Below are 1,153,433 nucleotides of genomic sequence, written 5' to 3'. Positions count from 1 at the left end.
TTGCCTTTCTTTGGGATTGGAATGAAAACTGACCATTAGTGGAATGTTAAGAACCTTGATTCCTCTGCTTAAAAACTCTCTGAATGTGCCCCACTGACAATTTTAATACACTATTACCTATTTTTTTTAAACAAAACACCTTTTTTTTTTTTAGTCTTCAGAAAACAAACTATTCTCCTTTTTTCCATATAATCATGATTAATTTATAAAAACAGGCATTTACATCTTCCAAGCATTTCCTTTTAATGGGAAACTTAGTTTCCAGAATACAAGCACTAAAAGGTTAAAAAATTCTATTTTGCTGTCATTATAAGACAAAAGAGAATCTAGGAAATCCTTTCACACTTCAGGCCCTTCTCTAGGAACTGGCATTGTTGTTTCCATTTAGCAAAATTTGATCTAATTTAGTAATTCTTCTTCCCTCTGGTGTGACTTCAAATTCAGTGACATCTTCCAGAACCACAGTGTCAAAGCCATCAAATCCCTGAAGTTTTCCAACAATCTCCTTATCACTCTTCATCATAATGTGAATTCTTGATGCTATACACTTGTCTACAAGCTCTTGAGGAGCAGCTGATATGGGTTAGTGGTTGAGTTAGCTGCCATGGCTATACTGGAAGTCGCCTGTTATTTTTTTATACACCTTCATGTGTTTGTCAGAGAAATTCTGGAAATGTAGATGGACACAGGGAAGAAAATGAAGGTCGCTATAGTTAGGAGGGAAATTCTTGCTTTTAATCTAGGACAAGACACCAACTCTTTGTGAAAATTTCTTCCTTTCTTTTACCTTCAACCCCATCTGTAGCTTTCAACTCCCTTTTGGTGCTCCCCTAGGTGCCTCTTGGAGGACGGTAATATTATGGGAGACTGAGTATTAATAATATGGTGGTAAGAAAAATAGGCTTTCAAATCAGAAAGGTCTGGGTGCTGCTTAATTTCATCATGGCCTAGTTGACCGTTGGGGCTTCCCTGGTGGCTCAGTGGTAAAGAATCTGCCTGTCAATGCAGGAGATGCAGGTTTGATCCCTGGGTTGGGAAGATCCCCTGGAGGAGGACATGGCAACCCACTCTAGTATTCTTGCCTAGAGAATTCCATGGACAGAGGAGCCTGGCGGGCTACTGTCCATGGTGTCACAAAGAGTTGGATACTACTGAAGCGACTGAGCACAAGTTGACCCTTGGTGACAATGTTTCTAAGTGTCATTTACTCAGTTGCATAATGGAGATAATAGCAGTACCCTTCTCAAAGCCTGGTGAGGAATTTACCTGGCACATGGTAATAACTAAATAAGCGTTAGCTCTGAGTAAGGTCCTGCTGAAGTCTCCCCTCTCTCTCTTTTTAAATTATTTGTTTGTTTTGGCTGTGCTGGGTCCTATAGGAGTGGGTTGCACATGGGGCTTTCTCTAGTTGCCGTGAATGGGAGCATCTCTCTAGTTGTTTGGCATGGGCTTCTCATTGCAGTGGCTTCTCTTGTTTCAGAGCATGGACTTTAGGGCTCGAGGGCTCAGTAGTTGTGGCACACGGGCTTAGCTGCTCTGTAGCATGTGGAAGCCTCCTAGACCAGGGATCGAACCCTTGTCCCCTGCACTGGCATGCAGATTCTTAACCACTGGACTACCAGAGAAGTCCAAGCCTTCTCTTTATACATTTTTTTTCCCCCGTCTGGTTCACTGACTTCCCAATGATCTTGCAGGGATTACTACGTGGTTTGACATTTGGTTTTTACCTAACCCTGGGTCCTTTTCCCTGGCCATCCAGATACAAACTCATTCAGCAGTGAACCTGGCTTCTATTTCTTTTGTCTTCTTAAGGAAACCAGACAAAATTCCACGGGGCCACAAAGAGTCGGACACGACTGAGCGAATTTCCCTTTAATTATTTGTTTGTTTTGGCTGTGCTGGGTCCTACTGGAGTGGGTTGCACACGGGGCTTTCTCTAGTTGCTGTGAGCGGGAGCTTCTCTCTAGTTGCTTTGCCCAGTAATAGTTTTGGAGCAAAGGATGTTAGCACCACTTAGACGATGCCATGGTATGTCTCCTAGTCGTCACCGAAATCATGGTGGGAGGCCTTCCCTGGTCCAGTGGTTAAGACTTCACTTCCAATGCAGGGAGTGTGGGTGGGTTTGATCCCTGCTCTGGGAGCTGAGATTGCACATGCCTCCAGGCCAGAAAAACCAAGACATAAAACAGAAGCAATATTCAACAAAGACTTTAAAAATGGTCCACATCAAAAAAATCTTTAAAGAAAGTCATGGTGAAATTGTTCTTCCCGGGTCATCATTCTGTGCCTGCTTCTATGCAGATACTTAATCCTGATGGACACTTTATCTGATACCCGAGGATCACTGAGCTTCAGGATTTTGTGACTCCTGAATCGGTTGCCTGCAAGGTCAGAGTCCCCCACAGGCTCTCTCCCTTGGGGACAGGAATTGCCCACATTCTTCCAATTCATGGTGAGTTTGCAATGGCTGTCCAGAGGCTCCCTGGAGGAGGAAATGGCAAGCCACTCCAGTGTTCTTGCCTGGGAAATCCCGTGGACAGAGGAGCCTGGCGGGCTACAGTCCATGGGCCGCGAGGGTCGGACATAACTGAGTGACTGAGCACACGCAGAGGCTCAGGAATGCAGAGGCTGCCCTCAGAGAAGCTGGTGGGGGGGGGGGAATGAAAGTGAAAGGGAAATTCGCTCAGTCGTGTCTGACTCTTTGCGGCCCCACGGAATTCTCCAGGTGGGCGGGAGGGGTTGACTTTCCAGTGCTGTCTGAGTTGATTGGCGTCCATTGTCCACCATGGCCACGTGAGGGGATGATCATACACACTCTCACTGCCCTCAGCACACTGTGGGGAGACCCATCCCCATGGGCTTCAACTTTGGAGCAAAATCTCAACAGTACATGTAAAGTCGAAAAGTTTTACTTATCATGATGGTGTTTAGTCGCTAAGTCGTGTCTGACTGTGTGAGCCCATGGACTGTAGCTCACCAGGTCCCTCTCTCCATGGGATTTCTCAGGCAAGAATACTGGAGTGGGTTGCCATTTCCTTCTCCAAGAGGATCTTCCCCACCCGGGGATGGAACCCGGTTCTCCTGCATTACAGGCATATTCTTTACTGACCGAGTCACCGGGGAAGCCCTAACCAATATTTGTATGCTGTGTGTGCTGAGCTAAGTCGCTTCAGTCGTGTCTGACTCTGTGAGACCCCATGGACTGTAGCCCACCAGGGTCCTCTGTTCATGGGATTCTCCAGGCAAAAATACTGGACTGGGTTGCTGTGCCCTCCTCCAGCGGATCTTTCTGACACAGGGATTGAACCCGTGTTTCTTACATCTCCTGTATTGGCAGGTGGGTTCTTTACCACTAGAGCGACTGTACAGAGAGTATCTATTTGGGGACTAATATTGGAAGAAAGCATCCTCTACCCAACTCCTGGTGTGTAAAATGTACTGGAAAGAGGCCACAGCAGGAGCAGCTTGGTCTGTAACCTACCAGTTCTCATCCTAAAGGCAGGCGGTAAGCAAGGTGAGGGCTCATGTATCTGTAATGCGAGGGCAGACTCTGGACCTGCATTTTGCAGCAGTGACCTATGCTCCACATTTTCTTTGCATGGATAGTACTTCTTTTTGGCTTTCTGCCTTAGGATAACCCCAAGGGTCTCTTCCATATGTCCTGATTTTGGGTGTCTGGGCAGAAGTTGACCCCAGGCTGATCGAAGCAGGAGGCTGCCTGTAACTCTGATCTATTTCTCTGACTGCACAGTTCTGCTCCACCTGGCAGGTTGGAGTGTGTCATGCATTTCATTCCAGCTCATCAGATGGGCTCTATTTTCAGGGCCCGTCCATCACCCCGGCTTGCCGTGTGAACCTAGCGTTCTCCACATCCCAGATCGCAACTGTCATGGTGTATTTTTGACGCTGCTCTGTGTGTACCCAAAACACAGGGAGGGAGGCGACACAGAAACCTTTGGAGAGCAGCCAGAATGCGTGGGGAATTAGTCACATCAGAGATGGGGGTGGTGAGACTTTGCTCGGGGACTGAGAAGAATAGAACCAAGGGAGCTGAGGGATTTGGTCTCTTTGAGACCCCCCTCCAGCTTTGTGATGTTCTCAATCTAATTCAGAATGAGATTGAGAAGGGTCAGACTGAGTGAGTGGAGATTTGCTCCTGTTTGTTAGAAAGAACAGAAATTCAACATTGTGTATATGGTAAGCCTGTTCTCAGATGATAGTGGCCTGACCTAATCAGGCAGGGACTGGGGAATGGAGGAACGGGGAGGCTGTGAAAGGCCTGGGGGTGCTGGGACAGTGGAGTGGCCTGAGGGTGGGTAAGCCAGAGCTGACTCAACACTGATGTTACTGCCAGATGTGGGCTCTGAGACACTGACACTCATTCTGGATGCATCTGCTGGAAGGTCTGAGGCCACCTGCCTACCCATGTCCTATTAGGGCTCAGCTCAGGATGCTGCGTTTCTGGGGAAGTTAGCAGAGGTGGCTCTTGTCCGCTGGATTAACTCACCTCTGGGTGGACAGCCACCATCCATTGTATACAGTGTTCCAATCATCTTGAGCACCCCTCCAGTTCTCCTTGGTGCCATTTTCAAGGTTTTAATAATCCTGGTAGATAAGACAGTCATCCCCCCACCATCCCATCTTGTTTGGATCACTGGATTTCCTTGTCCATGGAGGGTGGTCGTGCGAAGGAATGCTTGCATCTGTTGCTTGAATGTATTGGATTGGCCAAAAAGCGCATTTGCATTTTCCCTGTAAGATAGGGAAAACTCGAATGAACTTTTTGGACAACCCAATACTATTGTCATATAAAAAAAATCCACCTGTTAATGCAGGAGACTTGTGTTTGATCCCTAGTCAGGAAGATGCCCTGGAGAAGGAAATGGCAAGTCCCTCCAGTATTCTTGCCTGGGAAATTCCATGGACAGAGGAGCCTGGCGGGCTGTAGTCCATGGCGGGGGGGCAAAAGAGCCAGACACAGCTTAGCGACTAAACCACAACACAGGAATGCTTGGTGTGGGAATGTGAGGTGTAAAGTTATTTCCGTTGGTATTTTGCAGCAGTGGTATGAGCATGACACAGTAAGGGAAGTCTTAGAGAAGGGAGAGCTTATATTAGACACCCCCAGATTCTGATAGGTCCTCACTGAGTTGCAGTGAGTCACTATCACTGGTAGTCGAAGTGAAGAACATGGTGGGGGATATTGCTTAACCACCCCTGGGGTGAACCAGGTGTAAGCCCAGCCATGCATCACCTCAGATGCCCCTAGGACATCCTGCCACTATATCCATCCCTCACTTAGAGGCCCAAGAATGAATAGACTCCAGCATCCAAATGAGCAGGAAGACGGCCTGGGACATCTTTTTGCTACAAGAGTAGGAAGGCTTGAACTGAGGTCTCAGGTGTCTTGATGTGTCAGTTCTTTTATTTTTTCTTTTTTAAATTAATTTATTTATTATCATTGGAGGCTAGTTACTTTACAATATTGTAGTGGTTTTTGCCATACATTGACATAAATCAGCCGCGGGTGTGAGGTGTCAGTTCTTGCCTCTCAAGTGATTAAACATTATTGATAACTCTTGGGTATTTTTGCACAATTCTAATAATATGGAGGCTGGTATAATTTTCTGTAATCCTTATAAATGTGTGGCAGGTCCAGTTAGCCTTGACTTCTTACATTTTGAGACTGAGACTCAGAGCAGAGAACTGACTTTCTCAAGTCACACGTTTCACACTGGAGAGTCTGGGGCATATCTATTTCCTGATTCTCAGGTACATGCTATTTTTTTTTTTTTTTTAGACTCCAGGTATTAAAGAACTGAGACTCTTTATTCGGGACTAATGAGGAATTCCAAAAACAGCCTTAGTGGTGCTTAACAAATTGGAACGACCAGAGGAAGTGAGGCCAAAGGAGATTGAGATAGGTGAGCTGTTTCCTTGTATAACTTTTCATTAACTTGATTAAGAGTAGTTGATGCTGCCTTTATATGTGTCTATGTATTAATTAAAAATACTTAGGATTTGATATAAGGTCAAAAATGACACATTGCATTTTCTCTCAAACCTTGTTAACTGCAAATAAGAATCTCACGGTGACCATGATTTTGCCAAATTGATTGGATGAAAAGAAATGTCTCCAAGTGTCAAAGGCTACATTAGGAATGGTTACTAATAAGCTTGACTGCTCAGAGCTGCCTGGCTGGGGGCACAGTAGGTGCTAAATGAGTGATGATGGATGGCTGGATTGATCAAGTTCTCAGTTGTCCTTCCCTCCCAGGGAGCTGTGGTGCTTTAATGTGTGAGCTAAGATGACATTCTAAAAATGTATCAGCCCATATATTTAAAGATTCATTTGGAAATATTTCAAACTTACAAAAGGGAAGACATGAAAATTAATGTTTAATCACTTGAGAGGCAGGAACTGACATCTCAAGACACCTGAGGCCTCAGTTCAAGCCTTCCTTCTCTTGCAGCAAAATGATCTTCCTGTTCATTTGAATGCTGCAGTCTATTCATTCTTGGGCCTCTAACAACACAGTGAGGGGTGGATATAGTGGCAGGGTGTCCTAGAGGCATCTGGGGTGATGTATGGGTATCCTCACACCTGGTTAACCCTAGAGGTGGTTAAACAATAGTCCCCCATCATGTAAGATTTCAAACTTACAAAAGGTAAACAGAAGAGTATAATAACCCCTGAGGTGTTCTTCCCCAGCTTCAGGATGTATCAATATCGTGTTATTTTCATTTTTCTATCACTTTAATGCACACATACATTCTTTTTTGGATGGTGTGCTATATAGGAAGTTCCAAACATTATAACAGTCACCTGTGATATCTGTGTGTATCTTCAATAGGCAAAGATTTAAAACATATATATATAACCACTATATCATCATCACAATACAAATGACAATTACATCATTCATCTTGAATATATATATCTTCACTAGATAGAGACTGAATATACGTATCCATGTATACTCATATATATAGCGGCCTCTCTGGTGGTCTAGCAGGTAAGAATCGGCCTGCCAGTGCAGGTCATGGGTGTAATCCCTGGTTCAGGAGGATCCCACGTGCTGTGGGGAAACTAGACCTGTGCACCACAACTGCTGAAGCCTGTGTGCTCTAGAGCCCTTGCTCTGCAACAAGAGGACCCACCACGATGAGAAGCCTGAATCCCACAACCTGAGAGAGAGTAGCCCCCCCGGCCATAACTAGAGAAAGCCCACTTGCAGCAATGAAGACCCAGCACAATCAAAAACAAATAAATTAACAAATATAGAACCACAATATCATCATAGAATAACAATCCTCATATCACTCACTTGTGAATATGTATGTATCGTCAATAGATAAAGATTAAAAAATATATATTACCACAATATCATCATCACAACAAAAATACAATCATTTCTTAGTATTAGAGACTACCTCTGTTGTATTTAATGTTCCATGATTGTCTCAAAATGCTCCGATTCTTTTGGATTGATTATTCATATCAGATTTCAAACAATGTCTTCACACGGCATTTGGTTGTTAGCCAGCTCTTATATCTCCTTCAATCTATAATAGTTTATCCTCTATTCTTAAAAAAAAAATAGGATTAGGTCTAGAGGCTTGACTAGATTCAGGTACTTTAAAAAAATACTGCATAGATTAAAAATCTGCACTTTCTTTAACCTACAACATTTTGAAAAAAAATCATACTGTTGCATTTATGATAAATTTTCATTATGATAAAATTTTCATAGTATTGCATAATGTTTCATAAATATGCATTTATTCCCAGGTCCTCATTCTTGGACAAAACTGATAATGTGAAGAATGTTTTGGGAAGACGCCTTGGTCCTTTATCACGCCAAATGAGTCAGGCTTCAGGAAGTCCCAACACAGCTTCTGGAAAAGGGAAGTCAGCTACTGGGGACCAGATGTAACTGTCACAAAGTCTCTCAGGAAGGATTTTAAGGCTGAGAGGAGGTCCCAGTTCAGGGCCTATTTTCTCTTGCTTTACACACAGTTCTAAGAAACTTCATTTTATTTTGGCAACCCACAGTAAGTATGAAATGGAAGATTACAAGGAGCAGATGATCAGGAGACATGAAAAGGTTGATGACAGCTACACAACTGAGGGGAAAACAGAAGATAAATGAGAAACAAAAACCGGGGACTTCCCTGGTGGTCCAGTGGTTAAGACTCCGTGTGTCCAATGCGAGAGGCACAGGTTCAGTCCCTGGTCACAGAACTAAGATTCCCCACGCTGTGAGCTATGGCCAAGAAGACACAACAAACAAAAAACCCCAAACTGACAAAAACTGGAGAATCCAGGAAAAACTGAAACAGAGGCCAAGGAGGTTCATCTTCCTTTCCGTGGGTACATCATCAGTTCAGTTCAGTCGCTCAGTCGTGTCTGACTCTTTGCGATCCCACGGACTGCAGCACGCCAGGCTTTCCTGTTCATCACCAATCATACTTGTCTGTTGATTTGCGTTGTCTGTTTTAATTGTCACAGCAGCCTTCTGAGGTAGGTGCTATTATGTTCTGTATTTCACAGATTAAAAAAAAATTAAGAAATATTCCTAAAGTCCCCCAGCTGGGAGGGAAATCCCAAGGAACACTGTGTCATTGCTCTGTGATCAAGCGTAGGATATGCATAGACAAACTGATGACGTTGGCAGAAGAAAAACAAAGGTCCTACGTCTCTTGGTGAAGCAGGCAAGAAGTCACATGATGTGTTTTAAAAGGTACTGACTTCCCCACAAAATGGGAAAAGCTAGAAGTCTATAGTCATTTTAAACAGCTTCAGGTTTCTAGAAAATTTATATACATTGAAGTACAAGTGCAAATGTTTAGAACAAAGTATTCTGAAAATTTTTACAAACCAGAAACACAGAGATGGTACAGCAGTAGTTAAATTCAAGGATTGGTTTATCTTGAAGTATTACCTGGTAACTTTTCAGTGATATTGAGATCGTCCATTTCTCCATCAGCATAGACTTTTCCTGTGGTTTACTAGAATTTTCAGTGAGACATTTGATTGCCAGGCTTCCCAGGTGGCTAAGACTCCACCTGCCAATGCAGGAGCCTCAGGAGACATGGGTTCGATTCTTGGGTCAAGAAGGTCCCCTGGAGCAGGAAATGGCAAATCATCCCAGTATTCTTGCCAGGATAATCCCATGGACAGGGGAGCCTGGAGGGCTACAGTCCAAGGCGTTGGAAAGAGTCGAACTCGACTGAACTACTGAGCACACACACACTGGTAAGCTCTAGTTGAGAATCTGATTTTATCTTTTCTCTTCTGTATAACTCAAGATTGGATTAGTTAGGAATGGGTTTCCCCATCACACCCTATAAACGGTGGAGACTATTAAATGATCACTGCATTAGTCTCTTCTTGCAAAAAAAGTCCATGATTGGAGCCTTTAGTTTGGATACATTCTACATGACCCACATCTTAACCAATTCTTACTGAAGGTCAGGAATTTGGGAAAGGTAAATGCTTCATCATCAGAAATGACTCCTTAGAAATCACCTCAGCAGCATGTCAACTGTCTGAGACTCAGTCTTCTAGAGCCCACCTGAGAGGCAGGAAACAGAGAACTCAGTTTGAGGTCACCGTCAGGCCAAATCCACAGGCTTCCCTGGTGGCTCAGCTGAGAAAGAATCTGCCCGCAGTGAGGGAGACCTGGGTTCGATCCCAGGATTGAGAAGATCCCCTGGAGAAGGGAAAGGCTACGCACTCCAATATTCTGGCCTGGAGAATTCCATGGACTGTATAGTCCATGGGGTTGCAAAGAGTCGGATACGACTGAGCCACTTTCATTTTCACTTTCGTTCATCAGACATATCCAGCACCATTTGGAGCAACTTAATGAAGGGACAAATAATCCCCTGCTGCAACAAGTTCCTAGACCTTCAGTAAATAATTTGTAGTGTTTATAGTGATGATTCTGAATCAGCAAGCCATATTAATAGGGAAATAGTTAAGATAAAAAATTCTGGTTTTTTAAAGAACTTCCTTCAGGGACTTCCCTGGTGGTCTGAGTGGTTAAGATTTCGCACTTTCAATGCAGGGGAGTGGCAAAAAACCAAAAACAAATGCTTCCCTTCAGCTCTCTGGAAAACTTAGTAATAAAGCAAAAATTCATTTCCTGATCATCCCAGCTAACCAAACATTTATGCTATGGTGCTTTAAAAAATAAAGAAGCTTCTTTTGTTTTACCGGCAGAGAAATTCTGAACTAATCTCATCTGACATGACATTTTTCTGTGACATCTTCTGTGCCTTTGACAATTTTCACAGCATATGGATTCATCATTTCATTGTCAGACACATCAGTTAATTAGCTAATTTGGGTTTTGATTCACATGTATTGAACACCACCTTTCTCTGAGTACATAGAAACCCCTTTATGTGAAATAAGTGGCATTATGTCCAAAAGAATGGTGTTAGATTATCTTTTGCTTTGGAGGAAAAGGAGGTAATTAGTTTGATATATATTTTTTCATTTGCCGACTTTAATGTCACTTTCACCACGGAAGGAACGGTGAATGGCTGTGACCAGTCATGGCTCCTGGTTTTTGTGGCATTGACATTATATAAAAGGAGCATGGGGAAATGAAATAAAAGAGCCTCAGTTGAATCTGTAGATAAGTAGTGTTCTTAATACTTCAACAAAATCTAAAAGAGTTTGCAATTCATATGGCTTTCTGAAAGGCTGCCAAGAGGGATATTTTCAATAGATTGGTGAAATGAGGAATTAAATGCAGATTTTTCTGGAAAAGATTGGAATTTAATATAACACTGGAACAGGTTAAATTCTCAGCAAAAAAAAAATGCCGGGCAGAGACTGAGACTGTTTAATGTCCAGCACACAGCAGACACATGACGTTGCTAGGAATGATGAATGCAGCGTAGGCTGCATTCAAGCTCCTGTGTTCATTTTCAAAACAGCCTGGGAAATTTCTGCCATCCTTTGGAATTCAAGGCAGTGGCAAAGCCATCCGATGTGATGGATTACATGGCCAATCTGCTTGAAGTTTGTGGTTCATTAATCCAGCTCTTTGAATTTCAAATAACTGAGGTGATGTCATTTGGAATGTACATCACAGAGCATTAATGGGATTCCTCGGTCAGAAGGGAGAGCTGAGACAATGTGATGGGGAAGAGGGGGATTGAAGTTACTAATAACTGAGGAGTGGGAGAGTCTGCCTAGCCATGCAGGGCCCTCCTTGCCCCCAGCCCCCTTGTAAGCTCTGAGGGAGCCCTCTTTGTGGGTCAGCCTTGCCAAGAACAGACGGAACACAAAGCTTTGCTTGTTCAAGTGGTTCCCAAGAATTCAGCAGCATCAGAAGCGGTTAAAAGTTTCAGTCTATCTAATTCTATGCAGCAGAACTGACTGGTTCCTCGTCTCCAGTTCCACAGCCCACCGCCCTGTCTGGTGGGAGCCCTGCCCATCACAGTGCTGTGCTGACAATTGGATGCTTCTCATGATGGGCTGGGCTTCATCCGTGTGAAGGGAGATTGAATCACTGCCAAAGGGGCAGGCTGGGAACCCGGGCCAGGGGTGGGTCCCAGGAAAGATCCAGTGGGATAAGTGAGTGGGAGGGGAAGGGACATTTAAGGAGCCTGCACGCGGTCAAGCTGGTTGCTCGGAACTATCACAGTTCATAAAATCATTACAGCAACTGTCTAGGATAGCAATAGGAATACAGCACCTGGTGCGGTGGTTAAGAATCCGCCTGCCAATGGAGGGGAAATGGGTTTGATCCCTGGTCCGGGAAGATTCCACGGACTACAGGACAGCTAAGGCCATGCGCCACAGCTACTGAGCCCAAGCTCTGGGGCCTGAGAGGTACGGATTACTGAAGCCCGCCTGCCTAGAGCCTGTGCTCCACAGCAAGAGAAGCCACCATGGGGACAAGCCCACGCACTGTAACTGGAGAGTAGCCCACTTGCAGCAACGAGAGAATGCCTGTTCAGCAATGGAGTCACAGTGCAGCTAAAAAAAAGTCCTTATCAAGAAACATGCCCCCTGGTACAAAGTGGTTTCTCAAAACTTTGAAAATAAAAGCAAAAAGCAAATGAACAAGGACCCTAAGAACTACCCAAACCTCAAAACTGTTCACCTGGGTGATGATATTGTCCTTTCTTTTCAAATGAAATTGCAGTTCAGAGACTTGCTCAGATAGTAAGAGAACTTTATTCTTTGTAAGCCACAAAAACGCACTTCAAATGTTAGCTTTCATTACTGAATCACTATTGCTGTTCAGTTGCTAGGTCATGCCTGACTCTGTGACCCCATGGACTGTAGAACACCAGGCTTTCCCTGTCCTTCACCATCTCCCTGAGTTTGCTCGAACTCATGTTCATTGAGTCGGTGATGCCATCCAACCATCTCATCTTCTGTCATCCCCTTTTCCTCCTGACTTCAATCTTTCCCAGCATCAGGGTCTTTTCCAATGACTCGGCTCTTCACATCAGGTGGCCAAAGTATTGGAGCTTCAGCTTTAGCATCAGTGCTTCCAATGAATATTCAGGGTTGATTTCCTTTATGATCAACTGCTTTGATCTCTTTGCTGTCCGAGGGATTCTCAAGAGTCTTCTCCAGCACCACAATTCAAAAGCATCAATTCTTTGGCGCGCAACCTTCTCCAACTTTCACATCCATACATGACTACCGAAAAAAGCATACCTTTGATTGTATCACTGAGCAAGCCCATTTCCTTAAAGTCTGCCTGTGGAAGTGCCTGAAACATTATTGTGATTCAATTCCTATTTGCCAATTGAAAGACTCCTTGACCACTGGGTAAGATGGGCTGATGGTATCAGAATAGAACTATCATCTCCCAGAAAGAAAAATGAGGATTTCTATACGTATGTACCATCCGCTGTGTGGAGTGTCCAACACTGTGTAAGAAAATTGAAACTAGTCATCTATTTAAAAAGATGAAGTGAAATTTCTCAGGATAATTTTGGAAACCTTAACTCTGCCTTAGAACCCCTGAAAACTCCATTAGGATCAAAATGTAGGAGTATTTTTATTGGGTGACAATATAATCTGAAAGAGTGAAAAGTTTTCTGTTTGAGGGTGCAGATGGGGTTTCTATTTCATATTAATGGTCAAATCTAATCATGTGGATAGTAGTTTTCGTTGCCTATATGTTTAGTAACATTTGAGGGCAATTTGAACTTGATAGCATATTTTATTGCTTTCTCAAACAGTAGCAACTCTTTCATTTTAAATATATTTATGGTATTACACATATATTTCAAGACATAATCAAAGTAAATTTGTAAAATAGATATAAAAATCTTTATACATTCTTATTTCTAGGCTTTACTTTCTCGTAGAGTCTGATTGACTTGATGTATATGTGCTCAGTCACTCAGTGGTGTCTAACTTTTTGCATTCCCATGGGCTGTATGTAGTCCACCAGGCTCCTCTGTCCATGGGATTCTCCAGGCAAGAACACTGGAGTGGGTTGCCATTTCCTTCTCCAATGTGTGAAAGTGAAAAGTGAAAGTGAAGTCGCTCAGTCGTGTCCGACCCCCAGTGACCCCATGGACTGCAGCCCACCAGGCTCCTCCATCCATGGGAGTTTGCAGGCAAGAGTACTGGAGTGGCTTGCCATTGCCTTCTCCGATGGTTCCCTTAGCACCATCTAATACACTGCCCATATTAACATTTCCCTGATTGTTTTAAAGATGTCCTCTGTGGTTGGTTGGTTTGAATTGGGATCCAATTACTGAATGCTTTTTCTGAAGCATAGCTGCCTCCCTCCGGCTGCCTCAACTGCCTTCATAGACTGGGAGATCAGAGCTAAGGTAACTAAGGTAAACGTGGGCTCTAAGTCGGATGGCGCCATCTGCTAGTTAGGGCTGAGTGCAAGTAGAGCTAACTACGGAGAATTAACCTGGCTTCTTGGGCTCAGTTGGAAGAGGGCCCCTGATTGACTGGCCGCAATCCTCAAGGGGGAGAGTGGTCTCATTCCAAATTCTAGAAGTGGACTGTGCCGGGTCAGTCCATCCTGTGGCTTACAACACAGCAGTGGAATCCTCTAGAAGCTGGTGGGAATAGCAGTCATTCCAGGAGAGTCACCATAAGAAGACAGAAAAATGTCAGCTCTTGTGGGGTGGGGAATATGGCCTCAGGTCCCCAGCTCAATTAGGAGTATTTGTAGGAAGTAGAAGAGAAGGAAGAGAATGAAACAGCAGGGACTGAGTTGGAGACGGTGTGGTCAATCTACGTTGGAGGGAAGAAAGTGTGTATCTGGCTTCATAGCTCTCCTAGGATACTAATTATCACATATGCTCAGAAACAAGACTATTTGGTTCATCGGGTAGCAGCCCAACAGTGGCATCTGGCCATTGGATCCCAGTTCTAGAAACATGACTTCACCGCAAGTCCCACGGGGTGTAGGTGGGGGAAGCAGGCAATCCATGCATACCCTGACCGTTCTGAGATTGCCTGGGAACATGTGTAAGCCTGACACGTAAGCAGAAGAGGGCATGCAGGCAGAGTTGACATAAGGTGGTATCTGGTACAGAGATATACATTACCAGTTACCAGAAAAGACATGTTACCAGTCTGAAAGAATTAGAACTGTCTCCTCAGATACAGTGATAGTCTTTGTCCATGCGTGCATGCATGCAAAGTCACTTCCGTCACGTCCAACTCTTCGCAACCCTGTGAACTGGAGCCCATCAAGCTCCTCTGTCCATGGGGTTCTCCAGGCATGAATACTGGAGTGAGCTGCCGTGCCCTCCCCTAGGGGATCTTCCTGACCCACAGATCGAACACACATCTCTTAAGTCTCCTGCATTGGCAGGCTAGTGCCACCTGGGAAGCCCAATCTTTATCTATATTACTGATAATATAAGGAACATCCCTAAGTGTAGAAATAATGAAACCTGACATCTGAATAGTATTTCATAGTTCTCAAAACATTTTCATCAGCATTGCTCCTTTCATCTTCACAAAACCCCCGTCCACTTAAAACTGATATTGATATTTAGTGAGCTTTGACTATGTATCATAATCTGTGCTGGGGGCTTTTATATCTTTTGCCATCACTTCCACCTATCTCTTTTTAAAAGATGGGGATTTTTGTCTCTGAAATCCCTTACTTGTTTTATTGGAAAGGGTTCATGTCAAGTATCAGGAAAAATATATAATTCATGTTCTACAGGGACTTGGCTTCTGCAATTAAAGGACACTGGACAAGCTGTCTCTGCAAGGCTGTCTCAGTCCAGGGAGGCACCAGTCAGGTAGTCAAGAAGGGAAGATCACAAGCAGGTTGGAACCCCATGTGTACAAGTTGAAATCCCATAAAGATGAACTGAACTCTACGTCTGTTGTTACATTTGACCTTGGAAATGAAGATAACCTGCAGAAGCCAGAGCACACATATGGAGCTGAACACACACATCCAGGAGGCAGAGACAGGGAAGGAATATTTAAAAGGAGAAGAGAACGATGACAAGACTAGCTGCCGCTTCACCTCAGAGGTGAATCTGCTGATTAGCAACAACCTTTGTGCTACAAAATAGCTGCTTCCTCCCTTCCATCTTCCAACTCTCCTGAGAAACTTTCTCTTGGAGCCCATGCTAAGAGGAAACACCGAAAGAAAGGGCATTGTGGGAAATGTAGTTCAGCCTAACAGCTGGCACAGAGCTGCCATTCCTGTTCTAAGATGTGCACAAGGTGTGGTGGTCCAGTGTGGGAGGCAGGAGGTAGGGCATTTTTTGGCAGCCCTCAGTAGGAAGTTAAGGTAAATTAGACCTTAGTGAACACGTTAAGTTTTCTACTACTGCAGAGGTGCTTCATGTTGTAGGATCTGCTTTCCTGATGTTTTCTACTAAATTTTTTGTGAAATGGGGCAGCGTGTCCTACACTTGAATGAAAGGGAAAGTGTCAGTCCCTCAGTCCTACTCTTTGTGACCCCCTTGGACTTTAGCCTGCTAGGCTTCTCTGTCCATGGGGATTCTCCAGGCAAGAGTACTGAAGTGGGTTGCCATTTCCTACTCCAGGAGATCTTCCCTACCAAGGGATCGAACCCAGGTCACCTGCATTGCCAGCAAATTCCTTACCATCTGAACCATAGTTAGCAGAAAAGCATGGCGTGCTGGACTACTTAAGGTAAAGGGTCTTTCATTCAGCAACTAATTGTTGGCTCTGGTGGTATTGCTCTGCTCATTCTGCTTCTCAGGGGACCATCCAGCGTGCCATGGAGGGACAGTTTAATCCTTTGGTGTCCCAGCTGGTAGCAGCTAATTGTCACTGACCCCAGCAGGCCTGTGCCTGGCAGACTGTTCACTTCAACTGAAAGGGCACCTGGCCTGTCACAGCATCTTCCGTCAGCCAAGCGGACACTTGGCTGTGGGAAGAGCCTTCCTGAGCAAATGTGGGCTCAGGTAAAGGATATACAAGGGCCCATTCAGCTCTCATTCAGCTTGGCACTCGGGCAATGTACTTTTCGGGAATCTGTCACTATGTACCCTGCAGGGCAAGAGGAAGGAACTCTGTCTTGGCTGGTGTGAAGGTGTGTGGGGTGGGGAGTTGCTAACATTCCCTTGTCTGTCTTTACTGGATAGGCGATTTGGAGCCTTTTTTTTTTTTTTTTGAGTTTCATATGTTCCATATACATTAAAAAAATATTTATTTATTAATGGCTATGCTGGGTCTGATCTTGGGTGACCTTGGCCTGCAGTGGGCTTGGACTGGGGCCCTGGTTCTCAACCAGAGATTGAGGCCAGGTCACAGTGGTGAAAGCACCAGATCCTATCTACTGGACCAGTGGTCAGTGAACAGGGCCCTGGCCCTTCAGCTTTGCAGAAAAGAATTTCCACAGATAGAAAGTGGTGAAGCAAGTCAAGTATTTATCAGGAGGAAAAATAATTACAGTACGTGTGGTTAGACACATGGGCAGACTCAAAGGGAGAGACCCTGAGTTGCTGAGTAGCACCCTTGTGGCAGTTTGAATTACCTCTATGGGGCATTTCTTCTGGGCTTCCTCTGGCCAGTCATTCTGATTTGCCTGGTTCACAGTCCATATCTGGTGCATCTCAGGATCCTCCCATGTGTGTGAATGCATCTCTTAGTCAAGATGGATCCTACCGCAAAGGCCTATGGGTAGAACATCCCTTGACATGACTCCCCTTTGGCTTCCAAGGAGCCTTTTCTGTGCCATGTGTGGTTGGGGAGGTCTCTTGACTTTGGGATTGAGAAATATGTGGTCTGTCCAGCCTCCTCCCTTAATTGCTCTGCTATTCTTGTCTTGGAGTTTCGGTCAATGGACAATGAATCTCCAATTGCTTTTCCCTAGGGGGCGGGTAGGCATCTGCCTCCTGCCTCAGGTTTTCATCTCGGTGCATGGGCTTCTCATTGTGGTGGCTTCTTTGGTGGCAGAGCAGCAGCCCTGGGATGCTCAGACTTCGGTAGTTTTAGCGCGTGGGCTCCAGAGCTTGGTTTTAGTAGTTGTGAGGCATGGGCTTAGATGCCCGAGGCATTGGGATCCTCCCAGACCAGGGATCAAACGCATGTCCCTTGCATTGACAGGCAGACTTTTAACCACTGGACCATCAGTGAAGCCCTGGAGCTGCCTCTGAAATCAAGAACAGAACTAAATGGCCTGGTGGGTGTTCAGACGGTCCCTGAGGATGTGCACAGGGACGTTTGTATCCCAGAGCCTATTACACAGCACAGGAAGCAGATCTGATGAGCTGGGCCTTGGGGCAGCGCATCTCTGAGCACCTGGAACAGGACTGCAGGTCCTGCTTATGTGCCTGGTGCGCAGAGTGCTGACATCGGGGTGCTCCCTGGTTGCTTCTTGCCATTAGTAATCTTTGTTGTTTGATCTTTGCTTAATGGAAAAGAAAGCTTTGCATGCTCACTGGAGGCTTTGTTGTCCCAGGTTGGGAAGTGGAGCTCAGGCAGGCAAATCTGAAAGGCAGCGCTGATCCGGTCAGGGGCTGCAAATTAGTGTATTCTATTAATACTTTGCAGGCTGGTTTTATTCATTGGTCTTTGGTGGGTGATGATTTTCTACGCTTTTTGTATTAAGTCTCGGTAATGGTATCTAATGTCTTAACTCTCTCTCCTTGTCACAGAGGAAGGTACGGAGGACTCTCAGAAGTTCAGATGTGTTTTTCATGCTTAGTTGCTCAGCCGTGTCCAACTCTTTGTGATCCCATGGGCTGTAATCCACCAGGCTCCTCTGGCCATGGGATTCTCCAGGCAAGAATACTGGAGTGGGTTGCCATTTCCTCCTCCACACCTGTGCTTCAGGCACTGACAAATAGGCTGAATTTTGATGTCCAGGAAGAGGGAGCTTCAGACACAGATGGGGCTCTTGGGAGACAAAGGCATCATCTGGGACCTATTGGGAGGCCAGGCTCCTCTGTCCACGGGTTGCCATGCCCTCCTCCAGGGGAACATTCCTGACCCAGGGATCGACCCTGCGTCTCTTGTGTTTCTAGCACTGGCAGGCAGGTTCTTTACCACTAGCGCCAGGTGCTTATGCAAAGTTGAGTTCTCATGGAGAATTCTGAAATTTGCTTCCTGTCAATATCAGGCTCAACCTGAGGCTGTATTTGCTGAAATGATCATATTTGCTTCATATGGCACACATCATCAGCACGGGAACAACAGTAATGGTGGACAGTCGAAAAGGGAGACCTTACTTTGACACAGAATGTATTCCTTTGTTGGGGCGGCCACCATGGATGGGGTGGGTTAAACAGTAGATAATTTACTAGTGACAAGTTAGTCCAAACTAAGGTGTCATCAGGATTGGCTCCTTTGGAAGCTGAGAGGAAAGGATCTCTTCCAGGCCTCTGTCCTTGGCCTGTGGGTGGTGGGGCCTCCACATGTCTCTCTGTGTATGTCTTTGTGTCCAATGTCCCTCGTGTTATAAGGATATCAGTCATATTAGGTTTATTTCTACCATCATGAACTCATTTTTAACATGATGGCCTCCATAAAAATCTTATGTCCAAACAGGGTCATATTCTGAGATAATGAATATCAACATAATGAATTTTTTGGGGGGGAGAGGACACAATTCAACCTATAACAGACCACAATTAGCTATTCTCCCCCATTTTTTAGAGACGAGGAATGGGGGCCCAGAGAGCTTTGGGGTAGCCTGGTTTATCAGTGGGGACCTGGGAATGGATCCCAGCTTCCTCCTACCCTTGCAGGTATGGGCTCCTTCAGAATCCCGGTGTGTGAAGGGGCGAGTGTGCCCCAAACGGGCACGGAGTTGGTGTCATTATGTAGGTGGTGAGCTTGCTCTCAGGTAATGTTTCAAGAGGACCTGTTGCTCAGCTTGAAATGAGGCCTCTCCCATCTTTTTTTAAAAAATTAATTAGCTTATTTTTGGCTGTGCTGGGTCTTTGTTGCTGTGTGTGTGCTTTCCTCTAGTTGCAGCGAGTAGGGGCTACTCTCTAGTTTCGGTGCGCAGGCTTCTCGTTGCAGTGGCTTCTTTTGTTGTGGAGCACGGGCTCTGGGGCAAACGGGCTTCAGTAGTTGTGGCACACGGATTTAGTTGTCCGGAGGCATATGGGATCTTCCTGGACCAGGGATCAAACCCATGTCCCCTGCATTGGCAGGTGGATTCTTATCCACTGGACCACCAGGGAAGTCCAGCTTCCCTCTTACTTCTCTTCCCTCTTCTTACTTCTCTGCTTTTAGGGCTATGAATGGTGCTGACATCTGGCAGATGCTATATACTTCTCTAAGCCGGTTCATATGCTTTACAATTTTGCATCCTTACCACCACCCAGTGAGTTAGGCTCAGGTTTTTAACCCCTTATCCAAGCCCCTGGGGCTAGATATATTTCAGAATTCAGAGCCGTGCAGACTTGCAAAAAGCTACTGCCATGCATGACCTCTGTATAACACAGCAGCCCCTGTGGGGTCTAGGGCAGCCTTTGAAATCAAACAGCAAGATAGGTACATATTCACACAAAACTGGGTCAGCTCAGGGAACTCAAACCAGGGCTCTGTGACAGCCTAGAAGGGTGGTATGGGGTGGGAGGTGGGAGGGAGGTTCATGAGGGAGGGGACATATATATATCTATGGCTGATTCATGTTGTTGTATGGCAGAAAGCAACACGATATTGTAAAGCAATTATTCTTCAATTAAAAATAAATAAAATTTTAAAACTAAAATGAGTGGGGGAAAGAAAAAAAACTGGGTCAGTGAGGATAAACCGTAAGCTCCGATCCATTTGGGTCAGATTCTGCTGCTGTTCAGTTCAGTTCGGTTATTCAGTCATGTCTGACTTTTTGCAACTCCAAGGCCTGCAGCACACCAGGCTTCCCTGTCCTTCACCAACTCCCGGAGCTTACACAAACTCATGTCCATTGAGTCAGTGATGCCATCCAACTGTTAGGGGAAGCACACTGACTGAAACCACCCACCCTGGCCAGGCCCTTTAGTAACCATTCGCATGAGTTGTTTTATGACAGGAGATCCTGGTTAGGAATAGGGAACTAATAAGCCACCACCAACCGGAAGAGTTCGGGAAAGGTCAAAAGGAGACACTGCGTGTCCGTCCACTTCCCAGAATCCCTCTCGCCAGCATCCATCTTGGCTGAGCAATGCGTGCGTGTCTCCTCGGACAATTCTTTTCCGAGTGTTAGACAAGAGCCCAGTTTCGGGCCCTGGAAGGAGTCCCCCTTCCTGCAACACAACCATCTCATCCTTTGTCGTCCTCTTCTCCTCCCGCCTTCAATCTTTCCCAGCATCAGGGTCTTTTCCAATGAGTCAGCCCTTCACATCAGGTGGCCAAAGTACTGGAGCTTCAGCTTCAGCATCAGTCCTTCCAATGAATATTGAGGACTGATCTCCTTTAGGATGGACTGGTTGGATCTCTTTGCTATCCAAGGGACTCTCAAGAGTCTTCTCCAACACCACAGTTCAAAAGCATCAATTCTTTGGTCCTCAGTTTTCTTTATGGTCCAACTCTCACATCTATAGTTGACTATTAGAAAAACCATAGCTTTGACTAGATGGACCTTGGTTGGCATAGTAATGTCTTTGCTTTTTAATATGCTGTCTAGATTGGTCATAGCTTTTCTTCCAAGGAACAAGCATCTTTTCATTTCGTGGCTGCGGTCACCATCTGCAGTGATTTTGGAGCTCAAAAAATAAAGTCTGTCACTGTTTCCATTGTTTCCCCGTCTATTTGTCATGGAGTGATGGGACCAGATGCCATGATCTTAGCTTTTTGAATGTTGAGTTTTAAGCTCTGCTGCTGCTGATTCTGGAAAAGTGGCTAAGTGACCACCAGCCTGTTGTTGTTGCTGTGGTCCCTGTTCCCAGATGAGAAGGTGAAGTCAAATACCTGCCTGCAGAGGTGACTGCATCCGGGCACCCCGCGGGAGGGGCCCGCCTAGAAGGCTCCATGTGCTGGTTCTTGGCTTCAGTGTTTCCTCCTGTGTCTCCAGGCACGTCTTTCACCCTCCCCCTGGCTCAGTTCCCAGTCTGGCTCTGACGTGCCTACCTTGTGGTACTGCAGTGATAATGAAACAGACTAAAGAGGGGCCAGGAAGGGGCCTGGGTTTTGTGGGACTTGAAGCTGGTGAGATTTGGCAGGCGCTCTTAAAGAAAAAGCACACAAGGTGATAGACACAAAATTAGACACAAAGATTTTTCGTTAGGATGAGAAAGCACATCAGATTACAAATTTTAAAAAGCTGCCAGATAAACTGGAGGTGGGAGAGTGTGTGAGGGGGAACTCTTTGTACTTTCTGTTCAATTTTTCTGTGTATCTAAAACAAACAAACAAAAAGTCTATTAATTAAAAAAACAAAAGCTGCCAAATAGCTCAGACATCACACAATCTAGAAAGGGAACATGATCCATGTTTTTAAATTAATTACCTGCCCACTCTCTATAACACTTTTTTTTCCCTCCAAGTTTTTGCTGTTTTCCTTTTCACTTAATGATTTTGTAATATTTTTATAGGAAGCCTTTAAAAGTCTAACGTAAAGATGATATAGTTGTCTTTCTACTATGGTTGATCAGGCTGATTTTTCATTATTTTTAAAACTTTATTATTGGAGTATAATTGTTTTGGGCTTCCCAGGTGGCTCAGTGTTAAAGATTTCGCTTGCCAGTGCAGGAGACACAGGTTTGATCCCTGGGTCAGGAAGATCCCGTGGAGAAGGAAATAGCAACTTTCAGTATTCTTGCCTGGGAAATCCAAAGCAAGCAACCAGAACAGCATCTGTCATGGAACTGGTACTTGGGGAATTTAAGGAGATGAATGAAGGGATGAGACACGAAGGCCAGGCCGGATTTATCGTCAAAGGGCATCTGGGGGCTCTCCGAGCGATAGGCATAGATGCTCCGAGCTTGACAGGGGAGGAGCTGAGGGCTAAGTATGGTATGTGGGTATCCATGTATTTCACTCGGGTTGTTGTAACAAAGTGCCACAAACTACGTAACTTATAGAAGAGAAATTGATGGTTTCACAGTTCTGGAGGCTAGGGGTCTGACATCAAGTTGTCTCAGGGTTATGGTGCTTCTGAATCCTTTCTTGCCTCTTCCTAATTTCGGGTGATCTTCGGCATTCCGTCGATCTTCGGCATTCCCTGGCTTGTTAACGCACCACTTCAGTCCTGCATATTCCTCGGAGATTCATCTTGCATCTCTTTATCTCGTCTTCCCTCTGTATGTATCTATGGCCAAATTTCCCCCTTTAAAATTTTTTTATTAAAAAATATTTTTTTACTGACATATCATTGATTTACAATATTGTGTTAATTTCTGCTGTACAGCAATGTGATTCATTTACATATATATATATATGTATGTATATATACATACACATACATGATCCTGATTTGATCCCTGAGTCGGGAAGATCCCCCGGAGAAAGGAATGGCAACCCACTCCAGTATTCTTGCCTGGAGAATCCCATGGACAGAGGAGCCTGGCGGGCTATAGACCATGGGACTGCAAAGAATCAGACACGACTGAATGACTAACACTTTCACACTTTCAAAGAACCATACAATCTCTGGCCTGCCAAGCTCCTCTGCATGAGAAAACAGGCTTTGAAGAGGATAATGAACTTGGCCTCAAAGGGAAGTGAGCAGACAGCTGGTGGAAAGCATTCCTGTGCAGATTCAGCCTTAGTTCAATGCCGGTGCAGCCTGAGGAAATGGCTTCACGCAAAAGAAGAAATACCCCGTTTCCTTCAACCCTGAACCCTGGGAGTAATCCTGGACATCCAGCGAGGTTCCCAGGACATTTTCCTTTCAGTATTTATATGAAGCCTTTTGCTCATGAACACCCTTGCTCTCTAAAGGATCTTAAAATGGGACTCAACTCATTTTCAGCTAGAGTTAAGCCAATAAAAGCCAAGTATTCTCATATTGCAAAGGAAGGTGGTAGCAGACTGACAAAGGAGATGCTTGGAAACTGGTATTGGAACTTGAAACCCTTACTCACGGGAGGGTATGAAAAGGGACATAAAGACAAGATATGCGAAGTTAGAAAGGTAGGGGGGAGAGATTGGAAATTGAAGCATTACATTTGGGAAGTGCTGTCTGGTGATTCTTTTTTTTAAAAATATGTATTTTATTCTTATTTGGCTGTGCCAGGTCTTAGTTGTGGCATGTGGGATCTAGTTCCCTAATCAGGGATCGCACCTGGACCTCCTGCCTGGGGAGCATAGAGTCTTAGCCATGGACCACCAGGGAAGTCCCCTGTGCAGTGACTTTTACCCTTGATGGCACAGGAGCAGGGGATACTGTCTTTCTGATCCCACATCTTTTGAGAAGGATGCTAGTGGAAATTCTCTAAGATCTTGACACATATTCCCTGGTTCTTGAAAGTCACAGTGGCCTGTCATCTGTCCCAAATTGGGGAATCTACAGAGCAAAAGGCTGCAGATCAGGGAGGGAGAAAAAAAACAACAACCTGATAAGGGGCTGTCACCCAGAGGAGTGACCTCAGAAGGAAAAGGCCAAAGATATACCATGGGATGCCCAGGAGTCAAGGGAGAAATTGTAAATGATCGGCCACAAGAGATGCATTTGCCTACAGCAAGAGCACTGTAGCAACTTGAAACAGGATCCTTATAATAACAATAATTCATACGTGTATAGAGGTTACTAAGGGCCAAGTGTTCTAAGCACTGGCTTAATCTTCAGTAACTCTCTGAAGTAGATGCTCTTTGCATCTCTACTCTACAAATGAAGAAGATGAGGCACAGAGAGGTCACGTGACTTGCCTGAGGTCACGCAGGTAAAAGCGGCAGAGCCAGGATTCAGATGCAGGCAGTCTGGCTCGAGTTCACACTTAAAAAAATTAATGAACTAATCAATCAATTTCTGGCTGTGCTGGCTCTTCGTTGCTGCACGGGCTCTCCTCCAGTCGAGGCCAGCACGAGCTACTCTCTAGCTGTGGTGCCGAGCTTCTCGTTGTGGTGGCTTCTCTTGTTGGGAAGCACGGTCTCCAGGGTTCGTGAGCTCAGCAGTTGCGGCTCCCAGGCTCTGGAGCACAGGCTTCCCTAGCTGTGGCACGTGGGGCTTAGCTGCTCCGCAGCACGTGGGATCTTCCTGGACCAGGGATCACACCTGTGCCTCCTGCATTGACAGGTGGATTCTTTATCCATGAGCCACCAGGGAAGCCCAAGAATTCTCTCTCTTAATACACGGATGCTGAATCTTCTAGTAGCAACGAAGCCGTTACACAGTTCTGCTGGAGGAAAGGGTTCTGTTTCTTGACCAGAACGCCAGGAAGCTGAGCTTATCCTGGTTGCCCTCTGCTCCCAGAGTCCCTGACTCGTCCTTCACTCGGCAACACCCCCGTCCCCCACCTTCTCTCAGAACGTTTCCCTGAGGGGCAGTCCCAAGGATGCTGTTATTATCCCTCGTCCTGGTCCCTGGCCAGCTCTAACCTAAGGTGTGTGTGGAACTCAGCACACGCCCCAGACCTTCCTCTGAGTCCCTCCACCTACTCAAGTCCAGTCTCACAAAAAGCCCCTGGGAATTCTAGCTTCCTAACACAGAAGCTACAGGATCAAGTGTAACTCTTTTTGGTGCTTAAGTCAGGGCAAACTCTTAGCATCTTTCTACAAACACTTTTTCTTTCTCCTCCACCGGCTCTGAGCCCTCAGGAGCATGAGGCAAGAGACAGCTCTGCTTGGAGGGAAGATGCTGTCCCTGGAGAGGATGATCTGAGCTCTGTACCTGGTACTCAGGTGCAGGCAGCTGTATCTCCCAGAACCACTGGCCCCATGCAATGTGATGCCTGCTGGAGGCCCTTGGACAAGAGAAGTCCTCAATGAAAGTGTTTTTGAGAAGACAGAAATCTTAAAAAAAAAAAGCATATATGTATGTAATATATAATATATATACAAAAATGTGCATTTATGTACAGATTTGTATTCATTTATATATATGCCTATGAGTACATATATGTCTATATGTGTATATACATTCATATAACTGTCTTTAAATCTTCTTTCTGTCCCCCTCCACCACTCCTCAGACTTTGCAAGATGAAACAGAAAATTTAAAGTTACAAGTGTTCCTTCCTAGAGGGTGTCAGACAACAAGTGAAGTAATTTAGACAGAGAAGGAAACATGTCTTCTGACATCCCTTATATGTGGAATCTAGAAAGAGATGATACAAATGAACTTACTTACAAAATAGAGACTCACTGACTTAGGGAAGGAATTTACCATTGCTGGGGGAAGGATGGGGGAAAGGATAGTTAGGGAGTTTGGGATGGGCATGCACACCGCTATGTTTAAAATGGATAACCATTAAGGACCTGTTGTCTAGTACAGGGAACTCTGCTCAATGTTATGTGGCAGCCTGGATGGGAGGGGAGTTTGGGGGAGAGTGGATACATGTCCGTGTATGACTGAGCCCCTTCGCTGTCCACCCGAAACTCTCACAACATTGTGTGTTAATCAGCTATACCCCTACAAAATAAAAAGCTAAAAAAAATAAAAGTTACAAGTGTTCCTTGCAGTTGTAATCCAACCTCTTGATGAATGAGTAAGAAGACTGAGACCCAGAGACGCCAAGTTATTCGGCGGGCGCTATCAGGGCTCGAACTTGTCTAGGTGTCCTGTCTGTTCCCAATACATGGCTCTTCCCCCCTCACCAGCTGCTTCTGTTTCCCAAGCTCTCAGTATGTGCTAGAGATACTAGACACTTCTCCAGTGCTGCCTCAGCCAGCCTCTGTTTTTTTTTTTTTTAATTATTCCTCTGTTTAATTTTTTAAATATTTTAAATTTTATATTGGAGTATAGTTGATTAACAATGTTGTGTTAGTTTCAGGTGTATAGCAAAGAGATCCAGTTATACATATATATGTATCTCTTCTTTTCCAAATTCTTTGCTTGTTTAGGTTAATAGAGAATGCTGAGCAGAGTTCCTTGTGCTGTACAGTAGGTCCTTGTTGGTTACCTATTTTGAAAAAAGCAGCAGTGTGTCCATGTCCATCCCAAACTCGCAGTCTACCCCTTCCCCGTGTTAATCATACATTCATTTTCTAAGTCTGTCTGTTGCTGTTTTGTAAATAAGTTCATTAAGATTCCATACATAAGGAATATCATGTGATATGTGTCTTTCTCTATCTGATTTACTTCCCTTAGTATGATAACTTCCAGGTCCATCATGTTGCTATAAATGGCATGATTTCATTTTTTTTAATGAGTCAGCCTCTGTGTAAAGGGAAGGATACTGAGGGGCAGAATGGTTGAGGGACCTAGTCATACAATGGTCCACGATAGAGCTTCCAGGTCTTTCTAATTCCTAAGTCTGAGTGCTTCACAGGACACACGAGCCTCTATCTTGCATGCCAGTTCCAGCTGACTGATGGTGGCTGCATGGAGTGCTCGGGGGTTGGGCTGATTCAAAGGTGGCCTTCAGTCTCCAGGGCCCTCATCTGTATCCTGTTCGCCCCACTCCTAGTGGGGAGCCCTTTGGAATTCTCAACCAAAAGGCTGCTTTCCCCAGACCTTGCTGCTCGTTGGGCCCTAGACTCCAACTTTACTCCTTTGAAGCCATTCACATTGGATGCCTACACATTGTCCAGTCTTTCAGGCTCCAGTCACTGCACTGGACCTGGCAAAGGCTGCAAGGGTCTCAAGTGCTTCACCCTGAACTTCTCTTAACTCTCGGTTCTTGGGCCCTCAAGTCCCTGCTTCTTTGGAAGCTCGCTGATGTCTTCAAACAGGTGTTTTAAATATCTTCTATTCCTCCAGTTGTTTTAGCAGGAAAGTCAGTCGGCTACATGCTAATCCACCTTTACCAGAGCTTTCCTAGTTTAGGATGGAGAGAAACCAAAACTGGAATTAATCAGTTTGGCCCTGTCAGGTCTGAGTTCCTGCACATGGGATCCTATGTTGCAGTGTTCAGGCTTTTCTCTAGTTGTGGCCCTCGGGTTCAGTAGTTGGAGCGAGTAGGCTTAGTTGTCCCCGGCATGAAGGATCTTAGTTCCCTGACTAGGGGTTGAACTCAGGTCCCCTGCATTGGAAAGCAGATTCTAAACCACTGGACCACCAGGGAAGCCCCCCAGATCTGGAATTTTGATGCTGAGTCATTTGGGAAATTGGCCTCCTCCCAGCGACCCTTCCCTGAATGCACTGTAACTCTGAAAGCTCTCTACATTTCAGCTAGGATACCAGGGCAGTTCAGTGATGGAGCCTGGGACAGACAGCATTCTCTCTACAAGAAGGACAAGGGGCACAGTTTCTCTGGTACTGGGGCCTCTAGCCAGTAATGCTGGGTGCGTTATACAAGGCAGACTCCAGGCAGAGGTGGCTATCTAAGAGAGTAATCGCGTCCCGTTCTATCATGTCCACTGTGTTCTCTTGACAAAACTCTGTTAGCCTTTGCCCTGCTTCATTTTGTACCCCAAGGCCAAACTTGCCTGTTACTCCAGGTATCTCTTGACTTTCTACTTTTATGTTCCAGTCCCCTATGATGAAAAGGACACCTTTTTTTGGTGTTAGTTCTAGAATGTCTGATAGGTCTTCATAGAACCGATTGACTTCAGATTCTTCAGCATCAGTGGTTGGGACATAGACTTGGATTACTGGGATGTTGAATGGTTTGTCTTGGAAATGAACTGAGATCATGCTGTCATTTTTGAGACTACAGACCCAAGTACTGCATTTTGGACTCTTTTGTTGACTATGGGGGCTGCTCCATTTCTTCTAAGGGATTCTTGCCTACAGCAGTAGCTGTAATGGTCACCTGAATTAAATTCCCATCCATTTTAGTTCACTGATTCCTAAAATGTTGATATTCACTCTTGCCATCTCCAGCTTGACCACATCCAATTTACTTTGATTCACAGACCTAACATTCCAGGTTCCTATGCAATATTGTGTTTTTTTTAAAATTTTTATTGGAGGCTAATTATTTTACAATATTATATTGGTTGGTTTTGCCATACATTGACATGAATCTTTCATGACCAGATACATCCACAGTTGAGTGCCATTTCCACTTTGGCTCAGCCTCTTCATTCTTTCTGGAGCTATTAGTAATTGCCCTCCACTCTTCCCTAGTAGCATATTGGACACCTTCTGACCTGGGGGGCTCATCTTCTGGTGTCATATCTTTTTGCCTTTTTATCCTGTTCATGGGGTTCTCTTGGCTAGAATACTGGAGTGGTTTGCCATTCCCTCCTTCAATGGAGCACTTTTTGTCAGAACTCCCCACTATGACCCATCTGTCTTGGGTGACTCTGCACAGCATGGTTCATAGCTTCATTGAGTTACATAAGCCCCTTCGCCACGACAAGGCTGTGATCTGAAGCGCTACATCCTTGGTTCACAGGCAGGTACCCAGTGGCCGCAGCAAGGCTCAGATGAAGCCCATTAAGTCCACTTGGGTACAAGTTGGCCAGGCAGGAGTGTGAGCAGATCTGTAGATGATAAATATCATTCCACAGTCACCTGTGAAATCTTCCGAGAAACAGACGGGGCAAGGGAGCCTGCTGCTAGCTGTGAGCTGTGCTTCTATTTTTCAAACAGTTTGCTCTAAAATGGTCAGAATAGGTAATGATGTACAAAAGGAATGAAATGGTGACAAAAACAGACCCATTTGCAAAGTGCTTGTGCAGCATTTATGGCCCAGATACGCCATTGAGTGCTGTATTTGGAGAGCGATGGATGGCCTAGCAACACATGGTCTAACACCCAGGACTTTGCTTTGTAGGAGTCAGTGACATGTAGAAAGGGCACATCCTTTGCCTTTGGGAGGGGCCAGGATAGCTCTCCTCTCTGGGTGGCCAAGGGCAAAGTCTCCTGGGCTGTGTCCCTCACTCGTTTTCCTTGTGCTTTGGCATCTTTGTAATTTCATAGCGCCCCCTCCTCTCCTTCCAGCCCACGAGGCATCCTTAGCACAACCACAGCAGCAGAAAACCAGAGGAGAGCAAGATGAGATCTGGGCAGGCAAGGCTTGATCACAGCTGTGTCAGTGGGCAGCAGGCAGACGGGAGGAAGTCCAGGGGCACTGTGACGTCAGACCTCTCTGGGTCGAAGCCCACTTTTGTGACTTTCCTGTCCTTGGCCTGTCACTTAGCCTCTGAGTCTCTCCTTCATCGTCTGTTAAAGGAGGCCGATCGTGCTGACGCAGAGGCTTTGCTTCGTGGTAGAAATAAGACACTGTCCATGGAGGGTAACATGTCCTCAACCTGGCTTCTCAATTTCTCCACCTTCCAACCACCACCGGCCTTTTATCACATGACATCTTAGCCACCCCTGCTGTACTCATGCCCTGCATCTTGTCACCACCAGAAAAAGCAGCACATCAGAATCTCAGTTCTGAACGTCCCAGGCTCCATTGCTTCCACTCGCTCATGGTCCTCACTGCCGTGGTTCCTCTACTGAATCTAGACCTCCCATCCGCATGGTCTTTGCCCTGGAAGATGGCAACAAAGTGGACTTCCTGCTCCCATGCCTGTTCCCTACCCTCTTCTCTCCAAAGCAGATAGAGTGATGGCCTCAAATTTTAATTCTTCCTCTGTTTAAAGCCTTTCAGTGATTTCCCTAAATGGTAACCAACCAACCAAACAGTTCAGTTCAGTTCAGTTCAGTTCAGTCGCTCAGTCGTGTCCGACTCTCCGCAACCCCAAGAACTGCAGCACGCCAGGCCTCTCTGTCCATCACCAACTCCCGGAGTTCACCCAAACTCATGTCCACAGGGTTGGTGATGCCATCCAGCCATCTCATTCTCCGTCGTCCCCTTCTCCTCCCGCCCCCAACCTTTCCTAGCATCAGAGTCTTTTCCAGTGAGTCAACTCGTCGCATGAGGTGGCCAAAGTATTGCAGTTTCAGCTTTAGCATCAGTCCTTCCAATGAACACCCAGGATTGATCTCCTTTAGAATGGACTGGTTGGATCTCCTTGCAGTCCAAGGGACTCTCAAGAGTCTTCTCCAACACCACAGTTCAAAAGCATCAATGCTTCGGCGATCAGCTTTCTTCACAGTCCAACTCTCACATCCATACATGACCACGGGAAAAACCATAGCCTTGACTAGACGGACCTTGGTTGGCAAAGTAATGTCTCTGCTTTTTAATATACTATCTAGGTTGGTCATAACTTTCCTTCCAAGGAGTAAGTGTCTTTTAATTTCATGGCTGCAGTCAGCATCCACAGTGGTTTTGGAGCCCAAAAAAATAAAGTCTGACACTGTTTCCACTGTTTTTCCATCTATTTCCCATGAAGTGATGGGACCAGATGCCATGATCTTTGTTTTCTGAATGTTGAGCTTCAAGCCAACCTTTTCACTCTCCTCTTTCACTTTCATCAAGAGGCTTTTGAGTTCCTCTTCACTTTCTGCCATAAGGGTAGTGTCATCTGCATATCTGAGGTTATTGATATTTCTCCCAGCAATCTTGATTCCAGCTTGTGCTTCTTCCAGCCCAGCGTTCCTCATGATGTACTCTGCATATAAGTTAAATAAGCAAGGTAACAATATACAGCCTTGACGTACTCCTTTTCCTATTTGGAACCAATCTGTTGTTCCATGTACAGTTCTGACTGTTGCTTCCTGACCTGCATACAGGTTTCTCAAGAGGCAGGTCAGGTGGTCTGGGATTCCCATCTCTTTCAGAATGTTCCACAGTTTATTGTGATCCACACAGTCAAAGGCTTTGGCATAGTCAATGAAGCAGAAATAGATGTTTTTCTGGAACTCTCTTGCTTTCTCCATGATCCAGCTGCTGCTGCTACTGCTAAGTCACTTCAGTCGTGTCCGACTCTGTGTGACCCCATAGACGGCAGCCCATCAGGCTCTCCCGTCCCTGGGATTCTCCAGGCAAGAACACTGGAGTGGGTTGCCATTTCCTTCTCCATGATCCAGCGGATGTTGGCAATTTGATCTCTGGTGCCTCTGCCTTTTCTAAAACCTGCTTGAACATCTGGGAGTTCACGGTTCACACATTGCTGAAGCCTGGCTTGGAGAATTTTGAGCATGACTTTACTAGCATGTGAGATGAGTGCAATTGTGCGGTAGTTTGAGCATTCTTTGGCATTGCCTTTCTTTGGGATTGGAATGAAGACTGACCTTTTCCAGTCCTGTGGCCACTGCTGAGTTTTCCAAATTTGCTGGCATATTGAGTGCAGCACTTTCACAGCATCATCTTTCAAGATTTGAAATAGCTCAACTGGAATTCCATCACCTCCACTAGCTTTGTTCGTAGTGATGCTTTCTAAGGCCCACTTGACTTCACATTCCAAGATGTCTGGCTCTAGGTCAGTGATCACATTATCGTGATTATCTTGGTCGTGAAGATCTTTTTTGTACAGTTCTTCTGTGTATTCCTGCCACCTCTTCTTAATATCTTCTCACTGTCACTCATCAGTAATTCTGCATCTTACAGTTCTGTGACATAGATAAGATCTTATCATCATCACCATTTTGGATGAAGAATACAATCAGGTTCAGAGAGTTTTGTTTACTTTCTGGTTCCCAGTTAGTGATAAGTAGAACAAAGCTTCGGAGAAGGCAATGGCAAGCCACTCCAGTACTGTTGCCTAGAAAATCCCATGGATGGAGGAGCCTGGTAGGCTGCAGTCCATGGGGTTGCTATGGGTCGGACACGACTGAACGACTTCACTTTCACTTTTCACTTTCACACATTGGAGAAGGAAATGGCAACCCACTCCAGTGTTCTTGCCTGGAGAATCCCAGGGACGGGGAGCCTGGTGGGCTTCCGTCTATGGGGTCACACAGAGTCGGACACGACTGAAGTGACTTAGCAGCAGCAGAAGAACAGAGCTTTGGTCCCAGAACTTCTGCTCAAAAAAATTCCATCCCATTATTCCTCGTGGGTCATGTCACTGTTTTTTCTGCCTGTGGAATTCTTCAGCAGGAGGGGCCAATAGTGTGTGCTTAATGCTGGCCGATTTCAGCAGTTTCTTGCAGCTCTGTGTTGGGAAGGTCTCTGTGGTTGCATTTAGACTTACCTGTAATGAGCATCCTGATTAGTTAAGAGTTGTCTGCTAAGTGTGGGGCCGTGTATTGGTTGTTCTGGAATTTTTTTTAACTTGATTTTTAAAAGATTTTTTTTTTCTGATGTAGACCAATTTAAAAAGTCTTCATTGAATTTTTGTTACAATAATGCTTCTGTGTTTTATTTATTTTTTTGGTTCTTTGGCCTCAAGGCATGTGGGATCTTATCTCCCTGACTATGGATTGAACTGGCTCTCCCTACATTGGAAGGTAAAGTCTTCACTGGGCCACCAGAGAAGTTCCCCTTGAACATCTATATCATCTCTTAGGTAACATAATGTGGCAGCATCTAGCAGTGTCAGGGATGAAGTTGAAGCTCAGAAAATATGAAATTTAGTTGATAGAGTTGTTTCTTTGGAGAAGAGTAGCAAAGAATATGAATTCTTTTAAAATAGCCTGCCTCTGCTTTTGCATTAGATGGGGTTCAGAAGACAGAAACTCTGGACCAAGGGGTCAAGGTGGTGTAGGTGGTGGTGCAGGTGAGGTGATGTAATAGAAAGAATTGGGACTTTGGGGCTGGCATTCCTGGGTTTGAAATTCCTCTCTCTTGTGGTAGATAGGTGACCTTCAGCAAGTCGCTCCAATGTCACAAACTTCATTTCTGGAGGTGGTAATGGTACTGATCAAATAGGGTTTTTGAGTGGATTAAATGAGATGATGTATATAAATGTGACACAGAGAAAGTGTTCCATAGACAAAGGGATACATAGAAAGTGCTGACATACAGGAATTGTTCCATAGATGTAAACTATTAATAGTATGGTGCATGAAGTCACACTACGGTCCCAGACAAACAAAAGGCACTCAATGTTTTCCTTTCCTTCTGCTGCAAGAAACCGGGCAGAATGTTCTCTTCCTTCTGCCCCAGATCCTCCGGCTGCAAAGCGACATCTGCTAGCCTCATGTTCTTCTCCGGGAGCCATGGAGATGACTGTAAAGTTTGCAGTTGCCCAGAAGACAAAGGCAAAGAAAAGATCTGGTCTGCTCTCAAATTAGGACCTACTTCTTCCAGGGGAAAGGTACGTACAGATGGCCTCGTTGGGAGGGGCTGTGAGAGGCTGCAGCCTGTCCCCTGAGGTTATTTGCAACAGTTGCAGAAGGACTACCAGCATGCACTGTCAGGGTACTCTGCTTATGCTAAGCATCTCTTGGTCCAGCGCTCCATTCTAACCTTCTACCGATCACCCAGCAGGCAGTTAACTCAGGAATGTGCTTTGGGCAGAAGAGGAAGTCTAGGCAAAGTGGATGGGCATTAATAAAGGTGGTTAGGACATCCCTGGTGGTCCAATGGTTAAGACTCTGCACTCCCAATGCAAGCAGTTCAATCCCCAGGTCGGGGAACTAAGATCCTACATGCCACAGGGAGTGGCAAAAAATAAAAAAAATAAAGGCAAGGGGGGTTAATTTCCTGGATGCAGAGTCTTTCAGGAAGTGTCTGGAGAGTTTGAAAAATGCTAGATCGATGGACTGAAAAAGATACCTGAAAGACTGCTTAGCGCTGTCTTGCTAGCCTTCCCCATTTGAGGGTGATCATAATTATTTCCCTGTGCTTGTTCCAGACTTTTGTTTTTGGGAGTTCTTATTTGAAACTAAATTTGTTTTGAGAATTGTGGGGCTTACTGTTGAGAAGCACAGGTTTATCTACCCCTTCAGATGTGGTCCAGATCCTGACGCTATGACTCTCTTGCCTCAGAGGACTTAGTTTACCCTTCTCTCTTCTAATTTGTAAAGTGGGATCATGACACTTTCCTTAGAGCTTGTTTGTGAGAAGAAAATGAAAGAATGAACAGAAAGCACGCATCACGGAGCACAGCCCAGAGCGGGTGATGGGGCTCGTCATTGGCATCACATGGAAAGCACGCATCACGGAGCACAGCCCAGAGTGGGTGATGGGGCTCGTCATTGGCATCACCGACTGATCAGATTTTCGGGGCAGAGAGGGAAGTGTTCTTGTTTAGGACTCAGAACATTCAGTTTTCCTGCATGTTGACTGTGCGGAGACGTCTCCAGCTCCCCCAGGCCCTGAGGAGATAATGTCACTTTGCCTCCGTTACCAAGTTGCTGTGAACTACAACAAAGTAGTGGATGAGAAAGGCCTGGTTAACTGTGAAGTATTATGCAAATGGGAGGTGACTGTGGGGGGATCAGGTTTATCAAGGGGTAATTCGCATGCAGTAAAATCCACCCCTTTCACGCTGTCCAGTTAGATAAGTTTTGATAAATGTCTTCTGTGGTGTAGCCATGACCACGGTCAAGACATGGAACCATTCCATTGCTCCAAAACAAACAAACAAACTCTCTCTTGGCAGTAAATCCCCTTCTCCAATACCAGCCCCTCAGCAGTTACTGAGCCGATTTCTGTCCCTGTAGTTTTGCCTTTTGTAGCTGAATGTTAAGTAAGTGGGATCAGCTGGAGTGTGCGGTCTTCTGTCTGGCTTCTTTCATTTGGAACGGTGATTTTAAGATTCCCCCGCATGGATGTGTGTATCACTAGTACACTCTTTTTATTCAGTTCAGTTCAGTCACTCAGTCGTGCCCAACTCTGTGACCCCATGGACTGCAGCACGCCAGGCCTCCCTGTCCATCACCAACTCCTGGAGCTTGCTCAAACTCGTGTTCATTGAGTCGGTGATGCCATTCAACCATCTCATCCTCTGTCGTCCCCTTCTCCTCCTGCCTTCAATCCTTCCCAGCATCAGGGTCTTTTCCAATGAGTCAGTTATTTACATCAGGTGGCCAAAGTATTGGAGCTTCGGCTTTAGCATCAGTCCTTCCAATGAATGTTATTATTATTAAATAATTTAAAATTATTATTAATATTTTTATTGGGGTATAGTTGCTTTATAATGTTGTGTTAGTTTCTGCTGTACAATGAAGTTAATCAGCTCTATATTTACATATATCCTCTCTCTCTTGGATCTTTTTGTTTTTGAGTGGTATGTCATTGCATGGGCTTCCCTGGTGGCTCAAATGGTAAAAACTTTGCCTGCAATGCAGGAGACCTGGGTTCAGTCCATGGACTGGGAGGATCTCCTGGAGAAGGGATTGGCTACCCACTCCAGTATTCATGCCTAGGAAATCCCATGGACAGAGGAGCCTGGCAGGCTACAGTCCATGAGGTCGCAAAACAGTCAGGAAGTACTGAGCAACTGAGCATGCATGGCTGTATGCCAGGCAGTAAGCAAGCTCTCACCAGGACCCAGTTATGCTGACACCCTGATCTCAGACTCCTTGCCTCCAGAACTGTGAGAAAATAAATTTCTGTCTTTTAAGCCACCCAATGTATGAATTCTGTTATGGCAACTCGAGCTGATGAAGCCATGTGGATAGAATTTCTTTAAAAAAGCAATTATGGAATACTTCAAATATTTACGTTTCTCATATTAATTCCTTTGACATACACCAAAACATTTGATTATAAACATGCTGTAGAAAGATCAGTACAACATTAAAAAATATGAATGCACAGTTCTGTATCTTAAGATGTAACATTTCAAATGCTGCCACTGTAGTGACATCTTTGAGCCTCACAGGGCCCCAAATACCTCACCGGATGTGCCCCTAACAGCAGGGAAGTGTTCCCACCCAGTTAGTTCCCCTACCAGCTGATCAACTGTGCCTTATAGGGTCCTTGAAAGTTGGTGAGTCATGTCTGATTCTGCGACACCATGGACTGTAACCCATCAGGCTCCTCTGTCCATGGGATTCTCCAGGTAACAATACTGGATTTGGTTGCCATTCCCTCCTCCAGGGGATCTTCAAACCCAGGGATTGGACCCAGGTCTCCTGCATTGCAGGTGGGTTCTTTGCCATCTGAGCCCCCAGGGAAGCCAAATCCTAATCTGTCTCTTCCTGTTATCCGTGCCACTGCTCCTAATGCTCTGGCCGCATTAGCTGCATTTCCATCTTGGGACTGCAATATTTGAATCCTTTCCCAGCTCAGATTTTCTCATGCTCTCCCTCTTCTGGAAGGCTGCTGCTGCTGCTGCTAAGTCACTTCAGTCGTGTCCAACTCTGTGTGACCCCATAGACGGAAGCCCACCAGGCTCCCCCATCCCTGGGATTCTCCAGGCAAGAACACTGGAGTGGGTTGCCATTTCCTTCTCCAATGTGTGAAAGTGAAAAGTGAAAGTGAAGTTGCTCAGTCATGTCTGACCCATAGCGACCCCATGGACTGCAGCCTACCAGGCTCCTCCATCCATGGGATTTTCTAGGCAAGAGTACTGGAGTGGCTTGCCATTGCCTTCTCCATCTGGAAGGCTACTTCATCAATTTTTTCAAATAAGGTTGTTTCTCAAAGTGCAAGTCTCATAACTTTCACCTCTATGCCTCTCTTTCCAAAAAAGACCCTACCCTTTATGGTCCTCCTTCTAACCACCTAGATTATTTCCATCACAACACTGTGCCTTGTAGTGCTTTAAACACTGTGGGGGGCCCAAATCTTCCATTACAGTGTCGTCTCCCTGAGAGCAGGGCTGTGTCTGTGGTAACCCTTCTCGTGTTCCTGGAATCCTGAGTGTCTGGCCCAGAGCAGGTGCTCACACATCCTTTAGGAGTTTGCAATTAGGGGCAGTGATGGGGAGGCAGCAGAGGATTTGGCCGGAGGTGTCCCTTCCTCCAGGCTCTGTGCTGGAGGGCTGTGTGACCTTGGGCAAAGTACTTCCTTTTTCTGGACTTTTTACACATCTAAGTGTACGAACTGAAGTGTTAGTCTCTCAGCCGTGTCTGACTCTTTGCAGTCTCATGGACTGCAACCCTCCAGGCTTGTCTGTCCTAGGAATTCTCCAGGCAAGAATATTGGAGGTTGCCAGTCCCTTCTCCAGGGAGTTTTCCCAAGTGAGGGATCGAACCCGGGTCTCCCGCATTGCAGGCAGATTCTTTTCCACTGAACCACCAGGGAAGCCCTCTAAGTGTATGGCAGGGACATAACAACATATATTCTACAGAATTAAGCAAATCCCAAGGAAGGAATGAGCCACTCAAGTAAAGAAGGATCTTTACTTTTTAATCTCCTCGACTCCCGTGGGATAATAGCATCTGAGAAGTTGAAACATTTACTGCACTGATGCTACAGATATTCTCAGATACCATATGGAAGAGATCTGTGAAGCCCTGTAATACAGTCATCTGTTCTCCCATTGTGTATACTGGGGGATCTCCCTCTCCTATCATTGTAGTGGATTACTAAGAGGATATTTGTCATCTTTGGGGACTGGCAGAAATCACGAATATTTGTGCTTGTCTACATGATCCCTGGTGGTAATCAGCAGAAAACCCTTTGCAGGACTCAAGGCCTCAAGTCCAAATGCACCAGTCTCTTCATGTTGATTAAACTCGCCTCTTTAATCATCACTAATCACAAGGCACATAAAACTGATGGAAAGTTTCAGGGACAAGAGATCAGAAAAGCCAGAAGGCCACCAAATAATACCGTTGCTTAGAGAAAAGGAAGGATAATGTTCAGAAGTCTCTGAGAGAGAGAATTAGGAATTGGAGAGAAAAAGACTTCGAGTGTTACAGCAAACGATTTTAATTGAACCCGTGACTCCAGATATTCTTATTTCTGCTGGAGCTTATCAAGCTAAAGCAAGATGTTAAGCACATTCTTTAAAATTTATATAAGAGCTAAGCTTCCTTTTCGATTTTTTGGGGGGTGTTGTTCAGGATGAATGGGGTCAGGAGAGGAGGGGTTTGGTTAAAAAGATGGGAGAGAGAGGTGTGCTTGCTGAAAAAAAATGGGATTAAATATCAGCCCAGGTTTTTTTCTATCAATCCAACAAAGATTTTCCCAGAGAACCTCAGTCTAGAGTTAAAAACGGGGTCACAATTTCATTATCAGACAGTATTTCCCTGGATCTGCCTTCTGCTGCTAGATAGCACATCCAGCCCCTCTTGGGTTTTTTTCCAAGTGGTCACATGGGTACCTGAGGTGTTCACATGTGCCCTGGGGAGTTGTTTGCTTGATTCCATGGCGGGGCATCTAGCATTTTCCTCCTCTTCTGCTGAGGTTATGCTTATGGTTGCTACATGTAAAGAAGGCTGAGACCCCAAAGTGATCCATCCAGGGGAAGCCATTAGCTTTCTCAAGTCTTTCTAAGCATTCAGGGTGGTTGGGCTTCCTCGGTGGCTCAGCGGTAAAGAATCTGCCTGCCAATGCAGATGATGCAAGAGACTCACGGGTTTGATCCTTGGTTGGGAAGATCCCCTGGAGATAGGCATGGCAACCCATTCCAGTTTTCTTCCTTGGAGAATCCCGTGGACAGAGGAACATGGTGGGCTACAGTCCTTGGGGTCACAAAGAGTCAGACAAGATCGAAGCAACTGAGAATGCGTGTGGCTAAGACATGATGCTGTAGGAAGAACAGTTTTTCAAGTAGATAGACCTGAGTTCAGTCTTGAATCTGCCACCAACTAGTCGTTTAAGGACCTGGAGCAAGTGACTCAGCCTTTCTGAGACTCCATCAAACCTCAAAGGGTCTTGTCACCTCTCCCCACCAACGAGGCTTCTCTGTTGCTGATTCTCATGGAGATGGAAAGGAACCCCCTCTCCCTGCCTTCCACACACTTTTATGGCGGCCTTTGTGTTCTAGGACTCACGCCCCCATAAGGGGGCTGGGTGATTGTACCTTCCGGTGACCAAGTTCAAGATGTATTTCAAATCATTTCCCTTGCTTTGCCTCTTTCAAGCCTGTGTTCATGCTCACTCTCTTCTCTGAGTATGACATCATCGTAGGAGGTCCCCCAGCTCCTTACAAACCCTTAATGCTTCCTCCATGATTCTTCAGAACTCTTGAGTTCATTTGAGACCCAAGTAAACACCGCTTCAGTTCAGGTTCAGGGCCCCCTTGCGGTAACACTTGTTTTTCCATTTCATTCTTTCTAAGTGTCCTCAAAAGCTTTACTGAGCAAAGAGGCATAATGCAGGGATTGAATGGGCAGCGAGCAGCTGTGGTCACCTGAACTGGAGCTTATGTGCTCATGGGCCGACTTTGGAGCTGATGTGAAGGGCAAACGAGGTTAGGACCCAACAGAGCGCTTCCTCTTCAATGATGCTTGAGTGCCGGGTTGGAAAGACCCCAAGGAGCAAGGAGGAAAGTGGAGAAAGGAAAAAAGGTTTTACATAAAATTTAAAAGGCTTTCAGGCACCTCAAGGTCACTCTGCGTGCTCACTGCTGAGTAGCACGGAGTCTTGAATTCCGTCGGCCCTCTAGGCCAGGCACCCAGGAACCCAGGGAAGTGACAAGAAAACCTTGCTTATCTCAGGGGTGTCATGAGCTCGGTGACTCACAGCAGGAAAAAGGTAAGATACTTCCCTCCTTTGTTGGCTTTCCTGGTGGCTCAGTGGTAAAGAATCTGCCTGCCAGTCTGGGAGATGTGGGTTCCATCCCTGGGTCAGGAAGATCCCCTGGAGAAGGGAATGGCAGCCCATTCCAGTATTCTTGTCTGGAGAATTCCACGGACAGAGGAACCTGGCAGGCTACGGTCCATGGGGTCGTAAGGAGTCAGACATGACTGAGCGACTTCACTTTCACTTTTTGTCCAAGCCATCCTATAAGCTCTGCACACATTGTGTGTCTTTCCGCTGCCTGTGTGTTATTGCCTCCACTCTCCAGCCCGGCCTCTGGTTCTGCAATGTTTGGCTCCCCTGCCCTCTGCACACTCTCTTACCACACACACAGTATCTGGAAACGAGTCCCGCGCCCCCACTGCTGTTCCCTTTATCATTACCCTGTTGTTCTTCTCTCATGGAATGAACGCCTGCCTCCCACTCTGTCTGTCAAAGTCCTACTCATTCAGCAGGTGGCCCAGTGGAAGAGCTTCTGTCGCCAAAGTGTGTCTGTGTCCCGGAGTCGTCTGTCATGCTTCTCTGTCCTCCACATAACACTCTGTCCTCCTGCCAGAGAGCCTGTTTTCATATGTCAGAGTTATTAGTTACATGTCTTGTGTTATCCTCTAGTTGTAAAGTCCTTGAAAGGTGCTTTTGATCTTATTCATTTCTTCAAGTTGAAGTTTACTTAATTTACAACGTAGGGTGAGTTTCAGGTGTACAGCAAAGTGATTCAGTTCTTCCTTTCATCTGTCTGTCTACCATCTATTTATCTGTTTCATATTCTTTTCCATTTAGGTTATTACAAGATATTAAATATAGTTTCCTAAAAAAAAAAAAAAAAAAAAAAAAAAAAAAATAAATATAGTTTCCTGTGCTATACAGTGGGTTGTTGTTTATTGTATATATAGTAGCGTGTATCTGTTATCCCAAACTCCCAATCCCTCCCTCCCTCTCCTTGATCCCTCTGGTAACTTTAGGTTTTGTTTTCCATGTTTGTGAGTCTATTTATGTTTTGTAAATAAGTTCATTTGAACGATGTTTTTTTAAAGATTCCACATATAAGTGAAGTTCATTTGAACAATTCTTTTTTGATTCCACAGATAAGTGATATCATGATATTTGTCTTTCTCTGTCTGACTTACTTCCTGTGCTATACAGTGGGTTGTTGTTTATTGTATATATAGTAGCGTGTATCTGTTATCCCAAACTCCCAATCCCTCCCTCCCTCTCCTTGATCCCTCTGGTAACTTTAGGTTTTGTTTTCCATGTTTGTGAGTCTATTTATGTTTTGTAAATAAGTTCATTTGAACGATGTTTTTTTAAAGATTCCACATATAAGTGAAGTTCATTTGAACAATTCTTTTTTGATTCCACAGATAAGTGATATCATGATATTTGTCTTTCTCTGTCTGACTTACTTCACTTGGTATTGTCATCTCCAGGTCCATCCATGTTGCTGCAAATGGCATGATTTCATTCTCTTTTGTGGCCAAAGTATTCCACTGGATATATGTAACACATCTCCTTTATCCATTCCTCTGTCGATGGACATTTGGGTTGTTACCATGTCTTGTCTCTTGTAAATAGTGCTGCTGTGAACATTGCCACCTGGGAAGCCAAGCTAAATATTTGAAATGGGTACAGAGGTAACTATTCAACCAGCACCAGAAAAAAATGTGGTCTTGTCTCACATTGATGAACTCCGCGTGCAAGTTATTCATTTTAAGATTTTTTTTGATATGGACCTTTTTAAAGTCTTTATTGAATTTGTTACAAAGCTGCTTCTGTTTAATGTTTTGGTTCTTTGGCCAAGAGGTGTGTGGGATCTTAGTTTCCCCACCAGGGATCGAGCCTACACCCTCTGTACTGGAAGACGATAACCACTGGGGCACCAGGGACGTTCCCAAGCCATTCATTTTAAAAGGGTCAATCTTGGTACTAAGAAAGCTCAGGGAAAGTTTGGCCTTCTCATGCTTTTATCTGTAAGGGCTGAGGCTGGGAATGAGGATTGAGAAGTCCAGTCCTAGGACGAGAGGCGGGTGGCCAGAACCTAGGCTGAGGAAGGGACCAGGCTGATTAACTGTCCTGGTTTATCTGGGACTGATGGGGTTCTCAGTAGGCAGGACTTTATGGGTTACACCAGGGGAGTCCCAGGCCAACTGATACAAGTTGTCACCCTCAGGGACTCACAGAGCCTAGCCAACTCTAGGGTGGTAGGACATGACCCTTAGCCAAACTGGGAGACCTTCCTTTGTGGATGTGGGAATTGGTTGGCTGCAGAGCACGGTGGACTCAGACCCATTTTCCAGAGAAAGTTGTTTATGTCTCATCCTTGAAATAGTTCTTATTGGCTTATGAAATGCGTTGGTTTTGGATTTCTTCCTCTGGTAGGATGGGTTCAGCTGATGAGGTGCCTGGTGGGCATCCCTAAACAAGAATCCCTATCAGCTCTCCCTATCTGGACGGACTGTTGCTCCTCATGGCATTGCTTTCTGTCAGGCAGAATATTTCTGACTTTATATCCCCTTACCTCCAGGCCTTTACTGAGAAGAACATCTATTTAAGCCTTGCTGTGCTGTGCTAAGTTGCTTCAGTTGTGTTCAACTCTTTGTGACCCCATGGACCGTAGCCCGCCAGGCTTCTCTGTCCATGGGATTCTCCAGCCAAGAACACTGGAGTGGGTTGCCACTTCCTCCTCTAGGAGATATTCCCGACTCAGGGAAGGAACCCACACCTCTTATGTCTCCTGCATTGACAGGTGGGTTCTTTACCACTGGCGTCACCTGGGAAGCCCTGCAGATGAAAGAATGTCCTTAATTTATTTTCCTTGCCTTCCAGATGAAAAGGGGGTATTGAGAGAAAAACAGTTGGGGGAAGGGAGGGAAGAGAGAAAAGCGAGGTCAAGTTCTTCTGATGAGAGATGAGCATGCGTAGGGAGCCTGGCGGGCAAATCCACATGGAAGGAGATGTCGGAAGGCTGTTCAGGCATCATTTTTTTGCCTAAAAATTTCTTTTCTTTTTTCTTTAAGAGCCTTTAACTTCCTCTCCTTTCTTTTTCCCTTCATTTGTCAGCTGTGAGTATTTTGGTTTGACTCAAGAGAAACAGACAGCTGGTAGAGCCCTCATTGCTTCAATAACACCAGGCTGTTTATGTTCACACTTTCCCTCCGGCGAGGGGAGTTGGTGTTTAGGAAAGCAGCTTCATGTTCTCAGTCTTTGTGCTTTGGGGGCTGGGCCATGGTGGAAATGAACTCCAAGTTCAAGGTCAAATTGGTGAGCCCTGCGTGCCAGTGGTGAAAAGAGTGTGTTGTAGATAAATTTATTTATGTTGCTAATGGGGAATCCAATATTATGAATATATATTAAAAAAGGGAGCATTGAAAACGGTATGTAAAAGAAGTATGAAGAAAAGGTATATAAAAATGTGCCCTTATACACAGAACTTCCCTGGAGGCTCAGTGGTAAAGAATCTGCCTGCCAATGTAGGAGACACAGGAGACTTGGATTCAGTCCCTGGATCCGGAAGATCCCCTGGAGAAAGAAATGGCAACCCATTCCAGTATTCTTGCCTGGAAAATCCCAGAAGGGCCAGGTGGGCTACATTCTATGGGGTGCAAAAGAGTCGGATACGACGTAGTCGGCAACTAAACACCACCAGACCTCTGAGTGCCAAGCACAGAATGCCAGTAAATAAGATCTTTGCTGTTGTTCTCTGTGTGTTCGTTCATATAGTAAAAGCAAGGAGTAGCTGATGGCTTTGCATTGAATTATGCTTTGCAAAGAGCACAGCGCTCTCATCTGAAAAGAAAAAATTGGGAGAAGGACATGGGGGTGGCAAAGGAGTGAAATAACTTGATACCTGACACCATGCCAGTTGGCTGCCTTCAAAGGAGGCCAGGCCACCGTGATTCTGTAGGCAGGAATAGGTGATGAGGGAGGGTAATGATTTGGGGGAAACCTGCAACAAGGATAACGCTGTTATGAAACTCACCCATCTCAGCAGCAAATGGAAACCCGGTTTTCTCCTCCTCCCTGTTCTCAGGGCCTCTCCTGACCCTCAGAGCACTGTTCTCAGCCTTGGCTGCACGCTTGGAATCACCTGGGAGCTTAAATAACTACTGATGTCTGGGGTCCGTCCCTGAAGGTTCTGATTTATTTGGTGTGGGGTGAGGGCAGAGCATCAGGATTCTTAAAAGCTCCCCAGGTGACTGTAAAGTACAGCAGAATTTGAGAACGATTGTCTTAGAGTCTCAAAGTGTGGCTCCTCAGGCAGGATCCAGCATCACCTGGGAACTAGTTAGAAATGGAAGATACCAGGTCCCACCCCAGACTGAATTAAAATCTGCATTTTAATATGATCCCCAGGTGATACTTGTCCACAGTAAAGATGGGGGAATGTGTGGGATTCTGTGTCTCTAGGCAGGCGGGACTGGGCCAGTAGGTTTGCTGAGATGTTATTTACAAGCTACAGAATGGTTAAAAGCAAGGTTTTTGAGGTCAGCTATACCAGGCTTCCTACCCACTCCAGTGTTCTTGCCTGGAGAATCCCAGGGACGGGGGAGCCTGGTGGGCTTCCGTCTATGGGGTCGCACAGAGTTGGACACGACTGAAGCGACTTAGCAGCAGCAGCAGCAGCAGCAGCATACCAGGCTTCATAGTTTCTCAGTGGTAAAGAATCCGTCTGCTGATGCAAAAGAGGCACGTTCAGTCCCTGGATTGGGAAGATCCCCTGGAGTAGGAAATGAAAATGCACTCCAGTATTCTTGCCTGGAAAATTCCATGGATAGAGGAGCCTGGAGGGTTAAAGTCCATGGGGTCACAATAAGTCAGACACAACTAAGCAACTGAGCACACACATACTTGGATTCTTCTGTTTAGTAGCTGTGAGCTATTGGGCAAGTCAGTGACCACTTGGTACCTCAGTTTCCTCACCTGTAAAATGGGGACAACTTCTACACCCATCACCTGGGATGGCTGTGACGAGAAGCTACCCATAAGGTGCTTTCCACACTGCCTGGCACAGAGCAAGGGCTGTGTCTTTATTAGCTGTCATTGTTACTACGAAGATGTGCTGATTGGTTAGAACTGAGGATTTTTTTTTTTTAATCAAACTTAAGTTTCTTGGGGAATTATACAGTGAGTGGATGGGAGAGAGGGTCCACTTTAGTTAAGCTATAGCAATATTTTGTTTTGATTTTATGATCATTTCTGAATTTCCAGCAAGCATTATCCAAGACTGGCAGTGAATAAGATGTAACCTTTTTTTATTTTTCCTTGCTAGTTTCAGAGATGTTCTGGGAACTGGGTGTTAGGACATCAGAGACAAATCACTTCCTGTGGGCTCTTCAGGTTATAGCCCTCTGGTGAACCCATTTCCCCATGCCCAGGGCCAGCCAGCTTCTGGGAAGCTGCAGACTTGCTTCTACTATATGGGAGCAGGCCAGGAGCCAGCCTTGAGGTTCTTGGCCCAATAAAAAGAACTCAATCCTCAGCAGAGGCTGGCCTCAATGACTCACTGCTCTAAAGAATATAACTCATATATCTAGATGAGAGGCTCGTATATTTGCTGGACACTGTTGCAATGAGTGGAGTGTTACTGAAAGCCAATCAGGATCATTAGTCAAAAGTATGACCTCAATTCCAGCCAATCAGGCTGCTCCCAAGAGACCTGGACCTTCCACAGGTTTCCTGTTATTTGTAACTCACTCAGAGGACATGCTTCAGGGACACAGGTAGAACCACCTGCTGGGGACTCCAGTTTCTTTTGTATTGTAAATCCAGGGCCATAACTGTTTGGAAAAAGGCTCACAAAGTAGAGCCAGGGAATACTACTTGGACAGAGTGTTTTGTGGTTGCAGAAGTTGAGGACTGTCACCTATTACATCCTTTTCATGGAGACCAAGCAAGCAACTAGCGTATTACAGACTGGCAGTGGTCATGGTATAAAGAAAACTCTGCAGCTTTGTTTTACTCAAATCTTTATAAGGATGTGTACAATGGATTCATATTTTAAAATAATGTCTATTGAACATCTGGCTAAACCAGTGTTTTATGGAACAAATTTTGGAAGCTGCTTAGAGAATCCTAAAACAAGCAATGCTTGGAACTTATATTGTGTTCAGTCAATCAACCATCAATCGCTTAAGTTAACTCTGGGTTCTGGGGCTACTTTAGAGGTCATCATTAAGGGAAGTGATTTCATTTTCTGAGAAGGTTGCACTTAAGCTGAACCTTGAAGAATGAAAACAGCCTGATGAAGAGCTGTGGAGGGGCCCTGCAGCTGGAGGAATGGAGTGAGCAGGAGAATGGCAGATATGCAGACAGAAACTAGAATATGCAGGGCCTTCTGGGCTCTACTCAAATGTTTGAATTCCCTCTCCACTCCTGCTTGTGTGATGAGAAACCATTGAAGGATTTCCAGCAAGAATCTGACATGGCTTGGTTTGTTTTAGAAATACAATTTTGTCTACTCCACTGAAGATGGTTTATAGAGAAACAAAACTGAAAGGGAGCAGAACAGATTGTTTTTCAAACCTGGCTGCAAACAGTAACTTCAGTCTTACATACTCTCCTAGAATCTTCACAAGTTCCATCAGGAGATGAAGTCTAACTGTCTCCTCCCAAGAACTCATGAGTCTGTACACAGAGAGTGTTAGTTTGTCTCTAAGATCAGTATCTGGTCTTGGAACATATGGATGTGAATGGACTGGTGTTAGAAGGGTTTGTGGTTTACACAGTCTGGGATGTACATCGTGGCTTGGTCTAGCACAGATTCTCTGTAAGTCAGGGTACATTTGGCAAGTTGTGATTTCTGTTTCAGTTCCAAATTCTCCTCAACAGCTTCGTGGCCAGCTGTTCATTTTCAGAGTGAAATTGTGATTATGTTTTAAAAAAGAGACTCCTGATCTTTAAGAGAACTACAAAGGGAAATATTGACAGTGAAAATTAGCAGTTCTCAAATGTTTTGGTCTCAGAATATCTATCTACTTAAAAGTTGTTGAAGAGGACTTCCCTGGTGGTCCAGTGGCTCAGACTTTGTGCTCCCAACACAGGGGGCTCGGATTTGATCCATTGTCAGGAAACATGATCCTGCATGCCTCAATTAAGACCCAGCACAGAAATAAATAAATATATTTTTAAAAAAGCTAATGAAGAACCCAAAGAGCATTTTAAAGATGTGGGTTATGGCTATTGACATTCACTATATTGAAAATTAAAACCTAAAAAATTCAGTATTTAATTAATATTGGCAGCAGATAATAATTTTTTCCAAAATTCTAATCTTCATTTTAAGGTTTGAATTCTACTTTGGCAACAAATTCTGTCAGTTATTTTGCCTTGAAAAGACAGGCTCATTTTAATTTTTAGAGAATGTGTATCAAATACCTGAATCTGAATAACCAGAGTTTGTCTGTTAGTCAAACTTTCAAGTAAAAATGGTGTTCCTTGAAAACATGGCTAGTTTAGCTACCCACTTGAATATTTGCCAACGTGCTTTTTCTGAGGCCACTATTATACTCTAGTGTTCTGCATAAGCAGTTGGTGGATGCTTCCATTTTGCTGCATGCAGTATTAAAAAGATGTGAACTCAAAAGCTGAGGCTTAATAAAAGTAATAATGATTACTATTTCATTGAGGACATCTTAAGTGCCACTGGTGTTTGTCTTAATGCAGGTGAATACAGTAAAGAATATAATATTGTCATACTGACTTGATTCCTGCTAAGGCACCAGCCCATTGCTTTTGTACCATTAACCTGAGTGTCAGTACAGTAGAAATGCTAAATAATGTTTCAGTATTATAATACAAATAGGTTTGTATCCTTATATTTCCTGAAAGGGTCTTAAGGATCCCCAAGAGTCCGTAGAACACACTTTGAGGTCTGGTCCATGCTTCAAAATAATACAGGAGGAAGAAAAAGGATGATGAAATAAGAGTGCCCTTGAGGTGATCAGTGTGAAAGCTGGGTCATGGGTATACAAAGGTTCATTATGCCAATGTCTGCTTTTGTATGCATGTGAACTTTTCCATAATGAGAAGCTGAGATGAAAATGATTGAATCCTAGGACTCTACTTTTATCATCTGAGTGGACAGTAAGGCTATTTATTAATGAGGAAGACTCGGGGAACAAGGACAAGTTTGGATGGGGTAATTTAAGAGTTCTGTTTAGGACATATAACATTTGAGATGTCAGTGAAGTATCCACTTTAGGTTTGTGGATCTGAAGCATGAAATTGCCAGCATATAGTTTATATTTTAAGGCAGGGCACTGGCCTAAAGGGCAAGAGTGTGGGGAGAGGGGAAAACCCAGTTGAACAGCCTCCTTCAATGCACTGATTGGGGTAAATTTGGCACTGAATGGCTCAGTTCAGTTCAGTCGCTCAATTGTGTCCGACTCTTTGTGACCCAATGAATCACAGCACGCCAGGCCTCCCTTTCCATCACCAACTCCCGGAGTTCACTCAGACTCATGTCCATCGAGTCGGTGATGCCATCCAGCCATCTCATTCTCTGTCGTCCCCTTCTCCTCCTGCCCCCAATCCCTCCCAGCATCAGAGTCTTTTCCAGTGAGTCAACTCTTTGCATCAGGTGGCCAAAGTATTGGAGTTTCAGCTTCAGCATCAGTCCTTCCGATGAACACCCAGGACTGATCTCCTTTAGGATGGACTGGTTGGATCTCCTTGCAGTCCAAGGGACTCACAAGAGTCTTCTCCAACACCACAGTTCAAAAGCATCAATTCTTCAGCGCTTAGCTTTCTTCACAGTCCAACTCTTGCATCCATACCTGACCACTGGAAAAACCATAGCCTTTACTAGACGGACCTTGGTTGGCAAAGTAATGTCTCTGCTTTTGAATATGATATCTAGGTTGGTCATAACTTTCCTTCCAAGGAGTAAGCGTCTTTTAATTTCATGGCTGCAATCAGCATCCGCAGTGATTTTGTAGCCCAAAATAATAAAGTCTGACACTGTTTCCACTGTTTCTCCATCTGAAAGGCTAAATCCTGTTAACTCAAAGCCTGCCTAGGGCTTCCTCTGCTCTGGACACTTGTCACTGCCTTCTTGCAATTCATCCTTATCCTCTGGTGCTGTGATTATCTCCTGGGATTAGGGGGCATTAGGAAGGCAGAAGAGAAGAAGACAGCTTCTGGATTTCCTTGAAAAGCTCTAGGATGACCTTACCCTCTCTCCGTCTGTGATGCTGGGAGTTATTAGGAGGGGCAGGGATCACAAGAAAGTGTAAATTCACAAAGATTCTTTAAGCATAATTTTTAAAAAGGGTTTAGTTATTTATTTAATGCTGTGCTGGGTCTTCATTGCTCTGCCCAGGCTTTCTCTAGCTGTGGTGAGTGGGGGCTACTCTTTGTTGCAGTGTGGGCTTCTCATTGCAGTGGCTTCTCTTGTTGCAGAGCACGGGCTCTGCAGCATGTGGACTCAGAAGTTGGGGTGCGAGGGCTTAGTTGCCCCTTGACCTGTGGGATCTTAGTTCCCAGACCAGGGTTTGAACTCATGTCCCCTGCACTGGCAGGAGAGGAGGATTCTTAACCACTGGAGCACTGGGGAAGTCCCTAAGGCTAATTATGATGAATGTTTGTAAACTCCACCCACCAAAATATTTGCTGGGCTGTCCAGAGTTTAGAAGTTGTCATGTGTGAGGCTACTCTGGTGGTCAAGAAGTTGATTCCACCAACCTGGATTTAAACCCCTGCTTCTTCCTCTTCCTGGTTGTGTGCGCTGGAACATATTGTTAACATCTTCCAAGTTCTAATTTCTTCAAATCTAAAATGGAGAGTAATAATTAAAAGAATGAATAACAAAACCAGTCCAGGCTCGACGCATGACACAGGATGCTCGGGGCTGGTGCACTGGGATGAACCAGAGGGATGGGATGGGGAGGGAGGTGGGAGGGGGGTTCAAGATGGGGAACACATGTACACCCGGGGCAGATTCATGTCAATGTATGGCAAAACCAACCAATATAATATTGTAAAGTAATTAGCCTCCAATTAAAAAAAAAATGGAGAGTTAAAAATAAAGCACATTCTTCATTGGTTTGGATGGGGGACTATCCAGGCAACACATTCAAAGGATTTAGCACACAGCAGATAGGTGACTAACATCGGTTTGTTTCCCCCCTTGACGCTGTCCTTACCCCTCTCTGTGGTGGGCTTGATGTCAAGCATCAAGATGGACTGAAGAGAGGAAGCAGTAACTCATGCAGGTGATCAGATGTCTTTATTAGTGGCTGTTTTTATTGGTATTGAATCTTCCTCTCATTCCTTCAGCCAAGAGTTCCCAGACTCACCTCTAAATGACTTACTGAAGAAGAAAATCAGATCTATCTGGAGCCAGATGAGGTTCTTCTGTCTAGAACATCTGGGAGCCCCTAGTGTCCTGAAGGGCTTCCCTGTGGCTCAGACCATAAAAAAATCTGTGTGCAATGCAGGACACCTGGGTTCGACCCTTGAGTTGAGAAGATCCCTTGGAGAAGGGAATGACAACCCTCTCCAATAGTCTTGCCTGGAGAATTCCATGACAGAGGAGTCTCATGGGGTCACAAAGAGTCAGACACAACTGAGCGACTCACACACACACACACACACACACACACACACACACACACACACACACTATCCTGAAGAACTGCTTGCTTTCCAGGGACACAACAGGTAAGGTGAGACAGCCGCTGCTGCTCCCCACCTTGCTCAGTTTTGCAGAGTTGGCAGGCTGATGCAGACCCTTTAAGTCCTGGCTCCTGCCCGTCATTAGAACTGCGCTACTGAGGCCGGCCTCATACTCAGCATGTAGCCCTCTGCTCTGAGTCATTATCTTGGGGTCATTACCACTAAAACTTTGCCACAGAGGGTAACTAGACTTCTGTTCAGCAGGGGTTGGAGAGACCGGTACCAGTTAAACTCTTGTTGCCACAAGTGGTCTTTTGTGCTGGCATCTTGGGATCACCAGGTGTGCATTTTGAGGTGTGTCTGATTCAAAGTCTTTTACTCTGCATTTCCTGCTGGTCATTGTTCCGCAACAGGTATGTTCTTGTACTCTATTTCCGAGACCTAAGTCCTGTGGTCGCCCCAATCCTGGCTGGCATATGAAGGAGTGGACTGATCATTGAGTAAACATCAAGGAAGACACTGGCTGAGTAGCTATGTTTGGTCAGACAGTGGAGGGTGTGAAGGTAACTGAAATTCAAGTTCACCTGGGATCATATTCCCCACAGTTGAACCATGATCCCCTATATCGTCTCCAAGTTATCCTTTTAATTTTTGATTGTACCAACTCCTAGTGTATATCTTTCTATATCTCTATTTCTCCTTGCTAAGAATATACCTTATAGGGAATTCCCTGGTGGTCTTAAGGTTAAGAATATGCCTTCCAGTGCAGGGGACTTGGGTTTGATCCTTGGTCTGGGAAGATTACAGATGCCATGGAACAACTGATCTGCAACTCCTCAGCCCATGAGCTGCAACTAACCTCTGCATGTCCTGGAACCAACGCTCGGCAACAAGAGAAGCCGCTGCAATGAGAAGCCCGCACACTGCAGCCTGAGAGTAGCCCCTGCCCGCCACAGCTAGAGAGAGCCCGGGGACAGCAAAGCACAGCGAGGAAGACCTAGCACAGCCCCCGATAAATAAATACACGAAACTTGACAGATGTCAATGCAGTCACTGAAGATACAAAAATGGATGTCACATTCCTGCTCTTCCAGTGTTCTTACTCTAGTGGGATGAGCAGATGAAGGAAGTTTGGAGTAGGTGTTCCTATTCCAATATCTACGTGCGTGCTGCTAAGTCACTTCAGTTGTGTCCAACTCTTTTCGATCCCATGGACCATAGCCTGCCAGGCTCTCCTCTGTCCATGGAATTCTCCAGGCAAGAATACTGGAGAGGGCAGCCATTCCCTTCTCCAGGGGATCTTCTCCACCCAGGAATCAAACCTGGGTCTCCTGAATTGCAGGTAGATTCTTTTTTTTTAATTTATTTTTTATTGAAGGATAATTGATTTACAGAATTTTGCTGTTTTGGGGGACACATGTACATCCATGGCTGATTCATGTCAATGTATGGCAAAAACCACTACAATATTGTAAAGTAATTAGCCTCCAACTAAAATGAATAAATTAAAAAAAAAAAAACAATTCAACATGAATCAGCCATAGGTAGGAGAGCAGAGGAGAGGGTGAGATGTATGGAAAGAGTAACGTGGAAACTTACTTTACCATATGTAATATAGATAGCCAATGGGGATTTGCTGTATAGCTCAGGAAACTCAAAAAGGGGCTCTGTATCAACCTAGAGGGGTGGGGTGGGGAGGGAGATGGGAGCGAGGTTCAAAAGGGAGCAGGCAGATTCTTTACCATCGGAGTCATCAGTTGTTGTTTGGTCGCCAGTTGTGTCCCACTCCTTGTGACCCCACGGACTGCAGCACAACAGGGAAGCCCTTCAATGTCTACAGGGGCCTATTAATAACAGGAGAGTGAGCTGGGGCCAGTGTTAGCAATACTGTTCTCTTAACTGAGAAGGAAAACAACAGTATGAGTATGGTGATGAATGCCAACTGCCTGCCCTACTCTGTGTTAGGAGACAATGAGGGTGCTGACACGCAGCTTCTGAAAAGCCAGGAATTCACTTCTTCACTCTATCAGCAGGACCCAGGGCAGGCTAGCTTATCGGAGGCACTCAATAACTTTGATTGATAAATGACCAAGTGTTGGATAGTGGTGAACTGCAGAGCAAGTGCCCCGTTTAAAGGGATCAACTGCAACTCAGCTCCAGTCCATTTTGTAAGGTAGGAATATGGGCCCAGTGTTAGCAGATTTTCTGATTTTTTTTCCTCCAAGAAAAGCCAGAGATCTTGATTTTTCTTTCTTAGGTGAAATTTCCAGGTTAAAAAACATTGACAAAATTAAAATATGCAAGCCATCCAGAGGGGATGGGACAAATAAATTTACCTGGAGGCCAAATGTAGCTTGCAGACTATTCCCAGGCTCTGCAGAGATACCTCTGCAACTAAAGCACCAGCAAGAGAGGTGAGAATAGGAGTCCCCACCCCAGGTTGGGGTGGGGAGCCTTGATCAGGTTTGAGAGAAGCCAAGGTCATATCTGGGTCAGAAACCACCCACAAGAAAAATGGATCTTTTTGTATTCTTTTTTCTACTTTAAGCCCCATTTTTTCATGGCAAAAGACACCAAAGAAGCATTCAAAAAATGCATTTTCTTATGATTTCAGCTGCAGGCTTATGTGTCTCCAGCCTGAGCAGGCGCTGCCAGGTTCAGGTCACGTCCAGATGTGTTCCTATTGTTGTTCAGTTGCTAAGTTGTGTCTGACTCTTTGTGACCCCATGGACTATAGCAAACCAGAATTCACTGTCCTTCACTATTTCCCAGAGCTTGCTCAGACTCATGTCCACTGAGTTGGTGAGGTCATCCAACCATCTCATCCTCTGTTGTCCCCTTCTCCTCCTGCCTTCATTCTTCCCCAGCATCAGGGTCTTTTCCAGTAAGCTGGCTCTTTGCATCAAGTGGCTTAAGTGTTGGAGTTTCAGCTTTAGCACCGGTTCTTCCAATGAATATTCAGGGTTGAGTTCCTTTAAGATTTACTGGTTTGATCTTCTTGCTGTCGAAGGGGCTCACGTTTCTGTAGAATTTTGTAACACTCTTCACAAAGGAGGAGATGCTTAGAGGTGGTGCCCACAGTGCCAAGGCAGCAGGAAGAAAACCATAAAAATGCAAGCTGGCCCTGCTTCCAGAGCCCTGAAGTACTGAGCCCAGAGTGCAGATCAGCTCCAAGTGGTGAAACCAAGTGGCGTGTGAAGAGCAGGCTGGTAACGGGATGCTGGCTGGCCAGGCTCTGGCTGGCTGCCCCGAGGGAACTATATTTACACCAGCCCCCATCAGGCAAGCTCTGCAGTGCCACGGGACAAGCTGTGGGGGGTGTCTGAGGTCGCTGGTCCTTAGCTGGGTTCACAGGAAGGAGCGTTTGTGCCTTCTGCTTAGCATCAACCATCTGCAGGAAAGAGGGAAACAGAGCCTGTGCTCAGTCTGAAGGTTCAAGAATGGAAATCAATGCAGTGCCAATATTCTGGGTTTAAGAAAGCTGATGATGCTGTTGGGATCTTCCTGAACGCGATGCTATGTTAATTTCAGACCACGTGTGACTTAGAACGGCATAGCCCAGGGATGATGGAGGTGTTCAAATTTGTCTCCTCTTACTGCCTAGGAAAAGGGCAACAAAGAAGGGGCAGAAGCGCTCTGTGTTCTCACTCTGCAAGTGCTGCAGAGATATCTTCATCTGGGGAGGGGGGCAGTGGAATAAGGGCCCCCAGGGATGGCTCCTCTGACTGGGTTTGGTGAGGATGACAAGTTTTCAGCTGAAGTGTTGGTCCGACACCATTAGGGAGGGAAGACCCTGACACTGATTCCCTTCTTGATGACAACTTCTTGGGAGCTAATCTTAGATGCTCAATGACTTCCAGCCTTTTCTGCCTCAGTGCCTCAGAATCTGACAGTTTTCATTACTAAGGTGCTGAGCACAGGATCACCCAGTGATTCTGCAATGTTAGAGAAAAAAGGACAATATTTAGTGCTCACCACACAGCAGGACTTGTGGTTGCCATGGCATATGGCATCACTTGTCTCTAATCTGCCCAGTGGTCTTTGGAAGTAATTGTTATTAATCCCATTTTACAGAAGAGGAAACTGAGGCTCACAGAGCTTAGACATGTTTTCATTGTAGTGACAATATTGAATTTTACCAATCCCAGAAAATAGCAGATTCAAGAAAGTCTCTTGAAAGCCCTGCCTTGTCTCTGATTTACTGTCTGATCAGGACACCTCCCCCCAAGTCAGATGGTGCTGCAGTAAAAGAGTCCACTTGCCTTATTCTGGGAATATTAATAAAAACTATAATTATTTGAAAAAATAATTTGTGTCTCCTGACCACTAAATGCAGTGGGAGATTCTGAGCTGGATGGTTTTACTTAAAAGGATATTATTGGGATAACTGATAAAACTTGAATTTGGTCTGAAGATCAAGTAATGGTAATGATCAATCTTAACTTCCTGATTTTGAGGATTCTATTATGGCTATGTGGGAGAGTGTACTTTTATCTAGGAAACTCAACACGAAAGAATTTGGAGAGGATGGGGCTTTTGATCAGCAACTTATCTTTGAATGATTTAGGAAAAAACTGTACTTGCAACTTTTCTGTAAGTCTGTGATTGTTTCCAGATAAAACATTATTTTAAAAATTTACAAAAAAATTACAAAGAGGAAAGCATGAGGCCCTATATATAGGATGTCTGACACTGAGTTGGGACTGCAGACACACAGTCACCAGTTTCATCTGTCTGTACTTTGGGGCTTCCCAGTTGGTGCTAGTGTTAAGGAACTTGCCTGCCAATGCAGGTTAGATAGCAGAGATGCGGGTTGGAAAGATCCCCTGGAGGAGGCCACGAGAACCCACTCCAGTATTCTTGCCTGGAGAATCCCATGGACAGAGGAGCCTGGCAGGCTGCAGTCCATGGGGTTGCACAGAGTTGGATAGGACTGAAGCGACTTGGCACGTCCTCATGCCCAACTTTCTCATTTCTTCCTTATTTACACTCTCAACCCAGCAAACAAAGCCCACATTCCCTAGTGTGACTTTGACAGGTCTGCATCATCACTCCTCCATCTGGTTTTCCAGTCTTTTCTCCCCCATGTATCTTGGACATCCTTGCTCATCTCCATCTTGCTACTTTTTTTTTTTGGCCACATGTGGGGTCTTAGTTCCCCAACCAGGGATTGAACCCACGCCTCCTGCATTGGAAGCACAGAATCTTAGCCACTGGACCACCACCTCTCTATTTTTGCTCCTAACCCTGCCCTCCTGGGAAGCCCTCACCACTCTTTCTCATTGGTCAAAAGCTTCTATCCTCTAAGGCTGTGTTCCAGGGTCATCTCCTCAGGGATGACTTTCAGATCTGGATAATCACACCCCGGAAGTGAAAGTTTCTCAGTCATGTCTGATTCTTTGTGGCCCCATGGCCTATACCGTCCATGGAATTCTCTAGGCCAGAATACTGGAGTGGGTAGCCTTTCCCTTCTCCAGGGGACCTTCCCAACCCAGGGATCAAACCCAAGTCTCTCTCCTGCATTGCATGTAGATTCTTTACCAGCTGAGCCACCAGGAAAGCCCAAGAATACTAGAATGGGTAGCCTATCTGTTCTCTAGTGGATCTTTCCAACCTAGGAATCGAACCAGAGTCTCCTGCATTGTAGGAGGATTCTTTACCAACTGAGCTATCAGGGAAGCCCCAATCACACCCTGGGTGGGTTCTAATACTCTGACTACTTGAACCTTTTGACAGACATTTAATTATTTGCGTTGGTCTTTGAAGATTTTGGGCTTCCCTGATGGCTCATATGGTAAAGAATCCACTGCAATGCGAGAGACCTGAGTTTGATCCCTGGGTCAGAAAGATTCCCTGGAGAAGGGAATGGCAACCCACTCCAGTATTCTTTACTGGAGAATCCCATGAACAGAGGATCCTGGCAGGCTACAGTTCATGGGGTCACAAGGAATCAGACATGACTAACTGATTGAGCACAGCTCAGCACATGGGGATTTAATTATTTACATTAGTTGTTATCCTTTCCCAAACTGTTTTATAAGATGGCTGAGTCCAGGGCCCAGAGCTATTACAATATATAAGTTCTATTAAGGGTGGAATTATTCATCTTTTTCACTGCTGAACCTCAGAACCCAAGAACACCGGCACATAGTCGATATTCAATAAATATTTGTTTATGAGTTTTGCATAAATGTCGCAAGTTCATTGCATGTCTCACAGCAAGAAGCATAATGCTCGGCAGGTGGGTGCTTAGAACATGTGTGTCTAACAAAGTGTGGATAGATGGGTAGATGGATGGATGGATGGATGAGCTGGTCAGTATGAACATCACCAGTTACCATGGGTAGACTAGTGTCTCTGCTGCAGGAAGATAAGGTGGATCAGTAACCACACTTCTTTGGTAGTGCTAGGATATTAACTATCAGGTTCCTGCAGAAGGGTTGGTAGAATTTGTGGCTGAGATGACAGCCCTCATTGCAGTATTTATGGGCCTCTCACATACCCTCCCTGGGTTTCCTTAGAAGTCATTTCTGCATGATTAATTTCCTCTCCTTGAATAAGGCATCATCTGGCCTTAGCGCTGGCCTACCTGAAGAGACATCCATCCAACAGGACCATGGAAGGTGGAAGGATGAGCAGGCAAGCTTAATGGGTCTATCAGTTTCCCCCAGGGCCAAGGTCAAGACAGAAGACTTTTAATATTAGAATCTGACACGGGGCCCTGATGTGGTTGTCAGAAAGTCATCTCTGTGGAAAATGGCAAACTGATTAAATGTAGGTGAATTAAAGGGACAAGAATTTGGATTTCTGAGCACCCGTCATATTGAGTGCTGTGACAGACTCTTCACATACATTCTCACAGAAACGTTATAAACCAGCAATAAGCTCTGAGCCGTGTGACCAGCTCCTAACCTCAGGCATTTTGTCCTTACTGTCCCCACTTTCTCATCCCCTAGTATTTCCTTTGCTCCTTCTAATCAGGTTTTGCCCTCCCTGGCTTTCCTATACAGTTACCAAGCTAATACCCCTGCTTTATGTAACTCCATTTCTCAGCTGCATTGGACCCAGGCAACAAGTTCCTTTTTGAAATCCCTTCTTGCTATGCTTCTCACTATCTCACTGGATGTTCCTTCTCAGCCTTTGCTGTCTCCTCCCTTTGTCCCTAAATTCTAAATGTTGGAAACACCCTCTCCAGTATCATTCTTTCCCCAAGGGATCTTATCCAGCCCCCTCTGTTCATTGATGGCTCCCAAGTTTATTTCTTCTACCCAGGCATCTCCCTTGAGCTACAGACTTACACATTCAATTGCTACTTGACATTTCTGCCTGGACGTTGAATTGAAGTCTAAAACTCAACGTGGCCAGAACAGAGGTACTGGTTTCCATATTGTTTCTGATACCCCTCCAACAGGGAGTAAGGAAAATGTTTGATCAGCTTTCACCACTTCTCTCCTGCTTATCTTCTTCCCTGCTGCTCATACTTTTTTTTTGGCCACACTGTGTGCAGTATGCGTAACTTCCCTAACCAGGGATTGAACTTGTGCCCCTGTGTTGGAAGCACAGAGCCCCAACCACTGGACCTCCAGGGAAGACCCCCTTCTGCTCACTCAGTCCAGGGCCGTGCACGCTAAACTTCAGAATCCTGGAAGTGGTGTGGAGATTTACTTAAATGCCTTTGTTTTACAAATGAGAAAACTGAGACCCAGAGAGGGTCATTGATGGGGTCAACATCCTGCAGTTAATTTAAGAGCGGAGGCTGGAAACAAGGTTTTCTGGCTTGTTTTATGACTTAGCAACTAAGCAACAACAACAGCAAGTTTTCATTTTACTGATATTATAATTTTGGCTTTCTCTTTCGAGCACCTGCAGTGATGGAAAATACGATCTTGGACTGCTTACTTGTTTAGGTGTCTCTTGTCTTCACTCAGTTTTCTCCCCAGCCCGCCAATTTCCACACTTGACCTTACTGTGTAGAATCCCACAGTCTAGAGCAGAGATGATAACCATCATGTGCAGTCATTTCCTCAGCAGGGTCCAAAGCAGACATCACTAATCAATCATGATACTTTATCCCATTGAGCCCTGATACAGCCTCAGAAGCTTTTGCGATATGTTGCTCCAGTCGGCTGCTATCAACTGATTGCAGCTGACTTTGAAGATGAGACCTACTTGTTATTCATCACTTGAATCTTATCCTTTCTTCAATTTCAAACACAATCCATTAGTGTCTGGTCTTGTGTTTCACCCTGGATTTGTCTTTGGATGCTAGGTAATTTAACGTGTTAGAAAGTTCTAGTGAGATGTTACATTTTAGCAGCAATATTTGGAAACATTGCTGACCCAAAGATATAGCATTTTGATGGTAGAAGTGTGAAGGCCTGAGACAGCTGTATTTCTCTCCAGTTACATCAGGCAGACGTATGGCCTCTGAGTCCAAGTTCAATGCAACTCACCAGCAGTGTGACTTTGGATGAGTCACTCCATCTCTCTGAGCTCCACTTTCTTCATTTACTAAACATGACTAAAAGTCTCTGTGTTGTGAGTGCTACGTCACTTTAGTTATATCCAACTCTTTGTGACTCTATGGACTGTAGCCCAACAGGCTCCTCTGTCCGTGGGATTCTCCAGGCATGAATACTGGAGGGGTTGCCATGTCCTCCTCCAGGGGATCTTCCCCCCTCAAGGATCAAACCTGCATCTCCTGCATTGCAGGCGCATTCTTTACAGCTGAGCCACCAGGGAAGCCCGAATAACAGTTTATAGAAACTGTGATGGCTGGTGTAGAAGGCTTAGATTCAAAAGTGATCCATCCCAGGAAGTCGTGAGCTTTTCCAAGTCTTTCAAGCCACCTGGATGCTGGCCAAGACATGGTGCTATAGCAAGAACACAGCTTTTTGAGCCTCAGATAGGCCTGAGTTCAGTCTTGCATCTGCCAGCAAATAGTTGTATAATGACTTTGGGCAAGTGACTCAGCCCGAGATGTCATTGAACCTCACGGTGTCCATAAAAAGTTTCAGTGTATAGTGGCTGGCAAGTAGTAGATCCATAACCAATAAATGAATAATAATGATTGGATGAATAAATACAATCCAAATAATATTTACTGAGCATCTACAACAGGCCTGGAATGGTGTTGGTGATAAGGCAATAAGGCAGATAGAAGAAGATTCTGTCCTCATGGAACTTATGAGGCTTATCTTGATGATTTGGGGATGGTCTCTCCCAGGCTGAAACTGAACTCATGCCTACTTAGGGCTTCAAACTCTGCCAGCATGCTCTGCCCCGGGGTAGGTACCACATCCAGGAGAGAAAAAGCCTGATGTCTACTTTTGCTCTGAAGTACACTATCACAGAAGGGTGGAGGAATTCACCCTGATTCCCTAGTGCTGGACTGAAGCTGGGCTGCCGAGGTACCAGCCCAGTCTGGCTAGAAGCCCAGGCCCAGGAGGCCATGTTACATCCGTGCACAACTTTGGCTGTTTCTTGGCTTACTTGGAAGCACATGGTGCCGGGAGTTTCTGCCAATTCATAATCCATCGAAGCAAAGGGCAGAACTTTCCAGGAATTACTGTAATTTCTTGGTGGGTAGTTGAATTGTATGGTGACAGAGCAAGGTTCTGCGGAACGAATATCATGTCAATGCTATTTAATAACATGGTAACCACTGACCATTTAATTACATGGTAATTGTCACTTAGTGGCTGGGTAATTGCATGGTAAGTACCATCTAATTTCAGGGTAAAGGGTAAATACATGATTATTTCAGGCTCCTTAGGCACAGTATAGGTCACTCAGGAATTAGGTTTGGATTGACTAAGTATAAATTACCTAGAAATCTGTTCTTGGGTGATTACTCCTGTCATCCTTGCTGACAAAGCTCTTAATGGTTACCATACAATTAAACAGAGATTCTGGGGTCTCAGGAACTTAAAGAGACACTGACTCATTTAAAATCAATCATTGTCTGCTGTACAAGAGGTGTTGCTTGATTAGAGAGGAGATGGAGGGAAGGGTGCTTAAAATTCTACCGGTTTCTAATTGGCAGCAGAATTTTCTTCAGTGGCAGCAGAATTTTCTTCATTTGAGGTGGGCGATTTGACACTTGGTGCTGAAACTTGGGACAAATGAGATCAGAAGATATAAATCCAATGTGCACCTCCATGGCCCCTGTGTTGGTCATAGCTGGTCGTGCCGCACAGTGGGGAGAATGAAAGTACAAGCTTTGGGGTCAGTCCGTGGTTTAAATTCTGTTGGTACCACTCATTCAATGGGCAGGTGACGAAAGCTTTCTAAGTCTCACTTTCCCTGTCTTTGAGGTTGCGACAATGAAACTTACACTGTAGGGTATTGGTTTGCTGAGATGATATATATATAAAATAAGGAGTCGGAGTTTGTGCTCAGTGAAGTGTAGCTCTTATTTCTATAGGGAATATGCAGGGCAATGTGGGATAAGCAATTACGGTGTTACTGTGAACACTCCATAGACGTTTGGAAATGACTGCGTCATAGACCATCAAATAGATGTGGCGGAAACAAAACTGATATTGGCAGCTGCATTGCCTGCGTAGGGTCTCTTAATGAGCTTGTTGATAATTGCACTGTTCTTTGTCTCTGCTACCTTCACTCCCTACCCCGTGCCATGAACCTACAATTTTGGAAGGCATAGCAATCAGCGACCCTACCTCCACACTTTGGGTACCTCGGGCTCTCAAGTGCAGACAAACAAGTGCTTGGAGGCAGAGAATCAGGCCTCCAAACAGCTCATCTGAGATTGCCTCTAGATTTATGATCCTGCAAGACAGAACTATCCAGCCAATAAGAGGATTAACCAATAAAGGATTTAAGAAACCCTCCCTAAGTTAAAATAATACAAATCATTCTCCAGGAGACCCCCTGAGTCCTTGTTGCATTTAAGTGCTGCAAGTGAGGTCAGGTTTATTTTCATAGGTTTTGAGTCATTTGTTCCCATAACCCTTTTCATTCTTATAATAATGCTGTGTGCTTGGACACCTGTGGTGTTCTGCATACTTGCCCTTCTATCTCCCAACTGGACTATGTGGAAGATGCCATTACTAAGGGTTAGTGGTCCCCAGGAACTGACTGTCCGTGGCACCTTGGTGGACAATTCTGATGTGAGGTGTAGCATCTCAATGGTTTATCTTGCTATCAGGGATGGCAATGCTCTGGGGTTAAGTCACAGAAAAAGAATATTTCCTAAGATAAAAATAAGCAATGGAAAGCTTCCTTTATTGTTTTTTTTTTCTACCACAGAGGCATTTGCTAAGACTTTCAACAAACTTTCTTGTTTAATCATCACAGTGCATTTATGAGGCTGGCCTTGTCATCTCCATTTCTCTAGGCCACCTGAAACCTGGAGAGGTCCCCTGACTCAATTAGGAGCCTCATGGCTAAGAAAGGGAGGATAGGGATGCAGACCAAACCCTGTGGTTGTTGTTCAGTTGCTAAGTTGTATCCAAGTCTTTGTGACCCCATGGACTGTAGCACACCAGGCTCTTCTGCCCTCCACTATCACCTGGAGTTTCCTCAAATTAATGTCCATTGAGTCGGTGATGATATCTAACCATCTCATCCTCTGCTACCCTCTTCTTTTGCTTTCAATCTTCCCCAGCATCAGGGGCTTTTCCAATGAGTCTACTCTTTGAATCCGGTCGCCAAAGCATTGGAGTTTCCGCTTCAGCAACAGTCCTTTGATGAATATTCAGGGTTTATTTCCTTTAGGATTGACTGGTTTGATCCCCTTGCGGTTCAAACCCTGAGTCCCATGCTATTCCAGTCCACTGGGCACATATGGAGGGGTGGGTTATGAGTCACTTTAGCTCCGGAGCACCATCTTTTTGGGGTGATGGGTTAAGTGGTCCCCTATATTTGCACTCTGAAGGAGCCCATAAAAAGCTGTGAGTTTCACCTTGGTTACTCTTCCATCCAAGAGTTATCAAAATCTGTATTAAGGAAAATGTGTCAGGAGGCTTGCCTAAGGATATGCCTGTTATCATCCTCTAGATGAAAGTGGTTTTTAAACTTGGCTCAACACCAGAAATGTCCAGTGAATCAGATTCCCAGGGGTGGGGTTCAGTCATTTGTCTTTTTTTTTTTTTTTGCCGCACTGCACACATATTGGATCTTAGTTCCTCCACCAGGGATAGAATCTGTGTCCCCTGCTGTGGAAGCATGGAGTTCTAACCACTGGATCACCAGGGAAGTCCCCCAGGTGGATCTTTTTGAAGGTGATCCCCAAGTGATTCTGATGTATCTAATCTGTGGTTTAGCACTGTAGATTTAATAAATCTACAAGAGATAAAAGATTGCAGATTTTATCTCTGGATTACGTTTCATCATTGGAAGCTGTAAACCAATTGACATCCATTTAGCTTTGAAAATCACAGCTTTTACCATGCTACATAGTCACTGGTTAAAAATCAAAGACGTTGTAAACTACAGCCCTATATAATTTAGAACTAGACAGTCTGTTTATGGGATGAAGGATCTTGCTAAGGACATAAATTCAGTAATCAGACAAGTTTCTTAATTAACTTTCTCTTAGGCTTTAGTATCAGAAATAGCATTGCTTTTCCTGATAAATATTCTTCCTTCTGTGCCTGTGGAAATTGTGCTGCGTAACTGATAGAGCTTCTTTAAATTGGTCACTAGGAATCCCAAAACAAAATTTACATCCTGTTAGCAAACCATAAAAATTTTATATGTTTTATTTCTAACTTTACTTTTGGACTCCCGTTTTTCCCCTGTGTTTTTCTTTCTTTCTTAAAATCCCCATGTTACCTCACTATATATATATATATATGTATGTAATCTGTAGCCTGCGTTTGTTCATTCATTAAATGGAGCTTCCTTTTGTACTTTTGTTTTTCAGAAATTAGGGTAGGCCCTACAGTTAATGCACATATTTGATATGATAGTGTATTCATTTCCTAGGGCTGCCATTAGAAAGTTTCCAAAACTAGGTGACTTAAAAAGACAGAAATTGAGACTTCTCTCTTGTGGTCTAGAAGTTATGAATCCACCTGCCAGTGCAGGGGACATGGGTTCCATCCTCGGTCCTGGAACTAAGATTCCACATGCTGTGGGGCAGCTTTGCTGCAACTACTGAAGCCCTTGAGCTCTAGAGCCCGTGCTCCGCAACAAAAGAAGTCACTGCAATGAGAAGCTCGCGTGCCACGACTAGAGAGTAGCCCCGACACACCGCGGCTAGAGAAAGCTCTTGCACAGCAGCAAACACTCAGCCAGCTATAAATAAACAATTTTTTTAAATGACAGAAATTTATTGTCTCACAGTTCCGGAGGTTAGAAGTCTAAAATCAAGGTGCTGGCAGGGCCATTCTCTCTGATGGCTCTGGAAGAAGAATCCTTCCTGGGTGCTTCTGGCATTTCCTGGAAATCCTTGGCAGTTTTTGGCTGATAGATGTATCACTCCAGTCATATGGCTGTTCTGCCTGTGTCTTCACATTATCTCCCCCATATGAGTCCATTTTCCCCTTTTTATAAGCACACCAGTCATTTTGTATTACAAAGATCTATTGCCATGATCTCATTTTGACTACTGCTGTAAAGACCCAGTTTCCAAATAAGGTCACGTTCTGAGGTGCTGAGGATTAGAACTTCTACATATCTTTTTTTGAGTGGGCACAACTGGAGTGGGTAGCCATTTCCTTCTCCAGGGGATCTGCTCAACCCGGGGATAAAACCTGGGTCTCCTACATTGCAGGCAGGTTCTTTACCGCCTGAGATACCAGGGAAGCCCTAGCATTTAGCCATTTAACTCATAGCATACTGTTCCATTTCCCTTTCATGTTTTCTTGCTCTTATCTTGACCATTTTCCTAGTGGTCACATGGTAGGAAGAGACTGTTGAGTGTCAATATCATTTTAAAATTAAATTTAATCACCCTGACTTTTCCTGCTCTCCAATGGCCTGAATAATTAACAATTAACAGTACACATATCAGAGCCATATTAGAGACTGGGAAGAAATTGAGTGGGTCAAGTACGTACAGATCATCCAGAAAGGAAGATGAGACAAAAATCACCAATTATTCTTGAGGTTCTTCTAGTGTTTAATCTGTCTTCAACAGCTTGGGATGATATAGCAAAGTACTGTGGATTGGATGGCTTAAATAAAAGATATTTTCTGACAGTCATGGAGGCAGGGAAGCCCAAGACCAAGGTGCTGCCAGGTTCATTCCTTGGTGAGGACTCTCTTCCTGTCGTGAAGACAGCTGCCTTCTTGTACTGTGTTCCTTTGTGTGAATGTGGAGAGATCGCTCTTTCTTCCTTGTTTTACATGAACACTAAGCCCATCATGAGGGGCCCGTTCTCATGACCTCATCTGTTCTTGATTACCTCCCGAAGGTGTCACCTCCAAATACTCCAAAGTGTTAGGTCTTCACCATGTGAGTTTGGGGGGAGGGCACAAACATTCATCCCCTGACATTATCCTTTCAATGTTGCGTGCTCAGTGATGTCTGAAGATTATCCTTGTAACACAATAGTTCTCACATGTACCATTTTTACAATAAATGGGTAAGTAGCTTGATTTTTTTTTTTTTTAACTAGGCTGAAGGAGTACGTCAAGGTTGTATATTGTCACTCTGCTTATTTAACTTATATGTAGAGTACATCATGAGGAACACTGGGCTGGAAGAAGCACAAGCTGGAATCAAGATTGCTGGGAGAAATATCAATAACCTCAGATATGTAGATGACACCACCCTTATGGCAGAGAGTGAAGAGGAACTAAAAAGCTTCTTGATGAAAGTGAAAGAGGAGAGTGAAAAAGTTGGCTTAAAACTCAACATTCAGAAAACAAAGATCATGGCATCTGGTCCCTCCCATCACTTCATGGGAAATAGATGGGGAAACAGTGTCAGACTTTATTTTTTGGGCTCCAAAATCACGCTTACTTCTTGGAAGGAAAGCTATGACCAACCGAGATAGCATATTAAAAAGCAGAGACATTACTTTGCCAAACAAGGTCCGTCTAGTCAAGGCTATGGTTTTTCCAGTGGTCATGTATGGATGTGAGAGTTGGACTTTGAAGAAAGCTGATGGCCGAAGAATTGATGCTTTTGAACTGTGGTGCTGGAGAAGACTCTTGAGAGTCCCTTGGACTGCAAGGAGATCCAACCAGTCCATCCTAAAGGAGATCAATCCTGGGTGTTCATTGGTAGGACTGATGCTGAAGCTGAAACTGCAATACTTTGGCCACCTCATGCGAAGAGCTGACTCACTGGAAAAGACCCTGATGCTGGGAGGGATTGGGGGCAGTAGGAGAAGGGGACGACAGAGAATGAGATGGCTGGATGGCATCAATGACTCGGTATACATGAGTTTGAGTGAACTCCGGGAGTTGGTGATGGACAGGGAGGCCTGGCGTGCTGTGATTCATGGGGTCACAGAGAGTCCGACAGGACTGAGTGACTGAACTGAACTGTACTGAAGAGCCAGGCAAGAAATGGAGTTGCTTAAAAATTTCAAGCTCCTCCACCCTGTGTGCTTTCTGATGCTATATAAAACTTACCTTCACTGCTCGCAGCAGCATATGAACAAGTGTCAACCATCTTAGCAAAGAGGCATCATTTTAATTGCAAATTTAAAAACATACACCAGTTTCAATGTGGAACTAATGTTGCATCAAATCAATACAATAATTGCACCAGGGCAATTGAGAGGCATGCAGAGTTTCTGTACCTTGAATACTAAAAGAAGCCAGTCACTAGGAGGGTTGGTTAGCTCTACTGAATGGCGGGTGATCATGGAAAATTACACTAGACTGGCTGAGATCTTCGCTGTCTGGGGCAACACAGAGGAATATTCTTTGTCCTTGAAAAGCGGCTAATAGTTCTGTTTGTGTCTTGGGTTGGAGAAGTTCTTACAATTTCATATTCAAGGGAAAAAAGGAAATGCTCCTGGGTCCTTGCAATGTCATGTTTTAAATGTTGATTCTCTCAGGACCCAGCAACTATTTCTTTACAGACCTGACATGTGACAGCTGGTGAATGATGCCAGTGGAATATGTCTGATGGACAGATCCCAAGTCAATGGTGCTCTGTTGAGCCTTTCAGGTGACACTGGCATTTTGTTTAACCCTAGTGTGGCTCAGTGGTAAAGAATCTGCCTGCCAATGCAGGAGACATGAGTTCGATCTCTGGGTCTGGAAGATCCCCTGGAGTAGAAAATGTCAACCCACTCCAGTATTCTTGCCAGGATAATCCAATGTCCAGAGGAACCTGGAGGGCTATAGTCCATGGGGTTGTGAAGGGCTGGACAAGACTGAAGAGACTGAGCTTGAGCAGGCAGAGAGCAGACACTGGCAGATTCCATTCCAAGTTGCTTTTATTTCCTTGAAATGGCCCTCAGTCTTATTCTGGGGACAACATGGGATGAAAGATGGGTAAAATGCATAATCCCTTTTGTCAAGGGATTTGAAGGGCGTGGAGAAGGTCTTCTGTCCCAAATAGCTCCCTTCTCATCCTGTCACAGTCCTGAAATAACTTCCCATAGACACGCATTCGTTTGAGTGTCTGAAGTGCCGGTTAACAGGCAGTCACCCCTGGGAAGGATGAATAAATTAAACAATTAAGAGCTATTAATACTGCAATGTCAAGTTGATTCAAGAGGAAACCTTCTATGTGTCCCCATGAGGTGTTCATGAAATAATGCCCAATTGTGCGTCTCAATTAGTTTATCAAATTAGCCAGTCACCAGAAAAGAGCCCCAGGGAATGGGACATTCCATGTGCAGGGGCTGGAGGGTGTTTTAGTTGTCACCTCCTTGGCTTTCTTTTCTTCCCGGCCTTTTGGGGGAATACACTCTCTCTATAACCTTGCCCTCTCCAGTAGGCACTAAGGTGTATGCGCTTGTGGAGGCTGACGGTGCCACCGTGCCCCGGAGCCTCAGCTGTTTCCCCCGCGTCTGCCCTCTGTGCCCTGGGTGTGAGCCGGGTCTGTGGTCTCTTCTCTCACCTGTCCCCCATCCCTCCTTCTGCTCTCGTCTCATGTGGCTGCACCAACTACCTAAGTATTGGGTTGGCCAAAAATTTCATTCAGGTTTTTCCGTAAGATCTTACAACACAGCAGTGGGTTTGGACAAATATATAATGACATGTATCCATCATTATAGTATCATGGAAAGTATTTCAGTGCCTTAAATACCCTCTGTGTTCTGTTTATTCATTCCTCTTTCCTCAAACCATGCTTTTTCACTTAAAATTTTATCTTGGGGGTCATTCCATATGAGCATACAGAGAGCCACCTCATTTGTTTTTAATGACTACATAGTATTTTATGGCATGGAAGGACCATAAAATATAGGCTGTTTTCAGTCTATTGCTTTGATAAATGATGCTGTCATGGATACCCTTTCACATAGACCAGCTGTTTAGGGTGAATATCAAGAAATAGAGTGACTGTCCAAAGAGCATAGGCATTTTAACTTTTAATTAAAATGTTGCCAAATTGTCCTCTGAACCTTACGATTTTTTGATGCTTAGCACACCAAGCCCGCCTATTTCCAGACTGGAGTGACATGCAAGTCATTTCATTGCGTCTTTTCCTTTTAAATACTTATTTATTTATTTGGTTACATCAGATCTCGGTTGCAGCGTGCAGGCTTCTCTCTAGTTGGGTGCGCAGGCTCAGTAGTGGCTGTTCATGGGCTTAGTTGCCCCGTGCCACATGGGGCACTGATTAGTTCCCCAATCAGGGATTGAACCCATGTTCCCTGCGCTGGCAGGAAGACTCTTAACCACTGGACCACCAGGGAAATCCCCTGCCTCTTTTCTTTCTTGGCTGTGATTACATTATGCCTATGGCTGAATCCATGGCTCAGCAGGCAGACAGGTATCTTAATAGAGGACAAACATTATGGGGAAGAGCTGTGTCAAGAGGGGGAGGTTGCAAGGCATGAAGGAAGAGGAGAGAGGAACTCGGCTCACTGAGCATCCACCAGAAGCTTCCCCATGAATCCTATCAGAGCATTACAGCAGCTGTGGGAAGTGGACCACGGCACTGTTTCCTTAAGCTAAGAAAACTGAGGCTCAGAGAGGTTAATCAAGTTAATTGAAGTCACTCCTCATTGTGGGTTGAATTTCACCCCCTCAAAAACATGCTGAAGCTGTAGGTCTGCTCCCCCACCACACCCAGTACCTCAGAGTGTTACTCTGTTTGGAAATAGGCTCATGAAGATATAATTAGTTAAGACAGGGTCCCCTGAAGTAGAAGGGTGAGGAGTGCATGCTCAGTTGTGTTCATCTCCCTTGCAACCCCATGGACTGTAGCCCATCAGGCTCTTCTGTCCATGGGATTCTCTAGGCAAGAATACTGGAGTGGGTTGCTATTTCTTCCTCCAGGAGATCTTCCCAACTCAGGGATCGAACACACATCTTCTGCATCTCCTGCATTGCAGGCAGATTCTTTACCACTTGGGCCATTGGGGAAGTCCTAAAGTAGAGTGGGCTCTAAATTCAAGGTCACAGTTGTCCTAGGGAGATTTGGACACAGACACAGAGGGAAGACATTTGTGTGCAGATGGAGACAGTTTGGACTTTTGCCTCCCTGGGCCAAAGGCCTCCTGAGCTACCAGGAACTTGAAGAGGGATAGAAGGAGTCCACCCTGCCCCAGAGTTTTGAAGGGGGCATTGTCCACCAACACCTTCATATCAGACCTCCAGTCTCCAGCACTGTGAGAGAATCCATTTCTGTTGTTTCTGGGACTTTGTCGTGACTGCCCTAGAAAACTAGTAGAACTATCATAGTAAATAGTCATGTATGGATATGAGAGTTGGACCATAAAGAAGACTGAGCACCAAAGAATTGATGTTTTTGAACTGTGGTGCTGGAGAAGACTCTTGAGAGTCCCTTGGATAGCAAGGAGATCAAGCCAGTCAATCCTAAAGGGAATCGACCCTGACTATTCATAGGAAGGACTGATGCTGAAGCAGAAGCTCACCTTTGGCCACCTGATACAAAAAGCCGACTCACTGGAAAAGACCCTGATGCTGGGAAAGATTGAGGGCAGGAGGAGAAGTGGGCAACAGAGAATGAGATGTTTGGATGGCATTACCAACTCAGTGGACATGAGTTTGAGTAAACTCTGGGAGATAACGAAGGACAGGGAAGCCTGGCGTGCTGCAGTCCACAGGGTCACAAAGAGTCAGACATGACTTAGTGACTGAACAACAATAACAATTACAGTAAGTGGCCAAGCCAGGAATCCAACCTAAGCCAGTCTGTATTCAAACCACAAGCTCACTCAAGCCTGTCACTCGGTGATTCCTGCTCATGAAACGTCAGTGGACTTGGAGGTCAATACCTTCCTCCCAGTTGTGCCCTTCGGAACTCCATGACTCAGAAGTGGGTGAAGTGACTGGAAACCAGGGTCCTATTCTGGCCATTTGGTGGCTCCTCAGTTCATGGCAGGCATATTTTGTGCAGGCTCCAGGACAGTGGGAAGCTACTCTGTTTCAAATTTCTTCTTGGGCAGGACAGGACTCTCAATAAACAAATCCTCCTGCTATGTGACGACATCAGGGTTTTCAGACCTAATCCAGGCTTTGCTAACATGATATGAGAGCGACGAATGGGTCGCTGATTCCCACTGCCAGCCTATCAAAGGGAATCTGTGCCCTTCACCAATGAGCTTCAGGACTGACAAGGCTGTTCTATTACTCTTTACAGGGTTGTCAGTTTTCGCATTTCTTTGGCAACGGGAGGATGGAGTCTGATTTCAGAGGAAGTTGTTGCCTGCAGGCATCCCCCCAGGACTGCAGAAAGAGTGAGGGGCCCTAACGTGTGCTGCTTGTTGAGAGGCGGAACTCAGTCCAGGAGGGGTCCTCGGAAGAGGGAAGGACAGGACCAGACAGAAAAAGCAAAAGAAACCAACTTCTGAAATCCTGGTACCTGATTTCAGCTGGCATGGAGATTATTGGCATGTCAGAGATCACCCCAGCTTTTAAAGGGAGAGAAAATGGAATCTTGGAGGATAGCATCTGATTTGGATGCATCTAGAGCCATGTTTGCAAAACAAGTCTTTAGAGGGAAAGAAGGAAATCATAGAACTTTTAATTAGATCTCTGTCCCATTTCATACTTTAACATTTTTACTTTTTGTATGTGCTTTATAAAATTTGTAATGTATCAATAAACTCAGACATGCAAAAACTAAACCAGAGGTATATTGGCTAGCATACTCAGCTACTCTATAAATCAGTACTGAATTGGACCTCAGAGACAGACCTTTGGGTGAAGTAGAAGAGGATAGCTTTATTGCTTTGCCAGGAAAAGGGAGCCACGGTGGGCTAATACCCTCAAAACTGTGACGATAATGAGAAGTTTTATAGCAATTGTCCAAAGAGGATGTGATCAGCTCATGGATATTCTTCTGATGAATTGGTGGTGAGGAGTCATCATCATCAACCTTCATATCCAATTGGTCTGAGGTCTACAAGCTGGTGGGCAGCCTACCATCGTTAATCATTAACTTCTCCCACCTGGAGGGGGTTTCAGTATCTGAAGAATGACTCAAAGATATTGTTATGTGTATCCATTGATGAGGAGCCAGGACCGTGCCCCAAGGCTCCTCTTGACGGTTGTTTCTCCCTGGTCTCGCATCCCCTCCTTTCCTCCATTAACAACTGCTTGAATCTGCCTATTGGAACCCAGGGAAGGTCATGGAGCCTGAATGAAGGTTGTTTCCTGTAATCAAAGTGATGGGGGACTCAGAAAGCCTTTGTGCCTGGGAGCCCCACAGGGTCCTGCTTGGTATCATAAGTTTTATTTTGCTCCCTCAGATCCCCAAAGGTGATTACATCCTGAGAGGCCAGAGGCACAGTTTTTGGAGATGCTGCAGATGGAGATAAAGGTCGGGTTTATTTCTATGAGGGACAAGCCCACGACCAACCAGTCAGCCCGAGAGCAGCCCACACACGAGGACCATTTTCATTATTATCTTGAGTCCTTCATAATACTTATAGGGTCCCATCTTAGAAATTAGTGACCAAAGTAATTATAATATTAGAAAAAGCAATGGGCTTTTTAAAATTATTATTATTAAATTTTGGCCATTCTGTGAGGGATCTTAGTTCCCTAACCAGGGATTGAACCCCTTCCCCCTGCACTGGAAGCATGGAGTCTAAACCACTGGACCACCAGGGAGTCCAGCAATGGGGTTTTTTTATCTTATCAATCAGACGAAACATTAACAGATAGGATTTTGCTAGCAGAACATGATATCTTGGCTCAGGCCAGTGGTCCTTTTGGAACCTGTTTAAATTAGGCTAGAATCCAACTTTGCAGCCCATCCTCTGATGAGCACAGTTTTCACAGCTCCTTGCCATGGAACCTTCAAGTCTCGATGGCACAGTGTAATTTGTGGGAGAAGTCGTGGTTTTTGGCATCACATTACAGCTGCAAGGTCTTTTGCTTAAATCCTCGGGAATGGGACATTCATTTCCCTGAAATGCCTAAGGGAAGGCTTTTTCTGCCCTGCTTCTGTGTCTCTGAGCACGTCCTTCGCGCACCATCTACAATTCCCTCCATTCTGCACCAGGCTGACTCCTGTTTGTCCTTCCACACTCAGCCCAGGCGCCTCTGCTCTGTGAAGCTTCTTGCCCCTCCAGTGTTCCCCTCTTACTACCCCTGTGTCCCTCTAGACGGCTTCCCTGGTGGCTCAGAGGTAAAGAATCCATCTGCCAATGCAGGAGACAAGTGTTCGATCCCTGGGTTGGGAAGATCCCCTGGAGGAGGGCATGGCTACCCACTCCAGTATTCCTGCCTGGAAAATCCCATGGACAGAGGAGCCTGGTGGGCTACAGTCCATGGGGTTGCAAAATAATCAGGCAGCTCTCTATTTTAGCATTTGTTAATCTCTGTCTCGGAGAAGGCAATGTCAAGCCACTCCAGTACTCTTGCCTAGAAAATCCCATGGATGGAGCAGCCTGGTGGGCTGCAGTCCATGGGGTTGCTAAGGGTCGGACACGACTGAGCCACTTCACTTTCACTTTTCACTTTCACACATTGGAGAAGGAAATGGCAACCCACTCCAGTGTTCTTGCTTGGAGACTCCCAGGGACGGGGGAGCCTGGTGGGCTTCCATCTATGGGGTCACACAGAGACGGACACGACTGAAGTGACTTAGCAGTAGCAGTAGCAATCTCTGTCTGAGCATCTCCCCACCCTACTTGTTAGTCCCTGAGGGCTGGGCTGGGTCTTGTTCTTTCAAGAAGGGTTTTCCAGATCAGACCCTTCTCTTCCGCACTCACTCTTTGCTGGGCCAGATGCCTGTTCTATGGGTTTTCTCTCAACTCTGCTGACCCTGGATCGGAATCATCTGTTCAGGTGTCTCCTTCCAGACTGCACTTCCTTGTTTCTCTTTGTATCTGAAAGCAAAAATGTTAGTCGCACATTCATGTCCGACTCCTTGTGACCCCATATAGCCTGCCAGGCTCCTTTGTCCATGGGGATTCTCCAGGCAAGAATACTGGAGTGGGTTGCCATTCCCTCCTCCAGGAGATCTTCCCAACTCAGGGATTGAATCTGGGTCTCCTGAATTACAGGCAGATCCTTTACCATCTGAGCTACCAGAGAAGCGCCTTTGTATCTGAACACCTAGTATTCCAATGCCCAACACTGAAGGTGACTGGCTCATCCTGGTTTGCCTGAAACTTTCCTGGTTTTATTTATTTAAATCTTAAAAAAAATTATTTGTCATTGCTGGGTCTTAGTTCTAGCATGGGACTTCCCTGGTGGCTCAGACAGTAAAGAATCTGCTTGCAATGTGGCTGTGGGATCTCGTTCCCTGACCAGGGGTTGAACCCAGGCATTCTGCATTGGAGGGCTTCCCTGGTAGCTCAGTTGGTAAAGAATCCACCTGTGATGCAGGAGACTGGGATTCGAACCCTGGGTCTGGAAGATTCCCTGGAGAAGGAAAGGGCTACCCACTCCAGTATTTTTGCCTGGAGAATCCCATGGACAGAGGAGTGTGGCAGGGTGCAGCCCATAGGGTCTCAAGAGACGGACAGGACTTAGTGACTAAACCACCACTACCTCTGCATTGGGAGCTTAGAGTCTTGACCATGGAACCACCAGGGAAGTCCCACAGTTTTAAAATGGAAAGTCCCACAGTTCCACTCCTGGGTCTACACCTGAAAACATGGAATGCGCGCTCAGCCACTCAGTTGTGTTCAGGCTCCTCTGTCCATGGGATTCTCCAGGCAAGAATAATCGAGTGGGTTGCCATTTCCTTCTCCACAGGACCTTCCCAACTCAGATGGGGCTCCTGCACTGGCAAGTGGGTTCTTTACAACTAGTGCCACCTGGGAAAACAAGGAAACTGGAACTCAAACACATACATGTACACCCAGGTTCGTAGCAACACTACTCAGAAGAGTCAAAAGGCAGAAGCAGCCCAAATGCCTATCAGTGGATGAGTGGCTAAACATGTAGTCTCTCTATGCCATGGAATATTACACAGCCATAAAAAGGAACAAAATACTAATACGTGATACAGTCTGGATGAACCTCAAACATATCATGCTAAGTCAAAGCAGCCAGATACAAAAGATCACATTCTATGATTCCATTTCTATGACGTGTCCAAAATAGGCAGGTCCACAGAGAGAGAACGCAGTCTGGTGATAACTTGGGGCTGGGAGAAGCAAAGAGAATGGGAAGGGTTGCTTACCGAGGAAGAATTTCCTTTGCGGGTGGTGAAAATATTCTGGAACTAGGTGGAGGTACTGGTGGCACAATGTGAATATACTGGAGGTCACTGAGTTTTTCACTTGAAAATGGTGAATTTTATGTTATGTGAATGTCATCGCAGAAAATAAAAGCCAACCAAGCAATCAACCAACCAACTTTCGGAACCTTAGTTGTAGGGGTTCTTGTCTCTTAGCAAAGAGATAAGAAGGAAGGGACTGCTGTTTCCTCAGTGAAGTCACACTCAAGACGTTTCAAAGTTTTTCAAGTAGCATCTGCTAGCGGGGGAGGAAGATCATGGTACTCTGACCCTCTCCATTGGGCATCCTCCTGACGGGTGCTGTGGCCTCCATCCTGGGTCCCCAGGGGCATCAAGCCTCCCTTCACACTCAGGCCCACAGCCCAGCCAAGCAGCTTGGGTCTTTAGAGATGAACAAAAGGGAATAAACACCAGGAGTACAAGAGGGATTGGTATAGCACAGGCTCCTGCTCTTGTAGTTACCTTCCTGGGGCTGGGATGCAGGCTTATGTCTGCCCCATGTTATCCCAGGAAAAGAGGTCATGTCCCGGAAGTTTCCAACACTGAATCCTTTAAGATTAGACCAAGCAAATTAGAGAAAAACAAATATCACATATCAACGCATACATGCAGAATCGAGAAAAATGGTACAATGGACGTATTTGCAAAACAGAAATAGAGACATGGATGTAGAGAACAAATGAATAGACACTAATGGGGGAGTGTGGGTGGAAGGAATTGGGAAATGGGGACTGACATATATACACTACCGCTTATAAAATAGACAGCTAATGAGAACCTGCTGTACAGCACAGGGAACTCTGCTCAGTGCTCTGTGGAGACCTAAAGGGGAAGGAAGTCCAAAAAAGGAGGGATATATGTATGCATGTAACTGATTCACTTTGCTGTACAGTAGAAACAAGCACAACATTTTAAAGCAGCTATGTGAAAGTGAAAGTTGCTCAGTCGTGTCTGACTCTGCGACCCCAAGGACTATACAGTCCATGGAATTCTCCAGGCCAGAATGCTGGGATGGGTAGCCTTTCCCTTCTCCAGGGGATCTTCCCAACCCAGGGATTGAACCCAGGTCTCCTGTATTGCTGGTGGATTCTTTACCAACTGAGCTATGAGGGAGCAACTGTACTCTAGTAATAATTAATAAAAAGAAATTAGAAAAATAAATTGAGCAATAAAGATGTTAAATATGAAACATTGAAAAAAAAAAACAATAAACAAATTAGAAAAGCTTCCCTTTTCTGGCTGGATTTCCCCCATCTTCAGGAAGCAAGACCCTGAGGAGGAAGACCTCCAAGGCCATTGGTGTGTGTATATGGGGTGGGTAGAACCCAGAGTGGTGGTGAGTGAGGGCACTGATAGCTCTTTGGACATCTTTGAGACCCCCAGGGAGTTCTGGGGAAGGAGCCTCAGGCTCTCCTGAAAGCCATTTTACTTTACAAAATCTTACTTTCCAGGTGGTTGGATTGTCTGGGATTAAGCAATGAGAACCCTGGAGTGAGGACCAACGTGAGCCTGGTGGGTTTAGAAGGAACCCAGTCTGAGAAGAACTGGGACCTTCAGGTTGGGGTGGTTCCGGCCTGATGGAAGACTTTCTTAATTTAAAATAAAATTTTGGCTGCACTGGGTCTTCGTTGCAGCCCTCTACATTGAGGTTCATGGGTTCTAGAGCTCAGGGTCTCCGTAGTTACAGTGTGTGGGCTTAGTTGCAGCCTGTGGGATCTTACTTCCCTGACTAGGGATAGAACCTGGGCCTACTGCACTGGGAGTGAAGAGTCTTATCCACTGGGCCACCAGGGAAGTCCTCTGATATTTCTGTTCCTGGTAAGGTCATGGGCACGGCGTTCCCTCTGACCTTTATGTTGAACAAGTGCCAAACTGGCCGGCCTTGTCAGACACTGGCCGACATGTGCACCCATCTCTCAGGGCTGCCTCCGTTCAGGGCTCTGCCGCAGTTCTGACTTAGACTCCATGAGCAGAAGAGGGAAATAAAAGCATAGGCAAAGGAACCCAGGAGCTGGGAGGAAGGGCTCTGCAAGACAAACAGCAGAGGTGTTTCAAACAGAAGAGATTGGGAAAGACAATTTCAGCAAAAATGATGACCAAATGTAGTAGTTTGTGATGACTGAACGAAGAAATGAACATAAATATGGTGGCTTTAAATAATAGAAATTTGTTCTCAGCGTTCTGGAAGTCAGAAGTTTAAAATCAAGGTGTAGAGGTAAAGAATCTACCTGACATTGCAGGAGATTAAGACATGCAGTTTCGATCGCTGTGTGGGAACGATTCTCTGGAGAAGGGCATGGCTCCAGTATTATTGCCTGGGAAATCCCATGGACAGAGAAGCCTGGTGGGCGACAGTCCATGTGGTTGCAAAGGATTGGACATGACTGAAGTGACTTAGCACTCACATGCTCACGTGCACGTCAACTACTGGGCATACACCCAGAGAAAACCATAATTCAAAAAGACACAGGCACCCCAATGTTCATTGCAGCACTATTTACAATAGCCAGGACACGGAGGCAACCTAAGTGTCCATCAGCAAGAAATGGATAAAGATGTACTACATATATACAATAGAATATTACTCTGTCATAATAAGGAGTGAAACTGGGTCATCTGTAGAGATGTGGATGGACCTAGAGACTGTCATACATAGTAACGTAAATTCAGTTCAGTCGCTCAGTTGTGCCCAACTCTCTGTGACCCCATGAACCGCAGCACGCCAGGCCTCCCTGTCCATCACCAACTCCTGGAGTTCACCCAAACCCATGTCCATTGAGTCGGTGATGCCATCCAGCCACCTCATCCTCTGTCATCCCCTTCTCCTCCTGCCCTCAATCTTTCCCAACATCAGGGTCTTTTCAAATGAGTCAGCTCTTTGCATCAGGTAACCAAAGTATTGGAGTTTCAACTTCAACGTCAGTCCTACCAATGAACACCCAGGACTGATCTCCTTTAGGATGGACTGGTTGGATCTCCTTGCTGTTCAAGGGACTCTCAAGAGTCTTCTCCAACACTACGGTTCAAAAGCATCAATTCTTCGGCCATCAGCTTTCTTTATAGTTCAACTCTCACATCCATACATGACCACTGGAAAAACCATAGCCATGACTAGATGGACCTTTGTTGACAAAGTAATGTCTCTGCTTTTGAATATGCTATCTAGGCTGGTCGTAACTTTCCTTCCAAGGAGTAAGCATCTTTTAATTTTATGGCTGCAATCACCATCTGCAGTGATTTTGGAACCCAGAAAAATAAACTCATTCACTGTTTCCACTGTTTCCCCATCTATCTGCCATGAAGTTAAAAAGTTGGCTTAAAGCTCAACATTCAGAAAACTAAGATCATGACATCTGGTCCCATCATTTCATGGCAAAAAGTAAATTAGAAAGAGAAAAACAAATGCTGTATGTTAATGCATATATGCAGAATATAGAAAAATGGTATGCATCCATGTTAAGTCTCTTCAGTCATGTCAGACTCTCTGCCCTATGGACTATAGCCCACTGGGCTCCTCTGTCCATGGGATTCTCCAGGCAAGAATACTGGAGTGGGTTGCCATGCCCTCCTCCAGGGGATCTTCCCAACCCAGGGATCGAACCCGTGTCTCTTGTCTCCCGCATTGGCAGGAGAGTTTTTTACCTCTAGCACCACCTGAGAAGCCCAGAAAAATGGTATAAGTGATATTTGCAAAACAGAAGTAGAGACAACAACGCAGAGAATAAAATGTGTGGATACCAAGGGGAAAGGAGGGGTGGGCTGAATTGGAAGATTGAGATGGACATATATTCACTATTGATACCAAGTATAAAACAGATAATTAATGAGAATATGCTGTCTGTATAGTACAGGAAACTGTACTCGGTGCTCTGTGGTGACCTAAATGGGAAGGCAATCAAAAAAGGAGGGGATGTATGTGTACGTATAACTGATTCACTTTGCTGTACAGCAGAAAGTAGCACAACACTGTAAAGCAACTATACTCCACTGAAAAGTAATTTAAAAAATAAAATCAAGGTGTCAGCAGTGCTGTGTTCTCTTTGAAGGACCATATAGGAGGATTCATCTTTGCCCCTTCAGCTTCTGGTGGCTGCGGGCAATACCTGGGGCTTTGGGGGTTTGGGATGTATAATTCTGATCTCTCCCTTCACTGTCACGTGGCTTTCTGTTCTGTGCCCTCTCTCACTCTTTTTTAATGAGGACACTATTTGTTGGAGTAGGGCCCATCCTAATCCAGCATGACTCATTCAAACTAATTATATCTGCAAAGACCGTATTTCCCAATCAGGTCACATTCCGAGGTTCTGGGAGGGCATAAATTTGGGGGAAACTATTGAACCCACTAAGGGAGATTTAGGTATAGTAGGAAAAGACTTCTTGGCACTAAAAAAAGTAGAGTTTGCCAATGAAGAAATTGAAAAGATAAACTGAATGGGAAGATTAGTGGCCTGGGAGACAGAGAGGAAGAAATACCTTGAACAGAGTGAAAATGCAAAGAGAAGGCATTCTCACGGGACAAGATATAAGCCTTGGAGAATGGACTCAGGACGATATTAGTTCCACAATGTGAAAGAATAACAGAAGGAGGATTTAGCGTAGTCAGTGAAGCAGAAGTGAGTGTTTTTCTGGAATTCCCTTGCTTTTTTTTTGATCCAGTGGATGTTGGCAATTTGATCTCTGGTTCCTCTGCCTTTTCTAAATCCAGCTTGAACATTTGGAAGTTCTTGGTTCATGTACTGTTGAAGCCTGGCTTGAAGGATTTTGAGCATTACCTTGCTAGCATGTGAAATGAGTGCTAATTTATGGTAGCTTGAACATTCTTTGGCATTGGCTTCTTTTGGGATTGGGATGAAAACTGACCTTTTCCAGTCCTGTGGCCACTGCTGAGTTTTCCAAATTGATGCTTTTGAACTGTGGTGTTGGAGAAAACTCTTGAGAGTCCCTTGGACTGCAAGGAGATCCAACCAGTCCATTCTAAAGGAGATCAATCCTGGGTGTTCATTGGAAGGACTGATGCTAAAGCTGAAACTGCAATACTTTGGCCACCTTATGCGACGAGTTGACTCACTGGAAAAGACTGATGCTAGGAAAGGTTGGGGGTGGGAGGAGAAGGGGATGACCGAGAATGAGATGGCTGGATGGCATCACCGACTCTGTGGACATGAGTTTGAGTGAACTCTGGAAGTTGGTGATGGACAGGGAGGCCTGGCGTGCTGTGATTCATGGGGTCACAGAGAGTCGGACACGACTGAGCGACTGAACTGAACTGAACTGAACTGAGTGTAGCACTTCAACAGCATCATCTTTTAGGATTTTGCATAATAACAAACTGTGGAAAATTCTTAAAGAGATGAGAATATCAGACTACCTTACCTGCCTCCTGAGAAACCTGTATGCAAGTCAAGAAGCAGCAATTAGAACTGGACATGGAACAACAGACTAGTTCAAAATTGGGAAAGAAGTACATCAAGGCTGTGTATTGTCACCCTGCTTATTTAGCTCTATATGCAGAGAACATCACGCGAAATGCTGGACTGGGTGAAGCACAACCTGGGATCAAGTTTTCTGGGAGAAATATCAACAGCCCCAGATATGCAGATAATACTGCTTTAATGGCAAAAAGCAAAGAGGAATTAAAGAGCCTCTTGATGAAGGTGAAAGAGGAGAGTGAAAAAGCTGGCTTAGAACTCAACATTCAAAAAACTAAGATCATGGCATCCAGTCCCATCACTTCAAGGCAAATAGATGGGGCAAAAGTGGAAACAGTGACAGGTTTTATTTTCCTGGGCTCCAAAATCACTGTGGATGGTGGCTGCAGCCACAAAGAAAAGCTATGATAAGCCTAGACAGTGTATTACAAAGCAGAGACGTCATTTTACAAACAAAGGTGTGTACAGTCAAAGCTATGGTTTTTCCAGTTGTCATGTTTGGATGTGAGAGTTGGACCACAAAGAAGACTGAGTGCTGAAGAATTGATGCTGTTGGACTGTGGTGCTGGAGAAGACTCTTGAGAGTTTCTTGGATTGCAAGGAGATCCAACCAGTCAATCCTAAAGGAAATCAACCCTTAATATTCATAGGAAGGACTGATGCTGAAGCCGAAGCTCCAGTACTTTGGTCACCTGATGCAAAAAGCCGACTCATTGGAAAAGACTCTGATGCTGGGAAAGATTGGGGGCAGGAGAAGTGGAGCAGCAGAGGATGAGATGGTTGGATTGCAAAACTGACTCAGTGGACGTGAATTTGAGCAAACTCTGGGAGACAGTGGAGGACAGAGGAGCCTGGTGTGCTGCGGTCAGACACGACTTAGCAACTCAACAACAACAGCAGGAGGAGGAGAATGTGAAAGAGAAGAAATAGTACAAAAACAAACTACTACTTCCATGGATGGACCTAGAGACTCTCTTACTGAGTTAAGGAAGTCAGACAGAGGAGAAATGTCATATGATATCTTTATGTTGGAATCTAGCAGGAAATGATATAAAGGAACTTATTTACAATACGGAAGCAGGCTCACAGACTTAGAGAACGAACTTACGCTTACCAGGAGGGAAGGGCGAGGGGAAGGATAGTTAGGAAATTTGGGATGGACATGTACACACTGCTATATTTAAAATGGATAACCAACAGGACCTACTGTATAACACATGGAACTCTGGTGGCAGCCTGGATGGGAGGGGAGTTTTGGGGAAAATTGATACATGTATATGTATGGCTGAGTCCCTTTGCTGTCCACCTGAAATGATCACAACATTTTTAATTGGTAACACTCCAATATAAGATAAAAAGTTAGAAAGAGAATAAATAATACCAAAAAAAGCACTGCTTACATGGATGGAAGAAAAAGAGATGAAAAAATGAAAAGAAAAACAAGCATGGGCAGCTTGTCAGACTGAAAAGAAACGAAAACAGATACAAAAACACGTCTTAAGTGAAAGCAAATTCTTTGACTCTTCAAATCGAGAGGTTTCACTGAACTCCAAACAAGACTGTGGAACTAAAACAGACTTATGCATAATCTAGGGAATTTTCTGGTAAACTTCAAGGTTAAAGAAAAATTCCACAAGCTAATGGATCCAGGCATTCAGCCCAAAGACCATTTCTCAGATATTTTCTATTCCTCTACTGATTATTTTAAGCCATTGGTTGTTAACTTTCCATGTTTCCTTGACAAGCTTGCAAGTTCTCAATGGTAAAGATGGTGTTTTATTCATATTTCTATTTGTCTTAACACCTGGCCATCCTAGAAAATTGATGCTCAAGAAAGGAGAACTAGAATATCCTAAAATTCTACTGACAATAGTCTATGAGGTCCATAGGCAACATTCAGAGCCACAGATGTGGCTAGTGGCCTTGTGCTTTTGTAGTGGCCCAAAGCGGGTCTCGGGGTTTCCCTGGAGGTTCAGTGCTAAAGAATCTGCCTGCCAATGCAGGAGACACAGGTTCAATCCCTTTGTTGGGAGGATCCCCTGGAGGAGGGCATGGCAACCTACTCCAGTATTTTTGCCTGGGAAATCCCATGGACAGAGGAGCCTGGCGGGCTACAGTCCATGGGGTCACAAAGAGTCAGACAGGACTAAAGCAACTTAGCACACACATAAATAAATCAAAATAGTGGTGCAGTTACAGATACACAGCAAGGACTCAACAAATGGTATCGGTTTATTAAGAGTATTTTTTTCTTCTCTTCCTCTTCTTCCTCTCCCCACCCCCGCAACTTCTTAGTGACAAAGCTGTTTCTATAGCTCATCCTGTGGGCTATGATGCCTCCTTATCCTTCATTCAGATTGGGCCTGACTCAGGACTGCATTTGAGGTTTCGGTCACACAGGAAGGATTTGGGGGAGGGTCAGCAGGGTCTCACAATGGCCCATTCCTCCGAAAGCACCCTCATTGAGCCTCACCACAGAGCAGAGAGGAGTTGGAATTGACTCTTCATTTTTGGCTCTTCATTTTGAAATCATGACACTGATCATCATCTTCTCCAAAGTTTTTATCCCCTGAAGATCCTGGCAAACAATTTTCTCATCATCTCTCTCTTTTAAGAATATAAACTTCACAAGAGACATGTGAAATCGCATGTTTTTTTTTTTCCCCATGCAGAATGTTAAAGATCTTAGGTACCAATTTTAGTTTCTTTCTTTTTTTAAAAATCCATGTGTTTATTTAAAGTGCTCAGTCACTCAGTAGTGTCCGACTCTTTGTGATCCAATAGGAGCCTGCCAGGCTCCTCTGCACATGGAATTTTTCAGGAAAGAACACTGGAGTGGGGTGCCATTTCCTACTCCAAAGGGGATCTTTCTGACCTAGGCATCAAACTGGCATCTTTTGCATCTCCTTCGCTGGCAGGTGGCTTCTTTACCACTAGCACCACCTGGGAAGCCCAATTCATTTAACAAATGATGATTTTTTTGCCCTGTGAAATACGCTGAAGTTAGTTTTGTGAAGACCCCAAAATAAGTAAGGCATGATCTTGACTCTCAAGGTATTCACTGACTAATGGGGGGAGATAAGAAATACGCAGAAAGAAAGTGATGATAGACCAATTGATGGATGATAGATAGGAGGCTTTGACATATACAAATGTGTTGCTAAGGGATGCATGAGGCAAAAGCCATCCCCTGCAGCTAAAGATAATCAGGTTGCTGTGTCTGATATTAATACCTGCCACAGGCTTGTTGGGCTAGAGGTTGGGCAATTGTGGTTGCATTTATTATCCCTTTGTTTACCATAGTAGCCCAAGGAGGTAGGTCCTAAAACTAAGGCTTAGTGAGCTTAAGAACTTGCCCCAAGGACATATCACTTGTATGGTACTGATGGATTCATGCCCAGGGTCATGTTCCTTCTTTTCCAAAAATCCTCCAGCTGTGTCCCTACACACTCAAAATAGAATTGAAATGCCCCCCCCCACCCCCTGTCTGCAAGGTCCTATGTGGCCAGGCCCCTCTCAAGCCTCACTGCCCTATCTCTGGCATGATATGCCCCAGGCACCCTCACTTCCTTCCAGCTTCTCAGACTCTCTAGACTCATCTATTTCCTAAGCCTTTGTTGCTTGTCTTTCCCTGAAATGTTTTTTCTTCTGAAGAGCAGGGGCTTGCCTCCCAGTAGGTCTCAGATGAAAGCCCCCTCTCGGAGGGGACTGACAGGGCCACCTGAGCTTCCCAGCCATGCTCTGGTGTCTGGATTGTGTTTTGTTTTCTTCCTAGCACCTAGCGTCTGTGGACATCTTCTCCCACTGTCTCCTGCTGGGAATCACTGCCCCGTGAGGGCAGTGCATGGTCTGTCTCGCACATCATACTCAGGACAGTCCCAGCTCATGGTCAGCTCTCAATAAATAGCTGCCTGTCGAGTGGAAAAATAGTATCAAGTCCGACAGTTGGATGTGGAGGGCATTTAAGAGCAGAAAGAAGGGGTCAGGGGGATGGTAAGTAGGGACAGACACAGAATTTACAGGGAGGATCAAATCTGCTGGAATTTCAAGCAGAGCTTGGAAAGTACCTTTGAAACAGGGGGTCATCTCTATTGCTCTCTAAGCCTCAGCTTCTAATGTCAAGTTCAAGAGTTTGAACCTGATTCACTAAAGAGCCACTTGGGCAAGGAAATTAAACCTGTAAGAATAGGTTGACAGCATTTAGGCATGGGGATAACTGCTACCAGTGTTTAAGAAATATGTTACGAAGGGATTCCTTAGTTGTCTAGTGGCTAGGACTCTGTGCTCCCAACACAGCGGTCACAGGTTCGATCCCTGGTCGGGGAACTAGCACCCACATGCCACAACTAAGAGTTTGCCTGCCTTAGCTAAAGAGCCCATGTGCCGCAATTAAGACCTGGCACAGCCAAATAAATAAATATTCAAAAATGTGGCACAAATCTTGATTGGAAGGACAGTCTTGCCTTTTTAAAAAGACATTTTCATGGATCCTGCACAATGGCCTTCTCTTGTTGGAAAAAGCAGGGCAGAGAGGAGGCCAGACCTTGTCTGGTTCCCACGAGACAGGCTACGTGTGATGGAATGTTATGCTGCTTATGGTGCCCAGGCCAAAACCCAAGCACTGAAAGCCACACTCCAGGGAGGGCACCCAAGTTTGTCCTGGTCCTCCAAGCCAGGGAGAGGGCATCTAGAGTTTAGTTAATAGGAGCTAAAGTCAAGATCTGCTGTGAAGAGGAGACCAGGTTATTCCCGGGGGCCATGGGACAAATGGGAAACTTTACTGACTTTGGAACACGTGCTGGTTATGCAAAAGAAAGGCCCACAATTCCCTGGGAGGGGAGCAGGCGTTCTTTCTTTTTTTAAATTTATTATTATTAATTTTTTTTTTAGCCACACTGCGCGGCATGGAGAATCTTAGTTCCCTGGCCAGGGATCAAACCTGAATGCCATTCATTAGAAGCACAGAGTCTTAATCACTGGACTCCCACAGCAGTTCCTCTTTCTTTCTTTTTTTTTTTAATTGCAATATGATTGGCTTATAATATGAGTTGGTTTCAGGTATACAGAATAGTGATTCAGTATTTCTGCAGGTTATACTCCATTGTAGGTTATTATAAGGTAATGGGTATAATTTCTCATGCTATACAGTAAATCTTGTTGCTTATCTATTTCATATATAGTAGTTTGTATCTGTTAATCCCATACCCCTAATTTGTCCCTCCCCACCTTCCTTTCCTCTTTGGTAACCCAAGTCTGTATTCTATACTTGTGGGTTTGTTGAATTAAGAAGATGTGGCATATGCAGACAATGGAGTATTAGTCATAAAAAAGAATGAAATACTGCCATTTGCAGCAACATGGATAAACCTCAAAATGACTTGCTTATAACTGCTGTGGGCATTTCCTCCAGAAAGAGTCTATCCTCCTGCCTTGATTTGTAAACAATTCTTCTGGACTGTGCCAGAAAGATGGCAGCCCTGGCCTTGAAATTATTTCCCCTAAATCAGCATTTCTCAGACATTTCCATCAAAAGGACCATCCATCTACTGGTAAGAACACCATGCAGTTTGCCCTAAGCACAGAATTTCTTAGAATGCTTTTGTTTTACTTGAATTTTGCATTTTATAGTCATGTCTTTTTTGATATTAAATAATGCTTTAAGTTATCATCAGGTAAGGTACATAACCGGAGAAGGAAATGGCACCCAACTCTAGAAAATCCCATGGATGGAGGAGCCTTGTAGGCTGCAGTCCATGGGGTTGCTAAGAGTCTGGACAACTGAGCGACTTCACTTTCACTTTTCACTCTCATGAATTGGAGAAGGAAATGGCAACCCACTCCAGTGTTCTTGCCTGGAGAATCCCAGGGACGGGGGAGCCTGGTGGGCTGCCGTCTATGGGGTCGCACAGAGTCGGACACGACTGAAGCGACTTAGCAGCAGCAAGGTACATAACTAGGGCTTCCCAGGTGGCTCAGTGAGTAAAGAATTCTCCTGCAGTGCAGGGACCCAGGTGACGTGGGTTTGATCCCTGGGTCAGGAAGATCCCCTGGAGGAGGACATGGTAGCCCACTCCAGTATTCTTGGCTGGAGAATCCCATGAACTGGGAGGGCTACAGTCCACAAAGTCACAGAGAGCTGGACATGGCTGACTGAAGCAACTGAGCACACATGGGCACACAAGGTATATAACTAGCTGGTTTTTGTTTTTTTTCTTCACAAATCATTGAATAAATATGCTCTGCATGCACAGAAGGTTTGTGACTCTATATTTCACGGGAAGAATTGGGGTGGGGGAGCCAGAAGAATGACTCCTAGCAGCTGTTGGCTCCGGAGGTCCACAGAGCTGGGGGATTTAGGTTGCTAGGACTTGTCCATTGTGTCAGTGAACAGACCGGAACCCTTCCCAGATGGAGAGGGCTCGTTTCCTGGGAGCTGAGGGCCGTGAACTGGCAATGGGAGAAACGCTGGACTAAGTTGACTCTCATCAGTATCTTTGTTTATGAGTCTAGATGGGGCTGGCAGATGCCTCGCATTAGCATTATTTAGACATTAAGAGATTCTAATTGGAGACTCACATGTGTCCTCATCACGGTTGACCTTATTTATGGAGTGGCTGACATCTGAATGTCAAATTTGCATCCGTGAATTCTCTCCTCTAATAACCACTTTAATATGTAAATAAACTGATTTGCAGCAGGGAAAAATATACGTGATATTCTGATGATTGCTCAGAATATGTGGCTTCCTTCCAAACACGGAGGCTGAAGGGTCAGTAGGTTCCTCCCTTTAATTATGAGACATTGGTGGAAAGATTGAGCCAGAAGGAAAGATACACTTTACCTTAAGTCAGCAATACATAAAGAATTCCTACTTGGTTGACCTCCTTGGCTAAGTGCTGAGGGAGGCCAAGGTGAGGGAGAGAGATCTGTCCCCAGAAAACTTGAAGTTGTTAGAAGGTGGAATAAGAAAGGTGCACAAGTTAGTACATTTCATATGATAAGGTCATAAGGGAGAAGCATAAGTAATACTACTCTGCTGTTCTCTCATTTGCAAAGGGCTGGCAGACGGACCTGGAAAGTTGTTTTTAACAGGGATTATTAGCTCCAAAATCCAGCAAGCCCCATGATGGTGACTTAAGTGAATAGGCTGGAGTTATCTCAAGCCAAGAGAGGTCTTGGGTAGGCAGTCCAAGCAGGCATCGGCTTTTTCTACCTTTTCCACTTCACCACCCTTTGTGTGAAAAATCACAAAATGGCTGCTGTGTCTCCAGACCTCAAGTCCACATTCTAACCAATAAGACGGAAATGGGAGGGGCAAAGAGGAGAAAAAGGCCTTTCCTTCTAATTTTTTTTTTTTTAAATTTTGGAAGAGAAGCCCTTCTCTGCAGACTTGTGACTGTGTCTAACAGACCAGCCTTTTGAAGGCACAGACAAGGTGGACCTGTCATCGACCACCCTCAGTTGGAAGGCACTCAAGGAGGAGAGGACTCTGGATGATGACTGGGATGAACAGAGGTGTCTGTCCAGGTACCTCAGAGGAAACGATGGTACAGGTAAAGATTCTGACAGGTGTGTGTGTGTGTGTGTGGTGAGGTGGATGAGCAGAAGAGAAGATAGAAAAAATGTGATGAATAGTTTAAAAAGAAATCGGTGGAGTTAGGGATGGCAGAGCAGGAGCTAGCTGACTTTGTAGTGCTCTTTAGGGTAGAAAAGGAAATAGGACTGCGCTCTGCTGTATTCTCAGTGCCAGGAGAGGATATGTGGGCAGATGGGCCATGGAGCTGGGTCAGAGGGTGCTGGCATGGTCTGACTTTACTTGATTACAGGCAGTGGTCTAGAATCTGTCTGGAGAGATTGATTGAGATTGCCTAGCCTGTGTGCATGGTAGCTGGGTTTCCACACAATCATCACACCTTGTAGAGAGAGAAAGTTCCCACCAATCTGCATCTTAAATGTCATTAATACCTGAGAAATGGGGCAGAACAAAACGAACAGGATCAAGAGAATAACTCACACAGCCATAAAAAGGAAAGAAATTGGGTCATCTGCAGACACGTGGATGGACTTAGAGTCTGTCATACAGAGTGAAGTAAGTCAGAAAGACAAAAACAAATATCATACATTGACCCATATATGTGGAAACTAGAAAAATGGTACAGATGATCTTATTTGCAAAGCAAAACTAGAGACACAGACGTAGAGAACAAACACATGGACACCAGGGGGGTGAGGCAGGGGCGAGATGAGTTTGGAGCTTGGGACTGACAGATACACACTACTATGTATAAAACAGATAACTAACGAGAACCTACCATACAGCACAGAGACCTCCACTCGGTGCTCTCTGAAAGTCGCTCAGTCGTCTCCAGCTCTGCAACCTCATGGACTATACACAGTCCATGGAATTCTCCAGGCCAGAATACTGGAGTGGGTAGCCTTTCCCTTCTCCAGGGGATGTTCCCAACCCAGGCACTGAACCCAGGTCTCCCACATTGCAGGCAGATTCTTTACCAGCTGAGCCACAAGGGAAGCCCAGCTTGGTGCTCTGTGGGGACCTGAATGGGAAGGAAATCCAAAAGAGAGGATATATGTACATGTGTGGCTGATTGATTTTGCTCTACAATAGAAATTAACACAGCATTGTAAAGCAACTATACTCCAATAAAAATTAATTTTAAAAGAAAAGAGAAAAACACTGATCTGGGTGAGTTGAACTGCCAACATACTCAGTTGTTTAGCAATATTTCTGTGCCTACTGTATGCACAGCACTGGGCTTGGTGCTAAATAAGTGGCTCTGTTTGCCAAGGGCTGTCATTTCTGATAGGGAAGACGACAGAATGAGGAGCATACGGGGCAGTGTGGGATAACTTCCTCCAATGGGTGAGTCACACAGAATGCGCGCACATGGGAGTTTAGGAAATTGGATCACCATGTCATTTGGCACAGTGAGAAAGCCCTCGGGGAGGAGAAGGTGACATTTCATTTGTGGATCTTGGAAAGGTAGTAGAATTTGGACGAAAAGTGGGCAGGAGGGGAGCATTCCGGGACAGGGAAGAAGCTTAAGAAGGAGGTGATGGAGGCCCAGGCCATCAGTCACATTGGGGAGCATGAGTTCTGGGGAGGGATGGGATAGAAAGAATACGGGTGTCAAGCTCTAAGTCAGGTCTTGAAGGAAAAAGGAATGGGTTGAAAGGGTGGCCCTGGGATTGAATACTGTCTCCATGAGCCACCCACCACTTGTGTACCTCTGACAGTATGACTGATTGATCTTCTTAGAAGCTTGGAAGTATCTGTAAATAGAAGGGATACTATTGACAGAGAGGGTGCCTGTGTGCGTGCTGAGTTGATTCAGTCATGTCTGACTCGTTGTGACCCTATAGACTGTAGCCTTTCAGGCTCCTCTGTCCATGGGATTTCCCAGGCAAGAATACTGGAGTGGGTTGCCATGCCCTGCTCCAGAGGATCTTCCCAATCCAGGGATTGAACCCAGGTCTCCTGCAGTGAAGGCAGATTCTTACTGTTAAAAGTGTGTTAAAAGAGGTTCTGTAGCACCTGGCTTTCCCAGAAGGGCTAAAGAGTCATGTTTGGGAGGCAGAAAGAACACTGAAATAAACAGAGATGAAAGGAGGGGGAAAAAAAAAAAACAAGAAAAAGAGGTCAATAAAGTCAACCACAACTTAAAATTTTAATTTTTTCATTTATGGTATTTTTTTCTCCTTTGACTTCTGTCATGTGAAATTGATGACATTCGACTGCTCTGACCTGTAAAAAAGGAAATCTTATATATGATTCAGCATAATACATTACACATTGTATATAAAATTTTATGGTCTGTTCTGCAAATACTGTTATATCATAAACATTTCCCCATGTTATTACATTTTCTTTGAAGGCATAGTTTTTAATGGCTGTCTTCTAGTAAATTGGATGTGTGGCCATAATTTCTTTAGCCATTTATTTCATTGTAGGATATTTGAATTTTTCTCTTCCCTTCCTCCCTCCTTTCCTTCCCTTCCTTTTCTCTTTCCCACCTTCTTCTCTCTCTTTTTGTTGCTATTATAAATAATACTGATATAACATTCTTTTAACCATATTCATTGGTGATGGACAGGGAGGCCTGGCATGCTGTGATTCATGGGGTCGCGAAGAGTCGAACACGACTGAGCGACTGAACTGACTGACTGACTGACTGACTGACTGATTATTTCCTTAGGATACAAACTTAGAAGAGGAATTATTTAGGAGAGGGTTTGAGCAATTAAAAAAAATCTCAATACCTTAATGCCAAAAGGCTTTACCCAAACTGTGCTAATTTATCCTCTAAGACTCTCGAGAGTCCCTTGGACTGGAAGGAGATCAAACCAGTCAATCCTAAGGGAAATCAGCACTGAATATTCATTGGAAGGACTGATGCTAAAGCTGAAGTTCCAATACTTTGGTCACCTGATGTGAAGAGCTGACTCATTGGAAAAGACCTGATGCTGGGAAAGATTGAGGGCAGGAGGAGAAGAAGGCGACAGAGGATGAGATGGTTAGATAGCATGACTGACTCAATGGACATGAGTTTGAGCAAACTCTTGGGATATAATAAAGGACAGAGGAGCCTGGTATACTGCAGTTCATGGGGTCACAGAGTCTGACATGACTTAGCAAATGCACAACAACAAAGCCTCTAATAAGCAATATACAAAAGTGGAGGTTCCACTGCAAAATTGTCACCAATGCATATCGCCTTTTATCTTATTTTTATTTTCTCCAGGTGCAGTGGAGGAAAATGGTAGCATTAGAATAAGTTTGTTTCACAATGTAAAGATTCGCAACAATGCATAGAAAGAAAAGGGGCTTCCCTAGTGGCTCAGTGGTAACGAATCCGCCTGCAATGCAGGAACCACAGGAGACATGGGTTCAATCCCAGGGTCAGGAAGATCACCTGGAGGAGGGCATAGCAACCCACTCCAGTATTCTTGCCTGGAGAATCCCATGGACAGAGGAGCCTGATGGGCTCGCAGTCTGACACGACTGAAGCAACTTAGCACTCATGCACATAGAAAAAAATGAAGACAGGTTCCTGTCTGAACCTCTATCTGGCCATCTGCGTTTGACTTCCATGCTCATCTCAAAAAGATGGGACCGAGCCCAAGTCACAGACACACAATCTAAAGCCCCATGACCCACCCACCTTCCATAACCTTTCTGCCAACAGTATATCAATGGGTGGCTCTAATAAGTGAGTAAGCCTGTGCCCAGGTGGCTGCTTACTTTTTTTTTTGCCATGATTGAGCTGAATTACTATCATTTGGTGTAGGTGGCTCAGCCATGTGATCATAGCACATTGTCAGGAGCAGAGAGAACGGGTGTGGGCGTCTTGTAGGCCTTGGGCACAGGGCCCTGTCCTGGTGCAGCAGCCTGCTGGTTTCTGTTTATTTCCAGCTTTAATCTATGACTTCCAGCATTGCCTAAACTGACTTTTTGTTTCCACCTGTGCCTTGGGGGTGGATGGGGAGAGGTGGGAGGAAAGGCGGGCAGAACAGGAGGACTGGGACAGCAGTGTCATTCTAGCTGGCAGGACAGAGTGGGAATATGGTTGGTGGCGGAGGGAGGAAGGAGCCATGAGATGACAATTCCTCCCCTCAGTTCTGATCGTCGAAGCTGAGAACTCAAACTAAACACGTGGGAGCCTGGCATTGCGTTGGTCCTGCCACCAGGGATGCATAGCAGCAGCTGATGGTGCATTTAAGCCAAAAAAGGGTAGGACTGTGAGCTTTTAGTGAAGAAAGGGGTCATCCAAACCAGACTTCCCATCCCCTGATGGCCCAGGGATTCACAAAAGGAATTTCTTTTTTTTTTGGCAATGGCTACTTGGAACTTCCCTGATGGCCTAGTGGTTAAGAATCAGCCTTCCAATATAGGGGACGTAGATTCAATCCCTGGTCAGGGAAGTAAGATTCCACATGCTGTGGGGCAGCCAAGACCACACGCCTTAACAAAGACCTGATGCAACCAAAAATAAATGGCTAAAAATTAGGGCTTCCCAGATGGCTCAGCAGTAAAGAATCCACCTGCCAATGCATTAGACTTAGGAGATGAGAGGTCGATCCCTGGGTTGAAAATATCCCCTGGAGGAGGAAATGGCAACCCACTCCAGTATTCTTTCCTGAAAAATTCCAAGGACAGAGGAGCCTGGCGGGTTATAGTCCATGGGGTCACAAAGAGTCGGACACAACTAAGCAGTGAACCCCACACTTAGCTGGGGTCCTCTGTTCTCTGATCTCTGGTTGAGAGTGGCGATTGCTTGCTGTTCTATGTCATAATCTGGGTGGGGATAGTCTGGCTAGACTTGCTTCGGTGATGTGAGCCTCAGCTACAGAGTTGGTCACACTGGGTGATGCTAGAGGCACTAGCTGGGTAGGGAGCTAATGTCTCCTTGAGCTGAGTGTGGTGGTCATGTTACATGGCCTCTGTGAGGTTAAGATACCATGCTTCTTTAAAACCTTTTGGAAATAAGGTCTAAATACATTATATTTTTTATGTTTTTTTTTTGTTGTGGTAAAATATACATTATGTAAGATTTACCACCTTAATAATTTCTAAGTGTACAGTGCAGTGGCGGTCAGTACATTCACATTGTTGTACGACCATTACCACCATCCATCGCCAGGACTTTTTTGTATCATCCGAAACTGAAACTCTGCACCCATTAAACACTAATTCCCTCTCTATTCCCCATTCCCTCCCACTTACCACACTGCCCAGCTCCTGGTAAAATTCTTTTTATTTTATATTCTATGTATTCGATTACTTGATGTACTTCACATAAATGAAATCACATAAGCTTTGTCCTTTTGTGCGACTCCTTTCATTTAGTTTGGTGTTTTCAAGATTTGTCCATTTTGTAGTGTGTATCAGAATTGCTTTCTTTTTGAAAGGCTGAACAATATTCTACTGTATGTATATATACCCATTCTGTTCTCCATTTATACATCAATACACACACCTTTCAGCTACTGTGAACATGGGTGTACAAATCTCTATTTTGAGTTCCTATTCTCAATTCTTTGGGGTATATACCAAGAAGTGGACTGGTTCAACCATATGGTAATTACATGTTTATAAATACATATGTTTATAAAATGAGATGTTAGGACAGTGTGTTGTTCGGGCTGCTATAACAAAAATAGCATAGGCTGGGTGGCTTATAAACAGAAGTTTATTTTTCAAGGTTCTGGAGGCTAGAAAGTTCAAGGTCAAGATGGCACCAGGTTCGGTGTCTGATGAGAGCTTGCTTCCTGTTCCATAGATGGCTTCTTTGTGCTGTGTCCTCATATGGTAGAAAGGGCAAGAGGCCTTTCTGGGGTCTCTTTTATAAGGGCACTAATCCCATTTATGAGGATGCCCCACTCATGACCTAATCACTTCTCAGAGGCTTCATCTCCAAGTAGGGGGACACGCACAGTCTATTGCAGGCAGTGAAATTATTCTGTATGATACCATAATGGTGGATATATGATTTTATACTTTGGTTCAAACCCAGAGAACTGTATAACACAAGGGTTGTGAGGCGTGAACCCTCATGCAAACTGTGTGCGTGTGTGCTCAGTTGCTCAGTCCTCCCTGATTCCTTGTGACCCCATGGACTGTAGCTCACCAGGCTCTTCTGTCCACGGGATTTCCCAGGGAAGAATATGGGAGTGGGTTGCAGTTTCCCACCCAGGGTTTCTTCTTGACCCAGGGATCAAACCCTTGTCTCTTGCACTGGCAGGTGGATTCTTTACCACTGAGCCACCTGGGAAGCCCCATGGACTTTAGTTAATACTGATGTCTCAATATTGGCTCATTAACGGTGCAAATGTAGCGCATCAAAGCAAGATATTAATAAAGGAGGAAATTGTTGAGGGGGTGGGTGAGAGATGGGGTATGGGGGAAGTCTCTGTGCTTTGGGGTCAACTTTTCTGTAAACTTAAAACTGCTCTAAAAATAAAGTCCATCACTTCGTGGAGTAGTTCCCATGTAAAGGAGTAGTTCTCCTTTTTTTTTCTCACTCTTTCTTTTTTTTGCATTCGCGCTGCTTTGTCTGGCTGTTAAATGTCCTGGGCATGGCCTTCTTCTGAGAGCCTGTGACAGGACAGTTCCACTGCTCACGCCCTCATTCTGTTGGGGTCCACTCTCTGGCACCCTGTGTCCAGCCCCTGTGCATAACTCTTCGTGTTGGACCTCTCCTCTTATTTCTAGAGACTTCTCTCAGATTCCTTCCTGTTGTTCATGTCTTGGAGGGGAGGAGCTTTACTCACTAGGGAGGAGGACACAGTTCTCCAGAGAATTCTCGTTAGCGCCTCAGGGTCTCAAAGTGGGTCTGGAACAGACCCTGGACTGTCCTCAGGGCTCCAGATGCTGGTTTCAAAGCAGACACTTTCCACTGAGCATCATTCTGAGTGAAGACAGGCCCCACGGAAACTCCCAGGCTCCCTGTTTTCCTTTTGAGAAAAATCCAAAATGACCTGTGATGGTTTCTAAGTCTCTGTTTGGAGTTTCCAGCAATATGGTGCCAGTTTGCTCTAAGACAGATATTCTGCACAAAATAAAACAATAAAAAGTGACTGTGCTTGAAAGAAAAGAAAGGGCGCCTCCAGGTGCCATAACACAAAATGTGAGAGTGAAAGTGTCATCACTCAGTCGTGTCCAGCTCTTTGTGACCCAGTGGACTGTAACCCGCCAGGTGCCTCTGTCCATGGAATTTCCCAGGCAAGAGTACTGGAGTGGGTTGCCATTTCCTCCTCCAGGGAATTTTCCTGACCTAGCGATCAAACCTGGGTCTCCTGCAATGCAGGCGGCTTCTTTACCGTCTGAGCCACCAGGGAAGCCCAGTTTGTTTGCTATTAAGACACAGATATTCTGCACAAAATAAAACATAAAAAGTGACTGAGCCCTTCATAAATCCCAGAGCCTCAAAGAGCCCCTTAGGAAAGGTAAAGGTTACTGAAAGAAAATTAAAACTTCAGATTTGCATCCAAACTGGGTGTGGAGTCCAAATTTGCTGAAAGTCAAGAGATTACTCTCAAAGTGGTCCAGGGACTTCCCTGGTGGTTCAGGGGCTAAGACTCCACTCTCCCAAATGCAGGGGGCCCAGGTTCGATTCCTGGTCAGGGAACTAGATCCCACATGCTGCAAGTAAGACCCAGTGCAGCCAAATAAAAATAAATAAACAAAATACTTTAAAAAATAGTTCAGACCGCTTCCCTGGTGGTCCAATGGCTCAGACTTCACCCTCCCAGTGCAGAGGGCCCAGGTTCAATCCCTGGTCAGGAAACTGGATCCCACATGCCGTAACTGTGAGCTCGCATGGCAGAACTGAAGATCCCACATGTTGCAGCGAAGATCAAAGATCCTGCATACTGGTCCTAAGACTTGATGCAGACAGATAAATCAATAAACAAAAATGAATATTAAGAAAAAGTGGTCCAGACCATTGATGCTCCTGTAGCCTAAAAAAACAAACCCAGAGCTACCTTGTAACAATGTTTTATGACCCAGAGTACACTGAAATCCCAGATGGTATAGAGTGCTTGTTGAAAATAAGCTAACAATAATAATAATAATAAAAAGACAAGCCACACAAGGAAACTAACCAAGGGGAAGAATGCTAAAACAGCATACAAAAATTAGTACCCTAAGAGATGAAAATGATAGAATAAGATGAAAAAAAGAAGCCCAACCTTGTAAAATAAATTTTAAGTAATAAGCAAGGAAAAAATAAGGAGTAACAGGAAAAAAGAGAATCATAATATAGGAACACAACCTTCTATTTTTTTCCCACTAGGTTTGAGCACTTTGAGACAAGGTCTCACCTTATTTCATTCTCTCTATGCTCCCAGAACCCAGGACCCAGTAAGACTTGGTGGACATCTGCTGAATGAACAGATGTCTCCTCATCACTGCCTTTGGAGGAGGCTGGCTGAGCATACCTTTTATGTATCTAGATCCTGCCCCTTTCTATTCTGTGTGAGTCAAGGTAGGCCTGGTAAGAGGTCTGCAGGAAACAATTCTAGGATCTCCTGTCTGCAGAACTTTGTCTTTCTCTGCCTTCAATGGTATAAGGCAGAAGAATCCAGCACTTGCACATTTTGTAAGCTGGCACAAGTGTGAAAGAAAGAGAGTAACTTTTCTATCCAGAATGACCTTTGGTACAGGAAGCCCAATTTTCTTCTCAAAAGACAGAGAACCTCGCAGAATTCCATGCCCATGGGCACACAAAGCTCCCAGCAGTCTATATTCCCTCCAGCTCATCCTATGGGCAGCCTGTTGGTGGAAGGCTTTGGACTTGTACCAAGTAACTTGGGTTAGAGTTATGCCCCCAGGCATCATTAACCTGGTCTTTGTGTGAATCTCTCAACTTCTCTTGAGCTTCCATTTACGTCATTTGTTGAATGCGGTGGATGAGACCTGACTCACTGATCTCTCAGGGCTGCTGGGAAGCTGAGACAACTGAGTGAAGACACTTTAAAGCTCAAAGGCTTTGCTGGTAGCTCCATGGTAAAGAATCTGCCTGCCAATGCAGGGGACCTGGGTTCGATCCCTGGTCTGGGATGACCTAGAGCCCAGGTGCCCTTGAGTCCAGGAGCTGCAACTACTGAAGCCCATGTGCCTTGGAGCCCGTGCGCCACAAGAGAAGCCAGCACATGAGAAGCTCACACACTGCAACTAGAGAGTAGCTCCTGCTCAGCACAACTAGAGGAAAGCCTGCACAGCAGCGAAGACCTAGCACAGCCAAAAATAAATAAATAAATAATTTGGGGAAAAAAAAGCTCAATATACTCCTAAGGAAGCTGATCCCTGACACAGAGTAAATGCTTCACTCTTTGGCATCTAGGATGTGAAGGTATAAGATTGCAGCCAGGGGGCGCTGTGATGTGTAGGAAAGGCTCCCAGAAAGAGGTCACATATCAGGCAAGATGAAAAGGAAGAAAACGGGGGAAGTGGGGAGAAAACCATTATTGGCAGAGAGGAGAGCAGGCACAAAGGTCTAGAGGAGAAAATAAATGGCATTCTGGAAAGAAGACCAGTGTGGCTGGATCAGGTTTTGCTCTTCTTGGGTGCCTCCCTGAAGTCTGTGCACGGACCTTTCTAGATCCTGCCCATGTACACTGTTGATCAATGAGCGCTCCCCGCAAGCCCACAGCCTCATTATCTGCTCCAGGTATCCTGCACCCCTTCCTCCCCACTCAGCCGTTCTGGTACTGACTTCTCTTTAACTTCACTTCAGTCCTTTGTCACCTCCATTCATTAAATCCAGATGCACCCAGATCTATGTCTCTGCCCTTCTAATACTTCTCCCTCTCTCCCAGATGCCCCCAAAGTTTCCATTCCTGGCTCTCTTCATGATCCTATTCCCCATTCAATGATCTACTTCCCAGCTGGCATTTTATTTTAAATGACTGATGAGGTGGTATCAACCAAGGTTAATTTCACAGCCAATCAGCACAACACACGTGGCAAACGTCTGTGAAAAAAGGCTTAGAAAAGGACCTCCTAACATCCGACTTGGACGCGTTGGATCTAGAAGGAAACAGAGACAATGAATCAAAGCAGGACGAGAAAAAGGTCCTGAATGGGCCAGTTGACATGTTCTCTTACGCATCAGGCACAGAACTGGAGGTTGAACGAGACACTAAAATGCCTCAGATACGGTCCTTGCCAGAAGGATGTTATAATTTATTTTGGAGAGATAAGAGGAAATTAGAAAGGAAATGGAAAGAGCAAACTGACAACCTTTTAGACAGTTTATTAAGGTCCCTTTCATGCACTTGACTTCAAGCTAAAGAGATTATTTTTCCTCAACCCTGCTGCTCAGGTTTGTTCAGGAAAGAGTTGACTAGTATGTCATGGGCTGTGTTGACAGTGTAGATTCACAGATGCCATCGTGTAGTGTCAACTTAAAACATGCACGATGTGAATACACAATGCAAGTTAAGTTTTATTTGGGGGCAAAATGAGGACTATAAGCCCAGGAGACAGCATCTCAGATAACTCTAAGAAACCGCTTCAAAGAGGCAGAGGGGGAGGTCAGTATATATGTGATTTTGGTGAAGGGAGTACATGCAATCAAGCATATATACATACATACATACATATATATATATATTGCAGAAGGTTTCTTCTAGTACCGGGGAGCAGTCATCACCCTGAAGGATTTTGAGCGCTTTTCTAGATATGGGGAGATACAGGAATTGGGTTCATAAAGTCAGCTCCTGAAAATATCTAACTCTCTGAAGACCTGTCCTGCCAGTCCTTCCTGAGCACAGAGTGCCTCATTTCTGCTCTCCGCCATGAATGTCTTTTAGTGGGTGTTGAAAATCAACAGCTGCAGCAACACATGATTTAATCCTTGTAGAGGTAGATGGCAAGTACCAATACAGAGTTAACAGCGTGGTGCTCAGAATGCCAGGGCAGGAGGGGTCTGGGTCTGCGGTGACTGGATGATCCAGCTTCTTTGGAGTTTGGTGGGTAGGCTTCCCTACGATCATCTGCAGGAAGATATTTAGCGAGAGAAACTTGGAGCTTTAAGAGGCATGTGGTGTAGCCGCCCATCTAAGGATGAAATCCTTTCCGTGGTGACAACCCTCTCAGGAAAACTTTGGGTTTCCAGAGAAAAATCTTCAGGTTTTAGAGTTACATGGATCTGGCCCAAGTCCCAGTTCTATCTCTCATGAACTGTATGACCATGAGTGAGTTCCTAAAATTTCCTACATCTGGAACTCTTGAATAATCAGGATTCTTGGTTGCAAGTGACAGAAAATCCCACTGGAAGGGTTTTGCATGGTGTTTTCTTCTACAATCAAACATGAGACTGTTTTCTGAGCCAACAACCAATTCTCCAATTCTATGACAGCAATTGAATGTTCAGGATAATTTGTTAGAACGAATCACAGAACTCAGGTGATCACTTTGCTTACGGTTACTGGTTCAATAGACAGTGAAAGTGAAAATGTCACTTGATCAGTTGTGTCCAGCTCTTTGCAGCCCCATGAAGTGTAGCCCACCAGGTTCCTCTTCCCATGGAAATTTCCAGGCAAGAATACTGGAGTGAGTTGCCATTTCCTGCTCCAAGCCATCTTCCAGATCCGGGGATTGAGCCCAAGTCTCTTATGTTGCCTAAATTGGCAGGAGATTCTTTACCACTGGTGCCACCTGGGAAGCCCCTGGTTTAAAAGAAAGGGGTACAATTCAGGAAGTCGTATATGGATGTGAGAGTTGGACCATAAAGAAGACTGAGCACTGAAGAATTGATGCTTTTGAACTGTGGTTTTAGAGAAACTCTTGAGTACTTTGAACAGCAAGGAGATCAAACCAATCAATCCTAAAGGAACCCTGAATATTCATTGGAAGGTCTGATGCTGAAGCTGAAGCTAAAACACTGGCCACCTGATACAAAAAGCTGACTCATTAGAAAAGACCCTGATGCTGGGAAAGATTGTAGGCAGGAGGAGAAGAGGACGACAGAGGACAGAGGATGACAGAGATGGTTGGATGGTATCACTGACTCGATGGACATGAGTTTGAGCAAGCTCCAGGCAATGGTGAAGGACGGGAAGCCTGGCATGCTGCAGTCCATGGGGGTCTCATAGAGTCAGGACGGAGCAATTGAACAACAGTGATTCAGGAACAGCTAAATGGAACAGGTGCAGTGTGTGTGTGTGTGTGTGTAGATTCCATGTCCTCTCCAGGTGTGTCACCCTCTAGCACCCTGATGTGTTCACTAACCCAGCAGCTCCCCCAAGTTGTGTGGTTAAAATCTTTTCTTTCTTTAAAGAGTACAATCTCCAGCCATTCCTCTCGCTCTGAAGGTCAGTGGTGGGGGCTGAACTTTCCAACCCTCTAATCTCTTGGTCTTTCTGGTGCCCAGTCCTATCCAGGGCCCATTTAGATGTCCTATTCCACATCATCCCATGAGTAGAAACTCAGGTGTGACCAAAAGGGAGCCAGTACAACAAAAATCACTCTTTCTTAAGAAATTTCAAGGACTTTAGGAGCTGTCTGAAGGAATCAGGGACAAAGACTAAATGTATATTTTTATTATTTGTTGTTTAGTCACTAAGTCATGTCTGACTCTGTAGGACCCCCATGGACTGTAGCCCACCAGGCTCCTCTGCTTATGGAGTTTCCCAGGCAAGAATACTGGAATGGATTGCCATTTCCTCCTCCAAGGAAACTTCCTGACCCAGGGATCAAACCCGTGTCTCCCGCATTGCAGGCAGATTCTTTACCACTGGGCCACCTGGGAGGCCCATATCTTTATTATACCACAGGATTTAATTATGACAAGGAGTTTCAGGAAGTTGGGGCTTATGTAATTGAACTATCCATTGCTTGTGCTCCCTAGGGACTCATCTACTTTTGGAGTTCACGTCCTCCATTTCTCAGCTTCAGCTCACCCCTGCATGGGCTACATTCTTAGGCAGACTCTCTACTGCTGCTGCCAAGTCGCTTCAGTCGTGTCCAACTCTGTGCGACCCCATAGACGGCAGCCCACTAGGCTCCTCCGTCCCTGGGATTCTCCAGGCAAGAACACTGGAGTGGGTTGCCATTTCCTTCTCCAATGCATGAAAGTGAAAAGTGAAAGTGAAGTCGCTCAGTCGTGTCCGACCCTTAGCGACCCCACGGACTGCAGCCTACCAGACTCCTCCGTCCATGGGATTTTCCAGGCAAGAGTACTGGAGTGGGTTGCCATTGCTTCCCCCGAGACTCTCTACAAGAGAAAGCGAATGGATTGCTGATAGCCTGAGACGTGTCTTCTTAGAGCTTAGTAACTTCTCCAGGCAGACACCTTTTGTTTCAGAAAAAAAAAATCTCAGAATTTCTCTCTTTGATCTGATGTGGGTTAATCACATAGCCAGGGAATAATCACTTTGATTCAAGCATGCATCCCTGGAATTAGACTTGGGCTTCATCTAAATTACAAGAACCAAGAATGGGGAGTGAGTGGTTTCTCGAGGGAAAGAGAAGTTTCTCTCACCAGTGGGAAGGCAGGAATGTGGTGGTTGGGCAGGAATAGCCACTCAGTCTCTTCTTGTCTGTAAAGTGTTGTGGTGTATGCACGGGTTGGAAAAGAGTTTCCAGACATGAGGCAGAATGAGAGGAGAATAGAGTTTATTAGAGCGGGAAACATTGTTAGAACAGCCGGCTGGCTCAAGGAAGAGTCTGTGCCTTTCATGGGCTAGTAGCCGATGTTTATAGCAGCAGGACAAAGAAAATTCTTGCTGGAAGGGTAGCATTAGGTGATTGGTTAGGATGCTGCAGGGTGGATATTTTACCTAATATGGAGTCAGGGAATGGCCAGTTTTGAGTACCCGGTTGGGGGGAGGAATTGCGGGGGGCTCAGGGCAACAGCTGTTATGGGGTTCAGTCAGTTCTGGAGACGTTTGTCCTGTCACCTTGGTACAAGGATCCACACCTGTGAGCTTGGTGTAGGGCTCCACATAAAGGAAGGATACTCATCTCTTCCTTCGGCTCTATGCTGCTGCTGCTGCTGCTAAGTCGCTTCAGCTCTATAGTCTTCTCCAATTCTTCTTCTACAATAATTTACATCCTTAGACTCTGCAACATGCATGGGTTGTGTTCTTTGAGTCTTTGTCCAGCTATATGAAGGGCTTCTCACATGGCTTAGTGGTAAAGACTCCGCCTGCCCTGTGGGAGACTCAGGTTCAAATCCCTTGGTCAGGAAGATCCCCTGGAGGAGGAAATGGTAACCCGCTCCAGGACTCTTGCCTGGGAAATCCCATGGATAGAAGAACCTGGTGGCCTACAGACAATGGGGTCTCAAAGAGTCGGACACAACTGAGCAATTCCTCCAGGGAGATGAAACCAGCGTTTCATAATGTTTCTCACTGGATAAAATTTGTCCATATTTTTCTAGAGTTACATGTATCCCTTTCCCCTCCTGGTTATACCCTGAGAATTCACAGAGTACAATATTCTTCCCTGGCCCAGATCATCTCACTCCTTGATGTGTTTTTCATTTGAGCCCATATTTCATTTGAAAATGTCAAAATACTGCCCACACATGGCCAGAACCCAGCTGAGAGGAGAGAGTCACTTTATAAAACCTGCCAAATGGGGTTTGGTGCTTGTCTGATCATGAATCATGAATGCTTTTAGGACAGATGGTGTAATCATATCCAAGAAGAATGCCCTTTCGAGGGGGATGCTGATCGGATCATGTGACATAAGAGCTTCACATCTGTCAGGTGAGCAACCACACATGGCAGACAGGGAGCTTTCTTAACCTTCGGCTTGTTTCTATTCTGGAAGTGGTTAGAGTTTACTTAGTGTGTTCAGGAAACCCTTGCAGGGGGCTAACTACATTGACTGATTGACCCCTCTAGTACATGTACTCTCAGTTCCTTCTGTATGCCAGACATTGTTATACGTGTTTTCATTCTATGAAGCTTTCCTTCTAGTTGGGTGGTTGGTTAAGTTACTAAGTCGTGTCCAACTCTTGCGACCCCATGGTCTGTAGGCTGCTAGGCTCCTCTGTCCATGGGATTCTCAAGGTAAGAATACTGGAGTGGGTTGCTATTTCCTTCTCCAGGGGATCTTCCTGACCCAGGAATTTAACCCAGATCTGCTGCATTGTAGGCAGATTCTTTACCAACTGGGCTACAAGGGAAGCCACTCTAGTTGGGAAAGGTGAGTAATTAATAAGTGTATGAGTGTTTGCTAAGTCGATTCCAGTCGTGTCCGACTCTCTGTGGCCCCATGGGCTGTAGCCCACCAGCCTCCTCCGTCCATGGGATTCTCCAGGCAAGAACACTGGAGTGGGGTGCCGTTTCCTTCTCCAATGCATGAAAGGGAAAAGTGAAAGTGAAGTCGCTCAGTCGTGTCTAACTCTTAGCGACCCCATGGACCGCAGCCTACCAGGCCCCTCCATCCATGGGATTTCCCAGGCTAGAACACTGGAGTGGGGTGCCATTTCCTTTTCCACGGGATCTTCCGTCCCAGGGATTGAACCCACTCTCCTGCATTAGCAGGCAGAGTCTTCACCACTAAGCCACCTTAAGGAGGCCGTATTTCCTCTTCCTCCAGCCCCAGTGGCCCAGAGATCATATCTGGGGCTGCATCAGAGTCTTCAGCCATGGCCCAGGTTGACAGAAGCCGGGTGGCTTTATTCCCTGAGAGTCCTGGACGCACCAGTCTTCCGAACATGCCAGGCTCCTGGCCCCTCCAGCCCCCCTCTTACCTGTGCTCTCCGCTCTGTCAAAGAACTCTCTAATCTGTTTCTGCCCCCTCCTCACCCTCGAGGTCTCATCTCAGCACCTGACTCTTCTGGGGAGCCCTCCTGACCATCCCCAGCGAAGGAGCCCACAGCCCTGCTCCTTTCCTGGGTTCCCACTTTATTCTGGAGATAATTCCAGGTTAGCAATTATTTTGAATTGTAACAGTCCTTTTAGACTGCAGACTTCTCAAGAGTTGGACGTGTGTGTGTGTATTTATGTATGCACACATGCCCATGCGTACACCCATATTTGTTTGTGATTGTGTGGTTGTATTTTTCTGTGGGTGTTTGTGTGCACTGTTAGAACACCTGTCATATATGAGCCAGGACTCCAAAGGAGCTTTTAGCTTTCGAACAAAGAAGTCCAGGGAGATCAGTAAAGGAAAACAGGAGAGCCATCAAGATAAAAGTTATACTTCAGCATCCATAAGAGGAGATAAGGTGGCTTCACTGTGCCCGTGGTTACCCAAGGAGGTAGATATGTGAAAAAGCAGAGGAAAGACATTGACCCTGATGAATCTGGCTCTTTCTCCGGGGAAATCCTTGCACACTGGCAGCTCAGGTCTTCGCTTGCATAACAGCTCACTGTGAACAGGCTTTTACAGTTGAAATAGTCATTCATTTTGTCTCTATTATTTTCCTTTCCCGGGGCAAATTTGCCTTCCCACAATAATTACCTTTATTCAGATTCTTCCAAAATGTCATTGGGTTTGATAGCTGCTGAGCTTGAATTTGAACTTCCTCGTGTCAGCGCCACTGAGTTCCTTCACCTGGGCAGACAGCAGGACGTGCCATATTTGCTTTCCATCATTCACAATGGGCAGCTCAAAGAAGGATGTGGAGAAAGCAAGCAGGCTTGGGGAAAACGACGGGTACTTGGAAAACATATGAAATGCATGCATGTGTGCTAAGTCACTTCAATCCCATCTGACTCTTTGGAACCGCATGGCCCGTAGCCTGCCAGGCTCTATTATCCGTGGGATTTCCCAGGCAAGAGTTCTGGAGTGGGTTGCTATTTTCCTTCTCCAGAGGATCTTCCCAACCCAAGGATCAAACTCCTCTGTCTCTAATGTCTCCTTCATTGACAGGTGAGTTTTTTTTTTTTTTTTTACCACTAGCGCCACCTGGGAAGCCTGCATATAACATAGTCTTGTAAATAGGACTACACAATTTATTATTATTATTATTTATTTGGCTGCATTGGATCTTAATTGTGGCACACAGTATCTTCACTGTTTGTTGTGGCATTCTCTCTCTTAGTTCTAGTTCTTTGACCAGGGCTTGAACCTGGGGCCCCTGAGCTGGGAGAGTGGAGTCTCAGCCACTGGACCACCAGGGAAATCCCAAAGGTGAAAAAAAGAAAAAAAAAAATTGAAGGAAGGAAGGAAGACATAGAAAGGCCAACCAGTGGACTGGGAACCTGCTCTGTTTTCAGAATTGGGCAGTGACTTTGGGCGCCTTGTTTCCCATTCTTGATCTCTAGTGAATTCAGAGTATTATGAGTGTGTTTTAAAGATCTCTTCTGATTTAAACATCCTTTGAAACAATGTGATTGTTCAATGTTTATGTATTTACTTTTTTGCCATCAGATGAGTAGAATAAAATAAGATTTAGTTGGAACCATAGTTACTGATTTAGATCAATCTAATAAAAAAACCAAATGCTTTCTTCTTGCTCCAGGAAGCTGGCAGCAGTAGGCTCCTGCAGAGCTGGGGCCCAGGGGAGCAGACCAGGAGCTGCCGGAGGCTGCATCCGTTGCCCAAGCTCCCCACACCTGGGGGAAGGCCTCTCCTTGGTGGGCAAGTTTTGCACCATGAAGCAGCACATTCCTGATTCTCACTGTGTGATGTGAAAGTCTATGAAATGAAAATATAAAGGAGCCATTTATCAAAATCCTCAGAGTGTTTAGACCAGTGAGCTGTGCATCAGTTCATTTGTACTTATTAAGTATTGAAATGACAGCAACCAGTGATTGTCACTGTATCAGCCCAGCCCCATTAAAGTGGAAAAACAACAAAATTTCCTTAAAGAAGACTGCATGGGCTGGTCCGCTGGGTCGTGCAGGGTATATATCAAGATTTTGAGCCATTGGTTTAATATCTTTTGCTCTGGATTAAGGCATTGTCTCCCAGGCCACAAATTCAGCATCCTTGTTTGGGAGAGAGGTAGTCAGAGGAGCTGGCAGCCTTGATGGTTGGGAGAAACTTTTCCTCCTGTCCATATCCTTCCCCCAGCTAGGAAGGAAAGCAGAGGTGGGCTAGAGCTGGGAGTCCAGTTGTGATGGTTTATTTATTTATTTGCAATTAAAAAAAATTTACCTTTTGTCTGTGCTGCACGGCTTATGGGATCTTAGTTCCCTGACACACGCCCCACCCCCCCCACATTGGCACCCAGAGTCTTCACTGCTGGACCACAAGAGAAGTCCCTGTGATGGTTGATTTTATGTGTTGACTTATGGTTCCCAGTTGTCTGGTGAAACACTAGTCTAGATTTTGCTGTGAGGGTCCTTTAAAAATGTGATTGACATTTACATCAGTAGACTTTGAGTAAAGCAGATTACCCTCTGTGGATGGGCCTGATTCAATCCCTTGAAGGCCTTAAAAGTAAAGACTGAAGTTTCCTAAAAAGGAAAGAATGCTCAAAACTGTAATATAGAAACCTGTCCAAAGTTCCCAGCCTGCTTCAACATCAACTCTTAATTGAATCTGTAGTCTGTTCTAGAGATTTCAGACTTGCCATCCCCACAGTCTCATAATTCAATTCCTAACATTTTCTTTTTCTCTTCATAGATCTAATCTATATCTCTGTGATTCCCACTGGCTCTGTTTCTCTGAAGAATACTTCTGACTAATATACCAGCCCTGTTTCCACACTGCCTCCGCCACCACTGAGATAGTTTTCTCACCACTGTACTGTCAGTTTCCTCACCTGTGAAATGGGTATAAAGTAACATCCCTATTAAGTCCACTAAGAGTTTTAAAAATATATTCCATTATCTCCTGTGTTAGAACCTCTTCCCAGGCTGCGCTTCAGAATTAGCTTTGTATTCTCTCAATAGTTGAGATTCTGGGTCAGCAGAAAATTCACAGTCTTTAAAATGTGTCCCAGGTCAGTCTGTTGTACCTGAAGTTGAGCACCACTAGCTTGGTGATAACACTTAACCTCCTTAGCATTCAAACACTGTCACAATCTGATAACTTTCACCATTTCATACCCCAGTCTGGGCAAAAGGACCCTTCACATCTTCTTCTCCTGGTATTATTTTTAAAAAGATTTTTTTAATGTGGAGCATTTCTAAAGTCTTTATTGAATTTGTTACAATATCACTTCTGTTTTACGTTTTGGTTTTTTGGCCCTGAGATTAGGGATGGAATCTGCCCTACATGCTTTGGAAGATGAACTGTTAACCACTGGACCCCCAGGGACGACCCTCTCTTGGTATTTTTGTACACACTCTTTCATCTGCCTGAAATCTACCCTGCCGTAAATGCAACCTCAATTAAGGCTTAAATCCTTAACTTAGGGCTTCCAGGTGGCGCTAGTGGTAAAGAACTCGCCCGCCAGTGAAGGTAGATGTAAGAGATGTGGGTTTGATCTCTGGGTCAGGAAGATCCCCTAGAGGAGGGCATGGCAACCCATTCCAGTATTCTTCTCTGGAGAATCCCATGGACAGAGGAGCCTGGCGGGCTATGGTCCATAGGGTTGCACAGAGTCGGACACAACTGAAGTGACTTATTACGCACGCATACCTTAACTTATCTCCTGTTAAGGAGACACTTTTCCAGGCTTCCAGAGCCCCTGCCCATATGTGTAACATCTCTGTTGTGATGCTGATCACATTAAATGACTATCCAACCACCCTTCTCTATTTGACTGCAAACTTCAAAGCTGGGCCTCACATCTTTGGGTCCTCATTACCTAGCACGATCCTGACTTATAAAGCACAATAAATGTTTGCTTAATTTAAAATCACAAACCTAGCTCCTCTTGTATGGATTCCGCACTCACCAAGCGACCTTTTGCTAATCTGACTTCCCTGGTAGCTGCCGCTGATGGAGGAAATGCATGTTCCATCAGATGGATGTGAGTGTCTGGGCCACATGACAGTGCATTCGTTTCTAGCAGTAAATTAATAAATTGGAGTCCTGGTTTACACGTACAAAGTTTGTGGAATAAATGGCTTGCTTATGGTCATAACTCAATTATCTAAATACAGATGATCCTCCTAGCCTATTATCTGCAGACTGGTTTTTATTTATTGTCTTGAATTTGCTCTTTTTCTGGCCCTAAGCAGGCCCCTTTCCCTCCCTTGTGTGGATAATTGAAAGCTGGCACTGAATGTGACCCCCATCAGAGAGACAGTTTTATAAAGCATTGGTGTGCTGTCATTATTAATGTCCCTGATGGTTTGGATTATGCAGCTAGGATGGAATTTACCAGATGTTGGCATTCCTGATCTACTGAGGCTGCTGAAGCAAAATCTCGCTTCACACAGCAGCTGTGTGAGCCTGTCAAGAAGGCAGGGGTCCTCACTTCTCAGCTGGAAGTGGGGTGATGGGGAGTGAGTCAGGCTGACTTGTAAGTAGACACTGATCTCTGTTACATTTAGGTTAGACAGATAGATGGGCCATTGGATGCTGTACATCCCGACACCACACACTCTAAATAACTACCTGGGTCTTTTTTTTCACTCTCCCCTGGGCCAGAGGAGCATGCTTCATCCTGTATTCACTTTTGATAGCTTCCAGTACTTGCTTTCGGGCTTCCCTGGTGGCTCCGATGGTAAAGAATCTGCCTTCAATGCAGGAGTTGTAAGGGATTGAGACATGGGTTCGATCCTTGGGTTGGGAAGATCCCCTGGAGAAGAGAATGGCAGCCTGCTCCAGTATTCTTGCCTGGGAAATCTCATGGACATAGGAGCCAGGTGGGGCTACAGTCCGTAGGATCACAGAGTTAGACAGGACTGAGTGGCTAACATACACATACACGTACACTTGCTTTCACACACAGTGTTGGGGAAAGCCCAAGAACTCTGTAAATACTTAATAACTGGTGCAAGGCCAGGGGATTAAAGGCCACAGTAAATACACACCCAGATGCACAGATGCTCACACGTTCTTTGTTACACAAGAGAGAAGTGTACATTGCAGGGAAATGAGAAAGTGCCAAGAAGAGGAAAAAGAAAACGAAGAGCACTTATATTCACTCCTTACCATCAGAAACTGTCAGTTCCAGCTGTGTGTACATTATGTGTATACTGTGTGTGTGTATTGTGTGTGTGTATGTGTATTGTGTGTGTGTGTGTATTGTATGTGTGTGCATGTATGTCCATCAACAGATGAATGGATGGAGATGTGGTACATAGAGACAATGGAATACTACTCAGCCATTAAAAGGAATGAAATTGGGTCATTTGCAGTGATGTGCATGGACCTAGACTATCATACAGAATGAAGTCCGTCAGAAAGAGAAAAGCAGACACTGTATATTAATGCCTTTATGTGCAATCTAGAAAAATGGTACAAATGAACCTATTTGCAGGGCAGGAATACAAGTGCTGATGTAGAGAACGGATGTGTGGACACAGGGAGGAAACAGGATGAATTGGGAGATTGAGACTGATGTGTGTGCGCTGTCATGCGTGAAACAGACAGCTAGTGGGGAACCTGCTGCTTAGCACAGGGAACTCAGGCTGGTGCTCTGTGGTCACCCAGATGGGTGGGAGGGACAGCCACGAGGGAAGGGGTTTGGTATGTATATAGCTAATTCACAACATTGCAAAGCAACTATGTGTGCATGCGTGCTTGACTGCTCAGTCATGTCCAGCTCTTTGTGACTGCATGGACAGTAGCCAACCAGGCTCCTCTGTCCATAGGATTTTCCAGGCAAGAATACTGGAACTCGTTCCCATTTCCTCCTCCAGGGGATCTTCCCAGCCCAGGGATCGAACCCAAGTCTCTTGAGTCTCCTGTGATGGCAGGCAGATTCTTTACCACTGTGCAACCTGGGAAGCCTGTAAAGCAAATATACCCAATTTAAAAAAAGAAAGCAAAAAAAAAAAAAAAAAGCAGAATCGTCAACTGTGTTTTGAAATATAACTGGATGTCATCAGCGAATTTTATTCTTTTAAAAATATTAATATAGCATTATGTCCTAAGCAACGATTTCAGTAGGAAATCATTATCAAAAGTATCTCAAAGATGAGCTCTTGGAATCCAAACTGAGAAATTTGTGCTTTTCCCCTCCGAATATATATTTGACATTTATGTACATTGGTACACATCCTCAAGACACATCATTAAAAATTAAAAATTTAATTTGAACACAGAGATCTTATGTACTTTACATGTAGACATATGTATATATACATACAGACATGTACTTTGCATCATTTCTCTGCTTAGAGTGAAGTCTTTCTTTTCTTTATGCCCCACTTCTCTGCCTGCATGACTACCCCCTAATCCTACAGTAACATATTCCATGCCAATAAATAGGAGAGTGTTTTTGCTATATGTCACTGAGCAACAAACCTCTGCAAAACTTGGTAGCTTAAAATAACCATTTATCATTTCTCATGGTTCTTTAGATCAGCAATTCAGGCTGGGTCCTTCTGCTAAGCACCTGTAGGGTTGTCAGATTTTGCAAATAAAAACACAGGACACCAAGTTAAATTTGAATTTCAGATACACAAATAATAATTTTGTAGTATAAACACATCCATGAGATATTTTAGACACAATTATGTGAAAACATTACTCTTTATCTGGAAATAATATTTTAACAGGGTGTTCTGTGTTTTAGTTTTTAACCTTACTCCCCTGGGGTCACTTGTTTGGCAGTAAAAAGAGCATTGATTATCCTCCATGAGACTCTTGTGCCCCAGTAAGCTGGATGTGACTTCTTCACATGGTGGGCACAGAACAGCATCTCAAAAGGGCAAAGGTGGAAGCTACAAGGCTTTTGGGAACCTGGTGTTGGGCACCTTATGACATCACTTCCTCTTCATTCTATTGGTCAAGCAAGTCACAGGGCCAGCTCACATTCAACAGCCAGGAAACAGGCTCTGATTTTTGATGGAAGGACCAGCAACGTGGCATAGCAAAGGGGCATGCATCCAGGGAGGAGAGGAATTGCTGCAGCCTTTTTGGCAACCAGAGAGTCAACATTCCTCTATGTCCATTGGAAACACTGCCTTCTACTCTGTTGTACAATAATTTTTACCCATGGTCCATACTCGATATTTAGATGATTTCTTTTTATGCTGTCATGAAGTTTGTTGCAAAAAACAGAGTTTTGTGCAATTTGTCCAATTTTGCATACCTTTTTCATTTAAGAGTTAGAAATAACTGCTTTACCACTTACCAGCTCTGTGTCCAGGGGAAAATCACATAGCATCTTTGTCACTCGTTTTCCTTATCTGCAAAATGGAGACAAAAATATGACTCATCTTACCTCTTACTGGGGGCTTCCCAGGTGTTGTTGTGGTAAAGAATCTGCCTTCTATGGAGGAGATGCAGGAGACACAGGTTTGATCCCTGGCTTGGGAAGATTCCCTGGAAAAAGAAATGGCAACACACTCTAGTATTCTTGTCTGGAGAATCCCATGGACAGAAGAGCCTGGTGGGCTACAGTCCATGGGGTCCCAAAGACTCAGACATGACTGAGCAATTGAACACGTATGTACATGCATCTCTTACTGGGAAGTTAAGTAGATTCTGAATGAAAAATCATCCAGAACTGTTGGTCAGTCTTAGTCAGAGAAATTCCTACGAGTGAAATTATTCGGTCAAGAGGTGTAGAGATTTACTATATGCTAATAAATTAAACAAACTGTGTTTTGAATTAAGAAAAACAAGTTCTACAGCCTAGTGATTTAGACCTAAGACTATAGGATGCAGAAATAATGCTTCTGTAAGTAAGATTTTACTGGAATACAACTATGCCCTTTTGTTTATATAACATCTATCACTGCTTTTGAACTAGATTTGAGGAGTGCGGCAGAAATTAACTGGCCCGTAGCACAATGGAGATTCACTATTTGACTCTTTATAGAAAGTTTTCCAACCTGTGACTTGGAGTAAGAGAGGTCTGGGCAGGAATCCGCCCTCTTCCCTGTACCCTCTGTGTTGGCGGCATTGTGCTTAGTGAAGGATAACACTTTAATTTTGATCTTCTACAACCTTAGTGGTCTCTGGGCAAGGAGGCAATTGACACCATTTTATCTATATCCAATGAAAGGGCTCCATAGAGTTGCAGCTACTTAAATACAACACTTTATGTGTGCACGTGTGTATATGTAGAGTATGTGACTGCCTCTGTGTGGATGTCTGTCTGTATATATGTGTATTCATGTGTCTGTGTATGTATGTAAATGTATACATGTACATGTGCGTGTGTATATACGTGTTTAGCCAGGGAACCAAGGGAGTGGTCATTCTTCATGAGCAGTTTAACATTGTTTATTTATTTGGCTGCGTTGAGCCTTAGCTGTGGCGTGCAGGATCTTTTGTTGCAGAGCACGGGCTCAGTAGTTACAGCACCCAGGCTTAGCTGTCCCACGCCATGTGGGATCTTAGTTCCCAGACCAGAAATCAAACCTGTGTCCCCTACATTGGAAGGTGGATTCTTATCCACTAGACTACCAGGGAAGCCCTGCTGCTGCTGCTGCTGCTAAGTCACTTCAGTCGTGTCCGACTCTGTGTGACCCCATAGACGGAAGCCCACCAGGCTCCCCCGTCCCTGGGATTCTCCAGGCAAGAACACTGGAGTGGGTTGCCATTTCCTTCTCCAATGTGTGAAAGTGAAGTCGCTCAGTCGTGTCCGGCCCTTAGCGACCCCATGGACTACAGCCTACCAGGCTCCTCCATCCATGGGATTTTCTAGGCAATAGTTTTCTGCATTTTTAATACAGTAAGTCCCCTATTTACTATATGAACGAGTTCCATTCCAAGATTGAATTCAAGTCCAATTTGTTTCTGTGTCCAATGAAGGTAGGCTAGGTACCCAACTCATACATTGGTCTATATACTGCAGCTTTTAATCTGGCTTCCAAACATCCTGGACTTGAAATAAAGATGTTGTACTACTCTACTGAACTGTACAATAAAGTACACAAAAGCACAACCTCTTGTACAGGATAAACACACATGACAATGTATGCCAGACACATGAACCAACTGACGTGATTGGATCTTTGAAAGGTTGCAACTTGAAGGTTTGTGTGTAGGGGATTTGCTGTACTGCTGTTGACAGGACTGTTGCTGAGCGTTGTTGAAAACTGCCAGGAGAAGTGGTATGAAACCTGACATGGGAAAGATATGAAGAAGGTTATCATCGGCAGGAGTCTTCCAACGTGCCTGCAGCCAGCAGTGCTGGTCCTGTTGGTCCAGGTCCCTCGCAGCAGACAGCTCCAATGCATTCTCCCCACTCCTGATGCTGGAACGTATCCTTCTGCACTCATCACTGTCTGAGGGGAATCTCCTGACTGCGGACCATAGCAGGGATAGTTGGTAGGTTCTTAGCACTACATTCTAAGCTGAGCATGGCTAAACTTAGAGATTCAAGGTGTGATAGCTCCTTTCATCCCTACATCAACACTGTCTAGTCGGTCTTATTATCTTCTCTTTATAGGTTCAGACTCAGAGGCTCAGAAAGTTCAAACAGTTTTCATAAAGCCACACAACCATGTAAGGACAGGAGCTGGGACTTGACCAATGTGACTCCAGAAGCTTGTTCTTTCTATGGCACTAGGGAGTCAATAGTCTAGCAGAAAAGATGTAACGGTACAAATATTATAATAAAGTCAGGATGAGATATGTTCCATATAGTGCTAGTAGTGCTAACTACTTTCACTCATGTCTGGCTCTTTGTGATCCTACTGACCATAGCCCACCAGGCTCCTCTGTCCATGGGATTCTCCAGGCAAGAATACTGGAGTGGGTTGCCATTTTTTTCTCCAGGGGGTCTTCCCAATCCAGGGATTGAACCTGAGTCTCCTACACATCCTACATTGGCAGGCGGGTTCTTCATCCCTAGTGCCACCTGGGAAACCCATATTCCATATAGGCATTGATCTACCTATTTATATTCCATGTAAAAGGCAGATCAATGCTAGAAGGGTTCAGAAGGAAAAAGGGAAATATTCTATAGAAGGAAGCCTATAGAATTATAATCTATATAATTATAATAGATAATATAGATAATCTATATTATATAGATTATAATTTCATATGACTACAGAGAAGGCAATGGCACCCCACTCCAGTACTCTTGCCTGGAAAATCCCATGGATGGAGAAGCCTGGTAGGCTGTAGTCCATGGGGTCGCTAAGAGTCGGACACGACTGAGTGACTTCACTTTCACTTTTCACTTTCATACATTGGAGCAGGAAATGGCAACTTACTCCAGTGTTCTTGCCTGGAGAATCCCAGGGACAGGGGAGCCTGGTGGTCTTCCGTCTATGGGGTCGCACAGGGTCGGACATGACTGAAGCGCCTTAGCAACAGCAGCAGCATATGACAAAAAAAAAAAATATTTTTTCCCTTCAAATCCCAGGTCTCAGATAGAATTAGGGGAAAAAAGAATTTATACTGGGTCAAAATTTGGGAGATAATTGACAGTCTTTACTTACTTACAGAAAAGAAATTGATTTTTGAGGTAAGTAAGTGGTTGTCCACGGAGAAGGCAATGGCAAGCCACTCCAGTACTCTTGCCTAGAAAATCCCATGGATGGAGGAGCCTGGTAGGCTGCAGTCCGTGGGGTCGCTAAGGGTCGGACACGACTGAGCGACTTCACTTTCACTTTTCACTTTCCACTTTCACACATTGGAGAAGGAAATGGCAACCCACTCCAGTGTTCTTGCCTGGAGAATCCCAGGGACGGGGGAGCCTGGTGGGCTTCCGTCTATGGGGTCACACAGAGTCGGACACGACTGAAGTGACTTAGCAGCAGCAGCAAGTGGTTGTCTAAGTACGGTCTTTGCTGCAGGACTCCTCTGTGGAGGGGCCCACATGTCTTAGGAGGTCACCTTTAGAACAGGTCCATCCTGGGCCTAAGAAAATGTTTCAGGCAGATCCAGCATCACTTTAATCGGGTTCTTTTCCTTGGTTCCTTATACCTGGTCTCTGTTGCATTTGCTCACGATGGAACCAGTCGAAGTAGCATGGTTGGGTGTTGGGTTCCCCTCTGCAGAGACATTACTTTGCCAGCCAAAGTCTATCTAGTCAAGGCTATGGTTTTTCCAGTGGTCATGTATGGATGTGAGAGTTGGACTATAAAGAAAGCTGATAGCCAAAGAATTGATTCTTTTGAATGTGGTGTTGGAGAAGACTCTTGAGAGTCCCTTGGACTGCAAGGAGATCCAACCAGTCCATTCTAAAGGAGATCAGTCCTGGGTGTTCATTGGAAGGACTGATGTAAAGCTGAAACTGCAATACTTTGGCCACCTCATGCATCGAGTTGACTCACTGGAAAAGACTCTGATTCTGGGAGGGATTGGGGGCAGGAGGAGAAGGGGACGACAGAGAATGAGATGGCTGAATGGCATCACCGACTCAATGGACATGGGTTTGAGTGAACTCTGGGTGTTGGTGATGGACAGGGAGGCCTGGCGTGCTGTGATTCATGGGGTCGCAAAGAGTCAGACACGACTGAGTGACTGAACTGAACTGAACTGCCCTGATTAGTCTTATGATGGAAGAACTGTTACTCTACACCACTCTTCCAAGAGGGTTTTGGAACCAGGGTCAACAGTACTGACAGATGTTAATAAATTGTAGACAGCAGTTCCTGACCTCCACACCTGTTTTTTTTTTTTTTTTTTTAACTTTTTATTTTGTATTGGAGTATAGCCAATGAACAATGTTGTGACAATTTCAGGTGGACAGTGAAGGGACTCAGCCATACATATACATGTATCCATTCTCCCCCAGACTCTCCTCCCATCCAGGCTGCCACATAACGCTGAGTAGAGATCCCTGTGCTAGACAGTAGGTCCTTGTTGGTTATCTACTTCAAGTAGAGCAGTGTTTGTTAACCCAAGCCTCCTGAACCCACTCCTGTGGTCTGACTGAGATGTGATGGGATGTTTCCCCCTGAGCATCATGACAGATGCTGAGAGGCAGGTCAAGGGCCCAGCCCAGGAGGTAGTGTACAGGAGTTGAGGAAGGATCTGTCCAAGGAAGCAAAGAGTGAATTCGTGAACACAGCTGAGCGTCTCTGTCCTTAATGGATGAACTCACTCCTGTGCAGGTTTGAAGCATGGATTTCCCAGGTGGTTCAGTGGTAAAGAATCCGCCTGTGGGAGACACAGGAGACTCCAGTTTGATCCCTCGGTCAGGAAGATCCCCTGGAAAAGGAAATGGAAACCCACGCCAGTCTTCTTGCCTGGGAAATCTCATGGACAGAGGAGCCTGGTGGGCTTCAGTTCCATGGGGTCTCAAAGAGTCGTACATGATTGAGCAGGCATGCATTTTCAAGTTAAGATTCTCTGCTTGGGTGTTCCAACTGGAACTAGATGATTGAACACCCTTCAGCTCAGCCTCAGAGAGCCTGATTTTATTGGTCTGGGAAGGAGCCTGGCAATGGTGTTTTTTGAGTTTCTTTAAAATAAAGATTTTTTGATGCCGACCATTTAAAAAGTCTTTATTGAACATTGCCTCTGCTTTATGTTCTGGGTTTTTGTCTGGGAGTCACGTAGAAGCTTAGTTCCCTGACCAGTGATGGAAGCTGCACTCCCTGCATTGGAGGGTGAAATCTTAATCACTAGACTGCCAGAGAAGTCCTGGCAATAGTGTTTTTAAAATGCTCCTGAAGTGATTTTGAAACGCTGTCAGTAGTGAGAATCACTGGATTGTAATCCAGTCTGAATTCTCCCAATGTGCATATGAGGAAACTGAGGCCCAGAGACAGGCTGGCTATAGAAAGCCTTCTGCCAAGAGAGGAATTGCAGAAAATCTGCTCGGTTAACTACACACTTCTTTCATTTTGCGATTTTCATCTTCCTCCCTCTGAATATATGAGAACGAATGGGCATCTGCCATCAGGGCTAGATACCTGACCCCAACCGACCCCTTCCTTCCCTGGCTCCTCTGAGACCCTGCGGCTACTTCCTGTCCACTCTCTGTTTCCTAAGTGACTTGGGTTCCCTTTTGTTTTATTTGATACAAAGTCCCTCTTGGAATGTCATGTCTGTTTCTTCTGCTCTTCCTCCAGGAAGCAAATGGTAAAGATTTATGGCTCCTAGTAAAACCCCAGCCTTGTTTAGAAATTGCTTGTGATTGATTAAGTAATAAAAATGCTTTTAAGACAGGGCGGTAAATCTCCCTGCTAATTGCTCTGTGCTTTACATTGGAACCTTGTTACACTGCCTCCCAGCTCTCCAGGTCTGGACCACTTGGTCATTTCCATCAACCAGAAAAGTCACATTGGCATTGCTGTGTGCAGCTTTTTTCCCCAGGACTGATACTGTTAAAAGACATAGATAATGAATGGGTCAGTGATTTCCAGAATTTTCTGAACTATTCTAGGAAATTATCAAACCTAGAAAAGGTTTTTTTTTTTTAAAGAAACCCCTGACTTTGTAGCCATAGAAACGTGGGTCACCTGGGGACCTGAGACTTATTACTGGTAGCTGAAGTGAGGGCTGTCTTGGGGGGTGGAGCTCCTAAATCTCTGGTTGTTGTTCTTTACTTGTTAAGTTGTGTCTGACTTCTTTGCAACCCCCTGGACTATAGCCTGTCAGGCTCCTCTGTCTGTGGGATTTCCCAGGCAAGAATACTGGAATGGGTTGCCATTCCCTTCTCCAGGGGATCTTCCCGACCCAGGGATTGAACCTGAGACTTCTGCATTGCCAGGCGGATTCTCCACCACTGAGCCTGCAGGGAAGCCATATGCTCTTCTAGTGGCCCAGATTTAAAATGACAAGACACGGAAACATAGTTGAAGAACTTCTAACCGTAAATAACGGTGAACTCAGGACATCGGCGATTTAATATGAGGAGGTTGTATATGCCTTGTTGTTTAGTCTTTCAGTCGTGTCCTACTCTTTTGCAACACCATGGACTGTAGGCTGTCAGCCTCCTCTGTTCATGGGATGTTTTTCAGGCAAGGACACTGGAGTTGGTTGCTGTAGGGTAAGGGAGTTACAGAAGGCGAGGTTCAGAAAAAGAAGGAGACCAACACTACAGGAACAGATCACCGTTAATGAGGTGGGAAGGGGCAGCAGTCAGATTAGCGAGCTGCTGCACTAACCTAAGAAATGAGTAAGTATATATAGGCATGTATGTGGAAAGTTACTGTCTTAGGGGGCCTGTTCTTCTCCAAGGTTGTTCGGAGTAATCATCTCTTAAATGGCTGGGGCAAGGAATTTTGGAGATCAGCCAGAGGGGCTGGACTGGCTGGGAGCTGGGCGTAATCAACCTTAATGTTCTTTGTTTTGCATAGAATGGTGGGGAGGACCCGGAGGGGAGTTTTAACTTAAGGCTTTTTTGAGCCATTTAATTAAAAAGCAGAGACATTATTTTGCCAACAAATGTCCATCTAGTCAAGGCTATGGTTTTTCCAGTGGTCATGTATGGATATGAGAGTTGGACTGTGAAGAAAGCTGATTGCCGAAGAATTGATGCTTTTGAACTGTGGTGCTGGAGAAGACTCTTGAGAGTCCCTTGGACTGCAAGGAGATCCAGCCAGTCCATTCTAAAGGAGATCAATCCTGGGTGTTCATTGGAAGGACTGATGCTAAAGCTGAAACTCCAATACTTTGGCCACCTCATGCATCGAGTTGACTCACTGGAAAAGACTCTGATGCTGGGAAGGATTGGGGATGGGAGGAGACGGGGACGACAGAGAATGAGATGGCTGGATGGCATCACTAACTCGATGGACGTGAGTTTGGGTGAACTCCGGGAGATGGTGATGGACAGGGAGGCCTGGCATGCTGTGATTCATGGGGTGGCAAAGAGTCAGACATGACTGAGCGACTGAACTGAACTGAACTGAACTTCCCTTCAGTTGCCATTTCCTTCTCCAGTGGATATTCCTGACCCAGGGGGCACACCTGCATCTCCTGCATTGGCAGGCAGATTCTTTTTGCCCCGAGTCAACTGGAAAGCCTCTGGCATGCTAAGTTGAAGCCTCTGGGGTCTCCATCAACTCTGAGTCATTAGTGTCAGAAATGAAATGAGTTGTAGGACACTGAGTCAGTGTCCAGACTGCTGAAGGACTTGTTGGTGTGAGACGAAAATGCCACAAGTTTGGCATCAGAAATGTTATGAGTTAAAAAGGGCTCAGAAGGGTTTCTGAGTGTGAGGGAGGAACTGTCCAAGGGGCATGTGGTCCAGGAGACACTTCTTCTCTCACCTGGAGCCAGAGTGGGCTCTGCTCACTGTCCCCCAACCCCTGCTTCTGTAGCGACCCCATTATCAAAGCAGATTGAAGGGGAGAGCCCATCACACAACATATTCTGCCTGACATAGATGTTACTGATTGCAAGTGATTGAGAGAAACAAGAGGAGGACTTCATAGAGGTCCACAGATGAACTCAGGAGGTCCCTGGGAGCTTGAAAACTTGGAAAATTTATGTGCAACCACTGCTGACTTTATTTTTTGGGGCTCCAAAATCACTGAAGATGGTGATTACAGCCATGAAATTAAAAGACTCTTACTCCTTGGAAGGAAATTTATGACCCACCTAGATAGCATGTTTAAAAACAGAGACATTATTTTACCGACAAAGTCCGTCTAAATCAAGGCTATGGTTTTTCCAGTAGTCATGTATGGATGTGAGAGTTGGACTATACAGAAAGCTGACTGCTGAAGAATTGATGCTTTTGAACTGTGGTGCTGGAGAAGTCTCTTGAGAGTCCCTTGGACTGCAAGGAGATCCAACCAGTCCATCCTAAAGGAGATCAGTGCTGAGTGTTCCTTGGAAGAATTGATGTTGAAGCTGAAACTCCAATACTTTGGCCACCTGATGTGAAGAACTGACTCATTTGAAAAGACCCTGATGCTGGGAAGATTGAAGGCGAGAGGAGAAGGGGATGACAGAGGATGAGATGGTTGGATGGCATCACCGACTCAATGGACATGAGTTTGGGTGGACTCCGGGAGTTGGTGATGGACAGGGAAACCTGGCGTACTGCAGTCCATGGGGTCGCAAAGAATCAGACATGACTGAGTGACTGAACTGAACTGAACTGTGAGTACTTGTTTGGGGAGTGCATCCGCTCTTTCATCAGAGTTTTAAGGATTCACCATCCGAAGATGATTAGAAAAAAGAAAAAAAAACAAAACCCTAAGTTGCGTTAAAACTATTAGAAAGGCGGTAGGACGGTTTATTCTGACTCAGAGGGTCCCCGGTTTTTCTGAAGCAGCTTCCACGGAAAGTCATTCTGTTCTAACAAGTTACTGAGGAGTGACTGACCTCCCAGGGAAAATTTTCAGGTTTTGACTGTCACCCACTGGAAAATTTTACCTGTCTTAAGGGCTGTGTGTGTGTGTTTAGCCATTCAGCTGTGTCACACTCTTTGCGACACCATGGACTATAGGCTGCCAGGCTCCTCTGTCCATAGGATTTTCCAGGCAAGAATAATGGAGTGGGTTGCCATTTCCTTCTCCATCAAGCTTAAGACATAATTGTAAATAGACAGGGAGCACCCTACCACCTATGTATACTCCCTTCTGATTCTCCTGAGGTCATAGGGGGCTTTGAGTTCTTTCTGGCTGTGGGCAAAGCTGTCATCACCATGTCCTGCCATGGAAGGCAGAAATTGAGGAGAGTTGGCTTCCCTGGTGGCTCAGATGGTAAAGAACATGTCTGCAATGCAGGAGACAGGTTTGATCCCTGGATTGGGAAGATCCCCTGGAGAAGGGAATGAGAACCCACTCCAGTATTCTTGCCTGGAGAATGCCCATGGACAGAGGAGCCTGGCGGGCTAGAGTCGGACACAACTGAGTAACTGACACACACCAAGAAACAGAAGGGCTTTGCCTTCCAGGTTCCAACTATCAATATTTCCAGGTCCAACAGAGTGAAGAATTCTAGTCTAATAAAATAAGTAGTTAAGAGTTACTGTGTACGTACGAGGGGTCACTGAGCTAAGCGTCCAGTTGTCAGCTGGCTTATCTCATTGAATCCTCTCTGCCACCTTGGGGATGAGGTACTAGAACTGTCCTCACCTTAGTGATGAGAGAATTGAAGGTTGGTGAGGAGGAGGATTACCTTGCCCAAGGTTCTACAGTCAGTGCCCGAGTAGCGGACCCAAGCCCCCTGCCGTCACTGGGCCCGCTCAGCCACTGTGCCGTTTACTGCTTCCATGGCCCATTGCTGGCTGGCTTCAGGCTCCTGTGCAGAGGGCAGCATGGAGGGTAAAGGCTTCTAGGTGGCTGTTAAGTTAGATAAAAAGTGGCTATTAGAATAGGTACATCTGAGAGGTCTGACTTGATGCAAGGGAAAGCAGAAACATCACAACCCATGGAGAGATGGTCTGGGCAGCAACCAGTGAGGTGCAGGTCCTGCTCAGGTGTCTTACATCCACGCCCTGCTGTAGCCAGTGAAGTTAGTCCCACGAGCCCTGGGTTTCTCAGTGGATGTGCTAAAGCATAATAACGTTCCATAGCTCAAGGCCACAGCTCTTCCTGCAGTTGCCTTACTACTTCTTAAGAAATAATTGTAGATGGAAATCAGTTGTTGTGTTTGGCCGAAGAGTAAATACATTTTTAGATTCTGACAGCTAAAAAACAAACTAAAACCCCCCAAAACCTTGGCCAGGGCCCGACTTTTTGCCAGCTTGTTCGGCTTGCACTCTGCAAGTTATTTCCAGATCTGGCTCCCTGGTAAAGAGGAAGCATCCAGTTGGAGATCCAGGTCCTGTGGGCTGGGAAAGACAGGAAGTGGTTGACCACTTGGGGTGGACAATACTGTAGACTGCTGAGTGGGGCTGGAGCTGACAGAACCTGTCTTTGATGAGGTCATCTTCCTCTGGAGGGCAGCTACTTCCTCTCTTTGCCCATCTTTCTTAAATGTCAGCTAGAGGCCAGAACCTGCATAGACACAGAGCTATAGCAACGACCACCACCATATCAAGGAACAGGGGAAGTTTCCTTTGTTGGCCTGAATAGAGTCAGGCGAACTTCCCCCTTTCTCTGTCCAGATGTGGCCTGGGACAGAGTTGTGGCACTGGGTAAATGGGCCCAATGCGGTGCAAATGAACAGCAGAGCCTTCAAGCCCAACACCCCATGGGGCTACCATGGGAGAGGCCCAATCATTGGCCTTTCCTTGCATCCCTGAGATCTTGCTGGGAAGAATTTCATGCCTCTTCCTTCCAAGTTCTGTCTGTGGGCATCCCGTTGTGTATCAGAGAGTCAACATATCTGTCAAAAGTGTCAACTTAGAAGAGTGTAAAAGAAATAATATTGCCCCCAATGGAAAGGGGAATATGGTAGAAATATTTTTCTACTCCTTATATGTGATGTGTGCAAAAGTTTAGTCCCTGAAAGTGTGTACACGGATTGAGTCATTTACAGCAAATATTTGCAGCGTTTCCTATCTGTGGTGATCTATTGAAGATGTGTAAACAGGAAAATGATATGACTTGATTTGTGAATTCTTTGTTCAACAGCTGAGGGTTATAATGAGTGCTTTCTGTTTGATTGCGATGCCCTTGAGGATGAGAAATGAAGCCTTCTTTGCTTTTGCATCCTGAGCATCAAACAAGTGCCACATACTTCCTTGCTACTCAATAAATCTTGAATGAACGAATGAATGTGAAGGAAAGTGTTTCCAAGTGTAGGCAGCGGTAAGGTTGGAATTAGAGGTTGTGATTTAGAAGCTGGAAGGAGCTAGAGTCAAGGGGAGAGGCCAGATGATCTCAGACACAAGGTTGGGAACATGTGTTATAGAAAGGGGCTATGGGAAGGGAGCGAAATGGGTGGATACAGGATGTATTGTGCAAGCAAAATGGGCACTGATTTCTATGGTCTTAAGGGACCTATGATGCAGTGCACTGCTGTGCAATAGAACTGTCTTTTAAAAAAAATTTATTTGATTGAAGTACAGTTGATTTACAAGGTTGTGTTAATATCTGCTGTATAGCAAAGTGATTCAGTTGTATATTCTTTTAAAAAATTTTAAAGCCATTTAGTTTTTGCAATGATTTTTCATATACATACATATATTTGCAAATACATATTTATCTTTTAAAAAATTGAGGTATAGTTGATTTACAATGCTTTGTTAGTTTCAGATGTACAGCAAAGTGATTCAGTTATATGTAAACATATAGCTGTTTTTTCAGACTCTTCTCCCTTATAGGCTATTACACAAAGACTAGAGTTCTTTGTGCTATACAGAAGGTCCTTGTTTGTTATCTGTTTTATGTATAGCAGTGAATTGATGTTAATCCCAAAATAAGGATGGAAGTGTCCCATATTTACATTGTCTAATATGATAGCCATTAGCCATACATGGCTACTGGGCACTTGAAATGTGTCTAAAGTGACTGAGGAACTGAATTTTTAGTTAAAAAAATGATGATTACATTTAAATAGCCACATGTGGCCAGTGGGCTTCCCAGATGGCTTGGTGGTAAAGAATTCCATCTGCTTATGCAAAGGAAGAGGGTTCAATCCCTGGGTCGGGAAGATTCCCTAGTGAAGAAAATGGCAATCCACTCCAGTATTCTTGCCTGGGAAATCCCACAGACAGAGGAGCCTGGCAGTCTACAGTCCATGGGGTTGCAAAGAATCAGACACGACTTAGTGACTAAACAACAGCAGCAATGTGGCCAGCAGCTGTCATGCCAGGCAATGCACTCTCTTATCTCCAAATCACAAGGAAAGGTTTTATGGGTCCAGGAAAATAATGGGGGAGAAATTGGAAGGAAGAATCTTTGCTTTGCCAAGTGGCAGTTTTGAAGACAGCTGTAATAGCAGAAACTTCTACTGTGAAATCCCAGGTTTGGACTGTTCATTGTAGGTGCAAAATTGATGGACAAGAAATAAAATTAGAATATCCCAAAGACGGTCTCTCACATCCTCGGCATACTAACTGACCCACAGCTGGAGTGAGCGTCATGCGTGTGTGCACGCTTAGTTGCTCAGTCGTGTCGAACTCCTCATGGCACCAGGGACTGTAGACCTCCAGGCTCCTCTGTCCAGGGGATTATCCAGGCAGGAATACTGGAGTGGGTTGCCGTGCCCTCCTTCAGGGGATCTTCCTGACCCAGGGATCGAACCTGGATCTCCTGTGTCTCCTGCACTGGTAGGTGACCAGTAGCTTTAGGGTCAGTACCAGTATAAGGAACCACAAGTGCTCTCTGTTTCTTTGGCATCCGTCCTGGGTCAGGTGAGGATACTGTCCGTTTCCCCTCCCTATCGTTCATGCAGAGGCTTGTGGATGAGCGATCCCAGGGGAGGAATGGTCCAAACAAGCCAAATTTAGCTGGGCTTTTCACAAGCACTTACAGCAGTTTGACCCGAAGTTGCTTTGGCAGGGGGAGGGTTTTATTTTGCTGGCATCATGTAGTTGTAATAAAAATGCCCTTTTGAATAAAAATCAATGACAACTCTAAATACACAAGTAAATGCTGTAACATTAATAAACCATCAGTTCAGTTCAGTTCAGTCGCTCAGTCGTGTCCGACTCTCCGCGACCCCATGAATCACAGCACGCCAGGCCTCCCTGTCCATCACCAACTCCCGGAGTACACTCAAACTCATGTCCACAGAGTCGGTGATGCCATCCAGCCATCTCATTCTCCGTCGTCCCCTTCTCCTCCCGCCCCCAACCTTTCCCAGCATCAGAGTCTTTTCCAGTGAGTCAACTCGTCTCATGAGGTGGCCAAAGTATTGGAGTTTCAGCTTTAGCATCAGTCCCTCCAATGAACATCCAGGATTGATCTCCTTTAGAATGGACTGGTTGGATCTCCTTGCAGTATAAGGGACTCTCAAGAGTCTTCTCCAACACCACAGTTCAAAAGCATCGATTCTTCGGTGATCAGCTTTCTTCACAGTCCAACTCTCACATCCATACATGACCACGGGAAAAACCATTGCCTTGACTAGACGGACCTTGGTCGGCAAAGTAATGTCTCTGCTTTTTAATATACTATCAAGGTTGGTCATAACTTTCCTTCCAAGGAGCAAGCGTCTTTTAATTTCATGGCTGCAATCAGCATCTGCAGTGATTTTGGAGCCCAAAAAAACAAAGTCTGACACTGTTTCCACTGTTTTTCCATCTATTTCCCATGAAGTGATGGGACCAGATGCCATGATCTTTGTTTTCTGAATGTTGAGCTTCAAGCCAACCTTTTCACTCTCCTCTTTCACTTTCATCAAGAGGCTTTTGAGTTCCTCTTCACTTTCTGCCATAAGGGTAGTGTCATCTGCATATCTGAGGTTATTGATATTTCTCCCAGCAATCTTGATTCCAGCTTGTGCTTCTTCCAGCCCAGCGTTCCTCATGATGTACTCTGCATATAAGTTAAATAAGCAAGGTGACAATATACAACCTTGACGCACTCCTTTTCCTATTTGGAACCAGTCTGTTGTTCCATGACCGGTCTAACTGTTGCTTCCTGACCTGCATACAGGTTTCTCAAGAGGCAGGTCAGGTGGTCTGGGATTCCCATCTCTTTCAGAATGTTCCACAGTTTATTGTGATCCACACAGTCAAAGGCTTTGGCATAGTCAATGAAGCAGAAATAGATGTTTTTCTGAAACTCTCTTGCTTTCTCCATGATCCAGCGGATGTTGGCAATTTGATCTCTGGTGCCTCTGCCTTTTCTAAAACCTGCTTGAACATCTGGGAGTTCACGGTTTACATACTGCTGAAGCCTGGCTTGGAGAATTTTGAGCATGACTTTACTAGCGTGTGAGATGAGTGCAATTGTGCGGTAGTTTGAGCATTCTTTGGCATTGCCTTTCTTTGGGATTGGAATGAAGACTGACCTCTTCCAGTCCTGTGGCCACTGCTGAGTTTTCCAAATCTGCTGGCATAATAAACCATACTATGCATTAAATCCAGCTTTACTATGCAACGTGCACTATTTACAACTTGCATTTCAGGCCCGATCATGCTTCCAACGGAGAATGAAATGGCCTAAAACAGCTGCCAGATGGTGTGAAATGAACATGGATATAGGGTAAATGAAACTCAAATGAACCCTGAATGTTTTTTCTCATCAGTCACCAACCCTGGGTAACTAAGCTTGAGTGGGTGTCATTCACACTTCTTCCCTCTGTCTTTCTTGCCCTCCTTTACTCCTTCCCTCTCTCTCTCTTCTTTGTTCTTTGCATACGTGTAGAACTTGAGGAATATAAAAGAAATTATAGGCATCCTTTGCTTTCTAGGGTTCAACGTATCATTAGGAAATTAATTATTGATATATATATATATATATATATATATATATATATAAAATACAATTTTTCACTGGCTCCCTGATTTTTAAAGGATATGAATTTCTAATTCATTCTATGTGCTATTTCCTTAACCAGAATTTCCTCCCTTTCTTTCTTCGCAAAGAAAACTCCTACTCATCCTTCAAGACCCAAACCACATGGACCCTCCTCTATGAGATTTCCTTGAGCCCCCAGGCAGAGTCCATGACTGTACATTCTGTGCTCCCACACTGCTTTTCCACTTCCCAGTCACAGTGATGGTCACACACACTTGTCAGTGAAAGTCCCCGTCTTTATTTCTGTGAGTCCCCTGTGAGGACTTTAAGGGCAGGGACTTTGGGTCTGAAGGTTTTTGCGACTTCAGTGTCTCCCATTGCCTTGCATGCGGAAAGTGTAAATAGAAAGTGTAAACATCTCTTTCATATGAATTTGGTAACAAATATAAGGCACTGTCAATGTAACTGAACTAGCTATGGGAGACTTTAGAAGAAATGTATTGGGTATTCTGTCTGAAGTACTGTTCAGCTAAAAATCTCAAAATAACCTTATTATTCAGAGTGGTGGACCTCGGTCAGCCAAGCTCCTTCTGTCTTGGTGGTTCCATAATTTTTAACACCTAGCTTCCAATGTCATCTGACTTGACATTACCTATCTGATGGGAAAGACCCCGGAGGATTGCTAGGTGATGCTGGGGGGGGGGGCAGAGTTGGGGGATGGTGGAAGGGAGGGCCAAGTCCATATCACTTTGGTTTGCATTCTCAGTCATCTGGCCAGACATGACTGCAAGAGAGGCTGGGAGCCACAGTTTAGTCGTGCACCCAGAGGAAATGAAGTTTGGTGCCCACACAGCCAGTTTCAAGAGACACAAAGACCTCCAGTTCATGTCCAGACACTCTCCACCTATCCATCACACCCAGACACACTGGCTTTCTGGATTTTCTTTTGCCATGTGAATTTCCTCTTGCTGTTTCCTCTGGGTGGAATCTTTCCCTTTGATGTCTTTGCGACACAGTATTCACTGTAGTTATATTGTCATTTACCTCCTATAGGTTGTTTGTTCCAGGAGGGTACTCCCCTTCTTGCAAGAGACCAGTGGCTGCTCTGGGTGCCTCTTGAAGTCCAACCCTTGGAATCAGCAACTGTTTCCTCTGGTGGGCAACCTGACAATCCACTCTCCTTCACATGGATGAATCTCAAAGAAGGGTCTTCCATCTTCTACTGGGTGTAAAGAACAATTAACATGGGGTGGGGATGAGGCGGTGGAGATATCAAAGGATCAGCTCCATCCTGGATGCAAACTAAATACACTGCCTGCTCTGTAAAAATGACCTGTAATGAACTCTGTCCTGAGTGGTCAAAAGGAAAATGGAGGAGATTTTGGAGTTTAGCTACTTCTTAGCTCATGTGACCTCAGGAAATTACTTTCTTGGTTGCAGTTTTTTGGAGACGGAAATGGCAACCCACTCCAGTACTCTTGCCTGGAAAAGTCCATGGATGGAGGAGCCTGGTGGGCTACAGTCCACGGGGTCGCAAAGAGTCGGACACGACTGAGCGACTTTACTTCTTGCTGTTTTCGGTACAATGGGCTTAAAGATGCCGATGCGATCACCTTCAGGAAGCAGTGGGGCAACACCTGACCTGCACTAGGAGCTCAGTATGTTCTCCTCTTCCGCATCCCCTTCCTCTTCCTTTTTCCTTCTGCTTTATCTGTTTCTTCTTCCTCCATATCGGTTTCACGTCGAGGGACTTGCATGAATGTCTAGTTGCTTTCATTTGCTTCTCTCCACGGATCAAAGCCCACAGATCCCTCCCCACTCCCAGGACTCTTGCATAGCCTTGCTGGGCTGCACTTCCAGTACAGACCAACCTTCCAACACACGGAATTAATAGTTTTCAAGGGACCCCAATTTGGCCCATATTTAGAATGAAATAATGTCTTGTGCTTTCATTAGTTTTCCCTCTTCTGGGGGCTGTGGGAACATGAAAAGTGAAACAGTTGCTCAGTTGTGTCCCACTCTTTTTGACCCCGTGAACTGTAGCACGCCAGGCTCCTCTGTCCATGGGATTCTCCAGGCAAGAATACTGGAGTGGGTAGACCTTCCCTTCTCCAGGGAATCTTCCCTTCTCCAGGGGATCTTCCCGACCCAGGGATTGAACCAGGTCTCCTGTGTCTCCTGCATTGCAGGAGGATTCTTTACCATCTGAGCCACCAAGGAACATGATTTCCTTTAATTCTCAGTAGGACCTATGATTAGAGTAACCGTTGAATTCTGCTTCAGCTAGACTGAATGTGAAATGTCTTTCTAGGACAAAACACAGACCTCTCTGTTCTTGCCCACAAGCGGGATCACAGAATTCTCCACGTGCCTGCTGAACATCGAATCTGATCTTGAGACAGACTCAGTTGAGCCACTGATAATTATTAGTTAGGTGTCCATGACAGAGTGGCTCTTTGGAAAATGTAAATACTATATGGATAGGATTAAAAAAATTAATTTGATTACTGTAGCTTGATTTCAGTGAGTAGTAAAAAGATGATCATATACAACAATTTGGAGTGACTTAGAGGCCTTCCTGCTTCTTGAATGTCTAAAGGGACACAAACAGGAGTACTGATTCTCATGTAAGCATCTTTAAAACAGTCTTTTTTTTTTTTGGCTGTGCCTGATCTTAGCTGTGGCATGCATCTTTTAGTTGTGATGTGCAAGATATTTTGGTTGGATTTGTTTTGTTTGTTTTTTAGTTGTGGCATGCTAGATCTTTAGTTACAGCACGTGGGATCTAGTTCCCTGATCAGGAACCGAACCTGGTCCCCCTGAATTGGGAGCTCAGGGTTTCAGCCACTGTCCTTTTTTACCTCCACCTTACAGAGCTGCCTATCATGTTTTGGGTGAACCAGAAACTTTGTTCAGGTTTTGTTCATAACATCATCTGGAAAAACCCGAAGGAAACTTTGAGTCAACTCAATAATAGATGCCCAAAAGGTATTTGTTGAAATTCAATGAAAAAATTCTCAGGGCATTATTTAAGATGAGAAAAGGCTGCTTGATGTCAACAATACAGCTTGGTTAATGTTGTTCAGTTACCCAGTCGTGCCTGACTCTGCGACCCCATGGACTGCAGCACGCCAGGCTTCCCTGTCCTTTACTGTCGCCCAGAATTTGCTCAGACTCATGTCCATCGAGTCGGTGATGCCATCCAACCATCTCATCCTCTGTCCTTCTCCTCCTGCCTTCAGTCTTTCCCAACATCAGGGTCTTTTCCAATGAGTCTGCTTTTCGCATCAGGTGGCCAAAGTATTGGAGCTTCAACTTCAGCACCAGCCCTTCCGGTGAATATTCAGGGTTGATTTCCTTTAGGATGGACTGGTTTGATCTCCTTGCTGTCCAAGGGACTCTCAAAAGTCTTATCCAGCACCACAGTTCGAAAGCATCAATTCTTCGGTGCTCAGCCTTTTTTATGGTCCAGCTCTTACATCCATACAGGACTACGGGAAAAACCACTGGATTACATATTACATATATTTTCTTTATGTCTTGGTTTGTGTCCACACCTCTCCTCTCCTTTTCTGTGCTGAGTGTACCTAGATTGTATTATTGAGAGAGATGGAGAAGAGGGAAGAAGACTCATGCTTTCTTTTCTTTTTTGTTTTGAGATTTTTTGGAGTGCCTGCTGGAAGCCAGTCCACTTTGCCAGACACTTTCACAAATGTTGCTCTGATTATTCTCATGTATAGATGTGAAAAACGAGGCCCAGAGAGGTTAAGAAATACGTCAAGTTCACACATCTGAGCCAATATTGAACCTATGGTTACCTCCTTCAAAAGCTCATGCTGTCTTCACTAAATCCAGAAAGACTGAGGTGGGGATGGCAGGAAGTGCTGGTAACTGGGGTACCAACTGCTCAGATCCTGCATGCCACGTGGCTCGAGGAGTTTGGAAATCTTTCAGGTTGTCTTTAATGGACGCTTCTCTCTCTCCTCCTTGCCTTCTTCCAGCAGCCTCCGGGATTCACATTCCAGGTGATGTCATGGAAGGTGCTGGGAGAGTTTAGCTTTTTAATTCCCCAAGAGAGCTGCCTTAGCCTAGAAAATGGATGGACCTAGTGACTGCTCCCCTCACACTTAGAGACCCAGGTCTTAGGAGGTTGGGGTAATTTTATTAGGATGAAGGAGGCAAGAGGTTTAGATTCCGCTCCCCCTTAGTTGCTTCGAGACCACAAGTGGTGGTGCCGATCCATAGGAGACCCATTCTCTTTGTCTTGTTATTTTTATTTTTAAATTGGAGGATAATTGCCCTATGATTATTGTTGGTTTCTGCTGTACAACAGTGTGGATCAGCTCTGTGTATATACATCCCCTCCCTATAGAGCCTCCCTCCCGCCTTCCCCATCCCACTCCCCTAGGTCAGCACAGAGAACCCAGCTGAGCCCCCTGTGTTAAACAGCAGCTTCCCACGAGGTATCTACTTTACACACGGTCGTGAATATTTGTCAGTGCAGCTCCCTCAGTTCTTCCCACCCTCTCCTTCCTCCTCTGTGTCCACAAGCCTCTTCTTTAAGTCGGTGTCTCTATTCCTGTCCTGCAAATAGGTTCGTCAGTACCATTTTTATAGAGTCCATATATAATATATGCACTAATATATAGTATTTGATTTTCTCTTTCTGACCTACTTCACTCTGTACTGACAGACTCTAGCTTCATCTCCATCACTACAAATGACCCAATACAGCATCTGACTTAAACTCCCCAAGCAACTTGAGAATAGAGCACCCATTTCTGTTCTCGTGAGTTCCTCCAATCCTCTTCACCAGAGGTTCTGACAATCCTTTCACAAGAACTTATGTAACCTGCAGTGGCCTTTCTTGCTATTCCATCAGCCTTCTCTGGGTCATTAAGGTAACATCAGACCTGGACCATCTGTAGCTTTCTGGGTCTGAAATTTGGTCCCACGAGAGCGATCACTGTCTTTTAGAAGAGACAGTGTGGTTCATGGGGAAGTGCATGGACTTTGGGGGTCAGACAAACCTGGATTTGAATCTAACCTAGATCACGTTTTACAGTGACATGACGTGTCTGTGTCAGCTTTCTCATCTAGGAAGCAGGGAGCTTGAGTCCTACTCACCAGAGTAGGGATGTTGTGTGTATAAAACTTGTAGTACCATGGAAGGCCCTTGGTCAATATGATAATTTCTGAAAGACTAAAAGCCCAGGCTCTGAGGTCAGATGGACCTTCCAATTCTGAATCTGTTACTCACCAGCTGTGCAACCTTGCGTAAGTGTCTTAACCTCTCTGACTCTCAGATTTCTTACCCGTAATATAGTTAATAACTACTCATCTATCTATAATATCTATCTTCTAGGGTCTATGTGAAGGTTAAATGAAATGACCTATGAGAGGGGTTAGTGCAGAACTTGGATACAGTAAGACTCCTACATAGGAACCTTTAAGTTGCAAACTTACAAAGATGTGAACATGAGTTCCATCAATGTCAGGTTTGAGTGACATTGATGTCAGGCTTGAATGACAGGGCAGAGGCTTGCCCTCTGTCTCCTGTTGCTGACGCCCCTTCAGCTTTACCAGCCCCCACCTCCTCTCCCTCCTCCATCAGTAACTCTTGCCTGTTCACTCGATGCCAGCCCCTATATGCCAGCTGTTGTACTGTACTCCTGTACCTTTCGAGGTATAGTTCTGTAAGATTAAAAACGTTTCCTTTAATAGTTTGTGTTTTTAATGTATTATTTGTGTGAAAAGTATTATAAACCTGTCACAGTATAATACTCTATGGCCGATTGTGTTAGTTGGGTACCTAAGCTAACTTTGTTGGACTTAGAACAAGTTGGACTTACAAGTGCTCTCTCGAAATGGAACTCGTTCGTATGTTGGGGACTTAATACAAGTGGAAGGAAGTCAATAATTGTTCATTTATTAGATTATTAAATATTATACTATTGCAAGTATTGCTAAGGTCTTGTAAGTGTTATTATTATTTTTTTTGTAGTTTAAATATTTGCCTGTAGTTTACTTAGGTTTTCCTAAATATACAACCACATCTGTAAACAGATGTGGTTTTTGTTTTGATTTTTGTTTTAGCCCCAACCCTCAATTCCTAACAACTTTTTGCTCTACTGTATTGGCTAGGGCTGTCATCACTGTTGTTCCATCACTAAGCCATGTCCGGCCTTTTGCGACTGCATGGATCATAGCCTGCCAGGTTCCCTGTCCATGGGATTCTGCAGGCAAGAATACTGGAGTGGGTTGCCATTTCCTTCTGCAACCAGTAGCTTTCATAATGATGCCATGCTGCCCACTCCTCATTTAGGAACGAGGGTCTCCGCCTTCAGCTGCCAAGACTCTGGGCTACAGAGAGCTCACAGCGGCTCCTGCTGGTCTCAGAAGGGAGCTGAGTCACCCAAGGTGACGCCTCCTCCCTGAAGCAGCTTGCCATCAGTCGATCCACGCAGATACGAAACTCAGCCACCTTATCTCAGTCTGAGTCAACTCTGTGGGGCCCCCAGAGCTCCGTAGCCCCTGTGGCTGGGACCTCGGCTGTGACTGCAGCCTAACTTCCCTCCTCGCTCTGCCCAGTCCTGCTTACCTCACTCTTGATAAGCACTGACAAAAATTCTTTCCTTGACTAACCTCCGGTCAGGCTCTTCCGAATCCTCTCGCCAAGTAGACCTGGACTTCTGGACTTCTGTGTTCATCTCTGCTTTTGTTCAACTTGGGCAAGAGTCCTGCTACATCAGTTTAGTCAGAATCCCCGCATCCCTCATAGCCGATCACCTTTGATATTTGATCAGGTCCCTCAGACTGTACCATCCCTCCAAGTGACATCTGAAAATCCTGGCCTGCCTTCAGAAGCCTTCCTTACCCCCCAGGTTTCCCCTGAATGATTTTCCACCCATCCTCCATTCTACTCCTCGACAGTTCCCACTTTTCCTGCTCGAATTAGGAGTTGAGCCTCATCTCTCATCTTCTGCAAAACCCCATTGTATTGTAATAGCCCCCCTTACATCAAATTTTAGTGTTCTTTTTTTTCCTTTAGGATTTTTTTTTTTTTTTCATGTGGACTGTTATTTAAAGTCTTCATTGAAATTGTTACACTATTGCTTCTGGTTTTTTATGGTTTTTTTTTGGCTGCAAGGTATGTGAGATCTTAACTCCCTGACCAGAGATCCAACCTGCACCCCTTCTCCTGCCACCCCACTTTGGAAGATGAACTATTAACCACTGGACCACCAGGGAAGTCCCTATCTTACTGTTTTTAGGTTGTCCGTGATAGCTCAACTGGAAAAGAATTCGTCTGAAATGCGAGAGACCTGGGTTCAATCCCTGGATTGGGAAGATCCCCTAGAGAAGGAAATGGCAACCCACTCCAGTAATCTTGCCTGGAGAATCCCATGGACTGAGGAGCCTGGCCGGCTACAGTCCACAGGGTCGCAAGAGTCAGACACAACTTAGCAACTAAACCACCAGCAAATGTCATGAATTATTTTTTCCTTAATAGTGCCATTCTCTAGCATACCTCCAGTAAGGCTTTTGAATGAAAATGTCAGAATCTCAGAATCTTTTTCCCCCTTCAAGACTTCTTCCATTCATATGTGAATCTTCTTTTCAACAGAACAAACCGATTCCCAAGCCCTCATGAGACAAGGAACTCTGTCTACCTTCTATAAGATCCAAATGTCTTTGCAGACAGTTCTAACAAAAAGCTTTAAAAAAATAATATCCAACATTTATGTAGCTCTTTATTCTTTACAGAGTATATCTATGGATCTTATTTCTCCTGAGCCCAGCAAAATCTTGCTAAGGCAAATCTTGTTAATATCTCCCTTTTACGGAAGAACAACTCCAGGAAAATCAAAGGAATTAAGCAACTTGCCCAAGGTTACTTAAGAGACTGAAATTAGAGATATATATCACTGAATCGGCCCAGTGATAATATATATATATATTGGGGCTAATGCGTGCTTAAGAAAACTGAGTTTGGATAACTTTTGTCTTCTTCATCATGCCACTGCATCCTTTTATTTTCAATGGATCACTTCACACATTTCAGTCACTTTTCTGGCCCCAGGAGACAATTTGAACTCAGGACAACTCATGATTGGTAGAAACATGCTGACTCTGGAGCCCTTGGGTGTTCTGGTATACCATGCGTCGACCTAAAACTATCCACAACCTAAAAGTCGAGAGTTACGTTGTATTCTGCGGGAAGTTTTAAGACTGGAAGTCTGGGAGACAGCATCTCAAACAACCCCGAGAGAAATGCCCAGAGGAGGTGAGGAGATGAAGGGAGGAGCCAGGTTACTTAGAGGTTTTGTAACAAGGGGGAGGCAGTCTGAACATCAACAGATCATTGTGAACGAAGGAAAACCAGATGTCCCAAGTGAAGGGATTTAGTGCTTTTCTACACATGATAAGATACAAGAGTCTGGACTCACTGAATCCATTCCTTTCGTATACACCTCACCTATCGGGGCCAGTTTCCTGTGTTTTTCATATCCTGAGTGCCCTTGGGCTCACTGTACAGAGCAGCTGCAGTTGACGGCTGCTACATGGCAAGTGTTCTTTCCTTCCCGAGTTCCCTCAGGCTCAACAGCTGATGTTGGAGCGGGGACAATCTCTTATGACTGTGGCATCTCTTGTTTACTGATATGGAAGGAAATATTCCATTTCTCACATGCCGTTTGTTTTTTAATTCTTACCTCTGTCCTATATCTAGGTCACACCATGAGTCAAAATATCCACCTTACGTGATAACCTGTTATTTATTCCAGAACACCTGTCCCTTGCAACTTCTTTCCCCAGGTTACACTTTCCAATCCTTCTATCATTCTTTCCGGCTGTGTGTAATGCTGTGATTTATAATAAGCAATATGTATTTGGTCTTTGTTTCCTTTCTGGCACAGTTCACTTCAGTTCAGTTCAGTCGCTCAGTCGTGTCCGTCTTTGCGACCCCATGAATCACAGCATGCCAGGCCTCCCTGTCTATCACCACCTCCTGCAGTTCACTTAAACTCATGTCCATCGAGTCGGTGATGCCATCCAGCCATCTCATTCTCTGTCGTCCCCTTCTCCTCCCGCCCCCAATCCTTCCCAGCATCAGAGTCTTTTCCAGTGAGTCAACTCTTCGCATCAGGTGGCCAAAGTATTGGAGCTTCAGCTTTAGCATCAGTCCTTCCAATGAACACCTAGGATTGATCTCCTTTAGAATGGACTGGTTGGATCTCCTTGCAGTCCAAGGGACTCTCAAGAGTCTTCTCCAGCACCACAGTTCAAAAGCATCAATTCTTCGGTGATCAGCCTTCTTCACAGTATAACTCTCATATCCATACATGACCATGGGAAAAACCATAGCCTTGACTAGATGGACCTTTGCTGGCAAAGTAATGTCTCTGCTTTTTAATATGCCATCTAGGTTGGTCATAACTTTCCTTCCAAGGAGTAAGCATCTTTTAATTTCATGGCTGCAATCAGCATCTGCAGTGATTTTGGAGCCCCCCAAAATAAAGTCTGACACTGTCTCCACTGTTTCCCCATCTATTTCCCATGAAGTGATGGGACCAGATGCCATGATCTTTGTTTTCTGAATGTTGAGCTTCAAGCCAACCTTTTCACTCTCTTCTTTCACGTTCATCAAGAGGCTTTTGAGTTCCTCTTCACTTTCTGCCATAAGGGTGGTGTCATCTGCATATCTGAGGTTATTGATATTTCTCCCAGCAATCTTGATTCCAGCTTGTGCTTCATCCAGCCCAGCGTTCCTCATGATGTACTCTGCATATAAGTTAAATAAGCAGGGTGACAATATACAACCTTGACATACTCCTTTTCCTATTTGGAACCAGTCTGTTGTTCCATGTCCAGTTCTAACTGTTGCTTCCTGACCTGCATACAGGTTTCTCAAGAGGCAGGTCAGGTGGTCTGGTATTCCCATCTCTTTCAGAATTTTCCACAGTTTATTGTGATCCACACAGTCAAAGGCTTTGGCATAGTCAATGAAGCAGAAATAGATGTTTTTCTGGAACTCTCTTGCTTTCTCCATGATCCAGCGGATGTTGGCAATTTGATCTCTGGTGCCTCTGCCTTTTCTAAAACCTGCTTGAACATCTGGGAGTTCACAGTTCACATATTGCTGAAGCCTGGCCTGGAGAATTTTGAGCATGACTTCTCTAGCGTGTGAGATGAGTGCAATTGTGCAGTAGTTTGAGCATTCTTTGGCATTGCCTTTCTTTGGGATTGGAATGAAGACTGACCTTTTCCAGTCCTGTGGCCTGCTGAGTTTTCCAAATTTGCTGGCATAGAGTTCCTCAAACCTTTGCAATTTCCCATCTCATGCGATGAGTTGACTCACTGCAAAAGACTCTGATGCTGGGAAGGATTGGGGGCGGGAGGAGAAGAGGACAGCAGAGAATGAGATGGCTGGATGGCATCACCGACTCGATGGACATGAGTTTGAGTGAACTCCGGAAGTTGGTGATGGACAGGGAGGCCTGGCGTGCTGTGATTCATGGGGTCTCAAAGTGTTGGACACGACTGAGGGACTGAACTGAACTGAACTGAAGTGATGAGAAAAATAAAGGTGTCTTTTGTTATGTTAATGAGGTGACTTTTGGACCACACTTAAGGTGAGGAGCTGGTTGCCAGGAGGTCAAACCCTGTGATTAGAGGATTGGAATTTCCCTGAGGGGGAGGAATGGTGGGATGGAGGTTAAGTCAACTGCCAATGGCCAGTGATATAATCAATCATGTCTATGTAATAAGGCCTCCAAGAAAACCTGAAAGACAGGATTCAGAGAGCTTCTTGCTTGACAGACACAAGGAGATCGTTGAATAGGGGAACCCGTAGAGAGCATGCAAGATCTCTACTTCCCCCCTCACCCTACCTCCCCCCTGCAGATACCCTCTGCATCCCTCTCACTTGTCTGTTTCTGGGTTACATTTTTCTTATAACAAACCACTAATCTAGTGAGCACAGTAAAATGTTTCTCTTAATTCCGTGAACTGCTGTTGTTGTTCAGTCGCTCAGTCATGTCCAACTCTTTGCGACCCCATGGACTACAGCACACCAGGCTTCCAGGTCCTCCACTATCTCCTGGAGTTTGCTCAAACTCTTGTCCATTGAGTCGGTGATGCCATCCAACCATCTCATCCTATGCCTCCCCCTTCTCCTCCTGCCCTCAATCTTTCCCAGCATCAGGGTCGTTTCCAATGAGTCAGCCCTTCACATCAGGTGGTTAAAGTATTGGAGCTTCAGCTTTGGCATCAGTCCTTCCAATGAATATTCAGGGTTGATTTCCTTTAGGATTGACTGGTTTGATCTTGCAAACAAATTAAACCCAAGGTGGGGGGGAGTGGTGTTGGAAACTCTGTCTTTTAGCCAGTTAGTCAGAAGCACAGATAAAATACTGCACTTGGGATTGGCATCTGGACTGGGGATGAGTTGGGACAGACTTGTGGGACAGAGCCCTGTGGGATCTGATACTATCTCCAAGATAGTGTCAGGATTGAGCTGAATTGTCAGACGTCCAGCTGGTGTTGGAGAAGTGTGTGGTGGTGTGGGAAGAATCCCCTCAAGTTAGAATAAAGTCAGCATCATACTGTGGTTACGTGTTTGCTTATTACGTTGGGTCCACTGACCTGGATGGACTCCATGCATGTGTGCTGAGTCACTTCAGTTCCATGGGATTCTCCAGGCAAGAATACTGGAGTGGGTTGCCATGCCCTCCTCCAGGGGAATCTTCCCGACAGAGATTGAACCAGCAGCTCTTAAGTCTTCTGAATTGGCAGGAGGGTTCTTTACCACTAGTGGCAGCTGAAAATAAACTCCAGTTTGGTAATAATGCTCTTAAAGATGATTCTAGACTCAACCCTAAAAGGGAACAAAATTGTGTCATTCGTAGAGACATGGATGGACCTAGAGACTGTTATACAGAGTGAAGTAAGTCAGAAAGAGAAAAGCAAATATCATATATTATTAATATATATAATCTGTGGAATCCAGAAAAATAGTATGGATGATCTTATTTGCAAAGCAGAAATAGAGACATAGACATGGAGGACAAACATATGCCTCTCAAGGGAGGAAGAGGTGGGGTGGAATAGATTGATGGGGAGATTGCGATTGATGTATATACACTATTGATACTATGCATAAAATAGATAACTAATGAAAACAAATTGTACGGCACAGGGAACTCTACTCAACGCTCTATGGTGACCTAAATTGGAAGGAACTCCAAAAAAGGTGTGTATACATATAGCAGAATCACTTTGCTGTACAGCAGAAACTAACACAGCAATGTAAAGCAACTGTACTCTAGTATCAATTAATTAAAAAATAAAGTCTGTTGTTGGAACCCACAAACAAACAAACAAAATGTTCCAGAATTTAAGATAGTCTGGATGTGATCTGATGAGAGCAGAGTAGTTTAACTAAAGCCCACTGAATTCCAAATCCCCACAATTCAGGTTTTATGTTTGGACACATAACTTCACAGATCTTTTAAGTGTTTAAGAATTCTACTCAACCAGGATAAAAGAGGCTCATGAGAGAGTGTGCTTCTACTTTATTATCTCTCTTAAAGTTTATGTCTTCAAATATGGTCTGGTTACGAGTTAACAATACAAGAACAATGAGTACCAGACTCTGAAAAGGAGAGCTCACAACATGTCTATAAAATGAAATTAGCATCATAAAACCATTATGGATTCCGTTTTATTTATTTATTTTGCCTTGGCAAAGGGTGTGGTTATCTTTGTGCACCTAAATTAAAATTGCAGTGTTTTCGGAGTCTGAGTGACTTTTTGGAGCGGGCTGTGCAGAATCCTAGCATTATTTGGGACCAGCTGCACTGCCTCTGTTTGCAGGAAGATCATAATGAGAGCTAACGAGTGTCTGGGACTTCCTGTGTGGCAGTAACTGTGCAAAACCTGATACAGATATTTTCTCATTTCATCCTCAGGACAGCCCAGAGGAGGGAGATTCAGTGACTGAGTCGCTTGCCCAAGGTCACACATCTCTTAGGGGGCATGGCCAGCAAGTGAGCCCTGGCAGTGAGCTTTCTCAATAATAAGGTGACTCTTTGCTCTTCCCTCTGTCTGCTATCTGAGCTTATCACCCAGTTGGTTCTGAACTTGAGCAGAGAACAAAGAGAACCTTTTTTGACGTGGACCATTTTTAAAGTCTTTGTTGAATTTGCTACAATATTGCTTCTGTTTTATATTCTGGTATTTTGACCAGGAGGCATATGTGATCTTAGCTCCCTGACCAGGGATCGAACCTGCACCCTCTACATTGGAAGGTAAAGTCTTAACAGTTAGACTGGTCAGGGAAGCCCCAAGAGAAACTCTACTTCTGCAAAAATTACACTCTCAGCAAAAGAGCCTGGAGAGGAGCACAGGTTAGGGATTTATTTCTGTTCCCTGCACCCCCATACCTTTCTGTTTCCTGTCTGAGATCCATTCTAAACTCCAGACCATTATGAATACCACCGCCCCCCACCCCGCCTCCCAACTAAAGTCCAGGAATAAACATTATTGTTGTTGTTTAGTTACTCAGTCATGTCCAACTCTTTGCAACCCCATGGACTATAGCCCCCAGGCTCCTCTGTCCATGGGATTTCCCAGACAGGAATACCGGAGTGGGTAGCCATTTTCTTCTCCAGGGGATCTTCCCCACCCAGGGACGGAACCCAGGTCTCTTGCATTGGCAGGCGGATTCTTTACTGCTGAGTCACCAGGGAGAAACATTATTAGCTGTTTTAAAAATTATAGGGAATGAAGAGGAAGAGGGGCGCCGACTAAGGAAAATGTTAGCAATCTAATTTTATAAGACTTATTTTGTCACCTCATTAAAAATTTTTCTTTTGAGGCACAAGTTCAGGAAATCTAGGCAGAGTCTCAATCTTATAAAGGAACATGGAAGGGCCATTGATTTTTTTAAATATCCCATATATTTCTTAAATAAGGTAGTGACCAATTTTGTCAACTGCCTTAGAGGATGTGGCCAGGCAGACTGTTAGTGAAACGTGAAGTGATTCTTTCAGAAGTACGTTTTCAAACACCTTACATAAATATCTGCTGAGGCTTCAGTGGGCTCGTCAGTTGTAAATGCTTCCAGTGACTTTCCTGTGGGAGACGCCTTTTTTACTGCCTTGTGGCCCTAATGGAGAACCATTTGGAAGGATTCTTTCCCACACATTGACAACTTGGCTCAAGGAGGAAGGGCCAGAAACCATTGAAAGCTGTTGACGTAGCTTTTTTTTTATGAAACTAAGAATACTTGCTCTTGAAATGTCATTGCATATAGTTTCCTATGCAGTAGTCTCCGATAGACAGTAATTACACATCTAGTGTGTGTGCCGGAGAAGGCAATGGCAAGCCACTCCAGTACTGTTGCCTAGAAAATCCCATGGATGGAGGAGCCTGGTAGGCTGCAGTCCGTGGGGTCGCTAAGGGTCGGACATGACTGAGCGACTTCACTTTCACTTTCCATTTTCACACATTGGAGAAGGAAATGGCAACCCACTCCAGTGTTCTTGCCTGGAGAATCCAGGGACGGGGGAGCCTGGTGGGCTTCCGTCTATGGGGTCACACAGAGTCGGACACGACTGAAGTGACTAGCAGCAGCAGCAGCAGTGTGTGTGCAGGTGATGTGATCTGGGGTGAGTCTCCATGGCGCCTCCTTCTCTTGGCCATTGTGATTTTCCAGTTATGTTTCCAGAACTTCCTGTTAACCGTTTTCCGCCTCCTTGTCCACTCTTCCTGCCAAGTGTGAGTGGGCGGGTGAGCACCGTCTTTTATGGACCAGTAAAGCATGGTAGAGAATCCGGTTCTGGCGCAACCTACCACACACAGAAGCGCGGCCTAGAGGAGCTACCCCACGTCCAATAGGCGGAGGCTACGCAGGCGCAGGAGGGCCGAGAGGAGTTACTCCACGTTCAAGGTCGGGAGGGGCGCCCCTGAGGAGATATCCCTCGTCCAAGGTAAGGTGCAGTGGCTGCGCTTTGCTGGAGCAGCTGTGAAGAGATATCCCACGCGAAAGGAAAGAGAAACCCAAATAAGACAGTAGGTATTGCGAGGGGGCATCAGAGGGCAGACACACTGAAATCATAATCACAGGAAACTAGTCGATCTGATCACGGGGACCACAGCCGAATGTGGTCCACTGGAGAAGGGAATGGCAAACCACTTCAGTATACTTGCCTTGAGAACCCCATGAACAGTATCAAAGGGCAAAATGATAGGATACTGAATGAGGAATTCCCCAGGTCAGTAGGTGCCCAGTATGCTACTGGTGATCAGTGGAGAAATAACTCCAGAAAGAATGAAGGGATGGAGCCAAAGCAAAACCAATACACAGTTGTGGATGTGACTGGTGATAGAAGCAAGGTCCAGTGCTGTAAAGAGCAATATTGCATAGGAACCTGGAATGTTAGGTCCATGAATCAAGGCAAATTGGAAGTGGTCAAACAGGAGATGACAAGAGTAAACGTAGACATTCTAGGAATCAGTGAATTAAAATTAAAATGGACTGGAATGGGTGAATTTAACTCAGATGACCATGATATCTACTACTGTGGGCAGGAATCCCTTAGAAGAAATGGAGTAGCCATCACAGTCAACAAAAGAGTCCGAAATGCAGTACTTGGATGCAATCTTAAAAATGACAGGATGATTTCTGTTCGTTTCCAAGGCAAACCATTCAATATTACAGTAATCCAGGCCTATGCCCCAACCAGTAAAGCTGAAGAAGCCGAAATTGAATGGTTCTATGAAGACCTACAAGACTTTTTAGAACTAACACCCAAAAAAGATGTCCTTTACATTACAGGGGACTGGGATGCAAAAGTAGGAAGTCAAGAAACACCTGGAGTAACAGGCAAATTTGGCCTTGGAGCACGGAATGAAGCAGGGCAAAGGAGTTTTGCCAAGAGAATGCAATGGTCATAGCAAACACCCTCTTCCAACAACACAAGAGAAGACTCTACACATGGACATCACCAGATGGTCAACACCGAAATCAGATTGATTATATTCTTTGCAGCCAAAGATGGAGACGCTCTATACAGTTAGCAAAAACAAGACCAGGAGCTGACTGTGGCTCAGATCATGAACTCCTTATTGCCAAATTCAGACTTAAATTGAAGAAAGTAGGGAAAACCACTAGATCATTCAGATATGACCTAAATCAAATCCCTTATGATTATACAGTGGAAGTGAGAAATAGATTTAAGGGACTAGATCTGATAGATAGAGTGCCTGAAGAACTCTGGACGGAGGTTCGTAACATTGTACAGGAGACAGGCACCAAGATCATCCCCACGGAAAAGAAATGAAAAAAAGCAAAATAGCTGTCTGAGGAGGCCTTACAAATAACTGTGAAAAGAAGAGAAGCGACAAGCAAAGGAGAAAAGGAAAGATATAAGCATCTGAATGCAGAGTTCCAAAGAATAGCAAAGAGAGATAAGAAAGCCTTCCTCAGTGATCAATGCAAAGAAATAGAGGAAAACAACAGAATAGGAAAAACAAGAGATCTCTTCAAGAAGATTAGAGATTCCAAGGGAGCTTTTCATGCAAAGACAGGCTCGATAAAGGACAGAAATGGTATGGACCTAACAGAAGCAGAAGATATTAAGAAGAGGTGGCAAGAATACACAGAAGAACTGAACAAAAAAGATCTTCACGACCAAGATAATCACGATAACGTGATCACTGACCTAGAGCCAGACATCTTGGAATGTGAAGTCAAGTGGGCCTTAGAAAGCATCACTACCATCAAAACTAGTGGAGGTGATAGAATTCCAATTGAGCTATTTCAAATCTTGAAAGATGATGCTGTGAAAGTGCTGCACTCAATATGCCAGCAAATTTGGAAAACTCAGCAGTGGCCACAGGACTGGAAAAGGTCAGTCTTCATTCCAATCCCAAAGAAAGGCAATGCCAAAGAATGCTCAAACTACCACACAATTGCACTCATCTCACATGCTAGTAAAGTCATGCTCAAAATTCTCCAAGCCAGGCTTCAGCAATATGTGAACTGTGAACTCCCGATGTTCAAGCAGTTTTTAGAAAAGGCAGAGGCACCAGAGATCAAATTGCCAACATCCGCTGGATCATGGAGAAAGCAAGAGAGTTCCAGAAAAACATCTATTTCTGCTTCATTGACTATGCCAAAGCCTTTGACTGTGTGGATCACAATAAACTGTGGAAAATTCTGAAAGAAATGGGAATACCAGACCACCTGACCTGCCTCTTGAGAAACCTGTATGCAGGTCAAGAAGCAACAGTTAGAACTGGACATGGAACAACAGACTGGTTCCAAATAGGAAAAGGAGTATGTCAAGGCTGTATATTGTCACCCTGCTTATTTAACTTCTATGCAGAGTACATCGTGAGGAAAGCTGGGCTGGAAGAAGCACGAGCTGGAATCAAGATTGCCGGGAGAAATATCAATAATCTCAGATATGCAGATGACACCACCCTTATGGCAGAAAGTGAAGAAGAACTCAAAAGCCTCTTGATGAACGTGAAAGAGGAGAGTGAAAAGGTTGGCTTGAAGCTCAACATTCAGAAAACAAAGATCATGGCATCTGGTCCCATCACTTCATTGGAAATAGATAGGGAAATAGTGGAAACAGTGTCAGACTTTATTTTTTTGGGCTCCAAAATCACTGCAGATGCTGATTGCAGCCATGAAATTAAAAGATGCTTACTCCTTGGAAGGAAAGTTATGACCAACCTAGATAGCATATTAAAAAGCAGAGACATTACTTTGCCAACAAAGGTCCATCTAGTCAAGGCTATGGTTTTTCCAGTGGTTATGTATGGATGTGAGAGTTGGACTGTGAAGAAAGCTGAGCGCCGAAGAATTGATGCTTTTGAACTGTGGTGCTGGAGAAGACTCTTGAGAGTCCCTTGGACTGCAAGGAGATCCAACCAGTCCATTCTAAAGGAGATCAATTTTGGGTGTTCATTGGAAGGACTGATGCTAAAGCTGAAACTCCAAAACTTTGGCCACCTCATGCGACAAGCTGACTCACTGGGAGTCTGATACTGGGAAGGATTGGGGCCAGGAGGAGAAGGGGACGACAGAGAATGAGATGGCTGGATGGCATCACCGACTTAATGGACATGAGTTTGAGTTAACTCGGAGTTGGTGATGGACAGGGAGGCCTGGCGTGCTGTGATTCATGCGGTCGCAAAGAGTCGGACACGACTGAGCGACTGAACTGAACTGAAAGCATGGTATTCCTTTGAGTGCTTGTGTCTTGTTCCCTGTGATCTCTGGTGACTCCTTGTCAAAAAGCAGAGTTTGTCTTTGTTTCCCTTGGAGATCTGGGATGAAGGCAGAGGGCCCAGAATAAAGTTCAGGTGCTGGAGAGAAGTGGAATCTGATTGGGTCTCACTGTGACTCGGCAGATAAAACAGGACAGAGTTGCTTTAGGGAGTACCCTAATTCTCCTGCTCCATCCACTCTTTTTAAAAAATTAATTAATTAATCAATTCTTGGTTGGGCTGGATCTTCATTGCTATGCACTGGCTTTCCCTAGTTGCCAGGAGTGGGGCAAGCTCTGGTTGCGGTATATTGGCTTCTTGTTGTGGTGGCCTCTCCTGTTGCGGAGTATGGGCCATGTGGTGTTTTGGCTTCAGTAGCTGTGGCTCTCGAGCTTAGTTGCTCTTCTGCATGGGGGATCTTCCTGGACCAGGGATTGAACCTGTGTCCCCTGCATTGGCGGGCAGCTTCTTAATCACTGGGCCACCAGGGAATTCTCAAATGGAAATTTCATTTAATGATCAATATAATTGTTGTTATATTTATTTATTTAATCTAAGAGCATGGTGGCGGTGGTTTAGTCACTAAGGCTTGTCTGACTCTTGGGATCCCATGGACTGTAGCCCACCAGGCTCCTTTGTCCATGGAATTTTCCAGGCAAGAATACTGGAGTGGGTCGTCATTTCTTTCTCCAGGGTATCTTCTGGACTCGGGGATTGAACCCAAGTCTCCGGCATTGCAGGCAGATTCTTTACAGTCTGAGCCACCAGGGAAGCCCCACTTGGATGGTGGTGGCATCCAATTTGACACCAGAGAGCTTAGTGGAGGAAGTACCACTTGCTTCAGTCAAATAGAGGGGCTGCTGCCCTTTGGGGAAAACAGGGGGAGGGGACGCAGGGAGAAGAAAGGGAGTGGCAGCGATCACCGAGCTGAGCAGATTCTGGGGAAGCTGCCGCCAGAATGTCTGCAAACAGGCGCCCTGTGTGCGCCACCTCTAGCCCTGGGACGTCTTAAAACCGCAGCTAATCATCGACCTCCACTGCATGGATCCAGGTTGAAACGTGAACCCCGTAGGTGCCAAGGTCATGTTCACAAGCCCCACCGGCCCTCGGGCTTGAGGCCAGAGCCTGCACAGACTGTGAGAGCAGCTCGCAGGCTGTAACAGGGGCGGCCTTAACTCCCATCCCAGGGCGGAGTGGGAGTGTGTGCGCGCACTGGGATACACACCGGCCGGCTCACGCTTATAATGTGCCACCGTCTTCTGTCTTTCCAGGAGGAATGGATTAATAATTTACGTAAGGCATTTAATTAAAAATATGTCATCACCTCATTAATGTCTTCTCCGAGGATGCATCATTATTCTCTTTCGCTAATACAAGTGCTGAGCCCGCCCGCCCGCGCAGCCACACGCTCGCCTGCGGCTGCAGGTGTGAAAGGAGGGGGCGGCCTGAGATCGGGGAGGGGCTGCTGTCATCTGGCCCCGGTAGGTTCTACTCCAGTGTGCCAGTGAGGACCACCTTCCCTTCCACTCTCCCTGTTCGACTTCTTTTCCGAGCTCAGCCCTCTCAGGGTCCCGTTGCCTCTGACGCCCTGGGTCCTTCCGAACAGCAGCGTCTCTCCACTAGCTCTAGAGAGGGTGTGGAAGTCCCCCAGCGGGGCAGTCCCCAGCCCCACGTTTCCTTTCAAATGTCAGTACAAGGAAGCAGAAAGGAGCACAGAGGGGCCCCAGAAGAAGGGCCATGAATTATGCATCTCTCAGTCTGGGCTCACAGCGCCTCCACTTTTCTATCCTGAAAGGCAGCCAATGGGAAAGGCACCTTATTCACTGGTTGAATTACTGCATATGAATGGCTAGGGGATCCATTTCAAAGCCGCTGCTTAGAATGTGCCTATTAAAAAAAAAAAAGCAGTCCAATTTATTTCAGAAGCTCCGCTAGAAATGAATGAGGGCTCTTGCCTCTCTGCTGGCTATTAAAAAAGCTTCACTTCTCACAGAGCAACTGTTTTAATTAAATCAATAATTATGTTTTATTGAATTCAGTGCTCTTCCACAAAAAAAATCAGCACAGAGCCTCTCGCTTTTTGAAAACTTAATTTAGGCCAGTAGTGGGTTGCTGGAGGGAGGGTGACTAGGGAGGGAGGGGTTGGGGGAGAGAATAGGAGCAGAAAGGGGCTATTTCCTTTACCTGTTACAATGTACCCTTCCACTTCCCCTGTCCCCCTCTCTTCCCCCTCCGATTTACTCAGCCAGCAGTTGAGAAAGGCAGCCATGGGAGTCCCCTTTTGGTTCATCCAAGAAGGAGGTAGATTTCATGGCCTTGAGACAACTAGCAGAAGTGTTCTGGTCTTCGCTCTTGCAGGCTGCTTCTAGCTGAAGGCTGCCTTTAGCTTATTTCTCCACATTTAATAATGGGTAGAGCTTTTGGTGCATTTTTTTTTTTTTAACTATATATTTAGGCTAGGTTCAGTTCAGTTCAGTTCAGTCACTCAGTCGTGTCTGACTCTTTGCGACCCCATGAATCACAGCACACCAGGCCTCCCTGTCCATCACCAACTCCCAGAGTTCACTCAAACTCATGTCCATCGAGTTGGTGATGCCATCCAGCCATCTCATTCTCTGTCGTCCCCTTCTCCTCCTGCCCCTAATCCCTCCCAGCATCAGAGTCTTTTCCAGTGAGTCAACTCTTCGCATGAGGTGGCCAAAGTTTTGGAGTTTCAGCTTTAGCATCAGCCCTTCCAATGAACACCCAGGATTGATCTCCTTTAGAATGGACTGGTTGGATCTCCTTGCAGTCCAAGGGACTCTCAAGAGTCTTCTCCAACACCACAGTTCAAAAGTATCAATTCTTCTGCGCTCAGCTTTCTTCACAGTCCAACTCTCACATCCATACATGACCACGGGAAAAACCATAGCCTTGACTAGACAGACCTTGGTTGGCAAAGTAATGTCTCTGCTTTTTAATATGCTATCTAGGTTGGTCATAACTTTCCTTCCAAGGAGTAAGCGTCTTTTAATTTCATGGCTGCAATCAGCATCCGCAGTGATTTTGGAGCCCCCCAAAATAAAGTCTGACACTGTTTCCACTGTTTCTCCATCTATTTCCCATGAAGTGATGGGACCAGATGCCATGATCTCAGCTAGTAACGCTGAAGAAGCCGAAGTTGAACGGTTCTATGAAGACCTACAAGACCTTTTAGAACTAACACCCAGGGGACTGGAATGCAAAAGCAGGAAATCAAGAAACACCTGGAGTAACAGGCATATTTGGCCTTGGAGCACGGAATGAAGCAGGGCAAAGGCTAATAGAGTTTTGCCAAGAGAACACAATGGTCGTAGCAAACACCGTCTTTCAACAACATAAGAGAAGACTCTACACATAGACATCACCAGATGGTCAACACCGAAATCAAGATTGATTATATTCTTTGCAGCAAAAGATGGAGAAGCTGTATACAGTTAGCCAAAACAAGACCAGGAGCTGACTGTGGCTCAGATCATGAACTCCTTATTGCCAAATTCAGACTTAAATTGAAGAAAGTAGGGAAAACCACCAGACCATTCAGATATGACCTAATCAAATCCCTTATGAGATTAAACAGTGGAAGTGAGAAATAGGCTAGGTTAGGGTGGCAGTAGTGGTAAAGAACCCTCCTGCCAGTGCAGCAGGTTTAAGAGACTTAGGTTCCATCCCTGAGTTGGGAAGATCCCCTGAAGGAGGGCATGGCAACTCACTCCAGTATTCTTGCCTGGAGAATTCCATGGACAGAGAGGAGCCTGGTGGGCTACAGTCCATAGGGTCGGAGCGAGACAGACACGACTGAAGTGACTTTGCACAGGGATTATTGCAGTAGCCTCCTAACTGGAGGTTCCTCCCTGTGTTCTGTGGTCTCCCTTAACTTCAGACTCTCAAGTTAAGCTGTCTGAAAAGTAGATCTGATCCCAACACCTTTCTACTTGTCGACTGCAACCCCCCCGCCAAAAAAAAAAAAACCATGCACAATGTAAAATTAAGAGTTAATGTCTTATTTGATGGACATTCTGAGGACTTCAAACTTGGGAAGACTAGACTCTCAGATCACTCTAAGGGATTGCTCCAAAGAGGCAAGCGGGGAGCCAGGATATATAGAAGATTTTGCAACAAAGACCAGGTAGTTGGGAACATCAAAAGATTACTGACAAAGAAAACTAGACATCTCAAGTTAATGAATTTAGTGCTTTTCTATAGGAAGGTGGAGGGGCTTCCCTGGTAGCTCAGTGGTAAAGAATCTGCCTGCAGTGCAGGAGATGCAGGAGACTTGGGTTTGATCCCTGGGGTTTGATCCCGGGGTTGGAAAGATCCCTTGGAGAAGGAAGTGGCAAGCCATTCCACGGACAGAGGACCCTACAGTCAATGAAGTTGCAAAGAGCTGGAAATGACTGTGTGATTGAGCACATAAAAACATAGAAGAGTCTGGGCTCATTGAAATCATTCCTTTGATATGCATCTCAGCTCTCTGGGCCAGTGTCCAGTGTTTTCTCATTCTGAGTTTCGTCAGTGTGGGCTGTTGTGGGGGTGACTGCAGCTGACTGACTGCTAGATGGGGAGGGGGAGAGGCATCCTGCCTATTGATTCCATCAGGGCTTACTATCAGGGTGGCTGTAACATGATGGCTTGATGGCTGCAAATCCTTTGGTTACTGAGTGGCAGGCAACATTTTTCATTCGCATCCGTCATCTCTTCCGTGACTGCCTGATCTGGCTTACAAACTCATTTGCTTAATCCAGGCTGGGCAGGTAACATAAATGAGTGAGCAGGCAGCGTAGGGTGTGTAACAAACTGGAGAGAAGCATTCCTTGGTCTAAAAGGTGTGGCTGGAGGTCAGACAGTTCGTCGTTCAGTCATGCCCAACTCTTTGCAACCCCATGGACTTCAGTACACCAGGTTTCTCTGTCCATCACCAGCTCCTGGAGCTTGCTTAAACTCATGTCCATTGAGTCAGTGATGCCATCCAACCATCTCATCCTCTGTCATCCCCTTCTCCTCCTGCCTTCAATATTTCCCAGCATCAGGGTCTTTTCCAATGAATCAGCTCTTTGCATCAGGTGGCCAATGTATTGTAGCTTCAGCATCAGCATCAGTCCTTTAGGATTGACTGGCTTGATCTCCTTGCAGTCGAAGGGACTCTCAAGAGTCGTCTCCAACACCACAGTTCAAAAGCATCAATTCTTCGTCGCTCAGCTTTCTTTATGGTCCAACTCTCACATCCATACATGACTACTGGAAAAGCCATAGCTTTGACTAGATGGACTTTTGCTGGTAATGTCTCTTCTTTTTAATATGCTAAGTTTGTCATAGCTTTTCTTTCAAGGAGCAACCGTCTTTTAATTTCATGGCTGCAGTCACCATCTGCAGTGATACTGGACCCCAGGAAAATAAAGTCTGTCACTGTTTCCATTGTTTCCCCATCTATTTGCCATGAAGCAATGGGACTGGATGTCATGATCTTCGTTTTTTTAATGTTGAGTTTTAAGCCAGCTTTTTCACTCTCCTCTTTCATCTTCATCAAGAGACTCTTTAGTTCCTCTTCACTTTCTGCCATAAGGGTGGTGTCATCTGCATATCTGAGGTTATTGATATTTCTCCAAGCAATCTTGATTCCAGCTTGTGCTTTATCAAGTCTGGTTTTCACATGATGTACTCTGCATATAAATTAAATAAGCAGGGTGACAATATACAGCCCTGACTGTACTCCTTTCCCAATTTGGAACCACTCAGTTGTTCTATGTCCAGTTCTAACTGTTGCTACTTGACCTGCATATAGCTTTCTCAGGAGGCAGGTAAGATGATCTGGTATTCCCATCTCTTCAAGAATTTCCCACAATTTGTTGTGATCCACACAGTCAAAGGCCTTGGCATAGTCAATGAAGGAGAAGTAGATGTTTTTCTGGAACTCTCTTGCTTTTCCTATGATCCAACGGGTGTTGGCAATTTGATCTCTGGTTCCTCTGCCTTTTCTAAATCCAGCTTGAACATCTGGAGGTTCTCGGTTCATGTACTGTTGAAGCCTAGCTTGGAGAATTTTGAGCATTACTTTGCTAGAGTGTGAGCATTACTTTGCTAGTTAAGCTCCCACTAGGCAGCTAAGCTGTCCTGTGGAAACACCCCGATGTTGCCAGCTATTTATTTTTTTCCCCAACAAAGTCTGGAAATCTTGACTTTTCTGTGAAATCTGTCAAGTTAGATAGCATATTAAAAAGCAGAGACATTACTTTGCCAACCAAGGTCTGTCTAGTCAAGGCTATGGTTTTTCCCGTGGTCATGTATGGATGTGAGAGTTGGACTGTGAAGAAAGCTGATCGCCGAAGAATTGATGCTTTTGAACTGTGGTGCTGGAGAAGACTCTTGAGAGTCCCTTGGACTGCAAGGATATCCAACCAGTCCATTCTAAAGGAGATCAGTCCTGGGTGTTCATTGGAAGGGCTGATGCTAAAGCTGAAGCTCCAATACTTTGGCCACCTCATGCAATGAGTTGACTCACTGGAAAAGAGTCTGATGCTAGGAGGGATTGGGGGTGGGAGGAGACGGGGACGACAGAGAATGAGATGTCTAGATGGCATCACCGACTTGATGGACATGAGTTTGAGTGAACTCCGGGAGTTGGTGATGGACAGGGAGGCCTGGTGTGCTGTGATTCATGGGGTCTCAAAGAGTCGGACATGACTGAGCATATGAACTGAACTGAACTGAACTATGGTAAATAAAATAATTTGTTCAAAATATTCACTATCCCTTCTTACCAGGAAGAGCTATATTAACAAACCCATTGACATGGGACTTTGTTACATGTCATGGCTGCCCAGTGAAATGAGGGTGAACTTGACATCTGTCATTGTTGGCCAATGAAATGAGAGTGAAACTGATGTGTGTGGCTGAGCAGCAGCTTTAAGAACCATTGTCGGGGTTGTTCCATCATTCTTTGTCCTGTGCCTCAAGAATGCACACCCCACCCAGACAGGCCTCTGCTCCGTCAGCCTCTGTGTCAGAATAACAGTTTGTGGAGTTAAGCCAGGGTCAACTTTCAACAGACATGGTTGTGAGCTAGAAAAAAAAGTGCAATGTTGTTGAAAGCCACTGAGATTCTGGGTTCTTTGTTACTGTACGCACACTAAGTGATGCCTCAACTAATTGAAAAACTATTTTGAAAGCCTGGTGAAAACTGCAACTATAAATCTATGTCTTCTATTTTCAACCTGTGCTCTGTTGGACAAAGTTTACTTTCTGATCATGACATGTGGAGCCCTTTCCTAGCTAGGCAGGCTCAACTGCCTTGACCTTGGCCCTGCACTAGCTGTTTCAGCCTTCCTTACAGGTCATTTTGCACCATGGGTGTTTTGCATATGGGTGCAAATGCTGTAGTCTTTGTCCCAATTATCCTCCTTATTCTCTTGGGCTAAATCCTCACCTTTAAGATGCAGCTCAATTTGTACCCTCTTTGAATCCACTGTCTTGCTCTTACTTACCCTGTTCTTTGGTAGAATTATTCCCCTTGCACTTGATTTCAGAACACAGTTTTCATATTTCATATCTCTTATGACTCATGATTGTAATTATAGTTTTTTCCCCCCTTTTTTTGATCTATCTTTCCCCACTAGAACTGTGAGCTCCTTGATGGCAGGATCTGTGCTGGTCTTATTTACTGCTGACTGCCAACAATGTTAAGTGAGTGAATGAAAGTTTCCCAAGAAGCAGAGAATGGACCAGTGTGTCTATCAGTGTTCTCACCATAACTGCATATATTCCTGAATATAATAGGTCATACCAAGTCCTCAAAAGAAGTCTGAGCTGTTCTTAGGCTTTGCAGTAATAAAACTTTAGGTCAAACCAGCCACATGTTAGGAGAGTGGTTAGAATTTTAATTCAAATGGGGTGCAGAAGTATTATAAGAGTTTGAAGTACACAGCCCAATATTACCTCCCTTGGCCTGCAGCAACTTGAAGCAGGGTTTCAGTTCCCAGCCAGAGGTCGCGTTGAGAGAGCTGAATCTGAGCCACTAGACCAGTGGTCAGTGACAGGGCCCTGGCCCTTTGGCTCTGCAGAAAAGATTTCCCACAAAAATGGAAAGTGGTGAAAGAAGTGAAGTGTGCCGGAGGAGAAGGGTACGGTATGTGCGGACAGACACGTGGGCAGACTGAGGCAGAGTCGTGTCCTCATGGTAACTTACATCACTTACAAGGGGTGTTTCTTCAGGGTTTCCTTTGGCCAGTCATCTTGCTTCGCCTGTTCTGAGTCCATATTTGGTTTACCTCAAAATTCTCCTGTGTGTGTGCACGCATCTCTCAGCCCAGAGGGATTCCAGTGAAGAGGCTTGTGTGTAAACTTGACATCACTCCCTTTTTGACTTCCAAGGAGCTTTCTACTCAGGAAGATCTCCTTAACCTCAAAAATGAGAAATACGTGGTCTCTCCTCTCTTATCGGAGCAGGGCCCAGTCTCCTCTCTTGATTGTCCTGCTAGTGATATTTGGGAGTTTCTGTCCACAGGGAATGAACTCCAGATGCTTTCCTTGGGTGGGGGGCCCATCTATTTCCTGCCTCAAAGATAACATGGCTTTTAGGCTCCTTCAGAAATTCACACAAAGGATCATAATGCATAGACCTCATAAGTGGGAGAAATATCATAGGTTCATAAAAAGTCTTACTTTTCAGGACAGGAATAAGGGTAGCCAGTGACTTGTGAGGCAAAGTGAAAAATAATTTACATATAAGAAGCAGATACCCCAAAAGAATGGTTTAAGACACTTCTCAAACTAGGTGACTCTCCTGGCTTCCTTTGGAATAAGAAATGGCAACCCACTCCATTATTCTTGCCTGGAAAATTCCAGGGACAGAGAAACCTGCAGGCTACAGTCCATGGGGTTGCAAAGAGTCAGACATGACTGAGTGACTGAGCATGCACACACACACTTGGCTTCTATCCTGAACTCTTCATGTCTGTGTTAGGCAGGCAGGTGGGATCTTTCTTGGTCTGATGAAAGCTGTCCCTTCCGGTACCTTCAGTAAGCAGAGCTGGTCCTGGAGAGGGATGGACAGATATATGTAGGAACCACTGTAGGAACCCTGTAGGAACCAGGGGTCTTCTAGGGACAAAAGGGAACAAGATATATGACTCTTCTCCTGGGAGGTTCTGCAATCTTAGAATCTCTCTTTTAAAAATTATTATTATTATTATTTTAATTTTGGCTACACCGTTAGGCATGTGGCATTTTAGTTTGCAGACCAGGGAGTGTATCCAGGCCCCCAGCAGTAGAATCGTAAAGTCCTACCCATGGACTTCCAGGGAATTCCCTAACACATGTCTCTTGACTTGAGAAAGTTTCTACAGAGACTATTGGAAGGAAAACACTTAGGGACCTCATAGTATAGCTTATCATGAGGGCCAAGGCCAATAACCAGGGTCTAGATGTTTATTCCAGAAGGGTGGGTCTCCGAAGCCTGAAGTTCTTCTAGGCTTAGATACCTGATGAAGTGATATTATTTTGAGCTCCATGGCTGAGGGTGTTCTTAAAAAAGTTGTAATCTTGGATATACGAATCTGGGACCATTGCAGAGTCCCTGGATTGACCTGAGGACATGATTGAAGCATGAATAAGAACACATTTTCCTGGAGAGAACCAGTTTTCACTAGTGACACTGTTCAGAAACTGTAGAAAAAATGACCACCCCTTATTAACACCTACTAGCCCACTCTTGCCTGGAGAATCCCAGGGACGGGGGAGCCTGGTGGGCTTCCGTCTATGGGGTCACACAGAGTCGGACACGACTGAAGTGACTTAGCAGCAGCAGCAGCAGCAGCCCCACTCCAGTCCTCTTGCCTGGAAAATCCCATGGACGAGGAGCCTAGTGGGCTGCAGTCCATGGGGTCGCTAAGAGTCGGACATGACTGAGCGACTTCACTCTCACTTTTCTCTTTCATGCATTGGAGAAGGAAATGGCAACCCACTCCAGTGTTCTTGCCTGGAAAATCCCAGGGACGGGGGAGCCTGGTGGGCTGCCGTCTATGGGGTCGCAGAGAGTCGGTCACGACTGAAGCGACTTAGCAGCAGCAGCAGCAGAGAATTGACCACTGATTATCTACTTCCTCCACCTGGCATTTGGAACAAGGGTTGATTGAACTTTCTTGACTGAATACACTCCTAGTTTCTCAGCTATTTCATGGGAAGTGATGTGGGTGTGTGATAAGACACTGATTTTCTTGTTAATATTTGCCGGACATGATTCCAGACACTTTTCATGTACCTCTTGGACTTCCCAGGTGGTTTAGTGGTAAAGAATCTGCCTGTGACACAGGAGATGCAACACAGGAGATGTGGGTTTGATCCCTGGGTGGGGAAGATCCCCTGGAGAAGGGCATGGCAATCCACTCCACTATTCTTGCCTGGGAAATCCCAAGGACAGAGGAGCCTGGGGGCTACAGTCCCTGGGGTTGCAAAGAGACGGACATGACTTCCTGTCTCAACAGTAACAACAACATGTAATTCTTATCACAGTTCTCTAAGGGCGGTAGTGTCATAATTCTTATTTAACAGACGAGGAACTGGAGGTACAGAGAGGTTAAATAACTTGACCAAAGTCACACAGCTGGTAAGTTATTTTTGCACAAGCCTTCAAATCTGGGCATTACCTGGGAAAATAAAAGTAGCTGTGTCTGTCCCTGAAACTGATGAAAAGGGTCATGTGGATTACATTAAATGTGAAATGCAATTCAATGATTCATCTCAATCCAGTTCAATGAACAAATTAATACTGAGCAGCAACTCTTTTTCTATTATTACAATGACTAAGGGATTCAAAGAACAAACTACACCCTTTTGTTTTTGACCAAAAGCAGTTTTAGGCTTTGTTTAGACAGCAATCTGAAACTGGTGGGAAAAGTTCACTTGTTTAAGGAAATACTGTATCCTGTGTGTTCAGTTGTGTCCGACTCTTTGTGACCCCATGGATTATAGTCCACCAGGCTTCTCAGTCCATAAGATTTTCCAGGCAAGAATACTGGAGTAGGTTGCTATGCCCTCCAGGGGATTTTCCTGATTCAGGGATCCAACCTGAGTCTCTTGTGTCTCCTGCATTGGCAGGCGGATTCTTTACTACTGAGCCACCTGGGAAGCCCCTTATTTAAGAAAAATTGCGTTGGAAATTATGATGCCTCCCACCTAAGAAAACAAGTAACAACCTTACTGCTGACAGGCACCTGCATCAAAGGTAGCATATTACAGGGTAGGGCCAGGCACCCCTGCAAGGAAGCACTCTACAGACGCATGTTTAAAAGCTCCTCTCATTAAGGTGTTTTCAAACTGTGACCACTGCTGAGAGCTCTCCTGCAGCTCAGAATCCTTCCCTTGATGCTAAGTGGGTGCTCAGGAAAATCAGGCTGATTTGCTGTATTTATAGTGTATGTGTGTCTTTAATCTGCTTGGTGTCCTCTGACAGAATATCAGAGACTGGGTGGCTAATAAACAACGGAATTTGTTCATTTCCTTCTCTGTAACTGGGGAGGCTGGTAAGCTCAAGATCAAGCTGTGAGTAGATTTGGTGTCTGGCGAGGACCCACTCCCTGGTGAGCAGACAGCTGTCTTTTCACTTTGCCCTCACATGGCTGAAGGGGCGAGGGATCTCTTTGGAGTCTCTTTTACAAGGGCACTAATCCCATTCACGAGAGCTCCAACCTCGTGGCCTCATTGGCTTCCAAAGACCCCATCTCCCAAAACCATCACCTTGGGGTTAGGTTTCACCATATGAATTTTGGTGAGGGGGTGAAAGCTTTGGTGTCACTTCGGTGGGCTCTGAAGAGCTCCAGTACCCCAGTGATAGCACAGAAAGAATTCAGTGAGAGGCAAAGTGATAGAAGATGTGATGTATTAGAATAGGATGCTCGTAAGGCTTATAAGCAGGTGGGCGAGAGGATGCTGTGCCCCTAGAACTTACTGGCTTACAGTTTTATAATCAAAAAGTGGGGAGGGGGAGAAGACCTTCTTTGTCTTTCTTGAGTGAATGTCATGCTTCCATCATCAACTCCACCTCCAGACTGAGCAGGGAGTTTTCTTGTCCCCACGTGGTTAAGTTAGGGCCACAGATGATTGTTTCTTATGTGTGCAGAGAGCATGTCCTAACTTACTGAGCTCACTGGGAAGGAGGTGGGTCTCATGTCCCCATCATTCTATTGTTTTGGGGCATGTCTCATGCTTCTGTTGCATGGTTTTGTTGCTAAACCAGCCTGCTGGGTTTTGAGGTTAAGCAAACCTGGTCTTTTGGGTAATCACTAACTTACAGGTGTCTCCCATATTTTTTCTACCTGTAATGCGCTAATGGGATTAACTGTTTAATCGTCTACTGTCCCTTTACTCTGTCCCTATCAGGGAGACACAAACATCCAGTCCATAGCAATGTGTGTGTGTATGAACCAGAGTGAGAGACAGAGAGAGTCATCTTCCTAGGGCGGCACTCTCTCACGTGCAGCCGGTGGAAACGATGTAGCTTAGGTTCCTAAAGTACTGCCTGGTTGCAGGGTGAAGATCCAGCTTATTAGGGCCGAGGTTCACAAATTATGTTTTTTAAAAGCCAGACGCTAAATATGTTAGGCTTTGCAGCTCTTACAGTCTCTGTTGCAACTACTCAACTCTACCATTGTACCGTAAAAGCAGCCATAGACAATATGTCAATGAATGAGCATGACTGTATTCCAATAAAACTTTATTTATAAACACAAACAGTGGGCCAGATTTGCCCATAGGCCCTCTCTGCTGATCCCTACTTTAGATCCTTCAGCTCTAGGCCTGTCAGGAGTAGGGGAAGAGGAAGAAGGATCCAGAGCTTCATGCAGTGGTAACTCAAGAAGAGTGACAGTGGGGAGATGAATGTGATATAGAGGGTTAAGTTTTATTTCTTGAGTACCTGGAATTAGCCACACAGAGGAAAGTGAGGGTATCATTTGCTTTTATACATGGGTTTTGGACAGAGTTAGAGAAGATATGGGTATATAAACAATTTTTTATTTTGGAATAATTTTAGATTTACCGAAACATTACAAAGATGGTGCAGAGAGTTCCCTTATACCTGTACCCACTTTCCTTGGATACATTTGATTTAAGCATTTTATTTTTATTTTCAATTATTGCTTGATAAATGTGACATATCACAATTTAAGGTATACAACATGGTACTTTGATATATTTATATGTTGTGTAATAATATGATTGCCATTGAAGCAGTATTTGTCCCACTACACCATTATAGTACAATGTTATTGTTCAGTTGCCCAGTTGTGTCCGACTCTTTGCAACCCCATGGACTTCAGCACACCAGGCTTTCCTGTCCTTCACTATCTCCCAGAGTTTGCTCAAACTCATGTCTGTTGAGTCAGTGAGCCATCCAACCATCTCATCCTCTGTCATCCCCTTCTCCTCCTACCCTCAATATTTCCCAGCAGCAGGTTCTTTTCCAGTGAGTTGGCTCTTCATATCGGGTGGCCAAACTATTGGAGCTTCAGCATCAGTCCTTCCAATGAATATTCAGGACTGATTTCCTTTAGGATTGACTGGTTTGATCTCCTTGCAGTCCAAAGGACTCTCCATAGTCTTCTCTAGCACCAGAGTTCAGAAGCATCAATTATTCAGTGCTCAGCCTTCTTTATGGTGGAACTCTCACATCTGTACACGACTACTGGAAAAACCATAGCTTTGATTATGTGGACCGTTGTCAGCAAAGTGATGTCTCTGTTTTATAATATGCTGTCTAGGTTTGTCACAGCCTTTCTTTCAAGGAGCAAGCATCTTTTAATTTCATGGCTGTAGTCAATGTCTGCAGTGATTTTGGAGCCCAAGAAAATAAAATCTGACACAGTTCCCATTGTTTCCCCATATATTTGCCATGAAATGGTGGGATCTGATGCCATAAACTTAGTTTTGTGAATGCTGAGTTTTAAGACAGATTTTTCACTCTCCTCTTTCACCTTTATTAAGAGGCTCTTTAGTTCCTCCTCTTTGTTTTCTGCCATTAGGGTGGTGTCATCTGCATATCTGAAGTTACTGATATTCTCCTGGCAATCTTGATTCCAGCTTATGCTTCATCCAACCTGGTATTTTGCATGATGTACTCTGCATAGAAGTTAAATCAGCAGGGTGACAATACACAGCCTTGACATACTGCTTTCCCAATTTTGAACCAGTCTGTTGTTCCATGTCTGGTTCTAACTGTTGGTTCTTGAACTGCATACAGGTTTCTCAGGAGGCATGTTAGATGATCTGGTATTCCCATCTCTTGAAGAATTTTCCACAGTTTGTTGTGATCCACACAATCAAAGGCTTTAGCATAGTCAATGAAGCAGATGTTTTTCCAGAATTCTCTTGCTTTTCCTATGATCCAACGGATGTTGGCAATGTGATCTCTGGTTCCTCTGCCTTTTCTAAATCCAGCTTGTACATCTGGAATTTCTCTGTTCATGTACTGTTGAAGCTGGCTTGAAGGATTTTAAGCATTACCTTGCTGCTGCTGCTGCTAAGTCGCTTCAGTTGTGTCCGACTCTGTGCGACCCCATAGATGGCAGCCCACCATGCTCCTCTGTCCCTGGGATTCTCCAGGCAAGAATACTGGAGTGGGTTGCCATTTTCTTCTCCAAAGCATGAAAGTGAAAAGTGAAAGTGAAGTTTCTTAGCTGTGTCTGACTCTTAGTGACCCCATGGATTGCAGCCTACCAGGCTCCTCTGTCCATAGGATTTTCCAGGCAAGAGTACTGGAGTGGTTTGCCATTGCCTTCTCTGATTTACCTTGCTAGCAGGTGAAATGAGTGCAATTGTGTGGTAGTTTGAACATTTTTTGGCATTGCCAAAAATGTTTGGAAATGGAATGAAAACATCTTTTCCAATCCTGTAGCCACTGCCGAGTTTTTCAAATTTACTGGCATATTGGGTGCAGTATTGTCCATATTTATTAAAGTGTGTATGATCTCTATATTCATTAAAGTGTGTATGATCTCTATGACTTATTTACTGCTCCCTGCAAGTCTGTACCCTTAAACACCATCAATCTTATACCCCACCACGCTCCCCTGGTAACCACCATTTTTTTTTAATAGGTTGGACTTTTTTTAGATTCTGCATTTAAGTAATAATAAACAATATTCGTCCTTCTCTGGTTCATCTCACTTAGCCTAATATGCTTAAGGTCCATCCATGTTACTGCAGGTGGCAAGATATCCTTTTTTGTGATGGCCAAGTAATATCCTGTTGTGTATACATGCTACATCCTTTTTAGCCATACATCTGTTGATGGGCATTTGGGTGGTTTCCATATCTTGGCTATTGTGAATAATGCTGCTATAAACATGGTTGTGCTATAAACATGAGTCCTTTTTTCATTTCCTTTGGGTATATACCGAGAAGTGGAATTACTGGAGAGCATGGTAGTCCTATTTTGGATTTTTGAGGAGCCTCCACGTTGTTTTCCATAGTGGTTGTACCGGTCTGCAGTCCCACTGTGGATGAAAGTTCCTTCTCATTGCATTCTTGCCAGCATCTGTTATCTCCCATCTTCACGATAGCCGTTCTTATTGGAGTAAGGAGATATCTTGCTGTGATAGTGGTGTTGAGCATCTTTTCATGTGTCTGTTGGAAATTTTGATGTCTTCTTTGGATAAAGGTCTATTTAGTTCTGTCCAGTTTTAAAGCAGGATTGTTTGTGTCTTTTTTTCCTTGTCATTAGGTTGTGTTAATTCTTTATGCATTTTGGACTTTAACCCCTTATCTGACATATGATTTACAAAAAGGTGCTCTCCTTATTTAGGCTGTCACTTTATCTTGTTAATTTTTTCTTTTGCTGTGCAAAACTTTCTTTTGAGTTTGATATCATACCGTTTGCTGATTTTTGCTTTGTGGTTTTGGTGTCACATCCAGAAAATCACTGCCGAGACCAATATCCATGAGCGTCTTCCCTATGTCTTCCTCTAGGCATTTGCTGATGTCAGGTCTTATGTTAAAATGGTTATCCATTTTGAGTTGGTTTCTGTGCAGGGTCTGAGATAGCAGTCCAGTTGCATTGTTTTGCATGTGTTTCTCTAGTTTTCCCATAATGTTAATATGTTACATTTCCATGGCTTTTTTTTCAAATCTAAGAAAATTAAATTGGTACATTTTAAAAAATAATTTTTTATTATTTATTTATTTAGAGTGTGCTGGGTCTTCCTTGCTGCTCAGGCTTTTCTTTAGTTTTGGCGAGCAGGGGCTTCTCTAGTTTCGGTGCTCGGGCTTCTCACTGCAGTGGCTTCTCTTGTTGGGGAGCTCGGGCTCTAGGGCACACAGGCTTCGGTAGTTCCGGCTCCCGGGCTCTAGAGCACAGGCTCAGCAGTTGTGGGGCACAGGCTTAGTTGCTCTGTGGCATGTGTGGTCTTCCGGGATCAGGGTTTGAACCCGAGTCTCCTGCATTCGCAAGGTGGATTCTTTACCACTGAGCCACCAGGGAAGCCCATTGGTACATTTTTTTGTGATGTTAAAAAGTGTATGGTTCTTTGTCTTTAAGTTTCTGGCAAAGGTTTTAGTTCTAAAACTTTCAGTACTTCTTGAGTGAAAGGACTGTCATTTGTAATTCAGGGTCCCTTTATGAGCTGTACCAAGGTTTATGCTGATAAGGTAGCTAATCGGTGGTTGGTGACTGGGAATTGGTAGTTCAAGATGGAACCTGGTTGCCAGAAGAACTAAGCACATGATTAAAGGGCTGGAACTTTCCATCTCTCCCATCCCCCACTCCCCCACCTCTCCGCTGAGAGAAGGAGCTAGAGTTTGAATTCAATCACCAATGACCAGTGATTTAATCATTCATGCTTACATTATAAAACTTAGATTAAAAACTCTTTTAAAAATTTCTCATTCTGGCATTAGATACACTTTCATAATACTGATGCTAAAGCTGAAACTCCAATACTTTGGCCACCTCATGTGAAGAGTTGACTCACTGGAAAAGACTCTGATGCTGGGAGGGATGAGGGGCAGGAGGAGAAGGGGACGACAGAGAATGAGATGGCTGGATAGCATCACCGACTCGATGGACATGAGTTTGAGTGAACTCTGGGGGTTGGTGATGGACAGGGAGGCCTGGCATGCTGTGATTCATGGGGTCGCAAAGAGTCGGACACGACTGAGCGACTGAACTGAACTGAATACTTTTTTAAAAACACTTTTCATTTCATAGCTGATTAACAATGTTGTAATAGTTTTAGGTAGACAACAAAGTGATTCAGCCGTACATATACATGATCCATTCTCCCCCAAACTCCCCTCCCATCCAGGCTCACATAACATTGAGCAGAGTTCCCTGTGCTGTACAGTAGGACCTTGTTGGTTATCCATGTTAAATATAGCCTTGTGTATACGTCAATCCGAAACTCTCTGACCATCCCTTCCCACTTCCCTTCCCCGCTGGCAACCATAAGTTCATTCTCTAAGTCTGTGAGTCTGTTTCAGAAATAAATTCATTTGTATCATTTCTTTTTAGATTACCCATGTAAGGGATATTGTATGATATTTCTCTTTTTCTGTCTTATTCACTCAGTATGACAGCCTCTAAGTCCATCCTATGTGTGTGTATGTGTGTCCAGTCGTGTCCAACTCTTTTCAATCCCATGGACTGAAGCCCACAAGGCTCCTCTGTCTGTGGAATTTTCCAGGCAAGAATACTGGAGTGGGTTGCCATTTCCTCCTCCAGAGGATCTTCCCGACCCAGAGAACGAACCCAAGTCTGTTGTTCCTGCACTGGCAGGCAGATTGTTTACCACTGTTGCCACCTGGGAAGCCCTCTGGCTTCCATATAGTTTTGCCATCTCATTGTGAGGTCTTCATGCTCATAGTGGCAGGGGGCAGGGAATTGCACAGAGAATTTTCATTGCCCTAGCCTGGAGGATTACATGTCACTTCTACACACATCCCCTGGTCTGCAATTAGTCATAGGGCCTCACCTAAGGTGCGGTGAAGTGTCATTTCCTACATGTGCATTAAGGAGAACAGATGTCGATGATTTCTTTCCATCTTGAACCCCCCTCCCACCTCCCTCCCCATCTCATCCCTCTGGATCATCCCAGTTCACCAGCCCCAAGCATCCTGTATCATTGAACCTGGACTGGCGATTCGTTTCACATATGATAATATACATGTTTCAATGCCATTCTCCCAAATCATCCCACCCTCGCCCTCTCCCACAGAGTCCTAAAGACTGTTCTATACATCTGTGTCTCTTTTGCTGTCTCACATACAGGGTTATCGTTACCATCTTTCTAAATTCCATATATATGCGTTAGTATGCTGTATTGGTGTTTTTCTTTCTGGCTTACTTCACTCTGTATAATAGGCTCCAGTTTCATCTACGTCATTAGAACTGATTCAAATGTATTGTTTTTAATTGCTGAGTAATACTCCGTTGTGTATATGTACCACAGCTTTCTTATCTATTTGTCTGCAGATAGACATCTAGGTTGCTTCCATGTCCTGGCTATTATAAACAGTGCTGCGATGAACATTGGAGTACATGTGTCTCTTTCAATTCTGGTTTCCTCGGTGTGTATGCCCAGCAGTGGGATTGCTGGGTCATATGGCAGTTCTATTTCCAGTTTTTTAAGGAATCTTCACACTGTTTTCCATAGTGGCTGTACTAGTTTGCATTCCCACCAACAGTGTAAGAGGGTTCCCTTTTCTCCACACCCTCTCCAGCATTTATTGCTTGTAGACTTTTGGATAGCAGCCATTCTGACTGGCATGAAATGGTACTTCATTGTGGTTTTGATTTGCATTTCTCTGATAATGAGTGATGTTGAGCATCTTTTCATGTGTTTGTTAGCTATCTGTATGTCTTCTTTGGAGAAATGTCTGTTTAGTTCTTTGGCCCATTTTTTGAGTGGGTCGTTTATTTTTCTGGAATTGAGCTGCAGGAGTTGTGCTGCTTCTAAAAGACTCAGAACAGCCCTGGGTATGGAGAAATGTTAAGAAGTATGACGTATTAGGTTTTAGAGAGGGAATTTTAATTAAGATCAAGACATTCTCTCTCTTGGTCTTACCCTGAGACCTCAAGTGTTTGTGGGGGACCATGGTGTGGCAGAAACCTTTCAATTCCAGATCCAATTTCAGGACACCCAAGGGCCCTCTCCTGTTCCTTTACCAGCCTTTACCCTTCTTAGTAGGCAAGTTAATCAGCAGAAGCGTTCACCTTGACTTATTAACTTTAATGTTCACAAAGGAGGAATCCAAGTGTCTTGGGGCTTAAGTCATTTTGCATTCAAAGCACAGAGCTAAAGAGTGATTCTCATCTTCACTTGTGCCCTGTAGGCATGAAAGGCATCTGAGTACATAATCCACAGCAACTCATCTTGCAGTATTCCAAGCAGTCCTCTTCCTGGGATGCTCGAGGTCCCAGGAGCCTCTGCAGCATTCTCTATGTTTGAGTTCTTGAAAGCTCTCCTCTCCTCTCTGAACCTCACTACACATGACACAGCCCCTTGTCACATTCTCCCACCATGTCTAGCCCTGGGGAGTTCTGATGCCTTTACTTTTGAGAATTTGTCCAAAAGCTTTGATATATTTTCCTCTTTAGTGGAAGGGAAGGAAGCTAAGCAGGGAATGCCACATTCTCTTTGGCTACCAGGATCCATGGGATGTTGTGTGGAAGGATTAAGTAACTGGCCCAAGATAACACGGTTGGCAAGAGGTGGGGCTGGGGTTAAAGGTTAAATCTATTTGACTCCAGAGCACAGTCCCTAACCAGCATGCAATGGCATGTCACTGGTCACAGAGCTTCAGTTCTCACTCCAACAAGTTTTTTCTTTTCTTAATTTTTTTTTACTTTATAATATTGTATTGGTTTTGTCACAACTGGGGGTCCTAGTAGAGTCACCTCTTCATGACAGAGCCCCATGTCTTTGTGATTTATCAACTCCTTGAAACTTTCATCCAGTTCTGTCCTGTCCTTCCCAGGAAGTCTGGAAGCTTCGACCCACAGATTCCACGACTGTCCCAGAGTCTCATCAGGACCCGGTGGGGGCCGGCGCTCCCTGACAGTCACCATGTTTCCTTATTAGTAAATGAAGAGCTTACTCATTCCTTTTGGAGTTGCATAGGATTCCTTGGTATGAATTTGATCCTCACCAGAAGCCCATAAGGAATCCAACCTAATCACCCCCACGTTAAACTAGATAATCAGAGACACACAGGTTAAGTCATTTCTCCAAGCTAGTAAGTAGAAGAAAGAATCGGCCCTTCGGTCTGTCCAACTCTAAGTTTTACATTGTCTGGAAAGTTAAGTCTTACCCTTCTCTAGGGAGGTTGATAGCTATGTCACAATTTGTCCTCAACATTTTTTTTAGCCAATTCTGCCTTCTGCCAGCCTCTCCAGAACAAATCCTCTGCTCCAGTCACGTGGCTTCACTTTATATCTCTAATGGGAATGGCTCATTTGGAAACTTCTCATATGGATTTCCATACCTTGCAAATCTTGCTGCCCTGAGGCTTTCCGTTTTGGAAGCAACAAGTTTTGGTGCCTTAGAGAGGACAGATAACCTGTGGAGTAGTGAAGCCTTTGCTCAACGTCACCTGTCATATTAGATTTCTGTTTTAATTAGAATCAAGGAAATAAGCTCCATCCTGCTGTCACAATGCTGTCAGTTTTAGCAAGCATGAGCCAGTCCTGGTTGCAGTGAGTTATATGTAAGAAGGCTCTTCATGAGGTGAGGGAACAAGGGAGATGCATCTTTCTAGTCTAAGGGATTATGGAAATAGAGATACAGGGAAAGCAGGGGTTGTAACCTTGGGTTTGGATTGCCTTGGTGGGCATGAGTTCAGATTGGAAGGGGAGCTCTGAGGGTAGGTTTGCTGCACTTTACCTTTGGGAGTCTGAAAGGACTTTGCCTCCCAGGTTGCCCTGCCAGACTCTGTAAAGGAAACTTGCTAGTCCAGTGTGCTAGAGTTTTCTTTTTTTATAAATTAAAAATATATATTTATTTCTTTATTTGGTGCACCTTAATTGCGGCACGTGGGATCTTTAGTTGTGGCATGCAAACTCTTAGTTGTAGCATGTCAGATCTAGTTCCCTGACCAGGGATCGAACCCAGGCCCCCTGCACTGGGAGCATGGAGTCTTAGCCACTGGACCACCAGGCAAGTTTCCTACCTAGAGTTTTCTTGAGCTGTCCCACATATCATTGGTGGATCCCTGAGTTGGCATATGTGCTGTGGAGTGCGGGGGCTGGAGAAAGTAATTGTGTTGGCTGCAGTTTGGCCTCCATCCCCTCTGGTGAGGAGTGAGCAGAGGCACGTGGACAGAGAAGGCTGGCATGGCGGATGTGGCAGAGACTCAGAGAGATGGAGGGAGGCATCACGAACTGAGGAGAGGCTGAGAGGGGCAGGGAGCCCTGTGCACGCTAGTATGGTAAGTTCCTTACATATGAACCTTCAAGTTGTGAATTTTCAAAGATGCCACCGTGCATTCGCGTGTCCAGTCAGGTAAGTTAGTTCACGTGTCTGGCATACATTGTCACGTGTTTGCATCCTCTTTAAGTGGCTGTGTTTTTGTCTAATTTACTGTACAGTACTGTGTAGAGTTGGAGAAGGCAATGGCAAGCCACTCCAGTACTGTTGCCTAGAAAATCCCATGGAAGGAGAAGCCTGGTAGACTGCAGTCCATGGGGTCGCTGAGGGTCGGACTTTACTTTCACTTTTCACTTTCACACATTGGAGAAGGAAATGGCAACCCACTCCAGTGTTCTTGCCTGGAGAATCCCAGGGACGGGAGAGCCTGGTGGGCTTCCGTCTGTGGGGTCACACAGAGTCGGACACGACTGAGGTGACTTAGCAGCAGCAGCAGCAGCAACTGTGTAGAGTACATTAATGCATGCTCAGTCTTGTCAGACTCTTTGAGACCCTGTGGACTGTAACCCGCCAGGCTCCTTTGTCCATGGGATTTCCCAGGCAAAAATACTGGAGTAGGTTGACATTTCCTCCTCCAGGGGATCTTTCTGACCCAGGGATTGCACCCACATCCAGTACAGTAGTAATCCAGTATCTTTATTTCAAGCTCAGGATGTCTGGAAACAAGTGTAAAAGCAGTGGTGTGTAGCTGCTTGTGTTAGTTAGGTACCTAGGCTAAATGTGTTGGACTTAGGAATAAATTGGACTTATGAAGCACTCTTGAAATGGAACTCATTTGTATGTAGGGGACTTATTATATATAGTTCATGCCCAGTGCAGGGGGCTGATGAGAATAAGTCAGATCAATTGTGTGTGAAATAAACTGACTTCCTTTGCTCATCTGGGTTTTGTGTGTACCATGCTAACATGTAGAAGCAGAGTCCATGCATGCAAAACTATTTGTCACCTTTCAAGGGAACAATGCCTCCTGCCTGTGTTGGGGAGCCAGTGCTTTTGGCTGATGGAGGAAATGGTTTTTCCTTTAACATCAACCTACACATTCTTCAAGGGTTGTCCCATGGAACACCAGTCTGTGTGTTGAAATTTTGCCACGTCCCATTTGGACTGCCCCGAGGGGGACGCTCCCCACTTTTAATGGTCAAACATTCTTGAAAGAAGCCCTCTGAAGCTGAGATAGCTTAGTAAGAGTTGCTGATCGGCAGGAATGCAGCTTGAGACTACATTTCCCAGAACTGCTTGCATCCAGGTCTAGCCACATCAGAACCAATGGTGAGGGGCTGGCATGATATGTTTGGAAGCTCTCCGCTCTCTTTTTTCACCCGAAGACTGGCAGCAGAGGACTCTGACGCCTTACTGGTTGGTAGAACTTGTGTTTCTGAAGTGCCCATCAAGGCATGGGTACATCAGGGATTATTGCCCAGGTGGCTCAGTGGTAAGGAATCCACCTGTCAATGCAGGAGACTTGAGTTCAGTCTCTGGTCCAGGAAGATCCCCTGGAGAAGGAAATGGCAGCCTACTCTAGTATTCTTGCCTTTGAAATCCCATGGACAGAGGAGCCTGGCGGGCTACTGTCCATAGGGTTGCAAAAAAATCAGACACAACTAAGCAACTGAGCAGAAATAATTTAAGGTAAATGACTCAGTGAGTTTGAGGATAACTATGAACCCTTGAAAGCACTGCCATGTCAAACCTATAAACATATCCATCACCTCCCAAAGATTTCTCTCACACCTATTAACAGTTTTTTGGTATGTGTGGTAAGAACACTTAAAATAAGATCTACCTTGTTAGCAAATTTTGAGTATACAACACAGTATTGTCAGCTCCAGGTACTATGCTATATAGTAGATCTGCAGAACTGAATTATCTTGTATTACTGACATTTTGTACCCTTTAACCATCATCTCCCCATTTCCCCCTCTCCCTAGTCCCTGGAAACCACCATCCCACTCTCTGCTTCTATGAATTTGACTATTTTAGATTCCACATATTCTGTGTGAGATTATACAGTAACTTTCTCTGTCTGGTCACTTAGCATAATATCCTTCAGTTTCATCCATGTTGTTGCAAATGGTAGGATTTCCTTCTTTTTAAAGACTGAATAATGTTCTACTATGTATTCATCTGTCTGTTTATCCCTCCATCCTATCTGTCCATCCATTCATCTATCTTACCTATTTGTCTGTCTATCCATCCATCCTGTCTATCTACCCTATTTACCCATCCATTCATCTATCTTATATATCTTTATACCTATCTATCAGTCCTGTCTCTCTATCTATCCATTCATCTATCTGTCTAAGGATCTGCCTCACATTTCTTTGTTTATCTGTGGATGGACACTTGGGTTGCTTCCTTGTTTTGGCTGTTGTAAACAGTGCCACTGTGAACATAGGAGTTAGGAGTACAGGTATCTCTTTGAGATCCTGATTTTTAATTCTTTTGGATCAGTACCCAAAGGAGGATTTCTGGATTATATGCTATTTCTACTTTTAATTTTTCTAGAAACCTCCATATTGTTTTCTATAATGATTATACCAATTCACATTCTGGACAAAATTTTTAAGATTATTACTTTTGTTATAATTTTCTGAGGCATTCAACTTAGTTTCCATAGAAATAAAACCTTTTTGCACTCATATTTCATTAGTTTAGATCCTAGTTAATAAAATGACACAGTTGCACTCACTGGCAAACCAGTCTTGTGAACAAATGTGCCTGACATTTGGTGACCACAGCAGTGGGTAGGCATGCCATCTGCGTGATTCAGTGGGACTGTGGGCTTAGGATGGGCATTTAGCAGAGGAAACGGAGAACATCACTTAATCCAAAAAATGATTTTAAGACCTTCCACCCTCTGTGGTGGCTAGCCCATAGACACCTGTTTCTGTACAGTGAAGTATCCTGCCATGTGCAAGGCATGATGAATGGATCTCAGGCAGAATTTCAGCCCCTGCTCCTTCCCTCAGTCAAAAATCTTTATGTAGGATACAACCTGAACACCCTTATGTGATGGCTCAGTTTATTTTATCTGTAAAATTTAGATATGGCACCGAGATGCAGATAAGTTTCTGAATATCTGAAATTACCAAGAGGGGAAACTGGGACTTCTACCTAAGCCACCAAAACCTAATCCAGCGTAGACTGAATCACCTGTCCAGGTGTTTGGACAGGACACCACGTCTTGCCTTGGTTGTAAGATAAGAGCTTCTTCAATCTTGTCCCAGCATGTAATATACATGGTCAAGTTTACTTTTCCTGCACATGAGGGCTTCCTAATTTCTACTGTTGTGTGGTTTTTAATTGGATTTGTGGAGAATACCTGTTTCCCGTAGGAGCTCCATTGTATACTTTCAATGGATAGAAGTGTTGGTGCAGGCAAGAGATGGCACAGGTGAATCAGGGAAGGGAAGCAAAGCTCTCTGTCACCAAAGTATATGAATGTGCAGTTTTGTAATACGGTGGTAGAAGTCTGTGAATAGACAGCTCATTTAGAGATGAACGATAAGACATTTTGCATCATTCCTGGTGGCTCAGCGGGGAAAGGACCTGCCTGCCAATGCAGGAGATGCAAGAGACACCATTGATCCCTGGATTGGGAAGATACCCTGAAGAAGGAAATGGCACCCACTCCAGTATTCTTGCTTGGGAAATCCCATGGACAGAGGAGCCTGGAGGGCTACAGTCTGTGGAGTAGCAAAGAATCGGATACTATTGAGTGGGCATGAACACACACACATTTTTTAGCACAATGACAACTTGAGGTCTACAGAGTAAGGTTCAGATTTCTTAATCTGGTCATTGTGATCTGACTCCAACCTACCTACTGTTCCAGCCTTCCTTCTCCAAAGTATTACCCTACACCTTGTGCTGTGCTTAGTTGCTCAGTCATGTCCAGCTCTTTGCGACCCCGTGGACTGTAGCCCGCCAGGCTCCTCTGTCCATGGGATTCTCCAGGAAAGAATACTGGAGTGGGTTGCCATGCTCTCCTCCAGGGGACCTTCCCAACCCAGGGATCGAACCCAGGTCTCCCACACTACAGGCAGATTCTTTACCATCTGAGGCACCAGGGAGGTTCTTGTTATAATTACATGGTGCTTCTCTTTCTGCAAATCTTTCCCTCTGCTCTTTCTTGAACTCCCTCATATATTTCAGGATTCTCTGTTAATCTCTTCTGCTGGATTCTTTGCCAAGCTTTTTATGCCTTGGTCCTATGCTAGGCAGTCTTCCCATTTCCTCCCTGCCCACTCTCTACCCAAAGATTTGGCATGAGTATGAGTTGTTCCCATCACTGGACTGCGAGACCTTCTCTTGGGAGGATCATGGGGGAGAGAGAGAGAGCTTGAGAGGCCCTTGTAGTTAGAAGGAGCTCCATAAGTGAGGAGACGTTTGTAGACGTGCACACAGTAACGGAGAGAGTACAAGTCCCCCACACACGCATCTTCAAGTCGCAAACCTTCAGAGATGTGAACGTGTGTTTGCCTGTCCAATCACGTACATTAGTTCATGTGTCTAGCGTACACTGTCATGCGCGTGCATCCTCTACAAGTGTTTGTGCTTTTGTGTACCTTACAATACTGTGTAGAGTACAGTAGTACAGCAGCTCTATTTCAAGCCCAGGATGTCCGGAAGCAAAGCATAAAAGCAGCAGTGACATAGCTGGTGCTGCTAAGAAGCATCAAGTGATAATGGTGGAAACAAAAGGAAAATAATTGAGAGAGTGGAGCAAGATGAAAAGATGGTAGAGGTCGCTCATTCTTATCACGTGAATCATTCAACCATTGGAACAAAAGAACAGGGACAAGATCATGGGACATGTGAAGTCCATTGTACCAGTGATGTTGACAATAATATCAAAGAAGCGTGGACAGATGATGGAGGAGATGGAGAAATTCTCAGTGTGTGGATGCAGCATCAGCATCAGGGTCAACTCCCTTTCAGCTTAATTGTGATGCAAGAGAAAGTTAAAAGCCTTTACAAAGACTTGAAGAAGAAACATGGTAAAGAATCAGAGGGTGCATCTCTTAATGCCAGCCATTTGGTCTTCCCTGGTGGCTCAGATGGTAAAGAATCTGCGTGCAATGCAGGAGACCTGGGTTCAGTCCCTGGATTGGGAAGATCCCCTGGAGAAGGGATAGGGTACCCACTCCAGTATTCTGACCTGGAGAATTTCATGGACAGAGGAGCCTGGTGGGCTACAGTCCATGGGGTTGCAAAGAGTCAGACATGATGGAGCAGCTTTTACCTTCACTTATGGCTGGTTTCATTGGTTCAAGGCTAAAGCCAACATGCACAACATAAAAGTAAGTGGCTCGACTATGGGTGCAGATATGGTAACTGCCTGGGAGTTTCCTGAAATGCTTCCAGAAATTATTGATGAAGGCATGTATTTAGCCAAGCAGGTTTTTAATGTGAATGAGACAGGACTATACTAAAAGTGGATGCCAAACCAAAGTTCCATCGGTAAGGAGGAAAAGTTGATGCTAGGCTATAAAGCTGACTCTGTTGTTTGATGGCAATGATTCTGATGAGAGGAAGCTGAAACTTCTCTTAGTTTATCATTCACAGAACCCAAGACCCCTTAAAAACATAGCCAAGAGCTCTCTTCCTGTTGTATGGAACGGTAACCCCAAGCCTGGGTTACATGGCTGATCTTCTAGGACTGGTTTTTCCACCACTTTATCCTGGAGGTAGAGAAATATTGCTTGGAGAAGGATGTCCCATTCAACAGTCTTCCGCTGCTCGATAATGCTCCGGGCCAATGCTCCGGGCCACCCCCATTCATGGATGACTTTCACCTCAACATCAAAGTACTACCACAGCTAGAGTCTAGCCCCTGCTCTCCACAACTAGAGGAAACCCCTAACAGCAACGAAGACCCAGCACAGCCAAAAATAAATACATAAATAAATAAAGTACTGGCTCTGCCACCGAATACTACATCATTCATCCAGGCTATGGACTAGGGAGTTAGATCAGCTTTCAAGAAGTGTTGATGTCACACTTTTTGTCAGGCAGTAAAGGTGCCTGTACAAATCAGAAAATCAGGAACAACCTTGTGACAATTTTGGAAGGACTATAACATCTTCAAGCCCATCAAAAGCTTTGACTTTGCTTGGCATGATACTGGGCTTCCCTGGTGGCTCAGAGGTTAAAGCATCTGCCTCCAATGCGGAAGACCTGGGTTTGATCCCTGGGTTGGGAAGATCCCCTGGAGAAGGAAACGGTAACCCACTCCAGTATTCTTGCCTGGAGAATCCCATGGACGGAGAAGCCTGGTAGGCTACAGTCCACGGGGTCTCAAAGAGTCGGACACGACTGAGCGACGGAACGGAACGGAATGGCATGATATTACCACCATCCCCATGAAAGGGGTTTGGAAGAAACTTTGCTGGTGATTTGAAAAGGTGGATGAGTCCAAAGAGGTCTTTAGCAACTTAGTGACCCTCCTTGAGAAGCTGGAGTTAGATCTGCAAGAGGACGGCTTCATTGAACCCGTTGCTGTGCAACGTGGAAGAGCTGACTAATGAAAACCTGATGGGATTGGAGGCCCAGAGAAAGGATGAAGAGATGAGAGGAAGAAGTAACAGAAGGACAGAAGAGATTCACAATGCAGGAAATAGCAATGGGATTTTCTGTACCTGAATGTTGAATGCTACATGAAGATTGTAGCAGCCATTCAGAATACAATCCAATTGTGCTACGTCATCTGTGACGAGAAAGAGAGAGCTACTGCCCAGACATCTCCGGATCGTTTTCTTCAAGAGGGTAGACAGAACTAAATCCAGCAAGGAACCGGAACCTGTGCCATTAGCATCAGACATGAGTGACATTGCAGCCTGCCCTCCGTCTCCTGTTGCTGGTGACCCTTCGTCTCTACCCTCTCCCGCCTCCCCTCCCTCCTCCATCGGGAGCTCTTCTGGCCTGTTCACTCGATGCCAGCCCCTGTATGCCAGCTGTTGTACTATACTTCTGTACTTTTCAAGGTACCGAACTGTAAGATTACAAAGTTTTCTTAATTTTTTGTGTTTGTTTTGTATGTGTTATTTGTGTGATAAGTATCACAAACCTACTACAGTACAGTACTGTGTAGCTGATTGTGTTAGTTGGGTTCCTAGGCTAACTCTGTTGGACTTATGAACACACTCTTGGACCAGAACTCATTCGTATGTAAGAGACTTGCTATAACCAGGACAAAGATGAAGAGGAGAAAAAGGCAAATCCATTCAGGAGAAGGACATGAGCCAGGCAACCCACTCTCGGTCAGGCCCAGGGGCTCGGAGGCTGGGGTGGCGAACCCTGTCCGGCTGTTAAAGTACTGTTGTTAACTGAGCAGGTATCTTACCTTCTCAGAGTGTCCATTTTCCTATCCTGAAGATGCTGACAGCCAAATAGCCCACTTCATGGGATGATGGAGAGATGCTTATGGCAATAAAGCTGCTGGGGTGTGGAAACATCACTTCAGAGTCAGCGGATGGGTAATTTCACAGGGAAGACAGTGAAAGTCCTGTAACTGGCACCCTTTAATCCTCCCATCTGGAGGGCAAGTTTTGATGGGTTTCCTAGACTCCCTCCCAAGTGTTCCTGCTCCTCTCAAAATGGGCTTTCTCTGAGGGATGTCATGAGCAGCTGGGAGTACATGGAGTTGGCTGCCTCCTTTGTGTGGTTTCAGAGTATATATATATATATATATATTTAATGTTCTAATGATTGTCTATTTATTGCCATCCTTTTTTAAAAAAATTATTTATTTTTAAATTGAAGGATAATTGCTTTACAGAATTTTGTTAGTTTCTGTCAAACCTCCGCATGAATCAGCCATAGGTATACATATACCCCCTCCCTTTGGAACCTCCCGTCTCCCTCCCTATCCCACCCCTCTAGGTTGGTACAGAGCCCCTGTTTGAGTTTCCAGGGCCATACAGCAAATTCCCGTTGGCTATCTATTTTATATATGGTAATATAAGTTTCCATGTTACTCTTTCCATACATCTTACCCTCTCCTCCCCTCTCCCCGTGTCCATAAGTCTATTCTCTATGTCTACTTTTCCATTCAGTTCAGTTGCTCAGTCGTGTCTGACTCTTTGTGACCCCATGAATCACAACACGCCAGGCCTCCCTGTCCATCATCAACTTCCGGAGTTCACTCAAACTCATGTCCATTGAGTCGGTGATGCCATCCAGCCATCTCATTCTCTGTCGTCCCCTTCTCCTCCTGCCCCCAATCCCTCCCAGCATCAGAGTCTTTTCCAATGGGTCAACTCTGCACAAGGTGGCCAAAGTATTGGAATTTCAGCTTTAGCATCAGTCCTTCCAATGAGGACTGATCTCCTTTAGGATGGACTGGTTGGATCTCCTTGCAGTCCAAGGGACTCTCAAGAGTCCTCTCCAACACCACATGTCAAAAGCATCAATTCTTCGGTGCTCAGCTTTTCTTCACAATCCAACTCTCACATCCATACATGACCACTGGAAAAACCATAGCCTTGACTAGACGGACCTTTGTTGGCAAAGTTATGTCTCTGCTTTTTAATATGCTGTCTAGGTTGGTCATAACTTTCCTCCCAAGGCTTAAGCGTCTTTTAATTTCATGGCTGCAATCAGCATCCGCAGTGATTTTGGAGCCCAAAAAATTAAAGTCTGACACTGTTTCCACTGTTTCCTCATTTCCCATGAAGTGATGGGACCAGATGCCATGATCCTAGTTTTGTGAATGTTGAGCTTTAAACCAACTTTTTCACTCTCCTCTTTCACTTTCATCAAGAGGCTCTTTAGTTCCTCTTCACTTTCTGCCATAAGGGTGGTGTCATCTGCATATCTGAGGTTATTGATATTTCTCCCGGCAATCTTGATTCCAGCTTGTGCTTCTTCCAGCCCAGCATTCCTCATGATGTACTCTGCACCAGTCTGCCCTGTAAATAAATGCTTCAGTACCATTTTTCTGTATTCCATATATTATGCATTAGAATACAATATTTATCTTTCCCTTTCTGACTTACTTCACTCTGTATTATAGGCTCTAGGTTCATCCACCTCATTAGAACTGACTCAAATGCATTCCTTTTTATGGCTGAGTAATATTGCATTGCATATATGTACCACAACTTCTTGGCTTCCCAGGTGGTGCTAGTGGTAAAGAACCTGCCTGCCAATGCAGAAGACATAAGAGACACTGGTTTGATGGACTGGGAGATCCCTTGGAGGAGGGTATGGCAACCCACTCCAGTATTCTTGTTTGGAGGATCCCATGGACAGAGGAGTCTGTCGGCTATAGTCCATGGGGTCGCAAAGAGTCAGACATCACTGAAGTGACTTAGCACACACACATGCATGCAACCTCAGCTGTCCTGGGAAGACAAAGTGTGCTACCCTTTTTTGCCAAATATTTTATTCTGATTTTTTTTTTCCCCCCACTGGTTGTCAAATGATCCTTTATTTTTCTTTTTCCTTTGTAGTTCTTAACTAGCTGGGCACTCCACTGCACCACTGTTGATATCATCTATGATGTCATGAGGGTGGCGGCCATCAACATTGCAGCCCACAGACTGGGTGGTCCCCGGGATCTCTTTAATAGTTCCAGAAAGTTCTCTAGCTAGAGACCTATGCTGCACCTGCCGGGGAGTGTTGACGGTCTCATCAAAAGTGATGTTTCCACTGTGCTTAATGTTTTTCTGCTTCTTTCCGTCCCTTGGTGGTTCCTAAGGGCTTTGATGATCAGGGCAGAAGCAGAAGGTAACACCTCAATCTGAGCTTGTCTGTTCTGAATGGTCAGTTTCACTGTAACCCTCAGACCCTTCCAATCACCAGTTGCCTTGGCTATGTCATCACCGACCTTTTTTGGAGACAGACCCAGAGGGCCGATCTTGAGTGCCAGGGCAGACGTGGCACCGACTTCCCCACCAGTGCACCTCAGGTACATGACTTTGATCTCGTTGGGGTCGAACTTAGGTGGCATGGTGGAGGCAGCTGGTGTCGGATGAACCCGGATTCGGATGACCGAAGAAAGTTGCACCTTTGCCTCCTCTGAGCCGAAAGCCGAGAGAAAGCTATTCTGATTCTTAATGAGTTGATTTGATAAGGTAATATTACACATAGTTATGGCTCTTCCAGATGCAAAAAGCGCTGCAATGGGAGTTAGAAGAGACGGGTTCTTAGTCTACAGTGGACCAGCTGTGGCAAATGACTTTCCCTTTTTGGGCCTCAGACAGTTCTGACTAAATTATCTCTAAGGTCCATTTTGATCCTAATATTTTATGAATCTAAGAAGACAATATTGTTAAGAGAAAAAGCGTTCACATTTCACAGTCAGATGGGCTGGATACAGAGTTACGGCTTGAGCTTTATCAGCTGTGTGCCCTTTGGAAAGTTATTTAACCATTCTGAGCCTCAGTGTTTTCATATATAAAATATGAAATACAAGAAAGTGCTTAGAATAATGCTGTTTTTTTTTTTGTTGTTGTTGGTCTTGTTTAGTCTCTAAGTCATGTCCAACTCTTGTGACCCCATCCCACCAGGCTCTTCTGTCCATGGGATTTCCCAGGCAAGAACATTGGAGTGGGTTGCCATTTCCTTCTCCAGGGGGTCTTCCCAAACCAGGGATCAAACCCGGGTCTCTTGCTTGGCAGGCGGATTCTTTACCACTGAGCCACCTGGGAAGCCCAATGCCAGGTAGATATGTGTATTTAATAAATGTTGGTTCCTTTCTTTCCTTTCTTCTTTATCTCTTGCAACCTAAGGAAGCCAGTGCATCTTCAGGTAAGTCTCCCTGTCTCTCTTCCCGCTTCCGTCTTTCCTCCTTTTCTTCTGCATCCACTTCGGGAGCATCTCTGTTGTTCCAGGTCCTGAGTAAAGCACTGGAGATAGACGGATGGGTGTGATCTGGTCTGGGATGCTAGGCGTGGTCCGCAGCCGTGTGGGAGATGGTGATAGATTGCACAGTGCAGAGAAGGCACACTTCTGAAGCTGCAGAGGGGAAGCAGAGATCTCTTTCGCCTCTGGGAATGCTTTGCATAGGAGTTGACTCTTTGGCTGCCTTTTGATGGAACTTTGTGAAGGCAGAAGAGACAGAGTGTACGTGCCTGGACATGTGTACATGTGCAAGCGGAAGTGGGGGCTTTTGTCTTTTATTTATTTTGTTATTTATTGGCTGTGTGCACATTCTTCTCTGTGTCATGAAGGATCATTCAGTTGCAGCATGTGGGATCTAGTTCCCAGACCAGGGATTGAACCCAGGCCCCCTGCATTGGGAGCTCAGAGTCTTAGCCACTGGACCACTGGGGGAAGTCTTGGAGATGGGGGGCATTTGTGATGGGGCTTTGGGCACGGGATTAGAGGAATGAGAACAGGCAGGTCTGTTCTGCCAAAGGCTTTGCAGAAAGAGTTGGTAAGACCAGGCTGAGGTTAAGACATTACCTCCTCTTTTTTATTTTTTAAAATTGTCTTTATTATAAGGAAAATACACAGTAAAATGGGCTTCCTAGGTGGTGCTAGTGGTAAAGAACCCACGTTAAGAACCTGACTGCTGATGCCCGAGATAGTTAAGAGACATGGGTTTGGTCCCTGGATTGGGAAACTACCCTGGAGAAGGAAATGGCTACCCACTCCAGTATTCTTGCCTGAAGAAGAGGAGCCTGGCCAGCTACAGTCCATAGGGTCACAAAGAGTCAGACAGAACTGAAGCAATTTAGCAAGCACTCATGCAGTCCATGGGGTCTCGAAGAGTCAGACACGACTGAGCGACTTCACTTTCACTTTTCACTTTCATGCATTGGAGAAGGAAATGCCAACCCACTCCAGTGTTCTTGCCTGGAGAATCCCAGGGATGGGAGAGCCTGGTGGGCTTCCGTCTATGGGATTGCACAGAGTCGGACACGACTGAAACGACTTAGCAGCAGCAGCAGCATGCAGTAAAACAGGGCCGGAAGGTGGTGGGAGTGAATGATAAGGAAAAACTTAATCAACCAAAAAAGCTGCCCAAATGTGACTTCTTTCTGTGGAGGAGAGTGACTTGTCCCTTACCTCACCTGTCTTTCCTGATTCAAAGAAACCTGTTCCTAACAGGGCTGGGCCCAGGGAACTCCATTTTCCAATAAAAATGTGGGAAAGTTTGGGTTTCCCGTGGGAATTTGGAAAAGGCTGTATAGTTCTCAGGCTTTTAAGATATGGAAGTATAGAGAAAGGAGGGATCTTACAGCCTTTTATTCCAACGTCCCGGCCCTGTCCCTCAGTGTTTGTTGATGCCAAAGAGATGAATGAACCCCATGGAAGCTGGGTAGCAGTACGCTAAGCAGTGAGGCTGTGCTGATGAGGAAGTGAGCAGCATCATAACTTTTTGGAGAAGCTGACCAGGAGGTATAGTACAATGGGAGAGATGCTGAGGAATTTTTGGGAAGAGGTAAATTGGAGCCCGTCGTCCATCTCTTCCCCATAGCTGAGCCTTTCTTTGGCCAGGGGTCTCTTTCACTGTATGCAGGAAGACATACATAGCCTGCCAGCTTCTGAAGCATGTCCAGCTTGGGGCGTGTCGCTTGCTTGCTCTTGAGGCTCAGTTTATGTTTATGTTCACGTTTCCCAGGGAGGGCAATGGGGCTGCACGCTTATAGATTAATGTCTCAGCATAGCTGGTCATAATACTATAAAACAAGGCACAATATCTAATCTATATATAATACATAATACTAGACAGTGTATCAAAAAGCAGAGATGTCACTTTGTCAACACGGGTGAAAGCTGTGGTTTTTCCAGTGGTCATGTACAGATGTGAGAGCTGGATCATAAGGAAGTCTAAACTCTGAAGAATTGATGCTTTTGAACTGTGGAGTTGGAGAAGACTCTTGAGAGTCCCTTGGACGGCAGGGAGATAAAACCAGTCCATCCTAAAGGAAATCAACCCTGAATATTCATTGAAAGAAGTGATGCTGAAGTTGAAGCTTCAATACTTTGGTTACCTGATGCGAAGAGCTGACTCATTGGAAAAGACCCTGATGCTGGGAAAGATTGAAGGCAAAAGGAGAAGAGGGTGACAGTGGATGAGATGGTTGGATGGCATCACTGACTCAATGGACATGAGTTTGAGCAGACTCTGGGAGACAGCAAAGGACAGGGAAGCCTGGCATGCTGCAGTCCATGGGGGTTAGACACGACTTAGCAACTGAACAATAACAACAATAGCTAGTCCAGGTGGGGCTATGTGGGACCCCGGGAATCCCAAATCAGACCATGTTGTCAGTAGCAGCATATCTGGATTGGAAAATGCTGGTCATTCCTAGCAGGGTAATTTAGGGGAATCTATTGTCTTGGCATCTCAACTTTGCCTCTGCCTGGCCCTGGCCACCCTGCCTGGCCTCAAGCACTTGGAGAGGTGAACTGATGGTGTGTGTCCCCAGTGGAGGTCAAGAGGCATCGCAACAGACTTGTAACTCTACCCAGGCTGGGGTGACAGAACCTGAGCCCCCAGCTGAGCCAGCCCTTTCCCTTTTGTGTGACATCCGAGCCCCCTGGCTTGCTGCTAAATAGTAGTAACCTAAGGACCTGGGAGGATGCACCTGGTCCAAGTGTTTACTTTCTTCTGCTGACAATCTCCCCTGTTTTGGGGCTGGGTGCTGGGAGCTATTCTTTTCCCCTGATTAATTTTTTCCTCAATGATTTACACTGGGGCAGTCCCTGCTTTTGGGGGTGGGTGGGATGTAGCATTAAGTGGGAGGGTTAATGGATTTTGGTTTTTGTTGCTAGGAATATGCTTTGTTATCTACTTGCATATCAGAGTTGATGAAAGCAAGCAAGAATCATTGCCTTGAAGCAAACCCCCATTCCGCTCATCTAAGTGTTTGTCATTTTAAACCTGGACAGTAGTTTTACCTCATATGTAGGAAACATTTCTCCTCTTCCTCCTCTTTCTTCTTTATGATGAGAGGAGATTTTCCTCCAGGATGGAAAATATTTGCTTCATCTGCACTTAGAGGTCGTGGCTTTTATGTTCCCAAGCAGAAGGTCCCTGGGAGGGGTAGGGAGGGGAGGGCAAGACCCAGGAACCCATCGCCTGGAGCTGGAAGCCACACAGACTCAAAGGTCTCCATCTCTCAGTGGGGATTTACACTCTGAAAGGGACAGCCCATCTCTCCGAGGGCGGCAGTTCTTATTTTCCTTTGAAAACTCAAGCTGCAGAAATTGATAGTTTCTCACAGCCTTCCTGACAGGTACAATTGTCGCCAGAAACAGAATAAAGAGACAATGCAAAATAGCTCCTCTAAGCTGCATTTAATTGGCTCTTACAGTCATTTCCCTGAGATGGATTAATCACACCAAGACACCACGTACTTGCGCAACTCATAAACCCTGTTTTTCTCGATCGTTTTCCAGGGTGAGGAGGTGTTCTGTGCCACCCTTGGTCCTTATGTCAAGACCTGTTTTAGATTTTATAGGGGCCAGTTGATGGAAACGCCCATTCAGGTTCTGGCACTCCAAGTCCAGGGGACAGGTGTGGCCTAATCCCAGAGGAGGCTTTCTTGCCATCTTGAAGATCACATCAGATTCCTTCTGCTCGTGGGAAATGACAGACTCCAAAGCCACCATTCTGCCAGTCCTGGCAGGGGGTTATGGGTCTTATGCAACCTCTAGCCCTGGGATCTGCAGAGCTTACCATTAAAATGCACTCTTACCCTTTTTTTAAAAAAAAATATTTTATTTATTTTTGGCTGTGTTGAGTCTTTGTTGCTGTGGGGGCTTTTCTCTAGTTGCGGTGCATAGGATTCTCACAGCGGTGGCTTCTCTTGCTGCAGAGCACAGGCTCTAGGCACCTGGGTTCAGTAGTTGCAGCTTCCAGACTCCTGAGTACAGGCTCAGTAGTTGTGGCACAGGGGCTTAATTGCTCCATGATATGTGGGATCTTCTTGGACCAGGGATCGAATCCATGTCTCCTGCGTTGGCAGGCGGATTCTTTAACATTGTGCCACCAGGGAAACCCGTGATTTCTTATTCATCTGGTCATCTATGTGTATTCATATAGGCATCTGTGAGTATCGATGCTGCCATTTTTGTGTCCAGAGAGCATCCTAAGTGTCACTGGGCAGTCCCCTTCCCCCGAGTTAGTGAACGTAGTGAAATACACTGGACGAGGCAGGTCTTTGCAGTTTTGTTTTAAAGCTCTGTTGCTTGGGGGAGAAAACAGTGGAGGCTTAGCTTAAATCTGTGAAGAATTTAAGGCTGAAATCGAATAAAAACTTGCACAAGTTAATCTCAAACACTTAATGGTATGTAAATTTGAGCTCCTATTCATGTAAATCACTGGTAATGAGAATTGGTTTCAAGCAGCCAGATCAATTTTTCTCTTCTTGCTTCCTTGCGTGTCTCAGTGTGAGTGATGTGCAGGCATGCGATTTCCCTGGGATTCCTGTGTGGAGGGAGAAGACTGCTGGAGGGGCGGGGCTGAAGGACAGATGGGAGACCAGCTGGGCTGGAGGGTCTGTTCATGACCGTGGCTTCCTCTCCGAGGCTTCAGTTTAATCCTCAGGCTGCCAGCATAATGGTGAAGAGTGCGGGGGCTACAGTCAGGCTTGTGGCCGCGTGTCAGAGCTTTGGCTTCTTGCTGGCGTCTGCTGGAGACCACCCACGGTTCCTTGTCATACAGGCTTCTCCAGCTTGGCCATTTATGTCATCAAAGCCAGCAAGGAGAGACTCTACAGCTAGTCTGCCAGCAAGGTGAAGTCATACAATGTAACATGATTGTGAGAGCACCCTCTTACCACCTTTGTCATGTTCAGGGTCCCTCCCACACTCAAGGGAAGGGGATTTGTTACACAGAGGTGTGACCTTCAGGAGGTGGGGGTCGTGCAGTGGGATGTGGCACCCACCCTAGAGTTTATCCATTCATTTCCTTATGCATTCTGCTTCAAATATCCTAAAACGGTGTTGCTCAGTCACTAAGTCATGTCTGACTCTTTGCGACCCCATGGACTACAGTACACCAGGCTTCCCTGTCCATCACCAACTCTTGGAGCTTGCTCAAACTCATGTCCATCGAGTTGGTGATTCCATCCAAACATCTCATCCTCTGTTATCCCCTTCACCTCCTGCCTTCAATCTTTCCCAGCATCAGGGTCTTTTCCAATGAGTCACTCTTCACATCAGATGGCCAAAGTATTGGAGCTTCAGCTTCAGCATCAGTCCTTTCAATGAATATTCAGAACTGATTTCCTTTAGGATTGACTGGTTGGTTCTCCCTGCAGTCTAAGGGACTCTCAAGAGTCTTCTCCAACACCATAGTTCAAAAGCATCAGTTCAGACTCTATGGGAGAGGGTGAGGGTGGGATGATTTGGGAGAATGGCATTGAAACACGTATGTTGTCATATGTGAAACGAATCACTAGTTCAGGGTCAATGCATGTTATAGGATGCTCGGGGCTGGCATGCGGGGATGACCCAGAGGGAGGATAAAGGGAGGAGGGAGGTGGGAGGGGGGTTCAGGAGGGGGAACTTATGTAAACCTGGGGCAAATTCATATCAATGTATGGCAAAACCAACCAATATAATATTGTAAAATAATTTGCCTCCAATAAAAAATAAATTAATTAACTAAAAAAAAAAAACAAAAAAAAAACAAAAGCATCAGTTCTTCAGTGCTTAGCTTTCTTTATGATCCCAACTTTGACATCCATACATGACTACTGGAAAAACCATAGCTTTGACTACACAGACTTTGTTGGCAAAGCAATGTCTTTGCTTTTTAATACACTGTCTAGGTTTTAGATGTTTAATAATTTTCTAAAATGAACTTGAAACAGAAAGGAAGGGCACAACCTTTAAAAGAATGACACAGCCATAGGACATGATGAAAACTGGTTAGAACCAATTAGGTCCAAGATGGCAGAAGATTTGACTTCTAGTAGATCTTGAGCCTCATAATATGCTTATTTTAATACATTAGTGTAAGCTAAATGTCACAACCACCAGCGTCATGGCAGTTCCGAGGTCAGTCATAAAAGGGTAAGAAATGGGTGGTGGCCCAGTTTCTGGAAATCTTCACTCTTTCCTCCAAATAATTGGAATAATATTTCCACTTATTAGCCTATGAAATTACCCAGTCCATAAAAGCTAACTATGCCATATTTTGAAACACTTTGCTCTTTCCTGGCTGACATTATGTCTGGAGTATGTTTCTCTCTAAATAAATCTACCTCTTACATATCACTTTTTCTCCAAATTCTTTTGTGATGAAGCAAGAACTTGAAATTCACTGGCAGGAAGCCGATGTCTTCTGTGGCTATAAGCTGATAGAAAATAGAAGATTTAATTTCAGATGCTCCTCTGGTGTTACTCATGACTGGTCACCATGGTCATTATGGCTAACATCAGATCATTACTTATTAGTATGAGAAAGGAAATATAGTCAAGAAAAGTTTCTGCTGAAAGAGGGATGGGATAAAAAATAATAAGGGGGATAAAGGACTTTGTCATTTCCATGGCTTTTACTCCCTTCTTACAGACAGTCAGGCTGTGATAATGGTATTTCAGCTCTGAACTTCTGCAAGTACAGATGGCTCAGTGAAAGCCTTGGATAATGACTCAAAAGGAAAATCTAGAATCTCTGCTATGTTCACAAGGTGATGGGTATCCCAAGATAATTCTATCAGAAGTTGTAAATCAATTGTTAACTGATAAAAGAGAGCCTTTCATTGTAATGAGCTTCAGTTCAGTTCAGTTGCTCAGTCGTGTCTGACTGTTTGTGACCCCATGGACTGCAGCACGCCAGGCCTCCCTGTCCATCACCAACTCTCAGAATTTACTCAAACTCATGTCCATTGAGTCAGTGATGCCATACAACTATCGCATCCTCTGTTGTTCCCTTCTCCCCCCTTCAATCTTTTCCAGCATTAGGGTCTTTTCAAATGAGTCAGCTCTTCGCATCAGGTGGCCAAAGTATTGGAGTTTGAGCTTCTGCATCAGTCCTTCCAATGAACACCCAGGACTGATCTCCTTTAGGACGGACTGGTTGGATCTCCTTGCAGTCCAAGGGACTCTTAAGAGTCTTCTTCAACACTACATGTCAAAAGCATCAATTCTTCGGTGCTCAGCTTTCTTTATAGTCCAACTCTCACATCGTACATGACCACTGGAAAAACCATAGCCTTGACTAGACGGGCCTTTGTTGGCAAAGTAATGTCTCTGCTTTTTAATATACTGTGTAGGTTGGTCATAACTTTCCTTCCAAGGAGTAAGCATCTTTTAATTTCATGAGCTTATAGGATACTATTCTGTAAAGATGAGGGAGGGGATTTTGGAAGGTCTCCTGCATCACAAAAGACTTATTTCATCTTCCAGTTAGTGATCTGGCTTATAATTGTCCCTTAGTAAACTGTAAGTACTCGTGATGAAGCATTGCATCATGCCTTATCAGTCATTCACAGTCTAATGTGAATGAGGAAAAAGAAAAATGAATTTGCCATATCCTTCACTTCACATGGAGCAGGAGAAAGCTCACATTTCCATGGAAGGAGAAGAAATGTAAACATGAAAATGAACTTCACTCATATCTTGCTAACACATTTTCACTGGATCCCACCCCACACTATGGAAAGCAAAGCTAACTTATCTGGTCTGAGTTACCTCCATAGATTCACTGTGAGGGCTCTATCAGTTTTATAACTCTCTTACACAGGTATTCCTTTCACATGCTCTTCTACCTAGAATTCCCCTTTCCTTTATTCCACCTGGAAGCCCTCAGAGGTCCAGTGCTAGGGCTATATTCCTTGGGAAATTTTCCCAGCTTCTTCAAGCAGGAGACTTGGAGCTTCCATTAAGCAGTTGCTTTGTCAAATCACACTGGAAAAGGTTATATGAAGGTTAATCTCTCCCACTACCCAAAGAGCTCTTTGAAGGCAGGAATTGAAACATCTTTAAGATACGTTTTCACCTTAATCTCTTTGATGCTCTCCCAGGACCTGATGATAACAATTAATAGCTATCAAGCTTTATTATATGTCAGACGCTGACCAGCAAATTTTAAATGCATTACTCATTTATAGCTCACAACCCTTTGTGTTACTATCACTGTTTTAATGGTGGGAAACTGAAGGAGAGACAGGGTATATAACCATTAAAAGTCACGTAACTAGATTTGGCAGGACCTACTGCAGATGCTGATTGCAGCCATGAAATTAAAAGACGCTTACTCCTTGGAAGGAAAGTTATGACCAACCTAGACAGCATATTAAAAAGCAGAGACATTCCTTTGCCAACAAAGGTCCGTCTAGTCAAGGCTATGGTTTTTCCAGTAGTCATGTATGGATGTGAGAGTTGGACTGTGAAGAAAGCTGATTGCCGAAGAATTGATGCTTTTGAACTGTGGTGCTGGAGAAGACTCTTGAGAGTCCCTTGTACTGCAAGGATATCCAACCAGTCCATTCTAAAGGAGATCAATCCTGGGTGCTCATTGGAAAGACTGATGCTAAAACTGAAACTGCAATACTTTGGCCACCTCATGCGACGAGTTGACTCACTGGAAAAGACTCTGATGCTAGGAAAGGTTGGGGGCAGGAGGAGAAGGGGACGACGGAGAATGAGATGGCTGGATGGCATCACCGACTCTGTGGACATGAGTTTGAGTGAACTCCGGGAGTTGGTGATGGACAGGGAGGCCTGGCGTGCTGTGATTCATGGGGTCGCGGAGAGTTGGACACGACTGAGCGACTGAACTGAACTGAACTGAACTGAACTTGTAAATCAAAATTGATTCCAGAGATTTTGCTTTTAGCTATTATGTGATAGTATACTTCTCACTGTAGAAATCCGATGAAGACATGTTTGTGGAGCAAATGACTGAATGAATGTGTCACAAGCTGGAATGTGGCCTCCTCCACAAGGCCACTCCCAGCAAAGCCACGCCCCTCCCCAGTTTGGCATTTGATTCCTCTAGTCCTGGCTTGCGGTCTCTCTAGCCTTCACTGAAGCAGAAGGAAGCATCTTGACTGGTGGCATTGATGGCTGATATCTCTATTTCTCCCCCACCCCACTCTAGGCAGCCTGACCTTAGGAGCCCTTGGTTCCAGCTTGCTTATGACCTGATACTTCAGCCTGGGACCCAGAGGCCATGAGCCTCTGGACTGGCCCCGATGCAAGAGCCTGATGAACATCCCACACCTGTCAGCACTCCAGGTCTGGCCACTGATGGGACTAGATTGGGCACAAGGTTAGAGATTATCTTGGCCCTCCCTGAAGAACTTTGTCAGACGTACATGGTAAAAACACCTCAGGTGGATGCTGAGCAGAGCTGGACCTCAGCTTCATAGAACCAAGGATACAGTGTCCTTTGTGCTGCCACTTACTGACGGGGCTGGAATACTGGCATGTAGCTAGTCCAAAGGTGGACTCTGTTCTTCACTGGAGGCCACTGGAACCCAACAGTTTCTTGCCAGCCACTATGTGCTTGGCATTGTGTTGGGTGTTATGAACATAGAAAGCTTCCTTGGCCACTGAAAGACTACAAGCCTAACAGCACAGCTGTCCATAGAAACTAATTACTGTAACATATCTGCCTGCAATGCGGGAGACCTGAGTTTGATCCCTGGCTTGGGAAGATTCCCTGGAGAAGGGAAAGGCTACCCACTCCAGTATTCTGGCCTGGAGAATTCCATTGACTGTATAGTCCATGGGGTTGCAAAGAGTTGGACACGACTGAGCGACTTTTACTTTCATTATCATCAATGCTATGTTATGTATGCATGTACTTTGGAGCTACAGAAACTGGAGCATTTAATTTAACAGGAAGAGTGGTATTAGGGTAAGCTGCCAAAGGAAGGGATAGCATAGGGTGAAATTAAGTAAAACTCTTGCACAGTAGCTAGTATGCAGGAATGTAAGCACAGTACTTGACAAATCTATCCTTGAGATGCTCAAGAATATCAAATATCATTCTCAGCAGCAATAGCAGTAGCATCCTAAGATCTAGAAAATAGGTGAGTGATCTTTAGGCACAGAAATCAAGAAAGGGAGAGCAAAACTTTAAGAGGAGAAAATGTTATTCCCAAGGATAAATTTTTAAAACATATTGAAAAGGCAGCATATTCAGGTTGAAAACTGGGAAGACCCCGAGTCTCAGCTTAGGTGATGTAGTTTCAATTGGTCATGACTATCTGTGTGCATTGGGCAAATCATTTTCCCCGTGGGTTCCTTTTTATAATTTGTAAGTGCATAAAAATGGATTATGTTACCCAAGAGTCCTAATAGCACAGTCTACAATCTCCACAATATCTCAAGGACAATGTCTTGCAATCAATAAAATACTACTAGACACTTACAGAAACTGAAAGATGTATTCCATAGCCAGGAGAAAGAACAGTTAATAGAAAGTAACTCTGAGATATTGGAATGAGTGGGCTAGGACTTTAGAGCATCTTTTTTAAACATATTCAAGAAATTAAAGAAAAACATGGTCATAATGAACAGACAGATGGGTAATAACAGGGAAATGAAAAGTGTAAAAAAGAACTTGATGAATCCTTTACAGTGTAAAACTAAACTACTTGAAATTTTAAAATAATGACAAGTAAGTGAACTTGGAAAATTAATAGAAACCATTTAATCCAAAGGGCAGAGGCTTGACAACATGAAAAGAGCCCCAGGAACCAGTTGTACCAAGTCAGGTTACCTAACATATATTTTACTGGAGTTGAAGAAGGAGAATAGAAAGGAGAAGGAAACAATATTTTTTTAAAAAGAATGCTTAAAAGTGTCCAAGTTTGGTAGAAAGCAAAAACTACAAATTCAAGGAACTCAAAGAAATCAAGCAGAATATGTATAAAAGAAGCCACATTAAGGTATTACATATTAAATCTGCCAAAAGTCAAAGAGAAAGAATTGTTGAAAACAGACAAATATGACACAACACATACTGGGAACATTGATATACATAGGATGACTAACTTCTTTCAAAAAAGTGAAGACAAGAAGATAACCGAATGATGTCGTTAAGGTGCTGAAAAGAAAAAGTCAGTCCAGTATCGCAGAATTCTATATTCTTTAAACATGAGAGCAAATAAATGCATTTTCTAAAAAATAAAAATGGAGAGTATTTGTTGCCAGTAGATTATAACTTCAGAAATGTTGAAGAAAAATTGCCAAGCTGAAGGAAAATGATTCCTAAAGAAAATCATATCTACAAGAAGGAATAACAAGCACAGGGAATAAATAGTAAGTCTGTGAATAAATAAAAGACTGTATTTTTTCTTTTCATAATTTCTTTAATAGGCATATGACTATCTTAAGCAAAAGAAATATTGTGTAGGGTTTATAACAAATATAAAGTTACTACTTACAACAACAATATCTAAAGGACAGGAAGTAAAGGCAAGTGGAGATATTCTGTTACATAGTTATCATATATTACACGAAGAGGTACTATACAAACTCCAGCCAAACTGTGGGCAATGGTTAAGGATGCAGAAAGTAGTCCTTTGAACAAGCTCTAAAATACAATGCATAGAGGCAGAGCTGAAAAGTCAATCATAGAATTAAATGAAATACTAAAAAATATTTGATTAACCCAAAAGAAGGCAAAAAGGAGAGGTGGATGAAACTAAAAGAGATGGCAAAGAGAAAAACAATGGCATTATGATAAAACCGACTATATAAAAATTATACTGAATGTAAATAAATGGAACACTCCAGTTAAAAGGCAGGGATTGTCAGAATAAATAAAAAAGTCAAGACCCCACTACAAATATTTTTGTACAAGAAATGATGTTGTGTGTAGAATGCAGATGTGCTGTGCTCAGTCGCTTCAGTCGTGTCTGACTCTTTGCGACCTGTGGACTGTAGCCCGCCAGGTTCCGCTGTCCATGGGATTCTCCAGGCAAGAACACTGGAGTCGGTTGTCATGCCCTCCTCCAGGGGATCTTCCCAACCCAGAGATCAAACCCATATCTAGGGCATGCTCCTGCGTTGCAGGCAGGATCTTTATGCACTGAGCCACCTAGGAAGCCCTCTCTTATTCCTCAGTTCAGTTCAGTCGCTCAGTCGTGTCCGACTCTACGCGACCCCATGAATCACAGCACGCCAGGCCTCCCTGTCCATCACCAACTCCCGGAGTTCACTCAAACTCATGTCCACAGAGTCGGTGATGCCATCCAGCCATCTCATTCTCGGTCGTCCCCTTCTCCTCCCGCCCCCAACCTTTCCTAGCATCAGAGTCTTTTCCAGTGAGTCAACTCGTCGCATGAGGTGGCCAAAGTATTGCAGTTTCAGTTTTAGCATCAGTCTTTCCAATGAGCACCCAGGATTGATCTCCTTTAGAATGGACTGGTTGGATATCCTTGCAGTACAAGGGACTCTCAACAATCTTCTCCAGCACCACAGTTCAAAAGCATCAATTCTTCCGCGCTCAGCTTTCTTCACAGTCCAACTCTCACATCCATACATGACTACTGGAAAAACCATAGCCTTGACTAGACGGACCTTTGTTAGCAAAGTAATGTCTCTGCTTTTTAATATACTATCAAGGTTGGTCATAACTTTCCTTCCAAGGAGTAAGCGTCTTTTAATTTCATGGCTGCAATCAGCATCTGCAGTGATTTTGAAGCCCCCCAAAATAAAGTCTGACACTGTTTCCACTGTTTTTCCGTCTATTTCCCATGAAGTGATGGGACCAGATGCCATGATCTTTGTTTTCTGAATGTTGAGCTCAAGCCAACCTTTTCACTGTCCTCTTTCACTTTCATCATGAGGCCTTTGAGTTCCTCTTCACTTTCTGCCATAAGGGTAGTGTCATCTGCATATCTGAGGTTATTGATATTTCTCCAGGCAATCTTGATTCCAGCTTGTGCTTCTTCCAGCCCAGCGTTCCTCATGATGTACTCTGCATATAAGTTAAATAAGCAAGGTGACAATATACAGCCTTGATGTACTCCTTTTTCTATTTGGAACCAGTCAGTTGTTCCATGTACAGTTCTGACTGTTGCTTCCTGACCTGCATACAGGTTTCTCAAGAGGCAGGTCGGGTGGTCTGGTATTCCCATCTCTTTCAGAATGTTCCACAGTTTATTGTGATCCACACAGTCAAAGGCTTTGGCATAGTCAATGAAGCAGAAATAGATGTTTTTCTGGAACTCTCTTGCTTTCTCCATGATTCAGCAGATGTTGGCAATTTGATCTCTGGTGCCTCTGCCTTTTCTAAAACCTGCTTGAACATCTGGGAGTTCACGGTTCACATATTGCTGAAGCCTGGCTTGGAGAATTTTGAGTGTGCTCTTATTCCTACTGAACCTTTATTATTTAAGGATGATAATACATTGCAATAAATTCTCACTAGTAATATGCTAAGTAGTAGTGGGATGAGCCAATAGAGAGAGATTGAAAATAAAGGATGAAAAAAGCTATATCAAGTAAACTATAGCATAAAAAAGCTGGAGCAATTTTATTAGTATCAGACAAAATATACTTTAAGACAAAGAGTATTTTCAAAGACAGAGACATTTCATTTATCCGAAGGACATAGCAATTTAAATGTGTAGTTGCCTACTGCTGCTGCTGCTGCTGCTGCTAAGTCGCTTCAGTTATGTCTGACTCTGTGTGACCCCATGGATTGTAGCCCACCAGCCTCCTCCGTCCATGAGATTTTCCAGGCAAGAGTACTGGAGTGGGGTGCTATTGCCTTCTCCAGAACATAAAAATCCATGAAGCCAAAATTTACAGAACTAAACACAGGGCAGAACTTCATTGGACAGAAATATGGATGTCAAGTCACTTCCTCTACCTGCTGCTGCTGCTAAGTCACTTCAGTCGTGTCCGACTCTGTGTGACCCCACAGATGGAAGCCCACCAGGCTCCCCCGTCCCTGGGATTCTCCAGGCAAGAACACTGAAGTGGGTTGCCATTTCCTGAAGTCCAGGGCATCAGTACTTAATAATTTCCACCATTCATCACCTTACATTAGTCACTTACGCATATTTTTGCTCATTTAATCCTCCCACCAATTACTTGAGATAGGAATTCTTGAATCTTCAACAAAGGCATTGATAATAGTATCAGCTGACTCACTGGAAAAGACTCTGATGCTGGGAGGGATTGGGGGCGGGAGGAGACGGGGACGACAGAGAATGAGATGGCTGGATGGCATCACCAACTCGATGGACATGAATTTGAGTGAACTCCGGGAGTTGGTGATGGACAGGGAGGCCTGGCGTGCTGTGATTCATGGGGTCGCGGAGAGTCGGACACGACTGAGCGACTGAACTGAACTGAACTGACTGAACATCTGCATGTGCAGAGGGCTTACTCGATGACAAACACTGTACTAAGAACATTGTGCTATTCCAATGAATCCTCCCAGCAACTGGTGAGTTGGGCATTATCATCGCCCCATTTAACAGATGAGAAAACTGAGGTACAGTGAGTTTAGGTCTCTTCCCTACAGTCACATAACTAATAGGCAAGGGAGCAAAAGTTTGATATCCAGGGGTTCCATGTTTAAATTGGAGAGAGGCTTTTCAGAGGGTTGGTCCCAGGCTGAGTGATGGAGGAAGTCTGTTTTCACACCTACTCTTCTACTGGAGGTACATGCCTTTGTGTGCATCTAAGTCACTGTGTCTTTCTAGACTCCTGCAGGTGGCACTCACACCCTCATTGCAGGGTATGCCCTCCTATTCCCTTCACTTGCCTCTATCTTCAGGAAAGAATCCACATTTGTCATTTATGAATGTATTGGGTTGGCTGAAAGCTTCTTGAGAATTTCCCTTCCCGGGCCTTCTGCACTTGCAGCCTCTCTTCTCACTGGAGGGCAGGACCACGAGGGCTGACAAATCCAGGATTAAATCCCTGCGCAACACCCTAATGTAGTTTAACCTTAATTTTCTCAACTGGAAGTGGGAATAATGTCTGACTCAGAGGGCTAGGACAAGGGTTCCATTAAGTCAGGTACACACAACACCAGCTCTTGGACCCAGATTTCTTTTCCTCTACTCCTCTGCTCCCACCCACCCCTCTCAGGAATTTCATGCTTCAGGAGAAGGTGGGGGAAATCTTCTGAGAAGCAGTAGGGACAGCCAGTCAACTATGATGTATTGTTAAGGCAGACTTGTTTTTCTTTCTGTGGTTGTTATATTTTATTTTCCAAGTAACACTGATTAAAAATATTTATACACCAACTTTTTTTTTTTTTAGGTAATTATTTTTTATTGGAGGCAAATTATTTTACAATATTATATTGGTTGGTTTTGCCATACATTGATATGAATTTGCCCCGGGTTTACATAAGTTCCCCCTCCTGAACCCCCCTCCCACCACCCTCCTCCCTTTATCCTCCCTCTGGGTCATCCCCGCATGCCAGCCCCGAGCATCCTATAACATGCATTGACCCTGAACTAGTGATTCGTTTCACATATGACAACATACGTGTTTCAATGCCATTCTCCCAAATCATCCCACCCTCACCCTCTCCCACAGAGTCCCAAAGACTGTTCTATACATCTGTGTCTCTTTTGCTGTCTCGTATACAGGGTTATCATTTGCATCTTTCTAAATTCCATATATATGTGTTAGTATACTGTATTGGTATACACCAACTTTTAAGTCCACAGTTTAGTAATGTTATTTGTATGGCTTTAAAAGAAGGCAGCCTTGTTCTGATTGGCAGAAGGTTGCGGACAATGTGTGTCTGTGTGTGCAGGCACTGGTGTGTATGCACAAGTGTGTTCTGGAAATGGGGCAGGAAAGTAAAAATGAAGAAAACCAGAGCATGAAATGAAAAGTTTTAAGATAGTAACATTATATGCAAATCATGATAGACAGACTGGTCACGTGTGTGGGCTTGGGTAAATCTTTTTATTAATCAGCTTATTATGTGTCTGAGGAAGGAGGGTGTTAGCTAGTATTTTAGAGAGATTTGGTCCCACTATAAGATGAGAGAAAAGATAATCTGAGCTGAGTATTAGACAGGAAGCATGGAGCAGTGTAATCCTTCCATAATTTTAGCTATTAACCTCCCTCTAGATTTTTGCTGTGTCTGAGAGTCACATGTACTATTATTCCCTTAATGTTTTTCTTAACATTGACTCACTTTTTAAAGAACTTTATTTTATTGATGAGGTTGATTTACAATGTTGTGTTAATTTCTTCTGTACAGCAGTGACTCAGTTGTTACACACACACACATACACACACACACATATTCTTTTTCATATTCTTTTCCATTGTGGTTTATCCTAGGATATTGAATATAACTTCTGTTCTATACAGTAGAACCTTATTGTTTATTGATTCCATATATACTAGTTTGCATCTGCTAATCCCAAACTCCCAGTCCCTTCCTTGCCTAGCTCCCTTCTCCTTGGCAAACACAAGTCTCTTCTCTATGACTGTGAGTCTGTTTCTGTCTCATAGATAAGTTAATTTGTGCCATATTTTAGATTCTGCATGTAAGTAATATCATATGGTATTTGTCTTACTTCAGACTTACTCTGTCTGGCTTACTTCACTTAGTATGATAATCTCTAAGCCCATCCATGTTGCTGCACATGGCTTTATTTTGTTCTTTTCTAATGACTGAGTAGTATTCCATTGTATATATGCACCACATCTTCTTTATCTATTCATCTGTTGATGGACATTTAGGTTATTTCCATACCTGCCTATTGTAAATAGCGCTGCTATGAACATCAGGTGCGTATAACTTTTTAAATTAATGGTTTGCCCAGGAGTGGGATCGCTGGGTCATACAATAGTTCTGGGGCTTTCCTGGTGGCTCAGTTGGTATAGGATCTGCCTGCAATGTGGGAGACCCCGGATGGTAGTTCTATTTTTCATTTTTTGAGGAACCTCCATATTGTTCTTCTTTTGAAGAAGGAATGAATGAATACCCAAGAAAACGGTTTTATTGTGCTAATTAGGTATTTTTTTCTCATACAGGCTGAGATACATCCTATCCATCAAAACATAAACTGTTTATCTGAGTTCCACCCAGATCGTCACATGGCCACCTGGGAGAGTGGGCCACATTCTAAAGGGAAGATTCAAAGGGGGAATTTGTTCCAGCTTTGACATCTCCAGGCTGTGTGACTTGGGGCCAGGGAGTACCTCTCTTTCTCCCTACCCCATCAAGTCACTGAACATAAAGCCTGTTAAGGTCACGCAGTCCTGGAATTTCCTCTGGAACCTTCTGACCAAATGCTTTTTCAGTCCTTGCTGGGCAGGGAAATAACCCTGTGTGGTGGTCTGAACCCTCTCAGGACAGTTCTGCACCTGTCCTACATGGGGCTCCCGGGAGCTCCACCCTTTACTTCTGTTTCTTGCCTTCTTCTTCACAACCTTTCCAGCCTGGGTGGCAGTTGTCATGCATCTAGAGGCCAAGTAATGTTGAGCAGGACCAGGGTCTCCTCTGTTGTGGTTAGGAGTCATCCGTTGGTGATGTCCATAACAGCAATACCCAGGTCTCACTGATGGGCACGTCCTCTGTGCCAGGCGCCTTGCGGAGCTCCTGCACAGGTGGGACCTCAGTGTAGCCTCACTGCCATCCTGGTTACAGGGACAACTTTCATGCCCCCCAAAGATGCTGCATTCAACTGAAAAGACACTTTGGGAATCTGGGGCCAGGCTGACACTTATGTGGTTCTCCCCTCTGGCTAGCCTCCCAAACCTTTCCATGGTCAAGCCTGTTTTGCCATGTCTCTTACCTTACTCTTGCAGAGTTGGTGTGGAGGATCCAGGGGCAGGAGTGTCCATCTGGCTCTGTTATATTTCATCCTGTGGGATCCAGTCCACCACTCAAGGCTGCTGAAATCTTTTTGGATCCCAACTATGTCAGCTGACATAGTTCTGTCTTTCTCAATCGGGTGTCATCAGAAAATTTGGTAAGCTTGTAGTCTTTATTTTCATCCCAAGTCATTGATAAAAATGTTGAATAGGAAGAGCCAGGGGAATTCTCAGAATGCTGTTAGGAAATTCCCTCTGAATCAGCAATTTATTACTTTATCACTCTTTGAATACTGGCAGTATACTAGCTATTGGATCCTCCTATTTATACAGACCTGTGCTTATTTCTCCGGCTTATTCACAAGCTATCATGAGATTCTTGGGGCTGAGATTATGGGATAAGAGGGAAGGTGTGCAGTAAAGGGTTAACCTTGTCCAAATAAAGTTCTGACTCTTGCTCGGCTCCAGAGAGGTGATTTCTAAGTCCTTTGAATATGTTATCTAAGAGTGTCTGTTTATCTGGGGACCTTGGGCCATGCTAGATGTGTGTGCTTAGTTGCTCAGTTGTGTCTGACTCTTTGCGACCCCATGGACTGTAGCCAGCCATGCTCCTCTGTCCATGGGGATTCTCCAGACAAGAATATTGGAGTGGGTTGCCATGCCCTCCTCCAGAACTATGCAAACAATATCATTTAGGTGAGGACCTTGGATCATGGTGTGAGCTTGACCTCTGGAGGGGCTGGAGACTAAAGTCAGTTGTGTCTACATGAGCAAACCCCGGTGAAAACCCTGGACAACCAGCCTCAGGTGGGCTTCCCTGGTTGGCAACACTCTGCGCAGGTTGTAACCCACTGTTGCTGGGAGAAGTAAGCATTGTCCACACTGTGGCCCGAATGGGCATGCCTGGCATCTCTGGGACCCTGCTCTGTGTGCCTCTTCCTTTCGCTGATTTTGATCTGTAGCCTTCTGCTGTAATAAATCATAACTGTAGCAGGGCTTTCCAGGTGGCACTAGTGGTAAAGAATCCCCCTGCCAGTGCAGGAGACGCAAGAGGCTTGGGTTTGCTCCCTGGGTCAGGAAGATCCCCTGGAGTAGGAAATGGTAACCCCTTCCGGTATTCTTGCCTGGGAAATCCCATGCACAGAGGAGCCTGGTGGATTCCAGTCCATGAGTTGCAAAGAGTGGGACACGACTGAGCACATGAGCATAACAACGTTGCTGAGTTCTGTGAATCCTTCTTGTGAATTACGGGACCAGGATGTGGGGTTTGACACCTCTTGAAACTACAACAGAAATCTCTGGATCACATTAATTGTATCTGTCTTTGAAGCCAGTGGACTGAGTTCTATCCAGGTTTCTCTAAATGCCTTCTTCAAGAAGTACAAAGTAGTGAAGGAAGGTCTTTCTCTTCTGTGCAAAGTAGCATCCTCCCTAACCTTCCCCTGGGTCTGACTGCCCTGTGTGGGTAACGAGCACTCATTTCAGTCTTCTCTGGATGCTGTTTTGCCTGGGAGGACTTCAAGCTTGGGTATCTCTTCTTGCCTTTTAGGAAAGTCTCTGCTGAAACTCAAATACTAATGGGGGCGTGCACACTAAGCTACTGTTAACCATTTATACTGCAGCTGAAATTAATCAGCGCACTCATGGAACTAGAGTTTCATTTGGGCAGAATCCAGGAGAGGGATTCAAATGGGGTCAATTTCATGTCAGTGCTAACATAGGGCCCACGAGTACAAGAATACCTTTAGTTCAGGTCCTCAGAGTTGTTAGTGTGAATTCTCAGTACAAGGTGGCTTTTTCTCTTTTATTTAAAAATTTTTTATTGGAGTCTAGTTGATTTACAATGTTGTGTCAGTTTCATGTGGACAGCAAAATGAATCATGCAGTCCATGGGATTGCAGAGTTGGATACAACTGAGTGTCTGAACAGCAACAAGAGTGGAAGTTTCTGGAAGGCAGAAATCACATGAATTTCATCTTTGAGTCTGAGGGTGTGGCCTGGCCTAGCATGGAGAGGGAGTAACTGACGTGTTGTCTGTCTCCTGACTTGGGAACGTTTCAGCCAAGTAGGATCAGGAAATGCAGAGTCCCTTTCCTCGGTCACCACAACGGGCTTGGGCAGCAGCCAGCTGGCTGCTCCGATGCTCATGAGAGCTCCCCGAGCTCTACATGGGGCTGTTGGCTGCAAGCCCAGGCCCTCCTGCCTAGCTGGGCTCTTGGTCGGTCATGAAGTTCAGTGAGCTCACGCTCCAATTTCACATGTGCAAGTTGTGCTTGGGAGCTTGCTGGAGATTGGAGACAAAAGCTGTCAGGCATCAAACCCATGGGCTCTCTGTTGTCAATGGGGTCAGCAATGGGGCTTCCTGAACTTTTTCTCCTCCCGTACTGTTGTCAATCAGCTGTGGATCCCCTGGGGATCTTGTGAAAATGCAGCTTCTGATTCAGGAGCTCTGGGGTGGGGTCTAACAAGCCACCGAGTGATGACCTGACCACACTCTGAGAAGCCAATATATAAAGGACTATAAGACACATGGGTGTTGACATGGTGGGGCAGAGTTTAGGTGGCCAACTAGCCACTAAATCTCTTGTGACACATTCTGAGCAGAAGACATAGAAAGGAGTGATCGATCCTGCGTTGGTCTGGAGGAAACCAGCCACCATGGCATCTACTTTCCCTGAGGCAGGGGACAGGGCTTCCAGCCCACATCGTATGACTGTGATCAATGCATTTGCAGCAGCAAGAGGCAGGATGGTGCAATGGCTCCTGCTCGTGGTTTGGTGCCAGTTCACCTATGACAGGCTGGGCGCACACGCCTAAGCTCTGTTCCTGTGGCCCAGAATCTCTGTGCCTGAGTTTTCTCATTTGTAAAAGGGAGATGCAATCATAGTATCTCCTGGTGCTAGCGCTAAAAAATCTGCCTGCCAGTGCAGGAGACACGGTTTTGATCCTTGGGTTGGGAAGATCCCCTGGAGTAGGAAATGGCAACCTGCTCAAGTATGCTTGCCTGGAAACTTCCATGGACAGAGGAGCCTGGAGGGCTACAGTCCACGGGGTTGCAAAGAGTCGGACACGATTGAGCATGCACTGTCACTGTCTGTAGGGTCACTGTGAAAGTTGCAGATTATATAAAGGGCTCAGTTGATAAAAAACGACCCGGAGTAGTTCTTTTCCTTCTCAGCCAGAGCTCCAGTCCCTCAGCCTGGGACCTCAGGGGGCCCTGGGCTTCTGTGCCCTGCAAGGCCACGGTTGTGCAAGCGCTCTCGGGTCTCTTGTTACCCAGGAGCCGGCAACAGACCAAAATAAAGTTGGGGGGGGGACCGGCGGGGAGGGCCGAGCGAGCCTCTGTAGGGAGTCTGACCAGGTCAGCTGGGAATGCCTGTCAGCCGTCCAGGGTGGCTCCTGCGTGGGCCTGGAGGTGGGTGAGTGACTCACGCTGGGGGCCCTCTCTATGCCCGTGCCCAAGTGCTCCTCCCTTCCAAGGCTGGGGCTCACCTAATCCCCACAGTGGGTGTCGGGGGGCTCCCGCACCTGGGCCGAGGGCTAGGGTTGCAGCGCGCTCACTTCACACTCGGCGGCGTGCAGCTGAGGCCCTCTCCCCGGGCAGCGAGGTCAGCTTGGCAGGCATTGCCTCTCCAGCTCTGATCTGGATCTGGCCGCAGGCAGCCGATTCCCCCGGACCCGACAAGGTGATGGCCGAACAAGAAGCCAGTGGGCTGCAGGTCCTCCTGCACACGCTCCAGGTAGGCAAGAGGCCGAGGGCCGCCCAAGCTGGGCAGCCGGATCTTTGCCGCGCCGGGCCTGCCTGGGAGCCTGGGCTCTCCCTGCAGTCCGCTCTGGCCCCAGTGGCCTGGTTTGCTAACCAGCAGTAACACCCGAGTCAGCAGCAGCTCTCACCTTGAGGCTGACCTAAATGATGCTCTGGTGTTTAAATATTAAACCTGACTGTGTTGATGAGTGTGCTGTTTAAATTATTGAACCTGGTGGGATTAGAGACTTGGGCTAAAAGATCCAGGTTCGCTCGAGATGAGAAAGATGGAAGAAAAGGCTGTTCGGCAAATGCACGCCTGTTTAACTTCTCCCTGAGCAGGACAGGAGACCCGGGGCGGGGGGGCAGGTGTATAGAAGTAAGAGGAGGGGGCATCAGGGAAGACCACTCCTCTGGGCTTCTGCTGAATGGCTATTACCAGGTTCCCAGAGAGTGGTCCTCATCAGAATCACCTAGGATGTCTGCTCACAGTGCATCTTCTCAGTGGGATCTGCCGGAAGGAATCACTGTCGCCAGGGGCGGGGGCCTGGGAATCTGCCTTGCCTTCTACGTGATTCTATTCACTCCTGATTTTGAGATTTCTTGTCCCAGGGAATGGGTTTGCTAACTTGTCTGAAGACTGGAAACTCCCAGAGGGTGTTAAAAAAATATGTGGATACCCACCCACCCAAATTCAGATTTAATTGATCTGGGTAGTAAACTGAGCATCGGATCTTTGAAACCCTCCCCTCCCAGGTGGTCTCAAAGTGCAAATAAAGTCAGTGAATCACTGCTCTGTAGACTTGGGTAGATGCTTGCATTGAACTGGATGCAGGGAACGGCAGACCTCAAAGGGGCCCAAGAGATCTTCTATTCCAGGAATTTAAACCTGAAGTTCATGGACAGGAGGCACAAGAGAATGGGCTTCAGGGACTCCATGACCGCCCCCCCCCCCCGCCACGGATTTAGAATGTAAATGTTTTGCACTTACATTCATTCTTCCCAGCTGTGAAAAGTTTTGTTTTCCTTGGATTCTTGAGAAAAGCTATATTCCTAAATATAGATTTAGAGTTTGAGCAAACTCTGGAAGATAGTGAAGGACAGGGAAGCCTGGTGTGCTGCAGTTCTTGGGACTCTCAAAGAGTCAGACATGACTTAGCGACTGAAAAAAATATCCCTAGAAATTTGAAGAACTGGGAAATCCCACCTTCCAGTGCACAGTTAAGGCAACTGAGTTTCAGAAGTGAAATAGCTTCCCAAGGTCATGTAACCACTTAATAGGGGCAATGGCAACCCACTCCAGTGTTCTTGCCTGGAGAATCCTAGGGATGGGACCCTGGTGGGCTGCCGTCTATGGGGTCACACAGAGTCAGACACGACTGACGTGACTTAGCAGTAGCAGCAGAGACTAGCACCAAAGGACCTCAGCATCCCGTGGACCAAGTGTCTTTGACTCATTCTATCCGGTGTAACAAAGGCAAGAATGCATCTGGGTTAGGAGTGTTGGCGGTGGGAGTGGGCCTGAAAATAAATTTGCAGTTGGCCTGAAGTCACTGCAGGATAAACTCAATTTCCTGTCTTTGTACTGTGGGGATTTCTGATTGATATTGAGAATGATTGTTCCGGATTCTCAATCATCAAAGAAAGACTGAATTAAATTCATTATACCCTACGTGTGCTAAGTCACTTTATTCGTGTCCAATGCTTCATGACCCTATGGACTATAGCCCGCCAGGCTCCTCTGTCCATGGGATTTCTCCAGGCAAGCATACCGGAGTGGGTTGCTATGCTCTCCTCCAGGGGTTCTTCCCTATCCAGGGATCCAACCTGCGTCCCTTGCATTGCAGGTGGATTCTTTACCAGTGAGCCACTGGGGAAGCCCTCACTATGCACTGCGGCTGATGCTTGCTGCTAAGTTGCTTTAGTCGTGTCCGACTCTGTGCGACCCCATAGATGGCAGCCCACCAGGCTCCCCCATCCCTGGGATTCTCCAGGCAAGAACACTGGGTGGGTTGCCATGTCCTTCTCCAATGCATGAAAGTGAAAAGGGAAAGTGAAGTCGCTCAGTCGTGTCCGACTCTTAGCGACCCCATGGACTGCAGCCCACCAGGCTCCTCTGTCCATGGGATTTTCCAGGCAAGAGTACTGGAGTTCTACTTATTCCCAGTTAACCAAAACACTAAAATAACTGGGACGCATTTGCCCTGTGCACTCTAGTTGATCTCAGAATCCGGTGGTAGAATTGACTTGGGCTCCTGGCCGAGCCCCGAGTCAGCCCTCTCCCCAGGCGTCTGCCAGAGTCTGGTTTCAGTCTTGAGGGTAGAAGTTAGAACTCTGGCATATTAGAAAACAAGGAGAGCGAGAACCCAGAACAGATATTCCACGGAATAATGTTTCCTGATGAGTTTCCTGACCCTCCTCGTTCCCCCATGGCCTAGACCCTGAACGGTTTCTCAAAAGGGCTTAGCTGATGTGTTTTTGATGGAGGGTCTCAGAGGTCTTAGGGATTCAAGCCGGTCCTCCTTGTGCACAAAGGTGAGAGACCGAAGGGTTTGCACCACTTCTCAAACCTCTGCAGAAAACAGTGGTTATGTCTGAGTAAATGTGAGATCAGAATGTGAGTTCTCCATGTCTTTCAGAAGCACCCAGAACATTGCCAAGGGAAGGAGAAAGAGAGACCAGATGACCAGAAAGACCAAGCACACGGGTGACCGTGTCCGCATGACACGATGGAGACTTCTGCCTCCTCAGGCGACTATGACAAAATCAACTAGATCATTAAGAAATATTGGTTTTCCAGGGACTGCCCTGGTGGTTCAGTGGCTAAGACTCCATGCTCCCAATGCAGGGGACCCAGGTTTGATCCCTAGTTAGGGAACTAGATCCTGCATGTTGCAATGAAGACCTAGCACAGCTAAATAAATACATAAAAAAGAAATACCAGTGTTCTACCAATTACCTTTCCCGTAATTCATGGAGTCGCAAAGAGTCGGACACAACTGAGCGACTGAACTGAACTGAACTACAATTGTAAAAGGGCTAAGTGCTTTTCTTCCTTTCCCAGTTTCAACGCAGATTTATCTCTGCCCTGAAAGGATGAGAGTCAGATTTCTACCCAGACATTTTCCAAGTCTCTGACTTTTACCGTATGAGTTGAGACAGAAAATCACGAGATTGACTCACGAGGGCCTGGGTGAAGGGGAGGCGGCACAGAACACAGGTGTGAGAGATAGGAAGAACTGGCTTCTGCCCCGTTTCTGGCACTCACCAACTGTATACCCTCAGGCAAGCCCCTCAGCCTCTCTGAGCCTTCATTTCTAGATCTGTAAAAGCGTGGGGGGCGGCAATAAAAATACTTTCCTCGGCCCTTTGTGCCAGGATTAAGAGAACTGATTTGAAAAGTGCTTATAAACTATAATCGGCAGTTCAAGAGACTCTGGTTTTTATGATTTCCCCAGCTGAGGATGCAGGGGAGAGGCTGGGAACATTTGCCTAGCCTTTTCATCATCCCGCCCTGCTTGTTTCCTGGATGGGCTCCAGTACCCTTGGAAAAAAAGAAAGGTGTCTTGTCCATCCTGCTCTCGTTTCTCCGTGTGGTTTGAGCTAATGGGGACGATGGGGAGCTGCCAGGGTAACAGGATGTGGGCGGCAGGCCAGCCCTGAAGCCGGGAGTCCTCACCCGGCGATGTTCCACAGGATGCCAACTCTGACACGCTTTGAGCTGTGATATGGGCACATTTTTGCTATTTGCGTTTGCACTTTATTATTTGATGTTATAGTTCCTCAGACCGAATCCCAGGTCTGCATCTTGGCCAAAATGTGCATAGTGAAGCTCCTTTGCTCGACTTGGGCTCTGGAACTTTTTATCTGTTATGGATTGCAAATGAGGTTGCTGCATGTGCGGTTTCTTGTCTTGAGTGAGCATCAGGCTCAGATAATAGAAAGCCTGGAGGAGGTGACAACTGCGCTTTTCCCTTGGACTTCTTCCTTCAAGGATTATTTCTGAGACAACAGGTGATTTCAGCCTCTGGGCTGCAAAGAGGGGATGGGTGGAAAAATGATGACTGATATGTTTCACTCATAGCACTTGGGGGTTTTGTTTCCAAAACATATGTTTAAAAATTTCTAGAATTCTCCACAGAGGATATAGAAATATCCATCTATTGTACATCCATAGGACAAGGTATGGCGGAAACTGAGCTTTCCCCTTGGACATTAACAGAAGGGTTTGGAAAAATCATGAGGCGAAGTTTCCTTTTAGATAGTAAGCATCGTGTCTTCCCTGAATATCCAGTCAGTAGGAGTCTCTTCTCCCAAATTCCTTACCATGACATTCATTACATACAAACTTGCTCTATAAGTACTTTTATCTTCCCATTGTTCCTCTAGAACATTGTATTTTCATTGAAAAATGGGTCAATTTTCAGCAGAAGAAATTGGTGCAGTTAAGAGGGTAATGAGGGTCCCCAGGGATCTTTCTCATGGCAGCAAAATGTGGAGAGTATTCAGTATTTGCTATGACACTGAATTTGATTAAAACAGAAAATCTGAGAAGGGGAAGAGAGGAGATTGACATAGGAGTTTGCTCAAATGCTTGAGAGTCTTGAGTGGCAAGCTTCAGCTCTAATCATGCCCTTGGCAATGGCTGCTTATCCATAAAGGTAGGTGATGGGGACTCCAGGAATTCAGCCAAGGTGACAGTGGTACAGCTCTTTGGATGGGGACATTAGCCATGACTGTATCTCTGCTTTTTACTGCCAAGTAATAGGATGTGTGGGCTTCCCTGGTGTCTCAACAGGTAAAGAGCCTGCCTGCCAATAGGAGATGCAAGAGACTCAGGTTTGATCTCTGGGTCTGGAAGATCTCCTGGAGGAGGGCATGGCAGCCCACTCCAGTATTCTTGCTGGGAGAATCCCATGGACATAAGAGTCTGGCAGGCTACAGATCATAAAGAGTGGGATGCGACTAGGTGTGCAAGCACGGATACATGCATGCCCTGTGATGTGTTCTGCACAACCTCCCCATCGCTGACCTGACTTTTATCCTGGTCCTCTTATCCATCCCCTCCCTTTAGCCCTTTCTTGTCACTTAACTCAAACTTGCATCTCACCCCATCCTGAGCCACTGTACATCTCTAATCCCCCTCCAGGGGGAAGGTCAGAGATGGATTATGGCTCAGGGAATGGTGAAGCTGCACGGTTTAAACTTTTTTTTTTTAAATTTGAAAGGAACAAAAATTATTTTAGAGGCAGCATTCAATGTCCTTGTGTCAAAACAGTTCTGATAACACGGCATTAAAAGAACCAGTGCATGCTAAGTCACTCAGTCATGTCCAACTCTTTGCATCCCATGGACTGTAGCCCACCAGGCTCCTCTGTCCATGGGATTCTCCAGGCAAGAACACTGGAGTGGGTTGCCACAACCCAGGGATCAAATGTGCATCTCTTACATCTCCTTCATTGGCAGACGGGTTTGTTACCACTAGCGAGTTGAGTCCAAAAGTCCCATCCTCACTTTTGGTAATTGAGAGCTCCCCCCTGCACTCCCACTGAACCCAGACTCTGGATCCAACTTCCTTCCTCAGGATCTACCTCCCCAAAGCAGCAGGTGAGGGACAGAAGGCCTACATGGCTTTGAGGTGTAATTGAAAATTTGCCCTTGTGGGTGACATGTTGAAGCTAATGGCCAACAGAGAGACCCACATTTACTCCACAACTGGCAACTTTTACTGGCAACATCACTCCACAATTTACTCAGTTACAAAAATTGGAACCCCTCTTATGAAAGTCAAACACAGTCTGGGTTTGAGCTCTGGGAGCTTGGAAAGCATGCAACCAGGGAAGAGAAGTTGGTCTGGGTGACCGATCACTGTACCATACCTGTAAGCGTGGGGGAAGGCAGCTATGAATCAAACAGACAAGGTTCTTCTTCATATTTCAGAAATAGGCACTTGGAAATGCATCCTCTTGGGTGTGAGCTCCATATCCTTTTGCCAGACCTGAAATGAAGGAAGTTGAAGGTTTGTGGGATCTGTGCTTTTTCACCAAGAGAATACTGCATGGTTCCTTCAAAGCAAGGGTTCTGCAAATCAGATTCTTGAGAGAGAAAAGGATGTGTATGTAGGGTGAAGGAGAATTGATAGCAGAGATGCCGGGAATACAACAACGAGGAGAACAAAGGGTGTGAAAGAAGACAGCATTCTGGGTCCTCTCCACCTTGCCCCAACTTGCTTCATTCATATTTGTTAGTTGAAAATGGCTTGAGATGCTTTGCATTAGTTGTTGTTCAGTTGCTATATTGTGTCGAACTCTTTGCGACCCCATGGACTATAGCACACCAGGCTTCCCTGTCCTTCACTATCTCCCAGAGTTTGCTCAAACTCATGTTAAGTCAGTGATGCCATCCAGCCATCTCATCCTCTCTCGTCCCCTTCTCCTCCCACCTTCAATCTTTCCCAGCATCGGGGTCTTTTGAAATGAGTCGGTCCTTCGCATCAGGTGACAAAGTATTGGAGCTTCAGCATCAGTCCTTTCAATGAACATCCATGGTTGATTTCATTTAGGATTGATGGGTTTGATCTCCTGGCTGTCTCGTGTTTTTGAATTGTGGTGCTGGAGAAGACTCTTGCATGGAGAGACTTTGTCAAATTCACGTTTTTATGTGTCGAATTTCCTCTAGTTGGTCCCTTGAATTATAATAGTTAAAATAATAATGAACATTTATTAAACAGTTTCTACATGTAAGAAACTGTGCAAAGTCCTTCACAGGCACCATCTCATTTAATCCTTACAACAACCCTGTGAGTTGGGTGGTATTAGTGTCTGCATTGTAAAGCTCTCAAAGGGAAGGTTGGAGATGTTAATGCATTTCTCATAGTCACACAGTGAATGAGTGGCAGAGCTGGAATTTGAGCAGAGGGAATCTGACACGAGTGGATGTGCTCTTGCCAGGTGCATTAGCTCTCTGAGGAGAAACAGGGCCGTTGAGAAGATTCAGAACAGATTTTCCCAGGTGGTAGGTGTCTGCGGAGGAGAAAGGAGACCTCCCCCCCTTCCCTTTTGCACATCAGTCAAAGACAGCAACTGTGCCCACAGCCCTGGCAGGACTGGCCAAGAGGGCAGAGAACAGGTGCCTAGAGTGGGTGTCTGCAAACTTTGAAGGATCTAATAGCAAAGTTTTTAGGCTTTTCAGGCCACACGATCTTTGTCACAATTGTTCAGCCCTGCCACTGTAGTTGTAGACAACATGGACAAGAATGGGCTCTCTTGCAGTAAGATTTATGTACAAAAAACAGGGGCTGGTCTGGTCTTGGCTGTTGTGACAGATGGTGGGCCCCTGGCTGGAGGTCCTCTGGGCCCAAGCAGGGTGTAGGTCAGGGTGGGAGAGGGCACAGAAAGCGAGAGTTAGAGCATTAGGGCCCTGTTGGACTGTCTGCTGCCAAGTGGGAACTTCCTTTATGTGCGTGGACGTCCTCCTCAACTTCCAGGCCACCCTCCTTGCAAAGACAGCACAGAAAATGATGCTCTGAGGTCCTCTGGGGGCAAGTCTTACAGAACCTGAAATGCACACTTCAGAATGTCATTTCCTGCTGCTCCTGCCTGCAGTTTTCTAAGTACCAGTGGAGACCGTCATTGTGTCTGTTAATCCTCCAAGGAGGGCTTTCAGGCCATTTTAGCAGCACTTAACATAAATGCCGCTGGTTTGATCCCTGGGTCAGGAACATCCCTTGGAGGAGGTCATGGCAGCCCACTCCAGTATTCTTGCCTGGAGAATCCCTTGGACAGAAGAGCCTGGCGAGCTGCAGTCCATGGAGTCACACGGAGTTGGACATGACTGGAGCTGACTTAGCACACTGCACTAGTGTAATAGGTGATTGTCTTGCAGATATTGTTTGCATTCAACAGCACTTCCAGCACAAGACATGTTCAGTTAAGCACTTCTTAGACTGGTTTCTACAGAACACCAGTGTTCCCTGGGATGCCAATGAGTGTTCCACTCACAAAAGTTCTTGTTGACAGATGGATTGGAAATGTCGGGGTAAATAAACTTATTAGAATTGCTTACTGAAAGATAATCAATCTTTTGAAAACTTTTCAAACATTTATGTCCTACAGCTCTCAGCTTAAATGCCTTTTAGTTGGAGAGGAATACTCTGACACCCCAATGTTCCTGCAGCCCAGTGAACTGGGCTCTGAGTCCCATCTTCCTAGTCTGACTTTGCATCGAACTTCCACTTCCTGATGCTTGTCTGGGACTTCTCTCCCTTCTGCCATCAGGGCGGAGATGTCATCTGTCTTGTTCACCTTTATCTATACTACCTAAAGCACTCTCTAGGACATAGTAGGCGCTCAATAAATATTTATTAATTAATAAGATGAATGTGTGTGGTAAATTATCAAGTTGGGGATATACTATATAGCATTTCTAAATCATCCTCAGTTCAGTTCAGTTGCTTAGTCATGTCCAACTCTTTGTGACCTCATGAACCGTAGCACGCAACCCCTGGAGACCATCCAAACCCATGTCCATCAAGTTGGTGATGCCATCCAACCATCTCATCCTCTGTTGTCCCCTTCTCCTCCTGCCCTCAATCTTTCCCAGCATCAGGGTCTTTTCAAATGAGTCAGCTCTTCGCATGAGGTGGCCAAAGTATTAGAGTTCCAGCTTCAACATCAGTCCTTCCAATGAACACCCAGGACTGACCTCCTTTAGGATGGACTGGTTGGATCTCCTTGCAGTCCAAGGGACTCTCAAGAGTCTTCTCCAACACCACAGTTCAAAATTCATCTTAGAGATGGGATTTTTTTTTAAACTTTTATTTTGTATTGGAGTATAGCCAATTAACAGTATTGTGATAGTTTCAGGTGGACAGCAAAGGGACTCAACTGTATACATACATGTATCCATTCTCCCCCAAACTCCCCTGCCATTTTCAGGCCGCCACATAACATTGAGCAGAGTTCCATGTGCTATACAATAGGTCCTTGCCGGTTGTCCATCTGCAGATGAAGGGATAAGAAAACTTTGGTACATATACACAATGGAGTATTTTTCAGCCATCAAAAAGAATGCATTTGAGTCAGTTCTAATGAGGTGGATGAAATTGGAGCCTATTATACAGAGTGAAGTCAGCCTGAAAGAAAAACATCAATACAGTATACTAACCCATATATATGGAATTTAGAAAGATGGTAACCTTAACCCTGTATACAAGACAGCAAAAGAGACATAGGTGTATAGAACAGTCTTTGGGACTCTGTGGGAGAGGGTGAGGGTGGGATGATTTGGGAGAATGGCATTGAAGCATGTATATTATCATATGTGAAATGAATCACCAGTCCAGGTTCGACGCATGATGCAGGATGCTTGGGGCTGGTGCACGGGGATGACCTGGAGGGAGGATATGGGGAAGAGGGAGGTGGGAGGGGGGTTCAAGAGGGGGAACACATGTACACCCGGGGTGGATTCGTGTCAATGTATGGCAAAACCAACCAATATATTCATGTAAAGTAATTTGCCTCCAATTAAATAAAAAACATAGCAATGTGTACATATTGACCCCAAACTCCCTAATTTTCCCTTCCCCCGGAGATGCAATAATTTTTTATAACAAATGCCCACTAGTATTCCATCCCACAGAATATTAGGTGTTTCTTTCTTTCTTTCTTTTTCTGCCTGAACAACCTGGCATGTGGAATCTTAGTTCCTTGACCACGGGTCAAACCTGAATCTGCCTGCAATGCGGAAGACCCAGGTTTGATCCCTGGGTCGGGAAGATCCCCTGGAGAAGGGAATGGCAACCCACTCCAATATTCTCACCTGGAGAATTCCATGGACAGAGGAGCCATGAAGTCTCACAGAGTCAGGCATGACTGAACAACTAACATTTTCACTTTTCTTTCACTTTCCCTGCGGTGAAAGCCCAGTCTTAACCACTGGGCCACCAGGGAAGTCCCTCACAAGACATTAAGAATCCACAAAACATATTTGTTAAACAATGGCTGTACAGCCAGGCCATGTTATATCACTGCTTTGAGGTCCTTGAGGGTTGAATTTCTCCAAATCTGGAAACTAACTTCTGGCATGTTGAAACATTTCTAATCCAAGTTGATACGAGGTTAGTTCTGTTGGAAACCTAGGGTCATTCCTCCACTTGGTGAATTCTACCAGCTGATGACTGTCCAACCTTTCTGTAGGCCTTGAGTGGACATGATTTCTAATCCTTACTTGATTAGGAAGGAGGATATAAGTGACAGATGTGGAGGTTTAGAAAAAAGGTTCTTCCTAGAGGCTCATGAGAGACATTGTGCTTCTGATCAGGAGGCCAAATGGCAATAAGTATGGCATTAGGTTTCAGATGAAAGGCAGGGTCAGATTTCAGAGTCAAGTAATCTGATGAAATTTTCCCTAGGGCACTTGGCAAGACAACAGCTTCTTCAATAAATGGTCAGTAATGAATTCTCCCTCTAACCTTAAAAAAACACAAACCCAATGTGTGTTAACATCTCTATCTTCGGATCCACCAATCAGTACAGCTCAATGTCTGGCCCATAAGCACCCTTATGCCACTCCTCTTAAAACTCAAATTAATCCCAAAACTGATGACAATGCAGATATTTTTTACATAACACAATAGATAAAGAAGAGGCTATAAGAAAATCCTGTTTTCTCCTTTACCTTCATTATTAAATCATAAAATATGTATTACATGTCGTAAAGGAAAAGAAATTCCCCAAATGATAGCTAAAATTTTAGACTAAGGAAGAGGCTAAAATGATATTTGAAAAGGTATTATTTGAAAATGGATATTAAACAAGGAGTGTGTCTGCCATGAGCTGCTCACACTTGTTGAACTCTTACTGTGTGCCAGTCTAAGCATTTGACACGTGTTTCTCCTATAGTCGTCACAGTGATCCTAGGTCTGACTGTTGTCTCCGGTTACAGATGAGGAACCCAAGGTGCTCAAGATCACACAGCCTTTAAGTAGCAGGGTCAGGATGTGAACGCAGGCACAGTCTGACTTTAGTTTGCGTACTGCTCATTGCTATTATGCATCAAGCTGCAGAGCTTCTTTTCCTCTTACCTGCCCTTTTCACCACTAAATGTTTTTTTTTCCTGATTAAAGAAAGTAACAAAAGCTCACGATTATAAAATTTTAATGAAAATACAGCTATAAATTTTAGGGAGTAAAAATCACCCCCTCAAATCCTGTTCTCTAAGACAACCACACAAGGGTCTGCTGTGTATTTTTTGTGTTTACATACATATAGCGATATGTGTATTTGTATAACTATGTCTATGTGTGTGGATCATTTTATCACACTATTATTCAATTTTCTTTTCCTACATATCAGTTTAACCATACATCTTTCAAGTCAGCATGTGCGACCCAACTCAATCTTTTGTAATAGTTGCATAGAACTTTAGTATATGGATGTACTATAGCTTAAATAGAAGTACATTTTCTTCTAGTGTTTCTCTTAAATTTGACTTGCTTTCTGTTTTGTTTTTATTTTTGATGTTGTGTTACATTTTAATTATCACCTTTACCAAAATTTTCAAACTTTTCTTTCATGAATTTTTTTGGCCATAAAACATTTTCCCCAGGATCTGTTATACTTAGTGATGTTTGAATTTAACGCCATACCATTCTCTTTCTTGTGGGTCTCGTTGCTTTCACATGGCTTCTCTGTCATACCACACTTCACTAGGACATGGCAACTGTAAACCAACTTATATCCTGAAAATTTCTTTTACTGGAAGATGCCAATTCTGTAACATCTGATAGAGCTCTGCTTGATAATATTTGAAAATTTTGCATTTGACATAAATGTTTATTTAAGATAAACATGTGTAGGTTCCTTGGCTGGGCTTCAGGTGGCCAGAGTTGATTTTGGACCCAACCACTGTCTTTCTGTTTGCCTAGAATCCCTGGGCCAGCATCCTCTGTTTTAAGACTTAAGTGCTAGGAGATGTGCCCAGAAAATATCATCTGTTTCCTTGGTATTTTATGACTCTCTTGTTAATGGTTCATTCATGTATTAAATGCTTCCCTTGTGCCAGAGGCTGTGCTAGGTAGTGGGTGGCAAGGTTCAAGAATCTTGTTAGTCAGACACTTTCCTGCTGAAATTCTTCCAAATGTTAATGACTGATGTCAGGAAGAAAGAGATCCGGAATACTGCAGTCACACCTGCCCTCCTTTCCTCCACGGACCATTTTATTCTGTGGTGACTGGCTGAGAACACAGTATTATCATTACTCCAAGTCCCTGGGGGAAGATCTGAAGGTTCAGCAGCTGTAACATGTTTAGCTACGCCTATGTACTAACGTTAATTCGTATACGGTCATTTTTTAAAAAACTGCAGGGTCATAATTCTAAACCTTTTCATTCCTTTTTTTTCTCTTCCAGGTAGGGTGTCACAGATGCCCCCTTTTATTCTGGCTAGTCCCCACAGGATCTAGGATCTTAGTTCCCTGGCCAGGGGTTGAACCCGTTCTTCTTGTAATGGAGTCTCAATCACTGGACTACCAGGGGAGTTCCACAGTTCCCTTTTTGGTGCCACTGAAAGCTAAAGGACACTTTCCCAAGCTAAATGCACACACAAATTTTTGTGAACAAGTTCAGTGTAATAAGCTACACCATAAGGTTTCACTGTCTCAGGGTATTTACTTGGGTTTTGTTTTGTTTTCTTTTGCATGGAATGGAGCTTTTTAAGGCTGGAATAGTAGAAGTCAGTTCTTGTCACGTAAAGCAAACCCCACTTATCTGTCCAGTTGTAACTTATCTTTTATGCCTCTAACCTGGGCACAATAAATTCTTTTTCTGTGAAGTAATAAATTACCGTACTTTGCAAGCCACATATTATATCTGTTTACTGTATGAAATAATGTGTGCCTTGATTTGGGGGCAGGGAAAAGACTCTAATGTGTGTTTTTTAGACTTTGAATGAGATTAAATTTTGCCTACCAAGTTTCTATAGAGAAGAGACGAATGTACTCTTTGTTTTCCCTCTTTGGACTTGACTGAATTTATTTTATTTTACTTATTTTTAATTGGAGGATAATTGCTTTGCAATGTTGTGTTAGCTTCTGCTGTACAGCAACATGAACCAGCTATAAGTGTACATATCTCCCCTTCCCTCTTGAATCTTTCTCCTCCCCCAGCCCCATCCCACCCCTCTAGGTTGTCACTGGGCACTGGGCTGGACTGAACTCCCTGTGTTATATGTCAGCTTACTACTAGATATCTGTTTTACATATGATAATGTATATGTTCAAAGCTACTCTCTCAGTTCATCCCACCCTCTCCTTCCCCTGCTGTGTTTACACGTCTCTATGTCTGTGTCTTTCTTTATTCCTGCCCTGCAAAAAGGTTCATCAGTACCATTTTCTAGAGTCCATATAGATGCGCTGATACACGATATTTGTGTTTATCTTTCTGACTTACTTCACTTTGTGTAACAGTCTCTAGGTTCACCCACCTCAGTTCAAACTGACTCAAATTCATTCCTTTTTGTGGCTGAGTAATAGTCCATTGTATATATGTACCATGACTTCTTTATCTTTTCATCTGTTGATGGCCGTCTGGGTTGCTTCCATGTTCTGGCTATTCTAAATAGCACTGCAATGAACATTGGGGTACATGTGCTTTTTGAATTTTGGTTTTCTCAGGTATATGGCCAGTAGTGGTATGTACAGTAAAGAATCAGGCGGTTAAGAATCTGCCTGCAATGCAGGAGACCTGAGTTCAATCCCTGGGTCAGGAAAATCCCCTGGAGAAGGAAATGGCTACCCACTCCAGTGTTCTTGCCTGGGGAATTCCATAAACAGAAGAGCCTGGTGGGCTACAGTCCATGGGGTCACAAAGGGTCAGACATGACTGAGTGACTAAAAACAGCAACAACAAAATGGGAGTTTTATTCCTAGTTTTTAAAGGAATCTCCACACTGTCCTCCATAGTGGCTGCATCAATTTAGATTCCCACCAACGGCACACATTTTCTCCACATCCTCTTCAGCATTTATTGCTTGTAGATTTTATGATGATTGGTGTGAAATGACACCTCATTGTAGTTTTGATTTGCATTTCTCTAATAATGAGTGATGCCGAGCATCTTCATGTGCTTACTGGCCATCTTTCTTCTTTGGAGAAATGTCTGTTTAGGTCTTCTGCCCATTTTTTGATTGGATTGTTTGTTTTTCTGACATTGAGCTGCATGAGATAATAAATTATTTTTATCTCCACATTCCAACTTTGTCTTGAATACCTTTCGTATCTGATCTATACTTGTGAAAATTATAAGTACTTTTGATGGATCAACTGTAGTGTTAATTTTCAAAGAAAGCCTCTTTCGATGAGTTGATACCTCTCTTTCTCTTCTGAGGTAGTATCTAAGAATTTGTAGCCCTCTCTTACATCATCCATGCTTTGCTTTGTCACAAGCTGTTCTTTATTTTTCAGTAGGCCTTTACTGGGTAGGGAGAATCCCAGAGTAAATATGACACGGTCCTTGTCCTCCCAGAACTCACTGTTTCGAGAGGAACTAGGCAGACATCTGAGAGTCTCCTGAAAATTACAGACCCTTTCTTTAGATAATCATATACATGCAATTTAACTAAGCATTTAAGTCTTAGCTTTGCCCACCGTTTGAATATGAATCTATGCCATGTGATTGCTCGGTTTGACATATCAGCAAATAATTACAAAGTACTATTATAAATGAAGATATAGCAACATGTCCAGGGAATTTCCTGGCAGTCCAGTTGTCAGGACTCTGCCCTCACTGCCAATGGCCTGGATTGAATACCAGGTCAGGGAACACAAACAGAACATTGCATCCAAAAAACAAACAAACAAAACCAAACCAAAAAGTCACAAACAAACAAAAACAACATGTGAAGTGTGTTATTCTTGGAAGAAAAGAAATTTCAAACAATCTCCAATCTTCTACGACCTTTTCTTCCTGAGTAATAGATTGATTAGATAATTCAGACCAACCCTTGAGTTGGAGAGAGTTAAAAAGACATATAAAATATAAATAATTTATTATAAAAAGCATCCATGTTCTAATGAAATAATGAACATTTAATGATCAGGAGTCAGAAGAGGTGGGAAATCCAGAGATGAGTGAAACTCTGGCACGTCTGCCTTCGAGGCATTTACTATTTTAAAGGCATGGCTTGAAAAATTAAGCTGTATGTTCTGTAGTCTTGCATGTCTAGGAGAACAGGCATTGGAATATAGGGCTTACCAAGAATAGGCATCCTGGTAAACTACTCTCTGTTTTTGGGCTGAGACCTGATGGGATGCTCACTAGAAATAAAGGTGAGTCATACATAAACTAACCTTCACATTGAGCCATTCCTCAACTCACCTGGGTGGTCCAGAAAATCCTAAGACTTGAACAGGCAGTCTCAGATTCCTGGAGCGTCCAGGTGCCTGGGAGTAGCAAATTAAAATCCCCATCAGTGGAAGAGAATATCGTACTGGGCTTTACATTAATTCTACAAATAGTTTGGAAACCAGGGACAAGGGAAGATAAATCAATGTGAGTAACCACCAGCAGAAACAGGGAATTGTATTCAATATCCTGTGATAGACCATAATGGAAAAAAAATTTAAAAAGAATGTTTATATGTGTATAACTGAGTCACTTTGCTGTAGAGCAGAGATTGGTACAGCATTGTAAATCAGCTGTACTTCAATAAAAAAAATAATAAAAAAAAAGGAATACGGGGTTTCTGCTGTACTCCAGAAACTAGAATTATCAGACACAGAATGTGAGAAAGCTTTGGTTATTATGTTCAAAGAGATTGAAGTCAAGTTTGAAAAATTTGGCCATGAACTATAATCTATATAATGTTATACAGCAGATTTAAAAAGGAACCAAATAGAAATTCTTGAACTGAAAAAATAAATAACCAAAACTAAGAACTTGATAGATTTAACTGTAGATTACACTTGGCTGAAGAAAGAATTGAAGACCAGGTCATAAGGAGCTATCTAGACTGAAGCATAAAAGCCAAAAAGATTAAATACGCTATGCCGAAGGGCAGGTAAGCGATAGAGAAGGATTAGCATGTATTAAAATTGGAGTTCTGGAAGGACAGAAGAGAATCAGACAGCAACAGTTTTTCAAGAAATAATGATAGTCCCCACTCTTTAATATACTGCTCATTCCTTGATAATAGGAGTATCTTTCTCAAGTCTATATTCCTGTAAGTACTTAGCACAACTTTATTAAATGTTTGTTGAGATTGTTAGGTGAGGAAATGTCCCTATTATTTTCTATTCCATTTTATATTTTTGAAATTATGTCAGAAGTTCTCTTAAAATAGTATACTCTTTAAAACAATTCTATAAAATTACTGTCTATTGTGGATATACATTCAAATTTTGAAATTCCTGTATTTGCAGTTGTCACTTTAAAATTTAGAACTAAATTTATGATTGACATGACAGTTGAAGACTAACCTCTCGTTTGCAAACTGATGATTCATTTTTGACCCCCCAAATCCTCTCAGACTCAGGTTGTGCTGTGCTTAGTCACCCAGTCATGTCTGACTCTTTGCGACCCCATGGACTGTAGCCCGCTAGGCTCCTTGGTCCATGGGGATATCCGTGCAAGAATACTGGATTGGGTTGCCATGCCTTCCTTCAGGGGATCTTCCCAACCCAGGGATTGAACCCAGGTCTGCCACGTTGGCCGCGTTTCAGGCAGATTCTTTACTGTCTGAGCTACCAGGGAAGCCTAAAACTCATATATGATGATCATACTAGGATTATACTCCTAGGATTATACTCCATTTCCCTTCTTGCTTTTTAAGTTCTACAGCAGTCTTTGGAAATGAGTTATAAAATTGTAATCTGGTCACACTAATTAGTATATTACATTCACTTGTTGTTCAGTAGCTAAATCATGTCTGATTATTTGCGACCCCATGGAGTACAGCACGCTGGGCTCCCTGCCCTTCACTATCTCCTGGAATTTGCTCAAACTCATGTTCACTGAGTCAGTGATGCCATCCAACCATCTCATCCTCTGTTGTCTCCTTCTCCTCTTGCCTTCAATCTTTTCCAGCATCAGGGTCTTTTCCAATGAGTCAGCCCTTGGCATCAGGTGGCCAAAGTATTGGAGCTTCAGCTTCAGCATTAGTCCTTCCAGTGAATATTCAGGGTTGACTTCCTTTAGGATTGGCTGGTTTGATCTCCTTGCAGTCCAAGGGACTCTCAAGAGTCTTCTCCAGCACCACAGTTGAAAAGCATTAATTTTTCGGCACTCAGTCTTCTTTATGGTCCAACTGTCACATCTGTACATGACCACTGGAAAAACCATAGTATTCTCTTTAATGATATGGTACTCTGGTAAGAAACTTCATTTATTCCCTTTAAAATAGAGAAGAAAGATGATGTTTCATAGGTTCTTTGGGAAACAGACTTTGATACACAAATTTGCATTCAGGAAGTGCACCAGGGAGTGCCTCAGCTCCAAACATTAAGGAAGGAAGGAAGGAAGCCTGGGCAGGGGGAGGGGATGAAAAGCAAGGTAGTCTCAACAAAGACTCAGGCTGATCCCAGCAGGGCTTCCAGAACTTGGATGGTCCTTTAGCAGTTGTCTCCTCCCGTGAGCAGGGGACTGGCCCTTTATACCTCCTGCCGCACACCACCGACCAGTCATTGGTAACAGGCTGCTTCTAAACAGGGGACACGACCTTAGCGAGCTCTTCACTTGACAGTATTCCCCAAAGCAGGACCCGGGTGAGAGCTGTCAGTCACTATTGTCATTATTTGTGACCTCCTTTGGGTGGGTGGGTGAGTGTCTCAGTGCTGAAGGGGAGACCCAAGAGGCATGCCTGTAGCATCCACTACAGGTGATAACTGATAACACTGGGTGTCAAAAAACTTAGGTTCAAATCCTGGCTTTGGAATTTGGAACTATGCAGTCTTGGGCAAGCCATATAATTAACCCTCTGGGTCACCGTTTCCTCATCTTTTCTTTTTAAAGGAGTAGGAATGAGATCATATTTTCCTCATAAAACAGTCGTTTGAATGCTACTTTCATGAGTTTTGTTTCATATTTTGAATCAACGATACTATTGTTTACTTGGAATGATTTATTCCAGCAAATTTATTCATTTAACTTAATGTTACTTAAGGTGACATTTTATATATGACCATAAATATAGCAGTAGTGAGGTGAACTGAAAGTCGCCTAGTCGTGTCCAACTCTTTGTGACCCCATGGACTATACAGTCCATGAAATTCTCCAGGCCAGAATACTGGAGTGTGTAGCCTTTCCCTTCTCCAGGGGATCTTCCCAACCCAGGAATCGAACCGGGGTCTCCTGCCTTGCAGGCAGGTTCTTTGCCAGATGAGCCACAAGAGAAGCCCAAGAATACTGGAGTGGGTAGCCTATCCCTTCTCCAGTGGATCTTCCTGACCCAGGAACTGAACTGGGGTCTCCAGTATTGCAGGAGGAGTCTTTCCCAACTGAGCTATCAGGGAAGCCCATACTCAGTAAAAATAGAAAGTCGACACAAAAATAAATATATTGAATTTTTTTCTTTAAAAATTTTTTTAAATGGAAGATAATTGCACTTTACAATTTTGGTTGGTTTCTTCCATACAACAGTGTGAATCAACTATAAGTACGTGTATTTTGCCTCTCTCCTGAGCCTCCCTCCCACTCCCCACCTCCATCCCACCCCTCTAGGTCATCACGGAACATCAGGCTGTGTATAGACTCCCTGTTATATAGCTCTTCCTACCGTATATTTTATACATGTAAGATGTGTAACTGCCATATGTAAAAATATATTTAATATAAACAATGCGGTGCTGTTAAAATCCAGCTAGACTCTTGCCTGTGGGGTCTCTGGGCTGAGGCCTTCTCTTTGCTTTCTAGCATGTAAATGTTAGTTGCTCAGTTGTGTCAGACTCTTTGTGACCCCATGGACTATAGCTGGCCAGGCTTCTCTGTCCATGGAATTCTTTAGGCAAGAATACTGAAGTGGGTCACCATTCACTTCTTCAGGGACCTTGTTGACCCAGGGATCAAACCTGGGTCTCTTGCATTGCAGGCAGATTCTTTATCAACTGAGATAACAGGGAAACCCCTGCTTTCTAAAAATATTAGCAACTATTGGAGAAGAACTGGAAATATACTAATAACTAAGGCTTTAACAGACATTTCTCCAAAGAAGAATCAGCATTTTGAAATAAACATTTTTCTCTGAGTGATTCAGTGAAATTCAATGCTCTGTCTCTTGTGATGCCTAAATCCAGGTCATATATTCGCAGCAGCAGATTTCTGACCTTCCAAGAAAATACTGAATTAGATAGCCTTTAGGGTGAAATTGTATTATTCTATGATTCTCTTCTTGTGGGAAAGGAATATTAAAAGAGAAGATATTTATGAGTTATACTTTTCTTAAGGTCATACATCTATTAGATTGAGTACCAACTAGAAGCTTGAGGAATTAAATTTATTGGCTAGGGTTCCTAAAATTATGAGCACACCGTATCTGAAATGTAGCCATGATGATCAGCAATCAGAATGCAATGCTTCAGCTCTCCTGATACCCCTGGAAGAAAGAGCCTCTTGTAGATGGTAGACACTCGTTTCTTGAGTAGCTTAGTGCAGCTCTGTGTGCTGCGTTGCTTCAGTCATGTCTGACTCTTTGCGATGCTATGGACCATAGCCCCTCAGGCTCCTCTGTCCATGGGGTTTCCCAGGCAAGAATACTGGAGTGGGTTGCCATGCCCTCCTCCAGGGGATCTTCCTGACCCAGGGATTGAACCTGTGTCTCCTGTGGCTCCTGCACTGCAGGCAGATTCTTTACCACCTGAGCCACCAGGGAGGGGGGAGCTACCACACACCTCTTCCCTCTCTTCAGGAGAGGCTGATCTGAAGTGTCACAGCACATGGTCCTTTCATCTGGAGATCACCATTTCCTTATTCAGGTGCTGTTTCCCTGCTGACGAGGCATTAGCCAGTTTATCCCCGGACGCTGACACATTAATAGGAGGGGCCTAGAAAATTCTACATGTGATATCTTCCAAAAAGACCCTATACTGGGTTGCCCAAACCTACTGGCCTGCTTTCAGGGTTCTGTCACCTCTGCACATGCTGATCACCATCAGGAGTAGAGATGGGAGCTTTCTCTGCATTTCAGCTGTATTCTAAGCTTACCTAGGGTTACTACTCATGATTCTTTATTCAGCTATGGTGATAGATAGTTCATCCTAATCTTGGGCATCCACTCACTCCCAGATGTCAGGATTTGGCATCTTATTGATTTCACCTTTTGCAAAGAGCCAACTCACTGGGAAAGACCCTGATGCTGGGAAAAATTGAAGGCAAAGGGAGAAGGGGGTGGCAGAGGATAAGATGGTTGGATGGCATCATCCACTCAATGGACATGATTTTGAGCAAACTCCAGGAGATAGTGAAGGACAGGGAAGCCTAGTGTGCTGCAGTCCATGGGGTCACAGAGTCAAATACGACTTAGCGATTGAACACAACACACTTTGAATTCAACTATACTGGCCAACAAGAGGATGGCTAGAATTCTATGTCTGCACCCATTTCCTCCATAAGCAAGTGAGGAAAATTCTCTGAAGGCATTCACCTTAGTGGGACCCCCTCCTTCACTCAATTAGTTCTACATTCTGAAAATATTCCCAAAGAATTGAGACTATCAGGCCTTTTTTGCTTGTATCATAAAACAAATGTATATTCATATATAAATAATGATGATGAAATTTATCATCTTAATATCAGAGGAGGAAGAAGACAAGTTGAAAGAGGAGGAAGGAAGCAGAGGGGAGAGACCCTATAGCTTTCTACAACCTTTCAGCTTTTGAATACAAATGCTTCCATGTGATGAATTTATCCCTTACGTTTTATAGCTCAAGTGCGATTGAACAAACTAGTACGTCTTATTCTCTTCTGGACCAACCCCATCTTTGTTCTTTTTATGGCTCTTTCTAACTCTTCTTGGTAGAGACTCAGTTCTCAGACCCCATTCAAAGAGGTCTGTTGAAGTGAATTAGTTGTATAGATACAGTTTTATTTGGTGTGACTATGAGTCACACGGAGTGTCTGAAGTTAACGCTAGTATTTACAGAGTGGCCTGCCAACTCAGCCCTCTGTCTCTTCAGTTCTCATCTGGGAATCCCTTTGTTCTTTGCTTCTAACTGTTTTGCTTCCCATGCTGTTATTTAATTCTGGAAATGGCACAGGAACCAAATTTAAATGATAATAATGTACAAATAAACATGTCTTTGACCCAATGTATGGATAACCTCCCTGGGACATTGTTGTGTTTGTCAATTGCTGGAATCTGCAGAGAGAATGGGATAGTTCACTCTGCGGTGAATTTGGTGCTTATGTTACGTGTACTTGGCCTTTGTGAGATTTCGTTCAGAGAGGTTTTTTCAGGAAAGCTAATTTCCCATTACTCAGGATAAAAATGTGCTTGGATGCATTCCAAGCCACCCATGGTTAGAGCAGTTTTCATGCATGGTATTTTAGGGGTGCGTGGAGATGAAATACTTACTGATTCAATGCAGATGACCTCTGGACCTGTCTTGAGCCCTGATCAGCACTAGGAAACCTCCATTTGATCTGGGATAATACCTATCTTTTTGGTTGACTCCAGTGATTGTCAACTAGGAATAATTTTGCTCCACAGGGGATGTTTGGCAATGTATGGAGACAACTTTGATTGTCACAATTGTGGAAGATTTTACTGTTTAAACATCCTATAATGCTTTGCATCCTAATGCTGTTAAATGTCCAACAACGCACAGGATCCAGCCCCCATCCAAAGAACTGCCCAGTCTAAAAATGTCAACCATGCCAAGATTATAGCCTTGCTCTATTCAATCAGCCCTTTATTCATTTTACTAATTGAGGCCGAAAGTGAAGATGGCACAATACCAGATAGCACGGTGTAATTTGGTCCAAATAATACTTTCTCTGAGAAGGGTAGTGATGTTGTCCTTGTTAATTCTTGGATTTGCTCATGGAAGAATCAGGCTAGTGAATCTCAGGACAGGCATTTTCTCTCCAGCCCACCTCCTCCTGATTCCCTCTGGCAGTGTGCTTCTGAGCCCTGAGAACCAACTGGCAGTGATCAGTGCAACTTGCTTTGATGTCTTCCTGAGGCTGGAGGAACTGTTGAACTCTGTGAGTGACACATGCCTGGAGGCAAAGTGTATTATAATTCACAAATGGGAGAAGGAGACCAATTAGAGTTGATTAAAAATAGAACACACTGTGGGAAACATTTGGGGTCCAAAATCATTCAGGAAGCAAAGGTATGCTCGCCAAGATCTAGCTGTACAAAAATGAAGATGGCCAGGCTGCCCTATGATTTATGTGTGTGCATGTTAAGTAACTTCATTCGTGTCCAACTCTTTGCGACCCTATGGACTGTAGTCCACCAGGCCCCTCTGTACATGGGATTCTCCAGGGAAGAATACTGGAGAGAGTTGCCATGCCTTCCTCCAGGGAATCTTCCCAACCCAGGGATCGAACTCGCGTCTTGTAGGTCTCCTGCATTGGCAAGCATTGGCTAGTGCCACCTGGGAAGCCCCCTATAGTTTACAGTTTATTGTAAAATAGGCTTTTGATGATTTCGTGCAACTATAGGCTAATATAAGTGTTCTGAGCTTGTTGAAGAGAGGCTAGGCTAAGCTATGATGTTTGGTAGGTTAGGTGTATTTAATGCATTTTGCACTTCTGATGTTTTCAACTTAGAATTCCAGGATGTAACCCCATTTAAGTTGAGAATGATCTGTAGATGTTTGATGAATATTCATCCATCTTCCCCCACTGCTTCCTGTGGATAGGAGCTCACAAGAGAAGATGAAATAGAAAGGTTTTACAAAGAACTGTGGTCCCCTGTGATTTTTATCCTGTTCTTACTGTTTCTGCATGATGGTTAGATTGTATCTGCCAGTGAGGCCAGATGTTGGTTTTAACTCCAGAGAGAGTTGAATTTCCATTCTAGTTCTACTACTCATAAGCTGTGTGCTCCTAGGCAAGTTATCTAGTTTCCTTAAACCTCGGTTCTCCCTTCAATGTGATGCAGAAAATGCTATCTATCTGCTATGAAAATGAAAGGCGATATCGTTTGTGAACCTGCTAGCACAATTTTGGCACACGTGACAAATGGTCCCTGACTTCCAGTGATTCAGTGTATGATTTTTCAATGCTATGATGGTGTGAAAGCAATATGCATTTAGTAGAAACCCCACTTTGAATCTGGATCTTTTCCTGCCCAGTGATGTGTGATATGATACTCTCTCTTGATGCTGGACAGCACCCATGAACCTCAGTCCTAGCCTCCTTGTCAGCCACACCATCATTGAGAAGGTAAACACCAGGTATCCTGACAACCCTTCTGAGCCCAGATAACCACGCTGTTTATACTTTCAATAAAATATTCAATAAATAGATGAGCTGTTAAACACTTTATTATAAAATAAGCTTTCTATGATTTTGCCCAAGGGTAGGCTAATGCAAGTGTTCTGAGCATGTTGAAGGGAGGTGAGGCTAAGCTATGGAGCGTGGCGCAAATTCCAGGAGATGGTGAAGGACAGAGAGCCTGGCGTGCTGCGGTCCATGGGGTCTCAAAGAGTCAGACATGACAGCTACTGAACAACAGCACCAAATATGATAATCAGCAGAGGACCCAGATTTTGTGGGGCTTGAAGCTTATATAACTTTGGGGTTCCTCATTGAAAAAAAGAGTTGTTGTTTATTGTTTTGTTGTGTCCGACTCCTTTGCAACCCAATGGGCTGTCCATGGGATTGCCCAGGCAAGAATACTGGAATGGGTTACCATTTCCTTCTCCAGGGGATCTTACAGACCTAGGAATTGAAGTTGTGTCTCCTGCCGTGTCTCCTGCATTGTGAGCAATTTTTTTTTTTTTTACCACTGAGCCACAAGGAAGAGTACAAAATTACAAATACAAAATTAAACATGAATGGGAATATTTATTTAGAATAAAAAATCTTTACAAAGTAATGACTTTTTAAAAAGCTGACAAATAATGCAGGCCTTACGAAATCAAGAAAAATAATTTCTAAATTGACTTCCTGGCATTTCTTTATAATCCTTTTTATCATAACTTTTTTGGGCTGACTGTTCTTTGCCATATTCACAGGACATTTTGCTATATCCTCTCCCATAGAGAATAAGGACAGTTCAACCGCTTCCTAGCATGGCTGATCAAAATTTATTTTTCACTGTTGATAATCAAAGAGAATTTTCTTTCAGTGTCCTGCCTTTGTTTTGGGGTCATGTCAGGTACATTTTTAGAATTATTGTCAAATTGGGGAACGCTTCCGTTGAGTTTGTTTTAACAGAGCTGTAAGTTTTGAAAGGACGTGTTCTAGACCAAATTCTGGCTTTGCCCACTCCGTGTCTTGTTTCCCCTCCATACCTGACATCCAGGGCTGGATGCTGTAGGCGACATCTCCATAATGATGAGGCCTTCATGTCATGATGGTGGGGAGTCTGCATATGTGGTAACATTTCTGGAAGCCCTTGTTGTGCCAAGATGACTAACAGCAACTTAAGTATGCGTGTGTGCGTGCCAAGTCGCTTCAGCCATGTCTGACTCTTTCTGACCCCATGGACTGCAGCCCACCAGGCTCCTCTGTCCATTGGATTCTCCAGGCAAGAATACTGGACTGGGTTGCCATTTCCTCCTCCAGGGGATCTTCCCGACTCAGGGATCGAACCCGCATCTCCTGCAGTTCCTGTATTGGAGGCGGACTCTTTACTACTGAGCCACCAGGGAAGCCCAACTTAAGTATACACAAGAGTTACTGTAAATCATAGGGATAAATCCAGCTAAACCCAGGTTACCTAGATTCTCAGCTCAATTCCAGTGTCACTCAATTTGCGGGCAAAGTACTCGTATTAATAGGAGGTTGAAGAAGAAATAAATAGGTGTCTTAATTGTAGTCACTATATCTTCCATCTGAAAATTATACAAAAACATATGACAATGGAAACATGTAGCTAAGACCCCTCCCAGGTCTTGAAAGAATTCCAAGGAAGTGAGGGACTCTGAAGCTTAAACTCCATGAGGTTCATGGTTAATCTACCGCTGATAATAATAAATAACTCCAAGAGGGGAATGAGTAGACTTGGGAACTATCTCTGCAAACTTAGGTAAAATCACTTCATTTTTTATGAAACTTTTTCTTCCATTTTTAAAGTGAATATGGTGATGTTGTAAGGTCTCAGATACCTATAGCAGTGGGCGACTCTGAGAACTGTTTTGGAGCAAGCCTAGAGGGGCCAGGGAGGATTGTGAAAGAGCAAGAAGAGTCACTACATTAAGACCGTCCCTTCCTCCCTCTCTCCTGCAGCAAAGGTTTGCTTAGCAAAGGAATCCTGAGTTTCCCCAGCACAGCAGAGCTATGAAAACTCTGTGCCACTGAGTATTGCTACAATTACTGGCTGTGACAGACCTATCTTTTATTTCCCTGGGAGTGAGATGTAAGGAATGAACTGAGCTGTCAGAATGACTTACCCAGACATACCTCCTTTGAAAGTCATCAGGGCAGAAGGAGAATTGTCTTGGAGGCAGCAGGGCTCAGGCCAGTTCCCTGGGTGGTCCTGAGAAATTCTGGTTTCTGACAGTGCCTAGGAGTCAGATCAGACTGTGAGCTTGGGAGGGTTCCAGTGCTTTCTTGCTTCACCTCTTGACTTTTAATCCCTCTCATTTGATGAATGGACTGGGAGTGAGAGAAAAGAGGGTGATGACTAGTCTTGCCTGGACAATATACACTTTGAATGTACTTTTGGTATTAAAACTCATTTTTTAAAAAAACTTAAATTCATTCTGATCTTAGCCAGATTGAACATAGATAAAATTCTTTTTCCAACATTCCTTTTCCACAAGCCTACAGCTTTCTGATATATGTTTAGTTTCTGTCCTGTATTTTTTTCTCATTCTGGAACAGCCAGTCACCTTACACTCTTTTGGTCCACACTTGTTTCTTTTCACCCTTACTTTCCTAAGTGGTTTTACTTATGTACATTGATGAAACTTCTTAACCCTTAGAATCCTTTATTCCTAGTGAAAACTAAGAAGTAAGCAATCACAGACTGTCTGTTACCTTAGCATTCTATGCACTGGCAAATGTATAAGCATGCTTCATGATTTCTGGAAGCATATTCTTCCTCAGAGTGAAATTTTCAATATGGCACAATATGTGTTCACTCAAAGACCCATGTTTGTTACTCTGCAAACGGAAGCCAGAATTGGATAAACCTATGGTCAATAATTAATGTTTCAGAATTTCAGCTTGTTTGGAAATGAATGAGAAATTCAATGAACATTTAATATTTAACTTATATCAATATAACTTTCAAGTTATTTTTAAGTAGCTGCTGCTGCTGCTGCTGCTAAGTCACTTCAGTCGTGTCCGACTCTGTGTGACCCCATAGACGGCAGCCAACCAGGCTCCCCCGTCCCTGGGATTCTCCAGGCAAGAACACTGGAGTGGGTTGCCATTCCCTTCTCCAATGTGTGAAAGTGAAAAGTGAAAGTGAAGTCGCTCAGTCGTGTCCGACTAGTAGCGACCCCATGGACTGCAGCCCACCAGGCTCCCCTGTCCATGCGATTTTCTAGGCAAGAGTACTGGAGTCGCTTGCCATTGCCTTCTCTGATTTTTAAGTAGACATACCATAAAACATAATTATTGTTGAAAAGTTAACTTATAAACTTTTATCTGTTGTCTACTTACTTGTTTTTAAAATTATATTTATATTATTATATAAAAATTCCATGAGACATGAAAGAACTAACCATCACCTTTTTTGCTGACAAAGTTATCTTTTTTGCTGACAAATTCTATAACACAAAATGTGAGCTTGTTTGATTTTAGTAAAGCTAGGTAGAATAAAACTTTTATATTTAGTGCTGATAATTCTACAGATATACCTGCTTTAATTAAACCGATCAGCTTAAACTAGCTTTTATTTACCAAAGGCTTCCCAGTGGCTCGGTGGTAAAGAATTCACCTGTCAATGCAGGAGCTGCAGGAGACGTGGGTTCAGTCCCTGGGTCAGGAAGATCCCCTGGAGGTGTAAATGGCAACCCACTCCAGTATTCTTGCCTGAAAAATTCCATGGACAGAGGAACCTGGAGGGCTTATGTCCTTGGGGTCGCAAAGAGTTGGGTACAACCGAGCAACTGAACAAACATGCACAATCCTAGACCAAGTGAACTTGAGAAACATTTGGGTTAGTTTCTGTGTTTCTGAGAATACACTTTTTAAATTTATAATGCTTGTTTGTCTTTGAAAGTGTGAAAGTGTTATTTGCTCAGTTGTGTCTGATTCTTTGTTTTTAAGCAAATTAAAACAAATTTTTAATTTGTTTATCTTTAAGCATATTAGAAAGAGCTCTTTACTAGTTAATTTTGGTGATATATTCTGGAGGTAGAAACAAAATAACACACCTGTGACATACATACTTGGACATCTGGACAGTTGCAAATGGAGATCTTACATCTTTCTTGAGACAGCTATGATAATGCAAAACTGACTGGTTTATAAAAGAACAGTTGGATCCAAACTATTTTTCTGGCAGATGGAATAAGTTAAGGTTACCTACTTGGATGACTAAAGCTTTTTCTAATATTTGTGAAAGAGACTTTTAAATTCTTCATAGGACTAATTTTCAAAATAGGCTTTCCTTTTTTCCCCTCCTTCTGATAAGAATTACCTTAGTTCCCAGAGAAGTCCAAGAAGATACTTGCATTTCAAAAGGCACAGAGAAAGAAGACAAGTTTTACCAAGAAGGATTTTTATTCCCTATATTCAGATTTTTCACAGTATATGCAAACCTTTTGAAAGAAATAGGGGGAGGTTTAGGGATTAGTAGAAGGATCGGTGGGCTTTCAATTTTTCTAAGGTCACATTTTTGTTTTTGTAAAAACTCCATCTGTAAGTTGTTTTGAATTCCTCAAAGAATTGAACTTCAATTCTTGAATAATATCAGAAGTTGATCCACCCATACAACTATATTTTCTTCTATTTGCATTTTAATATCAGGGAGAAGATCTTTGACTGAGATGAAATAAAAAATTTTTATGTTCTAGGTTTAGAATTGTGTATCTTTGTGTATCCTTCCACAAAGCCTGCAGAATACTTTTCTTTCCCTTTGGGTACAGTGTTTCATTTTGGCTTAGGGAAGGAAGCCTAAAGAAATATTCCTATTTGACTGAGTATCAGCTTTCAATCTGATAAACTCTTGTCCATAGAGCTACTTAAAACAGTTTCTTCCAGATATCTTATCAGATTTTGACCAGAACAGTGAGTATTTTTGTCAATATTGAGCAACACTGTGAATGCAAGAGACATCCCCAAAGAGGGCTCCAAGGATACTGTCATCCCAAGATCCAGTGCCATGCCCCAGTATAACCAAAAGAAAGAAAGACAACTCCCCTGAGAAATGACAACAGCTGATAGGGCCCCAGTTAGCTGCAAATGGGGTACAACCTACATTTCTGTTTGGCCATATTTTGGGGGATCCCAACCTGACAGTTTCCAAGTCAAGTTCTCAGGACACAAAATGAGACAAATGAGGGTGTTCAGTGGTTAAGAATCTGTTGTCCAGTGGTTAAGAATCTGCTTGCCAATGCAGCGTACATGGGTTCGATCCCTGGTCCAGGAACTAAGATCCCATACACTGCAGAGCAACTAAGTGTGTTTGCTGCAACTGCTAAGGCCATGCACCTAGAGCCTGTGCTCTGCAACAAGAGAAGCCACTTCAATGAGAAGCTTGTGCACCGCAATGAAGAGTGCCTCCACCCACTGCAACTAGAGAAAGGCCAGCACAGCAGCAAAGACACAAAAATACATAAATAAAGTGAGACAGACAAGAGAGCAATAAACTGTCCCCAGAAGAGAGAGAATCAACCATCCACGGATACCCGAAAGCAAATTCACAAGCCACAACTGAAAGACCTAATTCTTACCTGTGTCTTTTAGTCTGCCAATCTGAATTTGGAAAGGAAGAGACAATGCAAAATGTTACCTTCCTCTTTTGACCCGGTATCACAGATGGAGATCTGACTTTGTTAAGTATTCTTTCCCTCTGTTGGCTTCTGGTAGTTTTCCCAAGATGTCATCTATGGGTTTTGAAGCTAGCGGGTTGTCCCAGCAGGTCTTACCCTGGTCATCAGACACTATAGAGGAGGAGAAACCATTTCCCCTCTATACTTTATGGTGAGTGACTGCCTGAGAACACTTTTTCTCTAGCTATACCTCCTATGTGGATAAGCTTGTCTGAGTCACATTCTCCACTGTGGCCACTGTAACTCAAGATTATCTTTGGAAGGTTAAACTGCTTGCTTAGCCTCAAAACAAAATTTTATCTACTTGAGACCTCACACTCAGCCCAGCCCAGCTTAAGTCAAATCTGGCTCAACTCACACTCAGTCTGACCTGGTCCAGTTGGCTTTAAGGTCAGACCCAGCCCAACTCTGGCCAGTTTCTGAGTCAGTAAAAAGAAGTGCTCAGATAATGTCTGAAGACTTATAACAGAAAAGCTGTGGGGTTAGAATCCGAGGGGGGCTTACCCATCACTTCCAGAGGCAGAGAGAAATTAGTAGTCCTAAGAGGCTCAGCAGGTACTGACCCCTGCTTCTTTGTTGCTCTTGGAAGCTATTGGACATTGCCTTTGAGTCCCACTTCTGAAACCAAAACTGTCAAAAGATAAATTGAGGTGGGTTAAAAATGAGTTTATTTGAACAAAAATTGATTCCCATTGGTCAGTATCCAATCCAGCAGATAGAAAGGAGCGTCTGAGGAGCTGTATAAAATGAAAGATTTGTGTAGGCAGAAGGAAGCAGGAACAAGGAAGTCATTCTAGACAGAAAAGCTGGTTGGTTATTGAAAAGTTACTTTCCTTTAGGGGATGGCAGGGGTCTATCAGGCAGATGACCCCACTCATGCTGATCAGAGCGTTCCTGATTGACCAGCTTAAGACTCCATTTTTGCGAGAGCTATAACTATAATTAAATCTTGGTTTGGTGACATGAGGCTTAGCAAAAGCAACTCCATTTTGGTCCTGTTGTCTTGTTTCTAACAAGTTACATTTTGAAGACTCAGAGAAGTTTCCTAGGAGATCAAGACACTGTTGCAGGGCAGAAGGCATGCATTGAATTGTCATAAGCAAATAAACACTGTCCATGGATGAAAAGGTTGAAAACAATGTTTGGGTGTGCATATCTTTCCAGATTTTTTCTATGCATTTATCCACATATATATGTGTGTGTTTAAACAAAAACCAGACATGCTACAAAAGTATTTTGTGCATTTATTAATATAACATGAATATCTTTTTGCCTTAATACAAGTGTCCTACAACAACATCATTATCAATGATTGAATATTGTTCCATTGTATTATGGTAATTCATTTAATGCTAGACATTCAGAGTGCTTTTATTTTTTCACGATTAGCAACAGTGATGAAGTGGTGAAGATCCTTGCACATAGATGTTTGTCTCCATTCCTTAGAAATAATTGTAGTAGAATTGTTGGGTCAAAGGGTCTGTACATTTTAAAGGCTTTTGATTAAGTATTTCTAAATTGCCCATCCAGGAAGGTTGGAGCAATTTAAGTCTCTTCATTACTTTAGAAGAATGCCCATTTCCCTCTCACCCTCACTATGGCTAGATTTTTATCATACTTTTAAATCTTTGCCCATTTGAGAGGAGAAAGATGGTAATTTGTTTTAATTTGCATTTCTTTGATTACTAATGTGATTGAGAAGTTTTTTTTTAATAAGCTTATTAGCCATTTGCATTTCTGCTTTTGTAAATTGACAGTTTATTTCTTTCGGGCAAGAGAATCTTTTCCTTTAGGAAATTCTGCCTAAGATACTAGGATCAATTATATAAAAAAAATCATCTCTTGTTCTCACATTTCAAAAACATGCCTCCTGTTGGAAAAAGGAAGAGACAGTCTAAAGAAGAAAATGGTGTCCCTGTTAGCAAGTGATTAGTCCAGCCATGGGGGTCAGGGGCAGAATTTAGGCTTGAGAGTTACCTCTTCCGTTAGTTGAATTCTATTCATGGCTATATATTGCATCTTTTTAAGGGGGTAACCAAAGGCTTTCTGGTAGTCTAGATCAGTAGTCCCCAACCTTTTCAGCACCAGGGACCAGTTTGGAAGACAATTTTTTTCTGTGGACCAGCAGCAGGAGGATGGTTTCAGGATGATTCAAGCACATTACATTTATTGTGAACTTTATTTCCATTATTATTGCATAACCTCCACCTCACATCATCAGGCATTAAATGATAGAGGTTGGGTACTCCTGGTCTAGATATTTGAGTATCTATATCAAATAGATATATAATATGATGAAGTATATAGTATAGTTTATATTAGGTAGTTTATGTTATGGGGCTTCCCCCGTGGCTCAGCAGTAAAGAATCTGCCTGCAATGCAGGAGATGTGGGTTCAGTCCTAGAGTTGAGAAGATCCCCTAGAAGAAGGCAAGACAATCCATTCCAGTATTCTTGCCAGACAGAGGAGCCTGGCAGGCTACCGTCCATGGACTTGCAAAGAGTCAAGCACGACTGAAGTGACTGAATTTATATTATGTTGGTATGTTTTATTACTAAACTAATAATAGATGAGGGATTACCCTGCCCTATGCTAGGTTATAAGCTCCTAAAAGACAAGGGCAGTTTCTTCTTCATCTTTCTGACACAGTGGCTTGTCCATCAAAGCTGCTCTCTCTTGTGGGATGACTATGGATAACGCCAAATCCCAATAATACTATTTTAATTCTAGCAGATTTTGAGTTTTCTGGTCCTTTTGCAAACTTGGTATGTAGTCTTAGAAAAATAAACTGAGTTTATAGAACTTCTCATTCTCCATATCCCAAAGGAAGACTGGTAATTTTGTTTATAAGGTTCTCTGTGTTATATTGGTTCTTTGAAAATGCTGAGAATTATTAGAGTGGTAAAAAAACAATTAAGAGAATTCTACACATAAGTCATTAACTACACTTGAAATAAGATATGTGAGTTACCACTGACATTTCATGGACTATATTTGCTAATAACTGAGCCTTGACAAATTGAAATTATTTACAAACTTGGCTGAAATGGGAATCCAATACTGCTTCTAGTCTTGTTGAACAATCCAATTAAGGGACTCTATATAGAACATGTGTGCCATTTTTCCATTTGAAATGTTATGATGATGTTATATTTGAAGTCAGAAACTGGCTTTTGGACAGTGGTTTGGTCTCTTTGAACTTAAGCTTTGTGGGGTCAGGGGAGGTGAGGGGTGGGGAGTGGGGGGAGCAGGTCCACACTTAGTCTTGGCCATTTGCCTTTCTTCTGGTTCAGAAGAAAGAGCAAAGAGGCACCATTTTCAGTTGAACCTGAGGGGAGTGGCCCCGATCCTCGACAAGCCAATTGGCTTGTGTGTACTTGGTCTGCAGAAGATACTCCTTACAGATGATCCAGTGGGATTCCTGGAGCCCAGCTTTTGTGATAAGTGATAGGAACTTAGTTCCTTATGGATCAAATATTTTTTTAAAATTTAAGTCTAGTTGATTTACAGTGTTGTGTTAATTTCAAGTGTATGAGAAAATGATTCATTTATGCACACACATATATTATATACATATTTTGATTATTTTCCCTTATAGGTTATTATAAAATATTGAGTATAGTTCCTATATCATACAGTAGGTCCTTGCTGGCTACCTCTTTTATATATAGTATATCTGTTAATCCCAAGATCCTAATTTATCCACTGATATCCCCTTTGGTAACCATGTTTGTTTTCTATATCTGTCAATTTGTTTCTCTTTTGCATATAATTTCATTTGTATTACTTTTTTAGATTTCATAGCCCAAGTGTTGACCTCAGTGTGGCATCTTTCTTCCATGATGAGAGTTTCTTTATATGAGCTTGACCTTTGAAACAAAGAGAAGATTGGAAGGTTCCAGGAAGGGGCTGTTCTTTTCACTGATGCATCTGAATCTTATTGATTTTGCTGGTTTAGGGACTGCACATACTGAGATATGGCCAGTAAGATACTGTGTGCTAGTTGAGTTTGGTGCAAATGGCAGCTTGTGTCTAGCATGCCCACTTCAGGATGAGTTAAGTTTGCCAGTTTATTCTGTCAGCCATCCATACCAATGCTGAGATCCTTCAAGAAGTCCTTTCTCAGTGAATTCATGTGAAATATAGAAAGAGGGGTCAGAGCTTTCCATGAATTTGTCTTTCTTGCTGTTCAGTTCAGTTTAGTTCAGTTCAGTTGCTCAACTGTGTCCGACTCTGTGACCCCATGAACTGCAGCACGCCAGGCCTCCCTGTCCATCACTAACTCCCAGAGTCCACCCAAACCCATGTCCATTGTGTCGGTGATGCCAGCCAACCATCTCATCCTCTGTCGTCCCCTTCTCGTGCCCTCAATCTTTCCCAACATCAGGGTCTTTTCAAACGAGGCAGCTCTTTGCATCAGGTGGCCAAAGTATTGGAGTTTCAGCTTCAACATCAGTCCCTCCAATGAACACCCAGGACTGATCTCCTTTAGGATGGACTGGTTGTATCTCCTTGCAGTCCAAGGGACTCTCAAGAGTCTTCTCCAACACCACAGTTCAAAAGCATCAATTCTTCGGTGCTCAGCTTTCTTCACAGTCCAACTCTCACATCCATACATGACTACTGGAAAAACCATAGCCTTGACGAGATGGACCTTTGTTGACAAAGTAATGTCTCTGCTTTTTAATATGCTGTCTAGGTTGGTCATAACTTTCCTTCCAAGGAGTAAGCGTCTTTTAATTTCATGGCTGCAATCAGCATCTGCAGTGATTTTGGAGCCCCAAAAAATAAAGTCTGACACTGTTTCCACTGTTTCCCCATCTATTTCCCATGAAGTGATGGGACCAGATGCCATGATCCTAGTTTCTTGAATGTTGAGCTTTAAGCCAACTTTTTCACTCTTCTCTTTCACTTTCATCAAGAGGCTCTTTAGTTCTTTTTCACTTTCTGCCATGAGTGGTGTCATCTGCATATCTGAGGTTATTGATATTTCTCCCAGCAATCTTGATTCCAGCTTGTGCTTCATCCAGCTCAGCGTTCCTCATGATGTACTCTGCATGTAAGTTAAATAAGCAGGGTGACAATATACAGCCTTGACGTACTTCTTTTCCTATTTGGAACCAGTCTGTTGTTCCATGTCTAGTTCTAACTGTTGCTTCCTGACTTGCATATAGGTTTCTCAAGAGGCAGGTCAGGTGGTCTGGTATTCCCATCTCTTTCAGAATTTTCCACAGTTTATTGTGATCCACATAGTAAAAGGCTTTGGCATAGTCAATGAAGCAGAAATAGATGTTTTTCTGGAACTCTCTTGTTTTCTCAATGATCCAGCGATGTTGGCAATTTGATCTCTGGTTCCTCTGACTTTTCTAAAACGAGCTTGAACATCTGGAAGTTCACGGTTCACGTATTGCTGAAGCCTGGCTTGGAGAATTTTGAGCATTACTTTACTAGCATGTGAGGTGAGTGCAATTGTGTGGTAGTTTGAGCATTCTTTGGCATTGCCTTTCTTTGGGATTGGAATGAAAACTGACCTTTTCCAGTCCTATGGCCACTGGTGAATTTTCCAAATTTGCTGACATATTGAGTGCAGCACTTTCACAGCATCATCTTTTAGGATTTGAAATAGCTCAACTGGAATTCCATCACCTCCACTAGGTTTTTTGCTGAGCACCACGATAATCTCCAATGTTGTTACCAAGCTGAACTCACATCCCAACAGGCCAGTAAACTGGGAGATGAGTTGTTTGGGCAAGGACTTTAATTGGAAAGCTACAGACTGGGAAGTTTTTCAGATGAGTGTCTCAAAAAACCATCTTCCCAGGCATTTTTCCTGGTGGCGCAATGGTTAAGACTCCTGTGCTGCCCATGCAGGGGGCGTGGATTTGATACCTGGCTGGGGAGCCCATGTGCTGTGTGGTGTGGCAAAAAAAAAAAAAAAAACAAACCACCTTCCCTCAGTCTGAATTCAGGCTCCTTTTATGAAAAGGAACGGTGAGGGATCCACTGTAACCAATGGCTGAGTGGGACCCATACTGGTCACTCGCTAAGAGGCGTGCACTTGTCCCACCCCTATTACAATGTGAAACGGACAGGAAAAATTGCTGCCACTTTCCATTCACTGTTCACCACTGGGTGATGGGTAAACTCCTGGCTGGCTTGGGGAATGAGGAAGAACTGAGGTATTAGTCTTGACTTCTAAAATAGCTACTGCTCTCCCAAAAACACAGTGAGGCTACTTTTGCTTTCCTGAAAATGCCTTTCATGGAGGATGCTTAAGCCATTCTCTGAGTGGTTACTGCTAAATCTCGTGATCCAGGTGAGCCCTATGAGGTCACAGCAGGGGACAGGGACTATAAAGATGAACAGTGGCATCCACTCTGCCCTTGTCTAGACCTGCCTGTTAAACACACTACCACTAGGTTGTGCTAGAGTATAAACATAGCACTGACGTGCGTGTCTTGGAAAATCTTTTCTTCATTGGCTATGTCTTCCGTTAAAAAAAAAATTCCTTCTGTTCTTCATGGCTCAGGAAATATATCAGAAACATCATTGTGATCACTTTTGTTTGAAATTAAGGACCTTTGAGTGGCTCTACTGTGATTTTGTAAAAGCCTGAGGTAGTGAGATGCTCAGAATTACTTACTCTTAAGCCTAGATACCACTTGAATGAATGAATGAATATGTGCATGCTCAGTCATGTCCAACTCTTTGTGAACCTTTGGACTGTAGCCCGCCAGGCTCCTCTGTCCATAGGATTTTCCAGGCAAGAATGCTGGAGTGGGTTGCCATTTCCTTCTCCAGGGGATCTCAATGACCCAGGGATCGAACCCACATCTCCTGCAGCTCCTACATCGCAGGTGAATTCTTACCCTCTGAGCCACTGGGGGAAGCTAAGATACCACTTAGCCACTTCCCAGCATCTGGTGCTTCTAAGTTTCTTACCAACTGCTCATTTTCTACCTGACTTATCAGTGCTAGAAAGCTCAAGGCTCTAGTTATGCTTCTCTGTGTTGTTCTTTTCTCTGTATACTCACCTAGATTTTCTTCCTTAGTCATATACCAAAATTCTTTCTCTTTCATATAGGATGACCAAACAGTCCAGCTTTCTGGAATAGTACTGGTTTATACTTGTTTTCCTGTTATTAGGAATACCCCATCTCTCTCAAAAGCTACCATTTATGTCATCCTACACATGTCTCTGCCAATTTGACATCTTCACTTGAATATCTTATGGTGGTGGTGGTTTAGTCGCTAAGTTGTGTCTGACTCTTGCGACCCCATGGACTGTAACCCTCCAGGCTCTTCTGTCCATGGGATCTCCCGGGCAAGAATACTGGAGTGGGTTGCCATTTCCTTCTGCAAGGGACCTTCGTGATCCAGGGATCAAACCCAGGTCTCCTGCATTGTAGGCAGATTCTCTACTGCTGAGCCAGAATCTCTTATAGGCATCCCAATTACCATGTCTGAAACTAGGCTCTTAAATTTCTATCTAATTCCCATATATTTTCCCAGTTAATGGAATCAACATCTACCAGTTGTTTAGGCTTGTTATCTAGTACTTTTCATTGATTGTTTAATTTCTCTGATCCAATTAGTCAATAAATTCTGCAGGCTCTCCATTTAAAACACACTCCAGACCTACCCAATCCTATCCTCTCTACTTCAATTTGAGTCCATTCACAATCATCTCTTACTTGGATGGATCTTAAAATCCATTCTCCATATGGTAACCAGTCTGGCATTTAAGTAAGATCATGTTTTCTTGCCTAAAATCCTCTTGGAAGATGGGAAGTAACTAATTGGGAACAATAATAGAATTTATGATGCCACTAAAACAAGCAGGGAACCTAGATTTTATTTAGCATCATTGTGCTGGTTTATTTGCCTTTATTCTCTCATCTCATCTCTGTTTTGTTGGTATTATTCTAGTTTATTTCAGCCAAAACAAAGCAAAATAAAACAAGCAAACCAACGAGAAAGAAAAGTGAGGCTCAGAAAGACAAACATAACTTGCTTAACATCACACAACTGCTAAGTTAAAGCTGGATTTGAATCTTAGTTCTCTCCAGTGCTGAAGTCTAGGGATTATTGTTTGTTTTCTCCAGTCACTTTGTTGGCAACTAGTCATCTTTCTTCCTCTGGCCTCAAGAATTCTTTCTGAGAAGTTTTTCTATTACTTGGGCCATTTGCTTGATGATTTATCAACTGTCATCATTACAGTCTTATTGAAGATTATCCCTTGGTTACTGTATTGATTAAGATTAGGCTATGGATAATAAAAACTAAAAATCACTGTTTTATTCTATTTCACATTAAAGAAGTCTGAAAGTAAGCAACCCTGAACTGTTATGGGGTTCTCTTCTCATCATGGCCCTGACTTTTTTTTCCTGCCCTACTATTGCAAAGCATGATTACCTTCCTTAAGATCACCCTATGATCCAAAACTGTGGCTGGAAAAGTCCTACTAATATTTGCTCTGTTACTAAGGAGGAAGAGTAGAAGTCAGCCGTCTCTGCTGTGGTGACTGACTTTGCTTTCTTTTATTGTCAATATTTGGGAATTTGTCCAAATGTATAAAAAATGAAGTGTGGAATAAAGTTGATTTGGCATCAGATTCACCTGGCTGTAATTTTCAGCTTTCCCTGGGATTAACTTGGCTAATTGGGCAAGCTGTGCAACTTCTCTAAGTGAGACGCTTTACATAATTGTCTCCTTTAAGTCTTACTAAAGCCCCCACTATCTCTGTTTTACAGATGAGAACACCGAGACTCAGAATGTATTAGTGCACATCCAACAATGATCAATAGGCAATCATTAACACTTCGCTTGGCACACAAGGTATACAAAACACTTATTTACCTTGTTTTAACCCGAAGGTTTCCTCTTGACTATCAAATAGGACCCTTCATCTTTTTCAATTTATCAAGGTTTTCACAGAAAAAAAATAAAAAACCACCTCAAGTTTCATGTGATCAGAGACGAGAGGAGAATGTCACTGTTGTCGTTCAGTGGCTCAGTCGTGTCTGACTCCTTGCGACCCCATGGACTGCAGCATGCCAGGCTTCCCTGTCCTTCGCTATCTCCCAGAGTTTGCTCAGACGCACATCCATTGAGTCGATGATGCCATCCAACCATCCCATCCACTGTTGCCCCTTCTCCCCCTGCCCTCAGTCTTTCCCAGCATCAGGCCCTTTCACAGGGCTTTTAAAAAACATATTTGTTTATTTGACTGCCTTAGGTCTCAGCTGCAGCAGGCAGGATCTTTGGTTTCGTGCACAGACTCTCTTCTTGTGGCATATGGGTTCAGAAGATGCAGTGTGTGGATTTACTTGTGCCATGGAATATTGGATCTCAGTTCTCTGACTGGGGATCAGACCTGGGTTTCCTTCTTTGCAAGGATGATTTTTAACCTCTGAACCACAAGGGAAGTCCGTGTCATAGAGCTCTATAAAAATTTGTATGTCTGAAATCCAACTCTAGGGACTTCTGATTCAGTAGGTCTGGATGGGCTCGGGATGTCTGTTGTTTAAAAAGTTGATGTGTATCCATGGGTGAGCTTTCTGGAAATGTGCTGCTGGCCTTAATTTGGTATCTTTTTGGACGGAAAAGTCTTTGCCTGCTCCAGTGTTTGTGATGTCATATTAAGCTAAATTCCTTATCACATTAACATCGTTACCACCCTCCTAAGGAGTGTCAATGTAATCTTTCTTCTCATATTTACCCGCAGGAATTCTTTTAGAAGTGGGCTCTCACCTTGTTCTGGGTGGGCTCAGTTCTATATCTAGGGGTGCTGCTTAGGCTGTATAAGAGTTGCTCTTAATTGAGGTGTTGGGGACCCCCAGTTCATCTTGCCCCTCCCTCTTGGCTTCTTTATGGAGTGAAGGCTGGCAGGGGAGAATGAGAAGAAAGTCTAAACACTCCAAATTGGAAGGCTGGATTTCAAAGAACAAAAATAATATTCAAGGCCTCTCTCCCCTCTGTTTATGCTGACAAAGGCTGTCTTTGTAAGAACTCTGCGGCATCACGCGCACTGTTGGCCCTCTGCAAATCAGCACCAATGACAACATTATAATTACGTTTCAAAAACAAAGGCAGCAAGAAACTGCATTTTAAGTATCCTTTATTTGGTTGCTCTGGGGGTGTCTGTGTAAATTCAGTGCTGGAGAGCAGGTGCAGAGATTAAAAATACACTCAGGGGAATATCCTAGCGGTCTGCTATGGTTCAGACTCTGTGCTTCCAGTGCAGGGGACATGTGTTCAATCCCTGGCCTGGGAACTCGGATCCCACCTGCTGTGCAGCGCGGCCAAGAAGATATTTTAAAAAATGTGTTCGCTCAAAAACATCTAGAACCCAATGCCTTGCTTTCTGTCATATCCATCTTGAATATTAATGCTTTCCTGGAGGCCTAGACATTAAGGAGGGGTGAAGTAGGACATGAGAATTCCTCTTCTTTTGGGTTCTGTTCATAGCACAGTAAATCAAGGATGAGGAAGACTAAAGTTTTGGGGGGAGGGGTGGAGCTATAAAGCAAATTTGTACAAATAACTAATGACCAATTTCTCATGTACTCAGAGTGTTAAGCAGCTGTTTAGAAAGGGTCTCCTAGGGTAGGCATAATCATGTGTGTGTGTGCTTAGTTGCTCAGTTGTGTCCAACTCTTTGCAACCCCGTGGACTAGAGCCTGCCAGGGTCCTCTGTCCATGGAACGTCCCAGGCAGGAATACTGGAGTGGGTTGCCATTTCCTCCTCCAGGGGATCTTCCTGAAGGCATAATCATAGCAACCCCCATTTTAGCATCCACTGTTTGCAGGCAGGCTTCCTAGTAGTTTATTGCCATGGTTTCTCATTCCCAGAAGAAGATGCTGTGAGAATACCATATCATACTCTGGGAGTCTCTGAGAGGGCACACAGAGGGGAGGGGTGTACAGCCAGTAAGTGGCAGAACCAAGATCCAAACCTGTAGGCTCTGAAGTCTTCACTGGTTGCTTTAGGTGGCATCTCACCTCTGACTTGATGAGCGTTCATCTCTTAAAATTGGAGTACGATTGCTGTATAAAGAAGTGTTAGTTTCTGTTGTACAATGAAGTGAATCAGCCATGCGTGCATGCTAAGTCACTTCAGTCGTGTCCAACTCTGCGTCCCTGTGGGCCATAGTCCACCAGGTTGCTCTGTCCATGGGATTCTGGACAGGCAAGAATACTGGAGTGGGTTGCTGTGCCCTCCTCCAGGGGATCTTCCTGACCCAGGGATTGAACCCGCATCTCTTATGTCTCCTGTATTGGCAGGCAGGTTCTTTACTGCTAGTGCCAACTGGGAAGCCGGAAACAGCCATGTGCACACATACATCCTCTCCCTTCTGGACCTCCCTCCCACCCCAGGCTCCCATCTCACCCCACCCCCCACATGCCATCTCTCTAGGTCATCACAGAGCACTGAGCTGAGCTCCCTGTGCTATACAGCAGCTTTCCAGTAGCTATCTGTTTTACATCTGGCAGAATCCGCCTATCAATGCAGGAGATGTGGGTTCAATCCCTGGCTCAGGAAGATCCCCTGGAGAAGGAAATGGAAACCCATGCCAGTATTCTTGCCTGGAGAATCCCATGGACAGAGGAGCCTGGAGGGCTACAGTCCATGGGGTCACAAAAGAGTCAGACAGGACTTAGAGGCCACACAGCAACAACGACACTTCAGTTCACTCTTCCTTCCTGCGGTCAATGGGGGTCTCCTGGCTCTTTCTGCCGACTCTCCTCATATACTGCCAGCAGTTCTGGAGTTTAACATGACACAGTCATGACACGAGAGAGAGAGATACCAGCTTCAACAGCTGAGAAACACAGATTACTGGTCCAGCTGAGCCAGTGGGAAAGTCAAGTTGTATAAATATGGCTGAATGCACTGTGGCCAGTGGTTCGGAATCCCACAGAAAATTGGAATGGGGTAGAGGAGGTCTATGAGGACTGTGGTGTGTGTATGTATATATATTTGTGTGCACGGGGCATGGGTGTCTGTATGTAGAGACCGGGCAGACAAAAGATGAAGACAAAAGTGCATCTGGACAGATTGCAGGTGTCTTCTGGTTGTGCGGATCCTGGAAGGGGCATACGTTTGCCACATGACCACTTTTTTGGAAGGATTTTTTTTTGATGTGACCATTTTACAAGTCTTTATTGAATTAGTTACAATATTGCTTCTGTTTCACGTTTTGGTTTTTTAGCCATGAGGCATGTGGAATCTTAACCCATACCCCTGCATTGGAAGGCGAAGTCTTAACCATTGTGGGGGAAGCCCGCACAATACCACTTTTAATCCTGTCACCAAGGCTGGCTCCCCACAGGAGATAAGAGGGTAAGGGTTTCAGAGATGGTTGAAGGAAAGCCATGGAAGAGAAGAGTTTGTTCATAACCTGTTCTCAGCATCAATTCTAAACATCCGCTAGCTATTAAAAAGCCAAAGCCTACTTTTGCAGATCATCTTTTACCTTCCCTTGTGTATCGTTGGAACTCTAGTACGAGTTCCAATGTCCTTTTGCCCTTCATATGATAAATGAACATTCATATGATAAATGTCCATTCATATGATAAATGAACTCCATTTTGATCTCTGCGAGACAGCAGTGAGGGATGGTGTGAAGTGAGATCCTAATTCCCTGCCCAGGAATTGAACCTAGGTAGCCTGGATGAGAAGGCAATGGCAAGCCACTCCAGTACTATTGCCTAGAAAATCCCATGGATGGAGGAGCCTGGTAGGCTGCAGTCCGTGGGGTCGCTAAGGGTTGGACACGACTGAACAACTTCACTTTCACACATGGGAGAAGGAAATGGCAACCCACTCCAGTGTTCTTGCCTGGAGAATCCCAGGGACGGGGGAGCCTGGTGGAGTCCCACAGAGTCGGACACGACTGAAGTGACTTAGCAGCAGTAGCAGTAGCAGTAGCAGTAGCAGCCTGGATGAGAACCAGGAATCCTAGCCACCAGACCAGCAAGGGCTAGAGGCTAGAAGCTATTTTCCCCTGGATCATTGTCCCCAGTGAAAATGCATTTCTCACGGAGGCAGAAACTGTAAATGTAGGTACAAGGTTTATTATTAGGGGCAGAGCCCAACAGCAAGTGGGAGGGCACACAGAGAAATGGTTTCATTAGCTGAGATAGAAGCAAGGCAGAAATGCACACCCAGAGTAAAGACTGTGGGTGCCCCCCAGTGAGGAGGAGCGCAGTGAAGAGGTGGTTCAGCCATTTATATAGATCAGTACTTCTGTTTCGTTGCCTTCCTTCAGGCCGATTACCTGCTTTCTTTTTCCACACCTGACCTACCCCGGGACCCTCCCCTGGGTGTGCACACTCCCCTCAGCCAACATGGGTCTGGAAGTGAAGGCTTCTGGGAGGAGCAAGACTCATTATGGTCTGGTGTTATCCCTTGACTTTTGACACAGAAGGAGCCTTTCTGTGCCTGTGCAGTGTCTCCTTTGCCCCCAAAGAGGGGGGAACGGAGATTCCTTAATACTTTACTCAAACAGGGTTTTGCCCTACTTTGTCCCTGCCGTGACTATTGTCTTGACTACTGCCGTGACTATTACTGTAAGGTGTTCGCAAGAGACAAACACTGCTGTTTACCCTATTTGTGTTGTTACTTCCATTTCGGAGGGCAAACAGGAGGCTGATTGTAAATGTCTTAACTAGAGCCCACTTATCTCTTGTCTCAGAAAATGCTAGCATTTGTAAGTATCCAGCCCGAAACCCATTTCTTCGTGGCCCGTGAAGTACAAACAGGAGGCCAGCTGTAAATGTCTAACTTGGAGCCCATCTATCTTCTACATCAATTGGCTTCAAGGCAGAGTTCTATCATTATCTCCCTGAATTCTTCTCTGTAACAGCCTCTGTTACTCCTAAAGCTAAGCTAAGTGATGTTTCCATACTACTTAGTGGCCTAAGTATTATAGGCTTAAGTCTTCAGAAAGCAGCAGGAAGGAGCCAATTTTCACTCCAAGTTGAATCTGTTTCTTTGACTTTAACCTTTGCTTTCGGTTGTTCTTTGTTACTGTAGTCTATACAACAGAAAAAAAAAAAAAACTTGGTGTGGAATATTTTGAAAGCAAATTTAATCATTCCTTTTAAATAGAGATTAGGGAGACATATAAATTTGTCAGTCACGAAGAAATACCCCAGTCTAAGGATTTGTTGTTTTTCAGTCACTAATTTGTGTCTGACTCTTTGTGACCCCTTGGACTATATATAGCCTGTCAGGCTCCTCTGTCTGTGGGATTTCCCAGGGAAGAATACCAGGGTGGGTTGTCATTTCCTTCTCCAGGGGATCTTCCTGACTCAGGGATCAAACCTGTGTCTCCCTGCATTGACAGGTGGATTCTTTACCACTGAGTCACCAGGAAAGCCTGAGCCTAAGGATGACCTTTTTTATAATTAGTATTTCAGATAGTGGTGTAAGCTACTTTGGGAGATGCTGGATTCCTTATCTTTGGATGTATTAAAAAAAAAGATGAGGAAAGTTCTCATTTGTGTGTTGTAGGGGTTATTTCGGGCTTCCCACGTGATACTAGTGGTAAAGAGCCTGCCTGCCAATGCAGGAGACTTTAGAGATGCAGGTTTGATCCCTGGGTTGGGGAGATCCCCTGGAGAAGGGCATGGCAACCTACTCCAGTATTCTTACCAGGAGAATCCCCATGGACAGAGGAGCCTGGTGAGCTATTGTCCATAGGGTCGTGAAGAGTCAGACACGATTGAAGAGACTTAGTACAGCACAGGGCATGGGTTATTTCATACATTTGACAATAGTCAGATTAGAGAACTTCTAAAGTCTGAGATTCTAATCTGTTAGTAGAATTCTCATGGATTTCAAGGGGAACTCACATTTCTAAAAGCGTCTGCTATGTTGAGAGCCAGAATGCACTTTTCTGCAGCCCTGTTTCAGCCAGCCTAAACCTCAAAGGCAGCCTCTCAGAGGTCAATCTTTGAATACATTGTTAGCTTGCTTACACTTTTCAGGTTGACAGATGAGTTTTCGTTCCACAATGTATCCAGCGATGCCTAATGTAGTCACTGCACAATTAGCATTAAATTAGTTATAGGATGAAATGAAACAAATTTGGCTTTTTGAAAAGGGGGATTTTCCTACAAGGTCCAACTTGAGAGAAAGAAAGCCAGAGAACATTTCAACTCAAAAAGCAATTTACTTTGAAAAGGAAGTAGGGAAATTGCAGCCCATCATACCTAATTACTGCACACATTTGTGCTTGAATGCAAGCTGTCTCTCCAAGGAACAGTCTCCGAGTTTCTTACACTTCTCTCAGCATCCAGAATCCACTGCTGATGGCAAAACAGTCATTGGAGCAACACGATCTTGTCTATTTCCTGATACGGTCGAAGGAGGTGCTGACAGAGTGCTGTACAAAGTCTTGATCTAAGTGAAGTAATGGGCCCGCGATAATGAAAAATAGGATGGGACAGAAGGTAGACATTCCCATGAAAGCTGAATGCATTGAATGGAATTTCTCGCTCAAAGTCAAAGATTCAAAGAATTTTTGTAAATACTACCCCTTCCAGGAGATGGAGCTTAATTTCACCCTCTCAGCTTGTGTAGGTTAGACTTAGTGACTTGCTTTTCCAAAAGGTAGTTAGAAAGGGAACCATAGTGTATCCAAGTGTTGAATCATGTGGTTATCATACACCTCTGATACATGATGGGAAGGGCAGTTCCCCTCTGAAGACTCATAAACTTGGCTAATGAAGGGGAGAAAAATGGAACAAACCAAGCCTGGGGGCTGAAGAAGTTGTGGTTCTGAAGAAGATTCTTGAGAGTCTTTTGGACTGTTAAGGAGCTCAAATCAGTCAATCTTAAAGGAAATCAACACTGAACGTTTATTGGAAGGACTGATGCTGAAGTTGAAGCTCCAATACTTTGGCCACCTGTTGCAAAGAATGGACCCATTGGAGAAGACCCCAGTGCTGGGAAAGATTTGAAGGTGGGAGGAGAAGGAGGTGACAGAGGATGATCTAGTTGGATGGCATCACCGACTCAGTGGACATGAGTTTGAGCAAACTCCGGGAGACAGTGAAGGACAGAGGAGCCTGGTGTCCTGAGGTCCATGGAGTCCCAAAGAGTCAGACACAACTTAGTGACTGAAAAACAGCAAAAGATTGGGGACCATTCTAGAGGACACCCTTTCAGTACTTCTCAAAGCTGTCAAGGTCATGGGCAGAAAGGAAAGGCTGAGAAACCGTCACAGACCAGAAGAGACGGGAGAGACGACAGCTGAATGCAATGTGATAGCCTAGTTGGGGCCTTGGTACAGAATGAAGGCATTAGCATAAAAATTGGCCCAATCCAAGAAGATCTGGAGGCTCGTTAATAATGTACCAATGTCAGTGTCTTAGTTTTGACAAATGTGCCCCACTATTAGAAGATGTCAGCAATGGGGAAAGAAGGTGAAAGGTATCTCTACAACTTTTCTGCCAATCAAAATTATTCTAGGGGGACTTCCCTGGCAGTCCAATGGTTAAGACTATACTTCCAGTGTTAGGGGCGCAGGTTCAATCCCTGGTCAGGGAACTAGATCCTACATGTCCTGTGCTGCGGCCAAAACAGAAAAAGAAAAAACCCCAACCAAAAAAAAAAAAAAAACCTCAAAATTATTCTAAATTAAAAAGGCTTATGAAAAATTTTCAAGGATTTTATTCTCTGTGAAGATTTCGCTTCCATTGCATTAGTGGACTTTGTCCATGCCTTTGATACTGACTCACCAGATTGTTTTCAGGAAATCAATGTATTCCTCACAAAGGATGTCTGCATTTCTAATCCTATGGCTTAAACAAGAGACTTCTGAAATGAATTTCTTATGAGTAAAAGATTAGACTGATCAGTCAGCATCTAATGCTTGACAATTGACCATGGAAACTCTGAAAATCACGCAGAAGAAGGTCATTAATACTTAATCTAATAATTAAAACAGTCTGTAATGACAAGACACAGTTATAACTACCCTTGGTAAATGGGCATAAAACTGGTTGATGTTCAAATGATAGACTTTATTTTATAGAGAATAAAAGAGACTTTGGAACTAATTTGATCAAATATCCCTCCAAAGTGCAATGACCCCTTTGTATAAACTGATTGATTGAAGGCTCCTTGATTTTGCTTATCCAGTTAATTCATGTCTTCCTGATGGGAGAGAAAAAAAAAAACTTCGATTTTTAATCATGGCAAATCTGGTGCTTTATTTACACAATTGGATGACTTCCTTCAAGAAGATTAAAGCCAAAACTTGAGACAGAGTTAGAAATAATTCATAAGGTTTTAAGAAGAGATTTCCACCTTGAAATTGAGATAGTCATGGCTAACCAAAATAAATGTTGCTTCTATTTAGAAAGAGCTTCTTACCTCCTCATTGTACATCTCTATCATTTTCTTTTTTAGAAGATTTATTGATTTATTTGTATTTGGCTGTGCTGGGCCTTTGTTGCTGCATGCAGGCTTTCTCTAGTTGCAGAGAGTGGGGGCTACTCTCTGGTTGTGATGCCCGGGCTTCTCCTTGTGGTGGCTTCCCCTGTTGTGGGTCACGGGCTGTGGGGTGCATGGGCTTCCATAGTTGTGGTTTGTGGTCTCAGTAGCTGGAGCTCAAGGGCTCTAGAGCACAGGCTCAGTAGTTGCGGCACACGGGCTTAGTTACTCCAGGGCATGTGGGATATTCCCGGACCAGGGATCGAACTCATGTTCCTTACATTGGCAGGTGGATTCTTAACCACTGGACCTCCAGAGAAGCCCCCATTTTATTTTCATAATGAAGATTTTCACAATCACATTTTCTCCCCTTCTCACACACTTTTCCCTATTCACTTCAGTTCAGTTCAGTCGCTCAGTCGTGTCCGACTCTTTGTGACCCCATGAATCACAGCACACCAGGCCTCCCTGTCCATCACCAACTCCCGGAGTTCACTCAAACTCATGTCCATCAAGTCGGTGATGCCATCCAGCCATCTCATTCTCTGTAGTCCCCGTCTCCTCCCGCCCCCAATCCCTCGCAGCATCAGAGTCTTTTCCAGTGAGTCAACTCATCGCATGAGGTGGCCAAAATATTGGAGTTTCAGCTTTAGCATCAGTCCCTCCAATGAACATCCAGGATTGATCTCCCTTAGAATGGACTGGTTGGATCTCCTTGCAGTATAAGGGACTCTCAAGAGTCTTCTCCAACACCACAGTTCAAAAGCATCAATTCTTCGGCGATCAGCTTTCTTCACAGTCCAACTCTCATTCTCATATATCGAATTCAGTATGGACATGGATAAAATGTCAGTATTTTTGTGTCATTTTGGGCTTGTTTTGCAGTTGGGTTGAGAACTCCGTCACTGGTGGCATCCTTGAATCCTCCTCATCCATGGCTTAATGTGTTAATGTATACCCAATAAATTGAATAAACAATTGAATGGATGGATGGAAGGAAGGACAGATAAATGGAGATTTTGTCTAGTTACTGCTTATGTAGGAAGTCATGACTCTCTGCGACTGTACTTCTTGGTGACTTTCAAGCAGTAATTTTCCTTTCATTTCTCTTCAACCTACAGCTTCATTTAATAATGTGTTAAAGAGAAATTCCTACTGGTGGGAAATGAACCTTCTCTGGAAGGCAGGGAGAGGCCACTGCATCCCTGTGATACTGTGTACCAGCCACGTCTCTCAGATTCCTTGAAAGGATGCAGTCAAAAGTAGCTTCCATCATCATGATTGGTAATTCAACATAAAGCTGAGTTCCAGAAAGGCGAAATGAAACAAATGTGTCCTCCTTAAGAGGGAGCATTTAGCTAAGAGCTTGCTGAGCATCTCCTTAGTTCTTGGAATTCAGCCCTGGCAATTACGGGAGAGTTGCCTGATGACCTCTTCGTGGTTTACGTGATTCTACACAGCTGCAGACACTTTTCTGGACTATTAAAATTGTGACTTAACTGACTACTTGCCAAATATTCAGGGCCTGTTTGCTGAATCTTTTGATAGACCATTTTTCTCCCACTGGCCTTGTACAGTCTCTGACCCTTGAAGCCTTGAAGGTGGAACCATCACATCTACCCTTTGTAGCTCTTTTTTAAAAATTATCTTTCCCATTGATTTAACGTCTCAACTCTCATCAATTTTTATAACCCCGCCTGCTAACATTGTTTTTCCAGAATCTTCTGGTTTCTTGGCCATAAATGTGAAAAAAAAAATAAGATGTCAGTTTGTATCAACATTATCTTCGTCTCACCTTACATCTGGCCTGCTCCCTTGAAATGTAAGTGAGGTTCATGAAGTCTGAGTGCTTGAATCTCTTGTGAAATTATGAACAACTGAGAGGAATGGACTTCAAGTAGGCACCATGTCCCCGGTAGAGTTCTCGGGTGACGTCAGTGGATCTTAATAACTTCAGTGTGTGATTTCACATTTCCAAAGAGCCCGCCAAGATATTCCACAACTAGATGGGAGCGTCTGTGTGAATTTAATCATGTGTTAAACAGAAATTTCTATTGGTAGGGAATGAACCTTCTCTGGGAAAATGGTTTGCAACATACTCTCACCGATACGTGTTACCTAATGATTACATTTTGAACCTCTTAACTCACCAAAGAGATCAACAAGATCTGTGACAGAGATACAGATGAAAAATATACTATTAACTAAGTGATCTTTAAAGTGAAAGTGAAGGTCGCTTAGTTGTGTCCGACTCTTTGTGACCCCATGGACTGGAATTCTTCAGGCCAGAATGCTGGAGTGGGTAGCCTTCCCTTCTCCAGGGGATCTTCCCAACCCAGGGATCGAACCCAGGTCTCCCACATTGCAGGCAAATTCTTTATCAGGTGAGCCACAAAGGAAGCCCAAGAATACTGGTGTGGGTAGCCTATCCCTTCTCCAGCAGATCTTCCTGACCCAGGAATTGAACCAGAGTCTCCTGCATTGTAGGCAGATTCTTTACCAACTGAGCTATGAGGGAAGCCTAAGTAGTCTTTGGGTGTCCTGAAAATGAATCTATAGAATATTTGGAAAGATAAATAAAATTACTAATTTAATTCAAAACTGCTTTTTGTTGAGCAGTTGCATTGGGATGAAGGGGGTACTTCCCAGGTAGCATGGTAGTAGAGAATCCACCTGCCAATAGAGCAGACCCAGGTTTGACCCCTGGGTTGGGGAGATCACCTGGGGAAGGAAATGGCAACCCAGTCCAGTATTCTTGCCTGGAAAATTCCATGGACCAGGGAGCCTGGCAGGCTATAGTCCATGGAGTTCTGAGGAGTCAGACACTACTGAGCATGCACACATTTGTGGCTATAATTAATATAACAAATCTTGAAACAAACTCCATTGCAGCTGCCCACATAGCACTGAGATTCCTGGATATATTTGGTTGGAAGCATTTTGCTTTGAAGATGAGAATGACTAGGATGGAAACCACAGTTGAAGTTCCTCAGAGGTGTTTGGCCTGGGGCAGCTGGTCCAACAGGCTCATGAGGTGGCTTGAGATCCTTCTGAGAAGTGCCTCCTGTGATGAAGAGGGTATGCTATTTAGATAGGATGAGTAATCGCTTTTCATAGAAACTTAAAGCTGAGTATTGAGAGGCATTTTCTGAGGTGCTCACCAGCACTCTGGCCTCCAAATAAGGAAACAACTACTGGAATTCTATTTTTTTAAGAATATTTATTTGTTTACTTGGCTGCATTGAGTCTTAGTTGTGGCATGTGGGACATTCGCTATGTCATGCAGGATCTTTCCTTGCTACTCAGGGACTCTTTATTTATGATACATGGGTTTAGTTGCCCCTCGGCATGTGGGGTCTTAATTCACTGATCAGGGATCGAACCTAAGTTCCCTGCATTGCAGGGCGGACTTAATTAATTACTTAATTACTAGACCACCATTGAAATCCCTACTGGAATTCTTAATGTTCGGCCTTTGGTATTTTTGCTTTTAGCTGCTGATGACTATTTTCTATGATGTAACTCACCCAAAAGTGTAGGGACTTTGTGATTCCAACTTAGGTCATAGGTTGTATGATATCCTGACCCCTTCTTCTTGTTACTGTTTCTGTTTTGTTTTTTTTTTTTTATAAAATAATGTGCTTATCATTGAGTTTGAATTTTTGGTTCTTCGTGGAAGGTGTACTGGAAACCAGAGTAAACCTTTCATGAGTGGGGTGGGTCCTCACACAGGAAATAAGAATTGGAAATTTGCCTTTGATGCAGAATGGTATATCCAGTGTCTCCTGATCTTGCTCATTTTGGCCTGTAGTTAGCAAGCTTAGACAGAATGGAGGGAAAGATGGCGTCCACTAGCAGGAGGCCAGCCAGGGGCATGATGGGAGATTGTACCTGTTGGGAAACTGTAGAGGAAGATGAGGAGACTACACTGCATCAGAGCACAGCTGCTGCTGCTGCTGCTGCTAAGTCACTTCAGTCGTGTCCGACTCTGTGTGACCCCATAGATGGAAGCCCACCAGGCTCCCCCGTCCCTGGGATTCTCCAGGCAAGAACACTGGAGTGGGTTGCCATTTCCTTCTTTAATGTGTGAAAGTGAAAAGTGAAGTCGCTCAGTCGTGTCCGACCCCTAGCAACCCCACGGACTTCAGCCTACCAGGTTCCTCCATCCATGGGATTCTCCAGGGAAGAGTACTGGAGTGGCTTGCCATTGCCTTCTCCGCAGAGCACAGCTAGCCACCTACAAATCTACTTCCTCTTCCTTTAATACAACTGCTGGAGTTGTGTGCACAGTTTATGTCCTGATTCTGGAATGTGCTATCCTAGCAGCTTGGGAGGGAGGTGAATACCCATGAGCAGGAGAATTAATGTTAGAGGTGCAGTTGCCCCTTTTCACGTGATGGTCCCCAGCCCATCCTTACAAGCTGAACTTGCAGATTTGGGCCTTATTTTATTGGTGGAGGCAGGAAGTTCCTATATAGTATATGCTAACTCATCCATGTGCCTTTTTCTTATCCCTTTAAGCCAAAAGAGTTCATTTACTAGAGATGAGGAAGCAATTTATACTTACACAGCAGAATGAAAAGAGTTGAGGCATAGAACTATTATGTCTACTAATTTTACTCTTACCAAACTTTAGTTAAGCAAACTTTTCATAGACTGAGGGAGCTGTGAGAGCTGAGACCTTATTGGCTTGTTTACAACTGCCTCCCTGGCATGTTTACAACCCAATACATGTCTTCCGATTGTGTTAGTTTGCTGGTTTGAGCCAACCATGGGCAAATCAGGAAAAATATTGGAAATAAAACAAAGAAGAAATCTTACTCTTTATCTGCGAGAATGCACTGGGTGTTCTCTTTCAGTATAACAGGATCAACCATTTTACACAGAGGATAATTATTAATCATTAAAAAATAGATGTAATGTCCCATGCGAGACCAAAGCCATGCCTTTATTTTAATTCTTGGTTGATTGTCTTAATTTCCAGCAGGTGAGTAGCTGGGGGTATCCACTATAGAGTGAAATCTGCTAAATTCAACTAGTTTGCAATTTAACCAAGTGTGTGTACGTGTGTATGTATGAATCTGATTGATCTTACCTCTGATCCAGAACTCTAGTGCTGGCTGTGAATGCAAGAAGAAAGGGGACAGTTATCTGGGAGAAGTAATTTGTGGGGTGATCAAAAGGATCCAGGACCCTGTGTATCTCTGTGACTTGACTTTTCACTGATCCCTGAAACAAGAAAAGCTGTATTTCTTTGGTTTATGTTATTCTTGTTAGATATACTGGGAGGGATATTGTGTCACATAGAAATTAGTCACTAATTCTTTAGTAGAGTGGTTTGACCAGTGCCAGTTTTGAACTTGGCAGTGTTGTTCAGTTTTCACAACTGGGGGGAGGGAGAGTTGGGTGGGCTATGCATTGGCATCAATGGGTACAAACCAGGGATGCTGCTGAACATCTGATGATGCACTTTTAAGAAAGCTTACAATTTGACCCTGCACCATCCCACATCCACTGTTGCTCCTCTTGAACAACTTTTGTCCATAATTATTAAAGTATTACTATTTTTATTATTATTAAAATTGAACATTTAAAGTTTTAAATATTTTTTTCTCTTTTCAATTATTCAACTTTCAATTATTAAAGTTGAATAAGTAGCATCACCATTCCTTGCTGTGGCACAGGTTATAAACTTAAATGGAGTTTACCTGCACCACCGAATATTTCAACTTTAAAAAATAAAAGGAGAGTACAAGTGACTGTTTAGTTCTAAAAAATTTGTGCAACGTGTTCATAACAATGGCTGTGGTTGCCAGAAAGTGTGTCATTTATGCTTCTCTGGTTGCAGCGAGCAGGGGCTACTCGTCATTGCAGTGTGAGGGTTTCTCACTGTGGTGACTTCCCTTGTTGAGGGGCACGGGCTCTAGGGCACGTGGGCTCAGTAGTTGTGACACACGGGATTCGTGACCATGTGTTACAACGGGATTCGTGACCTCAGGAAGAGAGGATTTCCATCCGGGGTCAGAGACGAGGCTTGACTACTTGGAGCTTTTTGTGCACCTAAGTTTTATTAAGGTATAATAGAGCTAGGGAAAACTTTTGACATAGACATCAGAAGGGGACAGAAAGAGTCCCCCCTTGCTGCAATGAGTTTAACAGACAAATTTCTAATATATATACTCGAAATGAAGACAGATTGAACTTTTGATCTATTAGGGTAGAAGGCAACTCTGCCAACATGGCAGTTAAAGCCCCCCCTTTAGTGTACATTTCCACTGTTCCATTTGCATGCATGACACAGGTACAGTACCTAAAGGTAAATGAGAGATCTCTGGTGGCTGAGTGGTGAAGAGTCTGCCTGCCAGTGCAGGGGACACGGGTGCGATCCCTGGTCTGGGAAAATTCCGTGTGCTGAGAAGTGAGAGGGTAACAGGTAGGAAGGCCAGAGGTCCCCAAGTGGCAGGAGGAAATAAACTGCAATTGGCAGACTTTTTTTTTTTTTCCCTTCACTGTTGATGGAACCAGTTCTGCCAATGAACACCCAGGACTGATGTCCTTTAGAATGGACTGGTTGGATCTCCTTGCAGTCCAAGGAACTCTCAAAGTCTTCTCCAACACCACAGTTCAAAAGCATCATTTCTTCAGTGATCAGCCTTCTTCACAGTCCAACTCTCACATCCATACATGACCACTGGTAAAACCATAGACGTTTAGAGTATATATATTAAAAAATTGTCTGTTAAACAGCCTGACTCTGATTCAACCTCTTCAGACACTCTTGTGCTGTGCAGCAGTGGTTCTCTGCGTAAATGCTATGCACTGAGGATCCTCACAAAAATATGATGTGTACAGGATAATGTTTCCTACCAACCAGATGTCCACTTGTTACTGTGTTTGTTAAAAACCCTTTATCTCTTATTGTTATGAACCCCACTTAAAACTGAAATAAAAGAGGGTGGCTCAGTGTTAAAGAATCTACCTGCCAATGCAGGGGACATGGGTTTGATCCCTGGTCCAGGAAGATCCCACATGCCAAGAGATGGCTAAACCCAGGCACCACAGCTATTGAATCTGTGCGCCCTAGAGCCTGTGCTGTGCAGCAAGAGAAACCACCACATTAAGAAGCCCTCACACTGCAACTAGAGAGGAGTCCCCGCTTGCTGCAACTAGAGAACCATGTGCAGCAACAAAGACCCAGAGCAACCATGGATAAATAAATAAATCTCAAAAAAATCCTACAGTGCACAAGACAGCACTCCCACCCCACCTCAGCAAATAACTATCTGGCCCCAAGTATCAATAGTATCGAGTTTGAGAAACCTGAGCTTAGTGTAAGCTAATTCATTGGCAAATCCCTTTAGAGAAGATAGTTGGTAGAGTGGAAGGTTTTGAGAGAGAATGGGCTGGGTGGCCAGAAGGGCATTAAAAGAAAAGTGTGAAATTGGGAGATGAGTGTTGGGATTCATCATCACCCAGATGTCGGCATCTGTGAACTGAAAGGGAAAGAATCTCTCCCTGGGAAAAATGCCAAATGTAAAAGCTGTTTTTTTAAAAATGGCAGAGTGCTGTCTTAAGTTCACAAAGGTAAGGAGAGGTCGTGGGAGGGAGGGCACACGCAGGAGTGGCAAGAGCAGGGATCACGGACCTGAAGTTAGTACTGGCCTCTTTCTGGATTATTCTGAATCTTGAGGGATGTCTTTGAGAGAGCATCATGCACTGCTTGAGGTCTCCAAGGCCATATCTGTCCTCTGAGACCCTTGAGCATGTTTCCAGAAAATGAACAGATGCCATCTCTCACTCTCTCATCTCTGATTTTCAGTCTGATCTGCGTTTAAGCAGCCACTCTTGGCCCACAGCACCAAAACTAGAAAGTTAACCTGTTTGTTAGCTTGAAGATCTTCTCTTTGGCCCAGTCTGACATCGTTGAATGCCACAGGGTCATAATGTTGGGAGGGACCTGAGAAGTCATCTCTTCTTGTTCTCTTGGTTGAAGAACGAGGAAAGCAAGTAAAGGCCAGAGAAGGTAAACGATGTCTCCAAAGTCGTAAAGGAAGAGTTGGGTTAGAAGTGGGTCTAATGTCTCCGTGTCTGACGTTTTCTGTACTGTCACGTGGTCTCTCACAGAAACCAATGAAAGAAGCTCGTAAAATCTTTGTGATATTTCACAGTTTAAAAGGTCTAGGTCCTTCTCAGTTTCTTTTTACTGTCATGCATTCCAAATTCTGGTTTTTAGAAATCAAATTCTCAATGCATTTTTTAATTGATCTACTTTTGAGATGGGTTTATGTTTCAGTTACTATTGCTGCATAATGAATGATCCTAATATCAGTGGCTTAAAGTAAACATTTCATTTTTCTCACAGTTTCGAAAGGACTCGGCAGGGTAGTTCTTGCTTGGTGTCTGTTGTGTTGTATTGGAAGCCGTCTGGGGATGCAATTATCTGAAGGTTCAACTGATCTAGATAGCCAAGATTCCTTGCTGCTACAGGTCACAGCTGATGCCGAGTGATCCCTATGGAGCTGTTTAAATTGGGGCTGTCTATCACAGCTTCCCTGGTGGCTCAGTTGTAAAGAATCCATCTGCCAATTCAGGAGACACAGAGGTTTGATTCCTGGGTCAGGAAGATTCCCCTGGAGAAGAAAATGATAACTGACTTCTTTATTCTTGCCTGGGAAATCCTATGAACAGAGGGGCCTGATGGGCTACAGTCCATGGGATTGCAAAGGGTCAGACACAATTTGGTGACTAAATAACAACAGCAATGGGAGGTGGATCATTCCACATAGTGTGGGCTTCCTTACATCATGGCTGCTTTTGGGGATTAAGTACTTGCACATGGTGGGTCAGGGCTCCAGATGCAAAGATCCCAGTGACCTAAGTAGAATTTCATCATTTTTTCTGGCTTAGCCTTGGAAGTTAGGCAGTGTTACTTCTGCTACATCCACTTGGTAATAAGGGAGTCACTTGGCCAAGATTCAAGAATATGGGCCATAGATTCTACCCATTAGTCTTTCTCTCTCTTTAGTTGCTAAGTCTTGTATAACTCTTGTGACCCCATTGACTGTAGCCTGCCAGGCTCCTCTGTCTATGGGATTCTCCAGGCAAGAATACTGGAGTGGGTTGCCATTTCCTTTTCCAGGAGATCTTCCCAACCCAGGAACTGAACTTGGGTCTCCTGCATTGCAGGCAGATTCTTTACCAACTGAGCTATGAGGGAAGCCCACCTCTTGGTTGTAGGTATGATAAAGCATTTACTGGCATGTTTTAAAATTGTCAGTTTGTTCTCTAGAATCAGAGATTTTCCACTAAAGAAACATTAGTTACTTTGAAAGTGATTTTTTTTTTTCAAATTTAGTAGCTTTCAAAACTCAACTCAGAAAATAGGAAGAAAGGTTACTCTTGCTATCAAGGAAATTATTCAACTTCCTTTGGGCACAGTCTCCTTACTAGTACAGTAGGAATAAAAATATCAAAATTCCAAGATGATTTCAGGCAATTCCCTTGTGGTCCAGTGGTTAGGACTCAGAGGTAGCACTGCAGAACTGCAGGGGCCACGGGTTTGGTCCCTGGTCAGGGAACTAAGATCCTGCATGCAAGTTGCAAGATGGTTTTCAGGATTAAGGAGTAAGTGATATCCGAAGCAAAGTGGGCACTCAGTGGTGATCTTCATAGTATTGTGGGCTATGTACATGTTTGCTCAGTTGTGTCTGACTCTTTGCCACCCCATGGACTGTAATTGCCAGGCTCCTCTGTCCATGGAATTTTCCAGGCAAAAGTACTGGAGTGGGTTCCATATCCTACTCCAGGGGATCTTCCTGACCCAGGGGTCGAACCTGAGTCTTCTGCGTCTTCTGCACTGGCAGGTGGATTCTTTACCCCTGCACCACCTGGGAAGCCCCGTTATGGACTATGTGGGATGTCAGTTCACAACCTGATGCCTAGTTCTTAACCCTCAAACTTCAGAATACCTCTGAAAAGCAGCTTTTCAGAATGGGTTGGGGAAGGTTAGGTTACTCTCTACTAGGTTAGAGAGTAGCCAAATGGTGGAGCAAGACTACAAAATGATGGGTCCCTGAAATGGGAGACATGAGGACACCAGAGTCAAACTTTTGTTGCTTCATGACTGTGCTTTAGACCAGCTGGCTAAGAACTAGCTGGGTGGATGACTCAGAAAATGGTGTCTTCTTTGTGTTTTTGGAAACTGCTTGGTTCCGTGGCCTTGCAGTGGCAGAACGGAGCCTCCCTGTCCCAAAGCTTTTAATCTTCCCTGTGTGCTTAGGAGGTTGATGGATTCAGAGAGGATCAAGGGAGTGGGTGGCAGCTGCTGATTGAACAGGAAGGCAGAACTCGCTTCCTCCACTTTGGTACTGAACACTGGGTGACAGGCACCTGGACATGTTATTTACTAGCTCTGTTTAGAATCCATTCAGAAAAGCTGAAAACAGTTTGGCACTTCTTTTCAGCAATCCTTAATTCTAACTTGCAAGTTTTGTGCTCTTGTTTGTCAACTGTGCTCTGGAGCGACTTCACAGCCTTCCTAGAAATAGAGACAAGTCTGCTTTCCAGTGACTGTCATTTAAAAAAAATCAGAGAATATCTCAAGGATGTGATGCTGTTGATTGCTGTTGTAATGATTATGACTCAGAGTCTTTACTGTTTACCAAGCGACAACAAGTGTGCTGGACATAGACAAAGCATAGGATTATAAATTGTCTCTTTTCAGAGTACACAACCTCACCATTTTCACCTGATTTGGTTATTTTTCTCTCCTCCTTGAGAGTATCTTGCTAAATTGGAAACATCGTGATCTGGGTGTAAAATTGATCCAGGAAGATGCATTTCTAAAGATCTTCAGATCTGTTTTTAGACGGCTCACCTTTTGTTAGGCATGCTCATGGCAATATTTATTCCCCAACAGCCAATTGAACATCTATTGTGACTTAGGCAGAGAGCTAAGCGTTTTGCATCCATTATGGTGTTTCTAACCCAATTGTATCCTTGAGCTGGGTTCAGTGATTAGTCCAATAATGTAGGAAAGGAAATAAGTTGTACAAAGGTTTTTGTGACCAAGGTCTATTTGAATGAGAAGTATACTCTTCAAACGCCCCTGTCCCTTTCTCTACCCTAACTTCATTGGCCTTCTTTATATCCCTTATCTTTGCATGTTTATACCAGCTATATAACTGTACACTACTCTCATTTGCCTGGTTTCGTCCTGTGCATTCTGCCCTCCAAACTTCTCTTAGTTAATGTTAGCTTATTCTTTCAGCTTAAGTGCTACTTGTGTTTTTAAAAGGAAAAAGAAAGTTTTATTATTCCCCGCCTTTTTTTTATTGGAGCATAGTTGCTTTACAATGTTGTGCTGGTTTCTACTATACAGCAAAATGAGTCAGTTATGCCTATCCACACATTCCTTCTTTTTTGATTTCCTTCCCGTTTAGGTCACCACAGAGCAATGAGCAGGGTTCCTTGTTCTATACGGTGGGCTCTCATTGCATGTGCATGCTAAGTCCCTTCAGTTGTGTCCAACTTTTTGCAGCCCTGTGGACTACAGCCCGCCAAGCTCCTCTGTCCATGGGATTCTCCAGGCAAGAATACTGGAATGGGTTGCTGTGCCCTCCTCCAGGGGATCTTCCCGACATAGGGATTGAACCCACATCTCTTATGTCTACCTGCATTGGCAGGTAAAGTGGTTCTTTACCACTAGCACTGCCTGAGAAGCCTCCTTTAGTTATCTGTTTTATAGTGTATATATGTCAAAACCAATCTCCCAGTTCATCCCACCACCGTCTTTCCCCCTTAATATCCATACATCTGTGTTTCCATTTCCACTTTGCAAATAGGTGTGTTATTTCTTAAGGGAATCCTTTACTGATTCACATCAAATAATCTTATTTCATGGTCACATGACAAAATAAATTTGGGTACTTATCCCCAGTTGCAATTATACATTTCTTTGGGTGACTATTTAGCTATCTGCCTTTCTAACTGGCTTGAAAGTTTGATGAGGGCAGGGACTGTGTATATTTATGCTACCAATGTTATTCCTGGCACCTAACACAGTACCTGGTACAAAGTAAGTACCTGACAATATTTGCCAAATAAAAAGTAGACCATATTCTAACTTTACCCAAGGCTGAACCATGTATGCCCCTTTACTTAGAAGAGAGAGCACTGGTATTCTTTATTGTTGGTCAGTTGCTTAGTCATGTCCGACTCTTTGCGATCCCTTGGACTGCAGCACCCCAGACTTCCCTGTCTATCATTTCCTGGAGCTTGCTCAAACTTATGTCCATTGAGTTGGTGATCTCATCCAACCATCTCATCCTCTGTTGCCCCTTTCTCCTCCTGCCTTCAAGCTTTCCGAGCATCAGGGTCTTTCCTAATGAGTCAGCTCTTCCCATTAGGTGGCCAAAGTATTGGAGCTTCAGCTTCAGCATCAGTCGTTCCAATGAATATTCAGGACTGATTTCCTTTAGGATTGACTGGTTGGATCTCCTTGCAGTCCAAAAGACTCTCAAGAGTCTTCTCCAGCACTACTGTTCAAAAGCATCAGTTCTTTGGTGCTTAGCCTTCTTTAGGGTCCAACTCTCACATTCATACATGACTACTGGAAAAGCCATAGCTTTGTTGGGAAAGTAATGTCTCTTCTTTTTAATATGCTGTCTAGGGGTCATAGCTTTTCTTCCAAGGAGCAAGCATCTTTTAATTTCATGGCTGCAGTTACCATCTGCAATGATTTTGAAGCCTGAGAAAATTAAGTCTGTCACTGTTTCCATTGTTTCCCCTTCTGTTTGCCATGAGGTGATGGGACTAGATGCCATGATCTTCATTTTTTGGATGTTGAGTTTCAAACAAGCTTTTTCACTCTCCTCTTTCATTTTCATCAAGAGGCCCTTTAGTTCCTCTTCACTGTATTCTTAACAATTAATTATGTAAGACCCAATATATGACTAGGGCATTTGTCAAATTCTGGAGCCCAAGAATTATGAGGAAAGATCCTAGCGGGATTATTCATTCTTTTATTGGTAGTGAAGTATTTTTAAATTTTTTAAAAATTATTTTTTAATGGAGTATAGTTGCTTTACAGTGATGTGTTAGTTCCTACTGTAAGTATATATATATATACATATGTACATACTTACATGTACATAAGCCCCTCCCTTTTGGACTTCCTTCCCATTCAGGTCACCACAGTACATTAAACACAGTTTCGTGTGCTGCACAGTAGATTCCCATTAGTTATCTATGTTGTACATAGTGTCAATAGTGTATATGTGTCATCCCAATCTCCGGATTCTTTCCATCCCCTCCTTTCTCCCTTGGTATCCATACATTTGTTCTCTACACCTGTGTCTATGATTCTGCTTTGCAAATAAGATCGTATACACAGTTTTTCTAGATTCCACATATATGAATTTAATGTAGTATATTTGTTTTTCTCTTTTGGAATTACTGCACTCTGTATGGCTTGTTCATTCTAAAGATTCCACCTAAGACAGAAAACATTACATACCATTTCATTTTATTCTATTTTGTAATGATGTTTATTTTTTAATATTATAAAGCCACATCACCCAGCTTCTGTAATTATGGCAAGCTTCTTGTTTTTTCGCTATTTCCAGTCCAACATCCATTGTATTGAGAAAACTCTTATTTCTTTACCTCTGTGTCTCCTTTGTTGCACTGCATGTAGGATCATCGGTTCCATCTCTCTCGATTCCATGCATATGTGTTAGTATATGATATTTGTCTTTCTCTTTGTGATTTAATTCACTCAATATAATAGGTTCAAGGTTCATTCACCTCATTAGAACTAAGGAGAGGGTGAGATGATTTGAGAGAATAGCATTGAAGCTACATATATATATGTATATATGAAGCTACATATATACATTATTTTTTGTATAATAAATATCCTGTGGGAGTTTGATGTATGAAGCAGGGCACCCAAAGCCAGTGCTGTGTGATAGCCTGGAGGGACAGGGTGAGTAGGTGGGTGGGGGGCTCAGAATGGAGGGGATACATGTATGCCTATGGCTGATTCATGTTGATTTATGGCAAAACCATCACAATTTGTAATTATCTTCCAATTAAAATAAATAAATTAAAAAAACTGTTTCATCACCATCTGGTGGCTCAGATGGTAAAGAATCTACCTGAAATGCCAAAGACCTATGTTTGATCCCTGGGGCTGCAGTCCATGGGGTCACAAAGAGTTGGACATGGTTAAGCAACTAACACTTTCACACTTTCGTAGATATTTCAGTCCATACTCATTTAAAACAACTCTCCCTCTTTTGAACTCATCTCAGCTCTGACAGGAAGTTTTTCCTTCTGCCCCAAGTAAACTTCTAACTATGCAACTTCTTCCTGTTTCCTCTTGTGTAAAGACAGAGAGCTATTGGTCACCGTTTCTGGTATAATAACCATTTTCAGTCATTGAAGTTTGTGATCAGTACCCTCTTTCATCACTCATTACCAGCTCCAAATTTAATAATGTCTTTTCTTTAGCCAATGGACCATTTCTAGTGAGTGTTCAAACTGCATGACCAAAGAACAAATTTATTTTTGGCAATATGGTTTTCTTGGGCTATGAACTGTGTCCTGTGTTCTTGGCTCATGAATTTGGAAGAGGTCTGTCTTATTCTTTAGAGATTAAGAATTAAAATTTCATGGGCTTATTCTTTCTGTCTGTGGGAACAGAGTAGCAGAGTGTAAGCACTCCATTTCTGTGATATCAGGGGTGTTACAGAAAATGGGATTGATATGGCCTTTTCCCCCCTATTCAGTAAAGTTGGGTGTAGACTTGAGAACATTTCAGAGAGAGGTACAGGATGATACTTCTTTCCCCTCCGCATTGTTTGGGGTGATATTGATGTTCCCTATTCATTAACACAGGTCTTGGCCCATGATGCTACATCACATCAGTTGTGTCTGACTCTTTGTGATCCCGTGGACTGTAGCCTGCCAGGCTTCTCTATCCATGAGATTCTCCAGGCAAGAATACTAGAGTGGGTTGCCATGCCCTCCTCCAGGGGATCCGAGGGTGTGTGTGTGAATCCTGCATTGGCAGGTGGGTTCTTAACCACTAGTGCCATAATGCTGCTGCTGCTGCTGCTGCTGAGTCACTTCAGTCGTGTCATAATAGGCATCCTATAATTGTTTGTTCGGTTGCTGGAGTCATAGAAAAGTTGATCTGTATACCTTGTCATAAATTTGTGTGAGGATGTTCTCACTGGAATATTCTTTGAGGTAAAGCCTGTCATCAGAGAGAATAGGATAGCAAGGCTCTGGCAGATTTCATATTAAGTTTCCATTTCATTCCATTCCATTATATCCCATTCCATTCCATTTTATCCCATCCATCCCATCCCTTCCCAAGCCATTCCATCCTATTCTTTTCCATCCTATCTCATCCCATTTTATAACATTCGGATTGTTTACTGAATACCTACTTTGTGTAAGATGCCACACTAGAACCTTGGGACCCCAGTGGGGAGTGAGATAAAATACTTGTTTTAGAGGAGCTCAAAGTCTAAGGAGAGTGTGGGAGATTAAAAATTGCTGCAGTTTTTTTTTTTTTTTTCACTTCTCCAATTGAGAGGTAGAGATAAATTCCATCCACTCAAATCTGGGCTATCATCAGTAACCTGACTGACCAATAGGATGCAGCAGAGGTGAAGGCTAAGTCAAAAGAGGCCTTGCGACGTCTGCTCAGTTCTCTTGGGATGCTTGATCTGCCATGTAAGAAGTCCAAGTTCCTTAAGACTAACATGTTGGAAAGGCCACATGAAGGTATTCTGGTTCATAGTCCATGATGAGCCCAGTCCTTCAGACTGCCAAACAGAAACCGTCTGTGCCAAGGTATCAGACATACAAATGAAGCCACCATAGATCCTCCAGACCAACCATTTCATTTGCCAGCTGAATGCCACCCAGTGACCTTAGTTAACACTATGGGAAGTAGAGGACTCTCCCAGTTAAGCCCTGCCCAAATTCCCTGTCCACAAAACCAAGAGATAAAATAAAAAGGCTATTGCTTTAATCCAATAGGCATCAGGGTGGTTTGTTATCCCTGCAATAGACAACCAAAACAGAGAGGCAAGAAAATAACCAGGATTTAGTAAGAATTCTAATAAAAAGAGGGGCAAAGTGGATTGTGAGAAATCAAATATTTAGAGCAAATAATTCTGTTCTTGGACAGGCTGGGCCACTGCACCATCCCACTTTAGAGGGCATTGATTATGTGGTAGTCCTTGTGAATGGCATGCCTGGTAGTTGAACAGTGCCCAACGTAGGCAGACATGTGGCAGTTTTGGGTAATGAGTGCCAGGGAGGTAGGTAATGTGGAAAGGGAACTTGAGCTTGGAATTGAAGTACAAGTAGGTTTCATGGGCTAGATACAAGTAGGTTTCATGCTCTTCGCAAGGAGAAATAGTATTAGATCAGTAGAAACAATGTGAGTAAAACTTTGAAGGCAAAGGAGCCCATGATGGGCTTGGGGCACAGTGACTGGTCCTTTGTGGCCAATATACTTGGTACTGGGGTTGAGAGAGTGGATGGAGATGAACCCCTGAAGCTGAGTGATGTGAAGGGTCTTACATCTTCATGGAGAGTCAGGAGGAGGAAGGCAACAGGGAGACAAAGATTTCAAAGCAAGTGAGCAACAAATTCAAAACAGTATTTGATAGAATTGTAGTTCAAAACCCCACAGACTATGAAAGACACTGTTTATTCTTTCAGCTGCCTGCCTCTACTAGAAAGCTTGGCAAATCCATTTTTTTTTTAAATAGGAAAGTCTTAAACAACAGGGAATTACTCAATGATTCATTTAAAAGGATCATTAAAGGAAAATGGAGGCACGTCGCATCCTGCCTTCTTTAATTGCTCATTTATTATTACTGTGGGTGAGATAATGGTTTTGTGTTATTCTTCTAAATAGTGTAAAATATTTATTGGTAAATATAGCAGTGCATATATTAATGCCAGTGGAGATTTTGTGGAGTGTTTTTTCCCTCCACTGATAGCCATAATTTTTACTTAAAGAAAAACAATATTGTGCTGATTCATTCTAGCTCAGAGCTGAGCGAGAACATTATGAACTAAATATCTGTAGGCCAGCACTGTCTCTTAGTGCCGATGGAATGGCAGGATTCTCTGGGGCTGGCCGTAGTTTGTGAAATCAATTTCTTTCCTGTTTATTAACTCATGATTTGGAAGAGGACAAGCAGAGGTGTAAAAATTTTCTTTTCTCCCTCTTCATGACACACTACCTGATTGAAAATAGCTTTTATAAGTGAGGATACTTACCATTTCATGTACCTGAAAGTCTATGAAGGACAGGGAAACCTGGCATGCTGCAGTCCACGGGATCGCAGAGCTGGACACAGCTGAGCAACTGAGCAACAATGAAAGTCGGTGGTTTTATAGAGTTGGTTCTCCCATCTTAACAATGTCACCAGTGACCCAGGGTTGTGTCCTCAGACAACAGTGCCCCAAATAGGAAATAGAGTGTTTGTCTTTTTGCTTTGTTTTTGTTTTTCATGGTTTCTTTTTTTAAATCTTGGAGGAAAATCTTTTCTGGAATCTCTCAATCGACTTCTTTTTGTTTCCTTACCCAGATCTGGGCTTATGGTGGTGTGGTGGCTTAGTCCCTAAATCATGTCTGACTCTTTTTGACCCCGTGGACTGTAGCTCACGAGACTCTTCTGTCCAAGGGATTTCCCAGGCAAGAATACTGGAGTGGGTTGCTATTTCCTGCTCCGTGGGATCTTCCCCATCCAGGGATCGAACCCACGTCTCTTGTATTGCAGAAATTCTCATGTGTTTGCAGGCAGGTTCTTTGCCGCTGAGCCACCAGGGGAAGCCCCTATCTGGGATCATACTCACATCTCAACCATTCACAGGAAAAGGAGAAAGACAGAGGAGGTGAACTGCGGCCCATTCCCCAGGCAGGGGACAAGTGGAGTGTGTATCTTTCATCAGCAGGCTGCTGCCCCGGGCTTGAAACAAATGGGATTTTCTGGGAAGCAATTATAGAAGAACGACTGGAGTGTGTGCAGCCAACGGTGTTGGCCACAGGTCAAACCAATTTAGGGGCAGTGATTTAGTAGATTCTGTGTGCCCAGATCTATCTCCCTGCTGGAAAGTACAGCAGAAGCCTAGAAGAGAGTGCTTGTTCTCAGGGAGCATTAGTGGGCATTGAACTAAAAACGGGCAATCTCTTAGCTGGATAAATGGATCCAATAAAATATACCGATTATCTATTACACCTCAGGACATGGGAATGCAGAAATGAATAAGACCTAGTTCTTGTCCACAGACTTTCACAATTCCCTTCACCATCTGCTTCATCCTGGAAGCAGCTGCATCCCCCAAGGTTGCCACATTCTGTCATGCTTCCCTCTGAGTAAGTAGGGCTGTGACACAGCTGGAACACTTCCCTTGACACGGTGCAGGGCCCAGTGTGGCTCCCAGGCACAAGGCCTTACTGTGTCTCCCATTTCTTTGATTACAGGAAACAGCCTTCATTTATCCTCCATGACCTTTCCTGAGTTCCAAGGGACAGATTCAAGCAGTTGTTAATGAGGGAAGGGAGGGGATGCGAGACCAGGGAGAAACAAACAGTCAAGAGCCACCTTGGGGCAAGGCCCTGTTACCCCATCAAGGGATACACACAACAATATCTTTGAGCTGTTTGCAGATACTGAAGAGCTTCCCAAGTGGCACTCGTGGTAAAGAACCTGCCTGCCAATGCAAGAGATGTAAGAGACGTGGGTTCTATCCCTGAGTCAGCAAGATCCCCTGGAGGAGGCAATGGTAACCTACTCCAGTATTCTTGCCTGGAGAATCCTATGGACAGAGGAGCCTATGGATGGTGGGCTACAGTCCATAGGGTCACAGAGAGTCGAACATAACTGAGTGACTTAGCACACACGCAGATACTGCAGCCCCCTCCAGGTGGGAGAAGTTAGTGATTGGTAATGATAGATGGCCCACAAGCACGTAGACCCCAGACTGGTTGGACCCGAGGGCTGCTGATGCTGACTCCTGCTTACCTCACTGTCAGCCCATCAGAAGAATGCCCATCAGCTGATCACACCTTCTTTGAACAACTGTTATAAAGCTCCTCACTATCTTCCCCAAGTTGGGAACACACGGTTTTGAGGGCATTAGCTCACTGTGTCCCCCTTTGCCTGGCAAAACAGTAAATCAATCCTCTTCTACTTCATTCCAAACTTGTCTCTGAGATATGATTCAGCACCGGTGTGCAGAGAAGCTGAGCTTTCAGCATCACTCCTGCCCCACTTCTGTCCTGTTTCCCAGATGTCTCACTCATGGACCTGGCTGGGTTTACACACCCGTCCCTGAATTCTTCTAGCATCCGTGTCTTCCTCTGTCACAGTCCTTAACCATCCTGGGCCCTAACTGTCTGCCAGCTGTTTGTCTCAGCCAGGCCTGGAGCCCTGTGAAGGCCGAATGTGTTCCCATCCGTTTGTATCCCAGCCCAGTGACTGGAACATACATGATTTCCAGGGAGCATCTATGGGACGAATGCATGAATAATTGAATGAAAGGAAATTAAACATGGATCTTTGTATCCCTCTTCAATCAATTTCCACTTTATTAGTTTTCCTCTCTCCCTTTTCTCTTTGCTCCTTTCTCATCACCCTGTTTCCTCTCTTATTTTCCTTTATGCTCATTATTCACAGTTAACTGATGAACCCTGCGTTTATACCAAGTTCCACGATATTGCCCAGCCTTGCTTTTATGGCTTATCCCCCTCCCTCTTTTCAGAAAGAAGAGAAGTTTGGGGGTTCCTGCTGGTCAATCCAGACATATCACTGAGGAGAAGGGACTTTGTTTTTTTTCACCACGAGCCATCTTTGGGTCCATTTTCATTTCCTTCTCCAGGGGATCTTCCCGACCCAGGGATCGAACCCGGGTCTCCCGCATTGGGGCAGATGCTTTAACCTCTGAGCCACCAGGGAAGCCCTGGGTCCATTTTCAAAGGGCTGGACTCTTGCTGTGATATTTTGTGATTTATAGTAAGAAGTAGATATTTGGTCTTCTTCCTGGTTCTGGCACAGAGCTCCCCAAACCGTTGGAATATCCTCAGTGATGAGAGCAATAAAATTGTCTTTTGTTAAGTAATGGGCTGACTTTTTGGACCACACCTATGGATGGAAAGCTGATTGTCAGGAGAACAGACCATGTGGTTGGAGGGTTGGGACTTTCAGTTTGTCCTTCTGGCTCCCCAGCACACCCCAAGTCCCCTTTACCTCCAGGGAAGGTAGAAGAGCCAGAAGCTGAATCTATAGACTGTGTAAGGATACGGGAACTACCTTGGCAGTCCAGGGGTTAAGACTCTGCATTTCAAGGCAGGGGCCTGGGTTCAGAGAACTAAGACCCCACATACTGTGGGTGTGCTCCTCCCCCCAAAATTAAAAAAGAAAGAAAACGGGAAACCTGAGACGTGAAGTTTAGAGAGCTTCCAGGTTGGTGAACAGGTGGAGGAGCTGGGAGAGGGATGCTCCCGGAGAAGGCATGTGAGCTCTGTGCCAGTTCCCTGTACCTTGCCCTGGGCATCTCTTACATCTGGCTGTTCCTGAGTTATATTGTTTTACAATAAACTAGCAATCCAGAAAGTGAAATGTTTCTCTGAGTCCAGGGAGAGGATTTAACAAATTAATCACACCCAAGGAGGAGGTCGATTGTGGGAATCTTTAATTTATAGCCAGTGAACTGGAAGGACAGATTAACAACCTAGACTTCTGATTGACACCCTGAGGTAGAGGGGCTCACTGGAACCTCTGATTTATAACAAGTGTGTTGGCCAGAAGGAAGGGTCACAACCTGGACTTGCCACTGGAGTCTGAAGTGGGGGTGGGTGATCTTGTAGGACTGACCCCTCAACCTCTGGAATCTGATATTATCTCTGGGTAGATCGTGTCAGAATAGAGATGAACTGTAGGACAACCTGATGGTGTCCAGAGTATTGTTTGTGGATGTAGGGGAACCTCTCCTACAATGGAATTGGTACCAGAACCGAAGACTAGCAAATTCCCTGGGATGATATATCGGTGGCTTCCCTGATCCTTGGTTCTTGTTCCCAGAGTTTGGGAGACCGAAGGGTGGGAGGGGACAGGGAACACTGACATGGTGCACAGCTATGGATGACATTTGTTGGAGGGGTCTCAAAGAATGATGCCTTCTGTTAGCGTCCAGGGCAGCTGTGATGGGAAGCATCAGAAGAGTGATGCTGAGGCTGCCCCCATTAGGTTCAGCTCCCTGTACAGAAGCTCCCAGAGCAAATCCAAGTCTTTTCCTTGGTAAGTGTACAAACCTCAAATGCGTAGAGAACCCCAGGTGTCACACCTGGAAGATAAGTTAAAGTATTAAGTTTTGGTAATTTGTCCATAATGGATGTTTTTTTTTTTTTTTTGGCCTTGTTTGGTGTGAAAAACCATACCTTTACAATAGTATCTTATCAGTGCTCAGCAGTGACCTAAATGGGAAGAAAATCCAAAAAAGAGAGGATATGTGTATCCATATGGCTAATTCACTTTTCTATACAGTAGAAACTAACACAACATTGTAAAGCAACTATACTCCAATAAATTAAAAAAAAATATTAATTGTTGTTACTTAGTCAGTTAGTCATGTCTGACTCTTTACAACCCCATGGACTATAGCCCACCAGGCTTCTCTGTCCATGGGATTTCTCAGGCAAGAATACTGGAGTGGGTTGCTATGCCCTCCTCCAGGGGATCTTCCCAACCCAGGGATCGATCCAGCATCTCCTGCATTGGCAGGCGAATGTTTACCACTGAGCCACCAGGGAAGCCCATTGTGTGTGACTATTTCCTCCCATTCTGCTGACTTTTCAATTTGCTGATTGTTTCCCTGGTTGTGCAAAAGCTCTTCAGTTTACCGTAGTCTCACTTGTTTATTTTAATCTCATTGGTGTTTTACCAAAGAAAACATTGCCAACAGTAATGTCAGAGATTTTTTTTCCCCCTGTGATATCTTCGGTAGTTTCATGATTTCAAGTCCTAGATTTAAGTCTTTGATCTATTTTGAGTTAATTTTTGTGAGTGGCATAACATAAGACTCCTGGCTTTATATTCAAAAGATTTGAGAGCAGTATCTGGAAAAAACATCTGCACACCCATGTTCAATGTAGCATTTTTCATAACAGCCAAGATATGGAAGCAACCTAAGTGTCCCTCAACAGATGAATGGATAAAGAAGATGTATATACATACAGTGGAATATTATTCAGCCACGAGAAAAAGAATATCCTGCCATTTGCAGCAACAGAGATGGACCTTGAAGGCATTAGGTGCAGTGAGATAAGTCAGAGAAAGATGAGTACTGTGTGATGCCACTGATATATGGAGTCTAAAAAGCTGAACTTGCAGTAACAGAGAGTGTAAATAGAATGATGCTTACCAGGGGCTGGAGAGTGGGGGCTTTGGAGAGGCGCTATTTATTTGCAAACTTGCAACTTATAGGTAGAGAAGTTCTTGAGAGCTAGAAAATTAACGTATTACCATTCAATGACACTGGCCTGATTTTTGGGAGCCTGGCCTGGGCTGTACTTTGGATTTGGCTTTGGGTCACCTCAGAGGTCTTGAATACACCCTCCCTCCCTCTGAGTCTCAGTGTTCTCTCCTTGTAACAAAGGGGAGCGTGTCAAGGATTGCAACTATCCCGTAGAGCTATGTCATGAGATTTGATGTTACCCCAGGTATCTCTTATGAAAACAAAATTTCATCCTTGTGAGTCAGGGAAGCCTTTCCATCTGAACATGTTAGTGGATTTCTGTTTCTGCTCTCTGCCCTGGATTGAACAATAACCCAAGCCTCCTGAAATTAGCGGAGGCTTTGCTACCTTGGCCCACAAAGCCCCTTTTCATTTGCCTTTTCTGCCTAAACTGTCAATGTTTTCTTTTGCCCATTTTGCTGGTGTTGGTAGTTTCTGAAGGCTCCATATGGAGATAGAGCCCCTGAGATCCTTCACTCAGTGAGTCCTTTTCAGTTATTATTTAAGGAGCAACCATGCAACGATTTCTTTATTTAAAAATATTTATTTGTTTGGCTATGCGTCTTACTTATGGCAGGTAGTCCTCTCTCTAGTGTGCTGCATGGGCTTAGTTGCCCTGAGGGATGTGGGGTCTTAGTTCCCAGGAATCTTAGACCAGGAATCTAATTCAAGTCTCTGGCATTGGAAGGTGAATTCTTAACCACCAGACCACCAGGGGAGTCTCCCTTCAGCCATTCCTTATGTAGGAAGTCTTTCTCAGCAGAAGGAAACTGCCATTCCCATGCATACATACCCTTGACCTTGCCGTCTCCCTTCTTTTGCCTTCTTTCTTTTTACAATTTTTATTTTATATTAGAGTATAGTTGATTATGGGCTTCTCAGGTGGCGCCATTGATAAAGAACCCAACTGCCAATGTAGGAAATTTAAGGGATGCGGGTTTGATCCCTGGGTCGGGAAGATCCCCTAGAGGAGGGAATGGCAACCTACTCCAGTATTCTTGGCTGGAGGATCCCATGGACAGAGGAATACAGTGAGTTACAGTCCACGGAGTTGCATATAGTCAGACATGGCTCAAGCTATTTAGCATGTATAGTTGATTCATAATGTTGCGTTAGTTTCAGGTATACGGCAAAGTGATTCAGTTATACATACACACGCATCTATTCTTTTTCAAATTATTTTCCTATTTGGGTTATTAGAGAATAATGAGTAGAGTTCCCCATGCTATACAGTAGGTCCTTATAGTGGTATGTACTTGTCAATCCCAAACCCCCAATTTATCTCCCCCACCCACCTTTCCCCTTTGGTAACCATGAGTTTATCTTCTGTATCTGTGAGTCTGTTTCTGTTGTCAATAAGCTTATTTGTGTCATTTTTTAGGATTCTCCATGTAAGTGGTATCGTATGGCATTAGTCTTTCTCTGACATATTTCACTCGTATGACAATCTCGAGGTCCATCCATGTTGCTACAAATGCCATTATTTCTTTGTTTTTAGTGACTGAGTGATATTCCATTGTATATATGTATCACATCTTCTTTGGGCTTCCCCAGTGGCTGAGTGGTAAAGAATCTGCCTGCAATGCAGGCAACTCGGGAGTTGCAGGTTTGACCCCTGGGTCGGGAAAATCCCTTGGAGGAGGGCATAGCAACCCATTCCAGTAGTCTTGCCTGGAGAATCCCATGGACAGAGAAGCCTGGCAGACTAAAGTCCATAGGGTCGCCAAGAGCCAGGCATGACTGAAGCGGCTGAGCACGCAGGCATGCACCACATCTTTAGCGATTCATCTGTCAATGGACTTTAGGTTGCTTCTGTGTCTTGTCTTTTGTAAATAGTGCTGCAGTGAACATTGGGATGCATTTATCGTTTCAAATTATGGTCTTCATCTTTTCTGGATATACGCCAGGAGTGGGATTTCTGGGTTTTATGGTGGTTCTACTTTTAGTTTTTTAAGAAACCTCCATATTGTTCTCCATAGTTGGCTGTGCCCTCACCTGCCTTCTTAATGGTGGCTATCTGCTTTCATTGCAGAGCTCCTCAGACCGGGAGTCCATCCTGACCATCCTCCAGCTCCTCGGAGATCTGCTTTCGGTTGGTGAGTAGGTCATGACCTCACTCCTCCTGTGGTGGACGTGGGGGCGTGCAGATGCCATGTCTCCCAGGAAACTGTGCGGCCTGGGGGTTTGCTCCTAGTTTACTGTGACAGACAAAATCACCTTAAGATGGATGTACTTTGGGCTTTTCAATCATGTCACCCGCCCTACAGTGACCCAAATTTAGGAGGCATTTAGACTCTGGGTGGATATTCTGTGACATCATCTCTGGGGCCAAGGACCTCCAGCCCTCAGGGGTTTGACCTCTCGCCTCCCCCTCTTCCCTCATTGTGGCCCATTTAGAGAGCCAGGTGTCGGCAGCTCTCTTACGTGAGTCAAGTGGAGATAGGAAGACGAGGCAGGAGCCAGACTTAGCAGTGTCAGCAACCACATTTTGAGGGATACGTGGCAGAGGTCACTATGGTGGCATCAACTGAGTCAACTGGGTCCCACCTCTTTCAGCCCTTTTCCAGCTGAAGTTGTTGGAAAACACAGCTTCTTGAGCATTCCAGCATTCACTTGGCTTTCACTTCTATAAGCCAGCCACGTTGCATTAGAAAGACGCATTCATACCAAACAGAAATACCACAGCGAATGTCGCTCCAAAGCCCCAGACCCTCAGGTTACAGTTTCAGAAGGAAGGGTCCACTCATATCAAGGTTTACCCGCAGGCTGTGCTGCTCTCCAGTGGCGGGGTGACACCTCTTCTTCTGCATCAGGTACCCTCTGGGGATGAAGCCCATGAAACCACAGAGTTCTCCTTCTGAAATAGGTACTGATTATTGCCCCTTTAGTAGAGGATGAAAAATCAGAGAGTCTTCTTTGATTATAACCTCCCACCCTGTTGACCACCTTGGTTCAAGAGCGTAGAGAATCATGTGAGTCCCCTTCCAAGTTGAAACGTAACCACTGCCTTTGGGTTTATCCTGGGGTAAGATGGGGGAGGTCCCTGTTTAAAACTACTCTAAGGTAGAACGACCAACATATTTTACCTTAGCCCAGACCTTCTTCAAAACTGCCTAGGTGTTTGTTTCTCAAAGGATTACTCTGCTTGTTTCCTTATGTCCCTCACATCAGTTACTGAAGGGCAGCACAAAATAATCATTAATACCACTCATGAAATTATTCTAGATAAGCTATCAAACTAAACCTTCTTATATTAAGAGATGATTTAAATAATAGCTGAGGGATACTGATATTCTCACTTTAATCAAGTATATGATTATCAGTTCAGTTCAGTCACTCAGTTGTGTCCGACTTTGTGACCCCATGAACCGCAGCATGTCAGGCCTCCCTGTCCATCACCAACTCCGAGTCCACCCAAACCCATGTCCATTGTGTCACTGATGCCATCCAACCATCTCATCCTCTGTCGTCCCCTTCTCCTCCTGCCCTCAATCTTTCCCAGCATCAGGGTCTTTTCAAATGAGGCAGCTCTCCTCATCAGGTGGCCAAAGTATTAGAGTTTCAGCTTCAACATCAGTCCCTCCAGTGAACACCCAGGACTGATCTCCTTTAGGATGGACTGGTTGGATCTCCTTGCAGTCCAAGGGACTCTCAAGAGTCTTCTCCAACACCACAGTTCTGAAGCATCAATTCTTCGGTGCTCAGCTTTCTTTATAGTCCAACTCTCACATCCACACATGACCACTGGAAAAACCATAGCCTTGACTAGACGGACCTTTGTTGAGAAAGTAATGTCTCTGCTTTTTAATATGCTATCTAGGTTGGTCATAACTTTTATATAAGTCTATATGCATATTTCTTTACATGTGATACGGGGCTTCCCAGGTTGCTCAATGGTCAACAATCTGTCTGCCAATGCAAGAGACGCACGAGACGTGAGTTTGATTCCTGGGTCGGGAAGATGCTCTGGAGAAGGAAACGGCAACCCACTCCAGTATTCTTGCATGGAGAATCCCCACAGGCAGAGGAGCCTCGTGGGCTATAGTCCATGAGGTTGCAAAGAGTTGGACACAGCTTAGTGACTAAACAACATCAACAAATACATGCAACACAAGTACCCACATACACTGAGATGTCATAGAGTCTTAGGAAAGTAGGGTTTAGGCTCCATTTATTATACCTGCTGCAAGTGCTCAAATATTTCATTTTTTCTCCATTTCTCACCCCTCACCCCTACCCCTGGCCCCTTACCTAATAGCACAACTTTACACAAGATGCTTCATGAACTCCACACTTACTGTCTCTGAGATGAGATGAATCAATGCCTGTTCACTCTCTAGCTGTGAGATCTGCTTCCTGCTCTAAGGACAGGAGGGTAGTTATGTGAGACTCAGGGCCCCTCTGCTCGCCCCTTCAGGCACAGACCGGAGGATCCGCTACATGATCAGCAAGGGTGGGAGTGAAGCCCTTCTGCGGACCCTGGTGGACGCGGCCCGGACGGCTTCTCCGGACTATGTCATCCTCCTGCCGCTCTTCCGGCTGCTGGCCAAAGTTGGCCTCCGAGGTACACACGCCCCCAGACTCCAGGATGGCTGGAAGGGTATCTGGGGATGTTATCATGGGAATGATTTGGGAAGCTTTTATTGGAAAACAGAGAGGAAGCAGGTATAGACACCTCAGTGATGTTGGCAGGACCAGCCCCCCAGGCGAGCACATCCCAGGTACCTGGGGGCTTAGGACTGGACCCAGAGCAGGAGTGGACTACCTGGGGCATGAGACATATGGAGGACAGGGGGGGAGATATTCCAAGGAGGTTTTCAATCACTTTATTTTAAACTTTTTAAACTTTATTTTTGGCTGCACTGGGTCTTTGTGCTGTGCAGGTTTTTTTCTCTTGTTGCAGCAAGAGGGGGCTATTCTCCAGTTCCAGTGCATGGGCTTCTCATTGCGGTGGCTTTTCTTGTTGCAGAGCATGGGCTCTAGGTGCTCGGGCTCAGTAGTTGTGGTGCATGGGCTTAGTTGCTCCATGGTATGTGGAATCTTCCTAGAGCAGGGATCAAACCCATGTCTGTCACATTGGCAGGTAGATTCTTAACCACTGGACCACCAAGGAAGCCCTCCCTAAATCCTCATTGTGTTTAGGGCATACTCGAATATGTATGACCTTACCTAAGTAATTAAGTCTGCAGAGACTGTTTCCTAATAACGTAACATTCTGAGATTACAGGCAGCCATGCCTTTTGGGGAGCCAATTATCTTTTTTTTCAATATATATATATATTTTATCATTTGTTAAGTTTATTAAGGACTTCCCTGGTGCCTCAGACAGTAAAGAATCTGCCTGCAATCCAGGATTTTGGTGTTCAATCCCTGGGTTGAGAAGATCCCCTGAAAAAGGAAATGACAACCTGCTCCAGTATTCTTGCCTAGAGAATTCCATAGACAGAGGAGCCTGGTGGGCTACAGTCCATGGGGTGGCAAAGAGTTGGACACGACTAAGCCATTGCTTAAAACATTTTTTATTGGAATATAGTTGCTTTACAATGTTGTGTTAGTTTCTGCTCTGTAGCAAAGTGAATTAGCTATGAGAGTGAAAGAAAGTAAAGTCGCTCAGTCATGTCTGACTCTTTGCGACCCCATGGACTGTAGCCTACCAGGCTCCTCCATCTGTGGGATTATCCAGGCAAGAGTACTGGAGTGGGTTGCTGTTTCCTTCTCCAGGAGATCTTCCCAACCCAGGGATTGAACCCGTGTCTCCCGCATTGCAGGCCACACTCTTCTCCTGGGAATCTTTCTGATCCAGGGATTGAACCTGGATCTCCTGCATTTGAAGTGGATTCTTTACCATCTAAGCCACCAGGGAAGCTCATACATATACATATATCGCCCCTGTTTTGGGCTTTCTTCCCATTTAGGTCACCACAGAGCATTGAGTAGAGTTTCCTGTGCTGTACAGTAGGTTCTCATTAGTTATCTGTTTTATACATAGCATCAATAGCATATATACATTAATCCCAATCTCCCAATTAATCCCACTCTTCCTTTCCTGGAAGGACAGTTTTCAACTCACTAGTGATATAGTGTATAGTATTAGTTGCTCAGTCGTGCCCAACTCTTTGTGACCCTATGGACTGAAGCCCACCAGAGTCCTCTGTCCATGGGATTTTCCAGGCAAGGATACTGAAGTGGTTTTCCATTTTCTTCTCCAGGGGCTCTTCCCAACCCAGGGTTTGAACCCAGGTCTCCTGCACTGCAGGCAGATTCCTTACCAACTGAGCTACTAGAGAAACCCAAATAAGTCATGTAGAAGTGGTGCTTCCCTGGTTGAAGGGAAGATGGGTGCTTAGAATTCTTTCCACTTATGTTCCACACCCGTTTCTCTTTCCAAATGGAAGACCCTGAAACACCTCCTGAAAACCCTAGGACCTTTTGGAGCGCAGTTGAAAAAGCCTGGGCACCCAGGCTGCATGTAAATGTTACAAATTAGTCATAACAGTCAAGCTCTAATGTGTGCAGTCTTAGACCACAGGGCTTCCCTGGTGGCTCAGATGGTAAAGACTCTGCTTGCAATGCAGGAGACGGCTTCTATCTTTGGGTCGGGAAGATCCCCTGGAGAAGGGAATGGCTATCCACTCCAGTATCCTTGCCTAGAGAATTCCATGGATGGAGGAGCCTGGCGGGCTATAGTCTGTGGGGTCACAAAGAGCCAGACACGACTGAGCAACTAACACTTTATACAGACCACAATCAAGAAGCTCAGTTCCTCTGAATGTTGTGAAGGCAGCAGCTGCTGAGGGCACAGGGCTCTGGGGGTACTCTTTCCTTTCAACTCTGCTTTGAGTCCCTTCAACATTTCACAAACAATGACTGAGACCCAGGCATCAGCCAGCACCTGCAGGAGCATGTTCCAGACAAAACACATAGAATTCACCCACTGATCACTCAGCAGATATTTACTGCGTATCTCCCAGGGCTGTGCACTGTTCTAGGCACGGGGAATGCCACTATCATCAAGACAGATAAGGGGGTCTGCTCTTGTGGGAATTACATTCAAGTGGGGAAGGACAGAAAGTACACAATTAGCTCGATAATAGCAGACGAGGGTAATTAACTAGGTCGTAGCTGGAAGGAAAAGAAAGGGTGATGTTCTTCTAAGATGGTGTAGACAGAGAGAGGTGACATTTGAGCCTAATCTTGAAGGATGAGAAGAAGTCAATGAAACCACGAATGGGCTAAGTGAACTCCAGGAAAACAGAAGAAACATGATATACACCCTAAATGGCAGAGGCTGGGGACTCAGACTTGGGTTTTAGGCTTGAAAGTGAAAGTGTTAGTTGGGTCTGGCTCTTGTGATCCCATGGACTGTAGCCTGTCAGGTTCCTCTGTCCGTGGAATCCTCCTGGAAAGAATGCTGGAGTGAGTTGCCACACTCTTCTCCTGGGAATCTTTCCGATCCAGGGATTGAACCTGGATCTCCTGCATTTGAAGTGGATTCTTTACCAGCTAAGCCACCAGGGAAGCCCTGGCTTGACGCTTATTAGCAGTGTGACCTTGGGCAAGTTACCACTGGGCTCTCATCAACAAAATGGGTCTCAGTATAAAATTCTTGGGTCACTTGCTGTAAGGATTAAGCAAGGTTGTATGTCACCTGCTTAGCATGGAGAGTCAGAGGCTTGACAAATAAGAGTCATGTAGGTTTTATAGGAGAAAGAGATGAACCAGGGAAGTGATTTTCGAGTTATAGACCCCAATATTACCATTGCCATAATTACATCACCACACCTTCTGCCATCAAAGACTGTAATCCTCAATGTTAGCATTCAAGCTGTCAGGGGCTGAGCTGAACAGAACAGCAGTGAGATTGGCTGCTCATGAACGGAGTGGGACAGATATCTTTCTTTTCTGATAAAGGCAATGGGTCATATGAGTTCAGTCACAGTCTCTCTGCTGGTGTCCTTTGGTCCAGAGATAAATATTTGTAATTGAGGCTTAGGATGTTACCTGTTTTACTCATTTCTACCTGTGATGAATCTGATAGTGACTGTATTCTTGCTAACATAAACATGATTTGGGCATTGCACTTTGGAAAGGACAGAGATAAATGTGACAGGTGGCATATCATTTGTTATCCTGTGAAAACCAAGAGCATAGAATAAAAAGTACTTTCTATTTATTTCTTATGCTTATTCACTATTATTAAAATAATAATGACTCATCCACAAGCCTGAATATCAGGTTTATTTTGATCAATATTTTCAAAAAATCTGTGGAGTAAATTTTATTTTCTGAAATTATGTTTTCACCCTTTATTTTAAAGTCCTCTATCGTATAGAATGATGACCTCTTATATACCTAACACTTAGATCGAACCATTGTTAACGTTTTATCATATTTCCTTAGCCTATTTATTTTTGTTTGAAATATTCTAAGGAAAATTAGAGATAGCATTTTACTCCTAAACACTTTTGAGTGAATTTTTTGAAGAGAGACATTTTCTTATATAATCACAATACCATAATCACAAGTCTAGCAAATTAACAAGACATGCATATTTATATTCATTCCAGTTTCTCTCAAATGTTCCCAGCGTGCCTTTTACAGACATGCTCAGGGAAGTATCCAATCAAGGTCCATATACTACATTTGAATTTATGTAACTTGTTGTTTAGTTGCTAAGTTGTGCCCGACTCTTTGCAACCCTCTGGACTGTAGCCTGCCAGGCTCCTCTGTCCATGGGGTTTCTCCAGGCAAGAATACTGGAGTGGGTTGCCATTTCCTTCTGCAGGGGATCTTCCCAACCTGGGGCTCAAACCCACATCTCCTGCAATGCAGGCGGATTCTTCACCACTGAGCCACTAGGGAAGACCAAGTTATGTCACTTAAGTATCCTTGATTCTAAAACTGTCTTAGAGAAATAAATTTATACCCAACTAACATCTAGCTCATGTTTGAGAACAACCAGAAGCATTCTTATATACAGGGGATAAGAGTCATTCAACCCACAAGGCTGCATGGAAATAATACTTGAAGAATAATGGACCGTATGAGTACCCTTGATGGGCTCTTTTGAGCCATCTGGTTCTGATGGAGACATATTTATTAGCATTTTCTCCTAGATCTGAAGTCTCATTGCCATGACAATCCTCTTTCCTCCAGCATCGTTGCTGTCCTCTCCCCTCATAGTATTCAATTGTCAGAATTAATGTGCAACACAAGTAAGGTGGATTGATATGTGTTCACAGATAAAAAGTTTGGGCAGAAGGCACTGGAATTGGAAGCACTTGATGTGACATTGATTCTGGCCAGGAAAAACCTGTGCCACAGCCAGAACCTCCTCCACTGTCTCTGGGCTCTGCGTGTGTTCACCTCTAGCGGTAAGCAACTCAACTGTGGCTCTCTGGGGTGGCTTCCAGATCTGGGCTGGGGCACCTGGAAACCATTTGGGAGCATGGTTGGAAGGAGGGCTCGGGTGGAGGACAGATGTAATCCTGACAAGATAAACCATGAGGAGCCTCACATTCTAGAGGCTGTAGAGATGAGAAGTTATTCCTTTGTCTCCTCCTCAGCTGTGGATAACCCTTTTTTTTTCCTTTTATTTGCTTTTAATTGAAGGATAATTGCTTTACAGTATTGTGTTTGTTTCTGCCAAACATCAGCATGAATCAGCCATAGGTGTACATATGTCCCCTCCCTCCTGAACCCCCCTCCCATCCCAGCCCTCTAGGTTGTTTCAGAGCCTCGGTTTGAGCTCCCCGAGACTTACAGCAAATTCCCATTGGCTAGCTGTTTCACATATGGTGATGTGTGTTTCTGTGTTACTCTCTCCATACACGCCACCCTCTCCTCCCCCCCGGATCCTCCCACCCCGTGTCCATAAATCTGTTCTCTGTGTCACTGTCCATGGAGAACTCGTGAATCAGTTCCTGAAATGGGAGGTCCATAATGTTTCCCCGTGGGAGCTACTCATTTTAGCATTCGGCATCTCTCTGTCAGTACTACAAGGTGAAGAAGACCTATTCCAGGGGAAGGCAGACTTTATTGAGTCCTTATAGCCAAGGCACAGTGCAATGTGTTACAGCTGTCAAGAGCAGCCCTCACATCACAAATCTCTCCACTATGTCTCTGAAGCCACGCATGGATCATGACATCCTTTACCCACATTTATCTCCCATTGGGTCTTAACATGGTCCTTCAGGTAATTTGATATGTCATAGCAGAAGTGTTGATGTTATTTGCCATCTCCTAATTTGGATTATTTCTGAGTATCATTAACAATCCTGTATGTAGACGTAGCGTTTGATAGCTAAGAAGAAGAAAAGGAAGCTTTGGAGAGTGAAGAAATTGCTTGAGTTCATACAGGTAAGTCATGAGGGCTGAGTTTCTAACTGCAAAAGTCATGTTTATTCTACTCTCAACACAGAGACAGTTCTTATTAATAGATTAGATTCTGTGCCACCTATTTCAGTATAATGAACATAGACTTTTATTTCTCTTTTCTAAGCTCCTCTCCTGCAGAAAGAAAGTGGCGATTATTTAGATATAATACTCTCTAGAGGAAAGAACGTGAGCTTAGAGCCAAGAAGACCTGAGCTTGACTCTGATTTCATTTCTTAAGAGTCATAGGACATGGGCACTTAACTTGTTTAACCTTAGTTTCTTCCTTTGTAAAGTCAGAGTTGTAATAAGACCTCATAGACTTGGTGGATGGTAAGTAAGATCATGTTCGCGGGTAAGCTCATCAGATAACAGTTGCTAAGTAAATGTTTTGCTTCTCTGCTTTCCTCTTTCCCTCAGTCCTTTGAGATAATAGGAAGCACACCCATGCAGGGAATTAATAGGTGACCTTTGCTGTAACTATCCTCAGAACTACCAAAATAGTAGGGACATGTTTTAATGGTTAATTTCATGAATAAGCATGGTGTGTGTGTGTTCAGTCACTCAGTTATGTCCGATTCTTTGGACTGTGACTCACCAGGCTCCTCTGTCCATGGAATTCTCCAGGCAAGAATACCGGAGTGCATTGCTATTTCCTACTCCAGAAGATTTTCCCAACCGAGGGATTGAACCCTCATCTTACCACTGAACCACCTTAGAAGTGAGTAAGCATGGAGGACCCATCAAAAGACAATATTTCTAGGGAATAATGAGATAGATGCTTGACTCCATGTTCACAGACAGACTCTCCATTCACACTAATATATATTGACCAGATAATCAGACAATATTTCAGAGAAGCTAAAAGAATCTATCCAAATCAATTTCTAAAAAAAAGAAAATTCTAAGTGAGAGGCTGTGGCTTTGCATAAAGGACGATTCTTATTGATGAGTAGGCAGAAGGTATGTCATCCCCATTTGGAGCGTGCCAACAACATGAGATTTGAGATATTTTATTTTGGTTTTGTAGTAGAGGTTCCCAACCTCTGGGATCTAATGCCTGATGATCTGAGGTGGAGCTGATGTAATAATAATAGAAATAAAGTGCACAATAAATGTAATACATTTGCATCATCCCCAAACCACCCCCCACTCCAGTCTGTAGAAAAATTATCTTCCACAAAATTGGTACCTGGTGCTGAAAAGGTTGGGGACCCCTGTTGTAAAGAATATTTAAACTGAATAGCCTACTCTCATTATATACATTGATTATAGAGATCTTGAAGAATTCCTTCAGCAGGGAGCTCTGAAAAACGCTGAGATTTGCCTATGGATATGAAGAAGTGGCCATTTGCCTCCTATTCCAAGACAACATTTATTTTACAAACTATTTCATAAGATATTTTAAAAATATATGATCAGTCTCTACACATAAACTTTACTGATGAGAGGAAAGCAGAGTTCATGAAGCCCATGGGTTGCTGTCTCTTTGGTGAATTGTTAGCCACTATCGAATGTTCCAGCAAGTTTTCTAAACAGTTCCTATCTGCAAAAGAAGTTGGCTGGAACCAGAATGGCTGTGTGACAGCCAGCAAACCCTTCAGCAGCAGTTTATAGACCTGCCAGAGGTCTAACCTTGGGCAGTCATCCATCATAGAAGAACTTAGTGAGGATTTTTTATTGTTATTCTCTCTCAATTCCAAGTTGAAAGCCTTCCATGCTAGAATTCATACTCTTGAAACTATTTCCTCCCTAACTGTACTTGATACTAGAGTTTTGCTGAATTATTTGCCAGGAGTTTGCTCCATCATATTTCCCCAATTTAGAAGTAAAGACTGAGTAGCCATGGGAGGGGAAGATTGATGGACAGAACTCAGATGCCAAATTCTTGAATTTTGATCCAGGCAATGACCGCCTGTACTAGCCTCAGGAGGAATGGATGCATAGTGGATGTTCCAGGAATACACACTTCTCGTGGTAACTAAGACATCAGCCTCAGTCTCTCTCTGGTGGACTGTACTGGGATGAACTACATTAGAGACTCCAGTTTTCCATTTTTTCTTCTTTCCTGAGGCTTGGAGCAAGCCAGGATAAGCCTTGCTTGATTCTCTCTCTTTGCTTCTCCATGACCCCCTTGCTACCATTCATATTTCCTGGAACAAAGCTGGCCCAAAGCACAAGGCATTCCTAGGTCTCTGTTTTAGTATGTTATTGAAAATGGGGTCCAGCTGCTTGCCACTCAAAAGCCATTAAAGAGACCAGGTTGGCGGAAAGGAAAGTTTTCTTTATTTTGAATGCTGGCAACCAGGGTAGATGCCAGTCCAGCGATCGACTCTGTGCCCTCCTCCACACCTCCCACCCCAACAGTCAGGGGTCAAGAGCTTTTATAGGCTGAGGGAGGGGACTCCATGCAGGAACAGCACAGTCGGCTCTAACAGCCATCTTGAAACTGGTCACCAGTAGTCCCACCAGTGTCATCTTGATTGTTTTAAGTACAGTTAATTTTTAGTTCCAGGTTCAGTTTGTTTCTATTTCTTTGAGGCCAACTCTGGGAATTGTGGCAGCTTATGTCATGGCTACAGTCTGGTCATCACGTACTTAACTTCTTCTACCTGGTAGGAATTTCAGTATCTACAAGACAGCTTACAGGATATGGCTCAGTATATTATCATTAGCTCTTGAGAAGGAACGAAAAGTCCTTCACTTTGCTTATTGACTGAACTATTATTATTTAGTTTCCTTTGATAGTTTTACTTTGCTTCTGCATTTTCTCACTTTTATGACTAAATTTTTTCTTTGGTTAAAGTTTTCCCATAGACAGAAAGGAGGGAGGCAGCAAGGACCATAGGATCCTGCTCTGTTTCACTACACCAGTGCAGTAAAGGAAGGAAAAAAAAAAAAAAAAGAGTCACACTTTGGAAGATAATGTTCTTTCCTTCTCCTAACTGAACATTTTGCCCCCAGCCAAACTGATTCCATTTTGTATCCTATGGATTTCTCTTATTTTTTGATGTGACCAGAGCTCTTCCTAAAGTGAGCTGAGTGGAGTGGAATGCTGGGGATATTGTGGAGAGGCTGGAGCATCATTGGAGATGAGCGTGGCATCCAGAGGTTTTGTATCCAAAATGCTTACCTGAAGCTGCCAGTTTGACCAGATACCCCTTTGAGTCTCTTTCTGTCATTCAGATTTCTCACTATGTTTCTCTAACCATCCACTTGGACAAAAAGGCAAAGATTTCTGGTAATTACCTCTGAGCAGGACCAACTAATGGGTAGAAACATAGTCAAGCCATATCCTCAGTGTTGGGAGATCCGAATGCAAAAATAGGAGAACTTGGATTTGGCATGGTGCTATCTTTTTTAGTAAGTTGTTCCTTAGAGTTGTAAAGAAGTGAATCCAAGTTGTACTCACCCTTAACCGATTCACTTATGACTTTTCTTCATTGTAAATTCTCCAAACAGTAAAATGTATCCAAGAAAGTGTTTCTTAAGATGCCGGCTGTGTGTATGTGTGTGCGCGCGTGAGTGTGAATGTCATTTGGTCTGTGTGTATGCTTGTATGTATCATATGGGAAGTTGATAGTGGGTGAAACAGCTTGATCTGAAGTTGCCAGAAAGCCAAAGGTCTACTTAAAGAAAAATCTTCTGCTCAGCAATTATCTTGACTACTCTGATTAATAATACAATGGATTCCACGTATATGCATTAATACACAATATTTGTTTTTTCTCATTTTTACTTACTTCAGTCTGGATACCAAGGAGGCAGAGGGGGTGGGATGGATTGGGAGATTTGGATTGACATATATACACTACTATGTGTAAGACAGATAACTAATGAAAATTGACAGTATAGCACAGGGAACTCTACTCAATACTCTGTGGTAACCTAGATGGGAAGGAAACCCAAGGAAGAGGGGATACATGCACATGTGTTGCTGATTCACTTTGCTGTATGGTAGAAACCGACATAACATTGTAAAGTAACTACACTGCCCGCCCCCAAATACGATGGTGTAGGGCAGTGGGCCACCGGAAAATGAAAAACATAATTTCATGGCTTGGGCCCCCCTTGGAGAAAAAGATAGTATGGGAAGATAATGTGTGCTTTTCAGGTATCTTTAACTTCCAAGCCAGGGGTGAAAGACCATAGACTTTAAGCTGCCTTTGGCAGGAAAGATAATGGACCTCATCTTTCTTTTAGGCTCAATCTGTGATGCTGAAAATAATGCTTGGTTCAGATGGGTCAATAACTAGTGTGCTTTTGTTTTTCTCAGTCACCACAGCAGCCATGTTGGGAATTAATGGAGCGATGGAACTGCTTCTCAAGGTCATCACCCCTTACACCCAGAAGCACACCCGAGTAATCAGGTACTGAGCACTTTTTAGGACTTTTTCCCCCTTTGAGTAGATACAGAGGTGGGGATGGTCCCAAAGATATTCTAGTGGCGATTGGTTGGCATAGCTACGACGTCTGCCTTAGATAGTACAGTGACCTTATCCTGTGTCAACTCCCATCCCTCTCCACCCATGAACCACTTCCTCTGATTGTCACAACAAACCTGAATAGATATGATATAATGCGTGTAACACCATCCTCATTCTCAGACGAGGAAACTCAAATGTGGAGTCCCCAAAATCACCATGCCAGGAAAAGGCAGAGTTGGGATTTGAATTCAGCCTGATCTATCTGACTCAAAAGTCCTCTTTTTTTTTTTTTTTAACCTGAAGCCTTCAAGTATCTCTTTTAATCACAGCAACTCTACCATAATGAGTACAGCCTTTTAAAGGCAGTCCAGAAAGGACAGGGAAATGAGATGTTCTCAGGGTCTCTGAAGAGATGGCCAGTTAAATGTCAATATGAAATTCTGGTTGTGTGCTAGCTTTGAGATGTGATTTTATGATTGGAAAGTGAAACTGTGCCTGGTCCTGCCTGCTGGAGTGGAGGGAATCACAAACTTAAAAAAGGGGAGATGGTCAGACACGCCGGCTTTAGAGATACTCAGAACCATTAAGATCCATCATTTATGGGAGTGACTCAGCAAGGACCTTGAAAGAATATTAGAAAAAATTCAGCCAATTTCCAGGATATATGGGGTCGTTTGGCAAAGGAGCATTTCCATGCCCAGCCATGATATTTTCTGTGTCTGAGCATCAATCTTCGGCTCATCTTCCACCTGATTATTTTTCTCTTGAGTCACCAGACTAATGCCATTATCATCCATTCTCACCTGTACCTCTCTTCACTAGCAATTCCTAGAGTGAAAAGCATCATATCTCAGTCAAAAAAATTACTCATCAAATATATTGAGAAGTACTGGGTTAAACAAAGTTAGGTACATTTCCTTACTCTAAGACTTCTCAGAGCTTTTGTAAAGCCAACACATATTCAGAATATCCAAGATGGGTATGTAGTGTATTCATTGTTCTTTAGTTGCTCAGTCATGTCTGACTCTTTGCAACCCCATGGATTGCAGCCCACCAGGCTCCTCTGTCCATGGGATTCTCCAGGCAAGAATACTGGAGTGGGGTGCCATTTCCTTCTCCAGGGGATCTTCCCAACCCAGGAATCAAATCCGAGTCTCCTGTATTGGCAGGCAGATTCTTTACTACTGAGTCACCAGGGAAGCTTCCAGGTAGTTTATATCCTTTTCCAAAACTGATTTGGCTAGGGATCCATTTTTGTTTGGAGACCACCTCTTTTTTGGGAGTCTATGTTGCATGTACCTCATTTGAAAAATCTCTGAAGTGCAAATGTATTGCAAAATGAAATTCAACTAAATTCTATCAAAGGATCCTCATTTAGTTAAGTACAAAACTTCAGAGTCATAAGCTCAGTGACTGGAGAAGGAAATGGCAACCCACTCCAGTGTTCTTGCCTGGAGAATCCCAGGGACGGGGCAGCCTAGTGGGCTGCCGTCTATGGGGTCACACAGAGTCGGACATGACTGAAGTGACTTAGCAGCAGCAGTGTTTACTAAGACTCACTACTGAGACAGTTCCTTGTTACATGATACTGCTAAAAGATTTAATTAAGTTATTAAAAAGGACACTCTAGGTTAGTTTGTAAGGCTTATCTCAGTAACCAATCTTCAGATAAAGGTCGGATGCGATGAGTTGACTCACTGGAAAAGACTCTGATGCTGGGAAAGGTTGGGGGCGGGAGGAGAAGGGGATGACCGAGAATGAGATGGCTGGATGGCATCACTGACTCTGTGGACATGAGTTTGGGTGAACTCCGGGAGTTGGTGATGGACAGGGAGGCCTGGCATGCTGTGGTTCGTGGGGTCGCGGAGAGTCGGACACGACTCAGCGACTGAACTGAACTGATAATCAATTTAATGAATGAAGTCAGGTGACTTGGGGTATACCAGGCTTTATCTAATGAAAGTTCTTGACTTATAATTCTTATTTTACTAATAACTGCTAGCTATGGCTATATTATTTTCTATGTCACTTGTTTCACTGAGCCTGTGATATAATGCTGAACTGACAGTTCCATATGAGATCAGTAATTGTAATAATGTGACTCTGGGTATGGGCAAAAGCAACAAGAGGAAATATTTTCCTGGACCAGGAAGCTAGTAAGACAGTGGTTCAGAGACTTTTGCTACTTGCAAGGCCTGGTCCAATTTTAGCACACTGAGTGGCCCATCACTTCCCTAGACCTGGGAATGAGCCTTCCCAGCACCATGGGACACAATGGCCATGAAATGGTGTCACATGGTCAGATATGTGGCTATGAAGGGACCCTGCTGACTGGAAGTTGGTACTTGCCAGCTGCCTCTACAAAGATTACATCATGACCATTGCAAGCTGCTGACCTTCAATACCCCCTGAAAGAAGTTCAGGGTGAAAATTAGGAATGAGGCACTCTGTGCTCTGAAAAAAAAACAAACTGGCAGAACAGGCCTTCAGATAGTTAGATCTTTTCAGAAAAAGGTTTTATGAGTTCCAATTCTTGCATCTTCTCATACCTAGAAAAACACTGATGTCATTAATGGTGAAATCTGCTTTGGCTATTAAAAAAATTTTTTTTTTTTACAATTAAAAGTCAAAATAGAGTAGCTATGGTTCAGACATCCTGGGAAATGACTATTTCCCAGATATCCTGAAAAATGATATTATGGGTGTGATTTCAGATTAGACGCTGTGACCTAATGTAGAACTTAATGCTCCTGTAATGCATTTTTGCTTCTGTACTTTGCTTGCTGCTCGTAAAACCAGTTACTCCATTTTAAGATAAGGTTGTTTTTAAGTAAAGATTCCTAAAATTGTTTTTGAAAAAATAAAATAAATAAATAAAACTAAAAAAAAAATAAGCTCAGTGACAAAAAATTAACTTTCTTGATTTCTCTGTGATTATTGGATACATTTTATTTCCCTCTTAAACTTCACTATTCAATTTGAATATGTTTGATTTGGATATTTCGGTTTTTTTCATAGTTTGTAGGCCTTTGCTGCTGACATATGCAGTCTTAATGTGGCCTTTTGGTCAATAATCTATGAGCTGTATCTTTTTGCCGTATTCACCAGAACTTTTATTTCCCCCTTCCTTTTAAAACTTGCTTTATTTTTTTTTCTTTTGATGTGGACCATTTTTAAAGTCTTTATTGAAATTGTTGCGATATTGTTTCTGTTTTGTTTTGATTTCTTGCCTGCGTGACATGTGGGATCTTGGCTCCCTGACCAGGGATCGAACTTCCACCCCTGCACTTGGAGGTGGAGGTTTAACCACTGGACAACCAGGGAAGCCCCCTCCAGGACTCTTCTAAACTGCTGTTGCCTCCATGCATCTCTGACAGTTCAGGGATATTTGGTACTTATCCTATATCATGTGAAAATCTAGCAGCGTCTCCTGGGCCCACCCACATACCAGTATCCCTCAGTGCTAACTCGGGTACCATGTTGTTTAGAGAGCTTCTCTAGGTGAGTCCTCCCTGGCTTCCCTAGGCCCCTGGCCCCTTCTTTATGCAATCCTGATAGTTTTATATCAAACTGGGGGATGGGGAGTAAACAACAAAGCACCGAAGCCCCTTTCTCAGAGACTCATGCTAGTTGCCCTCTCTATTGCTCTTTTCCTCCTGCAAAGGGAATAGAATTCAAGCATAGATCCAATCATGCTGTATAGAAAAATGGGAAAGTAACCCCAGGGATTAACAGTAGTGGATGTTTCCAATGACACAGACTTTTAGGGGACCTTGGCATATTCCCACATTTCTGGCCTGTTCTGTAAAAGTTAGACAAAATGATTCCCCTTCTTGATCCAAACCCCAAATTAAAACCAAACTTCCATAGAGGAGAGGCTTTTCCACCAGCCATTTCAATAGAGCTGTCATTGCCATGGCGTTTATTATGTGCTCTGCCCGTGCTAAGCTCTTAGCATGCATTATCTCACTTGATCCTTTCCTCTTAGAGGCAGGTGCTATTACTGTCCCCAATTTTAACAGGGCGGGGGAGAAAAAAGGAAGCTGAAAGAAATTAAGTAGCATGCTGGGATTTAAGTAAAAGAGCTGGAATTTAAACCCTATCTGATACATGAGCCTTTGCTCTTAAACCACCATTGTCGTATCTTACACAGCCTGTTTCCAGCATTTGATTTCTAAAACCACCATAGGTAAGACGATCATAAGCATTTAAAGTTTGTTTAAATTTTAGTGACCCTCTAAACTCATGGACCAATTTGCTTAATGATAGGGGAGCCTTTCTCTTCCGCTGAGTGACTATTTCCTCTCAAAGGCTAAATAAAGGTCTGTTCCCTCTGCTTTGGAATTCTTTCTCAAGGCTGCCTCATTTGCTGCCTTAACTCCAGCCTCCAGCAGCACAATAAGAAGAAAAGTGCTAAAATCAGAAGACCTGCCTTATAGCCTTCCTTCTGGCTGATTCCTTAGCAAGTCTTTTATCCTTTCTTAACTCAACTCTCACATTTCTCAAAGTGTGAATATCAAGTCCTACCTCCTAGGTTTGTTGTGGGCATTAAGAAAGAAGGTGCCAAAAGTCTCAGAAGCTTTGCTGGGCTTTAATGTTGTTCCTCGTTAGTAATATAAATGCTCTTGGATACTTGTCTGCCTGCTTCAGATCAGTCAGCAAAGCTAGAGGCAAACGCGCCGATGGGAGGTTTCTGCCATCACTCACCTTCTCCCATGAACTCTGTGTCCCAAATAGTAACGAAGGCATACCCCAGTGGGCTCTGCTCTAGGCCACTGGGGTGCGAGAACCTGGGGCTTTGAAAGGGTCTGCCAGGGATGCAGTAACATGTCAGGGTGTCCGAATAGCTCTACTGAGGGTCATCTTGCAAGTGCTGGCAAGCTCCGGGAGAGTTATTCTCAGATGCCTCAGTGAGAACAGATGCTCAGCGTTGTTTCTGTGACTCCTCCCTGCCCTGGAGATTAAACCTGCCCTATTTCTCCAGCGCAAACCTAAAATTAGTTATGCAGCTGTCCTCCAATAAAACCCTGTCTCCAGACAGTACTCAGGGTGAGATTTACGACAGAGGCACAAACTGCACACCTTCCAGAGAGAAGGGGCATGCCGAGCAATGTCACTCACCCTCTGTGGCCTCATGCCAACCCTCACTCCCAGGGGAGGTGGCTGCTCCAGGCTTTCCTCACTTCCCTGGCAGTCTGAGGCTCATAGATTTGTGTCAGCTTGAACCTGTTTCCTCCTGACCATCGCTTTACTCTGAGCCATTTTTAATCAGACCTAGATGGCTCCTCTAGCCTTCCAGTTGGCCTTCCCTAACTTCAAAGCAATTAAGAATGTGTCCTGGGAGAATTCTCTGGTGGTCCAGTGGTTAAGACTGCATGCTTCCAATGCAGGGGGTGTGGCTTTGATCCTTGGTCAGGAAACTAAGATTGCACGTGCCATACATTGTAGCCAAAGTGTGTGTGTGTGTGTGTGTCTAGTTGCTAAATCATGCCTGACTCTTTGTGACCCCATGGACTATAGCCTACTGGACTCCTCTGTCCTTGGGATTCTCCAGGCAAGAATACTGCAGTGGGTTGCCATTTTCTTCTCCAGGGGATCTTCCTGACCCAGGGATTGAGCCTGCATCTCCTGCGTTGGACACAGATTCTTTATTGCTGAGCCACCTGAGAAGCCCATATATATATGTGCATGTGTGTTAAGAAATATATATATATATATATACACACATATATTAAAAAAGCCAATATGTCCTGATCTCCATCTCCTTCCTTACCTTTCAGTTCTCCTCTCATCTCTCTAGTCAGCTACCCCTGCACTTGGGATTCCCTGTCCTACTCCAGACCTTTTCCTCAGGGGCTTCCTTCCCTCTGGAAGGGCATCACTGTCTTATTGAATGGTAGAAACTTCCCCCACTTTTCAGGCACCTCACAGGAAGGAATTTTCCCTCCTCCAGCACTCTGTTCACATTTTCCTTTAACACATATCAGATTTGGCTCCCATGTTGGCTTTTCCAGTGGTTCAGTGGTAAAGAATCCACCTGCAGTGCAGGAGAGGCAGGAGAGGTGAGTTTGATCACTGGGTGGGGAGTTCCCCTGGAGAAGGAAATGGCAACCCATTCCAGTGTTCTTGCGTGGGAAATCCCAGGGACAGAGGAGCTTGGTGGGCTACAGTCCGTAGGGAAGCAAAGAGTTGGACACGACTGAAATGACTGAGCATGCACACACATGTTGGTTTGTGTGTCTTCCCGCTCCTCGAAATTCTCAACCTTCTGAAGGTAAAAGTCAAATTATATTTATTTTGCTGTTCTCCTTTGGCCCAATCCAAGTGCCCAGACTATGGCAGACTCTTAATTCAAAAGAACTTCATCAATTAAAAAAATATATATATATTTTTTGAATAACCTATCTGATGATTAATAAAAGCCAACATTTACTGAGTGGTGCTATTTCGTGTGTGTATTCAGTCGTGTCTGACTCTGTGACCCCCTGGACTGGATAGCCCACTAGGCTCTTCTTTCTGTGGAATTTTCCTGCAAGAATACTGGAGTGGGTTGCCATTTCCTCCTTCAGGGGATCTTCCTGACCCAGGGATCAAACCCACATCTCTTGCATTGGCAGGCAGATTCTTTATCACTGGGGCACCTGGGAAAGCCCAGGTACTATTGTAGGTACTTCCTATTTATTATCTTATTCCTTGATACCAAGAGCTTCACATGTGAAGTTCTATCATGTCTAAACATGTCTGGGGAAATGATGTGATAGAGCTCCCTAAAGTCTTTTGCATGAGAGACTGAGGTGCCTGGAGGGAGAGGAATCGTGCTAAGAGAATGAAAGGCAGCAACCGTCAGCTTGAGAGAGCACAGAGTCTCGCTGTGGGAAGGCGCACATGGCATCTCTTATCTCTTCCTTAGATTTGTCTAGAGGATTGCTGATGTTGGCAGAAGAGAAAAATCTGAGTGTGAGGGGACGTGACAGGCAGCATTCACATTCAGGCTTTGCTTCCTATTTGAGACAGAGCTAGGCTTCCAGTATTTGGTTTGATAATCCATTCAGCTGGAATTTATGGGGCTTTAGAATTTATGGGGGAGCTTTTTATAGAATGGGGGAGGGAATGACACAAGGCCCGGGTGAGCTTGCTCTCACTAGCTGGCTGTCCTGTGAACAAGTTTGTTTATCTGCACCAAAGCGCTCCTTGAGCTTTCCAAATTTGCTAAGTGGGAAAATTTATTGAGGCAAAGATGGACTGCTGGTCTGGCTCATCTTATGACCTTAGAAGAGCCTGTGTTTGTTCCATGTCTCAACTCCTCCTGTACCTTTGTGCCCTCATTTCCAGGGTGAGCCTATGGTTCTGTAAAAAAAAATGGCAATTTCTGCTGTTCAGTTCAGTTCAGTCGCTCAGTCGTGTCCGACTCTCTGCGACCCCATGAATCACAGCACGCCAGGCCTCCCTGTCCATCACCAACTCCCGGAGTTCACTCAAACTCATGTTCATTGAGTCGGTGATGCCATCCAGCCATCTCATCCTCTGCCGTCCCCTTCTTCTCCCACCCCCAATCCTTCCCAGCATCAGACTCTTTTCCAGTGAGTCAACTCGTCGCATGATGTGGCCAAAGTATTGGAGTTTCAGCTTTAGCATCAGTCCTTCCAATGAACACCCAGGATTGATCTCCTTTAGAATGTACTGGTTGGATCTCCTTGCAGTCAGCATCGGTTTATTTTTCAGGACTTTAAATTCTGTTGACCTCTCTTGCCTTAAAAACATCGTTGTATGGGACTTCCCTGTCAGTCCAGTGGTTGAGACTTTGCCTTGCCATGCAAGGATTTCAGGTTTGCTCCCTGGTCGAGGAATTAAGATCCCACATGCCTTGTGGCCAAAAAAAATTGACGAGGCCAAAATTCTTCACTTGAAATTTCTCTGGAGCTTTCCCAAGAAGTCAGGAGGTCCGGAAATGTGTTGATCAGGACCCTGCTGGTCTAACCCTCACCGAGGATATTTTCAATATTCCCATCCCATCCATGTCCTCTCAGGCTTTCAGCAGGGTTCTTATGCTATAACTGATGCTCTTCAGGCTCAGGAGTTCCTGGGGGCCTAGCATTCTGTGGGGCCACAGTGTTCAGAGGCCATGTGCTTCACCTGGGCGCCAACACTTTGACAAGAGGAGAAGATGAATGTGTTGGGTCTTTAGCAAGCCTCATAAGCAAATTCTTCAGCTTAGCCTCTTGTTGTCTGTGCTTAGAATAGTTTTAGGTGATCTTCTCCCTTCAAAGGCCTGATCTCACAGCATCTCTGGTATTTGAGCTTTGCCTGAGTGCAGGATTACTAGACATTGCTTCACGGGCAGTTCTTTACGATGATTTCATCTTCAGTTTACGAGCTCTAAAAAATGTCCCTCTTCTCCTTTCCCTCCTTGCAAAACTCCCTACATTTTTTTTTTTTTTGCAGACCCAGACCTTCTGGAATCTCTCCAAGTATCCTACCACTCCACATTTCAGAGTAGCTGACATATGAGTGGAGACTCAACCAAAGCTCATAGGTTCCCTGAGATCATGAGCGATTTGGTGACTCAGCTACTTTGTCACTGAGACAGAGAAACAAATTTTCCTGTTTTTCAAAATAGCTACTGAATTTGTTCCTGGGTGTTCTTTTCCCCCTTACTCTCCCATGAATGGCTTTGCAGCTTTTGTTGTCCTTGGTTTAATATAATTAAGATTCTGTAGTCTCCAGGGTTTGGGCTTACATGGCCGGTTTCAGAAGACATGTGCTTCAGATCACTTGGACTCAAATACCCTGGAACAGGAACAAAAAAATTCCACCCCAACCCTACAAGTGCTTCTATTGGTAATGGGCCACAGAGGCTCAACTTACTGACAGAGTGATTAGTGCCTTTGCCACCTGACTCCAAGCCTGTAGCTGATCATGGAATGAATAGTTTCCTACATGTATTAAAACCTTGGTGACTAGGTTTGTTGGTTGAAATCCCTCTCATCTTTTTGGGAAGCCAGTGATCTCTCTCTGATTAGGGCTAGTTGTAGACATTCAAGTCATAGGCTCTAAAGTTGGAAGTTCTTAAGGACCTGCTGGTCCAATTCCTTTGTTTTAAGATGAGGCGGTTAAAACCCAAAGAGGTCAAACTCAGCCTTCCATTCTGATGTCAAGACTCTGTTTGTTTGTCTTAGATTCTATACTGTGTAACACAAATCAAACCCGCCCTGTACTAGGACTTTTGATATTTATTTGAGAATATTGTAAGTGTCTATCTTGATTCTAGGCAAGAGGGCTTGAAAATAGCAGAAGGTGAACCCTGTCTTCAAATTACGGCAACCATAAAAGTACAGTGTGGAAGGAACTTCCTGACCCCAGTGCTGGGCTTGTGAAGTGGACAGATTTCTTATTTTGTGGAAATGTCCTCATCATGTCTTTATCCTTAGAGCTGAGTCAGAAAGCCCTTCTCTTGTGGACCTGGACCCTTAGGAGCCTCAGAACTTTGGAGAGCCTACCTAGAAATGTGTCAAGTCCTCCTCTGGGCCTGAGATGGGCTTGGGTTGGCTGTGCATCCACAGGGCTCCTAGTCTGTTTCTCCCTCCTAGACACCCTGATACTTGAGTGAGGTGAATTGGACACCTTGTGGAGGAGGAGCTCTAAATTACATGCATATGGAGACCACATGGGGTCCGGGGACCCCATGGCCAGTCCTTGATTCAAGGAGGATGATCTGGCAATCAGATCTCTCCTGTGTTGTGGTATTTTGTCCTCAGCATGACATGAGATGGTGCAGATGGAATATTGGTAACATGCTGATTTCGGGTGCGTTCAGCTATTTGTATAGACAGAGGCTCCAAAGCAAAACAGAATAAAACTTGCTGGGCCTGTGTACCTGGGACAGTCCTACATGCCCCCTTGGCTCTGTGAGGGTTCTCTGCAGACACTCCATTCCCATCTTTATGTGCTGAAACCTGTTCTACCCATACCTCTTCGTGGATTTGGGCTTCCCAGGTGGCACTGATGGTAAAGAACCCATTAGCCAATGCAGGAGACGTAAGAGACGTGGGTTCCATCCCTGAGAAGATCCCCTGGAGGAGGAAATGGCAACCCACCCCTGTCTGCTTGCCTGGATATCCCATAGAGCCTGGCGGGTTACCATCCACGGGGTCACAAAGAGTCAGGCAGGACTGAACGATGCAGCACTTGTGCTTCATGGATTTGCTGCCATTTCCCCTCTGGAGTTTGGAGGCAGGCTCTTAGGAATTTCCACTTTCCATAGATTATTAGTCTTCTAGCCCAGGCTGAATGAGCAAGAAACTTTTGCAAAGAAATTTGTTTCTTCTTGTAAATCATGCCTTCCTTGCAATACTATAACTGCTTTCAAATATGTGGGTGAGGGGTTTCGAAGAGCTGATGGGAGGTTCAGAAAGACCTGTATCAGGAGAGACTCTTCTGACCTCTGCCTTTTGCTTTGAGGGAAGAGTTACTTTTATTTTAAGTGTTCTTTATGACTTGGCCATGCCAGGGCTTAGTGGCAGCGTGTGAGGTCTTTAGTTGTGGCATGTGGGATCTAGCTCCCTGACAGGGGATCGAACCTGGGTCCCCTGCATTAGGAGCACGGAGTCTTAGCCACTGGACCACCAGGGAAGTCCTGAAGGAAGAGATGTAATAGGCCATTACCAAATTCTTCAGGGGTTGATTCCACACTCAGGTGAATTATGAAGCATATGGGTGAAGGGAGCACATTCTGCTTTCCCTATGGGGCTGTGAGTGGGTGCTGGGTCTGGGATATGTTTATTAAGCAGAGACAGGGCAACTCAATTAGCTGGAAAGTGAAGGCCAAAAGAAATCTATTAAGCAGATGTATAGCCTTCTATAGCTAGCTTCTTTAAAGAATTTACACAGAGATTGCAGGATGGGAACAGATTGGAAACTTTCTAAGTTCAGTTATAGTGCTATTTTAATATTAGATCACATGTGATCATTAATTATATTTAAAAATGCCAATGAGAAGAATGGCTAGAAAACAATTGTCTGCCATTTCAAAGAAGTTAATTATTAAAAAATTAGGTTTTGGGTCAATGCATGTTATAGGATGCTCGGGGCTGGCATGCGGGGATGACCCAGAGGGAGGATAAAGGGAGGAGGGAGGTGGGAGGGGGGTTCAGGAGGGGGAACTTATGTAAACCTGGGGCAAATTCATATCAATGTATGGCAAAACCAACCAATATAATATTGTAAAATAATTTGCCTCCAATAAAAAAATAAATTAATTACCTAAAATAAAAAAAAATTAGGTTTTAATTTCAAGTGGTAGATAGTAGGTATTCAATAAATATCATCTGAATAAATGAACACTGTTGTTTGCGATCCACTCTTTTAATCATTTATTCCTTCAATAAGTGTCTTTGACATTTATTATCTGTGGAGGTGTGTGGACTTTGAGATGAAAATATACAGCCCTTGTGCTTTAGGGAGCTTACAGATACATGCACAATATGATAATATAATGGCAGGATGTTCAAAGAAGGAGGATCTTAGTCTACCCAGGAGCTGTCAAGGAAGAATTCACTAAAAAAAGGCAGCTTTTGATTTGAAATAAGAAAGGATTTTCAAAGTCGTTAAGGTTATAAAAGAAGAACCCTCCAGGCAGAGGCAGAAGCAAGTGCAAAAACAACAACAACAAAAAAAGAAAAAACAAAGAAAGATGGTGGGTTCATATATGACTGGGGTATATTGCAAGAGAATAGGTCCAGGGAGCCTACCTCGGTTGTTCTGGAGCACTCCAATATCTTAATAGCAATAAAGAATGGAAATACATAATTCACGAAGAGGAAATAGAAAAGCCAATAATCCCATGAAGATATTCAACTTGCCAATAATCACGGACACACAATTTATATCAGGATACCAATTTCATAAATCAGAGTGGCAAATATTTAGAGAAGTAATATTGTTGGTGAAGACAATAACAGTAATATTGTTGGTTCCTGAAGACAATGGGATGATGTACATCAGGTTTTTTATTTTTTTGTCACGTTCCCATTCCTTAAACTAATTTTTTCACTTCTTGAAATTTGTCCAGAATATCATTGAGAAAGGTGAATGAATATTTGTGTGCAAAAATATCAATCATGATATTATTTATAATTGGAAATATTATAAACAAAAAATTTGATAACATGGGTGAAAGTTATATCGCTCAGTCATGTCCGACTCTTTGCCTGGGATGCATAGTAAAATGGATATATTTATGCATCATAATATCATGTAGCAACACTCAACAAATACATTAGGAATGCTGTTTGTCAGTAGTATGAGCTTAAGATAAAATATTGACCACAAAAAGTAACGTCAAAATTCAGAATGATCTCAACTATGTATAAGAACCTGCAGACAATTTCTGTTCCCGAGATGGAAGAAGTGGAATCAGATTAATCTTCCCATTTGAAAAAAACCACAGATAAAATATATTTTAAAATTATTTTAAGAGATTTAATTGACATCAGGCGACGAGTTGACTCACTGGAAAAGACTCTGATGCTGGGAAGGATTGGGGGCGGGAGGAGAAGGGGACGACAGAGAATGAGATGACTGGATGGCGTCACTGACTCGATGGACATGAGTTTGAGTGAACTCCGGGAGTTGATGATGGACAGGGAGGCCTGGCGTGCTGTGATTCATGGGGTCGTGGAGAGTTGGACACGACTGAGTGACTGAACTGAACTGAACTGAAGGTGGAATTTGGTATAGGTCTCTACTCAAATATTTCAGAGCAGGATCTTCAGAGTCAGATTAAAGAGAAAGAAAGGAGGGGAGAGAGGGAAGGAGGGAGAGAAGGGAAGAAAGAGAGAAAGAAATAGTTAATAGCTACTGTTTTGCCAGTTTAGAGATCTGGCAGCCTAAAGAAGGAATGCAGTGGGACAGAGCCACAGGTCTTGCTCTTTTCTTTCAGTGTCACCGAGATAATGCTGTGCACCACGGTTAACTCTCCAATGCATTTGATCAAAAGCGAACCTTGGCGGCTTCTCACGTGCAGGTGTTTAGGAGGAAGGCGACCACACCTTCCCAAAGATTCCCATGCTGCCATCACCGCAAGTTCTTACTTCTCTGGGGTGCGGTCTTTCTCTCAGGGTTTACCAGAGTCTCAGTCCATTTTCTTCTTTCACAATTATGAGAGTTTTTCTAAATATTATACTTTGGGAGCATCTCATTCCTGTTTCTCAGAACTGCTATGATTTTTGCAACCTAAAGATTTCTACAATAGTTTTTTAAAGGATGAAACAATTTTAGACTCTCTGACAGCAGTGCTTTTAATTTTCATAGACTCTTGAAATATTTTATGCAGAAGGGAAAATAGAGGGTACTCATTTCAGTACCCCCAGCTTGGTAAATAGAGACTGAGCTCAAAAATAGGTGATTTTCTTGTAGTTTACACAGGTCGTGGGTAGAAGTAAGGTAAGATCCCAGTTCTTTTGATAGGAATATCCAAGCATAGTTTTACCCTACCTTGCTGTAACACGATGACCTTCTCCTTCAATATATAAAAGTCATTAGAGTATTAAATGACTTGAAAAAATAAACACAGGTGGTGAACCCTTTGACTAGAGCCTGAGGACTCTAAAAAGGAAAGGGGGAACCTCACATCTCTGTTTCCTATGACTGAAATAATTTGTCTCTGAAAATGGCCCACACTAACTATAGTGATCATCATCCACACGATAAAATCCTGTGTTATATAGCATGTTTTGGCCCTTGTTATATAACACATTTGGGGTCAAATGAACCCCCCGCAAAATGCTTTTCAGATTTAGTGCCAAGGTCTGCCAATTATAGGATGCTCTCATGAAATTAAATAATGCACTAGCAGAGTTGTTTTTTAAATAATTATTTTTGGCTCTGCTGGGTCTTCATTGCTGGGCAGGCTTTTTCTCCAGCCGCTGCGAGCGGGGGCTCCTCTTTGTTGCGGTATGTGGGCTTCTATTGGGCTGGCTTCTCTCGTGGAGCCGGGGCTCTAGGGCGCTTGGGCTTCAGTAGTTGTGGCTCCCAGGCTCCAGAGCACAGGCTCAGTAATTGCAGCCCATTGGCTTAGTTGCTCTGTGGCATGTGGGATATTCCTGGATCAAGGATTGAACCCATGTCTCTTGCATTGGCAGGAGGAATTTTTTTTTTTTTTTTTTTTACCACTGAGCCACCAGGGAAGCCCGACACCCACAGAATTATGATTATAAGGGGTAAGAAGGAAAGTGGGAAATGATCAGGCCATAACAGTGGAAGGGAGGTTTTCTGAAACAATATCAAGAATCAGTGAGGCAGAGAGGGCCCCCCACCCCAACAGTGTTCACAGTAGCACTATTTACAATAGCCAGGACTTGGAAGCAGCCTAAATGTCCATCCACAGAGGGATGGATGAAGAAGATGTGGTACGTACATACAATGGACTATTACTCCGTCAAACAAAGGAATGAAACTGTGCCATTTGCAGAGACATAGGAGGCTCTAATATGGTTATACAGAATGAAGTGAGTCAGAAAGAGAAAAACAAGTATCATATATTAATGCATATATGTAGAATCTAGAAAATGGTACAGATGAACCTATTTGCAGAACAGAAATAGAGACACAGATGTAGAGAACAAATCTTTAGATACCAAAGAGGGGAAGGGGAGGTGGGATGAATTGGGAGATTGGGATTGACATATACATACTAGGGACAGAGGAGCCTAGTGGGCTGCCATCTATGGGGTCACACAGAGTCGGACACAACTGAAGTGACTTAGCAGCAGCAGCAGCAGTGTATGAAATAGATAACAATTTTTAAAAAAGTCATAAAGGCGGAGAAACAGGAAAGGCAGTTCCAGACGTCAGCAACCCACCAATCCTGAGCACGTATATAGACCACTGCCATCCCTTGGTAGTCATGGGTATTACATTTCCAAATTACCTCATGTACAAGCTGGCATATTAAGATGTTAACAGTATAAAGTGTTGCAATGAAATGACTTTATATTATAGATATGTTATTTCCAAGTCTCTCAAATAAAATAGTTTTTTGAGAAATTCAGTTTATTATTTTGTTTTTTGTGCTGTTTGGAAAACCCAAATATTGCCTTCCTGAATTTTGTTTGTGATGGCAATAAGTGTTCATCACAAGTTAGTTTTGTTTTTTCTGGTCAGAGTTGCCAGTGAAGGCTGAAATGAGTTCATCGAACAGTTAGTCACTGGATCAAAGAGACTGCGTTTTGAAGCAGAAGTATAAGAGCATATTTTGGAAGCCAACTGTTGAATGACTTTTGATTTTCGTGAAATTTCGTATATATTCTGTTTTTGTATTTTTTGTTTCATAAAGACAAGCAGCTTAAAAAGGAGTTATAAAGTAATTTTGGTGTCTTAGAAAAGAGTTTTGAAAATAACTATGTTTCCTCTTCATTCAGGGTCAGCTTCTGTATCTGCAAATTACCCTTTGAGGAGATCCCATAGGGTAGAATTTCATGGCTGGAACTGGTTTTTATGGCTCTTCATGGCGTGGACAACCCAATTGACTCATATCTTGGACAGTTTGTTTAGTGAGAGGATGGTGCATTTGACACATCTTAAGATGGGTCTGAAAGTATTTATTCCAACAAAAATATCAACTGCACATCATGACCACTAAAAGCAAAAAACAGAGAAATTACAGTGCAAAGATTACTCTTTTTGCTATGGGTGTTCCAAGGCCTTCCAATCCACCACTTCAAATGTAACGCTAAATGTGAAGGCAAATGGCTGTGCAGACTTGTCGAAATGTTTGCTGTGGAGTAGAATTTTAATCTCAAGAGCCAGTCTGATGTGGAGCCATGTGGCCTCCACAAAGTCCTCTGCAAAGTAAATGTCACAGAGTATATCATTCCTATAGGCTGTCAAGAATGTGAATCATTAGTGTTAATAAAAACGAAGCATTAATTGGGAACCTAATACATGTCAGATGTTTTCACAATATACAAAGTCACTGTGAAGTTGGCATTTTTGCCTCCATTTTACAAAGAAGCAAACAGTCTGAGAGATGTTTAGCAACATATCCAAGGTTATACCAGATTGAATATTCAGGTCAGAGTCAGATTTGATCTGATTTTAAATCCCAATCTGTTTTCATCATAGAATGTACGAAAGTGAAAGTCGCTCAGTGGTGTCTGACTCTTTGCTACCCCATGGACTATGCAGTCCATGGAATTCTCCAGGCCAGAATACTGGAGTGGGTATCCATTCCCTTCTCCAGGGGATCTTCCTTTGATCTCCAGGGGATCTTCCTTTGATCTCCAGGGGATCTTCTTTCAGTCTCCAGGGGATTGAACCCAGGTCTCGCTGTTTAAATTCTTTGAGCCCCGTGTGAATGCTAAGTTGCTCAGTTGTGTCTGACTCTTTATGACCCATGGACCATAGCCTGCCAGTCTCCTCTGTCCATGGAATTTTCCAGGCAAGAATACTGGAGTGGGTTGCCATCCTACTCCAAGGGGTCTTCCCAACTTAAGAATCAAACCTTCACCTCTTATGTCTCCTGCATTGGCAGGTGGGTTCTTTACCACTAGCGCCACCTGAGAAGTCCATAATCCTATGCTTATTTCTATCTATAATCTGAGGATCTCTCTGGGCTATCATTGATATTAATGCTATATTAATTAAAACTAAAGCATTTATGTCTGCATCTACCTTTTTGCTTCTCAACAAAAATATCTAAACTGTGCTGTGAACTCACACTTTCCTATGAAAACAAATACACACCCATATCTACAGATCAATTATCGTGGTCTTACAGAGGATCTGTTCTAAGACAGGATATGGGGAAAGGAAACAGACAAGAGGGTTTTACATTTTTAAAGTCTGATTTCTTACGAGATTTTTCCTTTTATAAGTGGAAGATTCCAGCCCCCTTTCCAAGTGGATGCTTATGTGGAACTTCAAAATACGATACAGATAATAGCTACCCTCTTCACAGTGGTTGAAAACCTCAAATTCTGCCTTCTCTTTGCACTTTCAACTTCTTTTCTTCATCATGCTCCTGGGATGCCAGGACTTGAAAGAACATATAGTATAAACTTGCCAAACTATAGAAATTAACAATATGTCAGCAGTCATGGATTAGGATTCAAGAGTTGACTTTCCTCTTTATAAGTGACTTTAAAGTCACTTAAACTTGCTTAAGCAAGTTTCTCAATTCAGTTGAGTCTCAATTTGCAGTCTTTAAGAATGGGTATCATAGGGCTTTGTCTCAGGAGGCTGTTGAGAGGTTTTTTAAAATTAGTTTTTATTGGAGTATGTTTGCTTTACAATGTTGTGTTAGTTCCTACTGTGCAGCAAAATGAATTCGCATATGCATGTTGAGAGATTTAAATGGGATGATATACAAAAGGGCCGGGAACAATGGCTACAGCATAGCTTCAATGAAGAGTCACTGCTCATTCCCAGTCCCTCAAAAGTCCCTCTTTGTAACTATCAAGATTATAAGCAGGGCACATGTGACTAAGATGTTCATGCTCAACAAATGCACTGCCTCAAAGTGTATCCAATCCTGTCTTTTGTTTGCAGTACAGCTCTCCATACTCTCATTAGGATTCACTGTCTTCTCTAAGCATTTACCCAAAGTGACTTCATTGTAGACTGCTACACCTCCCATGACTTCCAGCCTTCTTTAGTGAACAATTGTTAATGGTGTTGCACTTATTCATTACTAATCTACTTTCTATCTCTATGGATTTACCTATTCATGAGATTTCATATAAATGGTATCATAGAAGAAGTGACCTTTTGTGTCTGTTTTTTTAATTAGCATAATATTTTCAAGATTCAGCTGTGTTGTAGTATATATCAGTATTTCCTTTCTATGGCTGAGTCCATTGTATGGATATACTACTTTTGTGTATTTATTCATCACATGATGGACAGTTGGGTTGTTTTTGTCTTTTGGCTATTGTGAATAATGCTTCTATAAATGCATGTGTTTCTGTTTGAGTGACTGTCTTCCACTCTTTTGGATATATACCTAGGAGTGGAATCACTGGATTATAAGTAATTCCATGTTTAACTTTTTAAGGAACCATTAAATTCTTTTCTCTAGCAGCTGTACCTTTTTATACGCCCACCAGCCATGCATTAGGGTTCCAATAATTTCTATCTTTACCAACACATTATTTTTCACTTAAAAATTATTATTTTAGCCGTCTTAGTCTGGGTGAAGTGGTATGTGTTTGTGTTTTTGAGTTACATTTTTCTAATGGCTAATGATATCAAGCATCTTTTTAATGTGCTTATCAGCCATTTATATATCTTTTTTGGAGAAAGTTCTATTCAAGTTTTTTTAAAACCTATTCTGTAACTGAGTTGTCTTTTTGTTGTTGATCTTGCCAGACTTTTAAAGTGTGAACACAGTATTCAGTTATGGATTCCACCCCACCTTTATTCCAACGTAAAATTAGTACATTGTTACCATAAAAGGAAAAGTAGATACTGGGTAGAAAAAGCAACAAATTTCTGCCATATTAAGAAAAATACACAAGGCAATTTCTCTGAGGAACCCTAGAAGACTTCCCATAACCTTGCACAGTAATAACTCTGTAACCCAGACTCGTCAGTTTTACTTAATATTTTTCTTTTTCTGACTGTGAAGTCATTACATTGGCTGCTGGGGAGAAGTAGGTGAAGTGGGAGAAATGAAATCCTGGAGTTGATGATTTCTGTTGGGTTCCACCTTCTGTCAGGGATAATTGAAAGCCCAAATATTCTTTCCATGTGATTAATATATGCCCTTAGTCAAGTGAAATGAACTCTGTCACCAGATTTCATAAGAAAGGTGAACAATCATCCCAGTCTGTTTGTGACAGTCTCAAATTTTGCATGAAAAATCTAAAAATCTTGTGTCCTGGGAAACCCCTAAGTGAGATAGGAAAGGTCTTGATTTCTGGTGATGGGTATGGGAAGTTGAGGGAGAAGTACAAGATTCACATGGTAACCCCCAAATTAGGGCCTGATGGTAGTATTGTTTTCAACAACAGGTAGTTATGGCGTGGGCTTCCCAGGTGGCGTTAGTGGTAAAGAACCTTCCTGCCAATGCAGGAGGCATAAGAGACTTGGGTTGGATCCCTGGGTCGGGAAGATCCCCTGAAGGAGGGCAACCCACTCCGGTTTTATTGCCTGGGAAATCTCATGGATAGAGGAGCCTTGTGGGCTACAGTCCATAGATCACAAAGAGTCAGACACAACTGAAGTGACTTAGCATGCATGCACAGATACGGCACAGATGGATAAATGGATAAATGGGTGTCCTCTGTAGTCACCACTGTTTTCTCTGACCACTGATGTTGGCAGTCGTGAGTTGTGGGTCATAATAAAGGACTATTGGACTATTTTGGGTGATGAGACTCAAGTGTGAATATAAGGGCATTGTAATTGTGAACATTAACAGTCTGCGTTTAATTTTAAACACTGTGAATATTGTGACCAGATTTTCTGAGAGTTTGGATAACAAAATGAGAATGATCACAATACTGTACCAGCTTCAGCATGACCTAGATATCACTGAAGAAGAAAGTTAAATGACCCTGCAGTTTTCTGAAGTATAGTTGGTTTACAACATTGTGCCAATTTCTGCTGTACAGCAAGGTGATTCAGTTATACATATATATACATTCTTTTTAAGTATTCTTTTCCCTTATGGTTTATCATGGGATATTGAATATAGTTCCTTGTACTATACAGTAGAACCTTGTTGTTTATCTATTCTATATATAATAGTTTGTATCTGCTAACCCCAACTTCCTACTCCATCCCTCTTCCAACCTCCTCTCCCCCTTGACAGGCACAGGTTTTTTCTCTATGTCTGCGAGTCTGTTTCTGTTTCATAGACAGGTTCATTTGTGTCATATTTTAGATTCTGTATATAAGTAATAGCATATGGTATTTACTGTTCTCTTTCTGACTTCCTTCACTTAGTATGATAATCTCTAATTACATCCATGTTGTGCAAATGACATCATTTCATTCTATTTTATAGCTGAGTAATGCTCCATTGTGTGGGGTGTATATATATTTATACACCCCATCTTACTTATGTAGTCATCTGTCGATGGACAATTTAAGTTGTTTCCATATCTTGGCTATTGTGAATAGTGCTGCTATAAACACAAGAGTGCATATATCTCTCTTTGAATTATAGTTTTGAATGACCAGTATAATATTAATAACAGATGGAGGGGTACCTGTAACTGGATTAGGGAGACTGATAATCAAGCCAAACATACTGTACAGTATGCAGAAAAAAATTGGGATCCTGCATGTTGAAGAAGTGATGTGAAAGCACATATGGAGACTGAATCTCACAAATCTGTAATGAGACAGTCAGTCAAGTACTTCTAAGCCAATTTAAGTGCTTTGCTTCTATCAAAAGTCACTAGGTAGGGCTCAGTTGAAAATAGTGGCCTCTCGTTGATGTATGACACAGGCTACTACAACATTGTAAAACAATTATACTACAGTTTAAAAAAAAGTTAAGAAAATAGTGGTTTCTGAATTGGCTTCAACATACTGTATGAATGGAGACACATTATTGTTTTCTTGAGCATCTGTGAAACTATTACTTTTCTTGATTCAGATATTGCAATTAAAATGTTCTGTAGTTAAACAAAAGGGAAAATTTGATAGTTGACCTGTTGGCCTTTCCTACTGTAGAGGTGATTCTGTTACCGTTATTAATGATCAAGTTTTCTATAATATTGATTAAAAAGGGAAGTAATAGAAATTTAAAAAAAACCCAGTTCTCCTTAGGTTTTAGGTAATTTGTTTTGAGAAAATGAAGCATCAAACTATCTTCAGGATTTCTAAGAAGATTCTAATGAAATTGCAGACAATATAAAACAAAAGATTGTTGGTAATCTTGTTTAAATGCAAATTAGACAAATTATATTTTGCTGATCTGTCTGCTTATTTGGTCAGTTCAGTTCAGTATAGTTCAGTCGCTCAGTTGTGTCTGACTCTTTGCGACCCCATGAATCACAGCACGCCAGGCCTCCCTGTCCATCACCAACTCCCGGAGTTCACTCAAACTCATGTCCATCTAGTCAGTGATGCCATCCAGCCATCTCATTCTCTGTCGTCCCCTTCTCCTCCCGCCCCCAATCCTTCCCAGCATCAGAGTCTTTTCCAATGAGTCAGCTCGTTGCATGAGGTGGCCAATAGTGCTAATATAAATTTTGACAAATTCTATTTAATCTCTAAACTTTTTACCAAAGAGAAGGGTAAGATCTTACCTTTTACATGTTCTGCACATCTCATACACAACATTGCTAGAAAGGGATGTGATTTGCTTATTAGTGTTATTCACAATGAATTTTCTGTCACTTTCAAGTTCCTCAAAACATTCAGAAACAATTAATAAAATTTTGACTTTATAGACATGAAAGGAAACAGTGTCCTACTGAATGGTACATCCTGACACATTTTTCTTGGCCATTAAAAAAAAAGGTTTTAAAATGTTGTCCTGCTATAAAATATTTTCAAATGTGAGATAAGAAGAATCTCCTTCACTAATTTGGAAATACCTTGAGGATAAAAATGGGGAAAAGGATTACTTTAAAAGAGAGATTTATATAATGTTTCTTCAAAGCTTTTTGGTGATCTTTAAAGAGATATTAAGGAGTTCTAGAAAAGGATGAACTGACTGCACTTGAAATATTTTAGGTTGTGGAAAACACTTATATAGAAGAAAAAAGAAGCCTTATTTATTGAAAGAAATAAAACTGTTTCAGAATTCATAAAAATGCCAACAGAGAGGGCAGCCAAATTAAACAGGATTTTCTCAATTTATTTACTAAAACTGTAACATATTTGGAATGCAACTTCAATTCCACAAATTCAAAATACTTCTTGGCTTTAAAACCATTTTCTGTGAACGAGATTTAACTTTGGATTTTTTCAAGATTATGGACATTGTAGACACAGAAAACGTATTTGATAAATTTAGAGATGCAAAGGAACTGATGGACAGACCGACTGATCTATTGGAGAAGGAAATGGCAACCCACTCCAGTGTTCTTGCCTGGAGAATCCTAGGGATGGGGGAGTCTGGTGGGCTTCCGTCTATGGGGTCACACAGAGTCGGACACGACTGAAGTGACTCAGCAGCAGCAGCAGCAGCAGCAACAAACCAGTAGATACGATGTGGTTGAGCATTTGTAAAGAACTGGAAACTAATTCCTAGAAGTCTAAAAACCTGGTGTTGCTAGTAAATAAAGTTGTAAGTATTCTGTGTATGAATGCTTTGTGGAGAGGATGTTTAGCTTGACATCATCAAAACCAGAAATCAGTGTGATGTGGGCTTAATAAGGGCAGAGCTTGCAACACAAAATGAATTGTATATTTGACTGTTGTCAGAATCACTACTACATTAAAAGGATGTCCTAAAGGCTGCAGGAAATTCAGAGAAGTATTGTTGGAGAAGGATTTAGAAAGATTACATGTAGCTTACAGTGTCACGGGACCAAAAGAAACATGTTTTATTTTAAATTAAATATGGATAACTGCTTAATGAGTCCTATGTTCTCTTTTTTCACAAGGCATTATATTCAAGTATCTTAAGAATAGATATCAATATAGCATAATGTAACAGAGCATAGCTGGTATATTCAATACTTTTAAAAGACTTAAATAATTGCTGTATCAGAGGGCAGAAAGAAATATTATAAAAATATTAAATATTTCTCACACATATGGTTTGCTTAGATCTATTAGTAAATACTACTAAGTACTACCTTGTCTTATTTTTGTTTAAATATTAACATTTGTATAGAATACAGAATTATGATTTCAAATAAACATCTACTTTTCATATTTCATATTAATGATAAAGTGTTAGTCACTCAGTTGTGTCCGAGTCTTTGAAAGCCCATGGACTATAGCCCACGAGGCTCCTAGTCCATGGGACTCTCCAGGCAAGAATACTGGAGTGGGTTGCCTCCTCCAGGGGATCTTCCCCACTGAGAATTCAAACCCAGGTCTCCTATATTGCAGGCAGATTCTTTACTGTCTGAACCACCAGGGATGCCCAACAGATATATGAATAATTATTGTATTTTATTGTGATTTTTGTTTGTTTGTTTGAGATGGCCATGTCCTGGCTTGGCTTTCTAAACAGTTGTTAATTCTACCCAGATAAATGCAGTGCACTGACTCTAGTCCAACCGGGGCTCCCCCATCCTCTTCCTGTAGGATACACAAAAGCAGATGTAGCTTACTGAGGCTGTGCAAAAACATATCTAACTGACAACATTCAGACCTCCAAGTGAAACTCTGAAAGGAAGCTAATGAGGTACCAAATGGTGTGAGGGTGGACTAATGGATAATTCAACCTCATTTTTATAGAGCAAATAGAATGTATAATAAAGGACTGTCCTAGTTTATGGGCTTCCCTGATGGTTCAGCAGGCAAAGAATCAGCCTGCAGTTCAGGAGATGTGGGAGACACGGGTTTGGTCCTTGAGTCGGGGAGATTCCCTTGAGTAGGAAATGGTTACCCACTCCAGTATCTTGCTGGGAAAATCCCATGGACAGAGGAGACTGGTGGACTATGGTCCATGTGGTTGCAGAGAGTCAGACATGATGAAGCGACTGAGCACACACATACACTCTAGGTAATATGAAAAGTAACACTGTGGAGGGAGACCCATCTAAAAGATGCAAGGAAGCAGATATTAAAACAAATAAAAAAGAGAGAGTCTAAACTCAAGAAAGCATAACCCAAGAAACAAATAAAAATTTCCTGTAAGTGCTTTTCAGAGTAGAATTTAAAGTGAACAAGAATTCGGTGACTCAAGAACTCAAAGATAAATTGCTAAAACAACAGAGTGAGCTGAAAAGGAAGATTCCTGAAGGAGGAAAAAAATTTAAGGTACAAACTCTCTTTTAAGTGAAAGAAACTGAATAGGAATAGAAAAGACCTTGCAGAAAAGTGAATGCATGACGGAGCAAAGGCTTGTGATAATCACCCTGAATGCGGGGAAAAAATCAAAGGGATTAATGGAATTAAAATGACAGTGATAGATAAAAAGGTAAGAGATGATATTTTTAACTAAGAATAATTGGTCTTCTTGAAGTAGAAAGTGAAACAAATAGAATTGTTATGAATGAAAGAAAACCCTACCAGAGTGGTCTCAGAAAGCTTGGTAGAATGACAACCCATGTCTTCTGGAATCAGGCTCTTTCTTTCTGTTCCACCATCTTTGAGTGCATGCAGAGTCACTTCAGTCGTGTCCAACTCTTTGTGACACTATGGACTCTAGCCCACCAGGCTCCTCTGTCTATGGGATTCTCCAGGCAAGAATGCTGGAGTGGGTTGCCGTGTCCTCTTCCAGGAGATCTTTCCAACCTAGGGATCAAACCTGTGTCTTTTGCATCTACCTGCAGTGACAGGCAGTTTTTGTGTTTTTTTAACCACTAGAGCCATCTTGGAAGCCATCTTTAGTGTGTGGCTACTCTGCCTTCATGTACTGCTTCTGCACTCTGGGCAGGAACGTGGATGAAGGACACGGGGCCAGTTGTTTCTACTCGTGAGTGTTTGTGTCTTTTAGACAGAATAAGCTCTTCCAGGGGCATCTGACTGTATCTCATTGGTGAAACTGTGTCACATGACCACACCCCACTTCAAGGGCGTCTGGGAAGGTATTCTATATTCTTCCTCTATAGTGGAGGAAGGCAAGGGGTTAACTGTGGCGCCTGGGAACCCAAGCCAGAGCCATCTCCATTGGCATTGAACAAGTCCATTGGCGCTGTCTAATTTTGATAACTCAATAAGCAGCAATGTCAGTGTATGTTTTAGAAGCTTGGTGGTAAATACTAGAATAAATAGCAGAAATATTTGAAGAGTTTGCTTCAGGGAGCAAAATGTAAATATACAGAGAAGTGTGGTGCTGTATAGCTCTTTTCACATAAGCCCTTTAATTTTACCTGAATTATAACCATGTACTTGTATTTAAAAATGCAAGTATCTTTGCGGAAAATGTAGGGGATAAAGGAAAATAGAGAAAATCATTAGGTGACTTTCCTGTTCAATTCCCCGTTTCTTACCACCAGAAAATAAAAAGTACACATACAGAAAAATTAAAAAGAAAAAATGTTTTTGTAAGTAAAATTCTTACTAAATACATAGCCAATATATAATTATGTATATTTAAAGTTCAAGGAAACAACTAGGAAAGTAAGGGGGAGAAGACAAAATTTTAGTCCCTAGAGGGAAAAAAAGGAAGCAAAGAAATTGTAATCAATCAAATGAAAGGAAAAGGAAATGAAAAGGAAAGGAAATGAAAAGGAATCAAGGAGAAAGAATATAAGTAGGAAATACAAAATAAAACAGCAGAAGTCCATCTATATTACAAATCTGAATGAGCTCAACAAGGGCAACAGAGATTAAAATCCAGCTATGTGATATTCACAGGAGATATTCTGAATACATAATGATGTCTGTAACCTGAAAATAAACACACGAATACGGGTAGATCAGATCCTAATAATGATGACTATAGGCACAGTAGTAGCATCAACACCAACCACAAAAAACAAAATGATTTCCCTCCCCACCCCACCAAAAGTACCTGTCAGCCATTTGTAGGTTTTCTTTGATAAATGTCTATTCAAGTCCTTTGTCCACTTTTCAACCAGTTTTGTTAATTTTTTGTTGTTGTTGTTCTTGAGTTGTAGGAGTCCCTTGTATATTTTGGATATTAACCCCTTATCAGACAAATGGTTTGCAAATAATTTCTCCCATTCTGTAAATTGCCTCTTCACTCTGTTGATTGTTTCCTTTTCTGTCTAGAAGCCTTTTGGTTTGATGCACTCCTGTTTGTCTGTTTCTGGTTTTGTTGCTTGTGCTTTTGGTCTCATGACCAAAAAATCATGTCCAGGACCAATGTCAAGAAGTCATGCTGTTTGTTTTCTTTTAGTAGCCTAATAGTTTTAGGTCTTATATTTAAATCTTTAACCCACTGTGATTTGACTTTTTTCATTTCACTGGAGTTCAGAATGATGCAACACAGCCTCTGAACCACGTGTCCGCATCAGAAAGTGGCAAACCGTAGGTGTCACTCTGGCCTCTCCTGGCGTTTTCTGATCTCAACCCACAGCTCACTGGACGGGGGACCATCACTTGATTCTGAGCTGCTTTTGCTTTATGGCACAGTTGAGGTGCTCAAGGCCTGCATGCAAGCACAGAAAGGGGGCCTGGCTCTGTGGATCTCTCTGGGGGAAAAGCTTGACAACACAGAGGATTAGTAGTTAAGCATCAGAATAAACCATGGACTGTGTGTTTCAACACAGTGGGAAGACCAGTGTGTAAAGAATGGTGCCTGGGACTTCTCTGGCAGTCCAGTGCCAGAAGAAGACTTTGCCTCCTAGTGCACGGGGCTGTGGGTTCTATCGCTGGTTGGGAAGCTAAGGTCCCACATGCCAAAAAGCTAAAACAAACAAACAAAAAAACCAGAAACAATATTGTTACAGATTGAATAAAGACTTTAAAAATGGTCCATCTAAGAAAAAAGATTACAAAAACATTTTTTAAAAAATAGATGATGCTTGGCATACTCTTAATCCAGGCTTTTAGCTAGATTTTGAAGGTTGTTCAAGACCTGTTAATTTTGGAATATTTTCTCTGTTTATTCTAATCACAGTCCTATTGTAAACACGAAAGCTGTTTGCATTAAACACTTCCACGAATTGGCAATGACAGGGTCCTTCTGACAAGTCCATCGGGCCCAGGGAGCGACGTAGTAGAGAGGAGCTGACGTCTGCTTCCAAGTCTTCTATCTGGAGGTGAGACCTCTGGGCACAGGCAGAGATCTTGACAGAGTAACACATTCTCCCATGAAGGATTTTTGTCCTGATACTGGGTCTTGACTTCCCCATTTTAAAAATTTCTTCCTTTTACTCCTATGCACATCCTGTGAGAAAAATTCATTTGGTTCCTAACCTGCTCTGGGGTTGGCTTCTAAGTCCAAACCAGAAGTACATCTGTACTTTCTCAGCAAACTCATCGTTTGTCTGGGTCGCTTCATAATTAGATTTTTCAAAAGCCTCTCTCCTCATATATCAATGATTCCACTTCCTTAATCATCCTCCTCAGTTCTCCATGAGCCTACTCGTTTGTCAAACTGTCTGGGTCTACAGCGCTTCGCCATTTACAGAAAAAAGAAGGAGTGACACACGTGAACCGGGTGCGACGTCTACTTGGCTGTGGTCTTGGGATCTTTCTCCCACGCTTTCCCCCTCCTGCTCCCCATTCGCCCTGCCAGATGATAGCATTGTTTCCCGTATCCGAAAGAGAAGATCAGTCCATTTAATGGGCTTTTGGATTTCTGCAAAAATGCTTTTAGAAGCAGAGCACTCTGGAAATCGAGGCATCCTGTTTATGTCCCTTTGTGCTGGGAGATCTGACTTCCTAAAGCCCTAGCCAGTTTTACAGCTAATTAACCTCTGATAACCTTGGTGATAACCCAAGAGACAGGATGAATTATCGAATGAGCTTCTGATCTCATATTGGGTAGATAGTACGAAGGGAGTATGTGGCAATATGTGTGCAAAGAACAGGCAATCCTCAGTTTCATCAGGAGTACCACAGCTGGAAAATTCACTCTATGGCAATTTAATCCTGTCCGTCCAAATAGGCATGAAAGGAACAAGCTAGCAAGGTCTCAGGCAAGAGACATATTTCTATTATTTGTCACTGGGGTTTTTATGCAGAACCTGATATGGATATATTATCTTTGATGTGTTCTCTTCCACTAGGAGACACTGTTTTATGATGGGAATGAATATGTTTTTTATGAGAGTCACTAAGCATGAAATGTAGAAAGGATTCGCTTCTTCAGCTGATCAACGAAGGTCTTTAAGTATTTCATTCACTGATGGATTCATTCTTTCTTCACACAGTTATTGGGAGTTTATTATAGACTGAATACTGTGTAGGCACCTGGAATGGGATGGTGAGTCGGAATAGATAGGTCTCTGTCCTGATGGGTTTTATAATAGGGAAAGACAAATGTTAATCATTATAGCACAAAAATACTTGTAAAATCCCTGAAATGATAATTGGTCATTGGCGGGTACCTCAGTGAAAGGCATGTGGGGATAGGATGTTCTGGAGTTCTGATTGGTTGAATTTGCTTGTGGTTATCCTGGAACTAATGAGACACACATCTACAGACACACCCTTTCCTGTGAGTACTCTGAAGTTGAGGTCATGTTGCATTGTCTATTTTTTTTTTTCTAGAGGATTTGATAGTTTTTATTTGCACTTCATACCTAGTTAGTATCACTTAGTTCATCACTTCATCAGACAAAAAGTCTCCAAACATAATTCCATTACCAAAGGGATACCTAGAAAAAAATTTAAAATATTGAAGTACATAAGCAGCTTTCTTGACGACCTGAAAATCATTTGGCTTGCCGGGATCACATGTTCTTCAGATTAAAGTGAAATTCTGCTCCAAATCTGGTGGAATATCCAGTAGTTTTTTACTCCCAGCATTCACCTATAAATGCTCACCTGGCAAGATTTACTGGAGACTTGGGACATAAGGTGGTTGTGATGGTAATGAAACCACACAGCAGCACAACAGAAAAAAACCTGAATTTTGTATGTTCCAGATTTTAAAAGTCCCTCAAGTATTCCCTACCTTAGGGAATTTTTGCCCCTTTTTTTCTTGAGCTCAGCTCTGTCATTTTTTTCACATTTCTAAGTGTATCCTAGCAAAACTCTAGGGGTATCTTTCAACAGCTATCTTCTTTTGTTGAGGACAATAGGATTTACTGAAAAGAATATAAAAGGATCCCATTATCAAATAAATTTGGGGAGCTCCAGCTGAAATACAATAGGAGTTTTTTAACTCTGGGATTTCTCAGAGTCTTTAATTCACTAATATATGTTGTAAATTGCTAAGAGAGAGATTTTTGAAAGTCTTTCACAGGATATATTTTTATTATTTCTCAGAAGCTACATCATTTATGATGATTTAGGCTCCACATAGTACAAGATCTATGACTTATAATGATTTGGGCAACAAGAAATGTGATGTTTTCGTGTGGCTGGAAGTACAGATATTGGATGGTTGGTTCTGTGGGTCAGTGATGACACCAAGGGCTCAGGCTTTCTCCCTCTTGCCATCGTCAGAGTTGACTCTGTACTCAGACTAGCAGCAGAGCGGCTGCTGCAAGTGTGCTCAGTGTGCTTCGTCGTGTGCTCAGTTGTGTCTGACTCTTCGGGACCCCTTGGATTGTAGCCCATCAGGCTCCTCTGCCCATGGGAATTTTCAGGCAAGAATACTGGAGTGGGTTGCTATTTCCTTCTCCAGGCTGCAGCAGGTACAGGCTTTAAAAGGTGTAGGCTTTAAGTCTATAGTGGCAGTATCCTTAAGAAAAGGAGTGGCCATTTCTTCCTAGGGCTTTTTCTTCGAGAGAATCGACTTGCTTCAAAATCTGCCTATAGACCTTCTCCCACAGGTCTTTGGCTGGACTGGTTCTTAGCCTTATTCCTAAACTAATTCATAGCAAGGAGGATGGTTGAGCCTCCCTTAAGCACCTGGCTCCGCATGGGATAGGTAGATACCCATACACAATTGAGGTTCTTTTTGGAAGGTGTTAGGTGGGAATAAGTGCCAATCAGGCCACTAATAATGTCCATTAAGGAAACACACTGCTATGGACTGAATTTTGTCCCTCCTAACAGTCATAACTGAAGGCCCAACCCTCCCTTTGGCTGATTAGATTTGAGGATAAGGTCTTCATGAGTAATTAAGTTTAAATGAACATCGTGGACTCAATGGACATGAGTTTGACAGAGAAGCCTGTCTTGCTGCAAAGAGTCGGACATGACTTCATGACTGAACAACAACATCTGAGGTCATAAGGCTAGAGCTCTGATGTGGTAAGACTGGTGGCTTTATAAGAAAAGGGAGAGAGAGAGAAAGTACAAGCGCCAAGGAAAAGTCAGGTGAGGACATTGCAAGAAGGTGGCTGTCTGCAAGCCATGGGGCATGCTCTTACCAGAAACCAACACTGTCAGACCTGCATTTGGGACTCCCAGTCCCCATAACTGGAAGGAAATACATGTTTTGCTGTTAAGTCACTCAGTCTGTGGTGTTTTGTTCATGGCAGCCTGCATTGACCGATATACGCCTCAGTGTGATAAGAGCCTAAAATAGTACAGAAATTTCTAGAAAAATGATGAGATACTCCTCCTCTATGCCAACTCCATTCCTCCCTGGTGATTGCTGCTAAAAATGATCTGCAATATACTTTTCTAGTCTTTTAGAGGCTTACCAGTTGTACATATATGTTCATGGGCTATAAACATACATATCTTTGTACATGCATACATTTTTGTTGTTGATTTTATTTTCTAACATTGACAGTTCACTTACAGTTATGCAAGTTTATTTATTCATTTATTTTCATTCTGAACAAAATATGTAGCCCGACATCATTCCTCATGAGGGTTGCATAGATATTCTGTGCAGATGAATCATAATTTCTTCAAAGATTTCAGTATGGAAGGATGCCATATGAAGTGGGTCCCACATGTATCTGAACATGGAATATCTCCTGAGATTTGTGTTCAGCACATTTGTGGATCTGCTGCTCTAGAATTACAGGTTCTCTCTCTTTCTTGTCCTAAAAGAAGACAATGTCTTGAGGCTTTTATGATGTTTAACCGTGGAAGAATGTAATTGGCTGATGGTACTCAAAGGACTTGATGGCACAGGGCACTAATGAATGACTGCATGTTGGATAGTCCTCTTTTTTGGTCCCTGTGCTTCTAAAAATGCTAACTTCTCATTCTTTAGGGCATCAGACACTTTGTTCTCTCATGCATGACATTGTACTTAGAAATTGTGACATGACTCAACCACTGACTTATTCCATCTTGGATGAACTCTTCCTCAGGTTATGTAGCTCCGATAGAGTAAATATGACTAATAAATTTGCAGGCAGGATTTTGGCAACATATATAAGGTTCTGGCCTCCTTAGAAAAGTTTAAACAATTGGTCTAATGTTTATGAGGAAAATCATTTCTCGTTATGTAAGTTATTTGAATCTAATTTTAATGGTCAAAAGACACTCTATAAATATAGGAAACCCACCCTAGTAAAGTCATTTAGTCTTTAAGCCCATTTAACCCTACCAATGGGGTTGTTAAAATAAACATGGGTGATTCTAACATGCCTGGGAGTTTACACAACCGCCCTGTTTGCAAGAGCCAAGATATTATTGTGTTTATCATAGACAAAAGATGACCTTCACTTGGGGATTGGATTGAGTTCCAACAGAAAGCTTATTCTGTAAACCTAATCCCCAGATGAATGTGGGTAATTGTTAAACACATATCTCAGTTTGTTGACTCAGTTGTTGGAAGGTCTAGATGCAGTGTTTTGGAAGATTTGTCTAACAATATAATTTTTCATTTCTTCCTTTATAAAGGCTCATTTTGGCTTGGATTTATTTTAGGTGACAGCACATTTAAGTAGAGGAAAAGAGAAAGAACTAGAGTCATTAAATTGATGGATCAGAGACTTAAATTTTTTTTAATGAACTTTCTTTCTTGATTTCAAAGGAATTATAAGAAAAAATATCTTTCCCAAATCCACTTAGTCTTTAGTACCTCAGTTTTGTCATCTGTGATGTTTCTCTGGACAAGGGTGACTTACAGTTCACCCAGATTTCAGACTGTAGTGGCTAAGAGAGTTCCCATGTTTCATTATTTAAAGGTATTTATTTTACAGCACTTTTTTTGTTTCATTATATTATCTTTTTCGAGTAGTAGCCACTAATTTTTAACTTTAAAAGTGTTTTAAAATATTTTTTAAAAAATTGTTTATTTATTTACTTTTTGGTTCCTAGACAGGTACTTGAACCCTGGGCCCTCAGATGAAAAGTCTGATGCTCTACCAGCTGGTCTACCCGAGCAACCACCAGTTGGTTTCCATCACAATATTGCCTCCAAGAATATTGGATTCTTTAAATTAGGAAAAAAAAATCATATTCTTATTCAAAGTCCCATGCATATACTTTAAAAACATTTCTTAACTGGAAGATAATTGCTTTACAGTGTTATGTTGGTTTCTGTCATGCAACGATGCAAATCAGCCTTAACCGTACATATCCCCTCCTTCTTGAGCCTCCCTCCCACCACCACCCCATCCTACCCGTCTAGGTGGTCACAGAGAGCCAGTCTGGGCTCTTTGTGTTACACAGCAGCTTCCCACTAGCCATCTATTTTACACATGGTGGTGGATACACTTTCATATCTTTAAAGCATGTGACATCTCATGATGGTTTAAGAAGTATAATTACACTACTACAAATAATCAAAAGCATGTTAAAGTATATTTTCAACTATATAGCATATGAATACTTGTATATGATAATGTATTCATCCATCCATCCATCCATGCATCTATCCTAGCTGCAAAGACGTGTTCAGCATACGATAGATAGGAATGATTCAGTAATTCTAAAGGTAAAAAAAAAAAAAAAATGACCGTGCAAACAGAAGAACTTCTTCACCTCCCAACCTAAGCAAGCCATGAACCTCTTCATGGCACTTCTGGATGAAGATTGAAGGGAGAGTCATCGTACATGAGGGGTCTGGGAAGACAGCCAGTGTCTCTGTAAAGGAGATGGAAGAAGCAAGCAGACTCTGCTGTAGTTCGGGCAGCTCTGCTCCAGGCTTGCTGACCCTCCCAGAGGAACCCCTGTGCTGCCCACCACTCGTGTGAAGCGGAGCAGCGTGCCCTGTGCCACATTCCCTTATGCTGTCGTGCACTACTTGCCCCTGTGCCCTTCCTCCCACCATGGCAATTCACTCCTGGTGATCTTTTTTATTGTTTGTTTAATGAATTAGTTTATCTTTGACTGTGCTGGTCTTTGTCACTGGGCACTGGGCTAGTGGGCGCTACGCTAGTTGCAGTGTGTGGGCTTCATACTGCGATGGCTTTTCTTGTGGAGACGGGTGTACAGGCTTCATTAGCTGCAGTGCATGGGCTCAGTAGTGGTGGTGCATGGACTTTTAGTCGCCCCAACTAGCATGTGGGATCTTCTTGGACTGGGGATTGAACCCATGTCCCTTGCACTGGCATGTGGATTCTTAACCACTGGACCACCAGCAAAGTCCACTCCTGGTAATCTTTAAAAAAAAAAAAAGCCCCCTTTTTGGGTGACAGTTTCTTCGTGGTTTCTGGAGCTAATGTGAGGTTAGTTCAGTTCAGTTCAGTTGCTCAGTCATGTCTGACTCTTTGCGACCCCATGGACTGTAGCACTCCAGGCCTCCCTGTCCATCACCAACTCCCGGAGTTTACTCAAACTCATGTCCATTGAGTTAGTAAAGCCATCCAACCAGCTCATCCTCTGTCTTCCCCTTCTCCTCCTGCCTTCAATCTTTCCCAGCCTCAGGGTCTTTTCAAATGAGTCAGTTCTTTGCATCAGGTGGAGTTTCAGCTTCAGCATCAGTCTTTCCAATGAATATTCAGGACTGATTTCCTTTAGGATAGACTGGTTGGATCTCCTTGCAGTTCAAGGGACTCTTAACTGGATAACTGTACTCAAATCTTGTATTAACCTATAATGGAAAAGAATCTGAAAAGTTATATATATATATATATATATATATAAAACCGAATATCTATGTGTAACCAAATATGTATATATATAAAACCGAATCACTTTGCTGTACACCTAAAGCATTGTAAATCAGCTATATTTCAATTTTTAAAATTTACCATTTTAACTGTCCTTAAGTGTGCAATTCAGTGGTGTTAATTACATTTTCACTGTTAGGCAACAGTCACCACTATTTCATTATTTTAAGCAAAAGCTTTCATTTCTTTCAACATTTGAAAACTTTTAAACAAATAAAAACTCTTGTCATAAACTGACATTTTCATTACTTTAAGCAAAACTCTGTGACGATTAAGCAATAACTCCCCATTACCCTTCCCCTCAGCCCCTGGGACTTCTAATCTGCTTGTATTCCTGTGCATTTGCCTGTTCTAGGTATCTCGTAGCAGTGGGAAGAATCTTACCGTATTGGTCTTTTGTGAACGACAACCTTTGAAGTGCTGGCTGTGTTGGTTGAGTTAGTGATGGGGGCTTTAAGCCTTGGTACCAAGTGTGTCGCTCTGTTACATCTAAACAAATAGGTCAAGTGAGGATCAGGCCTGTCTTTTCTTTGCTCTTCAGCAAGAGTAAAGTCAGATACATTTCTGTTCATTCATCAGATCAGCAAATATCCGCCAGGTGCCTGTTCTGTGGTTTGCACAGCTTTTTTGTGCTTCCAGATATTCAAGATAGGATGGTCTCATACATGAATTTATCTTAGAAGAATTCAACTAAATACAGCAATTATTCTACTACAGTAATACAGAAAACATTCTGTAACACTTTATTTTGCATATATGCATAATTATATGCTGTTCTCATTATGTATTTATATATACGTACATATAAATTTATATGCATATGCACATATATTTATATGTATATTTTACATACACATGCATATTATACATTTATATACATATATATATATATGGTCACAGTCACTCATCCATATATATTATACTTTATGAATAATTTAAGGAAACTCAAACATTACTGTCACATTGAGTTCTAACTCAAGTCAAAGAGACTCCCCTGTTTGTGAGAGCTTATTAGAATCCACACTCTGCTCCCCTCTCCCCTGAGTTAACCTTTCCTATCCTGGTTGTGGGGATTCTCACAAATTTTTATCTGAATCCTAGGTCCTAAAGCCATTGCCCGTGGGTTTGGAAGTACTTCCAAGCTGGTTCCCCTTTGCAGAGTTGCTGCTTAGGACCAGCTGGGTAGGGTCCTCCCAGCCTGGACTGTGGTGCTGTGCTCCTGGTTCCCCAGTTCAGGCCATAGACCCTCTTTGGTCACATTCCCTCAGTTCAGTTCAGTTCAGTCGCTCAGTTGTGTCTGACTCTTTGCGACCCCATGAACCACAGCACACCAGGCCTCCCTGTCTATCACCAACTCCTGGAGTCCACCCAACCCATGTCCATTGGGTCGGTGATGCCATCCAACCATCTCATCCTCTGTCGTCCACTTTTCCTCCTGCCCTCAATCTTTCCCAGCATCAGGGTCTTTTCCAGTGAGTCAGTTCTTTGCATCAGGTGGCCAAAGTATTGGAGTTTCAGCTTCAACATTAGTCCTTCCAATGAACTCCCTGGACTGATCTCCTTTAGGATGGACTGGTTGGATCTCCTTGCTGTTCAAGGGACTCTCAAGAGTCTTCTCCAACACCACAGTTCAAAACCATCAATTCTTTGGCGCTCAGCTTTCTTTATAGTCCAACTCTCACATCCATACATGACCACATCCCCTGCTGATCTTCTAACAAACCTGTCTGAGATTAGGGTTTTGATTTCTCTTGTAAAAATTTCCCATGACAGATGATGGTTCCCACAAGGTGTCTTTGACAGCATCTGGATAGAGTTGGGGAGGTACTTTTTCTTTTTCTTTCTCCAGAATGAAATGGACAAGTTCCATGCTGGGCACAGGATCTGGTTAGACCTTTGCACTGTATGTCCATGGTTTTTCTTTTCTTTCACCGTGTAGGAGTTATCTTAGTTTCCATTTCTTTTTCCTTCTCTCTTTAGTGTGATGAAAAAGATTCATTTGTCATCTGTTTTCCTTGTTAACTGGCTGTGTGTGTGTGTGTGTGTGTGTATGTGTTTGTTTGTGAGCCGTGTGTGTGTGTACGTGTTTGTTTGTGAGCTTTTACCCATCGTGCTCTTCCTTCTCCAGCCAGGCAGGAGCCTGGGACGGTACCAGATGGTGTTCTGGACGTCTGTGTTCTGCAGGCCACGTGTTCTGTCTCTTGTAAAGGTCCTCCTGCTTTATCCACGTGTTATTTTAAATAATTCTTTTTTCCCACCACTTTCTGTTTCTGTTGCTACAACCCCGTGTCCCATGGCCAGCTCTTGAGAGAATCTAACATTTAAGTTCTAGGGCTGCCTGCTTTTTTCTCTCTGAAAACTATCTGATTTATAGATGGTTTGTTCTTGTATATAGAAAGTCATAATGAATCTATTAAAAAAATAAACTGTCAGAACAAATAAGCTTATTCTGCAATGTGGCCACAATAAAAGATCAGTATTCATAAATATTGATTAATATTCAAAAATATCATCCTCATTCACTGCTAGTTTACTGAAATACAGTATTTCTGACCGCAGGGCTGCCGGTGTTGTTAGGTGTCTGGGGTAAGTGCCAGATGTTGGGGTCAGACAGACTCGAGGCCAAGTTCCTGCTCTGGTGCTTTCTAATGTTACTTCAGGTGGGTTAATTTACTGTGACTAGTCCCTTCATCTGTAAAGTGGGAATTGTTATGAGATATACATCAGGCCCTCCCTGGTGGCTCAGTAGTAAAGAATCCGCCTGTGATACAGGAGCCACTGGAGACATAGGTTTGATCCCTGGGTCAGCAAGATCCCCTGGAGGAGGAAATGGCAACTCACTCCAGTACTCTTGCCTGGAGAATCCCATGGACAGACGAGCCTGGAGGGCTGCAGTCCATGGGGTCTCAAAGAGTAAGAAACAACTGAAGCGATTGAGGACACACCCATGCATGAGAAATAAGTTAATGTTACTTCTCATAGTCGTGGCCAAGAAATTCTGTTAGCTCAAAATTCAAAGCATATCCGTGTTCTTACTCAGAAGATCCCTCTAGCTCAGTGGTCCCCAGCATTTTTGGCACCAGGGACTGTTTTCATGGAAGATAGTTTTTCCATGGATCAGGGCAGGGATGATTTTGGGATGATTCAAGTGCATTCCATTTGTTGTGCACTTTATTTCTAATCTGATGCCACTGCTGATCTGATAGGAGGTACCAGTCTGTGGCCCACAGGTTGGGGACCACTGCCATAGTTGTACCCTGAATATTTTAAAGGGGACCTCCAGTGACCATGGATACATCAATTCTGGGGCTACAGCAGTAGTTAGGAGACAGCTGACATTTAGGTAATTTCTATTCATTTAATTTCAGTTCAGTCGCTCAGTCGTGTCTGACTCTTTGCAACCCCATGAATCACAGCACGCCAGGCCTCCCTGTCCATCACCAACTCCCGGAGTTTACTCAAACTCATGTCCATCGAGTTGATGATGCCATCCAGCCATCTCATTCTCTGTCGTGCCCGTCTCCTCCCGCCCCCAATCCCTCCCAGCATCAGAGTCTTTTCCAGTGAGTCAACTCATCGCATGAGGTGGCCAAAGTATTGGAGTTTCAGCTTTAGCATCAGTCCTTCCAATGAACACCCAGGATTGATCTCCTTTAGAATGGACTGGTTGGATCTCCTTGAAGTCCAAGGGACTCTCAAGAGTCTTCTCCAGCACCACAGTTCAAAAGCATCAATTCTTCGGCCTTCAGCCTTCTTCACAGTCCAACTCTCACATCCATACATGACCACGGGAAAAACCATAGCCTTGACTAGATGGACCTTTGTTGGCAAAGTAATGTCCCTGCTTTTTAATATGCTATCTAGGTTAGTCATAACTTTCCTTCCAAGGAGTAAGTGTCTTTTAATTTCATGGCTGCAGTCAGCATCTGCAGTGATTTTGGAGTCCCCCAAAATAAAGTCTGACACTGTTTCCACTGTTTCCCCATCTGTTTCCCATGAAGTGATGGGACCAGATGCCATGATCTTTGTTTTCTGAATGTTGAGCTTCAAGCCAACCTTTTCACTCTCCTCTTTCACTTTCATCAAGAGGCTTTTGAGTTCCTCTTCACTTTTTGCCATAAGGGTGATGTCATCTGCATATCTGAGGTTATTGATATTTCTCCAGGCAATCTTGATTCCAGCTTGTGCTTCTTCCAGCCCAGCGTTCCTCATGATGTACTCTGCATAGAAGTTAAATAAGCAGGGTGACAATATACAATCTTGACGCACTCCTTTTTCTATTTGGAACCAGTCTGTTGTTCCATGTCCAGTTCTAACTGTTGCTTCCTGACCTGCATACAGGTTTCTCAAGAGGCCAGTCAGGTGGTCTGGTATTCCCATCTCTTTCAGAATTTTCCACAGTTTATTGTGATCCACACAGTCAAAGGCTTTGGCATAGTCAATGAAGCAGAAATAGATGTTTTTCTGGAACTCTCTTGCTTTCTCCATGATCCAGCAGATGTTGGCAATTTGATCTCTGGTGCCTCTGCCTTTTCTAAAACAAGGAGATCCCTTTATCAGATATTAGTAAGTTATCTTCTGTTCCTAGTGTGTTGAGCATTTTTATCATGAAAGTGTATTGAATTTTATCAAATGGTCTCCCTGTGTCTATTAAAACAATAATATGATTTTTGTATTTTATTTTGTTATTATGATGGATTAATTGGTTGATTTTCAGAGGTTCAACCAACCCAGCATTCCTGCAAGTGGGTCAAGAGAAATCCCACTTGACCATTGTCTATAATCACTTTTAGTCATTGCTGTATTTGGTTTGCTCCATAAAGTTCTCTACTGGTTTCTACTCTGGTTGGTTTCTGGTTTCTACTCTGGCTTCCTTACAGTCCTTTTTTCTTTTGGAAAATAGAGCAGCCAGAGAAATCTTAAAATATGTTATGTCATTGCTCAAGATTCTCTAGTGAATTCCTCACTTGGAATGTAGGTGAAGCCTTTACAGTGCATACCAGGCCCTCTGTTACTCCTTACCCTAGCTCCTACTCTTCTTCCTCATATATTTTGGCTCCAGAAGCCCTGTCCAACTTTCTATTCCTTGAATAGATCAGACCTATCGTCATTATAGAGGGTCTGGGCATGCTTCCTTCTGATATGCATAGGACACCTTCCATCCCTCCTTTGTTCAGAGGTTGCCTTCTCCATGAAGCCTACATTAGCCAAACTTTAAAAATTTGCAAACTGGCCCTGTGCATCTGATCTCTTTACTCTATTTATAATTTTTCTCTTTTTTTTTCCCATGGCACTTATCACAATTGAGAATACTAATTTAATATATTCTTCAAAATAATTAATATCTATTAATTATTTCCTTAACCCTATCCCTTTGGAGTGCAAGAATCTTTGTTTTATCAGTTTATCTCAGTGCACAATAAGTGCTCAATATTTGTTGACTGAATGGACAATGTAAATAAAGCTCCTTGACCAGCACTTGATTTTTGGAAAAGGCTCACTGAATATTTGATGGTGTTCTGTAATCAAGTACTATTAAATTGTGGGGTAGAATATAGATCTAGTGGTAAAGAACCCATCTGCCAATGCAGGAGACATAAGAGATGTGGGTTCGATCCCTGGGTCAGGAAGATTCCTTGGAGGGCATGGCAACCCACTCCAGTATTCCCACCTGGAGAATCCCATGGACAGAGGAGCCTGGCAGTCTATAATCCATGAGGTCTCAATGAACCAGACAAGAGTGAATTGACTGAGCAATCAGGCACACACACAGAATAAGGCAAAACAAAATGTTTTCTGTTTTTTGGAGTTTGCAGACTGGAAGGGGAGACAGACATTAGTAAAATAACCATGAAATGAGTGAAATTTAAAAGGGGGGAGGGGTGAAGGATGAATATCCCAATAGAGGACCTGGACCTAGGTTAGGGGTCCTGAAAGTCTTTCCTGCAGGAATGACTCCTGAAATGGGATGTGAAGAAGGAGGGGAAGGCCAGGCATTTTAGGCTGTGTCATTGGCAAAGACGGAAGACAAGTACGGGACATGTCTCAAAGCTGGCAAAAGGTCAGAAGGGCAGAACTACAGACCATAAGAGGCTGGACTGGGGCTGGGCTGGAGCGGGTGGCAGCTCCCAGGCTTGGCGGGGTCTCCAGGAGCATGTTTCAGATTTGGGTGTTTATCCGAGAGTGAAAGTAGTTGTAGGAGTTGCGATCTGAGGGTTTTCTAATCAGATGACCTTGAGAAGATCATTTTAGTTGCAGCCTGAAGACCAGTTTGAAGGGGACCTGGAGTAGATATTTCCTGGGAAATTTTCTGGACAGAGAAGCTTGGTGGGCTACAGTTCCTGGGGTAGCAAACAGTTGGTCATGATTGAACACACACACGTTAGAGTTGATACGGTTAGATTCATTCTGGGATTATCACAGTAGTTAGGTGAGAGATATTTGGGTGATTTTAATTTCTTCCATTTGCTCATGTACAACTTTATTTTCTGATATATCTAACATGATTCTGCAGTTCATATACACTTATTATACAGAAAATAAAATGTAAATTTCAACCAAGGACTAATGACTCTAGACATTACATTTTTCCATGAAGTACCAGACCCCCAAGTGCTTGGACTAGGGTGGAAACAACAGAGGAAAGGGCAAATTAAGAGCACTCTAGAAGTTAAAATGGGGGAGTTTGAGTGCGTGGGGTGATCTGGATGATAAGGGCATATAGACAGAAGGATGGATGCTTAGTTTCTGAGATCACAGCAGTTCTATTCTGTGGGAAGGAGAAGACCAGGGAGGGTCATGTCTTGGCTAGGAGAATAGCAGGGTCCTAGTATCTAAATACCAAAGATTGCAAGAAGCTTTGGGTGGTGCGTAGACTCTAATGTAGCCCCCCACCCCCATCACCTCCGTTTGCTGGTGTTTATGCATTTGAGTAATCCCCTTGCGGGGCTTGCCTGGTGATGCTAGTGGTAAAGAATCTGCCTGCCAATGTAGGATGTGGGTTGGATCCCTGAATTGGGATGATCCCCTGGAGAAGGAAATGACAACCCACTCCGATGTTCTTGACTGGAAAATTCCATGGACAGAGGAGGCTGGCAAGCTACAGCCCATGGGATTGCAGAGACTCAGACAGGACTGAGTGACTGAGCACAGCTCCCCTTGAGAATGGGTAAGATTCAAGGCTTGCTTCTAGACAACAGAATATGGCCAGAGTGACAGTGTGTTAACCCCTGATTGCATTGTGTTCTAGAAGACTTTATCTTGTTTACATGCTGCCTATAAAAATTTCATGATTGAGGAAGTTAGTAGACAGGTTTGTTGGCATAGCATCTAGGAGCTGAGAATGGTCTTCAGCTGACTAATAGCAAAGACACCAGGGTCCTTACCCTCGCAAGGAAATGGATTCTGTCCATGATCTGTTGGAGCTAGGAAGCAGACCCTTCCGCAGCTGAGCTTTCAGATGATAAGGATGCATTTCTGACTGACGCCTTGGTTGCAGCCTTGAAAGACCATAAACAGAGGATCTAGTAAGCCATGAAGTTCCTGCCCCAGAAAAGCTGTGAGATAGAAAGTTGTTTTAAGCTGCTAAGTTTGTGGTAATGTTTCACATAGACATAGATAACTAATAGAGATCATGATCATTATATCTAGACCTTTGGAATTACAGAATATTTGACCTCCCTGAAATAGTTTGGCTATTTTATTTTTCTCTAAGAGGGAGAAACCCATTTTTCTCCAGGGGCCTCTCCTGACTAGCATGTGACAATCCTGCCAGCTCACCATCTGCAAACACACATACAGGGATGAATCCTCACTTCCTTGCCTGGTAGTGGTTCTATTAGAGATACATGCAAGTTCATGGTATGTTCCAGGGACTGTGGTAGATTTTAATTTAATTTTTCCTTGATCTCCTTCTTCACACCACTGTTATCAGTTCAGTTCAGTTGCTCAGTCGTGTCCGACTCTTTGCAACCCCATGAATCACAGCACGCCAGGCCTCCCTGTCCATCACCAACTCCCGGAGTTCACTCAAACTCATGTCCATAGAGTCAGTGATGCCATCCAGCCATTTCATTCTCTGTCGTCCCCTTCTCCTCCCGCCCCTAATCCCTCCCAGCATCAGAGTCTTTTCCAGTGAATCAACTCTTCGCATGAGGTGGCCAAAGTATTGGAGTTTCAGCTTTAGCATCAGTCCTTCCAATGAACACCCAGGATTGATCTCCTTTAGAATGGACTGGTTGGATCTCCTTGCAGTCCAAGGGACTCTCAAGAGTCTTCTCAAGCACCACAGTTCAAAGCATCAATTCTTCGGCGATCAGCTTTCTTCACAGTCCAACTCTCACATCCATACATGACCACTGGAAAAACCATAGCCTTGACTAGACAGATCTTTGTTGGCAAAGTAATGTCTCTGCTTTTTAATATACTATCTAGGTTGGTCATAACTTTCCTTCCAAGGAGTAAGCATCTTTTAATATCATTGCTGCAATCAGCATCCGCAGTGATTTTGGAGCCCCCAAAAATAAAGTCTGACACTGTTTCCACTGTTTCCCCATCTATTTGCCATGAAGTGATGGGACCAGATGCCATGATCTTTATTTCCTGAATGTTGAGCTTCAAGCCAAACTTTTCACTCTCCTCTTTCACTTTCATCAAGAAGCTCCTCAGTTCCTCTTCACTTTCTGCCATAAGGGTGGTGTCATCTACATATCTGAGGTTATCGATATTTCTCCTGTCAATCTTGATTCCAGCTTGTGCTTCTTCCAGCCCAGCTGTTATCAGTTAGACCCTATTAAATCTACTTCACTGGTGAGGCTGCTATGAGATTTGGAGTGATCCAGTAAACCCCAGAACACAAGACCACAAAACCAGCAGATCCAAGCTTCAAACTCCAGCCTTTTAATTCCTAATTCAATGACTTAGACCCAGCATTCAAAACCTCTGTGGGTTGGTACCAGATAACTTCTCTATTCTTGTCTCCATGACTACCTTTGAATATCTACATCCACTCAAGCTTCAGCTAAACTGGAAAATGTAGAACCTTGAATTAAGCCCTGGACTCAAGGCAAAGAAGCTGTATTGGCTCTGTGACAGATTAATCGTCTGACCTTGTGCCAGTCACCTACACTGAGAGATGTTTTCGATTTCTTCTAGCACTTTTCATTGCAGTGCCCGAGATTTGTTGCCCTGTGGCTTGTGAGATCTTAGTTCCCCAACTGGCGATTGAATCCCCACCTCCTGCATTGCGAGGTGGATTCTTAACCACTGGAACACCAGGGAAGACACTTCTAGCATTATTTTAAAAGTAGAAAGAGCTGTATGTGATTAGATCTAGAGAGATGTGGACTATTTCAATGCTGACTCTTACTAGCTGCTGGAACTTGGGCAGGTTATTTACTCTTTGTGAACCCCACTGCTGCATGTGTGCAATAGAACTAGTCATTTAACCCTCCAGTATTCCTGGGGAGATTACACATAATGGATGGAGGACACTTAGCATAGCACTTGACATTTATCGGGACTCCCCCAATTATGGTGGTAATTATTAAAGACTATTGTAAAAGTTCAAAATTTATTTCATTTTGAGGAAGTAAATTAAATTGTTGCAATTCTGTGACTTCTGCTAACTCTTGACAAGGGAATATATACATATTTTGCAAAGGTTTAAACTTAGCTTTTTCTGAGGAGGAGAACTGAAGTGACCTGTGACTTCGAGAGGGCTTCCAAGTGGCGCTAGTGGTAACGAACTGGCCTGCAAATTCAGGAGACATAAGAGATGTGAGTTAGATTCCTGGGTCAGGAAGGTCCCCTGGAGGAGGGGATGGCAGCCCTCTCCAGTATTATTGCCTGGAGAATCCCATGAACAGAGGAACTTGGTAGGCTGTGGTCCATAGGGTCGCAGAGTTGGACACGACTGAAGGGACAGCACACCCGCACAAACGTGGCCTCTAGAATCTTGACTGAGTTTTCCCCACATTGTGAAATGGATAGGGTGGAAGCCATCCCATTTCTCCTTTGCCTGTTGTAGTTCTCTGGGAGCAGGAAATTCTGCAAAAATTTATTAAATGACCCATTCAGTGATTACACTCAGGGAGAGTCGGCAGAGGAGGAAATTTTGGCATTTCTAGTTTTAATCCCATGAGGACTGAGCAGTTCAAACCACATGGGATGATGGTATAGGTTTAAACAGAATAGTGGCATCTCAAAAATATAGAACCAGTGAAACTTATCAGAACCATGGGTGCTGAATGTACATGTCCAGCAGGGGGCAGTCTAGAACACCAATTCATTCATTCAATGCTGTGGGCTTGATTTTTTTGGCGTGGAAGTAAGTCACTTTCACTCATCTTCTTACTTGTTTAAACTTTAGCTGCTTGCATTTTTGCTTTTTTGTTGGTTTAACCATTGGTTGGCGAAATAGTTGGTTTTACGTTCTTAGTGTTATGCCAGGGGGTCAGGAGAGAAGCCAAGCACAGAACTCAGACCTAGTGAACCAGTCTTCCAGACATTTAACCACCAGACAGAGCGAACATCCAGAGGCTTTCGGTGACACTCACATGAATGCCTGGATTTCCGCACGACGTGGGGGATCAAACACTTTCTGTTTGCTCATTAGTTCATTAGCTGATTCCAGTCGTTTGCTCTTGTTTAGATCTTATATGGATCCTATACCTTAACCTGCATCTTTACAAACTTAATTTTTTTTTTAGAGGAAATTACTTATATTATCTGCCCAGTAGGCACACGGTGTGTGTATGGGCCTTGAAATAAGGTTTCCTAGATCACTGCTAAGCTTTGCTGCATGAGATGTCTCTGATATATTTTATTCCAGTTCAATTTATTCATTTTCATTAAGGAAGCTAGTTAGGTAACTGCTGAACTGATTTTGCAGTTCCTATTGGGTCACAACCTACAGCTTCCCTGGTGGCTCAGATGGTAAAGAATCTGGGTTTCTGCCACATTGCAGGCTTCTCTGTCAATGGAATTCTTCAGGAAGATCCCTTGGAGAAAGTAATGGCTATAAACTCCAGTGTTCTTGCCTGGAGAATTCCATTGACAGAGAAGCCTGATGGGCCACAGTCCATGGCATGTCAAAGAGTCAGACATGATTGAGCGACTAACAACAACAAACAATTGGGTCACAACCTACAGTTTGAAAAACACTGTGCCTGGAAAATCTAGCGACTTACAGTTTTAAACTGAACCCCCTCTATTTCCTCCCCCTTGACTGTGCGTTTTCTGAGTTTCTTAGGGGTTTCATTCCCTCTAGTTCCGATGTTTCTCTGGACCAGTTCTCTATTCAGCTCTTGATTGAATTTCTTCAAAGATATCCCCTGTTTCTGTGGCTATAACTGGTGTTGCAACTGTAGTGATTCATAAATACACACCCCAACTCTGGATGTCATCCAGAATCCTCAATCTGCTTGCAGTAGCGTTTTGAATAGTTCTGTGTAGCATTGTCCCCATCATCTTGAGCTCAGCAAGTCCCAAATCAAACTCAACATCTTCTCTAAACACCTCAATTTCCCTCCTTCCTGGGTTAATTGTTCTCCCAGTTACCTTGGCTAAAAATTCCAGGCTGTCATTGACTCTTCCCTTTCCTTTGCCCTTTATCTCTGGCCTGTTTATCATCAAATCTTATTGATTCTGTTCCTGGTGAATTTGAGGTTCTTATTTTATAAGAAGTTTGGAGACAAAGTGATAGGTAAAAGTGGATTTATTTAGAGAGAAACATACTCTACAGATAGAGTGTGGAGTCTCACAGAAGGTGCACAAGAGAGGCCTTGAAATATGCTGTGGTTAGTTTTTATGAGCTGGGCAGTTTCATAGGCTGGGCTTCCCTGGGTTGAGAAGATCCTCTGGAGGAGGGCATGGCAACCCACCCCAGTATTCTTGCCTGGGAAATCCCATGGACAGAGGAGCCTGGCGGGCTACAGTTCAAGGGGTTGTATAAGTCAGACACGACTTAGTGACTTCACAACAACAGTAAATTTCACAAGGCAGGGAGGATTATTCTTATTTCATGGGAGGAGTGAGATTTCTAGAAACTGGACCACCGCCCACTTTTCGCCTTTTATGGTTGGCCTCAGAGCTGTCCTGGCTCTGGTGGGTGTGTCACTTAGCTTACACTGATATAGCACACTGAGCGCCTAAAGAGGCTCAAAGCCTATTGGAAATTGAATCCCCTGCCTCCTTGGATCTAGTTGGTTCTAGCCAGTCCTTGTCATGTCTTATGGCTATGCTCTACCCCCTTTCCTCCTGCTTCAATTCTTTGCTCAAATTCTTCCTCTCACTTTTCCATCCTTGACACGATACCCTCTTGATCGAAGAAATGGAATGGCTTCTTATTATCTATGAAATTGTATCTAAACTTGTACTGGATTTTGGTCTCAAACCTGATGTGCATCGTTGCTCTAAATGTGCCCTTTGGTGTATTACAGATTGATCCCTCAATTAGAAAGACAAAGTATTTGTAAAGAAAGAAATATTTTCTGGCTCCTCCGGAATCCGTCTCCCGTCTTTGACTAATGTGGCACTTACCGTGTGTTTTCTGCTGCATCCTGTTACTGTTTGGATCCCTGTTTATTTATTGTGTCATCACACTACTGGCTTCCTGCTGGCTCAGATGGTAAATAATCTGCCTGCAATGAAGGAGACCCAGGTTCAATCGCTGGATCAGGAAGATCCCCTGAAGAAGGAAATGGCAACCACTACAGTATTCTTGTCTGGAGAATCCCATGGACAGGGGAGCTTGGTGGGCTACAGCCTGTGGGGGTCACAAAGAGTTGGACATGACTGAGCAACTAACACTTTCACTTTTCCATGGAGCAATACCCGATAGTGAATCCCCCAAACAAACATGCCATGCAAATCAGAAATGCAGGGTTGCCCCGAGACCTGTCTGTGATCTAAGACTAGGCTAGATATCTTGCTTGGGATACCCCCATTCTTTCTTTTCCTGTTTCTACAGTTTCTTTCTTCTCTACTAACCCTCTTTGATGAACTCAATGTGGCTACTCTTCTTTTGAACCCAAATACTGATTTTCATTTTGTCTCAGCCCAAGCCAGGCCTTCTGTACTGTGGCTCATAGGGTTTCCACACTGACTTGGGATCTCAGCAATGCCTTCAAAGTGCCTCTTTTTAGAGTCACTAAGGTCAGGAACCCATTAGCTGAAACTGCCTGCCTTGGCCAGGCACTTGCATGAGTTATCTTGAAATAAGAGGTCCTGATAATGAACACAGTTCATTATGCCAAAAAAGTAACCAGGAGAATTTGGGAGGGGCTGGAAGGAGGGTGGAGATGCCAGTCCGTGTACCCTACCAACCTCCCAGAATCTTTCTCGATGGAATACATCTTGGCTGAGAGATGCATGCACTGCCAGGAAGGACCCTGAGTCAGAGGAGATATGAATCAAGTAAGATGATTGGCCAGAGACAAGCTCGGCACTAATCCCATTACCATAAAACCCGAGACGGCAAGCCACGTGGCGGAGCAGTTCCCTGGGTCCCCTGCTCTCCACCCAGGCGCCCCTTCCCAATAATGCCTTTTGTTTTGTCAGTACATGTGTCTCCTTGGACAATTCATTTCCAGATGTTAGACAAGAAGGTGTTCCCCTTCCTGCAACACCACTGTGCAGAGTTGAAAAGAGGGTGGCTGAGGAAGCTGAAAATTGATTCAAGGAAACTGTGGTTAGGAAGGAGAAATGACGTAGTCCATTGATGAAAACTAGCCTTGCTTTCTTTACAAGTGTCCTGAAGCTGGGTGGGTCTCACTGGGCTGGAGTCATCCCAAGCATGGATTTGGGCCTTTGAGCATCCGGCTACTGCTTTGCAGGATTCTTTCATAGGTTATGGGGAGCAATCATGTTTCAAGTGCCTAATTTCTATTTTAGTTTAGTTTACTTTTTTACATTTTATTTAGTTTTTATTTTATTTTGTTCATTCCTTTGTTACTATTATTTTTCACCATAGCTCTGTTACTCAATGTAAAAGTGTTAATTGCTCAGGCATATGTGACTCTTTGTGACCCCACAGCCTGTAGCTTCTGTCCATGAAATTCTCCGGGCAAGAATAATGAAGTGGGTAGCCATTCCCTTCTCCAGGAGATCTTCCTGACCCAGGGATTGAATCTGGGTCTCCTACATTGCAGGTAGATTCTTTACCATCTGAGCCACCAGGGAAATAGTACATAATATATTGCAAAGAGAATTGTTCCTTATCAACTGCGCAGAGACCAGGGCAAAGTAAGTGCCAGATAAGCTCTGAAGACCAATGGGTGTGTAAGAAGCAAAGAAGGGAACAGAGATTTCTGGGTCTGGGGCCTCAGTTCAGCTCCCATGTCTATGAAATCTTGGAATAGTGATATATTTTCTTTGGCCTGTTCCCCCAGTTCTCAGAAGGGTGCTGGGAACATATCACTGTTTTTTTTTTGTTGTTCAGTTGCTAAGTCACGTCTGACTCTTCATGACCCCATGGACTGTAACACCCTAGGCTTTCCTGTCTTTCACTGTCTCCTCGGGTTTGCTCAAACTCATGTCCACTGAGTTGGCGATGCCATCCAACCATCTCACCCTCTGTCCTGCCCTTCTCCTCCTGCCTTCAATCTTTCCCAGCATCAGGGTCTTTTTCAATGAGTTGGCTTTTTGCATCAGGTGGCCAAAGAATTAGAGCTTTAGCTTCAGCATCAGTCCTTCCAGTGGTTATTCAGGCTTAATATCCTTTAGGATTGACTAGTTTGATCTCCTTGCTGTCCATGGGACTCTCAAGTGTCTTTTCCAGCCTCACAATTTGAAAGCATTACTGTTGAATAGGCTTTAAGGATAAGTTAGTACGGCTGTACAGAACACTTCTTTTGTTTTTTAAAAAGCAAACCCACTCTCCCTCCCAGAATCACACCACAGAGTCCTCAGTGCCGTGAAGTTTCCCTCTGCCATATGAGTGGGTCATTGTGTGACCTTCCCAGGCACAGGGAGCAGACGGAAGTCACTAAGCCTTGGACCAAAGGCATTTTCATGCTCTGTGCCTCCTCTCGCTGTTGCAAAGGCTGTCAAATTCCTTTATGGAAGAAAACAATGAATTTGGAAGAAAAATGCAATATAGCCTTTTTCTGCCCTAAGGAATCAACTTCATTTTCCAATGTGTGAATGTTTTCGAGTGTGTTCCCTGGGCCCTGAGTGTTTCAAGAAGTCTGCAGTGAACTGCTGCACTCACCCAGCCTCCAAGGCTCACCCCCTCCCAACTTGTTCCACAGGGTCCCCAGGGTTTCCAGGTATAAATCAAGGGCCTGTGAGAGCTCTGGCTGGGAGGAGCGAGTGTGAGGAAGGTGGTGGGAGGTTAGGGAGAGACTCCCAGCGGCAGAAGGGACTCTTGAGACCCATTTGCAAGACAGACGCTTCACTCAGCACGATTTCTCCATTCCTGGCCCTTTAATGGCCAGCAGTAGAATCCAGGGAATGCCTGCTACCTGGTTACTAATGGGGCAGTTAGGTGGCAGCAATGAGCAGGCTGGCCGTGGATCCCTGGCCTGACAAAGACCTTGGAACACTGACTTGACCACTCTTCTTTCTCTTTCCCCAGGGCAGCCGCTGAAGTTCTGGCAGCACTGCTGAAATCCAGTAAGTGCCTCTTTTGGAACATGGTGCTTTCTTTCCCCTCTGAGTTCAGTGAAAGATGCTCTTCTGTCTCCATGGCTCATTTTCAACCTGGAAGGCAATTGAGCCACTCCTGGCTCTTTGGGGTGAGAGGGAGGGTACTGTGGCTGTTCCAAGCTCAGGGCTGCAAGGAGAGATGGATGTGGATGTGCCCGCACATAATACTGCCAACACAAGCCACTCTAACGGGAACACGGTGTCTACTGCAGACCTGAGGAACTCTCCAGCTCCTTCTGATGGGACCAGCAGCCCTTAAGAACTGTTGGAATAAACTGCAGTTTCCAGTCGGATTGTCCTACGTGTGAAAAGTTTATGAGAGCGAGTGGGAAGCCTGACTTTTCCCTTTGATTCAGGACTCAGCTTATGACTGTATTCTTAGGCAGATGGGGTGTTGTAATAGCTCGGCCAGTATAGATACTGATAACCAATTTGTATTAAAAAGTTGGCTCCTTTCTTGGTTACTTGAGTGATTGCAAAAGCATAGCTCTGGGGGTCTGAATAATTTGAGATTTTTCTTTCTTTTTTTTTGCCTCGTAGCCCTGGTCTAATTACATTGGGAGTCAGTTTCATGTGAGCAATATAGTAGAAGGCACCATGCACTTGGGAGGGAAGAAGTCTCAGCTTAATGTTTTTATTCTCCCCTCCCCCTTACCTCTTCATCTATTTTAATTTGTCACCTTGGAAACCAGCTGCTTCAATTGTGATAGTTGTTTCTCTGTAGGGAGCCCGAGGCCTGTGGGTAATAGGTGAGCTTTAATAAAACTTATAAATAAATAAATAAAAAAAAATCACCCCCCATCACCACACATCTGTCTCAGCTCCAAGTGCAGAGAGAGTCGTATCACATAATGCTTCCCTTTGTAGACTGAAAGACTAGCTGACTCTTGGATTCATTTGGTTTATTGGAACGTGATACAGTGTTCAGGTCTATCCACAGGTGCCTGACCTGAAGGGAGAGTGGAGGTGGTTTGATCAGGTGAGGGAGTGAAGAGTGAGCGGTTAGAAAGCCCTCCAGGCAGGAGGGGATGAGAAAGTGTTACCTGCAGGCTATGGGGATATTGCAGAGAAGAAGCCAATTCGATCTCCATATTGGAATATGCTTCTTTGACTTGCTTTTCATTGTTTTTGTTATTATGTTGTTGTTCATTCACTCAGTCGTGTCCAACTTTGTGACCCCAGGGACTGCAGCACGCCAGGCTCCTCTGTCCTTCACCATCTCCTGGAGTTTGCCCAACTCACGTCCACTGAGTCAGTGATGTCATCCAACCATCTCATCCTCTGTCGCCCCCTTCTCCTCCTGCCCTCAATCTCTCCCAGCATCAGGGTCTTTTCCAGTGAATCAGCTCTTCGCATCAGATGGCCAAAGTACTGCAACTTCAACTTCAGCAACAGTCCTTCCAATGAAATTCAGGACTGATTTCCTTGAGGATGGACTGGTTCAATCTTCTTACAATCCAAGGGTCTCTCAAGAGTCTTCTCCAGCACAATTTGAAAACCTCAGTTTTTCAGCACTCAGCCTTCTTTATGGTCCAGCTCTCTCACCTGTACATGAGTACTGGAAAAATCATAGCTTTGACTATACAGACCTTTGTCGGCAAAGTGATGTCTCTACTTTTTAATACGCTGTCTAGATTTGTCATAGGTTTTCTTCCAAGGAGCAAGTGTCTTTTGATTTCACGGCTGCAGTCACAGTCTGCAGTTGGTTTTGGAGCCCAAGAAAATAAAATCTGCCACCGTATCCAGTGCAAATACTGATTGATTCAGATTTGGAGATTAACTGGGCTTCAACACACTAGTCGAGCTTAGCAAATGGAGTGGGCTGTCCTAGGGGCTCAGTTTTAAGAGTTTCTAATGTCTACTCTCTCTCCAGAGCTCAGCTCAGCCATCATTCCCTCTGAAAACATTTCCCTAACTACCAAGACCAGGCTAGATAGATGCCCCCCCTTTACGCACACATAGGCTGTCTCAACTCGGCATTGATTGCACTGCATTGAATTTGCTATTTGCCCACCTCTACCAGCTGATTGCAAGCTCTTTATGGCAAGGGTCATCTTCGCTGAATGCTGTTTTACTTGCATCAGCACAATATAAAGGTTAAAATAAACATTTGTGTGTGTGTGTGTGTGTGTGTGCGCTCAGTTGCTCAGTCATGTTGGACTCTTTGTCACCTCATGGACTGTAGCCCCACCAGGATCCTCTGTCCATGGGATTCTCTAGGCAAGAATACTGGAGTGGGTTGCCATGCTCTTCTCCATGGAATCTTCCTGATCCATGGATCTTCACAATGCATGTCTCCTTCTTCTCCTCTATTGGCTGGTGAATTCTTTACCACTGAGCCACCTGGGAGGCCCCAAGTATTTGTGTACCAAATGTTGAAATGAATGAATGATTTCTGATATTTACATGTATGAAAACGGCAATACCATCCTCTACTACCCTATTCTACTGAATGCAATAGAACCAATGATCTTAGTTCTCATGTCTGTTTAACTATAAAGATAGACTGTCAGGGAAGTGATAACCTGCCATCTTCTGCATATAAAACAGGGTTTTTTTTTTCCCCGTTAGAAGGATGTATAGGGCTATTTGCTAATTCTTCTGAGCTGTCCACATACATTTTGTCTGAATCTTACCTCCATCCTATCACAGTTGGATGAGAACTTCTCTAAAGTTCTTTCTGCCATTAATCAATCTTACAGTTTACCAAGGTTTTTCAGCCTTGACACTCTTGGCATTTTGAATTGGATAATTCTGAGTTCTTGAGGCTTCTCCTGTGTATTTCAGAATGTTTAGCGGCATCCCTGGCCTCAACTCACCAGATGCCAGGTGCACTCCCAGTTGTAATGAACAAAACTGTCTTTACACAATGGTAATATCCCCTAGCATGTCAAAATTGCCTCCTTCTGAGAATCGCTGATGTATATATGACTATATAGGAGCTGGAGCTCATTCAGGATTTCAAATGATCTCTCCTAAATACCTTTATTGGTATTTTATAGAAGGGCTTGTTTTGTCTTGCATGGTTGTTTAGTTGCAACAGTCATGTCCAACTCTTTGTAGCCCACCAGGCTCCTCTGTCCATGGGATTTCCCAGGCAAGAATACTGGAGTGGGTTGCCATTCCCTTCTCCAGGGAATCCTTCTGACCCAGGAATCAAACTCTGCATTTTCTGCATTGGCAGGTAGATTCTTTACCATTGAGGCACCAGGGAAGCCCTTCCATTATTGATCTTAAATTCCCCAGCACTGGCTTCATTCCTGTGGATTCAAATGAGGTAGGAATACGAATGGCAGAAAGTCGTTATGAACATGCAGAAGTTACTTGGGAGGGAACACGTTCTAGAGCTTTAGAGAATCTTAGCACAAGGAGGGCAGAAAGTTCTACTACAAGTGCCAATTCCCATGTGTGGGTAGAAGGATTCTGAGATCATATTTGAGCTCAGCAGGAAAGAGGACTGTGTTTTTATCTTTTTTTTAAATTGAGGTATAGTTAGTGTACAATATTATACAGATCACAAGTGTACAAGTGACTCACAATTTTTAGAGGTTATATTCCATTTATAGTTATTATAAAATATTGGCTATATTCCCTGTGTTGTACAATATGTCCTTGTAGCTTATTTCATACCTAATAGTTTTCAGCTCTTAATCCTGTACCCTTACGTTGCGCCTATCCGCTTCCCTCTCCCCACTGTTAAGCACTAGTTTGTTCTGTCTGTAAATCTGCTTCTTTGTGTTATATTCACTGGTTTGTTGTATTTTTTGATTTCCCTGTAAGTGATAGCATATAGCATTTGTCTTTCTCTGACTTATTCACTTAGCACAACGCCCCCTAATTCTATAGATGATGTGGAAAACAGTAAAATGCCCTTCCCTTTTAATGGCCGCATAGTATTCCATCATGTCTGCATATACTACGCTCCTTTATCCATTTATCTGTTGTTAGAGACTTAGGTTTCTTCCATATCTTAGCAATCACTGGTAATGCTGCTCTGAATACTGGAATGGATGTATGTCTTGGAATTGGCTTTGGTTCTTTCAGACACACACCCAGGAGTTGAATTGGTAGGTCATATGGTAGCTCTAGTTTTTGTTTCTGAGAAGCCTCCATGCTTCTTTCCACTGTGGCTGCACCGTTCACATTCCCACCAACAACGTGGGAAGGCTCAAGAGGGCTGTGTTTCAACAGCAGGGTCTTCCATGGATTTGGGCAGGAGCAGTCGCCATCTTTGTTCTGCCAGCCTAAGCATTGTGGTGTGCCATGTGAGGTCTGAATGTGTGTGCTGCTGCTGCATTTAGGCTGGCTGGAATACTGCAGGGAAGACGGTTGTCATGGAATTCTGCAGTTGTCTTCAAATGCCTTCTTGCATAGTTAAGATTTGACATGGACTGTTAATTTGGGTCCCAGATGAGATTGTTTCCACTGAACCTAAATGCAGGAAGCTAATTTTTGTCTAAAATTCAAATCCTCACCATGTGACACTGTATCTGGAATATTTCCATGAACATTTATCTCTTGAAAGCACACTCTTTTTAGCTGGTGGTTATTCTGGCCTTCATACTTATACCTATCAGAATAAAAGCCATCCTTCTTAGTATATCTCTATAATTTCATCATGGGGCTTCCCTAGTGGCTCAGTGGTAAAGAATCCTCCTTTGAGACCGTGGGGGTTGCAAAGAGTCAGACAGGACTTAGTGACTGAACAGCAACAACAACATGATTGTGTCACAAAAGGAGAATATTTCCTAGTCAAAATAGAGCCCAAAGGACACATCTACTGCCTTGCGGATAGTAAACACGGGTGGACTTGGCAATCTGCAGTCACAAAGTCTTATCAGTAGTAAGTGACGCGAGGTAACCCCCACCAGTAACAGAGTAGGGCTGGGGGATCTGGGAGCCTGGAGCCCCCCACTGTAACAAAGAAAGCCAGAGAACACCAGTTTGCATTAGGACAGTTTTGTTATTTTGTTTCAGCTCTTTTTTTCCATCAAGTAGCTTCCGCATGGGAGAGGGCAGTGGCAGCGCACTCCAGTGCTCTTGCCTGGAAAATCCCTTGGATGGAGGAGCCTGGTGGGCTGCAGTCCATGGGGTCGCAAAGAGTCTGACACGACTGAGTGACTTCACTTTCACTTTTCACTTTCATGCGTTGGAGAAGGAAATGGTAACTCACTCTAGTGTTCCTGCCTGGAGAATCCCAGGGACGGGGGAGCCTGGTGGGCTGCCATCTATGGGGTTGCACAGAGTTGGACATGACTGAAGCGACTTAGCAGCAGCAGCAGCTTCTGCATGAGAAGCCAAAGAAGGGAAGGTCGCTGGTAGGCAGAGACGAACGAACCAAAAGACAGCTCTCGTCTCTTTCTCTCTCTAAGCAACAGCGGGCAAAATAAACGTGGAAGTTCTAGGCATTTTCCCCAATAACTTCTGAAATTTAGAATCCTAATAATTAAGGTCATTGCTCATCCAAGGGTCCCTTTTGTGTGTACATGGAATGCTCTAATCCAGAGCCCATGCCTTCATTCTATCAGCTCCCTCTTTCTACCCACACATGTGCAAACGCAAACTCTTCCTGTAGTGAAAGTTTTACCCTTTTATGCTTTATCCTACACAAAAACATTTAGCTTTTTATCCCCAAAACTTAATAAAGGTTTAGTTAAGAAATAAGGCTTCTATGGCAGGCAATTATTTTTCTCCAGTAAATCAAAACAATGCATGGTCCTTTGTCCTATCCCTTTTTAAATTTTTATTAATTTATTGAAGTATAGTTGGCTTAACAATGTTGTGTTACTTTCTGCTGTACGGCAAGGTGTCTCACTTATATATATTCTTTTTTATATTATTTTCCATTATGGTTTATCTCAGAATATTGAGTATTTTGTGCTAAACAGTAGGACCTTGTTTACCCAACATAGTTTGCGTCTCCTAACCCCAAACTCCCACTCCACGCCTCTCCCATTCTCCGTCGTCTTTGGCAACTGCTCTGTTCTCTGTGTCCATGTGTGTGTGTGTGTTTGCTCAGTCCTGTCTGATTCTTTTGTGACCCCATGGACAGTAGCCTGCCAAGCTCCTCTGTCCATGGGATTTCCCAGGCAGGAATACTGGAGTGGGCTGCTGTTTCCTTCTCCAGGGCATCTTCCCAACCCAGGGATCGAACCCCAGTCTCCTGGATTGGCAGGCAGATTCTTTACCACTGAGTTACCAGGGAATTTTCCAGGTAGTATGTACCCTGACATCCTTCCATGAGCATTAGTTATAAATGGAGTTCGGATAAGTGGAGGCCCTGGCAGGGATACTTGGCATGAGCGTGTGCTGTGGGATTCTTTCTGATCTGCACCGGCTCCAGTGGTGAGTCTTCACGTGATGCCTTGGCAGTCACCTTGCTGCCCAGCTTTAAAGGTCACATTCTCACAACAAGGAAATGCTTGAAGCACTTTTTGGTTCAGGCCCTACATCTTATTTATTTATTTTAAAATTCTTAATGGGTTGTGTAGCATGCAGGATCTTAGTTCCCCAACAAGGGATTGAACCCATGCCCTCTGCAGTGGAAGCATGGTGTTTTAACCACTGGACAGCCAGGGAGGTCCCAGGCCCTATGTCTTGATAAGAGGGTGATGGTTCTGCTTCAGACCACTCTCCAGCTTCAGAGTTTTCATTTAGAGGACTCTGGGCGTTTGCATAAGAGTTTGCAGCAGTTTGGGGCAATGGGGAGGGTGCTTGAAATGGGAAAGTGAGTTAGTGGAGGGATGGCGAATGCAGGGGAGTTGGGGCAAGCCGGGCAGGAAGAGGGGCTCTCTGTGATCTCCCTAGGGAAGCCTGTCCAGCGGGATCCAGGGGACAGTGCATCCTGTTGCTACGGGAAAGGGCCTTTCGGTGCCTCTCAGGCTCTCAGCGGTCCTCTCCCGTGGTCTGTCAATCAGCTGTGCAGGGACCGGAGGCCGTGATGGTCAGAGAGATGCTCTGTGGCAAAATGTCATGTACATGGCTAGCCATGTAAGGAATGCCCCGACTGAGGCTTTTGTGGGAATTCTAGGAGCTCTTAGTTCTCAGTGGGGCGTCAGTGTTTTAGGATGGTAGGCACGGTAGTTCCTTTGAACTTCTGACACACACCAGTAGCTGTGGGGCAGAATAGCCTTCTTGGGGTTCACATGTACAGTCTGGGTCACCACGGGGCCTGGAATCTGTCCTCCTGGCTTCCTGGGCTGTCTGGACAAGCTAGGTACCCCTGGGTTCTACCTAGGGAGTGTTTTCCCTCTAGTTTCCAGGTGAGGGCCATGGAGTCAGACCATTAGAGCCGGAAAAGACCTTCTGGGTTGCTTAGTGCAGTGGTGTTCAATCTTTTTTTTTTTTTTGAGTAGAGAGCTGAGAGCTCTCTCTGTCCATTTCCCAATGATTCTTGCCTTAAGGTGGCCTCTGAGACACATTCATGAAAATATAGGGCTCCCTGAAAACCTAGGATACTATTAATCTTTTCTAAAATTGAAATGTATTTGACACTTAACATTGCATACATGTAACACATGTTGATTTGCTGCCTCTGTATTATGGTGGCCTTTATAGCAATAATTTGCATGTCTGTCACATCACATAATTATCATTTATTTTTAGTGGAATAATTAAGCTCCAGTCTCTTCATGAATTGGGTGATTATAATACAATCCGTTGTCTAGACCCCCCCAAAACTATTGGTTTCATTCTTCCCCTCCCCGTTTTTGGGTTTCCCAGGTGGTGCCAGTGGTAAAGAACCCACCTGCCAATGCAGGAGACGCAGCAGTCGCGGGTTCCATCCCTGGGTCGCAAAGATCCCCTGGAGGAGGGCATGGCAGCCTACTCCAGTATTCTTGCCTGGACACTCCCATGGACAGTGGAGCCTGGTGGGCTGGAGTCCATGGGGTTGAAAAGAGTCGGCATGACTGAAGCCACACAGGCATGCATATTTCTAAGAACCAACTATCCTGCAATCAATGATTCCTGTATTTCTGCCTATGAGTATGTGTGTATGTATTTCTGTGTATGTATGCATGTGTTTTTCCTGCAGGGTATACCTCCATGGGGGCTGGGGTCCCTACTAGAGCCCCCACACCTCTCACTGAGCTGTGCCCAGAGAAACTCTAGCATAGGGGTCCCCAACCTCTGGGATCTGACGCTTGATGATCTGAGGTGGAGCTGACATAATAATACTAAAAGTAAGATTCACAATAAATGTAACGCACTTGAATCATCCGGAAACCATCCCTCCACCCCTGACATCAGTCCCTGATGCCAAAAAGGTTGGGGGCTGCTGCTGTACCACAGTGTTAACTGAGGAAGAATTCTTATTTCCTGACTTAAGCCTCATATACCTGCTTCCAATATGCCTTAATGAAGAGACCAGCCCAATTCCTGTCCCTGGAAAGAATCGCACTGTGGTGTGATTACAGACCGGATGTGCTTTCTGTCACCATAACTGCTGGAGAAGCGAGCCGTGTTATTTCTGTGATGATACAGAAATGGACCTCAGATAATATGGATCGATTTTTGCATTTGTCACACTGGGATGGATGGCTGTGATGGATTTTGTGTGAATCTGGACTAGCAAGCTACAGCCAGCACAGGGTGGGATGGACGTGACAACACAGATATCTACTGTCCATTGACCGGCTTGAGTGTCATCAACTATGTATATACATGTCGCCTAGCAAGGAGGTCTCCTCATACCCATTTCACAGGTATAGAAACTGAGGCCTGGAGAGCTTAACTAATGCACACAGCTTGTGGACTGCAGAGCTTATCTGCTCTAGACCCCTGAATCCTGAGCCCTGTGCATACCAAGGGTAGATACCAAAGAGGGTAGGTTTACTTAGCCCAAAGAAGATAAAATCAAAAGCTGAAAGGAATTTAAATGCTTTCTAAGTACTAGGATTTTTTCTTCGTTTTTTTTTTTTTTTTTTTGTGGTCGCATCTGGCATTTAGTTGAGAAAGTCCCTGGTCCATCCCATACAAGCATCCGAAGGGGACCCAGTGAGAGGTGCCCTACATATGCAGGTGCCTGCACTAGAGGCCAGAGTCTCTGCTGTGAGGCTGGTGAACGATGCAGTGAGAGAGAAGGGGACAAGACCGGGAGGGCTTCCAGACCTCTGTTATGTCATGTCGCACTCAACTTGCTAATTTTTCCCTGTTTGGTTCTCTTTTTCTTGAGTAATTTTTTCCCCCAGGGGAAAACTTTTCCCCCTAGTTGGGAGAGCTAGCTGATCGGCGCTGGCCACAAAAGGCAGCCTCCTGTAGTTCCTCTTCCTGCCATGTGGTGGTGCTGTTCTTTTAGTTATCTCGGTCGCGCTAGTCCAATATTTATTTTCAGTGAGTAATTTGTTTATCAGGAGGTTATTTTAATCTAATTTTGGCCATATTTGCTATTCCACACTATCTGTGCCTCCCAGCGTTAGCAGCTTGCATGTCTTGAAGGAAATTAGCTGAAGATGGTCTCGGAGGCATTTGCTCAGCCATCATTTAAGGGAGCTGGGAGAAAGAAGGCAGGGTGAGCAGAGCCTGGGTTTGGAAAAGCTGCGGGAATTTGTTGCTCTCGAGGTGAGGTCAGCGTGATTGAGAGAGACACTGCAGGCGGGGGCCTCTGGCATCTCGGGCAGCTCTTTTGAGGGGTGCCCCTGGTCAAGGGCAGCAAATTCTGCAAGTTACTTTCCCCATCTCCCTTGAACCCCCGTGATAACCTTATTTTCCTGTATGTTACTCACTTAAGGAAGATGTCCACCTGCCTTCCCACGGTTCACAGGCATCCCACATCCCATCTGATAATATGTTTCATGAGCTGTTCACTGCCAGCCTTCATGGAAGGGGGCAGGAAGGTGGGCAGTGGGAAGGGAATTATTGTTAAGAGCACCTTCAATGAATAATGATCATAACTATTAATTACAGAGCACTGGCCCTTGTTGGATATTTTATATTTCCAGTTTACATATGAGGAAGTTGTCCTTAGGAGAGGTTAATGATTTCCCCCAAGATCCCATAAGTAGTGAGTGGAGAACTAAGATTTGAACTCAGTTGTGCCTGCCTTCAAAGCAGAAAATCTTCCCGTTTCAAGGATGATTCCCGCCTTCCACATGGAGCCAAGGAAACCTGGACTTGGCTGATGGGCTACTGCTACTGGCTAGTCACTTCAGTTGTGTCCGACTCTGTGCGACCCCATAGACGGCAGCACCTTTAATCAGTTCTTTGTCATTGTATTTGACTCAGTTTCATTTTCCAGAAATGGGAGGGTTATACAGATTGAGTGGTTTGAGAGTACTTTAGTAGAAGAAACAATTTTTTTTTAAAGGAAGTCTTTTGAGGAGCGTGCCTGCTGTGTGCTCAGTTGCTCTGACTCCCTGTGACCCTGTGGACTTCAGCCCGCCAGGCTCCTCTGTCCGTGGGATGCTCTAGGCAAGAATACTGGAGTAGGTAGCCATGCCCTTCTCCAGGGGAACTTCCCGACCCAGGGATCAAACTCACGTCTCCTGCACCTCCTGCATTGGCAGATGGATTCTTCACCGTTGCACCACCTGGGAAGCCCTCTTCTGAGAAGACCCATCTAAAGCAGATGAAACAGGAGCAGAAGTGGGAGCACCCAGTGAGTCACAGCCTGACCTCGCCCTTGTCACTTCTCCTTTCCCTGGCCTGTGATTGACCCTGAGAAGCTTCCACGGATGTTCCTTAGGGTTTGAAGGAATGAAGCTTATGAACCTCCGAAGTAAATAGTCTCATGAGGCACTTTCAGAGCTCAGTAAATTGTCAGAGATTATGATTTAAAGTTGGACAGATGCATCCTTTAGGAGGGTTGGAAAACTACGCTCGTTTTACTGTGTGCTGGTCCTAAGGAAGAGCTCCTGCAGTTTGGCTGAGAGATGCAAAATTGTTATCTTCCTCCTTAGCCCTAGTCAAGTAACTTTTGAAGCTCTTGGGACTAAGAGGACTAATGAAGCAATTAAACTTAACCTAATTAAGTGAGGAGGGTCAGCTTTCATTGGAAATTAGAACGATGCTAGTATGGTGTGGGCTAAGTCGCTTCGGTCGTGTCCAACTATCGCGGCCCCCTGGGCTGTAGCCCGCCAGGCTCCTCTGTGCACTGGATTCTCCAGGCAGGAATTCCAGAGTGGTTTCCATGCCCTCTTCCGGGGGCTCTTCCTGACCTAGGGATTGAAGCCGCATCTCTTGCATCTCCTGCATTGTCAGGAGGGCTCTTCACCTCTAGCCTCACCTGGGAAGCCCTGTTAGTATGGGCAGGATGGTAAACCACCTTCCCGAGGTGGCCAGGGTGTTCCAGGCACTCACATAGGGTACAACAGAACTGTGGACTATGGTTGTATGTTTTCTCTGCTTGACATAAAACTGTTGTCTGCGGAATATATTGTTTTAATAAGACTGCAGCCATTCTGGTTCTCACACCCAAGAAGGAGACTGGCTGTGTTTTAACCAGATGATCCTCTTCTCCAGCATTAAAGACCTGGTTTTCTCTCTCGCGCTTTCCCTCTGGCCTGATTATCTGACTGTAAATTTGAGCCATGGTGTTGCTTTGACAACAGTGCAAATGTGTTCTGGGAGGCTCAGGGTCATGTGTGAAGGTAGCCTGTGTTTGCTGAAAGCTCAAACCTCTTACTCGCCAGAAGGATGAAACATGATGAAGAAGAGTTTGTGCGATGGTCTCAACGCTGGCTTTCAGCACACTGAACTCAAATCATGGCCACACTGGTGGGCTCCATCAAGATTCTGTGCCACAGTTTCCCCACTGCTAAAGCAGGGGAGATGATACCCTCCAAGGATAATTAGTAAGATTTAAACAAGGTGATGGGCTTCCCTGGTGGCTCAGTGGCAAAGAATCTGCCTGCAATGCAGGAAACCCTGGTTTAATCCCTGGATTGGGAAGCTACCCTGCAGGAGGGCATGGCAACCCACTCCAGTATTCTCGTCTAGAGCATCCCATGGACAGAGGAACCTGGTAGGCTCCAGCCCGCAGGGTTGCAGAGAGTCAAACACGACTTAGCAACTAAACAATAACAGCAGCAACAGCAAGCAAGTTGCTGTGCTCATCGTGGGAGCACAGTGCTAGATCTTAGTCCGTCTATAAAGATCAACTCTCATTTTATCATCAGTACCACTTGAGGAGTACTGAGTTTCAGAAACTGGTCATACATGTGCATAAATCCTGTTGCAATGTCATTCCATCTCCCAACATCTACCTGAGTGTTGAATGATACATAGTTCTTTTTAGTGTCCGTCTTCCTTCTGTAACCTTTTTTTTTTTCAATAAAAGAAGTAAGTAAATAGATAAACACAGAAGAACTGGCCTTCTGAATTGATCTGCATGCCCTTAAACATACTTTATTTTCATTCTGGGAAAGCAGGGGTTAACATCCAGGATTGCTGAGCTCTAAATATTCTGGATTTTAGAATTCATGTCACCCTGACATAATGAATGACTGTCTATGGATTGACAGAGATAAAGTATCACAAAGATTTAAAGAGATAGACAAAAAGATAAACATCTCAGGGCTCTGAATGTGCACAGTATCTTTCTCATCACATTCGGGATTGAGTGTACAATTATTTGCATTTGTCAGGTTGTAAGTCAGCTGCTTCCCACAGACGTCTAATAAGAGCAGTTTGCCAAGCACTTTTTCATATATTATCTCATTTAATGCTACCGTAGTCCTGCAAGACAGGTAAATATTTAAGTCTTCTAGAGCAGCAGCTCTCAATGTGAGTGATTTGTCCCAAGGGAACATTTATTAATAATAAGGTCTGGAGACATTTTTTGTTGTTACATCTGCAGGGAGTGGGGGTGTTCCTCACATCATGTGGGTAGAGATTGGGATGCTACTAAATATCCTGTAATGCATAGGGCAGCTCTCCCACACCCTACCCCAAGACATAATGTTGTTGTTCAGTTGCCAAGTCATGCCCAACTGTTTGGGACCCCATGGACTACAGCATGCCAGATCTCACTATCTCCCAGAGTTTGCCCAAGATCATGTCCATTGAATTGTTGATGCCATCCAATCATCTCATTCTCTGTCTCCCTCTTCTCCTTCTGCCTTCAATCTTTCCCAACATCACGGTCTTCTCTGGGCCCAAATATCAATAGTTGAGGCTGGAAAACTGTTCTATAGACAAAGCATTGAGGTTCAAAGAGGATTGCTAATTTGCCTAAGATTGTGAGATGTGCCCTTGGTACACTGGGACTGAAATCCATCCCTCTGTTTCACTCCCAGAAGAGTTCAAATCTTTTAAAGAAATGAAACTGTTTTAGGGACTTCCCTGGTGGTCCAATAGTTAAGACTTTGCCCTCCAGCGCAGGGGGTGTGGGTTTGATCCCTGGTCAGTGAGCTAAGATCCCACATGCGTTGGTGCCAAATAAAACGAAAACAAAAACATAAAGTAGAAGTAACATCATCACAAATTCAACAAAGACTTTAAAGATGGCCCACATCAAAAAACAAATCTTTAAAAAAATGAAATAAAACTGTTTTAAATACCTTGGCAGAACTATTGCATGTAAACAGCTGACAGCGGAGCTGCCCTGGTGGAAGTGGGGGTCAGAGGCCCCACTCAGCCTCTTTCTCAACCCCTCCCCTTAATTCTGGGGCTTCCCAGGTAGCTCAATCAGTAAAGAATCTGCCTGCAATGCAGGAGACATGGGTTTGATCCCTGGGTTGGGAAGATCCCCTGGAGAAGGGAATGGTAACCCACTCTGGTATTCTTGCCTGAAGAATCCCATGGACAGAGTATCCAGGTGGGCTCCAGTCCATGCAAAGAGTTGGGCACAACTGAGGGACTAACTCACACCCCTGAATTCCAGGGACACACAACCTGGCAACCTCTCCTATCCATTCAAGGAGACCCAGAGAACATCCGGACCCTGTTGGCATCCACAGACCTTCCGGATTTCCCTGAGCTGTTACTTTGTTCTGGCAGAGGATGAGAGCATCTGAGTATGCATTTTAGTAAGATGTGTTGAGCAGTGGCGGGGAGAAGGAAGCATGGGGGCCAAGGAGAAGGCTGCTGCTGGCACCTTCCAGGTGGTAGGAGAGGGTACTGGAAGGATCACAGGGGATAGTTGTTCAGTCGCTCAGTTGTGTTGGATTCTTTGCAACCCCAGGGATTGTAGCACGCCAGGCTCCTCTGTTCTTCACCATCTCCTGGAGTTTGCTCAAACTCATGTCCATTGAGTCGGTGATGCCATCCAACCATCTCATCCTCTGTAGTCCCCTTCTCCTCCTGCCTTCAACATTTCCCAGCATCAGAGTCTTTTCAAATGAGTCAGCTGTTTGCATCAGGTGGCCAGAGTACTACAGCTTCAACTTCAGCATCAGTCCTTCCAATGAACATTCAGGGTTGATTTCTTTTAGGATGGACTGATGTGAAACTGCAATACTTTGGCCACCTCATGCGACGAGTTGACTCACTGGAAAAGACTGTGATGCTGGGAAAGGTTGGGAGCGGGAGAAGAAGGGGACGACGGAGAATGAGATGGCTGGATGGCATCACCGACTCTGTGGACATGAGTTTGAGTGTACTCCGGGAGTTGGTGATGGACAGGGAGGCCTGGTGTGCTGTAATTCATGGGGTCGCGGAGAGTCGGACATGACTGAGCGACTGAACTGAACTGAACTGAACTGAACTGATGTGATCTGCTTGCAGTCCAAGGAACTCTCAAGAGTCTTCTCCAGCACCAGTTCAAAAGCATCACTTCTTCTGTGCTCAGCCTTCCTTATGGCCCAACTCTCACATCTGTAGTTTACAGGCGATAGGGAAGAGTTTAAACGAGGAAGCAGGAGGCTCGGGCATGCTGTGGGATTTAACAGCGCTGTGCCATTGGGTGTCATCAGGCCAAAGGGTGGCAGGCCAGGGGCAGGGAGACTCAGCTCTTAGCTATTGTCTTTTGCGCATGTTGGAGGCATGAACCAATTTGCATGTGACCTTTGCACCACCATGCAAATTTGTTTTCTTGCAATCCTCAGTGCTTGTTTTACTCTGGTTGGAAGCTGGCAAGGCCATGGTGGACAGGTGTCTCCTGCATCCATTGACAGAGAAAGGCGGGTGCTCTGTGTTTTTCATTCCAGGTATAAATCCTGGCTTTCTTCTTTAAGTGTCATCTTCTGATGAGCTGAACATGGAAATGGCAAAATGAAACTAGGAGGAAGGTTACTGACGATGACCCAGAAAAGATAGTGGTTTGTCTTAGGACTTAGCAGGTAATAAGAATCCAAATTCAGAAGAAAACTCTGGATGGATAGGAAAACTCCTGGGAAATTTTAGGTCTGGACAAAGATGTTCATTCCTAAGGGCTTTCTTGCAGAGATGTCAAAAACAAGTAACAAAAAGGAGAGTGAGAAAGTCTACCTGACATATCCGTCCCTCCCCTGACCTGCTCTTGCACAGCCCTCTATGAGGAATGTCAAAGTGGTGGGGATCCCGCCTTCTGACACCCACCCTTCTTTTCAGTCATCTCCTGCTGCCCTCCCCTCACTTCGTTCACCTGTCTTTAGCGTCTAGGTTTTTGTTATTTGCACTCACCAAATTTGGGCTTAGCCACTTGCTCTGATCTCAAGATTGCTAGAATTTTCTGTTCTTGGGTGTCTGTATCCTGATTCCTTCCTACATTCTGGTCTCAGTGCTAATGTCCCCCTCAAAGAGCTGCCCTGACCACGGATCTAAAATAGCTACCCTATCCAATTTCTCTAGAATCATTATTTTATTATTATTTTAAAATTTTTTTGACTATGCTGGGTCTTAGTTGCAGCATACAGGATCTTCAATATTCTTCGGGGCATGTGAACTTTTTTAAAAAATTTATTTATTTTAATTGTAGGCTAATTACTTTACATTATTGTATTGGTTTTGCCATACATTGATGTGAATCTGGCCCGGGTGTACTTGTGTTCCCCATCTTGAACCCCCCTCCCACCTCCCTCCCCATCCCATCCCTCTGGTTCATCCCAGTGCACCAGTCCCGAGCATCCTGTAACATGCATCGACCCTGAACTGGCGATTCGTTTCACATATGATAATATACATGATTCAATGCCATCCTCCCAAATCATCCCACCCTCACCCTCTCCCACAGAGTCCAAAAGACTGTTCTATACACCTGTGTCTCTTTTGCTGTCTCGTATACAGGGTGAAGTAAGCCAGAAAGAAAAACACCGATACAGTATATTAACACATATATATGGAATTTAGAAAGATGATAACGATAACCATGTGAACTCTTAATTGCAGCTTGTGGGATCTAGTTCGCTGACCAGGGACCAAACCCAGACCTCCTGCATTAGGAGTGGGGAATCTTACAACTGGACCATCCAGGGATTTCCTCAATATTTAATTTTCACTGTCATTATCTGAATTTACCTAATTTGTGTCTGTGTAAGCCTATTTGAGGGCTTCCCTGGTAACTCAGCTGGTAAAGAATCTGTATGCAATGCAGGAGACCCTGACTTGTTTCCTGGGTGAGGAAGGTCCCCTGGAGAAAGGACAGGCTTACCCACTCAGTATTCGTGGGCTTCCCTGGTGGCTCAGACAGTAAAGAATCCACCTGCAATGTGGGAGACCTGGGTTTAATCTCTGGGTCGGGAAGATCCCCTGGCAGAGGGCATGGCAACCCACTCCAGTATCCTTGCCTGGAGAACCCCATGGACAGAGGAGCCTGGCCGGCTGCAGTCCAGGGGGTCACAAAGAGTCGGACACGACTGAGGGACTAAGCACAGCACAGCTCTTGCCCATTTGAATCTCGGAGTCTCCCCCAAATCCCCCGTGGGAATAGAAACCCCTTAGAACACAGACTTGGTTCATCTCATTTCCTGCTGTAATATCACCAAGGCCTGCGGTGTCTGGCACATATTGGCACACAGTAGTTGTTAGCAGTGTTTGTTGAATGAATGAGTAGTGGTGTCTGGGGTTTAGGGGTAGGAGTATGGTTTTAGCTGATGATTTATTGCCTGCCTCGTCACAGCAAGGTCTGGCTTTTGGGACAAGTTGTCTCCACTTATTTGCATTTGCTGAGCAAAGCTCTCACATGATCACCACTTCCTGGGAACCAGCTCCTTTTAGAAAATTTTGAAACTAGATACTGAAGAATTAATCCTATTTCCTTGAATTGAAGATGTCGTTGACTATAAGAAGCAGCATTTGTACATGCCACTGAGAGAAAAAGAATGCTGCCAGTTGCCATTGAAATACCCTCATTGGTTAGAAGCACCTTAAATTTGGAACGACTTAAAAATGTGAAAAAAAATATATGCCTGAGAATTGATAAAGTGCAAGATGAGGTGGACTCATCGTGCAGAGTTCAGGGACGTGGCGGGCAGTTTAGGGCCTGGAGCGTGTCCTTATTAGCGGTCCCTTCCCCTGTGGCAGTGCGCTTGGACATGGCGCGCTTGATGGACCAGAGGAAGCACTGGGTGTGTGGAGGAGACGCAGATATAACTTCGGAGGCTTTCTCAAGAGTGGAGAAAGTTCTCCAGCTTGGGAATGTATCTACGGAAAGGCATTCGAAGGAGTCGGTGATAAAAACAAACAAAACAACCTAACCAACAATGAGTGAGCCTAGATTTAAAACAATACTGGGAAGGATGGTCTCCTACCCTTCTCAGCCACTCTTACTGAAGCTTAGGAAAAGCATCTTTAATTTTCAAAAGGCAGTCAATGGGAAAACAAGATTTGCTTCAAATCCAAATGTACTTTATAGCCAGATTTACTGAAATGTTTCTATTTTACAAAGATAAAAAGAAAATACCTACAAGCTAATTCAATATCATTATTCTTATTTGAGCTAAAGATAATGGAGTATAATTTCCATTACTGTTGGCATTAAGATTAGTTATGTTTCAATATGTATATCGCAGCTTCTCCTTTGTGGGGAGCATCTATGCAGCTGCCAGGGGAGGCTGAAAGCTGACCCCTCCTCTCCTCAGAAGCCCTACACTCACCTCCTAAGCCTGACGTAGGGGCTGGCCTCAGGGCATCACTGCTAGGTGTCAGGAGGGCTCTTGAACATCCCCTGCAGTGACCCCAAGAGCCATCAGCTGTTTATTTGGCTCCTTAAACCTTCTTGGGCTTCCCTGGTGGCTCACGTGGTACAGAATCTGCCTGCAATGCTGGAGACCCAGGTTCCATACCTTGGTCAGGAAGATCCCCTGGAGGAAGGCAATGACAACATGCTGCAGAACTCTTGCCTGGAGAATTCCAAGGACAGAGGAGCCTGGGGGGCTACAGTCCATAGGGTCACATAGAGATGGACACGACTGAAGCGACTTAGCACATTAAGTGCACAAACATTCTTGACTTTCCTATAAAGAATCAGCTCTCTGAAGTAGGTCAGAGAGTGAGAAACTAACATCATATACTAACATATACATACGGAATCTAGAAAAATGGTACTGATGAGCCTTTTTCCAGGGCAGGAATAAAGATGCAGACGTAGAGAATAGACATGTGGACACGGGGCACGGGTAGTGGGGGGAGAGAGTGGGATGAACTGAGAGAGTAGCGCTGACATCTATATATTCCCATGATTAAAACAGATGGCTAGTGGGAAGCTGCTTATAGCACAGGGAGCTCAGCTTGATGCTCCGTGATGACCGTAGAGGGTTGGGATGGAGGCGTAGGAGGGAGGTTCAAAAGGGAGGGACATATTACACCTGTAGCTGATTCACGTTGTTGTACAGCATAAATTAACACAACGTTGTAAGCAATTATGTGTGTGTGTGCTAAGTTGCTGCAGATGTGTCTGACTCTTTGTGACCCTATGAACTGTAGCCTGACAAGCTCCTCTGTCCATGGGATTCTCCAGGCAAGAATACTAAAGTGGGTTGCCATGCCCTCCTTCAGGGGATCTTCCCAACCCAGGGATGGAACCCTCATCTCTAATGTCTTCTGCATTGGCAGGCAGGTTCTTTACCACTTGCGCTGCCTGGGAAGCCCGAAGCAATTATACTCCAGTTTGGGGGGGAAAAAAATCAACTCTCATCACAATTTAGGGGCCTGGGAGGTAGCAGAGAAGATGCTGGAGGGTGATTGGGTGGAGGGGCTGAGCCAGGTTAGATTTGGAGGATAGCCACGCCCCTCAAGCACCTCAGGTGTTCTGCTGACTTTATCTCCTTTGGCCTTTCAGAAACCTTCTGCAGGAAGTTGCTTCTCCTGGTAACCATGAAGGGTCTTTATCTGAATGCAAAACAGTGTAATCTCTGCAAACCAGCATCAGAGCTTTGGGGATAACAATGTGGGTTGTCAGCTTTGGAGGCAGATGGGGGATTCCATTTGAATTCTCCATATGCCATTTACAAGCTCTCAGGACTTAAATAAGTTATTTAACTTCTCTCAGCCTCTGTGTCTTCATTTGTTAGAGGAGGCAAATAATGCTTATCTTCAAGCATTTCCATGAGACAGATGAGATGATCATGTGAGCTAATTGGCCCAATGCTGAGCACACAGGACACATTCAGTAAATAAATAGTAGTTTTAACTGGTGTTAAAGTGGCAAAGAGGCAGCTTTTGTTCATGTACAGGACTTAGAAGTCTTGGTAAAAGCCTGCTTTGTCCAGAAACCTCTTCTAAATTGACTCCATGAAAAGACTGCTAAAAGCATCTGTTGGCTGCAGTTAAGGTCACCATTATCTTGGGTTGTAGTAATATCTCGAATGGGGGAGATCTAGGGTGAGATATTACACAGTGTGAGTTCTGTGGCTCCAACTAGATCTTTCCAATTGGGGTCTTGATGAAGGTCAGGCAGTGTTTGTGATGTAATTGCTCAGGTCTGGGGGATCCAGGGACGAGAGGGTTTGGAAGCAAACCTTGGGGAGGAAGCTTTGTTTGATGAGCCCAGCGAGTGGTCTTCTCTTCTGAGAAGAGGCCCACTGTCCTGAAAAGGCCTAGCTGAACTGCCAATAGTTCATATGAATTAATTTTCATGAAAGTTCCTGAAACAAAAGGAAATCAGGCTGTTTAATAAAGCTATTTAGTCTTCCTGGGCAAGAATTTCTTGCAAGCGTGATGTCCTACTATGCTGTATGGTTGAAAATGATTTCTGTTCTCAAGAATGATGGGGGCCTGGAATCCTGGTATATATTCTTACTCATATATGTGCATATCAAAAGCAAGGATGAGTTATTAAACAATTAACCATTATCAATCAAGAAGATCTCACAGCACTAACCAGTCTTCTAAAAAAGGTTTAGAAGCTTTACCCAGCTGGGGTAAATTTTGCCAGAGAGGGAACTTTTTATAGTTCCTTAAGGTCTACGTTATGGACAGTGTCTGTAAGGGGTCCTGGGATAATGATCCTCAGCATATCTTTTGGGGGTGTCGAAGGCAGCTATGTAAAAGGGATGGCCATTTGGGGTGAGAAGTCAATTACATGACATGGGGCTTGAAGGACTCTGGCTATCAATTTTACTTCTTCTGAAACTTTTGCTTGGGCTATTCTCACTGGTGAAATGTATATGAAGTTTGAATGGAATCCATATGGGGAAAGGGTTTGTGTTTGAGCACATCCTCTTGAGCTTTTATTGAGCACACACTTGGATCCAGGGGCTGCTGTATGTATTCATTCTTTATAATGGACTTGTTAGGTTGCTGCTGTCATTGTTTCCTTTTTATCTTGCTTTAATATTTGCAGATAGTGGAAATGTAGTCCAGAGTGGCTTAGTAACTTACCCAAGGTCACACAGCTGGTACATGTTAAAGTCAAAATGCAGATCAGCAGCTATGTGACCTTGGTGCTCCTATTCTTGCATGAGTCTGTCCAAAGGAATGTGTTCAGGTCCTGAGCATTTGGCAGTTTGCTGTCTGAAATTACAGAGGGCCAGTTGAAATAGTAAATTGTTGTTGTAGTTCGGTTGCTCAGTCGTGTCCGACTCTTTGTGACCCCACGGACTGCAGCACACCAGGCTTCCCTGCCCTTCACCATCTCTCAGAGCTTGCTCAAACTTATGTCTTTTGAGTTTGTGATGCCATCCAACCATCTCATCCTCTATCGTCCCCTTCTCCTCCTGCCTTCACTCTTTCCCAGCATTGGGATCTTTTTCAATGAGTTGGCTCTTCACCTCAGGTGGAGCAAAGTATTGGACTTTTAAATAGATAATGCTTATCATGATTATGGGCTTCCCTGGTGGGCTCAGATGGTAAAGAACCCATCTGCAAAGCAGGAGACCTGGATCTTCCTGGGTCAGGAAGATCCCCTGGAGGAGGGCATGGCAACCCACTCCAGTATTCTTGCCTGGAGAATCCCATGGACAGAGGAGCCTGGCGGGCTAGAGTCCACAGGGTTGCAAAGAATCAGACATGACTGAAGCCATTTAGCACACTGAGTGCTTGTTACGTTCCAGGCATTGAGCTATCTACTTTATACATATGACCTCATTTAGTTTTCTCAGCAGTTCTCAAGGAAGAGATTGTTATTAGGTTTGTTTGTTTCTTTCTTTTTTTAAGTCTTAGTGATGAGAGCTGTCAAGTAACATGCTCAGGGTCCCAAAGTTAGAAAGCAGTGGAGGTCATGGCCTTGTGCATGGAATCCATAAAGAAAGCTGAAGGGTCTGCCCAGCAAGGCAGTGAGGAGTATTCAGTGATGATTAAGGTGAGTTTGGAGTTCTGTACTAATTCGTGTGTCTCGTTCCTAGAGCTGTGGCTGTGAAAGTGTGCAGCTCATTCCTCTACCGCAGGTTCCCACCTTGCCTCCACTTCGAATCATCACTTTTCCCTAAAGGGGTGATAAAATTCTCAGATATGGTGAACAAAGAGCATCCATGGAAATCTCCTTTGGTTTTGCCAAATAACAGTAGCAGAGCGCTGGGCTGCTTGCAGGTATAATAATCTGGCTCATCAGGCACTTACTTCTCTACCAGCCTGTCCTGGCACAGAAATTCCCCATGAGAAATCCAGGTTTTGAGTCTTAAAGGTTTCTGAGCTTTCTTGTTAAAAGACAAACATCTTTATAGAGATGATCATGATTTAAAATACCTTCAGCGGTAAGGTAGATCATTCACTCTTGAAACGGATGGGGTAAGACCAAAAAGGTGCATTGGTCGCTATGGCAACCCGGGGACTGCCTGTCCTGCCCACAAACATTTACGACATATGGACTTCCTGTCAAGGAGTAACCTATCTTTTTCCTCTTGGTAAGGTTCATTGTAGATGACGTGGAGAATAAATACTACAGAGAAGTGTAAATTGAGGCTAAAAAATCCACAACAAATTGAATCATCAGTATCTTCCTCCCTCATACTGTGGATATCTTGGCATATTCCCTTCCTTTTTTGTTTGTTTTTTTCCTGAGTATAAAAATCTGCTGCACTACTGGGGTCTGTACTAAAGAAAACATTTGAATGTCTGTGAAGAAATGAGGAGCAAAAATAAGATTGTGAGACATTTCAGACTGAGAATTAGCTACAATTAAGACTTCAGGAGGATAAAACCTGGAGAGGTAGGTAGAAATAGTAAAAATCTTAAGAGAGTTAACTGGAGGTGGGGACCAGGATGTGGGCTTGCACAGGAAAACTGGCCAGAGAAGACTGTCAGCAGGAGGCCACCAAGGAGTGGCTGATGGAGATGGGACGTAACACCTTTGGATGCAGTAGGAGTTGGGGTACTCTGTCTCTCAGCTCTGTCTGACTCTTTGTGATGCCATGGACTGTAGTCTGCCAGGCTCCTCGGTCTTGTCTGGGGATTCTCCAGGCAAGAATACTGGAGTGGGCTGCCATTCCCTCCTCCAGGGGATCTTCCTGACTCAGGGGGCTGAACCCACATCTCCTGTATTGGCAGGCAGATTCTTTACCTCTGAGCCCCGAGGGATGCCCTAGGAGTTGAGGATGAGCTGTTAAATTAAAGGTTCTCAGAATTCCTCTCTGCCCATTCCACCCCGCCCCATCCTCCAATTAGTTTAAGATAAACCAATCCATTTCAGAAATTTAAAAAAAAAAAATACAGAACAGGAACTTTCAAGAAAATCTTAGGAGGAAGCCATTTATATAAACACTCTAAAGTGTAACTTGTCAGTCTTAAAGGGGGTTGGGGGTCCTCACCTGCCCGCCCCCAAACCCTGAGCTCTCCCAAAACAGCATATGAAAGCCTTCATCTTCTCCTTGCTATCTGCCCTCCACAGGAGAAGCACTGTCGTCCCCCCAAACCTTCTGGAACTCCTGGAAACTGCTGATCCCAGCCACCCTCATTTCATTCTTTGGGTCCTCTCTGCATTGGTTCAGCTTGATGACTCTCCTCTTGTCGGGGTTTAGATGCATATTGACTTTTGCAAAGCTCCCGAGCCATCCCCAGAGAAAGACTGACTGATTTGGGGGTGGGGTGGGGAAGAGGTGTAGCTGTTTTTGATGTTAGTAAACATGACGGCTTGCTGAAGATTAGCAGGAAGCCATGAATAAAATCATCGGGATTTGATAAGGGATTTTTCTTGCCGACAATTAAAGATTTTTTCCCCCCACATCTCCCTGCCCCTCCCCACAAAACTGGAGATGAAGGTCACGAGGGTGACACATTGTTCGTCTCATACTTTTCAAATAGATGAAAGACAAAGATGCTTAACCGCCCACTGCCCGCGGGGCCTCTGTGCACTGATTTTTGCCATTCTGTCGTCTTTTTAGCAGGCGATACTTTCCTTTAATGCCTCCTACTTAATCCTCAATTTTCTTTTAAACATCAGATATTGGCTAGGCTGGAACCTCATTTAGGCAGCAAAGAACTCCAGTGCTCTGTGGCCATGACCAGCCGAGAAGAGAAATATTTTTGATACAAAAGAATAATTCATTAAAGGAGGTAATGAAGGTGATTTAAACCATCCACCACAAATATATCACAGAGTGAATAAAGCTCATTGCTCTCAGTTCAGGGTCATGGCTAAATGAAATGTTGTGAAAAGTGAAGAAAAAAGAAAGCAACTGCACAAATAGGTCAAAAAATCTCAGTGGGGCTCAGTCAAGCCTGACAGTTTAGAATTTGACAAACAAGCAGGATAAAAGGAGAATTCTATTACCATTATTAGAAAACCCTTTTGGAATAAAACACAATTTCCATGTCATTTTTTTTACTCATGGGCATTTACATGGTCTTAGGGAAAAATCTGACTCGGGACTGAAACTTTGCTTATCTAATTACAGCACAAGGGATCTCTCCCTCTCACACTCAGCCAAAAGCATAGATTGTCTATAAACCAGTGTGGACGGTATGGATCATGCAGAAATGTAGTGTGAAAGTGCAGAGCCGCACGATATGGGCCAGCTGCCTGAGAGTCAGCTGGTTTGAGTTCTACAGGGCACCTAGTTGACAAGGGCAGAGAGACCCACAGTCCAGAGAGGATCTACCCATCTACTAGGTAGGTCTGAACTAATCCACAAGTAGTTGGTTGTCTGCCAGCCCTGGAGGGTGAGGAGTTTAACATGAAAACTGGAGTATGTGTGCTGTTGAGAGAAGTATCCTAGACCTTTCTTCCCCCTGTGTTTCTTCAAAGAGAATTTTACCTGTATCTTGAGGAGACTTCCCTGGTGGTTCAGTGATTAAGAATCTGCCTTGCAATGCATGGGACATGGGTTCAGTCCCTGGTTGAGGAACTAAGATCCCACATGCTACAGGGCAACTAAGCCTCAACTACTGAGCCTTTCTGCTGCAACAATTGATCCGAAGTGCCACTACTAAGACCTTACTTCACCAAATAAATAAATAAATGCTAAGTCACGTGACATCACCAACTCGATGGACGTGAGTTTGAGTGAACTCCGGGAGTTGGTGATGGACAGGGAGGCCTGGCGTGCTGTGATTCATGGGGTCGCAAAGAGTCGGACACGACTGAGCGACTGAACTGAACTGGACTGAAGTCACTTCAGTTGTAGCTTACTCTTTGCTGCTGCTGCTGCTAAGTCGCTTCAGTTGTGTCCAACTCTTTGAGACCCCATGGACTGCAGCCTACCAGGCACCTCTGGAATTCTCCAGGCAAGAGAATTGGAGTGGGTTTCCATGCCCTTCTCCAGGGGATCTTCCCAATCCAGGGATCGAACCTGTGTCTCTTCCATCTCCTGTATTGGCAGGCAGGTTCTTTACCACTAGTGCCACCTGGGAAGCCAAATAAATAAATAATATACATATATAAAATAAAGACTGTATCTTGGGAAAATGAAGAAACCATAAGTCAACCAGAGGGGTCTTATGGGAGGTCTCAGACAGAGTCATTCAATTAACAACATGTACACACTTGCTATATATCTGTTTTAAATATAGCAAGTGTGAACTCTGAATAACTCCATTATTCAGCAATACTGTACAGCACAGGGAATTCTGCTCAATGTTGTGTGGCAGCCTGGATGGGCGGGGAGTTTGGGGGACAATGGATACATGTATATGTGAGGCTGAGTCCTTTGGCTATGTACCTAAAACTGTCACAACATTGGTAACATTGGTAATTTTCTAGACTCCAGTGTAAAAACTTAAACTGCAGTTGTGGTATGGAAGAGGGGAAAGGCACTATAAGATCTTACTATTCCAGCTCCCTGAGGATGTAAGGGCACCCTATCCTCACATCCCTGCTGGGGGCCTTCCAGCCTCTGTCTGGGTATTTTTGGTGCCAGGCTGCTCATCAACACATAGGAGTCCAGTCTCTTGTTGGCTGGCTTGACTCTAAGGAATTCCTTTCCCAGGTGGAGCCAGCCCCTTGATGATATATAAACTGGCTTCCAGTCTCTTTCGGGAAAACACACAACACATCTGTTGCACACGACAGCCTTCCCGACATTATGTCTCTCACTCAGAGTCCTTTCCTTTCCATTTGGATTGAGCCTTATCGTTTGCTCAAATGACCATATCCCAAATCCACTGAGATTGAAAAAGAATGGAAATCTGGTGAATCTCTCTGTCTCCTTTCTTCTCTCTCCTCCACACTCAAACATCCTTTTTCTGAGCTATTTGAGAATAAGTTATAGACATTCACAATTGTGGATTTCCTAAAAACAAGAATATGCACTCACCTAAGCATAGTTTATCAAAATCCAACAATATACATTTACATAATACTATGTGTGGGTACAGGCTCAGTCACTCAGTTGTGCTCCACTCTTTGCAATCCCATGGACTATAGCCAACCAACCTCCTCTGTCCATGGGATTTTCCCATCAAGAATATTGCTTTCTCCTTCCCCAGGGATCCTTCTCTAGGGGATCTTCCCGACCAGAGATCAAACTCAGGTCTCCTGCACTGCAGGTGAATTCATTACCACAGAACCACCTGGAAAGAAACAGTGTGTAAGCAAGGGTGCTAGTCACTCAGGCTTTGTGATCCCATGGACTCCCAACAGGCTTTTCTGTCCATGAGATTCTCCAGGGAGGAATACTGGAGTGGGTAGCCATTCCCTTCTCCAGGGGATCTTTCTGACCCAGAATCAAACCCAGGTCTCCTGCATTGCAGACAGATTCTTTACCATTGAGCCAGCAGGAAAGCAACACTATGGGTTCATCTAAACACCTTAAGATTTTATCAACTGCTTCATTAATGCCTTATGTAGGAAAAGAAAAAAAAATATTTTTGGTCCACGGCCTAAATTATAATTATATATTGAATCACATGCTATATCTTAAAAAAATACTGAAGTACAGTTGCTTTGCTATTTTGTTATATTGTGTGAGTTTCTGCTGTTCAGCAATGTGAATCTGCTATTGTCATTCAGTTGCTCAGTCCCATCCGACTCTGCGAACCCATGGACTGCAGCATGCCAGGCTTCCCTGTCCTTCACCATTTCCCGGAGCTTGCTCAAACTCATGTCCATTGAGTCCGTGATGCCATCCAACCATCTCATCCTCTGCCGTCCCCTTCTTCTTCTGCCTTCAGTCCTCCCCTAGCCTCAGGGTCTTTTCCAAAGAGTTGGCACTTCGCATCAGGTGGTGAAAGTATTGAAGCTTCAGCTTCAGCTTAAGTCCTTCCAATGAATATTCAGGGTTGATTTCCTTTAGGATTGACTGGTTTGATCTCCTTGCAGTCCAAGGGACTCTCAAGAGTTTTCTTCAACACCACAGTTCAAAAGCATCAATTCTTCAATATCAACCTTCTTTATGATCCAATTCTCACATCCATACATGAATACTGGAAAATCATAGCTTTGAGTAGATGGACCTTTGTTGGCAAAGTAATATCTCTGCTTTTAAATATGCTGTCTAGGTTGGTCATAGCTTTTCTTCCAAGGATCAAGCGTCTTTTAATTTTATGGCTGCAGTCACCATCTGCAGTGATTTTGGAGCCCAAGAAAATAAAGTCTCTCACTGTTTCCATTGTTTCCCCATCTATTTGCCACGAAGTAATGGGACCAGATGCCGTGATCTTAGTAGTTTTAATACTGAGTTTTATTCTGCTACATGTATACATGTATCCCTGTGTCGTGTCCTTTTGGTCTTTGTTAGCTGAATTCCTTGGTCTTTTTTTTTTTTTTTTGCCTTTTACTACTTTGACATTTCTGAAAAGTGTAGATCAGACATTTACAGCATATCCCTCATTTTGGGTTTGCTGATTTTCCTCGTGGTTATGTTCAGGTTATGCGCAAGTGATGTCTTTCTCAGGGCATCTTGTCTTATGTTGTTGACTCTGGTCACTTGATTAAGCTGATATCTGCCACTGGATATCATTTTCTCCATTGGAAAGTTAGTATCATTCCCTTTATGATTAATTAGTATCTTGTGAGAGGGGAAGATCCCTTAGAGGAGGATATGGCAACCCACTCCAGCATTGTTGCCTGTAGAATCCCATGGACAGAGGAGCCTGGTGGGCTTCATATAGTCCACAGGGTTGCAAAGAGTCTGACACGGCTAAGAGGATTTAGCACGCACGTGCACTGGGACATCCTCAGGGGGGTGTGGCCAGGAGAGCGTTTGATTGATGTTGCCTTTTCCCGTTGGTTTCAGAGTCTAACAGCCGCAGGGCAGTGAACAGAAGCTACGTCCCCATTTTGATCAGGCTGAATCAGGATTGGCACAGCCACGACACAGCCAATTCCTTCGTTCTGATCCGCCGGGCACTTCTGCTCTGCCTCAAGCATATTGCCAAGCTCCGGTCGGGCAGGGAGGCCTTCCTGGCAGCTCAGGGCATGGAGATCCTTTACAGCACCATACAGGTAATCTGCACAGGGACTGCCTCTGTAGTTGGATGGCATCTGAAGGAAGTCATTTAGGACTTACCCTCCACAGAGCTGGAAAATCTCAATACGTTTCTTGCTTCTTGCTCTGGGCAGATGTTCTGTACTCAAATCCTCATTCCTTCACTCACTCATGTATTGATTGACTCCCGTATTTAATACATATTAGCTGGTTGCACCTGGGTCGGGAAGATCCCCTGGAAGAGGGCCTGGCAACCCACTCCAGTATTCTTTCCTGGAGAATCCCATGGACAGAGGAGCCCGGCAGGCTACAGTCCATAGGATCACACAGAATTGGACACGACAGAAGTGACTGAGCATGCACTCACTGTGGGCACACACTGAGCGGCGCCAGGATCAAGAACGTTGCTGTTTTGTTACTGGGGTATAGTTGCTTTACAGTGTTAGTTTCTGCTGCATGACACAGTGCATCAGCCATATGTGTACATATGTCCCCTTCCTCCTGAGCCTCCCTCTCATCCCCACATTCCATCCATCTAGATATTTAGAGAGCACGGAGCCAAGCTCCCTGTGCTCTTCAGCAGGTTCCCTCTAGCAATCTAGAGGGCTTTTATACACATGGCCCAGCGCATACTTCAATCCCCATCTCCCGATTCATCCCCATCCCGTGTCTGCACGTCCATTCTCTACATCTGCATCTCTATTCCTGCCCTGCAGATAGGTTCATCCGTACCATTTTTCTAGATTCCACGTACATGCATTACTGCTGATTTTAAAGCTAGAGAACCTGGCTTCAGATCTCAGACCTCGCGCCTACTGCTGTGCAGTGACTCAAGGTCTCTGGGTTTCAACCTTCTTCCTATTGAAAAAAAAAAGATGAAAGTGATAAAATATAGGTTTTCTCCGTGGCCTGGGTGAGTTAACATAGACACATCTCGTTTAGCAGGGTACTTGCCATGACTTCACTGCTTTATGAGGGCGAGTGTTTATTGGAATAACGATTAGTTATTGGGACCTCATGGTGAATGTGACAGACAAGATCCCTGACCTTTAGGGGCAAATGTTCCAGCAGAGAGTCAGACACTAAGGAAGCAAATAATTCAGTCTGGAAGATAATTTCATATTGCTCTGTGGGATCAATAGAGGAAGGGCAGAGGTCCATAGTGACTCCTGCATGGGCAGAGAGAAGGTCTTCTCTTAGAGAGGTCAGGTCTTTGAGTGGGTGACACCTAAGCTGAGACTTGAATTATTGAGGGAGCCGGTCATGCCAAGTTTAAGAAGAAGAACATCCCAAGGAAAGGGAGTAACACCTACAAAAGCTGTCACTGATCTGTGCCCCAGTGGAATATGTGTCTAGGGTTTCCTGGATTTCAACCAAATAACACATTCCTTAATTTCACTTGATTAGGGCTAATGTAAGCACCATTGTGGGCTTCCCTGGTGACTCAGATGGTAAAGAACCTATCTGCCTGAAATGCAGGAGACCTGGGTTTGATCCTAGGTAGGGAAGAGCCCCTTGAGAAGGGACTGTCAGCCCACTCCAGTATTCTTGCCTGGAGAATCCCATGGGTTGCAAAGAGTCAGACTGGACTGAGTGACTAACACACACACGTAGGCACCATAGTGCAAGGCTGCCTATACGTTCTCCATGAATAATGTGAGTTTCTCCCAGGTACCGGTAATCTGTCACCCACCCCCTGTTGGGGCCAAAGCAGCCGTGTTTCACACACATTGTGTTCCTTTCTGTCTTCTTATTTGGACTTCCCTGGTGACTCAGTGGTAAAGAGTCTGCCTGCCAATGTGGGAGAAATGGGGTTCAATCCCTGTATCTGGACGATTCCCTGGAGTAGGAAAGGGCAACCTGCTCCAGTATTTTTGCCTGGGAAATTCTATGGGCATAGGAGTCTGGCAGGCCACAGTCCATGGTATCACAAAAGAGTCTGACATGACTTAGCGACTCAATGCTTGAAAAGTGAAAACGAAAGTGGTGTCAAACGCTTTGCAACCCCATGGACTATACAGTCCATGGAATTGCTCTAGGCCAGAATACTGGAGTGGGTAGCTGTTCCCTTCTCCAGGGGATCTTCCTAACCTAGGGATTCGAACCTGGGCCTCCTGCATTGCAGGCGGATTCTTTACCAGCTGAGCCACCAGGGAACCCCACAAATACTGCAGTGGGTAGCCTATCCCTTCTCCAGTGGATCTTCCCAACCCAGGGATCAAACCTGGGTTCTCCTGTGTTGCAGGTGGATTCTTTACCAGCTAAGCTACCAGGGAAGCCCAAACAATGCTTGATGTCTTCATGTTAGCCTCTGCGCTCCCTTCATTGGTCTCATTGCTTCTGTCTGCACACCTTCCAGTTTCTCTCCACCTGAGTACATCTGGGGTAATGAAGCAGTCATCCAGAGCACCGTTTTCCAACCATGGTATCTGTAGACTCTAACCATTTTTTAAAAGCTTTTTTCCCCTCTAAACAATAACACAATATTGTGCTGCAAGCCAATATCTAATTTTCTGTCTGCTATCACCTCTGGGTTTCTCTCCATCATTCCAGTTTTCAGAGCTTCTCGGTCATGAAATAACTACCTTTTCCATTCTGTCTCTCCGGATGAGGAAATGCTCGGAATTTTTCCAAGTTGCACCATACTTTGTAAGCTTGGGTTCCCCAAATCTCGAATTTCTCCCAGCCCTTGTGAAACTGCCCCCTGCTTTGCTGATCTCTCACAGCCCCCTACTCTGGCTGGTGTGCTTCAGCCAGCTCCTCTGCCCCTGCCTTCTGCACTTTTGACTGTTTCTCAGATCTTTGTTTTTTTTTTAAAGCAGAAGAGCAGAAAAGAGAGAGGATGTTGATTCCAGAGGTACAGGTCTTTGACACAGAGAGGGTGGAGAAGATGCGAAGTGAAGCCCATGCATAAAAGCGGCTGTGAGCCTAGGATCAGGCTTCTAGAAGCAGTTCCTCAGCAGGTCGATAAAGACCTCAACTGCTCAATTAAGCATATTTACAATGAGCTCCCAGCCTCCAATTACTGTTGGGACTGGAGGCAGGATGTGAGGGAGGCAGACTCTGCACTTGGTGGCCAGGTTTCTCTTGCCTGCAGAGCCTCCCAGCACCTGGGCTCTGGGCTCTGAGCACAGATGCTGTTGCAGCTGTGCTGGAGTTGGGGCTTCACATCTATCCTCTCCCCTCTCCTGCCAGAGAAGGCACAGGAGCTGCAGGATGGCCAACCTGGAAACCTTGGATCTGGGGATGTCATTCTGGCCACTACTGCATATTATGCTACTGCTGCTGCAGCTGATGGTAATAACACTGAAAATGCAGGAGAAGAAGGGGAAGAAGAATAAAATGAAGGGAGAGATGGAAGAGGCGTGGGCAGGGGGCACAGAGGAGATTTGTGTCGAATGCTTACTATAGCGCAAGACTGGCATAGCAGCTTATGCAGACTTTCTGATTTCAATATTTTTAAAGGATTGGTGGCTCAGATAGTAAAGAATCAGCCTACAATGCGGGAGACCCACGATCGATCCCTGGGTCGGGAAGATTCCCCGGATAAAGGAATGTTAACCCACTCCGGTATTCTTGCCTGCAGAATTCCATGGACAGAGGAGTCTGATGGGCTGTAGTCCATGGGATCGTAAAGACTCGGACATGACTGGGTGACTAACACTATCTACCTAAAGGATTTGAAACTGATGATTTTTTAAATTGGATTATAATTGCTGTACAATGTTGTGTTAGTTTCCCCTTCTCTCTTGAGCCTCCCTCCGACCCTTCCCATCCCACCCCTCTAGGTCATCGCAGAGTCTGAGATGAGCTCCCTGTGCCATACAGTAACTTCTCACTAGATATCTGTTTTGTGCATGTTAGTGTGTTTATGATGGTCTCACTCAAGAGTCCAAGCTTCTGTCCAGTGCACCAGAGGTTCTCCAAGTTGAGTGTGATCAAAGCTGCTACATGGCGGCAAGGTCCTTATCCTCAGAGTTTCTGATTCAGTAGGTCTGCGATGGAGCATAGAATTTGTGTTTTTAACAAGTTCCTAAGTGATGCTGCTGCTTCTGGACTGGGGATCACACTTGGAGAACCGCTGTCCCGTACCATTTTTATTGGAGTCTGTGGTGTCATTACAAGTCTACAAGGCGTGAAAGTGACTGAGGAAGAATTGTCTCTGAGTCCTTCCCACAGCTCCTGCCCATCATAGTGTTCTTCACTTTGCTGCTGAGGTCACTGCTTGCCATGTTTCTCTTTCAGTAACCCCACCTCTTTGTTTCTTGGGTCCTGCATCCTTGCACAGATTGTCTGAGCACCCTTTAAATGTTCAGAAGTTCACATTGTCCATAATGCAGTGAGGCTGTGTGTAACATACTGGGATCTTGCTGGAGCTTTGCATGAGGAAGGAGAAAGAATGCTAACAATTTGCATGTAAGGTTAAAAAAGAACCCCTGCTAGGATGCCCTGAAATAGTTTGAGATTGTTACCAATTTTGAGAAATGGGTAGTTGCAGATGGAATAAACTTGTATGAGATAATCAGATAAAGGGGCCACTCAGTCTCTGGAGCCAGAACAGCTTCTGAGACCTAAAACTTTGCTATGATTGGTTGTTTGGAAGCTTAATTATATGTCATAATCACCCAGAGCGCTCATTTATATGCAGATAACTGGACTCCACTCCCAGAGTTTCTCATCATTAGATCTGAGCTAAGGTACAAGATTCTGCATTTCTCATAAGTATTCAGGTGATATTAATATGCCAGCAAATTTGGAAAACTCAGCAGTGGCCACAGGACTGGCCACAGTTTTCATTCCAATCCCGAAGAAAGGCAATGCCAAAGAATGCTCAAAGTACCGCACAATTGCACTCATCTCACACGCTAGTAAAGTCATGCTCAAAATTCTCCAAGCCAGGCTTCAGCAATATGTGAACCATGAACTCCCAGATGTTCAAGCAGGTTTTAGAAAAGGCAGAGGCACCAGAGATCAAATTGCCAACATCCGCTGGATCATGGAGAAAGCAAGAGAGTTCCAGAAAAACATCTATTTCTGCTTCATTGACTATGCCAAAGCCTTTGACTGTGTCGATCACAATAAACTGTGGAACATTTTGAAAGATATGGGCATACCAGACCACCTGACCTGCCTCTTGAGAAACCTGTATGCAGGTCAGGAAGCAACAGTCAGAACTGTACATGGAACAACAGACTGGTTCCAAATAGGAAAAGGAGTATGTCAAGGCTGTATATTGTTACCTTGTTTATTTAACTTCTATGCAGAGTACATCATGAGGAACGCTGGGCTGAAAGAAACACAAGCTGGAATCAAGAATGCTGGGAGAAATATCAATAACCTCAGATATGCAGATGACACTACCCTTACGGCAGAAAGTGAAGAAGAACTCAAAAGCCTCTTGATGAAAGTGAAAGAGGAGAGTGAAAAGGTTGGCTTGAAGCTCAACATTCAGAAAACAAAGATCATGGCATCTGGTCCCATCACTTCATGGGAAATAGATGGGGAAACAGTGGAAACAGTGTCAGACTTTATTTTTTTGGGCTCCAAAATCACTGCAGATGCTGATTGCAGCCATGAAATTAAAAGACGCTTACTCCTTGGAAGGAAAGTTATGACCAACCTTGATAGTATATTAAAAAGCAGAGACATTACTTTGCCAACCAAGGTCCGTCTAGTCAAGGCTATGGTTATTCCCGTGGTCATGTATGGATGTGAGAGTTGGACTGTGAAGAAAGCTGATCGCCGAAGAATTGATGCTTTTGAACTGTGGTGTTGGAGAAGACTCTTGAGAGTCCCTTGGACTGCAAGGAGATTCAACCAGTCCATTCTAAAGGAGATCAATCCTGGGTGTTCATTGGAAGGACTGATGCTAAAGCTGAAACTGCAATACTTTGGCCACCTCATGTGACGAGTTGACTCACTGGAAAAGACTCTGATGCTGGGAAAGGTTAGGGGCGGGAGGAGAAGGGGAAGACGGAGAATGAGATGGCTGGATGGCATCACTGACTCTGTGGACATGGGTTTGAGTGAACTCCGGGAGTTGGTGATGGACAGGGAGGCCTGGCGTGCTGTGATTCATGGGGTCGCGGAGAGTCGGACACGACTGAGCAACTGAACTGAACTGAACTGAATGTTGCTGGTCTGGAACCCTCACTTTGAGAACCACAAGGGTAAGCCATGATAGCCTTTTTAAAAGTTGCTGCACTGTCTGCAATAGCCAGGCCATGGAAGCAACCTAAATGTCCATCAAGAGAGAAATGGATAAAGAATATGTGGAACATATTTACAATGGAATATTGTTGTTGTTGTTCAGTTGCCAAGTCAGGTCCAACTGTTTTTTACTCCCTGTACTGCAGCATGCCACACCTCACCTCCCTGTCCCTCACTATCTCCTGGAGATTTCCCAAGTTCATGTTCATTGCATGGGTGATGCCATTCAGCCATCTTGTCCTCTGAGCCTCTCTTCTCCTGCCCTCAATCTTTCACAGCATCAGGGACTTTTTCAATGAGTCGTCTGTTCGCATCTGACCTTAAGCTTCAGCATTAGTCCTTCCAGTATTGACTGGTTTGACCTCCTTGCTGTCCAAAGGACTTTCAGGAGTCTTCTCCAGCACCACAGTTCAAAGAAATCAGTTCTTTGATGTTCAGCCTTCTTTATGGTCCAGCTCTCGCAACTGTACATGACCACAGGGAAGACGGTCATCTTTACTGTATGGACCTTTGTTGACAGAGTAATGTCACTGCTTTACTAAGCCATGAAAAGGAATGAAATTGTTCATTTGCAGAGACATGGATGGACCTAGAAACTGTTATACAGAGTGAAGTAAGTCAGAAAGGGAAAAACAAATACCGTATAATAACACCTACATGTGGAATCTAGAAAAAATATTATGTGTGTGTCCTTAGTCGCTCACTCATGTCCAACTCTTTGTGACCACATGGAATGTTACTGCCAGTCTCCTCTGCCCATAGAATTTTGCAGGCAAGAATAATGGATCTAGTTGCCATTTCCTACTCCATGGCATCTTCCTGACCCAGGGATTGAACCCAGGTCTTCTCGTTGACAGATGGAATCTTTAACACTGCACCACCTGGGAAGCCAAAAAAATGTTATAGATTAACTTCTTTGCAAAGCAGAACTAGAGACACAGACACAGAGAACAAATATATGAATTTCAAGATGGGGAAGGGGGGTGGCTAGGATGAATTGGGAGACTGGGATTCACATATATACACTTCAGTTCAGTTCAGTCACTGAGTCGTGTCCGACTCTTTGTGACCCCATGAATCACAGCACGCCAGGCCTCTCTATCCATCACCAACTCCCAGAGTTCACTCAAACTCATGTCCACCAAGTCGGTGATGCCATCCAGCCATCTCATTCTCTGTCGTCCCCTTCTCCTCCCGCCCCCAATCCCTCCCAGCATCAGAGTCTTTTCCAGTAAGTCAACTCTTCACATGAGGTGGTCAAAGTATTGGAGTTTCAGCTTTAGCATCAGTCCTTCCAATGAACACCCAGGGCTGATCTCCTTTAGAATGGACTGGTTGGATCTCCTTGTAGTCCAAGGGACTCTCAAGAGTCTTCTCCAGCACCAGAGTTCAAAAGCATCAATTCTTCCATGATCAGCTTTCTTCACAGTCCAACTCTTACATCCATACATGACCAGTGGAAAAACCATAGCCTTGACTAGACGGATCTTTGTTGGCAAAGTAACGTCTCTGCTTTTTAATATACTATCTAGGTTAGTCATAACTTTCCTTCCAAGGAGTAAGTGTCTTTTAATTTCATGGCTGCAATCAGCATCCGCTACGGTGTTTAAAATAAATAACAACTGAGAACCTACTGTATAGCACAGGGAACTCTACTTAATGCTCTGTGATGACCAGAATGGGAAGGAAATCCAGAAAAAGAGAAGATATATGTACACATATAGCTGATTCACTTTTCTGCACAGCAGAAACTAGCACAACATTGTAAGGCAACTGAACCCCAATAAAAATTAATTACAAAAAATAAAAAGCTGCAGCCACGACATGTGCCCAAGAAGGGTGAGAGGCCAAGTCTTGATTCATCAGGGCCCTCTTTGTCCACAGGACTGATTACCCCCAGCACTGTGGATCTCCCAATGGAGTGTTAGCCACTTGGGATTGGGAACTTAATATCCTGGAGGTCAGGGTGGTCAGAGCTCATTTGCTCTTTGTTCAGTAAATGTTTCCTAAGCTCCTGGTTTGTGAAAGGCACTGGGGTTAGGTCACATGTTCAAGGAGGTGATTAGAGTTTCCGTCCTCCTCAGGAAACCTACTGTCTTACAGGGGAAATCAGGATCACTGTAATATAGACAGCAGGTACCGTAGAGAAGGGGCTTCCCAGGTGGCACTGGTGGTAAAGAACCTGCCTGCCAATGCAGGAGACGCAAGAGATGTGAATTTAATCCCTGGGCTGGGAAGATCCCCTAGAGGAGGCCATGGCAACCCACTCCAAGATTCTTGCCTTGAGAATCCCCATGGACAGAGGAGCCTGGTGGGTTACAGTCCATGAGATTGCAAAGAGTCAGACATGACTGAAGTGACTTAACACTCACACCCACATGGTAGAGATGATTGTTTGCAAAGTAGATTTCAACTTGTCAAGGATCATGCTGGCTGCCACTGGAGAGGAGTATCCCAGGGCATGAGAGGAGGAGGAGTTAGGAGGGCAAGGGGAGAAGTCAGACCATGAGAGTCGAGGCAGGAGATGCTGATGGCTTTGGCTGGTGAGAAGCAGTTGTTCAGTCACTCAGTCTGCTTGTGACCCCATGAACTATAGCCCACCAGGCTCCTCTGTCCGTGGGATTTCCAACAGACAAGAATACTGGAGGGGGTTGCCATCTCCTTCTCCAGGGGATCTCCCCAACCCAGGGACCGAACCTGCGTCTCCTGCCTTGCAGGCAGATTCCTTAGCACTGAGCCACCAGGGAAGCCCAGTGAGAAGCAGATCCGGAGCTTAAACCCAGGGCCGCCTCTTCCTTGAGCGCCTCTTCCACTAGAACATCTCATCTTGTTATTGAGGATTGTTTCCAGGACCCCGCCGTGAATTAGCAGTGGTCTCCTATGATCTTTTCAGATTCTTATGAGATTTTATGATCCTAATGATGCCTCCTGGCTTCCTCTTGGCTCACTTACCCAGTGTTTACTATTAGGCCCTCATCTTACATATAACTCGTTTAATTCAGACACAGTCTTTATGAGAAAGTTTCTGATAGCATCTCTTCTTTACAGATAAGGAAGTTGAAAAGAGAGGTATAGTAACTTAGAAGGGTTCCGAGTTGTACAGTTAGTCCTCGTCAGCCCAGGATTTTTTGTTTGTTTGTTTTTTGTTTCAACATTAAACTTTTTATTTTATGTTAGGGTGTATCCAGTTAACAATGTTGTGGTAGTTTTAGGTGAATAGCAAAGGGACTCAGCCATACATATACATGTATCCGTTCTCCCCCAAATTCCTGTTCCATCAGGGTTGTCACGTAACATTGAGCAGAGTTCTCTGTTCTCTGCAGTAGGTCATCCATTTTGAATACAGCAGTGTGAACATGGTCTTCCCAAACTCTCTAACTATCCTTTCCCCACACCGGCCACTGTAAGGTCATTCTTTAAGTCTGTGAGTCTCTTTCTGCTTGGTAAATAAGTTCATTTGCATCATTTCTTTTTAGATTCCACATTTAAGGGGTGTCATACCATATTTCTCCTTCTCTGTCTGGCTGACTTCACCCAGTATGACTCTCTAGGTCCCTCCAAGTGGCATTATTTCATTCGTTTTATGGCTGAGAAGTACTCCTTTGTGTACACGCACCACCTCTTCTTTATCCGTTCCTCTGTCGATGGGTAACCTCCGTGTCTTGGCTATTGTAAACAGTGCTGCAGTGAGCATCAGGGTGCAGTCAAGGATTTGAATTCAGGTGGCCTTGCTCTGATCTGAGCTGTCTGCTATACTCTGTTTCACTTACGTACTATGAAAGTAGGATATTTATTATCCCACAGCGGACTCAGTGATATCAAACGTGAGTTGAAAGTTTTAAGCAGTCTTGTATTTCATCATCTTTTTCAAGTAGCAGGTGGATGATTTGGAGTTATGGGAAGAGTGAGCCTATGGATGTCACCTTTGCCCCAATTCTGAGATATTTGTCCACAGAGATCCTGTATCCTGGAGTCTTATCATTTGATGATACACATCACAAGTGGCTACCCTGCATTTGCAGGAGCCAGAGGGTGCATGCCTGCTTAAATTTTGTGTCCTGAGCCCCTCCTTGCCCCATGATGCATTAAGACTAGGAAAATGTTGGTGAAAGATCTGGGCATTTCTGTTACAGTAACTTGGACTCAAGGATCATCTTTATTTTTTTAAATTAATTTTTATTGGAATATGGTTGCATTTGGAGTAGGAAATGGCAACCACTCCAGGGTTCTTGCCCGGAAAACACCGTGGATGGAGGAGCCTGGCTGGTTATAGTCCATGAGGTCGCAAAGAGTTGGACACGATTGAGCACGCATGCACATAGATCCTTTACAGTCTTGTGTTCCTTTCTGTTGTACAGCAAAGTGAGTCAGCCACACACACACACACACACACACACCCGTTCTTTTCTGGTTTCCTTCTCATTTAGGTCACCTGGAGCACTGAGTAGAGCTTCCTTAGCTTCACAGTAGGTTCTCATTAGTGGTCTCTCTTATACATAGTATCAGTCCAAGGATCATCTTCAAATTCATAAATGTTTTCTCCAGAGTAGAGCAGACACCCAATATAACATTATCCCTAAAGTCTAGGTTTCTGTAGACACCGTTACCCAAAGTCCGTTCATGGCATGGCCGAATCCAAGAGGACACTGGACTCGACTCCATCCCTTCACTTGCTTTTCACAGGCACCATCCCACAGCAAGGAAAACATTGTTTCCATCATCAGCAATAACACCAGTGACCGTCATAGACAGACCTGGCTTCCAGAGTACTGGCAGGTTTGACCAAGTTTCCTGGCCTGGACTTGGCTCCATATCTCCTGAGGTTGTAACTCAGAGCATTACCTCTGATCAGTCAGCCGCCTCACTCACCTCTCTTTATCGTCCACATTCAGCTCTCTCTTTTTCCAATCCTCATACTTTTCGCTAAGCGCTTGAAACTATTTGAGCAGTCCCAGTGATGAAGTGGGCTTCTTGGGTAACTCAGATGGTAAAGGATCCACTTGCAATGCAGGAGACCTGGCATCGATCCCTGGGTTGGGAAGATCCCCTGGAGAAGGAAAAGTACCCACTTCAGTATTCTGGCCTGGAGAATTCCACGGACAGAGGAGTCTGGTGGGCTGCAATCACAGAGTCACACATGACTGAGTGACTGAGTCTTACTTACTTACTTACTTTCATCTGAGGTGATGAAATAGCCTCAACTAACTTATTTTCCATGGAAAGTGTTTCCTGCTGTTGGTTCAGGTTACCTGATCGGTATTATTTGAGCACACTGAAGAGAGAGAGCATTGTTTTTTCTTTCTGATGTGGACCAATTTTAAAGTCTTTATTGAGTTTGTTACAATATTGATTTTGTTGCTTTTATGTTTTGGTTTTTTGATTGCAAGGCATGTGGGATCTTAGCTCTCTGACCAGGGACTGAACCCACTCCTTCTGCACTGGAAGGTGAAATCTTACCCACTGGACCACTAGGGAAGTCCCAGGCATTCTTGATTGTATTAAGAACTTTCTGTTTTGGATGTTGGCTTACTTTCATTTCACTCTGGAGTTGTTTGGGTAGCTTGAATTCATGGCTTAAAGTTTATTAACTTTTTTCCCTCCATGTTCTTTCCTGTGGGGCTGCCTGTAATGTGGGCCTGAAGGTACCATGCAGGGCGTCATTATAGACGCTCTGTGGCATATTCTAAAGTGTCCACCATATCTCCTGCTATGACTTATTAGCCTCAGAGCTTACTGGAAGCCCTTTAGGAATATCACACTGGAGGCTTTCATTAATCAACTCTCTGTACCAAATCAGGAGACAAAATGTTTACTAAGAGACTGAAGGAAACGGCCATGCTTTCGCCAAAGAGATCCTGACCACTCCCAACTCTCTCTCTCTCTCAGTTTAGTATACTTGTTCTTACATTTTTCACTGTGCCTGAAAACCAGGATCTTGTCATGTTCCATCAGTATCAAAATGTTACCCCTTGCAAACTCAATTTTTCTTTGCTTTGTCTTGCTACCAAGAGGGACTGACACTGTGGGCTTTGAAAAGAAGTATGCTATTTAATTTAGGTGCTTGGGATTCTCTTAATCTTTTTTCTGATTTCATATTTTACATTTTCCTTCATGTTTACCCCCTCAGATAATAGCTGAAAGAGAACAGTAAGACTTCTATCAGTTCAGCTGCTCATTTTCTAATTTAGGGGATAATTCACAGTGACACATGGATGGTTGAAGGAAGATGCCATTTCCTTTCCTTCCCTCAGCTCTTCTAGACAATGTCTTACCTTAGGTGCAGCCTCCCTTGAAAATCTTTCAGGTCTATTTTCAGACTTAATTCACTCCAATAATATATGAGCTGTAAAAGAGAAATAAAACTATAGATGATAGACTGGACCAAAGTAGATTCTACATTAGACAAAATGCTACATTAGAATGTTCAGATTAGATACCTTAAGGGTATTTAACTGTGCATTTAGGCTGTGTGCAGTTCATTACCTAAAACACCATTATAGCAAAGGGACTCTGCACAAGACGGTGGTGTCTGATAGGATATTCTCTTTGTTTAGAACTGCCTGGATGACCAAAGTCTGGAGCCTGTCATCTCCATTGCTCTTCAGATCCTGAGACAATGCTACCCTAAGAGTCCACTTCCCTTGGTCACAACCAGCAGTGCTTATTCTTTTCCAGTCCCTGGGATCGTCACCTCTGAAACTCCACGTGTTCTAACTGAAGGTAAATATGTGGATATACAGATGTTCCTGTGGCTCAGTGGTAAAAAGTCCACCTGCCAGTGCAGGAGACATGGGTTTGATCCCTGGGTTGGGAAGATCCCCTGAAGGAGGAAATGGCAACCCACTCCAGTATTCTTGCCTGGAGAATCCGATGGACAGAGAAGTCTGGCAGATTGCAGTCCATAGGGTCACAAAGAGTCAGACACAACTGAGGGACTGAGCACACACACAATGTTCCGGTGGTTATTCTGTACTCATCTTGCCAGCTATAAGCTTTATGATGGATTTTTGCATTTGGATAATATTTCAGAGGAATGTGGATGAAAGTAGAATCAGTTTTTTTTTTTTTTACAGATTAACCATGATTATCTAATAAGCTAATTAGAGAGATGAATGAAAAGGCAAAGTGTTCATAATACCAAGCTCATTAATTTGGTCCTTTATTATTAATTGTTGCCAGTTTGCATCTCTGACTTGATGGACATGAGTTTGAATAGGCTCCAGGAGTTGGTGATGAACAAGGAAGCCTGGCGTGCTACAGTCCATGGGGTAGCAAAGAGGCGGACACAACTGAGCGACTGAATTGAACTGCACTGATGGAATGACTGTATAGTCATCTCAGCTGATTAAAAACAAAATCTATTTCCAGCCCCATGATGGAATCCCTCCACTGAACCGACTGGTTCTGGAATTACTTTGCCCTAAGGATGGACTTGAAATCAAACTTTTGCTGTTTACCACCTTTTGCTGTTTACCACCCCCACAGTAGCCGTGTTAGAATACTTGACAGTGTGATTGTCCAGTGTCCGAGAAGATTTTGTTGTCAGAAGAGTCTAGTGGTTTTCAACTTTGTCCTTTTTTCAGGGAACAGATTTTCTATAGGCATCATCTTGTTGCAATGACACTGGATGCTTCCTTTGGACCTTTGTTTTAAATAAGTTCCTTCGCACTAAAATTAGGGAGTCAATCAAAGTGTTGTCCACATTACAGCAGCTTTGACATGTGTGTGATCACTAAACTCTGGCAATGTCAGTTGCATAACTACTTCCATATCGGGTGGAGGAAGCCAGAATGGTTCACGTGCCTGCTAAGTCACTGCTCAGTCGTGTCCAGATCTTTGTGACCCCATGAACTACAGCCTGCAAAGCTCCTTTTGCCATGGGATTCTCCAGGCAAGCATACTGGAGTGGATTCTCCAGGCAAGAATACTGGAGTGGGCTTCCGTTTCCTCCTCCAGGGGATCTTCCCAACTCAGGGACTGAACCTGCGTCTCCTGTGTTGCACGCATATACGTTACTGCTTGAGCCATCTGGGAAGCCATGTGTTGTTTTACTCTGCACTCATTTTGCATTCAGCGTGGGGCGGCACTTTAGACTTCATGAGACAGTACTGTTGTGTGCCTATATTTGCACAAGTTACGCATTCAATAATCGCTAGCCTGTGCTGAGGTCTTGTGCACGTAATAACAGCCTCCTGGTTGTAAGAAAAAGTACTGACCATTGTGTTCTAAGAATTCCAACCCACCTCTGTTTTTTTCCCCACCTAGAAGATTATGAAGATGATGGTGAGGAAGAAGAGGACAAAGATTCAGATTCTGAAGACGTGAAAGAGGAAGTAGGTACACTTGCCCTTGATTCAAGTGATCTCCACATTCACAGTTCTCAAAGGAAAATGCCCTTTTCTATGTTCAGGTGAACCCAGAGTAAATTTTAAGGACACACTTTTGTGCTTCCCTGGTAGCTCAGCTGATGAAGAATCCACCTGCAATGCAGGAGACCCCAGTTCGATTCCTGGGTTGGGAAGATCCCCTGGGAGAAGGGATAGGCTTCCCACTCCACTGTTCTTGGGCTTCCCTGGTGGCTCAGCTGGTGCAGAATCTATGTGCAATGTGGGAGACCTGAGTTCAGTCCCTGGGTTGGGAAGATCCCCTGGATAGGGAAACGGCTACCCACTCCGGTATTCTGGCCTGGAGGATCCCAAGGGTCGCAAAGAATCGACACGACTGAGTGACTTTCATTTTGTGCTTCCACTCCAGGGCCCCAAAAATACTGATGCTCAGTTAATGACTGCTACTGTTGTCCTTTTCATCTGGTAGGTCCTGCACAATCTTATTGTCACATCAGAGGCTACCCCGTATTAAGGCACTAGTATTCCATCAGGACGGAGAAGGCAATGGCAAGCCACTCCAGTACTCTTGCCTAGAAAATCCCATGGATGGAGGAGCCTGGTAGGCTGCAGTCCGTGGGGTCGCTAAGGGTCGGACACGACTGAGCGACTTCACTTTCACTTTTCACTTTCACACATTGGAGAAGGAAATGGCAACCCACTCCAGTGTTCTTGCTTGGAGAATCCCAGGGACGGGGGAGCCTGGTGGGCTTCCATCTATGGGGTCACACAGAGTCGGACACGACTGAAGTGACTTAGCAGCAGCAGCAGCAGCAGCATTCCATCAGGATGAGCCTCAGGTAGACACTCCTGGTTGCTGGAGAGGGTGTGGAGAAAAGGGAACCCTCTTACACTGTTGGTGGGAATGCAAACTAGTACAACCACTATGGAGAACAGTGTGGAGATTCCTTAAAAATCTGGAAATAGAACTGCCATATGACCCAGAAATCGCACTCCTGGGCATACACACCAAGGAAACCAGAATTGAAAGAGACACATGTACTCCAATGTTCATAGCAGCACTGTTTATAATAGCCAGGACATGGAAGCAACCTAGATGTCCATCTGCAGATGAATGGATAAGAAAGCTGTGGTACATATACACAATGGAGTATTACACAGCCATTAAAAAGAATACATTTGAATCAGTTCTAATGAGGTGGATGAAACTGGAGCCTATTATACAGAGTGAAGTAAGCCAGAAAGAAAAACACCAATACAGTATATTAACGCATATATATGGAATTTAGAAAGATGATAACGATAACCCTGTATATGAGACAGCAAAAGAGACACAGGTCTATAGAACAGTCTTTTGGACTCTGTGGGAGAGGACGAGGGTGGGATGATTTGGGAGAATGGCATTGAAACATGTATATTATCATATGTGAAACGAATCGCCAGTCCAGGTTCGATGCATGAGACAGGATGCTCGGGGCTGGTGCACTGGGATGACCCAGAGGGAAGGGATGGGGAGGGAAGGGATGGGGTTCAAGATGGGGAACACATATACACCCGGGGTAGATTCATGTCAATGTATGGCAAAACCAATACAATAATGTAAAGTAATTAGTCTCCAGATAAAATAAATAAATTTAAAAAAAAAGTGTGAATGGCATTCAGGCAGAGACCATGGAAAGATTTTCTAGGAAACTTTTTGTGGTAGATCTCCAGTATCTTTCTAAGTTAGCCTTTTCTACTCACTCTGTACACACAGGACCACTGTGTTGTGCAGCTCCATTTACCTTTGAGCCGATGTGAACTGTATTCCTTTGGGTTGTATTGTGAACATCCTAACCAGCAAGAACGTAGTGCCTTTTGGTCTCTATTACTGATGACCTGTGCTCCAGAGTGGAGGCCAGCGAGCTTTCTGTGAGAGGTCACATGATCGCTGCTCTAGGCTCGTGGGCCGTTCAGTCTCTGTCACAGTGACTCGACTTTGCTGCTGTAGCACAGGGGCAGCTGTGGGCAGACGTGGAGACAATAGGGGCGGTGGGGCACAGTTTACTGACTGCATTGCGGGGAGAGACTTTCTGGACGCTGGCACTATTGCATTTGGCCACATGATTCTTAGTTGCGGTGCTTGTCTTCTGCACTGTAGGATGTTTCATCGGATCCCTGACCTCAGCGCACAAGGTGCTGCTGACACCCACCACTTGGACCCCTCAGTCACGAGCAAAACTGTCTCTTGTTGTTGTTTAGTCACTAGGTCGTGTCCGACTCTTGGCGACCCCACGGACTGTGGCCCTCAGAGCTCTTCTGGGTTTCTCCAGGCAAGAACACGGGATGAGTTGCCATTTCCTTCTCCAGGGGATCTTCCTTCCTAGGGATCAAACCCGAGTCTCCTGTATTCTCGAGTCACCCGAGAAGCCCAAAACTGTCTCTAGGACTTGCCACATATCTCTGGGGGAGGGAAATCACCCTGTGGTTGAGAACTACTGCTCTAGAAAAACGATAATTCATCTGTGAGTTATAATTATGTCTCCATTTCTGTTAGTGGCCGTGAACAAGTTCCTTCAAGTTCTAGTGTCTTAATTTTGACACCGGGGAAATATCTGACGTTCCTGGAGATGAAGTCTGAGTTTGAAACTCTGTCTGTTTATCATCTGTCATCTACCCGTTTGTCATCTATGTGTCTATCACTCTCATCTATGTATCTGCCTACCTGTATATGTGTCATCTGTATTTGTTGATATGTCTATCGTCTCCCTACCTTTCTATCATGTATATGTCTCTTTACCTGTCTCACGTGTATCTATCGACCTCCCTCCCTACCTTTCATCTCTATCTGTAGTTCTATGTATTTCACCTTTATCTATCTGTGGATTTATCTGTCTACCTGTCTATCGTCAATTTCTCAATGTATATATCTCACATCTATCTACCTCCCTATCTGTATCTATCTAGCTCACCTGTATCTCTCTGTTCATCTATCTAGCCACCCATCATTCCATCCTCTTCTCTCCCTTCTCATCCACCTACATATCTACCTAGAGAGAAAGGGACTTTTTGCATTCTCTATCATAATAATCACCCACCTTGCTACTGGTAATACCAGACATGGAGGGTCTACCTCTTAGCGAGGTCTCTAGGTTAAGGCTGTTACTGATATTATGGTGTGCCCAGGGTTTTGCTGATAAACAGAATCATTTTTGAAGTCATCAGAAGCAAATTGGCTCTTTGCTGTGGCTTGCCGGTGCAGGCCTATGGAGAACTTGCTGAATTATTTGAATAATACTGTGCTGCTGCAGTCATTCATCAATGCCACTTTCCCTCCCCTCTTGCGGGCTCTTTGATAACTGAATGTTTGATGCGGAGCGTCAGTAATCTCTTGTATCTGATATGAAGGGACAAGTTGCAGGCTGGTGCCTGACTTCACACAGCACGGGGTTGTGGGTGGGGAGCTCTCAGACCATCTCCCTGCCCCCACCCCTGGCTCTGCAGATGATGGTGGGTTTGGATGGAATGGAATATAAACAAATAAATAAATCCAGCTGGGAAGGAAGCATAAGACAAATGAGTGAGGCCCTGGAAATAATTCATCAAAAGCTTTCAAGCCAAGGAGAAGGTGAGAAGTTAGTGTGTGAGCATGCATTGTAGAGAAACAGGAATAGTGGAGGGTAAGGGCTTGGTTCTGGGGGTGTTGCAAGAGTCAGGGAACTGGTGTCCCAGCAAACTTGTTTTCCCCAGGAGAAGCCAGCACCTTTTTCTCCTAGATATGTGGCCAAGCCTTCCCAGGTAATGCTAGTGGTAAAGAACCTGCCTGCCAATGCAGGAGACGTAAGAGATGCAAGTTTGATCCCTGGCTCAGGAAGATTTCCTGGAGGAGGAAATGGCAACCCACTCCAGTATTCTTGTCTCAAGAATCCCATGGACAGAAGAGCCTGGCGGGCTATGGTCCATAGGGTTGAAAAGAGTCGGACATGAGTGAAGTGATGCAGCCCCAGCAGCATACGGGCAGGAAACCAAGAGTATTTATTTCTGGTCAGAGAAGTGACCCAGGCCTTTAACTTATGACCTTTTCATTTGAAAAATCTTAGTTGCTAATTGGGAGAAATCTGTTAGAAAGAATTATTAAAAGGAACTTCTTATATCTGTAAAGGGTCTTGAGTGTGGATAGTCAGATGCTATTCTTTGATAGAAAAGTGTCATCATAAGGAAGGAGAAACTTACAATGAATATCAACTGGGAGTTGGCCATGATTTTTCCTTCATGAAAATAAACATTAGATTTAGATAGACCCTAGAGAAGAGGATGTACAGAGTGAATTCAAGCTCTTCCTTCCTTTTTTCCTCCTCTTAAACTTTTTATTTCTTTCAGGTATTTTCTTGGATATGATTCATGTGTGCAGCAGCATGCTAAGTTCTTAGGGATGATATTATGATACAAAAACAAATGAGACAGTTTTTATCTTCAAAGAAATCACTCTAGTCAACTTGGGGATTGTCTCTGCCAGAGTCAAATTAGTCCCTTCAAAAGGGTGCTGAACTCAAATCTAATGCTGGCCAAAGTCAGTATTGGAAAGGTCCAGTCTGAGGAGGAAGGACCTTGTCTGGGTTATATGGGTTCCAGAATCCCTAAATGATGACGCTTGTCTGGGTTGCTGTGGGTGCAGAGAAGTTGGTCGGCTGCTAAATAAATATAAATGGTATTTATAAAATATGGAAGGAGTTGACAATCTGCCTGAATGCCTGGAGATTCAGAGGCCAAGTTTCAATCCTTAAAGACCAGAAGTGATCTCTGGGGGAATTCCCTGGTGGTCCAGTAGCTAAGACTCCAACCAAGCTCCCAATGCAGCGGGCCGAGGTTTGATCCTTGGTTGATCTGGGAACTAGATCCCACATGCTGCAACTAAGAGCTGGTGCAGCCAAATAAATAAATATTTTTTTAAAAGTAATGGTCTCTTACAAGTACTCCACTTTACTACTACACTGAGAAAGGCATCATAGACAATATATAAATGAATGGGCATGGTTATGCTACGATAAAACTTTATTGACACAAGCAGTGGGTCATCAGTCGTGACCTATGTACATAGTTGTGATCAGTCGTGGTCATCAGTTGTGACCCTATGTACCATAGCCCGCCAGGCTCCTCTCTCCATGGGATTCTCCAGGCAAGAATGCTGGAGTTGGTTCTCATGCCCTCTTCCAGGGGATCTTCCTGTCTCAGGGAATTGATCCTACGTCTCTTATGTCTCCTGCATTGGCAGGTGGGTTCTTTAACACTAGCACCACCTGGGAAATCCACAGATTGCTAACTTCTGCTCTAATGCTAAGTAGATCACATAGTTAGGCTGAAACTCATGGGCTACTGAACACTCTTCACACCAAACATATTGGCCCTACTTGCTGGTGGGGAGATGCTTCTCAATGCTTGCCAGGTTGCATTTTTATTGGTGCCACCTCGGGGTGTGGCTGAGGCTGGAGCAGAGATGGTGGAAGCAAGGAGGATCTGACAGATGAAGCTGGAAAGGATAAGTGTTAGGGTTTCTAATACCAGGCTAAGGAATTCGGGTCTGAAAATATTATTATATCAAGCTCATGGGAATCTGTATTTCTTTTAATTTAAAGTTTGGAGAAAATTGCAGAAAATGGATGAAATGTTGCATTTTTATCCCCCAAATCAGAAATATAAACATTCATTTTCACAATTTATTTGATTTAGGGAAGAATAATCCAGACTCTCAGGACTCAGATTTTTACTTAACTAACAAAATAGACTCCTAAACTATAGGGTAGAATCTGCACACCCCCTCCCCCCCCACCTCATTTTATTAGGGAAACTTGATCTAGGAGAAGCACAGAGAGATGAAGAGATTAAACTCTTTGATTCTTGATGTCCTTTCTCCGTATGAATCTATAACCTTTGGAAAATAGAGAAGTGTTTGGAGGAGAGTCACCATCGCTATAAAACTATTATGAAATGATGATCTAGAAGAAGTAAAGGGTCTGGGATTATTCAGTCCAATGAAGAAAAGGCTGGTAGTGACTTGGTAAACTTTCAGATGTGCAAAGAGATAAATGTGTAGCCGGAGGTTACAACCTCCTCCTCAGAGCCTGGGGGTTCCGGCATCATCTTGACTCCTCCAGTCTTCCTCTTACAGTTTATGCTTCAACAACCTTCTTTCTATGTAAAAGTTTTTTAAAAAATATTTTACTGAAGTATAGTTGATTTATCAGGTGGTGTTAATTTCTTGTGTACAGCAAAGTGATTCAGTTATACATACATAAACATTCTTGTTCTGTATGTGAGTGTATATGTTCAGCCACCTTCTTTCTGTAAGCAAATTTAAGCTTTTTTTGTTGTTGTTAGTAATTCCTTTCCCCAAGTCTTTGCCTAGTTAGCCCTTATTATCATTTGCTGCTGCTGCTGCTAAGTCACTTCAGTCGTGTCCGACTCTGTGTGATCCCACAGACGGCAGCCCACCAGGCTCTCCCATCCCTGGGATTCTCCAGGCAAGAACACTGGAGTGAGTTGCCATTTCCTTCTCCAATGCATGAAAGGGAAACGTGAAAGTGAAGTTGCTCAGTCATGTCTGACTCTTAGCGACCCCATGGACTGCAGCCTACCAGACTCCTCCATCCGTGGGATTTTCCTGGCAAGAGTACTGGAGTGGGGTGCCATTGCCTTCTCCGTATTATCATTTAGGTCTAGTTAAAATGTGACTTCCTCAGCTTCTTGTACCCCAGGCTCACTCATAATCACTCTACCCCCTTTTCATTCTTCCCATGATATTTATCACTGTTCGAAGGCACCTTGTTCATGCATTTGCTTTCTTAATTCCTGTCTCCCTTCTCTCACTAGAAGGCAAGTTCTGTGGAATCATGGATCTTGGTCTGTTCCATTATCTCTGGGTCTCAGTACCTAGGCTAGTACCCTTTCATAGTTGGTTCTCATTAAATGTTCGTGAAAAGAATTATTTTAATTGGCAGATAGATGAATAAATACGACAATTACAATTATGTTGAAGAAAGTGGTGATGAAATAAAAGCAATTCTTTTTATTGTTTACCCAGTTCATCTCATTTTGCATGAATTATTTATTTGTGATGAATACTGATGAATACTGACATGAATGCTGAGTAAATTATCTTCTCTCTTTTTATTTAAGAAATACAATCTTACGTATTGAATTATCCTTGACTAGGCTAGCCCTGTAATTTGGAGGCAAGAGAACTGTGCCCATGATTCTGAAGAATCACATCTGTAGCTTGTCTCGATATTTCTCAGGATGGCATATGTTTTAAGTAAACATATGCCTGTTGGTAACATATGTTTTGAATATTCCATTGCAGGATGATGACTTGGAAACAGATGTGAACAAGCTGAGCTCCAAACCTGGTCTTGACCGACCTGAAGAAGAACTAGTGCAATACAAGGCAATGTGTCTTGAGCTCTCTTGCAGCTTTGAGGTATGATGTCAGCTGTGGTTCTGCTCCTTGGTGATGCCCATGGGTTCTTTGCAGGCGCTGGGAGGCCAGACAGGTTTCCACAAAAAAAGCATCACTCATCTTTAGCAATCTGCTTCTGGGGTCTTTCTGAAAGAGGAGCGTAAGTCTAAACAAAAATGTGAGAAGGTGGCAGAGCCACGGTGCATGAAGGGTTCTACAGCATAACACCGACGCCTAGGGAGGAAGTGGGATGAAGGCTCACGTTGCAGCCTGTAGTCTGGTGGGCAAGGTGCCTACCCCCACACACTGATAAGCAAGTGAAAATCTTGGTGATTTAATTGTCTCCTTGTCAAAATGGAAAGGTTGTACTCCTTGGCTTTCTGAAGGCGACTAGCCTGATTCTAGGGTTTCTTTGTTAGTGGATACAAATCAAGAACCTTATACCTAGTGATGTCAGTTCAGTGACTAGTTGCTGCTGCTACTGCTGCTCCCACCAAAATTTTAGACCTACTTTTGGACCTCCATTCTTTTCTTATGATTCTTAATAAAGCATGAATTTAGCCACTTCTAAGAGTATAAGCTAAGTCACTTATAGAAGAGAGTTAACATACTGTATTTTGCTCTAGAAAGCAGAAGGGGATCAGCGGGTAAAAGTTTCAAGGAAGGAAATTTTAATTAAATGTAAAAAAGAATATCTTAAAAATAATCAAAATCACCCACAAATGCAAAGAAGCACCTCGGGATGCAAGGAAGCTTCTGTAAGTGAGTTGTTTGCCTAGACTGTAAATGCTTGAGGTGTCGCAGGAGGCATTCATGTAGAACTGTATTAGACCCACTGAATGCCCCTTCCAAATGAGAGTTGCTAGGATTCTACCATTTCTTTGACTCTTGAAGCTTAGACTTTCGTTGACTGATATTGGAAAAAGCTTTCCAGTTGACAGGATTTATGCTTAGCTCTGTGCCCGGAGAGTAAGGACAGGGAACGGATTGCATTCTCTATTGGAAGGAAACAATGACATTCCTTTCCCCTTTTAACCTGAAGGAACTGGAGTCCAAGCCTGGAGATGATCTGAATTCTGATGAGACTGAGTATGCCAATCACCGTCACATTCCAACTGCTGCCTCCCCAAAGGGGCTTTGCTTGAATAAGGACCGAATCTCCGGGGGACAAGAAAAAGAAGTCCCGGTCCAAAACTCTCTTCTGAGCAGGGTGAAGATGGGAAGGTCCAGCATACATCTAACTTCCAAAAGAGGACCTGGGATGAATTCATACCGAAATGTACACCCTAATGGTCCTGGGATAGGTTCTTCTGGAAATGATGTCTCAGATATTCAGGCATCCTTCCGAGAGGATGCTTGGGACATGGATGTGATTTCCTGCCCAAGAATAAGTGCTTCCTTTTCCAATTCCACTAATAGAGAAACTGCCGAATTCATAGATCGGCTCCTGCAGACACATCTGAATCCTATGGTCTTCCACGACCCCTATCTTTATATGGCCAAAGCCAGGAGAACCAGATCTGTGGCTGACTTCACCAGGATGGCATTTCCTGATTTCTGGGGACATTGTCCACCTCTCTCTGCCCAGCCTATGTTGCAACGTAAATGTGGAGTCCAAAGGTGATGGTATTACTAACTTGGGAGCTGTGCGTTTTTTTTTTTTCCCTTCTTTAGTAAATATTTTTGCAGGTGGAATGGTTGGTGCAGATAGTTCTGTTTTCTTCAAGAAAGTGAACATTGGTCAGAAGCGTCTGAAAACCCTTAAGGACAAGCTTCCTTGATGGTCCAGTGGTTAGGACTTTACCTTCCAATGCAGGGGTGCTGATTCGATTCCTGGTCTGGGAGCTAAGCTCCTGCATGCCAAAACACTAAAGCATAAAAACAGAAGCAATATTGTAACAAATTCAATAAAGACTTTAAAAATGGTCCACATAAAAAAAAATTAAAAAAACCCCAAGACCCTTAAGAAAATTTTTGCCAAATATACAAGCTTGTCTCCCTGCTAGGACATTTCAGAACCAAGTATAGAGTGGTAGACCTTGAAGTGAAAACTGAAAGTGTTGGTTATTCAGTTGTGTCTCACTCTTTGTGACCCCATGGACTGTAATCCACCAGGCTCCTATCTCCACGGGGTCCTCCAGGCAATAATACTGGAGTTGGTTGCCATGCCCTCCTCCAGGTAGTAGACATGTGTCTGCAAAATGAGTTTCTTAGGTGATTCAAATGCAACTGCTTAGCTCCTGTCCCTTGCAAATCCTACAAAAGGAAAAGATTATCTAGTTCCACCAAACACTGGGATCATTCCTTAAGGGAAGTTTCTCAGGAAAACAAACAAACAAACAAACAAGTGTGGATCATTTGGGATCACTTTCCTCATTCACTGCAAATTGGAATCTGATCTCTTGAGGCAAGGAGGAAGTAGACCTCCATGCAACAGTCCTAACCTTACAGAACCTGACTTGGCTTGGGAAATAGTTTGGCTGCATCACTGAGGATTGTAAGGGAAAAATGCATCTTCCAAGGAAGAAACTTTGGGTGATGGATTATTCCCAGCATGCATGGATGGGAGCTTTGCCTTGGGAATGGCCTAGTGAGATTAAAAAGAAAATTACTAAATCCAAGGGGAAAAAAACCTATCTTTATGGGAAAAAATTGAGTATATATGCATTAAGTCTATTCTGTAAAGTGTGCATAGCAGTAAGTTTTATTAACTTATATTCAAGTTCATCAGCAAATTGAAGGTGGACCCCAAGAAAAAAGTGCTCCTACTTGGTCTTTTGGCTGACATCTCTGACTTCTGACATTTCTGACCTCATGTCTCTGACCTTATCTTTATGCTCTGTTTGCTGAGAGACCCACCGCAGGGGCTGGCTCACCTCCACACCCCCTAGATAGGGGGTGTGGAATTTTCCCCTGAATTCAAGCCTCATGTTGACCTATCCTTCCTCTTCTCCTACCCCTCCCTACCACAGAGACCTGGACTGAAAATTTAGGGAGGGAATCTGAAAGGTCCTCAGGTATCCTTCCTCTCTCGTACTTCAATCTCCCAATATTGCTGTTTCTTGGGCTTCTCAGGTGTCACAGAGGTAAAAATCCACCTGCCAATGCAGGAGACACAGGAGACGTGGGTTTGATCCCTGGGTCGGGAAGATCCCCTGGAGGAGGAAATGGAAACCTATTCCAGTATTTTTGTCTGGAGACTTCTGTGGACAGAGGAGCCTGGCGGGCTGCAGTCCATGGGGCTGCAAAGAGTCAGATTTGACTGAGCACATTTTGCTGTTTCTTACACAAAAGATGTTTCTTAGACATGATCTTTCGGAGCAAACATAACCGAGGAGTATAAATGACACAAAAGTTTAAGGTCTTACTGGCACCTCCCAGACCTTGAGGAGGGTAACAGTCAGCAACCCTGATGACTTCTGTATTAGTTCAAAGGACCCTCTTATTCCCACAGCCAGAAGCTCTCAGAGTCCTTCAGCCCGAATGCTCTTGACAAAACTTTCCTTCAAGTAGACAGTTCTCCTAAAACTACAATCTGGCATCACAGCTTCATACATTCCTGCTGCTCAGTGCAGTTTTATTGTTTGATAATGAAGAAAAGGAAGGAGGCATACTGCTTTTTGAACTCATTCAGCTCAGGGTTGGGATATTACTGCATTTTTCTTTCATAATTCATTGATGACTCCGAGAGTGCTTTCCGCATGACATAGGATGAATGGGGTAAGGAGTGAGGGCCAACCCTTACAATGTTTCCAATTTTCCTTTCCAGGATCAAGATACTTGAGGATGTCCGGAGACTCATCCAGCCAAATGATATTATAAATAAGGTTGTCTTCAGTTTAGATGAGCCTTGGTAGGTGGTCCTGAGCATCAGTGGAGTGAGGGTGAGGGATGGAGGGCATATTGAATAACCTTTTAATGGCATATGAATAAGAATATTTTAAGTTAGTAATGCATTCCTTCTCCTAAAAACAATACAGTGAAAATTTGTGTTAAAGATCTGTAAGATAAAGCTTATCTCTAAGAAATGTCAAACTGTGTCTAAGAATAGCAGTCACTCTTATAATAACAGGTTCTTTAATTCATTTCAGGCCTTTGCAAGATACTGCTTCTGACTGCTTGCAGTTCTTCTCTGCGTTTGAGTCAGGAAATCTTCGCAAAGCCATCCAAGTGCGTGAGTAAGTAAGGAAAGCTACAGGGGTAGGTCCTGGCAACTCAGGCCAGCATTTTGTGACTATCTGTCCCATCCTCTGTTTTCAGGGACCTCACATTGATAGTTTGAAATCTATTATGGTGGGAGCATTTGCAATATACAAACTGGCCAGTGTATGAAGGTTTTTTATTTTCCCAACAGTTGATAAATGTTTACCAGCACACCAGGGAACTTATTAGCTGATGTCAAGAAAGTGGAGACTTTGACTTCCTAGGTGGTCTGGTGGTTAAGAATCCGCCCGCCAATGCAGGGACTGTGTGTTTGATCCCTGGTCTGGGAAGATCCCACATACAACTCAAAGATCATGTAATGATAGTGTCTATACACAAATTTCCCCAAATGTCACAAATACCTTTATGGCTTTTTAATTTTTAATTCCAGAACTCTATCAAAGACCGCATACTTGGCACACACATTAATCTAGAACTATTCACTTCATCATCTTTTTATGGCCTTTCATGACATTGACACAGACGTTTTTAAAAATTCAGAGTGGGTTATTGTAGAACGGCCCACAACCAGAATTTGTTTCCTGCTTCATGATTAGATTCTAGAGAAGCATTTATTTTGGCAACAATTTTACATTGGCGATGATTTTACATTGCCTTTTGCTGATGTCATAAAATGGCAAGGATGCAATGTTATTTTGTTTTACTATTGGTGATACTGACTTTGATTACTTGCTTAACAAAACTGGGTGCTTGAAAGAAAAAAAAATCTGATTCAAGTCCTCCCCCTGCTTCAAACCGTATATTGACTTTATCTTAGAATAAAGCTCAATTTTATGACAAAGAGTGTGTCAAGGGACTGGGATAAGACTTTTTTGAAAACAAAGTATCCTGATGATAATATTAAGTCAAAATTGCAATGCCAATTTTGTTGCTAAAGCTCAAAAAATAATTTTTTGGAGACATAGTGACAGGGTGGAGACACATAAGGACTCTGGGGTGCAGGAACTGTTCTATATATTGATCCAGTGAACTGTCAGACAGGTGTGTCCAGATGAATTTGTTTAAACTCATTGAGTTATACATTTAAGGTTTGTATACCTTAGTGCATGTAAGCTAACTCAATTAAAAAGGGCGGTGGGGGGTGGGCGACAAACAGACAAATCCTTCATTGCTAGTCTAATTCATGTTTGTTGCCCTGATGGGGATTTACATATGCTATTCTACTTAATCTTTACAAACAGTACTGCAAGTTTAGACATTATTTGTAATTTTCATATAAGGAGACTGATGCTCAAAAGTCATGTCTAGCATCAGATAGTAATGGCACATCCAACCAGATGTGACCACATTTTTCTCTGGAATATAACACACTTATGTGTTTCGAGCTGGATAGCCACTTTATTGTTACTGTCGTCATTCAGCTGCTAAGTCATGTCTGGGTCTTTGTGACCCCATGGACTGCAGCACGCTAGGCTCCTCTGTCCTCCACTATCTCCCAGAGTTTGCTCAAATTCGTGTCTGTAGGGTTTGTTTGATCTCCTTGCAGTCCAAGGGACTCTCAAGAGTCTTCTCTATCACCACAATTCAAAAGCATCAATTCTTTGGCACTCAGCCTTCTTTATGGTCAAAGTGTGACATCCGTACATGACAACTTGAAGCTTTCTTACTGTTTAATAAAAAGATGTGCTCTAATTGGACTCTTTTAATACCAGGATACTGCTTCCCTCTCCTTAAATTTCTAGAGCCAGTGTCCAAAATTGCGAGACAAGGATGAAAACTAAAGCTTACCAGCCATCTGAGATCCTGGGTCTTAGATCTGTCATCCAGAACCTGAGACATGTGGACTTCTCATTGTTGGAAGGGCTCTTGAAGGCTTTTAACCCACCCGTTTTGCTTCTGCCTTTGCAGGTTTGAGTACGACTTACTGGTCAATGCTGATGTGAATAGCACGCAGCACCAGCAGTGGTTCTACTTCAAGGTGAGCGGTATGAAGGCTGCTGTCCCCTACCGCTTCAACATCATCAACTGTGAGAAGCCCAACAGCCAGTTCAACTATGGTATGTGCACTCAGGGAAGAGGGACTTTCTCAACAATGCCAAAAATGGTGTCACTTTTGAGTGTTGGACCAGGCTTGGACCAAGCTCTGCTTGGGTTGCATAGGGTTTGAAGTTGGGATGGTACCTTTTCGTTAACCTAAATGGCAAGAAAGCCTCCAACCTAGAGCAGATTTTTACTGTGGGAAAGTAATGGGAAACGCGCCTTCTCCCATGCAAAGTAGCTAAATGAAGTCCCCTGCATATGAGCCTTCACGTTGCAAACTTTCCAAGATGCAAACGTGCATTTGCACATCCAGTCACTGAAGTTGGTTCATGTGTGTGGTGTGCATTGTCACCCCCGTGCATGCCCTGTAAATAGTTGTTCTTTTGTGTACTGTCCATAATGTATAGAGTACAGTGGTACAGCATCTTTAGCTCAAACCCATGATGCATGGAAGCAAGCATAAAACAGTGGTGATGTAGCTGGTACATTACAATCCAGGAATCACTGGATCATTTTTTTTTAAGATAGTAGATAGAACTGAATCTAGCAAGGAATCAGAACCTATGCCATCAAGATCAGGCTTGAGTGACACTGTAGCTCGCCCTCTGTCTCCTGTTGCTGATGACCCCTCAGCTCTACCAGCTCCCACCCCCCTCCCTCCTCCATCAGTAACTCTTCTTGCCTGTTCACTCGATGCCAGCCCCTGAGTGCCAGCTGTTGTACGGTACTCCCGTACTTTTCCAGGTACTGTTCTATGAGATTAAAATCTAAAAAAATAGATTTGTGTTTGCTATCTGTAATTTCTGTGCAAAGTATCATAGACCTATTACAGTACCGTACTATACAACTGAGTATGGTATTTGGGTACCGAGGCTAACTTATTGGACTTATGAACAAATTGGACTTAGGAATGCTCTCTTGGAACAGAACTTGTTTGTATGTAGGGGACTTACTGTACCTCACGTAACTTTTCACAACTACCTGCCTCCCTGTCTCAGCCTAAACTTTTTGAAGTCAGTGAGCCCTCTCCCTTGTTCTTCTCTCCATCCCGTGAATCGCCCAGGAGCACACACATGGCTCTGTTTGTGACAGACAGGCAAACAGCCCAATTCAACGGGACAATGCAAACACTCTCAGAAAACAGTGGAGAACGTTTAAATTCTCCCCTAATACCTATGGCAGTTTTAGAGGAGACATTCAAGGGACAAAGAGTGATTAGGAGCCCATATTTATCTTGAATGTTTCTAGAAACTGGAAGTTCTGCCTGTTACTGTTGGCTCATATACTAATGTGCTAAGTGGCTTTAAGTAAAGAAAAAAATATTCCTACATCTCCAGGCTCGAGCATAGGACATTGTATCTGTTTTGCAGTAATGAAATAGACTTTTGCTGGTACAGAAAGAGAAAAGGGAATCCTTGACACTTGAATTCACTTGCTGTAGCTGTTGTAACAAATTGTCTGATATTTTGTGGTTTTAAAGAAGACAAATGTATTCTTTTACAGTTCTGAAGTCCACAAGTCCCAAATCAGTTTCCCTGGGCTTAAGTCAAGGCATTGGAAGGCTTCCTCTGGAAAGTCTAGCAGATTATTTATTTTTGTTTTCCAGCTTTTAGAGCTGTATTCCTTACATTCCTTGGCTCATGGCCTCTTCCTCCATCTTCACTGTCAGAGCATCTTCAAATCTCTCTGCTTCAATCACGTTGCTTCTCCTCTAAAATCAAACCTCGCCCAGCCTCTCTCTTGGAAAGACATGTGTGATTGAATTTAGGGACAAACAGGATCTCCTCCTCTAAAGATACTTAATTTAATCACATCCACAAAGTCTCTTTTGTCATAGAAGGTTAACACACAGGTCCCAAGGGTTAAGACCTGGGTATCTTTTTTATTTTTTGGATACTCCTAATGTTATTTTATTTATTTATTTATTTTTGGCCACACAGTGTGGCATGAGAGATCTTAGTTCCCGAAAGTGTTAGTCGCTCAGTCATGTCCGACTCTTTGCAAACCCGTGTGGTTAGCCTGTCAGGCTCCCCTGTCCATGGAATTCTCCAGGCAAGAAGCCTGCAGTAGGTTGCCATTCCCTTTTCCAGGGGATCTTTCTGACTCAGGGATAGAACCCTGGTCTCCTGCATTGCAAGCACATTCTTTATTGTCTGAGCCACCAGGGAAGCCCAGGATCAAGCTTGTACCCCCCTGCAATGGAAATTCAGAGTCTTAACTACTGGACTGCCAGGGAAGGTCCAAGATCTGGATATGTTCAAGGCTGTTATTCAGCCTACCACAACTCTCCTTTCCTTTTTACCCCCGTCATGGATTAATCCTGCCTTTATTTTGTGTAGGGATGCAGCTGACTCTGTATTCAGTGAAGGAGGCTCTTCTTGGCAGGCCCACCTGGGTACGGACGGGCTACGACATCTGTTATTACAAGTAAGTTAGACTGTTAGCTTCCCTTGCTCTTTTATTCTTTCTCAACTTCCTACTTCTCCATTTTAAAAAATGTCTTTAAAAAATATTTATTTACTGTTTGTTTATTTCTCTGTGACAGGTCTTAGTTGTGGCATACAGGCTCTAGTTCCCTGACCAGGGATTGAACCTGGGCTCCCTACATTGGGAGCATGGAGTCTAGCCACTGGACCACCAGGAAGTCCTTCCTGCTTCTCCATTTTAATCTTATAAACCTGATCAATCTGTGCTTTTCTGGTTTTCTCATCACCCTCTCAATGACAAATGCTGTGTCTTTCAGAAGCATAAGCACATTAAATGACACCCACAGCAGACCACAAGAATTATCTTTTGGTTTTGTGAAAAGTCATCTATTCTTATTCAAACACATCAAAACCTTTAGATTTTGTTGTTGGATACAGACTTATCCTATGACTAGTGCATCAGCCTTCAGTTTCCTTTCTATTTCCATTTGTCTCAGTGAACAAAAATGTCTCAGATATTCTGGCTTATTCTTATCCATCCTGCACTTCAGTTTTCCAAAGTAGGTAAGCATGAATATGTGACAAATACACTTAAGTAACTATTCCTCCACAGCAAGATAGCGTTTTGGAAAAAAGTAAAAGAGAAAAGTATTTTCAGAATTCATCTTCAACTCTTGATCAGTAGCCAGTTTCATCAATTTATCCTGTAAAGTTGTAATGAAATTTGAATTATCCATGTATTTTGATAAAACAAATGCATTCCAGGCCCATGAATTGCTTATTTGTGCAGTTTCCTTTGATAGAAAATAAAATAGAAATTTATAAGACCAGAAAAAAGAAAAAAACAAAACAGGAATTGTGGACAGGTAGAAGTGATGTAATTAATTATTAGCTCATTGCTAGTTTCTTGTAAAAATTGATAGGCTACTACCTATTTTCTGGGATAAAGTAAGTTGTATCTCTTTCTGAGATGACAAGGGGCCCTAGAGAATATTATCAGGCATTGGAGAGTTTAAGATTGCTACAAATATCAAAAAGAAAGAGAGTGAAAAATGCTTATGACTCTTGGTTTTTGAGACTGTGAGGGCAGGAGCATTGACAGAGAGGAAGGTCTAGAGCCTTATTGCTCTACCAGACATAAGGGCAAACATCACCACAAAGCAAGGACAGTCTATAAAGCACAAAGCTGGGCTAGCAGTTTATACTAATAATAAAAGAGTCGACAGCCTTCAGTCTTGCATGTATTAGAATATGGACCTGGGTAGGCTAGTATTTTCCTTATATTCTTCAGAACAGTAGCAAAATCATACACTTTTGTTTAATTTCCATAGCAGTTACTTTCTTGCCCACCTAGCTATAGACTCTTAGGATATTTTTATGGTCTACGGAGACTGAGAATAAAATCACCTTACAGTGATAGGTGCCATAGCTGCCATGGAAAATAATGAAAGATAAATTTGGATGTTGGTGTATCAAGAATAACTTTTAGGACTTCCCTGGTGGTCCAGTGGTTAACAGTCCACCTGCCAATGCAGGGAACATGGGTTCAGTCCCTTGTCCAAGAAGATCCCACGTGCCACGGTGCAGCTGAGACTGTGTGCCACAACTACCGAAGCCTGCGTGTCCTAGAGCCTGTACTCGCCATGGGAAAAGCCACCGCAATGAGAAGCCTGCACATCGCAACTAGAGAGTAGCCCTTGCTTGCTGCAACTAGAGAAAACCCAGGCAGCTATGAAGACCCAGCACAGGGATCTTAAAAATAAAAAGCCAATAGAGTACATAAATATATGAAAAGTTTTAGAAAGGATTAGCTTTTAAGTGGTGTCCTTAAGAAATAGTAATCCTAAATAAACATGAAAGGCCCAGCTTGCAGCAGTCTGGGGTCTGTAGCTTAGTAGGAGACTCATAGACGACAGCCCACCAGGCTCCACCGTCCCTGGGATTCTCCAGGCAAGAACACTGGAGTGGGTTGCCATTTCCTTCTCCAAGCTGCCAAAGACACCTGGCCGCCAGCTAGAAAGTGTATCTGGCCCCTTGCGGAAGGAGTTCTTGAGCCTGTAGTTTAGTGCATGAAATAATTCATGCTATGCACTGCTAGCATAAGGAAGGCCATCAAAAGAGAAGGATCTTCAACTTAAAAAGGCAATTTCAGAGATAAGATTATATTAGCGACTTAACAGCAGCAGCAGCAGACAAGCATGGGGGTGGAGAGGGAATAGGGGTGGAGAGGGAATAGCTCCCCCTAGAGGCTGCTTCCTTGGGCAGGAATATAAAGCATCACCTTAAGGGGACTAAGCATTTGCCCAGAAGAGAAAGAAGAAATCAGATATCCCAAAGCAGAGCCTTGGCCTAAAGAATGCCTGTGTTAATGTTAATAGCTTTTAGATTCATTAACAAGACAATTGTTATGTGATTAAAGAGCAACAGAGGGGTAACATGAAAACCATGCATGTGTAATGTAATTCATTTTTCATCTTCCAACCATGAATCCAAGCAGATGAATGGATAAGACTGCTACACTGTCACATAGCTTGTTTTACAATGATTGGCCACATTGTGTTAACATATTTCCAATAACGTGATCTAACAACAGGATAGATATGTGTATCTCTATTCAACCACAAATCAGAGTAATTTTCCCTACGGTAAAATGCCTTGGATTAGAAAATGTATTTGCTTCCCTCTTAAACTTATCACAATCTTTTAAAAAAATATATATGGTATTTTATTGCAATTAATTGCATCTTCTTTCTATTAGAGTGAATCATTGACTTTTAATTTTTTTTTACTGGAGTATAATTGCTTTTCAATGTTGTGTTGGTTTCTACTGTACAATGAAGTGAATCAGCTATACGTATATATATATATCTTCCCTATAGAGACTCCCACTCCCCTTCCACCCTCCCCATCGCACCCTTGTAGGTCATCACAGAGCACTGAGCTGAGCTCCCTGTGTTATACAGCAGCTTCCCACTAGCTGTCTATTTTACACATGGCAATGCACATATGTCAGACTTAATCCTGCTATTTGTCTCACCCTCCCCTTTCCCTCCTGTATCCCTAGGTCTGTTCTCCTGTCTGTTCTCTAATTCCTGCCCCACAAACAGGCTCATCTGTACTATCTTTCTACATTCCATGAAAAAGTGAAAGTGAAGTCACTTAGTTGTGTCTGACTCTTTGTGACCCCATGGACTGTAACCTATCAGGCTCCTCTGACCATGGGATATTCCAGGCAAGAATGCTGGAGTAGTTGCCATTTCCTTCTCCAGGGGATCTTCCTGACCCAGGGATCAAACCTGGGTCTCCTGCATTGCAGGCAGATACTTTACCATCTGAGGCACCATATGCATTAATATATAATGTTAATTTTTCACTCTGCTCTAGAAGATTATTTTTTTCTTCATCCCTGCTTTTATTCTGTCTGATATATTTATTTGGGAGAACTTTGCCTCCTTATTTCTTTGTCTCTGATCTGTCATCAGAAGCTCAGAAGTCCTTTGACTGTTTACATTTTTAGATTTAGTACCACGTTCTAAAGGATAGGCTGGGTGCTTATTGTGGAAAGAACCATGAGCCATGGTACCTGAGTATATCCATGGGAGGGTGAAAGGAAAAAAGAGAGCACTCAGGAAGAATGGGATATTCATTTCCCTTAAGAAGTGATAGCAATAATGATCGATTAAGAAAATGGGCTGACTGCTTTTTGGGTCTGAGCATTATGACTTAAAAAGTGATCTCCAAAGTATTTTGATAACATATATTGATCCATGGATTTTTTTTTAAAGATTGATTGATTTATCTCTGACTGTGCCGAGTCTTCGCTGCTGAGCATGGGCTTTCTTTACTTGAGGTGACCGGGGGCTACTCTCTAGTTTTGACATGCAGGCTTCTCATTGCAGCGGCTTCTCTTGTTGCAGAGCATGGGCCCTAGGCCTGCAGGCTCAGCAGCTGTGGCACACGGGGGCTTAGTTGCTCAATGGCATGTCGGATCCTCCCAGATTAGGGATTGAACCTGTGTCCCCTGTATTGGCAGGTGGATTCTTAACCACTGGACCAGCAGAGAAGCCCCAATCCATGGACTTTTATAATTTGTTCAAAATTTTAAAAATTCAATTATATAAGTCCTGCTGTACTAATATATTATGTACACTTAGAAAACATGCAAAAAGTTAAGAATTTTAAATCACGGGGAAAAGATGAGAAAAATAATTTAAAATTTAAATCTTTACATTTTAAATGTAAAATTATTCTATTTTTATACTATTGATAACTCAGGGCATCCTGTACCCTTAAAGTTGACCATGAAAAATATAGTTGCAAAGTGTCTGGTGGATAATTTTGAAAAATTGTGGTTAACTCCCCAGATCTAATTAGTGAATTTTTACGCAAATAAGAATTCTTTTTTTTTTTTCAAATAAGAATTCTTGAGAAAGAGCTAGCTTGAAGAGTAGGAGGTAGATCATGTCAGTTCTTCCATTCTCTTTGTCATTCATGCTTAAAATGTAATGTTATTATCAATCTCTGAATTCCAAGCCAAATTTAGAAAAAAAATGAATTGTCTGTATTGTAGGGTTTAATTTAGATAATATAATCTGTAAATCCATTTGAGAAGTCTTCTGCAAATTTAAATACCTTGCCAGAAGCTAGCATCAAAAGAAGGAGAGAGATGGTGAGCTATTCCTATCCCTCCCTCAGGAATCCTCCTGTGTAGCAATCCATACTTATCTGACATATGAAAACCATCGATATGCAATGTAATCAGTTCAGTTCAGTTTAGTCACTCAGTCGTGTCCGACTCTTTGCGACCCCATGAATCACAGCACGCCAGGCCTCCCTGTCCATCACCAACTCCCGGAGTTCACTCAAACTCATGTCCATTGAGTTGGTGATGCCATCCAGCAATCTCATTCTCTGTCGCCCCCGTCTCCTCCCACCCCCAATCCCTCCCAGCATCAGAGTCTTTTCCAGTGAGTCAACTCATCGCATGAGGTGGCCAAAGTATTGGAGTTTCAGTTTTAGCATCAGTCCTTCCAATGAATACCCAGGATTGATCTCCTTTAGAATGGACTGGTTGGATCTCCTTGCAGTCCAAGGGACTCTCAAGAGTCTTCTCCAGCACCACAGTTCAAAAGCATCAATTCTTCGGCGATCAGCTTTCTTCACAGTCCAACTCTCACATCCATACATGACCACGGGAAAAACCATAGCCTTGACTAGACGGACCTTTGTTGGCAAAGTAATGTCTCTGCTTTTTAACATGCTATCTAGGTTGGTCATAACTTTCCTTCCAAGGAGTAAGCGTCTTTTAATTTCATGGCTGCAATCAGCATCCACAGTGATTTTGGAGCCCAAAAAAATAAAGTCTGACACTGTTTCCACTGTTTCCCCATCTAAATATATTTTTCATATTCTAGCCCTGGAAAACAACAGAGAAGAATGGATAACACTGTTACACTTGTTGCAGGAAGGGGGACCCCTTCCAGGACCTGAGAGTGGGTCCTTATCTAACACTGGGAAGTGAATTGTCCAAGGAGACACTGACAAATCAGGAGTTTATTGTTAAGGTGGGGCCCAGGTGGAGGGCAGGGTAAGGGAACCCAGGAGGACTGCTCTGACACGTGGATCGCCATCTCGGGTTTTACGGTGATGGGATTAGTTTCTGGGTTGTCTCTGGCCAGTCGTTCTGACTTGGGTTCCTTCCTGGAGGTGTGTGCATTGCTCAACCAATATGGAGTCCAGCGAGAAGGATTCTGGGAGGTTGACTGGACATGCTTGTCTCCTTTTGACCTTTCCTGAATTCTTCTGGTTGATGATGGCTTGTTAGTCCCATTATTCCTTACCAGGACCTCCTGTTGTGAAATAACTCATGCAAGTGGTTGCTGTGGAGCCTCGTCAGGGTGGGCGGTTTCAGTCAGTGTTTTTCCTGACTCTGAAATCTAGCTTGTTTCACAATTGCTCATCACAGTAGGTTGATTTGCACAGAATACCGGAAGCAGTGTCAATCCTTATATTAAGCCCCAGGTAACTTTGTTTCTTTCTTCTAAGACCATGATGCATTTAAAGGGGAATTCTCAAATCTTCTCCCCGTGTTCAGTTGATTTGATCTTCTTGCCCCTTTTCTGGAGTACCTCCATCCCACCCCTGCGCCCACCCACCTTACAGACCACTAAGCCAGAAAACCAAATGGGATCCTCCAAGGGAAGAAAGAAATGGACAGGCTTGTTTTTCCATGCCTCTCATAAACGTAAGCCAGGGCAGTTTTAGTTTCTGCTTTATTTACTTCCCCGAGGCCTGCTTCTCCCTTGAACATACACAGCCACACACCTTTTTGAATTCTCTCTCAGATCTGGTCTAAAGTAATTTTTTTTTCTTTTTTTGCTGAAGGGCAGAGGGAGAGGAGCTGCCCACTCAGAGTGGCCATGTAATACACCACGACTGATCTCTTCTGACATTTATCTCTGCTTGTGAGAGGGGATGAAACAGCTCACTCATGAAGATGAATGTCATACAAGAGCTCTGCCGTTGCGCATCCTTGCCGGGGATCTCAGGAGAGAGATTTGGTGCTCTCCAGAATATTAGAAACGCCACAGACACAGGGCAGCCTGGTGACTTGGCAGCTCTGCCTTGTTAGATCCTGTAAAGTGAAACGATACACCCATGTTAAACATAGCCATCATCATTATGAGATTATCTAATTCCCTTTCTGTCTTGGCATTTACTGCTTTCATGCACACACACAGAAAAAAAAAGGCTCCCCAAAAATAAAATAAAAAATATGACTTCCCGGCCTGTTTTAAAGTACAAATGGAAATAGATGGAGTTCATAACTATGCATTTGTGTACTTTGCGCCTTGCTTCATTGAAGGCTTTGTGATTATAAAAGTGCAGATCCTTCCAAAGATAAATGGTTCAGGGAATGAAAAAGCAGAGGGGAGCCTTTTAACTGTGGAATGACTGATCTCTCCGTATTATCCTTGACCCAAGATGACATATCCAGGGGGCTTCCCAGATGATAGCTCAGTTGGTAAAGAAACCTCCTGCAATGCAGGAGACTCCAGTTTGATTCCTGCATCAGGAAGATCCACTGGAGAAGGGATAGGCTACCCACTTCATTATTCTTAGCCTTCCCTGGTGGCTTAGATGGTAAAGAATCTGCCTGCAATGCAGGAGACCTGGGTTCGATCCCTGGGCTGGAAGGATCCCCTGGAGAAGGGAAAGGGAACCCACTCCAGTATTCTGGCCTGGAGAATTCCATGGACTGGATAGTCCATGGAGTTGCAAACAGTCAGACATGATTGAGTGACTTTCACTTTCCCAGATGACACTAGTTGTAAAGAATTCGCCTGCCAGTGCAGGAGACCTAAGAGATGCAGGTTTGATCCCTGGGTCGGGACGATCCCCTAGAGGAGAGCAGGCATCTCACTCCAATAGTCTTGCCTGAAGAATCCCTTGGACAGAGGAGCCTGGCGGGCTACAGTCCATAGAGTCACACAGAGCTGGACATGACTGAAGCAACTTAGCATGCGTGCACAATGCATCTAAGGTCTAATCTGAGAGCACACTTGAGTTTCCCCAGGCTTCTTTTCCCACTAGAAGAACAGATCAAGTAGAGAAAGTTCTACCACTCATTAATGATGTGATCTTGGGGCAATTATTCCAACCTCTCTCAACTTCAGATTCCTCATCAGTAAAAGGGGATGTTAATGGTATCCACTTGATAAATCTGGGCTGAAGATGAAATGAAATAAGATAAAGTCCATGGGACTCTTAAAACAGTGTCTGGTGTGTACTAGATGTTCCGTAAATGTTAGCAATGATTAATAATTAATAGAAGCATCTTAGTGGCATCAAATACTGGTGACATAAAGAATGATAGTAAATAAATAACTTTCATTAGCTCTCCTCTGAATTATTTAGCATTCAATTATTTTAGACTTTGTTTATAGGTAGCCCTGATTTATGAAAACCTAAACTTCAAATTCTTGCTGTATTAAACCTAAAGACTACTTGTCTTTTTATCCATTCTTATGAGACAGACGATAGAATGAAAAAAGAAAAAAACAACCTTGGTTTTGGAGATAGCCCACAATCCCATTCAGTCCCATTTGGGGTTGAATCCTGTTTACTGTGCTTGTTGTATGCCTGAATGCATGCTTTGTCCCTTCAGTCGTGTTCAACTCTTTATGACCCTATGGACGGTGTAGCCCACCAGGCTCCTCTGTCCATGGGATTCTCCAGGCAAGGATACTGTAGTGGGTTGCCATGCCCTCCTCCAGGGCATCTTTTTGAACCAGGGATCGAACTTACATCTCCTGCATCAGCAGGCAGTTTCTTTGCCACTGAGCCACCTGGTTAGCCCTACTTACACAGTAGGAAACCTAAAAAGAAACAAGACTCATGAAAGATGAGACCACCCTCACTCACCCTGGGGGCATCTTATTAATCTTGAGTAAAGATGCAGGCTCTGGTTCTACTCCTTCTAGGTGAAAAACTTGGGGATTACAAGGCACTGGTTTGGTTTTAGTCGCTAAGACGTGTCTGACTCTTGCGACCCCAAAGGAGCCTGCCAGGCTCCTTTGTCCATGGGATTCTCCAGGCAAGAATACTGGAGTAACTTGCCATTTCCTTTTCCAGGGGATCTTCCTGATCCAGGAATTAAACCTGGGTCTCTTGCATTGCAGACAGATGATTTGCTGACTGAACTATGAGGGAAGCCCACCGCACTTGTTGTGTTTTTACCTGCCTTTGAAAGAGAGCAGGACACTATGGTCCTTGTACCCCGTGTTCTTAGCCTGCATTTTGTTTGTAGAAGATCTTTAGCCAAAGAACAAATTTAATTAGAGACGTGAGATCATGTCGAAACGAAGGAAAACAGACAAAGGAGAACAAATAATGATAAGGTAGTCCTTAAGCATAGTCAGTGACACTTAGTTCCTTCTCAAGGGCTGTAGATAATATTCTGAGCCATATCCTGTGACTTGTCTTATAGATACTGAAACTCCCACCAGGTGACATAAGTTAGCTACATGATGACCAGACTCTGGCCATGACATAAGCTGCCACAATTCCAAGAACTGGCCTCAAAGGCATGGAAACAAACTGATCCTGGAACTGAGGATTAGCTGTACCTAAAACAATCAAGATGATGCTGGTCAGGCCACTGATGACTGTCAGTTGTGTTGTGTGTGTGTTGTATCTGCATGAAGCCCCCTTCCTTTGTCTATAAAAGCCCTCGCCCCTGGATTGTCAGGAGTGAGGGGGCACTGGCCTTTGGACAGGAGTCCACCCTCCCCCCAGTTGTTGGCTTCTAAACATCTAAATAAAGCAAACTTTCCTTTCCACCACCTTGGCCTCTTTAGTGGCTTTTGAATGGCGAGTAGCTAGACCCCTCTTTTGGTAATGCCTTTACCTTCACGAGTATGTATGTGTAGTAGGTGTGTGCTTTCACACTCGTGCATAAAACTCTCTTCCACATTTTGATTAGTTGTCAAAATGTTGACCATTTGACCAAAATGATGACTGGCTCATTTCACTTCGAAGAGAGGTGTAATTGCTAGTGTAAACTGAATGAGTGTTTGTGGTAGAGCCTTTACGAGTGAAGTCAGAGAGAATAAAAGGTAGAGCATATGTGGTCTGCATGCTTTCTGAGTTACCATCTGCTTCTTTACATACTTGCTAATAATCAAAACCTTAGCTCTGGAGAAGCTATAGAACTTTAGGGAAATCTGGAGAGGGTAGACCCAATTAGGTATCAAGGACCAGAGAGCACCATGGATGAAGATGCCTTTTTGAAGTTTCTAATCCTGTAGTCACAAAGGCTGTGGCTCCTGTTAGTAGGAAGCTGAGAAGCTGGGCGGGATCATCATTTGACACCTACATCATTGGGAATTTCTTTCTTTCACTAGAATGATCAGGGACCCAGAGTGCCATGTTGGCAGAAGCTGAGGCAAGAGAAATGTAGGTCATAGTCCATGGAACCGTGAATTTCTCTTCCTCCCATTCTTAGTTTTATGAATCCAGTAAGTCTCCTATATATGAAACTTCAAGTTTTGAACTCTCAAGGATGTGAACGTGTATCACTGAATTGCTTTTTCAAAAGGGAGGTAGAATTGAATCCAGCCAGGAACCAGAACCTGTGCCATCTGTGTGAGTGATGGCACATCAGGTGTAAGTGAAATCGCAGCTTGCCCTCTGTCTCCTGTTGCTGATGACCCTTCAGCTCTACCATCTTCCACCTCCTCTCCCTCCTCCATCACTAACTCTTCTTGCCTATTCACTTGATCCTAGCCCCTGCATGCCAGCTGTTGTACTATACTACTGTACTGTACTTTTATAAGTCCTGTATTATAAGATGAAAAATGTTTTCTTAATTTTTTTGTGTTTTTTATGTATTATTTGTGTGAAAAGAATTATAGACCTTTTACAGTATAGTCCTATATAACTGATTGTGTTAGCTGGATACCTAGACCAGCTTTGTTGGAGTTAAGAACAAATTTGACTTACGAACACACTCTCAGAACAGAACTCGTCTGTATGTAGAGGACTTCTTGTGTTGAAAACCCACCAAACCACTAGAAACAAGAGAGTAGATTTTCTGTTTCTTCCTTTCTCGATGGCTTGATTGTTTTGGCTTTGTCGGGAGGTGTCATGAAAGTGGTAAAAAAGGCAGAAGAGAGTAGTCTGTATTTTTTATACTTGCAAGATCACACAGAATAATTACCTGCTATTTCTTCCCTCTCCCCACCCTTCCCCTCAGTGAAACCCCCAAACACAATGGACAAGAAAGCCAACGTTGTTAATGTTCAAAGGTGGAATTACATCTTTTTGTGTCTGGGTGTATTTTGCATTGTAATGCAGCCTTGTTGATAGCATTTCTCAGGAAAGCCTGCCAGACTGTCTCAGCATCAAGAGGCAAAAGGGGAGTGTAACTGGCAGTGTGTGGGGAAAATATTGCTGGGAATGTACTTCTGGGTGCAATTTACTTTGATACTGTTCTCTGAAGTATCAAAATTGGGTCTTCATCTTTGACAAAGGAAAGCATATATTCTCAGGCTGTAAGAAGCTGAACCATGCTGGGGGTAACAATGTATGCCTTTGGGAGAAAGTATTGTTGTGGAAAGAACAGAGGCTGTGCAGGCAGATCCGGGTCCAAGGCACTCACTAGCTTTTTGATCTTCGTTGTTGTTCAGTCACTAAGTCATGTCCGACTCTTTGCAAACCCATGAACAGCAGCACATCAGGCTTTCCTCTGTTTCACTATCTCCCTGAGTTTACTCAGACTCACGTCCATTGAGTCAGTGATGCTATCTAAACCATCTCATCCTCTTCCACCCCCTTCTTTTGCCTTCAATCTTTCCCACCATCAGAGTCTTTTCTAATGAGTTGGCTTTTTGCATCAGGTGGTCAAAGGATTGGAGCTTCAGCTTCAGCGTCAATCCTTCCAATGGATATTCAGGGTTGATTTCCTTTGGGAAATTGGGAATAGGATTGACTGGTTTGATCTCCTTGCTGTCCAAGGGACTCTCAAGAGTCTTCTCCAGCACCACAATTTGAAAGCATCATTTCTTCGGTGCTCAGCCTTCATTATGGTTCTACTCTCACATCTGTACATGACTACTGGAAAAACCATAGCTTTGGCTATATGGACCTTTATTGGCAAAGTTCAGTTCAGTCCAGTTCAGTCACTCAGTCATGTCCAACTCTTTGCGACCCCATGAATCACAGCATGCCAGGCCTCCCTGTCCATCACCAACTCCCAGAGTTCACTCAAACCCATGTCCATCGAGTTGGTGATGCCATCCAGCCATCTCATTCTCTGTTGTCCCCTTCTCCTCCTGCCCCCAATCCCTCCCAGCATCAGAGTCTTTTCCAGTGAGTCAAGGTCTCTGCTTTTTGATATACTGTCTAGGTTTGTCAAAGCTTTTTTTCCAAGAAGCAAGTGTCTTTTAATTTCATGGCTGCAGTGATTTTGGGTCTATGGTATCTAAATGACAATTCTTCCCACCTTTCACTCATTCTCCTCTCTCTCCCTTCTCTTCTAGAAATCATTATCGCCAGAGAACAGCCGTGATGGGGGCAGCTTCTGGGAAGTGCTGTTACACGCTTACTTTTGCCGTCACCTTCCCGCATGCCAAAGATGTCTGCTATCTGGCTTACCACTATCCCTACACCTACAGTGCCCTCCTGGTAAGTTCCTCTGTCAGCCCTACCCAGGTTGGACTGAAGGGGCCCTTTGAGGCTTTCCTGGAAGCCTTCAGGAAACCCTGACATCCTGCTAGGGAACTTCAGGTGTCCAAGGGAGCCAGGGTTTGTTGTTTCTGACTCGGGGGCTTTATATCTGTCCTGTTTCCTTTCTTGGACAGAGTGCAGGGCTGAGGTCATGACCAGCGACATTCTAATGGCCCCAGTGGCACACTGTGTTCTTCATCTGTAGGTTGAGTGTGGATGCGAGGGGCAGGGGGCTTTATCTTTAAAAAGTCCTCAGTATACATTGTTGCAGGAGGACAAATGGCTGAAGATTAAAATTCATATTTTACCAAGGCCAAATCCAAAGCAAAGAAAAGTTTGAAAAATTTCTCAGCTAAACAAATTTGATCATGGGTGTAGTATATCCTCCTGTGATTTTTTTCGATTTGTCATATTTTGAGGCAGCAAAAATGATATTCTACTTTTGTTTCATGCTTACAAGAAGTAAAAAGTTCATAAATAGAACTTTAAAAAGTACTCCCAGTCTAAATAAAATTAACTAAAATTTCATGGCAATTCTGAAAGGTTATTTCCTTTTATTTTAGAAATGCAAGTACACTAAATAAATATAGGAAGGTTGGAATCATGATTTAATAAATATCTAATAGTTTACCCTAAAATAAATAATAAAAAGCCCTCAAGTTAAGCAAGAAGAATGAGATTGGAGTGAGATTATTAAACTGAAATGGGGTAACACCATGCAGGTCAGCTGAGATGCCAGTTTAAAGAACATGGATGCATTGAGAGGAGTGAAGCAGAGATTGAGGGGGTGAAGCTTGGAAAAATGCCCTGAGGTCACCTTGCAGCCACTTTACCATTTCCAGTGGTTTCCTCGGCCATGGACTAGAAGGATCCAAGGTGGACAAAAAGGGTAGAAGAATAAAACGTTGAATCACTGCAAATAAGGGTCACGATCTTTTTATAGGAGTATAGTGTCAACCAGTCTAAACTTGAAGTCATCATTCAGATACCTTATCAGGCCTTGCATGGGGCTTGTTAGACCAATCTGTGCAAACAGCTTAAACCATGCAGTTTGTTGCCATTTGAAAAAGTTGGCAAACCATCCCTCTCCCCGAGCTATTTCATGGATATCCTGTGGATTCATGAACTAAAGTATCTAATAAAGTACTTCCATCCTCTGTGTTAATGCAAAATGTTATTAGCATATTTATAATAATATGTGTATATGCAAATATATATCACATAGCCTGAAGGATAAGCATTTTCATTGCAAGCCTGTGATAAGGATTTGGAAAAGATGATAACTGAGAACACCTTTTCCCTCTAAAGAAATATTCAAGTGTAAATGCAGTGTTTTTTTCTCCACTGAGAAGGCATACTTTAAACCACTCAGCTAACTGCTTCATAAAAGTACATCTACTCTTCTCTCCATATGCTGGCTTGCCTAAAGAGAGATTTTTTTTTATTGTTTCCCAGATTGTAAAAGATACACAACTAGTATTATTTGTGGATCACACTTAGAGATCTCAAGAACTTTAATCCAAGAAATGTGCATCACCAGCATTGCTGTAAAAAGGCATGTTTGTTTTCAAACATGCTTGTTGCCTCGAGGGCCTCAGAACAGGCAAGATTCATGATCTCCTTCAACAGCTGTTCTTACTATCTCATCTGTGAAACCCTGCATGTCGAAAAGTCTACTGGTGAAGTGGGTTCCTTTTTAAAGACAGGTTTGATTTTTCTGTCAGAGTAATGGTCCATGGGTCCAGGTCACTGTTCTTTTTTCTTTTCACTTGTTAGAATATCTTTGTCCTACAGACTTAGAGAATGGACTTGTGAACTCAGGGGAAAGGAGCGAGTCAAATGGTTTGAGAGAGTAGCGATGACATATATACACTACCATGTATAAAATAGGCAGCTAGCGAGAAGCTGCTGTATAGCACAGGGAGCTCGGCTTGGTGCTCTGTGATGACCTAGAGGGGCGGGATCAATTAGTGGGAGGGAGGCTCAAGAAGGAAGGGACATATGTGTATGTGTGTGTGTGTGTGTGTGTATATGTGTGTGTGTATGTGTGTGTTCAGTTCAGTCGCTCAGTCGTGTCCAGCTCTTTGTGACCCCATGGACTGCAGCACGCCAAGGCCTCCCTGTCCATCACCAACTCCCAGAGTTTACCCAAACTCATGTCCATTGAGTCAGTGATGCCATCCAACTGTCTCATCCTTTGTTGTCCCGTTCTCCTCCCACCTTCAATCTTGCCCAGCATCAGGCTCTTTTCAAATGAATCAGCTCTTCACATAAGGTGGCCAAAGTATTGGAGTTGCAGCTTCAACATCAGTCCTTCCAATGAATACTCAGGACTGATCTCCTTTAGGATGGATGGACTGGTTGGATCTCCTTGCAGTCCAAGGGACTCTCAAGAGTCTTCTCCAACACTGCAGTTCAAAAGCATCAATTCTTTGGTGCTCAGCTTTCTTCACAGTCCAACTCTCACATCCATACATGACCACTGGAAAAACCATAGCCTTTACTAGATGGACCTTTGTTGGCAAAGTAAGCGTCTTTTAATTTCATGGCTACAGTCACCATCTGCAGTGATTTTGGAGCCCCCCAAAATAATGTCAGCCACTGTTTCCACTGTTTCCCCATCTATTTGCCATGTAGTGATGGGACTGGATGCCATGATCTTAGTTTTCTGAATGTTGAGCTTTAAGCCAACTTTTCACTCTCCTCATATGTGTGTGTTGTGTGTGTGTATATATATATCTATATATAGAGAGAGATGATTGATTCACATTGTTGTACACAGAAAGTAACACAAAATAGTAAAGCAATTATAGTCCAATTAAGAAAAAAAGATTATCTTTGACTCTGTGGAGAAGCTCAATGGCAGCTAGTATAAAACTTTAGAATTCAAAAGGGTTTGGGAAATTGTGTAGCTCACATCTATCATTCATAAATGCAGAAACCAAAGCCTAGAAGTCCCACATTTAGCTAGTGGCCAGAGAACTAAGTATTGGCCTTTGAGGTCTATTCCTATCTGATGGAGACTCTGAGAGTCCTTCAACTGACCTTGGCTGCATCTGGCTTCTTAATTTGAATTTTAGATCTGAATCAGTTTGTATGCACTTAGCAAAGACTCATCAAAGCTTATTGGAATACAAATGGATCATGTTTGGGAAATAACACTGTTCTCAGCTGAACCACATCCATAGCACTCAGCATTACAGACAAAAATTGTGGGTCAATGACTTGAACTCAACCATCAGAGATTGCATAATCACACAACTTGATGACTGTGTGCACCTATAAAAGTGGGCTGCATTGTAGTAGCTGCTGTATGTCATAGCTTTTGTCTCTGGGAACACTTAATACTTTTGTCATACTGAAGCACAAAGTCTCAAGTTTACAGTCAACAATTATTAAGAGTTTAGGAGCCATTGAGGTCAAGTTGGGGATAATTTCATATTGATGGGGGACAAAAACTCAAGAAAGAAGATCTTGGAAGATGGTCTCATCTTCCATCAACTGATCTCTGTGAGAAGAGGAGAAAGGTCTTATTCATTGATGCTTATTGGCTTGTTACTTAGCCTATTGACTGGATCTCTTCCCATTAGGGAAGTTTGAGGAGAGTTAATGAGAAAAAGAGACAGAAAAAGGGATAGCTTTTCATTCCTTTTAAATGAGTAGAACAGAGTTAAAAAGACAGTTTGTTACTTGAAGTGAAAAACGTATATACTCGATTTTAGGTTTTACATTTCCAATGATGCATGGACTTTGTCCTCTTCAGGTTTAAGAGAGTAATTTACTCTGTGACTTCTTTTAAAAAGCTCTTTCTCCCATCATGGACAGAATGAGTTCATTCTGTAATGCTCACTAGTCATTTTTACTTCTGGACATGTCCTAAGGAGAAACAGTTTTCTTCCAACAGATTAGTGATAAATTAAATGTGGATGATACCCCAAGGGTGGAATTAGCTGTATTTTACTTGGGGGTTATGCTGATGGGTGAAAAATATATTTCTATGTGGACTTCACAATTGGTAAATCTCTTGTAATATGGATTGTGCTTAACAATTATAGACATTTTTAAAGCAGGGTACATGTATATTGAATGTTTTTCAACATGAACCTTAAAAATTTTACTATTCTCTTATAATGAGAGAATTAGTATTTATTGGGTTCTTTCAAACTGATGTCTTCCAGATGCTTGCCAGGAATTCTGTTGAATAATCATCCCAATTATAGTATTAAAATAATGCTAAAAGAAAGAAATACAATATTATTGCCATTATGAAACCAGCAAAAGACCTGTTTAATCATCCATCTCAAACTTTCTCAATAATTGCAATGATTGTTAATGTATTATTTGCAATACTTGTTAAAGTATTTGGTTCATGTTCTGGATTGCCCGTAGGTAGCCAGGAGTATTAGCATCCCAAGAGAGTTTCTGATGGACATTTTAGAGTAAGAAAGTGGAATCTCACTGAGAACGTGTAATGATATGAGTTGGCAAGAGAGGAAAAAAAAAAAGTGATCAGATATAGGATGGATGTGTTGGGAGAGCTTGTGGCTTTTAGAGAGTAGAGTAGGGTTGTTCACCAGACATATGTATTCCCTGTGCTACTAACCGTCAGCAGGGTAACCTGCTGAGGTCAAATGAAGTCTTTCATGGGAATTTTAAGGGAGTAGCTGATGAAGCTTAATTTTTAGAGGTAAAATGGAGGATAGTGTAGGAAATGAAGGGAAGGGACAGGGAGAGAGGAAGGGAGAAAGAAGGTGTTGAGAATTAGAATGCCATATTCACAACATCTAATAAAGAGCTCACATTTAAAATATGTCAAATGGGAAGCATTGACTTACATGAGGTAGATCAAAGATGCAGTGAACAAGTCATAAATCAGTGTTGTCATTTAATCAATCGACAGACACCTATCTTTGTTTGGGCCAAAAGAAAGGACAGGCATCAGTAAAGGGTCCTGATGTTGAGGAGTTGAACATGAAAGGCTGTTCTGAAGGAGCTCAGGTGTGCATGGGTGGTGAAGTCACTGACCACAGGGACCCCTGAATTCCAGGGTTTTGAGCACAATGGAGGAGCAAACTCTGGAGTCAGAGTGGCCTGGATTGGGGTCTAAGCTCTGTGTTTTCTTGCAGTGTAGTCATGGGCAAGATGTTTAGCTTTTCTCAGCCTCAGTTTTCTCACCTGTGAATTGGAACCATTGAAATGGTTCTTCTATGGGTTATCAAGATTACATGACTTGATACATGGCAAGTGTTAGCCAAGTGTCTACAACTAGTGAACAGTATTAGATAGTGACCTTAGAGCACTTATTCTCTTTTTTTTTTATGATGATGGGTGATCATTTTCTCTGCCTAACTGACTGAAAGATATCCATTCCGCAATATATAATAAAATTAAAATTATGTTGTAACAAAATCCCAGTAAAGGACCAAAAAGAAATAAATACAGAATCTACTGATAGTTTTCTTAGGGTCAGTCAGTCAGTTAGTTCAGTTGTTCAGTCATGTCTGACTCTCCGCAACCCCATGAATCACAGCACGCCAGGCCTCCCTGTCCAATTTTTTATTTACTCTCTTATCCAATCTGGAATAGGAAATGGCAACCCACTCCAGTATTCTTGCCTGGAAAATTCCATGGACAGAGGAGCCTAGTGGGCTAAGTCCATAGGGTTTCCAAAGAGCTGAACACAACTGAGCACAGCATAGCAGCAGCTCTTATCCAAATCATCAGCAATATAACTTTATCTATTTTTAACGGAAAAAGGATATTAAAATCACCTTTTCTTTATAATCAGCAAATCTGAGAATACACATCTAGAGACGAATCACTTCCATCAGTCTCAAAGTGAATCTGTTTCACTTAGGGAAAGTGGTATCGGCAGACTGGGGCAGTTTGAGAAAGCTCATTAGAACCGAGTTACAGCATGTTCTGTTGCTTTTTATCTAACTGAAAGGTGTCTTTTGTTCTTTTCTTGTGATGAGAAGGATTCGATTCTCTGATGAATGTATCTAAGTGACAACTGAGAGCTGGTCAGTACGCAAGTAAAATAGGCCATCTTTTTAGGGGTGAGCTTTATTCTGAATTAGGGGATGGGGGTACAGCTGTTTAGGGGCTAACAATGAGATATGAATGATTTCTGAGTGCATCGTTGTTCTTGCTTCACTAGTAGCCATCAGCAGGTTAGCCTGCTGAGGTTGAGTGAAGTCTTTTTTGGGAGTTTTAAGGGAGTAGCTGGTAAACCAAAGTGGGCAGAAGATGCCTGCTGAGAGGCAGCCATGAGGCTGCAGACTAAGTTATCAGCCTGATGTCTTTCCTGGGTAAGGAGGATTTTCTTTTAGGACGACAACCTCTCTGGAGGTTTCCATAATTGCCTTGAACTCCTTCCCACTTTCATGAAGAAGCCCACCCCTGTGGCTTCCATGGGGCTGCTATTACAGGTGTTTGTTGGCACATGCATTCAGAAGCCCTGCGTCTCTCATCAGAGATGCCAACAATAGTTAATTAAGCATGGCCTCACTGGACCTGAGATGGGAACATTTACCTTAGACTCATTTCCAGGAGAATGATACAAAGCCATTTTTTGAGAAAGGAAAACCAACAGCAGTTTATAATTGGTTTACTTCTGGAAGACTTCTGTGTGACTGGAGCTTGAATAATGCACTGAGCACAGAGGTGTTACATGTTCCATGGCAGGTGGAAGGATCAAAGGGACAGAGGGTTCACTGAGGGACACAGGGAGATGATTACATGAGCAATTACAGAAAATGGGCTTAAGCTAAAAAGTTGTTAGGCATTTGTTCAGTTGTAATATTAGTAATCATGAAAAATGTTACAGTGAAAAAATTATCAAAGAACTCATAGGAGAAGAAAACTTTTAAGCTTTGCTTCCTTCATTAAGGTGACAGTGTTTTAAAGGATAGTGTACATGAACACAAGATACTTTCTTTTTTTTTATCCTTTTTTCTCCTGTATCTAATTGTGTTTGATGACTTCTGTAGGCAAATCTGCTTCCAAACCTTCTTTCAGTATCTAATTTATAAAATCTAGATTTTATTTTGTTTCCCCAAGTTTGAGGGCAACAGAGGATGAGATGATTGGATGACATCATCGATTCAATGGACATGAGTTTGAGCAATATCCGGAAGATAGTGAAGGATGGGAAGCCTGGAGTGCTGCAGTCCATGGGTTCGCAAAGAGAAAGACATGACTGAGTGACTGAAAAACAACAACCCCAAGATTTGACAAGAAGAGCTATGGCCTATTTGTACTGAGTTGGCCAAAAGGTTCGTTCAGGTTCTGTAAGATCTTATGGAAAACCTGAAAGAAGTTTTTGGCCAGCCTAATAACTTTGTGATATCGCAGAAATGATAGCTAGTACTTGTTTGGAGAAGGGTCTCTATTTCTCCCCCATCACCCCCACATGTCAAGAATCCTTGTAGCCATAATAAATATGAAACAAATAGCTTTGATGGCAAGAAAAAGGCAACAGACAAAACAAAGCAAAAACCCTCATAGAAACAATTCAGCAGACAGTGTTTCCCAAAACGCATGCTACAACACTCCAGGGTCCCAAGATCTTTAGAGGAAAAGGGTTCAAGGGTCACATAAATTCTTGAAGCCCTATTGGCTAGTTTTTCTTCTAAAAGTTTGTAATGTGTATTTGCGTGTTAAAGAGTCTGAACAGTTCTGCAGTCATGAAAATGTTTTCATTTAGTTTAACTCACTGTGCCCAAAGATACTTTGGATCTTCCCCTCTCCACACCCCAGCGTTTAGTAACATCCTGCTGATTACATTTTGGAAAATGCTTCAGGAAAAGGTATAGATTTCCAAGTTTGGGGGCCTGGAATCTTGATGGTAGTTGTGAGGCAGAGTTCAACTCAGTTGAGATTTCAATAATAATACTGGGACAACTTTCACCCAGATATATTTGAAAGTGATTAAAATAATTTGTTTATGATCACAGACTATCACTAAATCCAGGGTGATGTTGACTCTTTAGTAAGGTGCTGAAATGTCCTTTTACCAGGGTGGCTGAGATGTGGCTGACGTTCTGATGGGTCATTTTTGTTCCTGTCTGTGGCTTTTCTCCTGGGATGGCAAATGGACCCTTCTTCGATCAGGGCTTTAATTACACTGATTTAATATTGACTTTCTTTTTAATATATGAATTTCTTCTTTAGGAGGATTTTTTTTATATTCCTGAAAGGGTTAGTTGCTCAGTTGTGTCTGACTCTTTGCAACCCTATGGACTGTAGCCCGCCAGGCTCCTCTGTCAAGAATACTGGAGTGGGTAGCTATTCCCTTCTCTGGGGGAGCTTCCCAACCCAAGGATAGAACCTGGGTCTCCTGCATTGCAGGCAGATTCTTTACTATCTGAACCATCAGGGAATTCCTTAATCATTTTATATTTGCTATTTTTAAAACGATTTTTACTTAAGTCTCATTTCATCTAATTGTTAGAAAATGTGGTTTGTATAATTTCTGCTTTTAAAAAAATTTAGTGAATTTTTTATAGTCTTGCATATGATTAATTTTATTACAGTTCCATGAACGTTTGAGAAAAAAGTAAAGGATGCTGTTTGTAAAGACAGTTTGACATATATCTATGAAAAACAATATTGTTCAAATACTCTATCATTTTTTTGCAATTGATATATTCAAGGCTGATGTATTGTTATAAAGTCTCCCACTCCTAGTACAGTATTTTTCCCTTCTGCCATTTTACCGTTGTACATTTCAGTTCTGCATTATTTGATTTTTGAGATTTATGAGTCTTATATGTTCCTTGTGAATCATGCCCTTTATCAAAATAAGATTTTAAAATCCCATTTAATGCACTTTTCTTGAATATGACTTTGTCATATATTACCGTTGCCAGGCCCACTTTAATTTATGTTTGCTTATCCATTTAGTTTCCATATTTCTCTTTTAAGATATTTTAGTTGAGTCAAATAGAATAAAAGATAATTTAGGAATGTTTATCATACACATCATGGGTCTTTTTTTCCCTTCTCTTTTAAAGTTCCTTTTGTATACAATAGGCAGTGGGATTTTGAAAAGCTAATCTGCAAGTTTCTGTCATTTAATAATGCTGTTTAGCCTATTTATACTTAAAACAATTTTTGGTGTTGGGTCTGTCATTTTGGTTTTGTACTTTCCATGCTTCATTTCTTTTCTTTCTTTCTCTCTCTCCGCCTTGGCCCCTGTCCATCCCTCCTCCCTCCCTCTTCCTTTCTTCTTTCCTTTTTTTCCTCCCCCCGCCCCTCCTTTCTTTTCCTCATTTCTTCCTTTCTCTCTGTTTTATGCAACATGAAGTGACCATATTTTCTTTGATTTTTTTTCCATTATAGTGTTCATAATTCTACTAGTGTTTTCCTTTCAGTTCTTAAAAAAATAAAAAATCCATGTATCCATGAATAATAACAGCTGAAATTGTTTCCTGTATGGCAGACACTTCTCACACACAGTAAATGACTAAATTATAGCAACCACTGAATGACATAGGTAATGCCACTTTATATACACTTTACAGAGAAAACTGAGTCACAAAGAGGTTAAGAATAGAATTTACACGGTTATTCTAGATCCACAACCAAATTTAGAACCCAGGCTGTTTGACTCAGAGCTTGCATGGTTAGTCATCTTGCTATATTGCCTTTCCATTTTTAAGAATTAAATAATAATACCATGTCCATGTAAGTTGAAAAGTGAACATTTTGTTTTACTTTATACTTCACTTACACATTTCTTTTTAATCTCATTTTAGAACCAGATGATGAGATTAACATTTGATGATATGTTTTCTCCCTAAAGAACTATTTTTTTATGTTTGCATTATGTAGTAACTGTGTTTTCCAGTAATCATCTAAACGAACCTGTTTAACTGGACTGTCCTTTTATATCATTCTTTAGTTTGAATTTAGGCAGCTGAAATTTGTCTTTAAGTTGTTTTAAGGATGAGGTGATATGTTTTCTGAGCTCTTGCATAGCTGAGCATACATGAGAAGAAATTTGTGAGTAAAAACTTGGCTGGTTATACGTTTGCTATGCATTGTACTTTCAAGCACTAAGCAGCCCTCCATTTCCTCTGACATTTAGCATGGCAGAAGGAATTGTGACCCAAGAATAACTTTTTGCATATATATATATGTATATATATATTTTTACATGAATAGGTTTATCTCTACACACACACACACACACACACACACGCACACTTACTTTTAAAAATAACTTTAATTGTATGATGAAACCCCCATTCTGCTCAACAAGGAGCAGTGATGTTGGGTTTAGATTGGTGATCGAACATATAAGTCTAGGCTTTACCTGGAACCAAATGAACGCATCCTTGAGAAAGGCAAGCAATAGCACATCATGTGTGGAAGGGCCTCTGTGAAAGTCTGGACTCTCAGGCACGGCTTTCTTGGCCTGAGTCAGTCTTTGCCAGGGAGGTGTGTGGTCATGAAAGATGAAGCTGAGCTCAGCTTAGAAGAGCCATCAGTTCTGGGTTTTCTTCGGCTTTCATCCTTAGCTATTTACATAGGGCCTTTGTAACTAGTGTGCACAGTGTGTGTGTGTTTTACACAATGAGCCAGCCTCCTTGTCTCCTCAGGGGTGTGAGACTACCTCCCAATCCCCACTGCAGCTGTTTCACAACGTCACCTGGCGTTCATCATCACTTGACAAACAATAGGGAGAATGAAGTACAAAGGTTTGGTCAGCTTATGGGCCTTAGGTGAATTCTCCTTTTGAACCTGAGGTAGCCACGGTCCTTATAATTCCTTTTCTTAGTGTTGTGTCAAATGCTGGCTCTCAGAAATACCACCTGTTTCTAAGACAGACCGAAGATATTGCTTACCTTGGTGTGGTAGACAGAATAATGCCCCCAGCCCAAGATGTTCATTTTCTAATCCCTGAAGCCTTTAAGGATGCTGCTTTATGTGATACAGAGGACTTTGTAGATGTGATTAAGTTAAACCTCTTGAGATGGGGAGATTATGTCAGACAATTAGATTGGGTCCAATGTAATCACAAGGGTCCTTGACCATGAACCGCTGAGACAGAAGAGTCTGAGTCCGAGGAGATTTGACCATGGAAACCAAGGTAGGAATGATGTGATTGCTCCCTTTGAATGTAAGAGGAGGACGCCATGGGAAAAAGAATGTAGCTGCCCTCCAGAAGCTAGAAAAGGCAAGGAAGTTAATTTCTAGAACTTCCACAAGGAGTGCAGTCCTGCCAACACCTTGATTTTTGCACAGTAAAACCCATTTTGGGCTTTTGACCTCCAGAACTGTAATACAATAAATTTGTGTTGTCTCCAACCAGTAATTTGTGGTAATTTGTTACAGAAGGAAACTAACATATTTGATAAAGGAGAATGTGACAAGAGTCTCGATAGTGTCTCAAAGGAGGAAGGGCAAACCTGAGGTATTTATTAAGATTTGAAAGTTTTGTTAAGTTCTGGTATTTTAATGTAGGGCTTGATTAACATTGGGTAAAGATCATGATAAAATGGTTTAAGACTGGTGGACACTGTAAGGCAACACTCTTGAGGAGAGGGGTTGTCAAGGCTTAGTTGCAGTATGCTGGATCTTCACCGTGTCACGCATCATCTTTTGTTGTAGCTCATGGATTCTCTAGTCATGGCCCACAGGCTTAGTTGCTCTGCAGCATGTAGGATCTTAGTTCCCAAACCAGGGAGAGGACCTGTGTCCCCTGCATTGCCAGGCAGATTCTTAACCACTGGACCACCAGGGAAGACCCCAGTTGATATTTTCTACTGAAGAGTTGTTGAGATGTTCCTGAAAAATTATCAATTTATGAAAAGTAAATTTATTTGTAATTTCTATTTTCCCAGGCAAGTATTTCCCAGGGCAGTAAACTTGTATTGATGCAGACAGAAAGTAATAAATTCATATTAATCCAGGCAGTTTTCTGAATGTTGAGCTTCAAGCCAACCTTTTCACTCTCCTCTTTCACTTTCATCAAGAGGCTTTTGAGTTCCTCTTCACTTTCTGCCATAAGGGTAGTGTCATCTGCATATCTGAGGTTATTGATATTTCTCCCAGCAATCTTGATTCCAGCCTGTGCTTCTTCCAGCCCAGCGTTCCTCATGATGTACTCTGCATATAAGTTAAATAAGCAAGGTGACAATATACAACCTTGACGTACACCTTTTCCTATTTGGAACCAGTCTGTTGTTCCATGTCCAGTTCTAACTGTTGCTTCCTGACCTGCATACAGGTTTCTCAAGAGGCGGATCAGGTGGTCTGGGATTCCCATCTCTTTCAGAATGTTCCACAGTTTATTGTGATCCACACAGTCAAAGGCTTTGGCATAGTCAATGAAGCAGAAATAGATGTTTTTCTGAAACTCTCTTGCTTTCTCCATGATCCAGCGGATGTTCATGGAAAATAGATGGAAAAACAGTGGAAACAGTATCAGACTTTATTTTTTTGGGCTCCAAAATCACTGCAGATGCTGATTGCAGCCATGAAATTAAAAGACGCTTGCTCCTTGGAAGGAAAGTTATGACCAACCTTGATAGTATATTAAAGAGCAGAGACATTACTTTGCCAACCAAGGTCCGTCTAGTCAAGGCAATGGTTTTTCCCGTGGTCATGTATGGATGTGAGAGTTGGACTGTGAAGAAAGCTGATCACCGAAGAATTGATGCTTTTGAACTGTGATGTTGGAGAAGACTCTTGAGAGTCCCTTAGACTGCAAGGAGATCCAACCAGTCCATTCTAAAGGAGATCAATCCTGGATGTTCATTGGAGGGACTGATGCTAAAGCTGAAACTGCAATACTTTGGCCACCTCATGCGACGAGTTGATTCACTGGAAAAGACTCTGATGCTGGGAAAAGTTGGGGGCGGAAGGAGAAGGGGATGACGGAGAATGAGATGGCTGGATGGCATCACCGACTCTGTGGACATGAGTTTGAGTGTACTCCGGGAGTTGGTGATGGACAGGGAGGCCTGGCGTGCTGTGATTCATGGGGTCGCGGAGAGTCGGACACGACTGAGCGACTGAACTGAACTGAATCCAGGCAGTAGGCTGTGTGGAGGCAGATGATTTGGGATTCCAGTTGCAAGGAGGATGCGACTCAGGGTCAAATTTTCAGGTATCCCTGAAGCTGTAGGAAAGGTTACAGAATCCCTGGTCATCTTTTCTTTCCTTGGGACTTTTTCTTTTTCCTTGTAAGTCTGACATTTATTCAATAGAGTACAAGTGGAATTTAGTCCATTCCCAGATGCTAGGATTTCTACTTTGTTTAGAAAATTCTTTATCTTACTGCCCAGTGTATTGGTTTTGTATTGCTACCATAACAAATTATCACAAATTTTGGAGCTTAAACAATTAAAAAAAGTCTTACATCTCTTATGGTGATAAGTTCAATATGGGTAAGAAAATCACTGGGCAAAAATCAACCTGAAAAGATATATGCATCCTGATGTTCATTGCAGCATTGTTTATAATAGCAAAGACATGGAAGCAATCTAAATGGCAATCAACAGAGGAACAGATAAAGAATATTTGATACATATATACAATGGAATATTACTCAGCCATTAAAAAGAATAAATAATGCCATTAGCAGCAACATGGATGGACCTAGAGACTGTTATACTGAGAGAAGTCAGAGAAGGACAAACATCATATGACATCACTTATATGTGGAATCTAAAAAGAAATGATACAAGTGAACTTAGAAAACAGAAACAAACTCATAGACTTAGAGAACGAACTTATGGTTGCCAGTGAGAAGGGATAATTAGGGTGTTTGGGATGGACACGTATACACTGCTGTATTTAAAATGGATAACCAACAAGGACCTACTGTCTGATCAGTGTTATGTGCCAACCTGGATGGGAGGGGAGTTTGGGGGAGAATGGATACATGTATGTGTATGGCTGAGTCTCTTTGCTGTTCAAGCCTTTGCTGAAACTATCACAACATTGTTAATTGGCTATACTCCAATGCAAAATAAAAAGCTTTTTTTTAAAAAAAACATTCAGTTCAGTTCAGTCACTCAGTCGTGTTCGACTCTTTGTGACCCCATGAACCGCAGCATGCCACGCCTCCCAGTCCATCACCAACTGCCGAAGTCTACCCAAACCCATATCCATTGAGTCGGTGATGCCATTCAACCATCTCATCCTCTGTCATCCCCTTCTTCTCCTGCCCCAAATCTTTCCTAGCATCAGGGCCTTTTCAAATGAGTCAGCTCTTCGCATCAGGTGGCCAAAATATTGGAGCTGCAGCTTCAACATCAGTCCTTCCAATGAACACCCAGGACTGATCTCCTTTAGAATGGACTGGTTGGATCTCCTTGCAGTCCAAGGGACTCTCAAGAGTCTTCTCCAACACCACAGTTCAAAAACATCAATTCTTCGGCACTCAACTTTCTTTATAGTCCAGGTCTCACATCCATACATGATTACTGGAAAAACCATAGCCTTAACTAGACAGAACTTTGTTGGCAAAGTAATGTCTCTGTTTTTTACTATGCTGTCTAGGTTGGTCATAACTTTCCTTCCAAGACACAAGCGTCTTTTAATTTCATGGCTGCAATCACCATCTGCAGTGATTTTGGAGCCCCCCAAAATAAAGTCAGCCACAGTTTCCCCATCTATTTGCCATGAAGTGATGGGACTAGATGCCATGATCTTAGTTTTCTGAATGTTGAGCTTCAAGCCAACTTTTTCACTCTCCTCTTTCACTTTCATCAAGAGGTTCTTTAGTTCTTCTTCACTTTCTGCCATAAAGGTGGTGTCATCAGCATATTTCTGCTGGCAATCTTGATTCTAGCTTGTGCTTCCTTCAGCCCAGCGTTTCTCATGATGTACTCTGCATATAATTTAAATAAGCAGGGTGACAATATACAGCCTTGATGTACTCCTTTTTCTATTTGGAACCAGTCTGTTGTTCCCTGTCTAGTTCTAACTGTTGTTTTCTGACATGCATACAGGTTTCTCAAGAGGCAGTTCAGGTGGTCTGGTATTCCCATCTTTCAGAATGTTCCACAGTTTATTGTGATCCACACAGTCAAAGGCTTTGGCGTAGTTGATAAAGCAGAAATAGATGATTTTCTGGAATTCTCTTGCTTTTTTGATGATCCAGTGAATTTCGATCAATTCACCTGGAATGGGTGAATTTAACTCAGATGACCATTATATCTACTACTATGGGCAGGAATCCCTTAGAAGAAATGGAGTAGCCATCATAGTCAACAAAAGAGTCCAAAATGCAGTACTTGGATGCAATCTCAAAAACGACAGAATGATCTCTATTTGTTTCCAAGGCAAACCATTCAATATCACAGTAATTCAAGCCTATGCCCCAACCAGTAATGCTGAAGAAGCTGAAGTTGAATGGTTCTATGAAGACCTACAAGACCTTCTAGAACTAACACCCCAAAAAGATGTCCTTTCATTATAGGGGACTGGAATGCAAAAGTAGGAAGTCAAGAAACACCTGGAGTAACAGGCAAATTTGGCCTTGGAGTATGGAATGAAGCATGGCAAAGGCTAATAGAGTTTTGCCAGGAGAACACACTGGTCATAGCAAACACCCTCTTCCAACAACACAAGGGAAAACTCTATATATGGTCATCACCAGATGATCAACACCAAAATCAGGTTGATTATATTCTTTTCATCCAAAGATGGAGAAGCTCTATACAGTCAGCAAAAACAAGACCACGAGCTGACTGTGGCTCAGATCATGAACTCATTATTGCCAAATTCAGACTTAAATTGAATAAAGTGGGGAAAACCACTAGACCATTCAGGTATGACCTAAATCAAATCCCTTATGATTATACGTGTAAGTGAGAAATAGATTTAAGGGACTAGACCTGATAGAGTGCCTGATGAACTATGAACGGAGGTTCGTGACATTGTACAGGAGACAGGGAGCAAGACTATTCCCATGGAAGAGAAATGCAAAAAAACAGCATGGCTGTCTGAGGAGGCCTTACAAATAGCTGTGAAAAGAAGAGAAGTGAAAGCAAAAGGAGAAAAGGAAAGATATACACATTTGAATGCAGAGTTCCAAAGAATAGCAAGGAGAGATAAGAAAGCCTTCCTCAGTGATCAATGCAAAGAAATAGAGGAAAACAACAGAATGGAAAAGACTAGAGATCTCTTCAAGAAAATTAGAGATACCAAGGGAACATTTCATGCAAAGATGGGCTCCATAAAGGACAGAAATGGTAGGAACCTAACAGAAGCAGAAGATATTCTGAAGAGGTGGCAAGAATACTCAGAAGAACTGTACAAAAAAGATCTTCATGACCCAGATAATCATGATGGTGTGATCACTCACCTAGAGCCAGACATCTTGGAATGTGAAGTCAAGTGGGCCTTAGGAAGCATCACTATGAACAAAGCTAGTGGAGGTGATGGAATTCCAGTTGAGCTATTTCAAATCCTAAAAGATGATGCTGTGAAAGTGCTGCACTCAATATGTCAACAAATTTGTAAAATTCAGCAGTGGCCACAGGACTGGAAAAGGTCAGTTTTCAGAATGCTTTAACTACCACACAATTGCACTCATCTCACACGCTAGTAAAGTCATGCTCAAATTCTCCAAGCCAGGCTTCAGCAATACGGGAACCATGAACTTCCAGATGTTCAAGCTGGATTTAGAAAAGCCAGAGGAACCAGAGATTAAAAAAAAAAAAAATCAATGTATTGGGTTTGTATTCCTTCTGGAGGATAGTGGAGGAGAATCCATTTCCTTCCTTTTGTTGGCTTTTAGAAAACACCATATTCCTCAGCTTTTGACCTCTTTCCTCCATCTTCAAAGCCAGCATGCAAGTCTGAATTCTTTGAATGTGTTTCTGGTCCTCTGTGGCTGGTGAAAGTTCTCTGCTTTTAAGTGTTTGTGATTTATACATTAATAGTTTGGCCCCAACTGGTTAATGCAGGATCATCTCCTCATCTCAAATAGACTAAATCTTAAATGGATCTGGAAAGTCCCTTTTGCCATGTAAGGTAGCACATTGTCAGGGTCTGACCTTTGGGGCATGGACATCCTTTGTTGTTTAGTCGCTAAGTTGTGTCTGACTCTTCATGACCCTATGGTCTATAGCCTGCCAGGCTCCTCTGTCCATGGGGTTTCCCAGGAAAGAATACTGGAGTGGGTTGCCATTTCTTTCTCTAGGGAATTTTCACAACCTAGAGATTGAACCCACATCTCCTGCATTGGCAGGTGGATTCTTTACCACTGAGACAGCAGGGAAGCCCAAAGGTAGGGAAAATCATTTGTTACCAATTAGTTTTCTTCACTTAACATTTTCCCTGGATTGGTTGCTTTCTATTTCCCTTCCATATGCTCCCAGCCCTCCTTGTATTGCTTAAATCGAGTCATGTGCACCACTGAAGCTCTGTCTCATGCTCCCAAGCGTCTTGCATGTACTCTGTCTCTGCGATAACAGCGTTCTTTGCATGTCAGTGTCATGGGGAGGGTACTGTATGCCCCTCTTTTGCTGTCAGTGCAGCTTGAAATCAGATACTCTATTGTGCAGACACAGGCAGGAATGATATGTCCTGTTCAGCCTCACTAAACTTCTTCCAGGGAGCAGGAACAGTCCTGCTTCTAAGTGACTTGATGTCCTGTGTCAGGCAGATCTGTTTGTTTTAGTTGCTAAGTCCTGTCCAACTTTTCTGTGACCCCATGGACCATAGCCTGCCAGGCTCCTCTGTCCATGGGATTTCCCAGCCTGGAATACTGAAGTGGGTTGCCATTGCCTTCTCCAAGGGATTTTCCCAACCCAGAGACTGAACCTACATCTCCTGCATTGGCAGGCAGATTCTTTACCACTGAGCCTGTTGGACAGATTAGGTTAACAAGAATACTTCTAAACTAACAGGAGTTAGAGGAATATAAGCATTGTTGCTGCTTTCATCTATTGTTATTATCAAAAATCTTAAAATACAGTTTTCTTTCATTTATGCCCCAGACTCACCTTGACATTCTGGAAAAAAGTGTGAACCGCAAGCAGGTCTACTTCCGACAGGAGGTTCTCTGCCAGACGCTAGGAGGGAATTCCTGTCCATTGGTGACTGTCACGGCCATGCCGGAGTCTAACAGTGCTGACCACCTGGAGCAGTTCCGTGAGTAAACACTTACCTTCTTTGAAGATTTGGTGGTGACGGCGGTCAGGGAGGTCCTCTTAGTCTTGGAAGCCCTCTGTCCCTTTGAGGTCAGAAATTCCACAAAGGGTTGGGTACTGGTCTTCCTTTGTAGAAATACACCCCAACTCTTCTTACTTTCTTTTGTTGGTCAGTTGCTGAGTCGTGTCCAGCTGTTTGTGACCCCTTGGACTGCAGCAGGCCAGGTTTCCCTGTCCTTCACTATCCGTCAGAGTTTGCTCAAACTCTTATCCACTGAATCTGAGACACCATCCAACCATCTCATCCTCTGTCATCCCCTTTCCTCCTGCCCTCAATCTTTCTCAGCATCAGGGTCTTTTCCAATGAGTCAGCTCTTCACATCAGGTGGCCAAAGTATTGAAGCTTAAATATCAGTGTTGCTCTGTTATCATGGGGAGAAAAAAATTAATTGCATATTGTCAGAGAGATGAAATGACTTGTTGAAATTGAGAGCAGTTTAAAAGTGACAGTCAGTTCTCCTAAAACAGAACTGGAACTGGAAAATGAATCAACATTTTCTGACCTCTAATCCAGGGACTTTTCTCACCATGATCATTGCTGTTATACTACCCTCATGGTCAGTCACAGTTTGGAAATAAACGAAGTTGAGTCTTGGAGAGCTGGCTGAATAAGTCCCTGAAGGACCTGGATACAGTTTGGATCTGAAGAACTAAAAGCGTGGAGGCGGCTCTAGCCAGGAGTTGTAAAACCAAAGCAAAACACACAGGCACACACAGAGATGCCCATGCACAGACACACAGCACCCATCTCATGTTAGAATCCTGAGCACGAATGCGATTTTCTTTGTAACCCAGCAGCTTTTAAAGTTGGCTCCTGGCATAGTTTTCAACCTCAGACAAAGGCAAGGAAAACCAGGCAGAATGAGGCATGCTTTGCAGGATGGAAAAGTTTGGGAATGAAGGAAAAGACTGGGGAAGAGAAGTCCAGCTAATTCATCCCCTAAAGAGGCAGCCTCACCTGAGGAAGTGCTACTGCATTCAGGTGAATCTTTGGTGGATAGGAAATGTAATTTCTTACACCCCATCAGCATCTGACAATGAATGCTTAACTGTCTGGCTAATCAACAACCCATTATCCCATCTGAATTAATAAGGCTATAACACGCTTTAATGAATAATAAGGGATTTTCCAAAAGTTCTCTGATGTGGTTCATGCATTTAAGAGCAGTTTCTCTAACAGTTACCACCTTCTTCCCCTGCAGATGAGCAGTTCATGGAAGTTAGAGACAGTAATCCTTTCAGGCAACCTTCAGAGAGCAATTATTTAGTTAAGAAAGTGGATCTATGTATGTCTGCACTTTGCAGGCCCAGTTTCTAAATAGGAGCTGAGCGGTACCTAATGTGTAATTATAACATAGAGTTGCCTCTGCTCTTGCATCTTTATTTACACTGACAATGGTACTTTCATTGATATTATAACCACAGAGATCATTCTCCCTTTAAGGAAAGGAATTGAAACACAGTGCTTGCTTGCTCAGTCGCTGCAATTATGTCCGACTCTTTGAGACCCTGTGGACTAGAGTCTATCAGGCTTTTCTGTCTATGGAATTCTCCAGGCAAGAATACTGGAGTGGGTTGCTGTTTCCTCCTCCAGGGGATCTTCCTGACCCAGGGATCAAACCTGTGTCTCTTATGTCTCCTGCACTGGCAGGCAGGTTCTTTACCACTTATGTCACTGACACACAGTAACAGCCCCAAAATAACTTGATACTTCCAAATAGTTCAGTTAAAAACAAAGAGAAAATATTTCTTATCACATGTTCGTATGAATCAATGGAGGCTCATTTCTGCTTGGGATCTCAGGTTGGTAATAATACATGTATACTGTTGTTGGGGGGTGGGGATGGCTGGAAGCAGGACCTTGGTCCTTGTCTTCTTTAAAGAAATAATTCAACAGAGAAAGATATTGTGTTTATTAAAATCAAAGTACACGTGGAGGAAATGACAACCCACTCCAGTATCTTTTTTTTTATAATTATTAAATTTTTTTTGGCTGCAAAGAATATAATCAATCTGATTTCGGTGTTGACCATCTGGTGATGTCCACGTGTAGAGTCTTATCTTGTGTTGTTGGAAGAGGGTGTTTGCTATGACCAGTGCGTTCTCTTGACAAAACTCTATTAGCCTTTGCCCTGCTTCATTCCGTGCTACAAGGCCAAATTTGCCTGTTGTTTTACAGAAGTTTGTTGTTTTCTGTCAAACCTCAATGTGAATCAGCCGTAGATGTACATATATTCCCCCTCCCTTTTGAAACTCCCTCCCATTTCCCTCCCTAGCCCACTCCTCTAGGTTGATACAGAGCCTCTAGGTTGATACAGGTTGTTTGAGTTTCCTGAGCCATACAGCAAATTCCCATTGGCTATCTATATTACATATGGTAATGTAAGTTTCCATGTTACTCTCTCCATACATCTCACCCTCTCCTCCCCTCTCCCCACGTCCATCAGTCTATTCTCTATGTCTCTATTCTCACAATTTCTCCATTGTGCCCTGTAAATAAACTCTTCAGTACCATTTTTCTAGATTCCATATATGTGTGTTAGAATATGATATTTATTTGTCTTTCTGACTCACTTCACTCTATGTAATAGGTTCTAGGTTCATCCGCCTCATCAGAACTGACTCAAATGCATTCCTTTTTATGGCTCAGTAATATTCCATTGTGTATATATGTACCACAACCTCTTTATCCATTCATCTGTCGATGGACATCTAGGTTGCCTCCATGTTCTAGTTTTTGTGAATAGTGCTGCAGTGAACAATGGGGTACATGTGTCTTTTTCAATTTTGGTTTCCTCAGGGTATATGCCTAGGAGTGGGATTGCTGGGTCATATGGTAGTTTTATTTCTAGTTTTTTTAAGGAATCTCCATACCATCTCCCATAGTAGCTATATCAATTTACATTCCCACCAACAGTGCAAGAGCGTTCCCTTTTCTCCATACCCTCTACAGCTTTTATTGTTTGCAGACTTTTTGATGATGGCCATTCTGACAGTGTGAGGTGATATCTCACTGTGGTTTTGATTTGCATTTCTCTAATAATGAGTGACGTTGAACATCTTTTCATGTGCTTTTGTACATCAAAACTATAAGCAAGGTGAAAAGACAACCTTCAGAATGGGAGAAAATAATAGCAAATGAAATAACTGACAAAGGATTAATTTCCAAAATATACAAGCACTCCAATATTCTTGCCTGGGAAGCCCCATGGACAGAAGAGCTTGGTGGGCTACAGTTCATGGGGTCACAAAGAGTTGGACACAGTTGAGTGATCAAGTACATAGCACGCTTGGAAGAGCACCTGGGTGAATTCACAGCATGAATTGCTCCCAATAAGAATGGTTTAGTTTGCTTATATGGGGGCAGTCTTCTGTGTTTGTCTCTAGCCAGTAATCTTGCTTGGGCCCATCTTTGGCCTGAATCAGGGTCCTTCCTGGTGGCACGCGCATCTCTCAACCAAGATGGATTCCAGTGTGAAGGTTTCTGGGGGGCTTGGCAGGACATATGAAAAAACTACGGTCACTTTGTCTTTCACCCAATCAGGGCCGATGCTCCTGTTGCTATTTTGTCTCAAAGTGTCCACAGGAGACTGGATGCAGCTGCTCAGCCTGGTGTCCAACTGTCTCCTACACCACTCTCATGTATCTTTATAGTTTTCTCTCTGAAACGTGTGCTAACGTGTCAGCTGTTGTTCATCTCGAGATGGGCAGGAGTTCAGAGGACCCAGAAATGAATGATGTTCATCTTCTTTTGGGCATCATTGACTTGGAAGTGACAATCACTGAGCTGAGTCCTAAGGAGCAAAGACCCATGGGGTCTGTCTTTACAGGTGTGTCAAGTGGGCATTTGCAAAGATCCCATGCTTAGAAGGGCCTCAGACTTTGTTTAATGCTCTTCAGTCACCAACTTGGAAATCCTAAGAAGAAAGTTCTGAAAGGCGCTTTGCCTTTTCTCTAAGTTTATTTGAATTTATTTATTTGGCCGTGTTGGGTCTTCGCTGCATTTTGTTGTGGAGCTTGTGCTCAGTGGTTGTGGCATGTGGGCTTAGTTGTCCCATGAGATGTGGGATTTCAGTTCCCTGACCAGGGACTGAACCCACGTCCCTGGCGTTGGAATGAAGATTCTTAATGACTGGACCAGCAGGGGAGTCCCTGTATTTTCATCATGCAATGGACCCTCATGTTGAGCAGCTGGTCCTGGGCCTAATCTAAGTTCATGTAGCTGAAAAATGAAAAGGCTAGTGCACAAATGGGGTAAGTGGGGCTCAGGGAAGTTAAATATCACAGTCAGTGGTGGTGCCTGATTTCCGATTTTCTTTTTCTGACTCCCGGGTGCATATGCACAATAAATGCGCTAACACGGTCTTCAGAACCGGTGTTCAACGTCACCGTTCAGGCTCCACTCTGATCCAGAACTTCCTCTTTCCCCTCTTCTCTGTCCTCACACTATTGGAAGCTAGTTTAGTTGTTAAAGCAACTCACACTACAATGACCGCAGGTAAATGCATTATCCTCTTCCTGCTCACAGTGAATGTTATTTTCCTCTCCTCACCCAATGTAAACATTGTCATGGCGGACGTTTCAGGCACTGTGGCAGGAAGGAAAGAAGGAAGGAAGATTCCGAACCTTCCAGACCCTTCAGATCCCAGCACAGAGCTGAGATTGCATGACCTGGGCCTCAGTGCTGGAAACATAGCCCCTGATGGGTTGCAGAAACAACAATTTGTTTAGCAGCTTTCAATGTATACATGAGCATAGGTCTTCACTGTAAAAGAGCAGAATATGAACATCACCTACCCTCCAAAACACAATACCATGCCTGTAAATCAGAAATAAAACAGTTTCCTTTGAACTGCAGTGTGTCCCACTGTTTTAGGACAAGAAAATAGCCAATGAGCCAGTACTCTAGACTCTTCCTGCCTCCAGGCTTCAATTGTCTTATCTACTTCCTCCCTCCCTGGCTCACCAGCTTCAGTCTGCAGTTGTATTTAAATGTGATGTGGCTGGTTTCAGATTCAGTGGCTGCCTCTCATCCCTCTTAAGGAGGTTTTGTGCACTAAAAGACTTTCTTTCCACTGAGCAGGATTATCACTTCAGTCTTATTTTAGAAGTTCAAGAAATGAGAGCATTGGGGCCCAGGGAGAAAGCACACCCTCACTGGAGACTGGTTCCCTGATAGTCTGACCTAAAGTCCTAGACCAGGGGCTTGTTGAGAACAATTTATTGGTTACTTTTAATTCTTTCTTGACTCTAGGCTCCAGAGAGTCTTTCCTGGAAGGATTCATTTGCTTTGATTTATTTTTCAAAAGCAGTTTTTTTAAAAAAGATATTTTTCTGGAAACATTTAGCCTTACTTTCCTGATAAATATAGTTTTGGTTCAGTAGTAGCCAGATTTAGGAGACATAAATTCAATCCTTGGGTCAAGAAGATCCCCTGGAGAAGGAAATGGCAACCCACTCCAATATTCTTGTCTGAGAAATCCTATGGACAGAGGAGCCTGGCGGGCTACAGTCCATGGGGTCACAGAGTCAGACACGGCTTAGTGACTGAACAACAAGTAGCCAAATTTGCCTGGTTTATGTTTTATCTCTCTCCTGAGAATTGAGGGTGAGTGACTTCTCACAATGGTCCCGAGGGAAGGCTCATTTTAAACCTGGAGATCTAAGCCTCAGAGCCAAAATGCTGGCAGATCCCCAAGAGCAGAGTCACTGTCCACCCTTTCAGTGGGATAGTGAACAGGGAAGTTCTCCGAGAAATTCTCGTTGAGGCCGTGTGGAAGAGACTGACTTGAAAAGAAATGGAGACTAAAAGGGAGCTGTTACAAAAAGGATAAAGGACTCATTCTAGCATCAGAGACTTTCAGTGGATAAGGCATAGAGGAATTAGGCAGTCTGGGCTCTTCTTAACTAGTAGGATTCCAGAGGTCAAAGGAACCCTGAATGTTTGGGATGTGTAGAGCAGAGAGCCAGTGAAGAGTGAACACAGTCTAAGAGGGTGGGATAAAGGCTCCGACAGGTTGAAATAGAAGGCATTGGATGAGCTGGTCTGGAGGTAGGTTGGTAGGCAAGATCTATCCCAGACATGGATTTGGGTGCTTTCTGAGACTACTCTCCATTGGTTAGTGATCTTCTGGCATAATTACATTTAGCCTAGTTAAATCCTTCCACACATTGTGTGTTAGCAGATATTCTAAGAGTTGAGAAGTCATATTTTCTTTAGTTTGTGTATGGTAAGTCCTCTACATATGAACGAGTTCCATTCTAAGAGTGTGTTCATAAGTCCAACAAAGTTAGCCTAGGTACCCAAGTAACACAGTCAGCTATATAGTACTGTGAAAGTGTTGGTCGCTCAGTTGCTCTTTGTGACCCCCATGGGCTATAGCCACCAGGCTCCTCTGTCCATGAGATTCCCCAGACAAGAATACTGGAGTGGGTTGCCATTTCCTACTTCAGGGGATCTTCCTGACCCAAGGATTGAATCCAGATCTCCTGCATCTCCTGCATTGGCAGGCAGATTCTTTACCATCTGAACCACCAGGAAAGTCCAAAAATACTGGAGTGAGTAGCCATTATCTTCTCCAGGGATCTTCTCAAACTCAGATCTCCTGCATTGCAGGCAGATTCTTTACAATCTGAGCCACCAGGGAAGCCCATATAATACTGTGCTATAGTACATTAAAAATACTGTACAAATAATACATAAGATACAAACATAAAAATTAACATTTTTCACCTTACAGTACAGAACCTTGAAAAGTACAGGAGTACCAGCTACATTAGCATTACTTTTTTGCTTCCAGACATCCTGGGCTTGAAATAAAGATACTCTACTACTGTCCTCTAGGAGCCTCCCAGGTGGCACTTGTGGTGAAGAACCTGCCTGCCAATGAGGAGACGTAAGAGACACGGGTTTGAGACTTGGGTTGCCAGATCCCCTGGAGGAGAGCATGACAACCCCCTCCAGTATTCCTGCCTGGAGAGTCGCATGGCAGAGGAGCCTGGCACGCGAAGGTCCACAGGGTCGCAAAGGGTCAGACGCGACTGAAGGGACTGGGGACAGCACTGCACTGCTGTTCTCCATACAGGACTGCAGAGTAAAGCACACAGAAACACAAGCGCTTGTAGAGGATGCACGCAGGTGACCACGCACGCCAGACACCTGGACTAACTTACATGACTGGACACGTGAGCCCACGTTCGCATCTTTCCAAAGTTTGCAACTTGAGTTCGTATGTAGCGGACTTGACTGTACTCTTCAGGAGCGGTGTGTGTTTGTGTGTACGCATATGTTGGCTTTTTGGATTGGAACTGAGAGAAGATATTGCATTTAAGAAAACTAGCTGAAGCTCCAATACTTTGGCCACCTCATGCAAAGAGTTGACTCACTCTGAAAGACTCTGATCCTGGAAGGGATTGGGGGCAGGAGGAGAAGGGGTCGACAGAGAATGAGATGGCTGGATGGCATCACCAACTCGATGGAGGTGGGTTTGAGTGAACTCCGGGAGTTGGTGATGGACAGGGAGGCCTGGCGTGCATGGGGGACCCCATGGCATTCATGGGATCGCAAAGAGTCGGACACGACTGAGCGACTGAACTGAACTGACTGAACTGAGAGAACAATTCAGAAGGTTAAAAAAAAACCTCGGGGGGAGGGGAGTATTGTTTCCTCAAACTCCTTTGAAAGTGGATGAAAAACCACGAAGCTCAGTTGATCTGCCTTTTTGAGGGCTCAGCCATTCCCCTGCCTGTGCGGGCTTCCTACTCTTGCAGAAGGGCTGCCATTACTCCCTTTTGCAGATGGCCTAAGGGTATACAACCAGACTGAAGCCCCATGTTAAGAGGTTTCTCAGAGAGGAGACCCCAGGTCTCTACCCCACAGTTCCACAATACCCCGCTCTTTAGGGTCTGCCGTCACTGAGAAATTTCCCAGAAATGCACACAATCCAAACACACTACTTGTTGAAGACCATCGTCATTCTCTTTTCTATTTTCTCCACATTTCCCCCACCCCCTCACATTTTTTTTTCTTTTTTAAAGATTTTTATGATGTGGACCATTTAAAAAAATCTTTACTGAATCTGTTACAACATTGCTTCTGATTTATGTTTTGCTTTTTTGGCTGTGAGGCGTGTGGGATCTTGGTTCTCTCATCAGGGACTGAAACTGTCCCCCTTCTGCAGTGGTAACTCAGAGTCTTAACCACTGGACCACCAGGGAAGTCCCTCATGTTTTCAATGGCCATTTCAGTCCAGGGAAAGTTGAGTTCCTTTTTAGTTTGGGGGTCACATCTCTGTGATGGAAGCTTCATGTTTTTCTCAGGAACTTTCTTGCTGATTCTTTTCCCCTTTGGACATCTCTCCATCCACGTCCCCAAGCTGTGTTGTCTTGACTATCCTCAAGAAGAACCTGAGAGGGAGAACAGGTCTGTGAGAATTTTCCAAGGGAGAATGACAATCTCTTGTTAGAAGCTGTCATTCTCCAAGCGAACAGTGACTGCCTGACTCACGGGCTGGTGAGAAGATGAGAAAAAACAGAGGTGAATGGAAGGGGGCAGATTTGCTATTTCTGCCCTTGGAGACACCTCTGCCTGGCATTTATTACAACCTGAAAGAGCAGAGTTTACCCTTCTATGTCTGGAGGTGAGGTAATCTCACAGGTCTGCCATAGCCTCTGATGGCTCACACACTTCTTTCCAGGGGGCCTGAGGTAGGGAACAAGAGGCTGTGTTTGCCTCTGTTAAAGAATACCTTTCTCTTGTTCTTTCTCTTAAAAATATTCGTACAAGAGCAATGTTCTATTCAGCCTGCCATTATGCTAAAAGCTTTTTCTTGGAAGACAATAGCTGTTCTCAGAAAAAAAAAAAGATTTACACGGGGTCCCCAGGGTGTAATGAGCTACCACACAGCACCTGCCTGGGTTGGGAGTTGTCACTTGTAAGTGGTTTTAAATTAGAACGGAGTGGAAAAATACACAGTTACAGAATTCCCCTTTTGGCTTCTTTGCAAATCATTTTCCATCCTCTCTGGCCTTTGTCTCTTCCTGAGACACCTGATCAGGTATGAAGAACAGAACTTTCCAATGAGGAGAGTGTGAAGTGACAGTAGCGGTCCAAGGAAAACAGAAATTTGAAGTGGAAACCTCTCCTTCTTGGAAATTTCTGTTTCGGTTTTGTCCCCCACCCCTCCTGGAGGCACGTGGGGCTGAGTATTGCTAAAGGATCACTGAATTTTAGAGCTTCAGCATCCGTAGACCGAGTCCAGATTCCTCCATTGCTAGTGAGGGATTGGAGGTCAGATGCACGAACTGACCTGTGTTGGTCTCCCAGCTGGTTGATGGCAGATGGAGTTTGAAACTTCAGACCTCTCGTCTCCTGATTAAATTAAGTGCTTTACTCTCTCCTTTTTATTTTTTTGGTAATGCATTTCTGTTGACAAATATTAGAACTAAAAAATGAACTACAAGAGCATGAAAAACTTCTCTGTATGGAAGTTTTTAATAAAAAAAGTTAGAAATACTGAATTGTAACCTTTTTTTGTCTTAAAGTTTCCATCTTTTCAGGCAAGCAGGGCTAGGAACCGTGGTAGATATTAAGAAGATAGAGATGAATAGGACATGATTCTAGTCTTTGAGACACTCTTGATGAGCATTGTGTTTGTGTGTATGTGTGTGAGTTATGTAAACAAGTCATTATGATACAGAAGTTATACAAGAACAAAGTTCAGTGGAAGTGCAGTAGGGAGAGCCTTTTTCCTCTTGGTGGAATCAAAGGGGGACTGGTACCCAGGAGGGACAGCTTTGTAAATCCCATGTGCGTGACAATCCTTTATTGACATACCTTTGCTTTTGAAGAAACCTCAGTGGACAACCCCAAAACTATTTAAAGAACTGTTTAAATCTTTCTTGAGAAGACATGAAAAGGGGAATATATAAAACGCATGGAAACCATCGTGAATTCATCTTTCTTCAGCTTTCTTACTGTTACCAATCTACACATACAAATAGAGGTTCACAATAACCCCACTGTTTTTCAGTGCAAACCTTTAAAACTATGACATTTAGATCAGCTAAGTATCTCCTTTCTACTTTCCATTTTGGCCCAGTCACTCTAAGAAAAGGAAGATGAAGAATTCTTTCTCCTTCCAAGGCTGGTTGGAGGCAGTGGGAAAAGCTACAAAATCTTACAGTTGAATAGTTTTGCTTATTATACCCAATCACATAGTTTACTCTTACAGAGTTTTTACATAATATATCATTTTGCCCTTATAGTTCTTTTGTTCTATAATGATAAAACTGAGGTTCAGTATCAATGCCATTGGATCTGTGTCCTGAACTCCGACTGTTGCATGCAGTGACATGGAGGTGTGTCTTCCCAAGCAGGAAAATAGCTTTTGTAGAGACATGGAGGTCTGGAAATAATCGCTGTGAACATCTCAGGGTACTAGAACTACAGGATGGTGGATTGAGTATAGGATCAGAAAATAAGGTGGGAAAGGTAAATTGGGCTGATTTTAAAAATATACCTTATTTTTCATGTTAGTTTCTCCTGAAGGCAGAGATGAACTAATAGGATGCTGTTAAAAGCAGAGAAATGGCAAGATCAGATTTGTTTTGGAGGAAGATCTTGTGGAAATAATATAGGGGATGGAGGAGGAAATGGTATCCTACTCCAGTATTCTTGTCTGGAAAATGCCATGGACAGAGGAGCCTGGAGGGTTACAGTCCCTGGGTCGCAAAGAGTCAGACCCAACTGAGCACACACGATGCAGGAGAAGTCTGGAGTGTGAGCATGGTGACATGACACCCAGCACAGAGAAGGTCATAAGCATTTAGACCCTAGATTCAGACTCACTGGGGTCCTAGTCTTGACTCTGTGATTTATTAGCTTCATGAGCTTGGAAAATATGTTTCAACACTTCATGCTGAGGTTTCTCCATTTATAAATTGCAGATGACAACAGTACCTTCTTCACGGGGCAATCTGAAGCTTGTAAAAGGACGTAGAGCCTGGTACACAGTATTCAAGAGAAAAATAACAACTGTTAGTCTTCTACCTGGTTGATGAGATTCCCAGGGAAGCTAAGTCTATGGAAATGGGAGGGGAGGGTCTGAATTTAGGAGATATGTCTAAGTTAGGACTGAGAGCTCTTGGTGATTAACAGAGAGTGAGAATAAAGAAGGAGTTGAACTATTTCCCCTTTGGGTGATGGGTGCACAGTTTAATACCAACAGAAGAATACTTGAGAGAGTAAGACTGTTGTGAATGGATATTGAGTTCAGTTTTGGAAATATTCCTTTCCAGAGGCTTGCAAATCATATAGCTCAGGTTAAACATGATTATAAAGCCAATATGCTATAAAATATAATCTATTTCAGAGGGAAATAAAACAAAGTTTGCATTACCTGAATAATTTTCTCAATTAGCAAGGATACTATAAGCTGACTCTATGTGGTTACTGAAGCAGAAGCAGGTAATGTATTTCATCAGAATCCATGCCCAAACTGTTCTATCCTGTAAATATGTTCATAGGATTTAACAGTTTATATCTTTTCAAGGTAATTAACTGCTTACACAATGTTTATATGTGATTAACTGTTCCTCACAATAGCTCTGTGAGGTAAAGAAAAAAAAAATTACATTTGTGGTTTCCATTTTTAGCTGATAAAATTGAGGCCCTAAAATGTCATGTGGTTAGTAAGAGCTGGAGCTCAAATTTATCCCCAAATGCTCTGATTCCTAAGCTCCATAACCCTAATTCCATATTCTATGACCTTTCAGCTCTTCAGTCATGAGAGAAAATCCTTTACCTTTGAGGTGCAATTCCCTGCATGTAAAAATACTTGTTTATACAGCAGGTTCATTCTAGGCTTCTCCAAAGTGCCTAGTACTTGTGTAGTCCCATTAACATTAATAACCCTTGTAATTTTTTTAAAAAAACCTGTACCACAAGTCCTTTAATTAATTCATTATTTATTTATTTTATCTTTTTCTGTAAACTTTTTTTAAAACTTATTTTTAATTGAAGGATCATTGCTTTACAATATTGTGTTGGCTTCTGCCATATGTCAGTAGGCATCAGCCATAGACATACCTGTGTCCCCTCCCTCCCATCTTCTACCCCATCTCAGCCCCCTGGGTTGTCCCAGAGACCAGGTTTGCCTTCCCTGAGTCATACAGCGAATCCCCACTGGCTGTCTGCTTGACATATGGTAGTGCATATGTTTCCACGCTACTCTCTCCTTTCAAAAACAAGGAACGCATCACAAATGTGTGTGTCATCCTTGCACAGGGGCCATGCTAATCTTCTCTGTACTGTTTCAATTTTAGTGTATGTGCTGCTGAAGGGAGCACAACAATTTATTTTTATTTTCTGCCATTGGTACCATGAAATTCCATGTTAGAATAGAATATCCCTTGTAATTTTAGTAAAATCTAAATCTTTCTGCCCTGCAAAACCCCTCTTCACCTGTATCTTACCCCTTTAAGCACGCCATACCCTTCAACCACACTCATCTTCTTTCTATTCCTCGAACACAGTGACTAAATTATCTACCCCAGGCCTCTGGATTTGCTCTTCCCTCTGAGTGGAAAACTTTACCTCTGTAGCTTGGCAAGATTGATTTCTTCTTGTCCCGTATTATCCTTGCTCAGGTTGAGGAAACCTTCCTGGGTCACCATATGTAATGTTCTCTCTCTCAGAACCTCATTATTACGTGACCCTGCTCTATCTTCCTCACAGCCCCTACGACTGAACTCCATACGGACACAGATTACATGCTGTATTTTTTCACTGTTATATCTCTGGGGTCTGACAGTTCATGCGGAAAGCTGGTGCACACTCAATATTTATTGAACAAATATATGAAATCTTTGCATCTATTTTTCCTTCCACTCACAATGCAGGGACACCTCTTGAAGAGTTCACTTTTTCCTTAGGTATTTCATGGGTTGCTCTCAGGTAGCCTCAACTGTACTCATAAAGTAGCCATTGGATATAGTCACCCTTAGGGGCCACTCCATTCTTCCCTGATGCTTGGGCTTGTTTTGTTAGTTGTCAGCTGTCCTCAAAGCTACTGAAACGATTCTTGGTACTGCCATTGCTGGGTTTTCAGAGAGTTGCTTAATTTCGTGTAAAGTTGGGGAGATTAGCACTCTCTATAACTCCCCAAAACAATGTTGCTTGGCACCAAAGCTCCTTAAGTTCCCTGTGAAAGAAGCTCCTTCTTCATATACTGGACAGGGACAAGCTGGCAACCCATGTCTCCGTTATTCAGATATTTTTCTTTCTCAGGGTCCCTCACCTAAGATTTGAAAATTCATACTCCTCGCTTGTCTTCCAGCCTCAAATCCTAAGGCCCCCCCTTCCTACCATGCTTTCAAGAGTGGGTCATGACCAACCTTCCAGTTCCCCAAATACTCAAACTCAGTTTACCAGGCTGCACTAACCAGACACTCTGATTCATATATTTCACGGACGTCTCACAACATGAGGCTTCCCAGGTAGTGCTAGTGGGTAAAGAATCCACTGCCAGTGCAGGAGGTGCAAGAAACCTGGGTTCGATCCCCAGGTCAGGAAGATCCTCTGCAGTAGGAAATGGCAACCCACTTCAGGATTCTTGCCTGGAAAACTCCAGGGACAGAAGAGCCTGATGGGTTACAGTTCATGGGGTTGCAAAGAGTTGGATGACTGAGTACACATGTACAACATGACCATGAGTTTGTTATTCAAATCCCTTATTTTAATATAAAAGGACAATGTAGCTTATTATTTATGGATATTTACATATATATAGAAAAAGTATAAAACCATGCTGAAAAAAGATAATACCAGATTCAAGATAGTGATTCCATCTGAAGATGGAGGAGCAGAAAGAGGAAAAAAATGAAGAATCTTTATTGAGGAATTTGAATTTCTTAAAGGAAAAGAATTTTAAGGAAAATATGACAGAAAGTGTGAGCTTTTAAATCTGGATGGGCCGGCACATGAGTGTCTGTCCTATTTTTTTTTGTATCTCCAACTATATTTGTATTTCATATTTAAAATTTAAAAATTAAATTAAAATTTAAAATGTCAACATATTATCCTTAATCAAAAATGGATAAACTAGTGTAAAATATGAAATTAACCACATATTTCTCATCTTATTATTCCCTAAGCAATCGCTTTTAACAGGTTCATGTTTTCCTTCAGTGCACACACGCGCGTGCATGCACACACACATATACACTCCACATAAACACATGAACTCATGCATACTGATTCCCGAAATTTAGACTTAATGAACTTAAATTAGCCTTCCTGACAATTCTGTCCTGTGAGAGTCTAAATCTCTTCCCCATGAATTCTAAGATTGACAACCTCACTAAATTCTGTATTACCAATTATACTCCCACAAAAATGTAGGAGATTATTTTCCTCCAGGGCCCAACCAACAATGGATTTACCAGTCTTCTACATTTTCCTGTTAGTTAAAAATTAACCCCCCTCTCTCAGAATACCATTTCATTGTTATTTCCATTTGAATCTCTTTGTGCATTACTCAAGTGATCCATATTTTTAAATGTTATTTATGTATCTTCTTTTTAAGTTACTCCATTTTAAGAGTCATTTGTCTATTATTTTATTAGATGCTTTGTCTCTTCCTAAGTGATGTAATAGGAGCTCTTTGTATATTAGAAATATTCTTCTTTGTTAAACATTGATTTATTTAACACATAGTTATTAAGTATTGATCATTGTTTTAAGATAGGGCATCAAGTGGTTGATGTATTCTCCTAGTCTGTCACTTCTTTTTAAATTTGTTAACATCTTTGCTTAGTTTTCATAGAGTCTAGTATATTAAGCTTTTCCTTTATACTTATGAAAGTAATGTATTAGGGAAAAAATACGATTTTTAAAGATGATGGAAGTAAGGCCCAGTGAGTTAAAAGCGACTTGTGCATGGTTGCATAGCTATTAAGTATGAAGCCAGAAATTGGAAATTGGGTCTTTTATAATAACAAAAATTGCTTTATTTTAAATGCAACACTTAGAATTCACGTAACGTAAAGGTCTAGGTTAAGAACAATAAAATGGACACTCAGGGATATACTACCCATTTTAAGAAATGGAGCATTACTCCATATTTTAACCCCTGTAATCCTTGTTACTATCTGTGTGCTCAGCATGTCTGACTCTTTGCGACCCATGGACTGTAGCCCACCAGGCTCCTCTGTCCATGTGATTTCCCAGGCCAGAAACACTGGAGTGAGGTGCCATTCCCTTCTCCAGGGGATCGTGTTGACCCAGGGATTGAATTTGTTCTCCTTCATTGGCAGGTGAATTCTTTACCACTGTGATACCAGGGAAGCCCCTTGTTCCTATGACCCCACAGTTTCTTCATTTGAGTAACTGTCATCCTGGATTTGTGTGTTAAAGGGTCTCTTGCTCTTCTTTATACATGAAAATCACATTTATATAACTCTAAACAACCTACTGTCAAGTTTGCTCTTTGGGGCTTTAGGTAAATGGAAACATACTGTGTATGTATATCTTGTGTTATAATGGGCTTATTTTGTTAATAACATTTGAGACTGAACCATATAACATGTTGGAGTAGCATCTGAGCCATTCATTTTCACTACTGTATAATACTCCCAGGTATCGATTTAGGTCTATTCATCCATTTTACTGTTGATGGCTAATTGAAATGTTTACAGTTTTGTTTTGTTTGCTATTACATACAGAATATGTATACAAATAAAGCGCCTCTTGATGAGGGTGAAAGAGGAGAGTGACAAATCTGGTTAAAACTCACTATTAAATAAACCAAGATCAAGGCATTCAATCTTATCTCTCCCTGGCAAATAGAAGGGGAAAAAGTGAAAGCAGTGACAGATTTCATTTTCTTGGGCCCCCAAATCACTGTGGATGGTGACAGCAACCATGAAATTAAAAGACGCTTGCTCCTTGGAAGGATAGCTATGACAAACCTAGTGCATGCCTGCTAAATTGCTTCAGTCCTGACCAACTCTTTGTGACCCTATGGATTGTAGCCACCAGGTTCCTCTCTCCGTGGGATTCTCCAGGCAAGAATACTGGAATAGGTTTCCATGCCCTCCTCCAGGGGATCTTCCTGACCCGGGGATCAAACCCATGTCTCCTGTGGCTCCTGCATTGCAGACAGATTTTTACTGCTGAGCCACTGGGAAACCCATGATAAATCTAGGCAGCATATGAAATTTAAAAAGCAGAGACATCACTTTGCTGACAAATGTCTGAATAGTCAAAGCTATGGTTTTTCCAGTAGTCACATACAAATGTGAGAGTTGGAAGGCTGAGAGCCAAAGAATTGATGTTTTCAAACTGTAGTGCTAGAGAAGACTCTTGAGATTCCCTTGGACAGCAATGAGATCAAACCAGTCAATCCTAAAGGAAGTCAACCCTGGATATTCACTGGAAGGACTGATGCTGAAGTTGAAGTTCCAATACTTTGGCCACCTGACGTGAAGAGCCAATTCATTGGAAAAGACCCTAATGCTGGGAAAGGCTGAGGGCAAGAGGAGAAGTGGGTGACAGAGAATGAGATGGTTGGATGGCATCACCAATTCAATGGATATGAATTTGAGCAAACTCTGGGAGATATTGAAGGACAAGGAAGCCTGGCATGCTGCAGTTCATGGGATTGCACAGAGTTGGACACAATTTAGTGACTGAACAATAGCAACAATTTAGTGTTTTGTTTCTGGTTGCCCTCAAGATTTTCTCACTAACTTTGGTTTTCAGCAGTTTGATTATCATCTATATAGGTGAGATATATGTAGATATGCTTGTGTCATTTATTCTGCTTAGAATTCTGTGAGCTACTTGCATTAAGGATTGATTCCTTAATTTCTCTTTCTAATTTTTCATTGTTAGTATATAGAAATACAAGTGATTCCTGTGTATTGATTTTGTATCCTGCAACTTTGCTAAATTCACTGATTAGCTCAGGTAATTTTCTGATATTATCTTTATGGTTTTCTATGTACAGTATCATGTCATCTGCAAACAGAGCTTTACTGCTTTTCCTATCTGGACTCCTTTTATTTCTTTTTGTTCTCTGATTGCTGTAGCTAGGACTTCCAGAACTATGTTGAATAATAGTGGCAAAAGTGGACACCCTTGTCTTGTTCCTGATCTTCGGGGAATCCTTTCAGTTTTTCACCATTGAGAATAATGTTTGCTGTAGGCTTATCATATATGGCCTTTACTATGTTGAGGTAGGTTCTTTCTATGTCCAGTTTTTAGAGTTTTAATCATAAATAGGTGCTGAATTTTGTCAAAGGCTTTTTCTGTATCTATTGAGATGATCATATGGTTTTTATCTTTCAATTTGTTAATATGGTGTATCACACTGATTTATTTGCATATATTGAAGAATCTTTGCATCCCTGGAATAAACCCAACTTGATCATAGTGTGTGAATTTTTGATGTGTTGCTGAGTTCTGTTTGCTAAAATTTTGTTGAGAATGTTTGCATCTGTGTTCATCAGTGACATTGGCCTGTAGTTTTCTGTGTTGTCTTTGTATGATTTTGGAATCAGGGTGATAGTGGCCTCATAGAATGAGTTTGGAAGTGCTCCTTCCTCTGAAATTTTTTGTAAAGAGTTTTAGAAGGATAGGCATTAGCTCTCTCTACATGCTTGTTAGAATTCTCCTGTGAAGCCATCTGGTCCTGGGCTTTTGATTTTTGGGAGATTTTTGATCACAGCTTCAATTTCAGTGCTTGTAATTGGGTTGTTCATAATTTCTGTTTCTTCCTAGTTCAGTCTAGAAGATTGAACTTTTCTAAGAATCTGTCCATTTCTTCCAGGTTATATATTTTATTGCCATATAATTGTTCATAATAGTCTCTTATAATCCTTTGTGTTTCTGCATTGTATGTTGTAACCTCTCCTTTTTCATTTCTAATTTTGTTGATTTGATTCTTCTCTCTTTTTTCCTTGATAAGTCTGGCTAAGGGTTTTTCAAGTTTGTTTATCTTCTCAAAGAACCAGTTTTTAGTTTTATTAATCTTTACTATTGTTTGTTTAATTTCTTTTCCATTTATTTCTGCTCAGATGTTTATGTTTTTTCCCTTCTACTAATTTTGGGGGTTTTTTGTTCTTCTTTTTCCAGTATCCCACTGCTTTAGGTGTAAAGTTAAGTTGTCTGTTTGATGTTTTTCTTGTTTCTTGAGGTAGGATTGTATTGCAATAATCTTCCCTCTTAGAACTGCTTCTGCTGCATCCCATAGGTTTTGAGTTGTTGTGTTCTAGAATTTTTTTGTTCTCATTTGTTTCTAGAATTTTTTGATTTCCCTTTTTATTTCTTCAGTAACCTGTTGGTTATTTAGAAACATGTTGTTTAATCTCCATGTGCTTGTGTTTCTTACAGCTTTTTTCTTCTAATTGGTATTTGGTCTCATAGGGTTATAGTTGGACAAGATGCTTGGTATGATTTCACTTTTCTTAAAATTATTGAGGTTTGATTTGAGACCCAAGATGTGGTCTATCCTGGAGAATGTTCCTTGTGCACTTGAGAAGAAGGTGCATTCTTCTGCATTTGGATGGAATGTCCTGAAGATATCAATGAGATCCATCTCATCTAATGTATCATTTAAGACTTGTGTTTCCTTATTAATTAACTGTTTTGATGATCTGTCCATTGGTGTGAGTGGGCTGTTAAAGTTTCCTACTATTATTGTGTTACTGTCAATTTCTCCTTTTATGTCCATTAGTGTTTGTCTTATGTATTGAGGTGCTTCTTTGTTGGGTGCATAGATATTTACAATTGTTATGTCTTCCTCTTGGATTAATCCCTTGATCATTAGGTAGTGTTCTTCCTTATCTCTTGTAATCTTCTTTATTTTAAGGTCAATTTTGTCTGATATGAGGATTGCTACTCCAGCTTTCTTTTGCTTCCTATCTGCATGGAATATATTTTTCCATTCTCTCACTTTCAGTCTATATGTATCTTCAGGTCTGAAGTGGGTTTCTTATAGTCAGCATATATATGGGTCTTGTTTTTGTATCCATTCAGCCAGTCTGTGTCTTTTGTTTGGAGCATTTAATCCATTTACATTTAAAGTAATTATTGATATATATGTTCCTATTGCCGTTTTCTAATTGTTTGGGGTTGATTTTGTAGATCTTTTTTCTTCTGTTGTATTTCTTGACTATAGAAGTCTGTTTAACATTTGTTGTAAAGCTGGTTTGGTGGCACTGAATTCTCTTAACTTTTGCTTTTCTGAAAAGTTTTTTAATTTCTCCATCGATTTTGAATGAGATGCTTGCTGGGTACAGTAATCTTGGTGGTAGATTTTTCCCTTTCAGTACTTTAAATATATCCTGCAATTCCCTTCTGGCCTGCAGAGTTTCTGCTGAAAGATCAGCTGTTAAGTGTGTGGGGTTTCCCTTGTATGTTACTTGTTGCTTTCCCTTGCTGCTTTTAATATTCTTTCTTTGTGTTTAGTTTTTGTTAGTTTGATTAGTATATGTGTTGGCATGTTTCTCCTTGGGTTTATCATGGGATTCTTTGTGCTTCTTGGACTTTATTGGCTATTTCCTTTTCCATGTTGGGGAAATTTTCAACTATAATCTCTTCAAAAATTTTCTTATACCTTTTCTTTATCTCTTCTTCTTCTGGGACCCCTATAATTCAAATGTTGGTATGTGATATAGTCCCAGAGGTCTCTGAGACTGTCTTCAGCTCTTTTAATTCTTTTTACTTTATTTTGCTCTTCAGAAGTTATTTCCACCATTTTATCTTCCGGCTCATTGATTCATTCTTCTGCTTCAGATATTCTGCTATTGATTCCTTCTAGAGTATTTTTAATTTCAGTAATTGTGTTGTTTGTCTCTGTATGCTTATTCTTTAATTCTTCTAGGTCTTTGTTAATTGATTCTTTCATTTTCTCCATTTTGTTTTCAAGGTTTTTGATGATATTTACTATCATTATTCTGAATTCTTTTTCAGGTAATTTTCCTATTTCCTCTTTATTTATTTGGACTTCTGTGTTTCTAGTTTGTTCCTTTGTTTGTGCAGTATTTCTCTGCCTTCTCATTTTTTAAAAAAAGTTATTGTGTTTGAAGTCTCTTTTTTCCCAGGCTTCAAGGAAAGTTGAATTCTTTCCTTGAAGAAGTTTGAATTCTTTCTTCCTTTTTGTTTCAGCCCTCCTAAGGTTGGTCCAGTGGTTTGTGTCAGCTTTGCATAGGGTGAGATTTGTGCTGTTTTTTTTTTTTTGTTTTGTTTGTTTGTTTCCTTTGTTTTTCCTTACTCAGCACAAGGCTAAGTGAGGTGGTAATCCTGTCTGCTGATGATTGGGTTTGTATTTTTGTTTTGTTTGTTGTTTAGGTAAGACGTCCTGCACAGAGTGCTACTGGTGGTTGGGTGATGCTGGATCTTGTATTCAAGTGGGTTCCTTTGTGTGAGTTCTCACTATTTTATACTCCTTAGGGTTGGTTCTCTGGTAATCTAGTGTCTTGGAGTCAGTGCTCCCACTCTAAAGGCTCAGGGTTTGATCTCTGTTCAGGAACGAATATTCCACAGGTGGTTTGTTATGGCATTAGGGGAGAGTAAAACAAATATCCAAAAATGAGAAATCAAAGATGAACCCCAGAAAATCAGACAAATAATAATTAAAATAATGGAATATACACATATACATATACACCCATGAGCAAAGTGTAAACAGTCCAACAAAAATAAAGTACAGTAGATTGACCTGGCTAACAAAGGAAATAAAAAAATATATTTACCAGTTAAGAACAAAACTAACTTAAGCACAAACTGGAAAACAAAACTAAAGGAAGATGTCAACTGGGGAATAAAGCAATGAAAACAACACTAACAAATACATAGAGAGGAAAGGAAAGAAAGAATAGATATGCAAAGTTAAATAGAGGTAGATGAAGAAGATTTATACACATTAAAGATTAACTGCAAGGGGAAAAGAACAGTAGGAAAGGCAAATGAAGGTATAAATGTAGAAAAAATATAATAGGTTTTAAAAATTAAAATTATAAAAAAAGGAAAGAGAAAAAAATGGAAGAAAGAAAAAAGGGGAAGAAAGGAAAACTCCACAGAAGTGCTAAAGCCCAATATAGAGGCAGAGGTTTATAGCAACAATAGAAAGTGTGACTGAATATATACATATACACTCATAAGCAAAATCAAAGCAATCCAACAAAATTTAAGTACAATAGTTTGACTGGCAAACAGAGGAAACAAAATTATATCTACCATAATAAAACTAATTAAAGCACAAACTGGAAAACAAAACTAAAGCAAGGTGCCAATTGGGGAATAAAGCAATGAAAATAAAACTAACAAATGTGTTGAGAGGAAAGGAGAGAAAGAAAAGAAATATAGATTGTAAAGTTAAATAGAGGTAGATAATGAAGATTTATATATATTTAAGATTAACTGCAAGGGGGAAAGAACAGTAGGAAAAGCAAACAAAGGAATAAGTGTAGAAAAAATAATAATAGGTTTAACAAATTAAAATTAAAAAAGATAAAAGGAGAAAAAGAGGAAAACTCCGAAGAACAGCAAAAGCCCAGCGTAGAGGCAGAGGCTTATGACAACAATAAAAAATGTGACTGAGGAAAAAGAAAAAAAAAAGTTCGAAAGCTTAATTGGATTTCTTAGTGTCAATAAAATCTACAAACAAAAAGAAAAAAGAATCCAAAGGAATCTACAGAACAAGTCAAAAAATAAAGAATAATATATGTTTTTCTTGAGTCACTGCTGTCAGAGTCCTTTCCCACACTGGGAGTCACAGTCCACCTCACCTCCCTAGGATGCTCTCCAACACTGTGCTGATCTCTGGACCTGCTGTGGGGGCAGCTCAGATTCTAATCTGGTCCTACTCCTGTGCGTTCTTGCCTCCAATGTCCACAGCTATCAGAGCTAGTGTGTTTTCTTTTGTGGGAGCTCTCAGTGACCTTTTATATATTCCATAGACACAGAATCTGCTTAGTTGATCATGTGGATTTAATTGGCAGCTGTACAGGTGGGAAGGGTTTGGGTCTTCTTCCTTAGCCACACTACCCCTGGGTTTCAACTGTGGTTTTATTACCATCTCTACATGTGGGTCATCCACTGGGGTTTGCTCCTAAAGCTGTCCTGGAGGACTTGGGTTTGCCCCTGTGAGGGCCAGGTGTGGAGGCGGTGCAGGTGCTTGGGTTGCAGGGATTCTGGCAGCACCAGGTACTCAGTGGGTTGGCGGCTAGGGCAGCAGGAAATATAGTGCATTAGAAGGGTATGGCAACCAGTATTGGCCAATACGCTCCAGTATTCTTGTCTGGAGAACCCCCTTCTCTGACAGAGAAGCCTGGCAGGCCACAGTCTACAGGGTCACAAAGAGTTGGACAGGACTGAAGCAACCCCGCGCGCATAAACACAAGACATTTTTTTTTGCCTGTGGCAGCTCTGCCCCAGTGAGAGTTAAGTGTGAAGGTGTCTCTCCTGCTTGGCTTGCAGGGACCCTGGCAGTGCCTCTGTAGCAGGAGTTATGGCCCTCTCAGAGTCTTTTTTTGAGCCTTTTGTAGCTGGCAATCAGAAGGCCTCTTTGGTGAGTCTTTCTCTGTAGCTCCACCCGTGCAGGCACTTAGAGGGACCCCTGGCTGGGGTCCTACTCTGTAGATCAGTGCTTCAGGCACTGAAAGGGGCACCCCGGGTGGGGTCCTACTCTGTAGTTCAGTGTGTCAGGCGCGTTTGATGGGCCAGCCTCTCTGTTGTTCAGCTGTCGATGCTGGCTTGTGGAGAGAGAAGCTATGGTGATGGTTCCACCCCCTTTGTGTGACTCAGCAGTATCACCTTGCTTCCATGGCTGCCTGGCTTTCCTCCACAGGCATTTCCCACCACAATCTCCTCCCTCCCATCCTTTTGATCCATCTCTCCACAGTCAACAGCAGCCCTCGTACTGAGATTGCTCCACAATCCCTAAACTCCAGCTTTGAGCCGCTGCATCTTCCAGGAGACCCGTGTTCCTGCCCAGTGTATGTATGGCTGCAGCAAGTACTGTCTGATTCTCATTCCATTTAGGATGCCACAGATCAGCTGTTTCACTCTCAGCCTTAAATGTTTCTCCTCTGACTTAGACAATTGCCCCGATGTGGGGATCCGACCCCTGCTTCAGTTCCCCCACCTGCCAAGGGCAGGTCCAGTCCTACAAACACTCCTGTTTTCCTCCCTAGTTCCTTGGTCCTACCGAGTTTTGCGTGGTTTTATATGTTCTTCAACACTGGTCAGGTCCTCCTGTCCGCTCTCAGCTGGTGTTCTGCATGCACTTCTGTGTCTGAAGGTGTATTCCTCATGTATCCATGGAGAGAGATGTGCTCCACGTCCACCTCCTCCGCTGCCATCTTGTTCTCCCGCCATCAGCTTTTAGTAGCATGTTTGCAATACAGAGAGCCTATGTCTCCATGCCCATTTCCTCCAGCCGGAGCACACAAGTTTTCATTTCCTTCTACCCACAAAACATGATATATTAGCCTGGGTCCTGAGGTTGAGAGAGTTTGGTTCTCCTCTCACAGCAGTTTAAGTTTTATTTTGTATGAGAGGCCTCAAAGAAGGAGGTGCTGTTTTTTGCCTGTTCATCAGCAGCTCGTGAGCATCTTGCTCATATCTCAAATTTCTCTTTCATTTCTTTAAACATAGTTTTTTATACTATATTGTTATTTTATATTGTTTTCGACAGATCTGCTGTCTCCTGGAGGCCTTAGTTCCTGCAGAAGAACTCAAAGATATTGTTATGTATATTCCTTGAGGAGGAACCTCAGTTCAGTTCAATTCAGTCACTCAGTCATGTCTGACTCTTTGCGATCCCGTGAACTGCAGCATGCCAGGCCTCCCTATCCATCACCAATTCCCAGAGTTTACTCAAACTTATTTCCATTGAGTTGGTGATGCCATCCAACCATCTCATCCTCTGTTGTCCCCTTCTCGTCTTGCCTTCAATCTTTTCCAGCATCAGGTTCTTTTCCTGCTTTAATTGATGCACTATAGTTTTCTGATTGTTCCTATTTGTTTCTGCTTTCCCTACTTCCCTGATTAGCAACTGTTTGAATCTGCTCTTTGGAACTCTAACAAGGTCTAGGAGGCTGAAGCCTTTATCCTGCAAATAGGAAACTTGAAAGGCTTTTGCGCCCAGGGCTTTCAGGAATTTCTTAAAATTTTACCTCTTCTACAGCAGCATTTCTTCCTCTCTTATATGCCACCAAATCAGAAAACTATGTTACTCCCTTATTGGGATATAGCACTCTTTGCACTCTTTGGAATTCAGAGCATTCAGCTGCTTTATGATATTAACCTCTGATAGATTCAAGGAAAGTTATGATGGATATGAAATCATGCAACTCAGATTGGGGCTTTAACCTATGATCTGTTCATTGAGAACAAACATCTGGTCTCAGGTCTTAATGAAGCTCAGGTTCTTGATGTCTTATCGCAGAAAGAATTTAATGAGAGACAAACTCTGGGAGTTGGTGATGGACAGGGAGGCCTGGCGTGCTGTGATTCATGGGTCGCAAAGAGTTGGACACGACTGAGCGACTGAACTGAACTGAAAGTCATAGGTGAAATGGATTTATTTAGAAAGAAATACACTCCACAGACAGAGTGTGGCCTATCTCAGAAGGTAAGAGAGGACCTTGAAATATGATATGCTGAGTTTTTATTGACTGGGTAATTTCATAGGCTAATAAGGCAGATGATTATTCCAACTATCTTGGGGCAGGCATAGAGATTTCTAGAAATTGGGCCACCCTCACTTTTTAATCTTTGGTGGTTGGCTTTGAAACTGTTATGGTACTTGTGGGTGTGTCATTTAGCATGGCTGGATGGCATCACCGATTCTGTGGACATGAGTTTGAGTGTACTCCGGGAGTTGGTGATGGACAGGAGGCCTGGCGTGCTGTGATTCATGGGGTCGCGCAGAGTCGGACACAACTGAGCGACTGAACTGAACTGAACTGAACTGAATGTATTACAAGCTCAATGAGGCTCAAAGAAGTCAGATCTGTTATCTTGAACCTAGTTAGTTCTAATAAGTTTTTCTTTTCTCCTGTGTCCATGGTCTCAGAGTCGGACATCAATGAGCAACTAACACAGCACAGCCACATGGCTATGCCATTCTTTTAAAGACTATGCCCTGTCTGCTTCCTGTCTTGGATAGATTATTATTCAGCTTTTTTTTTCCTCCATTAGGATGAGAGAAACATTGTCCAGTGGTTTTCTACATGTTTTCTTCAAGAAAGCTGTTAAAAGTACTTAGTCTATTATTCTTCTCTTAATGGGAATGCTCACCCCTTCAAATTCCATTAATATCCCTTTCTCTATTGACTTTCTAGTTTCAATGATTAGATTTTTCACTTCTAGAAATTTATTCCATCCTTATCCACATCAGCATTTTGCTTTTAGAGTCTGATTCCTTGTTCATATCTCAAATTTCTCTTTCACATCTTTCAACATTATGTTTTTTTTTATGTTGTTATTTTATATTGTTTCCCATAAATCTAGTATCTTGTGTCTCTGCAAGTCTGGTGCTTCTTCTCGTCTCTGCTGCCTCTCACTCATGCGGTCCTGTTTCCTGGTGTGTTTCATAATTACTGACACTAAATCACTCATTTTTCTTGGAATTTTACCTTCTGGAGATCTTTGAGGTCAGAACTGAGGCTGCTTTACTTAAGAAAGTATTTGTATTTCCTTTTGCTAGTTATCTGAGGATGCTAACAAATTGAGATAACTGTATTACCTTCCTTATATTTGGGGACCACAGATGGATCATGAATTCATATGAATGTGAAAATTTTCTTATAGTTATAGACTCCTAGGAAAATTTTGAAACAAGCTTTTCTTGCTCTGCCTTTTTGTGAATTAAGAGTGAAGACTTTTGGGGGGAGTGTCTCAGCTTTATGCAAGAATCTCTATGCGATGCCCCACTAAGGATAAGCCACATGCTTCACTTTCCTGCATCTCCTGCAGCTTTCAAAGCAAAAACTCGGGGTCTCCAAGGCTTGGTAGAAATCCTTGGGTGAAAAGTATGCTTTGATGCTTGCTTACCTTTCAAGACTTCTTTGGTCTCACTTTGTTTTTGGCACCTACAGATTTCTTTATTTCAGATCAGCTCAGCAATGCATTGAAAATAATTTTAGAAAAAAAGAGTTTATTTTAGTATGATGGTTGTTTCATTTGGGGGATTGTTCAGAATATTTAGTCTATTATTCTGTTGGAAATGGAGGTTTTCACTCCTTGATCTTTCCACTTTACATGCTGCTTCTTTCCATTAGAAGGAAAAAAATGAAACTATTTTTTGTTTGCTATAATGGATAATACAAATTTGAAAGTCTGTTTGTGAATCTGAAATAGTATATCTGCTCTTCTATATTTAGAATTGACATTAGTCCTGCTGAAAGAATATTCTTTCTTTTATGGTTCTTGAAATACTGTTTCTCTCTCTCCTAGCAGAAAGTAAGGCTTTTAATGAAGAAATAATTTGAAAATTTTAAATTAAGAATCCAACTAAGGAGCAGGTTTGCTCCAGTGCCTCTTGCTTATTTTCTTGGACATCATGAATATTAGCAGAAGAGTGACTTTTGTTTGGCTTTGTTCTTTGCCTTTAAGATGACTTGTTCACCTAGAGGTACCTCCTCTTTCTGATTTCAGTCACCCATACCAACACCATCATCAACACCAGAAACCTCCAAGAGACAAGTTATTTATTCCATCCCATCTGTCTGCTCTGTGAAACTAACTTGCGTTAATTGCTCAGTCATGTCTGACTCTTTGCGACCCCATGGACTGTAGCCCATCCTTCGAATTCTCCAGGCAAGAATACTGGAGTGTGTAGCCATTCCCTCCCACCCTAAAACAAAACATACACGGTCACACTGCAAGTCTGACTTACAAAACGCTGAGACTGTGTTGTAATGCTCTTTCTCTTTTCTTAAAAATAGGTATTGAATTTAATGGAATAACACTGATGTAAATGATATGACATTATCCAATTTGTTTGTGGTGGTTTCCTACTCCCATTCTGCAAACCAGGTTGGAGAGAAAAAAGTAGTTTGGTCACACAGGCTTTTGTAAACAAAGATCTCTCGAGGCCATAGCAGGGATATCACTACACTGATTCTAGTCGCAGGAGAAGATTCAGGAACACAGACTATGGCCTGAGTCACTGGGCATATTAACTGCCTGAAATGTGATCACTGAAATTTGTGTCCAAAGCCACCTTGATAATGATCTCCTGATGGAGTTCTGACCTTAAGCTGGTATGTGCGGTGCTGCCTTTCCGAAGCAACAGATGAATGCCGTAGGAGCTTCCGAACCACAATTCAGAAGCAATTGGTGATGCCCCAGTGTTCTCTGTACACCCTCCCTGTAGCTGATATTCTGTGGCTCATTGAATGTGGAGCCCAGGTGCAGCTGTGGGTTTTGACATCCCAGAATTTTATAGGGCAAGGGCATCCTCAACATGTACTGCTGCACATCCGGGTTGGAAGTGGCTATTCATGAAACTGACAGAGTAAAACCCTAATTAGAAAGACCCGCAGGCGCCCTGTACCCCGGGATGCTTTAACAGAGCTGTCACTGTCTCCCCTCAGGCAGGATCATCGGGCTAGAACACTGAGCAAAAAACATTTTGTTCAATGTTCACCATAAATAACTCCCATCATTAGCAACGTGACAAGTGAAAAGACGACCTGTATGTCAAGAGACAAAGGTTTTTGTATGGTGGTTGTAAGGGGTGATTCTGAAAACTTCTAGCTGCTGGGGAAGTAGATTTTACCTTCTGAGAGATGCTACTAGAAACTAGTGAAGTCAAATGGGTATGCCTCTCTGATCTTCAGCAGAATGAAGCTTAATTTGAGGTTTTGGAAACACTGTAGGCTGGGAAAGGGCTGCGGTGGAGGGACTTGATTTCGAATCCTGATTCATGTCAGTATTTTGTAGGACTTTTTCATTTCTTTGAAGCTCTATTTCTTGGTCTTTGCAATGGAGGGTTGTAAGCAACTCTTTGTTTAGGCTTAAAATGTAGCCTTGTTTATTAAGATTCTGAATTCTTTGGGGAAAAAAAAAGCAAGCCTATGTACCTTATTGCATTCTGAATATGCTTGTGCGAACAGCCTTTATTCATACAGTCGAAAGATACATTGCCAGATCATATGGTAGTTTCTCAAGCTGTTATGGAAAGCAAGAGTCCTTATCTTAATTTCTTCTCAGTCAATAACAATTCCTAATTCAGAAGGAAGAGGAGAAAAGTAGAAACGGTACTCCTTTGAAGGAAGCTGTGATGTAATGATTTGATGGGCAACTTACATAGTTTAATTAAGCACTCTGATTGAATCAATATGTATCCAACAGTTCAGCCTGGCAATCAGCTTAATCTCATTAAATGTTGTTCAGGCCCCAATAATTGATTAATAATACATTATCGTTTATGAATTATTGACTTCAAGTTATTATAATTGTGCCCACTTTGTTCACTGCACCTGCTGCCCACATGTTAATTATGAAATGCTCAAGCACTTTTCTTGGAATAACTTTAGAGATAAAGCTGATGAGGTTTTTAATGAAGTAAGATTATCTTTGGTTCAGAGCTGGCCTTTCTCAACCCTGTGTTGTTTAATAAAAGGGAGCAGACATTTGCCTTTTTAAAGCCAGTGCTCTAAGAATTAAAGACAGAGTTGGCAGACCCTATGCTCAAGTTGGACAGCGAGCCCTTCTGAATGAGGTAGGTGATGTCAGCCTCCTAAGCCAGTGGATTCTACTTACTGACAAAGAGCTTGCCTTAGTAGGGAGTGGATTTCATCCAGAAGAGATGGGTGCTTCCTTCTTCAGTGGTCTTGGAGGAAAATGGAATTGGCAATGTGAAGGATTATCCTTAGACTGTGGGAGAAGAACTCCTTGAGACTTCTAACATCAAGGAAACATATTACCTTGTCAATTACCAGTTGACATTGGGGGAAGCCTTCTGTTTCAACTGAGATCATACTGAAAAAGTTATTCCCCCGAAAGACATCTAGTACATGCCACTGAGTGAGAGAGACCCTGGATATGAAGACATCACTTCTGTTCTGGAGTTTACTGATTCTGTCTCTGAGGGTTGGATTTGCCTAAAGTTATTTGGGGATTCTAGAAGAAAGATTAGACCTTTTCTGGCTAGAGATAGGAAAGTGTTAGTTGCTCAGTCCTGTCCGACTCTTTGTGACTCCATGGGCTCTAGCCCACAGAACTCCTCTGTCTGTGGATTTCTCCAGGCAAGAATATTGAAGTGGGCTGCTATGCCCTTCTCCAAGAGATGGGAAGCATGGGAGCTGTTTGGGGAAATGCCCTTCAGAAGGACCTTAGGCTGAAGAAGAGGAGTGATCCCACTTAAACCAGGTTTAACCAGATTAGTCCTTTACATCCTCTTTCTCTCTACTTCTAGCTCCATTCTCTCTCTCTTTCTTTCTTTTTTTTGAGGGGAGCTGGTTAGCAAAACCCTGCTTCAGAGCCCCAGTCTGGCCTCAGCTATGCCAGAGGAATAGAGACAGGAGTTGAGAACGAACTCACACTTGAGGCCGAACGTAAAAGGAGAGGACAAGGCTAATCTGGTATGGCTGCAGAATGCATTTATGTTTGATGCTCAAGGGGAAAGTAAAATTTTGGGACTTGGGGAGTCCCAATTTTACAAAGTCGCATGGCCCTTCCTACACTGCGAGTCTCTTTCCATGACTTTCCTTGAAGGACCTGGGCTTGATTTTATTGACAACACCCTGAGAGGCATTACTGTTGCCCCCTCTGGTTCTTAGCTCTTAAGAAACCCTTCAAGGATGAGTGATTCTGGCTCTTCTAAGATGTTCCTTCTCCAGTGAGATCCCCCTTTAATCTCCAAAACCTTGCCCAGAAATCAGCACAGTAAGAAATAAGATCTCATTTTAAGGCTACATTTTTTTTTTTCTTTTTGTGAATGCCTTTAAGAGATTGCATATTTTCAAGTGAGAAAGAAGATGTATTTTTAATAATGTTATTTATTTATGGCTGTGCTAAGTCTTCATTGCTACAAGGGCTTTTTTCTAGTTGTGGTGTGCAGGCTTCTCATTGCAACAGCTTCTCTTGTTGCGGAGTACGGACTCTAGGGCGCATGAGATTCCATAGTTGTGGCTCCCGGGCTCTAGAACACAGACTCAGTAGTTATAATGAATGGGCTTAGATGCTCTGTGGCATGTGGGCTCTTCCTGGATCAATGATGCAACCCGTGTCTCCTGCACTGGCAGGCACATTCTTTACCACTGAGCCACCAGGGAAGCCCCAGGAAAGATTTTAGTAGAGTGGGAAAGCATAGGTTCATCATCAGGCCTGGGCTTGCATCCTGGGTTTTCTTTGTGAAGTTTGGAAAGTGGCTTAAAATCTCTGGGTTTCAGTTTCCTTATCTATAGAATGGGGATGATACTATTGCCCTCATAAAGGTGGTGAGGTTAATGCAGTAAGGTGTATTTTCCTAACATAACGTCTAAGAAAGTATATGCACGCTCAGTTATGACTGACTCTGCGACCGTATGGACTGTAGCCCACCAGGCTCCTCTGTCCATGGAATTTTCCAGGCAAGAATACTGGAGTGGGTTGCCATTTCCTCCTCCAGGGGATCTTCCCGACCCAGGGATAGAACCTGTGTCTCTGCGTCTCCTTCATCTCCTGTGTTGACAGACAAATTCTGTTACCACTGAGCCACCTGGGAAGCTCCAATGTCTAAAAGAAGGTGCTTGTGAAATTCTCATATGCATATTCTCTCTCTGCCATCCTTGACTATTGTAAGCTGATGCGTCACTCATCTTACTTGGTGCCATTTTAACCCTCAGGTTAACACACAGCCTTCTGAATTGAGGGGCGGGGGGTGAGACTAAGCAGAGAGGCAAGTTACCCAAATGTCATGTCAAGAGCACAGACCAAGCACAGCTGTTGGAACCCTTCTGGTCAGCATTCAACTTTGAGCTTTCCCTCACAGTAGCTCGGTAGACTAAACCACTGACCGTTGGGCAACCTCTGAAGTGAAACAGCCTCAGTTTCTTCATCTGTAAAATGACACCAGTAATATTTTTTCGTGTGACTGTGATAAAGTTGGAAAGCGTTAGTGTATAAAGCACAGTGCCAGGCATTAGGTAAGGGCTCAGGAGTGCGCCCTCCTCCTGTACTCATCTTGTATAGGCATTACGTAGCTAATGTTTACTTCAGAGAGGGCTTGCTCAAAGAGGAGAATATAAACTTTCGCATTTGTAATCTCCGATAATACCAGCAGGCAGGAAATCATCAGTATGGCAAAACATCCTGTCTCAAATAGCCTAAAGCTCCTGAGATGGGGGTGGGGGAAGCTTGTCTATTTTATTTATTTATTTACTTATTTATTTGGGTGCACAGGGTCTTAGTCATGGCATGTGGGATCCAGTTTCCCAACTGGGGATCAGACTCAGGCCCCCTGCTTTGGGAATGCAGAGTCTCAACCAGTGGACCTCCAGGGAAGTCCCAGATCTTGTCTGTTTTTGATACACCAATTTAAGGATTCCTTTTGGCAGAGACTGAAGCACTGTGTAACTCCTGTTTTCTGAGTGAACCCCCAAATGGCCAATTTTAACATAGCCAGAGCAGTCCTTCTACCTTGTACCCCTTTTCTTTACACTCGGCTTGGTTACTATGAGTAGACCCATGGAGAGTGCCCAAAGTAGCCCCATTGTGTTGGCATACAGGGGTTTAGACAAAATTGCAAAAGTGTTCCAAGAATACTGATTGTGTGGCAGCAATCTCTTACTAGACTCAGCTGTTCTTCCTGTGTTGAAATAAATCCCAGCTCACCTTGAAGTGAAGTGCTCCTTCAGATCCCAGATAATTCACTAGACATTTTTTTTTTTTGAGTCTTGCTTGACTTATTTTGATGAGATTCTCCATCTTTACATCTTAGCTTTTGTTGAATAACCACACCTCTGCATTCATTTGGGCTTCCCTGATAGACTGTCGCAGAAATCAGTACTCGAGAAACCAAGCACCACACTGGGAGATTTGGAGAACTCAGGTTTATTATGCCGGTGGGCCCAGAGGAGTTAACACTCTAAACTCTGAGTCCCAAACAAAGGGGTTACAGAGTTTTTATAGACAGATTGTAGTGGGCAACACTAGCTATTAATAGGCTGGTTTAAACTAAGGGGTTTCATGCATGTGGGAACAGTGGTCAAGACGGGGAGGGGGATGTCTGACCTGGATAAGAATAATTAAGTAGATTTGCAGGGGCTGAGTGATTGCAAAGAGCAGGACAGGGGTGAGTGAGATAAACTCCAGTTCCTAGTATTGCAAGTCCCCACTTTCTGAGACTACGTGACCTACGTGATCCAGACTTTGCAAGTGGCAAGGTGAGTTACTGAGGCAGAAGGAGGTAAAATTTTAACTTTTCCTCTTCATTACCCCCTCGTGATGCTGCTATCACTTCTATCACTTCGTCTCATGTTTTGGTAAGACATTCAGAGCTTCCCAGTGTTTAGGGGGCTATATTGAGTTATTACCATTTGTAACTTTATGGATTCAATCCAAGAGGTTATGAACTGGATAATTGCATTGAGAATACAAGGGCTAAACAAGAATGCTGCAAAGAGCATGAAAAGAGGACCTGTTAAAGGGAGAAGCCACGATGCCCAGCTCCAGATATTGTTCCAGTTACCCCAGGAATTTGCTAGTTCCTCTCTCCTTTTCATGATTCATTCCCTTAGCTGTTGGGCCATGTCCCTGACTATTCCTGATTGGTTTACATAAAAGCAGCATTCTTTGTTCAAGAAGAGGCAGAGTCCTCCCTTTTCAGCTGTCAGTAGGTCTAGCCCTCTTCTATTCTGTAAAACCACCTCAGCCAGGGAGTCTAGTTGGTCCTGTAAGGCCACTAAAGATTTGGCTGCTCTCTCAATGTCATCTGTGAAGCCTTTGGATAGTGTAAGGTAAAAGGTGGCTGATGAAGCAATTCCTCCTATTCCCATACCTACCCCAGCCATGATTCCTAGACCATCTAGTAGGGGTATAAACTGGATGGCTCTTTTTGACCATGTTTGTGCTGCCAGAAGTATGGTGAGTGTCTGGTTGTTAGGGAAGATATTCATCTGGGGAGTGAGGAAAACTAGGGTGCAGATACCCATCCAATTGACTGGTAGACACAAGTAAGCATCTGTCCCACAAACAAAGAAAAGGCCCTGATGGGGGCAGCACCGTATTGTGTTTGTGGGAGGATGAGTGGGCCACTCACCTTTTATAGTTTGTTTACAGTGGTCGCTGGCTAAATTGCCTACAGGTTCAGTTCCTCCATCATTTGTAAAGCTTTTGGAAGCCTTTTGAGTCTACTCAGTAGCCTTTAAGACTGGCCCTTGTAAGGGTGGATCTATAGGAGTTCCCATGGCTGTTGCATTATGTGATGGTACTGGTGTGGCTAAATACCGTGGAGCTCCTAAGGATGAGCAAAGCCAGCAATCCCTGGCCAGCTGGGATTGGTGTAGTTAAGAAGGCAATGAGTTGTGTTGAGAACCTGGTACAGACGGGAGTCTAAGGGGGAGTTAACTATGTAACCTGGGTCATACTGCCAACAGGCAGAGCCTGATCTTTTAGGGCAAAGTTGGTCCATGATTTTGTTGTCTGCATTATTGTCCCTGTCCAGTAGGTCTTTCCATTTATTTGACAGACAGACACCTGTTCTGGGCTGTAACAGCTGCATGGCATTTGGGGGTAGACAGAGGCACAGGGGCATGATGGCAATGCCATGGTGTCGGGATACCGCCGAGGGTTTAGATCTTCTGGTGGGGGAAAGGTAGCAGCAGCAGGGAGCATAACTAGAAAACATTTTTGGCACCCAGGCCCCTTGATATACATCACATGGTTATGAAGGCAGTAGGTAATCGGCCTATAGGATTGGCTATCTATACATTGTTCTAGCTGATGGTTGAGTAAGCAATTTTCCAAGGGTTGACTGTAACGTTGACAGGTGCTTGATGGATAAGGAATGGCACCATCTGTTACAGCAAGGGACAAAAGTCTGCGAAGCCTCCTACACATAACAGATAACTGAACACTAGCAAAAGGTTTTCTCCCCATCTTTGGGTTGTCACGGCTATAGCAGCTGAGCCTATTGTGAAAGGGGGTCAGCTATACTGTAGGGCAATTTAGTTAATAGGGGGAATTGATCAGAAGAGACATCTAATAAGACTGAAGCTTCCCACTACAGTGAGATAACAGACAGCTAACTGCAGCTTCTGACCCAAATCCCAGTTCTGGGGTATGACTGAAGCTAGTCCTATAACAAAGAGCACAGCAGTAATAGCCATCAGGGGTACAGTACAGGGTTGACAATGAAAATCCATTGATATTTTGATAGCTGGATTCTCAAGCTTCCACCATGTGTTGACCAGTCAGCTGCTGGAGTGTGGCTGGAGCAAGGCTGAAGAATCCTCAGGCTTCTGCGGTGCATTGACTAGTCAGCTCCCGGAGCGACTAGAGCAGGGCTCAGCATCCTTCACCAGTGAGGGCTATTATTTTTGGAACCAGACCTTGAGGGGGTTTTCAGGGTCCTGAACTGTTTTCCAGGTATCCTCATCACAGGAAGCTGCTGCCTTCTTGACTCTGGTGTGGTGGATCCAAGGGATGACGCCTGTAGCTTTAACAGCAGTAGGGGTTGCCAGGGCAACCGTGTGAGGGCCTGTCCAAACTGGCTCAGGTGGTTCCTTTTTCCAGCCCTTAACCCATACCTCATCTCCTGGCTGACAGGGATGAACCCAATTGCCCAAAGGAATGGGTGTCCTTTCTAAGCTTTCTTGGGTGATATGGTGGAAAACTTTCCCCAGGGCCTGGAGGTGTTGTGACATCTCCAGGTCAGCTATTGGTTGGGGCTTTCCCTTGAGCTTTCCTATCACTGGGGGTGTTCTCCCATCTAAGCTCTCAAAGGGAGAGTAGTCTGAGGACCTTGGGGTGCACTGGGCTCGGAGTAAGGCTAGGGGTAACATGTCGATCCAAGATAACTGGATCTCCCGACAGAGTTTAGCTAATGTAGTCTTGAGTGTCCGATTCATGTGTTCAACTTTCCCTGAGCTCTATGGTCTGTAAGCAGTGTAAAGCTTCCATTTGATGCCCAGCATCCTGGATAAAGTTTGGATTATCTCAGACACAAAAGCTGGCTCATTGTCAGACCCTATGGAGAGAGACAGCCCACATCTCGGGATTATGTCTCTTAGTAAGGCCTTGGCCACTTCTTGTGCCTGTTCAGTGCATGTAGGGTAGGCTTCAGCCCATCCTGAGTAGATGCAGACTACCACAAGTAAACACTTATAGCCCTTATAGGGCTTGACTTAAGTAAAGTCTACTTCTAGATCTTCAAAGGGCAGTGTCCAAACTGTCTGCACCCTTGGGTTGGGTCTTGGTTCTTGGCTGGCATTGTTTTATGCACAAGTCACACATCTAGCACTGATCTGGGCACACAGGGTTGGGAGTTTAGGAATATTGAAATAGCAGTGGCTCAATAAACTCTCCAGCACAGTTTTTCCTAAAAGAATTGTCTCATGATGTTGTTTTACTAGCTGGATTGCTATATTGCTGGGAACAAAGAGTCTTTGGCCTGGGAGCTTCCACCAGCCATCTTTTTCTTTTATGCCTTCCTCATTTAGAGCCCACTGATCTTCTTCCTTGGTGTATCTCGGGGATGGACACAATTCTGGTGCCAAGAGGACCTTAAAGATTGACTCAGGGCCCATTGTGTGACTCAGTTGGGTAGCCACCTCCTTGGTTGCCTGGTCAGCCAACACTTTTCCTTTGCTGACTGGATCAGTTCCTCGCTGATGGCCTTTACAATGGATGACTGCCACTTGGGAAGGCTTCCAGACTGTTTCTAACAGCTGAAGGATTTCTTTTTTGTTTTTAATCTCCTTTCCCCCCGCTGTCAATAATCTGCTTTCTTTATAAATGTCTCCATGTACATGCAGAGTAGCAAAGGCATACCTTGAACCAGTAGAGATGTTGACGCGTTTCCCTTCGGCGTGCCTTAGCGCCTGGTGAGTGCCCACAGTTTAGCCTGCAGTGCTGACCACCCTCGTGGCAAAGCCTCCGCCTTCACTATCTCCTCTGTTGTTATGGCAGAGCTTGCTTCAGCCTGCCTTTCTTGGATGAAACTGCTTCCATCAGTGAACAGTTCCTGTTCTGGGTTCCGGAGGGGAATGTCCGTCAGGTCCAACCTGTTTGAGTACATTTCATCTATGACATTTTTACAGTTATGATCAGGGGTTCCTGCTTCCATAGGTAAAAAGGTGGCGGGGTTCAGCGTCTGTACAGTCTTGAGTTGGACCCATGGTTTTTCGCAAAGCAGTTCTTGATGGTGAGTCATCCTGGAGCTGGTCAGCCACTTCTGCCCCTGGCTGTTCATCAGGGCAGTAACAGCATGGGGAACCTTTACATTTATATTTTGTCTCAGAGTAAGCTTATCTGCTTCTCTGACCAAAACCACAGTGGCAGCTAATGCCCTGAGGCATGGCGGCCATCCCGTGGCCACTGGATCCAGGCGTTCGGGCAAATATGTGACTGGGCACTGCCATGGCCCAATTGTTTGTGTGAGGATCCCCAGTGCCGTGTGATTTTTCTCATGTACAAAGAGGCTGAAGTCCTGCATCACATCTGGCAGACTTAATGCTGGAGCGCTGGTCACGAGTCTCTTTACCTCCTCGAAGGCCTTTTCCTGTTTAGGTCCACACTCTAGGGGTTCCTTTCCAGACCCTGATGTGGCTTTAAATAAAGGCTTGGCAATTTCAGAGAAGCCCTGTATCCACATCCGGCAGAATCCAGGAGACCTGAGGAACTCATGGACTTCTTTGTTGGTGTTCGGCCAAGGTATTGAATAGATGGCTTGCTTCCTCTATGTCCAAGAGCCCAATGACCTTTAGAGATGACAAACCCCAGGTACTTGACCTCCTGTCTGCAGATCTAAGCCTTTTTACAAGATACCTTTTACCCTGTGGTGGAGAATAGAGACAACAGGGCTTTGGTGCCTCTCCAGAAGTCCCCTTGGGTGGGACTGGTTAGCAACAGGTCCTCCACGTACTGGAGTAGAGTGCAGTTTAAAGGTTCCCTGGGAAAGGCAGCAAGATCCACAGCCAGGGCTTCACCAAACAGGACAGCTGAGTTTTTGAAGCCTTGTGGCAGTTGAGTCCAAGTCAGATGTGTCTTTCCCCCAGTGTGTGGGTCTTCCCATTCAACGGCAAACAAGGGCTGGCTTGTTGGTGACAGCCGGAGGCAGAAGAATGTGTCCTTGAGATCGAGGCAGGTGGACCAGCTTGCCTGAGCAGATAAGAGACTCAGGAGAGTGTAGGGATTTGGGACGACTGGATGGATGGTGATCACTGCACTGTTGATAGTGCAGAGGTCCTGGATGGGGCAGTAGTCGTTCCCTCCAGACTTTTTGACTGGCAAGAGCAGAATGTTCCAGGGAAACTGACGTTTAATTAGGATCTCGGCATCTTATAGGCACCGGATATGGTCCTGAATTCCTAGGCATGCCTCCCGTGGTACTGGATATTGTTTCTGTCTAACAGGAGTGGCTTCTGGCCTCAGGTCCACTACAGTGGGAGCATGGTTTTTGGCTAAACCTGGAGGACCCTCCTCTGCCCAGACATCAGGGAATTCTTTTAGCAGGCTGGGAGATTTATTTATTCTCTCCCTGACGAATGGAGATGCCATTCACCTTCCCTGGGCACAGTCACGACCATCATCAGAGCTGACTGGCTCCCTAATGTGAGGCTCACAGGCTTTCCGGGGGCAAAGGTGATTTGTGTCCCCCGTTTTGTCAGTAAATCTCTACCCAGCAGGGGAATGGGGCATTCTTGTAAGTACAGAAAATCATGAGTCACCAGATGGCCCTCTAGCTGACACGAACGGGCCTTGCAAAATGAGCGGGCTGCCGTGTCCTCTGTGGCTCCAACTATAGCTACTGTTCAGCTTGTGAGGAGAGCCACAGGTATGGTTACCACGGAGTGTTCAACTCCGGTATCCACCATAAAAGTCATTGATTGACCCCCTACTTTCATCGTGACCGTGGGCTCCTGGGGACCCAGGATCAGGGAGCCTGGTCTTCACTAGTCTGGTTCTGCTCCATCTAGACCAATAAGGTTTTGGACAGCTGGCTCAGGCTGGTCCTTTCTCTGTTGGGTTGACTGAACTTCTTTGACCCTTTAGATGTCCCTCTGCGTTGGGGGCACTCATTGCTCCAGGTCCGGTCTCTTTGCAATGGGCGCATTGGTCATAGCATCTTCTTAGTTTTCCCTTTCCACGCGGGAACGGTCTGTTTCACTGGATCTGAGCTCCTTAATGCTGCTGCTAGCAGGGCCGCTTTCTGTTTCATTTTTCTATCTGCTTCTCGTTGGGCTTCACGGTTTCGGTTCACAAAGACTTCATTTGCTACCTCCAGGAGCTGTGTGGCATTCATCCCAGTAAAGCCTTCCAGCTTTCGAAGCTTTCATTGGTTGTCTGCACAGGATTGAGCCACAAAGGCAGCGTTAATCATCCTTGGATTCTCGGCTGTCTCAAGGTCGAACGGGGTATCTGTCTGGAATGCTTCACACAGTCTCTCATAAAAATTGGTGGGGTTCTCACCCGCTTTTTGGATTATCGTTGTAATTTTAGACATATTGGTGAGCTTTTTGGCTCCCACTCGAAGTCCATGGAGAAGGGCATCATGGTATCAGCCCAGGGTTTCTTGTCCTTCTCTGGTTGAAGGACAAGAATTGAAATCCCAATTAGGTCTCGTCTCTGGCATTGCTTCTCGTGCCCATCCTTCCACATCTAAGACCTCTGCGAGGGCTTGTCCTCGGGGCCATTTTTGGGCTTCAGTCGAGATACATCATCTTTCCTCAGTGGTGAAGAGAGACATAAGGAGCTGGTGACAGTTCTCCCATGTTGTCTAATGGGTGTGGAAAATGGACTCTAGGAGGTCAATCATAGCCTGTAGTTTATCAGAGTATGCTGGGGTACGGTGTTTCCAGTTTAGGAGATCAGTAGTGCTAAAGGGCTGGTAATAGAGGATGGAGCAACCAGGCTGGACTGAGCCATCCTTGTTCACCTGTTGAAGACCTTGAGTTTCTCGCAGTGGCATCTGATGGGCTGCAGCCAGCTGGTTAGATTGTTTGGCTGAGCAGAGCCGCCGCCCTACTGGCTTGAGGCTGGAGTCTTGCTCATGAGGTGGTGGGGGACACGGAGGGAGCTGGACTGACAATGGGTCCAGCGCTGGCTGTGCCGGGGCTTGTGGTGTCAGGGGAACATATTGTGGGGGCAGTAGTGGGTCTTCCACTGGATCTCCCTGGAATATAGATTTTTAATTTTTCTTTCTTTTTTCCGAGTGGTTGGGCCACAAATACCCTACTCTGTCCCTGTCCATTTGTGCAAAATCTTGCCCATGGGGGCAGAGTCTGTGCCATTAGAAGCCAGGAGTCTATGTATGGAAACTGATCTGGATGTCCTGGAGCCCCAGTGACGACCTGGTGTACTGATTGGACAGTGGTCAGGTCGAGTGTGCCTTCTGGCGTCCATCCAATGTCCAACGATGGCGAATCGAGCTCGCACAAGTTATGAAGCTTCCTGGGGGGTCATCTTGACTCCATAATCTCCTATAAAGCTCTTCTTAAAGTTATTTATCATGCAGTCTAAAACTGTTGGCTTAGCGGAACTTCCCCCTGTGTTGACAAACATCATCTACCTGGCAGGGTATTGAGGAAAACCTAATCTCTTAGATGTTGGCTCAAGGAGTCAGTCGACAGAAGAATAACTGGTAACCACTAATTTCTTCCTCCCTGTGTATCCTGCCCTGAGTCAGTGGCACAAAGATAAACAAGGGTGGGGGCCCCCTCAAAAGAAGAGACCATTCAGATACCTGCTTGGCCCTGTCTCCAGGGGGAACTTAGGTGCCTCTGAGCATTGGCGGAGCAGTATAAACCCCCTACCCGGACCAGCCTCGCAGGGAGGAATCAAATCCTGCAGAGACTGGCACCGCCTTTCAGCCTTATGAGGTCGCCATGGAACTGCAGGTTTTAGACCCTCTCAAGCTCCTCATAGTTCGAGGACTGTGGAGCTCACTTTCACTTCAGTTAGCAATCATGCATACACAATCACTCAGAGGTTATTGCAATATCTCCCTTTTCCCGAGTCCCTAGGTCTCCCTATCTGATGCTCCCTTTCTGGGAGCCCGAGGAGGCGGTCAGTCTCTTCTTCTACCCTTTGGGGTAGGTTCCTGCCTGGGGACTGACCCTGGGACCTTACCTTATCCTGTGGCCATTCCTGGTAAGTTGGTATATCCCTCCAAAGAGTTTGGTCAGGGCTTGGCCGTCCAGAGGGTTGGGATGCCGGTCTGGTAAAGAACCCGGAAAACCATCAGGTGGCCCGCCTCCTTGTTCATCTCGGGGCTTCTCCTCTCTGACCCAGCCAAGCCACCAGTCTTGCAGCTCAAGGGGCTGGCATGGTTGGAATCTTGCTGAGGCCTCCAGAAATGTTGCAGAAACAAGTACTCGAGAAACCAAGCACCACACTGGGAGAGTTGGAGAACTCAGGTTTATTATGCCAGTGGGCCCAGAGGACTTAACATTTCAAGCTCTGAGCCTCAAACAAAGGGATTATAGAGTTTTTATAGACAGACTGTAGTGGGCAACACTAGCTGTTAATAGGCTGGTTTAAACTAAGGGGTTTCATGCATGTGGTTAAGACAGGGAGGGGGATGCCTGACCAGGACAGGCATGATTAAGCAGATTTGCAGGGGCTGGGTGATTGCAAAGAGCAGGACAAGGGTGAGTGAGATAAACTCCAGTTCCTAGTATCACAAGTCCCTGCTTTCTGAGACTACATGACCTACGTGATCCAGACTTTGAAAGGGGCAAGGTGAGTTACAGAGGCAGTAGGAGGTAAAATTTTAACTTTTCCTCTTCGAGCTCAGTTGGTGAAGAATCTGCCTGCAATGCAGGAGACCCTGGTTCGATTCCTGGGTCGGGGAGATCCGCTGGAGAAGGGATCAGGTACCCATTCCAGTATTTTTGGCCTTCCCTGGTGGCTAAGCTGGTAAAAAATCCATCTGCAATGTGGGAGACCTGGGTTTGATCCCTGGGTTGGGAAGATCCCCTGGAGAAGGGAACAGCTACCCACTCCAGTATTCTGGCCTGGAGAATTCCATGGACTGTATAGTCCATGAGTTCACAAAGAGACACAACTGAGCAACCTTCACTTTCACTTTCCATTCATTTGTCTCCACATGCAGACCCAAGGAGTAAAATGACTGCCCTCTTTCTCACACAGCTCTGAGACTTTGTAATTTGAGCATCTATCAGAGGTGAACCCGATTCGGAGGATTTGGGAATCAGTGGGTCTGTTACATTTTATTTTAAATATTTGTTTGTTTATTTGTGGCTGTGTTGGGTCTTTGTTCCTTCGTGGAGGCTTTCTCTTGTAGCGAGTGGGGTCACTCTTCGTTGTGGAGCACGGGCTTCTCGCTGCAGTGGCTTCTCTTGCTGCAGAGCACGGGTTCCAGACACATGGGCTTCCGTAGTTGTAGTACATGGGCTCTAGTTGTGGTGCAGGGGCTTTGTTGCTTCATCATATGTGGGATCTTCCTGGACCAGGGGTTGAACTTGTGTCCCTTGCATTGCAAAGCAGATTCTTTACCACTGGATAACCTGGAAGCTCAGAAGGTCCCTTACTTTATGCAGGGCAATATCCTCCTCCTGGCTGCCTAGGTAGAGATCTATCTGTGAAGTTGGGAGCTGGGTCCTGGAAAGCAGGTAGGAGATCAGAGGATGTAGAGAAGAGGACATCACGTTGTCCATCATGTCCCGATTCTCGTCTTTCTTTACTCTGCTGGTAGCGCAGCTCTATTTTATGAATCTCCATCTGGCCCAGTCACTGTGTCCGCTCTGATCTCAGGTGTGTACTAGGTCTTGATCTCTGGCTTTATATTCTTTCCTTGGAGGAATCAACTGATCCTTGCTGGGATGTTGTGGTCCTGAGAGAAGCAGCACTCTCCTGTAGGATGATGGCAGAAGCTTATACTGCGACCTGCAGGGCTATGAGCTATCCTGTGGACAGACAGAAAGTGTCAGCCTCCACACTTGCCAGTCTGGCATCCTTCACTGTTGCCGTGTTTGTTTACAACATCTATAAGCAGGCAATTGGGTCAAAACTATGGTTTTTCCAGTAGTCATGTATGAATGTGAGAGTTGGAATATAAAGAAAGCTGAGCGCCAAAGAATTGATGCTTTTGAACTGTGGTGTTGGAGAAGACTCTTGAGAGTCCCTTGGACCGCAAGGAGATCCAACCAGTCCATCCTAAAGAAGATCAGTCCTGAATATTCATTGGAAGGACTGATGCTGAAGCTGAAGCTCCAATACTTTGGCCACCTGATGCGAAGAACTGACTCATTTGAAAAGACCCTGATGCTGGGAAAGATTGAAGACGGGAGGAGAAGGGGACGAGAGAGGTTGAGATGGTTGGATGGCATCACTGACTCAATGGACATGAGTTTGAATAAACTCTGGGAGTTGGTGATGGACGGAGAGGCCTGGTGTGCTGCAGTCCCTGGGGTCGCAGAGTCGGACATGACTGAGCAACTGAACTGAACTGAACTGCCTCTGTTTCCTGTTTCTCCTTCCTCTCAGTTCTTTTTTTCCAAGGAGATAGGCATCAATTTAGGCTCTCAGTACTTAGAGAAGTGTGCCTATACCTTGTTAAACCAACTTAGTTTCTAGCTCATCAGTTCGCATGGTCGCTGATCATGATGTCACAAACAGTAGGGGATGGCCTGAGTGAGGAGTTAGGTGGTGAGACTGCAGATAGATTTTGGAAACAAAGAAAACAATATCCTCTTCACACAGAGTTCTCCTTGGGAATAAAGAACAGGGTGGAGATAAATCAAAAAGCAATGAGAGAGAAGAACCATTTCCAAACACTGTCAGAGAAATTGGGGGTGGACATTAGCAACACTCATGAACAGTGTTTCATTTCCTTTCAGGCACTATGAACGTTGAATCTGCACAGCTCTCATGGGATGATGAATTCCACACAAGACAGGGACATTAAAACTTTGAGAGGCGAAGGAATTTGCCAGAGACTGTGAAACACAGGGACAAGCTTTGAGAGGAGGGTTGAGTTGGTATTCAGAACGAGCTGGAGAGGAGATGGATAAATATTTTCTAATACAGGGTCAGACGGTACTTATTTCTTTGCGAGCCAGTGGTCTCTGTCTTAACTACTCTGATTTTGTGAAGCAAAAGTAGTTATAGCCAATACATAAACAAGAAAGTTGTGTTCCAATAAAACTTTATTTATAAAAATAGGACGTGGGCTGGATTTAGTCTGAGAATCTCTTTCAATAGAGGATTATAGAATTGAGTGCTGCATTTAAATGGAAAGGGCCTTGAAGGTATTACTGATACCGGACTTCCTCCTGAAATGTACTAGTTTATGCATTATGGTATCAAGAGTGGAAATGAAAGATCAGTACTGAATAGATTGATCCCAGTTCCTCTGTTTATTCCATAAACATTTGTTGTGGCTCCGCATCATGAAATATTCTGTGCTGGGCATTGGGAATACAGTTGTGCATGGATCTATGCCCTTGAAACATTTTATGTTCTAATTAGCTGTGCTAGCATGGGGAAATCATTGAAGCAACATCAGCACTGGTTTTCTCATTTAGAAATCTAATTTTTAAAAATCACGAGCGCTATTATATGTGCAATACAATCTATAATACATATATGTAGAGTATAAGAAATAAAGCAAACATATATTTTTGCACCACCCATGATAACCAAAAAAATAAGATGCTGTCAGTACCTAAGATTTTTGTGTCTTTCCCAAGACTCATTATGCTTCTCATTAACCCAAAATTTTGTGCTAGTTATTTCCTTGATTTTCTTTATGTTTTGCCACATATGTATGTTTCTTTTAATGTTTCATTTAAAATTATGTAGCTTAATTTTTTGCCTCTTTGCTTTTTAAAATTATTGGAACCATCCTGTTGTACCCTCCTGTGACTTGGGTTTTAAAATTAGGAATTTTTTTTTTTGAAGGGGGAATTTATCCACACAAATGTATTTAACAATTGATAAAACCTGGGACCCAAAGAGCAGTAGAGTTAGACCTGTAGTCAAACAAAGTTAGATTTATGAACATGCTATAACTAATAAAAATGGAGAATCACTAGGCATTTCAAAAAGGGATTTATAAGAGGCTATTTATAGATTTTGGCTAGTGTTGGTCATAGATTTTTTTGCTAGGGATTTCTCAGAATTTGTAAGCCATGTTGCTAGAATAGTCAGTGTTTGTATCTGTATAGTGTGAATTCATGTAGTGACTCTGTTAGATCAGTTTGTTTGTGGTTTTATCTTGTAATGTATGGATCTAGATAAATGGGTTTTAAAAGAGTTTTAGGTTATGTGAGTTGTGATGCATATCAGGACTCAGTTGGGCACAGTTTATCTGTCACTTGGGTCTGGGTGCATTCTGCCAGACACGGTTTTTGAATGATCAGTTTTCCCTGTACAATCTTGATGTCAGAAAAGGCATTAAAAAAACTTTATCACTGCAGTTTATTTTTATTGCAATGCAATAGTCCATTGTATGAGTATAGCCACATTTACTTATCAGTTCTATCTTGATATATTTGGATTGTTCCTGGGCATTTACTGGTACAAGCCATGCTGCTGTGAACATTCTTCTTTTAAATTTTTGAACTGTTTATTTTGTGTTGGGGTATAGTCAATTAACAAACAATGTTGTGATAGTTTCAGATGAACAGCGAAGGGACTCAGCCATACATACACATGTATCCATTCTCCTCTAAACTCCCCTCCCATCCAGGCTGCCACATAACTTTAAGCAGAGTTCCCTGTGCTAAACAGTAGATCCTTGGTTATCCATTTTAAATACAACAGTGTGTACATGTCCATCTGTAATAATCCCTTCTTCCCATCTGTCCCCCCGCCCCCCGCCCGGCAACCGTAAGTTCATTCCCTGAGTCTGCGAGTCTCTTTCTGCCTTGTAAGTAAGTTCATTTGTATCATCTGTCTACAAGGCAGGCCACATGATGTTTCTCCTTCTCTGTCTGACTTACTTTACTCAGTGTGACACTCTCTAGGTCCATCCTTGTTGCTGCACGTGGCGTTATTTCATTCTTTCAACAGCTGAGTAATATTCCTTTGTATATATGTACCCCATCTTCTTTATCCATTCATCTGTCAATGGACATTTAAGAGATTAGTCTCCAAAATTTACAGTTCACGATGCTTAACAGCATCAAAACAAACAACCCACTCAAAAAATGGGCAGAAGACCTAAATAGACATTTCTGCAAAGAAGACTACAGATGGAAAATAGGTACGTGAAAAGATGTTCAACATCGCTACCTATTATTAGAAAAGTACAAATCAAATCTACAATGAGATAGCACCTCACACCAGCCAGAACGGTTATCATCGTATATCCCACAAACAATAAGTACTGGAGAGGATGTGGAGAAAAGGGAGCCCTCTTACACTGTTGGTGGGAATGTAAATTGGCCCAGCCTCTACGGAGGACACTATGCTGCTGCTGCCTAGTTGCTAGTTCATGTCTGACTTTTTGCAACTGCATGGGCTGTAAACCTGCCAGGCTCCCCTGTCCATGGGATTTCCCAGGCAAGAATACTGGAGTGGGTTGCCATTTCCTTCCCAGGGTATCTTCCAGACCCAGGGATCAAAGTCACATCTCCAGCTTGGCAGGTGGATTCTTTGCCACCTGGGAAGCCCTATGGAGAGCAGTATGGAAGTTCCTTAAAAAATAAAAATAAAGTTACCACATGACCCTGCAATCCCACTCCTGGGCATATAGCTGGAGCAAAACATGATCCAAAAGGATACATGCACCCCAGTGTTCATTGCAGCACTGTTTACAATAGCCAAGGCACACAAGCAACCTAAATAGACATTCTTGATGTGTATACAAATTTCCTCAGGCTGGGTATGTACCCAGAAAGGAATCATTTGGTGCATCCCTACATAGATATTTAACTTTTGTAAGAAACAGAAACCTGGTTTCTGAAGTGGCTACACAGCCAGTTGTAGGTGAGAGTTACTCTAACTATATATACATCCTTGCTAATACTTGGAGTTGTTAAACTTTTCATTTTTTGCCAGTCTAATGAGTATGTGATGATACCTCATTGTACTGTTAATTGGTATTTCTTTGATTACAAACAAGGTGAATCATTTTTTCAAATGATCCTTAGGTCTTTTGGATTCCCTCAGTTGTGATGTGTATATTCATTTTTCTCTCCATTTTCCTATTGGTTTGTCTTTATCCCACTTCTGTATGAAATCCTGTTTTAAATATATCTTGGTATACAATAGGGAAGTCCTGTACTTTATTTTATTTCTTCAAGAGTATTTTTAACTCTTCTGAGCCTTTTTTGTGTCTAAATAAATTTTAGTGTGAAATTGTGTTAATTTCAAAAGAACAGTATAAAAGTACTTACTGGGGTTTTTATTGGAATTTTATAAAATTACTTATGTACCAGGGCTGTCTGAGGAGGCTTTACAAATAGCTGTAAAAAGAAGAGAATCAAAAAGCAAAGGAGAAAAGGAAAGATATACCCATTTGAATGCAGAGTTCCAAAGAATAGCAAGGAGAGATAAGAAAGCCTTCCTCGGTGATCAGTGCAAAGAAATAGAGGAAAACAATAGAATGGAAATGACTAGAGATCTCTTCAAGAAAATTAGAGATATCAAGGAAACATTTCATGTTAAGATGGACTCAATAAAGGACAGAAATGATATGGACCTGACAGAAGCAGAAGATATTAAGAAGAGGTGGCAAGAATACAACAGAAGAACTATATAAAAAAGATCTTCATGACCCAAATAATCACAATGGTGTGATCACTCACCTAGAGCCAGACTTCCTGGAATATGAAGTCAAGTGGCATTCGGAAGCATCACTATGAACAAAGCTAGTGCAGGTGATGGAATTCCAGTTGAGCTATTTAAAATCCTAAAAGATGATGCTGTGAAAGTGCTATACTCAACATGCCAGCAAATTTGGAAAACTCAGCAGTGGCCACAGGACTGGAAAAAGTCAGTCTTCATTCCAATCCCAAAGAAAGGCAATGCCAAAGAATGCTCAAACTACCACACAATTGCACTCATCTCACATTCTATTAAAGTAATGTTCAAAATTCTCCACGCGAGGCTTCAGCAATATGTGAACCATGAAATTCCAGATGTTCAAGCTGGTTTTAGAAAAGGCAGAGGGACTAGAGATCAAATTGTCATTATCTGCTGGATCATGGAAAAAGCAAGAGAGTTCCAGAAAAACATCTATTTCTGTGTTATTGACTGTGGCAAAGCCTTTGACTGTGTGGATCACAATAAACTGTGGGACATTCTGAAAGAGATGGGAATACCAGACCACCTGACCTGCCTCTTGAGAAACCTGTATGCAGGTCAGAAAGCAACAGTTAGAACTGGACATGGAACAACAGACTGGTTCCAAATAGGAAAGGAGTACATCAAGGCTGTATATTGTCACCCTGCTTATTTAACTTATATGCAGAGTACATCATGAGGAACGCTGGGCTGGATGAAGCACGAGCTGGAATTGCCGGGAGAAATATCAATAACCTCAGATATGCTGATGACACTACCTTTATGGCAGAAATTGAAGAGGAAGTAAACAGCCTCTTGATAAAAGTGAAAGGGGAGAGTGAAAAAGCTGGCTTAAAACTCAACATTCAGAAAACTAAGATCATGGCATCTGGTCCCATCACTTCATGGCAAATAGATGAGGAAACAGTGGAAACAGTGTCAGACTTTATTTTTCTGGGCTCCAAAATCACAGCAGATGGTGATTGCAGCCATGAAATTAAGAGACGCTTACTCCTTGGAAGGAAAGTTATGACCAACCTAGACAGCATATTGAAGAGCAGAGACATTACTTTGTCAACAAAGGTCCGTCTAGTCAAGGCTATGGTGTTTCCAGTAGTCATGTATGGATGTGAGAGTTGGACTATAAAGAAAGCTGAGCATGAAATAATTGATGTTTTTGAACTATGGTATTGGATAAGACTCTTGAGAGTCCTTTGGCCTGCAAAAAGATCTAACCAGTCCATTCTAAAGGAGATCAATCCTGGGTGTTCATTGGAAGGACTGATGTTGAAGCTGAAACTCCAATACTTTGGCCACCTGATGTGAAGACTGACTCATTGGAAAAGACCCCGATGCTGGGAAAGATTGAGGGCAGGAGGAGAAGGGGATGACAGAGGATGAGATGGTTGGATGGCATCACCGACTCAGTGGACATGAGTTTGGGTAGACTCTGGGAGTTAGTGATGGACAGGGAGGCCTGGCGTGCTGTGGTTCATGGGGTCGCAGAGAGTCAGACACGACTGAGTGACTTAACTGAACTGAACCAGGGAAAATGATATAAAAAAATGATAGCAAATGCTCCTATCCAAGATGGTTCCAAAAGCTTGTATATTTCTCCATTTACATAAGGTTCTTCAGTAATTTTCATAATTTTTTAAATTAAGAACTTGCTTCTATATCATAATTTTATTCTTGAATATTTTTTACTTTTGGGTTACTGTAAATGATATATTCTTTAAAAATTACTTTTCAAAATGATTGTTGCTGCTAAAGAAAGACGATTTTGACTTTTCTATACCATTTTTTATTTAGACAATGGAATTCTTTTAAAATTTTGATTTTTTTTGCACACTATTTAGGATTTTCTATATGTATAATCATATCATTTGTTAAAGAATTTTTTCCCTTCATTTCAAAGTGTTGTATCTTTAAAAATTTTCTCTTGTTTTTAACACGTTGGCTTGAACTTTAAGAACATTGTATAAATGGTGATAGTGAATATCTTTGTATTGTTCTCGATCTTAAAGAAATGCTTTCAACATTTCACCATTTAGTATGTTATTTAATGAAGGGTGTGTGTGTGTGTGTGCATGGTTATATTTATGTGCATTTCATTTATGAGGTTAAGGAAGTGTCTTTTTATTCCACATTTACTAAAATATATATATATTTAATTTTATTTATTTATTTTTTAAAAATTTTAATTGGAGGCTAATTACTTTACAATATTGTATTGGTTTCACCATACATTGACATGGATCCACCCAAGGTGTATATGTGTTTACAAATGGATGTTGAATTGTATTAGATGCTTCTTTCCACATTCATTATGATTATCAGATAATTTTTCCCTTTTAATCTGTTATTGAGTTAAATCACATTAATTAATTTTCTAATATTAAACTAAACTTGCAGTCCTGAGATAAACCCACTTGTCATAATATATTGCCTCTTTTATACATTGCTTATTTAAATTTGCTTTTCTGTAGTTAGGTAACAGTGAATAGCATTAGCAATTGATGTAAAACATGTAAACAGACATCATGCTTGGGAGAAAAATGAGATCAGTTCACTTCCTTGTAAGGTGGTTGTGTGAGCCTTGGTATTGCCTATTGGTTATGTTAAAGAGCCATATGTTAAAGCTCCACCCACTGTCAGGAAAGAGAACCATTTGATTGGCAGATGATGCGAAGGACAGTCTGACTAGAGGCAAGGTCATCAGAAGTTAAATAACTGTCAGTGTAAAATCCTGTTTGGATGTTTGTGCCAAATGTGTTTGGTCTCTTAATTTATTAGTGATACTCCTTATCAAGGTATAGAATTAATCTCTAAAAGGCTAATGCCTCTAACTCTGCCTTGCTTGGCGTCTCTATTTTCAGTTTTGTCATTGTGACTTCTGAAATTATTTCTTTTACTTGACTAGGTTCACGGACCATTGGTGCTCAGATTTGCACAGTAGTTTGAAAACTAATTGGACTTACTACTGACCTCTCTTCAGAGTGTTTCTCCTTTTTCTGCACAATCTGACAAGCCTTGATTTTTAGAAGGGTTGTAATTTCCTAGGTGTTGCACTGTTGTATATCTTAGTGCTCCAGCTTATGGATGGTAAAATGCACAGAGAAGATTTTCTGATAATTTCTATAGCGGGATGTTTCATGGGTTAAAAAGTAGAATCATAGCATGCCTCATTTTGTCATTATTTTCTAATTCAAGAATAATTTCAAGAGAGCTTGTTTTGTGTCAGACACTGGGCTAGGTATTGAGTATGCAAGGATGATTAAAGCATAGAACTATTCTTAAGAAATTAATGAGTTTTCCTAAGAGGACCTTGGGTTGGAAAGATCCCCTGAAGGATTCCCTGAAGGAAATGGAAACCCACTCTAGTATTCTTGCCTGGGAAATCCCATGGACAGAGGAGCCTGGCTGGCTATAGTCCACGGGGTTGCAAAGTGTCAGACATGACTGAGCACATATGCAACACAACAAGCAGAAACAAAAATAGAACAGCTAAGTGTTACAGGAACTATGCTAGACATTAATACAAGTTCAGGGTACGGTATAAAGGAGAAAGTTGAAAACTATAACTGGGAGGGAAGAGAAGTCAGAGAAAATTTGAAGGAGCTAACGATGCCGTAGTAAAGATATGGGTGCAGTGTGGGTGTTCGGCAGGATGTGGGAGGGGACAAAGGTCTCTCTAGGATGAGGGGTCATTGTCATAAAGGTCCACTGGCATGAGGCAGCCATGGGCATCTCATGGGCTGCATTCATTTATTAATTCATCTGTCATTCATTCAGCCAGTTTGTATTGGGCATCTGCCAGTTGCCAGGGACTGCACTGTGCTTAGTCAGTCAGTTGAGTCTGACTCTTTGTGACCCCATGGACTGTAGTCCGCCAGGCTCCTCTGTCCATGAGATTCTCCAGGCAAGAATACTGGAGTGGGTTGCCATGACCTCTTCCAAGGGATCTTCCTAACCCAGGGATTGGAACCAGGTCTCCCGCATTGTGGGTTAATTCTCTACCATATGAGCCACCAGGAAAGCCCAAGAATATTGGATTGGGTAACCAATCCCTTCTCCAGAGGATCTTCCTGACCCAGGAATTGAACCAGGGTCTCCTGCATTTCAGGTGGATTCTTTACCAGCTGAGCTACCAGGGAAGCCCATGCCAGAGACTGTATCAGATGTTAAACATATAAATGTGGTCTCTGACCTTTTGGGGCTTTCAGACTAAGGTGAGATAGTCAGTAAACCAAGAGCCAATAAGAGAATAGTCACACAATGTAGTAATAGCCATAAGGAAAATAAGTAGATTATAGTGATAAATAAAATAAGGTTGGAATATGGTTCAGTTCAGTTCAGTCACTCAGTCGTGTCCGACTCTTTGCGACTCCATGAATCACAGCACGCCAGGCCTCCCTGTCCATCACCAACTCCCGGAGTTCACTCAAACTCATGTCCATCGAGTCGGTGATGCCATCCAGCTATCTCATTCTGTCATCTCCTTCTCCTCCTGCCCCCAATCCTTCCCGGCATCAGAGTCTTTTCCAGTGAGTCAACTCGTCACATGAGGTGGCCAAAGTATTGCAATTTCAGCTTCAGCATCAGTCCTTCCAATGAACACCCAGGATTGATCTCCTCTAGAATGGACTGGTTGGATCTCCTTGTAGTCCAAGGGACTCTCAAGAGTCTTATCCAGCACCACAGTTCAAAAGCATCAATTCTTCAGCGATCAGCTTTCTTCACAGTCCAACTCTCACATCTATACATGGGACCATGGGAAAAACCATAGCCTTGACCAGACGGACCTTTGTTGGCAAAGTAATGTCTATGCTTTTTAATATACTATTTAGATTGGTCATAACTTTCCTTCCAAGGAGTAAGCGTCTTTTAATTTCATGGCTGCAATCAGCATCTGCAGTGGAATATGGTAGTGGTAAGTAATTTAGATAAGAATGGCCTCTTTGAAGAGACAGCATTTGTCAATGCCCTAATAACTTTGTACTTCACAACATGTGTTGAGGTGGGATGGGACCTGGGGAATGGTTTAGAAAGTTTTAGGAAGAGGGAACAGCCTGTGAAAAGCCAGGTAGCAGGAATGAGCTTAATGTGTTTCAGGAACGAAAAGGAAGCCAGGGTATAGAGGGGGAGGAAGGAGAAGAGATGCAGTAAATGACATTGGACAAGTAGGCGTGTGACAGATCTTGGAGGGCACAGTAAACCAGGCTAAGAAGTATTGGTGTAAGCAAATTCAATGTCCATCAGCAGAAGAATGGATAAAAAAGATGCAGTACATATATTAGAACAGAATATCACTCAACCATTAACAAGAATGAAATACTGCCATTTGCAGCACCCTGGATGGACCTAGATATTGTCATACTGAGTTAAGTAAGTCAGAGAAGGAGAAATACCATATGGCATTCCCTACATGTGGAATCTAAAAAGAAATGATACAAATGAGCTTATTTAACAAACAAAAATAAACTTACAGACTTAGAGAATGAATTTATGGTCGCTGGGGGGAAAGAAAGGGGAAGGGATAGTTAGGGAATTTGGGATGGACATGTATACACCGCAATATTTGAAATGGATAACCAACAAGGTCCCACTGTATAGCATGGGGAACTCTGCTCAATATTATGTGGAAGCCTGAATGGGAGGGGAGTTTGGGGGAGAATGGATATACGTGTATATATGGCTGAGTCCCTTAGCTGTTCACCTGAAACATAAAAAAAAGTTTTGAAAAAAAAGTTTTAATAGAGAGCCTTTGAAGTGTTTTAGATTAAAAAAGATATTGACATCTGGGATTTTAAAAATGCCACTGACACTAGTGGACAGGATGGTTGGAGGGCTAGTTCACCAGAGAGAGAAGAGGGAAGATCAATGATTTTCTTTGGAAAGTATGACCAGGAACTAATGACTACAAATGGGAACAGAGAGAAAGAAACTTGTAAGAGATGTTTGGGTAGGGGAAGAAGAGAGGTGACAAATGGCATTCATCAGTAGGCGGTGGTGTCAGTTGTTAAACCTCTAAATTCATCAAGAGTAACAAGTCTCTGAGGCAAGGCAAACGAGTTACTATAGATGGGTAACCTCTGAGGTCCTGAGAGTGTCCAGGAAGAGAATAGCACTTGGTGGACTTGCAGATCTGTTTGGAGCTTGTGACAGCAGCCAGGGCTTGTATGAGAGAAGGACACAGGTTTGGAAGGGCCCTCCTTTTCTGTAACTTGCGAGCCTACCCTGGTGGGGAAACAGGTTCCACACATGGTGAGTCAGTCCTTACCTCTGTGGCCAGCCTGGCCTTGCTTTGTTGATGAGTTGGCCAGCCCCACAGTCCAATCTCTGCTGAACAGCTGTCTCTTGATCTCTTAGCAAGATTAACACAGATCAGTTAACGTCCTTTTCGTTAGTACCTCCTTAGTAATTTCACCAGGCAAAACACTGGTTCATAGTGGAAATGTAGGGTGCTGTTTTTCTTGTGGATCATAAACATCTCACAGTTACAAGGTGTGTGTTGAGGGGAGGGAGGAGACATTACTGTTTCATTTGGTTTACCTGCATCTGGATGGGAAGTACCTGATATAGACTTATGTCTTTGAATGGATGGTGCCTCACAGGGATAACTTCTTTCTTCAACTATCCTTTCTTAATTTCTTCCATTTTTCTCCTGAATCTTTGACACTCAAGCCCACAGAGGCAGATTCCCACTTGCTCCTTGAGAAAATTTCAGGCCTTCCCAGCTGAGGATGGAGTTCTGCTCCTTGAACCTCTATAACTTCCAAACTTGATTACATACAGCTTCAGATAGATGGTAAAGAGCTCGTCTTAAATCCAAATGAGAAAAGTACAGTCTCACAGGTGAAAGCAAATAGATGCTCCAACTCTCATTCATCCTCTCCATCAGCAAGTGTTATAGTTAATTTCCTTACTATTGTCTAGAAAGCTAGCACACTTTGTCAAGGTAAGCATTTTTTCTTTCTTTCTATTTTTGGTCAAGGCAACACAGTTCAGTTTTATATGGACCATGGAAATCCCTACTATCAGATTTCCCAGGTGGCACTAGTGGTAAAGAATCCACCTGCCAATGCAGGAAACATGAGACGTGGGTTTGATCCCTGGGTTGGGACAATCTCCTGGAAAAGGACGTGGCAACCCACTCCAGTATTCTTACCTAGAGAATTCCTTGGACAGAGGAGCCTGGCAGGGCATAGTTATAGGGTCGCAAAGAATCAGACACAGTTGAAGCAACTTAGCACTAGCACTGAGAATGTAGTTTCCTACCTTCCTGTGAAGCAAGAAACAAAGAATTACAGTAAGTAATTACATACAAATGAGTTCCACTCTGAGAACACATTCGTCAAGTCCAAGTTGTTCTTAAGTCCAACAAAATTAGCCTAGGTACCCAACTAACACAATTGGCTATATAGTGCTGTACTGTAATATATTTAATCATACTTTACACACACAGAGTACGTAAAAACAGAGAATAAAGAAAACATTTTTAATCTTACAGCACAGTACTTTGAAAAGGACCATAGTACAGTACAACAGCTGGCACACAGGCGCTGGCATCCAGTGAACCGGCAAGAGGAGTTACTGAGTGGAGGAGGGAGAGGAGGTGGGAGGTGGAAAGCTGAAGGGCCGTCAGCAACAGGAGACGGGGGGAATGGAGTTCCACTCGTGCCTGATGGTGATGGAACTCATGTTCGCATCTTTGAAAGTTTGAGACTTGAAGGTTTGTATGTAGGGGATTCACTGGATTGCGCTACACCAGCCATGAATGTCTCCGTCCTAGACATTTAAAGCTAATGAAAAAAATACCATGAAATTGTATTTTATTTATGTATTTTCTTCCAAATAGAATGGAGAGCAGTATAGAGAATTTTTTTTTGTTTACTTTGCATATAAATAAATTCTTCAAATATTGCAGTGAAGTCAACATAAGTTGAAAATGCAAGAGAAGAAAAGATTCCTTTCCTTGGCTAGGGATATTTGGCTGGTAGGAGAGAAGAGAATGAAGGTAATCTTCATTTGAGAAATGTGACTGTTAAAGAAAAGAGACTATTAGGGCAATAATTAGAGAGGAGTGGTATATTTTGGCTTTTTGTTATTCGGTTTTTCTTTTTGCTTGTTTCATTTAAAGAAGAAACTTGAGAAACTTCCAAAAAAATCTTCTGGGTAGAGTAGAAGCCAGTTTTGAGATAAGATTTAAAGCACAGCCTAAATGGGGAATGCAGTGTTCTAGCAAAGTCAGAAGAGGTTTAGAATAGATCAATCATGATCAATGGGAAAGGAGCCTCTGCCTTTAGACTGAAATGAAGAAGGTGGCTTTTAGAAGATAAGTTTATGGATACAGGAAGCTGGAAATTGAAGGAGGTCACTCCCCTAGCCTTGACAGTTTGTGGGGAGTAATATGAAATCATCCACTGATGGGTAGGATGGGCGGATAATTTGAGGAGATTGGTCAAAGTAGAAACAGTCACTCAAGGGAATGGGAGGAAAAGCTGACCAATGACAGAGAGATGGGTGACAGAGTAGGACTTAAAGACAAGTGTTAAGGTAGATCATGGGTTTGTGGGTTTCTATCTATGTGGGTAGGTACTTTTCCCCGCAGTGCGCAGCAGGTCTCCAGGAACTGAGAAAGTCAGTGGATGGCCTAACACTGAGGGTGGTAGGACAAGGGAGTGGAAAGACTAGGGGATAAAAGGAGACTTAGGTCATAAACCCTTTGTTTTGTGGGGCTAGAACCAAGTTCTTATCTAATAAATTTATGATGTTCCAAACACTAGATTCTCTGGTGGCTCAGATGGTAAAGAAACCACCTGTAATGCAGGAGACCCAGGTTTGACCCCTGGGTTGGGAAGATCCCCTGGAGAAGGGAATGACAACCCAGTCTAGTATTCTTGCCTGGAGAATTCCATGGACAGAGGGACCTGGCAGCCTACAGCAGTCCATGGATCGCAAAGATTCAGACATGACTGAGTGACTAACACTTTCACTACTTTCACTTTAAACACTAGATTTGCCCTTAATATGTGCTAGCTAGACAAGATGTTTTCCTTTACTCAGAAAGCTGAAGTTTACAACACCTCTGACTCATTCTCTGATGATAAATTTTACTTTTTGGATGCCAAAATTCTGGTCTGAATACAAATGTCACCGGAAATTAGTTTCATTTTGCTTATTCTGAGAAGTGATAAAATCCATATAAGAGAAGATAAATCTTAGGCATATGCACCCAGCAGAAATGTTTGTATACTTAGTGTTTGCTTATGTTTTCCTAGAGGCATCAGCTGCTTTTTCTATACCAGTACCTTTATTGAACATATGGCATCTTGAGGTGAATCATAGAAAATTCAGCTGAGTCTCTTAATTGCTAAAAGAGACAGGTATAAATCCAGAAAGGAGCCAGAATGTATCTACGAATGAACTCCAAGCAGGTGCGACTTGTCTAATTACTTGCTGATGGAAAAAGCACTCCTATTCTAATTTATGTACCCTCTGGTCATATGATAGGAAAAGTCTTGGCAGCTGTCAGATAGGGTGTGTTTCAGACAGGGTGGGTTTCAAATGGAGTGTGTTGTGACCTGGCTCCCTGAGTATTCAGGTATTTTGTTTTAAAGGGTTTAAGTATCTGGTTAGAATCTTGGCTTCATAGTTATATGGACTTCATAGCTATGTCAACTTGAGTAAGTCTTTGCCTTTAAGCCTCCATTTTTCTTTCTTAAAAATGAAGCTCGGACTTCCCTGGTGGTAGAGTGGATAAGAATCTGCCTGCCAGTGCAGGAAGTATGGGTTCAAAGCCTGATTGGGGAAGATTCTACATGCCGCAGAGCAATTAAACCCCGGAACCGCAACTGCTGAAGGCCACATGCCTTGGAGCCCCTGTTCTGCCACTAGAGAAACCCATGCACCGCAATAAAGAGTAGCCCCCACTGGCTGCATCTAGAGAAAGCCTGTGCAATAATGAACAGCCAGTGGAAGCCCCCTCCAAAATAAATCATTTTAAAAATTAAGCTCGCGCATGCGTGCTAAGTCACTTCAGTCATGTCTGACTGTCTGCGACCCTATGGACTGTAGCCCACCAGGCTCCTCTGTCTATGGGGATTCTCCAGACAAGGATACTGGAGTGGGTTGCTGTGCCCTCCTCCAGGGGAATCTTCCTAGCCCAGGGATGGAACCCACGTCTTCTGCATCTCCGGCAATGCCGGCGGATTCTTTTATGGCTAAGTCACTGGGGAAGCCCAATGAAGTTTATAATACACAATGTTTTATTATTCTGTGGACCAAATATTAGAAGCTCTCAGCTGAGTTCCTGGCCTGTGGATATTTGCTCACCTCTGACCCCTGCTCTGTGGACATGAATTTGAGTGAACTCCGGGAGTTGGTGATGGACAGGGAGGCCTGGCGTGCTGTGATTCATGGGGTCGCGGAGAGTCGGACACGACTGAGCGACTGAACTGACTGACTGACTGACTGACCCCTGCTCATAGAATTTCTAGCCTTATGTATGGGAGATCAACTTGTGCTTATTGTGGTTCTTCTCCAGAACAAGAACTAAAACAGTGGAATCAAAGTGTCAGTATTTAATAATCATATATAGATAGAGAGTATTAAAATAAGTGTGGTAAAACATTAAAAATTAGGGGAATCTTGGTGACGAGTACACAAGAATCTTTTGTACTATTTCTGCAACTTTTCTATAAGTCTGATATTGTTTCAAAGTAAAACTAAAAAAGCAAAAACAAAACCCACACATATCCCAGAAATAAAGAAGAAATAGTTGGCCTGTTTGACTGTCTCAGAGATGGCTTGTAAGAGACATATGGATAAAAGAACAGAACTGGATTTACAAGTAGAGATGGACAATGCACGCTGTGTTTGGGTGCAGTAAGGACAAGAGTATGGGCTTCTCAGGTGGCACCAGTGGTAAAGAATCCCCTGCCAATGCAGGAGACACAAGAGACACAGGTTTGATCCCTGGGTCGAGATGATCACTTGGAGGAGGAAGTGGCCACTCACTCCAGTATTCTTGTCTGGGAAATTCCATAGACAGAGAAGCCCGTTGCTCTACAATCCATGGAGTTGCATAGTTGGACACTGTTGAAGCAAGTTAGCATGCACACAGACATTCCAGGTCTGTTGCAGTGAGAATTTAGCTAAGTTACCCAAATTCTCTGATGAAGAACCTGCATGGGGTATTTTCTGGTTTTGTTTTTTATAAGACTCAGCCAAATGAGCCATCAACTCATTTTGCCCAGTGATTGTTATTTTCCACCGCAGAGCCCAGTGTACTTGTGTTGTGAATGTGTTGACAGAGAGGTGGCCAAGTGTGAGGCCAGATTGCTACAATAAGGAGGAGAAAGGGTGGAAAAATACAGGAGCCAAGGAAGAGGTAAAAGCACATCATCCACCTGGTGCTCCTGAGCAGCCCAGATGTTCAGACCAACTGAGGCTTTGGAATCGGAGGAGTAGTTTGTGCAGAGTAGCAGTGCCCAGGGCATCTCTCACTCCTAAGACTTGTGTTCCATCTGCCCTGGGCTCTTCCCTCAGAGCTGCCTTTTGCCTTGTGGGTTTGGATTCTGTTTCTGGATGTTTCGAAAGAACATGCTTCTGTTTTTGAGTTGCTAATCATCACACTCTGTAACTTGCAAAGAGACCTCCCTGAGGTTTCGCCGACTCAAGTAGAACAGGGGATAAACTTATTATGGAGCCTAAAACACGAGAGAATCAAACTGAAACAAGTTCAGAAAATAAATTGAATTTAGAGCTAAATGAATAATCTCTCCCTCTTCTTGGACCGACTGGAGCAAAGTACCTGCTTGGAATAACAAGTCTTGCGTGTGAGCTGGCATTTGATTGTGCTTTTATTACCCAGTGGTCTGGCTTCAGCATGAAGAGAAGTGAGGAGTATTTACTTAGCACAGGGTTGCTGGATTGTTGCTGGATTGGCTGGACATGCTTTAGTTCTGATCCATGATGTATACCAAGATGGGAGCAGCAGGCAAGACCGTCGCTGTAGATGGCTGAAGGCCTATCCTTTATATTCCATGAGGCAGAAACTTAATGGGAACTTCTCGTATTCTGAAATCAAACATCAGATTGCCCTCTGCCTTTAGAGAGAGACAGGTGAAAGAGGGGCCCAAGAAAAGCTCCAATTTTGACCCATGATCTGCGCAAACCCATAACCTCAGTAAGAATTATCTTCCCACCCACCTGTCCTATATGAATAGTCCTTCTGGCACAGAGAAATTGTCTGCACTTGGGGCTTCCCAGGTGGCACACTGGTAAAGAATCCGCCTGCCAATGCAGGAGATGCAAGAGATGAGAGTTTGATTCCTGGGTTGGGAGGATCCCCTGGAGGAGGAGATGGCAACCTACTCCAGTATTTTTGGCCTGGAAAATCCCATGGATTAGAGGACCCTGGCGGGCTACAGTCCATGGCATCGCAAAGAGTCAGACGCGATTGAGCTGATGAGTATGGCTTGGCATGTGGAGCCACATACATGCTCTATTTCCAGGATGACAGGAGGCACTCCTGAGGACTCTGGCTGTCAAGAATTAGCATCACTCTCAAGAGTGCAGCATTAGGTGGATATGCAGAATCAGCTTTTGTGTTCCTGACAACTCTCTGTTTCTTTCTGCTGCTCGTTCCTACAGAAATTTGCACAGATTTACACTAGCGAATCTTTTGGAAACTGAGTTGTCATCTGTGTCTCATGTGAGATTTTGTTTACATGCCTGGATATTTGCAGAAAACAGGTAGACCTATTCACGCATAATTTGCATAAATCCAATCTGTTTTCTTGCACAGCCAGTAGACATTTGTTTAAGGAAGGAAAGAAAAAGTTCAGAAAAAGAGAAGGAAGGAAAGGATGGGGTAGAAAGACATAAATAGGGTATTGTTTTAGCTTGTTCATTTATTTAACAGATATTTACAAGCGTTTGGTGTGTGCCAGATGCATTTCTAGGTAGTGACCCCATAGTGACCTCTATGTGGCCCCATAGACGGCAGCCCACCAGGCTCCCCCGTCCCTGGGATTCTCCAGGCAAGAACACTGGAGTGGGTTGCCATTTCCTTCTCCAAGGTAGTAATTAGAAAGCAAAATAGGTAAGGTCCTGCTCTCTGAGAATTTACATTTTCTTGATTTGTCTTTTAAACTTTATTTTAAAGATATTTCTTAATGTAGACCATTTTTAAAGTCTTTATTGCATTTGTTACAATATTGCTTCTGCTTTATGCTTTGTTTCTTTTTGGCCTTGAGGAATGTAGGATCTTAACTCCCCAACTAGGGACTGAACCTGAACCCCCTGGATTTGAAGGTAAAGTCTTAACCACTGGACCCCCAGGGAAACCCCTGAGAGTTTACATTTTAAAGAGGGGACACAGATGATCAATATGTAGCCCGGGATAAATGATGTGTCAGTGGTTCTAAGGGATACGGAGGGAAGAAAAACACAGTGTGGGATGGGGATGCCAGGTGGAGGTGGCGCCTGTGTTGACAGGGGTGGTTAGAGAAGGCCCTTTGAGAAGGGGCCAGCTGCACTCTTGCAGACCCATTCCTGGCAGTCTGTACGCAGCTGCTTCAGTCATGTCCAACTCTTGGCGACTCTAGGGACTGTAACCTGCCAGGCCCTTCTGTCCGTGAGAAAACAGCAAATACAAAAGAGCCTCAGTGAAAGCATGTGTTAGGGGCTTCCCTGGTAGTTCAGTGGTTCAGAATCTACGTTGCAATGCAGGGTTCTTGGGTTCCATCCCTGATTGGATAACTAAAGTCCCGCATGCTGTGGAGCAACTAAGCCTGGGTGCTGCAACTAAGCCTGGGTGCTGCAACTAAGTCTGGGTGCTGCCCTCGTGCAACAGCTGGAGTCCGTGAATCACAAGTGAAGACCCGATGAAGCGACATAAATAAATATTTAAAAAGCAAAAATAAATTAGAGAGGTTTACATTTTTTTTTTTTAAAAAAAGCATGTTTTAAAGCCCCACAAGATTATGCTTGGTGGGTTCTAATAAGGATGAGTGAAGTGGACAAGGAGAGTCAGAAGTAAGGTCTAAGAAGTGACTGGGGCCAGTTCCTGCAGGTTCCTATAGTAGTCCTGAGAATTCTGGCTTTTCCACTTAGTGATGTGGTGCCACTGGAGAGCTGAACAATATGGTGTGATTTATACGTGGAAAGAATCACTTTGGCTTCTAAGGGATAAAGGTGAAGCAGTACCACCCTGGGTGATCCATTGCTTTGATCCAGCAAGAAATAGTAGTGACTTTGAACAGACAGGGGAGATGGTTGTGTTTTGAAGCCATTTTGAAGGCAGAGCAACAGATTTTGCTGCCAAATTGGATAAGGGATGTGCAAAAAAGAAATCATCAAGGATGGTCCTCCAGATAAACAGTGCGTGCAGGCTGCGAAGACTGGAGCCAACAAGAGCAGGATGGAGGCTGCTCTCAGTCATCGAGGTAAAGCTGGCATTCCAGCTCTGTGTTGAATGAGAGTCTGTAAGTGGATATCCTTACCTTGTTCCTAGTCTCAGGAAGAAAGCACTTGGCCTTTCACCATCATGGACAGTGTCAGCTGTGAGTTTTTTCGTAGATTATTGTCAAGTTGAGGCTGTGACCTGTTATTATTTTTCTGAGAGTTTTCTTTTTTATCATGGTTGGATGTTGAATTTCATCAAACCCTTTCTTCCACATTTCTGTATTTTTCTTCTTTATCCTATTAATAATACAATGAATTATGTCACTTAATAAGTCTTTTTGAAAGTTATCTTCACTACTTATAGGGTTCTATTTAACAGTAATTTCTTTTAGCACTTGAAAATAGTGCCCTACTTCCTTTTGGCCTCTGTGGTTTTTGTTTATTTGACTGCACTGGATTTTAGTTGCTGTACATGGGATCTTTGATCTTTTGTTTGAGGCATGTGGGATCTAGTTCCCTGACCAAGGATTGAACCTGGGCCCCCTACATTGGGAGTGCAGAGTCTTAGCCACTGGACTACCAGGGCATTCCCTGGCCGCTGTAGCTTTTAAATAGATCCACTGTCATTGAAAATGTTTTTCCCCTATAGGTAAGGTAAGGTAAGGTAAGATAAGGTGAGGTAAGGGGTTTCCTTCTCATGTTGCCAAGAGGTTTTTTTTTTTTTCCTTCAGTTTTCGAAGTTTGACTATGAAGTGTCTTGCTATGGGTTTCTTTAGTTTATCCTGTTTGACGTTTGCTCAGTTTCTTAAATCTGTAGGTTGCTGTGGATTGCCAAATTTAGGAACTTTTTAGCTATTATTTCTTCTAATATTTTTCCACCCCTGAATTCTTTCTTTTCTAGTTCTGGGATTTGTTAAATCTTATATTATTGTCTTATAGGTCTTTAAGGATATGTTCATTTTTTTAAGCCTGATTTCTCTCTATTGTTTAAATTGGGTAATTTCTATTGTTCTGCTATCAACTTCATTGATTCTTTCCCCATCTCCTCCATTCTGCTGTTTCACTCATCCAGTAATTATTTTTTTAATTTCATAAATTGTATTTTTCAGTTCTACAGTTTTTATTTTATATCTTGCTTGTTCAGGCTTTTAATTTTTCATTGTTTTGAGTATGTTCATAATTGCTTACTGAAGGAATTTTACGATGACGTCTTTAAAACTTTGTCATAAAATTCAAATACCTCTGTTTTCTTGTGTGTTATTATCTATTTTTTTAACTTGTTATTTTATATTGGAGTATAGCTGATTAAAAATGTTGTGATAATTTCAGGAGCATGGAAAGCAACCCAGCCATACATATACATGTATCCATTCTCCCTCCAAATTCCCCTTTCATTCTGGCTGCCACATAACATTGAGTGTAGTCCCCTGTACTATACAGTAGTCCTTGTTGTTTTATCCATTTTAAATACAGCAGTGTGTATATGTTGATCCTAAACTCCATAACTATCTCTTCCTCCACACTTCACCACTGGTAATAAACTTTTTTTCTGTGAGTCTCTTTTTTGTGGTAAATATGTTCATTTGTATTACTTCTTTTTAGATTTCACATGTAAGGGATATATCATATGATGTTTCTCTTTCTCTGTCTGACTTACTTCTCCCAGTATGATGGTCTCTAGGTTCATCCATGTTGCTGCAAATGGCATGATTTCATTGTTTTTAATGACTGAGTAATATTCCCTTATATACGTGTACTGCATCTTCTTTATCCATTACTGAAACCTGGACATGTTGATGAACATTTAGGTTGCTTCCATGTCTTGGCTACTGTAAATAGTGCTGCAATGAATATTGGGTTTTATGTATCCTTTCAAACCATGCTTTTCTTTGGATATATGCCCAGGAGTGGAATTGAAGGGTCATGTGGTAGCTCTTCTTAGTTTTTAAAGGAATCTCCATAGTACATTCCATAGTGGCTATACCAATTTACATTCCCTCCAATAGTGTAGTTCCCTCCTCTTCATTGGTGGTGTTATCTATTTGCTGCCCATTTTCAGGACAACCTCTCTGTCGTGTTGTTTTTTTTTTTTTTTATGATGGTTAGCTTTTGACTGAAACCTGGACATTTTGAGGTATCATGCTGTATGACTGTGGATCTTATTTAAATCTTATGTTTTAGCTGGTATAATGGGTGATTCATGGGGTCACAAAGAGTCAGACACGACTGAGCGACTGAACTGAACTGAACTGAATGGGTTGAATAGGGGGCCCCCCCAAGTTCATATCTATCTGGGACCTCAGAATGTGACCTTATTTGGAAATGATCTTTGCAGATATAATTAACTAATTAAGAATATTTATATTAAATCATCCTGGATTTAGGATGGGCCCTAAATCCAATGATGCTTTCCTTATCTATAGAGGAGAGGACACAAAGAGACACAAACAAAAAAACCATGTGGAGACAGAGCTAGAGATTGGGGTTATGTTGTCATAAGCGAAAGAATGGATTTCCCAGGTGCCTCAGTGGTAAAGAACCCACCTGCCAATACAGGACAAATGGGTCAATCCCTTGGTCGGGAAGATCTCCTGGAGAAGGAAATAGCAACCCACACCAGTATTCTTGCCTGGGAATTCCCATGGACAGAGGAGCCTGGTGGGCTACAGGCCATGGGGTTGCAAAGAGTCAGACACAACTTTAGCGACGGAACAACAGCAAGCCGAAAAACACTTGAAGCCACCAGAAGCTGGAAGATGTAAAGAAGGATGACCTTATAGAGCCATCATAGTGAATGTAGCACTGCTGGCCACTGGGTTTCAGATTTTTGGTTTCCAAAAGTGTAAGAGAATAAGTTCCTGTCATTTTAATCCATCAAATTTTCGATCATTTGTTATGGTCATCTTAGGAAATAAATGAAATGCTCTGGCAGGGAAAGGGGTGGGGGTACCACTTTGTTACTGCTACAGGACTGAAGTCCTAGATCCCCACCTGGCCTTTGTTTGGAGAAACCCTATGCATTCCTGCTGGTTATGGATAGGAGTTCTGATGGAATCAATTAAGCTTCCATTGATTCCAGCTTGGCTGGGAGGGGCCAGAGTGCTTCATTATTGCTCCTGACATGGCTTCTTCCAATACTGTGGGTGAAGGCATCCTTGTTACTCCTGGGAAGTGTTCAAAGTCCTGACTCCTGTTCGGTTCAGTTCAGTTGAGTCTCTCAGTCGTGTCTGACTCTTTGCAACCCCATGAATCACAGCACACCAGGCCTCCCTGTCCATCACCAACTCCTGGAGTTCACTCAAACCCACCTCCATCGAGTCGGTGATGCCATCCAGCCATCTCATTTTCTGTCATCCCCTTCTCCTCCTGCCCCCAATCCCTCCCACCATCAGAGTCTTTTAAAGTGAGTCAGCTCTTCGCATGAGGTGGCCCAAGTATTGGAATTTCAGCTTTAGTATCAGTCCTTCCAGTGAAACCCAGGACTGATCTCCTTTATAATGGACTGGTTGGATCTCCTTGCAGTACAAGGGACTCTCAAGAGTTTTCTCCAACACCACAGTTCAGTCCTCCCCTAATGCTACCCTGGTGGGGGCAGGAACACGACACCTCATTACTGCTAGGGTGGAGTAAAGTCCAGGCTCCCTAATGGCCCTCTCTGATACACCACTGTGGGGGTAAAGATTGGGGGTGGTGGTGGTTAGGGTGCCTCCATAACCTCTCCAAGGTGGAAACCTAGTGTCCCCACTGGGCATTTGCTGGTAGGGGTGGGACCTCAGTTTGTTTCTGTTGGCTGTAGGAGAGTATTATCTAAAAGTTTTCTGATTTGCTAAGCTCCCCTTTTTTCTGATCCTTTGACTAGACAAAGCAGTTTTTTGTTGGGCTTTTTTCATCTATGCCTGTTGGGTTTCTGAGTTCCTGACTTTTTTCATTCTAGAATTGGGACGCATGAGTCAAAAAGCCACACGAAAAAACTCGAAGTGACTCCTTTGTCACTCTTTGGGTTCTGGTGGTTCACTATCCTCTCGTCCTTTCTTAGAGACATCTTTTATTTGTTTTAAATATCATGATCAGATGGGAAGAATAAAGAAAGATATACCTACTGAATACTGTACTTCCAGAAGTAGAAATCCTTATTTGCCCATAAAGCTATTTTTTTTTTGGCCATGCCACATGGCATGTAAGATCTTAGTTCCCCGACCAGGGATTAAACCTGTGCCCCCTGCCTTGAAAGCAGGGAGTCCTAACCTCTGGACCACCAGGGAAGTCCCTAAATATTTTTCACATCTTTACTGTTGTCAGATTGTAGAATTTTCTTCGATGCTCTTTCTGGGTGAGTATAGTCCTCAGACCCTACAGAGATCTAGGGAACTCTGCTAGGTCATGTCTTTAATTATGAGCCCATAGACTGATCATGTCCTCCTCCTGGGAGGCCCATGAACCTTAATAGAATTTTGGTCAGAAATTTCCTTGGCCCCTTGCTTTTACTTGTGAGCTAGCCACTTGAGTCATTTGTTTAAGGAGGAAGGGAAATTGATTGTAACTCATTTCTTTCTAAGGAGAGTCTTCACTTGAGAATTTTCTTAACCATAGGATTTCTCAGAAGAGCTAGTCTTTCAAGGGTGAATTAAATAGTATTCAGCTAACATGAATGTTTTCATGAACACAAGTGTTCAAATCAGTGATTGGTTGAAATTCTGGCTTGTAAAAGGCAGTGGGCCAGCACCTTCCTCCTGTGTGCATTTCTCATAGTAATAAAGGCTGCCACCTTCAAATGGCCCTTTTCTCAATTTTATTCTCACCTTGTTATCTAATATCACATTATTGATCAGAGATGTATTAATTTGTCTTATTGACCATCAGTAGGATTTTGGAGGGCGATACAATTAACACTACCATGCAAAGTTGTTAGAGCTTAAAATTGATCAAGGGTTTATTACACAATTTGTGATTGTTGTTTTCTTCCACGTTCTTCTCCGTTAGGTTTTTGTTCCAACCTTGTGGTATTATAAACACAACCTTATTCATGTAAAATTGAAAAAAAGTGATGCATCATGACATTTTGCGTAAAGAAGAATTTTTCAGCATATTTTATGCAGGTGCTTTCTCTGATTATCCAAGCGACATATATACTACTGCTTCAGAAGATGATATTTCTTCAGAATATAGTTCTGCTTCAGACAGTGTATCAGGCCAACAAAAAGACAAAAAAACTTGTGATTGATCATCATACAGAAAGTGAAAATGAAACTCTCAGTGCTGGAGAGGCTTTACACATGTGTCAGGTGTGACTATTGAATGTAATAGCCCGCAAAGTGTTAGTGAAATAACAGAATTTGTTTTTGACTGGCCAAAATAAAAATCATGGCCACAGACATTAGCTTCTGCAAAAATCCCTTGGTCAATAGTGAGATATCCTTTCTCTACTGCCGGGTCTCTAACTGCCTAGCACTTACTATGTTCTTAAGCATTGCTTAAGTTTTTCTCAGCATAAGCATTTGGGAAATAGCTGAATTCAGTCATTCTTTATATGTTGTACACAGTTGTTTGATTATGAACTCAGTTATGTCTCTTGACTTGTATATGTTGCTTTTCTCAGATATACAGTGTGAGACTTAGGACTATGTTTCTTATTTCCTTTTTTACCTTTTGGGATGATTAAGAAAATGCAGGCTCAGTAACTGATTGTGAAATGAATTAATGAAGGAGATCAAGAGAATCTGGCTTAGGGGATAATGATGGAGACTCACAGCTATGTTTTTATTCTGTTAGACTATGTTCACTCATTCATCCAATAGACATATAGAGGCCTAATGTGTATGGGCGCCTTACTAAGGATTGTGGAAATTTCATAAAGTAAGAGGCAGAGTGACAAGGTAGCTAAGATCCTGAACGGTAGTGTCAGAAAGAACTGAGTTTAGTTCTCTGATGTTTCCCATGTTGGCTGCGTCACCTTGTGAAACTTAGTTCCTTTGAGCTTTATTCCCTCATCTCTGTGTTTATTATGATGATTAAATGAAACAGTAAATGCAGAGAATACTCACTGTAAGTAGGTACTCAATTTATGTTTTTATTAGGAAATCATGCCTGTCTCCCTTAAAGGAGTTTATATTATAATAGAGAAGGAAGGGCAGACTCAAAGAAATACGAACATTTTTAGAATTTGCACCAAGTGCAGCATATTGTGAATTCAAAGGAGAAAGCTTATTTTAAACTGGAAATGGGTGAAGAACTTACATTTAATTAATTCATATTTATTATTATTTTAATTTTTGGCGACACCATGCAGCATGTGGGCTCTTAGTTCCCTGACCAGGGATTGAACCCATGCTCCCTGCGGTGGAAGCATGGAGTCCTAACCACTGGACCACCAGGGAAGTCTCAGAGCTCAAATTTAGTGTACTCTATACACCATCCAGACTGGTATACCAGACATATAGTCTTCATTAAATTAGGGGGAGTCCTGGGGGATCAAGGATAAAAGTGTGTTTTCAGAATTTTCTTGGTGTGCCAAACATTTTCCAGTTATCCCCCCTAATACCCCATATCTACTCTCTAACTCTAGAGAGTGACTTTATGACTTGGGAGGGTGATCTTAATAGTCTCTACCAATGGTGGCGGGGGTGGGGGGGGTGTCCTTTGATGGAATGGCTTTGAATTGGATTGACCAGTAGGAGGCAGTATAAAAGATTGTAAAAGGGAGAAGAGTGAGATCTATTTATTCTCCCAGCTTCCTTCTTGATTGTGGGTTGGCTATATCTCTCTTCTGAAAGTCACCACTTCTTAGAGACACCTCTCTCCAAACCACTGCCCTTTCTGCATGTGTGTGCTCAGTCACTTCAGTCAAGTCTGACTCTGCAACCCGTTGGACTCTAGCCTGCCAGGCTCTTCTGTCACTGGAATTCTCCAGGAAAGAATACTGGAGTGTGTTGGCATGCCCTCCTGTAGGGGATTGTCCCTACCCAGGGATCAAACCTACATCTCCTACATTAGCAGGCAGGTTCTTTACCACTGAGTCACCTGGGAAACCCATTTCCCTTTCTAGGTACCAGCAATGGCTCCCTCTCCTTTTTGCCTTCAGGCCTACCAGTGGTCACAGCAAGCCTCAGGGTCCTGGATCAGGCCTGGCTAATTCCCCTGGATTCTTGTGCTGCTTTTGGCCGTGTCCCAATACCCCGGTCTTCTCAGAAATTATTCTTGCCTCTGCATCTCCTCACAGGATAGATGCCTCATGGAGCCTGAATCCAGATATCATCGAAGTCATATCTGAGATCAGAAAAGCATGGATTAAGGGCTTTCATAGATTTTGCAGGCTTCCAAGGTGGCTCGGTGGTAAAGAATCCACCTGCTAAGCAGGAGGTGCAGGAGATGCTGGTTCCATCTGTAGGCTGGGAAGATCCCCCAGAGTAGGAAATGGCAACCCATTCCAGTATTCTTTTCTAGAGAATACCATGGACAGAGGAGCCTGGTGGGCTACAGTCCATGGGTCACAAGAGTCAGACTTGACTGAGGGACTGAGCATGCATGCAATGGATTTCATGGAAGAATGAAAGATTAGAAAAAGAAGGAAAAGTTGGGGAACTTTTTTTTTTTTTCTCCAATACATTCACTGAAGAAATTTGTACCAACTTTTCCAGTGCCTGTGGGTTCTTAAGTTTTGCCCCTTTCAAAGAAATCCATCTCCTTTTCTAGAATGTGACCACCAGGCCCTGCAGTGGCTGCTGCTAGCAGGACCTTTAATCACCTGTGTGCACGTCTAATAAGACTGTGAAATATGGACCCTGAAGGCCTTCGCACTGCCTTTTCCCTTCCTCAAATGGTGAATAATCATTGAACCGCTCTACAGTTTCTGATATAAAGTTCAAATCAAGCCATGAAAAAACCCATATTTCACAAGGTAACATATTTTTGGTTCCTGGCAGTAAATTTCTCTCCCTCTCACCGTGCTGTGGGACATATTTGGAAAGGTCAGTTTGGCACTGTGTAAATTAACCAGAGAACCATTGCAGTTGAGTGAAATCTATTGTCAGTGTGTATTGATGGGCATAACATGGGCTGGGGGGCATGGCTCCAGTTCCAGAGTGATTCAGACCAAAAAGCAGAATTGTAACATGGGCCTTAAAATCACTGTTACTGTCACGCTGAGTAACCATTGAAATGGAGTGGTGACACAGGGCAGGATGACTCTTTCCACAGCTTGCTTAGGGAAGTGAGTGTTGAACTTAGCCGAGGGTTGAGATGATCGCTTGGTGTCCTGCGGTCCTCAGCAACTGGAACGTGAGCGAGCACTGCTGTTGTGTTGCACAAATCCAGTGGGCACGGGTCACATTGTGATCCATGTGAACAGAGCTTCCTGGTATTGTGCAGTGTGCAGCCTGTGTACCCAGGTGGGGCGAACCAGGGTTTATAACGTTCTAGGTCTAGAAGGAAGCAGCATAGTCCAGAGGCTAAGACTCTGAGATTCCATGGACTGTAGCCTACCAGGCTCCTCTGTCCGTGGTATTCTCTAGGCAAGAATGCTGGAGTGGGTAGCCATTCCCTTCTCCAGGGGATCTTCCCCACCCAGGGAATGAACCCAGGTCTCCTGCATTACCAGCAGATTCTTTAGCATCTGAGCCACCAGGGAGAGCCAAGACCTGGATAGAAGCACAGATCTTTTACTTGCTAGCTGTCTGGTCTGGAGCATATCTTTTACATTTTGTAAGCCTCAGGGTCTTGGCTTTAAATACAATGATAATAACAACACTTCCCTGTGTGGTTTTGATTATGGAATCAGATAATGTAAGTAAGGCACTTTGCTCAGCACGATAAGCAATTCTTAAATGCTAGCTATTACTGCTCTTATCATTTAATACGTAGGCCCTAAGTGGGAGGCCAGATCCCAATGTAGCAAGAAATGATGATTACTAGAAAGGCACAGAAGGGATTCTGATCTGTCGTGTTCAGAGTCCTCGGTTCCTACCTGACTCCTTTTCATCCCTCAGTCACATAACGTCATTGACGAGCAGAGAGGAGCATGACTTTTCCACAGTCAATTCATTATTTAATCAATCTAGTCATTCATTTATTCATGGTAAATTAGTCGAGTGCCTCCTCCTTCTTAGCACTGTCTTAGGCTCTGGGGAGCAGCAGTGAGCAGAGAAGACAATACATATGTCATGTCCAAAGTCCTTGACACAGCTTCTACTGGTCTGCCTAAGCAGCTTATTAACTGTCTCCCTTGGACGGCTCTGTTCTCATTTTTACCTGCGGGGAGACAGATGATTAGGAGAGAGAGTGAGGGAGAGGAAAAGAAGAAAAAGAATTCAAAGGAGTTGGGGAGTGACATTTAGAGAAGGCTTTCTGCGGATAGTAAAGCCAGACCTATTAGTCGAAGGCCTTGCCTGCTCCCTTTCTGCTGCTGACAGGCCATCCTGTAGTTGCCTCCTGCTCTTGGTGGCACCAGCAATCAGCCACAATTAATTACATACCTACTATGCACCAGGCACTGTGCTAGGCATTGGGCATACTGCAATGAACAGATCATAAATGTACAGTTTAGTAATGAATTTGCCACCTCATGCGACAAGTTGACTCACTGGAAAAGACTCTGATGCTGGGAAAGGTTGGGGGCGGGAGGAGAAGGGGACGACCGAGAATGAGATGGCTGGATGGCATCACCGACTCTGTGGACATGAGTTTGAGTGAACTCTGGGAGTTGGTGATGGACAGGGAGGCCTGGCATGCTGTGATTCATGGGGTCGTGGAGAGTCGGACACGACTGAGCGACTGAACTGAACTGAACTGAAGTAATGAATACAAATACACTAATAGTAAAGAACCCACCTCCCAGTGCAGGAGGCATAAGAGACACAGGTTTCCATCATGGGGTTGGGAAGATCCCCTGGAGTAGGAAAGGGCAACCCACTCCACTATTCTTGCCTTGAGAAACCCATGGACAGAGGAACCTGGTGGGCTACAAAAGTGCATGGGGTTGCAAAAGTTGGACATAACTTAGCGACTAAACAATAACAACAACAAGTTGATGAAGGATGTGATCTTGTTCTTTAAGATCTAGTGAATAGCAACATCGCTGACCTGACAATCTTTTGTTGAAAAGGAGGAAGCAGAAACTTCTGAAAAATGGACCTCTTTAAGTTAGTCGGGGCTCACTAGCCAACAAGATTCTTGTGTAAATGATACTGCTAGTAGAAGCTTTGAGAATCGATGCTAACAATGCGCTATACAGTGAGACTCTGCCTTTGGGTCTGAGTGCTTGCTGGTTTGGTCTGCACTATGGTAGGTCAAGTTAGAAAGTGATGAAAGATTACCCTGTTTGGTACCTTGTTCTCACAATATGGATCTTGGTGGAGCTTTGAGAACTTTATTAATAATAGCATCTGATGGTTTATTGGACATGTGGTGCCCAATTAAGGGATTTGACAGTACAGGGTATATATTAATGACTTATTAGGGTGGACTTGGCTGGGAATTGATCACTAATGAGGCTTACTTGCTTGCATCTGGGAAAAATAAGATTTTGAAACTGTTTTAGTAAACCCTGCTTGAATGCCTTAGGAGAAGCAATCTACTTATGGGTGATAAATATTTCATGGTGGACCTTTTATAGCACCCATTTTACTAAATTTTTTAAGGATAACTAGATGGTTACTGAAAAGCCCCCATTGGCAGCTGCCATTGGTGTGCAAAAATTCCTGATGTGCAGGACTGGCATAGAGTAACTGCAGTCATCATTGACTTTATCTCGCTCCCTGTGACGGCAGAGCGACGTCCAAGTGACTGAGTGTTTTGCTGGGATGAGTCAGTTCTCGGCAAGCTTTGTACTGGATTTGCAAAGACAAAGCATAGTTTATGCGTGTTTCTCAAATGTCAGAAGAAATGAACCATTGCAAGCTACAACTATGATTGCTCACTGATGTGGAAGTGAAATGTTTTCTTTCCTTTTAGACCCTGAATTAAATAAATACTTGCTTGCCTAAAGATGTTGCATGTATGTTTGCCATAAAAATGCTCTGGATCTGTTTTACAAATTTCCATTTTCCATATGACCCTTTTCCTCTTTATATTAATGAATTTCACCTAATTGAATCAGATGCCACAACTGACAAGCGCTCATTCTGAATTTCAGCTTCGTTTCCCCAAGCCGGCATTTTCTCAGTAACACTTAGCAAAATGATATCTATCAAATCACTGGTGCAGTTAGAATTTAATTTGCTCTATCAGCTTCCATTGTCATGCTACTTAACCTTAAAAAAAGTAATTTTCCTCAAGACTTCATAATTCCTTTTACATTTCTCCTTCTTCTCATTGAATGAATTTAATAAACTCATGAAAGAGAAAAGACTGGATAAGAGCCATTCTTCACAAGGTGACAGGGGATGTGAGCCTGTAGTGGCCGCTTTATTTCCAAGTCACCCCTAGTAGCTGGCACTGCCTAGTTTTAATGGCGTCTTTCCTCCCGATGCTAGCCTAAGCAGTGTCCCCTTAAGGAAGGGGAAAGAGAGGTACTGACAGGGAATGGGAGGAAGGAGGGGAAACGGAGAAAAGGAGAGGCAAGGGAGGTGAGAAAATAAAAGCAGGAAAGGAAGAGGAGGAAGGAAATAGCAATGATATTGGGAGACAAAGCAAGGAGAAACAGGGACTTCCCCGGTGGTCCAGTGACTAAGAGTCGGTCCTCCCAAAGCAGGGCGCCCAGGTTCAATCCCTGCTAAGGGAACTAGACCTCACATGCCACGACTGAGTTTGCATGCAACAATTAAAGACCCTGCAAGCTGCAATGAAGATTGAAATCCAGAGTGCCACAACTAAGACTCGGGACAGCTGAACCCATAAATAAATAATAATGCATTCAAAACAAGAGGGAGGGGGCAGCACTGCAAAGGCAGGGAAACGAGGTCCCCTTGACCCTTTCCTGTCCTGTTGAAACCTTTACTGAGTACTCAGCTCACATTCATTTTTCCATTTTCTTTTTTTTTTCTGCCGAGACAGATCTCTCATTTTATTTGAGGTTTATGGGCATGCACACATGCATGGGTGTCTGATGGTGCAACAGGACTTGAATTACAACTTTGGAATTCTTTGCTCTTATCTGTATGTTCCGTATCCCAGCCATCAAATCGGAGCTGAGATTCTTCATCACTTTTGCTATCCTCACAGACAATAGGGTTCCATAGAAGGAGCTAGCCTGAAATTTAATTCTAACCAGCAGCTCAGTCCTAAAATCTGGCTGGGGTGGAGTTGTAAGGTATTTTGACAATCCAGTTAGTGAAAGAAGCGCCCCCTAGGAAATCATAACAAAGAGTCTTAAGCAAGTCTGAAGAAGATTAGGCTAAAGTTGGAAAAAAGTCTCCAGGGAAGGTGGTTTCTTGAATAAAGTTGTCAACCAAAGGATTTGCATTTTCCCTTTTCTGATCTTGTGAAGCAGCGGTTCTCAACTCCAAGTGATCATTTTTCCCCACGAGGACATTTGGCAATGTCTGGAGAGAGTTTTAATTGCCGTGACTTGTGGAGGGGCAGGGCAGGGCAACATAGTGGGTATGGTGCAGGTGTGCTGGCTTGAATCCCATTCTTGAAAATTCATGTCCACCTGGAAAGTGTAAATGTGACCTTACGGGAAACAAGACCTTTGAGGATGTAATTGAGTTAGCAGGAGGTTACACTGGATTAGACTGGGCTCTGTTCCAATGATTGGTGTCTTAATAAGAAGAGGGAAATTGGACGTGGGGACACAGACACGGAGGAAAGACAGCCATGGGATGATGGAGGCAGAGACTGGAGTTACACTGCCACAAATCAAGCTAAGCCCAGGCTGCTGGCGACCACCAGAAGCAGGAAGAGGCAAGGAAGTATTCTTCTCTAGAAATTTTGGAGGGAGCATGGTCTGCCAACACCTTGGTTTCAGATGTCCACCTTCTAAAACTATGAGCTAATACATTTCTGTTGCTTTAATCCATCCAGTGTGCAGCACTTGGTGATAGAAGTTGTGTGGGGCTCGCCCTTAAAATGCCCTGCAACACACAGGGCAGCCCACTGCGAGAATGAATTGCATGGTCCCATTGTTGGTAGTGTCAAGATTGAGAAAATCTGCCAAAGAGTTTAGGTCTATAACTCTCATTGAACACTTTATTACATAAGCTTTGAGGCAGTTTCTGCGCTCTCAATTCAATTTTTTTTTTAACCTGATTTCTATATGTCATTTACCTTTTTGTGCCTTTGTTCTGGGAAAGGTTGGGGGTGGGAGGAGAAGGGGACCACAGAGAATGAGATGGCTGGATGGCATCACCGACTCTGTGGACATGAGTTTGAGTGTACTCCGGGAGTTGGTGATGGACAGGGAGGCCTGGCGTGCTGTGATTCATGGGGTCGCGGAGAGTCGGACACGACTGAGCGACTGAACTGAACTGAACTGATATCGGCACATCCACTAAGTAAATCTTGGATGACATGGGGTTTGTATTTGCTTCTTTGATTTCTTTCTTTGCTTAATTGACATGCATACTGTAGGAGTTCAATAAATGCTTCTTGAGTAAATGAACACAGGTTATCCATGCCTTGATCAAGCTCAGTGCCACCTGTGCCCAGTCATGTTAACTGAACATTTTCTGAGGTCTTGAGGCTGTGCTTTCCTAAGTTGTGACTAATGTTTCTTAAGTCTGAAGCCTCTGGGTAGAACCAGTCAACCCCATAAGGAAGGCCTGTGTGGATGAGGACGCCTGGTCTTTCACAAAGAGCTCCAGGATGAAAGTCAGGAGATGGGTTCAATTTCCAACCCTTTGGGCATCTCACGCTTCTTTCTAAACTTAAGTTTTGTCCACCTAAAAAATGAGACTAGCTACATCTGGTATATAGAAAATCAAGCAGGTAACAACATAAAGAGTCTGACAAAGGTGCTAAATAATTATTTTATCTTTTATCCATGTAAAAATTGGGACAAATGTTTTTCTTATTTCAGGAAAATGGCACGACCGGGAGATATAAATATTAATACATGCACGATGGGACTGTGAGTTGTGTCTCAGAAACAGAAAACAAGGAAGAGAATAATGCTTATGTTGTGTGAACATGCCTCCTGTGTGCCAGCATGTTCATGCTTTCTCATGACAGCTCTCTGAGGTAGCCATTGCTCTTCAAAGTCTGGAGAGAGGGAAATGAAACTCACAAAGAGCTGAGGCCAGTAGGGACTGACTCAGATTTGATCATAAAGTCCATGATGTTTCTACTGCACTTGCCCCTGCCAAGCTTACAGGAAAAGTCCTGAGCAGTTGTTCAGTAAATCAAAGGAAGGTGATGAACTCATGTAGCACTGGAACAGAAGAGATCTTGTAAATCCAGTAAGTCCCCTACATCCGACCCTTCAAGTCGTGGACTTTCAAAGACACGAACCTGTGTTCACGTGTCCATGCACGTAAGTTAGTTCACGTGTCTGGCGTACATTGTCATATGCATTTATCCTCTACAAGCAGTTTTGCTTTTTTGTACTTCGCTGTACAGTGCTGTGTAGAATACGGCAGTACAGTATCTTTATTTCAAGCCCAGGATGTCTGGAAGAGTGTCAAAGTAGCAGTTATGTAACTGGTACCTCCATGCTTTTCAAGGTACTCTATTGTAAGATTGAAAATGTTTTATTTTCTGTTTGTTTTCTATGTATTTGTGTAAAAAGTTTTATAAACCGATTAAAGTTCAGCTCTATAGCTGATTGTGTTAGTTGGGTAAGTAGGCTAACTTTTTGGACTTATGAACAAATTGGAACAGAAATCTCAGAACGGAACTCATTCGTATGTAGCGGACTTACTGTAACGTGAAGTGAACACACGTTTATAGGGTATTGTCTCTGTGTGGCCACTCTTGCCCAGTGGTGTATCTGGGCTGGTTTTCTGTACTTAGTGATGAGTACAGCTTGGTCTCCAGCATGTTCCCACAATATGTTCGGTGAAGGTTAATAGCATTGTCTATAACCATGGGATAAAGAGAAAATGATGAGTAATGGCCTCAGGAGCTCTACAAGGCACTCTGTTGAGTTGGTTGGTCTCAGAAATGTGGCCATCAGAGCTAGAACATGATTAGGGTTAAAGTCCTGGGAAGAAATACTGAGTAAGAAGTAGCAATCCATATAAGATTCTAAACCTTCAAGTTAGGTTCATATTAGGAATTTATACTTGGTAACTCCTCTGAGAAAATGTCTGTGTCCTAGTGGGCTATCTCCTGATAGAAAAACATGTAGATCAATTGGCAGGTTTTCAGTGGGACATTTGAAAGAAAAAAAAAACAAGTTTAACAAGTGCATTTAAGTGATATCTAAGTGAATAATTTTTGTGTATGAGACCAGAATCACAGCAAGAGAAAGCTATTCTTATCTTGGGTTGGCCATAAGGTTCAGTCGGTTTTTTTCATAACATCTTATGAACTTTTTTAATGAACCCAATGTTTTACTTATCTGTGTTAAGCATATTCTGCATAGTCGTGCCAGATCTGCTATTCAGGAAATTCATATTGAAATCCCATGTTGATGGAAAGCATGCTTTTCCTGTACCATTGATAGAATGGCAGTGGTACCAATGGTTGAAGGTCACTGTGGGCTCACATGATGCTGTAAATCTTGCCTTTGGAAGACCCAGCTTTCATCACTCAGCCCGTGATCAGTCAATCTGAATATGTGCAGATATTGAGATTGATACTAGCAAACTGACCAAGAATGGGCTTCTTCTGTGATGCTCATCACTGAGAGGTTTTAGTAGTATCTTCCTTTTGCCAAGATGCTGCAAGAGCAGATATTTGATCATGAGAGAAAAAAGTTAACTTCCTGCTGCTGCTGCTGCTAAGTCACTTCAGTGGTGTCCAACTCTGTGCGACCCCATAGATGGCAGCCCACCAGGCTCCCCCGTCCCTGGGATTCTCCAGGCAAGAACACTGGAGTGGGTTGCCATTTCCTTCTCCAATGCGTGAAAGTGAAGTCGCTCAGTTGTGTCCGACTCCTAGTGACCCCATGGACTGCAGCCTACCAGGCTCCTCCGTCCATGGGATTTTCCAGGCAAGAGTACTGGAGTGGGTTGCCATTTCCTTCTCCAAACTTCCTACTATCCTGTTAATCAAATGAACTTAGCCATTGATGCCTACTCTAACATTTTCACATTTCTCTGTTTTTAGATGTTTAGATCCAAAAGAGTCAAAAATGAAACATATTTCTAAATGTCCTTCCATTAGGGATGAGTGGCTTTTGGATTCTCTTCCGTTTCTCTTATATGTTCTGCCTTCTATCTAAACTGAGGCTATTGACTTCTATATGAATGGTGACATCAGAAATATTTTCATTCTCTCTCCTTTTGGGTCATCTTGTTCTGAGAAAGCACATACCAGAGGCATTCTTTAAGTCTTTTAACTCATATTAGAAGTAAATTCTTGCACTTCCCAGGTGGCTAAGTGGTAAAAAAAAAAATCTGCCTACAGTGCAGGAGACCTGGATTCCACCTCTGGGTTGGGAAGATCCCCTGGAGAAGGAAATTGAAACCTGCTCCTGTACCCTTGTCTGGAAAATTCCCTGGACAGAGGAGCCTAGCGGGCTACAGTCCATGGGGCTGCAGGGAGTCGGATGTGACTGAGCACACACACACACTGAAGTACATTCCACTATATTAGACACATGACTTTTCGATCTTCTCAGACATTCTTCTTTCTTCCTTGGGAGGAGCTGCCCACCTCCTGCACACCACTGCAGTCCCCAAGGGCTGACCAGTCACTTGCTCTGGGAAGGCCAAGGCCCCCTCTTACTGCTCCTGAGAAACTAGACAAGTAGCAAGCCTGCAGTTTCTAGTTCTTCCAGCAATTTCTGGACTTGGATGAAAACTCATAATGAAGATGTGTGTTGTGGCATTGTAAGTCATAAAAGTAACCAAGATGAGAAGGAAGTTTTAATACCTTGTGAAGTGAACTCTCACCAGCTGGAAACAGGAGACAGGAGGGATGTGGTCAAATTATCACCCGTTCTTCCCTTTCATTGACTACTTGGATGTAGAATTTCTCTTTATAGCTCATCTTTAGTTTACTCACATGATGAGTAACCCGGTCTGTCTCTTCATGGAAGGCTGTGAATCAACGTGGTGATTATGAACTAACTTCTGTTCTCCATCTACCACCACCGTAATTCATATGTTAAAACCCTAATATGTGACTGTATTTGAAAACAGATCTTTTCAGGAAGTGGTGGTGGTTAGTCGCTAAGTCATATCCAACTCTTGCGACCTCATGGACTGTAGCCCACCAGGCTCCTCTATTCATAGAATTTTCCAGCAAGAATACTGGAGTCGATTGCCATTCCCTTCTCCAGGGATCACACATAGGTCTCTTCCACTGCAGAAGATTCTTTCAGAAAGTAATTAAGATTAAATAAGATCCTGAGGGTAGGCTTCTATGCAGAATCTAAAAAGGAATGATACAAATGAAATTATTTACTAAACAGAAACAGACTCACAGACTTAGAGAAAGAACTTATGGTTGCTGGGGAGAAAGGTACAGTTAGGGAGCTTGGAAGGGACATGTACACACTGCTGTATTCGACATGGATAAGCAGGGGCTTACCTGGTGGTCCAGTAGTTAAGGCTGTGCTTCCACTGCAGGAGGCACAGGTTCCATTTCTGGTCAGGGAACTAAGATCCCACATGCTGTGCTGCTGCTGCTGCTGCTGCTGAGTCACTTCAGTCATGTCCGACTCTGTGTGACCCCATAGACGGAAGCCCACCAGGCTCCCCCGTCCCTGGGATTCTCCAGGCAAGAACACTGGAGTGGGTTGCCATTTCCTTCTCCCATGTGTGAAAGGGAAAAGTGAAAGTAAAGTCGCTCAGTCGTGTCCGACCCCTAGCAACCCCACGGACTGCAGCCTACCAGGCTCCTCCATCCATGGGATTTTCTAGGCAAGAGTACTGGAGTGGCTTGCCATTGCTGTGCAGTGAAGCCTAAATAAATGTTTTAAAATATTTTTTTAAAAAATAAATAAAATGGATAACCAACAAGGACTTACTGTATAGCAGATGGAACTCTGTTCAATGTTATATGCCGGCTTGGATGGGAGGGGAGTTTGGGGGAGAATGGATACATGTATATGTATGGCTGAGTCCCTTTGCTGTCTACCTGAAACTGCACAAAATTGTTAACTGGCTATATCTCAATATAAAATAAAAGGTTTACAAAAGTTTATTTTTTTTTTTAACAATGAGTATGAGATCTAAGCCTGTCCATCCAACATAAAAATCTTTAAATAAAATGTCCCCTATTCCCTCAAGAAAAAAGAAAGAAAAGAAAAGGTCATAGTGTGGGGTTCCAGTCCAGTAGAATTTATGTTGTAATAGGAAGAGAGACACCAGCTGGCTCTTTCTCTTTCTGTCTGCATGAGTGCAGAGGAAAGGCTGTGTGTGGACACAGTGAGAGGGTGACCATCTACAAGCAAGAAAGAGAGCTCTCATCAGAAAATGAATTTGTAAGTACATGATCAGGAACTTTTAGTCTGCAAAATAATAAGAAAACACACGTCTTGTTCAGTTCACCCAATCTTGGGTATTTTGTTATGGTAGCCCAAAGCAGGCTAATACAATGGTAATGCTGTTTTCTGATTGCTTTACACCAAGGTTCTGTTTTCTAGGCCCCAGGCTAAGACGAATGTCTTACCTTGGGGGAAAAGTGCCTTAATTAGAAGATGATGCATTGAACTCTGTTCTAGAAATATGTCAGACAAAAATGTAAAGTTTTAATTTTAATTATAAAAAGGAGATGCTAAAAATCTTCTCTTGGGGACTGTGTCATTCTTTTAATGCAGCATCTGTTGTAGTATACGTCAGTTGAAAGAAACTCTGGGAGACAGAGAGATGGTTGGCCGAAAAGGTTCAGATATGACTTTTCAGTTACTGCTCCTTGGTCCTGCAATATGATATCCACTGTGGCTTTTCTACTGCGAGTTGGGGAAATCAGTTGGCTTGGCAGGGGGCTGTTTGAAAATATTCAGGCTCTTGCCAGGAAAATAGTAAGACAGAGTTTCTTAGAACTCTATTTGTGAAATTAAATTGACCAGGATCAGGACAGTCCTACAACTTCAATCTGGTTGCATGCCTCTAAACAGAGACTGCAGATACAAAGCCATGTTCTTCCTTGTGAGGACATATCTAATGAGCTGCCACTGAGGTCAGCTCTGGGTCAAGCTTCATTTACTAATGAAAGAAAAAGTGAGCACTGTGGAGAACATTAATGAAACCTATGCTAGTTCTAAAGGAAGGCCCTGCCACGCCAGGAAAGGAAAGAAACGTCACTCTTATTTCTTCCCATTTAGCAAGCTTTGCCAATTACTGTGCAGTGTATGAGATTTTATGATAAAATAGTTTGAAGGATAAGTGAAATAATGGAAGTGGCAGAGACGTGCAGGTAGGAGAGAGGTTTATCTCGGAAATGACAAATCCTTTGGATGAAAGCCCTTGGAGTTTGATTTTGAGTGAGAGGGAGAAATATATAAATAGCCACAGAGGAAATATTTGGTAGAATATTCAACAACTGAGACCAGATTTTTTTTTTAGGGAAGTATGGAAGTCAAATTCGAAGTCAAAGACCAGATGTCCCATACGTGAAAGATGAGAGTCATGTGAGAGCCAGGCCGTGAAGTTGTATTGGCGAGGAGATACGACAGTCATGGTGGTGGTTGCACTTAACTTGACAAAACAGTTGCTTCTTTTTTTTTCTTTTATGCATGGCTCAAGACAGAGTGTGCTGATTATAGCACAGAATAATACTTGAATTCCAGAGAGTGTAGCTCTATGGAATCTGCCTCTAATGAAGCAGATGATCTACACTTAACTTCTCCATAGAAGCAGATGCTAAGGGGGGTGATTGTCACAACTTCCATATGCTTGAGTGAGGGGTATGCCCAGACCTGATCTATGGAACAACCAAGTCTGTCCCTTATTCTAGCACCTTGTCCTGGAGGGGCATTCAAGTAGACTGAGAGTTAAGATAAAATTATTCTAGGGTGGAGACTTCCCTGGTAGTCCAGTGGTTAAGAATCTGCCTTCAAGTGCACGAGACTTGGGTTCGATCCCTGGTCAGGGAACTAAGATTTCACATGCCTCAGGACAACTTAGCCTGACCACAAGTACCGAGCCCCCAAGCTCTAATATTAAAAACAAATATTCTGAGGTGCCCTCGGGGCTCAGACTGTAAAGAATCTGCCTGCAATGCAGGAGACCTGGGTTCAATCCCTGAGTTGGGAAGATTCCCCTGGAGAAGGGTGTGGCAACCCACTCCAGTATTCTTGCCTGTAGAATCCCATGGACAGAGGAGCCTGGTGGGCTACAGTCCATGGGGTCACAAGAGTCAGATACAACTGAGTGACTAACACTTCCTAGGAGCAGTTCAGGGAGGCCTAAGTAAGAAGGAGGATCATTTGGTGATTTGGAAAAATGTAGAGAGTGCCCATGGCAGGGCCAATATAGTTATTTGATTGTTAGTATAATGATTTTGAGGAATTGGACTATTCATGTTTGTATCCTTCATAGTTCATGAGGTACCAGGATATGTTTTCAACATCCTGGATGAGAGGTAGACCAATGGCCTGAGACCAGTCACATCGGTTAGATTGTGGCACAGGTCTGTGGTCTTTGCCATTGTCAGAAATGGTTTAGGAACTGGAGGGGAAGTCATCAGTAGGTGGGATGATCAGGATTAAGTGGATTTAGAAACGTGAAAGATGCCAACAGAGAAGAGACATGTTTAAGAGTATTGTATTGGGTTGGCCAAAAAATGCATTTCGGTCTCTCCATATGATGTTCCAAAAGATGAACTTTTCGGCCGACCCAATAAATATATAGTCCTGGACATCAGCTAGTATTCCTGAAATGTCAGTTGAAGTTTAGTATAAATAAGAATTTAGGTCATGGATTCACTGTGGTAGGTCACATAATGGATCCTCCAGATTGTCTTTGCCCCAATCTCTTGATTCTGTGAATAGGTTGCTATATATGGCAAAGGAACCCTGCAGAAGTAATTTAGATGATAGACCTTAAACTAGGGAAGATTATCTTGGAGTAGTGGAGTGAGCCCAATCTATTCTGTTCAACACTGAGAACTTTTAGCGGCTGAAGTTAGATGTGGTAGAAAAAGAGGCAGAGGAGATATGTCCGGTGGGAAAATCAGAAAGACAAAGCAGGGACAGAACCTGATGCACTGTTGCTGACTTTGAGGATGGAGGAAGGCAGTTGAGAGCAACTCCAAGGTAATAGACAGAGAGGAGATGGGGACCCTTGCCCTAAAGTAGCAACGAGCTGACTTCTGCTGCCACCCGAGTGACCCTGGGAGCGGGTTCTTCCCCCTAGCTTCCAAATAAGGGGCCTGAACAGGTGATACCTTGATTTTTACCTGCTGAGACTCTTTTTAAGATGCATTTTTATTGGCATATAGTTGCTTTACACTGCTATGTTAGTTTCTACTGTACAGCAAAGTGAATCAGCTGTAGGTACATATATATGTCCTCTTTTTTTGGATTTCCTTCTCATTTAGGTCAGTCTCCTACCTGGTGAGGTTTTGTTGAGTTTCTAACCTATGGAACTGTAAGAATAATTGGTTTTGCTTGAGACCTCTAAGTTTGTGGTAATTTGTTATGGTCACAAAAGAAAAGTAGTATATTATCATATCTATCGTTCTGTAGATATATGTATCATTATTTTAATGTGTGAACACACACATATCTGAGCAAAGGTGCCATATACTATACAGCATCCTGGAATGACTCAATTTCATGGGAATATGCAGCCTTATGGTCAATGCTTCTGGCACTGACCACTGAGGGCTGGTCTAAGACTGTGCTGCATGCAACTTTGTTTTTGGTTTTGTTTTTACTTAAATTTAAAAGAATTTTTTGTACAATGTTGTATTAGTTTCTGCCATGAAGAAAGAATGTTAGTCTCTCAGTTATATCCAACTCTTTGTGACACCATGGACTGTGGCCCACCAGGCTCCTTTGTCCGTGGAATTCTCCAGGCAAGAATACTGGAGTGGGTTGCCATACCCTTCTCCAAGACGTCTTCCTGACCTGCCAGGTTTCTGACAAACGACAGTGCAAATCAGTCACAATTATATGTGCATCTCCTCCCTCCCTCATTCTCCCCTCCCATCCCATCCATCTGAGTCATCCCAGTGCATCAGACTGGGCTCCCTGTGCTACAAGGCAACTTCTCACCAGTCATCCGTCCCACACCCGACCGTGTGTATATACTAATGCTGCTTTCTTCATTTGTCCCACACTCTCCTTCCCCCGCTGTGTCCGTAAGGCCATTCGCTATAGCTGAGTCTCCATTCCTTCCCTGCAAACAGGTTCAGCAATTCATTTTTCTAGATTCTGTATATAAGCATGCAACTATTTTTAACTTCTTCAGTGATTAAAGAGAGAGACTCCATGGGTGAGATTATTGTAGTCTCTGCTTTTAAGAGCTGCTGATTCACAAAGATTGTCAGAAATTCAAACTCAGCTCCAGGCTTCCCCAATACTTTTGCCAAATGTGATAACTTCTCCAGCCAGTATATATGTATGTGTGTGGCTTTGTGTGTCTAGGGTATGTGCCTACTCTACATACACAGATATAGAACTCTCATTTCCAAAACAGTTTTCTAATGTGTAAAGAATAGAACTGGACACCAGCCTTGCTGAAATACATAGGTCTTCACTTCCTGTGGACTGGGGCAGAGCTGGTGATGGACGATGGGGAAATTTGATTTTTGTCAACAGTGAATCTGCCCTTTTCTCAGACTGACATCTCTTGCAGGATCCCTTTAGTTGTGATTCCCTGTGTTTTGCAAACTCACTGATAAGTTTATGCAAAGAAAAACATCTTCTGTTTCTTTCTTCTCAAATACCCAGATCGTAAGAATTTAATGGAATGCTCCCCAGAGCAAGCACTCTGCTTGCCTGTCTCTCTTCAGCACCAGCCTGGATGGACAGCTTTCTCTGAGCGGTTTGTGTGCCCTTCTTACACAGTCAACAGAACTGTCCTCTGTGTTTTAAATCTAAATGTGGATACTGAAAAATGCTAATTTATGATAAGCAAGAGCTGGATTGACAGGAAGAACAATAGCACAGGGAGACGATGTTTGGTGAGACTGGGAAGGGAGAAAGGAAAGGGAGTGAAAAAATTACAGAGACTGATTGGGAATAAAACCAAAGAGGTTAAAGCAAAAATTTTTTAGAGTTAACCCAGAGAGGGGCTGCGATAGAAACATTTAGAAGAAACCATTTATGTATGGGGAAATAGACCAAGCATGTTTTTCTTAGTCAGACAATAGTGATAAAGAAAAAAATATGCCTCAGTTTAGGGAGTTACACGCCTTCCTGGAAGATCAATTAATTTCCAAGCCTTGGGTTTATGTCTTTAGAAATAGTAAAGTTAGCAGTTGAGTTTTTGAAGGTGATTGACAACAAAAGACCAAGTTGCTGGTTGTAGGCTGGAAGATAGGTGGAACTAAAAAGGTGAACCCAAGTTAGCTCATGCATGCTAAGTCGCTTCTGTCATGTCCAACTCTGTGTGACCCTATGAACTGTAGCCTGTCAAGCTCCTCTGTCCATGGGGTTCTCCAGGCAAAAATACTGGGATGGGTTGCCATTTCCTCCTCCAGGGGATCTTCCTGACCCAGGGATTGGATCCCCATTTCTTATGTCTCCTGCCTTGGCAGGCGGGTTCTTCATTGGCAGGCAGGTTCTTTACTCACAGGGTGAATTAGATGGACTCAGCAGAGGTGCTATACTGTGTCCCATGGTTTTGATGATCTGCAGAGACTTAAAAAAAGATTTATTTGTTTATTTTTGGCCGCATTGGGTCTTCCTTGCTGCTGAAGGGCTTTCTCCAGTTGCAGCAAGAGGCAGGTATTCTCAAATTGCGGTGTGCAGGCTTTTCATTGTGTGGTTTCTCAGTAGTTGCAGCTCGGGGTCTCTAGAGTGTTGGGTTGGTAGTTGGGATGCACGGGCTTAGTTCCCCTGTAGCATGTGAGATCTTCCCAGACCAGCGATCGAACCTGTGTCCCCTGCATTGGCAAGCAGATTCTTAACCACTAGACCACCAGGGAAGCCCCTGCAGAGACTTTTTCCTCTGGGAGTTTCACTGGCAGGATGTGAGTCAGGGCTACAATTCTGAGCAAGGTTTTAAGTTGGAGCAGGAGTTAGGGCTGACTTTACTCCAGGACACTTAAGGAGCTATTCTTTTTGTTGATATCTCTGGCATTTTGTTTTTCATCCTTTTTGTGGAGAATAATGGAGAGGTAAGGTGAAATAGATTCTCACTTTACATTTGATGCAGCTAAGTCACAGATGGGTACCATTTGCCCAGCATCACACACCAGCATCTGGGTTTCCCTGTGGCTCAGATGGTAAAGAATCTGCCTACAATGCAGGAAACCTAAGTTCAATCCCTGGGTCGAGAAGACCTCCCGGAGAAGGGAATAGCTACCCACTCCAGTATTCTTGCCTTGAGAATTCCATGGACGGAGGAGCCTGGTGAGCTATACAGTTCATGGGGTTGCAAAGAGTCAGACACAACCAAGGGACTAACGTTTTTACTTTTTTACACTTTTTCACACTACAGCATCCACACGAACTCATCCGAATAGTCTTAACTTTTCTTGATTACTAAAACCCTATTTCTACTCTGGCATTCCCTGAGGACAAACTTGTTTTTTGTTTCTCTGCAAACAAGAGACTATCCATGCAGAGCTTAAACACGGCTGAGAGAACATTTGAGAACTCAGGAATTAGTATAGCTAGAACTGAGTAACTCAGTTGGGGCATGTTTTTTATCTTCAGATATTTGTCAAGGAGTCATGTAAAAGAGGGGTGTATCTAAACTCCTACGGTCCCAGAGGGCAGATGCAGGAGTGTGGTGTAGTAGTTACAAGAAAACAGATTTCAGCCCATGAAAGGAAGAACTTCTTTCCAATTTGAACTGTTCAAAAACAGAATTAACTCATTTATGTGATAATGAGATCTCTGCCTCCTGAGGTAATTAAGTAAAGGCTTGATAGTTCAAATCTTGAACTTTAATGCTTCCATCAAAATTAAAACGACCCTACCTGAGCTTTTTACCTCCCTCTCTCTCTTTTCAAATTTACTTTTTTATTTTAATTTTTTAAAAGATTTTTTTGATGTGGCTCATTTTTTAAAGTCTCCACTGAATTTGTTGCTCTCTTGCTTCTGTTTTATGTTTTGGCCTCGAGACACGTGGGATCTTAGTTTCCCAACCAGGGATCAGATCTGTCCCTCATACATTGGAAGGTGAAATCTTCAACACTGGACCACCCAGGAAGTGCCATACTCTTTTATATATATTTTTAAATTGTTATTTTTATTTTCATTGAGGTAGAGTTGATGTACAGTATTATATGATTTCAGGCGTACAACACAGTGATTCACAATTTTTAAAGGTTTTATTCCACTTAAACTTGGTGTTGATTTCTGCTCTTCATCCAGACTTCTGTGGGCTGAGCAGAGACCGCCTCACCCTTCTGGGCTCAGTCTGCTTTTCTCCCATCCCCTTCTCAGTGTGCTTGTCAAAGCTTACCCCTCTCTCTATTTCAGTCATGTATCTTCGTCCCCAGTGGCACTTTCATTTTTACATACCGCATTCTTCTTTACCCTGAAACGCTGTTTCCTTTCCCTGCCCCTCACATTTCCATTCTGCAACTTCTCGTCGTTCTGAGTCATGCTCTGTCCATAGACTCTTGATATGCAACTCTTATCACTCTGCTTACTGATGGGCATGGACGTGTTTGTTCTAATATTCTTTTTTGACTCCTTGCTTTTTAAAAATTAACAAAATCATGGAAAGCTCTCTGCCATGGACCTCATAACTGCCAGATATGGAAGCATCTTCCCAATCTTTGTCCTTCAGATTTCTCCATGAGCCTGTGGCCCTAGATACAGTCCCTCACCTCCTGGAAGCCCTCTCTTCTCTTGACTTCTGAGGCAGGCTCACGCTAATTCCCTTTCTCCTATTGCTACCCTGTCCTGGGACTCCCCTGGGAGCAGTCTTCTCCCGTTTTTCCCCCTGTATTTTTCCCCTCAGCTGTATCATAGGCTCACTTAGGGTCAGCCATAGACCTGCATGCAAACGACCCTCAAATCCATTAACTCGAGCTCTGACTTTTCTTTCTAATGACTGACTTGGATTCCAAATGCCTTGCTGGAGAGCTCCCCCGGTTCTTCTCTGTGCCCAGAGGCAGCATGGTGAAAATCAGATTGGAAGCCTCCCCCACCCCGTTAGCCGCTCGCGCTCACTCCTTAACTGTGATCGCACCATTCCCCAAGCTGCTCAGGGCCGCAGTTTTGTCGTCAGAGTTGACTGCCCTTCCTCTTACTCCACAATCCGTGCCCAGGCTATGCACCCCACCCAAGGGTCTGTTCGGGTGAGCCTCCCCTTTCCTACTCCCACCGCCCCTACTTTCGTCCTTTTCATCTGAACCTTCAGAGCATCTTAACTCATCCCGCACCTGCAGTCTCTGTGGTCTCCAGTTAAAACCCACGTACGCAGAAATTATCTTTCTCTTCAAACCCCACCACTGGCTTTTTCTCAGTGACAGACTTCACAACAGGGTGAAATCTGAGTTTCTCCATGATGTTAGAGCCAACTCTGTGTGTCTTAGCCATTAAAATAGCTGATATGGATGAATGCTTACTCTGGGTTAGGCGCTGTGTTAAGTGACTTTAATAACCCTATGAAGTAGGTACTCACGATTTAAGTAATTTGCCCACGTTCACAGTTTGTAAGACTTTGAGTCTAGGAGCTCAAAGAAGCTCTGGAACCTTTAACCATTCTGAGGTCCTATTGGCTTGTCCTCTACATATACTGGGCTTCCCAGGTGGAATTTGTGATTTTAACAAAACCTGCCTGCAAATGCAGGAGATGTAAGAGAATAGGTTTTATCCCTGGGGTGAGAGGAGCCCCCAGAGTAGGGCATGGCAGCCCACTCCAGTATTCTTGCCTGGAGAATCCCATGGACAGTGGAGCCTGGTGGGCTACAGTCCACAGGGTCACAAAGAGTCGGGCACGACTGAAGCAACTTAGCAAGCTTGCTACGTATACCATATGCAACTTTAATCTGAGATCTTAATGCATCTTCCCTATCTCATTCTGATTGGAATGATTTTCTACATATTTTATTTTAGAAACTATCTATTCTCCTAAGGACTCTACTGATTCCTGCTCCCTACTTGAAATCACGCATTATTTATTTTGTACTTTTATGTATAACTTCTTTAAACTTTTTTTTTATAGCAATGCATATCCCTAGCTTCTTAGTTCTGATATTTACCATCTCCTTACAGACAGGGACCATTTGTCCACCACCTTTTTTTATCTTTAAGTTATATGACAGAGCACACCTTCTCTATAACATAGTATCACGCATGCATGCTCAGTCATATCGACACTTTGGGACCTCATGAACTGGAGCCGGTGGGGTTCCTGTATACATGGGATTTTCCAGGCATGAATACTAGAATGGGTTGCCATTTCCTACTCCAGGGGATCCTCCCAAACCAGGGATCAAGTCGGTGTCTCCTGCATTGGCAGGCAGATTCTTTACAACTGAGCCACCTGGGAAGGCCACAGTGTCTTTATTTAAATTGAATTGACTTGTAGCACATTAACTCGATGTAAGAGCTTGTCCTAATCCAGTACAGTGGCCCCTTTCATGCTTTTATGATTAGTACTCTTAGTTCCAGTGCGAGACAACCTGAAGTAGCCTCATTGATTTATATGTCACACATATATATGTATATAGAGCATTGATTTATTTACACTTCAAGAGCTGCCCTTCTAAGTGGAAGAAAGTAAAGTCTCATTTCTACAAGAGACAAGTGATAATACCTGAAACAAGGGCCATGTCACTGTCCAAATGGATGGAGAAAAATCATCAATTAGAATTAAGAGCCTGATTCTGATTTCTTAGAACAGATGGAAGAGATTCATCTAAGCTATTCTAGTTGACATATAATGGTCTGAACTTTTTGACAGAAGAGTTTATTTTGAGGAACCGATTTTGAGTTCCCTGAATTCTGATACCCTTGAGCAGGGAAAGCTGGGAAGGAGGATGTGATGAGGATATTGTACGTGTGGTAGATCTGCGTAATCTGGGATGGAAGGATGTGTTTGTCTCGGCCGCCGTCTGCAAGAGGCAATTGAAAGTGACTGTTGGGTAGGCCTGTTTCAGAGAGTGGGTGGTAGAATTTTTGCCCCTCACATGTGAAACTCACCTGTGCAGTTTCTCTCTACACCCATTTTTCTCTTTGCAGAACTCCCTGAGATTATTTCTAGTTTTTATTTTTTTTCCTTTATCCCTTTTCTCACTCAACCCTTTGATTTTCTCTCAGTCACACCTGTTATTTGTCAGTTCTGCTTTCCAAGAGCCTTTAAGTTTGTTTGGTGTGTGATGAATAAATTTTTTTTAATGTTTTGTGACAGAACATTTCTGGAGTGAAGGAGTGATAAATATCAAATCAAGTGGAGGCCAGAAATTTAATTTCCCCTATCAGGGCCAATCTGTGCTTCGTTTTATCCTGACAAAAACTGATATTTTATCCCTGTGATAATGGAAGACTCTGATTGTAGTGCCTTTTCATAATTTAGGAAAAAAACGTTTTTCTTCCCCTAGAGAAGCTTGAATCAAAGCTGAGCAGATTCCTTGCTCATTGTAAAGAAAGTCACCTTATATTCCTTCAGCCTTTTGTGTCCCCTAGCCTGGCAGCAATTATTTCTGTAAAGTTGCTCAAGTTCCTGATTTAATGTGTTGCTTTCAGGTTTTCTCTCTAGTTCTTCTCAAGAAATTTATCTCACCATGGCAGGGATATAGGCCTCCTCCACTTTCTTCATCCAGCCCCACTTCATAAATTTAGGAAGACCTGAGGATTCTGACATTATGTCTGAGAATTGTACTTTCCAGTTAATGCAATAGAAGTTGTTTAAGGCTGGAGTGAGACAGTTAAGTACTTATTTAACAAACACTCATATGTCTGGGTCAGACGACATTTCAAGGGATCTTTAAATATGCATACATTTAATGGTGGTAACCACCCTATGATGACCATCCAATTTTTATACCCATTTTACATATGGGGAAACTGAGGCACAGACAAGTGAGAACTAAAGTTACTGGCAAGCAGTGGAGCCAGGACTCAAGTGTGGCAGGCTGCCTGGATCCATGCTTTTAGTCACTTTACAGTGCTGACCCCACATTCGATTATTCAATTTGCTTTGTGTCTTTCCTAGCACCATCCTTCTCTCATGGACACCCTTCCAGTTCTTCTTAGGACTACTCTTTAGGATAATGTTGCAAACCATATTTCTTCACATTCTCCAAACTATGCCAGAAGCATTCATGAAGTGTCATTTCCCGAATCCTAGAATAACTTCTTCTGAGAGGGGCAGTGTCAGTTCTGTCAGAAACTAATTATATGGTCTCAAGGGGAAAATGTCTACGGTCTTATCCATCTGTAAAATAAGATGAGGCTGGGCTATTTGATTGTTTCTGTTCTAACAATGAAGTGTTACGATCCTAAAAGTGACTCATGTTCTTTGGGGACATCCAGGCTGTGTGGACTGTGCTTAGAAATCTATCTCAGATTCAGAATGTATCTTCCACGGGGCTAGAATCAGGTTCAAAACTTTGTCCCAAGGCTGTTCTATAGAATCTATTAGTATTAATACACTGACTGCTTTGATTTTGTGGCATATTAGACCATTCCTTATGCCCTTTTGACAGCCTCTGTTATGGTATAGGTATAAATGACAGCATATTCCGTGAGGACAAAGAGAGGAGTTATTGCAAGACTCAGAAGTCTTCTGGGGGAAGCAAATAAGTTGTTTCATTTCCTTCGTGTGTGCTTAGTTGCTCATTTTTGTCTAACTCTCTGTGACCCTGTGAACTCTAGCCAACCAATCTCCTCTGTCCATGGTATTCTCCTGGCAAGAATACTGTAGCAGGTTGCCATTTCCCTCTCCAGAGGATCTTCCCGACCCAAGGATTGAACCTGCAGCTCCTGCATTGGCAGGCAGATTCTTTACCACTGCACCACCTAGGAAGCCCCATTTTATTTCCTAAACTGGACAAAATACACGGTATGAAGCATGGTCCTGAAACAGAGCACCCTGAATGGGTACTCACCAAAGCATTTTTTTTTCCTTCTAAATTATTTATTTTAATTGGAGGCTAATTACTTTACAATATTGTAGTGGTTTTTGACATATTCATATGAATCAGCCATGGGTGTACATGTGTTACTCATCCTGAACCCCCCTCCGACCTCCCTTCCCATCCCATCCCTCAGGGGCATCCCGTGCACCAGCTCTGAGCACCCTGTCTCATGCATCGAATCTGGACTGGCGATCTGTTTCACATATGGTAATATACATGTTTCAATGCTATTCTCTCAAATCATCCTACCCTTGCCTTCTCCAACAGAGTCTAAAAGTCTGTTCTTTACATCTGTGTCTTTTTTGCTGTCTTGCATATAGGGTCATCATTACCGTCTTTCTAAATTCCATATTTATGCGTTAATATACTGTATTGGTGTTTTTCTTTCTGACTTACTTTACTGTGTATAATGGGCTCCAGTTTCATCCACCTCATTTGAACTGACTCACATGCATTCTTTTTAATGGCTGAGTAGGATTCCATTGTGTATATGTACCATGACTTTCTTATCTATTCATCTGCCGATGGACAAATAGGTTGCTCCCATGTCCTGGCTATTATAAACAGTGCTGTGATGAACATTGGGGTACATGTGTCTCTTTCAATTCTGGTTTCCTCGTGTGTATGCCCAGCAGTTGGATTTCTGGGTTGTATGGCAGTTCTATTTCCAGTTTTTAAAGAAATCTCCACACTGTTCTCCATAGTGGCTGTACTAGTTTGCATTCCCCCCAACAGTGTAAGAGGGTTCCTTTTTTCTCCGCACCCTCTCCAGCATTTATTGTTTGTAGACTTTTTGATAGAGTGAAGAGTTGACTTACTGGAAAAGACTCTGATGCTGGGAGGGATTGGGGGCAGGAGGAGAAGGGGACGACAGAGAATGAGGTGGCTGGATGGCATCACCGACTGGATGGACATGAGTTTGAGTGAACTCCAGGAGTTGGTGATGGACAGGGAGGCCTGGTGTGCTGTGATTCATGGGGTTGCAAAGAGTCGGAAACAACTGAGCAACTGAACTGAACTGATTCTGACTGGTGTGAGATGGTACCTTATTTGTGCATTTCTCTGATAATGAGTGGTGTTGAGCATCTTTCCATGTGTTTGTTAGCAATCTATATGTCTTCTTTGGAGAGATGTCTGTTTAGTTCTTTGGCCCATTTTTCGATTGGGTCATTTATTTTTCTGGAATTGAGCTGCATGAGCTGCTTGTATATTTTTGAGATTAATTCTAACAAAGCATTTTTTGTGTGAGAACCATGTTGGTTTAAGGCTCATAGCATACAACTGATGCTTACGCCCTCTGGTGGCATTTTCTGAAGCATCCCCACACTGATAACTTGGTTTTTATAGGCTTTATCATATGGAGAAGGAAACGGTAACCCACTCCAGTATTCTTGCCTGGAGAATCCCATGGACGGAGAAGCCTGGTAGGCTACAGTCCACGGGGTCGCATAGAGTCGGACACGACTGAGCAACGGAACGGAATGGATCATATGGAGGAGGATAAGGGGAAATATGTTCTTAAGTCTCATGACTCCTCATTTCTGATTCCTCTGTTACACTCTCATAGATCTAAAGGTCCTTATGCTAGAGATTTTAGATCAATGGGGCCCGTGGTTGGATTTCTTTCATCTGTAAAAGCCTAAAATTATGTACATAAAAAGTGTATATATATGTGTGACTGTGTGCCTTTTGTGCTGATGAATTGATGCTTTTGAATTGTAGTGCTGGAGAAGACTCTTGAGAGTCCCTTGGATCACAAGGAGATCAAACCAGTCAACCCTAAAGGAAATCAGTCCTGAATATTCATTGGAAAGACTGATAATGATGCTGAAGCTCCAATATTTTGGCCACTTGATGCAAAGAGATGACTCACTGGAAAAGACTCTGATGCTGGGAAAGATTGAAGGCAAAAGGAGAAGGGGGCGGCAGATAATGAGATGGCTAGATAGAATCAGTGACTCAATGGACACGAATCTGAGCAAACTCCAGGAGATACTGAAGGACAGGGGAGCTTGGCAGGCTACAGTCCATGGGGTCACGAAAGAGTCAAACATGACCTAGTGACTAAGCAACAACAACAGATTCAGTTAAATCATAGCAAATATATGAAAATATCTTATTGATTTTAAACTTACTATATTCAGCGTGCATAAAATGATAAATGAAGGAATAATCCCAGATGAGAACCAGAACAGATGAACCAAAAAGAGGCAGACATGAAACAAGCATAGGTAGGTATGAAAAATAACTAATTAGAAATCTTGTTCATAAAAGACATATAGTTCGTTCAAAAAAAGTGAATGGGACTAATTCAATCCTACAGACAGATGGAGACAGAATTAATGAGTTTGAAGAAATTCACTCAGTACAAAGTACTGAGAAAGAGATGAAATATCCCCATTAACGACTAGGTAGAGACACAGAGCACATGCTGAGGGATGCCAGCATTCATCTAAAGAACTTCAAGGAGAAAATGGAAAGAATGGTGGAGAAATATTATTGAAGAAATAATAGGTTAGAAGTCTGCAGAACAGGAGAAAGACTTGAATCTTTCAAAAACGCATTCTAAATGCTAAAAAAAGGAGAAACAAAAATAAATCAACACCTAGAAACACCATCTTCATACAGCAGAACGACAGGATAAAGAGAACTGTTTAAAAATAGCCAAAGAAAACAACAGATAGCTTTCAAAAAGAGAACCGTTAGACTGAAGGAAACTGATCAGCAACAAGACACAATGTTTGAAAAGAGGATGAACTCAATGCAGATTTTTAAATCATGAAAGATAAGGAGAATTTTCCAATAAGACCCTCAATAAGAGACCAATTAACAAGTCTACTACAGGAAGAGTGGTAAACAACAGACTGGAGGCATGGGGTGGGAGAAATGATGGTGATCATAGAAACTGATACATTTGATAAGAAAACTATGACAAGCATTGGTCACAAAATCAATTCATTGTTTCAGTTCAATTCAGTTCAGTCGCTCAGTAAACACTAGATAGCAATAACAAAAAGGAAGACAGCATTTGCTGCTGCTAAGTCACTTCAGTCGTGTCCGACTCTGTGTGACCCCATAGACGGCAGCCCACCAGGCTTCCCCGTCCCTGGGATTCTCCAGGCAAGAACACCGGAGTGGGTTGCCATTTCCTTCTCCAAGACAGCATTTAGTGGGTACTTAAAATATGTGAAATTTCCTTTCATGTTTGTAGGGGTGGGGATATATTGCGAGTAATTAAATTTTGTTTAGAAGATTTATAGTATAGAGATAACTAAAGCACAGACATAAAAATCTATAATTTTGAAATTGAGAAAGAAAAGAGCAGAGTATATTAAACTTCATCAGTTGAAGGAGAATCCAGAAATAGATGAAAAAAATCAGCGAAGCAAAAAAAAAAAGAGATGGACACAAAATAAGTTGGTTAAAGTGAGTGTATACATATATCAGTAATACCAATAAATGTAATTGGATTAAAGTTATATAGTTTTGACTGTAAGTATTAGATTGATAAAAGAGAAGTTGCTTTTTATCCTGTTAACAAGACACATACTTAAGGTGACCCTCAGAGAAAGTCTGAAAATATAAACCAAGAACAAGCTTGAGTTATAATATCAATATCAGATGAGAGAAAATTTAAATGAATTACTAATACGGATAAAGACGGCTACCTCTTTATATTTGGTACCTAAATATAACTATTATTTATTACCGTGTCTACCAACAGAGCAGAACTAGAAAGGATTATTAGGAGACATGAATCAATTTATACTGTGGATGATTTCAGCAAATATGTCTGATTGGTATATATAGAACTCCACCCCCAACAAATAGGTTTGCAAAATCTAACCATACTGTAGATCAGAAAAGAAAAATTCTCAGACAGTTTCATAGAATCAGTTACAAACAGGCCAGGTTTTATGAGTGGAGGGCAATTTAATTTCATATCAATCATAAAAATATTTAGAAACTTAATTCTTCATTAAGAAAATCACCCTGAAATTTCAAAATGTCTTGAAAGAAAGAGTAATGGAAATATAGCACATCAAAACACATGGGGCGTAGCTAATGTGTTAATTAGAATAATATTTTCTGCCCGTTAAGCTGGTATTGAACACCATGGGTGACTCTTCCCTGTGGCCTGGGCTGTAGATTCAACTGTAGACCTCCCTGGTAGGTAGGTCACATGGGATCAGTACATTCCTCCTCATCTACCTATCGCTTCTGTTTTTTAAGGCCAAGATAAGTGACAGCCGCCCAGAACACACACCCTGGGTTCCAACGCAAGCTGACTTACGCTCTGTGTCTCTGCTTCTCTGCTCCCAGGGCTTATCTCAGTTGGCCCTGCTGCTGCTGAGTCGCTTCAGTCGTGCCCGACTCTGTGCGACCCCATAGACGGCAGCCCACCAGGCTCCCCTGTCCCTGGGATTCTCCAGGCAAGAACACTGGAGCGGGTTGCCATTTCCTTCTCCAATGCATGAAAGTGAAAAGTGAAAGTGAAGTCACTCAGTCGTGTCCGACTCTTTGCGACCCCATGGACTGCAGCCCACCAGGCTCCTCCGTCCATGGGAGTTTCCGGGCAAGAGTACTGGAGTGGGCTGCCATTGCCTTTTCCATCAGTTGGCCTTAGTGCTGAGTAATCAGTGACTCTGCTTAACCTAACTCTCCTCTCTCTACCAAGTAGAAAGTCTTTAGGGGAAGAGATCTTTATAGCCCCACCATGCCCATATCGGGGACTTGCCTGTGGTGGTATGCATATAGTAGGGTAAAGGCTGAGTACCAAGTTGAGTGTGGAAGGCAATATACATTGTCTTCACTAGAGTGAAGGCGCTGGGATCTGTTGGTCTGGAGTTCAGAGAAGAGGTCAAGACTGAAGACATGATCTTGAGTGTCATCAGCATTCAGATGGTATTGAAAGCCTGGGGATGGGGTCAGATCATTGTGGTACTGACTCCTGTGGGCAGAGGAGAAAGCTGAGATGGCATGTGGTGCAGCGGGGATTTGTGGGGCTGAGAGGAGCAAAGGGAGAGGCAGGAAGAAAATGAGCCTGGCTGCAAGTCAGGAAGGAGCATGTTTTAAGGAGACGTGAATTGTGCTAGATGCTGCTGGCAGGTAGAGAACAATGAGGCCTTAAAGGATTCCAGTGGAGTAAAAGCAGTGAGTGTCACTGGGAACCTTAGCAAGGTCAGTTTTCACAGAGTGGTAAAAGGCAGGATGCTTGATTGGAGTGAGTTGTCTGCATGACTTCCGCCTGGGGTCCACTCAACGTGGAGTGTCTTTTCCCCTACTGTCAAGATCTGGCTCACAGTAGCCCATTCTCTGTATGGACTTCATATACTAAATATTTATATTATATATATGTATATGTGTGTGTGTGTGCAATCGTATGTATAATACAAAGCGACTGGGCATGCACGCATGTGTTGTTATTTAGTCGCTAAGTTATGTCTGACTCTTTGTGACTCTGTGGACTATAGCCCGCCAGGCTCCTCTGTCCATGGGATTTCCCAGGCAAGAATACTGGAGTGGGTTGCCATTTCCTTTCCCAGGGGATCTTCCCGACCCAGAGATCAAACTTGTGTCTCCTGCACTGGCAGGGGATTCTTTACCACTGAGCCACCAGGGAAGCCCAAAGGATTATTACCTTCATAAATAGGCCCTATCAACCCTTATCTAATAAATTCATTGTGCTTTAAATCCATACATCCTGAAAAGTTTGGTAATAATTCTGTTTAAAATTCTCTAGGCTGAATTTCCACGTGTAATTTGCTTTGGTTCTGTGTGTCTCTTATAACATGAAGACTTACTTTCCCCAGAGAGGCTGTGAGACCCTTCCACCACTTGGAAGCCCTGCTCCCATGGACAGAGAAAGTAGCCTTGATGAGCTGGGGCACGAGAAGTGATGGGGCAGAAATAGTCCAGGGTTGGAGTGGAGGTGGTAGTGGACTTGCCCTTGAAGGCCAAGACCCGTGGTTTGGCTTTATGAATGGTGGTGTCAGGAAGTCCTGTAAGTCAGAGAGGAAATATAAGACACTTAGCAGTGCTGAGAAGAAGGGAGTGAAGGCAGGCAGGTTGACAGTAACCCAAAGATTGCAGGAAGCAGAATGGGATTTTAGGCCAGAAGACCAGGCACAAAAATTCAAGACCTAGGTGGGGACTCTGAGCATCACAGGGTCAGGAGCCTTTGGTCAAGCATGTTAGTATCAGAGAAGAAGCCCTAGGTGAGACACAGCATGACATGGAAAGACCAGAGTCTGCTGGGTCTCACATTCAGGTCTGGCTTTAAGTGCCTTTTTTTAAACACTACTTTCTGTGTTTCTTTTTAGTTTTTGGCCATGCTGGGTCTCTGCTGCTGCACGTGGGCTTCCTCTGGTTGTGGTGTGTGGGCTTTTTGTTGTGGTGTCTCCTCTTGTTGTGGAGCACAAGCTGCAGGGTGCACGGGCTCCAGTAGTTGTGGCTCGTGGACTCAGTGGCTCCCAGTTCCAGAGCACTGGCTTAGTGGTCATGACACACGGGCTTTGCTGCTCCACAGAATGTGGGATCTTGCCACAGCAGGGATCAGACCCATCTCCCCTCCTTTTCAAGGCGGATTCTTAACCACTGGACTACTGGGGAAGCCCAGATGGAGGTTTTTGTTGTGCTATTTACGAGAAGTCTGTCCATGAGCATAATTAACATCTGTCAGCCATTTATTTTACTTAAAGTGGAGCCAATAAAACTCTTTTGCTTTGTTATGTTGAGAATTAAGTGAAATTATGTGCGCAAAGTGCTTGGTACAGGGCTTCTCCGAGCAGAGAAGCTCCGAATAACTGAACTGAACTGAACTTAACCTCCTTCCTACCTGAGGCAGGGCCCCCTGGCACAAGTCGTTAGGATGGAACTTGACTCCACTTCGGAGGTTTTCAAGGGAGTAGGAGAAGGGTCTCCTATTCAAGCTTGACTTGATTTCCAATTAGAACAGAGACTATGGTCCAGAATGGTTACTTGTCTTGGTGAAGATCCCAACAGTTGTTTGGAAGCAAAGCCAGAAATGTAACTCCAGCTCTTCTCAATTGTAACCCACAGGCATCTCCAATTAAGCATGTAAACATTTACTGATATCAATAGGAATTCAGGGTGAAGTAAGATTTGCATCTTGGCAAGGAAACTTTGTTGATTTATGACAAAGCTTCTGAAGATAAGTGTAATTTTGTGTTTCATGGATTCATTTTTATGAACACCCTAGAGGTCTGCATATTTAACTGTAATGCTTGCATTTATCGAAATATCCTAAAAGTGATAGCAAGAACATATGATGGAGACAGCGTGTGATCCAGGCAGCCCCTGCTTCAGGGCATGTGATGTGTCTTGTTTATACGCTGTCGGTGATGGATTGTCCTGATTTATCCACTTTTCCATCCTAGTCCCTCGGGCAATGCCGGGAATGATTGGAGTTACAGAGCAATCTGACTGTGGAACGCCGTGAGTCAGGCCCTGAACCTGTAAGCTGGGGTCACCACTCACCGTCAGTGGCCTCTCACGTCTGTCTTGTCCACAAACAGCCCCTCAGTTTCCTTGACTCCCTTTTTAATCTCTTTCTTGTTCCTTTGTCAGAGTGCCCTCAATCATGGGTATTCCTCTCACAAGACTTTCTTTGGAACTGACTGTCCTCTAACATGGGGTTGGCCAAAAAGTGCATCCAGGTTTTTCTGTAACATGTTATGGAAAAACTCAAATGCATTTTTTTGCCAACCCAATATGTGTGTCAGTGCCTCGGTTTTGTCCGATTCTTTGAGACTCCATGGACTGAAGCCCACCAGACTCTTCTGTCCCTGGAGTTTTCCAGGCAGGAATACTGGAGCACATTGCCATTTCCTCCTCCAGGGGATCTTCCTGACCCAAGGATTGAACCTGAATCTCTTGCGTCTCCTGCGTTGGCAGGTGGGTTCTTCACCCCTGAGCCATCTGGGAATCCAAACCCAATATGTTGCAGAGCTTAATTAAGAATGTGGACTCAGGATCCAGCATGCCTGAGTAAAAACCCAGCTTCTCTTACTCATTTTCTGAATGACCTTGGGCCAGTCACTGAACTATCATGATCTGTAGGATGGTGATTGCAATAGAGCCTTTATTCTGAGATGCTTTCTGAGGACAGTGTGTGTTAAAAGGAACAAAGTGTGCAGTCAATCACGGACACACATTAAATGCTTCTTGAAAGTGAAAGTGTTAGTTGCTCAGTCCTGTTTGACTCTTTTGTGACCGCATAGACTGCAGCCAACTAGGCTCGTTTGTCCATGTGATTCTCCAGGCTAGAATACCGGAGTGGGTTGCCCATCCCTCCTCCAGGGGATCTTCCCTACCCAGAGATTGGACCTAGATCTCCAGTATAGGCATCTGAGCCACTTGGGAAGCCCAAATGCTCCTTAATCTACTGTTATTTTCTGGTTCTGAAGCCACTTATTCTTCATTTCCCTTTGGGGAATCAGCCACATCCTCTCACTACTCAGACACTTGGGATGCAATGCTTGCCCTTGTCTTTGGCCAAATCTAAGGATGCCTGTCTGATTCCTGGTGAGACTGAAGTTGGGCAGCGGTTTGCATTGAAAGGTATGGAACTTTTGATGACGATTTATAGAATCATGTTCAGTTCCCTGAACCCTCATGTTCCTAGGCCATGTCAGCCTTTTCATTGGTCTGTCTGCAGAGCCCTGCAAGGTGCCTGATGCAGGGAATGTGGGTAGTGTGTGCTGACCACAGGAAGGGGTATGTATTTGTCAGTATTCAGTGAAGAAATACAGACACATGTGCAGCCCTAGGCTGGTCCTAGGACAGTATACTCATAATTCTGGCTTTTTCTCCGTGTTACCCGCCCCCACCCCCTATTTCATAGCTTGCTATGTGACAGAAAAGGGTATAAGACTTAAGTTTAGGGCTCATGGGTGAAGGGGAAATGGAAGAACACCAAAGTCAAGAAGGAAAGGTGCTTGTTTGAGCCCTGAGCAGTGGTAAGGTCAAGTACATGCTGGAAATAGAAGGGCAGAGTCTTCTCTATTGAGAGAAGGCTGGACACATTCTGAGTCTGATCACACCAGGTGGCCACACTGCCTGAGACAGGCTGGTGGGTCCTACATTGGGGTTGAATTTGAGCACGTTTTCATCTATGGTGACCAGTGGCTCCGTGAACAGACAGAGAATAGAATTTTGCTAGAGAGGTGCCATGGTTTTAGTTGAGGATATGGTGTGTGTTCAGTACTTGAATGCTGAGCTAGGAATTCGATGGGACAAAGGAAAAGAACGATGGAGATCAGAAACAGGGAGGGTGAGAAAGAAGCAGGATGGGAAGGGGGTCAGTGTTTGGTGAATGCCATCACTCAGAGTCAGTGCAACTTCCAAGCCTGGAGGAACAGTCCCCACCAAGCTGCTCTCCCTTCTGATTCCAACTGCAAGTTTGGGAGTGTCCCAAAGCCACCTCCACTTTGATAATTTATTGGAGGAATGAAAGAACTCACTGAAAGCTATTATGCTTACGGTGATAGTTTATTACAGGGAGAGGACCCAGGAGGGGACCATATGCAGAGACTTGGCTAGTCTTAGCCCCATGGAGTCATGGACAACAGTACATACTCCCTGCCAAGATGTATGACGATATACAGGAAGTACTGCACAGCTGGGAAGCCCACCCAAGACTTTGGTGTCCTGAGTTTTTACTGGGGTTTGATCACTTACTGTACATGCGGCTGACCCGGAATCTCAGATCCTCAGAAAGTCAGAAGTGATACTGTCTGGCCCAGAGCTTTTTCCCTGTCATAAATCTCATTGTTAGACTGTCCAAAGGGCAAAAATCCCCAGGCAAACAAAGTCATTTTTATTAGAAGTACATTTGCTTAGGGATGACCTTCATGTGGTCAAGGAGAAAGACTGGAGTCTCTTCATATACAGTTAATTTTTCATTTCATACTTATTAAGTCTTGAGTTGCCACCCTCCCTCTTTTTCTTCCTTTTTTTTTTTTTTTTTAATGCTGCACCACATAGTTTGGGGGATCTTAGTTCCCTGACCAGGAATCGAACTTGTGTACCTTGCACTGGAGGCATGGAGTCTTTACCACTGGACCAGGGAAGTCTCCTTGAGTTACCCTTTGATGAACTGATCCTGTGTATGTGAGTGTGTGTGTGTGTGTGTGTGCATGTGTGTGTGTGCCCACACGCTCAGTCATGTTTGACTTCTTGCAACCCCACAGACTAGCCCACCAGGCTCCTCTGTCCATGGCATTTCCCAAGCAAGAATACTGGAGTGGGTTGCCATTTCCTCCCCCAGGGGATCTTCTCAACCCAGGGATCAAACCTGCAACTCCTGTGTCTCCTGCATGGCAGGCAGATTCTTTACCCCTGAGCCACTGGGGAAGCCTGAACTCATCCTGTGGATGGTGACAGAAGGAGAGGTTACAGAGGATACAAGAACTAGACCATAGAATCTTGTAATCCTCTCAGTGTGGAAAGTCAGGCAGGGTGGGCCTAATACTTAGAGAAAGAATCGTAATTACCATGTTATGAGAATTGTGCTGGCTTGGCTTTACTGGTTGAGCCTAATGGGGCCAGACCTACCATGAGTTCAGCCCTAGCCTTTCTTTGCTTTCCAGTCTGGGAAACTTGACTCTATCCATTCTTCCAGGTGGATTGGATTATATGGACCAAAGTCCCAAGAAATGGATTTAAGAAATCAGTATTGAGTTTATTAATTTATAATTAAATACACACACACATGTATTTGTGCATACTTTTGCATAGAATGGGACGAGGTCACTCCCTCGAGGGGCTCCCAGAGCTGATAAGTTATCCACTCAGGACACCAAAATGTACCCAGGAAGGCGGCTTGGTCAGCACAGCGACTTGGAGCAAGGAGAGCTGGCTTTAACTATATGGGGGTTCTCACAGCCTGATAGACTGGCCTAAATAACTGTACCAGACTCCTAAAATGCGAGGGAAATTTCTCGTGGTCAGTGCTGACAAGTCCTGAATTTCCATGTCTCCATTTTCATTATTTCTTATCAGGTCCCAAAGGTTTCTCTCATTACATTATTTTATATTACAATTTACAAGCTCATTTTATACAAGTGACATTTCCGAGTAACTGGTTTCTGGCATGTTAATCTCACAGATGAGCCGGCTCTAAATCACCCTGTGCTGTGGGTTAGTACTGCCTCTCATCCACTGGGGAGGCTGCCATGCTTGCTATTTCCAAGGAGTTCTTCCCTCACTCCCCAAAGATTTCAGGACTTGGTGATTTGGGGTCCACCTCTGAGACCTCCATCCTCACCCTCCTTAGTTACCCTGTCAGATGAATGCTTTTTCTTTTTCTGCATTTTTAATGTGCAGTATCTTAAAATGAAAATAATTAAAAAGAAAAGGCAGACTGCCTCAATGGAAGAGGGCTTTTCAGGTAGCTCAACGGTAAAGAATCTGCCTTCCAGTGCAGGAGATGCAGGAGAGGTGAATTTGATCCCTGGGTCAGGAAGATCCCCTGGAGAAGGAAATGGCGGCCCACTCCAGTATTTTTGCCTGGAGAATTTTATGGACAGAGGACCCTGGTGGGCTATAGCGCGTGGGTCACAAAGAGTTGGACAAAACTTAGAGACGGAGCATGCATGCACACATCAATGGAAGGGGTGTTGTTCAGTGTTGTTATGACCAGGGAGGTGCTCAGTAGGAATCCTCCTTCAAGAAGGAACTTGTCACCCCACCAGGCTGTTGGTGGGTGCTTTGTAAAATTGCCTGGGAGAGAAACTCACACTCAAAACCCCTCTCTTCCTTTGTATGGTAGAAAAGAGACCATGAAAAAAATAGTAATCGTAGGAAAAAAAAAAGATGGTTATTTGTGGATAAGAATTTAAAGTTCTCATGTAATATCCAGACTTTGTATACCTAGGCTGATGCTTCACTTTGCCTATGGATAGACTTTGCATGAAAATGGGACTCACACCACAATGTGTACCTATGTATGGATAATATAAATACATAATGCTCTTCCTAATACAGCAAAGAAACAGTGGGGCAGATTTCGAGTTTAAAATACAGTATTGTCATATTTTTAGAGCTGGAGTCACCTTAATGTGCTGTCTGCCTCACTCAGGCAAACTTTAAAATAATATCATATTTCACAAAACCCTATTAAACTGTCACATAAATTCCCCTTATTTCCTTTTCCCGTCAGTGCTGATTACCATGGAAGATATTTCTGTGTCAGTGGAAATTCTCATCTTTTCCCTCAGCTTCCTCCTCTTGTTCTTTTGGGGGGCCGTCTCCAGGGTGTGGTCTCCTAGGGTCCCCCTTGCTTCTCCAGAACAGAGGGAAAGGCAACCTGGTGACCCAGTGCTGGGTTTCTCATTAGCTGTGAGCAGCTTTAACATCTTCTGGGCTGTGTTGAGAGACACCCTGATTTCACAGGGCCTTATAAAGAGTTATCATTTCTCAAGGACTTCCTAGGGGTCTGGATCACATTAAGCCATTCAAGTCACCTCCTCTCATTCTCACAAGAACATAATGAGATGGGATTATTATTATTCTCCCTATTTGGCCACTGACGAAATTGAGACTGGCTGTAAATAACTTACACAAGGTCAAGTTAGAGGTGAAACAGCAAGATTAAAATTTAGTGTGGCCAGTTGTCCTGGTTTGCCCAAGACTGAAGGATTCTGGGATTTTCAGTGCTGAAAAAAGGGGACCATCCTGGGCAAATTAGGATGGTTGGTCACCCTATCTCAGATCCCAGTCCATTTGACTAGCTGAAAACCCTTTGTTTTAACTATTATGGACAGTACCCCACCTGCATGGAGCAGAATAGAAAATAATAATATCACATGAATTAATACAAAACTCACTGTTCTCTATTCCTATGTTTTTATATTGTGTTTTAGAGAAAAGATTTTGAAGTCGAATCTGAATGGTTCTCATTCAAACTTGATGTAGCTTTTTCAATAATTAATTCATTTAATTTACTATAGCATGAATAATAATATGCGTGTGTGAATGCTACATCACTTCAGTAATGTCTGACTCTCTGTGACCCCGTGGACTGTTGCCCCTAGGCTCCTCTGTCCGTCCAGGGGATTCTCCAGGCAAGAATACTGGAGTGGGTTGCCATTCCTTCCTCTAGGTTATCTTCCCAACCCAGGGATGGAGCCCTCATCTCTTATATCTCCTGCATTGGCAGGCAGGTTCTTTACCACTAGCACCATCTGGGAAGTAATAATAATAATAATAATATATCCTCAATTAATAATTATGCAATTTAATTAGTTACATTTATTGAACAATTTAATGTGTGCTTTTTTCTTTGCAAACAGGCTTTACTTGTTTGTCCTCTTTAATTTGGACAACAATTTTATGAGATACTATTTTTTTCTGGCTTTCAGTTCAGTTCAGTTCAGTCGCTCTGAGCTATAATTGACATATAACATTGTGTGAGTTTAAGGTGTGCGATGTTATGCTTTGAACCATTTTGCAAAATGGTTACCACGGTGAGGTTAGTTAACACATCCATCACGCAGTACTATTTCCCCTCCCCCGCCCAGTTTTGCAAATAAGCTTCAGAGAACTGAAGTGATTGACCAGTGTCCTTGCAGGGCTGAGATGATAACCGAGGTCTGAGACCAGAGAGCTGGCTGACTCAGGACATATGGGAACACTGTTTATGTGCCCTACTTCTCATAGCCTCAAGGCTGTCTTCAAGTGCATTGCAGCAATCCAATCTTACCTGTGTAACCGTATCTCACTTCAAAAAGTAACTGCAGGAGTTCTAACTTTTCAGAAAGATTCATAGCAGGGGGCTTCAAAATTGAGAGCTCTCCAAGTAAATTTAAATGATGACTTGATTTTTAAAATATCCATTTACATGCAATCGGCAGGCCCACCTCTGACACAATTCCTTGACTTGGCCTAAGGGGTTGTTTGAAAGCAAAGCACTAGTGAGATGTCATTTGGCCTGTATTAAATGGCTTTCTGGGGAACTTTAAATCTATACACTGCTCAGGAATAACTGATGGCCAGAAATTCTCACATGATAGAATCTTGACATTATGAGCACAGAGTCACCTTCTTCCCTCCTATCCATTTGTCTAGGTCATTCTGTTTCTTTAGTATTCGTTGTTCTTTCTGTCTCTAAAGCCTGAAAGAAGAAAAGAAGTATTTCATTAACTTCCTCTTAATTTACAAGTTCATCCATGCACATGCATGGTTTAGAAATCTATTTATAAGCCCCAATTTTCTGTGCCCATTTAAGGCTACTCATCCTCATCTAATTCTACTTTAAAGCCATGTCTCAAAGGATGCCCCGTAGAACTTTACAAAGTCTTGCTATTAGTACTTATGTGATTTTCAGGTGACTCAGTGGTAAAGAATCCATCTGCCAATGCGGGAGACACAGGAGAGGAGACACAGATCTGATACCTGGGATGGGAAGATCCCCTGGAGCAGGAAATGGCTACCCACTCCAGTACTCTTGCCTGGAAAATTCCATGGACGGAGGAGCCTGGCAGGCTACTGTCCATGGGGTCACAAAGAGATGGACATGGCTGAGAATGCAAGTATGCACACATGTGATTTTCAGACAGAGTAATGTTCCTCTCACTAGGCTTTGTTCTTCTAACCCATATTTTTAAAAAACTTTTTATTTTGTATTGGCGTATAGCCGATCAACAATGTTGTGATAATTTCAGGTGGACAGCAAAGGGACTCAGCCATACATACATATGAATCCATGTCCCCCAAACTCCCCTCCTATCCAGGCTGCCATATAACATTGAGCAGAGGTCCCTCTGCTATACAGTAGGTCTTTGTTGGCTATCCATTTTAAATATAAAAATGTGTACATGTCCATCTCAAACTCCCTATCCCTTCCCTTCATCATTCTCGCTGGCATTATTTTTTAATGTGGGTTTGTGTGTGTGTTTATCTGTGTGTGTATGTGTTTGTGTGTGTATGTTTGCACATGCACGCCCAGTTATTATGCTGATTCCTAGTTTCTTTGGAAACAAAATTGAATGAAATAGATATCCTTAGGGCCATTTTGAGATCTTCTTAGGCTCAAAGCATTTTAAGAATCTGCGCCCCCATCATCATATATCATATTAAACATAATAAAATGCCCTAATATCCCACATTGCTCTTTTTAAACTGAATTTGAAATAATTTCATGTTTGTTTTGCAGCTATTGGGCTGTGGTTGATACTCAGTTTATGGTTGGCTGTGATTCCTTAGCCAACATTGTCTGCACTCAAGAATTTCTGTGAAGTGAGGAAATCTTACCTACTGCTGACTTTCAAAGATAATAAAGTTTTATTAGTACTAAATTCACCCATTAATGAAGTTGACATAATATTCTAATTTTGGGGCAATTAAACACCTATTGCCATCAAATAATGTTTCATATTTTAGGGCCAACATATACATTTCAGGTCTCAAATACTTTCCTGAGTTTTACCAAGCCCATTGGCTCCAGGTACTGTGGCTTGGGGCCTGAGGAGTGAAGGACTGTGGATGTCTTTCGTGCCTTGAAATGTGTTCCAGCTCAAGACAGGGAAGAAAAGCAAGACGTGTGAGGTGGGGTGGACTCAAAGTGCTGATGCCACAGTAGAATTGTGAGCCAGATGGCCAAGGAGCACAGGCTCTGGGGTATTTAATTCAAACTCAGAAGGAAGTAAACAGGGAGGTTACTCTGAAATGAGTGTAATTTGAGCTGAACTTGAAGTCCATTGGAGCCGGTCAAGCAGAGAGAGTGTGCCATCAGAAGAAGAGCCAATGTTGTGGAGCAGAACTGAGCCTGTTGAGTCATGGGGTTGCACACTGTGCTGTGTGGGTGCGTGGGGAGTGTCAGTGCAGGGGTGGCCTTCCCAAGAGAGGGGGTGGCCCATGATGGAGGGCCTGTGCCCCAGAAAGAAGCCTTAGATTTTTAGTTTGGCTGTTTATTATTTGTTTGTTTTTACTGAAGTATAATTGATTTACAATGTTGTGCTAATTTCAGGTATATAGCAAAGTGATTCGGCTGTATATATATATCTCCACATGTTGTCGTTCAGTCACTCAGTCGTGTCCAACTCTCTGTGATCCCATGGACTGCAGCACACAGGCTTCCCTGTCCATTACTATCTCCTAGAGTCTGTTCAAACTCATGTTCAACGAGTCGTGATGCCATCCAACCATCTCATCCTCTGCCACTCTCTTCTCTTTCTACCCTCAGTCTTTCCTAGCATCAGGGTCTTTTCTAATGAGTTGGCTTTTTGCATCTGGTGGCCAAAGTACTGGAGCTTCCGCTTCAGCATCAGTCCTTCCAATGAATATTCAGGGTTGATTTCCTTTAGGATTAGTTGGATCTCCTCTTCAGTCCAAGGGACTCTCAAGATATATATACATATATGTGTATATATACCTCCAGACCCAGGGATGGAACCTGTGTCTGTGTGTCTGGCATTGGCAGCAGGTTCTTTACCACTAGCACCCCCTGGGAAACCCCATATGTAGACATGTATACATATATGTGTGTGTGTGTGTGTGTGTCCATATTTGCTTTTTCTCTGATTATTTTCCATTACAGCTTATCACAAGCTAGTGAATGTCATTCTCTGTGCTGTACAGTAAATGCTTGTTTGGGTCACTTGTAGAGACATGATGGACCTAGAGACTGTCATACAGAGTGAAATAAGTAAGAAAGAGAAAAACAAATATTATATATTAATGCATATACATGGAACCTAGAAAAATGGTACAGAGGAACCTATTTGCAGGGCAGGAATAGAGACGCAGAAGTAGAGAATGAGTGTGTAGACACAGGGAGGGAACCGGAGGGTGGGACGAGTTGGGAGGTTAGGATATTGACACTCCCAGCTGTAAAATACACAGTGAGAGCCGGCTGTATAGCACGGGCTTCCCAGGTGGCGCTAGTGGTGAAGAACCCACCTGCCAACGCAGGAGACTTGAGATGCGGGTTGAGAAGATCCCCTGGAGAAGGGCGTGACAACCCACTCCAGTATTCTTGCCTGGAGAATCCCATGGGCAGAAGAGCCTGGTGGACTACCGTTCATGGGGTCGCAAAGAGTTGGACATGACCAAAGCGACTTATCACACAGCACGGTGGGAACCTGCTGTATAGCACAGGGAGCTCAGCTCTGTGCTGTGTGGTGACCGAGAGGTTTGGGATGAGGGGGTGGGAGGGAAGCTCAAGAGAAGCGTATGTATACCTATGGCTGATTCACTTTGTTATACAACAGAAAGGAATGCAGCATTCGAAAGCAATTATACTTCAATGAAAAGAGTTTTACCCTAAGGGCAGTGGGAAGGGGGAGGTGAATATTTTGTATGAACAAGGATGGGGGGATGTGAAATACTCAGAAAGGTATTTTGGAGAAATATCAGGACTCAGGAACTCTCCATGTGTGGGGTAGCTTTCTGCGGTGTGGGGTCTGGTGAGACCTCCCTGTTTCTGGTGAGTTCCGTGGAGGCACAATGATGCTCTATGCTTTCGCCAGCACAGGCCACGCCGGGCAGGGCGGGGCGGCTGAGCGTGAAGGCCCGAGGCTGTGAGGTTTGTCTCTGGACGGCTGTCTCAGTCAGCCCAGGCCTCAGAAACCAGCAGGAGGGTGTCAGGAAAGGCAGAAGAAAGCATCAGGAAGAGGGGCCAGAAAGAAGTCTTTGATCCTGATAGAAGCCCGGTTTGGGAGCGGTGGAAGATTTTATATGCTGATCTCAATTTAGGCCTAAATGTGTCACTGATACTCTCTGCAAGGCGCCCTGGTCAGACCCACTCCCCCACTCCTCCACACACACTCTGTTGATTCCACACGTCCTAGGAGCCCTTTGCCTGCCAGGAGCTCTTCCTTGTTGCCCAGTCACCTGTGAATATACCTAATTCAGAAGGTGAATACATTTAAATGGCTTAAACATGAAAGGCAGGTTGCCAAGCAACCGGGAAACCGAAATACCCTTGTCAGGTTATGTAAGTGAAGAACTAGCGGGTCACTGCTGTAGTGGTTTTTATTGGAACAGCATCAGTAATAATCCTCTTTCTCTTTCTTTTCTCTTGCATCTTCTCTCACTCCCTCCTTTCATCTCTTCCTGTAAAAGAGCAGCTCAGCCTTAATTTTAAAACATAATATCTCTATTTCAACCCGTGTGTGGCCGGAATAGCTCTGGATTCTGTTTGTGGAGTAACTAAGCAGCAAAGTTACTTTCCCTATTCGTGACTTCTCCCTGTTCCTTAAACACCTCCAGGTTCTTGAAACAACCTGTACCGTGCCAACCCTTGCAAGAGTAAAAAGGTTCACATCTCAAGGCAAGTAACTCAGCTACTGAAATTTCCTGGCACGATTTGAGTTTTAAAGCACTCTGCTCCAGTGTCAGGTGGTGACATATGTTTTGGGCTTAAGACTTAAATTTTCTCCTACCTTCTTGGTCCTTATGACTCAGGCCCATAATTTAGTCATCGTGTGGTTTTCACTTGGTGGATTTTCTGCCGTCTTCAATCGTGGAAACTAAAAGGCTTTGGCAAGGGGGAGGTTGAAGATTCCTGATGGACAACGCAGGGAAGAGAGCCGGCTTTCAGTTGGCAATTTATAATTTAAAAAGAGAGTCATCTGCGTTTCCCTGGTGGCTCAGTGGTAGAGAATCTGCCCGCCAATGCAGGAGATACTGGTTTGATCCCTGATCCAGGAAGTTCCCGTGTGTAGTGGAGTGACCAAGCCCGTGTGCCGCGTCTACAGAGCCTGTGCCCTGAAGCCCCCCAGTCTCACCTCCTGAGCCCGTGTGCTGCCACTGCTGAAACGTACTTGCAGTCAAGCCTGTGCTCTGCAGCAAGAGAAGCCACCACAATGAGAAGCCTGCGCACTGCAACTAGAGTGTAGCAACCACTCACCGTAACTAGAGAAAAAGCCTAGGCAGCAGTGAAGACCCAGCACAGCCAAAGACAAAGTATTTAAAAAGAGAATCATCCTATTTGCCTATTTAAAAATGTCCCTTGCACAGGAGATCGCATTTTCCCCCCTCCCTCTTATCACTTCTGTTGAATTAAAAATATAGCCACAACCCAAAAGTTGAGAGCTATGTTTTGTTCAGTGGAAATTTTTAGGACTTAAACCCAGGAGGTGATATCTCAAGTAATCCTGAGAAAACTGCTCTGAGGAGGCGAGCGGAGGGGCCAGGTTATACAGAAGTTTTACAAAAAAGGACAGGTAGCCTGAACATCAAGAGATTATTGTTTATGAAAAGAAACCAGATATCTCAAATTAAGGAATTTCTTTCCTGGTGACTCAGCAGTAAAGAATCTTCCTGCCAATGCAGGTGATGCAAGAGAAGGGAGTTCGATCCCTGGGTCAGGAAGATCCCATGGAGAAGGAAATGGCAAACTGCTCCAGTATTCTTGCCTGGAAAATTCTATGGACAGAGAAGCCTGGTGGGCTACAGTTCATGGGGTCACAAGAGTCGGATACCACTTAGGGAGTAAACAACAAAGCAACAAGCACTTTTCTATGTAAGGGAGAATGCGAGAGTCTGGGCTCATTGAAATCATTCCTTTCACATACATCTCCACTATCTTGGGCCAGTATCCTGTGTTTTCACATCCTGAGTTCCTCAGGGCTCACTGTAGGGAGCGGCTGAGGCCCTATGGCTGCTAGATCTTGCAGGTATTCTTCCTGAGCGCCCTGGAGGATTGGAATAGCTGATGACTGTGACATCCTTGTTTATTGAAATAGCAGGAAATACTCCTTTTTTCACTTCCCTTCCCCTCTTCACAGACGCCTAATAGTATCTTGCAATAAGATTTCCCAACAGTCCATGGTAACACAGGGGCAGACGCTTTGTGGAAAAAACTGTCTTCAGAACAGAGCACCTGCACCCTCCGGGACTTTGAATTCTTTTCTCTTTCAAATACGATCAGGCAAATAATATGGGTAAGAGCAAAGCGAGAGACCCATTGTATGTGATCTGGGAGCAGAATTATTCACTAGGATATTTCAATGTTTTCTGAGCAAAGCAATAGCTCTTTAATCTCTTTCTTCAAGATTTGTATCTGTATCTTTCAGCTTTATAATATGCCTCAACCTGATGAGATGTAATCTAGTGTAACAAGGTGAGCTGTGTTGGATGTATCTTTACTGAGCTGGAAAAGGTCTCCTTCCAACTCGGTTCGTTTATTTAGGCTTCTCGAGGTTATTACAATGCTCAGCTGTGTCACTGTTGTGCTTAGGCTGAGAGCTCTGGCTGAAGATTCCTGGAACTTCGGCTGTATCTTTAAAGACATCCTTTCAGAAACAGCTGGCAGTGATTTGACCTCACCATCAGTGTCTGTAGGTGACACAGCCCTCCTGGGACCTTGTGGTGCTTGAGGGAATTATAAAGCTTTCATCTGGACAGAATTTATTCTATTAGGGAGGCCAGGGGCAAAGGAGCCAGTGTCCCAGGGTACCAGTGAGCCAGTACATCCCAGGCAGAAATGTGAGCATCCCTATCTGAGATCAGCTGATGGGTTGGTGGGGGTTTGGAGATGCAGTAGCATCTGTCTGCAATTTTCCTGATGTGATTACTCACTTCTCCCAAGTGACTGCTGCTTCTGTGTGTAGTAAATTTCTTAAATCCAGTCTAAATGCTGTATTATGATACTGTATATATTATGTATCATTATAGCACAGATGTATTATTTTTATTTCTAGCATATTATAGTATAACAAAATCTCTAGAAAAAAATCTGTACAATTTGACACATATGAGGAAATGCGGGAATTTGCTCTTATTTATGCAGAGTCTAAAATTATCTCAGCCACCATTACACCTCCTCTTGGTTATCTAAAAATTGCCCAGGAATAGATTTCCTGATTTTCTTTTCATTTATACATTATCCAAACCCGCTTTCTTATAGTCTCCAATAGGCAAGACTAGATATAGTCAAATTAAGAAAGTGAGATTGCCCTTTGCAAAGAAATATGGGTTTGTAATAGTTCAAGATTGGATTTGTTTCATGAGAAAGAAGGCAATGAAACAATGTTTTGTGTGTGTGTTGGGGGGAGCTTATTCTTTTATTCATTTTATTAATGTCTCAACTATATTTCATTGGAATGTATTTACTTTTACCATTGAGTATGGTGAACAGTATCAGTTAAGAGACTTGAGAGAGGGTCCAGGGCTGTACTGTTCAAGGTAATACAATAAGCCCCCTACATATGAATGACCTCCACCTCTCCTCTGAATTCTCTGTTGCCTCTGTTTGCCTTAATTTTCTTCATATTACTTAGAGGATGTTACTGTTTGCCTTCCCTACTAGAAAGTAAGCTCCTGATGACTGAACTTTGACTCCTGCCTTGTTATAACTCCAATTTGTATTATAATGCCTGGTGCATCATAAAGGCTCAATAAATACTTGTTGAATGAATGGATTCTGCAAGAATTAGTGAAAAATGTTGTGAAACAACTGGGCATGGAGAGGTTAATTAGAGGTTAATTACAGTTAATTATGGGCTTCCCTGATGGCTCAGTGGTAAAGAGCCTGCCTCCCAATGCAGGGGACACAGGAAACACAGGTTTAATCCCTGGGTCGGGACAATCCCCTGGAGGAGATGACAATCCACTCTAGTTTCCTTGCCTGGGATATCCCATGGACAGAGGAACTTGGCAGACTACCATCCATGGGTTGCAAAGAGTCCGACCCAACTTAGCAACTAAACCACAATGGGGCTTCCCAGGTGGTGCTAGTGGTAAAGAACGTGCCTGCTAGCAGAAGAGGTAAGAGATATGGGTTTGATCCCTCAGTTGGGAAGATTCCCCTGGAGGAGGGCATGTCGACCCACTTCAGTATTCTTGGCTGGGGAATCCAATGGACAGGGGAGCCTGGTGGGCTACCGTCCATAGGGTCACAGAGTTGGACATGCCTGAAGTGACTGCTCACGTGTGCACATAGCAAACCTTTTCTGAGGTCAGCCTTTGCTCCACAGCTTCCTCCTGCTGCCCCTCCAGATCCTCAGTGAGGCGGTGGTGGTGGGAGCGTGAGCATCCTCTCTCTTCCTTCTGTCAGTACAGGAGCCCCTGTATTTCTGCCAAGAAATAAGAAATCTCTTTACAGAAAGAAGCCACAGTGTCTCAGGCTGTTTACCTTTCATTCTGTGGTCAGGAGATCATCTCTCAAGTTTTGAGAGGAAGGCAGAGTGCAGAGTTCTGCGAGGGTTAAGATCTGAGACTACTCCAGTATTCGGGCCTGGAGAATTCCATGGACTGTATAGTCCATGGGGTCACAAACAGTCAGACATGACTGAACGGCTTTCACTTTCACTTTCTTGCCCCTGGAGGAGGGTGGGGATGAAGATGATCGGTTGGGGGTGAACTGAAGTTTCTAACCTCACCATTTGGAGCAACCCCAAATGAGACTAGTTTGGAAACAGAAGTCTGGTTAGTTGCATGTTCTCATGGCATATGGGCCAGAAAACCAGTAGCTTACGAGTTGGTATGGACTTCCCTGGTGTTCAGTGATCAGGACTCTACTCTGTGCTTCCGGTGGAGGGAGCACGGCTTCAACCCTTGGTTACAAAACCAAGATCCTGCATGCCCCATGCCCGCCTCCCCAGCCCCACCCCCAAAAGTGTTTGTAAAAGAAGGCATGTGAAAAGTAGACCCTGCTCATCTGGGAAGGAGTTGTGCCCCAGTAATCAGGAGCAGCGAGGGAGATCCAGTTCACACTTGATTGTTCAGAAACTTATTATTAGCACTGATTACCTGCTCTCTATTTTTTCTGCCAATACCTGACATTTGACTTCTCTACTAATTAGCACTTGCATCTGAATATTCGAGAAAGAGAAAAAAGAAAGAGAGATGAAGTTCCATGTAATTTCACTTCTTGTTAGGCACTCTCTTAAAAGAATACAGGAGAATATAGTAGAATCAAAGGGGATTGAAACCACTGGCCAAAAAGTTTTATTTTTTTATCTACAGTATTTCACATTGCCATTGATAATCATTGAATTTAGTGTTGCAAAGACCTGAGAGAGCCTGATTTTATGGGTCAGGGACTTAGATTTTAAAATAATTCAATTTTTCCTAATGTATTCAGTTAGTAGGATGCAGAACAGGGCCTCAAACCCAGCTCATCTGACTCAAAATGGACATGGCACTTGTTTCCACTTCAATATATCATTGTGTTTTATCTCAAGAGGATTAATTTCAGCCTTCCTCTTAAGTATACAAACAGAATAATATATGGTCAAGTGAAAAGAACATTGGATTTTGTTTCAGAACACCTACATTTTCCTCCAATGATTTTTAATGATTTGGTTTTGCTATTGTATAATTTGAGTTGTTATTTAAATCTTCAGGGGGAAAAAAGATCTAGGCTCATAGGTTCACTGAGAAATTCTAAAATAAAATTAAGAAAGAAATACTTCTAAACTTCAAAAATCTTCCACAGACATGAAAAAGTGGTAATGGCTTCCAACTCATCATACATTGATCTCTAAGTCTGTAAAGGACATTATAAGAAAGAAAAATTATAGGCTCTCATGGGACATAGATGCACAGATCCTGAGGGAAAAAAAGAACAAATATAGAATTACAGAAATGACATATATTTTAATCAAACTGATTGGCTCTCAGGAGTGTAAAGTTGATACAACTTGAAAAAAAATCAGTCCGTTTAATATAAAGTGATGTCTTGTACAGTCTCTGAGTCATGTCTGACTCTTTGAAACCCCATGGACTGCAGTATGCCAGGCTTCCCTGTCCTTCATTATCTTGCAGAGTTTGCTCAAACTCATGTCCATCGACTCGGTGATGCCATCCAACCATCTCATCCTCTGTCGTCCCCTTCTCCTCCTGCCCTCAATCTTTCCCAGCATCAGGGTCTTTTCCAATGAGTCAGCTCTTCACATCAGGTGGCCAAAGTATTGGAGCTTCAGCTTTAGCATCAGTCCTTCCAATGAATATTCAGGGTTGATTTCTTTTAGGACTGGCTGGTTGGATCTCCTTGCAGTCCAAGGAACTCTCAAGAGTCTTCTCCAGCACTACAGTTCAAAAGCATCAATTCTTTGATGCTCAGCCTTCTGTATGGTCCAACTCTCACATCCATACATGAGTACTGGAAAAACCATAGCTTTGACTATATGGACCTTTTTTGACAAAGTGATGTCTCTGCTTTTTAATATGTTGTCAGATTTGTCATAGCTTTTATTTCAAGGAGCAAGCATCTTTTAATTTTGTGGCTGCAGTCACACTGTCTGTAGTGATTTAGGAGCTCAAGAATAGAAAATCTGTCAGTGTTTCCATTTTTCTCCCATCTATTTGCCATGAATTGATGGGACTGGATACCATGATCTTAGTTATTTTTAATGTTGAGTTTTAAGTCAGCTTTTCCATTCTCCTCTTTTACCCTTATCAAGAGGCTCTTTAGTCTTTGCTATCTGCCATTGGAGATATGAGGTTGTTGATTTCTCCTGGCAATCTTGATTCCAGCTGTGAGTCTTTCAGCCCAGCATCTCGCTACTCTGTATAAAAGTTAAACAAGCCTGTCCATGGACAAAGGGGAACCCGCAAGGAGAATGTAGGAGGTGCATAATCATGTTATAATCAAATCCCATACCCTCAGGGTGGGTGACCCACAGACTGAAGAATACCAAAGAAGTTATTGCACTACTGTGAAGGTTTTAGGCCCCGTGTCAGACTTCCTAACCTGGGGATCTGGCAAAGGGAATCCCCAGGGACTCTGACTTTGAATGACATTGGGATTTGATTATCGGACTTCCACAGGACTGGGAGAAACCAAGACTATTGGAAGGTATGAACAAAATCTTGTGTCTGCCAGAACCCAGGGGAAACCCCACAAAAGACTGAGCCAGACCTGCCTGTGAATATTTAAGTGTCTTTTACAGAGGTGTGAGTCAGAAGTGGCCTGCCGCAGGATCAGGGCCACTGGCACCAGCAGTCCTGGGAGGTGCATGTTGGCGTGTGCTTAGTCACTCGTGTCTGACTCTCTGTGGCCCCATGAACTGTAGCCCTCCAGGCTCCTCTGTCCTTGGGGCTCTCGAGGCAAGAATGCTGGAGTGGGTTTCCATGTCCTCCTCTAGGGCAGGCAGATCAGGGATCGAACGGAGGTCTCCCACATTGCAGGTGGATTCTTTACTGTCTGAGCCTCCAGGGAAGCCCAAGAATACTGGAATGGGTAGCCTATCCCATCTCCAGAGGATTTTCCCGACCCAGGTATTGAACTGGGGTCTTCTGCATTGCAGGTGAATTCTTTACCAGCTGAGCTACCAGGGAAGGGCATGTTGGCATAAGCCCTTTTTGAAGGTTGCCAATACTCCATGGAGCCTGTAACCTCCAGGACTGGTTCACTTCAGGCAAAAAAACTAACAGGGATGGAGCACAGCACCACCCATCAGCAGACAATTGGATTAAAGATTTTCTGAGCATTGCCCTGCCCACCAGAGAAAGACCCAGTTTTTCCCCAGAGCCAGTCTCCCCTGTCTGGAAGCTTTCACAAGCCTCTATCTCATCCATCAGAGGGCAGACATAAGAAGCAAGAACTATAATCCCATGGCTTCTTGAACAAAAGCTACAACCACAGAAAGCTAACCAAAATGATCACATGGATTTATAGCCTTGTGTAACTCAATGAAGGCATGAGTCATGCCGTGCAGGGCCACCTAAGATGATCTGCTCATGGTGGAGCGTTCTGACAAAATGTGGTCCACTGGAGAAGGAAATGGCAAATCGCTTCAGAATTCTTGCCTTGAGAATCCCACGAAGAGTATGAAAAGGCAAAAATACATGACATTGGACACCTACCCCAGGTTGGTAGGTGTCCAATATGCTACGGTACAATATGTCCAGTACGCTACTGAGAAAGAGTGGGAAAATAACTCTAGAAAGAATGAAGAGGCTGGACCAAAGTGAAAACCATGCTCATCTGTGGATGCATCTGGTTTTGAAAGTAAAGTTTGATGCTTTAAGAACAATACCCTACATGCAGCTAATTAAAAAAGAGATGTAGAAAAATCTTTATATATTGATCTAGAAAGATCTCCAATATATATTAGTGAAAAGCAAACAGCGCAGAAAATGTTCATAGCATGCTATCTTTGGTGGTAAACTTTAGTATCACGTATATTCTATATAGTATATAATTCTTTCCATCAAACTCTATTTCAAATTTTCTTTCTCAGAATCTTCTTTCATTGAGATTTTCTTTTTAAATTTTTATTTTATACTGAAGTATAGTTGATAACCTCAGATATGCAGATGACACCACCCTTATGGCAGAAAGTGAAGAAGAACTAAAGAGCCTCTTGACGAAAGTGAAAGAGGAGAGTGAAAAAGTTGGCTTAAAGCTCAACATTCAGAAAACTAAGATCATGGCATCCGGTCCCATCACTTCATGGCAAATAGATGAGGAAACGGTGGAAACAGTGGCTGACTTTATTTTTTTGGGCTCCAAAATCACTGCAGATGGTGATTACAGCCATGAAATTAAAAGATGCTTACTCCTTGGAAGGAAAGTTATGACCAACCTAGACAGCATATTAAAAAGCAGATATATTACTTTGTCAACAAAGGTCTGTCTAATCAGGCTGTGGTTTTTCCAGTAGTCATGTATGGATGTCAGAGTTGGACTATAAAGAAAACTGATCACCGAAGAATTGATGCTTTTGAATTGTGGTGTTGGAGAAGACTCTTGAGAGTCCTTTGGACTTCAAGGATGTCCAACCAGTACATCCTAAAGGAAATCAGTTCTGGGTGTTCATTGGAAGGACTGATGTTGAAGCTGGAACTCCAATATTTTGGCCACCTGGTGTGAAGAGCTGACTCATTTGAGAAGACCCTGATGTTGGGAAAGATTGAAGGCAGGAGGAGAAGGGGATGACAGAGGATGAGATTGTTAGATGGCATCACCGACTCAATGGACATGAGTTTGGGTGGACTCCAGGAGTTGGTGATAGACAGGGAGGCCTGGTGTGGTGTGGTTCATGGGGCTGCAAAGAATTGGACACGACTGAGTGACTGAATTGAACTGATAGTTGATTAACAATGCCATGTTGGTTTCAGGTGTACAGCAGTGTTTCAGATGTACATACACATGTATCTATTCTTTTTCAAATTCTTTTCCCATTTAGGTTATTATAGAATATTGAGCAGATTTCCCTGTGCTGTATAGTAGGTCCTTGTTGATTAACTATTTTAAATGTGTTGTGTACATGTCAATCCCATATTCCCATTTATCCCTCCCCTCTCCTACCTTTCCCCTTTGGAAACCATAAGTTTGTTTTCTAAGTCTGTGAGTCTGTCTCTTTTTTGTAAATACGTCCATTTATATCATTTTTTAAAAGATTATGCATATAAATGATATCATTTTCTTTTCCATTTGTTTCCTGATCTCTTTCTTCACCTCCTTGCCCTTCAGTCAGGCCATTTTTATCCACTCTCTTCCAGAGTTAAGGTCATGTTAGCTGACTTGACCTTAATATCACAATATGTGCTTTTTCGCTATTTCTCCTACCATCTTTAGCTCCAAGAAAAGTCCCCATCTAATCACACCATTGTAGAATGATTTTTCATGGTGCTTCCATAGCCTATAAAATTATTCCTTAGCCTGGCTGAAAGACCTATTTAAAAGAATCAGGTACAGATTTAGCTTATAGCATCACTCTTATCTTCTGTATAGCTATTGCTTCAGTCACATAAACGACATCGCTTTTCTTCAGACACTATGTGCTTTATGACATTGTTATTTTGCAAATATATCAACTTATCCATTTTCTATCATCTCCCACCTTTCTTTTCTTTTCAAAGTATTTTACTGATTTTTTTTTTGACCACACCATGCAGAGTGGGGAATCTTAGTTCCCTGCCTGCGTGTACGAGTGCTCAGTTGTTTCAGTCCTGTCTGACTCTTTGTGACCCCATGGACTGTAGCCTGCAAGGCTTCTCTGTCCATGGGAATTTCCAGGCAAGAATACTGGAGTGGATTGTCATGCCCTCCTCCAGGGGACCTACCCAACCAAGGGGTCAAACCAAGGTCTTCTGCACTGCAGGTTGTTTCTTTACCTACTGAGCCACCTGGGAAACCCCCTTGTGGTAGACGTATGGAGTCCCAGCCTCTGGATCACCAGGAAAGTCCCTCATCTCCCTCCTTTCTTTTCTTCATCTGGCAAAATCCAGTTAAAATGGGATGAACCAGATCAAACGTCACCTCTTCTGTGAAGATTTATTTATTTTTTAAAAATTTTTCTGTGTTTTACTATTGGAAAATATTTTAGAATGTATTGAAAATATGGAAATATTGACAAATATTTTGCCTCTATGAAAACTGACATATGATTGCTATTTTCTGGAGAGACAGACACATTAGGTCAGGATAAAGAGGACATAAGAATGACTCAGATGACCTCCACTCACAGATTTGTCTCTGTGTACAGATGCCTTTAAGTATCTAGCAATACAATTAAACACAGATAGGATCCATTACAATACAGGTATCTTACCTGTATTGCTTTCATTCATCATTATATGACAGGTACCCTCTAATATCAATAGAAAGAGATCTATGTGCCATTTTTAATGGCTACATAGTATTCTGTTTTATATATCATTTCCTTAACTAATTTCTTGTGCATGCACATTAAGTAACTTCCAGGTGCTCACATGACCATAAATAATGTCATAATGAGCATTCCACTGTGCTTTGGAAATGTTTTGACAGTTTCCCCTGATCACTTAAGATCATGATTATCTGTTTTCCTGTCTTTCTCACCAGACTATTATTAGTTCCCTGACGGCAAAAATCATTTCTTTTGAAATCTCAAGACACTTATAGAGTGCCAGTTCAGTTCAGTTCAGTCGCTCAGTCGTGTCCGACTCTTTGCGACCCCATGGATCACAGCACGCCAGGCCTCCCTGTCCATCACCAACTCCCAGAGTTCACTCAAACTCATGTCCATCGAGTCGGTGATGCCATCCAGCCATCTCATTCTCTGTTTTCCCCGTCTCCTCTCACCCCCAATCCCTCCTAGCATCAGAGTCTTTTCCAGTGAGTCAACTCTTCGCATGAGGTGGCCAAAGTATTTCAGTTTCAGCTTTAGCATCAGTCCTTCCAATGAACACCCAGGATTGATCTCCTTTAGAATGGACTGGTTGGATCTCATTGCAGTCCAAGGGACTCTCAACAGTCTTCTCCAGCACCACAGTTCAAAAACATCAGTACTTCGGCGATCAGCTTTCTTCACAGTCCAACTCTCACATTCATACATGACCACTGGAAAAACCATAGCTTTGACTAGACGGACCTTGGTTGGCAAAGTAATGTCTCTGTTTTTCAATATGCTGTCTCGATTGGTCATAACTTTCCTTCCAAGGAGTAAGTGTCTTTTAATTTCATGGCTGCAATCAGCATCCGCAGTGATTTTGGAGCCCAAAAAAATAAAGTCTGACACTGTTTCCCCTGTTTCCCCATCTATTTCCCATGAAGTGATGGGACCAGATGCCATGATCTTAGTTTTCTGAATGTTGAGCTTCAAGCCAGCCTTTTCACTCTCCTCTTTCACTTTCATCAAGAGGCCTTTGAGTTCCTCTTCACTTTCTGCCATAAGGGTGGTGTCATCTGCATATCTGAGGTTATTGATATTTCTCCCAGCAATCTTGATTCCAGCTTGTGCTTCTTCCAGCCCAGCATTCCTCATGATGTACTCTGCATATAAATTAAATAAGCAGGGTAACAATATATAGCCTTGACGTACTCCTTTTCCTATTTGGAACCAGTCTGTTGTTCCATGTCCAGTTCTAACTGTTGCTTCCTGACCTGCATACAGGTTTCTCAAGAGGCAGGTCAGGTGGTCTGGTATTCCCATGTCTTTCAGAATGTTCCACAGTTTATTGTGATCCACACAGTCAAAGGCTTTGGCATAGTCAATGAAGCAGAAATAGATGTTTTTCTGGAACTCTCTTGCTTTCTCCATGATCCAGCGGATGTTGGCAATTTGATCTCTGGTGCCTCTGCCTTTTCTAAAACCTGCTTGAACATCTGGAAGTTCACGGTTCACATATTGCTGAAGCCTGGCTTGGAGAACTTTGAGCATGACTGCCAGTAGGAGCTTAATAATAACACTAAAAGAAAGAAGGAATAAATGAATGATTATTTATATAGTTGGGTGCACATCACACATGTCTTTAGTTTTTTCTCCGTTTTTCATTGGCTGTGAGCCTGATATCTCTTAGGATTGTACAATTCTCTACTTGTTTCTAACAGATGTCATTGCCACTGACATAAATTTAATATGTGACTTTAAGAATTACAGTATGCCAAACCATGCCTCCGCCATAGATCTTCATGGACTCCAGAATAGATTTTATAAATTGCAGAGAAAAAATAAAAGATGTATACGCTACACTCTTTGCCCTCCCCTAAGCAGAGACGCAGAGAAGGCAATGGCAAGCCACTCCAGTACTCTTGCCTAGAAAATCCCATGGATGGAGGAGCCTGGTAGGCTGCAGTCCATGGGGTCGCTAAGGGTCGGACACGACTGAGCGACTTCACTTTCACTTTTCACTTTCACACATTGGAGAAGGAAATGGCAACCCACTCCAGTGTTCTTACCTGGAGAATCCCAGGGACGGGGGAGCCCGGTGGGCTTCCGTCTATGGGGTCACACAGAGTTGGACACGACTGAAGTGACTTAGCAGCAGCAGCAGCAGCAAGCAGAGACGAGTTATTAAATCTTAAATTTTCAATTACAAGAAAAAACACATAGTATGTGTGTTGCATGCTGTTTACAGCTATTGTCTATTATGGGTTCTCTGGAGCAGCATTTGCTGCTACAACTGAATGGTCCCATAGGTTGAACTCACCAGTATGACTGCAAAATTGCCTTAAATCACAGAAAGGAAGAGAGGAAAATCTACTAGAAATGGCTAAACTGCTGCTTATGCTAATGTCTTTGTAAGAACCCACAGTTTCCCTGTTTGCTTCTTTAGGACAGCCTCTTAGATTTTGTGGCATATGACAATCTAGTGAATTATAAACCTTTCCAAAGAAGAGAAACATCACTGATATTTCCTTGCAAGAGCTGCATTTGACTTATTGACTATAATGCACTAATTGCACTAGTTATCAGGCAATGGGACTCAACTGGCCCAGACAATGAGAGGATCCAATTGATGCTGAAAATTTATAAGAGCTTAAGCTTTTTTTTACTTCTTGATGGACTGGGGACACTTACTATTGTTTAATATACTGTAAATGAGCATAGTTCAAAAACCACAGAGAGTGATATGGAATTATAGAACTGAAAATAGGCCACAGATTGGGTACAGATTCATCAAGCCTCTTTATTTCTCAATAAGCTTTTTATTGGCATGTCAATACAGCTTGCTTTGGAAGGAGTGAAAAGTAATTGTGATCAAATGATATAGTGGGAAAGTTGACCTTCAACTAACTTCAACTGTGCTAACTAGCTGATTGTATGCCACCCCCCACACCCCATACACTTAGTAAGTTCCAGTTAGCAAATTGTTGGTCTAACATGCAGAACATCCAGTCCAAAACTCAGTTTCTTCAGAAACTTACATAATTCATCTCAGAGAGAACATGGCGGGGCTGGAATTTGAACTCTGGAAATACAGCTCTTGAAGCTGTTCTCTGAACTCATGGTTGCCAGCAGGGAAGGATGGGGGGAAGGGATAGTTATGGAGTTTGGGGTCGATATGTACATACGGCTCTGCATAAAATGGATAGCTAATAAGGAATCGCTGAGAACTCTGCTCAGTGTTATGTGGCAGCCTGGATGGGAGGGGAGTTTGGGATATATGTGTATATATATATATAGTTACATGTATATGTATGGCTGAGTCACTCTGCTGTGCGCCTGAAACTATCACAACCTTGTTAATCAGCTATCGTCCAATATAAAACAAAAAGTTAAAAAAATAAAAGTTGTGTTCTACTCTGGTAGGCTGTACTGTCTGTGACTAAACAAACGTACAGTCTATAGAAATGTCAGGATTTTTTGGAAGCATGGTCTTTGGTATGTCTTGCTCCTGTTGAAAAGTCATCATTTACTCTCTGTTTCTTAAAGTAGACGTTCTCAACTGTTTATTTCTGGGACACACCTAGCAAATATTCTCATTACAACTCTTTGTGTCTCTCTTTTCTCCCCAGTCCAGAAAGCACACTTAGATGCATGCTATTCAAGGTAACCATATTATAAAGATGATTTTAAATCTGTTCTTTTATTCATATAAATTGAACTAGAGTCTAATAAAATATAACACATACGTGATTACATTTGCCCAGTCAAATAGTGGTTTATTGGTCTCAAACATCTAGAAGCATTGAAGAAGCTATTGAAGGTGCAGGATAGCTGCTTAAGGGGTTTTTCAAGAACCCAGGCTCTTTCTACCTTTATGGTTACCATCTTCTCATGTGACTTGGATTCTCGAATTGGCTTCCTCACCTTAAAGTGTCAGATCTGTGTTCAAGGAAGGAAGAAGAGACAAATACGAGAGACAGAAATCTAAGAAGGCCTTTGCCAGGTGAAACTGTGCTCTCCAATCCTTTTTCCAGAAAGACTTACCCTCGGGCTGCTATTTACATCTCACTGGTCTCACTCCTGTCACATGGCCATTCCTGCCTCTAAGAGGATTCATGACTCTGAGCACTTTTTTAACCTCCCCCGAAATCAGGGGTCTGGTAGTAGGAAAGAAGGAGACTAAAGCTTATTGGACAAGTAACCAACATTTTGTGTGATATATATATTGTGAACATATGTATATATGTTTGTGTATGGAGAAGGAAATGGAAACCCACTCCAGTGTTCTTGCCTAGAGAATCCTGTGGACAGAGGAGCCTGGTGGGCTTCTGTCCATAGGGTCACCCAGAGTTGGACACGACTGAAGTGACTTAGCATGCATGCGTGCATTGGAGAAGGAAATGGCAACCCACTCCAGTGTTCTTGCCTGGAGAATCTCAGGGACAGAGGAGCCTGGTGGGCTGCCACCTATGGGGTCACACAGAGTCTGACATGACTGAAGCGCCTTAGCAGCAGCAGCAGCATGTATACATACAGGGCTTCCCAGATGGCACAGTGGTAAAGAATCTGCCTGCTAATGCAGGAAACTCAATAGATACAGTTTTGATTCTTGTGTTGGGAAGATTCCCTGAAGCAGGAAATGGCGACTTCCAGTATACTTGCCTGGAAAATGTCATGTACAGAGGAACAGGGTGGGCTATAGTCCATGGGGCTGCAAAGAGTCAGACACAACTGAGCACACATGTACACACACACACACATATACATATATAATGTGACCATATCTATATCTGTATCTATTTCTATATATTATCTATATCTATATATAAAACAAGCAAACATTTGCACTTTTATTAATAACCAGTGATTCTTCAATAGATCTCATCACAGATCATAGCATACCCGTGAGACACTGACTTCATGACTGAGAAGTTCTGATCAACAGTATAAACTCCAAACCCAAACCAAAATGTATGAGGTGGGATATTACTAGTGTGACACCAGCCTAATTTCTAAATTCACGAGCTACGGTTTCCAGTTCTTTGCTTCAGCCACTCATGCCTTTTCCTGATTCTTGAAAGCACCAGTTTATATAAACTGATTGTTTTCACAGACTGGTAAAAACAATAAGAACACAACAGGATACTGGTTGTGTTTGCTCTGTGTTCTTCGCGCGTGTCTTTTTCTTTGCTTAGGAGACCCTTCCTCACCCTCTGTTTTGGGTTGTGCTTGGTTGCTCAGTTGTGTCCGACTCTGTGCGACCCCATGGACTACTGAGCACCAGGCTCCTCGGCTCATGGGATTCTCCAGGCAAGAATACTGGAGTGGGTTGCTTTGCCATTTCTCTCAAGTTAGATGATAATTATTCTGCAGGACCCAGTCTAAATAAATAGCATCACATCTCTGGAAATGTCTTTCCCTCCCTCAGACAGATCTATTTTTGGTGCTTTATTTACACCTCCATTAGCTCGCTTGTCATTATTTGCTTGAATGTTTGTCACCACCGACAAGTGCTTTGGTCTTTTACAGAACAAGAACTATAATAGGTTCAGCTTTTTCTACCCAATGCCTCCTGCAGTTCCTGGAATATGTTCAAGATACCTGCTTAAATTAAAAAAAAAAAAAAAAAGCTGAATGTTATCCCCAAAATAGAAAGGATCTACAAAGAGAAGTAATGTTCTCTCACCATAGTCAATAAAAGTGCATGAATATATATGCCCCTTAAACCTGCATCTCGTTGGCTGTTGACAGAGGGGATTTTGTTTGTTTTAATAGATGATAATAGTAATATGATTGGGTAATTAATAGTTTATTTCTCTGTATCTTTTATTCCTTGTTATTTAGGGGTTCTTGAGGTTATTCAGTTTTGTCTTTCTTTGTATAGAATTAGAGACACAGTTTATACCTTCAAAAAGGCTACTTTTTAAGGAAAGAAAAGCCATAAACTCATAGTTAAATATTTAACTCATGATTTGAATAATCAGGAAGAAAATGACTTGTTTAACTTTTAGACTGTTTAGTGGCTAATGTATTTATACCTGGCAAAAATTTAGTTCTCATCTTTAGAATGAGTTTAGGAGCAATAAGGAATTGGGTGAGGATACAGAAGGAAGCGAGAGTCAAAAAACCCTCACAAAATCAAATAGGAGGTTAGAGCAGACATGGCGAATTGCTTGTCTGATACCACATGTTCCCCACCTCCCACTTCCTCAAGTATGTGAGGACAGACATCACTAATCAATCAAAGACTTTTTCCACCTGAGCCCAGACGTGGTCTGAGAATAGGTCTCAATGCTGTGTGCATCTTCTATCAACAAGGAAAGGAAGATAAGTCTATCTTTTCCCAATGCATTCTGCATAGAGGTCCATTGTATCAATACACTCCTTGTGATTGACAGAGTGTGTTCCTGATTTCTTTTGCAAAGTGAAGGAAGTATTGCAACTCCAAGACTGAACTTCTAGGCACTTCCTTCTTCTGTGAAATCTCTCCAGGATTGGCTCCAGTGTCATAAAGTCAGTCATTAAGTTTCCCAGTTCAGGTTTTGAACTTGACTCCTCTTACTGCTGGGGAGTGAGAGGGAACATCCTAACCACAGATTGTCTAATTGAGAAGGGAGAGAGCTAACAGGTACAAACCAAATGGCAAGTGATATGCCAAGTGCTTTATAATTACATCATTTAGTTTTTATAACAGCTACAGGAGGTCAATATCATTGTCCTCATTTTACACATGAGAAAGCAGCCTTGGAGAAATTAAGTCCTGCAGCTGGGATCTTACAACTGGTAAATGATGAAGATAAGAGTCAGTCTCAGATCTGGGACATACAGCATCACGCTACTGGATCCTGAAGGGAAAACTGTTTCTTTGGTGGTCTTCTAAAATCTGATTCTTGGCTTGTTTTGATGCCATGAAGTACTTACGGTTTGGATAACAGCCTTGAGCTTTAACTTTATATTCTCCTGAGTCTTACAGACTATAGAGGCAGATGGAAAATGGATAAATGCACATTAGGTGTGTATTAGAAACAATCAACCTATTTAAGGCTTTATGCCAGTCAGGTGTAAAACTGGCTTCCTGGAGATTGTCTTGATGGATATGGAAACTGTATTTAGGTTTAATTTTCTTGCATGTGTGTTTTGTTTTTCTACGCAGGGCAGCGCCCGTACCAAGTGATTACAGCTCGAGTTCACCCAGGAGAGAGCAATGCTAGCTGGGTGATGAAGGGGACCTTGGAGTTCCTGGTCAGCAGTGACCCTGTGGCTAGGCTCTTGAGGGAAAACTTCATTTTCAAGATAATCCCCATGCTCAACCCAGATGGTGTCATCAATGGCAAGTATGTCAGGCACCTGGCCTAACTTAGGCTGCATTTATGTTACCATGATAACGGATTGTTGTTTTGCTCAATGGGTTTGACTTGAGAGGTGTCGGTACTCTGGCAGGAATAACTTCTCTTGAGTTCTGTTACCTCGTATAAATATCAGGATATTCTCTATAAACATTGATATCAATCTCATTGTTTCTTTTAATAGAAAAGTATAGACTCATAGGCAATTAGAAGAATCCTTAGAAAGAATTGGATCTAACACTCTCCTTTTAAAAAGGAAGGAATTGATGTCTATGATAATCAGATGACTCCCCACCCCCATTCCCTCCTGCCACCTGGGCTGGGTTAATGACAAAGCTAGGCCTCAAACTGGGATTTGATGAAGTTAAGACTGGTGCTTTTATTTGCTTCCATTTACTGCAGATAAGTCTTTATTCTCAGTTGTGTTTTTACTGGATTCTGGATACAACTATAATAAGAGTGGCACTTTATTTAGATGGAATGGCTGAAACGGTTGAAGAATGGCCATGGAATGGTTAAAAGTGGAATGACTGGGAAATGGTTGGCCGAAAGAGAGAAGATTGGGATGGTGCTTTTCCTACATGCCTCTCAGAACGTATATTGGGAAAGATGAATTCCAGTGTTAGAAAGAGTCAGCATTTTCAGAGTTTGTGGGCTGAGACCCAGGAAGCAGAGCAGGTTCTCAATCAACATCACACAGCCAGTGGATGGGGGTGACAGGGTGAACATCCATACATACGTGCTTCAAGCTGTGCAAAAAAAACTTAACATTCCTTCCTTTGGTAATAAATGATTATTTGTACTATAGGATTAGACAGTGATATCCTATGTAAAAACCAGAATTCAAGATAAATAGAAATATTGAAAGGATACATAATTTCAAGAGCTAAAGATGCAAAAGAAGTTGCAATTTAAAATATCTGTATTAAGCAAATGCACACTTTTAGAAACTGAGAAAATAGAGCAATATTGAAAATGTGAAAACAGATAAAATGAGAATTATAAAAAATATGAAAAAGAAAAATTTCAGAGATAAAATGACTTAAAATAAATAGGAAAATGTTTTAAGAAATATAAAATAATTTCTTTCAGGAAAGAAATCCTAAATATTAATAAATGTTGAAATGCTGAGAATAGACTAGTTTCAAAGGATAAGCACAAAAAAAGAATATTGAAAAGTTAAAAAGGTTAAAGATATAGAGATGGTAAAATAGTAAAAGAGGATCAGGATAAATTCCAAATGATAAAATATGTTAAATTATGCCAAAATGCAAGCAAATGAAAGCTAAAGCCTATAAAAATATAATTAAAAAAAAACAAGAAAGTAGATAAGTAAAGAAAGTAGCCACTTAGCAAGTTTCCTAGTTTTGTAGCTCCCCAATTTTTTTTTTTTTGATGGAATTTTTTGGTGGGTCCTTGCTTTTTGTATATGGTGACTCGTTGGCACAGTCTGGCACTTTTTGCATACGGGGGCTGGTTGGCACATACGAGGCATGAGAGGACAAGTCCTTTAGCAGGTACCATCAATCAGACCTTTGGCAGCAATCAGGCTTCTTAGATCTCAAGCGGGACAAAGCACAGTGTCTATTCCTGGTCCAGCAGCACTCAGCTGGCTCCTACCACGTGTTCACTGAGCTCTAGGAATCAGCTCTTGAGTCTCATTAAATGACTCCTCCCTGCTCGAGGGGCTAAAGATTTTATTAGCATGCTTAACTGAGCCTAAATGGATGGAAAACAACTCTGCAAGCCATCTTGAGGGTCATGACCTTGTTTCAAACATTTTCTCATTCAAGTTGGCTCTTTTCTGAAGTTACATGTTCCCTTGAATTATCTAGAGTCTGGTTGAGAGGGAAAAGAGCACTGGGCTCAGAGTCATAATTCTACTTGGGAATTCTGGCTCTCCCCCGACCTACTTAGTTTTCTCTTCTGTTGATAGAGGAAACTCCCTGTTGACCCATCTGGGTAAAGGTCTTATAAGTCTAAGGTAATATTCAAGCTTTGGAACAAATACTATGGTTTCTTCTATTTCAGATGCTCACACCTCTGAATCAGACTTGATCCAGGTTTCAGTTTGAAAGGTTAATGTGGTCTCATCAGTGAATATCCTTCTGGTCTGGACAGGCTTTATTTCCAGCTGGTTGCTTTGGGTTCCCTAATGGCAGGCCAGCTTCTTCTTTATGACACCACCATTCATCATCATTACCATTATTTATTATGACTAACTTACCTTTTTTATTTATATAGCATCTTTCATCATGGAGCTCAAAGCATTTTGTAGGTTATTTTGGATCACTCAAAACCATTTTGGCTGAGAGGGATTTGGAAATCATACCCTTATTCTACTGAAAGGAAAATCCCCAGGTCATTAAACATCATTACCAAAAGACTTGAGGCTGCCATGGAATCATAACATCACATGATAAATAGGCTTAAAATCCTCAGCTCATGAACCCTTCTCAGAATATACCTAGTCGTGTCCAACTCTGCGACCCCATGGATTTAGCCTGCCAGGCTCCTCTGTCCATGGGATTTTCTGGGCAAGGTGGGTTGCCGTTTCCTTCTCCAAGAGATTTTCTTGACCCAGGGATTGAACCCATATCTCCTGTATTGGTAGGTGGATTCTTTACCACTGAGTCACCAGAGAAGCCCATGGTTTATCTAATATCCACTTAAATTTTTCAGTGACATTCTATTTAAGGACATATACATTCCATAGTATATAATTAGGTGGATTTGTTTTTCTTTGTTTTGATCTTATGAATTTTACACATTTTGCCTAAAATGTGTAAAAATAAGGATAAGATATTACCCTCATTTTACATGTCTTAACTTCCCCAGGTGAAACCCCCTCCATGTTTGATGCAGTTCACCTAAACATTCCTTATGTGATGTTGTTTCTGATGTTCTGACTTTCATTGGTTTTCTTGGGACACATTCCTATTCATAGGCTTCTTAACATTAACAAAACTTCCCTGTGTGTGGTCTGACCAGCAAAGAGGCAAGCTTTGCCTAAAGATTAAAAAGCCTGAACTTGAACTTGGCACTTAATCTACCACATGAAGCTTTTCTTTTACAAGAAATTATGGGCCCCTATGGAGTTTGCAAAACCGTGTAAAGGTGGAGTAGTTTCCTTGATGCTAATGGAGACTCTGAGGATGGCTGAGAGGTTTTAATAGCAGCGGTCAGGGAGACAAAGCCAGGATTTTCTAGCAGAAATAGAGAGGATCTTGCCAAGCCAAAGATATCTTAGCAACATATGTCTGTAACAGAAAAACAAATCACAAAGATGGTTTCCAAAAGAAACATCCTACCATCTTGTTGGCCTGGTCGTTTGTATTGAACTGAGTTCTAAGTAATCTGGGAGGCCTGATGCAGTGATCCCTAGATTCTTATAATTCTTTCCAACATGCAATAAAAGTAGGAGACCACCGGTTGGGTTAAAGCAGAGGTGATAATGGTGGCTTGATTAAAGCAGGAGGGGGGAGAAGACAGGTGATACTTTAAAAGGTCATCAGCACTGTTTATAATAGCCAGGACATGGAAGCAACCTAGATGTCCATCTGCAGATGAATGGATAAGAAAGCTTTGGTATATATACACAATGGAGTATTTTTCAGCCATCAAAAAGAATGCATTTGAATCAGTTTTAATGAGGTGGATGAAATTGGAGCCAATTATACAGAGTGAAGTAAGCCAGAAAGAAAAACATCAATACAGTATACTACTGCATATATATGGAATTTAGAAAGATGGTAACCTTAACCCTGTACACGAGATTGCGAAAGAGACATAGGTATATAGAACAGTCTTTGGGACTCTGTGGGAGAGGGTGAAGGTGGGATGATTGGGGAGAACGGCATTGTAGCATGTATATTATCATAAGTGACCAGTCCAGGTTCGACGCATGATACAGGATACTTGGGGCTGGTGCACGGGGGTGACCTGGAGGGAGGATATGGGGAAGAGGGAGGTGGGATGGGGGTTCAAGAAAGGGAACACATGTACATCCGGGGCGGATTCGTGTCAATGTATGGCAAAACCAACCAATATATTAATGTAAGGTAATTTGCCTCCAATAAAATAAATTAAAAAAAAAAGGTCATCATGGCAAGTAAGTGAAGGAGAGGAAGAGATCTAACGTGATTCCCAAGTTTTGGACTTTGGTTGCTGGGTGGATGGTAGTGACAAAGAATTTTTATAAAATCAACACACAGGCCAACATTTTGTTCCCAGTAGAATCAGAGTATATTTGTCCTTAGTATATACACAAGTCTGCTGCTGCTGCTAAGTCGCTTCAGTTGTGTCCGACTCTGTGCGACCCCATAGATGGTAGCCCACCAGGCTCCCCTGTCCCTGGGATTCTCCAGGCAAGAACACTGGACTCTACAAACGTGATTACCACTTCCAAGACCACAGTGGAAAAGAAGTAAACAACAGTAAAGAAAGCAGTAAAGATGGCGTTTTGCCATCTTGAATCCAGCAGAAACTAATATTATAAAGCCAACTCTACCCCAATATTAAAAAAAGAACAAAGGTCATTCCGTAAGGAATAGCTGACTGCTTTAGGACAAGGGTCCCCAATATCTGGATTCTAACGCCTGATGATCTTAGGTGGAGCTGATGTAATAATGATAGCAATAATGTGCACAATAAATGTATTGTCCTGAATCATCCCAAAACCATCCCTCCTGCCAGTTCATGGAAAAATTGTCTTCCATGAAACCAGTTCCTGCTGGCAAAAAGGTTGGGGCTTTCTGCTCTAGAGGACACGTATGAAGCTATAAAGATCAGATAAAAATTTTGATGATTTTCACTATCTAGGACCATTTAAACTTAGTATGGATAGCCTTTTATTTGTGAGTTGGGAAGGCTTTATTTTACTACATTAAAAGCCCTCACAGACTTTATCTAAGAAAATATTTAGCACCTTTTATAAGGCAAGAAAGAATCTTACTCTTTTACATGTATTTTTTAATCCAGTAGTAATTATGGTCCAACCGGAGTATCAATAGATCTTCTGTATAATTTTTAGGTATGAAAATAAATTTAAATACATATGTGGGGGTGAAGTCTTCAGAGCAGTTTATTTATTTTTTAATTGGAGTATAATTGCTTTACAATATTAGTTTCTGCTGTATGGCAAAGTGAATCAGCTGTAAGTATACATATCTCCCCTCCCTCTTGAGCCTCCCTCCCACGCCACCAGCCCAACCATCTAGGTCATCACAGAGCACTGAGCTGAGTTCCCTGTGCTGCACAGCAGCTTCCCATTAGCTGTCTATTCAGTTCAGTTTAAGTAGCTGATATTACAGAGGCAGGACTGTAACTATTGTCTATTCTGCATTCCTTTTCTATAGAGATTTAAAAGCATTAAAATAAAAGAAACTTAAAATGTTCCAGCTGGGCTGATTCTTGTATATTACTTAGTCTCTGTCCATTAAATGATAAGGTAATTGAGACTAGAGAGATTAAAATAAGTTATCACATAGCCTAGTTGAAAAATGGCACTAAAAATTGTCTAGATAATTAAAACGCTCAGGCAAACACACACACACACGCCCAGGTTGTATAGCTAGCTTGTGACAGGATTGGGGTTTGGACCCACTCTCCCTCCAGAGCCCATATTGATTTTAATCTATCAACTCTTCCCAGACTTAGATGGTATGCTTAGTCACTCAGTCATGTCCGACTGTTTGCGACCACTTGGACTGTAGCCTGCCAGGCTCCTCTCTCCATGCGGATTCTCCAAGCAAGAATACTGGCGTGGGTTGGCATTTTTGCTCCAGTGGAGCTTCCTGACCTTGGGATTGAACTGGAGTCTCCATCATTGCAGGCAGTTTCTTTACCATCTGAGCCACCAGGGAAGCCCAAGAATACTGGAGTGGGTAGCCTATCCCTTTTTCAGGGGATCTTCCTAACCCAGGAATTGAAATGGGGTCTCCTGCATTGCAGGCAGATTCTTTACCAGCTGAGGTACTAGATGGAGATGCAAGTAAAGCCTCAGCCCCATCAGCAGAAATGGTTTCTAAAGTTAGTCCTTTTTTTTTTTTTAGCTTTTTATTTTATACTGGAGTATAGCGATTAACAATGTTGTGATTGTTTCAAGTGGACAGCAAAGGGACTCAGCCATTCATATGCATGGAAATATTCTCCTCTCCGATCCAGGTTGCCACATAACACTGAGCAGAGTTCCCTGTGCTGGACCGTAGATCCTTGTTGGTTATCTATTTAAAATATAGCAGTGTGTACGTGTCAATCTCAAATTGTTGACCTTGATCTTGACATCCAATGTGACTTGGATGAAAGAAGGCATAGCCTTCCCAGCTTTCCACAGTATTGATCCATGATAAATGAATCGGTTTATCCTTGGTTTTCCTTCATGGAATTTGAATTCCCAGCTTGGCTTAAGCCCGGACACTCTGCCATATCCTGCCAGCTTTTGCATTGTAGAAGACATCCTTCCTGGTGCCACCAACTTTCCGGCTGTAAACAGCACTCGTCTGACTTTGAATAGTTTTGGTCACTGGGCTCCTCTTCCACTGCCCTCTCTAGTACATTTTCACTTAGGTGACTATTCAGGATCACAAAGTGATTATGGTGATCCCCTTTGGGCTCACTTCACCTTTGGGGTTGCCTAGGTCTCTTCCTTCCTTTTTTTGATATGTTACCAGCTTCCCTCTTACATGACCTCAATTCTTTGAATGTATTTCAAATCTCTTCAAGATAAAAACATGTAGCACTGATTCTCAGATTTTCAGATTTCACAGATCAGTTACATTTGAAAAAAAAGGACTGTAGTGAGTATATAATCTTTAAAAAATTTGCACAGGTAAAAATGGAAGATACTCTCTGAGCTGCTGACCAATAGACTCATGAGAAATTCAACATCAGGTGTTTCTTGGGCTGCCTCCTCACATACATAAAACCCTACAAGTAACTCAGAGGTTTGTGCTGCTGGATCTTTAGAACATGGAAGTGAGCATTCTTACTTTTCATGCCACGATACATTTACTACTGGCCATGAAGACCTCCTTGTGGGTAGAGAGCTGTGTAGTCATTGAATGAATTGGCTATTCCCAGTATCAATCTTCCCAGAAAGGAGTAAATCCTGGAACAGGAAAAGATGCCTGACAAATGGACCTTTTAGGGGGAAGAGATAATTCGTATGATCTTGAAACTGGAGAAACTCTGGTCCCCCTTACATCATCGAGGGTCATTTTAGAATGATGGCACCTAGGATGTCAAGGAGGTCTGAAGAAGTAATTGCTCAACTTGCTGCTTGAGAATAAGAACAGCTATCATCAATCCTCAGTTTTAAATTTGCTGTGAGCAGTTATCATCTGTTATATCCTTTATTCTTATTATTGTTACTGAGTCACTAAGTTGTATCCTACTCTTTGAGAACCCAGGAACCACAGCACGCCAGATTCACTGTCCTTCATTATCTCCATGAATTTGCTCAAACTCATGTCCATTGAGTCACTGATGACATCTGACCATCTCGTCCTCTGTCATCCCCTTCTCTTTCCCTCAATCTTTCCCAGCATCAGGGTCTTTTCCAAAGAGTCAGCTCTTCACATTTATTCTTCAGTTCAGTTCAGTTCAGTCGCTCAGTCCTGTCCGACTCTTTGCAACCCCATGAATCACAGCACGCCAGGCCTCCCTGTCCATCACCAACTCCCGGAGTTCACTCAAACCCACCTCCATTGAGTCGGTGATGCCATCCAGTCATCTCACTCTCTGTCATCCCCGTCTCCCACAATCCCTCCCAGCATCAAAGTCTTTTCCAGTGAGTCAGCTCGTCGCATGAGGTGGCCAAAGTATTGGAGCTTCAGCTTTAGCATCAGTCCTTCCAATGAACACCCAGGATTGATCTCCTCTAGAATGGACTGGTTGGATTTTAGTAAAATGCTAATAAGCCTTTCTGTCTTGTTTCAGCTGTGTTATTGAGATTGAAAGAAAGTATCTATGCCTCAGATTGGTGAAGAAGAGCAGTGGCAGTCATACTTAGAGAAACTCTTAAGGAGACAGTGGATAATAAGTACAATGGCTAACGTGTCTTAAAAATCATGCTCAGTATAACTGAGACATTTAAAAATAAAATAGCTTTATTGTTTTTTAATTATGAAAGGATACATGATACAATCAAGATAATAGGTGTTGAAGAAGATGGGATTTGATTCACACAGTGATAGAAATCTGAAAGTTCAAAAGGGGAATGCAGAAGAAACCAGATGATTAATATTTGCAGAGGCAGGCACTGCCTACAAGCCTGGGGAAGCAAAGGGAAGCTGTGGAGTTACTGGAACCCAGGGGCTGAAAGGCTCCAAAACACTGGTGTTTGGAACTCTGAGAAGGAAATGTGACTTGTCATGGGCTTCAGTATACCAAAGGTCACAGGTGAAAAGGTGAAAGAGTGTAATATCCAAATAGCAAGGGGACACATCCCACCTGCTGCTGGTACCCATGAGAGGATGCAGTGATGCTATTGGTATGCATCTTAAGAGGCAGGGGCTGAGCCAATCACCTGCTGCTGCTCTAGTCTCATTAACTGGAACTGGGAAACATAGAGGGTATCTTTTACTTCCTCCTCCTGCCTTCTTATCTCTCTTTAGTGCCTCTTGTTGCGGAACCTAGCAGAAAGTCAACTGGCAAGGTAGTCTGATCATTGCAGTCTGCAGAGTTTTAGCAACAGAGTGACAGAGAAGAAGACAGAATTGTGGGCTGAGAGCTCAGAGACAACTAGTGAAAAGCAAGCACAAAGCATCCATCTACAGAGTGCCCATTACGTGCTTGCATTGGGCTTATTACTGTTTATATGTGACTTCTTTGTTTTCAAAAAATAAAGTGGTTTTATTGTTTCTAGTGGGGGGAAAATGCAGCATCATTATTGTAGAAAGTCCCACTGTGGAGAAAAAGCTTAAAGAAGAAATTTAAAAAGCACCCAAATTTCAGGCTAACACATTGCATTACTCCAAGGGGCACTGTTCACATTATCATCTATGATAATTACATTGTGCCTGTGGAATTTTGTAACATGGAGTCCCTCCCTGAATCAGGCTGCCCAGAGAGAAACACTATTAGGAAGATGAAGAAGATACATTAGCGTTTGTTCATAAATCTACAGCTTCGGGTATATCAGTTATTTCTTTACATGTATTTCTATACCCAAACCCATTTTAACTTCTATAAGATAATGTGTTTTGTAGTAGAGTTAAAAACAAACAGCGTCTTCCTAATGGCAAAGAATACAGATGGTGTTATTAGTTTTTAAAACAGCGATCTTACTGTATTGTTGGGCCACAATTAACTCAAACAGTTCTCCTTATAAACTACAGGTGAAGAGTCTTGTCAGTCTCTTGACAAATTTCTGAGGTCGTTTTCTTAAGATAAATTCTTAAAAGTCATGTTTTTAGTCAAATGTTATGCATGTTTTATATTTAATGCATATTGTTGCCAGATTTCTCTCTATAGAAGATATGCAGATGTATATTCCTACCACTGATGAATGAAAGGGCCTAGTCTCCATCCCTTTTTAACACTGCACATTATCATTCTTTTTATTCTTTGTCAATCTGATAAGATGAAAATATGATTTTAAATGTAATTTTTTATATTTATGGAAAAGTAAATATCTTATCCCACTTTGCAGATGAAAAAAAAATCTGATGCAAAAAATCAGGTGACATGTGCAAGGTCAGCCACACGGTTTATGTTTCACAGTCAGGAATTAAACCCAGTTTTGTCAGGTAGCAAACCTCCTATTCTTTCCACTTGGCTCTGCAGTCCCACTATGTCAAAGCTTCAACACCATCATATGGTGACTCTTCCTTCGAATGCTGTCAGCATAGAACTTGGGAAGTGTAAGTGCCTAATACATATCTGTTAAGTCTAACTCAGGGTGCACCTGACCTTTCTAAAGTGTTTTAACATATGGCCCTCCAGATAGTTCCTCTTCAGACCAGAGTAAAGCTGGTGAGCTCTAAAGCAGTGATCCACAAGCTTTTTGACACAGGGACCCTTTTCATGAAACACAGTTTTCCCACAGACTGGATGAGGATGCTTTCAGGATGATTCAAGTGTATTGCATTTATTGTGCACTTTATTTCTGTTCTGATTACATCAGCTCCACCTCAGAGCATCAGGCATTAGGTTCTGGAGGTTGCGGACCCTTGCTTTAAAGAGCTATGAACCAGCTCTGTCAGAAATGAACTTTCTGACACATCTTCAGTTAAATATTAGTACGCAAGTATTGGTGTTCTACTCACAGTGTTTTACTACAGGTTGGCTATAGTTTTTCATTCAATCTTGTACAGATGTTAGAGTTAGGCCATAAAGAAGGCTGAGAACTGAAAAAGTTATGCTTTCTGAATTGTGGTGCTGGAGAAGACTCTCAAGAGTCCCTTGGACTGCAAGGATATCAAACCAGTCAGTCCTAAAGGGAATCAACCCTGATTATTCATGGGAAGGACGGATGCTGAAGCTGAAACTCCAATGCTTTCGCCACCTGATGTGAGAAGCAACTCATTGGAAAAGACCCTGATGCTGGGAAAGATTGAAGGCAAGAGAGTGGGGCGACAGAGGATGAGATGGTTAGGTGCCCTCATTGACTCAATGGACATGAGTTTGAGCAAACTCTGGGAGATAGTGAAGGAGAGGGAAGCCAGGCTTTCAGCAGTCCATAGGATCTTGAAAAGTTGGATGTGACTTAGTGACTGAACAACACCAAGAAAATTGGAAGATTAGATTTGTAACCTACCCATTTGAGGTATGATATTTGTTGAACCTGGGGGTATGATCCTTAACTGTCTCTATGCCCTTGTCATCCTTTTAGTCCCCATTCACTGTTTTGAAAGAATGATACATCAGGGAGCCTGGTTTTATGTCTGGACAGTCTCCAACAGGCTAAGGTTTAATCAGCATCTTCCAAGCTGGGCAGATTCATGCCCTTATGAGTTCTGCCCTATGCCCTGAAAAGCAAGGACAGCAGATGACACTCCTTTCTAGAGGGGAGAGGAGAAGCAGGGAAATACAGTGGGAACCAGTAAAGGCAGAGGGATACTGTCTGTAGATGGTCAGCCTCTACTTGCATCTCTCTCTCACACGGCAAGGCACTTTGTCCTCCTGTCCAAAGGCCAAAATGATCTCAAGCCAAAGAGCCTAAAAGAAGACAGTTCTACATTCTCTGTGGCCTTTGGGAACATGAGTGATTGAGTAAATGTCTGGAGAAATGGTGATGCTCGTTATATCATGCCATGCCGTGATATGACAGGAGAATGATACTCCACGTTGAACTCTCATTCCAAATTTTCAGCTCCAAGTTCTTTCAGTGAGGCCCAGAGGCTCAGGAAATCCAACACTCCTGCTGTGGAATCTCTCTGGGAAATATTTGCTGGCCAAAGGTCATATTTCTTAGTTAGAGCTTAGCCACGCCAGTCATCTTTCCTTCAACGTAGAATGCAATTGCTCTGCCTGGGAGCTGAAAAAGGAACTTGCAATCATGGACTTTGAAAATTCAGATTGTTTTGCTCTTTTGTAGTCTCTGGACCAGAGTCATCAGTGGATGGGTATTTGTTTTTAGGAAAATTTTAATTTCTTTGGACATGGAGGGAAGGTTGGTTCTTTGGATGGAAATAGCAGCCTGACTCTATTTCTGCTTTGTTTGCTGGTCTCAGTGTTAGGGGCTCTGAGAAGAGGTGGGCAGAAGGTATTTAACCTCTTTCTCTTTGCTTTACTTTCTTTATATAGATAATAGGGGGGGAATGTTATTTTGATCCAGAAGGGATTATTTGGATGGAGGAACTATAGTTTTCTCCATTTACCTGATACCCTCACTGGAAAAAAAAAAAAGGAACAATGGAAGTCTCAGTCCAGTTTGAATGCTGAGATGTTCTCCTAGGCACTGAAAAGGAACATTTACAGGAATATGTTAACCTCACAGACTCTTTTTTAAATTAAAAGGTAAAGTTTTAAAACATTTTTAAAAATTGGAGAATAGTTGCTCTACAATGTTGTGTTAATTTCTGTTGTATAATGAAGTCAGTCAACTATATGTATACATATATCCCCTCCCTCTGGGACCTCCCTCCCTGCTCCTGCATCTCACTCCTCTAGGTTATCACAGAGCATGGCACTGAACTCTCTGTGTTGTACAGCAGGTTCCCACCAGTTATCTGTTTTATACAGAGGAGGGTATACTTGTCAATTCCATTCTCCCAAATCATCTCAGTCCCTTCCCCCTCCAAGTTCACGTCCCTTTTCTGCGTCTGCATCAAATAACTACAAAATGGAAGACAAATATGCATTTGAGATTATTTTAAAGTTGCAAACATAACTGTTTTCTACCTTAAATACTTGCCTTGCAAATATCTGCCAATAAGTGTCAAATCATGGTCTACAGAGATTTTGCCGGACATCTGTGATGTTCCTTCTAAGAGACAGAAGGAGGTAAAGAGATCCCTGAGGAATGTGGCATTTGGTGGCACTGTCTGAACCTCTGTGCATACCTCTTAGGAAAAGTGTGAGTTAAGGGAACATTTGAGGGTTGTGGTTCTAGATGCTTTTGAACTGTGGTGTTGGAGAAGACTCTTGAGAGTCCCTTGGACAGCAATGGAATCAAACCAGTCAATCCTAAAGGAAATCATTCCTGACTATTCATTGGAAGTACTCATGTTGAAGCTGAAGTTCCAATACTTTGGCCTCCTGATGCGAAGAACTGACTCATTGGAAAAGACCCTGATGCTGGGAAAGATTGAAGGCAGGACAAGAAGGGGGTGACAGAGGATGAGATGGTTGGATGGCATCACTGACTCGATGAACATGAGCTTGAGCAAGCTCTGGGAGTTGGTGATGGACAGGGAAGCCTGGTATGGTGCAGTTCATGGGGTCGCAGAGTCTGATATGACTGAGTGACTGAACTGAATTGAACTACTTCTAGAGAGAGATCTGATACAGTCTTGTTGATGAACTTTTTCTTAGAGATCAAAATGAAAATTATTTGCTCTGGGAACTGTGAAAGTCCTGCTGCTAAGTCATTTGCATAGTGCTAAATGATGCATAGTGCTGGGTGGATAGTTCTGGGAGGGTGCTCCCAAGGGCTTCCTTGCTCCCACCCGTTCCTCCCACAGACTGCACACCGAGAGGGGGTCAGCAGTTTGACTATTCCATTTGCCTTCCTCAGATATTGCAGTGCCGAATAGATATTACTATTTATTATTGCTAAATTTAGGATTATTAATTATATCAGCATAAGCCTAATTTATGCCATCATAAACAGCGATAATAAATGCTGCCAAATGCTAATGCCCAGCTCTTGCCAACTGTGCCTGTGGTTGATGGGTTCCCCCCTCTCTTCCCAGAAGCATTAAATTAAAAATGATTCAATGCTGCAGAATCATTGATCACATTGGAGCTGAGGCTCTTGGGGAAATGGGCTTGTTTTGTTAAATGCTTTTCTCCCTCATTTGCTGGGCAACTTTTGTTATCTGTCTGCACTCCAGTTTTTCTCTGTTCCTCCCCCTGTTATAGGAGGAGCAGGGATGCAGGCAAGGAGGGAGGTGGTTGGTCATTTGTTCTTCTTTCTAGATTTCCCTTTAGACATCTCTCTTTATAGTATTCCCACTCTTAACACCTTCTTTCAGCATACTGAGAAGTCTTTATAAAGCAAACCCTTGAGTATAATTTGGATTGTTATTTCTCAATTCCCATCACGTCTACCATGTTTTTAATGGTGTATGTCATGTGGTTTCCTAAAATCCATCAGTTTCCATCACTGGAAAATAGGAAGCACAGCTCTGACAGCTCCGCCAATACCGAGGGTGTTATTTCTTTTGCCATTTACCCTCGGGGAGGCTCTGCTTTTATGAAGGAGGACGTAAGCCTGTGTCCCCTTGTTATGAGAACCCATTGCTTTCCTCAAAGGACACTATTTGAACTTTTCCTGCCTTCTTCCTGGATCGCTCTTTTTTCCCCATCTCGGATGACTGTGATGGAGCTGTAGTAAAGAGACTTTCCATCACGTGATCCAAAGACTGATTTAGGTCACAGTTGTATTCTTTCCATCGATGTGGCTTTGAACAAGTTACTTAAGCTGTCCATTCCTGTTTCTTCAGTGTATGAAGACACCTTCCCTAGGTACCATCATGGTCAAATACCACAGCACTTTGAAACTGTTAAGCACCGTATGGAATTATAATGGAACGATTCCTCGGATGGTGTTCCTTCTTTTTTAACTAGAGGAAGGAGTATGCTTTATATTTAAATTTTTATTGAGGTATAGTTGACATATGATACTACTGTGTCACACACGTAGTGATTTGACATTTATATACATTACTAATTTATCACCCTGATAGGTCTAGTGAGCATTTGTCAACATACAAAGCTATTGCGATGTTATTGACTTTATTCCCTAAGTTTTACATTCCCTAAGCTGTGACTTATTTTATAAAATAACTACAAGTTTGTACCTCTTAATCCCCTTTCCCTGTTTCGCCAAACCCCTCAGTCTCCTCTTTCTCTCCCTCTCTTTAGCTGTGATTTGTTCTTTCTTATACTTACAATTTCTTACTCTTTGCTGAAGTTCTTTTGAGTTCATCTACTATTCTCCCAAGTTTGTGAGCATCTTTCTGATTATTTCTTTAAACTCTCCACTTGGTAAATTGCTTTTCTCTTTTTCATTTAGTTCTTTTCCTGAGGTTTTGTCTTGTTCTTTCATTTGGAAGGTATTCCTTTGTCTCCTCACTTTCCCAACCTCCCTGTGTATGTTTCTACATGTTAGGTATGCCAGCTACGTCTCTGGGCCTTGAAAGAGTGACTTATATAGAAGTGATCACCACACAGGTGCTCCTCTGTGGGTGGCAAACGCCCTCTTATGGTTAGACTGTGAGCAAACTGGTGGGGCAGGTCCCTAGTCCAGCTGACTGTGAGGCCTGGCTGTGACTGTTGCAGGTGCCCTGCTGGGTAGGGCTGCTCCTTGGCAACACTGTTTCTAAGGCCCACCTGAGATTACTGCAAGTGTGCTGGTGGGCAGGTCTGGCCCCCCAGAGTGGGAGTCACTTTGGAGGGGCTGCTTGGGTGGGTGGATCAGGTGTGGAGGGTCCTCGGGGGAATGCTAGGGTGGGATGCATGGTGTTAACTAGTTTGATGGAGAGGGACAGAAGAAGTGCCCACTAGCGCTAGGCCAACTAGAAGCCAGGGAAAGGAGAGTAAAATAAATGGTGTCCACCAGCACTTGTTTCCCCAGAGAAATTCCCACTAGATCCTAGCCTGTTTAGTAAACACTGTAAAGTTATAAGCCAGATCTCCCTGGTGACTCCGTGGTAAAGAGTCTGCCTGCAATGCAGGAGACCCAGGTTCAATCCCTGGGTCAGGAAGATCCCCTGGGGAAGGGAATGACAGCCCACTCCGGTATTCTTGCCTGGAGAATCCCATGGACAGAGGAGCCTGGTGGGCTATAGTCGTGGGGTGGCAAAGAGTTGGACACGAGTGACTAAGCACAGCACATAGCACCAGAACTCTAGGGGCAGATTGATGAGGGCTCAACAGCCTTTCCACATCTCACTTGTGCTGTGATCTTGGGTTGGTTACTTAACTCCTTTGAGCATCAACTTCTTGCTTAACCTCTTTGAGCATAAAATTGTAAAATCTCCTTGTGTGATGCAAGTACTTTTCAAGCTGTGCCTCTGCACTGGAACTCAGTGGGTGCGTTTTTATAAGCTCTTCAAGAGTGGGTCTTGGTTAGTCACAACCCTCTGGCGCTCCTAAATGTAAGCCAATCTGGTTTTCAAAAGCAAATACCATGGGGACTCATAGTGTTTTCTTCCTGGTGCAGGTCCCACAGGCTGGAAAACAAAACACTGGGCTCAGACTGTTTGCTTCTCAGGGGCATCTCCATAGCTGCCCCCTCCCCCCGGCTGTCAGTTACCTCCTGGTGGGGTGAGCTCTGTGACTAGGCAGCATCTCTGCCACTCCTGCCTGTCTTGATGTGGTCTTTTCTTTATGCTGTTAGTTGTAGAAAATTCGTATGCCAGTCTTCAGGTCGTTCTCAGACACGATTGCTCATATGTAGTTGTAGTTAAGGTGTATCTGTGAGAGGATGCAAACTCAGGAGCTTCCTACTCTGCCATCTGCATCCTGATGGTTTCCAGTTCTTTTCTGTTGCCTGAATTATAATTATGGGACGTGCAAAATTCTTCTCAGTTACCAAACCAAGCAGGCTCTTTCCTGGTTCCATTTTCTAGTGTTTCAAAGATATCAGGATAAGGTTTGGCAAGAATAGATGAGACAGATATTCTTCAGAGGCTGGGATAAGGTCAAAGGTGAGAAAGTCTCCTTTAATATATATATTTGATAAATATGTGTATATACAAGGTGTGTGTGTATATGTATATATATAATTACATGTATATGTATACAATTTATCAATCTTACATGCACTCCATAATTTTAAAATAACAGTCACAAGGACAATGACCTCTTTCATATGAGCTTTGATTGAACTTGTGATTATGATTGAAAAATTATGGATTGGGTTGAGAACTGAATAAATTGTATAAAGTATACACCACTAGGGAGGATTAGAACTTGAAGAATTCAGCTGATGCCTTTTTTCTTTTCATGGTTACTTTTCAAATAAATATCAGTTGTTGTTGTTCAGTTGTTAAGTCATGTCTGACTCTTTTCAACCCCCTGGACGGCAGCACAGCAGGGTCTCCTGTCTTTCACTGTCTCCTGGAGTTTGCTCAAATTCATGTCCACTGAGTCGGTGATGCTATCTCACCGTCTCCCCTTCTGCCTCCTGCTTCTCCTTTTGCCCTCAGTTTTTCCCAGCATCCATGTCTTTCCCAGTGAGTCAGCTGTTCACATCAGGTGGCCAAAGTATTGGAGCTTCAGCTTCAGTCTTTCCAATGAATATTCAGGGTTGATTTCCTTTAGGATTGACTGGGTGATTGTGGAGCCCAAGGGGAAAAAATTCTGTCACTGCTTCCATTTTAAATAAATTTAGTTGTTCCATTTGAACAGATGAAAATCTGGCCTCTTGTGTTTTAGAACACAGCCTTTTCAGCCTCAGCCTCCATCAGGGCATCTCCAAGAGTGTTTCAGGGTATCTGTAATGAGCAGTGTCTATGGTGGAATCTGTCTCCCCTAGCCTCGGGACAGCCTCCTTGGTGTATTCAGTCTTAGCATCTCAGCCAGCCTCATTGCCCAGCACCCACAGAACTCTGGATTCCTGTGAAAGTGCACCCCATGAGGAACCAGAAGGAAATGTACCTCTAAGCCTGGCATTGGGCAATTGCTGGGAGCCTTATTCTTTAAAATTCTGGGTCCTGCTGCATGGCTGGCCATAACAGGAAAGTCAAAGACAGCACATAAACCTTGGTAATATGGCTCCACCCTCCCTACCCTGGCTTCCAGGTTGACTTTTTCTTGGAAAAGCTTATTTATCTCTCTGGACCACCAAGCCCTTTTGAATTATTAGTCTTATTCCTTTATTGCCCTGCTTCCTTCTTGCAAATATGTTCCTATACATCTTCACTGCGTAGGAAACTCTTTTCTATTTACAGCTTCTCTCTGCTCCTCACCCCTCCCCCTGGCCCAATAACAGCCAAGGAGATAAATAAGAAACATAACTCTTTTTGGCTATTATTTTTTTTTCTTACCCTGCACAGTAATATATATAATAACAAGAAAACAAATCTTATTACTAAGGTAATTACAATAAATAAAAAATAACAGAGTGTGGAGCTTAAGGAAGGGGGCATGTCAGGGGAGTGATTGCAACAGGATTTTAAAAATCTAATTTACTAGCACCAGTCTCACTGTTCTGTGGATGCCTCGTTTAGGAGATTGTGTCTAATTAGGGAGTGTTGTTATCACTCATTGAATACACCCGCCTCTAGCTGACTTGTAACTTGGGTCTTTGAAAGGAAAATTTGGCTCAAGGAATCCCTGGAGAAATTTCCTTGTCAGCAGCCCTGTGTTGATAACAGCTACATTTTGCATGCTAAGTTGTATAATCATCAAAACGTGGGAACTGCAAAGAATTGCATGGCATCCTTCCCTCTGATTGTAGATAATCTCCTCCTTCATCATCTAAATAGTTGGGTATTTATCCTGTCATTTGTGAATTTCTAAGTAGAGGTCACAGAGCATCCCTTAGTAAAACATGATGGTGCTGACCAATTCTTAGAGTTACAGTGTTTTTCCTTGAAGCCAATCTAATTTTATCTGAAAGCAATTTATGTCTCTTTGTTCTTGTGTGGTCCAGAGTGGAAATACAGAATAGTTATTTTTCTTCATTATTTATGGTTATTATCTCATTTATGATAGCCATTTTTCCAAGTCCTTTTAGTATTTGAATCATTTCTTTTCTTTAAACTATGTCCTTGTATGGTCTGCATTTAGTATTTTTTAACTACAATGTAATTGTCCCTGTTTGGTTTCTTTAGCCTTCTTCAAGTTACTCTGGGTATGGAAGGCATTTTAGGCGTGACATAATAGTTTTATCATGCCTTTGAGCATCATTCTTCAACATCAGCATCACGGAAACACAATCACATTTGTTAATCCATTGTGTGCTCATGTGATCTAACTTACTCTGGCCAATTGGACTTAGTCATCTAGCACATTTGAAATCCAGGAAAAATGCACAGTTTAAACACATAATATACCACCTCGTTTCTCAACCATCATTCCTGCAACCATCTCTGAAAAACACAGCCAACATCATTGATAAAGTGGCAAATATTAATTGAGCATTTAACAATTGTTTGACAACGCTAAACATTGTACATGCATTATCTATTTTCATCTTCATAACAACCCTCTGTGATAAGTCCCTGCTGCTGCTGCTGCTAAGTCACTTCAGTCGTGTCCGACTCTGTAATATGACTTAATCATGAGGACATGAATTTGAGCAAACTGCAGAAGATAATGGAGGACAGAGGAGCCTGACATGCTGCAGTTTTGAGGCTGTAAAGAGTCAGACACAACTTAGTGACTCAACAACAACAGCAAATTATTTTAGGAGCAAAAGGAGATAGAACACAGATAATGAGTGAAGAGGGTATAGAATCGAGGTTTGTGTATGAATATGTGTATGTGTTCTTGCCTGGAGAATCCCAGGGACAGTGGAGCCTGGTCGGCTTCTGTTTATGGGGTCACACAGAGTCGGACACGACTGAAGTGACTTAGCAGCAGCAGTAGCATGTGTATGTGTGTGTGCCTGTATGTTTGTGTTTATGTGTGTGATTCTAGAACCTGTCCACTTACCAATACATTATACATGATATCAAAATTTAAGAGAATCCTATAATGTTAGCATTGGAAAGGCTCTTTGCATTTCAATAAACTGAGCCCTGCTCTCTCTCTTTCAGTTCAGTTCAGTCGCTCAGTCGTGTCCGACTCTCCGCGACCCCATGAATCACAGCACGCCAGGCCTCCCTGTCCATCATCAACTCCCGGAGTTCACTCAAACTCATGTCCACAGAGTCAGTGATGCCATCCAGCCATCTCATTCTCGGTCGTCCCCTTCTTCTCCCGCCCCCAACCTTTCCTAGCATCAGAGTCTTTTCCAGTGAGTCAACTCGTCACATGCCTAGTCAGGTTCAATAGGTTTTTAAATCCTTAGAATTTTGGAGCTGAGTTTAGAGGCTAAGTCTAAAATTTTCCCCATTGAATGGCCATTTCATGTGAGGATAATGCACTTGCAACCAATGTAGACATTTATTAATAACTTTCTGCATAATCTTATGACATTTAGGCATATAACACAAAGCTAAGTACTTTCCACATTTTGTAGTTCTCTGTGCAAAACTGCAGTCCCTCACTAGTCTAAAATGGCATCCCAGGAATGATGAGACAGCAAAGAGAGATTTAAAAGAGGAAACAGGGACCTCCCTGGTGATCCAGCGGTTGAGAATCCACCTTCCATTGCAGCGGATGTGGGTTCGATTCCTGTTTGGAGAGCTAAGGTCCCACATGCCATGGGACAACTGAGTCCTGATTCCTCAACTCCTGAGCCCGCATGCTACAACGAAGACTCGATGCAGCCAAATAAGTAAATGAAAAGAAATATTCCAAAATATCAAAAGGGTAAGCAGAGTATCCTTGGAAGAATGGTGAAGATTTCTTTAGGCCAACATTTCCCAAATGGGTCTGAAGGACACTAGCAGATTGGTGCTAATAGATGTTTCTTAAAATGGGTGCTCCAGTTGGAAGACACATTACAAAGTTCATGCAAAAAGATTTCTTTGTTCAGAACCTACTAGTCCTATTGGAATATTAACTTGCATGGAGACTGTCCAATAGGGGATAAAATGCATGGCATTTACTAAACTTAAACAGGTCATATTTGTTTATATAGACCTAGAAGATCTAGAGGAATATTGTTGTTGCTGTATCATCACTAATTTGTATCCAAATTTGGCAACCCTATGGACTGTAGCCAGCTAGGCTTTTCTGTCCATGGGATTTCTCAGGCAAGAATGCTACACCTATGTCTGATTTGTGTTGATGTATAGCAGAGGCCAATGTAATATTTTAAAGCAATTATCCTCCAATAAAAAAGCGAGAAAAAGCAAACAAACAATAAAGAATACTGGAGTGGATTGCTATTTCCTCCTCCAGGGGATCTTCCCAACCCAGGGAAAGAACCCATATTTCCTGCTTGGCAGGTGGGTTCTTTTCCACTGAGCCACCAGGAAAGCCTCTTTAAAGGAGTATTAGTGATCCTTCAACTTGGGTGTTGGAGACGACTCTTGAGAGTCCTTTGGACAGCAAGGAGATCAAACCAGTCAATCCTAAAAGAAATCAACCCTGAATATTCATTGGAAGAACTGATGCTGATGCTGAAGGTCCAATACTCTGGCCACCTGATGCGAAGAGCTGCCTCACTGGAAAAGACTGATGCTGGGAAAGATTGAAGGCAGGAGAAGGGGATGATAGAGAATCAGATGGTTGGATGGCATCACCAACTCAATGGACTTGAGACCAATGGACAAGTCCAATGGAGCTTGCTCCATTGAGAAAGCTCTGAGAGATGGTGAAGGATAGGGAAGCCTGACATGCTGCAGTCCATGGGATCATGAAGAGTTGGACACGACTGAGCGACTGAGCAACAACTTGGAAAGTGTGGCTCAAGACTTTTAACTGAGATGCAAACGTAAAATGAAGCACATTACTTCTAAAGAAGCATATTTGCAGAGTGGCTGAGAACACGCATTCTGGAGTTGAGCTTCTTAGGCTTGCTACTTACTGGCTGTGTGATCTTGGACAAGAAGCTTTCATAGTTTGGATTATGTGGGAAACATTCTGAGAGGGAGATTTACTATAGGATGTTTATTGTAGCATGCTCTTGAGAATAACACCTGTGAAGGAATGGAGGTAGCTGAAGCAGGACTAGGCTAGAGTTGAATTGTTGATGAAGTTATTGCAAAGGCCTCAGATGATGAATGGGAAATTCTGTAGCCGGGGTAGGCTTTGGATATCCTGAGTTAAAACGTGTGGACTGAACCTTTCCTTTGTGATTCTGACTAATGACCAGTCATTAAATGTGGGCTGCCTCTGGGGAGAGGGTGCAACCTTGGCTAAAAAGCCTTTTGACAACTCCTCAATTCCTCAAGGAGGTACCCAGCTAAGAGCCTCAGTGGCCAACAGCTGCTTAAGGATGAGTTCTTCAGTCCTAGAGGGATACTCTGAGTGAAACGCCACAGTTTCTTCTGTGCTTCACTTTTCTCATCTGTAAAGTGGTCATAATATAAGATTGATATGGTTAATGCGCTATTGTACAATGTGCTTACTATTTACTAGTGATGAATAAGTATTAAGATAACTAAGATAATATCATAGATAATAATTTAGATAATGTAATAGATAATAAGAATAATTAAGATAACAAATAATACTTAAAATAAGTTATCATGGAATTCATAGTTAGATTTAAGCCCTTGAAAACTGGAAGAACAAAGATATTTTTTACTCCTAGTAAACTGAAAACAATTTTAGTCCCTCAATGTTATGCTGTGATTCATGGGGTCACAAAGAGTTGGACACGACTGAGTGACTGAACTGAACTGAACTGAACTGAATGTTATCATATGTTCACACCACTGGTTCTCTGTGAGACAATAAAACAAATACTCTATCTTCTTGTGTGTTCTTTCCCTACTAATGTAGGACTCTGTGGTGAAAACAGTCTACTCCTTCAGAAGGCATGCCCTTGGATAGTTGGGGATATATATACATGGGGAGATACATATATATATATATGGCTTCCCTGATGGCTCAGATAGTGAAGAACCTGCCTGCAGTGCAGGAGACCCAGGTTCAATTCCTAAGTCGAGAAGATCCCTTGGAGAAGGGAATGTCTACCCACTCCATATTCTTTCCTGAAGAATTCCATGAACAGAGGAGCCTGGCAGTCTACAATCCATGGGGTCATTAAGAATCAGAGATGACTGAGCAACTAACACTTTCACTTCTTTTACATATATATATTCATTCATATATATATATATATATATACACCTGGGAAAGTGTATATACAGTGTTTTTATATACACACACATATGTGTGTATATATATGTGTGTGTGTGTATGTATGTATATGGGCTTCCCTGATGGCTTAGATGGAAAAGAATCTGCCTGTAATGCAGGAGCCCTGCGTTTGATCCCTGGGTAGGGAAAATCACCTAGAGGAGGAAATTGCAACCCACTCAAGTATTCTTGCTTGGAGAATTCCATGGACAGAGGAGCCTGGCAAAATACAGTCCATGGGGCCTCAAAGGGTCAGACACAACTGAGAAACTCAGTATCTATCTATCTATAAATATATACTTTCCAAGATTTATAGATATATATGTGTGTGTGTGTGTGTGTATGTATACATGAATCTGGAAAATTATTCAGAATTACTTTGTTCAGGTTAGGTATTCCATTCTACAGAGTAAAAAAAAAAAAAAACTTAGGGATTTGATGCTGCTTATAAACTTTTATTCAGTTCCCCAGAATAGGTAAGATCAAGTCAAAAGACAAATGACTCTCCCATTCTACTATTTCCATGAATGTAATTTTCTCAGAAATACATCTTATTCCTCAAGGATTAATTCAAAGAGTAAGACGGTGTGAATTATAGATGAATTTATTTCTCTGAATATATTTGAATGCAGAGTTCTAAAGAATAGCAAGGAGAGATAAGAAAGTCTTCCTCAGTGATCAATGCAAAGAAATAGAGGAAAACAATGAAATGGGAAAGACTAGAGATCTCTTCAAGAAAATTAGAAATGTTCCAAGGGAACATTTCATGCAAAGATGGGCACAATAAAGGACAGAAATGGTATGGACCTAACAGAAGTAGAAACAACTACTAGAGCTAATCAGTGATTACAGTAAAGTTGCAGGATATAAAATCAACACACAGAAATCCCTTGCATTCCTATACACTAATAATGAGAAAATAGAAAGAGAAATTAAGGAAACTATTCCATTCACTGTTGCAATGAAAACAATTAAATACTTAGGAATATATCTACCTAAGGAAACAAAAGACTTGTACATAGAAAACTATAAAACACTAGTGAAAGTAATCAAAGAGGACACGAATAGATGGAGAAATATACCGTGTTCGTGGATTGGAAGAATAAATATTGTGAAAATGAGTATACTACCCAAAGTAATTTATACATTCAATGCAATCCCTATCAAGCTACCAACGATATTTTTCACAGAACTAGAACAAATAATCTCACAATTTGTATGGAAATACAAAAAACCTCGAATAGCCAAAGCAATCTTGAGGAAGAAGAATGGAACTGGGGGAATTAACCTGCCGGACTTCAGGCTCTATTACAAAGCCACAGTCATCAAGACAGTATGGTACTGGCATAAAGACAGAAATATAGATCAATGGAACAAAATAGAAAGCCCAGAGATAAACCCACGCTCCTATGGACACCTTATCTTCGACAAAGGAGGCAAGAATATAAAATGGAGAAAAGGCAGTCTCTTTAACAAGTGGTGCTGGGAAAACTGGTCAGCCACTTGTAAAAGAATGAAACTAGAACACTTCCTAACACCATACACCAAAATAAACTCAAAATGGATTAAAGATCTAAATGTAAGACCAGAAACTATAAAACTCCTAGAGGAGAACATAGGCAAAACACTCTCCGACATAAATCACAGCAGGATCCTCCAAGACCCACCTCCCAGAATATTGGAAATAAAAGCAAAAATAAACAAATGGGACCTAATTAAAATCAAAAGCTTCTGCACAGCAAAGGAAACTCTAAGCAAGGTGAGAAGACAGCCTTCAGAATGGGAGAAAATAATAGCAAATGAAGCAACTGATAAAGGATTAATCTCCAAATTATACAAGCAGCTCCTGCAGCTTAATTCCAGAAAACTAAGTGACCCAATCAAAAAATGGGCCAAAGAACTAAACAGACATTTCTCCAAAGAAGACATAAAGATGGCTAATAAACACATGAAAAAATGCTCAACATCCCTCATCATCAGAGAAATGCAAATCAAAACCACAATGAGATACCATTTCACACCAGTCAGAATGGCTGCTATCCAAAAGTCTACATGCAATAAGTGCTGGAGAGGGTGTGGAGAGAAGGGAACCCTCTTACACTGTTGGTGGGAATGCAAACTAGTACAGCCACTATGGAGAACAGTGTGGAGATTCCTCAGAAAACTGGAAATAGAACTGCCATATGATCCAGCGATCGCACTCCTGGGCATACACACCGAGGAAACCAGAACTGAAAGAGACACATGTACTCCAATGTTCATTGCAGCACTGTTTATAATAGCCAGGACATGGAAGCAACCTAGATGTCCATCTGCAGATGAATGGATAAGAAAGCTTTGGTACATATACACAATGGAGTATTTTTCAGCCATCAAAAAGAATGCATTTGAATCAGTTTTAATGAGGTGGATGAAATTGGAGCCAATTATACACAGTGAAGTAAGCCAGAAAGAAGAACATCAATACTGTATATTAACGCATATATATGGAATTTAGAAAAATGGTAACCTGAACCCTGTATAAGAGACTGCAAAAGAGACATAGGCATTTAGAACAGTCTTTGGGACTCTATGGGAGAGGGTGAAGGTGGAATGATTGGGGAGAATGGAATTGTAGCATGTATATTATCATAAGTGACCAGTCCAGGTTCGACGCATAAATTTTCCTCTGTTCATTTCTTTGCATTTGTGCTTTTTTAATAAAATTCTTTTTTAGAAATAAAAAAAAAAATAAAAAAAAATAAAATAAAAAGAGATGTCAAGAATACATAGAAGAACTATACAAAAAATGTCTTCATGACCCAGATAATCATGATGGTATGATCATTCACCTAGAGCTAGACATCCTGGAATGTGAAGTCAAGTGGGCCTTAGGAAGTATCATTATGAACAAAGCTAGTGGAGGTAATGGAATTCCAGTTGAGCTACCTCAAATTCTAAAAGATGGTGCTGTGAAAGTGCTGCACTCAATATGTCAGCAAATTTAAAACTCAGCAGTGGCCACAGAACTGGAAAAGGCCAGTTTTCATTCCTGTCCCAAAGAAAGGCAATGCCAAAGACTGTTCAAATTACCACACAATTGCACTCATCTCACATGCTAGTATGGAGAAGGAAATGGCAACCCACTCCAGTGTTCTTGCCTGGAGAATCCCAGGGATGGTGGAGCCTGGTGGGCTGCCGTCTATGGGGTCGCATAGAGTCGGACACGACTGAAGCGACCTAGCAGCAGCAACAGCAGCAGCACATGCTAGTAAAGTAATGCTCAAAATTCTCCAAGCCAGGCTTCAACAGTACATGGACCATGAAATTCCAGATGTTCAAGCTGGATTTAGAAAAGGCAGAGGAGTCAGAGATCAAATTGCCAACATCTATTGGATCATCAAAAAAGCAAAAGAGTTCCAAAAAAAAACCACACACATCTATTTCTGCTCTATCGATTATGCCAAAGCCTTTGACTGTGTGGATCACAACAAACTGGAAAATTCTATAAGAAATGGGAATAGCAGACCACCTGACTTGCTCCTGAGAAATGTGTATGCAGGTCAGGAAGCAACAGTTAGAACTGGACATGGAGCAACAGACTGGTTCCAAATAGGGAAAGGAGTACTTAAAGGCTGTACATTGTCACCCTGCTTATTTAACTTATATGCAGAGTACATCATGAGAAACGCTGGACTGGATAAAGCACAAGCTGGAATCAAGATTGCTGGGAGAAATATCAATAACTTCAGATGTGCAGATGACACCACGCTTATGGCAGAAAGTGAAGAAGAACTAAAGAGCCTCTTGATGAAAGTGAAAGAGGAGGGTGAAAAAGTTGGCTTAAAGCTCAACATTCAGAAAACTAAGATCATGGCATCTGGTCCCATCACTCCATGGCAAATAGATGGGGAAATAGTGGAAACAATGACCAACTATTTTCTTGGGCTCCAGAATCACTGCAGATGGTGACTGCAGCCATGAAATTAAAAGACACTTGCTCTTTGGAGGAAAAGTTATGACCAACCTAGACAGCATATTAAAAAGCAGAGACATTACTTTGCTGACAAAGGTCTGTCTAGTCAAAGCTATGATTTTTCCAGTGGTCATGTATGGATGTGAGAGTTGGACCATAAAGAAAGCTGAGTGGTGAAGAACTGATGCTGTTGAACTGTGGTGTTGGAGAAGACTCTTGAGAGTCCCTTGGACCACAAGGAGATCCAACCAGTCCATCCTAAAGGAGATCAGTCCTGAATATTCATTGGAAGGACTGATGCTGAAGTTGAAACTCCAGTACTTTGGCCACCTGATATGAAGAACTGACTCATTTGAAAAGACCCTGTTGCTGGGAAAGATTGAAGGCGGGAGGAGAGGGGACCACAGAGGATGACTTGGCTGGATGGCATCACCGACTCAATGGACATGGGTTTGAGTAAACTCTGGGAGTTGGTGATGGACAGGGAGGCCTGGCCTGCTGCAGTCCATGGGGTTGCAAGGAATTGGGCACGACAAGCGGCTGAACTAAACTGACTGATTTCTGTGACTTAATCATCCATCCATGTAATAATAGAGAATTTAGCATTTAGTCCAGCTTCTCTTCTTGTATTGATATTCCTTGATGGCATTCCTGCTGCTGCTGCTGCTAAGTCACTTCAGTCGTGTCTGACTCTGTGTGACCCCCTAGACGGAAGCCCACCAGGCTCCCCCGTTCCTGGGATTCTCTAGGCAAGAACACTGGAGTGGGTTGCCATTTCCTTCTCCAGTGTGTGAAAGTGAAAAGTGAAAGTGAAGTCGCTCAGTCGTGTCCGATCCCCAGCGACCCCATGGACTGCAGCCTACCAGGCTGCTCCATCCATGGGATTTTCTAGGCAAGAGTACTGGAGTGGCTTGCCATTGCCTTCTTCGGATGGCATTCCTACCATGTAGCAAACATTGTGTGCTTTGGCATATCCATACTGTATAAACTTGTTTTATCTCATGGGAATTTATATCATTGCTGGTACTCCTATAAGAAAGTCTTCTCTTGAAGAGATGTTTTCTCTTGAACCATGCTAAAATATCTCTCTTTAAAAATTCTGTCCTTGATGTCATGTAGAATAAGCTAAATCAATCCTCCTCGGACCTTTCCCTAATTGAAAACCACCCTCACATCACTCCCATGAGGCTTGCTTTCTCCAGAGTAAGCATCTCCAGTTCCTTCTAGTTCTCTTGTGATGTTTTTTATTCTTCCACTCTCCTGATTACTCTCTGATTTACCTCACTCATTAATTCACTGAAAGTTTGTTGATCATCTGGTAAACTTATGGGTTCAACAATGAACTCAGTAAGCAGTTCACAGTATAGAGGTGGACAAGGCAATATAATTCAGTGTTTGAAGTGATCTGGTAACTGTGAACTGTAGGAATGCTCAGAGGAAGGACACCTGACTTAATCTTGAGATCAGGAGCAACTTCCTTTGGCATTTGCATTGAGAGCTGAACGAAGAGTTAGCCAGGAGCAAAGCATGTATGGGACAGTAGAAGTAGGGAGATATTAGAACTCTCTATAGGAGAAGCCAGAATACTTATAAGTCTAGAAATATTGAGCTATTATAGTAGGATTCTCAGATGACCACCGTTATCATTCTGAAAATCAAATTGCTATTCATGAAGTCTGAAGCTTGAAGCCTTAAGGTCTTTGGATGTCCTAATCATATGGCTAACTCATTTCAATTTAGTGTCAAGTAAAGTCCTGAACTCCTTTTTTTCTAATAATGGCCATTAGCATGAATGTTTCCAGCTACATCCCTGGGTGGTGGATCTGGAAGGACCACATGCTTGAACTTACACTTATTCCACTTTCATCTGATTAGATTCCATTCTTACGAGACCACTTTGGATCTTGAACTTGCCATCCATTTCACTCGGTGCTCTTCTCATTTGCAAGGAGACTTTCAGTGCTGACAAGAATTTCTTTTATCTTTTTACTCTGCTGTCGATACATTTGTTGAACTTGAGTGACTCAAGTACAATAGACTAGAATACGTATCACCCCAAACAGATCCATTTAGTTATGATCATTCAAGCACATTCTAATCTATTTGAGTGCTGCCATTGAACCTATCTCTCTTTATATAATGTGCAGGGGTATCTTGAGAGACTCTTGCAAATTCCTCACTGAAGGCCTGTTAAACTCTGTCTCCTTATCTAATAACCTGTCAAAGTGTGAAATGAAGTTGGGCTGGTACAGCTGGAATAATTCCTTAAGTTGTTCTTGGTGATAGGCGCTGGTTTCTATGATTTCTGCTTCTTTTTCTGGGCAGCCCCACACTTCCTTGTTAATAGGTTTAAGAATGTTGCTGAAAGTCAGTGTCAAGCTCACTGATTTCATCTGCTGTTTTCTCCTTTTCACAACTGGAGGGGCATGCATGCATCTTCAGTCTTGTGAATTCTCCACAGATCACTGCCACTGACTCGGGCTCCAGGTGGAGTCAGTCAGAGCCTCTGAAAAGTGAAAAGGAGACCTCAGCTCCTGACTGAGGGTAACTCAAACATCCCAGAGTCATCTCTAGGTGATGTGTTATTTACTTTCCCTCTCCCCAGAACAGACCATGCACAGTGCTTGTCAGGATGATTTATTCTAAGGGCATGAGAGCTGCAGTTCTCTTGACCTTAGGTCACTGAACTAAATCATACACATGGGTCAAAATCATTGGAATTTCAGGTATTTTAATCTGGAAAAGTCTTTATTTTACTTATATTGATTTATTTTTTAATTATTAAAATTTATTATATAGGCTATTAATTTTTGTTGGAATATAGTTGCTTTACAATGTTGTGTTAGTTTCTGAAGTAGTGAAATTGGGAGGTATTGGGGGCAGGAGAAGGGGACAACAGAGGATGAGATGGCTGGATGGCATCACCGACTTGATGGACATGAGTTTGAGTAAATTCTGGGAGTTGGTGATGGACAGGGAGGCCTGGCGTGCTGCAGTTCATGGGGTCACAAAGAGTTGGACACTACTGAGCGACTGAACTGAACTGATGTCTATGTCTTTATTTCATTTCCAAATAAGATCATCTGTACCATTTTTTCAGAGTCCACATATATGCATTAATATACAATATTTGTTTTTCTCTTTCTGACCTACTTCACTCTGTATGCAGTCTCTAGGTTCATCCACCTCTCTACAAATGATCCAGTTTTGTTCCTTTTAATGGTTGTATAATAGTCCATTGTATATAAATACTAAATATTTTTATTTACTTCTATTGATTTAATGCTCTTTATCCATTCTAAAGGAGATCAATCCTGGGTGTTCATTGGAGGGACTGATGCTAAAGCTGAAACTGCAATACTTTGGCCACCTCGTGCGACGAGTTGACTCACTGGAAAAGACTCTGATGCTGGGAAAGGTTGGGGGCGGGAGGAGAAGGGGACGACGGAGAATGAGATGGCTGGATGGCATCACCGACTCTGTGGACATGAGTTTGAGTGTACTCCGGGAGTTGGTGATGGACAGGGAGGCCTGGCGTGCTGTGATTCATGGGGTCGCGGAGAGTCGGACACGACTGAGCGACTGAACTGAACTGAACTGAACTGATACCAATAGAGCTCCTTTTTGGATATGATTAGATCCTAGATTGTAAAGTTTATCAGCACATTTTTTGATGTGTGACACGTTATGAAATATATGTCCTACCTATTGTAGGCACTTTTAATATGAAAATGTTGTCCACCTGTGATAAGTTTGAGAGCGTTAAACAGCAGAATTCCAGACTATTAATATAACTTGGGAAACAACTTAAAATCAATGATTAAATTCATAGTTGTGAGAAGATTTTTTTTCTACTAAAAATTGTTCCTTTCTCCAGTTAAAATTCTGGTAATTTACACCAGTGATTTAAAAATGTGGTTGGTCATTAGAATGCCTTGACGAACTTTCTAAAAGCACAGAGTTCGGGGTCACTTCCTCAGAGTTTCTGATTTCTGATTCCTAATTCAGGAAGTGAAGGTGGAATCTAATAATCTCTGTTTTAGTGTATTAAATAATTCTGAAAATAGAGCAATAGTATGCTCCTTGTCTTTATAAGCCTTGTGACAGTCACAATGTCAGAGAATTGTGGAGAGAGGTTATGAGTATATGTGTGTGTGTGTGTGAGTGAGAGAGAGAGAAAGAACAAAAACATAAAAAAACTATACATATGAAGAAAATTCACCAAAGGGAACAAGAAGAAGCCATCTCCATGCGAGAGGCAGGAAGCATTGTTTTCAAAGAATCCGCTACAGATGAGACTGGTCACATCTCTGCTCTCCACTGGAACATCCCAGGTGGCTTGGGAGTAAAGAATCTGCCTGCCAAAACGCAGGGGATGCAAGAGACATAGGTCTGACTCCCTGGATCAGGAAGATCCCCTGGAGTATGAAATATCAACCTGCTCCAGTACTTTTGCCTGGAAAGTTCCATGGACAGAGGAGCCTGGCAGTCTTCAGCCCATGGGATTGGAAGGAGTCAGACATGACCGAGCAGAACAACAGCAAGCACATGTAGTAGAAAATAGAGGAACCAATACAGAGAAAAAGCACAGACTTTGTACTTAGATCTTGAGCCCTGAAGGCTTATAAACAGAAAGACTGAGAAATCTCTGAAGTTAATATCAAAGATCTCACACAAGGGAATGTCAGTTTTGCCAAAGGCAGATGGGGAAGAAATCCACATGGGATCAAATCCAAAACCAACTTCTGCTTCTAGAGATCCAGGACAAAGGAAATCTCCTTAGCCAGATCTGCCAAAGAATTTTGCTTAGTCCTTTGTAAAAAACTAAAAAGCCTCTTGATGAAACTGAAAGAGGAGAGTGAACAGTTTGGCTTGAAGCTCAACATTCAGAAAACGAAGATCATGGCATCTGGTCCCATCACTTCATGGGAAATAGATGGGGAAACAGTGTCAGACTTTATTTTGGGGGGCTCCAAAATCACTGCAGATGCTGATTGCAGCCATGAAATTAAAAGATGCTTACTCCTTGGAAGGAAAGTTATGACCAACCTAGATAGCATATTAAAAAGCAGAGACATTACTTTGCCAACAAAGGTCCGTCTAGTCAAGGCTATGGTTTTTCCAGTGATCATGTATGGATGTGAGAGTTGGACTGTGAAGAAAGCTGATCGCCGAAGGATTGATGCTTTTGAACTGTGGTGCTGGAGAAGACTCTTGAGAGTCCCTTGGACTGCAAGGAGATCCAACCAGTCCATTCTAAAGGAGATCAATCCTGGGTATTCATTGGAAGGACTGATGCTGAAGCTGAAGCTGCAATACTTTGGCCACCTCATGCGATGAGTTGACTCACTGGAAAAGACTCTGATGCTGGGAGGGATTGGGGGTGGGAGGAGACGGGGACGACAGAGGATGAGATGGTTGGATGGCATCACCGACTCGATGGACATGAGTTTGAGTGAACTCCGGGAGTTGGTGATGGACAGAGAGGCCTGGCGTGCTGTGATTCATGGGGTCACAAAGAGTTGGACACGACTGAGCGACTGAACTGAACTGAACTTGTAAAAAACTGTGTGGAAGTCATCTTTATTGGAGAACTGTATCATCATGTATGTTGTATGTACATGTATGTGTGTGTGTGTGTGTATGCATTAGATCATAAATCATAAAGGATATCTGAACATTTCTGATAGTGATGCATTATGAAAATTATGTCCTATACATCTTAGGCAGTTTTTGACTGCCATATGTATAAGATATCAGCCATTTGTTTAAGTAAGCCCAAAAGGATATTGAGTGTGGTTCCCTAGTGTGGGTTCATCCATACATGTCTAACTTCCTTTGCCCCTCATTGAAAGGATGGCTTCACGTAATTTCAACCTTAGCCAGCTAGACCAGCTAACAAACTGGTGCCTCAGATAAAGGTGGCTGGAGGTCTGTTCTGCTCTGAGAATACAATGCAGTATAAATGCACACATCAGTTGACATCTTCTATGGATCTTGTACTAAAGCTGCCCAAGTGGGGCTACTGAGATATTTGTTTTGTCTGTTTTGTTATGTGCTTTGTATTTATTTTATTTACCTCAGGTCAAATGGTGATCATTTAAAGAAATGTAGTTCATATTTTCTTTGTTACTATATTACTCTGTTTTCGACTGAATTGATAAATCCTTCCTGGGAAAGATACTGCAGAGAAATACTTTTTCATGGTAAGAAGGAAAAAGAGGAACAGTTCATGAGATAAAATTATAAAAGCTTCATTTTGTAAGGGTGATGACAAATGTGCTAGACCTTTCTGTAATATCCATAACCAAGAAACAGGAATTGCATAGGGATGAATATTGGTGTCTTTCATAAGATATTTTAGTACATGCTGGATGTCATTAATTAGGCAATATTTCTATGAGCTTCAAACTAGGATATCTCCAGAGTCCTATATGACATTTCCAGCTTTATACTGCCATTGAGTGTCTTTTAGGTTGTTTTTTTTTTCAGTTCATTTTAAGCATTTAGATCCATATGTGTGTGCATATTATGTTGCTTCAGTTGTGTCCGACTCTGTGACCCCATAGACTGTAGCCTGCCAATTTCCTCTGTCCATGGGGATTCTCCAGGCAAGAATACTGTAGTGGGTTGTCATGCCCTCCTCTAGGGGATCTTCCCAACCCAGGGATCGAACCCAAGTCTCCTGCATCACCTGCATTGGCAGGCTGATTCTTTACCAGTTAAGCCCCATTAAAAGAGAGTGACCTGCAAAACTCAGCCAACCCGAAGGTAAACTTGTCCACAAATGCAAATGAAACTTTGGGAATTTGGAACTCTCATCTAGGACAGCTTTGGGTTGAAAACTGTACAAAAAAGAATTGGACAAAGAGGAAGATTTTAGTATCCCTAGGAGCCAACAGCAGTCTCTAGGTGCCAACCTTGGCTTGAGGAGCCATATTGTTTACTATTCAGTACCCTCAAGTAGGGCAAAAATTGTAAAGACAAGGGAAAGTAAGATCCAACTCTTGCTTTGGACATTCTTCACTTTTCTTCCCATCTTTTTTTCTATATACACCAAGACACTAGGACAGTAAGGATAATCTACTTCTTAGTATCCTGTTCTGGAGAAGGCAATGGCAACCCACTCCAGCCCCCTTGCTTGGAAAACCCCATGGACAGAGGAGTCTGGTAGGCTGCAGTCCATGGGGTCGCTAAGAGTCGGACACGACTGAATGACTTCACTTTCACTTTTCACTTTCATGCATTGCAGAAGGAAATGGCAACCCACTCCAGTGTTCTTGCCTGGAGAATCCCAGGGACGGGGGAGCCTGGTGGGCTGCCGTCTATGGGGTCGCACAGAGTTGGACACGACTGAAGTGACTTAGCAGCAGCAACAGTCTCCTGTTCAGGGACACTATTGGGAAGAGGATACACTTTGTTTTTAATATGTGCTGAATTATTATTTTATGAGTTGACTTGAGTTCTATGTTTTCTCTGAGAAAACCAAGCAAGAGAAAATCTGAAATGGGGAAGATTATGACTAGAACTAAATTCATCATAGGTATTACCAGTCATGAGAATGACTTCACAGCAGAGTTCACAGAATAAGATCTGGAAGGGGAATTCATATACACCTGGGGCGGATTCATATCAATGTATGGCAAAACCAACCAATATAATATTGTAAAATAACTAGCCTCCAATAAAAAATTTAAAAAAAGATCTGGAGGTCTTTAACAGGTCTGTGGGTTCCTACCTTCCTGGGATGTTAGGGATAAACTAAGTCTTTCCAAAAGCAGCAAGTGGCATGAAACCCTTTCTTTTTTTTTTTTTTTAATTTTTAACTTTTTTTTTTCTTCTTGAAGTATAGTAGATTTACAGAGTTTCAGGTGTACAGCAAAGTGATTCAGTTATACATATATACATATGCATATATATTCTTTTTTCATAATTCTTTTCCATTATAGCTTATTCAGTTCAGTTCAGTTCAGTCGCTCAGTCGTGTCCGACTCTTTGCGACCCCATGAATCACAGCACGCCAGGCCTCCCTGTCCATCACCAACTCCTGGAGTTCACTCAAACTCATGTCCACAGAATCGGTGATGCCATCCAGCCAGCTCATTCTCTGTCGTCCCCTTCTCCTCCCGTCCCCAACCTTTCCCAGCATCAGAGCTTTTTCAGTTCAGTTCAGTTCAGTTGCTCAGTCGTGTCCGACTCTTTGCGACGCCAGGCCTCCCTGTCCATCACTAACTCCCGGAGTTCACTCAAACTCATGTCCATCTAGTTGGTGATGCCTTAGAAGATATCAAATATAGTTGCCTGTGCCATATAGTAGATCCTTGTTATTTATCTATGTTATATGTAGTAGTGTATATTGGTTAATCCAGAATTTCTAATTTATTCCTCTCCCTACTTTCCCCTCGGAGAAGGCAATGGCAACCCACTCCAGTGTTCTTGCCTGGAGAATCCCAGGGATGGGGGAGCCTGGTAGGCTGCTGTCTATGGGGTTGCACAGAGTCGGACACGACTGAAGTGACTTAGCAGCAGCAGCAGCTACTTTCCCCTTTGGTAACTGTTGCTTTTTTTCCTTCTTCTATATCTGTGAGTCTATTTCTGTTTTGTAAATAAGTTCATTTGTGTCAATTTTTTTTAGATTCCACTTATAAATGATATCATATATTTGTTTTTGTCTGACTTTACTTAGTACGATCATCTCTAGGTTCATCCATGTTGCTGCAAATGGCATTATTTCATTCTTTTTTTATGGTTGAATATATATATATGTGTGTGTGTGTGTATATATATATATATATATATATATGTAGGTATATATATATATATATATATATATATATATGGGCATCCCTGGTGGTTCAGCTGGTAAAGAATCTGCCTGCAATATAGGAGGCCTGAGTTTGATCTCTGCGTCGGGAAGATCCCCTGGAGAAGGGAACGGCTATCCACGCCAGTATTTTGGCCTAGAGAATTCCATGGATTGTATAGTCCATGGAGTCGCAAAGAGTTGGACATGACTAAGTGACTTTTGTGTTCATGTTCTATATATATATATGGAACCTGCCTGTCAATGCAGGAGATGCGAGTTTGATCCCTGGGTTGGGAAGATCTCCTGGAGAAGGAAATGGGAACCCACTCCAGTTTTCTTGCCTGGGAAATCCCATGGGCAGAAGAGCCTGGTGGGCTACAGTCCATGGGGTCACAAAGTGTTGGGCATGACTGGACGACTAAGCACACACACACACAGGCCTTTCCTGCCTTGAAATTAAATGTCTTTGCACATTTGTTGACTCACATTCTCAGTGATCACTGAAAGTAAAAAGCACAATTGCAAGGTTTCTCTTCCTGATTTCTTGGTGTGTTCTGGAGCAGGAAGTCTCAAAGAACAAAGCCACGGACAAATGAAGACTGAGAGACAGAGCAGATCTAGGAGTGGAACTCTGGCTGCCGTCCCTCTTTTTCACTGTGTCTTCTCTCAAAGGACTTGCCAAGGGTACTCATTCCCCATGCCGCTAGGTTGTGAGAACCTTAGGTCTGGAATAGAAAGCAGAGCAGTCTCTCTGTTGGGAGGTTTCAGTCTTACTCCAGAGCCGCGGGAAGACGGACATGCACTTGTATCTCGCTGTTGTCGCTCGGAGGTGTCAGACTCTTTGTGAACCCACAGGCTATAGCCTGACAGGCTCCTCTGTCCATGGGATTTCCCAGGCAAGAATATTAGAGTGGGCCGCCATTTCCTTCTCTGGGGGATTTTCTTGACCCAGGGATCGAACCTGGTCCCCTGCGCTGCAGGTCTATTCTTTGTTGCTGAGCCACCGGGGAAGTCCCTTTTGTATCTAGCATGCTGGCGTAAAACGTGAGCTTTGCCTCTGCTTTCCTCCAAGGCCAGCCTTGTAACAGAGTTGCATGGGCTGGGTTTATTCTATACCATTGGAATTGAAAAAAAAAAATTCTAAAGCTTCACCTTCACAACACATGCATGATAAATAGAAAATAGAAGGAAAGCTGTGATTTTTCTTTGAAAGTGAAAGTTTAAAAAAATGCATTGAGCATAATAGACTGTCAGCCACACTATCAAGCTGAAAATTATAGCCGGGCCCTGCAGACTTCCAATGTAAATCTGACGGAGAAGGGGACAGACAAGTGTGGCACAAATGCTGCCTGGGATCATAACTTCAATTCATCTCTGAGAAATCAACATGAAGGGCCTCCTCTCCTGATGCTCATAAGCCCTATAATTTCAGGCTCTGTTCTCACCATGTGGGTGAATACAACCTTGAACTATGTCTGCATTTTTCATTTTATTTCAGGCAAATGAATTTCTCACAGGGCATGTTATTTGTGCAATCAGGCATCCTTCTTATCATTGCCTTTGAGCTTTGCTGCGAATAATGCCAAGATAGCCAGAGACATAAATAAACTGAAACTGAAGAGAAACCCATGTTGCAACAAATGGCCACAATATATTGACTTTGATGAATATTCTTTACTCTTGCCCATGCTGGCCTGGCGTTCAGTCAGCTGTTTAGCTTTTGATGACTGCGTTTGGAGTTGTTCTTTTGGGTTGACCAGTACCCTGAAATCTAGCCTGTTATGATTCCAGGATTTTCTTTTCTTGCAAATAGAGTATCATGCTTTGTCTTATCCAATCTCAGAATTTCTAAGACTCTGAACACTAACGCATAATATTAATGTTATTATATGTTGGGAGAATACTCAAAAAAATGGGGCTTCCCTGGTGGCTCAGTGGTAAAGAATCTGTTTGCCAATGCAGGAGGCACGGGTTTAATCCCTGGGTTGGGAAGATTCCCTGTAGAAGGAAATGGCAACCTGCTCCAGCATTCTTGCCTGGAGAATTCCATGGACAGAGGAGCCTGGAAGGGTATAGTCCATGGGATTTCAAAAGAGTCGGACAGGACTTAGCCACTAAACAACAACAACTCACAAACTGCAAGTCATCCTTTTAGTGCATAGGTTTTAGTTGTGATATATTGGATTTTCTTGAGTCAGGATAAAAAAGGATTATTTTTCTGTTTTTTAAATTTTATTATTGAAGTATAGTTGATTTACAATGTTGTGTTAGTTTCAGGTATACAGCAAAATGACTCTCATATATATATATAGTCGCTCAGTTGTGTCCTACTCTTTGAGGCCCCAAGGACTATAGCCTGCTAAGCTCTTCTGTGAGGGGGTCGCCAGTTTCTTCTACAGGGGATCGATCGTCCCTATCCAGGAATCAAATTGGCATCTTCTGCATTGCAGGGAGACGTGTGAGCCACCATGAAAGCTCTCTCTCTCTCTCTCTATATATATATATATATATATATATAGATAGATAGATATTCTTTTGCAGGTTATTTTCCCTTATGGATTATCACAAGGTAGAGTAAGTCCTAGCTATTTATCTGTTTATTTATATTGTAATGTATATGTGTTAATCTTAAACTCTTAACACATCCCCTCCAAGTTAACAATAAGTTTGTTTTCTATATTTGCGAGTCTGTTTCTGTTAAAAATGAATTCTTAAAGTCAGTGTTTATTATGTGACTGTAACGGTGCTTGTAATTTATATTACAAAAACCTATTTAATTGTTATGACAACCCATCGGGAGTGATGATATTAAAATCCTCTATGCAGGTAAGGAAATGTAGACCCAGAGAGGTTAAGTAACTTACTCTGTGTTACTCAGCTACCGAGTAGTGACACTGGGGTTTGAACCTGCTCTGACTCCAACATTCCAGTATGTAATGACAGCTGTGCAATGGAGACATAATTATTTCACTCGTGGTGTTTCGATTATCAGCATGTTAATGGGACCTGTTTGCTTACAAACTGTGAGACCCTGCTATGAGCCCGTTTGCCAGAATGGGCATGTTGTTGTTGTTCAGTTGCTCACTTGTGTCCAACTCTTTGTGACCCCATGGACTGCAGCACGCCAGGCCTCCCTGTCCTTCACCAACTCCCAGAGTTTACTCAAGCTCATGTCCATTGAGTCAATGATGCCATCCAACCATCTCACCCTCTTTCATCCCCTTCTTCTCGTGCCTTCTATCTTTCCCAGCATCAGGGTCTTTTCCAGTGAGTTAGCTCTTTGCATCAGGGGGCCAAAGTATTAGAGCTTCAGTTTCAACATCAGTCCTACCAATGAATACTCAGGGTTGATTTCCTTTAGGGTTGACTGGTTTGATCTCCTTGGTGACCAAGGGGAGTCTTCTCCAGCAGCACAGTTTGAAAGCATCAAATCTTCAGCACTCAGCCTGACCCAGTGTCAACAGTCAGTGCCCCACTGTCAGGATCAGTCTGGGACTGTCAGTTTCAATGTCTGCTTCACTATTCAAGTGACCTTGGAAAAGTTACATAAAAACTTTTATGGGTAGTCCTCTCTCCTGTAAAATAAATATAACAATTCCTCCATTACTCAGTATTTGGTAGGATGAAAGGAAATGACACATGTATATGGCTCAGCAGAGTGCCTAGCACATAATGAGAAGTGCATAAAAGTATTGATTACCACATAAATTTCTGAGTAATTTGCATTCATGTAAGGGAAGCAACAGTTAGAACTGGACATGGAACAACAGACTGGTTCCAAATAGGAAAAGGTGTATGTCAAGGTTGCATATTGTCACCTTGCTTATTTAACTTATATGCAGAGTACATCATGAGGAACGCTGGGCTGGAAGAAGCACAAGCTGGAATCAAGATTGCTGGGAGAAATATCAATAACCTCAGATATGCAGATGACACTACCCTTATGGCAGAAAGTGAAGAGGAACTCAAAAGGCTCTTGATGAAAGTGAAAGAGGAGAGTGAAAAGGTTGGCTTGAAGCTCAACATTCAGAAAACAAAGATCATGGCATCTGGTCCCATCACTTCATGGGAAATAGATGGAAAAACAGTGGAAACAGTGTCAGACTTCATTTTTTTGGGCTCCAAAATCACTGCAGATGCTGATTGCAGCCATGAAATTAAAAGACGCTTGCTCCTTGGAAGGGAAGTTATGACCAACCTTGATAGTATTTTAAAAAGCAGAGAAATTACTTTGCCAACCAAGGTCCGTCTAGTCAAGGCAACGGTTTTTCCCGTGGTCATGTATGGATGTGAGAGTTGGACTGTGAAGAAAGCTGATCGCCGAAGAATAGATGCTTTTGAACTGTGGTGTTGGAGAAGACTCTTGAGAGTCCCTTATACTGCAAGGAGATCCAACCAGTCCATTCTAAAGGAGATCAATCCTGGGTGTTCATTGGAAGGACTGATGCTAAAGCTGAAACTGCAATACTTTGGCCACCTCGTGCGACGAGTTGACTCACTGGAAAAGATTCTGATGCTGGGAAAGGTTGGGGGCTGGAGGAGAAGGGGACGATGGAGAATGAGATGGCTGGATGGCATCACCGACTCTGTGGACATGAGTTTGAGTGAACTCCAGGAGTTGGTGATGGACAGGGAGGCCTGGCGTGCTGTGATTCATGAAGTCGCGGAAAGTTGGACACGACTGAGCGACTGAAATGAACTGAACTGAACTGAACTGAAGCTAAGTCATTTCAATTGTGTCTAACTCTTTGCAACCCCATGAACTGTATGTTGCCTGCCAGGCTCCTCTGTCCATGGGATTCTCCAGCCAGGAATACTGGAGTGGGTTGCCATGCTCTCCTCCAGGGGATCTTCCCAACTCAAGTATGGAACCGGAGTTTTCTGTAACTCCCACATTGTGGGCAGATTCTTTACCACTGAGCCACTGGGGAAGCCCTCTTATTAATTTGCCATCTATCAGTTCCAACTCTCCCAAACTTGACATTAAAGCCATGCTCAAAGTTTGCTTTTTCCTTAGTACTAGAGAGTAAAATAAGTACATGTAAAACTTTTCTATAACTCACAGTGACTTTCACCTTCATTAATATTAGCGAATAAGATTTTGTTTTACTTTATTACAAATCCTAGGTGTTTATGGGGTATTTGACAAGCCATAGGAATCCAAAAGCATTTTAATTTTTATTAAATGTGCTTTTAATTTTTATTGAAGAATAGTTGGTTTACAATGTTGTGTTAGATTCTACTGTACAGCAAAGTGATATTTTTTACTCAGTTGTTTTCCTTTTATTTTATTTTTTCTCATTTCTTCATCATTTATTAGCTGATATACTTTTTTTTTTTACAATGTGGATGAATTTTATTTTATTTATTTTTTTATTTTTATTTTTTTTTCCAATTTTATTTATTTTTTTCAAGTTGAACAGACTAAATTTCTTTAAACAAACTTACTTATACTCCAGAGACCTTTAAAAACTTAATAGCATTTATACATTGAAGGTATTTGATTTTCTTGTAACTAGCACTTCAAATGCAACAAGCATTTGAAGTAACAAGCATTTGACCCAACAAGTAAAACTTTCTACAGTTCATAACTTTTATAAATAAAATAAATTAAATGTACAGTGAATAAGTTCTCTGAAATATTTCAATATTTCTGCAGGTTTAGTAACATCGTAAAATACATTTCAACTAAAATTCACAAATCTAAAAACCTGTTAGGCATTTTTAGGCGTTTTAAGATGGAAATGAAGACCAATGTTACATCGTAATATGCCAATTACAAATAGTGCTTCAAATAGCAAATACTACAGTTTGTCCCAAACTTTAAAAACTATTCATGAAGTCAACACTGAACTATTGATGGCTATGAGAATTGTTTCCTAGCCTTTTTGAAAATTTCAACCCATTTACGTTTAAGGTAATTATTGATAAGTACGATCCCGTAGCCATTTTCTTTATTGCTTTGGGTTCAAGTTTATACACTCTTTCTGTGTATCCTGTCTATAGAGGATCCTTTAGCATTTGTTGGAGAGCTGGTTTGGTGATGCTGAATTCCCTCAGCTTTTGCTTGTCTGTAAAGCTTTTGATTTCTCCTTCATATTTGAATGAGATCCTTGCTGGGTATAGTAATCTGGGCTGTAGGGTATTTTCTTTCATCACTTTAAGTATGTCTTGCCACTCCCTTCTGGCCTGAAGAGTTTCTGTTGAAAGATCAGCTGTTATCCTTATGGGAATCCCCTTATGTGTTATTTGCTGCTTTTCCCTTGCTGCTTTTAATATTTGTTCTTTGTGTTTGATCTTTGTTAATTTGATTAATATGTGTCTTGGAGTATTTCGCCTTGGGTTTATCCTGTTGGGACTCTCTGGGTTTCTTGGACTTGGGTGATTATTTCTTTCCCCATTTTAGGGAAGTTTTCAACTATTATCTCCTCAAGTATTCTCTCATGGTCTTTCTTTTTGTCTTCTTCTTCTGGGACTCCTATGATTCGAATGTTGGAGCGTTTAACATTGTCCCAGAGATCTCTAATATTGTCCTCATTTCTTTTAATTCGTTTTTCTTTTTTCCTCTCTGTTTCATTTATTTCTACAATTTTATCTTCTAGTTCGCTTATCCTGTCTTCTGCCTCTGTTATTCTACTGTTTGTTCCCTCCAGAGTGTTTCTGATCTCATCTATTGCATTATTCATCGTATATTGACTCTTTTTTATTTCTTCTAAGTCCTTATTAAATCTTTCTTCCATCTTCTCAATCCTTTTCTCCAGGTTATTTATCTGTAACTCCATTTTGCTTTCAAGATTTTGAATCATTTTCACCATCAAAATTTGAAATTCTTTATCAGGTAAATTCCCTATATCTTCTTCTTTTGTTTGTGTTGGTGGGCAATTATCTTGTTCCTTTACTTGCTGGGTATTTCTCTGCCTCTTCATCTTGCTTATATTGCTTTGTTTGGGGTGGCCTTTCCCTCTTCTTGCAGTTTGTGGAGTTCTCTTTATTACGTAGTTTCTTCGCTGTGTGTGGGGTTGGACAGGTGACTTGTCCGGGTTACCTGGTTAGGGAAGCATGTGTCGGTGTTCTGGTGGGTGGAGCTGGATTTCTTCTCTCACCTTTAGAAGACAATGGGCTGCTTTTCTGGGAGCCTGATGTCCTCTGCCAGTATTCAGAAGTTGTTTTGTGGACTTTACTCCACGTTCAAATGTTCTTTTGATGAATTTGTGGGGGAGAAAGTGGTCTTGCCATCTTATCCCTCCGCCATCTTGTTTCTTCCTCCCCAGAACACTGGATTCTTATATTCCACTTGGTCGTGGAGTATCTCTTCCCAGCTGCTCCAGCAAGGCGCAGCCGCTGTACCTTACCTTGGACGAGGGGTATCTCCTCAAGGCTGCGCCTCCTGCTTTGAATGTAGATCAGCTCCTCTCAGCCCTCCGGTGCCCAAGCAGCCACCGCCTCCTGGACGTGGTACAGCTCCTCTCGGCCACCGCCCTAACCCTGGGCGTGGGGTAGTTCATCTCAGCCACGATTCTGCATGTGGTCGGTTGCGCCAGAGCCGGGCGTCTCCCGCGCCTGCACCGCCGGAGCCGGGCGTCTCCCGCGTCCAGTTGTTTTCCTTTTAAAATTTTAAATTGGTGGATGACTGATGAGCTGAATTGCTTTACAATATTGTGTTAGTTTCTGCCATACGTCAATATAAATCAGCCTTTGTTGTTGTTCAGTCATGCAGTCATGTCTGACTCTTTGTGACCCCATGGACTAGAGCCTGCCAGGCCGCTCTGTCCCTCACCATCTCCTGAAGTTTGCTCAAGTTCATGTCCATTGCATTGGTGATGCCATCCAGCCATCTCATCCTTTGATGTCCTCTTCTCTTTCTGCCTTCAATCTTTCCTAGAATCAGGGGCTTTTCCAGTGAGTCAACTGTTTGCAGCAGATAACCAAAGTACTGGAGTTTCAGCTTCAGCCTCACTCTTTCCAATGAGTATTCAGGGTTGATTTCCCTTTGGATTGATTGGTTTGATCTCTTAGAATCAGCCTCACTTCCCCCTGAGCCTCCCTCCCATCTCCCACCCCATCCCACCTCTCTAGGTTGTCACAGAGCACTGGGTTTAGCTCCTTGCCTCATACAGCAAATTCCCACTGACTATGTATTTTACACGTGGGAATATATGTGTTTCCATTCTACTCTCTCATTTAGCTCCGTTCTCTCCTTCCTCCATGGTGTTCACAAGTCTGTTCCTAATGTCTGCGTCCCCTTTGCTACCCTGCAAATAGGTTCATCAGTGCCATCTTTCTAGATTCCAAATATATGCATTAACATGTTTAAGCTAAAAAGAAATGTTAGCACATTTCTCCCACCCCACCCCTTGTCTCTTTCAACCACCAATCTTTCCTCTGTGTTTATGAGTTTGGTTTTTTGTTTTGTTTTCCTTGTTCTTTTAGATTCTAAATATGAGAGAGACCACACGATATTTTTTTTTTGCTGTCTGACCTGTTTCATTTAGCATAATACCCTTCAGGTCCATACATGGCGTTGCAAATGGCAAGATTTCACTCTATTATACATTTTAATAATTCTTTTGTTCATGAACATACTTAGGTTGTTTTCATATCTTGTCTTATAAATAATGCTGCAAAGGATACGTGGTGCATATATCCTTTAGAATTGGTTTGGATTTTCTTTGAATAAATACCAAGCGATGGATTATGGGGTCATATGGGAATTCTGTTTTGATATAGTTTTTGATGAACCAGCATAGTATTGTCCGTAGTGGCTGCACCAATTTGCGTTCTCACCAGCAGCGCACAGGCTCTCCTTTTCTGCACGGTCCTCACCAACACTTGTTATTATTATTTGGTGTCTCTTTGATCATTGTCATTCTAGCAGGTGTGAAGGGTTATCTCACTGTGATTTTTACTTACATTTCCCTGGTAATTAATATGTTGAGTATCTTTTCATCTTTCTGTTGGCTGTCTGTGTATTCCTTTTGGACAAATGTCTGTCCGCATCTTCTGCCTGTTTCTGAACCATTTTTTGCTTGTTTTTTTCCTACTAAGTTGTATGAGTCCTTTGTATGTTTTGGTGATTTGCCCATTTTCAGATATATGATTTAGAATTATTTTTCCTATTCAGTCAGTAGCCTTTTTATTTTGTCGATAGTTTTCTTTGCTGTGCAGAAGCACTTCAGTTTTAGTTCGTTTATTTTTATTTTTGTTGCTTTTGATTTTGGCGTCAGATTACAAAAACATCTTTGTCAACACCTATGTTAAGGAGTTTATTGCCTTTGTTTCCTTCTGGAAGTTTTGTTGTTTCAAGTCTTACATTCAGATCCATAATCCATTCTGAATTAATTTGTGTGAATGATGTAAGATGTACAGTCCAGTTTCATTCTTTTGCTTGTGCCCAATTTTCACACCATCATTTATTGAAGAGACTATTCTTTCCCAGTTGTATATTCTTGGCTCCTTTTTCATAAATTAATTGACCATATATGCATGGGTTGCTTTCTGGACTCTCTGTACTGTTTCATTGTTTTATGTGTCAATTCCATATCTGTTTTAATTACCAAAGTTTTGTGATATAGTTTGAAATCAGGGAACTTGATGACTTTAGCTTTGTTCATCTTTCTCAAGATTAGTTTTGTGGTTCCATTCAAATTTCAAGATTGTTTGATCTATTACTATGAAGTGCCATTAGAATTTTGATAGAGATTGCATTGAATCTGTATATTGTTTTGGATAGTATGGACATTTTAACAACATTACTTCCTATAATCAATGAGCATGGACTGTCCATTTATTTGTGTTCTTCAGTTTCTTTCATTAATATATTGTAATTTCAATTCACAAATCTTTCACCTCCTTGGTGACATTTATTCCTAGGTATTTTATTCTTTTTGATGTAGTTGCAAATGGAATTGTTTTCATTATTTCTTTTTTTGATAGTTTGTTATTTCTGTAAAGAAACATAACAGATTGTCTACTGATTTGTATCCTGCAACTTCACCAAATTTGCTTATTAGTTTTAACAGTTTTTTGATGGAGTCTTTAAGGTTTTCTATACACAATGTCATGTCATCTGCAAATAGTGACAGTTCTATTTCTTTCCTTCCAAATCATTTTCCATATTCATTGAAAAATGTGAGTGCTTACTTAACAGACTGTATCAGCTTGGGGACTGAATTGTAGCAATTGCATCAGAACCCTACTGTAATGCTGGTCTGTGTGATCGCCCTCTTTGACTTCCTGGAGCCTACCTTCTAATATGTCTTCAGCTGAGACTCCTGGTTGCCCTGACACAGGGCAGGTGGTTTATAGTAACTTTAAAGGCTTCCCCTCCCTCCAGCAGATCTGAATATCTTGGGGTTCTAGGACTGTGCACTGAAAATCCATAAAAGTTCTGAATCTCTTTTCCTAATGTGCAGTCCTGGAGCCCAGTTACTCTCCTCCTATCTGTCCCACCTTCCCCTAAGCTGGGGTCTTCAGTGCTGCTCAGCTCCCAGATTGAGCTCCAGTTTGTGGCTCAAAACTCTTTTGTCCAGGACCCAGCTGAGGTGCCTGTGTATAGCTTGTCCTGGTATCCCTTCTCAGGACAAGCAATTATGCATGTGTCAAACTGCAATTAATATAACCCTGTAATAATACAGGATTATTAACTAAAACCTACTTTATTCAGATGCCCTTAGCTTTTACTTAATGTACTTTTGTTGGTGTTGGTGGTCCCAGGATCCCATCCATGATATCACACTGCATTTAGATGTCGTATCTCCTATGAGATTCTTGGACTTTGTTTTTGATGCTTTTTAGTTGTGAGGAGTACTGGTCAGGCAGTGTGTAGAATGTCCCTTATTGTGAATTTGTCTGGTATTTTTCTCATGATTAGATTAAGGTTATAGGTTTTATTCATCACAGAGGTAAAGAGTCATTTTCATCACATGATATTAAAGGTAATTCTATTAATGCGACTTCCCGCTAGTGATGTTGACCCGACTGAGCTGGTGTTGTCAAGTTCTTCCAGGTAGAGTTATTCTCTTTTTTCCCCCGTTTCTATACTGCACTCTTTCTGACCAATGCTTTTCACTCAAATAACATCAGGTCATCACCAGGGAGTGCAGAGATAAGAGGAGCTTAGATACAAGCCTGAACACGGTCAGGAGATCTAAAGCCTGAGACCATTCTGTTTGGGGTTTAATTTGTTCCTGGATCTGACGGCAGGAAGAATGGACAGAATTTTCCTTGAGAACAATGGGGAGCGGGCCACTGTTCTGCGGCTGTAAGCCAGTATTCCGGCAGAAGGACAGGGCCTGCTGGCCATGGGGAGTGAGCTCTGTCCTCATCTCCCTCAGGTGCTGCCAGGCCCAGGCTGCTGGGCCACCCGAGTGGAGGTCAGAGTGGAGGCTGCAGGTCAGTCCTGGTGCTCTCAGCAAGGCCGACATCACTCCCTGATGTGCAGAACAAAATGGCCAAGGGTGGCCCAGCTGCAGCTCAAGCCAGGGGAAGTCTGAGAGGAGCAAGTAAAGCTGATGGACAGCAACCTGGTAGCTCAAGGAGGAGTTACCCAGCTGGCTTTGAAGAGATGAGGATTCTGAGTGAATTCCTTGACAGAAAATGGAGTTCCTTTATCTCCTTTTTTAGCCATTGGCCACATCTTTAATGGATGGGTGGAGGAATTTTAGATAGAGTCAGGATGGTAGGCATCATTCCAAACGGGCCTATGTGGCACTGGAGAAGACCCTTGAGAGTCCCTTGGACTGCAAGGATATCGAACCAGTCAGTCCTAAAGGAAATAAATCCTGGATATTCACTGGAAGTTCTGATGGTGAAGCTCCAGATATTTTGGCCACCTGATGGGAAGAACTGACTCATTGGAAAAGACCCTGATGCTGGGAAAGATTGAGGGCAGGAGATGAAGAGGACAACAGAGGATGAGATGATTGGATGGCATAACTGACTCAATGGACATGAGTTTGAACAAACTCCTGGAGATAGTGAAGGACAGGGAAGCCTGGCGAGCAGGGCTCCACGGGATTGCAGAGAGTTGGGTCCAACTGAGCGACTGAAAAACAACGACGGTTCCTTCTAGAAGGATCTGAGCAGGATCTCTAGATCCTGCTCAGGAATGTTCCATGGAATTATGTCAGTGTTAGAGCGGGAGAGAATCCCAGGGAGATATTAACTAAGAAACCTGGTTATTCCAAAGTCCTCCCCTTGATACAATTTGTGTGTCACTTTTCCTGTGTGTGAGGCAAAGTGTGAGGCACTTTTCCTGGGGAGGGAAGCATCACTGTGTGAAGAGGTCTGTCCTGGGAGAACTCTGGCATGTGCTGAATGGTCACTGACACCTCTAGGAGGGCATCCCTTAGCCTAAGATACCAGGAGCCACACACATTCTGTCTCTGAGTTTCAGCCTTTCTCTCTTACATCTGATGAATTCACTAACATATCTACCAGAACAATCCATAAAGCAGTATTGAGGGAGTGGGGAAATAGGGGGATATGCAGAGCATCTTTCCTGGATAACTATCTTCCTTCTCGTTCTGCTACCTTGCATTTCTTTCTGCAGACCTTCCACCTAGGGACACTGACTTACTGAAGCCTAAGCTATGGGGCCCAGTTTGGAAGATTTTGCCAACACTTCCATCATCCAAATTTGGGCAGATACAAATAATTCTAGTTGATCCAGACAGTGGAGGGATCTACAGGCATCTTAAGATCTGTCTTCATGTCCAGCTGGTCTTCGCAGGCGGCTCAGTGGTAAAGAATCCATTTGCCAATGCAGGAGATGTGGGTTCAATCCCTGGGTCAGGAAGGTCCCCTGGAGAGAAAAATGGCATCCCACTCCAGTACTCTTTCCTGGGAAATCCCATGGACACAGGGGCCTGGCGGGCTACAGTCCATGGGGTCACAAAGAGTCGGACACGATTTAGCGACTCAACAACAGTATGTCCAGCCAGTCCTTTTAAAGGACTGTCATTTACCTAGTCATTTCAGCTTTTAAACAAAATGGAATCTAGGTAGTTACCTGAACAAATTAACCTTTTTGATGACAGTACTAACCATCTGGGTTAATCACCCCTGTGAAATCAGCTTTCCACAAAAGCAGAGTTTTATGAGTCTTATTTCCTTTGACCTTTATTCTAACTGCCCAGTTATCTGACAACATGTGTCTAAAAAGTGAGCAAGGTCCACGTGGTTTCCTCTAAATTCAGTGTCTGACCTTGCTCCTCTGCTGGAGAGTGTATTGTTTAGATCATGAAATTGGTGAGGCGAGGAGAAGTGATGCTGAGAGGAAAATAAGCCAAGTGCAGTAGGAGCCCAGGAAAGACCTCACAGTGCAGTTTGCTTACATTTAAATTAACTGATGCTAATTTATTTACTTATTATATTTATGGGATGCACCCATTGCTTATTAGCCCCTGGGTACATTTTAAGAGGATCATAAAAAGAGACACTCCTTGTCATTATGGCTAATTAACATTCAAATTGACTAACTAACTAACATTTAAGCGCTAAGAATAAAATCAGTCATGGGCCAGTCAACATTTTCATCAAATGTCCTTAAATAGAATCCATTAGTTGGTTCCCTCTCCTATACTTTTTAACCTGCTGCCAAAATATCTGGCACCAGAGAATGTCGGAATTGAACAGGGGAACTATAATGTTACCTCTGTGACAATTAATATCTGATGTGTTTCAGGGCTCATACAAGGTAGTATACAAAGTTTGATTAAATGGACAAGGCTTCCTCCCAGAAGTGGCTTATAGTCTAGCTATAATTGATACAGAAGTAATGAACTTGTAAACCCAGGGTTTATATGTCCTTTTATTCTGGACTTCTCTTGCTCATGCAGCCGCAACAATTACTGAAGCTTATAAATTAGGTGTGTGTCCAACAGTAAGTTTTCTTGATTGAATATGTACAGTGAAAGACCCTTGAGCTACTGTAAATCCATTCATCTGAAGCATAAGAAGGACAGGGAGAAGTCCTGATTGGACAACCTGGTTATTCTTATAATTTCTAAAGGGGAAGAGAAAGGGAAGAGAATACTTGTTTTTTTGTTTTTCTTTTTTTTCTTGGTCATTAACTTACACAAGTAAATCTCTATATAAGCACATAAGAGTCCTACATTCAAAATATGATTATGTTAAAATTTTCATCCCTGTTTTCTATTTATATTCTTGATTTCCACCTACTATTTCAGTTCTGAGTTATTCTTATACTGAGAGTAATTAGGAAAGGTCAAGACCAGGCAGAGGGGGATAAACTATGAAATTTGAAGGTCTTCCACTAAGGTTGGTAGGAAGGCTTAATCTTGCTTGATGTTTAATTTATCACCACTTAAGACGTAATATTTTTGCTTTAGTCAGAACTGGTAAATTCATATTTGTAAAGAGTCCTTATTTTAAGCCATGAACTATCATTAGGCTAACTTTTCAGTAATCTTTTCCATGTGAATCAGAAGTTTTAACCAGATTGCAGATTTATAGTCCCGTGATACTCTATTCTCAGTGGGCTTCTTTAGACTTAGAACATCTAAAGTTAATTTTCAGGTTGGTCACTAATCTAGTATAGACTAGAGGAAGAACATATGGGGTTTGGGCCCCAACTTCTGAAATTTCTGGCCTGGTTGGACACATAGCTAACCTCTCTGAGGTTCAGATTCCTTACCAGTAAAGTGAGATAGATTATGAAACCTATCCATTAAATGAGATAATCAAATAGATTGCTTAAATAGATCTGTGGCAAACACTAACTGCTCAATCTTCAGCTATTGTTATTACAGTTAATTATCAATATCATAACAATGCAATATGAATTATTAACAGCTCTATTGGCTTCTTAATTAGCTGAAAATTATTCTCGTGGCATTCATCACAGTCTAAGGAATCATTTGAATTCAGTTCCTTTCTCTTAAGATGGTACTTTGAATGTCTCCATGGAGTGACTGCAATGAAAGTTTCTTAATTTTTTTTCTTCCAACCCTTTCCTCTCGCCCCTTTGCTAACCCGTTTCTTACTGAGCTCCTTAATTCTGAGCCTTGCATGCATACAGATGGCTATTAACTTATCCCTCCCTGTGGTGGTAGAAAGAGTAGGGGCGGGGGAGGCATTCATTTTCATCCTATTGTGAATCAGCTTGGTAAAAGTTCCATCTCTGGCCCAAACTATGCACAACTAAGAATCAGATGGTGTGTAGGAGAAAGGGGAAGGCTGCCATTTAGGCCAAGCCAAAGAAGAGAGCCAAAATAAGTAGTAAAATAGGCAAATATGGCATATAATAAAATTAATGAAAAAGTAGATATCAAATAGGATCAATGTGTCCTGTGGGTTTGTGGGAGCAAGTTTCTTGGTGGTAAAGATGGTCTTGCCCAGAGCTGGCTTTTAGTGCAAGAAGAGTTTGGAAGTAGGGAAGTTCTAACTATTTTCCATCCATTCAGTAGATAATTAACGTACTACCACTAAGTGACAGGCACTGCACTAAGCCTTGTATAGAGTGATCAACACCAGAGGCATGGTCTTTGCTCCAATGGCAGTTACACTAAGTTAATAGGAAGAATTATTTTAGTAAATTAATATTAGTTGACAACCATGATCTCAAAATTATTATTTACAAATAAAGCAGATCAACTGTGTTAATAAGGAGTAGGTACCCTAAGTTAATTATTGTTAATGAATAAGCTGAAGAAAGATTGAGGGAGGAAAGTATGAATAATTTTCAGACACAGTAAGGATCTGCTTATGGTTCTAGAAAAAAACTATGAGGGAATAAATAAAGAATTACCAAATTTCACTAGGAGTTCTATAGTTTCTGGTCTTACATTTAGCTCTCTAATCCATTTTGAGTTTATTTTTGTGTATGGTGTTAGGAAGTGTTCTAGTTTCATTCTTTTACAAGTGGCTGACCAGTTTTCCCAGCACCACTTGTTAAAGAGACTGTCTTTTCTTCATTTTATATTCTTGCCTCCTTTGTCAAAGATAAGGTGTCCATAGGAGCGTGGGTTTATCTCTGGGCTTTCTATTTTGTTCCATTGATCTATATTTCTGTCTTTATGCCAGTACCATACTGTCTTGATGACTGTGGCTTTGTAGTAGAGCCTGAAGTCCGGCAGGTTAATTCCCTCAGTTCCATTCTTCTTCCTCAAGATTGCTTTGGCTATTCGAGGTTTTTTTGTATTTCCATACAAATTGTGAGATTATTTGTTCTAGTTCTGTGAAAAATATCGTTGGTAGCTTGATAGGGATTGCATTGAATGTATAAATTACTTTGGGTAGTATACTCATTTTTACAATATTTATTCTTCCAATCCATGAACACGGTATATTTCTCCATCTATTAGTGTCCTCTTTGATTACTTTCAGTAGTGTTTTATAGTTTTCTATGTACAAGTCTTTTGTTTCCTTAGGTAGATATATTCCTAAGTATTTAATTCTTTTCATTGCAACAGTGAATGGAATAGTTTCCTTAATTTCTCTTTCTATTTTCTCATTATTAGTGTATAGGAATGCAAGGGATTTCTGTGTGTTGATTTGATATCCTGCAACGTTACTGTAATATGATCCAGTAATCGCACTCCTTGGCATACACACTGAGGAAACCAGAATTGAAAGAGACACATGTACTCCAATGTTCATTGCAGCACTGTTTATAATAGCCAGGACATGGAAGCAACCTAGATGTTCATCTGCAGACGAATGGATAAGAAAGCTTTGGTACATATACACAATGGATTATTATTCAGCCATTAAAAAGAATACATTTGAATCAGTTCTAATGAGGTGGATGAAACTGGAGCCTATTATACAGAGTGAAGTAAGCCAGAAAGAAAAACACCAATACAGTATACTAACGCATATATATGGAATTTAGAAAGATGCAAATGATAACCCTGTATACGAGACAGCAAAAGAGACACAGATATATAGAACAGTCTTTGGGACACTGTGGGAGAGGGTGAGGGTGGGATGATTTGGGAGAATGGCATTGAAACACGTATGTTGTCATATGTGAAACGAATCACTAGTTCAGGGTCGATGCATGTTATAGGATGCTCGGGGCTGGCATGCGGGGATGACCCAGAGGGAGGATAAAGGGAGGAGGGAGGTGGGAGGGGGGTTCAGGAGGGGGAACTAATGTAAACCTGGGGTGAATTCATGTCAATGTATGGCAAAACCAACCAATATAATATTGTAAAAAAAAAAAAAAAGAATTACCAACTTTCATACTTCTCCAAATCTTTTTAAGATCCTGCAACTCCACCATTAATAAAACAAACTGGCCTTGTCAAATCTTGTGCAAAACCATCAATCTGCAAAGAGATCTAAATGAACTTTTATATTGTTTATATCAAATGACTCTGGACTTCTTAGGAATTTTCTGTCAAAATCCCATTTTTAGTACGTCAAGGCTGTATATTGTCACCCTACTTATTTAACTTATATGCAGAGTATATCATGCAAAATTCTCGGCTGGATGAAGCACAAGCTGGAATCAAGATTGCCGGGAGAAATGTCAATAACCTCAGATGTGCAGATAACACCACCCTTATGGCAGTGAAGAAGAACTAAAGAGCCTCTTGATGAAACTGAAAGAGGAGAGTGAAAAAGTTGGCTTAAGGCTCAACATTCAGAAAACTGAGATCATGGCATCTGGTCCTATCACTTCATGGCAAATAGATGGGAAAACAGTGGAAACAATGGCTGACTTTATTTTTGGGGGGGTCCAAAATCACTGAAGATGGTGATTGAAGCCATAAAATTAAAAGACGCTTACTCCTTGGAAGGAAAGTTATGACCAACCTAGATAGCATATTAAAAAGCAGAGACATTACTTTGCCAACAAAGGTCCGTCTAGTCAAGGCTATGGTTTTTCCCATGGTCATGTATGGATGTGAGAGTTGGACTATAAATAAAGCTGAGCACTGAAGAATTGATGCTTTTGAACTGTGGTGTTGGAGAAGACTCTTGAGAGTCCCTTGTACTGCAAGGAGATCCAACCAGTCCATTCTAAAGGGGATCAGTCCCGGGTGTTCATTGTAAGGACTGATGTTGAAGCTGAAACTCCAATACTTTGGCCACCTGATGCGAAGAGCTGACTCATTTGAAAAGACCCTGATCCTGGGAAAGATTGAGGGCAGGAGGAGAAGGGGATGACAGAGTATGAGATGGTCGGATGGTATCATAGACTCGATGGACATGGGTTTGGGTGGACTCGGGAGTTGGTGATGGACAGGGAGGCCTGGCGTGCTGTGATTCATGGGGTCTCAAAGAGTCGGACATGACTGAGCGAACAAACTGAACTGAACTCTTGCCAAAAAGGGGGATCTCAATTTGTCCCACCCTCCCCTTTCCCCTCTCTGTGTCCACAAGTCCATTCTCTTTGTCTGCATCTCTTTTCCTGCCAAATGAGAGGATATATGTATACATATAGCTGATTCTCTTCATTGTACAGCAGAAATTAAAACAATACTGTAGAGTAATTATATGCCAAAAAAGAAAGAAAGGAGACGGGGATTCTGAATGGTCTGTTGTTTTCAGAATTTTATAAATTATCTCAGTTTGAGGGCACTGAGTATGTGTATTAAGATGTGTTCTAGAGAGGTGAAATAAGAAACATGCATAATAAATATTACTCTCAAGCGTAGAGTTCTAAGTACCTTGATGCTTTGACACAAGCTCTCTTCTTGAAGGCCTGGTATTGATAGAAACAGTGTTGGCTTTTGGTGGAGCAAGAGCCCAGTGTTCTGCTACTTCCTCTCTCCAACAGAGGCAGGAGAGGGGGCTCTAAGTAAGGTGGCTGCACCCTTGTTCCTACTCCAGGGCCCCCTTGGGTTATCATTGGGAGACATTGACTGAGCATCATCATTTCAAGAGACAGAGTGAGATCCAGTTTGTCCTCCCAGGTTCTGTGTCTCCATGGAGCCATCTTATCCTGTCCTTTCAATTCCCTTTTCTTCTGATGCTCAGGTGATTCTGCCAACTTACCTGGGTCCTAAGACCTGTTCTGGCTTGAGAGTAGATGGCTCAGTCCTGTTAAGTAACTAATGTGGCTGCAACTTTTACAAGAACGGCAATATTAACCTCAAGTATTACTAAGCCCCGTGGGGTGGAGCTTGGGGATCAGGTGGTTTAGAGTTGAAACATGCAAATCCTGCTCTTCCGAACCCCCAGTCTCTGTGTCTGTCTCCTTCTACCTTTCTGTGCTTATCACGGGTTGCTGTGTAGAGTAGAAACTAGAGACATCTGTGGTCATATCTGGCCTTTTCTGATCCCCAAGTATCACCAAACAAAGTATTTAATCCAGCCAAGTATCACTTATCAAATGGGGAATATAATAATAGGTGGGTTTTGAGAAAAAAAAGTAAGCTAATCTAGGTAAACAGTTTGGGACCTAGCCCAAAATGCTCAGTTTAACAAAGATCTTATTTTATTAACTAATTTGCTATTGTTGTTTTTTAGTTGCTAAGTCATGTCGGAATCTGAAACCTGGTTTGGAGCCTGCCAGGCTCCTCTGTCCATGGGATTCTCCAGGCAAGCACACTAGACCGGATTGCCATTTCCTTCTCTTGGGGATCTTCCTGGCCCAGGGATTGAACCCACATTTTCTGTTTGGCAGGTGGATTCTGTACCACTGAACCACTTGGTAGTGCTCCCCAGTCTCATATTGTAAGCAGACTGGAATACTCCTTCACTCAGGAACTTGCTTTACCCCTTTTTCTAATTTTTTTATACCATTTACTTTATCAAGCCTTATTTCCATATCCCCTTCCTCTCTCCATTGAAATCATGCAGTGTAATCAGATTTAGCAAGTTAAAAAGCAGGACACCCAGTTAAATTTGAATTTCAGAAAAGCAAACATAATGTTTTAGAATAAGTATTTCCGATGCAATATTTAATAAGATATAATACTTCTAAAATTTTTATATATTTGTCTAAAAGTTGAACCTAACTGAGAGTAGTTGGTAATTTAAAATATAAAGTATGTGTGATCTGCTAGTGTTTAAATGTTGGAACTAGTCGAATGCTATAGTAATTATGCATGGGTCACAAATTTCAAGTCTGGTCAGGATAATCATGTCTTGTTTCCCCCAGGTAGGCTTTCTCTGATAAAGTGTCGGTGTCTCTTTCAGTTGAACTCCATTCTGATGGCTCAGTGTTCACAGACCTGTATGGTATATTTTTCTAAGATTATCAACTTCAATAGAGTAGGGACAATTCATCTTTGCTTCTCCAAGGCTTAGTATTTAAAACATTATCAACTGAAAGAATGAATCCATAAATGAATAAGTAAGTTTTTGTTTGGCGAGATTCAACCAAGATTATGAACAGGGCGGAGAATCAGAGTTTTAAAAGGGCAGCACTGAACAAAGCACAGAAATCTACAGATTTTCAGAGTGTGACCAGCCTTTACCTCTTACACGTTCTTTTCAGTCATCGTGATTAGTGAATTCCGCCTCTCAACAACAGTGGTGTTTCTCAGGCCTTATCCACTCAAGCAGTCAGAGCAGAGTGGTTGTGTAAATAGAAGCACATCCCATTTTCTCAGGGAGGATTTTTATATCAGTGCACACAGTCCAGGAGAGAACAAACCAGAGACACAGAGGGGGCCTCTAGGTGTCTAGGACTAGGTGTCCTAGCCAGCTTTATCTCTGGAGTTGAAGCAGTAAGTCTTGCTCTGGAAAGAACTTAATTTTAAGTTCCTCAATATTAATAAAAGCATTAAGGGCTTGTATAATAAAAGTTTATTGACTAATTTTCTGCCATAATTTCTATGTGATTCCTGTACAGCCATATTATATTTTTATGAAATGGAAACAGTGTGTTCCTAGGCTGCATGAAAATGACAATAAAAGAGCAAAAGATACTTTGAAAATCATTCATCAGGATCTGAGGCATTTTGGGTGAGGAAATTTAATCCGATTTTCATGGGGGATGCGTGGAGTAATTTAAAAAAAATAATAAGGGAGTTTACCCAACTGGGGAAATGCTAAGAAGCCCATAATACACTCATGATTGGTTCATATATTACTTGGTTATGCACAAAAGTAGATCTCTTTGTAAAAGTCTTCTTGAGCATCAAGAGAGGAGAAGTTGAGATTATGGTCAATAACCTGTCATCAAGGGCTAAATTGACATGTGTGATTGTCCTATCCCTGCTGTGGGATAGGGAATTATACTAATAATGATAATAAGACTCAGAATAGTGAGTGAGAGTCAAACATTTACTTTGTTTCTGTCACTATGGAAAGCATTTTATAGACCATGATCTCATTTATTCCTCATGACCACCCTATAAAGTTGATTTTCTCATTAGATGAGGAAATGGGTCCAGTATATTGCCCCAAGTCACATAACTAGCAAACAGTGTTATTAATGTTCTAATCCAAGATGAAGAAGCTACTGTCCATGCATTTACCATGGCCTCTTGCTGTAAAACTCTATCAGGGATGCCTTAGGAAGTGAGCCAGGGAGCAGCAACCAACCTCTAAGATACTCTCATATGTGAGAGTGAAACCAAGGGGTTTTGGGATAAAGTACCTGTCATTAGGACGCGAGGTGCCAAGAGTTAAGTGGAATAGTTGGTTATGATAAACAAGCTCAAGAAACATCATGATCAGCATAGTTATGGGAATGAATGGACAACAGAGTCAGAGTCATGCGTTAGAGTGAGGGTCAGGAACAGATGGAGTAAAGCCCTCACTTTTTCAATTAGAGGTGTAATTGATGACCAAGGCCAGCAACCATCTGACTACATGAACTCAAGAAAGATGGTGTGCTCAAATCTAGCAGATGGAGGCTTGCTGGTATGGACTCGTTTTGTAAAGGGCCATCAGTGTGGTCCTGTGTCATGTGACTGTATTAAGTAGCTGTGAGACTGATGCTTGTTTATATAGGTAATTGGGATATTTGAATATGTATGTCACTGATCATCAATCCTTTAAACTCCTGAAGCCAAAAATCTGACTTTTTTCATATTGATCTAGTATTTTGTCTTTGGAACTAAAATCTTCAACATCTCATACTACAGAAGTGACAGTTGCTCAGTCATACCCAACTCCCTGTGACCCTATGGTCTCTAGCCCACCACACTCCTCTGTCCTTGGAATTTTCCAGGCAAGAATAATGGAGTGGGTTGCCATTCCTGTCTCCAGGGAATCTTCCTGACCCAGGGATCGAACCCGGGTCTCCCACACTTCAGGCAAGTTCTTTACAGTCTGAGCCACCAAAGGTAAAAATAATTTCAACAACTCTCTCCAATTCCTGCTCAACTAAGGTTTATGGCCTCTGAGCAGAGATGAGCACATGGTTAGACTCTGGCTAATTCTGTTTAATTAATGACTTTTGAGAACCATAGAAGGTGATAGGAGGGTAGATGTGCCAATAATATATCTTTGCTGCTAGGAGATTATCCAGGTACCTGTGCCAACAGGCCCATGCCAAGGCCCCAGCATAACCCCTGAAGTCACTGAAAGACTAAATGGCAGGGTGTACACTTGTTAGAAGGGCACTGTATCTCTGTCATTGGGAGAGATCAGGCAGCTTCCCTTCCCCAGGATATAAACACAGCAGTTGTCCATCCAAACGGTCAGCACCTTGGATTGAATGTAATCATGGTGGAATTGGCAGGGGATCAAGCCAGCCTCTTCTGCCTGTGGAGAGACACGCCTAGCAGACAGTGGTGAGATCCGTTCTTGGAGAGGTCAGAAGTGGTTAAGCAAAAGCTCAGGTCGTGTTCTGAAGAGCTCTGAGCATCAAAAGGAAAACAATGAAATCCATAGGAGCAGGGGCAGATGATAACATGACAGATGAGGCTTGGAACATTCCAGTAGCCTTGGGAACTGAGACGGGAACAAAGGAGGGAGCAAAACCTGCTTTAAGACAATTGTTTGCATGAAGCCAGGAGGCTGTGCCTGGTTTTAATTGGATATCGGTTATGCAGTGTGTGATACTCAGCTGGATTTAAAAGCATGTGGCTAGGTCAAGAAGAAAAACAATCAATCTTTGAATAGGCAGGAGCAGACTGGGCCAGCAACAGAGCCACCATGCTTTAATATAATACAAACAAACAGCCGTGGACCAAGCTAGCCCTCTGCAGCCCAAGGACTGAAGCAAGATGAAAGAGCACTTGCTGCCTATACCTTTATGAAAATGAAAGTGTTAGTTGCTTGGTGCTGCCTATACCTTTATGAAAATGAAAGTGTTAGTTGCTTGGTTGTGCTTGACTCTTTGCGACCCCATGGACTGTAGCCATGCTCCTCTATCCATGAGATTTCCCAGGCAAGAATACCGAAGTGGGTAGTCATTCCCTTCTCCAGGGGATCTTTCCAACCTAGGGATCAAAACTGGGTATCCCACATTGAAGGCAGATTCTTTACCATCTGAGTCACCTATAGGATCTCCCTATAACCAGCTGTCCTGTTGGGGCAAGGAGAGACAGGGGGAAAGAGCTCTAATAGAGAGTTAAATTCTGAATTGACTGAGCTTTTTCCCCAACAGAGTTGTTTGTAACCAATCCCTAAAAACATTTTAAACCAGAAAAATTCAAGATACCCCACTCAACATGAAATTTAAGATTTTCCTTATCCAGTGGGATGGTGGGGAGTAGAAGGGGGCAGATATCTTTTTAGGAGCAATTTCTGAGCTGAAGGGTGAATAGATTTGTGACTCTGCTCTGTGCGTGTTATTGTGAGTAGCATCCTTTCTGCTTCCCAGAGAAGTGGGTGTGAACCAAACCTGGGAGATCAAGAATAGTCACACTGATGCTCCTCCTGATTTGAAGACCATCACTCTGGTATCATGTGACCCCTGGCACACCAACAGAGTAGCAAGTCCACCAAGGGGATCTGGAGAGAAAGAAATCCATGAAGTGTGTGAACGTGTGATAGCTTTTGGTGCTTGCAAAGGTGTGACTTGTTGCTATGGCAATACTTCTGGGATGAATGGGTTATGACAGGAAATGCCTCTCCACCCTTTGTTGCTGTTCAGTCACTCAGTCGTATCCGTGTCCGACTCTTTGCGACCCCAGGGCCTGCAGCACGCCAGGCTTCCCTGTCCTTCACTGTCTCCCAGAGTTTTCTCAAACTTGTGTCCTTTGAGTCGATGATGCCATCCAACCATCTCACCCCCGTCACCCCTTCGCCTCCTTCCCTCAGTCTTTCCCAGCATCAGGGTCTTTTCCAAGAGTCTACCCTTCGCATCAGATGGCCAAAGTATTGGAGCTTCAGCTTCAGCATCAGTCTTTCCAACCTTGGCTTCAGTCAAACAAGGAGCATCTATAAGTGGAGGCTTGGTCAGGGAAACTTCCCTTCTGGCTGATGCAATGAAGTCTCTTCCCCTCAGGGACACAGTAAGGCACTCCTACGCCATTTTGGATTTATAGATCTTCACCACTGCAAGGAGGCTTCCCTTGTAGCTCAGTTGGTAAAGAATCCACTTGCAATGCAAGAGACCCTGGTTGAATTCCTGGGTCGGGAAGATCAGCTGGAGAAGGGATAGGCTACCCACTCCAGTATTCTTGGGCTTCCCTTGTGGCTCAGCTGGTAAAGAATCCACCTGCAATGCAGGAGACCTGGGTTCAATCCTTGGGTTGGGAAGATCCCCTGGAGAAGGCAAAGACTACCCACTCCAGGATTCTGGCCTGGAGAATTTCATGGACTGTCCTCAAAGAGTTGGGCACCACTGAGGGACTTTCACTTTTAACACTGCAAGCTCCTCATCGTCAAGCATGGCAGACAAACCACCCCGTAGAAAGAAGCAAGAGCCTTACCAGGAGCGTGGTGATAGACTGCAGGGTTCATTTTCTGCTTCCTGCTCTAGACTGATCTCCCTTTTCCTTCCAACCTGGCACATAATTTGGTGGTCAGTTCCCCCTCCACTTGGTCTCAGTTGAGTCCACTCATCCATTTATCAGGAACAGGTGCCAGTTGATACAGATAAATAAGTTGGAAAGGAAAAGGACCTCAGCATCCCAAAGCCCTCCATTGAGCTGTGACTCAGGAATTACAGCACATTGTATTAAACCATTTCTTATTGATGCATTGGGTCCGCTCAAGAGCTGACAGTGACATATGGGAAAGGCCCTGTTAGTGGGATTGGGGCTGTTGTGTGATAAATGACACAATATGTCAAAGAACATCTGTTATCCATCATCCCGGCTTCCTTGGAACACTTGGATGGTGTGTGTGGGGGGATCGCTGCTGGGAAGGGAGCTGAGAGGTGGATGAGTTAGGAGGAAGCAAGACTCAACATCGCTGGGAGAAAATAGGGAAGGAGGCCCTACACTTGAGAGAGCAAAAGTGATGCAGGAAGATGAACAAGCCAGCGAGTCTCTCCAGCAACCTGCCACTCTCCTGGTTCTTTTCATCTCCTTTCCCTTGATTTTATTTTTAAAATAATTTAGTCGAGGGTTGAGTGCATTAAACCGTCATGCAGGCAGGTGAGGGATTGGAGCTGGCTGTACCGTTGTTCTGTTCCTTTCATTCTCCAGATGCACCGCCCTGGAGGTGCGTCAGATCTCTCTGGGGACAGACAGGCTGAATCGAGCATTCTGCGACTTCATTGGCATGACAAGCTGCATTCGAATTGTCCAAGCGAACACTCTGAAGCCCTGTGTGTGAGAGCAGGTTTTGTGCCAGGAGGGATCTTTCATTTTGGATTTCTTTGCCTTTCATCCTATCATAGTCATGTAAATGTCTGTCTTTCCTATATGGATGCAAACTTTTCTGATTATTTTGTGTCTGGGGAGAGAAAACTTCCATTTGTTTTGGATTTCTCTTTGTGATATTATGAATGCAGCTTTTCCAGGATGAGTCCAGGGGCACCCAGGAGAAGAAATGGATTTCTCGCTCCCTTCAAAGATGTAACCACTCATCATGTTATCTAAAAGAAAAATCTGTTTTAGTGATTCTGATAGACCAGAACCAGACACCCCCGGGGCTCATCTGCTTTTGTTTTAGAGGAGATTGGAGGTAGAAATGCTTATTCAGAATATTTACACTTTCATATTTGCAGAGCCACTTTCCTTGATGCTCATGTTTCTTTTTAATATTGTTTCATATTTTTTTAATATGTATCTGCATTACTTTCCCGTGTGATAGAAGTAAGTGAGTGAAAGTCACTCAGTCGTGTCCAACTCTTTGTGACCCCATGGAATTCTCCAGGCCAGAATACTGGAGTGCATAGCTTTTACCTTCTCCAGGGAATCTTCCCAGTTCAGGGATCTAACCCAGGTCTCCCGCATTGCAGGCAGATTCTTTACCAGCTGAGCCACAAGGGAAGCCCAATAGAAGTAAAGGAAGGCACAAGCAGGAGTCAGAGACTTTGATTCCCCTCACCTCGGGTCAGTGGAGGAGGTCTTATGAAATGCATTTCCCAGACTTCAGAATGAGGTTCTCGTTTGGAAGTCTTTAGATAAGGTCCATAAATCTGAAATTTAAAAAGTTTATCCACTCAATTCTGATGATCGATATAGTGAATAAATCAGTTGCAATCTAAATATCAGTTTCCACTTTTCCTGTTACTCACACTCAGATTTCCCTCTGTGTATTTATCTCAGCCACTTATCCACCATGCAAGGATTAAATAATGAATACTTGGTCTAGTGCTCAATATGAGATGTCTATTCAGAGGGTGGAGTAAGGTGGGAGACCCCAGCTCAGACTAGGCAGTGGCTATGCCGTTCATCCAGCTAGGGCAGCCTCCTGAACCTCAGAGAGGTAGGTTCCGTAATGCTGTAAACATCCCTGTGAGTGCAGCTGCTGAGACGTGACATGCCTGGTCCTCAGACGTGGGAGAGCCATCCTTTGGTCTGCTGCCATGGTCAGGGACACCCATGGCTTCGCTTGCAGAATTCTAAAGTGTGAGTAACTCCCCTTCTGTTCCGTTGTCCTATTCCAAAACAAACAAGCAAAAACTCTCCAGAGGAAACTTGGCTACTTTTTCCTCACCTACCTGTGACCCTCCATGCCAGCTTACTCCGGCAGCTCACAGATCCTGTAGCCGTGGATCCTTAGCGCACCTCTGACTCCACGAACGGCAGTCTGATCAAAGTCAGCTCTTCTCCAAGGCTCCACAAATGGATTGTGGCATGATAGCTACTTGGTCCAGCCACTCCCTGATAGCTGGGGCCCGTCTTCATGCTGGATTTGACTGTTGTCTAAGTCAACAGTGCTCATCTTTGCTCAGGAAACTCTTCCTCGTTTGTTTTATTACTCCATAATTTTTCCTCTTTGTTAAATCCCTACCCTGCTGCTGCTGCTGCTGCTAAGTCACTTCAGTCGTGTCCGACTCTGTGTGACCCCATAGATGGAAGCCCACCAGGCTCCCCCGTCCCTGGGATTCTCCAAGCAAGAACACTGGAGTGGGTTGCCATTTCCTTCTCCAAAATCCCTACCCTAGACCCAGCTTATTTGAATGTCTAAGGATGGGGTTGGGTCATGTGTATTTTTACAATGCTCCTTGCATGTTTATACAGTGAAATCACAAATTTGAGGCAAAAATATTTGAAAAATTGAACAAGTTTTTTTTTTTTTTTTTCGTTGTTTGCTCTGGAATGAAATGTTGGGGAGAAATGTTTCCTGTCTCCTAGATTAAATTAACATTAATTTTAGACATTATTTTGCTCTGTTTATTAAGACTGGAGGATTAACTTTTTTATTACAGTTGTTTTAGAATAGACTCACAATGATAGATTTTGGGTTAGGGACAATTGAGTTCAAATTTTAGTTCTGCTGGGACTTCCTTGGTGGTCCAGTGGTTGATTCTGTGCTTCCAATGCAGGCCACATAGGTCCAATCCCTGGTCAGGGAATTAAGATCCCACATGCTGTGCAACGCAGCTAAAAAAGAAAAATTCAGTTCAGCTTTGTACTAACTGACTTTGGGAATGTTATATCATGTCTTTGATCCTCATCTATAAAATGCAGGCAATGTCCACTTCACAGTTTAGGTTTAAAGAAGATACTGTGCTCAGTTTCTCCAGCTCAGTACCTGAACATGGGATATATTTTAAACAGTAGCTATTATTCTTAATCATTTAATTATCTTAGTTATTGATTATTTAATGCATATTCTTCTTGCTTTACTTCTTAATATCCCAAATATTTGTAAACTCAAATTGGTACTTTTCACCTGAGACATGCCAGAATATAATAAGACCTTTTAGGATATGTTTTAATAAATAGCCATCATTTCTTTGAAAATATTTACAGACATGAACATGTATGCAGAGATGTACTCACAGCTATTAGTGATTGAGCATGTAGAGACTCATCACTGAATATTTTACTTCTTTTGAGATTATGTTTCTATTATAACTCAACTGGTTGAATGCTTTCTTCCCTACACATTAAACTTTTGGGATGTTTGACTTCTCAGCACGTTTTCCTTGTCTTGCTTTTACAAATTAGTTGTTGGCTTGAAATTGTGCTGGACTTTACTTTTACCAATATCCCTTGAAAAACAGTCTTCTTAAATTTTTGAACCTTTAAGTAGTTGATCCTTGGTCAACACATGTGGTTATGTCAACCTTTGACCAGGAAGGAACTTGGAAGTTTAAGAATTGTATTAAGATTTCACACCCAGCAGTAGAAGTAATTCCTCCAAAGGAGGATCCAGATGCATTCAGTTTAGTTCAGTTGCTGAGTTGTGTTCAACTCTTTGCAACACCATGGACTGCAGGATGCCAGGCTTCCCTGTCCATCACCAGTTTCCAGAGCTTGCCCAAACTCACGTCCATTGAGTTGGTGATGCCATCCAACCGTCTCATCCTCTGTTGTCCCCTTCTCCTCCCACCTTCAATATTTCCCAGCATTAGGATCTTTTCCAATGAGTCAGTTCTTCACATCTGGTGGCCAAATTATTAGAATTTCAACTTCAGCATCAGTCCTTCCAATGAATATTCAGGACTGATTTTCTTTAGAATTGACTGGGTGTATCTCCTTGTAGTCCAAGGGACTCTCAAGAGTCTTCTCCAATACCACAGTTCAAAAGCATCAATTCTTCAGCACTCAGCTTTCCTTATGGTCCAACTCTCACATCCATACATGACTACTGGAAAAACCATAGCTTTGACTAGATGGACCTTTGTCGACAAAGTAATGTTTCTGCTTTTTAATATGCTGTGTAGGTTGGTCATAGCTTTTCTTCCAAGGAGCAAGTGTCTTTTAATTTCATGGCTGCAGTCACCATCTGCAGTGATTTTGGAGCCCAGAAAAATTAAGTCAGTCACTGTTTCCATTGTTTCCCCATCTATTTGACATGAAGTGATGGAACCAGATGCCGTGATCTTAGTTTTCTGAATGTTGAGCTTTAAGCCAACTTTTTCACTCTCCTCTTTCATTTTCATCAAGAGGCTCTTTAGTTCTTCTTTGCTTTCTTCCATAAGTGTGGTATCATCTGCATATCTGAGGTTATTGATATTTCTCCTGGCAATCTTGATTCCAGCTTGTGATTCACCCTGTCCAGCATTTTCCATGATGTACTCTGCATATAAGTTAAATAAGCAGGGTGACAGTACACAGCCTTGATGTACTCCATTCCCAATTTTGAACCAGTTCGTTCTTCCATGTCTAGTTCTAACTGTTGCTTCTTGACCTGCATAGAGACTTCTCAGGATGCAGGTAAGATGGTCTGGTATTCTCATCTCTTGAAGAATTTTCCACAGTTTGTTGTGATCCACACAGTCAAAGGTTTTGGTATAGTCAATAAAGCAGAAATATATGTTTTTCTGGAATTCTCTTGATTTTTTGATGGTCCAATGAATGTTGGTAATTTGATCTCTGGTTCCTCTGCCTTTTCTAAATCCATCTTGAACACCTGGAAGTTCACGGTTCATGTACTGTTGAAGCCTGACTTGGAGAATTTTGAGCATTACTTTGCTAGCATGTGAGATAAGTGCAATTAATTGTGCGATAATTTGAACATTCTTTGGCATTCCCTTTTTTTGGGATTTCATTGGAAGGACTGATGCTAGAGCTGAAACTCCAATACTTTGGCCACCTCATGCGATGAGTTGACTCACTGGAAAAGAGTCTGATGCTGGGAGGGATTGGGGGCGGGAGGAGATGGGGATGACAGAGAATGAGATGGCTGGATGGCATCACCGACTTGATGGACATGAGTTTGAGTGAACTCTGGGAGTTGGTGATGGACAGGGAGGCCTGGTGTGCTGTGATTCATGGGGTCACAAAGAGTTGGACATGACTGAGCGACTGAACTGAACTAAACTGAACTTTTTTGGGATTGGAACGAAACTTGACCTTTTCCATTCCTGTGGTCACTGCTGAGTTTTCCAAATTTGCTGGCATATTGAGTTCAGCACTTTCACAGCCTCATCTTTTAGGATTTGAAATAGCTCAACTGGAATTCCATCACCTTCCCTAACTTTGTTTGTAGTGTTGTTTCCTAAGGCCCACTTGACTTCACACTCCAGGATGTCTGGCTCTAGGTGAGTGATCACACCATGATGGTTATCTGGGTCAAGAAGATCTTTTTTGTATAGCTCGTCTGTGTATTCTTGCTACCTCTTCTTAATAGTTTCTGTTTCTGTTAGGTCCATACCATTTCTGTCCTTAGTAGATGCATTCAGTTCAGTTCAGTTCAGTCGCTCAGTCGTGTCCGACTCTCCGCGACCCCATGAATCACAGCACGCCAGGCCTCCCTGTCCATCACCAACTCCCGGAGTTCACTCAAACTCATGTCCATCGAGTTGGTGATTCCATCCAGCCATCTCATTCTCTGTCGTCCCTGTCTCCTCCCACCCCCAGTCCCTCCTAGCATCAGAGTCTTTTCCATAGTAGAAGCTAAATAGTTCATCTTCTTCATCTTCCATTACTTACCAAGAATTGCCTTATTTTTTTGCCACACCCCTGGCATGTGGCATGTGTGATTGTAGTTTCTCCACCAAGGATCGAACCCATACCCCCAGCATTGGAAGATGAGATTCTTAACTCACTGGACCATCAGGGAAGTTTCCTAAGAATTGCCTTCTTGATGTCTTTCATATCTCCCATTGTCTCTATGCTTTTGTCTCTGTTCTCCTGTAGCCTGGTAATTGCTTTCTCCCAATTTTAATGTTTTGAATATGTCTATAAGTTGAAACACATTTACCATATATCAAAACCTTCAATGACTTCTGATTCTTACTTTATAAAATTTGAACTTCTCTGCCTGCCATCCAAGGCCCTATAAAATCTGTGTCCTACTGATATTTATGATTTTATTATTTAGAAATCTCTACCTGATGGGGGGCTTCCCCAGTGGATCAGTGATAAAGAATCCACCTGCAGTACAGAAGACACAGAAGACGTGGTTTCTATCCCCGGGTCAGGAAGATTCCCTGGAGGAGGGCATGGCAACCTACCACAGTATTCTTGCCTGGAGAATCCCCCCAGAGAGAGGAGCCTGGTGGGCTACAGTCCATAGTGTCACGAAGAGCCTGAAATGACTGAAGTGACTTGGCGTGCACACACCTGAACTAGACTTGCAATGAATTCACTCTTTTATCTTGAATGTGGCCTGTGTCTATTGATGGAGGCACCCTGTCCCAGCCAGGGTAGCTTTTCTGAAGACCTCATACAGATTCATTAGACTTCTTAAGAATCATGTGAGCATCATCTACAGACTCATCTCCTGTCATTCCTGGGATTCTCTCTTACTCTGTATCCCACTGCATACACCCATCGTACTAAAAATCTTACAGGGTTCTGGGCTGACCATGTTGCACTGGCTGTTGCCTCTGCCTGGGGTGTCATTTCCCTAATGTCGACATGACTTCTTCTGCTCACATGTTTCTATGTAGATGTCCTCTTATTGGAGAGAGTTTCCCTGACCAATAGCTATCTTGAAACATGCTCCTCAAGGCACTTTCTATCTACCTTACCCATCTTTTCTAATTTTTTTGAAGATATTTTTGGTGTGGACCATTTTTAAAGTGTCTATTGAATTTGCTGTAATATTGCTTCTTTGTTTATGTTTTGGATTTTTGGCCCCAAAGCCTATGGGATCTTAGGTCCCCAACAAGGTATGGAACCCACACTGCCTGCATTGGAAGGTAAAGTCTTAACTACTGGATCACCAGGGAAGTCCCTCTCTTGCCCTTTTTCAATAGTTTCTACATGTTCAATGGTGTGTTCATTACATGTCTTCCCATGTCTTTCCCATGGAAACTTTGTCTTGTCCTCTTTCTGTCTCCAGCTCCCAGATGGGCACCTAGGTACTCAATTATGATTTGTTAAATATATGAATATGTGCTAAAGACAAAAATATGTAAAGGAGCACAAAGCGTGTAAAATGACTGTGTTCGGGATGATTGAATAAAGGGAACCGTTCCCACTGGCCATTCATATCCCCCTTTCCACATCAACAAACAGACACCTAAATTAAATATAGATTCATGTCCCTGCATCTTCAAATCTGATATGGGCACAATGGTATTAATAATACAAAATCCATCATGTCTGGCATTGCTTTAAGGCGATCAGGAAAGGAGAGGAAAAGGCCTGCATGCTTCTCCCTGCAGCAATTCCTTACCCCTCTTAATAATATTTTGGTAGCTTGATAGAGGCATTTTATCCCAGAAAGGAGGCTGACATTTATCCTGGATTGCCTGAATTTACAGCTGCAGTTACCAGCAAAAAGCCATCAGGTTTTAGAGTTTTCTCATCCGTGGGAAGCTGGTCAATTTATTTTATTAGAATCTTTTCCAGTGTCTGACCCTAAAATAACCGATTTCAGTGTTTACATTCTTAGTGGCAAGCTAATGAAGAGCTTGTCGGCTACAGCCAAGTCCTAGATGTCTGAGCAAAACCTAATCATGATGGTAACAAAACCTCCCAGTGGAATCCATTGGAAAAAGATCTCTTATCTAGGAATTTTTTTATATTATTGTTTGTGAATAAACATTTAATGAAAATAATTGTGGAAATGTTGTGGAGCCTTGCTTTCCACCCTCTGCTTCACATGGGTCCATGGCAGCTACAACTTGTCTCTTTTTAGGATAGTCTGTTTTTCAACCTTCTTGTCCACAGTTTCTCCCTCCCATCTATGTGCCATTTGCTTGCTTTCTTCACTTAATGCTGAAAGGTTTCTGGGATTTTTGAGTTGATGGGGAAGACCTTAGAAAAGTTCCCTTATAGGCGCACACAGAAAAGGGATCCTGGGGGCTTTTGAGAGTCCTGTGTATGTACCCATGAAGATCCCTTCAGCTTTGTCACCAACAGTTCTGCCCATTAAAAGTCAACCCACTTTCAATTTTGGTTTCCTTAGGGTATATGCCTCAGAATGGGATCGCGGGGTCATAGGGTGGTTTTATTCCTAGTTTTTTAACGAATCTCCATACCGTCTTCCATAGTGGCTGTTATCGATTTACATCCCATCAACAGTGCAAGAGCATTCCTGTTTTTCCACACCCTCTCCAGCATTTATTGTTTGTAGACTTTTTGATGATGGCCATTCTGACCAGTGTGAGGTGATAACTCATTGTGGTTTTGATTTGCATTTCTCTCATAATGAGCAATGTTGAGCATCTTTTCGTCTGTTTGTTAGCAATCTGTATGTCTTCTTTGGAGAAATGTCTGTTTAGGTCTTTTTCCCACTTTTTGATTAGATTGTCTGTTTTTCTGGTATTGAGTTGTATGAGCTGCTTGTATATTTTGGAAATTAAACATGTACCCCATTGTTCATTGCACAATAGCTAGAACATAGAGGCAACCTAGATGTCCACTGAAACATGAATGGATAAAGAAGTAGTGGTGTATATATATACACAATGGAGTATTACTCAGCGATGAAAAGGAACGCATTTGAGTCAGTTCTAATGAAGTGGATGAACCTAGAACCTATTATATAAAGTAAGTCAGAAAGAGAAAGATAAATATAGTATTCTAACACACATATATGGAATCTAGAAAAATGTTTCTGAAGAATTTATTTACAGGGCAGCAATAGAGAAACAGACATAGAGAATAGACTTATGGACACAGAGAGGGGGAAGAGAGGGTGAGATGTATGGAAAGAGAACATGGAAACTTACAGTACCATATGTAAAATAGATAGCCAATGGGAATTTGCTAAATGGCTCAGGAAACTCAAACAGAGGCTCTGTATCAACCTGGGGCGGGGATGGTGATGGAAATGGGGGGGAGGTTCAAAAGGGAGGGGATATATGTATACCTATGGCTGATTCATGTTGAGGTTTGACAGAAAACAGCAAAATTCTATAAATTAATCATCATTCAGTAAAAAACATATATATATCTTAAAGAAAAGTAAACCTGTCATATATTCTCCACTGTTTATTCTTGCCTCTTTTGGAGAAGATAAGGAAGGAAGCTAAACTTCCATTGACAGATGAATAGATAAAGAAGATGTGGTACATATACACAATGGAATATTATTCAGTGATAAAATAGAATGAAATTGGGTCATTTGTAGTGATGTGGATGGAGTCAGAGTCTGTCATACAGAGTGAAGTAAGTCATAAAGAGAAAAAGTAAATATCATATATTAATGCATATATATGGAATCTAGAAAAGCTGGTACAGATGAACCTATTTGCAGGGCAGGACTAGAGACACAGACGTAGAGAACGTCCCTGTGGACATGGTGGAGAGAAGGGGAGAGTGGGGTTGACATGTATACACTGCAAAGTCTGCTGAGTTGCTTCAGTCGTGCCCGACTCTGTGCGACCCCATAGACGGCAGCCCACCAGGCTCCCCGTCCCTGGGATTCTCCAGGCAAGAACACTGGAGTGGGGTGCCATTTCCTTCTCCAATGTGTGAAAGTGGAAAGTGAAAGTGAAGTCGCTCAGTTGCTTCCGACTCTTGGCGACCCCGTGGACTGCAGCCTACAAGGCTCCCCTGCCCATGGGATTTTCCAGGCAAGAGTACTGGAGTGGGGTGCCACTGCCTTCTCTGATATATACACTACCATGAGTTAAAGAAATAGCTAGTGGGCAAATAATAGCAAATTAAACACCTGACAAAGAATTAATCTCCAAAATATATAAGCAGCTCCTACAGCTCAATTCCAGAAAAATAAACACCCAGTCAAAAAATGGGCCAAAGAACTAAACAGACATTTCTCCAAAGAAGACATACAGATGGCTAACAAACACATGAAAAAATGCTCAAGATCCCTCATAATCAGAGAAATGCAAATCAAAACCACAATGAGATACCATTTCACACCAGTCAGAATGGCTGCTATCCAAAAGTCTACATGCAATAAATGCTGGAGAGGGTGTGGAGAGAAGGGAACCCTCTTACACTGTTGGTGGGAATGCAAACTAGTACAGCCACTATGGAAAACAGTGTGTGGAGATTCCTTAAAAATCTGGAAATAGAACTGCCATATGATCCAGCAATCGCACTCCTAGGCATACACACTGAGGAAACCAGAATTGAAAGGGACACATGTACTCTAATGTTCATTGCAGCACTGTTTATAATAGTGAGGACATGGAAGCAACCTAGATGTCCATCTGCAGACGAATGGATAAGAAAGCTTTGGTACATACACACAATGGAGTATTACTCAGTCATTAAAAAGAATACATTTGAATCAGTTCTAATGAGGTGGATGAAACTGGAGCCTATTATACAGAGTGAAGTAAGCCAGAAAGAAAAACACCAATACAGTATACTAATGCATATATTTGGAATTTAGAAAGACGGTAACCTTAACCCTGTATCAGTTCAGTTCAGTTCAGTTCAGTCACTCAGTCATGTCCGACTCTCTGTGACCCCATGAATCACAGCACACCAGGCCTCCCTGTCCATCACCAACTCCTGGAGTTCACCCAAACTCATGTCCACAGAGTCGGTGATGTCATCCAGCCATCTCATTTTTGGTCGTCCCCTTCTCCTCCTGCCCCCAACCTTTCCCAGCATCAGAGTCTTTTCCAGTGAGTCAACTAGTCGCATGAGGTGGCCAAAGTATTGCAGTTTCAGCTTTAGCATCAGTCCTTCCAATGAACACCCAGGATTGATCTCCTTTAGAATGGACTGGTTGGATCTCCTTGCAGTCCAAGGGACTCTCAAGAGTCTTCTCCAGCACCACAGTTCAAAAGCATCAATTCTTAGGCGATCAGCTTTCTTCACAGTCCAACTCTCACATCCATACATGACCACGGGAAAAACCATAGCCTTGACTAGACGGACCTTTGTTGGCAAAGTAATGTCTCTGCTTTTTAATATACTATCAAGGTTGGTCATAACTTTCCTTCCAAGGAGTAAGCGTCTTTTAATTTCATGGCTGCAATCACGAGACAGCAAAAGAGACATAGGTGTATAGAACAGTCTTTGGGACTCTGTGGGAGAGGGTGAGGGTGGGATGATTTGGGAAAATGGTTTTGAAGCATGTATATTATCATATGTGAAACGAATCACCAGTCCAGGTTCGACGCATGATACAGGATGCTCGGGGCTAGTGCACGGGGATGACCCAGAGGGAGGATATGTGCTCTGTGGTGACCTAGATGGACGGGGTCAGGGGGTGGGAGAGAGGCTCAAGAAGGTGGGAATAGATGTATACACATAGCTGAATCACTTCATTGTACCAGGGAAACTAACACAACATTATAACTCAATTATACTCCAATAATAAAATAAAATACATTTAAAATAAAATAAAGTGAACCCAAGAGTGGCCAAGAACGTGGAGCAGTTTGGACTCTGCTATGCATCTGGTGGGAGTGCCACTTTGGAAGACATTTTTGAACTTTCTTTAAATATCATACACACACAAACACACACTTCTATGATTCAGGAATCCCATTCATAGGTATTTACCCCAGAGAAATGAAAACACATATGCAAGCGATTGCTCACAGAAGTTCTAGTCATAATTGCCTCAAACTGAAAATCATCCAAATGTTTGTCAATAGATGAACAGAAAAGCAAACTAAGGCATAGCCATACAATGGGATATTAGTCAACAACACCAAGGAAAAAAAATCTGATATGTGCTGTAATATGGATGAATCTCAACAACATTCTATTCTTAGTGAAGGAATGCAGATACAGGAAGACTGCATACTGTGTGATTCTAGTTTATGAAATTATTGAACAGGCAACACTAATTTAAATTGAAAGAAAGTAGATTGATAGTTGCCTGGGGACAGTGGTGGAGCTACTGACTGCAAGCAGGCATGAGGGACTCTTTTAGGTGATGAAAATGTTCTATATCTTGAATGAAGTGGTGATTATGTGTGTGTACACACTTGTGAAAATGCATCAGACTGTTCCCTTCAAATGGGTGCTTCTTGTTGAGTTAAAGTAAAAACAAAACAAAATGAAAACAAAATGAACTCATGTTTAAAGTCTGTACTCATCCACATCCTTCACCTTCCAAACACTCTGTCCAGAAAGAACTCCTGCCTCCCTGAAACTCTACTGACCATTCACCCATTAGGACACCTTTAGAAACTTTGTTAAGTTTTTATATGAATAAAAAACAAGTTCTGAGTTCAATATCTGGTTATGCTGTCCTCTTCCTAAGAAATCTCTGGGACAGCAACCGATGATAAAAACAATGAACGTGATTAAAATGCATCAGTTGCTTGAAATGCCTGGAATTTGCAATGCTTTACTTCATCATATCAATTTTTAGCACAGTGCCTGGTGCATAAGAAGCACACCATAAATATTTATTGAATAACAGGACAGACCTTATAGCAATGTTATAAATATCTCATTTTATCATATTCTATAGATAAGGAAACTGAGGTTAGACAGGTTAAGTGACTTTTCCAAAATCTCTGAGTTAAATTAATTGGCAAAGCCAGGTTTTGAGTCCTGATTTGTAGTATTTGTTTTTCCATTAAATTAATTTGAGTTAATGCAAAGTGTATTATCCCCCAGTTGGTTGCTCATATGTAAAATTGTTATTATAACTATGTCTTACATCTAAGTCATGTGCCTGTACTGATGATCAGATGATTTAAAATAAGTGAACAATTTATATAAACTCTAAAGCTTTGTAGAAATATAAGAAATAAGAAACATGATTTTATGTAAAATGTGGCTTTCTTTTTAACTATCACTAGAAAAGCTAACAGTTTTTGAGGGCTTACAAGTTGCCACATGTTATTTTAAGTGCTGTAAAACATATGTAATCTCTCCGTCCTCACCAGAACTCTGTGGGGTAGATAGAACCATCATCATTGTCTTCATTTTACAGAGAAGACTGAGGTTCATGCAGATTTTCTCAGTCACACAGATAGTAAGTGGCAAAGTTAGGATTTGAATCCAAATAGTCTATATGGATATCTCATAGTCATTACCTTATACTCTCATCCATCCGTCGTCTATCCATCCATATCCGAATCAATGATTCTCGGCATTTTCCCTTGAAATATATCTGACAACTGATGTTCATTCACGGATATTCTCCCATCATTGTCATTCATGTCAGTTGACTGCTAGATTGACAGACTGCAAGGTATGCAATTTTTTTTCTGTGAATTTGCATTTTCTGTTTGAAATGTCACCTTTTTCTTATCCAAGATGAAAGCTGATACTCTAGATTAAAACAACAACAAAAACAATCAGGCAGACAAAACAATGGCATGGTTTGACTTTCGTGATTGCAACCTGAATTGGATAAATTCAACATTAGTAATTCATGACACATTTATCTGGGTAATATCCTCTTAAGTTGTAAAACTTAACAAAGGGCTAACTTCCCCGTAAAGCTGTCCTGCTTGTTCCATCTATAAAGTCTTTTTATCTTGCTGTTAAAAAAATCTTTGGGCCATGCCCAGCATGGGACGGCTGGGTTTTGACTGTGCAGTGAATGGTGAGAGGAGTCATGTCCAGATGTTCATTAACATTCTTCCCAAAGACCGTGCAGGGCTGGGCATGGTAGATGGTGGTGATGATGCCTTCCAGAGCAACTGACATGAAGAAACTCTGACCAGTGTGGTATTCAGAGGAGAAGCCCTCATAAAACCTGAGTGGTTTATTCTTCAGTTTGCCATCCATGTCTATAGGCTGAATCTCAGTTGGGACAAGAGTCCTAGATCAGAATAAATTCAGAGGAGGTCTGGTCAAAGCCACAGCTTGATTAAGATATTTCAGGGAGGGAATTCTGATTAACCATGCCTCTAGAGCAAATAAAATTTAATCTGTTTCATGACAGTTTTGATGCTTCAATTTAAGAAAGGAGTTGTCGCATTATTAAATAGATGTCAGTTTTATCTGATTGGTTTTATAAAACAGAGTCTATCTGAAATGCATTCACGTTCAGGCTTTAGAACCTTTGCTGTTGTGTTGGCTGAAGTGGGATGGCCAACATTTGAACATCTAAAAAATAATCCCTGCACTCTGGAGACTGATATATTTATTAGCTATTCTTTACTGATTTATTCATATACGTATATGTGTATATTCATATACACTTATATATTCATATGAGAGAGAAGGACAGAACAGGGCATGTTATAAACTAGTGCTATGATACTGAAGCCGAAGCTTTAATACTTTGGCCACATGATGCAAAGAACTGACTCACTGGAAGAGACCCTGACATGGGAAAATTTGAAAGCCAGAAGAAAAGAGGGTGGCAGAGGATGAGATGGTTAGATAGCACCACCAGCTCAATGACTTTGAAGTTTTTTCCATGTTTTGATATGTATTTTTATTTCCCTACAATTTTCACTTATCAAGAAGAAGTAACAGGGAAAGTTGTCTGAACGAGTGCACAAACAAACATTCTGAAACATCACTACACATATCTAATATTGATGACTATGAATTTGAGCAAACTCTGTGAGATAGTGAAGGACAGGGAAGCCTAGAGTATTGCAGTCCATGGGGTTGCAGTGAGTCAGACACCACTGAGCTACTGAACAAGTTAGTAAACTAAATGGACAGAATCCCTTTTATCGTGGAACCTAGAAAAACATTACTTTCCCCCCTGGAAAGCTGTGCAAAGGGCCAGAATGAAAAGTCTCTCTATTTTTCATTATTTATTTTTACTTAAATAAATATAATTTGCTATTTTTTTTCCCTTATGAAAGTAACTTCTGGGACTTCCCTGGTGTTCCAGTAGTTAGGACTCCTTGCTTCCACTGAAGGAGGCGTGGGTTTGATTCCTGGTTGGGGAACTTGGATCACACACACCATGCCATGTGGCCAAAAACAAACAAAGAAAAGCAATAATTTCTTCCTTAAAGGCTCAAAGCCAGAGTAATCATTTGATCTGTTAGATGTGCAACAAACTTTGATCTTTTGTGGATGTACATGGAGAGCTTTTTATTTGCAATGGGGCTATCCTTGGCACATGAAGTTTTTTTGATTCCATCAGGTGAAGAGGAGGCTTACTCAATAGGTTCGTGGCCATTTCCTTACTTAAGAGGCCTTCCCAGGTGGTGCACTGGTAGGGAATCCACCTGCTAATGCAGGAGATGTAAGAGATGTGGGTTCGACCCCTGGGTCGGGAAGATCCTCTGGAGAAGGAAACAACAATCCATTCAGTATTCTTGCCTGGAAAATTACATGGAGAGAGGAGCCTGGTGGTTACAGTCCCTGGGGTCACAAACAGTCGGACATGACTGTGCAGGCACATATGCCTTACTTAAGATCCTCTGGGAGCAATTCCAACAGCTAACATCTTTGCTTTCTGAAGGGGACAGTGCACCCAAGGCATGTTCAACATAAAAGGGATCATTATAAAGATTTGTCTTAACACATTCAGGAGAACTGTAGGATCAGGAATGTATGATTAGGGTATCATGTCTAAGGGAAAGCATCTCTACTATGCTTTAAACGTCATATCTTAAAGAAAGACTTGAGACCAGTTTTGAAACTAAACAAGATTAGAAGTCTTTTGGGGACCACTTGCAGGATACATCTGCCTGGTAGTCATATTGTCCAGGATTATACAGGATTATTGGCTTAAAGGGTGTCAAAGGATTATATAAGTCATCATCTTTCATTGAGTTCAAAATAAGTTTATTTTCTGCCAGTAGAGTAGAAAATGGATGTTAGAAACACACACCACACTCATCTGGTCTCCTAATTCGTCTGTTTTCTGAGCCTGAGATGAGTAGGAATCTCAGATTCTTCCTTGTAAGATTCTTGGTCTCTTTCCATTTGCAGAGCCTTCATTCCCATGAGTAGTCTGGTGTAAAGGGAAGACTAATGGAATAAAAGTGGTAAGAATGATTGGTGAAGAGTAGAAAAAATAGTACCGCCTTTCTTGTTGGGAAGCAGGTCGACTGCCTCCTTCTTCACCACTTTAAGAAGTGAGTTCAGGACTTCCCTGCTGGTCCAGTGGTTAAGAGTCTGTGCTTCTATTGCAGGGGGTTCAGGTTTGATCCCTGGTCAGGGAACTAAGATCCCACATGCCACGGGGTGCAGCAAAAAAAGAGAGAGAGAGAATCCCCCATGCCCCCATAAAAAGAGTTAACCCAAAAAGAAGGCTCAGCAGCCTGGCTGAAACCAGGTCAGGTTAACTAGTACGACTAGATACCAACTTGAAGAAACATGATGATCAAGTCAGTTTTCTCTAACATTTAAAGGATGGATTTCTTTTTTTAAAAGAAAGTAAAACTTCAAGAATAAGAAGACAAAATAAAAATAATTATAATTACCTTTATATATATGTCACTCAGTTGTGTCTGACTGTTTGTGACCCCTTGGAGTGTAGCCCACAGGCTCCTTTGTCCATGGGAATCTCTAGGCAAGAATACTGGGATGGGTTGCCGTTCTCTTCTCCAGGGACATATATCCCATACTATTCTGTATGGTAATAAGTTGCACTTATTTGCGAGGCGTTGCACTATTCATTTGCATCAGTGTTCTGTTTTCCCCAGTAATTTTACATGAGCCACAGTCTCACTGTCTCTTTTAAGAAATGAAAACACTGAAGCAAAAAGAGGCTGAAGAGCCCACCTCAGGGCATGCTCGCACTACATTCCAGGTGTAGATAGATTATTCTAGGTTGCAGACTACAGGAGAGTTTTAGGTTGATAGCAGATATCATCGGAGAAGGCAATGGCAAGCCACTCCAGTACTCTTGCCTAGAAAATCCCATGGACAGAGGAGCCTGGTAGGCTGCAGTCCCTGGGATCGCTATGTCAGACATGACTGAGTGACTTCACTTTCACTTTTCACTTTCACATATTGGAGAGGGAAATGGCAACCCACTCCAGTGTTCTTGCCTGGAGAATCCCAGGGACGGGGGAGCCTGGTGGGCTGCCGTCTATGGGGTCGCAGAGAGTCGGACACGACTGAAGTGGCTTAGCAGTAGCAGCAGATATCATATGTAGGGTAGGTATTACAAGGAAAGTGAAATTGATAAGAAAATAGATGGGAAATTGTGGCTGATTTGCGCTAGAGGCAAATAGACATTTTGGGGTACCATTGAGCACTGTTCAGCCAAAATCTGTATGAATTAATTATGTGTTGCAGAAATAGGTAACCATGAGCTTATAATTTTTTTCCTCCTTGCCTTAAAAGTTTAATAAAGCTTTCTGAGCCTTATTTATTTTGGCATGTAGCTTTACCTCTTACATGTGTGTGTCTTCAGTCCCTCAGTCAGGTCCAACTCTTTGCTAGCCCGTGGGCTCTAGCCCACCAGGCTCCATGGGATTATCTAGCCTAGAAAACTGGAGTGAGTTGCCATTTCCTCCTCCAGGGATCTTCTCTATGCAGGGATTGAACCAGCATCTCCTGCATTGGCAAGTGGATCCTTTACCACTGAGCCACCTAGAAAGTTCTAGCTTTACCTTCTTAGTCTACCTACATACAATAATCATGTGAGTATAATAGGACCCTCTAATAGTGCCTGCTTTGAGGAGGTGTTCTGAAGAAGACCACATCTATTGCTGCTATTTTCCCAGAAGGTTCACATTTTTTGGAACTTGCTGCCAATTCAGCAAGATGACTAGAAATTGTGTTCTGATTTTCCTCTGGTCTCATTTCATCTTGACCAGGGTGTATGTGCCCAAATACATGCAGGAAACAGAAGCCGCGGGCGGTGCCCGTGTTCATTTGTTTCTAAGATCTACTTTCTTTGGTGTTAGTTTGCCTGAAAGTAAGTAGCAATGAAATCTTCAATCTTCTGAAGAATGAATGAGAATTAGGTAATTACCTAATGAGAATGAGGTAATTCTCATTCTTATACCTAACTGGGGTGAGAATAAAGATGTGGAGATTTCAAATTGAGATCCTATGAAATTTTGCGCCAATTTCAGCCTCGATTCTAGTATATAATTTTGTTTGCTTCCTTAGGAAAGCAATCCTTATATTGGAATCAGCTTACCTAGCTATATTACCTGGTGACTTGCTATATGTTTGAAATCCTAGAGGATTTCAAAATGAGGAAAGAATTCAGAATCAAAGTTTCAGCATAAATTGATGGCAAGATTCCTGTTTCTGAAGAAGGTAGAGGAAAGAACTCAATAGGTGGACTATTTTTTGTGTGTCAGTGCCAGGCAAGAATCAACTCAGAAATAGAGGAGTGCTTACTGGGCATTCAGTTCAACTTGGTGTCCTTGTCTTGGGTATCAGATGCAGCTGCTTAGACATAAGTTGACAAGTTGTGCATTAAAATCTGTAAATGGGTGCTCATTGAACGTAGAGCTTCCCAGTTATCTTCCTTGGAGACTAGGATCCAGAAGGTCTGAGATGTCATTTGGGAATTACCATGTTTAACAAATATCCTGGGTCTTCTCTGGTAGTCCAGTGATTAAGCATTCACTGTGCAGTGTAGGGGATACAGGTCTGATCTCTGGTTGGAATAGTAAGATCCCACATGCTGCTGAGAAACTAAGCCCAACCACCATAATTACTGAGCCCATGTTCCACAACTGAGAGAGTCCATGAGCTGCAATGAAAGATCTTGTAAAACGCCGTGTGCCACAGCTAAGACCTGATGCAGCCAAATAAATTTTTTAAAAAATTAAGATAATCCTAGCAGATTCTTACTATTAGAGAAGTTTAAGATATTCTGCTGAGAGAGGGAAGTTGTAGGCTGTCAGAATTAACTGGACTACCTTACAGTTTTTCCTTGCTACTTCCCCCAAATTTCCTGTTTCCTTACCATTAGTTCTGCATCATTGACTCTTTAGCTCAGCTCTGCCTTCACTGGACTCAATATTGTAGATATTCAACAACAGGGAACAACAACAGAAGCAAGGAAATGCGAAATGGAATGCAGCTTTTCTGGTAGCAACATTGAAAGCCAGTGACCTAAAGGAAGGTTTCCCAGGCGGTTCAGTGGTAAAGACTCTGCCTGCTAATGCAGGAGATGCAGGAGACACAGGTTCGATCCCTGGGTCAGGAAGATCACCTGGAGGAGGAAATGGCAATCCACTCTAGCATTCTTGCCTGGAAAATCCCATTGATAGAGGAACCATGCTCAGTGGGCTTACAGTCCAGTTCAGTTCAGTCGCTCAGTTGTGTCCGACTCTTCGCGACCCCATGGACCACAGCATGCCAGGCCTCCCTGTCCATCACCAACTCCCGGAGTCTACTCAAACTCACCTCCATTGAGTCAGTGATGCCATCCAGCCATCTCATTCTCTGTTGTCCCCTTCTCCTCCTGTCTTCAATCTTTCCCAGCATCAGGGTCTTTTCAAATGAGTCAGCTCTTTGCATCAGGTGATCTAAGTATTGGAGTTTCAGCTTCAATATCAGTCCTTCCAATGAACACTCAGGACTGATCTCCTTTAGGATGGAGTGCTTGGATCTCCTTGCAGTCCAAGGGATTCTCAAGAGTCTTCTCCAATACCACAGTTCAAAAGCGTCAATTCTTCAGTGCTCAGTTTTCTTTATGGTCCAACTCTCACATCCATACATGACCACTGGAAAAACCATAGCCTTGACGAGATGGACCTTTGTTGGTAAAGTAATGTCTCTGGGGTCACAAAGAGTCCGAAATGACTGAGTGACTGAGCACCCCTTCACTGGGCTCCTAGCATCTCCTGGAGCCCACCATCCTGTCTCTTATATCATAGCCCTTTGCTATTTCTCCTACTAACTCTGAGCTTTATCTCTGTCATTGTGACTTGTGTGAGAAATTTGGTGGTTTAGTGTCCAAACAAACCATTTTCTGCCCAAAAGGTTAAAGGATGTTATGATATTATTTTCTCATTTGTTGGTTTTTGGATAATTATTCTAGGTAAATGCATTCTAGGTTAGAGGACCGCAATCTTACATGGAGTTCCCTGGAGAATTTTACAGCTCACACCCCTACAGCTCCTCCTCTTTAAAAAGGCTCTGGGAACCTTTAATGTGTCCTCAGAGTAGAAACCCACTGCCCTAGGAAGACTTGTGACCCCTTCACTGGTCCTCAAGGTAGTGGAACTGAGTTTATAATGAACTTTGATTTCACAGTAGGAGCTTCGAAAGGAATCAACCATAGTCACATCTTGCTCAAACTCTTTTTATTTTTTAAAAATTCATTTATTTTAATTGGAAGTAATTAATTTACAATATTGTAGTGGTTTTTGCCATACATTGACATGAATCTGCCCCGGGTGTACATATGTTCCCCATCCTGAACCTCCCTCCCACCTCCCTCCCCATCCCATCCCTCTGAGTCATCCCAGTACAGCAGCCCTGAGCACCCTGTCTCATGCATCGAACCTGGACTGGCGATCTGTTTCACATATGATAATATACATGTTTCAATGCTATTCTTTCAAATCATCCCACCCTTGCTTTCTCCCACAGAGTCTCTCTTTTCTTTTTAAAACATATTTATTTATTTGGCTGCAGCAGATCTTAGTTGCGGCATGTGGGATCCTTAGTTGCAGCATGGGGGATCTAGTTCCCTGACCAGGAGTTGAACTGTGGCCCCCCTGCATTGAGAATGCAGTCTTGGCCACTGGACCACCAGGTAAGCCCCCCAAACTCTCTTTTCTAAAAGAGAAGAATTTGTAATGAACTCTGTTTATGCCTAGCCACATTCCTCCCCCAAGCCCCATCCGAGAAGAACACGTTACAATATCTGGTGTTTATATAGTACTTGTCTCCCTGGAGCAGATGTACCATGCACATTTGTTTTAAGATCTCATTAATTCTCACATATTTTTTTTATTTAGGATTTCACAGGAGTATCACACCAATATATAAATGTCGAAACAGTATTTAAAATATATATGTATGTGCCATATGATTTTTTAACTCAATATTTATATCACATAACCATTCATGCATACATGTTTGTCTCTACGTTATAGAAGCATAAACTATATATGACATATATTAAACACCCCCTACCATCACTGCCAGTGTGCTTGTATTTATCAACAGTGCTTTTCAAAGACTTCTTTAAATCTTTAGTGCCCCATTTTTTTCTTTCCCTTTCCCTTTGCAGGAGTTTTCATCTCTTTTTATTAGTGAAATTCCCCTGGTGACACTTCTGAGTAGCTCACTCACGGCGATTGCTTATTTCTCATATGTTCCTGGTGGCAAAGTTGTCGCCTAGTGATCAAACGATTGCAGCATCCATTGCTTGAAATCTCTCATCCAGTCCCTCCCTGCTTTATTCAGTCCATACAAAGTCTTTCCTGTCTGGGATTCCTTTTTTTTGGAAAAACTTTTTATTCTCTATTAGAGTATAGCCGATTAACCATGTTGTGATAGTTTCAGGGGCACAGCAGAGTGACTCCGCCATACATATACATGCATCCATTCTCCCCCAAACTCCCCTCCCATCCAGGCTTTCACACAGCACTGAGCAGAGTTCCCTGTGCGAGACAGTAAGTCCTTGTAGGTTATCCATTTTAAATATATTGATAGCAGTGTGTGCATGTCCATGGGCTGCCCAGTTGGCTCAGATGGTTAAGAATCTGCCTGCAGTGCAGGAGATGTAGGTTTGATCCCTGGGTTGGGAAGATCCTTAGAGAAGGGAATGGCTACTTACTCCAGTATTCTTGCCCGGAGAATTCCGTGGACAGAGGAGCCTGGAGTCACTACAGCCCATGGAGTCACCAAGAGTCAGACACGACTGAAGCAACTAACTTTTTACTTCACACATGTCCATCCAGAACTCCCTAACTATTCCTTCCCCCCTTCCTTCCCCTCAGCACCCATAAGTGTGTTGTCTAAGTCTGTTTCTGTTTTGTAAGTTAATTTGTATCATTTCCTTTTAGATTTTGCTTGTAAGTGATGTCATACAGTATTTCTCTTTGTCAGTGTGGCTTAGTTCACTCAATATGAAAATCTTTATGCCCCTCCATGTTGCTGCAAATGGCATTGCTTCATTCCTTTTCATAAATGAGTGATGTTCCACTGTGTATATGTACAGCATGGTCTTTATGCATTCCTCTGTTGGAGGACACTTAGGTTGCTTCCAAGTCTTGGCTATTGTAAACAGTGCTGCAATGAACATTGGGGTGCATGTATCCTTTCAGATAATGTTATGCCCAGGAGTGGGATTCCTTTTCTTTAGTCAATGGCCTGCAAAACCTGAACTGCTCTATCAGTTGAAAAATAGATATTGGTAAACCTCATTGCCAGCTTCTATTTCAAAAGGCAGTGCCACATAAGAGTTGAGAATATAGAATATAACAAGGGGTCAGACCAATCTGGGTTCAACTTCTACCATTTTCTAAGTGTATGGTCATCCTGAGCCCCTTCTGTTGGATGGCTGTGAGGCTGAGTTCAGATTATCATGCATTGTGTGGAGGGCAGTGTGCCTGATGCGTGATAGGTGATCAATAGATGTTCACATTCTTATTATCACCATTGATTCTGCCAAGCCTTCAAGTTTCAGATCAAATTTTTCCTCTTTTTAAAGATCTTCTTTGACTGCATAGGGAAGCTTCATGACTTGTCTGCTTGTTGTATCATTTTCACTTGTTTATGCCCCCTTTATGTATATTCCTTGTGCTTTTTTTTTTTTTTTGCTAGCATTTCTCTTCCCACCTAGACTGTAAACTCTTGAGGATAAGGATGTGACTTCAATGATTGTATCTGTACAGCCAGACACACAAGTGTATCCTGAGCATATGGGGACAGGCAGGGAAATTGCTACCTACAAATACTTTGATTAAAAAGTGCTTGTGAATTTCTTCACTGGCTGTGTGGGAAGAAAGCACTAGACAAGGTATTCAAGGCCTTGGTCACCTTTTACTAACTAGTCCTCAATTGGACCTTTTCATGAGCCTTGCTATATTTGGCTTTTTGAATGGAAATCTAGAAACGCTGTTCATTGCAAAGATTTTGACAAGCTAAATATCAGACTGCTGATTTCCTCTAGCTGATAAGGAACACATTAAGCAGAGGGGGCCGTTTCTTGGATTCCATTGCTAGAATCTGCACTCCAGTCACGTGGCTTCTCTGCTTTGGTTCAGGTTAATTTCAAGGGCAGGTCACTTGCCCACAGAGGGACTTGAAACCTGGTATGGACATCACTGTAGATTTGCCTGTTTTTTTCTCCACTAAGGAGACATTCATTTCATGTGCTGGTGAAAAGTTTTAAACCACCTCATTATCAGTCTTCGCAAGCCCTTTAATGGCACAACTTCCATTGTGACTGGGTCTGAATTGGGCTGAAACTCTCACCAGTAAGACTCCTGTTCTTATTTCTTCTACATTGCAGGTTCATGTTTATGGCCGTTCCTGTCATCACCTAGGAATTGTGAGCAGGGTTTGCAAATTTCTTAGCTAATATTTCAGTGATTAGGGTTATTAAAAGAGTGTTACGTTCAATGGATGTGAGAGGGACAAGGGAGAATTAAGAGAGATGAATGATTAATCTTGACACTGAATGGGAACAGAAATTTTTGTCTGCCCTTGTGAATGTAATCGGCCTAAATGAAGCAGGGAAGGTCAAGTGGATTGTGATTGATATTTTAAAATCCCGTTTCCAGTCTTTGATGAGGTCAGAGGGTTACAGTGATGGCGGCTTCTCTGCATAAACTTTGCATCTTCAGAGCATCCTGTTGCTTCTATTTTAATAAGTAGACTATGGAGGGAGTTGAGGATCATTTGAAGAGTAATATAATGTGTTGAGAGCTTCCAAGGTGGTGCTAGTGGTAAAGAAACCACCTGCCAATGCAGTAGATGTAAGAGACACAGGTTCAATCCCTGGGTCAGGAAGATCCCCTGAAGGAGGGCATGGTAATCCACTCCAGTATTCTTGCCTGGAGAATCCTATCATGGATAGAGGAAGCTGGTGGGCTACAGTCCATAGGGTCACAAAGAGTCAGACATGACTGAAGCAACTTAGCATGCATATATTGTGTTGAATGGTGATTCCCCCAAAAGAGATGTGTGTATGTCTTAACCTTCAGAACTTGTGAATGTTTGGAAAGAGGGTCTTTGTAGATATAAGTAAGAATCTGGAGATGAGATCATACTGGATTATGATCTCAAGGAGAGCCAGGAATTACCAGAAGCTGGAAGAGGCAAGGAGGGCTTTTACCCCAGAACCTCTGGAAGGAACACAGCTCTGCCCACCTCAATTTTGGCAGCATGGCTTCCAAAATGGCAAGAGAATAAACTTCTGTTGTTTTAAGTAAGTGAGTTTGCAATTTTTAATGGCAGCCCCAGGAGATGAATACAGTTGACTAGGATTTATATCAGTGTTTGTGTTCAGTTGCTCAGTTGTGTCTGACTCTGCAGCCTCATGGACTGTAGCCCACCAGGCTCCTCTGCCCACAGAATTTCCCAGGCAAGAATACTGGAGTGGGTCGCTACTTCCTACTCCAGGGGATTCTTCCCAACCCAGGGATCAAACCTGCATCTCTTAAGTCTCTTGCACTGCCTGCTGCTGCTACTGAGTCACATCAGTCATGTCCGACTCTGTGCGACCCCACAGACAGCAGACCACCAGGCTCCTATCCCTGGGATTCTCCAGGCAAGAATACTAGAGTAGGTTGCATTTCATTCTCCAATGCATGAAAGTAAAACGTGAAAGTGAAGTCGCTCGGTCGTGTCTGACTCTTCACGCCCCCATGGACTGTAGCCTACCAGGCTCCTCCATCCATGGGATTTCCCAGGCAAGAGTACTGGAGTGGGGTGCCATTGCCTTCTCCCTTGCACTGGCAGGCAGGTTCTTTACCACTAGCTCCACCTGAGAAGCTTAGGATTTATATCAGGGAGGCAGATTAAAAGACCTAGTCAAGGTGTAAGTTCTGTTACTGCTTATTAGATTGTATGGCACTGGACAAAGATGTTCTCCAATATCTGATTGGTTGGTTCATTGATAGATTCATTTATTCATCATCACGTACTTAGTAATCTTTTCAGTAAATACATTCTGACTTTCTTTTGTGCTCCAACCACTGTGGTAGACATTTTGATGGCTAGATGTATTTCCAAACATTAAAAAAATTTATACTTAATGAAAAGAGACCAGTTATTACAGTATGAGTTTGTTAAAATTTCTTTATCTGATTATAAATATTCTAATGGGAGAAAATGCTAATTGGAGAACATTTAGAAAATATGCTGCTGCTGCTGCTAAGTCACTTCAGTCGTGTCCGACTCTGTGTGACCCCATAGACAGCAGCTCACCAGGCTTGCCCATCCCTGGGATTCTCCAGGCAAGAACACTGGAGTGGGTTGCCATTTCCCTCTCCAATGCATGAAAGTGAAAAGTGAAAGTGAAGTCACTCAGTTGTGTCCAACTCTTAGCGACCCTATGGACTGCAGCCTACCAAGCTCCTCCGTCCATGGGATTTTCCAGGCAAGAGTACTGGAGTGGGGTGCCACTGCGATGGGCAAAAATAATAAAAGTAACCCATTATTTCAACACCAAGGGATTAATCATAGTTAATATTTTAATAGATTTAGTTTTATCCATTTTATGAATGTGTGCATGCTAAGTCACTTCGGTAGTGTCTGACTCTTTGTGACCCCATGGACAGTAGCCCACCAGGCTCCTCTCTCCACGATATTCTCCAGGAAGAATACTGAAGTGGGTTACCATGCCCTCCTTCAGGGGATCTTCCCGACCCAGGGATCGAACCCATCTCTCATGTCTCCTGCATTGGCAGGTGGGTTCTTTACCACTGGAAGCAAATATATATAATATTGAATTCTGTGATACTGTGATATATATATTTGCTTCCTTGCTTTTTTTCAAAAAATAAAAGAACATGTATATAAATTTCTGTTACTGTTTCTTTTCCCCATGCCAAAACTGTTCTTCTGAGAGATCATTTTTAATGACTCAATAGTAAATGTTTTGTCACAAAGATGGAAAATAATTTATTTGCTGTTGTCAGAATTTCAGTTATTTCCATGAATGCTATTGTTGTCAATCTTTGCTCATTTCACTGATTATTACCCAAGGATTAACTCCCATAATGGAACTGCTCGGTCAAGCCTCTTAACATTTTTCTCTCTTGTACTAAATTGTGCCAAATTATGCCTGGAGACATGTCCCAGCTTGCACTTTTACTTGATGTCTGTGACAGTGCCTGTGTCCTGAGTGTCTGTTCTGAAGGTCATGAGGAAGGCTGTGCGTTCCAACATTCAAAGTTGTTTTCCTCTGTAAGCGTTTATGTCAGACTTCAGGTTGGTTGTCCTCATTATCAGGCTAATATACATTTAAAAAGAAAACTCTCATTAAGAGAACTTGTGGCAGAAACGATTACTTAAATTCTGTTAAACATTCATTAAGCACCTACGATAAGCATGAGACTTTCGTTATGTCTGGTACTGTGCAAAGATAAATGAGATGTGATTCACTGAAAGAGCTCATAGTGTTATAGCGGGGTAAAACCTATGCATCCCTATGAAGACACATATGGCCTATGGATGTATGACAAGGAAGAAGGCAGTATATACACTCATACGGACTCAAGCAAAAGCGGTGATGGAGTCAAATTTTCTTGGAAGATATGACATGGAGATGAGCCACCAAAGCAAGGCAGAGTTTAGAAAGATGGAGATTATAAGGCCATAAGAAGAGCATGAACAAAAGTCGTAAAAGGCTAGGGATATTTAAGGAATGGTAAGTAGTGCAGCCCAGTTGGAGCCTAGAAAGAATGTGAAGGACTTTGACCAACACTGAAACCAATTTCGAAACTTATTCTATTGGCAGAATTACTGTCTGGGTATTCTTGTTTGTTTTTTCTCCTGCCATGAATATTCCTGGAGACTGTTTTCATTGGATAGGATTTATCAGTCCGAAGGGAGGGATATTATGGAATATGAAGAGGAAGAAAGACGAGTATGATTTTTTTTCAATTGAAAAGAAATGGACATAACAGCTGAAAGACAAAGGAAGAAAGAAAAAGCCATTCTCCTCTCTTGGTCCTTTGACACATTTAGAAGACTTTTTGATGGTTTTGTGACAATAACCATAATCAACATTATCAAGTACTTACTATGCGGTTGACACATTTTTAGCCATTAACTGAATGTCTATAGCAAGTGAGACAGATATTTTAAACCACATGTATGTGTAAGAAAGCCAAAGTCTGGTAAGGTCACGTGCCTAGTCCAAGATCACACCATCTGTAAATCACAGCACTGGGAATAAAACTTACATCTATCATTTCCAGCTCCTATGGTCTTAGTACTGCCCTACACTGTATGTATAGGCCTCCATGGGCAGGACTTTCTTGGTTCTCCTATTAACTCACATCTCTGCATCCCCAGGGATGGAGAACTTGGGTTATCATACGCAATGAATGTCCGGTGGATTATCTGTTTTCATATTATTTTCTCTAGATCCTGTTAAACCATATCAAAACTATAGATCTTATGATGGGGTTACATCCTGATAAACCCATCTTAGTTGAAAGTATTGTTTAGTCAAAAAAGGACTTGAGGTCCACAGAGGAAAGGCCATCTGCAAGCTGAGGAGAGAGGCTTCAGGAGAAAACAACCCTGCCGACACATTGGTATTGGACTTCCAGTCTCCAGAACTCTGACAGTCCAGAGGGTGGGTTCCACCAGCTGCTGCAACTAAAAAACTAGGTTCAGAAATGTCAGATATCCTCTGGGAGCTGCTCCAAGTTTCTGAGAGAGCTGCCAACATTGCCTGGGTGTGCAGGCAGCAGGAAGCCCTCTTTCAGCTGCTGATTGAAGGAAAGAAACAGGCAGAAAAGAACAAGATTTGTAGTTGATTTCTAAACCCTGGCTGATGTATTGGTATAGGAAGTTATCAAACAGAATATGGAGAACAAGTTTCCAGGCCTGGGGAATTTTTTTTTGGGGAAAAGAAACCAATTAATTTGCTAATGATTTGGGGGCAAAGATTATCTTGAGACTGTGTCCAACAGACGAAGAACCAGTAGATCTTCTCAGCAAAGTCCTTAATGGTAACAATCTGAGGCCTTAGCCAGAACATTGTCTTCCATGACCCAGCTTTGGATTCAATAGAGATCAACATTCCACAGGACATCTTGGGAATCTGGGTGGATCCTATAGATTATATATACTTATCAGTATATAAAAGGTTAGATATACTTATTAGTATATAAAAGGTTCTGCTGGCATTAAACCCAACCAAGGAATCTTCCCCAGTGGACTTCAGTGTGTCACTGTTTTCCCTCTCCAGTGTTCTTGCCTGGAGAACCCCAGGGATGGCGGAGCCTGGTCAGCTGCCGTCTGTGGGGTCGCACAGAGTCGGACACGACTGAAGTGACTTAGCAGCAACAGCATAACATACAGACAGGGGTGCCTCTCATGGGAGTCATCAACCAACCTTTTGCATCTCAAGACCTAAATACCCTCGGGTGGAAAGGACAGTGCTACTGAGGCCTTTCTTCCATGGGGACCAATATCCATTCCCTCTGCTTCCCATCTCTACAAGAAACAGCAGTGAAAGGCAGAGCCAAGTGACCCCAAACTCCAGCTCTGAATGCTCCCTCCCGTTCTCAGCTCTCGTTAGTACCAGTGAAAAGGAGACCGTCAAGAGTGAGCACTGTCACGTGTGTGTGGAAAGTGCACCTTCCGGGCAGCTGGGGCTGGTTACAAGAACCTCAGCGTGTTCCTCGGCCTTATTGATATTTACATCTTCTCAGAAGATACCACTTTCAGGTGGTACTCTTGGGCTGCCCATGCCATCCTCTGGGCCATGGGTGGAGGAATGGTGGACTTAAAAGAATGCCTGGAAAGGAACACTGACATGGGGCTTGACTTGCCACAGTTGGTGTATCACGTGGGGAATGAAGATGCTGCTGGAGTGGATCAGTGGGCCAAGGGAGGACTCATTGCGTACAGATCAAAGCAGCAGCTGGAGACATTCCTGAGCCTCCTCCTCCAACACCTGGGCCCTATGGATACACATACATAGATGAGTTGCATCCTCATGGGCTCCAAAACCCAACTGTGAACCTCATTTCCACGTCTCTGTCTTTTGAAGACAGCTTTGTCCTATTGATGGTCAACATTTACCTTTTTCTTTGGGGGAACATGTTTACATTATGTGTTCACAATGCTAATGTTAATAAATGAATGATATTCATGCTGCAAAAAAGGAAAAAGGACTTAACACCCCTGAGTTATTGAACATCATAGCTTAGCATAGCCTAACCTCCACAGTGCTCGGAACACTTACATTAGCACACATTTGGGCAAAATCATTTAACACGAAGACTATTTTACAATAAAGTATTGGATATCTCATGTAATTAACTGGATACTGTACAGCTACACTGGTTGTCTGGGTGCAGCATGGTTGTAAATGTATCAGTTGTTTGCCCTCATGATCACCTGGTTGACTGGGGGCTGTAGCTCATTGCCACTGACCAGCCTCTTGGGAGAGCATCATACTGCAAGAAAAGATCACATTTTAAAATTTGAAGTGCCTTTCCTACTGAATGTATATTGCTTTCATACCATCATAAAGTCAAAATATCATAAGCTGAATTATCGTTAAATTGGGGGCCGCTTGTAGATGGAAATTCAGTGGCCATCTGGTTCAATGTCCACTTTACTGAAATTCCCATTGGGTATCTCAGATAGGTATTTTCTGCTTCAGAGATTTACTGCGTGACACTGGAATGACATTTAATGTAGTTGAGAAGAGGAATGAAAGATGTAAAGTCACGTTTACTTCTAGAGAGATTAAGCATTGAATAGAAAAAGTAATGTTTGAATGCTGCTAGAGATATGTCCCAGAGTCTTCTCTGTTGACTTCAGTCTTACCTGCCTTTCATAGTACAGAAACTCCCATGCTAACAAGAAAGAATAGATGTCTTCCTGACCCATAACTGTGATGAGTTAACCTACTTTGGTGATATATTTATAATCTTTTTGAGCTCCTTGGAGGAAAGATGAAATATGAATATAAAATAATAACAGAACTAACCTTCAAGCACTTCCTGAATGCCCAGGTGTGGTTTGAAGCTTAATGAATTTGTGTTAGTAAAATATTCTGAGATCTCAGTTGAGGGGAACTTGAGAACACAAGTGGTTATTAATTATTATTATTATCTACTCCTGCCCAGAGTCATGGAGATTGATGATCCCTGCCAGGTAATATCCCCAGGAGTATGGTTGCAGGTATCAGTCCAGGGCACAATAAATGTTTAATCCCTTAGAAGGATTTTAAAAAATATATTGTTTTCCGTAATCTATTCTGAATGAACTACTTCTTCCCCTTGCTATTTCATCTGGTGATTCTTGGTATTTATAGTGGAAACAAACTAAACTACACTAAAATCCAGGCTGGACCCTTTGTGTTTTGTATTGGGTAGCAGCACAAAGAAACTCCATGAATTTTTATTAGCTCTGTAGTATAAGAGAAAAAAGGGCAAAAGAGTTTTATCTAAGGAATATTTTTTGTACCTTGTGTCATATGGACCACCTCTTGCCACCCAGGACATTTGTTCTAGGTCTATTAACCAGTCCACCTGGACCAGATTTTTTTTTTTTTTTATCAGTGATCTGGTCTTAACCACTCCACAAAGCTTTAGCAGCCAAGCCAAAATTTGTTTCCTCAGTTTCATGCTTGCCCCAAGGAGGCACAGGGGGAGAAGTTGGTGGCTGACTAATTCTGCCTCAATCACTGTCTATTGTCACTGACCGAGAAGCACAATGGAAAGATTTGGGCAGATGGAATGGTTCCAGTGCATTTCCAAAGTGATTACAGCAAAGTTTCATTGGTTTTCCAGATACAAACATTTAGCTGTTAAAATAAACAAACTTCTACATCCCTACAATTATCGCTTACCCCTGCAGATGCAGCTTAAATGAATCCCAGCTCATTTTGGATGCTGTGATGATGTCTCCAAATGAAGCTTCTTGCTATTTTAGCCAGAGAACGAGCAGTAGGCATTCAGCTGAACATTCTTGTGACAACGTCCTCCTTGTTTTCCGGTAGAAGTTTGAAGGACATTTCCAATCAGGTTAACGAGGACCTGCTGATTCAGGGCTAACATAGGTTTGTTTACATCTTTTTACTTACCAACCCATGGAAAGCCATTCTCCTTTATCTGCCAGCCAATCACAGCCTGCCACTGTAACATCTGGCTTGAGCAGCTGCCAGGAGAGGAAGCACTCTTTCTGTCCCCTTCAGCAAGTAGCAAGGGTGTGTAATTGAGAACCTGTAATTGCAAGAATGCACAGACTTTGGCAGAAATCATGAAGGTGAGAAGAGAGAGGAGATGTAACTGCAGGAGGAGCCTCTGTGTAACTTCCAAGGGAGTCCGAGATGGAAAGAACCACACAGGGGAGAGTAGTGATTCATTTTAATCTGTGCATCTCTACAGAAGTTATTGTTAACGTGTATGCAATGATGCCTGTGCCACATTCTTTTTTATATGTTAGCATTTTTAAAATTTATCTTTAATTGGAGGATAATTGTTTTACAACATTATGTTGGTCTCTACCATGTATCACCATGAATCACCCATAGGTAAACGTATGACCCCTCCCTCTTAAACCTGCCTCCTGCCTCATCCCATCCATCTAGGTTGTCACAGAGCACCGGATATGAGCTCCTTGCATCATGACAGCTAAGTCCCACTGTATCTATTTTACATATGGTAATGTATATATTTTCATGCTATTCTCTTAATTGTCCCACTCTCCCCTTCCCCCACTGTGTCCACAAGTCTGTTCTCTACATTGGTATCTCCATTGAGATTGTTATTCAATTGCCAAGTTGTGTCCAACTCTTTGCGACCCCATGGACTGCAGCACGCCAGGCTTCCCTGTCCCTCACCACCTCCCAGAGTTTGCCCAAGTTCATGTCCGTTGCATTGGTGATGTCATCCAACCATCTCAACCTCTGTTGCCCTCTTCTTCTGCATTCAGTCTTTCCCAGCATCAGGATCTTTTCCAATGAGTTGACTGTTTGCATCAGGTGGCCAAAGTATTGGAGCTTCAGCATCAGTCCTTCCATTGAATATTAAGGGTTGATTTCCTTTAAGATTGATTGGTATGATCTCCTTGCTGTCCAAAGGGCTCTCAGGAGTCTTCTCCAGCACAACAGTTCAAAATTATCAATTCTTCAGTGCTCTTCCTTCTTTATTGTCCAGCTGTCACAATCATATGTGACTACTGGGAAGACCATGGCCTTGACTATACAGACCTTTGTCAGCAGAGTGATGACTTTGCTTTTTAACACACTTTGTCATAGCTTTCCTGCCAAGAAGCAATTGTCTTCTGATGTCATGGTGGCAGTCACCATCCACAGTGATTTTAGAGTACAAAAAGAGGAAATTTGTCACTGTTTCCACCTTTTCCCCTTCTATTTGCATGAAGTAATGAGGCCGGATGCCATTTTCTTAATGTTTTCTTAATGTTTAGATTTTCTTAATGTTTAGTTTTAAGCTGGGTTCTCTGAGTTATGCAAGCCCCTTTGCCATGACAAGGCAGTGATCCATGAAGGGGGCATCTCCATTACTGGCCTGCAAGTACGTTCAGCAGTACCATCTTTCTAGATTTTACATTTATACATTAATAGAATCACTTTTTGATTAGACAAAAGTTAGGAAATGGTATTTCCCCAAATTGAAATTGAAGCACTGTTTTGATTCTATGACTAAGTGTCCTCTGAGTCCAAATTTATTCTTAAGGAGGCGTGTGTCAAGTCAGGATGGAAACTGATTTGCTTCTGCATTTCTGGGAAAGCTGCCTCCCCATGGCATACTGATATGCTATTGCCTGAGTGGGAGACACATTGAAAAAATAGCCTATTATCAATTTATCCTGTATCTTGTCAAGCACCTCCTAAGCTTTTCTCCCTTCTTTTGGGGTCTATTTCCTACAGACTCTATGACTGCTACTCAGTCAAAAGTAGCTATAATATTGCTCCAAGAACATTTTCAAAGCTTCCCGTGAGATCAGATAAGAATCACTGGAGGTAATTGAAAAAGTTTGAGAAATTTCCTAGGTTGTTCTAATCTGCCTTCCCTTCTCTGCACCCCTACACCTCTTTTAGAACCAGTGTGCCTGTGTGTGTTTCCTTCTGCTTATGGCTTGCAAAAGCTCTTGGGCAACAAACTTTGAACCTCAGGGATCTCTGAGAGCTCCTGGCAGAGAGCAGAGCACAGGTCAGGCCATGTGCAGAGTCACAGGCTAAGCGGACTATGCCAAGTACAATAGTCAAAGTGTACTGAGCGAGGTGTTGGCTAATCTGTTGGTGATCCTGCCAAACTGTTGATTGGGCGTGATGAGAGCATGTGCAGGATAAGGACAAGAAAACAATCTTATTCTAGAAAACCGAGATTATAGTTTAGCACTTCATGGTGCATTTTTAAAAATATTTATTTATTTGGCTGTGCCAGATCTTAGTTGCTGCACGTGTCATTTTTGATCATTGTGACCTGTGGGATCTTTAGTTGCGTCTTGCAGGATCTATTTCCCTGGCCAGGGATTGAACCAGGGTCCCCTGCATTGGGAGTGCAGTCTTAGCCCCTGGACCACCTGGGGAGTCTCATGCTACATTAAAAAAAATGTTTTCAATTGGAGGATAGTTGCTTTACAGTGCTGTGTTGGTTACAACAATGAATCAGCTGAGTATACACATATCCCCTCCCTCCCTCCGCTCTATCTCACCCCTTTGTCATTCCTGAGCACCAGGCAAGCTCCCTGTGTCATACAGCAACTTCCTACTAGCTATCTGTTTTATACATGGAAATGTATATATTTCAGTGCTACTCTCTCAATCCGTCCCACCCTCTCCTTCCTCTGCTGTGTCCCCATGTCCGCTCTCTATGTCCGTATCTCTATTTCTGCTCTGCAAATAGGTTCATAAATTCTGGTTGTATCACCTCTTAGCTGGGTCACTTTGGGTATTGTTTAAACCATCTATGCCTCAGTGTTCTTCTTGAGAATATTGAAAAAAAATATTATCTTCAAGCATAGTTGTGAGGATTTAAAGAGGAAAATCCATGGGCATTCCCTGGCAGTCCAGTGGTTAGGACTCTGCGCTTTCTCCATAAAGGTCCAAGGTTTGATCCCTGGTCAGGGACCTAGGATCCCACAAGCCTTGTGATGTGGCAAAACCAAACCAAACCAAAAGCAGCAACAGCAACAAAAGAAGAGAGAGAGAAATCCATGTAACCTGAATTGTTAGACAAGCATCAGTCGGGTATCTGTGTGCGAGGCACCATACAGCTGTGATACAAGTACAGAGGTAAGGTCTACTCTCTACCTGTGTAAAGTGACAAGTCAGGAGTTCTTAACTTGAGGTTCGTGGGCCCTCCATGCTGGGTAATAGACACCAGTTCTCTAAAAATAGTGCTTCATACATAAGAAGTATTCGATTACTGTTAATTGTTTTTGAACAATTGATACTTAAAAAATATAATTCTTACTCTCTTAATGTTCAAGTGCTAAGAAATCTAAGTTTAAATTTTAATTTTATATCCAAGTACAATTTTCTTCTGTCCATTCTGCTCTGTAAAATTTCCATCACATATTTTACGGAATCGTCTATTTTCCCATCATCTCTGTGTAACTTTGTCTTGGTTCTTGGCTCTCTGTTTCATCTCTTCTCTACTGCTTTGTCAAAGATGGTCTATCATTTGCTATTTTGAGTGAAGATGTTCCCAACTTTCAGGTGCGAACAAAAGTATAAGAGTATGTCTTTGAGTAACCATCAAGATGATATGGTGTCCTTTCAGTCATCTTCCTGAAGTCACAGATTTTGCTCTTTAATACTTGACATTCATTTTCATGCAGGATCACACAAGCAATTCACAAATATATGTGTCATTTTTAATAACCTATTACAATGCATGAACAAGAAACATATTATTATTTTTTTACACTACCAGGTCTTAAATAAGTGGTCCTTAATTTCTTTTGGATCTTGGACTTCTTTGACGGTCTGATGAAATCAATTATATCACCCAAGAAAACACATATATACAAGCATTTTTGTACAAAAAATTTCTGGTGTCTATTACCCAACATGGAGGGTCCATGAAGCTCAAGAACTCCTGACATGTCACTTTTCTCCAGTAGAGATTAGATCTTATCTCTATATTTCTATCACAGTTCTACGGTGCCTGGCACGTAGGTACCTGATTGATGCTTATCTATTTGAACTTGACTTCTATGAAGGTGACTTCAAAGGTCTATCTTCAGCTAGGGGCTCTATCTCAAGTGCCAGATATGTATACCTAACTGTCTTTCCTCCTCAACCCAGTTCTCTGCCTCAAAATATCTAAAATGTTAATCAGCTTTCTCTGTGAGAGTATGGATTTGAAGACAAAAATCAATCCATCTAATTCAGCTGAGGGCTTCCCTACTGGCTCAGTAGTAAAGAATCTGCATGCAATACGGGAGACATGTGTTCAATCCCCGGGTAAGGAAGATCCCCTGGAGAAGGAAATGGCAAGTCACTCCAATATTCTTGCCTGGGAAATCCCATGGACAGGGGAGCCTGAAAGGCTACAGTCCACGGGGTCACAAAGAGTCAGACATGACTGAGCAACTAAACAACAACAAATACAAGATAGCACCTGCGAAATGCCTTGTCCCACATGGCCACTACAGAGTACGTTCACCTCTCCTGTTGGTGTTAGCCTGTATCCATGAATCTAAGCTGGAATCCGTTATATCATTTTTCAGCTCCTTCTCTCCACTACCCTTATTTTAATTAATTATCAGATCTTAGTGTTTTTACCTCTTTAATACCGTTTGTTTCATTTTCACTCTGGCCTGGTTTAAATTTTCACCATCTCTTGCTTAAATTTTAATACCAAATTTAAATTTAATAGCTAGATTCTGGTTTTCCATTCTGTCTTTCTACCAGAAGTTATTTCCCTTTAATCCTAAAGCATAGATATGAATGCATTACTCCCTTGTTTAACGGTCATCAAGCCCTAGGTTTAGTATAAATATTCATGAGCCCAACTCAGACCTATTGAAAGAATCTGAATCCCAGAACTCAGTATAACTAACAAGGTTCCTAGGTAGTTTTTTATATCCTCAGTTTGGGAAGTGCTGGCCTAACCCAGTATTTCTCACTTTCCCTCAGATTCCTCAGTAGCATTTCTTCAAATGTAAATTCCTGGGCTTCCTCACAAAGGCAGGATTCAGGAGATTTGAGACAGGTCTGGGGACCTGCATAGTAACTCCTTCCCCAAGTGTCTCTGATGCAGGTGGTCTGTGTAACGGCCTCCAACCTTTTTGGCACCAGGGACCAGTTTCATGGTAGACAGTTTTTCCTTGGACTAGGGTAGGGGCAATGGTTTCAGGGTGATTTAAGCCCATTACATTTATTTTGCAATTTATATGTTTTATTATTACATCAGCTTTACCTCAGATCAGCAGACATTAGATCTTGGAGGTTGGGAACTCCTGGTTTATAGAATCACTCTTGAGCAGCCCTGAACAAAAGGTCTAAGCTTTGGAATCACACCTAAAGCTCTTCACAAACCTTGACTTCATTTCCTCCTCCCTGCCATACATTAGACCCTCAGGAAGGCAGAATTGCATAGCAGCTAAGAGGCTGAGCACCAGCCTCACACTTCTCTGGGTTCAAATTTAGGCTTTTCTGTTTACCAGGTATGTGAGCTAATTAAGTGCTTACCTGTATACACCTTAGCCTCCTCATCTTTAATTTAGAGATAATTACACAATTGCTGTTCAATTGCTCACTGACTCTTTGTGACCCCATGGACTGTAGCTCTTCAGGCTTTCCTGTCCTTCACTATTTCCCAGAGTTTGCTCAAACTCATGTCCATTGAGTTTGTTATGCCATCTAACCATCTCATCCTCTGTCGTCCCCTTCTCCTCCTGCCCTCAATCTTTGCAGCATCAGGGTCTTATCCGATGAGTCGACTTAGCATCAGGTGGCCAAACACTGGAGCTTCAGCCTCAGCATCTGTCCTTCCAATAAATATTCAAGGTTGATTTCCTTTATGATTGATTGGTTTGATCTCCTTGCTGTCCAAGGGATTCTCAAGAGTCTTCTCCAGCACCACAATTCAAAAGTATCAATTCTTCGGTGGTTACCTGCCAGTTTTGTGCCAAATGTTCAATAAAGATAAAACACGCAGAGTTCTTCATATAATGTAGTGCATATTATACATCCTGCATAAGGACATCTATTATTATTTGCCACTCCTGATCTACACTGCGGATTTGGATGTCTGTCTTCTTTGCTTGGGCTTCCCAGGTGGTGCAGTGATTAAAAAATATGCCTGCCAATGCAAGAGACTTAGTAGACTTGGGTTCCATCCCTGGGTGGGGAGATCCCCTACAGTAGGAAATGGCAACCTACTCCAATGTTCTTGCCTGGGAAATCCAGTGGACATAGGAGCCTGACGTGACTGAGCATGCACACATGCTTCTTGTTCATACTCGTTCTTCTGACCAGTTTGCCTTCTCTTCGCTTTTCCCCTTCTATTTCTACACACTTCTAGGCCAAGGATATTCATTACAGCTCTTCTAACATCCGTCTTAACCCATTCTACCTCTCCAACCCCCTATTTAGATAATAATCCTTATTCCCTACTTGTGTTTTGTTAATCACATCATCATAATTGCTGTCACCTTTCATTGCAGTCATGTGAATGTTTGCCTCCCTGGCAGCGTGATGAGACCCCTGGACCTGAACACTTTCTCATTCAACTTTGTAATCCAGGCATCTGGCACAGTCTGTTTCCCAGAGTGGGCTCACAACAACAGTTTGCTGCGTGAATGAAGGTGATAAATATGTGGTGAGCTTTGGGTGTGATTCTAAAGTTCAGACCTTTTGACCAGAACTGTTCAAGGGTGATTGTATAGAACACCTGCATCACTGTTATGGATAGAGAAATTGAGAATTAGCTATGAAAATACATTTTTAATATTATTTGGAAAATCTTTATTATAAATTTTTCACAACCTCATTCCTATAAGTGAGAGATTGTTCAGTACAATTAATCTCCATGTGTCGTTTGGGACTCAAACATTCTTTCTCCTTCCTTCCATCTTGAGGCTTGTGAATACTTGGGTCTCAGCTCTGCCTGTCTTCTCTATTGACCCTATTCCTGTCTGCATAATTTTATTGAGCTTGAATAGTGTTAGTAAGCTTTGACAACATGTTTACTGGGTGGCTGAGTTCCCAGTTCAAGTCTAGAAAGCTGACCTTTATTAATTTCCATATTTTCTCTCCACATAAACTGCTGGAAGTTTATCTTCACTTCAACTCATAGGACTCAAGTATTCCTGTACATCCTTTCATGGAACCAACTGGGATCTGTAGATACCCAATGCTCTGTGGTTTTAGCCACTCCACTAGCCCCTGTGACTGCCTGCTCTTTCTTGCTCTGATCTGTCATCCTCCCTGACCTTTCAGAACTATCCCCAGAGAGTATTCTATAATCAGATATGAAAAGGTAAAAAAGTCAGGTCGCAAGGAAATGGCAGCAAGGTGCAACATTTATCCAGAAACACATTTACTCCACCTGAAATATCCTTTCTTCCTATTGTAGCCCTTTGCTTGCAAAAGGAGCTCCCTTCCTCTCAAGCCAGCTGCTCCTCAGCCATGGGACAGCTAAAGTGAAGTCCCAGTTTTCTGATTCTGGCAGTGCACTTGACACCATTGCCAGGAAACAGAATGATGATGTCAATAATAATAAATGATATGACATTATGTACTCACCAGGGACACTGTATATTACTAAGCTGGATAGATGAAGAATATGGGTCCCTTAAAAACCTCTTAGAAACCCGGACACACATGGTAATGACAGCAGCTAAACATTTGAAAAGCAAAGGCCCTTTGTTTCCGTTTAAAGGGAAGTGGCTTCAATCTAAAAGGAGATGAAGGCTGAGTTGACAAGGAAGCCCCATGCCATGCCAGAGAACAAGGCTAATGCATTCAGGTAGCCCATTCCTCTCATCTGTAAAGGACCCAAAGACAGGATTTTTCCTGCAGTTGTACAAAGACTCATTGTGGATGAGTCCAACACTACCCAAATGTCATACATTGAATGCATTCTTTCTCTGAGCACCCAAACTTATTTATTTGGATTTAAATCCCAGGAAAGTGAGAAAAACCAGAGACGTGCCTAATGGGATGGCAAGTGTTGAACTTGACTCATCATTGAGAGAACACTGGTTTGAGGGCAATTCTGGTTCATGTAAAGGCTTCTCAAAAGTATCTGGATGGGTTTCAGGTTCCCCTCCTCTTCTTTTTCCTAAATGAGTGGGTTTCACCTGGTTGAAGCAAATAGACACTAAACATCGTTCACTAATCCTGAACATTTTTATTCAGGTCCCAATTTGGTTTCCGGTCATATTGGCCCACAATTTTAGCTGTGGGGTTTCAGCTAAACAACAGCTGGGAGTTGACAGCAAGCCAGCTGCAGCCTGCTAGAGCAAACACTTGAGCTCCTAAATGTATAAAAATGATAAAATGACTAGACATATAGGCTTCTAATTGCACCCAGCAGTCTGCAGCTGGGAAGCCACCAGGAGATATATATTCTGTGCTGTCATCCAGCAATCATGCACTCCACCCCAACTGAAAAGCACTTCCCTTTCCCCACCCCCAAGATTGCAGCCAAAATGTGAAGTCTTGTTCCAGTTTTAGACAATGTTCGCTACTTATTGAGGAACTGACCCAGCTCCAGGCTTGTAAATCCAGTCAAGGATGGAGCCAGAGTGATGCATCAGTTGAAATTTGAGGGGGAAATGATGATAAGTTGATGCTGGAAAATAAGACTCAGAGGCACGTCTATGTTGAGATCTATGGGGGTCACAAAGGTAGCCCCCAAATGCAACAAAATGCATATGAAGGATACAGAGTGCAGCCTCTTGTTTCTTTGACTTTCCATGGCATCTCCTTCACTCCTGTCGCCTTTCCTCCCCTTTCCCCCTTCCCTCTGCCCTTCAGATACATGCCCTCCTTTCTTCAAACAACTCCTATAACTCATCACTCTTCTCCATAAGGCCTGTTCCAATGATGAGGGGACATTCATCTTTCTTGAGCTTCTCTCCAAGCATCAAGAAGGCAACCGTTTCCCTTATGTCAAGTATTCATGCTTTCATCTAAAGTTAATTTTCCAAATATTTGTTCTTTTTTTTAAAGTTTAAAAAAATCTTTTTTTTTCAGGTTAAAATTATTTCCATAAATAAGGATAAAGCAAACCCACTTCCTTGAATCCATTATTTCAGGTGATTGTGATTTCCGTGAACATTAGTGTTCCTGAGTATTATTTGAATATTTGCTTATGTACTTGTGGGAAGCTTCCCTGGTGATTCAGATGGTAAAGAATTTGCCTGCAATGCAAGAGACCCAGGTTTAATCCCTGGGTCAGGAAGATCCTCTGGAGAAAGAAATTGCAACCCTCTCCAGTATTCTTGCCTGGAGAATTTTCTATGTGATAGAGAATCCTATGGACAGAGGAGCCTGGTAAGCTACAGTCCATGGGGTAACAAAGAATTGGACATGACTGAGTGACTAACAGTTTCACTTTTTGTGGGAAGCTGCTATAGACTTTTCTTGGTAGGAATTCCAGTTTTACTGAATTCTTCCCTTTCCTTTAGATATTCCATTTTCCATTTTTCATTAAAGGCTGGATCATTAGTCATTCTTTCAATGCATAATTTTCTTTCTGGCATTTTATTAGCTTGATTGGAGGAAAAAGTAACCAAACTTTCATAGTTTTCTTCTGCTTGAAATTTATCTTTCAAGATGGTTATTTCCCTGTGGATTTAAGAAAACTGAGCAATTTCTTTGCTTTCTCCTTCCCTGGAGTACTGATCTCCAACCTGCTGGACTAACTTGTCTTTTTTTTAGCATTTATTTATGTGGCTCGCCAGGTCTTTTTAGTTGTGGTATGCAAACTCTCAGTTGCAGCATGGGGGATCTAGTTCCCTGGCCAGGGATCAAACCTGAGCCTCCCACGTTGGGAGCATGGCGTCTTAGCCACTGGACCACCAGGGAAGTCCCGGACTAAGTAGTCTTAATAGCAGAAAGGGTGAAGGGCAGTGCAGAGAGGATGTGTGACAAAGAGGTCAATAAAGGAAAGTGAATCTGAACTACTTTAGAACATTATCTGGCTGTGTTCTTGGGCCCATGGCACTACATTGTCTGGGCTTGTGTACGTTTTGTACAGTCAGTCAGTGCGTGTATGCCGTCGTGTCTGACTCTGCGACCCCATGGACTGTAACCCGTCAGGCTCCTCTGTTCATGGAATTTTCCAGGCAAGAATACTGGAGTGGGTTGCCATTTCCTTCTCCAGGGTATCTTCTTTACCCAGGGATTGAACCTGCGTCTCCTGAATCTTCAGAATTGGCAGGTGGATTCTTTACCACTGAGCCACCTGGTAAGCCATGTATTGTACTTGAGCAACAAAAAAGAAGAAATTTTCTGTTTTCCTTTGTATCTTTGAGGTCTTGCACAGTACCTGGTCTTTGAAATACACGTAGAAAGAATGTTTGTGGATTGAACAGTGAATGAATGAACTCCAGTCAAATCTGGCTGAATACGTTTGTGCTAATGCCCTACATTTGTAAGATTTTTCAAAGTGTTTCCACATATTTCACTTCCTTGATGTGACTATTAGCAAGTTGTCACCTTTTTCTGCACTTTCATGAATGAGCCAGAAAGCCTACAAATACACAACCTATTTTAAACTGAGAATTAAACCAGAGGAAGCCATGGCATGCAAGACTGGATAGCATACCTCTTTGCTGGCCTTGCAGGGGTCTAGATTAGAGGTCAGCAAATGACAACCTATGAGCCAAATCTGGCCCGTGGTCCACTTTTGTAAATTACGTTTTATCCGAACAGCAGCCATGTTCACTCATTACCTCATGTCTTTGACAGCTTTCTGACTACCAGACAGAGGTGGAGAGTGTGAGAGACGGTCAGGCCCTCCAGGTCCATACTATTTACTCTCTGAGACTTGGCAGAAAAATTTTTTTGACTGCTGGTCTACATTTTCATAATAGCAGGATGCACGAGTCACTTTGAAGGATGTGAAAGAAGATAGGGAGAATTCTGTCTATCTTTGGAACCTCTCTGGACTGTTGAGTGATATTTCTGACCTATGATCTAATAATACACTTTAAAAGAAAGATCAGGATGTAAGCATGAGAAAGTAAAGAATGAACAGTAAAAAATCATCCTTTTCAGTCAATTCATGGGCAAAGACACTCTGGGATATACAGGGTTTTTCACTCAAGTCTGTTGTGATATCTCAAAAAGCTCAGTGTTACGGCACTTCCGCTGTTCCACAAGGCAGCTGTGACTTCTCAGTGAGCCATCCCAGTGCCCTTCTTATCTCACACTTTCTGTTATCTCTATCCTTGAGCAGTCACTCCAGATGCCTGCTGAAAGTAACCTAATTAGGTATGGGTGCCTCTCTTCCCCTTGCATCGCCTGTGGAGTGGGTGCAAGCTGCCTTCACTCTTGAGAACTTAATTTTTATTTTCTCAGTGGATTCCTCAGTAGACTGAACATATGGGACCTCTCACACCTGTAGGCATTTTAGCAATTTTCCTCTGATGAGTCCATTTGTAACCCTCTGCTCAGTTACACCAAAGGGTTTCTCTTTTCTTTCACTCTCCCTTTTTTTGAAATCTCTGAAAGATTTTGCCACTTGCAGGGCTGAGAAGTTGTGAGCTATGTGGCTAGCTATGGGGAAACTTTTGCACATGAACAATTTTTTGACTTTGATAAATCTCGATGGATTTTTCTAAAGGCAGCTGCTTTTTACTTATCTGTATGACAACGCTAATATTCTAGAACAAGTACAACTTGTTCTAGAATTTGCAATTTACCTCTTTATCCTGGCAGCTTCATTTAGCTTTACTGTTTTTTTTTTTTTTAAATCACTGAGTTAATCACTGAGTTATAGATAAAGAAACTGATTGTGAAACGATTAAGTGACTTTCAGATCAGAGTGAAATCTTGCAAATAGAGAAAATACTGAACTATCCTTTCTCAGAGGCATCTGCTATATTAAAATTGCACAGACCTTTGGATGAGAGGACCTGGGTACTAAGCACAGCTTCATCAATGACAAACTCTAAGGCTGTGGCTGATTTGCTCCATGACTTTTCTGAGCCTCAGTTTCCTCTTGTATGAAATCTGGGTGCTCACAGTATTGTGCTCCTCACTGAATTTGAGCACCATGCTCAGTCACTCAGACATGTCTGGATCTTTATGACCCTGTGGACTGTAGCCCACTAGGCTCCTCTGTTGGTGGGATTTTCCCAGGCAAGAATACTGATACGGGTTGGCATTTCTTCTCCAGAATATCTTCCCAACCAGGGATTGAACCTGCAGCTCCTAGAAGGAAAATGCTTTACCACTGAGTCACCTTGGAAGCTCTTACTGATTTTAATTCTGTTCTATTCAATGTGACAACATTTCATTGAGCATATACTCCTTCTAGGCTCTTTGCCTAGCACTGTAGTTATGCATGAGAGGGTAACAGGCAGAAAGGCTGCTGCTGCTGCTGCTGCTAAGTCACTTCAGTCATGTCCGACTCTGTGTGACCCCATAGACGGAAGCCCACCAGGCTCCCCCGTCCCTGGGATTCTCCAGGCAAGACTACTGGAGTGGGTTGCCATTTCCTTCTCCAATGTGTGAAAGTGAAAAGTGAAAGTGAAATCTCTCAGTCATGTCTGACCCTTAGTGACCCCATGGACTGCAGCCCACCAGGCTCCTCCATCCATGGGATTTTCTAGGCAAGAGTACTGGAGTGGCTTGCCATTGCCTTCTCTGGCAGAAAGGCTAGGAGTCTCCAAATGGAGGAAATAGACTGCAAGTGTCAGATGTTTTTATTTTCTCTCTCTCTTAAGTGGCAGGAGTAAACAAATTACAAGTGTCAGATATTTCCCCCTTCTCTATACAAATTTAAAAAGAGGTTTCTTTTAAAATTCCGGTTGCCATGATGACACCTGGTTCCACCTGAACTTAACTTTTCTCAAACCTTGATCTAACCAATGCATTTTTCTTATGGAATGTTTTTCTTAAGCTATGACAATGAACTATGTATTTACCCTGGACTCTGTCTTTCTTCAAGTTGGTTCTGCTTAAGACTCAGAACATATAAGGCCATATAAAACCAGTATGTTTTACTCATACATTGTTCTCCTACTCCATGCTACATCATCTATGTTAGCATCACTATGAACAAAGCTAGTGGAGGTGATGGAATTCCAGTTGAGCTATTTCAAATCTTAAAAGATGATGCTGTGAAAGTGTTGCACTCAATATGCCAGCAAATTTGGAAAACTCAGCAGTGGCCACAGGCCTGGAAAATGTCAGTTTTCATTCTAATCCCAAAGAAATGCAATGCTAAAGAATGTTCAAACTACCACATAATTGCACTCATCTCACATGCTAGCAGTGGCACCCCACTCCAGTACTCTTGCCTGGAAAATACCATGGATGGAAGAGCCTGGTAGGCTGCAGTCCTTGGGGTTGCTAAGAGCTGGACACGACTGAGTGACTTCACTTTCACTTTTCACTTTCATGCATTGGAGAAGGAAATGGCAACCCACTCCAGTGTTCTTGCCTGGAGAATCCCAGGGACAGGGGAGCCTGGTAGACTACCATCTATGGGGTCGCACAGAGTCGGACATGACTGAAGCGACTTAGCAGCAGCAGCAGCACATGCTAGTAAAGTAATACTTAAAATTCTCCAAGCCAGGCTTCAAGAGGAGGTGAACCATGAACTTCCAGATGTTCAAGCTGGATTTAGAAAAGGCAGAGTAACCAGAAATCAAATTTCCAACATCCATTGGATCATCAAAAAAGCAAGAGAGTTCCAGAAAATCATCTACTTCTGCTTTATTTACTATGCCAAAGCCTTTGACTGTATGGATCACAAAAAACTGGAAAATTCTTCAAGAAATGGGAATAGCAGACCACCCGACCTGCCTCTTGAGAAATGTGTATGCATGCAGGTCAGGAAGCAACAGTTAGAACTGGACATGGAACAACAGACTGGTTCCAAATAGGAAAGGAGTACATCAAGGCTGTATATTGTCACCCTGCTTATTTAACTTATATGCAGAGTACATCATGAGGAACGCTGGGCTGGAAGAAGCACAAGCTGGAATCAAGATTGCCGGGAGAAATATCAATAACCTCAGATATGCAGATGACACCACCCTTATGGCAGAAAATGAAGAAGAACTAAAGAGCCTCTTGATGAAAGTGAAAGAGGAGAGTAAAAAAGTTGGCTTCACACTCAACATTCATAAAACTAAGATCATGGCATCTGGTCCCATTCAGTTCAGTTCAGTTCAGTTCAGTCGCTCAGTCGTGTCCGACTCTCCACGACCCCATGAACCACAGCACGCCAGGCCTCCCTGTCCATCACCAACTCCCGGAGTTCACTCAAACTCATGTCCACAGAGTCGGTGATGCCATCCAGCCATCTCATTCTCCGTCGTCCCCTTCTCCTCCCGCCCCCAACCTTTCCCAGCATCAGAGTCTTTTCCAGTGAGTCAACTCGTCGCATGAGGTGGCCAAAGTATTGCAGTTTCAGCTTTAGCATCAGTCCTTCCAATGAACACCCAGGACTGATCTCCTTTAGAATGGACTGGTTGGATCTCCTTGCAGTCCAAGGGACTCTCAAGAGTCTTCTCCAACACCACAGTTCAAAAGCATCGATTCTTCGGCGATCAGCTTTCTTCACTTCATGGCAAATAGATGGTGAAACAGTGGAAAGAGTGACAGACTTTATTTTGGGGGGCTCCAAAATCACTGCAGATTGTGATTGCAGCCATGAAATTAAAAGACGCTTACTCCTTGGAAGAAAATTTATGACCAACCTAGACAGCATGTTAAAAAGCAGAGAGATTACTTTGCCGACAAAGGTCCATCTAGTCAAAGCTATGTATTTTCCAATAGTCATGTACGGATGTGAGAGTGGGACTATAAAGAAAGCTGAGCACCGAAGAATTGATGCTTTTGAACTGTGGTGTTGGAGAAGACTCTAAAGAGTCCCTTGGATTGCAAGGAGATCAGTCGTAAGTATTCATTGGAAGGACTGATGCTGAAGCTAAAACTCCAATACTTTGGCCACCTAATGTGAAGAACTGACTCATTTGAAAAGACCCTGATGCTGGGAAAGGCTGAAGGCGGGAGGAGAAGGGGACGACAAAGGATGAGATGGCTGGATGGCATCACCAACTCAATGGACATGAGTTTACTCCCGGAATAAACTCTGGTAGTTGGTGATGGACAGGGAAGCCTGGTGTGCTATAGTCCATGGGGTCACAGAGTTGGACATGACTGAGAGGCTGAACTGAACTTTATCTATGTTAATGAAACTGTATATTTACTTGGAAACCTGCCTTTCTTCAAGATTCATGTCAATAATTTTATGGCCTGGGATGACTCACCTTGTGCCAATGTTATCTCAAAATGCATGTTGTGGGTGAGGGGCCTGGTGTCAGTCTCTGAGTTCTGAGACACTCCCTTTAATTAGCAGCCTGCTGGTCGCTATATAACATCTGGCTAAAGACTAGCAGGGGGGCACTTTTCCTGCCCCATTCTGATGTCTATATCAGAAGATTTCTCTTTTATACTTTAATAAAACTTTATTACAGAAAAGCTCTGAGCAGTCAAGCCTTGTCACTGGCCCCAGATTGAATTCCTGTCCTCAGGAGGCCAAAAATCCCGGCATCTTTCATAGCTCGGCAACAACCTTTCATTAATCAATATAATCATGTCTCCTTACCAGTTTACTGTGTATTGGAGATTCAGATACATATAAAGATGGTTTTAATATAATTTGGTATGAGTCATATGAGATATAGTCTGGGTTCTATAGGGATATTGTGCTCTGTCCGAGTGTCCAGGAAATCATCCTCTGAGACATGGTACCAGAGCTGTGACTGAATTAATGTCATCATGCTAAGATAGAAAAGAAAGATTATTCAGGTGGCAACACTAGCATGAGAGAAAGTAGGGTAGCATGAAACCACCTTGTTTATGTAGAAAACTAAAAGAGGTGTATTGGTGTTCCCGGTATCTCTGAGGTTCTTAATTTCATTGTGGAAGAATTTTGAGACAAAGTGATAAGTAAGAAGTAGATTTATGTAGAGAGAAATATACTCCACAGATAATATGTGCCATCTCTAAAGGTGAGATCTCTCAAAATGTGAGGTGGTTAGTTTTGATGGGCTGGGTAATTTTATAGGTTAATAAATGGGAAGATTATTCCAATTATTTGGGGAAAGGGGCAGAGATTTCCAGGAATTGGACCACTGCCCACTATTTTGACCTTTTATGGTTGGCCTCAGAACTGTCATGGTGCTGGAGAGCCTGCCATTTAGCATGCTAATGTATTATAATGAGTGTATAATGAGATTCAAAGCCCACTGGAAGTCAAATTTTCTACCATTTTGGATCCATTTGGTCCCAATCAGTTTTTGCTGTGTCATTTGGTTATTTCATTCTTTAAAGGTTGTGCCCTGCCCTCTTCCCTCTTGTTTCAGTACTCTGTGGGGATGTGGTTGGAGGTACATTTAGGAACCAGGACATGTAGGGCCTTGTAAGATTTGCCAAGAAGTCCCAACTTAATTGAAAGAGCCCTGGGGAGCCGGTGTTGTTTCCAGGCAGGGAGTAACACAGTGGTGCATATCTGATTAAACACTATTGCTAAAATGTGGGGGTCCTTCCTCAAGGATAGCCAGTTTTAAAGCTATATGATAACGTTTTCAGCTTCCAATGAAAGGGATATAGCAGATCTGTGACAAGAGTCAGAGAGAAGTAGGGTAGTTCCCAGAAGTCATAAATATAATCATTAGGGGGAGAGAAGTTGGTTGGATGTGGTCAGTGAAGAAGAGGAGTATATCTATACTGGTCATAAGCTCAACTAATGTGAGTAAAATCATTGTGCAAACTGTAAATCACATGTGTGAGTGCTAAGTCTTTTCAGTCATGTCTGATTCTGTGCGACACTATGGCCTGCAGCCTGCCAGGCTCCTCTGTCCATGGGGTTCTCCAGGCATGAATACTAGAGTGGGTTGCCATTTCCTCCTCCAAGGGATCTTCCCAACACAGTGATCGAGCCCACATCTCCTGCATTGGCAGGTGAATTATTTACCATTGGGCCACCTGGGAAGTAGAATGAGACTGTATGACGTGCTAAATCTGGACTCTGTGATAAAAGCAACAAGAAACTATCCGAATGAGTTTTAAGGAAGTATGGGTTAAGATAAAATATGTATTTTAGAAAAATCTTTTTGATGACACCATGGAGAGGATGAAGAAGATGAAAGAAGAGGGAGGGGACGTATATACACCTATGGCTAATTTGTGCTTCCCTGGTGGCTCAATTGGTAAAGAATCTGCCTGAAATGCGGGAGACCTGGGTTTGATCCCTGGGTTGGGAAGATCCCCTGGGGGAGAGCATGGAAACCCACTCTGGTATTCCTGCCTGGAGAATCCCCACAGACAGAGGAGCCTGGCAGGCTGCAGTCCATACGGTCACAAAGAGTCAGACACGACTGAGCGAATAAGCACAGCACATGGCATTCATGTTGTTGTATGACAGAAATCAAACCAGTATTGTAAAGCTCTCATCAATCAATTAAAAATAAATAAGTACAATTAAAAACAAAGGATTGGAAGAAGGCAGATTCTAGGTAAAGGATAGTAGAAGCATGGACTAGTGTGGTAGAAGTGGAGATGAAGCAAGACTAACATTTAAGAGAGTAGAGATAACAAGCTGACCAGGGGTTATAGGGATAGAAGGATATGAGGAATCGCTTCGTTTTCTGTCTGGCCATTGTAGAGACAGCAGAACTAAAGGTGGAGGCTGTAAGGAGCGGAGTTAGAGGGGAAGAAGGAGCTTGAGGGAAGGAGCTGGAGAGATGTTTAGCAGGCACGTGGAAGAAGGTACGTGGTTAGAATGTCAATGGTGGGCAAGGGCGAGAAACTGAGGGTGCCTGGACTATCCCAAAGGGCGATGGCATCGTTTTTAAAGCAGGATAACCTTTGGTCAGGTGGAGTCTCCTGGCTCCTTGAGAATCAGGAGAGTGCTTTGAACCCCACTTCCTAATTTATACAAGTTTGAAAGTTCCCCAATATTTCCAAGATTTCGTGATGCTTCAGTTCTCAGGATTTCTTGAGTGTACACCCTTCGTTCTGTAGGACTGTGAAGTTTTACACAATATTTAGCCACATGTGAAACTATTCCTGTCACTTATTCTTATAGAAACACACTCTCCCTATTGCCCCTCCCCCCCCGCCACACACACTTACAGGCAGAGTAGTTGCTCACTGACACCCCAGCCCTTGTGACCTTGGGCCAGGAAGTGAGGGGTGGGGAAGCATCGCTTTTTACTCCAAGCATTTATCAACTGTTTCTTTTCCAAAATATATTAGTTACTAGCTGTAGAAGGACTACGGACTTCCCAGGTGGCACTAGTGGTAAAGAACCCTCCTACCAATGCAGGAGACATAAGAGATGAAGGTTTGATCTCTGGGTCGGGAAGATTCCCTGAAGGAGGGCATGGCAACCCACAGTATTCTTGCCTGGAGAATCCCATGGACAGAGAGCCTGGCAGGCTATGGTTCACAGGGTCACGAAGAGTCAGACACAACTGGAGCAACTTAGCACACACAAAGATGGATTATATTGGACCATTGTGTGGTAAATACAGGACAGGGTTGGGGCAGGAGTCATGTTGGGACTGGTTTTATTATAAGTCAGTTTCATTTGACATGGGTATGGGACATCAAAGTCATTCCTGTGGTTACAGGTAATCTCACTCCTCCTAGAAGATGCTTCCTATAGAGTTCAGTTCAGTTCAATTCAGCTCAGTCATGTCTGACTCTTTGTGACCCCATGGACTGCAGCACACCAAGCTGCCCTGTCCATCACCAACTCCCAGAGTTTACTCAAACTCATGTCCATTGAGTCACTGATGCCATCCAACTGTCTCATCCTCTGTCGTCCCCTTCTTCTCAAGCCTTCAATCTTTCCTAGCATCAGGGTCTTTTCAAATGAGTCAACTCTTCACATAAGGTGGCCAAAGTGTTGGAGTTTCAACTTCAGCATCAGTCCTTCCAATGAACACTCGGGACTGATCTCCTTTAGGGTGGACTGGTTGGATCCACTTGTAGTCCAGGGACTCTCAAGAGTCTTCTCCAACACCACAGTTCAAAAGCATCAATTCTTCGGCACTCTGCTTTCTTTATAGTACAACTCTCACATCCATACATGACCACTGGAAAAAAGATAGCCTTGACTAGACGGAATTTGTTGGCAAAGTAATGTCTCTGCTTTTTAATATACTGTCTAAGCTATACTGTCCAAGGAGTAAGTGTCTTTTAATTTCATGGCTGGAATCACAATCTGCAGTGATTTTGGAGCCCAAAAAACTAAAGTCTGTGACTGTTTCCAATGTTTCCCCATCTATTTACCATGGAGTGATGGGACCATATGCCATGACCTTTGTTTTCTGAATGTTGAGCTTTAAGCTAACTTTTTCACTCTCCTCTTTCACTTTCATCAAGAGGCCTTTGAGTTCCTCTTCACTTTCTGCCATAAGGGTGGTGTCATCTGCATATCTGAGGTTATTGATATTTCTCCCGGCAATCTTGATTCCAGCTTGTGCTTCTTCCAGTCCAGTGTTTCTCATGATGTACTCTGCATATAAGTTAAATAAGCAGGGTGACAATATACAGCCTTGACAAACTCCTTTTCCTATTTGGAACCAGTCTGTTGTTCCATGTCCAATTCTAACTATTGCTTCCTGACCTGCATACAGGTTTCTCAAGAGGCAAGTCAGGTGTTCTGGTATTCCATCTCTTGAAGAATTTTCCACAATTTTTGTGATCCACACACTCAAAGGCTTTGGCATATTCGATAAAGCAGAAACAGATGTTTTTCTGGATCTCTCTTGCTTTTATGATGATCCAGCGAATATAGGAAATTTGACCTCTGGTTCCTCTGTCTTTTTGAAAACCAGCTTGAACATCTTAAGTTTCACAGTTCACATACTGTTGAAGCCTGGCTTGGAGAATTTTGAGCATTACTTTACTAGTGTGTGAGATGAGTGCAATTGTGCGGTAGTTTGAGCTTTGTTTGTCATTACCTTTCTTAGGGACTGGAATGAAAACTGACCTTTTCTTGTCATGTTGCTACTACTGAGTTTTCCAAATTTGCTGGCATATTGAGTGCAGCACTTTCACAACATCATCTTTTAGGATTTGAAATAGCTCAACTGGAATTCCATCACCTCCATTAGCTTTGTTCATAGTGATGCTTTCTAAGGCCCACTTGACTTCACATTCCAGGATGCCTTTCTCTAGATGAGTGGTCACACCATTGTGGTTGTCTTGGTCGTGAAGATCTTTTTTGTACAGTTCTTCTGTGTATTCTTGCCACCTCTTCTTAATATCTTCTTCTGTTAGGTCCGTACAATTTTTGTTCTTTGTTGAGCCCATCTTTGCATGAAATGTTCCCTTGGTATCTCTAATTTTCTTGAAGAGATCTCTACTCTTTCCCATTCTATTGTTTTCCTCTATTTCTTTGCACTGATCACTGAGGAAGGCTTTCTTATCTCTCCTTGCTATTCTTCGGAACTCTGCATTCAAATGGGTATATCTTTCTTCTTCTCCTTTGCTTTTCGCTTCTCTTCTTTTCATAGCTATTTGTAAGGCCTCCTCAGACAGCCATTTTGCTTTTTTGCATTTCTTTTTCTTGGGGATGGTCTTGATCCCTGTCTCCTCTACAGTGTCACAAATCTCCATCCATCGTTCATCAGGCACTCTATTAGATCTAGTCCCTTAAATCTATTTCTCACTTCCACTGTGTAATCATAAGGGATTTGATTTAGGTCATACCTGTATGGTTTAGTTGTTTTCCCTACTTTATTTTTTTTAAGTCTGAATTTGGCAATAAGGAGTTCATGATCTGAGCCACAGTCAGTTCCCAGTCTTGTTTTTGCTGACGGTATAGAGCTTCTCCATCTTGGCTGCGAAGAATATAATCAATCTGATTTCAGCGTTGACTATGTGTAGATTCTTCTCTTGTGTTGTTGGAAGAGGGTGTTTGCTCTGACCAGTGAGTTCTCTGGGCAAAACTATGAAGAGTAGAGTTTATATTCACACCTAAAGGAAGTTGACTGTTGAGTATGGTTATCCCCCTCCTCCATTTGTTGTTCCCTGGCTGATTTTATAGATTCTGTAGGATAATACTGTGCTGGAGGGTTTATGTGTCAGTTTGGGGTTGCGGATCTCAGTCTGTCCTAGTGGGCTGGAACGAGAAGGAGATTGAGGTTCTAATGCAGGGTAGGTAGTTTACACAATTAAAAATCCCAGTTCTATTGTCACAGGCTGCACTTTCATCCTGCTAGCTGTCTCAAAGGTCTACGCCATTGATCACAAAGTTAAACAGGTATGACCCCGAAAAATCTATCACCACCGTGGAAATGTCAGCCTGCCACTGCATCAGTGCAACCATTAGCCATGAAAATTCTTGAGTGTTGGCCTAATTCTTATGGCTGAGGTAATAGTGTCAGGAACCTTTTACTCGGGAAAAAAAGCAAACAACTCATGAAAGCTAGTTTAAGTCAAAATGAGACTCAATGCTCATTTATCAGAAAAATACAAGGGGAAATTAGACTTTATCTCCTCTCCCTTCCCTCTCTTCCGTTATGCTTCCTAGATGGTAGAAGGTGATTACCACAAGCATCAACTTTATATAGACTTTTGGTACCCAGGGTTTCCAGATAGGGTTCTTCTTCCTTGACAGTTTCAACAGTAGTCCTGGGGAAAGCTTTGATGGCCACAGCTTGAGTCATTTGCATTTCCATAAATAAATCAGTTTGTAAGAGGTGACGTGGCATTCTGATTGGTTATACCCAGGTCATTTCTTCACTGACGTTGAAGAAATAATGGTTCACCCAACACATATGGGATTTATGCTCAGTATTCAGATAACTAGGATCCAACCCTGGTAGAAGTGGGATCCAGTATTTGCACCTTACTCAGCATCTGTAAAATCTTGTCTTAAGCACCAGATCATGTCCCCAAGCAGCTGAATGGGATCCAGCAGTGAGACTCTTTACAGACTGCAGTGTCATAGCTACCTGACTATAGACATCGACACTGCATGGCTGTGGCTGTGGGATCTCATCATCTTTCTCAGTTAATTATTTTATCTGGAACTATTCTTGCTTTTTAACAATACACAGTTTGTTCTTTACTCTAGAGCACTGATATTTTAAAAAATAAGTCATAATAATTCTCATTTCATGTAAATATAGCAGAATTACTCATGTGTCTGTTTTACTTGTTTTAGGAAATAATTCAGACATAAATAATGCATAGAAAATAATGTAAGGAACAAACGTGAAGCTAATGTAATGCTATTTAATGAATTTTAACCCTTTTATATTTTTGCCTCAGGGTTTATGTTTAAACAAAAACAATATTTTGGATAAGGGTTAAAGCCCTCTTGTATCCAGTCAAATTTAATTTCTATCCTTTCTTCTCCAAAGTTATTACTATCCCAAATCTAATGCTAGTCTATCATCTATCTATGTATCTGTCTATCATCTGTCTATTTTGCTTTAAGGTTTTCTCTTTGCTTTCTTTGGGTAATTTTTCTACGCCTGTGTATGGCTAATTTGGGCTTCCTGGTGACTCAGGTGGTAAAGAGTCTGCCTGCAATGTTGGAGAACCCAGGTTCAATCCCTGGGTCTGGAAGATCCCTGGAGAAGGGAATGGCTACCTACTCTAATATTCTTGCCTGGAGAATTCCATGGACAGAAGAGCCTGGTGGGCTACAGTCCATGGATTTAAAAAGAATCAGACTTGACTCAGTGACTAACACTATCACTTTCATTTCATGGCTAATTTACAATGTGTTTATAGAAAGTGATAATTAAAGTTCCCCATTAATGAAAAACAAACACACACACAGGTAGAAAAACTACCCTAAAAATTTAAAACGTCAAAAACAAAAATGGCACCTGTAACATAACTTTTTTAGTGAGCCAAAACTTTTGTAAGATGTTTATTTAGAAAAAAAACAACAAAAAACCTCCCACTGTGATTGTGATCTGTCAGTTTCTGCTTTTAAATATTTTTGCTTTTGTATCATGAAGTGATGCTCTTAAGGGTACCAACATTCATGGTGGTGAGAATATCTTAGTGCAGTGTTCCTTTAAGGATTATGTTGTGTTTCTCTTCATCCACATCAATAATTTTGCTTTGAATAATTATTGTGTAGTAGTAGTTATTAGAGATTTGTCTAATTTACTAGTCTTTTTTTCTATGTAGTTTGGGATTTGCTGATCATTTTTCTTTACCCATTTCATTATTTTTTAAAACTCCCTTCTTTGTGTATTCCGCTCATTTTTCTCTGAACTTACTCCATCCTCCTCCTACTCCCTTGACCCTTGATTTCAACGAACCTGTTTTATTTTAATTCACCTTGTTTTTTAAAGTATAACTTTACAAAAGATTTTTGGCAAGCATTATTATGTTTGTATATAGTTTATAATTTACATAATTATTTCTTTAACCCATGAATTGATTAGATTCTGTTTTTAGGTGTCAGATATTAGAGGTGGTTATCTCTATTGGAATAATTTGTTTTATAAATTATAATTTGATGTTTGTTTTCCATTCCATTGTGACTCAGTTCCATTGTGGTCAGGGAAACTGAACTCTGTGAAGGTAATTTTTAAATATTTGTTGAGATTTCTTTGTGACAGAGTTCCTGATAAATTTTTATAGATATTCAATATTTTGTATAAAGATGGGCATAATCTCTGTTGGAAACATAATTATTTAAGAACAAGCTTTTTCATCATGCTATTTTAATTTTATCCACCTTTCTATTTTCTCTTCTTCCATTTGATCTACTTTTTTTTAAGTTTATTTAAAAAATATTAGTTGTCCTTGTACTTATTTTATCCTATTCAATGTTTTTGCCTCAAACACTGTCCCCCATCACAATATTAGTATTGCTAAGTCAGATAAAAATAGTGATTTTTTTTTTCACATAATTTTTATTTTTAATCTTTCTCTGGTAATTTCTTTTAAGTGTTCATCGTCTAAAGATTATATAGCAGATTTTTTTCCTTTTGGTTGTTTGGTTTTAGAAAATTCAATACATAGTACTGCATTTTAATAGGTTATTTGATTTTTTATTTAATCTGAGCACTGATCAGTTTCGATTAATTCCTTCCATCTTACCTTGAACTATCTACTGAACATTTCTTATTTGCTTACTTTTTAAAATCTCACATTTCCTACTTCTATTAGCTTATAAATTTTAAAATATTCCTTTGTTTTTCCCCTTTGCCAGACTGAAAACTACTAATTATATTTTTATTGTGTTTGTAAATTTCTCCTAGTTAAAATATTGATGTGCATGGAGAAGGGGGGCTTCCCTGGTGGCCTAGCTGATAAAGAGTCTGTCTGCAATGTGGGAGAACTGGGTTTGGACCTGGATTGGGAAGATCCCCTGGAGAAAGGAATGGTTACCCACTCCAGTATTCTGGCCTGGAGAATTCCATGGACCTTATAGTCCATGGGCTCGCAGAGTCAGACACCACTGAGTGACTTTCACTTGGATGACATGGAGAAGGAAATAGCAATCCTCTCCAGTATTCTTGCCTGGGAAATCCCATGAACAGAGGAGCCTGGAAGGCTACGGTCCACGGGGTATCAAAAGGGTTGGACATGACTTAGTGACTAAACAAACTGATACAGATAGGTCCCAGGTACCCTTCATCCAGCCTCCCCCAATGGTAACATCTTGGAAAACTGTAGTATATCATCACACCAGGCTATTGACAAATGCATAGGGAGACAGACAGACAGATAGATAGATATACAATTGACATACAGGAAATTGCACAGAACAAAAATTAATTTATCACAAAACTAACATTCATGTGACTGCCATACAAGAAATAAAACATTTGCAATATTTCAAAATCACAAATTATTAATATATTTTTAAAGGTAAATCTTTGGAGTTAATTAAGTTTCTTAAATTAGCTAAAGTTATGCAGCATCTCTATACTTTCTCCAATGAGATGAGGACATTAGCAAACCTAACTAGTCATTAAACTCTTTCTCACCTTCTTTGATGTTGTTTTAATTTTAATTTTACTTATTATTTAGACAGTGAAATTCAGCTATTTGAACCTGGCAAGTTGCATAAATTTTCCAATTGTATCTTACTGTGTATTTGTTTTTGTTGTTGTTGCCAGGGATGGGGGAGCCTGGTGGGCTTCCGTCTATGGGGTCACACAGAGTTGGACACGACTGAAGTGACTTAGCAGCAGCAGCAGCAGCAGCTGTTATTATTATTGTTTGTTTTGTACTAAAATACAGCTTCTGGTGGCTCTTTCCATACTGATCATAAATCAGTATGAGCTTACTGATTTATCATAAATCAGCTTACTAAACTGTGGGCTTCATTTTATGTCTGCAAATGGCTTCACTTCATTTTCACTTGAATGATACTTTACCTAGATATAAAATTCTAGTTTGACTATTGTGTTCCCTCACCTTTTTGAAATGTTTTCTCTGTTGACTTCATGTTTTCATTATTAATAAAGTTAAAATTATTCACAATTCAATAATTGTGAAATTAAAAAATTGTAAAATAATTACTATTCCTTTGAAGGAAATTTATCTTTTTCATTTGATAGTTTTGAGACCATTTCGTTTGATTTTCACTGCATGAAATAGCAGTGTTATCTGATCTTTAGTATCACACTGCACGCTAACCCTGGCTGTGCCTGATGTCCCTATGTTTGACACCTGAATAGTTTTATCATTGAGAATAAATCTTTAGCTTTCAGACATAAAGGAGGAAGGAAGACTGCTTAGTTATACAACCTGGGACATGGATCTGAGGACCTGATTTCTTTTTTAAAAACTTTCAACCAATACTGTGTTTTGACAATTTCTCTGTGTCTCACAGTTTGCTGCTACTGCTAAGTCGCTTCAGTCGTGTTTGACTCTGTGCGACCCCATAGAGGGAAGCCCACCAGGCTCCCCCATCCCTGGGATTCTCCAGGCAAGAACACTGGAGTGGGCTGCCATTTCCTTCTCTATGTCTCACAGTCAGAGACACTTAAAAAAATTAATTGGAGGATAATTGCTTTACAATGTTGTGTTGCTTTCTGCCATACATCAACATGAATCAGCAATAGGTATACATATGTCACCCCTCTTTTGAACCACTCTCCCACCCCTCACCCTGTCCCACCTGTCTAGGTTGTCATAGAGCACTGGATTGAGCTCCCTGCTTCATATAGCAAATTCCCAATGGCTGTATATATTACATGTGGTAATGTGTATGTCTCAATGCTACTCTCTCAACTAGTCCCACTCTTTCCTTCCCCAACTGTGTCTACAAGTCTGCTCTGCATCTCCGAGACACATTTTACATTCAATTTCTGATTTTTTTCCTGTTGTAATTTGGCTTACTTCCTTTTGGTATATAAGTTTGAGAAATCTCTGATCTGTTAAATCACATACCACCAGACCATCTGCTTTCCATCTCTCAATATTTAGCTATTTCTTGCCTGTTGTCATCTCCTCTCCTACTTTCTGTGGGTTTGAAGATTATAGATATTTTTAAATCCTTTACAGTAATTTTAGGGGGGTATTCTTGAAGATATAATGGATGGGTGCATATATTCAGTCTTCTGTGTTTAAACAAAAATCCTTTCCATTAAGATTTTGCAGACACTGGAAATTCTATTAACAGATGATAGAGTCCTTCATTTCATAATTAGAAAAATCCCAGGGAGACATAGCACATTAACTTATAAATTATAAATGACTGTTATGCTTTCCTCTTTATAATTGACCCCCGATTCAGAATTAATTGCTTCTATATCCTTATTATATCTCCTTCACATATTTATGATTTTCAGTAGGCAGGCCTCAGTAACTAGACTGTGAACTAGTTAGGATTATGTTTAAGGAACTTTTGCATTTGAGGATCATTAGTATCTATCACAGTGCTTTTAGCAAAGAGATTGCCTCATAAATTCTTCTTCAATAACATTAAATAGTTTAGAATCAGAATTAACACAAAAAACCTTTAGTTCCAGCAAGTGTTTTTCATCCATCATTGAGAAATTTGAACCAGATGTTTGCAGACTTTTCTCTCAGGTTTGTCCCATGATTTGACTGATTGTATGTTTTAGAAACTGGCATTGTGAGGAGATTAAATCTTCAAATGATGATAAAATAACAGCATTAGTTTATATTTATATAATTCATTTATTGTTTATGTTGTTTCCATGCTGTATGTTTTGTCTAATCCTCACACATCCCTGCAATATTGGAGAATTGCAAGGTGTATTTCATTTTATTTTTATTTATACTTCCAAAGAATGCATGATACTGGCAGGGATGATCATTGAAAATTTGTGAAAATCCAAAAATATTCCCTAATTTAACATCATTTTTTCTGTAAAACTATGAGAAACCAAGGCTGGGGCCCAGAAGAGGTTGTTAAAGAGATAATAAAACATGGAACAAATGTCAGTGCCAAAGTAGAACTTGAACTTTTTCTTTCCATTTTGTTGTTGTTGTTGTTGTTTAGTCACTAAGTTGTATCCAACTCTTTCAACCCCATAGACTGTAGCCTGCCAGGTATCTCTGTCCATGGGATTTCCCAGGCAAGAATACTGGAGTATTCTGGGTTGACATCTCCTTTGTCATGGGACCTCCTGACCAGGGGTTGAACTCATGTCTCCTGCATTGGCAGGTGAATTCTTTACTGCTGAGCCACCAGGGAAGACTTCTTTTCTTTTTACTCTGCCCCTAAGGAGTGCTGTTGAACAATAATCAGTACAAAGGCTGCAAAGAGCAAAGACTTTATTGGAGGTCTTAAGACCTGCAATTCAGGAGACATAGATGCATGTAAAACTGAAAATATATTCCAGGGAAGAGAAAGACTTAGAGTCTTATAAAAGCAAAAACCACAAGGTTGTACTCTGGCATAAGAAAAGAAATATTTCAGTCTGTATGACTGTTTCTAGGTCCATACACATCTCTACACATGACCCAATTTTGTTCCTTTTTATGGCTAAGTGATAGTCCATTGTGTATATGTACCATATCTTCAGTTAATGGACATTTAGTTTGCTTCCATGTCCTGGCTCTTGTAAATAGCGTTGCAGTAAACCTTGGGGTGCATGTTTCTTCCTGAATTACTGTTTTTTTTCTGAGTACATGCTGAATAGTGGGATTCCTGGATTATATGGTAGTTCTAGTTTATTTTTTCAAGAAATTTCATACTATTTTTCATAGTGGCTGTATCAGTTTACAGTCCCACCAACAGTGCAAAAGAGTTCCCTTTTTTCCATATCCTCTCCAGCACTGTAATCTAGAAAAATGGTACAGATGAACCTATTTATAAAGCAGAGATAGAAACGGAAATGTAGAGAACAAAAATATGGATGCCAAGGCAGGAACAGGGGGATAGAATGGATTGGGATATTGGCAGTGACATGTATAAACTGCTATGCATGAAACAGATAACTAGTGAGAGCCTGCTGTATAGCATGGGGAACTCTACTCATTGCTCTGTGGTGGCCTAAATGGGAAGGAAATCCAGAAAGGAGGGGATTTATATGAACAGATAGCTGATTCATTTCAATGTACGGCAGAGACTAGCACAACATTGTGAAGCAACTGTGTGCTGTGCTGTGCCTAGTCGTTCAGTTGTGTCTGACTCTTTGCAACCCCATGGACTTTAGCCCTCCAGGTTCCTCTGTCCATGGGGATTCTCCAGGCAGGAATACTGGAGTGGGTTGCATGCTTTCCTCCAAGGGGTCTTCCCAACCCAGTATCGAACCCAGGTCTCCTGCACTGCAGGCGGATTCTTTACCATCTGAGCCAGCAGGGAAGCCTGTAAAGCAACTATACCTCAATAAAAAACAACAACAATAATAAAAACTTTTCTTATTGAAAAAAAGAAATATTTGTTCTTAAGGGTTAAGCTGTCACGAGTTATTTTAGCCTAAGGGTCCATTGGGTAGATAGATGATGATTGCCTGCATCAATTAAGACAATAAGGGCTCAAAAGGTCAGATTCTATCTGGACTGAGATGTGCATAAGTCATGCTTCTGTGATGGCTTCACATTAGAGAACTCTCTTAACAATATTGACTCCATGTTGATTTTCCTTTCATCACACCACCATGAGACAGTTCACACCCTCCATTTTTTGATTGGAAATAGGAAAGGACTTTGGCCAAAATTCTCAGAAATGGCTTGTCTCCTAGAACCCTTGCCCAGACAGACACACCTCTTCAGCCAAGCCCCTCGTTCCCAACAGAAAATGACTTCTACTTGAAGCTTCTCTTCTCTAATTTTTTTAAGCAGAGGAGGTAAATGGACCACTACTTATATAAATAGTAAATGAAGTTCTTATTTGTTACAAATGGTTAAACACACTGAGAGGTAGCCTATAAATTTTTGCTCACAGACTAGTTGATGGCAAAAAGGAGTAATGATCATTTTTGCTTAGAGTAAAAAGACCTACCATTGTTAGTTCTGAGAAGTGTCTAATCTATCCTAAAATAAGCAGGAGGTCTGGGGACTTTGGATATGCTGAAATTCCAGGAGAGGGGAATGTGTGGGTTTGAGAAAGACTGAGGCCTGCTGCTGCCAAGTCACTAAACTGTATCTGACTCTGCAACCCCATGGACTGTAGCCTGCCAGGTGCCTCTGTCCATGGAATTCTCCAGGAAAGAATATTACATTGAGTTGCCATTTCCTTCCCCCGGGGATCTTCCCAACACATGGATCAAATCCGTATCTCCTGCATTGGCAGGTGGATTCTTTACCACTGAGCCACCTGGAAAGCCCCAAATTGAGGTCTATGACTATACAATTTAGAACAAAAGGAAATGGAAGCAGTGAAGCTGAGATTAAATAAGGGAATGTTTTAAGAATTGAGGAAAAGTTCCCCAAACAAGACTTCTGGGTCAGAGCTTTAAACAGTTGGGATTCAGAGTAAAAATATCCCAACTTTAAACAGTTGTGATTCAGTGTTATTTATTGTGAAATGTCAGACAAAAAATGCAACCTCCATTAATTAGTATTGTAGTTCATTTAATTACTAGTCTCATACTTGAGGTTTTTAGCTTGGATTTAGCTAGCAGGAAGTGTGCATTTTAAATGTATTGAAGGAAGCTAAAACTGTAAATAAATAATTCTGCCATCTTAAACTGACAACAAGGTGTTCAGTGAAAGTAATGACCTGGTTAGCAGTCAGGGTCTGAGTTAGCACAGAAACATTCAACTGTTATGTAAACGGTGGAAAGCAGGGGAATGTTCCTTGCTCTTCTGAGAGATCAAATTAATTAACATTTTCACAGCAGCAGGGATGTCTTCTGCTAATACCTAGCAGCTTTTTAGGTGTAACTCCCGTGATTATTTCAAGAGCTTGTCAGTTGCAGCTTTGAGCAGTCTTCCTGTTAGTTGTGAGAAAGCTGGATAATTAAGGTGTTTGTAGCCATGCAGACTTACCAGGCAAAATGAACAACTGAAGACAGTCCCACTGTTTTCTTCTTCTGAAGAATAAACAAATAAACATCCATCACAGAGGTGGAACTTAAGAATGTTATATGGGCTTCCCTGGTGACTCAGGTGGTAAAGAGTCTGCCTGCAATGCAGGAGACCCAAGTTCCGTCCCTGGGTCAGTAAGATCCCTGGAGAAGGGAAGGGGTACTTACTGCATTATTCTTGCCTGGAGAATTCCATGGACAGAGGAGCTTGGTGGGCTATAGTTCATGGGGTCGCAGAGTTGGACATGACGGAGCAACCAATACTTTCAAGAGCTTTATGGAGCTGGCTGATGGAAAATCCTTTTCTGATGCATATGTTTATGGAGGAAAACTTTGTCTCATGGTTTCCTGATGGTCATTAGGTTTTGAAAAACTTGCCAGCACATTGTGTTTGATCTCTGAAAATGAACATTGAAGAGTCATTTAACAGGTAAGGAATTTGAGGACAAGTTGAAACACCTGATATAATTTAAGCAAGAACTTTAAAAATAAACAAGCAGAAATAAGATATCCAAAATTGATGTCATTCTTAAAATAGCTGTATTCAGGTGCTTCCCTGGTAGCTCAGTGGTAAAGAAGTTGTCTGCCAGTTCAGGAGACAGTTTCGATTCCTGGTCCAGGAAGATCTCACATACCTCAGGGCAACTCAGCCATGTGCCACAGCTACTGAGCCAGTGCTCTAGAGCCCTGAACCTGCAACTGCTGAGCCCGTGTGCTGAAGCCCAGATGCTCTAGAGCCCGTGCTCCACAACAAGAGAAGCCACTGCAATGAGAAGGCCGTGCACTGCAGCGAGAGAGTTTCCCCTGCTCACCGCAACTGGAGAAAAAGCCAACCCAGCAACAAAGATCCAGCAAAGCCAAATGAATAAATAAATAAAATTATTAAAAAAAAGACTGCACTCAATAAGATGTTTTTAAAAGCATCATCATGTATGAGAAAATTTGGAAAGCAAGCTGGAGTTAAGAATTTCTAACGTTATTCATAAGACTCCTTTACATTTAATTTTCAAACAGATTATTAATAAATTTTAAAAGCTGAGGACAGGCTATTCCAAGTTTCTATATACAAATACATAGGCATATGCAGATAGAGTTAAACCAGTGATTAAGGAACTAATTAATGGAGTATCTACAATATGTAATAGTTTTTCACAGTTTTTATAATTGCATTTTTAATATGGGGATATAATTCACATATCATGCAATTCAGCCATAGAAAGTGTACAATCAAGCAGATTTTAATATATTCACAGTGGTACAACCCAGCACCATTATCTGATTCTAGTATCTTTATGTTACTCCAATAGATACCACATACACATTAGCTGTCATTCCCCATTTTTCTCTCCCTATGGTCCCTGGAAATCACAAATGTACCTTCTGTATCTATGAATTTGCTGATTCTACACTTTTCATGAAAATAGTGTTAGGTAATACGTAGCCTTATATATGGCTCATATATGGCTCTCCACGTAACATAGTCTTATGGTTCATCCACTCATTGTTTTTTAACACTTCATTTTTTTTTTTTCAGGCTCAGTATTTTTTCCATTGTATGGATATATCACATTTATTTATCAGTTCATTCACTAATAGGAAATTGTCTTGTTTCCATTTCTTGTCATTATTAATAACACTGATATGACTATCCACGTATAATATTTTACGTAGAGATATTTTTTCAGTTCTCTTGGGTATATACCCTGGAGTGAAACTGTGGGGTCATGTGGGAAATGTATTATGTTTTATAACTGCAAGATTACTGAAAAACAGGCAAAAATTTTTATTTCACTAGAATGTGTAAGATTTTCAATTTGTATACATTCTCTAACATTTTAATCTTTTTAATTTTAGGCATGCATTTTAATTTAGGGTGTGAAATGACATCTTAATTTTCATTTTGAATTAGCTTCACCTGGTAACTCATGATGGTTATTATATTTTCATGTACTTATTGGTCATTTGTATATTTGTTTTGGAGAAAGGTTCATTTAAATACTTTGCCTAGTTTTTAATTGGCTTTTCTTATCAGATGTGTGATTTGTGAATATTTTCTCCTATTCTATTGGTTGATTTTTAGTTTCTTGAGGGTGTTCTTTGATACTCAAAAATTTTAGTTTTTTATGAAATACAATTTATCTACTCTGTTTTGTCACTTTTGCTTTTGATAATATGAAACCATTGCCTAACCCAAGGTCATAAAGATATAATACAATGTTTCTTTCTAGTTTTGTAGTTCAGTTCTAGTATTTAGGCCTTTAATCCATTGTGGTCCGTGTGATCAGTTTCAGTCTGCCCTCTGATCCCCTCTAAGTGCCTACTGTCTTACAAAGCAAAAACAACACCCAATTGTGAATGGGACTGGTGATGGAAGTAGGGTTTGATGCTGTAAAGAGCAATATTGCATAGGAACCTGGAATCTTAGGTCCATGAATAAAGGCAAATTGGAAGTGGTCAAACAGGAGATGACAAGAGTGAACATAGGCATTCTAGGAATCAGTGAACTAAGATGGACTGGAATGGGTGAATTTAACTCAGATGACCATAGTATCTACTACTGCGGGCAGGAATCCATTAGAAGAAATGGAGTAGCCATCATAGTTACCAAAAGAGTTCAAAATACACTCAGTTCATTCAGTTCAGTTCAGTCGCTCAGTCATGTCCGACTCTTAGCGACCCCATGAATCACAGCACGCCAGGCATCCCTGTCCATCACTAACTCCCGGAGTTCACTCAAACTCATGTCCATCGAGTCGGTGATGCCATCCAGCCATCTCATTCTCTGTCGTCCCCTTTTCCTCCCACCCCCAATCCCTCCCAGCATCAGAGTCTTTTCCAGTGAGTCAACTCATTGCATGAGGTGGCCAAAGTATTGGAGTTTCAGCTTTAGCATCAGTCCTTCCAATGAACACCTAGGACTGATCTCCTTTAGAATGGACTGGTTGGATCTCCTTGCAGTCCAAGGGACTCTCAAGAGTCTTCTCCAGCACCACAGTTAAAATGCATCAGTTCTTCAGCGATCAGCTTTCTTCACAGTCCAACTCACATCCATACATGGCCACTGGAAAAAACATAGCCTTGACTAGACAGACCTTTGTTGGCAAAGTAACGTCTCTGCTTTTTAATATACTATCTAGGTTGGTCATAACTTTCCTTCCAAGGAGTAAGTGTCTTTTAATTTCATGGCTGCAATCAGCATCCGCAGTGATTTTGGAGCCCAAAAAAATAAAGTCTGACACGGTTTCCACTGTTTCCCCACCTATTTCCCATGAAGTGATGGGACCAGATGCCATGACCTTTGTTTTCTGAATGTTGAGCTTCAAGCCAACCTTTTCACTCTCCTCTTTCACTTTCATCAAGAGGCTTTTGAGTTCCTCTTCACTTTCTGCCATAAGGGTGGTGTCATCTGCATATCTGAGATTATTGATATTTCTCCTGGCAATCTTGATTCCAGCTTGTGCTTCCAGCCCAGCGTTCCTCATGATGTACTCTGAATATAAGTTAAATAAGCAGGGTGATAATATACAACCTTGACGTACTCCTTTTCCTATTTGGAACCAGTCTGTTGTTCCATGTCCAGTTCTAACTGTTGCTTCCTGACCTGCATACAGGTTTCTCAAGAGGCAGGTCATGTGGTCTGGTATTCCTGTCTCTTTCAGAATTTTCCACAGTTTATTGTGATCCACACAGTCAAAGGCTTTTGCATAGTCATGCACTACTTTGGTGCAATCTCAAAAACGATAGAATGATCTCTGTTTGTTTCCAAGACAAACCATCCAGTATCATGGTAATCCAAGTCTATGCTCCAAATAGTAATGCTGAAGAAGCTGAAGTTGAACAGTTCTATGAGGACCTAAAAGACCTTCTAGAACTAACACCAAAGAAAGATGTCCTTTTCATAATAGGGGACTGGAATGCCAAAGTAGGAAGTCAAGAAACACCTGGAGTAACAGGCAAATTTGGCCTTGGAATACAGAATGAAGCAGGGCAAAGGCTAATAGAGTTATGCAAAGAGAACACAGTGGTCATAGCAAACAGCCTCTTTCAGCAACACAAGAGAAGACTCTACATATGGACATCGCCAGATGGTTGACACCGAAATCAGATTGATTATATTCTTGCAGCCAAGATGGAGAAGCTCTATAACCTCAGCAAAAACAAGACCACAAGCTGACTGTGGCTTGAATCAAGAACTTCTTATTGCCAAATTCAAACTGAAATTGAAGAAAGTGGAGAAAACTATTAGACCATTCAGGTATGACCTAAATATAATCTCTTATGACTATACAGTGGAAGTGAGAAATAGATTTAAGGGACTAGATCTGATAGACAGAGTGCCTGATGATCTATGGATGGAGGTTCATGACATTGTACAGGAGACAGGAATTAAGACCATCCCCAAGAAAAAGAAATGCAAAGAAGCAAAATGGCTGTCTGAGGAGGCCTTACAAATAGCTGTGAAAAGAAGGGAAGTGAAAAGCAAAGGAGAAGAGGAAAGATATACCCATTTGAATGCAGAGTTCTGAAGAATAGCAAGGAGAGAAAAGAAAGCCTTCCTCAGAGATCAGGACAAAGAAATAGAGGAAAACAATAGAATGGGAAAGAGTAGAGATCTCTTCAAGAAAATTAGAGATACCAAGGGAACATTTCATGCAAAGATGGGCTCAACAAAGAACAGAAATTGTACGGACCTAACAGTAAGCAGAAGATATTAACAGGTGGCAAAAATACACAGAAAAGTACAAAAAAGATCTTCATGACCCAGATAATAACGATGGTGTGATCACTCACCTAGAGTCAGACATCCTGGAATGTGAAGTCAAAAGGGCCTTAGAAAGCATCACTACGAACAAAGCTAGTGGAGGTGATGGAATTCCAGTTGAGCTATTTCAAATCCTGAAAGATGATGCTGTGAAAGTGCTGTACTTAGTATGCCAGCAAATTTGGAAAACTCAACAGTGGCCACAGGACTGGAAAAGATCAGCTTTCATTCCAATCCCAAAGAAAGGCAATGCCAAAGAATGCTCAAACTACCACACGTTTGCACTCATCTCACACGCTAGTAAAGTAATGCTTAAAATTCTCCAAGCCAGGCCTCAGCAGTACGTGAACTGTGCACTTCCAGATGTTCAAGCTGGTTTTAGAAAAGGCAGAGGAACCAGAGATCAAATTGCCAACATCCTCTGGATTGTTGAAAAAGGAAGATAGTTCCAGAAAAACGTCTATTTCTGCTTTATTGACTATGCGGAAGCCCCTGGTGGCTCAGAGGTTAAAGCATCTGCCTGCAATGTGGGAGACCTGGGTTCGATCCCTGGGTCAGGAAGATCCCCTGGAGAAGGAAATGACAACTCACTCAAGTATTCTTGCTTGGAGAATCCCATGGACGGAGGAGCCTGGTAGGCTACAGTCTATGGGGTTGCAAAGTCGGACTCGACTGAGTGACTTCACTTTCTTTGTGTGGATCACAGTACACTGTGGAAAATTCTGAAAGAGATGGGAATACCAGACCACCTGACCTGCCTCTTGAGAAACTTGTATGCAGGTCAGGAAGAAACAGTTAGAACTGGACATGGAACAACAGACTGGTTCCAAATAGGAAAAGGAGTACATCAAGGCTGTATGTCATCACCCTGCTTATTTAACTTACACGTGTAGTAGTACATCATGAGAAACACTGGGCTGGAAGAATCATAAGCTGGAATCATGATTGCTAGGAGAAATATCAATAACCTCAGATATGCAGATATACCACCCTTATGGCAGAAAGTGAAGAGGAACTAAAGATCCTCTTGATGAAAGTGAGAGGAGCGTGAAAAAGTTGGCTTAAAGCTCAACTTTAAGAAAACAAAGATCATGGCATCTGGTCCCATCACTTCATGGCAAATAGATGGGGAAACAGTGGAAACAGTGTCAGACTTCATTTTTCTGGGCTCCAAAATCACTGCGGATGCTGATTGCAGCCATGAAATTAAAAGACGCATACTCCTTGGAAGGAAAGTTATGACCAACCTAGATAGCATATTAAAAAGCAGAGACATCTAAGCCAACAAAGGTCCGTCTATTCAAGTCTATGGTTTTTCAAGTGGTCATGCATAGATGTGACATTTGGACCATAAAGAAAGCTGAGTGGTGAAGAATTGATGCTTTTGAACTGTGGTGTTGGAGAAGACTCTTGAGAGTCCCCTGGACTGCAAGGAGATATACCCAGTCCATCCTAAAGGAGATTAATCCTGAATGTTCATTGGAAGGACTGATGTTGAAGCTGAAACTCCAATACTTTGGCCACCTAATGCAAAGAGCTGACTTATTTGAAAAGACCCTAATGCTGGGAAAGATTGAGGGCAGGTTGAGAAGGGGATGACAGAGGATCAGATGGTTGGATAGCATCACCTACTTGATGGACATGGGTTTGGATTGACTCCGGGAGTTGGTGATGGACAGGGAGGCCTGGCGTGCTGCGGGTTCATGGGATCACAAAGAGTTGTACATGCCTGAGCGACTGAACTGAACTGATTCCATTGTGAGTTAATTTTTGTGTATGATATGAGATAGGGCTCCAAAGGCATTCTTTTATTTAGGTATTCAGTTTCCCTAGCACTATTTCTCCCTCATTTGTAGTTGTTTGGAAAATGGGAATCCTTCAGCTTGATTCTTGTCTTTCAAGATTGTCTTATGTAATCTGTATTGCACGTGAATTTTAAGTGAAGGTTGTCCAATTATGATAGAAAGAAAAAGTCAGGTAGAATTTTGATAGATATTTTATTGAATCTTTGGATCAATCTGATGGATATTGTCATGTTGACAATATTAAGTCTTCAAATCCATGAACAAAGGACATTGTGTCATGTATTTAGGTGTTCTTTAATTTCTTTCAATAATGTTTTATAGTTTGAAGTGTATGTCTTGCACTTCTTTGGTTACATTTGTCCCTAAGTATTTAATTCTTAATGATGCTATTCCATGATATATGGAATTGTTTTAATATTTTAGTTTCAGATCAGTCATTGCTAGTGTATAGAAATACAGTTGATGTTAGCACATTGTTCTTGCAACCTGTGTTCTTGCTGAACTTGTTTATTAGGTCAATTTTGGTTTTATTGTTACGTTCTCTATATACAGAATTATTTTATCTGCCAATAAGGGTAATTTTACTTCTTTTCCAATCTGGGTGCTTTTTATTTCATCTTCTTGCCTAATTTCTCTGGCTAGCATTCCGAATACAATTTTGAGAACATGTGGTGAGAACAGACTTCCTAGGTTCATTATTGATCTTTGGGGAAAGATTTCAGTCTTTTACCGTTAAGTATGATAACACATGTGGAATTTTAATAGATATGCTTTATTATGTTGAAGAATTTCCCTCCTATTCTTAGTTTTTTTAAGTGTTTTCTGTCATGAAAAGGAATTTGGTTTGTAAAATGATTTTGTGCATCTACTTAGTTGATACTGTATGGTTTTTTGTCCTTTGTTTTATTAATATGGTGTATTACACTGATTTTTAACATCGATTTGCATATTGAACAAACCTTCAAATCCTGGAATAAATTCCACTTGTTTGTGAACAACATATATAATCATTTTTATATATTGTTTCATGTTGCAGTCCTGGTGGTCCGGAGTCAACGATAAGAAAGTGAAAGAGGGAAAGAGGCTAGTATTCCCTGGGTTATGCGGAAAACCAATAAAGCCGTAGAACAGGGCTTGTACCACTCAGGAAGGCACAGGGCGTCCTCTCGAGGAGGTCTTGAAAGCCCTGGCAGAAAAGTGGGCTCAGCAGGTTTCCACGCTTCAAAGAACCAGCCAGAGAGAGAGAGAGAGAGAAAGAAGGACACGGGGACCCAGGTTCTGATGGAACAAGGGTGCTTGATTGAACTCCATGTGAGTATATATATTTACTGTTTAACAAGGTAGCTTTTTTAGCAAAGATAAAGATCAAAAGACCAGACTTACAAGTTACCAAGGAAACAAGGTGTAATAGAGGTCATAAGGTCAGAAGACAATCCATATATTAAGAAACAGGCTCTTGACTAATCACTTTCATTGTATGGAAAAGATAATGAAGGAAGTCCATGCATGCATTCCATCCCATGACCTCAGTCCTGGGAGCAGCGTGCCGTTCCACTCATTCCTACCAGGAACTGATAAGGAATAGAGAGACGAATCATGAGAGAGAGAAAACAGTGCACAGGAATCCTGCTGTTAACTGTTCCCTGACAGTTTCATTTGGTTTGATAGTATTTTTTGAAGAATTTTTAGATGTATTTATAAGGGGTATTGATATCAAGTTTTTTGTAATGTCTTTGGTTTTGGTATCAGGGTAATACACATTCAAAGAAAAAGTTGGGAAGTGTTTCCGCCTCTTATTTGTTTTAGAAGAATTTGTGAATAGTTATGCTAATTCTTTAAATGTATAGTAGAATTTACCAGTGAAGTCATATGATCTGGGGTTTTCCTTTGTGAGGAAGTTTAAGCTAATTAAATGTCTTTCTTTATTATAGATATATTCAAATTTTATATTTCTCCTTGATTTAGATTCGGCATATTTATCTTTCCCAACATTTGTCCATTTCCTCTGTATATTCTAATTTGTTGGTATATCATTGCTTATGTGACGTGTGCTCTGCTAAGTTGCTTCAGTCACGTCCAACTCTTTCTGACACTATGGACTGTAACCCACCAGGCTCCTCTGTCCATGGGACTCTCCAGGGTTGCTCTGCACTGAAGTGGGTTGCCATGCCCTCCAGGGGATCTTCCTAATCCAGGAATTGAACTTGTGTCTCTTAAGTCTCCTGCATTGGCAGGCAGATTCTTTACTACTTAGTGTCACCTTGAAAGCCCTTGCTTGTATTATTTTCTTATAGACCTTTTCATTTCTGTAAGATTAATAATAGTGTTCTCTCTTCCATTTTTTATCGTAATAATTTACTTTCTCTTTCTTTACTGTGTCTGCTTAGCTACAGGTTTATACATTTTCCATGAACCAGCTTTTAATTCATTGAGTTCTCTATTGTTTTTCTATTCTTTGTTTCATTGATTTCTCTTTTAATTGTTATTTTTCCTTCCTTCTTTTTGCTTTGGGCATGCTTTTCTTTTCTAATTTCTAAAGGTAGAATGCTGGGTTATTCACTTGAGATTTTTTTTTTTTAAGGTAAGTACTTGCAACTATATGCCTCTGAGCAATGCTTTCATTTTATCCCATACTTTTGGTGCATTTTGTTTTCTTTACTTTTCTTTTCTCTCAGTGATTTTTCTGGTTTCCCTTGTTTCTTCTGGTTTGACCCGTTGATTATTTAATTTCCACATATTTGTGAGTTTTCTCAAATTTCCCTTTGCTATTGATTTCTAAATTGATCTGCTTTGATCCTGGAACATACTTTGTATGATTTGAATCTTTTAAATTTGTTGAGACTTATTTTATGGCCTATCGTGTGATCTATCTTGGCACATATGCCCATGTGCATTTCAGTAGAAAGTGTGCATTTTGCTATATTGTACCAAGTGTTCTTGTATTGGTTTATAGTTTTTACTAATTGTATAGTTTTGCCGTGTTGTTCCAAGTGTTCTGGAGTTGGTTTATAGTTTTATGTAGGTCTATGTTTCCTTGTTGATCTGTATAGTTGTTCTATCCATTACTGGAAGTGAGGAATTGAAACCTCCAAGTATTTTAATTGAACTGTTTCTCATTCTGATTAGTTTAGGTATTTTCATATATTATGCTACTCCTTTATTTTGTGCATGGATATTTACATTGTTTTTTTTTAAGTAATTAATTTATTTTTTATTGGAGGCAGATTATTTTACAATATTATATTGGTTGGTTTTGCCATACATTGACATGAATTCTCCCCGGGTTTACATAAGTTCCCCCTCCTGAACTCCCCTTCCACCTCCCTCCTCCCTTTATCCTCCCTCTGGGTCATCCCCGCACGCCAGCCCCGAGCATCTTATATCTTATGTCAGTCTTCATTCCAATCCCAAAGAAAGGGAATGCCAAAGAATGCTCAAACTACCGCACAATTGCACTCATCTCACACGCTGGTAAAGTCATGCTCAAAATTCTCCAAGCTAGGCTTCAGCAATATGTGAATCGTGAACTTCCAGATGTTCAAGCAGGTTTTAGAAAAGGCAGAGGCACCAGAGATCAAATTGCCAACATCTGCTGGATCATGGAGAAAGCAAGAGAGTTACAGAAAAACATCTATTTCTGCTTCATTGACTATGCCAAGGTCTTTGACTGTGTGGATCACAATAAACTGTGGAAAATTCTTAAAGAGATGGGAATACCAGACCACCTGACCTGCCTCTTGAGAAACCTGTATGCAGGTCAGGAAGCAACAGTTAGAACTGGACATGGAACAACAGACTGGTTCCAAATAGGAAAAGGAGTACGTCAAGGTTGTATATTGTCACCCTGCTTATTTAATTTATATGCAGAGTACATCATGAGGAACGCTGGGCTGGAAGAAGCACAAGCTGGAATCAAGATTGCTGGGAGAAATATCAGTAACCTCAGATATGCAGATGACACCACCCTTATGGCCGAAAGTGAAGAGGAACTCAAAGCCCTCTTGATGAAAGTGAAAGAGGAGAGTGAAAATGTTGGCTTGAAGCTCAACATTCAGAAAATGAAGATCATGGCATCTGGTCCCATCACTTCATGGGAAATAGATGGGGAAACAGTGGAAACCATGTCAGACTTTATTTTTTTGGGTTCCAAAATCACTGTGGATGCTGATTGCAGCCATGAAATTAAAAGATGCTTACTCCTTGGAAGGAAAGTTATGACCAGCCTAGATAGCATATTAAAAAGCAGAGACATTACTTTGCCAACAAAGGTCCGTCTAGTCAAGGCTATGGTTTTTCCAGTGGTCATGTATGGATGTGAGAGTTGGACTGTGAAGAAAGCTGATTGCTGAAGAATTGATGCTTTTGAACTGTGGTGCTGGAGAAGACTCTTGAGAGTCCCTTGGACTGCAAGGAGAGCCAACCAGTCCATTCTAGAGGAGATCAATCCTGTTTATTCATTGGAAGGACTGATGCTAAAGCTGAAACTCCAATACTTTGGCCACCTCATGTGACGAGTTGACTCACTGGAAAAGAGTCTGATGCTGGGAGGGATTGGGGGTGGGAGGAGACGGGGATGACAGAGAATGAGGTGGCTCGATGGCATCACCGACTCGATGGAGGTGAGTTTGAGTGAACTCCGGGAGCTGGTGATGGACAGGGAGGCCTGGCATGCTGTGGTTCATGGGGTCGCTAAGAGTCGGACATGACTGAGCAACTGAACTGAACTGAACTGATCTTATTGATGAGTTGATTCTTTACCATTATATAATATTTCTTCTTGTCTCTTATAATAATTTTTGAGTTAAAGTCTATTTTAATATTAGTATAGTCACTCAGTCTCTTTCTTTTGATTACTGTTTTCGTGGTGTATCTTTTCCCATCCTTTTACTTTTAACCCATCATATTTTTGAATCTAAAGTATGTCTCTAGTAAGCAATACATAGCTATAACATTTACTTTTGTAAAAAATTACACTCCATTCATCTCCACCTTTAGATTGAACAGTTTAATCAATCTATATTCAATTACTGATATGGATAATTTATATATGTCCTGTGGATATTTGTTTTCTATGTCATTGTTTTTGTTGTTGTTCAGTAACTAAGTCATGTCTGACTCTCTGTGATCTCATGAACTACAGCATGCCAGGGTTCTCTGTCCTTCACTAGCTCCTGGAGTTTGTTCAGATTCATGTCCATTGAGAGTGATGACATCCAACATCTCATCTTCTGTCACTTCCTTCTCCTCCTGCCCTCAATCTTTTAGTTTTTCCATTCTTCCATTATTATCACCTTTTGGGTTAAATAAATGCTATCTACTATTAGATTTAATCTGACATTGTAATTTTTCTTTTGTTCTTTTCTGTTTTTGCCTTGGGGATTATAGTTAATGTCTTGATGTTTAACCATCTGGTCCAGATTAATACAAACTGAATTACACCAGTATATAAATTTTTTCTTATATAGAATTTCATTTCATCCCCTGCTCCTTTGTGTTATGATTATACAAATCATACCTTTATACATTGTTTGCACATCAATACAGTTTATAATTATTACTTATGCAATTGTGTTTTAGGAGAAAATTGTTAAACTAAAAATATGTTTATATTGTCTTTTGAATTTACCTATGTTGTTACCTTTAACAGTATATTTTTCATGTGTATTCTTGGTATTATCTAATCTCCTTTCATTTCAGCCTGAAGATCTTCCTTTAGAATTTTAGAATTTCTCATGTATATGTGTATGTTCATCGCTTAGTTGTGTCTTACTCTCTGCAACCCCATGGACTGTAGCCCACCAGGCTGTTCTGTCCATGGGATTCTCCAGGTAAGAATACTGGAGTGGGTTGCCATTTCCTTCTCCAGGGGATCTACCCAACCCAGGGATTGAATCCGGGTATCCTACATTACAGGCAGATTCTGTATCCTTTCAGCCAGGAGGAAAGTCCAGAATTTCTTATAGGGCACATCAGTTAGCAATTACTTCTCTCAATGTTTGCTTATCTAGTATTATCTTAATTTCTTATTCATTTTTTAAAGGGTATTTTTGTTACTTTTAGCATTCTAGTTGGCAGTCTATTTCAGCATAAGTATGTTATCTCATGGCCTTCTAGCCTTCATTGTTTCTGCAAAGGGTAATCAGCATCTAATATTACTGTTTATTTCTTCTATAGGATTAATCGCTTCTATACGATTGCTTTCAAAACTTTTTTCATTTGATTATAGCTATATAAGTGTGGCCTTTGAGTTAACGGTCTTAGAGTTTGATGAGTTTCTTGAATATGTAAATTAATAGTTTTCATTAAATTGGGACATTTTTGGTCATTATTTCTTTAACTATTCTTTATACTTTGTCTTTCTTTTTTCTCCTTTCTGGGACTTTTGTTATGTGTATTTTGGTATGCTTGTAGTGTCCTAATGGCTTCTGAGACTGTTCATTTTTAAAATTGTTTTCATATGTCTATTCCTGAGATTCATTTCAGTTCAGTTGCTCAGTTGTGTCCAACTCTCTGTGACTCCATGGACTTCAGTATGCCAGGCTTCCTGTCCATCACCAACTCCTGGAGCTTACTCAAACTCACATCCATCAAGTCAGTGATGCCATCCAACCATCTCATCTTCTGTCGTCCCCTGCTCTTCCTGTATTCAATCTTTCCCAGTATCGTGATCTTTTCAGTTCTTCATATCAGGTGGCCAGAGTATTGGAGTTTCAGCTTCAGCATCAGTCATTCCAGTGAATATTCAGTACTGATTTCCTTTAGGATGGACTGGTTGGATCTCCTTGTAGTCCAAGGGACTCTCAAGAGTCTTCTCCAACACCACAGTTCAAAAGCATCAATTCTTCACCACTCAGCTTTCTTTATAGTTCAACTCTCACATCCATACATGACTACTGGAAAAAACCATAGCCTTGATTAGATGACCCTTTGTTGGCAAAGTAATGTCGCTGCTTTTTAACGTGCTGTCTAGGTTGGTCATAACTTTTCCTCCAAGGAGCAAGTGTCTTTTCACGGTGCAGTCACCATCTGCAGTGATTTTGGAGCTCAAAAAAATAAAGTCTGTCACTGTTTCCATTGTTTCCCCGTCTATTTGCCATGAAGTGATGGGGCCAGATGCCATGATCTTAGTTTTCTGAATGTTGAATTTTAAGCCAGCTTTTTCACTCTCTTCTTTCACCTTTCATCAAGAGACTTTTTAGTTCTTCGCTTTCTATCTTAAGGGTGGTGTCATCTGCATATGTGAGGTTATTGATATTTCTCCCAGCAATCTTGATTCCAGCTGTGCTTCATCCAGCCCAGCATTTCTCATGATGTACTCTGCATATAAGTTAAATAAGCATGGTGACAGTATACAGCCTTGATGTACTCCATTCCCAATTTTGAACCAGTTCGTTTTTCTATGTCTGGTTCTAACTGTTGCTTCTTGACCTGCATACAGATTTCTCAGGAGGTAGGTCAGGTGGTCTGGTATTCCCATCTCTCAAAGAATTTTCCACAGTTTGTTGTGATCCACACAGTCAAAGGCTTCGGCATAGTCAATAAAGCAGAAGTAGATATTTTTCTGGAACTCTCTTGCTTTTTGATGATCCAGTGGATGTTGGCAATTTGATCTCTGGTTCTTCTGCCTTTTCTAACACCAGCTTGAACATCTGGAAGTTCACGGTTCTTGTACTGTTGAAGCCTGGCTTGGCAAATTTTGAGTATTTTGCTGACTTTGTTCCTGAGATTGGACAATTTCAACTGAACTATGTTAAATGTTATTGAATATTTCTTCTGTCTGCTCAAATTTTCTATTGAGCACCATTAGTGAATTTTTCATTTCAGTTATTGTACTTTTCAACTCAGGACATTTTGTTTGGTTCTTTTGTATAGTTTCTATCTCTTCATTGATAATGTCTATTGGTTGAGACATGGATCTCATACTTCCCTTTAGATCTCACATCCAGTTTTCCTATTCCTTTGAATGTATAGACATGCCTATAATAGCTGTTTTGAGTCTTTCTCAGTAATTTAATATCTGGGCTTCTACATGGACAATTTCTATTAACAGCTTACTTTCCTATGTGTGAGCCATACTTTTTACTTTCTTCTTTACTCTCTCCTCTCCCTCTTTTTTGCATGACTCATAAAAAGTAGAAATTTTAAATAATATAACGCTTCAGTTCTGGAAGTCAGTTTTATCCTCTATGCCAGGATGTATTGTCATTTGTTTAGTAAATTTTTTGAATTAATTTTCTAAAGCCTATATTATTTGTCATATGTGGTTATGAGGTCTCTGCTCGGCTAGCTTAGTGCTCATTTAATTATTAGATGGTGATGTTCTTAGGTGCTGTTGATGCTCATAGCCTCTGCTGAGGGGCCTGCAAGCAAGTTGGGGACATGCCGTCAATAGTTCAAGCTAACAACTCTGCTTTATTCTTTACTACCTACTTGCACAGAAACTCAAGGTTAGTCACAAGTGAGAGCCTAGGGCATTTTTAGGTGTTTTCTGAGCCATGCACATAGGCGTGCACACAGATCTATATATTCACACAATCCTTTGCATGTATATTCTCAGAAGAGTTTGAGATTTTTTTTCAAATTCCTCTATAGGCATTTCTGTCCCCAGATTTTAGTTTTGAATTTTGTGGTTAGTTCGTTATTTGTCCAACTGCTCTCTGCCTCAGACAGCCATGATGTTCAGGAATTGACTCTGATTGTTGTTTAAAAATGTCCCTGGGAGAAAGGCTGTTTTCACGTGGCAAGCTCTGAAGTAGGTGAAATAAAGACCAGTACTGCTGATTCCTTTCGCCTGTCATCAGGGAACAGAGCTGACACTCCTCCAATGGCTTTTCAACAAAACAACCTTATTGAAGAGTCTTGACACAACTTGCAAGACATCACTAATTAGATTTCACTTGCCATCTGCTACACTATCCTTGTTAGAGACCAGTAAAATGTAAATTAAGAACAGATGACAGAATGAAAAGAGAAAACAACACCTTCCTGTTGATTGTGGTTACCCAATCTGGATGCTGGAGAAGCAATGCAATATTATCTAAAGGATTGCTTCTTGCCATAGGCTGAAAGAACTGTCATTGAATGAATAAAAGAAATAAAGAAACAAATAAAATTTTATTTCTTTATGTTTTCTTACCTTGGAAGAGGGGTGAGAAAGATGGAGAACAGATATTATCTTATATAGGAGAATTTTTCCTATAAAATATAATTTTGAGAATAATTCTCTTTGATAAAGAGGTATAAAAGTTATATTAACTATGTTTAGCTTGAAGTGTATATTTTTCATTTAAAATATACAGTATATCAAAGGTTGCATATTTTTTCTTGTTCATGAGACCTAGTTATAAAGATATTTTGAATTCTCATACTGCTGAAATAACTCCCAGAATAAAAGGATGAAGTCAAGCTGCCATGAGAAACGTGTCTGATTTTACTCTGGGTCTTAATGGAAATAAGATCCAAAGTAAATTAATTTCAAACTTTTTAGGAAATGTCTTTGAGGAAGCTAGTGGTGAGTCATAGTCTGTACATATATTTTAAGTCAGAGTCTGTACAGTTTGCTGATAAGTGAGATTTCAGTTCAGTTCAGTTCAGTTCAGTTCAGTTGCTCAGTCGTGTCCGACTCATTGCAACCCCATGAATCACAGCATGCCAGGCCTCCCTGTCCATCACCAACTCCCGGAGTTCACTCAAACCCACCTCCATCGAGTCAGTGATGCCACCCAGCCATCTCATTCTCTGTCGTCCCCTTCTCCTCCTGCCCCCAATCCCTCCCAGCATCAGAGTCTTTTCCAGTGAGTCAACTCTTTGCATGATGTGGCCAAAGTATTGGAGCTTCAGCTTTAGCATCAGTCCTTCCAATGAACACCCAGGACTGATCTCCTTTAGAATGGACTGGTTGGATCTCCTTGCAGTCCATAAGTGAGATTAGGGGTATGAAATAAGGAGGCACCCAAAGATGACTATAAGATATTTGGTTTGAGAAGCCAAAGAAATGGGGGAGCCATTTGCTGAGAATAATGAGAAAGTCATTAGTGTTTCCTCCTTTTTTTAAATAAAATCTAATGAATAGTTCCTTTGCCTTTTTAACTTCCTGGTATTGTATGTGTGTAATTTAGCTGAACAATATAAGCAGTCCCCTGCTGTCTGTTTCCTCGCCCCCCCCACCACAGTTTCAGTTACCTGAGTTTAAATGTGGCTGGAAAATATTAAATTGAAAATTCCAGAAATAAACGATTCATAAATGTTTAGTTGCATGCCTTTCTGAGCAAGTGTGATGAAATTTCAAGCCATCACACTCTACCCTCTGGGGTCATGAATCATCCCTTTGTCCAGTGCTCTACATTGAATATGCTACCTGCCTGTTAGTCATTTCGTAGCCATGTTGGTTATCAGATAAACCATCCTGATATCACAGTGCTCTGTTCAAATAAGCCTTTACTTAATAATTGCTTCAAAGCACAGGAGCAGTGATGCTAGGAAAAGCATAGTATATATTGGTTTCGGACATCCACTGAGGTGGATAACGTATCCCCTGTGGGTATGGGGGAATCTAGAATAAATGGGCTGCAGAGGGTCAGGGTAAGATTCAAGCCAGAACGAAACCTCTCTGCATGAAACTATTGTGGAGTATGTCAAGAGAAAATGAGGACAAACAATAAAGGATATACCAGAAGATTATTTTTTAGGGAAATGAGTTTCCAACTTCCTTCAGGCCACCTATTTTTCAATTTGGTGGAAAACCTGGGTTCACATTCATCCTTGAAATGTGTGACTGTGGATAGTTACATAAACCTTCTGAAGTATAGTTTTTTCCAGATATGAAATGGAGACTGTTATGAGGATTAAATGAAAAATACAGTTTTTCTCCTGTTATTTTTATTTACTTCTCATGCTTTCCTGAAAATGTAAAAGAAAAAGGAAAGAGAACAGTCCTATATTTATAGTCTTATTTATCTCTGCTTCTGTAATAAGTAGTTATTGAGATCTGTTGAATGTAGGACATGATGATAAGGACTGAAGCAGATTTAATAAACAGACAAAATATAGTTTATCCTCCAATGACTTATAATCTAAGTACAAGCACATATAGCTTAGTTAAATGAAAGTTCAGGACAGTATTTGAGGGTGATGCAAACATGAGTGCTATAAGTAATTGTTTTAACAAAGCCAAATATTTATTCTTTGTCTTTGAGAATTTACTAAGCATTTTGTTAAGTGCCTGTTACCAACCTGGTTCTTGGCCTTCCCCAATCAACAGTAGCTGACTAGAAGCCAGACAAGAAATTCAGGCAAGGCTATGTTTTGACCCCTGCTGCAGTGGTGGGGGTGAGAACAAACAAATTTCCTTTGCTTACTCCTTCCTGAAGGAGGGGCAAGCTGGATCCTTACTTGGGATGAGGGTAAGGGTGTATCCAGGGGTCAGAGAAGAAGATGACTTAGATGTTCTGTCCACACCTCTGGTGGTGGTGTGTGCATACATGGCACCTTGCTTTTGCTCTCAATACCCAGTTTTTGCTCCCTGATGGCCAAGATGGTAAAGAATCCACCTGCAATGTGGGAGACCTGGATTTGATCCCTGGATTGGGAAGATCCCCTGGAGAAGGGAATGGCTACCCACTCCAATATTCTTACCTGGAGAATTCCATGGACAGAAGAGCCTGGTGGGCTACAGCCCATGGGGTTGCAAAAGGGACACGATTGAGCAACTTTCACTTTCTTTAGGAGTGGCAGTTGTTATTTTTTGGTCTCTTTGGATCTTTTCCCAGAATTTGCCCCAATTGTGCATCCACACAGTTATTTTTAGTCTCATACAGTTTCTTTTTATTTTGTTGCTAGAGGAGAGGTTTGTCCAGGTGCAAGCATTGCAACCCTGCAGCAAAGAATCCCAGGTCCCAGCCTGTCTCACTTTCAGTATGGTATGTCACTTAATTCTAAGAAACAAACAAATAAAAATCAGTGAGTTGGATACTAATATTTCCTTTAGGGAGAGATTGAGGGATAGGAATCATTCTTATCTGATTTTAAGGAGTTTTAAATTTAGCAAGGTTAAATAATTTAGCCAAATTTACATGGCAAATTCCAGCACCAGACCTGACTCTATTGACTATACACGAGTGAAAGTGAAAATGTTAGTTGCTCAGCTGTGTCTGATTCTTCATGACCCCATGGACTGTATGTAGCCCACCAGGCTCCTCTTCCAAGGGACTATCCCAGCTAGAATACTGGAATGGATTGCCATTTCCTCCTCCAGGGTATCTTCCCAACCCAAGGATTGAACCCGGCTCTCCTGCATTGCAGGCAGATTCTTTACCATCTGAGCCATCAGGGAAGCCTGACTATACACAAATTTTTCAACATTTTGTTTTCCTAAGGAGTTCAGAGGTTGGAGAAATTGATGCTGTACATGGGAGTAGTCAAAGAAAGTCTCTTGAACATGGCAGTGTTTGAGAAGTTTTTTGAAATGTGGGTAGACTAAGAAAAGAAAAGAATAGTATCAGATTTCAGACATGATTCCATCCGGAGACAGTATTTGATCCTTGGGAGAGCACAGAATGTTTTGGAAACAACCGACATCTGTCTTGCTTATAGCACTGGGTTTGTGTTAGGCAGTAGTAAGATTGCTAAGAATAAGTTTGGAAGAAAATTAAAAAAAAGAACAGTTTATCCTCCAATGACTTGTTGAAAAAAATTTGCACACTGTGAGAGTTGTGAGTTGAGTTTTATTTGGGGCAAAATGAGGACTGCAGCCTAGGAGACAGCTTTTCTGATAGCTGTGAGAAACTGCTCCAGGGAGGCGAGCAGGGAGGTAAGATACATAGGAATTTTGCAACAAAGGGCAGGGAAACTGAATATCAAAAATTAGTGTTAATTAAAGAAAACCAGCTTAAGCTCAACATTCAGAAAACTAAGATCATGGCATCTGGTCCCATCACTTCATGGGAAATAGATGAGGAAACAATGGAAACAGTGTCAGACTTAATTTTTTGGGCTTCAAAATCACTGCAGATGCTGATTGCAGCCATGAAATTAAAAGACGCTTACTCCTTGGAAGGAAAGTTATGACCAACCTAGATAGTGTATTAAAAAGCAGAGACATTACTTTGCCAACCAAGGTCCGTCTAGTCAAGGCTATGGTTTTTCCAGTGGTCATGTATGGATGTGAGAGTTGGACTGTGAAGAAAGCCGATTGCTGAAGAATTGATGCTTTTGAACTGTGGTGTTGGAGTCCCTTGGACTGCAAGGAAATCCAACCAGTCCATTCTAGAGGAGATCAATCCTGGGTGTTCATTGGAAGGACTTAGGCTAAAGCTGAAACTCCAATACTTTGGCCACCTCATGCGACGAGTTGACTCACTGGAAAAGAGTCTGATGCTGGGAGGGATTGGGGGTGGGAGGAGACGGGGACGGCAGAGAATGAGATGGCTGGATGGCATCACCGACTCGATGGACATTAGTTTGGATGAACTCTGGGAGTTGGTGATGGACAGGGAGGCCTGGCGTGCTGTGGTTCATGGGGTCGCAAAGAGTTGGACACGACTGAGCGACTGAACTGAACTGAACTGAAAGAAAACGAGATATCCCAAGTTAAGGTATTTATCACTTTTCTATGTATGGGAAGATGCAAGAGTCTGGGCTCACTGAAATCATTCCTTTGATATGCACCTCAGCTGTCTGGGATCAGTATCCTATGTTTTCACATCCTGAGTTTTCTCAGGGCTCATTCCTTGGGGAATGGCTGCAGTCTGCTGGCTGCCAGTTGGCAGACGTTTTCTTCAGCCCTGAGTTTCCTCAGAGCTCATACGTTCACCTCAGAGGGCTGAGTCACTGATGACTGTGACACCTTTGTTTACCGAGACGGCAGGAAGCGTTGTGTTTCTCAGACTTATAATCTGAATATGTAGTTTGTTGTTGTGGTTCAGTCTCCCGGTTGTGTCTGACTCTTTTCAAATGTGTAGACTGCAGCACACCAGGCTCCCTTGTCCTTCAACATCTCCTGGAGCTTGCTCAAACTCATGTCCATTGAGTCAGTGATGCTATCGAACCATCTTATCCTCTGCCACCCCCTTCCTTTGCCTTGAGTCTTTCCCAGCATCAGTATCTTTTTCAACGAGTTGGATCTTCTCATCAGGTGGCCAAAGCGTTGGAGCTTCAGCATCAGTCCTTCCCATGGATATTCAGGGTTGAATTCCTTTAGGACTGACTGGTTTGATTTTCTTGCCACCCAAGGAATCAAGAGTCTTCTCCAGTACCACAATTCAAAAGCATCAATTATTCGGCACTCAGCCTTCTTTATGATCCAACTCTCACATCCGTACATGACTACTTGAAAAGTAGTTTTGACTATATGGACCTTTGTTGGCAAATTGATGTCTGCTTGTCTAGGTTTGTCACAACTTTCTTTCCAAGGAGAATGTGTCTTTTAATTTCATGGTTGCAGTTACCATCCTCAGTGATTTTGGAGCCCAAGAAAAGAAAATGTCACTGCTTCCACTTGTCTCCCTTCTATTTGCCAGAAAGTGATGGGACTGGATGTAGTTTAGTTAGTTAAAAGTTCAGGACAGTATTTGCTGATGATGCAAATAAGAATGCTCACCAAGAGTTGGGTTGGTGAACCAAGACCAGTCTGTAGAAGATCTTGAATGCCAATCAAAGTAGTTTACATGTCCTCCTGTAGATAATTTAAGTATCAGTGTAGAATTATGTCAATTTGGGAGAGAAACATTATGAGCAATAGAAGATGAGAAAGCTATTGTGGAGGCAATTTTGGAGCCTGGTAGGCTACAGTCCATGGGGTTGCAAAGAGTTAAACACGACTGAGTGATTTCACTTCTTCACTTTATGAGGTGATAAATCTTGGGCAATTTTTCTGTTTAGGAATCTGTGTTCTAAAGAGTAAAACTGTATAGCCCATTTCTATACTCTCCTCTCCCCTTGTGTATCTATTTTTCTCTCTTACTCTTTTCTTAGAATAGTGAATTTTTAAAGCAGAGTTACCCAGGCTAAAGATCATATGTCCTAACTTTTTAAACGAATAACAACTCTGAGTCAAGCAATATTAAGGAACATGTTTAAGATCCCATAGAAGCAAGTGTCCAACCCAAGACTAAATCTCAGTTTGTTTTCTGACTTTCTCTCTAGCACTGTGAGTATTGTGCTCCCAATCTTTCAACTTTCTCTCCTGCCAGGACTTAAAGAAGAAGAAACACCAGACTTCCTGGATGACTTTTTTCATTCCTTTATCTAGGATGGTACCGACAGTCGATGTTGCTTTCAGGGGATGAGGTGAATGTTTCTAGCTACTGAAACTCCCAATCAGCAGAAATCAGCAGAAATTATTTTTCTGCATCTCCATTTCTTTCCCCAAGAGACTTATCTGGATTTTATTATACACCAGAGTTAAACATATTGACATCCTCTGGAGAAAGCAGAGAAACACTTTCCTTGCTAACTCTACTAGTTAGCTGGATAGGGAAGAGTTTTACTCTCTCGAGATATCTTTTGGCTTACAGCTCATCAGGGAGTTGTAAATGTCCTGTATACCTTCTGGTCCATAACGAAAAATTGCTTTAATGTGAAAGAAGCCTCAGAGGCATAGAAAAAGAGAACAAGTAAAGGGCTATGATTTTTTTCCATTCAGGAAGAAAAACATGGGGTGTTATTTGGTCTAATTAAAGGACCCTAATTTCTGGATTTTGGGGGGATATCTCAGCTATAAATATATCAGCACTTGAATTAAGGATAAGAGAATGAAACAAATTGCAGTTTTAGAAAGAACAATTTTTATTTTTCTCAGTGTTAATGGTTTTGATCTTTACATGGAATTTTTTCACCAAGAGTTTGTCTCTAACAAGGAAGGCATAGAGATTTTTAGACTGTAGCAGTACAGAGAGCCTGCCAAGACAGAGATGATCAGGAAAAAAATCAATACCCCATAATTAAATCTGTTGAATTAACAGGTTTTTTTTTAAAAGTTGTGATTTTAATTTAGATAGTGGCTTCCCAGAGAAGAAATATTCTTCAGCAGTAGAATGGGGAGTTCCTTCAATCATGATGAATTGGTTGCCTACCACATGCTGGTCACTGTGCTGAGAAATTAACAAATATGACAGATATTTGCCTGTCTTTAATTACCACTTGATCATAATCCCCAGAATGTAAATTCCTAGTAGGGCTTGTTTATGACTGTTTTCCTCAGGATAAGAATAGTATCTGATACACGGTAGATGTTGTAACAATAAATATACGGTGAATTAATGAATAATGCATGGTTATATACAACGCTTTCGTCTTTTGAATAAAATTTTTTACCTTACACCAACTTGTCAAGCATGAAGGGGAGTATTAATTTTACATATGAGAAAACTGGATACTAAATTGTCAACAGATTTCTAAGGCTGAATCGAGTAATGACACTAGACTCACAAGCCATCAATTATTAACGTATTAAACACTGTAATCCTTTCTTCAAACAAAGTTTGACTCTAAACTTCGATGTGCAAGTTAGAGGCAAACTGAGACACTCTGGTTCATGTAGGTATGGGAGGCAAAGATGGTCCATGTCTGTCAGGTTTCTTCCCCACCTCTCATCTCTTGAGGACATTGAGTTGATCTGTCCACAGGATAGGGTGCTTAAGACTTTTATAAAATAACCTTCTTCTGTATTATGCCTTTTACTCTGAAACCAGAAACTATTGTACTTTTGCTAATTTAGGCAAATTACTTAACTGTCCCAAACCTCTATTTCCTCATCTGCAAAGTGGCAATTATAATAACAATGCCTATAGGATTACTGGGAAGATCAGCGGAGATAACACATAGAACCCCTTAACAAAAGACTGGCACTCAGTGAATGTTAGTTATGATGGTGATGAGGAGGAAAACCAGCTGTTATGATCCTATGGCCTGATATAAAAAGATGGGGTGTACCTTATTGGTTTTTTTTGTAGTGATAGGACCTTTCACTATTAAAAAAATAAAAGTATCTGTTTTATTTTACATCACAGACATGACAACTAAGATAAAAATAAATGCTTGGGAATAATCTGCTTTTGCTTTTGTTATGTCAGAAAACATTTGAAACTCAAAACTGTTTTGCTTCACAACTGATTTTGCTTTATTAAGCATTTATTTAAGCACACTTCATTTACGACATTTAAATTAGAAATTTAAATTCAATGCTGTCTTACTCACATTTATATACGTTCAGTGAATAATTTCAGTGGGTCAGGTGCTGTGCCAGGTTCTGGGATTCAGAGATGTGACAGATACTATCTTTTACCTTCAAAGGGCTCAACTTCCGGTGGAGGGAACTATAATATGAATGTGAAATGAGTTCTGTGGCATCAATATCTACAGGTTACTTTTATAAAAGTTGAAAATATCCATAGCTCTCTGATTGTTTTGCGTAACTGAGTTTGCTGTCTAATGTATTTCTTAGGACAGGATCATGGGAATAATATTCCTTGGGTTCTTGAATATTAATAACAATGTGTCTGTTCCTCTTTGTATCTGAGGATCACTTTTGTTGGATACAAACAAATTTGTCTCATATTTTCTTCCTTTAAATGTCTTATTTAATTCCTTGAATGTCACTATTCAATTTTCTTCTGAAGCATTGCTGCCAAAAGAGATAACCTAATTTTTCCTTTTTAAGTACAGTGTTTTTATTGCCTTGATCCCCAATGAGTTTTTTTTTTCTTTTTTCTTTAAAACCCAGTAATATTACTAGATTATGTCTTGATGTTGGTTCTGGATCAATATTATTTATCTCAGATACATAATAAATTATTGCAATGAGATTTTAATTTTTTATTATTTTATGTGAGTTTTCTCAATATAGGTTTCTTAGTCCTTTTAGTATAGCATTTGTTCTGATCCTTGGCCTTGTTTTCTATCTTGCACACCCTTATTACACGGGTCACTGCTTGCCTGTCTTCAATGTGTCACTCACTATGTGTCAGTTTCTCTTAAATCCTTTTTGCCTCTTTGATTCCTAGGGATTGGGCTTCCCTTGTGTAGCGCAGCTGGTAAAGAATCCATCTGCAACCTGGGTTGGGAAGATTCCCTGGAGAAGGGAAAGGCTACCCGCTCCAGTATTTTGGCCTGGAGAATTCCATGGACTATATAGTCCATAGGACTGAGCGTCTTTCACTTTCACTTTCCTTAGGTTTAAATTGTTTTTCACATTTTTCTTATAAGGTATTATTTGTTGTATTGATTCACTCATTCTTTCTAATCTAGGTTTCATTTTCAAAATTATAATTTCTTTTTCTAACCATTTATTGAGTTATTTCTGAGGTTTTAAAATTATCTGTTATTATTTTTGTGAATTATAGGCTTTGTTCCTTTTTTAAATTTAAATTTTTAAAAATCCTTTAAGTGTTTATTTTGAAATAATAAACATCTGTCAGAAAAGTAAAAGCTGTAATAATTGTACAAAAAGCCCTGTGTGTATATATATATATTATTTTTTTAAACCCATTTTGTAGCATCTTGCATATCCACAGTATAATGATGAAACTTAGAAATAACATCAAGGCACTAGTATTTATTGGTTCAGATTTCATCAATTGTGCCAATAAAGATCATTTTCCCAATGCATGTGGTATTCATGTCTTCTTTTTTTAAAAAAGTTTTTAAAAAGATTTTTTTGATGTGGACCAATTTTAAAGCGTTTATTGAATATTGCTTCTGTTTTATATTTTGGGTGTTTGACTGTGAGGCCTGAGAGATCTTAGCTCCCCCACCAGGGAGCGAACCTGCATATTATTCATTGGAAGCAAAGTGTTAACCACTGGACCACCAGGGAAGTCCCATGTTCATGTCTTCTTAATCTCCTCCAATCTGGAATAACATGTCATCCTTTTCTATTTTTCTTGGTCTGGACATGTTTGATGAGTACTGGTCGATTTGGAGTGTACACATTAATTTGCGTTTTTCTGATGATTAAATTTATATTCTGTATTTGTGGCAAAAGCATCATATAAGTGATGCTGTGTCCTCAGTGCATATGTATTTCTAATGATGATGTTATCTTTGATCTGTTGATTAAGGTTGTATCTGCTGGGTTTCTTCACCATAAATTTACTAATTATTTCCCTTTGAAATTAATAAGTATCTTATGGGGACACAAGCCTATGTAAATATTCTATTCCTCATCATAACCCACTAATTTTAGCATCCATTGATGATTCTGGCTTATAACAATTACTATTATGTTTGCCAAATGATGATTTTGTTTTCCTTTACTCTTTCTGTTTTAACTGACTGGAATTCTACTCAAATGAAGAGCTCTTCCTTTATTTACTTATATCAGTACAAACTTATGAATAATTACTTATTAATAATTACTTGATTTTAGTGTTCAAGTCTTACCACATTTGATTACTGAGATTCCCTTGAAAAAAATTTTTTTTTTCCTCCCTTTGTTTCTTGATGAGTCTGGCTAGTGGTTTGTCAATTTTATTTACCCTCTCAAAGAACCAGCTTTTGGCTTTGTTGATTTTTGCTATGGTCTCTTTCGTTTCTTTTATATTTATTTCTGCCCTAATTTTTAAGATCTCTTTCCTTCTACTGACCCTGCTGCTGCTGCTGCTGCTAAGTCGCTTCAGTCGTGTCCGACTCTGTGCGACCCCACAGACGGCAGCCCACCAGGCTCCCCTGTCCCTGGGGTTCTCCAGGCAAGAATACTGGAGTGGGTTGCCATTTCCTTCTCCATCTACTGACCCTAGGGTTAGGGTTCTTCATTTCTTCCTTTTCTAGTTGCTTTAGGTGTAGAGTTAGGTTATTTAGTTGGCTTTTTTCTTGTTTCTTGAGGTGTGCCTGTATTGCTGTGAACCTTCCCCTTAGCACTGCTTTTACAGTGTCCCAGAGGTTTGGGGTTGTTGTGTTTTCATTTTCATTCATTTCTATGCATATTCTGATTTCTTCAATGATTTGTTCGTTACTCAGCAGCGTGTTGTTCAGCCTCCATATGTTGGAATTTTTAATAGTTTTTCTCCTGTAATTGGGATCTAGTCTTACTGCATTGTGGTCAGAAAAGATGCTTGGAATGATTTCAATTTTTTTGAATTTACCAAGGCTAGATTTATGGCCCGGGATGTGATCTATCCTGGAGAAGGTTCCGTGTGCGCTTGAGAAGAAGGTGAAATTCATTATTTTGGGGTGAAATGTCCTATAGATATTTATTAGGTCTAACTGGTCTATTGTATCGTTTAACTTTTGTGTTTCCTTGTTAATTTTCTGTTTAGTTGTTCTATCCATAGGTGTGAGTGGGGTATTAAAGTCTCCCACTATTATTGTGTTACTGTTGATTTCCCCTTTCACGCTTGTTAGCATTAGTCTTACATATTGTGGTGCTCCTATGTTGGGTGCATATATATTTATAATTGTTATATCTTCTTCTTGGATTGAGCCTTTGATCATTATGCAGTGTCCTTCGTTGTCTCCTTTAACAACCTTTGTCTTAAAGTCTATTTTATCTGGTATGAGTATTGCTACTCCTGCTTTCTTTTGATCTCTATTTGCGTGGAATATCTTTTTCCAGCCCTTCACTTTCAGTCTGTATGTGTCCCTCGATTTGAGGTGGGTCTCTTGTAGACAACATGTATAGGGGTCTTGTTTTTGTATCCATTCAGCCAGGCTTTGTCTTTTGGTTGGGGGTTCAACCCATTTACGTTTAAGGTGATTATTGATAAGTATGATCCTGTTGCCATTTTCTTTATTGCTTTGGGTTCAAGTTTATACACTCATTCTGTGTTTCCTGTCTAGAGAAGGTCCTTTAACATTTGTTGGAGAGCTGGTTTGGTGATGCTGAATTCTCTCAGCTTTTGCTTGTCTGTAAAGCTTTTGATTTCTCCTTCACATTTGAATGAGATCCTTGCTGGGTACAGTAATCTGGGCTGTAGGTTATTTTCTTTCATCACTGTAAGTATGCCCTGCCATTCCCTCCTGGCCTGAAGAGTTTCTATTGAAAGGTCAGCTGTTATCCTTATAGGGATCCCCTTGTGTGTTATTTGTTGCTTTCCCTTGCTGCTTTTAATATTTGTTATTTGTGTTTGATCTTTGTTAGTTTGATTAATATGTGCCTTGGGGTATTTCACCTCGGGTTTATCCTGTTTGGGACTCTCTGGGATTCTTGGACTTGGGTGATTATTTCCTTCCCCATTTTAGGGAAATTTTCAACTATTATCTCCTCAAGTATTTTCTCATGGTCTTTCTTCTTGTCTTCTTCTTCTGGGACTCCTATGATTCGGATGTTTGGGCGTTTAACATTGTCCCAGAGGTCTCTAATATTGTCCTCATTTCTTTTAATTCGTTTTTCTTTTTTCCTCTCTGCTTCATTTATTACTACCATTCTATCTTCTAACTCACTTATTCTATCTTCTGCCTCCGTTATTCTACTATTGGTTCCCTCCAGAGTGTTTTTGATCTCATCTATTGCATTATTTATTGTATATTGACTCTTTTTTATTTCTTCTAGATCCTTATTAAACCTTTCTTGCATCTTCTCAATCCTCATCTCCAGATTATTTATCTGTAACTCCAATTTGCTTTCAAGATTTTGGATCAATTTCACTATCATTATTTGGAATTCTTTATCAGGTAGATTTCCTATCTCTTCCTCTTTTGTTTGGGTTGGTGGGCATTTATCTTGTTCCTTTATTTGCTGGGTATTTCTCTGCCTCTTCATCTTGCTTATATTGCTGTTTTTGGGGTGGCCTTTCCGTCTTCTGGCAGTTTGTGGAGTTCTCTTTACTGTGGAGTTTCCTTGCTATGGGTGAGGTTGGACGGGTGGCTTGTCAAGGTTCCCTGGTTAGGGAAGCTTGTGTCAGTGTTCTGATGGGTGGAGCTGGATTTCTTCTCTCTGGAGTGCAATGAAGTGACCAGTAATGAGTTATGAGATGTCAATAGGTTTGGAGTGACTTTGGACAACCTGCATAGTCACTTCCAAGGTGGTTCCCTCTGTTTTAGCTTCTGTTTGCTGGTCTCTTCAGTGTCTAATTTCAGCCCTGACACTAGGGGGTGGTGGTGGACACTTTTTAAGGCTCACTTGTTCAGTCCTGTTCTGGGAAGGGAGGAACACTGCAGAGAAATATCTCTGGTGTCTGTGGGGAGTGCTCGCAGTGTCCCAGCCACACTGGTTTTGCCCCTGCTCACGGCGTGTGTGCTGTCCCAGTCTACACTGCACAGGCTCTAAGTTGCTCTGCTGATAACTGTCTGAGGCTGGCCCTGGGTTGCATGCACGTCCCAGGTCTAAGCCACTCAGGTTCAGGTACTCGGGGACTCCACAAAGGTGCAGACTTGGTTGGGCCTGCGTTTTGTGCCTTCCCCGGACCGAGCAGCTCAAGTGACCAGGTGTTTGGTGAGTGCAGTCGCTGCGACTTATCACCTCCCCAGTCCCTCCCACTCGGTTTTCTGTGTATACAACCGGCGCACCTTCTCAGGTGGATGTTAACCAACCAGAAACCCAAAAAGTCTTGGTTAACACTGAAGCCTGCCTGCAGATTGGTATCGGATGCCTCTCTGTGGCCGCGATTGCCCCCTTCTGGCTCTGGCTACCCTCCCCTGCCTGTCTTGGTGGGGGATGGTTCATCTGCAGCCGGCTAGCTCTGCTCAGTCCTTTGTTCTGTGAGCGGGCCTGGCAGAGTCTTAAGTTAGGACTTTTCGCCTTTTCACGGGGTAGCTACCCCACAGTCTGCTCTGCTGTCTCCTGTCAGCTCCCCCAGACTGCCCTCGTGGCATTCAGGCCCGGTCCTGTCTCTAAGCAGTTCGCCTGGCTCTCCCTTGAAATTTATTCTTCTGTCATTTCAACATGTTCCCATTATTTTTGAGTGCTTTAAAAATTCTGGCATCATAATATATTCTAGACTGATATTCTTTCCTCACCCCACCTCTGAAGCTAGGCATTTCTTCAAGAAGCCCTGATTTCTTTGATTAAATAATGTTACTTGGAAATTTTGATCTGAGCATTTTATATCTTCATACTACTTGGGGATTATTATTTCTAGGTCCTTCCAGGAGACAGAACTAGGAAATAAATGCATGAATACATACACCACTATACACACATTTGTATCTATTTAATCTCACTTTCTATATTAAACCATGAATTCATGCTGATACTTTTGATTCCAGAACAACATCACAGAGTTAATTCTTTATTTATAATTCTTTTTGTGACTGTGAGATACCTGATTGTTATTATGTATAACTGATTTACTTATTTAGTCAATTCTAGAGTACATCTGGAGAAGGCAATGACACCCCACTCCAGTATTCTTGCCTGGAAAATCCCATGGACAGAGCAGCCTGGTGGGCTACAGTCCATGGGGTCGCTAAGAGTCGGGCATGACTGAGCGACTTCACTTTCTCTTTTCACTCTCATGCATTGGAGAAGGAAACGGCAACCCACTCCAGTGTTCTTGCCTGGAGAATCCCAGGGACAGAGAAGCCTAGTGGGCTGCCATCTATGGGGTCACACAGAGTCGGACACGACTGAAGCGACTCAGCAGCAGCAGCAGAGTACATCTAAAGGCATTTTAGAATTGCTAGCTCAGAACTACATCAGTTCAGATCAGTTCAGTTCAGTTGCTCAGTCGTATCCGACTCTTTGCGACTCCATGAACCACAGCACGCCAGGCCTTCCTATTCATCACCAACTCCCGGAATTCACTCAAACTCATGTCCATCGAGTCGATGATGCCATCCAGCCATCTCATTCTCTGTCGTCCCCTTCTCCTCCTGCCCCCAATCCCTCCCAGCATCAGAGTCTTTTCCAGTGAGTCAACTCTTTGCATGAGGTGGCCAAAGTATTGGAGTTTCAGCTTTAGCATCAGTCCTTCCAATGAACACCCAGGATTGATCTCCTTTAGAATGGACTGGTTGGATCTCCTTGCAGTCCAAGGGACTCTCAAGAGTCTTCTCCAGCACCACAGTTCAAAAGCATCAATTCTTCGGCGATCAGCTCTCTTCACAGTCCAACTCTCACATCCATACATGACCACGGGAAAAACCATAGCCTTGACTAGACGGACCTTTGTTGGCAAAGTAACGTCTCTGCTTTTTAATATACTATCTAGGTTGGTCATAAATAAACTGTGGAAAATTCTGAAAGAGATGGAAATATCAGAACTCCATACTGCTATGAAAAACACACTTGTGTACTATTGTTTTTGTCTTTAGCTTTAGAGTAAGTAGTAACTTGTTTTATAAAGTTACTTGAGTAGGCTATTTCCTTCTTCACTTCCGGAAGTGTTATTTATTTGCCAGAGAGTTTATTCATAACTAATGCATTTGGAGTTCTATTCATAGTTTTAGCATATTTATTTTTATGAGTATGTGAGACATTAACATGATTAAAAGTTGGAGCAATACAGAAAGGTACAATTTGAGAAGTGTCACTTGCCCTTGATTCCTCCTGCCCAATTCCCATTCATCCATGCTTAATATATCCTGTTTCCTTCTGAAAGTAATCAATCTTTATGTTTTAGTCCCTGAGTCATGTCCAACTCTTTTCTGACCCCATGGACTGTAGCCTGCCCCGCTCCTCTGTCCGTGGGATTTCCCTGGCAAGAATACTGTGGTGGATTGTCATCTCCTTCACTAGGAGATCTTCCCACCCAGGGGTGGAGCTGATGTCTTCTGTATTGGCAGGTGGATTCTTTACCACTGAGCCACTGGGGAAGCCTAATCAGTCTTATTAGTTTTTTATTTATCTTATGTTATTTGCATAAATCAATATATGTATATATGTATTGTCGTGTCTTCTTCATTCTAAAATATGCTTTTTATATTTTATATAATTTTTAGCACTTAGCTTTATATCATGAAAATCACCATTCCATATTAGTAAATAGATATTTTCCTCTTTTTTCTTAACAATTGCACAATACTCCATTTTTTAAATGCACCAAAATATTTAGCAGCTCTCTTATATGATAATTTTCTTCTCTATTATAATATTATATCCTGTTACCTTACTGAATTATTTATTGTATGAGTTAAACATTGGTTTTCTAGGTCATAATAAATGTATATAAAATATGTGTATATATATATATGCAGAATCAGAACTGATGGGCACTTTTATACACATACCATGACACAGAAAGTATCCAACAATTCTTATTTTCTTGATTGTCCTTCTCAGGAGTGAGCGTTGACTTTTTTCAAAACAATATTTCTTTTTTTTTTTTTTAACATTATGGAGGTAATCCTTAGTTCTCAATTTTTGAAATACTCTTTTATAATTTTCTGTTCTGGCAACGTTTTGCAAAGATTATTAATGGATTTAAAATTTCAGAAATTAAACAAATTATTCTACCTCAGTCAGTTCAGCCGCTCAGTCATGTCCAACTGTTTGTGACCCCATGGACTGCAGCACACCAGGCCTCTCTGTCCATCACCAACTCCCGCAGCTTGCTCAAACTCAAGTACATCAAATCAGTAATGCCATCCAACCAATTCATCCTCTGTCATCCCCTTCTCCTCCTGCCTTCAATTTTTTCCATCATCAAGGTCTTTTCAAATGAGTCAGCTCTTTGCATCAGGGGGCCCAAGTACTGGAGTTTCAGCTTCAACATCAGTCCTTCCAATGAATAGTCAGGACTGATCTCCTTTAGGCTGGACTGGTTGGATCTCCTTGCAGTCCAAGGGACTCTGAAGAGTCTTCTCCAACACCACAGTTCAAAAGCATCAATTCTTTGGCTCTCATCTTTCTATATAGTCCAACTCTCACATCCATACATGACTACTGGAAAAACCATAGCTTTGACTGGATGGACCTTTGTTGGCAAAGTAATGTCTCTGGTTTTTAACATGCTGTCTAGGTTGGTCGTAGACATTCTTCCAAGGAGCAAGCATCTTTTAATTTCATGGCTGCAGTCACCATCTGCAGTGGTTTTGGAGCCCCCCAGAATAAAGTCTGTCACTGTTTCCCCATCTATTTGTCATGAAGTGATGGGAATGGATGCCATGATCTTAGTATTTTGAATGTTGAGCTTTAAGACAACTTTTTCACTCTCCTCTTTCACTTTCATCAAGAGGCTCTTCAGTTCCTCTTCGCTTTCTGCCATAAGGGTGATGTCATTTGTGTATCAGAGGTTATCGATATTTCTCCTGGCAATCTTGTTTCTAGTTTGTGCTTCATCCTGCCCAGTATTTCACATGATGTACTCTGTATATAAGTTAAATAAACAGGGTGACAATATACAGCCTTGGCATACTCCTTTCCCAATTTGGAACCAGTCTGTTGTTCCATGTCTGGTTCTAACTGTTGCTTCTTGACTTGCATACAGATTTCTCAGGAGGCAGGTAAGGTGGTCTGGTATTCCCATCACTTGAAGAATTTTCCACAGTTTGTTGTTATCTACACAGTCAAAGGCTCTGGTGTAGTCGATAAAGCAGAAACACACGTTTTTCTGCAACTCTCTTGCTTTTTCTATGATCCAACGACTGTTGGCAATTTCATCTCTGGTTCCTCTGCTTTTTCTAAATCCAGCTTGAACATCTGGAACTTTACGATTCACATACTGTTGAAGCCTTCCTTGGAGAATTTTTAGCATTACTTTGCTAGTGTGTGGGATGAGTGCAATTGTGCAGAAGTTTGAACATTCTTTGGCATTGCCTTTCTTTGGGATTGGAATAAAAACTGACCTTTTCCATTCCTATAGCCACTTCTGAGTTTTCAAATTTGCTGACATATTGAGTGCAGCACTTTCACAGCGTCATCTTTTAGGATTTGAAATAGCTCAACTGGGATTCCATCACCTCCACTGACTTTGTTTGTAGTGATATTTCCTAAGGCCCTCTTGACACTTTCCAGGATGTCAGGCTCTAGGTGAGTGATCACACTATCATGATTATCTGCATCATGAAGATATTTCTTGCCACCTCTTCTTCATATCTCCTGCTTCTGCTAGGTCAATACCACTTCTGACCTTTATCGTGCCCATCTTTTCATGAAATGTTCCCTTGGTATCTGTATTTCTCTTGGAGAGATCTCTAATCTTTTAAATTCTATTGTTTTCCTCTATTTCTTTGCATTGATCGTTGAGGAAGGCTTTCTTATTTCTCCTAGCTATTATTTGGAACTCTGCATTCCAGTGGGTTGGCAAAGTAATATGCTATCTAGGTTGGTCATAACTTTCCTTCCAAGGTGTAAGCGTCTTTTAATTTCATGGCTACAATCAGCATCTGCAGTGATTTTGGAGCCCCCAAAAATAAAGTCTGACACTGTTTTCACTGTTTCCCCATCTATTTCCCATGAGGAGTTGACTCACTGGAAAAGACTGTGATGCTGGGAGGGATTGGGGGCAGGAGGAGAAGGTGACGACAGAGGATGAGATGGCTGGATGGCATCACCGACTGGATGGACGTGAGTTTGAGTGAACTCCGGGAGTTCGTGATAGATAGGGAGGCCTGGCGTGCTGTGATTCATGGGGTGGCAAAGAGTCGGACACGACTGAGCGACTGAACTGAACTGATTTCAGTGGGTATATGTTTCCTTTTCTCCTTTGCCTTTCATTTTCTCTTCTTTTCTCAGCTGTTTGTAAGTACTCCTCAAACAACCATTTGCCTTTTTGCGTGTCTTTTTCTTGGGGATGGTCTCCTGTAAAAAGTCTCAAACCTCCGCCCATAGGTCTTCAGGCAGTCTGTCTATCAGATCTAACCCCTTGAATCTATTTGTTCCTTTTACTGAGTCAGTTGTATATGACTCAGTTCTAAGGAGAAATTTGAATTAACATGATACATTTTCCTGATTCTTATTCATAATATTGTAGGGCTCTCCTACATTTCCCGCCCCATAATATGGTCTGACCTGATTTCACCTTGTCCTTCACTTGTTATCTTTCGTTACACTGGATGTCTGAATGATATTATGAAACCAGACTTGTCAAAATAACTCAGAGAAAACACATTTACATCTTAACTCTACCTTGGTTTTCAAATTAAAACATGCAATAGGCTAACTCAATCCTGGGGGAAATTAGGTGGGAAAGTAGGAAAGATACATCTTAAAGCTGTTTGGAGCTGGTGCTGCTGGGAGTCAGATGCCAGTGATTCTAAATAGCAAATGCTCTAGATTCCTGCAAGTTTTGTGGCAATAAAGTCCTTTATAAAGTCCACGTTCTTATGTGTTAATTTTCTTTCTTTCCATAAAGTAAAGTATAAGACAATACTCCTTTTGCTTATTGCCTTTGGCTTTTTGAAAACAATTATATTGGCGTATAGTCGATTTATAATGTAATGGTTTCAGGTGTACAGCAAAGCGATTCAGTGATACATATACATGGATATATTCTTTTTCAGATTCTTTTCCCATAGAGGTTATTACAGAGTATGGAGTAGAGGTCCTTGTCCTATACAGTAGGTCCTTGTTGATTATCCATTGTATATACATAGTATTATGTATACATTAATCCCAAACTCCTAATTTATCCCTTTCCCCCACCTTCCCCTTTGGTAAATGTAAATTTGTTTTCTGTGTATGGTTTATGATCATAAATAAATTAATTCATATCATTTTTTAGATTCCACATATAAGTGATGTCAAATATTTGTCTTTGACTTGCATCACTTAGTCTGATAATCTCTAGGTCCATCCATGCTGCTTCAAATGGCATTATTTCCTTTTTTATGGCTGAGTAATATTCCATTTGGAGAAGGCAATGGCAACCCACTCCAGTACTCTTGCTGGAGAATCCCAGGGACAGGGGAGCCTGGTAGGCTGCCGTCTATGGGGTCGCACAGAGTCGGACACGACTGAAGCGACTTGGCAGTGGCAGCAAACTGTTCTCCATAGTGTCTATACCAATTTATATTCCAGTTCTTTAGAGGTATTCACTAAATGTGTGTACAGATTCTTTGGAGCGCTTGTTAAAATGAAGACACAGGGATGGGACCCAGGTTTCTACATACCTAACAAGCTCTCACATGATGCTACTGTGACCATACTTTGAGGAAAATGAGCAGGTTAGGTTTGGACTAACCTAGGTTCAAGTGTCAACTCTGGGTGATTTATTTAACGAAGTTGAGATTTCCACCCTGGTCATTTCTTTGTTGTTGTTGCTATTGTTTAGTGGCTAAGTTGTATCCAACTCTTTTGCAACCCCATGGACTGCAGCCTACCAGGCTCCTCTGTCCATGGGATTTCCCAGGCAAGACCACTGGAGTGGGTTGCCATTTCCTTCTCCAAGGGATTTTCCTGACCCACAGATTGAACCTGCATCTTCTGCATTGGCAGGCAGGTTCTTTACCACCGAGCCATCAGAGAAGCCCCATAGTCCTGTGCGGATCAGTCCATCATTTAAGGACCTCAGCTTACCTCTGCCTGGGCTCTGGGGTGACCAGTCCTCTGGCACCATGTGGCTGGGTTCCTGGATATGTTGAGGGACCCTTGGGTTTGTTTGCTTCTTTCTCCTTCACTCTAGACTACTGTCTATCTGAGCTTTTTGTATGACAAAAATATTTTGAACATAATATGTCTCTCACAACCCTGATTGTTTGAGCTGTAGAGTGATGATGGCCTTAAGAGGACCCTGTGTTTTGTTTCGTTTTTTCTCTTTCCTCCTTTTCCTGATCCGGGCGGTCTTTATTTGGAAAGCTCTGGGTACAGCGTCTGGGCCACAGTGGCCTGTGCTGTTCTGTCATGTTCTCTCGTGCATCTGTTTACCTGGATAAACATTCTCCTGCACCCATGCTGTCTCCTGTTACTAAGATGTGCAGTGAATGGTAAAGCACTTGCTAAAACTCAAACACACTGCCTCTCTTTAGACTACACAGCTTGCTGTGCCGCGGGCACTAATATTATCAAGCCTGGTGTCACTCATTCAGTCTGAAGGGCTCCATCTCTCCTTTGATCAGTCATGGCTGGATGGGAGATTTTTCAATCATTCTGTTGTCTGACTGCAGCTTTATAGATTCTGTTTCAGGAAGCAGCTCACTTTTCCTTTTTCTTCCTCTGCCCTCTAATTCTTTCTTTGCTTCAGGAGTCCTAGTAGTTCAGGGTCTGTGTGTCAAGGCCTTTGGTAAGATCACTTATTTCCCATTCTCTGGTTAGGATAATCCTTGTTCTTAGCAAATACATAAACTCCAATACTTTGGCCACCTCATGCGATGAGTTGACTCACTGGAAAAGACTGATGCTGGGAGGGATTGGGGGCGGGAGAAGATGGGGATGACAGAAAATGAGATGGATGGATGGCATCACCAATCTGATGGAAATGAGTCTGAGTGAACTCCGGGAGTTGGTGATGGACAGGGAGGCCCGGTGTACTGTGATTCATGGGGTTGCGAAGAGTCAGACACAACTGAGCGATTGAACTGAACTGAAACCCATATGTGTGAGTGTTAAGTCGCTTAAACCTTGTCTGACTCTTTGTGGCCCCATGGACTGTAGCCCATCAGGCTCCTCTGTCCATGGGATGCTCCAGACAAGAATACTGGAGTGGGGTGCCATGCCCTCCTCCAGGGGATCTTCCCAACCCAGGGATTGGACCTCTGCCTCTTATGTCTCCTGCATTGGCAGGCAAAGTTTTTTTAACCACTAGCACCACCTGGGAAGTCCATTGTAAAATTCACAACCAATGTTAAAAAGTGGCTTCTAGTGACATCATTTCCCTTTAGACTATCTGGCCTTTAAGGTATGCTTAGGTTACCATGAAGATGATGACTTTCCTTCAGTGAACTCTTAGAACCATCCTTTCTGGTTCATTTTTTTATAATTTCGGCTGATGTGTGGGGTTTTTTTTGGGGGGGGTTATAAAGGGACCATATTTTCAGGAGACCGAAAACTTTTTTTTTTTAAGGGAAGGAATTTGACCTACCAAAAACTGTAGGTTTAATTAGAGAGATATCCTAGACATGTGCTGCAAATAACCTAAAAAGAGCAGGCTCACAATATACATGTAAAATACCCAGAGAGGCTTGCCAGGTGGCACAGATTCTTCAGTGGTAAAGAATCTGCCTGCCAATGCAGGAGACTCAAGAGATGCAGGTTCGATGCATGAGTTGGGAAGATCCCCTGAGAAGGAAATGGCAACCCACTCCAGTATTCTTACCTGGACAATCCCATGATCAGAGAAGCCTGGCAGGTACAGTCCGTGGGATCACAAAGTGTCAGACACGGCTTAGTGACTAAGCGAGAAAGTTGCATCACAATGTTGGGTTAGTGTCTGCTGTACCGCAAAGTGCTTCAGCTACACGTGTACGTATGTCCCCTTCCTTTCGGATTTCCTTCCCATTTAGGTGTAGAGAGCGAGTAGAGTTCCCTGTGCTATACAGTAGTTATCTATTTTATACACAGTAGTGTATAAATACTACTGTAATGTCCATCCGAATCTCCCCATTCTTCCCCCCTCCCCCTTTTATCACCTTTGGTGTCCGTGCTTGTTCTCTGCATCTCTCTCTATTTCTGGTTTGCAAATAAGTTGATCTATAACATCTTCATAGATTCCACATATATGCATTCATATATGAAGTGTTTCTTTTTCTAATTTACTTCACTCTCTTTGACACTCTCTTAAACCAATGCTTTTGTTTTAAAAAAATGGGTTGGACTGTTTGAGTCAAATGACTTCCTTTGTGAAAATCAAAAGGAAGTGTTTCTTCTCCCCTTCTGTAAGTCTGCAGTTTTTCAGTGGGGAAAAGAAGATAGCAATGCTGACCATTTTCCTCTCGTTAGAAGCAAAGCAGGACTTCAAACTCTATTTGAGGGATGACCCCTTTTCGGAAATTAGAGGCACTGAATTTATTGCCAGCCAGTCATTGCTGTCCATCTGCTAATTTTCTCCACATAGAGGCAGCAGCTGTCATTTCAGAAATGCTACAGTAGATAATAAGATGGGGTGCATTTCATCTTCAGATGCTTAAAACAAATCCCCTGGAAGAGCGACAGCAGTTCCTCCGACTGCATGAATCACTGATGTCATTAACGCAAAATGCTAAATGGATTTGGAGATTGAAAGAAAATGGATTTGCTTTAAAAGGAGCAGCACTCGAGTTAGGTGCAGTACTTGTTGTAATAATGTGAAATTGCGGAAATCTCGGAATGCTGAAGCCATAAGCACACACAGAGATACTCTCAAAACCATAGCCACACAGAGAACACTGAATACAAATACATATGGGTTTCCCAAGTTCATGCCACCTAGATAGACCTAAGGAATGCATTGCTGTCTCTGCCCCTGGAAAACCAGCAAAATTTTTCCCCAACAAATAGGAGAAAAGACTTGCTTAAGTCTCAAATGAGTCTAGTTTCTCCCCAAATCTGCATACCTAGTTGATCTTAGAAGCCATCCTTCCCTTGGTACAATTTAATGGCCCGCTTGAGACAATTAAATAATCTGTTCAGCAATTTATATTGTTATATCCTTGCATTTTATCCTTTAGACAACATTTTATATTTCATTGGAAATTGCGTTGCGATATTGTGTTAGTTTCTGCCCTACAACAAAGTGAACCATCTGTACATGTACACATATCCCTCCCCCTTCAGTCTCCCCCACCATCCACCCGTCTAGGTCATCATGGAGCACTGAGCTGAGCTCCTTGTTCTTTAGCAGCATAGCTTTCTGTTTAACACACGGTACTGCATATATATCAGTCCTACTCTCCAAATTTGTCTCACCCCTCCCTTCCCACCACGTCCATGTATTCTTCCTCTGTGTCTGTCTCTATTCTTGCCCTGCAAACAGCCTCATCTGTACCATTCCTTAGATAACTCTTTTTCTCTTCAGTCTCATGGTTTCTACTCTTAAATGTGTTCAAGTCAGTTTGAATTTAAAAACTAATCGCGGCCTCTTATTTGAGGTTCCCAGTCAAGATTCTTCTCCCTTCCAATCAAAGTGCATACAGTTCTCTGATGATTATTCATAAGGAAAAGTGTTAGGAGGAGATAAAGAATGAGTGAGCATAATCCAAGTGGTGCTTTGCATCCCTGAGCATGATAGTTGAAGATGAAGATGTAGACACAGATGGAAATGGAGATTATGCATGTGGATACAGATGAAGACATGGCGTGGACACCCGCAGGGGTGGAGATAGAGTTACATACTTTCTCCATGGAGATATCTAAAGCAGAGATCATTTCATTGACCCCGCAGAATAATCCTGAGAGGTAGGGTAGGAATATCTATATTCTTTTGCATACGACAGTATTGACTCTCAGAAGCCCCCCAGTCCCGTTATCTGGTGACAAAGCTGAGAGTTGATGCTTGATCTTTTTAACCAACACTCAGGTTTATTCTGATTGCAGCACAAAACTCCACCCCTCCCCTACGCTTTGAAGAACTGTTTTCTAGAATGGTATATCTGCCATTGGCAACCTCTGGGTCTTTTCTTGTGGACATTGCTCTAGAACTTGATCTCCGTGGAACAGAAGGAAAGCAGAGGCAGAGAGAGTTGCATGGAATTGCTGGCTACTGGTCACAGAGAAAGATTGCATTTTTATTGCTACAAACAGAAATACTTTTAAGGGGCCTCCACTGATTTCATTACTTTTGATATTACAAAGAAAAAAAAGAAATCCCCAGTGTTGATGAGAATCCAGGTCAAGGCAGAATCACAGAGCAGTTAGAGAAAATTCTGAAGGCTCTGGGATGTTGTGCTGGCAAGTACCTTGATTTGAGAAAAGAAATTAATTTAAACACAGCAGATAGGCTTAGGAGAAAGTCTGGGACACCAGCTTCTTTCCATTGCTATTTGCTTCTTTTGAAAGATCTGCTTTGTATTTTATCTTCATCCTTGGTAGCCAGGCAGAAACCCTATTTCTAAATGTCATCGCTATTAAAAAGAGGACAGTGGGGGGGTGTAAAGCAAGGGAAGAATAAAAGTCATAAAGGAAGATGCAACAAACCTACCATTTCTCAAGTCAAAATATTTTAATGGTGAAATCAGGGTAAATGATTACTCTAAAGATTTTCAGTTTCCAGCAAGCTGTAACAGGGGCTGACAAGCATCAGGAAACTAATATTTAAAGATAATTTCAGAAACATGAGATTAAAAAGTGCTGAAAGGAGGAGGCTGAACCTTTTTCCTTCCACCTCCAAGATTTATTGAAAACAGTGTTTTTTCTTTGAACAGAAAAATTATCTGATTCTACCTTTGACTCACTGGAAAAACTCTGATGCTAGGAAAGGTTGGGGGCGGGAGGAGAAGGGGACGACAGAGAATGAGATGGCTGGATGGCATCACCGACTCTGTGGACATGAGTTTGAGTGAACTCCGGGAGTTGGTGATCGACAGGGAGGCCTGGCGTGCTGTGATTCATGGGGTCGTGGAGAGTCGGACATGACTGAGCGACTGAACTAAACCTTTAAATTTTAGTACATTTTTCACTGCAAAGTATTTACTAGTACCAACTCTAACACAGTTACTATGTTTGGGTCTAGATGGTAACAAAGAAAGTGTTTCTTCCCCCAGGAAGCTTACAGTTTAACAACAAAAGTGAAAGAAGCAAAAATAAATTGAATAAAAACCGTTCAAAAAGATTCTATGGAACTCTGAGGATGGTGTTGCAATATATTTAGTAGCAGCAGAACATAAGGGTCTGGGGAATCAGGAAAAGTTTTCCTGAGGAACTGATCCTGAATGTTGAAGAGGTAAGGAATGAAGCTTCGGGGAGTCATGGCAATGAGACCAGCAGGCACGGTTTCTCAGAGAGAGTGGTGTGCAGCTTGATTAAGGTGAAGCACAGAAGGACAAGGGCAGGACATCACTGGTGGCTCCGTGGTAAAGAATATGCCTGCCAATCCCGGGGACGTGGGTTCCATACTATTGAACAACTAACTCCACGTGCCATAACTGTGGAGCCCACGTGCTGCAGCTACTGAAGCCAGGACACACAGAGCCTGTTCTCTGCAGAGAAGCCACCATGATGAGAAGCCCTCACAACAATGAAGAATAGCACCCTCTCACTGCAACTAGAAAAAGCCCGAGCAAAGCAGCGAAGACTCAGGGCAGCCAAAAATAAATAAATAAAATTATGTTTTAAAAAAGAGAAGGACAAGGGCAGCAGGAGGTGGTATTAGGGATCGGGTTAGGGAGGTTGGGAGGACTAGGTGATGGAGATGCTGCTCTTCTTCCTCTTAATCTCTGGTACCTTGATTGTCAGCCTATTGAATAAATAACATCTCAGCAGGACTTCTGGTTGCCTACTTAGAGAAGGGGCGGCCATTGGTAATTGCTTCCTGGGCTTTTAAGGTTCCCTTTACCCACCACCCAGCATCTCAGCTTCCTTCCCTCTGAATTGCAGTCACTGTTTTCACTAACCAGCTGTGTCACCTTTATAGAGAGACTTGATACTTTCAAATGTGAACATCCTCTTTTCCCAAATGAGGACAAGTATGATTTTTGAGCTCATTTCTAGAGCTAATAATCCATGATGATGTCTCTGAAAATGACACTCCAGCTCTCTGAGTAAATGTCAAGCTTTCTGTGGCATCTGTATGGATAGGGTGGAGTTAACATGATAGGAGAAAGGCCCTATGCTGTTTCTCGGAGGGAAACAGACCTGGATGGAAAGCCTAACTCTAAGTTATGTGATTTGGGGGCATTTGTGTAACCATTTCTAAGTGTCACTGGCTTCACTGGGGTGCAATAATATCCACTTGGCAGAATTATTGGGCCAGCTAGAAAGATCATATGTAACATGCCCAGCATGATATATTGATCTCAACTTATTATTATTAATGATTATTTGTGGAACTGAAGAGTCTAGAAAAATTTATTGAATTTGTTCTCCTCGGAAGTAGGTAGCAGAGGAAAATATTTCCCAAACTTCATCTTCAAACTCCGGTGACCCTGAATCAAGTTAAATATGGTTTCCAGTTCTTTGGGGAGCTGTGAATAATCACGACACATTGGGATCTGCATCTTTCTGGGCATCTTCAGTGATGCCAATTGAGCAGAAGTCAGAAGGAAGTTGGATTCATTAGTTTAATTGTCTTGTCGAGCTTTATTTTCTCAAGTTATTTTCTTCTAAATGTGTATTTATTTGCTTGTTGTTTGTTCCCGCAGTCACAGATGCTCACTGAGAGGGGAGGACTTGAACAGACAGTGGCTGTCTCCCAGTGCTCATCTCCAGCCCACAATCTACCATGCCAAAGGACTCCTCCACTACCTGGGCAGCATCGGTCGGAGTCCCATGGTGAGTCACTTCCTTCTGCTTCCACACTCTTGGCTGGTTCCTCCCACCTTCCATGGACAGAGTAGTTCTTGACCAGGCAGGAAAACCAGACACAAGCCCAAGACCTGTGTATGCCAAGCTGTAATGGGGGCATATTCATTTCCTAAGGCTGACATAGCAGAATACCACAAACTATATAGTTAAAAAAAAAAAAAACAGCAACCTATGTTTCACATTTCTGGAGGCTAGAAGTATGGAAATTAAGATGTCTGCAGCCCCTAATGTCTCCAAAGACTTTGGGAAAGAAGTCTTCATTGCCTCATCCTAGCTTCTGGTGATTGCCAGCAGTCCTTAGCATCCTTGGCTTGTGGGAGCACAGCTCCAATCTCTGCCTCTGTCTTCAGAGGGCCATCTTCACTCTCTGTGTGTCTGTGTACAAATTTCTCTTTTCTTATCAACATAGCAGTCACTGGACTAATGTGTCTGTGCTCAGTCATGTCTGACTCTTTGTGACCCCATGGACTGTAGCCTGCCAGGCTCCTCTGTCCATGGGATTTCCCAGGCAAGAATACTGGAATGGGGTGCTCTCTCCTTCTCCAGGGGACCTTCCCAACCCAGGAATCGAACCTGGCAGATTCTCAACCACTGAGCCACCAGGGAAGTCCTCAGGAGTCATTTTGTAGCCCTGGTGTCCATGTGGCTAATCTTAGTCTCCAGGCTCTTCAGAGGTCAAGCTGACACTTTGTGGCCCAAGAACCCCACCATATATCACATGGCATCAACCTTCTAACATGGCCCAAGGTCACAGGTAAAGAAAGACACTCTTATCTATCAGGATATTCCACAGATGTCAAGGTAAGCTCTCAGGAGCCAGTCCAGGGTCAGACCTTTCTTTGGAGATTATAGGGTTTACATACTTCAGGCTTGTTGAGTCAATGCTTTATTGCAAAAGGACAAAGCTCATCCTTTTCCCTTAAGAACACTTATTCTACACTGGTCAAAATGTGCCATGTTTTTATGCTAACTCACATTCCCCATCCAAGCAGACACTGTATTTTGCTGTCTACCCTCTAGAAGTAACTTCATGGCCTGCATATGTGTGCTCAGTCATGTCGAACTCTTTGCCCCATGAGCTGTAGCCCGCCAGGCACCTCTGCCCATGGAATTTTCCAGGCAAGAATACTTGAGTGGGTTGCCATTTTCTACTCCAGGGGATCTACCCAACTCAGGGATTGAACCTGTATCTCCTGCATTGGCAGCGGATTCTTTACCACTAGTACCACTTGGAAAGTCTCTACCCAGGGCCTCATGCGTAGCAGAGCACCAATCTTGAAGTCAAGATCTTGAAGAGTATGTCTGTCTAAGTAGGAAGCCTCAGCCTCGGGGAGGAGAGAGAGAGAGAGACTTACAGAAAAAGAGGTTCCACCCTGATACACATTTTAAACATACTCACATTCCATCCATAACAAACAGGATTCCTCTCTGCTCTGACAACCTCTAATTGAAGAGCAGAACATTTATTTTAAAGCATGGTAGGTGAAAGCCTTGTTTAAAAATATAAATAAGCATTAATTAACTGAAAACATGACAGTCACAGATTTGTTTCCTGCTGGGACCATCTGAGAGGTGGGTGAGAAACAGCTGAGCACTAGATGCTGTTCGTAGCATTACAAAGCTCTCCTTCAGGCCCAGCATCACCTTTCGGTTACCTGTGTGGCTATATTTAACCAGCCTTCTGCTGACAGAAGCACTTCTGCAGAAGCACTGTCACTCACTCAGTACTCAGGCCTGTCCTTTACCTGGAAGTCTTCCACTGAGTCAAGATTGTCTCTTGCGCTACATGGTTGTAGATTAACAGTAACTCCACACAAACACTGACTCTTATGGAAATATTTCTCAAAGCATGAGGAAGCCCATTTCTGGTGGTTAGGAGGTTCTACTTGCTCTAGATGGTACTGAGACATTTGCATATTGGCAGGTAGAATAATATAAACTCCTGGAACTAATGAGAATGCAAGGAGGGGGGGGAAGCAGTGTCATGATACTTTTGGAGCTTACTAAAGACCAGACAGTTCATTCAGTTTGTAAGAAATACAGCCCTCTTCATATATTGTTTCATCCATTCACCGATTCATCCATCTACCCTTCCATCCATTCATTCAGCCATCTATCCATCCATCTATCTTTTTATCCATCTATCCATCCATCCATCCATCCATCCATCTATCCATCCATCCATCCATCCATCTTTTTATCCATCCATCCATCCAGACAGTCATCCATTTGTCTGCTCATTTATATCATGTGTGTAATAATTGTGCCAGGTGCCAGAAAGTATCTTTTCTTTAGGGAGTTGTATAATTTCTTTGGTAGAAAGTGGAGTCAAGTCTGTGAAGAAACCCATGTAGTAAAAAATGAAACGTTTTTCAGCAAAAACTAAAACCAAGGTTCGTGTGAGTTGTAGGAACACAAATGAGGGCTTGAGTAACTTTCCCTTAAGGTTTTGGAAATGCTAGAGACTGAAGATGCCATTTGAGTTGTACTTGAATGATGAATAAAGATTTTTCTTGCACTAACAATAAACTAGTAGAGAAATATCCTTTCTTTAGAGGTCTACAGGCCTGATTATGGACTCTTTTATCTTCTTCCTTGTGAAATTGAAGACTTGGTGGGTTTTCTGTGTTTGAAGGTCACCAGACGGAGCAAAAGAAAGGAAATTTTTATTAACTAATGGCATAGCTCTCACATCACACTGATCTTATGTTCCCTTTCCTATTGTCCTGAACTTCCATTTTATGTCTCTCTTGTTTGTTAGAAGATAAGGAAATATGCTACACATGATGGATCCAAAAGCCCAGAAACACACACTGTTGGCATATTCATACACTGGAATAAAATTCAACAATAAAAACTTAAAGACAGTAGCAATCAACTACAGATGTACTCAACAACACAGAGCAATTTCAGGAACATGTTTAGTGAATTAAGTTGGACATTAAGAAGTACATATTCTATGCTTCTATTTATACAAAGTTTAAGATAAGTAGACCAGAAGAGTGGTTTCCTCTAGAAGGGGATTAAATAAGAGGGGCCAGGAGGAAACTTTCTAGGTTAGTGGAAATCATTGTATATTTTGAATGAAGAGTCAGTTACAACAAAACTCATTGACTCAAAGCTCTTTCAAGTTCTGTGCTTGTACATACTTCCATTTCCATTTATTTTAGAATTAACAAAATCAAAGCAAAGTCACATAGCTTTGAAATGTAGCTAGGAGATAAAGGAGGATGTTCAAAGTAAAATTGACCAGCACAAAGGCGTGCGAGTCAATCTAGGGAAGATTATCTTTGCCAGAACAGAGTAGAGGGGCTGAGAAGATTTATTAGAAATCAGAAGGCTCCAGTCAGAGAAGAGGTAAGTAAGTGGAGAAGCCCAGAAGAGCAGATAGCCTTAACAATCAACTAATAGGAGGCAATGAAATGTTCATCTTCCAGGAGTTCCACACAGGGGTCAGGAGACATGTTGCCCTGGGGCAGTAGGAAACGGCCTGGGGGGTAGGAGGAAAGCTTTCAGGCTCCAGCAAGCTCCGTGGAACCGAGAGCAGCAGTGTCTTCTGAAGAGCTGTGTTGTAGCTGCCTGGTCTCTGTTCTGCTGCAGAGCGTCGGGCTTCAGAATTAGGAGAGGCGTCAGCTTCCGTCCCCAAGGCTCTTGCTGTGTGCGTGCGTGCGTGCTCAGTCATGTCTGACTCTTTGCGATCCCGTGGACTGTAGCCCGCCGCACTCCTCTGTCCATGGGACTTCCCAGACAAGAATTTAAAAGCGTGTTGGTATAGAGATTGCAGTGCTCCATGAGCAGCTCATTGATTTCCATTTACCCCTCACACAAAACAGGCTGCCTTCTGCCAGGGGACAGGGAGGGCGTATTTGGGGTTTATCCTTCCCTGGGGCCCAATGAAACAGAACTTTCAGCTACTAACATTCTTTTCCTGGTCTTATTCTGTCCCTATGGCATAAGTTTTTAGTTCATCAGCTTCTTTTTTAAAAAAAGGCATGGAAGTAGAGGACAAGAAGAAATGGCATGTCCCTTCCTAAATCCTTGTCTCCAAGGACCTAAGGATACGCTGTACACACAATTTATTTTATCTCCAGAAGTAGCAGAGGAACACGTTATAGTTACTTATTTTCTTTGACTCAGGCTAAGGTACTGAATCTAGAATTCTCCTGTTTTTGTATTTGAGGATAGAGTATGGGGGGAAAAAATCCCCATACCAAAAAGGAAACAAGCAATAGAAAATATGAGGTCCTGGGTAAAAAAAAAAAAAATTAATAATCATCTGATTCCATATTTTTTTATTTAAAATTGTTCCCGTGTTACCAGAATAAAGATTAAGTAATGAATGGCTATCAAGGTTGGTCATAACTCTCCTTCCAAGGAGTAAGCGTCTTTTAATTTCATGGCTGCAATCAGCATCTGCAGTGATTTTGGAGCCCAAAAAAATAAAGTCTGACACTGTTTCCACTGTTTCCGCATCTATTTCCCATGAAGTGATGGGACCAGATGCCATGATCTTTGTTTTCTGAATGTTGAGCTTCAAGCCAACCTTTTCACTCTCCTCTTTCACTTTCATCAAGAGGCTTTTGAGTTCCTCTTCACTTTCTGCCATAAGGGTGGTGTCATCTGCATATCTGATGTTATTGATATTTCTCCCAGCAATCTTGATTCCAGCCTGTGCTTCTTCCAGTCCAGCGTTCCTCATGATGTACTCTGCATATAAGTTAAATAAGCAAGGTGACAATATACAGCCTTGACATACTCCTTTTCCTATTTGGAACCAGTCTGTTGTTCCATGTCCAGTTCTGACTATTGCTTCCTGACCTGCATACAGGTTTCTCAAGAGGCAGGTCAGGTGGTCTGGTATTCCCATCTCTTTCAGAATTTTCCACAGTTTATTGTGATCCTAAAAAGCAGAGACATTACTTTGCCAACCAAGGTCCGTCTAGTCAAGGCTATGGTTTTTCCCGTGGTCGTGTATGTATGTGAGAGTTGGACTGTGAAGAAAGCTGATCGCCGAAGAATTGATGCTTTTGAACTGTGGTGTTGGAGAAGACTCTTGAGAGTCCCTTGGACTGCAAGGAGATCCAACCAGTCCATTCTAAAGGAGATCAATCCTGGGTGTTCATTGGAAGGACTGATGCTAAAGCTGAAACTGCAATACTTTGGCCATCTCATGCGACGAGTTGACTCACTGGAAAAGACTCTGATGCTAGGAAAGGTTGGTGGCGGGAGGAGAAGGGGACGACAGAGAATGAGATGGCTGGATGGCATCACCCACTCTGTGGACATGAGTTTGGATGAACTCCGGGAGTTGGTGATGGACAGGGAGGCCTGGCGTGCTGTGATTCATGGGGTCGTGGAGAGTCGGACACGACTGAGCGACTGAACTGAACTGAACTGAATGAGTGGCTATGTGCAAGCCATTTAACCTCCTTTAACTTTAGCACTATACTAAGTTGAAGCTCATTTGTAAATTTGAATGATAGCCTCCTTTCCGGAATTTTATACTGATAAAACATGTATGTCATGAACATTAACAGTGTGACTGGCACATATCAAACATTTAAATAAACCACAGAGATTAAAATCATTATTAGTTCCCAGAGCAGTGCTACATCCAAAACAAAGCCGCATTTTAGACTGCATGATTTTGCATTCATGTACATGGGCTTTGTCAACGTAATTGAGCTATTTTAGAAAGAAGGACATTATAATACATAACTCTGGAATGGAAGAAAACTTCCAGCAGCATTTTATAATATTTAATAAAGGGTCCCACTGTGAGAAATCTCATAACCCATTAGATGCCTTATGCTGAGTTAAATGGGAAAATTTTCACCCCAAATTAGCCACTGGAGTTGGACAAAGCTGATGTGCAAGTAAGGCAGTTTTTCTAAGACCGTGTTGGAACTTTGACCCATAACGGCCCAATTTAAGTGAAAATCTCTCACTCTAGGAAAAAGAAAAGAACACCAGATCCTCTTTCAGCTGTGTTTGTATATTTGCTCAATCCTATCCAAACTTTGTGACCTTGTGGACTGTAGCCCACCAGGCTTCTTTCTCTGTCCCTGGAATTCTCCAGACAAGAATACTGGAGTGGGCTGCCATTTCCTTTTCCAGGGGATCTTTCTGACCCAGCGATCAAACCTGCGTCTCTTGCATCTCTTGAATTGGCAGGCAGGTTCATTACCAGCTGAGTTACTGGGGAAGCCAACCCTCACCCCTACCCTGCCTCTTTTAGGTGTTGATAGGAATAAATTCTGCACATGCCCCCTGCGGTTAGCCTCAAACATGAATGGTGTTGCTGACAACTCAGATGAATCCCTTGCTAAGAAGAGATCATGCTTGTCAGTAAAAGGACTGGGAAATCTGGTCTTGCAAACAGGATTCTTGTATAACTGAGCATGACACTAATAGCATGACACCACTCAAGAACTTGGGTTGAATGTTGTCTGCAAAATATTGTACTTGGGCTGGAATCTCCAGGGCTATAGTGAGACTTGTTTGGTTTAATTGGAAGCATAGTGGTTTTGGATTTCCATCACATTCCCCAGCATTAGTCTCCTTCGAGCTTCAGCCTCGCCTTCATTTTTTTGTGGCATGGGTATAAATTATGCAGAAGTCTTGCTGCCAGGAAGCAGGAACAAGACCCAGATGTCAGGAATGGAAAACACAGCAGCTTAAAGCTGGCAGACGGAGCAGTAAACAATCAGGAACAGTGGAGCCGTGGGAGTGGGGGAATGGCTAGGAGAGATGGGTTTGAGATGAAGGGGGAGTAACCTCTGGAACAAGGTGCCCAATTAGTTTATAGAGGACCCAGGGTAGGACCAAGAAATGGAGAGAAAGATGGTGAAGGTGTGTGAGCAGCATAATAATGGGGCCCTCAACAGCCTCTTTGCTGAGCAAGAAATGATGGAACACACGTTTGCGTGAATTAAATTAACCTTGCAATTTAGCTCAGACAGGAATTCATTGGAAAAGGTACTAGGGAGACGCACGGGAGTCTGATTTCAAAATCGTAATCCAATCCACAGTATACACTTTGCTGATGAAGGAAGTGAGGCACAAGGGAATCAGTTTAGCTCAGGGTGAACAAGTGTAAAACTAACCACTCTGGCTCAAAGAAAACGAAACTTAACTAAATGAGAGCCTCAAATCCACATCTCTCCCAAATTCCTTGCCTTGGGGAAAAGCACATCATATTGCCTATTTACGTAATCTGAAAATTTAGGTATCATTCTTAACCTCTTCTTCACTGAGCCTGTGAATCCATTTAGTCTCTAATTCCTGTAGATTTTACTTTCTTACTCTCTCACCAAACATCCTTTCTATCCATACTTACATTTGCTCCCTTAAAGTAAGCGTTTGCCATCTCTTGTGGCTGGTCTCAGGCCCTGCGATCCATTCTTTGTTGTTTTTTGTTTGTTGTTTGGAAGTAGATGATTTATAAAGTCTGTACTGAATTTGTTACAATAGTGCTTCTTTTCATTTTTTAAAAATGTTTTGGTTTCCTGGCCCTCAGGCATGTGGGATCCTAGCTCCCAACCAGGGATCAAACTCACACACCCTGCATCAGAAGGTGAAATCTTAATTACTGGGCCACCAGGGAAAGTCACTTTGCTCAGTCGCATCTAATTCTTTGTAGCCTGCCAGACTCCTCTGTCCATGGAATTCTCCAGGCAACAGTACTGGAGTGAGTAGCCATTCCCTTCTCCAGGGGATCTTCCTGGCTTAGGGACTGAACCTGGGTCTTCTGCACTGCAGGCAGGTTCTTTACCATCTGAGCCACCAGGGATTCACCCCGCCAGGGAAGCCCTCCTGCAGTTCCTTCTTACTCCAGTTCTGGTGACCTGAGCGCATGACTCCTCTTTACCACAATACTTTGATGGCTCCTTCCCCACCTTTGGGAAAGTGTCCAAACATCCTGCAATGATAAGCATGTGCATCAGGGATCTGATCACTGCCCACCTCTGCCTGTCCCTAGGATCCACTCTTTCACTCTATAGTCTTATTCTGAGTGATTGCAATTCTTCATATGCATAGTCATTTCTCATTTTTCCATTTGCTTGGGCAGCTCTCATTCAGTGGAGCTCTTCTTACGTATCACCCCCTAAAGAATCCCAGGATCACCACATCATACACTTCAGGGGTGCCATTCCTTAGAGTGCATGATGGATGACATCCCAGGAGTTGTGCAGCTTGTCCTTATTTGGGTTCCTAGAGAAACTGTGTGTCTTTCTCCTCTGACAGTAATGTGTTCACCTATTGTGGTGCTGGAGAAGACTCTTGTGAGTCCCTTGGACTACAAGGAGATCAAATCAGTCAATTCTACAGAAATCAACCCTGAATATTCACTGGAAGGAGTCATGCTAAAGCTGAAGCTCCAGTACTTTGGATACCTAACGCAAAGAGCCAACTCATTGGAAAATACCCTGATGCTGGAAAAGATTGAGGGCAGGAGGAGAAGGGGGCGACAGATGGTTGGATGGTATAATCGACTCAATGGACATGAATTTGAGCAAACTCCAGGAGTCAGTGAAGGAGAGCGAAGCCTGGCGTGTTACAGTCCCTGGGGTCACGAAGAGTAGGATGTGACTTAGCAACTTAACAGTAACATTTACTTGTGGGATCATCCCAGCAAAACAGCTCCTGGAAAAGGCAATATCGACCTAAAAGGTGTTTTAAAACATGAAGTCTGGATGAGAGCAAACCTGGGTTCAATTACTTACTCACATACTAATAGTAGTGCAAACTTGAGCAAGCCTAGGCAAGTACTTTTTTTTTTTCCTGCAATTAAGTTTTCAGCTGCAAAATAGGAGATAATTATAGCACCTACTTCATCATGAGATAATCTATATTAAATGTTTAGCACAGTATCTGAATCATTGTAAGTCTCCAATAAATTAACTACTGTTGTTCTTGTCATTGTTATTGAGGGAAGTATTGCCTTATATTAAAATTTTAATTTCTCCTGCCACAGTGCAGGCACCCAGCAAATATTTGTTGAATCAATTGATGAAAAGCAAGATAGGGCCATTTATTAATGCATGAATATTAGAGTGTTATGACTGGGCACATTTCCCACTTACCTATTGCAGATTTTTACTGAAATGAAGTAGACAAGTATTAAGTCATCCAATCGGAAAGAAAAAAGCTTCCTTAGCCAAAATAACTGGATAATTTGTCTTGTAATTGCCCCCTGCAATGTAGAGCAACACATGTTTCCTATAACTAACATGCCTTTACTTTTAGGGATGTCATTTGAGCAATAAGTACATCAATATCTCCATCTCCTTTATTTTCAATCTTGAGGGGCCACTAGAACTCCTAGGGCTGAGCAGAACTCATTCCAACAGGTGAAGAGGTCTATAATTTATCATTTATGTCAGCTTTCAGAATCTGAAGGATCAGAAAAAAATAAAATTCTTTTTTCCAGTTGAGTTCGGCAGCTAAGGAGCACCTGTCAGCACGGAGGCACAGCTTCTGGCTCAATTGAGCAATCTGTTGCTAAGACACAGTCCTAATTTGTTTGCATACTTTTCATGAGAATAGTGGGTGTTTATTCACAGGGGGAAACTGAGGCGTGAGAGATAAAACTTGGTGGGAAATTCATGATGGCAGAGGATTAAACCTTGAACAATTATTTGATTGGTTCCTTTAGAGGCTTTCAAAGCATAGTCCCAGGTCCAGCGACATTAGTGTCACCTGGGGTTGTTAGATATGCACATTCCTGGGCCTCACCCAGACTTGCTTCCATAGCCACATTGCTGGGGAGTGGCCCACCACCTATGATGCAACCAGTCCTCCAGGTTATTCTGTTGCTTCATGGCGTGTCAGACCCTCTGCTCTAGACTCGAGACCCATGCAGTGGGTCTAAACCCTGGCTGCACATTTAGAAAAACCTGAAAAAATTTTAACAATCTCATCACCCTGGTGTCACTGCAGACCAATTAAATCAAAATCTCTGGAGGTGGGCTCCAGGCATTGATATTTTTACAATCTCCTTAGGAGATTCTGGTTCACAGACAGGATGGAGAAGCACTGGCCTAGGGGAATTTTTTTTGCAAACAAGGAAAATCTGCTTAAGGAAACCAAGGTGGCAATTTTGAACAAGTCGAATAAGGTCTAACCAGAGCTGGAAAACACCCAAACCCTAGACACTTCTGTCAAATCTCTCATTTTCTCCTTCTGTGGGCACATTTTCTGGTTTCTGCTTTTCTCTGCACATTTGCCTAATTATCTCAGCCTTTGCAACCCAACTTAATCTTCTCATTCACTGTTTCTCCACTGCTTTTTCATTATTTTTGTATTGTCATTGAACCCACTCCCTCCTCTCAGCTCTATATGGAACACCCACAGCTCAGTGATATCTAGAAGCTGGAGAGATTTTATTTTCTCCTAAGATTTTAACTTGAAACTATGAGTTAAGGATTCCTCCCTCCCTCAATAATTAAATTCCTTTTTTTTAAGAGAAAAAATACCTAAAATTCACAATGCAATTAAAAAAAATTTCCCTCAATAAAATAGTAGCTTTTTGAAGTAAAAGTGTTCGTCTCTAAGTTGAGTCCGACTCTTTTTGACTTCATGGATTGTAGCCTACCAGGCTCCTCTGTCCATGCAGTTCTCCAGGCAAGAATACTGGACTGGGTAGCCATTCTCTTCTCCAGGGAAATCTTCCCCACCTAGGGATCAAATCCAGATCTCCTATACTGCAAGCAGAGTCTTCACCATCTGAGCTGCCAGGGAAGCCCAGTAGCTTTCTCTTATCTACAGTTAAGAGAGAGGGGGAAAAGAGAAAGAAGGTAAATTTATGGAGAATATATTTAAGTCCTTTAGTTCTTAAAGCTCACCTCATAGATGACTCCAAACACCTTGACTCCAGATATCAGTCCTGACATCTCTGATTTCTTCCCTGCTTACATAGCCCATCAACTACCATACCTTATCAGTTCTGAAATACTCTTCAAGAGTTAGTTTTCATCTTCTCCCATTATGACTGAGCAGACCATCTACCTATTTGCCCTTTTTTATCTTTCTTACATATGCATGTTTATTTATGGCTCCATGCAAGCACCCTGCATGTTCTGGGTCATTCCTGGTGTCAACAGCTTTTTGTTCAATCAGTAAACTAAAGGACTTGAACAGATACCAGAAAACAGGCTCAGTAATCATCTCATCTAACTTCTCAACCAACAGCAATGTTGACAGCAATTTATCTGGCCTTTGCTAAAATATTTCCAGAGAACAGAAGTTTTTAAAAGTGTGACACCACATTGTAGGACATCTATAACCATTGAAAGTTATTTCTTGCTGATAATAAATATTCAACAACTGAAATCTACTTCCATGGTACATATTCTCCTTCCTTTTACCTTCCTCTGCTATTTGAAGTGATAGCAAGTATATTTATTCATGATTCAAATGGGAGAATTTATAAATTTGGAGGGCTACTCAAGACCCTACTGAGCTTTTTTTTTCCCCTAGGGTAAGCATCCCCAGTATTATTAGTTGATTTGTGTTTATGTGTGCATGAATGCTAAGTCCCTTCAGTTGTAGCCCACCAGGCTCCTCTGTCCATGGAATTGTCCAGGCAAGAACACTGGAGTAAGTTGCCATGCTCTCCTCCAGGGCATCTTCCTGACCCGGGAACTGAAACCTAAGTCTCTTATGTCTCATGGATTGGCAGGTGGGTTCTTTACCGCTAGTACCACCTGGGAAGCCTGATCTGTGTTTATAAACATTCCCATTTCCCTGACTTTCTGATTTCAATTTACTGAGGCATCCTAGCTTGTTTTAAAATGCCACACTCAGAAGTGAAAAACACTGTATTAGACATAAATTGACGAGTGTGAGGTACATCAGACTGATTGCTCTCCTAATGTATGACCACTTTACCTTCTCCAGAAGCAATTTATGATTAATTTTGACATCCATGGCTACTGATTCATTTTGAGCAAACTGTCATTTCAAACCTCAAAATCTTTCATTCAAAACCTACTGTTAAGCTGAATGTCTCTTTCCCTTTGCCACTGTTTGCATCTAATTGTAGGAGCTGCATTTATTCTACTTTAAGTGTTTCAATTTCCATGAACTCTGCTCTTTTTGCCACTTATAATTTCCGCTCTTACTTGTTTACTGCGCTTTCATTCATTCAAGGTCATTATTATTCTCTTGTGCGTATGTGTGTAGTAGCTTCAGTTGTGTCCAACTCTTTGTGATCCTGTGGACTGTAGCCCACCAGGATCCTCTGTCCATGGGATTCTCCAGGCAAGAATACTGGAGTGGGTTGCCGTGCTCTTCACCAGGGGATCTTCCCGACCCAGGGGTCGAACCCATGTCTCTTATGTCTCCTTCATTTGCAGGCAGGTTCTTTACCACTTGCAGCAACTAAAAAGCCCATTCTTCCCTCAGTTATCCTCAATTCTGTATCATTAGCAAATTTGACGAGCACCTTCAGTTACCTACCCTGTGTACTGTACTTATTACATAAAGACTACATTTCTAGAAACTAAGGAACAAATGTGAGGAAATAACGAAATTCTGGGACTTCTGTCTCTTTGAAACACAGAAGTGTGTATGCATCCTATTTTAATGTTAAGTATATCTAAAGGAGATCAGTCCTGGGTGTTCATTGGAAGGACTGATGCTAAAGCTGAAGCTCCAATACTTTGGCCACCTCATGCGACGAGTTGACTCACTGGAAAAGACTCAGATGCTGGGAGGGATTGGGGGTGGGAGGAGACGGGGACTACAGAGAATGAGATGACTGGTTGGCATCACCGACTCGATGGACATGAGTTTGAGTGAACTCTGGGAGTTGGTGATGGACAGGGAGGCCTGGCGTGCTGTGATTCATGGGGTTGCAAAGAGTCGGACTCGACTGAGCGACTGAACTGAACTGAACTGAACTGATACAGAATACACCACTACAGCTTGATAAATTCTTGCAAAATGAACATAGCACGTAACTATCAAGCAAACCAAGAGACAGAACACCACACACAACCCAGACACCAGGCCATAATGTAATGTCCTCCTACCCTCAAGCATAGACATTATTCTGACCTCTTTCAGCATAACAGTTTTGCCTGTTTTGAATGTCATATAAAGGAAATCATACGGCTGTGCTCTTTCATATCTAGCTTGTTCTTGCGTTTTCAATCCTGGATGGTATTTTGTTGAATGATTATAGCACAATTTATTAATCAGTTCTACTTTTTACAGATTTAGGCTACTAAAAATAGTGCTGCTGTGCAAGGGTTGGCCAAAAGTTTTGTTTAGGTTTTTTCCTTAAGATGTTACAAAAAAATCCGAACGGACTTTTTGTTCAACCCAATATATTCTTGCTATCTTCTCGTGTCCAGTGTATGCATTTCTGTTGGGCAAGTTCTAGAATACGTGTATATTCAGCTTTAGAAGACATTCCCAAATTGTTTTCTATAGTAGCAGTATGGCAACATAGTCCCACAAGCTGGGTTTGAGAGCTCCACTTCTGCTGTTTTCTTTTCATGATGTTAGGAGTCCTAATAACACATTAGATGCAGTTGTATCTCACTGTGGTTTTTTATTTCCTTGATATTGATTGAGGTTGAGTGCATTTTAATTTGCTTAACAGCCATTTGGAACTTCTCTTTTTGTCCATTTAAAACTTGAGTTGCTTGTTTTTTTCTTATTGATACATGTATATGTTCTCGATGAATCATTTGTTGGATATATATACTGTGCATATATTATTTCACTCTTTGGTTTGCCTTTTCACATTTTTCCTGGTGTTTTTGCTTCAAAAGAAATTCTCAATGAAATGTATCTAGTTTTGTAATATTTTTATTTTTAGTTCTTATTTCGTCCTCATTAAGAACTCTTTCCCAACTCCAAGGTCATACATAGTAACCTATATTACCCTCAAGTGACTTTATTATTTTATCTTCCATGTTAGGATCTATAATTTATGTGGATACTTTTTAACATATTATGAGGATAAATATTTACTTCTATTTTTCTATATATTTTACATGGGAATTCAAGCCTTCAAAACTGTCCTTTCCCACTGCACCAGTGTGTGAACTCTGTCATGAATCAAGTGACTGTGAGACTCCCCTTGGAATATCTACTTTTCTCTATTGATCAATTCATGTATTATTTTACCACTAATAATGTCTGTTATTCTTATGAGCTTCATGCTTTTATGCTATTTTAAATACTGTTTTCCAAGGATTTTTGTGATCCACACAGTCAAAGGTTTTAGTGTAGTCAATGAAATAGAAGTTAAGTGATTTTCTGGAATTCCCTTGCTTTTTTTATGATCCAGCAAATGTTGACAATTTGGTCATTTCATATGTCATGGCATATAAAATACTGTTTTAAACTTTAGACTTTTGGGGTACATTTATAGTATTTATAAATACACTTGATTTTTATATGTTGACATTCTTACCTGGAATTTTGCAATCATTTGTATGTATAGATTTTTATATTCTGCATTCAGCAATCTTTATATAGGGAAATAAAAGACAATTTTATTTACTCTTTTAAAATCTTACATTGTTTTTATTCTCTTATGTTTATTTTTCTTTTTCTTCAATGATACCATCAATTACAATTGAATCTTAGTACCAGGTCTTTTCCTGAATTCAGGGATTAAGCATAATATTTCATCAAAAATTATACTATTAACTGTTTTTTAGGTAATGGTTCTTAGGTTAAGGAAATTCTGTCTGTAAATGCATATTTTTTAAAATTTTTTATTTTTATGCAATTTTATAGATTACTTTCCACATACTGTTATTACAAAATATTGGCTATATTCCCTGTGTTGTGCAATATATCCTTGAGCCTATAAGATTGTTTGTTACTTTTTGATCCTGTATGGGTATTGAATTTTATCAAACATTTTTATGCATCTATTATGATTATCATATTAATTCTTTCTTTAGTCTATAAATGTAGTGAATCACATTGAATTATTTTTGATGATGAAACAACCTAACTTTGCATTCTAGATTTTAACTAAATATTATACTGTATAATTTTTTCATTTTTGTTTTGAAATAATTTTAGAAAAGTTCCCAAAATAGACAATACCCATATATACTTCCCTTGTGGATCAGATGGTTAAAGTATCTGCCTGCAATGCAGAAGACCTGGGTTCAGTCACTGGGTGCAGAGATCCCCTGGAGAAGGGAAAGGCTACCCACTCCAGTATTCTGGCCTGGAGAATTCCATGGACAGAGGAGCCGGGCAGGCTGCAGTCACAGGGTTGCAAAGAATCTGACACAACTGAGCGACTAAGCACACACGTACATACTTCATCCACTTTCCCCTAATGCTAATGTTTTGCACAGTTGCAGTACAATTATCAAAACTGAAGGTTAATATTGGGACACTACTATAAATGAAATGACAGACTTCATATGGATTTTACAGGCTTTGCAGACCAATTTTTTTGTTTGTTTCAAGATTAATCCACAATCCTCATCATACTTAGATTTCATATTTCCTTAGTTTCTCCTCTGTGAGAATCCCTCACACATTCTTTGTCTTTCATGACCTCGATGATTTTAAAGAGTGCTAGAAAATCCCATGGATGGAGGAGCCTGGTAGGCTGCAGTCTGTGGGGTCGCTAAGGGTCAGACATGACTGAGCGACTTCACTTTCACTTTTCACTTTCACACATTGGAGAAGGAAATGGCAACCCACTTCAGTGTTCTTGCCTGGAGAATCCCAGGGACGGGGGAGCCTGGTGGGCTTCCGTCTATGGGGTCACACAGAGTTGGACATGACTGAAGTGACTTAGCAGCAGCAGCAGCAGCAGCAGTCATTTTAAAATTTTTCTTCAATATGAATTTTGTCACCGCGTCTGTTATTGGTGATGTTTACCTTGGTTACTTGGTTAAGGTAATGTCGGCCAGATTTCTCCATGGTAAAGTTACTGTTTTTCCTTCTGCAGTTAACATCTTGGAAGAGAGATTTTGACACTATGCAAATAATCCCTTTGCTCCACAAATCTTTCTCATTGATTTTGGCATCCATCTTGCCAGCAATTATTACAGGGTGTTCTAATGGGACTTCATTTCTTCTATATTTATTAATTGGAGTTTGTATGGAAAAACTATTAAAGGTGATTTCTTTTTTTTTTTTTAATTGAGGTACAGTTGCTTTACAATGTTGTGTTAGTTTCTGCTGTACAGCAAAGTGAATCAGCTGTATGTATACATATGTCTGGAGAAGGCGATGGCACCCCACTCCAGTACTCTTGCCTGGAAAATCCCATGGGTGGAGGAGCCTGGTAGGCTGCAGTCCATGGGGTCGCGAAGAGTTGGACATGACTTCACTTTCACTTTTCCCTTTCATGCATTGGAGAAGGAAATAGCAACCCACTCCAGTGTTCTTGCCTGGAGAATCCCAGGGACAGGGGAGCCTGGTGGGCTGCCGTCTATGGGGTCGCACAGAGTTGGACACGACTGAAGCGACTTAGGAGCATACATATGTCCCCTCCCTCTTGAGACTCCCTCCAAGCCTCCCCCATCCATCTAGGTCATCACAGAGCACCGAGCTCAGCTCCATGTGCAATACAGCAGGTTCCCACTGACTGTGTTTTACACATGGCAGTGTATATATGTTAAACCCAACCTCCCAGTTCATTCCACCCCCTCAATTCCCCTGTGTCCACCCATCCATTCCTTACCTCTGAATCTCTATACCTGCCCTGCAGATAGGTTCATCTGTACATTTTCCTAGATTCCACAAATAAGTGTTAATATACGGTATTTGTTTTTCTCTTTCTGATTATCATTCTGTATAATATATTATTGGTCCAGCTACATATAAAAGTTCTAATTTAAACACTCCCTAACACTGTACACAAAAATAAACTCAAAATGGATTAAAGCTAAATGTAAAACCTGACACTGTAAAACTCTCAGAGGAAAACATAGACAGTACACCCTTGGACATAAATCACAGCAAGATCTTTTTTGACCCACCTCCTAGAGTAACAAAAATAGAAAGAAAAATAAACAAATGGGACCTAATTAAGCTTAAAAGCTTTTGTACAGCAAAGAAAACCATAAATGAGATGAAAAGACAACCCTCAGAATGGGAGAAAATATTTGCAAGCAAAGCAACTGGTGGAGGATTTATTTCCAAACTGTACAAACTGCTTATGAAACTCAGGATCAAAAAAAATAAAATAAAAAACTTAATGGAAGATATAAATAGATATTTCTTAAAGGTTATTTCTTATTTCCTCTTCCAGTTTGGACCCTGTCTGCTCCCTCATCATAAGAAAACGTCTCAGAAGAGCTTTACATGAATTATATTTCTTTACATCCTATTCAACCCTAAGGTCCTTCCAACCTAACTTCCTCCTTGATAACTCTATCTACAGAACTCTTGCTGAAGTCAACAGTGGTCCCCATGTGTCTGGTTCTGCTAAGTAAACAGTATCTACCTAAGAAAGTTGACATTTTAAGCATATAAGAAACTAGCAGATTTAGTTTCTCCTTTGTTTGGTCATTGCAGGTCTTCTGTGATTTCCACGGTCACTCCCAAAAGAAGAATGTATTCCTTTATGGCTGTAGCGTCAAAGAGACTTTGTGGCAAGCAGAGGCTACTGTAGGTACCTCGAATCTCTTGGAAGATGTCAGCTACCGGGTAAGTCATTAGCGGGAATGACATAAAAAATTTTGTGTCCAGATTTTTGTCTTTGAGACATGCCTCAACTATTATTTTCCTGAATAAGCATTTTGGTTGTTTTAACTATAGGATTATAGTACAAGCAGGTTGAAGTCATGTGTATCTTTTCCTTACTTTTGATGAATAATGGCTTCCTGCCTGGTTACTCTCAATTTATTTTTTTTCCTGTATGATGTGATATAGTGCATAGAATTGGAGATAGGAAACCTCGTTTTAATCCCTGACTTTGTAACTATTAACTGTGTGACTATGATCCATTAACATAACCTCTCTGAACCACCATTCTGTCACCTGTGAAACAAGGATAATGAAAATACTGCCTCTGTTATGTATTTACAGAAGGAACAAAAATGATACTGAATTGGAAAGGATCTTAAATAAATATGAAGGGGTGAAAAAAATTAAGGCATTTCACCATCCACATTCCTCTGTGTGAGCATACTATAAAAAGTAGACAGTGATCCACTGACCCTAATTCTCTTTTTTCTGGGTTCCAGTAGCTAGAGATCAGCTATCCCCACGCTGAAGCCAGATGAGGTTCAGGAGGGGAAAGGAAGGAAGGACTTCTTCCTGTTGGGATAAAGTAGACAAGGTGCTGCTTACTGGGTATTAGGAAGATGCAGAAGAGGTCAAGTTATCAAAAAATAAAAAAAATAAATAAAAATTGGCCTTTCTTTCAAATTTATACAGGAAAAGGAAAAAATGACTTGGAAAAACCTGGTTCTCCTCCTATGTCTTTCTCCTTTTACACAGAACGCTTCATTTCTCACACTGTTGCTTAGTTGCTAAGTCATGTCTAACTCTTTGTGACGCCTTGGACTGTAGCCTGCCAGGCTCCTCTGTCCATGGGATTTCCCAGGCAAGAATACTGGAGTGGGTTGCCATTTCCTTCTCCATGGAATCTTCTTGAGCCACGGATAGAACCCATGTCTCCTGCATCTCCTGCATTGGCAGGCAGATTCTTTACCACTGTGCCACCTGGGAAGCCCATTTCTGACACTGTTGAGGAGCAGATATTTGCATTTTCCCCTCCACCAGGCAATTCTGTGACAACAGCTGAGTGTCTTACAATTTAACTGCGTTCTAACACTGTCTACCTGGAGATAACATCAGATCTCTCAGGTTAAGGGCTCAGTCCCAGGAGACATCCCCCCACTTCAGATGCCAATTGCAAGTAGTAGGTCCCCAGGTTACCCACAACTCCTGTCTGACTCACCTACAAATCAAGGTTTTCCATGATCTCCTCCCTTTTGGGTCTGATTACTTCCTAGAATAGCTCATAGTATTCAAAGGAACAATTACTTACATTTACCAGTTTAGTAAAAGATATGCTAAACGATACAGATTTTTTACTTAAAACAGTGCACAAAGTGAGAGTTTCCAGTCAAGTTTCATTGAGGACAAAATGAGGACTATAGCTAGGGAGATAGCACCCCAGATAATTCTGAAAAACTGCTCCAGAGAGGCAGGAGGGAAGGTCAGTATAGATGTGATTTTAGTGAAGGGGTAATACATGCAATCAAACACCTTTATTTTTTTGCAAGTTTTCTGCTAGTCACGAGGAGAATTGTCACCATGAAGAATTTTAGTGCTATTCTAGATATGAGGAGATGCAAGAATTGTGTTCATAAAATTGCAGCAGCTCATGATTTAATCCTTGTAGAACTGGATAGAAAGTGGCAATCTGTCACTGACAAGATAAACAGCCATTTTAAAAGATATATAGATATGGGAGGGTCCCCAATTTCTGTAAGTGTGGAGTTGGAGTGGGGATGCATTACTTCCCAGTGTATGGAAGGATTCACCAACCTGGAAGCTCCCCGACTTGCATTCCATTTGGGTTTTATGGAAACTTCTTCACATGGGGTTGATCATTTATTAACTCCATCTCTAACCTTTCTCTCTTTCACAGAGAAGTAGTGATCAGCCCTGATCCAGGAGCGATTCAGGAACTCACCCAGAATCACCTTATTAGAAGAAAATATGCTCCTACTATCCTTATCACATAGGAATTCAGAAATGTTTTAGGAATCTCATGTCAGAACTGGGAATGAAGAACCAATATATATATATTTCTTACTGCAATTACAGTATCACAATTATGATGGTACCAACCTCTTCGTAGGGGCTTCCCTTGTGGCTTAGATGGTAAAGAATCTGCTTGTGATGCAGGAGACCCAGGTTCTAGCCCTACTCCAGTATTCTTGCCTGGAGAATTCCATTGACAAGAGGTGCCTGGCAGGCTGTAGTCCATGGTGTTGCAAAGAGTTGGACACAACTGAGAGACTACACTTTCACTTTCAACCACTTATTATTCTGGATATATGAATTTACTGAATATGAAATACCTTCAGGGTTAGTGAGTATGAAAAGGGGGAAAAAACCCACCAAGCTTCTATCTCACCCGAAAATACTTGCCCTGTGTCCTGAATTGTTCCCCCCTCTTCATTTGTGCCTACTAGAAGCATAACTGCTATTGATCACTAGAATTCCCCCAAAGCTATTAATGCAGAAACAGCAGCTTATCTTCCATGTCGTATTTACTCTAAGGCTCAACCAGAGTGCTGGTGATAAACCTCAAGAAGCTTAACTGCATAATCTTACTTAGGAAACTAGCTTGGATTAAAACATTTAATCTTGCCAGGTCATGCTGACCTATATAAAATTATCTCTTATGAGTGGTACATCTTAAGTTAAAGAATCTATACTATCCAGCCTTAAATATAGAGTCACTGTAAATTTTTGCTCTCTTTTTCCAAGAAAAAGTTAACAATATTCATAGATAATGATAAAACTTGCATCATTTCCCAAGTGGTGCAGTGGTAAAGAATCCATCTGCCAATGCAGGAGACACAAGAGATGCAGGTTCTATCCCTGTGCCGGGAAGATGCCCTAGAGGAGGAAATGGCAAACCACTTCAGTATTCTTGCCTGGAAAACTCCATGGACAGAGGATTCTGGTGGGCTACAGTCCATGGGTTGAAGAGTCAGACATGACGGAACACACACACACAGTAAAACTTACCCCAAAGACTTGTGATGATTAAATGAATTGGTGAATGCAAAATGCATAGTAAACATTCAGTGAAAAGCTATCTATTACAATATTAATGTTTGGGAAACTGAAATTAGGTTTAAGACACAGAGAAAGTGTTAGAGAAAGAGTTGAATGTCGCAAGCCTTCTTTCCCCTCTCAAGCTGGGAGATCCTAGGAATCATTGCAATAAGTCTCCAGTGGATCAATTCATGTGTAGAGTTCATCAATTTCCTAATCATTTAAAAACAAAACATATCAATCCGCCTCCAGTTATCCTAGTTATCATCTCTTCATTGCTCACCCTGACCTAGATCCGAGTAAAATCAAAAGGGAAATAGAAGACTTTACTGTAAATGAGATGGTGTGGCACCCATTATTTAATGAATGGATAAATTGCCACTGCAGAAGTGTAAAAGGATGTCCCCATTGCACTTCATAAATTTCACATCCTACAGGCTCCAAGGCTCCAGTAAAGAGATCATAAATTATGGAGTTTTCCAAATTCATGCCATTAATAGAGTATGTAATTTTTTGGAGAGAGATAATACTAGCTAAGAAAACAAGATTCGCTTAATTTAAGAAAGGAGAGATCATTTGAATGATGTCAGATTAAACTTTTTGCAACAAGGCAAAGCCCTGATAAATTGAAATTGTATTCAAGTATTCTCAATCACTTTAGTTGATAGAATAAACCTACCTAAGGAGGCAAAAGAGCTGTATGCAGGAAACTAAAAGACACTGATGAAAGAAATCAATGATGACACAAAAAGATGGAGAGATATACCATGTTATAGGATTGGAAGAATTTCAATATTGTGAAAATGACTATACTACTCAAAGCAATCTGCAGATTCAATGCAATTCCTATCAAATTACCAATGGCGTTTTTCACAGAACTAGAACAAAACATTTTACAATTTGTATGGAAACAGTAGCTGACTTTATTTTTCTGGGCTCCAAAATCACTGCAGATGGTGATTGCAGCCATGGAATTAAAAGATGCTTACTCCTTAGAAGGAAAGTTATGACCAACCTAGACAGCGTATTAAAAAGCAAAGACGTTACTTTGCCAACAAAGGGTCTGTCTAGTCAAGACTATGGTTTTTCCAGTGGTTACATATGGATGTGAGAGTTGGACTATAAAGAAAGTTGAGCGCTGAAGAATTGATGCTTTTGAACTGTGGTGTTGGAGAAGACTCTTGAGAGTCCCTTGGACTGCAGTCCATCCTAAAAGAGATCAGTCCTGGGTGTTCATTGGAAGGACTGATGTTGAAGCTGGAACTCCAATACTTTGGCCACCTGATGCGAAGAGCTGACTCATTTAAAAAGACCCTGATGCTGGGAAAGATTGAGAGCAGGAGGAGAAGGGGACAACAGAGAATGAGATGGTTGGATGACATCACTGACTCGATGGACATGGTTTTGGGTGGACACCGGGAGTTGGTGATGGACAGCGAGGCCTGGTGTGCTGCGATTGATGGGGTCGCAAAGAATCAGACATGATTGAGTGACTGAACTGAACTGAACTGAACTGATGGAAACACAAATAGCCAAAGCAATCTTGAGAAAGAAAAACATAGATAGAGGGTTCAGACTCCCTGACTTCAGACTATACAAAGCTATAGTTTTCAATACAGTATTGTACAGATTCAAAACTAGAAATGTACTCTATTTATGTCTATTTAAGCAGTCCATTTAAAGGCTTGAATAAGCAGATTCTCTTTTTTCCAGTGAATAGTTTATGAAATACTCCCTATAAGCAGCACTGATCCATGTGAAGAGAAGATACAGATCTGCTCTCATGGAACTTCTAGGCTTCAGAAGAGATTGAAAATAAGCAACTGGTTACATACAGAAAATTATGATGAACAGTTTGAAGGAAAAAAAATGGTGTGAGGGATCATGGGAAAAGAGGGACAAGAATAATGTGTACTAAGTCATGTATGACTCGTTTGGTCACATGGACCATAGCCCACCAAGTTCCTCTGTCCATGGTATTTTCCAGGCAAGAATGCAGGAGTGAGTAGACATTTCCTACTCCAGGTGATCTTCCCAACCCAAGATCGAACTGTCTCTGTGTCTCCCACTTTCGCAGGAGGATTCTTTACTACTGGTGCCACCTGGGAAGCCCCAAGAGTGGAGGAGTGAGTGAGTGAAAGTCGCTCAGTTGTGTCCAACTCTGTGACTGCATGGATTGTAGCCTGCCAGGCTCCTCTGTTCATTAAATGCTCCTCTGTTCATGGAATTCTTTCTCCAGGCCAGAATACTGAAGAGGGTAGCCATTCCTTCCTCTAAGGGATCTTCCCAATCCAGGTACTGAACCCAGGTCTCCCTCATTACAAGTGGATTCTTATCATCTGAGCCACTAGGGAAGCCCAAGAATACTGGAGTGGGTAGCCTATCCCTTCTCCAGTGGATCTTCCTGACCCAGGAATTGAACTGTAGTCTCCTGAATTGCAGAGGATTCTTTACCAACTGAGCTACCAGGGAAGCCCCCAAGAGTGGATAGATGAAATCAATTAGGAGGAATTTGAGAAACTCTGATGATAACATTTAATACTTCATTTCCCTTAAAATTATGATGCTATAGGTTTGGAACCTATGTAGGAACTTAGAGATCATAGTAGATTACATTAATAAACACATTAATGTATACTTATGTCAAATGTTTTTATAATTAATTATATTAATCATTATATTAATATAATAGCTATGTTAAGCATGGGGACAGTAAGAACCAGAGATATTAAGAGATTTGCTCAATGTTCTAGAAATAAACAAAAACTGCATTTCTTGAAAAATAGTTCCTTAATTTACATTCTCATCCATTTGTTCTACTTCTCCACTTTCTCCCAGCAATTTGTCCAAAGACTGACATTATACCATTTCTTATCTAAATCTATATACTTTCTTTTTTACTATGTGCTAACTTTTGGAGATTTTGCTAACACCAAAGTGAGAGAACACTCCAAGTTCATATCACAAAGTTCTGAACTGTCCAAGTACAGTATTGGTATACTATCAACTCTGGGACACCATCCTTGGGGATTGGGAGTTCCAGGGACTAGTCATCCCCTCTCTTTAGATAGACTAGGGTCTATTGATGCCTTTTGGCTTCCCTGGCAGTATAGTGGTAAAGAACCTGACTCCCAATACAGGGGAGGCAAGAGGTGCAGGTTTGATCTCTGGGTCAGGAAGGTCCCCTGAAATAGGAAATGGCAACCTGCTCCAGTATTCTTGCCTGGAAAATCCCATGGACAGAGTAATCTGGCGGGTACAGTCCATGGAGTTGCAAAGAGTTGGACATGACTAAAGCGACTGCACACATGCACAGGACATACAGTTACCTTCTAAATGGAAACTAAGTGATATAGTGTGGTATATAGGAATCCAGAGAGTATGGATTTTTATAAGTTTTATAACTGGCCCGACTTCAGGTTTATAGATCAGAGGATGAGATTGAAAAAATTAACTTTATATGTGTTCCTGCTTAAGAAGCACCAGTGGTCCATATGTCTGAGATAAGTGAAAATCCAGCCAGAAAACAGGGAGTCTGGGTTGAGCCACTCTCTAAATTTCAAGTCCCTGTGAAGTCTGTGGCTTCCCATGGGGCTCAGCACAGTAATGTGTGAGGCTGGGTATATGTTGCACCATTGGTTCACAGTGATGCAGGAAGATGAGGTTGAAAGATTATAGTCTTTGGAGTTGGCCATGTTGGCATTTGGATCCCATCCCACCCACTTTGTAGCTGAACTTAAGCTAATTCTTTCTGACTTTTCTAAGCTTCAGTTTCCTCATCTTTAAAATGAATAAAAGAGGCTTCCCAAGTGGCACAGTGGTTAAGAATCTGCCTGCCAATGCTGGAGACCTGGGTTCAATGCCTGGGTTAGGAAGATCCCCTGGAGACGAATATGGAAACCCACTCCAGTATTCTTGCCTGGAGAATCCCATGGACAGAGGAGCCTGGTGAGCTATAGTCCATGGGGTCACAAAGAGCCAGACATGATTTAGCAACTAAACAGTAACAATAACTACAGAAAAGGATTTAAAAATTGATACTCAATACTTAGGATTGATATAAGATTTATAGTTGCATCTATTAAGTGTTTGATCTATTCAGATGCTTAATACTAAGAAGTTATTATTTTTTTTCAATGATGCATAGATGCAATCCTCTGCAATTCACCTTAATTTGATTTTCTTAATTGTAGACTCTTCCCAAAATCCTTGATAAACTCGCACCAGCATTTACCATGAACAGCTGCAGCTTCCTTGTGGAGAAATCTCGGGCCTCCACAGCCCGAGTAGTGGTGTGGAGAGAGATGGGGGTGTCTAGAAGCTACACCATGGAGAGCAGCTACTGTGGTTGCAACCAGGGTCCCTATCAGGTATGTGAGGCTGTGGGATACCTCTGCTTTCTGTCCAGCAGCAATGCACTGTGATGGAGAGCTATTGCATACCCATTGATCCTGCTGTCTAGTCTGAAAGAGGAAGAGGTCTCCAGGTAAAGTCTGGCCTAGCACCCTTGATCTTGCAGAAGAACTAGTTCAATGAATGCTTTCCCTGGCAGCACAATCTGTGTTGATCCTGGAAACAGTCTGTGGCTGCCTGCTGATTTGGTATTTGAATCATCTGCCCTCTCCGACAAGTGGTAGGGTGCCACCTCAAACAGGCACCCCTGGCTTTTATGGAACCTCTTCCTGGTCCTGTTTTATGTATGAGAACATTTTCTTTCCTTTTGCAACACACAGACCAGTCCCCGATGCATCATCAAAAATAGGCGTAGCTCAGGGCATCGATAGCGTCAAGACATATATGGTTGGTGTTTCTCTGTCTTTTGTGTTCAGTGGCTCTCTGTTATCCTGCTCTCGCAGAGCAGACAGAAGTGTGTGCCCGATGCAGGTATCCCGGAGAAGAGCGGGCCTGGGACTTGTGTTTTAACAGTGAAGGAAAGGGCTGGAATGAATAATATTCTTCCTATAGCTGTATTATCTGTATGAGAAGCTGGGTAGCTCTGAGAGCTGCTTGTCCCACTCCCCCACTGCTGCTGCTGCTGCTACTAAGTCACTTCAGTCGTGTCCGACTCTGTGTGACCCCATAGACGGCAGCCCACCAGGCTCCACCATCCCTGGGATTCTCCAGGCAAGAACACTGGAGTGGGTTGCCATTTCCTTCTCCAATGTGTGAAAGTGAAAAGTGAAAGTGAAGTCACTCAGTCTTGTCCGACTAGTAGCGACCCCATGGACTGTAGCCCACCAGGCTCCTCTGTCCATGGGATTTTCCAGGCAATAGTATTGGAGTGGCTTGCCATTGCCTTCTCCGACTCCCCTACTAGAGGAGCATAAATAATGGACATGGTGTCAGTGCCAGGGCAATAGACTCTTCTGAATGTGTTAGGCAAGATGACAGACTACTCCTTGGGGACTTCTATTCAACCCTAAGGATTCCTGGACCTTGCCAGTGTTAAAGCCCACCGTGTTGGCTTTGATCCTGTCCTGGAACCATTAGGAAGCACTTGGCGTCTCCATGATCTGGTGCTTATAGAAATCTGTTAGCCATCAAAGGCAGTTCAGGGAGTGACAGGTGGGTGATGAACATTATCTAACTTCCCATCTGCTCAGAGATATTTTTCAACATAGGGCTGCTGACCAACCAGTTTGACCTATAAATTCTGTTAAATTGTCAGTTTGTCTATAAACAGTGGCTTGAAAGAATTGTTTTTATTACTGAACTAATAACCTATGAGAATGAATTAATCTTTATTTATAAACATCAATCCGATTCAGAGTAAAGACCTCACTCTTCCAGTTAATAGCAGTGTTGTACAGTGCTTGCCTCTATAAACCTCTATGTTTCATGTATGAAATGCAGATACTATTAAGGGTTCCTCTCCTTCCTGATAACCCTGGAGGAGGAAATGGCAACCCACTCCAGTATTCTTGCCTGGAGAATCCCATGGACAGAGGAGCCTGGCGGGCTGCAGTGCATGGGATCACCAACAGTCAGACACAACTGAGCGACGGAGTACACACTCATGCTCCTTCCTGCTAGGCAACATTTTTGTAAAGGTCAAAAGAAAATACATAAACAAATGTACTTGGGGGGTTATTGCATTAGGATTCTGTTCACTCTCTTGACATTCAAAACCCATAGGATTGGGGAAAAAAAAGCCTGGACTATTGTGACTCAAGATGTTATGCTTATAGACTTGTGCCTCTCTCGCTGTATGCTTCTCGATGGAAATGGGCCAGTCACTTGTTTAAAAGACAACTCCGTGCATCCCTCACAGATTTATTGGATTGGTGACTTTCATTGACTTTGTTTCTCCAAGCACCAATTCAGGCTAACAGCTTCTAGTCACATAAGTATCAATGCCATTCACAATAAATCAACCAGACACTCAAAGGCCCTTGGAGCTATTGTTTGAAAACTAAGTGACTCATAGGTTCAGGCCCTCACAACACTCCATCTTTCAGGCAACATACACGGTGGTGGTTGGAAATGACAAACAGTGAAAGAAGCTTGCCCAGTGGGATGGCTTTCAGATATGGACTCAGCATTTGTCCTGCGAAATTTTCCACATGGCCTTTGCATGGGGTCTCTATAAGGAAGGATGGAGAAAGAACTGGCTTAGAGAAAAGTCCTAACAGTGCCAGACCTGGCTTTGCTTTCAAGATCCTATTCTGCATATGAAACACCTCTCTGAAAGGACTGGTTTTCTCTTTCGCTTTGTTTTTCTGTTCTTACAAATGTTGTTGAGTAACTGAGCAGAACTGCAGACTGAACAAGAGGATGGTGAGTAATTTTACATATTGGGGGGGGTACCCTGGGGAGAGGAAGTTAGCCCAGAGTTGGGTGTTTCGGTGATTTTTGTCTGAGGTATATAATGAAATCTATGAGCTATAAAGCTGTATAGAAATTTCCATCCTGAGCATACTGCAAATGATTTTTGTACTTTGAGAAGCTGAGCCCCAGTTGGGTCCTGAGGTTATTATTCTAAGGTCATCTTTCCATTTTTTTGTTTAGCATTACCATTTATCCAAAAGATGGAGGGTGCTTAAATACCCCCACGAGGGGCATTCCTTCCTTCCTTCATAAGAATATAAATATTTTTGCAGTTTCTCTGGTTAATGCAGCTTTAAAGTAGTTCCAATCATTTCTCCCAGCACACTAAGTATCTGATTTGTTAGTATTGAAATGAAATATCATTTCTTACAGTGACATTTATGTTGGAACAACATTGAAGTATATAAACTCTCACCTTCTAATAATTATTATTAATATTATATTTTCCGTTCTATTTTCCAGTCTACAGTTGACGAATGTTGAAAAAAAAATTCTCCTGATCTCCTGATTTTTTTTTTTTTTTTTAAACATAGCCTCTACTTCTAGGTTATATGCTCTGATCCATAATTTGTCTTGGACTGGCCCAAAGCTGTGGAGGCTGTCGAGAGGAAAAGCCAAAGTGGAATGATGCAGGCTTTGGAGACTTATTTTTTAAGTCACTCAGTCTATGTGGACAGCTGTGTGCTTTACACCGAGTGTTTGTGACTTGGAGTCACGTGCATGGTGTGTTTGCGTATACAAAAGCTTATGACTGGGTCCCCGGGGACTGCTTGTGTCTTAGGAGGCTAATGTGAACACTCGCACCCAAACAGGCTGTTGACAGGCTCCTTGGCAGTGGTGCTGACTCCTGAGATGGCCAGGAGGGTCTTAGTCAGAGGAAGGACAGAAGATGTGTGACTCAGCTGAGGTTTGAAGAGTGACTCAGTTGCGTGTTGACAAGTGCTACCTGCCAACTGCTTGCCCTGTATTGTGGACTCCCCAGCTATCCATCCTCTTTACCACCAACGGAGGGATATTTCAGGAACCCCAGCCTATTCAAATCATAGTACTGCCCATTACCCATCATCATGTTTAGAAAAAATCCAAACTCCTCATCATGAGGGAGGCCAACTCCTTACCATCAGTGTAAGGCCTTTGACAGCCTCCTCATTCATTATTTTTAAATATTTTTTTAACGACTTTTTAACATTTATTTTTAACTGAAGAATAGTTACAATATTGTGTTTGTTTCTGACGTACATCAACATGGATCAGTCATAGGGACACATATGTCCCCTCCCTCTTGAGCTTCTTTTCCACTTCCCACTCCTTCCCACGCCTCTAGATTGTCAGAGAATCCCAGTTTCAGTTCCTTGAGTCATACAGCAACTTCCCACTGGCTATCTATATATATGCTTAGAATCTATGTTTCCATGCTACTCTTTTTAAAAGATTTTTTTTTTTTGATGTGGATCATTTTTAAAGGCTTTATTGAATTTGTTACAGTATTGCTTCTGGTTTAGGCTTTTTGGTTTTTTGGCCATGAGGCAGGTGGGATCTTACTTAGCTTCTCAATCAGGGATTGTACCTGGACCCCCTGCATTGGAAGATGAAGTCTTAATCACTTTCCATCCCTCCTCATTCACTTTTTTATACCCAGTGTCTTCTTTAGTATGGAATAGGTGTTATGCATGTGTGTTGTCTCACCAATAAATGGATAAATGAATGAATAAATGGTGATTTCCAGGTAGGGGCAGGTGATTTTCCTCGGTCCATGGATAACTAGAAAAAGGAGACGAAATTCCCACCATGGTCTAAATGTGATTAGAAGCCATTCTAAAATTTGACTTTAAGAGTTGTAATTCATGGAAATGGAAAGTGTGTGGGTGAGAGAGGGAAATGAATAAGAATGCAACTCAGACTTCTCAGGTCTGTCACTATATACTTGATTTAAGAGCATCTAATGGATTTGTTCTCAGAGTAAGGCAATTCTAGTCCAGGTGTGGAATTTCACATGGCCACATTCTAATAACAGATGAGGATTAGACAGGAAGACATCCACCTGTGCATGTGGGAGATGCGGCGAGGCACCTCCTAGATCCCCCTGGAGAGATGCTGATTCCCCATTGGCTCTCAGCTGTGTCCATCACCAGAAATTGCTTAGAGCTGGTGGAAGCTGCTTTGACCAAAGCCCTGGCTTCTCTGTATGAGCCTGCATCCAACGGCTGGTCTATGTGGGGGTACAGTGCCTGGCCCAGCTGGGAAAACCCCAAAGGGAGGGGCATTCCAGCTCCAGAAGTCCATGCAGGATCATCTGGGCCTCAGTTGCAATTGTGTTGAAGTTCAGCCTCTTCCTCAGCTCAAGTCTGCTTTTCTCACCACTCACAGGTGGGATTATGTCATGTGTCCCCCTTCCCCTGCAAATCCTTCTGTGAAACAGCTTATAACAGTATTTCACAAGGCTTAAATTAGGAAACATAAATGTTGGAATGAAGCACTTGAGCTGTTGAAGATAGGTTGATAGGGATGAATTTCATATAAAACTTGAATCATCTCAACTTGGCTTTCAAGGCTCCCAGTGCTCTCTTATTCAATAGGCCACTCTATCTATGGGGTTTCCCAGGCAAAAATACTGGAGTGGGGTAGCCATTTACTTCTCCATGGAATCTTGGTGACCCCGGGATAGAACTTGCATCTCCCACATTGGTAGGTGGGTTCTTTACTGCTGAGTCAGCAGAGAAGCCCCTCACACTTGTGGTCTACTGCTGTGTGGTTCAGAAAGGAGGTTGAGTGTATTGGTTTCTCATGGCTGCCTTATGAATTACCAAAAATGAGCAGGGATTCCCAGGTAGCTCAGGTGGTAAAGAATCTGCCTGCAATTCAGGAGACATGGGTTCTATCTCTGGGTTGGGAACATCCTCTGGAGAAGGGAATGGAGCCCACCCCAGTATTCTTGCCTGGAGTGTTCTTGCCTGGAAAGAGGAGCCCTGGAGGGCTGTGGTCCATGGGGTCACAAGGAGTTGGACATGACTGAGTGACTAACACTTTCAGGGGCTTAAAACAGCACATATTTATTCTGTAACACTTCTGGAGGCGAGAAGTCCACTGAATGGGGTTAGGAACATCATGTTTTCTCTGAAAGCCCTTGGGAAGAATCTGGCTGATGGCTTTCTCTTAACTTCTGATGTTTCCTGGCTTGTAGATGCATCACTCCAATCTCTTCCCATCATCACCTGGTCTTTTCCACTTGTCTGACTCTGTCTCCATGTCTTCTCTTCTTTTCTTATAGGAACACCAGTCATATTACATTTGGGACCCACACTCCTCCAGTATGACCTCATCTAAACTAATTATGTTTCTAACAACCCTATTTCTGGATCAGGTCACTGGAATGACACTGATTTGGAGGAAACGTTATGTAATCTAGTGCACTGGGTCAGACAAGAAGGTACAGAATAGTTAGATCTAAGACCCAAAAAGATGTTTTTCTTCATCTTCATATTGCTGTGCTGTGAAGCCCAAACAGATGATCACCACTCTTGTTTTCATGATCAAGAACATGAGATATTTTAGATTTTGTTGGAATTTCGTAGAAGACAAATTTGAGACCCATGCCATAGATAATGAAGTCTTTAAAAAAAATTTTTTTTTAATTTATTTTTTAAGTGTCTGAGCCACCTGGGAAGCCCAAATTGTTTTTACTTTTCTTTTAGATAATGAATTCTGTTTAGCGCTGCTTGAATATTATAACATACAATGCCCCTAAGGAAGCAATAACAACAAACAATCTATGTTATTTACTGTGTGTAAAACCTGGAAAGGCTACCCACTCCAGTATTCTTGCCTGGAGAGCTCCATGGACAGAGGAGCCCGGCTGGGTATAGTCCATGAGGTCGCAAAGAGTTGAATACAACTGAGCAACTAACACATTCCACCAAAATCTTTTGTAGCTGTAAGTTAATCCATTTTTTTTTTTGATACTGCAGGGTAAAACACTGTCAATTTTGTTTTATCATCATCACTACCATCATCTTTGTTTTACTAATTGGGATACCTAGGCAGAGTGGTTAAGTAACTTATTCAGTGCCATGCAGATAATAAATTTGAGAATCAAGATTTGACTGCAGATATATGTGGCCCTGGAATCTTTGCTTTTACCCACCCTACTTTCTGCCTTGCTGAATGACGCTGGCGAAAGGAATCCTGGGCTTGGGAAACAGGTGACCCAGCTTCTGCTTTTGGCTATCACTAAGGAAATCTGCTGGAGAAGGCAATGGCACCGCACTCCAGTACTCTTGCCTGGAAAATCCCATGGACGGAGGAGCCTGGTAGGCTGCAGTCCATGGGGTCACTAAGAGTCGGACACGACTGAGTGACTTCACTTTCACTTTTCACTTGCATGCATTGGAGAAGGAAATGTCAACCCACTTCAGTGTTCTTGCCTGGAGAATCCCATGGACGGGGGAGCCTGGTGGGCTGCTCTCTATGGGGTCACACAGAGTCGGACAGGCTGAAGTGACTTAGCAGCAGCAGCAAGGAAATCTGCCCTTTCCAGGTAGCGTTAGTGGTAAAGAACCGACCTGCCAATGCAGGAAATGTAAACGATGTGGGTTCAATCCCTGGGTTGGGAAGATCCCCTGAGGAAGGAAATGGCAACCCACTCCAGTATTCTTGCCTGGAGAATCCCATGGACAGAGGAGCCTGGTGGGATACAGTCCATGGGGTCACACAGAGTCAGACCCAACTGGGTGGCTAACACTTTCACTTTCAAGGAAATCTGCAACAATGGGTATGGGTGTCTTGTCTATAAGAAGACATAATTAGAACTAAGACATGGGCATGTGGTGGTGGTTTGGTCACTAAGTCGAGTCTGACTCTCTGTGACCCCATGGACTGTGGCCCACCTGGCTCCTCTGTCCATGGGATTTTCTAGGCAAGAATACTGGAGGAGGTTGCCTTTTCTTTCTCCAGAGTATCTTCCCGAACCAGGGATTGAACCTGGGTCTCCTCCAGGGAAGACCAAAGACATGGGCATGGTTTCTGGTAAACTGTGTTTGAAATAGGCAGCCTTTGATGATTATCCATGGGACTTTTGGGTTACCTAGACCAGGATGACCTGGCATGATTATGAACCCCCTAAAAATCTTCAGTAACCACTGCTGGGCGTGTGATTTTTCTAATGGGAAACTGCTGTGCTTTTATAAGCACCAATTAGGTATTTGTGAGGAGGAAATGGCAGCCCACTCCAGTGTTCTTGCTTGAAGAATCCCATAGACAGAGGAGCCTGGTGGGCTATGGTCCACGGGGTCACAGAGTCAGACAGGACGGAAGTGAGAAGCAGCAGCTACTTGTCAGGAGCCTTTGTTCATCCATCCTGTCCTTTCACACCCCTTCATCCATCTTGACCTGTTTCTTTGTTGGCCTTTTGTGAGTAAACAAAAAGACTCTGGAGGAATGTAACACTATGAACTGACAGCTTTCTACCAGCAGGGAAAATGAGGGGAGCAGAGCTAGTCTTCAGTGAAACAAGCTATTGAAGTTTGTATTAGACAAGTCCCTGCGTTGCTTCCTACACTCATTTTCCTTCCTGGTGACTGCTTTCCTTGTCCTGTCAGAGAACTAGGGCTCTCACACAGCTCTTTGGACTTGACTAGTCTTTATTTGAGGACACGTCTCTTCCTCAAATGTCCTAAACTGGAAAGCCGCCCCCCTGCCAGGGAATGCATGTACATTCTTTCTCTCTCGACCCGACACACATTTATGTGTGCGTATCATACATGTACGCACATATTACCTATCAATGGTTCTCCATAAATTCATACAGGAACTATGGCTGATTTTGTTAAAAACATTATTTATCTTGTTTTTTAAAAAATTTTTATTTTTTGACCAAGCATCATGTAGGATCTTGGTTCCCCAACCGAGGAAGAAACCTGCTCCTGCTTCATTGGAAGAGCAGCATCTGAAACACTGGACCACCAGGGAAGTCTCAGCTTATCGTTTAGTGTGGGTGTCTGTGTTAGACATGGGTTTCCCTGGCAGCTCAGACAGTAAAGAATTTACCTGCAGTGCAGGAGACCTGGGTTCAATTCCTGTGTCAGGAAGATCCCGTGGCCAAAGGAATGGCTACCCACTCCAGTATTCTTGCCTGGAGAATTCCATGGACAGAGGAGCCTGACGGACTACAGTCTATGGAGTTACGGAGTCAGACATGACTGAGCGACTAATACACTGTTAGACACCGAGTTCCAAGGAGACCTCTGTACTACGCAGTCGTAACTTTGAGACAATTGCCTGACCTCTACGAGGTTTAGTTGTAAAAATGGTTTCCTCCCTATTCCTCCCTATGGAGATGCTGTTAAGACTGAGTGAATAAATGCCTGTAAAACACAGATCTTTATTTTTCTAGTAGACATTCATATGTTTTTTTTTTTTTATCATCTGTACTATTACTGATGGTATGTAAGAACTTTTAATGATTACTTTCTCTCTTAATTTTAAATGAAGACACTTCGGCTCTAACTTTTACCCATAATTGTCTTATTCAGATCTTAATTAGAACCTTTGGGGTTGGAGATTAGGTATCTGTGATTTTATTAACTTTGCTAAGAAGCCATGGTTGAGAATCATAGATTTTGACTTTTACTGAGGCTAATATCCATAATCTATATTTGTAGATCTAGGTATATCAAAACAGCTTCTATATGTATTATTTAGACATTTCCTCTATTATCTACCTTTTATTCTGTCAATAGAATAATATATAATATTATTATTCTATATGATAGTATAACCTGTATAATAGATTATAGATGATGTTTTGGAAAGGGGAGGGAGACTTGTGAGTCTGCTCTTAGGGGAAGAGTGAGGAGTAGAGTGCAGGGCAAGGAAACAGATTTAAATTCCTCCAAAATTGCTGAATGTAAAAGCCTGTTCTGGGACTTCCCTGGTGCTCCAGTGTTTGATTCACCTTCCAAGGCCGGAGGTGCAGGTTTGATCCTGGTCAGGGAGCTGAGTTCCCACTTGACTCATGGTCAAACAGCCAAACATAAAACAGAAGGAATCTAACAAACTCAGTAGAGACTTTTTTTTTTTTTAAGCCTATTCTGATCATGAGCACAACTCAAGAAAATATTTTGGATCACTGTTCTCTTGGAAGTCATTTTTCTGTCCTATGGGCAGCCTCATATGGACTATAACTCTTTCTGAGCTCTGAATGAGAGTCGAGGGGTATCTTAATTTCATTAATGTAATTTGAGAATTGTTGTTGTTGCTCAGTCATTAAGTCATCTCAGACTCTTTGTGACCCCATGGATTGTTTCATGCCAGACTCCTCTGTCCTCCATTATCTCCTGGAGTTTGCTCAAATTCATGTCCACTGAGACAGTGATGCTATCTAACCATTTCATCCTCTGCCACCCTTTTCTCCTTTTGCCTTCAATCTTTCCCAACATCGATCTTTTCCAATGAATCAATTGACTCTTTGCATCAGGTAGCCAAATTGTTGGAGCTTCAGCTTCAGCATCAGTCTTTCTAATGAATATTCAGAGTTGATTTCCTTTAGGATTGACTGATTTGATTTCCCTGCAGTTCAAGGGACTCTCAAGAGTCTTTTCTAGCACCACAATTCAAAAACATCAATTCTTCAGCATTCAGCCTTCTTTATGGTCCACCTCTCACATCCATACATGACTACTGGAAAAATAGTATTATTTAATACTTTAATGTGCTTAAAAATTACCTCAGGATTGTGTATAGTGCAGATTTTTGAACCACATCTCTGTTTGACCTGGGGTTTGGCCCAGGAATCTGCATTTTGTCAAGCACTCCTGGGAATTTCGATTCTTAGTCACCGAGAGATGAGGTGGGACACCCAGAGGTAAAACAAGAGATGGTTTTAAAGCTAGTTTTTGTAGTTTCTGTTTTTGTTCTCTTTCTCCTGATTTGCTCTGGGCGATAGAGACTTTTTCATGGCTTTTATTGTAAAGTCTCAAATTTTCTGCCTCCCCCCACCTTTAAAATTTTTTTTCCGGTTTATATGTTGTGTTTCATCTGTGCTTTTAGGTAACTGGCTTAGTTCTCCCAGAAAAATTGTATTTAAAAACTAATATCCCAGTGAGTTGAAAGAGATTTTTGGTTTTGTTTATTTTTCTAGTTTTTTGGACAGCATGAAGTTAAAGTTTCTTTTTTAAAAAATTTTAATTGGAGGCTAATTACTTTACAGTATTGCATTGGTTTTGCCATACATTGACATGAATCTGCCCCAGGTGTACATGTGTCCCCATCTTGAAACCCCCTCCCACCTCCCTCCCCATCCCATCCGTCTGGGTCATCCCAGTGCACCAGCCCCAAGCATCCTGTATCATGCATCGAACCTAGACTGGCGATTTGTTTCACATATGATAATGTACATGTTTCAGTGCCATTCTCCCAAATCATCCCACCCTTGCCCTCTGAGTCCAAAAGACCGTTCTATACATCTGTGTCTCTTTTGCTGTCTCATATATAGGCTTGTAGAACAAAAGTGTCTAGGAACTGATATAATTATATACCAAATTGTTTGCCTTTGTGTACACTTTTCTGGGGAAAGCGTCTACAGTTTTTTTAGATATTTTAAAAGGGAGAGCAACCTCCCCACCCCCTGACACACACACACACACACACAAACATTAAGAGCTCATGCTTTAGTTTATTGAATCCAAGATTTCCAGGGAGCCTATCACAGCTTCCTAGCGTCTGCTTTTAAATCAGCCCTAGAAGTGTTTGACTTGACTTTGTGAAAATCAAATGGGGTCTGTAAATTGCTGACTAGCTGTCTACTTATCAATTAGCACAAGAACAATGATGCATCTCATTAAGTGTGTTTTAGAGTAACTTCAATCTAAATCTTCTGTGATTACCCATAGGACAATAATGTTTTCAAGATTCTGCTTTGTGCAGGTGGTCATTTGGAATGAGAAACAGCTGTCAAGCTTCTCCTGGGATTAATGCAGAGTCTCAGGCCCCACCTACTGTTTCAGGATCTGCCTTGTAATAAGATCCTCAGGTGATCCATGTTCCTAGGAAAGCCCTGATTTAGAAGATCCTTGGTTTGCTGAAAGGGCTTCCCAGGTGGCTCAGTTGGTAAAGAATCCACCTTCAATCCAGGAAACTCAGGTTTGATTTCTGGGTCCAGAAGATCCCCTGGAGGAAGAAATGGTAACCCACTCTAGTATTCTTGCCTGGAGAAGTCCATGGGCAGAGGAGCCTGGTGAATTGCAGTCCATGGGGTTGCAAAGAGTCGGATATGACTGAGCATGCATTCATACGTATGATTGGTTGGCAGGGCCTTGAGAAAGGATTAGAGGTCCAAAAAGGGAAAACTTAGGGAACTCTAACTTTTCTGTTAGACAAGGACATTGTTCCCAGAATTTTCGTGAGCTGGAATGAGGTGCTGTATGTGAATGTGATTTAAAAGGTTAACATAATCCCTAATATGAGACCTTTAAAAAAATAGAGTATAATTGCTTTACCATGATTTGTTAGTCTCTGCTGTACAATTAAGTGAATCAGCTGTATGTATACATACACCTTCTCCCTCTTGAGACTCCCTCCCACCCGCCATGTCACCCCTGTAGGTCATCACAGAGCACCGAGCTGAGCTCCCTGTGCTATCCAGCAGCTTCCCACTAACTATTTTACACACGGTAGTGAATATATGTCAGTGCTACTCTCCCAATCCATCCCACCCTCTCCTTCCCCTGCTATGTCCACAAGTCCATTCTCCAAGTCTGTGTCTCTGTGCTTGCCTTGCAAACAGGTTCATCAGTACTATCTTCAACATGAGACCTTTTGTTGGTATCTGCAAATATTTTAATGCTAGATGAGTTTGTTGTTGCTTTTTTTCCCACTATACTTTCTATTCTATATCAACCTTCCCCATTCTGGGGCTCAGAACAGAAGAAAGTGAAAGTGAAGTCGCTCACTGTGTCCAGCTCTTCACAACCCCATGGACTGTCGCCCTCCAGGCTCCTCTGTCCATGGGATTCTCCAGGCAAGAATACTGGAGTGGGTTGCCATTTTCCTCTCCAGGGGATCTTCCCGATCCAGGGATTGGACCCGGGTCTCCCGCATTGGAGGCAGACGCTTTAACCTCTGAGCCAGAGGACCATTTCCCAAACATCTGCTTTGTCATTAGAATGACACTCCATTCCTTTGTAGAGAAAACTATGAAATCGAAATGCTAATCTATCATTTTAGTATGAAACTCTATTTGAATCTTTCATGTCAATCCCCTTTCTTTCTCTTTTTTTAATGAACAGTGATTCAACAAGTATTGCCTTAATATTCTGCTTTTGTTTTGGTTTCCTAACCTCTTTATATATCTCAAAACACATAATGAGCTATTTATTAACTCACTGCAGGCTTAATGATATAGTGAAATATGTTCCTCATTCTGTATCCCCCCCATTCCATAAAGTCTGTCAGCCTTATGATTAGAATGTTAAAAGGAATTAAATAAAAATCAAGAGGCAGAGATGCTAATAAGGTTGCCAGCAGGGGCCTTTCCCAGGATTTCTAAAGCTCTGGGAGCTGTGAGTTTTAAATGCCCATTGTAGAAAATGGTTCATTGTATCAAAAATAAGGTCAGAATCAGGCAGCACAGGATAATCCAATGAGCCTCTGATGACCTCTGATAGGTTAAAAATAATTTGATTTCTAAAGACCAGGAAGAAGAAAAGATGGTTTATCTCTGTAAATCTTTCTCTCCTCATGTGAGTAATGTAAATGCAAGAACCCAGATGACCTAAGGGAGCAGATATAAAAACAAAGAAAGAATTCATTTAATATAGGTTGGTTTTTTTTTTTTTTTTACTCCATTGCACAGCATGCGGGATCTTAGTTACCTGATCAGGGATCAAACCTATGCCCCTTGCAGTGGAAGTGAGGAGCCCTAACCACTGGACTGCCTGGGAACTCCCTAATCTAATTATTAAACATTTTGCACAGAGAAAATGGATTGGCCCAGCCTGAGATTCATTTCTCTGGTTCTTGGTGCATGATTGAGTTCTTTGGGGTAGCATCTCCTTACAAATGTGCTGCGAAGGGAGGATTCAGGTTTTGGAAGGATTGTCTGTGGGGTTGTCTCCTCTACAACATGGAGTGGACCACAATACCATCCTTAACTGGGGGGTGGAGGGGCAGGTAATGGTTCTATTTTTCCAGCTACCTTTTCCATATTATTTATCATATTTTCACATCAGTGGAGTAGACTTGGAAATTTCTATTTATAAAACTGTGCAGTGGTTCTCTTTATACATCTATTTTCCATTGAATATAAATGAGAAGAGAACATTTTAGAATACTTTGAACCGTGTTGTCAGAAGGTAGGCAGTAGACATTTTTATATGGATTTATAATTGTTTTATCAGTTGGTTAGCACATGTTTATTAGGTATCTACTTTGTTTTAAGCTGAAGCTGGGGACTTGAGGATATATATAGAAAGCTAAAAGCACTTAGCCAAAGTCAGATACATGGTCAATTCATCTTCATTTTGCATTCATTCTTTCTTTCATTCATCATTCAATAAACATTAAAAAAAATCCAGACAATATGTTAGGTGCCAACAATGTGACAGAGAGTAAAACTGACAGCTTCTTACTCTCCCATAGTTTATGGTTCAGACAGAAAGGAAGTTAATTAAGTAAGCAATAGCAACAGAGAGTCATATAAAACAACTGGGTGCTGTAAGAAACACAGAAAGAGATCATTTAGACCTTCCTTAAATGTTTTTGAGCAGAATATAAATTATTCATAAGTTATTTTTGTTTTGCAAAATTGGGGAAGGTAACTTTTGTAATGAAATAGAATGTAATTGATGGAAAGTTGGATAGGCTCCAGAGAAGGCAATGGCACCCCACTCCAGTACTCTTGCCTGGAAACTCCCATGGACGGAGGAGCCTGGCAGGCTGCAGTCCATGGGGTCGTGAAGAGTCAAGACATGACTGAGCAACTTCACTTTCCCTTTTCACTTTCATGCATTAGAGAAGGAAATGGCAACCCACTCCAGTGTTCTTGCCTGGAGGATCCCAAGGATGGAGGAGTCTGGTGGGCTGCCGTCTCTGGCATAGAGTCGGACACGACTGAATCGACTTAGCAGCAGCAGCAGCAGCAGGATAGGCTCAGGAAGTTCTTGACTTTCGTTTCATCCCAGTTTCCTTTCATGCTACTTTCTTCTCCTTGCCTATTTCTAAACCTCACCATGGAATTCCATGATGGTGGCATGTGTTAGGCTGCATCTAGGTCCACTGGAGCACTCAACTATTAATATAATATCCTGCTCCTTATTCTACCATGCCTTCCTTGGCAAGACACAGAAATGTTTTGCAGGTGTTTCTGACGCTTATAGTTGACTACAGCTCCCTGAAGACACACATTCAAATCAGAAAGATAAAAAATGTCTCAAAATCCTTCTTAGGCTGATAATGAATGATGAAATATAAATAAGGGTAATCTTGATTACTTTATAAAATGAATTTCTATATACCCCCAAGTATTCCTGAAAGCAGCAGCAATCACAGCAATAAAAATACCTTCCCTTTGCAGAGTGGTTTATAATTTGGAAAATGCTTTTATAAACTTTATTGTCTCAGATGAGACAGAAAACCACCATAGACCAAGCATGAGAGAAAATGAAAGTGAGAGATAAGGAAAGTGAGTCAGGAATGAGATGGAAAGTAATGTAAAGTGTATTGCTGGCCAAATCCAGCAGGGAGGTTTGCTCATCTCCGTGGGGTGTGTCCAGACAGGCTATGTGGAACCATTTACTAGAGGGGTTGTAGAGAGGGAAGAAGGAGAGACTTATCTGCTTGCTGCAGGCTTCTCCCCTTCCTGTCTCCTAGAGACCAAGTGTGTCCCCAGAGAGTTGAACTGTCTGGCCTCTTTTACAACCATTCATCTAAGTCCAGAGATGGTGAGGGGAACTAGAAACTCAGGGTGTGAGGCCGGTTGGCCTGCTATGGTAGCCAGAATGGAGGAGGTTCTCTTCGGACAGTAACTGGTCTGCTCCAGAGTGTGGAACTGTGAGAGTCCAAGCAGAACTGGGGTTTCCTAAAGGCTTCCTTGGTGGCTCAGTTGGTAAAGAATCCACCTGCTAATGCAGGAGACTTGGATTCAATCCCTGAGTGGGGAAGATCCCCTGGGGAAGGAAATACAACTCATTCTAGGATTCTTTTCCTGGAAATCCTGTGGACAGAGGAGCCTGGCAGGCTGCAATCCATTGGGTCACAAGAGTTGGACACAACATAGCGACTAAAATTACCACCACCAAGGCACCACTGAGGGTCCCACAGCTGATGTCACCACGGAAATCTGAGAAGGCACCTAACATATGTCCTACATAATTCCCCCCAAAATCTTTTTTTTATTGTTAATTATAAACATTGTAAAACACAAGTTGATAATACTCAACAAAAATATTCATAACTTTGATCCTAAAGTTTCACTTCCAGAAATTTAATCCCCAAAATGCACAAAGATATGATATACAAGGATATCATTACTTGTTAGTAATGAAGAAATGGAAAGGATCTAAATTCCCACCAGTAGAGGATTGGAGAAATAAACATCGTCTGTTTAATGACAGATGACTTGGACTAGGCAGGAAGATAACTACATTCACATGGTCTTCAGCATTTCTATACACTAACTCCATTATATATTGGCTGTATTTTGGGTAAATTATCTATTCCTTTTAATCGTTATTGTACTCACTAGAAAAAAATGAGGATAATGATTGTACTTTCTTCAGCATATTTGTATGTGAAGCATTCAGTAGACACAAAATGCTAACTAATCTTTGTCTTTACCATCATCCTCCTCCTATAATCTCCCGTAAATATAAGTAATATATATGAATGTTTCATGCATATTTATATGTAGTTCAGAAAAGATGTATTGCAGGAGCCAAGCAAGGAGAATGGGTAACTTATGCTCAAAAGACTTGAATTCTTTTGGGTGGATCTCAGTTAAGTTTTTAAGGAGAGAATGAGGGCATCTCCCTTATGTATTGTTAAACTCAAACTACTGACATGAATACCAAGATAAAGAAAATTTATGAGGCATTCAAAATGCTTGCTAATTTGTCAGTTGTAGAATTAGAATTTAAGCTGTGTTGTAATTAGAATTAAAACACACTAAATCTTGTGTTACTCAATGATACCACGTCGCCTCATGTTGATGAAATTTTCTGGTGTCACAAATCTGGGACAAGCAATTATTGAGTTACAGATAAAAATTTGTGTCTAAAAAGATTGTAGCAAAATAGAATCATGGGCATAATATCAAAAGAGGAATTTAATATGGATAATTTCAAAGTCCAGCATTTGGTTAAAACCAAGAGAAATCACTCCTGTACAAGAAATTTTATAAAAAATATTTAGGGATTTTACTTACTGGTAATGTAATATGATTAAATTGTGAATTATGACTGTTGGAAATGTGAATATGATAGTCAATTGCATTAAAATTATCATAATGCTTAGAATGAGAAAGCTGATATTTCTGCTTTCTCCAGCTCAGTCTAATTGCACTGAGAAAAATGTGTTCCATTCAGTAATATGACCTGATTTTCAGGCACTTAAGGGAGAATTGCAATAGAAGTATGCAATGGTCAGGTAGAACGAGCCTTTGGAGCCATCATAAGGATGATGGTGTTTACTTTCAAGGCTCAGGAAACTCAAACAGGGGCTCTGTATCAACCTAGAGGGATGGGATGGGGAGGGAGATGAGAGGGAGTTTCAAAAGGGAGCGGGAATATATGTATGCTGCTACTGCTAAGTCACTTCAGTCGTGTCTGACTCTGTGTGACCCCATAGACAGAAGCCCACCAGGCTCCCCCGTCCCTGGGATTCTCCAGGCAAGAACACTGGAGTGGGTTGCCATTTCCTTCTCCAATGTGTGAAAGTGAAAAGTGAAAGTGAAGTCGCTCAGTCGTGTCCGACCCTTAGCGACCCCACGGACTGCGGCCTACCAGGTTCCTCCATCCATGGGATTTTCTAGGCAATAGTACTGGAGTGGCTTGCCATTGCCTTCTCCGGGATATATGTATGCCTATGGCTAATTCACATTGAGGTTTGACAGAAAACAACAAAACTCTGTAAAGCAATTATCCTTCAATAAAAATAATTTAAAAAAGATAAAATGTGTCCATCGATAAAATTTTAAAAGAGAAGTAATGAGACCCTACTTGTGGTTTAACAGCTGTATGCTGTCTGGGACTGGGGACAACAGTCCATGGTTGGAAGGAGGGCAGAAGTCTTGAAAACAAACAGGAGAGACAAATTCAAGAAATATTCAGAGGGCTTCCCTGGTGATTCAGTGGTTAAGAATCTGCCTTGCAATTCAGGGGTCATGGATTCAGTCCCTCGTAGGGGAACTAAGATCCCACATGCGGTGGGACAACTAAGCCCAATGGCTACAACTAGAGACACCCGCGTGCCGCAGCAAGACAAAGTGGTGTGTTGAACTAGAGAAAGCCTGCGTGCTGCGACAAAGATCTAGTGCAGCCAAATAGACACGTATGTATATTCAGGAGGCGATAAGGGGCTGAGTGAGGTAGTGAGGGGTGAAGAAATGGGGAGGGGCTAGGATGATTCAGGTTTCTGGACTAGATTCAAGGTCGGAAGTGTGAGAAGTGGAACTATCTTGTGGGCATGCGTGAGAGAGAAAGGATGCTCAAATGCATCAGGCGGTAAAGCATAGGCAAGGGAACTCAGTACTACTTTTAATATTGCACAGGAAACCAAAGAAGCAGGTCTAGCTTGATGGATAAACTCTGTGGCCAGTTCCCTTGGAGAAGTTTGTGATTTTGTCATCAGAGCACTAATGGAAAAGAATGTGAAATTGCTCTATTAACCTTATGAGAAACTTTCGAACATATACTCATTACTGCTGCAACACCACTGACCTTATCCTCATTGCAGCTCAATTTAAATTCTAATGCTTATTATTCTACATCCCCCAAAATTCTTGTTATATGTTTGCTTATTGCTACTAGATTCCTAAATGCAAATCTGTATGTTTGGTATTATTTTGACTGGAGAAAAAAGCCCTGGGTCAAATTTGAATATATATGCTTTTATTTCCTAACCATGTTATAGAAAAACAGTATGGCTCATAAATGTATGAACTTGTATCTATGACTACCATTTCTTTTGTCATTTTGATATTACTTTCTAGACTTTGATCATAAGCACATATTTACAGATTTGTCATATACTTGTGAATCATTTATTTACTTTTATTATTTTTTTCAACTGTATTCTGCAAGCCAAATGGTGTGGCCAGAAAGAAAGAAAAGAAAAGAGAAAGCTCTCAGGCCAATGTTGACACTAAGGAGGTCCAGAGAAGGGAAGTCAAAGGAGGAATAGAAAACCATGTTATGCAAACTGGGACTTGAACCCACAGTCTAATTTTAATATTTGTGTTTATTTATTTCTTTGACTGTAGTGGGTCTTAGTTGCAGGACATGGGCTCTTTAGTTGTAGTATGATGGATCTAGTTTCCTGACCAGGAGTTGAAACTGGGTCCCCAGCTTTGGAAGCATATGTCTTCGTCACTGAACCACCAGAGAAGTACCCTGAACCCATGATCTTTTAACTGAGATCACACACTTGGTCTCAGAACTTAACAGACCTCAGTTCTTGATGTCTCATCACAGAAAGAATTCAGTGAGAGACAAAGTGACAAATGAAAAATGGATTTATTTAGAGAGAAACACACACCATAGACAGAATGTGAGCCATCGCAGAAGGTAAGATCACCTGTGAATTGTCTTTAATTAACATTGTATCATAAGAGTTTCCCACTTTTCTCTGGAAGCATCATGCTTCTAGCAACTACATTTTCCCCCAACGTTGCATTTATTACACTGCAAGTTACTTGAATTGTTATACATTTAGTTTTCTTCCAAATTTTTGGCTGTTTTATGCAACTCTCAGGAAAAGATCTTAACCTATAAACTTTTCCCTACTCACCACCATGTTTTCAACTAATAGATTAGAGTTCCAAAGTGGAATTTCTAGGTCTAAGTGCTTTAAAAAAATATAGAACTGGATATTGCAAAATATCATTTACCGAAATAAAACCTGTGTTGGCCTTGATTCTTTGCTTATGGTCAGTATGAGTAGTTGCATTTTCACTTGGGCTTTTTAATTTAACCGTATATATAACAAATTTGGGCTTCCCTGGTGGCTCAGATGGTAAAGAATGTGCCTGCAATGAAGGAGACCCTCTCTCAATCCCTGGGTAGGGAAGATCCTCTGGAGAAGGAAACAGCTACCCACTTCAGTATTCCTGCCTGGAGAATTCCATGGACAGAGGATTCTGGTGGGCTACAATCCATGGGGTCACAAAAGGTCAGACATGACTGAGCGACTGACACTTTTACTTTTGATAGCACATTTAAAGCGAATGAATGGACAACTAAGCATAGGAAGGAAGGCAGCACACAAATATAATGGCCACTTTTGTTTTAAAAAATAATTCTTAAATTCTGGCATCTCATAATTTTGATAGGTTCCTTCTTACTTTCTTTTTACCTCCAGATCTGGTAATGGCAAGATTGAGTGGCAAAATTTATATTTTTTCACTCAGCTATATTGTCATAGAAAGGAATTCATGGATTTGTTTGTCAATTTACTTTTTAAATTTTGCGAAATGATGTCCTAAAAGACCATTGAAACAGCCATCGGATTGACTTCCAAATTGGATCATCATTTTATCATTCATTTAAAATCTCATTTACCCCTGAAAAGCATTGCCAGTTTCCATAACAAATCAATTTTTGTGTCCTAATGCTCCTCAGACTCTCCTCAGTTACCCATGAATGGGTTGAGTACAGCTGTTCATGATCAACCCCTAAATATAACCCAGAAATGAAATCTTTCTCCCCCAAATCTCCCTGATATAGATACTTCTTCACTGGCTCAACATTGGCAGAGAAATAAGACCATTTGTAGTCTCTGTTGGGAACCATTAAAGAGATTGCCAAGCGAAGTGGTGAAATGGAAGCCAGAAGCCTTCTCTTCATCCAGCACATGAGATATGAGTTTAATATAGATTATGAGTTTCTTAGGCAATGAGTATGGGTGTCTGTTGGCAGTTGGATTACTGAAGGAGGAATCTATCTCAGAGTTTTTCAGTTCTGCGCTATTGACATTTTGGTCTGGGCAATTCTTTTTGAGGGGCTCTCCTGTGCATTGTAGGATGTTTAGTAGCATCTGTGGCCTTCACCACTAGATGCCAGTAGTAACTGCTAGTTGTGACCACTAAAACCAGCCATAGTTGAAAACTGCTGATTACCTGCAGTTGCTTGGTTTTCCAAGTCCTCTCTTTGAATCTTGCTTGGATTCATTACCTACAAATTCAGAAGATTGAACTGGATGATACTTAGTTAGCCTCTAGCTCTAAAGACATCTGAACACGCGGAGACCTGAGAAACAGATTTAATGTCTTTAGTGGTGTTGGTTTAATTGCAAAGTTGTGTCCAAATCTTCCAACCACATGGATTATTGCCCATCAGGCTGCTCTGTCCAAGGGATTTCCCAGGCAAGAATATTGGAGTGGGTTGCTATTTCCTTCTCCCAGGTTGAACCCAGGTCTCCTGCATTGCAGGCAGATTCTTTGTTCCGTAAGATTTTTCAAACTCTAGACCTTTGTGATTCCTGAAGTTCAAAAATTGCTACAATGGGGGACTTCCCTGGTGATCCAGTATTAAGAATCTACCTTCCAAAGCAGGGGGTGTGGGTTCGATTTGTGGGGGGAACTAAGATCCCACATGCCACAGGGCAGTTAAGTCTGTGCGCCTCAACTACTGAGCCCACACCCCACAACTAGAGAGTCTGCTTGCTGCAATGAAAGATCCCACATGACGGAGCTAGGATCCAATGCAGCCAAATAAATAATAAACATTTGGAAAAAATGCTACGGTGTTGTGAAACTGTTTTAAAAGAAACACCATGATGTTGTCAGTTGGGGAATGTAAACAAGATAGGCTACTGTTTTCTCTAGGAAAAAATAACAAAAATTGTTAGAGACCAGAACTTGAAATTTTATTTGTACTAATGCCCTAAAGTATCCCAGATTGGAAGCAAGCTGGGATATGTTAGAGTTGAAGATGGCAGAAAAGTAGCCAACCCTGAGAAGAAAATAGGAGTGAAGACAAAACCAATAGATATTATTGAAATACCAATAGATAATATTGAAAATACCCACATCATTTCTTTTAAACATAAAATAATCAGATGATAGGAGTAAAAAAATGGTCCAAGGAATTGAGGAACTGATTTCCTAAGAGCACACGTGTCTGTTGGAAGGTTTATTCTTTCATCACTCGGTTGCTTAAGTTTCACAAGGACGAGAGACTAGCTAGGTGTGAAATCCATGAACTGCTTTCAGAGTACATTGAAAGGAATGACTAATACATTTAGAATACTGTTGAGAAACAGAAGCTCAGGAGTTCTAGGATGGCCAAGAGGGTGGAGCGGGAAATAGGTGATTAAGGAGAGCAAGCCACGCTTCACATTTCACTGCCATCACCGTGTAGAGAGCTTTTGTGATGGTTGGTGACTCTTTGGACACACAGGCATGCTGCCTGTCAGCACACCCCACGCGCCGAATAGAACCAATGGATTTGGGTCCAGCTTCACAGACAAGGTCATTCTCGTCTGCAAAATAATGCTTGACAAAATTCAATCAGAAAGAATAAGGGATATTAAATCTGTCTTTCTTTTGCTTGGTCTCTCTCACCCTCTCTTTCTCTCCTAACCTTGCACCTCTAAACCATCCAGCAGGGCAGTTTCATAGTCATACACTGACCAATCATGACTGTGAAGGATAACTAGTAATGTTATTTAAGTGCTTACCATGACCTTGAAATCTGGCTTGGCCTTAACCTCGTAATATATTATAATAGAATACTATTAGAGCTTACTCTGTACTCTTATGTTTGCATGTGTTAGATTAGCTGTCAATATAAACCTTTAAGGTTGTTGTTTAGTCATTGAGTCATACCCAACTCTTTGCGACCCCATGGACTATGGCCCACTAGGCTCCTCTGTCCATGGAACTCTCCAGGTAAGAATACTGCAGTGTGTTGCCACTTTCTTGTCCAGGGGATCTTCCCAACCCAGGGATTGAACCCACATTTCCTCTGTCTCTGGCATTGGCAGGCGGATTCTTTACCACCTCTTTGAATAAGGAAACTTGAGCAGGGTGTAGTTAGGTAACATGTCCAAAGTCATAGAGAGTAAGTTGAAAGAGCTGTGATGTGGCTTCCTTGAGCTTGCTATATAGCATGGTCTTAACTTCATTCTAACCACCAACTGATGCATAGATATTATTTTTATTTTTTTCCCCACAGATGAGGAAGTTGAGGTACAGGGAGGTTGAATCACCTGTCAAAGTCACCTAGAAATCAAGTAAGGAGTCAGGATTCCAACCCAGTTGGCCAGCAATCAATGGTTGTGCCATGTACTCTTTGCCCACTGCGGGGCAGCTACAAGGATGTGTACTAAGCCACTGCCAAGTGCAGAGGATGTCATTGGAGTAACACACAGGATGGTGTGCTTCCCTGGTTCAGAGAAGAAGGATGTTACATTTGGTTGCTTGTAAGGGGTTGTTCAAGAAGGCTTCCTGGAAGGAACAGAATTCACTAGAACTTTGGAGAATGGGCTAATTTTATAGGTAGAAATTGAAGGGAGGGATTTCAGGAAGATTAAACAACATAAGCAAAGGCACAGAATTTTGCAGGATAGGCCTGAAAATGTTCAGTTAGTCATGGAGAAGTTTAAGGCAGAGAAAAGGGGCTAGCCTTTCCTGAAACACATAAGCTATGCCTTCCTGGAAGATTTTCTTGAAAGTACAGCAATTCAGGGAAACTGAGAACTCAGGGGGAAAAAAAAAGTTTGGATTAGAGATAGATTTGGGCACACTGGCCAAAGCTGTGTGCCTTAGAAAGTGACCAAGGACAGCCTCAGAAAGTGACCAAGAATAAGGCAGATACTGCCATGGGGACATCTATGTTAATCAGGCAGGAGTGTCTGTGCTGGGTCGCCTCCAGAAGTGGGGATCTGTAAGATAAAGCTCACAAGATGAGAGTCACAGGCTGGTAGGAAACCTTTTAGTCTCCCACAGTCCCTGAGGACTCACTAGAAAGCCAGTTATCTTTCAACATGACCCTCTTTATGAAACACATAACTAGTATGTAGATGTATTCATAGGGAAAGCATTGTTAATAGCTAACTTACGTATGCTGTACACTACTGTCAGTGATTTTAAATATTAACTCATCTAAAGGTATCAATAATGTTTAATTGCACAATTAGAAAATTACACTTACAGATAAGGATAATGTGTATGACAAGCATTTTACAATCTGAATTATACTTTCATTAATAGAATGTTGTGACATTTGAAATCAGAGTGAGTCTGGGTTGACTGTTCTCATCACACATTATACATTAGTGTTAGTTGCTCAGTTGTGTTGACTCTTGTGACCTCATTGACTGTAGCCCGCCAGGCTCCTCTGTCCATGGAATTCTCCAGGCAAGAATCCTGGAGTGGGTAGCCTTTCCCTTCTCCAGGGGATCTTCCCAGTCCAGGGATCCAACTCAGGTCTCTCACATTGCAGGCAGATTCTTTATCATCTGAACCACCAGGGAAGCCCTACTCTACTGACTACTGACAAGGAATACAGTCTCTTCAATGAAAACGTGTAAAGAACCTCAGCTTTGGGGCCTCCATCTCTTAACTCTGTTATCAAAGACTCTGAGGCAGTTGATCCCCTCCAGTGATTGCTGTGAAATGAGGATGCAGCCAATAGAAATTCTGCCTGCCCAAACAGCGGGGCGGTCCGGATAGAAAACCATCAACAGCAGTAGCTATTGAGGATAATTCTGTATTCTGTGCCCTGAATGGGGAAAGTTCCTGCAGGGAGTGCTGTGATCTGTCAGGTTTGGCTTTTCAACATTTTTGATAAGGCTGAAGCTCACGTAAACCTACATCTCATTTGCCTGGTGTCAGGCACCACAGCCAGATAATCCAATCAAATTCAGCCCTTGCAGTGTGTGTAAGGCTAACTGAGATGGAACACAGTAGGCTCACCTCCAAAGCAGAGAAATACTCTTCCTGTAGTATTCTGTTTGCAGTCCAAATAAGCTTTGTTTTTTGTTCTCCTTCTCAGACAAAAATTTAACCTGCCCTTAGGAGGAGGCACAGAAACTGAACAAACACCCATATTTGTTTAGAGTGGCTGACCCTTCCTTAGGAAAAACTAGAGCAAATGTCTTTTGATTTTTTTTTGTTAAACCTTTGTTAATTTTTGATTGCAAATAATATGTGTAATCAGTGTTCACTGAGGTGCCTGAGAAAATAGTGATTGGGGAACAATGCAAAAATTTTAAACATCCCTCATGCACTTTTGCCATTTTCACGTATGTCTTTCCAGAATCTTCATGCATATATTTGTATACTAAGTACGTTTGCTGGTCAGTCACTAAATTGTGTCTGACTCTTTGCAACCCTGTGGACTATAGCACGCCAGGCTTCCGTATCCTTCACTATCTCCCAAAGTTTACTGAAACTTCATGTCCATTGAGTCAGGATGCCATCCAACCATCTCATCCTCTGTTACCCCCTTCTCCTTCTACCCTCAGTCTTTCCCAGCATCAGAGTCTTTTCCAATGAGTCAGCTCTTTGCATCTGATGGCCAAAGTATTGGAGCTTCAGCTTCAGCATCAGTCCTTCCAATGAATATTCAAGGTTGAATAACTTTAGGACTGACTGCTTTGATCTCCTTGAAGTCTAAGGGACTCTCGAGTCTTTTCCAGCACCACAGTTTGAAACCATCAATTCTTTGGTGCTAAGTATATAAGCACATATAAACAAGTAGTTTTAAAAGTATGAGAGTGACCTGTAATTGTTTTGAAATCTATCATTTGGGGGTTCAGTTCAGTTCAGTTCAGTCGCTCAGTCGTGACCAACTGTTTGCAACCCCATGAATCACAGCACGCCAGGCCTCCCTGTCCATTGCCAACTCCCGGAGTTCACTCAAACTCATGTCCATCGAGTCGGTGATGCCATCCAGCCATCTCATTCTCTGTCGTCCCTTTCTCCTCCTGCCCCCAATCCTTCCCAGACTGAGTCTTTTCCAGTGAATCAACTCTTTGCATGAGGTGGCCAAAGTACTGGAGTTCTAGCTTTAGCATCAGTCCTTCCAATGAACACCCAGGATCGATCTCCTTCAGAATGGACTGGTTGGATCTCCTTGCAGTCCAAGGGACTCTCATTTGGGGGTATATATTTTTTTAATTCTGAAATTATTTCACTTACAGAAATTTTGCAAGAACAGTATTAAGTTCTGATCATCCATATTTATCAACAGTTTGCATTTTGCCCAATTTGCTTTATAATTCTCCTTCTGTCTTTCCTTCTGTCTTCCCTTCCTTACCTGCTTCTCTCCCTCCTCCCTCTTCCCTCCTATCATCCATCAATCTACATCTTTATTTCTCTAATCTATCCTCTATGTATCTATCCACCTATTATTCTGAATCATTTGAGAGTAACTGGAGACATCATGCCTTTTTAGTGTGTGTTTCCTAAAAACAAGGACATTCTCTTGTATAGCTGCAATAAAATCTTCTCTTACATACTCTCATAAAATTATGAAATCAAACAATAAACCTTGATACAGTCAGTACTCTATCTAACCAGAGTCCATCTTCAAATCTCATCAATTATCCCAATAATGTATTTTATAGCTCTTTCCCCTTTGTTTTGGATCCAATCCAGGATTACATATTACATTTAGCTGTCATGGCTCTTTCATTTACTTTAATCTAGAACAGTTTCTCATTTTTTATCTTTCTTAACCTTGACATTTTTGAAGGAAACGTCCCTCATGTGGATCTGTCTGATTGTTCTCCCATTGTTAGATTCAGTGTTTGCATCCTTGGAGGTATATCACAAAAATGATGCTGCAACCTTTTGGGGGCTTGCCAGGAGGTACAAAGAGTATGTTTGTCCCAGTATCAATGATGCTAAATTTGATCACTTGATCGAAGTGCTGTCTTCCAGGTTTATCCACTATAAACTTATAGTTTCCCTGCTTATAATAAATAGTTTTCCCATGGGGAGACATTAGGGCCAGGGAAATGCCCTAAAAATAGAATATTTTTCATCAAACCACTAGCTTAACATCTACTCAGGTTATTTTTTTCCCACTCCATCATTATTTTTTGTTTACTAGTTAGCTTTCTATGACAAGAAAGAACTTTCCCTTCCTGTCTATCTATGTATCTACCTTTCTAGCTATCAAATTGGTAAGGATTCATGGATTATTCAATGAATTTTATAGGCCATCATTGTCATTTTATTTTATTGCTCAAATTTCCTCAGGGGGAGCCACTTTATGCCATATTCTTCTTCTTTTTGTTTTTGGCATGTTCTCATCATTCTCTGGGCACGTTTTTAGTTTCTGGCAACACAAAATATTCCCGGCTAATTTTATACTTCCTTCATCCTGCTGTGAAATCAGATTTTCCTCCAAGAAACAATGGCTACTTTTATTGAAGAAAAGTCTTTAAAAACTATGTGTGCTCATTGCTACTGATTTTTCTCATGAGACAGACCCAGGAGCTAAGAGAAATATCCTGAATGTATATAAAAACAAGACGACATGCTGATTTCTCGAGTTTAAGACCAAAGAGTACAGTCTTTTTTTCATATTTTAGTTGTCTTTTCCAATAATGAGAAACCTGGTGAGATAATTGAAGAGATGTGTGCATGCTTCAGCTACTAGATGAATTGCACTGACTATTTTAAAATATATTTTATTGATTTTAATTAATATATAAATACAATGCACCCATTTTACCTGTCCTATTTGAAGAGTTTTGTCAATGTGTGTACCACTGAAACCACCAACCACAGTCAGAATACAGAATGCTTCTAACACCTCCCCCTCCAAGTTTCCTCCTACTGCTTTCCATCCTCCACTATAGGGGTCAGCTATAAGGTAGCCACTGAGTTGCTTTTGGTCATTGAAAATCATATTCTCATTTCTAGAATTTGATAGAAATGGAATCATAAAATAAGTCCCCCTGTTTCTGCTTATTTTACTCAGTATGATATTTTTGTGATTCTTCATCTATATGATTCTGGTTGATTTTTGAATGATAAACCAACCTTGCATTCCTAGAATAAACCCATATTTGTTATAATTTGTTATCTTTTTATATGCTTCACAGTAATTTTGTAAGTATTTTGTTAAAAGATTTGTATATTTTTGCTTTTAAAATATATTTGTTTTGAATTTTATGTCTTAGGTTGTTTTTGTTAAGTTTTGTGCATAAGGTAATGTTGGTTTCCTAAAATGTGGTAGAGAATATTCTTTCTTTCCATACTTTATTAAATAGCCTGGAGAATATTGGTGTTATTCATTCATCAACTGTTTGATAGAATTCACCAGTGAAATCATCTGGGCCTGGAATTTTCTTTGTGGGAAAGAATTTTAATAATGATATAAAGCTTTGGTCACCCTCTAGTAACTTAAAATATGTATATAATCTAGTCCAATATTGAAATGTATAATCTTGGGGCAGGTTAGTATGACACATATTGCTTGTTCATTACCAGAAGTATAATATAATGAAGCAAAATATAATTTTTTATTTTTAATTAAGAAAAAATTTTAGCTTTTGCTGTGCTGGTTCTTCATTGCTGCACAGGCTTTCTCTAGTTGCAGCCAGTGAGGGCTACTCTCTAATTGGGCTGCTCAGGCTTCTAGCTGTGGTGACTTCACCTTTGTCCCTTGCATTGTCAGGCATATTCCTAACCACTGGACCACCAGAGAGGTCCCAAAGTATAATCTTTTAAACTCAGTGATATATTGTATTATATTTCTCCATCGACAAATACATGCAAGTACTGAAGAGCATTTCATTTCATGCAGATATGACAGTTTATGTACCTGATTTCTCCTCTTGTATATTCACACGCATTTTCTTTAAACCCACCCTTTTGAAGCCTTTTTACTCCAGGGACATTGCTAATGTCAAGCTAATGAACTGTCTCCACATTGCTAAGCCCAATGGTAAGCTTTTAGTCCCTGTGTCACGTCACCCACACAGTATTTGACTAAGTTATTCACCCTTTCCTCAATATACTTTCTCCACTTGGCTTTCAGGACACCAGTGTTTCTTGGTTTTCCCTTAACTCACTGATTTTTGTGTTTTAATGGTTTCACTTCCTGTGGGACTTCCTGTCCACTTCCTGGACTCTTAATGTTGAAATGATTCAAGGCTCTGTTCTAAGTCATCTTCTCATCCCTCTGTTCCCTCAATCCGTTGATAATCTCAACCAGACTTACAACTTTAAGTATCATTTCTGCTGATTATTTCAAATTTATACCTTTAGCTCAGATCCATCTTATAGTTCCAGACTCAGAAGTCTGACAGGCATTTCAAACTCATGTTCTATAATAAATTCTCCTCCATAAACTTTGTTATTTTGATTGATGTCAATTCTGTCTTTCTTTATTCAGTTCCAAATACTTGGTTTCACCTGTGACTCATCTTTCTCTTACAGTTCATAAAAATCCAAATTCTCTTGGCTTTACTTTTCTCGTACATCCAGAATCTTATTACTTTTCATCATGTCATTGCATTATCAATTATCACCACCCCTTATGCCTCCTTATGGGCTTCCCTGGTGACTCAGACGGTAAAGCATCTGCCTGCAATGCAGGAGACTCAAGTTCCATCCCTGAGTTGGGAAGATCCCCTGGAGAAGGAAATGGCAACCCACTCCAGTACTCTAGTCCATGGGGTTGCTAAGAGTCAGACATGACTGAGCAGTTTCACTTTTTTGTGCCTCCTATCTCTTGTACCCCTTTCAGTCTAAGCCACCATCATCTCTTCCCTGGATTACTCTAAAAAAAAAGAAAAAGAAAAGAAAAAGCCTTCCAACTCTAAAACTATTTTCAATGCATTCATATTGGATCACATTAATAATTGAATTTTTAAAACTTAATTACATCATTCCTGTACTCAAAACACTTCAACATTTCCCCAATTTACTTCTTATACAATCTAAAGCCCTTATAAGAGTTTGCAGTTTTCTACATGGCCTGATCCCTAGTGTGTCTCCTTCTTATTCTTTTCTCAAAAAACTGTGGCTTCCTTACAATTCTATGAAAATTCCTGGTGGACTTCTGTCCAAAGATTTTGCCCTAACCACTCCTTCATTTTCTGGAGTTCTACACAGCTAACGACTACCTTAAAGTCAGCACTCAGTTCTCATCTATCTAAAGCTGCCTACCTTGACCGTCCTCACCCTCAGAACTTGCCCAGTTTTCCTTTTTCTTATTTCGTTATAACTTGCCACCTGCTAATACCAAATTTTGTTATTCAGTTGCTAAGTCTTGTCCGACTCTGTGCCTCCATGGACTGTGACATGCCAGGCTCCTCTGTCTCCTAGAGTTTGCTCAAATTCATGTCTGTTGGGTTGGGGATGCTATCTAACCATCTAATCTTCTACTGCTCCCTTCTCCTTTTGTCTTGAATCTTTCCCAGCATCAGGGTCTTTTCCAATGAGTTGGCTGTTCGTATCAGGTGGCCAAAGTATTGGAGTTTCAGCTGAAGCATCAGTCCTTCCAATGAATATTCAGGGTTGATTTCCTTTAGAATTGACTGATTTGATCTCCTTGCAGTCCAAGGGGCTCTCAAGAATCTTCTCAAGCACCACTATTTGAAAGCATCAATTCTTTGGCACTTAGACTTCTTTATGATCTAGCTCTCACATCCATACATGACTACTGGAAAAACCATAGCTTAAACTATATATATATATATAATTTACTTATTTATTATATTTACTCTTTATTGTATGTACTCTGTTAAAATTTTGTCTTCTTAAAAGCAGAGATCTTTTATTTTTCTTTTGTACCAGGATATCATGCATGTATCATGATTTAGGCAGGTTTTCCAAAACAAGGTGGATCTATCTAAAACATATTTATTTGTCTGCTGCCCATTAAATTAGTAATTCATCTATCATTTATATATTCCTATATCTATATATATTAACACATCTATATCTAATGATATATCTATATCTACCATTTTCTATCCATTTGTTTTTTTGGATATTTACCTGTGTTGGACAGATACTGTTAGAAAAAAATAAATGTACAATGATGACTGGGATTCCTTAGGTTGCTAGAACTGATTGTTAAATATTCAGGAATTTACAACCCAGTTGTTAAATCAGGGGTAGCTTGAAATTGGCCTTCGTAAGAACTTTTACATTATGTAAATTGGAAAATGCTACAAACGAGGGCTTTTCTCATCCCCCCTTAACCCCAGAGCCTATTTATCAGTGTCATTAGAAGTACAAGACTTATTCTTTACCATCAAGCAGTTAAACTTCTAAGCACAGGATTCTTGAATATAATATATAATAAAACATGAAATTCAAAGTCACTCAGTCCTGTCTGACTCTTTGCGACCCCATGGACTGACTATACAGTCCATGGAATTCTCCAGGCCGGAATACTGAAGTGGGTAGCCGTTCCCTTCTCCAGGGGATCTTCCCACCCCATGGATTGAACTCAGGTCTCCCGCATTGCAGGCAGATTCTTTACCAGCTGAGCTACCAGGGAAGCCCATAATAGAACATAACAGGATGCGTCAGATTAACTGTTACTATATTTGTGTTTTGTGGAAATAAATGACAACAGAGAGGTGATTTATTCAGAGCTTGATATAGCAAGGGAGTCAGGCACCATCACCTGTCTGGCACAGACTCAGTGGCAATCAGGTAGTTAGAAAAGCTTTATAGTGAGAAAAGGGGAAAGCACCATGTCGGAGGCTGCTGGCTTGGGGAAAGTAGATAAATATCAGAGGGGCACCTTGTGTGATTGTTTCGATAAGAATATTTGGCTTTCTCTAGTTTGTCCTGTGTTGGATGAGAGTTGGGCTGACAGTTGGAGGCCCTGGTCATCCTTAACCCAGTCCTGACCATTCTGGCTGATTGCAGCAGAGGTTGCGGTTGGGTTTTCTGCACTTTGTATGTGGATTAGAGAGTCCTATTGTCATATATGGTCTGGCCATTGTCTGTATATTCTGTTTCCTTGGTGTCTGTTTTGGTCATCCTCTTGCTTGTGAGAGATTGACCAATTCAGGGAAGGCTCAAATTCCAGATCTTTACTGCTTAGTGATTGTCAACAATGTCAACTGTATTGTGAGATCTTCTTGATGCTGTCGTTATTTCATGGTGGAGATCATTGGGTGAGAGAGTATTGCTACATTTAACAGTCTGGACAGAAAACACTGGACCAATGTTATTACTACTATGATAAAATGACAATTACTGGTTCCTATAAGATGCTTTGGACCTAAGAACCTCAACTGCCAAGAGCACAAATCCCAGAGGTTATGAGAATCGCACTTGCAGATCTAAGTAGTCTTTTTCATAATGCAGGGTATAACCTGTCCTACCTTATCTGTTAGATCCAAGTACAAAAATGTATTAGCAATGACAGAGATGCCACCATGACGAGTGTGCAAGAGACATAGAGCAAGGCAATTGTATAGCACTATTGATGTCAATGAGTGAGACTGATCTATATTTCACCTGAGGCAGAGTAGTATCCTTAACGACTTGTGCCAGAGTCCGTGATAAGTATTTTTATTTCCACTGTTTGCTCTGAATGTTCTCATAAATGATGAGTCCATTTAAAATATGGCAGCATCTATTCACAGGATATTATATTGATATAACTTATTTAAGCTTGTTAATTGTATTTAAATGTAAAAATTCAACTTAGACTTTGTTGCTCTTTTGGCAGTAGAACTATGGTCCATTATTGAAAGTCAGTATAAGGATGAATTTGGCATTAATAAGAACTATGGAAATGGAGCAGACACTGCCTTGAGAATGTAGTGGGCTTCTTGTTACTTAATGCTTTCAGGCACTGGTTCTAGCTTTGAATGGAGGTTGAAATAGATTAACTTTAATATCCCTTTCAATGCTGGGATGCTGTGACTCAGAATGATTCTTGAGAGATGCTGATTGATGACTAACTACTCTAAGGAAAAGAGAATGGCTGATTTTAGGGTAATCACATAGAGGAAATAGAGATTGGCTTCAGAGTGAACTGAGTTTTGCTTAGTTTCTGAGCCAGAGTTATAAAGGGAAATTGACTAGCCTTATGTCGTTTCATCTGCCACACAGAGGATTCTATTAGTCATGTGTTCTCTCCCTAATAGTTTGGTATACTTTCTCCTTAAAGACTATGTGGATCATGTAACTGAAGATGTTCCTATTTTTATATTAGTGATATGAAACCAAGGGGCAAATTTTCAGTGAAACGTTTTAACTGCATACATTCAAACTGCCTCTCTATTTATGGTTTTTCTTCCTGTTCTCAATCTCCTATTCTAAATGACAGTGTGTTGACTTTTTATTTTTATGTTTGGCATTTATGTACATTATGCACATTTCTGAATACCACAAATCCTTTGTGAAGTAAAATAGAAAATCAATGAAAGGATGGATAAGTGGATGGAAGGGTAACAACTTGGCAAATTGGTGTTCTTTCGGGTAAGCACCAGTAAGTAGTGATGTCATCATTCTCTATGAGGATGGAATAAGTTGTCAGTCACTACTATTGCCAGTAATTTAATCCATTACCCAACATCCAAATATATATTTTTTTGCCAATGGGTTCCCATTTTGATAACTATCAGCCCTAATCCAAAATTCATTTGGAATAATGATGATAAATGGTGGGATCCAGTTGGCTAATAGCAAATTGATCAACAGTGTTCTTGGATTTGTTTTGCATAACATTAATAGCATTCAGAACATGTTAGATATGTACGAGAAGGTTTCTCACAATATAAGTTTCATGTTGAACATAAAACTTATAAAATAACAGCTGAATTTTATACAAGCTATTTACAATAGCTAAACTTTGGGTCCCAAAATGGTGGTATACTTGATCCGCCAGTTTTGTTAGATTGAACTTGGAATTACTTCTACAGTAGTAAAAAGTGACTGCTTCTCTATTATTATTACTGATCTGAATAGGTGTAGAATGTTGTGTTCCGTTCTGCACCACATCCTTGGCAAGGACACTGAAAACCAAAAATGGATTCAGAGGAAGTTCACAAATTGATGAGGGGTTTTGGAAGCACCTCGGGTGTCACTTGCAGGAACTATGAATGCTTAACCTGGAAAAGTGATGACTCTAAATTGATAAGATTCCTTATTTCTGATATCAGCCTTCAGTTTGTCCACTATTTACTAAACTTTGTGCATAAATGGAAGTCTTCCAAAAATAAAGATACCCCTATGCATATGGCATATGTTCGTTGTACCACAGTGTAATTCATGAAGTTCCTGCATGCATGCTAAGTTGCTTCAGTTATGTCTGACTTTTTTGGGACCCAAAGGACTACAGCTTACCAGGGTCCTCTATCCATGGGATTTTTCTAGGCAAGAATACTAGAGTGGGTTTCCATGCGCTCCTCTATGGACTCTTCATGACCCAGGGATCAAACCTGCATCTCATATGTCTCCTGAATTGGCAGGTGAATTCTTTACCACTAGCTCCACCTGGAAAGTTGCCTAAGAGGTTCCTAAAAGATCCTAAAAGCTCTTGCAAAAGGTCTATATGATGTAGTTTTCTGTTTACTGCCAGGTGGAAACCTGTCAAGACCCCTTTGTTTCCACCTCCTAGACCATGTTCTGGGGAAGGTCAGAGTGGATTTCTCCTGTCACTCAATTCGCTTTTTGTTTTCTTGCTGAAGGCACCTTAGATGGGTAGATGCAGTTAGATGGATGCCTGCAGTCTAATAACTGGTTCCTAGGACAGGAAGCTGAATCCAAAAGAGCCTTGATGGGACTTCCCTGATGGTCCAGTGGTTAAGAATTTGCCTTCTAATGCAGGGGATGTGAATGTGGGTTTGATCTCTGGTTGGGGAAGTAAGGTCCCACTTGCCTCTGGGCAACTAAGCCCCCGTGCCGTGACAAAAGATCCTGTGTGCTACAGCTAAGACCTGATGCAGGAAAATTAATTAATTAATTTAAAAAAGAGCCTTGGTAGGGAACACTGCTTTTCCTACCCTTGCCTTTACCCCCAAAATAACTCTTGAATCTACGTTTATCCCTAAGCACTATCATGATGAGTGAATGTAAGGGAGACATAAATTGGCTGACTTGCTCTTTCAGTGGCATAGTCTCAAGGAATTTTATAGCTTAGACATTCTGGACACTCTTGTAGTAGAACAGGGCCAGCTGATGATGCTGATTTACTCAAGGCAAATGAGGAAGTCTCTAACAGTATTCCCTGCCAACTCTGATACTCTCCAAGTGTCCACAGCCTGCTTGACTTCATTCGTAATGGCTGCAGACTTCCCCTTTAGTGAAAATCTACTGGCTATTAAAATATCCTAGGATTGCTGGTAACTTAAGCCATTTTTCCCCATCTACCTATTTGCCTTAACCTTCAGACAGACCCCATGAAGCAAATAGATTATCAGGAAGGCCCATTGTCAAAGGAAGTCATGGGGATAACATGGGGACCAGGTCTGATCACTGACAGGCATTTGGTTAAAAGAGAGGTTGTGTCGGTTTAATTAAGAATAAATATACTCTTCTATAGACAGCTAGCTGAGCGCTCTCGAATCCTTAAGTCAGGTATTGTGAAAATAAATTGGACAGGACATTATTTGATTTTGTTTTTAGCATATGTACCTTTCCAATTATGCATTGCTTATGCCAATAATACATTAACTTGCATTTCTTGACATTTGCATTACTTGAATAGGAGTTGGCATATTGAAAACATGAAGCACATTGGACAAAAATTTGGCTCTAAGATTCAGCACCAATCATGGTTTAGTTGGGCTTAAGTGAGTTATTTAATCCAATGAAAGAAAGATTAAACAAATGATCAAATAATATTTTTATTTTTTAAAGACATAATTAAGGTGATTTCCATCTCTGGAAAGTTAGACAGTATTTTTACTGGGCCAATTAGGAAAAAGTCTTGAGCGGTCTTCTGTGGGAACAGAAGTAAGGAAAGAGAGGCATTTTAACTGGTATTTTAAGCAGAATCATCAGTAATAACATATTCCACTTAATAACAGTTTTAATTTTCCAAAGTCCTCTACATTAACCGTATCATTTTATTTTGAGGTGATTTAGGCAAATTATCATTATTATCCCATTCAATAGATAAAGAAATGGAGACAGGCAGGGTAAATAACGTGCTTAAAGTTGCACAGCTGGTTAATAAGTGGATTGAATCCAGGGTTCGGGCCTCTTAGCTTAGCCATTTCCTCTTTCCACTAGATCATGTCACCCCTCAAAATTTACAAATGATCTCCATCTGATTTAAACCTCTAGTGGCTAAATATACCTTAATTACTTCCTTCCTTCTGTGCCCCCTGCCTCCCTTTCTTGCAGTCTTTCTCCACCCCCTTCCTTCCTTCCTTCCTTTTTCTTTCCCCCTTCCCCCTTCTTTCCTTCACTTCCTTGTTTTCTATTTTTCTTTCTTTGCAACACCATGACATTCGTAGACATCAGCAATCTCTTTGTTTTGGACTTATAAAAGCTTTTCATCCCTCCTTCCCCATTCTGAAAGGTACCATAGCTACTTAGCATGTGCTTTAAAGGGATTATTTATGTATATAAACACACACACACATATATTTGGCTTTGAATACCACACTCTTAAACTCACATACTCATAGTAACTGCGAAGTTTACATTCTTAATTCCTCATCTGAAGTATGGTGGGAGTTATTATAAAATAACTCCTTTATAGAACGATTCTGAGGATTAAGCTTGATCGTTATGTGATGGACTTATCTGAACTTCTGTTATACTGAGGTGTGTGTACTCAATAAATGGTAGCTGTTGCTGTTGGATTGTTTAGTTCATGAAGCAACAATGACACTGAAATTTAAAAGAAGACAAAAGTCCTTCTTCATTTCAAAGAATGAGGATGGAGTCACAGAATACACAGCACTGATTTGAGATGACATCCAAGCATTGTTATCAGTTGGTTTAATGCCCTTTCTGGTGAAATCCCGTCAATTTTCCTATTTTCCTTGCATGTGAAAGATTTACAATGGGTTGAAATAAAGCACAGCTAGTGGGGAATGAGTGAATGATGGAATTCATAACATGTCTGTGGAATCATAATCACGATTTATCAGAATGGGCAGCCTCTGACTTGTCAGCAAGGTGCGAAGTTATTTAAAGATCAGGCCTTGGGAGAAACATCTTCAGAATTTGAAAGAGAGAGTGCTAAGTTAAATACATTAGTAGGGAAAAGGAGTAAGGTCCAGAGGGGAAGGGAGACTTCAGCCATGGTTTGGTCTCTTGGAGTCAATCAACGTCAAAAGGGTTCCTTCCAAGAGGAATTCTAGGATCTCAGCTTCTCCAGCAGTGGACCAATGGAGCCCCTATTCACAGCAGTGACACGTCTTAAATCACGCCTCTCACCCTGGCTGTTGACACATAGCTGGGTGCGGACCAGCTGAGTAATTGAATATGAAACCCCATGCCAAATGGTTCCATTCAGTCCAGTAGAAAGCAGTGACAGGGTTAGTGCAGGAGAGGTCAGCCTCTGTTGGGAATGTGCAGCCATGTCTGGCATCACTGACTCAGAGAGGTAGATTTCAGCTGATTCTCAGAACCGGAAGTTTCTCTCATCCCTCGGCATTTCCCCATTTCCCCACATTGCATTATAGACTTTCTTTTATTTATTTCCTTCCAAAGACAGGTTTCCTAAGTTACAGCAGAAACTCTCCCCTCTGAAAGATCCAACATCTGATGCGCATTTTAACATCTCACTTCTATATGTTAATTATTTTATTTAAGAAATAGTTGGAAGCTGACTTAGGCATAGGGATATAAAATCCATTTAAAGTTCTCTTAACGTTGTCATCCCCCCGCCTCCAGAATCTGGGCACTTGGCTAAAAGCGTCGTGTAATATTGCAGTGATGCGTGAACCCTCTCTCCCTCAGCCCCCAGTTTCTCATACCCGACCATTTTACTTCCAAGATGGGCAATGTGCCTAAGGTACAGGCTGGCACAGTACCTACCAGAGGAGGAGGAATCCTTGCTTTCAGAGGGAGGCACCGAACCACATCTCTCAGAAGGGGAGCCTGACCCGTTCCTTCTCTTCCTACCCCCTCCATCTGGAAGAGAAGAGAAACACAGAGATGTGGAAGTTGCCAAAGTTTAATTACTTCCACTGAAAGTGCCAAAAATACATGAAAACTTATCCTTTAGTGAAAAGAACCCAGAGGGCCTTGTGGACATTTGCAGCAGTCTGTTTGTCATTTGTTTTTTTTTTCCTCTTTTCTTCTTTAGCCCCCCGAGTAGCAAATTTCCATTTTTCCTTTCCAAGAAGCAAGAGGACAGATTGTCCCTTAGAGACTTCAAAGTGGTGTTTTGGATTCTATCACCACAGACAGAAGTGTTGAGACATCCTCAAATACTTCTGCATTAAGATCCACACAACCTGAAACTTCAGGAGAGCATGCACTCACACCATCAGCTCAGTGTGTCAACTATCCATCCCGACACCTTGTATTAAAATACAGCCCATCTCTGACTAACCCAGAGGGGGCCACGTCAGCAGATATTAAAATGGGTGATTTTTAATTTTTGCCTGGGAAAGGGGGAAACAAAGATTTAAACAACACAGGAACAACAATTAGAAAATTGTAATATGAAAGTGTAGGCAATTAGATGATAATTAACATTCTCATTAAACAACCATTATTGTTTACCATATGTCAAATCTATAGACTTTCATGGGTATTATAATTATTCCTCATGATAACCCTGTGAAAAAAAGCTAATATTTTCACTTAATAGATTCAAAGAAAGCCTCATTTTCAGTGGAGATAAAGAACCTGACCAGAGTCACCCAGTTAAGGGGCAGGGCTGTAATCTCAATTCATGTCTTGTCGTCCCAAGACCAAGGGATCAGGTCTCAGTGAATACTTAATTAGGTGAAGGCTGATCAGGTTTGCAGATTGCCTACACTTGATTTATCTGCCTTTTCTCTCCCTGTGGCATATTTTTGGTACCTTTTAGCAATATCTGTACACTTGGATTGATATTTACCAACCCAAAGACAGGAGAAGCAAAATTCTCTCTGCTACTGGTGAGTAGGTTGAGGGGTAGGTGAGAGTATCAAGTAATTAAAATAAAAAATCATCAAAATCATAGTGATTGTTATTTTCTAACTTTTATATCAGGTCAAAACTGGAGACATGTAGAGAATAAGTTTATTTCAAAGAACAAATTTGGAGGTTGAAGACCGTAAACAGCATTGCTTGAAAGAAATAATCCTAATGTTCTTTCCACTCTTAGCAGCAAGTCCTTTCTTACAAAAGAAAGTCTTTTTCATTACCAAAGGGACATTGTAGTATTTCTGTCTTGTTGGCGACCCTTTCAAGAGCCAAACATCTTTCTTATGTTTCCTGTGAAATCGACATGATTTGCTTTTTGATTTCTTCTGTCTTTTTCTTATAAACCTTTTTTATTGTGGATTTATCACACAAGTCTGTGTAGCAGCTAAAAATTATCCTTTAATACAATATAGGCACTAAACATTAACTTCTACATTGGGGGAAATTTGTATAGAAGATGATGGTGCAACTGGGGAATTTCAATTTCAAGTCCTTATTTCTTTTCAAATATTTGATGTACCTGATCCTTTCCTAACATCACATGGAATATAGAAATTGCCCTTAGAAGTTAAGACATTGGTTTTGCTAGTTCAGTATTAGTCTCTAGATGAGGCTCAGGTTTTAATTTTTCAACATTTGTCAAATAATTCATTTTGTGCTGAATTGGTCTCAGAGGTTGCACGTATGATGACTGGGAATGGAGAGAAAACATGAATGGTAAGAATTTGAGAAAAAAAAAATCAGCTGAGAGTCTTATGGTTGTTTCCTTGTAGTTAACACTTTCTTTTTTCTCTTGTTGACTTTAGAATCCTCTCTTTAACTTTTGGCATTTTAATTATAATATTTCTTGCTAAAGGTGCAATGCTGTGCTCAGTTGTCTCCAACTCTTTGAGACCCCACAACCCCACATACTATAGCCCTCCCGATTCCTCTGTCCATGGGATTCTCCAGGCAAGAATACTAAAGTGAGTTGTCATTTCCCTCTCCAGGGGATCTTCCCCACCCAGGGATTGAACCTGCTGTCCCTGCATTGCAGGCAGATTGGTTACTGCTGAGCCACCAGTTAAGCCCTTATAATATGTCTTGGGTTTGGACAAATTTATACATTTTGGTATCATACAGGATAGTTTCAATGCTCTAAAAATCCTCTGTGCTAGTCTCTTCATCTTTCCCCTGGAAACCACAGATCTTTTACTGTTTCCATAGTTTTACGTTTTTCAGAGTATTATATGGTTAGAACTAGACACAAAATAAAATAAGAAAATAAGAGAAGGTGTACGTCAAGGCTGTATTTTGTCACCCTGCTTATTTAGCTTATATGCAGAGTACATCATGAGAAACGCTGGGTTGGATGAAGCACAAGCTGGAATCAAGATTGCTAGGAGAAATATCAATAACCTCAGATATGCAGATGACACCACCCTTATGGCAGAAAGTGAAGAAGAACTAAAGAGCCTCTTGATGAAAGTGCAAGAGGAGAGTGAAAAAGTTGTCTTAAAGCTCAACATTCAGAAAACTAAGATCATGGCATCCAGTCCCATCACTTCATGGCAAATAGGTGGGGAAATAGTGGAAACAGTGGCTGACTTTATTTTTTGGGACTCCAAAATCCCTGCAGATGGTGATTGCAGCCATGAAATTAAAAGACGCTTACTCCTTGGAAGGAAAGTTATGACCAACCTAAACAGCATATTAAAAAGCAAGACATTACTTTGTCAACAAAGGTCCATTCTAGTCAATGCTATGATTTTTCCAGTGGTCATGTATGGATGTGAGAGTTGGACTATAAAGAAACCTGAGCACTGAAGAATTGATGCTTTGGAACTGTGGTGTTGGAGAAGACTCTTGAGAGTCCCTTGGACTGCAAGGAGATCCAACCAGTCAATCCTAAAGGAGATCAGTTCTAGGTGTTCATTGGAGGGACTGATGTTGAAGCTGAAACTCCAATACTTTGGCCACCTGATGCGAAGAAATGACTCATTTGCAAAGACCCTGATTCTGGGAAAGATTGAAGGCAGGAGGAGAAGGGGACGACAAAGGATAAAATGGTTGGATGGCATCACCGACTCAATGGACATAAGTTTGGGTGGACTCCAGGAGTTGATGATAGACAGGAAGGCCTGGTGTGCTGCGGTTCATGGGGCTGCAAAGAGTCGGACATGACTGAGTGATTGAACTGAACTGATATAGCTGCAATCATACAGTATATATTCTTTTCAGGGTGGCTTCTTTCACTTAGAAATATACATTTAACCTACCTCCATGTCTTTACATGGCTTTATAGCTCATATACTTTTAGTGTTGAATAATATTCCATTGTCGGGATTTACTGCAGTTCATTATTCTTTCACCTACTGAGGAATGTCTTGATTGCTTCCAAGTTTGGGCAACTACAAATAAAGTTACTGTAAAACATCCATGTGCAGGTTCTTGTATGTATACAACGTTCAACTCCTTTGAGTAGAAACCAAGAGTGTGACTGTTGGATTGTATGGTAAGGCTATGTTTAATTTTGTAAGAAATTGCCTAACTGCCTTCCAAAGTGATTGCCCCAATTTGCATTCCCAGCAGCAATGAATGAGAGTTCATGTTGCTCCACATCCTTATCTGTACTTAGTATTGTCAGTATCTTGAATTTTGGCCCTTTTTATAGGTGCGGAGTAGTATCTCATTGTTTTGATTATAAGTCCCTCATGACATAGGATAAGGAGCATCTTTCATATCTTATTTGCCATCTGTATGTATTCTTTAATGTGGTATCTATTTAGATCTCCTCCTCACCCTTTTTTCTAATTAGATTGTTTTCTTATTGATGAGTTTTAAACTATGCTTTACTTTTGATTTCTGGTGTCTCAAAGGGAAAGTCCTATGAAGAAATAGGTACTATTATGCACTTTCATTTTTATCCAACTGAGATATAAGAAAAATCTTGGCAGTGCATGGACACGTTGTCAGATGTTTGCAAATTATTATGATATTTGAGGTTATGCCTACAAAGAGGAGCATGCATTGGATAAGTCAGAGGACCAATCTATAACCAAGTACTATCATCCACATTTGGTACCTGCATGTTCATTGGTATTTACAATTGCTTTGACACCCATGACACCAAAGTGACATAATTCATTTTTAATGCAGTACTTTTCAAACCAAGTTCAATAGATGCCTGCTAATCTGTGGATATATTTGAAATCCAGAAAAGTTTTGTCCCTTTATTCAGTAATAAGGAGCACCAGAATATGTGTCTTTGATCTCAGACTACAATAATTTCCACAGTGCTATCAGAGACTTTCTTTGCTTTGGCTAGAGACAGGCTTGGGCCAGCTTCTTGTCCTTTCTCACTAATTTATTTCTGAACTGCAGATTTTTTTTTTCCAAACCAGGGATGCAAGAGCAGGGAAAACTGTGTGTCCGAACACATCCTTGTCTTTTTTCCTATTGACAAGATGACCTACAAATAGGGCTTAAGGCTTTGGTCTTATAACTTCTCATTGGGAAGTAAAATGCTTGGGTCCTGAGAAATATAAAGGAGATGGAGGAAAAGCAAAAAAGACCTTCAACTGCCTCCTTCCCCGAGAGTCCATTTTATGTGACCTGAGGATATACTGCAGGATTCACAGTGGGTACCTGTTAGGTACCCAAGCAGCTGTTGACAGGAAACTGAATAGCATTATCCACTGGAAAGGGTGACTTGGTCATTGCATGCTAGAATGGAGAACTGAGTCCAATCTGATCTTTCAAGGGAAGCTGTGAACTGATTTTCATGTGAAATCTCCTAGTTTTCAAATATTGGTAGTGTGTTCATATCTTGTTTATAGCCCTGTGACCTTTATAAAATGTATCTGTGGATGAGATCTGGCCTGCTACAGGGCTTCCAGCTGGTGATATCCACTCTATGTGGGTTCATTCTGCTGATGATTTGCTGATGAGAAATTGCACTTTGACAAACACAAGGTAGCTATTTAGAAACATACACAGGAAGCACCCTTAGTTTAATTTCATAAGCACATACTTCTTTGTTTTTGAAAATACTCATGCCAAAACATCTTGGTTGGCTCTCCTGAATATGGGAGATGACACTCCCTTTCTGTATGCTGCCTAATCTATCTAACACTTACCCACAAAGAGAGATCCATTCTTGAAGGCATTGCGGTTTTACCGAGGTAAATATTTATAAAACTGGCCTGCCGTGTGTGGGTGACTAGATCTCAGAACCCGTGCCCCAGGCCCTGATGAAAAGAGGATTATAAAGAAAGTGGGATGGAGGAGAGACTCAGAACAGAAGTCTTAGGAAGCAGAGTTGCTAGGTTGCAGAGGCCTGGAAGTTAGCCATCACATAATGTTACAGGTCTTTGAAGCTCCATGGAAGATGAACACGGTCACCTGAGAAACACCCCCTGGTCAGAAAAGTCTTCTGTCTGTCCAACACATACTTCATTGATATGTCAGTAGTCATGGTAGGAAACAGAGCTATCAGTGAGGGGTGGTGTGGTGTTCTCGGAGTTGATTTATATTTATTTACTCTCAGGCTTGGTCTTCCCTGGTGGCTCAGATGTTAAAGGATCTGCCTGCAATGCAGGAGACCTGGGTTCAATCCCTGGGTTGAGATGCTCTCCTGGAGGAGGGCATGGCAACCCACTCCAGTATTCTTGCCTAGAGAATTCCATGGACAGTGGAACCTGGTGGGCTACAGTCCATGGGATCGCAAGGAGTTGACACATTTGAAGTGACTTAGCACGCACAGCTCAGTCAATTAAGTGAAGACACTCATTGCATATCTTTGTCATGAGAGAACTGTGGTTGTGAAAAGTGCAGGTAACTGGGTTTCACCAGAGCGGTGCTGTCTGGTTAACGCTATGTGAAAAAAGATCCAGTGCAATTGTCCAGAAAGAGGAAAACTTAGTCAACCAACAATTTTTTTTTTTTTGATCCATGTGATACCACGCAAAAGTTTAAGATCAAGCAAACTTGAATGCTTAAAAAAAAAAAATTCAATGTGTAGCAGATGGATTTTAAAGATCTACCTCTGGGTCCTTAGTTATGAAGAGACACTTTCTTGGATGGGAATGAAGCATGTAGCTTGGTGATAGCTAAGAAAATTAGCTTGTTCTGCCCCAGAGAGAAATAGATAAACTAACAAAGTTTCCTAGGCTGCATAATGCTGTTCTTGGAAACTTCTGCCTCTCAGAGTGAATCCTGGTCTTTCCAACCACAACACCACCACCACCACCCCCAACCCCCACCCCGCCACTTACTGTCAGTCAGTGTTTAAAAGGGGAAACTCTCGAATCTGGTTCTTAAACCATTTCCAGCAAATCTGTGAGGGAAAGAAAAGGACCTCTGATTTAGACTTGGACTATAAAGTTCTGTTTCACACCCTTTGAGACATTCCAAGAGGCCTCCAAAATCAGCTCTTACCTCATTTCCATAAGCACGTTTTTTCACTTTCTTCTTTCTTCTCTTCCCTCCAGTCTCTTGCTTTTTGCCTTGCATTACATATTTGTAATATGTAATATTACAAGGGTTCAGTTCAATTCAGTCGCTCATTCGTGTCTGACTCTTTGTGACCCTATGAATCATAGCATGCCAGGTCTCCCTGTCCATCACCAACTCCCGGAGTTCACTCAATCTTATGTCCATCGAGTCGGTGATGCCATCCAGCCATCTCATTCTCTGTCGTCCCCATCTCCTCCCACCCCCAATCCCTCCCAGCATCAGACTGTTTTCCATTGAGTCAACTCAACATGATATCTAAGACACTCCGCGCTATGCTTTAGTGTTTTCTGAAAGTTTTCATGTTCTTCTCAGGTTCAAAGGATTTGTTAACAAAATTAGCCACTCGTTACATAGAAATAAATAAAACAATTATTTATTAGAGAATTGTAGAGCTTACTTTCAATATACTAACATTAAAAGAAAAGAGAAAGAAAAACAGTGGAGGATACACCACCAAAGTGGGTTTTAGCCAACATCCTGACTTAAACAGTGCTGGGAATTTCCACATCACAGTGCCTCTGGAGTCCCAATTGGGAAAAGGTCCCAGGCAGGGCATCCACTCCATGGGTGAGACTTCAAAGATTGCAGATCTGGGTTCTTGCTTATATTCCGAGTAAAAAGTGAAAGTGCAAGTCACTCAGTTGTGTCCAACTCTTTGTGACCCCAAGGATTATACAGACCATGGAATTCTCCAGGCCAGAAAACTGGAGTGGGTAGCCTTTCCCTTCTCAAGGGGATCTTTCCAACACAGGGATCAAACCCAGGTCTCCCATGTGCAGTCAGATTCTTTACTAGCTGAACCACAAGGGAAGACCAAGAATACTGAAACCCAAGAATACTAGAGTCTCCTGTATTGCAAGGGGATATAATTCCAGAATGATCTCTGTTCATTTCCAAGGCAAGCCATTCAATATCATGGTAATCCAAGTCTATGCCCTGACCAGTAACACTGAAGAAGCTGAAGTTGAATGGTTCTATGAAGACCTACAAGACTGTCTAGAACTAACACCCCCAAAAGATGTCCTTTTCATTATAGGGGTAAGGAATACAAAAGTAGGAAGTCAAACACCCTCTTCCAACAACACGAGAGAGGACTCTACACATGGACATCAACAGATGGTCGACACTGAAATCAGATTGATTTTATTCTTTGCAGCCAAAGATGGAGAAGCTCTATACAGTCAGCAAAAACAAGACCAGGAGCTGACTGTGGCTCAGATCATGAACTCTTTATTGTCAAATTAAGACTGAAATTGAAGAAAGTGGAGAAAACCACTAGACCATCAGGTATGAACTAAATCAAATCCCTTATGACTATACAGTGGAAGTGAGAAATAGATTTAAGGGACTAGATCTGATAAACAGATTGTCTGATGAACTATGGACGGAAGTTTGTGACATTGAAGAGGAGACAGGGAGCAAGACCATCCCCAAGAAAAAGAAATGCAAGAAAGCAACATGGCTGACTGAGGAGGGCTTATAAATAGCTGTGAGAAGAAGAGAAGCCAAAAGCAAAGGAGAAAAGAAAAGATATACCCATTTGAATACAGAGTTCCAAAGAATAGCAAGGAGAGATAAGAAAGCCTTCTTCAGTGATCAATGCAAAGAAATAGAGTAAAACAATAGAATAGGAAAGACTAGAGGTCTCTTCAAGAAAATTAGAGATACCAAGCAGATATTTCTTGAAAGATGGGCTCAATAAAGGACAGAAATGGCATGGACCTAACATAAGCAGAAGATATTAAGAAGAGGTGGCAAGAATACACAGAATAACTGTACAAAAACGATCTTCACATCCCAGATAATCACGATGATGTGATCACTCGCCTACAGCCAGACATCCTGGAAAGTGAAGTCAAGTGGGCCTTAGGAAGCATCATTATGAACAAAGCTAGTGGAGGTGATGGAGTTCCAGTTGAGCTATTTCAAATCCTGAAAGATGATGCTGTGAAAGTGCTGCACTCAATATGTCAGCAAATTTGGAAAACTCAGCAGTAGCCACAGGACTGGAAAAGGTCAGTTTTCATTCCTATCCCAAAGAAAAGCAATGCCAAAGAATGCTCAAACTACCACACAAATGCACTCATCTCACATGCTAGCAAAGTAATGCTCAAACTTCTCCAAGTCAGGCTTCACCAATACGCAAACCATGAAATTCCAGATGTTCAAGCTCGTTTTGGAAAAGGCAGAGGCACCAGAGATCAAATTGCCAACATGCGCTGGAAAATAAAAAAAAAATCAAGAGTTTCAGAAAAACATCTATTTCTGCTTTATTAACTATGCCAAAGCCTTTGACTGTGTGGCTCACAATAAACTGTGGAAAATTCTGAAAGAGAAGGGAATACCAGACCACCTACCAGCCTCTTGAGAAATCTGTATGCAGGTCAGAAAGCAACAGTTAGAATTGTACATGGAACAACAGACTGGTTCAAAATAGCAAAAGGAGTACATCTGGGTTATATATTGTCACTGTGCTTATTTAACTTATTTGCAGAGTACATCATGAGAAATGCTGGGCTAGAAGAAGCACAAGCTGGAATCAAGATTGCTGGGAGAAATATCAATAACCTCAGATATGCAGATGACAGCACCCTTATGGCAGAAAGTGAAGAGGAACTAAAGAGACTCTTGCTGAAAGTGAAAGAGGAGAGTGAAGAAGTTGGCTTGAAGCTCAACATTCAGAAAACTAAGATCATGGCATCCAGTATGATCACTGCATGGCAAATAGGTGGGGAAACTGGAAACAGTGGCAGACTTTATTTCTTTGGGTTCCAAAATCACTGCAGATGGTGATTGCAGCCATGAAATTAAAAGACGCTTACTCCTTGGAAGAAAATGCAATGGCAACCCACTCTAGTACTCTTGCCTGGAAAATCCCATGGATGGAGGAGCCTGGTAGGCTGCAGTCCATGGGGTCACTAAGAGTTGGACACAACTGAGTGACTTCACTTTCACTTTTCACTTTCATGTATTGGAGAAGGAAATGGCAACCCACTCCAGTGTTCTTGCCTGGAGAATCCCAGGTATGGGGGAGCCGTCTATGGGGTCGCACAGGGTCGGACATGACTGAAGCGACTTAGCAGCAGCAGCAGCAGCATAGTAAAAAGCAGAGACATTATTTTGCCAACACAGGTCCTTCTAGTCAAGGATATGGTTTTTCCATGAGTCATATATGGATGGGAGAGTTAGACCATAAAGAAAGCTGAGCCCTGAAGAATTGATCTTTTGGAACTATGGTGTTGGAGAAGACTCTTGAGAGTCCCTTGGACTGCAAGGAGATCCAACCAGTGCATCCTAAAGGAAATGATTCCTGAATGTTCATTGGAAGGACTGATGTTGAAGCTGAAACTCCAATATTTCGGCCACCTGACGTGAAAAGCTGATTCATTTGAAAAGACCCTGATTCTGAGAAAGATTGAAGTCAGGAGGAGAAGGGGATGACAGAGGATGAGATGGTTGGATGGCATCACCGACTCAATGGACATGAGTTTGGGTAAACTCCGGGATTTGGTGATGAACAGAGAGGCCTGGCCTGTTGCAGTCCATGGAGGTTGCAAAGAGTAGGACAGGACTGAGGGACTGAACTGAACTAATAATCCCAGGACTGAGGCAAACTGATATCATCATGGCTCTGTGACCAAATTGCAAGCCTGGTTTCATGTTAATGCTGTTGGTTTTGTCATGTAGAACTTGGAATATTTCTACGCCTGGGGCTTGGTTGGCCAAGCCCCCTCCAGATTCCTCATATCTATGCTACTGCAGTCTTGCACTCACAGAAGGGAGTCACTCACAATCACTCCCAGTCAGGGTAGTGTTCACACAGGTTAGAAGCAAGGTTGGAGGCCTGCTGTGCTTTGTCTCTGAAGCCTAAACAAAACCATTTATTTAATTTCCCTAACATCTAGACCATTGGTTCTCAAAGTATAGACTCTGCACAGCAGCATCACCTGGGACCTTGTTTAGTTCAGTTCAGGTCACTCAGTCGTGTCTGACTCTTTGAGACCCCATGAACTGTAGCATGCCAGACTTCCCTGTCCACCACCAATCCCAGAGCTTACTCAAACTCATGTCCATTGAGTCAGTGTTGCCATCCAACCATCTCATCCTCTGTCATCCCCTTCTCCTCCTGCTTTCAATCTTTCCCAGCATCAGGGTCTTTTCCAATGAGTTAGTTCTTTGCATCAAGTTGCCAAAGAATTGGAGTTTCAGCTTCAACATCAGTCCTTCCAATGAACATTTGGGACTGTTGCTTTAGGATTGACTGGCTTGATCTCCTTGCAGTCCAGGGGACTCTCAAGAGTCTTCTCCAACACCACAGTCCCAAAGAATCAATTCTTCAGCACTCAGCTTTCTTTATGGTCCAACTCTCACATCCATACATGACTACTGGAAAAACGAGTAGTTTGATTAGATGGACCTTTGTCAGCAAAGTATTATCTTTACTTTTTAATATGCTGTCTAGGTTGAAGTGAAAGTTGCTCAGTCATGACCCACTGTTTGCAACCCCATGGTCTACATGGTCCATGGAATTCTCCAGGCCAGAATACTGTATTGGGTAGCCTTTCCTTTCTCCAGGGGATCTTCCCAACACAGGGATTGAACCCAGGTCTCCCACATTGCAGGCAGATTCTTTACCAGCTAAGCCACAAGGGAAGCCCAACAATACTTGTGTGGGTGACGTATCCGTTCTCCTGCGGATCTTTCCGACCCAGGAATCAAACTGGGGTCTCCTGCATTGTAGGTGGATTCTTTACCAACTGAGCAATAATGGAAGCTTTTCTTTCTTCTTAAGAACAAGCGTCTTTTAATTTCATGGCTACAGTCATCACCTGCAGTGATTTTGGAGCCCAAGAAAATAAGGTCGGTAACTGTTTCCATTGTTTCCCCATCTACTTGCAATGAAGTGATGCCACTGGATGCCATGATCTTCTGTTTTTGAATGTTGAGTTTTAACCAGTGTTTTTCACTCTCCTCTTTCACTTACATCAAGAAGCTCTTTAGTTCTTCTTAATTTTCTGCCATTAAGGTGGTGTCATCTGCATTTCTGAGGTTACTGATATTTCTCCTGGCAATTCTGATTCCAGCTTGTGCTTCATCCAGCCTAGCATTTCCCGTGATGTACTCTGCATATAAGTTAAACAAGCAGTGTGAAAATACACAGCCTTGAAGTCCTCCTTTCACAATTTGGAACTAGTCCCTTGTTCCAAGTCCAGTTCTAACTTGCTTTCTGACCTGAATACAGATTTATCAGGAGGCAGATGAGGTGGTCTGGTATTGCCATCTCTTGAAGAATTTTTCACAGTTTGTTGTGATCCACACAGTCAAAGCTTTGGTATAGTCAAAAAAGCAGAAATAGATGCTTTTCTGGAACTCTCTTGCTTTTATAGGATCCAATAGATGTTGGCAATTTGATCTCTGGTTCCTCTGCCTTTTCTAAACCCAGCTTGAACAACTGGAAGTTTTCAGTTCAAGTACTGTTAAAACCTGGTTTGGAGAATTTTGAGCATTGATTTTGAGCATTGTGAGATGAGTGCAATTGTGTGGTAGTTTGAACATTTGTTAGCATTGCCTTTCTTTGGGATTGGAATGAAAACTGACCTTTTCCAATTCTGTTGCCACTTCTGGGTTTTCCAAAGTGGCTAGCATATTGAGTTCAGCACTTTAACAGCATCATCTTTTAGGACTTTAAATAGCTTATTTGTAGTGATGCTTTCTAAGGCCCACTTGCCTTCACACTCCAGGATGTCTGACCCTAGGTGAGTGATCACATCATTGTGGTTATCTGAGTCATTAAGATCTATTTTGTATAGTTCTTCTGTGTATTCTTGCCACCGCTTCTTAGTATCTTCTGCTTCTGTTAGGTCCATACCATTTCTGTCCTTTATTGTCCCCATATTCACCTGAAAACTTCCCTTGGTATCTCTAATTTTCTTGAAGAGATCTCTAGTCTTTCCCATTCTATTGTTTTCCTCTATTTCTTTGCATTGATCACCGAGAAAGGCTTTCTTTTCTCTCCTTGCTATTCTTTGGAATTCTGCATTCAGATGGGTATATCTTTCCTTTTCTCCTTTGCCTTTCACTTTTCTCAGCTATTTGTAAGTCCTCCTCAGACAACCATTTTGCCTTTTTGTATTTCTTTCTCTTGGGGATGGTCTTAATCCTTGCCTCCTGTACAGTGTCATGAACCTGCAGCCATATTTCTTCAGGCACTCTGTTTATCAAATCTAATCCCCTGAAGCTATTTCTCACTTTCACTGTATAATCATAAGGAATTTGATTTAGGTCATACCTGAATGGTCTAGTGGTTTCCCCTACTTTCTTTGATTTAATTCTGAATTTTGCAATATGAAGTTCATTATCTTGGCTGCCCCTCTGGCTCAGCAGTAAAGAATCTGCCTGCAATGCAGGAGATGCAGGACACATTGGTTCGAATCCTGGTCGGGAAGATTCCCTGGAGGAGGAAATGGCCACCCACTCCAGTATTCTTGCCTGGAGACTCCCATGGACAGAGGAGCCTGGCAAGCTACAGTCCATAAGGTCACAAAGAGTCAGACACGACTGAAATGACTTTGCATGCATGAGCATGGTCTGAGCCAGAGTCAGCTCTCAGTCTTGTTTTTGCTGACTGTATAGAGCTTCTCCATCTTTGGCTGCAAAAATATAATCAATTTGATTTCAGTATTTACCATCTGGTGATGTCCATGTGTTGTTGGAAGAGGGTGTTTGCTATGACCAGTACATTCTCTTGGCAAAACTCTGTTAGCCTTTGCCCTGATTCAGTTTGTACTCCAAGGCTAAACTTGCCTGTTCCTCCAGGTATCTCTTGACTTCCTACTTTTGCATTCTAATCCCCTATGATGAAAAGGACATCTATTTGTGTGTGTGTGTGTGTGTTCATTCTAGAAGGTCTTGTAGGTCTTCATAGAACCACTCAACTTCAGTTTCTTCAGCATTAGTAGCTGGTGCATAGCCTTGGATTATATTGAATGATATTGATATGGTTTGCCTTGGAAACGAATAGAGAAAATTCTGTTGCTTTTGAGATTGCACCCAAGTACTGCATTTCAGACACTTTTGTTGATTATGAAGGTTACTCCATTTCTTCTAAGGGATTATTGCCCACAGTAGTGGATGCAATGATCATCTGAATTAAATTTGCCCATGCTGGTCCATTTTAGTTCACTGGTTCCTAAAATGTCAATGTTCATTGTTTCCATCTCCTGTTTGACCACTTCCAACTTGTTTTGATTCATAGACCTAACATTCTGGGAGTCGGTGATGCCATCCAGCCATCTCATTTTCTGTTGTCCCCTTCTCCTCCCACCCCCAATCCCTCCCAGCATCAGCGTCTTTTCCAGTGAGTCAACTCGTCACATGAGGTGGCCAAAGTATTGAAGTTTCAGCTTTAGCATGAGTCCTTCCAAAGAACACCCAGGATTGATCTCCTTTAGAATGGACTGGTTGGATCTCCCTGCAGTCCAAGGGACTCTCAAGAGTCTTCTCCAGCACCACAGTTCAAAAGCATCAATTCTTTGGCGATAAGCTTTCTTCACAGTCCTAATCTCACATCCATACATGACCACTGGAAAAACCATAGCCTTGACTAGACGGACCTTTGTTGGCAAAGTAACGTCTCTGCTTTTTAGTATGCTATCTAGGTTGGTCATAACTTTCCTTCCAAGGAGTACGCGTCTTTTAATTTCATGGCTGCAATCAGCATCCGCAGTGATTTTGGAGCCCCAAAAAACAAAGTCTGACACTGTTTCCACTGTTTCCCCATCTATTTCCCATGAAGTGATGGGACCAGATGCCATGATCTCAGTTTTCTGAATGCTGAGCTTCAAGTCAACCGTTTCACTCTTCTCTTTCACTTTCATCAAGAGGCTTTTTAGTTCCTCTTCACTTTGTGCCATAAGGGTGGTGTTATCTGCATGTATGTGGTTCCTTCTAAATCAGCAGGCACCCAGCTGTTGCTTCTCTGTAACTGCAATACTTTGGCCACCTCATGCGATGAGTTGACTCACTGGAAAAGACTCTGATGCTAGGAAAGTTTGGGGCGGGAATAGAAGGGGACGACAGAGAATGAGATGGCTGGATTGCATCACCGACTCTGTGGACATGAGTTTGAGTGAACTCCGGGAGTTGGTGATGGACAGGGAGGCCTGGCGCGCTGTGATTCATGGGGTTGCGGAGAGTCGGACACGACTGAGCGACTGAACTGAATTGAACTGAACACCAAACCAGTAGAAAATCCTAAATCTCTTTTGAGAATTTTTCAATAGGGAGGATACAAAATACACTGTTGGTTATTTGTATCCATTTGGAAGCCATTCAGTTTGTCTAGGGCAGAGAATTTGAATCCAGCTAAAAATCTAAAGAGGGGACTTCCTGGGTGATCCAGTGGTTAAGAATCCACCTGCCAATGCAGGAGATCCAGGTTCCATCCTTGGTCAGGGAAGGTCCCACGTGACCTGCGGCAATTAAGCCTGTGGGCCACAGCTATCGTGCTTGTGCACTCGAGTTGAAACTACGGAGCCCAGCTGCTACAACTACTGAAGCCCATGAGCTCTAGAGCCCGTGCTCTGCAACAAGAGAAGCCGCTGCAATGAGAAGCCCACACACCACAAGGAGAGAAATCCCATGCACAGCAGTGAAGACCCAACACAGCCAAAAAGTGACAAATAAATAAAAAGAGGGATAGAAAAAAGAACTTTTCAGCAGCATGGGGGACAAAGCTAATCCCAAATGCTCCAAAGTACAAGTGCAGTGAACTGGAGAATGTGGAGATTTCTACAGATCTGTTGCAGCCCCTTCAGGCAAGGATTTTTTTTCTCCCCGCCCCCACCCCTATTCTGTAATCTAATCAGAAAGCAGAAAAGCATGTACATTTCTGTGGGATTTTTATTATCATCACATTATTTTTTAAAGCATGAGATCCAGCAGACTCCAGTGCTCAAAGAAGTGGCTCTGATTAAGAGAGCAAGCCCATTTGTGAGATATTGTGAAAGCAGCAGCTTCATGCAAAGTAAGGCTCAAGGCTGGAGTTTACTGGAAACACAGGGTGAGCCAACAGGACAAGATTGCCAAGAAGTTTAATTTGATCTTGTGCTGCCTTAGAAGCCAGTATTTAAAATAAGTAGCGGATGGATGATATGCCTTTCTGCAGGGATCAGAACACACCTGGAGTATTGTCATTTGGTTGTGAGCCTCATTCTTTAAAGGAATATACCAAAGAAGCCCCAGATCTAAAACCCAGATTAGACTTGCTGCTTTGTCCTTTACCTCTTGAAAAGTTGTGTAGGGATGGGAGAAGGGACTCTGAAGAGACTGTATCTTGACCGGAAGGAGACAGAATCACCCAGGTGGGGCATCTTTGAATATACAAATAGAAGCCCCCAGAATTGGGTCTGAGAGCTGAAATAGTCTTTGCTCAAGTCATGTCTCTCCCCAGAAGGTCTTCCCAGGTCTGATTTTAAACAGCATTCCCTCCCCCTGCACTGTACCCCCCTTTACTTAAATTTATTTGTTTATTGGAGTATAGTTTCTTTACAATATTATGTTAGTTTCTGCTTTACACTAAATTGAATAAGATATATGTTTACATTGTTGTTGTTTAGTCACTAAGTCCTGTCTGATTCTTTGCAACCCCATGGACTATAGGCCTCCAGGTTCCTTTGTCCATGGAATTCTCTAGGCAAAAATACTGGTCTGAGCCACCAGGGAAGCCCACATTAGGGTGAGTGATAAATTGTTCATGAGACAGGAGTGGGCATGTAGATGACCCTGTCTCACACTCTCCTGACTGGTGAGTGAACACAGAATTCCATACTTCTTGCCTCAGTTTGTTGTGGACTTGACTTGCTCTTGACCCTGGCAAAGCTATATTGTATGTTTCCATAAAGTCAATTCATTTATTATTTCTCCAAATTCATAGGTTTGAGAGTATGATCAGACTTGACTTTCTATAAACAAAAATGTTCAGGAATTTTTGCCATTTACCATAAATGTGTCAGATTTTAGACATTTACATTGGCTATCTACCATTGCACCAATTTTCCTATCTTTATATCATTGATACTTAAAGTTGATTTAAGAAGGAGAAAAAGAAAGAAAGAAATCTGAAGGGCTAGTCGTATATCTTAGTTCTTAGTGAGTATTGTGAAAAAGGACTATTTCTTCTGCCTCCTCTGTCACCAGGAACCATTGCTCGCTGGTATGAGTTTGTATTGTAATACTTTACTATTAATAAACATTATAATCACCTTCCAGTTAAATGTTGCTTCCTTTAGTCTCTCTGCTTAAATTTGAGAATTAGCTCAGTGCTTCTTAGCCTTGGCAAGCTACCTTTGGCCTGCCTTGCCCTTTGATCTGTGATTTCTAATTACATTTCATAAGGGTTCCTGCTTTTACACAATTTATTGACCCTTTGACAGGAATTTGGGCTAGTGTCATTTGAGAGAATTGATGTTTCTTGCAATCTGACAGCTGTTTGGATTTCAGAGTCAATAGCTGAGGATGATATTCTTGTGACCTTTAGAGTCACTGTATTCTTTTGCTTTAAGGACCAGACACAAGAGATTTGAAAAAACTGTCCAAACTGACTTTGACAGGTGGAAACATGATTCTTCTGACTAAAGCACGAATGACTTTGTGTTCAAAATCTAAAACTGTCTAGAAGACAGTTGAGGATGAGAAACTGAACTGAATTGTCATCTACTAATTAATTGTATAAGTGATGATACCTTGTAATTTATGATAAAGTCTGACAACTGGAGCTTCAACTAGTATTGTAAAATTTTAGTGGGGTGAATGAGAATATGATGTCATTGAAATCATAGCCATACATATTTTATATATTCAGTGAAACTGTATCTAGCTTATATACTATATATATAAGTGAAATATATGTATTTTGCTTATATATAAAGTGAGACTGTATGAAATCTATGCTTTTGTCATACATTGAAAATAATTGATAGCATCGGTTGTGTATGGTTCAGCTTTATATCACACACAGGTGAGCATGGGGTAGGATGGGAGAGGAGAGAAAGAGGGAAGGAAAGATTGTGAAAGAAATTAATTCATGGTCTCAACGCAAGTACTTAGCAATAGACCTTTGATATTAAAGTGTTGTTTTGCCACTTACTAAATCATGTTATTGCTGTGACTCCATGATGATACAGTAGTAATAGACCTTATATTTATTGAGGTTTGATTCTGGGTCAGGATGATCTCCTGGAGAAGGGAATGGCAACCCAATTCAGTGTTCTTGCCTGGAGAATTCCATGGACCGAGGAGCCTGGTGGGCTCCAATACATGAGGTCACAAAGAGTCGGACACAACTGAGAAACTGATAGTTTCACTTTCCTATGAGTCAAATATTTTAAAATTTTTATTTAATCATAGTATTTCTGAGAGGTAGGCCTTTTTAATCCTCATTCTGAAGATGCAGTTCAAAGAGAGGGAACAAGTATCACAAAGCTACAGATTGATGAAACAGGGCTCACCCTACAGGATACTCCCACCCAAGACTCAGCTTCCCTCATGCATATTTTGGAAACTGAAGTCCTGATAGAATATTCAATCAGGAGAGCAAATTATGAACCACAAAATTACTCTTAAATTCCAAACAGTGAAGGAAGCTAATTTTGATGCCAGAGAAGAGAATTTAAATTTAAAAAGCCAAAAATTAAAAAAAATACACATAAACCCACACCCACAATCTATCTATCTATATCTATATATATATTTAGATTGCATAGTCTTGCCTTTAAATAACTGCAATTTTGGTTAAGAACATCAAACTGCACCATGGTTTTCTCATTTGTAAAGCATTAGGATTAGGCTATGGTGATTTAAAAGACCCTTTCCCCCTGTGGGAATATGATTCATTGAATTTGAAATGACATGGACAGATCGATTAAGGTCATGAAATAAATGGAGCTAAAACATCTTCCTCCTGGTGTGGTTTCAGGACCACCCTCATCAAAATCACGTGCACCTTTTATTAAAAATATAGATTTCTGAGCTCCAGGTCCAGAACTACAGTGTTCTGTAAGTCCTTAGGGATAGAGTCAAGGACTCTATATCTTAGCTGTCTTTTCCAAAAACCTGGCATTGAGTAACTGCTATGTAAATGAATGGTAATTCTGTAACATGAATACTACTAATTATTCTTACATACCTGACATTTGAGAACCATGCAGGTCAGGAGCAACAGTTAGAACTGGACATGGAACAACAGACTGGTTCCAAATAGGAAAAGGAGTACGTCAAGGCTGTATATTGTCACCCTACTTATTTAACTTATATGCAGAGTACATCACAAGGAATGCTGGGCTGGAAGAAGCACAAGCTGGAATCAAGATTGCCAGGAGAAATATCAATAACCTCAGATATGCAGGTGACACCACCCTTATTGCAGAAAGTGAAGAGGAACTCAAAAGCCTCTTGATGAAAGTGAAAGAGGAGAGTGAAAAGTTTGGCTTGAAGCTCAACATTCAGAAAACGAAGATCATGGCATCTGGTCCCATCACTTCATGGGAAATAGATGGAAAAGCAGTGGAAACAGTGTCAGACTTTATTTTTTGGGGCTCCAAAATCACTGCTAAAGCTGAAACTGCAATACTTTGGCCACCTCATGTGACGAGTTGACTCACTGGAAAAGACTCTGATGCTAGGAAAGGTTGAGGGCGGGAGGAGAAGGGGAAGACCAAGAATGAGATGGCTGGATGGCATCACCGACTCTGTGGGCATGAGTTTGAGTGTATTCTGGGGGTTGGTGATGGACAGGGAGGCCTGGCGTGCTGTGATTCATGGGGTCGCCGAGAGTCGGACACGACTGAGCGACTGAACTGAACTGAAAATCACTGCGGATGCTGATTGCAGCCAGGAAATTAAAAGACACTTACTTCTTGGAAGGAAAGTTATGACCAACCTAGATAGTATACTAAAAAGCAGAGACATTACTTTGCCAACCAAGGTCCGTCTAGTCAAGTTTATGGTTTTTCCCGTGGTCATGTATGGATGTGAGAGTTGGACTGTGAAGAAAACTGAGTGCCAAAGAATTGATGCTTCTGAACTGTGGTGCTGGAGAAGACTCTTGAGAGTCCCTTGGACTGCAAGGAGGTCCAACCAGTCCATTCTAAAGGAGATCAATCCTGGGTGTACTTTGGAAGGACTGATGCTAAAGCTGAAACTCCAATACTTTGGCCACCTCATGCGAGGAGTTGACTCACTGGTAAAGAGTCTGATGCTAGGAGGGACTGGGGGTGGGAGGAGAAGGGGACAACAGAAAATGAGATGGCTGGATGGCATCACCGACTCGATGGACATGAGTTTGAGTGAACTCCAGGAGTTGGTGATGGACAGGGAGGCCTGGCATGCTGTGATTCATGGGGTCGCAAAGAGTCGGACACGACTGCACGACTGAACTGAACTGAACTGAAACCAAGGAGTGTGGTATAAAAATACATTCAGGTATATTGGATATTAAATACCCATTCTTGATCAGAAAACAGGAAAGGGGATCCCATCTTGACCTACTATAACATCTGGCAAAAAGTTTGGAGTTTATTCTGAGGTTTTATTTTGTTCTCCATGGATCCTATTGCATCCTGCACTAAGAAAAACGTGAAAGTGTTAGTCGCTCGATTATGTATGACTCTCTGCAATGCCACAGACTGTAGCCCTCCAGGCTCCTCTGTCCATGGAATTCTCCAGGCAAGAATACTGGAGTGGGTTGCCATTTCCTCCTCCAGGGGATCTTCCCAACCCAGGGATTGAACCCTGGTCTCCTGCATTGCAGGCGGATTCTTTACCATCTGAGCCACCAGGGAAGCCCTCACTAACCTCTAACATTAACCCTTTCCCTTGGGCTACAACCTTTTTTTACAACCCTTGCCTTTATTTTATAATTGCTCCTTCCCTCAGACCTAAGAACAAATGCAGGCAGTAAATGTCAGTAGTAACCATTTAGAGCCTAGAAGAATAAAAATGTGTCTTTAAGAGTAAAAGTTTTGCAGGCCTTTCTGCGACTGTGGTGTCTGGGTCTATACACATACCTGCATACCCAGGTATCTGTGGCCAGGGGAAACAATGATCTGGTTCAGATCTCTTCATTCATTCATTAATTCATCGCGAGGCTAATGCAAGCAACCATGCTACGACCAATGCTGTTGCTCAGTCGTGTCTGACACTTTGCAACTCCATGGACTGGGGCCCACCAGGCTCCTCTGTCCATGGGGATTCTCCAGGCAAGAATGCTGGAGTGAGTTGCCATGCCCTCCTCCAAGGGATCTTCTCAACCCAGGGATCAAACCCAGGTCTCCCACATTGCAGGTGGATTCTTTAGTGTCTAAGCCACCAAGGAAGCCCAAGAACACTGGAGTGTGGAGCCTGCCCTACAACCAAGAGATATTTATTTCAACTATAGTGTCAGGTGGGCTTACCTGTGGCTCAACGGTAAAGAATCTGACTGCAATGCAGAAGCTACAGGAAACGTCATTTCATTCTCTGGGTTGGGAAGATCCCCTGGAGGAGGGCATGGCAACCCACTCCAGTATCATTGCCTAGAGAATTCCATGGACAGAGGAGTCTGGTGGGCTATAGTCAATAGGGTCACACAGAGTCGGACACGACTAAAGCGACTTAGCATGCACACATGTGTAGTGTCAGGTGCATAAGAGGTACTCAATACATCTTTTAAAATAGATGTGACATCTATCTTCACCTAACCTACAATGTCTTCCATTTATAGAGACCCCACTGTATTTTGTGTCTGGCCAAAAATCAAAGATCACCTGTGAAGAGAAGAGCCTGTTAAGATCTAACTCGTGACTTCCAGTTTTTCCCTTTCTCCTTGCTTCACTTTTAATATCCTACAACAGAATGAAAAGTTCAGTGGAAAATGATAAAGTTGAGATTTCATTAGCTTTTGATATCACTGGTCCTTGGGGAGAAAAGTCACATTTTTGGGTGACCTTTTTAGCGAATTCACAGCCGGGAGAAAATCATTGTCAGTATCTTTTCTATTTATAGGTAATTAGACTCTGCTGGTAAAGCATGGTCCTATGGGGTGGGCTGTGCCATAGGGGTGAACAGAGGTGGAGTGTGGGTCTCATCCTTTTGACCTCTGACTCCCAGATCCTGGGCCACAGCAGCTAGAAGAATGAGATCAGGCTGTGACAAGTACCAGTATAGTACCAAGAGGAGAGAGAGCTTACTGCTGCCGGGAAAATCAAGGAAGATTTCTCAGCAGAAGGGACATTTGGATTAAGCCTTATACGTGACCAGGCCTTTGACAAATGGAGCAGGGAGGCCAATTCAGATGGCAGTTGCCACATGCGCAAAGCAACTGACACGAAGGAACAGATGCACACAGAGAGAAAACTCTGTTTATTCAAGGGTCTTCTCCTCGATATTCCCTATAGAGTTAAGTCACATTTCTTTGATCAGAACCTAGTCTTTCACGTTGGAGGGTTTTCCAGGCTCACCACCTGTCTTGGCCACATAACTGGTCTCCCAGACATACTGGGTCACTACTGACCTCAGCATGTTTTGATTAAAACAGTGCAGTCTCCGGTAATAGCCCTTATTTGTGAATTTCCCCAGTGGAAAAGGGGACAGCAAATTGGTGGTGTCAGGTACAATTCCTATCAATAGAAGGTGAAGAGAAAGGTCCATGAGGTCACATACAGTCTCTCATGAGCATCAGAGCAGGACAATGATGGGAGGTGTTTATTTTCTCAGACTCTGTTAGGACTCAGACTTACATGTTTACATTTGTAGAACACCTCTCCAAAAGAGCCATGACATCACTTGGGAAAAGGCTAAAGGTCACTTGAAATCTAACTGAAGGGGAGACACAATAAAGTTCAGGCTGTCAGGAAGTTTGCACTGAGGCCCCTCTGTGTTTTCTTCACACTTACTGACTTAATCTCTTGTGATGCTCTAAGCAATTCCACCCTTGCCTCTAGGCTGCCACCTCCCCCTCACCCAACGCCAGCCCTCCTCCCAGGGCTTCCCCAGTGACCTTAATTATCTCCTCCTCAAGTGCACATATTTATTGCTTTTCATCTGTCCCCAGAAACTGATCCATTCTCTGCAGGCATCCCCACTGTTAACCCTTTCATCGGTTTCCTACCCAGAGCTGGTTGGTGCATTTCCACATCCTAGAAAATAATCTGTCCTTTCATTAGATCCCCATAAAAAGGGACTTTGCAACCTACTAGCTGTGTGATTTTTCTACCTCTGAAACTGAACTTCGAAATGTTGGCTCTTTTTTCCCCCTCCCTGCTACAGCATCGCATGACTGGTTTAAATCCCAGTTGCTGCCTGCATGTCACTTTTCACCATTCTTTTTCAAGTTTGCTCTGTGCTTTGAATATTTCTCTTCAAAGGGAACGCTGCTCTTTCCCTCCAGTTAAGTCTCCCTTTATTGTGCTCTGCTCTCTCGTTGCTGTTGCTGCTGTGTCCCCAGCCTGTCTCGTCCTCTTCCCTGACATGCAACCCTTTCAGTTTGGAATCACCTGAGACTTTTCCTTCGTGTGAGGTCTTCCTTTGCACATTGGGGCATGAATATAAATGACAATACAACCAAAGGTAACAGCCATCCTTGCAGATTTTATTTGGTTATGCGGCTCTGCTGTTAAATCTTTCTATATTCTAATATGGTGTTGAACAAGGATGACTCTCTGCTGTGAGATTTGGGGAAGTCACCTGGGATGGTGGGGCGAGTGCAGTGCTTGGATTCAACAATCCAGGTTCAAATCCTGGCTCTACCACTTACTACCCAGGGTTTTGTATTAGCTATTTATTTTGTATTCAGTTGCTGTGTCTGACTCTGTGAACCAATGGACTGTAGCCCGCCAGGCTCCTCTGTCCATGGCGTTTCCCAGGCAAGAATACTGGAGTGGGTTGCCATTTCCGCCTCCAGGGCATCTTCCCAACCCAGGGATCAGACCTACATCTTCTGCAGGCAGATTCTTTAGCTCTGGGCCATCTGGGAAGCCCAGATGTGTTAGTTAAGAAGGTTACAAATGACCACAAACAGGATGGCTTAAAATTGTTAGTGCAAGTTTGTGTGCCCAACACACAGTGAGACCAAAATGTCTCAGATTGGAGCTGAGAAAGTTTTTTTGCAGGGCCATGCAAGGACACAGATGGCTCATGACCCAAGACGCTGAAGTCCCCGAAGGATTCCAGGAAAGCATTTTTAAAAGCTAGGTACGGGAGAGGGGGTCTCAAAGTCTGTGATCAGCTCATGCACAAGTCTCTGGCTGATGGTGAGGGATGAACATGATCAGTCCTTAGACTTCAGGAGGCTTGGGACTATGTGCTTGTGACCCTCAAATAGTTAATATTCCATTTGGTGGGGGCTTTTCACATTTGGGAAACAACTCTGAAAATTTGCATCAAATACTATTATCTAGGTACTTCAGGGAGGAGTTAAAACAGAGGATATGGGGAGAATCGACTCCTGAGAATATCTAACTATCTGAAGACCTGTCCTGCCAGGTTTTCCCTGGGCACAGAGTGCCTCATTTCTGCTCTCCACCCTGAACTCCTTTCAGGAGGTGTTGAAAATCAACAGCTACAGCAGCACATGATTTAATCCTTGTAAAGGTAGATGGCAAGTGCCAATTTGCAGTTGACAAGGACATATACTAAATCATCAGTAAATATCAATTCCCTTCTCCAAAAGTCCAATGACTCTTTTGGTATGGCACGTTGGAAAACATATGTGATATAATTTACAGATTGGGAAGTTAGTTGTCTCAGATCTAGTGCTGTATTTCTATAAAAAAATTGAGAAATAAGTTTTCCCTCTAATAATTCAACTGCAAGACAAAGTTGGAGATTTTGGAGAAGAAGGGGTTCAGACAAAAGCCAGGCAGGCCTAATTCTTTCAGAATATGTATTTATTGAACACCTATTAAATATTAAGGGGTTCCCTGGTGGCTCAGATGGTAAAATATCTGCCTGTAATGCAGGAGAACTGAGTTTAATCCCTAGTTCGGGAAGATCCTCTGGAGGAGGAAATGGCAATCCACTCTACTATTCCTGCCTAGAGAATTCCATGCGTAGAGGAACCTGGTGGGCTACAGTCCATGGGGTCAGGAAGAGTGGGACAGGACTGAGCGACTAACACTTGAACTTTTATTAAGTATTAAGCACTGATTAAAGGAGATCAGAGTCCAGGCATCATGGAAGGAAAGATAATTAAGAATAACACACTAAATACATACTTTTTTATAGGTCACTATAAAAAAAAAGGCATAATTAAGCAGGACAGTGGGATGGAGCATGATAGAGGGCAGCGGGGAGGGTGAGTTTTGAAAAGGTACCAATGATGGCAAGTTCTGAATTAAGCAAGGGGCTACTCAATGCATGGGGTTGAAGGACACACATTCTGGCAGAGGGGACAGCAAGTGCAAAGGCCCTGAGACAGATGGAGGAAGCAGAAAGCCAGGACATCTAACAGAGTGGGACGCGGGATAGATTTTGAGGAGGTACATTGTAGAGAGCCCAGTAGACCACAGTTGAGATTTTGTGAAATTCTTTAGAGATTGGACGTGTCACAGTTGCTGGGTAAGATCCAGTGTGACTGGTGACAGCAGTGTCCAAGGACAACCACAAACACTGGCTGCAATTTGGAAAGGTCGCCAGCAGTGGGGAAAGAAACCAGCAGAGCCGGTTCTCCTGACATGGGGCCACACCATTGCGGGATACTTGTTCTCACTCTTTTCATTTTATTTGTTTTAATACTTATTTATTTTAGACTGTACTGGGTCTTTACTGCTGTGCATGGGCTTTCTCTGGTTGCAATGAGTGGGGGCTGCGCTCTTGTTGCCGTTCACGTGCTTCTCATTGCAGTGGCTTCTCTTGTTGCAGAGCATGGGTTCTAGGGCAGGAGTTTCAGTAGCTGTGGAATATAGACTTAGCTGTCCCAAGGCATGTGGGATCTTCCCCTACCTAGGACTGGACCTGTGTCCCTTGCATTGGCAGGCAGCTTCTTTACCACTGGACCTCTAGGGAAGTCCTTTTCATTGTATTTTCACTTGTTAGAAGTAGATGATATTACGATGAGACACTGAGAAACCAAAGATGCTTTCCAGGTGGTCAGTCCCTCCAGTGCAAGTAACACGATAGTACCTTTCTAAATAACTTCACAAAATTACAAATCCTGCTGTGTGAGTTTTCCTATGCTGGGAGCTGTTGTGCCTCTTCGCCTAAAGCTACACTCTATTGTGATCTGTCATGTAGCTTCACCTAGATGAGGCCAGAGTTAGATTTAATCCCATTCCTGTTTCATGTCCTGTGGTGCTCAATTATGTAATAAAAAGCACTTTCTCAGAAGATAAAAGCATGCATGAAGATAAAAGGCGAAGTCGGGGCCTTTCCAAAAGGGAAAGGAAAGAGGCTATGAGTATTGGGAGGAAGGGGAGAGAGTGAAGGAAAGCTGAACAAAGGCAGGGCAAGTGAAGCAGAGCACACAGGTACTGTACTGAAGCAGTGAATAGCACTGTCTACTTGTGGTCTCATGGATTTTCCTACATCAGTGTACGCTGGTGCAGTCCTGTCTTCTAAACTTGTCTAGGAAGGCATTGAGAGGTGAGGTTCCTTCTTCTTGCTGTTGGAGACTGAGTATAGAGCAAAAGCAAGTCAAATTGAAATTATATGTTAAAATAATGAGATGAATTTGTATTGATCGATCAGATTTGATGCACAGTATGTGGCAGTTATCAGCCTTTGATCAAGCTGTGGGCAAGGACACATTCAACATTCAGTAACATTTATAGAGCACCTACAGTATACAGTGAGCTTGCTGGGGTGGGTAGAGAGCTATGAAGAGGAAGACATGGTCCTAGCCCTCTTAGGTATTAAGTGCTGATCCTGAGTCATTTCCTGTGATTTTCGTCTCTTCGGTTCTTTTAACCTCCTCTCTCTCGGAGGCATTCAGGATTAACTCCAAAAGGACAAAGAATTTATTTAGAGTGTACTTGGGTGTGGGCACTGGAGAAACACTGGGTATGAGCTGAAGTCAGGATGCCAAAGGTCCCACGTGCACATGTCAGTTGCTCAGTTGTGTCCGACTCTCTGTGACTCCATGGACTGTAGCCTGCCAGGCGCCTCTGTCCATGGGCTTTTTCCAGGCAAGATACTCAAGTGGGTTGCAACGCCTACCTTCAGGGAATCTTCTCAACCCAGGGATTGAACCTGGGTGTCCTGAGTCCCCAGCATGGAAGGTGAATTCTTTACCACTGAGCCATCGGGAATGTTCTACCTGAGTTCCACAAACTCAGGAAAACAGCTCTCTTTCTGCCTGCACCTGTTCCCATATACTCTTGGTTTCACTAAGGGACACTCTGCTGTGATGAGCCAAGCTGGCCACAGGGTGTCACAACTGCCCCAGAGACTCCCATACACACTCAGGAGAGAAGGTCTGAAAGGTCAGGCAGCAGCTGCTGGTAGCCCCCACTCTTGCCCACGTGGCTACGTGAGTCAGCCCTGAGTCAGCTGGCTGCTGCTGCAGAAATCATGCAGAATCTGCCAGGGCCCTGCCAGAATGGCTCCAAAATTGCTCCTCAGATCGCGAGAGGTTCTCTGTGTAACAAGAGGAGGGGATCTAAATTCTGGCTGCCCCTATGGGTACGGTGAGGGACTGGAAACACGTAGCCCTGCTTAAGATTTGCTTCCTCTTAGGCTTTCAGTTAATCAGACCCAGTTTGCCCCTGGGAGGAATATTCATGATTTACCTGGAGAAGAGCTTGCCAGGGAGTCAAAAGACAATGATTTTGGTGTTCAATTTCCTTCAAGCTGGTGATCACTGAGTTAGGCCTTGGTTTCTTCATCTGTAAAATGAAAGCACATCTTTTCACTTCCAAAGCATTAGAGAATGATCTGGCATTTGTCCTATCGTTAGATGTTTCGATTTTGCTGTCTTATTTGGCCTTTTAAAAAATTATTTCTGGCCGTTTGGGTCTCTGTTGCTGTGTGCAGGTTTTCTCTACTTCCAGTGAATGGGGTCTCCTGTCTAGTTGTGGTGTAAGGGCTTCTCACTGCCATGGTTTCTCTTGTTGCAGAGCACAGGCTCTAGGGCACCTGGGCTCAGTAGTTGCGGCTTAATGTCTTAGTTGCTCCCTGGCATGTGGGATCCTCCTGGACCAGGGATTGAACCCATGTCCCGAGCACTGGCAGGTGGATTCTTAACCACTGGACCATCAAGGAAGTTCCTTATTTGGCCTGGAGAGCCTCTAAAGTAAGAAGAATTAGCCTAGCCCATTTGTATAGACACAGAAACTGAATTTCTGAGAGGCTAGTAAAAGGTAATGGAAAGGTCAGATAATAGTGACATTTTATGCAGATTAAAGTGTTAGTCACTCAGTGGTATCTGACTCTTTGCGACCCCATAGACTGTCACCCACCAGGCTCCTCTGTCCATGGGATTTTCCAGGCAACAATACTGGAGAAGGTTGCTATTTCCTTCTCCAGGGGATCTTCCCAACCCAGGGATTGAACCTGGGTCTCCTGCACTGCAGGGAGATTCTTTACTATCTGAGCCACCAGGGAAGCCCAGACTAATTCCATCATAATTGAGATGTTACTTGACAAACCATCCTAAAAACTCTTATAAGTTCTGGGAAACCAATGTAACACACGATCAGATAAATGACACAGAAGATAAATTTGAATTAGGCTCTGTAAAAGGTAAATTCTGGATCTTTGGGGTAGAAGCTAAATTTGATTTATGAATCGAATGTTAAGAACAAAACAGAATTATGCATCCATGTGTGTAAAGAAGAAACAGGAGAAAGGAAAATAATTTCAGTTACATTCCATCAATATTTAATGAATTTCTCTCCTGAGAAAATGGCTGGTTAGGGTAGCAGAAGACATGAATCTCTTGAGGGTAAGTGATTCCAGGCACATCAAAGTCCAGATGCAAAGGAGAGTGACAGAGGGCTGGGGAAGAACGAGCAAGGCACTGGGGGAATTTGCCAGAGAAGGAAACCTCATCCATTGGTAGAACTCGGTCCAAGCCACGCAGAAGGTGTTGTTTCAGTTGGATTTGAAAGACAAGTACAGTAGAGCAGGGCTTCCCAAGTGGTTGGGCAGTAAAAGAATCTGCCTGCAGTGCAGGAGGCTTGAGTTTAATCCTTGGGTTTGGAAGATCCTCTGGAGAAGGAAATGGCAACCCACTTCAGTATTCATGCTGGGAGAATCCCATGGACAGAGGAGCCTGGTGGGCTAAAGTGTGTGGGGTGGCACACAACTGAGCACATGCACACACATGCACACGATAGAGCAGGTATGAAGACAGAGCAGGTTTCAGGTAGCTTTCTTTCAGCCAATTGAAAGAAAGAAATCCATGAACAGAAGTTTAAGAAAAGCTTTCATTTGGAAAAGCTTATTGGTGGTCTTTTTTTATTGAAGTTATGGGGCGCATAAACCTGGGAGAGGTAATTTGCAATCATATTGTAGACAGTCTTCTCAAAAGACAGTTTGGAGCTTAGTGAGCGAGAAGGAACCAAACAGAATTTTGAAGCAAGCTAGTGCTGTAATTTCTATAAAAATTTCCTTTGTCTGTTGTACGATATTAGATGTATTCTGGAGGCAGGAGATGAAGAGGCCAGATAAATGTTCAGTGAAATAATTGTTGTTAGAGATAAGCAGGACTTGAACTAATTTGGTGGCAGTGGGAGTGAAAACGAGATGGGAGAGATACCAAGGTATGAACTCGAGGATGTGGCCTCTGATTTCACACAGGTTGGAGTATTGAAGTAAAAGGAGGCTGAGGTTTTGAGCTCCCGTGGAAAATGAAGGTGCTCTTAAGAGAGGCAGAAAAGTCAGGAGGAAAAAGAAGCTTCGAGAAAGCTAACGAGAGGAAGTATATAAAGAGAAGATCAATACCTGTGAGACACTAGCAGAGACCCATGAGGGAATGACTGTGAGACAGTAACACTGACAGAAAGACAGAAACCACGGTGAAGAGAGTTACAAACGAGGAACCAAGGTCAGTAGTGTCAGCTGCCTTGGGGATTAAGTGGGATCGAGGTGAAGCCCCAGGATGTGCTCACAAGAAAAATCAGGATGGCCTTTGATGGGAGCTGTCCAAGCACCACTACCATTTTCTCTGATCACCTGTAGGGCGGTTAGGTTACATGGAGTGCTGGGATCTACCTCTGGAGTTACTGATTCAGTAGTTCTGGGATGAGTCACCCAAATTTTCATTCTCACAAATTCCTGGATGATGTGGATGCTGCTGCTAGTCCAGCGACCATACTTTGAGAAGCGCTGAGCTACTGAAAAGATCCCTGGATATTTAATTACAAGACCTAGGGTAAATCCTAAGTCTTTCTGTTATTTGCTGTTTGATGTCAGGCACATCTCTGCTGATTTCTTCCTTTGCCAGGTGAGGATCTTACCTGTAGTGTAGGTAGGTAAGTGAGATCTGTCTCACAGTATGTATTTAAAACAGATTTGCTGAATTCAAATTGTTAGAGCTTTTTAAAAAGACAGTAACTGGCTAGAACTTAAGAAAGTAGCATGGAGGAGGAAAAATATGTTTCATTTTGTTTATTTGAGAAACTGAGAGATCTATGCATGTTGTGGGCAAAAGATTTGATCTGAATCAGCTGCTGTTGTTCAATCACTCAGTCATGTCCAGCTCTTTGCAACCCCATGGACTGCAACTCCTGGAGTTTGCTCCAACTCATGACTATTGAGTCAATGATGCCATCCAACCATCTCATCCTCTGTTGCCTCTTTCTCCTCCTGCCCTCAGTCTTTCCTAGCATCAGGGTTTCGGTCTCTGTGAAGTCACAGATGATTTCAAAGCTGGCATGAATCTTGCATATCCATCAGTCTGTCTGCCTATTTCAGCAGGGACATGTAGGCCTGAAGGCAAGTTTTCTCATTTTGCTGGTGCAAAGCTAACCGAAGCCCTGGAACCACACACATTCAGAAGGGGAGGGGTGGAAGGAAGCACCCTTTGAATCATGCGGAGATGTGTAATTCATTCCCAATAAAAATGGAGATGAGGCTGGAGCTGGATAACCATCAGCTTGGTCCAAGGTGCAAAGGTTTAATTTTTTTATGTTTGTATTTAGTCATTTTTATGGTACTGACTTCCCAGCTCATTTCTGAATAAATCCATGCATCATTGAAACAAATGCCAAAGAAACAGAAGAAAAAAAAAAAAAACCTCTTAGAATTTCCCGACCATATTTATAGTGAGTTGACAGATATTGCATTTCCTTCATTCCAGGCCCTCATCAATTCATTGCTAAAAGGGAAAACAAAAAAAAGAGAGAGTGAAAAGAAAATAGATGAAGAATAATTTGTATGGGGCTTCTGGTCATTACCCTCCTGTTATAACTCTCATTAGTAGAATGAATTAACATTACATTAATACACACAGGGATAAAGGGTGCTATCCCCAAAGCAGATGCTTATTCTGATTGCAGATTCATTGGTATCATTTGCTTGTTAAATTCAGCATCTTTCACTTTTTTTTGGTTTAGTGCTTCTGAGAGACTGAAAGTTGCTCCTTCAATGGATCTTCTTCCGTGTGGTCAGGATGCAGATCCCAGGGTGAGAGTGGCCATAGGTCTGTCCACCTGCCTTTGTGTATAAGGCGTATCCAGAACTTGCTTGGGCATCTTGAGCATTACGAATCCAGATCCCTCACACCCTTTCCTGTTCTTCTCTTGGCTGTTCACAAGATGGTGGCCCAAGCACTGACAGAACTAGCCTGTTCCATGATAGTGATTTTTTTTTTTATGTGGACTTTTTTTTTTTTTAAGATTGTTTATTGAATTTGTTACAGTGTTGCTTCCGTTTATATTTTGGTTTTTTGACCATTGAGGCATATGTGATCTTAGCTTCCCGAGCAGGGATTGAAGCCGTACCCCATGCTTTGAAAATCGAAGTATTAACTACTGGACCACCAGGGAAGTCCCCCATGATCGTTTTGGTGGAATTCAGCTCTGATGGAGTGTGCCAGTGAACCACCAGGGACTCCTTAGTGATTCTGCCGTGGATGACAGATTGAAATGGAGACCAAAGGCAAAGCAACACCTCCCCACACACCATCCCTGACTTAGCCAAGGGACATTAGGGGCAACAGTGCCAAGGTGGAAGAGAGGTTGTGCTGTGTGTCTCAAAAATTACTGAGCATGCATCTGGGGTTTTGTTACAAAGCAGAGCTGATTCCATAGTCTCCTGTGGGTACAGATGCTGTTGGTCCATGAAGTGCTTGGAGTTGCCCTGATCAGTGATGGATTTCAGCTTCTTCAATTTAACCCTCTGTCTTCTGTGACAAAAACAACTAGCGTTTTGCTCAGCTAGCTCCAGAGGGCCATGTAGTTTTTCTTTCAAAGTAAAAGAAAATGAATCAACAGGGATGGAATGATATAGGAAAATCTGCTTGATAGTTTTCCCCCAAGATGTAGAGGCAGGTGAGAGCATGAGGCAGTGAGAACTGTAGAGATCACAGTGGAGTTTGCCTCATTTTTAAATTTTTTATTATGTATATTTATTTATTTGGCTGCACCAGGCACTTGGGATCTGTAATCTTTGTTGCAGTATGGGAGATCTTCAGTTTCTACATGAGGGCTTTTTAGTTGTTGCATGTAGAATCTTTACTTGCAGTGTGTGAACTCTTAGTTGTGGCATGTGGAATCTAATTCCCTGACCAGGGATCAAACCCTTGCCTTGGGAGCTCAGAGTCTTAGCCACTAGACCACTAGGGCAGTCCTGCCTCATTTTTCATTCTAACTCTAGTTATTAATTTTTAGGAAGGGTGTCCTTATGTCACAGATTTCCAAAAGGAAGTCAGGGGGAGATCTGGATTTCGAAGGAAAAAATAAATCACTTTTATCAGCACTCATTGTGCTAATCTTAACAAACATTTCAGGTTTTTAATCTTAATGGGTCAGTAATGTCATACATCAAAGATAAAGGAACTCGGAGGAGCTTAGTACAGATTCAGAGAGACTGAGTGACTTGCCCAGAGCCAAGTTACTAGAAAGAGCTATAGCCCATGTCCTTGATTTATAAAAAATACTGCTTCTGACTTACTCATTCTTTGAAACCTGTAGTTTGATTTGAGACTGACTAGGGGGCAGGAGGAGAAGGGGACGACGGAGAATGAGATGGCTGGATGGCATCACCGACTCTGTGGACATGAATTTGAGTGAACTCCTGGAGTTGGTGATGGACAGGGAGGCCTGGCGTGCTGTGGTTCATAGGGTTGCGGAGAGTCGGACACGACTGAGCGACTGAACTGAACTGAACTGAACTGAGTATCTTTTAGTTATCGCTTATTATCATTTCCCATGAGATATACATGGCAACCTGAGTGCCAAAACTTTCTGGAAGGATGAACTCACATCCTTCATAGGAGGCTTGGAGGTTTCCTGGTCTCATGAGAGTCCACAGGAAGATGCGCAAAAAGTTTGTTAGGGGACCTAGGGATCAGGTGACTCCTCTCCCTCTGCCCCCAGGTCCTGGATCTCTTTCTCTCTGAGTTGCTGTTCTTCCATGAGCTGATGGGCTCCTCCTACTGCCTTGACCTCCACCCACCCTTGTTCCTTCTTTTGCTGAGGATTTCTAAAAATTGGCAGCCTTCCCTTGTTTCCATTTGGTTCCTTGCTTTTCTACTACAGTCAGTCCCCTATTTGCTCCTTAGAAAGAAAGCTGTAACAAACCTAGATAGTGTATTAAAAAGCAGAGACATCACTTTGCTGACTAAGGTCCATAGAGTCAAAGCTATGTTTGTTTTCCCAGTAGTCATATATGGATGTGAGAGTTGGGCCATAAAAATGCTGAATGCTGTAGAATTTAGGCTTTCCAGCTGTGGTGCTGGAGAAGACTCTTAAGAGTCCCTTGGACAGCAAGGAGATCCAGCCAGTCAGTCCTAAAGGAAATTGACACTGAATACTCATTGGAAGGACTGATGCTGAAGCTGAAACTCCAATATTTTGGCCACCTGATGGGAGGAGCTGACTCATTAGAAAAGACCCTGATGTTGGGAAAGACTGAGGGCAGGAGGAGAAGCGGACAACAGAGGATGAGATGGTTGGATAGCATCATCCACCCAATGGACATGAGTTTGAGCAAGCTGTGGGAGGTGGTGAAGGACAGGGAAGCCTGCAAACCTTGGGGTCACAAAGACTTGGACACGACTGAGCGACTGAACAACAATACTGCTGTTCTCTATACAGTACTGTACACTAAAGGACACAAGCACAACCACTTGTAGATGACGCAAGTGTGTGACAATGTATGCCAAACACACTAACTTACGTGACTGGACTTGTGAATGCACGTCTGCATCTTTGAAAGTTCACCACTTGAAGATTTGTAGGTAGGGGACTTACTCTAGTTTTGAAAGTTAATGAAATCCATTTGAATTTTAGAGTTACCACTCAGGACAAAGAAAGGAATTTATGCGGACCACACAAATCATTCATATTGGTCAGATCCTGCTCCTGTATGTCAGGATTCCCCCCGTCTATCCTCATAACTGTGGCAGTAACTAGGTCGCATCATATTTGTTTTCACGAGGACTGACTTCATTGTGAGTTCAACTAGCCCCTACTATTCTTTTGGTGAGGTTACCTAGAGGTAAAGGAATCTGAACAAGTATATTAATTACCACTGTTCCTAAGAAGCATGCATAAAATTGGGGATGTTTTACACCAACATCATTTTGTTTTCGCAGTTAATTTAAATTTATTTTATTTTATATTTCTTGCTAATATTACTGATTTTTTCTCATCATTATGCAGATTTTTTTTTTTGCTTCAAACCAATCATTCTTTGCTCACTTGCATTGTTTAATTATTAACCAAAGAGCTTACAAAAAAACCAAAGCAATATTTGAAGACAAAATGAATGAGAACTTTTCAGATCTGATGAGCATTATAAAACTTAACTGTAGGTTCTTCCCTACCCAAGGATCAAACTGGGGTCTCTTGCACTGCAGGTGAATTTTTTACCATCTGAGCTACCAGGGAAGCCTTATCAACAGTAGATGAAAGTGAAAGTGAATGTCACTCCGTCGTGCCCAACTCTTTGCGACCCTATGGACTATACAGTCTATGGAATTCCCTAGGCCAGAATGCTGGAGTTGGTAGCCTTTCCCTTCTCCAGGGGATCATCCCAACCCAGGGACTGAACCCAGGTCTCCCGCATTGCAGGCAGATTCTTTACCAGCTGAGCCACAAGGGAAGCCCACAAATACTGGAGTGGGTAGCCTATCCCTTCTCAGCAGGTAGGCAAAATCAATTCTTCACACAAGTAAAAAATAAATCTATATTTAAACACATTGCACTAAAAATTTAGAAGAGTTGAAAGAAAATGTCTGGAGGACAACTAGAGAGAAAAGATGGCAAACACCAGTTAATACTTATAAAGAAGAGGTTCAGTTCAGTTCAGTTCAGTCGCTCAGTCGTGTTCGACTCTCTGTGACCCCATGAATCATAGCACGCCAGGCCTCCCTGTCCATCACCAACTCCTGGAGTTCACCCAAACTCATGTCCATAGAGTCGGTGATGCCATCTAGCCATCTCATTCTCTGTCGTCCCCTTCTCCTCCCGCCCCCAACCTTTCCCAGCATCAGAGTCTTTTCCAGTGAGTCAACTCGTTGCATGAGGTGGCCAAAGTATTGCAGTTACAGCTTTAGCATCAGTCCTTCCAATGAACACCCAGGATTGATCTCCTTTAGAATGGACTGGTTGAAGAAGAGGTACATATGTACAAAAGGAAAGCTGTGTGATACTAACTTGATGAAACTTAAGTGAATTATTACCTTTCATGGCTTCTTACATACCCACTAATTAAGGTCTATATTATTAAGATATGCCAGATTAGTTTTGCTGTGTTTGATTGCACCATGAATTACTGTTCATGTACATGGTCACATACCCCAAATTTAAAAGAAAGTGGTCATGTATGGATGTAAGAGTTGGACTGTGAAGAAGGCTGATCGCCGAAGAATTGATGCTTTTGAACTGTGGTGCTGGAGAAGACTCTTGAGAGTCCCTTGGACTGCAAGGAGATCCAACCAGTCCATTCTAAAGGAGATCAGTCCTGGGTGTTCATTGGAAGGACTGATGCTAAAGCTGAAACTGCAATACTTTGGCCACCTCATGCGACGAATTGACTCACTGGAAAAGAGTCTGATGCTAGGAGGGATTGGGGGTGGGAGGAGACCTGGATGACAGAGAATGAGATGGCTGGATGGCATCACCGACTCGATGGACATGAGTTTGAGTGAACTCCGGGAGCTGGTGATGGACAGGGAGGCCTGGCGTGCTGTGATTCATGGGGTCGCAAAGAGTCAGACATGACTGAGCAACTGAACTGAACTGAACTGAACTGAAATGTATATCAAGAGAACCTTGGTTATGACATAAATTAGATTGTGACATCTGGCTTTATGGATATTCTTTTATGTAAATATGTTTTGGAAAGTACTTAGTAGAATGCTTCATGGGTAGTGAGCTCTCAATAAATAAATGCTGTTGAAAGGATATTAGAATTCTTGATCTTCAACAGAATTCTTATTTTAAATTTTCTTCATCTTTTAATTTCCCAGTGGGATATATGAACTCGAAGACAGTAAAAAGAATTGTTCTGTGACATCTTAGAAGAAAGTCTTAGCCCTTCTTTCTTGAATTTAAAACAATTTTAGTGGATGTTTTATACAAAATATCCTACATTCATACTGTACTGTATGTAAACAAATTCATAAACAATCCATCAGGCATAAAATAGGTGAAAGTTCAAATGCTAGCATATATGCAAAATCAAAAATATTTGGAATGCAAATCAATATCACCAGCAGATACCACTTCACACTCATTCAGTTCAGTTTAGTCGCTCAGTCATATCTGACTCTTCACGGCCCGATGGACTGCAGCACACCAGGCTTCCCTGTCCATCACCAATTCCCAGAGTTTACTCAAACTCATGTCCATTGAGTCGGTGAGGTCATCCAACCATCTCATCCTCTGTTGTCCCCTTCTCCTCATGCCTTCAGTCTTTCCCAGCATCAGGATCTTTTCCAATGAGCCAGTTCTTTGCATCAGGTAGCCAAAGTATTGGAGTTTCAGCTTCAACATCAGTCCTTCCAATGAATACTCAGGACTGATCTCCTTTAGGATGGTCTGGTTGGATCTCCTTGCAGTCCAAGGGATTCTCAAGAGTCTTCTCCAACACCACAGTTCAAAAGCATCAATTCTTAAGCACTCAGCTTTCTTTATAGCCCAATTCTCACATCCATACATGACCATGGGAACAACCACAGCCTTGACAAGATGGACCTTTGTTGCAAAGTAATGTCTCTGCTTTTTAATATGCTGTCTAGGTTGGTCATAACTTTCCTTCCAAGGAGTAAGTGTCTTTTAATTGCAAGCTGCAGTCACCATCTTCAGTGATTCTGGAGCCCCCCAAAATAAAATCATCCATTGTTTCCACTGTTTCCACATCTGTTTGCCATGAAATGGCATGAAGGGACTGGATGCCATGATCTTAGTTTTCTGAATGCTGAGCTTTAAGCCAACTTTTTCACTCTCCTCTTTCACTTTCATCAAGAGGCTCTTTAGTTCCTCTTCACTTTCTGCCACAAGGGTGGTGTCATCTGCATATCTGAGGTTATTGATATTTCTCTCAGCAATCTTGATTCCAGCTTGTGCTTCATCCAACCCAGCATTTCTCATGATGTACTCTGCATATAAGCTAAATAAGCAGGGTGACAAAATACAGCCTTGACGTACACCTTTTCCTATTTGGGACCAGTCTGTTGTTCCATGTCCAATTCTAACTGTTGCTTCCTGACCTGTATACAGGTTTCTGAAGAGGCAGGTCAGGTGGTCTGGTATTCCCATCTCTTGAAGAATTTCCCACAGTTTATTTGATCCACATAGTCAAAAGCTTTGGCATAGTCAATAAAGCAGAAGCAGATGTTTTTCTGGAACTCTCTTGCTTTTTCAATGATCCAGTGGATGTTGGCAATTTGATCTCTGGTTCCTCTGCCTTTTCTAAAACCAGCTTGAACATCTGGAGATGGTTCACATATTGCTGAAGCCTGGCTTGGAGAATTTTGAGCATAACTTTACTAGCGTGTGAGATGAGTGCAATTGTGCGGTAGGTTGAGCATTCTTTGGCATTGCCTTTCTTAGCGATTGGAATGAAAACTGACATTTTCCAGTCTTGTGGCCACTGCTGAGTTTTCCAAATTTGCTGGGATATTGAAGGCAGCACTTTCACAGCATCATCTTTTAGTATTTGAAATAACTCAACTGGAATTCCATCACCTCCACTAGCTTTATTCGTAGTGATGCTTCCTAAAGTCCACTTGACTTCACACTCCAGGATGTCTGAGTCTAGGTGAGTGATCACACCATTGTGATTATCTGGGTCTTGAAGATCTTTTTTGCACATTTCTTCTGTGTGTTCTTGCCACCTCTTCTTAATATCCTCTGCTTCTGTTAGGTTCATACCATTTCTGTCCTTTACTGAGCCTATCTTTGCATAAAATATTCCCTTGTTATCTCTAATTTTCTTGAAGAGATCTCTATTCTTTCCCATTCTATTGTTTTCCTTTATTTCTTTGCACTGATCACTGAGGAAGGCTTTCTTATCTCTCCTTGATATTCTTTGGAACTCTGTGTTCAAATGGGAATATCTTGCATTTTCTCCTTTGCTTTTCACTTCTCTTCTTTTCACAGCTGTTTGTAAGGCCTCCTCAGACAGCCATTTAGCTTTTCTGCATTTCTTTTTCTTGGAGATGGTCTTGATCCCTATCTCTTGTACAATGTCATGAACCTCTGTCCATAGTTCATCAGGCACTCTATCAGATCTAGTCCCTTAAATCTATTTATCACTTCCAGTCATTAATATAAGTAAAATTTAAAAAAGACAAATGTTGACAAGGATGTGGCGAAATTGGACCCCTGGTATATTGTTGTTGAGAATATGAAATGACACAGCCACTTTAGAAAACAATGTAACAATTCTTTAAATTTTTATTTATATATGTATTTAATTTGTTGCTGACCTGGGTCTTTGATGTAATGTGGGTTTTTCTCTAGTTGGAGCAAGCGGGGGCTACTCTCTAGTTGTGATGCTCGGGCTTCTCATTGCAGTGGCTTCTCTCATTGAGGACCATTGGCTCTAGGGCATGTGACGCAGGTTTCTGTAGTTGCAGAATCTGGGCTCAGTGTTGTGGCTCCCAGGTTCTAGAGCACAGGCTCAGTAGCTTTGGCTCATGGGCTTAGATGTTCTGAGGTATGTGGGATCTTCCCAGATCAGGGATTGAACCCACGTCCCTGCACTGGCAGGCAGATTCTTTACCACTGAGCCACAAAGGAAGCCCCTTAATTTTTAAAAATAGAGTTGCCTTTTTAGTTCAGGGTCGATGCATGTTACAGGATGCTTGGGGCTGGTGTGCGGGGATGACCCAGAGGGAGGATAAAGGGAGGAGGGAGGTGGGAGGGAGGTTCAGGAGGGGGAACTCATGTACACCCGGGGTGGATTCATGTCAATGTATGGCAAAACCAACCAATATAATATTGTAAAATAATTAGCCTCCAATAAAAAATTAAATAAAAATAGAGTTACCATGTGATGCAATGATTCTACCCCTGGGGATACCTGCAAAAGAAATGAAAACATACATCCACACAAAAACTTGTACATGGATATTAATGATAGCATCTTCATAAGAGTCAACAAGTAGAAATAAACTAAAAGCCCAACAGCTGATGAAAGAATAAACAAAATATGGTACATCCATCCATGCAGTGGATATCATGACAAGGAATGTCGTGCTGACCCATGCCACAGCATAGATAAACCTTGCAAACATTATGCTAAATGAGAGAAGCCAGAGACACAAAAGGGCACATATTTTATGATTCCATTTATTTATTCTGTCCAGAACAGTCAACTCCATAGAGGCAGAAAGTATCAATAGATTAGTGGTTGCCTGGAGCTGGGGGGAGTAGAAGATGGGAACCTGCTGCTAATGGGTATGAAGTTTCTGTTTTGGGGTGACGAATGTGTTTTCACATTAGATAATGAGGGCAGTTGTACAACTCTGTGAGAAACAAACAAACAAAAAAGATAAAACACAGTATTTCAAAAAAGAAAAGAAAAAAAAGTTTGAAAACTACTGCTGCAGAGAAACTCACACAAACTGGTTGAAGCCAGTAGAAGTTAGAAGATCACTTGATCTTTTAACTATTCAACTAGCTATCAAAAAGCTATTTAATTCTATTTACATGAAGTTGCCACATTTTTTCTCTCTTTAGATAGCACAGTCTCTAAAAGTTTTTCTTTAAATTATTCTTATACGCTGGAGAAGGATGTTGCAACCCACTTCGGTGTTCTTCCCTCAGAAATCTCATGGACAGAGGAGCCTGGGGGGCTGCGGTCCATGGGGTCGCAAAAGAGTCAGACAGGGCTTAGCGACTAAATAGCAACAACAAATACCTGTAACCATTGATTTAACAAGAGCTGTCCTGCTCCACTTTGCGTATGGGCTCAGCGGTCCATGGGGCCCACTGGATGTGCACTGAGGAGCTGCTCCTGCGTACAGTTCTTCTAGGAATTAGAAGGAAAACAATTGGATGATGTTTGTAATTTGTTCTCATGGAAGGGACTGTGGAGAATAGAGAAGATTGAGTTCTTCATATTTTCTTCTATTTAGCCTGCAAGGCTCAGAGTTTACCATTATTCCTCTTCTGGCTGTGTTTTAGAATGACAAGGAAACCGCGCCACCCCCCCCCCCCCCGCCATTTTTCTCATTTCTGAGTAATTACCTAGGGCAAAGAACTGTTGCGGGGCTTCCAAGGTGGGTCAGTGATAAAGAATCTGCCTCTTAATGTAGGAGACACAGGAGAATGGTAAAGAACCTACCTGCCAACACTGGAGATATAAGAGACTTGGGTTCAATCTCTGGGTCAGGAAGATTCCCTGGAGGAGGGCATAGCCATTCATTCCAGGATTCTTGCCTGAAGAATCCCACGGACAGAGGAGCCTGGTGGGCTACAGTCCATGGGGTTGAAAAGAGTCAGACACGACTGAAGCAACTTAGTAATCACTCACTCAAGGACTGTTGACTTGAATAGTCATTCAGGTCAGGTCGTTGTGAGGGTAACTTAAAGGAACAATAGGTAGATGGCACTGTCTTAGCTCCCTGGTTGGAGGCTAATTCAGTAAATCTGGTCTAAGATCTGGTGTTCTTTCCAGAGAGATTATTTAAGGAGCCAGATGTGTGTGATAGTTCCCTGAGTTCTTACTCTGGGTAAAGCTGTTTTGTAGATGCTCAGGGGCTGGAAGTAAATCCAGCCTTTGTGGGGACTTCACTTGAATTTGGGGATCCTCTATAAGAGGGGTGCACAGCCTCCCGGATCTAATGCCTGATGATCTGAGGTGGAGCTGGTGTAATAACAATATAAATAGAGTGCACAGTAAATGTAATGCACTTGACTCATCCCCAAACCTCTCCCCCTCCACCCCAGTCCATGGAAAAATTGTCTTCTGCGAAATTGGTTCCTAGTGCCTGAAAGGTACTAGGGGACCTAAAAGGTACTTGGGGACCACTGCTCTATAAGAAAAATATTACAAATTATAAATATAAAAATACTTACAAAAGTCAGTATCTGTTTAGAGAGAAGACATAACGTATTATACAGGTAAAATGCTGCCAAACCCCACCAACATTAAAAGAAAAAAAGCTCACTTCAAACTTTATGTCTGTCCCCTCCATCCAGACCAACTGTCACTGCCAGGTGTTCTAGGATGTGTTTGGAACACAGTAGAATTCCAGGCCCGACTTTCTTATCACATCATTCGGTGAGTCAGCACAGCCGGAAGTAGGAGAGTTATTGGGAGCTGTTTCCACACCTGGATGGCAGCTATGGTGCAACTATGCATGGTTCACTATGAACTTCATCTATACACACCATAACCAGAAACTAAGCATACCGCAAGTCAACTCCTCCTGAGTGTGATGCCCGAAAGGCCATGGGTACCATGTTACCACAAAGGAAACGTGGTGGAGGGGAGTGGAAAGTCGTGGTGTCAGAGAGAAGACAGAAAGTTAACCTACGGCTATTAAAATTCCCAATTCTGTACATTTTATGACAACAGGAAGGAGTCTATTAGTATGTGATTTGAAGTTTAAGCTTTTTTAACTTCATGGTAAATATATCTTTGCTGACTTCTCCTTTTCAGAGACATTTGCAGGCATTCATTTAAATAAAACGGTTTCACCCATGTCTTTTGGACAATGTCATAGGAATGACAAGTTCGTAGGACATTTTGAAAGCTTCCAGTTTAAAATAGAGGAACTACAGAAGAAGAGGCAGCATCAAAAAGTATTCTCTCATTTATCAAGATACGTTTTCCTAGAATATCTCCCATTTGTAGTACAGAGATGAAAATTTTTCCCCCTCATAAAAGGCATTAGAAAAAATCCAAAATCCATTGTAATGCTCTCAGTATGGGAGTACTATTAGCTTACTGAGTCATTGTGAGTCAGCATATCTAAATCTTATCATATTGGCTTGCAGCATCTCATGAGCCATCACTATTATAAACATAAAAAGGCAGGAAAAGATCACATTCTTGAATGTATTTAACCAGAACACTGTAAAACCATCTCTAATGACTCACAAGGCACAGTTCAGTTGTTCCATCATATATATCAGTGTCAACTCCATAGAGGGATTTTCTAGACCTAAGGTGAATATAGAGATTTATAAGACACTCAGTTCCTTAAGGAGCTAATTTTTTTTTTTTTTTTAGCAGAAAAAAGCATATATCCAGGTAACTATACAAATACAAATACTGGGTAAATATAATACAAATACTGGGTAGCAGGTAGATATGGGGGGAAAAAAAAACTATGGAAATTCCTAAGAGGGAGATTATCACCCATTTATTTGAAGATAGTGGGGTGAACAGAATATATTTGGGTCCTGTGCTCACAGAGTTTATAATCTAGTGAGGAAGACATTCACAGAATAATTCCATGCATTCTTGGCTGTTTCACTGTGAATTGCAATGTGTTATGAAATAATAGATTTGAGAGACAATGCAAGGAAATCCTGGTTAAGATTCGAGAGTCTTAAAGTCTAAGAAGGTGACACATCAGTTAAACTGAGTAGTAAGTATGAGTGAGTTTGGTAGGGGGGTAGAATGTTTGGGGCAAAGAGATGTGTAAGTATGAAAGCTCTAAGGCAGGGAGAGCTTGGTTTGTTTAATGTATTGAAAGAAAGTGAGCAGGGCTAGATTACAGTTCATCCGTGATAGGGGCATGAGATGGTCCAGAGAGCAGAGATAGAAGCTACATTCTAAAGGGACTTAGAGACACGTTAGCAATTCTGTGCTGTGGCAATACTTTGGAGATACTAAAAAAACAGCTCTCATGTGATGTAGAGTGTGGATGGGAAGCAGAAAGAAAGGACTGGTAAGAGGTTCCTGGAGTCATTTAGGGAGAGATCATAACTTGGACTCGTACAGAAGCAGTAAGAGTGGAGGGAGGGTCATCAATTTTGCAGGTGGAATTGACAGGACTTGTGTACGGATTGGGTGGAGATTGAAAGAAAGGACAATGCTAGACTACTAGTTTTATATTATAATCTTTTGTTTTAAATTAAAGTTATTGAAGCCTAGTTAATTTACTGTGTTGTATTAGTTTCAGATGTACAGCAAAGCACTTCACACCTACACACAGTTACATGTGTGTGTGTGTGTGTTAGTTGCTCAGTTGTGTCTGACTCTTTGCAGCTCCATGGACTGTGGCCTGCCAGACTTCTCTGTCCATGGAATTCTCTAGACAAGGATACTGGATTGGGTAGCAATTTCCTTCTTTGGGGGATCTGCCTGACCCAGGAATCGAACCCAGGTATCCTGAATAGCAGGCAGGTTCTTTACCATCTCAGCTACCAGGGAAACCCGCATATATATATATATATATATATATATATATATATATGTATATTCTTTTAAAATTCATTTCTATTGCAGGTTTATACGAGCACTGAGTATATTTCCCTGTGTTATATAGTAGATCCTTGTTGATTACCTATTTTGCATATAGCAGTGTGTATAAGCTGAAACTCCAATACTTTGGCCACCTCATGTGACGAGTTGACTCACTGGAAAAGACTCTGATGCTGGGAGGGATTGGGGGCAGGAGGAGACAGGGATGACAGAGAATGAGATGGCTGGATGGCATCACCAACTCGATGGCATGCTGTGATTCATGGGGTCGCAAAGAGTTGGACACGACTGAGCGACTGAACTGAACTGAACTGAACTGAGTGTGTATAAGATAATCCCAAACTTCTAATTATGTCTTCTTCTCCCACCCTCCACCCCGCTTTGGTAACTGTAAACGTTTTTTCCCCTATGGCTGTGAGTCTATTTCTGTTTTGTAAATAAATTCATTTGTATAATTTTTCTAAGATCGCACATGTGAATGACGCATGATATTTGTTTCTGTCTGACTCACTTCACTTAGTATGAACATCTCTAGGTCCATCCATGTTGCTACAAATGGGATCACTTCATTCTTTTTTATGGCTCAGTAACATTCCATTGTAGACATGCACCACCTCTTTATCCATTTATATGTTGATAGACATTTAGGCTGCACCCATATCTGGGCAACTGTAAGCAGTGCCACAATGAACACTGTGGTGCATGTATCTTTTCAAATTAGAGTTTCCTCCAGATATGTGCCCAGAAGTGGGATTGCAGGATCATATAGTATTTCAGTTCAGTTCAGTTCATTTCAGTTGCTCAGTCGTGCCCGACTCTTTGTGACCCCATGAATCACAGCACGCCAGGCCTCCCTGTCCATCACCAACTCCCGGAGTTCACTCAAACTCATGTCCATCGAGTCGGTGATGCCATCCAGCCATCTCATTCTCTGTCGTCCCCTTCTCCTCCTGCCCCCAATCCCTTCCAGAATCAGAGTCTTTTCCAGTGAGTCAACTCTTCGCATGAGGTGGCCAAAGTATTGGAGCTTCAGCTTTAACATCAGTCCTTCCAATGAACACCCAGGACTGATCTCCTTTAGAATGGACTGGTTAGATCTCCTTGCAGTCCAAGGGACTCTCAAGAGTCTTCTCCAATACCATTTCTTCTAAGGGATTCCTGCCCACAGTAGTAGATATAATGGTCATCTGAGTTAAATTCACCCATTCCAGTCCATTTTAGTTCACTTATTCCTAGAATGTCTATGTTCACTCTTGCCATCTCCTGTTTGACCACTTCCAATTTGTCTTGATTCATGGACCTAACATTCCAGGTTCCTGTGCAATATTGCTCTTTACAGCATCAGACCTTGCTTCTATCACCAGTCACACCCACAACTGGGTATTGTTTTTGCTTTGGCTCTATCCCTTCATTCTTCCTGGAGTTATTTCTCCACTGATCTCCAGTAGCATACTGGGCACCTACCGACCTGGGGAATTCCTCATTCAGTATCCTATCATTTTGCTTTTTCATACTGTTCCTGGGGTTCTCAAGGCAAGTATACTGAAGTGGTTTGCCATTCCCTTCTCCAGTGGACCACATTCTGTCAGACCTCTCCACCGTGACCCGCCTGTCTTGGGTGGCCCCACACGGCATGGCTTAGTTTCATTGAGTTAGACAAGGCTGTGGTCTGTGTGATCAGATCTACTAGTTTTTGATGATTATGATTTTAGTGTGTCTGCCCTCTGATGCCCTCTCGCAATACCTACCGTCTTATTCCTACAGCAACAAGTTTATAGAAGGTAATGAAGAAATATAGATTTGCAATTTGTTGTACTAGATAGAGCATCTGGTATCTGGTTTCCCTTGCTTTCTGCTCCTTGGTTTTGTTTTTTTTTTTTGTCTTCTTTCCATCCCTGTGTATTTGCTTCCTGATCATGACTTTGGAGGAAGAAAAGGAAAACATCCTTCATACTTCACAATTCAGAGCTACTTACTATCCGTTCAAGGTAGCACAAGCTAGAGCTTGTTCTTTTGGACAAATCCTACTGGGGTGGCCACGCTGGAAGGGCTATCTAACATGGTCGCAGTGGGTGGCCCAGCTGAGATAAAGACATGCAATTCATCAGTCAATGCCTATTCTATTTTGCATAGTTACCAGAGAACATTTAACTTATATGCAGAGTACATCATGAGAAATGCTGAGCTGGAGGAAGCACAAGCTGGAATCAAGATTGCTGGGAGAAATATCAATAACCCTTATGGCAGAAAACAAAGAAGAACTAAAGAGCCTCTTGATGAAAGTGAAAGAGGATACAGGGTTATCATTTGCATCTTTCTAAATTCCATATATATGCATTAGTATATTGTATTGGTGTTTTTCTTTCTGGCTTTCTTCACTCTGTATAATAGGCTCTAGTTTCATCCACCTCATTAGAACTGATTCAAATGCATTCGCCAGTTCAGGGTTGATGCATGTTACAGGATGCTCGGGGCTGGTATGCGGGGATGACCCAGAGGGAGGATAAGGGGAAGAGGGAAGGGGGAGGGGGGTTCGGGAGGGGGAACTCATGTACACCCGGGGCGGATTCATGTCAATGTATGGCAAAACCAACCAATATAATATTGTAAAATAATTAGCTTCCAATAAAAATAAAAATTAAAAAAAAAAATAAAACCTCAGAAAAAAAAAAGAAAGTGAAAGAGGAGAGTGAAAAAGTTGGCTTAAAGCTCAGCATTCAGAAAACTAAGATTATGGCATCCAGTCCCATCACTTCATGGCAAATAGATGGGGAAACAGTGGAAACTGTGGCTGACTTTATTTTTCTGAGCTCCAAAATCACTACAGATGGTGATTGAAGCCATGAAATTAAAAGACATTTACTATGTGGAAGGAAAGTTATGACCAACATAGTTCAGTTCAGTTCATTTCAGTCACTCAGTCATATCCAACTCTTTGCAACCCCATGAACTGCAGCATGCCAGGCCTCCCTGTCCATCACCAACTCCCGGAGTTCACCCAAACCCATGTCCATTGAGTCGGTGACACCATCCAATCATCTCATCCTCTGTCATCCCCTTCTCCTCCTGCCCTCAATCTTTCCCAGCATCAGGGTCTTTTCAAATGAGTCAGCTCTTTGCATCAGGTGGCCAAAGTACTTAGACAGCATATTAAAAAGCAGAGGCATTACTTTGTCAACAAAGGTCTGTCTAGTCAAGGCTATGGTTTTCCCAGTAGTCATGTATGGGTGTGAGAGTTGGACTATAAAGAAAGCTGAGCCCTGAAGAAGTGATGCTTTTGAACTGTGGTGCTGGAGAAGACTTGAGAGTCCCTTGGACTGCAAGGAGATCCAACCAGTCCATCCTAAAGGAGATCAGTCTTGGGTGTTCATTGGAAGGACTGATGTTGAAGCTGAAACGCCAGTCCTTTGGCCACCTGATGCAAAGAGCTGACTCATTTGAGAAGACCCTGATGCTGGGAAATATTGGGGGCAGGAGGAGAAGAGGACGACAGAGGATGAGATGGTTGGATGGCATCACTGACTCAATGGACATGGGTTTGGGTAGACTCAGGCAGTTGGTGATGGATAGGGAGGCCAGGCTTGCTGCGGTTCATGCAGAGTCCAACGTGACTGAGTGACTGAAGTGAACTGATACCAGTACCAGAGAACATGGTTTTAAGCTGTCCTCAGATATACTCTGGGCTTCCCAGGTAGAGCTAGTGGCAAAGAACCCATCTGCCAATTCAGGAGACAGGAGTTCAATATCTGGGTTGGGAATATCCCTTGGAGGAGGGCATGGCAGCCTACTCCAGTATTCTTTCCTAGAGAATCCCATGGACAGAGGAGCCTGATAGGCTACAGTCCATAGCATTGCAGAGTTGGATATGACTTAGTACACAGCCCATTCAGATAGTTCAGTTGCTTAGTTGTGTCCAACTCTTTGTGACCCCATGGACTGCAGCACGCCAGGCTTCCCTATCCATCACCAAATGCTGGAGTTTACTCAAAGACATGTCCATTGAGTCAATGATGCCATCCAACCATCTCATCCTCTGTCATCCCCTTCTCTCTTGCCTTCAATCTTTCCCAGGATCAAGGTCTTTTCAAATGAGTCAGTTCTTCACATCAGGTGGCCAATGTATTGGAGTTTCAACTTCAGCATCAGTCCTTCCAATGAATATTCAGGACTGATGTCCTTTAGGATGGACTGGTTGGATCTCCTTGCAGTCCAAGGGACTCTCAAGAGTTCTCTAACACCACAATTCAAAAGCATCAATTCTTTGGTGCTCAGCTTTCTTTATAGTCCAACTCTCACATCCATACATGACTACTGGAAAAACCATAGCTTTGACTAGATGGACCTTTGTTGTCAAAGTAATGTCTCTGCTTTTTAATATGCTGTCTAGGTTGGTTATAACTTTCCTTCCAAGGAGCAAGCATGTTTTAGTTTCATGGTTGGTCACCATCTGGAGTGATTTTGGAGCCCCCCCAAAATAAAGGATGTCACTGTTTCCCCACCTATTTGCCATGAAGTGATGGGAATGGATGCCATGATCTTAGTTTTCTGAATGTTGAGCTTTAAGCCAACTTTTTCACTCTCCTCTTTCACTTTCATCAAGAGGCTCTTTAGTTCTTTTTCACTGTCTGCCATAAGGGTGGTATCATCTGCATATCTGAAGTTATTGATGTTTCTCCCAGCAATCTTGATTCCAGCTTGTGCTTCTTCTAGCTCTGCGTTTCTCATGATGTACTTTGCATGTAAGTTAAATAAGCAGGGTAACAATATACAGCCTTGACGTACTCCTTTCCCGATTTGGAACCAGTCTGTTGTTCCATGTCCAGTTCTAACTGTTGCTTCCTGACCTGCATAGAGATTTCTCAAGGAGGCAGGTCAGGTGGTCTGGTATTCCCATCTCTTGAAGAATTTTCCACAGTTGTGATCCACACAGTCAAAGGCTTTGGCATAGTCAATAAAGCAGAAGTAGATATTTTTTCTGGAACTGTCTTGCTTTTTTGATGATCCAACAGATGTTGGCAATTTGATCTGTAGATGCATCTTGATCATTTCCATGAATACTTCAGTGAAAATGGTGTAGTATCTGTCTCGTTTTAATGATCTTCAAAGAAAATGATGCTCGGGATTTTTGCTGTGATCTGCATCTCCTGGCCTGTCTTGGAATTTGGAAGGTCTCAATAGAGCTGCAATGATTTTTTAAAGTTAATTTTTATTGGAGTATAGTTGCTTTACAATGTTGTGTTCATTTCTACCATATAACATAGTGAATCAGATATATGTATATATATATCCCCTCTTTTTTGACTCCCTTCCCATTTAGATCACCACAGAGCCTTGAGTACAGTTCCCTGAGCTATACAGTAGGTTTTCATTAGTTATCTGTTTCATACATCGTATCAATAGTGTATATATGTCAATCGTAATCTCCCAATTCATCCCACCCTTTTCTTCCCCCACTGGTGTCCATAATTTTCTTCTATACATCTGTGTTAGAGCTGCAATTATTTTGTTTCTTCATCTGGTGGGGAAGCAGGTGTGGATAAGGAGCTCTGAGGGCAGAGCTGTTGCTCTGGTGGGTTCATGGACTAGGTGGATGGCCGTGACCGACACAGCCTTTTCTTCCACCTTGGAGACCTATTTCAGGCTGACACATTGTTCGTCACGTTCAGGTTTAGGGACTAAGTAATCCAAATGGGAAACTTGCATTAGAAAGAGGTTGAGGATTTGGAGATTTGATTTGGAGTATAAATGAGAAATGTCTGAGAGAAAGAGCAAAATGAAGGAAGAGGTAAATATATAACTGCATTAATCATCTATTGCTAAGTTACAAATGACCATCAAATAACGCTTTAAACTGCACACATATATTACCTTAGCTTTTGTGGGTCAGATTCTGGGCATTGCTGAACTAGGTCCAGTGCTCCAGAGATCACTCACAGGGCACAATCAACGGGTCAGTTGGTCTATAGACATCGCAAGGCTCAGCTTGGTAAGGAGATACCTCCAGCCTCATTCAGGAGGTCTTTTTTTCTCACTGCTTTTGCCTGCCCTGCATTCCTTGCCATGTGGGTCTCTTGCTTTTTTGATGGTGCAGCTGTACTATGTCTACAAATGTGTGATAAGGCAACAGGGAGAATGCAAGCAATATAGGAGTCCCAGCTTTTGTAATCTAGTTAGAGAATTGTTATCTCATCACCTTTACTGTCGATGAGGAACAAGTCACTAGTTCCAGCTTATACTCAAGAAGAGGGTATTATTAATATCCGTTCCGTCGCTCAGTCGTGTCCAACTCTTTGCGACCCCGTGGACTGTAGCCTACCAGACTTCTCCGTCCATGGGATTCTCCAGGCAAGAATACTGGAGTGGGTTACCGTTTCCTTCTCCAGGGGATCTTCCCGACCCAGGGATCGAACCCGGGTCTCCCGCATTGGAGGCAGATGCTTTAACCTCTGAGCCACCAGGGAAGCCCATACAAGGGCACAAATACAGGAGATGGAGCTCATTGGGAGTCACCTTAGAAGTGCACCAATCTCTCTGACCTCAAATTACATCTGGTGACAAAAGTTGAAACTGCCATGACACAGGAAAAGAAGAGATGCTTCATTGGTTAAGTACGTTTCCCTGTACATAGAAAGGACTCCAAATTATTACTGTTAACATTGAGCTCACATCTAGGCTCAGATTGATGTCATGGTCAAAGAAAGAGTCTAGACCAAAAACATTTTCTCTTGACTCAAGTTAGTTTTTACTGTTTCTCAAACATGCCAGAAGACAGGTGTCTTTTACACTATGCCGTCTCCTCTTCTACCCACTTAACTCATACACAGACCCATGATTGTGTTAAACTTCTCTCTTCCTGTAAACAACCTCCTGGATGGCTAATCCTATCTTCCAGTTCTAGATTACTAAAGTTCAGAGAAACGTTTCAGCTACAGCACAGAAATGGCCTGGCAGTTGCTGAATTCTCTCTGGAGAGTGGAGAAGGGAAACACACAGAGCAAGCAAAGCAAGCTCTCTTAGGAAAGGAGAAAAGCTGGAAAGCCCACTTATATTAATGTTTTCAGTCTCATCACATCACATTTATTGTGAGCATGTTTTATCTCCTTAACCAGACTGCAAACTCCTTGAAAGCATGTTCTTATCTTCTACTTTCTTGTATTCCACCATAGCTAATGCTGGGCTGGAGTGGTATAGACAGATGGCATGTGTTCTGGGTTGCGAGTATTTTTCCATTAGACTAGTGATTAGAAGTGATATTGTGCCTGAAAGTGCTGTGTAAATGGTAACACTCTGTATACATGGTACAGTTATTATTGTTACTATCCTCACCATCACCCTCTAGCATGTCTTTTATGTACCATCTTCAAAGATGGACCCTCTCCTGGGTCGATGCTTCATCTTGAGCCTTAGAATCTGAGCGCAGCAGAATCAACAAATCCTTTCCAAAGATATGTTTGTGCATCGATTCACCTTAAATTATAAATACTATAGAGTGGGACTATCACATATAATGTCAATCAGGTTTCTAAATATTTTATTTTTCTGACTATAAAAGCTTTAGAAATAAAGTGAGAACATAAAATAGAAGACCCCACCTTGGGCAATTTACCATATTTCTTAGCCTCTCATATAAATATGTATATATGTATATAATTACATTCACATATATCATATATATGCTACAGACCTAGATGTGTGTGCTATATATGTATATACATACACAAAGAATCTATGCGTGTTTGATCCCTGGGTCAGGAAGATCCCCTGGAGGAAGAAATGGCAACCCACTCCAGTGTTCTTGCCTAGGAAATCCCGTGGACAGAGGAGCCTGGAGGGCTGCAGTACACGGGTTCACAGAGTCAGAAACGACTGATCCACTGAGCATGCATAGCCAATTAGCAATGTTGTGATAGTTTCAGGTCGACAGCAAAATGATTCAGTTATATGTATTAGTTGCATCCTTTGGAGTCCTAAAAGTTAAATTACTAGTCAATTGCATGGCCTTTTGCAATATTTTTATAAACTTCTTTCTTCTGGAAAGAATTTGCCAGTTTATATTTCTCCAGGAGTCTAGGACATTCCCACCCTCAAATGCATCACTGATCATTTAAAAATTTCTGCTGACTTGATAGAAATATCCTTACACTTTGCTTTAACTGTATTTTTTAATTACCGAGGTTGATTTTTTTCGTGTGTTTTGTATTTCTTCTTCTGGGAATGGTTTAGTCATCCCCTTTAACCACTTGACTTTGGATGAGTCTTAATGTTTTCTTTCTTGATTGATAAAGTTTATTTGATAGCTTATTTTAACCTTTTGACTATTGTAATCATTTTTAAGATATCATTTGCTATTAAGATTTTATGTATGATTTCCCCCAAAATTATGAATTATGTCACTTATTTTTGTTTTAAAATATTTTCCATCCACATAAAACCAATGCTGATAATTGGCTGTCCCCTAGTCACGTAACTTTCCCCAATTCCCCAAGGTAATCAGACTTTTGACTTGGGTGATAATCACTTTCTTCCTCTTCTTCGCAAGTTTGCAAATATATATGTACTCCTACTTAACACATTGTTTAGCTTTTCTCATACTTGAACTTTATATAAGTGTAAAACTACATTGTGCTTTTTTTTGTCACATGCTTTTCATTCAACAATGTGTAATTTTAAATTATAATGACATGTGGATGTGTATCATAATTAATTTGCTCTGCAAAATAGTAAGTTTTCCATACTTCATCTATTATATAACCTTAATGACCCTTTGAATTGTTTTCAGGGTTTTTTGTTGTCATTTTGCAATTACACACAATATTGCTTTGGACATTCTTGTAGACGACAAGTTTCCTAAAGCAAATTTGCAAATTATCTCTAGGGAATATTTTGAGGAGTCAAGTTGTTGGGTATTGGGATAGGAATATGTTCAGTTTTACTGGATAAATACCAAAATATTTCCCAAAGTAATTATTCTAGCTTTCTTTTATTCCAGCAGTTAACAAAGTTTTCTACTTTTTACCTTGGACAGCATTTAGGATTTCTGAGTTTTTAAGTTTTTCTTATAGGATGAATATGAAATGTTATTTCAAGGTTATTTTAATTATAATTTTGCTTATTACTAAGTGAGTGAAAGCACTTTCACATGTTTAGAGGTTATTCATGTTTTCTGATCAATGTTTAAATTCTTTGCTTATTTTTCTCTTTTTAAGAAACGCTCTTTCTAATTGAATCACAGGTGCTCTTTTTTTTATTCTTAATTTTTTTTTTCATTATAAGTGTTGGAAATATATTCTTCCTATTTATGGCACGACTTTTCTCTCTCTTTAAGATATATTTTGATTGATGAACTCAAATTCTTAATTTTCCAGCATAGGTTTATCAGTCTTTGCCTTTATGATCCATTCTTTTTATGTTTTATTTTTAAAAAATCTTTCATTACCTTCTGAAAGGAAAAACTGTATTTCTTTTACACAGTAACACCACTTCACTTGTGACATCAGACACAAGTTTTTTTCTCATATGGATCAATTCTCTGACACCAGCTGGATGTCCTACAATTTAATTCAATTCTGACACTGGCTACCTAGAGAAAGCATCACATCCCACAGGTTAAGGGCTCAGGCCCATGAGACTGCCCCTAGCTCCAGATGCCAATTGTAAGTCTGGGCCTCCATTACTTCTGAATGACTGGCTGTAAATCCCACAGTAGCCTCCTCAACTTTGATTATTTGCTATGATGGCACACAGATCTTAAGAAACTACTTACATTTACTAGTTTCTTATGTAATAAAGCAAATATGAACTTGCCTAGTGGCTCAGTGGTAATGAATCAGACTGCCAAGCAGGAGACAAGAGTTCAATCCCTAGGTCAGGAAGATCCCCTGGAGAAGGAACTGGCAACCCACTCCAGTATTCTTGCCTGGGAAATACCATGCACAGAGGAGCCTGGCAGACTACAGTGCATGGGGGGCTGAGGAGGGCTAAGAGTTGAATACCACTTAGTGGCTAAATAACAACAGTAAAGGCATATAATGAAAGATTCAAATAAATGACCAGCCACATGCGGAGATACAGGCAATGAGTCCCTGTGGGCGGGGAGTGCCAGTCTCCGGCATGTGCAAGTATTTACCAATGAACTGAGAGATGTAACCAGCAGTCAAGTTTCGTCTATAAAATTACGATGGTGATTATTTTGAAAAGTCAACTATTGTCATGAAATATTGTCTTCAAACACTACTCAAATTAAACCATCTTTATCATCTTAGCAGAGATCCTGTTTAGCTTTAGTGAAGTATCCTTTACACCATATTAAAATCTATTTACCAATATTTTATTTAGGGTTTGTATTTTACGTTAGCAACTTTAATTTGTTTTCTTCATTCTGTTTTATAATAAGGATTATAGTACCTTCACCAGAATGCTGAGTTAGCTACCATCTTTCTCTGTGCTCTAGAAAAATGATTTTTATTTTAGAAGAAAACTAACTCACAATGATTTATTTTTTAATAGATGTCTTTGCCCACCAGGCTCCTCTGTTTATGGAATTCTCCAGGCAAGAATACTGGAGTAGGTAGCCATTTCCTTTGCCAGTGGATCTTCCTGACCTAGGGATCAAACCCAGCCCTCCTGCATTGCAGGAAGTCTCTTCACATTCTGAGCCACCAGGGAAGATGGTAAAGAGGTTGGGTGGCTTTGGACATTGGTTTGACTCAGCAATCCTCTCATATCAATGAAATGGTTTCTTTTTACTTCTCCACTCTGCATTCTGGTTGAAAAAACTTTTCAAATTTGCTCCCTTCACTGGGGCAAAGTGTGGCAATTTGAGACATCACATTGTTCAGAAGAGAGAGGGCTGACTTCTATAAGCTCTCATAAGATGTATCTTGAGAAATTCATAGGAAAAAAAGCTTCTGCTTTATGTTTCATTGTCTTGAATTGAGTCCATTGTACTTTTTAACCATCAAATGCCATGAATTGATGACATTAGAGATGGGTCAACTGATCCAACCATGATAATAAAGGAACTTTTGCCTTGATTTCTCCCGGCAATCTTGATTCCAGCTTGTGCTTCATCTAGCCCAGCGTTTCTCATATGTACTCTGCATATAAGTTAAATAAGCAGGGTGACAATATACAGCCTTGACGTACTCCTTGGACTGCAAGGAGATCCAACCAGTCCATCCTAAAGGAAATCAGTCCTGAATATTCAGAAGGACTGCATATTCATGGAAGGACTGATGATGAAGCTGAAACTCCAATACTTTGGCCACCTGATGTGAAGAACTGATTCATCTGAAAAGACCCTGATGCTGAGAAAGATTGAAGGCAGGAGGCGAAGGGGATGACAGAGGATGAGATTGTTGGATGGCATCACCAACTCAATGGACATGAGTTTGAGTAAACTCTGGGAGTCGGTGATGGACAGGGAGGTCTGGCATGCTGCAGTCCATGGGGTCACAGTGAATTGGACATAACTGAGCCCACATGCAAGGTGTGTTTGCCTTGATTAATTAGAACAAGACATGCACTGGTGAGGTCACTCCTCAGGGCTATTGATAGTGAGGGAGGGAAAAGTGAGTTATTGGTGAAACAACCTCAATAGTTACTAAAAGATGTCCTTTAATAATTGAAGGTATCTACCTTTAAAAGCATTTAGGGTTCTACTATATTTCAAACATGTTTTTTCCTATGTCTGTATTGATCTATTTTGGTTTCCTATGGTGATGGACAGGGAGGCCTGGCGTGCTGTGATTCATGGGGTCGCAAAGAGTCGGACATGACTGAGCGACTGAACTGAACTGAACTGATGTCTTATTGAGTCCATTTTGTAATTTGTTCCTAGTGTATCCTTCATTTTGTCCTATTTTAAAAATATGTTAACTGATATTTTGTATGGTATTGTCATATTTTCTTTTTATTGATACAAGTCTGTTGTAATAACTGTGAAAGACTGAACAGAAATGGGTTCTGGCCCAGATATCATAAAGTGAGTCTCGATTCAGCAGGAAAGATGGGGTTCAACATACCACAGTTGAGGGCAGTTACTGACAAATTCACTTCATGGTTAAACCCCAGTGACTGATTCCTCAATACATGGGTTGCAGACTGCTCTTCTCTGCTCAGAGACCCACGGGGACCATAGCCCTCCACTGACCAGGAGCTGGGCCAATTCTGCATGATATGCCTTTGTGGGCTTCCCAGCATCTTCTGAGACAGTGTTCCAACTTACAAAGGTTCTAAATCTTTTTTGATTTCTTTCACATGGGCTGCTAGAGCTATTACCATAGCTTTGATTTTCTTTTTGAATAATAATAATAATAGTATTGAGAGCTTAGGTACTGTGCAAACAGCTTTGCATATGTTATCTTATTTCCAATCACTCTCTTATAAGAATTATTGCAATATTTTTGTTTTCATCTATTTTTTTTAAAAGAATTAGCTCTTAGATTTGCATATGTCTGCTGGTTCTGACATTTGTTTCAATAATTAATTTTTGCTGCATTTTATCATTTCCTCCTATTTTCCTTAAAGCTGCTTCTATATTCTTTTTTGAATTCTTGATCCTTTAAAATTGTTATTTAGCATTTAATTTAAAAGTATTAAAGATATGAGACAGCAAAAGAGGCACAGATGTATAGAACAGTCTTTTGGACTCTGTGGGAGAGGGCGAGGGTAGGATGATTTGGGGGAATGGCATTGAAACATGTATATTATCATATGTGAAATGAATTGCCAGTCCAGGTTCGATGCATGATACAGGATGCTCGGGGCTGGTGCACTGGGATGACCCAGAGAGATGGGATGGGGAGGGAGGTTGGAGGGGGGTTCAAGGTGGGGAACACATGTATACCTGGGTGGATTTATGTCAATGTATGGCAAAACCTATACAATATTGTAAAGTAATTAGCCTTCAATTAAAATTTAAAAAAACAGAAAAAAGAAAATGACATGTACAAAAAAAAATCCAGATTTATATATGCTTATATTTATTATGTGGATTTATAATATTTTTATTTAAGATAGTTCCTTCTTTCTTCTTCTCATGTTCAGTCATGTCCAGCTCTTTGGGACCCCATGAACTGAAGCCTGACAGGCTCCTTTGTCCATAGGATTCTCTAGGCAGACTACTGGGATGGGCTGCCATTTCCTCCTCCAGGGGGTCTTTCAGACCCAGGAATCAAACCCGCATCTCCTATATCTCGTGCATTGGCAGACAGATTCAAACAAGCCCACTGAGTTTCATGGGTTTCCAAAGATAGTTCCTAAACAGTATTTTATTGTGTATTTAATCTTTAACTTAGAGTGCTCTTAGAATAACCGCTTTCAACTTCTATGGTTAAGACCTTGTAAAGTTATTTTTGAAATTTCTGCTCTCGCTGAATCTTAAAAAAAAAAAAGTTGGTCTGTACAGTGACTCATTTGCAGAACTTAATGAAGATTTGTATCCCAATAGACACAATTTTTAAGCCATACCTTTAAGGCTTAAAAAAAGAATGATTTTTAAATTTGTGATTAAAATTAAATATATGTCTGTTCACATACTTCTGTTAATTATGTTAATCCAATCATCACTATTCATATATGTTTTGACTACTTCATTCATTATCCAGTAATGGTAGGGAATTAAAGCAACTCCATTATATTTCTTTCAATTTCTTAATTAATTTTGACAAATAACTGCTTAGTTAAATAATTGATTTCCTAAATAATATGTGAACACATGCTGTAATTAGCACCTGAGTTAAGAAACTGAAAGTCGATAACTCAGCCTCCTGTTCCCTTTCAGTCGCTAACCCCTACAGGTAACTGCTGTTCTTAATGCTAGCAGTAGAGATGGATAGGTTTTGTCTGCTTTCCTAGTGTCTGAACATTGTATTAGGGAGATTTGTTCATATTTTTTGTGTGGAATGTCTTATAAAACCAGGGGCTTGAATGCTTAAAAATTAGAAAGAAACCAAAAGACAGTCAATATTGTGAGGCACCAGAGAGAAACAAACATGAAGCCAAGGGCTTAATTTAGGGTAAAAGAGGACGAGCAGCTGTGGCAACCAAACGTATGATTAAACTGGAGAATTTTGAATATGCACTGTGTATCATTTAATATGATTTGATCAATGTTAAACTTTTTGAGTGTTTAATGATCTTATGGTTATAGAGGAGAATGTCTGATTGCTCTTCAGAGATGATGATGATGATATAGTTAAGAGTCAAATATTATAGGGTCTGCAAGTTAGTTTAATAATGGTTCAGTAATGGATTTCCCTGGTGGTCCAGTGGCTAAGTCTCTGCCCTCCAAATGCTAGAAGCCCAGGTTCAATCCCTAGTCAGGAAACTAGGTCCTGTAGACATTATCAGTTCCATTCAGTTGCTCAGTCATGTCCAACTCTTTGGGACACCATAGGCTGCAGTTTGCCAGGCTTCCCTGATATAGTCAGATAAATAGAATTGATACAGCCAAATACATAAATAAAAACAAATATTAAAAAAATGGTTCAAAGTAATATACATACATATACATATAATATACATATTTGTGTATGTGTATAAAAATAGCAAGGTCATGGGGCAAAAATATTAAACATTGGTGATGGATGTGTTAGTGTCTTATTGTTTCAACTCTTCTATGGAGTTCAATTTTTCAAAACTAAAAAAAGTGAAAAACAATCCTGCCCGGTGATTTAATCCTGACTTTTAAAATCTGAGAAATACCTTTTCCATTGTGATTCCATTTCAAATATGGGAAAAATTGAGGCTCAGTGGGATTCGCTGAATTGTCTAGAGTATGATCCTTCCACAAAAGCTGCATGGATACTGTTGACTGACAGTTCCAAAAGGTTAAAGTTCCAAAACATTCTGGGATTTTATAATAGATATGGACCAAGTCAATCAGATACTCTAATCTTAGAAATGATGTCAAGAGGGTTGAGTGTTTGTCTTAGGTTCAGTGAACAAAGGATGTCAGAACCTGTGTTACAATATTGCTTTTCTGATTTTTTAGATTGGTATTATTTTCACTGCACCACCAAAGATCTGAAGGTTCTTTGCAGGAAGAATTCTGGGTCGTGAAACACTAGAACAACAAAGTTACAAAGAAGACAAAAAAAACCCTCAAGTTCCTCAATATATGTTTTGGGTTTATGTTTGACATCTGACCACAGGTCAATCAGGCGTTGCTGATTGCTTGACTCAGGAACATTTTGTATAACTCCTCTGAATGGGTAAGATCCTTGCTTGCTTTCCCTGGCCAGGTTGGGAGTGTATCTTGGCATGCAGCAGAATTTCTGAATGTTTATTTCCCTGTCTTAAGTCAACAATTTGCTGAATCATTTACTTTTTCCCTTTGACAGAGTTTCAAAGCTGTCAGTAGAATTTGCATCAGGGCAGAAGGGAATTATTGTGGTGTCAGGCATTATGGGTAATTCCATGTAAATAGTTCTGCCGAGAGCCATGCAGACTTGCCTGGAGCCAGTAAAAACTCCAAACGGAAGGCTTCCTTCTGTCTGGTTTTGTTAATTTCAGTTGAGTGGCTAAAGGCAGGTGTCTTGGAAATAGGTATGTTGGACCCTTGACAGTCCTTTTGAACTTGAGAGCACTATCCAATCTCGTTTATTCTTGTCTTGCAGATAAAAAGTTTTGTTTTCAATGTCCTTGTTTCCATTTTCCACATCTTTCTGTTTACTTTCCTTGGCCCCAGTCTTCCTGAAGAGTAAGGAGATGTGTCTGGTGCTTCCTTCCTACATTCAGACTCTGAGCCCTGAGTCTGAGTTAGTTGTTTGATTTGTTATTGTTTTTGTTAGTTTGTTTTATTTATTTATTTTTCTAAATTGGAGTATAATTGCTTTGTGGTGTCGTATCAGTTTCTGCTGTACAGTGAAATAAATCAGCTATACATGTACACATATCTCCTTCCTCTTGGATTTCTTTCTCATTTAAGGTCACCACAGGGCACTGAGTAGAGTTCTCTGTGCTGTACAGTTGGTTCGTAGTAGTTATCTGTTTTATACATAACAGTGACCTTCCGAAAAATCTTGGTGAAGAGAGATTCCCATCAGAGGAGCCTATATGATGTTATGAGAACAGCTCTGAACTGAGAACTAGGGATTCACCAACTCAGTTTTGTGATTAGTTAGTGCTCCCACCTGACCATACCATTTTTCATCACTAAATAGGTAACAATGAAAAAAAATGAAAAGACTCTACCTTAATGTGTGATTTTTAGGAGGCGAGAAATTAGGTTTTGCTTGTTCGTTGTTCAGTTGCTAACTCGTGCCTGACTCTTTGCAACTCCATGTTCTGCAGCACATCAGGCTTCCCTGTCCTTCACTCTCTCCCTGAGTTTGCTCAAACTCAGATCCATTAAGGTGGTGATGCCATCCAGCCATCTCACCCTCTGTTGCCCCCTTCTCCTCCTGCCATCAATCTTGACTACTGGGAAGCTGTTGTATAGCAAAGGGAGCTGAGCTCGGTGCTCTGTGATGACCTAGAGGGATGGAATGGGGGTTTGGCAGGAGGCGCAAGAGGGAGGAGGCCCAGATATATGTATGCTTACAGCTCATTCACTTTGTGTGCAGCAGAAACTAACACAACATAGAAAAGCAATTATATTAAAAAAAAGGAACCTGGGTTTCTGACACCATGGAGGCAATACCTTTAGCCAAAATAATTGTGAAAAAGAATGAACTTTTCACAGGGCTTCCCTTGTGGCTCAGATGGTAAAGAATCTGCCTGCAATGCAGGAGACCCAGCCAGTGTCATTGTGAGATATTTGATAACTCAGATGAATTGCAGCCTTCCCAGAGCGTGAAAGCACAACAAACCATTTTTTCCAGGTCAAGCATTCTATTTCTTGTTTCTCTTTATTTCACATCAGATCATCTGAAAATAAAAGCAAAAGGAACAGGCATCACTTATAAAGGGCAAAGAAAAGAAAATACCTGCATTTAAGAACTAAGTCAAGATGCCTGTAAAGTTCAGATTTGTGACCTGCCAATAGTGAACACTGACTCACACATTGTCAGGCGTACCGATCGGCATACTCTCTGGATTCTTCTTCTCCAAGTTCCTTCATCTTTCAGACCTATGGACTTTGAATATAGGTGTCATGTAATTTTCTGTGGCCTACGGCTAGTCTTATCCACACTGCTCTTCTGCCAAGGACAAATCCCAAATAAATCTGATTTGGGAATTTCGTAGACTTCACAGTTCATTGGCAGAGCAGTGAATCTTGACAATCCTGTAGTTAGTGAATCCCCTTGCACTTCTTGGTTCAAATCCTTAAATCGACTTGCTTCTGAGAAGGAAATTCTGGTATTATTCATTCAAGGATCTTCAGGATTCCCTTTCATATCTTTTCCTGTGTCTCTCCAATATACAACCCAGTAAAGTAGTTTTCAGATAATAAGCATAAAATGATCAAAATGCATTTCATCAAATGATAGCCTTGGAGTTCCTGATTTGGTGGATCTGGGCATAGAACACAGGATTAGTTACTTTTAACCAGTGTCATCCCATGGCTCACATGTGGGCACTCCATGTGATCCTATTTTGAGAATTTTGTAGAAGTCTTCATGGAAATTGACACTCTTTGACTCAGTTGAATTCTAATTGCTCAGAACGGTTTCACTGTGTGAGATAGTCTAAAAAGTGGCTGATGTTCACCATCTTTCCCCGTTTTTTTTTTCCCCCCGATACAATAAATGGAAAACCTCAACCGTAAAAGTGACTTGGACACCTGTGCTTAAACCCAAGTGCACTTTCAATTTAAATGTTATTTTGGGGTCAAAAGTTTGGCAAAAAATAGTGAGAGGAAACCAATTTCCCCACTTCACATGTTCAACTCAAGTGATACAGAAGACTTCAGTACTGTGATATGACTCCCACTTAGTGAAGAAGGGGACAAAATCAATGTCTGTTTCTGTGGCTTTTATAGAGAAACAGAAACATCTCTGCCTCTTAATTTTGTTGTTGTTGAAGATCTAAAGATCGGAACCGAGCTTTGATGTTGGAAAGTGGAATGAAAACAAAACCTGTGTTTTCTGGCTACTGGAGGTTTTTATCCTTCTTAGCTTAGAACTTCTAGAAAAATGTTGTCTCAGGCTCAATATAAACACACCAAGATTCAGTGTAAGTGCTTCATATTTTACAGATCAGGTTGTAGATGGAAGCCCTTTTGGGGGCTAGATTTAACTAAAACTAGTGCTTTGCTGACTTTATTTGCTTTTCTTTCTTAAAAATCTCCCAAATATAATTTCTGGGATCTCATTCTGAGACTCACTTTGATGAAATTCAATTAATTGTAATTATTCTTTTGGAGTCTTCTCTCTGAATTTTATGAGTGACTGCATTAAATCTCCCCAACACGTGCTCTCACACACACAAACACGCACACACATACTTTATTTGTGTAAGTGAAAGTGAAGTAACTCAGTCGTGTGAGAATCTTTGCAACCCCGTGGACTGTAGGCTGTCAGGCTCCTCCATCCATGGGATTTTCCAGGCAAGAATACTGGAGTGGATTGCTGTTTCCTTCTCCAGGGGTCTTCCCCACCCAGGGATGGAACCTGGGTCTCCCACACTGCAGGCAGACTCTACCATCTGAGCCACCAGGGAAACCCTTATTTTATGTAAAGCTGAAGTCTGAATGGGGAAATTTCGCCCCTCACTCCCACTCCTCAATACCAAGGACATTTGGCCGTATAACTCCGGGAGTTGGTGTTGGACAGGAAGGCCTGGCGTGCCGTGGTCGCAGAGAGTTGGACACGACTAAGCGACTGAACTGAACTGAGAGGCATTTGGGGTTACCCTAACTAGGTAAACATATTCCTGACATCTAGTGGGTAGAGGCCAGAGTTGTTGCTAAATAGTTTGCCTTGCAGTGCACAGGATGGTCAGTCCCTACACAAAGAATTTTCCAGCCCACACGTTGAAAGTGCCGAGGCAGAGAATCCTTGGTGTAGCGCCTACAGAAGTGTATCCATGAGAATGTATTTTCATTTTATTTTTGTGAAAAGCTAGTTCACCCATCAACCAATTGGAATACTGCCAAGTGGCCTTTTCGCATGCTCCTTCTGTAATCCCCTCAATTGCAAACCAAAATGAGTGAAATCAGCACAAATATCTCAGGGGGTCATGATTCACAAATAAGGAATAGTTAGCTCTGGCTTGGCAGGCTCCCTCCACATCCATTCAGTGACCTCAACATAAATTATGGTCCATGCACAGTGCACTTTAGTGCCTGCTCATTTCCCCTTTCTCTGCCACCCAGAGCGTCACCACCCACCTCTTGTTCCCTAGTTCCATAAAACCACAAAGCCCCTTCTCTCTCTATTATTCTCAAGGCCTAGCAGGACTTTTTGTGTTCAGGCAAATAAACACGCTACCAATAATCCAATAAAACCTTTACAGACATGGGATATAAACCATAGCAGGGAGCAGTGCACAATCTATAACCGCTTGCTTCTTTTTTTATAAACCTTGCACTTGAGCCCCGAAAGCAACACAAATCAAAGCTCATAAAAGCGCCAAGGTTTTATCCTTATTGTTCCTAATGGGTTGATTCCCCCTACCTGTGCTATTCCCCTAGTGACCACAAGCTGTCTGGGCTTCTAGATGGAAGAGATGCAAGCTGGCATACCAGGTTCAAGGGAGGAGAACTAATTTCAAACACTTCTTTTTCATCATGATGATTTTCCCTTTTGGTGGTCATCAGGGTAACCAGCCAACATCTCAGCTCCCAGAGACAGATCGCAAAGCAAAATGAAATCCTGGAGCTCGTATTTTTTCCTCAGCTGCGTTTCCCATCTCTAACTTTATGAGGGAGCTACAATTAATCTATGCTATATATGAAAACAGATTAGAACTGATAAATGTGAGCTGTATGATAAAAAATAAAAATACTTGCCCCAAAGCAGAGGTAAGAGGAAACCACAGTTAGAATGTTAGTCTTTTCAGAGGGAAAACATTATCTTTGGCAGAAAGACTGCAGGGTGTTGCTGATAAAACACCGATGTTTTCTTCTGAGTCACAGCTCAGATGTCTCTCGGGGCCAAGCGGAAGCCATAGATGAGCGGAAAGGAGGGTCTAAGCACAGATGTTGTGGAGGGGCATCTTTATCATCTACATGCGTGCTTTTCTTGCAGCCCCCCACTCCCTCTCAACAGTTCAACCAAACTGTTGACAAGTAGACATGTGTAAAAGACCCCGATGCTGGGAAAGACTGAAGGCAGAAGAAGGGGATGACAGAGGATGAGATGGTTGGATGGCATCACCAACTCGATGGACACGAGATTGAGCAAGCTCTGGGAGTTGGTGATGGACAGGGAAGCCTTGTCTGCTGCAGTTAATGGGGTCACAAAGAGTCAGATATGAGTAAGCTGCTGGACTGAACTGAGACAGGTTTTCAGATCTTCCCATTTTTCAAATATATACAATCAATATTTATTTTAATATAAAGGCTTCAAATTTTTATTACCTGGGAAATTAATTTCATTTAGGGAAAAATTGCCTTGGCCAAAATAAAGCTAAAACATATCTCTGGGCTGGATCCAGCTGAGGGCTACCAGGCTGGGCCCCAACTTTCCCATGATAGCTTTTAACTATGATGTTTGGGCTTCCCTGGTGGCTCATCTGGTAAAGAATCTACCTGCAATGCGGGAGACCTGCGTTCAATCTCTGTGTTGGGAATATCCCCTGGAGAAGGGAAAGGCTACCCACTCCAGTATTCTGGCCTGAAGAATCCCATGGACTGTATAATCCATGGGATTGCAGAGTTGGACACGGCTGAACAACTTAAAAAAATAAAAAATAAATGACGTTTTAAGTTCATTAGTCCCAGGAACCTGATCAAGGCTTTACAGACCACATTAAGTTTCTTCTTTTTAAAAAAACCTCCAAGTAGGACCCACATGTGTTCCTAGAGGGTGCATGTATGCTCAGTCACTCAGTTGTGTCTGACTCTTTGCAACTCAATGGCCTGTAGGTTCCTAGAGAGTTGTTTAGTCACTAAGTCATTTGGACTCTTTGAGACCCAATGGACTGCAGCACACCAGGTTTCCCTGTCCTTCAGTATCTCCTGGAGTTTGCTCAGACTCATGTTAGCTGAATCAGTGATGCCATCCAACCATCTCATCTTGTATCATTCCCTTCTCCTCCTGCCCTCAGTCTTTCCCAGCATCAGGGTCTTTTCCAATGAGTCAGCTCTTCACATCAGATGGCCAAAGTATGGTGCTTCAGCTTCAGCAGCCATCCTTACAATGAATATTCAGGGTTTATTTCCTTTAGATTGACGATTTATCTCCTTGTTGTCCAAGGGACTCTTAAGAGTTTTCTTCAGCACCACAATTTGAAAGCATCAATTCTTCAGCGCTCAGCCTTCTGTATAGTCCAACTCTCACATCCATACTTGGCTACTGGAAAAACCATAGCTTTGACTAGATGGACCTTTGTCAACAAAGGGATGGCTCTGCTTTTTGATACACTGTCTAGGTTGGTTATAGATGGCATGAGTCTGGGCATCTTTGGGGGGACCCCTTGCACTTCAAGCCTTCTCCTCTAGGTGTCACTGCAGCTCTCCTCTTGGGCAGGTGGCGGTCTTTAACCTCCTGCTCCCCTTCACTGAAAGGCTTTCCTGATGACCTGGCCCTGCCAAGTCAGCCAGCCATGGAGAAATAAAGATTACACACAGCCTTCCCTTGGCTAAAGATGCCAGGAACCATCAAAATCAGACCGCAGCTTCATATAGCCACAGGCACCAAAAGATTGCCTCTCTGGAATCTCTTTCATCTGGTTTTGCTCTGTTGGAATGTAACATCTTTTCAACAGCTCCTTCTTTTCAGAGCTGCGTTATGGTAAAGCAGGTGAGGATGGCTTGTGTTAACCCAAATTCACACTAACAGCCTGCCAGAAGAGGTGATGCCTTCATCCATGAGGGCAGGTGCGGGAAAGGTGGTGAGGCAAGGGCTTATTGGATTCATTGGCACAATCATTCTGAATGCATTGAGTGGGACCAATCTGGGGCTGATCCCAAACTCTAAAATGCCTACTTCTCTGGAAGAATCATGAGCCAAGAGGTACAGGTGTTCAGAGAATGCAAACAAACCTTCCTCTCATATTTCTTTCAATTGTGAACACCTATTAGCAACTTGCCTTCCCACTCTGTCCCAACACTGGGAACATAACTGAGCACACAGTCGGAAGACAGAAACAACTAGCCTACTGACTCTGGTTTCTAAGTGCCCTTATAGGCAAGTATATTGTATCTTCACTAGTAAGTAGTCAGTGGAAGATATATGAACATATAAATAAATGATGTTTAATTTCTCCAAACTAACACTGAGAAATGGTTAAATTAATATTTCCCCTTAATTTTCCTTTCCTTTTCCCCCCTTCCTCTTCTTCCCCCGATACTTGTTAAGCATCTTCTATTACCTACCAATCAGGACACATCTCACTCTTAGGGGGCACTCTCTTACCATGAAGTCCATTGCTTTGTTGTTGATCAGTCGCTCAGTCATGTCCGACTCTTTGTGGCCCTTTGGACTGCAGCCCACTGGGCTCCTCTGTCTATTGGATTCTCCAGGCAAGAATATTGGAGTGGGTTGCCATTCCCTTTTCTCGGGGCTCTTCCGGAACCTCTCCTGCATTGACAGTCGGATTCTTTACCACTGAGCCACCCGGGAAGCCCTTCAAGTACATTTTATATTGACAAAAAGAAAAACATACACCAGAATGACCACTTCTGAAGAGCTAAGAGCAAAAATGGGGGTTGGGAGCAAAAGCAGGGCACTCTGTATGCTCCCTGCACTCAACACCACCAAAAGAGAGGGAAAACCACCTAAGCCCAATCTTTGGACACCACTATACCTGACCCCATTCGAGGAATAAGCTAGCCCCTCGAGGTTCCAGCAAGCAAGAGAAACTGTTACTTGTTCTCGCTTCCCCTGTTGCAGCAAGGGCCCCAATAAAGACTTGCCTGAGACAAAAAGAAAATACACCATTTGAAAAATTAGAAATGATACTTGTGTTATTATATATATTTTAAAAAATGCTGTTGCTGCTGATATTACGGTCCTTCTTGTTCCTGGGAAGAGAGGACGTCATGACCTTGTAGTGAGCAGGAAATCCTGCAAAATGGTGTATAGTTTGGAGAGTTAAGAGGAGAGGGAATTGAGTAGAGAGTTGAGGCTGAGGTTGGGGGTAAACATCATGAGAAACCTCTGGCTGTGGGCTTAGGCATTGTGTGGCTAGATCCTAAGTGTGAATCAACATAAAGACTAGCAGACAATTCACATTTTGGAAAGTTAACTCACCTTCCTGAGAATTTATAAAATGGGGATAATAATGCTTATCCCCAGTGACTTCTAGAAATATAAATATTAGATGTTATATTATAAATTACATAGTATATAATATATCATATGCCATATATATTATATATTATAGATATAATTAAGATAGTTAATGGAATAATGCACAGAGCCACAGCATGAAGCATGGTTCCTGGCTGGTTTTTACACTCTCAAGTGTATTAGAGCAAATTGTGGAGGTCTTTGATGGGTTTCAGGGACCAAGACCATCCCCATGGAAAAGAAATTCAAAAAAGCAAAATGGCTGTCTGAGGAGGCCTTACAAATAGCTGTAAAAAGAAGAGAAGCAAAAAACAAAGGAGAAAAGGAAAGATACAAGCATCCGAATGCAGAGTTCCAAAGAATAGCAAAGAGAGATAAGAAAGCCTTTCTCAGTGATCAGTGCAAAGAAATAGAGGAAAACAACAGAATAGGAAAAACAAGAGATCTCTTCAAGAAAATTAGAGATACCAAGGGAACATTTCATGCAAAGATCGGCTCGATAAAGCACAGAAATGGTATGGACCTAACAGAAGCAGAAGATATTAAGACGAGGTGGCAAGAATACACAGAAGAACTGTACAAAAAAGATCTTCACGACCAAGATAATCACGATGGCGAGATCACTCACCTGGAGCCAGACATCTTGGAATGTGAAGTCAAGTGGGCCTTAGAGAACATCACTATGAACAAAGCTAGTGGAGGTGATGGAATTCCAACTGAGCTATTTCAAATCCTGAAAGATGATGCTGTGAAAGTGCTGCACTCAATATGCCAGCAAATTTGGAAAAATCAGCAGTGGCCACAGGACTGGAAAATGTCAGTCTTCATTCCAATCCCAAAGAAAGGCAATGCCAAAGAATGCTCAAACTACCGCACAATTGCACTCATCTCACACACTAGTAAAGTCATGCTCAAAATTCTCCAAGCCAGGCTTCAGCAATATGTGAACCATGAACTCCCAGATGTTCAAGCAGGTTTTAGAAAAGGCAGAGGCACCGGAGATCAAATTGCCAACATCCACTGGATCATGGAGATAGCAAGAGAGTTCCAGAAAAACATCTATTTCTGCTTCATTGACTATACCAAAGCCTTTGACTGTGTGGATCACAATAAACTGTGGAACATTCTGAAAGAGATGGGAATCCCAGACCACCTGACCTGCCTCTTGAGAAACCTATATGCAGGTCAGGAAGCAACAGTTAGAACTGGACATGGAACAACAGACTGGTTCCAAATAGGAAAAGGAGTACTTTAAGGCTGTATATTGTCACCCTGCTTATTTAACTTATATGCAGAGTACATCATGAGGAACGCTGGGCTGGAAGAAGCACAAGCTGGAATCAAGATTGCTGGGAGAAATATCGATAACCTCAGATATGTAGATAGTACCACCCTTATGGCAGAAAGTGAAGAGGAACTAAAAAACCTCTTGATGAAAGTGAAAGAGGAGAGTGAAAAGGCTGGCTTAAAGCTCAACATTCAGAAAACAAAGATCATGGCATCTGGTCCCATCACTTCATGGGAAATAGATGGGGAAACAGTGGAAACAGTGTCAGACTTTATTTTGTTGGGCTCCAAAATCACTGCAGATGCTGATTGCAGCCATGAAATTAAAAGTCGCTTGCTCCTTGGAAGGAAAGTTATGACCAACCTAGATAGCATATTAAAAAGCAAAGACATTACTTTGCCAACCAAGGTCTGTCTAGTCAAGGCTATGGTTTTTCCCATAGTCATGTATGGATGTGAGAGTTGGACTGTGAAGAAAGTTGATCGCCGAAGAATTGATTCTTTTGAACTGTGGTGCTGGAGAAGACTCTTGAGAGTCCCTTGGACTGCAAGGAGATCCAACCAGTCCATTCTAAAGGAGATCAATCCTGAGTGTTCATTGGAAGGACTGATTTTAAAGCTGAAACTCTAATACTTTGGCCACCTCATGCGACGAGCTGACTCACTGGAAAAGACTCTGATGCTGGGAGGGATTGAGGGCAGGAGGAGACTGGGATGACAGAGAATGAGATGGCTGGATGGTATCACCGACTCGATGGACTTGAGTCTGAGTGAACTCCGGGAGTTGGTGATGGACAGGGAGGCCTGGCGTGCTGTGATTCATAAGGTCGCAAAGTGTCGGACACGACTGAGCGACTGAACTGAACTGAACTGAAATTGATGAGTTTGGGCATTTTTCTGCTAGTCCATTTCGGTTCCCTGACCGTTATCTTCTTCCTATTTTTTTAAACTTTTAATTTTATATTGGAGTGTAGCCAGTTAACAATGTTGTGATAAGTTCAGGTTGACAGCAAAGGAAGTTAGCCATACATATACATGCTCTAAACTCCCCTCCCATCCAGGCTGCCACATAACACTGAGCAGAGTTCCATGTGCTAGACAGTAGGCCCTTGTTAGTTATCCATTTTAAATATAGCAGTGGGTACATGAGCATCCCAAACTCCCTAACTACCCTTTCTCCCGATTCTTCCCTGCTAGTACTTAACTTCTTTTGAAGATCCTTGTTTCCTCTCAGCAAGTAACTGTTGCTGCTTCTGAGACCCTCACTTTCCTCATTTATCAGTTTTATTTCTGCTAATATGCTCAGCTATCCATTCTAGGGGGCTTCCCCAGTGGCTCAAAGAATCCACCTGCCAACGCAAGAGACACAGGTTCGATCCCTGAGCTCATTAGATACCCTGAAGAAGGAAGTAGCACCCCACTCGAGTATTCTTGCCTGGGAAATCCCATGGACAGAGGAGCCTGCTGGGCTACAGTCCATGGGATTGCAAAAGAATCGGACATGACTTAGCGACTAAATAGCAACAACAATCCCTCCTAGCCCTTCCACTAAGGTCTAAAAAGCCTTTCCTCTGGTCCCCAGAAGTATTTCCAGAAGGGGAAGCTGAGCCAGGACATAGCCAAATGCACAAGCCCCAAAGAACAACCGAGTTTCTACTGGCCAGTTGGTTTTCTGGCCCCAGTAAGTGCCGGTTTCCTCCTGCTTCTTGACACAAAGTTTTCTCATTTCACAAAAGATTTTGTGATTCGTATTCAACAAGAGCATTCTCTGGCAGCATCTGTGGGAAATCGGACTGTCAATTTATTTACATCCAGCCTCAGGACAGAACCACTGTGCCTGTGTAAAGCTATCAACATGCATAAAATACAGCGTGTGTGTATATACATACATATTGACTAGAGGTGACGTTTAGAGTGGAAATCCATTGCCCCATGGATTGGAAAAGTGACTAACAGTAGGATATAAAAATGCCAAAGAAAGACTTGGTGTTATTGCTAAACGGAGGTCACTTTTTCAAATTCATGGTTGATAGTTTCCTCCAGAAATGCTCTGTTCTGTACGGATGATCACAGTGCCATCCATATGTGGACTTGTGCCCGAACTTGACATGGTGACCTGGTCCTCCCATCATAGAAAAATACACCTCTTCGTTTAATCTCCTACATCTGGGAAAATGGGCCAGTGGCTGTGGGCATATATCACAAAGGGAAATAGCAGAGGTCTCTGGTGGGCTAGCTGCTGTGATGTCCTGGAGGGAAGACCCCTGGACTGATGGTCAGGGGATATGGTTATTGATGGTTCCGTGATAATCTTATCTTCACCTTTCAACCCCCTCTTTAGGATTAAATTCATATTTCTATCTCTGCGTCATCTCTATCTATCTATCTAATCTATCCATCCACAATCCATCCATCCATCCATCTACATCAGTTCAGTTCAGTTCAGTCGCTCAGTCGTGTCCGACTCTCTGCGACCCCATGAATCACAGCACACCAGGCCTCCATCTACATATTCTATGTATTCTTTCTATGTAGTTTATAAGTGTAAATAGCACATATATGTCTGTAATATATTTATATGTGTAGCAAGGGATCATGATCAACATAATTATTCAGCTTGAGTTAGAGTCCCTTTAACGTATGCTCATGGCATTCTATGTTTCGGGGTCACAGCACTTTCAAAATTACAATAAGCAATTATAATCTTTTTACTTTTTTGCATTTGGCTGTTCCAGGTTTTAGTTGTGGCAGGTGCAGACTTTAGTTACAGCATGCACACTCTTAGTTTAGGCATGCAGGATCTAGCTCTCTAACCAGGGAATCAAACCCAGGCCCCCTGCATTGGGAGCACAGAGTCTTAACAACTGGGCAACCAGGGAAGTCCCAATAAAGCAATTATTATCATAATTTCTCTACACTAGGTTATGTGAAGGGGGAGGGCCTGTGTCCTTAGCCTGAGAACAATGTAATGGCATCTGGCACTTGGAAGGAATTTACTATATATTTTTGAATGAATGATTATTAAATCTTAGTCTTTCTTAAGTCTCTGGGTGAATTCACCATATGTTTTGACTTGCTTTGTTGTAACTAATGGACACTGACATCTCTACCGGTCTATTGTGATCCTGGACTAAATAATATGGTTCAATAATATCCCAGTAGCTTATATTACTAATTATTCTTACCTCATTTGAGTTTTTACAGCTGTCTCACAAAATGAGATTATGAGTCCCATTTTATAATTCTAACTCTTGAGGCCTCCTGGAATTTGGTTCTAGCCAGTGTTTCTCATGTGTAGACATCTAAAATTGAAGCATGAGTCTCGATCTTGTCCAGGATTCTCTAATCTGAAGTTTATGTGGTTTATGTGGTTTGTAGCTTCTCTAGGGGGTCTTTCTTGCCCAGGGATCTAACACAGGTCTCCTGCATTGCAGGCATTTTCTTTCCCACTGAACCACCAGGGAAGCCCAGAGGCAGCAGTTTCATAGTTAGGGTTCACAGGCTGGAACGAATAAAGGAATAAACACTAACAGGGACATCCTGTTACTGAGCTCAGGTTACAGCTGGTCCTACCTAATGAATTCAGTTCGGAAGCCAAGGGAATGATTAGTAAAGCTCCTCTGTTGGGGTAATCAAAGTGATTTCTAGTGTCATTGCACTTAGGTTTTAAAATGTAAGATTTGCGCATATATTTGTCTTCATAATTATCATTGTTTAAAAAAAAACTCAACCTTTTATTGTATGAAATAGAGTCACATGAGAATTAAGATGAGCTATATCTACAAGTTTAAGGATCACGAACTGTGGAAAATTCTCAAAGAGATGGGAATATCAGACTACTTTACCTGCTTCTTGATGAAAGTGAAAGAAAAGAGTGAAAAAACTGGCTTAAAATTCAACATTCAAAAAACTAAGATCAATCATGGCATCCGGTCCCATCACTTCATGGCAAATAGATGGGGAAACAATGGAAACAGTGACAGACTTTATTTTCTTGGGCTCCAAAATGACTGCAGATGGTGACTGCAGCCATGAAATTAAAAGACACTTGCTCCTTGGAAGAAAAGCTATGACAAACCTTGACTGCATATGACAAACCTTAAAAGCAGAGACATTACTTTGCTGACAAATGTTCCTCTAGTCAAAGCTATAGTTTTTCCAGTAGTCACGTATGGATATGAGAGTTGGACCATAAAGAAAGTTGATTGCTGAATAATCGATGCTTTTGAACTGTGGTGTTGGAGAAGACTCTTGAGAATCCCTTGGACTGCAAGGAGATCAAACCAGTCCATCCTAAAGGAAATCAGTCTTGAATATTCATTGGAAAGACTGATGCCGAAGCTGAAGCTCCAATACTTTGGCCACCCAATTCAAAGAACTGATTCATTGCAAAAGACCCTGATGCTGAGGCAGATTGAAGGCAGGAGGAGAAGGGGATGACAGAGGATGAATTGGTTGAATGGCATCACTGACTCTGATGGACATGAGTTTGAGCAAGCTCTGGAAGTTGGTGATGGGCAGGGAAGCCTAGAGTGCTGCAGTCCATGGGGTCACAAAGAGTCAGACATGACTGAGTGACTGAACTGAACTAAATTGATATCTACAAGTACTTTGTGGACTGAGGTTCATCTACACAGTCACTAAATGGCTCGAGGAACAGAGATAAGCAATGGTTTGTCCTGAAAATTTAGAATATTTCTTCCATTTGATAAGAGACTGTGGTCTTTGATATCATTAATTGCTATGTATTTTATAAACACATTTATGCAAGAGACTGGTAATATCAGTGCAAAGCCTTTAAGTTGTATATATAAAATACAAAGGGTTAGAGTAAATCCACTGTGTAATTTAGTATGAAAATTACTTCTGAAATTTCCAGGTGTATATACTGCCCAATGCTAAAAAGATAGGAATTTTCAGAGGAAATATTTGCCATTTAATCCATGAATTTGACCCTTTTAACCAGATCAAAAATGTAGAAAGATCCAAATCACTACAAATGACCCACTTTCATTCTTTTTATGGCTGATTGATTGTATATATGTACCACATTAATAGGTAGTGTATAGCACAGGAAGCTCAGCTCAGTGCTGTGATGACCTACAGTGTCTGAGCATATACTATTCCATTGCATATGTGTATCACACTTTCTTTATTCATAGCTTCTATGTAGCACAGGGAGCTGAGCTCAGGGCCCTGTGACACTTAGAAGGATAGGTTGGGGAGGAGGGGAGGAGGGAGGCTCACGTGGGAGGGGATACATGTATACGTATGGCTGATTCACAATGTTGTACAGCAGAAACTAATGTAACACGGTAAAGCAATTATACTCCAACAACAAAAATGAATTAAAAATAAAAGAATGTAGAAAGAGGTCAAAGTAGAAGGAGGGTTGATAAAGATAAATCATGTTGTGGACTCCACCCCATTTCTTGTAGACTATCTTAATGGACACCCAATCCCAATGCACTATGGATCCCAGACTTTACATTCACTTATCAGACTATCCCCATGGTTTTACTTACACTGCTCTTCCAGGCTTGAGGCAGGGAAAGGGAAATAGCGTGGAGTTCACAGCATGGTTTATCCTTATCACCTTACTGATGGTGAATTAGAGGCCCAGGTGGGTTGAGAGCAGTTCTCCAGGCAAAGGGTACAGATGTGCTTCCTGTAGCTCAGAGATGAGTGGCTTGTGCAGAAGGGAGATGGTAAAGAACCATCGCAGGCTGCATCCAGCTGAGATATCTGGAATGTAAAGAAAACAGATGCTTGCTCCTTGGAAGAAAAGCTTTGACAAGCCAGTACAGTGTATTAAAAATCAGAGACATCACTTTGCTGACAAAGGTATGTGTGGTCAAAGCTATGGTTTTCCAGTAGTCACGTATGGATGTGAGAGTTGGACCATAAAGAAGGCTGAGTGCTGAAGAATTGATGCTTTTGAGTTGTGGTGCTGGAGAAGGCTCTTGAAAGTCCCTTGAACTGCAAGGAGATCAAACCAGTCAATCCTAAAGGAAATAAACACTGAATATTTACTGGAAGGACTGATACTAATGCTGAAGTTCCAGTACTTTGACCAGCTGATGTGAAAAGCTGACTGCTTGGAGAAGACCCTAATGCTGGGAAAGATTGATGACAGGAAGAGGAATGGGCAACAGAGGATGGGATGGTTGGATGGCCTCAATGACTCTATGGACATTAGTTTGAGCAAATTTTGGGAGATAGTGAAGGACAGGGAAGCCTGACATGCTGCAGTCCATGGTTTTGCCAAGAGTCAGACACAACTTATTGACTAAACAACAGAAACCTTCTTTGTGGGATTTTAGCAGCATGCTCCTATCTCCTGCTACCTGCTGGTGCATCTTGAACTTGTAAGTCTCTTTCACTGATTTCACACCCCAGTTCTTCTGCTATCAACAGGCTGTAACCTGAACACTCCCCCTTATGTAGTTAGAGGAGGTTGGAGGCAGGAAGGAAGAAGATAGGACTGATTGGGAAGAGTTCCATTAAAAAATAAAACATCTCTCCCGATTTGAAGTGATCGAAATCTGCTAACATGTAACCTGCTTGCTGGATTCTCCAGCTGTTCCCTCCCGAGCAGTTGGGTATCAAAGCCACATGGACCGATGGGAGGACTGTTTGCTCTGATGCCGGAGCAATTACAGCCTGACAGTGCTCAGCCCTGTTACTGTTTTTATTGCTCTTATTATTACTTCTCTGCTCATGGGTTCTGAAGGCCTCTCTACACAAACGTGAACCCTGGGGGATCACAAAGCCACAGGCACACCGTTTGCAGTCACCGCTGAGCAGCTCTTGGATTGATGTGGTTTCAGCATCTTCCCTTTATCTGGATAAGCAGAACCAGTGATGTTTAGACTTCCAGTCACAGGAAAGAGAGGATTCCCTGCAGAAAATGCTGGTTTTTACTCTAGGCAGTAAGCAAAATAGAGGAGGGCAGCCTCTTCATTTTCATCTAAAAAGATCTCCAAGTGTCAAGATCTCCCTGCCAACTCTGGGCCAGGAGGCATATTCAAGGCCAAACTGTTTGGGACCTAGACTTGAAGCTTGGGACAATGGATCCTGTTGATGCTTTTGTTGTCATTGTTCGGTCGCTAAGCCATGTCCGGTTCTCTGCAACCCCATGGACTGCAGCACGCCAGGCTCCTCTGTCCTCTGCTACTTTCAGGAGTTTGCTCAAATTCATGGCTATTGAGTTGGTGATGCTATCTAACCACCTACTCTGCCACCTTCTACTCCTTTTGCCTTCAATCTTTCCCAGCATCAGGGTTTTTTCCGGTGAGTTGGCTCTTCGCACCTAGAGCCCAACATACTGGGGCTTCAGCATCAGTCTTTCCAATAAATATTCAGGGTTAAATTCTTTAGAACTAAGTGGTTTGATCTTGCAGTCCAAGGGTCTTTGCACACAGGAAAAAATGATTTTCTTAAATAAATTTATCAAGCAAATTTCTCCTTGCATTCTCATTATGTGCATGTTTTAAAACACAACATTTGTACAAATCAACTTTTCAAATCTATTTGCAACTGGGTGGTTGTCATTTGGTGAAAAACAGAGCAAAACTCTAGAAGATGAAAACATAACCTTATTTTTCCCCCCTTAGGGTTAATTTTATTAATAAGTTAATGCTATCAATAAAATTTTCTTACTGATAGTATGGTTAAAACATTCTAAGATTAACCATTATTACTTAATTTACTTATTGACTCAGTATGAAAGTTTTGTACAGCAATCTCACTGCTTTTAAATCCTTAATGATGATTTTTCTCTGCATATAGTCAGGCTTCATTTGTTGAACTGCATATAAAATTGCTATATTACTTTTGATCAGATAGTATCTTTTGGATCATAATATCAACTTCTAACCACACATAAATCTTCAGGCCCTAATGGATATCAGCCCCTCTTCCTGTTTGTATTGGTTTTCTCCCTATTCTGTCTCTCTTTGAAGCATTAAGTCAAGCGAAACTTGAAGGGGAATAATAAAAAAATTTCAAAGAAAGAGCGTTAGTAAGTAGGATTGCTCAGAACTTGAGAGTTACAGGTGCCAAGCTGATAACATAAATGCACAGGGCTAGGAAAGTGTAAAACTGTGTATTTAGCTGCTTACGTTGCTTCTCTTGTTTTCTTAAACCCCTTTAAAATGCTGAACAGGGACTTCCTTGGTGGTTCAGGGGCTAAGCCTCCACACTCCCAGTTCAGGGGGCCCGGGTCCAATCCCTTGTGGTGGTACTAGATCCCACATGCCAAAACTAAAAGACCCTGCATGCCACATCTAAGACCAGGTGCAGCCAAGTGAATAAATAAATAGTTAAATAAATATCAAAAACAACAAAAAGGTTGTACGGGGACATGCAAAGTCCGACCTTAGCCAGAGCAGTTATTTTCCCCCTGAACATCCAAAATGTTTCTCATTTTACTGTAAGTTGTACTTTTCTAGTCGGCCATCAGATCCTTGAGGGTTGACATCTTCTTTGAACTCCTTTGATGATGTTCTGAATGCCTAACCCTGCCCTCTAAAATTATACGCTGCACCATGCTCTGCTGGAGATGTAGACATGGAGGTGGTCTTTTGGAGGTGGTAGGCATGTAAGTCATGGTTGAGTGTTGGCATGGTGCTTCTTTCTTCCTGGCATAGTATCACGTACATGCAGTGAGAGCTAAATACATTTCCATCTATGTGTGTGTGTGAGTGGCGTCAATGCTAATTGTTTACTGGTGATGAATGCTGACCCAGCCCAATTGTCAACCTTCAGAAAAACCTGTCATTTTTCATGAAGTCAAGGACACCTCCTAAAAAATCCCTCCACACAAATCTGCATTCAAATTGAGGGCAATAATCAACTGTCCCTGCATTTCTATTGTTCAGTGAAACCCACGCTTGGCTGGAACAAGCAGCTGGTCCCCACTGTGGTCTAGGGTTCTGGAAGACAAGAATGGTGATAGTGCCAAGGTCTCATCAGGGTGTAGGGCTCCCTAAGAAGTCATTCTTGTCCCCTAGGCTGTCATACTGTTCCTGGCCACTTTCCGATCAACTTGTTTGATTTGTCAAATGTAGGTTTCTTTGGGGATAATTTCTCCTTTTCTGCTCAAGCTCTGAATGTCTTTCTTCTCAACTTCTACCTTCTGTAAGGATTGTATACAAACCTGTCTCATTCTGGGGCACTAGGCTGATACTGTGTTTTGTTTTTTCCAAATGAAAGGTTTGTGGCAACCCCGTGTTGAATAAGTCAGTCAGCGGCGTTTTCCTCCCCATAGCGTTCGCTCACTTTGTGTGTCTGTGCCACATGTTGGCCATTCTCAAAATAGTGCACACTTTTTCACTGTTATGTCTGCAGTCAGAGATATTTGATTTTACTATAGCAGAAAGATTGTGACTCACTATGGGCTCAGATGATGGTAAGCATTTTTTTAGCATAAAGTATTCTTTATTAAGGTATGCACATTGGTTTTATTTTTTTAGACATAATTCTATTGCACACTGTTGGGGCTGAGGGAAGACCACCACAAAATATGACTCAATGGCATATTGATTATCTTGAATAAAATTCACTTTAGAAGTGGCCTGTGGAGGGGAAAATACATTGAAAAAAGTACTGGGGGACTTCCCTGGTAGTCCAGCAGTGAAAACGCCATGCTTCTACTGCAGGGGGCCCAGGTTCAACACCTAGTCTGGAAACTAAGCCCTCACATACTTCATGGCACAAAAAACGAAAAAACAAAACAAAACAAAACAACTCATATTCCCATCTTTCTCCATAAAACAGAAAATAAACCTACCATATGAACCATGTGAAGGTATTCTCCCTAGAGCAGGAGGACAGAAAGCATCCTTATTGCCAGAGATAGGGAATTTATACCCCAACGCACAAATCCCTTTGTTTTCTTACGTCTTCACAAATAATTATTTCTTTGTCTGAAAACAATATATACAAATAGCCTGCTCTGGTCACTTTCAGGGTTTCCATTCTTTTTTCTCCTATTAATCTATGTTGTATCAGTTTAATCATTAGACCTGCCAGAAGAATTCCAGAAGGTTAATAACGGAGGAATTCCTCCTAACGCAAAACATTTGATAGATTAGAGTACACACTAATATTCCCATTATTCTGGTGGTGTGGAACTGGGCTGGACATGTCTCTAGGGTGTCTCTGTATACCAGGAATATGCTTCTTCTCCCTCAGCTCATCCAAAACTTTACTTATCTAGGTGGTTAAAAGCTCCAGCCTCTCCTGAATGCCTGCCCTCGGTACTTTGCCTCATTGTGTTTTATCCACATCAAACTGACCAGATTAAAATGGAAGAAAATAAAGTGAAATCTGGTCATAGATGAGTGGCATTTGCATGTGCATACATACGTGCACTTTTTAAACTGAAGTGTTAGTTTATTCAGTGTTGTGTTTGTTTCAGGTGTGCAGCAGTGCGAATCGTTTTATATATGTACACACGTATTGGAGAAGGAAATGGCAGCCCACTCCAGTGTTCTTGCCTGGAGAATCCCTTGGACAGAGGAGCCTGGAGGGCTCTATAGTCCATGGGGTCACACAGAGTCGGACACGACTGAAGCAACTTAGCACACATACATCTGTATCATTCTTTTTCAAATTCTTTTCCCTTATAGATTATTGTGAGATATTGAGTACAGTTTACACTATCCTCACCTCTCCAGTAGGTCCTTGTTGGTTATCTGTTTTATATATAGCAGTGCATGTATGTTAAACTCACACGCCTAATGTATTCCTTACTGCTTTTTCCCCCATGTTAACCATGAGTTTGTGTTTTGTTTCTGTGAGTCCATTTCACTTCTGTAAATGAGTTCATTTTATCATTTTCTAAAATCTCACATATAAGTGATATCACATGGTTTTTGTCTTTCTCTTTCTGCCTCATTTCATTTAGCCTGACAGTTTCTAGATCTATTTATGTCACTATAAATGGCGTTATTTCATTCTTTCTGAGGGCTGAGTAATATTCCATTAGATGTGTGTGTGTACATATATATATATATATATATATATATATATATATATATACTGAGAGGGAGAGTTGCTTCCCCAGTAGCCTTGACTATTGTAATAGTGCTTCCATGAACTCTGGGGTGCCGGTGTCTTTTTGAATTAGAGTTTTCTTCAGACATATGCCTAGGAATGGGATCTGTGGGTCATGTGGCGACTCTCTTTTTAGCTTTTTAAGGACATACATATATTTGTATGCTTCATATATATATATATATATCATCTGTACAAGTGGCTGCACTCATGTATGTAATAGTGCATGTGGTAAAGTACCTGAAATTCACATTTGTGGAGCATCTGTGCATCCGTGTGGTACCTGTGCCCAGAATATTTCATTCAATATCCATAGACACATTTGAGTGATAGATAATATTTTCCCATTTTAAGGAAAAAGGCCTTGATTTCAGATAGGTTATATAAATTGAATAGCCACTGGGATACGAAGTGGTAGTGTTGAGATTCAGAGCCTACAGAGCTGACTCCAAAATTATTATTTTGCACTATTCAAAGCAGGGGCCTTGTTGGGGCCTATTCTAGAGCAGGACGACTCAAACTGTCTGGTTCCTGAACTATCGATTCATCTGTTACTACAAAGATATAAGTAGCTTGTACTAGAAATATAAACAAACACAATAACATGCTCCTTCCTTGGGAAAAAAATCAGATTAACTAAATGTGTGCTTCGTGACATGATTGATTTATATTCAGGCTCCGGTCTTCTATTTCATTAAGTGTCCACAAACATCTCACAGGCAAACACTAATCTGAGGATCATGTTTTGAGAAGCACTGGCTTCAGCATCGTTATGGTGCTCTCTCCCTCCCAAGGCGTGCACCATCCAGAGTGTCTGGGGAAGTCCTCTCTGGTGGGTCCCTCTCCTGGGAGAAGTAGTATGGGAAAGCTGGGGTATTCAGCTTCATATTAAGGTTGTTCCACTTTTTGAAAATAGTTTTTGTTTATGTCCCATCCCTCTCATCAGACAAGGAGATATCTCCTGGGTGCACTTGAATGGACTGGTGTGAAACCTGGAGGCATGGATAAAGATTAGGATTGATATTCCACTGGGTGTACCAGTATGACTATGTCCATTGTTAGTGCATTAAAATACTTTCACTTCTGCGCATTAATAGCCACTGCTAATGCCCTCCAAGGGAACCCCCATCCACCCCTTCACTATACTGTTCCTCCTCACTCTTCTTCCATATTCCTCCAGGACCACATCTAGGTTCAGAAGCTATAGGACACAAACCTGGCCAAGCAGAACCCTGCTCCACTGCTATGACCAGCACTTGTTCTAATTTGTTGTTGTTGCTGTTCAGTTGCTAAGTTGTATCCAACTCTTTAGGACCTCATGGACTGCAGCCTGCCAGGCTTCCCTGTCCTTCACTGTCTCCCAGAGTTTGCTTAAATTCATGTCCATTGAGTCGGTGATGCTATCGCACCATCTCATCTTCTGTTGCCCCCTTCTGCTCCTGCCCTCAATCTTTCCCAGCATCAGGGTCTTTTCCACTGAATCAGTTCTTCGCATCAGGTGGCCAAAATATTGGAGCTTCGACTTCAGCATCTGTCCTTCCAATGGATATTCATGGTTGATTTCCTTTGGCATGGACTGGTTGGATCGCCTTGTAGTCCAAGGGACTCTCAGGAGTCTTCTCCAACACCACAATTCAAAAGCATCAATTCTTTGGTGCTCAGCCTTCTTTATAGTCCAACTCTCACTGGAATAACTGTAGCAGTTCTAATTGGTCATAGTCTTTTTCAGAAGAATTTCTCAAAATGTTATATAAAACTCATAGGCAGTGGCAAGGTACCTTCTCCCTCCACCACACCCCCCAATCTGTGACACTAGAAGGAAATTTCAAAACTAGGTCTGAGAGTGGCCCTAGGGACCCAGAGCTAGAGAGATTGCTCCGGCTAGCCATCTTAAGATGGTCTATGAAGGTTTCAGGAACCAAGGGCAGAGCTAAGGGATCCAAGTGCCAGGGAAGATGAGTGACAGGGATAGTGGGTGGGAATAGAGAAGGAAGGTGACAACCCAGTTGTTTAAGGTTGGGCTTGTGCACGTGCCCACTGCCATTCTGGTTGAGCCTTTTTGTTTCTTGGGGTGATGAGGAATTAGGAAAGGTGCGATTTATGGCGGCACATAACCTTAAGAAAAGATGAACTCCAAATCTCCAAAGGCTATTATTAAACAGGTTTGTGATGTTTAAAGCCATATGTATTGACAGAGACATTTGATTAGTGTCAGGGGAACATTTATTGTAACCTGGTTTCTACCAGCACTTAGCTATATAACCTTGTATAAGGCATTGTCAGTTTATGCATCTATAAAACAGAAAGTTAAGCTTGGTAACGTTCCTGCCTCTGCTCAAATTCTAGGCTGTCTAAAATACAGTATCTAATTCATATTTACTGTCAGGTGTGTGGTCCAAAAAGACATAGAAAGGCAATCACAGAGGACTTAGCTGTCTGCTGTGTCATTCATGGCTTAAGCACAAATTCACCAATAAAAGACCCAGGGAAGGTCCAGCCTAGAAATAAAGGACACATTTGAAATACAGCCCACACCTTCAGTCCTGCTGTTTCCGTGAATATAGGGCCTTTTTGCAGTTACTAAGGAAACAATTGTCAGTAATGGATTAGGAAGCCTGAGCTGAAAGGATGGATACAGAGGGGCTTTATACACAGGAACCCATCAGATGGAGTCTGGCAGAGACACCAACATGCTTCGAGATTGATTTGGTCCTCAGTGTGAAAGCATTAGAGTCCATTTGATGGGGTCGATAAACAAGGAAACCAAGGAACCTATCCACCAACTCTCTTGCTTTCTCCTCTTCCACCTATTAGATTTCATGGATCCACATGGCTGGATTGGCTTGGTTTTAACTTCTCTGCTGGGTGCATGTCAGGACAAAGGTTGTACACACTTAATTCATCTCAGAGCCTCTCCAAACTAATTTAAAACTCTCAAAGTCACTGTCTCTCGACTCACGCTGGTAGTTTCCAAAGATTCTGAGAACGTTTCTGGGGACAATACCAAGGGAGTGGATTTCTTGTTGCTATATCTTTACTAGACCTTAATATATTTAACCCCAAAATGAAAACAAGCACAGACTCAGTGACCCAAAGGAGTTAGACAGAATATAGAGGATCCTGGTGGCTCAGATAGTAAGTAATCTGTCTGCAGTGCAGGAGACCTGGGTTTGATCCCTGGGTCAGGAATATGCCCTGGAGAAGGGAAGGGCTACCCACCCCATTCCATGGACAGAGGAGCCTGGCTGGCTACAGTCCATGGGGTTGCAAAATCAGACATGACTAAGCAACTGACACTTTTACCTTCAGAGGATATAGGTAATATATGAGAAGGAAGAAACAGATACTTGAGATAAGTCAGTACGCCTAGCCAGCTTTATTCTTTGCCTTTTGGCCTTTTGAAATATTTAAATTCAAATATTTAATTTTAATTTAACTAATGGAATGAATTTTAAATTTAATTTTACTTATAAATTTTAAATCACATATTATATAAAATAACATTCATTCAGATATAGTACTCTTTTCAATCTTACATGCATTGCTTAAGGAAATATGAGTGAATAAGCAATTACTTATTTTTCATGACTAAAAATAAGGTAAATCGAACAAAGAAAAATAAATAAATTGGGTACTGTCATTATGCATTTCTAACTACTTTGAACACTTTAGGGCATAGGAATCATTTACAATTTTTTAAATAAAATTAGGAATTAGGATTGCAAGATACACTGCACTGTAGTCAACTTTAATATTCTATTGAATGAAATAATGGCATTTGCAGCAATATAGATGGGCCTGGAGATGATCATACTAAGTGAAGTAATCAGACAAAGATAAACATCATACTATCATTATGGGTGGAATCTAAACAACAATACAAATGAACTTATTTACAAAAAGGAAAGCCATTCAGAGATTTAGAAAACAAACTTGTGATTATGAAATGGGAAACAGGGGAAGGGGAATAAACTAGGAGTTTGGGATAAATATACACACGCTATTATATGTAAAATAATCAATTAGTACCTACTATACAACACAGAAAGTTATGACCAACCTAGACAGCATATTAAAAAGCAGAGACATTACTTTGCCAACCAAGGTCTGTCTAGTCAAGGCTATGGTTTTTCCAGTGGTCATGTATGGATGTGAGAGTTGGACTGTGAAGAAAGCGGATTGTCGAAGAATTGATGCTTTTGAACTGTGGTGCTGGAGAAGACTCTTGAGAGTCCCTTGGACTGCAAGGAGATCCAACCAGTCCATTCTAAAGGAGATCAGTCCTGGGTGTTCATTGGAAGGACTGATGTTGAAGCTGAAACTCCAATACTTTGGCCACCTCATGCGACGAGTTGACTCACTGGAAAAGAGTCTGATGCTGGAAGGGATTGGGGGCGGGAGGAGACAGGGATGACAGAGAATGAGATGGCTGGATGGCATCACCGACTCTATGGACATGAGTTTGAGTGAACTCTGGGAGTTGGTGATAGACAGGGAGGCCTGGCGTGCTGTGATTCATGGGGTCGCAGAGAGTCGGACACGACTGAGCTACTGAACTGAACTGATACAACACAGGGAACACTACAAAAGACTCTGTAATTACCAAATGGGAAAAGACTCTGGAAAAGAATAAATATAGCATATGCATAACTAAATCACTTTGCTGGACATCTGAAAGTAATACAACATTGTAAATCAGCTATCAGTTCAGTTCAGTCACTTTGTCATGTACGACTCTTTGCAACCCCATGGACTGTAGCACACCAGGCCTCCCTGTCCACCACCAACTCCCTGAATTTCCTCAAACTCATGTCCATTGAATCGGTGATGCCATCCAACAATCTCATTCTCTGTTGTCCCCTTCTCCTCACACCTTCAATCTTTCCCAGCATCTTTTCAAATGAATCAGCTCTTCTCATCAGGTAGCCAAAGTACTGGAGTTTCAGCTTCAGCATCAGTGCTTCCAATGAGTGTTCATGACTGATTTCCTTTAGGATGGAACTGGTTGGATCTCCTTGCAGTCCAAGAGGCTCTCAAGAGTTTTCTCCAACACCACAGTTCAAAAGCATCAATTCTTTGGCACTCAGCTTTCTTTATAGTACAACTCTCACATTCATACATGACTACTGGGAAAACCATAGCCTTGACTAGACGGACCTTTGTTGGCAAAGCAATGTCTCTGCTTTATAATATGCTGTCTAGGTTGGTCATAACTTTTTTTCCAAGGATCAAGCGTCTTTTAATTTCATGGCTGCAGTCACCATCTGCAGTGATTTTGGAGCCCCCCAAAATAAAGTCTGTCACTGTTTCCATTGTTTCCCCATCTATTTGCCATGGAATGATGGGACCAGAAGCCATGATCTTAGTTTTCTGAATGTTGAGTTTTAAGCAAGTTTTTCCACTCTTCTGTTTCACTTTCATCGAGAGGCTCTTTAGTTCTTCACTTTCTGCCATAAGGGTGGTGTTATCTGCATATGTGAGGTTATTGATATTTCTTCCAGCAATCTTGATTCCAGCTTGTGCTTCATCCAGCCCAGTGGTTCTCATGATATACTCTGCACATAAGTTAAATAAGCAGGGTGACAAGATACAGTGTTGATGTACTCATTTCCCGATTTGGAACCAGTCTGTTGTTCCAATCAGCTATAGTTGAAAATAAAATAAAAATTTTAGAGAGAAGGAAATTAAAACATTCCAGAGATGCTTAAACTAAATTGTGAAATTTTCCCCATGAAGTTGCCTATTCAAAACACATAATGTTAATATTCCATGATATGAATATATGCAAGCTTATTTGACTAGTGATGTACTAATGCTTATTTAGGAATTTCTTACTGTTCATCTTATGACTATTTTCTTAATATTGATTTCTGGAATTTGAATTAACTCCAAGTGCTTAAGGATTCTTAAGGATGCATTTTCAAATTGTCCTTTGGAAATACTGCAGCTATATGCACTTCCTCTGGTAACTAGCAATGACACTGCCAATTTGTAGATCTGTACCAGCAAAGCAGTACAATTTTGGGATCAAGGCTAAACCTGAATTGAAAACCAAACCATGCTATGTTATATGATAGTATAGTAATTTGCATTTTGTATCAAGAGAGCTAATCTTTCCCTTTATTAAAATCATGTTTCCTTTGTAATATTTTAGGCAATTTAGATATTTTTATCGGAGAAGGCAATGGCACCCCACTTCAGTACTCCTGCCTGGAAAATCCCGTGGGCGGAGAAGCCTGGTAGGCTGCAGTCCATGGGGTCGCGAAGAGTCGGACATGACTGAGCAACTTCACTTCACTTTTCACTTTCATGCACTGGAGAAGGAAATGGCAACCCACTCCAGTGTTCTTGCCTGGAGAATCCCAGGGACGGGGGTGCCTGGTGGGCTGCCCTCTATGGGGTCACACAGAGTTGGACACGACTGAAGTGACTTAGCAACAGCAGCAGATATTTTTATATTTTATTTGTTCAATCACTAATATTTTCGTTTATGGTTTCTTCTTTGCAGATATATATTTAAAGACCTTCTCCTTGTCTGGAGATGATAAACATAAAATCTGTATTTTATTCTGTATTGTTGTTTGATTTTTAAATATTTAACCTTTTAATCAAAACAAAAAATTTTAATATTTGTGGGAAAAGTTTTGCCTGAAATATTAATCAGTTGTCTTTGTTTTAGCTCCACATAGTACATTTTCTTGTGACTTGAAAAGCTTCTTATGTGCAAATTTTCACATATTCCAAGGTTTGGGGGCTTTCTGTATTCTTCCCTTGATCTACTGCCATATTCTGCATCAATATCATAACAGTAAATTATTGTAAATATGTAAGATCTTTTGCCTGTCTATAATGGAAAACCCTGATTATTATTTTCACTCTTTATTCCAAAATGATTCTTGGATATTTTTGCCATGTATTCTTCTAAAGTGGAGTTAGTTTGCCAAGTCTGAAAATCCCCATTGCCATTCTGATTTTCTACGCTTTTGTAGACTAATACGAGGAGGATTGATATTCATGCTATTGGACCCTGCTTTCCCAGAATTCAGTGTATTCCTTCATTTATTTAAATTTTCTTGTTATCTGTTGGTAAATTCCTGAGATTTATCATATACTCCTTAGGGTATTTATTATTAATTCCATTCCTAGATATTTTATAGTTGTGTTGCTATTGTGATGGAATTTTTATTATACTTAATAATTTATTTTGCTGGTTCATAGAAAGAAAATTGATTTTTGTATATTTAATTTGTTACCTGTCTACTTACTCATTTCTTGCCTTCTATCTAATAGATTTTCTGTTTCAGTTGATTCCTTTAGTTTGTTTTAGTACCTAATCTGTCTTCAAATAATGATAATGTGCTTCCTTCCTTTCTAGTATATATGATTCATTTTTTTCTTTTCTTGCTGAATTGTTTGGAACTTGTTGAATATTGGTAAATAATGGTAGTGAGAGTATGCAATAATTTTAAGAAGGACTGTGTATGCCAAGTATAATTTTGTCTATTGGTTTCATGTAAGAATTTGCTGTTATTGTTGATAATAATAAATGCTTGTATAATGAGACATGGGCCATGTATTAAATCAAGTTTTTAATATATATGAACACCTTGAATGATCTCAGGAGTTCCATGAGGTAGATAGTGATATTATTTTTATTATAATTAACGATTATTATTATTATTCCCATTCTACAGATTAGAAAATTGAGGCACTGAGAGTGATTTTCTTAATGGTCATACAGTTAGCATATGGCAGCATTGGGATTGAGGCACTAGCAATGTGAGCCCCAGGGCCTGTGTTAATACCCACCATGCTGCCCTCTCTTGTTTAGTAAGTGCTGTTAGCTCATAAACTAAGATTTGTATTGAAATGGATGCATATATCCAGGAGGTCCTATTTATCTTTTCTCTATTCTCCTCTGCTTTTTGATCTCTATTCATTAATATTTATGTAAGTAGATTTTCAAATAGCACCAACCACATGTCATTCTCAGAAAAATACTCTCTAGATTAGGCTATATAATTAATTATTTGTCTTACTGCATTATTTAAATGCTGTAAGGATCAGTTTCTTGGATTTAGGGTTATGCTAATATTTTCCAACTTTTTATTGAGTTATAATTGGCATATAACATTATATTACTTTCAGCTGAACAACATAGTGATTTGATATATGTATAGACTGAGAAATGATCATCATCTTTCATTAATATTCATCACCACACACACATACAATTTTTTGTGTGTGTATATGACAAGAACTTTTATGATTTAGTTTATTAGCAACTTTCAAATACAAGATACAGTATTAACTATAATCAGCACGTTGTACAAAACATCCTATAACATTTATTTTACAATTCAGTTCAGCTCAGTTCAGTGGCTCAGTTGTGTCTGAATATTTGCAGTCCCATAAACTGCAGCACGCCAGGCTTCCCTGTCCATCATGAACTCTGGGAGCTTGCTCCGTGATGCCAACTAACCATCTCATCCTCTGTCACCCCCTTCTCATCCTGCCTTCAATCCTTCCCAGCATCAGGGTCTTTTCCAATGAGTCAGTTCTTCACATTAGGTGGCCAAAGTATTGGAGTTTCAGCTTCAGCATTAGTGATTCCAATGAATTTTCATGACTGATTTCCCTGAGGATTGATTGGTTTGATCTCCTTGAAGTCCACGGGACTCTTAAGAGTCCTCTCCAACACTACAGTTCAAAAGCATCAATTCTTCAGCACTCAGCTTTCTTTATAGTCTTACTCTCACATCCATACATGACTACTGGAAAAACCATAGCTTTGACTAGACGGACCTTTGTTGGCAAAGTAATGTCTGTGTTTTTTAATATGCTGTCTAGGTTGGTCATAACTTTTCTTTCAAGGAGCAAGCATGTTTTAATTTCATGGCTGCAGTCACCATCTGCAGTGATTTTGGAGCCCAAGAAAATGAAATCTGTCACTGTTTCCATTGTGTCCCCATCTATTTGCCATGAAGTGATGGGACCAGATTTCATGATCTTAGTTTTCTGAATGTTGAGCTTTAAGCCAACTTTTTCACTCACCTCTTTCACTGTCATCAAGAGGCTCTTTAGTTCCTCTTCATTTTCTGCCATAATGGTGGTGTCATCTGCATTTCTGAGGTTATTGATATTTCTCCCGGTTGGAATCTTGATTCCAACTTGTGTTTCATCCACTCCAGTGTTTCTCATGATGTACTCTGCATATAAGTTAAATAAGCAGGGTGACAAAATACAGCCTTAACATGCTCCTTTCCCAATTTGGGACCAGTCCATTGTTCCATGTCTGGTTCTAACTGTTGCTTCTTGACCTGCATACAGATTTCTCAGGAGGCAGGTAAGGTGGTCTGATATTCACATCTCTTGAAGAATTTTTCACAGTTTGTCTTGATCCACACAGTCAAAGACTTTGGTGTAATCAATAAATCAGAAATAGAATTTTTTCTGGAATTCTATTTCTTTTTTGATGATCCAACGAATGTTTAACAATTTGATCTCTGGTTCCACTGCCTTTCCTAAATCCAGCTTGAACATTTGGAAGTTCTCGGTTCACATACTGTTGAAGTCTGATTTTGAGAATTTTGAGCATTCCTTTGCTAGCATGTGAGATGAGTGCAATTGTGCAGTAGTTTAAACATTCTTTGGCATTGCCTTTCTTTGGAATTGGAATGAAAACTGACCTTTTCCAGTCCTGTGGCCACTGCTGAGTCTTCCAAAGTGGTTGGCATATTGGGTGCAGCACTTTCACAGCATCATCTTTTAGGACTTTAAATAGCATAGCTGGAATTCCATCACCTCCACTAGCTTTGTTTGCAGTGATGCTTCCTAAGCTCCACTTGACTTCACATTCCAGGATGTCTGGCTCTGGGTGAGTGATCACACCATCACGGATATCTGGGTCATTAAGATCTGTTTTGTATAGTTCTGTGTATTCTTGCCACATCTTTTTAATATCTTCTGCTTCTGTTAGTTCCATACCATTTCAGTCCTTTATTTTGTCCATCTTCGCATGAAATGTTCCCTTGGAATCTCTAATTTTCTTGAAGAGATCTCTAGTCTTTCCCATTCTATTATTTTCCTCTATTTCTTTGCATTGATCACTGAGGGAGGCTTTCTGATCTCTCCTTGCTCTTCTTTGAAACTCTGCATTCAAATGGGTTCAGTTCAGTCGCTCAGTCGTGTCCAACTTTTTGTGACCCCATGGACTGCACCACGCGAGGCTTTCCTGTCCATCACCAACTCCCGGAGTTTATCCAAACTCATGTCCATTGAGTTGGTGATGCCATCAAACCATCTCATCCTCTGTCATCCCTTCTTCCCCCGCTTCAATGTTTCCCATCATCAGGGTCTTTTCAAGTGAGTCAGCTCTTCACATCAGGTGGCTAAAGTACTGGAGTTTCAGCTTCAGTCCTTCCAATGAACACTCAGAACTGATCTATAGGACGGACTGGTTGGATCTCCTTGCAGTCCAAGGGACTCTCAAGATTCTTATCCAACACCACAGTTCAAAAGCATCAATTCTTTGGTGCTCAACTTGGGTATATCTTTCCTTTTGCTTTTTGCTTCTCTTCTTTTCACAGCTATTTGGAAGGCCTCCTCAGGCAAGCATTTTGCCTTTTTGCATTTCTTTTTTCTTGAGGATGGTCTTGATCAATGCCTCCTGTACAATGTCACGAACCTCTGTCCATAGTTCATCAGGCACTCTATCAGATCTAATCCCTTGAATCTGTCACTTCCACTGTATAATCATAAGGAATTTGATTCAGGTCATACCTGAATGGTCTAGTGACTTTCCCTACTTTCTTCATTTTAAGTCTGAATTTGGCAATAAGGAGTTAATCATCTGAGCCACAGTCAGCTCCTGGTCTTTCCTGACTGTATAGAGCTTCTCCATCTTTGGCTGCAAAGAATATAGTCAATCTGATTTCGCTCTTGACTCTGTGGTGATGTCCATGTGTAGAGTCTTCTCTTGTGTTGTTGAAAAAGTGTGTTTGCTATGACCAGCGCGTTCTCTTGGCAAAACTCTGTTGTCCTTTGCCCTGCTTCATTCCGTGCTCCAAGGCCAAATTTGCCTGTTATTCCAGGTGTGTCTTGACTTCCCACTTTTGCATTCCAGTCCCCTGTGATGAAAAAGACATCTTTTTGGTTGTTAGTTCTAGAATGTCTTGTAGGTCTTCACAGAACCATTCATCTTCAGCTTCTTTAACAATACTAGCTGGGACATAGCCTTGGATTACTGTGATATTGAATGGTCTGCCTTGAAAACGAACAGAGATCATTCTGTCATTTTTGAGACTGCACCCAAGTACTGCATTTTGGACTCTTTTGTTGACTAAGAGGATGTTTTACAATTTTACTCTTGGACATTTTTAACTTTTGATCACCTTCACCCATCTTGCTCACCTTCCACTCTTTACCTTTAGCGGTCACCAGTCTGTTCTTTGTGAGTTTTTTTTTTTTTCCTTAGATTCCACATGTAAGTGAGATCATACAGTCTTTGTCTTTCATTGACGTATTTCACTTAACGTAATGTCCTCAATGTCTTTACATGTTGCTGCAAATGGCAAGATTTCCTTCTATTTTATTGAGACTAATATTCTGATGGATCCATATCTATATGTCTATATCATATTTTTTCATCAAGTTATTGATTGATGGATTCTTAGGTTCATTCCATGTATTGGTTATTGTAAACAATACAGTTATAATAATATTTTAAAAGAAATTCTGAAACTTTTGAGTTTTGATTATTTGTATGGCCATGCTGAGAGGCATGTAGGATCTTAGTTCCCTGACCAATGATCAGAACTGTGCCCCTTGCACTGGGAGCATGGAGCCCTAACCACTGGACCTTCACAGAAGTCCCTGAAATTTTCCTTATCAATATGTGGTTTGTATTTAACTCTTTCTCTTCCTTAGGTTATCTTCCTGCAAGGCCCTCACATGTAAACATTTTTCAAGACACAATATTTTCTGCTCAGAGTTATATGTCATTGCCTTACTACTTTTTGTGTCTATTGGTGTGAGCAAATTTTACTATTTAATTTTTAATTATTTATAGGCATCTGTATAGTTCTTTGGTTTCTTTTAATTGATTACAGCACCTGTATTTGGTGAACTTGTTTGATTTGCAGACTCAGTTTTGTTTTCTTTTTTACTTCAAGGAAGTTCTTTCTTCTTTCTCCTCACCTCTTTCCTCTCTTTTTCTTTTTCTTGACTTTTGTTATGACTTCCATACTATCTAGTCTCAAAATACAAGATCACTTTTCCTGAATCTGTTCTATGATTCTTACTTACATATTCAACTTATCAGGTTTATCCTGCTTTTCCTTGAGATGCTGGAAAATTTCTCAAGGTTATCCTATACAAAATTTTCAGTGTTGAATAGTGTGTTAACTCTTCCATTTGGATTTTAATGTAGAAATAGCATCTTCCATCTCAGTAGTGCAGTTTCTTCTGAGCTCTTCTTCTCTCATCATTCCTTTTTGCTATCCTTGCACCAAGGCAATGATATCTCTTGATTGTTTCCAAGATATAAATAATAAATCTCCCAGATTTTTTTCTCATTTCTGGAAGTAATTGTATTTTTAAAAATGAAACTTGTTTAGTGTCTTTCGAGTGCCACCCTTTTTAACTGTAGTATTTCTACACATGACAGCATGAATCATGTAACATCTTCCCTCTTTGCTTATAGAAGGTGTTCAATGAAGTCTAGTTTTATTAAAAATAAAGATAGGTTTTGCCAGACATTGTTGTTGGTCTTTGGGGGCAGATATTAATCCCTATTCACCATAACTTGGGTTTTGGACACAGAGAGAGGCCCATGCAAGATCTGAGTTAACCACACAAAGTTAGGTCCTCCAAAGATGACAACTGCAGTCAGTAAACTAGTGAAACTACAATTTGTGAAGAGCAGGAAAGAAAGGAGGTTTGCCTGAGTGTCTTTTGGCCATGGCTTTGGGGAGAGCAGGAAAAAATGGAAAAGGTTTTATTCATAATTTCTCAACACAAACCCTCCTTTAAGCAGATTTGGGAGCATAATTCAGTTGTACAGTAGAGCCCAAAAGGCTTCAAGCCCAAACTTCAGCCTATACTGGTCCTTCATTGGCTGTTCCCAAGTGGGTAGGGGAGACAAGCATAAGATCTTTCTGGAGGAAAGAACATTAAACATAAGTCCACAAAGACTTTCTTTGAATTAAATAATATGCAAATTTAGAATTCTTGAAAAATCATAAAATGAGCAAACAAGCCTATGTTATTGACATTAAACAGAAAAATCAAACCAATAAATGATTCACACAAGAGTATATTTAAGACTAATCAGGTAGAGCATATAAATAAGTGTGTTTATAGTGTTTCAGAGACAGGTTTTGAGATGGATATGTTAGAAAAATGATTCAATAAAGCTGGAGAGAGAATTATAAAAATGGAGTATTTTTATAAAATATTCAGAATCACAGAGATAGAAAGAAATTTAAAAAAAATATGAAAGCAGAGTTAAGAGTTTTGGAAGAGATAGGGAATGGGTGAATAAACTATTCTAAGAAATAACGGGTGACATTTTTCTAGAACTAATGAAAGATACCAATCTTTACTGTCACTGAATTACACATAAAAGAAATAAATCTTAATGCACTTCAGAATATTAAAGATAGAAGATCTTACAATTTCTAAATGTAGTTACACTAGTTTATTGACATGCTATGTATAGTTTTTTCTGGCTGCACCAGGTCTTCACTGTTACACGTGGGCTTTCTCTAGTTGCAGCAAATGGGTGCTCCTCTCTGGTTGCGGCGTGCGGGCTTCTCGTTGCAGTGGCTTCACTTGTGGAGCAGAGGCTCTAGGGTGCACAGGCTTCTGTAGTTTTGGCTCTTGGGCTCAGTGGTTGTGGTGCATGGGCTTAGTTGCCCAGTGACATGTGGGATCCTCAGGGAGCAGGGATCTAATGGGCATACCCTGGATTGGAAGACAGATTATTAATGATCAGATCATCAGGGAAGTCCTATGTAGCTTTTAAAACCTTTTTCTAGGGAGTGATAATTTTTAAAAGTATTTTGTATACAGATGTTTTATTGATATTACCCCTCTCTATGTGTTTGTGTATTATAGGCAAGTCATATCAATAGTGTCTGAAAGTGTATGTGAGGGGTTTTCATTTCTAAATCTTCACCGGAAATCACATGATTATGTGCTTTATATTTTGCTTTTCATACTTATCATTAAATCATAAACATTATTACTTATTGTCAAATTGTTATAATTATTATTTCAGTGACTTCATTATATCTCATAAAATTTATTCCACTATAATTTCATTACTCATTTTTCCTTATTAGATATTTAGACTTTTCTCTCAAAAATCTTAAATTATTATGTACAACTTTGACATGATACACATTTTGTGCATATGACTTCACTTTTATTAGAATTGGTTCCTTAGGAAAAATTACCAAAAGTAATATTATCATACCAAATAGTCATTGTATTTTGATATGTGCCAGCTTTTATCATAAGAGTCAGCACTAAATATTTTCAGTTTGAGTGTGTATATCTACCAGTTTGCAGGGTGTAAGAAGCATTTTTAAGTAATAAAATAGAATATTTCCCCATGTTTGTTTTTTAATTGGCTTTTGTCTATGCTCGCCAGTATCTTGATAAGTATCTTGCTTATCAGTATTCATGCTTTATAAACTTATCTTCTGTGGATTCTATGTTTGTCTTACCAATATATAATTTTTTGCAATAACACAAATATTAAAATAAAAATTTAAATTTTAGACTTTAAAGTTATTTTAAAACTTATTTTAGAATATTAAAATAAGCAATTTTTTACAGTAATACAAATATTCTTCCCATGTTGATATTTAAAAATTATATGAGGGTGAGGTTACTAGCCAATTTGGGGATCAAATATAGTTATGAATTTCACTTATTTGGGGGTAGATTATCAAGAAAAGTTTAAAAATATATGTATATGTAAAGAACTGTGCCAGTGAGTTTTGCTTACCAATGTGTTGAAAAAATAAGGACCTATACTTTCTATCTGCATTGGTATATGGATATTGGTGTGTCGTTGCTGGACTCACCCAACCTTGTTTCTAACACTCTTCTATCTTACATATCTTTATTAAAAAGGATGAGCAATCTAAACTATTTAGTTTCCAGACAATTGTAAATCTAGTGTTTGCTTTATTACATAATTCTGACCAATGAAGTATAAGCAAGAATATGCTGTAATTTCCCTCCATCCCCACCATTTTCTCTTTCTCCTTACTTGAATGGTGATGTGCTGGCTGGAGTTACTGCAGCCACCTTGCAGTCATGATGAGAAAATCAGAGTAGCAGATATAGTGACCCCGATTTTGTTAAGACAACTGAAATAAGGCCAGAACTTAATACCCACCAAAACTTATGATATGCAAAAAATAAAGTTCCATTTATGAGTAAGTCACTTTAGTCAGACTTTTTGTCATTGCCTGTGAAAAACAAATCCTAATTAATCAAGCTAAGCTTAGGGAGAGGAAAATTGGTTCTCTGTTTTACTAAGATACACTTTTAAGCTGACCCAAAGCCAAATTTATCTATAAAACTACTGTTGTGAGTACACAGTAACTGACCAATGTAGATAAGAGAATTTTTAAATTTTGTTTACCTGTTTCCCCAAATGTATCCAGAGAGTAAATGCATCTCCTGGAGCAAAAATAAAATAAGAATTAAATAAAAATGCTCATGGCATTTAACAACAAGAGAACAGAATTTAAAAGCTTTCCTATATTTGCTATCCAGAGAAATACAGTTCCACTCAGCAAATACAATAAGTATGCAAGAGACGCACACCCATGCTTCTGCATATCCATCCATTTATAGCCATTACTTACCCATTTATAATATATGGAGGATATACCATATGCTGAACTATGTGTTCCATGCCAGAGATATAAACACACACACACACACACACACATATATTGCTTAGTCCTTGCCTCTGAGATTTTCACTCCAGGCTGAATGTAGGATGGAAGAAGAGGCCATTTGGATAAACAAATGTTCTTCATACTGTTTGAGAGTAAAAAGCATAGGTTACTAAAGTGAGATTCATAGTAGAAAGCGAAATGGAACAGGTGTTCCTCAAGGCCCCCACAGTCAATAAATGCTGTAAGTTACTTTATTTGATGTCTCTTGTCTAGTCATTTTATTCACTAACCATTAACTGAAATAAGTGAACTGATATCTATTCTGAGACTCTTTTTGCATTATAAAAATGCTATTCTTTTTTTTTTAGAGGCTGGGAAGAATGGTGAGAGTATCCCGGAAACATATACACTACCATATGTAAAATAGATAGCCAATGGGAATTTGCTGTATGCCTCAGGGAACTCAAACCAGGGCTCTGTAAAACCCAGAGGGGTTTAAATGGCTGAGAGATGGGAGGGAGGTCAAGAGGGAGGGGACGTATGTATACCTATGGCTGATTCTTACTGATGTATGGCAGAAGCCAATACAATATTGTAAAGCAGTTATCCTCCAATTAAAAATAAATTAATCTAAAAAGTAGGGTGATATGGGAGTAAAAAAACATGCTATCTTTTTGACTGTTGCTGTACAGAATTTGACTTGTATGTAGAAATTTCCTCTGATCTGCCAATATTGTACCTGCTGTGAGATTTATTTCCCCCAGGACTCTTCTTTCTTCTGACTTGTTATATGTTGGACTGGATGCTGGGCTAACACGTGGATCAGCTATGCTGCCTATCCCTAGAGCCTGGGTTCTTGTTCATACCCTCCTTGTTTATTCCCCTTTGCCACCAGGGAGGCAGGAGAGTGGAGGAGGATGGTCCGACCTCCACTTCACTGTTCCTGACCAAGCCAGCCGTTGTAGAATGAAGCAGAGCAGTCAGGAAAATGGGGAGGAAAAGCATTGGACCTCAGAGCTGCCGTAGCTGGAAAGAGACTGAGATCTTTTCTCTTTTTGTGGAAAGGGATCTTCTCAATTGACCTAAGGAAAATCACATGTTAAACATCTGTCTTCCCCCTCCTGCTGCTTTTGTTTATGGAGGAACAGACTTCCCTTAACTCTGAAGTAATGTCTCCTTTCTTTAGGAAAACAGGTGTCCAAATATGCAGCAAACCACATTTTTAAACAGCTGAAATAAAGTTGAGGACTTTACACACTTATTTTACACATTTCTTTATCAATTTACCTAGAAATTCTTTCATGAAACAGTTTCCTAAATTGGAACTTCATTTTTCCTTGGGACACTTAGGCCAATCTTTTAAAATTTTTACTATCCAAAGACTGTTCTAAATGCCTATGTCTCTTAGAACAGTCTTTGGGACTCTGTGGGAGAGGGTGAAGGTAGGGAATGATTGGAGAGAATGGAATTGTAGCATGTATATTATCATAAGTGACCAGTCCAGGTTCGACGCATAAATTTTCCTCTGTTCATTTCTTTGCATTTGTGCTTTTTTAATAAAATTCTTTTTTAGAAATAAAAAAAAATAAAAATAAATAAAAATAATAAAAAAAAAAATAAATAAATAAAATTTTTACTATCACATCCCTGTCTTCTATATTACTATTCTTTGGATGGAAAATCTTTTTTAAAAAATATATAATATTCAATTATTGATGTTTTTCTTCATGTGAGTGAAATGTGCTTTATTAACATGAAGACCTCAGAATTACATTGAATTCTGTTGTATTAAATATCTTTATAGGAAGAAAAAAAGAAAAATTGAGATAAAATTGATCACTATTGTGGGGACTTTGAAATATTCTTTATCACAGCATATCTAAGTATGTGGAGGGAAAAATTATAATTTCTTTTACGTATGAGAAAATCAGGGTGAATGAAGTTCACAATTCTAAGATAACACAATAATAAAATAGTAAAATTCGTATTCAAATCCAATTTTTTAATCTAACTTCAAAAAGCATGCGCTTTGTAGCTCATCAAGTAATACAGAGTTCCTCCCAGTCTACATATAGCGCTTTGTTGAGTTGTTAAGTCAGAGTCAATTTATGAGTATCCAGGTGGCGCTAATGGTAAAAAAACCCACCTGCCAAAGCAAGAGAAATAAGAGAAGCAGGATTGACCCCAGGGTGGGGAAGATCCCCAGGAGTAGGGCCTGGCAACCCACTCCAGTATTCGTGCCTGGAAAATCCCATGGACAGAAGAGCTCCGCATGTGGGCTACATACAGTCCCTATGGTTGCAAAGAGTCGGACACAACAAAAGTAACACACACACACACACACACACACCCCATAGGACTTTTTTTTTTAAATATAATTGCTTTACAATGCTATGTTAGTTTCTGCTGTACAACAAAGTGAATCAGCTATTTGTTGCTATTATTTAGTCACCAAGTTGTGTCCAACTCTTTGAGACCCCATGAACTGTAAGCATGCAGGGCTTCCCTGTTCTTCACTGTCTCCCACAGTTTGCTCAGACTCATGTCCATTGCGTTGGTGATGCCATCCATCCATCTCATCCTCTGTCATTCCTTTCTCCTCCTGCCCTCAATCTTTCCCAGCCTCAGGATCTTTTCCAATGAGTTGGCTCTTACATCAGGTGGCCAAAGTACTGTAACTTCAGCTTCAGCATCTTTCTTTCCAATGAATATTCAGAGTTGATTTTCTTTAGAATTGACTGATTTGATCTCCTTGAAGTCCAAGGGACTCTCAAGAGTCTTCTCCAACACCACAGTTCAAAAGCATCAATTCTTTTCTTAGGTGCTCAGCTTTCTTTATAGTCAACTCTCATATCCATACATGATTACTGGGAAAACCATAGCCTTGACGAGATGGACCTTTGTTGGCAAAGTAATGTCTCTGCTTTTTAATATGCTATCCAGGTTGGTCATAACTTTCCTTCCAAGGAGTAAGCGTCTTTTAATTTCATGGCTACAGTCACCATCTGCAGTGATTTTGGAGCCCCCCAAAATAAAGTCTGCCACTGTTTCCACTGTTTCCGCATCTATTTGTCATGAAGTGATGGGACTGGATGCCATGATTTAGTTTTCTGAATGTTGAGCTTTAAGCCAACTTTTTCAAGCTCCTCTTTCACTTTCCTCGAGGCTCTTTAGATCTTCTTTACTTTCTGCCATAAGCGTCGTATCATCTGCATATCTGAGTTTATTGATATTTCTCCCAGCAGTTTGATTCTAGCTTTTGCTTCATCCAGCCCAGAGTTTCTCAAGATGTACTCTGCATATAAGTTGAATAAGCAGGGTGACAATATACAGCCTTCATGTACTCCTTTTCCTATTTGGAACCAGTCTGTTGTTCCATGTCCAGTTCTAACTGTTGCTTCCCGACCTGCATACAGGTTTCTCAAGAGGCAGGTCAGGTGGTCTGGTATTCCCATCTCTTTCAGAATTTTCCACAGTTTGTGGTGATCCACACAATCAAAGGCATGGTCAATAAAGGAAAAGTAGATGTTTTTCTGGAACTCGCTTGCTTTTTCTATGATCCAAAAGATATTGGTAATTTGATCTTTGGTTCCTCTGCTTTTTCTAAAACCAGATTGAACATCTTGAAGTTCACAGTTCATGTATTGACTATATAGAGCTTCTTCATCTTTGGCTGCAAAGAATATAATAAATCTGATTTCGGTGTTGACCATCTGGTGATGTCCATGTGTAGAGTCTTCTCTTGTGTTGTTGGAAGAGGGTGTTTGCTATGACCATTGTGTTCTCTTGGCAAAACTCTGTTAGCCTTTACCCTGCTTCATTGTGTACTCCAATTGCAAATTTTCCTGTTACTCCAGGTGTTTCTTGACTTCCTACTTTTTCATTCCAGTCCCCTATAATGAAAAGGACATCTTTTTTGCGTGTAAGTTCTAGAAGGTCTTGTAGATCTTCATAGATCTGTTCAACATCAGCTTCTTCAGCATTACTGGTCAGGGCATAGACTTGCGTTACTCTGATAGTGAATGGTTTGCCTTAGAAACGAACAGAGATCATTCTGTCATTTTTGAGATTGCATGATTGTATTTCAGACTCTTTTGTTGACCATGTTGGCTACTCCATTTCTTCTAAGGGATTCTTGCCCACAGTAGTAGATATAATGGTCATCTGAGTTAAATTCACCCATTCCAGTCCATTTTAGTTCACTGATTCCTAGAATGTTGACGTCCACTCTTGCCATCTCCTGTTTGACCACTTTATTTGCCTTGATTTATGGACCTAACATTCCATGTTCCTATGCAATATTGCTCTTTACAGCATCGGACCTTGCTTCTATCACCAGTCACACCCACAACTGGGTATTGGTTTTGCTTTGGATCCATCCCTTTATTCTTCCTGGAGTTATTTCTCCACTGTTCTCCAGTAGCATACTGGGCACCTACCAACCTGGGGAGTTCCTCATTCAGAATCCTGTCATTTTCCCTTTTCATACTGTTCCTGAGGTTCTCAAGGCAAGTATACTGAAGTGGTTTGCTATTCCCTTCTCCAGTGGAGCACATTCTGTCAGACCTCTCCACCATGACCCGCCTGTCTTATGTGGCCTCACACAGCATGGCTTAGTTTCATTGAGTTAGACAGGGCTGTGGTCCATTTGATCAGATCAGGGCATGTGATTGCAACCCCATGGACTATACAGTCTATGGAATTCTCTAGACCAGAATACTGGAGTGGGTAGCCTTTCCCTTCTAAAGGGGATCATCCCAACCCAGGGATCGAACCCAGGTCACGCTCGTTGCCGAAAGATTATCAGCTGAGACACAAGGGAAGCCCAAGAATAGTGGAGTGGGTTCAGTTCAATTCAGTTCAGTTCAGTCGCTCAGTCGTGTCCGACTCTCCGCGACCCCGTGAATCACAGCACGCCAGGCCTCCCTGTCCATCACCAACTCCCGGAGTTCACCCAAACTCATGTCCACAGAGTCGGTGATGCCATCCAGCCATCTCATTCTCTGTCATCCCCTTCTCCTCCTGCCCCCAACCTTTCCTAGCATCAGAGTCTTTTCCAGTGAGTCAACTCGTCGCATGAGGTGGCCAAAGTATTGCAGTTTCAGCTTTAGCATGAGTCCTTCCAATGACCACCCAGGATTGATCTCCTTTAGAATGGACTGGTTGGATCTCCTTGCAGTACAAGGAACTCTCAAGAGTCTTCTCCAACTTTTTTTTCAGCTGTGAAATCCTTTTGTAAAGTATAGATAGAAGCATTGCTGCTTTATCAGAAGTTGGGGGGTAGCTCCTGGATCTTCAAGCACCCTCCTGCCTTTCAGTACCCCTAACCACTCATTATTGTCTTGGGGTTCTCCTCTAAGGTTGATGTTATGCAGGCTGAGAACCACTGATTCACAAAGCACATGACAAAACTCCTTGGGCAGTGACTGACAAATACTATTAATTCATCATTTCTGTGATAGACGTGCATCCAGGAATCCTTCTTTCTAATCACAGATTGTCCTTGCTGCATTTCCACTCTGTTCTCACTGTTGATTGCACTCTTTAACTGGCAGGGTCTACAGTTTGGTACCAGTGAGCTGGAGGAGATGGGAGCCATGTTCTGCTTGGGGCTACTCATCTTGGAACTCAAATCTGGAAGCTGCAGCCATCAACTCCTGACCCGTGCAGCAGCTCTGCTGAATGCTGAGGAAGAGTCTCTGGACTTCTACCTGCAGAGGTAAGTTGCTCACAATTTGAACCTTTGTGTTTCCACTGGAGAATATCTCAGAAGTGAAAGTCACATGGACCTATGGGTGTTTGATAAAGAAGAAAATATGGAGAAACTGCCAAATGAAGGTAAGACAGTAGAGTTCTATTGGAGCCAGACTCGGGACATCCTGAGTTCTTGATGAAGACAGGGAGGAGGATGCTTACTTGTACATAAATGCACATAGGAAGCTACGTACATTTATAAATATGCATTTTTATAAAATTTTGCTTATGGCAAAGAAGATGCAGCTTAGCAACACACATACACACTTGCTTATGTGTGGTTTGACAGTTATATATTTATATGTGTATAATTTTGAAGTCATTAGTCAGCTCAGAAAAGGCAATCTTATCATCAGTATCTGCACACTTGAGGGATAAGAACTGATTTAATCTTCCCATTCTTAAATAACAATGTTCCATCTCAGAATACATGATGCTGATGAATACATTGGCCCTAGAACCTGACTCACAGCCATGGCAGGGAAAGGATGGGTCTCTGAGAATGGTGAGGATTGTTAATGAGTCAGGAGATGGATAACTGATATCCACATGAGCCCCTTTGATGCCCTGCACTGTAGGCAAATTGTATTTAGGTGGAAGAAAGAGAGATATAACGGCCAAGAGAGAGAAAAGAGTATCAACAAACATCAGAGGATGGAAGGAATAAGTCACTGCCCACATTTTAAGCAAAGGGAGGGAGAGGGGAATTGAGCCTTTGGGGAAGGAAGTAGCTACCAATAGTTGAGGAAGCATCCTCACATCCAAAGGCAGAGAGAAAACAGTGTATATTGAGGGTCTCTTATTTCCAGCTCATTTTCATGAATTTTCATCCTACCACTGTTAGGCAGCCATTCCAGTGTGACTTCTCACCAAATGGCCAGTCAAGCTTAGAAAGATCTAATAGGTTAAATTCATAATGCTTTGGAAGGCTCTGGTTTTCTGTGAGACTTAATTACCTAAGTGCAGTAATTAACTTGCTTATCACATGATGCTATAGATCATAGACTCTGGAGACTTAAGTAAATCCAGACCTCTTCCCTTCCCAGAGACGCTGCACTGACTTCGTTTTGACCTCACAACCGCTTCCGTCTGCCCCTGCTCCTTCCACGGCCCTCAGCGCCCAAAGGCTTGGTGTGTTTGGCATTGTGGTGGTATTTTAGCTTCTTTCTCTGACAGCAAGTGCTTCCATCTGCCAGGATGTATATTTCAACGTGTCTTTTCATCGGCGCCTTTGCTGAGCTATCTTGGGTGCAGACATGCCTGCGCTTTCTTTCTTTCTTTCTTTCCATCTTTGCCGCCCCCCCCACTACCTCCCATCTCCTCTGCTGTTCATTGAGGAAAGATTGAGCAGACCTGGCATTGCTTGCTTTCCCTGAATTGATTGTGCCCGTCTGTTTGATCCAATGCAGTGAGGATTAGTTGCCTGTAAACTGGAACAAGAAGAAATCTATCAGAGAAATGCCTTTTCTAATTCAAGTCTAAAGAATTTGGTGTCAGGCTCCACATGCAATGGTTTCTCTATGGGTGATCATAAGAGCATAGTGTTACCTTACCTCCATGCCATCCCTTATAACTAACAAGTAATTCCACACAACAAATTAGTAACTTTTCAGTTGCAACCCATCCAAGGATACTCAAGGTTGAAGTCTGACCATTCTTGGGGCAACTTCTTACAGGGCATGATACTTACACATAGGATGTGATTCAGCTGTGTGTTTTGAAAAGATTTCAATTAAATTTGAGAGGCATGGAATCTGGTGGAGAGCAACAGGATGAAAGCTGTCTGTTTCACCCCCAATATTTGTATCATATGTCTACTCATGGAGATGGCTGATCCAAACAAATCATGGTTCCTATCCAGAGGACCTGAAAACTACTTGGTTGAGCGGGAAATCACCGTGAAAATGTCTTGACCCAGAAAATATTCCTTCAGTAAGTGAATATTCATTAAAGGATGGCAGAGGAGATGTAATAAAAATGATACTTGTTGGTTTGAAACCAGCAGCAAGCTGTTTGAGTATCTTTGATTCGTTTCTGATGAATCGAACTAAATCATGACATATAATAATCAGCAGAGTGAATCCTAGGAATTGTGTTAGCAACAGGGCTCTTATTATCATACAAAAGGGTGTAGCTGTTTGTTACATATGCTTTAAATAGGAGACTTCTGCTGCCCTTTTCCCACCCCCTGGCCCATTCCTGCCTTTTTTCCTTGGGTGTGTTACCTTTATTTGATATATTAAGATTATATATTTCAGAAAAGTTCTTCTTTTCTTGCACAGAAGGAAATGCTAGAAAAAAAAAAGGTAATCGTTGACCTGAAAGGTTGCCTTAAAAATATGTGAGCATGTGTTATTTTGAGGGTCCTTTAGACAAGGCCCAGGAGTGATCTACTGGGAAGATAAAGCCTGGCTGTATGCTGGTGGGCATCGTGTTTTTTTGGCAATAGGTTTCATGCCTCATTTACCACAGAAATAATTAGAATGTAGTCAACATCCACAGCGCCACTTACCATTTTTCATGAGCAGATAAAGGGCAGAATGGTGGATGTTTGCCCAGTGACTGAAGCTGACAATGAAGTACACGCATGCTTTATTTTTGGTTTTTCTTCTTTAGCTCTCTTCCCAGTCGCTCGTTCAAGAGATGTCTGCAGACCCGTTAAGGCGTCTTGGAACTTCTTGCCTTTCTTCATTCTGTCTGTTTCCGCTCAGCCTCATCCCTGGAAATTATTGTGTGTGCACTGCAGGAATGCTAAGCTGTTTCTTCTGGAGGGACCGTTTATCCATTGTGACAGGGCCTTTGCAAAGTCATTTAATAGTTTTGCAGAGTCAGCCACTGTTCATCTCGATTTGTATCCCTCCATTGCCTTTACTCTTCAGTTCAGCTCCCCTCTCTCATTCGTCCTTCCATTAATAACGACAGAATACGCAGTCTCCAAGCTGAACCTTAGCAGTGGCTTAATATCTCACTTATTCTTCCAAATTACAGTCCCATTGCATTAACCAGGGCACCCCTGAGCATCCATATAAACTCGTTTAATCTTCTCTTTAGGTTGATGAAACAACACAGAAAAAATAAAAATCTTTCATAGACTTTAAAAAACCTAACTATACTTTTTAGTATATACTTTTTAAATAATTGTAGATACTTGATTTAAAACAAATGCAGTTTTGTATTTTTGAATATTTAAGAAAATATAATTTGGAAATCAAACAACAACAAAAATACAACCCTACTTCTGCCTTCAATCACCCATTATCCAACTACCTCTAGATAATCATTGTCAACATTTTGGTAAAATTGGATGACTTTTTTACATGTGACTGGCTGAATGGCATCACCGACTCGATAGACATGAGTTTGAGTGAACTCCAGGAATTGGTGATGGACAGGGAGGCCTGGTGTCCTGCGATTCATGGGGTCGCAAAGAGTCGGACACGACTGAGTGACTGAACTGAACTGAACTGAACTGAAACTGATTAAAAAACACACTCAACAACAATGTATAAGACTTCCTTTCATTGCAACTTTATAAACACTTCTTAAAAAAATAGAAATTACATTTATTTATCTATTTGCCATGCCTTGCAGCATGCAGGATCTTAGTTCCCTGACCAGGGATTGAACTTGCCCCCTGCATTGGGAGTGAGGATTCTTAGCCAATGGACCACCAGAGAAGTCCCTGGATATTACATTTTAGAGAAACTTTAATTCACAACAAGATTGACAGGAAGGTACAGAGATAGGCACCCTACACAGGTACAGCCTTCCCTGTTATCAACATCCCCCACTACATTGGTTAGTATCTGACAATCATTGAACTAACATTGGCATATCTTTACTACCTGAAGTCCAGAGTTTACATTTGGGTTCACACATTATGTTATACATCTTATGCATTTGGACAAGTGTAAAATGACCTGCATCCATCATTATATATCATACAGAGTAGTTGCACTGCCCTAAAACATCCTCTGTGTTCCCTCTACTCATCGCTTTCTCTTCATCAACCTCTGTCAACTGCCGGCCTTTTGATTGTCTCCATAATTTTGCTTTTTACAAAATATCCTATAGTTGGAATCATACAGAATTTAGCCTTTGCAGATTGTCTGTTTGTCTCTTAGAAATACATATATTTAAGTTTCTTCCATGTCTTTTCATAGCTTTATAGCTCATTTCTTTTTTTTAGCACTTGATAACACTCCATTGTCTGGATGTATAATATTAACAGTTTATTTATCCATCCACCTACTGAAGGACATCTTGGTTTCCTCCAGGTTTGGGCAATTATGAATAAAACTGCTGTAAACATCTGCGTGCCAGTTTTTGTGTGGAAATGTGTTCAGCTTCTTTGAGTAAATACCAAGAGTGTGATTGCTGGATTGTGTGGTACGAGTATGTTTAGTTTTGTAAGAAACTGCCAAAGATCTTGCGCAGTGGCTACATTATCTTACATTCCCACCAGCCGTGAAAGAGAGTTCTCGTTGCTCTGTGTCCTTGTCAGTACGTGGTATGGTCAGTGTTCTCTATTTGGGCCATTCTAATAGGCGCATAGCGGTATCTCATTGTTGTTTTAATTTGCATTTCCCAGTTGACATAAAATGTGGAGCATCTTTTCATATGCTTTTTCCATCTGTATATCTTATTTAACAAAGTGTCTTTTAAGGTTGTTGACCCATTTTTAGTCACATTGTTTTCTTACTTTGAATTTGAAGAATTCTTTGTATATTTTGGATAATGTCTTTTATCAGGTGTATGTTTTCAAATATTTTCTCCCAGTCTGTAGCTTGTCTTTTCGCGCTCTTCACATCATCTATCACAGAGCTGCTGCTGCTGCTAAGTCACTTCAGTCGTGTCCGACTCTGTGTGACCCCATAGACGGAGGTCCACCAGGCTCCCCCGTCCCTGGGATTCTCCAGGCAAGAACACTGGAGTGGGTTGCCATTTCCTTCTCCAGTGTGTGAAAGTTAAAAGTGAAAGTGAAGTCGCTCAGTCGTGTCCAACCCCTAGCGACCCCATGGACAGCAGCCCACCAGGCTCCTCCATCCATGGGATTTTCCAGGCAAGAGTACTGGAGTGGCTTGCCATTGCCTTCTCCGTATCACAGAGCAGAAACCTTTAATTTTAATGAAGTCCTCCTTAATAATTCTTTCTTTCAGGGATTATGCCTTTGGTGTTGTATCTAAAAAAATAATCGCCAAAACCTAGGTCATCTGTGTTTTCTCCTACCTCATCTTTTAAACACAGTGATTGTTTTGCATTAAAAATTTTGCAATTTATAGGTGAAAACTGGGTGCTATTTTATAGTTTGATTTTTTCTGATATGAATTACAAGCTTCTATTTCATTAGTATCTTTTTTAAAAGGAATTTCCAAATAATATCTTTTGTTCTTTATTCTTTTAATAATCATTTTAAAATTTATTTTTAAATTTAATTTCAATTTCTATGTTAAAGGTATTCAACCTCTGTTCATCATAGATAATTCAAATATTTTCCCATTAACCTTTCATATTTTTTACATAATTTATTTATGAGCTGTTACCTGCCAAAAGTGAAAGTACTGGAATTTTAACTTCAGTTCAGTTCAGTTCAGTTGCTCAGTCGTGTCCGACTCTTTGTGACCCCATGAAGCACAGCACGCCAGGCCTCCCTGTCCATCACCAACTCCTGGAATTCACTCAAACTCATGTCTGAGTCGGTGATGCCATCCAGCCATCTCATTCTCGGTCATCCCCTTCTCCTCCCGCCCCCAATCCTTTCCAGCATCAGAGTCTTTTCCAGTGAATCAACTCATCGCATGAGATGGCCGAAGTATTGGAGTTGCAGCTTTAGCATCAGTCCTTCCAATGAACACCCAGGATTGATCTCCTTTAGAACGGACTGGTTGGATCTCCTTGCAGTCCAAGGGACTCTCAAGAGTCTTCTCCAGCACCACAGTTCAAAAGCATCAATTCATTGGTGATCAGCTTTCTTCACAGTCCAACTCTCACATCCATACATGACCACGGGAAAAACCATAGCCTTGACTAAACAGACCTTGGTTGGCAAAGTAATGTCTCTGCTTTTTAATATACTATCTAGGTTGGTCATAACTTTCCTTCCAAAGAGTAAGCGTCTTTTAATTTCCTGGCTGCAATCAGCATCTGCAGTGATTTTGGAGCCCACAAAAATAAAGTCTGACACTGTTTCCACTGTTTCCCCATCTATTTCCCATGAAGTGATGGGACCGGATGCCACGATCTTTGTTTTCTGAATGTTGAGCTTCAAGCCAACCTTTTCACTCTCCTCCTTCACTTTCATCAAGAGGCTTTTTAGTTCCTCTTCACTTTCTGCCATAAGGGTAGTGTCATCTGCATATCTGAGGTTATTGATATTTCTCCCAGCAATCTTGATTCCAGCTTTTACTTCTTCCAGCCCAGTGTTCCTCATGATGTACTCTGTATAGAAGTTAAATAAGCAAGGTGACAATATACAGCCTTGACGTACTCCTTTTCCCATTTGGAACCAGTCAGTTGTTCCATGTACAGTTCTGACTGTTGCTTCCTGACCTGCATACAGGTTTCTCAAGAGGCAGGTCAGGTGGTCTGATATTCCCATCTCTTTCAGAATGTTCCACAGTTTATTGTGATCCACACAGTCAAAGGCTTTGGCATAGTCAATGAAGCAGAGATAGATGTTTTTCTGGAACTCTCTTGCTTTCTCCATGATCCAGCGAATGTTGGCAATTTGATCTCTGGTGCCTCTGGCTTTTCTAAAACCTGCTTGAATATCTGGGAGTTCATGGTTCACATATTGCTGAAGCCTGGCTTGGAGAATTTTGAGCATGACTCTACTAGTGTGTGAGCTTAACTTAAGGTGCATTAAAATTATAGTCTTTTTCATCTATTGACAATTTACCTATATTATTTTTTCAAAATCTGATGTTTTATCCCACTTCTTCAGGTCTTTGATTTTCAACCAAATCTTTTAGGGGTTCTCTCTGTACATCTTTTTCATATACTTACGTGATAATTTTCAACAGCTTTTAATGTTCTTGTTACACTAAAAAGTGTCTTTTTTTATCATAGATTGGCAAATAGTGGGTCTTAGTTACACCTGAAGATTCTTACTTATTGATGTGCTTATTAGTAATTTCACTGCACTCTGTAGTCATACCTAAATGTATTTCCCTAGATTTTTCTTGTTTTTCTAGATAACTCAGAGCATCATTTATGCTGCTGCTGCTAAGTCACTTCAGTCGTGTCCGACTCTGTGTGACCCCATAGACGGAAGCCCACCAGGGTCCCCCATCCCTGGGATTCGCCAGGCAAGGACACTGGAGTGGGTTGCCTTTTCCTTCTCCAATAAATATTAACAATTAGCTTTGCTTACTTGCTTTAAAAAATATTTAATTTTATTTATTTATTTTAAAGATTTTTTTTTAAATGTGGATCATGTTTTTAAAGTCTTTATTGAGTGTGTTGCAATATTACTTCTGTTACAATATTGTTGTATTTTTTGGCTGTGAGGCATGTGGAATCCTAGTTCCTAGACCATAGATTGAACCCACACCTCCTGCATTGGAAGGTCAAGTCTTAACTAATGAATCAACATAGAAGTCTCTGCTTGCTTTTTACTTTTATCTATAAACTTACTCAGTTTTGAGAATGTAGTATAAAGACGGTGATGATTCTATGGGCAAATCCACTGTGAACCTCATTTGAAAATGAGAATAACTCTAAGTATTTAAGAGTTAAGTAAGATGTCTGATGGTTGGTATTAATGTTAAAGGTCTTCTTTTTTAATTATCACTTTTCCTTAACATATTAATTTAAAAAATCCAGATTGGATGATGAATTTTTTGGTGTATCTAGAAAAATGATTATGACTTTGAATTAATAGTCTTAAATTATGTTAATAGATTTTATAATATTCACCCATTCTTAAAAATCAAAGGAAAATATATTTGGTTGAAGATCTAAAATATTATTTTATCCTAGATATTTATGTTATTTACTGTGAGTAGAGAATTTTTCTCCCTTTGTTTGGGAGTAAAGTATGTACTTCATCTGTTTTGTTCAATCATTAGAAGCACTTTGCATTTCCTAGGATATTATCTGGAATATATATGTGTTGAACATACACATATTGCCAGTCCAACCATCTGTGTCTCATTTATTTTAAACAAAAGCATTATTTTTCCACTTCTTATTTTCTCATATAAGATGTGTCTGTGGCATTTGGATTGTCTTATAGTCAGATCATTTTAAAATTCAGTTTTGTCTAATTATTTGCATTGTTCATCTCTGTCCATTCTGTGCAGCGTGTCCTCCTTCTTAGTTTTATGTTGATTCATCTCACTTGTTTGCTAGAGAACAACTATTTTTTTTTTTGTAAAGTAAATCAATGGATACTTTTGATATATTAGTATACATCTGAATATTTTCCTATTTACTTTACATCACAGTTCCACTTTACGTACCAAGAGATTTCATTAAAGCCGTATAGGCTTGGTTCAATTTACTGTGATATTTAAGCAGTAGTAATCAGCCTAATTTTTCTTTCTTTGTATGCATCTTATGTATTTCTGCCTTACTAGTTTTTCCTTGTTCATTAACACAAATATTCTTTTTCTACTGCATCAAAAATATTTCTTTACTTTTTCATTTTTAGTTTTTGGTCCTTTTGATTCATCTTGAATTTGAATACTCTGTCCTTTTCTGACAAGTGAAGATAGCAGTGTTTCCATTATGTCTTCATTTCCTCTTATTAAGAGTGTTTGATATCTGTTTTCCGAACATATGTGTCTGTCATCTCCTTTCCTCTCATCACTTCTACCTTGTAACTATTTTTTTTTCATATTTTAACAATTTTTATTTTATAGCAGAGTGTGGTGATTAGCAACATTGTGTTTCCAAAAAGATGGTACAATGAGCTAATTTACAGAGCAGAAACAGACTCACAGGCGGTAGAGCACAAATTGATGGTTACCAGCGGGGAAGGATGGGGGAGGAGCCGGATGGACTGGGGGTTTGGGATTGACATGCACACACAGCTATATTTAAAACAGATAACCAACAAGAGTCTACCATATATCAAGGGAACGCCGCTCAATATTCCATAATATCTTATAACTTTTAGTGCCAGATTCTGGAAGTGCTTCTTAAGTTTGTCCTCACAGATTCACTTTTCTGCAGCATGGAATCTCCTCTATTGATGTGTATTATTTTCAGTCATTTTGCATTTAGGTTTCATTGCACCTCTTTCTTTATCTTTGTCAGTTTTTTCTTTTATTCATGCTTACAGTATAGACAGTTTTCTTTCCATTTGGATCTGTTATCTTTTTATTTAATGTTTCATGGATGTCATTTTCCATGCATTTTCCTGAAACCTGAATAGGAGCTACCTAATGCTAGTGTCTGTTGCCTGTGGCTAGTCATTTCCCAAAGACCACCATTGCTCTGTGGGTTCTTGCACATTGCAGAACATATCACCCACTGGGTCGTTATGTCCTCCTCTTTCAAATTCTATTTCATTATTTTTGTTTATTCATCTTTGAATCATGAAAGCTCTATTATCTTAAAATTACTCAATAGCCCAGGATTTAAATGTTCTTTAAAACACTTTGTAGTCTAGCTGCATGCAGGCAGCTTCTCCTGTTTTAATGTGAAGCAGGAGAAGGAAATGGCAACCCACTCTGGTGTTCTTGCCTGGAGAATCCCAGGGACGGGGGAGCCTGATGGGCTTCCATCTATGGGGTCACACAGAGTCGGACATAACTGAAGTGACTTAGCAGCAGCAGCTTGATTTGTTGCTGTTCAGTCGCTAAGTCATGGCTGATTCATGACCCCATGGACTGCAGCGTGCCAAGCTTCCCTGTCCTTCCGGAGTTTGCTTGGATTCATGTCCGTTGAATCAATGATGCTATGTAACCATATTATCTTCTGCACCCCCTTCTCCTTTTGCCTTCCATCTTTCCCAGCATCGGGGTCTTTTCCAGTGAGTCAACTCTTCATATTAGGTGGCCAAAATATTGGAGCTGAAGCTTTAGTCCTTCCAATGAATATTCAGGGTTGATTTCTGTTTGGATGACTAGTTTGATCTTGCTGTCCAAGGGACTCTCAAGAGTCTTCTTGATATAGGTGATGCTTTTTTTTCAATAATATGTCGTATTTTTGGCTTTGACCTGAAAGTGTAGATTTGGGGTGATTTCACTGCAAAAGTTAAGGAGAAAGGAAATGTTATATCTGTATCTCCAGAGACTCTCCGATTCCCTCAAGATGGTTGATTAATATTTACTGAATAAATATGTGAGCTAATTGATATTTAATATTATTAATGAACTTCTGTTCAAAATATGCTTATATCTTAGAATCCTATGGAGGGAAACTAATAGCAGTTATAATGATGATGGTGATAGTGATGACAGCAAATATCATGTCAGTGACATGAAATTTCCTTAGTAATTTACTTGGTTCCAAATAGTGAAAGGAGTACGTCAAGGCTGTATATTGTCACCCTGGTTATTTAACTTATATGCAGAGTACATCATGAAAAACACTGGGCTGGATGAAGCACAAGCTGGAATCAAGATTGCCGGGAGAAATAGCAATAACCTCAGATGTGCAGATGACACCACCCTTATGGCAGAAAGTGAAGATGAACTAAAGAGCCTCTTGATGAAAGTGAAAGAAGAGAGTGAAAAAGTTGGCTTAAAGCTCAATATTCAGAAAACTAACATCATGGCATCTGGTCCCATCACTTCATGACAAATAGATGGGGAAACAGTGGAAACACTGAGAGACTTTATTTTGGGCTCCTAAATCACTACAGATGGTGACTATAGCCATGAAATTAAAAGACACTTGCTCCTTGGAAGAAAAGTTATGACCAACCTAGGTAGCACATCAAAAAGCAGAGACATTACTTTTCCAACAAAGGTCCATCTAGTCAAGGCTATGGTTTTTCCAATTATCATGTATGGGTGAGAGAGTTGGACTATAAAGAAAGCTGAGTGGTGAAGAATTGATGCTTTTGAACTGTGGTGTTGGAGAAGACTCTTGAGAGTCCCCTGGACAGCAAGGCGATCCAACCAGTCCATCCTAAAGGAAATAGTCCTAAATATTCATTGGAAGGACTGATGCTAAAGCTGAAACTCCAATACTTTGGCCACCTGATGCAAAGAAATGACTCATTGGAAAAGACCCTAATGCTGTGAAAGATTGAAGGCAGGAGAAGGGGATGACAGAGGATGAGATGGTTGAATGGCATCACAGACTCAGTGGACATGAGTTTGAGTAGGTTCCAGGAGTTGGTGATGGACAAGGAGGACTGGTGTGCTGCCATCCATGGGGTTGCAAAGAGACACAACTGAGCGACTGAACTGAACTGGACTGTATTTACTTGTATAATCTCATTTAAGCCTCTCAATAACTCTATGCACTAAATGTTATTATCTTCGTATTACAGATGAGTACATTGTGATTCAGAAAATATATGTGGCTTGCCTAAATGAGAGTGTTGAAAAGTTGTAGAGCTGAGATTTCAATCTGTACTGTTTTGCTAAAGAATCAGTATTTTTAATTACTATGATACACAACCTCTTAGTAGATAATAATGACAATAATAGCTAACACATGTTAAGCATTTACTCTGTCCAGGGCTATGTGTTTTGTATACATACGTCACTTCTTGCTTTATCTTTTAAACCAGGAATTGACAGATTTTTTCTGCAAAGGGATAGATAGAAAATATTTTAGTCCTTGTGGTCCATATGGTCTCTTTTGCAACTACTTAGCTCTGCTGTTGCAGCGTGGAAGTAGCCGTAGCCAATATGTAAATATATGGGCACGGGTACATTTCAATACAATTTTATTTACAAAAATAAACAACGGACTGGATTTGTCCCAGTGAGCCACAGTTTGCCAACTCCTGTTCTGAACAATTCTTTGAGGCTTTTACTATTATTTTATCCCGTGTACAGATGGGGAAACTGGAGGTTAGAGAAGCCATATAACTTCTCTCTTCCCTGATAATAAGAATCAGATAGGAGTTGAACAAGCACAGGAGTTGAACAAGCACAGGAGTTGAACAAGCACAGGAGTCGAATCAGGCAGCATGACTCTGTATCCTTAATGCTTGCGTGTGCTGTCACTCAGTCACGTCCCACTCTTTGCAACCCCATGCATTGTAGCCCACAAAGCTTCTCCATCTGTGGGATTCTCCAGGCAAGAATTCAGGAGTGGGTTGCCATTTCCTCCTCCCCAGGGGATCTTCCCAACCCAAGGATGGAAGCCATGTCTCCTGTGTCTCCTGCATTGGCAGGCAGATTCTTGACCACTACTGCCACCTGGGAAGCCCTAGTATCTTTGATGCTTAGTGATGTCAGTACTAAACCATGTGGGGTTTTTGATGAGCAATGAAAATGGCACCTTTTCTTCTTTCATAAATTCTAAACCAAATGATAAATAGAACCCAGGAGCTAGATACGTTGTATGAGAATTACCTGGTTTATTACTGGTAATAAAGAATTAGAGAGCATGGCCCCACCAGAATTGAACTTCCTTATCTAGAACAATAGGAGCAGGGCTGGCCTTGCTAACCTTATCACATAGAGGAGCAATGAGACATATTGAGTTCAGGGAGAGAATGACTATGTGGTCACCAGCAGCTCATGCTAATTCAGTGCTCATCAAGTTCATGGCAGTCTTCCTGTCTTAGGCAGATACCAGTGAGGACTGGAAGTGGAGTGCCAATGTCTAGGGGCCAAAATGGGATATACAGTATTGGAGAGAAAGGTTCCCCACAGAGGTGCGTGGAAACTCAGTGCTTCTGATTGTAAATTACTCTGTTTCCATCAGTTCCAATTGTTGCTACATAGCAATTATAATGGTATTTATATTTCCTTTGGTCATCCTAATTTTATTGAAATTAAAAAATAATAGTCCATAATATCTAATATTTGAAAATAGTCTTAGCTTCACTCCATAATTGCAGGCAAACAAATGTCCAATGACTATAAGGAGGACTGTTGGAATGAAACTCAGTCTGGGGATCTTTTGAGACTATGATTTACCACATATTGCTTTAAAACACTAAATGGTTCTCTAACTAGTCAAGGAAAATGAATCATTTAGCCAGGAACAAGTGTCCATCTTAGCAGGAAACAATAACAAAACTCCCCAGCTTCATTAGTAGTTAAAGAAAGGCTAATCCAAATATTTTTGGTATGATTCTATGCTGATTCTTCTATAATAAACAAAAAAATGAAGACAGTATTGGTGCATCTTTGAAGAAAGAGCTTTAATAACATCATACAGCCATCTGTAAATTGGTTTACTTTCCTCTGGAGAAGAATTTGGCAACTTTCAAGAAGGTCCTTAAAAACCTCTCATTTAATCTTGTTTCCAGCTTGACTATCCCTCAAGAAATAAACTTATCAGAAAACAGTATTTACTACATAGATATTTATAGCAATGAGACTTATATTCCCAAATAAATTTAACCCAAATTCCTAGTAGTGAAAAGAAAAGAACATAGTTTATTATTTTCTAGAATACCACAAAACCATGAAAATACTGTGTGTCAATGCATATATAAGATAATAATGAGAACAAGCATTCATTAGAACCTTACCATGAACTCGATGCTATACTAAGCATTCTATTAGTATTATTTTATTTTATCATATAAATAATCTTGTGTGATAGATCTTATTATTAATGGCTTCTTTTACAAAGAAATTGTTCTACTGAGGTTAAGATGTCTGCCAAATGTCATGAATCTTATAAAAGAACCGCTAGCTTTTGAATTCAATTCTGTTTCATGACAAGGCTCAAGTTCTTACCCTTTATGATATTCAGAGTTTCAAATAATAAATGGAAAAAAGAAAAATTAATTAACACTCTACACACGCTGATTGTGGCTTCAGCAACATACAGAACCACTGACAGAGATGAGGGCCATTAAATACATAATCTAAAACTAATTTAATCTTACTGATTTCTTTTTCTCTTTAGTCTCTAAAAGTATGTGTTAGACGAATGTATGTCTGAGTGTGTTTATGTGTAAGTTTTAAAACCTTAATGTCCTGGACTTATTTTGACCCAGAAATACCCCTTGATTATTTTAACACTACTTAGGGAAGATGATGGAGAAGGCAATGCCAAGCCACTCCAGTACTCTTGCTTAGAAAATCCCATGGATGGAGGAGCCTGGTAGGCTGCAGTCCATGGGATTGCTATGAGTCGAACATGACTGAGTGACTTCACTTTCACTTTTCACTTTCACACATTGGAGAAGGAAATGGCAACCCACTCCAGTGTTCTTGCCTGGAGAATCCCAGGGACGGGGAGCCTGGTAGGCTGCCGTCTATGGGGTCGCACAGAGTCGGACACGACTGAAGTGACTTAGCAGCAGCAGCAGCAGGGAAGATGAATGTATATCATCATAGGTGGATTGTATGTCACCATGGATTAAGTGTTTAGCAATTCCTGGAGATAAGAATTCAGAAAAGAAAGATGATAATGATTGCAGCCAGAGAGGAGTTAAAGTGTATTTTCTTCATAGTGCAGTTGTTATTTGTAAACCATTGCCACCTGATAACAACCATGAATATTATCTGACCAAAAAGAATTCCTATTTTACAAGTGATGGGAATCCTGAGTGACCACTGTATGCATGCATGCTAAGTTCCTTCAGTCATGTCTGACTCTGGGACCTTATGAACTGTAGCCTGCCAGACTCCTCCGTCCATGGGATTCTCCAGGCAAGAATACTGGAGTGGGTTGCCATGACCTCCTTGAGGGGAAGTTCCTGACCCAGGAATCAAACCTGTGTCTCTTATGTTTTCTGCATTGGCAAGAAGGTTCTTTACCACTAGCATCACCCGGGAAGGCCCAAGGTACCACTAGGTATTAGTTAAGTGATTTACCCATTGCCAGTCACCACTGGGGGTCTCATTCGCTTCTGCCTCAGTCTCAACCAAATGAAAGACTGGTCTCTTGCCTATAAATCTATAAACACCTGAAAACAGAATAGGCTAGCAACCCCTCGAAAAGAATTTCAGTCAAGAAAACGCATTCTTCCCACTTTTTATCAATTGCGAGTCTGACTCTTTGCAACCAATGGAAGGTTTTCTTTGCGTGTGGATGGCCTAAGTTTATTCAGTGGCTTTTCATTAGTTTTTAGAGTAATGCCTTTTTCTCTTTCCTTCTTAGTATTGGGTTATGCTTTTTGAAACCCCATGAGCCCCTATGGCTCTTACAAAGAGATAGCCATTTAGTATTAGGGTTCAAGTCATTTCACCTGTAAGCTTACCAGATGTATAGAGGACAGCAAAACTATGGATGTGACAACAAAGTTATGAGAGAAAAGGGAGGTCTGTCTGATGGAAAGCTGCTTTACAAGAGAAGAAATCAGGGTCATGACATTCAAACTAGAATACCCTCATGTGAATAAAAAGAATCAGAAATTTACATTTTTGGCTTGTAAGATGCTGAAGTTAGATGACTCTATTGTTGGAGAGAAACACTAATTTTAAGTTTCTGTGAACATTTCCAGGTTATATTATTTTTCTTTACTCTCCCTGGTAACTTAAATGGTAAAAAATCTGCCTGCCAATGCAGGAGACACGAGACACAAGTTCAATCCTTGGTTAAGAAGGATCCCTTGGAGAAGGAAATGACAACCCCCTCTAGTGTTCTTCCCTGGAGAATTCCATGGACAGAGGAGCCTGGTGGGCTACAATCCATGGGGTCACAAAGAATCAGACACAACTGAGTAGCTAACACACACTTTGGTCATTTGTCCAATTCCCCCTCTAGGAAGGAAATCAAGTAATCTAGACAAATCTGTTGCATCTGAGATGAAATAATCTATCATGGTTTTCTCTGTCTCACAGCTTTTCATGAAGCCCTCACTTTAGTACCCAACACAGTTTTTATCAAGGACATGTGGCTTAGTTTCACTGAAGCTCAGTTCTGGTTCAAAATATTAATGCTGACAACTGGCTCTGTGACTTCAGGGAGGTGGCTTAACTTGTTTACGCTCAGAATTTTTTAGTTTTAAAATTCAAGATCTTTAAATTCCTTTCCTCTTGAATACCTTATGTTTATTCTCAAGGCTATGGTCACTGACATGGGCTATGAGGTTACAACCCTACCTTTAAGACATAAAAGGCAGGGCTGTTGGATTATGCTAAGTAGTGCAAAGCTTGTGTTTGGTTGAATGAAAATTAAATTTTATCTCCATGCCTACTGAGTAGATAATACAGGGACAAAAGCTTAACAGTCCTTAGGTTACAGAAAGGAGTTATAAATAAATGAGAAAAGGAGAGAGTAAAACAATGAAGTGTGTTGATAAGTGGATGTCACAAATTGAGAGGCAGCAACATGGTGAGGACGAATGTTAAACCAACCATGCAACATTAGAAGCAGAATCTGGAACAAGATGATTCTTTAAAAGGGATCTTAATATTCTTAATCCGAATGTTAATGTATACTGTATCCTCTTCCTAAAGGTGAAGACTTCGAGGGGGAAGGAGTTTTGATTCACTTCTGCTTGGTCATTTTAATATCTTTAGATGACTTTGTCCAAATCAGACCCAGAAAATGTCCTAATAAGACAAAGAATATCTTCAGTTGTGTGATACCTCATCATAGACTTACTGGTTCTGTTGTGGTGAAAGGTGAGTCTATAAGAAAAGTTCTATGGAAATAGAACTGCCATACAACCCAGCAATCGCACTCCTGAGCATATACACCGAGGAAACCAGAATTGAAAGAGACACGTGTACTCCAATGTTCATTGCAGCACTGTTTATAATAGTGAGGACATGGAAGCAACCTAGATGTCCATCTGCAGACGAATGGATAAGACAGCTTTGGTACATATACACCATGGAGTATTACTCAGCCATTAAAAAGAATGCATTTGAATCAGTTCCAATGAGGTGGATGAAACTGGAGCCCATTATACAGAGTGAAGTAAGCCAGAAAGAAAAACACCAATACAGCATACTAACGCATATATATGGAATTTAGAAAGATGGCAATGATAACCCTGTATATGAGACAACTAATCTTCAAATATATAGGCATAAAGTTGTTTCTATTATTTATATTCTTAATGCTTCTATGAATAATTCCCATTTTGAATATTGTTTATTTGCAAGATTTTTCTTGTTGATTATTGTTACCTGATGTTTCCCTTTTTAGAGAAGCTTTGTAAGGCAGCTTTGACTCTGTTGAGCCTCTCAATTTTATCTTTATTGCATTAATACCTGGTATGTATTAGGTGCTTACTTTTCTTTATGATTATTCTGTTTATCTTGCTAACTTCTTAAACTGGCTGTACACTTGTAGACTCATTGCTTTTCCTTTTTATGTAAAGTTTGCTACATTTAAGGCTTCAGTGGATAATGTTTTCCATATCCCGTAGGTTTTAAGACTTTGTATTTTTGTTATCTTTCTGTAATGATGTTGTTTTTAAATGCCATATAAACACATTGTAAATTTCAGTTTTCTAATTAAAAAAAGAAAAGAAAGAAAAGTGGAGGAAACTTGGCATAAGTCAATATTGTTCCAGTACAATGAAATGGAAACTAAATTAGACCATTGTGTTTATAATGACTCGGTACTCATCATTTTGTTACATGGTGGTGTCCAGTCAGGGAAACTGACTAGTTCCTTCTCTTTTGCCAGAGTGTGGCAAAATACATAAAATGAAGAGTAGAATGGTAACTTGTCATAGCAATGGAACTGATAAAGGTTTGATAAGTCTATCAAATGCATACACATACACACATATATATATATACTTATTTTGTTGTTCAGCCAATAAGTCCTGCTGTACTCTTCGTAACCCCATGGACTACAGCATGCCAGGCTCCCCTGTCCTTCACTATTTCCAGGAGTTTGCTCAAATTCATGTCCATTGAGTTAGTGATGCTAGCTAATTATCTCATTCTCTGCCACCCTCTTTTCCTTTTGCCTTCCTTCTTTCCCAGCATTAGGGTCTTTTCCAATGAGTCAATTCTTCGTATCAGGTGGCCAAAGTATTGGAGCTTCATCTTCAGCATCAGTCTTTCCAATGAATGTTCAGGGTTGGTTTCCTTTAGGATTGACTGGTTTGATCTCCTTGTAGTCCAACAGACTCTCAAAATGCTTCTCCAGCACCGCAATTCAAAAGCATTTCAATTCTTTGGCACTCAGCCTTCTTTATGGTCACACTCTCACATCCATACATAACTACTGGAAAAACCATAGCTTTGACTACATGGACTCTTGTAGGCAAAGTGATGCCTTTGCTATTTAATATGCTCTGTAGGTTTGACATAGCTTTCTTTCCAAGAGGCAAACATCTTCTAATTTCATGGCTGAAGTCACCATCCACAGTGATCTTGGAGCCCAAGAAAATAAAATTTGTCACTGCTTCCACTTTTTCCCCTTCTATCTGCCGTGAAGCAATGGTATTGGATGCCTGATCTTAGTTTTTTGAATGTTGAGTTTTAAGCCAGCTTTTTCACTCTCTTCATATATATATATAAAACATTAAATATTTGCATATTTATAGCATGTGTATGTTGTCTTAAATGGAGCAAGCACTAGGAACTTATAATTATTATTAATTGCTAACTTACAGATGAATAAATGGAGGCTTTTGATGCTAAATGTTTGATAAAAGCCAAGCCACTACTACATGGCTGATCCGTGACAAATACTGATCACTGATTCCAAATTTCTCTTTTTCTCTCCTTAAATGCATTGAAAATAATTCTTTAAAATATATATTTATAAAGTAGTTTCCAACACAAAGCGGTAAAAACTTAGGCCATGAAACATAATCCATTTTAACTGGTGTTCTTGACTAAAGAACTGGCTCCTCTGCATTAGGTATGAAGATAACAGCATCCTACATTAAAGATAGGAAATATGCATGCAAATGAGTATCAGCGTTCTAAACTTTTCACTGACTGGAAGTTCACGGCCATAAGGTAAAACCAGCCAACCTAACTTTGTTGTTGCTCTTTTTGTTCATAAATTTCATTGCCTAGAAATAACCTAGGAATAGTCTCCTCCACATTCTAAGGAAAAGTTGTGCAATTATCTTGTAGGGCTACCTAATATCAGTTATTGAAGGTTTGCCTTAGAAAGGATGGACTTACCTTTTGGACGCAGGGTCTGAAGAGATTGCATTGACTGTCTTTTATCATTGAAGCACTGAGGACCTAGAGATGATTTGCATTGCAGCTGAGCTCTAGTTTACCACTCAGCCATTAGTATTGTAGGAAAGTAGACCCTGGGGAATTGAATATACTCATCAGAAAAGCAGGAGTTAATGGCACTACTGATGATAATAACGGATGCTTATTGATTTAACAAGTGCCAAGCACTATTTTAAGTTTTCATTCATATAAGCTCTTAAAATTCCCTCCAATAGTCATAAGAGGTAAAACAAAGTATATTGCCCCCATTTTAAAGAGATGAAACCAAGATACAGGGAGTTTAAATAACTTGACTAAAGTTACTCACAAGTGATGGAGCAGGAATTTGAACCCCAGAGGTTGTCTCCAGGACCAGCACATTTAGCCGTGATAACCAGCTTAAACAACAGGGGTGGTTTTGTAAAATCACAAATCTTTTCTTTCTAACTGGATGGTATGTGTGTCTGTACTTGTTTACCTTGTTAGGAAAACAAGTTGCCCTTTATGAACTGCAAGTTGGAATGTTGTTTACAGGGAAGGGGAGGCTTAATAAACCATTGGAAAAAAGGTGGGTGTATAGGCAAGGACTCTGTGGTCAGTTAATTGTACGAAAGTTATCGGTTTCTTAGAGCCCACCCAGGAGCTGCTTTGACTCTCAAAATCTTTCAGGACACCTCCCCCGTCTGCATCATCATCTTCCGGAGTCCTCGGAAAGGAATTGTCCCTACCTTCCTCTGTGTCAATAGCAGCTGAAGGCAGCTACGAAGAAGGCAGCTGGCTAAGGCTCCGCTGAAAGTGGATAAGACCCTCATGTCTGGCGTTGCCCCTTTCCTCCACCACAAATGCGCCCCCTCCCCAGGAATAATGGTCTCTCCCCTTCTGCCTCCAAATCTGATAAATAGATTGGCAGGCTCTAATTCAGAACCTTAATAAGAATCAGAGAGAAACGATGGAGCCAATATGTTGCTGAATACTAAGGGATTCCCTAGTGGCTCAGCAGTAAAGAATCCACCTGGCGATGCAGGATTCGATCCCTGGGTCAGGAAGATCCCCTGCAGAAGGAAACAGCAACCGACTCCAGTATTCTTGCCTGGAAAATTCCATGGACAGAGGAGCCTGGCGGGCTAAAGTCTATAGGGTTGCAGAGTTAGCCACAACTTAGCAACTAAACAACAACGATCAATATTTTTAATATAATCATGAGTGACTTTGAAAAACCATGGCCTACAAATAGGCAAATCTATGGCTTCAAAGCATATGTATGAGTTACAACAGAATTAAGCATACACCATGTTGGTTTCACTAGTTCCCACAGAGTAGAATGATGGTAATTCTTCAGATGGTAAATCTGAAATTTTTCTTGATTTCCCAATGTGTGCATAGCAATTATGATAATTTTGATTTGTAAAATTCTTCATTATTTTAGGTGTTTCTATTTATGTTTACAACAGCTCTATGAAGACCCCTAGGTAAATATTGGAATACTGAGAGCATGAGAGATGCAGGCAACTAGGCAGCCAGGTCTGCAAAATCACTTCTTGGGATTTATAACAGATGTTCCAGGAAGCATTCTGTTCTGTCTAATAGCATAATTGTTATTAACTCCGTCAGCAACACAGAATTTGTGTCTTCCTTAAGACCTCGGTTGTTGTTTTTTTTTTTTATCAGCAGAAATAAGTATAGAGTCGGGAACACTAAATTTCCTAAATAAATTGGAATTTATAAAACCAAAAGAGAAACAAACAGACAAAAACACACCATTAGTTACATTTCAGGCTGAAATGGCATATCCCTTGGAGCTGCAAGTGACTTAATGCCCAAAGGAGGGAGATCTTTGACCTATGGCATGTTTTGTTCTCACCCAGTAGAGAATGATATTCAGGCTGAGAAGGACGAAGAGCAGAAAGGGCAAGGAAGAGACGGAGGAGGAGAAAGAAAGAGAATAAAACTTGCCAGGAAGGAGCACATGTCGAGGTGGGAGAGGAAGTTTGTCAGTATATGTATGAGTCTAAACGAGCTCAGGGGCTGTCCTGGTAGTTTAGTAGTGAAGAAACTGTCTGACAATGCAGGAGATGCTGGTTTGATCCCTGCTTTTGGGAGATCCCCTGGAGGAGGGCATGGCAACCCACTCCAGTATTCCTGCCTGTAGAATCCCATGGACAGAGGAGCCTGGTGGGCTATAGTCTGTAGGGTCTCAAAAGGGTTGGACATGACTCAGCGCCTAGACAACAACAACAAAAAGAGTTCAGGGTATTTGGATTAGCTGTATGAAAATGCAATTCTGAAATAATATGTGTATTATATTATCTAACTCCTCTTCAAGACCTTTGAGGTGGCTTGTTTACAAACTGAAGTTGGAAAATATGTTATTTTATTCTCCAAACCCTAGAAAGAGATATAGTCTCTCAAACTTAGGCAGGTTAGTATGATGCAGATATCAGGAAAGCACAGGTTGAATTCTTGAGGAAGATTTATTAAGTATTTAGAAAATGAACTGGGTATGACTGAAAACTACCAAATACTCTCTGTAAAAGAAAGATACTCAAACAAATCTGATTTTATGATAGCTTAATTGAGACATTATTGATGTACAATAAACTGCACATATTTAAAACATGCAGTTTTTATTGGCTTTGGCATTTATGCATACATTCATGGTACCATTATCACAATAAAAATTACAACTATTTCCATCATCCTCCCAAATATCCTTGAGTCCCTTTGTAATCATAACGCTCAGAGACAACCATTGATTTGCTTTCTGTCCCAAATTTTAGTCTGCACTTTTAGAATTTTATGTAAATGAAATCATATAGTAGGTACTCCTTTTCCCCATTTGGCATTTTCACTCAGCATAATGATCTTGTGATTTATCTGTATCCTAATCTGATTATATTTTATTTTTATAAAGTTACTAGCTTGTTGATCAAATAAATGTAGACGAAATTGCTTACCTGGACTTCAACCACATATTTTTGTTTCTCTAACAGTTTGAGATGGATCAGTCCTAATTTAAAATTTTTTCACTGGTTGTTCCTTCAGACTGGTATACATTTCCTTCATATCATTGCATAGTTGGCTCCTTCTTGGCATTCAAGCTGTGCCTTAAATGTCATAATCTCAGCTTAAATTTCATCATCTCAGCAAGATTTGTCATGGCCGCCTTGCCTAGAGTAGCATTCGTCATCACTACTACTATGACACCTTTAATTCAATATCGTCTGTCTTTCCCAGCTAGAATGTGCAACCCATGAGAAAAAGAACTTTGCCTTGTATAAAAGGGTATTCCTAGCACCCAGAACAATGCCTGATGCATAGGAGGTAATCAATAAATAAATGAACAAATAAATCTTTGCCAAAGTCTTTCATCTTATGTTTATGGAAAAGTAGGGCATCCTATGGGCTGAATAATGGCATAATTCAATGCAATTGTTATTAGTTGAAGTAATATATTCTATGTCTGTTGATTAATGGATATTTTTCTGTCTCAAGATTTATATCCACAGCTTTACCTTCAGTCCCGTCCTATTCCACAATTTTTACACATTAAAAAATTTAAAAGAAATAGCTGTAACTGTAGAAACAACAATATTTCTTTCTGTATAACACGAATCTACAACACATAATAAAGATGTAATTGATATTCTAAAATATATTTACAGGTGGAAATGATAGATAGCACTGAAAACATAAAGCTAGATAAGGGTAAGTTCTGCTTCCAGCTGATGACACAGCCTCTTGAAAGAGTATGCAGTTGTCTCTGTGGGGTTGTAATTGACAGTGAGCTTAAGAAGGCTCAGTGTGAGAACCCTGTCAAAGTTCTAATGACAAATCAGTAGCTTTGATAGATTTATAAAACACAGAATTGGAGTGGCACGAGTTCCCTTGTGCTTTGCTCGTGGAAACACAAAGCCTGAAGTATTATAGTTTGTTCCTGAACCACAAAAATGGAAATGGTTTCAATGGATTGCTTATATCATAGTAAGATGAGTGATATAAAAATAGTGTATATAATGAATAGTAGAAGAAATGGGCAGTGGTTATTTTGTCAGCTGTCTTCAGATATTTCCCTAATGAAAAGAAATTAAAGTTAGTCTTGGTTTGACAAAAGGGATGAACTAATATCTATTAATACCTGATACAACCTGGTTTGCTTTGTTAGAGATGCCAACAGATAGAACGACTTCAGGATTTTACAGCACTTGACAAAGGCTTTGTAGGTCAGACTTAAGATTTGTGAATTCCTACTTGGAAGACAGTATATTTAGAATCTATACTAACACTGTCTTATAAACTAAAATGTATCATACTAGTAATAAAGAAAGCTATTCATTTTCATTTATTTAGTATGACATGTGATCCATTCACTTTTAAAAAAAGAAAAAGATGAAACCATGAATTCTTCCCTAAATTCCAATTGATATTGAATAATAGATTGTAAAAGTGAGTTTGAGGAGTGACTGCTTGGCAGTCTTGTTTGAATTTTATCTTGGGCTATTAGGGGACAAAAAAGTGTTTGTTTTTTGCATTTTTCTTAAACCAGAGAATAGCAGTTTTTAATAGGGGAGAAGGAAATGGCAACCCACTCCAGTGTTCTTGCCTGGAGAATCCCAGGGATGGGGGAGCCTGGTGGGCTCCCGTCTATGGGGTCACACAGAGTCGGACACGACTGAAGTGACTTAGCAGCAGCAGCAGCAGAGAGGGGATACTGAAGGATTTGGCTTGTAGGTCTTAGTCACCACAGAAAATCATTTTATATTCCTCAATTTCCATTCAGTTGGGTGGTTTCGTGCAGATACTTGCTGAGATGGTACTGTCCAGAGGCATGGGTGCTGAATTGCAGGGCTCTCGCGGGGAAATTTTCTCAGCAATCTCATTAGTAAAATGAAACTGCAGGCGATAAGATAAGCTTGCCCAATTTATTTACTAAGGCATTCTATTCTTCAAAATTGTATTATTACCCAGGGAAAAGCATTAGCTATTGCTGTATCTTTCTTTTATGTAGACACTTCAAATTGTAAGAAGTACAACACATAGTAATCCATATTAAGTCGAGGGTTGCATTTTTCCTGGACAATTTTCTCTATTAACAAGAAGTGGAGACAAAGGAAAAACAAAGACATATTTGTTACGTGTTGTGGAAGTAAAATTGTTTCTAAATAACACTGTTGTGTGGTGTATTCCTGGAGGTCCTGACAGCTTCTTATAAGGCAAATGAACATTTCAGCTGAAGTTTGCAAGCAAAACACAGGCTAATTACAAACTATTTCTCTGTCTCTCAGGCAAACTGCAGGGGGCAAGAGTGAGCTTGTGTAAGCACTAGGAACTGAGATTTCCCTGGGTGCTGTCTTCTCACATGTGTTTTTCAATCTTCCAACTTGTGATTATTATTTTTCAGCACTGGATTAGTGAATCATTTTACATAGTGCTGTTATGTAAAATAAAATGATACTTTGTTTCTCTGCATTGGCCAATTACTGGGTGGAGAAAATTGGACTCCTGAAAGACACATGTGTGCATAGTTTGCCAGATTACAGGATGTAAAGTGCTCCCAGATGTTTGGTGCTAGAGAGGGAATAACACCAGGAACAAGAAGCAAACTGAGGTGGGTTTCAGATGTTATACAATCTACTGAAGTAACTGCTAAAAAATAAATAAGATCATACACATGAACCTGCTCTGGAAGGTCAGTAATCATAGAGTTTTACTATATTAAGCTCATTTGCTCCTTTTCTTTCTCCCCGTTTAACTGATGCTATTATAGAAAATATTAAGGGACATTATTGCTAATGCTTAATAAACAGTACATTAAACATGAATCATTTTATCTTTTTAGCACATGGGCCACAGGATGACAAAGAAGCAAAGTCTGGACATTTTTTCAGAGACATGACCCGATAGCTAATCATTGAGGTTGCCTTTTTCAAAAATAGAATAATAATAATAATATTTATTAGTGTATAGTTGCTTTGCAATGTTGTGTTAGCTTCTACTGTACACTAAAGTGAATCAGCTACACATACACACATATCCCCTCTTTTTTGAGTTTCCTTTCCATTTAGGTCACCACAGAGAATTGAGTACAGTTCCCTGAGCTATACAGTATGTTCTCATTATTTGTTATTTTATATATAGTATCAGGAATGCATATCTTGTCCATCCCAACCTCCCAGTTCATCCTGCCTCCCCTCCCCGCTCACCTTTCCCCTCTTGGTGTCCTTACATTTGTTCTTTGTGTCTCTTTTTCTGCTTTGCAAATGAGGATTGCTTTTTATTTAAAGCTCGGTAAGGTCATTCCTGGTAAGAATTTTGTTATGAAAAAGTTGAAAAAGTATCATAACTAGAGTCTCCTTCCAACCTCAAAGAGCAAAGGGGAACCTGTCCTTCATTAGCATGAGGTTTCTTAAACTTGACTATGGCAGAGCCGGTTGAAGTTAGTATTGTAACACTGGCTTTCTTCGAATGCCAGTAATTGTTCTCGAGTCAGTCTATGTCCTAGTAGCAAGCAGCTGGAAGATGGCAATGGGATCATTGAGGAGAGATAAATGAACGGACTATTTTTGGAGGCAAGATTAAGGGAACTGTGAAAGGATGGTGAAGCACTCTAGGAAGAGCAATGGTGGGAAGGTAGTATTACCTTAGTGAAGCAGACAGATAGAACCAAGAAAGAGTCACCCTTACCTGTCAGAGATGTACTTGCAGGAGAAGAAGAGTCTAAGAGAGAAAAATATTGCAGCCACTGCCAAACAGTGTCTTTACGGGGAGGGACATGGGGGAATCAGTACCGTACCTTTTTCTCTTGCTAACTAACTCCTGATCTCCTCATTATGCCATAGTTTGTCCAAACTGCTCCAAGCCAGGGAAGCCTGGTGAAACCAGTCTTCTAGGTCAGTTTCCTAGGATACAGAATGGGATGGAGAAAGATGAAGAGAAGGCCTGGTGGGGAAAATGGGGAATATATAGCACGTTCCACATTTTACCTTGTTTATTTTTGGAAATGCGCCCCAACATGATTAGCTTCCATGTTTTCATAGATAAGTATACCAAGTTTAAAGTTTTTAATATAATTTGCCTGGGTTCCTTAAGGGGATAAAAATAGAGCTACCTTGTGACCCAACAGTCCTACTCTTGGGCATATTCCCAGAGAAAACTATAATTCAAAAAGATACATGCATCGCAATGTTCAGAGTAGCATTATTCACAATAACCAGGGCATAGAAGTAACCTAAATATCTATCAACAGAAGAATGAATAAAGAAGGCGTAGTGCATATATACAATGGAATATTGCTCAGCCATAACAAAGAATGAAAGTGCGTCGTAAGAAGAGACGCAGATGGATCTAGAAGTGTCAGAAGTCTGAAAGAGAAAAAGAAATACCATATATTAGTGCATCTACGTGGAATCTAGAAAAATGGTATTGGTGAACGTATTTGCAAAGCAGAAATAGAGTCATGGATGTAGAAAACAAACTTGAGGATATCTGAGGAAAAAGGGAAGATGAGAGGAACTGGGCTTCACACATACATGCTATCGATACCATGTACAAAATGGATAACTAGTGAGAGCCTGCCGTGCAGCACAGGGAACTCTGCTCAGTGCTCTGTGGTGCCCTTAGTGGGGAGGAAGCCCAAAAGGGAGGGGATACATATGTACGCGTATTGCTGACTCGCTTTGCTGCTGTACAGCAGAAAACAACTCAATGTTGCAAAGCAACTATACAGCAATAAAAATGAATTAACACAAATAAAATGAAAATAAACGATTTGCTCAGTTTTAAATAAGCATCTATCTGACTTCAAATTCTTCATCTGCTGCTGATTTTCCTTTGTTGCCAAAGATCATCTTTGGGGAAGATGATCCACAAAAGGAGAAAACAGGATTGTTCTATCACCTTTCCTCCTGACCGTAATTCTAGCAGGTCTAAGGGCTGATCCTTGTTTTCCAAAGAGACAGGCAGGATTAACAAAAGTGACTAATCAGAATTTCTCAGGCAAGGAGTCTCAACCCTGGTTTTCCCTATCCTGCTCCTTTATCCTTGGTTGTGGATCTTCTGGGATGCCTAAAAGAAACTCTGAGCCAAGTGTTCTGGGCAAGGCCTGAAGTGCAATTCTGGGAACTTGCTGCCGTTAGTAAAATGAATCTCAAAGGGATTTGTAAAGTTTGAAGACAGACCACTGCCTGAAAATTATAGACAAATGCTATGTTTGTTTTGTTGTGTATGTAATTTAAAGATCTTGTAGACTCCTAGTAAGATGAGACAGAACCTCAGTTTTTAAAACTTCACCAGAAGACTGTAAAATTTTCTTTTGAAATAATAAAGTTGGAGAGGTAAACTAATTGAATCTTTTAAAGCAGGAAAATACATTATCATCAATCTCATGTGGTATGCCTTTCAATATATATTATATATATTTTTTAACTTTAAAATGTTTAACCTTTTAAAAAAATTATTTACTTTTAATTGGAGGATAACTGCTTTACAATATTGTGTTGTTTTCTGCCATACATCAGCATGAATCAGCCATAGGATACATATGTCCCCTCCCTCTTGAGTCTCCCTCCCACCTCCCACCCCTTTCCACCCATCTATTTTCACAGAGGTTTGAGCTCCTGTATCTTCTTTAAATAATTTCTGGTTTGAGCGTCCCTGGTGACTCAGTGACAATGAATCTCTCTGCTAATGTAGGAGATGCAAGTTTGAGCCCTGGGTCAGGAAGATCCCCTGGAGAAGGAAGTGGCAACATGAGACCCTGGTGGGCTACAGTCCGTGGCATCGCAAAAGACTCAGACACAACTTAGCAACTAAACAACAACAGTGATTTCAGCTTTATTAAAAAGTTGAAAAAACTATCCGAATACCTTCAATAAAATTCCTCAAATGTCCATATTTTGCAAATCTGCTCTCTCTCCTTCCTTCCCTCTCTCTCTCACATATGTGCACAGAAACACATAGTATTTTTTTCTGAGCTATTGGAGAGTAAGCTGTAAACATCATGCAAGCTTATCTTTAAATACCTCGGTGTACATTTCCTAAAAACAAAGATATTCCTGTATATAGTATGCAAATTTGGAAAACACAGCAGTGGCCACAGGACTGGAAAAGATCAGTTTTCATTCCAATTCCAAAGAAAGGTAATGACAAAGAATGCTCAAACTACTGCACAATTGCACTCATCTCACATGCTAGTAAAGTCATGCTCAAAATTCTCCACTCCAGGCTTCAATGATATGTGAACCGTGAACTTCCAGATGTTCAAGCTGGTTTTGGAAAAGGCAGAGGAACCAGAGATCAAATTGCCAACATCTGCTGGATCATCGAGAAAGCAAGAGAGTTCCAGAAAAACATCTATTTCTGTTTCATTGACTATGCCAAAGCCTTTGACTGTGTGGATCACAATAAACTGTGGAAAATTCTGAAAGAGATGGGAATACCAGACCACCTGAACTGCTTCTTGAGGAACCTGTATGCAGGTCAGGAAGCAACAGTTAGAACTGGACATGGAACAACAGACTGGTTCCAAATGGGAAAAGGAGTACATCAAGGCTGTATATCGTCACCCTGTTTATTTAACTTATATGCAGAGTACATCATGAGACACACTGGGCTGGAGGAAGCACAAGCTGGAATCAATTTACCAGGAGAAATATCAATAACCTCAGATATGGTGTCACCATATCTGACACCACCCTTATGGCAGAAAGCGAAGAATTAAAGACCCTCTTGGTGAAAGTGAAAGAGGAGAGTGAAAAAATTGGCTTAAAGCTCAGCATTCAGAAAACTAAAGATCAATGCATCTTGTCCCGTCACTTCATGGCAAATAGATGGGGAAACAGTGGAAACAGTGTCTGACTTTATTTTTCTGGGCTCCAAAATCCCTGCAGATGGTGATTGCAGCCATGAAATTAAAAGATTCTTCCTCCTTGGAAGGAAAGTTATGACTAACCTAGATAGTATATTAAAAAGCAGAGACATTACTTTGTCAACAACAGTTCATCTAGTCAAGGCTATGGTTTTTCCAATGGTCATGTAAGGATGTGAGAGTTGGACTATAAAGAAAGCTGAGTGCTGAAGAATTGATGCTTTTGAACTGTGGTGCTGGAGAAGACTCTTGAGAGTCCCTTGGACTGCAAGGAGATCCAACCAGTCCATTCTAAAGGAGATCAGTCCTGGGTGTTCGTTAGAAGGACTGATGCTAAAGCTGAAACTCCATTCTGGCTTACTTCACTTTGTATAATAGGCTCCAGTTTCATCAATACAGTATACTAACGCATATATATGGAATTTAGAAAGATGGTAACCTTAACCCTGCATACGAGACTGCAAAGGAGACATAGGTGTATAGAACATTCTTTAGGACTCTGTGGGAGAGGGTGAAGGTGGAATGATTTGGGAGAATGGCATTGTAGCATGTATATTATCATATGTAAAATGAATCACCAGTCCAGGTTCGACGCATGATACAGGATGCTTGGGGCTGGTTCACAGGGATGACCTGGAGGGAGGATATGGGGAAGAGGGAGGTGGGAGGGGGGTTCAAGATAGGGAACACCTGTACAGCCAGGGCAGATTCGTGTCAAAGTATGGCAAAACCAACCAATATATTAATGTAAGGTAATTTGCCTCCAATAAAAAAAAAAAAAGCTGAAACTCCAATACTTTGGCCACCTGATGTGAAGAGCTGACTCATTTGAAAAGACCCTGATGCTGGGAAAGATTTAGGGCAGGAGGCGAAGGGGATGACACAGGATGAGATGGTTGGATAGCATCACTGATTCAATGGACATGGGTTTGAGTGGACTCCAGGAGTTGGTGATGGACAGGGAGGCCTGGTGTGCTGTGGTTCATGGGGTCACAAAGATTCGGACACGACTGAGTGACTGAACTGAACGAACTATTATAAAAATAAATTATAATTAACACTGTAAAAATATAAATCTTATTCAAAAATGCTTGTTTCAATAATGCACTTTATAACAAAAGAAAAAAAAAAGACTATAGGATCCAATTCAGAATAATAAGTTCCATTTAGTTGTCAAATCTCTTGAGTCTCCTTTAATCTAGAACAATTTCTTGTACTTGCTTTACATTTCATGACCTTTACACTAAAAATATTCAGGCCAGTTACTTTGCAGAATTTCTTTCTCAATCTAAGTTTTCCTGATGTCTTCTTGTGATTAAAATCAGGTTGTGTACTTTTGGCAAGAATACCACAGAAATAGTGTCTTTTATTTTTCCCAGTGCTTCATTTAAAGAACCACAAATATATATATGTTCCATTACTGATGATGTTATACTTTGATCACTTGTTTAAACTGCCAAGCTTCTCCACTATAAAGTTGCTTTTTTCCTTTTTATTTAATAAGAATCTAATGGGAAAATTTCTGGAGAATATATAAGTATTCCATTTTTCATCAAGCATTCTCCTATGGGTATTAGCATCCATTGATTGTATTTTGCCTGGAACAGTTATTATTTTGTTATAATTATTGTAGTATAACCAGATGATTATTTCTCAATTCCACTATTTTTTCTACATTTATTGGTTGGCACTCCATGTAAGGAATAACTATTCTTTCTGATTGATTTACATCTCTATGTATTCACTGATTTTTTCAGTGGTCATCATTAATTGCTAATAATTATTTATTTTGATACTCAAACTGTCCTTAATTTGGATAATGGAAATTCCTTCTTACTGGCTCCTATAGCCCTCACATCCCCATCATTCTTTGAGCATGTCTTTATTTAGAGTACAGATTTATTTTCTAAGTTCATTTTGTACTGTCCCTGATTCCTCTCTGAAGCATTCTTTGTCTTCCAGAGAGATCTGATCTCATTTTAAGGTTGTATTTACAAACTAAGATCTAAGTGTCAGTTTGTATTATTTTTTTAGCAGACTGAATAATACACGCCCCCCCCCCCCACACACACATACCCTTCTTTCTCAACATGGCCTTAATGTTGAAAGGAAGAGTTTAAACAATTACATGGAGCCTTTCTTAAGGAAAGACACAGACTTTTGGCATTAATGCTCTTTGAGTTATTATCAGAACTGGCGATTTTCAGCTGGGGGAATTTAGGGTCAAGAGCAAATAAATGACATACCATAGTTACAGGCAATGGTTTTGGCCACCTTGATATTTCATTGTCTTTCAAGTACTCTTAACTTTCCTTCTCTCCTGATTCATTGTTTACAGAAAAATTTCTCCATGGAGTCTAGTTCATCATTAAGAAACTTGATGTTGTTTGATGTCAACAAACTTCCTACTAGGTTTAGATTAAATGGATTTTTCCAAGTGAACACATTAGTATTTGAGGTAGTGGTTTTCAGCCTCCACGTAAAACCCAGAGAGAGAGAGTCAGCAAGGAAGACAAGAGTCAGCAAGGCTTAGGAATCAAGTAGGATACTGTCATGCTGAGTGCCCTCCCCGCCGCCTCCCACCAAGGGTCTAAGGTACTAGAAGAGTTGCTCCGTGACTGGTCCCATGCTTGTTCCCCAGATGATTCCAGGTGCCTAGTAATCGTTTAACTTTGTTAAGAAGGTATCAGCTTTACATTATTTGCATTTCCTTACCCACAATACTTTTAAATTTGATGCCTGCTTTGAAAAGCAAATGATGACATTCTGCTGGGAAAATATCAGCCCCTGTGTGCTCTTTATAAAGTAAGGAAGTGGAATAACGTTCACTGGTATGGGGGGCAAAGAATATGTTTTTCACATTTGGTGGTTCCAGAGAATGTGGCATGTGTGTGCTGTGTGTATCGGGAGGTTCTGTTGGGGAGACGAGGTGGAGGATGGGGAAATAGTGATTCTGGTTCCCTGTGCTAGCACAATAGTGAACCAAGCATTGTCAGTAATTCTGAAATGTCCCCTTGTAAATAAGAGGACATCGAATTTGTTGTTAAGAATGATCAAGCAGAATTGTGCTGAGCGTGTGTTAAGATATATGTCATCAGAATTCTCGGTAAACCAAGCTTTGATCATGAAAAAAGAAGCTTAGACTCAAGGGTTGAAATTTACCTGATCTCATGAATGGTTCAAAGATGAGAAGGGGGAGGAAATCAGGTGAAGAGAACCAGATCAGTTCAGTTCACTTCAGTCGCTCAGTCGTGTCCGACTCTCCGCGACCCCATGAATCACAGCACACCAGGCCTCCCTGTCCATCACCAACTCCCGGAGTTCACTCAAACTCATGTCCACAGAGTCGGTGATGCCATCCAGCCATCTCATTCTTGGTTGTCCCCTTCTCCTCCTGCCCCCAACCTTTCCCAGCATCAGAGTCTTTTCCAGTGAGTCAACTCGTCGCATGAGGTGGCCAAAGTATTGCAGTTTCAGCTTCAGCATCAGTCCCTCCAATGAACACCCAGGATCGATCTCCCTTAGAATGGACTGGTTGGATCTCCTTGCGGGACAAGGGACTCTCAAGAGTCTTCTCCAGCACCACAGTTCAAAAGCATCAATTCTTCGGCGATCAGCTTTCTTCACAGTCCAACTCTCATATCCATACATGACCACGGGAAAAACCATAGCCTTGACTAGACGGACCTTTGTTGGCAAAGTAATGTCTCTGCTTTTTAATATGCTGTCTAGGTTGGTCATAACTTTCCTTCCAAGGAGCAAGCGTCTTTTAATTTCATGGCTGCAATCAGCATCTGCAGTGATTTTGGAGCCCAAAAAAATGAAGTCTGACACTATTTCCACTGTTTTCCCATCTATTTCCCATGAAGTGATGGGACCAGATGCCATGATCTTTGTTTTCTGAATGTTGAGCTTCAAGCCAACCTTTTCACTCTCCTCTTTCACTTTCATCAAGAGGCGTTTGAGTTCCTCTTCACTTTCTGCCATAAGAGAACCAGATAGAATTTGATAAAACACGAATCTCTTCTCCCCTCCCGTCTTTCCCTTTCCTTCTCATTCTTTTTTTTTTTTTTGGTCTACCACAGCAAATGATCAACAAATCCCATTATTTCTTTTTCCAATACATATTTTATTTAATTTTTTTTTCAGTTTTTTTTTTCTTTTTTTTTTTACATGGACCATTTAAGTCTCTATTGAATTTGTTACAATATTGCTTCTGTTTCATGGTTTTAGTTTTTTGGCCACAAGTCATGTGGGATCCTAGCTCCACAGCTAGGGGTCGAACCAGCACCCTGTGCATTGAAAGGTGAAGTTTTAACACTGGGCTACCAGGGAGTCCCCTCCAATACATATTTTATATTGAATGAAGTAAAACAGAGTGATTTAGAAAGAGATATAGCAATGAATAAAATAAATAGAGCGTTTTTAAATTTGAGGAGCTTCACTTCAGTTCAGTTCAGTTCAGTTCAGTCGCTCAGTCGTGTCCAACTCTTTGTGACCCCATGAACTGCAGCATACCGGGCCTCCCTGTCCATCATCAACTCTTGGAGTTCACTCAAACTCATGTCCATTGAGTTGGTGATGCCATCCAGCCATCTCATTCTCTGTCGTCCCCTTCTTCTCCTGCCCCCAATCCCTCCCAGCATCAAAGTCTTTTCCAATGAGTCAACTCTTCGCATGAGATGGCCAAAGTATTGGAGCTTCAGCTTTAGCAACAGTCCTTCCAATGAACACCCAGGACTTATCTCCTTTAGAATGAACTGGTTGGATCTCCTTGCTGTACAAGGGACTCTCAAGAGTCTTCTCCAACACCACAGTTCAAAAGCATCAGTTCTTTGGCGATCAGCTTTCTTCACAGTCCAACTCTTACATCCATACATGACCACGGGAAAAACCATAGCCTTGACTAACTTATAGTAAATAAGCTAGCACAGATATAAAACTAGTATAATAGAAGTAGGAATTAGCAAGTTGTATGTATTTTACATATAATATTATATGTACATTAATAGCAGTATTTGTTTTTATCTGTCCATCAGAATGCAACTCTAGGAAGATAGGGTTTATCTTTTTGTTTTGTTCACTGTGTGTATCCAGTTCCTTGAATAGTTCTAGGCAGAAAGTAGATGCTCAATAAATACTGAATGGTAGATGAATGGAAAAGTTTATACCTTTTATCATCATTTATTCCCTTCTCCTCTCTTTTGTAAAATTACAGTGGATTCCACTTCCTCCTCCTTCCATAAACTTCTTAACTCACTTTGCCACACTGCTGCCCGATCCACTTTCTCCTTTCAAATCCTCCTTGCATTTTCTGCTTTGCATCAAGTGCAGTGGCTCCTGGCTTCCTCTGGTTTTAAACTCTCTTCACACTTTTCTCCCACAGTTCAGTTTTGGGTTTCTTTGCATCTCCTCTAGCTTTCCTCCTATCAGTCTGGGTAGTCAGTAACATCATTCATTTGGTCTTCTTTTTTTATTTTAGTTTTTAAGTAAGATTTGTGGATATTTGAGGTGTACAATATCATGATTTGATATACATGTCCATCATGAAATGATTTCTATAGTCAACTGAGTAACACAAATTTCAGGCGCCTTTGTCACACCCGCCCGCATGCACTCACCCACACACACACAGTTTGCTCTTCATCTGTTGATTTTTCCAGGAGTTCCTTCACTGCCTTTTCTTATCCTTTTTTTTTGCCCATTCTTCTGAAGTAATCAGATCAAGCTCCATGACCTGGACTATAAACCACCATGCTCAAAGAATAAAAAAGAAAGAAAATCTTTAAAAAAAAGTGAGTGCAGAAAAGAAATGAAAAAATGTAACTCAAGACTGAGTCCTAGCACACTCCAAGTTTTAAAAGGCAGGGAGAAATTACCAAAGGAAAATGAGAATTTGTGGCCAGAGGTTTTAGAGGAAAATCAGATATTTTTATTGTCCCAGAAGCCAAGCGATATAAGTATCTTGAGCAGGAACATTGAAAGACTCTTACCAGCTGCACAGAGCAGTGACAATCAATCAGTGTTTCCAACTGTAGGTGGAGTGTTCTGGTAAGTTCACACTAGTGTAAATGATAATAGCATGTTTGTTATTTTTTAAATGCATAGATAAGTGGATAGATATCAAATAAACTAAGGTTTGGATAAACCTGTTTGAATATTGGTTCTGCCTTTTATGAACCATGGTGCTGCGAACTTGGGCTCTGAGGTTAGATGGCCTGACGTTGGCTCTTTTTATCAGCGGATGGTGTGCTATTTGATGAGTCCACTAAATAAGCCTCAGTTCCTTTATTCATAAATGGAAATAGTAATAATACCTCTTTCATTAGTTTGCTCTAAGAAGGGGTTAAATGAGAAAACATATTTCAAGAACTTAGAATCTGTTGTAGTTGTTGCTGTTCAGTAGCTAAGCTGTGTGACTCTTTGTTACCCCATGGACTGCAGGATGCCAGGCTCCTGTCTCCTCCACTATCTTAGAGAGTTTACTCAAATTCATGTCCATTGGGTCGGTGATGTTATCTAACCATCTCATCCTCTGCTGCCCCCTTAATCTGAATACCACACAGGAAAAAAAAAAAAAACTCACTGACTATTATTCCATGAGCTTGTGTTTCCTAGTCTATTGAACGTGCATCATGCATGGTTCCAAGTTTATAAAATTACTGTGAAAATCAAAGTAGAATGAATATCCATGTAAAACGTTTCGTGCATCGTAAGTTCTCCATACATGTTGATGGAATCACTACTGAATATATTCATCGTTTGGGGTGACTTGAATGACCCAGCCATCCAGTTTATCCCTTACTTGAGCATTGCTAGTGGTTATGGGGCTGGAAGCATGACACAGCTTTAAATTGTTTTATTCTCAGTCATATTATTGAATACATGCTCATAAAGGCTGTTGGCTGCAGGCAGGAAGCATAAGGAGCACTGGTGCGTGTGCAGTTTCACGGGGTCTTAAAGATGCATTCATCTGATCCAGAAATCTCGGAGCACGTCAAGGTGTCTCTAGTGCTTTGAAAACCAGTGCTAAGAAGAGAAAATTTAGTGATGATTAAATCCAATTTGGCTTTTGTTTTGGGGGAGTAAACAGCATCCTCATGAACAACATGTTATATGTGAAGTGCTTGCACTTGGAATACATAAACCGCTTCTCTTACCTCATATTTTGGAAACAAATTTAAACATAAATAAACAAATTGTTTTGCAAGTATGAAATGCAATCATTCCACACATTAGGTCTGAAAATCAATGTTTAATTTCCTGACTTTCTTTCAATCTAAAATCAAATATTAAATAACCCTTGTCCGTTATTAAATGACAGAGTTAAATTTGTCTACAAGGTTTATGAATATTCTTGGAAGCTATAATAAGTTAACTTTATATGATAGTATACCATACATTATTGATAAAATATAAAATACTGTTTTTTTTAACATCAATCCACTTTTTGTTGCCACAACAAAAATGTATAAAATGTTTTGGAAAATCTTGAGTTTTTCAAAATGGTATGTGCTTATGAAATGTGTATGAGGGAAAGAAACTTTATTAATCAATAATTGTAGCAGAAGAACTAGGTTCTTAGACCTGGGCTGCTAAACTTGGGGGGATATTTGTAATATAAATGTTATTAGTTTGGTTATAGCACTTAATTATGAAAATCACCACTAAAACTCTCTGTCCATCCCACGCTCATCTCCTAGATAATATTCTCTTGAGGAAAACCTGAAGTTTGTTATGTATTCAATACAACTTACTATTCATTTCAGTTCAGTCGCTCAGTCGTGACCAACTCTCCGCGACCCCATGAATCACAGCATGCCAGGCCTCCCTGTCCATTACCAACTCCTGGAGTTCACTCAAACTCATGTCCATCAAGTCGGTGATGCCATCCAGCCATCTCATTCTCTGTCGTCCCCTTCTCCTCCCACCCCCAATCCTTCCCAGCATCAGAGTCTTTTCCAGTGAGTCAACTCTTCGCATGAGGTGGCCAAAGTATTGGAGTTTCAGCTTTAGCATCAGTCCTTCCAATGAACGCTCAGGATCGATCTCCCTTAGAATGGACTGGTTGGATCTCCTTGCAGTCCAAGGGATTCTCAAGAGTCTTCTCCAGCTTACTATTACATGCTGTTAATCACAATTCCTAATGTTTCATCTATTCTATAGTAAAGGATGTGTGCTCAGTCACACAGTCATGTCCAACTATTCGCGACCCCATGGACTGTAGCCATGACTCCTCTGTCCATGGAATTGTCCAGCAAGAATACTGGAGCTGGTTGCTATTTCCTACTCCAGGGGATCTTTCCGACCCAGAGACTGAACCTGCATTGCTTACGTCTCCTTCATTGGCAGGCAGATTCATTCCTTACCACTGTGCCACCTGGCAAGTCCATTTAAGTTGGCTGCTGCTGCTGCTGCTAAGTCGCTTCAGTCATGTCTGACTCCGTGCGACCCCATAGATGGCAGTCGACCAGGCTCCGCTGTCCCTGGGATTCTCCAGGCAAGAACACTGGAGTGGGTTGCCATTTCCTTCTCCAATGTGTGAAAGTGAAAAGTGAAAGTGAAGTAGCTCAGTCGTGTCCGACTAGTAGCGACCCCATGGACTGCAGCCCACCAGGCTCCTCCATCCATGCGATTTTCTAGGCAAGAGTACTGGAGTGGCTTGCCATTGCCTTCTCCGATTTAAGTTGGCAGTACCCTTCAAATGATTACTTCCCAGTTAAGCAAAGAGAAAAGGCTGGGTTTTCATGAAATCACATAACTCTGCTCTTTTTGGAGGAATCATCAAACAAAATGCGTGTTCGTGCACATACACACATCACACCCTGGTAAACTCTAAACATAATACATTGTAGAAGTGTAATAGGATATTATATACCTTCCTCCAGTAACTTTTTTCAAAACTGGGAAATAATGCAAAGCCACATGGGTAGAATTTTTAGAAACCTCACTAAAGAAAAGATAGTCTCAAGGGTCAATGAAAGTCTCTTTTCTGGTGTTTTTGTATAAAATGTTGAAGAAATATTGAATTAGAAAATAAGAAGCATGTCAAATTACTTTCATGACAAAAAATATTACCCGAAAGAATATCATGGGTTCCTCTGAGAATTTTCCTGGAAGTAGAAACCAAAATTGAGTTTTCTATTTTAATGGAAACGAAGAGCTAGTAACGTGTGATCAATTTTTAAAGGGTCATACTTGATGAGAGCGTGAATGATTTTTCCTTTGAAAACTGAAGTTGAAGAGGAGGGTTAATAGACAGAGATAGGAAACATTATTCTGGTATGGACCATGATTCCTCAAATGTTGACATGCCATTTACTTTGTTCCATTTCTTCATTTTCCTTCTCTGGTTAGTGGCTACATCTGGCCGATTTCCATTCTTAACATTCCATGCCAATTTTTTTTTCCTTTTAATTTTAACATTTTGAAATTAATTTTTATTGTAGTGGACCTAGAGACAGTCATAAGGAGTGAATTGTCAGAAAGAGAAAAAGCAAATATTGTGTATTAACACATATAGGTGGACTCATGCCAGTTCTTTCAAACACATATAGGTTGCTATTGATTGAATTGTGTTCCTCCAAAATTCATATATTGGAGCCCTAATCTCCAATGTGATTTTATTTGGAGACAGGGACTTTATGAAAGTTATTAAGGTTAAATGAGATCCATCAAGATTGGACCCTGACTTGCTAGGATTCGTGTCCTTATAAGAGACACCAGAGAACTCATTCTCTCTCACACATACGCTTAGGAAAGAAAATGTAAGGACACAGAAAGAACGAAGATGTTTACAAACCAGAAAGACGGCCCTCAGCAGAAGCTGAATACTGTTGCTCCTTGATCTTGGACTCCCAGCTTCTGGAACTGTGAGGAAATAAAGCTCAGTTGCTTAAGCCATCTAGTCTATGGTATTTGTTATGGCATCCCAAACTAAGACATAGACTGATTACATCTTTCCAGAATTAGTTCTATTATATGTTGTCCCAGGTTTAAATAAATCCTCACAAGAGCCTTATGATTGAGGCTTTACACAGATGAGCGCTTCAGTTTTCTAAGAGGTTAACTTATTTCCCCCAATACACAAAGCAAAAGATGACAGCTCACGATGACAGCACACTTTCATTTTAATAGTGTGTTTCTTCCGTGCACCAATATTATTTCCCTAGGCCACCATGTTTAGCTTTCCAGCATTTTCCAGAGTTATCCAGCATCTGTGTTAATTTTGTATGCTTATCAAGTCAAGAGCATCTCTTTTATTACTTCCCTTTCACCTCATGCTCATTTAATGCACCTCTAAGAGTTGCTAGGACAAGTCCCCAATCCTTAAACTGTCTTCTACGTTATGTTCAAAATCTGAGCCCACTTAATTAAAATGCATCACCACTTTCAAGCTCTCATGGCCAGTCTCTGATCCACCATGCTATACTGGAATACAACACATTCAATTTTGTCTTTATGATCTTATAGTCTATGGCATTCCTGCTCCTGGAAAACAGTTTCCTCTCCCATCCATATACAAAAATTCTACTCATCATCTGAAGCTAAACTCAATCCAACTACTTGTATGCATTTTCTTATGTCAGTCTATATTGATCCCCCTGCTTGGCAGTCTTCTAGTTTTGTGTGTGTGTGTATTAGTGTGTGTGTGAGTGTGTGTGTGTGTTTGGTTTGTATTTTCTTTTTTCTTTTAGTATTTGGTTATGTATCTTCCAGTGTTGTCTTATGTTTATGAGAAAACTTTTCCAAAAAAAAAAAAATATTCCTTAAATGCATGGTTCAAATCTTTAACAAAGTAACCAACAAATCTATTAACCAAGAAGTTGTTACTAATCAGTTACTATATGATCTAGGCTTTGCAAAAACTAAAATGGAATTGGATAAACATATATTCTTCCTCTGGAGTGTATTTCTTCAGTTCAGTTCAGTTCAGTCACTCAGTCATGTCCGACTCTTTGTGACCCCATGAACGCAGCACGCTGGGCCTCCCTGTCCATCACCAACTCCCACAATACACCCAAACCCATGTCTATTGAGTCGGTGATGCCATCCAACCATCTCATCCTCTGTTGTCCCCTTATCCTCCCACCTTCAATCTTTCCCAGCATCAGGGTCTTTTCAAATGAGTCAGCTCTCCGCATCAGGTGGTCAAAGCATTGGAGTTTCAGCTTCAACATCAGTCCTTCCAATGAATACACTGGACTGATCTCCTTTAGGATGGACTGGTTGGATCTCCTTGTTGTTCAAGGGACTCTTAAGAGTCTTCTCCAACACCACAGTTCAAAAGCATCAATTCTTCGGCGCTCAGCTTTCTTTATAGTTCAACTCTCACATCCATACATGACTACGGGAAAAACCATAGCCTTGACTAGATGGACCTTTGGTTGCAGAGTAATCTCTCTGCTTTTTAATATGCTGTCTAGGTTGGTCATAACTTTTCTTCCAAGGAGCAAGCGTCTTTTAATTTCATGGCTGCAATCACCATCAGCAGTGATTCTGGATTTCTTAGCTGAACCCAAAGACACTGTATGAATAGTAGATCAGTTGATTGGATGAGTGATGGTATTATTGCTGCTTGTGCTCCAAATGTAATCTCATCTTTGCTCACCAATAATACTAACATGGATCATGAAGGGAGTGACACAGAAAGAACAGCATGGTATGATGGAAGCCTTATGAACTTTGAACAGAACCTAGTTTGAATCCTGTCTCTATATGCTTCTTCATTTTATTACTAAGGAAATTACTTAACTTTTCCCTAATTTAAAGCCCCCATCATAGAACCTGGCTCACAGTAAATGCTGCATGCAGAATCTCCTGACTTCTCTTTGTGGCCATTGAAAATCACCATGGAGAGAACTTTGTGCTTCCTTTATCCATACTCTTTCATGCCAAAATTGCTGCTCCAACTTTTCCCTGATACAGAGATGAGCAACGTGCACAAGCAGATCTAAAACATAGCCAGATTCCTGAACTGGCTTTGAGTGAGGGCAAAGAGATTCAAGTTTGAGAGAAGACGTACTATAGCCAAGGTATTAATTAGTGAAGAGGAGTGGTTATGCACAACCCCTTTTCATCATACTCTTCTTTCACAACAGGAAGCAATATATTCGCTCACCTTAAAAAGAAGCCATGAGACAGCCAATCTTGCAGATGTATTACAATGCTTTAGAGAGGATATAATTAGACAAAACACCTTGTATTAATGGACCGCCTCTGGGGTGGGGATGAGCCTGATTAGAGAATCTATCGTTTCACTTGGTAACATTTATTGCATCTGCTTTTAGGAGTGAATTGGAAGATTTAATGAATGATTATAAACCTGAAAATAACATCCCATTATTTTTTAATAAAGAATGAATGACTGTGGACCAAGGTAATTCTGTTGTTTTCATTGGGAGGAGAGTTTGAGCTGATATTTAAGGCTTTGCTCAGCATTAAATTTGGAAGTGCAATTTAATTGGTAGGAGACAGTATAGGTTTGTGAAAATAAATCATGTCAAACACATTTGATTACTTCTTAAAATCAAATTGCTATTGAACTAGATAGAAAAGGAATTAAGTAAATTCAGTACAACTGGACTTTTTTAAAAAAGTCTTCTGACAGCATTCTTTATTAGTGTTAAACACAACACATTAGTTCCAGGTAGGTTTATGATAAAATAGTTAAGAGGTAATAGACAACGGATGCTGGGATTGAAGAGTTATTGGACTGGCCAGAAAATTCATTTGGGTGTTCTGTAAGATGAATGAACTTTTCGGCCAACCAAATAAAAAGAATCAAGGCTATTCTTTGGAATGGCTGGAAAATCACGAAATGCCAAAAGTGGAGGTCTTCAGAGGCAGATAGATTTGTGGTCAAACGTTGGCAGTACTAATTACTGGCTTTGTGATAAGTCATAACCTTTCTGAACTTCAATTTTCTCATCTCATAATATTAATAGTTACCTTCCAGGTAACTACCCAGGGTCTGTTGTGAAGAGCAAATTAAATGATTTTAAAGAGTGGGACTCGGGACCTGGTGTGTAGCAGGTATTCATGTAATATTTCCCCCTCACTTTAGAACCCTGATGCCATGGCAGCTTCCCTTAATCACACAGAACTCTAAGAAGTATAGGGAGGGGATTGCTTCAATATCCGTGGGCTTTCCTGGTGGCTCAGTGGTAAAGAATCCACCTACCAATTCAGGAGATGAGAGTTCAGTCCCTGGATTGGGAAGAACCCCTAGAGAAGGAAATGGCAACCCACTCTAGCATTCTTGCCTGGGAAATCCCATGGACAGAGGAGCCTGGTGGGCTACAGTCCATGGGGTCACAAAGAGTCAGACATGACCAAACAACAACTGCTTCAAATTTCAGTCAAGAGTCTGGGTAACATTAAGGGCCAATCTCCATGTCTCCTTGATCTCCTGGTACCCTATAATGTTTCGAGTATTTCTCTGAAAACACCTACTGAAGAGATCCGTACTGCGAAGTCCAGCTTAGTTCTTTGAAAAAAAAAAAAGAAACTTGAGAAACTTGAAAACCTTTGCAAAAATTCTAAGAGAAAAGCTTCAACAAAAATCAATGAAAGTCTTTCAGGAAAGGCCTTCTTAGTATTTTATGCTCCATGGTGAGATAGGGCAAGAAGCCTCATGTATGGACTCTGCCACTCTTTTCTGTTAAGAATTCTCTGCATGGTCTCCACATGCTACTGGAGTGTTTCTCATTTTCTTTCTTTCTGTTCTTGCTTATTCATTACCTCCTCTCCCAGGATAGACCATATGAAAATAACATTTTTTCTATATGGTTTATTGCTCTGTTCTATGAGTTGTAAGTCCTTTGAATTGCTAGCTGACTATGTTGCAGTTGCTAATCCATTGTAGGTACCCAGATAAATATATTTAAATGAATTAATAGCTGATGGTGAGAACAGGAAGCAACAAACTATGGCCCATCAGTCAGATCCAGTCTGCCACCTGCTTTGAACAGCCTACAAAAAAACACAACTATATTTATCATTTATATTTTGCCTATGTCTGCTCTTATGCTATCATGGCTTAATGTGGGGCCAGGTGACCTACAACTCTAAATAGTTACTATCTGGAACTTTAGAGAAAATGTCTGTCCACACCTGCTTTAGAAGTTAAGAATCCACAATGTGATATCATCACAATCATTATCATCACCATTGTAGCTCTCAAAAGCATTTTAATTAGACTAGACATGACTAGGTACCTTTGTTCGGTCTTTTAACAGCCCTTACAAGGTGGCTCTTATCTTGCAAATGAGGAAACTGATGCGCAGAGAAGTCACTGCCCTAAGAGTATGGAGCTCAGCAGTGTCTGAGCTCAGATTCACCCCTCCCCAACCTATCTGACTCCAAAGCCTTTATATTGTACTAAGCTACTCATATTTTTACCATAGGCATTTTAAGTGACCATAAGCAAGTCAGTTAAATTCTCAGTGTCTCCATTTCCTTTTCTTTCATGGGTTTAGGATAAAATTGATTTGTTTAAAAAACACAAAACAAAACCAAAATTGAAAGTGCCTGAGCCTTGTTTTCTAAGTTTGGTTGCCATGAATTGTCCCTTTCTCTTTTTTCTATTTCTTTCTTGGTTTGCTTGTTTTTAATCAAAGGGATTAAAGAGGGGCTGTGCTCATTTTTTACACTCACTGCTGACATTGAAATGGAGGGAATGTTTAAGAAACCAAGATAGAACCATTTCACAGGATAAACTCTGAGAGATTAGGCAAATGGCTTTCAAAGTGGAATATGAAATTTAACGTGGCTAAGTGATGCACTTCGGTAGAAATAATGCCCAGGCTAAGTACAGTTTAAATGGTGCTTAATTAGTTAACATGGCAGAGAAAAAAGATCCATGTGTACTCAGAGGATGAGCATTTACATTCTGGGTTCAGTGTGAGCAGGGGTGGAGGGAACTAACGTGCTGTCAGCTGAAGAGCAGAGGGCCATTCTGTTAGTCCTGGGATACCTGCCCTTTTAGGCTTCCTGGGTGTTAGTGGTGAAGAACCTGCCTCCCAGTGCAGGAGATGTAAGAGACATGAGTTCAGTCCCCGGGCCGGGAAGATCCCCTGGAGGAGTGCATAGCAACCCACTTCAGTATTCTTGCCTGGAGAATCCCATGGACAGAGGAGCCTGGCGGGCTACAGTCCATAGGGGTGCAAAGAGTTGGACACAACTGAAGCAACTGGGCACACACGCATGCACCCAGGCTTTTTTAAGGGACTGATTAGAACACACCGAGGCATCTAGTCTAATTCTGGACTCATTAGGTAGCAAAAGAGATGAAAGTCTATTTCCAGGAACTAGAAATGGCTGCCAAGAGCTTAAGACTGTTGGGTAGCGAAGAGTATAGCAAGGGGGAGACCTGAAGGTGAACCTCTTGGATCAAAGCCTCAAAGACCCAGTGGGATGGAGTCCCTCCTGCCCTCTCCACCCTCCTTCCATGCTGCAGCCCTGCTCTCATGACATGAATTCAACCACATCTGTAGGATTCTACCCTCCAGTGTAATCAAGGCATTATAGCCCATCTACAGAAGGGACAATGGTGCTTGAGTTTCTGTCTGTCCATGAGAAAGTCAACTTGTTGGGATCAGGGTCTTTATCTTATTTACTGGGGCACTCCTAGAGCCTACACGTCCCCTCCTCCTATACAGAATCTTATTTTGCCCTCTGCTTTCTCCTTTTCTCTCTCTTTGGGAGGGAGGGAGGCTAAGTATAGCTTCATCATTAATTATGAAAGAGATCGAGGAAGGACAAAGATAGAAAAATCCAGGCAGCGTGTTGATAGAGAGTTTTTATTGGGGAAACGTGATGGGGGAGGAGTGGAAGAATGCCCTGCAATGGCCAACGGTGTATGTGATGAAGCATCGTGGTGGGTTATGAATGGGGCTGTCTGAATTTCTCAAGTTTATATACACAGAGGTTAAGTTGCTTTTTACCTAATTAGTGGCTGTTGCTTTGCATTTCTTTAAACGTCATCCCACTCTGGATCTGGATGCGTGGATGATTAGAATTAGAAACATTTCATTGGTATCCTTGGTGCCCAGTAAGGTGCTAGGCAGGTTGTGGAGATTAAATTATATTTTGAAAATACAAAAAAAAATAAGAAGGATAGGGGATCATGTCAGCTGCAGAGGGATCTGATAGGGGATGGAACTGTGCTCTGATACCCTTCTGTGTGTTTCACATTGTGATTTAGCTGTGGACACCTAAAGCACCTTCAGGGTACACAGCACACCTGGACATGATCTGGAAGCTAATTCATCCTGAGAATGTCTTATATTGTCTTAGAACAGGACAATCACTAAGCTGAACAGAGACTGAGTTTTTCTTTTTTCTTTCCTTCCTCCCTCCCTTCCTCTCTGTCTTTCTTCCTTTCTTTTACTCTTTCACTTTGTCTTTCTTTCAATAAAACTACTAAAAGAAAGGCACTAGATTTAAATCAATCACAAAAGCGCTATAAAGTAGAGCCAGATTACTGGAGAGTTTGCTAATTAATTAACATTTGCCCAGTTCAGCATGCCCCTGTCAGAGAAAATTATGTAATGTATGTATACCACGTCTCTCCTTAAACACACACACACAAAAGCAGCAGGCATGGGCAACAGGAGGAAGAATAACCTATGCCAATAGCTGGATTTTTACTCTTTCTGGTCATAAAGTGTCTATTGAACACTGGTTAGAAGGCATGAGAGTTATAAACAACGTGGTGACCTCCTCAAAGGCACATATATTGTAGGGGAGGAGCGTATGCAAACAGCATGTTAATTATGAGAATATGGAAAGGGACCCAAGAAATAAAATGCCTGTCCCACAGAGTTTCAGCGGAAGGTAAAGACACATTTCACTGGTGATGGGGATAAAGGAGTTCAAGCCTTCGGTGATATTTGAATCACACCCTGGAGGGTAGTTAAATGTCAGTGGACTGGCAGCGGGAGCAGCAGTGTAAGCTGAAGACAAGATGGGAGCACAGCACAGATTCCAACCTGTAGTACAAGTGAGTCAGAAGGGAGGGTTAGACTAGAAGAGGAAAAGTGAAAGTCATTTAAGCTCTGGGGAATTTGGGGCAAAGACCGCCTTATGAAAGCTGTCAGAGGGTTTAGATAATCAGGGGCTTGAGCATTAACACAAATAGAAGGTCTGGATCAGTGTGAGGCAGTAGGGATTGGCAGATCTGTAAGAAACTGAAACTACTAAGATTCAGTTTTGTTTTTTTTAATAGTGTGCAGACTCTGAACACCCTTGGTAACCCCCAGAGGAGGCGTGGTTCAGTTCACAAAGTTCAGTTTACTGTGGACACAGGTCATGACCTTGTCATTAAAGACACTCTAAATAAAAGTCAGTTGTTGTTGTTTAGTCGCTAAGTCATGTTCTGACTTTTTTGTAACCCCCATGGAGTGTAGCCCGTCAAGATCCTCTGTCCAAGGGATTTCCTAGGGAAGAATACTGGAGTGGGTTGCCATTTCCTTCTCCAGGGCATCTTCCCAATTCAGGGATCAAACCCGTCTCTTTTAATAGGCAGATTCTCTACCACTGAACCACCAGGGAAACCTCCTGAAAGTCAGCACTGTTTACAAAAGTATAAAAGGATGCTTACTGACTGGCATTTCTGGGGATTAAAATTGCCTCCCCAGTATACCAAGACAGAAAGGACCCTCTGGAGGGAAGTAAGTAAGTGAGCACCTTCGAATGGGGACCCCTCAACATCCTTCTTCTTAGGGAGCATCTTGTCTTGTCTGAGGCTTCCCAGCAGGCATGCAATCAGCTTGCACACTGAGTGTTTGAAGCTGTGTGCTCACCATTTAACACTTTTGGATTATTGAAATTTAGGGTCCCTCAAAGAAAGTTAAGTACTTTAATGATCTTCCCTATGGCCTTGCCTCCAGGTCCTGCCTGGCATCTGCACTCCCCACAGTGCTTCTGCTCATCCACAATTGGAAACTTAATTTGCTTTTAGGAAAGGAGACATAGGAAATTGGCCTGACCCGGCAACTTGACTGATTTAAGCCTGCAAAGTCAAGTGTTCAGGAGGGAGTAAATAGGGAGTTCTCACCACATCTCTGAAATCAAGAGAAATGGGGGAAATAACCTAAATCCTGCACAGCGAATTAGTGTCAGTGCCCTATGCCCCTGCTATTGTCACTGTTCACTGTTCCTATAATGGTCATCAGCCTTATCGTACATACAACAAACAAGCCACGAGGGAAGCAAATCTGATAAACCACTCTTTGCAGCTCGTATTCCTCACAGATCCCATCTGAGGTCTCCCCCTAGAAGAAGTGCTTACATCAGATAATCTAATACCGAGAAATGGAAATTCCCCATTTTCTACCACCCAAACAAGTTGATGTCATTTTCTTCACAGTTTGTTCTCATTGTACACTTCTTTGGGTCTTCACCAACCAGAATCACTCCTGGTTGATGTGAAGCTGATTATGAAGAATGAAAACTGTATTCGTTGTGTTCTCAGATGTCTTTGGGGAGAGAAAATGGCTTCGTAAATCTGTTGTATTATTTGCAAGATTGAATCAGTAAGAAGGTGTGATGGTAAGAATTTAAGAGAACAGAAAGGAAGAGAAAGGTGAAGCACAGGAAAAGATTATTTGGTAAATTTTCAACAAGGAGTTTGTGGTTCTTTAAATAGGAATGATATGAGTTATTTTCTCTATTGCATCCTAAATTGCTAGCTTGATGGTAGTAATAATAATCTATGCTCTGAAGTTTTTACTACTTAACATATAATTTAAGAGTAATTTTGGACTTTCCTGGTGGTGCAGTGGTAAAGAATCCACCTGCCAATGCAGGGGGATGGATTTGATCCCTGGTCCAGGAAGATTCCACATGCTGTGGGCAACTAAGCCTGCAAGCCACAACTACTGAAGCCCACAGGCCTAGAACCTATGCTCTGCAACAAAAGAAGCCACTGCAATGAGAAGCTCTAGTACCACAATGAAGAGTAGCCTCCAATGGCTGAAACTAGAGAAAACCCAAGTGCAGTAATAATGATCCAGAGCAGCCAGAAATAATATTTTTAAATTATTTAAATAATAAAAGTAATTTAACATTCTTCTGAAATACACTCTTTTAAAATATTTTCTCCAATGACTATGTCCATAAACATCATGCCCATGAGAGTTATTCTATATCCTGATGGTATTATTGGGATAGAGAGTGGTGTTTCCTCTCTACAGATCTTCTGGGGATCGCCTCTCTGTGTCTGGAACCTCCCTGGCATTTTCAGTCCTAATCTTTCTCAAGAGGATTGAATTGGAGTTACTCTAAGGATTGCCAAGCACACAGCCTGATTCACATTTCTAGTAAGCATTACTGCACAGGAGAAACCTGAAAGGCTGCTCAAGTGTAATGGGGTCCCACAGGGGGCTTAGGTTGCTGGCGGGTAGATTAAAATCTCCTCCAGGACTAGGTAGAGTTCATGTCACCTCTATTCTGTGTGACTTTCTGTCCAGTCTGATTTATAGTTGAGCTGAATACATCATTGAAAAATCACTGTTTATAGTCTCTGTAGCTTGGAAGATACTAGACAAAGATTAAAAATAAATAAACAGCTCATCAAGGCTTGGAAAAGTTTCATTATGCAGGATGAATAATTTCTTGAAATCTGTTGTATGGCCTAGGGCTTGTAGTTAACAATATTATATTGGGCATTTATGTGTTAAGAGCCTAGATCTCATGTTAGCTGCTCTTGTTGCTGTTCAGTCACTAAGTCATGTCCGACTCTTTGCAACCCCGTGAAGTACAGCACACCAAGGCTTCCCTGTCCTTCACTGTCTCCTGAAGTTTGCTCAGACTCATGTCCATTGAGTTATACAAACAAAAACACAAAAACAAAAGGGGCACAATGAAAGTTTTGGAGGTGATGAATGTGTTTATTACTGTGACTGTGGTGATGGTGTCATGAGTATATGGATATGCACTCAAATTGTACATACAAAACATGTGCAGTTTTTAATATTTCAGCTGTACCTCAATAAAACTATATTTGAGCTTCCCAGGTGGCACTAGTGGTAAATAACCCACCTGCCAATATAGAAGATGCGGGTTCTATCCCTGGGTCAGGAATATCCCCTGGAGTAGGGCATGGCAACCCACTTCGGTATTCTTGCCTGGAGAATCCCATGGGTAGAGGAGCCCAGCAGGCTACAGTCCATAGGATCACAAAGAGTTGGACATAACTGAAGATTCAATTTAGCATGCAAAACTGTATTTAAGGAGACTTGGAAAAGGGCAAGCGGATGGGAAAGGTGGCAGATACAAATATCCATGGATATCCCCAGAAAATGTATAGCACTCAGATAAAAGAGTAGGAAGAACCCCTAGCCTTCAAAAATGCAAGGAATTCATAATGAAAGTGAAAGTGAAAGTCACCCAGTCATATTCAACTCTTTGTGACCCCGTGGAGTATACAGTCCATGGAGTTCTCCAGGCCAGAATACTGGAGTGGGTAGCCTTTCCTTCTCCAGGGGATCTTCCCAACCTAGGGATCAAACCCCAGATCCCAATCATCCCAAAGCCATTATTGGTAATATTTGGGATAGATGCCTGAAACAAATTTATTTCTGACTACACTGTGTTTAACTTTAGACAAACTATCAAGACCTCATGAATAGAAGAGAAATCCAGTTGAACCAGGTGGCTTAAGAGCTCAGACTCTGAATCAGAGGGCCTGGATTGGCTCTAGTTATGCCGTTTAGTAGATGTGTCATTTGGGGTAAGTTGTTTTACATTCTGGTTTCCTGGGGGCTTTTTGTTTGCTTGTTTTGTATTGACTTGTAAGACAGAGATAAGAATATAACCTACCTCACAAAATACTTTGGAAAGTAATCCATGTGAATTCTTTAGGCAGTTTATTTTTGTAGAGTAAATGCTCACATATTAATTATTAGTATCAAGGCAAGATGAGAAAATGTCTGAGGTGATAAAATGGTTCAGAAGGCAAGATTAAAGAAATCACAAAGGAAGAGGAGGGTGGGGCATGGAGAATTTGAGAGGAAGCGTGAGCAGAACAGAGGAACAGTGGGAATGAGAGAGCACTTCAGCATTAGCGTGACTAGTTTCTAGTTCATAATCTCCATTTCTGCAAGTTAATATGTCAAGGTCAAAGTGATGGGTTAACATGGGCAATGGAGAACCTGAAAAACTCCTCCTTCACTCACTAACCCCAGGGAGAATGCATTATAAAAGGGATTCGGTCAGCAAAGGAAAAAGGAACCATATGATCCAACAGTAAGGACTCCAGCAAGCCACGATGTTATAGTCATTATAAAAATAAAGACTGCATGTTGTTTCTCAGTGCCGGTCCTCATGTATCCCTGGGTACCTCCTCATTTTGAGGTGCTCATCCTGTTTTGTAGGCTTTTTCCAGAACCTTCCTATTCCATTAACTCACCAGTTGCCTTGGAGAACTATAGTGACCTTATCCACTTTGGAAAAAAAAGACTAGGCTTCTTGAAAAGCATGTCTGAACTTCCTGTCATCAATTTGTGCTTCGAGGATCTTATACCTCTTTCCAGGATGACATCCCCATCCTCCCCCTGAGAAATTACAGCATCATACATTGGGAGAATTAAAAAACCCACTCATGATAAAAACACAAGAAGGAGCGTTCAATTGTCTGTGTGTCAACAAAGCAGTCAGACACTCTATTATTGAAATACAGCTGATAAAAGTTTAGCTAGGGGAACTTCCCTGGTAATCTAGTGGCTAAGACTCCATGCTTCTAAATGTAGGTGGTCATGGATTCAATCCCTGATCAGGGAACTAAGATCCCACATGGTGCCACCAAAAAATAACAACAACAAGAACAAAAAATCATCTAGAAACCACCCTGCCGTCACGCAAAGGTAGGCAAACAGTATAGCTTAATGAAGGGCAGTCAGAAGAACAAACTACCCCCAGAACCAAGGGAAGATGAGGAAAAAGATGAGAAAACGTATGGCTAGTTAGAGTTGTGAAAGGAAAACAGAGCTTGACAAATCGGCAGTGATGTTAATGGCTAGACAAGGGGCAGGGAGCCACGGAGCTATGGGAGGCCAGGGAATGAGGAATTTTTTTTTTTTTCTTTGCAAATTGTATTTTGTAAACCTGTCTTTTGAACAGGAAAATAAATGAAGTGAAACTCTGGGAAAAAAGCAGTGGAAACATGATGATCCCATGAAAACAAAACAAAAAACCATTATCCCTGACCCCCTTAAATATAAGTGTTTCTGAATTGATAGAGCTAGAGTTCCTGCATCTGGCACTCTTATTAGTCTTGGCTTCTAGGCTAATTGCCTAAAGAATTAAACAATCTATCCCCCAATACTTCCTTTCTCTACCAATAGTTTCCCTTTTCTCTCCAAAGAGGGAAAAAAATGGGAATGAATTGCTGGGAAAACTGACATCAATGTTTAATAAATAATGGCACAAATATCAATATAATGAGAAGAAATCTGTAAGCATTAGACAACGATCAGCCAGTCAAACTGCAGATCTGTAAGGGAGAGATCATGCCCTATGTTTGTGACCACCTTTGCGTCTCTTAACTCAAATGGCGAACAACAGTGGTGTGGGAAAGTCAGCAGCAGTTATCTAGAAAACAAATCTTATTTTTAGACCTATGCAGTCCCAGTTCTTTGCTACACTGCAAGCACTTTACATATCAATTAAAGTTAAAAGTTAATTGGTAACAGTCCTGAGTGGGCATATGTACAAAAGATGGGATAGCAACAAATCCACCAATCTTTAAAAAAACGCAAATTATGTTTACAATGGGGGCCAAATGTCTTCTTTTTCTTCTTTTCAATGCCATAGAGACTGATAGATCTTAGAGTAAATCCAGACTTCATCCTGAACCTTTTTGCCATGAACTAGAATTCATTTATTCGCTCTTCCCTGGTGGCTCAGTGGTTAAGAATCCACCTGCCAATTCAGGAGGCACAAAAGACACTGGTTCACACCCTGACTCAGGAAGATCCCCTGGAGGAGGAAATGGCACCCCACTCCAGTATTCTTGCCTTGAAAATCCCACGGACAGAGGAGCCTGGCGGGCCACAGTCCATGGGGTGGTGAAGAGTTGAACGTGACCTGAGTGCACCTACACAGGATGGGTTTATTCACTCACCCCCACTCCCCTCGCTTCACATTCCATACTTTCCCCTCCCTCCTTCCCTTCCTTCCTTCGTCCTTTTATTCTTTTTTTTAAACTCTTCAATGACGATAAAGAGGTATAATGAAAGACATAAAAATTTTTTAAATTTTTAATTTATTTTTTAGTTGAAGGATATTTGCTATACAGAATTGTATTGATTTCTGCCAAACATAAGCATGAATCAGCCACAGGTATACATATGCCACCTCCCTTTTGAACCTCACTCCTGTCTCCCTCCCCACCCCTCTAGGTTGTTGCAGAGCCCCTGTTTGAGTTCCCTGGGTCACACAGCAGATTCCCATAGGCTATAGATTTAAACATGGCGATGTAAGTTTCCATTTCACTCTCTGAGTGCATCCCACCCTCTCCTTCCTGCCCGCTCTGTGTCTATAAATTTCTTCTCTACGTCTGTGCCTCCATTGCTAGCTTGCAAATAATTTCACCAGTACTCTCTCTCTAGATTCCCTGTTATTCTCTTCTTGACTTGCTTCACTCTGTTTAATAGGCTCTAGGTTCATCCACTTCATCAGAAGACTGAGGAATACTCCACAGCTTCTTTATCCATCCATCTGTCAATAGACATCTAGGTTGCTTCCATGTTCTAGCTATTGTAAATAGTGCTGCAATGAACATTGGGTTACATCCGTCCTTTTCAATTTTGTTTCCTCAGGGTATATGCCTAGTAGTGGGATTGCTGGATCATATGGTAGTTTTATTCCTATTTTTTTAAGGGATTACCACACTGTCTTCCGTAGTAGCTGTGCCAATTCATCAATTCATTTCCACCAACAGTGCAAGAGGGTTCCATTTTCCCCAAACCCTCTCCAGCATTTGTGGTTTGTGGAAGTTTTGATGATGGTTATTCTGACTGGTGTAAGGTGAGATCTTATTATAGTTTTGATTTGCATTTCTCTAATAAAGATGGAGAAGCTCTATACAGTTAGCAAAAACAAGACCAGGAGCTGACTGTGGCTCAGATCATGAACTCCTTATAGCCAAATTCAGACTTAAATTGAAGAAAGTAGGGAAAACCACTAGACCATTCAGGTATGACCTAAATCAAATCCCTTATGATTATACAGTGGAAGTGAGAACTAGATTTAAGGGACTAGATCTGATAGAGTGCCTGATGAACTATGGAGGGAAGTTCCTGACATTGTACAGGAGACAGGGTTCAAGACCATTCTCATGGAAAAGACATGTAAAAAAGCAAAATGGCTGTCTGAGGAGGCCTTACAAATAGCTGTGAAAACAAGAGAAGTGAAAAGCAAAGGAGAAAAGGGAAGATATAAGCATCTGAATGCAGAGTTCCAAAGAATATCAAGGAGAGATAAGAAAGCCTTCCTCAGTGGTCAGTGCAAAGAAATAAAGGAAAACAATAGAATGGGAAAGACTAGAGATCTCTTCAAGAAAATTTGAGATACCAAGGGAACATTTCATGCAAAGATGGGCTCGATAAAGGACAGAAATGGTATGGACCTAACAGAAGCAGAAGATACTAGAGAGAGGTGTCAAGAATACACAGAAGAACTATACAAAAAAAGATCTTCATGACCAAGATAATCACGAGGTGTGGTCACTCACCTAGAGGCAGACATCCTGGAATGTGAAGTCAAGTGTGCCTTAGAAAGCATCACTACGAACAAAGCTAGTGGAGGTGATGGAATTCCAGTTAAGCTATTTCAAATTCTGAAAGATGATGCTGTAAAAGTGCTGCACTTAATATGCCAGCAAATTTGGAAAACTCAGCAGTGGCCACAGGACTGGAAAGGGTCAGTTTTCATTACAATCCCAAAGAAAGGCAATGCCAAAGAATGCTCAAACTACCGTACAATTGCACTCATCTCATATGCTAGTGAAATCATTCTCAAAATTCTCCAAGCTAGGCTTCAGCAATACGTGAACCATGAACTTCCAGATGTTCAGTCTGGATTTAGACAAGGCAGAGGAACCAGAGGTCAAATTGCCAACATCTGCTGGATCATCGAAAAAGCGAGAGAGTTCCAGAAAAACATCTATTTCTGCTTCATTGACTATGCCAAAGCCTTTGACTGTGTGGATCACAACAAACTGTGGAACATTCTGAAAGAGATGGGAATACCAGACCACCTGACTTGCCTCTTGAGAAACCTGTATCAGGTCAGGAAGCAACAGTTAGAACTGGACATGGAACAACAGACTGGTCCCAAATAGGAAAAGGAGTACATTAAGGCTGTATATTGTCACCCTGCTTATTTAACTTATATGCAGAGTACATCATGAGAAATGCTAGGCTGAAGGAAGCACAAGCTGGTATCAAGATTGCCAGGAGAAATATCAATAACCTCAGATATGCAGATGACACCACCCTTATGGCAGAAAGTGAAGAGGAACTAAAAAACCTCTTGATGAAAGTGAAAGAGGAGAGTGAAAAAGTCAGCTTAAAGCTCAGTTCAGAAAACTAAGATCATGGCATCTGTCCCCATCACTTCATGGGAAATAGATGGGGAAACAATGGAAACAGTGGCTGACTTCATTTTGGGGGGCTCCAAAATCACTGCAGATGGTGGTTGCAGCCATGAAATTAGATGCTTACTCCTTGGAAGGAAAGTTATGACCAACCTAGATAGTATATTAAAAAGCTCCATCAAAAAGAATGCATTTGAATCAGTTTTAATGAGGTGGATGAAATTGGAGCCAATTATACAGAGTGAAGTAACCCAGAAAGAAGAACATCAATACCGTATATTAACGCATATATATGGAATTTAGAAAAATGGTAACCTAAACCCTGTATAAGAGACTGCAAAAGAGACATAGGCATTTAGAACAGTCTTTGGGACTCTGTGGGAGAGGGTGAAGGTGGAATGATTGGAGAGAATGGAATTGTAGCATGTATATTATCATAAGTGACCAGTCCAGCCAGGTTCGACGCATAAATTTTCCTCTGTTCAAAAAAAAAAAAGCAGAGACATTATTTTGCCAACAAAGGTCCGTCTACTCAAGGCTATGGTTTTTCCAGTGGTCGTGTATGGATGTGATAGTTGGACTGTGAAGAAAGCTGATCGCTGAAGAATTGATACTTTTGAACTGTGGTGCTAGAGAAGACTCTTGAGAGTCCCTTGGACTGCAAGGAGATCCAACCAGTCCATCCTGAAGGAGATCAATCCTGGGTGTTCATTGGAAGGACTGATGCTAAAGCTGAAACTCCAAAACTTTGGCCACCTCATGTGAAGTATTGACTCATTGGAAAAGACTCTGATGCTGGGAAGGATTGGGGGCGGGAAGAGACGGGGATGACAGAGGATGAGATGGCTGGATGGCATCACCAAATCGATGGACATGAGTTTGAGTGTACTCCAGGAGTTGGTGATTGACAGGGAGGCCTGGCATGCTGTGACTCATAGGGTGGCAAAGAGTCGGACATGACTGAGTGACTGAACTGAACTGAACTGAATAATGAGTGATACTGAACACCTTTTCATGTGTTTGTTAGCCATCTATATGTCTTCTTCAGAGAAATGTCTGTTTAGGTCTTTTCTCAATTTCTGATTATTTCTGTTTGGGTTGTTCATTTTTCTGGTCTTGAGTATTATGGCCTGCTTGAAGTTAATCATTTATCTGTTATTTTATTTGCTATAATTTTCTCCCATTCTGAGGGTTATCTTTTCATCTTGTTTATAGTTTCCTCTGCTGTGTAAAGGTTTTTAAGTTTAATTAAGTCCTACTTGTTTATTTTTGTTTTTATTTCCACTACTCTAGCAGGTGGGGCATGCTTCCCTTGTGGTTCAGACAGTAAAGAATCTGCCTTCAATGTGGGAGACCTGGGTTCTTTCCCTGGGTTGGGAAGATCCCCTGGAGGAGAGCATGCAACCAACTCCAGTGTTCTTGCCTGGAGAATCCCCATGGATGGAGGAGCCTGGTGGGCTGCAGCCCATGGGGTCACAAAGAGTCAGACAATAGTGGGCAGCTAAGCACAGTAGGTGGGTCATAGAGGCTCTTGCTATGATTTATGTCTCAGAGTGTTCTGCTTATGTTTTCCTCTGAGGGTTTCATAGTCTCCGGTCTTACACTTAGGTCTTTAATCCATTTTGAGTTTATCTTTGTGTATGGTGTTAGGAACTGTTCTAATTTCATTCTTTTACATGTAGCTGTCCAGTTTTCCCAGCACCATTTATTGAAGATTCTATCGTTGCCTCATTGTTTATTTTTGCCTCCTTTGTCAAAAATAAGGTACCCATACATACCTGGGTTTATTTCTGGGCTTTCTATCTGTTCCATTGGTCTATATTTCTGTTTTTGTGCCAGCTGCCATTCTGTCTTGAAGACTGTAGCTTTGTAGTATAGGGGCACAGGAATTTTGAAGTTACTGGACTTCAGCTTGATTACCAATGATAAAATGTAATACTTGTCTGAACTTAGATGTGGTCATCAGTCTTTCTAATTTTTGATATATATTCACTTGTTAAATGAAAATACTAATGCCTGTCCAGCAAGGTGTGAGGATCAGGAAAGTGTATGGCAAGTGTCTGGCACACACCAGTGTCCTCTTGGTTTCCATGACGTCCCTCCCCAGTGCGTTCACTCACTGATTCTCAAATTGTTGATTTCTTGACTTTCTCATCCAGTTGCCTTATAGCTTAATCCTTGGCCCTCAGCTCTTGCATGTTTATAATCTATCCTCAATGGACTGTATTATGTTCAAATAACAAATATGTACAGATAATGTTCAAATTGCTATCTCTAGCTCTGACTTCTCCCCAGAGCCCCATACTTACATGGCCAACCACCTCTGTGATAATTTCCCTTGGATGACCCAGGTGGCTCACCTGGTAAAGAATCTGCCTGCAATGCAGGAGATTTGAGTTTGAGCCCTGGGTCAGGAAGATCCCCTGGAGAAAGGAATGGCAACCCACTACAGTATGCTTGCCAGAAGAATTCCGGGGACAGAGGAGCCTGGCAAGGTACAGTCATAAAGAGTTGGACCTGACTGAGTGACTAACACTTCAATTTTCATTTAGCCTAACCAATGGTGATAAAAAGCTTTGCCTCCATTTCGCAATGCTGTGCTTATTCCTTCTTAATTTTTTTTCAAAGGGAGATAACTAACACTAATATTTACACAATTATCATATTCAAAACCTGAGAATCATTTTTGTAATTTCTTCTCCTCTTTTATGTTTTCTTTCTGCTCTTTGTCTTCAAAATAGATATTAAATGAACTTGCTTATTTTTATTGCTACCATCGAAAATTGTATTAATGCTTCCAAGTATTCATTCTCTCATTCTTCTATAAAGGGTTGACTATGCATGATCTTTGCCACGGAACCTGTAGGATTTCCTATGAGAAGAGTTTACTTTTCTGCTCAAAGTCCAATTTGCAATATGTGGCCATGAAGGTAAATGTGACTGGTTTCTCAGCTGTGTATCCTTACTCTGATCAAACTTGCAACGGGCAATATTTGTCTGTAACCAGGGGTTTTGCCAGACAAGAATGATGGCCGTAAAGACAGCAAAGTGGTTAAGAGTAAATGTCAGGAGTGATTAATAATAAACCATGGAGTATAAGCTGGTAAGAAGGGAAGTGGGATGCTAAAGAGCCACGGGGCCTGAAAAGACAACAGGGCCCATGAATGGAGGTCTTGACAGAGTTGAGAAATCCAAGAGTCAAGGTTCTGGGTGACAGTTTCTAGAAAGATAAAAGATGCTTGAAAATGAGATTAAGGAAGGGGTGAGGGGATTAAATTTTAAAAAATGTCCTTCGACAGATGAATGTATAAAGAAGATGTGCTACATACATACAATGGTATCTTAGCCATGAAAGGAGAAGGAAGTGGCAACCCACTCCATTGTTCTTGCCTGAAGAATTCTGTGGCCAGAGGAGCCTGGTGGGTAAAGTTCACGGAGTCACAAAGAGTCAGACACGACCGAGTGACTAACACTTTAGCCATAAAAAAGAATGAAGTTGAGTCGCTTCTAGTGAGATGGATGAACCTAGAGTCTGTTGCACAGAGTGAAGCAAATAGAAATAGAAAGACAAATCTCCTGTATTGACACACATGTATGGAGTCTAGGAAAAAGGCACTGATGAACCTGTTTGCATGGAAGGAATGGAGCTGCAAATGAAAAGAATGGACCTGTTGACACAGTAGGGCAAGGAGTGAGTGGGATGAATGGAGAAAGTAGCATAAACATATATACACTATTGTGTGTAAAACAGACAGTTATTGAGAAGTTGCAGAATAACACAGGGAGCCCAGTCTGGCACTCTGTGATGGGATAAGGGGAAGGGAGGGAGGCTCAAGAGGGCTCAGGAGGAGACTATATGTATAATTATGGCTGATGGTCATTGTTGTTTGAATTATAATTCATTATAAAATTTAAAAAAACAAATAAAGACTTTAAAAGATTTCTTGGGTAACACCTTTGGAAATAAGTAGATGAGTTCAAAGAAAAAGCCATTGGAGGCAAAGAGACCAAGAAATTAAGGGCAAGGATTTTGGAGGGGTCATCTGCTTGGATGTTGAAGTCTTCAAGAATTACAGAAAGTTTTGGGTCAATTTAGTGCTAAAATATTCAAGGAATGAAGAGAAGTGATCTGAAGCATGCAAGTGACTCCATGGGAATGGTGATCAATAGCAAAAGTATAGTTTGGCACAGACATCAAAGGAACTGGAGGTGGGGTGAAGTTTACAAAAGAAGAAGAAACAGTGACCTGGAGGTAAAAACGAGGAGCAAGGAGGACATTTATGATCAGTGATATATGAGATATGAGAGAAAAAAAACACAATATTAGAGAGCGCTGCAGCAGAGATAATATCCTTGAAAGATTGTCAGTAGAGCTGAAAGTTAAATGTAGGTTGAATAAATGAATGAATGCAGAGTTGTGATTATTTCTTTTATGTTGCCACTGTATATAGATTAAGGGCTTCCCTGGTGGCTCAGACAGTAAAGAATCTGCTTGCCTTGTTGGAGACCCTGATCTGATCCCTGTGTTGGGAAGATCCCCTGGAGAAGGGAATGGCAACCCACTCCAGCATTCTTGCTTGGAAAATTCCATGGACAGAGGAGCCTGGGGGGCTACAGTCCATGGAATTGCAAAGAGTCAGACACAGATAAGCCACTGACATTTTCACTTTTCATATACAAGGGGACAAAATAAATAATTTCATTTAAGGAGCTCACAGGAGCTTAGAGGAGCACCAACATCTTTTAGCTGTTTTGGGAACACACAAAAGATCAAGTGACTCTTCCAGCGTGGTGTAGAGCCTTGTGATTGGTCAGAGAAGGTTTCTTAAAGAAAAATACTTCAAGGATAATTAAGTAATTGTTGGGAGATTAGGTTAGCAGAGGAAACAGCCTGGGAAAAGTTCAAAAGACGAGGGCATCAAACAATGCTAGGTCCAGCCTAAGAGTGATGGCTGCCTCTTTTTCCAGTCCTCTATTAAGAGACAAAGGCTGGTACTTCCCTGGTGGTCCAGTGGCTAAGACGTCGCCTTCCAGTGCTGAATGTTGGGCTTGATCCCTGGTCAGGGAGCTAAGCCCCCACATGCCTTGCAGACAAAGAAACCAAACCATTAAAAAAAGTGATATTTTAACAGATTCAGTAAAGACTTTAAAAATATGGTCCACATCAAAAATTTTTTTAAAAAAAACAGACAAGGGCCTGGGTGAATCTCTAGGTAAGCCTTGGTGTGCATTATCTTCATATGCCTGTATCTGCTCAGGTGCCTGTGTGAGCAGCTGTGACACTTTTTTCCGGTGGGATCCTTTCTCCTCTAATACTGATACACTGTTTCAGAAACCTCTTTTTGTAGAGTGAATTTGGCCTTTTCTGCCAGGGTGTAGAGTGTATGTCCACCACTAAGTCAGAGACCAAGGTGGCTTGTTGAACTGTGGTCTGATGTCAGCAAGAGGTAAGGGGTTCCCAGGAGGTACAGTGCTAAAGAAGAGACTGCCAAGCAAGAGATGCAGGAGACGTGGGTTCAGTCCCTGTGTCAGCAAGATCTCCTGGAGGAGGAGATGGCAACCCACTCCACTCCAGTATTCTTGCCTGGAGAATCCCATGGCCAGAGAAGCCTGTCAGGCAACAGTTCATGGAGTCACAAAGACACGGCCAGTGCCTGAGCAGTGCATGAATTCATGAATGAACCAGTCCTAAAAACTAAGACACACACATATATACTCGAAGATTTCACTAAAACCCTTCTAAGTAGAACTGTGGTTTTAGGAACCATCCACTAGACTGTGGCACTCTTGGAAGGGCCCGATTCATATCTTACTCATCACTGGGGCCCCTACATCTAGCTCAGCGTCTGGCATAAAGGATAAACTGAAAAACCATTTGATGGTATTTTGTTTAACCTTCACTATTGAAGTCAAAGAGCAGAGGAATATGCAAAATAAATCATTCAGCAATACTGTAATGGAATATAATAGTATTAGCTTAAGAATACATTGTGACTTGTAAGTTTTAAGACATTTAAATATACGCTGACTTATTGGATCCATAAACGATGTACTGAGTTATATGGCATGCTTATCAACTTCTATTTTACATAGTGAAGAACAGTGTCTGCATTAATATGGGAGAGAGTCAAGGTCATAAGCAAATACTTATAGTAGCTGGGACTAGATATCTGGTTTTCTGAACCATTGTTCAGTACTAGATGTAAGATCTGGAAATGCATTGTCTGCCAGTCATAATCAATCCAGGGCTGATTTTGGCTGTATTATAGAGTTGGGTTCCCAACATGGAACAGTTAGTGAAGAGTGGGTATTGGATCTAAATCTCAGCTTTGGTCACTTGAGTTGTGTGACCTTGAACAAGTTAGCACATTTCTTCCATCTGTATTAAGAGGACAATTATAACCAATGCAAAAATAAACATGTATAGAGCTAGGCACAATGGGTATTGTTGTTTAATTGCTAAGTCATATCTGACTCTTTTGTGACTCCACGGACTAGCCCACCAGGCTCCTCTGTCCATGGGATTTCCCGGGCAAGAATACTGGAGTAGATTTCCATTTCCTTCTCCAGGGGATCTTCTCACTCAACCCAGGGATCAAACCTGTATCTCTTGCATCAGCAGGCAGGTATTTACCACTGAGCCATCATTGAAGCCCTGGCACAATGGTAGCTACTCAGAATTGCTGGATAATACATAGTATTATGACCATTATATGTACCATGTTTAGTGACAGTTCATTGGTGACAGAGTACTACAATGATTGGTGGGAATGTCGTTTTTCTCATTGATTAGATGCCCTTGGGCACTTTTTACTTTCTATGCTTTGGCATAGTTAACAATGTACTTAGAGAAAAGGATATGAAAATGTAGACCATGTTTTCCCTCCCTTCTAGACTCTGTTGAGTCAAAGAGAAGGAAGAGCAAGAATCAGGCAGGATTTGGAATGTTGGGGATGCTAATGATAAGGACACCAATTCAAAAGGCACAGCATTGATGATACAGTGGCCTGAGAGGGAGTGTGATTGCACTGTTCAAATATTTACCAAACGATAACATGGTGAAGAGTGAGACAGCCTGCCATACTCCGGGACCTTCCACATCACAGCGGGGACATTGAGATTAAGACTTGAAGGCTCTCTTGGCCTTGAGACTAACTGAACTTGCGAATTCAGAACTGTCAACTGAGGTGTTCCGCAGTAACACATGGCTGGCAAACACTGTGTTGCTCTGCAGAAAGTACCTTGGGAAGGTGATGTCATTTTTAAAAATGTTTTGAATTCCAGTTTATTCTCCATGTGTTAAGGCCCTGAAAATAGATTCTCCATTAGGAGAAGGGTCTTTATTGGATACGAAAAAAGCATGCGGATGGTACATCCCAAGACCTTGTTTTTATTTTTTATCACAATGAAAGCCAGCTTTCTTTAGATTTATTTTCTTTCCAGACTAAACTATAAGAAAAGATCTTCAGAGCTAAGTACCACTGAAATTAAAAAACATATATAAAAATAATTTAATAATAAAATAGTTTATTTTCCATGGGGCAGGAGCTTGATTCTGATTTTAGAGCCCTGTCAAGGCTAAGAAAGCTAAAGACACAAACCTTGACTTTATGTATAATTTTGACACTATAGCCTAATAGATTTTTGTATTAATTTTGGTTGTTAAAAGTACTGCGTTGAAATATAATTTATCTTGATTACTGAGTTGTTGTTTTTTTTTAACCACCACTCCCTCAAATTTTGCATCTGGGATTATCCACTGGATAGACCTCTATACTCCCTAGATTTATTGTAGGCTTTGGGTTCACTATCTCAAAATTAAGATAAACATGGACAGATTCCACCCATTTTTCAGAGGCCTCTAACATACACATTCAGATTTAGTTTGAATTAAGAAATTAACTGATGAAGTCATAGAATAAGTTCCATGGAAGCAACAGTTTTATGTATTTTGTTCTGTGATGTAGCCACAAAACTTAGCACATTACTTAGCAAAATTCAGGAGCCCAATTAATAGTGGTAAAAAATCTACCTGCCAATAAAAAAATGCTAGAGATACAGGTTTGATCCCTGGGTCAGGAAGAACCCCTGCAGTAGGAAATGGCAACATGCTCCAGTATTCTTGCCTGGAAAATTCCATGGGCAGAGGAGCCTGGTGGCTACAGTCCATGGGGTCACAAGGAGCTGGACACTAATGAAGAGACTTAGCAAGCATGATCAGATAAATAAATGCAGTGAAACTGTATAGTTCTTAGTTGTTTATAATCAACTAACCTTTTGTCTAAGTTACACCTGACAGAGTCTTCGAGCACCAATACCAAGTTCTGGCAGTTCTTTGAGACTTGGGTTCTCTGTCTTGGCTAACCACTAGAGTATTTTAAGTAGATCATGAGGACAATGGTGACTGTAAAACAATTCACTATTTGTGCTAGATTTAACTACAGAGTAAGTAGCTCACAAACTACCACTTGCTAATTTGGTAGCCTTAACCACGTTCCCCCATGCTTCTGGACGTAAAACGTGTCACTTGATTTTATGTAGCAATAATAAAAAGTTATCACAAACAATTTGGTAAGATTAAATAAGAACACATGACAGTGGTTTTTACAAGTGGCAAAGATGATGTGAATTTAAGTATGTACAATTACTAATTCTTTGTCAAAGCAAAAATCTTTGGATTTAGATATGTATATAAACAATGTTGTACCGATATAACCAACAAACAGAGAAAAGACAGGGTTATAATGTCCCCCGTTGTTGAATTAGGCTCCTGGCCTTTTTGGCCTGGGCTCAGTTGGGTTTTTCTACAGTTCACTGACCTAGAAAGAAGATTTCACGTGCCCAAGGGATCGTTTCATGGGTGGGGGTGTGTCTGATTCTCTCTTTCTGACCTTCGCAGTCAGCATTCTCAGAACCTAAGGCTGGAGATTTCCCCTCCATGGCTGAGAGGATCGAATGCCACCATGCATTCCCAAATCATGCTGTGATCTTTCTGCCTCTTACATTATCACCAGCAGTAAATATTCTGCAACGAGATTTGAGCTGACGGCTCAGGTGATGATGTACCAAGCAGTACAGACTCCAGCTTTGTTCTTCTGGGGTTCTATCAGATCCTGCAGTGCTCACAGGAAGGAAATCGTATTGGTTTTTTTTCGCCCTTCTGTCATGAGGGCAGATGAAACTTGAAACAGGCAAGAAGCAAAGAGATAGAGGAGGACGTTATCAATGTCACGTAAAAAATGTCTCTCGCCCCCGACCAGACTGACGTTGGGGCTTCAGGGTAAGTCATTGGGCCCGAGAAAACCTAGAGGAGCCAGAGGTTTTCTGGGTGCTTTTGAAATAAAGGTTGCCTTATTTCTAAATAAAGTAAGGTGGATCTCCCTGATGACTCAGAGGTAAAAAATCCATCTGTAATGCAGGAGACCAGAGTTTGATCCCTGGGTCAGAAAGATCCTCTAGAGAAGGAAATGGCAACCCACTCCAGTATTCTTGCACGGAGAATTCCAAGGACAGAGGAGTCTGACAAGCTACAGTCCATAGGGTCACAAAGAGTTGGACACAATTGCAGCAGCTTAGCATGCATGCACGCCTGTGGGTAAGGCAGCAGGTTTAGAAATCTGGGACCTGGGAATCTTTGGGAGTAGGAGGCTTAGAAATGCATGCAGGACATTAGCTTAGCCTCTGGAACTGAGTGAGGAAAATCTGAGAAGCAAAGAGATTGAGGAGGATGTTATCAATGTCACATAAAAAAATGTCCCTCGCCCCAACCAGACTGACTTCAGGTTCGCAAAATGACTTGGCCCATTACCATGTTATTTCCAGCTCATTCGCCCTCCCATATTTATTCAAGTGGCAATTCTCTAGGAATTGGTTTCCAGTCACTCTGCTTGCATGATTATCATGTAAAGACTAACAAGAAGGTTTATGCAAGAGTCTTATGAGACGGATTTTATTATAAGCCCCATTTTACAGATGCAAGAACTGAAGCACAACAAGAGTAAATGCTTGTTTAAAATCATGCGGCCGGTAAAGGTGGTGTCAAGTTTTGAATTCAGGCAGTGGGACTCCAAAGTCTATGCATTTAATCTATTTTCTTGAAATATATGATGTGCATAGGTGTGTGTGTGTGTGTATGAGTTTATCCGGGTTTATAGTTGTTGTAAAGAGTTGGACACAACTTAGCAACTGATCAACAATATAGTTGTTCCTGGTAAGAAGTTGACTTGATAAAATTACATGATGTGATTTTCAAGTGTCTTATCTGTGTAGGTGCTGCTCTCAATACCTCTTTCCTGATCCTGGTTCTCTAGCATTCCTGTTCGTGCTATGAACTTCCCAATATTTCATCTATGTATTCCTAAGTCAGACTGATTTGTTTTCAGTTCCTGGTACTTAAAAATCATGATTGATGCCAAATATTATGAAGATTATGATACATGGTTCGGTTCGGTTCAGTTGCTCAGTCATGTCTGACTCTTTGCGACCCGTGGACTGTAGCCTACCAGGCTTCTCCATCCATGGGATTCTCCAGGCAAGAATACTGGAGTGGGTTACCATTTCCTTCTCCAGGGTATCTTCCCGACCCAGGAATCGAACCCAGGTCTCCCGCATTGGAGGCAGACGCTTTAACCTCTGAGCCACCAGGGAAGCCCGTGATACATGGTATTCACATGGTATTCTTTCAAAAATCATGTTCTCAAATACAGGGTTTCAGCCAGGAGTTAATTTTTCTGAATTTTGAGAGAGTAGAGTGGAGCCCTTAGTAGAAATACTCTGAGGCTGCTGCTGCTGCTGCTGCTAAGTCACTTCAGTCGTGTCCGACTCTGTGTGACCCCACAGATGGAAGCCCACCAGGCTCCCCCATCCCTGGGATTCTCCAGGCAAGAACACTGGAGTGGGTTGCCATTTCCTTCTCCAATGTGTGAAAGTGAAAAGTGAAAGTGAAGTCGCTCAGTCGTGTCCGACCCTTAGCGACCCCATGGACTGCAGCCCACCAGGCTCCTCCATCCATGGGATTCTCCAAGCAAGAGTACTGGAGTGGCTTGCCATTGCCTTCTCCCACTCTGAGGCTAGACTGCTTCAAATAGAGGACCTGATACCTCAGGTGATAAAGAATATGCCCGCAATGCAGGAGACACGGGTTCAATCCCTGGGTTGGGAAAATGCCCCAGAAAAGGGAATGGCTACCCACTTTGTTATTCTTACCTGGTGAATTCCACTGACAGAGAAGCCTGGCTGACTACAGTCCATGGTGTTGCAAAGAGTTGGTCACGACTGAATGACTAACATTTGGATTCCAGGCTTTGCCAAATACTGAATGTATACCTTAGGCAAGTCAGGGGGATGTATCTGGGTCAGTTTCCTCATCTCAACATAGAAAAATGATAGGTCACAGTAGATCCTTGGGGATAGGGGTCACTGACTCTCCATGCAGGTGAAAATCCACATATAACTTATATTTGCTTCTCTAAATATATATAGTTCCTCCCTATACTGAGTTCCTCTGTATGCATAATTCCTTCTTATCCATACATTCAACCAAACCTGGATCGTAGAGTACTATAGTACTTACTATTGGAAAAAAACAAATAGGTGGAAGAACGAAATAGAAATTTCTCCAAGGCAAAATTTTATAGGTGAAGAAACTGATACTCAGAAAGGTCAAAGATATTTTCTAGTCACTCAGTCATATCTGATTCTCTGTGACACTGTGGACTGTAGCCAGCTAGGCTCCTCTGTCCATGTAATTTTCTAGGTAAGAATACTAGGGCGGGTTGCCATTTTGTATTCCAGGGGATCTTCTTGACTCTGGGACTTAACTCACATCTCCTGCATTGGGAAGTAGATTCTTTACCACTGATCCCTCTGGGAAGCCCTTTAGCTAGTTTATCTGTGTCTAATTGCAAGGCTCTTTATCCTCGTCTGTGAGATCTCATTTGAGAAGAAGACAGGTCATTTGCATGGGACACATATATCTAGAGCATTCCCCACTCATACCCTTACTAACGAGAATAGGCACTTCTCACCATCCGAAACTAAACTCTTCCCACCTACCCTCTCAGTCTGTAACATCTCCAGTGACCCCTCACATGGGCTGAGTTTGATCCCTTCCAATGTCATGGTAAGAAGGGAGGTGACTTTCACTAAAATCAAACCTTTATGCAGGACACTGCTCTAACCAGTTAGCATATTATTACTCTTTTTCATTTCTCAAATCCTTAGACTGTAAGCAACCCTGAAACATCCATATGGTATATTCCTTTCTGATGCAAGAAACTTACTTTCTTAGAGGTTAAGAAACTTCCTCACAGTCACACAGTTATCTTGAAGTATAGTTAGGATTGAAAACTAGGACTGTTTGACCCGAAATAAATATTGCTGATATAATATGACCATGACCAAGTTCTCCATAAAAAAAGATGGCTAAAGTGGGAGTAAAATCAAAATTCAGTTTTTAGTGAGAAGTGTGGCATGATGAGTTTTGTATAGATTATGGAAGAGAGTGACAGGAGATCTGTAGTTGGAAAAGATGCAGAGACTAGGAACTGTTACAGGAAAGGAAGTGATGAATAAGACAATTTAGGCAGAGAACTGTGAACCATGTCTAGGCCCACAGGGGGTGGGGTCTGAAAGATGGAAGGAAAACTTAGTGGAAATAGACACCTTGTTTTTTTTCTTTCTGACTTACTTCACTCTGTACGACAATGTCTAGGTCCATTCATGTCTCTACTAATGATCCAATTTCATTCCGTTTTATGGCGAAATAATATTTCATTGTACATATGTACCACATCTTCTTTATCCACCCCCCTATTGGTGGACATTTAGGTTGTTTCCATTTCCTGGCTATTATGAATAAATCTGCAATGAACATTGGGATGTGTGTATCTTTTGGAATTGTGGCTATAGAGTAGAAACTAATACTACATTGTAAAGCAACTATACTCCAGTAAAAATAATTTAAAAAAATAGATACTTCTGGTTTTACAGAGGTCACACCTTGATGCTGACTCAGAACCATGACCAGCCCCTTCCTGGTGAGAGGTCAGTGTCACTATTGGTCTTTTTGCTTCCCCATTGCAACAAATTGGAGCTTCCCTGGTGGCTCAGATGGTAAAGAATCTGCCTGCAATGCAGGAGACCCAGGTTCGATCACTGGGTCAGGAAGATCCCCTGCAGAAGGTAATGGCAACCCACTCCAGTGTTCTTGCCTAGAGAATCCCCATGGACAGAGGAGCCTGATGGGCTACAGTCCATGGGGTCACAAAAAGTCAGACACGACTGAGCTACTAATGTTTTCACTTTCTTTCTTTGCAAAAAAGTGATGATGTCACATTAGGAGAAAAGGGAGCTGGGATAGCACTGGCTCCCTGTGTGATGGGGCTGACGACTCCTTCCCACTGGGTGCTTCCTTCCTTGGCTCTCTGTTGCTATTACATGGTCCTCTGTGGACAAAAATGAAGACCCCAGAGCAAGACTTCCCTCCCACTCCTGCCATGGTTCAGTGAGTGTACTAATGGGGGCTTTACTCCACATGGGTGAGACAAACCAACAGGGAAGGTGAAGAGACTTCTTGGCACCCCCATCCCAGGCTCAGGGTATGTTTCCATCCAGCTTTCCTTTTTCTTTTGTGTTCCTGCTTTGCTGCATCTACAGTCAGCACATTCAATGTAAAATCATGACAGTGTTCCTTGGTTTAAAAAGCTGGCTTTAAACTCATGACTTTAAAAAAAAAATAATGGCGAGTAAGCAAATTATAAGAAAAAGATATAATAATGAAATGTATACTGAAAGTATTTAGGACACTTTAATATACATTTTTTTATGATATATTATATGTCTCTCAGTCCATTTTATCTTTCTTCATAAGGGAAAGTATCATTTCATTTTTAACTGCATGGGGTTTTCTCGCTCTGCTCACCAAGGCTGTACTTGGTGTGCATTGCTGTCCAAGATGTGTCCCTGGCAATAGAATGCTGTGAAATAGGGTTCTGAAGTGAAATTAATTTGGGAATCTGAGTTAAACAAGAAAAGCAAGCATCACTACTGCTGACTTGCTCCGTGCCTTCAATGTGCTACACTGCATTGGGAAGCTCCAAAAGGCAGATGTTGCAGGTGGATAATTTGACCATGAAGTTCCCCTTTCCTATATTTTATAATAATTTCCTACAAGATCAATCAAGATTAGTGTTCCTTGGGGAGGAGAGATAAGAAATGTCAGAGTAACGGGTCAAAATCATGGTTTGCAAACTTCCAAAGATTTAGGTTCAAGTCCAGCCCTGCCACTAACTTGCTGTGTCATTTCCCTTGAGTAATTTTTCCACTCTTGATAGACTCACCTTTGCACTTGGAAAGTGGCAGGAAATGGAAAGCTATATGGTTTTTCTAGTAGTCATGTGTAGATGTGAGAGCTGGACCATAAAGAAAGCTGAACACTGAAGAAACTGATGCTTTTGAATTGTGTTGCTTGAGTAGACTCTTGAGAGTACCTTGGAGAGCAAGGAGATCAAACCAGTCAATCCTAAAGGAGATCAGTCCTGAATATTCATTGGAAGGACTGATGCTGAAGCTGAAACTCCAATAGTTTGGCCACCTGAGACAAAGAGCTGACTCACTGGAAAAGACCCTGATGCTAGGAAAGATTGAAGGCAGGAGGAGAAGGGGGCGACAGAGGATGAGATGGTTGGATGGCATCACCAACTCAATGGACCTGAGTTTGAGCAATCTCCGGGAGACAGTGAAGAACAGGGAAGCCTGGTGTGCTACAGTCCATGGAGTCACAGAGACTGGGACACGCCTGACTGACTGAACAACAAATTATTTTTATCCTGATAACTTTCAAAACCCTAATGCACTGGGGATAGGGAAAGACAGAGGCATAATGTTCACTCTTTGAACTGTTCATCTGTACAGCAGGTTGCCCAGAGGTGTGGACACCTCAAGAGTTCTATGACACCAAGTTTATAAGGACCCTTCCCCTGCAGCAGGGTGGTCTGATGAATAATTGAGCCCTGCTAGGAAGGGAAAGCTTTATAGTTTTCTGATACTCTATGTGTTTGCAACTGGCTAGCTCTGATAACACTCTTAAATAAACCCTTTCACGTTTAAGCCTGATACACTTACCTCCTGTTTACTGTTCCAGGAGTTCTCTTACTATAAAAATAACCCAGCTTTAGAAAGGCACTACCATTTTTTTTAAGAGAATAAAATTGCCCTGGCTAGAGCCTTCATAATTCAGAAACTAGAAGCCCTATTGGTATGTTTCACTACGACCTAGGTCGTCTCCTCTCAGTGGAAAGCTGATCCTTTGTTACAGAGTAAAATTCTCCATCTGGCTCATCCTTATTTGGATCACCCCAGACCTTCCAAGATGAGAGAGTTCATCCTGAATCTTATTAGCTGACTGACCATTAGTTTTCACATATGCAAATTAAAGAAGTTAATGCAGTAACAATGCAGCCCACCCACCAGGAAGTTCTAGGACTCTGTGCAAAAGTGCTGCTAGGTATAATCCACGTTACTGTTTTCTTTTACTCGGAAGATCTGAAGGCAGGAATAAGATTGAGGGTTTTGTTAACATTCAGGATGAACCAAAATTATCCCTAAATATTAGGGGACTGCTGTGTAACTGGAGACGTAAGACTAAAACAGAAAACAGTGTGAAGTTAAACAGTAATTATGGAACACATATTACATGTGCTTTAAGATTAGTAGACAGTCTGCATTCATTTAGGAATGGTTTCATGGGGAGGTGGGTAGACAGGTGAGTGTTGAGTTGGTCAAGAATAGGAAAGTATTCTACCAGAGTTTGTAAGGAAAAAGAAATGGACTTCAGGTACCCCATGTGAAAAATACAATTTTAACACAAAGATAAGGTTATTTTATAAATTTCAGTTAGGAAAGAAAATTCAACTACATTTTAGGTGACTAGAATTTGAGAAATAAAGTGCTTTAGGATCCAGAGGTGACTCTTTCTTCAACCTTCAAAGGATACTCAAAGTCCTATGAAGAATTCCTGGTCAAGACTTGCCTGGTGGTCCAGTGGTTAAGACTCTGTGCTTCCACTGCAGGGGTCACGGATTTGATCCTCAGCTGGGAAGTTCCTCATACCAGTTCAGTTCAGTGGCTCAGTAGTGTCCGACTCTTTGCGACCCCATGGACTGCATTACACAAGGCTTCCCTGTCCATAACCAACTCCCAGAGCTTGCTCAAACTCATGTCCATTGAGTCGGTGATACCATCCAACAATCTCATCCTCTGTCATCCCCTTCTCCTCCTGCCTTCAATCTTTCCCAGCATCAGGGTCTTTTCCAATGAGTCCGTACTTGGCATCTGGTGGTGAAAGTATTGGAGTTTCCACTTTAGTGTCAGTCCTTCCAATGAATATTCAGGACTGATTTCCTTTAGCGTTGATTGGTTTGATCTTCTTGCAGTCCAGGGGACTCTCAAGAGTCTTCTCCAACACCACAGTTCAAAACCATCAATACTTCTGCGCTCAGCCTTCTTTATGGCCCAATTCTCACATCCATACCATAGCTTTGATTAGACAGAACTATGTCAGCAAAGTAATGTCTCTGCTTTTTAATATGCTGTCTAGGTTGGTCATAGCTTTTCTTTCAAGGAGCAAGCATCTTTTAATTTCATGGCTGCAGTTACCATCTGCAGTGATTATGGAGCCGAACAAAATAAAGTCTGTCACTGTTTCCCCGTCTATTTACCATGAAGTGATGGGACTGGATGCCGTGATCTTGGTTTTTTAATGTTGATTTTTAACCCAGCTTTTTCACTCTCTTCTTTCACTTTCATCAAGAGGCTCCTCAGTTCCTCTTCTCTTTCTGCCATAAGAGTGGTGTCATCTGCAGATCTGAGGTTATTGATATTTCTCCCAGCAATCTTGATTCCAGCTTGTGCTTCATCCAGCCCAGCATTTCACATGATGTACTCTGCATATAAGTTAAATAAGCAGGGTGACAATATACAGCCTTGACGTAGTACTTTTCCAATTTGGAACCAGTCCATTGTTCCATGTCCGATTTTAACCGTTGCTTCTTGACCCACATACAGATTTCTCAGGAAGCATGTAAGGTGGTCTGGTATTCCCATCTCCACTCCTGGACACTCATACGCAAGTCTGACTCAGTCTTCGTGGGGACACTGCTCCTTTCTCCTGTCTCCTGGTGCACACGAGGTCTAGTTTGTGCCCTCCAAGAGTCTGTTTCCCCGGTCCTGTGCAAGTTCTTTAATCAAGTCCCACTGGTCTCCAAAGTCAAATTCCCTGGGGGTTCTCTGGCGACCTCCTCCAAGCGGGCTTATGCCACATGCTCCATGACCCAGGTCTGCTGCAGCCAGAGCCCCTGTCCCTGCGGCAGGCCACTGCTGACCCATGCCTCCACAGGAGATGCTCAAACACTCAAATGCAAGTCTGGGGGCTTCTGGGTCCGGGTGCACAAGGTTTTGTTTGAACCCTTCAAGCGTTTCTGATGGGGGTGGGGTTTGATTCTAAACATGATTTTGCACCCCTCCCATCTTGTTCGGGCTTCTCCTTTGCCCTTGGATGCGAGGTATCTTTCTTTGGTGGGATCCAACATTCTCCTGTCAATGGTTGCTCAGCAGGGAGCTGCAATTTTGGAGTTCTCGCAGAAGATGAGCACACATCCTTCTAATCCACCATCTGGAATGGACCCCTGGTCTATTGGTGCAAGATATGACCAGTGGAACCTAAATACTATTAGCAATGTTAAACTTACCATTCCCACCATCATTAAAAAAACAAACAAACAAAAAAAAAACAACTGCTTAATCTCTTTCCTCTTATAGGACAGAGGTTTATTCTTTATCTTGCCTACAGCTCCACCCAGTTACAGCTTCTGCTTTCCATTGGCAGAACTTCTTTCTATGTGGGAAAAGCCCTATATGTCATCTGCCACTAGCCAGCCTATCGATTGCTCCTCTGGAGCTGTTGCTGTTGTTTGTTGTTTCTTAGTTTGCTCAGTCATGTCTAACTCTTGTGACCCCATGGACTATAGTCTGCCAGGGTCCTTTGTTCATGGGATTTCCCAGGCAAGAATATTGAAGTAGGTTGCCATTTCCTACTCCAGGGGACATTCCCAACTCAGGAATCGAACCCATGTCTCCCACAAGTCTATTGCATTGCAGGCAGATTCTTTACCACCGAGCCCGTGTATCCTAGTCAGCCACGCCCAGGGTCTGGGTCACATAGTAGAGAGGATGCTTTGTTCCAGGGGTTTGCAGGCAGACTGTTTACATCTGCAGGGAAAGGTTTTCTAACAGGGAAGCTAAGGGACACTGCTACTGCAAGATGTCATGCCAAGTTAAGGAAAGGGAGGGGCGAAACCTTGAGATTATGAAGAGAGCTGCCTAACTAGAGTGGACAGGTGGTCTCAGGTAAAACTAAAAAGGAAGAATTCAGCCAGAGTAGACATGGCTTCCGATCAAGAAAATGACATGAAAGAAAATAAGCACGGAAAATATAAAAGAAAAAAGAGAGTGGATTATGGACCATGGTGTTGGGGACCATGTTAAAGTCTTGAAGTGTAATAAAGACATCAGAGTTCTGCTTGCTGATGGAACTTCTTAAATTTTAGATCAGCAGGCAACCAAGCAGAAATAGGAAAGACATTTTGTGCATTATGCTAATTGACCTTTCAAGAAAAGAATCCAGTTCTTTATTGAATTTTGAAACACCACAGTTTGATGGAAGAGGTCAGGCTCAACTTTCAAATGTGGCTTTAATGTTTGCTAGAAGGCACTTTGTTTAACTTCTTGCTTTAGTTATTCAATCTGTAGAATAGAAGAGCAATGCTTACATTGAAGATTTGTTTTTAAGGTTAACACAATGTGTGTAGGTTAGTATTCAGCATATAGTAGATGTTTTATATATATTAATTCCCCTTTTTCCCCTAATGTTCTTTAGATCTAGGTCCCTACTGATTCTCCTTATCTACTGGAAATTTTTTAACCTGTGGATGGTTTAAAACTCATGTCAGGCTAAACATGATGAAAGGGAAGGTTAAGGCTCTTTGAGTGGAGAGGAAGGCTGAGAGGCTGGTGATAACTTAGAACTGACAGTAAAACATTGAGCCGTCTATGCTCGTTGATGACTCTGGCATTCTTTTTATTGGGTAGAAATAAAGAGAAGTGACCCAGACTGCACAGCATCAATTGTCAGAGTTCCATTCCTCGAGGATTTTCACTCCGCACTTGTTATGAGCCCCTACAAATGGAATCAGTCTGCATGGCTCTTCTGGCACTGCAAAAGGGAAGATTAATTAAAATTAGTTACAAATGAAGCAATGCCCTCTGCCTTTGTGGAGTTTGTTGGTAAAGAAATGTATGGTAGCAGGACTTCCTGGTGGTCCAGTGGCTAAAATCTGTGCTCCCAATGCAGGGGGCCCTGGGTTCAATCCCTGGTCAGGGCTAGATACCATATGTCACAGCTAAAATTTCCTCATGTGGCAACTATGACCCAGCACAGCCAAATCAATGAATTTCTTTCTTTCTTTTTTTTTAGGAAAGAAATGACACAAGTGACTAGACCTTTCTTAAACTTTTACAAGAGCCTGAAGTTGTTACTCCCGTCGTCTAAACTTGTTGTTTCCATGGGCTCTGCAGAATAAGATCTAATTATGGGGTGCAGAGAAAGAAGGGGAAAAGCCTACCCCCGTCTTCTGTTTGTTCCTGATGCTGACGTGCTCATGCTCAGTCATGTGTGACTCTTCGTGACGCCATGAACTGTTGCCAACCAGGCTCCTCTGTCCATAGCATTCTCCAGACAAGAATCCTGGAGTGGGTTGCCATCTCCTCTTCCAAGGGATCTTCCAGACCCAGAGATCGAACCCATGTCTCTTTCGTCTCCTGCATTAGCCGGCAGAATTTTTTTCTACCACTAGCACCATCTGGGAAGCTCTAGGTATAGCCAATGGCTCCTGGCTGTCCAAAACCTCTCCCTGGAGGTCACTCTTGGAGCTGTGCCATTTCCAGGAATTTCCCCAGATTATCACAGAGAGCACTGACTCCTTAAATTCAGGACATTGTCAGTGTCATAAAAGAAGCCCTCCCTGCTGGGCCCCCTTTGTTCCTCTGGTTGATAGAATCACAGTAAATACAACTCTCCTTATGCAGATTAAATGGTTCCTGCTGCTCTCTCTGCTTTGGTCTGTTAGTCACCAAATTAAATTCTTACATTGGAAAGATTCAGAAGCCTACAGGTAGCTTGGTTCAGCAAATAATGAGGAAATCAAACTGAAAATCAACATACTTCAATGCTTGTTATATGAACTCATTCCCTGGAAGCTATGGAGCAAGAGTTAGCATATACAATTTATTCAAAGATTTTTAAGTTTCAGTTTGTAGTACCTGGTCTTAAACTGTGTCTAGAGCAGGTCTCCAGAGAAGACAATGGCACCCCACTCCAGTACTCTTGCCTAGAGAATCCCAGGGATGGAGGAGCCTGGTGGGCTGCCGTCTATGCGGTCGCACAGAGTCGGACACGACTGATGCAACTTAGCAGCAGCAGCAGCAGCAGAGCAGGTCTCAGTAATTATAAGCTGGATGAACAGATGAATTCTGAAGAGGCCCAAAGAATTTTGCCATGGAGATATTAAAGGCTTGCATACTTTACCTCCTGAAGACACTCACACTCAAGTTACATTCATTAAAAAAAAATTGTCTTTAAACATTTTAAAAATGTTTCTTTAACAGCTTTATGGAGCTATAATTTACATATCATAATATTCACCCATTTAAGTGCATTATCATTGATGTAGCATTTATTCTTGACCCAACTTTTGTTATAATGAAAGCAAAGACCAATGTTTCTCTGATTGATCTGTAGGGGAAACTAAGGAAGTTCAAGATCATTATCAAGGGCTTCCCTGATGGCTCAGTGGTAAAGATTCTGCCTGCCAATGCAGAAGATATGTGTTCGATCCCTAGACAGCTAAGATCCCACATGCCACAGAGCAACTGAGCCCCTGCACCGCAACTGCTGAGCCTGTACTCTGGAGCCCGGGAGCCACAACTACTGAAGTCCTAGCACTTAAAGCCCGTGTTCCACAACAAGAGAAGCCATTGCAATGACAAGCCCAAGCACCACAAGGAAGAATAGCCCCTGCTTACCGCATGCAGCAAGGAAGACCCAGCACAGCCAAAAATAAATAAATAAAATTATATTTATAAAGATTATTATCAAAGCTGTAATCCACTAGGATCCCAGAGCACAGTGCTTTCTGGCAAATCCCTTTCGTTTCAGAACCCCCTGGGCTGTTTTTCCCTCTTGGAAACCTGGGCCTCTGGCAGGAGAGCTCCCCCTGCTCTCAGGTTGTGGGATGAAGGGTTGGCTGTGGTCTTAGTGAATGGAGGCCCTATGCCTACAGACACACTTGCGAGTTCTTATCTGAAGAGCCTAAAGGATCTCAATCAGGAGTGTTTAAAGTGCAGATTCCTGGGTTCCACCTCTAAATTCCTGGCTCAGGATGGCTGACTTGGGCCCAAGGAAACTGTATTTTAAACAAGATCCCAAGAGGATTCAAGTGTAGGCAGTTCCAGAGAATCCTGAGTGTCCCTTGGACAGCAAGGAACTCAAACCAGTCAATCCGAAAGGAAATCAACTGTGAATATTCAATGGAAGAAGTAATGCTGAAACTCCAATACTTTAGCCACCTGATGTGAAGAGCCAACTCATTGGAAAAGACCCTGCTGCTGGGAAAGATTGAGGGCAAGAGGAGAAGCGGGCAGCAGAGGGTGAGATGGTTGGATAGTATCACTGACTCAATGAACATGAATTTAAGCAAACTCAGGGAGATAATAGAGGATACAGGAGCCTGGTGTGCTAAGGAGCATGGGGTTGCAAAAAGTCGGACATGATTTAGTGACTTAACAACAACAACAGAGACTATTTTATTCTCAGACCATTTTGAGAGACACTGAATGAATTTGTAGCAACATCAGAATGGTTATGTGTTGAAAATGTTGATTCCATTGATCTAAGCAGATCTAGTTTTATCTACCTAATATGGCCCTTCTGGGGCAACTAATTAAATACACATCTACACACAGGCATGAAAGAAAAGTCAAGCTAACATTGATACATAAGGAAAAGTAATTTAAATACATATAGTTTTCTTGTGAAAATAATTTTTTAGAATGATGCCATATCTTATTCAAATGCATCTTGAAAATATTAGTTGAGCGTAGGTCCCTGCTGGGAAATGAATAGAAGGGAAATTCAAGCCTCTGAAATTAAAAAAAAAAAAAAATGTTCAGTGACTGATAGTCTCCAGCCCCCTTAGTTAAGGTGGGACTTCCTAGGAATAATTAGCTTTGGAAAAAACAATTGAAATAGAAGTTGAAGACCACTAGCTAATGAGCCTGCTTTGTGTATTTATGTATTCTGCCAGGTCTTTGCATTGAACTTTCTGCCTAGGAAAAATGTGCTTTTATTTTTTGTTCCAGTCTCCCCTTTTCTCACAGAGCTCCTGCCGTGCCAAGAGAGATATGAAAAAAGGCCAAGTGATCTGATGTTGAAGCTGGAAGAAATATCTCCCTTCCAGTGACCTTCTGAGATAATGAGCAGATATGGTTTTCTAATATAAAAGAAATAAATCAATAGACCTTTCAGGGAGCTGGAGCCATAACAGTGGAGTCCAAGACCATCAATTGCAAAAGCAAAGGGCAGAGGCACTTTTCCCTGTAGATCAGTGTTAGACTTACCTTAGCAAGGTAGAAGACAGTCCCCAGAGTCAGGGAGGGGTTAAAAGAGAGTCTCTTCCTCCTCCCCTAACCCTGGGAGAAAAATTACACCATCACAGAATGTTTCTCTAGCTGTTACTTTCTGTTGATTGAGCTAATACATAGTTTTGAGAGATGGGTTGCACACATTGCAGGCAGATTCTTTACCATCAGAGCCATCAGGGAAGCCCTGTTTTCTTTAGCTTATTTTTAATGTTTTTCTATGAATTCTTTGTTAGACACAGAGGCATATCGGTGTCATTTGAAAGTCTTCCTGTTGATCTGTAGAGCAGATCTCCTACAGGTTTTCACCTGCAACCTTTGGTCCCTCTGCAGAGGCAGGTTTAGGGACAGAGCTACCAAGTGTCAAGGGCTTTGTAGGTCATTGGGGGCATCTCTGTCCTAGAACTATTTCTACACACATGGTAGCAAATGGTTGTAATTTGCATAGTATCATAATATGCCAGCAAGAACAAAGGGTGATGTATGTTCAGTTTAGGAACGATGTCTTGTATTTTAAGAATCATCACATAGATAATTTTGATAATACAACTGCTATTGACTGATATCTAGGTTTAGACATAGTATTACCAACTCAATGGACATGAATTTGACCAACTCTGGGAGACAGTGGGGGACAGAACATCCTGGTCTTTTACAGTCTTTGGGGTTGTAAAGAGTTAGACACTATTTAGCAATTGAAAAGGATTTCCCTGGTGGCTCAGACATTAAGGAATCTGCCTTCAATGGGGGAGGACAGGGTTTGATCCCTGAGTCAGGTAGATCCCCTGGAGAAGAGAATGGCTACCCACTCCAATATTCTTGCCAGGAAAATTCCATGAACAGAGGAGCCTGGTAGGCTACAGTCCATGGAGTCACAAAGAGTTGGACATGACTGAGTGACTAACACGTTTTAGCAACTGAACAGCAATGAAACATCTTTCGAAATATATGAACCTTTAGGAGGGTCTTGTTTTAGACCCATCATACAAATGATGTTATAGAGTCTCCGTACATTTCAATGGCCTGAACTGGGTAACACAAATGGAAGATACTAAGTGAAACATATTTTATTTAGGGCTGTCTGACCCAAAGTCTATTCTTTTAAGCATCATTCTCTGCACAGGAAGAGACATCAATAAATGGTCTAGAGAAGAAGCTTTGGAGAATCAGAAACTATCCCTCCGAGGAAGCTCAGTCATTTCTTGACCTTTTATAGACAACCATTTGGATGAATAACTTGCTTCACGTGAAAGGGCACAGAAAGCTTAGTATTTTCATGTAAATACTATGGTCCTTGTCAGATTTCAGACATTGTACTTGATTCCCCTTCCCTTCTACCCATTTTATCTTAGCAAAAATTGTATGTGTATATATATCCCCTCTTTTTTGACTTCTTCCCATTTAGGTCACCACAGAGCATTGAGTAGAGTTCCCTGTGCTATACGGCTGGTCCTTGTTGAGTTGTCTATTTTAAACATGCCTGCATGCATGCTAAGTCACTTCAGTCATGTCCAACTCTGCAACCCCATGGACTGTAGCTCACCATACCCCCTCTGTCCATGGGATTTCCCAGGCAAGAATACTGGAGTCGGTTGCCATTTCCTTCTCCAGGGGATCTTCCTGGCCCAAAGCTCAAACCGACATCTCCTACATCTCCTGCACTACCAGGTGGATTCTTACCGCTAGCACCACCACTAGCCCATTTTTATATATGGTAGTGTATACATGCCAATCCTAACCTCCCAGTGCATCCCATCCCCTCCAGACTTGTATTTAAATATCGTTTTTGTAAGTGAGATTACACATCTTTTCTTGTTAATATAGTAGACATATATCTTGGAATATTGCCTTAAAATCAGTTAGAAGCAATAGCTTAAAAAAAAAAACCACAAATCATAAACAGGCTTACACAGATTTCTTCAAATAAAACTGTTGTTTTAATTACAGGTCCTATAATTTTGCACATGCTTATTTCACATTAAAAACTGATACTTGATTTATGGACCACTCTTACATATTTATCTGTAATAATCTTCCCTAAGCAACATATTCGGAGAAGGCAATGGCAAGCCACTCCAGTACTATTGCCTAGAAAATCCCATGGATGGAGGAGCCTGGTAGGCTGCAGTCCGTGGGGCCGCTAAGGGTCGGACACGACTGAGCGACTTCACTTTCACTTTTCACTTTCCACTTTCACACATTGGAGAAGGAAATGGCAACCCACTCCAGTGTTCTTGCCTGGAGAATCCCAGGGACAGGGGAGCCTGGTGGGCTTCCGTCTATGGGGTCACACAGAGTCGGACACGACTGAAGTGACTTAGCAGCAGCAGCAGCAGCAGCAAGCAACATATTATTACCTTCATTCAATGTGTGATTATATGTAATAAATTAACTTTCATCTCATCCTGTTCTGTGAATCACACTTCCATCCCAGTGGCCCGACTTAGTGAGGAGTTAGTGTGCCATAGGTGGACATTCTGGAATCTTCTCCAGTCTCTGTGTATGGCATTGCCATGATGGAAACCAAAAAGCTAAATGGAGCCTTCAGAGTTTGTGGCAGTTATTGCATTAACTCAGACCTCTGGTCCCATCACCTTATCTGTTCCAGTTTTCCTGGGTTTCTGCTCATCCATCTTTCCAGTCTCATTGGAACCAGTGTGTTTAGCCTGTGGATTTGTGGTGTGCTGGCTTCTGAAGCAAAACAGATGTGTTTCTGAAATACATCTTCATCTGTCTAGGTTTGTAGGACAAGGTCATTCATCTTGTGTCTGGTAAGAGGGATCTCCAGGCATTTCCTCGGGTAATGGGTCTGATTCACATGATGTGATGAAAGGATAGGTAGATGGATTCTTCACTTGTCACTACCTTGCAGGATCCCATGCTCTAGGGAGAAGGAAGAGTTTAGTACCCTAAGTCCTCCTCCCAGTTTCAGGACTCAGAGACCAGGCATAAAGGGTCTCTATGCCCTCTTTACTGTTATAACTTCCCATGTGGCACTGGGGGTAAAGAGCCTATCTGCTAATGCAGGAGACATAAGAAACTTGGGTCCAATCCCTGAATTGGGAAGATCCCCTGGAGAAGGGTATGGCAACCCACTCCAGTATTCTTGCCTGGAGAATCCCATGAACAGAGAAGCCTGGAGGGCTACAATTCAAAGGGTCATGAAGAGTCAGACACAACTGATATGACTTAGCGCGCGCGCACACACACACACACACACACACACATGAAGTCTGACATTAAGGGTAACAGCTTTATCCACCCTCCCAGGAATAGACACACTGGGAACTATATTCAGAGAGAAAGGAAATGAAATGAAACCAAACACTGCAGCCCAACCCGTGTTTTATGAGGAGTGGCTATTTTGGGGCTATTTTTTTTCAGTGACTGCTTTTCTCAACCAAACATCAAGGACAAATGATTTAGATAAGGGACAGCAAATTAGCAGAATTAATGGACCAGAATATTGTAATATTTCCATACAAAATTTTGCAGTATTCACATATAAAATCTCCTAAGCACGGAATAACCAATCTTTCCTTTTTTAATTTCTCTCTCCCCTTCTTCTTCCTTCCCTTCTTTCCTTCAGCCCTTCCAAAATCAAAGCACTGTTTACAAGAGATTATCCTATCTGCTTCTCCCTGACAACTCCTTCCTTGTATTTAAAAAACTTTTTTTAATTAAATTTTTTTCCTGCACTGTGCATGTGTGTGTGTTAGTTGCTCAATCGGGTCTGACTCTGCGACTCCATGGGCTGTATGTAGCCCATTAGGCTCCTCTGTCCATGGAATTCTCCAGGCAAAAATATTGGAGTGGGTTGCCATTCCCTTCTCCAGGGGATCATCCCAACCCAGGAATGGAACCCGGGTCTCCCATATTGCAGACAGATTCTTTGACCCTCTGGGCCACAAGGGAAGCCCATATATATGTATGTGTGTATCTGTTAACTCAGAGGCTAAATACATTTAGAGAACACATATCTATGTTATATAGAGACTATGTTATGTAAAAGATGCTTACTCCTTGGAAGAGAAGCTATGACAAACCTAGACAGCATATTAAAAAGCAGAGACAATATTTTGCTGACAAAGGTCCATCTAGTCAAAGCTATGGTTTTCCCAGTAGTCATGTATAGATGTGAGAGTTGGACTATAAAGATAGCTGAGCACCGAAGAATTGATACTTTTGAACTGTGGTGTTGGAGAAGACTCTTGAGAGTCCCTTGAGAGTCCCTCGAGAGTCTGGAGATCCAACCAGTCAATCCTAAAGAAAATCAATCCTGAATATTCATTGGAAGGACTGATGTTGAAGCTGAAGCTCCAATAGTTTGGCCACCTAATGTGAAGAACTGACTCATTGGAAAAGACCCTGATGCTGGGAAAGATTAAAGGCAAGGGGAGAAGTGGACAACAGAGGATGAGATGGTTGAATGGCTTCACCGACTCTATGGACATGAGTTTGAGTAAACTCCGGGAGTTGGTGATGGACAGGGAAGCCTTGTGTGCTGCAGTCCTTGGGGTTACAAAGAGTCAGACATGACTGAGCGACTGAACTGAACTGATGTTATGTATATTATTATATTATGTGGTCTCTCATGGTCCTGAGCAGTCCAGAACAGGACTTTTTCTTCTCAGTCTGCATTCTAACTGTGCTTTCTGAGAAGTTTGACTGTTGATGAGTCACCAGATAAATGTTTACATCAATTCCAGAGAGTTTCCTTTTCTACAAAATCTCCTTTTCTACAAACTTGCATAGGAACACAAAAGAGTAATCCAAGGCAGGAATAAAGGCTATATCTTTTTAAAAACAACTTACTGTCATTGATTTACAGTGTTGTTAATTTCTACCATACAGCAAAGTGATTCAGTTATACATATATATGTATGAATGTATATGTTCATTTCATTTTCTTTCTCATTATGTTTCATCAGAGGATATTGAATATAGTTTCCTTTGCTATGCAGTAGGACCTTGTTGTTTGTCCATCCTGAATATACTAGTTTGCATCTGCTAACCCCACGCTCTCAGTCATTCCCTCCTCCACTCCCCTCTCCCTTGTCAGTCACAAGTCTGTTCTCTATGTCTGTGAGTCTGTTTCTGTCTCATAGATATGTTCATTTAGGTAGTGTTTTAGATTCCACATATAAGTGATATTATATGGTATCTGTCTTTCTCTTTCTGAGTTACTTTACTGAGTATGATAATGTCTAGATCCATCTATGTTGCTGCCAGTAACATTATTCCATTCCTTTTTCTGGTTGGGTGGTATTCCATTGCACCATATCTTCTTTATCCATCCATCTGTTTAGGTAGTTTCCACGTCTTAGTGAAAGTCGCTCAGTTGTGTCTGACTCTTTGCAACCCCATGGACTATATAGAATTCTCCAGGCCAGAATACTAGAGTGCATAGGCTTTCCCTTCTCCAGGGGATCATCCCAACCCAGAGATCAAACTCAGGTCTCCCACATTGCAGGTGGATTCTTTACCAGCTGAGCCACAAAGGAAGCCAAAGAATATTGGAATGGGTAGCCTATCCCTTCTCCAGTGGATCTTCCCAACCCAGGAATTGAATCGGGGTCTCCTGCATTGCAGGTGGATTCTTTTCCAACTGAGTATGAGGGAAGCCTATAAAGAGAGACTTCCCTGACCAGGAATCAAACCCAGGCCTTGGCAGTGAAAGCACCAAATCCTAGCCATTAGACCACTGGGGAACTACATGTCTTGGCTCTTGTAAATAGTGCTGCAATGAACGATGTGATGCATGTATCTTTTTAAAGGCTATCCTTCTAATTGTAAATCATGTCTAGTGAGAATGTACTAAGGAGGCAGGAGGAAAGTCCCCCTTGCGTCTCCCTGACAACTCTGTCTGTATTAAACTTGGTGTCAGAACACTCAGTGCAGCGTGCCTGAAGCAGAGGTTTGTCTCTTGCTTAGACTCAGGTCTCCCTGTATCTTGGTCTTGTCAGGGGGTTTACTTGTTCTCTGTGACCAGGCAGATGTAAACAACTTGAGAGAAAGGACTTCTGTCTTCCTCCTGCTCCTGTGCTGTACACTGTAAGTTCTTAGTGAAATCTTGTTGAGAATCTTACTAAGCATGCTGTAGTTCACTTCAACACAAGGGAAACTTCATCATAAAAACTGCATCACAACTTTACCTTTAGCAGAGCAATAGCTATCACACTAAATTATGATGCATTCAAATTTTATTAGCTATCTTTAAATATAATATCATGTTTCATGTATGTGCAGATTTAAACACTATTATTTTTTAAATGAGTTCAACAGCTTGAAGAGGACATTTGTCTTTGAGGGGTACTTGTGTTTATTTCAACTTAGAGAAGCCACCTTAATTAATAATCCCATCTATGTTTTTTCATGTATGTGTGGCATCATTGGCACTACGGACCTGAGGTTGAGCAAGCTCTGGGAGATGGTGAAGGACAGGGAAACCTGGAATGCTGTAGTTCATGGAGTCGCAGAATCGGACATGACTTAGTGACTGAACAGCAGCAGCAAATCTTCCACGGTTAGATTGCAAGATTCTTGAGGGAAAAAAATCCCATGAATCACATGTTTTTTTGAAATCCCAGGGCTCCAAGGAATTTAAGTGATGCTCAGACAGTATCTATTGGTTAATGGATCTGTCACCAGGTGTGTGCTGAGGTCTGGGTTTCCTCTTTACTCTGTACTGACTCAAGGATGGAGGGATCTCTGTGGGCAGTGGCAGAAAGAAGGCGTGCATTTCAACTCTCTTGTGTCCGTTCTTGGGTCCAGAGGGCCCCTCCTCGAGCTTCCTGCAGGGCTTTGATGTCCACACCCCTCCCAATGAATGCCCTGTGCATCCTGAGGCGTCAGCCGGTCCTCTCCCCAATGTCATCCTCCACTCCGATGTTCGATTGTGGCTGTGCAGTTTTATTGCTCCTGATAGCACTAATATCGCTGCATAAAGTGCTTTCTTTGTTCTCATCCTTTTATCCTCCCAGCAGTGCTGACCTTTCAGTTTGCCCACTTTGCAAGTTCCATCAAGAAACCCAATCTGTCCTTGGTTTTGCCTGGCTGTGATGACCCTCCCTTCTTCCCCTTCTTCTCTCCCCTCTCTCTTAGATCCTTTTGGTCCCTCTTTTAGCCTTTTGATTTTATTTTCTTCCCAATGGCTCATTTGGAGCCTTCCTAGCACAAAGAGAAGAAGAAGAATAGGACACTAAGTCTGAGATTTATCAGAAAACTTTCACTGCAAAACAATGGCGTGGGAAATTGTATCATCCACGTACTTGAGGAAGAGACAGAGAACCGGGAGTATATTTGTGTGTGGATGGATTTTCATATTGGTGTCTGCTATAAGGATAAGACAAAAGTGAAAAATAAAAGGAAGAAGAAAGATAAAGAAAGGAGAATAAAAGTGAGGCTGGATAACCTAAGGTTTTGGGCTGCCTCTCTAGGAAATTTAGAAGTTGGTTCTTCCTGTCCCTGTGCAAAATAGAATGAAAACATTCAATACACCATGAAGTGAGAAATGCAGAAAATTCTATCCTATGTTTCATTTCATGTCCAGGTCATCATTATGGCTGAGGATCAGCAAACTGGTAGCACAGAGAATCTCTGAGAAAACAGGCCTTTTCTTTTGGATTTATTTTTTGCTTTATTTCCTTATTTTTTGCTTTTGGACACATGTCATGTGGGCCTTACTCGACCAGGGATTAAGCCCCTTGCATTGGAAGCACATAGTCTTAACCACCGGATCACTAGGGAAGTCCATCTTTGAGGTCTGGAGTGAGCAAAGATTATAGGAAAATGATGCAAGAAAGGTTACAATCCTGGAACAAATAGACTTGCTTGCCTTCTTCAATTCCTAGGTGGCTCAGTGGTAAAGAATCTGCCTGCCAATGCAAGAGATGTGAGTCTGATCCTTGAGCCAGGAAGATCCCCTGGAATAGGAAATGGCAACCCACTCCAGTACTCTTGCTTGGAAAATTCCATGGACAGATGAACCTGGTGGGTTACTGTCCATGAGGTCACAAAGAGCTGGACACAAGTGAGTGACTGAACATGTATGCATGGCTTCTTCGAGGGGCAGGAGGCACCAATGCTATTTCTTAAATATATTTTATTTTTTCAGCACTAAACTACCATTCATTTTGTATTGGCGCCCAAATTCCCCTCTTTGGGGGTTCTTCCCAGATTGACTGTCCTCCCTTTTGTACCCAGATATACTTACTTACTCCTTTGTCTTAGTTTTGTGTGCAAGTGAGCTTCTTCTCTCGTGCCTCTATTTCTTTTCATTCTTTCCCACCTGGCTGTTGAAGGTGAACAGGTTTGCTTGATTTTACCTTTCTAGCTCTCATCTCCACACAGCCACTGCTGGACTCCGTGTGGTATGTGCTGGCTTTTCACTGTTTATTGCCTTCTGTCCAGCATGAAACTCCTTGCTTCACCCAAACTAAGGAGGAGAGAGGCAGTAGGGGAGAGAAGAATGTCCCAAGACTATCAGCCAGTTCTCACACACACGGACTTGTTTCCTAAGAGATGTCCCCTAAAATAAGATGTCCGCTAAAGTGACAATGAAAGACAGTGGCCAGAGACTGGGATTTTCCCATACTGTTTAGCCTAGAGTCCAGTTGCTTTGGACATTATGCTGCTGTTTCTCTTGAGAGCAACATATCCTCCAAGGGCACCTGGACACATAGTGATGGTGGTAGGGTCAATTGTAAGTTTTCATGAAGACTAGAGGGCTGAATGGATAAAATTAGCTTTCAATGCCTGATTCTGGGAATGACAGGTGCCCTGAAATATGCAATTAAAAGTATATTTCATCCCATACAATGAGATGTGTCCCCCACAAAATTCCATTAATTCCCCATTTAAAAAATGCTCACACATAAAAGAAGGCTGCATAGCCATTTTCTCAAAAAATTCCCAGGCTCCAGGTAGAGGTCAGATATTCAGCCATGTCTGACACTTTGTGATCGCATGGACTGTCGACCACCAGCCTCCTCTGTCCATGGGATTCTCCAGTCAAGAATACTGGAGCAGGTCGCCATTTTCTCCTCCAGGGAATCTTCCCAATGCAAAGATTGAAACTGAGTCTCTTACATCTCCTGCATTGGCAGGCAGATTCTTTACCACTAGCACCACCTTGGAAGCCCCAGGCTCCAGGTAAGTGTTGCTCTGAAATCGTCTAATCCCTTTTCCGGAGTCCATTCATTCTCCCATGTACTTTTTCAGGCAACCCCTATGTGTGAGCATAGGAGATTTCGTTGTTAGTAAGCAAAGGAGAAAGGGAAAGATATAGGCATCTGAATGCAGAGTTCCAAAGAATAGCAAGGAGAGATAAGAAAGCCTTTCTCAGCGATCAATGCAAAGAAATAGAGGAAAACAACAGAATAGGAAAAACAAGAGATGTCTTCAAGAAAATTAGAGATTCCAAGGGAACATTTCATGCAAAGATGGGCTCGATAAAGGACAGAAATGGAATGGACCTAATAGAAGCAGAAGATATTAAGAAGAGGTGGCAAGAATACACAGAAGAACTGTACAAAAAAGATCTTCACGACCAAGGTAATCACAATGACATGATCACTCACCTGGAGCCAGACATCTTGGAATGTGAAGTCAAGTGGGCCTTAGAAAGCATCACTACGAACAAAGCTAGTGGAGGTGATGGAATTCCAATTGAGCTATTTCAAATTCTGAAAGAAGATGCTGTGAAAGTGCTGCACTCAATATGCCAGCAAATTTGGAAAAATCAGCAGTGGCCACAGTGTTGGAAAAGGTCAGTCTTCATTCCAATCCCAAGGAAAGGCAATGCCAAAGAATGCTCAAACTACCGCACAATTGCACTCATCTCACACGCTAGTAAAGTCATGCTCAAAATTCTCCAAGCCAGGCTTCAGCAATATGTGAACCGTGAACTCCCAGATGTTCAAGCAGGTTTTAGAAAAGGCAGAGGCACCAGAGATCAAGTTGCCAACATCCCCTGGATCATGGAGAAAGCAAGAGAGTTCCAGAAAAACATCTATTTCTGCTTCATTGACTATGCCAAAGCCTTTGACTGTGTGGATCACGATAAACTGTGGAACATTCTTAAAGAGAATGTTTAAGAATTCTCTTAACCAGACCACCTGACCTGCCTCTTGAGAAACCTGTATGCAGGTCAGGAAGCAACAGTCAGAACTGGACATGGAACAACAGACTGGTTCCAAATAGGAAAAGGAGTTCGTCAAGGTCGTATATTGTCACCTTGCTTATTTAAATTATATGCAGAGTACATCATGAGGAACGCTGGGCTGGAAGAAGCACAAGCTGGAATCAAGATTGCCAGGAGAAATATCAATAACCTCAGATATGCAGATGACACCACCCTTATGGCAGAAAGTGAAGAGGAACTCAAAAGCCTCTTGATGAAAGTGAAAGAGGAGAGTGAAAAGGTTGGCTTGAAGCTCAACATTCAGAAAACAAAGATGGCATCTGGCCCCATCACTTCATGGGAAATAGATGGGGAAACAGTGGAAACAGTGTCAGACTTTATTTTTTTGGGCTCCAAAATCACTGCAGATGCTGATTGCAGCCATGAAATTAAAAGACGCTTGCTCCTTGGAAGGAAAGTTATGACCAACCTTGATAGTATATTAAAAAGCAGAGACATTACTTTGCCAACCAAGGTCCGTCTAGTCAAGGCAATGGTTTTTCCCGTGATCATGTATGGATGTAAGAGTTGGACTGTGAAGAAAGCTGATCGCCAAAGAATTGAGGCTTTTGAACTGTGGCGTTGGAGAAGACTCTTGAGAGTCCCTTGGACTGCAAGGAGATCCAACCAGTCCATTCTAAAAGAGATCAATCCTGGGTGTTCATTGGAAGGACTGATGCTAAAGCTGAAACTCCAATACTTTGGCCACCTCATGCGACGAGTTGACTCACTGGAAAAGACTCTGATGCTGGGAGAGATTGGGAGCAGGAGTAGAAGGGGACGACAGAGGATGAGATGTCTGGATGGCATCACCGACTCGATGGACATGAGTTTGAGTGAACTCCGGGAGTTGGTGATGGACAGGGAGGCCTGGCGTGCTGTGATTCATGGGGTTGCAAAGCGTTGGACACGGCTGAGCGACTGAACTGAACTGAAGATGGATAAAGCCCCTGGCCGTCTAGACTTTTGTCCATGTGAGAGATGTGAACTAGACAGAGATTCAGCTCTTCCATGTTATGAGTTTTTAAGAAAGGAAGTGTGGGATTCTATGGGAAGTTGTGAAAAGGATTTGAGCTGGATTAGGGTAGTCAGGGAAGACTTTTCTGAAGAAGTACTTCCTAAATGGAGATGTGAGGGTGAGCAGGAGTTCAGAAGTGAGACAGGCAGGACATAAGGTGGTGTCTTCACATGGAAGAGCCCTGGAAGAGGCAGCTGAAGCAACACACTTCAACATATGAGGCTGATTGATCCAAGAAACCTTCAGGAAGTGTCACTCCATATGGCTGGATCTTGGCGGATAGACAGAAGAATGTAATGTGGGACAAATAGGCTGAGCCTATCTTATAAATAATGAGTTTAGACTTTATAAAGAGGGTAATTGGAAGTCCTTAAGGTTTTAAAAGCAAGGACATTGGCGATTCAGATGCACCCTCTGTCCATACTTTGGCCCATAATGAGTTGATTAAAGTTGAATCCAGTTATCCCGTCTTTTTCCTCCCCATCCTCCACTCATTCCACATGGAGCTAATTACGCCACAGCAGCATTCAGAGTGCTGTGCCTTATCTTGGGTTTCGAAATTTGTTCATTAGGCCAAGAATTTATTGATAACTATTAACAGCATAAGATTTGCCCTGCATTTATAAATTCAGATCCTCTCTGGATGCCTAGGCAAATTTATTCATGAATAACCTTAGATGCTGTCTCCTGAGACTGCATAGAGAAAGCATGGTCTTATTTTCAGATTTCTCATGTAAGCTTGATGGTGTGGTTCTTATTGAATCTCAGCAACCAGAGTTTCTCCATGTTCTTTCACTTTATTCTTATAGCAGGACTACAGGTGAGATGAATGGGCAGGATTGGTATTTTCTTTCCCACAGTTAAGGGAATAGATCACTTCCTTAGCTATCCACTTAAAGGCTCCACTATAGACTAGTTGTTTGTTGTTTAGTTGTTAAGTACTATCTGACTCTTTGCGGCCCCACACACTGTAGCCCACTAGGCTCCTCCATCCATGGGGTTTTCCAGGCAAGAATACTGGGGTGGGTTGCCATTCCCTTTTCCAGGGGATCTTCCCAACCCAGGGATGAAACCTGCATCTCCTGCATTGGCAGGCAGGCACTATACCATTGAGCCACCAGAGAAGCCCAAGCTATGAAGTAGAAGAGTGACTTAATTTTTACTGAGCCACTATTAAAGTGAAATGCGGTTTCCATGGCCATTCCTTTTGATCCCCTCAATGACACTCTTGGGAAGGATTTGCCAACTCTGATTTTATGAAGGAAAAACCAAGGCTCTGTGGGGTTAAGTGACTGTCCAGTGTTCACACTGCTGCAGGAAGGGGCCTGAGAGTGGGCTCTTGTCTAACACTCAGAAATGAATTGTCCAAGGACACACACATGCTAACAAAGAAAGAAACTTTATTGAGAAAGGTCCCCTGGGTGGAGAGTAGGAAGGAAAGGAACCCAGGAGAACTGCTCTGCCACGTGGCTCACCATCTCAGGCTTTATGGTGATGGGTTTAGTTTGCAGGTTGTCTCTGTCCAATCACTCTGACTCAGGGTCCTTCCCGGTCATGCACACATTGCTCAGCTAAGATGGATTCCATTGAGAAGGATTCTGGGAGGTAGGACATGTGGACTGGTGTCCCATTAGTTCCATGTTCCTTACCAGGACCTCCTGTCGTAATCCAACTCATGCAAATGGTTCCTGTGGTACCCGGCCAGAGTGGGCAGTTTTGGTTAGTAGTTCCCCTAACATCATAACTCTAAAATGCCCTTGGAAAACTGAAAGTAAAATGGATGTGTTTGGTCTCAATGACAGATGATCTTGTCTCTCTAGACGTTTTTGGGTCATTATCACCATTCCTGAACGTTGTCTTGGCGATGCCCCTCTGGTCCCTTGGGTTTTCTATTTTTTCCCTCCAGTCTTATCTGGCTCATCATGCCTCACTAAACTCATTTGTAGTTTCTAGTCTTGGGCCACAAGTGCTTCTGCCACCAAGGGCTCTTTGCTCTTATGCGATAGTGTAGCAGGAAATAAATGCAGATCTGAATTTCGGAAACCGGGGTTCTCTTCCTGACTCTGATCTTGCAGTGTAAGATGAGTGATCCTGGGCATTTCATTCCGCTTTGTGGAGGCTTTCATGGCCGCATCTCTGATGCAGAGATCAGCATTCTATGTCTTTACTTAAAATGAAGGGAGATCCTAAGACAGGCAGCCATCAGGGCTTTTGAAGTACTGCTCCTGCATTGATTTTGACTTCAACTCAGTGTCCTCATGACTTCCAGGTGTTCTTATGATTAAAAACAAAAACTAAGCTATGGCCTCCAAGGCCCTTCATGGTCCACATCCCTGCACATCCCCAACCTCATTTGGTATCCCTAGACCCTTTATTTCTTATGCTCCATTTCTGCTGGCTTCTGTTTGTTTCTTAAAATACTGCAAGCTTCTTCCTGCTGAAAGGTTTTTCTCATAGTCTGTCTTTGCCCTGATACCTCTTACCACCCTCTGCTGCTGCTGCTGCTGTTAAGTTCCTTCAGTTGTGTCCGACTCTGTGCGACCCCATAGACGGCAGCCCCCATCCCTGGGATTCTCCAGGCAACAACACTGGAGTGGGTTGCCATTTCCTTCTCCAATGCATGAAAGTGAAAAGTGAAAGTGAAGTTGCTCAGTCGTGTCCGACTCTTAGCGACCCCACGGACTGCAGCCTACCAGGCTCCTCCGTCCATGGGACTCTCCAGGCAAGAGTACTGGAGTAGGGTGCCATTGCCTTCTCTATACCACCCTCTAGTTAACATCTACTCATTCCTTTTGTTGCAACCAATGACTGCTTCCTCAAGGGAACACTTCCTAGCGCCTAGAATAGCCTTGGCTGCTGTGTGCTCTCATAGCATCATGTATCATTCCTCTGTAACAGTGGTCATTTGTGCGTGCTAAGTAGCTTCATTTGTGTCCAACTCTTTGCAACTCTATGGACCGTAGCCCACCAGGATCCTCTGTCCATGGGATTCTCCAGGCAAGAATACTGGAGTATGTTGCCATGCCCTCCTCCAGGAGATCTTCCCAACCCAGGGATCAAACCCATGTCTCTTATATATTCTGCATTGGGAGGTGGAGTCTTTACCACTAGCACCACCTGGGAAGCCCTTACAGTGGCCATAGTTATTTGCATTTAGCATTGTGATTAACTGATTGATGTCTATCTCATTCACTGGATCATAAACCCTGTGATGGAGACCAAATTTGCTTTTGTGAATTCTTGTAATCTCAGTAACTGGCACTTAGGTGCTCAGGGGTACCTGCTAAAGTTGGAATGAGTGCTCTGAACTACAGTATGGGTGATTCAATTGCTCTTGAATTGTCCTGGTCCCGGTATAAAGGATCCACTTTTTTTTGTTTTTGTTATGGTTTTTTATTGAAATATAGTTGCTTTATAATGTGTTAATTTCTTCTGTACAACAAAGTGTGTCAGCTATGTACATATACATATGTCCCCTCCCTCTTGGACCCTCTCACCGCTGCCCCCCCAGTTCTACCCATCTGGATCATCACAGAGCACCAAGCTGAACCTGCACTACACGGCAGCTTCCCACTGGTTGTCTATTTTACACATGGCAGTGTATATATGGCACCCAATCTCCCAATCACCCCACCCCTACTTCCCCTACTGTGTCCACACATCCATTCTCTATGTCTGCTCTATGTCACAGGGCACACGTGGAATCAAGGATCCACTTTTATTAGAATTTAATACTGCGAAGAGTTGACTCATTAGAAAAGACTCTGATGCTGGGAGGGATTGGGGACAGGAGGAGAAGGGGACAACAGAGGATAAGATGGCTGGATAGCATCACCAACTCGATGGACGTGAGTTTGGGTGAACTCCGGGAGTTGGTGATGGACAGGGAGGCCTGGTGTGCTGTGATTCATGGGGTCGCAAAGAGTTGGACATGGTGAGCGACTGAACTGAACTGAACTGAAACTAATACTTCATAGGACCAGAGAGTATGATCAGATTTTATATAGATTTCTATGAATTTATGGAGTTTTAAATTGTATCTTAATATAGAATTCTGATCCTGTTCAGATCAATTCAAAACTCCGTATTTAATCCAAAATATTGTAGAATTTTTGTTTAGTTCATACTTTCTAATACTATAGGATTGATTTATGTTTATTAGTTGGTGGAAAGTGAACATTACAGGAGAAAGCATGTAGTATCAGTTTACTATGGTGGCTATAAGTGTTCTAGCATCAGACCTCTTTGGATCAAATACTGCATAGTCATAGGTGACCTTGTGTAAATTATTTAGTTTCCTTCTGTTTTCTTACTTGTAAAATAGAAAAAAAATAGCACTTCCATCTAAGATTGATAAGAATAAAATAAAAAATAATCTTCGCAAACTGCATAGCATAGCCCTGGACATAAAGTAAGGATCCAGTGAATATTAGGTCTTATATAATTAAGGGATTAACATAGTATATTATTAAATTATTAAGGAATTAATAAATATTCATTCATGTGCTTTGGTATTTTTTGAAAACCACAGGCCCCATATTTTTGCAACACTTCCAGTAGAAAGTCATGATTTTCGATGACATCTAGACATACATTGAAAATATCCATACAGAACCTTGAAAGACGTTAACATCTTCGACAGAAAGCAAGGAAGTCAGTTCTTTTAGGGAAGAAAAGATCTTGATGACTCCACTTTCTTTTTGATGATCCTCACGTGCTTCTAATTTCTCTTTGCCCACCATGGGAACATTTTTCGTCATCACTTTTTAAAATCACAAACACTCCCACATCTTGTCTGGGTTCTTATGGTAACCTTATACCTTTTCCTAAAGTGGTGGAGGCAGGTATTCTGATATTTGGAAAAATGAGGTTCGCAGTGATTTTTAGACTCAAATAGCGTGGCAGGGTTCCATCTCTAGGAACTGTAGGAACCCTCCCTCCCTTATGTCTGGGACAAGGTAATGACTTCAGTGGAGTAATGACTTTGCCATTCATAAACTTTATCCCACTGATGACTACCTACCTCCTTAGTGGTCTTTGTATTACGCTCTTTTGTCTTTTTAGTTTTAAGAGCAGGAGGCCCCAGTTGTTCTTCACATTTTATCATTTTTTCTTCTTGGACTAGAAGAAAATGAGAAGCAGGGAAAGGCTACTCTCGTGGCTAAATTGTTCCTGCTAATAAAACTGCAGGAGCTGTACATTAGGGTGTCTTCCATAAATCAGCCTTGGGGAGAATTAGGTGCTGAGAGATGGAGGAACGATGTTTAATCATCACTTGTAGGAAATCATTAGCTGCACACCCTCATTCCGCTACTTGCCCATTCATCATTCGCCAATCGCTAGTTTTCCCCCAGACCATTAACATTTCTCAACGACTTTCTAAATGCAGAGAAAAACTGCAGAAGGGTTGAAGGATGGGGGGACATTATGGAAACACACAACTGAGAGATGTCTCTGTTCCTTGCCTCCTGCTCCTGTGAATGTAAATGGATCAATGTAAGAGCAAAATGATAGATACCTTGGCTAGCCAGATGCTGCCGCCAGAGCTAAGGAAGATTTTGCCTCCTGTCTGCCTCTTTCCTCTGTACAAATAAATAACCCAGATGCTGTTCCTTTGGCTTTGTGGAAGACAGCTCTGTCTTTTCTTTGTTACCATGACCTCATGATGGGCAAGGAAAATGAAGAGATTAACTGGGTGGTAGAGTGCCAGCTCGGGCAATTAATTGGATCTCCCTAAATTTACTTCCCCAGCCTAGAGAGACTCATAACTGAAGAAGCTGTTGTTGATGACTATGCTGACATAGTTGCTATGTTGTGTCTGATTATTTGCAACGCCATGGGCTGCAGTTCACCAGGCTTCCCCGCCTTTTATCATCTCCTGGAGTTTGCTCAAACTCATATCCATTGATTCAGTGTTGCCATCCAACCATCTCATCCTCTGTTGCCCCCTTCTCCTTGATCTTTCCAAGCATCAGGGTCTTTTCCAATGAATCGGCACTTCACATCAGGTGGCCAAAGTATTGAAGCTTCAGTAAAAGCTGTAGGTCTGCAAATGTGTGAAGCTCAGTAAAACCAAACTGTCTCATTGACTACAGGTGAATACCCTTAAAGGTATGACCCAATAGTAAATGCATAGAAAACAGTACTGTTCAGGAATTTGTAGGAGGAGACAGTATTCTAGCCTTGAATACTTTATCCTCCTATAATGCACTTCTTGGTGGTACAGCATGTACATAAAGTGATTTTAGGAGGTTTTTTTCTGATATTGATGCCCTAGGTCTTTGCTTCTGATTGTTTCCCTAATTAATTTTGATCATGGGGCTTCCCTGATGGTAGAGTGGTTAAGACTCCATGCTTCCAATTCACGGGGTGCAGGTTTGATCCTTGATTGGAGAACTAAGACCCTACCTGCAGTACAGCCAAAAAAAAAGAAGTCTTTTTTGATTGTGGACCCTTGACGCTCTCAGTTAACATTTACTGTCTTCTGAGAGAGACTACAAGTTCAGTAATAATAAGAACATTTTATTGAGGATGTATTATATGTTCAACACTATAATAAGTAACTTGATGTATACTAAAAGAGTTTATTTATACAACCAGACTACAAAGTAAGGATTATCATCCTAATTTTAATTTTGTTGGTGAAAAAAAGCTGGTGTTAGTGATAATTATTTTCCTAAGTTCATGAATCTTAGGGAAGATCCAAATTTGGGGGACCAAAAATTGTACTATTTTCTGAGCCATTTCAGAAAAAATAATGGCTACAGATTTAGCTATAGGGCTGTAGTAAAAGGTCTGTGAAAGAAAGGAGTGCTGACTGCAGCTTCATCAGCTCTTGGGGAGCTGTTTCCCTTCAGCTGTTAGTGGAAGAGGCTGATCTGATGCAGGATATCTGAGATCGCACAGGCCATGATTGTCGCATATGGAAAATATGAGTGTCCTCAGAAAATAAATCCAAGTGTGAAAAGGTAAGGAGTGATTTGAAAGACCTAGCAGTCTCTGGGGACAGGGGAGACTTTGGAAAGCTTTTTGTTGTTTAGTTGGTTGTGTCCTACTCTTTGTGACCCCGTGGACTGCAGCCCGCCAGGCTCCTCTGTCCATGGGATTCTCCAGGCAAGAATACTGGAGTGGGTTGCCATGCCCTCCTCCAGGGGATCTTCCTGACCCAGGGATGGAGGATTGCATTTCTCCCATTGCAGGAGGATTTTTTTTTTTTTTTTTTTAACCATTGAGCCACCAGGGAAGCCCTTCGGAAAGCTTAAGGAGGGTGAAAGGTTAACCCTGGAGATGTCCCTCTGGCTCTGGAATCATTACTTGTTATTGTAAAACTCTGAGAGAGGAAGCCATGAGTGGTGGGCCCTGAACAATTCTATGAGAGAAAGTCCATGGAAAAGGCATAAAAATTGGAGTCAAGAGGTCTGTGTTTTAGTCCTGGAACTATCATTCCTGAGCCCTATGACCCTGTGGAAGCTGACTTTTGTTTTTTCAGATGTGACACTAGAATTTTGCTGTATCGTTTGGAATTCTGTGATTCTGACTCAAAACATTATTTTAACTTCTCCATTTCTTTGGTGTTTCTTCTTATTGAATATTTATGGAAGAACTGAGCATATTTTAAAAAGAATGTGTCCAGGTCAGATGCAGAAGTAGAGTTAGAGGGTAAAGGATATTTTGGTTAGGATGGGCAGAGACAGAAACGGTGTGATAAAAAATTACCAGGTGCTAAAAATTACGTCCAATGTCTAATCACAAAAAGTCCAGCACTGCATAATTGTGAGTAAATAAACAGCTAGGTTACTGAGTAGCAGGAGATGGGAGTAATAACGGTGACATCATGTTTGAATCGGCACTGGTGTGGGTGCATTTTTGCCCTATTTTGCAGTCCTTTGTCTGCATTCCATTAATAATAACAGCAGCAACAGCTCCTGTAAGAATAATAGTAACTCTACAGATATTTATTGACTGTGAGCTTTGTGTTATATGTGTTTGGACACTTGATAGTTTACTCAGGCAAACTCTCAAATATTTTCCCATAAGAAAAATGTTCTAGCATGCTTTCCGATTTTCAGAATACGTCACTGAAGAACTATTTAACTCTCAAAGTGGCTGAGAATTTTTTTATCCTTGATAAATAGAAGAAGAGAATGTTGCTAATAATTTGTGCTCAACAAATCAGAGATATTAAAAAGATATAAAAATACTCATTTTATTGAAAGGTGTATATTTAAAGAAGATGGGGAAATAGATGAATTGAAGGTCTAAGAGCAGTTTCTAGGAGGTCTATAGTACTTTAGAGATTATGGTCCCTGCTGCTTCAGATTATGTTATTTCTAAGGCCATAGGGTTCCTTTTTTGCTGATGGAGGTAAATGCCTAATACAACTCTTACGTTTATTGACCAGGATTATTGTCACTTGTCAGGAGATGGATCAAACATGGAATGAAGTGAGGGAAAGATTTCACAAGGACCACAGCCCTGTCTAACTCAATGAAACTAAGCCATGCCGTGTGGGGCCACCCAAGACAGACAGGTCATGGTGGAGAGGTCTGACAGAATGTGGTCCACTGGAGAAGGGAATGGCAAGCCACTTCAGTATTCTTGCCTTGGGAACCCCATGAACAGTATGAAAAGGCAAAAAGATAGGATACTGAATGAGGAACTCCCCAGGTCAATAGATGCCCAATGTGGATGGACATGGGTTTGGGTGAACTCCGGGAGCTGGTGATGGACAGGGAGGCCTGGCGTGCTGCGGTTCACGGGGTCGCAAAGAGTCGGACACGACTGAGCGACTGAACTGACTGAACTGAACTGAGGGAAAGATTACTTTCCATGGGCAGGAAATGAACAGACAAAGTTGGTGGGGGGTGAATGTAAACACAAATGACAGCGTGTCTGATGGGGAGAGGCGGAGGGAAACAGAGGAGTTGGTGAGCTTATATGGTCTCTCTGAGGAATAAGAAAGTGGGTTGGATTAGAAAGCTAATCCAGTTGCTACTGCTTGGGGCTATTTAGCCTTGCAATAGACCTGCTTCCAGAAACAAACCGAGGGTTGCAATGGAGGGAGATAAAGGCAGAAGGAAACAAAATAGTATAGGTAGCTACACAGGTGGGTAGAGGATGATAAAATATGAGCTATATACGGATGCAGTCATATGTAGTGAAAGTTTATTAATGCATATATAAGGAATCTGGGAAAACGGCGCTGATGAACCCATTTGCAGGGCAGGAATAGAGACAGACATAGAGAATGGGCTTGCGGACCCAGCAGATGAAGGGCAGAGTGGGGCAAACTGGGAGAACGGCATGACATCAGTACACTACCACGAGTGAAACAGAAAGCTAGGGAGCTGCTGTGTCGGGAGCCTCGCTCTATGCCCTGTGATGGCCTAGATGAGTGGGGTGGGGTATGGGTGGAGGGAAGTACAAGCAGAGGAGACATGCATATAGATATAGCTGATTCACTTCACTGTGCAGCAGAAACTAACACAACGTTGTAAAGCAGTTATACTGCAATTTAAAAATGAAAATCTCTGGTGGTCGGTTTGAGGGAGGGCATTAACTTTCTTCCTTTCTATTCAGTTTCTCAAACGTTCTGTGTTGATCACATTGTGCATGAGTGCTGTCACTTCAGTCATGTCCAACTCTTTACTACCCCATGGACACCAGGTTTCTCTGTCCATGGGATTCTCCAGGCAGGAATACTGGAGTGGGTTGCCATTTCCCTTTCCAGGGTATCTTCCTCACCCAGGGATCGAACCTGCATCTCCTGCATTGGCAGGTAGATTCTTTACCACTAGTGCCACCTGGGAAACCCATTGATCACCTTACTTAAAAAAAAAATAAAAAAAAAATTCACTGAAGAAATATATATCTCTTGAAATGTAAAAATAAAATAAATACATCATAATACAGAAGCCTATTGTTGCATGTGGGGTTACCCGAGGAGTAAGATAAAGATAGAATGTGGACATTAGGTGAAATTTTTAACTGAGTGTGTCTAATGCTCTGTTTGTGTGTGGTATTTGTGTAACAAGGATCTGAGACAAGTATGTAAACTGTTAACATGTATTAAATTTATAAAATGAGAAAGTACTTGGGTCCCTGCTATTAATCCTCCATACTTTTTGTATATTTAAGTTACCTTTTGGTATTAAAAAATAAAAATAAACATATTGTTTATAATTAGCAAGAATGCTGATAATAGTGTTATAGATTTAATAATCTACTCTACGGATATTTCATTTTCTAACATAATTTTATTAAGGTCACTTTGCCTCAGTTGTTGAGGTCATTAAGAATAATGAAATTTCTAATTCATTTTGATCAGGAAGTTTTTTTGTTTTTTGTTTTAAGATCTTGCAGGTGAAGAGTAGAGTGTCTTTTTAATGTTAATTTGGGCCAAATTTGAGCTGTATATATGTAGATTATACAGAAAACACCTGATTATTCAATCTGCACCCTGATGAACCTATTTCCAGACAATGATGAAAAGCACAGAATATCTGTAATCAGTTCCTCTAGGATGGCTTTGATTCCCCAAGAGCTGTTCCCATTACAGGTGGGAAGATGGTGGGTTTGTGTTCTTAGGAAAAACTAGTGTACTAAGAAATGTGGTGAGACCCATGGGGTGTGTGTTTTGATGGGAATGGACTTGAATCTGTTCTGCCCCGTACCATGATGTGGACCCACAGTAGGATGACATGTGTCGTTTTCTATATTTGAAAATGACACAGGTCCAGAGCAGGAAAGCACTTGACATGTGTTATTTTTCCTTTTTTTTTCTTTAAGTATTTTTTTCTGATGTGGACAATTTTTAGATTCTTCATTGAATTTGCTACAATATTTCTTCTGTCTTATATTTTGTTGTTGTTGTTGCTTTTAGCCACAAGACACATGGAACCTGAATCCCTGACCGGGGATCGAACTCGCACCCTTTACATTGGAAGTTTTAACCACTGGACTGCTAGGGAAGTCTCTTGCTGTTTTTACTGATAGTTGGGACTCTCTCCTGTTCCCTTTCATGATTGTCCTGAACATAAGTCTCTTTTTTAAACACATGATTACTGTGTTCTTAGTCAGTAAGCATGCACTGTGACACACACAGGGACACAGTCAATCCAGGCAGTCTCATCGGGGCCCTCACAGGCATGTGAGAAAGAGAAGCAGGTGACAAGTTGGTGAGCTCTGTTGATGAAGACACTCAGTGTTCCAGGGCGGGGCAGGAAGGGTAGCCAGGTTACCCCTGGTGGCTCAGAGAAAACATCCTGCAGAAAGCAGCACTTTTATTTTATTGGCTAAATAAGAAAGATGATGGCGTGTGTAGGTTAGGGCTCTCCAGAAATTTGAATCAATAGGATATATAGAGATCTATTGTGTGTGAATGTGTTTAGTTACTCAGTCGTGTCCAACTCTTTGCGACCCCGTGGACTGTAACCCAGCAGGCTTCTCTGTCCATGGAATTTTCCAGGCAAGAATACTGGAATTGGTTGCCCTTTCCTACTCCAGAGAATCTTTCGGACCCAGGGGTTGAGCCCACATCTCTTGAGTCCCCTGCATTGGCAGGCAGAATCTTTACCACTGTACCACCTAGAAGTCTATTGGTTGGACAAAGTTTGAGTTTTTCCATAACATATGGAATACAGTTAAGTCCCACACATATGAATGTTCACTTCAAGTTTCGAACTTTCAAAGGTGCCAATGTGTGTTCTCTCAGGTGTGAGTTCTATCAGGAGAGCACATCACAGCTTGCCCTTTGTTGCCTGTTGCTGACGACCCTTCAGCTCTACCAGCTCCCACCTCCTCTCCCTCCTCCACCAGTAACTCTTCTGGCCTGTTCACTCCATGCCAGCCCCTGTGTGCCAGCTGTTGTACTGTACTACTACTGTACTTTTCAAGGTCCTGCACTGCAAGATGAAGAATACTTCATTTTTTGTGTTTATTTATTATTTATGTGAACAGTGTTATAAGCCTATTGCAGCACAGTACTGTATAGCTGATGGTGTTAGTTAAGTATCTTGGCTTAAGCCATTATGGAGGCCAAGATATCCCACCAGCTCCAAGCTGGAGACCCAGGAAAGCTGGTGGCATAATTCAGTCTGAGTCCAAGGGCCTGAGAGTCAGGAGTACTGATGCCCGATTGCAAGACAAGATGATGTCTTACCTCAAGCAAAAAGGGCAATTTCACCCTTCCTTCTTCTTCTTGTTCTTCCAACCCTCAAAGGATTGGAGGGTACCCCACCTGCACTGGTGAGGATGAACTTCACTTGGTCTCACATTCAAATACTATGCTCTGTGGGAAACACCCTCATAGGCACACCCAGAAAAGATGTTTTACCAGCTGTGTGGGCAGGCTCCTTAGATGGCTCAATGATAAAGAATCCACCTGGCAATGCAGGAGATGCAGGAGACTTGGGTTCAATCCCTGGGTCACAAAGATCCCCTGGAGGAGGAAATCACAATCCACTCCAATATTCTTGCCTGGGAAATCCCATGGACAGAGGAGCCTGATGGGCTACAGTTCATGGGATCACAAAGAGTCAGACACGACTGAGCATGCATGCGTGCAGCCATCTGGGCATCCCTTATAGTCTACTTGATATACACAATTAACCCAAATGGAGCATATTTTACATGTATGGAACAGTACTTTCAAATACCTGGAGCTGTAAGGGGCGGAGGTATGGTTGATAATTTTTAGTCATTAAATCATGTCCAACTTTTGAGGTTTGGCAGAAAATACTGAATATAGTCATGGCATGATGTTGAAACTTTTTGAGGTGGTAATGACTATACTTCTGCTTTAAAAATAAAATCCTTCTTATAGTGTAGATGCTTCCCTGTTGGAGGATGAGGCTGAAGACAAAAATATATTTGTGGCTAGGAGGTAAATTATAACCAAGGGAGCAATAAAACATAAATTAACCAGAATTATAGGGATCTTTCAAGACCTTCTGGCTTCAGAGTGCTTTCAGTAGACTGAACTAGATAGAGTCACTAGGTTCTTTGGAAGAAAGGAAGAGTACAACCTGGTTTGTTATCGTTGCTGTTGTCCAGTTGCAAGTTGTGTCCAGCTCTTTGTGACCCCCTGCACCGTGTAGCCCGCCAGGCTCCTCTGTTCATGGGATTCTCCAGGCAAGAATACTGGAGTGCGTTGCCACTCCCTTCTCCAGGGGATCTTCCCATACTAGAGATCAAACCTGGGTCTCCTGCATTGGCAGGTGGATTCTTTACCACTGAGCCACCTGGGAAGCCCACAACCTAGGTTAAAGTAGTTCTAGCACTTTCCCTTCATCAGGGTCTTTTCCAAAGAATCAGTTCTAAGGAGAAAGGGGCATCTGAGGATGAGGTGGTTAAATATCATCACTGACTCAATGGACATAAATCTGAGCAAACTCCAGGAGATAATAGAGGACAGATGAGCCTGACACATGAGATCGCAAAGATTTGGACACAACTTAGTGACTGAACAACTTCTAGCTCTTTAGCACCCAGATTTGTTGTAATATCTCATAATAGTAATAATAACAACCACAACCAATACATACTGAGTTCTTTCTATGTGCCAGGCATTGTTCTAAGAGTTCCTGTGTTTTTTTCTCACTTAACTCTCACAGCAACCCAATAAAGTAGCTTGCAGTTCTCTCATTTAAGAGACAAAGCCCAGAGAGATTAAATAATTTCCCCAGGATCACAAGGCTAGCTGATGAGTGTAGCCAGGGTCAAACCCAGGCAGTCTGCCCCCAGAAACCCTACTCTTACTCCCCTGCTACCCCACTTTCTATATCAAAACCATTTTGTGTTTCCACTTTCAAAGTCATTCCACTATTTTTGCTTCTTTGATTGTTTATATGTCACTTGGAATATGTTTTCTTTAGACCAGACACTGATCGTTTGATGAAGATGATATAACCTGATGATTTCGTACATCTAACACTGACTCCTTGACAAGTTGATAATTGATGTCATCATTAAACTCATTGGTAATGAAATTATTTCATTTAACATTTTTATTTCATTCTAGGCCCATCAATTATAAGAGATAAAAAATTTATATGAAAAGATAGATGGGCATATAAAATGTTTCTAATATAGAAGAACAAGTCATAGTGATTTATATTTCAGTGTGGAGATTCTCTTATTCATCCATCCATCCATTCATTTGTCAAATATCTATTGAGTGCTAACTCTACACTGGATGTGGCTAATGTACTAGGGATATAAAGTCAAAAAGACACGGTCCTAACCCTCCAAGATCTCTCAGTCAACCAGGCCTAATCAAATTCCTGTTTCTGCTGCTGTCTATAATGTGAGATGGCAATGAGAATAAGGAAGCCTTCACAGCAAAAGTTCTATTTAGTGAAGTCAAGAAATAAAATTAAGTCAAACATCAGAGATGATTAGAATTTTTAAAAATAATCTTTTTTTTCTTAAGATTTTTTATGGATGTGGACCATATTAAGGATCTTTATGGAATTTATTAAAATATTGTTTGTGTTTTCTGTTTTGGTTTTTGGCCACAAGGCATGTGGAATCTTAGCTCCCAGACCAGGAATGGAACCCGCACCCCCTGCATTGAAATGTGAAGTCTTAACCACTGGATCCAGGGAAGTTATAATAATCTTTTTTTCTTTTTAAAGAAAAATCGTGGCAAGAGTATCTCAACACATACATGCATGCACACACAAAACTGTTCTGAGAATCTACTGCCACACTAAAGAGCCCCTTTTTAAAATCTAGCTGGATAGACAAGCAGAAAACAAAAAATGATAGCCCGGACATTATGGTTTGGGGTAAATTAGTAAAAAGGTCTATATTAAAATTTAACTAGAAAATTTATGTTGCATTAAAAAGTAATTGTATTTAAGAATTAATGAAAAAGTATCCAGTTGTGTCTAATGCTTACTTCCCTTGAACAATTGTTTGAAGTATTATTTTTTAAACATAATTAGCAGTAGGTGAAGTTCCAATTGCTAAATATGTGTTTTAAGAGTGCTTTACTGTGCAGAGATGAGCCCTGAAAAATCAAGGGAAATAGATAGCTGCAGTTTAACCTCTGGTCATCAAGTGCAGCGGCAAGGCAGGCATTCTGGCGATGCAGAGAGGAGACACATAGGCTACTCAGCCTTTGTCTTACGTGATTATATATTATTCTAAACCAAGTAAAGCTGAGCTAGGGAAAGGTACGTCCACCCCCTCTTTGCTTCTTTGTATTCCTCTTACTGAGGCTCAGATGGTAAAGAATCTGCTTGCAATGTGGAAGACCCAGCTTCAATCCCTGGGTCAGGAAGATCCTCCTGGAGAAGGGAATGGTAACCCACTCCAATATTCTTGCCTGGAGAATTCCATGGATAGCGGGGCCTGGTGAGCTACAGTTCATAGGATTGCTAAGAGTCAGACAAGTCTGAGCAACACACACACACACACACACACACACACATACTCCTCTTACTATAAGAACCTTAGCATGCTTTTTGCTATTATTAGATTCCCTAATAACAAATGCAGAGGAGACTTGTTACCAAAAGTATGATTTGAAGTTCAGAGCATAACAAATATTCCAGAGTCAAATGGACACAGAATCCCTATCTTGAAAGAAATAATAGAGCATTTGTTGAGTTCCAAATGGGTTTCCCTGGTGGCTCAGCTGGTAAAGAATCTGCCTGCAATGCAGGAGACCTGGGTTTAATTCCTGGGTTGGGAAGATCCCCTGGAGAAGGCTACTCACTCCAGTATTCTGGCCTGGAGAATTCCATGGACTGTGTAGTCCATGGAGTCACAAAGAGTTGGACATGAGTGAGTGACTCACTGTTGAGCTCACAGTGTTTTGTGAGCTCATTTGACTTAAAGTTCTCATTGACTTGTCATGAATTTATTAATGTTCCCATTTTAAAGTTGAGAAAATTGAGTCTTGCCTCTGAGGTTTCTCCCCAAGTTCGCACAGTCCATCAGAAGTAAGAATAGAGGTTTTAGAGTAAGATTCTCTGATGTCACAACTTGGGCTATTTCTTATTCTTGATGTACTTACTAGTAGTTTTCTGAAAAATCTTCCACTATCTCTCTGATGACATAAGAGGCCAAAGTTGAGAAGTCAGGCAAACTTGTGTTCCATTCAAATGTGAGATCTTGCCGAAATCAACTCAATGGTAGGAAATGTACAGACCTCTTCTTCCCCTCGCCAGAGAATATTTGCTTATATCCTAGAGTGAAAATTCAATTTAACCCTTCCCCTACCCCCTGCCCAACTCCAACCTTGTCTTTCTCTCTGGAGTTTAGGGTAGACGATCTATGAACAGCTCTGCTTTCAGGGTGCTCAGCTACAATATACCAACTGCACGTGCTGGAACCATCGAGCCCTCACTGGATCTGGGAATTGGGCACTGGGAATTGATAGAACATATTTCTCTGGCAGGTGCTTTTGCTGTGAGTAATAATCTGTCTTTATCTCTGTCCAGGAGGTCTCATGTTAACTGGCAAGTAGGTTACAATCCCATGGGTGCGTGCTCAGTCACTCAGTCATACCTTACTATTTGTGAGCCCATGAACTGTAGCCCACCAAGCTTCTTTGTCCACGGTATTTCCCATGTAAGAATACTGGAGTGGGTTGCCATTTCCTCTTCCTGGGGATCTTCTCGACCCAGGGATTAAACCCGTGTCTCTTGTGTCTCCTGCATTGGCAGGTGGATTTTTTACCAACATGCCACCGGGGGAAAGACCAGTTTACAATCACAGACTGTCCACGATGTCTAGCATAGTACTATATTTTTAACGTTTAGTCTCCAATGGCTTTTTGAAAGAGCCCTTACAATACATGAGAAATTCCTTTAAGGCCCTTGGGACATAGCAGTAAGTTCCATAGAAGAGGCTCCTGACCTGTGGGGCTTACAGTCCAGGGCAGGAGTAAACAACGAGTTAAACAGATCATTTTTATCTGATGATAGCTTCCATGAAGGAAATCTAACAGTAAACCTTGGGATAGTAAGTGACATGATTTGGGATAGAGGCTAGTCTAGCCAGGACAGATATGACCTCTTTGTATTGAAAGTCACTTAGTCATGTCCAACTCTTTGTGACCCCATGGACTGTACAGTCTATGGAATTCTCCTGGCCAGAATACTGGAGTGGGTAACTTTTCCCTTCTCCAAGGAATCTTCCCAACCCAGGGATCAAATCCAGGTCTCCCACGTTGCAGACAGATTCTTTACCAGCTGAGTCACAGGGGAAGTCTCTTTAGACTGTTGAGAAAGTCATAGTAAGACAGTGGTTCTTGTTGCATTGTTGTCCAGTCGCTAAGTCATGTCTGACTCTTTGTGGCCCCATGAACTGAAGCATGCCCAGCTTCCCTGTCCTTCACTACCTGTGGTTCTTATACAAGGTTGATTCTGTCCTCATAGGAGACATATGGCAGTCTGGACACACTTGTGATTGTCGTGAATGAGGGAAGGTGGAATTACTACTGGCATCTACTGGCCAGAGGCCACGGATATTGCTGAACATTCTGCAATTCCCAAGACTCTTCTATAACAAAGAACTACCAGATCCAAAATGAGCATAAGGCTGAGACTTAGAAACCCTGTGAAAGGGTCACAGCACTGAGTCAGATGTAAAAGGACACTGTGATTGCATATTTGGGGAGTTAATAGCTTAACTGAAGAGTGGCAGAGCCAGTCAGAGAAGCGTTCAGTAAGAACTGTCCTTTGAGTTGATTCATAGAGATAGTTAGGAATTTTCCAGGTAGAAATGAGGGACATTATAGGCGTAGACTCTCCAAATGGCTGGGGTATATGACACAGTTTTCCTACCAGAGAACTTCCCAATCCCCAAGGATACTGGGGACCCTATTATGGTAGGACATAGGAAGTAGTCCAGGTAAGGACAGGTCTCTGTTTTCACTGGAAATTTTAAAAGCACTTGATCTGGAATCAACTGTGGGTGTATGTTTACACAGAGCCATAACATACCTGGGTTTCCCAGGTGTCTCACTGGTAAATAATTCACCTGCCAGTGCAGAAGATCTGGGTTTGGAAGATCCCCTGAAGGAGGAAATGGCAACCTACTCCAGTATTCTTGCCTGGGAAATCCCATGGATAGGGGAGCCTGGAAGGCTACAGTCCATGGGGTCACAAAAGTGTCGAACATGACTTAGAGACATAAGCACATAACATACCTACCACATTCAAGCTCCTCTCTGGGTTAGGGACAAGGGGGCAGACTGGTCAGTTCTTCTCTAATCAGTTTCCTGTTCATCTTTGGCACACACCTAAATTACTTATCTCACCTCCACTCTCAGGAAGAGACAGCCATGTGACTGGGTGCAGGTGTGAGCAGGGAGGTATCCACCTCCAGGCCCTACTCACAAAGCCTCCTACACGTGGTCCTCACTCTTTTTCCCCAGCCAGTGGGTGGAAGCAAAGGACTATAAGCCCCCAAGAATGGAGGTCTCGAATGATGGAAGGAGGCTAGACCATGCATCACTGCATGAAAACATTATGCTGGAATTTACTTGAGCAAAAGCCAAGATTTTATGGTATTAAGCCCTTGGGATTTCAGGGTTGAACTATCATAGCAAGATATCATATATTGGTGTGTATATATGGAATTTAGGGAAAATGGCACTGATGAACTTATTTGTAGGGCAGGAACAGAGACACAGACATAGTGAATGGACTTGTAGGCATGGTGGCAGGGGATGGAGAGGGTGGGATGAATTGAGAGAGTCGTATTGATGTATATGCCCTCCCTTGTATAAAATAGACAGCTAGAGGGAAGCTGCTATATAACACAAGGAACTCAGTTTGGTGCTCTGTGATGACCTAGAGGGGTGGGAGTTGGAGGGGACATATGTATACGTATAGCTGATTCACTTTGCTATATAGCAGAGTCTAACACAACATTGTAAACCAGTTTAAAAAAATAGAGAAGTGATGCTATAATTAGTATAGATAGTGCTAAGTATTTTAGGTTCACTATTCCTAATCCTTTCAATGACTTTGCAATACAGTTGCTATTACCCATATTTTAAACATATGAGAAAGGGCTCTAAGGGATTAAATAGCAGATACTAGTAACTGGAGAGAATTAGGAATTGAATGTACGATCTTTCCAATATGCTAAATAGCTATGCACTATCCTTGTGCAAGAAGTAGCTTTGAATGACTGTATACTTTATGGAGGGAGAGCTTCTCTAAAGTGATTTGCATCTTTCCCTGTCTTCTCTTTTTCTTCTGGTTTGGGGGGTGAACAAGTAGCTTTCTTCCAACTCGTCATGCCTGGTGTAGGATACCAGAGCAGTGTTCTCATCGTCTAAAATATTTGACTCAGCACAAGAGGTAACGTGATTGGTGAATAGAAACCATTCTTGCATAAATGATACCTTTCTTTTCAGACACAAAGGGATGAATACAAAATCTTCACAAATACTGTTGCTTATCATTTTCTTTATGTCTTTTCCTTCAATGAATTGAAAATGTATATGAAGCAAAGGGCCTGCTATGTCTCCCAGCTGCTGGAAGTCACATTTCCCAATAGGACAGTTTATGTGTCCCTAAGGCTGCTGGATGGAGAAGGCCATGGCAGCCCACTCCAGTACTCTTGCCTGGAAAATCCCATGGAAGGAGGAGCCTGGTAGGCTGCAGTCCATGGGGTTGCTAAGAGTTGGACACGACTGAGCGACTTCACTTTCACTTTTCACTTTCATGCATTGGAGAAGGAAATGGCAACCCACTCCAGTGTTCTTGCCTGGAGAATCCCAGGGACGGGGAAGCCTGGTGGGCTGCCGTCTATGGGGTCGCACAGAGTCGGACACAACTGAAGCAACTTAGCAGCAGCAGCAGCAGCAAGGCTGCTGGAAGGAGGGGTTACCAGTAATCAGATGGTGTCATAAAGAGACAGGTGTTTCCATGAATGAGCTCTGGGTAAGCCTAGGAGCTCTTCTGTGGTCAGAGGTGAGATCAGGGCCTGAGAGGAGTAGCCTTTATATCTTTGATATGACACATCTAAAAAAACAAAAAAAGACCAGCATCACTGGACCTCAGAGTGCAGGAAATAAGGACAAAAACACACGTGGCCTTGGTTTTCCAGTCTGCCCAGCATCTTTGGGAAACTATTGGTCCTCCACTCTTAGTCCTTGAAAATTACCTGGAACTGAGCATGACCTTCTACTTCCAGAACTGGGCAACTGATCTAGATTTGACCCATTACTTATTTCTGTCTCCATTTCCCACCTCTGATCCCAGACACACTGACTGTTATAAGAACAGCCTACTGCCTAAGCAACACCAGTAGGAATTATCCTTAGGGTGGTTCTAATGCTACCATGGGAAAGTTCTCTCTGATTAGAGATAAATCTAATTAGCTGGGCCAGGTAGTCCTTGGGGCATCAGGGATATTCCTTAAGGAGAACTCAACAGGGAGCTCAGTTTGGTGCTCTGTGATGACCTAGAGGGGTGAGTTGGGGAAGGGAGGTTCAAGAGGGAGAGGACATATGTATTCTTATGGTTGATTCATGTTGTTATACAGCAGAAACTAGCACAACATTGTAAGGCAATTATCCAAGTGAAAATAAACTTTAAAATAACTTGAAAAGAAAAAAAAAAGAGAGCTTAAAAATGCAAACTCACAGAAGAAAGCCGTCTTAGAAGATTTTTGGAAAATATATTCAGATCATATTATTTGAGATTATATCTAGAAATATAGTCATCAATGAAATCAACCAAATGTTGTAAGTTTTCAGTTTTAGGGAACCTGCATTTTCCCTTTTGTGTCTAAGTTAATTTGAATTGGACTTTTTCTCATTTGCAACCTAAAGGAACATTATAGGGCACGTTCCTCTAGGCCAAGATAAGAATTTGAACCTTTTCCCCTCAAAAATAATGAGAAGTAATTGAAGGTTTAAGCTAGAGACATGCTTGAGTCTGTGTTTCAAAGAGATCGCACTGGTTGCACCGTGGAGGGTCTATGTCAGAGGGACAGTAGTGATGTGTGTTGAGGTGATTACAGTGATCTAGACAAGAGAGGTGATTCCATAGACCTGGGGAGGGAAACTCAGAATGCAGAAAATAACACACACTGGGGGGTATTTAGGATATTAAATTAATGCATTAATCAACTAAGTATGGAAATTAAGAAGGAGAGAGTTGTTAAAAACTACTCCTGAGTTTCTGGATTGGAAAAGTGATTGAATGAGAGGGTCACCCAGGGAAAAATAGAGAAACCGACAGGAATAGCAAATGTGGAAGGGGTGTAAAGGTCACAAGTTCACTTTGTAAGTGAAGCACCTTTATCACATTCACATGGAAATGTCAGTTACAAAGCTAGAACGTTGCACTCGAGTTTCAGAGAAGAGCTCTGGACAGGAGATATACACTTGCAAGTCATCTATGAGCTGATGATAATTAAGCTTATGGGCACGTATAAAATCACAAAATAAAAGGTTAATAGTCAATAGAGAAGAGACCTGGGGCTGAGCCTTGGGGGATATATTGAGCCCAACATTTAATAGCTAAATAAAAAAGAGTGAGTCTGCAATGAAGACAGAGAAACAGTGACCAGAGAGGTAGTGGAAAATCAAAGGGGGCCTTTTTAAAATTAATCAACTTATTTCTTATTGGAGTATAACTGCTTAATAGCATCATGTTAGTTTCTGCTATACAACAACATGAATCAGCTCTATGTATACGTATATCTCCTCCCTCTTGAGCCTCCTTCCCAACCCCACCCCACCCCTTTAGGTCATCACAGTGAAGGAGATTATTGAGTCAGACACGACTGAGCGACTGAACTGAACTGAACTGAACTGAAGGAAGGAGAAAAATGTTTAGGATCTTGTGGTCACAATTTCTGTTTGCTGTTGACAAGTCCAATAAACTGAGCACTGAGAAACACTAATCAGATTTAGCAATGTGCATGCTACTGGTGACCTTAGGACTCATTTCAATACTGTGATCAGAGCTAGAGTCAGATGCAGTGGGTTGAGGAGTGAGTGAGGCGTGAGAAAATGGAGACAGCTTATCATAAATAATGCTTCCAAGCCAGTGAGCCCTTCAAATGCAGTGGTGAACTACCAGCAGCTAAATACTGGGTTGGCCAGGAAGGTCATTCAGATTTTTCCATTTAAAAAATCTAAATGAACTTTCTAGCCAATCCAATACAGGAAAACACAGGAACTTTCTGGCCAACCTAATACATACTTGAAAAATTGAGATTTGCTGTTAGATTTGCCTAGATCTCCCAGAATAATCCCAGGTGGCTCAGCAGTCAAGAATTCACCTTTCAATGTTGGAGACATAGGAGAAGCAGGTTTGATCCCTGGGTGAGGAAGATCCCCTGGAGAAGGAAATGGCAACCTACTCCAGTATTCTCGCCTGGAAAGTCCCATTGCCAGAGGAGCCTGGCGGGCTACAGTCCATGGAGTCACTACTGAGCGACTAAGCACACACATCCAGAATGAAGCGGGCAAGTGTGCTTGGTTCTCTGTCCATAGTACACTTACGTTCAATCAGCATTTATTACATATATACCCTGTGTTAGGCTCTGAGTTATTATTGAGTCTTGAGTTATTATTTGGGTCTTGATTTTAAAGAGCTGTCATCTAGATGTGACATAGCTTTGCAAAGATAGTGGTCTAGTTTGACGTGGTAACTTAATGCAATGAAGGAATACACAGGAGATATTCCTAAATGGATCAGCAAAGGCCTCTTGAAGGATGTGACAGCTGAACCAAGTCTTGAAGTATATGTGGGATTTATGTTTATCCTTGTGGAAAGATAACTCCTCCATGCATGAATTGGATCTATAAAATGTGGACGTCAATAACCCGATAGAATAAATGTACAGAAAACCAGAAGTCAGTTTACTTACATTCATCACAGGGCCTAAGCACCACTAGTTGGCTCTACATGCACTGAAAAAAGGAAAAAGCAGAGCTTTCAGGTATCTATTGAAAAGAATCGCTCCTAGACTTCTTATCTCTGTGGGGTTTCAGAATGAAATATATCAGCTCCACAGGGAAGCCCCTGACAGATGGGAACCTATTTAACAAACCATGGAAAATGAATAGTTTGGCTCTGAAAGGGACCACACAGTCACAGAAAAATCTATTCTCAGAGTTGTGGGTGTTGGCAGGACCCAATGACCCACATTCAGAAAAATTTGTCTATTAATTAGGGCAGGTGGTTCCATCCCAGAAGGCTCTGCCTAGCAACTGTACCCAAGAGTCTCTGCAACTTCAGTCCTGTGAAGGAACTTCAGTGTGAGAAATCCGAGTGGCACAGATAGTCATAAGAGAAGTCTCTGAGCTTGAAGCTGCCTGCTCTATCTGTGCCCCTGCTTTTGCCTGCTCCAGTTGAGTTATTTCTGACAGACCAACAGATCCCTGAAACAGAGTCACTCTCCCTGCAAAACACTTAAGCTCTGTGTGGTCTTTTCATCCTGCCCTTCAATACCAGTAATATCAAATAAGGATATTAAAACTGGGTTTGAGGGCCACTACAGGATGGCTCACACCTGATTCGAAGAGCCAACTCATTGGAAAAGACCCTGATGCTGGCAAAGATTGAAGGCAAAAGAAGAGGATGGCAGAGGATAAGATGGTTAGATGGTGTCACCGACTCTGTGGACATGAATTCGAGCAAACTCTGGGAGACAGTGAAGGACAGAGAAGCCTTGCCTGCTGCAGTCTATGGGGTCGCAAGAGTCAGCCCTGACTTAGTGACTGAACTACAACAGTGGGATAGCTGAGACATGGACCAGGAGCAATGGCGTTTTTCATGCCTTCTTGGTTTGATTCATTCATTCATGGAACAAATATTTATTTCACATTTTTCGTAGATAAGGGGTGTATCAAGGCAGGAGATGTTAGCAGGGCATATTTGTTGAATGGCCAATGACTTGACATTGAGAAGGATGAAATCGGAGTACGTTAAGTCCCCTACATGTGAACCTTCAAGTTGTGCAATTTCAAAGATGTGAACTTGTGTTCTGTCGGTGTCAGGGGTGAGTGACATGGCAGCTCGCCCTCCGTCTCCTGTTGCTGACGACCCCTCAGGTCTACCAGCTCCCACCCCCCTCCCTCCTCCATCACTAACTCTTCTTGCCTGTTCACTCGATGCCAGCCCCTGAGTACCAGCTGTCGCACTGTACTCCTGAACTTTTCAAGGTCCTGTACTGTTTATTTTTTGTGTTTGTTTTTTATACATTATTTGTGTAAAATGTATTATAAACCTATTATAAGTTTGTGTTCAGTTCAGTTCAGTCGCTCAGTCGTGTCCGACTCTTTGCAACCCCAGTTGCTCAGTTACATCTGATTCTTTGTGACCCATGGACTGCAGCCCACCAGGCTCCTCGTGTCCATGGGATTTCCCAAGCAAGAATACTGGAGTGGGTTGTCATTGTATTCTCCAGGGGATCTTCTGGACCCAGGGATCAAACCTGGGTTTCCTGCATTGCAGTCAGATTCTTTACCGTCTGAGCTACCAGGGAAGCCTATTATAAGCTTATAATGCATTAATTATTATAATGAGTGCAGTACTATATGGCTGATTCTGTTAGTTGGGCACCTAGGTTAAATTTGTTGGACTTACAAACAAATTTGACTTATGGATGTGTTCTCATGTGGGAACTCATATCTAGGGGACTTAACTGTGCAATAATTGAGATGGAGAGGTAAACTGGGGTTAGATCATGTAGGGTCTCAAATGCCGATCTGAGGAGATACAATGTTACCCTTTGCATCGCCACACAACAGATTTTTTTTTCTTTTAATTATTTCATTGAAGTATAGTTGATTTACAATGTCACGCTGGTTTCAGGTGTACAGCACATTAATCCATCTATCTATCTATATATTTCAGATTCTTTTCCCTTATAGGCTATTATAAAATATTTAGTACAGTTCCCTGTGCTATACAGTAGGTCCCTGTTGTTTATCTGTTTTATATACAGCGTGTTATGGGTATGTTCATTCTAAACTGCTAATTTATCATCCGCTACTACACTCCACAGACATAACTGAGCAACTAAGCATGCACACACTTTCCACTTCGGTAACCACAGCTTGTCTGTGGGTCTATTTCTGTTTTGCAAATGAGTTCTTTTTTTTAAAATCTGTTTCTTTTTTTTTTTTCTGATTCCACATACAAGCAATATCATATGATTTTTGTCTTTACCTGGCTTACTTCACTTAGCATGATAATCTCTGGGTCCTTAGAACGGTTTTAACTGGAAAGCAGATGCTTTCCATGTGTGTACTCTGGTACTCTGGAAAATATTCACTAGTCACTAATTCACTCATATTAAAAAACATATAAAGCCTCAGTTTATACCAGGTGTTGTGCTAAGCTCTGGGACTACAGTGGTGTACACAGCAGGCATGGTCCTTGCCCTTGTGAAGTTTATAAACGTGTGTGTGTGTGTGTGTGTGTGTTAAGTTGCTTTAGTCCTGTCTGACTCTTTGCGACCCTATGGACTGTAGCCCACGTAGCTCCTCTGTCCATGCAATTCTCCAGGCAAGAATATTGGAGTGGGTTGCCATGCCCTCCTGCAGGGTATCTTCCTGACCCAGGAATTGAACCCGCATCTCTTATGTCTCCTGCATTGGCAGGTGAGTTCTTTACCACTAGGACCACCTGGGAAACCCAAAGCTTATAAATAAGACAGATGTTACACCAATGATTTAGTGTTGATGGGATAAAATTGAGATATGAAGAGATGGAAGATGAAGGTAGAGAGGCATCTTAAGGGTCCCATGGTAGTAAACCAGCCATTAGACAGTGATGGCTTACCCCAAGGCAGAGAGTGGAGTTAGGAGGGATGAATGGATTCCAGAGATTATGTAGAGATAGAAGCTATAAGATGCTGTGTAACGGATCTCCTTGTGGCCATAAACATCCCTTGATGGAATGACACAACAGAGACCAGCCTGTTCTATGGAGAAAAAGGAACCTATTCAAATTTTGCAAATCAGTTCGGAGAAAGCTGTCAATATTTCATACTCACAGCAGAAGACAGATCACTTGGCATAGTCAATTTCTGGGCAGCTAATATGAAAAGGGATTAGTACAGGATGAGATGCAAAAATCTATTTAAACTTTCATACTTAGGTTCCTTCATGGGCCAGGGCTCTTGCAGTGGCAGGTTTTACTTTTATTTTTAACTCATGGCAGGAGATGTTTTTCCCCCAAGATAGAGCTATATTTTAAATTAAATATTTAATTATGAATATTTCAAAAACATAAAAATATACAGAAAAGAATGTAACAGACACCTATGTAGCTAGCACTAACATTTTAGAAAGTTAACTTTGTATCAGATTTGCTTTAGGTAGATTTCTTGGGCAGATATTTCAGTTCAGTTCAGTTGCTCAGTCGTGGCCGAATCTTTGCGACCCCATGAATCAAAGCATGCCAGGCCTCCCTGTCAATCATGAATGCCCGGAGTTCACTCAAACTCATGTCCTTCCAGTCGGTGATGCCATTCAGCCATCTCATTCTCTGTCGTCCGCTTCTCCTCCCACCCCCAATCCTTCCCAGCATCAGACTCTTTTCCAGTGAGTCAACTCGTCGCATGAGGTGGCCAAAGTATTGCAGTTTCAGCTTTAGCATCAGTCCTTCCAGTGAACACCCAGGATTGATCTCCTTTAGAATGGACTGATTGGATCTCCATGCAGTCCAAGGGACTCTCAAGAGTCTTCTCCAGCACCACAGTTCAAAAGCATCAATTCTTCGGCGATCAGCTTTCTTCACAGTGCAACTCTCACATCCATACATGATCACGGGAAAAACCATAGCCTTGACTAGACAGACCTTTGTTGGCAAAGTAATGTCTCTGCTTTTTAATATACTATCTAGGTTGGTCATAACTTTCCTTCTAAGGAGTAAGCGTCTTTTAATTTCATGGCTGCAATCAGCATCCGCAGTGATTTTGGAGCCCAAAAAATTAAAGTCTGACACTGTTTCCACTGTTTCCGCATCTATTTCCCATGAAGCGATGGGACCAGATGCCATGATCTTTGTTTTCTGAATGTTGAGCTTCAAGCCAACATTTTCACTCTCATCTTTCACTTTCATCAAGAGGCTTTTGAGTTCCTCTTCACTTTCTGCCATAAAGGTGGTGTCATCTGCATAGCTGAGGTTATTGATATTTCTCCCGGCAATCTTGATTCCCGCTTGTGCTTCTTCCAGCCCAAACTACTGCACAATTGCACTCACATCACACGCTAGTAAAGTCATGCTCAAAATTCTCCAAGCCAGGCTTCAGCAATATGTGAAACGTGAACTTCCAGATGTTCAAGCAGGTTTTAGAAAAGGCAGAGGCACCAGAGATCAAGTTGCCAACATCCCCTGGATCATGGAGAAAGCAAGAGAGTTCCAGAAAAACATTTATTTCTGCTTCATTGACTATGCCAAAGCCTTTGACAGTGTGGATCACAATAAACTGTGGAAAATTGTGAAAGAGATGGGAATACCAGACCACCTGACCTGCCTCTTGAGAAACCTGTATGCAGGTCAGGAAGCAACAGTTAGAACTGGACTTGGAACAACAGACTCATTCCAAGTAGGAAAAGGAGTACGTCAAGGTTGTATATTGTCACCCTGCTTATTTAACTTCTATGCAGAGTACATCATGAGGAACGCTGGGCTGGAAGAAGCACAAGCATCGGCAGATAAGCTGTAATTAAATCATGATTGCTCTCTCTTCAATATCCTGAACATCTCAGAGGAAACCGTCACTGCAAGTTGGTGAAGGTCATTCTGCATATTTCTACATTTATTTAACATGTATGTATCCACAAATGACACATGGTATATTTTTAAATCTTGCACAGGTTGTGTCGTATTTGATCATTCTTTCTCTTATCTTCTTCAATCAGAATACTTACTCTTGAGATTTGTCTGTGATAAAAGTGGATCTCATTCATTTATTCTCAGGACAGTATGGACTACCCTGTGTCCCAGTCGGTAAAAAATCCACCTGCAATTTGGGAGATCCAGGTTAGATTCCCGTGTTGGGATAATATATATCCCCTTGCATTGATACTCAAAATTTATAACTCTATTTCTTTTACTGGGACACAGGAACTTTCTCTTTGTTCTTTCACTTGCATGAAAGTTTCTCTGTGTTAGCGATTGTGAATCAGAATTGTTGGTCCACATCCTCATCAATACTTGGTGATCCATGTAGTTGCTTTTGGACAATCTGGATGTGAAAGGATATCTCACTATTGTTTTAATATCCATTTTCCTAATTATTAGTGAGGTTGAACTTTTTCTTTCACAATTTATTAGCCACTTAAATTTCTTCTACTATGAATAACCTATTAATATACTTTGTCAATTTTTCCATTTGTTGTTTCTCCTTCTGTTAGATTCTTTTTGTTATTGATTTGGAGAAATTTATTCTGTGTCCCGAATACTTGGTCCTTTGTTTGGTCCAGGGATTAAAATTGTTTTCAACCAGTCTGTGACTTTGTCTTTTCATTTTTCTGCTTTTCAAATTTCTTTTATGGAAATTTCTTTGTACTTTTCATTTTTGTGTTTTATTTAATACATTTAGAAATAATTACATGATTTTTTCCCTTTAGGATTGATGTGTATTTTGTACTGCTTAGGATTTGTTGCCTAACCTCATGATGAAGATTTTTTTTTTCCAAATTTTCTTCTGAAAGTTTTATAGGATTGCTTCTCACATATCTTTTGTCCCACCTGAACTTTAGTCATACATACAGAGAGAGTTCTAATTTGTCTTTTCCTATATAGGCAGCCAATTAACAGTCTCAGTACCATCATCAAAATCTTTGTAATGTCATCTCTGTCATGTGCCAAGCTCTCATATACGCAAAGGTTTGTTTCTTTGTTCTATAACCCTTGGACTATTTTCTCTTCTTGTATCCTGTATCACCCAGATTATAATATAAACTACTATATAAAATATATAAACTAAATAAGCTGCAAGGATGTTTCCCTTTTGAGTCATGTGTACACATATATTCAGCTTGTAGTAAGTCCTGACAGACTTCTTTCAACATTTATGAAGAGTTGTGAAGCTCCATGTCGCCGCTTATGGGAACTGCCTTTCCTTATCATCAATTCCTTCTAAGGGAGAGTAGTGATGTCTACTTGTGATTTAATTTACTTTTTTTCAGATGACTAATGAAATGGAGCCTTTAATTTTTGTATTTTATGAACCATTTGAGTATGTTCATTTGTGAGGAAGCTGTTCCAATTTTTGCTCATTGTCCTGTTGAGTTGGTTATGTTTTTTTCTGATTAATTTGGACCCAAACACACAACATACTTTTTACTTCTTTACCAGGGTATTTTTGGACAATAGGTATTCTCAATCTAGTACAATATGGCTTAGTTTTCCCTTTATAGATATTCTTGTTTGTGTCCTGTTCAAGAAAACTTTGCCTTCCTCCAGGTCATAAAACATTCTTTTCTGTGTTCTTCTTAAAGTTTCATTCTATTAACTTGCATGTATAGGTCTAAGTTCCACATTTAGTTAATTTTTGTAGATGGCATGGTATAGTGATCAAGGTACAGTTACTTGTCATGATGTCGCTATCCAGTTGACACAGTACATTTGTTGAAAAGACCATTTTTGTCCTTGCTACACTGTAGTCACCTTTGTCACAGTCAGGTGACTATAAGCTGTTTCCAGACTATAGCGTGTTTTGCGGATCTGCTTGTCTATCATTAGACCAAAATGACACTCTCTTAGTTATTATAGCTTTATGATAGATCTTGCTTTCTTTTAAGTATGTTCTTCAGTTTTGTTTTTCTTCTTCAAGATTATCTTGCCTGTTCTTAGACATTTATGTTTTAATATAAAGTTTTAGAATCAGCTTACAAACTTCCACAGAGAGTATGTTTGCAACATAACAACATGAAATTTTCCATTGTCTGGACTGTCTTTCCAATTAATTGATTCTTTTTAAGCTACTCTAAATACTTTTTCTAAATGGCTTGTTTTAGAAGTCTTATATAATTTTCATTAATTTAATTTTTCTTAAGTATTATACATTTTACAATAAATAGTATATTTTAAAATATACTTGTTTGTTAATGCTGAATTATGTTTCATATCTGTTTTAAATAGCATAAAGCTGATTTTCTCCAAGCTGACTATTTCTGTACTTACTGACAAGTTCAGTTCACTTAAACTAATGATAAATTAATGATATGTATTAATTTATTTCCTCGTATATATTTTGAATTTTCTACGTACCATGTTTGTCTTTACTTTTACCTCTATATTTTCTGTCTTCCATAGGAATGATCAATTTTATTTATTCCCAGCTTCCTCTTTACTGTTCTGGAAGATGCACATTATACTTTTATTCTTTTATTGGTTTCCCTTAATATTTCAATATAATACCTCCTTTGTGGGAGTTGATATGAGAATTTAGTAGCAATAATGAGGCAATGTATTCAGAGTGCATGGCCTATGTTATATGCTCAAAAATGGTAATTATCATTATGAGTATTCCTCTGACTCTTAGCAATATTATCAAAACACAAAAATCATCATCTTCCCTCATTCTTTCTCCTTTTATATATCTTTTTTTATCAATCTTTATATATCTTTCCAGGACTGGACATTAAACCTATGATAACTAACAGACTTTGATGTCTGAGTTATTTTATTGTAAGAACAAAATCAAGTCACTAAAAGTACCAAGGATGTTTCTACACAGATAGGCTTCCAAAGGCAGTAGAAGTCTTGGCAGGATTCTTAAGACTTCTGAGATGAGAAGATGACACACACTTTATGCATCCAGCCTCATGTGACTTGTTAAACCTAGATATGGTGACACTCTGATCATCTGTTGGAGGAGCAAACACAAAGAGTTTCTGCCCTAAAAGAACAAAAAAAAATTTTTAATTGGGGTGCTTGCATTAATTTGGTCTTCCCTGATAGCTCAGTTAGTAAAGAGTTAGCCTGCAATGCAGAAGAACCCTTTTGGATTCCTGGGTCGGGAAGATCCCCTAGAAAAGGGAAAGGCTACTCGCTCCAATATTCTGGCCTGGAGAATTCCATGGACTTCATAGTCCATGGGGTCTCAAAGAGTCATTCACGACTGAGCGACTTTCACTTTCACTTTGCATTAATTAACAGAATTGTGCTTTTTCATTTCCACTAAAGAGTTTCTCCTGGCTCTTCAGGATCTGTCTCCATCACACCTCATAGGTCTTCAGGCTCTGAGACCAAGTTATGGACCTTCATAATATGCAAAAATTCTGACTCTGAAGTCACCATCTCACAACCTCATTCATTCAAATACCAGTCCTGACATAATCTGGGACTACATATATACAAAAAAGATCTTCATGACCCAGATAATCATGATGGTGTGATCAGTCACCTAGAGCCAGACATCCTGGAATGTGAAGTCAAGTGGGCCTTAGGAAGCATCACTACAAACAAAGCTAGTGGAGGTGACGAAATTCCAGTTGAGCTATTTCAAACCCTAAAAGATGATTCTGTGAAAGTAATGCACTCAATATGCCAGCAAATTTGGAAAACTCAGCAGCGGCCACAGGACTGAACAAGGTCAGTTTTTATTCCAATCCCAAAGAAAGCAATGCCAAAGAATGCTCAAACTACCACACAATTGCACTCATCTCACACACTAGTGAAGTAATGCCCAAAGTTCTCCAGGTCAGGCTTCAACAGTGTGTGAACCATGAACTTCCAGATGTTCAAGCTGGATTTAGAAAAGACGGAGAAACCAGAGATCAAATTGCCAACATCTGTTGGATCATCAAAAAAGTAAGAGAGTTCCAGTAAAACATCTACTTTTGCTTTATTGACTATGCCAAAGCCTTTGACAAACTGTGGAAAATTCTTCAAGAGGTGGGAATACCAGACTACCTTACCTGCTTTCTGAGAAATCTGTATGCAGGTCAAGAAGCAACAGTTAGAACTGGACATGGAAGAACAGACTGGTTCCAAATCAGGAAAGGAGTACCTTAAGGCTGTATATTATCACCTTGATTATTTAACTTATATTCAGAGTACATCATGTGAAATGCTGGAATCAAGATTGCTGGGAGAAATATCAATAACCTCAGATATGCAGATGACACCACCCTTATGGCAGAAAGTGAGGAACTAAAGAGCCTCTTGATGAAAGTGAAAGAGGAGAATGAAAAAGTAGGCTTAAAACTCAACATTCAGAATACTAAGTTCATGAAATCTGGTCCCATCATTTCATGGCAAATAGATGGGAAACAATGGAAACAGTGACAGACTTTATTTTCTTGGGCTCCAAAATTACTGCAGATGGTGACTGCAGCCATGAAATTAAAAGATGCTTGTTTTCTTGGAAGAAAAGTTATGACCAACCTAGACAGCACATTTAAAAGCAAAGACATTACTTTGCCAACAAAGGTCAATCTAGTCAAAGCTATGGTTTTTCCAGTAGTCATGTATGGATGTGAGAGTTGGACTATAAAGATAGCTGAGCGCTGAAGGATTAATGCTTTTGAACTGTAGTGTTGGAGAAGACTCTTGAGAGTCCCTTGGACTGCACGGAGATCCAACCAGTCCATCCTAAAGGAAATTAGTCCTGAAAATTCATTGGAAGGACTGATGCTGAAGCTGAAGCTTCAATACTTTGACCACCTGATGTGAAGAGCTGACTCATTTGAAAAGACCCTGATGCTGGGAAAGTTTGAGGGCAGGAGGTGAAGGGGACGACAGAGGATGAGATGGTAAGATGGCATCACCGACTCAATGGACATGAGTTTGAGTAGGCACGAGGAGTTGGTGATGGACAGGGAAGCCTGGCGTGCTGCAGTCCATGGGGTCACAAAGAGCTGGACAGGACTCAGATGAACTGACTGACATCTATGAAAGGGCCTTGACTCATTTCAAAATCATTATCATTTTTTTATATAACTTGTGGATTATCTGACAGTAGCAGTTATGTATCTTTTGGATGTAACATCTGACTCGTATTAGACCCAGTGCTAATGGGTAGATATGATCTCTCACTCCAAAATATTTATCTTTTTCCTGTAAAGGCAGACAGAACAATTCAGGTTAACCTTTATAGGAGAGGCAGTAGGATTTTATTACTTTCTCTTAAAAAATGTTTGAAATACATATATACATGGGAATATTATTCAGCCATTAAAGGGAACAAAGTAATGCCATTTGCAGCAACATGGATGGACCTCAGTTCAGTTCAGTTCAGTTCAGTCGCTCAGTTGTGTCCGACTCTCTGCGACCCCATGAATCATAGCACGCCAGGCCTCCCTGTCCATCACCAACTCCAGGAGTTCACTCAAACTTATGTCCACAGAGTCGGTGATGCCATCCAGCCATCTAATTCTCGGTCGTCCCCTTCTCCTCCCGCCCCCAACCTTTCCCAGCATCAGAGTCTTTTCTAGTGAGTCAACTCGTTGCATGAGGTGGCCAAAGTATTGCAGTTTCAGCTTTAGCATCACCTAGACGTGTCATAATCAGTGAAGTATAAGTCCAGAAGAGAAGGAGAAATATCTAATAACATTCTTTATATGCAGAATCTAAAAATAAATTCATTTACAAAACAGAAACAGACTCACAATCTTAGAGACCCAAGGCGGGGAAGGATTGGGGAAAGGACAGTTAAATAATTTAAGAAGGATGTGTACACACTGCTATACTGAAAATGGATAGCCAGCAAGGACCTGCTGTGTAGCACAGGGAACTCTGTTCAATGTTATGCGGCAGCCTGGATGGGAGGGGAGTTTGGGGGGAAATGGATACATTTATGTGTATGGCTGAATCCCTTTGCTCTCCTCCTGAAACTATCCCATTACTGTTAATCAGCTTACTCCAAAATAAAATAAAAAGTTAAAAAAAAAAAAAAAAGAAACACTGCCCAGTCCATACTGATCTTGTTTGTGGAGTTAGAAGCAAGATCCAGAAAGAATCATTCCTACTTTGGTGTGGGTTTTTGAAGGATGGGATGAGACTGGTGATTAGAAAGTGATTTATTTGTGAGTGAAGCTAATCTTATATCATACATCAACACATACATGAATCTCTTCTTCAAGTTGACCTTATAGTCTGAGTGTCAGGGAATTCAAGATTGATCAATAGTGGTCAGTGGAGAAGGAAGAAGAGCCAACCTGGATTCCTAGAATGTGTTTCTGTACGTGTTGAAATCTCCTGAAACTCTGTCTCACAGCAGTAAGCCAGGCATTTCATTCTCATGAAGATCAGCCGTAAAACGTTTTAAGAATTAAAGACAGTGGTGATGTCTTGGCTAAATTTACAAAAAGCCCCAAAGCTAACTGCTTTCCATGTCTGCTTTTCATTGAAATGAAATCGGTTTCAACTTGCAGTAACCAACTCTTTGGCCATTTTTTGCTTGTTTGTTTCATGTAAGTGATGCTTTGTCTCTCCAATGGCATGCATAATTAGTTAAAAGGCTGAGAAAAACAGCTGAATCTCGGGGGAATGTACCTCCATGAAATTGCTTCATTCCTTCCAAATCGCTTATGCTTTCCAGTTGTTTTAAGGAAGTTCTTCCACTGAATGAAATTATTTTATTTGCTGTAGCACTCCCCCACAACCATGTCCTCATTGCTCCCTTCCCTTCTTAATCCGTTTGGCTGGATGCACACTCTCATACCATGAGTCTGTCGACAAAGTTCTGGTCCTCTGTTTTCTTTCTCATCATCTTCAAAGGTGTGAACCTGCTTTATGTTCATGTCAGTCAGCTCCATGGGATTTTCTAACGTCTGGAGTTCTCTGGACATAAATTCCATTATTTGAAACAAAGGGTCTCTATTTATTTTTGCCTTCTCTTTCCCTTTTGGAGTTAGAATAGTCTCTCTTTCCTTTGCAGCATGTGTGAACAGAGTGTGTCATTCCTGTGAGTAATGGAGTCTTCATCCATGGAAGCCTAGTCCTTTCTCCAAGGTTCAAGACTCCCTGCCAACAGCTTCCTTAGCATCTCTGGGGCTTTTAAGTTTTTGAAAAACAATATTTATTTATGTTTTTGAACATTTTATTTTATTTTGGCTTATAGCCGATTAACAATGTTGTGATAGTTTCAGGTGGATAGCAAAGAGACTCAGTCTTGTGTATACAATATCCATTCTGCCCCTAACTCTCCTCTCATCCAGGCTGCCACATAACATTGAGCAGAGTTCCATGTGCTTTATAGTAGCTCCTTGTTGGTTACACATGTTAAATATAGCAGTGTGTAAATGTCCATCTCAAATGTCCTAACTGTCCTTCAATTAAAAATACATTTTTAAAAAACTGAAAAAAATCACTTTATATACCTTCAATATATACAATTTTTATTTGTTCGTTATACCTCATTAAGGCTGTTTCTTAAGGCTGAAAAAATTATATGAGAAGAGCCACTGTGAGATTCTATGGGGTTCTGACACATTCACTAAGAAAATTAGACTTGTGGTTTGGGGCAAGGACAGTGTTGGGCTAGAGATGAGAATATAGATTTTTCAGTTGAGTGGCATGTGTTTAAACCTCTAACTCAGCGTTTACTTGCTGTGAGCCTTTACCTACCTCTTAACCTCGATTCTCCATCTGTAACTTGTGACTAACACGACTACTTTCCATAAAGCGATGTTGTTAATTTTTAGTGAGATAACTTATATAAAATGTTTGGGATGGAGAAGGCACATTATAAGCTCCTACATGCCATGTTAAATATTAATAATGATATTAATAATGGTGGAACAGAGAGAGTACTATTTCCCACAGAAGCAACCCACTGATGGAATTCAGGAAAAAATATAGCCAGAAAGTTAATTCGCTTTGTGAACGGGTTGACTGCAAATAGGAGATGTGGTTATGCAAATTCCAGAAATAATAGCTAACATTTATTTCAGCCTGCCAGAGTATATTCACTGCCCCAGTGGTTTCCAAATCTTACTGTGAATAAAAATCCCTGGGAAGTTTGTTGCAAATGCAGAAGCCCAGGTTCTACCCTTAGAGGTTTTTGTTTAGGATTAGCCTCCAATTAAATAAATAAAAAGAAAAAAGAAGTAGCCTAAAGGGACTTCCCTGGTGGTCCAGTGGTTATGACTCTACCCTTCCACTGCATGGGAAGTGAGTTTGATTCCTAGTCATGGAACTAATATCCCACATGCCCCGTGGGTGAATCACAAGTAAATAAATAAAAATAAAAGAGAGACTCACTACAAAACACTTATTAAAAAAAAAAAAAAAAGAAGAGGTTTAACCTAGGATGTTTCCATTGACTAATACATACTCAATCTATTAGTCAATGTCATCTAATACATATGAATTTTTCTTAGTTTCCCAAGTACCTTTTTAACTCACAGTCTCACAAGTAATAGTGATATGTCATTGTCTTACATTAAGAGATTTGGTGTGGTTCTCAGGCAAAGTCCCACAGTAGAGAGGAATTGGTGTTATTCTGGGTGGAAGAATAAGGTTTTTTCACCTTATGCTTAGGAAAGGAGTAGATGAATAAGGGGCACTAGCAGCCCTCCTGAGGCCCACAGAGGAGAAGGACAGCCAGGGCCTGGCGGCAGAGAAACACCCACAGGCTACTCTTAGCAAGGGAATTGGGCAGCTGGGTGACAGATGGAATGGATTAGGAAGAAGTATCATCCAGGTCAGTGTTTGGCAGGCTGCCCAGCAGAATCCCCTAGGAATCTTACTGATTCAAAAGCTCTAGGACATTCATTCACTTAAACTTACAGTAAACCTGTGAGTTAGATGGATATTACCATTACCTTCACTTTACAGAGTAGAAAGGAGATGCATAGAGAGGTTGGGTAGCCTTTGAAAATTCAAATATTAAGGAATAATAGCTAGGAGAGTTGATACTGGAACTCAGGTTGGGTATGAACAGAGCCATGGCACTATTATGTCTTGTTTTGCTTATAATGCCAATAAGTTTCTTTTTTAATAAAAAAATATATATGTATGTGCATGCATGCTAAGTCATTTCTGTTGTGTCCAACTCTGTGCAACCCTATGGACTGCAGCCTGCCAGGCTCCTCTGTCCATGGCGTTCTCCAGGCAAAAATACTGGAGTGGGTTGTCATGCCCTCCTCCGGGGGATCTTCCCAACCCAGGGATTGAACCTGAGTCTCTTATATCCACATGCGTTGGTGGGAAGGTTATTTACCACTCAGGCCACCTGGATACACACACACACACACACACATATATATACTTTTAAAATGTTACTTTCCACTTATAGTTATTACAAGATACTGCTTTTTATGTATGCATTAATTCATTACAAAATATTGGTTAAATGAATCAATGCATACATGAAAAAAGCAGTATTCAAGTGCTCGATAAATATTACCTATAATGCTGTTCTTTTCAAAAACAAAAGCACACATGAAAGCTCTAAGACACGTAGAGAAGTCTGCAGATTTTAAGGGTCATAGTGATTATGATGACTTTCTGGTTACACCCATTTTCACACCCAACAGTAGTATGAGAGTTCCCATTGTGCCTCCTCTTGGTTGATACTTGATATTGCCTGTCTTTTTCATTTCTGCCCATTTAATATTTGATTGATGTTATCTTATGATGGTTTTAGTTTGCATTTTCTTAATTTCTATTGAGATTGGACCACTCAGGTTTTCTCATCCAAGAACTTCCTGTCCGTATTTTATACTTAGTTTCTTTTTTTAAATGTTGCTTTCAAGGAGTGTTTACATAATTTGGACACTAATTTATTGATATATAACTGCATTGAAAATCCCCCTGAATTGTGGGATATATTTTGAGTGGGGTTACCTTTTTGAAAGTAAAAGGTCAAGTAGAGGGAAAGGGGAGCATACATCACATCTTTGGAAAGTAGTCATTGTTGGAATAAGTTATTGAAGCCAGGAGGAAGGGCTCAGGGTGCAGAAGTTATGGAGTCTGAGCCAATGGCTCTACCTGACCCTCACATGAGACTGAGATTTTGAGAGAACCTGGATTTTTTTTTTTTTTCTCTTTCTGTGGTCTCAAGTAGCTTTATCATCAGAGAACCAAGTATGAATTGAAGGAAGAATAAATAACTCTGTCGTTATATTTTGTGGGAGTTTTAAAAAGTTAATTTATTTTTAATTTGAAGATAATTGCTTTACAATATTGTGTTGGTTTCTGCCCACATTAACATGAATTAGCCATATGTATACATATGGCCCCTTCCTCTTGCACCTCCCTCCCACCTCCCATCCCTTCCCACCCCTGTAGGTTGTCACAGAGCACCTAATTTGAGCTCCCTGCATCATACAGCAAATTCCTACTGCCTATCTATTTTACATATGGTAATGAATATGTTTCCAGGCGACTCTCTCAGTTGTTCCTTATCCAACAAACACTTAATGAACTCATAACATGTTCTACACTGCATACCATCATCATTTGCATTAATACAATGTGTGAAGAAGATTGAGAACTTGCTCTTCAGGAGCACTCCATGTTGTCAGAGAGACCACCTCTAAGGAAGCCTTTAAATAACAGTGTGACAAGAGCCTCACAGAGCTCAGGACATGAGCCAATGATGTCTTCACTCGTTGGTGGAATATTTATGGAGCATTTACTCTGGGGACTAGGGATGCAGCTGTGAAACCAGGGAGGCAAGAACTCATAAAACACATATTTGTTAAAGGTGTGAGATGATCAATTAGCAATCCACATATAAATGAACAAATCAACCCCAAAGATAAGTCATCATTAAATAAGTTCATAAGCAAGAAATTTAGGCAATGATACATATCATGCCAGACAAAGTTGATAACATGATGAAAAGTTTTGAAGCATAGTTCTACTGTATCTGGTCTGGCCAGAGAAGGCCGTTCTGAGGAGCAAGCATTTGAGTTGAGAGGTATGTGATAATCAGGAGCTTTGTTGTCGTTTAGTCTCTAAGTTGTGTCCAATTCTTTGTGACCCCATGGACTGCAGCACACCAGGCTTGCCTGTCCATCACTGTCTCCTGGAATTTGCTCAAATTCATGTCCATTGAGTTGGGGATATCATCCAACCATCCCATCCTCTGCTACCCTATTCTCTTTTTGCCTCCAGTCTTTCCCAGCATCAGAGTATTTCCCAATAAGTTGGCTCTTTGCATTAGGTGGCCAAAGTGTTGGAGCTTCAGTTTCAGCCTCAGTCCTTCCAATGAATATTATTCAGGATTGATTTCCTTTAGGATTGACTGGTTTGATTTCCTTGCAGTCCAAGGGACTCTCAAGAGTCTTCTCCAGAACCACAGTTTGAAAGCATCAATTCTTTTGCACTCAGTCTTCTTTATGATCCAACTCTCACATTCATACATGACTAGTAGAAAAACCATAGCCTTGACTATACAGACCTTTGTCAGCAAAGTGATGTCTTTGCTTTTTAATATGCTGTCTAGATTTGTCATAGCTTTCCTTCCAAGGTGCGAGAGTCTTTTTATTTCATGGATGCATTCTTTAGATCATAGTGAGATGAGCAAGAGTTAGACATATGAAATATGGGAGGAGCAAGAATAGAAAAAGGGCAAGTCTGCAAGGCAAGAATGAGCTTGGGGTTCTCAAATAAACAGAAATCACAGAAAAAGGAGTAGTGGAATCTGCTGACAGGCAGGGGATTTTGGGGTTGATGTCAAATTTTGCAGAAGAGGTCACATAAGGCAAAGTCTGGAAGGATGGAGAATAAGCTAAAGGACATTCTGGCCATGTGACATAAATTGAATAGGGATTAGGAGAGTTAATATGCTGTGCAAGTCCGAGTTTCAGCATCTAAATCCATTAACCTGTGCAATCAGAGAGTCAGGCACAAGGTCCAGTGGGCTGCTGCATGCGGCTCTTCCTAGATCCAGGATCAGCCCAATTGCTGACACACCTGTGTCTCCTAACCTAGCATCCTAGAACTACTATAGGCTCCATCTTTAGGCAAAAACCAGGAGATGATCCCGTAAAGGGATATTTTTTTCCCAGAGTTGTGAATATAATAGAACTCTGACTGTGATGTTTTTTAAGAGCATTTTTAATTAATTCATTAAGTTTATTTTTGGTTGCACTCTTTTTGTCGCCTTGTGCTGGCTTTCTCTAGTTGGGGCAAGTGGGGGCTACTCTTCTTTGCATGGCATAGGCTTATCATTGCCATGGCTTCTCTTGTTGTGGAACACAGGCTCTGGGCACATGCACTTCAGTATTTGCAGCATGCTGGTTCAGTAGTTGTGGTGCATGGGCTTAGTTGCTCCACAGCCTGTGGAATCTTCCCGGGTCAGGGATGGAATCTGTGTCCCCTGCATTGGCAGGTGGATTTTTACCCACTGTACCACCAAGGATGTCCCAGATTGTGATTTTTAACTAGAAGTGAAAGGGTTAAGTTGGGGTCATCTAAGGCAAGTTTCAGTCAAATCCCCATCACCAAAGCTTCTACTTTGAACTTGCTCATTGCTACTGGCTTGCTGAAAGTTTTGTAGCCAAATATGTCATGTTCAGTTCAGTTCAGTCAGTCATGTCCGACTCTTTGTGACCCCATGAATCACAGCATGCCAGGCCTCCCTGTCCATCAGCAACTCCTGGAGTTCACTCAGACTCATGTCCATCGAGTCGGTGATGCCATCCAGACATCTCATTCTCTGTCATCCCCGTCTCCTCCCACCCCCAATCCCTCCCAGCATCGGACTTTTTTCCAGTGAGTCAACTCGTTGCATGAGGTGGCCAAAGTATTGGAGTTTCAGCTTTAGCATCAGTCCTTCCAATGAACACCCAGGATTGATCTCCTTTAGAATGGACTGGTTGGATCTCCTTGCAGTCCAAGGGTCTCTCAAGAGTCTTCTCCAGCACCAGAGTTCAAAAGCATCAATTCTTCGGTGATCAGCTTTCTTCACAGTCCAACTCTCACATCCATACATGACCACGGGAAAAACCATAGCCTTGACTAGACGGATACTGAATGAGGAATTCCCCAGGTCAGTAGGTGCCCAGTATGCTGCTGGAGATCAGTGGAGAAATAACTCTAGAAGGAATGAAGGGATGGAGCCAAAGCAAAACCAATACCCAGTTGTGGATGTGACTGGTGACAGAAGCAAGGTCCGATGCTGTAAAGAGCAATATTGCATAGGAACCTGGAATGTTAGGCCCATGAATCAAGGCAAATTGGAAGTGGTCAAACAGGAGATGGCAAGAGTGAACATAGACATTCTAGGAATCAGTGAACTAAAATGGACTGGAATGGGTGAATTTAACTCAAATATGTCATGAGGGTATATAAAAGATCCCATTGTTTGGGACCGACATCTGAATACAAATGGACCTGACTCCATCCTCTCAGAAAGCTAGTGGAGTCCAAGCAATTAGCCTTTAAATCAGACCCCCTGGCCAAATACTCAGGTCTATACAAAACTAATCTAGCCCCTACCATCTAAATTTCCACAGTGCCATCTCAGTAGCTCTCAGCATCACTCACTGAAGGGCATACTTTTAAAACACATGCAAGGTTTAGCAGTTTTCATAAAACTTAGTGACACCCTCCTCTTGGTTTTTAAATAATAGAGATATTCACTTGACCAAGTAAATGCTGTTTGATAAAAGGGCACATCAGAGAACTCATCCTTCCCTGGAGATAGCTCTGCAAAGTCTTCTCAAATCTATCTCCATGGCTCTTAGTTCTGCTTAAATGATTTCAATCACTTAAATAGTCTCTGGTTATAAAAATAGTCACCAGGAGACTTCACGTTTTAATCAGTACCATTCCTGATTTTCACTATTTTCACTTCATCTTGTATCTGATTTCTTAAAGTTGATATTATTTTCAGTACATACTGATGCATTATTATTAAGAATAAGCATTCCTAGGGAATGTAAAACATTCTGAAGAAAGCAAAGAGCCTTCATTTTGTACTTGGGACTTATTTTCTAATCACAAGACTCAAAGAAGCTTCAGTGGGAGGCAAGTGGCACTGTCTCTCCAGAAGAAAGATGCTAAAGATGTTATCCCATTGAGGCATCTGGGTAACACTGTCAGTCTAGGAAAGGAGATCACATGGTGTATGAATTTCACCAGCTGAGTAGAAAAGGAGCCACTCCCCCAGAGAGGGAGATTGAGAGAGTGTTGTATTTTGTGCAAATGTTTGTTAATCCCTACATTTCTTCAGCCTCTGCTCTCTCAATTTTTCTCGGCACTTGGTGGACAAGTGAAGGGTCTGCAAGCTAGTGCCCTGGGGCAAACTTGCCTTTTTTCTAGACTATTAAGTCATAAAAGATGACTACTTGGCCTCATTTTTTTTTAATTCTGTTATTTTTTTTTTGTATAGCTTTAATAAATGATTTTCATTGGAATGCCCATGGGGAGAGGGCAGCAAGAAATAGATGACAGAACCTAGGGAATTATCAATTCACTTTCATGATTTCTTCCCCTTAATCTTAAACAGCTAAAAGTCTCTCCTGCTGTAAAAATCCAACCTGCTTCCAATTTAATTCAGTGAGTATTCAGGAAACGTATATCTATTCCATGTGGTCACAGCTCCTACAACATACTGTGATTTCTGTAACCCACAGGAAGCAATTTCATGAAAGAGTTGTAATAAGTCCCAAATGCTTAAAAAATAGTGAAAAAATAAGTAAAATTCAAAATCTGTATACAAAATAATTAAACAATCCATGTTACAAGGTAACAAGAGGAAGAAATATCTCTGGAAGTTGTCTTCTGATGAAGTCTCCATCAGAATTTTCAGATCATCAGTAATCATCAAGAGAGGTAGTCATGGAATATAAGGAAAATTTGGAAATATGTAAAGACCCAGCCCTTAGATTTAGATCACCACCCTAGTCTGGAAAATACGTGAACCCAACACGAACGTCTGCTAAGGATGAACCCCTCCAATCAGCTGCCTTGTGACTGGGTTATCTGGTTAGTGAACTACTGAGGCTGAAGCTCACATTTCTGAGTAGGTCAGCGTATGAATCTCAATTCTCTATTGATTATTTGTATGATTTGGGGTAAACTTCCTAATTTTCCACATTTGATGGTTCAGTTCAGTTCAGTCTCTCAGTCGTGTCCGACTCTCTGTGACCCCATGAATCACAGCACGCCAGGCCTCCCTGTCCATCACCAACTCCCGGAGTTCACTCAAACTCATGTCCATCGAGTCAGTGATGCCATCCAGCCATCTCATTCTCTGTTGTCCCCTTCTCCTCCTGCCCCCAATCCTTCCCAGCATCAGAGTCTTTTCCAGTGAGTTAGGGATGCTTTTAATTCATGAGGTTATTTCAGAAGTTAAAATAAGTAATTCATGTTAAACACCTCACCCACAGCTAGTGCTCAGTAAATGCTGCTGCTGCTGCTGCTGAGTCACTTCAGTCGTGTCCGACTCTGTGTGACCCCACAGACGGAAGCCCACCAGGCTCCCCCGTCCCTGGGATTCTCCAGGCAAGAACACTGGAGTGGGTTGCCATTTCCTTCTCCAATGTGTGAAAGTGAAAAGTGAAAGTGAAGTCGCTCAGTCGTGTCCGACCCTTAGCGACCCCAAGGACTGCAGCCTACCAGGCTCCTCCATCCATGGGATTTTCTAGGCAATAGTACTGGAGTGGCTTGCCATTGCCTTCTCCACAGTAAATGCTAACGGCTTCTTTTTTCTTTCTTAAATTGAAGTATAGCTGATTTACAATGTCATGTTAGTTTCTGGTGTACAATGAAGTGATTCAGTTAGATATATGGATATATATCTATATATATGATACTTATGATAAATCTCTCTATATATGACATGTATATGTATATGTATCTATACCTATATATGGGTATATCTATATATAGGTTTATAGTCACATGAAAAAGAATGAAGTGTGGACCCCTCCTCACACCATATACAAAAATTAATACAAAATGAACATTATATCTAAATGTAGGAGTTAAAATTCTAAAAATCTTAGAATACATAGGTGTCAATCTTTAAAATCTTAGTTTGAAAATAGTTTCTTTAACATGGCACCAAAAGCCCAAGTGACAAAAGAGAAAAAAAACCCAGATAAATTAGAATTCACAAAAATTAAAAGATTTTGTGTTTTAAAAGATACCATTAAGAAAGAAATGGGAGAAAATATTTTCCTATCATATATCTGATAATGGTCTAGTAACCAGAATATGTAACAACTCAGCAACAAAAAGACACACAACCCAATTTTTTAAAAATGATAAAAGACATGAATTTACTTCTCTTTTTCTAATTTATACACTCATCTCTAATATATATATATATATATATATATATATATATATGTAGAAGGAAGTTTCCTGGTTTTTCAAACAGTTAACATAATATCACCATATGGCATAGAAATTATAGCAGACATATACCTAAAGAATTAAAGACGTGTCCAAACAAAAACATTCACATGAATGTTCATATCAATACTATTTGCAGTAGCAAAACAGTGAGATCATCCTAATTGTCCATTAACTAATAACAGAAAATCAACACACAGTGTATCCATATGATGGAAAAAACATAGTATATCCGTACAATGGGTTATTATTCAGTCAAAAAGAGAAATAGTCTTACCAGATAGCTCAGTGGTAAAGAATCCTCCTGACAATGCAGGAAATAAGGATTCGATCACTGGGTTGGGAAGATCTCCTTGAGAAGGAAATGGCAACCCACTCCAGTATTTTTGCCTGGGAAATCCCTTGGACAGAGGAGCCTGGTGGGCTACAGTCTATAGGGTTTCAAAGAGTCAGACATGACTGAGGGACTGAGCATGCACGCACATGAAGAGGAATAAGGGACTGATACGTGTTACAACATGGGCAGATCTTAGAAACATTTATGCCAAGGAAAAGCAGTCAGTCACAAAAGACCATATATCATATGATTCCATTTTCAGGAAATGCTCAGAATAGGCAGATCTATAGAGATAAAAATTAGATTGTTGATTGCTGGGGAAAAAGGGAATAGGGAGTGACTGCTTGATGGGTATGAAATTTATTTTTAGGGTGATATTCTGGAATTAGATGACGGTAATACTTTGGCCACCTCATGCGACGAGTTGACTCACTGGAAAAGACTCTGATGCTGGGAAAGGTTGAGGGTGGGAGGAGAAGGGGATGACAGATAATGAGATGGCTGGATGGCATCACCGACTCTGTGGACATGAGTTTGAGTGAACTCCGGGAGTTGGTGATGGACAGGGAGGCCTGGCGTGCTGTGATTCATGGGGTCGTGGAGAGTCGGACATGACTGAGCGACTGAACTGAACTGAACTGAATGCTTGTACAGCATTGTGAATGTCCTAAACGGCCATTGAATGGTATGGTAGTTTTAATATTTTTGAAGCATAGTTGATCTACAATGTTGTGTTAGTTTCTGGTGTTGTATACTTTACAATGGTTAAAACGGAGAATTTAATGTTTTATGGATTTTACCTCAATGGAGAAACAGCAAGTGGTGTTCTCATGTTGATTACCTTCACATCAGTGCACTTTCCCCCAACCCTGGATTCAATGATTTTTTTTTTTTTTAATTGGACAGCACTTAGATACAGACCTGGTGAGTTTATATATAACAGAATCATTTTTTCTTGCCTTCTGAGCAAGATGAGCACTTGTCTTTCAATTCTTAACACAGAGCTGTACGTAGGTGTTTGAGTGGGTAATTTTGTAGTTTTGCTAGTTCTGTAGAGAGAAGGTCCCAAAGGGAACAGGATGGCGCTGTCATCACATCACAGAAAGTTCTTAATCAGAGCGCCACCTGTGGACCAGCACCTGCCTCAAAGCAAGAGAACTGACACAGGAGGGGAAAAAATGGCAGACTTCACAACCTAGGGGCAATCAATTTATCAGTTTGGGGTTCTGGTGCTGAGAGTCATCTGCTAAACGGCACCTGAAGAAGATGGCTATCAAAATTTGCAATTTAGTCTCCATTGCGCTGATGGCTGCAGGGTCCGGCTCTAGCAGTGCAGCTCGGTTGGAAGGCTCAGCTTAATTGCCAGCTCATCAATTCGCATTGACTACCTGCTCTGGCCTGGATCCCTGGGTGGTGAAAAGGAGAAATAAGGTGCAGAGGAGGAGGACAAATTGTTGCTTAGAAGAAGGATCGCTGGAGTCCTGTTGTGATATGTGACAGCCGATCTTTTATAAAGTCTGCTAGGCTTTAGAAGAGGGACTGGAGGGGTTTTTTGGGCATACTCAGAGATGCTCTGGAGAAGGAAATGGCAACCCACTCCAGTGTTCTTGCCTGGAGAATCCCAGGGACAGGGCAGCCTGGTGGGCTGCCATCTATGGGGTCACACAGAGTCGGACATGACTGAAGTGACTTAGCAGCAGCAGCAGCAGAGATGCTCATCTATGAAGTAAAAGCTTTGTAAACATTTGCTGGAAATATTCATTGGAAGGACTGATGCTGAAGCTGAAGCTCCAATATTTTGGCCACCTGATGGGAAGAGCTGAGTCATTGGAAAAGACCCTCATGCTGCGGAAGACTGAAGGCAGGAGGAGAAGGGGACGACAGAGGATGAGATGGTTGGATGGCATCATTAACTCAATGAACATGAGTCTGAGCAAGCTCCGGTAGATAGTGAAGGACAGGGAAGCCTGGCGTGCTTCAGTCCATGGGGTTGCAGAGTTGACAAAACTGAGCAACTGAGCAACAACAACTAGTACCTGGATTGGGAACATGACTCTGCAACTGCTTGTTGGAGACATAGCCTCAGTGTGATGTGTAGAAGGTCATCTTTCTTGTCTGAAAGGCACTGTCTTCCTCCACCCATGCTCCAGCACAGTCATCAGACTGGTCACCAGCCTGTTTCCTTCCTGGTCTTACAGCCCCAAAGGGAAGCTCAGGGGTACACAGAAAGGAAGCAGTGGACTCCTTTCCTAAAGACGTGGTCCCTCCTTTTCCGCAGCATAGGAAAATGCCCCGTGTTCACTGTGCAAATTTAATAGTATGGCAGTGTTCATCAATGCGTCAACCAACTAAAATTTTCACATTGACTTTACAAGGCACCCACTGGCTTCATCATTTCCAAGGAAAGAAGTCTATTCTCAGGCTCAGAGGAAGAAAATGATTTGCCCAAGGTCACACCAAAAAAAGTAACTGCTGGAATTGGCATTCTCTTCTCACTCTCTCTGATCTGAAAGGTCGTGTTTGTTCTACCTCACGTTAGGAAAAGTGAAGAGACAAGTTGGCTGACTGGACATGTGGTCTGTCAGAAAATTAAATGTCACTGGACTTTGAATATAATACACTCTATCCTTTCATTTCTGTCGTAAAGGCTCCTCTCTAAGCTCCCCAAAGCACACAAGTGAACTCTCTAAAACCTGAAGGCGTTGGTCTCAATCTATCCTTTGTCATCAAATAAGTGTAAGGGTCAAAGATAAAAGTGATATTGCTTGACTCAGGTGCAGCACCATCCAAAAGGCTTCTGACCACTTGCAACTCACCCACGACGTGATAAGCATCTTTAAGGATGTCCAAGGATTTAGATATGGCTTCAGAAGTATCAAGTCACCTGCTTCATCCCACTTAGCAGATCCCATAACACTGAAAGACTTCACTTGGTTTTTAAGCAAAGGCCAGCAATCTATGACTCAAGGGCAAAATCCAGTCCTCCGATTGCTTTTTTTGTAAATAAAGTTTTATTAAAAATCCAACCACACCCACTCATTTGCCAGTTGTTTATGGGTGTTTGTGCTACAAGACTGAGTTGAGTAGTTGTGTCAGAGATTGTGTGATACACGAAGCCTGAAATATTTACTATTTGGCCCTTTACAGTAAAAGAAAAGTTTTCAAATCTGGTTTTATGATTCAGAGGGAAGGACTTTCTAGTATTTCTCACTACAAAGTTTATTTCATTGTGCTAATGACAGTGAATCGTACAGGGCTGAGAGGTGCTGCAGCGGTCTAAAACATGGACTCCGGAAATCAGAAAACCTTGGGTTGAAACTGAGACAACTTTTTGGCTGTGCTCTTAGGGTAGTCACTTAACTGCTGAATTCCCTCATCTGTGAAATACACGTTATCATTCTGACCTTGTGGACCATTTGAAGATTTAGTAAGATTGGGGTATTTGTAGAACCTAGCCTAGTGCCGGGCACAAGCGCCTCATTGAATGATATGTCCAATATGATTCTTAGAGGACCATAGCTCATGAAGGTCTCAGTTAAATTGGCATTTTGGAGGACTCACACTAACTCCTAGCATTCTGGTGGCTCAGTGGTAAAGAATCCACCTGTCAATGTAGGAGATGAGGGTCTGCAGGTTTGATCCCTGGATTGGGAAGATCCCCCAGAGGAGGGCATGGCAACCGACTCCAGTATTCTTGCCTGGGAAATCCTATGGACAGAGGAGCCTGCTGGGCTACAGTCCATGGGGTCACAAAGAGCTAGACACAACTTGGTGACTAAACAGCAATAATAACAATCCCTGAGCTGCTCTATGATAGCAGATTGCTTTGTACATCCCAACTGTGCATGGCCTAGAGGAGGCTAAATGCCTTGAAGCTCTAAAATGGAATGCAAAAGCAGAGTCATTTCAGAAAAAGTACAGGCCTGTCTCTTCTCTCCCTTCCTTCTTTTGTCTTTCTCTTGCCAGGGACCTGCTATCCTGCAGACATCTCAAGATGAATAAAAAATGCACCAGGCAGTGGCTAATTGCTGATAGTTCCCTCCCTATTGATCTCTTTATTTGGCTCGACTCTCTCAGATTTCTGAGTGACTCTTCTAGCTAATTATGATTGAGACGGGTCAGGACAAAGAAATCACATTTAAATATGTCTATGGCAGAATGGCAAAGTGCCTGTCTTCAGGACACACACATAAAACCAGTGCAGGTACAGTTTTAGAGGCAAGGATCTTCAAGTTAAAGTTTCCCATATTTAAGCAGAGGAAGGGGAAAAATCCATTGGCAAAATAGATTGAGACCAAACCTGAACCAGTCTATGATGGAAAGAAGGTACCCAGTGGATGTGGAGGGCTCAGAGTAATATAAGAAGTTGAATGTCTGAGAAAACATTTTTTTTTAATGACCTTGTTGTCAAAAGATACTCTGCTAAGGTATTAGTCATGGTTTTCACATGGTTTCACATGGTTTTAGACGGAGAAGGATTTGTTAGGGATAGTTATTTTATGGAATTTCCTGGTAGTTCACATAGCTAAGCTTAGGTGGTATGCAGCCATAAGCAATGCAGCCAGGAGAAATGCCCAAACCCTCTGTGCTGCTGCTGCTGCTAAGTCGATTCAGTCGTGTCTGACTCTGTGCAACCCCGTAGAGGACAGCCCACCAGACTTCTCTGTCCTTGGGATTCTCCAGGCAAGAACACTGGAGTGGGTTGCCATTTCCTTCTCCCAACCCCTTTGTGAAACTGTCTCAAGTGAAATTCTGAGGCTGTCACTGCAGACCTTTGGTAGCTGTTAGACTGCCAATCACAAAATCAAACTTTCACTATTTCTACAGAAACACAACAAAATAATTCGCTCAACCACATGCTTGTCAAAAGAGCCTGAGAGCCACTGCCTCACCATGCTTCCTTCTTCCTTCAAAGTCCTGAGTGAGATTCTTTGCTCTTAGAAGCCAGGTTACTCCTGGAATCCTAACTGTGAGGGAATCAGGGAAATTTAGACTTTAGCTTCACAGCATTAGGTAAACTTGTAGTGCATGCTACAAAGGAGTTGGAATAGAGTCCAGTAAGTCAATCTATAATGTCTATACAACCTGAATTATATTTTAAAGACTGCATAAAAATACACAGAATGCACACCTTTTTTTTTTTTTTTTAATCTTAGGAGGATTTTTAATCCCTGGACATTCTTAGAAATTTGAATCAAGAAGACTCTGCTATCCTCTGTTACTAAGATTAGTTACCACCCACTAGATAGACCACTACTCTGTAATAGCAATAAGTTAGATGCTTTACTCTTTGAAAGGGCTGATGCTGAAGCTGAAGTTCCAGTATTTTGGCCACCAGATGCAAACAGCTGATTCATTGGAAAAGACCCTGATGCTGGGAAGGACTGAAGGCAGAAGGAGAAGAGGGTGGCAGAGGATGAGATAGTTGGATGGCATCACTGATTCAATGGACTTGAACTTGGGCAAACTCCAGGAGATGGTAAGGGACAGAGAAACCTGGCAGGCTGCAGTCCATGGGGTTGCAGAGTCAGACATGACTTGGCAAGTGAAGAACAGCAACAGTAAAGTTGCTTTACATGCCATACTTCAGTGCTATCACAACCATAGGTGATAAATATTATTTTTCCCATTTAACTTTTGGAAATTGAAGGCTAGCCAATTTAAGTAATGTGTCCTATTTATACCACGTATATGGTAGGTAATATGACCAGATATCTAAGGAACTCACTTATATTCTTAGGTTGTAAAGCCCAGAGTCTCATATTTATTGATGAGTTGAAAGAAAAAAAAGAAAAAAAAACAGAGACCAGATATTCCATTATTATTGGTGGTGCTTTTTTGTTTGTTGTTTTGTTCTTTTTTTATTGTTGTTTTAAGTAGACCTCCTGAATAGGAGGACACTTTTAAGAGTTTATGAGTTTGGCAAGAAGTTCTTTTGCTTGGCAATTTTCATTTGGATGGTCATCTGGGAAAAAGTAAAAAGGATAAATAAATAAATGTATTTATCTGAGGTGAATCTTCGTTTTGGGAACTCTTTCTTCTACACTAGGGTTCATTCCTAGCACTCAGTGTCTGGATAGTTGCCAGATTGCAGATTCAGAGTTCTGTCTAGTTTGAATAGGAATCATCTCTGGTTCCTTTTATTTGCATCTGAGTGCAATTATAACATTTTAGGGCCTCTTGTTATGGGCAGACGTCTTCGACATTTTTTTTTTCTTCTGTACTAAGTAAATCTAACTCTGTTTTCTTCAAAAATGCCTAAGCACATGGAAATGGGTCAGTCCAAAGGATGAGTGTTAACAGAGTAACCCAGACTAAGCAATTGCACAAAAAGTAAGCTTCTCTTCTTTTTACATCAGGGTCATTCATGTGCTTAATCATCCCTTGGACACAAATTCCTGAATGCAAATTTCACTTGTTTTCGAGTTAGCTCACTGATTTAAAAAAAATCCTCAGATATTGTGATTGAATTAGCTAGGTTCTAGAATTCATGCTCTAGGGGAATTCTATTAGGTGTAAGGCAGTTGAGGAAACAGAATAAGCACTTTGACCTTCACTTCTGCTTTTTTGTTGACTTTGAACCGAAAAAAAAAAAAAAAGCCCCAACATCTTAATCTTGAATCTGTAAGCCATTATGGAATTCTTAGCTGAAAAGTGTTAGGAATTGTATACAAAACTAATCATTACCTTATAATGAAATGGTTCTGCAGATTACTGCTTAATAATACTTGAAGTCATCAAAAAGCTCAAAGATTAATTACCATGTAACTGGCAGTGCTTAGATCAGAAAATTAAGGTTCCAGTGAAGAACAGAAAAATATCCACATAATTACAAGGTATAAAATATAGCTTAGTATTAATACCTTCATGTATATGGGCATCTCAAAATAGCAGATTCCTTTTGAGATCATCAAATAATTTTTCATTACTTTAATTTCTTTTCATATAGCACCCAATACCATGCTTGTTTACTAATTTGTGTCTTCAGAACAGTTTGTCTTTAGCAAACAGCTGTACCACCAGGAAATAATCGGATTAATATCATTTGATAGAATATTATTGTTTTTGCTATGGATCTTGTCAGTTAGTAGGCACATGTTATCTACAAATATTATTTGGGGACATTTTTAATGGGCCTTAGGTAGCAAAGCATATGCCACAGAGCTACAAAATGTTTGAAACCATGTAGAGAGACTTTTGTGTTTATTGGTATATCATTTGAATCATGGATTTTTAAACTTAATTTTATTTTCTATCCTTTCTATGTCTTTGCAAATAGTACACCCTTGAAGAGTAGTGATTTGATAGGGTCAGTATTTCCTTTAAGAGCTTCTAGTCCAGAGACCTGAAATCTGGAATTCAGAAATCAGCCTCCCATATCTATGTTTGGTATTCAGAGATTTCTCTCATGTGTCAGACTATACCTTTCTTACTCCACTTAACCTAATTTAACAGTTTGGCTTAGAAAACTGGCCACTTAGGTTTTTAGGGGATTTTTAAGATGTAAGACATAATTTAAACATGAAATTTGGCAAACTGTGCCAGGCTCAAGCGGGAGCCATACGCTAGCAACCGCCTCCTGGCAAGTTAGTTTCAGAACATGTTTGGCATACTGTTTTCCCCATTTGAAAATATTTGCTCTACAGTTACCTGGCTGAAGGTAAAAAAGGAGGTCACTTACAAAGAAGGAAGTGGAATATCAGGAAATGGAGGGCAAAGATGTGTCTGAAGGACTGAAGGACCTGATAGGAGACAATTCTTTTTTATCAGAAGCAGCGGTTGCTGAATTAGGTTATACTAGGTGACACTTTAAGGGGTGAGATAAGTGAAATATCCACTAAAGGTTAGTGTTGAGGAGCTTTTTTTAAAAAAAGCAAATTTCTCCAGCGAAGGGCCATTGAGATGTCTCTTCCTGGTACCTCCTTGTCTCAGACAAAAAAAGAAAAAACTAGAACTTTTATGTGTGATGGGGATCATCCTCCAAGTGACTATCTCACAGCTTCAAAAATTGCTCCTTCAGTGTTTAATAGACAGAAATTCATGATGGCAAAGCCTGCGTCTGCCATTTCACCATTGTATCCTGGTTTCTAGCACAGAGCCTGCCACTTGGCAGGGCCTCAGTAATATCTCGTGCCTCATGAAACTTCAGTGAGTAAATGCCTAGGCTCAGTCACAGATCTGTAGCATCCATTCCTTAAATTGCAAATTAAAGCCACATTTCAGTATTAGAGAACCCAATGTAGTAATATAATTCTACCTGCTTTACCTTAAGTCTAACATATAAGTAGCACTTAATATGACCCTGATGCTGAGAAAGACTGAAGGCAAAAAGAGAAGGGGGTGGCGGAGGATGAGATGGTTAATATCATCACTAACTCAATGGACATGAATCTGAGCAAACTCCAGGAGATAGTGGAGGACAGAGGAGCCTGGCATCCATGGGACTGCAGAGTTGGATATAATTTAACAACTGAACAGCAACAAAAAATGTCAATTTAGCACTTGTAAACTCATCAAGAGATTCAATTTCTTTGTCTGGTAGGAACTGGGACTATACATGTTGTAGCCATTCGTTCTGGGAAACAAACTCACTCAGAAGGACGATGCAGTTAGTGGAGTGCAGTTTATTACACCAGCAGGCCCAAGGCAGAGTCTCCTTTTAGCCGAGGACCCCAACCAGCATTTGTGAAAATCTTTTATACCCCATGTATATGTGTCCGAACCCACCACCCCAAATTCCTTGAGACTTACATAAACAAAGGAAGGGTAAATCCAATCACAATAATCCCATCATTCATGTGTTTCAAACAGTTAATAATCAATAAGCCCAAGGTTACATTCCAAACAGTTAATAATCAATAAGCCTGAGGTTACTTTCCAATAGATACAGAAAAAATTTATGACCTGTCTGGAGACAGGGATGATCAGTGTATGTTTTCTCTTAGGCGATGAGCAACCTGGATATGATCTTCAAGATTCCCCTGTCCAGAGGGGGTCTTATCCTTCTGTTGTAGTTTCCATAGGTACTAAGCACAGAGTTCAGAGTCCATTGGAGAGGTGGCCGAGCATGAATAGGCCTAAGATGGAGTCCAGGCCCAATGAATTCCTTCTTCATACATATTATGGTTCCTGGCCTTAAGTTGCTTACAGTCTAATGGGAGGGTAAGGTAAATAAGCAGATTATCTCAGTATCATGCTATAAATGTAATTCATGGAGCAATCAGACAGATATACAGGCTGGGTGACAATTAGCGTGGGATTTGTAGCAAGACAAGCCTGGGTTTCAAATGTAACTCTGTCACTCAATAATTATGAAACATCACCACTGTCCTTAACCTTTCTGAGCTCTGATTTCTTTATTTGTAAAAAGGATTTAATAAAGCACTTACCACAGAGCTATTGCAAAGTTTTGATGATATAAGATGTATAAGGTACTTAGCACTACATTTAGCGTTTATTTGACTTGTCATTAATTTTGCTCCAAAATCAGGGAAAGTTTCCCTAAAGAAGTGGATATTCTTTTGTATTGTGTGTGTGTGTGTGTGTGTGTGTAGGAAACTCTAGCCATGTGAAGGGGCAATACTATGGCAATGAATTCAGATTTGTTTAATATAATAAACATCATGGTGGTGGTGGTGGTGATTTAGTCGCTAAGATGTGTCTGATTCTTTGTGACCCCATGGACTGTAGCCCACCAGGTTTCTCTGTCCATGGCATTTCCCAGACAAGAACACTGGAGTGGGTTGGCATTTCCTCCTCCATGGGATCTTCCCAACCTAGGGATTGAACCTACAGACCAGCATCTCCTGCACTGCAGGCCGATTCTTTTACCACTAAGCCACCAAGGAAGCCCTAAAAGCATTCTATGTAACACTAATATGTACATGGATGAATATTTATCCTGTGTCATTTCAGAAAACTTTAGAGGTAACTCTGACTTCTCATGGGTGACCCATTTGAACTGTGCATGGCCATTTGTGTCTCTCTTTTGAGTTTTCATTCATCTTCTAGCTCTTTGGGATTTTATAAGCAGTGTTGTGATATTGCTTCTGCTTCTTGGTAAGAAGCATATTTATTTCGGAATTCTGGAAGGACGAGAATGAGAAGGGCATGGTGTATTGGGTCTCAACCTAGGGAGATTACCCGCTCCAAGAGACACTTGGCAGTGGGTGGGAACCTTTGGAATTGTCACATCTGCAGAGGGAGGGCTCCTGGTATCTAGTGAGTAGAGTCAGGGATGCACAGATCTTACAACGCACAGGACGTCCTTCTCAACAAAGACTTATCTGACCTTGCATGCCGACAGTTCTGCAGTTGAGGGCCACAGGCACAGGGAAAGAGAGTTTGGTTTAGTATTTGCCCATCATCAATGGTTTGGTGAAGACATCTCAGGAAGAGAGACAAGAAAGCAGCTTCTCCTAAGAAAATAATGTCAACTGTGGGCTAGAAGACAAAGGGAAGGGACAGAAAATTCAGCGCTATAAATTTTTAATTTTGTGTCTTTAAAACTAAAAAGAAATGTTAAGGGAGTTAAAAGAATCACAATACTTTCCAATATCAATTATTCATATATTGGGGACTCTGAGAAAGGGGCGAGGAGACCACTGTCTTTGAAGGGTATATTCTGCAACAAGCTTTAAGTATATCTTACGTTTGCTGTCATAAAAAAACTGCCAGTAAGTTACATTGCCTGGGATTTAGAAATTGGACCCACAGATACACAACTGGCTAATGAGAGAATCAGAATGTAATACAGAACAGTCTGATCCTTTTCTAAGTCACCGTGTTTCCCCTTTTGCTAGTTTCCTGCATCAAGCCAATGATGGAAGCAGACATACAACAAAAAACCCAAATGAAAAATAATAACCACCATCACCACAGATCTGGCCTCGAGAAAGATGCAAAATCGCAGAAAGCAAAGCCAAATGGGAAGGCTGTCCATGTGTCCTGATTGCAATTTAATGTGATTTTAAACTGGAATACATGCAATGCCAGTTCTCTAGGCTCTGGCCCAAGACACACCTCAAACAACCTGGGTCGTGCTGTTCTCTCTTGCACAGATATAGCTCCCACTGTTCCTGGGGGAGGCAACACAGGGAGATGAGGCAACGAGAAAGTCAGGTAGAAGGCAAGCTCCTGAGTTTTTAAGCCCACATGGAAGGATCGGGTAGGACTCGGATGTGGACATGTGCTCATTAGAAGGAGACTGTACACATAACTTATACGGGGTCTTAGTATTTAAGGACAAATGCCATTTGAAAGGATTATTTTCGAAGCTCACTATCCACAGAGAAAAGAAGCATTAGCAGCCAGAAACCATGGCCTATGAGAAGGGCTCAAAGCTGACACAGTAAAAGTTTGGATTAGCCAACAAGGGAAAGGCCATTGAGACAGAACCATCGGGGAGTAAGCAGAATCCCACAGACAGGCCGAGGGATGCCCAGTGCCAAGCTTCTAGAGCATGCTAGATGAAATGATTGTAAAGACTCAGATGGTCTTTTCTGGCCCCAGGAAATAATTGGTGAACTGAGCAGAGCTGTCTCACCCATGGGCCAATGACAAATTATAACAATCCATTATTTTCACAACAAAAAGGGAAAAAGAAATTTTTTTCCCTCCCTCTTTCTCAAAAGGAATTTTATGTCTGTAAAGAGAAACAGGCCAATAGACCCCAGAGGCTGACGTTTTCTATTAACTCACAGGATAGTGACTTAACTGAACAAAAGCAGCACATGGACCTCCTCTCTGAATCCTCCCAGCATCCCTCAAACCTACTGCAAGAGCCCAGTTGCTCGGCGCACCTCACCCCCTGCACAAAAGAGCTCAGCATGAGAAGAGAGGTCCTCAGGCTGAGGGCCGCTGAGCATCTGACCTCCTCTGCTGACCCTGCCGGTGAGCTGGTTAGAACAGATCGGACTCGGATGTGGACATGCGCTCCTTAGAAGCAGGCTGCTCATGTGTATCATAGAAGACAGAATCAAGAATTGCTTGGAACGACTTCTAGCTGCTAGAAGACATCAAGAACCTAATATGGGCCCTTGAGGTTGGCGTGACATGGTCATTGGTTTTCCCACTGTTCTCTGAAAGTCCTACCCCATTTGACGCCACCCCATGGCCTCAACATGCACAGTGTTTCAAAAGACAGAAGTATGTTCTTCTAAATGAAGTGCTAATTTTGCTCTAAATGCAGAGGAGAAGCATTGAAAGACTTTCCATAACCAGCTACAGCACTGAGCCCTTTATAACTCATTTGCAATTCCCCAAAGTCCATTCACACTATCCTTGTCCTAATTAGTTCCTGACAGGCACATCGGCTGAGAAAATCAAAACAGCCCGTAATGCTGAAGTCGGGGCTCTGCAACATCTCAGACTCTGGGAAACACCACTAATGTCTACACTGACCTCAGGGCCTCCTTCCCAGAGGATTCTTCCTGCCAAGAGCTCAGGAGAGCTCAAGGCCTGGATATTCATACCTTGGCTCGACTGATTGGGGGGATCTGTTGGTGTTTAAGGATTAGATGGAAGAGTGGGAGGCTTCTGGAAACACAAAGATATATGCCAAGACTTGGAACCAGCTCCTCCAGAGAGAACATGTTGTGATACCATTTGGTTTCTGACAATGAGAAATTGGCCTTCCATTGTAGTACCTTTGACTCTGACAATGAGGAGGTCATTGGGGGTCAGACTGGAGCCTGGAGCCATCTCGACCACTCCACCAGATCAATCTTAAGCAAGCTCAGCCAGGGTGGGGAGATGGGGAGGCACACAGGGCTCTAAATGTTACCTGGGAGTGAAAAATTAGGGAGAGATTTCACTTACACAGTGGCTGAGCGAAACCGAAGCTCCCCAAGGAAGAATCAAGCTGTTAATACGGTAAAATATATATGCCCTGGTTCTGGAAATCCCAAGGGATACACCTCAGATTAGTGTCACAGGCCACGATGGTGTGCCAAAAATAAGGACGCCGGAGCTGGCTATGTCCAGATTCTGATTCTAGCATTTGCTAGTTCTGTGGACTTAACCAAGTCACATAATCTCTCTGAGCCTCCCCTTCCCTATTTGTAAAATGGGAGTGACACCATCTATCTCTAGGATTGTTGTGAGAATAAATTGACTTAAATTACATTTAGAGCACTTAGGATAGTGCTGATGCATGGAAAATAATATACAAGTGCTTGTATTGTTGCATTGATACTATTCTATATTTATTATACACCATTTACATATTTAATTATATGAATTACAATTTATAACACATTCTGCTGCTGCTGCTGCTAAGTCACTTCAGTCGTGTCCGACTCTGTGTGACCCTACAGACGGAAGCCCACCAGGCTGCCCCATCCCTGGGATTCTCCAGGCAAGAACACTGGAGTGGGTTGCCATTTCCTTCTCCAATGTGTGAAAGTGAAAAGGGAAAGTGAAGTCACTCAGTCGTGTCCGACCCTTAGTGACACCATGGACTGCAGCCTACCAGGCTCCTCCATCCATGGGATTTTCTAGGCAAGAGTACTGGAGTGGCTTGCCATTGCCTTCTCTGATAACACATTATAGTTAAAGATTATTATATATAGCGGTAGATTCCCAGGGGGCACTAGCGGTAAAGAATGTGACTGCCAATGCAGGAGGCACAGAGGATACAGGTTCAATCCCTGGGTCACGAAGATCCTCTGGAGGAGGAAATGACAACCCACTCCAGCATTCTTGCCTGGAGACTGTGATGGACAGAGGAACCTGATGGGCTACAGTACATGGGGTCACAAAGTCTCAAGACATGACTGAGCATGCATGCATAGATTACATTGCATTATTATGACGGGGACGACAGAGAATGAGATGGCTGGATGGCATCACCGACTCTATGGACATGAGTTTGAGTGAACTCCGGGAGTTGGTGATGGACAGGGAGGCCTGGCATGCTGTGATTCATGGGGTCGCAAAGAGTCGCACACGACTGAGTGACTGAACTGAATTTATTATAATATATAACACTGTGTTATAATACTATATTGAATTATTATTAATATAATTATAATATAATAATTATATAGTTTCTACAATTTTATTATAATCATACTAAATATTATAATATATAATTAGTATACTAATAATATAATATACATTATATAATGTTATAATATGTTTATTACATACTGTATGTATGTAATATATATCATATATCATGTATTATATATTACTCTTTACTAGTATATCTATCAATATAGAATTTCTGAGGATACATTGATGTCCATTTTTCCTAAAATTTGTAATTGCTTTCTATGTTTTCAGAGAAAAATTCCATGTAATCTGGCTCAAAGTAAAGTCACTCAGTCGTGTCCGACTCTTTGCAACCCCGTGGACGGTAGCCTACCAGGCTTCTCCGTCTATGGGATTCTCCAGGCAAGAATACTGGAGTGGGTTACCATTTCCTTCTCCAGGGTATCTTAAACCTAGCTCAAACACATACTAGCTGTGGAATGCCAATAATCCTTCCCCAGTCCCACCCAGTTTCTTTATCTTGAAAATAGATCTTGGTGAGAATTTAAAGAAATCACAAGAATGAAGTTCAGTCAGAGTCCTCTGCACGGTTAACACGTGGATTAAACAGCGGGCACATTAGGCTTGCAGAAGGGCAGCGAGTTCTGGGAAAATGAGAGTCCTTGGCTGGTTGTCTCTGACAATGCGTGCTTGTATCTCAGTATGCCCTACAAATATCACCATTTTACTTCAGAACAGAAAAACCTGTCAAAGCGCCCTGAGAAAGATGTAGCATCTGAAGTATACTGAGTGCCAGGCTCAAGTGCAGAGAGGGTGCACCACCAGTGTTAACGCCATGCTTATGCGGATGGCAGTGGTGACTGTAAAGGAGGAAAAGTAGTTATGTTTGCTGTTGCAGTTTTGTGTTTCTTTGAAGAATGGGTTGGAGCATCCCAGTTTTTTATACTTCAAGCCTAGAGGCCACAGCATACCAGTGTTGCCTGTATACCTTGTGTGCATGCATGCCAAGTGTCTGACTCTTTGTGACCCTATGAAGTGTAGCCAGCCAGGTTCCTCTGTCCATGGGAGTCTCCAGGCAAGAATACTGGAGTGGGTTGCCATGCCCTTCTCCAGGGGATCTTCTTGACCCAGGGATCAAAACTGCATCTCTCACATCTCCTGCATTGGCAGGCAGGTTCTCTATAGCACCACCTGGGAAGCTCCTATATACGTTGGAAATCCTGAATATTGGGAATGCGTGCTGACATTGGAGCATGGATGGTAGGGTGACCAACTGTCTCAGTTTGGCTGGAATGAGAGCGTATCCAGGATATGGAACTTTCATGCTTATTAGTGAATCCTCAGTTTGAATATGTGAGTTGGGTTTTCTGAATCACTTTTTCTTATTGACACCTGGGTGAAAAAAAGCTTGACTATAGGATTTTGGGTATCAAATGAGAAACGGTACATAAAGCATGTGCCACAGAGTAGAAGTTAGACAAATACTGTACCTGTTCTGCTCCAAGCCTTCCACCCTCCAGTAAGAGACAATGAAATTCTGCCATTTGCAGAGATGCAGATGGATCTAGAGACAGTTATGCAGAGGAAAGTCAGTCTGGAAGAAATAAGCACATATCGTATATCAAGGCATACGTGTAGAATCTAGAAAAATGGTACTGATGAACCTATTTGCAAAGCAGAAATAGACACAGAGAGCAAGCATTCACAAGGCAGGGAAGAGGGGCATGGGCTACGTTGAGAGATTGGGATTGACAGATATACACTACTATGTGTAAAATGGGTAACTAATGAGAATCTACTGTTTAGCTCAGGGAACTCTACTCAGTGCTCTGCGGTGACCTAAATGGGAAGGAAGTCCAGAAAAGAGGGGATACGTGTATACATATAGATGATTTACTTTGCCATACAGCAGAAACTAACTCAACATCGTAAAACAACTATCACTCCAATATTTGTTTTAAAGGGAGAACTATCAGAGTGTGGATATAGGCTCCACAACTGGCAACTGTATAAAGCTGGGCAAGCTGTGGAAATGTTCAGAGCCTCAAGTTTATCATATATATAATAATAACAATTAGTGTTACATAAAAACCTTGACCTTGATGGGTTAGAGGGAGATTAAATGGAAAAAAATGACAATTACTCCAAATGAACAATTATTATATAGTATTTCCCTTCTTATCTCCTTCGTTTTCTTTCTTTCAGTAGGTATTCAATCCATAACTGTTATACAGAACAGCCATCTTGAGAAATAAGACTCCCAGACACTGGTTGACCCATGGTATGATCTGCATTTCTCAGTTGAGAGAATTCCAGAAGTGCTGCTTCTCTGTGCCATTCATGCCCTTCCCATGGAGAAGATGGTGTTCTCTGTGAAGTGCCTGCATGAGGTGTTTAAAAGCACAGAATAGCTTTTAGAAACACTCATGAGCTGGCCAAGATTCAGGCATTGATTCAGTGTAGCAGACAAGTTCTTGTTTCTAAATCCCATTGATCTTCTTTCGTCCCTAATAATGCCCCATAGGAACTGAAAGAGGAATAAAAAATGATTTAAATCTATTCCACATCTGCTAATATGAAAAACTGATTGTTTATACACAATGTTGTGATTTCCTTTCCTTCCGTGATTTTCTTTCTTCTTTCTTCTTTTTTCCTTCTTTCTTTCCTGCTTTTCCAATGTTTTTTTTTGATAAACTATTAATTGGCCATTTCATATTTTTATTTTCTAAATTTTGTTTATTTATTGTTGGCTGCCCTGGGTCCTTTTTGCTTCACATGGGCTTTTTCTAGCTGTGGCGAGAAGAGGTTACTCTCTAGTTGGGGTGTGTGGGCTTCTCACTGCCACCGTTTCTTTCACGGTAGAACATGGGCTCTAGGGTGAGGGGTTTCAGTAGTTGTGCTCCTGGGCTCAGTAGTTGTGGCTTGTGGGCTTAGTTGTCTCCAAGCTTGTGGAATATTCCCAGACCAGGGATCAGACCCACAACCCCTGCATTGCCAGGCAGATTCTTTACCATTGAATCAGCAGAGAAACCCTCCACTGTTTCTTTAGTCACTTCCATTCTCATGTGAATCATAGTTTCTCTATCTCCCTTATCTTGACTTCGATTTTAGTTGTCTCTATAATTTCTTTATTGTCAGTGATCATGGATTAATCTTCTCTTTTTATTTAGACAATTCATTCAATCATATACACAGTGAATATTTATCGATCACATTCAACTAGGCCTAACACTGTATGAGATACCAATAAGGCAAACAGAATTGTAATGTTATGGTTTCTTTAACGAGTCGCTCTTTTCTACTCAAAAAATTATACATGAATACATAGAGGAGGAGAAGCTTATTACATTCATCATCTCATTTTATTCTCATCATGTAAGGATTAGGGAAAATAATTAACTTGCCTAAGGTCACTAGCTAGAAAGTAATAGATTCATGATTCAATCCAAGATCTGTTTCACTGAAGAACAATGGCTCATTCTAATTTGGGTGTGTGAGAAATAATTCATGTTGGTCTTCTCATTTTTCTCCTTTTAGAACTGGTGACTTGAAAGTTTTGACTACTAAGGTCTTCCCCAGACAAAGTATGAGACAGGGAGAGTTTCACTTCAGTGATCCCTCCCACCCCATCAGCTCCTGTCTTTATCACACCCACGGGTAACACCTTTGAGTCCACCCTTTCCCCCACATACACATGCTTGGAGCTGCACCATCACCAAGGTTTTTTTTTTTTTTCCCCTGTCGCAGTGTGTTTGGTGTTTGTCCCATTCGTTTCTATTCTTGCTCAGAAACCAGCTAATTTGATCCACTAACGCTGAGTGCGGACTCGTGAGGAGGTCTAGTGTCAGTGCTGCTCCATTTGGTTGGACCATTCTGGGGACGTTTCTCTAACCCATGAGATTAGTAACTGAGAAGTGCAGGCATTCCCTGGGCATTAAGAAAAGAACATGGGGACTTGGGGAACTTCAGTCATGCCAGATCATTTTCTAAAAGCATTTAGTTCTCCTTTACTTAAATTAAAAGTACTTAGGCTCAGTAATTTACAACGGTTTGATAGACCACACATTCTCACTGTAATATTAAAATTCAGACCACCCAGGCTGGAAAATTTCTAAGAGGACAAAGAATGATGAATCTAGCTTTGTGTTTCCTTGGTATGAGTCTTGTGTATTGTTTAATTTGTCAAGTCTCTGTTGGATCAGTAGATTTTTAACAAGATAAATAAATGATCACCTCTAACAAAAATACTTGGCATGGAAATATTGGGTTCCAGTATTTTTTTTTTTCTTTTTAAAGCCTATGAAAATATCACATTAATTCAGCTCTGGGTTTGCTCCGTCTTGAAGTGAGAGATTTGGCAGTCCTGCTGATCATGTCTCCAATGAGTTCAAACCCAGGAAGCTTTGTTAAAACACACTAGTTCTCCTTTCTTTAGGACTAAGTAGATTTTCAGTTCTGTAATGAGAGAGAAAAAGAGAGAAACACACACATTATCTGTAATACAATCTCCTTGACTGTTTGACTCATAGTTAGTACTTTTGAGTGAGTTGGGGTTTTCTCATCTGCCGTTTAGCTACAATACAACCAGAGGTTTTCTGACCAGTGTCCAGCACACACTGCCTAGAGGGGATGAACGTTTTACCTTCTAGACTCAAAGGCATCACACTGTCCATCGCTCTCTCCTTGTCGTGTTGTTCTCATCTTTGGTCTTTCTTTAAACCCTATTAATCACCACCTCTGAAAGGCCCCATTACCAAGAATATTTAACGTATGACAGGATAATACACTAGGAGATATACTGAGGGGAATATTATAGTCTTGGCAGGACTAAATGACTTAAAGTCATCATACTCTCTGGTGCTGCTTTGATTAATAAGCCCAATTTCTCAGAATCCTTAAGAATCCAAGCTTCTCTGTACTGTGAGGAGCCAGCTCAGAGAAGGTTTCTTTTTTCCCCACTCTCCCTGGGTTTCTTTCTTTGTGGAGAAACGTCTTTACTCTTAAATTCCAGCTTGTCTCTAAAATGTTCATTTGATCAGCAGATATGATTACACTTCCGATATGTGCTAAACATTGCACGTAGGGATGGTAGTGACCAAGTGAGTGATACCTGAATCTCACTCCAAGAGTCTGTCAGTTTCAAAGGGGAAATTGATGGGAATGGGGCTTCTAGGACACACGGAGGAGAAAGTGCTTACCTTCGTCTACAGTACCAGAGAAGGCAACATATGAACCAAGTCCTAAGGGGCTGGCTGTTGTCCGCCAAGCAGATGGACCAAGGAGGGTTAAGCAAAAGGGGAAGATGATGTGCAAATATAAGGATAACTCTTAAGTATTAATTGAAGCTGAAGTTATCCAATCTGTCCAGAGGAGGGGGGTCAGGTGGAGTGATAGAAAAGGGTGAGCATCAAAAGTAGCCAGGAAGGGACTTCCCAGGTAGTCCAGTGGCTAAGACTCTGCACTCCCAATTCAGGGGGCCTGGGTCCAATCCCTGGTCAGGGATTTAGAGCCCACGTGCCACACTTAAGGATTTGTAAGCTGCAACTAAGTCCTGGCAGAACCAAATGAATGAACACATACATATTTTTTTCCAAAAGTAGCTAGGAAAAGAAATGTCATATTCTGCCCAGGAACATGATCCTTGTCCTACAGGTAATGAGGGACAATTGAAGATGTTTTAGCAGATGTGAGTTTTTAAGTTACTCCAGTAGAAAAAAGTATGGACCCAGGGAAGGCTCTCCCCATCTTTTATTGGGAGAACAGTCAGGAGGCTATTGGAAAGTTTAAATATGTAATAACTGGAGGAACAGGATCTGGGGCTATAAATGTGAGTGTGAGTCCTTCTGCAGACTTCTCTTTCATGGCTCTGTAACGTTTTCTTTGTTTCTTTGTTATTTCTCTGTATAAAAATCTCTCCAGATTCTTTTCTTGTTGTATTTAAATATAGTTGAATATTTATATGGATGGCCCTTCTGTCAGCCAGTGATCACAGAATAATCTTAGACTCCGATGATTTTAATAGGGTGAGTTCCAAATTACATGATGTTGGAAATACCTATTGGGAACACAATAGCAAAAAGAAAGTTAGAGGCAAGTAAAACATGTGACAACAATTTTAAGTGAGTCTTTTTAAATAGCACTGTAATACCTATCATTGGGTTTGGAAAGAGTTACAGAAAACATATAGTTTAAGTTTCTGACTTGGAATCAATTCCATCTCTGGCATGTGTACTAATTCATATTAATTGGCTATGCCCATGTTCAAGATACTTATCTACTCCAAGGCTTATTATTTTTCAACACTGAAAGCATGGGAAAATAGCTCTCTTGCTTGCTTCTCAGATCAATCAACATATGGAAAAACACTTTGTAAACTTTAATGTACTTTCAGAATAAATGGCTTTTGATTATAATGTCCAAGGGCAAATAGCTAATTAGTGACAGAGCCAAGATGAATACTCAGGTCTCCTGATTTCTAGCCTTACCATATGACAATTTGTTTACTTTTATATTGAATTATTTTTCTCTGCACACCTCACTCAGTTTCAAAAAGAATGTAGTCCAGATGCTTTCTTTTCCCATAGCAGACTTTGTCATGTATAAAACACTCACTCATGCACCCACACAAACACACACACACACACACACACACACACACACAAGCCATTCTGTGCACACACAGAAGCCATTGCAGTCTCTTCCTAATTCTAACCACTGTCTTTAGTACTTAGAACAATCCACTCCATCACTGCAGTGAAACTTACGGTAGAAGAAGCTAAAAAGAGAAAAGGGAGTTGTTAAGCTGCTTCTTTAAAATGATGAATAGAATCCTCCACTGTGTCTTGGTGTTGGAATCATCCTTGGAATTCTGAAATAATTTGTGGTGTTCAAGCCACTGAGGACCTCTGAAATCAGGCTGTCCTGAATTTCCCCTGAGTAATTGAACCCAAACCCACGGATCTAGCTAAACAGCCAGAGGTGATTCTCATATGTGCTTCAGTGTGTTGGTTCCCACAGTCTCAGATTTATAAATTTGTTCATCATAGGCGACCTTCACAGTAAATACATACCCTAACTCGCCTTCTGCCTCTCAGCTACTCCTCTCTGTATTGTAGGAAATACTCACTATGCAAACCGGTTTGGATTCCCATGAGTCCAGGCGCTAAGATGGGTACACTCATGAATGAACGTAATTGCTGCCCACAAGGCATTCCAGGCGTATGCATGCCTGGCCCCTAAAGAAGTGAGCCTAATAAGAGTGTGATCTTTACAGTGACATACGTATCTGAAAGCCCAATAGTATATATATATTTTAAAATTTTAATTTAATGGTACTTACTCTACAACATTGTGAAGGTTTTTGCCATGCGTCAACATGAATCGGCCATAGGTATATGTATATCCCCTCCCTCTTGAACCCCTCTCCCAGCTCTCTCCCCATCCCACCCTCAAGGCTGTCACAGGGCACTGGCTTTGGGTTCCCTGCATCACACATCAAACTTCCCAGGTGGTAATGTATAGGTTTCAATGCTATTCTCTCAAATCTTCCCACCCTCTCCTCCCACTGTGTCTAAAAGTCTGCTCTTTATGTTCGTGTCTCCTTTGCTGCCCTGCAGGCAGGATCATCAGCACTGTCTTTCTAGATTCCATATATATGTGTTAATATACGACATTTGTCTTTCTCTTTCTGACTTACTTCACTGTATAATAGACTCTAAGTTCATCCACCTCATTAGAACTGATTCAAGTGCATTCCTTTTATAGTTGAGTATTGTTCCATTGTGTATATGTACCCAAATTTCCTTATCCATTCACCTGTCAATGGACGTCTAGGTTGCAAAAGCCCAGAAGTATTAAAAAGCAGGGAGTACTTTATTGGACAGGGAGATCAGAAAGAAACAGCTTCACTGGGGAGGCAAATTTTGGGCAGGGTTTGAATGGTAAGAGAACTTTCCAATGAACTGAACTAGTGGAAGCAGAGAGCAGGGAGCTGGTAGGAGAGTAGAGAAGAAAGGAAGATATTCTTGAAAGAAGGTTGTAGGGGGCATGTTTGTGTAAAGCCACTTCAGTTTTATCTGATTCTTTGTGACCCTATGGACTATAGCCTGCCAGACTCCTCTGTCCATGGGATTCTCCAGGCAAGAGTGGACAGCCATTTCCTTCTCCAGGGGATCTTCCTGGCCCAGAGATGGAACTCGCATCTCTTAAGTTTCCTGCATTGGCAGGTGGATGCTTTACCACTAGTGCCACCTGGGAAGCCCTTGTTTACGGAGTCATAAACTGCCTGGGTGTTCATTGGAAGGACTGATGCTAAAGCTGAAACTCCAATACTTTGGCCACCTCATGCGACGAGTTGACTCACTGGAAAAGAGTCTGATGCTAGGAGGGATTGGGGGTGGGAGGAGACGGGGACGACAGAGAATGAGATGGCTGGATGGCATCACCGACTCTGTGGACATGAGTTTGAGTGAACTCTGGGAGTTGGTGATGGACAGGGAGGCCTGGCGTGCTGTGATTCATGGGGTCGCAAAGAGTCGGACACGACTGAGCGACTGAACTGAACTGAACTGAACTGAAACTGTCTTGAGGATGTGGTATCTTCAGAAAGATAGGACTGATGGTGAGTCGAGTCCAAGGAGGTGGGCTGTCTCAGTGGATGAGGCTGGAGAGGTCTTTAGGGAGTGGTCAAAAAGGGCCTTAGAAATAGATTACTAATGAGAACCTATGGTGCAGGGAACTCCACTCAATGCTCTATGGTGACCTAAACGGGAAGGAAATTCAAAAACAAGCAACACATAGCTGATCCATTTTTCTGTAGAGTAGAAATGGGCACACCAGTGTAAAGCAACCATACTTCAATAAAAATTAATAAAGAGGGGGTTTGGATGCTTTGCTATTAAGCTCTATTCTGCTGTTCTCAAAACACAGCATGGCTCTCTATTTTAATTTTTCTAATGATGTAAATTCAACAACCAAGTTATCCTTAATAATATTTCTGAACGAGAAAAGATGTTCTGATGAAATTGGTTCTATCTTCTTATCTGCTTTCAGTAAAGGAATTACACATATTTTTTGGAACCTCTGTGCATTTCTCTGCTGTCTTCCAAGGCAGGCCAACACCAGTGCAGCTTATTCTAATGGCCCTCTGCCCTCCATCCATTCCACACCCACACACAAGGCCTCCAGCATCCTTACCCAGATCTCATTCCTTATGGCTGGCAGCATCTCTGTTTCCAAGGAGATCTGTTGAGATTGAAACAGGCTCTACACCAGTTATTGGAAAAGGGGTAACATTGCAGATAAAGACAGGGAGCTGGGAATAAACAAGATGAGATTTCAGGGTGAGTCAAACCCCAGAAGACTCAGGACTGATCTCCAGTTCCAGAGAAAACTAATGATCTGAGTTGAGATGATTAACCCAGCCCAACTCTCTGAGCCAGGCACCTACTGGAAGAGAAGGGCAGAAAAAATCTCCCTTTTTGCCTGTGATTGGCTCTGGGCCTTGACTGAAAGGGAGTGAATAGCAGATGCAGGATTGTGGAACTGAGTCTAGATCTCTGTCTGACCTACCAATGACTCCAGCCTGCCTTGGCTTAAGGCCTGGGAAGACTGAGGCTGTAGGTTTATGGGAAGGATGGGATAGATAGACAGGAACGGAACCTACACAGGAAGATCAAAGTGAACTTGGACTGTTAATATACTACAGATACACACAAGTCCTCACCCAAGAAGGATCCAGGTCCCAGAACTATGTTCTTTGGAGTTCAGAGGGGACACTTCATATTCCAGCAGATGAAAGAAAAGTGGAAAAGGAGAAAATATTACTTAGAGTAGGGGTTGGGACTGTAGTGTCTGGATGATCTGATTCAAATCTGATTTTGTTATCACTGTTAACATCTATATCCCTGTCCAGTTCAGTTAAGTTCAGTGGCTCAGTCATGTCTGACTCTTTGCAACTCCATGGACTGCAGCACACCAGGCCTCCCTGTCCATCACCAACTCCTGAAGCTTGCTCAAGCTCATGTCCATTGAGTTGGTGATGCCATCCAACCATCTCATCTTATGTCATCTCCTTCTCCTCCTGCCTTCAATCTTTCCCAGCATCTGAGTCAATTCTTAGCCAAAGTATTGGAGCTTCAGCTTCAGCATCAGTCCTTCCAATGAATATTCAGGACTGATTTCCTTTAGGTAATTATCCCTGTTAATATATATATCTATGCCCCCTCAAGGCAAAAGCTCTGTATATCTGAATTATCCTGATGTCCCAGCAACCATCACAGACACACTCAATCAAGTTTCAGTGACTTATTTTATTTTCATTTGTTTTTTATTGAAATATAGTTGATTTATAATGTTATTTTAGTTTCAGGTGTGCAGCAAAATGATTCAGCTATACATATATATATACCTATTCTTTTTTAGATTCTTTTTCATTTTAGGTTATTATAATATAATGAATATAGTTCCCTGTGCTATATAATAGGTCCTTAGTAGTAGTAATTTGCAAACAAATGTTGTTTGACTTCTCTCTTTCAGCTTCTTGTGTTCCTACATTAAGTTACATAGACTAGTCAGAAAATAAGGTGGCCTCTTATATGCCAGTTGATCACCAGTGCAGATGGCTGGATGGCATCACCGACTCGATGGACATGAGTTTGAGTGAACTCCGGGAGTTGGTGATGGACAGGGAGGCCTGGCGTGCTATGGTTCATGGGGTTGCGAAGAGTCGGACACGACTGAGCGACTGAACTGAACTGATTGTGTACTGGTAGATAATTGACATTTATTTGTGAGGTAGTTAACTGAGAAACTGCCTTATACTTTAATATCTACACAGTAATGATCTAACTAGTTTGCACTTAGCAGAGACTCAAGAAATTTTTATGGATTGAATGGTTTAGGAGATCTTTTAAATTTTTTTTAATTGGGCATATATGAGTGGATGAGCTTGCAAGTGTTAGGTGAACTGGGCTAGGTCAGTGGAAGAAATTAATAGGACCCATTCCCAGTTTCTAGTATGGTGTTGATATTCCTTTTTTTTTTTGAAAAACATTGTAAGGTATTATTTCGGACCGTAAGGACTTGGGGGAAACTTCCATTGTAAGAGAGACTAATTGTTTCTGACAAGGTGTGCCTGTTTATACAGTCAAGAAAAAAAAAAAAAAAACTTAAGAAATGAGCCAAGATCACCCATTGATGAAAACTGCTAGTTATCAAGACACAGAGAGGTGCGTAATTGCACTTTTAGGAAGCATAGTTGCAGCAAAGAGGGAAAACAGTCCCCCAGGTGATGTGTTATAAATCAGGCTTTGGTGGGTCCAACTTGTGGACAGAAGAGGGGATAATAAATCTCAAAGGCCTGGGGAGGGTTTGAGAGGGAAGCAAAGAGGATGGAGTAGACAGAGATGAATCCAGAGACATAATGTTAAAAGAACATCTAAGGAGATCAAACCAGTCAATCATACAGGAAATCAGTCATGAATATTCATTGGAAGGACTAACACTTACGCTCCAATACTTTGGCCACCTGACGCAGGGAATTGATTCATTGCATAAGACCCTGATTCTGGGAAAGATTGAAGGCAGGAGGAGAAGAGAATGGCACAGGATGAGATGGTTGGATGGGATCACCAGCTTAATGGACATGAGTTTGAGCAATCTCTGGGAGTTGGTGATAGACAGGGAAGTCTGGCGTGTTGCAGTCCATGGGGCTGCAAACAGTCAGACACAACTGCGTGATTGAACTGAGCTAACTGAGAAAAATGGTACAGATGAACCTGTTTGCCAAGCAGAAATAGACACATATGTAGAGAACAAATGTACAGACACCAAGTAGGGCAGAGTGGGATGAACTGGGAGACTGGCACTGACATATCTATAGATTCTGTGTGTGTGTGCTCACTCAGTCATGTCTGACTCTTTGCTACTCCATGGACTGTTGTAACCTACCAGGCTCCTCTGTCCATGTGATTTTTCTGACAAGAATACTGGAGTGGGTTGCCATTTCCTCCTCCAGAGAATCTTCTCCACTCAGAATTGAACCCATGTCTCTTGCATTGCAGGCAGTTTCTTTACCTGATGAGCCACCAGGGAAACCCAAAAGAGCTGTGTCCTGCATTGGCCAGTAAAATAGATAACTAATGAGAACCTACTGTATAGCATGGTGGGGGTGGGCAGGAGCAAAAAGACAGAATTGAATTAGGGATTGTTTTCAGCAATCTCCCAAAGTGTCAAAATTCTCAGGGCACTCTGTGATGCAGCTTTCCAGACAATGAACTCTGTATGGCATAAACACTGTCATATTTGTATTTGTATTGGCTGCAGAGCCCAGTACAGGGCCTGGCACACACTAAGCACTCTATGATGTTGAATAAATAATTAAAGAGACAAAGAAAACAATATCTGTAGCATTGAGGAGTTCAGTCAAGGGTGCTTTGGTGAAGGGAATGAAGAAGAAGCAAAGAGGAAGCTTGCCATTTAGGTTTTAGATCCATGGGGTCTGAGATGGCTCCTGGAGCACCATACCAGTGTTTCACATGCGGGAGAGTAGTTTCCATTTTCAGCCAGAAATATGGGATGGGCACATAAGAAGAAGGAACAGCGGGAAGATGAATAGTAGGTGTTAGTCAAAGGCACAGAAAAATCTTCCAGAGAAATTAAATAAAGGATGCATTATGAAAGTCTGAGAACTGGGGGACGCCCATCTACAGGACGGAGAGGAAAAGCTCTCTGTGTAGAAGCAAATAAGATTGAGTGATCTTATTCACAGAGGCAATAGGACCAAGTCTTCTATCATAACACAGAAGTCAAGATAAAGTCCAGAATGAGGGGTGGCCAGTTGGGATACACAATGGAACTGTCAAGAGGCTTGGATGCCAAGAGATATATTGGCACCCAGCTAGTTGCTTTCAATGCCAAGGTTGCTTAATGGCATTGTGACTTTCATAAAGGCAGCTCAGTTGACACGTGACAATGGATGCCAAAGGAATATCAGGGGAATCAGTTAAAAGGAAATGGGAACACAGTTAAAAACATTCCTTAAGAAGTTTCGCTATGAAGAGGAGAAAAGCAAAAGTAATGACTGCTGCAGCTGCTGCTGCTAAGTCACTTCAGTCATGTCCGACTCTGTGCGACCCCATAGACAGCAGCCCACCAGGCTCCCCCATCCCTGGGATTCTCCAGGCAAGAACACTGGAGTGGGTTGCCATTTCTTTCTCCAGTGCATGAAAGTGAAAAGTGAAAGTGAAGTAGCTCAGTCGTGTCCGACTCTTAGCGACCCCATGGACTGCAGTCCACCAATCTCCTTCATCCATGGGATTTTCCAGGCAAGAGTACTGGAGTGGGGTGCCATCGCCTGCTCCGAAAGTAATGACTAGGGCCACTTAAAAATCATTTCAGGATTAGAAAAAGCAGCATGCTGCTGCTGCTAAGTCACTTCAGGTTGCCATTTCCTTCTCCAATGCATGAAAGTGAAAAGTGAAAGTGAAATCGCTCAGTCGTGTCTGACCCTCAGTGACCCCATGGACTGCAGCCTTCCAGGCTCCTCTGTCCATGAATTTTCCAGGCAAGAATATTGGAGCATATTTGAAGCCAATTCAGTTGAGGGGAAAATCTGGAGATGCTAAAATGGAGAAGTGTCAAAAAAAAAGTAAAAAGGTGCAAGAGCCATGCAATTGACTCCAGGAAGAGGAGAACTGGCCCCTTCCTACAGATCAATGATCAGAAAGGGTAAAAGTTATATTATTTTACCTTTGAAAATACTGAGTATTTTTCCAGGCGTGTATACATCTGTATGATGAGAGTTGAAATATTTGACCTAACCCTACAAATTTCTAGGTATATATGTATGTGTTTGTACACTCACACACACACACGCACGCACGCACACGCACACATACAGTTTTTCATTTAAATATTTTTCCTTAAGTTGTTAGACCTTCCTAGGGACTTTGTAAAAAAAAAGAAAGAAAGAAAGCATTATTATTTTCATCCTACATTGTAGAAATAAAGTCTTGAGTCAGGTACATAAATTAATCAAGATCAGGTACCTGCAAAGCGGTAGGGTAGGTCAGAAATCTCAGATCTCCTCATCTAAGACAGAGGGCAAGAGCCAGGTCTTTTCCTTGCTCCTGACACACGTCTGCACCTAGGTGGAAATGTGAATCAAAGATGTGAGTGATGCACTCAGATGAACTTGAGCTGTTAAATAAGATGGTGTGTATGTACATGTATGCATGCACACTAACTGGAAGATTATATAGATTGAAATGGTGTCCTCTCCTCAAAATGACATGCTGAGGCCCTAACTTCTTGCTACCTGGAATGTGAACTTGTTTGGAAATAGATCTTTGCATATATAACAAAGATGTAAATTAAATGTGTCATCGTGGAATAAAGTGGGCCCCTACTCTGATCTAAATGGAGTCCTTATGAGAGGAGCAGAGATACAGAGAGAGGCACACAGGTGGAAGACAGCCATGTAGTGATGGTAGCAGAGATCAGAATGACATATCTACAGGCCAAAGAATGCTAAGGATTTAGAGCAAATCCTGGAAGCTAAAAGAAGCAAGCAATAACAATTCCCTAGGTTTCTGAGGGACCATAGCCCTGCTGGCACTTTAATTTCAGACTTCTGGGCTCCAGAAGGCTGAGACCAGACATTTCTGCTGTTTTCAGCCACCTCGTTTATGAGACTTTGTTATCATACCCCTAGGGAGCTACCCTGGAGGGCTATAACATAGATGGGTGTGGTGAAAGCTTGAGCAGAACAGAGATGTGTGAGTGACTGAATGGCGGTTAAGTGTGGAAGTTTGCAAGGGAGTAAAGACAGGTCTGGATGAGTATTTCCTAAGGGCCAAGCATGGAAGTCTGTGGGCCTCCCTGGTGGCTCAGGGGTGAATCCTCCTGCCACTGCAGGAGACGCAAAAGACCCAGGTTCTATCCCTGGGTGGGGAAGATCCGCTGGAGTAGGATAACGGCAACTTGCTCCAGTATTCTTGCCTGGAAAATTCAGTGGACAGAGGATCCTGGAGGCCTACAGTCCGTGGGGTAGCAAAGAGTCAGGCACAACTGAGGGACTGAGCTCAAGACTGGCAGGCCTGCCTGTGTCTGAGCACGGTGACTTCATAGACGGACACGAGCGGGTCCTTCTCTCCCTCTGCTGCTGTTTGTTATTCTGCCTCTCTTAAGCTGGGACACACGTTATCCAAGGTTTCTAAGGTTCTGTTCACTTATTTCCAAAACAGATATAATAATCCCTTCACCATGGGATTATTATGAAGAATAAAGGGCATGTGACGTATAAAGCATTCACCACAGTGCCTTTTAGCACTCAATAAATTTAGGTGAATTGGTAGTTTTTGTAATAGAGTTTTTGTTTATGTTGTTACCATTACATGCCTTTTTCTAGCAGCATTTCTATGTGGAATTACAGAGAGTTGAGGCAGAAAAGGATGAAGACAAAAATGCAGCTTTGAAGTATATTTGTTTGTCCATTTAAGGCACCAGGATGCTAAGGATAGTGGGCGGTGTTGGTAGTAGTAATAGCAACAGCAGTAGTAATAGTAGTAGAAGAAGAGGAAGCAGAATAGGGGTTTGAGATGAATAGCTTCTAAACATTTACTGTGTGCTTTGTATACTTCAGCAAGACTGTGAAACGTAGTGCAGAGGGTAATGTTGATCTCTGGAATGCAAGATTGAGAATAAATTCCACTGAAACAAAGGGCAATGTGTTAGTAGAAAAACCGAAAGTAATTCCAGGTAATGGAGATGGGAAGTGAAAGCAAGATCAAACATAAAAAAAAAAAAAAAAGGTAAGGGATTAAAAAGGTAATTGTTGAAGATAAGACACACAAAATGAATCATTGGTGTTACATAGTAGTATATTTTGCTGATGGTTATTTTTCCTCTTATGAGATGGCTATGGATGCCTGTGGATGGTGTAAAAATCGTTACTACTAATGATAATAGTAGTAGGTGCTATTTATTAAGCATTGACTATTTTCTTCTTGTAGTAATAAGAATATTATGAGTATTATTTCATACAATTCTCAAATCAATCCTGTGAACTATTGTTTTGTGCCTCTAAGATGCTGCCTCAGATCTTCTCAGTGTCACTAAGCTCCAGAGCCCTTAGGGTTACTGATTATTCCCTGATTGCCTCTGCAGTAATTGTCCATAGACTCCAGCCAATATCACAATGGCACAGCCCAATAGCACCTGAGCTCCTACCTGTACTGCTCACTTTTCACCTTCTTCCCTACAGCTTCATAATAATCTCTGAGATATGTAGAATCATAGGACCTGATCAATGTCCATGTGTAACAGTCCTGAAGTCTAGAGGATTTAATGTCATCATTATGGGGGACAGGAATGCAAAACTAGGTCAAGAAATACCTGGAGTAACAGGCAAATTTGGCCTTGGAGTACAGAATGAAGCAGGGCAGGAGTTTTGCCAAGAGAAGCACTGGTCATTGCAAACACCTCTTCCAACAACACAAGAGAAGACTCTACACATGGACATCACCAGATGGTCAATACCAAAATCAGATTGATTATATTATTTGCAGCCAAACATGGAGAAGCGCTATACAGTCAATAAAAACAAGACAGGGAACTGACTGTGACTCAGATCATGAACTCCTTATTGCTAAATTCAGACCTAAATTGAAGAAAGTGGAGAAAGCCACTAGACCATTCAGTTATGACCGAAATCAAATCCTTTATGATTATACAGTGGAAGTGACAAATAGATCCAAGAGATTAGATTTGATCTGAAGAACTATGGACTGAGGCTTGTGACATCATAAGGAGGCAGGGATCAAGACCATCCCCAAGAAAAAGAAATGCAAAAAAGCAAAATGGCTGTCTGAGGAGGCCTTACAAATAGCTGTGAAAAGAAGAGATGCTAAAGGCAAAGGAGAAAAGGAAAGATATACTCATTTGAATGAGAGTTCCAAAGAATAGCAAGGAGAGATAAGAAAGCCTTCCCCAGTGATCAATGCAAAGAAATAGAGGAAAACAATAGAATGGGAAAGACTAGAGATCTCTTCAAGAAAATTTGAGATACCAAGGGAACATTTCATGCAAATACGGGCACAATAAAGGATAAAAATGGTATGGACCTAACAGAAGCAGAAGATATTAAGAAGAGATGGCAAGAATACACAGAAGAACTATACAAAGAAAGATCTTCATGACCCAGATAGCCATGATGATGTGATCACTCACCTAGAGCCAGACATCCTGGAATGTGAAGTCAAGTGCACCTTAGGAAGCATCACTACGAACAAAACTAGTGGAGATGATGGAATTCCAGTTGAGCTATTTCAAATCCCAAAAGATGATGCTGTGAAAATGCTGCACTCAATATATCAGCAAATTTGGAAAACTCAACAGTGGCCACAAGACTGGAAAAAGTCAGTTTTCATTCCACCCCCAAAGAAAGGCAATGCCAAAGAATGCTCAAACTACTGCACGATTGCACTCATCTCACAGGCTAGTAAATTAATGCCCCAAATTCTCCAAGCCAAGCTTCAACAGTATGTGAGCCATGAACTTCCAGATGTTCAAGCTGAATTTAGAAAAGGCAGAGGAACCAGAGATCAAATTGCCAACATCTGGTGGATCATTGAAAAAGCAAGGGAGTTCCAGAAAAATATCTACTTCTGCTTTATTGACTATGCCAAAGCCTTTGTCTGTGTGATCACAACAGACTATGGAAAATTCTTCAAGATATGGGAATACCAAACCACCTGACCTGCCTCCTGAGAAATCTGTACACAGGTCAAGAAGCAAAAGCTAGAACTGAACATGGAACAACAGACTGGTTCAAAATTGGGAAAGGAGTATGTCGAGGCTGTATATTGTCATCCTGCTTATTTAACTTATATGCAGAGTACATCATGAGAAATGCTGGGCTGGATGAAACACAAGCTGGAATCAAGATTGCCAGGGAGAAATATCAATAACGTCACATATGCAGAGACACCACCCTTATGGCAGAAAGTGAAGAAGAACTAAAGAGCCTCTTGATGAAAGTGAAAGAGGAGAGTGAAAAAGTTGAATTAAAACTCAACATTCAGAAAACTAAGATCATGGCATCCAGTCCCATCACTCCATGGCAAATAGATGGGGAAACAATGGAAACAATGACAGACTTTATATTGGGGGGGGGGGCTCCAAGATCACTGCAGATGGTGACCGCAGCCATGAAATTAAAAGACACTTGCTCCTTGGAAGAAAAGTTATGACCAACTTAGATAGCATATTAAAAAGCATAGACATTAGTTAACCAACAAAGGTCCGTCTAGTCAAAGCTATGGTTTTTCCAGTAGTCATGTATGGGTGTGAGAGTTGGACTATAAAGAAATCTGAGTGCTGAAGAACTGATGTTTTTAAACTGTGGTGTTGCAGAGGACTTTTGAGATTCCCTTGGACTGCAAGGAGATCCAACCAGTCAATCCTAAAGGAATTAGTCCTGAATATTCATGGGAAGGACTGATGCTGAAGCTGAAGCTCCAATACTTTGGCCACCTGATTTGAAGAACTGACTCATTTGAAAAGACCCTGAGCTGGGAAAGATTGAAAGTAGGAGGAGAAGGGGATAACAGAGGATGAGACGGTTGGATGGCATCACCGACTCAATGGACATGAGTTTGTGTAAACTCTGGGAGTTGGTGATGGACAGGGAGTCCTGGTGTGCTGCAGTCCATGGGGTCTCAAAGAGTCAGACACGACTAAGTGACTGAACTGCACTGAACTGAAGAGTGAACTGATCACCATTTGGAAATCGGAGTCAGTGAATGCATTTGTCTCTCTATCTTTATTGATTTTCTTTTGAACCAGTTACTTCATAAAGACTTCCCAGTCATCTTTTTGGGAAATAACAATCTGCCAACTTAGAGGAATTGATTGCTCCTGATCACAAGTAGTGGCCAGTGACACACCCTCATAAGGTTTCCCTATCCTTTTCTATCCCACACCCTTTTCCCTCATTTTCCTGATGCTCCCCTGATATTAATATTCCCAATGAATTAGCAGTACATAGATATTAACCTTTCGGTAAAAGAATGGGATGATGATAATGTCTTGTTTAGGGGCATCCCTTCATATGGCCTTTACCTATGTATGATTAGGACGAGCTGTCGGTGTCCATATAAATTATATGGATTGACTTCTGTTAATAATGCTGGAAGCCTTGGCAACAGAAAATGATAGGTTAAGGGCAGTCTACTGCTTGCTTGAGTCATGCTATGAACCCTGGGATGCCTTTATAACAGATTTTAAGGAGACTCTCATCTTCTGTAACTATGAGGTATAAGCCACTGAAAATCGCAGAGTCTGCTAAAAGGATAGCAGAGCTGTAAATGAACCTGAATGTTCCCCTTCAATGAATCCCCTTTGAGAATTAGGGCCTTGAGAGAAGAAGAGTCAACCATGAAACCTAGGATATGGGCATTTGGATGGACATGCCTGAGAGTCTTTAATCTTTAAATTCTCCTGGCTTCTTGAGGCTAGCAGAGGCAACCTCCTTCCATGTGTCGCAGGAAAACAGACTCTTCTTGCCTAGAAGCTTGCAATCTTGTCACCTGAAGAGCAAGTCTTATAAGATAAGGCTTACCCTCCTTAAGAGCTCCCCCTCTTCCTCGATTGCCTCCAGGGCAATAATCAGAGTTAGGGTTTAGTGCAGCTGGATTAGGGAAGTACAGCCTTGCTCCAGGACAACAGAGCCTATATGTGGAAGGATTTGCAGGACCTTCCTAATGTGTATGAGTGAGAACCAGGAGACTCTGTATGGGAGTGCATCCTGAGTAGGTGAGACTGAGGTAGGGACAGATGTGTAATACTGGGTAGAGGAGGATGTATTGACATAGAGACACTCACATGAGACTCTGAGTTTAATGATCTGTTAAAAACTCCTAGAGCAGATTCTAGAAGTTTGCTGTATACACCCTGTCAACAGACAAAAAAGGAAACATCATATGAACAGATAGAATTGATGCAGAGAAAGCATTTGGCACAAACCAACACCTACTCATGATAAAATCTCTCAGGTAGTTAGAAATGGAGAATTAGTTTGACTTGATCAAGGGCATCTACCAAAATTTTATAGCTCAGGGGACTTCTCTGGTGGTCCAATGGTCAAGAATCCACCTTCCAATGAAGGGGATGTGGGTTTGATCCCCCTTTTTAAAAGTATAGCTAATATCATACTTAATGGCAAAAGACTCAATGCTTTTCCCTAGGAGTGGAAATAAGGCAAGGATGTCTACTTTTGCCATTACTATTTAACACAGGACTGGAAGGACTAGAAAAATTCTATGCAATATTTCCCCTCCCTGCTTCCCCAGTGAATCTGCCAAGGACAAATAAATTAACAAGATTGTTGAATATAAGATTAATACATGAAAAGAAAACACATTTCTATATACTAAAAATGACATACTGAAACTGAAATTAAAATATAGTATCATTTATAATTACTCCCAAGAAAATAAACCCCTTGGGAAGACACTTAACACAACACATACAAGACCTGAATAGTGAAGATTACAACATGCTGATGATAGAAATCAAAGAAGATCTAAAATGAAGAGACATACTGTGTTCATGGATTGCAAAACAATTCCAATTGTAAAGATGACAATTCTCCCTAAACTGATCTATAGGTTTGATAAAAACACCCATCAAAATCTTAGTGAAGGTTTTTTGTAGCTATTGAAAAAGCCTATTTTAAAATTTATATGGAAAGGCATAGGTCCTAGAATAGCTGAGACAATCTTGATGAAAAGAATAAAATGAGAGGAATCACTCTACCCACTTTAAGAATTATAGTTACAATAACAAAGACAGTGTGATATTGGCAGAGGGATAGATGCATAGATCAATGGAACAGAATAGAAAACCCAGAAATAGATCCATATAAATATGCTTGACTGATTTTGACAAGGTATCAAAGAAATTCAATGTAGGAAAACTTTTTAAAAAACTGATGCCAGAGCGATTGGGCATCCATAGGACAGAAAATGAACTTTAACCTACACCTCACTCTTTGTTAAAAATTAACTGTTTTTAGACTTGACACCAAAAACATGATCCATAAAAGGGAAAAAAAATGAAGAGCTAGACTGCATTAAAATTAAAAACTTCTGCTCTGTAAAAGACTATATGAAGGGGATGACAAGACAAGGTACAAACTGGGAGAAAATATTTGCAAGCTACATATCTGACAAAGGACTTATATCTAGAAGAACACTCAAAACAACAGTAAAAAAAATATATATATATATATATATATATCAAACTAGTCAATTAAAAAGTTGTCAAAGACACTTTACTGAAAGGGATGTGCGTATGGTAAATAAGGACATGAAACTATTTTCAGGATTATTATCCTTCAGATAAACGCTAAAAAAGAAAGCAAAATCTATGTACTAAATGGCTTAAAAAAAAAGTTTAACACCAAATGTGATGAAGATGAGAAGAAACTGAATCATTTATTCAATGCTGGTAGGAACCCAAAATACAAAGAGATCGATAGATACATAGACAGACAGACAGACAGTAGGTAGATGGTTGCAGTAGACACCTGTAGTTGTAAGAAACAATACAGAGAGATTCCAAGTACACTTTTCTCAGTTCCCCCTTGTGGTAACTTCTTGCAAGACAATAATCCAGCATCATAATTAGAATGTTAACATTTATGTAACCCATTGATCTCAGATTTCTTCAGTTTATCTATGTGTGCATGTGTCTGTGCAAACAAAAGTAAAAATACTCAGTGCACCTCCTCAAAGCTTGTGCGTATCAAGGGCCCCCACTAATGAGATCGAATCGCCTTTGCTGAATATTGAGGATAAAGTCAGAAGACTCAGAACAGTGGAAATATTAGAATAGGTGATATCCCAGAGGACACTTCTTTCATGAAGTCTGTGGTTTTCAAACTTAACCCTGCACAGAACCTTTAGAAAGACTTGTTAAACATCAATTTCTGAACCTCATTCCCAAAATCTGATTAAGTATACCATTAGATTTGGGGATCTAAAATTTATATTTCTAAAAAGACTCCCACATGATGTCAGTGTGACTGTTCTGAGGTTTACCCTTTGAGAGAACTGTACAATAAGGCGATAAATGCATTGAAGAGGGGGCAGCTCCAGGATCTTTGAGAAGTTCAGAGGTGTGTTGCCCTCTCTAGGCTGGGTTTGACAGTGGGAGATATTAACATAGAAAACAGCTCCGAGTATCAGCACTGATCATGAGATGCCAGAATGACTGAGGCTAGATGGCAGCACTTAACCATCAGAGGCAAGGAAGATGTGGCTGATGTAATTACTATAAGGGGCAGGAAGACTGGAGTGGCAATCAGGGTGCCTTGACCTGCAGGGGTTCGTGGCCATGGCTAAAAGATCATGGGCTTTTTTGATTAAAGGAGAAATTATTTCGCATGAGTAAGGACCCCTCAATGTTATTGCAAGAAGCTATGGAGCATTAGCTTGCAAAGAGATAGATGTAGAGTTGGTATTAGAAGCTGGACCCAAGTTCATACACAGACATTATCTTATCCAGCTGATATCTGCACTGTATCAAGGAAAGTCCACTTTTTCTCACACAGGCATATGATCAGATCCCACCCACAAAGTGAAAGAAAAATAATTTCATACCCTTGAGTCTGCTATTGAGCAGAAACATGCTGCTTCTAGCTTGTTTCTCAGCTAAACTTTTTTTCATTTTATCCTGCTGTCTTCCAGAAAAAAACACTCATATGCTTCAATAGACAAGAAGCAGAAGTTCAATTTTGTGCTTCTAAACAGAGATTGCCTATTTAAAATCTATAGTGTGGTACCAGATTAAAAACATATTCATGAACTAAAATATTGGAGACTGTGTTCTGAAATCCCACAGCTAATTTGTACAATAGGTCACACAGTTGATCCTTAAAGTAGAAACTGATGAAATCCAGGATGTTTATGTAGAATGTAACAAAAGACCTGCTCTCAGCAGACCTAGACCTTGGTTCTTTTGGTAGAAGTAATTTTTTAAAAGGTGATAGACTTAAAATACCAGTTTCCACCAAGATCTTAATTATGCATAAATTAACCAAATGGGAATGCAATGAAAACTCTTCAAAACAAGCCACTATCATGCAAGAGTTTCCTAATTTATTTCCCTGTTGCCATTCTAGAGTCTACTCTCACACACTAGTCAGAGCTATCCTTGAAGAATCTAGTTAGACTATGAATCACCTTCGAATCATGAAGTACCTTCCCCTCACATTAGAAATAGAGTTCAGACTCTCAAACCTGGTCCCAAGGCATGACCTGGCTCCAACCTATCTCTCTCACCTCTTATTTGGTACCCTCCCATTCACTTCAATTACATGCTCCAACCATACCAATGTCTCTTTTCTTATTTCTTTTCTTAAATTCCTCTTTTAATGAAATTTATCACCATTAGCTGAAAGAATCATCTCAGAAAAGCCTTGTCTAGCTTCCCAAACAGTAGTAGTAACTATTCCACCTATATCTGGTCTGTACAACACTACCTTTTTATTCCTTATTGGAATTTTCTTTATTAGAAATTATCTTGCCTGGGTATGTATCTGTTCATTGTCTGCCTCCTCGTACTAGAATATGATCTCCAAAAGAGCAAGAATAATTTTGTTCTTGTTCAACATTGTATTCCTAGAACCTAGTAAAGCTTTTGGAACAGATAGCCACACAGATCTTGTTTGGAGTAAGTGAAAGGATGAACAGATTAATAACATGAAGTATGAAGTGAAGTCACTCAGTCGTGTCCAACTGTTTGTGACCCCATGGACTGTAGCCTACCAGGGTCCTCAGTCCGTGGGATTTTCCAGGCAAGAGTACTGGAGTGGGTTGCCATTCCTTTGCTTTATACATTTTCCAGACACTCTACTCTCAGGATTCCTATACTCATTAGTACATTTTATTACCAGCTGATCCAAAAGTCTTCTTAGCCATTTAGTACAGAATGACCACCATATCTTTCAAGAAATGAAGGAAAGACTTCTTTGGTGGTCCAGTGGTTAAGACTTACTTCCGATGCATGGAGTGTGGGCTCAATCTCTGGTCTGGGAGCTAAAATCCCACATGCCTCATGGCCAAAAAATCAAAACATAGAAGGAATATTGTAACAAATTCAATAAGGACTTTATAAATGGTCCATATCAAAAAATCTTTTAAAAAATGAAGCAAGTTATTGTATACTGGTCATTTATTTTTAATTCTTACTTTGCTTAACACATTATTTTAGTAACTATTGTGTATGTGGAACAAGGGTCAGCAAACTACAGCCTCCAGGCTATATTTGTCCACAACCTATTTTATGTAAATAAAGTTTTATTGGAACACAACCACATTAATTTGATTACACATTTTCTGTGACTGATTTTGAGATGCAACAGCAGACTTGAAGAGCTGCAAAAGACAGTCTAATCCTAAAAGCGCAAAATATTGGTTGATTAACCCTTGAAACCAATCAATCAATATGGGCTTCCCTGGTAGCTCAGATGGTAAAGAATCTGCCGCAATATAGGAGACCTGGGTCTGATCCCTGGGTCAGGACGATTCCCTGGAGAAAGAAATGACAACCCACTCCAGTATTCTTGTCTGGAGAATCCCACGGACAGAGGAACTTGGTGGGTTGCAGTCCACAGGGTTGCAAAGACTCGGACGTGACTGAGCGACTCCCACTTCTTTCACAAATCAATATGGGTTCAAAGATAGAAATGGTATGACCAAAAGACCTGCAAAACATCAAGGGATAACTGAGCGCACTGACTAGGGTTTGCTTTGGGTAAAATCCAGGACGTTTGATAGTGATCTCACTAGAAGTGTATCCTCAACAGGGTCTTAGGTTAGAGCAAAAGAGTGAAGCCTGGGTTTCAGTCATTAAATCAGAAAACAGAACATCATTGGAGGAAGACCTAGCTCCTCATTCAGGCTGGTTCTGTATTCTCTTATTAAGAGATGTACTTTCCTCAGGTTTTCATCATGCCCCCAGGTTCTACCTTTGTTTGTGTCTTTTCTGTGCAGTCTGGAGTGCAAAAATATTGCCATCTTCATGATGAATGGTTTCCCCCATTGAATTGCAATTACAGGTTTTAATCAGTTCATTATTTCACCTAGTTTTTGGGTCCTGACAGTTAGGCTGCAGAAACTAATTGAATTGGCTTTGCCTCAAGGCAGTCCCATCAGATCTTACCTTGCCTTGGGGAATCTTTTTGGCTGATTGACCAACTTAGCCCTAATTTCCATGTTCGAACCTGAAAAATAGTTTCATATTTCCCCTTTGAAGCATTTCTTTGCATTTTTTCCTACTTTGAACAAGATAGTCTTCATATAAAAAGACAAATCACAAGTCTATAAGTAGTGTAGTATTCACAGAGCTTCTTATATAAGAGGCTCTAGTTGTTGCAAAGTTAACATTTGTTATTTCCCTTAGCTTCTCTTTAGATTAGAGGGAAACCAGTGCGGATGATCCCGGATGTTACATTCATTTTTTTCCAACCCTTTACTCTTCCTGTGCTGTAATTTTTAGGCTATGAAAGCAATATTGCTGAGGGATGGCATGTGGCTGGCTGTCCATGATGATGTTATCTTAGGAAGGTCACCATGGTCTATGGCTGGGGATTCAGGTTTCTGCATACCTCCCACAGACTTCTTGTTGTTCAGTGGCTAAGCCAGGTCCTACTCTTCGCGACCCCTTGGACTGTAGCACGCCAGGCTCCTCTGTCCTCCACTATCTCCTAGAATTTGCTCAAATTCATGTCCTTCAAATTTAGCACTACTGATATTTTAGGCTGGGTAATATTTTGTTGTTAGGGGCTCTTCTGCTCCTTACAGGATGTTTAGTAACCTCTGTGTCCTCTACTAAGTAGTCGTCAGTAGCAAGCTCCCTCCCTCAGTCATGAATGACACCAAAATTGTTCCTAGACATTTTTTTTTGAGTCTGCAGATTTATTCACAAAGTCATACTACATCACTGTCATACAGCCACTCCTTCATCCATAGAAAGGATCACTCCATGACCAGTCCCATGGACTATGGGATGTCACATAGGGAAGTCATCACATTGGCTCCCCTTCCTTCAACCATATTTAAAAGCTTGCTCTTCCCTGATTTATCCTTTGGGTTTCTAATTGTATAATCCCTGCCTGGAGTATTCTCTTCCCCTCTTCCAACAATCTGTTTAATGAATACCTAGTGGCCTTAATGCAAATGTCAACACTATCTGAAGCTTTTTCCACACCCTTCCCTAACTCCAGGCAGGTAGGAATTTCTTCCATCTCTTCCAGCGACCAACTGGACACCTCCATGGGTTTGTTTCAGAAACAGCTCACATGTGCTGTGTTAACACTGAGTCATCAGTTTCTCCCAGCCTGCTCCCTTTTCTGCTTCTCCCATATCCACGAATGCCTCTACCCTCCATCCCTAGACATTTTAAAACGTTTCTTGGGGCTCAAGTTGCTCCTGCCTGAGAACCACTGGTATATAGGATAGGGGAATGAAAAGAAAAGAAATTTGCTCCTAATTCTTTTCTTTTAGGGCAAGAAGCATTCAACCAAGTCAAGCCAGATTCCAAAGTCATACCATTAATCATTCAACTTTATTTCTGAGGTTGCCTTACTGTAATTCAAGGTGTTTATAAAAAGCAAATATTAACTCAGATTCTTTTTCCATAAAATTACTATGTTAAACTGTCTTTCCAAGTAAGTCACAATTTTCTCACATCTTCTTGGGGAGAAATTTTATAGGAGGCTTTTTCTCAGTTATACAGATCATCATATTTTTATTGGGAGAGAATAAGATTTCAAAATTTAAGATCTGTACACTATCTATCAAAAAACCCACAACTGATTTAATTCAAAAACCTAACTAATGTACATTTTCATTTCCTTTTATTGGAAAGCTGGGTCAGAGCTTGAGAAAGAAGAGATCTTCTAGTCCAACAACTTCATTTTCAAATAAGGGAAATAAATCTTAGAGAAGTGAACTGATATGCCTTAGAACAATAGTAAAAGAATGATTTGAGTTCAGGTTTTCTGACAACAGGGATATGGTTTTATACTATGTAATTCCACACTTCCACATATGTACATAGGAGGTATTTAGGTGTTTCAACTTCAAGCAAAATAAACACGATCCTTCGTATATTACACATAAGTCTCCTACTTCTCTCTGCACCCTAACCATACCTTGTTGTGCTTTTTTATAACATATTTCAATACATTTCTCCAACCCATGATCCATCCCATGGCTGTATCTCCTATGGACATGTAGTGCATTGGGTTTAGATCAGGACCTTAAAGTTTTCCGGTCCAACGGGCAAGTATTGTCATCTAAAACAATGAAACTACCCCATCCATCAATTTATGGGAATTCTACCCTCTCCATTAAGGAAGTATTCCTTTGGCTTGTGTCTTTGCAACTTGTTCAAATGCAGACTATTTCTTATGAATGTCCCTGGTCAACAAAGCTTCAGTTCAGTTCAGTTCAGTTCAGTCGCTCAGTCGTGTCCGACTCTCCACAACCCCATGAATCACAGCACGCCAGGCCTCCCTGTCCATCACCAACTCTCGGAGTTCACTCAAACTCATGTCCACAGAGTCGGTGATGCCATCCAGCCATCTCATTCTCGGTTGTCCCCTTCTCCTTCCGACCCCAACCTTTCCCAGCATCAGAGTCTTTTCCAGTGAGTCAACTCTTCGCATGAGGTGGCCAAAGTATTGCAGTTTCAGCTTTAGCGTCAGTCCTTCCAATGAACACCCAGGATCGATCTCCCTTAGAATGGACTGGTTGGATCTCCTTGCAGTCCAAGGGACTCTCAAGAGTCTTCTCCAACACCACAGTTCAAAAGCATCGATTCTTCGGCGATCAGGCTTCTTCACAGTCCAACTCTCACATCCATACATGACCACGGGAAAAACCATAGCCTTGACTAGACGGACCTTTGTTGGCAAAGTAATGTCTCTGCTTTTTAATATATTATCAAGGTTGGTCATGACTTTCCTTCCAATGAGTAAGCGTCTTTTAATTTCATGGCTGCAATCAGCATCTGCAGTGATTTTGGAGCCCAGAAAAATAAAGTCTGACACTGTTTCCACGGTTTTTCCATCTATTTCCCATGAAGTGATGGAAGTTCCTAAAAAATACATCCCCAAATATCCTACCCAAATGCATTATCTAGTCTTAGACAAAGGTGTTATCTCATGCTCAGCTTCTATTTTAAAATATATCTCCCCATCTTTCCTCTCATCATTTTAAAAAAATGGTATTTATTCATTTATTTTTGGCCGCACTGGGTCTTCATTGCTGAGCATGGGCTTTCTCTAGTTGTGGCGAGTGGGGGTTACTCTCTAGTTGCGGCGAGTGGGCCTCTTAATGAAGTGGCTTCTCTTGTGACACACAGGCTTAGTTGCTCTGTGACGTGGAATCTTCCCAGACCGGAGATCGAACCTGTGTCACCTGCATTGGCAGGGAAATTCTTAGCTACTGGACCACTAGGGAAGTCCCTCACTCATCATATCTGAATCATCTATGTTCCCATCTTTTTTTTCTCTAGGATATAGCCCAACCCTTTAATGGAAGGTGTACATTAGTTTCCCTGCAGTTTGCCATCAGCAGCCAAAAGCCCTTTGCCAAAAGAGCTATCTTCTGAAAGTAGAACTTGAAGGTCACTTTTTCCCCCAGAAATAATTAAAATTTTCCCTACCATTCAAAAAGTTCTAAAACAAGCCCAGTGATGCTTATACTTGGGAAGAGTGGATCAGCCTGAGTGGGGGGTGGTAGCTGTCTGTATTCAAGCCCTAGGAGCAAGCCTGCATTTCTGTGGCTGTTCCCCTTTTACAAGAAGGAAGAGGGCAACTGGCCAAATAAAATATAATTATTGCTGAGGTATATATCATTCGTTTTGAGCTAATGAGATCATTTCCAGAAAGATTTTGTTAGCAAAAGTGAGAAAATGGAAGGACTATAAGGAGTTAGGTCAGAAACGGAAAACAATGTAGTGTGTGGAAAATCCTGTGTGTAAAAATGCAAGCTCTGCAGGCACGTATGAATTCAGGTGAGAATTTCAGAGAATGTTTTGCTGTAATTTTAGCATTTTGAAGGGCCTATGAATAATCTTTTTAAATTTATTTTTTAATTTATTATTTTAAAATTTAATTTTTTAAATTTATTTATTTTAACTGGAGGCTAATTTCTTTACAATATTGTATTGGTTTTGCCATCCATTGATCAATCTGAAACTTTGCATTTTCACTATTTATACCAGGATTTGGGCTCTAGAGTCAGAAAAATCACGTTTATAAAATGCTAGCTCCACTCTTTATTAGATATGGGATTGGAACAAGTTCTTTAATTATTCTAAAATTGCATTCCCTCATCTATAAAATGGAACCAATCAGTTGGTAGAGTCTGGCTCAGATGTTCAGTAAAGGCAAGGGAGATGGGTGAATGGATTTGGGGGTGAGTGGGTTGAAAAATCAGAAACTCTGAATCCATCAGGAGAAAAACAGTATCATCTGAATTCTTAGAAAAAGAAAACAGCTTTGTTTTGTCTGCTCTCATCGGCAGTGAGAAAGAATTCAGTGTTCATTCTTCAGGAAGGGCATGAGACCTCAGCTATCAATATTGAAGAAAGTACAACTTCACCTGTCTGGAGTATTTTTGCTTTTAGGAAGCAGAAGGCTTTTATTGAAGTGGTGGCTTGGGAATTGTCTAAGAACTTTGTTTTGGACTCTGAGTTCCTCAGATAGATTGATTTCTCTCTAATGAATCAAGCCCTTGAAACTTGCTTTGTGATATTGCAGACACCTCTGCCTGAGCTCAGCAGCTAGGCAGAGCCCAGTATCGCTATGGGCTGGCCTTCCAGTTCCACTGCAACAAATTAGAAGGCTTGCTTTTCTGAATCAGTAACTGGCTGGCAGAAAACATGGTACAGGGACATCCCACGGGGTACTTTGGATGAGCAGGCAATCTAACTACTGATGAAGGGGCCACAGTGGCTCATTATGTAGAGAAATTCTCCTTTCTGCAGTGGGAATGTAAGGAATTGTGCTTCATGCTGCTGAGCTGATTATTCTGTTCACTCCAATTAGTACTGGATCCAAATGGAATGATGTAGTTTTCCTTAATTCTACCAATTATCCCAGTACTCAATGGGAGAATGCATTCTTTCTTTCCAAATGGAAGTGCAGAATTCCTCACTGATATGAGGTCTGTTGATTAGTGCTACCAGATGAATGCTGCCTGCAATTCTGCTGAAAGTGTAGCCTTTTTTTGCCAGCGTTCAATTGCCCATCAGTATCATTGATTAGAGGGCTGCACTCCCCTTTTTTCCTTAATGGCCTCACACTCAATGAACCCCATCTGGAAAGTGCTTACAAGTCCCCTGTGCTGTGTGCTCAGTTGCTCAGTTGCGTCCGACTTTTTGCAACCCCCTGAACCCCCACCAGGCTCCTCGGTCTGTGGGATTTTCCAGGCAAAAATACTGGAGTGAGTTGTCAGTTCCTACTCCAGGGGATATTTCCAACCCAGAGATCAAGCCTACATCTCTTGCATCTTAAGGACTGAGAGGTAGATTCTTTACCATTAGTGTCACCTGCGAAGGCCAGTTCAGTTCAGTTCAGTCACTCAGTCATGTCCGACTCTTTGCGACCCCATAAACTATAGGACGCCAGGCCTCCAGGTCCATCACCAACTCCTGGAGCTTACTCAAACTCATGTCCATTGTATTGGTGATACCATCCAACCATCTCATCCTCTGTTGTCCCCTTCTTCTCCCACCTTCAATCATGCCCCACCTCAGGGTCTTCTCAAATGAGTCAGTTCTTCACATCAGGTGGCCAAAGTATTGGAGTTTCAGCTTCAGCATCAGTCCTTCCAGTGAATAATCTGGACTGATTTCCTTTAGGATGGACTGGTTGGATCTCCTTGCAGTCCAAGGGATTCTCAAGAGTGTTCTCCAACACCACAGTTCAAAAGCATCAATTCTTTAGCATTCAGCTTTCTTTATAGTCCAACTCTCACATCCATACATGACTACTGGAAAAACCAAAGCTTTGATGAGATGTACCTTTGTTGGCAAAGTAATGTCCCTGCTTTTTAATAAGCAGTCTAGGTTGGTCATAACTTTTCTCCCAATTGTACCCGAGATAGGGTTCAGGGCTCCTGCCAACAGGTCAGACCTCACACCTTGGGGCTGAGAGGTCACCATGACTGGAAGAGAGGTAGGGAGAGTGCATTTGGAGGCAGTTTTCCAAGCAACGAGCAACAAGTGTTGACTGTGTGCCTCTGACTCAATGCTATAGATGAGCAGACAGTAACGAGGTCTTTAATGGGTAACAACTAAAAAAGCAAGTCACCCAAAGAGCATACGTCTGTATCCACCACAGCCCAATGCTTCTGACAGGGATCTCCGAAGGCGGAGTACATTGAATCAGCCAAACCTCACTTAGCCCTGACAGCTTGATGGCCCTGCTATGGAAAGAGTGACGGATGTTACAACAGCAAGAGCAGCATACTCTAAATGCAGGCAACATGGGGTGGGAATCTTTTCCTTTTTTTAGACATCAAGTTGCAAACCCTAAGGCCAAAGAGAGAGGGATGGGTGTGAGAAAAAGAGGTAGGGTTAGATTTGAAGATTTGGAGAGTTTCTATGGTAAAAAAAAATATTTGTTGGGCATTTAGCAGTGGAAAATTAACCAAACTAAATAAACTAACTAACTCACCAACTAGGGGTTTATTTGTTCCCATTTATTTATTGAAGTGATCTACAAAGAAGCTAAGCTGGAAGGAGGGATCACAAATATTTTCCCCAAGGCAAGAGAATACGGCAACCTACAATGATGAAGTGTTTAGTTTTTGCTTTTCAACCCTAATTACTCGAGTGAATTAGAGTCTCCTAACTGAGCTCTATGTGTGGACTCTTGACCTCAAGAGGCTTATATTAAAGAGCTTTCTTAACAGCTTTATTGAGATATAATTTAAATCCAATGAGTTTCACTCATGATGAGTATAAGATTCAATGATTTTTAGTAAACTTTGTGTAATCATCACCACAATCCAACTTTGGAATATTACTATCTTCCCAAATTTCCACCAAGAATAAATCTTCCCACCCCATTAGCCCAAGTTTCCACCTAGAATCAATGTCCTCCCAGCCCCACACCAGGCAACTGCTAATCTTTCTTATTTTATATATATATATATTTTTTTTTTCTGGACAATTCATATAAATAGTATCATGCTGTATGTAGTCTTCCCCATCTAGCCTATTTCAATTAGTGTTGTGTTTCTGAGATTTATTCATCTTATGTGAATAGCACTTATGAGTAATTTTTCTTTTCTTGTGGTGGATTAGTGTTCTATTGTGTTGTGTTGAATAGATACAACTTTGTCTATCTATTCACCAGCTGATGGACATTGAGAGTGTTTCCAGTTTGGTTGGGTCTAATGCTGGTACCTTCAGATCTGCAGTTCCTAGAGTCTATCCACCCTTTCTTCCCACGTGGTTCAGTGTATTTTCCAACTCCAGAATTTACAGTTGGTGTTTTTCACAATTCCTATTGGTTTGTTGAGATTTTCTCTTTGTTGATCACTGTCATCATACTTTAAACATAGTTTTCTTTAGTCCTTTGAGCATACTTCGTAATGGTTACTCTGAAATCTTTGTCTGCTAAATCCAATCTATGGCCCCACCCAAAAACAATTTCTATTGAATTCTTTTTTAACACTTTTCTGAGTATGCCTTTGTTGCTGTTGTTCAGTTGTTAAGTCATGTTCGACTCTTTGTGACCCCATGGTCTGCAGAATGCCAGACCTTCCCTGTCCTCCGCTATCTCCTGGTGTATTTGATCACTCAAGTCCATTGAGTGGTGATGCTAACCAACCCTCTTATTCTCTGGCGCCCCCTTCTGTATGCCTTACATTTTCCCTTTACTTGCATGTCTCATAATTATTATTGAAAGTGGGAATATTTTACATAATGGATGACAGTAACTGAATTCTGATATGTCCTGTCTATGCAGAAATTTTTGTTTCTATAGTCTTTTTTAAAATTTTTTTGTTTTCTAGTAACTTGCTATGAATGAACCTACGAAATCTATTTCACCTGTGGTATGTGACTGCTACTGTTTCTACTGATTTGTTGTAAAATTTTAATTTTACTCATCATTTCCTAGGAGTCATTTTCTTCTGCATAACTTAATGATCAAACTATGATATTTGAAAATCTGTGCTAAATATCTCCATTCAGAAATTCTCTACCCTCTACCAATGGATTTGTGTATGTGATGGGGAGCACATTCAAATTCATATAATTTTTTAAAATATTATTTTTGTTTTATTTATTTATTTTCTTTGGCTGTGCCAGGTCTTAGATGTACTGTGGGATCTAGTTCCCTGACCACTGATTGAACCTGGGCCCCTGAATTGGGAATGCAGAGTCTTAGCCACTGGAGCACCAGAGAAGTCCCTCCTACAGTTTTTAAGCCAGCTCCAGCTTTTACTTTGCACAGGTCCTATTGCACATATACGAGGACAGAGTCAGACATCAATATACAAGCAACCTAGATTCTCTTTGGTCTGCTTTGTATGTGCACAACTTTCTAGTCAACTAGAGACCAGCGGGAAAAATCAAGACCCCTTTTTGCTGTGTCATTTATCAAATTTCTCTGCTAAATTTCTCTCTACCCTGCCAGTTTCCTACTTGCCTAGCTAAGTCCACACCTCTAAGTGAGCAAGTGGTCTTCTTTCATTTGTTACAGAGATAGCTAACATTACTGACAAAGCTGTTACAAGGTTTCTCTCTTGCCTGCTTGTTGCAGATAAAATTGACCCTCACCATCAGTGAAGCTTCTGGTTTTTATGAGCTGTCTCATTCTTATAGAAAGAAAGGCTTTCAGTTTTTGTACCCCATATTCAGTATTTTTTCCCTGAATAATTGCTTCCAAACTCAATATAGGCATTTGGTTAATTTCCAATGTCCTAAAACCGTGTATGTGTTTTTAACAACTTTGTCCAGTCTCATAGCTCATTTTGGGGGAGATTTGCTGAAAGGATTTGCCATATTAGAAGTCTTGTCTCAAAATCTTGTTTTTGAAAGAAGACAAGCATGAATCAAGCAATGAAAATGTAGCTATCATGTATACTCCATTAAAAAAAATTTAGATGCACTATCCCATGCTCCTCCTTTCTATTATGTGGTATCAAGTCTCCTCATGATTATAATTCATGATTTGGAGTACTAGCACCCTTTTTAATTTTTTTTCAGTTGGTGAATAATTGCTTTACAATGTGATAGTTTCCACTGCACAGAAACGTGAATCAGCTAAAATTATGCATATATCCCATCCCTCTCGAGCCTCTCCCCCGATCACACCCCTCTAGGTCATACACATATGACATACAGATGTGTGTATGTGTCAATGCTACTCTCTCAGTTTGTCCCACCCTCTCCTTCCCCTGCTGTGTCCACAAGTCCATTCTCTATGTCTACGCCTCTATTCCTGCCCTGCAGATAGGTTCATCAGTACCATTTTTTCCTAGATTCCACATACACACATTCAGTTCAGTTCAGTTCAGTTCAGTCGCTCAGTCGTGTCCGACTCTCCGCGGCCCCATGAATCACAGCACGCCAGGCCTCCCTGTCCATCACCAACTCCCGGAGTTCACTCAAACTCATGTCCACAGAGTCGGTGATGCCATCCAGCCATCTCATTCTTGGTCGTCCCCTTCTCCTCCCGCCCCCAACCTTTCCCAGCATCAGAGTCTTTTCCAGTGAGTCAACTCGTCGCATGAGGTGGCCAAAGTATTGGAGTTTCAGCTTTAGCATCAGTCCTTCCAATGAACACCCAGGATTGATCGCCTTTAGAATGGACTGGTTGGATCTCCTTGTGGTACAAGGGACTCTCAAGAGTCTTCCCCAGCACCAATATCAATAGCCTCAGATATGCAGATGACATATACACGTTAACATTCAACATTCGTTTTTCTCTTTCTGACTCACCTCACGCTGTGTGGCGGACTCCGGGTCCACGCACATCTCTACAAATGACCCAGTGTCGCTCCCTTTGTGGGTGAGTAATATTCCATTCTGTCCTTGTACCTTGTCTTCTTTATCCATCGTCCGTCAATGGCCTAGGTTGCCTCCATGTCCCGGCTGTTGTAAATAGCGCTGCAATGAACACTGGTGCATGCAACACCCCTTTTACTATTTAGTCCCCCGAACTGGATGCGATAATACAGGCATGGTCTCACTCATTCAGGTAGTTGTAGCTTAGTCTATCATAGAATGGATTCACTGAGAGTCTATCATTCAATAGCAGTAAACAAGAAACAATACAACTTGATTTTTTCAATGGATTTGTTTGAGCTCAGGCAGAGAATCCATGATGGGGAAGTAGTTCCACGCTAGATTAAGTTTCCATAGGAGAAGTTTGGGATGGTTAGTTTAACTATCTTTATCCTTCAGTCTTTAATGGTGGCAATGGAAAAATCCATGGGGACAAAGGAGAGTGTCGTAATATAGAGAAAAGCCAACATTTCCTGAAAATCTTTCATGTTCTAGGCATGATTTTATTTATTTTTTATTTTTTTGTATTTTGAAATGTAAATATTTTATTTATTTATTTTTTTAATTTAATTTAATTTTTTTTTCTGGGGGGGGCTGTGGTTTTTTTTTTTTTTTACATGGATTTTATTTTATTTATTTATTTTTTTTGTAATGGTATTTTTTTTTTTTTGGAGGGAAATCATTTTACAATATTATATTGGTTGGTTTTGCCATACATTGACATGAATTCACCCCGGGTTTACATAAGTTCCCCCTCCTGAACCCCCCTCCCACCTCCCTCCTTCCTTTATCCTCTCTCTGGGTCATCCCCGCATGCCAGCCCCGAGCATCCTATAACATGCATTGACCCTGAACTAGTGATTCGTTTCACATATGACAACATACGTGTTTCAATGTCTAGGCATGATTTTAATGTTTTGCAGGTTATTGCTTTTTTTGATCTCTGCAGCCCTAATGATGAGAAAGCAGAAATCAGCTGAAGTAATCAACCTGGCTGAGATCCCAGACCTGTTCCAGTTTGAGTGTGGATACTCTGGGTTCAGACCTGGGCATTATTGAGTATGAAGTGAGGCTCACTACTCAGTGAAGGGAGCTTTCTCATTGGAAGCTAGCCTGGGAATGCCTCACTTTACCACCTCCCGTTCTTAAGGAGATGGAGAGAAGACTACCGGTGTAAAATTTTGAAGGAGTCCATCTTACAGCACATTATAGTGCTGTCAGGTTCCAGTTTAAGCCGAAGTCTCTGCTCTGCCTCCCAAAATTGCAGGTCCCCAGGAAAAATGGCTAAGAAGTCTGTCCGCTGGCTGCTGAAATCTGCAGACCTCCATGCACATCAGGAGTGCATTGTGCATGATAAGTAGCCATGCCTCCCACTAGAACAACTGCACACAAATCAGGGCAGAACTGGGGAACTGAAATCATGATTGCTGGCAGCCGCTGAATCTGAGGGCATTAGATAAACACAACAATGCATTCTGAAAATAAGGTGGCACTTTCTAATGGTTTGGAGGGTGGCAATCTCATGCAAACCACAAGGAAAGAATCAGAATAGCAAGTCACATGAAAATAATGTTGCTGAAATCCTGATAGACCTAATAATGGATGAAAATGGAATCACGTCTGGAACAGAAGAAGTAGCAGCTCGGGTCAATTTTATCCCCAAGTTCAGGAAGTGTCAGAAATGGCATAGGTTACATCAGGCTTAGCCTCTAGGATCCCTTGGGACCATTAGCTACGATAGCTCTGAGGCCAAATCCTCATCCCAGGAAAGCAAAGCTTCCCCTACCTTAACAGGACCATGTTGCCTTACAAGTGGAATAGTAAGTCAGCGACATGACTGAATTTTAATGGGAGGTCATAGAAGGAGCTGCTTTCTTTGATCTTTTATTTTTAAATGAAAGTCTAATTGCTTTACAATATTGTGCTAGTTTCTGCTGTACAATGAAGAGAATCAGCTGTCTGTATACATTTCTGCCTTCCCTCTTAGGCCTCTCTCTCTTGCCTCGTCCTGCCCTTCCAGGTCATCACAGAGATGAGCTCTCTGCACTGTGCAGCAGCGCCCCACTCACCATCTGTTTTTTGCATGGTGGTGTGTATATGTCAGTGCTACTCTCCCAGTTCATTCCACTCTCCTCGTCCAGCCTGTGCCCACTTATCCATTCTCTGCACCTCTATCCCTGCCCTGCAAATAAGTTCAGCTGTGCCATTTTTCTAGATTCCATTTATGTACATATTAATGTACATTATTTGCTTTTCTGTTTCTGAGTTGCTTCACTTTGTATGACAGATTCTAGGTCCATCCACATCATTACAAATGGCCCCAATTCATTCCTTTTTGTGGTAATATTCTACTGTGTATATGTACCGTAGCTTCCTGAACCATTCTTCTTTGATGGACATTTTGATCATTTTACGGTTTTGAAAATAAAGAAGGATTTGTCGTTCTTTCCATTGCTTCACCAGCCCATCAGCTTGGCCTGGGAGACTTCAGTGCTATTGCTTTGTGGTTTTCATAGCATAAAGTTATCCACCTACTTGATGGTGTGATGCTCGGTATCTCTCAACCCAGTTGAGCACAGTGGGAAGGATAAGACTTTATTAGTCTATATCCCAACATCTATTTAGCACAGGCTGAAATGCTCTGATCACTGGATTAAGAAAGACAGTCACTTTCAAGGCCTGGGAAGTAGGAAGATATCACCCTACTTGCTGTCTTAGGCTGTGGGCATTACTTATTCATTACTTCATCCATAACTTTATTAAATAGTGTCCATACATGGCATGGATTAAATATCGCAGGAATTACCAATATGCAGAGGACACGTTCACTGGAATCTTCCAAATAATTTTTTTTTATTAACACAGAGAATGTTTAATGGTATGGTCACTTAAATTCTCTGTGATAATTCCCTTCATCCATAAAGTGGGAAGGATAGGAGTATCTATATGATATATTGTTGTAAGGCTTACATGAGATAATAAGTAGCATGCTTACAATAATACATACCACATGACAGATGCTCATTCATGCCTCTTCCTATCATGTGGTCATTCCAAAACCATTACAAAATCTTCACAAAAAACCCCTCTGTTCACCAACAGCATAAATAATAGGTAGCATTTGTAAATTAGATACCATGTGAAGCAACTCCTCACATTAATTATTGCCATGTCCATTTTATCAATAAGGGTATCAGAGTGTAGAAAATTAATAATAGTCCTCTGAGAGCACCTTTAAAGTGTGTTTAGAGGGGGTTTCTGATCCATTGTTGAGTGGACTGGATAGATAATGCACTTCAGGCCATCTGATTAAGGGTGAATGATGTCACACATCACAGCAGTGGAAGGATCATCACCCACTCTTATCCCTCCTAAGTGCTTTCTGATAGCATCACTCTCATTTACTATTTTGGGAGAGAGGGCAAGAAGTGGAGGAAAGAAGCACAGATATAAAGCCCAGAGAGAAAATTGGGAGCTGGACCTTAGGTTCTTTACTTCCTGAGAATACAAATCACCAGGATTTGGGGTAGATGCTGATCCTGTCTCAGCTCTATGTCTACCAGGATTGGCTCAGCCTGCCTACCTGACCCGTGGGGGTGGAGCCACGAAGGATTCTGATGGGGGCAAACAGCAAAGACAGGTCCATCACTTGGTCAAGGACAGGACATGACTGCTCAGTCGTAATCCTTGGGAACTGGAAATGTGGTTGAAATGACAGAACATATATTTCACCTGTCCAGTGAATGAAACTTGCTGTCTTCCCAGAGTTTTCTGAGAACTCCTTTACAAGAGCGAGTGTTTCTGACCAAATCTGCCCATGATAGTTCTACCTGACTCATAGAACCCCCTGATTCTCCCATCCTCAAGGTCTCTAGGATGATAACTGGTTTGATAAAGAAAGAATCTGAGTCTGCACAGGAGCAGTTACTGGAAAGAAAGTCAAGGCATCAATCTGAGCCCAAGACAGGAAGGAATGAGAATAGTGATTAGTGGACTAGGCAACAAGGGATGTGGGGGCCATTCTGGACGAATGACAGAGTGACCAATGGAGATCTGAGGGACTTCCCTGGTAGTCCAGTATTTAAGAATCTGCCTTGCAATGCAAGGGATGTGGGTTCTATTCCTGGTCAGGGAACTAACATCCCACATGATCACAATCAACTAAGCCCATGCATCACAACTACTGAGCTGGCATGCCACAATTAAAGAGTCCATGGGCCAAAAGGAAAGATCCCACATGATTCAGCAAAGGTCCTGCATCCTGCAGCTAAGATACAATGCAGCCAAATAAATAAATAACAGAGATTTGGGTATAATACAAGATGACAGGGATGGCAGTCCACTCAAACTCCATTTAGTGAATGGTTTGACTACAGCAGAGGCAGGTTTGTGTTTTCACTGTTAAGTTCTGAATAGGCTGTCATGCCTCCCTTGCTCCCCATCATCACAGCTCCTACCATAGTGGAGCAACTCCATGCCCATCTGTTGAAAGGATGAATGGGTGGTTGACCTTTTGCTGAGCATCTCCTCAGCACCCCATGACCTCTTGCACTTCCTGGAAACTCTATTCTTATGGGCTTCCAATCTCCATTCACTATGTGGACCATGTGACTTAAAGAACATTCAGCTACTCTGCCCATGCTCCTTTTGAATTGGCATCAGTTATTGGAAAAGACTCTGATGCTGGAAAGGATTGGAGGCGGGAGGAGAAGGGGATGACAGAGAATGAGATGGCTGGATGGCATCACCGACTCTATGGACATGAGTTTGAGTGAACTCCGGGAGTTGGTGATGGACAGGGAGGCCTGGCGTGCTATGATTCATGGGGTTGCAAAGAGTCGGACACAACTGAGTGACTGAACTGAACTGAACTGAACTGATCCTCCTTAATGGGCTTCTCCAGTAGCTCAGCAATAAAGAATCCGCCTGCCAAAGCAGAAGATGGGGGTTCAATCCCTGGGTCAGGAAAACCCCCCAGAGGAGGAAATGGCAATCCATCCAGGAAACCCCACGGGCAGAGGAGCCTTATAGGCTTCAGTTCACGGGGTTACAAAGAGTTGGATAAAACTGAGCCCACATGCACATGGACTCATTCTCCTTAATAATATTCTTTCTATGTTCTTGGGATTACTGAAAACTCCAGGGCCTGCTTCATTGCATCAGGCCTAAGATCTGAGGTCACAGTTTCATAGGCAATAACGGGAAGTACTTGACATACCATCTTGTGAACTCTTGTCCTGGATGCAAGGGAGAGGAATGAAGGGAAGGGCTGTGGAATAAATCCTTCACCCATAGGGCATCTTGCTTATCAAGGTAGGATGCAGTCGTTCTCAACCCGAGCTGCACTTTAAAACAGTGAATGGGGAATGTTCAGCATGTCCACACTTCACCCTAGATCTATTATTTTAGAATCTTGGCGTGTGACGCTCAGGCTTGAGTTTTTTTAAGCTCCTCAAGAGAATTGTTATGTAGTCAGAATTGAAAGCCAGTGAGCTGTGGTTCCTAACTTTGCAGCAATTAGAATCATGGGAAGATTTCAGTAATCTCAATGCCCAGTCTACACTCCATACCAGATTTAAATCAGGTTCTCTGGGGTGGGGGTCTTCTCGGGGGGCTCAGTAGTAAAGAATCCACCTCCTAATGCAGGAGTCACAGGGGACTCAGGTTCAGTCCCTGGGTCGAGAAGATCCCCTAGAGAAGGAAATGGCAACCCACTCCAGTATTCTTGCCTGGATATTCCCATGGATAGAGGGTCACAAAGAGTCATACACGACTGAGCACACACTAGCTATTTCTAGGGTGGGACCTGGGCATCCAATTCTTACAACTCTCCAGTCTACACTTATGAGTAGTCAGGTTTGAGAAGGAGTTTAGTTTGAGTTTGAGTTCAGGAGAAGGTGAATATGCAGATGCCCTTGGTCTGCTGAGCCAATTAGTTGCTAATTGAGTGATGGTGAAATGCACTGATTTAGGACTTTGATCAAAACAATATCATATTATCTCTTGCTCATCCAAGTTTCAGTCTTGATAAGAATATGATTATTTATTAAACAAGCAGTGAAGGGCTAATGACTTTATTTTTTATGTCAGGATTCCTAGGCATCAGAAATAACATATGGCTGGATGGCATCACCGACTCGATGGACATGGGTTTGAGTGAACTCCAGGAGTTGGTGATGGACAGGGAGACCTGGCGTGCTGTGATTCATGGGGTCGCAAGGAGTCGGACATGACTGAGCGACTGAACTGAACTGAACTGATTGCTTTAGTGCCAGATCCTCACAGCAGTCTTGAGAAGTGGGTAATAATACTCCAATTGTAGAGAAGAAGAAATGGATGTGGACAGAAATTAAGGAACTTGTGCAAGGTGCCCAGGATTTAAGAGCTGGAATTAGGATCTGAACCATGGTATAATAACACCAAAGCTCAGTCCCTGCTTACTACAGTTGGTTGCCTTTATTTTTTAAGAGCTGATTGTAGTATAATTTACATGCCATAAAGGTTATTATTTTAAGTATACAATCGTTTCTAGAAAATTTACAGAGCTGTGCAAACATCACCATTTCTAGCTTTAAAAGGTTTCCATCATCCTTAAAGATCCCTTGTGCCCATTTACCTGATTGACTTTTAAAGAACATTGGATTAGTAGATGCACATCTGGGCTTTAGTCCCAGCATTATCATTTGCATAGTCCTCTGACCTTGAAGAGGCCCTTAACCCCTCTAGGTCTCCATTTTTAAATGAGTCACTTAGAGATAATAATCCCTGCTATAGGATAAAGATCAATTAAATATCACGTAGAGAAGTGCCTGGTAACGAGGAAGAGTGAAAGGAAATGGAAAGTACTGCGTTTTTTTAATATGCTGAAAACCATTTTGCACCTTTCAAGTGCCTTAGATCTGAAAGTGACCTCAGAGAGTTGCAGTAATGCAATATCAGTTGTTTTCCCCTCTTCCCCATTGTTCTGTCTACTGACACCCTCATTCTACTGACGTCTGCCTCACTGAACTCCTTTGGGAGTTAAAATCTGCACCAGCCATAGTAACTGGTGAGAGGATGCACCCCTCCTTAGCACCAGCATGGCTGAGGGTTCTGCTTGGGATCTTTAGGGGTCTTCATTGTCTCTGGCAGAAGTCCGGGTGCCCATACGTGCCTGTAATGACTAGCTGTCAGGGAGATGCATGGTGTCCTTTAACAGAAGAACAAAAACAGATGAGGTGGACGGTGGTATTTCTCTGGCCTCTTAATTAGCACTCTGATGGGTGAAGAGAAGCCCTGGCTAAGATGTATTCCACCATGACTTCTGGGGAAAGAGGCTAAAGGTTTATGATATTCATCTAAGTCTCAAATATGCAGTCAGCAGTGAGCTCAGCATTAATACCCCCAACCTTCTTTCATTTACATTGCTTTAATTCTTTGCCTGAAGTGTTTTCCTACTTTCATATAGCTTAGATGATGAACATCCTGACGGCATATCTTCTTCAGACTTATGATGTATTCTAGCTACCAGCATTGATAAGTATTCACTGAAATGTAAATCGAGCTTGAATCTTCATGTAATTTCTTACCTGTCCCTTTTCCTCCACCTTGCCATATTTGGGTCTTATCTTCCATATAGCTGAAACACCTGGAAACTTACAGAGTTTCTATCTAGGATCTCAAAGATTTCCCTCATGGCTTTTTGATAACTCCAATGATATTTTCCATAGCTGTGATGTTCCCATTCATCTCTCCCTAACTGTGTCATTGTTTAATGACCCTTTCGGCACATATATGGTTTTTCTGGTAGTCATGTACAGATGTGAGAGTTGGACTAGATGGAAGGCTGAACACTGAAGAATTGATGCTTTCCAGCTGTGGTGATGGAGAAGACTCTTGAGAATCCCTTGGACAGCAAGGAGATCAAACCAGTCCATCCTAAAGGAGATCAGTCCTGAATGTTCATTGGAAGGACTGATACTGAAGTCGAAACTCCAATACTTTGGCCACCTGATGCAAAGAACTGACTCACTGGAAAAGACCCTAATTCTGGGAAAGATTGAGGGCAGGAGGAGAGGGGACGACAGAGGATGATTGGATGACATCACCGACCCAGTGGACATGAGTCTGAGCAAACTCTGGGAGATGGTGAAGGACGGGGAAGCATGGCGTGCCGCAGTCCATGGGTTGGAAAGGGTCAGACACGACTGAGTGACTAAACAACAACATCCGGCGCACAGATGAGAAGATGAAGCCTTCTGGGGGCAGAAGGACCCTCAGCCCCTGCCCTCTCCTGGAAAGGCTGATTGAAAAGACCTGAAAATATCATTCAGGCCCTGGAATGTGGGAATGTTTCTAAGTGTGCTCCAGGGCTCCTGCTATACCTCCTGGACCAGGAACCCACGTGAGAGAAGCAGGGCTTCCTCCTGAGCATCAGGCAGATTTCAGTGTCCCCAGCCTCATGAGAAGCAGGAACAGACAGCTGCACAGGGAAAGGCAATGGTGATATAAATACACGTTTAATTGCACATCAATTACAATTACTAGGCTGCGTTTATTTAAATGCAGTATAATTAGAGCAGAAGCCTTGATTTAATCATAACCTTATCAAACACCGATCCCGTCATCTTCCTGTGCTTGCGCGGTCTGTGTCTCCCTTTGTGCCAACTGGCAAGGGAAGTGGGGATGGCAGCGCCCTTTTGGGGCAGGAGGCCCCTGATGAGTTTTCGCTCCTCATCTGGGCCCGCTGCTCAGAAGCTCAGAGTGGTTCATCTTGTCTCTTCTTGAGCAGCTTACCATGAGAGGGCCTGATTAGCTAGAATGACTTATTGAAAATATAACTCATCCCTCGTGGCAGGCTTCATAACCCAGGAGCCCAAGATTAGCAAGGACATTACGTAGGTTCGGCCTCCAGAGATGAATTGCTCCTTGGAATGTACCCTCCCGTAGTCCCTCTATCTGATTTCTCATCAGCGTTGATGGGCCCTAACTTGACATTGCCGCAGAGGGGTGGACAGCAGGCAGGCAGCCTGTCTCTCACGGTTAGCTCCAGGCTGTGGCTTCGTCCACCTCCCTCCCTCTTTCATTATCTCTTGGCTTTGCTGTCCCTGGCTCCCTGGAGGCTGAGACACTGTCTTTAAGTTTTCTAAAGAAGAATGCCCTCTTTCTGCAAGTGTGCTGAAAAGCAGCCATCTGTTGTACCCTTCCCAGCACAAGCATTTCCAGGTGGACAAAGCGTCCTTTCTTTTTTTTAAGATTTTTTTTTTTTATTTGGACTATTTTTTAAAATTTTACGCATTTATTCATGGCCATACTAGGTCTTTGTTGCGGCATGCGAGCTTTCTCTAGCTGCAGTGAGTGACAGCCACGCTCTAGTTGTGCCACACAGACTTCTCATTGCGGTGGCATCTCTCGTTGCAGAGTACGGGCTTTAGGCACACAGGCTTCAGTAGTTTTGATGCACGTTGCTCCATGGCATATAGCATCTTCCTGGACCAGAGACTGAACCCGTGTTCCCTGCATTGGCAGGCAGACTCCCAACCTCTGGACCACCAAAGACATCTCAAAGGGATCCTTTCTTCAATGACCTTCTGCCTGGTGACCAGGAGAGGAAGCAGAAATGAACTTCATCTCCGTCCCATAGATTGTAAAGTAAAAGTCTAGTTGAAAAAGACAGCCCCAACAAAGACAGACACTGACAAAAACAGTCTTCATGTTTGCTCCTGGCTTTTTTTAAATTTTTTTACCTCATTTCATGCACTTATTTCCTATTCATCCAGCCAAACAGAAACCAAGTACATTTCTGGAACTTTAATATTAATGTGTAATGTATACTGAGCAGCCACTCTGGAACAGGCACGGTTTCTGCATTATCTTTCACAGCAAAGTGCAAGGAAGCCACTATGATTAATTCCATTCCACAGATGAGAAAAGAGGTCAATTTTCTGGCTTGAGATCACAAAGTTATTAATGCAGTGACCACTGTTATCTGTGGGACACGAGATTAGAGCCAGCATTGCATTGCACAGTTTTTGTATTTTTGTCTCATCTGATTCTTACAACTCTACAGTCAAGGCCTTATTCTAACACGGCAAAAAAGAAAACTGGCCTCTGAGAGGTGAATCTAATGCATGAATTTTCATGACTAGAGGGTGAGGAAACCAAGTGTTGGACCCAAACAACCGCATGCTTTTCTCCATGCCCACTCGGTCCTCACACAGTATGGGTTGCCATTTCCTCTTCCAGGGGATCTTCTTGGCCCAGGGATCAAACCTGTGTCTCTGGTGTCTCCTGCATTGGCAGGTGGGTCCTTTACCACTAGCGCCACCTGGGAAGCCCCAACAGGTAACACCCCCGGTCATCTAGTTGAATAATCCAGAAACCACACTGAAAACTTGCTTCCCCTACCACACGGTATCCATCGTCAATCCTGCCAGTTTCATATCTTGGCATGTCTCAAACATACCCCGTTCCTCCTCAACCCATTGCCATGCTAGTCCAAGCCATCATCTTTTATTTGGATTCTTGCAGTTACTGTCCAACTGGGCATCCTGATTCTATTGTTTATTCCAAACAGACCATTTCCTACATATCAACCAAAGTCAACTTGAAAAGTGTAAATGTCTCCTATCACTCATTGACTTAAATCCCAGTAAGAACTTCCTATCCTTCTTATGGGGCTTCCCAAGTGGCTCAGTGGAAAAGAATCTGCCTGCCAAGCAAGAGAGGTGGGCTTGATCATTGAGTTGGGAAGATCCCCTGGAGAAGGAAATGGCAACCCACTCCAGTATTCTTGCCTGGGAAAGCCCATGGACAGAGGAACCTGGCTGGCTACAGTCCATAGTGTTGCAAAGAGTCAGACACAACTGAAGCAACTAAACGACAACAGTCCTTCTTATGGTGAAGGTCAGAGTCCCCGCTGTGGCCTTTTTTCCTATTCAGTGAGGGGTTTCTACCTTCTCTCTGACCTCTTCTCAGGCAGCTCTCCTACCTCCCTGCTTTGGCCACTTGGTCTCTTTACATTTCCTCTTACATGTTCTTTCCCCAAATACAATCTCTGCACATATTGTCCTCTCTGTTTTAAATTCCCTTCAACTCCCCTCATCTTCCTTTGCCTAGCTAACTCTTCCCCATCTCTGAATCTGAACTCAAAAATGCTCTCTTTGGGGACTTCCTTAGTGGTCCAGTGCTTCAGACTCTGCACTTCCACCATAGGGGGCATAGGTTCAATACCTTGTCTGGAACTAAGATCCTGCCTGCTGGGAGGCACAAAAATAAATAAATAAATAACCTCTTTGGCAAAAGCTTTCCAGACTCTTCCAAATAGATTAGAGCCTCTTTCACACATTCACAGGACTCATCGGCTTTTTATTATATACTTATGTAACTATCTTATCTATGCCTCGCTCCCCACTAGGGTCTAAGGCATAACAGGGCAGGGACTGTGTGTGTCCTGGCACCCAATATCCTAGAGACAGATATCTAGAAGGAACTCAATAAGTATAGATTGAAATAAAGACTGAATAAGGCTCTAGTGTTAAAGAACCCACTTGCCAATGCAGAGGACATAAGAGATATGGATTCAATCCCTGGGTTAGGAAGACTCCTAGAGGAGAGCATGGCAACCCACTCCAGTATATGCTTGCCTGGAGAATCCCATGGACAGAGGAGCCTGGCGGGCTATACTCTGTGGTTGCAATGAGTCAGACACGACTGAAGTGACATATCTTGCACGCATACTCAATTCAACCTTAAATCTACTTCTTTCTTTGGGTATATCTGGCTTCCTCTTTATTTTACAATTTCTTTACTGCACCCCACAGCTGTCTCTTCTTTCACAGTTTTGTCCGGTGGGGGGTGGGTGGGGGGAGGGGGATGCTCTAGTCTTGGGCTCTTGCCTTGACTGTGCACCCAAGCCAGAATTCCTCTTTCATTCCAGAATAATCTTTGCAGTTCATCCCTTTTCATTTTGTACAAGTAACACTTTATAGTCACTGTACAAAGGGTGGTCTCCCTTGGTACTACTTTGGAAGTGTTACAGAAGCCCATGCTGGTGATACACTCTCTGTAGCAGAGATTTCAACATAAATCCCCAGGAGTGACGTCTTGTTTAGTGGTAGATGAAGGTATAACAAGGAAAAAGGCAAAAATTCAGAATGGAAATGGAGAAATAATTGATGAGAAGATAATACTAGCATGAAGGAAAGCTTTGAAAAATTAGATTTAACAGAGCTTCTTAAAGCTCAGTGGGATGGAACCCTGGAAAACATCTTTTGGAGATGGTTTACCAGCCCAAACAAATGTTCCCTTAAGGCTGTGCCAGTCACCATTCTAAATCCTGGGGCCAGACAGAAACAAAAAACAACTTCTGACCTCAAGGCATTCTCAGGTCAAAGCCTACCGGTGTGCAAATTCAAGGATTTTCATGCATGTTATGTGTGTGTGCGTGTGTGCATGCAGTTATGTGTGTGTAAAGGAGGTTAAGGCTGACTAAATTACAATGCGAGAAGAATCACTTTTAAAAAAATTATCAGAGTTTAGTTGCTTTATAATATTGTGTCAGTTTCCTCTGTATATCAAAGTGAATCAGCAATATATACACATATATGCCATCTTTTTGGAATTTTCTTCCCATTCACCACAGAGCATTGAGCACGGTTCCCTATGCTGTACACTAGGTTCTCATGTGTTTATTATGAAATAGTTGTCCGTTTTGTCCACAGCATCAATAGCGTATGTACATCAGTCGCAGTGTTCTGATTCATCCCACCCCCATCCCGGCCTTGGTATCCATTCATGTATTCTCTACCCGTGCCTCTATCTCTGCTTTGCAAATAAATTCATCTGTATCAGCTTTCTAGATTCCATATACTTGGGCTAATATACAATATTTGCTTTTCTCTTCCTGACTTACTTCACTCTGATTGTCTCTACGTCCACCGCATCTCTGCAAATGGCACTCTGCAAATTAAATGACAATTTCATTCCTTTTAATGGCTGAGTATATGTGTACTACATCTTTTTATCTAATCGTCTGTTGAAGGCCATGTTGGTTGCTTCCACTTTCTGGCTATTATTTATTCACCAAATATTCATTGAGAACCTACAATATATGGACACAGTTCTAGGCTCTTGGGATCCAATGGTTAAAAAAAAAAAAAAAAAAAAAAAGGACAAGCCTCCTGCCCCTCTGAGACATTATAGAGGTGATGCATGGGTTTAGCTTTGGAAAAATCCATGCAGATATTTCCAGCCTTGCCAGTCACCTTGGATGCCTGTAGCAGCTCTGGTCACACCCCAGGGAGGTCGTTTATAGACAAGTGGTGGTCCAGACACTCTACGTATGCAAAGAACATCCGTAGCTATTAATGTAGCATTCATGTGCCAGATACTAGGGTACAAAAATGAATAGGACATGAATTCCACAATAAAAGCAACTCTTTCTTTTTATCTTAATTTATTTTTTACTTTGTTTGCCAAAATTTAATTTACAGATTTATATATATATATATATCATACATATATAAGAGTATGATTGCTTTACAATATTGTGTTAGTTTCTTCTGTACAACGAAGTGAATCAGCTACAACTCTACAAAGACCCCCGCCGACTTGAGCCTCCTTCCCACTCCCCATGTCCTGCTTATCTGTGTCATCACAGAGCGCTGAGCTGAGCTCTCTGTGCTATACAGCATCTCCTCACTAGGTATCTATTTTTACCAAATCTTTCTTTTTATAAACGAGAGCTGTCCTCATGCAGAGGTGGTATTCAAATGAGAGGGACCTGTGGCCCCTCCCCTCCAGTCCATCTCCTATGAATAGCTTGTTGTTATTGTTTAGTCTCTCAGTCATGTCCTACTCTGAAGTCCCATGAACTGCAGCGTGTCAGGCTTCCGTGCCCTTCACCATCTCCCTGAACTTTCTCAAACTCATGCCAATTGGGACACTGATGCCATCCAACCATCTCAACCTCTGTTGTCCCCTTCTCCTCCTGCTCTCAATCTTTCCTAGCATCAGGGTCTTTTCTAATGAGGCAGCTCTTTGTATCAGGTGGCCAAATATTGGAGCTTTAGCTTCAGCATCAGTCCTTCCAATGAATATTCAGGATTGATTTCCTTTAGGATTGACGGGTTTGTTCTCCTTGAGCTATGAACAGCTATTAGGTCATAAATCCATACTACTTGAGAAGCAGCCCCTTAAGGTCAAACATTGCTGCTACCAAAGCTTTTGAAGCTTTTTGCTACAAAGCTGTTTGATTTTGGTTAAATATTCTGAAATCTTGACAAGTTCTATTCTGTGAGAGTGCTAAGTGCACAATATTTGTCCTAAGCAGGTCAACCAACCCTTCCAGGTATTGAGAAAGTCAGTTTAGAAGCAGAAAGGATACTTGGCAGAAAATCTACAAGAGGGGATACCCAGATGTTCACGAGCATTTGAAGGCATGGTAGCAAGTATAGAAGAAAACTCACTCACACCTCCATCTTCTTGATATTCTAGGGCTGATAATTATTTGGAGACAACACACTTGATTCCAAGTTCCACTCCAGCATTTAACAGATGTGACCTTGCAAGAGTTACAGACGGTCTCTGAGCTTAGTTTTGCTGGGATGATGAGACCTTACATCCAGGATTGTCAGAGAGAGAATCAAAGCTGGAGTAGAAACTAGTGAAACATGATCATGTGTCTGCTTCTGAGTTTTGCCTCAGTCTGGTCTTTTTGCTGTACCTTCATGATTGATTTAGGAGCTGGATATCGAAAGCCCTACAGCTCAGCTTGAACTCTGGGCAGATTACTAAACCTCTTTGAGCTTCAGTTTGGGATCCGTAAAAGGAAAACGACGCCCACCCTTGCACCATATTTTGGATGATGCATGTATAGCCCTGAAGTGACTACCCAAAGCAGATGAGTTCTCAAGGCAGTGGAAACATTATTACTATTAATTTCACAACACAGAGAGATGAGTGCTTCTCCCTCATCCCCTTTTCACAAATGAAACTATGTTAAGAATAGGGTTTTCCTCTTTCTTCTTAGTATATTTTTATGCATTCCTGTTTTCTACCAGCAGAGAAGTGAGAAACAGTTAAATGCATTTATAAAGCACAGACGCTGTTCATTAGGGTCTGATTTATAAATGTTTTACACGGTCATCTGGGGGTATTGACTACAAATTATGCTTTGGAACTTGGTTCTGCAGCAGGAGTTGCTGTTCAACAGCCAGTCCCAGGGAGTTTGAATTTTGGTAGCCTCCACCATCTCTGACTGTTCTTTTCCTCTATGAATGTGCTTTCATTTGTGTATGAAGATATCCACGTTTGGATGAACACTTTGCTTTGCTTCTGAACATCTCCATAGGCCTACCACCTGCCATAGGTAAATCGAGACTCTTGCTTGGGGCTCTGGTGAGTAGAAGGCAATATTAAGGTAGAGGTTGTGATTAAGGGGCTCTTTGATTACCAGTTCCTTGACATTGGCTGTGTTTGTCCCTCTAGCAAGCTCATTCTTTGGAGGGGGAGTGTGGCCAGTGGGAAGGTTGGGTTGATCCTGCACTTAGGAACTCAGTGGAGTTCCTAGAGCTAGGGCTTCTTCAGAAGGCTTTTGTTGTTGCTTACTCACTAAGCCAGAAGAAATATCAATAACCTCAGATACGCAGATGACAACACCCTTATGGCAGAAAGTGAAGAGGAACTAAAGAGCCTCTTGATGAAAGTGAGAAAGGAGAGTGAAAAAGCTGGCTTAAAACTCAACATTCAAAAAACTAAGACCAGGGCATCCAGTCCCATCATTTCATGGCAAATAGATGGGGAAACAATGGAAACAGTGACAGACTTTATTTTCTTGGGCTCCCAAATGACTGCAAATGGTGACTGCAGCCATGAAATTAAAAGACACTTGCTCCTTGGAAGAAAAGCTATGACACCTAGAAAGCATATCAAAAAGCAGAGACATTACTTTACCAAAAAAGTTTCATCTAGTCAAAACTATGGTATTTCCAGTAGTCATGTATGGATGTGAGAGTTGGACGGTAAAGAAAGCTGAATGCTAAAGAATTGATGCTTTTGAACTGTGGTATTGGAGAAAACTTTTGAGAGTCCCTTGGACTGCAAGATCAAACCAGTCAATCCTAAAGGAAATCAGTCTTGAATATTCATTGAAAGGACTGATGCTGAAGCTGAAACTTCAATACTTTGACCACCTGATGCGAAGAACTGACTCATTTGAAAAGATCCTGATGATGGGAAAGATTGATGGCAGGAGGAAAAGGGGATGACAGAGGATGAGATGGTTAGATGGCATCACCAACTCGATGGATGTGAGTTTGAGTAAGCTCCAGGAGCTGCTGATGGATAGGGAAGCCTGGAGTGCTGCAGTCCATGGGGTCGCAAAGAGTCGGACATGACTGAGTGACTGAACTGAACTAACTCACTAAGCCATGTCCAACTCCTTTGCAACTTGTGGACTATTGCCTGTCAGGCTTCTCTGTCCAAGGGTTTTCCCTGGCAAGAATACTGAAGCAGGTTGCTGTTTCCACGTCCAGGGGATCTTCCCAAGCTAGAGATCAAACCTGCATGTCTGCTTTGGCAGGTGGATTCTTTTCCACTGAACCATCTGGGAAGTCAGATATTAAGCGATCGCACTCCTGGGCATACACACCGAGGAAACCAGAATTGAAAGAGACACATGTACTCCAATGTTCATTGCAGCACTGTTTATAATAGCCAGGACATGGAAGCAACCTAGATGTCCATCTGCAGATGAATGGATAAGAAAGCTTTGGTACATATACACAATGGAGTATTTCTCAGCCATCAAAAAGAATGCATTTGAATCAGTTTTAATGAGGTGGATGAAATTGGAGCCAATTATACAGAGTGAAGTAAGCCAGAAAGAAGAACATCAATACCGTATATTAACGCATATATATGGAATTTAGAAAAATGGTAACCTGAACCCTGTATAAGAGACTGCAAAAGAGACATCGGCATTTAGAACAGTCTTTGGGACTCTGTGGGAGAGGGTGAAGGTGGAATGATTGGGGAGAATGGAATTGTAGCATGTATATTATCATAAGTGACCAGTCCAGGTTCGACGCATAAATTTTCCTCTGTTCAAAAAAAAAAAAAAAAAAATTCATGCTGTTAAAAAAATAAAATAAAATAAAACGGACTCTATCAGAAAAAAAAAAAAAAAAGAAGGTTATGATAAGGGGCTCATTTATTGGGTTGGCCAAAAGTTCATTCAGATTCTCCATAAGATGGTATGGATAAACCAAAACAAACTTTTCGGCCAACCCAATATTTTGTCACATGGATGGAGAGGGACTTAAAAGTAACCCTACCTTTCCCTGAGCCCCCAGAAACTCCTAAAGGCCACTGCTCTTGAATTCCTCATAGGAGATTTGATCCTTACTGATTGAGTTCACTCTCATTCAAAGGCATTTATTATGCACCAACAATAGACAACAAACAGTGTCCAGGTGCTGTGGGGGAAATGGAAATGAACTAGACATGATATGTGTACTCAGGGGGTTTGAAATCTAGCAGCTACTACTGATTAACGTACACCGAGCTCACTCTTCAAAGTGGCAAGGACTGGCTCAAGAACACAGTGTCTCACTTAATTCTCAAAATCCTCTGTGTTAGCCAATATTATTATCCCCATCATATTAGTACCCTAAATGTAGCTTAAAGATGTTCAGCAACTAGCTTAACTATAACGAGGCTTTGGAGACAGAATGCCAGGATTCAAATCTTAGCTTAAATAGTTACCATAATAATAATTTTGGGCAAATTACTTAAATTTCCCTGTTACTTAGTGTCCCCATTTATACAATTGGGATAACACTGTTGTCTACCACACAGAGTTATTGTAAAAGTCAAATAAAGTAATATGTATTGAGTATTTAGTATTGTCTGTTGGTATATAGCAAGCACACCAAAATGTGAGCTATTTTTACCTACAGTTTCATCAATGTCCTCGATATGCCATCAGTATTTCTGGGAAGAGACAGATGTGTTTGAAACTCTAAACCACTCATCTGCATTTATGAGTTAACTGTCAGATTTATCCATAGGGTCAAACCAAATATATGGTCATTAAATATCACAAGAACAGAGATGTAATTTAATTCCAATGATAGCAATAGCTTGTAGATGTCAAGTGCAAGCTACAGAGCCTGGCACTGTCCTGATGGTGATTTAGTCACAGTCCTGACCAACTCTTTGCGAACCCATGGACTGTAGCCCACCAGGCTCCTCTGTCTATGGAATTCTCCGTGCAAGAATACTGGAGTGGGTTGCCATTTTATTTTCCAAGGGATCGTCCTGACCCAGGGATTGAACTCTGATCTCCTGTCTTGCAGGCAGTCTCCTGTGTTGTAGGCGGATTCTTTACCAACTGAGCCATCAGGGAAGCCCTAGGCACTGTCCTAAGTGATGAGAATTCAGCAATTAAAAGTGTATCTGGCACTTTGGATTCAGAAAAACAAGGATTAGAACCTTGCTTCCCTGGGCTTCCCTCATAGCTCGGTTGGTAAATAATCCGCTTGCAATGCAGGAGACCCCAGTTCGATTCCTGGGTCGAGAAGATCCTCTGGAGAAGGGATAGGCTACCCACTCCAGTATTCTTGGGCTTCCCTTGTGCCTCAGCTGGCAAAGAATCTGCCTGCAATGTGGGAGACCTGGGTTCGATCCCTGGCTTGGGAAGATCCCCTGGATAAGGGAAAGGCTACCCACTTCAGTATTCTGTCCTGGAGAATTGGGAAAGGCTACCCACTTCAGTATTCTGGCCTGGAGAATTCCATGGATTGTATAGTCCGTGGGGTCGCAAAGTCAGAAACGACTGAGCGACTTTAATTTCACTTCACTTCTTCCTTGTCCTCCTAGTTGTATGTTCTTGTGCAAATTTCCAACCTTGATAGCATTTAGTTATTTCATTTTATGAAATCAAAATAACAACAGTAGCTACCTGTTACAATTATTTGAAAATTAAGTGACTTGAAAAATACAAAGCATAGTCATTGCACAGAATAAGTGCTAAGCAAATGTTAATTAGCAGATAAATTCTTAGGAAGGTCTAGTGCACATTTATAGGCAGATATTGTAACTTACAGCTTAGCCCTCCCCTACAAAAAAATGATTTGTAGTACTAATCAGGTCCTGCCGATGAAGAGACTCAGTTTATGAAATTAGCTTAAAGTGAGAGCTTGGTTTGAATTCATATCACCATAATCCAAAACAGATGTTCTTTTCACCATTTTGGTCACAAGTATTAGGTAACAATAATTGGTTTTGCTGAGAATATACATACAGGAAGACACTCATGAAAGGATCAGAAGAAGAAGTAAGGGGAAAGTTGAATGGGGAAAATGCACTGTATATGGAAAAGAACCCCATATTGATGTTGTAGATAGAAACAAATAAAGTTGCTGATTGATGTAGCAAGAAACCATGAATGAACAGACAAATGATTTGCCGATAGGTTTACTGTGGACAGAATTAGAAGTCATGTAGACGCACGTGCTGCCATCTGGCAGGAGGTGAATTATGGTACTCACTAGTTAGAGATTTGAGAACAATTAGCGAGATAGATTCCATGCATATAAATAGAAAGAGCATGTGGATATATGAGTGCTGCATGGTGATGGATAATGCCACAGATAAACAGTGGAGCTGGAAATGCACATAGAGAGTCTGGATAAATGATCCCTATAAATAAGTATTGCTCATGGATATTTCAGATGCTTTTCTATTTATGAACACTTGACATTCTTCCCTAAGGAATTGCATATTTCCTCATCAAAAGGAAAAATGACTGTGTAACCAATGACTGGATATCTGATTAGAGCTTTAAACCTTTGCACCATGCTAGCTGCTGCAACCATGGCTCAGGCTCCAGCTCCAAGCTCTTGGAAGTAAAACAGATGTCTCATGTATGAAAAGACCAGGAAGTCATAGTAATTGTTGCTGGGGAACGCTCACCACCAGTGCCTTTACTGAAAATGTTCATATTTTCCGTTCCTGTGATGAGTAAGGAAAGTCACCGTCCCTTACTCAAGGCAAAGGGTTTGGTGTGTGTAGGTGTTGGGAAGTGTTCATGTTGTTTGTGAGTCATGGTGCCCCTTATGAATGGCAAGACTTTGGGATTTTAAATTTTAGAAAGCTCTGTATGGATCATAGGAATGGCAAGGTCATAATCTAAGAAATGTGATGCTGTCTATGGAATGCTTTCTAGAGGAAGTTACATTGGCTTTGAGATCAGATAGATCCAGAATCCACTGTGTGATACTAAACAAGTTGCATAACTGGTTCTTCTCAAACATAAGAGCTTGATGATAACTATTTCATATATTTGCCATGAAAATTAAATGTTATATGTAAGCTACTTAGCCTAGAATTTGGTCTATGATAGGGTTTCAACCAAAGGTAATTTTTATGATTAATTCCCAATAATCAAAACAGCAAAATGTCACCTGCTTGTCCCCAATGTAGGCATCTTGGTTCTAGAGGACTTCTCACTAGTCAGATAACATAGCTTTGCATAAAGACAGATACCAGAGTATCCATGAGATAAACAGCTGCCAGAGGCTCAGAGTTTCTTTCATCTCAAATTGTGTAGGAAAGATAGACTTGCTCTCTAGCCTGACCCATTCGAAAAAAAATTATCCAAGCCCAGAGGGGCCACCTGAGTCTACAGTTGCAAGCTGTAATAGAAGGAAATACCAAATAGCACCTTGATTTCTAATTGTTTTTCCGCTATTTTCTTTGACTTATGGCAAAGGAACTGGAAGACTAATTTTCCAATTGACAAAAGGAAAATACGCAGGAAGGAAAGAAGGGAGGGAGGAAGGAAAACAATAATAACCAAAATGTATTGAGTATATTGAGCCTTCAGTGCGTGTGTGTTAACACACACGCATTGAAGGTTCAATGTACCCAGGAACCATTCTAAATACATTTTGTATTCGTTTATATCAGGGCTCCCCAACCTCTGGGATCTAATGCCTGATGATCTGAGGTGGAGCTGACGTAATAAAAATTGAAATAAAGTGCACAATAAATGTAATGTGCTCTAATCATCCCCAAAGCATCCCTCATCCCCATTTGTGGAAAAACTGTCTTCCAGGTAGACAGGGACTGTCTACCAGTCCCTGGGGCCAAAAAGCTGGGAATTGCTGGTTTTTGTGACATCATCAACAACCCTATGGCGTATGGTACTTTTACTACTCCCATTTTGTAGATGAGAAAGCGGATATGTAAAGAGCTTAAGTGACTTGGCCACAGTCATCGGTGTGACCTGAGAGGAAGCCCTAGCCCATCCCACTCAAGGGCTGGCCCACATGCTTCTTTGCTAACCTACCTCCACTAACCTCGCGGTACTGAACTCTCTAAAGCTGTAAGTTACCTTTTAATTCCAAATGCCATAACTCCTTTATAACTATTTCATGGCAAGGGGACATCAGAAAAGTATCAGTCACTGCCATCCACTTGGTGGAGCATTCAACAAGCATGTGTTCAATGTGCCTCCAAGTGCCTGGCGTCAGGGGTTACCATGGACGCTCGACAGTACAGCGGATCACCCAGAATTCCATACCACTGTGGTCGGGATGTTTAAAAAGGACACTGCTATACTAATATTCTGCAGTCAACCCATGCTAGTGGTTAGAATATGGTATAGCAAAAACAACTGAAAATATATCCATATTTTGACGTATTAATAACACTTAGACTCTCAAATGATTACATGTATTTACTTGTTTCTTGCTGTTCTCCCCTTTACCACCCCAGGCAAACATTTGTTCTCCCTGGAGCAGAGGACTTGTTCACTATACAGTCCCCAGCACACCTAACAGATTTGGTGCACTGTGGGGGTTACGCACCCAGCTGTTGAGTGAATAGTGAATGAACGCAACGATGACAGATCCTGGCATAACACTTTACCTCATGCCCCTGAAGTAGGAACTGCTTGACGATGTAATATTTCATTTGGTACTCATCAACATCCCCAGGAGAGAGCTAAAATTCCACTTCTTATTTTACCAAAGAGAAATTAGAGATTCAAAAGAGCTGTTTGAATTGTCCAAAGTCCTACAGCATGGAAGACTCCAACTCCTTAAACTCCAAGCTCCACATTTTTTATTGCACTACATTGCAGATGAAGCTATGCTATCATTTTGGAGGTAGTATGTCACTAAATTGAGCATTTCACCGATAGACACTCAATATAATTAGACCAGAGACGTGAATACAGGCAAATGGAATCAACTTCTATCTTCTCACTTTCACGATGGTCTTAAAGAAAATGTAGAGTTAAATGGGCTGAGGTGGATGAACAAGGTTAGATAAACTGTATTTAGTTTCCTTGACTCAGTATAACCAAGAGAAAAACCCCATGTGCCCACAGCTAATTATGGCATTGCTTTCCCAAAGCAAAATTTTAGCTTCATCCCTTACAACCTTATGTCGTACCAAGTCATACTCATCAGAGTCCTATGCTCTGCACCCATACCTCCCTTTTCCCCAGTCTGTGATGTGAAATATCTGGAGGCTGTATCCTGTCCAGGTTAAAACCCTAGGTTTGCCTGTTTCTTTCTGTGCAGCTTTGGGATGAGTTCGTTGAGTCTCTGAGTTACTGTGGTTACTGGGTATACTTTGGGGTAAGTAGCCTCTCTCTTCTTGAAACTTTGCATGGTTAAGTGAAGATTAAATTAATTAATATATATGAAGTGCTTAGTTCTAGGCCTGGTATGTAGCCAAGTGTTTGAGAACTCAGCCATTACCATTTCTCTTTTCATTGCCATTGTGCGTTCAGATGACCTTGCCTCAGCCAGCTTTTCCTCTCCCAGGGTTTTGCTGTAAGAAACATCTCTTCCTACTCTGTCATTCTCTTTACCTCCCTTCTAAGCTTTCAAACCACAGTTTCCTTTTATTATACCTCTAAATATATGAACAAGACCATTTACCTTCTGAGAGCCGGAATATGGCTCAAAATAAACATTCCATTGAATGAATTAGAAGAGTCATCAAACGAAGGACAATAGATTTTTCCTACAGTGATAGTGATCAATGCCTATCTATCACTTCCTTGTGTACTATTTCTGATTTGTTTGTTGAACCTCAGGACCAAATGCCATCCCCTCATGGCCCAAGCAATGCTTATTTCATGTCAATATGGCATTGATCACACACTTAAAGAAAAGGAGGTATGTAAACTGGGCTCTTGTTTCTGTAAGCAAACCAGGTAGAGGGAATGGTGGTTAATCCAACCTTCATCTACTTCTTTCATGAATCTTTCAGCAAACAATTATTGAGTACTTACTGTTTGCCAAAGAAGGTACTGTGCTCAAACTGGTGAATCAGCAATAAATTGGATGCTCGAGCTGATATCAAGGAATTCATGAAGAAAGGATTAGTTGCAGAGAAAAAAACATGCAGAGAATTATACAAGACAAAATTTTTGTATAGGCTCATGCTTGATCCAGGATATTCCCGTGAAGCTTGGGCTGCAGAATTAGAAAAACTTCTCAGAGAAGGGATATCAGAAGAGAATTTGAAAGGATGAAGTAGAAGTTTGGCAAGATGGAGAACAGAGCTATCACTTGGTGAAATAACATAAAATTTATGAATATATGGGCTTCCCAGAAATGGCAACCCACTCCAGTGTTCTTGCCTGGAGAATCCCAGGGATGGCGGAGCCTGGTGGGCTGCCATCTATGGGGTCGCATAGAGTCAGACACGACTGAAGCGACCTAGCAGCAGCAGCAGCAGCAGCAGCAACAACAGCAGCTGCAGGTAAAGAGCCCGCCTGCCAATGCAGGAGACATAAGGGATGTGTGTTCGATCTCTGGGTCAGGAAGATCCCCTGAAAAAGGGCATGGCAACCCATTTCAGTATTCTTGCCTGGGAAATCCCATGGACAGAGGAGCCTGGCGGGCTACAGTCCATAGCGTCACAAAGAGTCAGACACAACTGAAGCAACTTTGCACACATACACATTGAGCGAATATGTGAATATACATTCATAATGTATAAATACATGAATGCCTGAAAAAGCAAAGGTGTGAGATAAGAAGGCAAAGCCCTCTCAGGAGACACCTGCTATATCAGTGTGGCTGTGATGTGGAACTTGGGAGTGGGTGGAGTGATAGCAAGAGAGAAGGGTCCTCTTATAAAAACATTTCCATCTCATGCTCTAAAGATTTCAGTTTTGTCCATTTCCTAGGAGTGGGCAAATCCTATTTCAAAATCACAAATGGTCATTAACATTATAGAATTAAATGAAATTTCACTGGGCCCTTAATTTTTCTTTGCTCATGTTGGTCTGAGTGTGAATACTCCTAGCCAGGCACTTCTTTCAAGGCTGTGCTGAAAGTGCTGTCACTTCAATTTCCCTCTCACCCAGAGCTGGCAGTCTGCTATCACTACATTTTACAGATCAGCTCTCCTATCAGGTTGGTGACAATAACTTCCTGAGATTTCAATGTACTGGCCACCCCAGGAAAGAAGAATTCTGTATGTGGCAGTAGTAAAAATAATTTTAAAAATGGTGGCTTAGTCACTAAGTTGTGTTCAACATTTTTGCGACCCCATGGATTGTAGCCTGCCAGACTCCTCTGTCCATGGCATTTCCCAGGTAAGGATACTGAAATCGGTTGCCATTACCTACTCCAGGGGGTCTTCCCAACCCAGGGACTGGCCCCACATCTCTGGCATCTCTCCTGCATTGGCAGGCAGATCTTTACTGACTGAGCCATCAGGGAAGCCTAGTTTAAAAATATAAATGCTCAACTTCATTTGACACTTTTATTTTTATTATCAGTAAAATACAGCAATTGAACTGAAACTGAATGAATATAACAAAAAAAAAAGAAGCAGACTCACAGATATAGAGAAGAAAGTAGTGTTTACCAGTTGGGAGGCAGGAGGAAAATATTGGGGCTGGGGAGGAAAAGGTAGAAACTACTGGATGCTCAAAATTCTCCAACCAGCCTTCAGCAATATGTGAACCATGAACTCCCAGATGTTCAAGCAGGTTTTAGAAAAGGCAGAGGCATCAGAGATCAAATTGCCAACATCCGCTGGATCATGGAGAAAGCAAGAGAGTTCCAGACAAACATCTATTTCTGCTTCATTGACTATGCCAAAGCCTTTGACTGTGTGGATCACAATAAACTGTGGAACATTCTGAAAGAGGTGGGAATCCCAGACCACCTGACCTGCCTCTTGAGAAACCTGTATGCAGGTCAGGAAGCAACAGTCAGAACTGTACATGGAACAACAGACTGGTTCCAAATAGGAAAAGGAGTTCGTCAAGGCTGTATATTGTCACGTTGCTTCTTTAACTTATATGCAGAGTACATCATGAGGAACACTGGGCTGGAAGGAGCACAAGCTGGAATCAAGAATGCTGGGAGAAATATCAATAACCTCATATATGCAGATGATACTACCCTTATGGCAGAAAGTGAAGAGGAACTCAAACGCCTCTTGATGAAAGTGAAAGAGGAGAGTGAAAAGGTTGGCTTGAAGCTCAACATTCAGAAAACAAAGATCATGGCATCTGGTCCCATCACTTCATGGGAAATAGATGGAAAAACAGTGGGAACAGTGTCAGACTTTATTTTGGGGGCTCCAAAATCACTGCAGATGCTGATTGCAGCCATGAAATTAAAAGATGCTTACTCCTTGGAAGGAAAGTTATGACCAACCTTGATAGTATATTAAAAAGCAGAGACATTACTTTGCCAACAAATGTCCGTCTAGTCAAGGCTATGGTTTTTCCTGTGGTCACGTATGGATGTGAGAGTTGGACTGTGAAGAAAGCTGATCGCCGAAGAATTGATGCTTTTGAACTGTGGTGCTGGAGAAGACTCTTGAGAGTCCCTTGGATTGCAAGGACATCCAACCAGTCCATTCTAAATGAGATCAATCCTGGGTGTTCATTGGAAGGACTGATGCTAAAGCTGAAACTGCAATACTTTAGCCACCTCATGCGACGAGTTGACTCACTGGAAAAGACTCTGATGCTAGGAAAGGTTGAGGGCGGGAGGAGACGGGGACGACAAAGAATGAGATGGCTGGATGGCATCACCGACTCTGTGAACATGAGTTTGGGTGAACTCCGGGAGTTGGTGATGGACAGGGAGGCCTGGTGTGCTGTGATTCATGGGGTTGCGGAGAGTCGGACACGACTGAGCAACTGAACTGAACTGAAATGAACTGGATGTAAGATAGGTTTAAGGATATATTGTACAAGGAAAGTTGCAAATAATTAAAATAACTGCAAATGGAAAGTAACCTTTTATAATTGTATAAAGATTCTTCAGTTCAGTTCAGTGCAGTCGCTCAGTTGTGTTCAACTCTTTGCGATCCCATGAACCACAGCATGCCATGCTTCCCTGTCCATCACCAACTCCCGGAATCCACCCAAACCCATGTCCACTGAGTTGGTGATATCTTCAACTCATCTCATCCTCTGTTGTCTCCTTCTCCTGCCCTCAGTCTTTCCCAGCATCAGGGTCTTTTCAAATGACTCAGCTCATTTGCATCAGGTGGCCAAAGTATTGTAGTTTCAGCTTCAACGTCAGTCCTTCCAAGGAACACCAAGGACTGATCTCTTTTAGGATGGATTGGTTGGATCTCCTTGCAGTCTAAGGGAGTCTCAACGTCTTCTCCAACACCACAGTTCAAAAGCATCAATTCTTCACCGCTCAGCTTTCTTTATAGTTCAACTCTCACATCCATACATGACTACTGGAAAAATCATAGCCTTGACAAGATGGAGCTTTGTTGATGAAGTAATGCCTCTGTTTTTGAATATTCTGTCTAGGTTGGTCATAACTTTCCTTGCAAGGAGCAAGCATTTAATTTCATGGCTGCAATCACCATCTGCAGGGATTTTGGAGCCCCCCAAAAATAAAGTCAGTCACTGTTTTCACTGTTTCCCCATCTATTTGCCATGAAGTGATGGGACCGTATGCCATGATCTTAGTTTTCTGATTGTTGAGTTTTAAGCCAACTTTTTCACTCTCCTCTTTCACTTTCATCAAGAGGCTCTTTAGTTCCTCCTCACTTTCTGCCATAAAGGTGGTGTCATCTGCATATCTGTGGTTACTGATATTTCTCCCAGCAATCTTGATTTCAGCTTGTGCTTCTTCCAGCCCAACGTTTCTCATGAGGTACTCTGCATATAAGTTAAATAAGCAAGGTGACAATATACAGCCTTGACGTACTCCTTTTCCTATTTGGAATCAGTCTGTTGTTCCATGACCAATTCTAACTGTTGCTTCCTGACCTGCATACAGGTTTCTTAAGAGGCAGGTCACATAGTCTGGTATTCCCATCTCTTGAAGAATTTTCCACAGTTTATTGTGATCCACACAATCAAAGGCTTTGGCATAGTCAATAAAGCAGAAATAGATGTTTTTCTGGAACTCTTTTGCTTTTTTGATGATCCAGCAGATGTTGGCAATTTGATCTCTGGTTCCATTGCTTTTTCCAAAACCAACTTGAACATCTGGAAGTTCACTGTTCACGAATTACTGAAGCCTGGCTTGGAGAATTTTGAGCATGACTTTACTAGCGTGTGAGATGAGTGCAATTGTGTGGTAGCTTGAGCTTTCTTTTGCATTGCCTTCCCTTGGGATTGGGATGAAGACTGACCTTTTTCTGTCCTATGGCCCCTGCTGAGTTTTCCAAATTTGCTGGCATATTGAGTGCAGCACTTTCACAGCATCATCTTTCAGGATTTGAAATAGCTCAACTGGAATTCCATCATCTCCACTAGGTTTGTTTATAGTGAGGCTTCCTAAGGCCCACTTGACTTCACAGTCCAGGATGTCTGGCTTTACGTGAGTGATCACACCATTGTGATTATCTGGGTCATGAAGATCTTTTTTGTACAGTTCTTCTGTGTATTCTTGCCACCTCTTCTTAAGATCTTCTACTTCTGTTAGGTCCATACCATTTCTGTCCTTTATCGAGCCCATCTTTGCATGAAATTTTCCCTTGGTATCTCTAAGTTTCTTGAAGAGATCTCTAGTCTTTCCCATTCTGTTGCTTTCCTCTATTTCTTTGCATTGATCACTGAGGAAGGCTTTCTTATCTTTCCTTGCTATTCTTTGGAACTCTGCATTCAGATGCTTCTATCTTTCCTTTTCTCCTTTGCTTTTCACTTCTCTTCTCTTCTTTTCACAGCTATTTGTAGGGCCTCCTCAGACAGGCCTTTTGCTCTTTTGCATTTCTTTTTCTTGGGGATGGTCTTGGTCCCTGTCTCCCGTAAAATGTCACAAACCTCCGTCCATAGTTCATCAGGCACACTGTCTATCAGATCTAGTCCCTTAAATCTATTTCTCACTTCCACTGTATAGTCATAAGGGATTTGATTTAGGTCATACCTGAATGGTCTGGTGGTCTTGCCTACTTTCTTCAATTTAAGTCTGAATTTGGCAATAAGGAGTTCATGATCTGAGCCACAGTCATCTCCCAGTCTTGTTTTTGCTGACTGTATAGAGCTTCTCCATCTTTGAATTCAAAGAATATAATCAATCTGATTTCAGCATTGACCATCTGGTGACGTCAATGTGTAGTCTTCTCTTGTGTTGTTGGAAGAGGGTGTTTGCTATGACCAGTGAGTTCTCTTGGTAAAACTCTATTAGCCTTTGCCCTGCTTCATTCCGTGCCCCCATGCCAAATTTGCCTGTTACTCCAGGTGTTTCTTGACTTCCTACTTTTGCATTCCAGTCCCCTATAATGAAAAGGACATCTTTTTTGGGTGTTAGTTCCAAAAGGTCTTGTAGGTCTTCATGGAACCATTCAACTTCAGCTTCTTTAGCATTACTGGTTGGGGTATAGACTCAGATTACCGTGATATTTGTCTTGGTAATGAACAGAGAATATTCTGTCATTTTTGAGATTGCATCCAAGTACTGCATTTCTACTATGATGGCTACTCCATTTCTTCTAAGGGATTCCTGCCCACAGTAGTAAATACAATAGTCATCTGAGTTAAATTCACCCATTCTGGTCCATTTTAGTTTGCTGATTCCTAGAATGTCAAAATTCATTCTTGCCATCTCCTGTTTGACCACTTCCAATTTGTCTTGATTCAAGGACCTAACATTCCAGGTTCCCATGCATAAATAGGAACCTATGCAAAAAATAAAGATTCTTAATGTGTTTTATGGCAGAAAGTGAAGAGGAACTAAAAAGCCTCTTGATGAAAGTGAAAGAGGAGAGTGAAAAGGTTGGCTTGAAGCTCAACATTCAGAAAACAAAGATCATGGCATCTGGTCCCATCACTTCATGGGAAATAGATTGGGAAACAGTGGAAACAGTGTCAGACTTTATTTTGGGGGGCTCCAAAATCACTGCAGATGCTGATTGAAGCCATGAAATTAAAAGACGCTTACTCCTTGGAAGGAAAGTTATGACCAAACTTGATAGCACATTAAAAATCAGAGACATTATTTTGCCAACAAAGGCCATCTAGTCAAGGCTATGGTTTTTCCCGTGGTCATGTATGGATGTGAGAGTTGGACTGTGAAGAAAGCTGATCGCCGAAGAATTGATGCTTTTGAACTGTGGTGTTGGAGAAGACTCTTGAGAGTCCCTTGTACCGCAAGGAGATCCCACCAGTCGATTCTGAGGGAGATGGATCCTGGGTGTTCATTGGAAGGACTGATGCTAAAGCTGAAACTCCAATACTTTGGCCACATCATGCGACGAGTTGACTCACTGGAAAAGACTCTGATGCTGGGAAAGGTTGGGGACGGGAGGAGAAGGGGACGACCGAGAATGAGATGGCTGGATTGCATCACCGACTCTGTGGACATGAGTTTGAGTGAACTCCGGGAGTTGGTGATGGACAGGGAGGCCTGGCGTGCTGTGATTCATGGGGTAATAAAGAGTCAGACACGACTGAACGACTGAACTGACTGACAGTGTATGAGACCTGGGTTCAATCCCTGGGTTAGGGAGGTTCCTAGAGAGGGAAATGGTAACCCACTCTAGTATTCTTGCCTGAAAAATTCCATGGACAGAGGAGCCTGGTGGGCTACATTGGGGGTCACAAGGAGTCAGGCACAACAACCAACACTTTCACCTTCACTTTTTAATTAAATGGCCTGTGCTTTTGAGAGAGGATAATGAAAGAAAGTGGCATACCTACCTTAGCCCCCAGTTTAGAAGGTTCCAAATGAAAAGTCTTTAAAATCATACAGTCTCAAAGACCAAGCGAAAGCATTTTGAAAGAATTTTTGGAGCAGCATTTGTATCCTAGCTGTCAACTGCCTTGGTGGCAAGGTGATAAATGCTTCCAAATTTGACTTAAATTGAGTAAATCCTATGAAACTGTACTTAAAAGACTGTTGGGATTTCTAATAATTCCCTAAACTCCCATGTGTGCCAGGGGAAAACACAGCAGAAGTGGGGCATCAGAGCACAAAAAGCGACCCATGACGTCTTTGAAGTGGTCACTGTGATGGTCGCCCCCAAGGCCATGACAGTCTCCTTGCATCTGCTCGGCATTGAGATTCCAGCATCAGGCATCTTCCTCTCCTGCTTCAAGCCTCTGAATGGCCTTGATCAGTAATCATGGCCATTTTCTGGGCTTTAATTTCTTTCTTTAGAAATGAATTGTTAGACATTTCCTCTAAGATACGGCAATGTTGAATGGGATGTGCTGTGGCAGAGTTCTGCTATTTTAGAGAAGGAATTGGGGCACAGACCAAAATCCACAAGAGACACACTTCCTATCTAGACCTTGTATATCTGATACATAAGTAGAGCCTGGAGACAGAAATAAGTGCTACCAAATCTTGCCCTGATTTGATTCCAGAAAAGTATTTCTAACATTAACAGTAACAACCTCCTCTTCTGCCTCAACTATTAGAGATGCTGACTAGAAATGCCATGTACCTAGCAGTCTTCATGTTTTAGCTCAGTTGGTCAGCTGATGTCTAAGCTCAGTCATCTTTAGATCCTTCCTGGCTCTAGACCACAATTGAAATTGATTTCCCACTTTCTCAGGGAATTCATAAAGAAGACACCAGCATCATTTCTTGACTTGGCAGTTCCTGGATGCTTATCTGGGCTTATATCTAGAAGAACTGGGAAACAGGCCATTTCACTGCCCACAAGTTCCTGCTTTGAAATGAAGGCAGCAAAGTGACATTTTCCCCCTTTCGTTCTACTGTGCTTGCCCATTCTTGTTCAGACTGCAAGTGCTTTAGAGACCTCCTAACACAAAGTTATCTTTGATCATTTAGATATTCCTGTTTACAATTTCAAAAAATGAGTTTACATTATCTTAAAAGAATCTAATAAGAAAAGGAAGAGAAAAGAAATCAATTTATAGCCACTTATATCCAGTGCTTTTTATAGACTATATGTAATACTTTTGTTCTATCTTATTGTTCGTCCTCAGTTTCCAGAAAAGAAATCAGAGGTTAATAAAATTTAAGCCACATGTTGAAAGTCAAATAGGCAAATCCAGGATTTAAGCTTTTCCATTACATTTTTCTGCCTGGGAAAAGAGGATCCATAGCCTGCGTTTAACTCTAGCAAGAAACAAGTAAAGCATATCTGCCAAAAAGAGAGAAGGAAACAAAACACAATGAAAGTCTTCTTTTCCTTTGGCATTTAAAGGAAAGCCTTGTGTGAAAGCATGAGGAAGGAAGTTGTACACACACTTACATGAGCAGAAATATTCTTAGGAGCCTTGGGATTTATTTCAGACATGTTTTGAATGGATATATTGAAAGCAAGAAGGAAGAGGAGGTGAAAAAAAAAGCATCTGATGAATAAGCAAGTGGGAGAAACCATGAGGAATAAAGATGCAGTGTAATCCTAGCCTGATTCCTTCTGGGGTAAACTAGCATGTTGGTGCTGTCTGTACTGTAGGGAATATATCAGCCATACTGAGATTGCTATTTCATCACAGCTGATATTGGATTTGATCCTTCAATTTGGCCAGTTGGCTGCAGAAACAACATTGGAAGTTTTCAAAGTTTTTGGCTCAAATGAATGTTTAAATATGGGTTCCCTTAATTGCCTTGACTGAGAGACTAGATAAGTTGCCTTTGGATAAGCAGCAATTGGGTAGGTGCAGTGTTTATAAGGGTTTCCCAGGTGGTTCAGTGATAAAGAATCTGCCTGCCCAGCAGGTAATGCAGTTTGATCCCTGGGTTGGGAAATTCCCCTGGAGAAGGAAATGCCAACCCTCTCCCATACTCCTGCCTGTGAAATCCCATGGACAGAGGAGCCTGGTGGGCTGCAAGAGAGTCAGACTTTCAGGGTCACAAAAGAGTCAGATACAACCTAGCAACTAACCTACAGCAAGTGATTTATATCTGACACCCAACAACCCATGTGATGTTTTCCTATAGGAGTCATTTCATTAAATCAGACAAACATCTTTGACTGACTTAACCAGGAAATCAGCTCAAGAAACTAACCAAGAATAGCCATTGTCATTTGTTTTTTTCCCATGACCTGTGAATGGGAATCATGAAAGTAAAGTGTCACCAAATGTCCATGGTCCCTAAGGGCACCCACATCTCAGGTGTGCGGTCAGCACCTCCAACAAGTATGTACTGAGACACTCAAAAGCGTCCAGCTGAACCTCAGTCTGTCAGCCAAACAAGTCCAGCTCTTGGGATGTCTGTTGTTATTTTTCAGTCACTAAGTCATGCCCAGCTCTTTGTGGCTCCATGGACTGCAGCACACCAGATTCCTCTGTCCCTTCACTATCTCCCAGAACTTGCTCAAAATCATGTCCATTGAGTTGGTGATGCTATCTAACCATCTCATCCTCCACTGCCCTCTTCTCCTCCTGCCTTCAATCTTTCCCAGCATCAGTGTCTTTTCCAATGAGCCAGCTCTTTGCATCAGGTGGACAAAGTATTGCAGCTTTAGCTTCAACATCAGTCCTCCAAGTGGGATGTTGCACATTAAAAAAACAAGCCTTCATGAGCTCATTGGCTGGCCATAATTAGTGAAATTATTAAGTCTCTGTAGATGCAGCAAACTGACTCCTCACAATTCTTTCTTCCTTCCCACAGGCTCCTTGCAAAGAGGCTGAAATGCCTATGATCTGATTCCTCAGGGACTCCTATCCTTCTATGCAATCTTGTACTTTCTCAGTGATCACTCTTAGGGCAGTTATCTTCATGCTTTTCAAAATAATGATCAGCCCTGACTTTCTCCCATGCCTAAGATCCTTGCTCCCAGAACTCATTCCCAAAATTGAGCTCCAGATCCCCTGCCATCTGCTTGTGTTAAAAGGGAGTTTGATCACCTTGTACTTTATCTTTCTGAAAAGACTTTCTTTTATCTATGGAAAATGATTGGTCAGATTATCTGAATGCTTGCCACATGTCGCATTTCGTTTTCAAATGCAACTACAGTTTTTAAGCACTATGGTATGTATTTTTCACATCTGATACAACCAACAACCTTGTGATGCTTATGTCCCAATGTCCTCATTCAGATAAGAAAATGGTTTAAGTGATATTGAAATGGATTTCTAAAATTAATATTGATCAACAGAGGCATATCTCGAACTCAAAGAGCAGATTCCAAATGCAGTCCAAAGCTCACTCAGCCACTTTATCAGGACAATTGCAATAATTAAATTCCTAGGACAGAAGAGCTGCTGATTTGAATCACAAATAGTGTCTATGAATTCCTATGAAGTCCCCCTGCATGCCCCTTTTTGTTAACTTTTTATATTTTGGAATATAGCCGATCAACAATGCTGTAATAGTTTCAGGTGGACGGCAAAGGGACTCAGCCATGTGTATGCATTCATCCATGCTCCCCCAAACTCACCTCCCATCCAGGCTTCCACATAACATTGAGCAAAATTTCCTGTGCTACACAGGAGGTCCTGCTGGTTATCCACTTTAAATATAGCAGCGCGTGCATGTCCATCCCAAACTCTGCATGCGTCTTTTTAATATATTTTCTGAAGTCAAAGAGGGAAACATTTCCATTTCCCACTTTTTCAGATAGAGAAAACTGAGACAAACTGATGGACTGATTTGACTAAAATCACTCAGTTGGAGAAGTGAAACATCAAAGACCCAAGATCTGAATCCTGGTCAACAATAACCACAGGCCAAGTTGACCTCATTCATAAATTAACGTATTGAATTCTACTATGAGTGGTATTGTGAGCTTATCTACAAAGATTGCAGACAAAATAGAAAGATACATAGATGTGCTTCCTATGCCAGCTGCAAATCTCGAACTCTATGATCAACAGCCTTGTTTATTTAATTCTCAATATTCCCTTAGCATTTCCCTAGACTGGTCTAGTTATGTAAATGCAGACCATGTGAAGATAATCACTGTCAAACAGGCAAATATTCTAAAACACTTCATCTCATTCCCCGTCTACCTATAGTCATCCTTTGAGCACAGTGTCTAACAGACCATCCACTTCCTAATTAGGAAGGGATCTGGTATTTGTCTTTGTGACTTATTCTGTGTAAGCTCCAATTTGCTGCCAAATCCTCATTCTCCACAGGTGGGAACAGGAGAAAAAAACATTTTGCATTGGTTTCTGTTCCATGTAAAGTTTTCATCTCTGCAGGAGCAATTAATTTTCCCTGTTTAAAAAGACAGAGAAAAGCCTTATCTTTGCCTTTTCATTCTAAGAGCTTGGTGGATGAAATGTAGGGGCAAAAGCATATTGGTCTTTCATGTTTCCCTGCTGAATCAGATGAGTTGATTTCTGAACAATATTCTCAGTATTGTATAAGGATTTAGTAATCTGGTTAGTTTTCACTGAGTGCCAGGAGATATTCATAATGAAAATACAAATTTTAAATGTGTACTTGTTTTGAGTGTGTTTAAAAATGTCTTAAAAATCTCCACTCCAGATTTATAATATTGTGAGTTTTCCTCTCTTCTTTTGTAATGTTGTTTTTTAGCCTCCAGCATAATGAAAAATATTGGGTGTGGCTCAAGACACAAGGGTCTTTATGATCATGTAACAATAATAGTTATGGTTCAAAGAACAGTGGTATCAAAAGCAAGAACTTAGTTCAAGATTTGACTCCATCTCTTATTAAGCATGTGGCTCATTTGCCATCTGAGTTTTCATTCCCCAGTCTCTGTAATGGGAACATTACTCCCCTGCCCATCTGATGAATATAGGGTGAGGGTCAAGTCAGAGAAAACTATGGAAGTGTTTAGTTAATTGTGAAACTTGATGTACCTACATGTATTATTTCCTATAAAATAACAGAAAGTGCCCCTATCGAGAGTCACAGTTTTGCCAGTATGTCCCAGTCCTTTTCTCAGGCCAAAGTAACAGTCCAAGAGATTATTTAACTAAAAGGAAAAATGATTCTAAATAATTTATCTTTTTTATTTTTATACAATTTTTAAAGGTTACTTTCCACTTAGTTATTACAAAATATTGACTATGTTCCCCATGTTGTACAATCCATCTTGTAGCCCATCTTACACCCAGTAGTTTGTATCTCCCACTCTTCCATCTCCCTCCCCCTCCGTGGATGACCACTAGGGTTTTCTCTGTACCTGTGAGTCTGCTTTGTTATTATTGTTGTATTGACTACTTTTGTTATAATTTTTAGACTCCACACATAAATAATGTCACAAAATATTTGTCTTTCTCTCTCTGACCTATTTCACTTAACACAATGCCTTCAATTAAAAACGATTTAGATATTTTATAAAAGGAAGTGAAAGTGTTAGTTGCTCAGTCGTGTCCAACTCTCCGGGCTGTCCCATGGACTATAGCCTGCCAGGCTCTTCTGTTCGTAGAATTCTCCAGGCAAGAATATGGAGTGGGTAGCCCTTCCCTTCTCCAGGGGATCTTCCTGTCTCAGGACTCGAACCTGGGCCTCCTAAATTGTAGGCAGTTTGTTTACCATCTGAGCCACCAGGTAAATTTTATGCATAGTATCAGTAGTGTATGTATATCAATCCCAATCTCCCATTCATCCCACCCCACCCCTTCCCTCAATGGTATCCATGTTTTGTAAGTCTACATCTTTATTTCTGCTTTGCAAATAAAATCATCTTTGCCATTTTTCTAGATTAATTATGATTTAATTATAAGTAATTATATATACTTAATAATTATATAATGATATATATACTATAAAAATTATATAGTATATATAACAATATATAATATATATAATTATATATGATTATGTGTATATAATATATAATTAATTAATCAATTAATAATTTGATTATAATTAATTAATTTTCTAGATTATTATTTTTGGATTATTAATGCATACATATTTGCATTAATATAGCACAGGGAACTCCACTCACTACTCTGTAATGACCTAAATGGGAAGAAAATCCAAAAAAAAGGGGATATATGTATACATATGGTGACTCACTTTGCTGTACAGAAACTGACACAACATTGTAGAGCAACTATACTCAAATAAAAAAAAGTTAAAAAGTAATTTTAAATAGTTAAGTCTTTTGGAAAAATCATGGTGCTGTGTCTCTCAATTTCTACTTCTTTATATGTGAAAGTAAGTAAGTAAGGTATCTGCCCTAGGATTGCTATAAAGTTTATTTCATTTTATTTTTAATATTTTGGGGCTAGTAACCAATACATTTTGCTTAGTCACTACGTCATATCTGACTCTTCTGCGACTTCATGGACTGTAGGCCTCCAGGCTCCTCTGTCCATAACACTTCCCAGAACACTGGAGTGGGTTGCCATTTCCTTCTCCAAAGGATCTTCTCGGCCCAGAGACTGAACTCATGTCTCCAGCATTGACAGGCAGATTCTTTACCACTGAGCCACCGGGGCGCACACAGTATGTACTAAATTAAGGTTAGTTCTTTCTTCCTACACTCCCTCATTCAATCCACCTCCTTCCTGATTTGAGAAAATCTCCTGGTCCTGATTGAGGGGGAATCAAAGTGGATGAATGTGTTCCAGTTAGAGGGGCTGGAAATACCATATGCCAGTTAAGAGTTAAATGACCCAGAATCAGAAGAATCCCTCTGTGTGGGATAAGCCATGGGGAGAAGGAATGGGGCATTCCCTTCCACCCTTTCACTGATCTAAGGTCAGCCTTTAGAACAGAGTTTTCTAAATGTTTTTTGTTAATGCAACTCACATGGTATAGTACATCTCATGCAGTGACCGGGTATACACAAACATACATACACATAGTTAAAGACAAAATTTAATAAAGATCCCTATTTTTACTTATATTGGCAATATATGCTACTTTCTGGTCTATTCACTCCATGACCTTTAAAAAATAATTTTATGGACACCCTCATTGTTAACAATCCAACAGTTTAAAAGTGCTTTTCAGAGTATCTAAAAGTATGACCTCCCACATCATAACTTCGTTTGTCATTCCCTATGATGTCCCTGTCTGATAAGTAACAAAGCCAGCCGTTACTGTTTTTCAAATCAGAAAAATAAGAGATCATGACCAGAACTTTGAATTTAAAAGAGATAAAAAATATAAAACAGGGGCTCGCCTGGTGGCTCAGTGGTAAAGAATCCACCTGCCAATGCAGGAGACTTGGGTTCCGTCCTTATCTGTGAAGATCCCATATGCCACAGGGCAAATAATCCCAAGGGCCACAACTATGAGCCAGCACTCTTGAGCCTGGAAGCTGCCACTGCTGAAGCTGGTGTGCCGAGAGCCCGTGCTCTGCCACCAGAGAAGACACTGCAAAGAAAAGACCACACTCTGCGATTGGAGAGCAGCCTTTGCTTGCTGCAACTAGAGAAAAGGCTCGCACAGCAACGAAGACCCAGCCCAGAAAAAAAAATAAACACAGAAATAAATACATAAAAGTTTTAGAAATATGAAACATGTATAACTTGAGTTGCCCAAAAAGCTTGTTTGTTATTCTTTTCCATAAAATATTACCAAAAAAATTTTTTGTGTATTTTAATGTAATTTTATGTATTTTTATTTTTAGGTAATATTTTACATAAAACATTACAAAAGTTCATTTGGCCAACCCAAAATCTTTGCCTATATTCTCTCTCTATATATATATGTATATAGAAGGGCAAAGGGACTTTCCTGGTGGCTCTACAGGAAAGAATCTGCCTACACTGCAGGAGCTGTGGGTTTGATCCCTGGGTCTGGAATATCCCTGGAGGAGGGTATGGCAACTCACTCCAGTATTCTTGCCTGGAGAATCCCATATCCAGAGGAGCCTGGCGGACTACAGTCCACATGGTCACAAAGAGTCAGACACAACTGAAGCGACTTAACACACACACACACCCTTAGAGAGAGAGAAATGCTTTATTCTTGCTTGGACTTTTTGTTCATAACTTCAAGAGAAAAAGCCCCAGAGTTTCTCTCAACCTAAATGCTAAGCATCTTTTAATAGCAATAAAGCATGAAATCAATCTTGGGCCTCCCCAGTCTCTGCTCAGGGCATCCACTCCATCAGATTCTGCTATTGCAGCCATCAATAAGATCTAGGTCTTACAAGCATGCCTGCTTCATGGAACAAGCCCAGAGCCAGATAACATCTCTGTATCCAGATCACAGTTGACAAATATGCCAGTGTCCCTTAGACATACAGCATACCCTCTGGCATGGCTTAATTGGAGCTTATTATTTTATTTACTTTTTAATAGAAGATTCCAAAAAAGAGGAGGGAATGAATTAGTGGTTGGGATTAGCAGTGAGCCTCATAGCTTTCTCTTTAGTGTCTGACTTGCCTCTGTGCAAGTCAGTTTGTTTTATTAATGCTTACTGGCCTAAAGCTACTGCCATGATGTTAAAGATGCAGTGTTAGCACAGCAATGACATAAAGATTTGTTTTCTATGGGCAAGAAATTAACGATCACATAGGATATTGAACCCCTGGCTTTCCTCCAACTTTCTGGCCTCTGTGTTCAAAGGCTGGATTAAAGGTAGAGAAAGGGACTGCCGAAGGGGTTACCACTAAAAACTCAGTGGAGATCAGGGAAATCTAGGCTGGAGGATCAGGATTGAGATATCATCTTATCTCTGTGTGAGATCAGACTTCATCACTCACCTTCCACTATCAGGCAATTCGCATGGACCATCAGGCAATTGCTTAAGAAGGAAACCAAGTTGTCCCTTGGCAACTCAATCATCCTAGCAGCTTTTCAGACAGAATACAGAATTTTATTTGCCTCAATCCTGGAGGCCTTTCTGTCACCAGGTATAAGAGAGAATAGTGAACTCCACTTTGATCCAGGACAGGATTTATACTCAAGATGTTGAAAACTGGAACATGAAGTTTCAGTCACTAGGGAGCTGTCATTTTGGATTCCAGTTATAACTCAGGAGGCCCATCCAAGCAGATGAGAGCAATGAGAGAGGCAGGGCTCAACCACAAGGAAGACCCCATGGGAGGGAGTTGGTAAGATCGTATCTAGTAACCTGGTCCATGATTCAGGGCAGAACTTCAGACATAACAGGGAATCAAGAGTGGAGATGCTGTTGCCCTGGGATCCCAGAGCAATATTCAGATCTGGTGTTCTGGATGTAAGAACATTAATCCCTGGAACCTCCTTTCTTGTAGGAGAGAGTCCTTCATGGGAATAGTTGCTGTTGGTTCTGGGCCAAAGAGAGATTACATCTGTAGCTGACCAGGCTTCATCTGATACTTCCTATGAGCATGCTTTGGACTCCCTGAGCTTTAGTTTCCTCTTTTCTAAAATGCAGTGATAACACCTGTCTCTAGGGTTAGTGTTTTTGAGAGGTTTGAATGAGAAGATGGATACTGATCAGCATGTAGGACCAGGCACAATGATAACAATAGCAATAGGGATATACTCTTCATTAACATTATTAATATTACTTTTCAGTCTCTAGGGTATGAAGAGGCATTTAAGATATAATTCCATCCACTTATCTCACTCACTCTGCTTAAGGAAATCTTCCCAGGTCCATATGAGTAGTGTACGTGGGTCAATTAATCAAATCTCAAACTTTTAACTGGGTTCAAGGGTGTGAAATCCCATAACCAGTCTCCACCCCTATGTCCCTGCGCTCACTGAGGGCTCCCTACTGCGCTTCAGTCATCCTGAGTGCCACCCAGCAGTGGACAAGCTAAGAAAACCTGAGTCACATTTCTTGGAGGAAAGTAGGTGGCAGGTGCCCAGCTCCACATGATTTTCTGCCTGGATAACACAAAAGACACTTACAGCCAACAAAAGATGTTGCTAAAAATGTGTCACCAGATCTGGCAGGCACACTCTTCTGAGAGGAAGAGACTAGGCAGATAGCCATCTCTTCTGTAGGAAATTAGTGTTCTTCTTGGAGATGGGGGATAAAACCAGTGACCTCCGATGACTCACCATCTTATTGAAAGATACTTGGAAACTCTTCTTCCTGTCAGTATTGGGGAAGGAATAAGTAGAAAGTGATAAGGCATGAGCCCCACCCATGGCAGGACACCTGAGTCTCTGCATCTCCAAGTCCAGTTAGACATGTCCCATCCTTACTGGGCAGCCATATGCTCTGAACTCAGAAGACTGTGAGCATTTATCTACTGTCTATAAGTGTCAGCTATTAGAGATAAAACCAAGCAAAGAGATTTGAGGCCAGCTTCGTGCTCTTTAGTTTAGCAACTTTTCTCTGGTCACTTCTTTGGATTACCTATTAAGCAATATTTATTTCATGATAACCTACCCCTGCATTGCAGGCCATGTGGTTACCAACCGTCTTCTCACAGTCTTTCTTCCCAATATCAAAGTGAAAAAAGGTGACATTTCTAATGGCATGCATCTGTATTTTAGGTGGAGCTATCTCCATCCTGGTGAGCCTTTCTTCCACTTTTCCTCCATGTCGATGGGAAATGTAAAGAATATTAGAAAGGGCAAACTGTCTCTCTCCTGGAGCAGAAAATAGTCCCCAGATTTCAACATGGAACTCCATATCTCAGCCCACAAATTACCATGTTCATGAAGCCCTGGAGGAAGAATGAATATGGGCTCTTGTGTATAGGGTGTGCTCTTGTGATTAGGGTTTTATTCTAGACCAGAGCTTGTCAAACATGTTCTGTAAGTCAGTATCTCTGGCTTATTCTGTATCAAAATTGTTTTATTGATGTGTAGTTGATTTATTTGGCCACCTCATGCGTCGAGTTGACTCACTGGAAAAGAGTCTGATGCTAGGAAGGATTGAGGGTGGGAGGAGATGGGGACGACAGAGAATGGGATGGCTGGATGGCATCACCAACTCGATGGACATGAGTTTGAGTGAACTCCGGGAGTTGGTGATGGACAGGGAGGCCTGGTGTGCTGTGATTCATGGGGTCACAAAGAGTCGGACACGACTGAGCAACTGAGCTGAACTGAACTGATGGTACAACTAAGCTATTGTGCTAGTTTCAGGTATATAGCATAGTGATTTCTGTATTTTTGCAGATTATATTTGATTATAGGTTATTGCAAGATAGTCTGTATAATTTCCTATACTATATAGGAAATCCTTATTGCTTATCTATGTTATGTATAATATTGTATATCTGATAATGCCATACTTTTAATTTGTCTCTTCTCCTCCTCCCTTTCCTTGTTGGTAACCATAAATTTGTTTTCTGTCTCTGAATCTGTTTCTGTTTTGCATATAGATTCATTTATATTATTTTTTAGATTCCACGTATAAGCGATGTCATATAGCATTTCTCTCTCTGTGTGTGACTTCCTTCACTAAATATGATATCCTCTAGGTCTATTCATATTGCTGAAAATGGCAACATATTCTTTTATACAGCTGGGTAGTATTTCATTGTGTATATACATCTTTTTTTGGATTGACATATATACACTATTGGAAAAGGCGATGGCACCCCACTCCAGTACTCTTCCCGGGAAAATCCCATGGACGGAGGAGCCTGGTGTGCTGCAGTCCATGGGGTCGCTAAGAGTCGGACACGACTGAGCGGCTTCACTTTCACTTTTCACTTTCATGCATTGGAGGAGGAAATGGCAACCCACTCCAGTGTTCTTGCCTGGAGAATCCTAGGGATGGGGGAACCTGGTGGGCGGCCGTCTATGGGGTCTCACAGAGTCAGACATGACTGAAGTGACTTAGCAGCAGCAGCAGCATATACACTATTGATTCTATGTATATAGTAGATAACTAACGGGAACTTGGTGGCTCAGACAGTGAAGAATCTGTCTGCAGTGCAGGAGACCCGGGTTTGATCCCTGGGTTGGAAAGATCTCCTGAATGACAACCCACTCTAGTGTTCTTGCCTGAAGAATCCCATGGACAGAGGAACCTGGCAGGCTACAGTCCACAGGGTTGCAAAGAGTCGGATACGACTGAGCGACTAACACATTCACAATAAGACCTGCTGTACAGCACAGGGAACTCTCCTCGGTGCTCTGTGGTGAACTAAAAGGGAAAGAAATCCAAGAAACAGGCGATGTACGTATATGTATAGAGGATTCACTTTCCTTTATTGTCAAAACTAATACAACATTGTCAAGCAACCACATTATTTTTTTAAATATTGCTTTGCATAAGCTCTCTCAGAACTAGTCAACTCTGTTGTTATAACCAACAAGCAACCACAGACAATGCCTAATACATAAAAATTGCTCCATAAATGTTAATTAATAAGCCCATTTTGTTGGGATATCCTTCTCATTCCTTTCCTGAATCTCCATCCTTGGTCTCCGATCAACAACCTCCATAGTTCTGTTTATCAGCAGAACCTCGTCACCTCTGTAACAATGTGTTGTCAACCCACGGGACCTCTCAGTTTGGGGGCAGCCTCTGAGATGGGATGTTTGAGTCTCAGGACCTTCATCAGGCATCCCCCCAACTTGCTGCTCCAGTTCACAGCAGTCCCACAGGTTGTGACCGGTGGACAAAGGAAGCAGAGACATGAGTAAGGCAGAGAGAGGTCAAGCGTCTTTTGTCCAGCGTCATGAAGAACAGAAGGCTATCTGCAGGGCTCAAGAGGGGAGGCCAGAGAGTATGTCTGGCAGGAGACAGCTTCCTTGTTCATCCTGGCCCCCTTCATCCTATCTTATCCCTTCCTGGAGAAGGGCCCCTTCCCCTTGTTTTACAAAATGAGTGATTTTTAATGATGTCAATTTTGTTGCCCTGACCGGTATCAAGGAGGGCTTGAGGTAGGTCTGACTTCACCAGACCCCGGACATGCTCTCCTCTAATTTTTAAAGAGCCATTCAGGGGTCATTTGGCCACCCACCCCATATAGTCTTTTGTGGGAGAGAACTTACCTGCTGAGTGTACAGTCTTAGATCCCTGCTGTAGTTTTGTCTCCAGGGAAGGTGCTGTCTGGGGCTTGTACTGAGACTAATTGGCTCCTTATCTCTCAGGTGAGACAAGCCCTCCTCCAACTTCTCCTTGGCCACTTGCTAATTTCACTGATGAACCACAGCATCCGTTTTAAGTCTCATCAAATCAATTACAAATGTTACAGGTTGTAATTACCCAAGGAACTCCAGAAAACTAATTAATACGCAATCCCCACAATAAATTACCCCTTTCCTTTGGCCTTATGTTCCAGAAAACACTTTTCTGAGGATGCCGAGGAGTTTTTCTCAGCTCTTCCAGGAATAATTGTGAAAATGTTCTTTATTTGGCTCTGCTGTGTGTTTTCAGGGCTTTCCAGGTGACTCAGTGGCAAAGACTCTGCCTCCCAATGCAGAAGATCAGGACACGCAGGTTCAATCCCTGGGTTGGGAAGATCCCCTGGAGGAGGAAATGACAACCCACTCCAGTATTCTTGCCTGGGAAATTCCATGGACAGAAGAGCCTGGCTAGTTGCAGTCCATGGGATTGCAAAGAGAGGACACGCCTTAGCAGCTGAGTACACACGTGTGTTTTCGGGTGTTTGTCAGAGGTGGCCCCAGGAGTGGCTCTGTGTGGTGGCCACATCACCTTTTACACTTTGGGGGAAGTTACCACATGATCCATGAGCCTAGGCTGTCCTTCCACCTCAGGGAGGAACTTCAACTCACCTGGGAAAAATCTGGATAGGAGGCAACAGAAAGCAAACATCAGATGCAAGGGGATTCTAGAAGGAAAAGCAGAGCAACATGGTTTACTTGGTCCTGGCAGTGTTCAATCTCCTTCAGTAAGGGAGCTTATCAGAGAAATTAAAAACATATATTTTTTTTTTTATTTTTCCCGGTAACAACAGGCAAAGGAATCTCAGAGTCTGCTGAATCTCAGCGTTAGATATCAATAAAGGCTTTTCTTATTGGAGGAATATTGGAAAGCAGACTCTAGAAGAGCTTTCTTGGTTGCTCAGACATAAAGAATCTGCGTGCAGTGTGGGAGACCTGAATTTGATCCCTGGTTTGGGAAGATCCTCTGGAGAAGGGAATGGTTACCCACTCCAGTATTCTTGCCTGGAGAATTCCATGAATATTGGAGCCTGGTGGATCACAGTCCATGGGGTTGCAAAGAGTGGGACGCAACTGAGTGACTAATAGGAGTATATCAATAATAAAAACAGAAATCAGCCCATTTACAGCACTCACATCCTCCCAGCAGAAGATCCTTCACTTAGAACTGCTATTTATGGGAATTGTTACTCAAACTGTTGTTATAAATATCTGGATAAAAGAAGAGATGGGAAAGCAAATTTGTAACCATTCCAAGCGGGGAATCAGAAGATAGAGAACTTTAGGAATGATTTTGGTCTGTCAGGAGGATTAAGGATGGGTGAAAGTGAAAGTCACTCAGTCGTGTCCCACTCTTTGCGACCCCATAGACTATACAGTCCATGGAATTCTCCAGGCCAGGATACTGGAGTGGATAGCCTTTCCCTTCACCAAGGGATCTTCCCAACCCTGGGATCGAACCCAGGTCTCCCACATTGCAGGCAGATTCTTTGCCAGCTGAGCCACAAAGGAAGCCCAAGAATACAGGAGTGGGTAGCCTATCCCTTCTCCAGCGGATCTTCCTGACCAAGGAATCCAACCGGGGTCTCCTGCACTGCAGGTAGATTCTTTACCAACTGAGCTATCTGGGAAGGCCAAAGAGGCTGATGGGAAGCCAAAGTTCTCCTACTCTGAGCAGTAGGGAGAAGTTTCCTCTTCAGTGTACCCCAGGAATGGTGGTTGGTTGTCTGTGTTTCTGAGTGCACAAGTGCGGCGTGCACGCGTGTGTGTGTGTGTGTGAGTGCAGGGAACACCAAGAGCCATTAGAGCAGGTAAGACCCCTGTTACCCTTCTTCCCCAGCCTATGCTGCCCTTGCCCATCAGGGTCTGCATCCTTCTCACTGCATTTGCGCAGTGAACTGCAGTCTCCCCTGCAAGAGGCAGGACAGAGGCGGAGAGAGATGGTGTGTGCTTCACCCCAGACCCGGCAGCTGGCCCTGAGCCTGGCTCCTGGGAGGAGCCGGTTAAGATCTGCTGAGTGGGCCGACTGCATACCGTGCTGCTGAGCATGCGGACCCCGAGGGTGTGTGGCAGGCAGGCTCCTGGGGTCCCTTCCTCACCGGCAGCGCTGCCTTCAGGTTCGCAAATTCAGGAGTCTGGCTTTTGTCACTTTTTCTTTGCCTGTTTACTTTGAAGACAGAAAGGTATTTCTTGAATTAACGTGGACTCAAACATGGAATATAGCATAAACTCTCTAGAAAGAGGAAACGACTCTCTTGTCAGGTGATTCTTTGTTGGGAGGAACCTCAACTCAGATGATGTTCCCAGCTTCCTTGTCTAAAAATCTCAGCATTGTCCTGATAATTCTCTCTCTCTCACTTCTCGTCTCCACCTGGTCATCCTGTTAGTTCAGTTTGCAGAGTTTTCTAATTACTTCCTTAGACATGGCTTTTTTGAAACTACTTTTTATGTTTCTTTACAATATTGTGTTAGTTTCTTCTTTACAGCAAAGTGAATCAGCTAAATGTATACATATATCCCCTCTTTTGGGGGCTTCCTTCCCATTGGGTCACCACAGAGCCCTGTGCTGTACAGTAGGTTCTCATTAGTTATCTATTTTATGCATGGCATCAATAATGTAAATATGTCAATCCCAGTCTCCCAATTCATCCCACTCTCCCTTTCTTCCTTAGTATCCATATGTTTGTTTTATTAACACATATATGTGGAAACTAGAAAAAAGCAGTGTCAACGATCTTCCTTGTAAAGCAGAAATAGAGACACAGATGCAGACATGACTTTTACTGAAGCAGTCATCCTTTTCCCCCTGGATCACTGCAAGAATACTCAAAATCATCTTCTTGTTTCATTTCCCCAGCTCCATGCTACTCACCTCTTCAAGGTGACCTTTCAACAGAATGATCTAATAGCATTAAGTTCAAACATATGAACTGGCCAATACTGGACCTCTCTTGACCTTCAAAAAATAGCAGTTTAATACAATTCAACCAGATGCCATTATCTAGCTCACAAATCTTTGTTGGCATCCTGTGAACAGGAGTTTTTGAGAGGAACTGGCTATATGCCATTTGTTAATCACTCTCCCAGCAGTAATTAAGCCAGAGTGATACCCCAGAACCTCATTTCTGTAGATACTCTTTGCTAGATAACAGATAGCAAAGAACAGCCATACACCATTCAGTTACAATGCTCAAGTCAAATCATAAAATATACCCATGTCCATATTTAATGACTTGCTATATTAGCATCTGAACTGTAGCCTTTCTGATGTCAGTGTACAACGTCTCCCAGTGTAGAACTGTCAGCAAAACCTCAAGATGCACCCTGACACTACTGATTATTAGCTGAGTGACCCTGGGCAAATCCCTTAACCTGTTCATCCTTCTCAGAAAAATTAAGCATATGAACAGCACTTAGCCCACTGGGCTTTTGTGAAACTTAGAGGAACACTGTATACAGTGTGTTAAATATTACCTATGAAGCAGTCCATGATGTTGGCACCTACTAAGTGGCCTGTAATATTGACCCATCATTACTTCTCTAAATCAATGCAAAACAAGTTATGTTAGAATCAGGCTTCTCTTGGATCCTGGTGGTATTCTACAATATCACCAGAGTTCTAAATAGCAACTCTGTGGGGGCATTTTCTCTAAGTCTTGCTAAGTCTGAGTTCATGTAATTTACATGTACCCAATGGGAATCTCCCTTACCTGCCTTTTCTTACCTATTCTTTATGAAACTGTGCCTCCATGTCTTCTTATATTTACTTGAATTTGCATGGAGAAGTTTAAAATAAGTTGTTTTTTTTTTAAATTTGAGTGATTATTGCCAGGAATGTGAATTCCAAAATGAATTAAGTCAAAGAGTTAAGGTGCTTTGTAGTTAGCTTTTGCTTCATTTGACAAGAAAATATTAGTATTGTGCTATTTTTAAATAGCACACATAATTATCCCCTCATTAATGATGTCAAATATTATTTAACACATTGCTACAATTAATTATGTTTTTTTAAAATTAAACAGCTAATCTCTAACAAGTTATGTTTAAATAACTATATCTAATGCTAATGGGATAGGGAGTGCATTCCAGCATCTTCTTTATAAATACAAAAGGAAATTAAGGCTGGTTTGTTTTGCTTGGCTGAGCAGCTCCTAACTTCATGTCCCACCATTAGCTACACGCAGTTTATGCTTCCATGTACGTGGGCATGCTAAGTTGCTTCAGTTCAGTTCAGTCACTCAGTTGTGTCCAGCTCTTTGTGACCCCATGAATCACAGCACGCCAGGCCTCCCTGTCCATCACCAACTCCCGGAGTTCACCCAAACCCATGTCCATTGAGTCAGTGATGCCATCCAACCATCTCATCCTCTGTTGTCCCCTTCTCCTCCTGCCTTCAATCTCTCCCAGCTTCAGGATCTTTTCAAATGAGTCAGCTCTTCGCATCAGGTGACCAAAGTATTGGAATTTCAGCTTCAACATCAGTCCTACTGATGAACACCCAGGACTGATCTCCTTTAGGATGGACTGGTTGGATCTCCTTGCAGTCCAAGGAACTCTCAAGAGTCTTCTCCAACACCACAGTTGAAAAGCATCAATTCTTCCATGCTCAGCTTTCTTTATAGTCCAACTCTCACATCCATATGTGACTGCTGGAAAAACCATAGCCTTGACTAGACAGACCTTTGTTGACAAAGTAATGTCTCTGCTTTTTAATATGCTGTCTAGGTTGGTCATAACTTTCCTTACAAGGTGTAAGTGTCTTTTAATTTCATGGCTGCAATCAGCATCTGCAGTGATTTTGGAGCCCAAAAAAATAAAGTCAGCCACTGTTTCCACTGTTTCCCCATCTATTTGCCATGAAGTGATGGGACTGGATGCCATGTTCTTAGTTTTCTGAATGTTGAGCTTTAAGCCAAATTTTTCACTCTCCTCTTTCGCTTTCATCAAGAGGCTGTTTAGTTGCTTCAGTCATGTCCAACTCTTCACCCCATGAACTATAGCCTGCCAGGCTTCTCTGTCCTTGAGATTCTCCAGGCAAGAACACTGGAGTCCATTGCTATTTCCTTCTCCAGGGATCTTCCCCACCCAGGAATCGAACCTCTGTCTCCTATATTAGCAGGCCAATTCTTTACTATTAGCGCCATGCACTGTTTCTGCTTCCAACTCTAAAAGTCTCACTGTTGCTGTGTGGACTATGTTCTTCCAGGATTTTTTATCTGTTCCTGTTCATCCTGGGGTGTCCTTTCTACCAGTCTTAGCCCAGATCAAAGCTCATACATTCCCTGTTTGAGGACACGTCCCCAGCCCCTCCAACTGAATCATTTGTTTCATTCTGAGCTCCCAGTCTGCACTGCCCACTCTTCTGATAGAATGTTCAGTGAATGACACGGTGATTGATTTCTGAATATGTCTGTCCCCCATTCCCCTCCCTGGCTCTTCTGTATTCCCTTCTACATCAACAGCCCTCAGCACATGGAAAGTGGATGAAAGCTGGCTTTTCTTTACTTTTCTCCCCTAAATCAGTCAACAGATAAATGAAGAAAAGAATATTCATAGATGATCAATAAATGATTATTGAATGAATGAGTGGATTAAATGAGTTAGTAAGAATCTTCATGAGTCTGGGATGTGCATGGCTTAAGGCACAATAAAGATCAGAGACAGAATATTTATATTTTGAAATCAGAAGTGAAAAACAAAATATAAAGCAATACTGTGGAGTTAAATGAGGTAATTTATTTAACGTTTCTAGCCACACAATTCTCAGTAAGATTTCTACAGCAGATGCATTTCATTGTGCTTCTTATTGTTACTCCTATGTTACTCAGTAATTAGTAAATGGAAAAAGCTACCTAATATAGCAGATGCTCCCGGCTGATGCTAAAGCACCTATTACTGCTATTTTCATTTATATTAAAGACACTTTAAAAAATAATTTACAGTGATAAAAACAGAGTTTAATGTATAATAGTTTCTATTAATATATATGAACTAAATATATAGTGTTATATTATCTGTAAAATACCTTTCAGTTCAGTTCAGTTCAGTCGCTCAGTCATGTCCGACTCTTTGCAACCCCATGAATCACAGCACGCCAGGCCTCCCTGTCCATCACCAACTCCTGGAGTTCACTCAAACTCATGTCCATCAAGTCGGTGATGCCATCTAGCCATCTCATCCCCTGTCATCCCCGTCTCCTCCCGCCCCCAAACCCTCCCAGCATCAGAGTCTTTTCCAGTGAGTCAACTCTTCACATGAGGTGGCCAAAGTATTGGAGTTTCAGCTTTAGCATCAGTCCTTCCAATGAACACCCAGGATTGATCTCCTTTAGAATGGACTGATTGGATCTCCTTTCAGTCCAAGGGACTCTCAAGAGTCTTCTCCAGCACCACAGTTCAAAAACATCCATTCTTCAGCGATCAGCCTTCTTCACAGTCCAACTCTCACATCCATACATGACCACGGGAAAAACCATAACCTTGACTAGACGGACCTTGGTTGACAAAGTAATGTCTCTGCTTTTTAATATGCTATCTAGGTTGGTCATAACTTTCCTTCCAAGGAGCAAGCGTCTTTTAATTTCATGGCTGCAATCAGCATCTGCACTGATTTTGGAGCCCAAAAAATAAAGTCTGACACTGTTTCCACTATTTCCCCATCTATTTCCCATGAAATGATGGGACCAGATGCCGTGATCTTTGTTTTCTGAATGTTGATCTTCCAGCCAACCTTTTCACTCTCCTCTTTCACTTTCATCAAGAGGCTTTTGAGTTCCTCTTCACTTTCTGCCATAAGGGTGGTGTCATCTGCATATCTGAGGTTATTGATATTTCTCCCAGCAATCTTGATTCCAGCTTGTGCTTCTTCCAGCCCAGCGTTCCTCATGATGTACTCTGCATATAAGTTAAATAAGCAGGGTGACAGTATACAACCTTGGCGTACTCCTTTTCCTATTTGGAACCAGTGTGTTGTTCCATGTCCAGTTCTAACTGTTGCTTCCTGACCTGCATACAGGTTTCTCAAGAGGCAGGTCAGGTGGTCTGGTATGCCCATCTCTTTCAGAATTTTCCATAGTTTATTGTGATCCACACAGTCAAAGGCTTTGGCATAGTCAATGAAACAGAAATAGATGTTTTTCTGGAACTCTCTTGCTTTCTCCATGATCCAGCGGATGTTGGCAATTTGATCTCTGGTTCCAATACCTTTCAGTTCAGTTCAGTTGGTTAGTCGTGTCCGACTCTTTATGACCCCATGAATCACAGCACTCCTTTACATGTATATAAAAACTATCATTTGTTTTAATTCTTATAATACAGTGCCATGGCTTTGTTCTGTTCAGTTCAGTTCAGTCGCTCAGTCGTGTCCGACTCTTTGCGACCCCATGAATCACAGCACGCCAGGCCTCCCTGTCCATCACCAACTCCCGGAGTTCACTCAAACTCATGTCCATTGAGTCGGTGATGCCATCCAGCCATCTCATTCTCTGTCGTCCCCTTATCCTCCCACCCCCAATCCCTCCCAGCATCAGAATCTTTTCCAGTGAGTCAACTCGTCACATGAGGTGACCAAAGTATTGGAGTTTCAGCTTTAGCATCAGTCCTTCCAATGAACACCCGGGATTGATCTCCTTTAAAATGGACTGGTTGGATATCCTTTCAGTCCAGGGGACTCTCAAGAGTCTTCTCCAGCACCACAGCTCAAAAGCATCAATACTTCAGCGACCAGCTTTCTTCACAGTCCAACAATGGCTTTGTTAAGTGGTGCTTATTTACTTCTGCCTTAGGTCAACTTGCTGTGGCATCTTTATATCATATCAAATGGTATTATATTACATTGCATAATATGTTTTATCATGATGCTTATAACAAACTATCCCAGTCCCTCCTCAGTTCAGTTCAGTCACTCAGTCGTGTCCGACTCTCCGTGACCCCATGAATCTGAAACTGCAATACTTTGGCCATCTCATGCGACAAGCCCCTCCTAGAAGGACACTTATTTTTTGATTCTTTGTAACAAACTCTCTCTAATCTACCTCGGGCAGGATATTTGCAGTCTTTTATGTCCTGTCATTCTTCCCTGGTGGCTCAGATGATAAAGAACCTGCCTACAATGCAGGAGATGTGGATTCGATCCTTGGGTTGGGAAGATTCCCTGAGAAGGGAATTGCCTCCTTAATTATGATCCTCAGAGGCTGTCTTGACTGAGTTCAGATTTTGATATTTTATTAAAAGGCCATAATGTCACTTACAATTATAACTTTTTTTTTCGTGAGCCCAACTCAAGCTGTGACTAGTCAACTGTTTAAATCAAAATATTTCCTTGAAGGTCAACAGTCATGTTTATAGCAAAATTGATTCTACTGTTAATGCCCTATTAATTAAGTTCCCTTAGAACTGAGTGTTGGATAGATTAAAATTGACTTCTTGGGGTTAGGATAACCTCCCTCAGAAGGTACTGAACAGTTTTCTCTTCCACATTTTATGAAAAGACTTGATTTCTCTGTAGTTTGTACAACATGAGAGTCTATTCTCAATACTTCACATCTCTTCAAATTTCACGTGTTGATTATTTATCTGTTGTTTCGGTACTAAGTTGTGTCCAACTCTTTTGTGACTTCGTGGACTGTAGCCCACCAGGCTCCTCTGTCCATGGGATTTTCCAGGCAAGAATACTGGAGTGGGTAGCCATTTCCTACTCCAGGGGATCTTCCTGACCCAGGGATTGAACCCATGTCCCCTGCACTGGCTGGCAAATTCTTTACCACTGAGCCACCTGGGAAGCCAGATTATTTATATACTTCATGGCAAAAAGGATTACCACTCTCTACAACGTTTAGTAGCTGACAGACGTACCTACTTCATTCTTATAAGAAAATACGTAACCAGAGTTTCCTCCCAGAGATGCTTGTTGCTGTTCAGTCACTCAGTTGTGTCTGATTCTGCAACCCTATGGACTGCAGCGTGCCATGCTTCCCTGTCCTTCACTATCTCCTGAAGTTCGCTTAAACTCATGTCTGTTGAGTCAATGATGTCATCATGGCCATTCTGCCTGGCCATCATGTAACTTAAATGAAATGAAAATGTTTGTGATAAAAGTGATAATCCATAGATTAAATGTGCTACTCTTAACCAAAAATAGAATAACATCCACAGAATGGCAGGTTTTTCCCCAGTTCGGTGGTGGGTGGTGTAGAATGTAGACCTATGTCCTGCAATTAAGAGCCATCGGTTTTCTTCCCACAACTGAGGCAGGAATTCATTGCTCTCTAAACTCCTTGGAATCCCTGGGTGTTTCAGAAGGCAAGGAGATTCGATTTTGTTCTTACAACAAAAAGGCCTGTGTAAAGAATTCTTTTAGTCTGTGTAACAATAGCAACACAAAATCCTTTTATCTGAAACCTGAGAGTCTGATAGAAACATAGAATTTGGGAGAAGGTTTCCAAGATAACAAAACAGAGTCTTTAAATAGCAATAGTGATTTTGTTTTTTCATATAGTCTCTCCAACTTCTTACCTCCCCCCTCAATCCTGCAAATTTTCAACATCTAGCCATTTTTGCCTTTTTCATCTTAGCTGTAAGCATCTTATTCTAGCACTTCTTATTTTCCTAAGACAGAGGATACAGGTATCTGCCTATGGCAAGCAAACTAGAATCTCACCTAAGAACACTGATTAGCTTGAAGTTTTAGCAAATGTTCTTGTAAAGAAATGGCCCGTTCTAGCACTGGGTCTTCTGTAGTTTCAACGTTTAAAGTATGAATTCTCTTGAACACCTCACCTCTTCAATTTCTGTGTGTGGCCAGTAAAAATCATCAGAGATGTGGGAATAACCCTAATCTGCAGGCAGAGTGTGTTTTTCTTACATTAAAAAAGTGAGATTTTCTGTCATTTCTTAATTTAGTGTATGATTTGAGCATTTTTTATGTATGAGGTAGGGACTAATAATGATGAGAGTTACAAGGTAATCTGAAACATTTCTGATCTGTAAGAGAAAATACAGTGAATAAATGCATTCAAACCAACCAGGTAATTGTTTCTATCCTGCATAATCATGGATTTTTTTTTTTTTAATGAAAGAAAGAACATGTGGGCTTGGTCTTAAGACAAGTGGGGGTTTCAGTTACCGGCAGTGAGAAGCAGAGCACTGCAGGCAGAGTCAGGATGAGTCAAGTCAGAGAAACAGCGAAGTCCTGAGTGTGTGACGGGAGGTGAAAGACCACGTGGCCTTTAATGGAGGGACCTTAGGGAGAACGCAGCTGAAAACCGTGGATGAAGAAATAAGCGGGGCTGAGACGGAAGCTCCTTTTTCTCCCTAGATATGTGATATCAAGCCTCTGTCATAGAAAATGCCATAGGCTAAAACTCTGTTAAGTGAAGGGGTGGGGAAAGCAACCAGGTTTGCTGAAAACTCAGCAAGTGTCCATTGTGAAATGTGTTTGCTTAAAATATGTGTTTTAAGTACTATGGAATCTAGAAAGAATGGTACCAATGAATCTATTTGCATTGGAAGGCAGAGTCTGAACCACTGGGTCACCAGGGAAGTCCTTAAGATGAACCTATTTGCAAAGCAGAAATAGACACCCAAACAGAGAGAGCAAACATCTGGATTCCAAGGGGGAAGGGGGGCGGGAGAAATTGGGGACTGGAGACTGACATGCATACCCTACTGTGTATAAAACAGGGAACTAATGAGAACCTTCTGGATGGCACTGCTCTGCAGTGACCTAAATGGGAAGGAAATTCAAACAAGAGGGGCTTTATGTATGCATATGTGTGTGTGTGTGTGTGTGTGCATGTTGTATACATATAAAGGCTTCCCTGGTGGCGCTAGTGGTAAAGAATCTGCCTGCCAATGCAGGAGACACGAGTTTGATCCCTGTGTTAGGAAGATCCCCTGCGGAAGGAAATGGACAGAGGAGCCTGGTGGGCTACAGTCCATGGGGTCATAAAAGTGTTGAACACAACTTAGTGACTAAACAGCAATAACAAATATATGTATATATGTGTGCGTGTGTATATCTGTGTATATATATATACATAGCTTATTCACTTTGCTGTACAACAGAAAATAGCACAACATTGTAAAGCAACTATATTCCAATACAAACTGAAAAGAAATACCAGTTTTCAGTAAATTTAAACTTTATGTGAAGATCCTGCTGCATAAAAGCTATTTATTAAAATAAACAAAAATAATAAGTTATATCTGTAGAAAGTATATATGTCTACATATCTATCTATCTAACTCGTTTCTTACTTTTAAGTATTTTCATCATTCAAACCACAGTAAATTGCAGCTTCTTTATTGCACTATCTTTGACATATGCTGTTCTGCAAATTTAAGGTGTAGAACATGTTAATTTGATACATTTATATATTGTCATGTGATTCAAACACCTCCTTCAGTGCTTTCCTTTTCAGTTCAGTTCAGTCGCTCAGTCGTGTCCGACTCTCCGCGACCCCTACCTAATCATTTAAAGCCACCATCTCCCTTGAGTGCTTCTTTCTGCTGTGTCCTCATATTAGGTTTTTAATTCCTAAAGTGTCTAGTCATTCTGCATCTGGAGAGAAGGAAGTGTCTGTGGAAATGATTGTACAGCATGAATCACAGCTATATACGTCCCTTTCAACACAGTTCCTATGAACACCAGTTCTCGACATTGGACTTTACAACTGCTGTTTCCTTTACTTTGAATTCCCTGACTTTGTTCCAGGTTACCACTGTAGATTCTTCTGCTAGAGCTCACACAATTCAGACGAGGGACCTCATAAGATGCAGTGAGTTTTAGGAAGCTCTTTATAATATCAAAGGACTTTTATAAATCTCCAGTTGAGTTAGCATGAATGGGGGAAATAAAGAAAACATTTCTCTTTTCAGGATAAAGGGGTCTCAACAGAGAGACATAGGTTTACAAGGATGTATGCAAGCCTCAGCAAGGGTTCATTTTCCTCCCATCTACTCTAAACTCTCTGGGGAAGAATGGGAAAACAATGAAAGAAAGGAGACCTAGGGTTACCACCTTTCACCACCCTTACTGCCTCTGCATGACAAGGTTGGACACGTCTTTGTGAGAACCTCCAGGTCTGTGCTGCGTGCGTGCTAAGTCACTTCAATCCTGTCTGACTCTTTGTGACTCTGTGGACTGTAGCCTGCCAGGCTCCTCAGTCCATGGGATTCTTCAGACAAGAATGCTGGAGAAGGTTGCCATGCCCCTCTCCAGGTTTAGGAAAGCAGAATTTTTTTTTTCTCTGGGCCCAGGGAGGTACAGAACTTCAGTTCCTGGGACCAGCAGGGGAAGAAAGTATCGTGATCCATGAATCATTCTACTGTCAGTGGCCAGTCCCGCTTGGGGATACTTCATGAAGGACTGGGCTGTCCAGTTGAAACTAAATGCTCAGGAAACTGAAACTGTCTGTCAAAGCAAAGTAGAAATGGAGACACAGACGTAGAGCAGAAACATATGGACAGCAAGAGGGGAAGGAGAGTGAGATGAATTGGGAGATTGGAATTGACATATATACAGAAATACGTATAAAATAGATAACTCATGAGAACCTATTGGATGCAAAAATTAATATATAGATAAACAAAAACCAATAAAACCAACCCGTCTAAAATATAGAGCTAAAATTGATTATATATTTACATTTTTTATGAGGTAGGGTAGAACTTCTAACCAGCTGTCTTGTCACTTGCTTTATCACAGGACAAGCAGAACTCCCACTAGAATTTAAGCTTGTATTTACATTTTAAAGATAATATTAATGATGAAATTCAAAGTTATTGGCTTTTTATAAGTTCCATCGACTTATAGATGTCAGTGATTTGAGGAGAGAGAATGGCAACCCAAGAAGATCTAGATACAAAATGAACTTTCTGGGGATGGGAGAGGGCGGGTAGTCCTAAATTTTAGTAACAGGAGATTTGTCCAGTGACTTCTCTGGGGACACCAAATAGTGTTGGACATTAATCATCCATTTCTTTGCCCTTCAGTTCCTTCAGTGTGATCATGGCCGCAAGCTGCTTTAGAGCTTGCATTCAATGCGTGCACCTCCAACACTATTATTTGCATTTCTTTTGTGAGCCATTCTGAGTCAAAACTGTTCACCAGAACATAAAATCATGTCAGAAAGAGAAAACTGTGGAGGAGTTAAAAAATGGTTACTTTCTGAAGTCAGGAAAGCTCAGAATGTCAAGCTATATTCATTGGCTGAGCAATAGATGGATTTCATTCCTGGAGTGAGACTAGTACATAAACATTTAAAACATGAAGAGTTTTATAACAAGTAAGTGCAGAGTGGTACTTAAGGGAAATATATCTATAAACTGTGAGTCAGAAAATAAATGCATACATTAATTATCTTTTAACTTTTTGAAGGATCAAGACCTATGTCCATATTTTATATTGTCTTAATCTGTTTCGCTGTCATGAGAAATCACTCCTGACCTTTCCCATCACACATAGTGCTCTTTTTGTTGATTACTATGTATGCTGTTCCCAGGGATGGGGGAGCCTGGTGGGCTGCCGTCTATGGGGTGGCACAGAGTCGGACACGACTGAAGTGACTTAGCAGCAGCAGCAGCATATACGCAGTAACCAGATTTATTTCTTTGTGGCTTTGAAGCATATAAGAAACCAAAGTCCTTTTAATATAAAATTGAAGTGGTGATACCACTTAGCAGGGAAAGGTGGACCAAAGCTAACCAAAAATTTAAGTGTTTTCAACAAACATATATTTCTTTCAAATTTTCTGACTTCTTTTGGGACAATGAGAAAGTGTTCTTTTACAAGTTTTTGAAAGATGATGAGTTTTACAACATCGTCGCTGAGTGAGACAGAAACAGTTTGTCTAGTGTCAGAGTAAAATGTTTTAGTTTCTGATACTTGGAAATTTATATTGAACCATATGTTCCACGGTTCAAGGGAACGTATTGAATGGTAAAATATTTCAGCTGTACCTAGTTATGTTGTAGCTAAAAGTGATGACTTTCCGGTTTAATAGAATGGACTTTCAAAGACCCATTGGAGCCATTCATTGTGAAAACATGGTGAGAATGATAGCAGACAGAAGAATGGGTTATCTTTTGGACACTCTAGCAGTAGTAGTCTGAGCAAAACCATCATCATTCATTTCTAAAGCGGCAAATTGTCTTGCCCTAAAACATCCTGTCTGGTCAATTGACATTGATCATCACGATCCTTATTTGGATCGTGTATGAATTAGTTGGACTTCCCTGGTGGCTCAGACGGTTTAAAAAAAAGTGTCTATCTACAAAGCGGTAGATCTGGGTTCGATCCCTGGGTCGGGAAGATTCCCAGGAGAAAGAAATTGGGTCCCTGAGCCACAGAGTAGGGGCATGGCGACCCACTCCAGTGTTCTTACCTGGAGATTCCCATGAACACAGGAGTCTGATGGACTAAAGTCCATGGTGTTGCCTAGAGTTGGACACAACTGAAGCGACTTATCGTGCACACACACGTAGACAGCCTTGTACCCCAGCCCCAATTCAGTAACCACCCAGTGAGTTTCTAAAGAGGACTCAGCAAATAATAATACATAATTCACAGTACACGTCTGAAACATCAGTGGGCCACTCAAAGATCTTCTCTCATATAATTGCCATTTTTAGTCGCTGACTATCCTCTACAACGAACCAGTATTTTACATTTATGTACCTTTTCTTTCAAGCCACTTACATCAGCTCATTTTTCATATCAGGTATGAGAACTTAGGGGAAAATTCTTGTTGACAAGTTGGTTGAGCAAGTTTCACTCAACTGTCCTCTGTCTCTTCCTCTCTCTCCCCTCCCCATCTATTTTGCTTTCCTTCATTTCACGTGAATGGCTTCTCTCCCACTCTCACCCTCTTCTATTCTGTATTTCTAACTTTATGGAGAATTTGGTCCACATCCTTACACAATCATGGATTAAATTATTCAATAAAAAGTTGGACAATAGCCAAGAGGCACATGAAAAATGGTATGCATCACTAATTATCAGAAAAATGCAAATCAAAACTACAATGAGATACCACCTCACACTGATCATAATAACCATCATCAAAAAAGCCTACAAACCAATGCTAGAGAAGGTCTGGAGAAAAGGGAACCCTCTTACACTGTTGGTGGCAATATAAATTGGTACAGCCACTATGGAGAACTGTATGGAGGTTTCTTAAAAACCTAAAAGTAGAGCTACCATATAATGCAGTAATCCCACTCCTGGGCATATATCCAGAGAAAGCCATAATTCAAAAGGATACATGCACCCTCAAAGTTTATTGCATCACTACTTATAATATCCAGGACATGGAAGCAACATAAATGTCCAGGAGGAATAGATAAAGAAGATGTATATATACATACCATGGAATTTTACTCAGCCATAAAAATAATGAAATAATGTCATTTACATCAACATAGATGGATTTAGAGATTGTCATACTGAATGAAATAAGTCAGGCAAATAAAGACAAATATATGATATTGCTTATATATGAACCTATTTACAAAACAGAAATTGAATCATAGATGTAGAAAGGAAACTTATGGTTGCTGTGCTAAGTTGCTTCAGTCATGTCCAACTCTTTTCAACTCCATGGACTGTAGCCTGCCAGGCTCCTCTGTCCATGGGATTCACCAGGCAAGAATACTGTCGTGGGTTGCCATTTTCTTCTCCAGGGGATCAAACCCAGGTCTCCTGCATTGGCAGGCAAATTCTTTACCACTAGCGCCACCTGGGAAGTCCCCAAAACTTATGGTTACTAAGGAGGAAAGGGGGTCTTGGGAGATTGGGGTTGACATATATATGTATACATATATGTATACATACACATATATATATATATATATATGCTACTATTAATATATATATGGGCTTCCCAGGTGGCACAGTGGTAAAGAATCCACCTGCCAAAGCAGGAGATGCAAGAGACATGAATTCAATCCCTGGATCGGGAAGATTCCCTGAAGAAGGAAACGGCAACTGACTCCAGTATTCTTGCCTGGGAAACCCTGTGGACAGAGGAGCCTGCTGGGTTGCAGTCCATGGGGTTGCAAAGAGTCAGACATGACCGAACACACACACACACGTTGATACATATAAAATATAACTAATAAGAACTTACTGTACAGCACAGAGCACTCTGCTTGGTGCTCTGGAGTGGCCTATGTGGGAATGAAACCGAGAACACAGTACATGTGTATATGTATGGCTGGTCCCCTTTGCTGTGTAGCAGAAACTAACCCTACATTGTAAAGCAACAAGACTCCAATTAAAAACAATTTACAAATCAATTCAAAAAAGAAGACATTTGTTTTCATTTGTTTTGAGTGAAAATGACATTTTTTAGACCTCTAAAGCATATGACAGAGTTCATGACTTTGATTTTGGCTGAATTGCTATTTCATTACAGTTCTTCCTGAGATAAAGTAGGTTGGACTGCAAGGAGATCCAACCAATCCATTCTAAAGGAGATCAATCCTGGGTCTTCATTGGAAGGACTGATGCTAAAGCTGAAACTCTAATACTTTGGCCACCCCATGCGATGAGTTGACTCACTGGAAAAGACTCTGATACTGGGAGGGATTGGGGGCAGGAGGAGACGGAATGAGATGGCTGGATGGCATCACCGACTTGATGGACATGAGTTTGAGTGAACTCTGAGAGTTGGTGATTGACAGGGAGGCCTGGCGTGCTGTGATTCATGGGGTTGCAAAGAGTCGGACACGACTGAGCAACTGAATTGAACTCATACGTCAACATTCGTTAAATGAATTAAGCCATTCAGCTCATTTGGGTTACAGAAGCCCTTCATCTTATCTGATTATACATCTTCTATGCCATGTATAAATTTAAAATACTGAGAAAATTATTTAAATACCCAAGGTCTCTCTTTTTCCAACTATAAAACAGAAATGATAATATCACCCTATATATTTGCTTGTTTTTTAATTTCAATGAAATGAGAGAAAATGCAATACACAGTAGGTGATAATAATGTTATTGATTTATTTTTCCTTTACTAATAGTGCCTAGTGCTGCTTTCTGTATACTTGAAATGCTTCATTACTGAAGTTAACAATTAACAAGACCAAAAAAAAAAAAAAAGGCGGAATAATAAATTATGCCCTTCCTCTTACAAGTGTTGAATCAATGACAGACTTTGTGATGATGTGAAGAACTTGGCAAAGAGAAAACTCTGGGGAACCATGCTAATTGTTTTGGGTGATGATGGTGAGATATGCATAGTGGGAATAATTTGTTTGTCTTTAGATGTTTATGAGTTGTCTAATAGGCTGCTGGTACCTCCTCAACGGGACACAGCATTCACAGAGCTCTGCTCCCAAAGGTCAGATTGCAACAGCATGACGTGAACAACATGTCCAAATACTTCCCTGAGATGCAATTAACGAGGGAATTCAGACTTCCTCTTTCTCTTCTGCAGAAGCCAAGAGGCAACAGGGCTGTGTTTCATTGTGAAGAGGCATTTGATGGGGCTCAGCTTTTCCAGGAACAGACATGTGATCCATAGGCTGAGGAGAAAGTGTTGGATGACGCTAAGTGTCTAGAATTTAAAGAGTGTTCTACTGCTTCTCAGTAGACAGCTGCCTCTTGAGATCTGGCCCTCACCCAAGTCTTGAACATCACCTCGGCATTTAAAGAGAAAACAAGGGAAAAGGGAATCCACAAAGCTGCGTTCTAGGCAGCATTCACATCAAGGAATGCCACAGGCTAAGTTTTGTTCACCCTGTTAGCATACAGAATCATTTTGCTCTACAGAAAGCTGTCTTTTCCCAACTGAGAAAACAAACAAACACACAAAAAGCAGAACTAATTAAGATCGTCATATCTCAATAAATATGCAAATGAAAAATCAAAACAAAGAAATTCTATTTATCACATCATAAAGTTGCAAATTGCTGTACAGGCTGGCTTGGAAGAATTGCAAGGGATGGAGTCTTCTTAATGGCTTTGCCCAGAAACTGTTCAAAGCTGCATTGATGGGTTTATATTTGAAGATGAAGGTGATGAATTCACCAAAATAAAAATATTTTCATGCCTTATCTCCCAACACTGTGGAAAGAAGAGGGGAATACAGATTCTGTTAAGTAACTATGTGTCAGGTGTTGTGCTATGAAATTTGCTCCTAATACATCGTTTCAAGAAGAAAGCCAAATGAGACACCCAGTTTACAGATGAAGACAGTAAAGCTCAGAGAAGATAAATTCCTGCTTCTCACTAGGTCTTTGAAACCAGGATTCCTATCTCCAATCATTTGTATGATAGTATGTTTTCTTCCTCTTTTACATTTTTCTCGCTGCACCACATAATTCTCCAGCACTACCCAAGGTGACTTTTTAATGTGTTTTTACAGAATAGCAAGGGCTTCTCTGGTGTCTCAGATGGTAAAGAATCCACTTGCAATGCAGGAGGCCTGGGATTGATCCCTGGGTCAGGAAGATCCCCTGGAGGAAGGCATGGCAACCCACTCCAGCATTCTTGCCTGGAGAAACCCCATGGACAGAGGAGCCTGGCGAACTTCAGTCCATGGAGTCGTAAAGAGTTGGACACGGCTGAGCGACTAAGCACACATGCACACACGGGATAGCAAAGCATTTGGAAGGAAATGAAAACAGTTTTCAGATATTTTCTCCATACATTTTCCACATCTGTGTATTAAGGACCACCTTATTGTTGGAGGCACAGTTTGATTTCTGCATCATGTGATTTCCTTTCATTTATATTTGATTGAATTTGCATATGTGATAGCTTCTTATTGAATTTATCATCTTTGAAACATAGAGAAAGAGTGAAAGAGAGGATCATGGACACTGCAATTTTGCTGACAGTACTATTTCTCTTCCTTACTAAATGGACTTGGTCCTGTGAAAGCTGAGTCTGTAAGCTGCAGAGAGAGCATCTCTTAATGATATTGGCAGCTTTGCTTTGGTCACTTGAGCCTGCCCTCTGCCATGCAGAATGCTGCGCTTAGAAGAAGGTTCTCCCTGGTCCCAAGCAATATATGTGCTATTCTTATCTGCTGGGCTAACATTAGGGTGAGGCTTTTTATGAGGACGGGGAGTTGCCCGGAATGAGCAAACAGCTAATGAGATGGGACCAGCCTGGTATCCTCATTGCCCTGGACCCAAGGGCAGTGCAAGCAAAAGTCTTGCAACTGGCAGAAGGTCAGCACACATGGAGCTGCTTATTAACACTGACAGTAATATGAGACAACAGCATAAGCAAAATGTCAAAGAGAATGGTCAAGCTAAGTGCTTGGACAAGTTAAAAAAGAAAAAAAAAGACAAGGAAGGCAGCTCGCTACTGTTCTTGGGGAAGACTTAGAAGAGGAGGGATTCAGGTTTACCTTCAAGGTGGGGTAGACTGGCAGGAGTGTCAAGGACAACTTTACTGTATTTTTTTAGACTTGAGCAATTTTGTTCAAAGGAAGTAAGATAATGGACCAAGTGGTGGCAGGAGATACACGTAGCAACCTGCAACCAGCAGTTTATCTTTTATGTCCACTCCCTTTTCTCCCTTCTTCCTCCCTCCCTCTTTTTTTTTTCTTTGTTTTCCTTTTTTCTTTACTTCCTTTTCTTCTTTTGTCCTTTCAGCCTTTCTTTTATCATTTCAAATTTAAAACATTTTGGTTTTATTTTCCCATTAAAACAGTTATTTTATGGCCTTTACATTTATTTACATATTACAGATGATATTAATATTCTGATGTATATGATACGTGTGTAAGTAATTTTTAGAGAGCCCGTGGAAGATTGCTTAGGGCCCTTCTGAAGGAAAGTGACAAACATCACTTCTGCTCACATTCTTTTGGTCAGTGAATATTTTATTTATTTATTTATTTTAATTTAAAACTTTATTTATCAGAGTATCGTTGATTTACAATGTTGAATTAGTTTCAGTTGTAAAACAAAGTGAATCAGTTATACATACACATATATCCATTCTATTTTAGATTCTTTTCCCATATAGGCTATTACAGAATATTGAGTAGAGTTCCATGTGCTATATGGTAAATTCTTATTAATTATCTATTTTTCTGTATATATATAGTAGTGTATATATATTAATCCCAATCTCCTAATTTATCCCCCTCCCACCCTTTGCTTTTGATAACCAAGTTTGTTTTCTATATCTGGGATTCTATTTCTGTTTTATCAATAAGTCCACTTGTACCATTTTTTTTTTGTATTGCACATATAAGCAATATCCTATGATATTTGTCTTTCTCTGACTCATTTCACTCAGTGTTGAAGAGGAAAAGTTAAAATTTTACATAACCTCCTTCTCCTTCTACCTGTAACTCAGCTTGCCCCTTACAAAGTCTAGTTCATGTTGGTCACATCGTCTCAGAAAGTGGGGACTTGCAATACTAGGAACTGGAGTTTATCTCACTCACCCTTATCCTGATCTTTGCAATCACCCAGCCCCTACAAACCTGCTTAATCACGCCTGTCCAGGCCAGACATTCCCCCACCATCTTGACTGCTGTCCCCGCGCACGTGATACCCCTTAGTTTAAACCAGCCTATTAACAGCCAGTATTGCCCACTACAGTCTGTCTATGAAAACTCTGTAATCCCCTTGTTCGGGGCTCAGAGCTTGGAGTGTTAACTCCTTTGGGCCCAAAAGCATAATAAACCTGAGTTCTCCAATTCTTCTAGTGTGGTGCTTGGTTTCTTGAATACTGGTTTCTGCGACAGTGTAATGTCTGGGTTCATCCATGTCACTGCAAACGGCATTATTTCATTCTTTTATAGCTGAGCAATGTTCCATTGTATATATGCACCACATCTTCTCCATCCATTCATCTGTTAATGGACATTTAGTTTGCTTCCATGTCTTGGCTAAATGTAGCAGCCATGAACATTGGGGTACATATATCTTTTTAAATTATGATTATCTCTGGATGGACTTAGGGTTTTACCATGATGGGAAATAGATATCAAATTTATTTTTTAAACTTATTTACCTATTTATTTTATCTGTTTTTCCCTTCTTGGCTGCACTGGGTCTTTGTTGCTGCACCTGGGCTTTCTCCAGTTGCAGTGAGCAAGGGCTACTCTTCATTGCAGTACACGATCTCTCATTACAGTGGCTTCTCTTGTTGCAGAGAGTGAGCCCTAGAATGCTCAGACTTCAGTAGTTGCAGTTGGTGGGCTCTAGAATGCCAGCTCAGTAGCTGTGATGCACAGGCTTAGTTGGCCCACGGCATGTGGGATCTTCCTGGACCAACGATAGAACCCATGTCCCATGTATCGGCAGGCAGACTTTTAACCACTGCACCTCCAGGGAAGTCTTCAAATTTATTTTTATATTGTAAAGGATTGTATAACTGTTATGTTACATTCAAGGTTTAAAAGTTGTGTTCAATTTTCTGAATTTGAAAAGTTATGTTCAAGCTTTACACAAGAGATGTAAGAAAGATTTTATCCTTTAAAAATTAAAAACTTTAGATGGACTCCCTGTGCATCACATCTTTCTGCCTGGGAGTTATTTCCAAGGTGCCATGAAGGCAGCCAGATTTTGCAGTGCAGTTCAGTTCATTTCAGTCACTCAGTCCTGTCCGACTCTTTGTGATCCTGTGAACTGCAGCACGTCAGGCCACCCTGTCCACCACCAGCTCCCGAAGTTCACTCAAACTCATGTCCATCGAGTTGGTTATGCCATCCAACCATCTCGTGCTCTGCCGTCCCCTTCTCCTCCCGCCTTCAATCTTTCCAGCATCAGGGTCTTTTCCAATGAGTCAGCTCTTTGCATCAGGTGGCCAAAGCTGATGCTTCAGCTTCAGCATCAGTCCTTCCAATGAACATTCAGGACTGATCTCCTTTCGGATGGACTGGTTGGATCTCCTTGCTGTCCAAGGGACTCCCAAGGGTCTTCTCCAACACCACGGCTCAAAAGCATCTATTCTTCGACACTCAGCTTTCTTTTTTTTAATTTTTTTTAATTTATTTATTTTAATTGGAGGCTAATTACTTTACAATATTGTATTGACTTTTGCCATACATTGACATGAATCCGCCTCGGGTGTACATGTGATATGGGGAGGGAGGTGGGAGGGGGGTTCAAGATGGGGAACACATGTACATGGTGAATATTTTAAATCACTGTTCTTATTGCCTATATATGACTCCTCTCAGTCTATGCAAGTATATTTTCCAAATTATGCAACATGTTTAGTATTTCTAGCAGAATCATGTCTTGTGAGCCTGTTACTTTTATCAATTCAGTTTTTTCCTTATGAAGTATATATTATAGTGGTCTTTTCATTGATTTCCCATATGTGGGAAAATATCTCACCCTCATTAAAGAAAAATAAAGTTTTTGCTTTTATTTCAATATATAGTTCTAGTATGGGATTTGTATCCCTTAGCGTCTTTAAGATAGTTATTCTTTTTTTTTTTTTCTGACTAGCTTTAAACATTATTATTACTTTTAGAACATTTTAAAATTAAACTTTCAATTTGGAATAATTTTATATTCCTAGACATGTTGCAGAGATACCACAGAGTGTTTCCTTCATATAATTTCCTCATTTTTTTTTAATGGGGGATCTGTTAGATAGCACCACTGACTCCACGGACATGAATTTGAGTAAATTCTGGGACACAATGGAGGACTGAGGAATCTGCTGTGCTGCAGTCCCTGGGGTCACACAAAGTCAGACACGACCCAGTGACTGAACAACGATAACCACACTGTTGATCTGTCATTCATGTAAGGGTAATCTGTCGTTTATCTCTCAGTTTCTCTAAGATTTCTCCTCTTTTATTAGTGTCCATCCTGTTGTATCTAATTGTGAACTTTTTTTTCAAATCTTACTTCTTCCCAGGGTGTTTCTTCCATTTGAGGACTATCACTTTTCAGCTATTATCTTTTTGAATATTGCCTCTTACCAATTTACTCTGCAATCTGCTTCTAAACATATTTCTTATTGCTTATTAATTCTCTGCTTAAATGTGTCTTTTGTGCCATTTAAATGTTCCTCTGGGTTGTTCACTGTATCTTTCTTTCTTTTTCTTTTCTTTATTTTTTAGAGAGAATCTGTTTAATTTTCAATTTTATCTTTTCTTTATCAAGAATGACTTATGCTTTCATTATGATTCCAGAACTTACCTAGTTTCTTAATTATTTAAAAAATGCTTACTCAGTAGTCTTTACCCAATCATCATATGATTTCAGCCTTGTAGTATCTGTTTCTGCTGCTGTATTTTATACCTATGTAAGGAAGTCTCTTTTTATTACTATATTGTCTGAGAGTTTTTAATCTTTAATGGGTGTTAATTTTGTCAATTTTTCCCCATAAATTTATATGGTCATATGATTTTTCTTCACTAGCTTGTAAATACAGTGGATTACACTTCTTAATTTTTAAATATGAAGCCAATCTTACATTCTTGGAATTCAACCCATTTGGTCAGCGTATGCAGTTCTTTTTATAGAATACTGAATTCAATTTGCTGATGTTTTGTTAAGGATGTTGCATTTGTAGTCACGAGAGATATCGGTCTGTATCTTCTTTTCTTTATACTCTATTTGTCTGTTTTTAGTATTAGAATAATACTTGACTCTTCACATGAATGGAAAGTCTTTCCTCCTCTTTTATTTTCTGAAAGCAAGTATGTTGTTTATTTAAGTCTTCTTTAATCATGTAGAATTCTCCATTGAAAATATCTGGTTCTAGAAAACTCTTTTTCAAGATGTGTTAAACTATGAATTCAATTTTTTTACTAGGTACAGGGCTATTCAAATTATATATAATATTTGGTGAATTGTGGTAATTTTGCTTTTGGGGGGGAATTGATTCCTATCATATAAATTGTCAAATTTATGGTTATGGAGATTTTTTTGTGGCATCAATTTTTTTATTTAGATACTTGCAGTGTCTATAATCTGTGTGTATGTGTGTGCATGTGTGTGTGTAGCTAAGTCACTTCAGTCATGTCCGAGTCTTTGCAACTCTATGGACTGTAGCTTGCCAGGCTCTTCAGTCCATGGGATTCTCCAGGCAAGAATACTGGAGTGTGTTGCCATTCCCTTCTCCAGGGGATCTTTCTGACCCGAGATCGAATCTCTGTCTCTTGTGTCTCTTGCATTGTCAGGCAGGTTCTTTACCACTAGCGCCACCTGGCAAGCCCCAAACCTATAGTCCCTCCTTTATTCCTGATATTGGTAATTAGTGGCTTTCTTCTTTTCTTCTTTCTCAGTATAGAGGTTGGTAGTTGTATATATCTTTTCAGACAGTCAGCTCTTCATTTCATTGATTTTCTCTATTGTTTTTCTGTTTCAATTACATTGATTTCTGCCCTTATCTTTATTGTTTCTTTCTTCTGTTTGCTTTAGTATTTATTGTGGTTGTTCAGTCACTCAGTCATGTCCGACTCATTGCAACTCCATGGACTGCAGCACGCCAGGCTTCCCTGTCCTTCACCATCTCCCAGAGCTTGCTCAAACTCACGTCCATTGAGTCAGTGATGCCATCCAACCATCTCATCCTCTGTCGTCCCCTTCTCCTCCTGCCTTCACTCTTTCCCAGCATCAGGGTCTTTTCCAGTGAGTCAGTTCTTTACATCAGGTGGCCAACGTATTGGAGCTTCAGCTCAGTACTTCCAATGAATATTCAGGGTTTATTTCCTTTAGGATTGACTGGTTTGATCTCCTTTCAGTCCAAGGGATTCTCAAAAGTTTTCTCCAACACCACAGTTCAAAAACATCAGTTCTTTGGTGCTCAGTCTTCTTTATAGTTCAACTCTCACATGCATACATGAGTACTGGAAAAACCATAGTTTTGACTAGACAGATTTTTTTTTTTTTTGCAGGGCCGAGAATGTTTATTTTCATGCCCAAGAAGCCAGCACACACCTGGCAGACAGCAGTACCATAGGGCAAAGAGTGAAGGCAGCAGTGTCAGATGGAGCCGGGCCCTGTGCCAGGAGGGCAGCTGGGGCCAGGCCAGCAGGAGGCTCAGTCCAGGGGCAGAGAAGGGATGGGTGAGGTAGGCAGAAGCGGGAGGTGCCAAGGGGAGGTGCCCTGGGGCGGAGGAACAGCAAGAAAGAGGCAGAGAGGGCAGTCGGCCGGCGAAGACCCAACTACCACTGCACGTTGAGCACGTGGGCAGAGCGCTGGTGGTGCCAGTCCCGGAGGCAGGTGTAGCGTGGGCTCTGCGGCTCCAGGACATACTTTTCCCTTGATTTTTTCAGGTGCTCCTCATCCGGGTCTTGAATGAACTCGGTGCCCGTGAGGTGGGCGAGGATGCGGAAGGAACGGGACTGGCCTGCCCCAGGCCTCGGCCGCCAGTCCTCCGTGTCCTCCATCAGCCGCTGCTTGCTGGCATCTGGGACCAGCGGTCGGAGCGGCTGTCTTCTGCGTTTTGCTCTGAGCAGGCTGAGCCCTGCTGAGGCTGAGGCTAAGGCGCTCCCCTCAGGCACGGATCTTGTTCTGGGCTTCGATGTGTGTGAGGCCCCCCGCGTTCTCGCCATCAATACTCAGCACCCAGTCACCCACGGCCACGCCGGCCTGTGCAGCTTTACCTCCAGGGGTGAGCCGGGAGATGGAGAGGGGTACATTGAAGTCCTTGCCCCCCTGCAGCCGGAAGCCCCAAGGTACTGGCCCCTCCAGCACTACCTTGAAGGAATCCATAGTGCTGCTCCTCCTGGGCCCCGCCGGGGCGCTGCTCCGCGGCGGGCTCCAAGGAGCCGCGCTGGGATCCGCCGCCCGAGTTCTCGACTAGACAGATCTTGTTGGCAAAGTAATGTCTCTGCTTTTTAATATGCTGTCTGGGTTTGTCATAGCTTTTCTTCCAAGGAGCAAGTGTCTTTTAATTTCATGGCTGCAGTCACCATCTGCAGTGATTTTGGAGCCCAAGAAAATAAAATCTGTCACAGTTTCTATTGTTTCCCCATCTATTTGTCATGAAATGATTCAGTTCAGTTCAGTTCAGTTCAGTCGCTCAGTCGTGTCCAGCTCTTTGCAACCCCATGAATCACAGCATGCCGGGCCTCCCTGTCCATCACCAACTCCCGGAGTTCACTCAAACTCATATCCATCAAGTCGGTGATACCATCCAGCCATCTCATTCTCTGTCGTCCCCGTCTCCTCCCGCCCCCAATCCCTCCCAGCATCAGACTCTTTTCCAGCGAGTCAACTCGTCGCATGAGGTGGCCAAATTATTGGAGTTTCAGCTTTAGCATCAGTCCTTCCAATGAACACCCAAGACTGATCTCCTTTAGAATGGACTGGTTGGATCTCTTTGCAATACAAGGGACTCTCAAGAGTCTTCTCCAGCACCACAGTTCAAAAGCATCAATTCTTCGGTGCTCAGCTTTCTTCACAGTCCAACTCTTACATCCATACATGACCATGGGAAAAACCATAGCCTTGACTAGACGGACCTTTGTTGGCAAAGTAATGTCTCTGCTTTTTAATATACTATCTAGGTTGGTCATAACTTTCCTTCCAAGGAGTAAGCGTCTTTTAATTTCCTGGCTGCAATCAGCATCTGCAGTGATTTTGGAGCCCCCAAAAATAAAGTCTGACACTGTTTCCACTGTTTCCGCATCTATTTCCCATGAAGTGATGGGACCAGATGCCATGATCTTCGTTTTCTGAATGTTGAGCTTCAAGCCAACCTTTTCACTCTCCTCTTTCACTTTCATCAAGAGGCGTTTGAGTTCCTCTTCACTTTCTGCCATGATTATTTTACTCTTATTTTCCTACTTTCTTGAGGTGTAGCTTAGATTTATGACTTAGACTTTTCTAAGGTATGCACTTACTGCTATAACTTTCCCTCTCACCATGACTCTCTCTGTTTGCCACAAAATTTGATATATTGATATCTTCATTCATATATATGAATATATATGCAGATACTTTGACCTCCTGATTTTCTTATCTACTTTCCAAATGTTTGGAAATGTTCTTTTCATCTTTTTTTGTTTTTTATTTCCAGCTTGATTCCTTTGGTCAGAGAACCCAGACCTATTTCAGATCTTTTAAATTTGTTCAAATGTGTTTTTGGCTCAAGATATGGTCTGTCTTGATATATATTTTATCAGCATTGGAAAATAATAGGTATTCTCCTGTTATTTGGTGGAGAGTATGCTATAAATGTCAGTTCTATGTTGTTGGTTAATGGTGTTGTTGAAGTCTTCTATGCCTTGACTGATTTCCTGTCTAGTTGTTTAATCGCTTGTTGAGAAAGGAGTGAAGTCTTGAATGATAATGATAGTTTTGTCTAATTCTCCTTTTAAATCTATCAGGTTTTGCTTCATATAATTTGAACTTCTATTGTTTGGTACATATACATACAAGAATACTCTGACTTTTTGATGTATTGACATTTTTATCATCATATCCCTTTATCTCCCTTGTTATTTTCTTTGCTCTGATGACTATTTTATTTGATGTTGTTAATACAGACACTCCTGGTTTCTTTTGATTAATGTTCACATGGTGTATCTTTTCCATCCTTTGCGTTTATATCTATCTATTTCATGATACTTTAAGCAAATTATTATGCATACAGTTGGGTCACATTTTTAAAATCTACTCTGACAATCTTTCTTTTAGTTAGTTTATATAGACAATTACATAGCATTTAATGTTATTGATAAGTTGTAGCTAATCTTCCATTTTATTGTTTGTTCTCTTTCCCTTTTAGTCTCTAGTTTTGTTTTCTCCTGGCTCCTTGTTAGTGGATTTTTTAAACAATTCTGTTTTTATTTCTTTATAAGATCTCGAGTGCTATCTCTGCTGCTGCTGCTGCTGCTGCTAAGTCACTTCAGTCGTGTCCGACTCTGTGTGACCCCAGAGACGGAAGCCCACCAGGCTCCCCCGTCCCTGGGATTCTCCAGGCAAGAACACTGGAGTGGGTTGCCATTTCCTTCTCCAATGTGTGAAAGTAAAAAGTGAAAGTGAAGTCGCTCAGTCGTGTCCGACCCTTAGCGACCCCATGGACTGCAGCCCACCAGGCTCTACATACATATTTTTGTGTTTTAGCTATTGCATTTTATATGCATAACTTAAAACCTAGTGGTGTCACATTTTTACCAGTTCAAGTGTAGAAAACTTTCCTCCTTATACATCCCTTTACCTTATCATTTATTATATAATTAGCTTAAATATTTATATGAACTGTAACACACTGTATAATTTTATATAACAAACTGTATAATTTTGTATCCAACTGTCAAACATAATTTTAATAGTTCAAGAGGGAAAAAAATCTATTTTCTATATTTATATTTTTACTCTTTTGCTGTTCTTTCTGCCTTTCTCATATTCCAACATTATAATCTTATTCAGTCATTTCTGTTTAGGGGGTTTCCTTTAGCCATCCTTTTAAGGTAGGGTGGCAACAAATCCTCAAAATTTTACTTTGTGTGAAGATGTCTTTATTTTCCAGTCATTTCTTGAAGGCTCTGTGTGTGTGTGTGTGTGTGTGTGTGTATAGTATTTAAGAGTACTGGGTTGGTAGATCTTTTTTTTCAACTTTGAAAAATGGTGTTCTGTTTTGTAATTCCCTCTGTGGTTTCTGATGAGATCTCTGCTGCCATTCGGATTATTTTTCCACTATAATGCTGTGACCCTAAACTTTCTCTCACACTGGTTTCAAGATTTTCTTTCTTTTTTTCTTTTTTCTTTTGAAGATTTTTAGTTTGCCTTTAATTTTCAGAAAATTTGTTACCTATCTTATCATGTCTCCTTGGGTTTATCTACTTGCTCAGTATTGTATTTGTAGATTAATATCTTTTGCAAAGTTTAAAAAGTTTTCAGCCATTACTGTTTTGAATATATATATATATATATATATATATATATATATATATATATATATATTAGCTTCTCTTCTTTTGGGACTGCTTAAATGAATATTATAGATCTTGTCTTGATATTCTATTTATTGTTTTCATCTATTATCACTCTGTTATTCACACTGAATAATTTCTATTGTTCTATTTTCAAGTTCACTGATTCTTTCCTATGTTCCTTCCATTCTGCTGTTGAGCCTAACCATTGAATTTTTTAATGTATTTTTTAAATATCTATACTTATTAGTCCTAAAATGTCCATTTGGTTCTTCTTTATATGTTCTGTTTCTTTATTGGAAGTTTCTGTTTCTTTGTCAAGTTTTGCATTTCTATTACTGTATTTCTCACTTCTACAATTTCCTTCGATTCTTCTTTATGCTCCTTATTTTTTAATGATAGTTTCTATTTCTTTATTGAGACATTCAATTATTTTTTCCTGTCTGTCACAATGATTCAGTGGAATACTTACATGATGTCTGCTTTCAAATCCTTGTCAGATAATTCTGACATCTGTGTCATTTTGCAGTTGTCATCTATTGGTTGTCTTAATATAATGAGTGAAATCTGAACAATTTGGGCATTACTCTATGAGACTATCTGTTCAGTTCAGTCACTCAGTCGTGTCTGACTCTTTGCAACCCCATGGACTTCCCTGTCCATTACCAACCCCTGGAGCTTGCTCAAATTCACGCCCATTGAGTTGGTGATACCATCCAACCATTTTATCCTCTGTTGTCCCCTTCTCCTCCTGCCTTCAATCTTTCCCAGCATCAGGGTCTTTTCCAATGAGTCAGGTCTTTGCATCAGGTGGCCAAGTATTGGAGCTTCAGTTTCAGCATCAGTCCTTCCAATGAATATTCAGAATTGATTTTCTTTAGGATTGACTGGTTTGATCTTGCAGTCCAAGGGACTCTCAAGAGTCTTCTCCAACACCACAGTTCAAAAGCATCAATTTTTGAGTGCTCAGCTTTCTTTATTCTCCAACTCTCACATCCATCCATGACTACTGGAAAAACAATAGATTTGGCTAGATGGACTTTGTTGGCTAAATAATGTCTCTGATTTTTAATATGCTATCTAGGTTGGTCATAGCTTTTCTTCCAAGGAGCAAACATCTTTTAATTTCATGGCTGCTGTCACCATGTGCAGTGATTTTGGAGCCCCAAGAAATAAAGTCTCTCACTGTTTCCATTGTTTCCCCATCTATTTGCCCTGAAGTTATTGGACCAGATGCCATGATCTTAGTTTTTTGAATGTTGAGTTTTAAGCCAGCTTTTTCACTCTCCTCTTTCACCTTCATCAAGAGGCTCTTTAGTTCCTCTTCACTTTCTGCCATAAGGTTGATGTCATCTGTATATCTGAGGTTATTGATATTTCTCTTGGCAATCTTGATTCCAGCTTGTGCTTCACCCAGCTCAGCATTTCAAATGATATACTCTGTGAAGAACTGACTCATTTGAAAAGACCCTGATGCTGGGAAAGATTGAAGGCAGGAGGAGAAGGGGATGACAGAGGATGAGTTGGTTGGATGGCATCACTGACTCAATGGACATGAGTTTGAATAAACTCTGGGGGTTGGTGATAGATAGGAAGGCCTGGCATGCTGCCGATCATGGGGTTGCAAAGAGGCAGACATGACTGAGCGACTGGACTGAACTGAACTGAACTCTGCATATAAGTTAAATAAGCCAGGTGACAGTACACAGCCTTGACATACTCCTTTCCCAATTTGGAATTAATCCTTTGTTCCGTGTCCAGTTCTAACTGTTGCTTCTTGACCTGCATACAGATTCCTCAGGAGGCAGGTAAGATGGTTTGGTATTCCCATCTCTTGAATAATTTTCCACAGTTTGTTGTGGTCTACATAGTCAAAGACTTTGGCATAGTGAATAAAGCAGAAGTAGGTTTTATTTCTGGAACACTTGCTTTTTCTATGTTCCAACGGATGTGGTCAATTTGATGTCTGGTTTTTCTGGCTTTTCTAAAACCAACTTGAACATCTGGAAATTCACGGTTCATGTACTGTTGAAGCCTGGCTTGTAAATTTTTGAGCATTACTTTGCTAGCATGTGATATGAGTGCTATTGTGCCATAGTCTGAACATTCTTTGGCATTGCCCTTATTTGGGATTGTAATGAAAACTGACCTTTTCCAGTCCTGCTAAGTTTTCCACAGTTGCTGGCATATTGAGTGCAGCACTTTCACAGCATCATCTTTTAGGATTTGAAATAGCTTTGTTCATAGTGATGCTTCCTAAAGTCCATTTGACTTCACATTCCAGGATGTCTGCTCTAGGTGAGTGATCACACCGTTGTGGTTTTCTGGATCATGATTATCTTTGTTGTATATAAGAATAAGACCTATGAGAATATAGGTCTTATTAAACTCTCCTGCTTGGACTGGGCTCCTACAATACCACTCAGACAGGAAAGGAAGGAATCTTGTTATTACCGCATGAAGGTGAAACTCTAGGTTTCCCTTAGGCTCCATGGACACCCATGGTGCTGAGAACTCCTTGCTACTACTGGGCACTGGTGAATGCTTTTGCTTCAACCACGCCTTCACTAGTATTGTTCTGGGTGGAAGCAGTGTGATTACCTTGTGCTATTGGTGTCCTTTAACACTGGTAGTGAGTGGTCTTGTTGTCAATAGTTGTGTTTGGAAGTTCATGCTCCCCTACAGGGCCTCCACTGGTATCACTGGGTAAGAAACCACATTAGTGCCCATTGAAGATGCACGTTTTGGCTCTATTCTGCCTTCTCTGATGCTTCCTTAGCTTCCTTGTAATTTTGGATCTTACAATACAGTCAGATGAGAGCAGAAATGTAGGCTTCAGTTCAGTTCAGTTCAGTTGCTCAGTCGTGTCCGACTCTCCGCGACCCCATGAATCACAGCACGCCAGGCCTCCCTGTCCATCACCAACTCCCGGAGTGCACTCAAACTCATGTCCACAGAGTCGGTGATGCCATCCAGCCATCTCATTCTCTGTCCTCCCCTTCTCCTCCCGCCCCCAACCTTTCCCAGCATCAGAGTCTTTTCCAGTGAGTCAACTCGTCGCATGAATGTAGGCTTACCACACCTCTATTGGCAGGATAATGGTAGGACTACTGTTTGTTTTTTTTTTTTTTCTGTAGGGTTTGGTTGGAATACAGCTTTTATAATTTAAAACTTTTTTGTGTGTGTGTGTGAGGTCACTCCATTTTCTCATCGTTTGGATAAAGAGCAAGTTCTTGTCAGGGATTTTTTTGTCTTGTTAACATTGCCAGGCTGTCAGCTTCTCTAGCTCCAAGACTAGAGTATGTGAGGCTGAAATAAAATCCAGGGAACATACGGCCACTTTGACCAGTAGGCCCCCATCTAGTCTGGTCTCTTCTCTCCACGTTTCATCCATGTTTCAGTTTCTTTAATATATCCAGAGAGAGAGATGAAGAGGAAAAGGGAGAAAGAGTCTTCTGTTTATCCAGAAGTGGGAGTCCCTGAATATGCATTGTGGTTCTCTAACTCATCAAGATCTTTACACATTCGGGCAAATAATTGAGAGATACAATTAAACTGCTGAAGGCGTCCCAGGTGCGCTAGTGGTAAAAAGCCTGCTTGCCAATGCAGGAGACACAGGAGATGCAGGTTCAATCCCTGTGTCAGAAAGATCCCTTGGAGGAGGAAATGGCAACCCGTTCCAATATTCTTGCCTGGAAATCCTAAAGACAGAGGAGCCTGGTGGGCTACAGTCCATGGAGTCACAAAGAGTTAGACATGACTGAGCACATAAGCACAAGCCTTCTTAATTTATAAATATATAAAAATATACATATATAAATGTATTAACATATAAATATATAACATATTAATATGCAATATATAATATTAATATATTAATGATATAAATTTTATATTATACATTGTTCGTTATATACTAATTATTGGATAAGCCAGAGAGTCTCTCCTGTTTTTTCAGTAGCATTGTGCAGAAAAACACAAAGGAACTTTTTGACACCTCAGTATATATTTAAGCAATGTATTACATGATATATATCTAAGCTATATATTATGCCAATACTTTGGTCATCTGATGCAAAGAGCTTTCTCATTTGAAAAGACCCTGGTGCTTGGAAAGACTGAAGGCAGGAGGAGAAGGGGACAACAGAGGATGAGATGGTTGGATGGCATCACTGACTCAATGGACATGAGTTTGAGTAAACTCCAAGAGTTTGTGAGGGACAGGGAGACCTGGTGTGCTTCAGTCCATGGGGCTGCAAAGAGTCATACATGACGGAGCGACTGAACTGAACTGAACTGATTATACTTATTTATAAATATGACTGACAAAGGAAACCATATTTATTTAAAATTACTAAAATATACTGACAATTAATTAATGGCTCATTAATTAATGGTTTAATTCATACATAAAACTCATGAATGTGGGATCAAGATGACAGGACAGGATGATTCTGACCCTACCTCTGTTCATGGACACACCTCTACAGCTACATACAAATTGTTTCCCTCTGAAAAAGATCTGAAAATTAAATGACCTGCTTTTCCACTACAAAGAATTTAAGGGCCACACTGAGAATGGCTGGAAAGTTTGAGACAGAGCCCTGGCAAGAACTGTGCCTGAAAACCAGCATGCAACAGAGGACATGGAAAGATCTCATCCAGCTAGTGCTTCTATCAGAGGAGTGAGGGGCTGGTGTCCTACCCAATGCCTGGGGTCTGCACCAGAGAGATGAACCGCTAAAATGTCTGGCTAAGGGACCCAACCAGGCTGGTGTCCAAAGTGCTGTTAGAATCTGAGACTTCCCTTCCAAATGACTCACATGTTGTCTTACCCACCCTGAGACACAGAGGGAAAAAAAGAAAAATAGCAGCTTGAAAAGTGCCTGGAGTGTACGTGAGACTCATTTCCTAATCTAAAAACACATGTGCTGGAGGGGCAGGGATCTGTGAAAATTTTCCCCAGAGATAGAGGTATTGATAAGTGTCTTCTCCACATACTCTGCTGGCATAGGCAAGTGAGCTTGGAGGGAGCACCCTCCTGCTGCGTTGCTAGGATGGACAGGGGCCAGTGGTCATGGTACTAGACCACTGCCCTGCTGAAGCCAGAGAGCCCAGGTGGTTGCAGTACCCACCTCCTCCCTAGCTGGGGCTGGCATGTGAAAGTGGTCATGGCACTCTCCAATTCCCAGCCTAACTTCACCATGACCACGCAGCCAACACACTTTCCCTCTGCATTGCTGAAACTCATGGATATGCACAGTCAAGACATTTTTTCTGCCACCTCTCTGAAGCTAGTGAAGGAGCCCTGCTTCCCACACTCTCCAGTTGCCTTGCTAATGACAGTAGGCATATGTAGTATACACAGGGAACTAGTTATCTATCTATCTCATATACCTACTATCTATTTCAGGTATCTTTCTGTCTGTCTATCACCTATCTGGGCGTCCCAGGTAATGCTAGTGTAAAGAACGTCCCTGCCAATGCAGGAGATATAGGAGACACAGGTTCAATCCATGGGTTGGGAAGATCTCTGGAGGAGAATATGGCAACCCACTCCAGCATTTTTGCCTGGGAAATCCATGGCCAGAGGACCCACGTGGGTTCATGGAGGTGCAAAGAGTTTCTACTATATTTTCAGCACTTTCTAGGTGTTCTATAGAATAATATAAATATGAATCAGAATCAGGAGCCTTATTCACAATATAAGACTATATAAACACTATTAAAGATCAAAACAAATTAAGTGAATATACGAAAATGTATATTTAGAGGAAGGCATTTCAGTAAGAGAGTCATTGAAACAGTCATTTGATGGAAATTAAGACGAGCTTTTACGGTTGATCTATCTTATTTGGCTGGATGTTGAGGAGTTGGAAGATTATTTTAGACATAGGAAATTGTTTGCATGAATAATCAAGACTTGAAAACATATTCAACCTGGTATGTTTGAATGATCACAGTAGGAACGGTCTGCTAACTTGGCTGTCATAGGAAAGGTCCAAGTCTGTGGGAGACTGGAGCAGACTCCAGTGGAGGGAAGGCAGGGCTTTATGAGCGAATGAATGACTCTGCTGTTAACTCATGGACACCTGCCAACTGGACCTTTAAGAACATCCCATCCACTGATACTCATATTGCATTAGTAAGCAAGGCCGAGTTCTTGCAAGTTACTGTAAATAGTGCTATTTGAAATGGCATCCTAAAAGTTATGTTTCAGAGAAACTATTAGTGCTGCCAGTTGGGAAGGTTTTGTAATAGTGATTGCAGCAATGAAAGTGTGAAGCAACACAACTCAGTTCCTGCTCACCTTCAGCACCATGTTTCACCATCTTTTTCAGTATCCACAAGAGAGGGGATTACAATTTGTTGCTCAGCTTTATTTTGCAGAGCACTCTGCTAGATTGCATCCGTGTGTCCTCTTATTTGGTATTCACAACAAATTTTGAGTTGTTAACATTGCCCTTCTGTGAGGGGAAAGGGTCTTTCCAAGGTCCCCTGGTCAAGATTAAAACTCAGGTTCTTGACATCGTATAGCATTGTCACCTCAACACTGACCATGGTGACAATTGTGTCAAAGGCACTTGGTGTCCTTGCCAACTTGAGCTTGTGTTACGACTGGATGGCTCTTACCTTCTTTTATCCAACTGCTATCAGCCACCATTCAGCCTGTAAGGTATGATAATAACTTAATGCTGTGATGTGGTGGAATCAAGATTCAGACTTTTTCTCTTTCCTCTCCATTTAAGAAATGTCCCACCAGACCTTCAGCTTAGGGTACTGAGTACCCAGAGAGTATGCAGTGGCTCCTAACAGTTAGTGAACAATTAAGAAACTGGCCTCTGATGCATTTCCCAAGCTGAAATGTAACCACGCTGCTGATTCCCCATTTTCATTGTTTATGGTGAGGCAGGTGGATGAACATCTCTGCCTGATTTATGAAGAGCTCGCCTTCTATAAATCACAGAGTGGAAACCCAGCCTGCTGCTAATCCTAATTGGTTAAATCCTAAGTAAGGAGTGATTAAGAAGTCTTCAGGAAAAAAGGTACCTCATGCAAATGAGGAAGATAATACAGTTCCTTGGGAGGAAATCTCTCCTGCTCATAATATATGGTCCAGGTTCGTTGTTCACTCCTATCGCTCCCTTCTGTCTCCTGTTGGTCAGTATCTGTGATCTTCCACTTGTGAATAAACTGGAGGGAGATCTGGGAGATGACGAGGGAGTTCAAATACAGTGGAAAGAGAGTGCTATTTCTCCACTCATTCTCTCCTTTAATGTCCACCTGGATTTATTTTTGTTTTAATTTCAATCAGGCATCCACCATGATGAAGGGATAGCTGTGTAACGTGACTTATAGTGCTGTTCATTATAGTGGGAAGCATTAAAGATTTTTGCATCCTACCTATCAGAATTCCAGTGCCACTCTTTCCTGGGCATAATGGACATGACGTTCACAGAGTCAATGACAGCCACCTCTGATTTTTCACTTTGAGCCTCAAGGGCCCTGACGATGTTAAATAAATGAGGCTTCCCTAACTCATGATTGGAAATCTTCTGACTGGATTTAGACATGCAGACTCTGCTGGCTAATGAAGAAGGAAGCCCATAGGTTTTATAGATTCTCTTCCCCTGTTGCAAGGTAGTGGTTGGGAACACAGGGTGCTATCTGCCACATGTTGAAAGGAACAAGGGGCTCTTGAGATTAGAACTCAGTGAAGATAATCCCCACCCTCTCTTTTCCAACCAATTATAAACGTTCTTTTCTTTGGGTAACTTCTCTTTTCGTCTTCCCCTCCTTCCTCTCCACCTCCATTTCTATTCCCCTTCCCCTCCTTTTTTCTTCCCTTTTCCTTCCCTCCTTCTCTCTTTCCTTTCTTCTCCATGTTTTCTGGGAACTCGCAGCAGAGGCAGCAGCAGCAGCAGCATCGCTTCAGAACTGGATGACGAGCCTCCCTGCCTGGAGGAGATTGAGTACGGTACTGACAGCAGCTCGGACCAGGAAGCGAGCTTCTCAGAGCTGGACCGGCAGATCCAAGAGTGCGCTTTCCACAAGGATGAGGGAGAGGAAGAAGAGGAGGGGACGGGGCAGGGAAGAAAAGCCATCCCGTAACCCTGAGGTTCATTGCAAGTTCTGTGCCTCTGGCCACTGGATTAGCTGCCACGCAGCTGCTTTGCCATCAGACACACACAATGTCAGCACAGAAAGCCTGAGTGAGGTCAACATCCCTACATCTAGATTTTGTTCCAGTTTCACTATGCGTTGAAGGTGGCTACTTCTTAATTATAGCGTTTTACATATTGGGTTGGTCAAAACATTCATTCGTATGGAAAAACCCGAACAAATGTTTTGGCCAACCCAGTAGTTAGATGGCTAGATATGCTGTAATTATGCTAGAATGGGAGACTCTCAACATTTCTATGGTCCTCTAAAGACTGTTCTGAGCTCTTTTCCATCCTTACTTGAAACCAGAATGGACTAGAAATAGTTAACTTTCTTCGTGTCTTCTCAACCAAAATTCTAAGTGATCATTCACATTGTTCTCTGTATGAGGGTTATCGCCTCCTGCTATCTTCCTATTATAGTATCTGGGCTCCTCAACCCACAGCAGGAGCCTCCTTGAGACTCTGAGCGTGCTGGCAGGGTCTTCCCTTGCTGGGTGATTGAACATGGAAGACTGTACAACTGAGTAATCATCCTTGGCCTGTTTTAATAGTTTCTATTTTGCAGATCCAGTAAAGGCCAGGAGCTGTCCTACTGGAGGAGGCATAATAGTGAATAAGTGACCAAAGTCTTTACATGAATAAAACATGGCCAAAGTCTTTACAAATTTGAAAATCCTATGAAATTCAGGCCACTTACCATTATCCTAGGAGGCAGCAAGACACAGTGGACACTTCATTCATTTCAGATTCAGATGGATGTGGCTCATATCCGAGATCTGGCAGTTGCTTGTTATGAGAACTAAGGCAAGTAATCAAATCTCCCTAAACTACACTTCAGTGGAGATGAGCATGTCTATATTACAGAGTTATTGTGAAGATGAAATGAAATCATATGTAAAAGTACAGAGTTTGGCACATTGCAGGCAATAAAGTTGGTTTATTTTCCACCATAACACAGGCAGAACATGCTATGGCAGTATTCTCAGTTAGCGAAACAGTCTATAGAGTCACTTGGTTGGGAAATACTCTTTTTTCCCGGAGGGGATCAGGGCAGGAGTTTCTGTCAGAGCAGAGCCTAGGAGGCTGCCATGGCTTAGGGCAAGTGAAAATGCAGCAGGGCCCTGCAACAGACAGATGGAAACAGTTTGAAAATGGAAACGATGCAGTGTATAGGGCCAAAGCATAAAGGATGAGAAGAGGCTGGGAAGGCAGATTAAAAGGGAAGATAAAGTGGAGATAATATGCTAGAACAAATGTATGTTTGTCCAGATGCCATACATATTTCGTGATAATTAGGTTATAAGAGATGGAAAATCCAAAACAGCAGTAGTAGCTTTTGTAAGAGAGAAGTCCATTTGTCTGTCACGTGGAATTCCAGATATAGGCAGACCAGAGCAAGTACCATGAGTGCCTGGTGCCAGGCACTCAGCTTCAGCAGCCGTCTAGCCCACACCATGTGTTGCTTCTTTTCTTGGTCTCAGATAGCTGCTGAAGCATCACACTTTGCATCTCCATCCCAGTCAGCATTAGGAAGGACAGAAATAGGATATCATGCTCTTCATATGTCCAAAACTATGCATACTACTTCTGCTTAACCTCATCATCCAGAAAGTGGTCCTAGGAACAGAAGTAGCTGAAAGGGAGGTTGGAAAACGCAGTCTTTATTTGAGGCAGGCGAGATTAAAAATTGGAAATTTAATCTGAAGTGAAAACAATGTATATTGAGTATCAAAAACATGCCAAAGAAACTTTTCCTAGTATACCTACCACTGCTAATAGATTTTGGAAACAGAATACTTTCAGAGAAAACTGACAGTCCACACTTCTAGAACAGCAGAAAGCCACAGAAAAATATAAACCTTTTGCTTTAATTTAGCCCCAATGGATGTGACAAAGTTATGTGTGCTGTGATTTAGGAAATAGATATTATTATTACATTATTATTATTATAAATAGTCCTTTATTTTCTGACTCTTTTTCAAATTTCTTTGCCATCATTCAGAAATCATAATTCATTCTTTATATTAAGGCATTCAGATTTCTGTAACATACACGAGAAATTTGAGGGAAATAACAGATACTGAATTCAAATCCAAGTTGAAAGCCTCTCTTAACTTCTCCCATATTTAGTGTTTCCACTCTTAAATAGAGGGTGACATAATGCTTCTGTTTGTTTCTATTTTTTTGTTTGTTTGTTTGTTTCATTGCTTTGAGGGTCAAGAAGATAACATTGTTCAATATATAAATGGTGAGAGGAATGGAAATAACCCTAACACATCATTGATTTGCATCTCAGCTCAAAATTGTTTATTTAGCATGCTTTTGAGAATGTGCCTAGGGCAGGTAAATTTCTATGTGATGTACTCAGGAAAAGCCAAGAATATGGACTGTTTATTGATCCATCTATTGTAACAAATATATATTAAGTACCTGCTATGTGTCATGCTTTTCTGTGTGTACTCATGTCCAGCTCCCTGGGACCACATGGGACTCTTGCCCATCAGGCTCCTCTTGCCATGAGATTTCTCAGGCAAGAATACTGGAGTGGGTTGTCATTTCCTTCTCTAGGGGGTCTTCCTGATCCAGGGATCAAACCCACGTGTTCTGCATTGACAGATTCTATACCACTTGAGCCACCTGGGAAGCCAAAGATAGACAATAAACATTTTGTTGCAATACAGCAGCATTATGGGCTGCAGAGGATGATACAGAAGCACCACATCCAATGAAGGCAGTAGTGGTGGGCAAAGTCTACTCCAAAAGATGATAGTTTAGGTGATTTTGGAAGGATATGTGAGAGTTTCCTGGTTAGAAAAAGGAGGAAAGACATCTTAAGAAGTGGAAAGAGTTTGTGCAAAGGCTCTGTGGTGGGGTGAGAGTTGGAATAAAACGTTCAGTGTGACTGATGCAAAAGATGTGCTTGTATGTGGGGAAAGGAGGGGAGTGACAGGAGATGAAATTGACAAACTAGACATCTATCAGATCAAGAATACTTATCCTGCCTTGATGTAAAGGTTGGTCTTTATTCTGAATATGCTGAGTGGAGACAAAGATTTTCAGCAGAGGTTTGACCAGAACTGATGTCGACATGTATATATCATTCCTGCTGTACCACATGTTTATGACTGATTGATCTGCACCCTTGCTATGCTGCTTGTTCAATGGTCTCAGGAGCACACTGGGTGTATTATTAGAGAAGCAGGGCTTCCCTGGTGGCTCAGATGGTAAAGAATCCACCTGTAGTACAGGAGACTCGGGTTTGATCCCTGGGTTGGTAAGATCCCCTGGAGAAGGGAATGGCTACCCACTCTAGTATTCTTGCCTGGAGAATCTCATGAACAGAGGAGCCTGACGGGCTACAGTCCATGGGGTCTCAAAGAGTCAGACACGACTGAGTGAATAACGCTTCACAGGTTTGGGATAAGGTGCAAGATAAGAAATGCAGTTGGGGCCATGTTGAATACTGGGATCTATAAGATGTCCCATTGGAAAGAAAAAACTCCGAGAATCCAGAAGTACATCAGGAAAGAAAGTAGAAGAAGTCAAGCTACACTAAGTGAGCTTGGAGACCCAGGTGGAAGTCCTGAGCCACTGAACCCAGACTCAAGTCAACTGGGAAGAAGTTAGCTTGGAGGGAGCAGGAGAGTTGGGGAGCAGACTTTCTTCCCTTCCTGCTAGGACAGGAGGCCGTTGTGTGTTACACTTCACTGATCTTCAGTTTGGGAGCAGAGTGAGGGGAGGGGAGGCTCATCACAGGTCACCTATGGATCTTCCAGTTCAGCCAGACGTGTCTCTTGCTGGCCAAACCACAATAGTCAATTGTCCTGAAAAGTGTTCTACCGAATTTGGAGCCAACTGTGATTATTCAGGAATTCCAGGGAATTGTTAAGTGCTAATGGGAAGCACATGTGGTGCAGATTGTGCAAAGAAGTGTGTCTGGAGAAGTGAAGTGGAGTCCAGGCCACATACATGGCTGTCCTGTGCCAGCTGTCATCTGGTGCTCCGCATGGCAGGGCTGGAACGGGGTGGGGGCCTTTTTCACCCCCAGGATAATCATCATGTGTAGAGAAGCACAAGGCTCCTCGCGATCCCCTAAGGATCAAACGTCCATCCCCTAAGGGTGGGATCTGTGGCCTCTTCATGCCACTTCCCTGTGCGGGAGACTTTTCAGCTTCTTTCTACATTCAAGGTCTACCCATGGCTACTCTCTTTAGTTTTCCATGGATCACAAAACCTCCGTTTATTCCATCATTTTGGTTCCTGTGCATGAACATGCCCATAAATACACACACACACACACACACAGACTTCTTGGGTCTCTATGCTCTGTGTACTCAGTCACTTAGTAGTGTCTGACTCTTTTGGTCCCATGGACTGTAGCTCGCCAGGCTTCACTGTCCATGGGATTTTCCAACCAAGATTAGTGGAGTGGGTTGCCACTTCCTCCTCCAGGGGATCTCCCAGATCCAGGGGCTGAATTCAAGTCTCTTGCTTCTCCTGCATTGGCACGCAGATTCTTTACCACTAGGGCCACCTGAGCTACCATAATGCCCTTCATGATTTTTTTTAAAACTGCTCACATTTTCATTCTGTCTCTGACAAGCTTCTCCCTTTACCTCATTTGGGGCAGCAAGACCTGCTTCAAATATCATTTTTCTTACATAAAACCTTTCCTAATCACCCCAAGTCAAGTTATATAATTTCTCTTCTGTGACCCTAATGTACCATTTATAAATTCCTATTATAGCCTGCTCTGCTTGCCATTTACAGCTTTATTTATGTGTTTTTTACAGCTCCATCCCCACTGGCCAATGAATAGAGAACTCTAAGGTACATGGACCTACCTATTACTTCTCAGTCTCCCTGTACCTGAAATATTAAAGCTTCTCAAAAATGTATCTTCCCCCGGCCTCAAACCTGGACATCCAATGTCTCAATGAAATTCCATAAATTTCCCTTAAGTTATTCCATTTCCCCTTTCAAATCAGAGTGTGTGTTATAGGAAGGGAATCGGTTTCATTACAGTTGACATCTCACCCAAGTATAGCCCAGCCTCTCAAGCCGTTGGTTGCCATGGAAGACTATTCCCCATGTGAGGCTAGATTCCAAAGGAGCAGGGTGGCCTTGTCCTTGCCTAGATTATGCAAATATTTAGATACAGCAGTGAGAACAGAGGTGCAGAGTCTCTGAGAGTCTCCTGCTGCAGCAATCATCAAGGTGCTCTGAACACACAGGCTCACTTTGTTGAGAACTGCACATGACTCCAGGTGTGTTGTGCCAGTTTGGCTGCCTGTGCGCTTCTTTTAATCCCATCCATTGGCTCCAGTTTCTCCTGGGTTTCCAATAAAGGGATTCAGAGCTACAGCGAACATTTGAACATAATCTGGTCCTTGAGTTAAAGCTTGCATTGAGCCTTGCCAACATAAATAAGGTCACGTTACACCAAAAGGGGAGGAGTTCTCACTCATGGTTTCCATGACCCACCCTGAGTAAGGGAGCTGTAGAGTCAATTTCATAGTCAAAGGGGAGCCTCTCCCCTCTGCCAAAATAAGAAATTTCCATGAAATAAATGCCTGACACGAGTCATCCTTGCTAGGGACTTGGAAAGAGACCTGCATGGTAGACTTGAACACTTGCACCCTCATCAGAGTGATAGATTCATTTGGCCCTGTTGGTACAAACCGCCCCTGCCATCTAAAGGCTCTGGTCTTGGAAAGACACATGATAGTGTAGCCTGGGTACTAACTATGCAGGCCTTTTTGGGCAAAAATAATTCATGCGGTTTGGAGTCTGCTGCTGTCTTAGCAACAGATGTCCTCTTCTGTTTGTGTTGTAGTTCGGTTCCATGTGTGCCACATGCCCAACTGATTCTTGATAAAAAGTACTGTTTAGAAAAAAAAGGAATTGCTTAAAGGAAATTTTTAGATAAAAATGGATCATATTTCAGCCATTATGCACCTAATAATAAAAAGATTCAACTGTATATAGCTTAAAATTATCAGTTACACACGTTCCAACACAAGAGAGCTGAAATTGATCTTGATTCCCTCACGTAAACACACACACATAATGTATAGGTTCAACATTTTTGGAAAGAAAACAAAGTGAGTGAGGAAAGGTTTATCATCATGTTCCTGTTTCTAAAGGCAGGGAGTAGCTAAATGATGATTTTACGCTGCTCTATCATATAGAACTGGGGGTAGGACGTGAGGCTCTCTCATCATCATATGACATAAGCTGGTCTTCTCGCCTGTGTATATTTTTAGCCTGTTCGGGTCATAAAGAAAAAGATCCAGTTCTCTTTGGAAGAGAATGCATGGTTGTGAGAAAATTACCAATTTAATCACATTGCCTCTTATGACAAGTAGCCAAACAGAGCAGAGCAATGAACTGTTAAAATGCATGGAGCAAAACTGGCTGTTCTGATGAGGAGCTTTTATTGATCTTTTATAATCTTTTGTAGGGCCTTACAGGGTTAAAATGATTTCTTAAGAGCAGACATGTATCACGAGCATCCCGCTGACAAAATAATCAGCATTAAGCACCATTCTTTGGAGCAGTTCAGTTGAGGTGTCTGATGTGGACTTGAGTTTGGAGGTCAGGGCCAGAGGGACCCCGAGGTCCGCTCTGTACTGGCCATGGGGCAGAGTGAGTAAGCACAGAGGCCAGCAGTGTGACCTTGAGGGTGTTGGAGTTCAATGAATGGATGATGTTGGATGAAATATCAACCAGCGCACCCCCACACACATTTCATTATGAAGAAGTTACTTTAGAAGGTTTGATCTCCTTGCTGTCCAAGATTGTGTGCCTAAGATTACTCAGTTATTACGTAGCAGAATGATGATTTTAACCCAGAGCCTGCATTCCAAGGAAGAGTGCCTCTTCCAAGAACCCTTAAGGCCCCTCAAGGACCATGGAGAGGGCCATCTTCCTCTGTCACTATGAAGATGTATCAGTGTTGGTTTCAATATTTGACTCAAATACAAACAACTTGTACCAGACATCACTAAATGTGTGCGTGCTCAGTTGCTAAGGCATGTCTGACCCTTTGCAACCCCATGGACTGTAGTTCGCCAGACTCCTCTGTCCATGGGATTTCCCAGGCAAGAATATTGGAGTGGGTTGGCATTTCCTCCTCCAGGACATCCCTGTATAATCTCTACTTTAAGTTCAAACTGAACAAGTTCAATGTCAGAGTCCCCTCCCAGCAAAGTCTCTACATCCTGGTTCCTGGACTTGACCATCTCAGTGGGAATCTATATGTGTCCGACATATGGCCCAATGGCTGACCAAGCCAGGCATTTTTTCTTCACTCAGTGGATGAATTCAAGCCTCCTCTTAGCTCTGCTTAGAATTCGCTCCTCTTTCTCCTTGGTCCATTCCTCACCTGGATTTAAGCAATGGTTTCCTCACTACTGTTCTCATCTCTGACTTTGTCTCCTCTCCAGCCCTTTATTCCCATATAGACAGGAGATTTGGAAAGAAAATCTATTTCTGTTTCTGCCGTTTTTAATCTTTCAGTGGGCTCCCATTGTCCTGAGGTTAACATGCTAATGTGACTTGGCATTTGAGCCCGTCTCTTTTTTAAAATTTTTTTTTGATGTGGACCATTTGTAAAGCCTTTGTTGAATTTGTTACAATACAGCTTCTGTTTTATGTCTTGGGTTTTGGGCCACAAAGCATGTGTGACCTCAGCTCCCTGACCAGGGTTCAAACCTGAATCCCCTGCACTGGAAGGTGGAATCTTAGCCACTGGACCACCAGGGAAGCCCCTTGAGTCCTTCTTGATCCAGCCACTGGCTAACTGCCTGGTCTCCACTCTTAACACAAACCCATACGGAAGTCCTAAAAGTCACTTTAGGTTTCCAGAACTCACTCTACCCTCTTCCCTCTGCTTCCTCTTGTGTGCCAAATTTCATTTACTGTGTGCTTCAGTTCTGTTCTTGTCCGGGTAGTCTCCCATGATCTGATTCTGAGTTCTCATAGCACCTTATCAGAACACTATCATAGCTTTTGTTGCAAGATTTTCCCCGGGGACTCTTCTGTTTCCCCCCACCAGACTGTACCTTTTTGGAGGACAGAAATGATTTTGTTCACTGCAGTATCCTGAGGTCCTAGCATGGTGCTCAAAGAATGATGGGTCTCCATTAAATACATAAACATTAAATGATCAAGATCTCCATCTCCAGCCTGCATGTCTCACGAGAATGACCTCCTACCCGTTGCCTCAGTAACCTATTAGACATGGATAGCAGAGCTTGCAGGAAAGTAGGGCACACATGTGTCTGGCCAACTCAGAGCAGCATCAGTGAAGCATACAGGAAAAATCTCCCTCAGACCCTGGTCTGTGGGGCCTCTTGCTCTATAATTTTCCAGATGCAGCTTCCTTTTTTTTCCTCCAAATGGCCTGTAGAGGTCAGAAAAGGGCCTTGGTTTCCAATCGAGGACTGTCCTCTGCATCCATTAGCATTCACCCCGGGTATCTATAATTAAGCAAACCTAGGCGCTGCACATAGGAACGGAAATGCATTGAGTTTAATAAAACACAGTGTAAGACAACTTTAGATTGACTCCAGCCTTGTTTATTCTTGCACACTTGTAATTCTGCTTTGGTATATTCCCAGTCAAAGAGACCATTGTCCTGGGAACTGAAGCGTGTCCCTTCTTCATTGCTAACGCAGGCCGTCCGAGGAGGCAAGCCATACCAGCTTACTGCTCCTGGCTCGCAGCAAAAAAAAAAAAAAGAAAGAAAAAAGTTTTTGTATTTCTTAAAGCAAAACAATAACAAATAGAAGGGCATGTAGATACCATGAGAGGAACTCCTACTGATGTTCTAGCTTTTTGTTTCTCATGAATGTATGTGCATTCAGAGTCCAGAAAAAAATATACTTCCATATATTATGTATATATATATATAAATGAAGAAGGCATGCTGGTTGTTCCTGTCATTTAGGAACCACTGATTTTGTTCCATAAATTGCTGCCTAGTGTATGGGACAGAGCATGAGACTGAAAAGAGCCCACGGGTTGGGGTCTGACTCTATCATTTTCATGGAAAACCTTGGGGCTCATGCTTTGGTTCTCTGGGTCTCCGTTTCTCCACTGGAGAGTGAGGGCTGGGCCAGGTGAAATCTAAGGTCATGTCTCTTTCTCATATCCGTGGCCACTGAGCCAGCCGGCCTGTGGGGAACGCCAGCACCCCTGGACCGGCCAGGAGGATGAAGAGGCGGCGTGAGGTGGCCCACACTAGCGCTCTGTCCCCGGAGGGCCTGAGGCCAGGCTTGTACAATGATCTTTTCAGAGCCCAGAATGATGCTGTTGATACCCTGCCAAAGCCCAGCAGAATAAAAGCTTCCGAAATCAGGGCTAAAAATAAATAATGAAACCAAGTGACAACATAAACAGGAAGGCCTAAAAGTGGTGGGGGATGAATTGAGTCAGCAAACTCGGGGGCGGCGTGGGGCAGAGTCTCATGCATTCTATTCCATGAGGATGGGGCTGCCGGAGGCTCCGGAGGTGTGGTGCGCTTGAGAACGGGGGTGTGATGCCACCTGGGAGGGGAGGCAGGCCGTGGAGCAAAGGTGTGACCCCCTTCTCAGGCTCATTTCCTCTCTGCCACACACTCGATCCGCCCACTCGTCCCTGATTCTTTGTTGGCTGTTCAGAGAGAGAGCTTTTTAACAGTGCCCTTGCTGTCCCTGGACCTCTGCGTGGGCCAGGGCCAGCTGCCCTCATTGACCTTGTCTCTCAGCTTTGGGACTCTGCTTCCTCTTTGCACACACTCTGGGTTTCAATGAAACGGCTTTCCAATCTGGTCATTCAGGGCGAGATGTGTGCAAGAGGGCTAGGTAGGGAAAGGATGCTACTCGTTATTAAGTACATCTCACTTTCCAGCCTCTGGGATAGGCACATTCATACCACATACAAGGAGACAGGCGTCTCTGGATAACAACAGCACAAGTCAGCACATGAAAACTACCTCTGCTCACTTTATCTGGCTGCTTCTCGTTCTCACAGATGCTAAGGGTAGAGATCCAGAGCAGAGGGAATTTTTATCAAGGGAAGTGGCGTAATATTACTCGGCCATAAAAAGGAATGAAATTGGGTCATTTATCGTGATGCGGATGGACCTAGAGTCCGTCATACAAAGTGAGGTAAGTCAGAAAGAGGAAAATAAATATCGAATATTAATGCATATGTATGGAATCTAGAAAGATGGTACAGACGAACCTATTTGCAGGGCAGAAATAGAGATGCAGGTGTAGAGAATGGATACTGGGACACAGTGGGGGAAGGGGAGAGTGGGACAAACTGGGAGACTAGCCCTGACATACATGCAGAACCATATGTGAAATAGATAGCTAGTGGGAAGATGCTGCACAGCACAGGCTGGTCATCTCAGTGCCCTGTGATGACCTAGAGGGTGGGGTGGGTCAGGGGAGGTCCAAGAGGGAGGGGATATATGTATACATACAGCAGAAACTAACAACACTGTAAAGCAGCTATACTCCATTTTTTTTTTAAGGAGGTGGCTCAATTAATTAGGGATATATGCAAATGTGAACATTGTGGGGGTAAAAGGACTAAGAGCTGTTTCTCTGTGCATATATAGAAACAGAGATTTGAGGCTCTAGCAGGAAATAAGAGGGAGGGAGAGGACTTCCTGACATGGGCAGAGGCTAAGCTCCATGGAGAAAAGGGAGGTCATGAGAAATCCTGATTTATTAAAAAAGAAAAAAGACATGGAATGTTTGACTTTAACTCATTTCTTGTTCTGTGGGGTCTCATTGGACCCCATACCTATGCCCTCAAATCTTTAGTAAAAGAAGACCATCTCAAACAGCAATATTTTGAATAAATGGAAGATGAGGTTTGCTTGTTTTGGATAAGAAGACTGTGGGTAGAGGTTGTCAAGGGGAATTCAGTGGAAGCAGGAAATCTGCAAAAATTTGTTTATAGGGCATAACAGTTCCCACACTCCAGCTTGGAAGTTTTAGCCATTTTATCTGTCTATGAAAATGGTGATGATAATAATGATCATTAAAGAAAAACAACAAGTGACCATGGTTCCTTTCCATGCACCATTTCTTAGGCTGAGTGTTTACTATTCATGTTATCCTTGCTAAGTAAGTAAATATCATGACCTCTATTTTGTAAATGAGGACACCAAGTCCGAGGAGTGTGTGCAAAGTAAGTACCTAGGACAGAGGCCACATTTGGATGTGAACTGTGCGTTCCCTTCCCTCCCATGGTCTTTTGGTAGAAAACCTCCATAAAGTAAGTGATCCTCCTCAGCAATGCAGCTCCTTTCTTTTATCATCTTGAGACAAACTTGTCTTCATGGTTTCTTTCTCAAATTCATTTTCAGCATCTTATTTTCAAACTTCTTCAAGACTTATCCTCTCTCAGTGCACCCATGAATCTTACTGTTGCTCCATCTTCCTTCCATTGTTCTGGGTTAAAATGCCGTGTGATTGTCTGAAGGACTCTCTCAGTGGGTTGATGGTGATGGGTGGTGATGTGCATGTGGAATACGTGAAGCACACTGTAATCTTGAGAGAAATGTTTTTAAAGGTAAATGATATATTCATGGATGGATACGGTTCCATCCAAACAAAACTAGACTGGGGTGCCAATCAGCAGGATTTTCCTAAAAGTGTCTGCTGTGAGTCAGGAAATGGTTACTCGGGTTTCTACCATGTCTATGAATATTCTGAACAATGTAAGGGATTCACAGTGACTACATGTATTTTTTGTTAGAGTTTATTTTGCAGCCACCCTGGAATACCAGGTTCAGGGTTCATTGTGAGCTTTTATTCAGAGACCTATGGTACTCAATCACTCAGCAGTGTCTGACTCTTTGCGACACTATGAATCATAGTCCAACAGGTTCCTCAGTCCTTGGGATTTTCCAGGCAAGAATACTGTAGAGGGTTGCCATTTCCTCCTCCAGGGGATCTTCCCAAAGCAGAGATGGAAACTTTGTCTACTGTGTCTCCTGCACTGGCAGGTGGATTCTTTACCATCACTGAGCCACCTGGGAAGCCCCCAGAGACCTATGAGCACCATATAACCATGGCCTCATTTTAAGAGATGCTTAATTTCCTTTATTAGGTCAGGCTCCCTGATTTCCAAATCTTAAACTATCTCTGCCTCTCAACTTCACTTAAATTCTATTTCCTAGGGCTTTCAGGGAGCCAATCACCTCAACAAGGTGTCTCAGCTAAAAGCAACAGGAGAAACACTTTTTGTCCTCTTACCCTCTCTTCCCTCTGTTGGGAATGGATTTCCATGTCATTTGGTATAAGTCAAAGTTTCTTCCACGAAGAAACTTGACCAGAGTCTTCCTGATCTTCTTTTGAATGCTTTTTATTTTTGTTGGTCAGTTGGTTGATATTTTCCTCATCTGAAGTGACTATAGGATGGCAGGACCAGAAACACTTAGCAAGGAAAATCAAGATCCTAAAAGTTAAAGTCCACACTCAAACCCTAAGATGATTAGAGATTGGTTGCCCACCCCACATTCACACACACACAAACACACACACACAAGTTGGCATTAGTTCTTAAGGAAAAACTCTTATATGGATCAAGGGAGGCTCAAGAGGGAAGGAATATATACATACATATGACTGATTCAGTTTGTTGTACAGCGGAAACTAACACAACATTGTGAAACATTTAAACTCTAATAATATGATCTTTAGAAAGGACAAGATCGGTGGAGCCTTCGAAGACACTGATTTGGTAACATTGCAGAGAGCAGAGTTTTCATGGTAAGAGGAAGAAGTTTATAAATAGAAGTAAGTGGAGCTACTTCTCTCCCAGTGCTTTGTAATTGATGTCATGACACCTTATTCCATATAATAGGGCAAAGATGGTGCAACAGGATTACCTCTAACTTAGGAGGCAGCCTCATTGTCAGTGGGCTCCGAGTGGGACAAAAGAGAAGCAGATAGGGGCTGCCTCCCCCACTCTCAGAGTGTTCCCTCTCTATGTGTCCAGCAACAGCAGTAGATCTAGCAATATCTGCTGATGGATTTGAGACACAACGAAATGTTCATGAAATAGACTTCCACTCCCTGGGTCTCTTTTTCCCACCTGAATTGAAGGCTGTGCTGTGTGAGTGCTCAGGTCTATATGGAAAATTAACTTAATAAACTGATGCTTACTCCAAATAGGCTTATTTGTTTTTTTTTTTTTTTTTGCAACCCCTTGGACTGTAGCCTGCCAGGATCCTCCATCCATGGGATTTTCCAGACAAGAATACTGGAGTGGATAGCTGTTTCCTTCTCCAGGGAATCTTCCTGACCCAGGGATCAAACCTGGGTCTCCCACACTGCAGGCAGACTATTTACAATCTGAGCTCAAAATCCTTAGTTCCCTGGCCAGGGATCAAACCTGTGCCCTCTGCATTGCAAGCGCAGAGTCTTAACCACTGGACAACCAGTGAAGTCTCCAGTTTAGTTCAGTCACTCAGTTGTGTCTGACTCTTTGTGACCCAATGGACTGAAGCATACCAGGCTTCCCTGTCCATCACCAACTCCTGGAGCTTACTCAAACTCATGTCCATTGAGTTAGTGATGCCATCCAACCATCTCATCCTCTCTTGCCCCCTTCTCCTCCTGCCTTCAATCTTTCCCAGCATCAGGGTCTTTTCAAATGAGTCAGTTCTTTGCATCAGGTGGCCAAAATATTGGAGTTTCAGCTTCAGCATCAGTCCTTCCCATAAATATTCAGGACTGATTTCCTTTAGGATTGACTGGTTGGATCTCCCTGCAATCCAAGGGACTCTCAAGAGTCTTCTCCAACACCACAGTTCAAAACCATCAATTCTTTGGTGCTCACCTTTCTTTATGGTCCAGCTGTCACATCCATACATGCATGACTACTGGAAAAACCATAACTTTGACTAGATGGAGCTTTGTTGGCAAAGTAATGTCTTTGCTTTTTAATATGCTATCTAGGTTGGTCATAGCTTTTCTTCCAAGGAGCAGGTATCTTTTAATTTCACGGCTGCTGTCACCATCTGCAGTGATTTGGGAGCCCAAAACAATAAAGTCTCTCACTGTTTGCATTGTTTCTCCATCTATTTGCCATGAAGTGATAGGACCAGATGCCATGATCTTAGTTTTCTGAATGTTTAGCTTTAAGCCAACTTTTTCACTCTGTTCTTTCACTTTCATCAAGAGGCTCTTCAATGAAGTCTCCATATAGGCTTATTTGAAAGCACTATACTCAGTCACAAGGAGGGATTGAGCTAATTTTATAGTTTTCAACCTTCCACTGATTCGATTACATATGTTGGTTAGTTAGGAAATAAGATAAATCAAGATTAGTTTATAATCAGAAATTTAGTAAGGACAAGGTTTAATAAATATAAAATAATGCTGATTTTAATAATAGTATTTTATTTTAGAATGCCTTAATATCATAAGTAATAGTATTAACACTGGAAATCCACCAATAAAACTACAGTAAAAGTGTTCAGTTCATATAACAAGAAAACAAAGCCAAGAAATTAAACAGTAAAAAAAACTAAACAGAAACAAGACTGACAATATTTAATAATTGTAATTATAAATGTGAATGCTATAAATTATTCCAATAAGTGACACAGAGTATCTACTAGGATCAAAAAGGGAATCTGGCTATTTTTATTCATTATATAAAACTAAATAAAAATATTCATAATGAAACAATCTAGCATGGAAAAGAGGTAATGAGTAAAAATTTCTAGGGAGTCATTACCAATGAGAAGAATTACAAATGCAAAAGCTGAAGTTCGGAATAAAGAATTGAGATAAAGGACTGATTTAGGAGTGGTAAGAAGACCGTAGCCTGCCAGGCTTCTCTGTCCATGGAATTCTCTAGGCAAGAATACTGGAGTAGGTTGCCATTCCCCCCAGGGATTGAACCTGGGTCTCCTGTGTTGCAGGCAGATTCTTTACCATTTGACCCACCAGAGAAGCCCAAGAAATATGAACAAGTTTATTATTAGAGCTATGATAAAAGACCTGGGTGAAAAAGAGCCTTTCTGATCTCACTGGGGAAATGTGACCAAAGCA

The 1,153,433-nt window shown here is 42.1% G+C and overlaps 1 protein-coding gene, 1 non-coding gene and 4 pseudogenes across 3 annotated transcripts; 2 read left to right on the top strand and 4 right to left on the bottom strand.

Moving 5' to 3' along the window:
- Positions 1 to 339: 339 nt before the first annotated feature.
- On the bottom strand, positions 340 to 606 carry LOC148774573 (U6 snRNA-associated Sm-like protein LSm5 pseudogene; annotated as a pseudogene).
- A 173,848-nt stretch (positions 607 to 174,454) lies between these two features.
- On the bottom strand, positions 174,455 to 175,008 carry LOC129550022 (large ribosomal subunit protein uL11 pseudogene; annotated as a pseudogene).
- A 22,084-nt stretch (positions 175,009 to 197,092) lies between these two features.
- Positions 197,093 to 1,140,792, top strand: AGBL1 (AGBL carboxypeptidase 1). 2 transcript variants are annotated; one of them, XM_088829673.1, is made up of 23 exons: positions 197,093 to 197,127; positions 268,602 to 268,665; positions 270,987 to 271,133; positions 275,812 to 275,943; positions 281,220 to 281,313; positions 330,631 to 330,668; positions 358,604 to 358,812; positions 371,560 to 371,725; positions 373,271 to 373,338; positions 380,687 to 380,803; positions 381,825 to 382,402; positions 384,552 to 384,635; positions 384,874 to 384,960; positions 386,855 to 387,003; positions 389,326 to 389,413; positions 401,454 to 401,598; positions 419,607 to 419,760; positions 547,009 to 547,189; positions 711,927 to 712,056; positions 729,607 to 729,738; positions 737,028 to 737,204; positions 875,594 to 875,757; positions 1,138,105 to 1,140,792. In XM_088829673.1, the coding sequence occupies exons 3-23, from the start codon at positions 271,010 to 271,012 to the stop codon at positions 1,138,310 to 1,138,312; spliced, it is 3,225 nt and encodes a 1,074-aa protein (XP_088685799.1). In that variant the 5' UTR covers positions 197,093 to 197,127; positions 268,602 to 268,665; positions 270,987 to 271,009; the 3' UTR covers positions 1,138,313 to 1,140,792. The 2 variants fall into 2 exon arrangements, with proteins under 2 accessions (XP_088685799.1, XP_055273733.2); XM_055417758.2 differs by lacking the exon at positions 197,093 to 197,127 and adding an exon at positions 197,134 to 197,452.
- Positions 432,061 to 432,167, bottom strand: LOC129550838 (U6 spliceosomal RNA). The gene has a single exon (XR_008684960.1). It is a non-coding gene; the product is annotated as a U6 spliceosomal RNA (small nuclear RNA).
- LOC129550254 (inositol polyphosphate 1-phosphatase-like) lies at positions 635,141 to 637,508 on the top strand (annotated as a pseudogene).
- On the bottom strand, positions 1,126,249 to 1,127,098 carry LOC129550255 (PDZ and LIM domain protein 7 pseudogene; annotated as a pseudogene).
- Positions 1,140,793 to 1,153,433: the final 12,641 nt, after the last annotated feature.

The sequence above is a fragment of the Moschus berezovskii genome, chromosome 21 (assembly GCF_049115385.1).
Source record: "Moschus berezovskii isolate FMDL1 chromosome 21, NW_MosBer_1.0, whole genome shotgun sequence".
NCBI classification, from domain to species: domain Eukaryota; kingdom Metazoa; phylum Chordata; class Mammalia; order Artiodactyla; family Moschidae; genus Moschus; species Moschus berezovskii.
The sequence above is the reverse complement of the archived record's forward strand: the minus strand, read 5'-3'. Positions and strand labels throughout refer to the sequence as shown.

What these genes read in the sequence shown, in the direction of transcription:
- AGBL1 (XM_055417758.2), top strand. Translation starts at nt 197,402, where the DNA reads ATGGCCGAACAAGAAGCCAGTGGGCTGCAGGTCCTCCTGCACACGCTC. An exon ending in TCCTCCTGCACACGCTCCAG is followed by an intron (nt 197,453 to 268,601) that starts GTAGGCAAGAGG and finishes CTTTCATTGCAG; the next exon opens with AGCTCCTCAGACCGGGAGTC. An exon ending in CTGGACTTCTACCTGCAGAG is followed by an intron (nt 875,758 to 1,138,104) that starts GTAAGTTGCTCA and finishes GGGAACTCGCAG; the next exon opens with CAGAGGCAGCAGCAGCAGCA.